This window comes from Giraffa tippelskirchi, chromosome 10 (genome assembly GCF_054371585.1).
Source record: "Giraffa tippelskirchi isolate mGirTip1 chromosome 10, T2T-mGirTip1v1.2.pri, whole genome shotgun sequence".
Lineage (NCBI taxonomy): Eukaryota > Metazoa > Chordata > Mammalia > Artiodactyla > Giraffidae > Giraffa > Giraffa tippelskirchi.
This window is the reverse complement of record NC_137284.1, coordinates 101,634,380-102,531,788: the sequence shown is the minus strand read 5'-3', so window position 1 is coordinate 102,531,788 and position 897,409 is coordinate 101,634,380. Positions and strand designations below refer to the sequence as shown.

The following is an 897,409-nucleotide window of genomic DNA, read 5'->3' as shown; positions in this document are numbered from 1 at the left end:
GGAGTCAGCAGACAGAAATCAGGAATAGAACCCTTAAACTAGTTCCATACGTTTTAAGTCTCATAAATAATTGAGATAAAATGGATGGTTGCTAGGCTGCAGTTGATTTCATCCTATCCCATTATAATGTAATTTAGCTTTGTTTAGGCTTTTTTTTTTTTTTTCTTTTTTCCTTTATTTTTATTTTTATTTTTTTTTTTATAAATTTATTTATTTTAGTTGGGGGCTAATTACTTTACAATATTGTAATAGTTTTTGCCATACATTGACAAGAATCAGCCATGGGTTTACATGTGTTCCCCTTCCCGGACCCCCCACCCACCTCCCTCCCCCTCTCATCCTTCTGGATCATCCCATTGCCCCGGCCCTGAGCCCTTGTCACATGCATCGAACATGGAATGGTGCTCTGTTTCACATATGAAAATACACATGTCTCAATGCCATTCTCCCAGAACGTCCCACCCTCACCTTCTCCCTCAGAGTCCATAAAATTGTTCCATGCATCTGTGTCTCTTATTCTGTCTCGCATATAGGGTTATCGTTACCATCTCTCAGATTCCATATATATGCATTAGTATACTGTATTGTTGTTTTTCTTTCTGGCTTACTTCACTCTGTATAATGGGCTCCAGTTTCATCCATCTCAGTAGAACCGTTTCAAATGTATTTTTTTTAATGGCTGAGTAATATTCCATTGTGTATATGTACCACAGCTTCCTTATCCATTCATCTGCTGATGGACATCTAGGTTGCTTCCATGTCCTGGCTATTGTAAACAGTGCTGCGATGAACATTGGGGTACACGCGTCTCTTTCAATTCTGGTTTCCTGGGTGTATATGCCCAGCAGTGGGTCTTTGTAATCCTTGAGGAGCAAAGATTTTGGTGATTTAACTGCTATATATGATAGTACCTATTCTAAGGCAAAGACTTTGAGGTGTTCCAGGTCATTTCTTCTCATATCTCTGAAAAAAGAATGCAAAGAAATCCAGCGCGAGCCCCAGCAATGACAAAGTTAAAGAGAATGAGAATGTTGTTGTTGTTCAGTCGCTAAATCAGGTCCGACTCTTGTCCACCCCACAGACTGTGGCCCGCAAAACTCCTCTGTCCATGGGATTTCCCAGGTAAGAATATTGGAGCGGGTTGCCATTTCCTTCTCCAGGAGATCTTCCTGATGCAGAGATCAAACCCGAGTCTCCTACTTTGGCAGGTATTCTTTACCACTGAGCCACCAGAGAAGCCCTGAAACTTGTTCTCCTTGGTCCCAAAGTGACTGTTAACTTCAAGACACTGGGAGCTGAGGGCCCCAAACTCAGTTAAATCAGCTCCTCAGGTGGAAATCAACACATGGAAGGAGTCAAACCTGAAACATCGTAGCATCATGTACTTCAACCCAGGAACATCAGCTAGGTTCCAATTTTAGATGGCAACTCTGATTGGTGGTATTTAGAGCAGGGGCGCGTAAACTAGGACTGACAAACCACCACTGGACTACAGCCAGTAGGCCAATCCAGCCAGCCACTCATTGCTTGTAAATAACGTTTTGTTGGAACACAGCCACCTTCATTCATTCCTGATTGTCTGTGACTGTTTTCACCCTACAGGGGCAGAGCTGAGTAGTTGTAACAAAAAGTGTATGGTTTGAAAAGCCTAAAATATTTACTGTCTAGTTTGTTACAGAAATGTTTGGTGATTCCTGGTCTGGAGTATTATGTTGGGAAGGCCTCGGCTAGTCCTAGAAGGAAAGAATGCTAAGACTGATTTTTTTATGTCTGCTATGTTCATGGGGGAGGAGTGCCATATATTTTATCAACCCTGCCCAGAAGTCAGAATATCACGATGGGAGGTATGAGACGGAAAAGAGTAGTGCTGTGCTAAGTCACTTCAGTTGTGTCCGACTCTTTGCGACTCTATGGACTGTAGCCCACCAGGCTCCTCTGTCCATGGGATTCTCCAGGCAAGAATACTGGAGTGAGTTGCCATGCCCTCCTCCAGGGGATGTCCCTACACAGGGATCAAACCTGCCTCTCTTATGTCTCCTGAATTGGCAGGCAGGTTCTTTACCACCAGCACCACTCAGGAAGCCCATGGAAAAGAGTAGCTTCAGCAACAAATCCAGAGCCTAATAATCTCCACCTGAAATAGGAGGCTATTGAATAATAAGTCAGAAGACTTGGTAGCAAAGAACCAGGAAATGGTGTCAGGAAAAAGAGATGACTCCTCATGGGGATGATAGAAAACTTAGAAAATCAAGCCTATTGTTCAAAATATATGTGCCCTGAGTTTAGTTTTCTATTCTATGGATTGAATTATACTCATTGGTGATATAGAGAATTTGGAGGAAATCTCTCTGAGTTTATTTAAGGAAAGGAAGCAAAGCAGAGTGATAAGAAAGAATTCACCTTGCCTTGAGAAAGCGTGACTGCTTCCTTCCTGTGTACCATCTTTCACAAGCACACATACACTCACACCCTCAGCCCTCCTCATCTCACACAGCTGGCTGATTTCATTCAAATAAGGACACTTTGCCCTGAGATTCTGCAGTCAGAAGTGGAATATAAAGACAACCATTCTCTAGTAGCCAGTACTTATTTGTTTGAAATGACCTTAAACATAAAAAGCCTCTTTATGAAGGTGAAAGAGGAGAGTGAAGAAGCTGGCTTAAAACTCAACATTCAAAAAACTAAGATCAGGGCATCCAGTTCCATCACTTCATGGCAAATGGAAAGGGAAAAAGTCGAAACAGTGGCAGGTTTTATTTTCTTGGGCTCCAAAATCACTGTGGATGGTGACTGCAGCCATGAAATTAAAAGATGCTTCCTCCTTGGAAGAAAATCCATGACAAACCTAGACAACATATTAAAAAGCAGGGACATCACTTGGCTGACAAAGGTTCATATAGTCAAAGCTATGGTTTTTCCAGCAGTTGTGTACAGATGTGAGAGTTGAACAGGACCATAAAGAAGGCTGAACGCCGAAGAATTGATGCTTTTGAACCACTGTGCCACAGTCCATGGAGTCGCAAAGAGTTGGACATGGTTTAGTGACTAAACAACAACAAACAATAATAGGACTTGTGCATGGACAAAAGGAATCTTTTCACTACTCCTGGGTCCTAAGGGCTTATTTCTATATTGCATAGAGTCAGAATAGAAATCTAGTGAAAGACAGTCTAAAAGTGTCTGAAGATTTTTAAAACATTGTATTAGGGATGCTTGCAGTTGACATGCAAAAACTTTGGTAAGGTACAAACAATGCATTGATTGGCAAATTAATAAATAAGAGGTGTTGGTAGTCACCTACATATCTTTAGAAAGCGACAAGGAAAGTAAGTTTAATTTCTTTCTTTGACACATTGACAAAGGAAGAGTAATAGATATCATATATCTAGACTTCAGTGAGGCTTTTGCTACCATATCACATGACATTTCTTTTCAACAAGCTGGTAATACATAGCTTGGCTCACAGTGCTGTCAAGTGGCTGAAGAGTTGCAATCAAAGAGGAGCTATCAGTGACTTCTTGTCATCCTGAGGACATTTATCAAGGAGTGTCCATCCATAAGGGTTAGTTGAGGGCCGGAGTCATCCACAGGGTGATGGAAGGGAGCATACGTTCAATAAATTTGCTGATAACACCAATCTGGAGTAGGCTCTTACACCTGGCAAGAGAGGAACAGTTTTCAATGACCTTGATTAAGTCGAGCTGGTAGAGTGGAACAATCTCAAAGCCAGGAGGCCAGGCCAAGACACAGTGGGCAGATTTTCTATGCAGGCGGGCCTATGGCATGTTGCAGTAAATGGCAGCACTGTTTTGTTTCCAAATTTTTCTAAGGCACTATAATTAATTAACAACTCTCCATGATGCCAAGTGGTTTAGAGCTGCTTTTATTGTACTAGTTTTCTAATGTGCAAAATGGAAACTCAAAGACATGTCTCACCATATTCTTAATTTTTAATGTATATACTTTTAATTGAAGGATATTCTTTACAATATTGTGTTGGCTTCTGCCATACATACATCAACATGAATCTCACCATATTCTTTTAAAATTTAATTAACTCCTGGAAAATGCCTGACAGATTTGTTGTTGTTGTTTAGTCACTAAGTTATGTCAGTGTCTTTGTGACCCCATGGACTGTAGCCCAGCAGGCCCCCCTGTCCATGGGATTTCCCAGGCAAGAATACTGGAGTGGTTGCCATTTCCTTCTCCAGGGAATCTTCCTAACCCAGGGATAGAACCCACATCTCCTGCCTTGTCAAGTGGATTATTTACCACTGAGCCACCAGGGAGATATTGGATGCAAGATGTTAGTTTGCCTCTTCCTCCTTGTTTTCCTATCCTTGTTATAGTGTAACTAACAGTGGGAAAGGAAAGGAAATTTGATACAGAAAAATTAAAAAGGATCTTCCTAGAAACAAAAATACTGGTACTGAACCTTAAAATGCCCTCTGGTTTCCCCTTAACATTATCTTAACCATCAAGTAGAATACTTTTTCAAGGAATATTCAAAATTATATGAGTAGTTATAAGAATATTAAGACATTTACCTTCAGTAGTTATAGGAATCTGAGAATTATCACTTCTTTTGCTTCATGGATCTTACAAAAACTTAGTACTATGCATATAGTGGATACTCAATAGGTACTTGTTTTATATTCCTTGTAAGTTGTCAGAAAAATGATTTTTTTGAAAATCAGTGCTTAATAGTAATTCCAAAGCAGGTGTTCTTAACCCCTTTGGCGATTAGACTTTTCTTTGAGAATGGAGGACTGGTAACAAGAGCCAGTGCAGTACCTGGAACAGAGTCTTACTCATAAATTATTTTTTTCCATTTTAAAACTTATTTTATTCAATTATAGTTGATTTACAGTTCTGTGTTAACTTCTACTGCACAACAAAGTGATACAGTTATACATATATATATACACACTCTTTTTTTGTATTATTTTCCATTATGGTTTGTCACAGGATATTGAATATAGTTACCTGTGTTATATAGTGGAACTTGTTGTTTATACATTCTATATATAGTAGTTTCCATCTGCTAACCCCAAACTCCCACTCCATCCCTCCCTCAGCTCTCCTCCGCCTCAACAACCACAAGTCTATTTTCTATGTTTGTGAGTCTGTTTCTAGATAACTTCATTTGTGTCATATCTCAGATTTCACATATAAGTGGTATTAAATGGTGCTTGTCTTTCTCTTTTTGACTTATTTCACTTAGTATGATAATCTCTAGGTTCATCCACGTTGCTGGAAATGGCATTATTTCATTGTTTTTTATGGCTGAGCGGTATTCCATTGTATATATGTACCACATGTCTATCCATTCATCTGTCAACAAACATTTAGGTTTTTTCCATGCCTTGGCTATCATGAATCCTGCTGCTATATTTCAATCTTTATTGCTATAAAAAGGTAGCCTGCTTGAATTTCATAACGACATGTCAGTGGCACACCACTTAACATTTCCAGGGCAGAATGAACTCATCTTTGGTCAATACCTGTATTAAATGACAGTCGTGCTTGAAAGCTCAGCCTTTACTAGAGCAAAAAAGTGATTAGCCATCAGGAAGGGACTGCTAACAGGACCACTCATAAGTTCTTATCTAGGCTGAGACAGAAATTCAAGATTGTATTCCCATTAATAATGACTCTGAACAGAGACCCTAGTGCCTATAGCAGTGGAAGAGCAGCAGGTTAGGCAATCAGAAAGCTGGTGGATGTTCTTGGCCAACTTTTCTCCAAAATAAATTCAAAGATGTTCTCAGTTATAGATACCTTCTGCTTGTACAGGATAAGATAGTCTCCTGCTCCCAATTCCTTAAATTAAACTGAAGAAAATAGAGAACCACTGTCAAAAAAGAAAGTTTCTGGCATTTAACATCTTTTCTCCTAACTTCACTCTCTGCTTATTGCTTTTACTTTATCGAAATAAACTGGCCAGTCAAAAGAGAGTCTCCCCACTCTCCAAACCTCAAAACTCTGAAGAGAGTCACCTAAGTTTTTATCTACACTCTTCTCCTCTACGTCACTCTTGAATAGACTCTGATTAGGCTTTTATTTTCTCTACTGTACTGAAGCTCCTGTTAGCAAGATTCTGATACACCTCCACATCGGTAAATCCAGTCACTAAGTCTCAGTCCTCATTACACTTGACCTGTCTGTTGATCATGTTCCTTTATTTGGAACATTTCCTTCACTTGTCCTCCAAGGCCTCACTTTCTCTGGCTTTTTCTTCTATATCACTGGCTGCTCCTTCTTAGTCTCTTTACCTTGGCACAGTTCTTCTTCTGACCTCTAAACACTGGAGTGTCCCAAGACGTTGACCTCAGACTTCTCTTCAGTTTCTGTGTTTACCCTCTGGGGTATTTCATCCAATCTCATGACCTTTATAAACCACCTAAACACTAACAATTCCCAAATACATATCTTGGGCAGAGACTTCACCCCTTAATTCCACACTAATATGTCTACCTGCCTTCTTGACCTTTCTACTTGTCTGATTGACACTTCAAGTGCAACATGTCCAAAACCAGTTCCTTAATTCACTCCCCTGAGTACACCCTCTGTTTTTCCTCTCCCAGATTTTTCCATCTGAATAAAGTCAACGCCATTCTTCTACTTGTTCAAGAGAAGAAACATGGAGTCATCCTTGACTCCCCTCTTTCTTTGTCTGTTCTTCCAGCTCCACCTTTGAAAGATATCCAACTCTACTCTTCCATTACCATCATTTCCTGGTAGGATTATTGCTCTTCCACCATTTCTCTCCCTAACTGTTGCATGTACTCTACATACACACACGCTCTAGTCTCTAGAGTAGCCTAAGGGAGCCTGCTAAAGCTTAAGTTCTATTATGCAAAGCTTCTGCTGAAAACCTTCCCTTTGTTTTCCATTTCCTTCCAAACAAAATCCTCAGTCTTCTCTATGACCCACAAGGCCCTACATGGTCAAGTCTTGGGAACTCCTGGCTTCATCTGCTACCACGCTCCCCTGCTCACTCCTCTTCAGACCCACTGCCTTCCTTGTGTTTCCCTAATGCCCTGGACACATTTCTGCCCCACAGCCCTTTCCTTCGGTGCTCTCTGTGCTGGGATCTTCTCCCACTCATCACCTGACTAATATAAATGTTTCCTTCTATCTCCTTCCACTAGGATATGAACTCCATGAAAACAAGGATTTTGGCCTCTTTATCCTTTACTTTGTGGCTTCCCAGGTGGCTCAGTGGTAAAGAATCTGCCTGCCAATGCAGGAAACATGGATTTGATCCTTGGATCAGAAAGATCCCCTGGAGAAGGAAATGGCAACCTATTCTAGTATTCTTAGCTGGAAAATCCCATGGACAGAGTAGCCTGGAGGCTACAATCCATGGAATCGCAAAGAGTTGGACACGACTTAGTGACTAAATAGTAACAACAACATCCTCCACTTTATCCTCAACATTTAGAACAGTGCTTTGTGTGAAATAGGTATTGTCACATAAGTACTGCCTAGGACAGTTGCTCATAGCTACAACCTGTGCTTCAGGAGATTGAACTGAAACTAGGACTAGTTGGATTACTTTAAAAAAATAATTCTATAACACTCAAATTTGTCTCTGGAATAATTCTGCAAAATAAGTGTGAATTCTTGGCCAAGACTATTATTGTGGGTGTTACTTCTATTAAGACATAAAAAATGGCTTTGGTAGTATATTCATTAGGGTTATCCAAAAAAACAGAACCAACAGATTTTTGTTTGTGTGTGTGTGTGTAGAGAGAGATTTATTTTAAGGAATTGGCTCATGTGATTGTAGAGGCTTGGCAAAGTAGACTGGAAACTGAGGGAAGTTATAGTTTGTGTTTCAAGGCAGTTTGCTGGCACAGTTTTTTCTTTCTCAGGAGAGATCAGGCTTTGTTTTATTAAGACTCAATTTTTTGTTGAGGTCCTCCCACATTACAGAGGGCAATACGCTTTACTCAAAGTCCACCAGCTTTATTGTTAATCCCACACCCAGAAACACACACACACACACACACACACACACACACACACACACACCCCTTCCACAGAAATATTTGACCAAAATCTAGCCCCAGCAAATTGACATCACAGGTAAAATTAAATGTCTATAAAATTAGGCCTCAGAGGTAAGTTATTCCATATATATATATATTGGCTTTGCCTCCTTTGTCTCTTCAATTATCTATAAGCTCCCTGGGCACATTGATTTTCGGGAGAGCAGGTGATTGATAGATGAATACAGCTCTCTTAACAGATTGACACCAGTAGCTCCGATTTCATATTTCTATTTGTTCACTTGGATCCCTGATAAATTGTAGTTCAGGGAGCAGCTGAGGTCATCCTGCCCTTTCAAATTTAAATAAAATTGGTATGCCCTGTGGGAAGTCTAATGCTTTCCCTGGTATTTTCACGAAGGTCTTAGAGCTCACATCTCTATGGATGTATCTGAGTTCTCACTTCTGCTAACTTCTCAGTGTCACTTTTGTCTGGCCCCCATCCTCGCCTCTTCTCCACTCTTCTCTGCTAAGTGCTGACCCAGATGTGGATGATAGCCCCATTTCCTTCTTGAAAAAAGCACATAGATGGGGAACTAGTCTTTATTGAAGATTTGGGGAAAGGGTGGTTAAACCCCAACAAGGCAAGCAACTTTAAATTTACACAGCTCTAGCATCCAGCATAGCTTTTTCCTCTTTCATCTCCTACCCCCATCTTTGCTTCCTTCCATTCTCTGCTTTCCCTCACCACCAAATTTCTATTATTTCTTATTCAGAGTAGTTTAGTCTTCTTATAGATCACACCCTCAGGGTCTTATCTTCCCTCTGAGAGTGATCTTTCATTGTGTAGTCTTAAGTCAACAACAGCAACACTGCCTAAAGGGTCTGGTGCCAGCTGTTATATTAGTTTTTCCATCTATATTTGAAAAGGTGACATGGAAAGTTCCAAATCCAAATCTACTTCTGTCTCTGAACTTGGATCTTCATGCACCAAAATACTAAAGACTTCCTGCAGATTTTTGCAATTTTATCCTTCTCCTGATTCTGCAATAAGCATTACCTTTTAAAAATTGAATGTGCTTTGCAAAATTCTACCTTTATATTCTTATAAGCAGATCATGGTGTAGACTCTTTGTAAGCTGATAAGTAGTTAATGTATCTGAGCTGATTTGTAGACAGACTTTTATTACAATTGTTACCTATTCTACTGTAATAGTTCTCTGCTTACATAATTTAAATCATTCTATATCCAGAATACTAGAAAGCAGAGTCTCAGTATTGAATTAGAAAATTTCAGAGACATCAAATTATAAAGTAAAGATGCTTGAATTTAAATATCTCTCAGTAAGTGGGCACTGTTTGGGTACCTCCAGCAGTATCACTAGCAATTATTTATCAGTAAATCCCAAGACCTTAGTCTAATAGTTGCTCAAAATAGCTCTTTTTCATTGGAGTAAAAAGTACATTGTGTAAAGTTAAAAATGGTGGAACATCTGGATCCAGGTGGAACTTTCAGTTCCTCAGAGAATCCACTCCCTTTATTTTGGCACAGACACAAAAAAAATGCATTTAAGTGTTTGTGCACCAAACACTGTGTTAAGATATATATGAATTAAATAATTCAGTTGTCATCACTGCCCCACAAGGTAACTGTTTTTATCTATATTTCAGATATGAAAATACTGAGGTTTGAGAAAGTTTAGTGACTTATCCAAGATCATGAGATGCTATCACCCTCACGTGTATCAGACAGGGCCCTGGCCAGAGAAGCATGGTACACCTAAACAAGATAACGGGGGCTAGTTTAATGAAGGATCTGCTTGTTGAACTCTGGGCAGGGACAGGCAGAATCAGCGATGGGAAAGATGACCACCCCAAGGCCTCCAAGGCCAAGAGCAGGAAGCACTCCCTGGAACCAGGAGAGACCTGCAGTCACAGGAGAGGGGGTGCCCGATAGACGCTATCATCTTAGGGAGAGGAAAGCAGACACTGCTACATTGAGGCCCAAAAGGATGAAGACTGACAGAATACACTCTTTGAACTCTTCAAGCCCTCTGATCTGCTAGTCACTAGCAGATAGTGCATCCTATTGTCCAAACTCAACCCTAAGGTAGAGGGCAAAGGCACCTGTGAGGTACAGTGCATAAAGGTGAAACTTTTTTAAGAGTAGAAATGTAATGAATGTAAACCCCTCTTCCTCTTGGATTGTGCATCGTGACTTTCCCAACACATGATCTAAAAATCCCCAGGTTATACTGTTGAGAGAAGGTCTGCAGCTTTGTCACCAAGGCAACAGGGCTATCATCAGGCTGTGTGTGATTTGGAGTGTAAATCTCTAACAGTAACAGCTGATGAGAGTAGACAGCAGTCATCCTGTAAGCTCTCGATCACCTGTGTTTTGGTAAAACAGGACCACTAGGAGACTGTGTTATGTTCTTTAAACTGAGTGCTGTGTCCCCACATTCATGCTTTGAAATCTTAACCTCCAGTGTGATGATAATCAGAGGTGGGGCCTTTGGGAGGTAATTAGCTATGAGGATGAAGTCCTCACGAATGGGGTTAATAACCTTATGAAAAGACAAGAGAGAGCGTGCTTCTTCTATAATAAATTGGCAGTCTGAAACCCAGGCGAGGGCTCTCACTAGAATCTGTCCAAGCTGACACAGTTATCTCAGACTTCTAACTTTCAGATAACTGTGAAGTCCTAGCCTGGCAAGCTTTCATACAGAGGCCTGTGGTCAGCAGCATAAATGCCCCCTAAAGATGCCCACATCACTCCCAAACCTGTGAATATTTCTTACATGGCAATAGGGACTCAGCAGGTATGATTAACGTTAAGGACCTGGAGGTGTGGAGAGTAGTCTGAGTTATCCAGGTGAGGCCAATGTACTCGATCAAGTCTTTAAAAGCAGAGAACCACGCTTAGCTGTTGGGGAACCAGAGAAACAGCGGTAGGAGGGTGTCTTGAATCCCTGTTGCTGGTTTGAAAAATGGAGGAAGGAGGCCGGGAGCTGAGGAAATGGGAAGACACTGGAAAAGGTAAGAGAAGAAATTCTATTCCCAAGCCTCCTCTTGCCAGCACCTTGATTTTAGCCCAGTGACAATTATATCGGATTTATGGTCAACAGAACTGTAAGATAGTTAAGTTTGTACTGTTTTAAGTGGCTACGGTTGTTTGTTAGGTCAGAAAGAGAAAAGTAATACAAGGCCCTTCATCTTTTTGTTTTGGATTAGAAAATAAGCCTCTCGGTACGTACATTTCTGGATGTGTGATGACTAACACCAAGGTGTTCATAAGCCCCACACGTTAATCTTTAAGCATCAATTGGAAATATTCAAATTCTAGGGTAGACGCTGTTTTCAGTTGCATACCAGCATCACTTGAGAGTAGGTTGATGATTCACACTGTTTTGTTTTTTTAATATCTGCCTCATCATTAGAAAAAGTTTCACTTTGGGTGTAAGACAATCAGGGGAGGGTAGTCTTTGAGAGATGGTCCCAGAACTAATAGCCTAACTCCTGGCCATGGGTAAATAGATGAACCAAACTCCACAAAACCACCAACTGAACTGCAAGGTCGTCGATATACAGCACGTCATTTGAGCACCAAAGTCATCGCTGGGTCGCGCACACTCATGTCTATGGATGTTCAATCTGTTCACCATAGAGGTGATCATCTGATGTATGTGTGCACTTAGTCGCTCAGTCGTGTCTGACTCTTGGCGGCTCCATGGAATGTAGCCCAGCAGGCTCCTTTGTCCATGGAATTCTCTAGGCAAGAATACTGCAGTGGGTTGCCATTTCCTTCTCCAGGAAATATTCCTGACCGAGGGATTGAACCCAGGTCTCCTGCGTTGCAGACAGTCTCACACAGGCGGATTCTTTACCGCTGAACCACCAGGGAAGCCAATAAAATGCTAGTGCTCCTCAGATACCAGAATATTCTAATTGCTTTATGGAGCCACATGGGAAGTGTAAAGTGAGCTGTTTAAGCCTAAGACACCTGTGTCTGAGAGGTAAAACAGGTAAGAGGTTTGGGAAGGCCCAAATTATCCAGGTATGAACCTCAATTTTTCTTGTTTTGCTGTATACATGAATGTGACCCTCAGACCTTCCAGTGTACTTAGAGGTAGGAGCCAAGAGAAGCTCATTCTGGTGTTGCAGCAACTACAGGATCCCCAAAGCACAATTCACGCCACAGAACGAAGCTCATTTCCAGATTCTTCCCTCCGTTTTGCAGGTGACACCACCTGAAAGGATGAGAGTCTGCTTTGATATTAAACTCCCTTTGTTGTTTTTGCTTCAGACCTGATTTCTGAGTTTGAAGTCCAAGGGTTTTAGATGAAAAGAATTTTCAAGTTCATTAAGGGGTGGAGTGAGGGGTGGAGGGAGAGTCACTACACAGGAACGCCTGTTTCCAACCTAACAGAGTGACTGCACGCTGAGGGGCTGATTAGACAAAGACCAGGCAAAGAAAACAAGAAAACTGGCTGTAGTGGGATAAGGGACCCGAGTTTTACTGTGGTTGACAACCGTTTGTTTTAGATTTGTGAACAGTTTCCCAAGGGAGAAAGGAGAAATGTTTTACTCTTCCCCCAAGATTGTTGTAGACCCATCAGGGCCAAGGAGGATCCTGCAGAGAGACGGAGCAAGGACACACAATGTCACTCTCTGTCCCTTTGTATCTGGCTGTTCTTCTGTATCATTTATCATATCCTTTAATATAAACCCGTAAATGTAAGTAAGTGTTTCCCTGAGTTCTGTGAATCATTATAGCAAATTATTGAACCTGAGAATAAAGTTGTGAGGATCACCGATTTGTAGGTGAGTTGAATAGTACGCAGGCTCCCAGGTGGTGCAGTGGTAAGGAATCCACCTGGAATTCAGGAAACGCAGATTCGATCCCTGGGTTGGGAAGATCCCCTGGAGAAGGAAATGGCAATCCACTCCAGTATTCTTGCCTGGAGATATCATGGACAGAGGAGCCTGGCAGGCTACAGTACATGGGGTTGCAAAAGAATTGGACATGATTTAGTGACTAAACAACAACAATCTAAATGGAATCACACAAAGTAAACCTGTTAAGATGGGCTTTTTTCCATTAGCATAGTGATCTTGATGTCCATCTAGGTTTTTGTATGTATCAGTAGCTCATGCTTTATTACTGAGTAGCATTCCATTGTATGGATCTATTTTGTTTGGTTACCTGTTGAAATTGTATTCTGAGTTATTACCATTTTGGGGCTATTAAAAATAATGTTGTGAACACTGATGTACAGGCTTTTGCATGAAATAAGTTTTTTGTTAATCTGGGATAAATGCCAAGAGTGTTATTGCTGTGAAATTTACTCTGATTCAATTCAATGTCTAAATCACAAAAACACAGAATTAAAAAAAAAACACTTAAGTTTCTGCAAAAAGATATGATTATTTAATTTGTTTTTAAAAACAAGTTTTTCTCCAGGTTTACTGAGGTATATTTCACAAGTGAAATAAGGTTTTTAAAGTTTACAATGTGAGGAATTGATGTATCTGATAAATGTATACACTGTGAAAGAATTCCATCAGGTCAATTAATACATCCCTCAATATACATTATTTACTTTTTCTCCATTGAAAATATTTAAATTCTACTCTCTTAGTGAAGTTCAGTTATATAATACAGTGTTATTGACTCTAGTCACCATGTGATACATTACACCCTCAGACCTTATTTATTTTATAGCTATATAACTGAAAATTTGTACCTGTTTACAAACCTCTGCCTATTTCTCCCATCCACCAACCCCTGGCAAGCCCTTTTGTACTGTAAACTTGAGTTTGACTTTCTTTCCAGATTTCACGTAAATGTGATACATTTGTCATTCTTTGCCTGGTCTATTTCACTTTGTGTAATACCCACCAGCTTTGTCTAAAATGTCACAAATGAGAGGATTTCTTTTTATAACTGAATAATATTCAGCTATATATATATATACATGTAAATATGTGTATATTCAAATATATGTATATACATATATATGTGCCACATTTTCTTGACTCATTTATCAGTTGCCATGCACTTAGGTTGTTTTCGTACCTTGTCTATTGTGAATAATGCTGCTGTGAACATGGAGGTACAGATAGCTTTTTGAGATGATTTCATTTCCTTGGGATATATACCCAGAAATGCAATTGCTGGGATCATACAGTAGTTCTAGATAAAATTTCTTCAGGAAACTCCATACTGTTTTCCATAATGACTGTACTAGTTTACATTCCTACCAACAGTGTACAAGGGTTTCCTTTTCTCTGACAGCCTAACAGGTATAAGGGGATGTCACCTTGGTTTTATTCTGTATTTCCCTGATAATTAGCAATGTTGAGCACTTTTTCATGTACCTATTGGCTACCTGTATGTTTTCTTTAGAAAAATGTCTATTCAGATCCTTTGTCCATTTTTAAATTGAATTACTTGACTTTTTGCTATTGAACTATATTCCTTACACATTTTGGATGTTAACTCCTTATCAAATATGTGGTTTGAATTTTTTATTGAGGTATAATTACTTTACAATATTGTGTTTGTTTCTGCTATACAACAAAATGAATCAGCTATATGTATACACATGTCCCCTCCCTCTTGAGTCTCCCTCCTACCCCATCCCCCATACTACTCATCTGGGTCACCACAGAGCATTGAGTAAAGTTTCCTGTGCTATATGGCATATTCCCACTAGTGTCTGTTTTAACTATTATATGCCAATCCCAATATCCCCATTCATCCCGCTTCTCCCCTTACCTGTGTTCACATGTCTGTTCTCTATATCTGCATCTCTGTCCCTGCCCTGCAAATAAATTTATCTGTACCATTTTTTAGATTCCACATATATGTGCTAATATACGATATTAGTTTTTCTCTTTCTGACTTTCTCCACACTGTGTCACAGTCTCTAGGACCATCCACTCTCTACAAAAGATCCAATTTCATTCCCTTTAATGGCTGAGTAATAGTCCATTGTGTATATGTATCACATCTATATCCATCCATCTGTCAATGGACATCTAGGATGCTTCCATGTCCTGGCTGTTGTAAATAGTGCTGCAATGAACATTGGGCTGCATGTGTCTTTTTGAATTATGATTTTCTTTGGCTATATGCCCAGTAGAGGAATTGCTGTGTCACATGTTAGTTCTATTTTTATTTTTTTTAAGGAACCTCCATACCATTCTCCATAGATTCTGTCAGTTTACATTCCCACCAACAGTGCAAGAGGGTCCCCTTTTCTCCTTACACTCTCCAGTATTTATTGTTCGTAGATTTTTTAATGATGGCCGTCCTGACCATGCAAGGTGATACCTCTTTGTAGTTTTTTTCTCTTTATATTTTTTTAAATTAATTTATTGTAATTGGAGGCTAATTACTTTACAATATTATAGTGGTTTTTGCCAAACATCAACATGAATCAGCCATGGGCGCACATGTGTTCCCCGTCCAGAAACCCCCTCCCACCTCCCTTCCCATCCCATCCCTCAGGGTCATCCCAGTGCACCAGCCCTGAGCACCCTTTCTCATGCATAGAACCTGGACCGGCGATCCGCTTCACATATGAACGCTACCCTCTCAGATCATCCCACCCTCGCCTTCTCCCACAGAGTCCAAAAGACTGTTCTCTACATCTGTGTCTCTTTTGCTGTCTCGCATATAGGGTCATTGTTACCATCTTTCTAAATTCCATATTGCATTTCTCTAACGATTAATGATGTTGAGCATCTTTTTATGTGCTTGTTGACCATCTGTATATGTCTTCTTTGGAGAAATGTCTATTTAAGTCTTCTGCCCATTTTTCATTGGGTTGTTTGTTTTTTTGGATATTTGGTTGCATGAGCTGTTTGTATTATTTTGGAGATTAATCTTATTATTTGCTTTGTTTGCAAATATTTTCTCCCATTCTGAGGGTTGTCTTTTTATCTTATTTATGGTTTCTTTTGCTGTGCAAAAGCTTTTAAGTATAATTAGGTCTCATTTGTTTATTTCTGTTTTTATTTTCTTTAGAAGGTGGGTCAAAAAAGATTTTGATGAGATTTATGTCAAAAAATGTTCTTACTGTTTTCCTCTAAGAGTTTTGTAGTGTCTGGTCTTACATTCAGGTCTTTAATCCATTTTGAATTTATTTTTGTGTATGATGTTAGGGAGTTTTCTAATTTCATTCTTTTACCTTAGCTGTCCAATAACCCTTATTGAAGAGGCTGTCTTTTCTCCATTGTATGTTCTCACCTTCTCTGTTACAGATTAGTTGGTCATACGAGCATAGGTTTATCTCTGAGTTTGCTATTGGAAATATTTTCTTCCATTTCTTGGTTGCCTATTCATTTTGTTGATGGTTTCCTTTGCTGGGCAGAAACTTTTAAATCTGATGTAGTCCTACTTTGGTTATTTTGCTTTTGTAGACTTTGCTCTTTTTTTTGGTTTAACTTTTATTTACTTTTGTCTGTGCTGGGTCTTTGCTGTGGTGCGAGGGCTTCTCATTGCAGTGTTCTCGAGGAGCACAGGCTCTAGACACATGGGCATCAGTTGTTGTGGCACACAGGCTTCAGTAGTTGTAGCATGCTGGCTCAGTAGCTGCAGCTCATGGGCTCTAGGATGTGGGCTCAGTAGTTGTGGCACATGGGCTCAGTTGCTCTGCAGCACATGGAATATTCTTTAACTAGGGTGAATCTGTGCCCCCTGCATTGGCAGGTGGATTCTTATCCACTGCGCCACCAAGGAAGCCCTGACCATATATACATGCATTTATTTCTGGGCTCTCTATTCTATTCCATTGGTCTGTGTGTCAGTTTTTATATCAGTACTGTGGTGTTTTGATCACTGTGTGTGTGTTAGTCACTCAGTTGTGTCTGACTCTTTGCAGATCCATGGACTATAACCCACCAGGTTTCTCTGTCCATAGGATTCTCCAGACAAGAGTACTGGAGAATTGTGTAGCCATTCCCTTCTCCAGGGGATCTTCCCGACCCAAGGATGGAACCCAGGTCTCCCACATTATAGGCAAATTCTTTACCATCTGAGCCACCATCACTATAGCTTTGTAAAGTAGAAATCAGAGTGTGATACCTTTGGCTTTGTTCCTCATCCTCAGTATTCCTCTGGCTATTTTGATTCTTTTGTGATTCCATACAAGTTTTAGAGTTGTTTATTTCTGTGAAAAATACCATTGGAATTTTGATAGGAATTGCATTGAATCTGTAGGTGGCTTTGGGTATATGGACATTTTAGCACTATTAATGATTCCATTCCACCAGCACAGAATATCTTTTCATTTACTTTTGTCTTCTTCAATTTCTTTCATCATTTATAATTTTCATAGCACAGATATTTTACCTCTTGGGTTAAATTTATTCATAGGTATTGTTTTTTATGCTACTGTAAATGGAATTGTTTTCTTCTCTGTCTGTTTGGTGGTGGTATATAGAAATGCAAGTGATGTTGAATTGATTTGGTATCCAGCAATGTTATTAAATTTATTAGTTCTGACAGGTTTTTTTGGTGTTGCCTTTTGAGTTTTCTGATTAAATGTCATGTAATCTGCAAATAGAGACAATTTTACTTTTTCTTTTACTATCTGAGTGCCTTTTATTTCCTAATCTTGCCTCATTGCTCTGGCTGAGACTCCCAGTACTATATCGAATAAAAGTGATGAGAGTGATTACCTTGATCTTGTTCCTTGTCTTAAAGGGAAAGTTTTCAGCACTTTATCATTAAGTATAATGTTAGCCATGGATTTATATATGGCCTTTACTATGTTGTGCTAAGTTCCTCTATACCCTTGTTGAGAGTTTTTATCATCAATGAATGTTAAATTTTGTCAAATGCTTCTTCTGCATCTATTGAGAGGATTATATGACTTTTATCCTTCGTTATGTTGATAGAATGTATCACATTTATTGATTTTCAGATGTTGAATCATCCTTGCATTCTCTGGAATAAATCATGGTGTGTGATTCTTTTAATGTATTGTTGAATTCAGTTTGCCAATATTTGCTGAGGATTTTTGCATGGTCAAATATGACCAGAGCTTTCACTTGAAAACAAAGTTAGGAATAGCTGTGCATGGTACATCTAGGGTAGGTATATTTAAAGTATTAATTGCTTTTTAAAAATTAGGCCTGACACTTTCTACATTTGTCCTAGGATCAAATTAGCAATGATATTTGTTTTAAAGCCATGCACCACTGTAAAAAAAAAAAAAAAAAAAAAGTGATGGTAAGATAGTTTTTAGCTTTCCCTTTTATAATTTTTGCTATATATATGCAACTATCTCTTTAAAACAATTCAGGGTTTAAATGTAATTTATAAAGCTCTAAATCACTATTATAAACTGGATAACATTGCTTGTCATGAGTAAAAGAAAAATGCAAATAAAAATTGTTGTTAAATTCCAGCTGGTTACCATTTTTTCCCAATTTTTTTTGTTAGAGATATTATCAGTACCAGAAAGATTTTAAAGATTTAATAACACCAAACTGAGACTTGGTGAAATTTAAAAGAATTTTGAATATTAAGAAAACTGAAAAAGAATAGAAAAAGCATTTCCTTATAATAGTTCAACATATACATAATGCAGTTGCTGTGACACCACCTAAAACCATCAGAAGTATCAAACAGCTGTGAAGCAACTAATACTGCACATCTTCCTCCACTAAGATTCACGTAGAAAATCTGACTTATGAGAAGATTTAGCTATGGAATAGGAGTAAAAAAAATTCTTTATTTCACTAAAAGCTAAGCTAGATAACGTCTTTGGGATCATCCCAGTTGATCTGTTTTGCAGTATTGCTGCAAACAACATTTGTAGTGTGTATCCCTTGATCCGTTGACCTATATCTTACCACAGCACCTGCCTTCTACTCTTCAAAGCTAAGTTCATCTTCCTTTGCAAAACTTCTTTGGCTCAATAAGGACTCTAGGCACCCGAGCCTGGAGTGTCATCCTGGGGGTGGTGAGCAAAAACTGAGATGGGCACTAGGTGATGCTCCCAGGATCACACATCAGCAGGAACACAGCTCTTCCTCAAAGGTGAGAAGAGATTCAAACCCAGGCAGTCCTTCCCTACCACTGGCCAGTGTGTCAAGCCAACAACTAGGTACTTGCAACATGAGAAAGATGGGAATCACAAGGCATCATGACAAGTGCAAAAACTTTCAAAGGTTTGAGCAGCAGTCTTTTGTGAGAATTGATCACATAGTCGTTACCCTGCAGGGAAAGCTTGGCAGATTCACCTCATTCCTGATGAGCCCCGCAGTTGCTCCCCAAGGTACATTAACCAGGGCTGCAGGTAGCAATCACTTGAGGGCTTCTAAATGCCCACAGCCAGCCTCATTCCTAAGTACTGTGTTTTAATTGGTGTGTAGTAGTTACAGATGTATTTACAAAGAGCTCCCCAAGCAGTTGTGAGGTGCAGTCAGGGTTGAGAGCCAAGAAGACCTCCTACTTAGCAGACAGTGTCCACCCATGGAACTTGAGCAGTAGTCAAGGACCCTGGACTGGATGAGGGAGGGGAGGGTGAAGCAGGCACCTCCAGGGTTAGATGCCAAGACTGTCCTGCTGGTTGGAACAGGCCAGCTGTGCTGTCTGTCCACCGGGAAATAGGCAGCTGGATTTTGGAGCCAGAGGTGATCACTGTAATAACTGATAAGATAACATTAGAAAGAAAATGGCTTTTAAAAATTCCCATGGAAAGTTAAACTTAGGTTAATAAATTAAAGATCTATTTGTTTAACTTGAAGCATCTCGATCTCTGCAGTTCACATCTCATGACTGGAGAAGAGTCATCAGTTTACCCAGTTAGTACCATCTTTTCTTTATTTTTTCAATGTGCCTAGTTTTTTTGTTTGTTTGTTTTTCTTTTTTCTTTGATTTTAATATATTTTAGCTGAGGTATAGTTGATTTATAATATGTGTTAGTATTAGGTGTACAACAAAGAGATTCCGATATATATATCCTTTTTCAGACTTTTTTCTACATATAGGTTATTATCTATAGCTAGATTCTTGTTTAATTGCCTATTGCTTTAAGCTAAGGTTATATGTGGACTTTTGAAGGTGGGATGAAATCCATGTTATCTAGAAGCAGACACTTTTCCAGCTATACTCTCTGTAATTTCTCATTTTCAAATGGCTGGTTGCATAAAGTGGTGCTACTCAAACAGTATTTATGAATGAAACAGGGTAGGTAGAACTTTGAATTTCAGCTAATTTCAAACATTTATTTAATAAAAAAAGAGTATCATTTATTCAGAATCATAGATTAAAAATAGAGTAAAATAACTTCGTAGAGTCACCCCCATCTTCCTTTGTTAGCGCCAGCAGAGGCATCATAGTGTCATTTGAAATTCTGGCAGGATCTGCACATCCTCTCCTCCCACAGGTTAGAGCTCCATGTGCTGATTCTGAGTGACAGGAACAAATGTCATTCCAATCACCCTCTCTGCAGGAGGAAGACTCCTGGGTGTGATGCTGGTCTTCTCCCTTGCTGCGGTATTGCAAAGCTTAATTAATGTTTGCAAAACACTTGAAGGGCCTTCTATAGAAATCACTATGTAACTGCAAAAGATTACTGTGAGGGAAAATGCTAGTAAAATTTACTGGGAGAGGAAGGGAGTTTAATTGGTAAATCTTATGCTTTACTTTGAAAATTATGTCAGAGAGAAGCAAATCGATTTTATAAGCACCCAGGAATAAAGGGAGTTATCAAGAGTAGTGGTCTATAAATCCAAGGTATTAAGTGTCATGTCTCAGTTTAATTTTGTTTAAATTCATAATATTAGTACAAACCTAACCACCTCCATTAAAACCATTTGTTACAGAGATTAAGATCTGCTGTTTGTTATCTGTCTCCTAAAACAGCCCTTGTGCATGAGGATCTTTAAGTTTTCTGTGAAGCTGAACCAGGAAACACACCCCAACCACCAAGATCATAATTGGATTTACTTTGAGGCCTTCCCTTCTCCACATATCTTTTGAATGACTGTCAGTGCTGCCTATTTGTGTTTGATTACTTCTTAGGAAACTTCAGCAACATCAGAAGTGACTAGCATTTTATTAGTTTTTTTTTTTTTTTTGAAACAGAACATCTGAGCTGAACTTGTTTATCTAGTAACACAATTTCATAACCATATAACTCGTAGTGGTTTCTCTACCTCCTGCCCCCACCCCACCCTCCACAGTCCATCTTATGGTACAAGGTTAATCTTACCCATTGATTCTCATTTCAGGGCTTATAGATTAAGTAGAATAATTATTTGAGCTAATTCATAGAAGCCAAAGTTTGCAAACCCTTGTTACTGTGTGGCTCTGGGCTTGAATGGCCAGATGCTGAGCAGCCAAATTCAGAACTGTGCTTTCTCATGTTTCCAAAGCCACTTCAGCTTACACCTCAACCTGCAGGAGCTGGAGTCTAGATCCCAAGGGCCATCTCTTGTCCAGGGTGTGGGACAACACCCCAACTGTCGGGAGAGCAGATGGGCTGCTGCAGCAATGCAGGATTTGTCAACATCTTTCTTTACCCAGGAAGAGGTGTTGATCCAAGACATTGCTAGAATGGCTTGGAAGCTGTGACCAGGAATGAAATGGAGGGGATTGAAAAGATAAGGTTCTCCAAGAAAACAGACAAAAATATGGTAATGATTTAGTTAGGTCTCAGGTATGAAGAAGTCTCAAGGTAAGAGGTAGGAACTAGAGACCCCTGGTCATCAAACTAAGGCATGATGCTTGGACTGGGATCCAGAGAACACAGGGATGATGTCAAAGATGTAAGTGTTGCCAAACTGCACTTCATTCTGCTTGCCTGCCTCACTGTGAAGCTGATTTACTGACACCAGGTTATAGTGGAGGAAACTACAGTGTTTACTGCAGGTAGCAAGGAGAATAGGCAGCTCATACTCAAAAGACCGAAGCTTTTTGATGGCCTTCAAGGAAGGGTTTTTAAAGGTAAATTAGGGCTGAGGGGTACATGACTTTCTTCTGATTGGTTGTTGGTGAAGCAACAGAGTGGTATCCCAGGAATCTTGATAATCAACCTTCTGGTTCCAGCCAGTCTGGAGTTTGTTTGTGGTCAGCATGTAGCCACCATCCTCCACCTGAACCACTGTCTTAGTTTCTCAGAACAACTCAAAGATATGAGTCAGATTGTTAGGTATATTCCTTGAGGAAAAGCTAGGATTGTCTTATTGCTGATCTAGTGTAATTACTTCTCTTGAGAAAGAGGTTAATGATAAACTCTACAGGGAGTTCAGTTTTAGAGGGGACTAGGGCTTCCCCTGTGGCTCAGCTGGTAAAGAATCCATCTGCAATGCGGGAGACCTAGGTTCAGTCCCTGGGTTGGGAAGATACCCTGGAGAAGGAAAAAGTCACCCACTCCAGTATTCTGCCCCGGAGAATTCCATGGGCTGTATAGTCCATGGGGTTGCAAAGAGTAGGACACGACTGAGTGACTTTCACTTTCTTTTCAGTTTCAAAAGCAAGGAACAGGGGCCAGAGGCAAGTTTTTCTGAGGGCAAGTGGTGGCAGCTGGCTTATGTATACCATTGTTCTACAGCACTCATCTGAACAGGTCTCACTTCTGTTTACAAACCTTGAGTACCTCTGTTCCCAGGGAATTTGGGTTCTTGATATCTCGTCACAGCAATAGTTCAATGAGAGACAAAGTTATAGGTAAGAAGTGGATTTATTTAAAGAGAAACACACACCACAGACATAGTGTGGGCCATCTCAGAAGGTGAGAGAGAGGCCCAAAATATGGTGTGGTTAATTTTTATGGGCTCAGTAATTTCACAGGCTAATTAGTGTGTGAATTATTCCAATTATTTTGGGGAAGAGGTGGAGATTTCCAGGAATTGGGCCACCATCTATTTTATGGTCTTTTGTTAGCCTTGGAACTGTCATGGTGCTTGTGGGTGTGTCATTTAGCATGCTAATGTATTACAGTTAGTGTATAATGAGCTTCAAGGTCTACCGGAAGTCAAATCTTCCACTATCTTGAACGTAATTAGTTCCAACCAGTTTTTGTCATGTCCTACGGATATGTCATTCTTTTAAAGGTTGAATCCTGCACCCTTCCCTCTTGTTTCACCTTGATTATCCTCTGTGGTACAACCAGGACTTCAAATCTGACAATCCTGAACTTTATCATGGCTTCCCAGGTAGTGCAGTGGTAACAATCTGCCTGTCAATGCAGGAGATGTGATTCAATCCTTAGGTCAGGAAGATTCCCAGGAGAAGGAAATGGCAACCAACTCCAGTGGTCTTAGGCTTCCCTCATAGCTCAGTTGATAATGAATCCACCTGCAATGCAGGAGATACTGGTTTGATTCCTGGGTCAGGAAGATCCCCTGGAGAAGGGAAAGGCTACCCACTCCAGTATACGGGCCTAGAGAATCCCATGGGCTGTATAGTCCATGGGGTCACAAAGAGTTGGGCACGACTGAGCGACTTTCACTTTCTTCAGTGGTCTTGCCTGGAAAATTCCATAGACAGAGGAGCCTGGTGGGCTACAGTCCATGGGGTCACAAAGAGTTGGACATGACTGAGCATGCACATGCACATGCACGCGCGTGCACACACACACACACACACACACACACATGCACCACATACGCTACAAGAGGCAGCAGTGGTAGAGAAACCACCCTTCTATCCTCGTGATCCCTCTGTGCTCTGAGAAAAGACTCACTGAGGGACCAGCCTGACCTTGCCTGTTCCCGGATAAGACCCACCTTTACCGTTCCTCAGGACTTGCCTGTTTTATAAAACCTTCTGTTTTCTCCCTTTCTGAGACCATCCTCATTAATGAATGTTCTCTCTATTGCAGTTGCCTGAATAAATCATTTCCTTAACTGCTGGATGCATTTTCTTTCACAAGTCCAAACTCATTAGCAGTTCCCAGAAGGTCTTCATAGTCCACGTCCAGACTCCCCTTTTGCTACTCTTCCAACAAACCCTAATCTCCAGCCCCATAGTCTACTTGCATCTGACTAGTAGCACCATGTTCTCCTGGGTCTCTCTGCATAAGCTACACCATCTGTGCAGAACTCCTGGCCCACCTCACCTTCCAGCTAGTCCCATAGCATTGCTTAGGACTAAAATGAGCTCTTCCCTTCTTTTGGAAGTCGTCTTCGACCCCCTCCACAACTCAGCATTTTGTTTACCTACATCAGAGTACTTAACACAGTATTTTGGGCATACTGTGTTACAAGTCCTCCATTTACTTACCTTAAAATGGGTAAAACACTATTAGACTCAGATATGTATTGGCTGATGAGAAAGTACTCCGTAAATGTTTGCTGGAAAAAAATCTGCCTGATTAATGATCACAGGTTTAAAGCAGATTGGCTGTGATAGTAACCACCTCTGTGCTGTTTATGTGAGAATGAGCATTGCTGCTGCTCTGATTTGATTGATGACTTCTCACCCAGAGGAGAAGCCCTAATTAAATGTCAAAAGGGACAAAATTGCAAAGCATGAATTGTCTTTTAATTAAAGGGAGGAAACAATTGAATTAAATGACCTGATAATTGTTTAAAGTGACCATGCTGAATCCTGAGACTCATCCTCAGCTCTGGATTAGAGCTGGGGGGCAGGCATTATAATGTCAAGAGCGGGGTCCCATGAAGGAAACCTTGGACTACCTGAATGAGAGGGTCCTTCCCTACCTTCTTGTCTCTTTTACCTTCTTTCTTTCTCCTTCACATTTTAGTTTACTCCTTGCCAAATTATACTCATTACCACAGAGGATATACTTTAAACATTTCTTCCATTTTATGTCCTATTAATATTTTTATGTGGCTTGTGTCTTAATGCACAAAAAATGCAAACTTGAGGTGACTACCTTAAACAATAGCCAATGTTACTTGCCATGAGCCAAAAGTCACCCCCAAAATACATAACATATCCTAGGTTTCTAGCCTGCCAAGAAATCTGTTCCACCCTGACAGAGCAGAAAAATTCAAATGGGGCCCCTCCCTAGGATCCTGATTACCTCTAGAGGCTTCTCCCCTTGATTATCTTGTTTGGATGTGGTAAAACGCTGTGTTTGAAATTATCATTCAGGTCCTATCTAAAGCCAGGTAGCTAACAAGTCTGGGGAAGCAGTAAAGAATCTGCCTACCAGTGCAGGAGACTCGGGTTCGATCCCTGGGTTGGGAAGTTCCCCTAGAGAAGGAAATGGTGACCCACTCCAATATTCTTGCCTAGGAAATCCCATGGAGAGAGGAGCCTGTTGGTCCACAGTCCAAGGGGTCGCAAAAAGTCAGAAATGACTTAGCAACTAAAACAACAACTAATAAGTCACCATTTTAAGGCAAGGCAAGAAAAATTTAAACGCAAATTTTTTCTATTTTGGCCTCTGCCCTCACCCCCAGTATGCATTGTGCATCTGCATTATGTGCTAACCAGACCTCCTCAGTAGTAGAACCTGCTTAACCATGAACATCAGTTTTTTTCTCCTTCTGGGGCCAATACCTTAGAAGCTAACATTCCTTTTTCAATGCTATAAGGGGTTAATGATGACCCACCACTCACATTGCATGTGCAGACATCTTTGAACTTTATGTGCAATGTTAATATATCATTCCCCTTAAAGACAGTTGATTTAGAACAGACTGGTCAGATGACTTGGGTCCAGCGTGGCATGGGGGGGATACTGAGTCTTACCTAATGGAAGTTCTTAGCTTCCATTACTTGATTATGACTTATTTGTGTTACTAACTATATTACCTGTATTCTGCCTATTTTACTAGATTGTTTCTTTTAAATTTTTGTCTGTGCTGGGTCTTCTTTGCTGCATACGCTTTTCTCTACTTGCAGCAAGTGGGGCTACTCTCTAGTTGCAGTGCATGAGCTTCTCCTTGAAGTGGCTTCTCCCATTGCAGAACACAGGCTCTAGAGTGTGCAGGCTCCAGTAGCTGTGGCACTTGTGGCTCCCGGGCTCCAGAGCACAGGCTCAATAGTTGTGGAGATGGGCTTAGTTGCTCTGCAGCATGTGGAATCCTCCCAGATCACGGATCAAACCGGTATCTCCTGTGTTGGCAGGCGGATTCTTTACCACTGAGCCACCAGGGAAGCCCTAGATCATTTCTTGAATTACTAAACATGTGACTTAAACTCAGATCAAAGTAATGATTAGGTGACTTGAAACAATTGACCAACTATGTAGTTCTGTAAGATCAATGATTGTAATAGTGTAACTCTAGATATGGGAAGAAGCAGCTAAAGGGAACCACTTCTTGGACCACAACAGACTAGTAAGACAAGTGGTCGAAAGGCTTTTGGCTACTCTTAACAGAGCCTAGTCCAGTAATAGCTAATTAAGGGGCCCATCAATGAAATCCTTGCCTGACCTGGGAATGAGCATTCCCAGCACTGTGGGACAAATTAGTCATGAAATGCCTCCCAAATTTTGGATGAAATTAAGATAAAAAGGGAAGGGATTGTGGCATAATGTTGCACACCATTCAGTTCTACAAGAACCAAGCCATTAGCCACTTAGCCACTGTAGTCATTGACCTACATCACATCCTGCAAGGAATTCAAGGGCAAAGATCAGGATGAAGCACTCTGTGCTCTAGGAAAATTGGAAGAATGGGGCTTCAGACAGTCAGATGTTTTCAGGAGCTACTTTTTATGAATCTGAATTCTCATATCTTAGAAACCACTAAACCATTAGGGTATCTGTTCCTAACAACTTGCAGCAACCTTCTCCTGAAATGTGTGCTTCATTGACTGTCCTCCTTTGCCAAAATCACATATATACTGACCTCCCCCTTTGCCTTTTCAATTAAGTTCTCAGAGCTCTCTGAGAGACTGTCTCCCAGGTTATAACCCTTAGTTTGGCTTGAATAAAAATGCCCATTTTTTTCTTTATAGCAACTATTAACTTTTTATTGACACCATTGGTCATGCACCACTACTGATACACGTACCACACTTTGGATGACATCGCTGGAGTTCCCAGCATCAAAACAGATGAAAACTTTGTTGCTATCTGTGTCGAGTAGGAATTCCTGATTGTTTTTCATTTTTGTGCCTGAAACAATTTTGATTAATATCTTCCCTATTTTACTTTCCAACACTTTTAACCACTTCATATGTATTGCTCTGGCCCCTCCTCATGCATGTATGCTCAGTAACTTCAGCCGTGTCCGACTCTGTGTGACCCCATGGACTCCTCTGTCCATGAGATACTCCAGGAAAGAATACTGGAGCAGGTTGCCATGCCCTCCTTCAGGGGATCTTCCCAACCCAGAGATCAAACCCACATCTCTTGTGTCTCCTGTACTGGCAGGTGGGTTTGTTACCACTAGCACCACCAAGGAAGTGGGCCCTTCTTCATGTCCCTTTAAAAGTCATGCTGTTAGCATTTGGAGCTGACGTTGTTGTTGTTGTTTAGTCGCTAAGTCGTGTGAATAAGCAAGCACCTATTTTAAGGTAATTTACATGATCTCTCTGTATTAATCTTCATAACAAACTTGACAAATAGGCATCATCCCTGTTCTACAGATGCTGTGAAAATTCTTCTGTCCGTTACAGAGCTAGGGATTTAACTGGCCCGTTGGTTCACCCCTACTGGTGCTGCCTCTGAGAATGAGTTGGAATTTTTTCAGCAGTCTCCTCATGGCTGAGGATCACAGTACCACTGCCTTGAAGTTTCTGCTTGTTATATTCCAAGTGATAAAATCAAATCAGTATGCCCCTAACTCATTTTCATTTTGGGATCACTATGACCATTTCGTTCAGAGATGGCAGATAGGTTTCATCTGAATGTCAATGTCAAAAAACAAGCAGAAGCTCTGCGTTGGGACACAGTTTCAAGGTGTCTCAGGAAAAGATAATTAATTAGAAATGTCTCCCATGGGTTCTGGAGCAGGGCGTGGCAGCACGAGTACAGTGCATTTGTGATGCTTGCTGTAAACTTTTCTGGAAATACATCTGTGCTCAGTTGTTCCCCAGTGAGCATTTGCATGCTTTCTATTTTCACAGTTTATTTATAATATAAAGTTGCCTTTTGGCTTCATATTATTTCTTGGGCCACCCAAGTTTTAAAATTTAAATTCAATTTTGTGAAGGTACTAGCAAACCTTATTATCTCTCTTGTTTACATAACCCAGTATTATCTACCTACCTAAGGTGATATAAACTAATACAGGTACCTAAGAGGGAGCAGCAATATGCCACCCCAAAATGTGCCACTTTTGACATATGAACTGCTTTGAGCTAAAGGCAATTAAGACCCAGCAAACTCAAGAAAAGCCTCTCTGCCTCTCTCAACTAAAAGAATTTGTATAGAGGGCCTGGACCAGGACAAAGCTAGTACCAAAGATAACTTTTTATGTCAGAAGGACCCATCTGCAGACTTCCCTGGTTGTCCAATGGTTAAGATTCTGAGCTTCCATTGCATGGTTTGGTCCCTGGTCAGGGAGCTAAGATCCCGAATGCCACAGAAAAATGAAGATTTATTTATTTTTAAAGAGAAAGCCTCACCTGCATGGCATGGCACGCAGCTGTTTCCCTCACATCTGCTCTGGACATCTGCCTGTGATTTGTCTTCCTTTCCTTTGAAGCCCCAGGCCCCTCTCCCATTCTTTAGCTCAGATGAACATGAGCATCAATTGCCTGACCAACTTTGAATCTGATGTTTTGATAGGACTCCAGTATGTTCAAATTTTTTCTTCTGTGAATCCATCTTATGTCAATTTAATGATTAAGCCAGCCAAAGAACCTAAAGGATGTTGGAAGGAAGAAATTTTCCTCTTCCCTTTTAGGTTATTCTTGTTGATATGAATTAAATAGACGTGAGACAAATTAACAGGAAAAAACTAAACTGAAGCTTAATAACACGTTTACATGGGAGAGACTCATGATAACTGAGTAATTCAGCAAAGTAGCTAAAGCTCTCACTTTGAATACCATCCTTAGCTACAGACAAAGGGCTTCCCAAGTGGCGCAGTGTTAAAGAAGCCGCCTGCCAATGCAGGAGACACAAGAGATGTGGGTTTGATCCCTGAGGCAGGAAGATCCCTTGGAATAGGAAATGGCAACCCACTCCAGTATTCTTGCCTGGAAAATTTCACAGAGAAATCTGGCAGGCGACAGTCCACGGGGCCTCAAAGAGGCAGACACAACTGAGCGATTAACCACACACAGCTATGGACAAAAGATGTTGAACATGGGAAGTCAGTTAGAGAAGCTACCAGGAAAAGCACAGTAAATGAGGGTAAATTTGTTATGCAGGTTTAAGTCCTGGCCTTCTCCATCTTTAAGTTCCTAATGAGACACCCTTAACAAATGGAGATTTCTCATGTAAGTGTAATTGTTTCTTGCAAAACAGTAACTTCTACATGGTTATCACTTTATCCTATGTCTGCTATTTCTTAGAAAATAACCAGCTTAAAATATGCCAAAGAAACATATTTTGGAATGGCAAATTATGCTCCCCTATGAATGGAAAAAGGGAAGGTTTTCCTGCCTTACATGCTTCATGGAAACAGCCACTAGAACTGTCTGCCTCCATGAGATTTTATAATCTGTTAAAAATAAATTTCACAAAGTACACATTAGGTTTTGCCAATTTTTGTAATTGTGATTCCTAAATCCAAAATTGTTTGCCTCTGAATAAATCTAAAATAAAATGGATTACACAATTCATTTCTGATTTCATAGATCAAATTTTTTCTGTTTGAAGACCAGTTTAAATGTTCAAAAACAACTTTGGTTGTTTAAGAGTTTTACCATTTAAATTGTTAACTTGGATTCAATAAAAGTGATTTTGAAAATTTATCTATGGTTTTTAAGGCACCAAATATTCATTTTTCCTTCTTTATAAACTTAAGGAGTCCTCAGATAACTAGTTGGCAAATAGATTTCCAATGAGTGTCTCAGAAGGTCATGTTTTCTAAAATTCATACAAAGAAAATAAAATTATTTTCCCTGATATAGTTGTTGATATAAGCAGGGAGTATGTTTGGCAGAAAGGGAGTGAAAACATACACATATTATTATGGCTAAATTTAAAACTGTTAACTAGTGTTCTAGAGTGGGGAAAGCATAGGTGATTTTTCCCTATAAAAACTCTTGCTCATAAGTTAAGAGAATGAAGTTCCAAGAACTATTTCATCTTTGAGTTATTCATAATTAGAATATTCTTAGCTTCGCATTTGCATACTGATTCTTAGTAAAAAAAAAAAAAAAAAAAAAGTCGGTCCTGAAAACTGAAATTACCTGCTCCAAATTAGAATATTTTCTGGGAGAGTTTTGCTTCTCTGTCCCCCCAACCAAAGGCAGATGAAATAAGAGCAGGCAGAGTCATATGGCAGTCTCAAGAGAAAATTCATTTTAATTGCATTGATCTTACTTCATAAGGTTAAATACAATTGTTCCCCAAGTTATATATCATTTTTATTGAGGTTAATGTTGAGTCAAGATCTAATTTCAGCAGCTCCTTAAAGTTATTTGAACTCTTTCCTCCAGCTACATGATGATACTTATTGTTCATTTGAAATTCCAATTCATGACATCTTATTCCATTCATGTGTAGTTGGATACGCTTTTGTGTTTCAAAATTAGAGTATGTGCTAATCAAGCAAAGAAACTTACTGCTAAGTCACCTCAGTCATGTCCGACTCTGTGGGACCCCATAGATGGCAGCCCACCAGGCTCCCCCGTGCCTGGGATTCTCTCCAGGCAAGAACACTGGAGTGGGTTGCCATTTCCTTCTCCAATGCATGAAAGTGAAAAGTGAAAGGGAAGTCTCTCAGTCGTGTCTGACTCTTAGCGACCCCATGGACTGCAGCCTACCAGGCTCCTCCGTCCATGGGATTGTCCAGGCAAGAGTACTGGAGTGGGGTGCCATTGCCTTGGACTTCAATTTCTGAACTATGGTCAAATTGGTAACATAAAATAAGTTTGTGGTTGTTTAGAAGGCTTTTACAATCTGGTCTCACATTGTTTGACACTCCTCCCATTAAGAGAGGAAGTCTATACCCCTCTCATGGAATCTGGGTAGGTTTTGAAGATTTCAACAATGGAGTTCAGCAGAAGTAACACTGAATGATCAATGAAAACCACAAAACTTGTTTGCTGGCTACCTGGTGGTTGTTGTTGTTCATTCCCTCAATCATGTCCAATTCTGCGACCCCATGGATTGCAGCACACCAGGCTTCCCTGTCTTTCACTATCTCTCAGAATTTACTCAGATCCATGTCCATTGAGTTGATGATGCCATCCAACCATCTCATCTTCTGTCACCCCCTTCTCCTCCTGCCCTCAGTCTTTCCCAGCATCAAGGTCTTTTCCAGTGAGTCAGCTCTTCACATCAGGTGGCCAAAGTGTTGGATCTTCAGTGTCAGTCCTTCCAAGGTATACTTAGTGCTGATTTCCTTTAGGAGTGACTCGTTTGATCTCCTTGCTGTCCAAGGAACTCTCAAGAGTCTTCACCAGCATCACAATTCAAAAACATTAATTCACTGATGCTCAGCCTTCTTCATGGTTCAACTCTCACATCTGTACATGACTACTGGAAAAACCATAGCTTTGACTATACAGACCTTTGTCAGTCAAGTGATGACTCTGTTTTTTAATATGCTGTCTAGGTTGGTCATAGCTTTTCTTCCAAGGAGGAAGCGCTTTTTAGTTTTATGGCTGTAGTCACCATCTGCAGTGATTTGGGAGCCCAAAAACTAAAGTCGGTCACTGTTTCCATCCCCCACCCACCCCCATCTATTTGCCAGAAGTGATGGAACTGGATGCCATGATCTTAGTTTTCTGAATGTTGAGTTTTAAGCCAGCTTTTTCACTCTCCTCTTTCACGTTCATCAAGAGACTCTTTAGTTCCTCTTAGATTTCTGCCATTAGGGTGGTGTCATCTGCATATCTGAGGTTATTGATATTTCTCCCAGCAGTGTTGACTCCAGCTTGATCTTCATCCAGCCCAGCATTTCACATGATGTACTCTGCATATAAGTTAAATAAGCATGGTGACAGTATACAGCCTTGGCATACTCCTTTCCCAATTTTGAACCAGTCTGTCGTTTCATGTCCTGTTCTAATGTCGCTTCTTGACCTGCATACAGGTTTCTCAGGAGGCAGGTATGATAGTCTGGTATTTGCATCTCTTTAAGAATTTTCCACAGTTTGTTGTGATCCACACAGTCAAAGGCTTTAGAGTAGTCAATGAAGCAGATGTTTTTTCTGGAACTCTCTTGCTTTTTTTATGATCCAACGGACGTTGGCAATTTGATCTCTGCTTGCTCTGCCTTTTCTAAACTCATATTGTACACCTGGAAGTTCTCAGTTCACACACTGCTGAAGCCAACTTGAAGGATTTTGAGCATTACCTTGCTAGCATGTGAAAGGAGCACAACTATCTGGTAGTTTGAACATTCTTTGGCACTGCCCTTCTTTGGGATTGGCATGAAAACTGATCTGAAAACTGATTTTTTCCAGTCCTGTGGCGACTGCTGAATTTTCCAAATTTGCTGACATATTGAGTGCAGCACTTTAACAGCATCATCTTTTAGAATTTTAAATAGCTCACCTGGAATTCAATCATCTCCACTAGCTTTGTTTATAGTAATGCTTCCTAAGGCCCACTTGACTTTACACTCCAGGATGTCTGGCTCTATGTGAGTGATTACACCATCCTTGTTATCCTGTTCCTTAAGAACTTTTTTATACAATTCTTCTCTGCATTCTTGACACCTCTTCTTAATCTCTTCTGCCTCTGTTAGGTCCTTTATTGTGCTTCTGTCCTTTATTGCGCCCATCCTTACATGAAATATTCCTTTGATATCTCTAGTTTTCTTGAAGAGATCTCTAGTCTTTCCCATTCTCTTGTTTTCCTCTACTTCTTTGAATTGTTCCTTGGGACTCTGAATTCTGTTGGGTATATCTTCCCTTTCTCCCTTGCTTTTTGCTTCTCTTCTTTCCTCAGCTATTTGTAAAGCCTCCTCAGACAACCACTTTGCCTTCTTGCATTTCTTTCTCTTCGGGATGATTTTGGTTGCTGCCTCCCATACAATGTTACAAACGTCTATCCATAGTTCTTCAGGCACTCCATCTACCAGATCTAGTCTCTTGAATCTATTCATCACCTCCAACGTGTAATCATAAGGGGTTTGATTTAGGTCATACCTGAATGGCTTGGTGGTTTTCCCTACTTTCTTCAATTTTAGTCTGAATTTTATAATAAGAAGTTCATGATCTGAGCCACAGTCAACTCCCAGTCTTGTTTTTGCTGATTGTATAGAGCTTCTCCACCTTTGGCTGCAAAGAATATAATCAATCTGATTTTGGTATTAACCATTTGGTGATGTCTATGTGTAGAGTCACCTCTTGTGTTGTTGGAAAAGGGTTTTGCTGTGACCAATGTATCCTATTGACAAAACTGTTATCCTTTGTCCTGCTCCATTCTGTACTCCAAGGCCAAACTTGCCTATTATTCCAGGTATCTCTTGACTTCCTACTTCTATATTCCAATCCCCTATGATAAAAAGGATGTCTTTTTTGGAGTCTGTTCTAGAAGATCTTGCAGGTCTTCATAGAACCATTCAACTTGAACTTCGGCATTAGTGGTTGGAGCCTTGACCTGGATTACTGTGATGTTGAATGGTTTGCCTTGGAAATGAACAGAGGTCATTCTGTCGTTTTTGACATTGCACTCAAGTACTGCATTTCAGACTCTTGCTGATTATGAGGGCTACTTCATTTCTTCTAAGGGATTCTTGCCCACAGTAGTAGATATAATGACTATTGAATTAATGACCATTAATAGCCATTCCCATCCATGGCTATTTTAGTTCACTGATTCCTAAGATGTTGATGTTCCCTCTTGCCATCTCCTGCTTGATCATGCCCAATTTACCTTGATTCATGGAGCTAACATTTCAAGTTCCTATGCAATATTACTCTTTACAGCATTGGATGTTACTTTCACCATCAGATATATCCACAACTTAGTGTCATTTCTGCTTTGGCCCAGCTGCTTCATTATTTCTGGAGCTATTAGTCATTGCCCTCTGGTCTTCCCCAGTAGCATATCAGACACCTTCCAACCTGGGGGGCTCATCTTCGGATGTCATATCTTTTTATCCTTTCATACTGTTCATGGGGTTCTTGCGGCAAGAATACTGTAGAGGTTTGCCATTCCCTCCTCCAGTAGACCATGTTTTGTTAGAACTCTCCACTATGACCTGTCCATCATGGGTGGTTCTGCATGGCATGACTCATAGCTTCATTGAGTTATGCAAGCCCCTGTGCCACAACAAGGTTGTGATCCATTAAGTAGCTTATTTATTAGTTCCCCTCTTTTTGATCAAGAGTATCACAGTAATTCTAGACTTGTCATGCCTTGATATGTTTGCTATAAAGGGGGCAGTTAGCATGTCTGTTTAGTTCACACGTTTTTAAATCAGGAGAAATCATACCCAAGGAACTATACCCCAGGAATCTCATCCACATCCAGACCTGATTTTGATAACTAGACATCAAACCTAAACTTGTAAAATCAGGGGACTTGTGAGTTCTTGATTGAGAGTGAGTATGTTTTGTATATCGTAAGAATGAAAGTATATTTACATATGTAAATATTTACATATTTATGGCCACTGGGTCAATTGTAGAGGCTTAAAAACTTGGCCTGAATTTCAAACAAATTCTTTGACCTGTTCTCTTTAAAAGGTGAGGTGCTATAGACTCCCCCAATCCATGAGCACCATTATCTTTCCATTTCTTGTGTCTTCTTCAGTTTCTTTCATTAATGTCTTAATGTTTTGGGCGTATAGATCTTTCACCTAATTGGTTAAATTTATCCCTAAGTATTTTGCTATTTTTGATGCAGTTGTAAGGGGGGTTGCTTTTTTTTTTATTTCTTCTTTGGATAATTTATTGTTAATTAAAGAAATATAACTTATTTTTGTATATTGATTTTTTAAAACAATTTATGTGTTTTTGGCTATGTGGGCTTAGTTGCTGCGAGGCACCTGGGATCTTCTGGACCAGGGATTGAACCCATGTCCTCTGCATTGACAGGTGGATTCTTAACCATTGAACCACCAGGGAATCCCTGTATATTGATTTTGAAATCTTCAAGTTTACTGAATTTGATTATTAGTTCTAACAGGTTTTTAGGTGGAAGCTTTAGGATTTTCTATAAAAGATTATTTCATATGCAAATAGAGAAATTTTTACTTCTTCCTGATTAGTTGCATGCCTTTTCTTTTTGTTTTTTGGGGGCAGATGTTGATTGTTCTAGCTGGAACTTCCAGCACTATTCTGAAAGCTTTTAAGATTTTGCTATTGAGCATAGTGTTCTAACCATAGAACATCTGGTATAATGTAGGCTTCTCACATTTAGCCTTTGTTATGTTGAAGTGGGCTTCCTGGTGGCTCAGACAGTAAAGAATCTGCCTGCAATGCAGGAGACCTGGATTCGGTTCCTGGGTTGGGAAGATCTCCTAGAGAAGGGAATGACTACCCATTCCTGGTAAAGCATGTTCTTTGTAGACCCAATTTGAGAGTTTTCATCATGAATGGATGTTTAATTTTGTTAAATGCCTTTTCTGCACCTATTGAGGTGATTGTGATTTTTATTTTTCATTCTATTAAGTGATGCACCACGCTGATTGATTTGCACATGTTGAACCATCCTGGTATCCCAGGGGTGAATCCCACTTGATCACAGTATATGATCATTTTAATGTGCTGTTGATTTTGATTTGCTAGTACTCTGACAAGAATTTTTTGGTCTATACTGATCAGAAATATTGGCCTATAGTTTTCTTTTCTTGCAGTGTCCTTATCTGGCTTTAGTATCAGGGTAATGCCAGCCACATAAAACAAGTTTGGGAGTGTTCCCTCCTCTTTCATTTTTTTCTTTTTCTTTTTGGAGTGATTTGGGAGAAATTGGATTTAATTTGTCTATCATTGTTGGATATAATTCACCAATGAAACAATTTTGTCCTGGGTGTCCTTTTATGATTGGTTTATTTCATTTAGCATGATATCTTCAGTTTGATTCAAGTTGTAGCATATGATAAGATTTCCTTTTTTTATGTAATTACATACAATTTCCATTTTATGTAAAAACCACGATTCCACTTATATGAGGTATCTAAAACAATTGAACTCGGAGAAACAGAAAATAGAATGGTGATTGCAAGGGGCTGAGGGAAGGAGGAAATGAGAAGTTGCTGTTCAGTGAGTTTAGAGTTTCAGTCACATAAGATGAAAAAGTTATACAGGTCTGCTGTGCAACATTGAGCTTATAGTTAATATTCTGTACTATAGTCTTAACAAATGTTAAGAGTAGATCTCATGTATTTTTACCACAATAAAAATAAACACATTATTAAATCATATCAGTACATTGAAAAATCATTGAGGCACTCTAAAATGTATAGATGTCTGGAGCTCAGAGTTTTGTAGGTAATGGTCTCTCTTTGAAATGTGCCCAACTGTATATGTATAACCCTCACAGAGCTTACGGGAACCTCACTTTTGTTCTGAGCACACTGCGGAGGAAATAATTGCTAGAGCTTATCTCAGAGTATTAAGAGGTCCTGGATCCATGGCCCACAGAATGTTTGGAGGAATGTATAATCTGGCACCAACCTGACTAAGATGTATTTAAACACATGAAGAGTTGTCCTTGGGCACAGAGACACTTATTTCCCAAAGAATCAGTGGGCTAAGATTCAGCAAGAAAGGCTTGGGCTCTTTCAAAGTGCGCTGAAACTTCTCAATAAGAAAATACAATGTTTCATGAGGGGGCGAGATGAGCCAAGTAGCGGCTGTTTGGCCATCTGCTAGGGAAATCATAGGAAAGTTTCCCCCTGGTCTGAAACTCATTGACTCAGTGACAACACTTATCAATTACATTAACAAATTATTCTGTGTTAAGCACTGAAGTTTCAACGAGGACTCCCTCTATTCATTCTCTACTATGTGATGAATATTAGCTGTGACTCAGAACTTGGAAAAAAATGTCAAAACCTTCTTTAGAGACCTCTACGCACATTGACATGGTGCCCTGACACTCTGGCTTTCTGGCCTCCGCAGTTGGGGCCATGTAACCTCCTGCTTGGAGAATTGGGCTCTTGTGTCTATGAATGAAAAACTAAAAATCATTGCAAACCAGCATAGGAACAATGTAGAATTTCTCTTAAGTTTTAGCAGAGCTGTTTCACAAAATCCAAGACAGGAAGTATAGTCAAGTCTGATGGAATCCAGACTGGGAGAGCCATCAGGCAGCCATTCTGTTTCTCTCCACGGCTTTGTCTGTCTCTCTGTATATCTCAATCTCTGTGGCCACATGGTCCTTTTACACCTGTAATCAGCCCACCAGCTTCATTCTTCTGTCTTCAGATGAGTTATCTTGGCTTTTCAACGTACAGTGATGCCTCAAAGGTCTATATGCAGGCTTAAAGCCATGTCCAGATTTCTAAACTTCTGACAGAGTGTTTTGATTGGCTGAGCTTGGTCAGGTGTCCATACCTGCTCTGGATGCTCATCAGTGTGTGGTATATATGTGGTCTCAGGGTTTGTCTCTATAGATAGAAGTTAGATTGCAGAGAAATACAGCAGTTAATGAACAGATAAGATACCTAACTGATAGGTTTTATCACAGTACTTGGTGTGTAATAACTGCTAACTAAATGTTAAATTTAGATTAATTATATAGGATATAATTACAATTATGGTGCTAAGTCGCTTCAGTCGTGTCCGACTCTGTGCGACCCCATAGACGGCAGCCCACCAGGCTCCGCCGTCCCTGGGATTCTCCAGGCAAGAATACTGGAGTGGGTTGCCATGTCCTTCTCCAGTGCATGATTACAATTATAGGCAACAAAAAGGTTGACCTGAGATAGGGATTCTGTATGAAGTGAACTAGGCTCATATATTAACTATGTGACTGGAAATTTATGGAATTCAAATTTGTGTCTCAGTCATAGAGAAGACTTATGGTTGCCAAGGGGGAGGGTTGGATTGGGAACTTGGAGTTAGCAGATGCAAAATAGTATATACATGTGTGTGTTGGTGTGTATGCACTAAGTCACTTCAGTCATGTCCAACTCTTTGCAGTCATGTCCAACTCTTTGCCTGCCCTCTGTCCATGGGATTCTCCAGGCAGTAATACTGGAGTGGGTTTCCATGCCCTTCTCCAGGGGGATTTTCCCAACCCAAGGATCGAACTCACAGCACTTGTGGCTCCTGCATTGCAGGCAGATTCTTTATCACTGAGTCACTGGGGGAAGTATATACGTAGGTTGGATAAACAACAAGTTCCTATTGTGTAGCATAGAAAACCATATTCAATATCCTGTGACAAACTATAATGGAAAAGAATATGAAAAAAGAATGTGTATATATATAATTGAATCACTTTGCTGTACAGCAGAGGTTAGCACAACACTGTAAATCAACTACACTTCAATTAAAAAAAACTGTCTTAGCAAAGTTCCAATTTATAATATCACAGACTTCCAAGGTCACTATTAACAAGTCAAGTTTGTGATTTTTAAACTTGGTAATGTCAGAGAGCTATGATAATTTTCTCCTAAATATCCCACTTGTAGAAAAGAAAAAGCCAAGAATTCAATATGCAGTTCCTAATATATAACATTGATTTTTGGTTAAATCCGATAGAGCTAAGCTACTTCCTTGAATGTTTCAAGTTTGTTCCCACATAATGACCAAAAAATGTATAATTTAAAAGCAAGAAGAAGAATTGTTGAGTATGTTATATTTTTGAAGTCATTTTTGGAAAGTATTAGACAAACTTCAATATTTTACTTAAAATCATCTATCACTTCTCAGTGAAATTTTCATTGGGGATATCAAAACTATCCCAATGGGGTTAAAACAGGCCCAGAGGCTGAGAAATTTGCTTTACAAGAAAATATAATCTACGGAGCTCAAAGGTCTGAGCTGATATGATTTTTTTTTATGACAAAGCCAATTATAGGCATATCTACTTCCTGCTTGCTGAGAGCTAATTTAAGCTAACATTATTTCATATAATATTCTTCGGGAACTAAATACTTTACTTCTTAGGTAAGTAAAACTGTTTTTGACTTCAAAAGGAGTTTTGCCCATCTTAGAAACTGGATCATGTTTCTAGGCATATTACACTTATATGATCTCCTGTTTCTTTCCTCTTTTTTTTTTAGTTCCTTGATGTCTGAAAATTCTGGTGGACGGTGTATTAATGGATAGGTGCAACTCCCATGCTAGTTTATATTAATGTCTCTCCACTTTGTCACAAATGCCTAGTTTTTAAGAAAAAAATTTGGTGTATTCCTGAAAAAATGGACATTGTAATAGACATAATTTAAAAATATACCAATACGTATTTAAAATATTAGGGTATGTGTTATATAAGCAACTATAAACTCCACAGCATTGGCAGAATGAACAGAAAAAAAATGCATATGTTCTGGTTTTGCTCTATCGCACTGATCAATTGCTTTTGAAATGCATGTAAGAGGGTAGAGAAGCCATACCAAAGGGTTGAATTTCACCAGTTAGTTGATATCTTTAATAACTGATGAAATACATTCCTTTGACTCTTGGAATTCCTTTCAAATGAAAATTCTTAACCAGTCTTCCTTGCTTCTCTGAAGAGAGACCAGATATCAAGCTTTCTCTCTTAGCAAGTAAGGCTAATTTTACTCGATGGATTTAATGCAAATTGATATTTTAGATGAAGGTATCTAAAAGAAAGGTCAAGACAATGCCCCAAACTGAATTTGGTTTCAAAGGGCAAATAGGAATTCCAGACTCATTTGTTTTCATCAATATTTTGCTGTACCCACAATGCATGTCAAAATCAAATTCAGTCCCAACAGAGAAGTTTGACCATAGCTCTCTGATTTATAATGGTACCTTGCTGTAGAATCAAAATATATCCATATGACAAGCATTTTCCGTCCCATCCTATCCCGCTCCCTGCTGTCAGTCTTCGCTTCACTCCTGTTGGGGGAAGTAATGCCAAGCTCTGTTATTTGAGTTGTTTTCTTAATTAACTGAGACTATGTGATCAAAACAAAGATTTGGCAGCAGTGGCTAGAACAGACTTATTAATGAGGATCCATTATGACCAGGTGGACTTTTTGACAGCTGATTTTTACCTGACAATGTGTATAAAGCCTTTAATTAGATAAATATGGCTAACAAGCTGACCTCACCATCTGCTGTCATTTCTCTTCCTGGGTAGAGCATTTCATCCATTGCCTATGAAATGTTAACCCTTTTCAGTGGAGGCCCTTTCAAGCAGCCCTGCACAGAGCTTACAATTCACCTCTCCGTATAGTCCGCGGTTCCGTACCTCTCAACCTGTTTATGGCCGCCTAACCAGAAAGCAATTTTCCAAAATCAGTTGGTGGAAATCTAAACAATTCCCTTCTGGCTCCAAAACCAAGGGAGTAAATGAAGCCCCTTTCTCTTTTATCCAGTCAATAAATCACTGCACATCAAAGAATTCTGAGGCTTGAAGTGCTTTCTTTGTTGTGGTGGCTGATGATAGGGTATAATAACGGCAGTGAGACAAGTAAACAGGCAGAGTAGTGGTCCCGTTGTACCCAACTTGAATCCTTTTCAGGACTGAGCTGTTCTTTCCCCAGCCACTAGGAGTTGGGGCCGAGTTGACGCACAGATGTGTTCTCTCCTTTTCCCCAGGAACTGCACTGGGTCAAAGGGAAATGCCTCACTCTGTTATGTAACCTCTGCTCCAGAGCTCCCAGTGGGATTAGCTCAGGCTCTTTGGCAGGAGCAACTTCGTTCAGCTTCTCCCTCTGTCTAATCTTGCTTTCCTTACTCCTTACAACTGTGTTCCTGAGTTCCTCAATAAAATCCTGTACCAAAATCTCTTTCTCAGAGGTTGTTTCCTGGGCACTCAAGTTATAACATACAGTTAGGTCATAAGACCTTGCTTGCAGACAAATGCTGGACTTGGACCCTGCTGATTCTGTTTGCCAGGAGACTTTCTCCACATTTCTTTGTCTCTTTCCTGTGGTAGGAGAGAGAGTGTCTTTATTGTGTGCTTCATTATGGACACAGTGTGGTGATGGCTGCACGTTATCTGGATGCACATATACTCTCAATGCATCACTCATCCCAGATACAACTGAAGCACTCATACCTCAGTTAAGGATTTCCAGGGCACAAATTGACTTTGGAATGCCTCCTGTCTGCAGCTTGCCCATTTCTATTTCCTCCCTCAAATGATCATCCACTCGAACTCCTAGCAGCTCTCCTAAGCTATAGTTTTGCTCCCAATATAGTTGGTGTACTTTGTGTACTTCAAGGGTTCAGTTTTGGGGTGAAACTAAACCTAAGATGCTTCTAAGATATTCAAGAAGAGATTTCAAATAAGCTATTTGATCAAGCAGTCATGAACCTGGAGAAGGAATGATGTTAGCCTAACAATACTATATGAAACCGTGGGGGTGGGGTGAGGATTTTCTAGGGGGAGAGGAAAGAGAGAGAAGAGAACTTATGATGAGCTTGAAAATTCATTCTAGAGGACCTGGCAGAGGGTGAAAGGAATGAAAAGGAGACTGAGAAAAAGGAGCTACATAGAGAAAATTAGGAGAGTGTGGTATTCTGGGAGCCGGAGTACTTCAAGAGGGCTGGGGTGGTCAACTGAGGGTCTTTTAAGCCACAGCTTTATTGAGAAATAATTCGCATACCATAAAGCTTACACTTTTAAAGTACACAGTTCAGCAACTTAAGCATCTATTCTTTGTTGTTTTAGTCGCTAAGTTCTGTCTGACTCTTTTGCAACCCCATGGACCCCACCAGACTCCTCTGTCCATGGGATTTCCCAGGTAAGGATCCTGGAACGGGTTGCCATTTCCTTCTCTAGGGGATCTTCCCAACCTGAGGATCAAACTTGTGTCACCTACAGGCAGGCAGATTCTTTGCCAATGAGCCTCCTGGGAAACCCTAAGCATCTATTACCACTAATTCCAGAATATTTTGATCCCCTCAAAACATGAATTGGGCTAGTCTGGATATTTTATGTCAATGGAATCATAAAATATGTCATTTGTGATGAGCTTCATGCACATATGTTTTCAAGATTCATCATGTTGTGTAGCTCATGTTGTGTAGCATTATCAATACTTTATTCTTGTTTATTGCCAAATAATATTTTATCACATAAATATACCACACTTTGCTTATCTGTTATCATCAGTTGATGAACATTTGAGTTGTTTGACTTTTTGGCTATTATGAATAATGCTGCTAGGATCATTAATATAGAAGTTTTTGTGTGCATATATGTCTTCAGATCTCTTGCATATATTTGGAAGTGGAATTGCTAAGTCATACAGTAGCTCTAGTTTAACTCTTTGAGGAATGACAAGATTGTTTTCCAAAATGGTTTCACTATTTTATATTTATAGTATTTTACTCTCTTCAACAGAAATGAATGAGGGCCCCAATTCCTCCACATCCTCATCAGCATTTGTTATTGTCCATCATTTTGATTATGGCTTTTCTAGTCTATGTAAAGGTTTGATTTGCATTTCTCTGAGGATTATGGATGTTGGGTATCTTTTCATGTGCTAATTGGTCATTTGTCAGTCTTCTTTGGCGAAATCCTATGCTAGATTTTTTTTTAAGTCTTTATTGAATTCGTTACAATATTGCTTCTTTTTATGTTTTGGTTTTTTGGCTAAGAGGCATGTGGGATCTTACCTCCCCGATCAGGGATCAAACCTACACTCCTTGTTCAGTTGAGTTCAGTCACTCAGTTGTGTCCAACTCTTTGTGACCCCATGGACTGCAGCATGCCAGGCTTCCCTGTCCGTCACCAACTCCTGGAACTTACTCAAACTCATGTCCACTGAGTCGGTGATGCCATCAACCATCTCATCCTCTGTCATCCCCTTTTCCTCCCACCTTCAATCTTTACCAGTATCAAGGTCGTTTCAAATGAGTCAGTTCTTTGCATCAGGTGACCAAAGTATTGGAGTTTCAGCTTCAGCATCAGTCCTTCCAATGAATATTCAGGACTGATTTCCTTTAGAATGGACTGGTTGGATCTCCTTGCTGTCCAAGGGACTCTCAAGAGTCTTCTCCAACACCACAGTTCAAAAGCATCAATTCTTCGATGCTCAGCTTTCTTTTAGTCCAACTCTCACATCCATACATGACTACTGGAAAAACCATAGCTTTGACTAGATGGACTTTTGTTGGCAAAGTAATGTCTCTGCTTTTTAATATGCTGTCTAGGTTGGTCATAACTTTTCTTCCAAGGAGCAAAAGTCTTAATTTCATGGCTGCAGTCACCATCTGCAGTGATTTTGGAGTCCAAAAAAATAAAGTCAGCCACTGTTTCCACCGTTTTCCCATCTATTTGCCATGAAGTGATGGGACCAGATGCCATGATCTTAGTTTTCTGAATGTTGAGTTTTAAGGCAACTTTTTCACTTTCCTCTTTCACATTTATCAAGAGGCTCTTTAGTTCTTCTTTGCTTTCTGTCATAAGGGTGGTGTCATCTGCATATCTGAGGTTATTGATACTTCTCCTTGCAATCTTGATTCCAGCTTGTGCTTCATCCAGTCCAGCATTTCTCATGATGTACTCTGCATATAAGTTAAATAAGCAGGGTGACAATATACAGCCTTGACGAACTCCTTTCCCGATTTGGAACCACTCCTTGTACCAAAAGGCAAAGTCTTAACTAGTGCACCACCAGGGACATACCCTTTGCTAGATTTTTAATTGGAGTATTTGTCTCTTATAATTGAGTTGTAAGAATTCTTTATATATTCTGGATACAAGTCCCTTACCAAATATATGATTTGCAAATATTTTCTCTCATTCTGTGGGTTGTCTTTTCACTTTCTTAGTGATGCCCTTTGAAGCATAAAGTTTTTAATTTTGAAAAAGTCCAAGTTTATTTTTAATTTAGATGTTCCTGCTGTAAGTGTCATGGTCAACTGTGTTTTGCCTGCTGGGAGAGATCAGGTAAAGTGAAGACAGAGAAATATCCACAGGCTTGGCAACAAAGAAGTCATTTGTGACCTTGGAAGGTTTGTAAAATGTTGTGGTTGAGCTCCTGAACTAAATTGTGAAGGACTATGGAGAACTCCTATGCCAACTCATAGTCTTGAAGTCCATGAGGTATAAGAGAAAACAGCCTCCAATTGAGAGAGCTGCAACTTTCAAGGGAGATGATCTCAGAGGTGTCACTTTTCAGCTAAGACAGGGAGTTAAAGGAATGTTCAGGAAAGAGATTAAAAACATTGTTTATCAGTGCTGGGAAGTTAGAGAACAGAGGGAAGGGTTGGGGACTGGGGTGTAATTAGTAGATTGGGCACTTTGAGAGGAAGCTTGAACTGAATTCTAAATTGATCCTTTTTCTTTACATCACTAGAGCAAGACTCAAAATCCTGAAGTGATCGATCCAGTTAAAGAGGCCTCTTTCTGCTGGGGAGCATAAAGCAATAAGGTCTAGCACTCTTGGCTTATATGGTGGAAAACTTAGCACTGCCTCCTACCAATACTACCCACAGTGGAGGCATCCTCCAATTGGGAATGGAGATTGGTTTCTAGGTTGTTATTTCTCCCCAGACAGAAAACACACTACATAAACTTGTTAAATTTTTTGTGTCTACTGTAAAAGAATGTTTTAGATAACATCTTCTTGACTAAGTGACAGAGATTCAATATCAAGTCAAATTAACATATAAATATCTACTTTGCCGTCACTTTTAACTATATGTTTGGTCTAGATGGTTTGAGGTATGAATTAAACCTGCCTAGATTTTGAGGGGAGAATGTAATCTTCAAAAGTATTTTTCAGGTATCATATATTCCTGGAGTTAAAGTATTTTTAACCCATGCACACACACTTAAACAGACTCATTGAAAATAATCTTTCCTGTATATGTAAAAATATGCTAAGCATCTGCTTTGATTTATCCCATTCTACCTATGGCTGCTTGCTGCAGTATAAAAATCCAACAAGCCCTTGGCAAACACAATTTAATTTTACTGACACACTTTCATCAATTCTCTAATTTAAATTCTACGTGTGTTAGTTAGGGTTTAGTCTAAGCTGCTTAAATTCTGTGGATTAAGTTTGATTTTTTTTTCCCTTTCTTCCCACATAATAATCCAAATGTTCAAGGATGGGTAAATGGCTCTACTCCATGACTAGTAATCTTTGCTCTCAATGTGTGGTTTCCATCTCCAGGCCCAAGGCCACTGCTATAGTTCATCCCCTTTCCAACTGGCAGCAGGAAAGGCTGTGGACCAGGACAAACAGCTTGTCTTTATTATTTTTTAAATTTATTCATTTTAATTGGAGGCTAATTGCTTTACAATCTTGTAGTGGTTTTTGGCATACGTTGACATGAATCAGCCATGGGTGTACATGTGTCCCCCATCCTGAGCCCCCTTCCACCTCCCTCCCCATCCCATCCTTCTGGGTCATCCCAGTGCACCAGCCCTGAATGCCTGAGTGCCCTGTCGCATGCATAAAACCTGGACTGGCGATATATTTCACATAGGGTAATATACATGTTTCAGCAGCTTGTCTTTACATTAGAGTTGCCTCAGAATTTGCATACATCATTTATGATCACATCCCATTGGCCTGAATTTAGTCACATGGCCACTCCTGGTTGAAAAGAAGGCTGGGAAAAGTCTTTGCCATGAGTCCAGCTAAAACAAACAAGTTCTAGCCCTCAAGGAAGAAGGAAAAAATGGATACTAGTTCAGCAATGTCCACCAAATCAGGGGAGTTTACCAGTTTTTTCACAGCTCAATCTTTGTTGCAATAAAGCGCAGAGAGGAATGTCTTGTTGAACAAGAAACCTCTTCCTGTCTGTTCTTTAGAGGGAAAAGCAATTAAACATTAGAGTCGAGAGCATGGAAACTATCTTGGTTGATAACTCAAGCTTTGTTGTGTATTGGTTTTGAGACTTTGAGTAAATAATTTCGCTCTTCTATGCTTTATTTCCTCATACGGATAATGGTGATGAAACATGCTTGGCACAGTATCTAGGTTATAGTAAGCATTCAATTTATATTAGTTTGTATTTTAGCAGCCACTATGGGTAATTAACTGCTTTTTAAGTGAAAACTTTTTGTTATTAAAATATCCTGAAGTTGTTGTTTGTATTAATATGCGCATTTATGAACATGTATTAGGCTCCTAATAATTGTTAAATGAATGGATAATAAGTCACTAAGGCCAGGAAACAGGTCAAAGTAATGACAGGGCTTTCTTTTCAGAGTCTGTCTTCTGAACAGACACAGGGAGTGTGGTCTGGTTGTAATTGATAAGGAAAATAGGAGTCTTTAATTCTTTCCAGCCACTGCCTTGTCTGATTAACACCATGATTTATGGCTGTAGTTCCATGGGGGGAAAAAATGATCTCAGCATTTAAGCTCATAATTCCAAATGTGACACAGATGACCTGGACACCACTCATAGCAGAAAATAGGAAAGTAGCTTAATGTAAAGTCCAGTCTTTGAGGCCTTTTGTGGCTACCTCGGCTACTCAGGATCCACTCAGGCCTGATGGGCACCACAACGTATTTTTTTTTTAAAACAGTATATTTTATTTCATTTTATTTATTTATTTTTGACTGTGCTGGGTCTTCATTGCTACACTTGGGCTTTCTCTAGTTGTGGCAAGCAGGGCTACTCTCTAGTTGCAGCACGTGAGCTTCTCATTTTGGTGGCTTCTCTTGTTGCATAGCACAGGCCCTAAAGCATGGGCTCAGTAGTTGTGGTGCACAGGCTTAACTACCTTGAGGCATGTGGAATCTTCCCGAATCAGGGATCAAACCCATGTCTCCTTCATTGGCAGGTGGACTCTTAACCACTGAACCACCAGGGAAGTCCTTACCACCTGGTTTTAATGTACATGTGTGGTTGACCAGATGTTGTTGGAATCATTATATCTGATGGTGTTCCCAAGGCACTAAAATTATGTCTCTTTTTTTCATTTGTTTTAAAATAAGGAAGCAAACATTTTCATCTTTTTCTTGCTATTTCTAGTAGAATATCAACATTTGGGGGAGTCATGTTTTAAATGATGACTAGTCAGTGAAAAAGTGCTGGAGCATGAAGAATAGCTCAAGAAAAGATGGTACAGAGAACATCCAAATTGCCACCTAGAAGCTAAAAATATAGATGAAGGGGCTCACTTAGGACCAGTTCATGAAGAACAATATCTCTGAGGTTGTATCTCCACAGGTTTGAGTCAATAAATGTTCATTTAATTCACTGTCAGTTCCTTACAGATAGAAATGTTGGAAAACTTGGCTCCTTTCTACTGAAGAAAAGTTTTTGAGTAATATCAAACAGGGATCTTGGAGTACAAAGCTTCTTGTGATGAATCTATTGAGGTGTTATAATGAAACCTCCCAAATATAGGTTAAAGTCTGGAGAAGGCTACTTTACAGTGTGGGTCAATGAGTGAACCAGGAGACTCCACCTCATCCCCTCCTCAACCCCTTGCTTGAGCTTGCCTGCTAAGTTGCTTTAGTCGTGTCTGACTCTTTGTGACCCTGTGGATTGTAGCCCACCAGGCTTCTCTACCCATGGGATTCTCCGGGCAAGAATGCTGGAGTGGGTTGCCATTTTCTCCTCCAGGGGGTCTTTCTGAATCAAGGATGGAACCCACATCTCTTATAGCTCCTGCATTGGCAGCCAGATTCTTTACCACAAGCCATCTGGGAGGCCCCCTTCACCCCCACCCTGCAGAAATTCTAAGTCTATAGAACAGGAAGAATAATTCAGTGTTTTGACTAATGGAAAACAAAACATCTCTAAAGACATGAGCTGGAATAGTAAATGGCAGCTCACTCCAGTATTCTTGCCTGGAGAATTCCATGGAGAGAGGAGCCTGGTAGGCTACAGTCAATGGGTTGCAAAGAGTCGGACATGACTGAGTGACTAACAGTTCACAACACAAAGACATAAGCAATAGTATATTTAGGGTAGAAATTTATATTAGCCTACGAATAATAAAACAGTTAAAGTATTCCAAAGAAGAATGCATCAATGACCATTAGACCAACCTATGTATACATTAGGATTATATACTGTGCTGTATTTTGATTTTTACTTTCACTTTCCTTTAACATCAACCGCTCACTTCCACTGTACCCTATGGACTGCTGATCCCCCAGAACTTCTCTAAAATAATCCCCAATACCCTACTCTTGACCCAACACTTCTCCTTCCAGCATCTCCTCTTTGGCTTTATCCAAACCTCCAGTCACATTCCTCCAAGTCTGTCAGACCCCCATAAGTTTCACTACCTTCCCTGTCTGACCCACCCTAGTTGATCCATTGCTTTATGTGTGTCTTTGGTCTTTCATGCCCCACTAATGTTCAACTATGATGAACTAATAGGAAGGCAACTTTCATCTGCCCTCCTGGGAGTTAGGCCTTGAGCACTAAGTACTCCTGGAGAAAGTTACAAAATTGCACCAATTGATGCCATCCCAAAATCGTGGTTTCTAATCTCAGCGGGCCCTCCACTGCCTGATAATTCTTGTATGTGTTTAGTAACACACATATAAGTGTTTAGCAAATAATTCTCCTTCTGCTACATGGATAAAACAGGACCACTAGTAGTGAATTCTATAAATTCTTACTACATCTCTTTAAGAAAACAAAACTGTTCTATAGTCATCATCAAGAGTCTGAAATAAAGAGACATCCTCCTCTTTATCTACCCTCTGAATCCCTTCCTATCTTCAAAAACATCTTCACCTACCCTATGTGTGTATGTATCAGGGGCTCAGTCAAGTCCGTCTCTTTGTGACCCCATAGACTGTAGCCCACCGGGCTCCTCTGTCCATGGAATTCTCCAGGCAAGAATGCTGGAGTGGGTTGCCTTTCCCTTCTCCAGGGAATCTTCCCAACCCAGGGATTGAACCTGGGTCTCCCGCATTGCAGGCAGATTCTTTACTGTCTGAGCCACTTGGGAAGCCTATCTTATAGGTCAACTTCCCTACAGGTGACCTACCCTATAGGTCAACTATCTCTCTGCCAGATGCATCCTATTATTTCTGTTGCAGAGAGATCTGTTCTTTTTGTCCTTCCTGTTTCTCCACTTTTTTGGAGATTGCCCTTACTGAAAACCCCAATAGGAGCGCCTTCATTCTTCACTTCTCCCAGTCTGTCCTCCTCAACCCTGTAAACTGGCACAACAATCTTTCTAAAACATAGGTCTGAGCATGCTTTTGTCCTGCTTAAAATCTTTTAGAGGCTCCTTTAAACCACTAGAAAAAGGTCCAAGATGCCTGGCATGGCAAACCATGCTTTTTGTAACCTCGTCCCTGCCCACCTCTTTAGCTCCATTTCTCTACGCTCAGTTTGTTTCCAGATGCTCCTACAATCAGAGCCCACTTACCATCCCTGAACACTCTTGCTTGCTCCCAGGTCTCTGCTTGCACAAGTTTCTCTCCCTGGAATGTCTTTTCCCTGCCATGTCTTTCTTGGTGGTTCTTCAAGTCTTTGAATAAGGGCTCCCCACTCTGTGTTGTCTCCTCTGTCCCACTTCACCCCAGCACCCCTCACTCTAAGCTAAATGCCTGAACACTACCATAACAGCCTCCTCATGATTCTTTTATAATCCTTATCATGCCTTATTTTTTATTCATCATTTTAGCTAGTTGTTTTTTATAGAAGTAAATTAATCATAGATAAATTGAAAATACATATAAGAAAAAAAGAAACACCCAAACCTAAAATTCTTCTACCAACATTTAGTCAATATTAACTTTTGGGCATATACCTAGACTATATTTCTAAGTGTTATATATAAATAATTATTTGATAATGGGTTTATATTATATAGAGAGTATTATACTTGAAAAATTTTTTTCTATGATAAAGTTTTTGAGTTAGCAGTGTTGTAAATATATTACAATGTCAAAAATATACATACATATCATAATTTTAATAGCTGCAGAGAATTAGTGTATGCATATTTTATTAAAGCTATTCCCTACTGTTAGCCATTTAGAATATCTCAGATTTCTTTATTATGATCAGTGTTATTCATCAAATATCTCAGTATTTTTTCTTACGATCAGTGTTGCTTATGATCATAGTTTTTTATTATGATCAGTATGATTATACATAAATATTTGTGTACATTTCTGATAAGGGTATTTTCTTAAACTTTTAGAAGTTCCATTTCTGGATCAAGGAGAATTTTAGAGTGTGTTGGTAGTTATTTGTCCAATAGCAGAATCACCCTGTGTTTAAGTATTGGTCTATTTCTCTTCCTTCCCATCAGGGTAGAGACTCCTACAAGCTGGAAACAGTTTTGTTATTTTCTTTGTCCCCAAGACCACACTTGGAAGTATCACTGCCTCACATCAAACATGTCAGATTCATGTCATCAGGCTGATTACCCTTGTCTAGGAATAGGGAAACACAACACAGAACAGGATCATCAGCCCCAGACAAGCTACATCTCATTAAATATGTGAGGCCAAAGTGATAATTAATCAACTCATTTCTGTACATTTTGACTCTTTTTTTTATTTTTTAAATTGAAGTATAGTTGATTTACAATGTTATGTTAATCTCTGCTATATGGTAAAGTGATTCTGTTATATATACAGTCTTTAAATATTCTTTTCCATTCTGATTTATCTTAGGATATTGAATGTAGTTTTCTATGCTATACAGTAGGACCTTGTTGTTTATCCATTCTATAATAAAAGCTTACATCTGCTAACCCCATCATCTCACTCCATCCCTGCCCTCCTTCTTGGCAACTACCAGCCTGTTCGCTGTGTCTGTGATTCTGTTTCTGTTTCAGAGATAGGTTCATTTGTGTCCTATTTTATATTCCACATAAAAGTGATTATCATATGGTATTTGTCTTTCTCTTTCTGACTGCACTTAGAATGATAATCTCTAGTTCATCCTTTAGACTCTTGGATTAGGAGAATTAAAGGTAGTTTCTACATCTGTCCCATCTTTTTTCCATCAAGAGTAATGGAATTTTCAGGCCCTGGTCCCCTACCCACACCCACGTGGTGCTTCATTCAGAGAGCTGGGCTTCTGAGTCAATTCCTAGGCAGGTTGGTAAGAAGTCTGGGGTCCTCAAGGAGGAGAAAGGGGTCTAGAATTCTCAAGGAGGAGGAAAGGACAAACATCTCTTTTTCCCTCCACTTTCTTTAGTCTTAGTCACATAAAATATTTTTCTCTTTAAGCCTGGATCTGATAATTACACAACAAGCAACTCATTTTAAACTCTGTACTAAGGATTATATAACAACAATGTATCCTGTTTGAGGACAGTTTCTCCTTCCTGAAAACCTTCTGGCTAATCCTGTTATTTTAAAATGCAAATTATGGGAGTGGGTCTAGTAAGATCTTTACCACCTTGAGACATTCTTTTGATTTATTGTAATAACTAATTGAAAAAGTATATAACTCCCTTGCTAACACTAGCAAGGAGGACACTCTCCATCCCCCTTCTGATGTCTGTGTCAGAAGCTTTCTCTGTCCCTTTTTATACTTTAATAAAACTCTGCTATACAAAAGCTCTGAGTGATCAAGCCTGGTCTCTGGTCCTGAAGTTAAATCATCTTCTTCGGAGATCATGAATCCGACATGGTTCATCATAAACTATCACTTCCACCTCCACTCCTCTTATTCTGCTCCCCAGCCTTTGAGGTTTCATGAAGCAGTACAATGGGAAAATGGGGAACAGTAACAAGGATATTAACTTGAAGTTGTGCAAGTAAAGATATTGGGGAAAAACCCCTTATCTACCACCACTAACAGTTCAAAAATAGGACACTATAACACCCTAGATAAAGGTCACACAAAGGAAGGTTTTTCCCAAGTTACAGCAATTGGAAATTTAAGCCAATATATCGATATCATGGGGCTTCCCAGGTGGTGCAGTGGTAAAGAATGCACCTGCCAATGCTGGAAATGCAGGAGACGCCAGTTCGGTCCCTGGGTCTGGAAGATCCCCTGGAGGAAGACATGGTAGCCCACTCCAGTATTCTTGCCTGGAGAATTCCATGGACAGAGGAGCCTGGCGGGATGCAGCCCATGGGGTTGCAAAGAGTCAACTGAGCACATACATATCGATATCATATTGTTCTTTTTCATTTTACAAAAAATATGTGAAAACTTTGTAGTGGAAAAACAATAGAATTTGAGAAACTCCGTTAGTCCACACTAGCATGCCTGCCACTTTTCCCAGCCATAATCCTCAACATGCTCTCTTTCAGCTTCCAGTCTGCAGTTCTCTCCTGCTCCCCTCCCCAGGTACTTTGCCTCCTCTGCTTACACTCATCCATTTTCTTAACCCCATGGAGCACTGATTCCATTGTGGGCCAGTACCCCTTTTCTTGCCTCTTATCTCTGTTTCTCCCCAGTTCTCTCCTTTAAATTACGTTCCAGATGCCCTGATTACACTCCATTTCCAGAGGTCCCCAGCATTACCGAGTAGGAGGAATCAGTCTACCCCACTCAATTCCAGGAGACTGATGAACTTGACCAGATCCAGGCCTGGGGCTGCTCCTGCTTCTCCTGGTCCTGGTGGATTTTCCCACTTCTAGATAATACTCTAAGTTGGTTGTTCCTTGGCCTTCTTTTCTAATTTCTTTGAAACTTTATATTATATATACATATACACATATACATACACACACATTGTTTCGTTCAGTCACTCAGTAATGTCCGAAACCTTGCGACCCCCTGGACTGCAGCTCTCCAGGCTTCCCTGTCCTTCACCACCTCCTGGAGTTTGCTCAAACTCATGTCCATTGAGTCGATGATACCATCCAACTGTCTCATCCTTTGTCGTCCCCTTCTCCTGCTGCCATAAATCTTTCTCAGCATCAGGGTCTTTTCCAATGAGTCAGCTCTTCACCTCAGGTGGCCAAAGTATTGGAGCTTCAGCATCCAGGGTATGAATATTCAGGGTTGATTTCCTTGAGCATTGACTGGTTTGGTCTCCTGTCTGTCTAAGGGACTCTCAGAGAGTCTTCTCCAGCACCACAGTTGGAAGGCATCAATTCTTCCGCACTCAGCTTTTTTTATTGTCTAGCTCTCACATCTGTATGTGACTACTGGGAAAACCATAGCTTTGACTAGATGGACCTATGAGGCAAAATAATGCCTCTGCTTTTTAATACGCTGTGTAGGTTTGTCATAGCTTTTCTTCCAAGGAGCAAGTGTCTTTTAATTTCATGGCTGCAGTCACCATCCACCGTGATTTTGGAGCCTAAGAAAATAAAGTCTCTCATTGTTTCCATTGTTTCCCCATCTATTTGCCATGGAGAGATGGGACCAGATGCCATGATCTTCATTTTTGAATGCTGAGTTTTAAGTCAGCTTTTTCACAGTCCTCTTTTGCCTTCATCAAGAGACTATTTCCTTTTCACTTTCTGCCATAGGGTGGTGTTATCTGCCTATCTTGTAAAACTATGTGTTCATAAATTTAAAAAATTTAAAGTAAACACATGTTGTCACCCATAATTTCACTTCTTAAAGCAACTATTACTCTTATCACTTTGGTATATTTTTTAAAGCATGCAACTTTAAAAACACTGGTGTAATCATAGTTTGCATATACATTATATTTTTCTTTTATATTGGAGCATAGTTAATTAACAATGTTGCATTAGTCTTACATGTACAGTAGAGTGATTCAGTTATACTTATACATATATCTATTCTTTTTCAAATTCTTTTCTCATTTAGGTTATTAGAGTATTGAGCAGAGTTCCCTGTGCTATACAGTAGATCCTTGTTGGTTTTCTATGTTAAATATAGCAGTGTGTACATGTCAATCCCAAACTCCCAATCTATCCCTTCCCCACAACTAATCCCTGCTGGTAACCTTGAATTCATTCACTAAGCCTGAGTCTGTTTCTGTTTTGTAAATAAGTTCATTTGTATCATTTTTTTTTTTAAGATTCTGCTTTTAAGTGATACCATATGGTATTTGTCTTCCTCTGTCTTTTTTTTTTTTTTACTATGATAATCCCTAAGTCCATTCATATTTCTGGAAATAGCATTATTTCCTTCTTTTAAATTACATATTCCACTGTATATGTGTACCACATGTTCTTTATCCATTCCTCTGTCCATGGATATTTAGGTTGTTTCCATGTCTTGGCTATTTTAAACAGTAGTGCTGCTATGAACACTGGAGTTATGCATCATTATGAATTAGAGTTTTCTCTGGATATATGCCCAGGACTAGGATTGCTGGGTCATCTGTCAGTCTATTTTCAGTTTCTTAAGGATCCTTCATACTGTTCTCCATAGTGGCTGTACCAGTTTACATTCCCAGCAACAGTGTAGAAGAGTTCCCTTTTCTCCAAAAAAGAATTCTATTTTTTCAAGATTTTATTATTTGTAGACTTTTTGATGATAGCCACTTGGACTGATATGGGACGATATCTCATTGTAGTTTTGATTTGCATCTTTGTAATAATGAGAGATATTGAGCATCTTTTCACGTGATTGTTGGCCATCTGTATGACTTCTCTGGAGAAATGTCTATGTAGGTCTTCTGCCCATTTGTTGATTGAGTTGTTTGGGGGTTTTTTTTGATATTGAGCTACATGGGCAATTTGTAAATTTTGTCAATCACATTGATTGCAAATGTTTTCTCACATTCTGAGGGTTGTCTTTTTATTTTGTTTATAGTTTTCTTTGTTGTGCAAAAGCTGTTGATTTTAATTAGGTTCCACTTGTTTATTTTTATTTCTATTTCTGTTACTCTAGGAGATGGATGGAAAAAGATAGGCTGTGATTTATGTCAGAGTGTTCTGCCTATATTGTTCTCTAGAATTTTATAGTATTCAGTCGTACATTTAGGTCTTTAATCTATTTTGAGTTAATTTTTGCATGTGGTGTTAAAGTATGTCCTAGTTTCTTCTTTTACATATAATTGTCCAGTTATCTCAGCACCATTTATTGAAGAGACTGTCTTTTCTCTATTATATAGTCTTGCCTCCTTTGTTGTAGATTAATGGGCCATAGGTGAATGGGTTTATTTCTAGGCTTTCTATCCTTTCCCATTGATCTATATTTCTGTTTTTGTGCCAGTACCATACTGTTTTGATGACTGTAGCTTTACTATGTAGTGTGAAGTCATGGAACCTGATTCCTCCAGTTCCATTTTCTTTGTTAAGATTACTTTGATTATTCAAGGTCTTTTGTGTCTCCATACAAATTTTAAGAATTTTTTTTGTTGTTCTCTGAAAAATACCATTGATAATTTGATAGGAATTGCATTGAATCTGTGGATTGCCTTGGGTAGTACAGTCATTTTGACAATACTGATTCTTCAGTACAAGAACATAGTATATCTTTCTGTTTGTGTCACCTCCAATTTCTTTCATCAGCATCTCAGTTTTTGGAGTACAGGTCTTTTGCTTCATTAGGTAAGTTTATTCCTAAGTATTTTCCTCTTTTTGATGCAATGGTAAATGGGATTATTTTTTTAAATTTATCTTTCTGATCTTTCATTGGTAGTGTATAGAACTCCAACAGACTTCTGGGTATCTATTTTGTATCCTGCAACTTTACCAAAGTCATTAATGAAGTCTAGTAGTTTAGGATTTTCTGTGTATGCGTGCATGCCAAGTCATTTCAGTCTAGTTCAACTCGTTGTGACCCTATGAACTGTAGCCCACCGGGCTCCTCTGTCTATGGGATTCTCCAGGCAAAAATACTGGAGTGGGTTGCCATGCCCTTCTCCAGAAGATCTTCCTGACCCAGGGATCAAACCCACATCTCTTACATCTCCTTCATTGGCGAGTGGGTTCATTACCACTAGCACCACCTGGGAAGCCCCTTTCTATGTATAGTATCATGTCATTTACAGTGACAGGTTTATTTCTTATTTTCCAATTTGGATTCCTTGTATTTTTCTTCTCTGATTGCCATAGCTAGGACTTCCAAAACTATGTTGAATAAAAGTGGCAAGAGTGGAATCCTTATCTTGTTCCTGATCTTAGAGAAAATGCTTTCAGCTTTTCCACCATTGAATATGATATTAACTGTGGGTTTTGTCATATATGGCCTTTATTATATTGAGGTATGTTCTTTTTATGCTCACTTCTTAGAGAGTTTTTATCATAAATGGGTGTGGAACTTTGTCAGACAGTTTTTCTGCATTTATTGAGATGATCATATGGTTTTTATTCTTGAATTTGTTAATATGGTGTGTCACACTGATTGATTTGCAGATATTAAAAACTACTTGCCTCCCTGGGATAAACCTCACTGGATCATGAAGTATGATCCTTTTCATGTATTGCTGAGTTCAGTTTTCTAGAATTTTGTTGAAGATTTTTACACTTGTGTTCTTCAGTGATACTGGCCTATAGTTTTCTTTCTTTTTTGTGTGATATCTTTGTTTTGGGTATCAAGATGATGGTGACCTCATAGAATGAGTCTGGGAATATTCCTTCTTCCGGAGTTTTTTTGGAATAGTTTCAGAAGGATGTATATTAACTTTTCTCTAAATGTTTGATATAATTCGCCTGTGAAGCCATCTGAATCTGAACTTTTGTTTATTGTGAGTTTTAAAATCACAGTTTCAAAGGCAGGCCAAGAATGAATAAATCCAGAGGTTGAGTGTTCCTTTGACTTTAGAATAGATTCTAATTTTGTATATATTTCAAAATTTTTGTGATACAAAAGTTACAAAATAAAAAACTAGTGGATGAATTATTAAATAAAATAAAATGATTCTGATTGGTTTGTTTATATTTTCTACTTCTTCCTGGTTCAGTTTTGGGAGATTGTGCCTTTCTAAGAATTAGTCCATTCCTTCTAGTTTGTCCATTTTATTGGCATATACTTGCTTATAGTACTCTCTTATGATGGTTTGTATTCTGTAGTGTCCTCTGTAACTTTTTTCTCATTTCTAATTTTAATGACTTGATCCTTCTCCCTCTCTTTCTTGATGAGTCTGGCTAAAGGTTTCTCAATTTTGATTATCTTTTGAAGAATCTTCCTGCAATGCGGGAGAACTGGGTTTGATCCCTAGGTTGGGAAGATTCCCTGGAGAAGGGAATGGCTATCCACGACAGTATTCCTACCTGGAGAATTCTATGGACAGAGGAGCCTGGTGAGCTACAGTCCATGGGGTAACAAACAGTTGGATGTGATTAATACTTTTTCAAAGAACAAGCTTTTAGTTTCTTGATCTTTTCTATTGTTTACATCATTTCTATTTATTTCTGTTCTGATCCTTATGATTTCTTTCCTTCTGCTAACTTGGGTTTTACTCATTTTTCTTTCTGTAGTTGCTTTAGGTATAGGGTTAGGTTGTTTATTTGAGATTTTTCTTTCTGAAATAAGATTGTATTGCTATAAACTTCTCTCTTAGAACGTTTTTGCTGTATGCCATAGGATTTGGATCTTAGTGCTTTCATTTTCATTTGTCTGTAGGTATTTTTGATTTATTCTTTGAGTTCTTCAGTGATTGGTTTCTCACTAGCATATTGTTTAGCCTCCATGTGTTTGTGGTTTTTTTTTTTTCCAGTTTTTTGCTTGCAGTTGGTTTCTAATATCTCTAAGTGTTGTGGTTGGAAAATATGCTTGATATGATTTCAATTTTCTCTAATTTACTGAGGCTCACTTTGTGACCCAGCAAAGACCCTGGAGAATGTTACACGTGCACTTGAGAAGATAGTGTATTCTGCTGCTTTTGGATAGAATGCCCTATAAATAGCTGTTGAGTTCATCTGGTCTAATGTGTCATTTAAGGCTTGTGTTTCCTTATTGATTTTCTGTCTGGATGATCTCTCCCCTGATGAAAATAGAGTGTTAAAATTTCTCTTTTATTGTGTTACTGTTGATTTCTCCTTTTATGACTATTAGTATTTGCCTTATATATTGAAGTGGTTCTATGTTGGATGCACATGCATTTAAAATTGTTCTATCTTCTTTTTAAAAACTTCTTATTTTTTATTTGGATACACCAGGTCTTAGTTGCAGTATGCAGGGTCTTCGATCTTCATTGAGGCATGCAGGATCTTTTAGTTGCAACATGTGGACTTTCAGTTGTAGCATGTGGGATCTAGTTTCCCAACCAGGGATGGAACCAAGTCCTCCTGCATTGAGAGTGCAGAGTCTTAGCCACTGGACCACCAGGGGAGTCCCATTGTATCATTACATCTTCTTGGATTGATCCCTTGATCATTATGTAGTGTTCTTCTTTATTTCTTGTCTTTATTTAAAAATCTATTTTATCTGCTATGAATATTACTACTCCAGCTTTCTTTTGATTTCCATTAGCACAGAATACATTTTCCTATTCCCTCACTTTCAATTGATATGTGCCTCTAGATCTGAAGTTGGTTTTGTATAATAGCACATGTCTGGGTTTTGCTTTTGTGTCCATTCAGCCAGTCTGTATCTTTTGATTGGAGCATTTAATCTGTTTACCTTTAAAGTAGCTATAGGTATATATTTTTATTGCCATTTTGGTAATGGTTTTGTAAGTGTTTTTTCTTCCCTTCCTCCTTTGATCTATTTTCTCATGATTTGATGACTAATTTTAGTGTTGTCTTTGGATTCCTTTTTCTTTTTTGTGTGTATATCTATCGTAGACTTTCAGTTTGCAGTTACCACAGGTTTTAATATAGCAGTCTAGATATAAACAAGACTGTTTTTACTTGCTGGTCTTTTAATTTCAAATGCATTTCCAATATCCTGCATTTATGTTCTTCTCTTCTCAAAAATTGCTGGCTTTGATATAATATTTGTGTGCAGATGATTTCCTACTTTTACTGTATGTTTGCCTTTACTGGTAAGCTTTTCCATTCACAATTTTCTTATTTTTAGTTGTGGCTTTTTCTTTATAGAAGTTCCTTGAGCATTGGTTGTAAAGCTGGTCTGGTGGTGCTGAATTCTCTTAGCCTTTACTTAATCTGTAAAGCTTTTGCTTTCTCCTTTGAACCTGAATGGAAGCCTTGTTGGGTAGAATATTCTTGGTTGTAGTTTTTTCCCTTTCATCACTTTGAATATTTCATGCCACTCCCTTCTGGCCTGTAGAATTTCTGCTGAGAAATCAGCTGATAATCTTATGGGAGTTTCCTTGAATGTCATTTGTTGCTTTTCCCTTATTGCTTATAACATTTAATCTTTATCTTTTATTTTTCTTAATTTCATTACGTGTCTTGTGATTTTTCTCCTTGGGTTTATACTGTCTGTGACTCGGTGCTTTTTTGGACGTGGATGACTGTTTCCTTTCCCATATTAGGAAAGTTTTCAGTTATTATCTCTTCAAATATCTTCTCAAGTCCTTTTTCTTTCTATTCTTCTTCTGAGACCCATATAATGTGAATGTTGGTGCATTTAATGTTGTCCCAACATCTCTCAGACTGTCCTCGTTTCTCTTCATTCTTTTTTCTTTATTCTGCCCCACAGCAATGATTGCCACTATTCTGTCTTCCATTTCACTTATCCATTTTCCTGCCTCAGTTATTCTGGTATTGATTCTGTATAGTGTATTTTTCATTTCAGTTATTGTATTGTTCATCTCAGTAACTTCTTTAGTTGTTCTAGGTCATTGTTATACATTTCTTGTATCTTCTCAATCTGTGCCTCAATTCTTTTTCCGAGATCTTGGATCATCATCACTCTGAATTCCTTTTGAGATAGATCACCTATCTTAACCTAGTTGTTCTTCTAGGGTTTTATCTAGTTCTTTCATCTGGGACATACTCCACGAACATCTCATTTTATCAGACTTTCTGTGATTGTGGTTACTGTTCTGCAGGCTGCATGATTATAGTTCTTCATGCTTCCGCTGTCTGCCCCTTGGTGGACGAGGCTGTCTAAGAGGCTTGTGGAAGTTTCCTGGTGGGAGGGACTGGTACTTGCCCACTCATGAGTGGAGCTGGGTCTTGTTCCACTGGTGGGCAGGGTTGCATCAAGAGGTGCATTTATCAGGCAATTGTTTACTGTAGCCTGTCTGCTGATGGGTGGGCTGTGTTCCCACCCTATTGTTGTTTTTCCTGAGGCATCCAAGCACTGGAGCCTACAGGCTGTTTTTGTTGTTCAATTGTTCAGTTATGTCTGACTCTTTGTGACCCCGTGGAATGCAGCATGCCAGATTTCCCTGTCCTTCACAGTCTCTTGGAGCTTGCTTATGTCCATTGAGTTGGTGATGCCATCCAGCCATCTCATCCTTTGTCGTCCCCTGCTCCTCCTGTACTTTGGCCACCTAATACTCCAATACTTTGGCCACCTGAAGCAAAGAACTGACTCCTTGAAAAAGACCCTGATGCTGGGCAAGATTGAAGGCAGGAAGAGAAGGAGACGACAGAGGATGAGATGGTTGGATGGCATCACTGACTCGATAGACATGAGTTTGAGCAAACTCCAGGAGCTGGTGATGGGCAGGGAATCCTGGCATGCTGCAGTCTACGGGGTCGCAAAGAGCTGGACATGACTGAGTGACTGAACTGAACTCTCCTCCTGTCTTCATCTTCCCCAGCATCAGGGTCTTTTCTAATGAGTAAGCTCTTTGCATCAGGTGGACCAAGTATTGGAGCTTCAGCATCAGTCCTTCCAATGGATATTCAGGGTTGATTTCATTTAGGATTGATTGGTTTGATCCTCTTGCAGTCCAAGGGACTCTCAAGAATCTTCTCCAACATCACAGTTCAAAAGCATCAATTCTTTGGCACTCAGCCTTCTTTATGGTTCAACTCTCAGGTTCATACATGACTAAAGAAAAAACCATAGCTTGACTAGACGAACCTTGTCAGTAAAGTAATGTCTCTGCTTTTTAATATGCTGTCTAGGTTGGTAATAATTTTTCTTCTAAGGAGCAAGCATCTTTTAGTTTTGTGGCTGCAGTCACCATCTGCAGTGATTCTGGAGCCCAAGAAAATAAAGTCTGTCACTGTTTCCATTGTTTCCTCATCTATTTGCCATGAAGTGATGGGACTGGATGCCATGATCTTAGTTTTTTGAATGTTGAATTTTAAGCCAGGTTTTCACTCTCCTCTTTCACCTTCATCAGAAGGCTCTTTAGTTTCTCTTCACTTTCTGCCATAGCATGGAATCATCTGCATATTTGAGGTTATTGATATTTCTCCTGGCAATCTTGATTCCAGTTTGTGCTTCATCCAGCCTAGCATTTCGCATGATGTACTCTGCATATAAGTTAAATAAGCCAGGTGACAATATACAGCCTTGATGCACTCCTTTTCCAATTTGAAACCAGTCTGTTGTTTCATGTCTGATTCTAACTGTTGCTTCTTGATCTGTATACAGGTTTCACAGGAGGCAGGTAAGGTAGTCTGGTGTTCCCATCTCTTGAAGAATTTTCCAGTTTGTTGTAATCGACACAGTCCAAGTCTTTAGCATAGTCAGTGAAGCAGAAATAGATGTATTTTTGGAATTCTCTTGCTTTTTCTATAATCCAACAGATGTTGACAATTCGATCTCAGGTTTCTCTGCCTTTTCTAATTCCACGTCGATCATTTCGAAGTTCTTGGTCCATGTACTATTGAAGCCTAGCTTGGCGAATTTGAGCATTACTTTGCTAGCATGTGAAATGAGTACAATTGTGCAGTAGTTTGAACGTTTTTTGGCAGTGCCTTTCTTTGGGATTGGAATGAAAATTGAGCTTTTGCAGTCCTGTGACCACTGCTGAGTTTTCCAAATTTGCTGGCATATTGGGTGCAGCACTTTGTGATTTGGGATTTGATTTATGTCATACCTGAATGGCCTAGTGGTTTTCCCTACTTTCTTCAATTTAAGTCTGAATTTGGCAATAAGAAGTTCATGATCTGAACCACAGTCAGCTCCAGGTCTTGTTTTTGCTGACTGTAGAGAAGCTCTATATCTTTGGCTGCCAAAATAAAATCAGTCTGATTTCGTTTTTGATCATCTGGTGATGACCACGTGTACAGTCATCTCTTGTGTTGTTGGAAGAGGATGTTTGCCATTTCCAGTGCATTCTCATGCCAAAACTCTATTAGCCTTTGCCTTGCTTAATTTTGTACACCACAGATAAACTTGCCTGCTACTCCAGGTCTCTTGGCTTCCTACTTTTGCATCTAGTCCTCTATGATGAAAAAGACATCTTTTTTTGATGTTCTAGAAGGTCTTGTAGATCTTCATGGAACTGTTCAACTTTAGCTTCTTCAGCATTACTGGTTGGGGCATAGACTTGGATTACTGTGATATTGAATGGTTTGCCTTGGAAACAAACAGAGATCATTCTGTTGTTTTGAGATTGCATCCAAGTACTGCGTTTGGGACTCTTTTGTTGACTATGAGGGACACTCCATTTCTTCTAAGGGATTGTTGCCCACAGTAGCAGAAATAATGGTCATCTGGATTAAATTCCCCAATTCCTGTCCATGTCCATTTTAGTTCACTGATTCCTAAGATGTTGATGTTCACTCTTACCATCTCCTGCTTGCCCATGTCCAATTTACCTTGATTCATGGACCTAACATTCCAGGTTCCTATGCAATACTGTTCTTTATAGCATTAGACTTTACTTTCACCACCAGACACATCCACAGCTGGGTGTTGTTTCAGCTTTGGCTCAGCCTCTTTATTCCTTCTGGAGGTATTTCTCCACTCTTCTCCAGTACCATATTAGGCACCCACGGAGTTCATCTTTCAGTGTCATATCTTTTTGCCTTTTCATACTGTTCATGAGGTTCTCAAGGCAAGAATACTGAAATGGTTTGACATATTCTTTTCTCCAGTGGACTACATTTTGTCAAAACTATCCACCATGACCCATCTGTTTTGGGTGGCCCCACATGGCATGGCTCATAGTTTCACTGAGCTAGACAAGGCTGTGATCCATGTCATCAGTTTGATTAGTTTTCTGTGATTGCTATTTTCACTCTGATGGATGAGGATAAGAAGCTTGTGGAAGCTTCCTGATGGGAGGGACTGACTTTGGGGAAAATTGGATCTTGCTCTGGTTGGTGAGGCCATGCTCAGTAACTTTAACCCCATTTTCTGCTGATGGGTTGGGCTGTGTTCCCTCCCCATAATTTGACCTGAGGCCAAACTATCGTATGGCCACCACTTTCAAGTGGACTTATGCCAGCATGTCACTGCTCCCAGGACTGTTGTAGTCAGTGCCCTTGACCTTGCAGCAGGCCACTGTCAACTCACGCCTTCACCAGAGAGTCCAGGACTCTCACAGGCAAGTCTGGCTCAGTCTCTTTTGGGATCACTGCTCCTTTCCCCTGGGTCCTGGTGCTCACAAGGTTTTGTTGTGCCCTTCAAGAGTCTGTTTCCCCAGTCCTGTGGAAGTTATGTAATCAAATCCCACTGGCTTTCAAAGTCAAATTCCCTAGGGGTTCTCAGTCCCTTTGCTGGATCCCCAGGTTGAGAAATCTGTTGTGGGCCCTAGAACTTTTGCAGCAGTGGGGACATACCTTGGTGAGACAGGCTGTAGGGTGGGGCCATGTTTGGTGAGAAAATAGCAGCCTCCAGGAGTGCTCATGCCAGTGAGTACTTGCCAGAACTGCCACTGCCAGTGTACTTGTCCACATAGTGAGCCACCACTGCCCCTTCCTCTGTAGGAGACCTCGCAGTACTAGCAGATATGTCTGACCCAATCTCTTATGCGGTCACTTGCTTTTTTCCCTGGGTCCTGGTCTGCACAAGATTCCGTGTGTGTCCTCCAAGAGTGGAGTTTCTGTTTCACCTAGTCCAATGGAATTCCTGCAACCAAACCCCATTGGTCTTCAAAATTAGATTCTCTGGGGACTCCTCATCTTGTTGCCTGGGAAGCCTGATGTGGGAGGCAGAACTTTCACTCCTCTGGTAGAACTTCTGGAGTATAACTGTTTTCCAGTTTTTAGGTTGCCACCTAGAATGTATGGAATTTTATTATATTGTGATTGTGCCCCTCATGCCTTCTCCTGTGGCTTCTTCTTTGGCTTTGGATGTAAGGTATCTTTTTCTGAAGGTTCTAGCATTTTGTTGTTGTTGTTGGTTGGTGGTTATTCAGCAGTTTATTGTGATTTTGGTGTTTGTGTTAGAAGGAATCACTCACGTTCTTTTACTCTGCCATCTTGTCTCCTCTACTATACCACCAGTGTGCATATACTTTAAATCTTTTTTCCTTGCATTTTAAACACTATTAGTTTTACCTCCTTGCTCTGCTTGTGTGCTTATTTGCTCAGTCATGTCCAACTCTTTGTGATCTCATGGAGTGTAGCCCACAACACTCCTCTGTCCATGGAGTTTTCTAGGCAAGAATACTTAGGCGGATCGCCATTTCTTCCTCCAGGGGATCTTCCCAACTCAGGGATTGAACCCAGGTCTTCTGCATTGCAGGCAGATTCTTTATCTTCTGAGCCACCTGGGAAGCCTTTCCTCCTTGTTACCTGACCTCAAATACATGTTTTAAAATAGCATATACCATTCTTTTGATTAGATGTTATATTTTGTGTAACCATCTCCTGTAAAGTCCTAGAAAGTAACATTTCTAGGACTTTTTGCCTGTTGCTTCTCCATATAACCATATTGCATTTAGAATTATTATTTTCTCATACATTTACAGTAATGAATTATGGTTCAAAGGACATGACGATTTTTTAGATTTTGGATCTATTCTGCCAAATTGAATTTCAAAAAGGTTATGCTTGGGAATTGGGGTAGAATGGATACATGTATATGTATGGCTGAGTCTTTTCTCTGTTCACCTGAAAGTATCACAACATTCTTAATCAGCTATACCCCAATACAAAATAAAAAGTTTAAAGTAAATAAATAAAATTACCAAAAAAAAAAAAAAATTATCCTAATTTAGTGCCACTAGCTATATCATTGAGGACAACTTGTCACCATAGTCTTCCCAGAACTAGGTGCTATTATTTTATATATATAGCTAATTTCATAAGCAACAAATGTTACTTCATTGTTTCCATTTGTTTTTCTTTGATTAGTAGTTCAGTTAATTATTTTACCATATATTTATGGTTCATCTTTTGTAAATTATTGATTTGCTTGTTGGCATGTTTTCTCCCCTCTTTTCTAATACTTATACCTCTTAACAGTCTTAATACTTTTTAAAACCAATTTAAATGAATTCTTTACAAGGATATTAACATTATCATATTTGGTGCAATTTTTTTTTAGTCTGTTTGCTCTTATATCTTGGCTATATTTTTCTTTGACTTACATAAGTTTTGAAATTTAATGCTGACTTATAAATTCTTAAGCTCAGAAAGTTGCCTGACCAAGGAGAAAAAAAGAAGGGAAAGTTATCTGAAGTTGGTAAACATTTAGTTATATTTGTTCTTATCTTCAGACCCAGTCATCAAGATCAGTTGCTTTAATTAGATCAAAGTTCACAGATTCCCCTCACTTCCTCATTGATAAAGGATTCAGAAGGAGATGAAGTGGGATCAACTCAAGGGTAGAAAACTTAATCCCAATGAAGGGGTTTCTTCTTTTTCTGGTTTTGGAACAAAGATTTGGATAGGTTGTGGGTGGTGAGGCAAGAGGTTGAGGTATAGTGAGGGAATGAACAATGGATGTACCAGGAGACCCTCTGCCAAATTTCATTTCAGGCTTGAAGTTCTAATGCTCACCATTTTTTACCTTTAAAAAAAAAAAACCCAAGTATTTGTTAATAACTTAATTTTCTCCCTCTTGAGGGAAATAACATGGGACTCTTGACTGTTGTTCCCAAGTCAGTCACACTAAGACCTGAGTGTTTTTTATGGATGAGAAAATTCACATTATTGACACACATGGAACTTGTGAACTGTTGAGGTGTGCAGTGTTCTTTTCAGACATGCCTAAAAATTTTATCTATTGGCTGCTTCACGCTGCTACTAAAAAATGTGGAGGAGTCAACCCCTTAAAAATAATTGCAAATGACTTAGTGGACAGGCTTAAGTCATGATTGGAATTAAAATGTTTGTATTACTGCCAATCACTTCTCCCAGAGGAGTTTTATATAGGTCCAAACTCCTCCCCTTTACTCCCTATAATCTGTCGCACCCATGCTTTTGAAGTAGAAATCTTCTGGCAAGCTCTATATGTACTTCTCAAACAGTTCCAATTCCAGGTCTGCTTTGAATTTGAAAGGAAGAAAACAAGAGACGTTAAACCAGTGTGGTGAGCACTGTAGAAATCATTTTTTGAAAAATCTCTTAAAATATGCATATAGTTGTTTAAACCACTGTGAAAAACAGGAATGTCTTGCAGCCATTATTTCACTCCACAGAGGGCATTATTTTCAAGTTATTTCTTTTTTGCTTTTATATCTAGATATAAAAAACATCTTAAATTGCTACTTTTTGATTGTCTTTAAATTTTAGGCATTTCTGATTGACATCCCTATATGAGAGAACTTGTTATTCTCCACATACATGTCATGGCCGATTAGCTCAGTTGGTTAGAGCGTGGTGCTAATAACGCCAAAGTCGCGGGTTTGATCCCCCTGCGGGTCAGGGGAACTTTTCTTCCTTACCACTAAAGGTGGTTACATGTTTAGGTTTCCCTGATAGCTCAGTTGGTAAAGAATCCACCTGCAATGCAGGAGACCTTGGTTTGATCCCTGGGTTGGGAAGATCTGCTGGAAAAGGGATAGGCTACCCACTCCAGTATTCTTGGGCTTCCCTTGTGGCTCAGCTGGTAAAGAATCTGCCTGCAATGCAGGAAGAATCCACCTGCAATGTGGGAGACCTGGGTTTGATCCCTGGGTTGGGAAGATCCCCTGGAGAAGGGAAGGGCTACCCACTCCAGTATTTGGCCTGGAGAATTCCATGGACTGTATAGTCCATGGGGTTCCAAAGAGTCAGAGACGACTGAACAGCTTTCACTCACTTTCACCACATACACACGTCTTCCTTATCTTCATCTTTCCAATATAATCTGGAGTTTTATATTTTACATTTCCAAGACTATGTAAATATGCAGAGCTGACTCCATGGTATACTATAATTACATTTACTTATTTAAACATTTTTCTGTTCTCTCTGGAGTTTTTTCCTTTCCCTTTGACTTGCATAGATTTCTAGGTACTTCTCTCATCCATCCCTCAACTGTCTTACAAAAGTTTCATCTGTCAGTAAGCTCAAACACATCAAGCATTTCATCAGCCTCATCTTCTTGGGACATTCCACTCAGCTGATGGTGGCATTTATTATGGCTGTGCAGTGTCCTCACTTCTAGGTTTTTGGCTTCTACACTGGTTGTGAATGATGGCAGGGTGGGGTGGGGGCAGTAAACTGGATAAGTGAGGTGGTACTCGTGTTCAGAATGTTGGGGATTTTCTAGTATTCCATACAAATAGAGGATCTAAAGTGCCTTCTCTGGGATGAAGTATTTTCAGTAGGTGATACACTTCAGTGTTAGTGCCTGTTACTCTAGGGTTGTCTTCTTTCTCCTTTTCTTTATAGATATCAACTTCCTTATACACAATTCTGAAAAATACTTAATTAGTGGAGTAATATTTTCTCAAATTTTAGATGAAGCAGCAATATTTTCTTCCCACTTAGCAAAAAATAACTGCATCGATATCCAACCTTGGAAAAATATTGCTGGTGGCATTAAAATTGTTACAATACTTTTGAGAAATAATTTGCCAATATGCAAGGTAACAACAAAAGTCATCCTTTCCCTTGCCTTTGCAATTTTATTCTAGGTTTCCATGTTAAGGAATTAACCTAAAACATGGAAAAAGCTGTATGTCCCAATGGTATTATTTGCATTGGTGAAAAACTGGAAATAATAACATGTCCATTAATAGGGGAATGGCTAAGTAAATGGTGGGAATATATACTTTGCTTTTTATGTACATGTAAAAATATGAAAACACTTACTGTACTGTAACATTAAGCAACAACAAAAAACTGAGTAGTCTGTCCAGTACCCTGTGATTACGACTATGTAAAACATATATGTTGAAAACTGAAACCATCTACTCCATACAGTTTAGATGAACATGACCTCCATATTCCAACATTTGCTGGTAAAACTTTACTCTTCTAGGAGTCTTTTTGCCAGGTAAATAACTTTATTTTTATGATGTAATTTGTCAACAGATAAGTTGTCAACAGAAAGTATCAAATAACAGTTATGTCCTAAGACTCTCCAAACCCTGCCATTTCTTACCAATCCTCAATAATTATATCGTGATCTGTACCCAGTCTTAAGCCCTGCTCCTTCAAAGATCTACCTTAAACAAAACTCCAGAATTTCAGTCAAATCTGATCTTGCCCTTGCCCCTCTGAGATACTGCCAAAGCTCTGTTGAAGTGATGTTCTCTGTTATGTCAGTGGGCAGTGAACTCAGCCCTGTTCAGTTCAGTTCAGTTCAGTCGCTCAGTCGTGTCCAACTCTTTGCGACCCCATGAACTGCAGCACGCCAGGCCTCTCTGTCCATCACCAACTCCTGGAGTCTACCCAAACCCATGTCCATCGAGTCGGTGATGCCATCCAACCATCTCATCCTCTCTCGTCCCCTTCTCCTCCTGCCCCCAATCCTACTCAGCCCTGTATTGTCGATAAATTATGTTCGGATACTTGGGGAACTAGCACTTAACAATGTAGGGAAAGTGTGCAATATATGCATAGAGAAAAGACAAAAGGAATACGTAAAAACAATACTTACATTAGGGGACTGTCAAATTTTCAAGTTTTTTTTAATGGTATTATGTAATGAGGACAAGGTTTATTTCAGTTAATAACTAAGAATTCATTCTGGTAGAGCTATCTTTTAATGTGTAAGGATCAAATAAGGGCAAAGCTGTGTTACTTGTTATTTCCTTTGTTGTGTTTTGTAGAACAATCAATATCAATCCAGAGAGACTACTAAGGTAGAGAAAGAAGCTATTCGTATTGTAATTAGGCTTGTAGAATCGAAACACTTGTGGATTCAGTGGTGATGAAAATGTTCCCCAAATGCTCTAAAATCAGTTAATGTTGAGAAATAATCAGGAAGACATTGACAATGACCTTTAAGTGAGTTTTGGTATTTAATGGTATTTAATGGAGGCTTTAGCCAGTGGTTTGCTTAGCACTGTGTGACATAAATGTTGTAAATCTAACACAGCATAGATGCAGCTCACAAAATTAAAAGCCAGGCTTTATTAGCAAATTTGGTAGTCAATGGACTTTGCAGTGTTAAACGTATTTCCTGTCATTTTACGAACATCAGGGAGAAGGCACACCTGCAGATAGTTTGTGCAGCTGGCAGAAGCAGCACTCAGCTATCCCTTTTGTACATTTGGCAGTTACTTACACAGCTTCTGTTCAAGTAAGGGTATGCTTATGACAGGAATAAAGACAGAAATACCAAGATTAATCAGGTAATTTTATTTAATATTTACCATTCAGCAGCAACCAACATGAACATCTGGGCTAACAGAATCTCTTGAAATGTTCTGCCATATAGCTGCTTCAGAAATACACGCACATGATCGACTGTTCATTGCCCCAATTTTTTTTTTTTTTAAATGGATTCAAGAGCAAATAACACTGATTTACACTGTGCCCAAGCACTAGTCAAGAAATCTATTAAATTACAGAAGAAAAGGAAATCAAAGCTTTGTTATCTTAAGCATGTCACCTTATTTAAATGGAAGGAAGGCTTTACTTCTTTAAAGCAAAAGAAATATGTATCTTCCTATATATATAGATATATATATACTTAAGGATGTGATTGCAAACACAAAGTGTTATCATCAAAAGCAAAAGCTAGTTCAAGAAATTTTTAACTGAAAAACTTGCAAGATACAAAGCTAAAATTCATGTTCCTTTTCTCTATTAAGAATACTTTCACTAAACATAAATATTTTAACATATATTAATTTTTCTGACATTCAAAACTGTAGTCAATATGGCAGAATTATTGTTAAAAGCACATATGTACAAATATTCTTTTTCCATACATAAAGTATTTGGCATAATTATAACAATCATACTGCATCCACAACAGTTTGCTTTTATTTTTAATTTTTTTACACGTAATGGTATCTCTTATTAAAATTAACCAGTTATGTACAAAAATACTTGAACATTTATTATAGAAAACCTCTATAACCAGTCTCAACAGCATATACCTGCTGAATGGTTTCGAAGGGAATATAAAAAAGTGGTCACTGCCTTCTGGGTAAGCTATCAACAAAAACAAACACAGTTAAACTAAAATGAGCTTCCCAACAAAAGAGGGAAAATATTAAACAGTATGATTTAAAATACAGTTCATATCTATTGTCAGTTGAGTGTTATAAACAGTCAGTAAAGAAAACAAAGATACAAAATACATTACTACATACAAGGTGCTTTTTTCTTTTCACACTCTTATGACTGTGGCATTAGTATCCCTATCTAGATCTAAGATGCTATGTTGTAATGTTCAAGCTAGAGCAGTCTACAGCCATCCTCCTTCAACAAAAGGACAACAGGATTAGTTCAGAAGACAAGCCCCACTGGTAACAATGGAGTTGTGAGGAATTTCTTATTTTGTGCAGGACTGAAAGTTAATGCCCTTCCCTTTTGAAAGTCCTTTTGCCATTTAATCATGCTAACTTATTTTCTCTTTTTTCTTCATTTACTCTATTGATTTAATACTGTCCTGTATTGATTCCTGAATTCTTGTTAATGGGACACATTAATTTGTGCCTACTTAATACATGAACATCTCTTCAATGACAAATTGGGTAGTGGAAATTATCTAAGGAAGCACAAGATTCAAGTAAACATTTCTCCTGGGGTCTTTTGCTTCATCAACCTGATGGGAACTCTGGAAGTAAATTGCACCTTGAAAAGAAATACAGTAGATACCATGGTGTCAGGGTACTAAACGGTTTACCAACCAACTGGTATAGTAGCTTCTGAAGAATGTAGACAGCAGTCAAGGTCAAAAGCAACCTTAAGTAAGTATGTTTCAAGAACAAAACCGCTTCCAGTCCCAATCCTTGCAACTCCTTTAGTGTATATCTCACTAGCCAGGTTTAACTTTTAATTATGATGATGTGCATTCATTTGTCTGTTGATAGAAAGGGTCAGAAACAGAAGTCTTCTCAAGTAAGGACCACTGCCTTAGGATGTGCACTGACTTAATAAGTTTTCATGAAGTATCAAGTATTCAGTAAAAAGTATACAACATTATCACGCTTCGTATTGTTCGACAATATTTTACTGGTTGAGATTAAACTATGTAAAAAAAAAGTGAACATAAAAAGATACAAAAGAAGGCTTTATCACTATTTATCACTTTCAAACGAGAAATGTAATGAAATTCAGCCACACTTGGGACATCTGGCGTTGGGGATCAGTAACTTTTAATATTGTGCAACATTCTATTAAGCGAGTTTAAATTCCATTCATCTAAAGACAAATCTGAGTTAAGTTATTAAAGTGCCTACACTAAAGATGTCTTCTCACCATACCTCTTAATGTCTTGTAAACGGCAAAGAATGCGTCGCAGGGAAATAGAAAAGGGACTTATAACTGGGAGACTTTCCGGGGCAGGGGCCTGGGCCGCGGGCCGGGGTCCGTCCTCCTGGTCCCGTTCTCCAGGTGGCCCGACCGCGCCGCCAGGGGCTTGGGGGGCAAGGCGGGCGGCTCGGCGCTGACGGGGATGGAGAGGCTGTGAGGTAGCGGCACGGGGCGCCGCAGAGTCCGCTCGTACACGCTGTACGGCGGCGGCGTCTTGCTCTCCTTGCGCACTGGCTCCTCCGACCCGCCGCCGCCGCCGCCGTATCCCGGCCCCGACCCCAGGGGCGCCGCAGACGGTTCATTCACCTGATTTTCAAAGCCGGAGGTCTCGGACGTGCTACACCGGCTGAGGGACGAAATCCCACTGCTGTAGCTGCCCGACAGCACGGGGGAGTTGGAGACGAGTCCTGGGGAGTGGTACTCCACGGGAGAGGGGGTGAAGGACTGTACGGAGCCCTGTGCGGAGGGGAAACGGCAGAGCGTTCAGCGACAGGGTGATGGGCTCTGCTGTGTGCCCCGTCAAAGCCCAGAGGCTGAAGCCCTTCTCTCCCCCACCCCTGGGGAAGGCATGGCAGGCCCTGCCCTGGAGACTTCTGAGCTCTTGCCAGACTCAAAAGCTGAAGCCCCGGGTTGGCAGGCTATGTAGCCTGAGAGACCAAACGTTTCATCTGCAGTGTTTTTAAAAGCCTCAGTTGTTAATTTTGTAAAATAGGACGGTTTCCCACCAAATGTGCATTTTTTTAAACGCTGGAAGTTCTAGCAACACGGCTCACTTTCTCTTTCCGTAAAGAATCTCTTGTTGCTGAGCAGGGGCTGGCCCTTTAGATGGGGCCTGAATCCGTCCGTTTCCCACCATCACCACCACATCGCACAGAGGCCTCATTTGTTAACTGTCTATTGCCGCTGGCAGCAAAATCTGTACTTCCCTTTGGGCTTCCCTGGTAGCTCAGAGGGTAAAGAATCTGCCTGCAAGGCAGGAGACCTGCGTTCCATCTCCGGGTGGGCAAGATCCCCTGGAGAAGGAAGTGGCAACCCACTCCAGTACTCTTGCCTGGGAAATCCCATGGACAGAAGAGCCTGGCAGGCTACAGTCCATGGAATCACAAAAGAGTCAGATACAACTGCGTCACACACACACACACACACACACACACTCTCTCTCTCTCTCCCCCCTCCCCTTCCCTTAACAGGGCTCTGTGAAAAGAGGATTCTACTGGGAAATACTGCATCCTATGTACTCCTTGAGTCCATTCAAAGCCTATTAGCTCATTAAAGACTCACAATAAAGGAACCTCAATGACTTTGTTCAGCCCAGTGTTTGCTAAACTTATTTCACCACAGACCTTTTTTTTTTCCTCCTCATTTATCACATAATGGCCTATAAAACCAAGAAATGTTATCCTCAACTAACTTTACCTCGGTCTCTCTTTTTAAACATGAGAATGCTGGTAGACACAAATCCTTTCATGTATCAGGAGCCTAAGATCAAGAATGGCCAATTAAAAGATCCAAATTCTGTTTTTTTTTGTTAAAAGTTAGACCCCATGTGCAAAATAGGGCAGGTAAACTGAGTCTTCTCCACGGGGTTAATTCCCTCATTTAATTGCTGAAGAAAACTCTTAAGGAGTTTTCTGCATTCTAAGCACAGCAAGAGAAGGGGAAGACGGGAGGATGAGATGGTTGGATGGCATCACCGACTCTATGGACATGAGTTTGAGCAAGCTTTGGGAGTTGTAGATGGACAGGGAAGCCTGGCGTGCTGCAGTCCATGGGGTTGCAAAGAGTCAGACACAACTCAGTGACTGAACTGAAGCACAGCAAAGCTAGTAACTTGGTAGCACTACACCTTCTAATGTCACCCGGAGTTACAACACAATGTTTCATCTTTTCAAAGCCTGATTTTGTAGATACTGCTACAAGGCTACCCATGGCCAGCATGAACACAGGCATGTCTGTGGAAAGAAGAGTATACACCACTTTGCTAACTATTTGGTGGCTACTTGAATATTTTCAACTCTTTGATTCTATTATTAAAAAAGAATAATTCCTATTTTTATCTGATTACTAATTTGCACAATCAAGTTAAAAAATGCATATGTGAATCCCATAGCAACATGTGGGGTTCTTTGCGAGTAAGGGGAAATGTAACGATGCGGAAACACCTTGTTGCTTTGTTTCCATCACATTAAGATAACAGTCTATGGCTCCCAGGGCGAATGCAGTCCCATGCACTTTACAATTAACAGCTGCATGGCAGTATGACAACCAAACCAGCAGATAATTTGCACCCACTAGCAAATTTTGACATCAGAAATGTCGGCAATGCAAATCACGCTTTTTTTTTTTTTTTTTTTGCAATTTTCTCCACTGCAGGGGGAGAGGTGTGGGGGAGGGGAGGTTTCCTTCCAGATTTTCAATTTCTACCAGCAACAATCCTGAGTACCACAGATGCACAGGATCACAATCTGCCCCTATGTGTTTCCAGAAGCTAATTTCTCTTTTTCTTTTACATTAGTTAGAAATGTCTCATCAACAAAAAGGACACAGAGCATGCAAATCATTCAGGTACAAATCATTCTTTCCACAGTCACTTCATCTTTAAGCCTCTGGTGTAGCAGCTCTGAACACCTAGCTATCTCTGAATGCACCAACAATCCTTGCAGCCAGTCTGATTCAATTTGGATAGAGACTAAATGTTATTCTTTACCTTCATGAGGAATTTTGTATGTTTAGAGATGTTAAATAGTCTATGTCTTCATATTAAATCAAATGTCTGACCTTTAAAGCGTTCCAGTTTGTTTCCCAGAGATTTTAAAATTCATTTTACTGTCTGGTTTTTCATGATCAAGTATGTATCTTTAATGTAAATGAAAGCTTTGGTATAATATGTTAAAAGAGAAAAAGTTGGGTTTGGCATTTTCAAAATGAGTGAGACTGATGAAAAAGGCACTTGAGAATATTTAGTAGATCTTGATTATTTTTCAACTTAAGTGTTTGTTTTTGATGTGCCTTAAACTAAAAGATAAGGCTGGCAATGTCCTAGAAGATACCTAGGGACCATTTCTTTCTAATTCAGTGTATATACTCACTCTAGTTTGTACATTCTCATTGCCACCATTTGGAGAAAAAGGCGAATAATCTGAAACCAAACAGCAGACTACCCAAAGGGAAAGTCTAATGTTGTTTTCTGACCCATCTTCCTCTCCTCCTTCTATGTTCTCTGCCTGGTCTTTGTAGATGAAAGCACCTCATTGATGTAACGGGGGAAAAAGTAGCAAGGGCCCAATTTCTAGCTCCCATCTAAACAAGAGCCTGTACCTTCAGTGGAGATCGCCCAGCAGGCGAGGGGGATACTGACGCCGTGTGTCTTGCTGGTGAAGCTGTGGAGAGAGAGATCAGTTCAGAAAACCAGACAGCTGACTACCCGAAAAAGCCCTCTGTATGTACAAACCCATACAGATGATCCAGTGCACAAGGATCTAGGCAAGGGGGGGCGTGGGTGGAGAGACTAAATGGTGCCCACCCAAAATGGATCCCCCACAAAGGATGGCAGCTCCAAGACACGGGGTAATCAGTGAAAAGTCACCAGAGCACACATGATGGTTTAACCAAGTGTCTGATCCAGCGTCCTTTCCACTTTCTCAAAGCCCAGACGCTTTTCTGCCACTTGGTCTATTTCAAAAGGTGCTTTTATGCGTGAGGTGTCAGGGAGCAGACTTTGGGCTGAGCAGGAATGGGAAGATACAGGTCACCCTGGCAGCTTAGAATAGGTCCCTGGGAATGTACTGACATCATTCTCTTCTTTCACCCCCCCACCCACCCCCGCAATATTCCTGAAATTGACAGAAAACCCTTGGCCACATCCATATAAAAGGTAACAAGTTTTCCATTTTTCTCCCTAATGTCTGTGCTTGGGTCTTCCTTTATCTCTAGGAGGTGATACCCTATGGATGTCATCATTAAGATAAGAACCCTTTCTTTGTTTCTCCCACTGGATTTTCAAGCCCTACACCTGGGACAAGGCCAGTGTGATGACACTGCCCTGTGTGTGCACTTGTGGACCAAATCCAGCTCTCTAAAGCGTAACCACACATACGACAGCCAGCTGTGACTCTGTCAGCATGTGAGTATACGCCAGATTTCCCAGGTCTGTCTACAGAGTTTTCAGTGGGCTCAGGGTTTGCTGCTCTGTGATGAGCTGCCATTCTCCCAGCTGTCACAGTGGGGTTTGCAGCTCATAAGAAAACTACAGAAAGGCCGGAGGGAAGACGGACAGTTGCAGATCCCACCAACAGTGACCACACAGGATGACGTGAGGACAGACCATGATAGCAATCAGTGCGGAAGGGAAGGCAGCACTGCCAAGGTAACCAGGGAGAGGTATGGTCACCCGCGTGCTCTGGGCTTAAGGGACTAGGGGGAGTGGCCGGTCCCCACCCTGTGGGGTTGTGCAGATCTATCTTGCGTGCTAGGGCATGCTGTCAGCACGTGCCATGTTCCATTGCCACTGTTAGTTGTCCTGTCCCATCAACTGTGGGTGCTGAGTATAGAATAAGAGCATGGACGTCTAGAGAAGCACATCTTGATTGAGAAATGGTGTTTTTATTGTCTGGGACCCTCTTCCTCTCAACTTAGGCATTCCCTGACACCATCACTGTGGACTACCCAGCAGCCCCTGCACCCACTGCATGTTTAGAGCGATGTTTCTCTGGAAAAGACCTAAAATAGTTCTATCCCTGTCCTTGCCTACAAGGTAGAATTAGCCTAGGAACCTAAGTACCATGAATATTATTGTCCCTTAGAAAACACTTTTCCAGTTTCCAACTTTAGGGACACAACCAGGTTTAAACTGGAGGTTGCTTCAGTGTACAAACATCATGAATAAAACACCAAGTACTGGTTGGTGAGTTTTAAACTTCCATGGTCACACTGACCTAGCAATGCAGATGATCAAGTAAGGCTACAGTTATTTCTTGTTATGTTTGAAGATCTCACATGTCTTTCCAAATCTACTGGCAACTTCTAGCTTTGGAAAGTACAAAACAAACTGGGTAGCATACAGTTTATTTTAAAAAGAGAGTCATTTTTCTTTTTTTGGTGAAAAAAAAACAACTAGAAAGATGTTATAAATGCAGCAAATGAAACATGGATGATCAATCCAGAAATCCATGAAAAACATAGTGTCATATTTTCTCATGCCTTTAGGCTAGTTGTATTTGTAAAGCTTCAAAACGACTCTAAATATAGGTGAAGTGTTGAAAAAGCTCTCCCCATCAACAGGGTACAGTTAGTAAAGTGCAACAGCCTCTCATAAAAACTGCCCTCATATGCAGGTCACCCAGCAATGGCTTGTTCAAGAGGAAAGGGGGTCCATTACTGTTATAAACTCAGAAAGGAAGTTTCTTAAGAATAATTTTCAGCAGTTCTCAAAATTTAGAAAGGTTTGGTACAAGACAGATTCTAGGGCTTTGGCCCAGATACAGTAAAATTCTGATTCAGTAGGTCTGCTGCTTAACCACCTCCCTAGGAGATGCAGTGCCTTGAATGAACCCTTTAAGAAAGATGACCCTGAAATACAGTCTTGTCTAAGCAGTAGGTGCAAGGTACTGGTTAGTTGTTCTCCACAAGCCTATCCAAATCACAGTTAGTCAATCCTATTCAGGGACAACCTGAAACTGGGGCATCAGTCCTGCAGAAAGTGGCTGGAGTTAGCAGAGGTTGATAAGAATGAGGTGATTCAAGCGAAGAATAGAGAAAATGCTAGTGGTTCAGCAAGGTTAGGGTGCCCCCTGCAATTCTGAGGATGGTACCTAGGAAAAGAACGTTCTACAGTTTAGGAATGGTGCCCTCGTGGACTTAGTGTAACAGGAGTTGAGGAAAAAGAGGGAACACTGCAGATGAATTCTGTAGCTACTGCTAAGGCTTTTACCTTGGACACATCAAATGCCTACCTTTCTGAGGAATTCAGGTCGGAGTAGTCAATAAAAGTTATTTTTATAAAAATGATTGTTAAATGCTTCAAATACCCACCAGTCTGTGTGGGTCGTGGAGGGACGGGGGGAGAGATAAGCTTCCCACCATCTGCTATGGTCTTGGCTTCCTTCCCACTGTCCAGGCTCCAGCTGCTAGGGGTGGGGTTCACAGCTGGAAGGGAATAACACAGCTAAAATCACATGGTCTGCGTCACCCTGTGAACACTCAATCTTAGAAGTCAGAACTATCCAGAATGAAAACATCAGCTGGATTAAAAATAATAATAAGGAAACTTCCTAAATGCGAACCCTTTATTTAATTGCCCATCTCACAATTATAGTTGACATTTCATTGGGTGATAGCATGTCTCTCTCTTTTCCCCTCAAGCAGTCAGAACTACAAATCTCGACAAAAGAGTGTAGAAATTTGAGATTTACAAATGTGTTTAGATGTTGGATAACAGATGGAAGTCACTCAACTATTTTAAAACTGGATTTTTAGTGGAATTTTCTGGACAAATAGCACCCTAAAAGGGGGAAGGCAGTGGATGCTAATATCTCCACTGCCTGGCAGAATTGCTGGCAAGAAATAGCCACCCCACACCATCCTGTTGGCCCTTGTTCCTCAAGTCAAAGGGCTATAGTGGAGAACGTCCTAAAAGAATAATTTGGAATGCTGACAGTATCATTCCCTTTTTGTAATCCACCTGCTCCACACTTCAGTAAGATGAAGAAATATGGAACAACCCCGTTAGGAACAAGGGCAAGACATACAAGGTTATAAATAGCTGCTCTGAGAGGAGGTTTACAAAATCAAGCCTTTGGAGAGTTCCAGTCTCTTGCTCGTTGAGCAGACACTGCCACCTGGTGGACAGAGCCAGAATTTCAACATTTTATGATTATCTCACCACTTTAATTGGATGGAACCACCACTGGTAAAATACATTTCCTCTGGTCCTTTAAAAGATGCTTTGTGGGTTTTCTTTGGTAGAAGAGGTAAGAAAACGACCACATTTCTGAGTTATACAGACAAAGATCAATATTTGACTTGCAGCTGTAAAGCAAAATGTGTGTTTTAAAATAATTTAGGCTACAGTCTTGCTGATTCCTATCTCCCGAGGAAAGTTTTAATGTATCGGTGTACTCAAATGAGATCTTAATGGGGACAATTAAAATGCACTTGACAGGGATGTGTCATTAGTGACTGTTAATTTGCTGGCTCTGGGACTGCTCTGATTTTTGAGGCTGATTCTGGAAGGTGAATGAGTGCCTTACTGCCAGTCCCCATCCCCCTAGCTGAGGAAGTCACATTTAATCCACTCTTCTTCCTCTGCTGTGTTGCACAGACCAATGCTAATTGGCTATTAACTGCTATGCATATGTTGGTTTCTCGTTTTTCATGTGACCTTGAAGCAGGGCACACTCCATTATGCACTGGATTGCAAACTTTCAATAGCATCTGAGTCACCTACAAGCAACAGACGAGCTGACTGAATGAGCTTGGTAAGGCAGACACAAAGTGGGACCAAGGATCCATCTGGGAAGGTGCTTACTTTTGTTGTGTCGAACAAGTAGCCTAATTGGCCACTTTGTTTCAGGTAGCGCAGGGATTGCCTCAGTGACTCACTGAATGACACCAAAAGTCATTAAACAGAGGAGTCCCTACCTTGTTCAGATTCTACTGTTAAATCCTACAAGAAAACAGTTTGTGAAGAATGTATCAGAAATAACTGTCTTCCATCTATCCCCTAAAGAGCAGATCAGTCCTGATCATTAAAGGTCTGCACATCTGCCTTCCACAGGGACACACGGGCAACTGGAGGAAATGAAGACAGAACCCACTGTTAACACATTCCATGACTGACGGAGACGCTGGCTTCATACCCACCTTTCTCAGGCACAGAAAGATTGGGGTCACTGCGTGGCAAGGCTCCATCTCCAATGTGATTAAACAGCAGCCTCTGGAAAGGCACAAGAATCTATTTTTATGGTACAAGATACTGACAGGTGACATCTTCTAGAAAACGAGATGATTATTTGTGTATACTAGTGCTCAGTCGTGTCCGATTCTCTGCGACCCTCTGGACCCGCCAGGCTCTTCTGTTCGTGGAATTTTCCAGGCAAGAATGCTGGAGTGTGTTACCATTGCCTACTCCAGGGGTCTTCCCAACCCAGGGATCTAACCCACAGCTCTTGTGTCTCCTGCATTGGCAGGTGGGTTCTTTACCACTAGTGACACCTGGGAAGCCCTTACTGAACCTTTTGTTTTAAAAAAATGTTTCATATGGCAAAATAAGCCATATAAAACATTACTGGCTTAACATGGTTGATGATTGGCTTATCATTATTGAATTATTGTTCAATGATGACTCAATTATATTTAAGGGAAAAAAAGGAGAAGACCCTTAGGTTTCAAACAGTGTTTCTAAACGGTGTTTTATAAGTCTATACAGGATTTCAGATATTGGGTTGGGTAAAAAGTTCGTTTGGGTTTTTCCATACCATCCTCAAATGAACTTTTTGGCCAACCCAATATAACTGGCAAATAAACTTTTGTAACAAAATATGGAAAAAATAAGCAGTAAGTAGCAGTTAAGCTACAGTGCTCTTTATAAATACAAATGCTAGACTGGCAATATAAAATGTAAGTAAGGAAGAAGAAATATTAGCTCAAAAAATCTCTAGTCAATGAACTTTACATTTTAAATCCTAGATTAGGTTAAAACATATGAAATGGTTAGTATGTTGCAATTTTTAACCCACAAAAATGCCAGTTTTACACAGTTCTACCTAATATATTAAATGAAAGGCACCAAGTCCTTAAAAGTAGATACACCAGAGGAATGTGTATTATGGAAATTTTGGCAACACACTGCTTCAAATTTTACCAAAAGCAGAAAACTTGAGAGGCTGATCAGGAAGTTCCCCACGCTGGTGACCTGCTCTCCAGGAGCAGAGGGAGCAAACTGAAAGTCCTGTGCAACATCAAGTAACAAGGGGAAATTAAACCAGTCAGCTGGTTCAGGAAAATGCACTCAGGTACAGTTTTTGCAACACGTCAGTGCTGTGCGGATGGGGTATCCTGGAACTTTTGGGAAGATCACACAATCAGCAAAGAGAAACCAATCCAGACAAATCCGCCTCATTCTCATCCATTTCCAGATGCAACTACATACAGCCTTCTGCCAGGATGGTGTGGAAAACCAGAAAATGAGCTGGAGGATAAATAACTATTATTCTCTGCTCCTGAGTTATCCACAAATAATCAATAAAACTCAGGGCTCCATAGGAATCTTTACCTTTGAAACCCGGCTTCAAAGTGCTTAAAGGGCCCAGAGGATCAAAACATTGGCCCTGCAGTCACTGAGGCTGAGAGAGATCACCGCAGAGCCAGGTCTGAGCAGGGTGGAGAGGGCTGCGGGGGAGGCCCCAGGGTTTAGCCACTTCCTCCTCAGTGCATTTAAGAACAGCGGAGGCAAAAAGATAGCTCTTCACTCCTGGATACTTCGGTAAGCAATCTGTGGCAGCCATGCTTCTCAAGGATCTTTGGCTAATGTAAGAAGTTCCTTCAAATTTCTGCTACAGACAATGCAAGCAGACCCAGGTGGTGCTTAGTGGTAAAGAACCCGCCTGCCACTGCAGGAGACATAAGAGATGCGGGTTCAAACCCTGGGTTGTGAAGATCCCCTGGAGGAGGGCATGGTAACCCACTCCAGTATTCTTGCCTAGAGAATCCCACAGACACAGGAGCCTGGTGGGCTCCTGTCCATGGGTTCACAAAGAATAGGACATGACTGAAGTGACCTAACACGAAGTACAGGGAGTTCCTCCAAATTTCTGCTACAGACACATGTAGACAGACACCCCTGTCCCTAACTCATTCACCCATGACCCCTCTTAATGTTCAAGTGGCAGCAACAAAATAGTCAGATCAAAGTGGGTAAATTCATTTCCCAATTCCCTCTCAACTTTACAGCTCAGGCAACCACCCAATATCCACATCAGATTTGACAGTTCACACAGAAATTCCTAACAGGCCTGGGGCCGAGGTATGGACTTCACCCAGCTGGACTAGTCAACATGGCCCATCTGGTGGTCTCTGGAAGCTGCCATGACTTTCTGCAGCCCTGTAAGTAACATCCAGACTTTTCCTTGTTTCCTAGAATTTCCATCCCACAAACACTACCTGAGAAGGTTCCACAGGTGTCGGATAGATGGCACTGCATGGCCGCTCTCTTGGGGACAGGCAAGAGTTTTCTCTGGAATGTTTGTGTTTGTCAGACAACAAAGGAGAAGCTGGGAAGAGATGGAAAGAGAGGCTTGTCAGGGTGGTGGTGAGCTGGGACCGTTTGGAGGAGAAAGCCTGAGCCTGCGGGAGGCTGGAAGGTCCTCGGGGCACTCTCAGTCCACCCCACACCTTGGCACTGACCTCTGGCACTCGAGGGAGCAGAACTTGTCACATTAGGCGAGGCGGAGTGAGTAGAACTCAAGCTTGAGGTAGATGGACTTGGCTGGAAAACACAGAGCTGTTATCAGATACGGCTTAGAGGTTGCAGACTACAATGACACATTTGAAACAAAATCACCATTTTTTTTTTCAAAGTAGCAAGAAAAAAAAAAAAGCCTCTTAAGAATTATGGAAAAATCTCACTAACTCAGACCAATAAGGATGCCTGTCTGAATTAATAAAAAAAAAAATCAGAGATTTTTTGACACCTGCCAAAGGAATGCCTTTGTGTTCAATTCAGCTCCATACAGCCTATGACTAAAGACCAGTCAGCAGCGGCTCCCTGACTAAAAGCATGAGCAGAAAAGCTCCCAGCCTTTTAGAAGGCGAGTGCTTCTAAAAGGCAGAGAACATGCCTGTGCCTTTTCTCCAATGTCATATGTTCAAAGTGTAAATTTGGCAATACGTATTATGCCCCCTTTCCAGAGACAGAGGTGAGGAAAATTTCAGCTGAGTCTGACCGAGTGGTTATCAGTGTCCTATTAGCTGTATCTAAGCACAAGTTTTTGTTGCAAGAGTTACACTGAAACTTAAATCCCTAAAAACCTCTGTTTTTCTTTAGTAAACAGTTTTTTATGGGAAATTTCCAACATATACCTAAGTAGAGAAATCTTACAATGGGCCCCTAAACTGTATCTTCTTAAAGGAAAGAACAAAACACTTAGGAATGCTAAGAGGCAGCTGGTCGGTGGTGACAAGCTCCAGGACACCCGACTGAAGACCTGACTCAGAGGCAGAGCTCAAAGTTCCCCACGTAGGGCCTGGCCGGGCTTGCCCACCGCTGGCTCAGGTCTTCCTAGAGTGGCCGGGGCAGCTTTGAGAGAATCAGCTTTGCAGACTCCAGGGACCAATAAGGCAATACAGATGTGTAAAGGTTTGTCCTTAGGTCAAGTTCTCGCTCGTAGGTCTGTTCCTAAGCACAGCAGAGTGAATGGAAACACTCATGATTGAGACAGAAAGGGAGTAAACAGGACCAGACAAAAAGAAAACAGCTGATCAAGTACCTGCATGTTAAAGACTTCATCAGAGCTTTCTGATTGCCCTGTAATATTGCTTACTTCAGCAGACGCTTGTGAGGACAGTGAGGAGGAAGAGTATCGGTTGACAGCTGGGTAACTTAATGGGCTGTTTTCAGGGAGAAAAAGAAATGGTCGTTAACTCAGTCTCTACATTGTACTTTATCACATGCTGGCATGGTATAAAAAGCAAATGGAAAAAAAAAATATACATCCCATTTTGTTGCCTCCCATTTGCCTCAATGTGATCAAATGTCTGAGTTTATTTCTCATGCTGTTGCTGTTTTACCAGTGGCAGATGTCTGCAGCTGCCTCTAGGGTTACTTATTTCATTAAGAAACTGTGTATTTGACAAATTGTGCCATAAAGAATGAGAGAATCGTTCCGGATCATCTTGTGGGAATGCCAAATTGTCAGATAATTCAGAATATGGCTTACCTGCGTCGAGGAATTACCCTGGTACCATCTGGGCTCATGGAAGCAGGTGCTGAGTTTCTACACACACGAGGGCTTCCATTAGGAAAATGGACTGGACTGGCCTGTATACAAGCGGAGAATTCCTAAAGAGGTAGTAAAGAAAATATTTCAGAATTGTAACCGTAAGGGCAGAATCACTCGAGAGGTGCTGTGCTGTACTAGATGTGTATTCTGATGGTCATAAAACCTTTATATAGGCACTTAGGAATGTAAGTTATTAAGCCTTCCCTCATTTACTTTTTTGTTTTCATGAAAGTTAAGTGTGGCAAACCGAAGTTAATGCAATTTTAATATTTGAGGGCTGTCTGGTAGTTTTGGTGCAGTTTGGCAGACAAACCAAAAGATGTCACTATTGTATACTTCATGGTCCCTCTAACAAAAAGCAAATGGTAGAGGTCAGACTGCCCTCTGGTGGACCCTTTGTGTACATACCTGAATCCCCAAGCTGGACTTCATCACAAAGAACTGGTCGACCAGCTTCTTGTGAAGGGGTCTCATATCCTGTGGCACAAACTTCTCGTGCACGGCCAAGCCAAATTCCAAAATCTGTGCCTTGAGAGTAATAGAAGGAAAAAATCCACATCAGTGAGTACCGCCTTAAGTGCCTGCTGGGGATTCAAGCATGGTGCCCTGCATTTTGCACGCATTACTGTTAACCTCCCCATCTGACAAGATAGGAGCAATCCTTAGTTTACTGTGGAGGATACTGAGGATCAGAAAATTCTGCATGCGCAGATGTAGCAAATGGACTTGTGGACACAGTTGGGGCAGGAAGGGGTGGGATGAATTGAGAGAGTAGCACTGTCATACATTATAATGCCCTGTGTAAAACAGCTAGCTAGTGGGAAGAGCTGTATAACACAGGGAGCTCAGCTCAGTGCTCTGTAATGACCTAGAGGGCTGGGAGGGAGAATCAGGAGGGAGGGGATATATATACACATATGGCAGATTCACGCTGCTGTACAGCAGAAACTAACACAACATTGTAAAGCAATTATACATAATTTTAAAAAAGAAAATTCTGCATGTACTAAAGGACAAATGGAAATCTGAACGTAAGTCTGATTCCAAAGACTTAACTGTCCTACTACCCCAAGTTTGTTTCCCATGTATTTTCTATCTGTAACAACAACCATATTAAACAGTTAAGCGTCCCTTTGGCCCCTTCCTGCACTTCTCAGGAGGGGGCAAGGGATGGGGGCTCCCTGTTAGGAGGGTCAGGTGAGTCTCCTCCTTGTGATAAAGAACGCGCCTGCCAATGCAGGAGATGTAAGAGACGCAGGTTCAATCCCTGGGTTGGGACGATCCCCTGGAGGAGGGCATGGGAATCCACTCCAGTAGTCTTGCCTGGAGAATCCCATGGACAGAGGAGCCTGGCGGGCTACAGTCCATAGGGTCACAAAGAGTCAGACACGACTGAAGTGACTTAGCACGCACCACGTGGTACTCCCCAAGGGACCTCTTTTCTGGATGGCACTCTCTCGGCCATGTTACCCTTCTCTCTGCCATCGATTCCTCGGTCCCTACCCTACCTTCTCTCAGATTTTCAGAATCTGTCAGGGAGGAAGGAACAAATGAGAGGGTATTCTGTAACAGTTGCTATACCTCTTGTATTTGTTAAAAAATATCATTCTTGTTCATTTATTTTCAAAAAAGGGTTTCCTGCTCTGAGAACCTAAACTGAGATGAATGTAAACGTTCAAGTTTCCTTTGTACAGCTAGGTCAAAAGTGCTTAATTCCTTTGATGGGAATAGCAGACATCTTTTATATTTTCAAAAATGCCCCATGCTCCAGTGGTCAAAAGCATAAATTTTAGAGGCTGAGAGGAAAACAAATCACATATCACTACCAGATGGTCCTTTATCTTTACAGCCCATGATGGTTCAAGTTTGAAAGCTTCAGGGCAGACATGAGTGATTCTGGGGGGTGAGAGCATCCAGTACCTTCCTAAGGGTCAGAACCATGGCAGCTTGGCCTGTAACATTTGCATAAAGATAAAAACATCTTGAAATAAATGTCAAGTGAAGTATGTCTGAGGCACAAAGGGGCAAGCCCGGTCTCTGTGGGGAGGGAGGCGAGATGGAGGAGTTGAGTCTAAGAGCAGGGCCCTCGGTCCTCTGCATCTTAGCCTCTAGCTGTGAAGGGCCTGCTCTTTTGTCCAGGTACGCTGCAGGTTGGGTTCTCCTGAAGGTAGGCTTCAGCATGGAGATTGGGCTGTTCATTGGGGAATGTCCCTGGAATCACTGCCTGTAGGAGGGAGGGTCAGAGCGGGACTGACCAAAAAGGAAACTCAACCTGCATGGCAGCCTGAAAGCCTTTGCCGACCCCCGAGCAGCTCTGGACCTTGAATGATCTGTCACAATTGCACTGTGTGTGCCCCAAATGGCCAGGCCGGGCCTCTCCTTCCTGGTTACTGGATGCAGGTCATCCAGGAAGGTAGGCATATTAGGCTAGGTGACACTCTGCAGCAGAGGCAACGCTGGAGGATCTGAGAGGCCAAGGTGTCTTCCAGCAGGTGGGGCCACAGGTCCTTCCTGGAAGGAGCCCTGGGGCTGTGCATCTCCGTGTCTGCTAGACAGGTCTCTGAACCGCTTCCCAGAGGACCATCCTCTCCAGCCTTCGCAGCTTCCTACAGCCCTGCAAAGACATGTGACTCGCCCAAGGTCACGAGGCTATAACGTGCATGACTTGATAGGATCTAATGCTTCCTAGGCCACAGCTCTTTCCACGGGGTCCCATGAAGTAGACAAAACAAAGGTTCCTCACTCTTTTTCTTAAGAGACTTCTTCAGTCAGTCAGTTCAGTCGCTCAGTTGTGTCTGACTCTTTGCGACCCCATGAACTGTAGAATGCCAGGCCTCCCTGTACCTCACCCGGAGCCTACTCAAACTCATGTCCCTCAAGTTTGTGATGCCATCCAACTGTTTCATCCTCTGTTGTCCCCTTGTCCTCATGCCTTCAATCTTTCCCAGCATCAGGGTCTTCTCAAATGAGTCAGCTCTTTGCACCAGGTGGCCAAAGTTTTGGAGTTTCAGCTTCAACATCAGTCCTTCCAATGAATATTCAGGACTGATTTCCTTTTGGATGGACTGGTTGGATCTCCTTGCAGTCCAAGGGACTCTCAAGAATCATCTCCAACACCACAGTTCAAAAGCATCAATTCTTTGGCGCTCAGCTTTCCTTATAATCCAACTTTCACATCCATACATGACTACTGGAAAAACCACAGCTTTGACTAGACGGACCTATGTCGGCAAAGTAGTGTCTCCGCTTTTTAATATGCTCTCTAGGTTGGTCATAGCTTTTCTTCCAAGGAGCAAGTGTCTTTTAATTTCATGGCTGGAGTCAACATCTGCAGTGATTTTTGAGCCCAAGAAAACAAAATCTGCCACTATTTCCATTGTTTCCCCATCATCTATTTGCCATGAAGTGATGGAACTGGATGCCATGATCTTAGTTTTCTGAATATTGAGTTTTAAGCCAACTTTTTCACTCTCCTCTTTCACTTTCATCAAGAGGCTCTTTAGTTCTTCTTCACTTTCTGCCGTAAGGGTGGTGTCATCTGCATATGTGAGGTTATTGATATTTCTCCCGGCAATCTTGATTCCAGCTTGTGCTTCATCCAACCTGGCATTTCCCATGACGTACTCTGCATATGAGTTAAATAAGCAGGGTGACAATATACAGCCTTGACATATTCCTTTTCCGATTTGGAACCAGTCTGTTCCATGTCCAGTTCTAACTGTTCCCTCTTGACCTGCATACAGATTTCTCAAGAGGCAAATCAGGTGATCTGAGACACTGATCTGTTTAAAAATTTTCCAGTTTGTTGTGATCCACACAGTCAAAGGGTTTGGCATAGTCAATGAAGCAGAAGCAGATGTTTTTCTGGAACTCTCTTGCTTTTTCGATGATCCAACAGATGTTGGCAATTTGATCTCTGGTTCCTCTGCCTTTTCTAAATTCAGCTTTAACATCTGGAAGTTCATGGTTCATGTATTGTTGAAGCCTGGCTTGGAAAATTTTGAGCATTACTTTACTAACATGTGAGATGAGTGCACTTGTGCGGTAGTTTGAGCATTCTTTGGCATTGCCTTTCTTAGAGATTGGAATAAAAACTGACCTCTTCCAATCCTGTGGCCACTGCTGAGTTTTCCAAATTTGCTGGCATATTGAGAGGCTTTTTAACCCTTGTGAATTTTAACTCAAGGGAAAGAGTTCAGTCAGACTGAATACAGCAGGTAAGAATCCTGGGGTGAGACAAACCACTCATAAGAGAATTAAAAATCAACAAAGGCTAAAGGCATTCCATAATCCTAAGTACTCGATGACCTAAGCTGCTCATTTCATTTCTAGCATCTACATCACCCTCAGAGCCACAATGAGAATTTAACTTCTCCTCTAGTTCCTTGCAGGTCAACTTCCAGTAATCCTTCTTTCCCAGAAGCTGTCAAACTGACCCTTCCACCCACGGTCCTGGTCCACGGCCACTTCTCTCCCTTCAGTATCCATTTTGTGGACTAAGCCTGCAGAGCATAAAATATGGACTAAACCAGATACAGCCTCACCATTTCCTAGTCCAACAGAACATGCTTTGTTTATTAATTTGGCATTATCAAATGGAAAGAGATGCTTCTGTCACATTTTATCATACGTATTCCACTTTTCATGGATATAAAACATTTCCTATTGGTTTCCTATTGATTTATTTCCTATTGAACCCAGCCTCTCCGCCATAATGTCTCCCACCTCAGAGGTTTTCAAACCATTTTCAGGCCAAGAACTATCAACAGGGGAAGAGAAAGCAACAGACTATTCACCCTGGTTCTTCGTATTTGATGGAACCAAAGAAATAAAACTCAACTGTGCTTCTGTAGAACTGAAAATGATGAAATTGTATCTAGTTCCGTCTATGTCATATGATCTACAGGCTTTGTCTGCACAGCGTGATACTGTTTTAAAGCAAAGGGTATTATTGATTGCCCACTTCCTTAGTCTAACATTTAAGTACGAATCTCATTCATTCATTTACTGAATCATTTGTGTTAAGTTGGCCTGAACTTATATGATCCCAAAATCTTGAGTGAAAAGTTGGCATCAAGTCTTTGGGGACAGAGCATTCAAAGAACATTCCAAGGGGTGACACGTTTGCTACAAGACCCTGCCATAGTCTACTCATTTTTTTGGTTCCCCCTCTGCATCTAAGTGGGAAGAAAAAGTAGAAACTAGCAAGTCAGGATATATCACAAGTGAATCTGTAACCTGTGACTCTAGATCACTGACATATGGGGCTGGCCAAAAAAGTTTGTTTTTCTGACACAGCTTATGGAACAACATGGACAAACGGAACAACATGGACAAACTTTTTGGCCGACCCAGAGAAAACCGTGTAGATGGGACCCTGGGTAGGCAAGCACATGTGTGCACAGAAGAGGGAGAAGGTGATGGGCTTCTGCCCCCCCTTACCTGCTCAAGCATCAGCTCTCTTAACCGTGCGATTTTCTCTCCATCTTCAGGGTGACTTAAGATATATTCTTTGACAAAGAATGCCTGGTAAGAAGAAGGACAGTCAGTTTACTTCAAGAGGGTTACAAAGGAAGTAGAAGACACACTTTTTGTTTCTAAGGCTTCTTTAAAGAAATGACTCCATTATACACCACTTTTGGGGGCTGGATGGGATGATTCAAAGTATGGCAGCTGGTCAGAGGGAATATAAGGAGGTGATTGTTAACAGGAGATCAGAGATTGCATGAACTTTGTATCTTTGGTAAAACAGATAGCAAATCTAAATCCATAAACTTTTATGACATCATGTTGTTTAGTCAGTCTGTTGTGTCCGACTCTCTGCGACTCTGTGGACTGCAGCACACCAGGCCTTCCGGTCCTTCACTGACTCCCAGAGTTTGCCCAAGTTGTGCTAAAGAATGTTCAAACTACCGGACAATTGAGCTCACTTCCCAAGAGAGTCAGGTTATGTTCAAAATCCTTCAAGTTAAGTTTCAGCAGTACTTGAGAACCTCAAAATTTACAAGCTGGGTTTAGGAAAGGAAGAAAAACCAGAGATCAAATTGCCAACATCTGTTGGATCACAGAGAAAGCAAGGGAATTCCAGAAAAACATCTGCTTATGACATGCTATCCTAAAATAAATTGCCTAAAGACTCAGAATGATCAAGATGGTAGCTCCATCTTCCAAACAAGATTAGATTCTTTTTGAATCACTCTTTGCTCAGAGAAATGGGTTTAGGTAGCCACTTATTAAACAATTGTGATATCTTCACTACTTTTATTCAAGAAAACACACACACACACATACTTTTAACCTCAAAATATCACATTCTGGGAAACAGTAAGTGATTATACATTTACTCTATTAAGCAAAGAAATCTGGTTGTATTGATTGTAGCCCTATGTCAGCAGGCTGATGTATGTGCATATCTTGAAAAAAGACTCCTGAAACCTTAAGAAATCACATATGAAAACTTTCATACAACAATACCAAATCCTTACCTCTTGATACCTGGAAACTCCACCATTAACCGCAGCATCTATAACTCCATTTAGGCACATGGTTAGGGGATTAATATTCTGCATCTGTCTTGTCTGACACTGACTGATCAGAGTCTTCAGCTGCTGATTCTTATTCTCCAGCACTTCAATGGCATTTTCCAGAGGGCTCATTTCTACCTGAGAACAAATGAGCATAAACATATATTGGATTTTGTGACATTCAAGAAGAAAGACAAAGTAGATTATCCACACTCTGAATTATCTGTGCTCTCCTCAATATCTCTACCAGAGGCCATCAGTATAGAACAGACAAGGATGTAGAAGACAAATTAGCTGTTTGTAAGGCCTGGGAAGAGAAGGTGATTATATTCACTGGCTGAAATGTGGTTCAAATAATCAGCAATCACCGATTATACATTAGCACTAAAACAATTAATTTAATCCTTGAAACAAAATTCAAGCCTATGTATTTTACAATTTATTTTTTCTTTTCTTTTGAAGGCTAAGTGTTCAAGGACCCTGAATATCCTTAGCATCTTTCTAGATACTTAATGTGAAGTACCACAGGAGATAACAAAATGCATTTACAGATCCTCTGATGTCAAGGAGATTTCAGCCCAGTTGGGAAGATGGGCCATATGCCCATATGGACCCCATATGCATATATAACAGCACCATAAGGTGGCACAGGATGGCACACAGTTGTGAGTTATAGAAAATAAGATAATCAGATATGCTGCAGGATCTATTTGTTCTAGGAGAGCCAAATAGAATCATAATGACTTCTCCATTCTGAGTTTTAATGGGAGACTCTTTGTGAAAATGATGAAACTGCTCTTCAAATGTGCAGCATTGTGACTGTTACTGACATTGACATACTCTTTGAAGAGAAGGTCTGCCAAGCTCTCATCTGTATAATAATCTAAGCTTAAGGATTATTAAGGAAGGGAAATTATTATCGGTTAAGGAAATAGTTTTTAAAGGTTACCTAAATCATCTTAACCAACACTGAAAAGTACTAGAATGATTTGACTATGTCAAAATTCAGAATGTACATTTATCAAAGGACATTATATAAGAGAACAGATAAACCAGAAAGTAGGAGAAGATATTTGTAACATGTAAAAATCATCAGTCTATGTCCAGAATATATTAAGAACTCTTATAAGCCATTAAGAGAAAGGCAAACATCCCACATATGGACAAAAAACATAGCCATTTTATGAAGGAAGAAACCCAAATGACCAGTAGACATATGAAAAGTGTCAAACTGCATTTTTGATCTAAGAAGTGAAAAATAATACCACACTGATATACTATTAAGCACTCACCAGAATGGCAAAATAAGTATGACAGTAGCAAATGAAGTGAGAATGTGAGGAACTGAATCTCTTAATTCCTGCTGCTGAATGTTCAAATTGGTCCAATCACTTTGGGATTATTTATTAAGAGGAAGATATCTATATATTTTGTGAGCCAGTAATTCTACTCCTAGGCATATATCTGAGAAGTGGAGTAGAAGATCTGTATACATGTGTACTAGGAAACATGTACAAAATATTCATACTCATCTCCAAAATCTGTACATCCATCAAAAAAAGAATGCATAAACATACTGTAGTATAGAATGGAATACTATACAGCAATGAAAACAAGTCGCATGTAATAACATGGACTAATATTGTAAATAATACAGATGCAGTTACACTAGAATATATACAGAATTACATTATTCCACAGGTGTACCTCTTTTTATTGTACTTTGCTTTACTGTGCTTCACAGATACTATATTTTTCATAAACTGAAACCCTCCATTGAGCAAGTCTATTGGAATAATTTTTTTTAACAGCATTTGCTCACTTCATGTTCTGTGTCACACTTCGGCAATTCTCACAATATTTTAAACTTTTTCATTACTGTATTTGTCACGGTGATCTGTGATCACCGTCTTCAATATTACTATTATAACTGATGTGGCATTTTTTAGGAATAAAGTATTTTCACATCAAGTTATATACATTGTTTTTTTAGACAATGCTACTACATACTTAATATACTATAGTGTAACGTGAACATCACTTTTATATACACTGGGACATCAACTAATCCGTGCGAATTGCTTTATTGTGGTAGTTGGAAACTGAACTTGCACCATCTCCAGGATATGCCTGTATAAAGTTTAAAACCACGTAAACTAAACTGCGGAGAGGGCCATGGCACCCCACTCCAGTACTCTGCCTGGAGAATCCCATGGACGGAGGAGCCTGGTGGGCTACAGTCCATGGGGTCGCTAAGAGTCAGACATGACTGGGCGACTTCACTTTCACTTTTCCCTTTCATGCACTGGAGAAGGAAATCGCAACCCACTCCAGTGTTCTTGCCTGGAGAATCCCAGGGACGGGGGAGCCTGCTGGGCTGCCGTCTATGGGGTCACACAGAGTCGGACACGACTGAAGCGACTTAGTAGCAGCAGCAGCAAACTAAACTGACTTGTTTAAAGAGACATATATAGGTAACAAACAAAGCAAGAGAACGGGTACCATAAAAGTTATGATAAGGGAGGGAGTAGCAACTGAAAAATGAGGCACGAGAGGCCAGTAGGGTGCCGTTGCCAGTATGCTGTTTCTTTAGGTGAGTGGTGGTGAACAGGGTTTTATTTTCCAGTTATTTATGACATTTAACTTTTGTTTTGAGATCATGAAAGCTAACTCACAAAGCAGAAGTCTGAGAGTTCTGATGAACTGAAAGTTAAAAAGTCAACAAAACCTCTTGGAAACAGAAAGTAGAACAGTGGTTGCCAGATGCTGAGGGATGAGGGAAAAGGGAAATTGCTGTTCAATGGATATTGCACAACAATGTGCATATAGTTAATACCATTGTATTATACATTTAAAAATGGTTATGATGGTGACTTGTATGTATTTTTGATCCCAATTTTTAAAAAAATTCATGCTTACCCTTTAAATGTCAGTAATATGAAGAAATTTTACAAGTAAGCAAAATAAAATACAGTAAATACAGACAAAAAATAACCTAGGAAAATATTTCCAACATATGTTTCAGATGAATTATCAATATATCTCAAATACTGATGAAAACTATACAAAGAATATAATCTGTGCATTCACCAAAAAGTGAGTTAATATATGAAAACATACCATCTTCACTAGCACTCAACAAATGCCAAAAAAAGCCAACCCTACTGTGACCATTTTGGGCCTAATATCTGGAAATTTTAAAATAATATACAGCACCCTGTGCGGAATTACTATCCACTACTGAAAAGAATCAGGAGTCACAGGAGAAATGGTTGCTTTCAGGTCTGGGGCAAGATTGCACAAGTGAGTCTGGACTACCCAGAGAGCAAGGAAGGCTTCATTAAAGCAGCTGGCCTGCTGTCAATTCACTCTCCTTACTGGTGGGATGTCCTTGGGGAACAGGAAAGAAAGCAGGTGACTGAGGTCTTATCTTCTTGTCAATTAAAGCTTCAATATAGACTAACTGCTAAGAGGAAGAGATGGTATCTATGGAATGCCCTTAGCGGGAAGTCCCCAGCTACAAGATTGCTTACAGTAAATAAACCCAGAGTCCCTCAGGCATGCTTCACTAGAGAATGTCCCAGAGAAGTCTGACAAGTCTCTGGAGTATAAATTGGAATGTTTCACAATTTAAATTTTATGATTCAAATATGCCCTCTGTATGAGGAACTCTGTGACCTTCCCTTAGAGACTCTGTTTCCAGATCTGAATTATTAGTGATATGGGAAAGAAGGACATGGAGGGCAAGACTTGATGTCTCAGATATCTCTCTGCTTCATCCCAGCCTCTTGACTGCCTAAAAGTTGTTAGGAAAGTTTGATGCTGATTCCTATGCTTCATTTGACAACTGGCCTGTGTATTAGCTCAGTGACAGACAACTTGGATACTGTTAGAAGGACTGAGGAGCCAACCTGAAAATGCTTTCAATGGACAAAATGGAACAATGTGAAAAGTAATGAGTAATAATTGCAATGGATCAAAACAAATGTGTTTAAATCCATGATGCTAAACAAAACTAACAAAATAGTCACATTTGGTCACATTTATAGGGTGTTGTGGGTGCTAAGTCGCTTCAGTCATGTCCGACTCTCTACGACCCCATGGACTGTAGCCCACCAGGCTCCTCTGTCCACGGGATTCTCCAGGCAAGAATACTGGAGCAGGTTGCCATGCCCTCCTCCAGGGATTGAATCCACATCTCTTATGTCCTCTGCATTGACAGGCAGGTTCTTTACCACTGGTGCCACCTGGGAAGCCCTTATAGGGTGTTTGGAAACCCAATTATTACTTTGAAAATTGGTAAATCAAAGGAAAGAAAGTATTAGACTTCCTTTCCTATACCTTAGGGTAATCAGATTGCTGATGAAGGGATGTTTCTCTTTATAGAAGTATTCTAATCAATAAACGAAGAAAGAATGATAAAATATCACCCTTTTGTAACCTCTAATAGATTCCTGGACAGGGGTAATGATCAGCGCTGCTTGCCAACCACAGCATATAACACCACCTGAGAAGCAGTCTTGTAAAAAATAAGACAAAATAATATTTTAACAAGCTTTTAGATCTAGCTGTCAATTTACCAAAAAATATAGGAACAAAGAAACATATTAAATGATCTCACTGATTCATAGTCTGCAAAATCCAGACTCAAGGAAACACTTCAGGATAAACAACCTGATTTCTTCAACAAAAAAGCTGCAAGGAAAAAATAATTTGGGGGAACCTATAGATCAAATGAGATCTAGGAGGTATTTCAACCAATGTGAATGTGTGGCCCTTATCTGGGTCCAGGTTCAAACAACAGATGACAAAAACAAAAACCTAAAAAATGAAGAATTAGAGAATTGTGAATAAATTGGATATTTTATGATCAAGGAATTAGTTAAAATTTTTAGATGGAAAACATAAACACAATAATGGTATTGTGTTTATGTTTCCAATAAATATACAGACTGAAATATTCTTACATAGTGTCTAGGACTGACTTCCAAATAATCCAGTGTAAAAGGGAATGGAGGGAGGTGTAGATGACACAAAATCGGCCTTTTTAATAACTGTTGAAGTAAAATAATGGGTAACTAGGTCTATTATATCTTTTCTCTATTTTTATATGACATAACTTTAGTTTTAAAAAGGAGACTGGCTGCTGTGTACAGAAGTGGCTGCAGCAGGGGGAAGGCAGAAAGGCAGAAGCAGGTGACCTCTTAGGACACTACTTCAGAAATCAGGCACTAGATGTATGGCAAAAACCACCACAATATCCTAAAGTAATTAGCCTCCAATTAAAATAAATTAAAAAAAGAAATCAGGCACTGGATATATGGCAAAACCTACCACAATATCCTAATTACTGCTGCTACTGCTGCTAAGTCGCTTCAGTCGTGTCCGACTCTATGCTACCCCACAGACAGCAGCCCTACTAGGCTCCTCCGTCCATGGGATTTTCCAGGCAAGAGTACTGGAGTGGGGTGCCAATGCCTTCTCCGCAATATCCTAATTAGCCTCCAATTAAAATAAATAAATTAAATTTTAAAAAGAAATCAGGCACTAGATGGTGCTATCAGAAGGGAGACGAGCAGGGCTCAGATGCTGGGTAATTTTGCAAGTACCGAGAGCCACACAACTTTCTGATGGATCTGATGTGAAGTATGATAATATTCTCAGTGGGTAAAGAATCCACCTGCAGCGCAGGAGACACAGGAGGTGGGTTCGATCCCTGGTGGGGAAGATCCCCTTGTGGAGGAAAATGACAACCCATTCCATTATTCTTGAAAAATCCCAAGGACAGAGGAGCCTGGAGGGCGATAGTCCGTGAGGTCACAGTCAGATACAACTGAGCGACTAAGCACACACATGATAATATTGGGGCTTCCCAGGTGGCACCAGTGGTAAAGAAACCTCCTGTCAATGCAGGAGTCATAGGAGATGCAAGTTTGATCCCCGAGTCGGGAAGATGATCTGGAGGAAAGCATGGCAACCTATTCCAGTATTCTTGCCTGGAGAATCCCATGGACAGAAGAGCCTGGCAGACGATAGTACATAGGATCACAAAGAGTCAGATACTACTGACGTGACTTAGCATAGCACACACCACATGAGAATACTGTCATTATCTATAAGGTTTAAAAATATCATTATCTGTACATTCTATTTTATAGCTTTTTCACCATGTTTTAAGTAAGCTTATTTTTAATCAAAAATATTTTGTTTTAAAAACAATTACTGAGGAAACAGTAGGTCAAAGAGGCTTATCATCTTTGAAAGAATGGGATAATATGTTCAATAATGTTCTGGGGTTATGATTTAGAGAATAAAGGCCCATTATCTCATCTTAAATCTTTGCTGCCAGATGTTTCAGAACTCAGAATTTTTCTGACTTCAGAAAGGTAACATAGGGCACATGTAGTATATTACAGCATTCTCAGGCAGGGTCTGAAGAAGTTTCCTTTAATCAAATGTGTTAATATTTCTGTAGTAAAGTATACGAGTAGTCATACTAAGTGAGATGAAGATCATAAATGGTCTTAGATTGGGTTAGGTATATTAACAACTGAATTTTGGAGCTAAACTTATAAACACATCTTTTGCTATTCAGAATCTTTTAGTTTGGTAAGGTCCAAAAGGAATTTCGATTCCGTGTGGCACATACATCTTGAGTGGCCCAATCATCAGGACCTTCTACACTGTCAATTAAAGCAGGAAACCAACAACACTAATAGAAGGTGGGGATATGCCAGGCAGCAGGGATAAGAGAAAGACAAGAGGTTGTCAGAAGTTGGCTGTGTTCAGGGAACAAAACAGCCCAGTTGGATTTGTTCTGTTTGACAGAGTATAAGATTGCATATTCTAATAAAGCAGGCAGCTGCTGTTTGAAAGGCTGTGTTTAGTAACTCTCCCTTAATCACCCTCAGCATGCTGCTTTTTATTAGCAGGCTGTGTGTGTGTGTATAATATTTCTAAGGTTAGGAACACTGGTGAGACTTCACAGAATTTACCGTTCTGGGTAGTAAGTGGCTGACAAGGCTCTCTGAATCATTAATGCAGCAAGGATGACTAAGAACTTTCCTGTGGTTTGGGCCCATGCCATTCAGCAGGAAGCAAAACATTAAGACTTTCTGAGCACTGAACTCAGCAGCCTCTTCACAGGAGGCCACAGGGTCCACCATGGAAACAACCAACTCTGTAGACCCTTGATTCAGACTTGACAAGAACACACTCACACTGGTGTAATCTTAAGGATGGAGTGCAGTTTGTTAAGAGAGCTGTATGAATTTTTCAGCCTTGCAAAAATGAAAATGCCATTAAATCCCTAGCGTGATTGAACCGAATAAGCTGAGGGTTGTTTCGATGCTTAGAGAGACTGCAGGTAGGACAAGCCATTCTTGGAAGACAACTTGGGTGGGATCTGCTCTTACGGATTCATTGACAGGGTGGGCTTGTTACCTAAAAAAGGAAGGGGCTACATTACATTTTCACAATTGGCACATTTTCCCATCAGGACTGTGGCAAAGGGCTGGCCCCTGACATAATGGATATGCCAAGGGTGGGAGGGGGGATTCTTGGGGGTATAGGTCTGTGGTTGACAGCAAGGGCTGGGGCCTTGATCACTGTTGGGGAGGGGTTCTCACTCCAGACATGGCTGCGTTCCACAGATGCTCTCTCCCTTCCCACAGCAAGGGGCATGTTTTACAACCGAAGGCTCTTCGGTTCTGCAAGGAGATCCAACCAGTCCCTCCTAAAGGAAATCAGTCCTGAATATTCATTGGAAGGACTGATGTTAAAGCTGAAACTCCAATAGTCTGGCCACCTGGTGCAAAGAACTGATTCATTAGAAAAGATCCTGATGCTCAGAAAGATTGAAGGCAGGAGCAGAAGAGGATGACAGAGGATGAGATGGTTGGATGCATCACTGACTCAATGGACATGAGTTTCAGTAAACTTTGGGAGTTGGTGATCGACAGGGAGGTCTGGCGTGCTGCAGTCCATGGGGTCGCAAAGAGTCAGACACGACTGAATGACTGAACTGAACTGCTCTTTGGTTGCTGTGATTTCCACATTCTCAATGACACCGCTGATCGCTCCACAGGTGTTCAGGGAGAATAGCACAGCAGCATCCTTCTACTGTGAACTGTTACAGCATGGACCTACTGTGTGTCAGATACGGTGCTGGGCTTGACACTGGCCTCACACTGCTTATAAGGCTAGAAGAAATAAACATAACTGGCTTTGGAGTTAGAAAAATCTGGGTTTGAGTTTATCCTTTTTCAGTATCTTGCTACGGGATCTGTGGCAAAGGCTTTTAACCTCTTGTCAAAACTTGTGAAAAGAGGGGTAAGAATATATACCTTGGACATGCAGAAATGAGAACCACAGCACACTGGTGGTGGGAATGTAGACTGGTTCAGTCACCTTAGAAAATAGGATGGAAGTTCCTCAAAAAACTAAAAACAGAATTACCATATAGTCCAGCAATCCTGTTCCTGGCTATACAGTGAAAAAAAATGAAAATACTAATTCAAAAAGATGCACGCACCTCAATGTTCATAGCAGCATTGTGTACAACAGCCAAGATATGCAAACAACCCAAGTGTCCATCCACAGATGAATGGATAGAGAAGATAGAGGTGATATATATATAATTGCATATACATACACACACATACACACAACGGAATATTACTCAGCCATAGAAAAGAATTAAATTGTATTATTTGCAACAATGTAGATGAACCTAGAGGGTATTATACTTAGTGAAATAAGTCAAAGAAAGATAAACATTCTTTGTTATCACTTACTTGTGAAATCTAAAAATAAAGAAATGCAAATAACCAGACAAAAATGAATACATACCTTGTAGCTTCGACATGGTGATTAAATAAGATAATGTAGATAACTTTCTTCCACTGAAGATAAACAGTGAAGGTCTCATAGCCAGAGTGGTTAGGGGAGCTGGAATTCCAGTTTCTCTAACTCAAGGGCCTGAAGTGTTGACATGCTGCAGTCAGAGCTATTTTGGAGGGATCACTTGGGCTGGCTGGGCTAGGCCAATGGGTCCCCTTGCAGCTTTCATCATAGCAGTCAACATCATGAACATTCACTAACTTACTATGAGTGTTTCGAGGGACTTGGAGTCCAAAGCAGAAGCAGTGAATACATGGCCTGACTTGAACAACTGTGCTGAGCAAGTATTCAATACTTGAGAATAAGCTCTGATCCTTACCACTTCACGCTTCTCCACTTCAAACCAGCGGGAAATTCCAGGTAAACTCTGCACCAAGTATAGTGATGTTCTTTCCACCCAGAGACTCTATGAAATACAAAACAAATTAAGTCCCCAAGTTGCCTTCTTTCCAGTTACTGAGCAATGACTAATGTTTGCCATTCAATTTTACCAAGTTTTCAGTCTTTGTCAGCTTTTCTTTAGTATTCATTCCAGTGCTTCAGCAATCTCCTTGCACTCAGGAAGCTATCTCAGTAAGACATGCTGAAGCTTACATTAATTTCATTGTATATAACCTCAAACTTTTTTTCTGTGCAGAATACATGATCAACTTCAGACAGTAATCTTAAAAATGTAAAAACAGATCATCATAGTCTTTCCTTTTTCTCTAAGTTTCTAATTTAAAGTTTCTCCACTCTTCAAGGGGGTCTAGCCATTTTTACTTGGAATGGGATATAGTATCAGCTAATCATCACGAAATTAGAATAACAGAATCCTCAAGAAGGAAAGGGCTTTAGGAATCTCATACCTAATCTTTGTGTATTAAAGATGAAAGACATGAGCCCTCCAAAAGGCATGTGTACTGTGCCGTGCTCAGTCTTGTCTGACTCTTTGTGACCCCATGGGCTGCAGCTCATCAGGCACCTCTGTCCATGGGGATTCTCCAGGCAAGAATACTGGAGTGGGTAGCCTAGTCCTTCTCCAGGGGATCTTCCCGACCCAAGAATCGAACTGGGGTCTCCTGCATTACAGGCAGATTCTTAACCAGCTGAGCTACCAGGAAAGCCCAAGAGGCATGTGACCTGCTCAAAGCTACATTCTCATCACCTGTACTGCCAGCCCCAGGACCCCTGCACTTGAACGTCTGACTCCCCCATGGTTCCAGTTACTGTGCCATCTGCGCTGCTATGATCCAGGAGGATCCGTACTTAGAGCTGGGCCTCCCTCTGGCCAGGATGAGCACCCCCATGACACAGGAAATCACAGCTGCCTTTGCTAAGAGCTGCTGTTGACAATGGGTCTCTCTTTCGTCAACAGACTTCTGCATTTCTGCCTCATGTTTCCTGGTCAAACAAAGCGTATCCCCATGTGTAGTAAACCTGACAAAGTTCCTGAAACACTGTCATTTATTCAACAACAACAACGAATCGAAGGATTTCTTTGTGCCAGCCAAGATCCAATGAGATGAATATGGCAGCAGCCCTGTGACAGGAGGCCAGAGAACTCTGCTGGTGATGAGGGGCGAGGCAGATCAAGAAGGGCTCAGGGGGCTTCCCTGGCGTCTCAGTGGAAAAGAATCCGCCTGCCAATGCAGGAGACATAGGTTCGATCCCTGATCCGGGAAGATGCCACATGCTGAGGAGCAACTAATCATGTGTGCAACAACTATTGAGCCTGTGTTCTAGAGCTGGGGAACCACAACTCCTGAGCCCACATGCCCTAGAGTGTGCTCTTTGACAAGAGAAGCCACGGCAATGAGAAGCCCAAGCACCGCAACTAGAGAGTAGCCCTTGCTTGCTGCAATTAGAGAAAAACCTGAGTGGCAATGAAGACCCAGCACAGGTTTAAAAAAAAGAAGGGCTCAGGGAGAAGAGAGAGGAACAGTCCAGGTGCTGGGGGAAAACAGGAGGAAGCAGGCACACAAGGCATCCTGTGGGAGGAGGGCCGTGCTTCACTGAGGAGGTGACACGTGAGCGGAATTTTGAAGAGCGAGTAGGAGTTTGCCAGGCGGAGAGCGGGGGAGGCGGTGCAGGCAGCAGGAAGCAGAGACACAAGTGGCTTGTGAAAGGGCATAGCAGGAGATGGAGGGAGAGCTCTGTGCTGCCAGAGCTGATAGGGAGGGAGGGTGGGTGAGTGGGCTGCAGCAGAGATGAGGCTTCTGGAAGGGCAGTCTGGAGCCAGAAGCTGAGGGCTGTGAGCACAGGAAAAAGGAGCCAGAGTTATTATTTTTTTAAGGAGGGTTGCTACACCATTAATAAATATTTAAAGTGATGGCCAAAAGGAAATGTGCAGCAGAAAAAGCAATGGAGAAGGCATCAGAAGGTGTGCATTCTAGTGCAGGATCTGGGGTAGTGAGAATGCCATTCTGAGCAAGTCACCTGCCTGATTCTGGGGGACCTTGGACTTTTATCTACTAGAAACTTGGCAATGAAAACTATATTATACACTAATGATCTTTAATCAGTTTTGGAAGGCAGAAAGAAAAATTATCCAGAGGGATTAGAAAATGGTCATGGATCTTTTCAGTAACATCATAGTGTTATTTTCCAGTGGTTTCCTGGCCTTGATGTTTAACCCATCAACATCCTTGCCCAAAGGACTGTGCTTTGCTCGGTCTCATCATAACACTGCAAAACTATCCAGCTTTTCCCTCTGATCACTTGGCTGTGAGCAATTCTGGAGTTACTGTGAGGAGCACCAGGGACTGAAACTTAGGCAGGAGTGACGGGAAGTTAACATCAGACAATCACAGCAGATAGTGTTAGAAGAACATTTCCCAGCTTCCCTGATAGCTCACTTGGTAAAGAATCCACCTGCAATGCAGGAGACCCCGATTTGATTCTGGGGTCAGGAAGATCCCCTGGAGAAGGGATAGGCTACGCACTCCAGTATTCTTGGGTTTTCCTGGTGGCTCAACTGGTAAAGAATCTGCCTGCAATGCGGGAGACCTGGGTTTGATCCCTGGGTTGGGAAGATCCCCTGGAGAAGGGAAAGGCTACCCACTCTAGTATTCTGGCCTGGAGAATTCCATGGACTGTATAGTCCATGGGGTTGCAAAGAGTTGGACATGCTGAGTGACTTTCACTTCACTGCGATGAAAGAAGCTAAGCCAAGTCACCCAGGATCCTACATTCATTTTACTTTTTTTTGCCTGTGGGGATATACTAGGGATCTGTATGGTCTCACTTTGTCACTGTTATCAAGGAAAGAATGAATGAATGTGAAGTCGCTCAGTCGTGTCCGACTCTTTGCGACCCCATGGACTGTAGCCCACCAGGCTCCTCTGTCCATGGGATTTTCCAGGCAAGAGTACTGGAGTGGGTTGCCATTTCCTTCTCCAGGGGATCTTCCCGACCCAGGGATCGAACGCAGGTCTCCCGCATTGCAAGCGGACGCTTTACCCTCTGAGCCACGGGGGAAGCCCTGAGGGCAGATTATAATTTATCTGTGGAACAATTTCACCCCTTCCCCCCAGTAGGGCTGTGAGAAACCTTGCCCTTTCTGGCTGAGGGACTAGCAAGGCTTATCAGAACTAATGATGGAAAACTCAACCCATGCAAAGAATCTATGGTTGGTCCTCTCAGAAGTCTGAGTTACACACCATTCTGTTAAGAAAAAGCAGCAAAAGATAGCACAGCCTCTCTCACTGGGCCAGGAGCCTCCCCAGTGGTTCTATCTCAGAATCACCTCTTCCTTCAGTATCCTTTACTCATGCCAGTCTCCTGTATCTGAGAATAAATACCCGAGGTCCCCACAGTTGGTTCAACATGAACGAATGGAGGACTGAGCTGAACCCTGAGATCTCAAAAACTGGACAGAGGACCACTGCCATTAGAATCATCATAAACTTTGGGGCCTCCTCTGTGACCCAATGAGTCAGAATTCCCAGGACAAGAAATCTGCTTGGTTAGAAAACACCCCATGTCACCCTGATACATGGTAGAGTTTAAGAATAATTAGACCACCTTCTAGTTTTATCACCTGAATGTATCTTGAGTAAATACTTAACAAGCATCTTGATAAAAAAAGCTCTCAGTCTATCTGAGGAAACCGTGTGCCATAAGAATTGCTCAGTACCTTGAATTCATTCTCTTTATCTTTCGTGCCTTTGTGAAACGGTCTGTCATAGCGGAATTTCCAGATGTGATTCACTTTATAGAAACTTTTGATGTTGTCTGGGACACCTTCTCTCTGAAGGACCTCCTGGCTTTCTGGGATGGGAGTCACGGCATATATCTGCAAATCTAGGATTCAAGAGTCAAGGAGGGAACCTGATTTGGCAGACTCCCTGGGGCGTCTGGCTTGACCTAAGCTATGGCAGAAAGAAGAAGATGGCGAACAATTGAATGTTTCTATTGGGGTAAAGTCAAAACTGCCAAGAAGGTACCAAGAACTCAGTTCATAGCAAATCTTCTCAAACTACACGCCTTAAAATAGCTTCACATAGGTCATTCTGACAAAGTATCAGTTTGAAATTTCTATGTCCTGTGAATTCATTTATCATAGATTTTTGCGGGGGGAGGGGGTGGGTTTGAATGGCTTGGATCCTAGGTACTAAGGATTGTATTCATTTTAACCCTTGTATATGAGGCTCTGATCGTTACTGCATGTATGGTCCTTTTAAAATGGGTTTGTTTGTAAAATAATGTATAAATACCTATGCAACCAAAGACAGCAACCAGTAGTGATAATAACTCATATGTTCCCTGTCTCTAGCCTTTGCACATTTGAGGTATTCACTCTCCCAAACCTTGTATTGATAAGCAAAGTGTTTAGTTATAGTTGGTATTTTTGAAAACTACATTAAAGGGGTATTATATTTACTTATAAATTTACCATCTTTTCTTCTCATTCAAAGAAATATAGCAAAATCTTTTCCCTTAAGTAATTGCTTGCTTCTGGTACATTTAAGTTTGTACTTTGGAATGGTATCCATAATTTTCAGGAGGGAATTTCTGATCTTCTTTAAGATTGTCAATTCCAGGAAGAGAGAGAACAATTCATAAAGGAGTGCTGGGGTGAATTCCCTTTGTTTCTAATGCCTATGTAATTTCAGTTGAGTTGTTTATGTTTGCACAATGGGAGTGTCAATTACACGACAATTGTTAAATGCTGTCTGGAATGCCATGGCTAAGAGTCCCTGAAAGATATGGGGCTACCTCTTCCTCTTCCCTTTCATCCAGAATAAAAATATCAAGGGAAAAGTGGGTAAGTGATATATGCCAGTAAACATAATGCTATCATTTCCTTGAACTGAAGTAGTTTCTACAGGGTGTGTGTGTGTGTGTGTGTGCACGTGCACACACGCACACTCAGTTGCATCTGACTCTTTGAGACCCCATGGACTATAACCCAATAGGCTCCTCTGTCTATGGAATTCCCCAGGCAAGAATACTTGAGTGGGTTGCCATTTCCTTCCCCAGGGGATCTTCCCAATTCAGGGATTGAACCCACGTCTCATGCAGTGGCAGGTGGATTCTTTACCAATGAGCCACCTGGGAAGTCCATTTCTACAGGGGATGCCAGAGGAAAATTATTCTAGGGGAAATCCCTAAAAAGGAGCTTTAAAAGCAGGGTTGAGATATAGAAAAGCTGCAACTAAAAGGAAAAAAAATTATCTTAACAAAATCCTTAAGGGATTTCTTTTCAACTGACATTATGAGAATACCTAGCATAATTCTGTTTGGAAGGAGCTAAGCTAAAATTAAGATGATGAGAAAGAAGGAGAGTGAGAATAGGGCTATTGACAAGAGGCCAGTGCCTGAAGCATCTGCACAGAAACACTCTGCAGCCAAAGGCCAATGGGACCTAGTAAGAATCCGGCCTTTCTAGGTGTGGATACACTGAGCTTCTGCCTGGAAGATGGTCTCGTCGGGTTGGTTGGCATGCTGCATGGCGATGGCGTGGGGGAACTCGTTCAGCATTCTCTGCTGGAAGGCCTCCAGTCTTTCGTAGTCATGCCCTCGACACACAAACTCTTTATTCTGGAGGTAAAATTAGAAAAAGAAACATTAGGACTATGTAACTGAGTGCATTCACTACAGAGAGAAGCCATAATATGCAACACTGGCAGTAACTAAGCATAGGCCCAACATCAATAGAATACAACCAAAAAAACCACACTGGAACAGTCTAGAGAATTTGCCCAAATATGAAAAATACAGGGCAAAGGTCATAAGCATCACTCTCTATTGCTTCTAGTAAGTTCCACAGCATGCCTCACTTTTCCAGGTTCGCCTGCATGAGGTGCAAAGGGGTGTCCAATTCTCAGAGCACCAAAGTACAAAACAAAGCAATCGTGTTCCCTACAAATGTTACTGAACACATGTTACAGAGTATTTTAAAAACTGTAAAACAAAGTTAAGTGGGCACTTTCTCAATTTGGAAGAAAGCAAAGTAAGCACAATCCCTAAAAATACGTTTTATGCATCCTTTCTATAAAGGTCACAGAGATCGGCCTTAACCCTTTCACTCCTAGATCCTTCCATGGAGAGGAAGGCTGAGCCACCTGTATGCCAGCTCTCAGCACGGCTGCTGCTGCAAGCATCCCTGCCATCCCTGACTCCGCTCAGCGTCCTGTAGCCAGGTCCTCTGTTAACTGACTGAAGCCAAGATTGGGGACTTTTAAGGTCTTGCTAAATGTTGGACGAATCTTTGTCTGTTTCCATTTTGTTTTTACAAAACATGTAAATATTCTGTTAGTTAGGACTCTCTCATTCAGGTTAGAAAGGTGAAGGTTATCCCTGATAGAGGCCACAGAGCTGACAGGATGGGGACCTTATCAGCAAGTACCTTCATGATCTGGTTATCGATATGGAACAACTCTTCCTGACAATTTAAAGTGAAAGTATTAGTTCTTACTCATGTCCTACTCTTTGCAACCCCACGGACTGTAGGCTGCCAGCCTCCTGTATCCATGGAATTTTCGGGTGAGACTACAGAAATGGGTAGCCATTCCCTTCCCGGGGGGTATTCCTTTTCCAGAGATCGAACCCAAATCCAGTGCAGGGAGATTCTTGACTGTCATAGCCACCAGGGAAATTTAATGATAGTCTAATGATAATGAAATTATAATTGTTAAGCACAGCCAGCACATACCTTATTTAACCCAAAAACTTGAGAGGGTGTCCCCCACCCCCATTTTGTAGCTGGGAACTGAGGATCAAGATCATTACGTACTTTGTCCACATGTATGAGATTTAAGCTCAGGTCTGAGTCCAAGGCCTTAGCTCCCTCTGTTCTGAATGTGGCCTGGTACGTGGAAAAACTAAGAGCTACAGAGACCAAGAAAGATTGTGGGATAAGATGCCCTGAAGATCTTTAAGGAGTAAAGTGCTTCGTGGTCTGGGGAGTTAAGGCCCAAAGATCTCAGCAGTTCTCAGCTCTGGGAGGTTTCTGTGATTGTACCAAATGCACTGAGAAAGCACTCTGGGCCAGAGTGAGGATGTCAGAAACCACTCTGGGAAAGGGGCTCAGGGTTGCAGCTGAGAAAAAGCAGCTGCAGGCAGGCAGAGGAACCAACAGCAGAACTGAACTGTGAGAACCTGCCACAATGCCCCACAAGCCACTCAGTAAACCAATAAACCTCTGAGAAACACAAGCTAAGACAGACTCCTTAGGAATCAGGATCACGCTCCCCACAAATAATCCTGTATTTAAAATTTCTTGATTGAAGTCATACCTTCTGATGCTGCGTTATTTGTTTTATTCTGCTCAAAAGATATTCAAGAAGGACCTACTGTATAGCAAAGGGAACTCTACTCACTACTCTGTAATAACCTATATGGGAAGAAAATCTAAAATAGAATAGAAACATAGATCAGTTCAGTCGCTCAGTCGTGTCTGACTCTTTGTGACCCCATGCACTGTGCATCAATTCTTCGGTGCTCAGCTTTCTTTATAGTCCAACTTGGATAAAGACTGACCAAAGAAGCCTTCTGATTGCCAGCTACATCCATACATGACTACTGGAAAAACCATAGCTTTGACTAGACAGACCTTTGTTGGCAAAGTAACATCTCTGCTTTTTAATATGCCGTCTAGGTTAGCCATAGCTTTTCTTCCAAGGAACAAGCGTCTTTTAATTTCATGGCTGCAGTCACCATCTGCAGTGATTTTGGAGCCCCCCCCCAATAAAGTCTGTTACTGTTTCCATTGTTTCCCCATCTAACTGCCATGAAGTGATAGGACCAGATGCCATGATCGTAGTTTTCTGAATGTTGAGTTTTAAGTCAACTTTTTGACTCCCCTCTTTCACTTTCATCAAGAGGCTCTTTAGTTCTTCTTTGCTTTCTGCCATAAGGGTGGTGTCATCTGCATATCTGAGGTTATTGATATTTCTCCCAGCAATCTTGATTATAGCTTGTTCTTCATCCAGCCCAGCATTTCTCATGATGTACTCTGCATATAAGTTAAATAAGCAGGGTGACAATATACAGCCTTGATGTACTCCTTTTCCTATTTGGAACCAGTCTGTTGTTCCATGTCCTGTTCTAACTGTTACTTCCTGACCTGCATACAGATTTCTCAGGAGGCAGATAAGGTATCTGGTATTCCCATCTCTTGAAGAATTTTCAACAAGTTTGTTGTGATCCACACAGTCCAAGGCTTTGGCATAGTCAATAAAGCAGAAGTGGATGTTTTCCTGGAATTCTCGTGCTTTTTTGGTGATCCAGTGGATGTTGGCAATTTGATCTCTAGTCCTCTGCCTTTTCTAAATACAGCTTGAACATCTGGAAGTTCACGGTTCACATACTGTTGAAGCCTGGCTTGGAGAATTTTGAGCATTACTTTGCTAGCTTGTGAGATGAGTACAACTGTGCAATAGTAGTATTCTTTGGCATTGCCTTTCTTAGGGATTGGAATGAAAACTGACCTTTTCCAGCTCTGTGGCCACTGCTGAGTTTTCCAAATTTGCTGGCATATTGAGTGCAGCACTTTCACAACATCATTTTTTATTTACTTATTTTTATTGTGGTGGTTTTTGCCATACATTCACATGAACCAGCCATGGGTGTACATGTGTTCCCCACCCTGAACCTCCCTCCCACCTCCCAGCTCAGCTGGAATTCCATCACCTCCACTAGTTTTGTTCGTAGTGATGCTTCCTAAGGCTCACTTGATTTTGCATTCCAGGATGTCTGGCTCTAGGTGAGGGATCACACCATTTTGATTATCTGGGTCATGTAGATCTTTTTTGCATGGTTCTTCTGTGTATTCTTGCCACCTCTTCTTAATATCTTCTGTTTCTGTTAGGTCCATACCATTTCTGTCCTTTATTGTGCCCATCTTTGCATAAAATGTTCCCTTGGTATCTCTAATTTTCTTGACGAGATCTCGAGTCTTTCCCATTCTGTTGTTTTCCTCTATTTGTTTGCGTTGATCATTGAGGAAGGCTTTATCTCTCCTTGCTATTCTTTGACACTCTGCATTCAAATGGGTATATCTTTCCCTTTCTCCTTTGCCTTTCACCTCTCTTTTCTCAGCTATTTGTAAGGCCTCCTCAGACAACCATCTTGCCTTTTTGCATTTCTTTTTCTTGGGGATGGTCTTGATCACTGCCTCCTGTACAATGTCACAAACCTCCGTCCATAGTTCTCCAGGCACTCGATCAGATCTAATCCCTTGAATCTATTTCTCACTTCCATTGTATAACTGTAAGTGATAAGGGGTTTGATTTGGGTCATACCTGAATGGTCTAGTGGTTTTCTACTTTCTTCAATTTAAGTCTGAATTTGGCAATAAGGAGTTCATGATCTGAGCCACAGATACATGTATACATATAACTGAATTGCTTTGCTGTATACCTAAAACTAACACAACATTGTAAATCAACTATACTCAATATAAAATTAAAAAATTAAATATAATAAATTTGCTTGATAAAATAAAACAATACATACCTTCTTGCATATTACTGAAGTCCCCAAATAAGTATCTGAAAACTGAAACAGTCCTAAAGCAATGCTTAGACGTCACAACAGTTTGTAAAATCAGGGGAATGCTTCTAAGTGTAAGGTTATTCAAAGGTAGTAAGAAATCATTTTGGAATAAACATAAATTTGGGGCCTGATATTTGAGTTATGGAAAAATAAAAGGAGTTAAGCTTTCTTTCCATCAGTTATTTTTTAAAACCACAATTTTGAGATATAGTTCACAAACCATAAAATTCACCCTTTTACAATATGCAATTCAGTTGTTTTTGGTATTTTCACAGAGTTGTGCAACTATCAGCATTATGTAATTTCAGATTATTTTCATTACTGCAAAAAGAAATTTGTACCCATTAGCAGTCACGCCCCAGCTCCTCCTCCCCTTGGCACCTGGCAGCCACTAATCTACTTTTGGTTTCCATGGATTTACCTATTCTGGACATTTCATATAAATGGAATTACATAACATGTGGCCTTTTGTAACTGGCTGCTTTCACTTAACATAATATTACCAAGGTTCACCCATTTTGTAGCATTATCAGTACTTTATTCCTTTCTTATTGCTGAATATCCCATTGTATAGCTATACCATATTTTGTGTATCCATTCATCAGTGGATGGACATTTGGACTGTTTCTACTTTTAGGCAATTGTGAATAATGCTGCTGTGAATACTTGTGTACATGTCTTTGTGTGGCTCTGGATGCTGGGAAAGATTGAGGGCAAGAGAGGGCAAGAGGAGAAGGGGGCAACAGACAATGAGATGGTTGTATGACATCACTGACTCAACAGACATGGGTTTGAACAAACTTCAGGAGTCGGTGAAGGACAGGGAAGCATGCATGCTGCAGTCCATGGGGGTCACTAACAGTTGGACAGGACTTAGTGACTGAACAACAACAATTTGTTAATAGTTAATTTTTAAAACTGTCTTTCTTTAAAAAGGAAATATATACCTATGGGATAAAAAATTCCCAAATGGTATAAGCATACAACAAAAAGTAAGTATCTTTCCCATCCTTGACCTCAGTCATTCTCCTCAGACAAATCACTATTCAAAGATATTTTATGCATTTAAACACTGTCAATAAAGAATTCATTTTCCATGAGGGTAAAAAAAGCTACCTCAATCACACAAACATATCAATTTATTTGAGCTTTAAAAATTATCTGGAAATTGATCACACAATGAAAGGAAATTTTTAAAGTTGATATTTGTTTTTAAATCAAAGAACAGACTAGATAGAACCGGATTTCTTAAAAAGTCTACTCCCATGATTCTGAAGGGTGCAGTGCCATTTAGAAACCAATAGAGGGTGACGCTTCTCTTTTATTTAGAAGGAAATACCATTTATTTCTAGAAAAGCTGTTTTCAAAAGAAAGATGATATATTGATCTATTCCAATTGATATATTAACAAAATTCATTTTATTAGCTGATACATCTTCTAATTTGCCAAATTCCCTTTAAAATTATGGCAGAAAGTGAAGAAGAACCAAAGAGCCTCTTGATGAATGTCAAAGTGGAGAATGAAAAAGTTGGCTTAAAGCTCAACATTCAGAAAACTAAGATCATGGCATCCGGTCCCATCACTTCATGGCAGATAGATGGGGAAACAGTGGAAACAGTGGCTGACTTTATTTTTCTGGGCTCCAAAATCACTGCAGATGGTGACTGCAGCCATGAAATTAAAAGACGCTTACTCCTTGGAAGGAAAGTTATGACCAACCTAGATAGCATATTAAAAAGCAGAGACATTACTTTGCCAACAAAGGTCCGTCTAGTCAAGGCTATGGTTTTTCCAGTGGTCATGTATGGATGTGAGAGTTGGACTGTAAAGAAAGCTGAGTGCCAAGAATTGATGCTTTTGAACTGTGGTGTTGTAGAAGACTCTTGAGAGTCCCTTGGACTGCAAGGAGATCCAAGCAGTCCATCCTAAAGGAGATCAGTCCTGGGTGTTCATTGGAAGGACTGATGTTGAAGCTGAAACTCCAATACTTTGGCCACCTGATGCGAAGAGCTGACTCATCGGAAAAGACCCTGATGCTGGGAAAGATTGAGGGCAGGAGGAGAAGGGGACGACAGAGGATGAGATGGCTGGATGGCATCACCGACTCGATGGACATGGGTTTGGATGGACTTAGGGAGTTAGTGATGGACAGGGAGGTCTGGCGTGCTGCAGTTCATGGGGTTGCAAAGAGTCAGACACGACTGAGCGACTGAACTGAAACTACTTCTGATTTTTAAAAATCTTTACACTTTTAATTAACACTAATCACACATACACGATAGAGATCTAGGGTACTATATAATACACTTATTAACTGAATTCACAATTTGTCAGGGCTACAATACAACTTTTATGGGCTGCTTTCCTTATTAAAAATATTAAAAATCATACTGTATGACTCATTTGGTATAAAGACAAATATATCAATAATAACCTAATGTACAATACACACTATTAAATAACAATCTAGTGTATAGTATACACTATGGGATTCCCTGATGGCTCAACAGATAAAGAATCTATCTGCAATGCAGGAGATGCAGGAGACACAGGTTCAATCCCTGGGTTGAGAATATCTCCTGGAGGAGGAAATGGCAACCTACTCCAGTATTCTTGCCTGGAAAATTCCATGGACAGAGGAGCCTGGCAGGCTACAGACCATGGGGTCGCAAACAGTCGGGCATGACAGTGTGCACACACACCCATAATATACACTATAATATATATTTTAACATTTTCTTTAACCTGAAAGTTCACTGTTTTCTTCTGAGTTTTAAAAGAAAACAGTTTTATGAACCATCTAAGAATATTATGGTCCCTAAGCACTGTATCTACTGTGTGTAATAGATCAGGTAGCCCTGAGTATGATATGGAAAAAAACAGAATCACTGCATTATTTTGAGCCAAGAGAGGAAGGGGTGGTCTGCAGCATAAGAATCATGTCTGGGCCCTGCTGTGGGGTCTCCAGCCCTCTGAGCTGCTCACAGCTCCAGAATGTCCCTCCTTCCCTTCAGAATTTGGACCCAGACCCTGCACTCTGCAGGAGGTGGCCGATGACAGCCCAGGACCGGCGTGTCCACTTTCAAGACACAGTCTTTCAAATTCAGCAAGTGTTCTGAATTTGCCACTAGTTTTGATTTGGAATCAAGCTTTCCTCTGTCTGCAGGCAGGTCCATCTTCAGAGCCAACAATGTGGCATGTCCGTCATGTGGATCCTCAACCCAGAAAAGATATTTTACTTAGGTCTGTGTGGTACCCAAATACATGGTTATTTCAGTTAGATGACTGATTTGCTATTTGAGCATTTGTTTAATTTGATACTAAGTGAATCTTTGCCTGTGGTGTTTAGTTATTTTATACATACATACATACATATATATATACATATATATACACACACACACACACACACACATACACACACACATATCTTCATTCTGAAAGGCAGATATGTTAAGGATTATTAAAGAAGCAATGAAGTCAAATGTTTCTCCTCTCTGTCCTCCTTCAAGTACCCCCATCCTGTATCTATTCATAGGTACCAAAAGCTAAAGGAAGATATTTAAGATTTAAAATTTGTAATGAATTCACTCAATGTTACAAATTATTCCAGACACTCCTCCTTAGTTGCTGGGGAAGGTGCATTCTCGTCCTTACCAATGCTTTTCAGTTCAGTTCAGTTCAGTTCAGTCGCTCAGTTGTGTCCAACTCTTTGCGACCCTATGAACCGCGCCAGGCCTCCTTGCCCATCACCAACTCCCTGAGTCCACCCAAACCCATGTCCATCGAGTCAATGATGCCATCCAGCCATCTCATCCTCTGTTGTCCCCTTCTCCTCCTGCCCTCAATCTTTTCCAGCATCAGGGTCTTTTCCGATGAGTCAGCTCTTCGCATCAGGTGGCCAAAGTATTGGAGTTTCAGCTTCAACATCAGTCCTTCCAATGAACACCCAGGACTGATCTCCTTTAGGATGGACTGCTTGGATCTCCTTGCAGTCCAAGGGACTCTCAAGAGTCTTCTACAACACCACAGTTCAAAAGCATCAATTCTTTGGCACTCAGCTTTCTTTACAGTCCAACTCTCACATCCATACATGACCACTGGAAAAACCATAGCCTTGACTAGACGGACCTTTGTTGGCAAAGTAATGTCTCTGCTTTTTAATATGCTATCTAGGTTGGTCATAACTTTCCTTCCAAGGAGTAAGCGTCTTTTAATTTCATGGCTGCAGTCACCATCTGCAGTGATTTTGGAGCCCAGAAAAATAAAGTCAGCCACTGTTTCCACTGTTTCCCCATCTATCTGCCATGAAGTGATGGGACCGGATGCCATGATCTTAGTTTTCTGAATGTTGAGCCTTAAGCCAACTTTTTCACTCTCCACTTTGACTTTCATCAAGAGGCTCTTTAGTTCTTCTTTACTTTCTGCCATAAGGGTGGTGTCATCTGCATATCTGAGGTTATTGATATTTCTCTCGGCAATCTTGATTCCAGCTTGTGCTTCATCCAGCCCAGCATGTCTCATTAGGTGAGTATAAATGAGATGTTACAAACTGAAATGTTACGTAAGTTATTTCAGCACATAAGAGACTACTTGGCCGAATGTGAACAATGGTAAGAATGGAGTCAAATATTTTATTATCTGGTAGGTACCTTGAAGGAGAAGGAAATAGCAACCCACTCCAGTATTCTTGCCTGGAGAATCCCAGGGATGGGGGAGCCTGGTGGGCTGCCGTCTATGGGGTTGCTAAGAGTTGGACATGACTGAAGCGACTTAGCAGCAGCAGCAGCAGGTACCTTGGAAAGTCTCGAAAATTTCCCTTTGTAGAAGTAGTTCCTACTAGCAATAACTTGAATCTCTTTGCTGGGTGGCATTTATCTTTTTAAAGTCAGCTAGGACATACAATGGTCCTTTGGAGCCTGGAGGCAGAGTTTCCACAAGATGTGAAACTGTCGTGTTTTCTGCAGTTTGCAACTCCCAGGCCCTATAGCGCCCACCATTTTTCTCTAAGACTAACTCTATGGAAATTGCCGGCTGAACAGAAGTAATGCTACCAATTATACAAGGGATACAACTGTAATTGCCAAAGATTGCTCATAAAATATAATAAGCTTTGAAATGTAGGAAGAAAATTCAACTGATTGTTTGAGATCTTGGGAAATTATTCAAAACAAGGCATTCTATTTAAGTATGGTGTTTGCAAACTAAAGTTAAAAGAGAATCTTGTGATGTTATTACCTGCCTTAAAAGGAAAATATGTCATTCATATCTTAGTTTGCTTGATTGGGATATCTATATTGGAAGCATGAAAGCAAATTAAGTAGTATATTACTTACTCTTAAGAAAAATGGAAACTTTTTCCCATAAAATCCAACTCTGAAGAACTCCGGTTCAAGACGTTGCTGGTCCATAATTTTGTCATACAGAGAGGCCTCCATCATCTAGCAAAGAACAGGGGGCATTTTAATCATTTTATCTCATCTTTTAGCGCTACCACTTTATAGAAGAGGATATTTCTTCTATAAAAAAAAGAGAATGTCACTTTAGTTCCATTTGCAGAAAAGAAGGTTGACTCCTTTTCTATGCTTTAAGGCAGAGATCAGCAAACTTACTCTGTAAATGGCCAGACAATAAATATTTCAGACCTTACAAGTCACCTGGTCCCTGTCATAACTACTCAGTTCTGTGAGGTCCACAGGCTTCAGTTTCCTGACCTCTGCTTTAAAGGATCAAGTATGTTACTACATGTCCTCACCAGAGGAAATTATTTCTATGCACATAGTCTATCAAAATATTTTCTTCACAATAAAAATTAACATGAACTCTTAGAGGCAAAATCTTTCTGGAGAATTCTTGTAATCACCTGAGCATTCAGTTCTCCTAGGTCATGGTAATTCAGGACATCTGGAAGATGTAACCTTGTACAGGTTGAACAGGGATAAACCAACAAACCAAATGGGGCCCATAATGCAAGAGCTGTGGGGGCTGAAGGCTCTTAAGTGTGTCTTTGATGGGGTTAGAAGCATGAAGTACATAAAGATTATGGTTTTCCATTCATGGTATTATCATCCCCAGGGTTTCCAGAGAAAGACTAATATTGCAACTGGAAATATCTCCCCTTTCTCTGCCCCCAGTAACAGCACCCAAAAGAGCACTTGGCATGAAGTGTAAAGCTTTGGGTTTATAAAAATCTTAGTGACTATGGCACCTAAGGGCCCTCACAGGTAAACATTGTAACCTCACTTCTGTTCCGGGGACAGGATGCAAAGAGAAGCACAGGGACATTTTTATATGAAACTGCAGTGCCTGCCAAAGCCAGTGTGATGGGCTGAAGTTAAAACAAGGCTTTTCCTCCTTGGTTTTCCTGTTAGGAGAAATGTCGATGAACTCCTTACATGAAATAGTATGCCCAAAGTACAGGGCTAGCTCCTGCCAGAGGAAGAAGTTACTTGTGGTATAAGGGATACTGGGTTGTTAAAGATTTATGAGTATCATCTCTTATATTGCTACCTTGGAATGAAAAGGCAATATCATCATTTAAAAAAAATATATATGTATATGCATATATATATATATAATCTGATGATCCTGTTTTAGAAGCCCTGAAGAGCTTAAATTTAATAAGATGATACCAAATGTTTGACCTGACAAGAATAAGGATGTGGAGTACCAGAGAGACTTGCTTGAACCTTCAAGAAGAGAAGGTATTGAGTTGGCCAAAATTCATTTGGGTTTTTGTATGATGTTTCACAAAAACCCAAGCGAACTTTTTGGCCACCTCAATATAAAAGATTTCATCTAGAGACACTGAATATTAAACTCCTTGAGCTCTTGAGTACTAAGACCTTGGTTTCAGTTTTAGCAAATAAAAACATATTTCTGAAGCTAAAAAGATTTGATACCTACAGAAGTTAGCCCCCAAATCTTTCAAAATGCATCAGCTAGCCATTTCTGTTATTTTACTGCACAGATTATGGGACTAAGAATGGAATATTACTGAGATTTGTGTGCAAGTGAGAAGCTCTTCCAACAAAAAGTATTAATCCTGGGTTAAATTTTATATTTCAGATGTAGTGTTTAGAATAGATCAACAGCTTACATTTTGCATATTAATCAAAAGCATCACACAGGTCAACATGCTATTTCTCTGGATAAATAGAGGAGTATGCTTGAGAGGAAAGGTATCTTTCAAAAGCTTTCTACAAGACACACCAAGACGATCACAAAGTTGACTTCCTAGCACCATGTGGGAAAGTTAATCTAAAAAAGGATTCCATAACCTGATTAGGATGCATGCAGGTACCTTACCCTCATCTTGCTCAGGTTTCTGTAATCATAGTAACTCTCGTACTGCTCTGCAATCTTTCGGCACAAGATGATGCCGTTCTCCCAACACTGTGGACAAATGAATGACATAAATGTTAACAATCTCATGGCATTTACTAATTTCCACCCAGAGGTCAAGAGGGGATCGCTCTCAGATGATCAAGCCTTACTTCTTAACCTTTAAAACCTACCCTTAATGGTACCACTGCAATTTTAAGCCTGAAAATAGCATGTAATTAACAAGTTCATTATCTAAAATATTTAGAGTGTTGAAAATGATAACCTACAAGTCATTAACATATGGTGCAAAAACAACATTTCCTGGTATCTTTTCAAAACTATTATCCTGAAGATGTGGTGTACACACACACACATATATATTAGAATATTAGCCAACCATCAAAAAGAATGAAATAATGTCATTTGCAGCAATATAGGTGGACCTAAAGACCATCACGCTAAGTGAAGTAAGTCAAAGAAAGAAATACCATATGATATCACTTATGTGGAATCTAAAATACAATACATATCAACACATCTATGAAACAAAAACATACTCACAGACATAGAGAACAGACATGTGGTTGCCAAGCGGGGGTGGGGAAGGAATGGATAGATGGATTGGGAGTTTGGGATTAGCAGCTGAAAACTAGTACGTACAGGATGAATAAACAAAAGGTTCTCTTGTGTGACACAGGGAACTATATCCAACATCCCATGACAAACCGAAATAGAAAAGAATATGAAAAAGAATATATATATGTACAGATGAGTCACTTTGCTGTACAGAAGAAATTAACACAACATTGTAAATCACTACACTTCAATAAAATGAAAAAAATAAAGTAATAATTTATAGGTAAAAAATAAACAAAATGATCATGCTGAAATAACTGCAATTCCACAATGGCCAAGGAGATGAATGAGCGGCCCCTCAGGGATAGGGTATGAGGAACTGCCACTGACCCCTACGGTCCAATTATCCACAGATGGCTCAGTGGATCCCTTGTTGGCCCAAGCGTACTTGTAAACTGTAAGGGTCTAAGCCAGCTGGTTACTCTCAGCAGAAATGCAAAAATTCTTTCATCTAGCTCAGGTGTCTGCAAATTTTTCCACCAAACAGTAAATGCTTTAGGTGTTATGGGCCATACAACCTTCGTCACAACTGCCATTAAACTATGAAAACATCCGCAGACACACATGAGCTTGGCTGTGTTCCAATAAAACTTTATTGACAACTGAAATATGAATTTCACATAATTTTCACAGGTCAAATAGCATTCTTCTTTTGAGTTCTTTTGACCATTTAAAAATGTAAAAGTGATTCTTAGTTTGTGGGCTGAACTGAAACAGGCAGTGAGCTGTTTGACCCATGGGCCATAGTCTCCAAGTCCTCATAAAGCACAGACTCCTGGGAATGGGCCAGGTTCTGTAACATCTTATCTTATAGGTGGAAAGTTTACTGCAGGAGGACACAGAGGCATTTCTTTGCTATTAACATAATGAACGATATGTCAGTATAGTTAGATAAATAATAGAAGAGGATAGGAAAGAAGCAATTCCCTTGCATCAAATTTTTAGGAGTACCCAATTATGTTTTATAAAAGAATGACAGCCACTTGGTGTATCTTCATTTCCTGTTTAACCTTGGCACTTTGAAAGATATATTTAAATCTAAGACATGTATCACCAAAGCATCCAAGTGTTCAAATCAACTGGGGTCAGATTCATGTTTCTTTTCAAGAGCATTGCAAACCCTTGAAGAGGGAGCAGGTGGCAGGGAGGTGACATGCTGAATTGCTTTATTAGCTCAGGGAGGTTTTCAACACCCCATGGCAACTCTGAATATATGACGGGATGTCATAAAATTCTGTAAATAAATTTAGTTTCATTTATTTCACCTTAAAAAAAGTGGACTGGGACAGATTACTATGTGCCAATTTGGGGAGGTAGGGGAGGTGTGATAATGGTTTTTCAGATAATAAAATGTCTGAATGTTGAAACCTCTAGATGAGGGTCTCTCAAGGTGGGGTCCAAGTTCATACACACTGGAATTTTCTGGAGTCCTCATTAAAATCACAGAATCCCCTGGTCCAAGCCAGATCTACTTAATCAAAATTTGCAGGAGTAGGGCCTGGGAATCTTAATTTCAGGCAACTCTTGGGAGTCGTTAATGCACACTGAAAATTTGAAGGTCTCTGCTTGAAGAGGTGGCCATCAATGAACTAGAAATAAAGGAAATGTGACAGTCACCTTGGGAAGGGACACAGGTGACTGGGGCCACTTACCTTGCCTCTGTCAAAGTTCTGGATGATGGCGAGGTGCAGATGCTCTTTGCGCTGCCATTCCGTTTGCATGGGGTAGGTCAGGAACTCCCGGAGGGGCCGGTCAGACCATTCCAGCAGCTCATCGTATAACAACAGCGTATATGCAGCCTCTGAAAGATAAACAGGAAGGTGATGATCGAGACAGGACCCCAGTGTAGCTGGTTCGGGACAAGCTGGATTAAGTACTTTTTTTCTGAATTTCATGATACTGAAGAACACATGTCCAGGACACATGCAATGGAAGGTGAATGAATGAGAAGCGCCCCGGGAGATGGAATTACTGGAGACTTGTGTTTGATATTTTGGTTCTCTTTGTTTTCTCTTTCTCTCCTTCCCATCTATTTTTCCCCCTACTATTCATATGTACTGGCATAATCAAAATGTTTAAGGATAGTTCTGTGGCTGGTTCAAAATGTAGGGGAGACATGCTTTCATTTGCTACATAGGTTCACTGGTAAATTCCGTGGCAGGGGACTATGCGTAGTTTCCATAGGGCATGCTTTGTTGTTGTTCAGTCACTCAGTTGTCTTCAACTCTTTGAGACCACATGGACTGCAGCATGCCAGGCTTCCCTGTCCTTCACCATCTCCTGGTGTTCGCTCAAACTCATGTTCATTGGGTCAGTGATGCCATCCAACCATCTCATTCTCTGTCACTCCCTTCTCCTCCTGCCATCAATTTTTCCCAGCATCAGGTTCTTTTCCAGTGAGTCAGCTCTTCACATCAGATGGCCGAAGTATTGAAGCTTCAACATCAGTCCTTCCAATGAATATTCAGGGTTGATTTCCTTTAGGATGGACTGGTTTGATCTCCTTGCTGTCCAAAGGACTCTCGAGTCTTCTCCAACACTACACTTTAAAGGCATCAATTCTTTAGCACTCAGCCTTCTTCATGGTCCAACTCTTACATCCATACATGACTACTGGAAAAACCATAGCTTTGACTATATGGATCTTTGTTGGCAAAAAAGGGCATGCTTAAGAAACAAAAGGTGATAGCTCAATTCTCTTGGCTAATAAAAGGCTGAAAAATGTGAAAGTGACACAGTAAGTCCCCTATATACAAATGAGTTCTGTTTTGTGAGTGTGTTCTTAGGTGTAATTTGCTCATAAGTCCACAAAGTTAGCCTAGGTACCCAACAAACATAATCAGCTTTATAGTGCTGTACTGTAATAGGTTTATAATACTTTTTACAAATAATACATTAAAAAAACCACAAAAATAAAGAAACATCTTTAAAGTGCAGTACTTTGAAAGTACAGTAGTATGGTACAACAGCTGGCACACAGGGGCTGGCATCGAGTGAACAGGCAAGAAGAGTTACTCACTGGAGAAGGGAGAGGAGGTGGGAGATGGCGGAGCTGAAGGATCATTAGCAATAGGAGACGGAGGGCAAGTTGCCATTTCACTCACGCTGACATTGATGGAACACATGTTCACATCTTGCAAAGTTCATATGTAGGGGACTTATTGTATATGTGTGTGGGGGGTATCAGGGTACAGACAGAATTTAGAAGGGGAAAAGCTAGAGAAAAGCTGAATTCAGAGAAGAAAAACTTTTAAAATCTATTAATAGCCAACAGAGAAAGGACCACAAAGGGTAAAAGTATTGGATAAGAAGAATGTGTGTGTGTGAGAGAGAGAGGGAACAAAGTGTGTGGGCTGTGTACTCTGACACCCCCTCTGGCTGGCCCCACAAATCTTCAGTAATAGTTACTAAAGTCATGACATGTTTGGTGTAGTGGGAATTTCCTGGGGAAACATGTAAAGGGACGACATTCTATACATGTGCATAGAAACGGTGACCCACAGGTTTAAGCATGGTTGACAGGTAATGTATTTAATAGGATACTTGCCATTCTGCAGTCTCTTCTTTTCCTGAACCATAAATACGGCCAAATACATCAAGAATGGGAACCAGAATTCACTGTCCCCGACGAAAGACTATAATAATTTTTTTCACCTGACACTATAACAGCCAACTTATTTACTAAACTGAATAAAATGATAAAACCTTATGTTAGATATCCATTTACCTACCATCCCCACACATGTCTGAAAAGACACAGTAGTAACTTTTAATACAATATCTATAAATGGTAATTCTTTTTCTTCACTTATTTGCTTTAAGGATAACTACACATAAAGCTCCTAAGTAACATGTTACATTCCAGTACTGTGATCTGGCCATCTCAATGTATAAAATATAGTTGTGATAAGAAAGGCCTGGGTCCCCATCACTATTCTCTTGTCTCTTAAGTGTAGAAGTCCTGTAAGGCACAGGTTCTGGCTGTATTTTCCTCTTCAATTACCTTTGGTGAGCTCAACCCAGTAACTTCAATGATTGCAGCCAAAACTTTTCATCACCCACCAGCAGTCTCTTATCCACCAGCATTCAGTGTGCAAGCTGTTATTAATACAAGTTTTCTTTACTGCAAATGATCACATTGCTCCCATGATTAAAACTAGTCAATGATTCTCAGTAACTATTAACAACAGAATGAATTTAGACTTCCTAAAGTGACACAGAAGGCTGCCCACGATCTGGTCCTTCTACTCACATTTTCCCAATGTCCCCACTTATGATGGGTAAGAAGGAGCCTACTACTGTCTCCCTAAAAAACCTCCAGCCCCTCGACTCCATCATCACTTTTACTGAATGAAACATGATACATCCTGATCCAGAGGCAGCTGCCTGTCAGGGACACAGGTGCCTTCCACTGCGTGGACACGGGACAGGCCCTTTCCTGGGGTGAGATGGACAGAGCGAATGTCTGCTGGAGGGTGTCAATTAATCGGTGGATGTAGAAGCAGCCAAATCCTCCACGAGGTGGGTTGCCATGGAAGACTGCTTTGCAGGGGACAAAAAAGACGATGATGATAACAAGATCATCAGAGCTGTGCTGTATTTGAACAGCGTCCTCATTTTCCCTGAGGCCTCCTGAGATCACTTCTTAATTTTTAATTACCCACATACCCTTATAATGCCAAGTATCTAAGAAAACCCCAAGGGCATCTTTGTTTTTCTGTCCACACTCTTTGCTCCTGTCACCTGAACAAAGATTCCTCTCCCTTATCACACCAACCGACACCTGAGGTCCTTCACAGACTGTTCCTTGAAGCCTTTAGCTGCTGAATAATTCTTATTTTCTCTTAATGACACAGCTCCAGAATGATCATCTTTGCCTCTCAGATTTCTTTTGTTTCTCCCCGAGTGCTCAAAAAATATCCTTGAGACTAACCATACCACAGCGTAAAGGTGGAATAGTGGGTGGGGTGGGCAGAGGGAACCCCTTCCCCATCTCAACTGCCCACCGGGAGGGACTGAAAAGGCAATGAAGGTCAAATTTACACAGAGAGAAAGTAGAATGGTGCTGCCAGAGATGAGGGGATGGGAAAATGGAAGTTACTGTTGAATGTGTACAGGGTTTCAGATTGTGTGGATGAAGAAGTTCTGGAGACAGAGGGTGGTGATGCTGGCCCAACATGAATGCACTTAATGGCCACTGAAGTGTACACTGAAAAATGGGTAAGATGGCAAATTTTATGTTATGTACATTTTGCCACAATAAATAAAATGAAAAAAAGGGGGAGTAATGAAGTGTTTCCAATCTGTAAACTGCTGTTCAATCAATGTTTGCCCTGGGGAGGTCCAAGGGATGGCTGGAAGGTCAGGTGTGGGTGAGCTACACCTGAGAAGGGTGGGAAAAGAAGTAACCACTGGCGGGCTTTTTTGTACAGTTCTTCTGTGTATTCTTGCCAACTTAATCTCTTCTGCTTCTGTTAGGTCCTTGCTGTTTCTGTCATTTATTGTATACATCTTTGCATGAAATGTTCCCTTTGTATCTCCAATTTGCTTCAGGAGATCTCTAGTCTTTCCCATTTTATTGTTTTCCTTTATTTCTTTGCATTGTTCACTTAAGAAGGTTTTCTTATCTCTCCTTGCTATTCCCTGGAACTCTGCATGGCAGAAAGTGAAGAGAAACTAAAGAGCCTGTTGATGAAGGTGAAAGAGGAGAGGGAAAAGGCTGGCTTAAAACTCAACATTCAAAAAACTAATATCAAAGCATCTGGTCCCATCGTTTCATGGTACAGAGATGGGGAAAAAGTCAAAACAGTGGCAGATTTTATGTTCTTGGGCTCCAAAATCACTGCAGATGGTGACTGCAGCCATGAAATTAAAAGATGCTTGCTCTTTGGATGAAAAGCTATGACAAACCTAGACAGTGTGTTAAAAAGCCGAGACATCACTTTGCTGACAAGGGTCCGTTTAGTCAAAGCTATGGTTTTTCTAGTAGTCATATATGGATGTGACAGTTGGACCATAAAGAAGGCTGAGTGTCAAAGAACTGATGCTTTCAAACTGTGGTGCTGGAGAAGACTCTTGAGAGTCCCTTGGACAGCAAGGAGACCAAACCAGTCCATCCTAAAGGAAATCAACCCTGAATATTCATTGGAAGGACTGATGTTGAAGCTTCAATACTTCGGCCATCTGATGTGAAGAGCTGACTCACTGGAAAAGAACCTGATGCTGGGAAAGACTGATGGCAGGAGGAGAAGGGAGTGATAGACGATGAGATAGTTGGATGGTATCACCAACTCAATGGGCATGAGGTTGAGCAAACTCCAGGAGATAATGAAAACCAGGGAAGCCTGGTGTGCGTCAGTCCGTGGGGTCACAAAGAGTCAGACATGACTTAGTGAATGAACAACAACAACTGGCAAGCCAGCAGAGCAAGCTGACAAATGACCAAAGGGTGACGTGGGAAAGTGTGAAAACAAGTTACACCTGGATCAGAATTTGATTCCAGAAGATAACGATGTATATTAGGGGTAAACGGTGTGTGTGAAGGAAACTGCAGAAATTTTTCATTAGAGGAAACGTATGCCTCTGAGGTGTCAGCAACAGACTACTGAGGTTTTTGTAACACATTAGCACATCAAAGATGTTTTATTACAATATGTTGCATGTTTATTTCTATGTATCTTTAGAAGACTGTATTACATATTGAAAAGAGAAAGGTGACTCACATCCAAAATTACCAACAATGTTTTAAAAAGTGTTTATAATTTTGAACAAAAGGTTATCATCACATAACTAAATATGGGCCATCTCATTCCATCATTTTGAGAAGTATGCAGGGAAGACATCAATATGCAGAAAGAAGTAACGCAGGATAAATGTGGAGATGAATCATGCAATGGAGGGCATTGTCACAGAGGGATGGAAAGGATTAAGCCATAAGAACCAACTCCTGTAAAGACAGAAGTTTTTCCATCAATTCCACTTCCTCAAAGGACTCACAAAAATGAGGACAGAGAAGAAATGAGTAAAATGTTATATGGGAAAATAACTTAGTTCTCATGACTTTGGGGAACATAAAAACTCCAAGCTGAGTAAACAAATTAAAGCAAAAAAGATTTACACGTTTTCAAAATATAAGCTGACAGATTTGGACTTTCAGAAAACCAAAATATATCTGTTACATATCTGCAAGAGCTTGTCCTCACTTCCATCTCTCATTTCTTCTGTTCTTGTTTTTTTTTTTTTTTTTCTTTCATGGGCTTCAAAATAAAACAAGTCTACTAGATTGTTTTATCACAGATAAAAAAAACAAAAAAACAGGTTCACCATTTTTTTACTATTAGCTACAAACTACTTTAAAATGACTACTTAAACTCCTAGACAACAGAGTCAGCTAAAAAATCTTAGTTTATTTAATCAAAACTATCAGGACATCTGTGTGAAGAGATATTGGGGCTTCCTTGGTGATTAAGGAATTAACAATATTAAAGGAGAAAAATCTGCTCTTGGGGTGTTAAAAATCTGAGTGCATTCTTAGTAATGCATTTATTTAAATCTCACAGCGCTAGGCACTAATCTAAGAACTCAGAAGACTAAGAAGAAAATATCATCTCTGTCCTCAAGGAATTTACCCTTCAACTAAAGATCTCTCAACCTACCTACCTAGCTACTTATCAACACACACACACACACACACACACACACACACACACACACGCATTTGTTATATAACTATGAATAAAGTGATATGATAAATACTTGAATGGAAATCTGAAAAAACTGCAATGGGAAAAGAGTAGGAAACATTAATTTAGCCCATGGCAGGGGGTGCAAGCTCATTGAGTTGGTGAGGGAGAGAGAAGGAAGATAAAGACTTCATGGAAAAGATGATACAGGAGCTGGCTCTGAAGGATAAAAAGAAGGAACACAGTATTAGAGGTAAACAAGAATACATTAGGCTGAATGGATAGATGTTGCTTCAATTATGATGGGCCTTGAATAAAGACTTTGAGCTTTACTTTGTAGAAGACATGAATTGACAGCTACATCTAGATAAGAGGGTGACAAAGTTTTCTCAAAGGATCAGTCAATAATTTAGGCTTGTAGGACATACGGTCTTTGTTGCAACTGCTCAACTATGCCCTTTGAGTGCTATAGCAACCATACACAATATGTAATTAAGTGGGTGTGGCTGGAGTTTTAATAAAACAATCTTTAAAAAATCAGATGACAGGGCTGCAGGTTGAAGTTTGCTGATCCCTGCTCTAGTGAATAACTCGGGATAGTTAAGAAGCAGTCCAAGAGAGAGACGATGAAGGCCTGATTGAGGCAGTGAAACTGGAAACAATAAGAAAGGAAATGGCTTTCATTTTTAGGAAGCAGAACCAATAGCACCTCATGAATGAGAGGTATCAAAAATATCATAAAGGTCTCCAGTCTGAGTCAAGAACTGGGAACTTGTAACTTTTAAGTGATGCTCTTAATTGATACAGTGGAGCCATAGCTAGAGGCATGCTTAAATCCTGGGAACATGAGCATCACTTCAGAAAGCATTCCTTTACTCTTTCAAAGCTGGGGGAGGAACCAAGATTCAGGAGTTCCCTGGAAGAACAGTGTGCCAAAAGACTAAGACTTGTAATTTCTAAATCCAGTTAAAGGGTTCTCATTCTAGTTAAGATGTAGTATGCACATTTTAGTGTATTTTTCTCACGGATCCAACTAAAAACCCAAGATAGAATGTATAAAGCAACTATAAGAGAATTCTGAAAAGTAAATGAGAAGGTAGACAGAACAGGAAAACCAATACTCAAAGAAGGATGACAGAGTGGTGAGCTCCTGGTTTTTACTTTTTTGCCTTTTATATCTCCAGGCTTAGCCTTCCCTGTTTCCTGTAACTTCGAATGGAAAACAGACAGAAAAAGTTCCTCTAGTCAGAGAACTGGGAAAAGGACCTTCTGTGGGATGGAGTACTTTCTATTCTTCTGGTCCACTCCGAGTCCCAGGAACAAAGCTGCAAACCCGCACTGTGACATTAGGGGCAGTCACAGTGGCAGCAGTAGCAGCTTCCATTTTTCTATTTTCTTTCACTGCTTTTCCCCTACCAGGGAGGCGGACTATATATAGTAAATCATAGTGTGGAGGATCAAGTCTTGGCTCTGAGTACTCGGGCTCTGATTAAGCGAGAGTATCAGGAAAAGGAGCCCTTGGGAGATACTAAGAGTGAGAAAGATCAGAGAGAGCAAGGAGATGGAGAAAGGAATTTTTAAATTATGTGTATACTTCCTGGGCTCACCCTAAGCTATACATGTATAGAATGACTCAGAATCAACACAACAAAGATTTTGATAAATGAACTATGGTATAGATAACTGTCCATGTCGCAGGCTCTCCCCAGGTGGCACACAAGCAGGGAAGACCACGAAAGTGCTGCAGAGGCTTTGAAAAGTAAACTGACCTTCAAAAGGTAACTCAGGACTTTAGGTCTGAACTTAGCTGGATTGATTTTTTGAAGATTTTAACAAAACCCAGAATCTCACAGTATTCAAAATGTCTGGGATACAATCCAAAATTACTTGACATTCAGAGAACCAGGAAAACTAAATAAATCTCAAAAGGAAAAAGCAATTAACAGATGTCAACTCTAAGATGATTCAGTTGTTGAAATTATAGGCAAATACTATGAAACCGCTATTATAACCGTGCTACTTGAAGTAAAAGTGAACACTTGTGAAATGAGGACAAAAATACAAATTTTTGCAAAACCACTGAAGCTATTAAAAATAGCTAAATAAACTTTCAGACAAATAATAAAAAATTTAAAATGTTAAAGATTCACTGGAAGGGCTCAGTAGTTGAATGGAAATGATAAAGAAGAGCCAATGGACTTGAAAATGGATAAATGGAAATTATTCAATCTTAAAAACAGAAAGAATTAAAAAATTGAAGAAAAAAAAACCAACAACCCAAAAACAGCACCCCAGGAAATTATAGAACAATACCAAATGGTCTAACATCCATAAAACCTGGAGTCTCAAAACAGAGAATCAGTGCAGAAAATATATTTGAAGAAATAATGCCTGAAAGTTTCCCAAATTTGGTGAAAGAAATGTTTAGAGCTCCAAAGTGAAAGTGAAAGTGAAGTCACTCAGTTGTGTCCCACTCTTTATGATCCTGTGGACTGTAGCCTACCATGCTCCTCCCTCCATGGGATTCTCCAGGTAAGAATACTGGAGTGGGTTGCCATTTCCTTCTCCAGAGGATCTTCCCGACCCAGTGATCAAACCCAGGTCTCCCACATTGCAGGCAGATGCTTTAACCTCTGAGCCACCAGGGAAGCCCTTAGAGATCAAAGAGGCTCAGCATATATCGGCATGATTTTTTTTAAGTCTATCCTGGTTGGGTTTGCTGAGCCTCTTGGATCTCTAAACCCAACCAGGGTAGCCTTTTTTTTTTTATAATTGAAGTGCTGAAAACCAAATACAAAGTCTTAAAGGCAACCAGAGAAAATTACACATTACATACAGAGTAAGAATTTAAATGACTGCAGCTCTCATCAAAAACAATGAAGGCCAGAAGAAAATAAAGTTTTAAGGTACTGATACAAAGACACTGTCCAACTATATCCAGCAAACATTTCCTTCAGGGATGAAGGTAAAATAAAGATGAAGGACAACAAAGAATTCTTCACTACTAGATCTGTTCTAAAAGAACAAGTTCTAGAGGTTGAATGAAAACATTAACAGAGGAAAACTGAGAATTTCATGAGTGAAGAAAGAGCAACAGGAATGATAAATATCTGAGTAAATATAATAGGTACATACATATATGCTTATAACTATTACAATGTACAGTGGGGAGGTTATAAAGTTCCTATATTTAACTTGAAGTGGTGAAATACTAACTCTAAACAGACTGTGAAAAGCTAGGTGTGTATTTTATAAACCGCCCAAAAACCAATCCCAAAATCAACCCCTAAAAAACTATGCAAAGAGATATAGTAACGAAAAGACAACATATATATTCCAGTTCTAAATTCCAATTTTAAAAGGAGAAATGGTTGAGTCTTCAGCTCTAATTTAAAAAACAGAGGAATTATTATGTTTAATATAACAGAGACCAGCCCACTTCCCTCAACCCAAGTCAAAAGACACAATTACCTGTGAAATTCTGTGCTTTGAGGTGCAGATCATAGAGTTTGTGGATGTAGCGTATATACATCTCTTCCTTGTTCAGTTCAGTCTTATAGAAGTTCTAAGAGAAAAAAAAAAAAGAATACAAGTACATATAATTTCTCAACAATTAGGTTGGCAGGTATCTACCCTTTATTCTGGTTGAAGTTTCATGTCTTTTATTTTATTTTGGCTGTGCCACATGGCATGTGGAATCTTAGTCCCCTGACTAAGGATAGAACCCTCACTCCCTGCATTGTTAGTGCAGTCTTAACCTTCGGACTGCCAGTCAAGTGCAAAAGACAATGACATATCTTTAATTCAACACTGTCTGTATTAAAAATTACCTATCAACAACTGGATAGGCTGGTAACTCCTGGGTGGATGTTATTACCACTGATTCACATTTCTTTTGTTACTTTCTATTGTTTTTTGGTGAAGTTTAACTGCCAATGAACTAGTCTAAAAACTCAATTAAATATTAAAAACATGTAAGATATTAACTTATTTATTACATTTGATCACTGATAGTCAAAGGATAATTTCTTTCATCTTAAAATTATTTTATGGTGAATTAAAGGTTTCCAGTTTATGACTACAACATAAAGGGATTTGTAAGAGATTTTATTTCAAATTATTGTTACAAGGGCACACTTACTGAAAATATTTGGTTTATGAAAACAAAGTATCTGGATTTTATTTAAACTTCTCTAAAATGTTTTAACATTCATTATCAAAAGCTCAACTTTGACTTAACTGAACACATTATGTTGTCATTTTAAATGTTTACTTTACAGGCCGCCACATCTATTTCTTTATCAATATCAATTTTCTAATATAGAAAGTATGTTAGTCCTCACTGAACTTAGTAAACATAGGAGCAAAAGTGTAAGAAGTTGGAATCCAGCAAAAGCGTGATGCTGTGAGGCTCTGTATAAGGCTCTTTCAGCAAGGAGATCACTGCAGATATTATGAAATCTCTGCTTACAGCCATGTGAACTGCTATCATTACTATTGCTATTATTTTGACAGATGCTACTTGGTGTGTAGAATTAAAAATGAATAGTGATGGGGAGAAAAATCTGTTGACTTAAAGGAGTAACAGGTTTTTCTAGGGGGAAAGGCCAGGGATTTTAAACATTTCTAAAGTTGATTAGCTAGAGAAGGCTTTGGTTACGGACCAAACTAGCCAGTGTGGCTGCTTAACTGTACTTGGGCTTGAAGCCTGAGGGCCTCCTGTCAATGTACTTTGTGGCCACTACCTAAGAGGTATCCATTCTTCAATACGAGGACTCATCGAACTTCAAGAAGCTGACATGTAGTTGAACACATTATAAAAAAATATTTCCTCCAATTTATACCATTATCCTTTTCCTTTCCTCTTGTGTCCTGTAGATCTTGGGTGGCACTAATCTTGGGTGGCTTCCCAGGTGGCACTAATGGTAAAGAACCCACCTGCCAATGCAGGAGACATAATAGACCTGGGTTCAATTCTTGGGTTGGAAAGATCTCCAACAGGAGGGCACAGTACCCCACTCCAGTATTCTTGCCTGGAGAATCCCATGGACAGAGGAGCCTGGTAGGCTACAGTGTCCTGTAGATCTTAGCATTCTTTAAAAAGATAAGTAAACAATGCTCTTCACATCTCTTGTATTATAACCAGAATCATTTTAATTAGCAAGAATTATTGTACCATAAACATAAATCTAACCACTCAATAGCAGACCTTTACATTATTAAACAATGTTTTTTTTTCCATCAGCTTTCTGCTAAGAAGCAGATTTTTTGGGGAACAAAATAAAGTGATCACTCTATAAATGAATAATAGTTCTTTAAAAAAAAAAAAAAGAAAGAAAAGATCTCTCCAGTCAGCAGATGAGACTTTTTCATGTATGTCTGGCAAAACTAGTGACAGAAAGAACAAAACAATAATTTCCTAGTTTTAGTCATGTCAAAGATTACACATTTTTATCAGTCTAATACTACCGTTTAACTCAGAGCTTGTAGAGAAAGTCAGAGTTCCTCTGAAGACAATCTGGAATTGATCTTTCCAAAGAGTTAAGAAAAATCTCCAGGAGGAAGTGAGTGATTAAAGAGAAGCATATTGCAGCTAGAAAACATTAAAAAACTTTCCATATGGAGTATAAGCTAAAAAGATTAGCTTCAGAGTTATATATTTGGTCCTTTAATAATAAGTATTCCTGTGCTAGTTGAAATTAAAACAGTGTTCAAAATGTTAGCATTTCCTATAAGGACTATTCTTGGTCAGTGCAAAACTAACAAGATAGATTCTTTGTCTCATGTGAACACTGATGGGGGCCGCTGATTTTATTGTCTCTGGCTTATTCCTACTGGGAAACTAGAGTAAACATGTTTAGGTCAGAGTATCCAGTCTTTCATCCGAGGAAATGGTATCTTCTGTTTATACCAGTTGAGGAAATGGACCCAGAGTCTACATTTAAGAGTGTACCTCCCAAGGTCACAGAGGGCGCTGTGAAAGCAGATGGAGACAATGGAAGATGATTCCTTCCGGAAAAGGTAAAGGCTTTCCTTTGAGGTTATTTATGAGATTTAGGGCTTGGAGCTGGGGGAGGGCCAGGATTAAGGAGACAGACTGAGAAAACCTGAAGATGATAGAGCACTTGGCTTTTTCCCTCAAATATTGACGTACAAGCAGAGACATGGAAGGAGACCAGGCTGAGGACCTTGACCATGGCCAAAGGCCGGCAAACAGTGGGGAAAGCACAGAAAGGAAATTTACAAGTGGGAATGACTGTGCTCAAGGTTAGACATTAAGTGCTAAGAGGAGAGGTAATGGACTGCCCCCATGAGCTTGGCCTGATGACCTGCAGGTTACTATTGGGTCTGATGATAAAAATTATGGAAGAAACTGCGTAACAAGAGGTGGCCTGACAAAGGATGCTCAGGTCTCACTACTTTTAGCAACTGATATCGGAGGTGGAATGTAACAATTAAATGCAAAAATGAGGAGGAAGTGGTGGGTGTGGTTAAAAAAAAGGATAAAGTCATATACTCAGAGATGAACAATACAGGAAGAAAAGAAATTAAGGAAACAGGTTAAAAAGATAGTCCTAAGAAAGTAAAAATTCTGAGCTCTGAAGAGGGACTGTGAGGGGAATAAACAAAAGAAATCTGAAATCAATGAGCTAAGACAAGACAGAATCAGGTTGGGGAAAAAACAAAATTTTAAGGTGCAGGCAAATAGAGAACAAAAAGACATGGATGTAAGAGACTCGTGGATCAGAGTAAGAATTAGAATTGTTTGTGCAAATACTTAGGATAGATGGTTAGGTGTATCTATTCTGCAAAATAAGAAGAAGAAACCATGATATACACAAATTTAGAACCAGAAGCGGTCACAGAGTATTTTGTACTTTAAATCTGATCAATGTAAATTATTAAAAGCATCAATTATACTATACCAAAATTTGAAAAAGGAATGTAAACGTATAGTCTTTCTTTTGCTCTGTAGTGAGAATACCATTCTATTTGATAATTAGTTATGAGAACTTTCAGGATAAATTTTGTGTTCCTAGAACTGTTCTGCTGTAGCCTATTATCCTTACGATATTGATTTTTATTTTCAAAAGTTTCTTGTTTGGATGAGAAACTATATGGTTATCCCAGTTATAGTCCAAACCTTAACCACAGATGGCTTTAATTTGCAAAGATGCTATAGAATGAAAATATGTGTGTTAAACAGAAAACTGTCATTTGTTCAGAAAGGAACATTAATATTTATTAAAATCTGAATAAATATAAGCAGGGTAGAAAGGAACTGTTTACACAGAAGTGAAAAGATCTTTTTCCAGGGACATCATCCTTTTTCCTAGGAGAACAACAAAGGACTCCAGGGCAGAAAAGTGATACAACAGGGAGAAGCTGGGATCACCTTGGGATCTTACAGTGGGTGCTTTCTGCAACACCGGGGAGCCGAAAATTCTCTAGCATTTAATTCAAACTAAAGCAAAGAACACTTCTAAACTCTTCTAAGAAACACTCAGATAAAGACACACTGTGGCAGATAAACAAACAAAACATAGTATTTCTGAGAAAAAGCAAACATTAGACTGCAAAGAGGAAAAGGGAAATCATTGACTAACCAGGAGGCTCACGGTGCAGCCAATCTTTTTGCCATCCACCTCGCCCATTTTCATGCAGTCCCTAAAAACAAGAAGCAAGAGTCAGAACTCAGAATTTCCTTCCTAAGGGCAAACACAGTTTGTTCTTTTAGGGGAAAAAAAGAAACTGTCAGAGACTAGAAGCTATTTGCAAGTTGCTGTTTGGATCAAGGAGGCCAGAGCCCCAAGAGGCTTGGGGTGGGGGTGGGGGGACGGTCAGACCCTCCATGAGCACCAGCGTGGCTGTAGATTTCACTTCCAGGTGGGCTGTGCCCTCTCTCAATAGAGAGGGGGCTAAGGAAGAGGAGGAGTGAGGATATGTTATGACACACCTTTTACTGGGCTGAAAAGGAGCCGGTAAGCCTGGCCATCAGCAGTAACAGTGAGGCTTTTTTTCTTAAAATACCATGCATTTAAGTGGGATGACCTGCTTCAACAGTTTAGATCACTTCAAAATCAAAAAATCATGTCTCTGAAAGGTAACGGTGTGAGTTTCATTCCCTCTCTCCTTCTATAAGAAAGCAGCATGGTTATACAATTCTCTGTTACACCACCGTCGCACTAAGATGAATGGGTCTATTGGTTCTAATGGGTGAGTTTCAAAAACAGCAACAAAAGATTTCTTTAATAACAGGACCCTCTCAATTTACTAAAACTTAAAAGAACTGCCGAAAACCCCAGAACAAAACATTAAAAAAGGAAAAACAAACAAAGAAGAAACTGAGCTAGCTAGTTAAAAGTCCACTATTTTACTTCACAAGGTTCCACGGTCTGATTATCAGTTCTTTGAGTGATTAACTCAAGTGCAACATCAACTGTATTCTGACTCTTTGACTTTCTAGCTGGAGCACAGTGTATCTGGGAAACGGGCTTACCTGTAATCTAACAACCTCTCCATCAGCCGAGTTACAGTGGCGATTAAGGAAACGCCACTTTCTCTCCATGTTTCCCGCTCAATTTTCTTTAGTAGACTGGAAAAGAAAGAACCCAGGGCATTTTCAACATTTATTTTTATCAGTCACCATGACAACCATTTTACTTTCATCAGTACCTTAAATGCCTTAGCAACCACCGCAACATCTCACAAGTAGCACAATGCAAACAATGTCTTACCTAGGATAGGGACCAAAGAGTGGAATTCTAATCCAGGAAGCATTGACAAAGCAAATTGATTTTCAGATTATCCAAGTCATCAAATACGAATACATGCATATAAATCATACTTTCAAAATATGCAAGCACCTCACAGCTCAAAGACATTGTTTCCTAGCTTCTCTCTTGCACTAATATTAGAGGCTTGTGCCTCCCCACAATAAACAACACTGAGAAAAGCAAAAATAGGAGTGCCTCAAAGTTTACTTTTAAGTAAGATCTTGCTTTAGTCACACGAAAATGTTTTCCTACCTCTCAGTGGAATGCATCTTCATCCAAGCAATTTTACTGCAATGCAACTGCTACAGGAAAATCCTTGTACAGACGGTATGACGTTTTGCGTTTTTTCCTTTCACTTAACATTTGCCCACTCAATACATATTGTACTATCTGTGCACTCACTCAACAGTTTCATTCATTCTGTCATTAATCACCGAGGATTTTCTATGTGGTTGTTACAGCAGACTGATGACAAGTACTGAACCACATCTCTCCTCCTACATTTTCCCCCTAATCTTAAGCACCTTGGAGCAGAGGCACTGCTATGTAAACACAAAACAATAACAATCATAATAATTAGGATCTCTTTTTACTTTCACTCCCACCTCTAGGCATTAACCATATACTAGGCAAAACCGCTTTAAGACTGAACTTTCCCCAAAAGAAAAAAAGAAAGAACATAGGCATGACAACATGAGGATAATCTGTCCTCCTAAATTTAATGACGATTATTTCTAAAATCTTGTTTCCCTCTTATCCTGGTTTCAGTAATAACAGAGAGAGAAGACATTTTTTTTTTCACAAGTACCATCTCAGCCTAGCCTGTATTGTGCTTAGTAGGAAAAAAAGCTATTTTGTCAAAACTCTTTTTCTCTTTTTTTGGTCTTTGGCTATGTTCTCTCTCAATTGTCCTTCCTGCTCCCCCCACCTTCTTTTTGCCATTTCCATTCCAGTGCTCAGTCTTCTGTCTTGGCTCCTCATCTGGTGCCTAGGTATCCCTGATCATTTGTTTTTCTGGCTTATACTGAACTGCTTCCTAAACTAAGGAGGGGGAGGAAGGGAGAGGTAACACATGAAGGAATGGAGCTTGCCCTGACTAATCCCCCAGGGAAAAGTCCCCTCGTTTGTTCTAAATGTGTTTTCTCTGAAAAAAAAAAAAAAAAAAAACAACCACAAAAATCCTCTGAAAAGCACCTGTTTCAAGCTTAAATGCCAAATTGGTATTGAACCAAGTACGCAAATGAAACTCTGCCTGCCAAAGCAAGGCAGGATGATGGAGAAATCTTCCCAAGTGACAGCCCACACCTCACATACTTAAGAGGCTGAAAAACAAAGAACTCAAGTTAAGTAATAATTCTAAAAATAAATGGGAGACTTCTTTTATAGGCATGAGCTTCACTAACTTGCACAGCCTCTGGATGCAGTCAGAAATCAGAGCTACAGAATCCTCTTGTGAAAAGAGGCACAGGTCTGCAGAGCCTGCTGCCTTGACTAACCTGAGATTCAAATTATCAGGACCAAGCCTAGAACCCAATTCATCTGCTTTCTTGGCCAGGATTATTCCTTCTGTGGGGAACCTAGCCCTCCACGCTTACTTGATACACATGGACAAGGAGAGGCTATCAGACAAGAAGAGTCTTTCTAGATAACTTGGGTGACACTGGTCTATAATTTGGTCTATAATCATGCCAATGTACCCATGCTGAGTACACAGGGAGCTCATCTAGTTACAGTGAAAGTTTTCAATTTTTTTTTTAGGCAATAAGATGATAAATGGTTGCTACATAAACTAGTGCACTAACTTTACATACATGTCACAAGAGCATAAATGATGCATCATTTCTTTATAACTTTTTAAAACCATTTAAAAAAACTGAAGTACAGTTAATTTACAATGTTGTTAGTTTCAAGGGTACAGCAAAATGATTCAGATACATATATATACATCTCCCTTTTTTCTTTTCTATTATAGATTATTACAAGATATTGAATATAGGTCTCTGTGCTATACAATAGGTCCTTGTTGTTTATATATAGAAGTTCATCTATGTTAGTCCCAAACTCCTAATTTATCTCCCCACTGCTCGCTTCCTGGCTCCAAGGTGATTTTTTATTGCTAATGATAGGCAATTGGACTCCATGACAATGAGGAGCAACATAAATAATGTCCTGCAGAACTATACACTTGCTCATTAAATGGCTTTTCCCCTCTGATGGAATGAAGGATGCAGAATTTGACCCTCAGTCTACCTCTCTCTGCATCTTAACAGGATTATGTGGAGGCCAACACTTGACATACATAGGTGGCTCAGATGGTAAAGCATCTGCCTGCAATGTCGGGTTCAATCCCTGGGTTGGGAAGATCCCCTGGAGAAGAGAATGGCAACCCACTCCAGTATTCTTGAGTGGAGAATGCCAAGGACAGAGGAGCCTGGTGGGCTACAGTCTACGGGGTCACAAAGAGTCAGACACGACTGAGCAACTTCCACTTCACTTCTTCACTTCAAACATATATTTGTGTGTTTGTATCTATATATATACACACAAAGCTCTATGAAATGATTTGGAGCCTTACTGAAGTATTCAGAGCAACATACAATAAAACACAGTGGAGGACTGAGGTGGAGGTTACATCTTCCGGAAACCCCCTTTGGAACCCCCGAGGCTGTCAGTACCCTCACCGTGTGCTCCCAACAGCACAGTCACTGATGCACCCTCAGCCTCAGAAGACCACCAAGCACAAGGAGATGCTCAATAAATGAAGCTGAATGAGTCAATGAAGTGGATGCAGGGAAGCAGAATTTCATTCTGATACCTTATTCTGCGTATCTCATGAGCAGCGATGATCCACAATTTCAGCATTATCAAAACCAATAAATCCTGACCCTTTTATTTTAAAAAGATGTAGTGTGGGAAAATGAGGATAACATGAGGGTCAGGGAAAGACGAGTTCTTAGGAAGGAATGTACTACATAAATTTACGGTTTCATTCTAAGGAGGCTATTTTGGCAAGTATATACTACATTTTCAGGAAGCAGTGAACTACTTTCAGCTTCTGAACAAATTTTAAGAAGTTTTAGACATGAATTACAGAGAAAAAATGAAAATTTGTACCACAATGGCACGTGTTCCCAATTTATAATGTGTGCAATGACACAGTGTGATTATCCTAATTCTTTGTGATTTCTATTGCCAAAAAAGCATTTTATTGTTTCCTGAAATATGGTTGGATATTCCCTTTCTTTTCTAAGGCCAGGTAGTAATGACATTTAATTATCACTTTAGATTTTATTATTCTCAATATGCTGATCATAAAAGTATGAAACAGAAACATTTATAGTAACATTTCTAGTAATATGCTAAAAAAAAATCAACAAAAGAATAAAAATCTCCAGTGAATGAATCAGGGACCTTAAAATAGTCCTAATTATAGAGACTTAATATTTTAATTATTGGTTTGATTTTTAATGTCAAGGTACATCTTCTATTTCAAAGCCATATTTACACACAAGCAGTCCAAATTGCATGCTATCAGGCCTTTATTAAAGTAGATAAGAGGCACTACAGAGCTATGTGAGTGCTTATTAATCTTATGAATTTATTATAAATAATTAATCACAAATCTCAAGAGATTCATTTCACTGAGTGCTTTCTCATTTTAGTTCTTTGTTCAAACCAAGGACTAGTAACAGAATTGAGAGTGGTTTTCAAAAGTAATTTATTATACTGGATGAGATTTTAATCAGAATTCTTGCTAAACTCTAGCTGTCATGAAAGACAGATGCTTTGTACACTAGAATTAACGAGGGCTTGGTGAATAATTATTAAAAGTTCCAGTTTAATTACAGTATCAGAAGAAAATGCCATTGTTCAGGATTCAGTACAAAAAATGTATTTTATCATGTACCATCACCACAAGAAATCTGTATACCCCTTCTTGGCTTTTCCCTTCAATATAATTTTCTTAAAAGCATCAAGAATGATTTTAAATCAGGCAAGTTGAAATCTATCAACCATTAATAATACTCTTCAACACTATATATTAATATATCTACTGCTCTAAATTTATGATCATAAAATGAATTACAGAGTTTTCTATCTGGCTATCAGTGCTAAAGCAGTAGTATTTAGTTTTAGATTTACTTGGTTGTAAATACAAGGAAAAGCATATTTTGTAATAGAAAAATATGTTGCTAAATTGTTTCTGTAGTTCTGAAAGAACTGCAAACACTTCCCAAGCACAATGAGCTGGTTCTTCCTTCAAAAAGAAACACTTCTTAAGTATAAAAGGTTAAACAATGACTAAGAGCCTTAGAAAGCTGTAGAGAAAACAAGTGCTAGACTTAAAATACTAAAGCACTGGAACTTTCTTATGTATCGTCTCTGGCCATTTTACACAGTGAATGACTACTCAGTACAGGCACTTCATTCTGGGACAGTGATCACAATCTTACCTTAGTAAGGACAACCTTCTTACAACACTCCATTACTTCTTTATCCTCCTTACAAATCCTAATCACAGAATCTACTAGAAATTATTTGCTTCTGTGATATTCTAGTAAGAAGCATTTAGGAAGCAATTAATAATGCTGAATGAGCAATAAGTATTGCTGAATTAAATCAAGCACTGAAGAACAGATGCAAACTAGGTTAATTTTCCTAATAGCAAATCAGCCAAGGACATCTTGGAAAGCATTGCACACAAACACAACAATCACACCACTATTTTGTTTTCCTCTCCCACTCTCTACCCAATTGAAAATCATTATCTTGCAGCCCCAATTTTAAAATTATTAGTCATGAAAAGAGTGAGATTTGTTATGTAACACTTGTAACCTGTCCTAATCAGAGATTAATACAAGGAGATATGTCTAATCATCAGCATAAGATCCATTCACCAGAGTTAGGCAATGATCCTTTATTTCACACTCCACAAAGACAAAGCACTCTGGGGAGACCCAAGCTGTCTTTGCAGCTCTCAGCTACTTAGCACTGACACCCAAATCCCCCAAAAAGAATCAACTGAAGATATACATGTTACTCACATACTGTTGAAGAGCTCACGGTAGGTTTCATCACCTTTGCCTTCGGACATCAGGCTGTCCAGTTTGTCAATGAGCTTGGCTTCCACCTGAAACAGACCCAAATGTTACTCTCTTTCTTTCCTTCTCACAAGGAGGATTTTCTAGGCACATGAAAACATTAATTTCTGCAAGGGAAAAAGCCACAGTAAATTTTGTGAATTTATCAGCTGTGGTTAACCAGAGACACCCCCTTGGAATTCTAGGGGGCCAATTTAGATGCAGGAACATGACTTCAAACTCCCGGTGGGGTAGCGTGTGCTGCTGCGAAAGACTTCTATTTGTTGATTCAAACACAAATGCCTGCAGCCCAGCTTAAATGTTTGAATTCTTTTTTTAGGAGCTGCAAAAACTGGCAAGTCTTTTTTGTTTTTTTTTTCAAATCATGATACACACACACACACACACACACACACACACATACACATACATATAAGAACATCAGCAAACTGCCATATCCACAAACATTCAGTTAAATCTTTGATGTGTTTTGTATCTATTTTCTTTCTCAAAACAGTTTGAGGTTGCACTAAATCTTTGCTGAAGTTGAGAATTTGTCCTAACCATGTACAGATGGTAGATCCATAGACATATTCTAAGTCAGCAATCGGCAGCATGAGACAGAAAGGACATATTTCCTGAAAACTGTAGTCAAAACATTTATATTTTCAAGAACATAAATCCTTTAGGACTTCAGTATCAGGAAGGCAGAAATAAATATCCCTTCATCTCTCAGAGATAGCAGAAGGGACAGAAAAGGAAGAATTTCTGCAAGGCCAGAGAGTTAACAACTAAGGGTATGGAGGGATATCTGACTTTGTCAAAGGGCTGAGCACAATTATTTCCTTTGAATCAAATTTCAGTAAATGGGTAAAGAGATAAGGGAAGAGAAGTGGGTTTTCCCCAATATAATTTTTAAATAGGCTTTCATTCACGTATTGACTCTCTTGGAAATAAATGAAGGTCTTGACAGATGAAATGCCATGCTTTTGGCAATGGGAGGGTTCTAGGTATGCATTTAGCTTGTTCGTACAGTTGACAATCATTTCTAAGACTTGAGAAGGGCTCATAGAGAGAAGCAAGAAGCTTCTTTCACGCAGCAGAGTGCACACAGGTGAGTGCCATGACTGTGTGAACAGTTGGCCTGCTGTCTCCAATAGGAGCGACTCTCCCTGGCAAAGGCAGTTGATTTCTGCTATGAGATCTGGTTTTGGAATAAGAGCAAGTGTCTTTCCAAAACTGGAGCCTGTGTCAAAGAGAAATGATAGGCTCATGCTCATCTTCTTGGAATTTCCTTTACAACAATTTTGACTGCTTTTCCCTTTAAATTAATTCTCAGCACTTCAAGCAAAGAGCGATTAAACATACTGTGCATCAAATGCTGAAAGCTAAGCCATTCACCAAACACAATGTGCAGACCACTGAGAGGTCAGCGATTTTAGGAATCATTAACCTTCTGATTCCTCTGTGTTGTGTCCAGCTGGGAGCAAATAAAGTTTCTGCTAGTTCTTAAACACAGGCCTAGAAAATCACAGGATTTTGTTGTTTTTTTTTTTAGCTGAAAGGGAATGAAATTTTTTTTCAGGGCTTCTCAGAGATTCAGGGAGGCACAGTCCCAGAAGTGTCCGAGGCTATGTATTCAGCTTGGAAGTAGGCAGCCTAGGTTGAAATCTGGTTCAGAGCTCATTCCTCAACTCAGAGCATCTCTGAGCCACTGCACTCACCTCTGAGAGAACTGAGACTCTGCTGACTGCTCTGAGAGCACATCCACCTACCTGTTTAAAATTGCCACTCCGCCTCTGCTCCCAGTCCATCATATCGTGGAAAATAGGAATCATGACATTGCGGAGATCTGGCTGGGGTATCAATGTTACTTCCAGGAAGGGGCCAATCAGGGCAGGGATGAAATGGAGCTTGTGCTCTCCTAAAATGAATGAAATATTTACCTTTCTATAGATTTAGTTTTAATAAGATTTCAGAAAATAAGTATTATACGACTTGTTTAAAACTACTGTCACAAGAACACCATCGATTGCAGTTGTCTCAAGCAAGAAAATATTTCTCTAAGCAGCTATATAAACAGTAGATTTCCATGTATTAGTTTCTGCATCATTTTTAATTAAAAAAAAAAACCTAAGGATTTACATTTTCACAGTTTAAAAAAAGCCATAAGATACAATTAAACATTATATAAATTATCAGGAATTGGTTATGTATACTACTGCACATTCACACATTAAAATTCTTATGCAATCATTAAAAATGAGTTTGAAGAATAACACAGATGAGTTTTTCAATATAATTAACTATAAAAGCAAAGTACTATGCAGTACGCAAAGGTACATCTTTCATTTAAAAAGAATATATACATGATAGTCTAAAAGGTTATATCCCCTAATAGTAACCACATTGGTTATCTCTGGGTGATAATATTACTGGTGACTTTTATATATGAAAAAGATGGTTCCTATCTGCATTATGTAATTTGTCTTGCTTCTTTACATAATAAACATAACAGCCTAAGTAAAATACATACATTGGCCCAAACAACAACAAACAGAACAATTTTTTGAAAAGACTACAGTGTAATAATAGTGAATTCAAAATGGTATTTAGCAAATCCTGAGAAGTATATTGTTGATAATTCAGAGCAAAGGAAAGTAGAGGGTGAGGTGGACAAAGATGATTTTGTCTAGCAGATATGTGTTGAGTTCAGTCTATTACCCTAGTCATCCATGTTAAATCTCAGAGAGTTTCTATTTTTATAATAAAAAAACTGCACACTATGGAAAATGCACTGTGTACATCTCATATATGCACATTACATGCACAATCTTTTGCATCATGGACGAAAGCATATAATACTGGGAGGCTGAGCAGAAGAGAGCTGGCTTCATGAAAAAGGATCATTTCCTTCTTATTAATTTTTCCATCTTTGATCTTTTTTAGTAAGTGTTGAACACACAAAATCTTGCTGTTCAGACTTACTTGCCAATTTTGGAGTTAAATATCTTCACATTAATTATCATTTTCTCTATTTTGTTTCTGTAGCAGAAGGCATGAAGGTGAACACAGACTTGGACAGACATAAATCCAGGATGCAAACATACAATTTAAATTTGTATTGACTTTAGAGGGATTTTTAAAGGAAGGAGAACATGAAGAACAGAATTTGGAAAGAAAAGAAAAATGACGGATGGGCAAACCCAAGTAGGTGTTGTGAAGTCATTGTTTTTCGTGACTGCAAATGCCTTGGGATATTTCTGATGTTTTCAGAAAGTGGCTCTCATCCTTTTTACTCAATATGGGATGATAACAGGACACAACTGTCAGGCCCCTCTGTATCTGAAAGTCCCTGTACATCAGTGATGCCACATGGTCCTTCCTCTTTTTCTCATGTTTCACTGAAGGTAACTTTGCAGTTTCTCATCATCTCTAAATTACTTATATATCAAGGCATCCATTACATGTGAGGAGGAAACGTGGCTTGTAATTCTTTTTGCTTTCCTAACTTTATTCTTGACCTGGGTAATATTTTATCTTTCCAAGGGACTACTTAGTTTTCCTCTTCAGAGCAGGAACACTTCCCTCTTATTCATCAAAAGAAATGTCCTTATTAATCTGCCCTTGTATATTTTCCTCCAAAAGAATGAGTGCTTTCAAGACCAAAAAACTCAGTGTGGTAAAATATACAAAAACATCAATTCATGGTCTTCTCCCTGCATTTTCCCCATCCTCCCAACATACACATTTAGAGCAGGTAACTAGCAGCCAGCATTTGCAATTCCTTTCTGTAGTTATTTTTGTCAAGGCAGAATGCAGAGCAACCTGAACTCAATCACTCTTCCTGTCATTTGCAAAAGTCTAAACCCACTCACTGCTTCTTCAAGATGTTCTGGCAAGTGAGCGGAAGAAAGAGAAAAGAGGAAAGGAGATTTCTGCAGAGATGAAGGCTGGCCAAGTCTTGAGATCAGCCAGCCTTACTCTTATCTCTGCTCCTGCCCCAGGAGATGGCTGCAGGGCTTCAGAGTCTAGCCACAGATGCTCTGCCTCTGCAGAGGCACGGACTGAAGGGACTCTGTACACAGGACAAGGGCCACCCTGACATGTGACTAATAACCAAGAGGACCTTTCTGCTTCCTTGACACTGTGTAAGACACCAATCCTTTGCACAGTTTTGAGGTGTGCATGGGGTGAGGGGGATGAGTGAAGCAGCAAATATAGAATAAAATGGAAACTCCTGCCAGCCAGATAGTCCTCCCACAGCTGCTATGGTGGAATGATATTCAGAACTGCTCCGTTACAGAATTTTTACTTTTAATCTTCCCTGAGGCTGGCATCCTTTGACCTCCTAACAAAGAACATCATTAGCATGTACTTAGTTTATTTACCACTATTTCTTTGAGCATCCATGCATCTTTTCAAAAACTCTTATCCATTTACAGGCATTTTACAACATGATTTTCTCTTTTAAAATTTTCTTATTATGAAAAATCTCAAATGTACACAGAATTACAAAGAACAGTAAGATAAATCTCCACATCCCCATCATCTAGCTTCAATAATTATCAACATTTGTTTGCTAATTTTGTTTCACTTATCAACTCAACTATTTTTTCACTGGGAAATTTTAAACCAAGTCCGAGACATTATAACATTCTACTTGTATAAACATCAGTAAGCATCTTTCACAGACAGGTCATTTTATAAGTACAGGATCAAAACATCTTTATCACATCTTTAAAAAAGGCAGACAGTAATTCTTCAAATTAATCTAAAACCAGTCTATATTAAAAATTTCCAGATTGTCTTAAAACATGTCATTTATAGTTGGCTTCTTTCAATCACGATCCAAACAAAATACATATAGTATTTTGTAGCCTGATTTTCTATGACAGTAGAGAAACCATGTTGTTGTTTAGTCGCTAAGTTGTGTCCAACTCTTTTGTGACCCTATGAACTGTAGCCTGGTAGTCTCCTTTGTCCATGGGATTTCTCAGGCAAGAATACTGGAGTCATTTCCTAGGACTTCTCTGATAGCTCAACTGGTAGAGAATCTGCCTGCAATGCAGGAGACACTGATTCAATTCCTGGTGGTTTGGGAAGATCCACTGGAGAAGGGATAGGCTACCCACTCCAGTATTCTAGCCTGGAGAATTCCATGGACTACAGTCCATGGAGTCGCAGAGTCGGACATGACTGAGTGACTTTCACTTTCACTTTCTCCAGGGGGTCTTCCCGACCCAGGGACTGAACCTGTGTCTTCTGCATTGGCAGGCAGGTTCTTTACCACTGAGCCACCAGGGAAGCCACATTTAAATTATTGTGCAGACTATATGAGGCTAGCCTTCTTAACTGAGAACACACTTTTGAAACAAAGAATCTGTGCAACCGTACAAGTTTTCCACCACAGAAAATTTTACTCTTACCCAATCCGCAAAGCAAAATCTTGAGCTATGTATAGCAGCAGGAAAATAAACTTCACTTAGATTATTTCTTTTTAAACCACAGATTTAGTATACTTTCCCCATCTCTAATTGTCAGCCACATGGTCTTGTTTTGAAGTATTTAGGGCACCTGCTAGTTGGGCTGCTGGAGTTGTATATTTATGCACACATAGCAGCCTGTTAGGGAAGTATTGATTTTTCTACAGCAGTTACAAGACGCTGTGTTTGCAAATGTGGAAGAGGAGCCCACTTTATATTTAGTAAGGATGTTAGTTCAACTAAAAATGGAAAGAAAAAACTTAACCTTGCAGCATGATGAATGGCAAAGGTGGCACACAGCCGTAGAGAATAAACTCTTTCTTTGTAGACTACTCTTGCAAGTATAGGTACAAATAAATACATTCGAGGGGATTTCATGCTTTACTCACTTTCATTTTTTATGGAGGCAACACTGGTTTATAACATTATATAAATTTCATGTGTACAACATTATATTTTGACTTCTGTATACACTACAGCATGCTCATTACCAAAAATTTAATTTCCATCCATTATCGAACTGTTGACCCCTTTACTTATTTCACCCTCTTCTACCTCCCTTCAGAGACCAGACAGAAGAAGCAAGACCTACAGCCCCACACCCTCCAGAATGAAAACCAGAATCACAGAAAGCTAACCAAAATGATCATATGGATCACAGCTTTGTGTAACTCAATGAAGCTATGAGCCATGCAGGTCCACCCAAGACAGACAGGTAACAGGGGAGAGTTCTGACAAAACGTGGTCCACTGGAGAAGGGAATGGCAAATCACTCAAGTATTCTAGTTTCAAGAATTCCATGAACAGTATGAAAAGGCAAAATGATATGACACTAGAAGATGAGCCTTTCACATTAGTAGATGTCCAATATGCCACTGGGGAAGAGTGAAGAAATAGCTTCAGAAAGAATGAAAAGGCTGGGCCAAAGTGGAAATGACGCTCAGCTGTGGATGTGTCTGGTGGTGAAAGTAAAGTCCAATGTTGTAAAGAACAGTATTGTATAGGAACCTGAAATGTTAGGCCCATGAATCAAGGTAAACTGAACATGGTCAAGCAGGAGATGGCAAGAGTGAACATTGACATTTTAGGAATCAGTGAACTAAAATGGATGGAAATGAGTGAATTTAATTCAGATGACCATAATATCTTCTAGTGGGCAAGAATCCCTTAGAAAAGGAGTAGCCCTCATAGTCAACATAAGAGTAGAAAATTCAGTACTTGGGAGCAATCTCAAAAAAGACATAATAATCTTAGTTCATTTCCAAGGCAAACATCACAGTAACCCAAGTCTATGCCCCAACTACTTATGCCAAAGAAGCTGAAGTTGAACAGTTCTATGAAGACGTAAGATCTTCTGTAACACAAAAAAAGAGATGTTCTTTTAATCACAGGGGACTCAAATGCAAAAGTAAGAAGTAAAGAGATGTCTAGAGTAACAGGCAAGTTTGACCTTGGAGTACAAAATGAAGCAGGGCAAAGTTTAACAGAGGTTGCCAAGAGAACACACTGGTGTTCAAATACTGGGTAGCAAATACCCTTTCTCAACAACACAAGAGACGACTTTACACATGGACATCACCAGATGGTCAATACGGAAATCAGATTGATTATATTCTTTGCAGCCAAAGATGGAGAAGCTCTCTACAGTCAAAAACAAGACCTGAAGCTGACTGTGGCTCAGGTCATGAGCTCCTTATTGCCAAATTCAGGCTTAAATTGAAGTAGGGAAACCCACCAGGCCATTTATGACCTAAATCAAATCTCTTATGATTTTACAGTGCAGTTGACAAGCAGATTCAAGAGATTAGATCTGGTACACAAAGTGCCTGAAGAACTATAGACTGAGGTTAGTAACACTGTATAAGAGGCAGTGACCAAAAGCATCCCAAAGGAAAAGAATTGCAAGAAGGCAAAATAGTTGTTTGAAGAGATCTTATAAATAGCTGAGAAAAGAAGAGAAGTGAAAGGCAAAGGAGAAAGGGAAAGATATACACAACTGAATGCAAAGTTCCAGAGAATAGCAAGGAGAGATAAGAAAGCCTTTCTAAGTGAACAATGCAAGAAGTAGAGGAAAACAATAGAATGGGAAAGACTAGGGAATTGTTCAAGAAAATTGGAGATATCAAGGGAACATTTCATGGAAAGATGGGCACAATAAAGGACAGAAATGGCAAGGACCTAACAGAAGCAGAAGAAATTAAGAAGAAGTGGCAAGAATACACAGAAGAACTGTACATAAAGGTCTTAATGACCTGGATAACCATGATTGGTGTGGTCACCACCAGACATCCTGGAATGTGAAGTCAAGTGGAGTTTTTAGGAAGCATTACTAAGAAATGAGCTAGTGGAGGTGATGAAATTCCAGCTGAGCTATTTCAAATCCTAAAAGATGATGCTGTGAAAGTGCTGCACTCAATGTATCAGCAGATTCGGAAAACTCAGCAGTGGCCACAAGACTGGAAAATGTCAGTTTTCATTCCAACCCCAAAGGGCAATGCCAAAGAATATTCAAACTACTATACAATTGCACTCCTTTCACATGCTAGTAAGGTGATGTTCAAAATCCTTCAAGCTAGACTTCAGCAGTACGTGAACCAAGAACTTCCAGATGTACAAGCTGGATTTAGAAAAGGCAGAGGAACCAAAGAGCAAATTGCCAACATCCACTGGATCATAAACATAGCAAAAAATTTTAGAAAAACATCTACTTCTGCTTCATTGACTATGGTAAAGCCTTTGACTGTGTATATTACAACAAACTGTGGAAAATTCTTCAATAGATGGGAATACCAGACCACCTTACCTGCCCTCTGAGAAATCTGTAAGCAGGTCAAGAAGCAACAGTTAGAATCAGACATGGAACAACGGACTGGTTCAAAACTGGGAAAAGAGTACATCAAGGCTATATATTGTTACTGTGCTTATGTAACTTATACACAGAGTACATCATGCAAACTGCCAGGTCGGGTGAAGCACAAGCTGGAATCAAGAGTGCCAAGAAAAATATCAACAATCTCACATATGTAGATGATAGCACTTAAATGGCAGAAAGTGAAGAGGAACTAAAGAGCTTCTTGATGAGGATGAAAGAGGAGAGTTAAATCTGGCTTAAAACTCAACATTCAAAAAACTACGATCATGGCATCCAGGCCCATCACTTCATGGCAAATATTAATAGAAGGGGGAAAAGTGGAAGCAGTAACAGACTTTATTTTTTGGGGCTCCAGAATCACTGCAGATGGCGACTACAGCCATGAAATTAAAAGACGCTTGCTCCTTGGAAGAAAAGCTATGATCAAACTAGACAGCATATTAAAAAGCAGAGACATCACTTTGCCGACAAAGGTCCATATAGTCAAAGCTGTCATTTTTCCAGTTGTTACGTATGGATGTGAGAGTTGGACCATAAAGAAGGCTGAGTGCCGAAGAATTGATGCTTTCAAACTGTGATGCTGGAGAAGACTCTTGAGGATCCCTTGGACAGCAAGGGGATTAAACCATTCAGTCCTAAAGGAAATCAACCAATATTCATTGGAATATTCGCTGAAGCTAAAGCTCCAATACTCTGGCCGCCTGATGTGAAGAGCTGACTCATTGAAAAAGACCATGATGCTGGGAAAGATTGATGGCAGGAACAGAAGGGTGTGACAGAGAATGAGATGGCTGGATGGCATCACTGACTCAATGGACACGAGTCTGAACAAACTCCAGGAGAATGTGAAAGACAGGGAAGCCTGGTGTGCTGCAGTCCACGGGGTCTCAAAGCGTTGGACATGACTTAGGGATTGAATAACAACAGCAACTTCCCTTCCCATCTGGTAGCCACTAATCCATTCTCTATATGCTTACTTTTATTTCACTTTGTTTGTTCATTTATTTACTTTTAATATTCATGAGTGAAATCATACAGTAATTGTCATTGTCTGATTTATTTCACTTAGCATAATACCCTCTCAGTTTCAGTGAAAGTCACTCAGTCGTGTCTGACTCTTTGTGACCCCATGGACTATACAGTCCATGGAATTTTCCAGGCCAGAATACTGCAGTGGATAGCCATTCCCTTCTCCAGGGGTTCTTCCCAGCCCAGAGATTGAACCTAGGTCTCCTGCATTGCAGGCGGATTCTTTACCATCTGAGCCATCAGGGACAGCCATAATACCCTCTAGGTTGTCACAAATGACAATATTTCACCTTTCCTATGACAGAGTAGTATTCCATTGTATGTATATACAATCTCTTGACCCATTCATCTGTTAATGGAGAGTTAGGTTTTTTTCCATATCTTGGCTATAATAAATAATGCTGCAATGAATATAAGGGTGTATATATCTATACAAATTAATTTCTGGGTATTCTTTGGATATCCAGAAGCAGAATTGCTGGGTCACATGGTAGATCTAATCTTAATTTTTTGAGGACTCTCCATACTTTTTTCCATAGTGGCTGCACCAATTTACCAAATTTATCAATTTATCAGTGTAGATTGGTGCAGCCACTACAGAAAATTACCACCAACAGTATATGATGGTGTTACTTCTTTCACATCTTGTTCAGCACTATTACTTCTTATCTTTTTGATAACAGCCATTCTAATGGGCATGAGATGATATCTCATTGTGGTTTTGATTGACATTTCCCTAATAATTAGTGATTTTAAACATCTTTTCATGTGCCTGCTGGCCATCTGCATGTCTCCTTTGAAAACATGTCTATTCGGATTCTCTGCCCATTTTTTAATCATTTGTTGTGGTTGAGTTGTATGAGTGCTAAGTTGCTCAGTCATTTCCAACTCTTTGTGACCCCATGGACTGTAGCTTGCTGGGCTCCTCTGTGTGTGGAATTCTCCAGGAAGAATACTACAGTCGGGTAGCCACCCCCTTCTCCAGGGGATCTTCCCGACCCAGGGATCAAACCTGTGTCTCCTGCATTGGCAGGGCAGATTCTTTACCACTGTGCCACCTGGGATGCCCCCTATATTTGGATAATAACCTCTTATTGGATATATGATTTGCAAATATCTTCTCCCATTCAGTAGGTAGTTTGTTGTTTTGTTGATTGTTTCCTTTGCTGTGCGGACATTTCTAAGTTTTATTTAATCCCATTTGTTTATATTTGCTTTTGTTTACCTTGCCTAAGTAGACATACTCAGGAAGATATTGCTAAGACTGATGTCAAAGACTGTACTGCCTATGTTTTCTTTTTTAGAGTTTTATAGTTTCAGGTCTTACATTCAAGTCTTTAATCCATTTTAAATTTTTGTGTACGGTATAAAATGAAAACCTTTAATTACCTGAATAAATTCTCCTTTAGTAAGCAAAACACTCAATATTACACATTTATAGGTAATCCAAATTATAACTAATGTATATTGATATTCTTAAGTAACATGCTGACTTAAGCCCTATGAGGGGTGTTAAAATAGTATTCTGAATACTTAATTTTTCTTAAATTTTTGTAAAAATATATGTTGGAAAAGAGATTTTCACATTTCTAAATAGTCTCCAATTCCAGTTGTTGTATGGCAGCAATGACCTTTAAAATTCACCTCATGTTTTGGAAGGCTATGACCACAACTCTAGGGAAATAATGCAGAAACCAAGGAATGAAGTGAAAATGTACACACACCTTACATTTGAACTATGTCATGCTGGGAATTTGCATTTGATTATAATGAGCCTTTTGTAACAGAGTGCTAGAGCTAGACTTTAGGGTTGGAAAAGCAAGGAAAGGCTCGAATGCTGTCTACAGCAGTGTTTTTCAATCTTTAGCCAAGTGCCTAAGAATCACGTGGAGAACTTGGAAAAACTCAAGACTGCTGTGCCTCCTCTCAGAGGTTCTCAGAGACTCGGTTTCAGTGGTCTTGAGAGAAGCCAAAGAATTTGCATTTCTTACAAGCTTCCAGGTGATGCTGTTTACTGAGTGCTGTTGTTGTTGTTTAGTTGCTAAGTTGTGTCTGACTCTGCAATCCCATGGACTGTAGCCTACCAGGAGCCTCTGCCCATGAGATTCTCCAGGCAAGAATACTGGAGTGGATTGCCATTTCCTTCCCCTGGGTATCTTCCCAACCCAGGGATCGAACTCACATTTCATGTTTGGCAGGGGGGATTCTTTATCACTGAGCCACCTGGGACCACTGTTCTAAGAGCACTGACATCATAATATGTTATGGGGATCAGCATGCTTTAGAGACTTTTTACACTCTTCAGATTTCTGAGGAAAACAAATAAAACCCAGAGAGGTAGACATATTTTTGCTAAAGACAAAATAGAGGAGAAAAGTTTATGAAGCAAACAATGACATCTTTAATGCAACAAAAGGTGCCAGTTTTATTCAACAGGTCATGGGCCTAAGGGCACAGGTATGCTGGCTTAGAGAAAGATTTATGTGGAAATAACCACACATGGCTGTGCTAAGATTTATCTAGAAGATGTTAACCTGCCATTTTCTCAAATTCTGTTAACTCAAGTGAACCTGTCCTGGTCTTATCATTTGAGCTCTGACTAGAGTCTAAGCCACAACCACACTTCAATGTAGCCTTATTTGGAAAACACTTTGCTAAATTAATGTCAAAAGCAATAAGGACATTCCAAGGGTCTTGATCTGTTTTTGAAAAACAAAGACACAAAGAATCGATGAAACATGAAGACTGAGAGGAGGTGTTCTTCAAATAAGACAAATTGAGGTTATTTTTCAGTTGAATCTGAACATATTTCATGGGCTTCTCTGGTTTGTTTTAGACAGTTGGAAGTTGCTTTCAAGTGGTAACTTGCTTTTTTTTCTCCTGAAATTATCAGCGAGCATCTAACACTGGGCTCAATTATATATAACAAGGTTTCTTCAAATTGCCCTGTATGTATTCTACATTGGAGGGGTATCTTGGTCAAAAATCACTTCTGTAACATGAATTGAAGTAAAATGATAAAGGTTCTATTTCCAGTTACAGAAAACAAATTCTGCCATTTTCAAGTTGTGTTTGGATAAGTCCAAGAGAAAATATACTTTCAGGTCATTATATATTCAATTCAAATAGGTCCATCACTTTAATAAATCACAAGGAAGAATTACAATAGTAAATGAATGCTATGAACTTAGGGCTTCCTGGATGGCTCAGTGATAAAGAATCTGCCTGCAATGCAGGAGATGTGGGTTCAATCCCTGGGTGGGAAAGATCCCCTGGAGGAGGAAATGGCAACCCACTCCAGTATTCCTGCCTGAAAAATCTCAGGGACAGAGGGGCCTGGTGGGCTACAGTCCAAAGGGTCGAAAAGAATGGGACACAACTGAGCAACTAAGCAGAGCAGAGCTATAAATGTGCATAATTAACATGGCAAATTAAGTAAGTTATGACTTTCTATAAAGAAACCCAATGCCAATGAGATTTTAAAACAATGTTTCTTCTAAATATTATTCTTTTTTATGCAACCAGATCTGTGTCATCGATTTGCTGGATAATATGTTCTATCTGCTGTGGCAGATTAACAAAACTGGATCTAATTGTTTCTTAGCAACTACAGATGCTTTAAAATCCTTTGGCTAACAGTCATCAAGACAGTATGGTACTGGCACAAAGATAGAAATATAGATCAATGGAACAAAATAGAAAGCCCAGAGATAAACCCACGCACATATGGACACCTTATCTTCGACAAAGGAGGCAAGAATATACAATGGAGAAAAGACAATCTCTTTAACAAGTGGTGCTGGGAAAACTGGTCAACCACTTGTAAAAGAATGAAACTAGAACACTTCCTAACACCGTACACAAAAATAAACTCAAAATGGATTAAAGATCTAAACGTAAGACCAGAAACTATAAAACTCCTAGAGGAAAACATAGGCAAAACACTCTCCGACATAAATCACAGCAGGATCCTCCATGACCCACCTCCCAGAATATTGGACATAAAAGCAAAAATAAACAAATGGGACCTAATTAAAATTAAAAGCTTTTGCACAACAAAGGCAACTATAAGCAAGGTGAAAAGACAGCCTTCAGAATGGGAGAAAATAATAGCAAATGAAGCAACAGACAAACAATTAATCTCAAAAATATACAAGCAACTTCTGCAGCTGAATTCCAGAAAAATAAACGACCCAATCAAAAAATGGGCCAAAGAACTAAACAGACATTTCTCCAAAGAAGACATACAGATGGCTAACAAACACATGAAAAGATGCTCAACATCACTCATTATTAGAGAAATGCAAATCAAAACCACAATGAGGTATCATTTCACACCAGTCAGAATGGCTGCTATCCAAAAGTCTACAAGCAATAAATGCTGGAGAGGGTGTGGAGAAAAGGGAACCCTCTTACACTGTTGGTGGGAATGCAAACTAGTACAGCCACTATGGAGAACAGTGTGGAGATTCCTTAAAAAACTGGGAATAGAACTGCCATATGACCCAGCAATCCCACTGCTGGGCATATACACCCAGGAAACCAGAATTGAAAGAGACGCGTGTACCCCAATGTTCATCACAGCACTGTTTACAATAGCCAGGACATGGAAGCAACCTAGATGTCCATCAGCAGACGAATGGATAAGGAAGCTGTGGTACATATACACAATGGAATATTACTCAGCCATTAAAAAAAATACATTTGAATCGGTTCTACTGAGATGGATGAAACTGGAGCCCATTATACAGAGTGAAGTAAGCCAGAAAGAAAAACAACAATACAGTATACTAATGCATATATATGGAATTTGAAAGATGGTAACGATAACCCTATATGCGAGACAGAATAAGAGCCACAGATGCATAGAACAATTTTATGGACTCTGAGGGAGAAGGTGAGGGTGGGATGTTCTGGGAGAATAGCATTGAAACATGTATATTATCATATGTGAAACAGAACACCATTCCATGTTCGATGCATGAGACAAGGGCTCAGGGCCGGGGCAATGGGATGACCCAGAGGGATGGGATGGGGAGGGAGGTGGGTGGGGGGTCCAGGAAGGGGAACACATGTAAACCCATGGCTGATTCATGTCAATGTATGGCAAAAACTATTACAATATTGTAAAGTAATTAGCCCCCAACTAAAATAAATAAATTTATTAAAAAAAAAAAAAAAGAAGGAAAAAAAAAATCCTTTGGCTATAGTCTTTATGATATAGGTCATTGGTTTCAAGATTTTAAGAGTACAGATGCTCAAGTCAATGTTTCATGAAGCTTATTCTAAATTTGTTTTGATTCACAGCCTCAATTCAGAGTTCTAGAAATTCTGAGCTGCTATAATTCCAAATTCTGAAAGGTTAGCTCATTGCGGATCTTACTGGAATAATGCTAGATTATAAAATTTGTCATTCAATGAAACACACAAAAGAAAGGTGATTTTTCAGACAGATACCAATTTGAAGAATCAGTTGTAGCCTTATTCAATGCCAAAGTGTCACTTAGTCTCTCTAGACTTCTTTATTGATTTAGACATTTGGTTTCAAATGCTGTCAGTGGTAAACTGTCCATCTTCATTTATTTCCTTACAAAGACAGTGATAAGCTACAAAACGGAGGTGGCTTCTTTTTTCATTACTTACCTAGGTTTTGCCACATGCTGAAAATTTCACAACCCATTGTTACCCGCATGTCACCATATCTGAAATAGAACAAAAATCAAACCTGATACAAAGACTCCAGAAAAAAGAAGTTATCTGTGTCTTTTTAGGGCACAATCTAATCTATCATTCTGAATTAAAAGACAACATGTTCTTAATTGAAAATGTTTAATGTACACATCTTTTACTGAGGTATAACTGACGTAACATCATATTGCCTTTAGGTATACAACATAACAATTTGAATATTTGTATATATTGCAAAATTGTCACCACAGTAAGTCCAGTTAATATCCATCACCATAACTAGTTACAATGCTTTTTCTTTTGATGAAAACTTTCAAGATGCACTCTCCTAGCTACTTTCAAATATGCAATGCAGTATTATTAACTAGAATCACCGTGTTGTAGGTACATTACATCCCCATGACACTCATTTTATAACTGGAAATTTGTACAATGTATTAATACATGTCTTGATGCCTCTAATTCAAATTCACATATTAACCCTTGAGTGAAATATATTTGTCTCATAATTTTTGGCTCCTATAGTATTTTTGAATCCTGAAGGACTGAGGACAAAGATTTCTAAATAAGCTCAAAATGTGAAATTCCCAGAAAAGTTGCTTGTTGTCCTCTTGGTCATTGCCTCTCCGCTTTGATTTCTAGATATGGAGATCAGATTTATGAATCACTTGAACTAAAATACATTTTAAAAGGCACAACATTTGATTTGCCTCATATTCTTACCCAATTATACACTGGTACTTACTTTTCTAATACCTTTTTCTTTTTGGAAGGTGTAAACATCTCTAACTGCAGACACAACTGGTTTATAAAAATGACCGCAAGGTAAAAGTAGGAATCCCAGATCTAAAATGAGAATGACATATTTAAATACTATGGGGTTACAAAAATATTTACAGGAGAAGTGACAAGATATCTTGGATTTGCTTCAAAAGTGGTAAGTGGATGGGGGGAGAGTTGCAATAAGATGGGCCATGAGTTGATAGTATCTGTACCTGGGTATGGGCACATGAGGGATTCATCATACTATTCTCTTTACTTTTATACATCCGTGAAATTTCCTATAACAAAGAAGCAAACTATCTGAATAGATACTACTTTTATATTGCTGTTTCCCAAGTTTCATGGGCTCTTTGGTATATGCTAAATGGTAGATACTTCATTTCTCTCATAACATGTCTGTGTGTCTCCAAGGAGGCTGAGGCATAAGTTGGATAACTTTATTTTGGTGTGATTTCATTTTGGAACCCCTTTTAATGTAGGACTCAAAAAAAAAATGATACATACACTCTTTTGGATATGCTAATTGATTTAAATTCAGAGAGTACATAAAAATTCCCCACCCAGACAAATCTTCTAAGTTCTTCTACACCAAAAACGCATTAGAAAGAGATTAAAATAAAATTTCCAGAAATAAATGTGACCAAAAACATGGAGGACATAGGGAAAGAAACAACTTTTCTACTGACACCAAGTAAAATTAAAGATTAGCATGAGAAACATTATAAAGAATTAATATATTTTATACATAAAGAGTGCTCACAAATAAAAAAGAATATAAAACTCTAAGCAAAATAATGAACAAAAGAACAGATACTTCACAAAACATGAATTTTAGTCAATAGTAAATAACTAATAACTAGTTAATGATTAATAACCAATGAATAATTAATAACATAACTAGTGAGAAATGTGGGCTTCCCCTATGGCTCAGATGGTAAACAATCTGCCTGCAATACAGGAGACCAGGGTTCGATCCCTGGGTTGGGAAGGTCCCCTGGAGAAGGAAATGGCAACCCACTCCAGTATCCTTGCCTCGAAAATCCCATGGATGGGGGAACCTGGCAGGCTACAGTCCATGGGGTCACAAAGAGTCAGACATGACTGAGCAACTTCACTTTACCTCAGTGAGAAATGTAAATACAGCAAAAAATTGTTCCCCTTATCAAATTGCCCCCCCAAATGATTTCCTCTAGTGCTGGTGTACACCTAGGCAATCAAATTGTTACAACCTTTAACTCAACATTTTCATTTATAAATACTTATCCAAAGAAACAATTAGGAATATGTCAACTTTTATTTTGTACTGCTGCTACTGCTGCTAAGTCGCTTCAGTCGTGTCCGACTCTGTGCGACCACATAGACGGCAGCCCACCAGGCTCCCCTGTCCCTGGGATTCTCCAGGCAAGAACACTGGAGTGGGTTGCCATTTCCTTCTCCAATGCATGAAAGTGAAAAGTGAAAATGAAGTTGCTCAGTCATGTCCGACTCTTCGCGACCCCACGGACTGCAGCCTACCAGGCTCCTCCATCCATGGGATTTTCCAGGCAAGAGTACTGGATTGGGGTGCCATCGCCTTCTCCATTTATTTTGTAAGAAATACATAGAAAAAGTAATTTATGAGAATAAAACAGTAGAAACAAACTGAATATTAAAAAGTAATGTGGTGATTATTAAATTTTGATATTTTGAGTATTATAAAGTATAAAGACATTTATTGTGCAACTATTAAAATTCCACTGGTTTCTATGATACTTCGTGTACTTTCTAGTTCTCTGATAAGGAAATTTTATTGAATGTTTAGTATAAAAGATGTTATTTTTAAAAGAATGGGAAACTAAGATGTCAAAAACATAAAACACCACTAAGAAGGCAAACCAGGACAGGCACTGCCCATCTTTACTTACCATTTTTCATTCTCTATTTTAAAAATGGTATACTGAGAATTCTGAGAGACCCAGGCATATCATATTACATTACAAACTTACAGAGAGATCTTCCCTAAAGAATCTTACCAATTTTTCATTTTTTTTTCTTTTCACTAGTTCATTCTAAAATATAAGAAGACAGAGATCTAAAGGAACTAAACTGTTTACTTTGTAAATATGCTGTTTATATAAACTCTATTTTAAAAGATGTTTTAAAACATTATGCTCTAAGTTCTTTTTGTCATGCAGGGGATCAAAAAAGAAAAAGAATTAAAATTTACAGTAACAGTAAAGAACATTCTTTCCTCTAAAGCACTATGATTTCAACCAGGTTGATGAACATAGTTATAGATCTAACTTATTCACAAACAGAATGAAGAACTCTTAATATTAATTATAATTGAAACTGATATGCTCCAAGATTAATTTGAGGTAGCCAGAATAACTTTATTTTCCTATTACTAAGAGAAAGAAAATTCATGAGGCAATTTCTTGAGGGACAATGTAAAACCTTTTAGCCCAAGCAAGATAGTCATCTAAATGGACACTGACCTTATAATCAAAGTTTTCATTTAAGAAGTTCTTCCGAAGTGCATCTGACAGGTACAGAACGGTTGTAATAATGACGCTAGTGATAAAAAAGAATACATTTTAAGTTGAAAACTTCACATTAGTGAAAACCATTTATTAGGCAAGAATAAAGTAATTAAGACAAAGAAAACCTCTTCAGTAAGCCTGTGGAACAATATTAGGTAATTCATATTTGAAATAAAAAAGAGAACACCTAGAAAAAAAAAAGTAAAAGAATCTATCACTGAAGTGATATGCAGAAAAATCTATAAATCCATATGACTCAGAATTATATTGTCTTGATGTTTTACAATTTTTTAATTTCTAAACAAAGCAAAAAATTTTTAATAAATATACAATAGTCTATATTTTATTAACATGGAAGAAAGTATAAAAACTTAAAAAATAAAGCAAAAGAGAGCGAGCCCAAAGATGAAATGGGCAGGCTAAAACAATAGATTACATTGAGTATTTATTTGACCGTCTTCTCTCTGCTCTCCCCTATTTAAGGTGTTAGCGGGCATGTAAGAGCTATGGGAGTCAGATTCCCTCTCCATGGTGACAAGATTGCCACTAAAGAAACCATTACAGACTGTGAAATTGTCTCTATCCTAGTACTAAACTGTGTGAAACTGACAGTGTTACAGCAGTTTAGAGAATGGGGCATCTCTGGGCTGGAGCATTAGGGCAAGCCTGTCAGAAGGGCCATATATAGTCATCTGTATCTTGCTAGGGAGATTAAAAAAGGAAGATTTAGTAAGCATCCTTGGTTAACTCTTGAGATAAGCAATTTGTTCAAAATCTGCTCCTTTTTACAGCTACAAGAGAATACATATGTTCAAAACTGAATGCAATTCCAATTGGTTCATTTAACGTCAGATAACAGCATTTATTGAAACAAGATAGGTCACTCCCCAAACCACCAGAAACCAAGCACCAATTTAAAAATGATTGATATTTAAAATCTCTTTGGCCTTTCCTAAGATGCATGCATAAGGAAGTGCTTGTGATGTGATGAGGCCCTAGTTCTCATTACAGGACTTGTAACTGAAGAATGTAATTGTATGACCCTAAGTAAAATAATATGAAACAAAACAAAACACCTCATCAACCTCACACCTTGGTTATCCTACTGGTAAAATAGAGATTAAAAGAATATTTATTCATTAGAAGAATATTTATAATTTTTGAAGAACATAAATGTTCATTATTGCAATCTGTTGGAAAACTCACTATTATAGTCTCCCTGTGGGGCAAGAGAGGACTAACGAGGCTAAGGAATAGATGGTTGAATGTGGAAGCTCAAGTTAACAACTTATTGACAGAGATATATTAATGCATCTTTTGTCACCTGTTATTGACTGGAGATGTTTCAACATTCACTTACATAACAAATTGCTGGCCACAGGCATTAGTTTCTGCCAAACCCCCTGGTCAATAATGTGTTAAGAAGAAGAAAGAGAAGAAAACCACCATTTTCTTGGGTACTTGCTCTACCATGACCCAGCACTATGTTACATTCATGTGCCTTTTAATATGTCATTTACATCTGCCAATGAATCATCCTATGAAAGTCAAGCATAAGTAAAGCCTATGAGATTGAGAAGTCCTATGGTTTCTTCTATCACCCAAATGGCAGATATCAACAGTGAATTCCACATCAAAGAAACAAATTACATATATAAAAACAGTATAAAGTGACAACTGCCCATAGACACTGATGAAATCCATGATGGCAACTGATTAAGTTTCCCAAGTAGTTCATTCAAATCTTACTATATAAAACTAAAGCTTGATTATCAGAAAATGGAACGCTATCAGGCAAGGAAGGGGCTCTTTGTCCAGCACCTATTGCATTGTTGGGCTTCTAAGTTTAAAGAAGAAAATTTTGCATCCTTAACAAATGTTTTCCTTCAATAGTCAATGAAGAAACATACACAGAACCACGATACCTGAGTTTCACATCAAAACCACCTTCTGGCCCGCAACTCTAGCTTGGACTGTTGTTCAGAAACAGTAACCTCTAGTGTTAGTAAAACATGGCATATCTGAGATTTGGATTATTGGGCCCAATGCTGTGGAAAGGAGCCAACAAACTCTATCTTCCAAGTGAGATGATTCCTTGGCAAAGGCTACTCATTTGTAATTTATATGCTGGAAACCAAACACAGGAACAAAATCCATGGCTTCTTGAACAGTGCTGGCTGGTAAACAACGAGGCTCTCTGGCTTATGAAGGACCTGTGAGCCTCAAGCTGACTGCTTACTGGAAGCACTCGGGAGCTTTAAAAAACACAGATGTCTGGATCACACCCCAAAGATTTAATGATTGGACTGGGGTGCAATGTGGACCTCAGGATCAGTAAAGCTCCCAGGTGATTCCTATGTACACCCAGAGCTGACAACCACCGCTCTAGACAAACATTTTTAAAAGTTAGACAAACTTTCATGGGTGCCTGGTGATCAGTTAAAATGTAGATCATGATTCAGCAGGCTTGGGATAGGGTTAAAAGTTCCGCATTTCTTACAAGCTCCAGGAAATGTTCACGCTGTTGATTCACAATCCAACTTTGGAAGAGCAAGGCTCTGGAGAGGTCCGAGTCAGAAACACATTTCAAACAACACTGCTTCACATTCTCCTGCCTTCGAGAATTTTAGGCCAATGACCTTGTGGCTCTTTAACAGGACGTGCATCCTTTCTCTACACCGAACATCTCACCCTCTTACCAAGGGTGCTTTATCATCAGGCATAAGAAGTACAGGGCACAGGCCTTTTCAGGGGCTTTGGAAAGTACTGTATGTGTTTGTTAGTTGCTCAGTTATGTCCGACTCTGTGCGACCCCATGGATTGTAGCCTGCCAGACTTCTCTGTCCATGAGGTTTTCCAGGTAAGAATACTGGAGTGGGTTGCCATTTCCTTCTCCAGGGGATCTTCCTGACCCAGGGATCGAACCCGGGTCTCTTGCATTGCAGGAAGATTCTTTACCATCTCAGTCACCAGGGAAGCCTGGCAATTTATTCCATAAGCCAATACTTTAAAAAACAAAATGTAAAAACTGCTTTTCATTTTGGCATGTGACAGGTGGTACGATGAGGGATAAGACCTTCAAAAATATGACTTCCCAGGGCTAAAAAGATCTTAAAATGACTATTTCAATTGCTTTTCATTTATGCTTATAATATTCAGCCCAAGTCACAGAGGCAGCTCCCAGAGCTTTTTATGTCTCAGCACTAAGACAGTTTCCTGGCATACAGGCCCTCAATCAGCTAAAGGCATATATATATTATGGCTCCTTCACTGTGGTAGAAACCTGTAGTGTTTAAGGATTTTTCTTTACTTGTTCTAATTTACCCAAAACCATGTGGCTCCTTTGGTTTTATTCTTTTACTCATGACTCAGTTTCTGAATATGTGGACTTTTCAAATCTCAGGACTCCAATTCAATAGCCAAGAAAGGTTTGCAATCTGTTACTACAAATGGTCAAAATACTGATGTCTGCCATAGGAATGCAAGCATAAGGATCACTTTTGACAACCCTAATCTATGGCACAGTATGATAAATGTATACATAAAAGAGAAACTAGCACACAGGAAATCAAAGCTCTTTCTTCAAGTTTTCCAGCTGCCACCCCATTTCTGGCATTTAGATAGTATTTTTATGCAATGCCATCCCCCCTAGAGAAACCTCATCCTATAAACTGTCCTTTTCAAAACTGCTCTAACCTGATAATCTGCTCAAGCAAAAGCCCATCTCCATAAATTATAAATGAACTGAATATTTTGGATTCCAATATCCAGTTTTTGGATAAATTGGGCATCAACAAGGTTAATGTTTGTGCACTGAAAAACTAAGGAGATCTAAACTTGGAGGATGACCAATTCCCTATAAGCTGGAGGGTTAAGAGGGAAGATCAAAATCCTGGACAGCCATCAGGGAAACTGACCTAAGCTAGTGGTCCTCAAATGTCAATACATGAGCAGAACCTGAAAGATACATAAGGCTTTAGGGCCTCACTAGAGGCTATGGCTTGGTGAGATCACACCAGGGCTCAGCCATGTGATTCTGACGCATGTGATCATTCATTTTGAGGTCTGATGTTAGAGATGGAAAAGAAGATAGACGAGGGTTGGAACTTGGTGAGCAATGACATTTGGGAAATTTGTCTATGGTAAATACTGCATCACCAAGGGCCTAGGCCAGTAAGTGTTTGCTGAATGACTGTAGTTTCAAAACGGTATTTAAATCTATGGTTTGTGGTAATTATTTGCTGTACTAGGTATTTCTAAAATGTAAGCCTTGTAGAACTTTTTATACTTTTCTATAGCTATTTTTTTAAAATAAACTTTTTCTAAGAACAGTGTTGGGCTTACAGGATTATTGCAAAGATAACACAGAGAGTTCCTGTATACGTCATACCCAGTTTCCCTTATTATTAACATCTATTATTGGTATGGTACATTTATCACTGTAAAGGAAGCAATACTGTTTCTGTAGACATTTTGAAGAAGAGACTGAGATTAAGACAGGCAAAGCTGATGGAGAAAGCCACTCCAAGTGGAGGTCACAGAATAAGCCAAAACAGGAAGGCAGGAAAAGAAGTGATCAAGGAGGTATGCGGAGCGGGTGAGGTCAAAAGAATCAACGAGGATTGAAATGGAAGGATTTTTAGAAATTCCATGACCTTCTCCTCTGGGCAGTGTTGGTACAAAATTACTCATGTGGCAACAGCCTCAGTTTTTGTTTGTTTGGCTTATTAGACTTAAATCCTAATGTATTCCTGCCTTTCCTCATGTATTCATTCTACCAACTCCTCACACCTCACAAGGAGATGCAGGCAATTCTTTTGTAAATATTTGCTATAACTCTGGAAGTATGGCACATTTCTCTTAGTAATATACAGTTTTTGGTAAAAATCACTATCTTTCCCCATGCCCCACCCCCACCCCCCACCTCAGCGAAGTATTTAAAGATAATGACCCTAATAGAAAAACCCCACCATCAACAAAAAACAATAGTAATTATTTTTCAGTGGGTCTTCAACAGATGATGGGCTTCCCTGGTGGCTCAGATGATAAAGAATCTGCCTGCAAGGCAGGAGACCCTGGCTCAATCTATGGGTTGGGAAGAACATCTGGAGAAGGTAATGGTTACCCTCTCCAGTGTTCTTGCCTGGAAAATTCCATGGACAGAGAAGTCTGGCAGACCTCAGGCTTCCCTGGTGGCTCAGATGGTAAAGAATTTGCCTGCAATGCAGGAGATCTGGTTCAATTCCCAGGTGGGGAAGATCCCCTGGAAAAGGGAATGGTAACCCACTTCAGTATTCTTGCTTGGAAAATTCCATGGACAGAGGAGCCTGAAGGGCTGCAGTTCATGGGGCTGAAAAGAGTCGGACACGACTGAGCGATTAGCACTTTCAATTTCTCATTTTCAACAGATCATCTACTCTAACATAAAACTTTTCATAGTCAGTATCACATACTTTGTCTTTCTTCCTGTTACAATGGATCAACGCTCCTAGCTAAAGCCAGGCTTCCTGGTGGGTACTTCATCAGTGCTACCCTAAGTGTGGTGAGCTTCCTTCATTGAGAAAGTCTCACCACAAAACACAATGTCAACGGAACTAAACTGTATGGTTACGCAGCTGACTTAATTTCCAGTGCAAGTTGACAGGGGACAGCGCTACCTTCGGGAAAGGTGTTCTCAGACAGGCACAATGAGAAAGCCTGTACTTGATCTCAGCCCTACTGGCTTACCCAAGGACACCGATTCTTCACTTAGGCCTGTTTTCTTTAGCACTATCAATATTTCTTATTTTCTGTGCCCTTCCTATCTGTAAACCAATATGCATAATATTCCATATTCAGAAACGAATCTTTGCGTTCATATCTTCTTCCAGATATAGCCACATTTCTCTGCTCCTTCTTACAGCAAAATCTTCTAAAGAGCTGATAATTATTGCTTTCATTTTTTCAATTCCCATCTGCTCTTGAATTCACTCTGATAAGACTTTCATCTCTACCACTCCACTGAAACAGCACTTGTCAAGGTCACCAGTATCTGCATCCCACTGCCAAAACCCAGGGATAATTGTCAGTCTTCATCCTCCAACCTCCCAGAAACTCTTTACCTCCTTCCTTTATGAAATATTTTCCTCATATGGTCGGTATTATACCCTTCTGGTTCTCATCTTACATCATAGGCTACTCCTTTTCCATCTCTGTTGCTGGTGGCTTCCAAACATCTTGACCTTGGAAGGTTGGCATGTTCCAGGGCCCAGTCTTAAGTAGGCTTCTCTTTTCAATCTGTACTTTCCTCTAGAGTGCTCTCGTTCAGTTTGATGACTTCAAATACTACCCAGTGCCGAGGACCTCAAACGTATTAGCATGTCGCTAGTCTTAACTTCTCCGAGCTCCATACAAGCATGTCCAGCCTCTTCTCTTACATCTCCACTTGGGTACCTAACAGCATCTCAAATTTCTGCTCAGTAAAGGATCCTTCACCTCTCCCGTTCCTCTCTCAGTATCTTCCATTTAAGTGAATGTTACCACCATTTGTCCTGTTGAGGCCAAAATTCTAAGAGCCATCTTCAAACTTTTTTCTCTCCTGCCCACATCCAGCCATCTGCAAGTCTTGTCATCTCTGTCTTCAAACAGGGGCTCTGTATCAACCCGGGGTGGGTGGGTGGGGCGGGAGATGGGAGGGAAGTTCAAAAGGGAGGGGATATATGTATAACTATGGCTGATTCATGTTGAGGTTTGACAGAAAACAACAATTGCTTCTGTAAAGCAATTATCCTTCAATAAAAAAATAAATAAAAATTAAAAAAAAAATCGATATTCCCACTACCTTCATTGCAATCCACCTGTTCAAGTCATCATCGTCTCTTACCCGGATTGCTGTATTAAGCTCCTAACTGGTCCTTCCTGGTTTCTCTCTTGTCTCTTTACCCAATATCTGGACCTTGTCTTCTTCCAACCTCATTTTTACTGGTTCCTTCCCACCTCACATTTCCTCCACACAGTCTTCCAGATCCTTGAATGTGCCATCTTCCCTCTGACCACAGGGCCTGTGTGCATGCTATTCCTGCTGATAAAAAGTCTTCCTTTGCTGTCTGCCTATTAACTCCTGCTACAGATTTCAGCTCAAGTTCACTCCTTCATAAAAACTCCTTCTATTCCAGTCCAGAACAAAGTTCCTTTCGTAGCTCCCCTCTCAGAACTGTGCGTTTTATCATGATGACATTTGTTTTACAGATTAGGCACCAGAAAATATTTACTGAATGAAAGAGTCAATGAAGGAATGGATGACCTTCCCTAAGAATCTCTGATTCCATAAATCACTTATTTGCTATATAGATCTCATTTGAACATAAACTGGTGAAGGTAATGATCAGCTAAACAATTCAGTGTTTGGTGGGAAAACACACACACACACACAAGAGTAAATATTTGAAGCCAACATACAGAGAACATAAACAAAATAAGGGTCTGAAATGTTAACTGCAGGACCAGGGGATTTTTACTTTCCTCAGTAAGCAAATCTTGAAAATATGTATAAAGCTGTGACTTTATTTTTGTACTGTATTTTGCAGTGTGTATGGAAGAGGGTGGAGAGAAGCCTGTCTCAAAGTGTCCTGTATTTTTGGTACTCAATTTTCATCTCCCTTATGTTCCTTCTTTCTCAGATTGAGCAGTTGTCCTCATGTGAAACATCTACCAAGAACTTACAGTGGCCAGGCACAACTAAGCTTTGCAGGCAAGCAGAAGTCAGCTTTCTTATCCTTGGGAAATTTAGCCTGAACACACCATGTGAGACATTCAGTTAGAAAAAAACAAAAGAGCATACTAACAGCCAGGTTTTATAGTCATAGCTTTTGGTAGGACTTCACATAATGCAGAGAAGCTACAGGATTTGGGACAGCATAGTTCAAAGACAGCATTTAACTGACTTGAAAACACTGGAAGAAAGGACCAACATATAATAGAACACATACTTTGTGGGATGAGCTATTCAATTGAGTTCAAGCCTAGGCAATGGTGACTTCTGGGCCAGTTACCATCAATTTGACACGTATCAAGCATACAAGTGGGTAGTAAAAGTGGAAGTTTAGGTGAAAATGCCTCTTTGAGGGGCAACTTTTAAAAAATTGTAAGTTAGTGTCATGGAAGAAAAGGTGGTCAACTTCAGGGACCTAGGTCTAGCTTCTGAAACTTGCTTCTATATAATTTAACAAAATAAAACCTTTTAATTTCTGGTGTGGGCTCTTTAACATATTTAAAATATCTTTCAGAGATTTATTTCTCTATCAATACTATTTATGTTTATATTTTTTAACAGATAAGACACAAATAGCTGAAGGTTTATTTCTGAACTATCAGTTCAGTTCAGTCATGTCTGACTCTTTGCGAGCCCATGGACTGCAGCACGCCAGGCTTCCCTGTCCATCGCTATCTCCTGGAGTTCACTCAAACTCATGTCCATTGAGTCGGTGATGCCATCCAACCACCTCATCCTCTGTCATCCCCTTCTCCTCCCGCCGTAAATCTTTCCCAGCATTAGGGTCTTTTCAAATGAGTCAGTTCTTTGTATCAGGTGGCCAAAGTATTGGAGTTTCAGCATCAGCATCAGTCCTTCCAATGAATATTCAGGACTGATTTCCTTTAGGATGGACTGGTTGGATCTCCTTGCAGTACAAGGGACTCTCAAGAGTCTTCACCAACACCACAGTTCAAAGGCATCAATTCTTCAGTGCTCAGCTTTATAGTCCAACTTTCACATCCATACATGACTACTGGAAAAACCATTATCACACAAGAAAGATCCCACATGCTTTCAAGGTTTGAATGGGAAATGACTATGACAATTAAATGAGGAGAGGACAAGAAACTGAACAGCAGAAATCAGAGGGTCTACTCCACCTTGGCAGGTGGTTCACAGGCTGTGGAGTACTGTCTATGAATTAGGTTGGATATACCACAGCCAGGCATCACCAGGGGAAAAGTAGTGCCACATTCTTTACAGCACTGACTTGGGTGTCAATGGAATGATGGTACTGCATTCAGCAAAGTCTTATGACCTTTTTCTTAGGTTTGCTATGGGACTAGTCTTTGGTTTAAACACATTGCACAGAGCTTACCTCTAACAGAATCATGCTCCTATTTAGCTAACATTAGGGATGGAAATCTTGAACATTGTAAGTTTACTCAAAAACAGAATCTGACTTCTAAGTCTGCTCCCCACTCACATGACCATAAAGTCTTCCCAAGTGTAGTAGAGATTTTTAAGTGGCTGCAGAGTGAGATGGCACTTCCTATCATAAGCCACATGATTGTCATGGTTTTCAGAAGCTCAACCATCACCTTTGTACAAAAGGAACAAAATGTTAAATTCACTTTCAGTTTGAATGTCTGCCACTGGAAATTCTAATTCAAATCAAAATATCCCTCTGCACACAGGGCAGGCAGGATGACCAAATAATGATGCTGTATGATGATGATGTCAACAGTACAGACCCCTTCCTGTGCTGGCTCCCTGGACCACTCAACACCCTCTCCAGGTACCGAGAATATTTGCTCTTTGGTAATGAGGCCAGAAACATGACCAATGGTTCCCACTTAAACCTGTAGCATCTGGACATCCAGATGAAGAGATATTTGATTCTACTCACAGATATCAAACTAAATATGCTAAACTCTAAGAGAGTTATTTCAGAATCCTCAATTAGTCTTCAAAATGGAAAAGCTGTTTCTGTACTTATGTAAAATATAATATGCCATATTATACAATTTGTTACTTCACAAAGTTTTTAACACAGCATTTTAACACCTCCTCATCTCTAAATGTGTACTGCAGCAGAAGCCACATTAGGCATCTCTAATCAACATCAAACCCTATCTTCCTGGGGCTCTTATCTTCATCATATTTGGGTACCTGGGGAGGACAAATGGTGTTTTTGACCCATGAACAGATACCTGAAGAATCCAACCTTCACCCTAGGCATGAGGGTTTAGGGCATGGGAGAAGAGGAGGAAGGAGAGGGAGGCAAATGTGGGCTGGAAAGAAAGGATGCTTATGAAATAGGGTAAATTATAAGTGTGGAAGTAAAGATCAAGCCACTTTACTAAAAACAAACAAACAAACAAGCAAACAAACAAAACAACTTCCTCTTCATTTCAAATCCTAAGGTAACAGAGGCCAAAAGTGTGAGAGCAGATAAACCCATGACACTGTGCCCTCCAGGAATAGCTCCTGGAATAGAAGGCCGTTCTGACCATCCCTTACTCTCCTTTCCTGGTTCCTATTCATTCAACTATTGACCTCAGGTCATTTTACTTTTTCCCCTCAATATGCTTAATATAAGCTAATTTTGTCAACATCAGTAACTCCCCCAAATGTATCTCTTCCTGAACTTCCTTCAGAGCACTATTTTCAGCCTTCTATTGGTCACATCACTCAGGTGTGTAAAAGGAACTTCAATCTTCACCTGTCTAACTCAGGAGTCCTATCTTATTCCCAGTGCTCAGCACGTGGGAGATGCTGAATGTATTGTCTGAGTTAAAAAGAGTTAAGAAAGATCAGAAATGACTCAAGGGTCCAGAAACAAAGCTGGTATTAAATAACGTATGGTACATATAGTCAATGGAATATTATACAGCTACAAAAGAAAAAGAAACCATAAATGAATGAGGGGCTTTCTACATATTGATTTGGAAAGATTGCCAGGATTTTTATGTAAAAGAAAGATTTGCAGGACAGTTCATTTATTCTGCTACCTGCTAAGCTCTGCATAAAGGAACAGTGGAAGAACATGCAAGAAACAAATATAAGTGGTTATTGCAGGCTGGGAGTAGGGGTAAATAAAGTAGGCGGGAGAGGGATTTCTCAAGGCATACTCTGTTACACTGTTTGATTTTTGAGCTATGTTAACATACTACCTATTTAAAACAAATAATAATGATTAGGAAAAGCAAGCAAGCAAGCAAAGAGACAAACAAAACAAGTGAGACAAGTTAACTCAGAAGCAAAGAAAAAGAACTCCAGGATTTGGAGGTTTCAAATTTGAGAGCAAAGTGAATGTATCATTTCATATTCTCCTCTTCCCATATTCAATGAGTTGCAATTATCATCAATGTAAATGTCTTACTTGTTAGCCACCAAGCGCATGACAGTCCAGTCCTTTGGAAACATCTCTGGGCGTATCAATATTCGAAACACAGTAAATATCTGCAGCAGGAAATCCTTGGGTAAGGAGGAAAGAGACCATTTTACTGAGTTATTGTAATTGTTCACACACACACATACACACACACACTGCTGCTGTTACCACTTCCAAAGCACTTACAGAGAAAGGAGCCATACTCAATACTTCACCCAGGAGAAAAAATCATCTCCCTTCCCATTCTCAGTGCCCAGTTGATTTGCTACCCTTCCCAAACACTCCTCCTTCTTTCTCTTTCTCATGCATAGTGTAAATGACGCTTTGTTTTTCTCCAGAAGCTCTAAACATTTAGGTTTGAGAAATAAAACAGAAAACTACTAACAGATTAGCAGGGAAATGCATTTTTCTTTCTTCTATTATAGTGTCCTAAACTTCAGAACTTTTCAGTTCGAGAGAACTGCAAAGGGTCTTAGTTCAATTATGCTTTCCTTTAAGTGGGTGTTAGAATTTAGAAAGCTATGCTCATTGAAAAGCATCTTAGGCAAAAACCCATGTTTCTTAAAGGGCATTCTGAAAATGCAGGATTAATGGGATGCATGCAGGTTTATAGAATCTGAAGATGCTAGGCAGAATAAAGAGAGGGATGCGTATGAAGCTGAGCCCAGTGACAATTCCTTAGAAACTAAGAGTATGTCAAGGCATTCTTCACAGAGATGCCATACTAGGGGGCAGTGGTATTTATGGAGATGGTATCTTTAAGCTGACCACCTGGAAACACTCTTGACAAAAAGCTATTTTCAGGCATGGAAATACCACTTCTTAAAACATTGTAAGAAACAGACCCAAAGTCCTGGAGCATGTTATACTTAACAAGAACTCAAGAAGCTAACACACCACAGGTAATGAATGAAACGGAGCTTGCCCTACTCAAAAAGAGATCGGCTCAATCTAATTATGATTTAGATTTGTTAACTAGAAAACTTAAAGATAGTTTTGTAACTTAATTACTGCTAGGAAAATATATTTCACAATTTCACTGAAGGTAACAGTATGGTGTTGCTTAGTAAAACACCCCAAATGAGGTGGATGAAACTCGAGCCTATTTATCAAACCTAACAACACATTAGGTTAAACATGTAAGCCACTTGAATATAAGATTATCATTGTCACCCATACCATCAGTAGACAGAAAGATCCTAAAAAGCTAGAAATGCGTGGGAGCTGTGTGTGTGTGTTTACATATTCTAACAGCTTTGATCAAACCCATAAATATTTTGACAAGGATTTAATTTAGCTTCTTTGGCATCAGCACACATACATTGATGTGTAGTCGATGCCATGTGGAAACATGCCCACTAGGTCATCTGTCTTTAAACGGTGAGACAGACCCTTCCTGTGTTGGCAGAATTACCACAGACAGTTTCCCAAACGGATTCTCCTTCAGGTCAGATAATTCTGGGAAACCTCCCATTCTAGCCCTCCATTGGGATAGGGGGTCATTAGCACACCAAAACTGTGAGCTCTTTTTAATGCACTTTTAAAACTTTTTTCAGTTTTCCTGTTGATTCTTCTGAGTTTTGCAGACATGAACACATATAACCCTTGCAAAAACTGTTTGCATTTACCTTTCAAAATGTTATACCTCACTTTAGTTTTCTGTCTCGATGTATTTGCTTAAATAGATATTACGGAAAAGTGCTGAAGGTGGGGAGTCACTTGCTTTTCATAGCTTACAAGTACTTTTGTTGGGAGAATGAAATGGCAGTCCACTCCAGTATTCTTGCCTGGAGAATCCCATGGACTGAGGATTCAGGTGGGCTATAGTCCATAGGATCGCAAGGAGTCAGATACTCATGAAGCAACTTAGCACACGTGCACTTGTGTGTGTGTGTGTGTGTGTGTGTGTGCACGCCCTCAGTTACTAAGTCTAACTGTTTGTGACCCCATGGACTGTAGCCCAAAAGGCTCCTCTATCCATGGACTTTTCCAGGCAAAAAAACTGGAGGGGATTACCATTTCCTTCTCTAGTGGATCTTCCCGACCCAGGGATCGAAACCACATCTCTTGTTGCATCTCCTGTATTGGCAGGTGGAATCCTTACCACTGTAGGTTCTAAAATGCTGATGTTTCATCTTTTCTCCTCTAATCATTAAACAGAATTGGAAATTGGAGGTGGCACCCCTCACAGTAGGGAATAGGAGAGAGGGATGTCTGTTGCACAGAGGAAAAAAAAATGGTTGACAAATTGGCTACAGGAGGCAAGATATCTATCTTCAGGGCTAGCAACTTTGACTACTGTTTTGTAGTGCAAGGGACAAAGGCAGTTATTCCAGGTGTAGGATTGGTGACATACAACCTGTTTCTGTACCATCTCATTTTCCTATTCCCATTTATCTCACAAAATAAAAGCTGTGGCAGCATGGGGCCTTGGGCCAATGCCTACAAATTGACATCAACCTTTATTTCCCTGAAGAAAACCTCTCACTATCTCAACTAGCTTTCTAAGCTTCACTACCTTTGTGGAACCAAGCACATTCATTTGTAGAAATCTTATAATGAAAAATAAAAGAACATTATATTGAGATCAGAAAATCTAGATTTTAATCCTGCCTCTGTCATTAACAAGCTCAATGACCTAGATAATTTATTTAACCTCCCTGGAGCTGAGCTCTGAGGGTTTATAATGCGAGGGCTTGGGCTTTCCTAGTGACTCAGATGGTAAAATGGAGAAGGAAATGGCAACCCACGCCAGTATTCTTGCCTAGATAATCCCGTGGACAGGAGAGCCTGGTGAGATGCTGTACATGGGGTCGCACAGGGTCAGACATGACCGAAGCAACTTAGCATGCATGCATGCATTGGAGAAGGAAATGGCAATCCACTTCAGTGTTTTTGCCTGGAGAATCCTAGGGACAGAGGAGCCTGGTGGGCTGCTGTCTATGGGGTCGTATAGAGTTGGACACGACTGAAGCAACTTAGCAGCATCAGCAGATGGTAAAAAATCTGCCTGCAATGCATGACCCAGGTTCAATCCCTGGATTGGGAAGATCCTCTGGAGAAGGGAATGGCTACCCACTCTAGTATTCTTGTCTGGAGAATTCCATGGACAGGGGAGCCTGGTAGACGACAGTCCATGGAGTCTCAAAGAGTCAGACATGACACTTTAAAGACTCTTGTATTTATAAGAGACTAAAAATAATTAATATGGTCACTCATCTATTCATGCAGTATGCAAAACTTTTTATATGTCTAAACTGTAGGTTAATGTTTCAGTGGATGGTAACACAAGCCCATTCCACTGTGGTACTTACATGGGTTCAGCAAGTATTCTTGTCAACAGCCTTGTGACAGGTTACATTTCAAACTCAGTTCTAATATTGTAAAGCACTAAGACCTGAATGTGAGGCTCAACATCCCATCCCTCCCCAAATGCAAGGATATTTCCGTGTCTGTTCTAAGGACTTTTCACTAAACAAGAATGTCTGCACAGATAAGTGAAATTATTTTGCACATATAAACAATAAGTAACAGATTCTTTTTAAAACTAAAAAAAAAGAACATGGTTGCAATCATACTCTGGTTTGGATAGCACACAGAAATAAGTGTTTCATATGCCATTATTTTAAAAATTGGCAGCCTGGCAGCAGTTTCTTTTTTGTTTGTTAACTTCAAATAGCACAACATAGTTATTTAATTGCATTACTGGTTATTATTCAAATAAGGGATCAAAATTTAAAAAAATAAGGAAGTGTTATTTCACAGCAACACTTCTTTTCTGCAGTACAAGAGGTTCAGAGAAGAAGGTTCAGGTGAAAACCTTCACAAACAATAAAAAGTCTCACATTCAAATAGAAAAGAAAGCAGAAGTAATTGTTATGGTGTTAGATTATCATTAACATTTATTCATTCATAAATATTGGGTGCTTCAATATGTGCTAGGCACTGTATAAGAGGCTGGGGACACCTAGTGGGATAAAATATACTCTTTCATTTATTCATGCAAGAATATTTACACAGTACCTGCAACAGGCCACATCATAATGAGTTAGCTGAATGTGACCTTTGCCTTCCGCAAACTCAGTTTTGTGGGAGAGAGGAGTGCTCATCTATTTAAGGATGTGTTATAAACTAGGATAAATCAGTGGACCAGTTATTTCACTGCTACCCTGATAGCTCAGATGGTAAAGAGTCTGCCTGCAATGCGGAGACCCGGGTTCGATCCCTGGGTCAGGAAGATCTCCTGGAGAAGAAAATGGCAACCCACTCCAGTATACTTGCCTGGAAAATCCCATGGACAGAGGAGCCTGGTGGGCTTGTTGGGCTACAGTCCATGGGGTCGCAAAGAGTCAGACAGGACTGAGGGACTAACACTTTCACTTTCACAGGTATTTCATACCAAGGGAAGGGCACCTCCCAGCCCCAGAGGCAAGACAGAACACAGGCTCATCCAGGCTGCAAAAGGGAGCGCTCAGAAATGGGGCGGATAAGTGGATCATTTCAGTTCAGTTGCTCAGTTGTGTCTGACTCTTTGCGATCCCATGGGCTGCAGCATGCCAGGCCTCCCTGTCCATCACCAACTTCCAGAGTTTACTCAAACTCATGTCCACTGAGTTGGTGATGCCACCCAGCCATCTCATCCTCTGTCGTCCCCTTCTTCTGCCTTCAATCTTTCCCAGCATCAGGGTCTTTTCTAATGAGTCAGTTCTTTGCATCAGGTGGCCAAAGTACTGGAGTTTCAGCTTCAGCATTAGTCCTTCCAATGAATATTCAGGACTGATTTCCTTTGGGATAGACGGGTTGGATCTCCTTGCTGTCCTAGGGACTCTCAAGAGTATTCACCAACACCACAGTTCAAAAGCATCAATTTTTCGGTGCTCACCTTTCTGTATAGTCCAACTCTCAAATCCATAGATGACTACTGGAAAAACCATAGCTTTGACTAGATGGACCTTTGTTGGGAAAGGAATGTCTCTGCTTTTTAATATGCTGTCTAGGTTGGTCATTAACTTTTCTTCCAAGGAGCAAGGGTCTTTTAATTATTTGGCTGCAGTCCCCATCTGCAGTGATTCTGGAGCCCCCCAAAATAAAATCTGTCACCGTTTCCACTCTTTCCCCATCTATTTGCCATGAAGTGATGGGGCCAGATGCCATGATCTTAGTTTTCTGAATGTTGAGCTTTAAGCCAGCTTTTTCACTCTCCTCTTTCACTTTCATCAAGAGGCTCTTTAGTTCTTCACTTTCTGCCATAAGGGTGGTTGTCATCTGCATATCTGAGATTATTGATATTTCTCCTGGCAATCTTGATTCCAGCTTGTGCTTCATCCAGCCCAGTGTTTTTCATGATGTACTCTGCATATAAGTTAAATAAGCAGGGTGACAATATACAGCCTTGATGTACTCCTTTCCTGATTTGGAACCAGTCTGTTGTTCCATGTCCAAATGTAACTGTTGCTTCTTGACCTGCATACAGATTTCTCAGCAGGGAGGTCAGGTGGTCTGATATTCCCATCTCTTGAAGAATTTTCCACAGTTTGTTGTGATCCACACAGTCAAAGGTTTTCGCATAGTCAATAAAGCAGAAGTAGATGGTTTCCTGGAACTCTTGTGCTTTTTTGATGATCCAACGGATGTTGGCAGTTTGATCTCTGGTTCCTCTGCTTTTTTTAAATCCAGCTTGAACATCTGGAAGTTCATAGTTCACATACTGTTGAAGCCTGGCTTGGAGAATTTTGAGCATTACTTTGCTAGCATGTGAGATGAGTGCAATTGTGTAGTAGTTTGAATATTCTTTGGCATTGCCTTTCTTTGGGATTGGAATGAAAACTGACCTTTTCCAGTCCTGTGGCCACTGCTGAGTTTTCCAAATTTTCTGGCATATTGAGTGCAGCACTTTCACAGCATCATCTTTTAGGATTTGAAATGGCTCAACTGAAATTCGATTACCTATGAGAAAAAAGTCATACAGCTTTTTTCATAGTGATGCTTCCTAAGGCCCACTTGACATTGCATTCCAGGATGTCTATCTGGGTCCTGAAGATCTTTTTTGTATAGTTCTCCTATGTATTCTTGCCACCTCTACTTAATACCTTCTGCTTCTGTTAGGTCCATACCATTTCTGTCTTTTATTGTGCCGATCTTTGCATGAAATGTTCCCTTGGTATCTCTAATTTTCTGGAAGAGATCTCTAGTCTTTCCCATTCTATTGTTTTCCTCCATTTCTTTGCACTGATCACTGAGGAAGGCTTTCTTACCTCTCCTTGCTATTCTTTGGAACTCTGCAATCAAATGGGTATATCTTTCCTTTTCTCCTTTGCCTTTTGCTTCTCTTTTCATAGCTGTTTGTAAGGCCTCCTCAGACAATCATTTTGCCTTTTTTGCATTTCTTTTTCTTGGGGATGGTCTTGATCCCTGCCTCCTGTACAATGTCACGAATCTCCATCCATAGCTCTTTAGGCACACTATCAGATCTAATCCCTTGAATGAATCTACTTGTCACTTCCACTGTAGAGTCTTAAGGGATTTGATTTAGGTCATATCTGAATGGTCTGGTGGTTTTCCCTACTTTCTTCAATTTAAGTCTGAATTTGGAAATAAGGAGTTCATGATCTGAGCCACAGTCAGCTCCCAGTCTTGTTTTTGCTAACTGTACAGAGCTTCTCCATCTTTGGCTGCAAAGAATATAATCAATCTGAGTTCAGTATTGATCATCTGATGATGTCCATGTGTAGAGTCTTCTCTTGTGTTGTTGGAAGGGGGTGTTTGCTACGACCAGTGCGTTCTCTTGGCATAACTCTGTTAGCCTTTGCCCTGCTTCATTCTGTACTCGAAGACCAAGTTTGTCTGTTACGCCAGATATATCCTGACTTCCTACTTTTGCATACCAGTCCCCTATAATGAAAAGGACATCTTTTTTGGGTGTTAGTTCTAGAAGGTCTTGTAGGTCTTCATAGAACCATTCAACTTCCGCTTCTTCAGCATTATTGGTCAGGGCATAGACTTGGATTACTGTATTATTGAATGGTTTGCCTTGGAAATGAACAGAGATCATTCTGTCATTTCTGAGACTGCATCCAAGTACTGCATTTCAGACTCTTTTGTTGACTATGATGGCTACTCCATTTCTTCTATGGGATTCCTGCCCACAGTAGTAGATATGGCAGTTGGGTAGGGATACATAAAAGATGGATAGATAGATAAACAGGAAGATAACAATAATTATGGACCAAAGATAAATAAACAAATAAAAGACAAATGAATCTCCTACCTTTTCCCTGGTAAGCAGTTTGGATCATCCTGAGGACAATGTAGAGACACTGAGGGACTTTATACATACATGTAAGAAGATCACACTCCTGTTTCACAAAGATTTTCTGACTACAATATACAACACAACGTTTCGTGTTTAAATATACTATGGTATCAGAACAACACAAGATAGAAATCAGCTGTACATGAAACAGAATTGGTGAGACACAGAAGGAGGCCTATGGAGATCATGAAACTTGAGTTAAGAAATCTGGGGGGAAAGGCCTCACAAGGTACTAGACAGCCTGGGACACTGTCTCCTCACATAAAGAGTAATGAATGGGACAGAGCCTTCTAGGTACACATTTCTGACAAAGGTCCATATAGTGCAAGCTATGGCTTTTCCAGTAGTCACATACGGATGTGACAGCTGGACCATAAAGAAGGCTGAGCACTGAAGAACTGATGCTTTCGAACTGTGGTTCTGGAGAAGACTCTTGAGAGTCTCTTGGCCAGCAAGGATATCAAACCAGTCAATCCTAAAGAAAATCAACCCTGAATATTCATTGGAAGGACTGATGCTGACGCTCCAATGCTTTGGCCATCTCTTGCAAAGAGCCAACTCATTGGAAAAGACCCTGATGCTGGGAAAGACTGAAGGCAAAAGGAGAAAAGAGTGACAGAGGAAAAGATGGATAGATAGCATCACTGACTCAATGGAAACGAATTGGAGTAATTTCTCTCCGGAAGACAGTGAAGGACAGGGGAGTCTGGTGCACTGCAGTCTGTGGGCTTATGCTGGAACAATAACAACATGATACAGACTATAGTCAAATATTATTTTAAAAATCTGCCACAAATTTCAAATATGTGACACCCTTGATTCAGGGTCTGAAGTCAATTAAAGAGTGTTACTCAAAATTATCACATTGAAATTTATATCCTTACAATTTACTAAGTAGATATGCAAAAATAACTTCCAAATGGTCCTCAATCTTTAAGAACTATAGAATTTTTTTTGTAATAAAATAAAGACTATAAGTTGAAATAACTTTATGGAAAAAAATGGCTTCTGAAGCAATCAGACATTTATTATGAGGGTTGATTCACTCAACAAAGATTTAATGCTTAGGACACAGAGCCCTTACTCTCAGAGAGCTCAGAGTCATCAGGAATACAAGAAAACAAATCACGGGGAGGCGGGCCTAAGATGGCGGAGGAATAGGACGGGGAGACCACTCTCTCCTCCACAAATTTATCGAAAGAACATCTGAACGCTGAGCAAACTTCACAAAACTACTTCTGAACCCTGGCAGAGGACATCAGGCATCCACAAAGACAGCGCATTATCTTCAAAAGAAGTAGGAGAAATTATAAAAGAGAAAAAGAGAGACAAAAGAGTTAGGGACGGAGACCCGTCCCGGCGAGGGAGTCGTAAAAGAGGAGAAATTTCCAAGCACTGGGAAACCCTCTCACCGGCGGGTTTGGGGGAAGATTTCTTATCTCGGAGGGCAACATAACTGAGAGAAAAAATAAATAAAACCCACAGATTACGTGCCTAAAGCAACTCCCAGCAAAGAACCCCAGACGCTCGCATCCGCCACCAGCAAGTGGGGGCTGAACGGAGAGGAGCTGGCGGCACTGCTTAGGGTAAGGACTGGGCCCGAACGCCCTGAGGGCAATCTGAGGGAGCTAACGTGAAATAGTAACCTAAACTGTGGGACAGCCAGAGAGAGAGAACTATCCCGCGAAAAGCCCAACTCGAAGGCACTGCCGGCCAGCTCACAGAACAAAGGACTGAGCGATACCAGAGGAGAGCTAGCAGGCTGCGGACCGCCCCATCCCCGGCTGGACACAGCAGGCAGGCGGGGCCAGCCAGAGCCGGAAAGGGGCAAACTCGGCCCCAGAGAGGGCACCCCCTACCAAACTGCAAACAGGTTCCCAGTTTCTAAGCAAAGACTGCCTGAGATCGCGGAGGGTCAACAGCCGCCGGGAGGGTCGCAGCCAGAGACCAGCTCCCCAGAACCGACACAAAGCACACCGGAGCCGGGCGCGCCCGTAAACCGAGGCGGGGACCAGGGAAGTGATAAGCCGCACCGCCCCAACAGGGGAGAGTGCGTTCGCCAAACTCCTGGCCGCCAGAGCAGCTCCGACCGGGAACTGCAAAAGCCGCGGGCGAAACCGAGTCTGCGCCTGGGAAGTGCACGCATCTCAGGGCCCACTCCCCGGCCCACTCCCTGGCCGAGTAACCTGAAGCCTGAGCAGGGTAGACAGGGAAAGCACACACGCCGTGAGCCTGTGAGCGGGGGCGAACCCAGTGCAGCCAAGACACTGCGAGCTCACCACGCACACACCAGGTTTGCAGTGTTCTCCCTCCCCACAGCACGACTGAACAAGCGAACCTAAAGAGACCACCTCCATCCCTTTGTTGCAGGGCGGAAATAAGATACTGAAGAGACCTCCAAACAGAAGCCAAATAAACAGAGGGAAGCACCTTGGAAGTGACAGGCCAACAGATTAAAATTCCTGTAGTTAATACCGACTGCATTGAAAGGGGCCTGTAGATCTTGAAAAGTATAAGCAGGAACAAGGATCTATCTGAAACTGAGCAGACCCCACACTGCTCACAACAGCTCCAGAGAAAGTCCGGGATATATATTTTTTTACTATTATCTTTTTTTTAAATTTTTTTTCTCTTCTTTCCTTTTTCTTTAAGTCCTCTATTACACCTTTAACTTTCATTTTCATAACCCACTATTAACTTGCAAAAAAAAACACCCTATTTTTAAAGCAAACTGCATACATATATCTTATACCTTTTGTGTTTTCTTTTTTTAGTTTTTTTCCTGTTTTACTTTTTTTTACTGTTTTACTGTTTTTTTTCTTTTTACATTGTTTCCTTTTTTCTTTTTTTTATACTGTAAGTTTAATAAGAGTCTAACCTCTACTCTAGATTTTTAATCTTTGTTTTACATATTTGATATCAATTTTGTACATTTAAGAACCCAATCTTTAGGACCCATTTTTACTGAGGAGTGTGATCACTGGCCTGATTACTCTCTCCCCCTATTGATGCTCTTTCTTCTCCCCCAGGGAACCTCTATCTCCCACCCTCCTCCTTCTCTTCTCAACCCAATTCTGTGAATCTCTGAGGGTGTTCTGGGTACCGGAGAACACTTCAGGAACAGGATACTGCCCAGATCTCTCTCTCCCCTCTTGATTCCTCCCTTTCTACTCATGCTCACCTCTATTACCTTCCTCCCCCCTCTCTATGTATCTCTATGAACCACTCTGAGGGTTCCAGACTGTGGAAAGCACAGAGGGAAGTGCTTACTGGCTAGATTGCTCTCTCCACATTTGAATTCCCCTCTTCCCCTCCTGGTCACCTCAACACCCCCCCACCACCTCATCTCTCCATGTAACTCAGTGAACCTTTCTGGGTATCTCTCACTGTGGAGAATCTTTTCACCATTAACCTAAAAGTTTTATTATTGATGCTGTATGGATGGAGAAGTTTTGAGGCTACTTCAAGAATAAGACTGAAAGCCAGGGGAAACATTAATTAATAAGAGACCATCCAATAGCCTCCACATATACACTGAAACCAAGCTCCACCCAAGAGCCAATAAGTTCCAGAGCAAGACATACCACGCAAATTCTCCAGCAATGCAGGAACATAGCCCTGAGCATCAATATACAGGCTGCCCAGAGGCACACCAAATCCATAGACATCTCAAAACTCAATACTGGTCACTCCATTGCACTCTAGAGAGCAGATATCCAGCTCCACCCACCAGAACACTGACACAAGTTCCCCCAACCAGGAAGCCTTGACAAGCCACCCGTCCAACCCCACCCACAGTGAGGAACCTCCACAATAAAGAGGAACTTCAAACTACCAGAATAAAGAAAGGCCACGCCTAACACAGCAATCTAAACAAGATGAAAAGGCAGTGAAATACTCAGCAAGTAAAGGAAAATGAGAAATGCCCACAAAACCAAACAAAAGAGGAGGAGACAGGGAATCTATCTGAAAAAGAATTTAGAATAATGATAATAAAAATGATCCAAAATCTTGAAAGCAAAATGGAGTTAGAGATAAATAGCCTGGAGACAAGGATTGAGAAGATGCAAGAAATGTTTATCAAGGACCTAGAAGAAATAAAAAGGAGTCAATATATAATGAATAATGAAATAAAGGAGATAAAAGACACTCTGGAGGGAACCAACAGTAGAATAATGGAGGCAGAAGATAGGATAAGTGAGGTAGAAGATACAATGATGGAAATAAACGAAGCAGAGAGGAAAAAAGAGAAAAGAATCAAAAGAAATGAGGAAAACCTCAGGGACCTCTGGGACAATATGAAACGCCCCAACATTCGAATCATAGGAGTCCCAGAAGAAGAAGATAAAAGGAAAGGCCATGAAAAAAATACTCGAGGAGATAATAGTTGAAAATTTCCCTAAAATGAGGAAGGAAATAGTCACAGAAGTCCAAGAAACCCAGAGAGTTCCAAACAGGATAAACCCAAGGTGAAACACCCCAAGACACATATTAATCAAATTAACAAAGATCAAACACAACAAATATTAAAAGCAGCAAGGGAAAGACAACAAATAACACACAAGGGGATCCCCATAAGGATAACAGCTGATCTTTCAATAGAAACCCTTCAGGCTAGAAGGGAATGGCAGGACATACTTAAAGTAATGAAAGAGAATAATCTACAATCCAGATTCTGTACCCAGCAAGGATCTCATTCAGATATGAAGGAGAATTCAAAAGCTTTACAGACAAGCAAGAGCTGAGGGAATTCAGCACCACCAAACCAGCTCTCCAACAAATGCTAAAGGATCTTCTCTAAACAGGAAACACAGAAAGGATGTTTCAACACGAACTCAAAACAATAAAGTAAATGGCAACGGGATCATACTTATCAATAATTACCTTAAATGTAAATGGGTTGAATGCCCCAACCAAAAGACAAAGGCTGGCTGAATGGATACAAAAACAAGATCCCTATATATGCTGTCTACAAGAGACCCACCTCAAAACTAGGGACACACACAGGCTGAAAGTGAAGGGATGGAAAAACATATTTCATGCAAACGGAGACCAAAAGAAAGCAGGAGTCCCAAAACTCATTTCAGATAAAATAGACTTTAAAATAAAGGCTGTGAAAAGGGACAAAGAAGGACACTACATAAAGATCAAAGGATCAATCCAAGAAGAAGATGTAACAATCATAAATATATATGCACCCAACATAGGAGCACCACAATATATAAGGCAAATACTAACAAGTATGAAAGGGGAAATTAACAATAACACAATAATAGTGGGAGACTTTAATACTCCACTCACGCATATGGATAGATCAACTAAACAGAAAATTAACAAGGAAACACAAACTTTAAATGATACAATAGACAAATTAGATTTAATTGATATTTACAGGACTTTCCACCCCAAAACAATCAATTTTACCTTTTTCTCAAGTGCACATGGAACTTTCTCCAGGATAGATCACATCCTGGGCCAAAAATCTAGCCTTGGTAAATTCCAAAAAATTGAAATCATCCCAGCCATCTTCTCTGACCACAATGCAGTAAGATTAGACCTCAATTACAGGAAAAAAACTATTAAAAATTACAACATATGGAGGCTAAACAACACGCTTCTGAATAACCAACAAATCACAGAAGAAATAAAAAAAGAAATCAAATTATGCATAGAAACGAATGAAAATGAAAACACGACAACCCAAAACCTATGGGACACTGTAAAAGCAATGCTAAGGGGAAGGTTCATAGCAATACAGGCGTACCTCAAGAAACAAGAAAAAAATCAAATAAATCAACTAACCCTACACATAAAGCAACTAGAGAAGGAAGAAATGAAGAACCCCAGGGTCAGTAGAAGGAAACAAATCTTAAAAATTAGGGCAGAAATAAATGCAAAAGAAACAAAAGAGACCATAGCAAAAATCAACAAAACTAAAAGCTGGTTTTCCGAGAAGATAAACAAAATTGACAAGCCATTAGCCAGACTCATCAAGAAACAAAGGGAGAAGAATCAGATCAACAAAATTAGAAATGAAAATGGAGAGATCACAACAGACTCCACAGAAATACAAAGGATCATAAGAGACTACTACCAACAGCTATATGCCAATAACATGGACAACTTGGAAGAAATGGACAAATTCTTAGAAAAGTATAACTTTCCAAAACTGAACCAGGAAGAAATAGAAGATCTTAACAGACCCATCACAAGCACGGAAATCGAAACTGTAATCAGAAATCTTCCAGCAAACAAAAGCCCAGGACCAGACAGCTTCACAGCAGAATTCTACCAAAAATTTAGAGAAGAGCTAACATCTATCCTACTCAAACTCTTCCAGAAAATTGCAGAAGATGGTAAACTTCCAAACTCATTCTATGAGGCCACCATCACCCTAATTCCAAAACCAGACAAAGATGTCACAAAAAAAGAAAACTACAGGCCAATATCACTGATGAACATAGATGCAAAAATCCTTAATAAAATCCTAGCAAACAGAATCCAACATCATATTAAAAAGATCATACATCATGACCAAGTGGGCTTTATCCCAGGAATGCAAGGTTTTTTTAACATCCATAAATCAATCAATGTAATACACCACATTAACAAATTGAAAGATAAAAACCATATGGTTATCTCAATAGATGCAGAAAAAGCCTTTGACAAAATTCAGCATCCATTTATGATAAAAACCCTCCAGAAAGCAGGAATAGAAGGAACATACCTCAACATAATAAAAGCTATATATGACAAACCCACAGCAAACATTATCCTCAATGGTGAAAAATTGAAAGCATTTCCCCTAAAGTCAGGAACAAGGCAAGGATGCCCACTTTCACCACTACTGTTCAACATAGTTTTGGAAGTTTTGGCCACAGCAATAAGAGCAGAAAAAGAAATAAAAGGAATACAGATAGGAAAAGAAGAAGTAAAACTCTCACTGTTTGCAGATGACATGATCCTCTACATAGAAAACCCTAAAGACTCTACTAGAAAATTACTAGAGCTAATCAATGAATATAGTAAAGTTGCAGGATATAAAATTAACACACAGAAATCCCTTGCATTCCTATACTCCAATAATGAGAAAACAGAAAGAGAAATTAAGGAAACAATACCATTCACCATTGCAACAAAAAGAATAAAATACTTAGGAATATATCTACCTAAAGAAACAAAAGACTTATATATAGAAAACTATAAAACACTGATGAAAGAAATCAAAGAGGACACAAACAGATGGAGAAATATACCTTGTTCATGGATTGGAAGAATTAATATAGTGAAAATGAGTATACTACCCAAAGCAATCTATAGATTCAATGCAATCCCTATCAAGCTACCAATGATATTTTTCACAGAACTGGAACAAATCATCTCACAATTTGTATGGAAATATAAGAAACCTCGAATAGCCAAAGCAATCTTGAGGAAGAAGAATGGAACTGGAGGAATCAACCTGCCTGACTTCAGGCTCTACTACAAAGCCACAGTCATCAAGACACTATGGTACTGGCACAAAGATAGAAATATAGATCAATGGAACAAAATAGAAAGCCCAGAGACAAATCCACGCACCTATGGACACCTTATCTTCGACAAAGGAGGCAAGAATATACAATGGAGAAAAGACAATCTCTTTAACAAGTGGTGCTGGGAAAACTGGTCAACCACTTGTAAAAGAATGAAACTAGAACACTTCCTAACACCATACACAAACATAAACTCAAAATGGATTAAAGATCTAAACGTAAGACCAGAAACTATAAAACTCCTAGAGGAAAACATAGGCAAAAGACTCTCTGACATAAATCACAGCAGGGTCCTCCATGACCCACCTCCCAGAATATTGGAAATAAAAGCAAAAATAAACAAACGGGACCTAATTAAAATTAAAAGCTTTTGCACAACAAAGGAAACTATAAGCAAGGTGAAAAGACAGCCTTCAGAATGGGAGAAAATAATAGCAAACGAAGCAACAGACAAACAATTAATCTCAAAAATATACAAGCAACTTCTGCAGCTGAATTCCAGAAAAATAAACAGCCCAATCAAAAAATGGGCCAAAGAACTAAACAGACATTTCTCCAAAGAAGACGTACAGATGGCTAACAAACACATGAAAAGATGCTCAACATCACTCATTATTAGAGAAATGCAAATCAAAACCACAATGAGGTATCATTTCACACCAGTCAGAATGGCTGCTATCCAAAAGTCTACAAGCAAAAAATGCTGGAGAGGGTGTGGAGAAAAGGGAACCCTCTTACACTGTTGGTGGGAATGCAAACTAGTACAGCTACTATGGAGAACAGTGTGGAGATTCCTTAAAAAACTGGGAATAGAACTGCCATATGACCCAGCAATCCTACTGCTGGGCATACACACCGAGGAAACCAGAATTGAAAGAGACGCGTGTACCCCAATGTTCATCACAGCACTGTTTACAATAGCCAGGACATGGAAGCAACCTAGATGTCCATCAGCAGACGAATGGATAAGGAAGCTGTGGTACATATACACAATGGAATATTACTCAGCCATTAAAAAAATATATTTGAATCGGTTCTACTGAGATGGATGAACCTGGAGCCCATTATACAGAGTGAAGTAAGCCAGAAAGAAAAACAACAATCCAGTATACTAATGCATATATATGGAATTTGAAAGATGGTAATGATAACCCTATAAGAGAGACAGAATAAGAGACACAGATGCATAGAACAGTCTTATGGACTCTGAGGGAGAAGGTGAGGGTGGGATGTTCTGGGAGAATAGCATTGAAACATGTATATTATCATATGTGAAACAGAACACCATTCCATGTTCGATGCATGAGACAAATGCTCAGGGCCGGGGCAATGGGATGACCCAGAGAGATGGGATGGGGAGGGAGGTGGGTGGGGGGTCCAGGAAGGGGAACACATGTAAACCCATGGCTGATTCATGTCAATGTATGGCAAAAACTATTACAATATTGTAAAGTAATTAGCCCCCAACTAAAATAAATAAATTTATTTAAAAAAAAAAAAAGAAAACAAATCACATGTTCTCACAGAGAGGGACTGTGGTCTGTGAAGGCTTCATTTTTAAAAAGTGACATCTGGGGCTTCCCTGCTGGCTCAGTAGTAAAGAATCCACCTGCCAATGCAGGAGACGTGGTTTTGAACCCTGATTTGGGAAGATCCCACATGCTACAGAGCAACAAAGCCCATGCACCACAACTATTCAGCCTATGCTCTAGAACCCAGGAGCTACAATTTCTGAGCCCACAATGCCCTACAGCCTGTGCTCCACAACAGGAGATGCCACCGCAATGAGAAGCCCACACACCACAGCTGGAGAGGAGCCCCCACTCACTGCAACTAGAGAAAAGCCCACACAGCAATGAAGACCCAGCACACTGTAAAATAAGATTTTTTAAAAAGTGACTCCTGAGCCAGATTTAAAGCAGGAGGTGAAACAGGAATTTAAAATTATCTATACAGTTTGTGTTTGCTATGACCAGTGTGTTCTGTTGGCAAAATTCTATTAGCCTTTGCCCTGCTTCATTCTGTACTCCAAGGCCAAATTTGCCTGTTACGCCAGGTGTTTGTTGGCTTCCTACTTTTGCATTCTAGTTCCCTATAATGAAAAGGACATCTTTTTTGGGTGTTAGTTCTAAAAGATCTTGTAGGTCTTCATAGAACCATTCAACTTCAGCCTCTTCAGCGTTACTGGCTGGGGCATAGGCTTGTATTACTGTGATATTGAATGGTTTGCCTTGGAAATGAACAGAGATCATTCTGTCGTTTTTGACACTGCATTCAAGTACTGCATTTTGGACTCTTTTGTTGACCATGATGGCTACTCCATTTCTTCTAAGGGATCCCTGCCCACAGTAGTAGATATAATGGTCATCTGAGGTAAATTCACCCATTCCAGTCCATTTTGCTGATTCCTAGAATGTCGACGTTCACTCTTGCTATCTCCTGTTTGACCACTTCCAATTTGCCTTGACTCATGGACCTAACATTCCAGGTTCCTATGAAATATTGCTCTTTCCAGCAACGGACCTTCCAACAACAAAAGAGAAGACTCTACACATGGACATCACCAGATGGTCAACACCGAAATCAGACTGATTATATTCTCTGCAGCCAAAGACGGAGAGGCACTATACAGTCAGCAAAAACAAGACCGGGAGATGACTGTGGCTCAGATCATGAACGCCTTATCGCCAAATTCAGATTTAAATTGAAGAAAGTAGGGAAAACCATTAGACCATTCAGGTATGACCTAAATCAAATCCCTTATGATTATACAGTGGAAATGAGAAATAGATTTAAGGGAGTATATCTGAGAGACAGAGTGCCTGATGAACTATGGACGGAGGTTCATGACATTGTACAGGAGACAGGGATCAAGACCATCCCCATGGAAAAGAAATGCAAAAAAGCAAAATGGCTGTCTGAGGAGGGCTTACAAATAACTGTGAAAAGAAGAGAAGCGAAAAGCAAAGGAGAAAAGGAAAGATATTCTCATTTGAATGCAGAGTTCCAAAGAATAGCAAGGAGAGATAAGAAAGCCTTCCTCGGTGATCAATGCCAAGAAATGGAAACAATAGAATGGGAAAGACTAGAGATCTCTTCAAGAAAATTAGAGATACCAAGGGAACATTTTATACAAAGATGGGCTTGATAAAGGACAGAAATGGTATGGACCTAACAGAAACAGAAGATATTAAGAAGAGGTGGCAAGAATACACAGAAGAACTATACAAAACAGATCTTCATGACCCAGACAATCACGATGGTGTGATCACTCACCTAGAGCCAGACATCCTGGAATGTGAAGTCAAATAAGCCTTAGAAAGCATCACTACGAACAAAGTAGTGGAGGTGATGGATTTCCAGTTGAGCTATTTCAAATCCTGAAAGATGATGCTGTGAAAGTGCTGCACTCGGTATGCCAGAAAATTTGGAAAACTCAGCAGTGGCCACAGGACTGGAAAGGTCAGTTTTCATTCCAATCCCAAAGAAAGGCAACGCCAAAGAATGCTCAAACTACTGCACAATTGCACTCATCTCACACGCTAGTAAAGTAATGCTCAAAATTCTCCAAGCCAGGCTTCAGCAATACGTGAACCATGAACTTCCAGATGTTCAAGCTGGTTTTAGAAAAGGCAGAGGAACCAGAGATCAAATTGCCAACATTCTCTGGATCATTTAAAAAGCACAAGAGTTCCAGAAAAACACCTATTTCTGCTTTACTGACTATGCCAAAGCCTTTGACTGTGTGGATCACAATAAACTGTGGAAAATTCTTCAAGAGATGGGAATACCAGACAACCTGACCTGCCTCTTGAGAAACCTGTATGCAGGTCAGGAAGCAACAGTTAGAACCAGACATGGAACAACAGACTGGTTCCAAATAAGAAAAGGAGTACATCAAGGCTGTATATTGTCACCCTGCTTATTTAACTTATATGCAGAGTACATCATGAGAAATGCTGGGCTGGAAGAAGCACAAGCTGGAATCAAGATTGCTGCGAGAAATATCAATAACCTCAGATATGCAGATGACACCACCCTTATGGAAGAAAGTGAAGAAGAACTAAAGAGCCTCTTGATGAAAGTGAAAGAGGAGAGTGAAAAAGTTGGCTTAAAGCTCAAAATTCAGAAAACTAAGATCATGGCATCTGGTCCCATCACCTCATGGGAAATAGATGGGGAAACAGTGTCAGACTTTATTTTTGGGGGCTCCAAAATCACTGCATATGGTGATTGCAGCCATGAAATTAAAAGACACTTACTCCTTGGAAGGAAAGTTATGGCCAACATAGATAGCATATTAAAAAGCAGAGACATTCCTTTGCCAACAAAGGTCCGTCTAGTCAAGGCTATGGTTTTTCCAGTAGTCATGTATGGATGTGAGAGTTGGACTGTAAAGAAAGCTGAGCACCGAAGAATTGATGCTTTTGAACTATGGTGTTGGAGAAGACTCTTAAGAGTCCCTTGGACTGCAAGGAGATCCAGTCAGTCCATCCTAAAGGAGATCAGTCCTGGGTGTTCATTGGAAGGACTGATGTTGAAGCTGAAACTCTAATACTTTGGCCACCTCATGCGAAGAGTTGACTTATTGGAAAAGACCCTGATGCTGGGAAGGATTGGGGGCAGGAGAAGAAAGGGATGACAGAGAATGAGATGGCTGGTTGGCATCACTGACTCGATGGACATGAGTTTGGGTAAACTCTGGGAGTTGGTGATGGACAGGGAGGCCTGGCGTGCTGCAATTCATGGGGTCACAAAGAGTCAGACATAACTGAGCGACTGAATTGAACTGATACAGTTTGTAAGGAATATACAAGTAATCACAGTAATCTTAAGTGACATGAATGAAAGTTGTCTGGAAAGGGATGGAGGACAATGAGGGTGGAAGGAATATTGAGGATAAGGAAGATGACGAAGAGACTGGGTTTTGTCCTGTAGATAATGTTAAGGCCTCATAGTTTTGCAGATGGCTTGAGACTTGATCAGATACGATTGTTGGAAGCTAGTGGGTTAATATAAGGGAGACAATGAAAGGTAATAATAGTGCTTATCTAATTTTCAGAACATGTATACTCTCAAGCATAGGGCAAGATCCTTACAGCTCTATATAGAAAGTCATAATCAACAAAAAACAGGAGTTTTACTGCTCTATATATACATAAAATGTCAGGCATATGGACAAAACTTTAGTCCCCAGTAGAAGGTGGGTGTATTATAAAGGGTGGTTTATAATAAAACATTACTGACTACAGAAGAAGGAAAAAAAGCTCTAATCACTGCTTAGTTTTTGCTTTTGTTCATTTCTAAAATAATGGCAGGTTCTAGAGAAGGAAAGAAACAATACCGAAGACTAGCGCTGAGGGCCATTCTCCTCCACACTTCAGCTGACTCTGTGACTCACACACAAGGACCTGAAGACCCAGGAGAAGAAACAGCCTACTGTTCACGATGTTAGAAGCGACTCCTATAGTAACTCTGGAGACACCCAAGTTCTCCAAGCAAGAATGGAGTTCAAACACTCGAGGATTAGCAGATACTTCAGAACTACTTACTTTCAACAATCCTTTTGATTTAGAGACTCATGGGGAACTGCTAGGCCAAATCTCTCTTTGAATTGATAAGAAGAAAAAAAATAATGAACAACCAAAACAGTAATTTGAAAATCTCAGTATATAATTTGTCAGCACCAATTAAGATTTAGAATGTGTATATCCCATGATCCAACAGTTAAGATTCCAGAAATTCATTCTACAGCAATAAGGGCACAAGTCCATGGAGATCTATGTATTGACATTAAGATATACATGGCAGGATCCCTTCTTTATATTAATATATACATATGTATATTTTTGATAGAAGGTAGTTATTTCACTTTTTTAATCTTTTTATTGAAGTATAGTTAATTTACAATGTTGTGTTAGTTTCAGGTGTGCATCGTATATATATACCACAACTTTATGCATTCCTCCATTGATAGACATTTAGGTTGCTTCCACGTCTTGACTATTGTAAATAGTGCTCCTATGAAATTGGAGTGCATGTAGCTTTTCAAATAAGAATTTTGTCTAGATATATGGCCAGGATTAAGATTACAGGACAATATGGTAGCTCTATTTTTTGTTTTTTAAGGAATCTCTATACTGTTCTCTGCAATAGCTTTCCAATTTACAACCCATGAAGGATCCTTTCTAATGGAAAAAGTCATAAGCATACTGAATGCTCACCAAAGGGGGAATAATTAAGTTTGGAACATTATGTAATGAGATTCAGAAAAATGAATGATGCAGTGGGCTATATAATGTCCATAATACATTATTGTGTGAAAAGAAGTGCAACCCATATGAATAATATGATCCACAGGCATGCGGATACAACAAAGAAAAACGTCTAGGAAGATACACCCTGATGTGTTAACAGTAGTTACCTCTGGGAATCAGAATACATATGTGTGAAGGAAAAGAGGATATATGCTTCATTACTTTAAACCGGTAGGGTTATTGGGATTTTCAGTGTCTAATTCCAGTATCAGCTATTTTTCATTAATCACTCTAGAAAGTTGGCAGAGATCACTTTGTTGACAAAGGTCCATATAGTCAAAGCTATGGTTTTCCATTAGTCATGTATGGATGTGAGAGTTGGACCATAAAGAACGCTGAGTGCTGAAGAATTGATGCTTTTGAACAGTGGTGTTGGAGAAGATCTTGAGAGCCCCTTGTACTGTAAGGAGATTAAACCAGTCAATCCTAAAGGAAATCAGTCCTGAAGATTCAGTGGAAGGACTGATGCTGAAGCTCCAATACTTTGGCCACCTGATGTGAAGAGCAGACTCACTGGAAAAGACCCTGATGCTAGGAAAAATTGAGGGCAAGAGGAGAAAAGGGCAACAGAGGATAAGATGGTTGGATGGCATCATTGACTCAATAGGCATGAGTTTTAGCAAACTCAGGGAGATAGTGATGGACAGAGAAGCCTTGCATGCCGCAGTTTATGGGGTCGCAAAAGGTTGGACATGACTTGGAGACTGAACAACAATAATGAAGCTTTATCTTTCCTTACCTGATACTCCTAATTTATTCAATTTCTAACCTAACCAAAAAAAAAATCTCCCCAAACTCTCCCTCTGCTACTTTGGTGTTTTCAGACACCTGCAATTCATGACTAGAACTAGCTCATTTCTTTTAAAGAGGTGATAAAGGAAAAGGTTATACAATTTTAGATCAAAGATTTTGGGTTATGAAAGTATGGGGGAAAGTCGAGTTTTGCTGACTAAGCCAAGAGCTGAGACATTAATAGAATTCCTAGCCCTCCCAGTTACTTGGGAATGAAATAGTATCAATCTTCACTGCAGGGGGTGATGAAATGCGATGCTGCAAGAAAAGAGTTTAGCACTGTATCTGGTTCATGGCTGTGAGGGTGAGGGTAAGGAGGGACTCCAGAACTGTTAGCCATCATCACTGTTGTTTATATCAGTACATATCACACACATTTATAACTGAGTGATTTAGATGCCCTAATAACATAAAGGCATTAATAGAGACTGTTTTATTAGTCTTGATATCCCAGACATCTAGTCAAGGTGCTCAACAAATATTTATTGAGTCAAGTGACTGACACAATAAAATGATAATAGTGCCTACCTCATGGGGTTCTTTTCAGGATTAAATGAGTCAATGCTAAATCAACCTCTTAGAACAGTGCTGCATATGTATTGAGTTGGCCAAAAAGTTTGTTCAGGTTTCCATAAGATTCAGTTCCATGAAACTAAATGTTTGCTTTTTGAGGTCCTCAGTTCCTTTATAAGAATACCAAAGCCCACAGTCCTCTTAAGACTATTGGTTTGAGGATCCATTTGGCAGCAAAATCAAACTACTGAGAAGGTCTTTATATATCCCACCTAGAGTGAATAGTTTGTTTAGCTGCAGAAACACTGAGGTGTTTGATTATTCAGTGGACCCTTGACAATATGGGTTTGGGCTGTGCAGATTCACTTATACAGATTTTTTCAATAGTTCAGTTCAATTCAGTTCAGTTCAGTTGCTCAGTCATGTCCAACTCTTTGCCAGCCCATGGATTGCAGCATGCCAGGCTTCCCTGTCCATTACCAACTCCCAGAACTTGCTCAAACTCATGTCCATTGAGTCGGTGATGCCATCCAACCATCTCATCCTCTGTTGTCCCCTTCTCCTCCTGCCTTCAGTCTTTCCCAGCATCAGGGTCTTTTCAAATGAGTCAGTTCTTTGCATCAGGTGGCCAAAGTATTGGAGTTTCAGCTTTTCAATAGTTAATACCCCAATACTGCACAATCGTAGCTGGTTGAATCCGTGTGTGTGGAGCTATAGATACAGAGGAAACACAGATAGGTAGGAACCACATATAGAGAGGACTGAACGTAGGTTCCATGTGGATTTTCAATTGCACATTGTTCAAGGGTCAAACTGTAGTTGCTACTGCTAGTACTCCTGGAGATGCTATAGATAATACTACACAGTATATGTACCACATTATCTTTCTGGAATAGCAAACATTCTGATTTCTGAAATACATGTGGTATGAAGACTCTAGTTAAGGGACTATGGACCACTGCAATCATCTTTGGAAAGTCTTGTAACATAGGGTTCAGTAGCATGAATACAGATATCTGACTTTGAAGAAAATTGAGAACATGAAAAACATATGCTAAAAGGTGGCATCTGAATTTTTTAAATACAGATGAAAACCAGATGACTAATTAGCCTTTCATAAGATAAATGCCCTCCAGTCTGCCTTCACTCCAGTTATTTCCCTTCCAGTCTTACACTGGGCAAGGCGTAAGATTAATTAGGTCCCTCCTGCTGCTTTCTTAGGGACTTTGCCTGGTGAGTTAGCACCGTTTTATTTTTAGTGTCTCCCTTTCTACCACCTCTGATTATTAATATTTCAATATGTTTAAGCTTTCTCCATGATAAATATTCCTCTAATAGCCCAAGTTCTCCTTCAGTAGACACCTTATACTCCTCTTCTTGAAATACAGTTTACATCAACTACATCTTTTTCTTTTTTAATCCCTCAGTCTATGACTTGGCTTCCCACACTTACCAATGCATTGAAAATGCTCATCAAGTTTACCAAATATCCAATAATTCCACAGTGCATCCAGATAGGTTTTTCTTAATACAAATGTGATCATGTCTGTCCCTTCTTAAAACCCTCCATAGTTTTCCAATGTCTTCATAATAAAGTCTATATATATTCAGAGAGGCTTATGTTTTACAACTCTCTTCTAAACTCTACGGTCAGTCCATCAATTCACAGATGTTGCCTGAATACCAACAATGTGTTAGGCAAGTTCTGGGCTTGAAGATATAGCAGTGAACCAGCAATAGTTTCAGATGTCAAGAAGGTTATATAATCTAGTAGCTAGGAGTTGGGATATATATAAACAAACAAAAATATTTCAGATTCTAGTAACTATTATAACGGTAGAATGGCAGATGTGGTATATCAGGATATCTGGGTGACGTTACAGCTGAAAGAAGGGGGCGGCAGAGGATGAGATGTTTAGATAGGCACCACCAACTCAATGGACATTAATCTGAGCAAACTCCGGGAGACAGTGAAGGACAGAGGAGCCTGGCGTGCTGCAGCCCATTGGGTCACAAAGAGTCAGACACAGGTTCGCGACTGAGCAACAACATAGTTGAGAGAGCTGAGTGTCTTCGCCAAACATGGCCAGCGCACTCCAATTCAGTTTTCAGCCAAGACTTCCTTTCTCAAGTTTTCTTCTAGCCTTCAGTTTGGGCTGGCTGCAATTCCTAGATGCTCCAAAGCACCGTGTGTTAACTCCGTGTCTTCACCACTCTCATCTGTCTATGTCACTGCCCATTACCTGTTCGATTCCACCCCCAACAGGAACTGGCCTTTTTGTTGCTGGTAGGCAATGGCAACCCACTCCAGTAATCTTGCCTGGAAAATCCCATGGACGGAGGAGCCTGATAGGCTGCAGTCCATGGGGTCGTGAAGAGTCAGACACAACTGAGCGACTTCACTTTCACTTTCATGCATTGGAGAAGGAAATGGCAACCCACTTCAGTGTTCTTGCCTGGAGAATCCCAGGGACGGGGGAGCCTGGTGGGCTGCCGTCTATGGGGTCGCACAGAGTCGGACACGACTGAAGCGACTTAGCAGCAGCAGCACATAACAACACTGATAGCACTTGGTATGCCTGAATTGCTCAATCTATATTTCCTAAAGGATAGATAAAGTGATATCATTAAGTAATTTTCCTGACAGTCCAGTTTTGTTTTGTTTCTGGCTCCACTATTTGAGGAGGGACATCAGTTCAGTTCAGTTCAGTTGCTCAGTTGTGTCTGACTCTTTGAGACCTCATGCACTGCAGCACGCCAGGCCTCCCTGTCCATCACTAACTCCCTGAGTCCACCCAAACCATGTCCATCGTGTCGGAGATGCCATCCAGCCATCTCATCCTCTGTCGTCCCCTTCTCCTCCTGCCCTCAATCTTTCCCAGAATCAGGGTCTTTTCCAATGAGTCAGCTCTTTGCATCAGGTGGCCAAAGTATTGGAGTTTCAGCTTCAACATCAGTCCTTCCAATGAACACCCAGGACTGATCTCCTTTAGGATGGACTGCTTGGATCTCCTTGCAGTCCAAGGGACTCTCAAGACATATGTCTTTGTTAAAGTATGTGACTGACGGAAGGAAAAGTCACAAGAAACATTCCACTCATTATTTTCATTTGCTTTATTATTGTTAACATGAATATTAAAGCATAAAACTGAATACCTAGATTAAACAATGCTTTTTTTGCTTATGCTTTTCCACTATTTTTTTTTTATTCCCAGGCTCTGTGAAAATACGTAATCTTTTCCTATGTGAATTTTGAAATACGAAGTTATAGACTTCGTAAAACCTAATGATTCCTCAGCTGTGTTAAATATTCAACTTGTGATGATAGTTCATAACTGCACAATTATTTTCCTTTTTAATCACATGGATTTCTGTATGTAGAGTAGATAAGCTCTAAGATCCATTTATCCATTTTAAATTCTAACCTCAAGATTAAATATTAATACAAGCATGAAAAACATGATATTTTCAGGCTTGGACATATGCTAATCAACTGTCAAATAGATTACACCTGCCCAAATCTATTCTTTGTTTCATATGACTCAGCTTATAAACTGATCCAAGGTGACTGAAAAATTCATCTGAGATCATACAACATTTAAAAGTCAAAGAGAAGTGATCCTTATGCAATATCTATATTAAAACTATGAATAACTATGAATCTTGCTCTACAACACCACTGTTCAGTCACTAAGTCATGTCCAATTATCTGCGACCCCATGGACTGCAGCACGTCAGGCTTCCCTGTTCTTCACTGAGTTTGCTCAAACTCATGTCCAATGAGTCAGTGATATCATCCATCTATCTCATCCTCTATTGCACCCTTCTCCTCTTGCCCTCAATCTTTCCCAGCATCAGGGTCTTTTCCAACGTGTTGGCTCTTCGCATCAGGTGGCCAAAATATTGGAGCTTCAACTTCAGCAACAGTCCTTCCAATGAGTATTCAGAACTGATTTCCTTTAGAATTGACTGGTTTGATCTCCCTGCTGTCCAAGGGACTCTCAAGAGTCTTTTCCAACACCACAGTTCAAAAGCATCAATTCTTCAGTGCTCAGTCTTCTTTATGGTCCAACTTCCACATCCATACATGACTACTGGAAAAACCATAGCTTTGACTATGTGAACCTTTGTCAACAAAGAGATCTCTCTATTCTTTAAAACACTGTCTAGGTTTGCCATAGCTTTTCTTCCAAGGAGCAAGGGTCTTTTAATTTCATGGCTGCAGTCCCCATCTGCAGTGATTCTGGAGCCCCAAAAAATGAAATCTGACACTGTTTCCACTTTTTCCCTATCCATTGACACCATGAAGGCTTTTAATTATGCAATTCTTGCAGTGTAACTATATCCACTGTCTTATAATTCTTCATCCCTCAGTGATAGGGACAGAGGAGGAAAATTAAATAGTTTAGAAATCTCACTAGAGGATTAAAGACAAATAGAATTTTAAGAGGGTTTGCAAGACTGTTATAGGCTAATCACTCAAGGAAAGACAGTAACCTAGCAACAATCTATACCACCTTTAAGGAAGATTAGGTGCATTCAAGTGCAAGGCACACTCGACTTGTGAATAAGTCGTGATAGTTAAAACACAAGACAATAGATACGTTACATGAAGTCAGGAAATTAATGGTCTTTGAAGAGCAGCATTTCTGTATGTAGTCAAGACAGGGATACAGGTGAAAGGGGAAAGAAACTATTTGAAAGAGGATATTATACCAAAATCTGAGATCAATTACTATATTTTAGTATATGTTAACACCCTTTTACTAATATACATATGACTTAAATTGTGCCATGACAGTCTCAGACCACACTGGGTTCAAAGGCAGCACTGATGATGTAATACCTTTATATCTACCCCCAAACGAGGAAGAAGGTGGTCTTTTCCACACTTTTTCTTTGAGTATAAAAAATGTAGCCCTCTTTGTTCTTGAGGTTGCACTCTCTTGCTGGCCCATTTGTATCTCTCACAAGTGTCCTATGCTAATGAACTCACTGTTTGCCTATCACTTGCCTCTTGCTGAATTCTTTCTGTGACAAAACAAAAGAACCTGAGCTTCAGTAAGTTCAGGTGAGAAGGTGAGCAGTTTCAATAGAAAGACGGGGTTTGAGTCCCCTCCTAAGTCAGAGATTGTGGGTTCAAGTACCATCCGAGAAGGAGGGTGGTTTCACCAACACTAGAGAAACCCTTCCATTTTGATGGTTTATGTATGAAGTTGTCTGGAAACTGAAGCAATGGAAGAGAAATAAACATAATTAATGACAGATGACAGATCATTCCTATGACTGAGGACAATCAACTTCTAAGATTTTAGTGAACACCATGCAGGAAGCATTGTTGTTGTTTAGTTGCCATTTGTATCCAACTCTTTGCGACCCCACGGACTGCAGCACACCAGGAAGCATTAAAGGAAGGAAGCATTAAGGTTCCCTAAATCTTAGCAAAGATCAGACTTTTACAAACCAGACATCAGTATTTTCTATTTAATGTCAGACTGTCAAAGTAGCATAGCATAGTGATTAGACTACAGCCGATAGAGAATATCAAATATAAACTGCCTCCCTAGTCAGAATGTTGTAGCCAGAACTTCTCACTGTGGCTTTCGCAGGATGAAATCAGCTAAAATACATTCTCCCTTATTTTATACTAAGGCTATTTCTATTAAGATAATATATTCTCCCTTATTTTCTATTAAGGCAACATTACCACTATTAGGCTTAGTCTATTTGATTTTGTCTCATTAGTTCTGTTACTCTATTTCTAGGTTACTTTATTGGACTTTGATGATAGGTGTTTCAAATCTTACATGCTTGTCCAAAATAAGAGTTAATTTCTTGGCTTGGGCACAGAAATTTTAAAGAGTCAATTTACAGAAGAGCAAATCTGTGGATAAATCTGATAAAAAACATAATTTAATGGAATCAGATAAAGCAATGGTCAAAAATTATCTGAATGATGATAAATAAGAAAAAGAGAAACTAAAAAGATACACTAAAGAACACCGTATAATGTCACTTACCCTTAGTTCTTCTTTTGTATTGAAACTATCAAGAAGCTGCTGATAATGTCTATCTGTCATTTGCCGTAATAGGGACAGGAGACAAGCAATAAACTCCCCCTAATGAAAAAAAAAAGAGCAAGCATGTTTTTTTAGCAAGTACATAAAACAACATCAACAACTTACTTTCAACTCTCAAAGTGCTCTCAAATAGAACACTTGAAGAAAAAACCCACTATGATCCAGATTTACCCTATGATATTGTCTTAATCTAAATTAACCATGATATTACAGTCAAAATTTCTCCCTGTGATGATGACCATTCACTTGGTACACATGCATTTTAAAATTTAGAGTGTTTTTTTTTTAACTTAGGTAGAAACTTTTCAGTAGGGCAGTAACTACATACACTTAAAGAAGGTGAGGCAATGCGGCTCCTGACTATTTATTAGACATTTACTGTGCCTTGGTTCATTGTATCATTTGAGCCTCATATCAGTGCTATAAGGTAGAGAATATAATACTAATTTTTTTCTTTCTTTTTTTTAACTGAAGTATAGTTGATTACAATGCTGTGTTAATTTCTGCTGTACAGCATAGGGAATACTAATTGAAAGAAAGTAAAATATAGGTTTGGTGGGCTAAAAAGAAATTGGCAGAATTGGAATTATTTCCAGCTTTTTATACTTCAAAGCTCTTCCTGTAACTTCCTGCTCAATATTTGAATTCCTATGATCTTCTCCATCCAGCTCATTAGAGGGCCTATCAGCTAACTTGCTGGGTATAGAGAAAGCCACACACTGCATAATGTTGGTTTTAATCTCCTTTTAAGACCAGTTAATTTTTAAAAATTTTATTGAAATACAGTTGATTTACAGCATTGTATTAATTTCTGTTATACAGCAAAGTGATTGTTATATAGAACGTATAAACATGCTTTTTCATATTCTTTTCCATTATGGCTTATCATAGGATATTGAAGATAGTCCACTGTGCTATACAGGAGGATCTTGTTGTTTATCCATCCTGTATATACTAGTTTGCATCTGCTAACCCCAGATTCCCAAATCCACCCCTCCCCTTTCACTCCCACTTCCCCCAGCAACCACAAGTCTAAGAATAGTTAAAGTTAATTGTGATTCTTTTGTGCTTGGGTGCTATGCGACTGACTCCTATAAAATCCAAATCTTAAAAATTAATAATGAAAAGAAAAAAATATATATAGCATCCATAGATTTGAGGACTTATAAAACTGTTATCAGGCTTCCCTGGTGACTCAGAGGGAAAAAAATCCACTGCCAAAGCAGGAGACACAGGAGATGCAGGTGAGTTAGATCCCTTGGTCGGGAAGATCCTCTGAAGAAGGATATGGCAACCCACTCCAGTATTCTTAACTGGAAAATCCCATGGACAGAGAAACCTAGTGGGCTATAGACCACTGGGTTGCAAGAGTCAGACATGACTGAGCGACTGAGAGAGTATGCACACGCACACACACACACACACACACAGTAACCAGAGATCCAAGTTGACTCCTTGCATGTGTATAATAATTTGCAACACATAGATACGACAAATTAATATTTCTACACACTTTTTAGGGCAAATACTTAAGAGCTCATCAGTATGGGCTAGTAGAAAAACTCTCTAAGCTCAATATATTACTTTGTTAATGTCTGTACTTTTTAGCTGCTCTTATGTCTCAACCTGAAAACACAAATCTAGTTAGTAGAAATGCATTCAATTTTTCATCTTCGGTTTTTCTACATCTTAACCACCCTATCTCCAATGTATCTACGAGATTAACATTCTTAGACTATTTATTTCAACATACATTCTGTCTATGAGTAGTGATATATCTTAAATGACATTATTTTTAATGATTATAGTAAATCATAAAAATTACTCAAAAATGAAAAGATTTTCATTAAATCTTTACAGTCACTGTACTTAGAGAATCTCTCTCTGAATCCGTATTATTGACTATTTATCTCTGTCACATCTGGTTTAGGCCCAATGCAAGCAACTTGTCATGCTAATATCTCATCCTGGCACATTTAAGACATGTTGTCAATTCCAATATCTACCTTACAATGTCATTTTATTTATTCACTTCATCAGTTTAGGAACATTTAACCCTGTTAAGAGGCCAAGATGTCCAATATTTCACTGACATATTTTTCACCTGTAATTTTGTTTTTAAGAGCCCTTAAGTGTCTGCATGAAAGCTGTAGACTCATAATTTGTTAACAATAAAAAATAAAAAATTATTGTCGGCCAAGGTTCAACTCATACTAATGTTGGAATTTAAGTAAAAATCACCTTTAGCAAGAACTTCATGTCACAGTGGTTGCATCTATATTACAACTAGATTGAGTATAATGACCATTTCCACCAATAACTGGGAATAAGATTAGTAGATGGCTATTAAAGTCTTCAAGAAACCTTCCATTATATATACCCAAATTTCCCCCAGAATTCCCCCTTACGGAATTCTTCCTTCTTCTTCCTCCAACCACAGCCCATAGCACACAAAAACTTTAGACAAATGTAGAGCTATGTCTTAGACATGGCTCCTGCTGAGCTGAGTCACCCGTACTCTAAATGGTGCTGAAGAGACCTATGTACACAGATGCATTTACCAACTGTAAGGAACTCTGGAGTCCAATAGTTGAGGGTGTGAACAAATGGCCATATATGCTTCTTTATAAAATCTGCTTCCATGTACAATTAGATGTTTGAAAGGAACTGATTACAATGGTGCTCTCCCCCAACTAGTGAGAGTATTTTAAAGCTTAAACAGCAGTTGGTGGAAGAACAAAAAGTACAACCCATTTAGATGGTAAAAATAAGGCTACTTTTATCTGGAATTATGACAAGAGTGGAAGCCAGTCGTCCTGTTGGCGTTACCAGGAGACAGGGTGACAGATGTGGCACTTACAGAGAGCTGAAACACTTCACCATGACACACTGCGGGACCGGCTTTTACCCACAGCATGTCCGCTTATAGTGGGCACTTTTTCTGTAAAGACAGAAAGGAGCTCAGGGTAGGACTGCCATGGAAAAACTCCCTATTCAGAGAGCCTGTTCTCCAATTCAGAAAGAGGAAGAAATTAGATAGGTCTTCAGTGCCCAGAGAAATAACCTTGCCAATGATCAGGACCTATTTCTCACCTCAGAATTAGTTAAAAAGTAAGTAGCTCTTTAAGGGGCTTTCCTAGTGGCTCAGTAGTAAAAATCTGCCTGCCAATTCAGTAGATGCAGGTTCAGTCCCTGGGTCAGGAAAATCCCCTGGAGAAGGAAACAGCAACCCATTACGGTATTCTTGCCTGGGAAATCCCATGGGCAGAGGACCTGGCGGGCTACAGTCCATTGGGTCATGAGTCAGACACAACTTAGCAACTAAACAACAATAATAAACAACAGTAAAGCAGCTCTTATAGGAAACTGCCTTCAGCAGGAAGCCCCTTTTCCTTGTCACTTTAGCAGAGCTACACTAAATCTTTAAACCAGGCACCCTCATGTTCTACTCATCTCCAGCCCAACACAACTTTCACATCTTTTAACCACACAATACTTTGCCTAACTTGTCTGTTCTTTCTGTAGATCAAAGAAGTAGAAATGAAGAATAACTAATGAACAAATGACCAGATCTCTTCTCTAGCTTTCCCTTCAGTAATCTGAACAAAATGTGTGACCGAACTGTACGAACAAGATAACATCTAGAGGAAGATCACGAGGGTTGGACAAGTCTGCACACAGTTGAAGAATGGTGATGATTCTGACACCCGATCTCAATGATGAACTGAGGTTACTTCCTTGTTTCTTTTAAAAGCTTTCATTGCTGAGCAGAATCTTTGGAGGTGGTTTTGGGGGATGCTGAGTTCACCATCTCCCCAGATGGCTGGCATTTTGATTAAAGGCATCTTTCTTTTCTACCATTTGTGAGTGTGTAATTGATCTTGGAAGTGGGAAGCAGCTGAACTTGATTCATTCAATAACAATAACAACATAGATATTATTTCTACAATAATAATAATATTATGGACTGGTGTTGCTACCACAATTACTAATGGCTAAAATGTACTGATATTGCTTAAACACTTATCGATTTGATGAAACCCTCAAACTCACGTTGAGATAAGTACAATTACTTTCTCTATTTTAAAGGCAATTAAACAGAAGCTTGCCCAAGAGCATACACAGCTAATCAAAGGACAGAGTAGAATTCAGACCAGGTCTGCTTGAAGACTCGAAAAAAACTATCTTGAAGCATAAAATCTATAAAATCTAAGATACCAAACTATTTAAGTGCACATTTCTTGCAAACTTCATCCCACATACCCAGAGTTTGGTTTGGCACACAGCTAGGGCCACAGAACAGCTACGTGTGGGAAAGGTGTCACTTTATGTGATTTTCCTAAAATTGTAGCAAACCAGACAAACCCCCTGTCTCCTCAAACCCACCCATGAGCATCACTCACTGCCTTCTCAAGTCTCTTAATTTGCACTGATTATTATACTGTGAGGACTTTCCAGGTGACTCACTGGTAAAGAATTCACCTGCCAAGGAGGAGACATGGGTTCGATCCCTTGGTGGGGAAGATCCCCTGTAGGAGGAAATGGCAACCCACTCCAGTATTCTTGCTGGGGAAATCCTATGGACAGAGGAGCCTAGAGGGCTACAGTTCAAGGGGTTGCAAAGAGTCGGACACAACTGAGCGACTAAACCACAACATTACGCTGTGAAGACCTACAGATCATTCATGGCCCAGAACAATTTGACAGTTTCAACCCTGTTGATAGATACAAAGCAGTTTGACAAAGTGTTTTAGCTTTTGACCTTGGGCAGTCTTTGACCACATGGAGCATTTCCTGTGATTTTGTTTGATTGGCCATTATAATTTTAGGACTGTGTTGGAGCTGTATTGCCAGGAAGCAGTTGAAATGTTACCAGCAAAACCAAAATGAAGGAGACTTTCTTTTGCTTTTGGGAAGCTGGAGTATATATGCTTTTCCCAATTCCTTCTGCCAAGTACAACAAAAACCCCTCCATTATATACAAAACAAACAAGATGACTCTGGAAAGTGGAAAGAAGAGAACAGGCCTGCTAGAGACCTCAGACCCAAGGAAGGACAGGGTGCTGTGTTCTCTGGATTTTCTTTTTGCCTCGTATATCCTGCCCCTGGAGTTGAAGAAGCTGGCCTCCTTGAAATAACAGTAATTGCAACAATCTCTCTAACCACCCCCCCCCACCGCCTCCACTTGGCACCTCCCAGAAAGCCTGTTCTCTTAAGCCAAAGGACCAGGAAAGGGGAAGTTTAACAAGACAAAATTTTAGCAGTCACTTCTCTACTGTAGCTCAACATCACAAAAATCTGGCTGTTTTCAAACCTGCAAGAGCCAAATGGGGAGTCCAGATTTCCATCTTTACAAGGCTGTGATGGGATACCCCAACATCTGTCTCCAGAATGGAGAGCCAAGTAGCGAGCAGGTATTTTCATGACCATTCATCTGTGTCAGTGAAGCCAAGGTAAGAGTCTGGATTTCTGCCTCCAACTGCCCATCGTGAGTTGACATCCTAACCCTTCCCCTTATAAGTAGTGTCACATAAAGCCATGTGAAACAGAAGGTTTAAATAAGATCTGGAGTCTTATAATACAAAAACGTCCAAATTTCAACTGAAAATCACTCGTCATACAAAAACCCAAGAAGATCTCAAACTGAATGAAAAACGACAAGAGATGTCAACACTGAGGTGATAGAGATGTTAAAATTATCTGCCACGGTGAATATAAAAATCAACTCAAAATGGTTCACAGACTTTAATGTGACATATAAAACTATAAACTTTTAGGGAAAAAGGAAAAAAGCCTAGGAGATAACCTTCAGAATATAGGGCTAGACAAAAAGAGTTCTTAAACTTGACATCAAAAGCATGATCCATCAAAGGAAAAGTTGATAAACTGTACTTCATCAAAATTAAAAACTTTTGCTCTACAACAAAAAGACCCTGTTAAAAGGATGAAAAAACAAGCTACAGAGTGGGATAAAATATTTGTAAATGACATATTCAACCAAGGACAGCAATCCAATTAGAAAAAGGAGAAAAGACATAAAAAGACATTCCACTGAAAGCAATATACAGATGGCAAACAAGTATGTGAAAAGATGTTTGGCTTCATTAATCATTAGGGAAATGCAAGTCAAAACCATGATAAGATATCACTACCCACCTATCAGAGTGTCCCCATCCTTTCACCACTCCCCAAAGTGGCAACACTAAATGCTGATGAGGTCCTGAGAAATTGGATCATTCATTATACACTGTATATATGAGAATGTAAAGTTATACACCCATTATAGAAATAGGTAAGGCCATTTATTAAAAAACAAAACAGGCTACTACTATACAATCCAGCAACCATACTCCTAGGAGTATTTATCCTAGAAAAATGAAGACATGCTTACATAAAAACTTGCATGCAAATCTCTATAGTACCTTTGTTAGTAACAGCCAAATTCTGTTAACAACCAAGATGGCCTTCAGTGCAGATAGTTAAACAGACTATAGCACATCTACACCATGAAAACTACTGAGTAAGAAAAAGGAACAAATATATATATTTATATATACACACACACATACACAATGACCTGGATGAATTTCTAGAGGTTTAAGCTGAGTGAAAAAAAAAAAGCCAATCACAAAAGTTATGTACTGTATGGTTCTACTTGTACAACATTCTTTTAAAAATTTTTTTAAAAATCATAGTTGATTTACAATGTTGTACCAATTCTCTGTTGTACAGCAAAGTGACTCAAATACAGCATTCTTAAAATGACAAAATAGCAAGAAAAGGAGAACAGATTTTGTGGTTGACAGGCTTAAGAAGGAGGTGAAGATGGGAGAGAATTGAGTTTGGCTATAAAAGGGCAAGATAGGGGATCCTTGGGGTGGTGGAATATTCTGCATCTTGACTGTATTACTGTCAATATCCTAGTTGTGATACTGTGCTATAGTTCTGAAAGATGTTACCATTAGGGAAACTGGATAAAAGGAACATGAAATATCTGTATTATTTTTCACAACTGCATGTGACTCAAATTATCACAAAATAAAAATGTCAGAAAAACATAAGAAGAAGAAACAAAAGAAGAACAAAAAAATTCAAAACAAAATCCCGCAAACTTTCAAACCCATAATGATCTCCAGTGGTTTTAAGAAAAGCAACATGTTTTGAGCATTTACTATGGACCAAAGGGTTGTCAAATACACAAAGCTAACCCTATGAGGTAGGTAGCATTTTACACATGAAATTCCACCAGATCATGAGAAATTAATAGCTCGCTCTTCTTTTCTTTAATGAGGCAGTACAGCTATTACATATATTAGGAAGTTTTTTCATACAATCTTTAACCTTTGTTTGTTAAAAGCAATTGAGTAACTTTACTTCCCAAACCCAGAGCTTGGCAGGAAGAATCAGGTAAATCTCAGCTCTGAAAGCAGAGAAAATAAAATGCAATACAAGATGGCCATCCTTAAGGCATTCAATCCTGGCAGGACAGCCAGGGTGGGCTTTCTGTTTTGTTATTGTTTGTTGTTTAGTCCCTAAGTCCTGCCCAACTCTTTTGAGACACCGTGGACTGTACCCCACTCTGTCCTTGGGACTCCCCAGACAAGAATACTGCAGTGGGTTGCTGTTTCCTCCTCCAGGGGATGTTCCTGACCCAGGAATCAAACCTGCATCTCCTGGATTGGCAGGTGGAGTTTTTACTACTGAGACACCTGGGAAACCCTCTATTACTTTAAGTAAAAGAAAAAAAATTATCTTCATCAGGAGCTAGGCAAACATTCTTATGATAGTGGTTCTATAGTACACAATTTGTAAAAATAATAGCAAAAGGCTGACATTTTGGTTAATAACCTATATGTGAAAACCATAGCATCTACTGCCATTTCTGCAAGTGGTATTTAGAAGAATGTTCTGAATCAGACCTTAAAAAAAGAGCCCACATTGGTCAACTGAATGTGAGTTTCAAATGTGAAAATTTATGTACCCATCCATCCATCTATACATCTTTCTCTCTACACACGCACATATAAATATATATACAAATAAACTATCACATAAATTATGTCTTAATATTTATAACTCATGTTACATTAGATCCATAAAATAGTGGAGCTTGAAGATATCTCAAAATCACCAAGTCAAACTTCCGTAATTCATAGCTGAGGAAACTGACCTCCCCTACCAACCCACCACCAAATTAAGATCCTTACTAGCCATAGTGAAAAATTCACAATCAAAACTTAGGACCCTTGACAGCTATTGCTCTGTTTCACTGTTCTAACTTTCTCAAGCAATTTGATGAATGAAAAGAGAATGGATAGTTATCATGAAGACTGAGGCTATAGAGCCACAGATTAACTTGCTGCTGCTGCTGCTAAGTCGCTTCAGTCGTGTCCGACTCTGTGCGACCCCATAGATGGCAGCCCACCAGGCTCCGCTGTCCCTGGGATTCTCCAGGCAACAATACTGGAGTGGGTTGCCATTTCCTTCTCCAGTGCACGAAAGAGAAAAGTGAAAGTGAAGGTGCTCAGTCGTATCCGACTCTTAGCAACCGCATGGACTGCAGCCTACCAGGCTCCTCCATCCATGGGATTTTCTAGGCAAGAGTACTGGAGTGGGGTGCCATTGCCTTCTCCTAACTTGAATTGGGCAAAATGGGAAAAAAAAAAAAAAAAACTGGGCCAGTTTGGCCTTTCTGCAATTAAAAATATTTTAATCCAAGATCTTTTAACAAACATGCATCTTACTCCCATCCCCTGGTAAAATGAAGGTAAACTTACACACATCTGAAATGAACACAGATCATCCTCCCAAGTTCAGATTCCCCAGATTCTTACAGCAACCCACCCTCAAAGCAACTGAGGTTTTAACAAGCACAACCATGCAGTTTTGTGGGCCATGGCCTTACCGTGACATCCTGGAACTGAAGCCTCATGGTGGAGCCAGATGGCTGCGGACGACTGGTGATCTCCAAGATGGTTCTCAGCAGGATATCCAGCAGGCTGGCCACTATCACATCGATTTCCTCCAGCACAGATTTTTCCTAAAGGAAACAAAAATAACATGCTCAGGAAATTGTGGCCTAAAATAAGAGTCCTAACAAAGGACTCGAGCTCGTCAGTCCTGGACCTCCCCTAATTTATCTAAGTGAATGACCTTTCATAGAAAACAAAAGGCACGGAGATGTTAACACCTTACCCAAGAGTACTTGACTCCGCAGTGCAGTGGGAACCTGCGATGCAAGTAAAAAGGTGGGGTGAAGATCTAGAACACAGCTCAGACTAATTCAGAACACCAGCTATGCCACTAATATGGTGTGTGTCTCTCTGTGAGTTAAATTTGCCTCTCTGGGCCTGACAGTTCACTAAACATCCCTCTTGGTTTTAAGAGTTTGTAATTTTTTGATTTCAGATTGTGTTGACATTTACTCTTCTCATCACTGGAGTTGCATGGGTCATTTTCCAAAACTCCTAAGTGCAAATGACTATTCCTATAAAGTGATTTTTAAAAATCCCTACATGTAAAGATTAGCAAACAACATTCAGTCTGAATGAATGATGTTAGTTACAGACTGGACTTAATGTCAGTGGCCGTGGTGGGACTGCTCTCCCAAAGCAAAATGAATACTATCTAAGCTCCAGAACTTGAGAGAGAGCGTGAAATTTTCTGCACTGACTAAAGGTACTGGATTTGAGTTATTACACCTGCACCAGACAAAACATTATGACGACAAATGCTTTGTGTAACAAGGAGATTACTTTTGCAAAGAAAAATTTTAGAAAGTATGAGTTTGAAAGACCCTTTGGCTAGGATTTTATGATAAACTTTCTTACACTGGAAAGAAAACTACTAAAGATTTTCCCCCAGAACAGAGTTTCTGCTCTGATTTCCTTATCAGATAAGTGCAAAAACTGCCCAAAACTTCAACAATGAAATAGGAGGAAAAAAAAATCATCTCTACTAACACCTGACGTTTTTGGTTTTCTGCAGTAACCTTTTTAAACTTACTTCTCACTCTCAGCAATAAGAGTTAGCAAAAACATTCTCACTAGGCATGGTATAGCTATACTTTACTGAATTGGGTGTGTAAAAAGCAATGGTCCCTCCTATGCAGGTATCTCGCACCATACTTTCAGACACAGATTTCCGGTCTTTTTCTCTCAAGAGCCAACTCTGTTCCCACAAAAGAACTGATGCTTTTGAAATGCGGTGCTGAAGAAGACTCTTGAGAGTCCCTTGGACAGCAAGGAGATCAAACTAGTCAACCTAAAGGAAATCAACCCTGAATACTCATTGGAAGGACTGATGCTGAAGCTGAAGCTCCAATACTCTGGCGACCTGATGCAAAGAGCTGACTCATTGGAAAAGATCCTGATGCTGGGAAAGATTGAAGGCAAGAGGAGAAGGGGGTGACAGAGGATGAGACTGTTAGATAAGCATCACTGACTCAATAGACATGAGTCTGAGCAAACTCCGGACGATGGTGAAGGACAGAGGAGCCTGGTGTGTTGCAATTCATGGGGTCACAAAGAGTTGGACATGATTTAGCAACTGAACAACAACAACTGTTCCCACAGTACTGGAGTCCTATGTCCACGACTTCTACTGGAAGCACATGTCAGCTGACTGCGGAGCTCTTCAGAAGGTGATCATAACTCAGAGGGACGAAAATGGGGAAACGATAGCATGCTAGTAAGTGGGAGGCAGTGAAACAGGCATCCCAACATTCACGGCCAATTCTGCTTTGTAAAAGTTGTTACGGATGAGGCTGTGTAGTAAACAGGTGCAAACTGATGGAACTAAACTAGGACATCCTTCGCACATGGACTTCACACCAGACCTCTGAACCATGAGCATGCAGGGGGTTACCCCCGTTTATAAGCAAGCATGTAATTTTTCTCTGTTGACACTGTATCGTCTAATACAAACGGCAATTCCTCAAGGGTCAGGAACATTGACAGGAATTCCTAGAGCCATGACAATGGAGTGATTAGTAATGGTTGTGGTGCAAGATACCACCAGGCTCCTGGGCCTCTCTTTAGCTTTCACTATCTGCACAGGGCTTGGCCCAAGGCCCGTGGCCAAGCTCTGACCATCATCATCCAGTCTTTCACTGAATGGGTCAAAACAGACTGTCTTTGCAAGCAATAATTTATTCTTGCCACAGAGCATTCATCAAGATTAAAGACACATGTGGGAGGCTTTGAGCTTTCTAATTCTTCTCATTGGGTATTCAGTTCTTTCTTGAAATACACATTTAAGACATGCAGGTTATTTGGGGCTACAGCCATCCTACAAGGTTAAAAAAAAAAATGCCTTTAGAAGAAAAGCAAAAAGTCCAACACAGATGGAAATGAAAGTGAGAGTCTCAAAGGATGACTCTTTGGTGTGCTTTCTCAGAAGACTTAAAACTTTCTTTCCAGAAGCCATCTGATGGGCACTATATCCTATGACCTGTGTTTACTTACTGAGCTATTTTTCTTGATGAGACAAAATACGTTGCTAAGGATCCGTGCACACATGATCAGGTCCTTCTGCTCTTGCAGGTGCATGTGGAGGTGATGCAACACGACAGGTAAGAGAATGTACCGGGAATCTGGAGGGAGAAGAAGCATGAGTGTCATATTTAACAGGCCCACGCAAACCTCGTGCAGATCCTTATCTACTCCTTAATTTTAATTGCTAAATTATTAACACACATAGTTAGAAAAGTACTCGTTCTACAAAGTTGATACTGAAAAACAGTAGTCCCTTCCCCAACCCATGACTCCGGTACTCACAAGGCCTTTCACTCTTTTATTGAAATAGGTTTTTTTGTTTATTTGTTTTTACTTCCAAATACCTAAATGGCATGCTTTTCTTGCTATCTCCAGACTTTTCATTGAGATGGATCATCGACTCACTTCTTACTATGTAGATGAGAATTTAGTTTTTTGTTGTTTTTTTTTTAACTTCTTTTTCTTCTCTCCAGCCTCTCAAAAGAGTTATATCACAATTTCTGGCTAAATTAACACTTTTCATTTCCTGCTATTCTGATTTCCAACCCTTTCTCCATGATCAGATTTTTGTTTTATTTTTGTTTCTCTCTCTGAAAGCTTTCAGGAAATTATTCCTTGCAATTCAAAACTTCACGATCACAAACTTTGTCATGGCTCTTAAAATCTATAAACTCATGCCCTTTAGTTCTGGGAACTTGCCTTGAATTATTTCAAGTATTATTTCCTTCCTGCTACCGCTAGTTCTTCTGTCCTCTGTCTGGAACTTTGACTACATTCATGTCATGAATATCTTAAACTATCTTCTACTTTTCTTGAATATTTTTTTCATATTTTTGATCTCTAACTTCTCATAGGTATTTGAAATAGTAAGGTGATAAGTAATCTAAAAATTGATTTATACACAGTATATATTTCAATATTTTGAAAAAGTAACAGTGAATATGCCTATTGTCCTGAAGGTTTATTTTTCAATGTGATGTCATGAACACAAAATTGTTGCCTATCTTGGGCCCATAATGGGAATTTTATTTATAGGATGTGCCCACTTGCAAATACCCCAGCCCATCCTGCTTGATTTTCTAAAAGATGTCATCTGTGAAACAATTCAAATGAATTAACTTTGGTTTATAAAAATCCATGTGTCCTATAGAGAGCTTGTATAAGCTATAATCCCACCTCACTCATTCAAGGAAAAATAGATAAGCTAAATAACTCTATACCGATTAAAGAAACTCAACTTGCTATTAGGAGCTTACAAGGAAAATTCCAGACCCAGGTGGCTTCTATGAGTTCTATGAAGCAATAATTAGAAGAAAGTATATCAAGTCTGTATAAATCCTCCCAGAATATAGAATAAACAGGGAATATAATTAACTCATTTTACGAGGCCAGCATTATCTATGCCAAAGTTAGTCAAAGACATTTTAAGACAAAACTACAGATTTGCTATCTCTCATCAACACAGATGCAAAAATTCTTATAAAATTTTAGCATAACACACATACAGTGATTAAATAGGTTTAACCTGGGAATGAACGATCGCTTTAACATTTGAAAGTCAATCAATCAATGTGATTCACTGTATTAGCAGATGTATGAAAAATGTGAAAAATTCAGCATCCGTTAATGATAAAAGGTGATAAGAATAGTTAAAGAATAATATTTTTCTCAAATTGATAAAGGACATTGATGAAATACCTACTGTTAGCTAACATAATAGTAAAAGATTGAATGCTTTGTCTTTAAGATCAAAAGTAAAGCAGGGATGGCCAATTTCACCAATTCAACACTGCACTGGATTCCTAGCCAGTATAATAAGGTATATCCATAAGCGAAAAATTGTATGATTCTGTATCCTAATAAAAATTTTAAGTATTCACAATTCGGAAAGTGCCTTTACTGATATTTGCCTGACTTCTCTTGTTGTCTTCTTGATTTCTTTCAGTAGTGAGGTTGGGAGTTACATTTCTTTTAATGCCTGCCACCAGGCTACTAACACAATGAGGTGCGGCCTGAGGTTTACCGTCAAAACAAACCACATAAGTCACAATCATGCTTCACTTTCAGAAAATGAGCACAAAGTGTTAAAATTCAAACTTGTAGAACTCATTGCAGGCTTCCCTGCAACAGGAAGCCTGACCAGGGAATTTCAGTGAAACTGAGAGTGAAAGTCACTCTGTTCTGTCGGACTCTTTGCGATCCCATGGACTATACAGTCCATGGAATTCTCCAAGCCAAAATACTGGAGTGGGTAGCCTTTCCCTTCTCCAGGTGATCTTCCCGATCCAGGAATGGAACCAGGGTCTCCTGCATTGCAGGCGGATTCTTTACCAGCTGAGTCACCAGGGAAGCCCAAGAATACTGGAGTGGGTAGCCTATTCCTTCTCCAGGGGATCTTCTCGACCCAGGAATCAAACCAGGGTCTCCTGCATTGCAGGCGGATTCTTTACCAGCTGAGCTACCAGGGAAGCCCGATACTTATTTATAAAACAATTACTTGATAAAAAGAACGAAGAAAAGGAACCTGAAAGCTTAAATGACAGGAGTCATTGCCTAGTGATGCTTAATTAGAAAGGAAGATAAAGCTTATCTGATATGTTCCTGCAGCCAGTGGGATTTGACTTCTAAAAATTCAATTTGCAACCAACTGTTAAGGAAATCTCTACTGCCAAAATGTAAGGCAGACAAATAATTGGTGTGTGGCATGTGTAAAAAGAAATTATGAGTTGCCTGAAGATTTGCTGCTTCTCCATTACTAGGGCAGTATCAGCCAATGCACGTGATAGAAACAAGGGGTAAATGCCAAAAGAGCTGATTGGTTAAAATGCTAATTCTTACCTTTAAAACAAAACACCTGGAGTCATCAAGAGGGCTCAAAGGAAAAAAGAAAAAGGCTCAAAGAAAAAACAAAACCTAGACTTGAACATACAGTAAGTTTCTAAACAGTAGAATCTGTTATGCAGGTTCTGTCCTTGAAAGGGTCAAAACACTCAGATTCAGATTCTCAGATAAAGCTCACTGTATGGTGTATTTTTATTTTGTCTGTACACACTTGAAGAGATAAAGCCAGCTCCCATTAGCAATTTCCAATAGGTGCGGGGCTAGGAAAAGGAAGCAGCAGCTAAGAAATGCTGATAATCTTCCTCCTTGAGGTTAATTTCAAGGAAAGTTCTCATCTTTGCTCCTCTAGCAACAAAGCTTTAGACAATCATCCTTGTAGTCCTCTGTCCCAAAGTGAATGAGGGCTGGAGTCCTGTAGGGGCAAGCAGGGTTTCCAGCCACTCTCCACCAACTGTCCCATCATAGGCTGGACACCAGCAGGACTCCCAAGCAGCTGCTCCGTGGCAGCCTCAGGATGCGGAGATGGCACCCCAGGTGGGCAGGGGATCCGGCTGTGGCACAGCTCTGAATGGAGCAGAGCTGCTGGCTGCAGGGAAGCACCAGCAGGACAGAAAGCCCTGAAATCAGAGCTGGTTTAGGCCTTTGTGATCCAAGATACCAGGAAATGAACTGCTAATGTACAGACAGCAACAGAACCTGCAAACAAGCCCTTCAGACACTGGTGGACAGAAAACACTCAGAATGGATAGGACCGATGATGATTTAGGGGCTTCCTGCCATGCACACAAAGTCAGGACCACACAGGAAAACAACAGCCCAGGGCTAGGGATGACCTCTGTGCAGCCCAGGTTTCTTACCCAGTGGATTCAATCTCCCACCCTTAAAGCAAAATACTAAAGAATGCAGAGGAACCAGAGATCAAACACCAGCATATGCTGGATCATGGAGAAAGCAAGGGAGTTCCAGAAAAACATCTACTTCTGCTTCATTGACTATGCTAAAGCCTTTGAGTGTGTGGATCACAACAAATTGTGGAAAATTCTTAAAGAGACAGGGGTACCAGACCACCTTACCTGTCTCCTGAGAAATGTGCATACAAGTCAAGAAGCAAGTTAGAACCTGACATAGAACAACTGACTGGTTCAAAATTTGGTAAGGAATATGACAAGGCTGTATATTGTCACCCTGCTTATTCAAGTCATATGCAGAGCACATCATGAGAAATGCTGGGCTGGATGAACCACAAGCTGAAATCAAGATGGCTGGAAGAAATATCAACAACCTATATGCAGATGATACCACCCTTATGGCAGAAAGTGAAGAGCAACTAAAGAACCTCTTGATGAAGCTGAAAGAGGAGAGCAAAAAAAGCTGGTTTAAAATTCAACATTCAAAAAATTAAGATCATGGCATCCAGTCTCATCACTTCATGGCAAATAGAAGGGAAAAAGCAAGGAAGCAGGGACAGATTTTCTCTTTCTGGGCTCCAAAATCACTGCAGACAGTGACTGCAGCCATGAAATTAAAAGACACATACTCCTTGAAAGAAAAGCTATGACAAACTTAGACAGCATATTAAAAAACAGAGACATTACTTTGCCGACAAAGCTATGGTTTTTCCAGTAGTCATGTATGGATGTGTGAGTGCCAAAGAATTGATGCTTTTGAACTGTGGTGTTGGAGAAGACTCTTGAGAGTCCTTTGGATGGCAAGGAGATTAAACCAGTCAATCCTAAAGGAAATCAGTCCTGAATATTCATTGGAAGGACTGACGCTGAAGCTGAAACTCCAATACATTGGCCACCTGATGCAAAGAAATGACTCATCTGAAAAGACCCTGATGCTGGGAAAGATTGAGGGCAGGAGGACAAGGGGATGACAGAGGATGAGACGGTTGGATGGTATCACTGACTCAATGGATATGAGTTTGAGTAAGCTCCGGGAATTGGTAATGGACAGGGAGGCCTGGCGTGCTGCAGTCCATGGGGTCGCAAAGAGTTGGACATGACTGAGTGACTGAACAATTCCTGCTCCATCCTGATCCTGGTCATGACCTAGTACATAGCATTCATGAAGCATCTATCAAGTATCTATTATGCACCAGGCACTGTTATGGAAGCTAGAGATAAAACTGTCTTCAGGATAAATAAAACCCATGTTATCTTAGGCTGTTCTTCTAGGATGAGGGGGGAGAGACAGACTTGAAACAACTAAATCATGGATTCTTCAGTTATTACAGATGCATTAGGTAAAAAGAAGTAAAAAGCCAAAGAATGGGAGTGATGATGGGATGGGTGAGGCAGATAAGAGATTTCTTGAGAAAATGAGAGTTCAACTGAATCCTGAAGGGTAAAGATAGGTCAACTGGATTCAGAAAGGAACAGGAGAAAGTCGGTTCCAAGCAGAGTGAAGTAACCCTGAGATGGGACCAGATGGGTGGGCAGGGCATTATCATTCTACTTTGAGGGGAAAAAGAGCATTCCTCATTCCTATAACTCCGTGCATCTTTACAAGGCCTGTCTGCTACAGTGTAAGCTGTGGTTAATAGAAAAGTTGTGAGCAACTGGCATTTTCTAATGTGAAAGAAATTTAATTACAGTGCAAGAAAAGTCAATACTCAACTAGGCTTTACCTAAAGTTCAAAGAAAGAAAAGCTACAGGCACTCATCAACTGTGGTAAGATTTTATTCTTCAAGTCATCAAATTAATAGATACACCATTACACATCCTTTTTTTATATTGTAGCCTAAAATGGGGGGTGGGATGGACAAGTAGCGGCATTCATTCCCAGAATAAACTTTAAAAACAGTCTTATGGGGACTTTCCTGTGGTGGTCCAGTGGCTAAGACTCCACAGTCTCAATGCAGGAGGCCCAAGTTTGATCCCTGCTCAGGGAACTAGATCTCGCATGCCACAACTGAGACCTAGTGCTGCCAAATATTAAAAATAACAACAACAACAAAGATGTCCTTAAAAAAAAACAGTCTTATAGTCCACCTTCCTCCCTTTCTCCTTTACTTTTTCATTGCGGCCACCAAGTCCACAAAAGAGCTAAAAGGGAACTGGGGAGTTTCTGGCAAAAGAAGAAAACAATGACTTCTGGGTACTTTCTTACGAAATCCCTAAGATACCTGGTTTTTCAGTTTGTGGGAATAGAAAGTAGCACCAGCATGGTTCTCATCACTACATGCTCTGTGCATTTATGCTCACCTCTATTATCTACACTGTGGTTTGCCTGAGAAACTGCTCAATTATCCCAAAGTAAAAACATGTATGACCTTATCTTAGCAAGCAAATAGCTGGGAATGACTGCAGACCTCTGCTGAACAAGTCAAGCACCAAGTGATGGGGCCCAATGAAAACTGAGGCAAAACCACAGTTTCCCAGAGCCTACCCTGTGGTCTGAGAAGACTCAAGTCCACCTTCTCACTCCCACAACTTCAACTGCCACTCAGCTCCCATTCTCCATGCTTCTGCCTCCCCCTGCCTCAACCTCTATCCTTCAAATCTGCTCTTTACTCATGGCAAGCTGACTTCTCCAACATCACTGAGACCTTTTCCTGGCCTTCAAAAGACAGGAAGAATACAATTGTGGGGAGAAAAGGAAAAGTGAGCAGCTCAACTTTTATACCTTAAATAAGCCTGCCTGGACCCCGGATGATTTACATGTGGAATAACAACCTGCTTAAATTTCAAATCTGAGCTCAGTCTTTCAGGTCTGGCCAGATACCCTAGACTCTCACCTTGCAGATACAACTCAAAGGGACTGATTCAGTTCTGCCTGGCTGTGCAATGCCTCCAGCCCTGAGGCTGCCCCCTGGCCCTTAACTCAAGATGGCTTGAACCTTCCTACCACTTTTTTTTTGTTGTTCCTTTCTGTGGTGTTGATCTTGTATGTCCCTCTTTACCTTCTGTGAGTATTAATTTCTAATGTAGGCTCAACTACAAGTATTCTGCAGCTATACTACTTCCTTTGTATATCTCCTTCACTTTTTTTCTCTTTGGGGTTTGCACTGGTTAGTTTTATATGTTACTTTGTGCCATGGGAGCTCAGGTATTTGGTTAAATGCTATCTTTGGTGTGCCAGTGTATTTCTGGATGAGTGTTTTGTGTGATTTGGTAGGCTAAGTAAAGCAGATTGTCCTCCCCCACGTGGGTGGGCCTCACCTAATCTGTTGAAGCTCCGAATACAAGAAAAGGTGGAGTAAGGAAGAGTTTACTCTCTCTGCCTGTCATTCAGCTGAGATATTCACCTTCTCCTGCCTTCAGATTTAGACTGGAATTTATACAAATACCTCTCCTGGTTTTTAGGCCTTGGAACTCAGACTGGAACTATGTCACCAACTTTGAATCTCCAGCTTGCTAACTGCAGATATGAGGACTTCTCAGCCTCCATAAACACATAAGACAATTTCTTACAACAAATCTACACACACACACACACACACACACACACACACACTATTGGGTATACTTCTCTGGAGAAGCCGAATATAGGATTCTAGTACAAAGACAATTTTCAGAACTTTCTATCTCTCCTAAGGAGCTTGTAACATCTACAGTCATGTTCTCCAAAATATTTTGAAATCTATTTTCTTAAAGCATGGGCTGACTGTACTCTGTACGCCTTTCTGGCTAATATGAATGCCCCAGAAAATGAGGTCACTTTCTCAGATCCTTCTCACTTCTCTGTCACTAACCAGTTCATCTCTGTTGATCAGAATTCAGCTCAGAGTAGCAATTATCTCTGCCATACTCAGTGTTCTGAGAAACGGAACTGTCATTAAGGCCGTCAAGAATTAAATACTTTGTCTTCAGATGAATACATAGCCAGTTGGTACCCTGTAATGTACTTATCCCTATTTTATTTTCCCCTGTTCAGATTTATAATTTTAATCAGCAAAGTGTCATTTGTAACTTCCATCTGGCCAAGATGTGTGTACTCATATAACTGTAGGACTTCATGTTCCATTTATTTTACTTCCAACAAGTAAACAAAATTCATAGACTCCTGAGTGTTTTTGCCTTTCATATATGGAGCTACACCATCACACTGCTTTTAAACTGTTCATTTTACCCCTATGTAGTAGGCAGAATAAATTGTTCCCCTCGAAGATATCTACATCTTAATTCTCAGAACCTGTGAATAGATTATGTGAATAGATTATGTTAAACAGATTTTTCAGAAATAATTAAAATAAGGATGCTGAGCTGGGGAGATTATCCTGAATTATCTAGGTGGGACCCATATAAACATAGGGGTCCTTACAAGTGAAAGCAGCTAGACAGAGACAGAGATGTGAAGATGCTAAACTGCTGGCTTTAAAGATGAAGAAGAGGGGAATGTAGATAGCCTCTAGACGCTGTCAGAGGCAAGAAAACAAATTATTCCCTAGACACTACACAGAAGAATGTTGCTCGATCCACATCCTGATTTTAGGCCAGTGAGAAGCATTTTGGACTTCTGCCCTACAGAAATGTAACATACGAAATTTGAGTTATATTAATCCACTAAGTTCGTGGTAGTCGCTGTGGCACCAGCAGGAAACTAACAGGTCAAAACTTATCTAAAACATGAATCTGATTTCACCATATTTTGGTGATGCTATTCATGGTTTTTCCTTGTTGTTGTTGTTATGGTTCCTGGGTAATTTTTTTTTTATCACTAGTGCCACCTGGGAAGCTCAGCGAGTCACTTAACAGCAAGCTAATCCCATCTTCCTGGGGGCGCTGATGGAAGTCAAGCCTCTTACTAGCATTTGCACGTGTGCTTCAATGTGTTCCATTGATCGAGAGTCACTTTGTTTCTCAGAAGTTTATGTTTCCCCATAATCACCCTCCAAGAGGCTGCTGCTGCTGCTGCTAAGTCATTTCAGTCGTGTCCAACTCTGTGCAACCCCATAGACGGCAGCCCACCAGGCCCCGCCATCCATGGGATTCTCCAGGCAAGAATATTGGAGCGGGTTGCCATTTCCTTCTCCAGTGCATGAAAGGGAAAAGTGAAAGTGAAGTCACTCAGTCGTGCCCGACTCTCAGCGACCCCATGGACTGAAGCCTGCCAGGCTCCTCCGTCCATGGGATTTTCCAGGCAAGAGTACTGGAGTGGGGTGCCATTGCCTTCTCCGCCCTCCAAGAGGAGTGTCCCACATAACAAGTGAGGCAGGCTTCCGCTCCCCATCTTCCACATCAGTGTCACCATCTCTAATCCCCAGCACTGGCTCTGAGTCTCTCCTCCAGGTCACAAGCACAGGTCTTTCAGGGTCCATGTTCCCTGGGTCTCCTGAGTCCTTCTATTCTGGCCCCAGTAAATAATCTCACCACCTCCCACAGAGACCCAGTATGATTTCTCTATCACCTCCTGAGCATCAGTAATCAATAGGGAACTGAGTCCACAGACAGAACACATGTCCCAGGGGCAATAATGAACAAAAATAATTTCCTTACATTTAAAAATGGTTTTCATTATCTATGTTGCTCTTTTTGTGTCAGACTTTAACCTAACAAAGAATTATCTAGCCAGTAAGAGAGAAATATGGTAAAAATCACCAATTCCTCTGATAGGAGAATAAACTCTTCTTAGTTTGGTAATTGATATTGACAGAATTGATATTCTAGTCAAATTTGGATGTCTAGTTGGGACCTTCATCCTTTCTACTTCATACCACCTATTCTTCACCGTCAAGGAAGCCCTAATCATTGCAGCAGAACCCTGGGGCCCTGAGAGGTAGAGTCTGAAAACTACTACAAGAAGCATCTGTCTTTTCAGGGTGAGATGTGTTTTCATGGGGAGAAATCAGAAGGTTGAAGCCTCTTTCACATTGAAACATTGTTTATCTCAGAAAAAAATCAGAAGCATACTAACAGTCTATCAACAGGAGAAAAGATAAATTAACCACAATATACAAATACTCACTGGACTACTATACAACAGTAAAAAAGAACAAGAGCTATATCTAATAGCATGGAAAAATAAAGAAGTGCAATATTAATCAAAAAGAAGCACTCTACAGAATGACATTCAACATAATATTATATAAAGAGAAAAAGATGAAAAAATTTTGAAAAGGTAAAAAATGTTATGTTTTTATAGCTACAGAATAAAGGCACTGAAACCAGAAACGAATCTGATAGTGGAAACATATATGAAGGAAGTGAGTATATACAAGAGGGCCTATTTCTATGACAAATCTCTTAAAAGATCTAAAGTAAATCTCTCCCATTGTTGAGATTTACTATGCTCTAGTCTAGTTTGTATGTTTAAAGCATTTCACAATAAAATAATGTAAAAAAGGTTTCTTAACTATATTTTAGACCTATTTCAAAAATACAACACACACATATATGTATTCATGTGAAAAGAGATTTCTCAAAAATAATTTTTAAAAGTTTTTGATTCAGTGATAATGATGGAAACTTTTTTAAAAAATTTAAAATGAGACTGGCATTTTATTATTTTTTTAAAAAAACTAGAGGAAAACAAGATGTAGTAGGATTTAATAGTAGACATTATGACAAAATCAACTCAGTAAGTAGTCACTTGCTATTAGGATAAAATATATAAAAAATGACAGTACACTGAAACTTTCACCCACTTTCAGAACACAAATTGATGGAAAATTTTTAAGGACAAATGAAATAAACAAACAAGGATTATAGCAGGTCACTGTAAGCATCTCTGAAAAGAAAAATTTTTAATTTTGTTGAACTTTAGAAGAAAAAAAATTCTACAGCAAGGAAAAAAGCATGCTCCACATTACAACTTGTTGTGATCTGTATTAACAATTTAATTATTACAATTTTCATCTTTCCAGAAATAAAGTTTTAAGAACCATACTTTTATGTCTGACTATGTAATAAACTTATTCTACCATCCAAATACACAATGCTTCTGAGAAAGAAGTTTTTAGTTTCCTTTTTAAATTGCTTCTGCTGACCTATGACTAGAAAATATAAGTAATGGCTTTCTAGAGACACTGTTTCATCTGAGAGACCCAACACCTTACCTGGGTTGGTATAGAGCTGGCTTTCCACAGTCTTGCCAATGCACTGCAGTTTAACGGCCTGCAGGGTGTCATCCACGTGCACGATGGTCGGCAGACTGCCCAGGGTGTCCTGGACCAAGTTGGCCACTTCCCGGACGTCAAAGAGCTTCAACAGCTCCGAATACACAGCTGGGAAGGAGCTCAGAAACACAGCCTTTAAAAGAAGAAATTTAAGTCAATTCCCAGATATGTCCTGAGAAATCAGCTATAAAAATGTCAGTGAGTTTAAGACTGTGACAAATATTTTTGAATGGTAGAAAATAGAATGTCAAATGCTTCTGGTACCTAAATCTAAAAAGACTAAAAGGGCGAAATTTAGGGGAAAAAGGTATACCAAAATAGAGCAATTTTTCAAAATATGCAAAGGTACAACATAGTAAACACTGGGAAATCCTGTAAAACAACTGACGTTAGCAAAATGATGGACAAAACCCCCACAGATTCAGCAGAAGGCAGCATGATCAAATGGAAGGAATACTCAGCCAGACCTTGATTGTAATTATTTATGTTTCATTCTTTTTGGAGAAGCTTTCTGAAGTGCTCTTTTAAATCTCATTTACCTTTAAGAAGCCAAGCACATTAATTCCCTAAAACACTCAATTTATGACTGAAGAAAAAACAGGACATCAGAAGGCATCAGAAGACTTAGATTATATGTAGGACTAGCTTGACTTCTAATCAACTCTGTGACCTTGGGCAAGTCATCTTAACCCCTAGGTTTCAGTTTCATCACCTGTAAAATGACAAGATCAGTAGAATAATCCCTCAGGATATTTCAAGGTCTAATGAAAGGTGAACGGAATTGTTTCCTTAATTTCTCTTTCTGAAAATCCAAAACTGTGTGTATTAAGGACAATATTGTTTACATAAATAAAGAAACCTGATCATTATTTTTTAAAAGAAAAAAAATAGGTGCTAACATCAAACCCTAAAGGGCATACTTTAAAAACTGGGCTAAGACTGCACATCAAAACAAACTCAGCCTTTTAAAATTCCACAAAAGGAGGGCAGTGGAAAGAAAAATTGATCAGCCACCTGGTGGAGGAAGAGGGACATATTTCTAATATGCTGAGATTCAACGGCTGTCGGGTTTACCAATGAGATCTGACACCAGCAGAAAGTGGGTCAAGTCTACGTGTGCTGATGATTCAAACACAGAATCAAATTCAAATTTGTGGACTTTGGTATCTACCTATATAGCCGTAGCAGAAACATGTTGAAGAGCCGAGACCTGTTTTCGATGTCAGAACCATCAGAATGCTCATGATGCTAGGGACAACAGCTGTGTGCTCCCTTTGACTTTTAAAAATTATGTATTTACTTGAATGCTTTTAAAACTAATAACTGATATTTTTGGGTAAAGACTATATTTATATAACCTTCATTTCACTCTGCAAAGTACTGAGTCATAAGATGAAGTTTAAAAAAATTAAATGAGGCCAGCTTTCTGATCATGAAAAAGTCAGCTAACTTGACATTCCTCAGAAACCCCTTAATGTATGCATCAATTCTTTATTTATAACTCTTTATTTCAAAAAGATATTTGTGTCTGCAGTGTAAGATGCAGTTATTAAAAAGGATAAAGAAAAAAAGGACCTTGTGCTGAGGGCAGAAAGAGATTTGTACAGGTATCTAAGCTAAAGATGTTTACTGCAAAGAATAAAAACAATATTGTTTTGATCTTCCTGGTATCCAAGACACAAAGAGAAAAGATAATTCATAGGAATTTGGGGCAGGGTCTCAGGGCTCAATGCCTTCCACCATTCTTCTTTTCTTGGGGTTCCCAGGGTAGAGATTTGTCCTTAGAATGGACTAGAGACATCTGAGTTAGCCTTCTGTCCTGCTCCCAGGGACAGAATCATTAGCAGGCTGGGCTTAGGCCAGGAGGAACAAATGAACCTCCTAGCAGTACCAGCTCTACAGAGCAGCTGTCTACTGATCCAACCGGAAGGATTGCTGGGATGGCCTATTCTGCCTCCAGGAGACAGAATTTGCTGAGTTGTAACTCACGTGGAAAAAATCGAAAATGGAGCAAGGAAACTGGGACTTTTGTGTTTAAGGCAAGAATCCGGACCAATGGCTATCCTTGGCTCTGGACAAGGTAGGCAGAGTTCCAAGATGATCTCCAAGAAATTTGTCCCCTGATGCTGCTGCCAGGCAGAAGTGTTCTCTGACACATGGTAGGGGAACTGAGATTTGAAGCATGAGAAAGATTTGATAAACTGTGCCTGGCTTTGAGATCGGAGGGGCCATACACCAATGAATGTGAGTGGTCTCTAGGAGCTAAGAGCACCCAGCTCCTTCCCTACCTCTGGTTGACAGCCAGCAAGGAAATGGGACTCTCACTCATAAGGAAACTGATTTCTGTCCAAAGTCTGAAAGATCTAGAAGGTGAATTCCTCCCGAGAGCCTCCAGATAAGCCATCAAAGCCAACCCCTTGTTTTTGGCTACAGGAGACCCTAAGCTAAAAATCCGACCATGTCTTTTGATCTACAGAATCTGACCTGATAAATGGGTGTCATCTAACGCCATCATGGTCATTTGTTGTGCTGTGACAGAAACCTAACATATTGGGTCAATCAGATTAGTGACACTTTCCATCTTAGAAGAGAGAGCTATGAAAATGTGAGGTCAAAGGGGCATTTGGAATAGGAAGAAGCGTTTAAAATTCTCCTTCCTCCCAAAATATAGAGGGGAAAAGTCCTCCTTGCTTAATGAAGAAAACCAACCACTTCTTTATATAAATTTTCTCTTAGCACCAAACTAAGAAACTATGTACACATTTTATATATTATCTCCTGATAAAAAGCTAACAGTCAAAAAAGAAGAATCAAATATGATTCTTCGAAGGTGCAAAAGTTTCACTATTTAAAAAAAAATTATTTTAATATTTTAATTTTTCTTTGGCCATGCCCCAAGACACTTGGGATCTTACTTCCCCAACCAGGGATACAGCCCACACCCCCTGCATTGGAAGGTGAAGTCTTAACCACTGCACATCCAGGGAAGTCCCAATTGTTTCACTATCCTGATGGAGGGGTAGAATTTAGAGAATCAAGAGCTGCTGCTGCTGCTAAGTCGTGTCCGACTCTGTGCAATCCCATAGATGGCAGCCCACCAAGGCTCTGTCGTCCCTGGGATTCTCCAGGCAAGAACACTGGAGTGGGTTGCCATTTCCTTCTCCAATGTGTGAAAATGAAAAGTGAAAGTGAAGTCGCTCAGTTGTGTCCGACTCTCAGCGACCCCATGGACTGCAGCCTACCAGGCTCCTCCGTCCATGGGATTCTCCAGGCAAGAGTACTGGAGTGGGTTGCCATTGCCTTCCCTGGAATCAAGAGCAGTTGGAGGTTAAATATAGAAAAGGAAGCTGCTCTATATCATGGCTGTACCTCAGAGCCCAAATCTCTCAGAGTGATGGCAAGGATTCAGTGTAACATAACTAAGATAAAACAATGTTTCTCTAACTTTAAATAATAAAAAAAATCTCATGAGTCCATAGCAAGAAATTCTCATTTGAGAAACCATGACTTAAGGTTACTCTTGAGAGTAGGAGAATATTTTTCAGATATGAATTAGGTACATTATATCCTTGATAGAGGTTTTCCTGTTTTGTTTTGTTTTTTAAGAAAAATCTCAAAATGAAAACTGAAATTTTCAACAGTTTTTATAAAAGTAGTGAACTTCTGAGAATTTTGATCTAAAGGAATATATGGTTAGCCTGTTGGAATATCCTTTTCAAATATCACCAGTTAATAAGTAAGGTTTGAATAGTTGGCAACTTGACATTGAGATCTCTGGCAAGTCTCCTAAAGTTTAGTGATTGTACCATTCACAAGAGAAGCCAAAATTATATTAAAAGAGCCTGTATCCTTACCCAGGGAATTCCCCGGTGGCTCAGTGGTAAAAGAATCCACCTGCAATTCAGGAGATGCGGGTTTGATCCCTGGGTTGGGAAGATCCCCTGGAGAAGGAAATGGTAACCCACTCCAGTATTTCTGCCTGGAAATCCCATGGACAGAGCAGCCTGGTAGGCTATAGTCTGTGGGATCGCAGAAGAGTCGGACATGACTTAGTGACTAAACAACAACATCCTTACCCAGATGGAAGATAAGTCCACCTCTGCAAAGAAGAAAGTAACATGAACCGCTCCCAAACAGTCAGAAAAACATGGCATTATTATTGGAGGGGGGTTGTACATTTCTAGTGTTTTGCCTTTGCGTATAATGCCTTCCAAATGGCAAACGACACCAAGTTACAACAATACTCCTAGGGATCTAGTCTCCTAATATCCCTTTTTGTATCCAAATTCACAGTGATTGTAAGTCTCAAGTCTCCAGGGGAGGGTGATAAAGAAGTTTCTTCTCCATCTGACAGGTTTTTAAATCAAGTTATTAGAATTAAACAGGTACAAGAAGAATTAAGGAAGTGTAGAGAAAGATATTCAGAATGATCTCTCAGCACAATGACCTCTCGGCACACGATTTGAAAAGTAGATAGATCCTGTTCCTAAACAGGGGCTTCCCTGGTACCTCAGACAGTAAAGCATCTGCCTGCCATGTGGGAGACCTGGGTTCAATCCCCAGATCGGGAAGATCCCCTGGAGAAGGAAATGGCAACCCACTCCAGTACTCTTGCCTGGAAAATTCCATGGAGGAGTAGCCTGGTAGGCTACAGTCCATGGATCGCAAAGAGTAGGACACGACTGAGCAACTTCACTGGTTCTTACACAAAACATGAGAGCTACTCCTGGTAATATACTTTGGCAGCAACTGCTGAGCACTGGTGATAGAAAATAACTCCCAGGATGATTAGGGTCAACTGAAAACAAAACAACATGCAGTGTAGCCGAGACCAGTACAATGAGCCTCAAGTGCACGGATTAAAATGCAGCATGAGGGAATTCTCTGGCGGTCCAGTGGTTAGGACTCACCAGTCTCATTCCTGGGATTGGGTTCTATCCCTGGTTGGGGAACTGCTCACACAGTGTACCCCCCTAAAAAAAGGCAGGCTTGGGGGAAACAACTGCAGCAGATTATTGTTTTTGTTGCTCAAAATAACACTCTCTATGACCCCATGGACTGCAGCACATCAGGCTTCTCTGTCCTCCACTATCTTCTGGAGTTTGCTCTAACTCATGTCCATTGAGCCGGTGATGCCATCCAACCATCTCATCCTCTGTCGCCCCCTTCTCCTCCTGCCCTCAGTCTTGCCCAAATCAGGGTCTTTTCCAATGAGTCAGCTCTTCACATCAGGTGGCCAAAAGATTGGAGCTTCAGCATCAGCCCTTCCAGTAGCAGACTAGCTAGAGAAAAATTCCTCCCCACAGGTGACATTGACAGGGTGTCTCCCATCATCAGCGTGAGTTCTAGAAACTGGAATGGAGGCTGATGCAAACCAACAGGCTCTCCATTTAGGGTGATAACAGTCCAAAGAAAGACATTACCAATTTTTGCTCTGCCGGTGCTCAGAAGCAGGGGGACTTTTTAAAAGGCTATTCCAAGTCAGTTAAGCTACAAATATAACCTGGAGCTATGAAATGCTGATGGAGAAAATATTCACTTAGGCGGCTATGTAAAAATAAATAAATTGGACTCATTTTTTCCTCTATTCAGCAGAGATGAAAAAAAAATTACCTGTGATTGAGATAATGCTCCAGATCCTTTGCTTTCTTGTGAAAGAAAAAAACGAACTGACATGAGCAGTTCCTGAATACAGCAGCGAAATTCCTCCTCATTCTGTCCTCCGGTGGCAAGAGAAAACAGCCTTCGAGACTGAACGATATACTTAAAAATATATTCTTGGGCCTTAAAACAAAATTTTTTAAATGTTAGTTTCAAAGAAAATCAAAGGTATTTATTTAACAATGACACAACACAAAACTATATACAACATTAGACTTTTAAATTATTGATTTAAGTAGTAAGGCCCTGTGTGAATTTTGAACAGTATTTACTCATAGTGAAAGAACTGTTTTTCTCTAATGTCTAATGAGAGGAAACGTATAGATAATTTTTAAATTCTATGTAATTCTTAAAGAGGTATGAACATTAAATGTTTTGGATCCTCAGATAATTTTTTTTAATATAATTAACAAAGATATGGTGGTCTGTTTTTCAAAAATAATTCTGCTTTGCTGGTAGGTTCTCTTGCCACTTGCATTTTACCTTCAATCAGCCCCAAATGACAAATTTATAATGAGTAAAATGCTTGTTTTTTAGAATGTACACTTGTTTACTTTTAGCTACTGACATCAAATACTATCTACTCAGTTACAGAAATCAAAAGGCTGCCAAGGCTGTTACTGGACAATCCTCTTAAGAATCTATTGACAGATGGGAGGGAGGTAGGAGAGGTGTTCAGGATGCGGGGGACACATGCATATCTGTGGCCGATTCATGATGATGGATGGCAAAAACCATCACAATATTGCAAAGTAATTGCCCTCTAATTAAAATCAATTAATTAACTTTAAAAAGAATCTATTGGTAGATTCTTTACAAACATGTTGCAAGAAAGGTATCAACATCTTCATATATATAGAGCTCATAAGGCCCAGAGATATGGGCAGTGTTGAACCATGAGACCCCGTAAAACTTCAGGTTTCCTCATTATGATCCCTGATAAGCCATCCTCCAGGCAAGAATACTGGATTGGGTTGCCATGCCCTTCTCCAGGGGATCTTCTCAACCAAGGGATCAAAGTCAGGTCTCCCACATTGCAGGTGGATTCTTTGCTGTCTGAGCCACCAGGGAAGCCCACGAATACTGGAGTGGGTAACCTATCCCTTCTCAAGGGGATCTTCCCAATCCAGGAATTGAACCAGGGTCTCCTGCATTGCAGATGGATTCTTTATCAGCAGATCTACCAGGGAAGCCCTTAAAATGTAAGACAAAAGGTTCTCAGATGGTCTCTGTCAGGGTGGTAAGAAGCAGGGTAGTAGAACTCTAAGCTTAACTGCTCATCTGCAGTCTTGTCTTCTCAACCCTTCCTTCTAGATTTCAAGCGTTCAGAGCCTGGAAGAGTAAGGATTTAATGCCAGGGAGGTTCTAGTGGGCGAGTCTGGCAAAGTTCTTTTCAAATCTCATCACCTCTGGAGCAGCCACAAACTGATTAAGATCCTTGAATTGAAATGTCAGTGATACATCATCAGCAATTACTGTCTGTGTAGAGGAAACCAATTTGCTTAGGCATCACCACGCAGCAGCACTGTTGGGCCATGATGTGCTATCCACAGCATGTCATTACCTTCAACACCTCCTGGATGTGCTCTTGTCTCTCCGCTTCTGTGATCCGGTCCACATACCACTTGAGTACTTTGATGAGATCTCTAAAATACAGGGGAAACGTGCAGAAGATAGAGTTGGTCTCATTCTCAATTAGAAGCCAACAAATCAAATGCTTATTTTTATCATGAGGAAGCTTCATTTTCCATCAGTTCTCACGTTTCTGTCAAATTGCTAAAATATGATAATTTTACAAAGTGTGCATATCAACATGATTACCCCTTTTTTGAAAAACAACATTTCCTCCCAGTGAGATTCCTTTCAATCTGGACATATTCCATGAGCCCTGCTGCTCCTGGCCATGCTTCCAATGGGTGAACAGAAATATCAGAAGAAAGGACTCCAGCCAGGGAAGTGTCTGAATCTGACTGCCATGGTCAATCTCGGACAACTGCTAATTAGGATTTCCTCCCCAGTGAAATCCTAATTTGGGTGAAATATTCAGCTGGAGGCAAAAGGAGGTGTGGGGAAGGATGAAGGTACCTACTCCTGATTTCAAGTCACACCCCCATGGACTTAACAAGCCAATTCTCTGACCTGTGGGAAGAATGAGACTTACCATTAGAGCATGCCCTAGTAATTTCCAGAAAAGCCAAGTTTTATTTTTTCCAAGTAATTTCTAGAATTTTTATTGTTTTAAGAAACAAAAATTGAATTAACCTCCACACCTCAAATTCTCAAGATTGCAGTCATGTGACATTTAACACTGGCCAGTTCTTGGCATCTAGAAAACAGCAATTTTAAAAAATTTTCTCTCTGTCCAAGGAGAATTCATGGTTGTTCCAGCCGGTAGATGCCGATGGGAACACTACTTTTGAGGATGAGTGGTCATGATTCTGGCCCATGAAGATTCCATGGGCCTTATTTGTCTTATTAGAACTGCATTAGAGCTGCATTCCTGGCTAATCTGAAGTTTAGAAATGACACCACTGTTTTCTAGTTTCCAATGACAGTGTCAGTCGGAATGGTGAGCCCTCACACCAGGGCCCAAACTGTTAGGTCAAGGGCAAAACTATCCTTGCTCAAACATTTCACCCTCTGAAAAACTCATGTTGGTAGAAGGTCAAGTCTTGCAAAAATGACTGCATTCACTTAAACATCAGAGGTGTAAATCTTACCAGGCTATGGAAGTAAACAACCAAAGGAACTGGATGAAATGCTTACCTGATTACCTACTATCTTATACAGCACACAGATGGGGGAAAAGAGCAAAGGCCTGATTCCACGCCCCTTTAACACACCTCTGGGAATAGATGACTGCCTGCACATGCCCATAGGTGTTTAGTGCATAAGATAAAAACATTGGCAGCTGCTGTATAACACAGGGAGCTCAGCTCAGTGCTCTGTGATGACCTAAAGAGGTGGGATGGGGGGTGGTGGTGGGAGGCTAGGGAGAGGATATATGTATACATACAGCTGATTCACGTTGTTGTACAGTGGAAACTAATACAACATTGTGAAGCAATTATCCTCTAATAAAAAAGACAATTATAAACTAAAAAAAAAAAACTGGCAGAATAGCAATGACAGCAGTGGAATAGGGAGATGGAACTTTGGGCAACATTTCAGGGCTGTATTTAAGCAGGCCCATGACCAGGAAGATGTCACCCATATGACAGAAAGAGGGGACTTGTTATCTTCTAGGCTACATGTAGGCAAGTACCAGCTACAGCATGTCATTATTCATTCACTTTTAGTCTTGCTTGCCTTATTTGAGCTGATAAGAAAGGAGCCGCCATTAAAATGGCAGCTGGTAACAAAGGATAGAGTCTAATAACTGAACTCCTTGCATCCAGGGGCCAGCTCTTCATGCCATCAGCACAAAGCTTAGTGCCTGGCATGCAGGAGGCACTCAATAAATATTAACAAATGAATGAACAAAGGACTTTAAATGGTATGATGGCAAAGGCTGTTTTCCCATTATATTTCTTTCTTAAAGACATCTAGAATTACCAAGGAATGTGATGATTAAACAGGGCTCTTGACTGTCAAAAGGAAATAACCAGGTATTTTAGACTAGAGAAGATCAAGTGAAACAGAGGCAAGAAGAAAAGATTATATTTTAGGTTTCAGGACTAGAACTCAGGAAGTTCTCCTCCCCCTCCCCCCTTTTAATCAAAATAAGTTTCAGCCATCAAAAAAAGATGTGTGAAAAAGGAAGATACTGTCTCAAGAGACACTTGAGTAGCTGTGCTTCATTTCTTCCTACACTCTCTTTTAAATTTTCCTATATAGCTGGTTCTGCTTTAAAAAGTTCAAAAGAAACTGTTTCTAAACCAATTACAAGATAAAGGACCTTACCTGTATGCAAGTGCCCCAGCAAAATGACTCTCAATGTAAGTGTCCATTACAGGTTTAAAATGATGAAATTTGCTATCTTGCAGCAAATTGATTATGTGAACCTAAAACAAAACAAAACAGAGTTTTACAAAACTGAATGCAAAACAAGACTTTTTTGGCAGGGGGAGTGGGAATGTTTCTTTTTTTTTTTTTAATTTTTTTTGTTTGTTTTTTTGTTGTTGTTTTTCTTTTTTTTTTTTGATTTCGGAAGGTTTCTTTTCAAGTGAGCTCATTCTATTAAGTGCACATTCCTAAAATGGTCTTATGAAAGTCAAGATTTAAAGACAAAATTAATTTAAACTCACCAATGAATCAAACACCTTAGACCCATATTTTTGGGAATTTTCATCTAAAATTCCAAATAAGGTATCCAGTGTATCTTGCAGAAACTGTTAGATAAAGAAGTAAAAGCATAAATAAAATATCCTCTGTCTTTCCCCTCTAAATATTCTTTATCTGACAAATTTCTAAGAGAAGGATAACAGGATGCATTTACCTTTACTATCTCGGAGCCATCAATTTCTTTTAATTTAGAGAGACAGCCTGTGATCTTGTCTGGGTGGGCTCTCCATTTCAAAAGATCAAGCATATCACCTGTCCAAATAGAAAAGGAAGATTAGTTGCCTTGATAGAGAACAGGCTCTCACAGGAAAGTGTTCTAACTGGTAAACACTGAATTCTTAAATATGTTGCTACCTGGTCATCCAAACTGCAGGTTCCCCCAGACTCCAACTCACCCTCTAAGATGGCATTTATTACAGTGTATTCTCTTTCTCCCTTCCCAGTGCCCTTGACTGACAAACTCTTGCTTATCCTTCAGTTCTCAGGCTACTTGTATTTGCCCAAAGACTGTAAACTCCAAGAGAAAAAAAACACATTGAGCTTGACCCTAACTTAGTGCTAGCACTGGAACAGAGGAGGCACACAGCAGGCGGTTGGCAAGTACTGGCTGAAGAATTTTCTGCCTCCTCCAATCAAACTGGGAGATTCTTGAGGGCTGGGAACCCACTTGACTCACTTTCCTGCTCCCAAGACATATCCCTCTGCCAAGCAACCAATTCCATTTGGCAATGAAGGTCTTCTTGACAATGTGACCCAAACCTGGCATGACTAGAAGATTCCTGCACAACGATGCCATGCCATGCCATACCAAGTTGCTTCAATTGGGTCTGACTCTTTGCAACACTATGGACTGTAGCCCACCAGGCTCCCCTGGCCATGGAATTCTCTAGGCAAGAATACTGGACTGGGTTGTCATGCCCTCCTCCAGAAGATCTTCCTGACCCAGCGATCAAGCCTGTGTCTCCTGCATTGGCAGATGGGTTTTAACCACTGAGACACCTGGGAAACCATACAATGATGACAAGTCCAGTCAACTGTCAGACCATCAAATGAGCCCTTGGACCTGAAAGGGCCAATTCCTGGACTCCGTGATCATCTTCCACCCTAGACTCTGGGCAAGAGCAGGTCCCAGCTCTTCAATTCCCTCTTCTTTCTGACCTGACAACATGTGAGCCTTGTGTCCAGCAGAGTCCTCAGGGAACCTCTTCACTGGTGAGGGAACAAATCCTTTCCTCCTCCTTCCTGGGCAGAAGCTCCTGCATATGGTGCCCATCTTCACTGGTCTCCAAAGGGAAGAAGGAGTGAGTGGCATCGGAGGCCAATGACAGCAGTAACAACTGACAAGGCTCATGGAAGCAGGACGTGCCCAGGGCAGGGGAACCTGGAAGGGCTATTCTCCTGGTGCCCAGTGGGGCTGAGACACTAGAGAAGCCATGAGAGAAGCCAGGAGGGATTTTCTGCTTCAAAGCACTTGTTTCAGGAGAAACTTGAATGGGACTTGCCAAAAAGCAAGAAAGACCAAAAAATACAAACACCAACCACAACAACAAATAATCCAAAAAAATCAAGGAAGTAGTTATGATGAGAAAGAAAACATGATGTAGTAAATAAAGATCCCTAGGTCAGGAAGATCCCCTGGAGAAGGAAGTGGCTACCCACTCCAGTATCCTTGCCTGGAGAATCCTATGGACAGAGGAGCCTGGTGGGCTATAGTCCACAGAGTCACAAAGAGTTGGAAACAATGGAGCATCTAACACACACAGTGAATAAAGAGAAAAAGCATAAGACTCTCAAGAGGAAATAGAAGCAACCTCCACCAAAGCCAATTTCAAGGGGAAAACTTCACAAAGGAACCAAAAGTAGGAAACTTAGCACTAAATAGGAATATTTTTCTATAACGAATAGGGGGAAGCAGAAGAGGAGGATTTAGAATTAGAAAAATGAGGGAATTTTTCAAAAACTGACATTGAAAAAGAAATTTATGATTATTTCCATAGCAGAAAACCCTGAAAACGTTGAACATTCATATCTAACTCAGATGTCCTGGAGATATGATTGAAACATCTTAAAATATGATCGGTTATATTTAGATGAGAGATTCTACAGGCTGAGACCAGCTGACCAAAGCAAGTTCTCCAGGATTCTCCTGGTCTGCTTGCTGCCCCACTCCAGCTTCCCGCATCTAGCTTCAGGATGCCTGCCTCCTTCCCTGGCAGCCCCTCTTTTACAATTTGCCCTGCCATTCACTTCTCACTCCTCCTCCCATCCAGCTCTGTCCCCTCCTTCTCTCCCCCTGCCCTTTAGAATGAGGCCTGTGCAGGAGTGTTCAACATAAGGGGTGGACCCTGTGCAGAGGAAGGAAGAGGTTCTATGGGTTGCAAAGTGGCCATCAGTAGAGGACCAGGAATAGGACTGTCATCAGCAGAGCAGGACAGCAGATGACAGTGGTCTGGGATGGGGCTATTCATCTTTCCGGCAAGAAGTCTGAGGAATTGTTAGACTGCTCCCAATGAAGCCAAAAGGAGAATAAACTGTTATACTTTGTCCATCTGGACACAATTAATCATGTATACCATGTACTCAGAATCAAGTCAAAATTATCATCTCTTAGGTCTTTATTTTAGCCATTTGAAGATACATCAGTTGCAAATTTGCAGCTAGGACCTATTATGAAAATGAGAATTTTATACATTCCATTCAACTATCATTTAAGTGCGTACTGACTGTATGCCTGATTTGCCAAGAGCTATAAAATAGGTGGATGACCTGATCCCTACATTTTTTTTTTTTAACCACAATCTCAGGAAGAGACTGAATAAACCACCCATTATTGGGGGGAGAAGGGGATATGGAGCAGTCGGTATTGGCACAAATGTTAGACTGAATTTAAGCATTGTTTTCATTTTTTCTTAATGTTTTAAAAAGTTGTTTTTAACAGTCCAAGGAAGCTAACAAACAAGTAAAGTGATTCCTTTTCTGATCCCCACTTTTAAGAAACTTAAAATATTTCCTTGATCTGGCAATCACAGACATCCAGTCCACTAGCCTCCAGTGCACTAGCCTCACTATGCTAAGAATGACACTGGAACACTCAGAGGCTGTGTAGACAGACACACTCTAGAAACCCTGAGATGCAAATCTGCTCTGGGAAACTGTCCTAGAGACCACATCATTTACTAACTGCCCAATTTTAATGGAAATGGGATTTGTATATTTTCCAAGTCGAGTAAAATGAATACAAAGCAATTTAATTCCAATTTGGAAGTGGATTACGTCTACGCAGAGACATGTGTCTAGCATGTAAATTTCAGGGAAAAAAAAACAACTTCCTTCCTCTGTCCGATGTCTCTAAACACACTATTCATTTCCTGCCTCATTTTAAGCTGTCTAACATTGACAAGGTTAATCAAAATCACCATGGTAATTAAGCACTTATTAGTCTTCAATCATGTGTCAAGCGTTGCTTTCTATATAGCGAGATGTTTAATTTAATGACTTTGTGAATAGTTTATTTACTTGAAAAATGTTCTTTGGTTTTACAGAGCAGCAGCTTCTAGTTATCAGGATTTGTTTCCCTCTGTCTTATGTTCACAATTCTGTCTAATATCCTAAACACTAGAACTACAAATAATTAAGCAGGCAGGGCCAAATGTTTTCATGGCAGAGAATCTATCGTTAGGTTTATATCTTTGGAAGAATAACGGCCCCCAAAGATGTCCATATTCTAATCCATGGACTTATCTTAACTGACAAAAGAGTTTTACAGGTGTGATTAAGTTAAAGATCTTTTAAATGGGGCATCATCCTAGATGATTTGGTGGGAGCACTCTCATCACAGGGGTCCTTAAAAGATGGAAGATGATCAGAGTCAGAGAGATCTGAATATGCTTTGTTGCGGTCTTGGAAGATGAAGAAAGGGGCCCGTAGCCAGGGAATGCAGGTGGTTCCTAGGAGCTAGACAAGGTAAGTAAATTCCCTCCTAGAGATTTCAAGAGGGAACGTTGCCCTGCTGACACCTTGATTTTAGCCCAGGAATAAGACTGCAGACTTTCGACCTCCAAAATTATAAGATAATAAATTATTGTTGTTTTAAGCCAATAAGTTTATAGTAATTACTACAGCAGTAACTGACAACTTATACTGGCTGAAAATAATCTAATGGGGGCAGAGAGTTAAATATGAACCAGATTCTTTAGAGACACACAACTCATCCATATAGAATGAAAGACAATACCACCTAAGGGAGTCAATAACGTTGATTTTATTATTTTCACAACCTCTACGGGGTTAGACCCTTCTCACAAAACAAAAAAACTGCCTGAGATTTGGTAAATGCTGTATGGTCATTACAGAATTCTGTCAATGAAGGTTTTATTTAAGTAAGATCATTAACCACTGAATACTGATAGTCTGGTATAATGACCTAACTTGGCAATAGCTACCTTCAATCAAATTTACTAAAAATAAATTACATAGTTTATTTTTTAAAATATTTCTCCAAAAATACCTCTGGAAGGGGATAAATGAAACCAAATATAAATGTAAAAAAAATAATTTGCCAAGGTCCTATATAAATACAGTAGCACTGTTTGACAAATTGGGTGGTATCATTAAAAGTGGTCATTATGATAATGCCAAAATTTGCTTCTTTTCTCATTCCATGTTCTGAGAAAAGATATATATTTCTTACTATATGACACAGAAGAAAGAACTAATAACACTGAAAAGTTTAAGCACAGGAGCATTTTTTTGCCTAACAATACAGAGCCCTGACTTACTATGTTTTGACTTCCGATTTTTGACTTTACATGGGTGCAAAAGTGATATGAAATCATTTAGAAACTATACTTCAATTTTTGAGTTCTGATCTTTTCCTGGGTTAGCTGCATGCAGTACAACAGCCTCCTGTGATGCTGAGCATTGAGCCTCAGATCCCAGACAGCCAAGTGATCATGAAGGTAAAGAAGCAATATGGTTATTAATACAACCATTCTGTTTTTCACTCTCAGTATAGTATCCAATAAGTTATGCAAGACATTAAACATTTTATTATAAAATAGGCTCTGTGTTAGATAATTTTGCCCAACTGTAAGCTACTGTTAAGTGTTCTGAGCTTGTTTAATGTAGGCTGGGCTAAGCTGTATGACACAGAAGAAAGAACTTCTTTTCTGAGATGTTTTGTGGTGGTGGTGGTGTGTGTGTGCTCAGTCATGTCTGACTCTTTGTGACCCTATGGACTGTAGCCTGCCAGGTTCCTCTGTCCATGGAATTCTCCAGGCAAGAATACTGGAGTGAGTTGCCAGTTTCTGCTCCAAGGGATCTTCCTGATTCAGGGATCGAACCTGCATCTCCAGCATTGCAGGCAGATTCTTTGCTGTCTGAGCCACCCTGGAAGCCCCATGACGCTTTGTAGGTTAGGTGTAATAAATGCATATTCTACTTATCTTATTCAAGTTACCATGGGCTTATCAAAAGAATGTAACCCAATCTTAAAGTCAAGGAAGAGCCATGCCTTATTATAAAGTGATTGTCTTCAACGGAATGAAACTAATTTTATTATATGGCATTCAGGATGCTTTCCAGAAGCCTTACATGGCAACCATGAAGGATTCAAAAATATTTAATTTACTTCCTTCATTACAGACAGTGTTTTCAGGACAATTTGCCAAGGAGAAGAGCTTGCTTTATTAATCATAACTTGCTAAACAATCACTGACATAAAAAGTAATGCTGGAATAGAAAAGTAATATCCATCTAATTAAACAGAAAACAGCATTTACTCTGAAGCCTGCAATTAGCATGGTTTATGAAGCAAGAGAGATTAAGGTGGTGGTAATCTTTGTCTTTTTTTTTTTAAGCAGCTGGGTTTTGATGGTTTATTTGAGGACTTGTGTACTTGGGTTCCAGTATGAGGATAATTCTGTAGTCCTTAAACTATACACATTTAACTGTTCATTGGGTCACAATTATTTTCATATTATTAGAAACCACAAACAGAAGGATCAACAACAATTTTTCTAGTGCAAAGTTCTTAAATATAAAACTGATGTTTACAGAATATCCAACTAAAATTCATGTGAGTACTTAAATACAGGGGCTTTCAAATAAAACAGTATTATACATTACCGTTTTGTGTGAGTTTTGTGGAACAGAGAAAAGATGTTATCCAAAAAGACTCCTTTGTGGCCTTCATGGCTTGATTATTATTCCCAAGGAGAATGCCCTTGGAAAAAGGAAGTTTGAGGTAGCGGGTAGTATCCTGAAGATTTGTGTTTTCTTCACACTGTAAAAAATATTTTAAAAAATGGATGGGGGAGAGGTAAGAGACCTCTTAAGAATTATTAAGCATAATATCCATTTCCAGTGTTTAAGAACTGGGAAATATTCCAAATATCATTACAAACAGAATTTGGCTTTTAAGTAAAATGCAACAAAAATGTCTAAGAGGAATAACTCACTTATTTTGGATGCAAACCCATTTGGGTTTGAATTCTATCTCTGTTACTTTCCACACAAGTAACTGTATCAAGTTATTCAGCCTCTTATGATTTCCGTTTTCCATCTCTAAGACCTCACTGTGCTGCCATACAAATTAGATTATATGAGGCCTTTACATAGAGCCTGATACACTGGAAGTGCTCAAGAAATCATACTGCAGTGACCATAGCATTTTTAAAAATCTTTTAACTGGAGGATAATTGCTTTACAATGTTATGTTGGTTTCTGTCATACAACGTGAACCAACCAGAACTATATCTATACACACACACACACATACACACACACATCCCCTCCATCTTGAGCCCCCTTCCCACCACCACCCACCATTCCACAACCATAGCATTTTAAAAAAGTGCTTAAATTCTTCCCACCTCTCCTCTGAGGTAGATATTAAACAATTCCTTACTTTGAAAACAGGTAATTAAAGGACTCTGTATTTCATGATAATCTAATAATCCCACTATGTTGAGAAATCCCTACAGAAAATGTCAGTCAACAAATGTAAAAGAAATTATGGGTTTTAAAAATATAGTTTCATATTCCTAGTGTAATTCTTTCTTTAGTCGAGGGTTGTCGCTAAATGCTAAAATCAGCAGGAAATTGTTGATGAGCAAATGAACATTGAATGCTACCACACAGATTCCCTCCTACTGGCAAGGGGACAAATATAACTGCACGTGGGGGGATTGGGCTGTCGGCCCTCTGATGCAAGGCAACGCAAAACAACACATCATCCTCGCACTGCATTCCTCCCAAAGCTGTGGAGCCTGAATGGATGACACCGACAGACTCACCTTCTACTTCACAGAAAATACAAAGGACAGAGCAACATGCTGAATGCTACGGGGAAGCAACCAGACAAACCCAGAAGGCAGCACTTTCTGTAGGATGCCTGTCTTTGTCTCCTCAAGTCAAGTTTTGTGGGGGAAAAAAAAAAAGGATTACTCTAGATTAAATAATACTTAAGAGATATGTAAGAGTCAGATACAATATAACGGCCCTGGATTTGGACAAACTTGCTGAAAAGGATTTTCTTTTGGAATTTATACATTGATTAAGTTCTAGATGAGATTAAAAAAAATTAATGATTGGAAAAGTCATTAACTGGCAGAAGTAAATTTAAAAAAATAATAAGGTCCTATTGTATAGCACAGGAAACTATATTCAATATCTTGCAATAAACCATGATGAAAAAGAATATTTAAAAAAGCAAGTCTATTACATGTGTATCACTGAGTTACTTTGCTGTATAGCAGAGACTGGCACAACATTGTAAATAAACTATACTGCAATAAAAAAATAAAAAATATATATAATGAAGCAACCGAGATATCCTTTATATCAAGGATATAAAGAGAAGCCACCACGATGAGAAGCCTGAGCATCACAACTAGAGAGTGTCCCTCACTCCCCGTGAGTGGAGAAAAGCCTGCACAGCAACAAAGACCCAGCACAGCCAAAATTCAAGAAAAATAAAATTATATATAAAAAAAGAGAGAAACCTAGCAAACTATGGGCTTTGGGTAATGATGATGTGTCAATGCAGATTCAACCTTGGTTAAAATAAATATGCACCATTCTAGTGAATGATGCTGACAATGGAGGAAGCTATACATATGTCGGGGCAGAGGGTGGAAGGGAAATCTCTATCATTTACTCTCAACTTTATTGTATATTAAGCTACTCTTTTAAAAGTCTACTGAAATAAATAACATCATTTGGGTAAAAAAAAAGTTCACACAGAAAAACCTCCAGAAAGATATACCCTAAGGGGTCAATAGTTAACATCATCTGAGTAATCAGAATATGGTGTTTTTATTTTTGTTTATCTATATACTGTTTCTGTAATGAAGGTGACTTTAAATTAAAATTTTGAGAAAAATATATTGTAACAGATATAGAATCAGTATAGCTTACCTTATTTTGAGTATAAATTTAAGAACTTTATCATTTTTTTAATGTATATATTTATTTTTAAGGCTAGTGTCTTGGGAACAGGTAGGAAATTAAGCGCAGAACCCCTCTGGTATTCTAGGCTAATCTGTGTGATTTACAAAAATTTTTTAATACTAAATCTTTAAGAAAGACAGTTCTAATAAGCTTAGAGAAACAAAATCAGAATATTGCAAGATATTCTTCCCGGCACACCTGCCCAGTAACAAGTTCAGTTCAGTTCAGTTCAGTCGCTCAGTCGTGTCCGACTCTCTGCGACCCCATGAATTGCAGCACGCTAGGCCTCCCTGTCCATCACCAACTCCCGGAGTCTACCCAAACCCATGTTCATCGAGTCAGTGATGCCATCCAACCATCTCATCCTCTGTCGTCCCCTTCTCCTCCTGCCCCCAATCCTACCCAGCATTAGGGTCTTTTCCAATGAGTCAACCCTTCGCATGAGGTGCCCAAAGTATTGGAGCTTCAGCTTCAACATCAGACCTTCCAATGAACACCCAGGATTGATCTCTTTTAGGATGGATTGATTGGATCTTCTTGCAGTCCAAGGGACTCTCAAGAGTCTTCGCCAACACCACAGTTCAAAAGCATCAATTCTGCGGCGCTCAGCTTTCTTCACCGTCCAACTCTCACATCCATACATGACCACTGGAAAAACCATAGCCTTGACTAGACGGACTTTTGTTGGCAAAGTAATGTCTTTGCTTTTAAACATGCTATCTAGGTTGGCCATAACCTTCCTTCCAAGGAGTAAGCGTCTTTTAATTTCATGGCAGTAACAAGAGGACCAATAAATACAAGAAACAGTCTCCATAACTCTCTTCTCATGTTATGGCTCCAAATGCTTTCTTTTATTACTGTAAGATATTTCATTTAGACAGAAGAATGCATATATAGTTTAGAAATAATTATAACGTGAACACTTCAGATGCTTTCCTGAATAAAAGTGCTTAGCAAAGTAAAGTTCTGGAACCTGGGGTCACCATCCCCTCTCCTCAGTCTTGTTCGGGTATCAGGGCTTGGAGCACAGCACCCTACACTGGCCCTATTTTTTTCTGCCTGGATCTTGTCTGTAGGGTCAATAACATGCTCTGGTCCTATCCCCAGCGTGACCTGTGCTCTGTATGTTGAAGCACTCTTTCCTATTGAAACTGAAGCTTCATACAAACCCAGTCCAGACACCATCTAGCTATTTCCAGGTTTCTTCCCCAGAAGCTGGAGCGTGCCCTGGTCTGGTATGCTCTGTGTCCAGAAATCCTGAAGCTATAGATTACTTTCGTATTCCCATCCCCACAAATGACTGCCTGGTTCTTGAAGACTTCTGGAAGCCTCTTAGAATGCCTGCTTGCTGAGCTCATGTAGCTCAACCTGCAGTCAAGGATCAACTACTTCTGTGATTGAAGATGCGATGGCCATGTTCTGCCCATAGAGGGCACTGTGAATAGACACCTTGGCTGCCTTTACAGGGGACAGTCACTGTGGCCAGGTGATCACCACCTATTATAGTTCACTGCACTTCTCCCCCTGGAGAAGGCAATGGCACCCCACTCCAGTACTCTTGCCTGGAAACCCCCATGGATGGAGGAGCCTGGTAGGCTGCGGTCCCGGTGTCGCGAAGAGTCGGACACGGCTGAGCGACTTCACTTTCACTTTTCCCTTTCATGCACTGGAGAACGAAATGGCAACCCACTCCAGTGTTCTTGCCTGGAGAATCCCAGGGACGGGGGAGCCTGGTGGGCTGCCGTCTATGGGGTCGCACAGAGTTGGACACGACTGAAGTGACTTAGCAGCAGCAGCAGTAGCAGCAGAATGTTGGTAACAGTCAGAGCCAGGATGTAAACGAAAGTTCATGCTCACAACTACTATACAAAATGGCAGTCATGACTACAATGACTCTTCCACTGTTGTTTTAACAGGTTTTGAGTTTTGCTGTAACAAATTTAAAATTAACTAACAGATAACATATTGAATGGTAAGGTATGGTTAAGAAAGATCACCCTCAAGATTTTATTTTTCACACACACAAAGTATGTTTGTGGGAAACACCCTGGGAGAGACGTTAGAGTGGTCTTTGGAGCTGAAATAGTTTCATACCTAACAAGCCTATGAGTCCTACAGTGAAATGACTGGTCTGTGTTCTGAAACCACCCAGGGAGCAAAAGGGATCACGTGATCTGGATGCGGTGGGGAGGAGAAGCACACAGGAGCAGAGAAGGCATGTCACGGGAGCCTAGAACACAACAGACAAGTCAGAGATCATTTGTCCATTCACTGGATGAAACAGAATTTACAGAAAAGAAATGAGACTGAAGAGCAGTGAAGACTAGAGACAGGTTCCAGAAGATTGGCCTGTAGGGCAACGGCAGATGTTGCAAAGGGTTAAGCCAAAAAGGTTGTCCAGACTCTTCAGACGAAATGCTCAGCTCACCAGCAGAAGCCAGGGAGTGAGAAAGAGTCAGCTGTAAATTTCTCGAGCATTCTTCTGCCAGGTAGGAGAAGAGTCTGGACTGTGAGGAGGAGTCTGAACAAGGGTAAGGATGGGAGAGAATAAATGGGTAGGAGCAATCTTCCCCCAGGTGAAGGGCTAAAAGTCAAGGAAGTCACAGAAATGGTAAAGTACAACATGGAAATATCAGTGCAAAAGAGTTGTTATGGCTGGATGTCTGAAAGCCTGTGAATCTGAACAGTAAAAAACTGCAGCTTTCCACAAAGCTACATCACTATGTTTTTTTGATGGATGGTTTTGTCACTACAGTAAAACCCAGTTACATCCCTAAACCGATGAGTGGATAAATACAGATCACTTGCATTCTGGGGAACACCTGTAATGCAACTATTTTTGTTTTAGCATAGGGGTGATTTTTTTCATCAAGTCCTGTGTGGGCATGGAACAAGGCAACATGGATATTAGAATAAGAAGAAGCATCCTCCCCTCCTCTTGCAGGAGACACAGACAAGCAAAAGTCTTGCTGGTATTATGTTAGATGGGGGAGGCAGACAGAGAGATGCGGGAACAATTAACTGAGCCATTCTTTCTAGGAGAGACAAGGCCACATGACTACAACCCCCTGAGGTTGCTCCTGGATTATGGGAACAAAACAATGTCACTGTCACAGAAAAGGACAATTCTCCGTGTTTGCTTTGATAGGATGGGATCTGTGCAAGTCATTTTAAAATGGCATGAAGATAATTTATTACAAATTAGAAAAGAGGGAGATGAAAGCCAGCCTGCTACTTTACTTGATACTGAAATCAGATCTGACAGGAGGGATGGACTCCTTAGATTATTAAAGAAGAGTTAAAACAAAGGCTCTGTGGCAGCAGTAGTAGCCTCAGTCTCCTTTGAGATGATATAGCCTGGCTCACAATCTATTTCTTTGCCCAGAATTAAAATCAGTTGGTGGAGCAATGAATTGTGCATCACACCCTAGGCCACTTTTTGTCCACTGTCTTGAGAACAAGAAAGAGATGCAGTGGTCAGTCATAGACAGTCATCCAGAAAAGTGATAGGTGCAAAAATGCAAGCTATATAATTGAGAGAAATAAACAAGAAATTGCTTCAGATATTAACTGGTACAGAGAGTCATAGTATATTAATCAAATTAAGGGGCCCGTAAGTTTCAGGATGTAGAGAATTAAATTAAAAACTGTAGTAAGTTAGACAATCCTTTTGAAACTACTGCCAGTTAATTGAACCAGATTTATCAATAGCTGTGGCAGAAAAAACACCTTCTTCTGTGGATCCTTTCAACATGATTCATCATTTTTAATGTCAGTATTAAAATTCTACTATTTGACAGTCTTTTAATTCAATATAAAGAATGTAACATGGAAATAAAAACAGTCCCTGTACATGAGGGCATTACATGTCTGACCTCTGCACTCATTTGTTAAGACTGATGACATAGCAGCAATAAAGACCCCTGGATTTTAGCTCTGCCAGGGAAGTAGGGAAAACTCTGTGGGAAAACAGGCTACTTGACTTCAGTCATAAAGAGTAAGAAGCTTGCCAGGCAAGGGAGAGAAAGACAGGTTATACAGAAGAAACAAAACATATAAAGACACTGGGGGAGAAAAACACATATATGAGACGATGAAGATAGGGCAACTAAATGCAACGGGGGTTCTAGACTGGACCCCAGAAGAGAAAAATAAAAGTACTGGAAAAATGTGTAACATACAAATAAGTTTTGTGTTGACAGTATTGTACAGAGGTTAATTTAGTTTCAATAAATGTTCTGTGGTTATGTAAGATGCTAACATAAGGAGAAGTTGGGTGAAGAGTATATGGGAATTTTCTGTACTATTTTTGCAACTCTTTTCTAAGTCTAAAATAAGTGAAAAAACAACTGTTTTTAAAAAGTACAGGTGTAGTCAGATAACTATATGTAGTTGAGTGTGGCTAAATGATGTGATTCTTTTTTCGGGCCAAAAAAGCCTTGGGACTACTTTGAACTTCTTAAAGAAGGGAAACTCAGGCTGATTCTGATATCTGTCTCTGGTTTAAATTCCTTAAAGAACCACCAAGGAGGAGGCAGTGACTGGTCATGAAACCAAGTGTTTAGACGGTAAGGTAAAGTGTGAGCAGTCACGAAAAACTGAAGGTTTCAATTCACCACAGGAGAGGATGGAGATGGAATAAAAAAATTCAGTTTTGGACAAGCTGAGTTAAGAGGCGTCTCTGGCAGACCCCACTGAAGATGCTCAGTAGGCTGGTAAAAGTCCTGAACTACAAACCCAGATCTGGATATCATCAGCAGAGACGTGGCAAATTAACCCACGGAAGTGGGTGAGATGGTTCCAGAGTGTAGAAGACACGGACAGGGTCCAAAGATTAAATCCATGATAACACCAACATTTAAGATGCAGATAAGATGCACACTAGTATATACAGGAAGGATAAACAACAAAGTCTTACTGTACAGCGCAGGGAACTATATTCAACATACCGTGATAAGCCATAAAGGAAAAGAATATGAAAAAGAATATATATGTGTATAGCTGAGTCATTTTGCAGTACAGTAGTAATTAACACAATGTTTCTAAGTTAACTATACTTCACTAGGGGATTCCCAGGTGGCACTAGTGGTAAGAATCCATCTGCCAATGCAGGAGACAAGAGACACAGGTTCAATCCCTGAGACACAAGAGATGCAGGTTCGATCCCTAGGGTGGCAAGATCTTCTGCAGCAGGGAATGGCAACCGACTGCAGTATTCTTGCATGGGAAATTTCATGCAAAGAGCCTGGCAGGCTACAGTTGGCCACAAAGAGTTGGACATGACTGAGTGACTGAGCACATGCAACAAAAAACATACTTTACTAAAAAAATTTTTTTAAATACAGATAAGAGGGAAGAGTACTCAAAGGAGTAAAAGGATGAGACTCAGGAGAACAGTCAGACCATGAAACATGGGATTTTCAAGAAGGGTAATCAATAGTATTACATGTTATAGGTAAGGGAAAATTTAGGAAGTGTCAAGAAGGTTGGCCACAGCAAAGGTGCTAGTGACCTTGAGGGGAAAATTTCATTTGAGCTTCGAGGACAGAAAGTAGCCCAAGGGACAAATGGGATGGAGGGAAGTAGAGACAGTGAGTGAAGACCAGCCTTTTCTGAAGGTGGCTGAGATGGGACAGGAAGAGACAGTGTGGTAGCTATTACAAGTGCAGTTTGTCTTTAAAGAAAAAGGGCTAGTAGAAGGAAAGAAATTATAAAAATTAGGGCAGAAATAAATGCAAAAGAAACAAAAGAGATCGTAGCAAATATCAACAAAGCTAAAAGCTGGTTCTTTGAGAAGATAAATCAAATTGACAAGCCATTAACCAGACTCATCAAGAAACAAAGGGAGAAAAATCATATCAACAAAATTAGAAATGAAAATGGAGAAATCACAACAGACAACACAGAAATACAAAGGATCATAAGAGACTACTATCAGCAACTATATGCCAATATAATGGATAACTTGGAAGAAACGGATAAATTCTTAGAAAAGTATAACTTTCCAAAACCGAACCAGGAAGAAATAGAAAATCTTAACAGACCCATCACAAGCATGGAAATCAAAACTGTAATCAAAAATCTTCCAGCAAGCAAAGCCCAGGACCAGACGGCTTCACAGCTGAATTCTACCAAAATTTAGAGAAGAGCTAACACCTATCCTACTCAAACTCTTCCAGAAAATTTCAGGGGAAGGTAAACTTCCAAACTCATTCTATGAGGCCACCATCACCCTAATACCAACCCTGACAAAGATGCCACAAAAAAGAAAACTACAGGCCAATATCACTGATGAACACAGATGCAAAAATCCTTAATAAAATCCTAGCAAAAAGAATCTAACAACATATTAAAAAGATCATACATCATGACCAAGTGGGCTTTATCCCAGGGATGCAAGGATTCTTTAATATCTGCAAATCAATCAATGCAATACACACTAACAACCTGAAAGATAAAAAACATATGATTATCTCAATATATGCAGAGAAAGCCTTTGACAAAATTCAACATCCATTTATGATAAAAACGCTTCAGAAAGCAGGAACAGAAGGAACATACCTCAACATAATAAAAGCTATATATGACAAACCCACAGCAAACATTATCCTCAATGGTGAAAAACTGAAAGCATTTCCCCTAAAGTCAGGAACAAGGGTGCCCACTCTCACCACTATTATTAAACACAGTTTTGGAAGTTTAGCCATAGCTATCAGAGAAGAAAAACAAATAAAAGGAATCCAGATTGGAAAAGAAGAAATAAAACTCTCACTGTTTCCAGATGACATGATCCTCTACATAAAAAAACCCCAAAGACTCCACCAGAAAATTACTAGAGCTAATCAATGAATATAGTAAAGTTGCAGGATATGAAATTAACACACAGAAGTCCCTTGCATTCCTACAGACTAACAATGAGAAAACAGAGAGAGAAATTAAGGAAACAATCCCATTCACCATTGCAACAAAAAGAATAAAATAAAAGAATAAATCTACCTAAAGAAACGAAAGACCTATATATAGAAAACTATAAAACACTGATGAAAGAAATCAAAGAGGACACAAATAGATGGAGAAATATACCATGTTCATAGATTGGAAGAATCAATATAGTGAAAATGAATATACTACCTAAAGCAATCTATAGATTCAATGCAATCCCTATCAAGCTACCAACAGTATTTTTCACAGAACTAGAACAAACAATTTCACAATTTGTATGGAAATACAAAACACCTCGAATAGCCAAAGCAATCTTGAGAAAGAAGAATGGAACTGGAGGAATCAATCTGCCTGACTTTAGGCTATACTACAAAGCTGCAGTCATCAAGACAGTTTGGTACTGGCACAAAGACAGACATATAGATCAATGGAACAAAATAGAAAGCCTAGAGATAAATCTACGCACCTATGGACACCTCATCTTTGACAAAGTAGGCAAGAATATACAATGGAAAAAAGACAATCTCTTTAAAAAGTGGTGCTGGGAAAACTGTTCAACCACTTGTAAAAGAATGAAACTAGAATACTTTCTAACACCATACACAAAAATAAACTCAAAATGGATTAAAGATCTAAATGTAAGACCAGAAACTATAAAACTCCTAGAGGAAAACATAGGCAAAACACTCTCTGACATAAATCACAGCAGGATCCTCTATGACCCACCTCCCAGAGTAATGGAAATGAAAGTAAAAATAAAACAAATGGAACCTAATTAAACTTAACAGCTTTTGCACAATGAAGGAAACTATAAGCAAGGTGAAAAGACAGCCTTCAGAATGGGAGAAAATAATAGCAAATGAAGCAACTGACAAAGAATTAATCTCAAAAATATACAAGCAGCCCATGCAGCTCAATTCCAGAAAAATAAATGACCCAATCAAAAAATGGGCCAAAGAACTAAACAGACATTTCTCCAAAGAAGACATATAGATGGCTAACAAACGCATGAAAAGATGTTCAACATCACTCATTATCAGAGAAATGCAAATCAAAACCACAATGAGGTACCATTTCATGCCTGTCAGAATGGCTGCTATCCAAAAGTTTACCAGCAATAAATTCTGGAGAGGGTGTGGAGAAAAGGGAACTCTCTTACACTGTTGGTGGGAATGCAAACTAGTACAGCCACTATGGAGAACAGTGTGGAGATTCCTTAAAAAACTGGAAATAGAACTGCCATTTGACCCAGCAATCCCACTACTGGGTATACACACTGAGGAAACCAAAATTGAAAGAGACACGTGTACCCCAGTGTTCATCACAGCACTGTTTATAATAGCCAGGACATGGAAGCAACTTAGATGTTCATTGGCAGACGAATGGATAGGAAAGCTGTGGTACATATACACAATGAAATATTACTCAGCCATTAAAAAGAATACATTTGAATCAGTTCTAATGAGGTGGATGAAACTGAAGCCTATTATACAGAGTAAAGTAAGTCAGAACGAAAAACACCACTACAGTATACTAACGCATATATATGGAATTTAGAAAGATGGTAACGATGACCCTTTATGCCAAACATCAAAAGAGACACAGATATATAGAACAGTCTTTTGGACTCTGTGGGAGAAGGTGAGGGTGAGATGATTTGAGAGAATAGCATTGAATGATGTATATTATCATATGTGAAACAGATCGCCAGTCCAGGTTCAATGCTTGAAACAAGGTGCTCAGGGCTGGTGCACTGGGATGACCCTGAAGGATGGGATGGGGAGGGAGGTGGGAGGAGGGTTCAGGATGGGGAACACATGTACACCCATGGCTGATTCATGTCAATGTATGGCAAAACCCACCACAATATTGTAAAGTAATCAGCCTCCAATTAAAATAAATAAATTCAAAAAAAAGCAAAAGAAAAAGGCTTGAGAGTGTTAAAAATCTGAGAACAGCGCCAGAAGAGAGGAAACAAGAGGGGAAGCTAAGAGGAGCAAGGTCCCAGGGGAGCCAGAAGAGGAAGATCCTGAGAGAAGCAGGTGGAAGCATTTGCCTTGAAGGGAAGGAGTCTTGCCCCATCCCCTGAGACAGGAAGCAGGAAGGAAAGGAAGGAGGCAGATAAGTGTGCAGGTAGCAAGAAAGAGAACACATGAAGTTAAGGAAGTTCCTGTCTGATGGCTTCTGTTTTCTCTGTTAAGGACAGGGGAAGTGGTGAGGCAGGCAGAGTGGTAAAGTCTTGTCAGTAGTTCTTCTGAGGACTAAGAAGGGAACTATGGACAGAGGTTTCTAACACCATACAGGAGTCGGTGACCAAGCCATCACCAAGGAAAAGAAATGCAAGAAAACCAAGTGATTGTCTAAGGAAGCTTTACAACTAGCTAAGGAAAAACGAGAAGCAAAAGTCAAGGGACAGAGGGAAAGATATGCCCAAATGAACTCAGAGTTCCAGAGAATAGCAAGGAGAGATAAGAAAGACTTCTTAAAAGAACAATGCAAAGAAATAGAGGAAAACAATAGAATGGGAAAGACTAGAGATCTCTTCAAGAAAATTGGAGACAACAAGGGAACATGTCATGCAAGGATGAGCATGATAAAGGACAGAAACGGCAAGGACCTAACATAAGCAGAAGAGATTAAGAAGAGGTGGCAAGAATACACAGAAAAACTATACAAAAAAGTCTTAATGACCCAGATAATTTTTATGGTATGGTCACTCACTTAGAGCCAGACATCCTGGAATGTGAAGTCAAGTGGGCCTTAAGGAGCATTACTCTGAACAATTTAGTGGAGGTGATGGAATCCCAGCTGAGCTATTTCAAATCCTAAAAGATGATGCTGTTAAAGTGTTGCACTCAATATATCAGCAAATTTGGAAAACCCAGCAGTGGCCACAGGACTGGAAAAGGTCAGTTTTCATTCCAGTTCCAAAGAAGGGCAGTGCCAAAGAATGTTCAAACTACTGTACAACTGCACTCATTTCACATACTAGCAAGGTAATGCTCAAAATCCTTCAAGCTAGGCTTCAACAGTATGTGAACTGGGAACTTCCAGGTATACAAGCTGTATTTAGAAAAGGCAGAGGAAGCAGAGGTCAAATTGCCAACATTAGTTGGATCACAGAAAAAGCAACATAATTCCAGAAAAACATCTACTCTGCTTCACTGACTATACTAAAGCCTTTGACTGTGTGGATCACAACAAACTGCAGAAAATTCTTAAAGAGATGGGAATACCAGACCACCTTACCTGTCTCCTGAGAAATCTGTATGCAAGTCAAGACACAACAGTTAGACCTGGATGTGGAACAATAGACTGGTTCAAAACTGGGAATGGAGTACATCGAGGCTGTATATTGTCACCCTGCTTATTTAACTTCAATGCAGAGTACATCATATGAAATGCCAGGGTGGATAAATCATCAAGTGGAATCAAGATTGCTGGGAGAAATATCAATAACCTCAGATATGCAGATGATATCACTCCATTGGCAAAAGGTGAAGAGGAACTTTAGTTTCTAAAGATCCTCTTGATGAAGGTAAATGAGGAGAGTGAAAAAGCTGGCTAGTTTTTTGAACATTTAAAAAACTAAGATTATGGCATCTGGTCCCATCACTTCATGGCACACAGAAAGGGAAAAAGTAGAAGCAGTGACAGATTTGGTTTTCTTGGGCTCCAAATCACTGCAGACAGTGACTGCAGCCATGAAGTTAAAAGACACTTGCTCCTTGAAAGGAAAGTTATGACAAACCTAGAGACTATATTAAAAAAGCACAGACATCTCTTTGCTGACATAAAGAGTTGGACCATAAAGAAGGCTGAGCACCGAAGAAGTGATGCCTTCAAAATGTGGTATTGGAGTAGACTCTTGAGAGTCCCTTAGACAGCAAGGAGATCAAACCAGTTAATCCTAAAGGAAATCAACCCTGAATAATCACTGGAAGGACTGTTGCTACCGCTGAAGTTCTATTACTTTGGCCACCTAATGCGAAGAGCCAATGCATTGGAAAATGCCCTGATGCTGGGAAAAGACTGAAGGCAAAAGGAGAAGAGGGTGACAGAGGATGAGATGGTTAGATAGCATCAGGGACTCAGTGGAATTTGAGCAAACTCTGGGAGATAGTGGAGGACAGAGAAGCCTGGTGTGCTCAATCTATGTGGTCACAAAGATTTGGACATGATTTAGTGATTGAACAACAAAGAAAACAGTAACCAGAACAGGTAGAAAGTTGCCATGTTGCATGGAATAAGCCTTATAGAGATAGGGCATGGAAACTTTATAAGAGGATGGAGAATGGTATCTTTACATGCAGTGGGGTATTTAAAGAGATCTAGTGTCAGGACACTGAACACAAGGCTTCGGAAGAGGAGCTTTCTCTACTCCAGGGGCCACACAGGAAGCTCTCTGTGTGAGAGCCACAGAGAGCAGGAGAGCCAGAGTTCAGCAGAGGCAGAGCATTTTAAAAGATTGTGTAGTGATATTAATTACTGAGAATGAAAGCACTCTCTGCCCGTACATTAGTAGCCTTCAGGGCTGAAACCAAGTCCACTTATTAAGTTATCTTAGCTATTTTCCCTTTCTTTTGTTTTCTTTGCTTGATTTAGCTTGTGTTGGACTGTGTTAGTTGCTCAGTCATGTCCGACTCTTTGACACCCCACGGACTGTAGCCCGCCAGGCTTCTCTGTCCATGGTATTCTCCAGGCAAGAATACTGGAGTGGATTGCCATTCCCTTCTCCAGAGGAACTTCCCAACCCAGGGATTGAACCCTGGTCTCCTGCCTCGCAGGCAGATTCTTTACAGTTTGAGTTGCAGGGAAGTCTGGTTTGGCTTACTTTTATGCTAAATTTACCAAGCTACTTACTTTCTTTTATGCTAAATTTACCAGGCTACTTACTTTTTAACGTAATTTTGCAGGTGTATGCTACTCAATTTCTCTCACAGTCTGTAACAAAACAATGGTTATGTGACCAATGCTCCTATGCCTAAGCCCAGGGTGGACAGATATGTTTTGTGCTTGTCTAAGATCTATTGCTCATGATTACAGGGGTGTCCTTGTGGGGTTCCCTTGTCACTCAGCTGGTAAAGAATCTGCCTGCAATGCAGGAGACCTGGGTTCAATCCCTGGGTTGGGAAGATTCCTTGGAGAAGGGAAAGGCTACCCACTCCAGTATTCTGGCCTGGAGAATTCCATGGACTGTGTAGTCCAGGGGGTCGCAAAGAGTCGGACACGACTGAGCGACTTTCACTTACAGGGGTGTCTCTTTCAGAATCACTGGAGAAGTATGTAGAGTTTTCTGCACAGCAAGATGGGTGGTGAACCTATCAGTCTATTAAATTTTTCAGACTCCTGTCATTTTTTCATTTTACTTATAAATACAAACATTGTATAGGAAAGGATAAGTGGAAAGCAACTCAATCTCAGAAATTCACCTCAAAGATGGTAACTAGTGCAGAGGGGCTGTGCTGGACTTCTATGGACCAGGTGGGGAACTGGAGTATAGCATAACAAACTGAAACAATGCAGGGAGAAAATGAGACACAAAGCATTTGTGAACAAACTTCTAGGGAGCAAAAGTGAAATGAATTCATCAAAGACTCTTGCAATCTAGGCCATACATTAAACTAATCCCTTTCCAGCCAGGAAACATGATCATCCTCTATTTAGCTGATTTCTTATCTGGCCCTTCTCTTGCTCAGAAGCAATAAATCCCACCCTAAGGAATCAGATTCTCTACTAAGCAAATCCCCAGTCTGGCTGAGTTGGGTCACTTGAGTCATAGTGGTGTTAATCAACATAATGAATTTGCAAAACCTCAATTTCTTTAAAAGTAAACTGTATTATTACTTGTTTATCTATACATACAAACTAGACCTGAGAGTATTTTGGCATGTACTTCAAAGAAATAAAAATCCTTCACTAGAATAGGTCAGAATGGAGACTTGAGTGCATAGTTATTAACTTTCTATCCTCCTATTTTGGACCTTCATATTATTATCCTTAATAGACTTTTGGAAAATGAATTTTGTTAAGCTTATTATTTCAACCTCTTTTCTTAACTTTGCTTTCCAGCAGGTAGCTGGCAAGAAGTAGTCCAAAACATCTCTACAAATTTAAGAAAGACAACAAACCTAGCAGAATGCAGCAAAATAACAAAACTTAGCAAGATTAAATGCTGTTACAATCAACTTAGGAATTCCAAAGGCAAGTTTTGGACTTAGCCATCAACTACTTGGAGATATTACTGATGTCCTCAGAGGTGAAAAGGGACCCTGGAAGCACAAAATCTTTAATGATGACTAATCAAGTTCTTTCACTTCCCTTTCTAAAGCTATAATATTTGGATTTTTGTAGATTTCAGCGGTTATCTCCATGGAATACCACTGCAAACATACTATCAATTATGTAAAGGTGAAAATGACTTTGAAAGGGAGCTTTGCCCTCAGAATTCTTTAGCTCCTACCCTAGAGGATGAGTCCAGGTTCTTGCCAGACCACTGACTGATAACAACTCTGTCATAATGATTTCCTTAAAACATACTCAGAAATTCAGTCACTGTCACAAGGGGAAATTATTATCTCTTTCATAAATTTTAGGCCCAAATTAGGCTATTAAACAGTTTTCAACATACCACTTTTTTTTTCTTAGTTCACTGCAGAAATGAATCTTCTAAACCAGAACCTTACATGAGGAGGAAAGTCGATTTTAAATATCCTACTATGAGGGATTCCCTGGTGGCTCAGATGGTAAAGAGTCTGCCTGCAATGTGGGAGACTGGGTTCGATCCCTGGGTTGAGAAGATTCCCAACATCACTTATTAAATGGGCTATTTTTCACTCAGTAATTTGAAATCCATTCCTCTTCCTAGCTTCCTTTTTCATCCAAATTTTTAAATTAATAAATTCAAGGTTGTAATCATCAGCAGGCTGTGAGACTGCCCATCATGGCAGAGGAAGAATAACATTATGCTCATAATATGGTTTTATAATCATAACCCGCAAGTGCCCTTAAGTAGAAATTGAACTTCTTGGCTCAGTACTATGAAAAAGAAAACCATGGCATCAACCGGATGAAAAACAAAAGATGTTATACTTGGCAGGTATTCCAGTTCTCTTTAAGCAACACTGAATAATCCTAATCATAAGACTCAGCTACTTAGGTTGTTCTGTGGAGCTAATGCTTCATCATGGGTCTGCACAACATAGGCCTGCCCCGCATGAGATGAACTACAGATACCATTCTGAGCCTCCTTCGTGATGGAGGAAGATCACTGGGAAGAGCTGCTCTTTACACTGTTGATGCTCAAATAAATTTTCTTATGCTTTCTGGATTGGAATTCTGTGTATTCATTGAAAATTTGTGCAAGGCCTTGAGATGACTCAAAGCTCCACTTTTGAGAAAAATGGTGGTTCTGTCAAAGGCATCCTGACAGACCCCAGGTAATGCAATAGAATGAGTCTATGCCCGGGAACCAATACCAGTTGGACTGCTGAATGCTCACATGGAGAAGCAAGCCCTGCTACCTGTCCTCCTGGCATTTTAAGTACATGGGTGTCTCTAATCAGCAACTAAGAGTCTTAATATTATTTATACTTCTTCAGAGGAAGTCAATCCAGACTTGACTGGAAAGTTAGTACCTGCCACCCAAAAACACCCTCCAATCCACAGGTGAGAGAGCCTACATTGTGAAATGTCATGTATACTCAGTCGTGTCTGACTCTCTTCGACCCCGTGGACTGTAGCTCACCAGGCTCTTCTGTCCATGGGATTTTCCAGGCAAGAATACTAGAGTGGGTTGCCATTTCCTCCTCCAGGGGATTTTCCCAACCCAGGGATCAAACCCACATTTCTTACATCTCCTATATCGGTGGGTGGATCCTTTACCACTGTGCCACTTGGGAAGCCTTGTGAAATGTCATAAAGAAGTGATTTATTCTTCTAAATATTATTAGGAAGTTAATAGTTACCTTAGCCCTGCCTTTTCTGTGTGAAGATTTAATGGTACACAGAGTCAAGATCACCAACATTCACATCAAGTACCACTTATGTCTTTTGGAAAACTGTAGCTGAAGACACAGCCTGTCATATTATCCATCTCACATAAAGGGGCTGCAGACCTTTATTTATATAAATAGATCATCTCAGGTGTCTCGTGCATTTAGCTCCTCTGTGTGCCTTAGTATTACTCTACTTGAAAATATTCTTTCTCTGTATTTAACATCAAGAATTCATTTAAGTCACTTTTGAAGTCTAGAGAATGTATGTGTCAGAAATGGAGGCACTTTAATCGTCTTATTCATCACTATATTCCCAGTTGCTAGAAGAATGTCTGCCCTGTGGTCTGTGGTAGTTAATGTGCTGAACAAACAACCAGAAAATAAATGATTCAAGAAATATGCACATACCTACCAATGCACAAACAAAAATTACCCGGTGTCTTGTGCATGCACACCCATTTTACCAGCAATAATCCAAATGTGAAGAAAGTCTCTGTCATCTCCTTCCTTCACTCAGTGTATCTTCACTGCACATCTGCCACAAGCCAGAACCACTCTGACTCAGCTGTTGCTCCTGAAGGGCTCCTAAACCTACCATGCTGAGTTGAGGGGTCATCAGACAACCATTTGCCAATGTAATGAGGACAATAGTAAGAGATTTGTGCAGATACCTGGGGAACTCATGGGCGGGCACACTGTCAGCTGGGAACACAGAGACTAGGAACTAGGGTGTGGGGACTGTTTTCCCAAAGTTTCCGGCTCAGGTGAGCCTCTGCAGATGAGGAGGAGCCAACTGTTGGGAGACTGGGGAGGCATGACAGCAGGAATGTCAAGTGGAGCTGGGGGAAACCAGCAGGCAGGAAGTGACTGGGGCATTAGGTAGAGGACCGGAAATGGCATGAGGTGAGGCATAGGGACGAGGCAGCCCAACATACCTGAAAGCCTGCCATTTCCACTGCTGGCAATGGGAAGCTTTTCTATGGGTTGAAGTCAGGCAGGGGCCTGGTAAGATTTGCACCTTAGACAGGTCACCCTAATGGCTGACTGGAAAATGGACTAAAAGGAGAGAAGGCCCAGGTGGGCAGGACTAGTGAGTCCGTTTGAGAGCTGACAAGAGCCTGGAAGAGCATGTGGTTACAGAAATGGAGAAATGAAAAGGAGAAAGATTTTGGAGAAAATCATATACTTTAGTGCTTGATTTCATAGTTGTAAGTGCTTCTGTTCAGTATTTCATTATTACTAGTATTCTCTGATAATTCCTAAGGATCTCTTGTTAGGTGAATTTTCTTTTTATTGCCTACTACACTATATTTTTCTCCCCAAATGTTTGCATACCAATTCTTGCTGCAAAATATAGAGAGTTTAACAACAACCACTGAAGTTGTCATGACAAAGAACAGCCATTTCTCCCTTGCTTCGTGAGAGCAGCAAACAAGACAAATGGAAAGGTGACCTTGCAAAATTTGCTTCTGGGGTATACAGATAAGAAAGCAAGTATGGGAATATTTTTAAAATATTAATATATTAAAATATTAAAAACTTTATTTGTAAGGTTTGTCTAATCCTATCACAGCCATGGATAGGATTTCAAGGTCATCCTATAGACTTAGCCAAATACCCTTATTTCAATTAAGTTAAAAAAAAAAATCTTTAAAATATGTGTCAGAATATGACAGAATCTAGAGATACTACTCTCAAAAATGCACTCTCCCTGCCAGCAATCATCCAAAAGAGTATCTTTACAGTCCATTTTTTCTCTTTTCCAGAGTGAGGATAAGATTGTGAGTTAGTACTTCTGCCCTGTTTTTCACAACTGCCCCCAACCTCTGACTGATGTTACCTTATGCACAATGAGCTCGTGTGTGCCATCTGGAAGTGTCCTACCATCTTCCTGCATCAGAGGAACAAAGGAGAAGCCAAACAATTTCTTCTCTCCTTTCTCCTTTGCTGTAGAAGGAAAAGCAAAAAAAAGAATCAGTCAGTTATTTCAGTGTATGCTTACACAACTGTGTTCAGACACACAGATTGTAGAGATGAGTGATCATGAAGAAATAGAACCCCTCTGCCCCGAGCACGCACACGCATACACACCTGCTCCCTTTACACAACGGAGAGCAGTCGTACGATGGGACTTCTGTCTACAGTGGCCGCCCTCTAGCCCCATAGTCCCGCCTCATAACCGTAAGTTATATTCCTTGAATAATTTTCTTCAAGGGATTCACTATTTTAAATTACGTGTTTTGTTTGTTTGTTTCTTGAAGTTGTAGATTTCCTGTTTCTTCTCCTCATAGCCCAACCACAACCCCTTAACATAAGCACCATGGAGGGCAAGATTCTTGTCTGCTTTATTTTACTCTATGCATGGTATTTCAAGAATGCCAAGAACATAGTAGGTTCCCAACAAACATATGGAACATAAATGAATGAGTGAATGAATGAACTCTCCCTACAGCCACACGTATAAACAGAGACCTCTGAAAGCCACCTCCTTGGAATCAGGCACGCAGACAAACAAACTGCAATTAATAGTTTGATAAGAGCTTACTGCAGTCGTATTTGTATGCCAGAAATGAGGCAGTGAGGTTTCAGATGCCCAACTAAATTACAATGGCTAGAACAAGGGTCATCGGCAACTGTTTACAGATAAGGAGACTGAGAGGTCTATCACAATGTCACCTGCTCCAGACCTCTTGTGTGCCATTCTAGTAACTTTCCACCCAGCTTCAGCTTCTCCAAAAATGAAGACCGCATGAAAGAGAATCTGGTTTGTTCAACTGGACTCTGTCTTTGTATTTAGATGTGCCAAGAAGAGTTGCAGGCTGGTAGCCATCATGGGCTGGCCTGTTATTCTTGCCCACACAACTGTGGAAGTGGAGGTTTTACTTGACAGAAAAGTCCAGCTTTGGGATACAGTAAGCCCCATGCTAGAGGAGTCAGATACAGAGATCTTGAGGATCAGACAAGAGACTCTAATAATAAACACATTATCCCCTTCCAATTGTTTCTGGCATTTAACCACAGGGATGTGGAACCCTGTGCACAGAGTAATTCTGGCTGGCTGGCTTAGGTTCCTAGCATGAGGGCAGTCCTGAATTGTGATTACAGTGAAGGATTTTCTTTTTAAATCATTAATTTCAAGCCTAAAGAGAAAATGGGGAAATACAAACACTCTTCAAACAAAAGTCACAGCAAAGATCTCTGGAAAGACTTCTACGTCAGTGAGTGTGCTGGGTATGGAACTTGTGATTTAGGAGGCAATTCTTATTTAGAAGTAATTTCTTAAGTTGCTTTGACTGTCTTTTTGGTATGGTTTTTGGTATTCAATTCAGAAAGATAAAAAAAAAAATTCCAAGATGCATAAAATTAGCAAAGATAAGAAACAAAGCAAGAGTTTCCCCAAATTTGCTCTTGGTTATAAAATAAAAATAAATACCAAGTAAAGTTTAAAGTACATAGCCTTTTTTCCTAAGCTATTAGATCAGGATTAATGAACTAAATAGACTGTTACGTATAATATGTTTAATACAATCCCCTTTTATTAATAAAACTCCTAAATCTATGGATTCCACCTCTTGACTTTGCAATATATTTCTTCTTGTAGCTCAACTTGAACAATTCTGCCCCCTGGGACTTCCAATATGCTGACTCACCACTCCTTACCCCTCCATTCCCACCTCCCACTTCTATGGCCCATCATTCTAACCACTTCAGTGAAAATACCCTCAACCGTCCCCCTTCCACACGTCCACTCATAATACTACACCTTGGCAGAATCCAATTTGGGGCTTATTCTGTGCCTAATCTAAACTTAATTAAGGCATCTGGTCCCATCACTTCATGGGAAATAGATGGGGAAACAGTGGAAACAGTGTCAGACTATTTTTTTGGGCTCCAAAATCACTGCTGATGGTGATTGCAGCCATGAAATTAAAAGACACTTACTCCTTGGAAGGAAAGTTATGACCAACCTAGATAGCTTATTTAAAAGCAGAGACATTACTTTGCCAACAAAGGTCCATCTAGTCAAGGCTATGGTTTTTCCAGTGGTCATGTATGGATGTGAAAGTTGGACGGTGACGAAAGCTGAGCGCCAAAGAATTGATGCTTTTGAACTGTGGTGTTGGAGAAGACTCTTGAGAGTCCTTTGGACTGCAAGGAGATCCAACCAGTCCATCCTAAAGGAGATCAGTCCTGGGTGTTCATTGGAAGGACTGATGTTGAAGCTGAAGCTCCAATACTTTGGCCACCTCATGCAAAGAGTTGACTCATTGGAAAAGACCCTAATGCTGGGAAGGACTGGGGGCAGGAGGAGAAGGGGACGACAGAGGATGAGATGGTTGGATGGCATCACCGACTCGATGGACGTGGGTTTGGGTAGACTCCGGGAGTTGGTGATGGACAGGGAGGCCTGGCGTGCTGCAATTCATGGGGTCGCAAAGAGTCAGACATGACTGACCGACTGAACTGAACTGAACTACAAAAGCATCCTGGGGTAGGAAAACTTTCTATGTTTACCTAATCAGCACACTCCTCTACTTTTCTAGACAATAATTTCATCCATTCTCCTTGTCTCTCAAGCCTCCAATACCTTGATACTTTCACTTTCAGCTCATGGAGAGAGAACTCCCTCAACACCCTCGCATCCACCTATCACTCACCTGCATCTGCCCTCCTAGCCCTGAACTGCCCACGCTCCCACCCAAGGCTAATTTTTATCCTTGAGTCCCAGGTCCTGTGCTCCTTCCCCAACTCAAGGACACTGCTCCTACAGGTGTCCTCACTCTCTACATCATCAGGTTTTCTTCTACTGAATGATTTCTCCCAAACATAGTTTAAAAGTTCCATTTAAAAAAAGAAACAACAGCAAAAACTTCCTATGACCTACTTGTTTTATAGCTACTATCTCACTTCTCTGCTCTCCAGTATTCTTTATAGCAAAGCTTCTTAAAAGATCTGTCTATACTCACTGCCTGCCCTTCCTTTTCTCCATCTTACTCTTCGACTGACTCCAGTCAGCTTTCAACTCCACAAATCCAAGAGAACCACCTGTCAGGTTCAATGACTTCCATGATGCCAAATCAGGAGATCATTTCTTGGTCCTTATTTGTCACTGGCACCTGACACATGATCAATCCCTTGTGAAAAGCTTTCTTCATTTAGTCTCCTAGGTTCTATTCTTTCTTGATTCTCCTTCAACCTCACTGGCTATTCCTGTTTAATCTACTTAATGACTACTTCTCACTCTCCCCAAATCTAAACGTGTCAATGACCCAAGGATCCATCCTTGGACTTCCCTTTGCTATCTAAACTTTATACATAGATATCTCGTCCAGTCTGATGGCTTTGAAAACCATGGATATCTGTGATATGCTGGAGCTAACCTGTACTGGTTCATAAGAACTGACAGTATGCATCTTCCCTCAACTACAAGATCAGTGACGTCATGCTGGCAGCTTGAAATTGACCATGGTGGGAGTATTTACCCCATGGAAATCAGCAAATGCTATAATTTAGGGCTTCCCCTCCCCTCTCCACCACTCTGAGTGCTGGTTAAATATTTACAGCACACCAATGAACTACATGTTCTCATTATCAAGTTTAAGTCTCCAGCTTGGATCTCATTCAACTGTCTACTTGATGTCTTGAATATCTAATAGACTTCTCAGACTTAGCATATTTAAAATGGAATGTTTGATTTTTTCTCTCCAAACAGATTCTTCCTGTTGTCTTCCCCACTTCATTAAATGACTCCTTCAACTCTGAGGCCAAAATCTTCAGATCAACCTTGAATTTTCTCCTCCTTTCACATCCAATCTGTCAATAAATCTGTATAAAAGAATCAAACCACTTAAATCTCGTACTTGGAATTCTGCAAAATCCTCCTGAATGGCTTTTCTGTTCCCATCTGGCCCACCTACAATCTATCATCCATACAGTGGGCAGACTTGACTTCAATCTAAAATCTCTAATGCTTCTTTCTCATTCCAAATAAAATCCAAAGTCCTCCTTCCCATGACCTAAAACACAAGGATCTGGTTCTGCTGCTCCCTTGCTGGTTCTCACCTCCAATTCTCTCACTTGCTCATTCTAGACTCCTTGCTATTCCTGCAAAGTGCCAATCATGTTTGAGAATACACAGTGATATAGATATATGCAAACCAAATATAAATCTGAGCCAATCAGAGGCTTTCCTGGTAACTTCACATGCCTAGGAAAGTCCCAGAGAGTTCCCTTGAGCTGTCTAAGAGCTGGATCAGCTCCGGGCTGAAAAGATAGCACATGGGTCAGGGGTGCCTAAGACCACACAAGCCAGTCAGGCCTTTAATAGTGCATCTCCTCTTTTTGTTTAGTCTTCCTAGACTGTGAAAGTGATGAATTGATTTTTATGAAAGTGATCAACTTAAGAAAAACCTTGTAGATTTCTACAGCTACTTCCACAGAGGTTATTGGTTTTTTGAGAATGGCACCCATGCACTCCCAGGATTCCACTCACCTCCATTTCTCTCTCATGGAGGTCTCTGGTTTGTTACACACTTTCTACAGACTATCCCACACTGTTGTTTCAGCTTAGTAAGCAGTACCCAACATAACAAGGCCACGGAGACACTCCATCCACTTACTGGAACAATGTCGAAACTCGAAGCGGATGTGTGCACCCCTGAATTTATCCACGGGGATAGGAAGTTTCAGCAGCTCGGACCACCTGGGGCTGTTGTTATGATAAAGCACGAAGGAGTGGTACTCACTAGCCGGTGGCTCTCCAGAGCCGAAGGATATAAAATCCTGACAAAGGAAACACACAGGTTAAAGACAGCTTCATTTCAAGATGATTTTGGAAGGAGCAGAACAATTGCTTTGCTGTGGCTGTGTGCTCCCAAAACAGCACTTAATGTGAAATTACTTCCTCAGTCCTATTTGGGGCTGTTTTTGCACCTGCTTCTGCGGGCAGGCTGTGTTTGGTTCATCCTGAGGCTGGTCTCCCTGGGCCTAACTGCTCAAAGGTGGACCTCAGTGACATATGCTAGCTGAGCAACTGCGTGCCCGACTTGGAGACAACTACAAAGCAAAATTCTCAACCAGCCACAGCCAAAAGCCTTCTGTGCCTTCCTAAAAACTCAGTAAGCCCCGGGGCTTCCATGAAATACTTCTTCCACAAAGGAATCTGATATGATCACCCCGATTAGCAATACTCTAATCTCCACGTCCTATTTTGGTCATAATGAAAATACATAGGATTAAATATGGGCTCAGACACTAAAGAATGCCTGCAATGTGGGAAACCTGGGTTCGATCCCTGGGTAGGGACGATCTCCTGGAGGAGGAAATGGCTACCCACTCCAGTATTCTTGCCTGGAGAATCCCATGGACACAAGAGCCTGGAGAGCTACAGGCCATAGGGTCACAAAGAGTCAGACACGACTGAGCGACTTAGAAAAAAAAACCCAACTGCACAAAGAAAAAGTATACCTCTCCAAAACTCTAACAGATGAAAGGGAAAAAATGAAATGGGATAAAAATGCTGCATTTAAGGAGTAGCTGCTATGAGGATGTTTTTGACACGATTAATTAAACAAACGGAAAGCTTATTTTCCCCCTTTTCATGATTAAAAACAAACAAACAAACAAACTACATGGGGTGGAGAAGAAAAATAAGATTGAAAATAATGCAGATCATAAGTTAACTGATCACACTAAAGATGAACCCAAGGCAAGGATGTGAAATTGTTTTACCAAAAAGGATTCAGCATTAACATACCTTCAGGGTCTGGCCACTACTCTCTACAATGAACATTTTAACTTCCACGTTTCTGGCCACACTCTTTCCTCCTTTCTCAAATTCTCCCCTTTCTATAGTGATATATAAATCATTCCGCATTTCACCTAGCAGGAGAAGAAAATTGAAATGGCATTATATATATAGTAGGAAGTATAATAGAGTAGTCTATCAAGGAAAAGCTTAGTTCATAAAAAATAGTGTTATAGCATACAACATACAATATTTATACTTCTATAATAAGATCCTCACCCTTACTGACAACATCCAGGAAAAGCAAAGGCCAGCCTCTGCTAGCTTGAAATTAGCAATACTGAAAACATACATTTAGGAGGGAAATAAAGGACCTGGGTAGAAAGGTGCTGTGAAGTTTCACCATTTTTCAATATTTCCTTCATTTCATTTATGAGGTGTGATTACAGAATGACAGCTGAGCAGGGGTGGTTCAAAGAAACTAGTCTCAATACTTTATAGTCAAGGCACTTAGAGAAGAAGAAATACTTAAGTGGAAGAAAATGATAGGACTGCAAAGGGTACAGTTACAATTTAAATCTTCTAAAATTCATGGACGAAATGATCTCACCCCTGGAAGAATCCAGATTAGTGCTTTACAGACACAGATGTAGAATAATTCAGTCATACAGAGACACTTGGCTTAATATTTCTTGCCATCAAGCTATAAAACAAATCAGAAAGGCCCTGGATTCAAACTGACATAGTCTATATACACATATATCATCTATGGTTTTTTTCTCCATTGGCTATTTATGAAACTTGAATGCTTTTTTCATTTTGCCCCTTTCTTACTACTGCAAGGAAAAAAAATAGAAATTGTATGCCAACTAGCAAAGAGAGGCAAACACGCCCGACAACCTGCTTTTATTTCTCCTGTAAGAATTACATTAGGGGTAAGCAATAAGTGGATACGGACGTGAGAAGTAAGTCAACAACGTGTGACTAGAAAGTTTTTGAAGTAAATATTGGTGAGGTCAGCAAGGTTGAATGTACTTTTACTTAACACAGCTTTCAAACATTTGAACACTCAAAAGCAATACTGCTTTGTTCTAATTAAAAAAAAACACACAAAAAAACCCTCTCCTTAAGAAAGCAAATCACCAGAAGCAACAATAACCATACAAATGTACCCACATTTGGGAAATTTATCAAACTTCCTGATCGAAATGTATATAAGAAAGTACCCTAGCTTTCAAAACCATGGGGGAATACCAGCGTGTGTGGTCACCTTCCTCCACAAAGGCCAACTTTTAATAAGAGCATCATTTGCAAATAACCTTGGCTGACCAGGAAACAGATGGGCCACAAAAGGGAGACACTGAATAAGTTCTAAAAAAGATGAAATCTCACGCCCTCTTTAGAAAGTGTATGTAAGGAGTACATTAATGGAAACAATTGATAGAGTGGTCTCTGTCTTATGAATTTCTCAGTACTGTCATGTAGCACCTACAAATCAACTTGGGAAGGCAATGAACTTGGAACTCCAGGAGAAAAGCAACATGTTTCAACACATATAAAATTATACTTGAATGCTTTGAAAGTTTTCTTGTTTAACCATCTCAATTTTTTAAAAAATTAGGAAAATATGACCCCACAAATTTCACAAATTCTCTACACTTTTATAAACTGATTCATTTAATTACTATATATTTATCATTAAGTTTCTATATATTTATTTATATGTATATATATGTATTGATACATACACACATACATTCTCAACACTATTTATTTTAACAGTTCCAATGCAGAATAAATAAGCTCACAAACTGTCCTCCAAATTCACCAGTTTCAACTCAAAACGGGACTGCAATGCTAATGGTCTGCACATGTGCTATTTCAACAACTGTCTGAGGGGAAATTCTTGACAATACTGTTCCCATGAACAGATCTGCCAGGTAAAAAAAACAATACAAAAATCAAGGTACTTTAGAACACACACCCCCACACACAACAGTAAGAAAATTCCTTTGCTTCTGGGGTAGGTGACATATGATGAGTGGCTGAGGTGACACACACACCATAAAACACACACTGATTAATGGGAAGTGTAGCTACAGGGGCTTTTACCTTAGAAATTTCTCATAATGAGTGATTAGCTTGTCCAAACCACATGGGGATTAACTGTCCTGCAAAATGAAGAGTAAGTGTTTCTTGGGAGGGGGACTTCCCACTCTCATATATTGGCAGAGCCAGTAATTCTGGCTTAAGCAAAGTGGGGGCAGGGAGGTCTGCAAGGCAACCTGTTTCCCCCTGTGTGCAGGCTGGGCCCTGCAGAGGAACAGGGATGGAGGGAGAGTAAAATACCATCAGGGCCGCAAAATTCTTTCTCCACGTATTCTTTCAGCAAATAGACTGTGAGCACCTACTATGTGTCAGATATTATCTTAAGTCCAGCAGACTCAGCAATGAACAAAGCAAAAATGCCTTCGCAGCAGAGCTTAGATTCTAGTAGGAAAAGATTTTGAACAAAGAGGTAAAACATAGAACACACTGAATAATGCTAAGAGCTATGGATAAAACTGAGACAGAGAAGGGGACGGGGTGTTGAATGAGGCAAAGGGGCTGTCCCATGAGAGAAGCCCTCACTAAGAGGATGAGACATCCGTGGAAGTGATGTTGTCTTTCCAAAGGGAGGTTTAATATGGCCTTTGCTTCCCAAATGGACCCCTGTAGCTGGTTTAGATTATAACTGAGCTGGATTCTTCTCTCTCTTCTGAGTTCAAATAAGCCTAAAGAATGTAGGGTCTCAGGAAGACTGGAATAAGGAGATCTGGATTCCAACTTTCCCTGCCACTATCTCCTGTCTGTGACATTGGTCTAGATAGGGCAAGATAAACCTCGGGCCTCAAGTCTGTGTCACTCAAGTGGGATGCGGTAAAGGCAGAGGTAGGCGTGGGAGAGCCAGTAGGAGGGACAAGGCTGCTTTATTCTGTTATGTTTCCTTTTCTGTAGAATTTCTAGAATACAACACATTCATAAATAAAAACAGTTTATACATACATTTTGCTCTTCTGTTCTTTAACTGTCACTGTCCCTGAAACCCTCTTTATCTTTCCCCAAACTTCTTTATAGTTTTATTTTTATTTCGCAAAGTTTTTAGACTGAAGTAAGATTTCTCTGAAAAGAGAACATATGACAAGAACATTTCTCCCGGATGACATTCTACCTGTGTCCACCCCCCTCAGGAATCCATAGCTTGCTGTGTTCTAATACTGCAAGGTGTCATGTTTTCCCAAAATATGTCGAAGGATAAAGTTGAAACAAGTGTTAATTAAAGTCAATACACTTGAGGTTGACTCTAGAGCAAGCCAACCTAAAGAAAACTAATAAGCCCAAATGGTGTTAAGAAAGCAAATCCGGGGTAATTAAGAGAGAAATCATAAGGTGGGTATGAAATGGAGTCATAGCACCAATCATGAAAAGCTACTTGCCTGACAATGTTTATTAACACCTTGCACCTCTTAAATTTATTACTCTGTAGATTTGACAGGCTTGACACTTTCCTCTGTTTCATAGGCCCTGTTTCACTGGGAAGCCTTTACACATGTAAAGGCTTCTCAAAATATCACTGTAGATGAGATAAAGATAAGGCCACAGCAGTAGGAACAAATTCAAAAAGAGTTCAGTAACTACAATCAAATTGGGTTGATTTGTGGCTTATCCTCAATGGGCAATAGGCTTTTATCAGTAGCTGTAAATCTTGATTCTGTCCTACAAATGCCTTGGATAAAGTCACAGAGGACAAGCTCATCACACCAAGTAAAACACTGTCCCCAGCCATAGGGGCTAGTCCAGTGCCTCTTCTGTGCTAGACAATTATTGTCACTTTTGGAGCTGGAAAACAAAAGTCTCTGTACTTCTTAAAAACAAAAGACCATATGTAAATGACTATAGGATTTTTGAGAACTTAGATTATGATGATGGTGCTTAGTAGTAGATAGTTAGACAGTAGTCAGGTACTTTGCCAAGTGCTGTAAGTAGAATCTCATTAAATCCTCACATAAACCTTATAACAAGGTCCTGTTATTTCCATTTTACAGATGAGGAAACTGAAGTACAGAGATTAAGAAACATGTCCAGTGTATTATCAGTATCTCTGCTTTACCCATGAAAATGTAATTCAAAAGGTAAGAACATTCATCAAATAAGCTAGCGCAATTCAGCCTTTGCCTCCAAAAGACCAATGCCTTAAACAAGGAAGATAACAGTCACACCCTAATTGGCCAGACCAGTTGTGAAGCAATGATTTCATTTCTAGGAACGAGACAGAACACGTATGCTCCAGACCATAAACAATACAGAGAAGGCACCCATCAGTGGAGAGATGAGGGTGACAAGAAGTTAATTGAACTTTGAGATGTTGAGGTGACAAGCAGAAAAACTCAACCCAGCAGACAGAAGGTAGAAGGAAACTAGTTCAACATGAAAGAAGTCATTGTGAGAGATGACATGATACGTGATGATGTGATCTTGGACATTTAATTACTCAAGTACAGCCAGGAAATCATCCCCAGGGACCCGAGGAAGAAATTCATGCACTGGACACGTAGCTGAGCTGGATGGCCCTTTGTGTGTATAGCAGGCACTTCCTTACCCCCCCAAAGATGTCCAGTTCCTAATCCCATGAACCTGTGAATAGGTTACCTTACGTGACAAAAGAGGCTTTATAGACATGATTAAGTTGAGACTCTTGTGATGGGAAAATTTTCTTTGATTATGAGAGTGGGCTCAATTTAATTTCAAAGGTCCTTATAAGAGGGAGGCAAAAAGTAAGGGTCGAAGAAGGAGATAGGATGAGAGAATCAGAGGTTGAATGATGCGGGGCCATGAGCCAAGGGGTACAGGCCACTTCCAGGAGCTAGAAAAGGCAAGGAAATGGATTCTCCTTCAGAATCATCAGAAGAAATACAGCCCTGCCGATACTGTGATATTAGCCCAGAGAGACTCGTGCAAACTTCTCATCCCCAAAACTGTGGTCCATTTGCGTTGTTTTAAGCCACTCCATTTGTGCTGATCTGTTACAGCAGTCACAGGAGATGAATACAATACGCCAGGTACACTTAAACTTCCATTACCTCAGGATACCTTCAAGGAGGGGACAGAGCAAGGGGCAAGGGCAAGGTTCACAGGTAACTGAAATCAAAGCAAACCACATACAAGGAAAATTTATGCATGGGATGAAAAATTAACTTTGGATTTCTCACATGGAGTACGCTTGAGTTAAACATACCTGGTGTTCTTGTTTCTGTTTTATTTTAAAAGAGTACTCTGGGATGTTGAACTTTTGAGGGGGTAGATTTTTAATTTTTTTTTTTTTTTTGATGACTATCAAACAAGCAGTGGCAAACGACAGCAAGAGCAGTCATGAAGGGCCTTCCAGGGAGTGGTGCAGAGAAAAAGGAGCAGGAACAGGGTGCCCTTTACACTCTAGGATAACACATGCATCTCTGATAGTAGCAGGTGGGGAAAGTCCTACACCCATGGGCAGTGGGGCATGTCAGCTTCCTAATCTGGGGCACCAGCCTCTCCCCCACTGTGAACTTGAGCGGGGATCCACCCTTAGGGTGACACAATAGACTCTTAGCCTCTCTCTCTCTTTGGTCATTGTGGCATTCGTTGGTTGAGAGACCACTTTCCCCTTGGTAAGGGCATGATCAGGGGGTTCAGATTTAAGCAGAGCAGTTGCAACTGTGTGATGTAGAGGTCCATGACCTGGCCTGTAGAGTGGTGAATTTTAGTTAGATTTAGGATATATTTTTTAGGGATGACCAAGTCAAGTTGGTTCCCACCTCTTTCTCTAAAAGAATGATTATTTGAGGCAATTCCATCTGGTGATGTACATATCTCTTCCAGTAAGTGGTAAATAATACTAATAATATATATATTTAAAAGAATAAAACTATATATCTTCTTAAATGGGAGGCAAATATACCTACAACATTTTTCTTTCCCCAGTCTTGTAAATCATTATCTAGTCAACTTTGACCAAATAGAAGCTTGACTTACCTGAACTATTGCCTAAAAAACAAAAAGGAGGCTTACTCTTGAAGACACTTGGAAAATAAACTTAAATCTTGAAATCACTATCACAGCTACTATTGCTGGCAACCATTTGAAACATAGGCTCTGTTAATAATTTTTAGCAAGGTCTTCTAGTCTCCAAATCTCAACCCTTCATGGCCCCATCATTCTATGACTTTCCTATAATTTCTTGTAGGGTTAGGAACTTTAAAGATGTATTAAAAGTGAATGCACTGGAAGGTATTAATTAGAGTGGTTCAGTGGTAAAGAATCCACCTAGCAATGCAAGAGACTCAGGAGATGTGGGTTTGATCCCTAGGTCAGGAAGATCCCTTGGAGGAGGAAATGGCAACTCACTCCAGTATTCTTGCCTGGAGAATCTCATGGACAGAAGAGCCAGGTGGGCTACAGTCCATGGGGTCACAAAGAGTTGGACGCAACTAAGCCACTGAGCGTACACACACACACACACACACACACACACACACACACACACACACACACACACACACCAAACAGGGACAGTTTTACTGGTTGATATGTGAGAATCCCACGGACAGAGGAGCCTGGCGGGCTATAGTCCATGCGGTCGCAAAGAGTCAGACATGACTAAGCAACTAATACACACACACACACACACGAGAATGAGTCTCCAGGAGAGCGTGTACAGGTAGGGAAGATAAAGTACAGAGACCAGGATGACTGCCTAGAAAGAATCATAAACTCAGAATAAGAGTGGACCCTTAGGGTGGGAGGAGGGCATGGCCTGATCGCCCATGACATTCCTGACACATCAGCCGACTTTGTTCCAAAATGTCTGGTGGGTGGAAAATTAGTTCTTCCTGATATTCAGCAAAGGCTCAAGCTCTGCTTTGTACAGTTTGTTAAGACATTTAGAGCTTGGCTGTTCAATCCTGTAACCACTGCCACATGTGGCAACTGAGTCCTTGAAATGGGACTTGGCTGAAAAAGAGATGTGCTATAAAGTATAACAGTTACTAGCCTTCAAAGACTTAAGTTTAAGTAGTGTAAAATAACTCATTACAAAATTTTTATATGGACTATCTATTAAAAGGATATTTTGGATGCATTGGGTTAAATAAAATATACTGTTAAAATTAATTTAATCTCTTTCTTCCTACCTTTTTTTTTTCAAGTGGTTACTAGAAAAGTTAAAGTTACATTTGTGGCTTGTTTTATATTTCTACTGGAGAGCACTGATTGAAACATTTTCAGTGCCCTCCCTCTCATAAGCTCAGAGACCAGACCATGGAACTTTCTGCAGGGTTATTTGGTTTGTAGGTGGCAGTAATGGAGCTTCACAGAGGGAAACTTTTCTTCTTCAGAAATTCAGTAGGGCTAAGAAATAAAGTGGTGAATGACTGACCCTTAGTAACAGAGGACTTCGTGACAAGGCAAAAACATAGGGGCAGGTTGCCTCTTTATACAAGGTGACATTCCAGAGATCAACCCGTGTAAAAGACAGATCAACAGATGAATCTCTATTTCCATGTTTTTCCCATTCCAAAAAGAGTTTGGCATTGATGATATTCTGTGACCCTCAGAAAAGTTTTGTGTATGTTTCCATTAGTGTCAGGACCACAGATAATTCATTCTGCAGAAAGGCAGTGACTAAGTTAATGAAGGTCCTGTAGGTACAAACACACGCCTCACCCATCCTGACCTCTATCAGAACACAAATTAACCCTGAAGGACAAGTCTAGAAAAAGAAAAAAAAAAACAAAACCCATCACATTAGCAGACTGTCAGTACAACACCGGGATTAGAAATGCTGTTCATATACGTTTTTCTCATTGAAAACTCAGCTCAAGTTTTCATCAAAGCCACAAGTGAAAGAGTGAAAATTAATTGGCAAGTCAAAATTCTGAAAATAAAGAAAAACAAAACAACGGCTGTTATGTTTGCCAATGTAAAACATTCCACTGAGTTGTAAAGTTGCTTTCTTTTCAGCTGTTTAAGTTTATACACACATCTCTCCCTTCTCCATCCAATTTGTAAGACTCAGAAGCCAAAGAAGAAAAAAAATGAAAGAAGAGAAAGAAAGTGCTTTAAAAAAAATCTCTTGCAGTCTCAGGCACTACAGACATGTGTCTGGGAAGATTGAGTCCCTGGTCAGCATCAACCCTGCCATTATAACGTGGTGCAGGGAAGGGAAAGAAGCAAGCCTGATTCCACAGTAAGTTCATTTCCATCATTAAAGCCAGACAAGAGCTGCGTGAGCACAACACATCCCAGACAATTATTCAGCCAGTGAAGTGTCATGTTGCTTGATATTTTTTCCATTTCTCAATGATACTGCTCGGAGACCAAGCTGAGGAATTCTTCCAGCAGCTGGCTGCATTCTGTTCTAAAATATGTTTTTTATATTAGATTTACCCATCAATTTGCTACCCAGTGGGATGAAATTTTTTTCTTTTCTGTTAAAGAGGAAATACTAGCTATTTATAGCAACTGAAGGAAATAATGAATGGTTCCAAGAGCCAATGGATAACATGCCATCAAGTAAACAGTGCTGTAAACAGTCATTTCTGACAATAGTAACAGGAGATGCTCAGGCAGACTGGGTCTTTAAGCTGGGTCAGGTCATCTCAGGAAACTTCCCAGGCTATTCTCTTAGCCCTCCCTGCGTGAGTGAGAGATCAAATGCCACAGTGATCAATGCCGGTCAGTTTCTGCAACATGTTAGGTCTTTATGGACAACAATCCTACCACTAAGTATTTCAACAGTAACTGGGGCCTCGTCCAAAGCAAAATTCACGGTTTGCTTTTTACACATGGGATTTAAACAGTGACTTAAAGGATCTTGTTTCTAAAAATACTGTCAACAACTTGAGACTGTTTGGTTTTTCTATTTTTTTGCTTGGTTGTGTAGAGTAGGATGCAGAACTCTACGAAAGACTATTACTTGGCATTTACTTTAATAGTGTGAATCTCCTTAATCTCTACCATTTTCACTCAGAAACAAACACTTTTTTGGATTCTCTTTTGGAGTCTCTTTTGGTTGCTAATATAGATCTGATGTATATATACAAATAGAACTAGAAATACATATGGTATTTGCATATGGCTGCTTAGTTACATACACATATACCTCTGGTGGAAAAATCCTACAAGAAAGGCTAACCATTGCTTAATAAATGTTCTTATCAAAACTTATAAGGATTTCCCCTAAGTGATTTCAATAATACTTCCCACCAAAGGGTAAAATATTTTCTGTATTCAGCTTCAGTTTTCCTTCTTATTACGGTCATAATGAAAAGCGGGCATGGTCCCCACAAGTTATCCATCCTGATATGAAAAAAATGTAAAGATTAAAAAAAAAAGAATTACGTATCTCAATTTATTCTTCAGCATGGTCCATTTGAAGTCTTTGAAGCTGACAATTTGAAAACTGTCTCAAGTGCCAAAAGGAGACAAAACAGCCATATTTCATCATGTGGTTCATTCTGAGTCACTTACCAGGCATAATAATATTAGAAAAACCCAACTTCCTGGTGATGGATACTCCATGAGAAAATACTGATGAGTATTCCCTTCTGATTTGTTCAATGTCTCCATGCAAGAGTTGTAAAGAAACAGCTAAACCTAAATTAAATGAGACAAGTATTAAAAACAGAAGGACAGAAATAACATGAACAGAAACTGAAATTGTTTCAACAGGTCGAAATCTATGGTATCATTGTTTTAAACTAAAGATTAACATTCAGACAGAATTAACAGAGTCTATAAGACAAATATCTAGAGAACACTTTTCCAACTTGACCACCTGAGTCTATCCACTTATAAAGAAGTTCCCTAGAAGCTGGAAAAAGCTTGAACAGAACACTATGAAGAGGAAGTTTGGCTGCTAGTCCCAACACCCACTTCTCCATTCCCTGCCTGACAGAAACACCCCTGCACTAAACTCATCCTTGCAAATGGCAGGGGTTATTCAGCCCTGGAAGACAGTGATCTTAAAATGGGAGTTCTAATTTCTTAAAAACTCTACAAAGTCTGTGAATAATTACTTATCAAATACCATAAAGATGAGCATAAATCTAAAGACATTAAAATTCAAGGATTTTAAGGATATCCATAGAGCTGTTTCTTTTTTTTAAAGTAAGGAAGGTGATTAAAATGAAACCAACATTATATTCTTAAAATTATATACGGTACAAACTCATAATCACATTTTTTTTCTACTGAGAATATATAGCAAGATACAGGCCATTTTGATAAACAAAAAGGAATTTAGTCAGTAAAACCGTAAAAATTGTCTTTTTTTGTTACCCCAATTATAGTGACATGACCACGGCAGAATACATTGAAGACACTGAATGACACATTTTCATACCTAATTTTTCCAAATCTCAGGCAACAGCTAGAGAAAAGAAATTAATGTCTTATCTTTTTTAATATGTTTCCCTATTTTCAACATGCTGCTTCTCTTTAAGCCTTTTAGTTCCCTATTCCTTTTTCCCTCTATTATTTTAAAACAAAGGAAAAAAAAGTCCATCACTTAAACATTAGTAATAGAAAATGAAACCAGTCAAAGGTGACTTACTTTTTAAAAAAAACTTTCAATCATCATTAACCTGAACTCAAAATGAATGCGGATGATGGAATCAAGAGGATGATCAAACCGTACTCTAAAAATCCTCCATCTACATTCTTATCACCCTTTTCACTCAATAACACCCTTACTATTGTTCCACTTGTCACTCCCAATTCCTAACACACAGCACTACAAAGCTTATTGCCAACATACACCATAAGCCTGGCAACAATCAGGCTGGGATGAAACAAATGTAAGATATTTGCCATGCATCTAGATTAGGATCTTCCTTTCACTCCCCTTCAGTAATAAGAAGCAACAACAACAAAAGCAGTGCTTTGTTGGCTTGTTTGCTTGCTTTTCAGAGTGCATAAAACATCAAAAAATTCGTCTTTTTTAAAAAAGCATTATGCTCAGAGAGAATATGAAGCCTTTCCTGGGGTTCAAACCAAACCAGGATGAGGAATACTGAAGGGGCAGCAACGTAAGCAAAGAAGGCCAGGATGTGGCTGCATCACCGTGTCCTCTGGTATGTGGATCTAATAGAATGTTGGTATTGGAAAGCTGTTGTGAGAATTAGATTAAATCTGGCAGGCACTCAGGAACTTTAATTAAATCTTCATCTTATTTTTACCTAACTATCTTTTAGCTCACTCCCCACCCTCACCCCACGTGAGTTGGGTGACTGAGGCGATAAAATGGAGGAGCATTAGCCCTCCGAAAGCCACATGGAATGAAGCAGGAAAGAATGAGCAGTCTGGATGGTTTGATGGTGACAACTTTGATGTGGTACTATTGGCTCCTTTTAAAACCCAGAGGCAGGCGAATGAAGATTAACTAATACATGTTATAATCCATCTGTCTCAGCAGCTATTTCTTCTTGACTCATGCTCTCCACTACCCCCACCTCATTACTGGTGTCTCTGTTATCCTCCTACTTCTGTCCTTTTGCCTTCAAAACATTCACCCACACTGTCACCATCATCATGAACATCATCAGGGTCTGGTATTTGTAGAATAGCAGTGTGTGCCAGATAGGGTATGTAATAACAGTCTCTCCTGCTGGGTAGAACACTGTTCCAGTCCTGGGATACTATCAGCAATGCTTTCAAATAGAGAATCACATGCACTAAATTCCTGAGGTCCTGTGATGTTTTGCAAGAGCAGGTCATTTTATTAGAACTTCTCATCAAAGGACCTGATCAGAGATACTAGCAACCTTATATGGTATGTATAAAGTAAGAAGAGAAAAGAACTAAACAATAATGAAAAACCAAACAGATCCTGCTACCCAGAGTAGAGGTTGGAGGAAGGAAAAGTGATCAGGATTCTTGTTTGGCTCTACTGGAGCCAGAATTCATTTAACCATCAGTGAATTTATATATATATATTTTTATATAGGGTTCCCAGGTGGCTCAGTGGTAAAGAATCTGCCTGCAATGCAGGAGCCACAGGAGATGCAGGTTCTATCCCTGGGCTGGGAAGATCCCCTGGAAGAAGACATGGAAACCCACTCCAGTATTCCTGCCTGGAGTCTCCCGTGGACAGAGGAGTCTGGTGGGTTACAGTTCAAGGGTTGCAAAGAATTGGACACGACTGAAGTGACTTAGCACTCCTATGTGTGTGTGAGTGTGTGTGTGTGTGTGTGTGTGTGTGCTGAAAGGATAAGACAACGAGAAAATAAAGGCATTCAATCAATGTGAATGTTAAAGACAATTGAACATAGGAAATAGAGGAAAAATATGTTTTCAGGGAAGACATAGATGTAAGCATGAACAAAAAAATGCCTCAATGTTCTCCAGACAGCCGGAGTCCTAGAGATGAGAGAATGCAAGAGGATAGAGGATCCACGTAGGAGACAATGGACAGAAAGCAGCCAATGAGGCAATGAGGAAGTGATGAGGGAAAATATACAAAATAGTATGGAGGAAAAAAGAAAACCAGACTTTCTAAAGTTGGATGCACCCTAACGTTTGGTTAGAAGACATAGTAGTTCTCAATCTGACGTTTTAGAAAGACACAGATGAAAGCCCAGGATAATGATTTCATTTGTTTGGCCAACTGATATCAATTTGCAGGGAGGGCAAGGTATTGTTGAAGTGACCCAATTTCTTCTGAATGAGGAACTCACAGAGAATTAAGAACTGGGAAGGTCAGGTGGGCCAACGGCTTGACCACAGTGTACTTGGCTCTTCCCAAATCATCTATTCGATTTCCATAAAAAATCACAATGCATAACAGATAAACTTCAAAGAGTGGGAAGTCAAAGAAACATGATATAATAGTGAATCCACAGGAACCAGTCCACCAAGAGCCATAGCAGTATTATTTATTTTTCAATCAGGGAAACCCCTGATCCTGTTTTTCTAGTGGTTCTTAATTATGCCGACTGCAATGAACAGGTTGGACAAATGACTCACTAGATAATAAGAAATACTGTATTAACACAAAGAAACTATTCTTCACTACAAAGGAGAGACTTATCAAATATTCACCCATTCTGATGACCCGAGGATTCATCCTCTCCTTTCAGGAGAGTAGCTCAAGATGTAAGGCATGTTCACAGAGCAGTATTTTCTCCCTATTCCCTTTCTTGTCAGAGCACTTTGCTATCCTCACTTTAACCCTCTCTCTAGGGCTGAAGAAACTTATAAACATCTATCTGCACACTTTAACTTATTGCTGCCACAATTTAAACTGTCCACTTTGGGCAAGGCAATAACTTCCAGCTTGAGAGGAAGATGAAAGGCAAGATATAAGGATGTATTAATATATGATAGGGTTCCTACTCCATAGAAGCTGATCATCCAATAATGAAAGACACACACACGTAAGTAGAATACGAAGCAGTATGGGTTAAGTGCATAATAGGAATATTACAGTAAAGAAAAATTATGACTGGTGGAATTTGAAATTTCAGGGAGGAATTTTTATGACAACCAACAAAATTATGTTAACTTTTTAATTTTACAAATAGATCAATAATGTCCCACAATCAGTTTTTTTCTGGCATTTAACATAAATACCAAAAATGAAATTGCTAAGGAAAAAATGTTACTCTTAATAGAAGAAACAAGCATTAAGCTAAACTTTAAAAAATCACTCTTGATATTTAAGACCAAATTATAAAGATTTTTAAACTAATTTTAAACAGAGACTTAGTCATTAATTAATAATGAATCTAGAATCACAAAGCAACATTTTTTTCAAGATTAAATAGGTTATGGAACAGAACTACAGGAGAAAAAGGCTTAGTATCTGTTAAACCAAATGTGCTTGATTCTTTGGTAACTCTAATTTCTTAGGAATTGAAGCTAACTCACTCTGTGAGATGATTCCTTTTAAATTCATGAAATTCTGCACTTTTACGTAAAAAAATGGCAAGCACAGCAAGATTTATTAAGTAGTAGACAAAACTGATTTTAGACTAGATCAGCCATTTTGCCACCAATGAACCAAATAACACATGCTGCTGGTGCTAAGTCGCTTCAGTCGTGTCCGACTCTGTGCGACCCCATAGATGGCAGCCCACCAGGCGCCGCTGTCCCTGGGATTCTCCAGGCAAGAATACTGGAGTGGGCTGCCATTTCCTTCTTCAGTGCATGAAAGGGAAAAGTGAAAGCGAAGTCGCTCAGTCGTGTCTGACTCTTAGCGACTCCATGGACTGTAGCCTACCAGGCTCCTCCGTCCATGGGATTTTCCAGGCAACAGTACTGGAGTGGGGTGCCATTGCCTTCTCCAAAATAATACATAGCTGCAAATGTATAACAATGCAAACATGGAATCCGTGGCAAACATATTTGATAAATACACATTGTGATTAAGTGTGCTGTTTAAGAAGCCTGTCATACAGCATCATGACCCTGCCTCAATGTTAACTTCTCTGTGCTTTCTTTGGTTTTCACATTTGTAAAATAACTCCATAAAATACTTTGGGCAATGCCTGCTATAAAGAAGTGCTTAAAAATGTTAGCAGCTCCTACTACAACTACCACTGCTGTTATAATCACACAATTGTTTCTCTTTCAGTTGTGCTCATTTGGCATTTAAGCAGTACACTAATTTTTCTTCAATGACTTCTTCTTTAAAATAATTTAAGAAATTCTATTTAGTTCTTTCTCACCACTAAAGCTAAGCACCAAGAGGACAGTTCAGTTCAGTCACTCAGTCGTGCCCGACTCTTTGCGACCCCATGGACTGCAGCATGCCAAGCTTTCCTGTCCATCACCAACTCCCAGAGCTTGCTCAAACTCATGTCCATCAAGTCGGTGATGCCATCCAACCATCTAATCCTCTCTCATCCCCTTCTCCTCCTGTCTTCAATCTTTCCCAGTACCAGGGTCTTTTCCAGTGAGTTATTCTTCACATCAGGTGGCCAAAGTATTGGAACCTCAGCTTCAGCATCAGTTCTTCCAATGAATATTAAGGACCAATTTCCTTTAGGATGGACTGGTTGGATATCCTGGCAGTCCAAGGGACTCTCAAGAGTCTTCTCCAACACCACAGTTCAAAAGCATCAGTTCTTCGGCGCTCAGCTTTCTTTATATTCCAACTCTCACATCCATACATGACCACTGGAAAAACCATAGCCTTGACTAGATGGACCTTTGTCGGCAAAGTAATGTCTCTGCTTTTTAATATGCTGTCTAGGTTGGTCACAGCTTTTCTTCCAAGGAGCAAGCGTCTTTTAATTTCATGGCTGCAGTCACCAACTACAATGATTTTGGAGCCCAAGAAAGTAAAATCTGTCACTGTTTCCATTGTTTCTCTATCTATTTGCCATGGAGTGATGTGAATGGATGCCATAACCTTAGTTTTTTGAATGTTGAGTTTTAAGGCAGCTTTTTCACTCTCCTCTTTCACTTCCATCAAGAGGCTCTTTAGTTCCTCTTGATTACATTAGATTAGAGATGCTTAGATTAGATTAGAGATGCTTAATATTTTTTGATGAATGGATTAAAAAACTATCCCTGTTCATTGCTTCCTATTTTCTTTTTCATTATGAACCCATTTTCCTACCTTTTATTTAGTCTTTTCCTGATAGTTTATTACCTAAACTTCTAGGAGACATGGTTTAGGGAATATACAAGTGATGCTTAGAAATGAGTCCTCTAATACTGGGCTTGAAAGAACTGTTCTCTGTTTTAAAAAGGTGATGAGAGGAGATGATTCCCCAACGAGACAGAAAAATCTAAGCTTAAGCCACTGAATTTAAATTAACTCAGCAGTTTGGAAAAATCCATAACAATGAAATCCAGGGTAAGTAACCAGTCCCAGTGGAGGAGCCTGAAAAAAGGAAATGTATAATCATTCCACACTATCATGTTCACTTCCACAGTTCATGGGATTTCTGTGAATAAAGCCACACCCACTGAAAATGGGTCACAGTAAAATAATAACAGCAATAATCTATCATAAAATAATCAGCAATGAGGGAGAGGGAGCAAATATAACAAACCACGTCTTGACTTCCACGGAATATTTAAAACTTAAACTTCCAACTGTCAGGACCTATGTTCACACCCTTCCTCCCTGTTGGAGCACCAACTGGAGTGTTTACCTCTCCAGTTTGGACCTCCCTATACAAGTCAGCGGGGCTTCCCTCATAGCCCAGTTGGTAAAGAATCCGCCTGCAATGCAGGAGACCAGGGTTCGATTCCTAAGCCTGGAAGATCCTCTGGAGAAGGAAATGGCAACCCACTCCAGAATCCTCGCCTGGAGAATCCCATGGACAGAGAAGCCTGACAGGCTACAGTGCATGGGATCACAAGTGTCGGATACGACTTAGCGACTAAACCACCACCGCCGCTGCTGCTGCTGCTGCTGCTAAGTCACTTCAGTCATGTCCGACTCTGTGCGACCCCATAGACGGCAGCCCACCAGGGTCCCCCGTCCTTGGGATCCTTCAGGCAAGAATACTGGAGTGGGTTGCCATTTCCTTCTCCAATGCATGAAAGTGAAAGTGAAGTCGCTCAGTCGTATCCGACTCTTAGCGATCCCATGGTCTGTAGCCTACCAGGCTCCTCTGTCCATGGGATTATCCAGGCAAGAGTACTGGAGTGGGGTGCCATTGCCTTCTCTGAAACCACCACTACCACCATGCAAGTCAGCAAGATGTCCCTTCCTTTCTTTGAAGCTTTGTTTTCTATTTCTTACCACATCTTGGTTATAATTTATCCAGCATTTTTATGTGTTTGTAGTTGAAGAGGAAGTTACAAGAGGCAGTCTACCATGTTTCAAAAGCCAATTTATTTTAAAATCTTTGCAATCCCTATTGTTTCCCAATAACACAAGCGGTCTGTGAAGAATATAGAATAGTGTGCCTTCAATGCACAACTAAATTGTAAATGGGTAAGTTAATTAAGCGAGCAAAAATTTACTCTATTTATATAGTATTTAAGAACTATCAATCTCACAAATATTTAATTCAGAGACTGCCCTTTGCTTCAAAAAATTTACAATGTGCCAAATTAAAGTATGAAATAAAATCATAATAGATTAAGTAACTGACTTAAAAAATGTAAAAAGTACTTGACACCACACAATTACATTTTTCTTTTTAATTCTCCTGAGTTTCTATACAAGTATGGAAGAAAAATGGTAGCATATTAAAGTATATGTTCTGCAAATACATGTGCTAAAAACATCTGAGCTAAGAATAGATATGATAATAGTGCAAAAATATCATCACAAGTGAGGTATCCAAAGATCACATTACAAACCCAAACTAGTAACAAACAAATTTCTGAAGTGACCTATAGGGGAGGAAACAAAGAACATAGTTGGTATGTATCTATTAATCCTAAGTCATTTAATTTTCTCAATTAGAAATCTCATGAAGTTTGATGACCAAACTGAAATGCTCTTTTCTTTTCATTTTCAGCATTTAAAAACATCCACATGCTAAGAGAAGCCCCAAAAACTTGCTTCACTTACTTTTTCTCAAAATAAAGTGTGGCAAATAGAGAAACCTGAATTAGGTTTTTATCTCAACACAGCCAGAATACTCTAAAATTTAAAGAAACTCATTTTGGAAGATAAGACTAATTGAACAAGCTTAAAAGATTTGAAAAAAAAAATCATATATAACATAGCAAAATCTAAATGAAAAAAGGTAGAGAATAATTTATCAAAGGAAGTTTTTTCTTTTTTTTCTTTAGAATGGAGTAAAGAGAAGGTACATAAAATACAGCAGGGAGTTGTCAGCAAAGACAGAAAACATAGAATGGGGAAAAGAAATGTCTTTGCCTGGTTTTGTTTTGAAATCACTGAGGTCTTCTGGTTCCTAGTAAAATTACTGAAGGCTATATCACTAGTTCAATTTCTAGTATTGTCATAAAGGCATACACTTCTGGGGTATGAACATTTACAGTACCATAAACCTATGTGGCTACTAATTCCAAAATCCAAAGAAGGGTATATTGGGCTGAAGGTAGACTGTAAGGGGAGACATGAAAGAGGCTTGGCCAGAGACTGAAAGCCTGCCTTACAAACCGCACAGGAAGGAGTCAAGTTGGCATCACTAGTGATGAACCAATAAAACTTGAAATGGGAAATGAGATACAGAACAGGTTTTTATTTGATAAAGAGGATTCTGGCAGTGCAACAGAAGAAGACTTGGCAGAATACATACTATGGATAAATTTAACAGTCTAGGTGAGAACTAGGGAGGGATTAAAATTAATATCTTTGGTTATTATAGAGGATAGGCATGAACTTCAATGATTGTTTTGAGCACACAGCGACTGTGAAACTGGTCTGAAACCAGTCTCTTCCACTCAGTGTCCAATTTCTTCTTTTTTCCACTCTTATGAATTAATACTGCAATCCTGAATCTACAGGTTCCAAACTTTTCAAAAAACTCTGACATCTGTCTTTGACGTCCTCAATAACCTGTCCCAGGTTTTATTCCAAAATGACCATCCAAGCTGCTGTTTATCTTGTTAATGTGGCAAAATTCATCAAAAATCTCATATTTTCCTTAATAATCCCATTTCTAAGGCTTTATTTTAAAGTCATATTCTGAAATACACGATATATCCCTCACATTATTACTTACAAATGTGAAAAAACTTTAGAGCATTTGAGTCCAACAGTCAGGGTTGGATACAGAAATTAGGGCCTTAAATCTCAAAGCTAGAAAAGAAAATGCAACCTCCTTAGAGCTCAGTAAATTATTTTTTATTTTTAATGTTTTCCTATTCGGTACTAGGAAGCCAAAGAAACAAACTTAAGGCAAACATCTGATAACTGTCTTTGATTCATTCATGAAATAGATGCTGTCTGTTAGTCATTAAAGAATTGGGCATCTTAAAATTTAACTAGATTAAAAAATTTTTTAAGTAGTACATGCATATGTCAAACTGTGCTAAAGGTTCTGTTATGTAAGGAAATGTACTTCCTTACCTCAATTACTGAGTTCTGTTTACTAGAATTAATCCATGTTTACAATTTCTTAAGTATCCTACCACAATTTTTCTTTTTTAACTGTGATAATTGTCATAAGGAAATCAAACCAGAAGTTGAGATAAAAATAATAAAAGATAAATGGTTTTAGAAGGCACTTCTGAAAGAGTAACATTCAAGCTTGGAAAGAGAAACAAACGGAAATGCAAAAAATAGGGAGACAGTGCTTCAGACAGAGAAAAGAGCATGTGTAAAGATCCTGCAACAGAAAAGAACTTGGGGTGATGGAGAAGATGGAAGAAGGTCACTGTGTCTGAGCAGAGTCAGATGAGGCTGCAGGGGAGACCAGAAGATAAGCAGCAGTCATGGAAGCCATGATTAATTACTTTTATTCTAAATGCAACAAGGGGGTCCCTCCTGGTGACTGAGATGGTAGTCTACTTGCAATGCAGGAGACTGGGGTTCAATCCCCGGGTCCAGAAGATCTCATGAAGAAGGAAATGGCTACCCACTCCAGTCTTCTTGCCTGGGAAATTCCATGGACAGAACAGCCTGGTGGGCTCAAAGAGTCAGACATGACTGAGCGACTAACACTTAACACAAATGCAACAAGAAGTCATTGGAGAATTTTAAATAAAGGAAATATGATTCAATTTGTGTTTTAAGAAAGTGTTCTTAGTGTTGTCTGGAAAATGGGATCAGAAAGAAGAATAGTAAAAATGATGAGTCACTGAGCTTCCTGGAAATGAACATTAGCTTTTTATCAAATTTGTGAAGTTTTTTGTCTATATTTCTTTTAACATGTTTTCTGCTCCTTTCTCTCCTTTCCTTTTGGTACTCTCATTTTATATGTTGGTGAGCTTGGTGGAATTTTTCTGAGGTTCTATTCCTTTTCTTTCAGTCTTTTCTGAGAAAAAAAATTTCCCCCCCAACGTCCACTGTTTTCAAGAGTTCCTATAGGTTTAAATTTCTGCAGAGTGTTTCAAATAAAGCCATTTTCTTTCAGGAGAGCTTCTTTTTATAAACTGCCTCTTCCCTGGGCCAAATCTATGATCCACTGCTCCAGAACTGGAGGTGGGTACAGCAGTCCATTCTTTAGAGTGATACCCCTGCTTTATGTGGCGAAAGCCAGGCTGGAGCAGTAACCTCTGGTCTCCTTGTGTGGAATCTCCAGCCAATGAGTGAGTTGGAGCAAGGGCAATTGATGCCTCAGTATTCTCAACTTTCTCTGTCTGGGACAGAGCCTCTGCCTTATGAGTAGCAGCCAGATAGTAGAAGGGAGGCCCCAACCTCTGAGCCACTTTTGCCAGGAATGTAGACTGTGCAACTCACAATTAATGGAGGTGAGAGACACTGGAGGCGTTCACTTTTTGATCAGATACAGCATCCCTTGACTGAGAGCTGAAAGGAGAAGCAGCCCTACCTTGTTGGCCACAAAACACCCAGAGCAGAACTTCCATCATGCTAAGCAGGGCCAGGTGGAAGGGAAGAAGTCGACTGTAACACAAGTAGCACAAACTCTCTCTGTCCTCATCAAGATTTAATAGTATTCTTTTTTTGTAAGCAATTCTTATTGGAGTATATAGTTGCTTTACAATGTTATATTAGTTTTTGCTGTACATCAAATTGAACCAACTATATGTATATCTACATCTCCTCTTTTCTGGATTTCCTTACTATTTAGGTCACCACAGAGCACGGAGTAGTCCCCTGAGCTCTACAATAAGTTCCAGTATTTTATACATAGTATCAATAGTGTATTTATGTCAATTCCAATCTCCCAATTCATCCCACACCCTCTTCTTTCCTTGGTGTTCATACATTTGTTCTCTACATCTGTATCTCTATTTTAGCTTTGCAAATAAGTTCATCTGTATCATTTGTCTAGATTCTACCTTTAAGTGATGTTATATGATATTAATTTTTCTATTTCTGATTTACTTCACTATATATCAGAGTCTCTAGGTTCATCCATGTCTCTGCAAATGGCACAGTTTTGCTCCTTTTTATGGATGAGTAATATTCTGTTGTATACATGTACATCTTCTTTATCTATTTCTCTGTTGATGGACATTTAGGTTGCTTCCTTGTCCTGGCTATTGTAAACAGTGCTGCAGTGAACACTGGGATGGATGTATCATTTTGAATTATGGTTTTCTACCGGGATATGCCCAAGGGTGGGATTGCTGGGTCATATGGTAACTCTATTTTTAGTTTTTTAAGGAAATTCCATGCTGTTCTCCATAGTTGGTGTATCAATTTATATTCCCACCAACAGTGTAAGAGGGTTACCTTTCAAAATCCATACCTTCTCCAGCAATTTTTGTTTGTAGATGTTTTCATTAATGGCCATTCTTACTGGTATTTTGATTTGCATTTATCTAATAATTAGTGATGTTGAGCATCTTTTCATATGCTTTTTGGCCATCTGCATGTTTCCCTTGGAGAAGTGTCTACTTAGGTCTTCCATCCATTTTTAATTGGGTTGTTTATTTTTTTGATATTGAGCTGCATGAGTTGTTTGTGTATTTTAGAAATTAATTTCTTGTTAGTTGCTTCATTTAAAAGTATTTTCTCATATTCTGAGGGTTTTCATCTTGTTTATAGTTTCCTTTGTTGGGTAAAAGCTTTTAAGTTTAATTAGGTCCCATTTGTTTACGTTTGTTTTAATTTTCTAAATTAAGCATTAACTTTTATTCTTCAGTAAGTATTTCTTCATTTGCTGTATGCTCTCAAGAAAATTTTCAGACTTTAATGCTTTTTAAAAAATATGATCATTACTAGTTATAGTTTGGAGCAAGTCCATGCAGTGCCTTATGCTGTCATTCTTGGGCAAGACTCTGAAAACATTATTTGTTGACAATACTTGCATACTTTGTGTTTGGTAGGCAGGGGCCAAAGGGTAAAACCTAATTGTCAGGATTTCTCAACATGAATGATAATTACTAACATCATCTGGTGTCAGAAAAACTTCATAAAGGTGATTATCATTAGATCTTTCCATAAATTCACCTTCGGTAAAATCTATTAATTTCTGAAATCCTAAGACCTCATTATTATCAGAGCAAGAATTTTTATTTCTATTCCCTTCTTTGCGCTTGATTTACAAAATCCATCATCTGAGTTTTGCTTTGGATACTACAGCATTCTATGTTGTGTCTATAAGGTAAGTTAATTGACTTTAAATAAAACACCAGAAGCATATATAACTTTCAGGGATACATCCTGGTTGCATCAAGCAGTAAAACCCTGACAGGATCAGGCAAGGTGTTCACACAGCAAAGTCAGCGACAGAGTCTCAGAGCCTCTGGAACACAGGGAAGAAAGGAAGCCAAATGTCTGCTAGGAGTGGTGTCAAGTGAGACAACACTGTTGGAAAGGGAGTCCGCTGAGGAAAACCAAGAAGCATTAGGAAGAGATTAGAGTGTAGAAATGGACCAGGTTCAGTTCAGTTCAGTTCAGTCGCTCAGTCATGTCTGACTCTTTGTGACCCCATAGACTGCAGCACGCCAGGCCTCCCTGTCCATTGCCAACTCCCAGAGTTTACTCAAACTCATGTCCACTGAGTCGGTGATGCCATCCAACCATCACATCCTCTGTCACCCCCTTCTCCTTCTGCCTTCAATCTTTCCCAGCTTCAGGATCTTTTCCAATGAGTCAGTTCTTTGCATCAGGTGGCCAAAGTATTGGAATTTCAGTGTCAGCATCAATCCTTCCAGTGAACGAACACCTAGGACTGATCTCCTTTAGGATGGACTGGTTGGATCTCCTTGCAGTCCAAGGGACTCTCAAGAGTCTTCTCCAACACCACAGTTCAAAAGCATCAATTCTTCAGTGTTCAGTTTTTTTTTTATAGTCCAACACTCACATCCATACAGGACTATTGGATAAACCATAGCTTGGACAAGGATAGATGAAGAATTAAAATGGAAGCCAGGACAGCACTGTAGGCCTTCTGAAATGCATGTTCATTGCATGATGGAGGGCGCACAGCTGCTCAAAGCCTCCCACCAGCAAGACCACATTACCCGAAGGACACAAATTCTTTAATGTTTCCATACTAAAAACTAGATGCTTATGTCTTCAATGCTGCAAAGCTCAAATCTCCTCTTTCAGATGTACTTTCAAAGCCATATAAAGTAAACAATAAAAAAAAATCACTCCTCTCTCTAAAGGGTCATATCTTGATTTCTGACTTTCAGCCTGTATTATTCAATTTATGAATAAGGAAGCTAACAGCAATAGGTATAAACTGCCTGATGAAATAAAAATTCATATTTTAAGGCAAGACAAGAAAAATTTAAATATGAAATTTTTCTCTGCCTTTTTGGGCCTTTCTCCCCTCCTGCGTGCATTGTGCATCTGCATTATAATATGTTAATCAGACCTCCCCAATGGCAGAAACACCTGATCAACCATAAATTAGATCAATTTTTCTTCTTGTGGTGCCAGTCATGTAACTCCTTGGAAGATAACATTCCCTTCTTAATCCTGTAAGGTACCCACCACTCACCTTATATGTCAACTTTATGTACAATGCCAATATACCATTTCTTTTAAAGACAGCAATTGGTACAGAACAGACTGCTCAGATAATCTGGGCTGAACCTAATTGAAATTCTTAGTGTAAATACTCACTTATGACCTGGTTAATATTACTAGCTATACTACTTGTTGGGCCTCCCAGGTAGTTCAGTGGGTAAAAAATCTGCCTGCAATGCAGGAGACACAGGAGACTTGGGTTCGATCCATGAGTTGTGAAGAACCCCTGGAGGAGGGCATGGCAACCCACTCCAGTATTCTTGCCTGGGGAATCCCATGGACAGAGGAGCCTCGTGGACTACAGTCCATAGGACTGTAAAGAGTCAGATATGACTGAAGCGACTGAGCATGCATACAACTTGTATTTTCCCTATTTTACAAGATTATTATTTCTTGATTACCAAGTGGATGACTGAGCTAACGATAATTAGGAGACTTGAAACAACTGACCAAATATATAATCCCATAAAACCAATGATTTTAAGAGTGTAAGTATAGATACCAGAACAAGCAACAAGAAGGAACCATTCCCTAGACCATAAGAGACTAGTAAGGCAGGTGGCAGAGAAGTTTTGGTTACTGTGAATAGGACTTAGTCCAGAAATAGCACACTGACTGGCCCAACAACAAAATCCTTGCCTGTCCTGGGAATGAGCATTCCTAGCTCAATGGGACAAATTGGTCATAAAATGCCTCCAAAACTATGCCCAAGATTAAGACTGAAAGGGAAAAAAACAAAGCATGTTGCCCATCATCCATTACACAAGAATCAAGTCACTGCAATTGTTGACTTACAGCACAGGGCAAAGATCAGGATGAGGTACTTGTGCTCAGGGAAGACTGGCAGAACTGGTCCTCACAGATTATTCTCAGGAGAAAATTTTATGAACTCAGTTCCCTGCATCTTCCCATACTTAGAAAAGCACCAATAACTAAGATATTTATTCCTCAAGAGTAGCAGTAACCTTCTACCAAGATGTTTGATTGCACATACCCCTTTGTCAAGATCACATGTACACTGTTCCCTCCATCCCCCAAACTTTACTTCTTCAGAACAGTTCTCAGAGCTCTCTGAGAGACGGTCTCCCAGGTTATAATTCTCAGGTTGGCTCAAAGAAAATTTTCCATTTTTTTGGTAGTATGACATAGTCTGTTTCTTTAATTATTATTAATTAGAAGACCATTATTTTACAATATTGTACTTGTTTCTGCCATACAATATCATCATGTCTCTTTTAGATTACTTTGAATTAATTTTTTTGTTGACATATTTAAGTCTGGTGTGTGTGTCAGTCACTCAGTCGTGTCTGACTCTTTGCGACCCCATGGACTGTAGCCCACCAGGCTCCTCTGTCCATGGGATTCATCAGGCAAGAATATTAGAGTGGGTAGCCATTTCCTTCTCCAGGATTTAAGTCATAAAGGATGCAATTCTAAAGGAGGATGAACAACAGGCTGACCTTCAGAAAATCATTGCCCTGATATATCTGCATAGGTAACCTCATCCATTGGGATGCTGACTTCCTAACAGCTAAAAGGTATGAGAAGTATGGGTAAAAAATCTGGTGATTTTAACTACTAGTCCACAGATCTGCTATTTCCAAGTATTGGGAAGGCTTTTATGTTTTCCTTAAAGAAGTGGTTAGCCCATGGCTAACAGTTATTGAGAAAATATGATTGAAGTAACACATTAATAATAAGTCATGGAATGTCAAACTAAGACATATAAGCAACATCTGGAATTGTTTATAGTTTCATCAACTCTTAACCAGAAAAGAAATTTATTGACCAGAAATGAAAGACAAAAACCATTGGCATATAGTGGAAGCTCTAATTGTAGGAGTGGATGATACTATTCGGAGGGAATTAACATTTTTTTAACAAAGAACTTTCACCTTAAAGTTTCCATACTTATTTTTAAAGGCAAACATTGAGGATTAGGTTAATGGATAAAAGGTTGTTTATTTGCTTTCTATTGTAACTATTACTACTTATTTGTAATTTTTTTCAAAGCACACAGTAAGCCACTGGCTAAAAAAACTTTTTAAAAGTGTACATGCTGCTGCTGCCTCTAAGTCGCTTCAGTCGCGTCCGACTCTGTGCGACCCCATAGACGGCAGCCCACCAGGCTCCGCCGTCCCTGGGATTCTCCAGGCAAGAATACTGAAGTGGGTTGCCATTTCCTTCTCCAGTGCATGAAAGGGAAAAGTGAAAGTGAAGTCGCTCAGTTGTGTCCGACTCTTAGTGACCCCATGGACTGTAGCCTACCAGGCTCCTCCGTCCATGGGATTTTCCAGGCAAGAGTACTGGAGTGGGGTGCCATTGCCTTCTCCATAGAGCATGGCATAAATGAGTGTATGTAATATCTGATGTTTTTAATTTATTGAAATACTTGTTATAAACAACATTTTTTTCAATGTTGTGTATCTTTTCCTATGTAGTATAGAAAATAAGATGGTTGGATGGCATCATTGATTCAATGGACATGAGTTTAAGCAAACTCTAGGAAATAGAAAAGGACAGGGAAGCCTGGCATGCTGCAATCCATGGGGTTGCAAAGTTGGACATGACTGAGCAACTGAACAAGAAATATCTAAATTGGCAAAATATAAGTAATTCAGAGAATAAAACAAGGCTCTAATCACTACTTCCATTACCTTATAATTTGAGTTTGTGTCTGTGGTTTTTTTTAAAGTACTACATGAAGTTGTACAAATACCTTCAGTAGATAGGTTTGGTCACTAAGTCATGTTCTACTCTTGTGACCCCATGGACTGTAGTCCGCCAGGTTCCTCTGTCCATGGGATTCTCCAGGCAAGAATACTGGAGTGGGTTGCTCCAGGGGATCTTCCTGACAGGTATCCCACACTGCAGGCATACTCTTTTCAATTAAGCCACCAGAGAAGCATATTTTAATATATTTTGAACTATATCTTTTTTCTTCACTGTCATGAAAAGAGAATGGCTTAAAGGAAACTAAAAAGATATGACAACTGCATGCAATACAGCCTGAGTTCCTTTTGTTATAAAGGACATTGAGAAAATTGTCAAAATCTGAATAAGATCTACAGATTAGGTAAGACTATTGTATCAATGTTCACTTTCTGATTTTGATTACTGTACTGTGGTTATGTTGCCATGTTCTGAGTAAGTAGAGATAAAGAGGAACAATCCCTATAATTTGTTCTGAAGCAGTTCAGGTGGGAAAAAACATATGTAGGTGTGATATATATGCATGTACATATACATGTATATGTGTGTATGTGTAAACATCAGGGGCATTAATGCAATCCTTAAGAATTACACAAATCCAGTAATAGTAAGTTACTATCTATAGAGAGAGTCTATATAAGATACACACAAATACATATATGTATTACACACAAATATGTATATATATATGAATAAAGTGCCTGTGTGTGTGTGTGTGTGTGTATAGAGAGAAAGAAAGCAAGAGAAGGATAATGCAAATATAACAAAATGTTAAACTTAGAGAAGTTACATATTTGCTGTACTATTCTTAAAACTTTTCTGAAAGTAAAATTAATTGGAAGCTAAAAACTCAAAAAGAATAAAAACAAAGCATGATTTAATAATTGTGTGTGTGAGCTCAGTAATTCCAACTCTCTGTGAACTTATGGACTGTATCCTGCCAGGCTCCTCTACCCATGGACTATTCCCAGCAAGAATAGTGGAGTGGGTTGCCATTTCCTCCTCCAAGGGATCTTCTAGATCCAGGGATCGAACCCAGGTCTCTCGCATCTCCTGCATTACAGGCAGATTCTTGTACCTCTGAGCCACCAGGGATGTCTTCGTTTAATAATTAGGAAATTCTAAAAGTGAGTCAAAAGGCCATATACTATATGTCTAGCCAATAGGTGGCGCCAATGAGTACCTGTTTTCTTAATACTATAAAGCAAAGTTTCTAAGTGCAATGTTCAAAAGTCAAGAGTATTAACACAATCTTTAAGAATTACACCAGTTTAATACTATTGAATTAAACAACTACCTGTCTATGTGAGGACAGGATGCTCCACTCCCCCAAATACAGTCTAACTCTCTCAAAAGCCTCCTTTCACCTCAGTTAAATGAAGAATACCATTTACTTCCTGCACAGGGTTAAACTGCCCTCTTTGTACAAGTAAGTGGGCTTCTTATCTAGGTAATTCTGAAGGAGTTTCACCTTCTGTGGGGGTTAAAATGTATAACTGGAAGGAATGCAATCACACTGCTCATCTGGCTAAGGCAAAAAGCAGATTGTAGAAACTGACCTGATTAGCAAATACGATTTCTTCTATTACAACTTACAACGTTACATGTACAAACTACAGGAAATAGGGTTTCATAAACACATAGATAATATTAAAAGATTCTGAATTTTCTCTTAGGACATAATGAACAGGAGCCAAGGATTTTTACACAATTTATTTCAAGTAACAGAACTGAATGTGTCTCAGGAAATCATATTGGCTCAGTCTTATTTCACATTCCTAGAATTCAACTGCTAATGTCTATCAGAGGTGATGTTAATAATAACCATTTGCTCAACAAACTTCAACTAGGCTGGTTCTAATGACTATTTTTAGAAGTTCAAATTCTCACAATATGATTTTTGGATTTAAAAATTCTCACAGAGTACAACTTTGGAAATTTTGAATTACCACAATGAACTAAATCTAACCATACAGATATGTTAATTCAATTATATTTTTACCTTTAAAAGTTAAACGGATCACCTGAAATTTTCTTCCAGTTTCTAAACCCAATAAAGATAGTGGTTAATATACCTTAGCAACACAGGTCTTAGGTTAGAGGGGGAGAAAAAACCCAGTTATCTAGACAAATCCTTTTACCTATTAAATAGACAAGATTATAACTCCAAAAGATAGGAGCACATCAATGAAGCATAAAAGGTCTGAAAATTAGGTGGTAGAATTTGATTCTAAAATTAATTTCGAAGTTATTCTTTTTTTCTTTTTTTAGTATAATGACCAAGGAATAGCAGGAGGAAAGCAGGGACTAAAACAACACTTTGTTGAGTGAACTTAATTCTCTCGAAAACATCTGACTGCACTGCTTCCATTTAATCAACTACTCCATGGTCCAAGGAGAAAAAGTCAACATTTCACTGCGATAATTTAATCATGAGGCAACCCAATTTCCAACTTCAATTTCCTACACTCTTGTTTCCCCCTTAAGTACGCTATCAGATACCTCCCTTTCAATAATAAAGCCAAACAGCTCCTAAAACTCTATCCACTATTTTTATAATTGCCTTCCCTGGAGGAGCCTGGTAGGCTGCAGCCCCTGAGGTCACGAAGAGTTGGACAGACTGAGCGACTTCACTTTCACTTTTCCCTTTCATGCACTGGAGGAGGAAATGGCAACCTACTCCAGTATTCTTGCCTGGAGAATCCCAGGGATGGAGGAGCCTGGTGGGCTGCCGTCTATGGGGTCGCACAGAGTCGGACACGACTGATGCGACTTAGCAGCAGCAATAACAGCAGCAAGACAGGTGACAACAGAACAATGTTCCACTCTCCAAGAAGAGTGGAAACTTAAATGGAAAGAAAGAGTAAAGGGTTCATTTACTAATTTTTACAAGTTTCTGTCTGAGCTTTTTCTCTCTGGAGCAGTATTTTGGAGTGACAAGGCTTAGGGCTGGGTTTGCCTTGCTGTGAGAGAGCTAGAAGGGACCAGAAGGAGACCAAAGGAATAGAAGGCGAGTTGATGCTGGCTGGGTGCAGCTGGCTGGGACTCAGGCTTGAAAGGAGGGGGAAGGAGAGGAGTGGGCTATAAGGACAGGAGAGCAGGCAGGGCTTTGCAGCAAAAGCCAAGCATAGAGAGTATATATTCAGCTATCTAGGAATCTCAGCATCAAGATAGGCAGCAAAATGCAGGATTGATTCTGCTGAAGGCAGAGAAAACCTGCTAGGCAGGGTTGTATGGTAAAATGGTTTCTTTTACTCTTTCCAAAGACGCAACAAGTAGTTTTCATTTCAGTACAATGTATGTAAACACAACAGGTAACACCCAGGGAACTTCCCAGGGAAACATAGTATGCTGCCTTTCCTCCCTGGGGTTAATCTATGTGTCAGAAGGAAGACCTGGGAAGAGAGGTTAGCAGTCAACTGAACACAAATGAGATGGAAGAAACAAAGAGTAGGAAGAATCAATGTGATGATTCAACCTACCAATAATTCAGCCTTATGATTCTCAAAGTCTCCATTTAGAAGATCAAATCAGGATCCATTTTGAGAAAATGAAGCAAGGTGACTTGACAAAAGAAGGGTAAAATATTCTAGAGGATGACTCCGAAGTTGTAAAAAAAACAAAAGCTAACAATGAATAGATCCATTATATATCAAGTGCTGTGCTATGTGCTCTGCAACATTTTCTCTTTTAATCCTTCAATAACCCTCACAGGATGATACTATCATTATCCCAGTAAAACTTGATTCAAACTTAGGACATCCCACTTCCAGGAGCAAATATATTTGGGCTATCCTCTCTAAGAGATGACTTCCACCTGTAAGCAGAGAGAAATGTATGGTTTGGCTTGACTGGCATCCTGATTTCATAAGATATAGGGTCAATTATGTAAGGAATCTATCCAGACATATAAGTAAATCAAAACCCATTATCCAGTACTTCAGCATGACTCAAGAGGCCACTGAGCATCACTTCAGTCAGGACAATGATAAATTCAAAGGATCCAACAACAGAAGAGTTGTAAGGCACACTGGAAAGAGGAAAGACCTGGGAGTTGACAAGCAGTTTGGAAACAAGTACACTGGAGCAAATCAACACACTTTGCTTAGTCAACACTGCATCTATGATGGTAAGGAGGGAAGGGACTACATGGGAAAAATCAGAAAGTCAGGGTTAGTTTTATATTTATTTATTCACGTAGGAGGCAAATACAAGCAAATTAAAAATAATGGGACTCTGGGAGAGAAAGAAAAAAATACACAATGGCTACAAACTTCTCCACCCAAAGTCAGTTGGCAGAAGCAAAGGAGTAAGGCATAATGAATGTGAGGCATCAAAAGAGCTCAAAAAGGAAATTCTTTAAATCGAGTCTAGAGCAGCATTGCCTAATAGAACTATGATATGAGCCACCTATGTGACTAGTAACCACTTAAAAAATAGAAACAAAATTAACTTTTGTAATATATTATGTTTAAACCAATATATCCACAATGTTACCTTTGACCATATAATCAATATAAATATTATTAAAGGGATGTTTCATGTTCATTATATATGTATCAAGTCTTCAAAATCAAGTATGTATTTTACAAGTACTACACATGGTAATGACATCCCCAGTGGCTCAGCAGTAAAGAAATCGCCTGCAGTGCAGGAGGCCCAGGAGACATGGGTTCAATCCCTGGGTCAGGAAGATTCCCTGGAGAAGGAAATGGCAACCCAATCCAGTATTCTTGCTGCAAAAATCCCATGGACAGAGGAGCCTGGCGGGCTACAGTCCATAGGGTCGCAAAGAGTCGGACACAACTGATCAACGGAGCATGCGTGCTCACACTTCAATCCCAGTGCTCTACCAGCCTCATGCCTAAGGCTCAATAGCCACAGGTGGCTGGTACCTATCAAGGTGGACATCACAGGTACAAAACACATTTAATGATAAAAAATAATCCATGGCATCAAGAAATACCAAAAAGTCTGTCAAAAGTAATGAATTTGGTTAGAAGTTTGCCAATGAATTTGGCAAGATAAGTTTTAAAAAAGCACTAGGCCTACCATCTTACTGAAAGTACATTTAAAATAAATCGCTTGGTCTCTACACAGTAAGTGCTATTTCAATTCTTTCACAGAGAAATTGAAGACAAGTGTACACAGCAGTTTCTGAGGTAGTCTTCTTATTTCAAGTTATATTCACTAAAATCTCCTGGTCCTTCAGAGACTCTACCTTTCATAGCAAGTGCAAGTATTTTGTTTATTTAGTGGTAGATGGAGGGTTTTGTGTGGATCAAAGGAAGCCAAGTTCCCTCCCCGGCTCTTGGGAAACTGAAGAGCCAACTGCCCTCACCATTCATTACGGCCTGAAGTGCTGCCGCATGAATGAGCTGTGAATACTTACGGCTCTCATGGGACCAAACCACAGAGCTTCTGTCTGCAGTTACTTTGTGGGTTGTTTTGGGCTGGTGATGTGGGATCGTCCTATGCAAAGGGTCCTCTGTTCATGGAATTCTCCAGGCAAGAATACTGCAGTGGGTAACCATTCCCTTCCCCAGTGATCTTCCCGACCCAGGGATCAAACCCTGCAGGGTCTCCTGCACTGCAGACAGATTCTTTATTGTCTGAGCAACAGTAGAATCTGCCTGCAATGTGAGAGACCTGGGTTCAATCCCTGGACCAGGAAGATCCCCTGGAGAAGAGAATGGCAACCCACTCTAGTAATCTTGCCTGGACAATTTCATGGACAGAGGAGCTTGGCAGGCTACAGTCCGTGGGATCGCAAAGAATTGGACACGACTGAGTGACTAACGTTTTCACTTGGCCTGGTGAGATGTACACAGGTATGAAGAAAAGGTGGTCTAAATTTAAATTCAGGGTCTTTTAATTGCCAGGCAAGTTGGACTATAACACAACCATCTATATTCAGGGTACTTTAAAAATCAGCCACAAAAAGCAACGCATTCAGTTCAAATACCAGTTGATTTAGAAGTTTCTTTAATTAAAGCACACAACTGCATAGTTTATTCTGCTTCAACATGGGTTTGAAGGTGGGACAGGGAACAAATAATATTCACCATGTTTTGTATACTGATCAAACTTAAAGATGTCATTCAATGTATTATATAATCTACATATGCTATAGTGTAATACTAGTATATTACTAGTATTAAGACTATGCGCCACCTGATGTATTACATATGCTTCCCTGGTAGCTCAGCTGGTAAAGAATCCACCTGCAATGCAGGAGATCCTGGTTCGATTCCTGGATGGGGAAGATCCCCTGGAGAAGGGAAAGGCTACCCACTTCAGTATTCTGGGCTGGAGAATTCCATGAACTGTACAGTCCACGGGGTCTCAAAGAGTTGGACACAACTGAGTGATTTAAACCACTCAGTGTTTTAAACCACTTGTATTATATATATATCATATTACAGTTCCTGCTGGATGGCATGCATATGCTCTTCTCTATATAACACTACAGCTATAGGCAGAGAAGCATGTTTTTCTTGGACCTTATTGACAAAAATTTCTGTTCATCAAACCCATTCCACACAACTGTCATGAACCGAGGCATATTTGTCATTTGGTTTTCAGCAATCTGCAACAACCTGGAGATCCCAAGACTAGAGAATAAACTCAGATACTCTACCTTGATTCAAACCAGAAAAGAATATATCTTTTAGATAGCTACAAATCTATCATACAATAAGGAGACATACCAGCATGCTGACTGAGCACTTTTAGGGAGTGAGTAGAGAAGAACAAAGGGCTGAAAGTTTTCTTCTTCACAGACAAATAAAACAAAGCAACTGAAATGAAAAGTGTAGGGAGTCAGACAGACCCATATACTCACCTGCATTGGAGCCAGTCAAATTATAACGTGCATTCAACTTCTTGATGATATTCTCGTGGATTTGGTACCACTCACTCTCTGTATTACACCTGTGAAATCATGGCCACTCTGTTAAGCTTTGATGATGCATGAGATGACCTTACTACACACCTGCCCCTTTTCATATAACCACTATAATGTACTTCCTTAAACCTTCCTGCAGTTCTCAACACAGAGAGCATGGCTTGGCTTAGCTACCCCAAGATAAGCAGGAATGACCATATCTGGTAATGCATGACCAACTACTTCATGAAGTGGCTGAGATGAACAATTCAGGTTATGAGAAGCTCAGAGAACAATGCATACAGTGGAAGGAAGTACAGGCTAAGATTCTGACTCCCTGGATTTGGGTCCTCACTATTAACTGAGCTATGTTCTTTGGGTGAGTTACTTATTCTGTGCCTTGATCTGTTCATCTGTGAAATGGGGGTAATATACTAGAACACTGAACAAGCTTGGGTTTAGGATAATCCTTGGCATAAAGTAAATGCTCAGTAAATGTTATTTCTCATTATTGAATCTTCATCTATTATATCATGACCAAGTTGGCTAGCATCAAAATGCAACTGAGGTTAACACAACTTGCACTGGCAAAAACCTGGTGGGATTTACTGAAGGGTAATTAAGGTAACTCTTCTAGATTTTCTATTTTTAGGCCAAAAGGCATTTCTCCATCTCTCACTCTGACAGCCAACTGTATCTTAGTCTTTCAGCTCTTGTCTTTCGCCAGCTCGTGCTATCTTTGTGTACACGGCAGAGTTCATCTAGGAGACTCTGAAGATTCTTGACAATTGGATCTAGGACTGGTAGATACCTGCATTCCCCTCAGTACTTTGAACACTGTAGGTGCTTAAAGAAATACTGGCTACATGAATGACTGAATGGATATCCCTCTGACTGTTACTCCTGATGATTTGTTAATATCTGGGTCTGCTCTCTCCTTACTGCTGAGACTCCCCCAGTTAGGCTGGGGAGACCCTCCCTCATCTGATGTGTTTGTAAATTCACTACTGTCTTTCACCAGCAACAAAGGCTCTCTCCCAAGAGTCCTGATTATCAAAGATTCTGTAACTGTCAATCAAAATATTCCACCCTATAGAGACTTTTTCCTTGTGATCTCATCTGTAGCCAATAATTCACAATGTGCTTACATATTTATTTATTTCACCGCCATAAGCTTTTCCAGGATGAACTTGATGGAGGTTATTTTTGAACCAGTTAACAGTAGGATAGCAAATAGGAGCACTGACACTGAGAAGGCTGGAAAATTAAGATGAAATAAAACCATTCCACTTGTCCAGCTGTAAGATACCAAACTGCCACTTAGTACACCCTGCTCCTAGTTTTCTTAGTTCAGCTCAGTGGGAAAGAAAGAAAGATAGCTTGCTTCCTATTAAATAGTTAAGAGACTCCAGAATTCATGCTTTTAACCTACAAAACTTCAAATAAAATAAAAGCTCTAAAGTATATGACTGAAATATCTTCCAGGCTCAGATGAGGTATTTCTTGCTATTCTCTGTTTGAGTCCCAGTTTGGGATAAGGATTTGGTCACCTTAACAAATAGAAATTTCTTCCAAACTGTTTCTAACAGTCACTCCTCTAAAATGTTTCCATAAATTGTAGTTTCTTTTTCATCTACAATAACTGTTTTGACTGCCTAGCATTCATCCTGGAAGGGATTCATAAATTGCTGAACTGTAATTTTTAAGGGATCTCTCTTGCAGCAAGAATAACTCCAAACCTTATTTGATATTTATGAAAAAACAGACAATAACAACCACAAAGAGCAGTACAACTTAATTTTAGGAGAGTGAGTATCACCCACAGAACTGGAATTCATGGGTCTTCCTTGGCTGGTTGCATAATCAAGAAGGATGCAAGAAACTCCAGGTCCCTCAGTTTTCCCACTAACAAGATAAATCTAACACTTCCTACACATACCTGGAAAGATCACTCAAAGAAACAATGAGATTGCATTTGTGAGAAATTTTAGTTTTTCTTAAAAAGCAAGGTCACCTAACAGCATCATTGTCACATCATTAGACAGTGGTGTGAAATAACACCCTGAAACGTAAGACCTGGTAACATGAGAGCTCAGGTTCTGAGTTAGGCAGTCCTGACTTCACAGCTGGTTCCTGTTCTGATTAGTCAGGTGATCTGGGGTGCTATTTAGCCTCTCTGTCCCCTCATGTGGAAAACAGAGCCAACAGCATCTGCCTCATGAGTTTGTCATGAAGATAAAGTGACATGACACATGCAAAGTGCTTTATTAACATGGTTCCTTGCACATAGTAAGCACAAAGTAAATGGTGGCTATTATCATCAGTATTGTTGCAATTAAATTATGTTTCACAATCACCAGTAAAATTTAGAAAGGGGACTCTCCTGGATTTATGCTCCACCATGGGATAAAAGAGTAGCATGCTTTACTACCCAGTAGTTTCACCACAAGTTTTCAAGTTTAATATCAAGGTCACAGATTTTATCACTCTTAAAAGAGATAAAGAGAGTTCCTAGTCCTAAACCACAGGCTATAAGTGAATCTTTGTCAACTGATAAGCAAACATGTAGTGCAGGTCCCAAGGCCTCCGGGTAGAAGATGGATAAATTCAAAAAACCCTGCAGCTGTTGTCAAAAAGCAACCTGAAGTATATGTCCCACAGGTAGTGGGCCACGTGGGTTCCCTCCACATATGGAAAGACCATTGGCACATGCTGCAACAGCCATAACAGGTAACTAAAGCAAGCTCACTCACAGAGGAGGTCAGTAGTGTGGTCCTCAAACTAGGAATGCAGATCCCAGGTCCCCCATCCCCCAGTGCATCTGCTCTGAGGATGTCACTGTGTGTCATCTCTCCCCTGTCAGACCTGTGGGGAGGTGCTCAGGGAAGGGCAATCGAAAACCATGTGCCTTTTTAAAACCTTAGGATGTAGAATACATTAAGTGGATTTTCTTCGTGGAATGTTCAAACTGAACTGTATCTGCTGCCACTGACCCTCAAAAGATGCATAAACCACGTTCTGAGGATCTTATTTGGAAACAGGGTCTTAACACAGAAAATCAAGTTAAAATTACATTGTTTAGGGTGGGCCTTAACCCAATATAACTAACTAGGCCCATATAAAACTGGGAAATGTGGTCACAGAAACAGATACACACACCTGGAGAAAGTCATGTGCTGATGAAGGCATACATCAGGTCATGCATCTACAGGACACCAGAAACCAGGAGAGAGAAGCAGGGAACAGAACCCCCCTCACAGCCCTCAGAAGGAATCAGTGTAGCCAACACCGTGATCTAGGAAATGTGGCTTCCATTACAGTGAGGCCATAAATGTCTGTGGCTTAAGCCTCCCTGTTTATGGTGCTTTGTTAGGGCAGCCCTAAAATGGGCTTCCCTGGTGACTCAGTCAGTAAAGAATCCTCCTGCTATGCAGAAGACCCGGGTTCCATCTCTGGGTTGAGAAGATCCCCTGCAGAAGGAAACGGCAACCCACTCCAGTATTCTTGCCTGGGAAATCTCATGGACAGAGGACCCTGGTGGACTACAGTCCATGGGGTTGCAAAGTGTCAGACGACTTAGCGACTAAACCACCATGTAAGAAACTAATAATACATGAAGTAAGAGGAGAATCACTCAATCTGAACTTCCTTTTTCTTAATTCTAATTAGTTTATCTTAAAAACTATTTTCATCTTCCAAGAACAAATGAACTCTCTGAGGGTAAAGATATAACAGGTTTTAAATTCTTGGGAGGCATTCTATGCAGTGGATGGTCCACCCAGTGGGTAAGCTATCTGTTCTTTTTGTTTCTCAAATTTCATAATTCCTCTGAAAGGCAAATAATGATTTGTAGGCTCAATTGTAGTAGGCCTAGAGATTATTAAGTTTTTGAGGAATGGCTCATAAACTCTGCCCATCCCTGGCTCTTCCATTACCCACAGAAAGCAGGATTCACCACATAGGATCCCCATGTACCCCCGTGCCCACCCCAGCCCACATCACGTGCAAGCTTCTTACATGTACACTTTCAGGATGAGGTCATCTTTCGTCTCTCCAGTCAGCAGGTCAGCAATGCTAAGAACTGCACAGCCAAAGGGTCGCCGGTACTGGACGCTGCAGGCATTCTTTTTTTCTCCTGCTCCCATTCGACCTGTTCAATTAAAAGCACACCTAGTTCAAGGAGCCATTTGATTAATCCAGCTTAAGACGAGACACACACAGCTATAACATAAGCCATATGAAACGTAACGGGTGATGGTAAAGATGCAGATTTGGGGCAACTGTTGCCTCCGTTCTGAACTTTCCCCTCAGACCACATAGTTGTGTGACCTTGGGCACGTGGTGCAAACTCTGGCCATTGGCTATTACCTATAAAACATGAAGCCTGAAGCTGAGCCCCTGTGTGGGTACCCTTCCCCAAGCATTCCGAAGGACCCCAGGAGGCTTGCATCCAAAAAGGCAGTAGGGGTGCCTATTTCATTTTCTACTTGTAAGATTCTCCATATTTCAAAAAATGATTTCAAACATTTCACCTCTGAAAAGAAGTGATTTGAGATCACCTGAAGGTATAGCAAGTAAGCACAGGTGAGCAAATGAGCACGTTCTTTCCTGACTCAGTGTGCAGGCTGAGATCTCCAGGGATCCTTTTTTAACACTGACATGGTTTCTGCTTGTTTAAATTGTTAGATGTTTTTAAATCTGTGGTTGAGATACTGTTTTAATGTATCGTTGCATGTAATTACCAACAGGTTATTTTGAAAACTGAAAGCAAAAAGCACACTGGAGCTGTAATGTAACCAGCTAATGTGAGGAGAAATAATGAAAAATCTGTCCGTCTGTTTCCAGATGCTAGGGCACAGATCTGTGCATTGTTTTCATCTGACTGAAGTCCTCCTACAGCATGTTTGCATGGCTCTAGTACTTCCCAAATCCAGTGCTAAATAGAAAAAAAGGAATGGCAGTATTCAATTTGGCTTTCAATCTTCAGTAGTAAAGGAAAATTGCCCCTCTGATATATCAACTTCAGAGTAATATTTATAAATAGAAGCTGGAATACCACTTAACAGTGGTAAAAAGCACAAAAGAAACAACGAAAAAAAGGAGAGGACTTCTGACATAATGAAAAGGATTTTTCCCGGTTGAAGTCCCATTTGAATAATTAATGTGTGACAGCCTTGAAATGTACTTTCTTGGATGATGTTTCATTTTCATTGGTATATTACTAATACATTGATTAACAGGCCTAAGGATAGTAAGAATGCTGATTTACAATGGAATGATGTACTAGACTCAACACTATAAACAGAGTTGAGAGGACTCCTCTGAGATCAGGGACCGGTGTTTACCATGTGACATGCATGGGTTTGGTGAGTCATTAGGTATTACCATGTAGGTACAGGGTTTCCCAGGTGGTGCAGTGGTAAAGAATTCACCTGCCAATGTAGGAGACGCAAGAAATGTGGGTTTGATCTCTGGGTCGGAAAGATCCCCAGGAGAAGAAAATGGTAACCTGCCCCAGTATTCTTGCCTGGAGAATCCCATGGGCACAGGAGCCTGGCGGGCTGCAATCCATGGGGTTGCAAAGAATCAGCTACAACTGAGTGCACAGGCAGGCACATGCAGGGGGTCATGCAGCTACAGGCTTATTAACAGGGTGACTACGGGAACCTTACGACTGGGAATGCAAGAAGAGTAAGCAAAACAAGGATAATACATGTAACGAAGGCTGTAGTAGGACTAATAATTATTAGCGCAAAGGTTTTTCCTCCAATTACATGAATTAGTAGGTGTCCAGCTGTAATATTAGCTGTTAGCTGTTAGTCATATAGCTAGGGCTACTGGTTGGGTGAATATGCAAATAGTTTCAATAATTATAAATATACTGGTAAGAGGAATGGGTATTCCCTATGGTAGAAAATACATTAGAGATACTTTTGTTTTATGGTGAAAGCCTATAATGATTGTTCATGATAAAAAAGGGATAAGTATACCTAAAATTATTCAAAGTTGTGTGGTGGGTATAAACGAATGTTGTAAAAGACCAACTAAGTTTGTTGGGCTGATAAATTAGCAATATAAGTGTTTCTGTTCAGGTCTGCCGTTTATAGTTATGAATGGCCATTATCTGATTTGTCGCAAGTTGAACCAATCACTGCTAAATAGAAATCATGCAGTTATTCATGAATCTAGTGTGGGGAAACTATTTCTCTTTATTTCCTCCCCTTCTTTCCAATCAAAGACCAGCCCTCAAATTCCAGGGCAGATGCTGTTACTCCAGCTCTCGGCAGCCAGTGCAGGTCAGTGTGCCCTTATCTTATTAAGTCCACACAAGGAATATTCTAGAAAAATTCTTACTCTTTCTAGAATACTTTTTCTATTTGTCTCTGACAGACAAGGATCTTCCACTCCTTCATTTCACTGAAGCAGATTAAATCTTAACTTTTCTGAGTTTCTTACCTTCATTATTACTGGACTGATCATCAGGCAAGTTTTTGCAGTAATGTCAATATAGAATTAATTTGACCAAAGCTTAGGGAAGGAAGGTAGGTAATTTAGGATTCAACATTCATTCTGAGGACTTAATGATCATAAATAGCTTAGTAAAATATACAGCCACTAATCAAATGCGAGGTATTTGAAAGGAAGCCCTGTGATGGGTAATACTATGCAGTAATTTCCTCAGCTGTATCCTGGGAGTGAAGGACAGAGCTGCCCAGCCCATGGGCAAGCAAGACATGTGATCATTTTCTACCACCAAAAACCTATAGATACTTTTCTAAAAGTTCTGAAAGCTAAAGTGGTTTATTTTTTATCTCAACCTTGTAGAAGATTATATTCAAATTGTATCCATGTTTACATGAAGATATCCAAAATCACATTTTACATTAACAACTGCTGTGACAAATCTGAATAAATTTTAAAAAACTGCAAAGAATTACATAAACTGCACCCCTGCCATCCTGGACACAGACAGATGCTCTATCTCATAAATACACAGAAACATGCATTACAACTTTTCCAGTTTTAAAAGACTCTTTCCACTTTATACCCCATACTCATGTATAAAAAGAAAATTAAAACAAAACCAAAGACAGTTCACTTATTTATTTATTTCTACTGTCCCTCAAATATAAAAAGAGGATAAAATTAAATGGGTTTTCAGAGCAGAATTTTATGAGGAAAAAATGCTTAGAAAATCTTTGTTAAAACAATGTTTTATAGTCTCTCTCAATGCAAAATGGAGAAGGCAATGGCACCCCACTCCAGTACTCTTGCCTGGAAAATCCCATGGACGGAGGAGCCTGGTAGGCTGCAGTCCATGGGGTCGCTAAGAGTCGGACACGACTGACGCGACTTAGCAGCAGCAGCAGCAATGCAAAATGGGGTCATCATGTGTATAAAATAAAAACCATAAAAAAAAAAAAAAGTCACCATGCAGGACTGCATGGTAAGATATTACTATCCTGCAGAAGTTTTCTTCAGCACGTCGTGTAGCAGTTAGTGAGGAAGGGGGAGTGGGTTCTCAGTATCAGTTGGTTAGCTTTCCTAGAGAAATGACTTAGGTTCCACCATGTATTTCCTCTGCCATAAAATGCCTGCTTTTAGAGGTCTTATATGTGTAAACCTAGTGACCATAATTTGGTTTTGATGTGCAAGGGCATCGTAGAACACTGAAAGTGTGTTCTGCAAGAGGTTAGTAAGTGTTACATTATATAAGTGTTTCCACAGTCAAATCAAATCTGGAGACAGCTAGGGTCAACAAAGTTAGAGAAGCAATTTTATTCTTCCCTGTAGGATTTCTCAGACTCTTTAATAAGCTGATGAAATTATACAAGTGAAAAATATATATACAGCATTCAGTTTTTCATAGCCTTTTTCTTATAGCACCTTGTGTAATAATGCTCTGCAGCCCTCCACACTTTGGGAAATGCCAGTTGGTGTAAAGTTTTCATAAAGGCGTAGAAAATCTAGCTCCTAAAAGTTTAATGTATGCCGTTAACAGAAATTAGAATTTGAGTAGACAAATACCAAGTGTAGGAATCCAATATTTTTAGAAAGTCCAATAAAACAAAATGAAATGCAGCAAACTAACTAATGACTTATATGGAGAGAGAACAAACTGTATTTATGGTGGTGTGAGAGTCTGGGGAGACCAGAATCCCAAATTCTGCGAATATTAGATTCAGATCTTGCTTGGACTTCTTTTTGATCCAGACAGCACATAAATCACAAGTACACAGAAACCTCACAGCAATTCTCTCCGTCACGCTCCTATCACACCAACAAGTGTCACACCTACCGATTCGGATGATGTGCACAGTGATATAGATGTCCTTTCTGAGCTCGCTGCTACCCAAATCCTACCAAAAAACAAAGTCTGGTCATTGTAGAACTCATCCTTTAGGCAGAAGCACTTAAGGGCATAGCACATTGTTTTAACAAATAACAGAAGAAAGACAAATATGAGCATTCTTAAGGGATTTTTTTGGAGCAGAAGCACATAATTCAAATCCTGTTCTAAAAATACCACTGTGATCAACTTTACTGTAAGCCTACAGATATCAAATAAGACATAAAAAAAGAAAAGCCCATTCTTTTTTCAGTCTCTAGCTCACTCATTCTTTAAATATTTCTTAAATACATACTAAATACCACGTGCCACTCTGAGCCCTGTCACACTGCGATTCAGCCATAGAGAACAGGCTCTCACACATACTGAAGGGACAAAGGTGTGATTGTGAAAGCTGGCATTCAGATTTCAGGGCATTATTGTAATTTACACTCTTCCCTGGTGGCTCAGACAGCAAACAATCTCCTGCAATGCAGGAGATCTGGGTTTGATTCTTGTGTCGGGAAGATCCCCTGGAGGAGCAAATGGCAACCTCCTCCAGTATTCTTGCCTGGGAAATCCCATGGACAGTGGAGCCTGATGGGCAAAGAGTCAGACACCACTGAGCAACTAACACTTTCATACCACTTTCACTGTAATTTATGTGTTATTTACAAAGTTTCAGCGAATCCACTATGTTCTCTCATAATAACTTACTCTCTTAAATAAGACAAAGTACTTAAGAAAGAATCTGCCTCCTTGATAAAACAAGATACACTTACCACGAAGAGAGAGCAGTGTCGTTCTGGTTTATCTGGGGCTTTGGGAAGCCCGTTTCTATTTAGCCTCAAGAAAAATCTCTCACTACAAGAGAAAAGAAGTTGAATATTTTTAGAATTAATTAATATTTAAGGACTTGTCACCTTTCTAGCTGCTCTTTGTCCTAAGGGTTAAACTCAAAATTTTTTAGGCTTTTCACTGATATCAAAACTGTATATATAAATTAGAAGAGCATCCAAGACAGTAAACATTTGCTTCACTTCTGACAAAGCTGGGAAAGCAGAATGTGCAAAAGCAGAAAACATACATTTTCAAACACACAAAAAAATTAACTTTTAGAAAGTTTCCATATCCATGAAATCATAACTATTACTTTAAAAAGTAGAAACAAGAACACTAAAAGGAAAAAAAATCTGACTTAACATGTTCTGTGTATTTGTACCTAAGATTATTTTTCATGTTTTATGTCATAGTATTTACTTCACATCATACATGAACACTATTCTGAGTGCTAACAATCCATTAGAAGGCTTAGTATTTTATGCTCTTATAAACCTAATCCAAAACACAAAAAGAGAGCCCAGGGAGTGAAACCTGAATATTCTTTGGTTCACAAAGGAATAGAAAACCTCACAATGCCTGCAGAACTTGCAATTGAAATTGCAGCGACACCTGGATTTAATGCAAATACAAATAATGCTGTTGATCAGCCACTAATTCAAGTCATTTCAAGGTAATGTGTTACAATATTTATATTAAAAAAAAATAAAATGAGTATCACCCCTGCCCCCACATTAATGTACCAGCTACCACAAGCTTCTGAATTTCAATATCCTGGTGCCCATGATAGAATCAAATGGCTGGCTGCCTCAGGCCGAGAACACACAGCTAACATCCCCAAAATGTGAAATTAGCAAATGGTGTGGTCCTGGTCAGTAGCTTCCTTCAGTCTAGGGATCAAGCAGAGGAAGGGAGAGTAGAGCATTAGGAGGGCTCAGACCCTTCCAAGTCTCTATGCATATTCATCACTTGGTTCTTGCCATAAATAATGGCGCTGTCTTCCAAAATCCCCCCTCTCCCCTACAGGGGGAGAAATGAGAACCATAATCAGATCTCTAAGGAAGCATATGGTTTTAAATTTATGGCTGTTTTGGAACATTTTTATTCTCTTTTGCCATCTAAATCAAGACAGATATATTTAACAGATTCAACTACCTGGCTACCCTGTCCTTTTTTAATGCCTATCCCTGATCTTTCACACAACAAAGGGCAAGCAATACACATGTGTATGGGGTCACTTGCTGCACCTATTACCTATGTCTTATTCCACAGAGCAGTGGCTGATGAGATCTGATGAAGAGAATATAAATTGCTGCAAGGATTCTCAAATGAAGCATACGAAGTTCCCATATAAGTCTGAGGCAGAGGCTGGAAACGAAAGATTCGACCAAGACTGCAGAGTTAGATTAATCTTATTCAATTGTCATTTGCTATAATTCATGGCAAAGGACTGCAAGCTCACCTCAGAGTGGAAGAATATTCACTATTACTTCAAATTCATCTTGGGGAAAAATAAGTTACACTTTAAAATAATCATAGCATTAGGTAACACTACTTCTTTAAGAAAATACTACTTTTTATTTGAGAATGGGCACTCTGCTAAGGACTTTACATGGATTAACCCCTTTTATCCTCACAATGCCCTTGGGAAGTTGGTACTCTTATTATGTCATTTTATAGTTGGGAAAACTAAGAAATAGTAAATAGTTTTGTCCAAGATCACAGAGCTGATGTGTGACTGAGTAGGAATTCTATGCCACATGATACCTACCTTCATTTGAATGCTATAAAATAAATTCTTTCTCTGCTTCATAGAATAACTGAGCATATTTACAGAATATTGAGATAAGGAAGAAGTCATTCATCTGTAAGTGACACCCACTGACTCAGTCAAGCCTGGTCCTAACTCTCTCCATACTCTTTCTGGGCTAAACTTGATTTAGTAGGTTTCAAAGCCATCCCTGGTTTGCAGTGTTCCTTGGTAATTTTTTCAATGAAGTATTCTTAGAAAAATGACTTTTGAAATAAATTATTTACTAAACAAATGCGAAGCTTCAGAAAGATTAAAGTATTTGGTTTTAGTTGGTCAAAATTCCTAAAGTTTAAGACCAATATTTGGGTTTGCTTCTTAGTCAGCATCTAATGACAAATTTATTGATTATATTTTAGCCTAAAATGAAAGCAGTGTGATCATTTTCCCCTCTTCTGATTATAGGCAGCATGATATATTCTATATTTTTGAGATGCATTTATGTTTGAGATGCCTCTTTATCTGGACTAAAACATTTGAGACAAATGCCACTTTATCTTCTGAAAGATCAGTCAAAATGATAAATAACAATCATATTAATATACAAAAGTCAATATGGCATTCCAGATATTGAGACCTTAACTTTAATGTTGATTTAAAATACTATTTTATATTCACAAATTTTATCAATATTTTGGTAAAATGTTTTCTAAAGCATTCCATTGCAGATTTTCCTTTTGCTCTGTCACTATTTTAATTTCACTAGTCTAGACAGAATCCTGATTATGCAAGTATTATATCATATCCTGTTTCAGAAAGAATATCAATATTTACTAAGCCATATCCCTTAACTTAAGCATGCCTTCAGTCTAAAAATAGACTGAAGATGGGTACTATGGAGAAAAAAGTCATGTGCAATTTTCTTAAAACACAGACTTCTTCTAAGAGGGGGAAAAACTCTCTTATGGTCAATTAAACAAAATCTTTTTTATTCATCTGGTGACAAGTTGTTGGTATACAAACTCAATTTCTTTCAGCTTTGGTAATAGAGCAACCACTTAATTGGCAAATGGTTTCAGAAGAAAAAAAAAAGAACTACAGCAACACATTTCAGAATCTTTGAATTACAAATAAATACCCACCCACATGCTCACCAGGTGGTATTAGTGTTAAAGAATCTGTCACCCATCTGCCAGTGCAGGAAACGCAAGGGAGCAAGAGACGTGGGTTCAGTCCCTGGGTCGGGAATATCCCCTGGAGGAGGGCATAGCAACTCTCTCCAGTTTTCTTGCCTGGAGAATCCCATGGACAGAGGAGGTCACAAAGAGTCAAACAGGACTGAGCAATAAACACTTTCACGCTTTCACACACTCACACACATTTGGAGAATGCCAACACGTTGCCTTCAAGGCTAGGGAAGAAACTAAATAAGTCAATGACATTCCACTATGGAACATCTTCTAAAATTCTCTCAAAAACTTTTGTGGCCACCCACAAAGATATTTTCAACTTTCTACAGTTGAGTCAAAGAGTGGCAACTCTGATCAGAAGACAAAATTAGTTTTTGTCAATTTAAAAAATGTCCTATTACCAGACTGGAAGAGAAGGGGAGGTTGGGAGAGAATGGATACATGTATATGTATGGCTGAGTCCCTTTGCTGTCTACCTGCAACTACCACAATATTGCTAATTGGCTATACTCGAAGAAAATAAAAAGTTCAAAAACAAAGCAAAAAAGGTGTTCTATTATAAGATGTGCATATTTACTATTTCCATTCTCAGATATCAGCTAATGATTTGGTACCTTCTAGGTGTTTAAAGACTGAACAAATACAATCTTTTAGGAAAAAAATACAAATCATTGGGTAGCAACATTCACTGTCTTCCATATAACATCTTTTACACTTCATGGTAGTGAAATACATGAAATTCTCCAGGGACATATCAATCAATGGCACCTGACCATCAGATGTGAGAGTCACCTAATTAACTTCAAGGCCACTCTAGATTCTAGTTCATGCCATGTAACTCTGTCCACCATGCACATTCTAGGTCTTTATTATAACAAATATATTATAATGGAAGTATCTATGGTGACATATTTTCAAATGGGAATGCCTCCTTCATCATCATCAAACAATGAATTAGCACATAGAACACTTTCAGTAACACTGAAGAAATGGGATTTGATATTATTACTAGCAGAGAAAAATCATCATTTGACTTCCCCTTATAGCGCTGTGTGCTCCCAGAGGAAATTTCACTGCCAGAGAAATTTAGTGTCCACCTGAATTCCTTGTGTGAGCCATTATGAATCATTATGTGATAAATCAACAAGAGTAAATTGTGTCTTTGGAAATAAAGAATAAAAAATCACAATTATTTATTATGTATAATGTGCCTTCTTCTAAAAAGGATTTGAGAAAACCAAGATAGTGAAGTAACAGTGGGCATATTCATCCCCAGATATCCCAGGGGAAAATAGTACAAGTCAAAATACACCCCATCCTGGTGTACATAACTTTACATGGGTTTTCTCTAAGTCTCACCATCACCCTATAAGGGAGGAGCCCCTCCCATCCCCATTTTACAAATGAGAAAGCTGGAGCTTGGAGATACTGGGTAAGTTGGCCAAGTTGCATGGTCAGTCAAGGATGGAGCCAAGAAATTAATTTCCAGGGTCTGATTCCAAAGTCTCAGGTCTTAACCACAAAGCTATCTTCATAAGAAGAGAACACCTCATAACAGACACAAAAAGAGCAAGTCTAACCATATCATGTGAACCCAGGGTTTTTATTGTGAATATGTACAATAAAATACAAAAATAATTATTAAAAAATGTATGAAGCCAGACAAAAATAACTTAAGCCACAAACTTATCTATGTTTAGGGAGTTTATGTCTGTTTCAACAACACAGCTGGTAGAAAAGTTCTTACCAATGATGCAAGTAACATGGGTGGCACAGTAGGGATCTGAAGACCCTAATGGCTTCTCTTCTCAGCAGGATAGGATGCTCCTATCTTCCCACTCCTCCTTCTAATATGCAGAAGCAGCTGTCCTTCTAAAGGCCCTACCTAGGGTCTTGGAGGCCTTCTGGACAGATGTGGGAGGGTCCTCCCAGCTTTCTGAGTCATCGTATCAAGTGGCCCTCCGATACGGCATTCCTAGGATAATCACTTGCTTTCCTAGAGCAATGTACTCGTAGTTAGGGATGACTGGCAGCAAGGACATTTTTGTATTTTTCTATATGGATTTTTGTTTATAACTCTATAGCTCCCCTCTCATAAGAAGCAATCCACCTATAGTTAGGAATGCCTAGTAGTTTAAAGCTTGTGAAAGTTGTACAATGTATAGCTACCTAGTGGTTTAATGTTTGAGAAAGTTACACAACATATACTTTATACAATAATTTATGATGATAATATATTGAGGTTGAAGTCTGACTAATCCACAAAAATTGCAAAGAATACTTTCAAAATCATTTTGGACAGTTAAAACACTGAAATAAATTTATGTTCTCCAAAAGCAACAGTAACAAAAGAGAGAAAAGACTTGGATGGTCCTGTTCTGGTACACAAACTGGGAAAAGAACTATCTGGTTCTTTTGTGCTTATACTTTATAGAGGGCTTCCCTGGTGGCTCAGCAGTAAAGAATCCACCTGCAATGCAGGAGATGCAGGAGACACAGGTGTCATGCCTGGGTCGGGAGGAGCCCTGGAGGAGGTCACAGCACTCCAGTATTCTTGCCTGGAGAATCCCATGGACAGAGATGCCTGCCAGGCTACAGTCCATGGGGTCGCACAGAGTCGAATACAACTGAAGCAACTTAGTACAAAAGGTATGTATATTTTATAAAACAGCTGTACCAAAAAAATACCCCATGTAGAATCTTTGAAAGAACCAAGTTCCTTGTCTTAAATGTAACTATGCTGCGTGTGAGGACAGCTACTATTTATTGTACACTAAGTAGTCATGCAGGGAGATGCGTCAAGAGCCAAGGAGGAAGCATTTGGAGCAAGAAGAAGGAAGGAGAAGAGGAAGGAGAAAGGCTCTGCTGAGCTGACTCTAGGGCCTCTCCCCAAAAGTGCATGGAATACGATAGATGTTGATCTCAGTGCTCCTATTTCACTGTTTCTCCTACATTTTCTCAAATGCTTTCTGATTGACTAACATTGCAAGCTGCTTCCAACAGCCTGCGCAGGGAACTGTTACTGTGTTTTTTCCTAGGACAAGTGGCAAAGGACAAGCCAAAGAGCATTCTAAATAGTCACAGTACCAGGAGCTGGTACTGCCATTGACCAGGCAAGATACTTAAGGGAAGTGAGGGGAAAGTGTGTTAGCTGCCCTGGGGTGGCCACTGGACCAAGAGTTTCAGTGTTCACCATGGCACAGAACGGACTCTCGTCCAGGCCATCTCCTAATGTGGGTGTGCACAACATCCCCCTGGGGAGCTGTAGAAAGCCCAGGTCCCAGCCTGGGGATCCTGACTTACTGTACTATGGATCTAAAAGCTCCTTGAATGTTTAAAAGCACAGTCACAGTTAACGGCCACAGTTTTGACCCAAATGCTTAAGCTCTAATGAGTCAGAATAGCTGACTGTCCTTTATGACCATCACATACACCAGGAAAGAGGCAACACATGCCTGATATGTTCAGGTCAGTGACTTCTCCCCTTTCATCTCCCAACATATGACGGATGCAAACAAAGCGTTTCCTTGTCAATAAATAAAAGCAACTCCTCAAGCAAGTCTTCCTAGATAAAGCTATTAATATGCTTTCTAATTTTAAAAGTAAAGCAACACAAGGGTCATGAGCTCTTCTGCTAACTAAAGGGAAATGAAGCAAGGATGGTCGATAACAGGATTTCCGCAGCAGTTTACTCAGAGCAGACAGATTCTGAGTTTTCTTTTTTAATATTACTGTCCAAAGCCAGATTCACTTGACAAATATTTGAAGCTGAAGGACTAAGCAATCAACTAAAGGGATGCTTTGTAAGTACAATAAAGGATTTTCCTTTAGTTGAACAATGAAAGGGAAGGTAATTTTTTAAACTACAGTCAATTCTACAGCCAGTGCTGAACATCACGCTGATTCTTTCTTACTACTTAGAATGACTTAAAACCATTTCATGTGTTGTTTGTTTTTTTTTTTTTCAGAGTATAAAGCTAGTTGAATCAGAACTCTTTTTAGGAAGGTAAAGCTCAAAAAAGGAATGTAGTTTAAAGTTACAAATAAGTGATGTACAGACCACCTGCTGATAGACCAATGAATGAAAGAAAAGATTTGGATCAACTGTTGATTTGAGAAAATCCATAATGGCAATAAGTTCTAAAAAGTCGATGTTCTAAAAATCCCATTGCTGAATTCAAGTAAAATCCTTAGAAACAGCTAAACTGTTCAATTGAGCAACTCAGGAAAATACTTGCTTGTGTCTATCTCTAGAGAACTTATTAAGAATTTCACTAGAAAAAAGCTCCTGAGAGGTAACTAAAAGTAGGTGATGATGCGATCTGGTCAACAGAGCCAGGGACTGTGAAATAAGAAAGCTTGTTTATAGGCAGAATGTCTTATGCTTATTCGGAATTTTCATTAATTTGATTATGGTAAACACTGTATCTATGACATTTCATGAGGGAGGAATTGCTCTGATTTATATACAGTAATTATTCTGACCTTTCTAACAATGGTTCTTTGTTAGAGAAAGTATTTATAATAAGGAATCTTGAAAGTAAAGCAAACCTGAGCTCTTTATAACTACTCTGGGTTGAAGCATGCAGCTCTTTGCAAAGGTAAAGGAAACCTTTATGAAAACAGAATAACTAATAAAAATCCAAGTAATTCAAGCCCTGCAAAAACAGTAAGTAAAATGTCTTTCATACATCTATCATCTCAAAAATACGTCCTAAGTTTTAAAATGAAATAAGCCAAAATCAAATGTCCCTTTCAACAGCTTACTGATACTGACAGATTCTTTATATTCATTATAACTTTAAAAAATGAAAACTTATGGTGGTCACCAAAGGGGAAAGAGAAAGGGGAGGGATAAATTAGGAGTACAGGATTAATAGATGTATACCACTATATATAAAAATAGATAAATAATAAAGATTTGCTACATAGCACAGGGAACTATAATAATCTACAATGGAAAAGAATCGGAGAAAAATATATGTATGTGTATAATGGAATCAATTTGCTGTACATCTGAAACTAATACAATGTTGTAAATCAACTATACTTCAATCAAAAAAAATTATCTTCATCATTAAATACTATAATTAAAACTCATTAAAAACTATACTTCATCATTAAATACTATATATTAACTAGATGATGCATGCAATTGGACTTTCTAAAGGTCAAATGCTTCTTCTTTTTAACCAGGGAGCTACAAGGCCTCTACATTGACATGCAAATATCCATGTATGTGAGAATAAATACATTATTTTCTGAAGAGCTCTAAGTGTTCATAAGTTAGAAAATGCACTGAGAAGTTTAGGAAGCACTGCTCTAGACACCACAAGTATTTTTTATAAAATGAAAATAGCATATTGATTACCATGCACAGAGAAACTCTAGCATTTAAAAATATTTTTTGACTTCAAGCTTAATAGTCTTTTGAAGATCAACAGAATGTAAGTTTTGGGAGGGCAAGAATTTTTAAATTTTTTATTCATTGATGTCTCCCCAGTGTCCAGATCAGTGCCTGGCTCTGAGAAGGAGACCAGTAATTGTTTGCTGAATGAATGAAGATCAGTGATTCAACAACAATAGCATGTAATCTCTGACGCTCAACAGAAATAAAAAGATTCAGTCTCTGTTTAGCTTTTTTGTCAAAGATCTCCAAATGGAAGTACTTCGGAGAAGATGCTACACAGATTTTCCTCAGCTCATAGGGTTATGTCCTGATAAATCCACTCAACTTCAACAGAATACTATAGCTCACATGGCTAGCCCAGGCAAAGATTAAAATTCCAAGTACAGTTTCCAGTGAATGTTCATTGCTTTCATACCACTGTAAAGTCAAAAAACCCTATTGAAACACTGTAGGTCGAGGACAGTCAATAAATTTATCTGCCAGCTTTTATTTACTTTTTTTTCTAGAACAGATTTTGCAAATGATGCTCCCGTAGAGACATATCTAAGAGCATAGCTCTGATTAACACAAGAGAGCATGAAACAAAACTATCGACTTTTCTGATCCACTCAACCTTGAGTTCCCTCTCTTATCAAGAAGCACATCCTCACTGGAGCGGAAGGAAAACAGCAAAAATTAAGACAATAATGACATGATCTCTTTACATACTTTGCCTCAACAATAGTGAGAGATTTGTAAATTACTTCTACCTGCATTAATGCCCAGCCTGTGTAGGGCATTCTGCAAGGTTCTGGGAACAAAAGATAACAAGAGGGTAGCCTTATCTTCAAAAAAGGAATTAACTAGGGCCATATCATGAACAATTCTTTTGTTGGTGTTGAATCACTTACAAAACAAATGTCAGTGAAGAGCAAAGAAGTCCTGGCGAGGTGGGTTGCTCTGTGTAAGCATGATTTAGTTAGTAGCGAATTTAGGGAAACTAAATTAATCTGAATTCCCTCTAGGCAGCAGACACAGGGCAGAGGAAGAAAGACAAAGCTGATCAGAATCCTGGTGAAAAGAACATCAATCTGGTCATCTTTTAAAACACAGGAATGTGGGTTAAATCTGATCAATTTCTAAAACATTGCACAAAGTACCATGAGACAAATCGGCTGCACAGTGTCTGGAGCTAAAGGGGATGAGAAAGTCAGTCTAAATCCAGTTATTCTATGAGTTTTCAGTTTTCTACCCCTTAAAATTCCAGTCACTTTTTCTTATAATAACATAATAATTTACAATTTTAAAAAATAACTGGAATTGTGTGGCTCTTAAAATGCTACAGAGAAAAACAGTGGATCACTTCTATGCTGGGTGTTCTTGCAGCATGAACACAGTTATTTGTTAGTTTTGTTTTAATTTACATCCTCTTCCTGGTCCATTTCTGAAATCTCTGTTAACATCACTACACCTCTAAAGCAATATTTTTTTGTATGCAACATAATGTGACCAAAGAATCTGATTAACTTCGAATTTTCATGCACCTGCTGGAAGAATCAAATAATAGAAAAGATGTGGGAGAGTGGAAAGCACTCATGCCTTTAAACAGAAGGCCTGAGGGAAGGTCACTGTGGGGTCAGTGATGTACAGACACCCACAGAGAAATCTGTGCGAGCACGTCTAGACACAGCAGGAAGCACGCTGTGCCGTATGGAATGGTTGATGTTGCCACAATCCAAAGAGGACCTCTGAACTCCTTCTTCTATTTCTGTTCTCAGTCATGCTCCCAGCATGCACGGCCAGTCAGAAATTTTCCCCTCCATTATTGCTTTACTTTGGAGAGGTTACAATTTCCAGTTAATTTTATGACATAAAACTATAAAAAGAGATCTACACCAACCATCTTTCTACATTCCAAACAACAAATGCTCCTAATTTCTGTAAAAACATAGATGTTGAATTTGTGTGATCACACTATAACAAGTTGTAAATGAGGTATGAAATGAGAAATTCTAGCACAGTGCTCGAATTAAAAAATCACACGTGCTCTCTTAACTGTGTTATGTACTGTAATATAGACAGAAAAAATTAGCATTGTTTCTAAGAGTGGACTAAACTATTCTCTCCAACAGCTGCAAGGCCTTGAAAAATTTTCCCAGTACCTAAGTGTTTTCAAAGAAGCCTGAGTTATTTAATTTCCCCTTAAAAATGAAAGGTTTTTAGATCGTGTCAGCCTCTGAAGAGACCAACTGGAAGTTATGGTTGTAATTCTTTAATTCTCTCCTCATTATGCTAGATTCCCATTCTCAGTTTTATCCAAATGTGATGTGTCAGACTCCAGCTCTACCACCTGATAGCTCTTTCCTGAGCACACCTGGCAAAAGGTAGCAAACTCGGGAGCCAGGATTCCCCACCAATTTCAGACATCTCTCTTGCAGGGGCCTTCCTGAACTCGGCGATTCCATTATTCATCAGTAACTCACTTCCTATCACATTTCTGTTCAAAGGCCACTGACCTTGTTTGTGCAATTCACTTTCAGCCCTGACCTCCCTTTCATTCTCTTTTCTGCTCTCCAACAGCAGTTCATCTTGTTCCTCCACTTTTCTTATAAAAGGTCAAGGCCACAGATCCAGGCCCTCTTTTCCATTTCAACATCTGAAACCCACTTTGCTGACCTCCCTTCCTCCCACATTAGTAGAAGCAGCAACCTTCCTCTTTCTCAAAATAAATTTCTTCATGTGTGTCCTGCATCCCTTCTGCCATCTGCTCCAGAAGGCATCTATGAGCCTCTAGCAGGGTCTCATGCTACTGGCATCCCACTGCCAAGTCTATGACTGTAAGACAAGCGAATGAATGAACAAGGAAGTGGTGAGAGGTAACATGCTATTCCTGTACATATAGAAATTCCTCACCTTTAGGAGGACAAATCTCTATTATTATTATTTTTAGAATTTATTTTATTGAAATATAATTGATTTATGATATGTTAATTTCTGCTATATAAGCAAAGTGACTAGGTTATACATATATATGTATATATATATATATATATACATACATTCTTTTTCATATTCTTTTCCATTATACTTTATCACAGTATACTGAATATAGTTCCCTGTGCTATACAGGAGGACCTTGTTATTTTGGACAAACCTCTATTAATTCAGAGTTTCTGGGAACCTGGTACTTATATAGATATAGGATTTTGCTTAAGCATATAAGGTATTTCCTCTCACAGAACATTCATCTTCTAAAAGTCGCCTATTTTATTTTATATATGAGTCAGACTTTACACTTTAAAGACAATATTACTATAATATATTTGTTATTATAATACTGAATGTCCTAGACCTTCAGAAAACATTCCTGCTAAGTTCTGCCAAATACAATATCAAAAATATTATTGTCAGTTCACAGGAACCCAGGAATATTATTCCAAGCAGAATGGAATCCAAACTATGTATGGGGCTAGCGACTAAATCAGATTAATAAATCTATCATCTTTCAAAGAAACTGAAAAAATGGCCTGCCTTCACTGCTTTACTGCTTGTATGCATAAAAAATTGATAATCTTAAGGAGGTAATTAATTAATCATACACACTATATGCTAACAGGTAAACCAAGCACCCACAGATCTTATATCACAGGAAATTTACAACCATTCAATTCTGCCACATTGCTCCACCTATTTCTCTTTGTTCCTTCTCTTTCTTCTCCTTTTTCTTTCTCCCTTTCTTCCTTATCCCTTTTTCTTTCTTTCTTTTTTTTTCTGTTGCTAAATTATTTAAAAGCAAATCATATCCCTGGATGTCATTCCACATGTTTACTAGTCTCTCTAAATTTTATGCAAGTATAATAACATACACCTTATAAATTAATGATAATTCCTTAAAAACATATGACTTCTTTAAGAATTCAAGACCAAACACCACATATCACTTCTGGTTATGTTAAAGTGCATTTCCTAGTTTTTTGTTTTGTTTTAAATCATCATCATCATAGCTTATAATTACTGACCAATGACCCAGTGTCAAGAATTAGACTAAGAAGTATATGCATTATCTCATGTAATCCTAAAACAATTCCATGAGACAAGTACTATTACTATACTCACTTAGCAGACAAATTACAGCCAAAAGAGACATGAATTCATTTGCTCAGGCTGATGGAGCTACTGAATGATAGTGGTGGGTCCTCTGACTATAGAGTCTGACCACTTATGTACTATAGAACGGTACCTATAAGATACAAGATATACATCTTGAGTATGGAGAGAATTTCAGATATATTTCATAGTCCAGAATGGGCTCATGTAAAAAAATAAAATCTGCGAGCTAGGACATGGAAGCAACCTAGATGTTCATCGACAGATGAATGGGTAAAGAAGTTATGGTACACACACACACACACACACACACACACACACACACATATATAATGGAATACTACTCAGCCATAAAAAGGAAAGCATTTGAGTCAGTTCTAATGAGGTGGATGAAACTAGAGCCTATTAAACAGAATGAAATCAGTCAGAAAGAGAAAAACAAATATCATACATTTACACATATATATGGAATCTAGAAAGATGGTACTGATGATGATACTAGATAATGGTATTATTTGCTCTGCAAATAGGCAGGGCAGCAATGCAGACACAGACATAGAGAAGACTTGAGGACATAGTTAGGGAAGGCGAGGGGTGGGACAAATTGAGAGAGTAGCATGGAAACATATACATTACCATACGTAAAACAGATAGCAAGTGGGGAATTTGCTGTATGACTCAGGGATCTCAAACCAGTGCTCTGTGTCAACCTAGAGGGGTGGGGTGGGAGGTTAGGAGGGAGGCTCAAGAGGAAGGAGGCATATCTCTATTTGGCTGTTGATGTATGACAGAAACCAACACCACAGTGTAAAGCAATTATCCGCCAATTAAAAACAAAAGAAATCTGTGCCTCATCAATAATATTCACCACTTTTTCTTAAATGACAGACTTGAGTATACTGAAAAAGAAGGTAGTTTTAGGCAATATAAAATTTATACAGAAATGAAGCATTTAATGAAAATGGAGAGTTTAACTGTGTGATGGTGGAAAAAACATACAACTTTAGTCAAGTAAGTAAGACACCAGCAAGAAAGTTAACTTTATCTGAACTTAATTACTATGAAAAGACTTTTTGTATTTAATCACCAGGATAAGACTTTTTTAGAAGCACTACTCTGCTGCTATTTTCTCAAATAAAAGCCCAAGCCAGCAGTTTGCACACACAAGCAGGCCTATAATAAGCTGAGAACCCACTGGCAGCACTTAGTAGTAGGAACGTTAGCCGCTCAGTTGTGTCCACTGTCTGCAAACCCATGGACTGTAGCTTGATAGGCTCCTCTGTCCATGGGATTCTGCAGGCAAGATTAAAGGAGTGGGTTGCCATTCTCTTCTCTAGGGGATCTTCCCAACCCAGGAATCAAACGTGGGTCTCCTACATTGAGGGCAGATTCTTCACCATCTGAGCCACCAGGGAAGCCCTGGTGGCACTTAGCACATATTCAATATATTCTCTGATAACAATAAAATACAGTAACAGATTAGTCCTAAAACTTAGAATACAGCAAATACAGCAGTAGCAAAACTTATATGGGAAATAGTCAACAAAAGGACTCTGTCATTTTCACTGGCCCATGTAACTTACACTCTGTTGTAGATTAACTGACATATTAACATGTAAATAGGTCTTCCCTGGTGGCTCAGATGGGCAAAGTCAACTGAAAGCCTTCTGAAAGGATTCATCATTCAAGAGGCCATTAAGAACACTTGTGTTGCATGGGAAGATGTCCAAATGACATTAACAGGAGCTTGGAAGAAGTTGATCCAATCCTTATGGGTGAGTTTGAGGAGTTCAAAGCCTCAGTGGAGATAGTAATTGTACATGTGGTAGCAACAGCAAGAGAACTGGAATTCGAAGTGGAGCCTGAAGATGTGACTAAATTGCCACAATCTCACATTTAAACCTTGAATGGATGAGAAGTTGCTTCTTAAGGATGAGCAACAAAACTGGTTTCTTGAGATGAAATCTACTTCCAGTGAAGATGCTGTGAAGATGGTTGAAATGACAACAAAGGATCTAGAATATGATATAAATGTAGTTGATAAGGCAGAGTTTGAAAGGGTTGACTCCCATTTTGGAAAGAAGCTCTGCTGTGGGTAAAAGGCTATAAAACAGCATTGCACGCTATAGAGAGATCAATTATGTAATAAAAAATGAATCAACAGATACAGCAAATTTCACTGCTGTCTTAGCTGAAGAAATTGCCACAGCCACCCAAGCCTTCACTAACCACCATCCAGATCAATCAGCAGCCATCAATATCAAAGCAAGATAGTCCACCAGCAAAAAAGATGAGGGCTCAGATAATGGTCAGCATTTCTTAGCAATAAAGTATTTTTTGATTAAGATATGCACATTCATTTTTCCCAGATATAACACTTCTGTACACTTAAAAAACTATAGTATAGTGTAAACATAACTTTTATATGCACCAGGAAACCAAAAAAATCTGGGTGACTTCCTTTACTGTGATACTGACTTTATTTTAGTTGTCTGTGGTATTTTAGTTGTCTGTGATATCAAACCTGTGGTTTGATATCTTTTCACAAATCCCCTCTCCCTGATATTCCCAGTCCTGTACTCCAGTTTATGCACATCCACACTCTGCCCTTTCTCCCCTTCTCTGGTCCTTGGCTGGTCTTCCCACCTGCAATTTCAAGCCTGTTTCCTGATACCTCCTAAGGGACCTTGATCCAGACCTCCCCTCTTCCCTGAGTGTAACCTTTCCCATGTTACTGGATCCTTCCTGTCAATTCTTAGTAAGCTCAAGCTTCTTCCACTTCAGTTTCTTAAAAAAAAAAAAAAAAACCTTCAACAGACACTTTGCTATATACTGGTGATTAAAAAATTGGTTGAGGAAGCAAACAGAATACTATTAATATTGAAGTTCATGAGGATGGGTATAGAAAAGTGATTAAGGATACTGATGCCTGATCAGACAGCATGTTAAAATATGGCCTCACTGTATATACCAGCTGTGTGGCCTTTGGCAAGTTATTAATCTCTCTGATTAATAAGTTTCCTCATCTATAATAATGAGGACATAGTCAGTCTTCTGTATCTGTAGGCAATATATCTGCAGATTCAACCAACTGTAGACAGAAAATATTCTGGAAAAAAAAATTCCAGAAAGTTTTCAAAAAAGCAACTATTTAAACAGGGTTTATATTTTATTAGGTATTCTAAGTAATCTAGAGATGCTTAAGAGTATATGGGAGGATGTGCATAGATTATATGCAAATACTATGCCATTTTATATAAGGGACTTGAGTATCTGTGGATTTTGGTGCCTGAGGGGTGTCCTGGAAACAATTCCCCACAGATACCAAGGAAAGACTATACTAACAGTACCTACCTCATAGGATTGTTACAAGGGATACGTAAGCTAATATTTTTTAAATAGCTTAGAACAGTGTCTGGCACATGGTAAGCATTATATAAGTGTTAGTTAAATGAAATGAATAGAACTGAATAAAATAAAATTACAGATGCTAGCTAGGGAATTGATTCCCTGACTTCTCTAGCTATACCCTTACAGCCTGGAGAAATTACAAACTTTCAACCAGATAGATGCACTCTAAAAATATTTTACTCATATAAAACTTAATTTAGTAAATATTTTTTAAACTAAGAAATTATCTTTTATGGTGAGAAATTATGTCAAAGACTGGGAAAAACTCACTCAAGAAAAGTATGTTATTTCTCCTTATAACTGAGTCCAGTGTGTAGCTGTACCCACCGTGGCAGATGCTGTTAAACAAATGAGGAGGGAAAACTGGAAGCACGGGCTAGGTGTTCGTTAGCAAGATGCTGTTAGAATATGTCTGAATCTTTCCGGTACAGTAAGAGGCATCTGCAACATGCATCAGAGGCTTAATATTAGAAGCCTTCTTCAGGCAGAAACTGTTTGGAAATACTGATGGGCTTTCTAAATACCATCCAACATCAATGACAAATTGTTCTAAGTTTCTGTCAAAGAACATACCCCTCCTGGTACTGAGGAAATACTATGTGCTTCATTGATCCACATGGTGAACTAGAAGGGAGTAATTTTCATGCGCTGATTCCTTTTGCATTTGACATCTTCAAGTACTGACTCAGGGTTTTGATCTGGCACATGGTAAGAGTCAGTGCTATTTTGCTATTCTTCAAGCATCTTGAGAACGACTCAATTGTAAAACCAATTTCTATAGTATAGAATATTTCTGAGGCCCTGTATTAGTTTCATTGTTATCATTAACCAATAACTTATAATAATTTATTATTAGGGCTACCAGTCTCTGGAGCTCTCACTCTGGCTAATGAAATCTTATTCAGTGATGGAAATGTCCAGAAGCCCTTGATGAGGCTGATGGGGTGGTGTTCAGAGGGCAGACTTTGGGGCCACATGGCTGGCCTCCACTCTGCTTCACCTCTTACCACTTTGGTAAACTCAGGCAAGTTTCTTGACCTTTCTGTGCCTGACTTCCTCACCTATACAATCAGTGCATATAATATATTTAAAGTATTTAAAACAAACTCTGGCAGATGGTTAGTGCTTAATAAAATGCTGGCTGTTTGATTCTTAGAGGAGAGAAGTTAAATGAATAAATTCTAGCCAGTTGTCTGCCTTATGAAAGGAATAAACTTATTTCTTTCCTAATCAAACCTCTACGGGCTTTGTACATGTTGGCCCCTCCATCTGTACCTGGACAAGGTTATTTCCCATGATTAATGGTCAGCACAATGCCATAAACATTACACTTAGACTATATTTTATATTTTTGTAAATTACAGCACTAATGATCCTATTTAACAAAAAATGCATTCCCTGAATTATACCATCTTTTGCCTACTAAATTTCATTGTTTGGATTGGATTTCTAATGCTGAAAAAGAAAGGAAAATCATGATCCAGTCTCTTCAACAAATACATTACAAGGAATTTAAAAGAGAGAGAGGGAAAGGGAAACTACATACGAAAGTTGACCCATGAAACTTACCAACCATGGAATGGATGGACTTTATTTGAGTCTCATGAATTACAAATTCCTTATCTAGAATCTGTAAAACCATAATCATCCGTCAATAGCAGAACAGAATACTGACCAAAAACAGATATTTGATGATGTTAAGGGAATATTTATTTTGGGGGTGGCAGGGAAAGACAGTGAAGCCTGGCATGCTGCAGTCAACGAGGCTGCAAAGAGTCGGACGTGACTTAGTGACTGAACAACGACAATTTTTTTAGAGTTTTTTTCTTTTTTTTTTTTACAGTTAGGTATACCTTGAAATATTTACATACACAAATTTGATTTCAGGCATTTGCCTCCATACAAACTGGGAGCAAAAAGGAGGACTGGAAAGACATGTGGTTGAAACAAGATCAGCCCTGAGTCAATCACTGTTGTCACTGGTGGTGGGTCCGTGAAGCTTTATGACACTATTCTACTTCTTAATACATCTGAAATTTTTGAAAGTAAGAAGCTCTAAAAGAAAAAAAAAAAGTATGAGTTGATCTTAAAATACTCACACATCCATTACTTTCTCTCTCTAAACCTCATCTGTTATAGGTGATAGCGATGTTATTTACCTCATTGTTTCTAAGATTACGTGCCAGAGCACGTGGGAGAGTTTCTCTTACCACCTGTCATGTGATTAAACTGCAAATGTAACTCAAGGAGCTGAGAAGCAGTTATAATCTCTGTATGTGTGCAAATCAAGAAATGAAAAAAAACTATACCGCTATATTTAAAGGAGAAAAACTGTTAACAGAGAAAAAAATAACCCACACATCTTACACTGCATTCGCTGTTGGGCATAAGAAGAAATACAACAATGCCTCAAGTATCATATTTTGGCTTTACACTACCTTTTCCTGAGAAGATGCCACTATTTTGCAATGCTCAGCTCTGCCAAGAGCAATGAAGGAAACAAGACTTGTCACCAATTTCAAGATGAAGAACAAGACAGAGGTTAAGTTAAAGGGTCAGGGCAGCAGCATTCAACTGCCGAGACAAGAATCAAGCCTGTCCTCAGTTCTGTGCATCCCAAGGCCTCTTCAAAAGGTAAGTATGAGTCCAAGCTATTCATAGCAAGGTTTTGAACACTCCCTAAAAGAATAATCACCACCATCTGAAACCTCAGAAAGTTAAGGAAAGAAATCTGAGATCCTTCCAAACACCTAGTAATTATGTATTTTCATTCTTCCTTATTCTTTTGTCAATCAACTTCATAGAGATGATGAGTTTGGGAGCTGAGAGCCCATGGCCAAACTCATCAAGTAGAAGCAGGGGAGAGAGATTCAGGCTTGATTTCTCCTAGGGTCATTCTATATCAGGTGTGTCACAGAGGGAAATGGAGACTAGAAGAGAGAGGAAGCAGGAGGGGAGGGGTAGAGGAAGGAAGGGGTAAGATGGAGAGAGGGGAAGCCTGGAGGGTGGAGGAGGGAGTTAGGCACAGATACAGCCCAATCACATCATAGGCCCAGCTCCTGGGCAGAACCTAGGAACCACAGAAACAGTATTTTGGAAATTCTGCATCCAGGTTTTTTTCCTACTTTCACCAAGTAAACAGGAATAAAAGAGGAGGAACTCTGTCAGTCAAAGCCTGAAGGAATGTTTCAGAAAATCTCAAAATGTTTATAACAAGACAAAACTGAAAGACAAGCTAATATTAATCTTATGTCAATGCCATTTGAAAATTACTGGCAAAGGGGAATGTATATTCCTCAAAAACTTTAGCTGAACAGGAATGAGCAAAAGTGTGACCTCCTTTCTCCGTTTTATGTTCCATATAGTTCATTAAATATTTTAGAGACCATACATGACACAGACAATGTTACGAAGCCATTGGTTAAACTACACTACCTGGAAACCAAGCTTTCTAATACACTTCAATGTGTAAGCAGGTATTATCTCTAAGGAATCTTTCACGCCTCTAAAGTCAGTGCTAAACTGTAACGTGGATCCTTTTTTCAGGCCTCTATCTTCCTTTTTTAGTGGTGTTGATTTGGGAAGGGGAAAGGGTCTTTTAACTCACTGACTCATTTCCTGCAACAATGTATAAAGTAGATCTGAAATTGTATTCCCATCATTACTTCCACACCTCATAAATCTTGCCCTTGCTGTATAAACCAACACCTTTAAACTCTATGGACACAGTTCACTGTTAGGAAATAGAAAGTATACTTTCTAGCAGGCAATGAATAACATATAAGCTAATTCAAAGATTTTATGGCTATAAATGCATTAAAAATAAACTTCACACAGATTTCCTTAAAAAAAGATTTTCTTCTTATCAGAAAAGAAATACTCCAGGATTAGTTTGTGTTTATAAAATAATATGCAATTCATTGTAGCCTAAAACTGTCAACACTTATTTTAGTAAGTATTATTTTTTAAAGTGGGGTACAGTTGGATCATTATGTGTGATTTGTGGTATAATTTTAATTCTAATTTCAAATTAAAATTTTTTCATGTAAAAGATGGTGTGGATTGTGCTCAACTTTAAAAAATTTTTACACATAAAGAAGTCTCAAAAAAGGTTGAGACTTCTGGATAACAACCAAAACATCCACTGTAAGCTTTTCTTAAATACTGAAAACTTGCCATAAGAGAACTACAACAGGTAAGACAGAGAAAGAAAAAAATGTATGTGAAAACTGTTTATTATTTCCCACCTCTGAAACTCTAATGGAAAGGTTTCCAAGTATTTAGTTTTTCCTCAATATCATTTGATGTGAACAGGGTAAGAATAATATAACTGTTTACTGAAAATTTGAAAAATACAATGTATTGACCTTGAGATGCAAATGAACGTCAGGGTTTAGAGATATTATATCTTTTTTGCATTATCAACACAAAGCAACTCAAACAAATAATAGACCTGCTATCAATGACATACGTTCATCTAATAATAATTATGGTTCTATGGCCCTTTTGAGTTTTTCAAAACAAGTCTTTTCATGCCTCATCTCATCTAATTTTCAGGAAAACCTCCAGAAGGTAGGCAGCTTAGAAATTCATAAACTTCTAAAGATGAGAAAATAGGCTGATAGAGTAAAAGTGTACAAGGTCACACATCCCAAAGTTTGCCAGTTGCAAACACCCACCACTCCACCATTAAGAAATTCAAATCATACCTCCACATACATTTACCTGATCGGTCGATTCTCTTTACTGTCAAACAGTGAAAAGATGACTTCAAGCTCCTCTCCCAGATTGGAACACATGAGACTCTTCATCTGCACAAAGAGGTGGTGACTGCTGGCCTGCACTGGGGTATCTTTCTTCCGATGTCGATGCTCCATCTGTATGACATCCACCAAAAAACAAGATCAGCGTGGACCGAAGGAAACAATGGAACCCAACAAACTAGTTAGCTGTGGTGTGATCATAACATTCTGTGCTTTTTTTGGCTGTGAATTTGGTATCCAGTTGGATGTTAAATTCCAAATTTTCTTTCAACTTTTACTTAAGTCTGCAGACCATCAAGAATCCTGCTTTAAGGAGATTTGTTTCTTAATCATTAACATTAAAATGATACCAACTCACAGGCAGTGTGAAATGCAGAGGATTCTACTAGTCCCTTGTCAACTCCCAGGGTGAGAACAAATTATTAGTCATCTTTTAAAACATCAGACTAAATTAAAAATCTAACTGATCATTTCACTGATGGGAGCTAAACTTTGTAGCTATGATTTCACTTTTCTCATAATTAAAAGTTCTTTTAAAGTTTTGGTAGTTTTCCAAGGCAGGCAGTGGCAAATGATATTCAATCATTAGAACAAGAAAATGTTTCTAACCTGATGTGGAGATACAGGGAGGCAGACCTACAAAATTCAGTGAGTGTCTAAAGGCAGGAATAGCCTCTGTGTCCATCTCTCATTTCTCTTTTAATACAGCTAGCCTAGGCTACATGTGGGATGTGGGACCAGAAGTAAGAGTTCCCACATGCTAAGGAAGGAAAGGAATCACCCAGGGTTCCAGGGGTGAGGAGAACATGGAAATGATCATTTATTAACATATTTGTTATGTGTCTATAACATACCCAGCACTGGGAATGCAAAGATGGGTAAACACAGAAATAACCTATGCCTTTGTGGAGCTTTTCTACTAGAGGGAACAGCTATCAACAAAACTGTCCCACAAGCAGATAGAAAATTGCAACTATGATGAATAGAGGATCTGACTTCTGTCTGAGCAGTCCGAGAAGGCATCTTGGGAAAGCAACACTTTAACCAAGAGCTAAAGGGTGAGAAGGAATTATGAACCATCTAGATAATGCTTCTCAAATTATCTGTAGTCAAAGACCAGGTTGTTTTCCCCTCTAATCTACCGCAGGTTGATATTTTCATAAAATACAATCAAAATGTCATGGCAATGTCAAAACATCATAAAGGCTTCTATCCATTTACTCACCATTTTTCTACTTGGATCAGTTACAAACAGTTCATGATTCAGCCAGTTCTTGGACCACACTGAGCAGAAATGGCTCAGGGTAAGAGCACAGGGAAAACATACAGAAAGGCTGTATACTAACAGAACAGGTGCTAAGACTGGGAAGATCACCGCTTTCATAACAGACTACTAAAGAGGGCACTTCTTGTGGATCACTTGACAATTGAAAGAAAGGAAGGAAGGAAGAGAGAAAGAAAGAAGGAAAGAAAAAGCTTGGTGCTTAACTCCAAAGGAATCATATCTTTGCTTGAAGTTAAGGTACAAAACTCGATGTCTACCTCAGCCACCTTTTAATGATTCTAAGTATAATTCAAAAACTAATGACTGACTAACCAAGATTTGAATGCAAAAAATGCTATTTACATTTACAGTTATAAATGCAACAATATAAAATCACCAGGATTTGTTCATGCTTTTATCATTTAATCTGAACCACTTGAAAAGTAAATAGCTAAAAAAAAAATGCAATTAACCAAATACATCTATAATTGTTGTATACTCAACAGGTACACTGAACATGCCTCTGTAAAAGTGAGGAGTAAGTGCATTTTCTTTTAAAGTGGACGTCAACATTGTGGTATGTGTTGGCCATAATTATCAGAAAAGGGTTCCTGGAGAGAAATATTCTAATTAGAAAAAAAGCATAATTCTGTCTTTTTTCTATGATGGTTGCTCTATTTTGTACTTTAAAAATTCTTTATAACAGGGCAAAGGAAGCATCATATATTCATAAAACTACATCTCTTTGGTTTCTCAAGTAGTTTTTTATTTTCTGAAATTGTTAATTTATTTACTGATTTACTTAAAAGTTCAGGGTAACAAAGCACAAACTTCTATGAAGAAATGAGTAACTACTAAGGGCTAGAGCTGGAAAAACAGATATAAGAACTAGGAGATGTCTGGTCTTTACTTCAAACAGTGCAAAGTTCCCAGCATCCATCACGACATTCACTAAACACTGAACGGAAGAATTAGCTCCCTTACTCATACAGAGAATCCAATATATCTAGATCAGTGGTTCTCAACCTTGGCTGCACTTTAGAATCACCAAGAGAGCTTTTAAAAAATACTTATGTCCAGGTCCTATCCCAGAACAATTAAATTAGAATTTCCAGAGGATGGGGGTCCAGAGAGGAGAAGTTTTAAAAGCTCCCCAGGTGATTCTAATGTGCAGTGAGGGCTGAGAATCACTGATTGAGATCACACAAAGAGAGATGCAAGTCCTAGCAGACTGAAAAATGTATTGTTACATGTTTTGTATAATTACTGCCTTGAAACATTTAGCCTCTGAAATCACCTCTCTTCCCTCACCTATAACGTTTCTAAGCCTGAGATGGATTTGAACTTAAGTAGGTTATGAGGACTTGTTTATCTTTTGGAAATTTGCTACTTTTGGGAACTGCTAAAAATATCTCTGTGAAGATATTATTACAATAAAAAAATGAAAAAGGCAAGTCCATACTTCAAGAACTATGATTTGATAGTTATAACACACAGACAGAAATCTATCTCCGAAATAATTTACGGTTACAAAGGCACCTAGCAGTTACTCTAAATGTACTTATATTTTAACTAAACCTTTGACTGGGGAAAGATAGAGATGTATTCCAAAGACTTATTTAAGTGATACAAATTTTTAATCCTCACCAATGCATCAATTACTGGGTGAACTGTATATATATACCAGGGTTCTCACCTTCAGCACTACTGATAATTGGGGCTGGTTCTTTCTGTGTTGTGAGGGCTTTGTGGGATGTTCACCATCTTCTGGCATGTACCCACCAGATGCCAGTAGCACCTCTCCTGACCCCCTACTCCACACCATCCCCAATTGTGACTATCGAAACTTGTCTACAGACATTGACAAATGTACCCTGTTCTATGTGTAAGAACCACTGGCCTACCCACTAAGGATCACACAGCAAGCTGCTAATGTGATCTTATAAAAATCAAGAAAGTTTCCTAAAAAGATTCTCCTTATGCACAAATTAACTAGAGAATCCAGCCAATAAGGTCCTCTTTATTTACCAAAGGATTGAGCTCTGGTCATTGGCAGTAAACCAAGTGGACATATGTTAACACTGTGAGGTTTAGCACATTTTACTGCTTAGATGAACACAATTAGGTGAGAAAGATCTGCTAACAAGGCTATCAAAAACTAAAAACAAGACTTTTTTCCCCCTAATGATGCAATATGGAGTTAGTAGATGCAAACACCTGTGTTTCAAACATGACATGGCAAAGACACAATAAAAGAAGTAGCAACAATTAATCCAACGTTCTTTGTTGGGGCATTTTACCTCCATGACAGGATCCTAGATGCATGAGTGACAATAAATCACTACCCCCACCCCCAGCCACAAGGGATTTGGTGGCGGTGCCTGCCAACTTTCCTCGGTGAAGTCAGTACAGTCAGTCATGTTTACATTGCATAGAGAAAAGGACCAGTGCTACAGACAACCTATTACTGCTCCACCAGGACACAGACAGGAACTTGAAGCTGCCTTAAAGAAAAAAACATGTCCTTCTGAAGTTTATAATCATTTGAGGTTTCCTGGAGTATTGTCTTTACTTTAGAAACAGTAAAATGCAAAGGAAGAGAATCCCAATTTCATTTAAAATTACAATGTTTCTGACAAATGAAGACTGTGGACTAAGTTCTGAGCTGCAAAATACAAAAAACCCCTTATCATCTGGCAGTCATCACAGCCCAGATGAGACCCCAGAATCCTACCAACATAACATTCCCAGCAACCACAACTAACAAATTGGAATGTCCAAAGAGACGAAATAAATTTCTCATCTTATGGATGACATTAAGTAAAAAGCAGATAGATAAAATTACATGCATACAAAATCAAACTAGGGAAAATAAAACATATTTGTGTCAGACACTGTTAGTTGCTTATCAAATATCCGACATCCCTAGCTAAATATGGGGATGTGACCATGCCCTAGCCAAAGAAATATAAGGGCAAGTATTGTGTGGCATTTCCAAAAAGGCTCATTAAAGTAGCTGAGTCAACTGAAAGAAATCATTCTCCTTCCTACTGTTGGAGAGCAATGTAATGGCTAGAGTTCTTGCAGCCATGTGGCACTGTGAAGCAGCCTGGATAAAGGATTGTTTTTTTGCTTCTGACATCATGAATCTACAAACAAGCCCAAGATCCGCTGCCTGGGCTTGTGTACTGTCAAAAAGAAGTAAATTTCTATCATGTCTAAGCTTCTATTATTTATTTCGTTGAACACAGTCAAATCCAATTTTAAGAAGTAGCATAATGAAATTTGCTCAGTCGTATCTAACTCTTTGTGACCCCATGGCCTATACAGTCCATGGAATTCTCTTCTCCAGGGCATCTTCTCAATCCAGGGATCAAACCCAGTCTCCTGCATTGTAGGCTGATTCTTTATTTACTAGCTGAGCCACCAGAGAAGCCCAAGAATACTGGAATGGGTAGCCTATCTCTTCTCCAGTGGATCTTCCCAACTCAGGAATCGAACTGGGGTCTCCTGCACTGCAGGTGGGTTCTTTACCAGCTGAGCTACCAGGAAAGCCCCAAAGACATAGCATGTAAGGTAACAATTATTCTTGCCACCATGCCTCTATAACAAGGATGAAATAATGATGAGAAAAGAACAAAAACTGACTGAATGCTTAGGTGCTTTGCAAATGTTATCTGTCAAGAAAAGGCATTTCACATGCATGTCTTATTTAATCTCCCAAACAAACATGATAAGAATAATTTCTCCATTTAATAGATGAAGAAACTGAAGCTCTGAAACATTGAGCAATAAGTCCAAGATCAGAGAGCTGGTAGAAGGAAGAGATGAAATTCAAATCTAGTTTTTTTGATCTACAGCCATGGTCTTCTCATAATATCATAATGACTTCAAAACCATTAAGTGATTGCTTATTGAGTGCAAAGCACTGTAAGAGATGATCTCAGACATAACAAGGGGAGATAAGACATGGTGCTCACTCTGAAGAAACTTCAGATTGATTGAGAAATTAAAACAAAAGTGAGAGACAAAATTTGATGCCCAATAGTTAAACAAACTATAATAAAAATATCCCATTAGAGGATGTGTCTGACAAATTCTAGTGATTTTGTGTTTTATATATATATATATATATATATAAGCTAAGAGTTAGTGGTGACTTTAAACTTTAATTTTAATCATCTCTGCCCTCCTCCCTCCAATCAATCTTTAACTGTGTTTTTGCTCTGTGCTTGACATTCCACTTAGCACTAATGTCACAGAAGGGTGCAGCATGAAACACCCCTCTCAAGAAGCTCAATGTAAAGGAAATTCTTTACAGAAAAAGAATTTATTCCAACTGACATAATGAGCTTTAAATAATCTGAACAGATTGATGACAAAGGAAAAAAAAACTGAACATGGTATTAAAAATCACTGTCTCAAATCAGACATATGCATATTGGATTTACAAATGATTTTTTTCTCATGTTTTTCAGATAACCTCAGGTCAAGAATCATCTGTGATTCTATGAAGAATGTTATAAGTTTGGGAAGTTACCTCCAAAGAGGCAAGATCTTCCAAAAAAGGAATCCAGTGTTGACCACAGTCATTTCTCCTAGGAACATCATGGAAAGATACAGCAGTAACTAGAGCAAAGCAAAATTACACCTGGGATGATGACTGAATGTCTTTCCAGCCACATTTTTCTTTGATTTGAGGTTTTAAAAGAGCTTAGTGAATAACAGGGGCTTCCCTGGTGGCTCAGTTGGTAAAGAACCCATCTGCAGTGAAGAAGACCCAGGTCTGATCCCTGGGTCAGGAAGACCCATAGAGAGGAAATGGCAACCCATTCCAGTATTCTTACCTGGGAAATCCCATGGACGGAGGAGCCCTGGCAGACTACAGAGCAAGAGTGAAAGATGACAATGACTGAAACATCACACCACCAGTGAATAACAAGAGATTAGGTAAACTTTATACAAATATTAAGAATACGAGGCAAAATACAAGACAGATGGATCATTCAGGGAACCTAGATGCCAAGTAAATAACTAGACTGTAACCTATCATGTAACTAGGGAAAAAACTCAAGTCATGGGTGATGCTGTGGTGGGCAATATGACCAAATATCTTATGATTATTAATAAGCTTCAGTACTTAGAAATGGTCTTGGAGAGATGAGGGCTAAGACCAGCACTTGGAGACCAAGGAGGAGACACTTTCAGGAGTCTGTGCATGTAGTGATAAGACAGGAGGAAAGGGAGTTAACACGCTGATGAGCACTAACTGGAAACCATTAGTCACAACAGTGTCTTGATACACAACAGATAAATATACAACTTGCAAGCATTTCACTAGTCCAGGCAAAGTACAAAGATCTAGGAAGAGAACTTAAAACTTCTTTGGCTTTACTTCCTAGTGCCTGGGAGTTGAGGGCTCAGTAGGAATGTCAGGTAATTCTGAGACAGGTAAATTATCTCAGTTTTGTACTTGGGGCAGGGTCACCTCAGCTCTCAATTCTCTTTACTTGCTCCAAATTAAACCTGGAACATCCTGTTCTTACAAAATCAAGCAAGTATGAAAAGTGTCATGGAAACCACAAAATTAGCAGTAAGACTGTGAGCCACAGATTCCTATACCTACCAATCGATAGAGCTCAGTAATGCTGATGTCCTCTGGATCCACCATCGCATACTCTTTCCTAGGCACCAGGTCCAGTCCCAGTTGTCTAGAAAACAAATTGCAAATGTTTGGAAGAAACGTCACCTCAACAGAATATATTTAAAATAATTATTTTTACTGTATCACTCTAAAATTCAATACATCACCCATTGTGCTTCTCTCATCCAGACTTTTTACCTTCTATTAACCTTTTACTGTGCTCAGACTAAGTAAGTAGGCTGAACACAGGGTATAACTTGAGAAAGAGAAGATGACAAAGGCAAGGAAACAGGGGTGGGGTGGGGATGGGCTGGCCCTCTTGGTGCAACGCTTTTGCCACTGGGAGCCTTGGTTCTACAGAGTGGGGAGCCTTTAGCACCCTACAAACTATTACCACAGAAACCTTCCTCCTTGCGCTGGCCTAGAAACTCGACCTAGACATAATTTTGTTCTAGAACACAGAGTTGAGGAGAGGGAAGTCTGGCCTTGAGGATTTGACCTGGCACCAGCAGTTGGTTTTATGTTAACACAGTCACTGAACTGCTCTGGCACATCAGGAAGGAAGAATGAATTGATTCTCCCTTCAGTATCATCATCACAGGAAAGTCAAAGGACAGCACAGGGCTCTATGGAGAATGGAGACGCTGCCATTGTTGTAACTCTGAGGCTTTTAGACAAGAACACGTCTTCTGATGGCCCTGATAGGGAATGAGATGAATATCTCCTCCTCCTCCCAAGCTTCCTCCACTTTTGTTTTCCCCTTTCAGTAAGAAAACTATATTTAAAGGAATACAGTAAATGCACAATCTGCAAACTGTAAGTCATTTTAAATGAGTTGTCAAACTCAAAGAAAGCAAAATCAGACCTCTGAAAATTCACGAATTTGAGGATGATCTAAACAAATTATATTGCTCATTTTCATACAACCATGTTTTACCAACTTACCATAAATTAGCCACAGAATTGCCCAAAGCATAAGGTGGAATTTACATGAGTCAAAACTGAGCCATGATTCAGTCATAATTAATGTTTTTCCCTCTTCCCTTCCTTATGTCATCATCTTCCTTCCTAAAACTGTCCAAGTATCATCTTCTTGCCTGCTCTGTATTTCTAAGCTATTTTTGATAAGCTAACTTCATCCAACTTTCTTCCTATTTACAAACTAGTCATGATGACTAAGGGCCAACATGATTCAGAGAACCAATTTTTTTCAAAACAAAAAGGAAAAACATTCAAAAACATTCAAAACATGAAAGATGGGCAGCCTAGGTCATGGTCAAACAGTCTTCAGATCTACCCCTCAAAGGGCCACCCCATCACACACAGTGAGACCGGAGGCTCCATGCACATGGCTGGCATAACCCATCTCTCAGGAAGTGCTCCGCGCTGTGAATCACATTGGTCTGGAGTGGACGGGGCCTTAGATCTCTTCTGGCTCAACTTACTCCTTCGACAAGTGACAAGTGAAGAAACTGAAGTCAAGGAGGGCTCAGGAATTTGCCTCACATCTTAAAAGACGAGAGTTCTGAGTACAGTGTCTTGCTGTATTCCACCCCTGCCCTTGATTCCCCACAAGGAATGAATCTCCCTGAGATAAATGAATTAGGGCTGCTCTCTTGACCGTCTATAAAAGGATGGATGGCACAGCTCACTCAGCGAAATATCAGAAGGACTCTGGACAAGATAGAGGTTTAAAATGTGTTATATACTTCATTCCTGTAGTATATGATGTCTTAGCAGGAATCAAAACTGCCTTCTGATAAAGTGACGTCCTATACTTAAAGGAAGCACTACTCTTGATTTCAAATTGCTTTTACCAGATTCAGTAAGTGGCAAATTCATCTGTGGTATCTTTTACTGCCTTCTCCTTTCCTGTCTGCTTTTCTTTTTATCTGTTGCTCTAAGATGCTCTGATTCACACAGGATCACAATAAACGGTGTGGATCACAATAAACTGTGAAAAATTCTGAAAGAGATGGAAATACCAGACCACCTGACCTGCCTCTTGAGAAACCTGTATGCAGGTCAGAAGCAACAGTTAGAACTGGACATGGAACAACAGACTGGTTCCAAATAGGAAAAGGAGTACATCAAGGCTGTATATTGTCACCCTGCTTATTTAACTTCTATGCAGAGTACATCATGAGAAACGCTGGGCTGGAAGAAACACAAGCTGGAATCAAGATTGCCGGAAGAAATATCAATAACCTCAGATATGCAGATGATACCAACCTTATGGCAGAAAGTGAAGAACTAAAGGGCTCTTGATGAAAGTGAAAGAGGAGAGTGAAAAAGTTGGCTTAAAGCTCAACGTTCAGAAAACTAAGATCATGGCATCTGGTCCCATCACTTCATGGGAAATAGATGGGGAAACAGTGGAAACAGTGGCTGACTTTATTTTGGGGGGCTCCAAAATCACTGCAGATGGTGACTGCAGCCATGAAATTAAGAGACGCTTACTCCTTGGAAGGAAACTTATGACCACCCTAGACAGCATATTAAAAAGCAGACATTACTTTGTCAATAAAGGTCCGTCTAGTCAAGGCTATGGTTTTTCTAGTAGTCAGGTATGGATGTGAGAGTTGGACTATAAAGAAAGCTGAGCACCGAAAAATTGATGCTTTTGAACTGTGGTGTTGGAGAAGACTCTTGAGAGTCCCTTGCACTGCAAGGAGATCCAACCAGTCCATCCTAAAGGAGATCAGTCCTGGGTGTTCATTGGAAAGACTGATGTTGAAGCTGAAACTCCAATACTTTGGCTACCTGATGCGAAGAGCTGACTCATTTGAAAAGACCCTGATGCTGGGAAAGATTGAGGGCAGGAGGAGAAGGGGACGACAGAGGATGGGATTGTTGGATGGCATCACTGACTCAATGGGCATGAGTTTAAGTAAACTCCGGGAGTTGGTGATGGACAGGGAGGCCTGGCGTGCTGCAGTCCATGGGATCACAAAGAGTCAAACACAACTGAGCGACTGAACTGAACTGAAGATGCTCTGAAGGTCCAAACAATGAATGGGGATTTGGTGAGAGAGGGAGGCCATGACCTTATAGGATACCGAGGAACCACTTAACCTTCCTTATGCTTGAGCCCACATAAGCCTAACATCATAGTCTAAAGTTGGCTTACTCTAATTTCTCACCCATATATTAACATTCATATTTAGCACAATATCAGCCTTGATCACTGCTTTAAGTGACTAGATTTACTATTTAAAGTGCTCGGCTATTATTTTAGATTAGTCAGTTATGTCTTATTGAAGAGCAAATCTTGGTCAAGGTCAGCTTTTTATCAAGTTTTCCCAAGCAGCTCCTCAAAAGACACTAACATATATGCCCAGGCAGAATCAGGGCAGTAAGGAAAGCCACCCCTCACCCTTTCCCTACCACCACTCAGGATACCTGTCCCTAAGACTTTTAACAGAAGCTATCTCCTTCCACATAACATCAACAATCTATTACCACAACAGAAATGAGGAATGTATTTAGAAAGAAATACACATGCCAAACCTAAAGCCTTTCTGAAACAAGGTGTACTCTCAGTGTGGAGAAGGAAATGGCAATCCACTCCAGTATTCTTTTTTTTTTTTTTTTTTTAAGATGACCAAAATTGATTTATTTGTTCTGCCTAGTCAGTATGCTCTGTGTATTTGTTTTTTGTTGTTTTTTTTTTTTATAAATTTATTTATTTTAGTTGGGGGCTAATTACTTTACAATATTGTAATAGTTTTTGCCATACATTGACATGAATCAGCCATGGGTTTACATGTGTTCCCCTTCCTGGACCCCCCACCCACCTCCCTCCCCATCCCATCCCTCTGGGTCATCCCATTGCCCCGGCCCTGAGCCTTTGTCTCATGCATCGAACATGGAATGGTGTTCTGTTTCACATATGATAATATACATGTTTCAATGCTATTCTCCCAGAACGTCCCACCCTCACCTTCTCCCTCAGAGTCCATAAAATTGTTCTATGCATCTGTGTCTCTTATTCTGTCTCGCATATAGGGTTATCGTTACCATCTTTCAAATTCCATATATATGCATTAATATACTGTATTGTTGTTTTTCTTTCTGGCTTACTTCACTGTGTATAATGGGCTCCAGTTTCATCCAGTATTCTTGCCTGGAAAAGTCCATGGACAGGGAAGCCTGTTGGGCTTCAATCCATGGGGTTGCAAAGAGTTGGACACGACTGAGCACACAGTAGTAGTAGCAGTACTCTCAGTGGAAGTCATACCTGACTGACCCCAGTGAACATTTTGTATTTCGTGAGCACGTGCACACTGTCAGACCACACTGGGCAGTAGAGAACTGACAACATCTTGGGACCCACACCAGCCCTAGAAGATGTGGTTCTTGGCTCCATCAGTGACAGTCTGCACCAAGCCCCTCAAAGGAGAAAACTGGAAAAGGTTCCTCTGGTGTTTTCCAGAGATACGAGCACACGGAGGCTCACACCTCTGTTGTAGTCACACCCTCATGTGCACCACCAGAGCTTGTCCCTGCGGTGGTGGGTACTCACTCGTTGCCCCAGTCCAGGCGGGCGGTGATGTGGCGCTTCACGTCCTTCATCCGGTCATGGGTGAGGTGCCCCACCAACACCTGCCGCCGCAGATCCAGGATTTCATTCATGATATGCCACAGTCGGTGGAAGAGATCACCTTCATTTCTCTAGGAAACACACAAATGCGGATATTCAGTGGTCAGACACTGACTCACGGGGTAACCACAGAGGAGCGGAGGACGAGTCCCGTTTACCCTCTACGTAGGCAGACTTTCCATTAACAAATTCTCTCCTCGGGTCCTGAAATGCACTCACTTCTCTACATCCTTTCATCCTGTTTCACAATGCTGCTCTCCTGCCCAAGAATCCAAATCCAACTTCACTTCTCAGGCTCCCCAAAACACACATCATGTCACAGGATCCTGATGACATCTCCACACCTGAGTTTGGCCCAATCTCTGACTTTACATTCTCTACTTCCCTTTCCACCTCAAATCCCCTTTCTTTAGCTCCATCCATTTCTACTGTCCTTCAAGCCTACAACTGACTTCCACCTGCCTCAGGAAATTGTCCCTGACAGGTCTTGCTCAGATGCTTTTCTCCTTTCTCTGAAGTATGGCTGCATGCAATGAAAGCCAATTCAAAGGAAAATCTTATTTTTCAGTTACTTCTTGTGTGTTGGTCTTAATGCTTTACTGTTTCCCATCAGAAGCTGGGTACATAGAGGACTCTAATGCTCGTTCATTGATAAATTTTCACTGCTAGCATCTGGACAGTATTTAGACTTTAAAAATGTTTTCTTTCTTACTTATTAAATTTTCATGTAAATTCAAGCTAATCTCTTGTGAAATTCATCAAGCGAGGAGGCTTAGTTGGAAAGAAGACTGGTTAAACTCCTGGCTTCAAATCTTGGTTTTGCCACTTAACTAGTTTTATAGGCTTTGAGTTTTATAGGCTTTTGTCATCCGTGAAACATGCACAGGGAAGGTTATTAGAGGTAACATTTGTGAAGAGAGCCTGATAAGACAGTGAATAAAAGCACAGATTTGAAAGACAAACTACCTCACTCTGCATTCTAATTTTGCCCTTCACTGGCTAAAAAACCTGTAGCAATGTATCAACCTCATGGTGCTTGTTTTCCTATCTGCAGAATGGCTATCATAGTACCTATCTCATAGGCTTGTTATGAAGATTGATGACTTCATATATTAAAACTCTGAGAACGATGTTTGACCCACAATAAATACCATGTAAGTATCAGGCATTACTAGTGCTGTTATCATTACAGTTTTGATCCAGAATAAACCCTCTTATAAATACTGCATCTTTATCAAAATCTAAGTCTATGTCTCTTACCCACAGATATTTAGGGTAAGCCTTTGGTAAGTATTTCACCTTTCATTATCTCTTCATCTTTCTTAAGCAGAAGCCATGCTTTCACTTTCTATGAAAATTATTAATGGGCTATATTAATAATGGTATGAAAGTATTGAGATTATCATTTACCAGAAGTCCTTTACAGAGATAAGCTGCCAAAAATATCAAATTCTGTGTGATGAATAAAGATAGTCATAACATTCTTTAGGAAAAAAAAATAGAGATGGATCTTCTGCTTCATTGATGCTTGGTGACTGGAAGTGTTTTTGGGAACTGAGCAGGTTAGACAATGTGCCAGTTGAGCAAGAAACATTCTCCATGACACCATCCCTGATCCTCTGAGCTAGAAGTAATCTTGCTGTCAACTCCTATAGCACTCTCTTGAGCCTGTTCTTCTACAACCTCTCACTCTTTCCTCATTTTATACACTCCCATGCAAGTCATTACAAGAGTGCTGTAATACAATACTACTGTAAGTCTCTGGTCAATGCCTGTGTTCTTCACCTGATGTGAGCTCCAACCATAGCGGCTGAGACTGCCCTGTGTAGTCCCAGCAGCTGGAGAATAAAAGAAGAAACACCTTAATTTAAAGGCGCTTTAGGGAATCTTGAGAGGTGTGTTCTGTTTAGATCATATAAGAGAGTAAGCAGGGAAGATCAAGAAAAGTTTGAGGAGAACGGACCTAGGGATAATCATACTAAGGGAAGGAAGCCAGACAAAGACAAATATCGTATGATATCAATCGTACATTGAATCTAAAAATATGATACAAATGAACTTATTTATAAAACAGAAAGACACAGACATAGAAAACAAACACTGTTATCAAAGGGGAAGGGGGGGTAAATTAGGAGTTTGGGGTTAGCAGACACATACTACTATATATAAAACAGATAAACAACAAGGGAACTGTATAGCATAGGAAACTACAGCTGTATAGTGCACAAACTATATTTAGTATCTTGTAATAATCTATAATGGAAAATAATCTGAAAAATTATACACACACATACACATGAACTTCCCTGGTGGGGGGCTCAAATGGTGAAGAATCTGCCTGCAATGCAGGAGACCTGAGTTCCATTCCTGGGTCAGGAAGATCCCCCGGAGAAGGGGATTGCAACCCATTCCAGTATTCTTGCCTGGAGAATTGCATGGACAGAGGAGCTTGGTGGGCTATAGTCCAAGGGGTCACAAAGAGTTGGACATGACTGAGCGACTAACAGTTTCACTTTCATATATACACATACATACACACAGACATATACTACATATATATATATATATACACATATATATATATGTATATATATAACTGAATCACTCTGCTCTTCACCTAAAACTAACACATTGTAAATCAACTATACTTCATTAAAAATTAATTAAAAAATTAAAGCTCATAACAAACTTGAGGAACTCCATGGGCAGAAGGAAAAGTCCACTCAAGTAGTCAAAGAAATTACTTACCTAAGGAAGATATAATACAAGCCAAATCTCATGTGGCAGGGAGACAGTCAACTCCTGCTTAACATGACCGCCACCATGTGAAAGGTACCTGTCTTGCTTTTGGGGAAGGTGTTCTGGTGTTGTCCAGAGGGATGGGCTTGATTTCCTAATAATGTCACCTCTAGCACTTAAGTTCAAGAGCACACTGAGCTGAGAAGTTGGATTTACAAAAAGAAAAACCAGTCGGTCTGCTCTTCCTTTCAGAAAAGGGTGGCCGGAACAGTGACATACTGCAGCACCCTCCCCACTAATGTGTGAAAACAGTACATAACTGTTTTCATAGCTAGTCAGAAAATGATGCCTCTTTAAAAACTAGATTTTTAAAAAATGGATAGTTATGAAGACTCTTCAGGAAACATGAAAAATGCTTTTAATTTAATGTTCAATGAAAGAGGCAGGGTACAATAGTAAACACTTAAAATAGAAAAATACATAAACATTTTTACAATGTATCAGAAAACTTCTGCAACATTTATCTGCAAAAAATGAACTGTAAGTATTTTAGCATTGTAGAGAATGAGCAAGTTTTGATTTGCCTCAAGGTGGAAATAATATAAATTTTGGAGCAGCAGACAATTTACAGCCAGGTTTTCCTACTTAGCATGTGACCCTAGATAGATTATCTCTGATGAGATTTGAGAATAAAAACTACCTGGTAAAGTCGCAGGGAAGAGAGCTGTACAATACCCAGCCGAAGGCCTGCACAAAGGCACTTGGTAGATGACCTGTATTTTACCTCAAGTTTTTGTTGTTACTGCTATTTTATTAAGTGACACTTTCAAGGACATTATTTAGACCATGACCAATGTACTTAAAAAAGCAAATAGCACTTCTTGAGCATCTACCATGTGTTTTATTTTTTATGCTAAATGTTCTACATTATATTAAGACAAAGTATGTCTTATATACTGATGACCATTGACAACATATGAGTAGCTCATCAAACACCTTCCAGTGGAGAAGCTAGGCACCTTAAAGCTGTTAGGGAAGACCATGGACAGTGTACCCCGATACACTTATGCATGATGAACTTGAACCAAAACATTTCACACAAACATTTACATTAGGAACAGAAAAACCAAAAGGTCCAACAGACCCAAGTCAGCCAAATTCTCAAGGTTAAAAACTTAGTATCTCCAGGTTAAATTTTATATTTGTTCCTAAGAGAACTATTATTCCAGTATTCAAGGAAACTTTGAAATAATCATTTATCTCCATCACTCAGGGTGGTAGGAGGTGAGGAAGTTACTCTTAGAGCTTACAACACGTAGATTTTCAAGCCAATCAAGTAGTCCCCAAAATAGATGCTTGCAGCCTCAAAAGCAGGTAAAAATAGCTAGATAAGGCAGAATCAAGAGGAATTCAACTTTGATCCTCACTAGCAGCTACATAAAAGGGAAAGTGCTTGTGCCTTAGCTCAATTAATGGTTCACACTTACACTGTCATTATTTTTATAGTGGGTATTTAGGATGCAGCGATTTGCACATTTCACATAGTTTTAATTTTCATCTAAATGTCATGCAATATTAAGTGAAATAATACTTGGGTTTTATTCTTTCCAAGTCAAATTTTTAAAATCTAAAAAGGAGATCTGCATTTCCTTTGTATTCTGCCAGCCCAGAGCCCGAGTTCAGTTATCCTAACAGTGCATTTACTGCACCCCAGCAAAGCCTAGATGCCACATTTCATCTAAGATCATCTTGTGGATTTTAGTAGTGAGGTGTAAAGCCACCAGCTCCAGGAGGACATGGTCAGAGAAATCCAACTTCAAATGGATTTTTATTAGTGACTTTTAAAGATTTTCTTGCCTCAGTGAAATATACTATTGCATTTTCTATGGAGCAGAAAACAAAAATGGTCATTCTTTGCCCATGTCCCTCACTAATTTGGATTCTTCTCTTTGACAGGCTATTTCAAATCGTGTTGTCAGGATAAGTACACCTTTGTATTTTGAGCACATCCCTTCAAATGACTAAGCTATTCTCTAAATTCCTTTGAAAATCAAAGAAGAAATAAATTCACCTTTCCCAAAACAGCACCCCTAATTCCCCATAGACAGTGGTTCACTGAAAACGCTAGATTTACATGTGAATCCCAGCTTAGTCATAGTCATTTTTCAACTGCTTAGCCTCCAGTAAGTACTTCACTCTCATTTCTTTCATTTATAAGCTAGGGATGATCATAGTCTTTATTACCTTGAGTGGTTGTAAGGCTTAAATGAGATACTACATACAGAGTAGTTCTTACAGGATTTGCAACATAGAAGGTTCTCAGTAAGTATAATATGTAAATAGGTACATGTATGTGTGCATGCTAAGTTGCTTCAGTCGTGTTCAACTGTTTGCGACCCTGTGAACTGTAGCCTGCCAGGCTCCTCTGTCCATGGCATTCTTTAGGCAAGAATACTGAAGTGGATTGCCATGCCCTCCTCCAGGGGATCTTTCCGACACAGGGATCGAACCTGCAACTTTTAAGTCTCCTGCACTGGCAAGCAGGTTCTTTACCACTAGCACCACCTGGAAAGCCATATATATACGCAAAACACTGACTCCTTTTTTTCCCCAAGAAACATTCCTTTCTCTTGTAGTTCTAGAATCTTCTCATTGATTCTGGCTAAGTAGCCTATCATTTTTAGTATACCTGAGCAATGTACAGAGAATTAGAATATAATTGAATGTCATCATTATGAAAATTAATATTGAAAAATAAGCTTATTTCTCTGTGACAATTAAAATTATTCAGAAAGCCTAAATCTAGGTTCCATGTAAATCACCCTATTTGATTAGATGGCAGGAAAGTAATTTTTTACCTTCGTGCAGTTTGAAAAAGAACTTACAAAATCCATGCTGGATGGACACAGGGATAAAAATCAGACTATGTTGTATTAAGCTCTCTATCCCCAATTCCCGGAGGAGTAGTAGTGACTTACAGCAGGTGCTCAAATACTAGTTGACACTCACGCCTGTTCAGATATTTCTTGAAACAATTCTCTACTGAAAAAATGATGCCATTAAAAAGTTACGTACCACATAGAGTTGTTTCCACATAGTTCCCCAGTCTCTTAATGTTGATGTCATTTCTGTGATCACAGAGTCTTCAGTGGGAATAACCATTTCAAATTGTCTGTGAAATTGAACAAGTATATATGCAAATGACATAGACAATAATCTTCTTTTAAATATTCTGAAAGACCAACTAGGAAAGGAAGCTGCCTAGTTATTTTCGGTTCTGCAAACAGAAACCAGGATCTGAATATGAACTTGTGTGAGGAATGTGATGTGGGTTATGGCAGTACAACACCAGAATGACCAGCCACCTCATCTAGATCAAAGTTTAAGCAGTGTAGTAAAGCAACAATGTCAGCGAGGTTGTACACCAGGCACAGTTTGACCTCTAAACAGCAACTCACTTAAATTCTCCAAGCCCAAAAGTCCTTGTATGTAACATGAGGTTACCAGGCTATCTAGACTGTGAAATGGCTCTTGCCTTCCAAGCACTATGACCATTGGGCTCAAAGAGAGTGAAAGGCTCATTCAATGATCAGGATATGATGGCTGCAAACATCCAAACTAACTCAGTATTATAAACAACTAGATGCTGAGGTACTGACTGAATACTCATTTGATCTCATTAACACCTCATTTTTATTACTTGCAAACAGGACCCTGAAAAATGATTACTACTATCAGTAATGTTGTCATGCATCACAGAACTTAAAAAGGGTTTAAGACATCACAGGTATTTGAATATCCATTGCAGAATGCTCCTCTCCATGATTAGGGTAATATATTTCTTCTATTTCTTTTCTATGTGTCAGAAACTATACTTGGAAAATATTCATACCAATATTAGCAGGGTATCTATGGTGGTCCTGATGTTAAGCATATATATAAGGAGATGGAGAGAAAAAACCAATTTGTCTTCTGCATCCTATCTTTGACATATAATAACCTTTATTTTTTCATCTCTCGTTTCTTTTTTTAAATTCTTCATTTTTGTGCAGGTTAAAATGGGTAAGTGCCTTTAATACTACTTCTCAAAGAATGCTAATTGACTATACTGAGGGGGATTATCTTCTTCATTTGAGCATCTTTTTCTAAGGACAATATTCAGTGTTCAGTGGACACTGAACCAGGTTATGCAGATGATCAAGGGAAATTTTTATTTCTTATCATGAGGCTATTAACTGTTCTGTGTTCCTTCTTGATGTTAACTCCAAAGTGTACATAATTGTTTTTTGTCAAGTTTTCTTGGCAAGTATGGGAATTAAAATCTTGCCTTGATTTCTTCACCAAGAGAGCCTCATTTCATACTGCTGCTAAAATACCCTGTGAATATTTTACTTCTTTCTAGAGCTTCAACATAGCTGAAGATGTAAAACCAGAAATAAAAGTAAACAGTAATATATGAACTGTGACATATACAGAACCTTTTATCAAGTCTACATAATTGACATTTTCAAACGGTAGTGCATTTATTTTGCTTTTCAAGCAGCTGTTGCAATTTAAATGAGTATTTGGAGACAGACATTATAAAATGATAGAATGCAAAGTCTGGGCAGGAACAATGAATTCCCAAGAAAACTCAACAACCTACTTAACATTTAAAAACTGATATGATCACAGCAAGGATTAAACAACAAAGAAGTGACCTCACCATTCACAAACTATAATTTAAGGACACCCACCCCCCACCCCCATCAGTCTTGCATTGCTCTGAGACCCAGGAAAGAATATAAAGGCAATTTAGTCTCTGGGAAGTTGGTCTGGGGTTTGCTCAACCAAAATGTACATTTTTAAGAAGCACAAAATTGCCATTTTAGGTGAGGCAGCTGTTTCCTCTTAATTACACCAAAATCAACATTCAAACTGTCTGGCATAAGTAGCTGCCCCTGAAATTATATTCTGTTGAGTTATTCTGAGATGTACATTGCAGTTATTTCATCCTGGTGGGCCATCAGTCTGCCAATCCCCTTAAAATAAGACAGGCAACATCAAAAGCCTAAAGAGATTGCTCTCTGGGAAAGCAATCATCTGGCAATACGTGTTTTTGAATGTTTTCAGGTTAAAGTTTTTCTTCCAGTTAACGGTCCTAGAACCTAAAGTCTCCATCAATTCTAACTTTTTTTCTTAAGAAAATAAACTTTGGTTCTACCCTGAGGTTCTCTTGCTGTATAATGCTCATCATGCCCTGTGTCAGGTGTCGAACCCACATCAAGTCTTAAACTAACAGAACCAAATTTTGAGACAATTTTATCCATCTTTAAACTTCCTCAGACTCAAAGGAGCCAGATATTCACCAGTTACTGGCTAGGACAAACAAACAAACAAAGTACTTGTTTCAATTAAAACTATGTCCCACCACAACACATTTTCAGAGAGAGGATTTAAACTACATAGAGTGATGCTTGACATCATCTTTGCTAGCATGCTATTTTCTCTTCCTCAGTCTGCACGTAAGATGGGGGTGAGGGTGGCTCTCTGCTCTGGAGGGTTTTTAGGATCAGGGTTGGGTGTGGGGCAAAGGCAGCAAAGAGACTGGCTGCAGGGGTTGGCCCAGGTGGATCCTTTAAGGAACAAGGTAGAAAGACCTGGATCACTAGGCCAGAAAGATCAGAACAAAGAGTAAGCGTGGGTTTTCTGGACAGTCCCTTGGTTTACTTGAGGAGGGCTGGATAGACTCTGGTTGGAGAACTCCAAAAGGACTGATAACTCTGCTTGACTCATTTCTGGTGGGTTATAGCTGTGCAACATTTCTGAAGGACACACATTCATTAAAAGAGTAATAGTAGTGGCAATTATTAATATTAGAAATATATTTTAAATCTAATGTTTTAAGTACTTACTACTGCTACTATCAAAAAAGGTCTTAATGACCGGGAAACCATGATGGTATGGTCACTCACCTAACGCCAAACATCCTGGAATGTGAAGGCAAGTAGGCCTTAGAAAGCATCACTATGAACAAAGCTAGTGGAGGTGATGGAATTCCAGTTGAGCTATTTCAAATCCTAAAAGATGATGCTGTGAAAGTGCTGCACAAAATATGCCAGCAAATTTGGAAAACTCAGCAGTGGCCACAGGACTGGAAAGGTCAGTTTTCATTAGAAACCCAAAGAAGGGCAGTGGCAAAGAATGTTCAAACTACAAGACAATTGTGCTTCTTTTACACGCTAGCAAGGTTATACTCAAAATCCTTCAAGCTCGGCTTCAGTAGTATGTGCACTGAAAACTTCCAGATGTACAAGATGAGTTTAGAAAAGGCAGAGGAACCAGAGATCAAATTGTCAACATTCACTGAATCACAGAGAAAGTAAGGGAATTCCAGAAAAACATCTTCTGCCTCACTGACTACATTAAAGGCTTTGACTGTGTGGATCACAACAAACTGGAAAATTCTTCAGGGGATGGGGATACCAGACCATCTTACCTGTCTCCTGAGAAATGTCTGTGCAGGTCAAGAAGCAACAGTTAGAACCCAACATAGAACAATGGACTGGTTCAAAATTGGGAAAAGAGTACGTCAAGGCTGTATATTGTCACCCTGCTTGTTTAACTTATAAGCAGAGTACATCACATGAAATGCAAGGCTGGATGAGTCACAAGCTGGAATCAAGCCTGCCAGGAGAAATATCAACAACCTCAGACATGTAGAAGATACCATTCTAATAGCAGAAAGTGAAGAGGAACTAAAGAGTTTCTTGATAAGAGTGAAAGAGGAGAGTGAAAACGCTGGCTTAAAACTCAACATTAAAAAAAACTAAGATCATGACATCTGGTCCCATCACTTCATGGCAAAGAGATGAGGAAAAACTAGAAACAGTGACAGATTATATTTTGGGGGGCTCCAAAATCACTGCACACAGTGACTGAACCCTTAAAAGATGCTTGATCCTTGGAAGGAAAGTTGTGACAAACTTAGTGTATTAAAAAGCAGAGACATCACTTTGCCAATAGAAGTCAAATCTGTGGTTTTTCCAGGAGTTATGTATGGTTGTGAGAGTTGGACCATAAAGAAGACTGAGCACTGAAGAACTGATGCTTTGGAATTGTGGTGCTGGAGAAGACTCTTGAGAGTACCTTGGACTACAAGGAGATCAGACCAGTCAATCTTAAAGGAAATCAACCCTGAATATTCATTGGAAGGACTGATTCAGCTGAAGCTCCAATACTCTGGCTACCTGAGGCCAAGAGATGACTCATGGGAAAAGACCCTAATGCTGGGAAAGATTGAAGACAAAAGGAAAGGGGTTGGCAGAGGATGAGATGGCTGGATAGCATCACCCACTCAACGGACATGAATTTGAGCAAACTCTGGGAGATCATGGGAGACAGAGGAGCCTGGTGTGCTGCAGTTCATGGGGTTGCAAAGAGTTGGACAGGACTTAGCAACTGAACAATAACAATAACACATGAGGATATGTTTTTAAGCCCAATTAGGAAAATAATGGCAGATTCAGCTACTTATGATCAGTAGTGAATCTAGGAAATTCCTGTGTTGAGATATGATCAACATTTGATGGCTATGACTGCTTGCTTCCCTACACAACAGGAAACCAGGAAGAACCAATTCCTTTTGCTTAAGATTAGGTAGATTCCATGATTTCCAGACAATGAGAGACCTCCAGTGCCCTAGATTGTACTGCTGTCCAATATACAGATGTGGTTCTTTCATTTTCTCCACGAACTGCCTTAATGTCATCTGTCTTTTATCTAACAACACCAACAATGACAAGAATCATCTTGGTTCATTTTTTCAAGACAATAAGTCTTTCAAATTCCAAAATAAGCAATGATTGTGTGAAAACTCTCCATCAATAAAATTTATTTCTTACCCTTTGTTCTTTACACAGGCATTTTTCAAGTGAACATAGCTGGAAGGAAATATACCCTGGAAGAGAAAACGTGAAGGTTATGGTGCTAGCTGTCTATTACAGCAGAGTAAATTTCATAAGTCATATATAAAAAATATCACCACACAACCATGACAATACCAGGAAGATGGAATCTCTAACACATTCTCTAGGTGAAATCTATTGTAGCTTAGAACCAGTCATTTCATTTCTACTATTTATCAATTTACAAATTTAGAGATACTTCAAAATAAATATAATCAAAACATTAAATCCCACTCAAAAATATATTCTATATATAACAGAAATTTTTTGTATTTTCAAGAATTCTATATAGAAAGCATGTTAAATGATTTTTTTTTAATATTGCATTTTTGAAAAAAGGGGTTTTAGTTTGCTTCTTTTGGTTGTAGCTCTTTTTCTTCTCTTCAAGCTACTCATGTGTCTATTTGAAAATACATACTAAAAAAATACCACTACTATGAATTTAGAAACAGCATGTATATTACATGTTTAGGAATGATCCTTAATGAAAACATAGCAGCAAATCATCACCAGGCTGCCATTCTGATGGAACAAAAATTAAACAAAAGAAGACATGCTAGCTTAAAGCTCTTTATTATAGGGAAAGGCTAGGGTGAGGAAATTGTTCCTTTGTTCTAAATGAGAAATTGAAAAACAAAAATTTTTAAAAAGAGCAATTTTATTACCCATTAAATGACAATATTCTCTGAATGATTTTTTATGTACAATTAAATGGAAAATTCAATTAAATATTTAAGAAAAACAAATGTCATTTGAATACATTATCACCATTGTGGGTCCAAGGATAACATAAAATTTAACTAGCAAGCTCTGTATATACAACAGTAGTAAATAGACATAGGTTTAAAAAAAAAACAAACATCTTTTTTTTCCTTTGGAATTTAAATTTACCTCAATATGGTAGGAACATCAAATAAGAGTAATTATTGGAATTAACAAGAAGTCAGAAATTGAGGTTCTTTAGAAGAGAAATAGAAGCAACAAATCTTAACACTTTTTAAAGCATGTTCTAAATGAAAAATATTGAAGTTACATATGCATGTGCCTGCAGATGTCCAAAAACAGCTTTAAATGAGAGCTAAAGTATAGACTCTCCTTTAGAATGACCCAAAATAAATGAAATAAAGTAATTAACACAGTTGGATGATCCAGGAAAAAAGGTATACTTAAACACAAACGCAGGCAAAATAGATTAGATTACTTATATTTTAGAAATGAGAAATGATACACTTTCTTATCTACAATCCTAAGAAAACCAGAATTAAACCAAAAAATGAACATGACATGTAAGAAAATATTAGTGAATGTGGGTAGCCTGGGTAAAGATGGGAAGATAGGAACAAAGTAGAAAAATATAGAAGTAAGGATTAGTGTTAACATCACAAACTACACAGAGGAAAGGTAAAAGAAAAATCATATTACTTCCTACTATAATTCCTTAGGATTTATATAAATATATAAACGATAATGAGTCTTAGTTTTTGTCTAGAATGGTAAGAAAGATGGGCTCTTTATAATTTGATTTTCCCACATTTCAGCTTCTCACACCTAAAGGGACTCATAACATACCTAAAATAAACCACTTTCCACACCAACTTTTACAAATGATATCACAGAAAACAAAGATTAAATACCTCTGTTCATTATTTCTTTTGGAATATATATTTCCACTGCCTGAATTTTAATTTAGCTCTCTGCAAAACTTACACTTCAAAAAGATTTTGTTTATATATAATGAGCTTATTAAGGTCTTCTCAGTATAAATTTCAAGAGCTACACAGGATTATCATTTGAATAGCATGTCTTAAGTATAATACAAGTTCAAAGGAATATCCAAAATTATGAAAATCTGTATTGCCATTTAGTATTTCAACTAAGAGTCCCAACTGTAATTTCAATTGTATAATGAAATAAAGTAAATTAACTGTCTTTCTTAAAAATCCCATAATTACAGTTAAAAGTAATTATTTTTACCTTGGTATTTGGGTTTTTTAAGGCAAATCCTCTGTACCAGCCTGTGGAGAAATAATCATGGTCATATTTCAATAAATCATTATAATACTTTGAAGAAATGATTAGAAATCAATCTATCCTTTGCTGACAGAATTTTACCTTACATGTAGATATTCTATGTATAAACATGTGGGAGTTGGAATTAGGCTAGACTGTAAAAGTCAGTGACTACAAGTTTAAAGTCTTCTATCAATAAAATCATTTAAAAATTGTATTGGAAATGTACATAAAAAATACAAACATGCATAATGGAAGTAAAGGCTTGGGAATCAGTACTGGGCTTAAATTCTGGTTTTACTATCAATAAGTATTAGCTGTTGAATCCTGGGCAAGTTAAGTGACCTCTCTGAGCTTAGTTTCACTCTATTTTATCAAATGTCACACTATATCTCAAAGAAATTCAAGAATCTACACAAGATTTAATATAGTTCCAAATTGTCTTTGCCTGAATACAAAGCCCTGACTCCACCACCAAAGGGCAGTGCTTAACCAGCAATTCTGTACTGAACTCACACATCGCCTACCATCTTGGGTGAGGATCAGTCTGATAGCATAAGAAGAAGCCAGGTCTCATCCACTTAGAGCATTAATGGCACTCTTTCATCCACACAATGTCCCATCAACTAAGCTCACCATTATTTTTATTCTGCAGAATGTCTATTACTTAACCTCCAAAGTGACTCAATCAGTTTTACAGCACTGTCCATAAGGGGGAACATAACTTTTTATAGTTTAAAACAATTACAGGGTGTGTATATATATATATATATATGAATTTATATAGCTAATATACATGTGCTGTGTGTGTGCTCAGTTGGTTAGTTGTGTCCGGCTCTTTGTGACCCCATGGATTGTAGCCCGTCAGACTCCTCTGTCCATGGAATTTTCCAAGAAAGAATACTTGAGTGGGTTACCATTTCCTACTCCAGGAAGCTAATATACAGCATCCTATAAATGTATTATTTTCAATTTACTGTTTCTTCAACTATAGAAACCATTTTGCTTATTGGAAGAAATTATTTTATCATAAAATCAATGTTCTATTGAATTGAAACTTTTTGATTAATTGAACTTTTAGAAAGAAGTATTTGAGCTTTGTATTTAAATATTTTTGTTCCTCAAAAGTTTTCTTAAAAAAATATTTTGTAAAACATTTTACAATCAGCCTGGAAAAAGTAGAATGAATTAAGAATTGCAATCTCTATAATGTCAGGATTTATTAGATTCCTTAAAGACATTCACCCAAAAAATATATCCATTCTTAAATAATTATTTTAACAGTAACCAAAACTTCTTGAGAATTCCAGAAATGTCACAGTGAGGTCTCTGTCCAACTACACCATACAGAAAGGTTTTTACATTACAAAACAGCTCCCATTAGCTAGGAAGTATATTTTCACCATTTATAACAGATTTTATATTTATCTGTAAACAAAGTAGAAACAGACAAAATATATCTGGCAATGACAGAGAAAAACCTTATATTTTTAAATATATCAGTGACACTGGACAAAATAAATGTCCACGTATCACCACCATTTAATGACAGGCTCTAAATAAAAGTAATAGTTCTATTTGGGAGAACACGATTTTATCAATAATAAACCTTAATATGATAGAGTCTTATCATATTATAAATTCCTAGTAAGGACAATGTATTGAGAGGAAAACCATATCTTTGGTTATGCTGATGGGACTTTACAATATGGCCATTTGGTTAAGAAAAAAAAGAGTAGTCATTTTATCTGTGATCTTTTTAAGGACTAGAGTTTAAGGATATTCTGTTACAAGGAATAGAAGTATTTGAGAACATACTAAGTTGATTTAATGAGGTATCTCTTATATAAATTAATCATACAAGTTCACTTAACATTTCAAATGAAGTAAATAATTTCAGTCCACATTTGGGGGAGGTGAGGAGGAAGAGGCTACAGGACTAGAGCAGAGGTGGCCAGGGCAGGAGTCCCACCCCAAGGAATCTGGTTACCCAGCCTTGGTTAAAGCATTTCTGCTCTGGACCTCTGTTTCTTTCTGTCCTGGGGAGTCCACCAGACTCTTGACATTCCAAGAAAGGCCTTCAAGTTTAGCCCTGAGTCATGAACTCTCAGAAATTCAACAGTCTCAACTGCATCTAGCAAATATAAATAAATAATATTAGGAAAAAATATAATCAGCTTAAAAATACCAAACCATGTTTTCCCATAAGCCAAACATTGAACATGCAAGAAAATAGTTTTGTAAAAACATGGTTCATTGCAACTAAGGGGAAAATCCCAGAGATTAATAGAAGTATGAAAAGAATTTGTAAACTTCATGAGCTGCCCAATGTTGAGGAGATCGTTTACACAACTGCAAACAATCATCACTAGTCTACTCACCATCACACTTCTCCAGGATCTGAACTGTATCTCCAATTTCCAATGACAGACCATATGGCACAGTTCCTCGAAAACTGGCAATAACTGTAAGAAATGACACAGAATATATGGGCATAATCATGTCAGTTATGGCCAGCTTTACTGCTTACTGTCGCATGTTACTGACCAGGAAAAATGAACGTGAGCAGAAAATACGCACTGATAGCTAGAACTGGCTGTCATATTTTAATGTGACATGTTTCGGAAGAAAACCAAAGTTTACATACTTTGCTAACTTCCTGGTCAAAAAAGTGTTATTAATACAAATTTCAAAGTTGTGATAGTTACTAAGTTAGCAGACAAAATACCAACATCGCCCAATAACATACGTAAACAAAGATACTGCCTGAAGAGCTGCGCAAGGAGTGTGCCTCTACCTCACTGCTACAATCACTCCCCATTCAGGAGCCCATCCCATGGCAGTGACTCAATAAATACGTGTTCAATAATAAATAAGGACTATATGTCTTACTCATTAATAAGCTTGGTTGAGCTTTCTTCTATGCTGTCTTCAGGATATTTCTTTTCCATACACGGTAAGGTCCTCAAGAGAAGAGACTGTGTCCTCACTACTCACTGCTCACTACTGTGTCCTCAGGGTCTAGCCCAGTACATGGTGTTAAAGCAGCCTTCTTCTCTGTAGTAATCAGTGGTAATGATTACTTCTCTCCCCTGGGTCTAAACACATGGCCAAAATGACAATTCCCACATGCCTTAGCTCTCAGATAATTTGGAAATGGGGGAGAAGGGGGCACACAGAGAGGAGTCACCCTTTAGCCTTACCTAATGTTTACAGACTGACTGGTTTCTGAAACATGGTGTGGGGCAGGGCAGGACTAGGATATAATACCAGAGATCAACCATCCCTAGACAATTTGAGGGGGTAAGAGAGAATGAAGGACAGAGATTCTTCCCAGGACATTAACACCTGAGTCATAAGAGAGACAAGGCTAGAAAATAAAGAAAAGGACCTCAACACACAGAAAGAGAAGACACATTTCCTGTTAAATATTTCACGTGCTGAAACCATCTTGCAATTCACATCCAAAAAATGATAGTAAATGCTTCTGAATGATAGTAAATGCGCCTGATTTTTAAAAGCCCTCAACTTTGGAAGCGAATTTTACAATTCTCTCTCTTTCAGATCATAAGATTTAGAAACAACACCAATCCCCCAAATAAATTATTGTTACTGCTATGAATGTATTTTAAAAGCCTGAAGGAACACATGAATCTGTCAAAAATCAAAACATGCCAATAAGTAATGGGCTTTCAGAGAAGTCTAAAGCCATTTTATGATCTCAAAACAAAATTAGCAGTAGCAATCAAAACACAGGACAGAAAACATAGCCCAAAGTACATGAGACAGATAAAAATAACTACACAGTAACCAAGTTAAAACATTTTAGATAAGCACTAATCCATGATGTCATTTTCTAACTATAACCGTAAATACCCTATGACCTCATGTTGATGGCCTCAACAGTGTTTGCTTGAAAAATAATCAAAGGTCTGTATCTTGACAGATTACTTCAAATAACTTCCAGGGACCTCTTCTTAAAAGGAATCAACAACCAAATAGACAGTAGATTGAGTACAATTTAAGACTCCAAAGCAAACTTGCCCCCAGAATTGCCTTTTTACACTCATGAAGTTACCTTAACCTCTCACAACCCTAGTGGTTCAACCCTGTACTACTGATGCTTCTCTTAGAGGTCTAAGTGTGTGGGTGCCCTAACCCAGCTCTGTGTATAGCTCTTACCACTCATGAATGCCCGTGTTAACTCCCAGGCAGCCAGAAATACCTCCCCTACTGCTGGTGGCTCTCTGCTACCCCATCACCTTCTTGAACAGGGCAGTACCATTCATTAGTTTCATTCTTCACCACCCCTTCACACCTCAGCCCTTTACTTCACTGTGTTCTGAAATTGCTCTCTCCCTCACTGTCACCACATTCATATCACTTTTCAGGAGGCCATCCTCTCTTCTACTACTTCTCTCATACCTTCCAGCCTTCTGCTGTAGATCTACTTTCTTAGCCCTCTTTTTAAAAATTTATTTATTTTCAATTGGAGGATAATTGCTTTAAAATATTGTGCTGGTTTCTGCCATGCATCAACATGAATCAGCCATATGTATATATATATGTCCCCTCCTTCTTGAACCTTCCTCCTACCTTCCTCCCCATCCCTCCCCTCTTTGCTGTCACAGAGCACTGGGTTTGAGCTCCCTACATCATACAGCAAATTTTCACTATCTATTTTACCTAAGATAATGTATATTTTCCATGTTACTCTCTCAATTCGTCCCATCCTGTCCTTCCCCTACAGCATCCACAAGTCTGTTTTCTATGTCTGCATCTCCACTGAAGCCCTGATGACAGGTTCATCAATACCATCTTTCTATACTTCATACATATGCATTAATATCTGAGTTAGCTTTCTTCTTAAATGTTGATGTCAAACAGGCTGGGTGTAGGGACTTCCCTGGTGGGCCAGTGGTTAAGACTTCAAGCTTGAACTGCAGGGAACACGAGTTCCATCCCTGGTTGGAGAACTAAGACCCCACATGCTGAGTAACCAAAAACAAACAGACAAACAAAAAGGCTGGGTGTAGGAAAAGAACATCAAACGTGGTATCATGAGATGTGAGTTTGAGTCCAGATCTGACCACTTATTAGCTGTGCGATTTGGTCCAAGATACCAATCTCTCAGAGTGTCCATTACCTCATCAGGAAAATGGGGTCACTGATAAAGAAACTGCAAAAGGTAGTAAAGGATTAAATAAGGCTTCTCAGAGCAGACTATCTTGATATACACCCTCTCACCTCAATTCCACATGCTCATAGCACCATATGCCACTTAACCAGCCTCCCTTATTTGCGCAAGTTTTGGAAGGATGTCTCCTGCAACAGACTGAAAATTCCATGGATATAAGGACTAGGTTGGTTTCAGCTCCCAGTTGTCTACATAATTCAGTATAGAGCCTGGCACACAAATTGAGCTCGGTAAATAATCACTGAGGGAATGAATGAGGGCAGAGCCATTACTGTTAAGTGTTCAGGTCTTAGGCAGTCAGGTTCCTTTATTATGGGCAATTCCATTTTAAGAGGGCACACAAAATTCTAAGAACCAAACTATATTACCTGTGAAAACTCATTCTTTCACAGGAAATGTTTAAAACTGGGATGACAGGTTGTCTGGGTCATAACTGTGCATCATCTCATTTCCTACCCAAGGAATCTATGTGGGTGAATTCTGACTTCACTCTTCACCTATATAATATCTGATAACTATTAAAGGTAAGCTATTATGTTCTTCAGTCTCATTGAGCTTCAGATATCTCCTCTATAAAACAAAAGAGTTGAACAAGGTGAACTGAAAGGTCCCTGCCAGTCTGCAATTCTGAGAGTCTGGAAGAAGTCTTTCAGCTCAGCACTGACAGGGTATAATATATAACTGAAGCACTCTGTCCCCAAACCAGCCTTGCTTCGGTTTTAGTCACTGCCTGAGTTCTGAAAGAATGGACATTGATCCCCACCGTCTGATAAAGCAGAAGGGAAGGTCTGCTCTCAGCATCTCCTACAAAGTCCTTTACCACTGCGCTCCCATTACTTTCCAGGCTCCCGTCCCACCTACCTCTCCACACAATGACCTTCACACTACCATATCCAAATTCTCATCAAGCTCTTTCATGAAGAACTCAGTGCCTTTATACATATTATCCCCCTTGGGGGCAGTTGCCTTCCCCACCCCTTCTACACAGGGAACTACAAAGTAGCCTGAGTTGAAGGTCTAGCTCCAAGGTTAACTCTTTCAATTTCCTGATGCTACCCTTTCTCTTTCCCCATCCTTGGACCCAAAAGAAATCAATTATTCTCTTATCTATGCTCCAAGGGTACTATGATCATATCTTAAATAAAGCAAGGTATCACATACACTTGACTTATCTTTATCTTTCTCCTTGAAAACTTGAATTGTTTCAAACTCATCTTCCATACACCAGTATAGGATTATGTTAGTGCATGAACAGAGAATGAATAAACACACAGAATGAATGAATGAAGCCACTGAAAAATGGTACCCAAGTTTTAACAGAGTCAGAGGATGTCAAGGGCACCACTCATAACTTAAAACGTCTAAAATATATTAAACCACAGATCATATTGGAGAGTAACACTTTTTTAAGATATAGTTCAAGGCAGGACTTTGATCTTTACCTTCTAAAATGGCTAGCCATTTCCAGTCTTTGAATTACACAAGTAATTCTATCTTGCAATGTACTAAGCTCATGAATGGATGGATAAATGCTATTCTATTTATGCTTCAGGTTATCCAATTGAAAGGGGAAGGCAGTTCGAGGCCAAAGAGCAAAAGATCTGAAAACATGATTGGCTCATGTTTACTAACGGTAGCATACAGTGTATCATAAAGGAAGGAAAACTGGTTTCACAAAGCCAAGATTCAAAGAAAACTCAGGCATTCATGAAATCTCAATCTGTATTTCTATCAAATGCACTTGAAACATATGGTATGCTTAGATTCCACTCTGGATACAACTTTTCACGTAAGTCCCCAAATCCTCCTAGCATTTTTGCATGAAACAAGCCTATAGTTGAAAATTCATCTTGCCACCAGTTGTTATAAAGTAACTGTGTCTTCAAATGAAAGTCTTCTCATCCTATCTTTCCAGGGGCATCCCAATAATATTTGGGTTTACTGAACATGGCCATATACTGTCTTGATTCCCTTGTTTATTTTCTTATAAATTGAAAAAGAGCTACAGAAAAGATCACAGAGAATGAATGCTTCATAGAGCTGGAAATACAAAGGTTCAATGCTATTGTTTCAGCCCTAAGGATCCTGAGAGTACAATTTTAAACAGACATAAAAACTACTGTATGGTATTGTTTTCATCTCTGTCCATTTGCTAATATATAGAAATTTATTTGGATTAACAGACACGTATATAAACATAGCTTATGTTCAAGTCTTTTAAAATTATATGTGTGGAATTCCTTGGCAGTCCAATAGCACTCCATGCTTCTAATGCATGGGGCACGGGTTCGATTCCTGGTCAGGGAACTAAGATCCTGCATGCCACGTAGTATGGCCAACCCCCCCCCCCAAAAAAAAACTAGCTAAAATTATGTGTGTAAGCTGAAAGTGTTAATTAAACGTATAGCTTAAGCATCTTGAAACTCAGAAACAGTTGCCTCTTACCACATATTATTCCTTTATATAATATCAGTTTAGTATCTAGTGACTTTATTAAAAATTAAGTGGTTTTTGAAAAGCATCCTATCTATAACTCACCAGTGTTTTCTATAAAGACAGTGAAAAAAAAAGCAAAATTGTGCTGTGAAGCAGAAACTTATTTCTCAGTTTCAATGACATTGCTTGGTCTTGCAAAGAACAAATTCATACTTTAAAACTTTTAAACTTAGTATGGAGCAATTCAATCACAGAGTTGTGACTTATAAAAGCAAAAACAGAAACAAATTATAAAAACTACTAGAAGACAATCACGTAGCTTTACATCACAGATGATACCATATTCATTATCATGATCAAAATAATATTGATGATGATGCTACACACCGCAATTCAAGTCAAGCCTGGCAAATGCTGCCCTTGCCCTTTATGGGTTGACAATCTAAGATGAATGCAACATAATGTGGGGGGAAAAAAATGAATATTTTGTCCCTTGTGTCACAAAGGAAGGAAACTCATCCCTCAAAGTCAAAGTTTTGGCTTCATCTTTCTGATAAAAGGATTTCCAACTCAGAAACAGGTTGTGGTCTGAAAGGTCACTTGGAAATTATTTACAACACAGAACACGATGGATGTTATTGTTCTCAAGTTCTGAGATTATCCCAAGGAATACCATTTAACACAAAATAAATGAAACTCCTGTTTTTCACAACAAAAATGAGCTATGACTGCACCAGAAATTAAATAAACATTTTTATGTGAGTAGTTGTAAAATTCTGAATGCTGGTACTTGAAGCATGTCAGCAACAGTGAGAAGGCAGTGACAAAAGCAGGGCTTTGTAAAGGAACTTAGAGGACATTTAAAACCGGTTCTTTCCATGTTCACGTGCATTTCATACTATATTTCACTCTGGTTTGTCACGAATGTATATCTACATTCAGGTTTATCAACTTTATGAGTATCATTGTGTGTGTTGGGGGCAAGCACAAATGGACAAACAGCGGGGAGGAAAAGGTCGAATTTCTGAAGGGTCAGAAGATGTTTTTCTAGAGAAGAGCTGGAGGACACAGTGAAAAGGGAAAGGGGATTAAACAGAACTAAATTCTTTTTCAGGGATTTTACTTCATAAAATAGGAAACAGTGGAAGAAGAGGACAAGGGGTCATCTCCTCTGCACATGCACAAAATTCTCCTGTAGGGAAAGATAAAATATGATGGGGAAATCCAAGTTAATAGTCTTATCAAAGATACCACCTTATTTTTTAAAGAGCTGTCTGGATAAGCCTTGAGGGAAGATGAAATAGAAGTCATCTGGAGATTTCTATTGGTATGATCACAAGTGCAGGACAGAACTGTCTTTGTCCCGTAGCCCCTTAACATCTTCCCCCTCCATGAGATGAAGTTAAGAGCAAAGGGGTCATTTCTACCTTCAAGGGACTCCCAGCTGGCCATCAGTATGACAGCAGGGCCATGGGAGCAGGTAGTCTAGAAAGACTGGAAAAAAAATTTCAAAGGAAGTGTAGGAGGGGGCAATGGGATGCCTGCTCCTGAATATGGCTTTGATGCTGAAAATGAACTCCATAGGAAAATCAAAGGAGGACTCCCTATGCTCCATCTTCTCTTCCTCATAATTGCCATGCATCTGAGATCAGTTCCATTCTGTCTATGCAGGCATGGTTGTGGGGCAGACATATGCACACTGACCAACAGGACTTCATTCTTATGCCACGGGTACCATGGTCAGACCTTCAGACAGGTCACAGGACTCTCTCGAGCCTAAGTGACTTTGAAAAATCAGAAGCGCATGGAATAAAATGTATTCATTTCTAACATTTGATAAGTGCTACTTGAAAATATACTGCTGTCCTTGACTGTTAAGAGGACATTTCTACCAACTGCAGAACTCCATTCTGCTTGAATCACTGCCCTTTGGACACCAGGCAAACATAAAGTAAGGTCGGCGGTGCGGCCACACCAAGACCCCTCTTCAGAGATGGATGACATATTCTCCCAGCTTTTGAGAGCATTAGGGCAGTCAAGGGGCAGCCTTCTAGGGTTGCCCCAGCTGAAGAGAGTTGCTTTGCCCAAGGCCATGTCCTCTTCCCAGGTGGCCTGTGCCCAGTGACTATGAGGGCCAGGCCCTCCTGCTACAACTCTGAAGGGCCACTCCAGCTGAAGTTGACAAAGGCTGTCACTGGGCCAGCATCACGGGTCATGTGTTCCCTCCGCCCAGTCCTACTTCTCCCCTGTTCCTTCCACAGGTGTGACACCCAAGAACACTCTCTGATACGCACCCTGCAAGCTAATCTCTGAATCTCAGAGTGTGCTTTCTGGGGAGGCCAACCTGCTCCAAGCTTACAGTGTCCTGTGTTCAGAACCGACTTCTTGCCAGATCCATTTTCAAGGGAGAAGGAAAGTAGCCGTGTTGTAATACTATCTGGTAGTTTTGCTAAGTTCTTTGTGTATTATTTCTGATCTTCTATGATGGGGGTGTTCCTATTCCCATTTTAGAGATAGAGAAGAGGAAAGAGGCCAACAAGGGAAGGAATGAACATCAGGAGGCTACTGCTCCACACGAAGATTTATTTGAAGACACTGTCGCTGTGGCAGTAAAGGAACCTGTTTTATTCCCCAAAGAGTCATAAACATACTCTTCCCCTTGGTTTTAATGTTACAAATGCAAAGGCACTTTCCTAAATGGCTACAAGAACAACTGAAGGTCAAACAGTAAAATTCTGAACTGATGACTGCATCCACCCATCAGTACTTCTAAAAACAACTTCCAGATGATAGAAAAGGTTATGGTTTTGGCCAGCTGCCAGTCAAAAGCAGCATCTTGGAAACACAGAGTTTAAACAACTATCTGAGAAGTATCTCAGCACCAAGGAAAAGGAGACAATATTGAAAGCTCACAGTACTGCTTTTTTTTTTGGCGGGGGTCGGGTGGGGGCGTTGGTGCACAACATGGAGAATCTTAGTAGCCAACCAGGGATTGAACCTGTGCCCCTTGCACTGGAAGTGCAGAATCTTAACCCCTGGATTACCAAGTAGGTCCCCTAGGGAGACAGTACCGAATAGGGAGATGAAGGACCTGGGTTTAACTCCACTACTTATGAACCTTGCAGTCTTGAGTCCTACCATTTGCAGGCAGAATGACATCACCTGCCTGGACTAGCTCCCAGAAATGTCATGAGGCTCAAACAGATGTATCAGAACTGGATTTGTAACCCTATAAATGTAAGTAAATACAGGGTATTCTTTTTCTCATAGTCACTGTTAACTGGAAGCTTGGAGACTAGGTCTGAATCTGTAACAGGCAAAAATAACGTTTTCATTCACAATCATTAAGTCAAAAACCCTTGCTCCATATTACGGATTCTCAGAAACCACTATTAACAAGTTAAACTTAGAAAGACTCAGGTTCAACTGCTCCAGAGGGGAAAGAAGGCTGGTACTATTGCTTTTTCTGATAAAACAGGAAAGCATCTTTGGCAAATGAGACAGATTGAAAAAAAAAAAAAAAGTAACAGAGTTAAGAAAGATTTTCCTAAAATGCTGAAGCAGAGATAGAAAGGGAAGAAGATTCAGCTTTTAATATACACTCTGCCAAACAGTGCATTATTTGTCCTAGAAATACTAGACAGCATCAGGAAGAAAAATTACAATGCAGACTTCATGTCACAGAAAATAATAACTGCTTTCCCCACACTCCAAGGGAAAAATTTTCACTAAGAAGTAAAATACCATTTCCCAAGCAGACATATTAAATTGACCACCAAATATTTGGTTTAAAAAAATGTATATATAAAATTTATAGACATGTATATAAATCATTATATAAAATATATTTCCTTTCCCAATGTGAGATGGTTAATGTTAAAATTATATCCTTTAAGCGAATTTTTGAAACATAGGATTAAGTTTCAACACTTTTTTTTTTAACCTAATATTTTGCTATAAGGGAAGAAAAAAAAAACAAAACCCTGTTACATCTTTCTGTGCTCTGTTCTGATTTCTCTCTCCAAGTACTAAATAGTCAAAGTCACAAAACAGCACAGAAGAACTCAAGTGGTACATCTGGGCCTAGCTGTCTAGCCATCTCACCCTCTCCCCCTGCACCAGAGGGACTCACAGGTCACCCCCAAATGTGTGTGCTTAGTTGCTCAGTTCGTGGCCGACTCTTTGTGACCCCATGGACTGTAGCCCACTAGGCTCCTCTGTTCATGGGGATTCTCTAGGCAGGAATACTGGAGTGAGTTGCCATGCCCTCCTCCAGGCAATCTTCCCAACCCAGGGATTGAACCCAGGTCTCCCCCATTGCCGGCATATTCTTTACCAGCTGAGCTACCTCCAAATGGGGAGAGGTCAGTCCGTTCTCACAGCCTCTTCTAATGTTCTCTTCAACTTAAGAGTCAGTTCTGTCTCATTGGGTTATTTGTCTAGCTCACACAATAAAGCACTCTAATTTTTTCTTCCACAGGATTTTCTTTTTTTCAACTTGAATTTGACTTTAATTCCCAATACTCACCTCTCAAGAGGTCCACTGGGATATTACCTGCAAACCATATAACTTCCACCAGAAGAGAACCAATCCCACGTTCTTATACTTTATTACTCCCTCTTCTCCTTTGATGAATAAACTAATTTCCAATTTTGAACAAACACTAGTTCTGACTGGTTTTGACCACTGAAAACCAGTCAAAAGCAATTTCTCTAGAAAATGGGAAGCCAGTGAACAGGTCAATGGAGAAAAGGAACAAAGTTCACAGTTCTCTAAGAATCTGGCGCCTGCATACTCTTCTAATCTCAGCCTTTATAAACCACAGTCACCAGTCACACTGAACCTCTTAGCTGGGTCTTAGCAAGTGCTGTAAATGCTTTTCACTATAGTCAGGATCCCCTTTTGCCTGTTTCCAACAGATATTCTTCAAATGATCTCCAGCCTCCTTGACTCCATGGTACCCCTCCCATTTACATCTCTCTAACACTTAACTATATCCAGCATCTCTAGGCTTGAGATCCCCTTAAATTCCCAACACCACCAAGTGGCTACTCAATAAATACTGATCAAAGTAACATGTGTACAGTTTACTCCTTCATTCACCTTCTATGTGCCAGCACTGTGGCCGGCACTGGAAAGACAGTGGTGAAGGAAACACTTTATATCTGCTTCACCTAGTTCACGGGCTTTCCTTGTGGCTCAGCTGGTAAAGAATCTGCCTGCAATGCGGGAGACCTGGGTTTGATCCCTGGGTTGGGAAGATCCCCTGGAGAAGGGAAAGGCTACTCCTTTATTCTGGCCTGCAGAATTCCATGGGCTGTATAGTCCATGGGGTCACAAAGAGTGAACACAACTGAGTGACTTTCACTTTCACTTTCTTTCACTTGCTAAAACCAAGAAATTAATGTTGATATAATATTCTTAACTATCCTACAGAGCAGATGCAGATTTTACCAACTGTCCAACCAATGTCCTTTGGTTAAGGGTTCAATCTTGGATTCCACATTACATTCAGTTGCTTTATTTCTTTAGCCTCTTCTCATTTGATAGGTTCTCAGTCTTTGTCTTTCATGACCTTTATGCTTTCCAGAATACTGTCCAATTATTTTGCAGAAAGTCTCTGAATTTAGTTGTGTCTGATGTTTCCTCCTGATTAAGTGTAGGATATGCAATTTGGGCAAGAATACCACAGAAGTGATGATGTGTACCTGCTCGGTGTACCGTATCAGAAGACATACAATGGCAATGTCTCATTGCTGGTGATGTTAACCTCGATCACTTGGTTAAGGTGGTTTCTCCACTGTAGAGTTACTACTTTTTTCTTTGCAGTTAACTATAGTATCTTGTGGGGACATACTTTGAGACTATGCAAATATACCATTTTTTTTCACCATATTTTATAGCATCCATTGGTGATTCTTGCCTGGTACCCTAGCAAATTTAACTCTGTTGTTTTTTCATAGGGTTATCCAGACACAACTGGTTTATATCAATTGCAGTTAAAACCTATAATGGGTCCTTGTTGAAGCTGGCACAACATCCTGACTTCAGCCATGATGCCTTGATTTCCTAAGCAGAAAGCATAGAATTAACACCACTACTACCATAGGTATTCTTGACATGACCTACTCATCATATCAAATAAAATCTCAACCATAACATTTCATTCATTTCAGAATTAACATTTTTGCTTAATTTTCAGTATACTACTTGGTCACCTTAAGTACTTCTTTCTTAACCAAAGAATAGATATGTGCATTTGGTAAAAGATAGCTTTTGAACTATTTCAGCCAATATTTTCAAGAAAGATTGAATGGGCTTGTCATTAACTATAATCATTCACAGGTTTGAATTAAGCCTCTCAGTCTTTACTTATGGGTCACTGATAGGGAATTGTGGGAACTTTTTCAATTTATTTCAGTGAGAGAATCTAGTCTTCTGTGATGGCTAATTTTATGTGTCAACTTGACTGGGACATAGGGTGCACAGATAAAGCATTATTTCTGGGTGTGCCTGTGAGGGTGTTTCTGGAAGAGATTAGCATTTGAATAGGTGGACTGAGTAAAGTAGATTGTCTTCCCCAACATGTGTAAACATCATCCAACCTGCTGGAGGGCCTGAATACAACAAAAAGGTAGGAGGAGGAATTTGATCTCTGCCTGTTTGAGCTGGGACCTCAAACTTCTCTCATCCTGCCTAGGACTTAAGTCATTGGCCCTCCAGTTCTCACAACGACATCACTGGCTTTCCTGGGTCTCTGCTGCTATAATCATGAGCTAATTCTTTATAGGAAGTCATATACATACATAAGTATATCCATATACATATGCACATGTATATGTATGTATCTGTATATATGTATGTATCTTATAAGGGCTTCCCTGGTGGCTCAGATGGTAAAAAATCTGCCTGCAATGCAGGAGACACAGGTTTGATCCCTGGATCAGGAAGATGCCCTGGAGAAGGGAATGCTTATCCACTCCAGTATCCTTGCCTGGAAAATTCCATGGACAGAGGAGCCTGGAAGGCTCATGGGTTTGCAACAGGGTCAGACACAACTGAGCAACTAAACAATATCATGTATGTATTCTCTGGAAAACCTTGACCTAATACACCCTCCTAATGACTGTGTACAATAATACTGATTTTAAACTAAAGTCTTAGGTTTTACTAATGTTCCCAACAGCTTCTTAAGTTATTAATTCTGGCACACTATATTAGAATTGATTATAAAAATTTACTTAAACTAAGACATTGACTACAAACTAGAATGTCTAACTTATAAGTGATTTGTTTTGGAAATTTTGTAAAGTTGGTTATTTAAAATGAATGGATTCTCAAGCTACCATGTAATAGTCTACTTGATTGATGAAGAAACTGAAGCAATCATTCCACATGTAATGAAACTTCAGGGATGGTGGGGGTTTATAATCCGGGAGATACACTATGTGCAGAGGCGGAGAGGTACTGGTTAATGTGGAGAGAGAGTGGGTATACTCTTAATTCCTTCCCAGTACCATAATTCTCATCCTGGACTCCTATGAAACCCCACGCATGGGGAGCACCACCATACTTCAACTCTGCGATGACCTGATGATCCATCTACACCCCTAAGCACCCTCAATACAGACTGTAATTATGAACCCATCTTGGCCTTCCTTCAGTATTTCCTTTTCTCCAGGGACACACAGCTGTATTAGAATATCTCGCTCAACCTCACTCCCACCCCTATCCACAGGGCAGACCCAGTAGCCATCTGATCAGTGGGACAGGAAGGAGTGAACATCCAAGTCCTCTGAAATCTGGCAGGAGCCCAGCCCAATCATTCTTTAGATTTTTGATATTAGAACTGAAAGGACTTTACAGGAGTAATGACATCATTTTATATGTGGTATTTGTAAACCTGGTACTTATGTGGCTTATATTATCCAGGAAATTCATTGAACCCTGCTATTTCTACTTTATAAATTCTCCATGAAATCTTTCTGCTTCCCCTCAATGACTATTTTTAAAATTAAAAGATATTAAGAAAAGAAATGCTGCCAGTTTATCATCGAGATTTTAATGACAAGTTAAGGCAAAACTCATGAAACTGTAATAGCCCAATCAGGGAACCAGGATAAAAACTGAACATTACTGACTCAGCACTTATCAGTTATAAATGAACTTTTAAATCCTTCCTTGGGGTTTTTATAGGGTGTCACGTTCTCTGGGGATCATGCTCTCTGTTCTTTGACTCTTCCAATTTTATGAACTAATGAAGCAGTTGCTTCCCACATCTTTCTTCTAACTGTAAATTTCAGCTAACTATTGGTCCCAGGTGCTGTCTACCGTAATTGAAATTTGCACTCTTTGTTAGCAAATCAATGCGCTATTGCAAAGAAACTTTTAAAAATTATCCCCTTAAACAGACTTCTTTTTTTTTTAATAGAGATTAAAAATCACTGTGCTTGGTTAAAATCTTTGTAATTATTTGTCCTTTCTCCCCTCTACAATGAAAGTTGCCAAGAAAATTTGATACGTTTTCCAAAATATCTTCAAAAACAGACAACAGGTCTGGTGTTAGGGCCAAACCCAGTCATTTGTTTCACAATATGTTAATTAGGAACAACCCATCTATTGCAATTCTTTGGTTTGAAGGATAATTCTGCATTTGTTTTTATTTTTCTGAACACCACTGGAGGTGACTCAGTCTGCTCGTGAACTAAATCTGACAACATGAATGCCCTTGGGGTTATGTACAAAGTGAGTGACTTTAATATTTCAGCCAACACAGACTGAAATAAGAAATGCCCAAAGATGATAAGATTAAAAAGAGAAAAACATTTCAAACAACATAGAAATTTCTATTTTTTGGAAGATAACTCCAATTCCCAAAAATAACCTCAATATAAAAATATTAAATCGAAAATGTGATGGATTCTTCCACACGTGTGTGGGAATTTGAGGATATTCCATTTAACAAAGAAAAATGAGGAGGTCAAATTCCTAAGCTTCACTAGAGAAGTACATCTACATGAAATGTACATATAAGAAAATATGGCTATTTCTTCTTTTATTCATGACTATAATTAAAAGCATCTTATTTTAGAACTTCTGGGAATAGCCATTTTTATGGCTATTTTTTTAATAAAAAAAGTTTTATAGTTTTATAAAGCATTGACAATTTACTGAAAGTTTCACTATTACTAATAAATGTAGGTGAGTGTAATGAATTCTTAAAGTTAAAAAGCTATATATTGTATTTTCATTTATATAAATCAATAATTTAGCTATTTCTAATATAAATAAATTGATCTAAAGCTGATCAGGATCCCCATAGGCTATCAAGACCCCCATAATAATATGCTTAAAAATCCTGAATCTATCAACTTATAAAATTCAAATACAAAAGTATAAACGAATAAATAAATGTTCCTGCCATCTCCCTTAACTCTAGCTCTGACAGCTGAGTGAAATATTAGCAAAAGATATTTTTTCAAAGATTTTTCAATCGTTGAGTTTTAAGGTCTTTGGGTTCCAAATATTTGTGCATTTAAACATTTTCAGTGAATCCAGAGTAGTATGTCTACCTAAAAGAAAACCCAGTTTAAAAAATTCTGCATTTTTCTGTGAGCTCTTCCTAAAAACATTTACAACAAGGTCAACTTTTTTTGTTTGTTTGTATATACAGGAGAAATTTGTAGTTCTAAGTTATTTCATGCCATGAAATTTAAATTTACAATTAGAACTACACAGTTAAAAATAACAAAACTTATAGGGAAAAACTTCCCTACACTGTATTTGAAGCTGTGTGACAGATGTCTTAGGTTTTCTCAATCATCTCATCCCTGCCACCTGCCCCAATTCTGACAGACACTTATAGTAAGCAAATAGAACATATTAACAAAAATCTCATCAAAATAGGTAAGGTGGATCTTTGCTTACCTCCATCAAGTTAATATTTTCATTCTTTGCCATAAGATTGAACCGTTTTTAGTTCCTGACACATGCAGAAAAAATAAATCATCCTGTCAGTTTCCCAAAGACTAGTGGGGTCCTGCTAAAAGTAACGTATGTCAAGCTACTTAATGTGCATGCATCTCAATGCCCAAAGGTGAAAAAGTTCAGCTTCATACAATTCTCCAGATATGGCAGGTCCTCCTGTTTGTTAAAAAACAAAAAACCATCTCTGATGCCCTTCATTTGGTCTGCAACTTGCACCTACTGGCCTTATGAAAAACAAACATCTAATTTACATTTGTTTTTTGGAAAATGAATAGATATCAATCATTTCTGGAAAACTAGTCTTTGGCTTAAATGATCAAACCTGCAGTATCTCAAATCCAAGGGCCTTATAAGATCATATGGCATAGAAATGGGTTTTGTTTTCTATGCCAAAGAGCCACTGGTAGCCCACAAGTAAAAATTTTGAAAATTTAATGAATGGACAAAAGCTGGGCAGGAGGGTTAGGGAGCTAGAAATAATGAGAGGGTGTGGTAGCTTCTAATCACAATGGCCTGGCTCAAGGTGAACATTCTCTCTGGAGATTAGTTCCTAAAGACTTTCAGGATCTACACAACAGTGTAGTTTAAAATTCCTAGGGAATTCGCTGGTTGCCCAGTGGTTAGGACTCCTCCACGCTCTCACTGCCGAGGGTCCAGGTTCAATCCCTGGCTGGGTTATTAAAATTCCACAAGTCATGCTGGGCAGCTAAAAGGGAAAACTACGAAAAGAGTTTACATAGTGAAACTGAAAAAAAAAAAAAAAGCCCGTGAGCTGCAACTAAACACCCAATGCAGCCAAATAAATAAATATTTTAAAATAATAAAACTAAAAGTAAAAAAATAAAAACTTGTCATCAACCCATATAATCAAAAAGAGAACTTTCCTCACTCTGTATTTCTGCTGTCTCTACTCTTCACTCCCACTACGCAAACAGAATACTGTCATTGATAAGTTTCAACATCAGGGAATCTGGGAGGGTGGTTCTTGGATTTACCAGCCCACACTGGATTCTCTAGCCAAACAATATGTTTACATATTATCATTTGTATTTTTCCTTCCCAGTAATTTCCTGTGCTCCTTAGCCCTCCTCCCACAGAGGCAGTTGAATTGTTTCTTGGGGACAACAAAACAAAGGAGACATGCTCAGTCTTCCACTTCCCAAACAGACATGGCTCTTTTCCCAGTCAATAGTTGTGAAAGTCAAGGCTTCCGTTTGCCAAGGCTTTCATTAACAAGGGCCTGGCTTTACTGGGAGAAGTGTACTCTAAATTCCTAAGGCTGTCCTTTAAATATCTATATTAGAATCTAGAGATCTCAGAGTTCTGCTATAAACCACAGAGCATGAAAAATGCAGGATGGTTTCCCAACATGGAAGGAGAAAATCTCTACCAGTCTAGGAAGGGAGAGAAGGGGGAGAGGGAAGAAAGAGGTATTTGGGGTGTTGTACACAAGCATAGCACCTGCCTGGTATCCTACTGGGGCCAAGACCCAGGAATGAGAGAAAAGGTTGAATAGATTCCCTGATGAAGTCTGGAAATTGCAAAGCAAAGAGGTCTGTGCTCCCGGCTCTCTGGTACTTTGCAAAGGATGGCAATAAAAACAGTAACCAAAGTACAGTAGAAATGATAGCCCGCTATGAGTTGGATCTGATTAAGGTAACCTCCCTCCCTCCCCTCAAGACAATGTCTCCCAGTTCAGAGGACAGTAGAAGGCAACTGAGAACACAAAATCACATTCCTGCCAGCAATCCAGAGTCAACAGCCCAGAGTCTGCATTGAATGAAGTCTGCAAACTGAGGCTTGAAGGGTCCACAGCATCTGCTAGACCTAAGATGGAGGCCTAGTGAGGATGGGAAATGGCCCGTCACCATGTCCCACCCCTGGCCCAGCCATGATCCATCACCATGTCCCAAACACAGAGGGCAAGGGCCGATACCCAAAGTCACTGTAATTTTTCTCCTCTAAATTATTTTAGCCCAGAAATCAGCCCTTTTGATTTAGCATGAAAGAAAATCAATAAACTGCTAGAATGAGTATCATGAGCTTCAGAGCATGGGCTTCAGCAAACCTATCTTGTTAGTTCAGAAAATTCCTTGTTAGTTCTTGGCCATGTGGTATAAGGGTATGATAAGTCCCAGAAACATGCGATCTTACAGACACCTAAGATGAGGCATCTGTCCTCAAAGTGCCTATACCTCGGTGAAGGAAAAGGACAGATACAAATGAAAAAATAGGTAAAAAATCATTTCTGTCAATCCTTTGACCAGCTTATTAGAAAAAGAAAGAAGGAGTGCATGAATGTCATACATAGTTCTCTGGTATAAACGGAATTAAAAAAAAAAACTCCCTAGGCGACTTGGCAGTTCAGGAGGATGTGTAACATCTTCCATCAGGCAAGTTACACTGATCCAACTCTGGGAGTCTGAGTGGCAGCTTAAGCATTTTTATCATCTGCAAAGGATCTCATCATCATTTCCATAAATTCACCCACATCTACTCAGTAAGCTACTTTCCCTGCATCTTTTCACAGCTTCTTTAAAATCTGTGTCTTTTCATTGACTTACTGCACAGTTGTTCTGGTCTAAAACTTCCTCGAACAATTCCAGAACTGTTCCTATCTGCCAAACACAGCTATGCACAAATGAACCACAGATCTTCTTCACAGGTGTACTGCCAAGCACCTTCTCCCTGATTTGCTAGTTTAAATAAGCCAGTTGGTCCCCACCACCCACAGACTACAGGGAGGGCATCTGGAATAGTCTTCAGAAAGCCCAACATCATATTCAAGGCATACAAAATGTGGTTTTTATAAAATATTCACTTGATTATTTAAGCTAATTAATATCAAAAAGGTAAGCTGAGAACAGCAGGAATGCAAATTCCTTGGTGTTAGTCTGTATCATGGTGATATGAGAAACACCTAGAATGGAAAGTTTTACCCTTCCCTCTCCATATGCAATCTCCTTTATCCCCACCTGGGTTTCTCCCAGAGGAGGCTATGGTATGAGCTTAGAATCAGTAAATGTTTATTAAAGATCCACCACAAAACAAAATGATCTACCATAGACTGAGCACTGTTCTCGGTACTGAGCCAGGAGAAAGTGAAAGTCATTCAGTCGTGTCTGACTTTTTGCGACCCCATGAACTATATAGTCCACGGAATTCTCCAGGCCAGAATACTGGAGTGGGTAGCCTTTCCCTTCTCCAGGGGATCTTCCCAACCCAGGTCTTCCGCACTGCAGGCAGATTCTTTACCAGCTGAGCCACAAGGGTAGCCCTTCCCTCTACTGAGCCAGGAGCATCACAAATGCACTGTAATGACTCCTCTCAGCAACTCTCTGCAATAGCTACTTCTATCTCTTCCTCACAGAGGAGGAAGGCTGGGCTTAGACAAGCGAAATCATTTGTTTAAGGTCACAAAGCTCGAAAGTGGTACCCAGGAGAGTTCACACCTCAGTTGGCTGATGGATGTCACAGCTGCAATCACTGCTGCTTGAGAGGAGAACAGGTACCACAGCCATGGTGAGCAACACCACTGGACTTCTGAATAGATGAGGCTGTATATTGTCACCCTGCTTATTTAACTTATATGCAGAGTACATCATGAGAAATGCTGGGCTGGAAGAAACACAAGCTGGACTCAAGATTGCTGGGAAAAATATCAATAACCTCAGATATGCAGATGACACCACCTTTATGGCAGAAAGCAAAGAAGAACTAAAAAGCCTCTTGATGAAAGTGAAAGAGGAGAGTGAAAATGTTAGCTTAAAACTCAACATTCAGCAAACTAAGATCATGGTATCCGGTCCCATCACTTCATAGCAAAGAGATGGGGAAACAGTGGAAACAGTGAGAGACTTTATTTTGGGGGGCTCCAAAATCACTGCAGATGGTGACTGCAGCCATGAAATTAAAAGATGCTTGTTCCTTGGAAGAAAAGCTATAACCAACCTAGACAGCATATTAAAAAGCAGAGACGTTACTTTGCCAACAAAGGTCCATCTAGTCAAAGCTATGGTTTTTCCAGTAGTCATGTATGGATGTGAGAGTTGGACTATAAAGAAAGCTGAGCACTGAAGAATTGATGCTTTTAAACTGTGGTGTTGGAGAAGACTCTTGAGAGTCCCTTGCACTGCAAGGAGATCCAACCAGTCAACCCTAAAGGAAATCAGTCCTGAATATTCATTGGAAGGACTGATGCTGAACCTGACATTCCAGTACTTTGGCCACCTTATGTGAAGAACTGACTCATTGGAAAAGACCCTGATGCTGGGAACGATTGAAGGCAGAAGGAGAAGGGGACAACAGAGGATGAGATGGTTGGATGGAACCACTGAAGTGATGGACATGAGTTTGAGTAGGCTCTGGGAGCTGGTAATGGACAGGGAAGCCCACCGTGCTGCAGTCCATGGGGTCACAAGGAGTCAGCACAGCTCAGCTACTGAACTGAACTGATAGATGAGCTCAAATCCCATTTCTGTGCCCTCAGCAAGCTATTGTTGTTACTGTGCCTTGGTTTCCTCAAACTGTACAAGTGAGGTGATAACAGTATCTGCCTCACAGGGTCATATGCCTTGGAGAACAGGAAAGGCGCTCAGTACAGTGACCGGCATATAAGTGCAGTCAGTACCTGTGAGCTGTGACCACTGCTACCCTTCTACCACCATGACTGCCATCACCTGGCTAGTAGTTAACACCAAGGAATGTCTCTCCTTGATAAAATACTTCCAGTACTTCCTTCATTTCCCACCTGTGATTTACTGGCTATAATTTTCTATTAAAAATAAGCACACAAAGTTAAAGGTTCATAAATTACCCCAGAAATAAAGTACAACTTCTAATCACAGGGAAGCCTTTTCTAAGGAGCCATCCTGATGGGACTTCCAGAGTTACTGCAAGAAGTGAGGAAGGCATGTGGAAGTAGCAACCCAGAAGCTGACAGGTACTATGACACGGTGTTAAGTTTCTGCAGGGCACATGGCAAAGGCCTCTGTTTCCCACCTAAAGATTTGGCAGCCACTCCCATTCAGGTTGTAAAGAGCATTGGAAAAAACCAAGCCAGGGTATGGGGCAAAGCTGCATTTCTCACTCATCCAGATATATCACCTGCTTCTCATGAGTCAAAAATCTCAGTAAGAAAATAAACTATTAGATAACATCATGCCTTCTCATTCTAAGAACAGAGATTTTAGGTTATTGTGCTTACTATTTTTAAAATCAGTAATGGTGAAGGCTTTTTTCTCCCCCTAAACTTTGATCCTTCAAATCAAACTAGAATTTTCCTAGAATACTAATGAGAGAGAGATGGGCATTTTGTACTCCGTCCCCTGAAAGATGGTTGTGTGCATTATTTCTGCAACTGGAAAATCCACAAAGAAAATCCTCAACTTGTCAATTCATTAGGTGCCTTTGAGGAATTAACAAAAATAATTCTCAAAGACAGGCTTATTCTTTAATTTACATTCTAATTCTTTTCATGTCGTTACAAAATAAAACTTTGATATTTAGTGTTGCTAACTGCTAGCCAAGAGACCAAGTGATACCAACACGTAAAAGTGTTTCTTTTCTTTGGTTTGTTAGCCAGGTGCTGGTCAATAGCTTTCCCTCCTAAGCTGCTTTGCTTATGTCCTTCAGAGTCAAGAAATGTTTATCATGTACATTTTGGTTCATCTTCAAGAAAGACTGCTTATGTGCATGTCTTTTAGAAGACATGATCAAGGATACAATGCTTTCAATGTTCTAATTAAAAAAAAAACTTCATAAAAATAATCAATTTGCCCTAAAAACTTAATAAATATATAATCCAAATGTATCCAGAGACCTTTGTCAGCCTCCTGGTTTTATACATCATCTAAAGGCTAATGATTCCCACACTGATCTATCTACGTGGGACCTTCTTGAATACCAGATTAGTATATTCAACTTTCTGCTTGGTTTCTCCATTAAACTGAACTCATCTCTCCTTCCCACATGACCTATCGCCATACTCCAAAGCCTGTTCTACTCTCAGCCGTCCATCTCAGAAAACAGGACTACCATCTCCCAGCTGCTCAAACTCAAACCTAAAAGCCAGCCTTGTCTCTCTTCTCTTACACCCTTTAACCAACCCATCAACAAATCCTGTCCTCTACTTGTAAAGCATATATCGAGTATGGTCACTTCTTACCCTCTCTAACAATAACTACCTTGTCAAACCACCATCATCTCTAACCTGGATTATTACATTCAGTCTCCTAAAACTCTCACGGCTTCCAAAACCTTGACTTTCAAATACTGAATTCTCCACATTGCAGCCAGAGTGATTTTTCTAAAACTGAAGACAGATCATGCCATGCCTCTGCGCAAAATAAACACAACCTCTTCCTCGACTGTCCATTGACATTGGTTATTTTCATCTATTTTGCTCTTCTGAACAGTGCCGCCATCAAGACCTGTATTTTTAGCCGTGCATAATGTCAAATTAGCAAAGTGATACAAAATCTTTCACAAAATTAGCAAAGTGATACAACTTCTTCCTTAGTACTTCATGCTACTAAATACATTTACAAAATAACCAAATTTCCAAGTTTAGAAACTTGGTTTGCATAACACAGCTGGTCACTGAGAAAGCACTAATCAACAGAAATATAGAAGATCAACCTTAAGTACTCACTGATGATAGTACAGATGTCTTCCAAATGCTGAGACAAGCCAAATCCTTGACATTCACTCAGAACCACCCATATGTTGGCACTGTGCTGGGGGCAAGGGAGCCAGTGAAGTTTTTTTTTTTTTTTTTTTTAAATAAAAGCTGCTGTTTTCACCTTACCCTCACTGAGTTCCCTAAGGTCTCACAGAGCTTTCAATTCAGCTCTATTCTATGCACATGAACTCACCACCAGCTCAGAGACACCCTGGGCAAAGACAAGGATGAAAAACAGATCCAGCTTCTGATCTAAATTGTCGATAGTAGTGACACACTGTTTAGAGCTGTTTTGAATATGTCTTGGCCTTTCTGTCTCAGTTCTAACTGCTTAGTTATCAGACCAGCCAAGGAGAGGACAACCTACTCTCCCAGTACGATCCATTCCTTTTTCGGCCACCCTTATGCTGCCTCCTGCCTCAGTACCTCAGATGCTGCCTCCATTCCAGTGACAGTGTAATCTACCCCCAGCTGAGCTGATCAGGTCTCTCCTCCACAAAACCCTTCGATGGCCCCCCTGCAACTGCTAAGATAACTCTCATCCTCAGTGGCCTGGCCCCACTGCCTACCTTACTTGAGGACCTCCTCTCTCATCATCTTTATCTCCCATCATCTTTATCTCCCATCAGTTCCTTGTAGTTCTGCTCACTCACGATGCTGTTTCTTAACTCCTACTGGCTCATGTGGGCCCTGGTGCTGGGAACAGCCTTCAGCCTTTCACTGCCTGTTTCATTCTAAATCATTTCAAATTCAGCAGAGTGTCACCTCCACCCAGGCAGCCTCCCCTGCCCACTCTTGTACACAGGCAGAGCTATCTCCTCATTCGCTTAGCCTTGACAACCTAATAGGCGACCGCACAGTCAAGAAATGGATTCCCATCTTCCTAGAATGCTGTGAAAACATACTACTTTTCCAAGAGCAAAAGCACTTTGTTGGCAGAGTCCAGGCCAGAGGGTCTGTTGAAAGGACCAATGAGTGTATGTCTGAAAACTTCTACCCCACTGTTCCTAACACAGACCAATTTCATCTCACTAGTAGGGGCTCAGCATTACTTGGCTGCATTGCAATTGCCTGATTATACCTTTAAAAGATCTAGTTAACCTCTTCTCTTAAAGAATCAGCACATGGCTGAAATCAAGCGGGAACAATTTTAACCCAGAAGGAAAGCTTTCTGCAAGAACCTGGATCAAGTGAAATGAAAACTTGGAGAAGAATGAACATCTCTAATAACCCTCTGCACAGCAAGTCACAGCAGCACTCTGAGTCTAATTGCCTCCCCAGGCTCCTTTAGTCCATTTCTCTCTCAGCATGGACAACACACATTTCACACTGAATCATACCACAACTCTAATCATTTAAAAATAATAACGCTAGAGTTAGCATTTTCCGACTGACTACCCAAAATGTAAATCAGATACCGAGCCAGGCTGTCCCGGCGATATTATGATACAAAGGTATGGATACATTCTGAGTTTTTCGTCCTTTCTCTAAGCACCCAGCTCCTTCCAGCTGCCCTTGAAGGATCTGTCACTGAGCTGGTGGCCCCCAGCTCAGAAATGTTTCTTCTCATTCCTTGGTTCTATGTTCCATCACTGTACCCACAAGATTCACAACAAATCCGGAAACTTAATTGTGAACACACAACTACAGAAAGGCTAACCAGTTGCTCCTAGGGAGCAAAGGCACTTCAACCATAATCTCTCAGCTGAAGGACACCCACTTACTCTCCCATTTGACCACATCTGACTTTCTGGGCACCCACAGGAGCCTTTTGGACCTCAAATTATACAGCATAGGACTTCTTCTTTCATAGGGAGTTCTGGATATAAATCTGCTCTGTCAAAATGAAAATCCTAAGCAGCCTCAAGGAACAAGAATAGGGAAATATAATTTATAAAATGTCACCATTCAGTTTCCTCCCAGGACAAATGGTTAGTGCTGGCAACACCTCCTGTGAAGTCAAACTGACATTGGATGAGAACTCTTATTAACCCCTGAACTTCCATGCTAATGTGATGGACAAAACTTGTCACTTGGGTTTGGATAATCTAAAATGTCAGCCAGCAGTCACTCTTGAACTTAGGTGGAAATTCATTAGTTCCAACAGACAGCAGTGTTAATGAATTCACAGTAATTGTATTCAATGGGTCGTTTATTTGCTAGTGTCGATGGAAGGAGATACTCTGATGGATAAATCTGATCCCATGGAATCCTTGGAAGTACAAGGGTAAACTACTGAAGCATTACAGAAAGAAATAATTTGTGGTATGGTTGAACCTAAACAGGATCACAATTCATTCTTTCTCTAAACATGTCTGACAATTAAATAGCCATAATATTTCAAAAAAGATCCAAATGTCTAAACCACCAAAAAATATAACTTTCTGGTTGAAAACAACTATTCGCTTTCTTAATATAAGCAAATCAGTTAAGTGTGCAAACCACTACATCTGTAGGACAAACTTTACTAAGAGCAAAGTCAAGAACTTTGCTACTGGTGTGCTGTGTCTCTCATTTAAATGCTGGTTTCAGATTCATACTGATCAACCCAAAGTACCAGGACCCTGGTTTTATAGAAAGCAGGTATGATGCCCTTTAAACCTAAAATAACAGTTGGGCATGGAACAGCAGGTTCTACAGTTATCTATTTCCTAAGGAAAACACACATCAAGATGGCGAAGAGACTGGCCTGGAAGCTCGGGTTGGGTGTGAACAGCAAATGTTCACATCTGCAACACACACATCTCACTGTACAAACACAATCGCCATCCAAAGTCAACCACAGAGAAAACACTTGGCAGTGTTAATGCTGCCTCAACTAATGCAGTTAAGTAATGGATTCACATTTCAAAGTGTATCTAGACCACAATGAATTACAAAAATCATGAAACAGCAAGATAGGAAAAGGAGTACGTCAAGGCTGTATATTGTCACCCTGCTTATTTAACTTATATGCAGAGTACATCATGAGAAATGCTGGGCTGAAAGAAGCACAAGCTGGAATCACGATTGCCGGGAGAAATATCAACAACCTCAGATATGAAGATGACATCACTCTTATGGCAGAAAGTGAAGAAGAACTAAAGAGCCTCTTGATGAAAGTGAAAGAGGAGAGTGAAAAAGTTGGCTTAAAGCTCAACATTCAGAAAACTAAGATCATGGCATCTGGTCCCATCACTTCATGGGAAATAGATGGGGAAAAAGTGGAAACAGTGGCTGACTTTATTTTTGAGGGCTCCAAAATCACTGCAGATGGTGATTGCAGCCATGAAATTAAAATACGCTTACTCCTTGGAAGGAAAGTTATGACCAACCTAGACAGCATATTAAAAAGCAGAGACATTACTTGGCCAACAAAGGTCCATCTAGTCAAGGCTATGGTTTTTCCAGTAGGCGTGTATGGATGTGAGAGTTGGACTATAAAAAAAGCTGAGCACCGAAGAATTGATGCTTTTGAACTGTGGTGTTGGAAAAGACTCTCGAGAGTCCCTTGCACTGCAAGAAGATCCAACCAGTCCATCCTAAAGAAGATCAGTCCTAGATGTTCATTGGAAGGACTGATGTTGAAGCTGAAACTCCAATACTTTGGCCACCTGATGTGAAGAGCTGACTCATTTGAAAAGACCTTGATGCTGGGAAAGATTGAGGGCAGGAGGAGAAGGGGACAACAGAGGATGAGATGGTTGGATGGCATCACCGGCTCAATGGACATGAATTTGGGTGAACTCTGGGAGTTGGTGATGGACAGGGAGGCCTGGCGTGCTGCGGTTCATGGGGTTGCAAAGAGTTGGACACAACTGAGCGACTGAACTGAGCTGAACTGAAGATGCAAGGTGGCTGGAGGGAACACACTTGTGCCATGTGCACGTCATCTTTTCTAATTACTCTACACGGCACCTGTAGTTTAAGGGGGATGGCTCCACACATTTGACACCACCCCCAGCCCACCAAAGAACAGCAATTAACAGATTCTTTGCTCCGACTTTAGCAAGAGCTGATGAGAAAGAATATCTTTCATTCTTTAGGGACTTGGAGCTCTAAGAGACGTGAGAGGCTAGAGCCACATGGAAAGAGCTGCTAGAAACATAAGTGTTGCTAGAGGGATGAAGAGAGCTCTGATGACACAGTGAACTCCTGTATCTGGTAGTTGGTGTTACAAAAGTCAGTACCTACGATTTCTCAGTTTAATGAATGTTTTTTAAGTTCATTTGGGGGGATTGATGCTTTGTAACTAAGAGTACTGGCCATGTACCATGGCAAATGCTCATAAAGGGATTCAATGAAAGACAAGGGATGGAGTTTTATAAGGCAGAAGTCATTGATGTGTATTCTCTTATGACTTAAGAGTTCATCATGGTAAACACATGACCTGTCAGTGCCCTTCATTTAGTGCCACCAAACCAGAATAGAGCAGAGGGGGAAAGAACAGGACTATAAAGTGAGTAGCAGAGGCACTATACAACCATGGCCATTACTAGTAACATCTAGGCTACAAAATCAGAGCTACCAGTAACCATGAAAAAGCATGTAGGGAGGATACTGGATCCATGGATGCTGAAACAGAAGCTGGTTCAGATCCTGTCTTAGTCAGTTTGGGCTGCTCTACCAAAGTACCATAGGGAGTGGGTGGCTTATAAACAATAGAAATTTACTTCTCACAGTTCTGGAGGCTAGAAGTCTGAAATCAGAGTGTTGGAATCATCTTCCCATCTTCCTGGTTTGTAGATGGCCAGCCTCTCACTGAATCCTTACATGGTGAAAAGACAGTCAGCAAGCTCTGGGGATAAGGGCACTAATCTCATTCATGAGGGTTCCACCGTCATGACCTAATTACCTCCCAAAGGCCTCAACCTCGAAATACCATCATACTGGGGTTAGATTTCACCCTACAAGTTTGGAGGGAACACAAACATTCAGCAAATAAGATCCCCAGCAAGTAAGGTTAGCCTTCAACTCAATTTATTGTTGACTCAACTAAGACATCCTCCATGCAGTCAAAGGATTCCGTTTCTTGTCTGTTTCTCTTCAATGGAGCTGGAGTATCACACTCCCACCTACCTAAGGTTAGATGCCAGAGAGTTTTTTCTTCCTTTAGGGAACCTTAATTCCACTCTATTATTCTTCAGTTTTCTTCCTTTCTCCTTCTCTCCCTGCCTCCCTCCCTCCCTTAATTCTCTCTCATCTGTCCTTCATATCAGCTTTATTTTGTCAAAGATTAAATCTACTCACAAACTTCTCAAAAAAAAAAAAACAAAAAAAAAACCAGGCCTGGTTTTTTTACAAGCTTCAGAGTGTGTCCTGCTTTCTAAGCTTTAATCAAGTTGGAGCCTCTTACTTCACTCTTCACCCTCGTCCTTTCCCTCTCTTGAGCTGTAACTCATGGATGGACTGACTTTGTTTCAAAGAGAATTTCCTACGTGTGATTCATCATTTCAAGCCTCTTCAAATTAATCTCATTGCTACAGGGTGATTCCCTGCTTTACTCCAAGAACATTTTTTAAACCATTAGATTAACCCTTGAGAAATACAGACTTCTGAGTAAAAATACTGACAAACCAAAATTAAAGTGAGGTGAACACATCATTAAAATGTCTCCAGTCAAAATACCAAAAGACACATGCAGGGTACATTAGAAACTCAACTCAACCATATCAAGTGGTATTGCTTTCTGAGAGTCAAAACACAAAGCATGTCTACCAAAAAAAGAAGGCAGTGGGTTTGCATGACAAGCCTGGCCATTATCTCCATAGGAACAAGACTGGAAAACACAAAGTACAATTGCTGAATCCACTGCAGTCTGCAGCATGCAACTCACCAGAATTTTTAATCTTGTCAGAAGACCCTTAAGTAGGTCACAGCAAGCTTAAAAATTTTTGACAGCAAACAAAGTGTGATGGGTGACAATGTGTACATCATCTTGGAGGGAAAGTCAGTATTTTGTTATTCTGACCAAACCTCAGCAACATTAAAATTATTAAATATTTAGGAAGAGTGTGTACAAAAATATCTACTCCAACAGAAACTGAAAGACGTATTACACCATCTTAAAGTAAAATATTTGCTAACTAATTAGGCTTAAGGTGTTGTTTACCTAAAATTGGAAATTCTAAGTGAATGGCTATAAACATCAAATACAAATAAGAAGTGACCTATGCAAGTGAGTTGATTAAATAAAACTAAATCTTTAATGTCTTACTAGGGTGACATCTCATGTAATTACTGGCCTTGGCACTTTCATGTCTGGGGCTGCTTGCTTTGTTCTTTTATAAAAATGTTTATTGGAGTACAGTTGCTTTAGAATGTTGTATTAGTTTCCACCATACAGCAAAGTGAATCGGCTACACATATAGTCCCTCTTTTTTGGATTCTTAAAAACGGCTTTTTGGTGTTTTGGTATTCATCACAAGGCACCAAAGCATTGAGGAAGGATCTGTCTTAATCTGAATTCCTCCCTATGTGATACTGTGTTGCAGTTGAATTCCTCTGAGGTATGTAAATACCATATAAGATAGTAAATAAGGAAGCGGCTGAAAGGCAGACTAGATTTCATCCCATTGTACTGTGACCCTACCTTAGTTACTTTTGTCTCATTTCACCCTCATGTACCGCACTTATCTAAAAAGGGATGATGGGTAGGGAAGGGATGAAAAACAATGTCCAGTCATCCCCTAGTACCTGTGGGGGACTGGTTCCAGGATTTCCTGCAAATACCAAAACTTGAGGATGCTCAAATCCTTTCTATAAGGTAGAGTAGTCCAGCTGACCATCTGTATCCATGGCAGGTTGAATCCACAGATGTGGAATCCATGGATATAGAGGGTCTACTGTATTGCCTTTTATTTGTAGCTTCAAATTAACATTTAAGTATTAATTAATTTTCTCCAACATATTTTTACTTTCCATAAGAAGAATACATTCTAACCTCTGAGGGGAAATTTTTTTTTTATTACAACATCCTTAAAGGGAGGTATTAAAGCACTCATTTATTTAGCTAACAAATGGAAATAAAATAAAACTCACTGGAATCACCTCTGACTTCAATCACTAAATGTATCTGTTTTTTCAGCTATCAGAAACCTGAACAAACAATCCAATGAGACACAAAGGTATATTTTACCTTTTTATTTTAATTTTTAATTAAAATAATTGCAAGTATTTCTGAAAAGTTCAATATAAAGTAAATAATTCCAAAAGAAATACACTATCCTAACAGACAGATAAAAAAGAATTTAAAAATAGGCCAAACTCCTTTACCTTTCTAGACTAGAAAAAAAATTGCTAACAAAAGCAAATGTAAAAAAATGACTATTTCTCTTGTTAGCTATTGTTTGAAACTTGAATGTGCTAAGTCGCTTCAGTTGTATCCGACTCTTTGCAATCCTATCTGCTTGTAGCCCACGAGGCTCCTCTGTCCATGGGATTCTCCAGGCAAGAATACAGGAGTGGGTTGCCATTTCCTACTCCAGGGGATCTTCCCGACCCAGGGATCAAACCCGAGTCTTCTGCACTGCAGGAAAGTTCTTTACCATCTGAGCTACCAGTAAATCCCCAACAGGAAGATGAAAAAGCCTAAAACTTCAAATTTATAAATGGAATTTCAATCCTCCCAACCCCATCCCTTAAAACAAAAGAAAGCCAGACAAAAAACCCTCTTTGGGAGGGTAGAGGTAAATGTCTTTTATTCTGATGCCACATGCTATGTCCTACTAACAAGTTTGGCATTTTCAAGGTGTGCCTTAAAATTCTTCCTGAAATTTGCCTATAATGCTTTCTCACCTTCATTCAAAACTTCAAACCTTCCCCTTTTTCAGCCTGTATCACTGCAGCATTATTCTCCTGACCTTATCAGAAGTCCCCAATATTGGGCTTCTCTTTCAACTCTACCAGTTATGACTGTTGGATCCACTTTAGAGGATCCACCCTTTTTCAAGCAGTTCTTCAAACAACATGGACAGAGACTCAGCGCTAGATTACAAAGTACATACTCACTGTGCCAAGTAACACAGTCCTTGGAAATATGAACCACTACTTCACTACTGGGAGATAATCTTCTTTATACTTCTAAAGAAATAATCTTAGGAGAACAAGTAAGCTCAACTTAAAACCCATATCAGCATTAATGTTTCAGTGTTAAATATAGTGCTCAGTCTGGAAAAATCCCTAGAAATAGAAGTCTTAAATGATAGCATCTCAATGGACAAATCCTGCAATAAAGGAGACCATTTTCAATTCATGGGCTAATCTAGTATGCTTTTGATTGCGTTTTGGTTACAAGCCCGCTCTCAAAGCTCTATTTTTTATTTAAGTGCCTAATATTTCCTCCTGCATACATGTATGGGAAAGAGAAAGCAAGAGAGATTCATGTTTGTTTTTTGGTAGGGGAGAAGAGAATGAGCAAAGAGAGAATATATAAGGATGAATCATTTGACCAGCTTTACTTTATAACGAACTGGGTAAAATGTTAGTCACTCAGTTGTATCCGACTCTTTGCGGCCCCATGGACTGCAGACCGCCAGGGTCCTCTGTCCATGGAATTCTCCATGCAAGAACACTCAATGGATTACCATTCCCTTCTCCAGGGGATCTTCCCAAATCAGGGATCGAACCTGGGTCTCCTGCAATGCAGGCAGATTCTTTACCGTCTGAACCACCAGAGAAGCCCGAACTGGGTAACAGCAGTAGAATCAAACAGGATTACTGAATCTATTTCCTCAAATGCCTAAGTGGAAATTTTAAAATATCTTTTTAAAGTAACTAAACAAGGAAAGGAAACTATGCATGTGCCTGCCATCTTTTGAAAAGTGCATCTGAGGGATGGAGCAAGACTCTGAGAGCTGCATCCAGCATGGCCCTGAGTCCTGTTCACATATTCTGCCTCAGAAGTGGTGTTGAGGAAAAGAATAAGCTGATGAAACTCTGAACATTCTTACTCAAATGCTCTCAGTTGGCGAGAAGCTGACTTGGAATCAGAAGTCCTAAAGGGGAAAAAAAAAAAGTCCATGAGACTAGAGTTCTGTACTTCCTCAAGTGCCCCAAGCTAGCCACAGCCCAGGATACTAAGGAGAACTCGGGTCAAGCTGAACCAGCTGCAGCTACATGGAGTGGACAGGGGCCTAGAATATTTAAAAATTAGTAGAAAAGAAAGTTGATACAGATAGGGTAACCAACCTTCCTTGAGCCTAAGAGGGTTTCCTGGGATATGGGACTTCCGGTGTGAAATCGGGGAAAGTCCTAGAGCTAGCATGATGGTTAGTCATGCTAGATCCAGGTCCTCCAGCAAAGACTGTACGCATCTCCAGGGGCATTCTCCCCCCTCTTCCACCCTTGGATTATGAGTACTGCAGTGAAACTGACAGCAAGCCCTCAAACTGGAGGTAGGGATTTAGAAGATAATTTAGTCCCAGACAAAACAGAAACAAGATCAAGTAAATTGACTTCTACTTGATCAGAACAAACAGATGATGTGGAGAGTGGCCTCTATCATGCATGAGTGAGAAGAAATAAGAACAATTATAAAACTCTGCTAAAACAAAAATGGAAGAAAAGGATCCAGCATGTGAACAACAGATGTGGAACTAAGATTGTAAGGAACATAAACCCTAGAAACAGACAACTCTCGGTGAGTGTTTCGCATTCTATTAAAAACTTCCTAAGACTATGAATTCTATAAAACAAGGACTCAAAGACTAGAAGACTCAAAGAACAAAAGTTCAGAATGAAAGGAAAATTATAAATATACAGAAATGCACACAAAACCACAGTATTATGTACTTAATAAACCAATTAGAAACATCAACGAGCAGAAGAGAAGAAAAGCCAACTAATGGCCCAGAGGAAAGGTTAGAGATAATCACACTGAATGAGGCAAAACAGAGGAGTTAAGGGACCTAGAGAGGAGGTGATACATGGAGACTCTAGGTAAGAAAATGAAGGACGATTGTTGTACCTGAAGTCACACACACAGGAAAGAGAAAAGAAGGGTTCATATTTAAAACATAGAGACTTACAACACACTCCCCCCAAAGCTCTTCAAATAAAGGAAGAACTGGAACTGTAAATCAAAAGGACATTCTTATGCCAGGGAAAATTTATACACACTAAAGAAAAAAAATGAAGCAACAGCTTGAGTTATTGAACATAAGAATTAAACATTTTTCAGATACCAAGTATGAAAAACCAAGTCATCTACTAGAGGGAGAAAGAAAACAAAACTAAGCTGACTACAGACATCATCACAGTAATATTCAATGTTGAAGACAGTGTAGTGTCTATAAAGACAGGCCAAGTCTTTAAACAAGAAAGCTTACAAGTGAAGAATATTAGATCCAGCTAATTGACAGTTCAAGTATAAAAGCAAAAGGCAAACATTTGAAAACTCAAGAAATAGGATATCCATGAGTCTTCCTTTAGAATAAACAAACCAAAAAAACTGCTTGACCATGAAATCTGGATAAACAAGAGATGAATCCAAATAAAGAACTCAGAAATGGAAAAACTGTGGCAAAAGGACCTGTGGTTCTATTTAAATATAGAACTAAGACTAAACAACTAGGGTATTATGATTGCAAATCAGAGTATGAATGTCGTGAAGCCTGAAAAAACAAAAACTAATATAAGCAACATAAGGGCAGGTGGGAGGAAGCACAAGTTTGTTAATTCCTCTTGTTTTTGAACAGAAAGACAATCCATAACAGCTCAGAGGTTTAAATTGAGTTTATTTTTTAAACGTTTAAGTTGAGACTTAATTATATACAATAAAGTACACAGCTCTTAGGTGTACAATTTGATGGGTTTTGACAAATATATACATTCATTTAACAAATATCCCAATTATGATAAAGAATACTGACATCATCCTAGAAAGTTCCTTTCCAGTCTATACTCCATTCATCTCATAGCAACCCCTCTTCTAATTTCTATCACTAGAGAAACAGTTGTACATGTTCTAGGACATAATATAAATGGGTTTATAGAATATGTACTCTTTCGCGTCTGTCTTCTTGGCTCAACACAATGTCTATGAGTCATTCATGTTTTTGCATGTCTTAACTATGAATGAATGTGAAATGACTATTCTTGCACAAATCTGTTTGTGGACATGGGGTTTCATTTGGGGGAGGAAATTACAGTGAAATGATCAGATCCTCAGATAGAGGTATATTTAATTTTATAAGAAACACTTTCCCATAGGGTCTATACCATGTTACATTCCCATTAGGAATGTAAGAATAAAGAATCCCAGCTGTTCCACATCCCCATATCTGAGAAAGTGAAAGTGTTAGTTGCTCAGTCATGCCCGACTCTTTATATTCCCATGCATCAGGCTCTCCATCCATGGAATTCACCAGGCAAGAATACTGGAGTGGGTTGCCATTCCCTTTTCCAGGGGATCTCCCCAACCCCAGGATCGAATCCAAGTCTCTTGCACTGCAAGGCAAATTCTTTACTGTCTGAGACACCAGGGAAGCCCATGTCCCCATATAAACTTTGTATTTTCAGTATTTTTTATTTCAGCCACTCTAATGGTGCACAGTGGTAAGACTATGATGGCTCCAATCTCCTAATGGTTCTTCTTAACTCTTTGAATTACCTTGGAGGCATTATTTTAGATATTAATGATTTTTAAATAAAGAAACTTAATCAGAAGTTAAAAAATTCCTCCAGTTTCATTTCATTGAATATAATGCTTTAACTTTTAAAATAACATGTACACACGCTATTATAAAATTATTTGTGCCCGTCAACCTATATCCAGTCATTCATCCTTCTATTTATAAATTTTCAGATGCTGACATTCCCCAAATGATAACATTTTATTTCTGGCAGGTAAGACTTGAAGGTGATTTGTAACTGTCTTCTTTATATTTTTCTATATTTCTTGAATTTTAGAAAAATGAGCACGTCTCCTATTTTAGAAAAATTGTAAAGCTGTTTTCTGTTGTTTTAGTGGGGACTAGACACCAGATAAAGTCACACAGAGAAAGATATGGATATGAAATCTAAATATTTTTGAAAAAATAATTAGCAAACATATCAACAGGTCATCTCTATTCTGGGGACTTTGATTCTTCAAAAACTTTGTAGAGAGGAGCAAAAGGAGAGGCGTAGTGGTAATGAATACTAATGTCATCCTGCCACAAAAATGGATGAAGACTGAAGATCAATATGTCAAGCGAGGTCAAGAACAAACAGCTTGGAAGTGGCAGAACTGTCATACCAGTGCCATGGCTAGCTGGGGAGCTTCAGCTGCACTGAGCACAGGGTACACTCTACACTGTCATTGAGTTTGTATCCCGAAAATCAACACCAGTAGGACCATGCTTCTCCCCCAGCTGGCAAAGTAACAGAAATATAAAATCCAAGTAGAAGGTGGATAATCCTCAATCAGAGGTGTAAGTCAAACCCTGTTTGGTTCTATGGAAAGGACCTAACTTTTGGCTAGAGTTAACCAGCTAGAGCTGATTTCAACCCTTGCTCCTTAATTACCAGCTCTAATGTTTTTTGACTATAAAGAGGATCATGTCTGTTTCACTCAGTAGAAACTTATTAGAAAACCAGCATATTGGACCAAAGTCACTAGCTTATGGACCGAAGAACTGATGCATCAACAAGTTCACTCACATAGAGGTGTTCACATGACTTAAGATGGGTCCTTGGCTTCTGAGAAATGGTTTAGTCTCTTCACAACAGAGTAAATAACAGGAAAGGGATTTAAACAAGGGAGTCAGAACATAAAAGTAGGAGTGCTTACATTCATATACCATAATATATTGTACTATTTCAGGCTTAGTGAATTTCCAAGCTTCCCCAGAATCATCATCCATATTTAAACACAGACTTCAAATGCATTCCACTCTTAAGTATAAGTGATGTCAGAATTATCTCCAGCTCTTACATTATTATTTCACTGGAAATATATTTACTGATTACCCACAGTGTGAGGAACCCTGCCACAATTCCTGCTGATAAGGTTGAATTATCAACCACTTACTGTACAACAAAGAAAACTGAAGGTTATAGAGGATTTCATTTGGGCACCTTAGAAATGCATAAATCTAGTTACAAGCTGTTATTCGTTCCTTTTTTTCTTTATTTCTTCTTCTTAAGTAATTGCCTACTTGAAATCGTCTAGCTTTTGTATTACTATACCTATCTTTTTTTAAAAAAAAAAAGGCTTGATTTTCACTGTTAAGTAAAAATCTAGTTAGCCTCGCAAAGAGATGACTGGACTTGCTGGATTTCACATCTGTGGGTGAAAGGAGACTTCAAACCCGGGCTTTCTCACTCTCAATCACGTGCTCTTTCCACTAACCATTCAGTCCTAGTTTTCATCAACATCTTACTTTGGCCACATGTCATTCATGTTTTCCAAAAAACTGCACAGGCCTGGGGCAGCAGAGATCTAGACATGAAGGCACTCCGGATGACAGGATGTTAAGACAACTGGTTTCCACAACCCCTTCTTGTATGATGCCTGTTGGCTGCAGGGACATTCCCAACTGCAAAGGTCTCATCTTGGGATAATTGGGAAGCTTCTAGAAAGTGGCACTTGAAGAGGTTTCATCATCTTTATATTTCATCTATCCTTAAAGTAACTCTGAAACGATGGATATAGGAAGCAAAGCTTTCTCTTTCTGAAGGATCCCCCAATTTCCAAAGAGCTGAAGACCTGCCCTAGGGCAACCTCTACATAGACCTGTGGACTAGATTAGATGTCTCCTGTTTCACCTGCACTGTGTTTTCAAACAATTATGACTACTACCAACATTTGAGAATTAGGAGTCTTTCATAAATAAATTAATTTTCAGCTTATCTTGAAAAAAGAGAAAATCCAGCTAATCAGAGTCCTTATTTCCCATGCTAACAATGTAATTTGATTTAAATAACAGCTGACCTCTTTAGATGAGAAAACAGCCTCCGAATACCCCTAGTACTTACCCCTGGCCATATCTACTCATGCCTGGCACCAATAAACATTTGAATTTTCAGTCTCCACTACAAATCAAGTGCATTCCATTGGTAACTGCCTTATTCATTCTGCATATATTTTCATTAATAAAATGTGAATGACTCAGGCACGGCCTCAAGCCATCTTGTATGTAGCTCACTGGTTGGGAAAATAAAGACTCTGCACATATGCATGCTGACCCAATTTAAACTAGGTCAAAATGTTTTACAGAGAAATTTAATCAATATGAAAGAACAATAAGTGATTAAGTGGAAATCCTTCAACAGGATTCTCAAATGATCAAGATTAAATCTCTAGCTTCTATACTATCAAATCTTATTTTCTGATTAGAATACTAAATAGAAAGGTTTTCATACTGAATGACAAAAGTATGGGAAATGATGCGACAGGTAGACTCTGCACTTTTGCTTTAAAATGTCCAATAATACGGGTTCGATGAAATAATTCATAATGTCCACACAGAAGGATACTAGCATTAAGAATGATATCATATAGAAGGAAATTTAACTACATGAAAAACTGACCAAGATGTTGATAGCTTACAGTGAACAGTGTTGGATTCATGATCTCCGAAGGAGAAGATTTAGCTTCTTCGGGACCAGAGACCAGGCTTGGTCACTCAAGAGCCTTTGTGTAGCAAAGTTTTATTAAAGTTAAAAAGGCACAGAGAAAGTTTCTGACACAGACATCAGAAGGGGGACAAAGAGTGCCTCCCCTGCTAGTTTCACCAAGCTGTTTTAAATCTGTTAGAAATTATTAATCAGTGAGACATCTCAAGGCTGAGGGAGTTTCACCAGGCCCCTCTCCCACAATACGCATTTTTGAAATAGGATGGCATGAGGTGTGTCATCCCCCAGCCATAAACCAATTGATATGAATACTGGTTTGTTGAGTTATTACTAGCCCAAGGTTTGAGAAAAGGAAAAAAGTTAGTCTTAGGTTAGGAACCATATTGAAGAAAGGCAAATTCCAAAGCAAATACATAATTTCATTAACCTAGCTTAAGAAAAACATTTCCATAAGAAAAACGCATTGGTTAGCTCAAGGTTTGAGAAAAGTTTAAGTTCAGGTGGAACCAGGTGTCATCATAGCAACACGGAATTTTAACAGACACTTGCAGCCTGTTTCCTCCGTTTGGAGACCCCTGGCCTTCCGGCCTATTACCCTCTCACTGTATCATTCAATGAAAGGATCACATTCTAAAATAGTACGTTCCGTGTAACTCCTTTTAAAAAATGTACAAATTATACATACATGCATTAAGAATGTACAGTTACATATATGAGACTACAAACACGAAATTAAAAAGACAGAAAGTACATACAATGTCTAAAGTAGTTATCTCTGGGTGGTGGACTTTGAAATAATTATTGTTTTTCTATTTTTGTTTTTACATTTTTAGCAATAACTAAATATTATTCTTTCGTAAGGCAGTGATGAACATACCAGTTCAGACTGAGATGCAGCCCTAAGTCGAAACCATTAGTTGAGGCATCTTATGAACTATTTTCCTTGGGTTTAACAGGAAAACAGTGATGAACACTGCTGATAAAAATCCTTCCAGAGTTTCTAGTACCCATCTATTGTGACAGGAAGGTCACAGAATGCCCAATTATTATCTCTCAGGAGAGATGAGACCATGAGGTGTAGCTGTCAAAGTAGATAAGAATACACAAGTATAGGAGTTAAAAAATATATTTCCCCTGACCTCAAGGTAATGGGGAAGAAAAGAAAATGAGGTCATAGTGTATTTCCATATTAGTCACCATTTTTCTATCCAATCACAATCTTGAACAAATTTTAGGTATCAAAATATGATATAACTTAATGAACAGACAAATTTTAGATGAAGGCAGGGTCACCAACATATCCACCATTCAATGGATAATGAACAATTTTGAAAATGATTGCAGTTAATTACTTTGAATCATAAAACTACTGTATAACAACAGACCTGGGCATAAAACCTCCAGTCTTCAAATTGTAAACTTGATACTGTTTCTACTCTATCACTCTGCCTGTTGTTTCATTTCACCATAAGGGTAACACAGGACTACAAAGACTTTTTAGTTACGGTTCCTGTGCTATTAACTCTCATTTTGGCAAATACACTTTCCATTTGTTAAGTTTCCTTTAAGGAGCAAACTGACATGGTATCCATGATCCCTCCAGCCCTAGAATTCTATGATTCAACAGCAGAGAGAAGATATTTGCTTGGGCCCCAGACTGACCCTTTTTGCTTAGAAAAGTTTACTTCTGGAGAGTCAAGCTGTACCCGCATTGGTTTAACAGCACCAGTCTGTGGGTTTATAGGGGTGCAGCTGTCAAAGTAAATGTTCTCCAGTCCATAACAGGATGAAAAGAACAACCAGCTGCAAGGTGATAAAGAGTGATAATCTCTGAGGATGTTAACCTATCATTTTAGTGAATCCCCAACTCTGCTCACTGGAACAGACACCACTGTAGTCCAGAGTAGTCAACGATAGGGAGATATTATTCTCATGCCTTATGTGCCTTGGGACAGGAAGATTAGGCCAAAATATAAAAGAGGATACTGGACCATAGACGAGAAAGAATCAGGCAGTTAGCAAACACGACTGGTAAAACTCACATCCAAGACAGCAAAGATTAATAAATCTATATTTATATGAGAAAAGACTAGGCCAGTATGTGCTGAGTGATAATTCCTTGAATATCACATGACAAGAATTAGAGCTAATACAGTAGGGGTGGGGAGGGGAAGGTAATAGATAATGCACATGCTACACAAAATTAAATCTTTGCTGTTCAACTGCTTGCTATAGGAATGACCGATTATCCACGGGCAATAATGACTCTATTCACTTACCTTACCTGACAATCACCATGTCAGGCCAAAGAGGAAAATAAACAGACATCATTACCTACCCAATGAAACAGAGAGAGACTTTCACACATCTTGACCAAAATGATGTCATTAAATCTCTTTTATAATCAAAAAGAACCAAATAAAATGAGATTATTTAAATCTCATCATTCCCTCTGAAAAACTTAACACTTTCACTAACAATCATAATCAATTCTTCTACATTCAAGAGATTGGTATAAATCAATTCTTAACCACAAAGGATGGGGGCCTTAAAAACAGGAGCTTACTTGTTTTGATCCATATACAATGATGCATTGATAACATAAAAACACACCAGTGAGAGGTTACAGTGTAGATAACCAAGACATTGTTTAAAATGCTAAAGGCTAGATTAAGATCTCTATTAAAAAGAAATCCATAAAAGCCATCAATGGAGAGCATAAAGTGTCACAGAATCATGAATGTTTAATAAAGAGGCAGATAAGCCACTCTCACAGAATACAGTCAATTAAAAGAACAGAATGATGCAAAAGAGCAGAGTTTGTTTCCATCTAATTACCAGCACCAGGAGATCCAAATGTCAGCAAGAGAACAAACTTGGATAGAAAGGATATGAGAATATTTGACTGCAATAGGGTTTATATGTAGTATTTGAATATTCTCAGATACCTAGCAAATTCTGGTCTCCCAGAAGTTGTAATAAAAGTGCTTAGCTTCCACTCTGAAATAAGAATCTTAAAGACAACATTTAGCAGAATACATATTTTATACATGAGCCATGGACACTCAGGAGAAGGCAATGGCACCCCACTCCAGTACTCTTGCCTGGAAAATCCCATGGACAGAGGAGCCTGGTAGGCTGCAGTCCATGGGGTCACTAAGAGTCGGACATGACTGAGCGACTTCACTTTCACTTTTCACTTTCACGCATTGGAGAAGGAAATGGCAACCCACTCCAATGTTCTTGCCTGGAGAATCCCAGGGACGGGGGAGCCTGGTGGGCTGCCATCTATGGGGTCGCACAGAGTCGGACACGACTGAAGCGACTTTGCAGCAGCAGCAGCAGCAGCAGCATGGACACTCAGGCTAAAAAACAGACTTTCTGAAGATACCCCAACTAGTTACTTAGCATAATAAAAAGTAAAAATAATAATAATTATTATTACTGCTGCTGCAGCTTCACTTGGATAGCACTAACAATCTAAAAGATATTGTTTGAAGTGTTTTATATATATATATACACACACACATACACACACACACACACACACACACACACACACACACACACACACACACATATATATCTCCTGTCAATTAATCTTCCCATTTACTTCATGAGGTAAGTACTATTATCAATCACATTTACAGATACGGAAATTAAAGTGCAGAGAAACTAGGTTATTTATCCAAGATCACACACAGGGTGAATGAGAGATCCAGGATTAGAACCCTAGGAAATTTGTTCCAGAATCTGTGCTCTTCAACACTGCCCAACACTACTGCTACCATCCTCAGCTTTTATGTTAGTGGAGCTCCACCAATTCTGTTACTACAGCAACATGGATGGTGAGCTGTGCACTGAGATGGAAATAGTACTGATGATGGGTTCAGTGACATGGGTGCCACCAGTATCCTGTGTGTCCTTGGGCATCTCATTCTACTTTTCCAGCTTTAGAGTCTTCATTTGTAAAAAATATGTTCTGTGTTCGTGCTAAATATTATTTCTTTAATCTGCTGCTCAGCAACATATATGAATTTGTTTCTTCTCCTTTCATTATAATATGCCGTAAGACATTTATACCTCTTAGCCCCAACTTCTCCCCTCACTTTACATCGATACAGTCAAGTACCTACTTGCTATCTCCATTTATGTCTAACCTGTATATTAACATACCAGGTCCAAAGTCACATTCTTTCTTCCTACCCCCTCCTCAAAAACCCCTCATTCCATCCTAGTTTCAAACTCTCTACTAAACAGAATTCTCTTCTATCAGTTGTAAAGACCAAAAACATTAGAACCATCCTTGATTCCTTTCCTTTTCCACACCTTACATCCAACCCTTCGGCAAACCCAAGGATGCGTCCTTCAAAATATATCCTGAATTCTTAAATTGACAACTCTTACAGCATAGCTAATCCCACCTGAGCCAGAGCTCGCGGTACTCTCTCACCTGGACTAGTGTTTCAATAGCGTCTCACGCCCCCCCCACCCCAACCCGCAAAGCTGCTTCCCTTGCTTCACAGGACAGTAATCGGCCAGATTCCTTCTAACACCCAAGTCCCTCAGATCTCTCCTATACACGGAACCCTTCCCATCTCACTCACATTCTTCCCACCAGGGTAATAAAAGTCAGGTGATCTGGCACCTCTCCCTACCCCTTCTCTGGGTGGAGTGAACTTTCTGCCATTCTCCCCTGCTCACTCCACTGGCCACTCCACTCTCTCTGTGATTCTACAATCCACGTCAAGCACACATTCTTTTTCTACTTTTTATACCTACCTCTGTCTAGAACACCCCTTCCTCACATGGCTGCATGATTGTGTTAATTTTTTTAAGGTTTCTGCTCAACTGTCATTTTACAAAGAAAGACTTTGCTAACTAGTGGAAAATACAGAACTTTCCCTTTGTTAAGAACTATCTCTTTACATTAATTCACTTTTATAACATTTACTAAATACCCCCATCCCAGCAACCCCTCATTAAAATGTTACCTCCACGAGACAGGGAATTGCTTCCTGTTATGAACACACAGACTGTAATAGTATCGGACAAACAGCAGATTCTCAATACATACTTAATAAACAAACAAACAAACCAGTAAGTGATTATCACAATGTGGTATAACAATCATTTGACACTAAACGTCCTTGGCTGAGGACAAGGATCAAGTCTTTTTATTCATATGCACCCAAAACTCAGCACATACCTGAAAGATAATAATTGCTCAGTAATATTTGTCAAACAAGAGAGGGCATTTTCCTCCTGAAACATATTAACTCCTTTCTATGACATGTTAAGGGGCTTCCATCATAGCTCAGTTAGTAAAGAATCTGCCTGCAATGCACGAGACCCGGGTTTGATTCCTGAGTGGGGAAGATTCTCTGGGGAAGGAAATGGCAACCCACTTCAGAATTCTCACCTGGAGAATCCCATAGACAGAGGAACCTGGCAGGCTACAGTCCATGGGATCGCATGAGTCGGACACGACTTAGTGACTAAACCAGCACCACCACCACCACATGACATGTTAATAACTAGTAGATTTAAAAGCCATGCCTCTAAACCTGATAGGCTGGTGAAAGTTTGTCATTTTGTTCAAGAGAGCACTGTTGACTCCTCCCACACACAAAAAAACCCTAACATATATCAAAGGCACTGCCGTTAAGAAGGATATCATTTAAAAGATGAGAGAATATATGTCAACTGCCATTTGGCACAAAAAAATGTATATTAAAATTTACGCTTCATGATGTGAAGAAAAATAATAGTACACTTTCATGGAACAAAAAGCAAGCAAATTCCCCTTAGCTATCATTTATCATTCATAAGTTTATATTCATGGCATATTGAACAACTGCTTAGGGAAATCATTGCTCAGTACCCTGTTTCTTGCATAACAACTGTATTTAAAAAAAAAAACAACAGACAAACTTGTCAACAGAAAACCTGCATCTAATTTGAGCTTGTTTCTTTGCTGGGTATATGTCTTATTTGCTAGATTCTGGGAGCTTTTGTTAGTACTAGTGGAAAAAGTAATCCTGGCCAATTATACCTTAAAGTCAACACAAGACAATATAAAAGACAATAATCACTCAAACCCATGTAAGCAATCATCTGTACAACCTTTGAATTAACAAAAAGAGCATCCATCAGGGAGCACTGGATACCAGTTAGCCTTTGTTCAAACCCAGGGCTCGTGCCAAAGAACCAAGTTTCTCTTTTGTCCCAGCTAGAGATATTTAAGAAAATTCAGACAGTAGAAAAAATCAATTCAGGGAAATTGTACCCTTGTAATAAAGGATGCATGCATGCATGTATACTAAGTAGCTTCGGTCATGTCTGACTCTTTGCAACCCTATGGACTGTAGCCTGCCAGGCTCCTACTGAACCTGCATCTCTTACGTCTCTTGTATTGGCAGGCAAGTTCTTTACCACTAATGCCACCTGGGAAGCCCCGTAATCAAGGATAAGTGCCAGGAATAGAGAAGTAAAAGACAAGGGAAAGGAAAATAGTCTCCCAGAAAGCTGACAAGTGGGAAAAGAAAAAAAAATCCTTCAGTGAAAATTTACATCTAATACTTCAGTCTCCAACTGAGATGGAGTAATAGGAACTAGATATAATCGTCTACCTGAAACAACCAAAAAACTGAATAAAATATATGTAACAATAGTTTTTAATACAATGGACATGAGACATCAAAGAACATTATCCTTGAGAGATGAGATACACATAGGGTTTCCCAGTTTTCTGCCCTGAAAGACAGTCCAGGCCATAGAGCCCTGAGAGGAAGCCTGGATGGAGTCCAGCAGACTCCTTGAGTTGAGGAAATAGAGTTGGGGTTCTGGGGAAGATCAAGGAAGCTTACAGGAGCAGAGAGGATAGTTACAAACAGAAAGAACTGCACAGGTCTGCAGAAGGTCTACCTCGAGTATTCAGGAGCAGACTGACCAGCGCAGGCATGTGAGGAAACTATGTGAGCGTGGGGCAGGGCGGGGGGGCCGCGGGCCAGGAATCACCCTGAAGGATTAGAAGAAATAGTGTCTGGAACTCACACAAGACCTGTTTCCAACAGTCAGACTGGAAATCCTCATAATTCATGGGATATTAAGTATAGAAGGGTTTTGCCTCAGTATTGGGACAAAATATTCACATACCTAACAACTGATCTTCAAAATGAAGTCAGATAGGCTGGAAAGAGTATGGTGCTTGGAGACCTAGAGACTTAAATCTGAATATTAGCCATACAACTGCTAATTTTATGATCCAGGGCAAGTGATAAAATCCCTCATGAGCATCATTTCTTTATCTATACTAGTGACAACCTCAAATCTACTTATTTTAAGGATTTAGGAGGATTTGTCTCAACACTTAGCATGTCTGATAAAGAGCAGGATCTCAGAATTGGTTGTTCTCCCTTCCTTTTGCAATATCTATTGTAGCATTCCTTCTAAAATAAGAGGTTCACCATCATAAATAAAATCTGGCATTTCCTCCCAGAATTTAAAGAGGCTTTTCTCCTAAAAGTCCTTAAAGTATTGCTCATCTTTGGACCAGTCTTGTTTTGTTTAAATATTATGGGCAGCCTCCTGCTGAGATAAAAGGCAAGTGGACTAGTGGGGGGTAGTAGCTCTGTTCCCATAAATGCTAAAGTCACTGGATTTATTCCCTGACTTGAAATGAACTGTTCCCTGGTGGCTCAGACAGTAAAAAATCTGCCCGCAATTCAGAAGACCTGGGTTCAATCCCTGGGCCAGGAAGATCCCCTGGAGTAAGAAATGGCTACCCACTCCAATATTCTTGCCTGGAGAATCCCATGGACAGAGGAGCCTGGTGGGCTATAGTCCATGGGGTCACAGAGTGCAACATGACTGAAGTAAGTTAGCACGTCATCTGCATAGGTTATAGAACATTATACTTATGCAGAAAAAAATACTTTTCAGTACTGAATTCAAATTTTTCTTCCATATTGTCAAACGACTATCTATGTAGAAAATGAAAAGTAGCCATTATTATGAATGACTTACAAAAGTAGTCATGATAGTCCTTTCTTAAACAAAAGTCAAATAAATTCACTGGGAAGTTATTAAAAAAAAAAAAAGCAACAACAGAGAGCTCCAGCTTCCAGTGCAAATTTCCTCTTTTACCATTAACTTTCACAATAAGAAAACTGCTGATTGAAATAAACTCTGATTTTTCACTGATTTAAAGTCTACATAAGATTTCATCTCATCAAGACAAATTAAGATTGCCAAATATTACTAAAATGCAAATTCTGAACCAAAAATATCTATGGGCTGTTTTATGTTTAGCTCAGTATTTCACAGTTAATAATTTCTGATTCAGTAATATACAGATGAATCAGTGATTTGTGAAAATTCTTTGTGGCTTTGCAATATGGCCTATCAGGTATTTAATTCTAAGAGTAAAATATAGCCATTGCTCAAATTTTTTTTTTTTTAAAAGACAGTATTAGGTACACATATTAATGCTATATAATACTACCTACAATACTAACCTCACACTAATATCAACTGGTAGTACAATTTAAAAAAATAAGGTTTAAGGTTTAGGGAGTTGTGGCAATGGAATAGCAAAATGAGGGTGGGCAGAGATTGTAATGAAAAGTTTCAGGAATGTATTGGCAATTCTTGAAGGCTTTGGGGTGGAAGGCTAAAAAACTCTCAGAGAGGATGTGGTAGGACATTTCAGCAGCAGGATTTATTCATATGATGGAGAGACAATTTAGTGGCACCAGATTACAAAACACCTTGAAGTTTCTGCATACACATTAGTTATACTTTTCAGGTAGGGAAGTATCAATGACACTAAATTACAGATTCTTTTTAAATGATCCCTTTTATTGAGGAAAAGAGGAGCCAGGAAGAGTGAAGGAAGAGTTAGGAGATGAATAAGTAGGCTCAACACCTTCTGGTGTTAATTTCTGAAATAAGAGATCTAAAAATGATCGCAATCATTTTCAGAGAAGCCATTAATAGGTCAGAAAAAGATCAGAGAGAAGAATGATATTTTGCAACAATAAAAAGTTTAATTTGCACCTGGCTGCAAATATTTTTTCAATAAAAATTTGAGAATATGAAGGAAAGAACCTCTGAAGTTGTTCAAATGATACTGTATTATTATGTGAGATGATTTGAGAGCACTATGAAAAATATTAAGGCATTTTTCAAAAAGGCAAAAAAAGAAAATGCTTATATCTTCCCAAGGTTATTCCAATTTATTTTTCAGAAGACTTACTTTTAATTAAAACCTTAAAAAGTTTGATCTAGATAGCTCCCTGTATATTGATATCTGTATTTATGGGTCTATAATCATATTTATCTTTATGTATATATACAGACTTTTAATTTTATTCAAGTATAATTGATCTACAATGTGAATTTCTGCTTTATAGCAAAGTGATTCAGTTACACACATATATGAGATAGGTAATTTTTTATAAATAAGTACATGCTCAGTTGCTAAGTCATGTCTGACTCTTTGTGACCCCATGGAGTGTAGCTCTCCAGGCTCCTCTGTTCATGGAATTTTCCAGGTAAGATTATATGTATATATGTATATGCTAAGTCACTTCAGTCATATCTGACTCTTTGCAACCCGATGGACCGTAGCCCACCTGGCTATTCTGTCCATGGGATTCTCCAGGCAAGAATATTGAAGTGGGTTGCCATGCCCTCCTCCAGGGGTTCTTCCTGACCCAGGGATCCAACTCATGTTTCCTATGTCTCTTGCATTGGCAAGTGGGTTCTTTACCACTAGCACCATCTGGGAAACCACTTAGGTGTATATATATGTATATACATAATATATATATTTAAGCTATCTTTTAACATCCGGATTTCAATACTCCTCTCAGAGAAAACTCTATAAATATGTGTTGCATTCAGTAGAATTTTAAACTTTCAACATTTGTTCCTATTCCCCCGTTTTTCCTCCTTTTGGGGCATATGTGGTATTACAGATTCCCATGCTAGATTTCTTTGAAACCAATTACAAAGTTACGTTATTTCCGTGCTGGATCAGGCCTGTGTGTTGGGTCAGAGTTGTTTCCAAACATCTCACTTTACCATTTGTATCTCCACTTTCTGTCATGATGCCCTACACCCAGCCCCAGACTATTACATAAGAAGTTTTGCTGTTTGCCACTCACCCACCAGCAATAATGGCTACAGCTTCCTCACAGCAGCCACTGGACTTGAACACCCACTCCCTCCCACCACTCCTGTTTAATATGTCCATTTAGTGATTCCACACTCCTCTCTGATACTATTAAGCTCTTCGTTCTTCTCACTCTCATGTTACAGTTTTACAAAGTAAAGCTCAATGAAATTTGCATAATTCATACCACATATAAGGCTCGTCTGTTTTAGAATCACTTAACAGAACACACACATATGATTCCAATTTCTTGCTCTGCTTTCCATATCAGCAAACTGACAGTTTAAAGGCCAAGAGAAAAGCCAGTTAAATACTATAGTCTCCCCTACCCAGAGTTTATTCATCTCAATTATTATTATTTCAAAGGGCTCATATAAAGAGATTCAATTCTCTTAACTATTCAAAACCTGGAGCTAATAAAAGCACTCATTCTTACTGGCCAGCCATCATTCTGGAGAGGCAATAGCAGTCCATAAACCTTACTAATTATAGTACAATATTTGGCCACATGCAAGACCCCAGGGAGCTATTTATATTCTACTCCTCAGATCAAGTTCAAGGGTTTGAAGTTCAAGGGAAGGACAAGCAAGGTGGCACACTCAGACTTCACTGCTACAGACCATACCACAAAGCAAGTAAACACACCTCTGTTCACCTTATGACTTGACCCATGTGCATATCTTTAAAGGGGTTTTTCTGTAAGGGAAAAAAATTATTCCACTCATTTCCTCCCTACTCCAATCTCTGTTTTCCAAAAGTTTAAGAAGTAACCCTGCCCTCTCTCATGAGAAAGCCCCAATAACTAGTACAACCCAAGGGGGTATCCAGCTTAATTGCAAAGTGACACAGACATTGTAACAACAACCAAAAAAGGCTCTTTACAAATACTTGACAATACTCAACTTACGCTATAAAATAGGAGGATTTGTTTCCACGGCTTATTTAGAATTTCACTTGCTTTCTCTCCCAATGGTATGAATGCAATAACTAGATCTTGCAAAACCAGTTAAGTCTGTCAGAACCTGGAGGAGAGAGGTCCCAGGGAAAGGAAATGTCAGCTGTATCATCATCACCACACCATGAGTCAATCCCTCGGGCTGGAATCTGACCCAAACACCTGGGGAAAAGAGGAGTAATGAAAGATGGATTGCCAATGAAGAGGAGAGCTGATCAGGGAAGAGGAGGCAATGGTGGCTAGAGGAGCCAACAACAACTGTGCAGGAGCTCAGCCTGGAAGCTTCTCCAGATCCCCCTGTATGTGAGGTCTCAAGGCCTCTTAGGCAGCACTCCTCCAAAGGGACCAATGAACAAATTAAAGCATTCAGGACGAGGACGTTCAGAACTACCTCCATTTCTGGGCCGGGTAGCAAAACAATGACTCCTGCATCCTGTTTGAGACTACAAAACCTTTAATTCCTCAGATAAGAGTTATTTAATATCGCTTTCCAATTTCAAAATAACAAACTCTATCATTACACACCTGGATAAATCTCCACTTGTCCCTATCACAACTGACCCCAATTTCTAGAGAACACAATCTCCATTCTCCAAGTAATCCCAGTGTGAAACCCCTGATCAAAAACCACACAGAAGTCAGGACTGTATTAACTGTTAACTCATAAAGAGAACCTGGATGTTCTTTTCTAAACTAGCCTCTGAACTTGAGAATTACTGAACAATGACAACATATCTACAAAATAAAGAAATAAAAATGATTTATTTACCATTTCTTACAGAGAAAAAAGATCTTTCATGTAACATCAGATTTACCTGTCTCTACTCTCAAAGCAAGTCTAAATCATTCACTGCATTTTGAATTCACTTACATTTATTTAGAACTTTCCTTCCAAATATATTAAGGTTGATTTTTGAATAACAATAAAATAGGGCATATTTTCAGAGCCTTTGTACTTATTCCAAAAGAGATTAAAGTAATTTAAGCTACAGACATACACACACACACACATACATAAATATAATGGGAATTTAAAATTGAACTTGTTTAATACAAAAATAAAATGTAAATTAAATATGAAGCAAAGGAAAATAAAGGCACGAAAGCAAGATAAAGCCAGGAGTAGGCCTGGTATCAAAAATGTATCCTATGCATTTCCATACACTGCAAGATACAACAGATGGAACTGAACACCATACCAAGCTCAATACAAAAGATGGAGCTGGTGCTAAGCTCTTCCTAAAGGAAGGCAAAGAGGGAAATGTGATTACTGACAAGAATCTTGGGATCCAGGAGAGAAAAACAAAGAGACAGCAAAGGAGAAGTACAGGGAGATCTGATATGAAGATCAGAGAGAAGTCTTTCCTGACTGCTGCTGGTGCTGCTGCTAAGTCGCTTCAGTTGTGTCCGACTCTGTGCGACCCCATAGACGGCAGCCCACCAGGCTCCGCTGTCCCTGGGATTCTCCAGGCAAGAACACTGGAGTGGGTTGCCATTTCCTTCTCCAGTGCATGAAAGGGAAAAGTGAAAGTGAAGTCGCTCAGTCGTGTCCGACTCTTAGCGACCCCATGGACTGTAGCCTACCAGGCTCCGCCGTCCATGGGATTTCCAGGCAAGAATACGGGGTGGGGTGCCATTGCCTTCTCCGTCTTTCCTGACTATTGTGAGTCAAACTGCGCTCTGCTAGCTCTGGCTGGGAGCGAGGAAGGGGCAGGTGGGAAAGGAACAAGGCAGGTGAGGGCAGATGAGTTCCCCGTCCTTCAATGCTGCGGCCTCAAGAAGAGCAGCTCTGGGTGTTTTTACATAATTGGCCTTTGTGCAAGAAGTTACTGGTGGGAGGGAGAAGTTAGGTGGCTCTACTTTAAATAATACATTTACAACCACTGATAGAGTCAGGTCCACAAGATGAGCCACTGAGGAACAGGAGAACAAATGAGGATTCCTGTGTGTATATATGATATGATATATATATATAATTTTTTACCTTAAAAATAAAGGACCTTAAAAAACTAGGAAGAGAATTATAATATGACCCAACAATCCCACTACTGGACATATGCCCTGAGAAAACCATAACTCAAAGAGGTACATGTACCCCAATGTTTGTTGCAGCACTTTTTACAATAGCTAGGACATGGAAGCAACCTAGATGTCCATCAACAGATGAATGGATAACGAAGTCGTGGTACATATATACAAAGAATATTATTCAGCTATATAAAAAAAAAGAACTCATTCGAGTCAGTCCTAATGAAGTGGATGAACCTAAAGCCTATTATACAGAGTGAAGTAAGTCAGAGAGACAAATATTGCATATAAACACATGTGTATGGAATCGAGAAAGACGGTGCTAATGAACCTATTTGCAGGGCAGAAATGGAGACGCAGACACAGAGAACAGACTTGCGGACAGAGTGGTAGAAGAGGGTGGGATAAACTGAGAGAACAGAATGGAAATATACACACTACCATATGTAAAACAGAAACCAAGCAGGAATTTGCTCTGTGACACAGGAAGCCCAACCCAGTGTTCTGTGACAACCTAGAAGGGTGGGATAGAGTGGGAAATGGGAAGGGGATTCAGGAGACAGGGGACATATGTATACCTGTGGCTGATTCATGTCGATGCATGGCAGAAACCAACACAATACTGTAAAGCAATTACCCTCCAATTAAAAAAAAAATGTAATCCAAAAATTAAAAAAAATAAAGGAAGCTCTCCTAAAGTCTCATATTTGAGCTTTCCCTGGTGCAGTCCCTAAATCACATTCTACCGGAACTGTGAGGTGCGGCATAAGAAAAGGGGGTTCTCCCAGAGGAAAGAATCCACACAGTTTTTTGCTCCCAGCATATGGTGAAAACTGCAATGCACCTGGGCCTGGCTAAGTAGATTTATAAATAAGATTACATCAGTTTAACTGAACTCATTTACAAATGTGCAAGTGGCTTAAAAAGATTCCTGCAAAGAAAACATGGATTAAGGTTAGCACTAATATAAGCACATGCAAACAGACAGAAAATGGTAAAAATGGACCTTCTATGGATTTAGCTTAATCAGCCATATGTTATAGGTAGAAATTGAAGATCCAATCAGATCTGAAAATAAGAGGGCAAAATCAAATTATGTAACACAGGCTGTAATCAGTTTTTATAAACCAGCCTTCAAATATCTATATGAAGCATATTTAATTGCATTGCTATCACTAAAATTATATGAATTGTTACCTGATTAAAAAGATTTTATAATATTGATAATAAATAACAGTTTATCTTATAAAATGTTTTTGGAAGAGCTTTATGTTATGCTTAATAAGAGTATATAGTACATAGGTATTATTTGTAAATAAAAACACATATCCTGTGAGTGCAGACACCAATTTTCTATTAGTGGAATTTCACAATATAGGAGATACTATATGAATTATATTCAACAGAAATGTTTGAAAAGTGTATGGATAGATCCTTGGAGAGAAAGAAGTCCAGTAGCAGTGACAGCACCTTATCTTTGCATTTCCCCTTTTTATTCCTCTATCTTCACCTCTACCATGGCAAATGTTATTTTATAATATATGGTCTAAGCAATTCCTTTGTTTTTAATAAATCATTAAAACCTCTGTTATAAGGAACAGCAAACATCACCTCCTCTACTGCTGGAGGTTTCAAAAGCAGTATGAAGTGATAACGATGTTATATGCCTATTATTTTCATAGCATGAATTACCCTAGGCTAATTCACATTAAATTTCATTTGTGACCTTTCATCTAAGCCATGCTGCTTGATTAGAATCTCTGGTATGTCTTTCCAACCCTTTCAAATGCTTACTGTCCTGAATGGGGTTCCATAAACTAAATTTGTCACCTGATCCCTGTTTCATTAACTCAATCATGAACACATTCAATATTGAGTCCCTTGGGCAAAGGCCTCATGTAACCAATTCTCAGAGCTTCAGTCAGGCAAGAGCCTTGATTATAGGCTTGTCTGCTGTCTCAGAGGAAACAGGACAGATAATGAGCACGAAGACAATAGAGCAAAGCAGGCGAGAAGAACGGAGAGAGGAGAAAGTGGGCTCCATGGGGATACACTGACGAAGGTCAAAGCCTGATTCCTCTTCCTCTTCCCACATCTCCGAGGACCCCACTGTAAAACTGGGAAATGCGAGTGAGGAGCTCTGGTTCAGACAGGAGAGAAAGCGCCTCCTAATTCATAGGTTAAAACTGAAAGAAAAGCTGATTTGGGTGAAAGATGAAACTCTAACCTGAGGACATCAGGGGTTTCCTCATCTACTGTGGCCTAAATTTCAGAATCGAAATTTAGATTCAGAAGTTGGACCTTCTTCAGAACCACTCATGACATTCTTAGGCAAATCAAATCACAATAATATTCTTATATACAGGTGACAATTTCAGTCACAAAATTATACTACATTTCATAATTTTTTCACTTCAGTGAAAACCATCCTGACCAAACTTAGGAACCTATTCTCTTTCACATATCAAGTCAAGATGTGATGACAACAAGCATCTTGCATTTACTTTCAATTTCATTTAACAGCAAAAGTGATATACAATTATTTTATCAACTCATGATATAATGGATCAAAGAGAATTCTAGACAAGCAACCCTGACTAACCAACCCTGTTTCCTTAAAGAAGCCTCCACACTGGATTTATCAGCAATAGCTGACTAAAGCAAGAATTTTTTGATTAATATAAAAATTAATTTAAGATAAACATGGACATATCCAAAGAGAAAGGATGAAACTCATGGGATACAGACACAGTTACACAGATGCGAATATGAACACTTTTGTATGGCTGTGTTCAAAACTTTGAGAAATCCTCCTTTTCAGACACTTGGATTTATAATACTAAACTCCCTCACAGTGCACCACAGACAACCACTAGCAACTACTGCTGTCAAGGTCTATACCAACTCAGAAGAAGAAAGAGAATATATTTAAGAAGGCAGTAATTTTTTTTCTTGAAAATTAAAATTAAGAATTTCTTTAACTTTTAAGAGAAAACCTTAGAAAAATTCTTGGTTGTAACAGAAAGAATTAAGATCATTTCCAAGGTGGTGACTAAAAGGAGCACCACATTCAATTCAGCAGCTTCACAAGCTTGACATGAAGCCCACGTGGCAGGTTTCACGGTCAGGCAGAGAGAAAACACGTGTGCCAAGGACTGCCAACTCCAACAGAGAGACGACTTCATCTCCAACTCCTTCAAGGAGAATTACAGAGCAAAGAATAAAAGAGTTTTTCTCCTTGATTTTTAAGCCATTTAAAGGTTAAATGTATGATCTAAAAGGAAAAGAATGGCCCGAATTCACAAGGTTATGAGGTAATTGAGATGATAATCTCTTATGTCCTACTTTAGCACTTGTTCTCTCTTTTGCATTCCTTCATTTCACACACAGATATACTTTCCAATATAAAAGGGAAAGGATGGAGTTAAAAACTACTCACCTCCCCCAACCCATCTGTACATGACTTTCCTACAAAGACAAGACCACACACATGTACATCACCATTTCCAATAGTCACCACTTTGGGTGGATGTGTACAGCCCCTGGAGAGAAGGGATCACTGTGCACCCTCTGAAAAACAGCTGCATGCTGTCCCAGCTGGCCTCCCCAGCACCCGGAGAACTGCAGACATGGGTCACACCAACAGGCAGTGGCAGAATTAAGCCACAGAGACATTAACAGTCACAGAGGGACTGAGAACCACACTAGAAAAGACTGTCTCAAAGTGCCAGGCTTCTGGTTCATGAGGTAGCTCAAGACAGATGCCCAGAAGCCAGGATGCAGACAAGGCTTTTCCTTCAAGGGAGCTTACTTAGCCCTGGGCCTGCTACACACCAGCCTTGCTGTCTTCACCTGCTATCCCACTATCCCTATTCACTATCCAATCCTTCCACGTGATACTGAACGGGGGTCAGCACACACAGCAAAGTCTTTCTAAGTTCTTTCTGGCCACTTAAAATGTCTTCCAGATAAACACACCAAAGTTTTGCTTTAAAAAGAACTATCAATGTAACTGTGATTTGTAGTAGCATTTCCCAAATTTTATTTTGTGTAAATAACTTCTCTGGGAAGATGTTAATAATGTTCCATACACACACACACACACACAGTGTATACAGTTTTTTAAAATGTTAAGAGAGTCTTTTGCTAGAGAGCTTCCCAGTGTCTTTGTTATGATAATCTTCACTGGGAATTTCCCAGGGAAGAATAAAGTGGTAATAGGGGCGGTGATGGAAATGTTTACAGAGTGCTTCAACAGAAGCCAGAGCAGCAGCATCTAATTTTTTTTTTTAACATAAATTAGCTTATTTAATTCTCAAAACACACCTATGAGTAAGTAAAATTGTACAGTATAAAGACGAGGAAACAGACTCAGAGAGATCATCATAACACAGCTAGGAAGGAGCAGATCAGAAATCTGAACCCAGATCTGGCTGAAGAGTACCACTTTCCATCCATCCATCCATTCATTCATTTATTCACACAGTGAGCTAGGGAGTATTTACTATCAGTAAATATTAGTTAAGATACTCCTAATATGTATTTCTCTCCAATAATAACATTGATAATTATGACATCTCTCCTCCTACCATCCTCATATTTTTCTAAATGTCCAACTTGCATGAAAAAGCTTGAAAAAAAAGACTAAATATTCATTGATATCCACTCCTCCTGTGAAATTCACTTTGTGTAAAGCAAAGTAAGTTTCAAAGAGGAAAAGAACATAAGGGAATCATAGAAGTGGGAAAATGCATTACAAACATTCATAAGACTTTCTGAAGGGGCAGTTCTGTCTCCAATAAAAGCAAGGCTAATTTTTCAAATCTTATATTTTATACCAAAGTAAAGGCAGTTGTCAATACATGGATGAATATTCAGCTCCTTAAACAGCACCTCTTTATGAATATATTGTCAGGATCATTAAGATGTGCTCAGTTCAGTTCAGTCACTCAGTCGTGTCCAACTCTTTGCGACCAATGAATCGCAGCATGCCAGACCTCCCTATCCATCACCAACTCCTGGAGTTTACCCAGACTCATGTCCATTGAGTCAGTGATGCCATCTAACCATCTCATCCTCTGTCGTCCCCTTCTCCTCCTGCCTTCAATCTTTCCCAGCATCAGGGTCTTTTCCAATGAGTCAGCTCTTCGCATCAGGTGGCCAAAATATTGGAGTTTCAGCTTCAACAACAGTCCTTCCAATGAACACCCAGGACTGACCTCCTTTAGGATGGACTGGTTGGATCTCATTGCAGTCCAAGGGACTCTCAAGAGTCTTCTCCAACACCACAGTTCAAAAGCATCAATTCTTTGGTGCTCAGCTTCTTCACCGTCCAACTCTCACATCCATACATGACTACTGGAAAAACCATAGCCTTGACTAGACAGAACTTTGTTGACAAAGTAATGTCTCTGCTTTTAAATATGCTGTCTAGCTTGGTCATAACTTTCCTTCCAAGGAGTAAGCATCTTAATTTCATGGCTGCAATCACCATCTGCGGTGATTTTGGAGCTCAAAAAAATAAAGTCAGCCACTGTTTCCACTGTTTCCCCATCTATTGGCCATGAAGTGATGGGACTGGATACCACGATCTTAGTTTTCTGAATGCTGAGCTTTAAGCCAACTTTTACTCTCTCCTCTTTCACTTTCATCAAGATGTGCTAATGTACCTTTATTGCTGCTCTATCCCCAGCATCAAAAACAGTGATAGCTCAAGCTGACATTAAACAATTCTATTTGAAAACGTGTGCATAAACAGAGGTATACATCCTGTGAGTGTTACTGTGTCCTCCCTGATGGGACCACTGCGCTCATCGTCTTGACCTCATACATATACTCAGGTGTGGCTGGACATGTCCACACAGATGCTCCCCCCTCCTCCCTCCTCACCAAGGATAGAGAAGTTATAAGCAGAAAACTCAGTAATAATGAGAGTCCACCTCAAAGTCACAAAGTATGAAAAATTCCCCAGTTTAAAATAAATCACCATTAAGCAAAAACATCTACAATACCTTCCACTCTGACCAAACTGGAAAAGACTCCCTTGAAACTGAAAGCTACAGTTCTAGAAAGGCCTCAAGAATACTTAGTCTGCATTTACTACCTGCCAGCCTTTCTCCACAACCTCCTATCCTCCTCCACTCCTGCATGATACAATCATAAAAATGAAAAGCATTAACCAATGGGATGCTTAAGATCTCTTCATGTCTTATCTTCTACTTGATGCTCTTTGTATCTCACTTGCACCCGCCCAAAGATGAACAGACAATGAACACAGACTCTGCTCCTGTTCTACAATTTTGCCAGGGTAGGGCTGGGAGACTTACATTACAATGTGAGCTTATCTTGATTTGTTTGTTTTGGCCACGTCACATGGCTTGCAGGATCTTAGTTCCCGGACTGGGGATCGAACCTGGGTCCAGGCAGTGAAAGTGCTGAGTCCTAACCACTGGACTGCCATGGAATTCCCATTGTAAGCGGAAAAGAGGATTATTGAGAAAGACATTGGTGGGCATCCAAAATCTTGTTCTTTCCTGTTTTTTTCCAAAGAGGAAGGGGCTATCTTTGACAGTTCCCCATACTGTGAATTCTCCCTTGTGAACAGAAGGTGTAGCCATGAGAACGGGCTCTATCACTCACATGTGAGATTTGATTCGGCAGTGAACCATGTGAGAAAAGAGCCAGGCCCAGGACACCCTCAGTGCTGGCACAGGTGATGACAGAGGTATGAGGACTGGAGTCACATGTGTGGCAGGTTCACGGGTCACGGCAGAGGCGGTGTGGTTCGGAGGCTGGCGGCAATGGCAGCCTGCTTATCAGGCTAGTCCCGTGGGGTGGTTCTAGGAAATGTTCATGGAAATGTAGCCTGGAGCGTGTTTCTGCATCTTTTCAGAGTCTGTAAGCCAGCTAATATCCCATAACAAATCCCATTTAAACCAGCTGGGGCGGATTCTATTATCTGCATCAGAGAACTCTAGCAGATGCAGAACTCTGCAAATGAAAGGTTTTGAAGCTGCAAAATATCCCGGTAAGTGGTGCAAAAATTTCATAAGCCAGTTCCACACCACTTACCACAGCTCCGTCTACATGAGAGGTTGTAAGGACACTAAGCCAGTCTCTCTTCTGCTTATGGTTCTTTCAATCCAAAAAAGTAATACAGCTTTCTCTCTTGGTGAGAAAACAGGTGTTTCGTCTTGTTAGACAAGCTCCTATGATGATGGGATACTGTCAGTTACAAGAAGGCAGCTCATATGGGCTGAACTGTCACAAAATAGAGCGTCTGGCCAAAGATTAAAAAAAAAAAAAAAAAATTAAAAGGTCCATGGCACTCCCACGTGATAAAACTTCAGGTGTCCAGCTTCTTTTCAAGGACAGAACAAACTTAAACAGTGCCATTCACATCTGACATTGAAAGCAAATGGCCCAAAATGTCAACTCTGGTTGTTTCCAGGTGGTAAGTTCATGGGCAATTTCATACCCTTTCTTTTTTATCTCTCTTTTAAAAAATGCTACACAATGAATATTATTACATTTATAATCAGGAAAACTAATCATATTAGTTAAGAAATAATCCTATTCCTAGGATTGAACTGGAAAGTACCATGATACCAAGTAAGCAAAACACACTGGCAGTCGAATGTCAAGGGCCTGCTGAGGAAGGCCATGGAGGCAGTGCATCCGACTCGCTGAAGGGCTGGCCAGAGCAACGCCAGGCATCCTAAGAGGGACGGGGGGCAGAAGCGTGGGTATGAGTTAGCTGGGGAGATGTTCCCAGAGGAGGTTCAGCTTCAGCTAAGTTGTAAAGGAATGGAAAATATACTGAGCAAAAAGAGTAAGTCTCATGCACGCTCATGGAGTGATAACGGGAGGGCTAAAAAAAAAAAAGAAAAGAAAGAAAAAATGTTTAAATGACATGGTAAAGCACTGGGCCTGCTGCAAAGAGGCATTCATTTTTTGCAGGAAACAGGCAGGGACCGGTTTCCTGCCAGCCCTTCTAGAGCTGATAGCTTTGACTGGCCTCCAGCACCTACAGGGAAGAGGAAACTCCCCAGAGCAGCAAAGAGGTACAAAACATGCCTTCAAAGGCTGCCCTTTGAAATCCCCAGGAACTCTGACACCCTTGCCATGTGACTGCCACGGAGAACCACAGCAGACACCTATCAGATGAAGTCTGGCTGTCTGCTGGCAGGAGCAGCTTCTTTATTTACATTTTTTGTGGAAGATACTGAGTGACTTTACAGGGTGACCACATTCCATCTCAGCCCATTACTTACTGTGCTTAGAGTATTCATCTCGGAGTAGGTATGTAATTATATAGAGAGTCAAGAAAATTATGCATGGCCACACAATAGGGAAAAGGAAAATGGATTGAAGGAAAATATAATAAACTCCAGATCGTTTTCTTCCTGCATAGTAAGCAGTTTCTATTTGTTTCATTGCTACTGGGAGTGGTAGTAAGAAGACTGGGCTGTTGTGTTCACAACCCAGTATTACCAGTTAGTAACAGACGTATAACTTCACTCCAGACAAGCCCTCTAGATCAGTTTCTTCAACTATAAAATAGAAAGGATGTCTTGTATCCCTCATCACTTCACTGAAATGATCAAATGATTCTAAAGGATCCTGTAATGGCTCTGAAGGTTCTATTTTTCTAGACTGTTCTGGGTCAGACGAGGCAAATTAATACGGCTATTTAGAGCCCTGGCTTTGGGTGTGAATTCCAGCTCCATCCCTCTAGATATGTGAATGTGGACAAGTTATTAACCTCTCTCTAAGCTTCAGTTTCCTCATCTGTAAGAGAGAGATAATAATATCTATCCTATAGGTTTATTATGAAATTAAAAAAAAATAATCCACATAAAGTGTTTAGCACAGTTCTAGACACATTACAAATACAAATTATTATAAATAATGATAACTTCTGTCTTGAGCAAGGATCAGACTATTATGTAATCTAAAGAAAAGCACGCCATCCCATATTGAAACTTTCAGGAATCTCCCCACTGGCTGGAGGGAGTCTCACCTTTCTAGAGACAGAGGTGGTATCCTATTCATTTCTATATCCCTGGGCATCTCCCACAGGGCCCTGCACTTGGGGGGTGTTCACACTTGCATTCAATTAATGGTCCCAAATCCTTCTTGTGGATTCAGAGACCCTCTGACAGGAAGTAGGATCTCTGTCTCCTGGATTACCCCCAAGTGGTTCACGAGGGAATCACTTCTTTAACGAGGTACCATGAAAGTACCCAAGTGAAACAGTTCAAAACAACAAAAAAGAGCAATTTTAATGAATGATCTCATTAGGATAATTTCCCAACTTTTATCTCTCATCCCTCCGTGTTAACAAAATGAGCCTCCTTCAGAGTAGTAGTAAATGTGCCTGCCACTTAAAACATACTGTGAGAGCCTTGAATTAACACTGACTGGCTATTCTGAGCACCCAAATGATTACCTGTTGCCTGACATGAGTACTGCCAGACAGTGAATAAAACAATAAACAATAACCTCAGGTCACCAGGTGGATGCAGGCTCAATGCTTTTCTTCTAAGACTCAATGCTTTTCTTCTGAGAAGAATGAGTTAACTCTGGCCCTGTAGGCTAAATATACTTATAACCCTCACACCTTTGCTCTTCTCATTTGGCAGTCACAGGATCAGCTACTAACAAAAGACACAATTCTTGCTTTCAAGGGACTCTCAGCCCAATGAGGGAAGCAGCATGCGGTCACTGCTAAAAGATAAGGCTCAACAGTAAGAATAACTTCTTTAAATCTCAATTCCACCTCCTGTTGGAAGATTTAGAGAAAAGGGCTTAAATTTTCCAATTCTCGGTTTGCTTGTTTATAATAGGGAGGAAATAGGACCTACCACTCTCCTGAGAAGAGAAGAGAGAGCTACCTATCTCTCCTTCCATCTTGTGAAGACACAGCAAGAAAAGCCCTCTCCAAGATCCCTGACCATGGCGGCACCCAGATCTCAGACTACCAGCCTCCAGAACTGAGAGAAATAAATGCTTGTCACTTAAGCCATCCAGTCTACGGTCATTTGTTACAGCAGCTCAGACTAACTAAGACATGACTATCGCTGGCAGTTGTGGTGGTGGCGGAGAAGGACGTACCGAGATAGACATGGTTGGGGTCACAGCACAGATGAAGAGCACCCAATTCACTGGGAGGATACAAAAAAGACTTCCCGGAAAAGGAAGGTATCACCAATTCAATGGACATGAACTTGGGAAAACTCGGGGAGATGGTGAGGGACAGACAGGCCTGGTGTGCTGCAGTCCATGGGGTCACAAAGAGTCAGGCATGACTTGGCAACTGAACAACAATAAAAGAAGTAGTCAAACAGAGAAGAAGGAACAGGAAAGATGGCAAACTGAAGATGGCATTTGCCCACAGGGTCGTTTGACTTTGAAGGTCGGAAGAGGATGTAGCTGGATGGTCCACACTTGGGTCAATTTTTCTTTGAGCAGCAGCCACTGCTCATCTTAGGCAGGAAAGTGCTTAGAGTGAAGCACTGGAGCAGAAGATGCTTCATTCTACAGAATTTCTTGCAACCAAATCAGTGTTTTGGATTACATGACAGAAAGACAATTTGTTCTACAAAGCTATTCTGCTTTCTAAAATAATAGCGTTGGTGATAATATGATTTTACCACAGCCCACAATAGGACTCTCCTCCCAAAAACCTGACATTTTTATTCATGTCTGACACGGGCATCTTACACCATCTTTTTTTTTTCCTCCTCTTCTTAACCATTATTACTTAGTTCTCCTTCATTTTATCTTCCTCCCAACTAGCGGTTTTAAGTATTTTGGATGAGGAACTTCTACCTTTTGTGTTAATATTTTCCACAATCCCTGCCTGGCAGAGTGTACTCCACATGTGAGAAGGATCAATAAGTGCTAACTAAAAGAATTTTTTAGCATCCTTATTAAGGATAGTTTGAAATTTCAATGACTCTACCAGATTTAAGTTATAAATCTTTATGGCTCCACCACTTGAAGGCAAGAACACTTTTTTTAATTATAGTTCTATTACTTCTCTAACTGGAATGAACTCAAGAATGATTCTATTTCAATAGGAATGTTATACAAACTGACAAAGTATTACATTCTCAGAGCAGTCTTCAATCTTCTCAAAGGAATGCAAGTATAATCCTCTTAAATATTTTCTAACCTTTGAATTTATTATTATTCACAATCACCTGCCAAATACTTACTTTCTTACTTGCGTGTCCTTTGCCCTTAGCATAGAAAACTAAAAGTACACTAGCTTTAGAAAAATGTACCAGGAGCAATATTCAACGCTGGGAGAAATGAAGCTGGAAGGAAGCTACCATCTGAGCCTTGTCAAGGAAAGAGGAGCCTTATTTGATATTTTCAGTTAAAAAGGTTAGACTGATGAAACCCCAAATTACTTCTCTTTATATGTTTAAGATTTTAGTGGCATTTTCTTGACTCTCTTAAATTCATGTGAAATACATACCACTTCATCCTGCTGAACTCACTTTCCTAAAAACTGTTGGGAAAATTCATCCCTGAGTCATAACCGGCTAAATGGCATAGAGACTGGGAATCCACAATACCTTCAGGTCTTTTTCTCAACGGCTCTAACCAAAGAGCTCCCATTTCTAGTTGGAAAGCTCTAATAAACCTTAACAGTTCTATGAACTCAGCAAGTACAAAGTGCTCACAGATTTACTATCTCTTTAGAAATTCTCTTGTGTTACAAAAGAAAGAAAGAAAAAAAGAAACTATCCATGACCAGATTATCAGCTTGCAAAATAAAATGACAGACAGGCAGTCAACAATTTATTTGCATTTCACTGAATCTCTACTGAACACGTCCACAAGAAAATACAGATGCTAGGTCCTTGTGATCCAGGTTCACTTATCAGAAACCTTAGCATCTGATGTATCATGTGATTCAGTATGTTTCCAGACTTCGCCAAGTAACTTGGATTAAATATCAGGTATTACTAACCTTCCCAAACAGATGTGGATCAATGTTAATATCTCTGCACCAATGTGTGTGAATATCATATCAACAATTTAGATTAGGTTTTACTATAAAATAAGTAGATGGAGATTTTACAGGGATTTGGGGATGACAGGTAAATGATACACTAGTAATACTCCTGTATCAAGGAGCTCATGGTCAGGTAAGATGACAATAGTTATTTATCCCCTGAGTCAGTTAAAAGCCATTACCCATCAGCTCCATGTTCACCCCTCTATGCTCTGTTCTGGGATGCTAGGTTCAGCAAACCCCATTTCTGCTTTGCCAGATGCTGGCTCCTCTGCCTGCCACAGGGACATCCTGGGAGACTAGAAAACTGGGGAGGGAGAAGGGACACACTTCTTTTGGTGGGTGGATGTTCCCACATGACCTCCTGTCTGTTGGCAGTTCCTGTGATTATCATCCAGGCAACACTTCTTCCCCTGGGCAGTGGCCCAGTCCCTCCAGCAGCACTGGGATCCAGTTGGCTGGATTCCACACACCAGCAGAACAAGCCACAGCCAGAGATCTCAGCAGAAGCTAGCTCCACGCTGGATCCCAGCCCACAGGTACTCTCAAGCCAGGGCACCACTCTCACCTCAGGTCAATTTCAGTTCTGTTGTTGTTGCTGTTCAGTCGCTCAGTCATGTCTGACTCTTTGCGACCCCATGGACTGTAGCATGCCAGGCTTCTCTGTCCCTCACCATCTCCCGGAGTTCGCCCAAGTTCATGTCCAGTCAATCGGTGATGCCATCCAACCATCTCATTCTCTGTCACCCTCTCCTCCTTCTGCTTTCAGTCTTTCCCATCTTCAAGGTCTCTTCCAGTGAATGGGTTGTAGGGCCCTACAATTCTGTAGGGTCCCCCTCTAAGCCTCTAAGTTTCAGTAACCTAACCTCTTCTTGCCACCAGCCCCCCACCCCACCCAGCAGTTTTTCAAGTAACACTGTTATACAAGTTAACAATCCTTTATATTAAAGTATCTCTGTTTAGGTAATTAGTGTGGTTACTGTAGCTGATTGGACTCCTGCTGACATGCAACCCCCCCCCCAGACGTGCTATAATAAATCTGGAAACGCAGATTACAAAACAAAATATTATAACAGTGGGGTCAGGGAAAGATTCTGAAGAGCTAATTGTTGAACTAGAACCTTACAAGACAAGAAGGAATTCACCCAGTAGAAAACGGGGGAAAGGGACATTCTGATAGAACAGAAGCAACCACACAGCAAAGACAGAGCCCTGCTCACAGAATTTTTGCAGGGGAGGGGAAGGAGGCAAAAGTGGAGAGAGACCTTTTGCTTGTGCTCAGAAATGTTTGCTGGAGACAATAGAGAGTTGTTGGAGACTCATATGCAGTTCCCTGCTCTGTCTGGCACAGCACTGATGGTAGTGCAGAGGGCAGCTTGCAGGGGAGTGCAGCACAGAAGAGAACTTGGAGATCAGTTAGACAGCTTAATGCTAGATAGTGTCTCCTCTAAAAATGTATATAATTTAGCAGGAAATTCAGACACAGCTCATTAAATACTATAATTAAATATAACTAGATCCCAAATATTGAGCCATACTCATTGGCAGCAAACAATGGAATTTCAGTCCACTTCAAAAAGTGCTGTGACAACTTTAATTTCTGAACTAAAGATTTTCATTAAAAAGTACTTCCACATAGATCCAACCCCCCTCCCACATACACACAAAACCATGATGAAACTTGTGATTATGCAAATGTTAGCGGGGCTAACCTTTGAGGAAGGAAGAGAGGGAGGGAAGGAGAATAGTTCCCTAGAAAAACAAATACATGGTGTAATGGGAATAAACTCTTTCAGTCCAGAAGAAGTGCCCAAATAAATGCAGTGACTACTGATCTCTTAACTTGATTTTCTTTGTACTCTTGTAGCACTTACAATTTTAATACAATTGTCATTGACTTGTTTCCTTGCATTATCTGTTATTTTATATTCTCTCTTAAGTTAGATCATAAAGTTACTTTGTCAAGAGAAAGAATCACATGTGACATTTTTGCTATATTCTCCTAGAGTCTTTCACAGTGAATAAAAATTCCTAAAGTATTTTTTGTTGATATGTATGCTAAAAAACATTTTCAGATACAGGTTTAAAGAACTCTTTAACAAAAGGTATGTGAAATTATTTTTTTAGAATAAGTCTCAGTAGTTTGAATAGTGTGATTTATTTACTTTTGCATTCCCTGGAAACAAGCATAACTTCTTGCTCATAGTAGGCATGCAATAAATATTTGCTGATTTGTATTGTCTGAAAGTCAAGGGTCATTAAAATATTTTGAAATCTAATTCTTCATTAGTTCAGGATCTGGACAACCAGAGTTAACAATGACAAACTGGATTTGGCAAAAATAGTTAAAATTTTTGGAATTCATTTTCATATTAAATAGGTTATTTAAAAGAAAAAAACAGATGAGGAAAGCTTAGGACACTTTGGCACACTTCCACAGATTATTTGATGATCAAAGACATCTGGCTTCTTTGATTATTTATGGAATTCCACTCTAAGTATCACTTGATAATTCCAAAATATGTTTTGCAATATTTGGACACTCTCCAGGCGGCTGGTTTAATTCACATTTCCCCAAACACTCATCTTATTAGGAAGCTTGATTATTATTTCTTTATGGTTACAATTAAGTCCTAAATTCTAGGCAAAGTGTGTTCAGAGTTCTATGAGACAAAATGAAATTTTTAAAATTTCATTTTTAATTTAAAACTGAAATTAAGCTTTGAGCCACTCAGTTTGTCATTAAATCTCATTTTTCTGTGTATAATGTAGAGAAGAACTAACTTTTACATAGAATTTCATTTTTCAGGAAAAAAATACTACATTTAATCAAGATATAGTTAAATACACTAGTTCCTAAAGATTGACAAGTACAAGTATTATTTCCAATAGCATACAACAAAATAGTATAGGTAGGAGATTCTTTTCTCCAAGAGATCTGTTAAACATAAACGTCAAGCTGATTATGGTAAGTAGAATAGTTAGACATGTTTAATTTTATTCAATGTGATGCCAAATGAGAAAAAGGAAGAAAAAAGTCAATAGGACTGGGAAAGAGCAATTGAATGCCAACCAATATTCAACAGATGAGGTTAATGTCTGTCAGTAGTCAGAAGTTAGCAATTCAAAAACAGAACACTTTTCTGTTGGAATAAATCTTTTCCTCATCCCCAACATGAATGATTACAGAGTAAATTAAACTATACAAAAAGGAAAAATGCTACAAGTTAGCCAAATATCCTACTAGCCAAGAAAAATGCAACATATTTGGGCTCCCTATGAACATTAAGAACAAAAATGCAGTGGTATTCACCTCTACACAGTGGGAAAAATAAGCCACATAAAAGGAAACCAAATTAGAACATGCTTCATTTTTTACTTCTTATAGCATAAAAATATTTTAGAAGTTCCCTGGCAGTCCATTAGTTAGGACTCAATACACTTCCATTGCCAAGGACCCAGGTTCAATCCCTGGTTGGGAAACTAAGATCCCACAGGTTGTGGGGTACAGTCAAAAAGAAAAAAAATGTTTTAATATTTGTAGAAGACAGCAAGCCTTTTTGAAAACAATTGTGTACAAAACAGAAAATTATAAATTTTAAAGTACATGGTAGTGCCATGTACTCAAGAATGATGGAATAAGTATTTTGAAAAAGTCTTTCACTAATAAATCATTTATAAGCATTCTATAATGAGTTGCAGTACCATGTATCTTATGCAGTACCATGAAATCTTATTTTAAACCGTGGTATGTAACAGACGGCCTTGGAAAGAGCACTGATCATTGATATATATTTATGTATATGTTGTTGCTGTTCAGTCCCTAAGTGACGTCTGACTCTTTGCAATGCTGTGGATTGCAGCACACCAGGCTCCTCTGTCCTCCACTATCTCCTGGAGCTTGCTCAAATTCATGTTCACTGAGTTAGCTGTGCTATCTAAATATTTTTTAACATGCAGTTATTTGTCTAAAATATTATGGCAACATTTTATGCTGAATGTTGATACTAGAAAGCGTGAAGTAATATTTATAATTTTCTGCAAAATTTTCTCAAATTTTTACAAAACACTATTCATTTTAATACTCTGGGGAAGTAAACACTATAATCAGTAAACTTAAAGGGTAAAGGGTAGCAAAGAAATATCAAAGCAGTCCCAGAAGAATAAACATCAATTTTGCTGTGGTAGGTATTCATGACAAATACAAGGCAAAGTGAGTGAAATTCTGACTATTTTATTTATTGAACATTTTCATAGATGCTATACTTTATTGATAAGGTTGGCAAATATATAAAATTGTTCTCTACTAAATGGGTGCTAATAGATGGATTAATTGAAAATATATACATTTATCAAATTCTTTTTAGAATTTTAGGGTTATCAGTGTATGAAAATAGTTTGGTCTCCTTTTTTAAAAATTAAGAGATGCTTGATTAATCAACATCTAAGTTAGAACTTTCCTTAAAACAAACAAAAAGTGCCTTTTATTTCACATTCTACCCCACTTCTCTCAATATATTCTGCCCCCAGCTATATCTCACACCACTTGTTCAGTCACTCATCCGTGTCCAACTCTTTTACAACCCCATGAACTGTAGCCCATCAGGATCCTCTATCCATGGAATTTCCCAGCAAGGATACTACCATGGGTTGCCATTTCCTTCTTCTGGGGATCTTCCCTACCCAGGGATTGGACCCTTGCCTGCTTCATTGGCAGTCAGGTTCTTTACTGCTGAGCCACTAGGGAAGCCCACCTAATACCACTGCTACTGCTGCTGCTAAGTCGCTCCAGTCGTGTCTGACTCTGTGCGACCCCATAGACAGCAGCCCACCAGGCTCCTCCGTCCCTGGGATTCTCCAGGCAAGAATACTGGAGTGGGTTGCCATTTCCTTCTCCAGCGCATGAAAGGGAAAAGTGAAAGTGAAGTCGCTCAGTCGTGTCCGACTCTTAGCAACTCCATGGACTGCAGCCTACCAGGCTCCTCTGTCCATGGGATTTTCCAGGCAACAGTATGGAGTGGGGTGCCATTGCCTTCTCCAATACCACTTCTCTAATACCACTAGAGATGTCCTATCTCCTTACATGAAACAGAAATAGCCTACAATCGCCCAGGAAAATATTTTTTCCTATTATTAACTCTCTCACACTTTGATTACTATGAGCAAAGTACTATGAGTAACAGTTTCATTATTTTGTGAGAAACTTTATAGCGGCAAATAGGGCACAGAACAACATAGTGATTTCAGGATAGTATATCTGACCGGACTGGATTGATGGGTATTATGAAAGGAAAGTGATTTATTATGAGTTTGTCAGACTATAAGGGAGAGAAATGCTGTAACACAGCTCCAACCTTCTTCCCCAAAGACAATAGGGTCAAACAGAACAGATGCACTGATGTCACTCTATAGGATGTATACGTAAGCCGGTTTGGAAGACAGGCAGAGACTACAGATGGTCTAGGTGAGGAACGACACAGAGGAGCTCATGCATCTTACATGTCCTTTCCCTTGGAATCTGGGTCTCTGCTCTAAACACGTTTCATTACTACCATTATGTATATTACAAAGGATTACACAAGATGGTATCAGGGGTTGCTCTGATGGCTCAGCGGTAAAGAATCTGCCTGCCAATGCAGGAGATACAGGTTCGATTCCTGATGCAGGAGGATCCCACATGCTGCAGAACAAAGCCTGTGTGCACAACCACTGCAACTAGAGAGAAACCCTAGCTTGCCGACTAGAGAAAAGCCCACACAGCAACGAAGACCCAGCACAGACAAAAATAAAATAAATAACATTTTTAAAGATGATATCAGGCAAGAAGAATGAGGTACAACAAAATATTTCCTAACAATATACAAATAAGTGTACAAACTGAGGGAGACTTGCTGACTAAAAGTTCAGTCTGAGGCAATGGTATCATGTGAAAGTACATTTGCCACAAAAAAAAAATAATCTCCCATAATGCTTGGGCCACTATCTGAACTCCAGCATTCTGTACAAAGGCGATTCAAAACCCCGCTGTACTCTGCCTATAAATTATATTACATGCGAACTAGACTTTAAAATTTTGGCCATAACATATTCAAGAGCACTGGCAAACCGCAGCAAGCCTAGAGTTGAGGGAAAACAGAAAGGAGTCTAGAGACATTGTCCTACAAGATATGACAGAAGTAATTGAAAACTCAGAGACTATAAAAGAGAAAATAATTCAAGAATTGACAGAGAGATGTGGCCTTGGTTAAGCCAGTTAACATCTTGGCACTTTAGTTTCCAATTCGTAAGTCAGAAATCATAAAAGCACCTATTTCACAAGGCTGTTGTAAAGATTAAATAAACTAAAACAAACACTAGAATAGTACCTTGCACATAATTCATCTCATTAATATAGTGCCATTATTAATAACATCATCTTCATTTTTTTCTATAACCTCCAGAGGGCAGAATTAGTAGCAATGGGGAAACATTAAAGGAAAACAAATATTGACGGGATATTAGCTATAAATCCTGCTTTGCTATTTTGAGGATTCCATCCCATTTCTTCAATTTAATCTAATCAAGTTGCAGTCACTTCAGCTTTTAAATGCCTATGCCTCCTTGGTTGCTGCTGCTGCTGCTAAGTCGCTTCAGTCGTGTCCGACTCTGTGCGACCCCATAGACGGCAGCCCCCAGGCTCCACCGTCCCTGGGATTCTCCAGGCAAGAACACTGGAGTGGGTTGCCATTTCCTTTTCCAGTGCATGAAAGGGAAAAGTGAAAGTGAAGTCGCTCAGTCATGTCCAACTCCCAGCGACCCCATGGACTGCAGCCTACTAGGCTCCTTCCTCCATGGGATTTTCCAGGCAAGAGTACTGGAGTGGGGTGCCATTGCCTTCCCCATTGCCTCCTTGGTTAGCTAAGTTAAATTTCTATCAGAAGAACTAAATTTAGAGAAATTGCTTCTGTAAAGATTATTTACATTTCAAAAATACTCTAAATTATCAAGTAAGTAAATATAGACCATTAAACATTTTTTAAAAGTTGGATTTACATATAAAATACAGAGTGAAAGCCGTTCACTGGTGTCCAACTCTTTACGACCCCATGGACTATAAAGTCCATGGAATTCGTCAGGCCAGAATACTGGAATGGGTAGCCGTTCCCTTCTCCAGGGGATCTTCCTAACCCAGGGATCAAACCCAGGTCTCCCACATTGCAGGCAGATTTTTTACCAGCTGAGCCACAAGGGAAGCCCATAAAATACAGAATGCCTAACTAATTATGAATTTCATAAAAATGACAAATGCTTTTAGTATAAGAAGGTCCTGCAAATTCCATGAACACACTTTAGCTAAAAAAACAAAAAGTATTTAAATAAAAAATTTCATCATTTACCTGAAATTAAATTTTAACTGGGTGATTTGTACTTTTATTTGCTAAATCTGGCAAAGGTTTCAAAGGGTCAATGTTAACAAAACTCAGTCACTGAAAAAAAATTTTTTTAACAAATTTTTTGAAAATCTTCTAACAATTTAGATGTTTTCTAACATGGATAGGGAAATGTTATGTATCTACCACTTTGTGTTTAACACCATTTAAGAAAATTTTCCTTCCTGACACATCCTTTAGTCATATCTCAGACTTCCGGTGCCAGCTTAAATTGCTCAAGAGGAGGTTAGGATCAGCCATCTACTTGTGGCAACTTGCAGGAACATCACTTCCCACTTGGCTATAGGAATACAGACCTTGTGGTCAATTTCTGTTTTCACCTCCATTAGGCACAGATAACACAGTTCCTCTGCTACAAGCATATTTATACAAACAATGTACCCAAATATTTGAAAATGACCATTGTCAAAGAACACAGCTTCTATCATTTCCTCAGGCTCTACGAATAGAGCAGTAACAAAAGTGCTGAGATGTGAAAGGGAGTGGGGTACTGTAAAAAGCCTACGAAAGAAGAAGCGAAACAGGAAAAAGGAACCCCAAGTCAGAAGAATGCAAGTCCAGTGGATAATTCAAGGAAGCAGTGAGGTTTGGAGGAGCCTGGCAGAATGCAGGCAAGCTGTATTTATATGACTCAGTTTCAATTTGACTGCTGCTTCTCAAAGTTGTAGGGAACAAACAAGACAGTCCACATGAAATTATTCTGCACACTACGAAATCTTTAGGAGACACTGCTCATCATGGTCACGAATCAAGATGACTCAAACCCAAGGCTCAAGGTGAGGGTAGACCTCTACGAAGTCTGAGAGGGAAAGTGCCCACAGAAGAATTCCTGCAGAACAGACTAGGTAGACAAAGAACATGCAAGAATGACCTGTAAGTGGGACTCTTCCTGGTAGTTCCCTTGAAGGAAGCTATTATATCTTTTTTTCTTTTTTTAAAAAATTAGTTTATTTATCTATTTTTTAACTTTACATTATTGTATTTGTTTTGCCATACATTGACCTGAATCTACCATGGGTGTACATGTGTTCCCCAGGAAGCTATTATATCTTCATAGTCTTTGAGATTTATTTGTATCTATTGTATCAGCTCCCTCAAATGTTTTATAGATTGTAATAGGAAGAAAAAACAAAAAACAAAATATTTGTAGCTCCAAATCCCTAACACAGTACTCCACACACAGCTGACATTTAATACACGTCTATTAAATTAAATGATTAAGTAATGGTTGTTCCCTTTAGAGGACTAAGAAGAAAGATGGTAACTAAATTTGAGAATCAAGAATGAAAAGAGGGAAAACTACGTGAAATACCATAATTCAAAAGGTCAAGACCAAAGGAAGCGGATCACAGGGTAATGGGGCACATGGCATCATGCTCATGGGTGCATCCTCGATGGGGATGCAGACTTGAGTCAGAGCCCTAGTCTGCTTCTTACCAGCCATGTGACAGACTGCTGATCCTCTCTGCACCTCCAGACCCTGGGTGCATCCGATGGATGTCAGAGGAACACTTACCCAAAGAGAGTTGTGGGAATTAATTGAGATTCCTACACACATAGAGTCCTTAGCAGAGTGCCCAGCATGGAATCAACCCACAATAAATGTTAAGAGGAATAGTAATAAAATACCTAAAAGTGAAAAACTTTTTAAACAACCTATGTCATGCCCGGGATGAGAGAAAATCTATGTCAAGAGAACTATGCCTTGTGGGATCCTGAATACATGATATTTTACCCTGAAATTCTCATAAATCATGATGTCAATGGTGGTTGTGACAGCCATCACTACATCCTCATCTGTGGGTGTGGAAGAACCCTTGAGGTAGGGGTTGCTAATTCCACAGGAGAGACATGGGCAGAAGAATGGCTAGAAACAGGGGCAGTGGTTTCTGTGGTACAAAATCTACCTTTAAAAAAAAGGTTTTATTATTATTATTTCTACCGTGGGATGACAAGATTGCAAATCCCTCAGCTGGCTGGGATTTCCCATCAAGTCCAGCATCAAAGTAGTTTATTACAAAATTCGTTTTTCTTCCTATAAGAAACTGAAAGGCCAAAGGAGAATGTATTGTTAAATTAAACCCTTAGCTAACATACATAGGGAGGCACTTGTGGAAGTGGCAACTCCACTTCTGTCTCCCACTTAGAATATATTTACTACATTTAAGGCTTTACACACACACATACACACACGAGAGAGAGAGGACTCAAAGGGAGAGAAAAATACTAGCCACTAACTACTGAGACATGAGACATTTCATATCACACATTACTATGAGATTGGCAGTGCTTTTCTTGTGCTTGAAAAATACACAATCTTGTAAACATGGTAAAATCCTACCCATGTGATTTAGTTAAAAATAAACCTTGAATTAAGAAAATATGATTTATTGTGCAATATATTTAAGTAAAAAACTCTATTACTTTTAATTCATTATGGAGATTGTGAATTTAAAGTCCTTTGGGTCTGCTTTGTGAACAGATTAAGCACATTGAAAATTAGCACTAATTATAATTAGCATTGATCATACCCCCAAATAAATGTTCTAATTTTTATAATGTACTTTTTAAAAGTAGGTTCAAAACATTAATTTTTTAAAAAATGCCTTTCTCCACTGATTGCACTAAGGTAAAGTAAATTTCAATGCATCTTAGGCAAAATAATTAGAAATCAGGAGAATTTTATACTAATAGGATTTTAAAATAGTTGAAAATAACTTTATTTGCTATTTGATTGCTACCACAATTCTTCAAGCTTTCATTTTGATCATCTCCACTGGCTATACTTACAAGCACCCAGAGACTAGGCAATTTGCCCCTGCTGCTCTGTGAGTTGGTTGAAAATGTAAGATTAGAGCCTGAAAGTCTAGAGTTACTAGTATAGTGCATGACCCAGTTACTATAACAATATGAATTAACCTCTGTTTCCTGGCAGTTTACCTTTACATATTGAGTTAACCTCTTACTCCCAGAAGTCAAATTTCTGGCAACATCAGGGATTCTTTTTAGAACAAATTGTATACAGAAAAGTAAAGGAAAAGTTTGCCAAGTACCCAAAACAGCCATGAAAATGCTTCACTTCCCAGGAGAAGGTCTTAAATACTCATACAGAATTTATTTATCCTTACCTAAAAAGGTTTCTTAAAAGACTTGTTTATCTGTGGTTCAAAATAAGCAGGTTGAAAGTAGTACTGATGGCTGAGCAACTAAAGATACAAATAATAATTATACATAACGTAAAGCCATGTTAGATAATTATATCAATGACTCTGGTTAGTATGATCAAATAGATTGGTGTTTAGCAAACTCTTTCCTTTTCCACATTTATGAAAGAGGTGTACTTCTCTGTGTTACTGATGTTAGGTTCAGTATGTGACCTACTTTGACCAATAGAGTGGAATCAGAGGGATACAAGAAGAGATTTGAAATGTGCTTGCACCCTTGGACGAGCTCTCTTGTATCTCTTCCATCACTGTAAGAAAAGCTTTCCTTGGTTTGCTGCCCCTTCATATTGGACCCATACCCAAGCCCAATCCACAGTGAGAATGCAAGGTCAGACAGGCTTGCGATACAACCTACTAGTCCTCCCAATCCCTCAGCATCTGGGGAAATGAGAATGAATGAAATCATTTTAAGCCATTGGGTTGTGGGATTATTTGTTACACAGCAATAGCTGTCTGATGCAGACATAAAGAAAAGGTTAAGAGATGTTTCAACTGTCTCTGCTTAAGGCAGTTACATTTTTAGTAAAATTTTTATAAGGAGCTATTAAAGTATTTTTAAATTTTAGCATTTGAAGAAAGTAACTTTCAACTGAATGGAAAATACATTTATATGAAAGCATTCCCAAGCCACTACTTAACAATGTAATGCATAGTTCTTATGAGTTGCATGTCCAGAAAAAGAGAACGAGCGCTTTCTTTAAATAAAGTCTGCTTAGCTTTGCTGAACAGTTGTCCTGGATCCAGAGTTAATATACTTCCATCTGAGATTTCACACTGATGGTAAGAAATAGTCACATGATGCTGTGGACTGAGTAAACAAAGCAACCACACAGGAAACTTCAAGGCCTGCATAGTGAAAATGAAAGAAAACCCTTGCTTTCTCAAAAAATCCTGCTTCACATCTGCACAGTGTGAAGTAAAAAATTGAGACTTAATGCCAGAATCCCATGGATATGACTTGCTGCCATTTTGATGTTACCAACCACTTACTGAGCATTTCCTGTGCATGGCAGGCCTTTGTACTGGGTGTTTTACTGTTATTACTTCAAGTAAATCATACAGCCACTCTAAGAGGTCTGTATTATTACCATCAGCACTTTAGAGAATTGGAAAAACAGAAATGTAAAGAGTATGAATAAAGTGACCAAGCTGTAGAGCCAGGAAGTGGTCAGGGGATTTGGAGCCAGTATGTCTTACTACAGACCAGTGCCCTTACTCATACCCTGTTGTATAAGAAACCAGTTGCAGAATCTTCATTTTAACATCAGAACCTGCCATAAAAATCTTACCACAAAACTACCTTCCAACCTTTTCTCCTCAAAAAGATCTAACACAGTGACATCTAGAGAAATACTCAATTGCTCCCTCTCAACCCCCGAATGCCTGCTTGTTATCAGATACTCAACATGCCCACAGAGTTATTTCCAACACCCTTTAGAAATCAGTAAACAAGATGAGAGATTTGATCCATTCTTGATCAAAGATTGATAAGATTGGATCAAAAAGACACAGGGGTCAAAGTGGCATAAGACAGGGCAATTTGAGCAAAAAGAATAAGGACTTCAGTAGATAACAAATATCTAAAAATGTATGAGTTCATAATAATATTTACAGGAAAGATTTCATTTCTCTTTACTAGAGGTTGCAAGGACACAAATTTATTACCCTCCAAATTTATAAACATGGAAAAAGAATCAAGCATTTATCTTGTCTCTTTTGTGCAAACTCTTTGTCAAGGTACTCAAATAGTAGATGAGGGGAAATTCCTTTTTATAAGAGAATTCCAATCAATAAATGTAGAAGACATGACAGAATTAGAAAAATCAGCATTATCTAATTTCAAAGAGAAAGAATGGATCTAGACAATGGTTATCAATGGATACTACATTCATCCAATACTTTGGCCACCTGATGCGAAGAGCTGACTCATTTGAAAAGACTCTGATGCTGGGAAAGATTGAAGGCAGGAGGAGAAGGGGACAACAGAGGATGAGATGGTTGGATGGTATCACCGACTCGATGGACATGAGTTTGGGTAAACTCCGGGAGTTGGTGATGGACAGGGAGGCCTGGTGTGCTGCAGTCCACGGGGTCGCAAAGAGTCGGACATGACTGGGCGACTGAACTGAACTGAACATTCATCAGGTGAGAGGATAATGGGGAACTTTATAAAGGAATCAAGCTGACACCTCCTGATTGAGTAACCTTGAGTAGTGCCAGTGAAGGAGGGACAGTCAGACACCAAGTTCTTGTTGAAGGAAGATAAAGGTACACAGCACCACCTATGAGATATTTTTCCCAAAGTAAACAAGTAAACAAACAAGGCTGAATCTAATCACATCTCTAGACCTAATACCCAATTTACAGAAAATACAGGTTGTAGAGGAACCAGTGAAAGATTAATACAACATGAGAAAGCCACCAGCTAAATCCACAATAATGGACATCTGAATCTACACACAAACTCATTTTGAAACCATTTACTTCAGATCAGGACTTGAAACCATGTACTGGGACTTGAACTCAGCCAAATCCTTGCTTGGGACTGTAACCAATGTGGCTGGGACTCGAACCCAAACCCTATGGTCTTCCAAATGAGATCACAGATCTGGTTTCAGGACCTGATGAAGCTCAGGTTCTTGATGTCTCATCATGGAAAGAATTCAGTGAGAGACAAAGTGATAGGTAAGAAATGGATTTATTCAGAGAGAAACATGCTCCACAGACAGAGTATGGGCCATCACAGAGGGCTAGAGCAGTGGCCCTGAAATGTGGTATGCTAAGTTTTTAGTTTTTATGGACTGGGTAATTTCATAGGCTAATGAGTGGGAGGATTATTTCAACTATTTTGGGGAAAGAGTGGCGATTTCCAGGAGTTGGGCCAGTGCCCACTTTTTGGTCTTTTGAAGGTGCCTTGGAACTGTCATTGCACCTCTGGGTGTGTCATTTAGCTTGCTGACTGAGGATCAAGGCGAAGTACAAGTTGACTTGTCTGCCATCTTGGACCCATTTGATTCTAAATGTTTATGGTGTGTCCTTGAGTTATGCCACTCTTTCAAGGGTTGTGCCCTGCCCTCTTCCCTCCTGTTTCAATTTTGCCAATAAGTCAAAAGTGGGAGGGGGAAAAACCAGAATAGCTGGGAAAGAAGGACAATAATAAAACAGAAGACTTAAGAGACCAAATAATCACTTCAAAACGTAGACTCTGTTTAGATCCTGATTTGAGAGAGAACTAAGGGAGCGCACTATAAAAACATATCCCTTCTCAGGCAGTGTTGGTGGTAAAGAACCCACCTGCCAATTCAGAGACATAAGAGACACAAGAACTCTAGGTTGGGAAGATCCCCTGGAGGAGGGCATGGCCACCCACTCCAGTATTCTTTCCTGGAGAATCCCATGGACAGAAGAGCCTGGCAGGCTACAGTCCATGGGGTTGCAGAGTCAGACATAACTGAAGCAACTTGGCATGCACGCATAGGCTGATTCTTATATTAACCCTTGATATTAATATTCATTCTATTAGGTATGATGAAATAATAATTACTTTTTAAAAAAACAAACCTCAAAAGTACACACTGAAGACTTTTGAGGTAAAATGACATAATATCTAGGATTTGCCTTAAAGTACTTCAGAAACAGGAAAAATAAAAGGACATGATGTGATGCTAGATAAGTAAGATTAGCAAACTGTAGCTAATTCTTGAAGTTCAGAAAATACATGAAGGTATGTTATACTACCTTTATATACATATGTGTTCAAATTGCCATACTAAAATAACGCAGAAAAGGAAAAAAAAAACAAACACATGACAGCTAAAACTCTTTTAGCTCTAGGGACTGTTAGTTATGTTTCACTTAGTGTTTACTTGCCTGTCTCTCTGGTCTTTTTCTTTATTTTCAAATTATCAGTTTAGTTCAGTCGCTCAGTCGTGTCCAACTCTTTGCGACCCCATGGACTGCAGCACGCCAGGCCTCCCTGTCCATCACCAACTCCCAGAGTTTACCCAAACCCATGTCCATCGAGTCAGTGATACCATCCAACCATCTCATCCTCTGTCGTCCCCTTCTCGTCCTGCCCCTAATCCTACCCAGCATTAGGGTCTTTTCCAATGAGTCAACCCTTCACATGAGGTGGCCAAAGTATTGGAGTTTCAGCTTCAGCATCAGTCCTTCCAATGAACACCCAGGATTGATCTCTTTTAGGATAGATTGATTGGCTCTCCTTGCAGTCCAAGGGACTCTCAAGAGTCTTCTCCAACACCACAGTTCAAAAGCATCAATTCTTCAGCGCTCAGCTTTCTTTATAGTCCAACTCTCACATCCATACATGACTACTGGAAAAACCATAGCTTTGACTAGACAGACCTTTGTTGGCAAAGGAATGTCTCTGCTTTTTAATATGCTGTCTGGGTTGGTCATAGCTTTTCTTCCAAGGAGCAAGTGTCTTTTAATTTCATGGCTGCCGTCACCATCTGCAGTGATTTTGGAGCCCAAAAAAATAAAGTCTCTCATTGTTCCCATTGTTTCCCCATCCATTTCCCATGAAGTGATGGGACTGGATGCCGTGATCTGGGTTTTTTTCAATGTTGACTTTTAGGCCAGCTTTTACACTCTCCTCTTTCACTTTCATCAAGAGGCTCATCAGTTCCTTTTCACTTTCTGCCATAAAGGTGGTGTCATCTGCATATCTGAGGCTATTGATATTTCTCCCAGCAATCTTGATTCCAGCTTGTGCTTCATCCAGCCTGGCATTTTGCATGATGTACTCTGCATATAAGTTAAATAAGCAGGGTAACAACATAAAGCCTTGACATACTCCTTTCCCGATTTGAAACCATCTGTTGTTCCATTTCCAGTTCTCACTGCTGCTTCTTGATCTGCATACAGATTTCTCAGGAGAAATTTTCAAAATTTTATATAATTTTTTATAATTATAAAAATTATAATTTTTATAATTTTCAAAATTATAGTTTTATATTAAATAACTAAGTTTGAGAGAAGTGTTCCCTAAAACAAGTCAATGAAACAAAAATTAAAAAGAAATAGAACTGAGAGTATCAAAATTCATTCACTTAACATATATTTGAGTCCCTATTTGACTTCTCACCAGTCCAGGGGGAAATCTGTGGAAGAGACATAGGTTCCTCTCATTAAAATAGTGGTTGCTAAAAATCTGGCAAATATCAGCTTCTCCCTTAGGGTCAGGAATAAGGATGTGGTAACAGATGCAATTTCCTAAATCAACTTTATAAAACTTAACTCCAGAGTCATATCAAACCGATCCTGACAGGGTTTCTGCTGATCCCAGGCCATTCTCCACCAGCTCATTAAATGTTAACTGTGAATCAAGTGCATGTGAGCAACCTAAGAAGCTCAGTCATCTCTGACTCTTTGCAACTACACAGACTGTAGCCCACCAGGCTCTTCTATCCATGGGATTCTCCAGGCAAGAATACTGGAGTGGGTTGCCATTTCTTCCTCAAAGGGATCTTATTGACCCGGGGATCAAACCTTGGTCTCCTGCATTGGTAGGTGGATTCTTTACCACTGCGTCACTTGGGAAGCCCTTGAACAAAGCACATGCAGAGCTAAATAATATCCAAAGACCAGAATGGGGATTTATCACAGTTCACATGGTCAGCAGTACCAGGGAGAGGAAAGCAAAAGCACTCAGGAAGACTGGAACATCCCACCATTACCACCACTGCCTCCACCCCCAGAGTAAAAAACAATTCAAGACAGACAGGATTTCAATGAGGAACACTGCATGCTAAACCCAGAGCAAGAAGGAAGAAGAGTCAGAAAAACAAAGAGGAAACTCTTCGTATTATCAGTTCTACATTTTGTGGTGCAGACAAGACAGCTGACCACACCAGGGCTGTGGTAAAGGATTCCATTTTTTACATTTCAAGATGCCAGTTTAGACCATGTCAGTCTCCACCGCTGATCTCTCGTTTTCAATGGCAGAGTTCTACTCATTCAGTGTCCTACACTGAAGGATCATGTTAACTGCGGCAGGATAACCTCCTATTAACAGCACACATTTTGGAGCCAGATGGCTTGAGACTGTATCCTAGTTTTGCCACCTAGTTGCTCTCTGACCTTAAAAAACTTCCTTAACCTCGCTAAGCCTGTTTCCGCATCTATAAAATGGAAATAACACTAGTACCTAGGGTCTGACATTCAAGGTCTGATTAAATAACATGTTTAAAGAGCTTTCAGTAAGTGCTTGTTACTACACAGTGTCTATGTAAAACACACTCTAGATTTTAAAGATTTGATTCTAAAAAAAAAACATATACAGTATCTAAATTTTTATGTGTTTACATTAGAAATGATAATATTTTGAACATATGGAGTTAAATAAAATAGTACAGAATTAATTTCACTTTTACTTCCATCACTTTTTAAACCTTTTAGTGTAGCTACTAAGACATTTAAAATAATGTGACTAGCATTCTATTGGACAGGACTGCTCTAGAAGGTTGATCTTTGAAACCAGAGATCCATCATCTCTCCCCTTATCCAGAGCTGCAAATTAGGTTCACCTGAATTTAAGAATATCTGTGTATATATGGTCAATAATGTAATCTCCACACATTCCACAGTCCTATAAAGAACAATGATCTTCCTTAGGTCTTTCTTCACCAAAAGAAGGCTCTGCCCATCTATAAGCCTTCAGCTGACAATGTACATGCTCCTGAGATCTGAAATGAATGGCAGTTCCTAACTGACACCTAGGATCTTTCCTGCACCTTCTGAAGGCATCAAGAGTTGAAAAGCATTAAGCCTATAAAGTCCATTTCATAGGCTTGTTATCTTTTCCTGAGTATCATCAGAGCAACCTAACCAGCCTTATCTCCCTACTTCCCATTTGCTTACATCAGCAAGTCATTCTATCCTAGGTGGGATGCTCACAATGACTTACAGAAAAACCAAATCTGAGCACTCCACAAACAAACTGCTAAAGCAGGGGTCCCCAACTTCTGGGATCTAATGCTTGATGATCTGAGGTGAAGCTGATGTAATAATAATAGAAATAAAGTGCACAATAAATGGAAAGTGCTTGAATCATCCTGAACCCATCTCTCCCTCCCCCGGCCCATAGAAAAATTGTCTTCCGCAAAACTTGTCCCTGGTGCCGAAAAGGTTGGGACTGATGTACTAGAGGTTTCTGGGTGTATCCTTATAGAGTCAGGCCCACTTTCAGCTCTGCTCTCTAACACCCTACATCTTCACCAAGGCTGCTTGTGCAGTAACTTTGTTTAATCAATGAAGATGCCAGGGACTTCCATGAATTATTTCTTGCCTGACTAACATACTGCAAATATTCTTATTCTGCTTCATGCTCACCTACCATGGAAGATGTGGGCTACAGTGGTCTCTCACATGCAAGGAAAGAAATGAACATTCACTGAGGGCTGATCACATATGAAACACTATTTTGAGTTATCACATTTTATTTTTTAATCCCCTCAACAACTCTGTGAGATATGTTTACTTATACTTTCCCACAGATGAAGATGTTAAAATTCAATTATATGTCCATAAAACAGCTCCCTATAGCTCTGACTTATGCACACTTTTGGTGTCAAAGATGAGAGACCTCTAGCCAAGGGAGCGACAGCCTATCTCCACCTGAACAGGAAGAATCTGGACTCTGGCTTGTCCTTGGACCTGCACAAGGACTTCAGCCCCAAGCGTCCACTGTCTTCAAAGCAACATATGAAAGCATTCAGGTGAAAAATAGTTTCTCCAAAGGCTACTGCAGTGTGAAACAACTAAAGATGACCTGGCCTCAAAGAGATGGCGATTTGCATTAAACTTCCCTTCCTTTTCTTTTTTAACATGCCTGGCAGGCAGCAGTAGATCAGAAAGCCATAATCATGATTCCAGTTTTGAAACTGCACTGTCCTCCTTCCCCAAGAAGATGGAATAAAACACACAGCCAGCAGGCTCTGGGTACCAGTAAATTACACCCCCACACACCTCAGGATGTCAGAGGGGTGTTGCTCTCAGCAGGCATCTGGGAGAAGTGGGGACAGAATGCTGAAATCTGTACCAGCACAGAAACTGAAGGTGTCCTAGGGAATCAAAGCCCAGTTTAACAACAAAGGATTTACCTTTTCTATCCTTCGCATATTGGTGTCATTATGGAAGATTTCACATATTGGTGTCATTATGAAAGATTTGATCACATATGGAGATAATTATAACAGGAAGCGGAAAAGAAAGCAGCCCAAACACAGTGGAGGAGTGTCACAGAATTCTTAAAGAGGCAGATAGTTACCCTACGGCTTGAAAGAATACAAGCGGGTACATTATTACCCAGAAATTGTCTAATGGTCACCTGATCACAAATAAACATTAAGGAGTTCTTGTCCTGTGTGCTGTCTCTCAATGCCCCCTCTAGTTCCTGTTACCCCACAAATCGCTATTCTTATTAATGCTATAATTAATTCTCTCTGGGCAACTAACCTGTTAAAAAAATCGTTTAAGCTGGTCTGCAAACCATCATTAATATTCTCATCACAAAAATACCTATGACTTAATACTACAGCCAGAATTAAAAGTCATCACAAATTTCAAATAGGGAAAAAGACAATTATATTAATATTATCGCTTTGAAGTTAGTGATGACTGTGCCCCTGATTGATTCATGTGGGCCAACATTTCTAAGAAGCAGGACCATTTTCTCTGCTTTAACACATTCCTGCAGTAGAGTGGGCAGTCAGCAAAGATGCGGTTTCTTTTAAATGAGAGATGCTTTATAAGCAAAATTGCCTTTCCATAAGGAAACTCTTATTACTATAATATATCATTTCAAAGATTAGTGCAAAAAATCCAGTGATTTTGATCCTTATTTTTAAGAAACAGAATGCCCCTTACCCCATCTAATATGCAGTTAATTTTATAAAACTTGCCTTTAAAAAATTCTATTGAAATATGAGATTAAGAAATTGAACTATCAGGATTATTGGTTCTTATAAAAAAAAATAGTGACTGTCTATGATATAGGAAAAATAAAAGAAAAAACTGTCTAAAATGGTTATCTTTAAAATCTAAAAACTGTAAATTTAGTTCCTATCTTGAAAAAACATACTGAGCCTAGATATAAGACCATTTGGCTTACCTGGGGCAGGCAGAAAAATGTACTTAAATTGACAGATGATTAGAAAATATTTATATTATAATGAACATTAACGGGACTTTTCAAAAGCACATTAATGCCATCTTTCTCTCAAAAATATTGTACTTTATTCAATTTCACCAAGATAATATACTTCTTTCTTCAAAAACATTGGTCTATCATAGGTTAAACTAACAGCCATCACAAGGGGAAAAAATGCAGTGATACCAGGTCAGGGCTCAGGGATGAGCCACAGGTAAGTTTCTCTGTGACACACTGACAAGCTATACAAATGAAAAGGGAATATGAGAAACAGAGCTGAAATACAGCTTTGTAAATTACACCAGCTTAATTGTGACTAACTTGAAAGAAAGAAACATGACGATTGTCTATAAAAATAAAAAATACATGTAGGGATTAAAAAAATATACTATATACATTATAATAATAGAAATTATCTTATATACATTATACTTACTAGAAAATGACAAAAACAGCAACAAAAAAGTTCTAAAATTGAAAACTGATCAACTCTTAAGGCTATATTTCAATGATTATAATAGAGACTATCATTAATTTAAAAAAATTTTCCCCCTTAACTCTTTAATTTTAAATTTATTTTTTAATTGAAAGATAATTTCTTTACAGAATTGTGTTGGTTTCTGCCAAACATCAACATGAATCAGTCATAGGTATCATTAATTTTTGAACAGCAATAGAATAACTTACAATCCTGAAAAAAAAAATTTCTCTATTTTACTTACCATTGATCAGCCTTTCAAAGATAGAGTGCTAAATTTAGGCTTCTTTATTTTATACAGAACATGGACAAGCTGGAGTCAAAGAAAGGCAATACAATGAGTTGAGAGGGTAATGCTGAATCATGGAGGCATGGATAAAGACATTCAGTTGCTAAAAGAAAATAAAAGACTTGAACAGGAAGAAATAGGGAATGGTTGTTCAATTGTTGTAGGAAATATTTAGTTTAGATTTACTTGAAAATCAAAGGAGAAATAATGAACAGGACACAAAAGGAAGTTAAACCCCAAAGTTTTAATCTATTAAAGAGACAATATGTAATTAAGTGTGCCATGATACTTCTTAAAGTTATTTAACTCTATGGATCCTATGGACAGAGAATTCAGCAAACAATTCATAGAAGTCTTCTTTCTCCTATTGGTTAGTTATAGTGATAACTCTCTCAAAAAATGGTTTCATTCTTTCCAACACATGTATGCTGATTCGAAATACTTTCATAAAAGTTCACTGAGAGAGAGGGACAAAAATAAAAGCAAAAAATCTTAAGAAACAAGTTTAAAACATTTCAACAAATTCCCTTAAGAACATTGAATAAGCAGGTTTCATGAATTTAGTTGTATCCAGAACTGGACGGAGGTTCCTGAAATTGTACAGGAGACAGGGATCAAGACCATCCCCGTGGAAAAGAAATGCAAAAGAGCAAAATGGCTGTCTGAGGAGGTCTTACAAATACCTGAGAAAAGAAGAGAAGCGAAAAGCAAAGGAGAAAAGGAGAGATATTCCCATTTGAATGCAGAGTTCCAAAGAATAGCAAGGAGAGATAAGAAAGCCTTTCTCAGCGATGAGTGCAAAGAAATAGAGGAAAACAACAGAATGGGAAAGACTAGAGATCTCTTCAAGAAAATTAGAGATACCAAGGGAACATATCATGCAAAGATGGGCTCAATAAAGGACAGAAATGGTATGGACCTAACAGAAACAGAAGATATGAAGAAGAGGTGGCAAGAATACATAGAAGAACTGTACAAAAAAGATCTTCACGACCCAGATAATCACGATGGTGTGATCACTCATCTAGAGCCAGACATCCTGGAATGTGAAGTCAAGTGGGCCTTAGAAAGCATCACTACAAAGCTAGTGGAGGAGATGGAATTCCAGTTGAGCTATTTCAAATCCTGAAAGATGATGCTGTGAAAGTGCTGCACTCAATATGCCAGCAAATCTGGAAAACTCAGCAGTGGCCACAGGACTGGAAAAGGTCAGTTTTCATCCCAACCCCAAAGAAAGCCAATGCCAAAGAGTGCTCAAACTACCGCACAATTGCACTCATCTCACACGCTAGCAAAGTAATGCTCAAAATTCTCCAAGCCAGGCTTCAGCAATACATGAACCATGAACTTGCAGATGTTCAAGCTGGTTTTAGAAAAGGCAGAGGAACCAGAGATCAAATTGCCAACATCCGCTAGATCATCGAAAAAGCAAGAGAGTTCCAGAAAAACATCTATTTCTGCTTTATTGACTATGCCAAAGCCTTTGACTGTGTGGATCACAAGAAACTGGAAAATTCTGAAAGAGATGGGAATACCAGACCACATGACCTGACTCTTGAGAAACCTGTATGCACATCAGGAAGCAACAGTTAGAAGTGGACATGGAACAACAGACTGGTTCCAAATTGGGAAAGGAGTACGTCAAGGCTGTGTATTGTCACCCTGCTTATTTAACTTATATGTAGAATACATCATGAGAAACGCTGGGCTGGAAGAAACACAAGCTGGAATCAAGATTGCCAGGAGAAATATCAATAACCTCAGATATGCAGATGAAACCACCCTTATAGCAGAAAGTGAAGAAGAACTAAAGAGCCTCTTGATGAAAGTGAAAGAGGAGAGTGAAAAAGTTGGCTTAAAGCTCAACATTCAGAAAACTAAGATCATGGCATCTGGTCCCATCACTCCATGGGAAATAGATGGGGAAACAGTGGAAGCAGTGTCAGACTTTACTTTTGGGGGCTCCAAAATTACTGCAGATGGTGATTGCAGCCATGAAATTAAAAGATGCTTACTCCTTGGAAGAAAAGTTATGACCAACCTAGACAGCATATTAGAAAGCAGAGACATTCCTTTGCCAACAAAGTCCGTCTAGTCAAGGCTATGGTTTTTCCAGTAGTCATGTATGGATGTGAGAGTTGGACTATAAAGAAAGCTGAGCGCCGAAGAATTGATGCTTTTGAACTGTGGTGTTGGAGAAGACTCTTGAGAGTCCCTTGGACTGCAAGGAGATCCAGCCAGTCCACCCTAAAGGAGATCAGTCCTGGGTGTTCATTGGAAGGACTGATGTTGAAGCTGAAACTCCAATACTTTGGTCACCTCATGCGAAGAGTTGACTCATTGGAAAAGACCCTAATGCTGGGAAGGATTAGGGGCAGGAGGAGAAGGGGACGACAGAGGATGAGATGGTTGGATGGCATGACCAACTCGATAGACGTGGGTTTGGGTAAACTCCGGGAGTTGGTGATGGACAGGGAGCCCTGGCTTGCTGCGATTCATGGGGTCGCAAAGAGTCGGACACAACCGAGCGACTGAACTGAACTGAGAACCGAAAAAGCATGGGTATAATTAGGCCTTCTGAAGCAAGTTCTACAATTATATAAAATTGTGTGTGGGCTATATTTTTAGGCCATTCCTTTACTAATCATGTATCATGAACCAATTTTATTTTCTTCTCTCAACTGATTATGTGGCTCAAGAAGTTGAGATCAGGTCTCACTAATCTCTCTGTCAAAATATAAAGCGTTGCCTTACATCCAGCTGGTGCTCAAAAAACGTTTCTTCAGCCAAAATGAATTCTCATACCTTTGAATTCCACACAGGAGCCATGACAATGTTAAATGTCAGTGAGGTCCTCTACAGTGAGTAAAATATGGTTCTGGCCAAACTCAAAGACCAAGATGTAGCTGACCAGTAAATATCCCAGTGAAAAGAACAGAAAGACACAAGGCAAGCCAGCATGACATGGGCAACTAGATGTTCCAGCATTGGACCACAAGGCACATCATTGGGAAATACAGGAACAGAGAGTCAATTGGTGTTGCAACAGAGAAGTAAGCAGTCTATGTAAAAGAAGCATAATGGCAGGGGTTTAGGGGCAAGATTCAGTCACTAAGGCGGTCTATCTATAAAAAGCAGGGCACCAATACAGCATAAATGATAGAACACCCCAAGGCAGGATATAGGAATGAACACAGGACCTGGTAACCACAGCTAGAACCAACTCTCATTCAAAGGAAGAAAAGCAGCAGCTTACTCAATAGAACCCAAGTAAACCAATCAAAAGAAAACAAGTGGTAGAAGAATACTGGTCCTAAGTTACTAAAATGAGGGTTTTTAGACTTCTGGGGCTAGGAAAAGGGTTATTTTCAGATCTCAGGGAAAGTCTAAACATACTGAAATGTTTTAAAAGCTCTAGGGCTAGGGACTTTCCTGGTGATCCAGTGGCTAAGACTCCAGATTCCCAATGCACAGGGCCTAAGTTCTATCCCTGGTCAGGGAACTAGATCCCAAATGCTACAACTATGACCCAATGCAGCCAAATAAATAAATAAATAAAGCTCTAGGTTAATGTGCAAAATAGGTAGCAGTGGGAAGCACAGGAAGCTCAGCTCAGTGCTCTGTGATGACCTAGATGAGTGGGATGCGGGTTGGTGGGAGGGAGGCACAAGAGGGAGGGGATATATGTATATTTATAGCTGAACCATGTTGTTTACAGCAGAAAGTAACACAACATTTTAAGGCAATTATCTTCCAGTTAAAAATTTAAATTTTTTTTTTTTAATTTAAAAGAACAATAAGCTCTAGATAGAGCGATGAGGATTTAGGTTGTTTCACAAGCCTTCTATAGACTAAACTTATGATTTGAACATTTTTTTAAATATCAACATGGTACACTTAGCCACACATACTTCTGGAGATTTATAGACATGAACATGTAAACAGAACTCTTAAGAAGTTGTAGGTCTACAAATTCAAAGCCAACTGGTATTCCCTAAATTGAGAATAACGTATTAATAATATTCCAGTCATTAGGCCAAGATGCAGAAGGGACTGTTAAATGTCAGAACGCCAGCCTAACTCCCAGTTCTAACAGAGTTAGGACACCAGAGGTTTGCCCATAGGAAGCTGAAAAGTTTTGGTGGAACTCAAAGGATTCCACAGTGTATTAGAGCATGGAAATTTTGTTATATAATCAGAGCTTTAAATATGCCATACAAATAATACACTCTTTGAGGAAATGCTTTCCTTCTCTTCTGCCTGTATCTCAAATGGTTTCATCCTGCACAATGATTAGAAACTGCTTACATGTGAGTAAATACCAAAATTAAAAGTCATAAGTACTAGGGACTTCCGTCGTGGTCCAGTGGCTAAGACTTCACACTCCCATTGCAGGGGCCCAGGTTCAATCCCTGGTCAGGGACCTAGATCCCACATGCTGCAAATAAGACCCAGCACAGCCAAATAAATAAAAATAAAAGTAAAAAATAAATACTTTTTATAAGTCATAAGTGCTAAAAAATGCAAAGATAATCCACATCCCTCTACTCAAATTCTCTAAAATATAAACTACCACTAAAAGAGATTTTATTTCTTATTCTATAAATTATATAATTTTATAGTTAAATTATATAATTTCCTTTTAGCAGTGAATAGTTTAATATATACATGACACAATGTGAAAAAAGATCTAGACCCAAATTAACATATACTGAACTTTAAATAATCCAAGAAATATTTGTACAACACTAAAAAGTGCAGAACAAATTTAAATTCCTAAAACTTGCTATCACTATTTACAGTCTAGAATGGCAAATAAAAGTCCACATAAATAGCAGGCATTAGCCCTGATAACCATGTCTTTAGTAGGATCCTCCACACACAAGCCTCTCTTTAATAATAACCCCTTATTCTCTTTAACAGGAAGAAAAAGTTTATTGTATTCCTAAACACAATTGATAATTTGTATTTACTTGTTTGTTTACTCATTCAATGCCTGTCTCCAGGACTTCACTGTCTGTTCCATGAGGTCAGGGAAGGCGACAGTTCTGTTTACCACTACGCAACTATCCTAGCACATGGTGGGTATTCATTAAAACTGATAGATTGATTGGCTGAATCTGTGAGTAAACACTACTTTCTTTTAGGTTGACAGACCTTAGATAGACACATCAATCAGAAACACTTGCCTTTCAAATCAACCAAGTACAAAGAAACCCCATAATATGTATGCACAAGAAAAGTAACAGATGCAATTAAATAGACAACTAGCTAGATGTGGACACAATAGCAGATAAAACTACTCCCTCAGTCACGTTTACAAATATATTTAGAGGAATTGAGTACATTAACATATTCCTACTGACATAACTGTTGGCAAGACTTAAAAATCAATGAAAAAATAATGAACAGGTTTTGTTTCTGTAGATTTATTGTAAAAAGTAAATACTGATAAACATTTGCAAACAAGGACTCCAAATAGTATTTTATCCTCTTAATTCTGGGTTATTATAATTTTACAATCAGATCTTTATTTTTAGACTCCTCAGAATAGTATAACAAAAATAAACTCTGGCAGTGAAAATGAGTCGTGTTTCAAACCTACATATGCCAGCTATCATACCTCCTTCCAACTGTGAATAAAGAATATTACATTATGCATGAAGTATTTAATAGAATGTTTTGATATAGTTACAATTCAGGTATTGTTAACTATGTAAAGCACTTGTTAGAAGTGTGAGGGTCTCCGAGGAAGTGAATGTGGTGCGTATTATGGAAGGATAGGATGAAGGAACACACAAAGTGAAAAGATTTCACTTTTGGCCTCACTTCTAAAGATGAGAACCATTACAGTCAGCAATCCACCGAAAAAAAAATCATCTACTAAGAATTAACAAGCAATTTTATCACAAGCAGACAGTGCCTAGGTATAAATTCAGCTCCATTACCCCAGTGTAATATCATGTTGATTTACTATATATTTCACATGCAAGTTAGAAATTCATCTATAAAATATATCTCAAAATATCTTTTGAATTAAGACAATGATGACCCCACCTACGTCATAGCTCTGGTCTCCAGAGGGGTGAAATATGTGCTATAAAGAAGGAAGGCTTGATTTTTGCATGCGGTTGCTTAGCATCAAGTACTTTTATGTCAAAAGACAAATGACACCAATAAAACAGCTTATTTCAAAGGCTACCAATCAGCCCTAGAAAAGTCATGACCCACTGCCAACTTCCTGGAGCAATTCTCAGTTGAATTTGATATTTATTGTTGTTATGATTCTCCACACAATGAATCCCTCAGAACCCCTGTCCCTTAGTATTTTTAACTCCAATACTTCACTTTCCAGCTATAACTTTTTTCCTTTCACCTACTGGTAAATATACTCATTTTCCTTTTGTCTTCAAATAGAGCTGCAGTTCATTCCTGGACTTTCTACATTTTATGCCCACTGACTAATTTTTCCTAATCTTGTGTGTGTGTGTGTGTGTGTGTGTGCGCGAGCACGCACACGCGTACACACGCAGTGGGCTACTGATGCTCCAAGGTCTATCCTCAGATTCACATCCTCCACCACCTCCCCCAACAAAACAGATCTGTGTTTCTCCTCCCAACCTCCCCAACAGTTCTTGTTCTACTTCCCAATTCTGAATGCTCCTCGTTCTGCAACTGATATACCTGTATCCCACTGTCAGTATGAGTTTCTGAGGACAGGATATATACTCACCCACAACACCTAATTAATAGCAAGTCTCAGTAAGTGTAAGACTGTGAGCAAGTGGCTGAGACACTGAGAAGTGGGTGAGGAAGAAAGAGAAGCTAGAAACATTGCAAGCTCTGAAAGCAGGCACAGCACAGTAGTTAAGAGGAAAAACTCCAGAACAAACTGCCAAGGTTCAAATCCCAGCCCAGCCATCTTCTAGTCCTCAGGAAAAGTACCTAGCTGGTGAATGTCATGAGGGATACCTGAGTTAATATACGTTAAACACTTAGAAAAGTGCCTTTAAGTATTCTAAACATGCTGCATGCTGGAAATTAACACAGTGGATTAACCCTTGAAGAATTCTAGTTTCCCTAAGCTAAAAAAATCTTGTAAGTTATTAGTAAAATCACAAGTTCACAAATTTTTTTACAGTTTTCTTACTGAAAGGAAGCAAGCCCACAGATGCTTAGACCTCTGCCTCTGGTAATGCCGATTTGTGCACTCTTGAGTTCACCCATGAAAACCAAGAAGTCACTTAAAATATGAACAAAATTAACTCCAGTTACATGAAACACTGCCACTTTTTAAACTTATCAATTACACACATTTTCCCCAGAATACTATAGGACAATAACACATCATTAGCTTTTCTAATTCTCAGATTGGTGGTGGTAGTGGTCCCTAAGTCGTATCCAACTCTTGCAACCCCATGGACTGCAGCCTGCCAGGTTCCTCTCTTCATGGGATTATCCAGGCAAGAATACTGCAATATGTTACCATTTCCTTCTCCAGGGCATCTTCCTGACCCAGGAATCGAACCAGGGTCTCCTACATTGCAGGCAGATTCTTTACTAACTGAGCTACAAGCCCCCGGAATTTGGGGAGGCACCTAAGAACAGCCCTAAATAATCATTCCCTTCTCTTTTTTTTAAATATAAGCTTATTTTATTGTTTGGCCACTCTGTGCACATTCAGGATCTTAGCTCTTTGACCAGGGATCAAACCTGTGCCCCCTACAATGGAAGCTGAGTCAACCAGTGCACCACTAAGGAAGTCCCGGTTCCCTTGATCTGAGACCAAGGACGCAGTCCTGCTTATCCCTGTGGGACAGGACACAAGGCCAACTTCTCAGAGGTAGACCCATCTTATCAGCCTGAGGTTTAGGACAAGAGAAGGAGAATACACCCAAGTTCCTGCACCCCCTCTGCAACTCTCTTCTCCCTTCTGAGGCCAGTGCTTCAGGGAAGGCTCTTTAGAAAGACTAGGTCTGAATTTTTTCCTGGCACTGTGGCCATTAGAAAACACAGGGTAGGTGGGTTAATGCCCTCTCAATCTTATAATAGCACTTTCATAACTGATGTGTTATTGCTACTGTGTGTTCTGGAATATGAATCATAACACGCCGCAATTATTACTGAATTACTTTCAAGTACACCACTGAAACAGAATGCCTCATTAACCAGCCCTGCTCTCTCCATTAGCAAGCTAATCATTTAAAGAGGGAGGGCACTCTAAGACGAAGGGGGGGGAAACGCCCAACTCAACCTTTACAGCTTCTTTGCCTGGCTCTCTGATTGCAAGGGAAGCACCCAAATTCAAAATTATCCTTGGCTGCTAACAAACCCTGAGACTCAGTCATCAGAAGGAATCTGCTTTCTCCTTCCTTCCCATATTGGACACCGTGATGCAGAATGGACAGGTAGAAAATACCAATTTTTAGGAGAAAAATATACAAATGACCTCCTGTATTTTAAATTTGTGCTAAAGAATATAGTAAGAATATTAAAAGTATAAGGCAGAAAGGTTCAAAGTGCTTATAATCTGGGACAGGTGAGAGGAAAAAGGGAAGAGTAGACTAAAAAGTAAATTTGGAGAAAATATAAGATACTATATGATTAAACCAATGTGAAATGGTGTGATATATCAATAATAAGTGGTAAAGGGAATCAAGCAAGCATGAGATCAGTAATGTTTGGAGGATGATAGTTTCAAGAATAATAATTATGACTCAAGAAAAGGTTAAAGCCTCATTTTAGATGATTATCTAGAGAGTATTAGTTTAATAATCTACTGGTATCATTAAAAAATAAGAAAAGAAAAGACCATCAGAAGCATGTCAGAGACCATATTGAGGAATACTGAGGATGTCATTCTGTGTTTGTATCTCGGAAGAAAAACTCCTAATCCCTATTATCTAGTAAAGTGATCTGAAACATGCTCAACACAGTTGACAGATCCTGTTATTCTTCCTTATTTGCCAGTTTTTACTTACTTTCAACTTTTCTCTAAATAAATAATGGAAAATTATAACAAAAAAACATAGCAATCATCTTAAGGAAACAAATTTAAAAATTAGTGTGAAAATCGAAAACTCTCCTAAAATAAAAAAGTAGACATAAAGCATGAGGAAAGCTGAGTAATGAGTACACGTGACTTCTCTATATTGTCTTCAAAACTTCTTACAAGTGAACAATTATGCAAATATAATTTTTTTTTAATCAGGAGAACAAAATCAAAACATGATAATTATATGAGTTGACCTGAGTAACCATGACGAAATTTCAAATTTGGTTCTAAGCTTCTTTGAAGCAAAGGCATAAAACCTGAAAACATGAAGAGAAATTCCTTATAAGAATCTTTATGGTTACATGAAGGATGGCAAGGCACATAATGGGCAACGGACTCCACAGCAGATTCCACTGGGTGGCTCCTAATTGATTGTTCACTGGTCTGAATGACTGATTATGCTGTCCCTCCCCTGTCCCCTATAAATTCATACCTTGGATCCTAACTCCCAGCATAACTGTATTAAGAGATGAGTAGGTCATGAGAGCAAAGCCCTAATGACTGGGATTGCATGTGTGAGTGCCAAGTCACTTCAGTCATGTCCAACTCTTTGCGACTCCACGGACTGTAGCCTTCCAGATTCCTCTGTCCATGGGATTTTCCAGGCAAGAATACTGGAGTGGGTTGCCAAGCCCTCCTCCAGGGGAATCTTCCCAACCTAGGGATCAAACCCGTGTCTTCTGCAATGCCAGCATTGGCAGGCAGGTTCTTTACCACTAGCGCCACCTGGGAAGCCCAATGACTGGGATTAGTGCCCTTATAAAACAAGCCTGAGAAACCACACCTGCCTCCTTCCACACTGTGAAGACATAGCGAGAAGAGGGTCTTCTATTATCCAGAAACTGGGCCTTCATCAGACACCCAATCTGCCAGCACCTTAATCATGGACCTCCCAGCCTCCAGAACTGTGAGCAATTAATGTCTGCTGTTTATAAACCATCCCATTTGTGGGATTTTTGAAATAGCAGCCTGATCAGACTAACACATGTATATAGACTTCAGCAAGAGAAGAGAGCAGCACGACATTCAGGTTCAGCTCGGGGAGGTGGCAATGCAATCTATAGGGACCTGGTAACTTGGGGCGTGAATGGGTACAAGTCTTCAGGCACACTAAAAGCCCCCTCCTCCAGATAAAAGCTGTCAGAAAGGCTGAAGGTACACTCTAATCTGCACCCAGAGATTGATATTTCAAACCTCTGATGAGGACAACTCTATGAACACACAGAAGATCAGACTAGCAGATAGCAGAGCAGGACCTTGCAAATCAAACTGAGAAACTGAACCAGACCTTTCCAAAAGAAGCATCCACCCAGAGGTGGGGTGCTGAGGAGGCTGTGGGCTAAACAAGACATTTTCTTGCACAGAAGCAAAGATTCTCCCCTGACACACAGACATGTATTTGACATCCCCCACACATGGGAGAATGGCAGAAATGCTTTGAACCTTATGGGTTTTTCAACTGGGAATAACCACTTTCTTAACATAACCAATGACAACTTCAGAAATATTCCCAAGGAACATCTAATTCTGAGTAGCTAAGCTTGCTGATGAATCCTTTGATGTCACCAGCCCCAGAGAGCTGAGTGAATTCACTTGTTACACCCAAGCGTTATTTAACATTTGCCAATCAGACACAGAGAATGACTGCCAAAGGCAATGAAGATTCATGTGTGGATTTAAAAGGTAGATGTATTAAGTTCTGTCTTGACCTCTATTTTCACCTTGAGTTTATAAGACTGAAAGAGGGTATATGAGCATTACTTAAGTCTGAAGGAAGAAGAGTAACATAGTATTCTGGCAATGTTTAGTTTTTATAAATTACTTGGCAACATTCAGCTAACTCCATCAAGAAACTTTAAGTACCCTGTTTTGGCCATAGATCATTTCCATAAAAGTATAATAATAACATTAAATTTCTGAAGAGTTTATTTAATTAAATTTAAATCCAGCAGATACTTATTGACTATTTATTACGTATGAGGCATTATACTAAAATCCAATAAGTCCATTTATACAAGGCCCTACCTTCGACTTCGAATCCCTCACAATTTAACCAGGGAAAGGAAAGAGGAGAAGACATGTAATGTATACAAAGAGTCACTGTTTGGGGACTGAACTGCGCTCCCCCCCAACACCACCAAATTCATATACTGAAGTTCTAAGCCCCAGGACTTTAGAATATGGCTGTATTTGGAGACAAGGCCTTCAAGGAGTCAATTAAAGTTAAATGAGGTCATTTGTGGGGTGCCCTACCCAATCTGACTGGTATCCTTCTGAGATGAGGAAGACATCCCAGGATACAAGGGAGATGCATTCACAGTAACAGTGACCACGTGAGGACACAAAGGGAACTCTGAAAGTCAGAGGAACAGGCTTCGGGAGAAATCAACCCCGCTGACTCCCTTAACTGGGGACTTCTGGCCTCCAGAACTGTGAGAAAATAAATTTCTGTAGGTCAAGTCACCCACTGTGTGGTATTCAGTTATGGTCACTCTAGCAGACTAATATAGCCACTCTGAAGGGGGACGTAATGATACATACTGTAAGATGAAAGTGAAATTTTACTTAACTAAAGGAATCAGGAGAGGTTTCATGGAAGAAGCTCATGGGCTGGATGGATGGGTGAAATTATGAATCATAAAGGGGTGGGAAGCATGGGAGGGAAAAGAGTCATTCCAGGAATAAACCGTGATTCCAGGGTAGCAAAGAGGCCATTTAGAAAGCAGCCAGTTGCCCAGTTTGGTGACATTCTAATTTCCTGTGGGCAAGGAAGTGAAACCCTATTAAAGGCATACTTTAGCAAAGGGCTTTGAATGTCAGCATGAGGAATGTATCCTAAATTTGGTAGAGGCAGGGCTGCACATATAAGAAATAAACTGTCAATTATATAGCCCTAAGTGTAACAGGAAGGATTATTTCTGAATATGAAGAAGAGTCTTATATACAACAGTGAAGTTAATAAAGTTTCTCAGTTTTTCATTTTCAAAAAATACACACACTAAAGTTTCAAGTATAAATTTATTATAAAGAGTCTAAGATTAGAGTAATACAAACATTTCTGGGATTATATCCTTAGATAGACATTGATATTATTTCACTGCAAGCTCATCTGAATTCTGAAGAGCTTGCAAAAATAAATGTTACTCTCTAAAAAAGGATACTAACCCAAAGACTAAATACATATTCATTACATAATCTGTTAGGCGTCACACACAACACTGGAGTGATACATATATTTCTAGGAAACTGAATAGAAAAAATGACTAAACTAAACAAACCCAACATGAGAAGCATGCTAAGTTTGGTAGTACAAGGAGACACACTCCTTCTGAATTGAAATTTTCACCTCAATTAAGAAATGAGATGGTGTAATACTTTACACTGTTAACTGAACTATTTATTATCACACCATTGAGGATACTTTTAGATCACTCTCCTGGCAATGAGACATTTATTTATACTCCCTTAATTTGAAGACTCCGGTGAAACTCAGATAATTAAAAGGGTAGTTAAGACTCAGGTCATTAGAAGAACATTGGCCAAACACAAGAAGTTTCCAGTGGTACCAAAACAAATGAAAAACCCATTTCAGGAGCTGACCTTTCATCATATCCTTTCTATTTATCACAGACAAATATCAAAATACCCATACTGTTGCATTCCAGTGTGAGGAGGAACCCAACAACTGCTAAATCACATCCATGAATATGGATGCTATAATCCCACTTCATAGGGATTTAATCTGGTAGAATGTAGGGAATTTCAATCTGCAGTAAATAAAACCAGACACCTTTTCTCTGCATACCGCCAGGAACCAGGGATGTAAAATTGACCAACCTCTTCTAGTATTTGGCCCACTTTTATTTATTGGAGGAGGAGAAAAGGAGAAAGAAAAAAAAAAACAAACCAATCATTATACCATTTCTAATAACTGATGTGAGAAGAAAGTGCTTTGCTACTCTTGAAGGATCTCTCTCAGAAAGAGAAGTTTCCTTCACTGAGGAGAAAGAAACTACCTCCCTTCCACGTGATAACATCGCACTAGCATGGCCAGGAGGCTGTGGTTCCTCACGTGCAGCAAATGGACAGACACGAAGCCCAAGAACGCTGTAGCACTGGCTCCCAAATGCCCTCTCAGGGCCATTTCCCCAAGCAACACACACACACACACACACACACACACACACACACACACACACACACGTGAACAATAGGGGACCCCTTGCCAACTTCCAAACAGACAACATGAAAGATCTTTGCTTTAGGGTTTTCTATCTTTAGGGTAGAATCCTTAGAAAACCCTAAAGATTCTACCAGAAAATTACTAGAGCTAATCAATGAATATAGTAAAGTTGCAGGATATAAAATTAACACACAGAAATCCCTTGCATTCCTATACTCCAATAATGAGAAAACAGAAAGAGAAATTAAGGAAACAATACCATTCACCATTGCAACAAAAAGAATAAAATACTTAGGAATATATCTACCTAAAGAAACAAAAGACTTATATATAGAAAACTATAAAACACTGATGAAAGAAATCAAAGAGGACACAAACAGATGGAGAAATATACCGTGTTCATGGATTGGAAGTATTAATATAGTGAAAATGAGTATACTACCCAAAGCAATCCATAGATTCAATGCAATCCCTATCAAGCTACCAATGGTATTTTTCACAGAACTAGAACAAATCATCTCACAATTTGTATGGAAATATAAGAAACCTCGAATAGCCAAAGCAATCTTGAGAAAGAAGAATGGAACTGGAGGAATCAACCTGCCTGACTTCAGGCTCTACTACAAAGCCACAGTCATCAAGACAGTATGGTACTGGCACAAAGATAGAAATATAGATCAATGGAACAAAATAGAAAGCCCAGAGATAAATCCACGCACCTATGGACACCTTATCTTTGACAAAGGAAGCAAGAATATACAATGGAAAAAAGACAATCTCTTTAACAAGTGGTGCTGGGAAAACTGGTCAACCACTTGTAAAAGAATGAAATTAGAACACTTCCTAACACCATACACAAAAATAAGCTCAAAATGGATTAAAGATCTAAACGTAAGACCAGAAACTATAAAACTCCTAGAGGAAAACATAGGCAAAACACTCTCTGACATAAATCACAGCAGGATCCTCCATGACCCACCTCCCAGAATATTGGAAATAAAAGCAAAAATAAACAAATGGGACCTAATTAAAATTAAAAGCTTTTGCACAACAAAGGAAACTATAAACAAGGTGAAAAGACAGCCTTCAGAATGGGAGAAAATAATAGCAAATGAAGCAAAAGACAAACAATTAATCTCAAAAATATACAAGCAACTCTCTTGCAGCTGAATTCCAGAAAAATAAACAGCCCAATCAAAAAATGGGCCAAAGAACTAAACAGACATTTCTCCAAAGAAGAAATACAGATGGCTAACAAACACATGAAAAGATGCTCAACATCACTCATTATTAGAGAAATGCAAATCAAAACCACAATGAGGTACCATTTCACACCAGTCAGAATGGCTGCTATCCAAAAGTCTACAAGCAATAAATGCTGGAGAGGGTGTGGAGAAAAGGGAACCCTCTTACACTGTTGGTGGGAATGCAAACTAGTACAGCCACTATGGAGAACAGTATGGAGATTCCTTAAAAAACTGGGAATAGAACTGCCATATGACCCAGCAATCCCACTGCTGGGCATACACACTGAGGAAACCAGAATTGAAAGAGACGCGTGTACCCCAATGTTCATCGCAGCACTGTTTACAATAGCCAGGACATGGAAGCAACCTAGATGTCCATCAGCAGACGAATGGATAAGGAAGGTGTGGTACATATACACAATGGAATATTACTCAGCCATTAAAAAAAATACATTTGAATCGGTTCTATTGAGATGGATGAAACTGGAGCCCATTATACAGAGTGAAGTAAGCCAGAAAGAAAAACACCAATACAGTATACTAATGCATATATGTGGAATTTGAAAGATGGTAATGATAACCCTATATGCGAGACAGAATAAGAGACACAGATGCATAGAACAGTCTTATGGACTCTGAGGGAGAAGGTGAGGGTGGGACGGACGTTCTGGGACAATAGCATTGAAACATGTATATTATCATATGTGAAACAGAATACCATTCCATGTTCGATGCATGAGACAAATGCCCAGGGCTGGGGCAATGGGATGACCCAGAGGGATGGGATGGGGAGGGAAGTGGGAGGGGGGTCCAGGAAGGGGAATACATGTAAACTCATGGTTGATTCATGTCAATGTATGGCAAAAACTACTACTACAAAAAAAAAAAAAGAAAGATCTTTGCTGATCAGGCTTCCTTCCTCCAGATAGGATTAAGGAGGAGGCAACATCGAGGTGGTAAGCCACTGGCCAACTCAGTTCCTCCATAGTCCCAAATGAGACACAGAGAAGAAAAAATATATATATACATGGTAAGCTTAAAATATAAAAAACAAGGCTGTTCTCTGGATGAAAATGCTATATAAAGTCAAGAAATGCAACTCTCACAGAAATGCAACCAGCTTTCATTACAGAAACTTCTGGGCTACCTGCTCTCTCAAGGTAAAACTACTGAACTAAAAATAAGATTGTATTGATTTTTAGGGATATTGTATCTCAGAAGAAAAGGAAAGTCCTCAGGTGTTAAGAAACTTTAGAGGGAGGCTGGTTATTGAACAAAAACTACATATTTGTGAGCAACCAGGGTGCATTTCTATATATAGCAATATTTTTCTGTTAAGCTGCAGTAAAAATCATCTTTGAATGCAGTATTTGTATCCAAAAGCAAAGTCATTTGCAGATGGGCTCCCAGAGAAGTCAAAGGATGGCCAAACATGAAAATGAGCCTCCAAATCGCCTGAAACTTTTTCTCATCAAAATGTAATATATTAAGTTAACAGATATCTTTCCAATAAAGGCTTAAAAAAAAATCAAATACCAGAAAACCTTGTCTTAAAACACTGTTAACAGTTGTAGAACTCCATTAGGATTAGAATAAAATTCTAAGGCAAAGAGTATTTCATAAAATTGTGCACAGGGACATACATCTCTCCACCTACATGCCTCACTCTGTGGATTGAATTCATAGTGACATAGGTCTACTACCCACCCATCCAGCTCAGAGCTTGAGGCTTCCAAGACAGGACTAATTATATTTCAAGAAACAAAATAAAATAGGATACGAAATATGTATGTGTTATTACCCCTGTATCTCCTACCCCTGTAGGAGAAGAGGGCAGCAGAGAATGAGATAGTCGGATGGTATCACCAATTTAATGGATATGAGTTTGAGCAAACTCCAGGAGATAGTGAAAGACAAGGAAACCTGGTGTGCTGCAGTTCATGGGGTTGCAAAGAGTTGAACACGACTTAGGGACTGAACAACAACAACCCCTGTATCAGGTCACTGGGCCTTTCTAGGGAAGAGCGACATGGCAGACAGATCTCCAGGCCACCTCCATCAGCAGACGAAGCAGAGCAAAGGCTGAATCTGGCAAGCGTCACGCATAGTGGGGTCACCCAGAAATCTCTCAGCTAAGAAGACGGTGGTCCTGTTTGCAGAGGCAACCTGGTCCCTGGCTGGGTGACTTGCTGATTATAGCCTTTTCAGATCAGACACTCCCCATTCCCATCCTTTAGACACTCTCACAACAGACCCAAAATCCATGCTCAGGGAAATCGGACAGGTATTCATCTGGAGGGTGCATGCAGTTCCCACGCTGCAGGAGGAGCCTGTCCTCTAGAGTCCATGCAACTCACTTTCCACAGTGAAATGCAGCTGTCTGCGTCTTCCCCATTCAGAATGCACCTGAATCTCAGCAAAGAGAAGTCCCACGTATGTCCCATCTATTGCTCTCCTCCAAGCTACCCTCATCTTTCCAACACCCACCCTCAGGTCCTCACATAGCAGAGCGCTGGATGTGTAGGTGACTCACATGAGAAAACGGTGCAGCCTTTTCTGAAAAGCACCCACAACAGGTAGCATCACCTGGGCACAAGAAGAGTTGGCCCTTTCAACTCTTCACATCTGGACTCTTGGTCCTGCCTCAACAGCTAGTTCTTAACGGCATTCAAGTAGACCAGATGATGCTGAGGAAGGGATGCAAACTCCCTAGGGAAGAATGGACCCACTTCAAGGGTTCCAGACTGTCTAGGAAGGTCTTGAGGTGTGAGCAGTGAACATGCAGACATTCCCTTATAACCCTTCTCAATGGGAGTGAGGTTCAAGGGAGAATGGATACACATATATGTATGGCTGAGTCCCTTCACTGTTCACCTGAAACTATCACAATATTGTTAATCAGCTATACTCCAACACAAAATAAAAAGTTAAAAAAAAAAAAAAAAGATGCTCCCTTATGTGGGGAGGGGATAAGGGATTGCTTTAGTTCCAATTATTTCTGCCTGCCTGTCCTCAGACCGTAAGTGGGACTCCTGGTCTCAATGCTGTTTACATCAGGCTGAGAAAAACACTGTAATTATACAAACTGGTGAAAATCATTAATTTACATTGACATCAGTTACTATACATAGAATTTCTGCCTGCATGGGGCATTTTTGCTAGTCATTTGTTATCTGTTTTAATTCCAACTAATCATTTCTATTTTACATAGTTAGACATCTTTTGCAACTTTTTATTGAATAGTTTTTAATGTTTATGAAGTTTTTATTCATAAAACTTATCACTCCATAACACTTCAGTTACCATCCTTGGCTTTTGCTCTCAGAATGCCTGTAACTAGGACCCTGAACTGCAGAGGCCCTGCTTCTACGTGTAAGGGTTAGGGCTGAAATTTCTGTACTGGACGGGGTATGACCTGCCTGTCTAACCTCAGATCACTAGCTATTTTAAGTAAGTATAGACTTCATTCATAAAGGAAAGATGAGTAGTCTACATGGTTTACATAATCCTCAGAACAGTCTCCAAGGGCCTCTACGTTGCTCCTCAGCCCCAACATGGAAGAAGATTTTTCCACCTTCATCAAGAAGATTCCTCCATGTAAACTGTGAGTGACTGGATTTTGCTAAAGATTTCACAGAGAGAGGTGCCAGGGTGTTTATATCCGCACAATGACATCAAGCCTTGTAGGAAGAGCTCTTCTCAAAATTTTCTTTTCAGCCTCTGGCCACCAGTCTACCCTCTCATCGCCTTTCCATGAATGGTCTTTGATTCTCGTTGGCTTTTGTCCCCCCTTGGGGACATTTTCAGGGACCTCTCCATCTCTCCCACTTTCCTATACAGAAAAACTTGGTTCTATTCCAGTTCCTACCTCTTATCTTGTACCCTTCACCCAGCACTTAACACTATCTTCGAGGACATAAGGGGCTATCACTGTGAGAGAGCTGATTCTATGCTCAGCAAACCAGACTTTCTACAACTAGGATTCTTGAAAGGCAGAGATGTTATTACCAAAAGGAAAGTTAAAAATTACATTACTGCATAGCCAATAAAAAAACAAGCTTGCAAATTAAAAAACAAAAAGCAAAAAAATTACATCAGAGGCTATGATGAAAGAAGCCATGATTAGGGAATTCCTGAGGCAAAGTGGGGTGCAGGCCACTTTGAGCAATTTATAAACCAGAGAGCTCTGCCCTGAGTTCTCAAATACACTGACTAGTACCTGAGACCAGGAAGACAGGTCCCAAGTGAGCAGAAGCACCAGAAGAACTGGGGCCCTGGTGAAAACAGCTGTACTGAGAAGGCAGCTAGGCAAAACCCAGTGGTTCTCACAATGAGGTCAGTAGCCCCAAGTGGGCTAACTTTTGGCACCATACAAGACTTTAAAGAAAATCTTGATTATTAAGAAAAGGAAAAAAAAACTTGGGAAAATGAATTTCTCTGTATCATAATGCCATCCCCAAACAGAAAAGCTTCATTAAGTTTAGCTTTCTGTCAAGATTTGATGAAGGATTAAGACAATTTCATGGAGGCGGGGCTAAGATGGCGGAGGAATAGGACGGGGAGACCACTCTCTCCTCCACAAATTTATCGAAAGAACATCTGAACGCTGACCAAACTTCACAAAACTACTTCTGAAGGCAGGCAGAGGACGTCAGGCTTCCACAAAAACTGCGCATTATCTTCAAAAGAGGTAGGAGAAATTATAAAAGATAAAAAGAGAGACAAAAGAGTTAGGGACGGAGACCCGTCCCCGGGAGGGAGTTGTAAAAGAGGAGGAATTTCCAAGCACCAGGAAACCCTTTCACCGGCGGGTGTGGGGGAGGATTTTTTATCTCGGAGGGCAACGTAACTGGGAGGAAAAAAATAAATAAAATCCACAGATTACGTGCCTAAAGCAACTCCCAGCAAAGAACCCCAGACGCTCGCATCATCCGCCACCAGCAAGTGGGGGCTGAAAGGAGAGGAGCGGGCGGCATTGCCTAGGGTAAGGACCGGGCCCGAGTGCCCCGAGGGCAATCTGAGGGAGCTAACGTGAGATAGTAACCTAAACTGTGGGACAGCGAGAGAGAGAACTATCCCGCGAAAAGCCCAACTCTAAGGCACTGCCGGCCAGCTCACAGAACAAAGGACTGAGCAATACCAGAGGAGAGCTAGCCGGCTGCGGACCGCCCCATCCCCCGCCGGACACAGCGGGCAGGCGGGGCCCGCCAGAGCCGGAAAGGGGCAAACTCGGCTCCAGAGAGGGCACCCCCTACCAAACTGCAAACAGGCTCCCAGTTTCTAAGCAAAGACTGCCCGAGATCCCGGAGGGTCGACAGACGCCGGGAGGGTCGCAGCCAGAGACCAGCTCCCCAGAACCGACACAAAGCACACCGGAGCCGGGCGCGCCCGTAAACCAAGGCGGGGACCAGGGAGGTGATAAGCCGCACCGCCCCAACAGGGGAGAGCGCCCTCGCCAAACTCCTGGCCGCCTGGGCAGCCCCGACCGGGAACGGCACAAGCCGCGGGCGAAACCCACAAGCCGCGGGCGAAACCGAGTCTGCGCCTTTGTGGAGTAACCGGGAGCCTGAACCTGAGCGGCTTAGACCTGGGAAGTGCACGCAGCTCAGGGCCCGCTCCCTGGCCGAGTAACCTGAAGCCTGAGCAGGGTAGACGGGGAAAGCACACACGCCGTGAGCGGGGGCGAACCCAGTGCGGCCGAGACACTGCGAGCTTACCACACGCACGCCAGAATTGCAGTGTTCCTTCCTCCCCACAGCAGGATTGAACAAGCGAACCTAAAGAGATCACCTCCACCGCTTTGTTGCAGGGCGGAAATTAGATACTGAAGAGATCTCCAAACAGAAGCCAAATAAACAGAGGGAAGCACTTTGGAAGGGACAGGCCAACAGATTAAGATCACTGTAGTTAATACCAACTGCATTGAAAAGGACCTATAGATCTTGAAAAGTATAAGCAGGAATAAGGATCTATCTAAAACTGAGCAGATCCCACACTGCTCACAACAGCTCCAGAGAAAGTCCGGGATATATATTTTTTTTACTATTATTATTTTTTTTTTAATTAAAAAAAAAAATTTTTTTTCCTCTTCTTTCCTTTTTCTTCAAGTCCTCTATTACACCTTTAACTTTCATTTTCATAACCCACTATTAACTTGCAAAAAAAAAAAAAAACCTATTTTTGAAGCAAACTACATACATATATCTTATACCTTTTGTGTTTTCTTTTTTTTAATGTTTTTTTCCTGTTCTACATTTTTTTACTGTTTCTTTTTTTACTGTTTTACTGTTTTTTTTTCTTTTTACACTGTTTCCTTTTTTCTTTTTTTTTTTTTAGATTGTAAGTTTTATAAGAGTCTAACCTCTACTCTAGATTTTTAATCTTTGTTTTACATATTAGATATCAACTTTGTACGTTTAAGAACCCAATCTTTAGGACCCATTTTTACTCAGGAGTGTGATCACTGGCCTGATCACTCTCTCCCCCTATTGATGCTCTTTCTTCTCCCTCAGGGAACCTCTATCTCCCACCCTCCTCCTTCTCTTCTCAACCCAATTCTGTGAATCTCTGAGGGTGTTCTGGGTACCGGAGAACACTTCAGGAACAGGATACTGCCCAGATCTCTCTCTCCCCTCATAATTCCTCCCTTTCTACTCATGCTCACCTCTGTTACCTTCCTCCCCCCTCACTATGTATCTCTGTGAATCACTCTGAGGGTTCCAAACTGTGGAAAGCACAGAGGGAAGTGCTTACTGGCTAGATTGCTCTCTCCACATTTGAATTCCCCTCTTCCCCTCCTGGTCACCTCAACCCACCCCCCCCACCTCATCTCTCCATGTAACTCAGTGAACCTTTCTGGGTATCCCTCACTGAGGAGAATCGTTTCACCATTAACCTAAAAGTTTTATTATTGAGGCTGTATGGAAGGAGAAGTCTTGAGGCTACTGCAAGAATAAGACTGAAAGCCAGGGGAAACATTAATTAATAAGAGACCATCCAATAGCCTCCATAAATTCACTGAAACCAAGCTCCACCCAAGAGACAATAAGTTCCAGAGCAAGACATACCACGCAAATTCTCCAGCAACGCAGGAACATAGACCTGAGCATCAATATACAGGCTGCCCAGAGGCACACCAAATCCATAGACATCTCAAAAATTAATACTGGTCACTCCATTACACTCCAGAGAGCAGAAATCCAGCTCCACCCACCAGAACACCAACACAAGCTCCCCCAACCAGGAAGCCTTGACAAGCCACCTGTCCAACCCCAACCGCAGTGAGGAACCTCCACAACAAAGAGGAACTTCATACTACCAGAATACAGAAGGGCCACGCCTAACACAGCAATCTAAACAAGATGAAAAGACAGAGAAATACTCAGCAAGTAAAGGAAAATGAGAAATGCCCACAAAGCCAAACAAAAGAGGAGGAGATAGGGAATCTATCTGAAAAAGAATTTAGAATAAGGATAATAAAAATGATCCAAAATCTTGAAAGCAAAATGGAGTTACAGATAAATAGCCTGGAGACAAAGATTGAGAAGATGCAAGAAATGTTTATCAAGGACTTAGAAGAAATAAAAAGGAATCAATATAGAATGAATAATGAAATAAAGGAGATAAAAGACACTCTGGAGGGAACCAACAGTAGAATAACGGAGGCAGAAGATAGGATAAGTGAGGTAGAAGATAGAATGGTGGAAATAAACGAAGCAGAGAGGAAAAAAGAAAAAAGAATCAAAAGAAATGAGGAAAACCTCCGGGACCTCTGGGACAATATGAAACGCCCCAACATTCGAATCATAGGAGTCCCAGAAGAAGAAGATAAAAGGAAAGGCCATGAAAAAATACTCGAGGAGATAATAGTTGAGAATTTCCCTAAACTGAGGACAGAAATAGCCACAGAAGTCCAAGAAACCCAGAGAGTTCCAAACAGGATAAACCCAAGGCGAAACACCCCAAGACACATATTAATCAAATTAACAAAGATCAAACACAAAGAACAAATATTAAAAGCAGCAAGGGAAAAACAACAAATAACACACAAGGGGATCCCCATAAGGATAACAGCTGATCTTTCAATAGAAACCCTTCAGGCTAGAAGGGAATGGCAGGACATACTTAAAGTAATGAAAGAGAATAATCTACAACCCAGATTACTGTACCCAGCAAGGGTCTCATTCAGATATGAAGGAGAATTCAAAAGCTTTACAGACAAGCAAGAGCTGAGGGAATTCAGCACCACTAAACCAGCTCTCCAGCAAATGCTAAAGGATCTTCTCTAAACAGGAAACACAGAAAGGATGTTTCAACACGAACTCAAAACAACAAAGTAAATGGCAACGGGATCATACTTATCATTAATTACCTTAAATGTAAATGGGTTGAATGCCCCAACCAAAAGACAAAGGGTTGCTGAATGGATACAAAAACAAGACCCCTATATATGCTGTCTACAAGAGACCCACCTCAAAACTAGAGACACACGCAGGCTGAAAGTGAAAGGATGGAAAAACATATTCCATGCAAACGGAGACCAAAAGAAAGCAGGAGTCGCAATACTCATTTCAGATAAAATAGACTTTAAAATAAAGGATGTGAAAAGGGACAAAGAAGGACACTACATAAAGATCAAAGGATCAATTCAAGAAGAAGACGTAACAATCATAAATATATATGCACCCAACATAGGAGCACCACAATATATAAGGCAAATACTAACAAGTATGAAAGGGGAAATTAACAATAACACAATAATAGTGGGAGACTTTAATACTCCACTCACGCATATGGACAGATCAACTAAACAGAAAATTAACAAGGAAACACAAACTTTAAATGATACAATAGACAAATTAGATTTAATTGATATTTACAGGAGTTTCCACCCCAAAACAATCAATTTTACCTTTTTCTCAAGTGCACATGGAACTTTCTCCAGGATAGATCACATCCTGGGCCATAAATCTAGCCTTGGTAAATTCAAAAAAATTGAAATCATCCCAGCCATCTTCTCTGACCACAATGCAGTAAGATTAGACCTCAATTACAGGAAAAAAACTATTAAAAGTTCCAACATATGGAGGCTAAACAACACGCTTCTGAATAACCAACAAATCACAGAAGAAATCAAAAAAGAAATCAAATTATGCATAGAAACAAATGAAAATGAAAACACAACAACCCAAAACCTATGGGACACTGTAAAAGCAATACTAAGGGGAAGGTTCATAGCAATACAGGCGTACCTCAAGAAACAAGAAAAAAATCAAATAAATCAACTAACTCTACACCTAAAGCAACTAGAGAAGGAAGAAATGAAAAACCCCAGGGTCAGTAGAAGGAAAGAAATCTTAAAAATTAGGGCAGAAATAAATGCAAAAGAAACAAAAGAGACCATAGCAAAAATCAACAAAACTAAAAGCTGGTTTTTCGAGAAGATAAACAAAATTGACAAGCCATTAGCCAGACTCATCAAGAAACAAAGGGAGAAGAATCAGATCAACAAAATTAGAAATGAAAATGGAGATATCACAACAGACTCCACAGAAATACAAAGGATCATAAGAGACTACTACCAACAGCTATATGCCAATAAAATGGACAACTTGGAAGAAATGGACAAATTCTTAGAAAAGTATAACTTTCCAAACCTGAACCATGAAGAAATAGAAGATCTTAACAGACCCATCACAAGCACAGAAATCGAAACTGTAATCAGAAATCTTCCAGCAAACAAAAGCCCAGGACCAGACGGCTTCACAGCGGAATTCTACCAAAAATTTAGAGAAGAGCTAACATCTATCCTACTCAAACTCTTCCAGAAAATTGCAGAAGATGGTAAACTTCCAAACTCATTCTATGAGGCCACCATCACCCTAATTCCAAAACCGGACAAAGATGTCACAAAAAAGGAAAACTACAGGCCAATATCACTGATGAACATAGATGCAAAAATCCTTAATAAAATTCTAGCAAACAGAATCCAACATCATATTAAAAAGATCATACATCATGACCAAGTGGGCTTTATCCCAGGAATGCAAGGTTTTTTTAACATCCGCAAATCAATCAATGTAATACACCACATTAACAAATTGAAAGAAAAAAACCATATGGTTATCTCAATAGATGCAGAAAAAGCCTTTGACAAAATTCAGCATCCATTTATGATTAAAACCCTCCAGAAAGCAGGAATAGAAGGAACATATCTCAACATAATAAAAGCTATATATGACAAACCCACAGCAAACATTATCCTCAATGGTGAAAAATTGAAACCATTTCCCCTAAAGTCAGGAACAAGGCAAGGATGCCCACTTTCACCACTACTATTCAACATAGTTTTGGAAGTTTTGGCCACAGCAATCAGAGCTGAAAAAGAAATAAAAGGAATACAGATAGGAAAAGAAGAAGTAAAACTCTCACTGTTTGCAGATGACATGATCCTCTACATAGAAAACCCTAAAGATTCTACTAGAAAATTACTAGAGTTGATCAATGAATATAGTAAAGTTGCAGGATATAAAATTAACACACAGAAATCCCTTGCATTCCTATACTCCAATAATGAGAAAACAGAAAGAGAAATTAAGGAAACAATACCATTCACCATTGCAACAAAAAGAATAAAATACTTAGGAATATATCTACCTAAAGAAACAAAAGACTTATATATAGAAAACTATAAAACACTGATGAAAGAAATCAAAGAGGACACAAACAGATGGAGAAATATACCGTGTTCATGGATTGGAAGAATTAATATAGTGAAAATGAGTATTCTACCCAAAGCAATCTACAGATTCAATGCAATCCCTATCAAGCTACCAATGGTATTTTTCACAGAACTAGAACAAATCATCTCACAATTTGTATGGAAATATAAGAAACCTCGAATAGCCAAAGCAATCTTGAGGAAGAAGAATGGAACTGGAGGAATCAACCTGCCTGACTTCAGACTCTACTACAAAGCCACAGTCATCAAGACAGTATGGTACTGGCACAAAGATAGAAATATAGATCAATGGAACAAAATAGAAAGCCCAGAGATAAACCCACGCACTTATGGACACCTTATCTTCGACAAAGGAGGCAAGAATATACAATGGAGAAAAGACAACCTCTTTAACAAGTGGTGCTGGGAAAACTGGTCAACCACTTGTAAAAGAATGAAACTAGAACACTTCCTAACACCGTACACAAAAATAAACTCAAAATGGATTAAAGATCTAAACGTAAGACCAGAAACAATAAAACTCCTAGAGGAAAACATAGGCAAAACACTCTCCGACATAAATCACAGCAGGATCCTCCATGACCCACCTCCCAGAATATTGGAAATAAAAGCAAAAATAAACAAATGGGACCTAATTAAAATTAAAAGCTTTTGCACAACAAAGGAAACTATAAACAAGGTGAAAAGACAGCCTTCAGAATGGGAGAAAATAATAGCAAATGAAGCAACAGACAAACAATTAATCTCAAAAATATACAAGCAACTTCTGCAGCTGAATTCCCGAAAAATAAATGACCCAATCAAAAAATGGGCCAAAGAACTAAACAGACATTTCTCCAAAGAAGACATACAGATGGCTAACAAACACATGAAAAGATGCTCAACATCACTCATTATTAGAGAAATGCAAATCAAAACCACAATGAGGTATCATTTCACACCAGTCAGAATGGCTGCTATCCAAAAGTCTACAAGCAATAAATGCTGGAGAGGGTGTGGAGAAAAGGGAACCCTCTTACACTGTTGGTGGGAATGCAAACTAGTACAGCCACTATGGAGAACAGTGTGGAGATTCCTTAAAAAACTGGGAATAGAACTGCCATATGACCCAGCAATCCCACTGCTGGGCATATACACCGAGGAAACCAGAATTGAAAGAGACGCGTGTACCCCAATGTTCATCGCAGCACTGTTTACAATAGCCAGGACATGGAAGCAACCTAGATGTCCATCAGCAGATGAATGGATAAGGAAGCTGTGGTACATATACACAATGGAATATTACTCAGCCATTAAAAAAAATACATTTGAACCGGTTCTACTGAGATGGATGAAACTGGAGCCCATTATACAGAGTGAAGTAAGCCAGAAAGAAAAACAACAATACAGTATACTAATGCATATATATGGAATCTGAAAGATGGTAACGATAACCCTATATGCGGGACAGAATGAGAGACACAGATGCATGGAACAATTTTATGGACTCTGAGGGAGAAGGTGAGGGTGGGTCGTTCTGGGAGAATGGCATTGAGACATGTGTATTGTCATATGTGAAACAGAGCACCATTCCATGTTCGATGCATGTGACAAGGGCTCGGGGCCGGGGCAGTGGGATGATCCAGAGGGATGGGAGGGGGAGGGAGGTGGGTGGGGGGTTCGGGAAGGGGAACACATGTAAACCCATGGCTGATTCTTGTCAATGTATGGCAAAAACTATTACAATATTGTAAAGTAATTATCCCCCAAGTAAAATAAATAAATTTATTAAAAAAAAAAAAAAAAAAAATAAACTCAATCTGAGTCTTCACCTTCTAGTGTTTAGCCCAAATGTATTTACTGAAATGACAGATATGTTTGCATTTATTTTTGATATTTTATTGAATTCTTTTTGTGTGTTTCTGTGCTATGTATTTTATCTTCCACTTCATTATAAAGACTAGGTTTTTGCCTGCTTTTATCTATTTTAGTATTTTTGAAGTTGAATTCAATTTTTATTTTACTGGTGGCTATCTTTAAGTTCTCAAATACATCTGAACCCTTTATTCCGCTGATGATGAAATCAAGAGCAAGATCTCTTGCCATTCTCTCACAGGCAGGGATAAGAAATTCACCATCATCATCAACAGAGTGGCCTGAAGGGATGGGCTTTGTAAAAAGTACCACAAACAAACTTTTGGCCAAAAGGCAAAATAAAGGTCTAGTTACTAAACTTAGTTTCCATTAATCGTTTCCATAATTCAAGCATCTGGAGTTTTAGCTATCAAGATAGGAAACCTCTTATCCCTACATAGAAAAGGAAATAAATTTCCAAATTACTCCACCAACCATATCAACTATTTAAGAAACTGTCCACCATTTACCCAAAAAATATTCATGGTAAACTGTACATTCTTAATCAAGCATGGCCTTGAACTATCTTCTTACTATGTCCTTCTGTTAGAACTCAAGTCGCTCAAACTAATTTTCATTCTTGCCTAAATCAGCTGTAACAGGAAGGAAGTGAAGTGACAGTCGCTCATTCGTGTCTGACTCTTTGCGACTACATGGATTATACAGTCCATGGAATTCTCCAGGCCAGAATACTGGAGTGGGTAGCCGTTCCCGTCTCCAGGGGATCTTCCCAACCGAGGGATAGAACCCAGGTCTCCCGCATTGCAGGTGGATTCTTTACTAGCTAAGCCACCAGGATAGCCCAAGAATACTGGAGTGGGTAGCCTATCCCTTCTCCAGTGGATCTTCCCAAGCCAGGAATCGAACCAGGGTCTCCTGCATTGCAGGCGGATTCTTTACCATCTGAGCCACAAGGGAAGCCCAATAGGGAAGAAAAGCCTGCTTCAAAAACTAAAGAATATATTCTAAATTCTGATGGAAGGACTCATATTTATATAGAAGGAATTTGTCTAGAAGTAACAGAAGGGGTGTCCACAGTTAAGTGGCATCCCTACTACTCTGTCCTGTACTAATTACAATCAGGAATTTATCATAAGAATAGGATATTCATTTTTCTGATCATGGAGAAAACATTCTAGATGATATCATAAAGCAACATTCCCTGTAATTTATTTTTAGGTGTAACAATCAGATAAGTGAGAAGTGGTTAACCTGGACACATTTTGTCATTTTCATTTAAATAAGAAATGAATTAGCTACTGTAGTCCACCTGTGACCTTTCAGTCACATTAAAGGACACTCCACCAGAGTGATCCTTCTTTTAGCCAAGGTCCAAACCCCAGCTCTATTTCTCTTTTCTCCAGTTTAACAGAGGGAAGATCATAGTTTGAAAACAGAACAATAAAAGAAGGACGGTCTAGCCACTTGCTGGCCACATGACTTGGGAAACCTCATTTCTCATTTTAAAAATGAGAATAATATTACCAACTACTTCATAAAATCATTTTAAGGCTAAAATAAAATAATGTATCATCAACCACCTAGCATGGTGCCTGAGCCCTAATAGGTATTCATTAAATATTGTTTCTCAAAAAAATAAACACTTGGTCAATTTCCTTGTTTATACTGTGAAGAACAAATCCACATTTACTAAGGTAATACATTCATAGATACAGTGCATGTATAATTTACATTCTTTTTTTTTTTAATCACTTCCCTAAATATAACCTTGATGTACTCCTTTCCTGATTTGGAACCAGTCTGTTGTTCCATGTCTAGTTCTAACTGTTGCTTCTTGACCTGCATACTGATTTCTCAGGAGGCAGGTCAGGTGGTCTGGTGTTGCCACCTCCTGAAGAATTTTCTACAGTCTGTTGTGATCCACACAGTCAAAGGCTTTGGCGTAGTCAATAAAGCAGAAGTAGATGTTTTTCTGGAACTCCCGTGCTTTTCCTATGATCCAACAGATGTTGGCAATTTGATCTCTGGTTCCTCTGCATCTCTTAAATCCAGCTTGAACATCTGTAAGTTCACGGTTCACGTACTGTCGAAGACTAGCTTGGAGAATTTTGAGCGTTACTTTGCTAGTGTGTGAGATGAGTGCAATTGTGTGGTAGTTTGACCACTCTTTGGCATTGCCTTTCTTGGGGATTGGAATGAAAACTAACCTTTCCCAGTTCTGTGGCCACTGCTGAGTTTTCCAAATTTGCTGGCATATTGAGTGCAGCACTTTCACAGCATCATCTTTTAGGATTTGAAATAGCTCAACTGGAATTCCATCACCTCCAGTAGCTTTGTTCATAGTGATGCTTCCTAAGGCCCACTTGATTTCACATTCCAGGATGTCTGGCTCTAGGTAAGAGATCATACCATCGTGGTTATCTGGGTCATGAAGATCTTTTTTGTATAGTTCTTCCGTGTATTCTTGCCACCTCTTCTTAATATCTTCTGTTTCTGTTAGGCCCATAACATTTCTGTCCTTTATTGCACCCATCTTTGCATGAAATGTTCCCTTGGTATCTCTAATTTTCTTGAAGAGATCTCTAGTCCTTCCCATTCTATTGTTTTCCTCTATTTCTTTGCATTGATCACTGAGGAAGGCTTTCTTAACTCTCTTTGCTATTCTTTGGAACTCTGCATTCAAATGGGTATATCTTTCTTTTTCTCCTTTGCCTTTCACTTCTCTTCTTTTCACAGCTATATATAAGGTCTCCTCAGACAACCATTTTGCCTTCTTGCATTTCTTTTTCTTGGGGATGGTCTTGATCCCTGCCTCCTGTACAATGTCATGAACCTCTGTCCATAGTTCTTCAGGCACTCTGTCACATCTAATCCCTTAAATCTATTTCTCACTTCCACTCTATAATCATAAGGGATTTGATAGGTCATACCTGAATGACCTAGTGGTTTTCCCTACTTTCTTCAATTTAAGTATGAATTTGACAATAAGGAGTTCATCATCTGAGCCACAGACAGCTCCCAGTCTTGTTTTTGCTGACTGTGTAGAGCTTCTCCATCTTTGGCTGCAAAGAATATAATCAATCTGATTTCGGTGTTGACCATCTGGTGATGTCCATGTGTAGAGTTTCTCTCGTGTTGTTGGAAGAGGGTGTTTGCTATGACCAGTGTGTTTTCTTGGCAAAACTCTGTTAGCCTTTGACCTACTTCATTTTGTACTCCAAGGCCAAATATGCCTGTTACTCCAGGTATCTCTTGACTTCCAACTTTTGCATTCCAGTCCCCTATAATGAAAAGTACATCTTTTTTGGGGTGTTAGTTCTAGAAGGTCTTGTAGGTCTTCATAGAATTGTTCAACTTCAGCTTCTTCACCATTACTGGTTGGGGCATAGACCTGGATTACTGTGATACTGAATAGTTTGCCTTGGAAATGAAGAGATCATTCTGTCGTTTTTGAGATTGCATCCAAGTACTGCATTTCGGACTCCTGTTTACTATTATGGCTACTCCATTTCTTCTAAGGGATTCTTGCCCACAGTAGTAGATATAATGGTCATCTGAGTTAAATTCACTCATTCCAGTCCATTTTAGTTCACTGATTCCTAAAATGTCGATATTCACTCTTGCCATCTCCTGTTTGACCACTTCCAATTTGCCTTGATTCATGGACCTAACTTTCCAGGTTCCTATGCAATTTTGCTCTTTACAGTATCAGGCTTTATTTCCATCACCAGTTACATCCACAACTGGGTATTGTCTTTGCTTTGGCTCTGTCTCTTCATTCTTTCTGGAGTTATTTCTCCACTGATCTCCAGTAGCATATTGGGCACCTACTGACCTGGGCAGTTCATCTTTCAGTGGCTTGTCTTTTTGCCTTTTCATGCTGCTCATGGGGTTCTCAAGGCAAGAATACTGAAGTGGTTTGTCACTCTTCTCCAGTGGACCACATTTTGTCATAACTCTCCACCATGACCTGTCTGTCTTGGATGGCCCTACAAGGCATGGCTCCTAGTTTCATTGAGTTAGACAAGGATGTGGTCCATGTGACCAATTTGGTTAGTTTTCTGTGATTGTGGTTTTCATTCTGTCTGCCCTCTGATGGATGAGGACTCGATGGATAAGAACCAACTCAATGGACATGAATTTGAATAAACTCTGGAAGTTGGTGATAGACAGGGAAGCCTAGTGTGCTGCAGTCCATGGGGTCGCAAAGAGTTGGACACAACTGAGCAACTGAATTGAACTGAAATACAATCTGCTGAATCTTTTAAAAGATAGGCTCCACTTCAACTTATTAGTGTACTAATAAGTGACAAGAAATGAACAGACATAGATGAAACATTCATATCAAAAATGAGTTTCACTTCCCAAGTATAAAAACTAAGGAAATTTCCTAAGTGAGCATAGCCCTAAAGCACTGAGTTAAACCAGGTCTCCCTGTAAAAATAATTAACCTGAAAGCCCACAGCTCCACCAAGTTTGGAACTAAAAACAAGTCTGAATTATACATTTTAAAGGTTATATGCCTGATGAAGAGATGCGTGAGTTCACTCTCAGGTAATTGTAATATCTAGTATCTTCTACAATATCTTTATGATCTAAATTACAGTGTGTGGGGAAAATCATATGCTTTAGAAACAATGCCTCCCTGCCTCCCCCCACAACAGGATGACCCAAAGCCTTTTCTATCATGTCATTTAGAGCAATTATCCTGCCTCTCAAAAATCCAAACCAGCTATTTAAAAAATACTAAGGTTAGTTGGATTCTTTCTTTCTGAAATGCGAGGTGATCTTGTGTGTGTGGTTGCTTCCACTGACCTCTAGACAAAACTTAAGAGCACTTCTTAGTGGAGCTGGCTCCTAATGAAGGCAGCGAGTGTACCTGCCACTTCAGTTACAAAACATGGTGCAAAAAATTGTATTTGAAAAAGCAATTGATGCCAAGAAAGAAGTATAGGTTAATGATGAGCGCACTAGAGACAGACTGTCTAGGTTCAAATTTCAGCTTCCGAAGACACGTGCCTGTGACCTTTGTCAAGTTAACTAATTTCTCTATGCCTCAGTTTCCCTCATCTGAAACTAAGTATTATAAGAATACCTAGCCATGGATTTGCTGTAAAGTTTAAATGAAATAGGTAATCCCCACTCATCAAGCATGGCATCACACTCAATATGTTATCAATAAACAGAAGGCTCATCATACTATTCTGATTATAAAGAATTATCAATGAATTTTTGTCTCTTCTGGAAAACTAGAGCTACTGAAAATATTAGCTATTTCTAATCACCATAAAAACTAGTCCAAAAGGCACTAAAATCCTCAAAGACACAGAATCTCTGGGCATCTACCATAATCCAGAAAAACAGCCTATTATCCTGATAAATCCTCCCAACAGGCCAGTGAATTAGGTAGTATCATCTCCAAATTAAAGATGAAGCTAAAACTCAGACAAATAATCACAGCTAAAATGGAGGAAGAGTTGTGAGTTAAACACCATCTCCTTCACTCCCAAATCTATATCCACACATGAGATCAGGTTGTTCCCCTTGGTGTCTGATACTAGCATACCTCACTAAATGTTTGCCAATGAAAACACTGAAGAACGGCAACAAAATAAACCAATATTGCATAATCAATAAGTATGTGCACATGTGTCTTTGTTAAGAAAGCCTAAACTATGGCTCATTTATTTAAAGCAACATTCAATTAGACAAATAGCACCATAAACACATAATTTAGATAGTCTTTTAATATGTCTCAGCAAGGGAAGAATCCAGTACCATCCTTCTCCAATCTTACAAGATTCAGAATCCTGTACCCAGATGTCTTCTCAGTGTTACATTACTACCACCTTGAAAACTGAGCGCTCTCATACATTGCTAGTGAAAATTTAAAATGGTTGAGTCACTGTGGAAAGCAGTTTGACAGTTTCTTATAAAACTAAATATGCATTTACAATATTACCTAGCAACTGCACTCTTGAGCATTTATCCCAGAGAAATAAAATTTGTATGCACACAAAAACTTATATATGAACACTCATTGCACCTTTATTCATTATAGCCCCTAACTAGAAACAACCCAAATGTTCTTCAAGGGATGAACGCTTAAACAAACTCAGATACAACCATACTACAGATCAGTACTGTTCAATAAATAGGGATGAACTTACTGATACACACAACAATTTGTGTGGACCTTGAGGCATTATTCTTAGTTTAAAAAAAAGCCAATCTCAGAAAGTCATATACAGTATAATTCTAATTAGATGCCATCTTCAAAATGACTAAATTATAGAGATGGAGAACAGAAAAGTAGTTACCAGAGGCCAAGAACAGTGGAGTGATGGGTGAATGTATAAAGGAATAGCTTAGGGAAGGTCCTTTACAGTGATAAACAGTTCATATCATGATTATGGAGGTGGTGACATGAATCTATGCATAGGATTAAACTGCACAGAAATACACACATACATACAGACTAGAGCATGTACAGACTGAACAAGGCATGTGCCAATGTCAATGTTCTCGTGTCGATACTGTATTACAGCTATAAAAAGATGTCATCATTGAGGGAGATGGGTGAGGGGAACACAGGCCTCTTCATGTACCAGTAACTTTCAATGAGTCTATAATTATAATTAATTCCAGAGTAAAAGTAAAAGAAAACAAAATACCAAGCAGTTGTTTAGCTTATCCTTATATAGAACCTTCTAAACTGCCTGAGCAACATTCGTCCCTTTATGAGGCTGTGGTTGTCCCAAAATTCTCAATACTAGCAGCAGCCTGGAGACTAGAACCCATGTCAACTAACTCACCATCCAATTCTCCATCACAGCTTTTATAAGGGAAGACCATGAAAACACAAACGTATTAACATAGCCATAATAGTAATACTGTTAATTGCTCAGTTGTGTCTGACTCTTTGCAACCCTATGGACTGTAGCCCTCCAGGTTCCTCTGTCCATGGAATTCTCCAGGCAAGAATAATGGAGTGGGTAGCCATTCCCTTCTCCAGGGGATCTTTCCAACCCAAAGATCGAACCCAGGTCTCCTGAATTGCAGGAAGATTCTTTACTGTATGAGCCACCAGGGAAGCCCAACATAGTCAGAGGCTCTGGCTTTCAGTAATGCCACTCCCTCAGTGTCCAATCCTTGGGAATCTTTACCCAAATGAACAAGGCCATGAATACATCTAGACTTGGAAGCAATTGACTCTGCCTGAAAAGGTCAGGAGAAGCTTCTTCCAAGAAGGGAAATTGGAGCTGAGTTTGAAGGTTAAGAAGAACGTCACCTGGCAGAACTGGAAAGAAAGAGCATTCCAGGAAGCAACAGGCCTGGGACAGCACCCCAAATTTAGAGGGCTGCAAGGAAGAGGGAAGAGGGTGTGACAAAGGTGCAACGTAGCCATGGGAAAGAAGAGGCACAAGGTCTTAAAAGCCCACAGTGCCGTGTTATAAGCAGAAAGTTTTCACGTTCAAGGTTACATAGCCACCATAAACCACTGAGGACAGGAGGTCTCTTAACACTTCTCTTTTATTTTGTTTAAGATACCTACATGATACTTCTTTTCCTCATATGTGTATCTTCCGCTAGTTAATATAAACAAGATATCATTGTTATAACAATTCTCCCAATAATTATGATAATGTGATGCTTTGTCAGTTTGTCTTCTGACTAAGTAAAGCAAGTAGATTCTTTTGGGGAAGTAACATTAAGCCAAGGAGGAAAGATATCAAAATCACCACCACAAATTATACACAAAAGCTAATCTCATTAACATATTTCATGCATATTTATTTTTATCCAATCTTACCTTTTCTCAAACCTTGTTTATTCTCTCAAAATAAATATAAGCTATATTTTAAGTTAGTAAACTGCAAAAAAATAAAATGTTCAGGGGGTGAGTAAAAATACAGAGGAATCTTGCCACAAGGAACCAATAATTCTTGATTTAAATTTAACAGCTTTGTTCACTGTGGCAGTAAAGTATTAATGGCATTGCAAAGTTGAATTCACATGGGCAGTAATTCACAATCTCTGGAACAGAGTCTTTATTTTATGTCAAGTCATTACATCAGTAAAAGTTACCAAAAATAAACCCATTTGACTTTCAGTATTTTAGACAATAAATAGAGTCCTTTCTCCCAATGTCAAGTTAGCTTTGAAATATGCAGGCTTATTAACAGTGAAAATCTCCATGACATCAAAGAAATGGTACACCCTATCTCATAAATATATCTCATAACTAACAAATATGATTCTGTTTCTTATAGTTTGTGACGTGTCTTCTGTTCTTTGAATTAACCTAAAACCCCAAGTATGAAATACATGCTTTGTGCTGAATGAGGTCAGCTCTCTGTTCAGCACTTTAGATTGTTTTCAAATGTGCTTTGGCCCAGAATTGATCAATCACTCTGCAATGACCATAGCATAGCGTACACAAAGTCGTGGGATCCCCCATCTACCTGGGGAGGGCAGGAGGAGGCAAGCAATTCTAGGGGAATACAGGGATGCCACTTAAAGGTCAAACATCAGGGTAGGTCATTCATCTACAAGAAGTACTTAACGCACCCACCCCCAGCTTATAAGAAAGGAAGAAAACAGCTACCTTCACATCTAATAATCCAAGGACTTAATTAGGAATAAGTCTTATTCCTTTTGTGCTTCCCTGGTGGCTCAAACAGTAAAGAATCTGCCTGCAATGCAGGAGACTCACGTTCAATCCCTGGGTCAGGAAGATTCCCTGGAGAAGGGAATGGCTACCCACTCCAGTATTCCTGCCTGGAGAAGGCCATGGACAGAGGATCCTGGCAAGCTCCAGTCCATGGGGTCGCATAGTCGGACTCATCTGAACAACTAACAGCTGGCGTCTTATGTCTTTTCATGTTCTCAGTCCCTACAATGCTGCTCGATATGTTTTTGTACTAAATGAGTGACTGACTGAATGGATGCATTGGTGCAAAGCAAAAAACAGTTAAAAGATGGTACAACACATTATTAATTCACTTATTTTTTTGTTATAAACATTTATCAGATGCTTGTTATGAGCCAAGTAGCATGCCAGCTAATAAGAAAGAGATAATAGGAGATAGCAGATAGATGACAGCAGGGAAAAAATAGGACCAAAGAGAGAAGAAAGGGAAAAGGATTAAGGATGGTCCTAACAAATGTCATGATTTCAAACTGATACACTGGTTCTGGGACAGAAGGAGATACTTTTAAAATTCTGTCCCTGAAAAGAAGCTGATGTCCTATGGGGAGAATAGGCAATGTCTAGAGTCCTAAGACTAACTCACATACAATAGGCCTTCATCATCACCGTGAGGCCGAAAGCTTTAAAAATCTCATTTCAGAAGTATTTATTAATCCTGCACGAGAGCTCAGATGAAAGGGATGTGGGGAGGTGGGCTGGCAGTTTCTCAGACCATTAGGAAATTAATGGACTCTCCTGGTGTTTGGTTTAGGACTCTCACTTAGATAGGATCCCTTAACCCCATGTAAATTGGCCCCCTACTTCAGAGCCAGGGGTCATTTTCTCTGTGGTCAGTTTGTCTTAACCACAGGGATTCTTAAAGAGGCTTAAGCCACACAATTTCAAAGGCAAGGTTTTGCTTCAAATTAGGTTCAACACAGTCAAAGAACAGATTACCATCCCAAAAGGATTTTGAGCTATCATGAAAAGAATGGAACTTAACCAGGAAAAACCTGGGGGGAAAACAGGACATTTGGTCATCCCAGCCTGGTGGCAGCTCCCACAAAGGATGCAACGTTAAAAATAGAATCAACAAACATTCACGTGGAGATGGTATCTAGAAACAGGACAAAGACTGATGGCATCCCTCCCCTAAAAGGACCTTGAAGGAGGAAGCTACAGACCACAGGCATGCATGCACACAGCAAGACATTTGGAGAAATGCTTCAGAGGGAAAAAAAAAAAAAGCCCTTGGTTTTGCTATTTCACCTACATTCAATAGCCTCTCAGAGTAGGAGGAAGCATGGGACAAAGAAAGGTTATTAAAGGATAAATAGACTATTCTCTGGTCTCAGGGACATTTACTCCTGGTTTATACTGCTCTTTGGGCACTTGGCCCCACAGTTTGCAGACCCATTCTCCTTGCAGGGTTCATTAAGCACAGAGGCCCTTACAAACCTGTCCTTATTCTCTATCAGAAATTCCGAATTTCACTCCCAAGTTTCAACTGACAATGGATGGAAGTGAAATGGATGAATTCAGACATTTAGTATTCAGTATTCAGGTACCCTAGAATTTAGAATCCCAAATTCCAGAATCACCACATATCCTTAAATCTCAAAAGAATCATCGACATCTCTAACACTGATATACCCGAGACTTAATCTTTCTGTTAAATGTTAGGTAGTAGAATAGGAAAAAGGAGTCCAGAATGGTGGTGGCTAAAAAACAAGGAAGGGAAAAGCCTTTGAAACTAGAACAAAGGAAGGTCCAAGGACCAGAGTGAGGACCTCAGGTAGAACAAACAGCACTCAGGGCTCCTCTTTTTATGTTTTTTTCTCCTCTCCCTGGGCCTGCCCTATGTAAACTGGGCTAGCCAGGAGTGCTGTTTGTTCTACCTGAGGTCCTCACTCTGGTCCTCGGACCTTCCTTTGTTCTATTTTCACGGGCTTTTCCCTTACTTGTCTTTCAGTCACCGCCATTCTGGACTCCTTTTTCCTCTTCTAACTACCTAACAATTCCAACCTAATTCCCATAATACAGACATAGGTCATATCTCTTTCTATGAAGTGTTGCAGGAGGGTGAGGATGATACAGCCCTGTGTGTACCTGTGGGAGCCATTGAGCCTCCAACACGCAGGAGCATGTCTAGAAAGAAACCAGAATAGAAGCCAAGACTGATGGAGGCAGAACATCATCTCATCATTCCATGAATGTTTCTGTCATGAGTCTTCTCAAACTTCCTCAAATAAATAAGCCATGCTTTCTTGTTTAATCTTTTAATCAGGCCTTGATCTTACATCTCTTTGCCTGAATGAAAAAAGGATACACTCTAAAAAGGCTGCCTGAATGTACACTTCTAAAGGACAAAGACCGCTTTTTTTGGAAAAGCACGATATACAAGCAGGTGTTTATTACTCTGAATCGGTGGTTCTTGAACTGTGAACTGTGTTTCATTTATGGTTCCTAAAATGGCTCATGAAATTGACTTTTTGAATGGAATAAAATACAAGGGAATGAAACAGAACGGAAAGGAAAATATTAGAATGTATCACATAATGTCAGGCTATTATTTAGTGAAACTTTTACTATAGTGCTGACCCAAGATTTGGTGTTTAAAATAAAAAACCACTACTTTTGATGATGTCAAACTGGTATTTTGAAAAATATAATGCACTATTCATAGCATTCACATTACTCTGAATTTCTCACTCCATTACAATGCTTCAGAATCATTTCAGCTATAATTAGACAAAATCTCAAAACCTTCACAGTTTAGTCTCCAGATAAAGAAAACTAATAAAATGGGTTGGGCCTTTACAACAACATTCCTCATCCCTGAGGCATGGACCAGCAAATGGAAGAAGGTATAAATCCACCATCCAAACCATCAAGATCCTGTATCTCTTAAAGCTCTCTGTTCCAAAGACATGGCATCCTGACCCCATGAACTATGGGACAGAACCAATGAACCACAGAAGGGTTTTTACTAATATTTTTAAATGACTTAAAAAATTATAATAGATAAAATATCTAAGCCCAGAAAAATAAAGTAAGTGTACTCTAAAATAAGTATATCAAGTATGTTTCAAAAATCTCCATGTGTAGTATGTTTTTAGTAAGAAAAATGCCTGATGTATGATTCAATCAGGCATCTCAGAATATCAGTAATATGTCAAGATAAAAAAACATTTACTTCCATGATTTTCTTAATCAGTATTTATCCTCGATTGCTGCAAAACTTATTTCATCCTTAGAACGTACATACAAAAATAAACTTTAAATAAAAATACAATATTTAATAAATTCCTTTCTGTATAATTCACTCTTTCTACATCTTTAATCAACTTTGCTTTAACAAAGGCATAATTATTCTAATTGGGGCTCTTTAAATTGATCCTTTTATTGCTAAATTAAAAGTCAGTATATTTTTCAAGTAAGTATGATTCAAGCTTATTGATAAAGGTCATTTCAGGTGGACTGAACTTTAAGTCATTTAAAAATCGCTAAAACCATGCAAGTAAAATTCTTATTATTATCTATTTAAGCTTTTCCTTTCTCTCCTTCTTTATGCTTTTGTCAGAACTAGGGCATTAAGATATTCCTATCTATCTATCCATACATTTCTCCATCTAGCAATTAATCGTCTTTCTTTCTTTATACTTCCCTGACATAGTATCACATATATAGCAGATACTTGAGAAAAAAAATTTCTGAATTGAAAAACTGTAAAAGACATTAAATTTATTATAACACTAATTACAGCCTAACTTATTTATTAATTTTATCCCTTAAAGTAAGTTCTTTCTACCCTTACAACCTATCTTCTTTAATCAATAGGAAGCTATCAATCCAAGCATCGAGTATTATATCCTCTCATTTGACAGCCTGCTGCCTTGATTAAGCTGCATGAAGACTATTATGCAATGAATTCAAGAGCATAGAGAAAAGAAATTCAACCATCAGAAATATTACAAACAAAAAAACCTTCTTCTAACTCTCTTTTCCAAATGTTACATAAAATTCCAATCATTCCTCTCATCAAAAATTAAATCACTCCAGATTACTCCCAATACATAATAATGAAAAACTGAATTTTGTTGTTCTCCCAGGAATATCTGAAAGACCAGTTGAAAAGACCAATGGGTACAGAAAATAATGTAAAATTCAACTATCCCTATCAATTTCCTTCCACATTCATCTTAATTACAGGCTATCTGCCCCCAAATAATCATCTAAATCTACAGTCAAAAGGAGAAAACCAAGTGTTAGACAGCAGCCAAAAGTAGTCATATTTTTCTCTTGTGTCATACACTATTGCCACAGGTATAAAGCAGAATTATTCTGACCAATTTCCAAAGATGTCACTGTAAATTAAACATACTCACAAAAGTTTTTATCTCATTGTGGTTTCAAATAGATACTTTGCAAAATTTCAAAGTTCTGAAGAAACTGAGAACAGAATAAATGAAACCTGTTTTACATCTAAGTGTTTTCATACTTTAAAAAAAAAAAGCATAGAAACTATGAAGAATAGCAACACAGAAAAAGCTATTATCGGCTTGTAAATTTTTCTCTGTGGTTTATTTCATGTCTCCAATCCCAGGTTGGCTTATAAATCACTCAGCCTAAAATCATGGCATAATTTCCACTCCCAGAGACAAGTACAATGCACTCAGGGAACACAAAATAATTTTTATTAGTTTAATCCAGACACTTATGAAAAGATAAGCCTGCTATAAAATGCCATAATTCATTCACTTATTCACATATGCATGTAACATCAGCTATGTGTCAAGCCCTCTGCTGGAGGATGATGTGGGGGAGGAGATGTGCCTCCACCCCTCCAAGTTTATAATCAGGTGGTAGACAAAAGACCAGATATAAATAACCAGAGGTCAAGGTCAAGTGCTGTAAACAGCACTACAATGAAATAAACAAGATTCTCTAGGAGGCAAGAAGGGGCCAATTATTCCCAGTTTATGTGATCAGGCAGAGTTTTTTGCAGGAGATCACATTTAGATTGGGTTTTGAAGGATGAAGAGGATTTTGAAAAGCAGAGATGGATAAATAATTTGAAAAATGAGAAGAGAATGCTGACACTCCTCAGAGGTCTAGTACATATGCTAACACCAGGCTATGAGCTTTTATGTATGGTATCTCATAATCCTATTTCAATGGGGAAGGACAACAGGATTCAGCTACAGGATCTCAGAAGAAGCAAAAAGGCAGGCAAGGTGAGATGAATACAAGTAAAGAATATCTCCAGTGTTAATAAGCCAAAAAGTCTGAACTTCATCAGAAAGAAAAATGGAATTCAGTACTTCAGTTCCCTCATCTGTACAATGGGCCTAACAGCTATATCTGCTTTGTTGGAGCAGCCCTGAAGAGAGACCCCGTGTCCAGGGTAAGAAAACCCAGGTAAGACGGTAAGCAAATGAGAGAGGGGATCAGGGGGCAGATAGGCTGAAACTACAGTCATGGACAACTAGCCAATCTGATCACACAGACCACAGCCCTGTCTAACTCAATGGAACTAAGCCATGCCATGTGGGGCCACCCAAGACGGATGGGTCATGGTGGAGAGGTCTGACAGAATGTGGTCCACTGGAAAAGGGAATGGCAAACCACTTCAGTATTCTTGCCTTCAGAACCCCATGAACAGTATGAAAAGGTAAAAAGATAGGACACTGAAAGATGAACTCCCCAGGTCAGTAGGTGCCCAATATGCTACTGGAGATCAGTGGAGAAATAACTCCAGAAGGAATGAAGGGACAGAGCCAAAGGAAAAACAACACCCAGTTGTGAATGGGACTGGTGACAGATGCAAGATTCGATGCTGTAAAGACCAATATTGCATAGGAACCTGGAATGTTAGGTCCATGAATCAGAGCAAATTGGAAGTCGTCTAACAGGAGATGGCAAGAGTGAACATCGACATTCTAGGAATCAGTGAACTAAGATGGACTGGAATGGGTGAATTTAACTCAGGTGACCATTATATCTACTACTGTGGGCAAGAATCCCTTAGAAGAAATGGAGTAGCCATCATAGTCAACAAAAGCGTCCAAAATGCAGTACTTGGATGCAATCTCAAAAACGACAGAATGATCTCTGTTCATTTCCAAGGCAAACCATTCAATATCATGGTAATTCAAGTCTATGCCCCAACCAGTAACACCAAAGAAGCTGAAGTTGAAAAGTTCCATGAAGACCTACAAGACCTTCTAGAACTAACACCCAAAAAAGATGTCCTTTTCATTATAGGGGACTGGAATGCAAAAGTAGGAAGTCAAGAAACACCTGGAGTAACAGGCAAATTTGGCCTTGGAGTACAGAATGAAGCAGGTCAAAGGCTAACAGAGTTTAGCCAAGAGAACACACTGGTCATAGCAAACACCCTCTTCCAACAACACAAGAGAAGATTCTGCACATGGACATCACCAGATGGTTGACACCGAAATCAGACTGATTATATTCTTTGCAGCCAAAGATGGAGAAGCTCTATACAGTCAGCAAAAACAAGACTGGGAGCTGACTGTGGCTCAGATCATGAACTCCTTATTGCCAAATTCAGACTGAAATTGAAGAAAGTGGAGAAAACCACTAGACCATTCAAATATGACCTAAATCAAATCCCTTATGACTATACAGTGGAAGTGAGAAATAGATTTAAGGGACTAGATCTGATAGACAGAGTGCCTGATGAACTACGTACGGGTGGAGGTTCGTGACATTGTACAGGAGACAGGAATCAAGACCATCCCCAAGAAAAAAATGCAAAAAAGCAAAATGGCTGTCTGAGGAGGCCTTACAAATACCTGAGAAAAGAAGAGAAGCAAAAACCAAAGGAGAAAAGGAAAGATATACCCATTTGAATGCAGAGTTCCAAAGAATAGCAAGGAGAGATAAGAAAGCCTTCCTCAGCGATCAATGCAAAGATATAGAGGAAAACAATAGAATGGGAAAGACTAGAGATATCTTCAAGAAAATTAGAGATATCAAGGGAACATTTCATGCAAAGATGGGCACAATAAAGGACAGAAATGGTATGGACCTAACAGAAACAGAAGATATTAAGAAGAGGTGGCAAGAATACACAAAAGAACTGCACAAAAAAGATCTTCACGACCCAGATAATCACAATGGTGTGATCCCTCACCTAGAGCCAGACATCCTGGAATGTGAAGTCAAGTTGGCCTCAGGAAGCATCACCACAAACAAAGCTAGTGGAGGTGATGGAATTCCAGTAGAGCTATTTCAAATCCTGAAAGATGAGGCTGTGAAAGTGCTGCACTTGATATGCCAGCAAATCTGGAAAACTCAGCAGTGGCCACAGGACTGCAAAAGGTCAGTTTTTATTCCAATCCCAAAGAAAGGCAATGCCAAAGAATGCTCAAACTATCACACAATTGTACTCATTTCACACAATAGTAAAGTAACGCTCAAAATTCTCCAAGCCAGGCTTCAACAATATGTGAACCATGAACTTCCAGATGTTCAAGCTGATTTTAGAAAAGGCAGATGAACCAGAGATCAAATTGCCAACATCCACTGGATCATCGAAAAAGCAAGAGAGTACCAGAAAAACATCTATTTCTGCTTTATTGACTACGCCAAAACCTTTGACTGTGTGGATCACAATAAACTGTGGAAAATTCTGAAAGAGATGGGAATACCAGACCACCTGACTTGCCTCAAGAAACCTGTATGTAGGTCAGGAAGCAACAGTTAGAACTGGACATGGAACAACAGACTGGTTCCAAATAGGAAAAGGAGTACGTCAAGGCTGTACATTGTCACCCTGCTTATTTAACTTATATGCTGAATACATCATGAGAAACGCTGGGCTGGAAGAAGCACAAGCTGGAATCAAGATTGCCAGGAGAAATATCAATAACCTCAGATATGCAGATGACACCACCCTTATGGCAAAAAGTGAAGAAAAACTAAAGAGCCTCTTGATGAAAGTGAAAGAGGAGAGTGAAAAAGTTGGCTTAAAGCTCAACATTCAGAAAACTAAGATCATGGCATCTGGTCCCATCACTTCATGGCAGATAGATGGTGAAATAGTGGAAACAGTGGCTGACTTTTTATTTCTGGGCTCCAAAATCACTGCAGATGGTGACTGCAGCCATGAAATTAAAAGACACTTACTCCTTGGAAGAAAAGTTATGACCAACCTAGAGAGCATATTAAAAAGCAGAGGCATTACTTTGCCAACAAAGATCCGTCTAGTCAAGGCTATGGTTTTTCCACTGGTCATGTATGGATGTGAGAGTTGGACGATGAAGAAAGCTGAGCGCCGAAGAATTGATGCTTTTGAACTGTGGTGTTGGAGAAGACTCTTGAGAGTCCCTTGGACTGCAAGGAGATCCAACCAGTTCATCCTAAAGGATACCAGTCCTGGGTGTTCACTGGAAGGACTGATGTTGAAGCTGAAACTCCAATACTTTGGCCACCTGATGCAAAGAGCTGATTCACTGGAAAAAGACTCTGATCCTGGGAAAGATTGAGGGCAGGACAAGAAGGGGATGACAGAGGATGAGATGGCTGGATGGCAACACCGACTCGATGGACGTGGGTTTCGGTGGATTCAGGGAGTTGGTGATGGACAGGGAGGCCTGGCGTGCTGCAGTTCATGAGGTCCCAAAGAGTCGGACATGACTGAGCGACTGAACTGAACTTCAGTTCCCTCATCTGTATAATGAGCCTAACAGCTATACCTGCCTTGTAGGCTTTTCATATGATTAGTGCATGGGATAACATACATAAAATCTTTTGCATACTGTTTGGCACACAATCAACACTCAGTTCAGTGTTAGCCACCAGCATCATCTACCCCTAGACTAAATAATTCCCTTCCTACCATCATCCTCCAAATGACATGGTTTCTAAGACACTTGCCACTTCTTGGGCTACTCCAAACGGTCAACATCCTCCTAAGATATGGTTTATCCAAAAAGGAACCAACATACTCTCAGTGGTTTGGCTGGAATATGATACAGAAGGACAATTATTGCCCATACTCTCGACAATGAATAGAGTAAACAGATTATTGTCCCTTTGATAGAGCTAATGTAGAATGACCAGTAGAGAATCTGCAGATGAAATGTTACAATTTAAACATTCAGGTAACACACGTAGAGATCAAGGATGAATACTACAAGGGCAGAATACCATACAGGAAGAGGCCATGAGTGGTCACTGACTCCAAATAGCTTAGAGAAACTCATTACTTGTCCAGATTCTGAGAGAAGCTGCTCGAGGCATTCCTGGCCATAACCAGCTCTACCACAACTGCCTGCCCTACAAGAAGCTGGCAGCAGCAGCAGCTCCTGTAACCAACTGATACACATTCAAAACCAGGGCCTCAGGGATTCAGAAAACAACCGCAAATGGAAATGGAGTCTAGTTACCTCTAACTAACAAAGAAGCTACCTCTTGCATGTAAAGTAGGAAGCATGAAAATAAACCCCAAAAGGGGTGATTCCTTTAAATAAAACCATTATGAGACCCCAAAGCAAGGCAGTCTGTCACAAGAAAAAAGAGGTTCTACTTCCAGTGATCTCAATAATCCCAACAGAAGTGACCATTAATCCCAATAATACTAATAGCAGTAACCATTAATCCCAATAGCAAGCACTCCCATTTCTTTATGCAGCATTGTCATCAAAAGTATCATTTTTGAAATATTATGGAAAACCTGTGGATAAGACACAGCTTAGGAAAAAGACAGAGCTAAGTCTAACCTTAGAATATGGGAGAATGCAATTCATTTTATCTAACCTAAAATGAGAGGGAAAGGGAAAAGTATCAAATTAAATTCAGCAGCAGGCTGATAATTCTGTAGCCTGGTGTGACAAAATAGTACGTGCTTTACAGGTTAACAGTGATAATTAAAAATTTTCAGGGTGGGGGGTATATGTGGAATCAAAGCCATACAATTAAGAGAACCAATGAAGATACGCTGAAAGGGTAGTAAAGTCATTGATGAGGAGGAACAAAGAGATAGTCGAGTCAGGCAACTTGAAGAGAGAAGAGACACTGCTGAGAGAGCAACTGATGGTTAGACCATGCAGCTCACCACTGAATAGAGAGATGATGTTAGTTGCGGGAAAAGTAAAGGAATCAAGGGACTGTGAGAGTTTTCAACAAGGCTCCAACCAAACTTAAAAGTTTCTCCCAAGGAACAGTTTACAGAGCAAGGAAAATTTTTAGAGTATCTCTAGATTTTAGTTACTATCCCATTCAACCTCCTCGTGGTTAAGTAGAGATAGACAAGGCCCAAGTGACCTGCCTAAGGCTGCCAAGTTAAGGTACTACCTGAGCAGAGATTGGACACCCAGCTCCCAACTCCCTATTCACTGCTCTTCCTTCCTAATGACCTTGTCCAAGAATAAAAATTAATATAGCTAGAATTCTCTCAAGAAAAAATCAAAGCTAGTCTTCATGGTTCTAATGAAGGATACAAGTAGAAGATTAGTTGGAATAACAACCCAGTCAATTCAAGGCTCTATGATCTGCCCTTGAACAGGAAGCTCTGAAAAGTAGAAATATTGGCACCTCTACTGGTCACCTGTAAGATACTGTCCTTCACGCCAAGCAGCCAGACTGTCCAGACTGCACCCAGAGCCCACAGTCTCAGCTCTTATATGCTTGTCCCACACAGAACATACTCTTTGAGATTAAAGCTCTGAGGCTGAGCTCCTGGGATTTTTGCATCATTCCTGAAGATTATTTTTGGATCTTCTAGCCAGTCTATTTTTTCTCAGAAATAAAACATAAATATTCAGGATTTTAGGTTGTTGTAAATTAGCACAAAACACACAGAAATAGAGTCTTAGGGCTTTATTCAAACTCTCTATTCACCTATTCTCCAAAAATGAAAAACTAAGCTTAGAATCATCTTAACTGATGCTTTACAAAAAATAGTAATGCAGAGACAAACACACATGGGAGATGGTTTCTGCCTTGTGTTTCAGCTTCTTCTTAGCAGCTTCAGAAAATCTCTAGGACACAAAGAAGGTTTTGAGAGGATTCCCTTTGAGTTCTGCTGGCAGCCTTCCAATGCACAAAGCCACATAAAGGCTAACAATAGAGACAGGTATTCAGAACCTGCATTAATACCTGTCCTGAAGCAGGATCAGCACACACCTATACACCTGGTCTACAGGAGGCTCTACAACTGGTGTAGAAATCTAGTTCTTCCTACACATCCTGTCTTCCTCCAAAACTCCTTTGAGAGTCTGTAAATGACTAGTCTCCACCCTGAATGGCAGAGCCAGTACTGCCAAACCCAAGATCTCTGTTACACCCCTGCCTGGAGGAAGTATCCTGCATCATTGATCACAGCATTCAGCCTCTTAGATCCCAACCCAGACACAGCAGCTTTATTTGCAAAGCTCAAGGTTCTCAGAGTTTTTTATGTTCAGCTCCTCCAAAAAAATCCTAAATGCCACACTATCCTCTACTATAAAGAACAGAAAAAAGTCTATAGGTGCCACATAGATATCATAAGATTGCTCCAAAAAAAACATAAACTGGGATGGTTTGTTTCATGTGTCAACTTGGCTAAGCTATGCTATCCTGTTATTCAATCAAATACTAATCAAAACTAATTGCTCTGAAGATATTTTATGGACATGGTGACACCTATAACATGCTGACTTTAAGACAATTATTCTAGATCATGTGGGTGGGGCCTCATCCAACCATTAGGAAGGCCTTAACAAAAACACTGAGGTCCTGAAGAAATTCTGCCTTGAGACTTGCAGCATCAATTCTCGTCCAAGAGTTTCCTTATATAGAGAGATATATAACATAAATACAAAGATAGATAGATATAAAAATCTCCTACCAGTTCAAGTTCTCTGCAAAGCCCCATTGCTGATATATAATCCAGTTCCCTCTTTGCATCACTGCAAATCCATTAAAATCAGGACTGTAAACTCAAATGCTGATGGGAGGCCAAAGAAGTAATGTCACTGGGAAGAAGTGGGTGGTAGACATCAGATAGCAATACATAGGCTGCCTTAGTGCCCAGAAGACATGAGGAAGTTGGTGGGAATTACACTGAATGGTGGATATGTCTACCTACAGGACATGGCAGTGCTGCCAGGTTGCAATGGGGAATCAGTGCCAATAGATGTTCCATTTGTTAAAGAGAAGCCAGAAATCCATACTTTTAAAAGTTAACCCCCCGCCCCAATCAAATTTAAAGCATCCTATTATCCAATCCTTCGGAGATCAAATAAAACAAGTCTGTGAACCAGAAAGGAGGGAGAAGGAAAACAGCTCTACATTAATTCATTTAGTCTTGAAAACATGGTCATAAGCAGGTACTACTATTATGCCATTTTTGCAGATGAGGAAACTGAAGCATAGAAGGCAAGGTCACATGACTGTAAGTGGGGTGGCCAGGATGTCAATTCTGGCAGAATACATAGCCACAGACAATTTTGCTTATTACCCTTTGTCTACATTCTCATCCTGAAGAGCTTGAAACTCTGACTTTTCATTTCTGCATGTTACAATAGGCTCATAAGGACAACCATAGAAACTTTACAGGTGGAGAATATGTGACACAGAAAACTAAAGACATATTGAAGGACTGACCCAAGTAGTCAAGCCAATAATTCAACAGATGCCTCTCTCCTCTGACTTTCAACTCAAAAGGTACACCATTCTCAAGGAAGCTAATCACTATTGCATTTCTAATGAATGGCCTGGCTGGGCTTTTGTATTATTATAATTTACCAAGTTTTAAATTAAACATTTTAGTCACCGAAAAACAATCAGTAGAAAGTATAGTAACCCCAGAGTGTCCACCACTTAGTTTAAAAAACTAAATGACACAAGTACAATAGAAAGCTCACCAGTATTTTTTTTAACCACTTACAGAAGAAGCCAGAACCCTGAATTTTGTGTCTATCATCTACTTGTATGTGGCAGTGTTTACACTATTACGTCACATGCAAGTACAGCATGTAATATCACTTTGCATGCTTTCAAGCCTGAAGAAAATGGCACCATAAGGTATATATACTCTTCTGCAACTTGTTTTTATTTTCTCACTGTGATGCATTTGACATTTCTTTCTTTCAATACTGTATAACATTCCATTGTATGACAATAACACAGGTTATATACCCATTTGTTTGTTATTAGCTATCTAGTTCACATTATGCACAAGGCAACAAAACACGTTCTTACATGTGTCTTCTTGTGGGCAAGAGGTGACACTTATACTATGGTAATGAGTCAGACTGTGTGGATCACAATAAACTGTGGAAAATTCTGAAAGTGATGGGAATACCAGAGCATCTGACCTGTCTCTTGAGAAACCTGTATGCAGGTCAGGAAGCAACAGTTAGAACTGGACATGGAACAACAGACTGGTTCCAAATAGGAAAAGGAGTACGTCAAGGCTGTATATTGTCACCCTGCTTATTTAACTTATATGCAGAGTACATCATGAGAACGCTGGGCTGGAAGAAACACAAGCTGGAATCAAGATTGCCGGGAGAAATATCAATAACCTCAGATATGCGGATGACATCACCCTTATGGCAGAAAGTGAAGAAGAACTAAAGAGCCTCTTGATGAAGGTGAAAGAGGAGAGTGAAAAAGTTGGCTTAAAGCTCAACATTCAGAAAACTAAGATCATGGCATCTGGTCTCATCACTTCATGGGAAATAGATGGGGAAACAGTGGAAACAGTGTCAGACTTTATTTTTTTGGGCTCCAAAATCACTGCTGATGGTGATTGCAGCCATGAAATTAAAAGACGCTTACTCCTTGGAAGGAAGGTTATGGCCAACCTAGATAGCATATTTAAAAGCAGAGACATTACTTTGCCAACAAAAGTCCGTCTGGTCAAGGCTACGGTTTTTCCGGTGGTCATGTATGGATGTGAGAGTTGGACGGTGAAGAAAGCTGAGGGCCGAAGAATTGATGCTTTTGAACTGTGGTGTTGGAGAAGACTCTTGAGAGTCCCTTGGACTGCAAGGAGATCCAATCAATCCATCCTAAAAGAGGTCAATCCTGGGTGTTCATTGGAAGGTCTGATGTTGAGGCTGAAACTCCAATACTTTGGCCACCTCATGCAAAGGGTTGACTCATTGGAAAAGACCGTAATGCTGGGTAGGATTGGGGGCAGGAGGAGAAGGGGACGACAGAAGATGAGATGGTTGGATGGCATCACCGACTCGATGGACATGGGTTTGGGTAGACTGCGGGAGTTGGTGATGGACAGAGGGGCCTGGCGTGCTGCAATTCATGGGGTGGCAAAGAGTCAGACACGACTGAGTGACTGAACTGAACTGAATGAGTCAGATACATAAGGGGATTCTGTATAATTTTGCAATTCTCCTAATTCTAACATTAATTCAAAATAAAGTTTTGCTTTGTTTTTTTAAAGAACATTTTCTTGACGCCACTGAAAGGAATCCTTCCATGTGACTGCAAAGCTTTATGCTAAATACCAAACACAGATGAGGCCTCCATAGTCAGTGGGCACAAAGAGGCTGCCTCCTCAGCACCCAAGCCCAGAAATGTCACAACTCCACCATGTGAACGAGGCTGTTTAGAATGCCTCAAATATTTGAGCTTACATATGGTCAAGTATGTTAAGTACAATCAAAGCAATCCCTTGCATATTTATGAACCAAGACAGGAAGAAGCTATTTAAATTGAAAAAATAGCAAAGACTCACTAGAGTCAAAAAGCCTCTCAAGCTATAGCACCTCTCTATATGTTATGACTTGTCTTTTTCATAGGGTAAAATTGAATCTAAGATTTAATTCTATGCATTCGGGGCACATCTAAAAGTTTGGGGCCCCTTAAAGTATGAAAGGGGAAAAAAAACTCTGAGTTCAAACATTTCTTCCTTCTCTTCCTATTCTTTCAAAGAGGGCAGATTCCTTGTGCTATGAGAAAATCATGTTTATGTAAAGGTTCAGAGTGTGACTGACAAGCCCAGCCGCCTCCCGTAGGAAGCCTGCCAGGACTAACCTCATCCGAACCACATCACTCAGCATCCCCTCTCTCCCTTCAGATTTGCACATTTTCTTCGGCCTCAATCACTTAGCACTTGTGGATGTTTTGATTGGGATCATCCGTAAGTTCCTGTTCTTTTGTTTTGTCTTCCTATACAGATTGTAAACTTCTTGGGGCATTATGTCAGTCCATCAACAAGGGCAATTGCCAAAATATAGCAGAAAGAAGCCAAACTGGAAACTAGGAGAAGGTTTAGTTTCCAGTAAGATCTCTGCAGCCACAGCCTAAGGATGTTATCATCTTTGGGGAGATTTAGATCCTTCAAACTCTTTCTTCAGTTTCTGAGACTATTGCTTCCCATTAGATTCTATTTATAGATCATCCATTCATTTCACTTTCTTCTACTGACAGTTTATTACATGCAAGATATAGGAACCCTGGGAGATTTAATCTTTGCCAATAAGAAACAAATGATTTTATTTTGCTACCTCTCCAAATATAAGTAGCTCACTATCAACCAAAGATTAGTTAATAAATGTTCGTTCAAGCATCCAAGTGATGAAGCCAGTGGCTGGGGAATAAACAAGCTCAGCAGACCCTTTATCTGGAGGGTGTTTTCTCTATCTAGCCTCCTCAATTGTGGCCCACACTTGGTAACAGTTTGACATTCTAGCACCATATGGCTCAGCGAGGATCCAAAGGCCACACTAAAACCTGCCAGGCCGCCTGGCATTTCCCACACTTGCCTATGCGGGCGGCAGCAGGCACCCAGCTCACAGCTGCAGCCTGAGTCAGGTCTGGGGGGACCAGGGGGCCCTAGCGGATGCCAGGTCAGCAATAGGCAGAGCAGCAGCCACAGAGCTTTGTGGTTCAGCACCACAACACCAAAACTAATAATCTAATGCCCATTTGCCCAGATTTCTGGCACAGCTGTGAAAATACCCTGGTGGTTTTAGAACCACGTGTCTTTTCATCAGAGGAATCTCATAATCGCACCCTACGCCAGAATGCCATCTCTCTGAAGCATACCACGGTACGCTCACTCTCTGAGCGATGCTTGCCAACATCAAGGAACCTACTGGGACTATCAGGACAGACAAAGAACCAAGATGTGAAAAGAGGGTTCCCACCCCATAACGACCTCTTTTTCCGAAAGCCTGAGCTTCGTCATCAGAGATTTGTTTCCTACTGGATTATAAAACATCTTTTGCTTGTTAAAATTTCAGAGTGCTATACTTTGTAAGTTATAAATTCAGATCTCTTCTTGTGCCTCTGTAAGAGCAGCTTGCTCTGTGATAAAACAATATTTATGTTGTGAGAAGGAACCACATAGGAGCCAAGGCAGGGATGGGGCACCTTGCAGGGGCTAAAGGTAGTAGGTGTCAGAGGGGAGGGAACGAGCAGCAGGAAAACAGCACAGAAAAAGGCGGGTGTAAACAGAAGACTGCGGCTCTACTCAAGGGTAGTAATGAGGGTGTTCTGTAAACATAAGTGTTAAGGATCAGGCTGTGATCAAGGAACCATGTCCCTAGGCAATGCTTTGCTCTAACTGGCCATGTCTCATTATTCCAGGCCTTAAAATCTCTCTTAAACAACACACACAGGCACATATACATGCACTAATAAGCTCCTATCCTAGACCTGAGATTGGTTCAGCTCACATAAAACTGACTACATGCAAGCATATGCTCTTCAGGAAAAGGGCCTCAGAGCTTGCGATACTGCAGTATTATATATTAAGAGATACAACAGAAGTTTTCTCGGTTTATGGTACCAAAACTAGCTCTTCAGAGGATGAGAAATTCCAGAGAGACTCAGCATTCCTTACTTAATAACAACTAATCTATATAAAAAACTAACACAGTCATTAAACAAGATTTTTATACTTCTTCAGGCTCACCTAATTTCATTCTTCTCTCTAGTAAGCTCTGTGTTCTACTAGACATACACGTACCCCAGGGATGATTTTAGAAACATGATTTGCATGGAAATGCTTATTTTCATCTGACTTAGACTCTAAAGTCAGAAGTCTACGTCACAGCAGCCAAGTCAAAAAATTAAAACAAGGTGAGGGAGGGGCATGAGAGCAAGTATGCAAAAATATGACAATCTATTATTTGACGTCATCTTAGTTCTCTTAAACTGCATACTTCATTAGAATGTGCTCAAATGTTTATTTCCAATATAGAAAATGAAATAACTGGAAGATACAATATTCTAACAGGATAAAACATGCTTCCCACAGTGAGTGGCCCATGTAACAAATCCGAAGATCTGACCTCTAAAGTCACAATGTGGCAGTATTTATCAAACACTGACAACATGCATCGGTTTTTGCAGCAGGAATCCAAGGTGACATTACAGAGGGACTCAGCTTTGGGAAGCAGTTGGATATTAAATGCTTTGCCAGAAAGATTTTGTAAAATCAGCCTTTTCTAAGGCTGGCACGAGGAGGAGATTTGAAATCTCCAACACAGAGCTACAGAAGTCCCGAAAGCTTGGTCATCCTGCAAAGGGTTTACCAAGCCTTTCCTTAACAAACAGCCAAAAGTTGATCCCTTTCCTTTTTGCCTACCCCAACTTCAGGAGTGCCAAACAAAAGGCAGGAATTTCAAGGAGATCTGAATCTGGACTCTGCTATTACTAGAATAAACATTTTAATTCCCCAGAATTAATTTTTAAGCATAGCCATTTATAGATATATCATTCAGTACATGCATGTCACTTTACATTCTGGTCTCATCCACTTGACCTGTAACTTTTATCCTTTGTCTTCACAGACTCGACATTCTTATTGTTACTGGAGATTCTGCCTAAAAATATGCTCTTTTGGAATGATTTTCTACCCATTTCCATGCCCAACACTTCCAAACACTCTCAAAGGTAAAAGTCATCAGTTTGACTACTTTCCCACGTTTAGTACAAAATCTGACAAAACCACATCAGTTAAACAATGTGAATTAAAATAAGGGAGTTATCTGGGAGGCAAGGGAGCTTCACAGAAAAGCCTTGAGTCACAGAAGCTCTAAAATGAATTTAACTACTTGTAGTTACAGGTAAAGAATCCACCCTTCACGGCACAGGAACAGTTCCCAGGAGCAAATGTAGATTTGGACAAGGGGAAGTCTACGTCAGGAGTCAGCTGGAAGGCCTCAATTTAATTACCTCTCCATCTTCTTATTCCACCCAACTTCCTTACTTTCCCATCTCATCTCACAGCCTCCACCAGCTCTCCCCTCAGGCCTCCTACAATCCCTTTGTGCAAGCACACTCTCACTCTCCCTCCTCCACACTTCCATGGCTAAATGTGCTCTGCTTGCTGTGTCTTGCTTTCAGCATCCAGCTTTCCAATGAACTGTCATGAATCAACATCTTTCACTAGAAATTTCTGTAGACAGTACTGTCCTAGAGCAGCAGAAGAGCTAAAGAAAGTCTCTTTTAAGACAAGTAAACCGCAGACAAAACCAAAGAAGATTCATCGCCAGAGTCAAGAATACAGAACAGATTCTAGCGATGCAATTGATGCTGAACTTCTCAAAAGTCTCTCTCAGCTCTCCAGAGTGCAGGCAGAGGGGTGTGGTGCAGAAGAAAACAGAAGCATGGCAAAGAATCAGGACCAACAGAGAGCAGGGTTCTTACCTTTGATTGCCCCAGAACTCTTTGGCAATCTGGTGAAGTCTAGAGATCACTTCTCAGAATAATCTTTTTAAAAGCATAAAAACACAGGACTTGAAAAGGAACACAATTGCACTGAAAGACAGTGATAAAATTATTTTACAAAAATTCTAATACAGCTGCCTTCTTGCTTCTCTATTACAACACTGAATAACAGGATGTAGTGGCATATTTCATAAGTACTATAATTCAAAGGCTAAATGCTACTATGATTTGTTGCCTACATTCATATTTAAAAGGAAATGCTAGATTTCACTTAGAGATTAGAGAAAATGAGGAATTTTTTTTTTTCCCCATCCAGGTTCAGAGAGTCAGAATTCTATCCTTGGTTAAGAGCCCCTGCCATAGTTAATTCTTCCCAGATCCTAACTTAAAGAATGACCTCGAAGTTCATGTCGATGCAAATCCAATGCCACATCCAATTCAGCCACAATTTGGCACACAGCCACTGGACAAAAAGATGGAGCATTAGCTCCAGTGTTGTGTGAATACAGTGGAGCCCCTGGAGCCCTAAAGCGCAATTCCTTGTAACTAAGGTGGACAACTCTGGCCACTGAGTATGCTGGTCCTTACTTCAACAGGTAGGTGCACCATTTCCCTTATTTCTAGACATTAATTTTGAACTTTCCAACTGAAGGTACATAAACACATCTGTGTGGACTCTTGTATCACTGTTTCCTATTAAAAGACAAGATCATTTTTTTAACTGCAACATTAACTACGTAAGAGCTTTATGGGGCAGGGTGGGGAGAGGGGAGTGCAATATTAAGTACATCCATGGATTTTAAGATGCATACAATTTCCAGACATTAAAGTGTAGTGGGAGGGGTAGAATGCCTCAGACTTAGAACTGAATAAAAAAAAAAAAAAAAGTAAGTGATTTTGTTATTCTGAGTACGCCAAATAGTTGTGCTTAGGCTGAAGATATTTGAGAAGTGAAATGTTATATAAAGTCTCAAAATATTAGGCAACAGATTTTATGAATTCATGGAATCTATTTAACCATGCTTATTCATATTTTAGTCTTACACAGACATATGCCAGCCAATCAGCTCAGCAAATACCCATTATTATCATTTTCAGTATTTAATATTTAACAGATGCTTATATAATGCCAGGTATTATTCTAAACACTTCATAAACATTAACACAATTAATTTTCAAGACAAGCCTATGAGATGGTAGATAACATCCCCATCTTACAGATGAAGAAACTGAGGTACACAGAGGTTGAATGATTAGCTCAGTTTCATACAGCTACTAGGGCTTCCCAAGTGGCTCAGTGGTAAAGAATCCACCTGCCAAAGGAAGGAGACACAAGAGTCACAGGTTTGATCCCAGAGTCGGGAAGATCCCCTGGAAGAGGAAATGGCAACCCACTTCAGTATTCTTGGCTGGAAAATCCCATTGGACAGAAGAGCCTGGAGGGCTACGGCCCGGAGGGTTGCAGAGTCAGAACCGACTGAGCACGCATGCACACATACAGCTACTAAGTTGCAGAACTTGGTTTGAACCCAGGCAGTATGGCTGCAGGATCCACATTCTCAACTATGCTCCATGGCTTTGTCTTGCTCAATTCCTGATTACTGGAACAACACTTTCTCATTTCTTTTTCTCACATTTTATGAAGTGCCATTTGCTAACACATCTCTTTCTGGCATGTGGATGAAGAGACTCCCAATGGAAATTTTTCATGCCAGTCAACAGGGACTTATGATTCTTTAACATCTGTGGAGTAAAAGATGGTGCAGCTATAGGACCAGTCCCAGGCTCTGCAAGACAGAGTCATTGCCATCCCTTTGTCATTACCAATTCTTAGCTTCCCACTTGAATATATCACTATTTTTATGCTCAAGCATTGAGCCCATAGGCTGATATAAGTCCAGCACTAAGGGAGAAAAATGCAAAACAATCATGTTTTCAGTAATTGGGCCTTTCAGAGTACAGATTCAGAGCACACATGATAACTTTCCTGTTATCACTCACATGCCAACATGGGTCTGATAAGTTCTCTATGTATGAAAATACAGGGTCTTAAAAGCTTCCCATGTAGGTCAGCTGGTAAAGAATACACCTGGAATGCAGGAGACCCCAGTTTGGTTCCTGGGTTGGAAAGATCCACTGGAGAAGAGATAGGCTACCCACTCCAGTATTCTTGCGCTTCCCTGGTGGCTCAGCTAGTAAAGAACCCACCTGCAATGTGGAAGACCTGGGTTCGATCCCTGGGTTGGGAAGATTCCTTGGAGAAGGGAAGAGCTACCTACTCCAGTATTCTGGCCTGGAGAAGTCCATGGACTGTATATTCTATGGGGTCATAAAGAGTCAGACATGACTGAGAAACTTTCACTTTCATTTTCAAAGCTCCTATAGAAAAGAAAACATCTTACAAAGAAAATTAGAAGAAAAGAACATTATAAAAAGTATAAAGAGTTTCCCATTTTGCAGAAAATAAGACTATCAAAGAACAGAACATCCTTCAACAGGAGAACCGAAGTTCACATAAACTCAGAACAGAAGGTTCATCTCATATTAGAAGATACCATTTCTAAAGTTCCTATTTCCTGGATTCAGTGTATCTGGAAGAAGGATGAAAAATATTGGTACAGGAAACAGAAATAGAATAGAATCTGGCCAAGCCACCAGATCTGCTTGGCAAGTACCCAAAGACTTACGAAACATGCCCTAAGGGCAGCCCCAGAGATGTCTGGGTCAGGTTCAATGGCATGTGCTTGGTGCATCTTCTGGGAGAATGTGAAGAGGCAATAGCTGCTGACACTCACTGCACATTTACTGCCGGCCAAGTGCTTCACATGTACTATCTAATTCTCACAAAAGTACTACTGTCCACCATTTTACAAAACAAACAACTGATTTATTAATTTGCCTAAAATAACAAAACTAGTTAAGAGCCTACGCCTGGATTTGAACCTACGTGGGAATCCAAAGCTTTCAAATACTTCCTTGCCTGAGGAATTTCTACTCCTAAGATTGGAAGACTACCTTTTTAATCAAGCATCTCCCAAAATGACCACAGCATATTGTAATTGCAGTGGTAAGTGCATAAAACCATGCAAATGTTTTATTATAGTTGGCAGAAATATCAAAGTACAAATTACCCAACAATCGGGTAGTTTATAGGTAAAGAGTTGCAATGTTCTCAATTATCTTTACTTCAAGAATGAGTCTTTTTTCATAGATACACAAAACAAACTTATGGCTACCAGAGGGGATAGTGGGGATGGACATGGGGGGTGGGTAGGGAATAAAATGCGAGTTTGGGATTAACATACATACACTACTATGTATAAAATAAATAAACAACAAGGACCTACTATATGGGGAACCATATGCAATGTCTTATAATAACCTATGGTGGAAAAAAGTCTGAGTCACTTTGCTGTACACGTGAAAATACAACATTGCAAATTAATTTCATTTTTTTAATTGTTCAAAACAGAAAGAGTCTTTCTGAGAAGTGAAAATCAAACCAGTGAGATATCACCTCACACCCGTCAGAATGGCTATTATCAAAAATTCTACAAAAAACAAATGTTGGAGAGGATGTGGGAGAAAAAGGAAGCCCTCATGCACTGTGGTAAGAATGTAAACTGGTGCAGGCACTATGTAAAATAGCATGGACGCTCCTCAAAATAAAAACAGAACTATCACATGACCTAGCAATTCAACTCCTGGGTATATATCCAGAAAAAACAAAAACCTTAATTGAAAAAGATATATGCATCCCAATATTCATAGAAGCACTATTTGCAATATATGGAAGCAACCCAAGTGCCCAGCAACAGACAATTAGATTAAGAAGATCTGGTATAGTAATACAATGGAATATTACTCCGCCATAAAAAAGAATGAAATACTGTCACTTGTGGCAACATAGACGGACCTAGAGAATATTATACTTAGTGAAATAAGTCAGACAAATCTGACTATCATTTACATGTGGAATATAAACAAATACAAATGAATGTATGTGTAAAACACAAACAGACTCAGAGGGATAGAAAACAAACCTGCTGTTACCAAAAGGGAGAGGGAAGCAAGGAGGGACAAATTAGGGGTATGGGATTAACAGATACACACTATGATGTATAAAACAGATAAGCAGCAAGGGTATTCTGTATATACAATGCAGAGAATTACAGCAATTATCTAGTAAAAGCCTGTAACAGAGTATAGGAAGAAAGAAAACGGAGGGCGGGACAAATAAAAGAAGGAAGAATTTTTCTCTGTCAACACTAGTTCCATGTTTTTGAGTTCCCAACTCTCAGCTTCCACCCCATCCTTAGAGATCACTCCTCATAGAGTCCTGTACTGAACCATTTCCTTCAAAAAAGAAACAAAGCCCAGCATTTCAACAGCAAGTCAGTCCTGCTCCCATGTGGAAATCTCCTGATGTAGCCTAGTTTTCACTCACAGACCTTCCCCACTTTCCCATCATCTGTTCAACTCAGCATCTGCTCATCCCTTGAGTCTAGTTTCTGATACACCTCCAAGTTCTCTGCTCCAGCAGGCCTCACGGCCCTCAGCACCAGGGTGACTTAACAAACTCCATCCCCAACCTCCCCGGGGCCTTCAAAGTTCACCCTGGGACCTTCTCAGGGCTTCCATATGTTCAGTTGCCAATTCCTAGTCACCGTCTTCTAAAACATTAGTAAGACTAACACCATCTTCACAACGTAATTACAACATGTTGCCTGGCACCAGCCAGACTGCAGATGCTAAAAAACTTAGGAAAGCATATCTTCAAGACTGGTCTTCCAGAGTTATTAAGCGGAGACTGGGAAACCAGTCCTATATCTAAAGAAAACATATATAAAGTAAGTGGCACTCAACTACGCAGGGAGTAACTTAATTCTGGATACTTTTCTTATACCTTGGAGACAGTTCCTAGGAGAGATGATGCAACAGCCATGTCTGAAGCAGTTTTACAACAGTAAAGATCTGCACTTATAGCCAGGTCAGCTGAGTAGCTGAAGCCTGGGGTTGTGGCATCTGAACCTGAGCAAGTGGCCCATACTCAGCAGCCACATTAGTTTCTTGCAGGCTGTTTCCTTACGGGTACAATGACAGTAATAATAATACCTATCGTATAGGACAATAGAGAGCAAATAAAATAATGCATGTTAGGTACTTGACACATCACTTACTGCGCTCATCGCTAAATCGTTTCCAACTCTTTGGGACACAATGGAATGAAGACCGCCAGGTTCCTCTGTCCATAGGATTCTCTGCAAGAATACTGGAATGGGTTGTCATTTCCTTCTCCAGGGGAAGAGAAGGGATCCCTTCCCAACCCAGGGATCAAACTCCCATCTCCTGCGTTGGCAGGTAGATTCTTTACCACTGAGTCACCAAGGAAGCCCCTATTACTTACTAGCAGTAATTAAAAAAAAAAAAAAGCGTAACTCAATAGCATACACACTTCACAACCGTCACACAGCCAGGGTAAGAGACAGTTGCAAGACTGATTTAACTTTTAGTTCAGTGGGAAAGCAGGCACATTCGAGACGCAGATGGACACCCCTGTGTGTGGAGCTCTTCACCAACACACACCTCTGAGTTTTGCACAGTAGTGGAGCATCTTTTCCCAGATCTCACTTTTATGTTGAGGTTAAATTCAGCAAACATAAGCTTCTGTTATTGTGGGCCTCTAAATGCTTCTCTCACAGAGCGCTCTGCTATTTTTTGCTTTTATCAAATGGATATCTTTTCTCAATAAGAGGAAAGTTCAAAAAACTGCAGACATGTGGTTGAACATAAAGGTTTCTACGACCCAACCACCTACACAAATTTGATCATGAAGAAAAGAACTTCTGTGTGGCTGTAGATTGTGACTGCTTTCTTCTTATCAAGCTCACAAAAATGCAGATTGTAGAATACTTTTAACTACAGCAAAAACTGCTGCTGATTTGTTACAAAACAAACTCCAACTAATTCCAGCTAATATGCAATAAGCTGATGCCTAGTTGCATTTGAGACAGAGGGAAAAACTAGAATCCATTCAAAGATGTACAAATGAATGCTATTTTTGCAAATGCTCTATTTACATAAAGGCACATGTTCAACTTTAAGTTTAGAAGACCTCAAGAAAAAAATAACTCTTCCATTTACTATGTAAGTAACAATCTCAGAAAATGGACAATTAGACCATTCCATGACAGAGAATATTAGCATTTAACAAACTCGTCTAAAAATATAAGCAGTAAATACTTTTAGCACAGCTGGCTTCTGAAGACTTCAATATTAACAAACAGACTTAATATTCTTGATTTACTACAGATTTTTCCATCAAGTGAAATAGTCATGAGGATGATAATTGGGCCCACATGCCTCCCAAGGACACAGTTCTGTGGTGTGATGGGGAGAAAGTCACAGAGCCCCACAGGACAGCCGTGCATACTGCAAGTCTTAGCCTGCAGTATTGGAAAGATTCTGTTTCCTCGGTTCAACTAAAAATAAACAAATGGGGGTATGCGCAGTCTCAGTGTCCCCGTCACAGATTTTAAACCAGAAAAAAACTCCCCAGTTACTCAAAACGTACAAAAGATTGACTCTTAAGAGTATTTTTACAGTTTACATCCATTAAGCTGAAGGACATATCTTAAGTAGTAAAAAATGAAACCATTAACATTTATTCAAACTAAGGTCCTATGAGAGTAAATGTATAGTCTATGATGTAAATAGAATGTAAACATATTTTAATGTTAAGTCAGCAGCAGTAGCAGCATTTCAATAACATGTCACCAATAGGATCAGTGTTCACACAGGATACTGGTGTCAGTTTCAACAGTAATTCAAGGACTACAGTTTGGAATGGAAGATGGGAAATATCTATATAAAGTAATCTTTATACAGGAACATTATTTTACAATAAATTGCATTTACCTTTTCAGGGTTTGGCACAATAAATTCTCAGATTATGCTTGTGCTACCACACTATGTGGCTTCCCTGGTGGCTGAGCAGTAAAGAATCCACCTGCCAATGCAAGAGACGCAGGTTCAATCCCTGGGTGAGGAAGATCCCCTGGACATGAAAATAGCAACCCACTCAGTATTCTTGCCTGGGAAATCCCATGGACAGAGGAGCCTGGCTATAGTCTTTAGGGTCGCAAAGAGCTGGACACGACTAACCAACTAAACAGGAAGAACAATCACCACTGTATGCTGTCTTGTTGAGTTTTTAAGGTATTCTCTGTACAACATAGGAAAAATAGTGTAAATCAATAAAATGAGACCATTTCAAAATTATATTTAATCAAAAGGCAGAAAAAAAATGTTAAAACCATAAAGCTAGTTTTTAGCAAAACTTTTGACACATAAACAGGCAACACTAAATTTAGATCAGCATCCGCCAGTTCCTGAATTTTTATTTGTTTCAGATTGTAGGCTAAAGCTCCTATGAAGGGAGATGATTCATACACTGAGAAGTCAGAAATAACCAAAAATGTAACAGACATGATAGTCATTTGTAATTTATACTATAAAAATGAATAGGCAATTACCAACTTATCAGTGTAAGTTATGAGCTGTGTGAATTTACCTCTGAGTTTTTGAGAGCATCTCCAGATTCTAGCAAATATTGGGGTGGCCAAAAAATTTTTCCAGGTTTTTCCGGAAACAGTTATAGGAAAACCAGAATGAAATTTTTGGCCAACCCAGTATGTTTCTCCTTCAGCTAAACCATATTATGGGTTAATTTAGTTTGGTGGACAATTGTGAGAACAAATCCATTATTTATAACATTATTTCAACTGGAAAATTAATTGCCAGTTCCAATATAGAATGTGGGATATGTGTGAAGGACACATTGTCCTCGCAAAATAAAGAGATCACCCTCCAATTTCTACCAACTGCAGTTACTGAATCAACAAGTGATGTGTGCAAGGCATCATACGAGGTACTTTGGGGGACCAAAAGCAATAATATTTCAGTAGAATCAGCCTTCAGTTTAAAAGCTAGCAATAATAAAAACAAACCATTGAGACCAAGGTGACAAACTTCCTGTCAAAATAATCTAATAATGTAGCAAATTTTTAATATTGTTTTAGGTGAAAAAAATAAGTAATCTTTAAATGACACCATACCCAAAGAAACTGCAGGTTTGAAAGTTACAAACATCACTAATCAAGACCATGCTACTTTCCCAGCTAAGAGCAACATCTCCAATCTGCTTTGATTTTGTTTGAATGACTCCTTTTTCTTTGCACTGGGTTTCTGAAATACAGAATACTGTAATACAGAATACTGAAATTCTACAATGATGTTCTACATTTGTCATAACATCCTTCTAGGCCTTACCAGTGAAAGTATTAGATAACTTCTCCCTTTCATGAATAAAGATGGCAGCTGATACAGACAGTACTGTCTACTACATATCAAGACAACTGTTCTCTGCTATAGATGTGCTAAGACGGAGACTGGTATTTATTCCTCCGTGAGATAAAGACTCTCTCATTTCCCAGGAAGGCTGGCTCAGAGTGAACAAGTTCATAAAGTGAAGACAGCTCATGGAGTCCATGGCATCAGGACTCCTCCTCCCCAAACAAAGCATTTTTCATCATGTCATCATTATCACTACTGACCCTCTCTCAAGAACAAGGTCTATCATTGAAAGTGCATGCCAGAGACATGAAACAAGAGTGCCCTTAAGGAGAGTTGGGCCTCATGCAAAACCTTGATGTTCTTTAGATTCAAAAAGGATTTAGAAAATAAAGGATACATGACACAATGCCACATTGACATTTGGAAAGAACCAGTAATTTCCCAAGGACTGCTATCACTTCATTTGAGACTCCAATGATTCTGACAAGCAAGGCAGGCATTACTGTCCCAATTTATTGATGAAGAAACAGATAAGGAAACTGATAAACTTTAGAAGGTTAAATGACTTCTCAGAGATCCATAGTAAAGCATTTTTTTCTTTTATAGGACACTGTCTCAGTTGTTAAAATGATCTTTTTTACTACTTTAAAAAACCAGAATAATAAAATATATACACATTAGGTTAAAAACTCCTTTTATGTAACCCCTTCCCCAAAAAGTCCTTTAAAAAGGCTATTTTCCCTGTACCATAAAAATTTCCTGAGAAGAATGCTAAGGATTTTGGTATTCACCAGAGTATATTCTAAATTTCAGTTCTGACTAATGTCTCCCCATTCTGGTTTATCCTTCTCCAAATGAATTAAGACCTTGTGTTAAGGAAATATTAAACAGATGTAAAAGAATAATTTGTAGCTGGGAGATACATTTTGGCACTTACCAGGCAAAGAAACAAATCATTACTCTTCTATGCCTGACCTATTCAAGGTACAAATGCTCTTTGGGTAATATTCCACATATACTAGTATCATGATTCTGCTGCAGTCACCAACCAATGGGTTATGCAAGCCCTCTCCTCTCTTCAGTCAAGAGGCTCTAGACTGGACAATGTGGATTGTTGTTGTTGTTTAGTCACTTAGTGGTGTCCAACTCTTTTGTGATGCCTTGGACCGTAGCCCTCTAGGCTCCTCTCTCCATGGGATTTCCCAGGCAAGAATACTGGAGTGGGCTGCCATTTCCTCCTCCAGGGGATCTTCCTGACCCAGGGATCAGACCTGCATCTCCTGCATTGCAAGTAGATTCTTAACCACTGAGCTACCTGGAAAGCCCAGACTATGGGGATTCCAGAGTTCAAAAAGATAGGAGAGTGCATGAGTGGCTAACAGTAAGTAGAACTCAAGAGTCCCAATAGTATTTCTAGGTGTATTAGCAATGCTACCAACGAAGATAATGGATGATCACTTGAAAGAACTCTTCCAGAGGCAGCCTCCAGGCCAGCCCTGTCCAACAGGACTTCCTATGACAAGGGACATACTCTATATCTGCACTATCCCATGTGGTACTCCCGAACAACATGTGACTACTAAACACTTGAAATATGACTAGTGCAGCAGAAAAATACATTTTCAACTTTACATAAATTTACTTAAATCTAAAGATTGACATATGAAGAGCCCAAGTCGAGAGCAATAACATTGCTCCATGCAGGAACCTCAGTACAGTTTGTTTCACAGAACTCAGACCCCAAGGCACCTGGGTGTAATGAAAACAGCATGGGCTTTGGAGGCTGACAGACCAGGGTCTCTAACAAGCTGTACCACCTTGCAAGTTTACCTTGTTGAGTCTCAGCTTCTACATCCCTATGGTGCGGATCTCAACACCCATTTCTCAGGATGAGTAAGAGGGAAGGGCTTCCCTCCCACTATGTCTAGCACACAAAACACTCTGTAAAACAATAGTCCCTCTCCCCTACCATTCTACCCCATCTCCTCAATCCAAAAGACCTGTACACTGGGAACCTACCAGGCAATTATGAGATAGAATTTCATGAGCAATCAGTAAAAAAAAACACCTGAGCTTCTTAGAAGTAAGGTAAGGAAGGAAAAAGAAAATCACACCTAGCTAACATTTTTTAACTTGGCAAAAAATTTTACAGCAACAAAGAATTATAAACTGTACTCATTTTTCAATATTTGGTTAATTACAACTGTGCTTTATTTATGAGCTGGAAAGCTAAAGCATGTTCCTCTCTTATCTCACAAAGCGTAACATTCTATAACAGAGATGATGAAAACCACATAATGTTGTTTCAACACGACTTTATATGATACAGTCTTCACAAGAAGCAGATTGGAAACTCCCTCATATCCATGTAAGGGATGAACTATCCAGCATTTCTCTAGTGTTAAATGTTTTACTGACCGTAAAGTTGATAGAGTTCAAGAGGAACTACTGATACCCTTAACTGTATACCTGATCTTAGTGATTATTAAAAGACTATTTATACACACAAACATTATTCACAATATTCCACATAGTTTTATTTACAATGAATAATATGGACAACAACTTTAGCATTCCATTCCAATGGAATTATGTAAGTAAGTAGAGACACATTCATTCAATGGAATTTCATGTAGTCATGAAGAATTTATAATGAGAGGTGTATAGTATAATAAATAAGATTATAAAATTACATACAGCATGTCTTGCCATGCTGTCATTTCAGTCGTGTCTGACTCTTTGTGACCCCATGGACTGTAGCCCACCAAGCTCCTCTGTCCATGGGATTTTTCAGGCAACAATAGTGGAGTGGGTTGCCATGCCCTCCTCCAGGGGATCTTTCCAGCCCAGGGAACAAACCCACATCTCCTGCGTTCCAGGCAGATTTCCTACTGCTGAGCCACTGGAGAAGCCCATATACAGCATAATTCTTTAAATTAAAAATATATATGGAAAAGGTGAAAAAAAAATAATAGCCAGTTCCATTAAAAGTTGGAGCAACATATAATTTTTCCCTCACACTTCTCTCCTGTCTTCCTAGATTTCAGTAATGAGTATGTACGACTTTGAGGGTGGATGGTGGGCACAAACGTTTTTAAAGTTATTCACTGTTTTGGAGCCTGAATCATCTCTGTTTCCCATCATTTGAAAGCAGCTCACTATACGGGGGAAAGACAAGAGCTCAAACCACAATACCTCAAATGTTTTTTGGCCGCTGGCAGCCTGGCAACCGGGCAACGAGAGTGATTACAGAATGCTCAGCGCACACCCTCCCTGTGGCCACCACTGGCGACACCATCTTCTCCTCCATGCCCTGAATGATGGCATACCAGGTTCTGCACAAGCTGCTGGCTTGCTCCCCAGAGATAGGAACGTTTTAAGGGGGAAGAGATACCCTCCAATAGCAACGACACACCTAAGTAACCTGCTTGAAAGGTCTTCGTAGGGTCCCAAACTTTCTTTTTAAATGAGGTCTGTGGTCTAACCATTTTTGGAATAACTATTTGGAGGAAAACCTGGGCAACTGCTCAGAAAATGGAGCTGCTAACCCAAACTGGGTTGCTGAGGAATACTGGGTTATGGAACTTACATGTAAACAGAAGTTAAACAGGCAAAGAAAGGGTGGGGTGTTCCAGATGGAGGAACAGTTAAGACAAAGGGGAGATGTCACAGGACTCTCAAACCCAGGGGAGTAGCTTCAGCTAAAGCTAAGGTCCAAGGCATGTGCTGAAAAGCCTAAGAGGGGAACCTGGAAATGCAGACAATGTCTAGGTCATGAAAACATCCTGCATCTCAGTTTCATGAATTTGGAGATGATCCTATCCAATTAGTGACTGATTTGAAGGGATGTGATGATTTGCAACTAAGCAACTATTCCATCCCTTTGGCTGCAGTCAGGAGGATGAACTGAGGGAGTGGAGAGCCTGCTGAGAGGCAGGACATGTTGGTTGTGACTGCAATAGTTTAAGAAGGAGATAAGCCTTAAGCTAAACAAATAAATGTGGAGATAAGGAAAGAAGGGCAGATTTCAGAGATATCTCAATAGTAGAATCCACAGGATTTGATGAACTGATAGAAGAGGAGGAGGGAGAAAGGAAGGATTCCTAACTAAGCTCCTCTGTGCCACAAACTGCTTTTGTAGTGTGGTAAAGTCAAGCAATGTTTCTCAGAACATTTTTAAGTGCATGAAATAAAACACACAGAATTAAAAGAAGCTAATAACATCTTAGGAAGCATTATTACAAACAAAGCTAGTGGAGGTGATGGAATTCCAGCTGAGCTATTTGAAATTCTAAAAGTCGATGCTGTTAAAGTGCTACACTCAGTATGCCAGCAAATTTAGAAAACTCAGCAATGGCCACAGGACTGGAAAATGTCAGTTTTCATTTCAATCCCAAAGAATAGCACTGCCAAAGAATGTTCAAACTATGGCACAACTGCACTTATTTCACATGCTAGCAAGGTCATGCTCAAAATTCTTCAAGTTAGGCTTCAACAATATGGGAACTGAGAACTTTCAGATGTACAAGCTGGATTTAGAAAAGGCAGAGGAATCAGAGATCAAATTGTCAACATCTGCTGGATCATAGAAAAAACAAGAGAATTCCAGAAAAACATCTACTTGTCTTCATTGACTACACTAAAGCCTTTGACTGTGTGGATCACAACAAACTGTGGAAAATTCTTAAAGAGATAGGAATATCTGACCATCTTACCTGCCTCCTGAGAAACCTGTATTCAGGTCAAGAAGCAACAGTTAGAATCAGACATGGAACAACAGATTGGTTCCAAACTGGGAAAGGAGTACATCGAGGCTGTATAGTGTCACCCTGCTTATTTAACTTATATGCAAAGTATATCACGTGAAATGCCAGGCTGGATGAATCACAAGCTAGAATCAAGATTGACAGGAGAAATATCAATAACCTCAGATATGCAGATGACACCACCCTTTATGGTAGAAAGCAAAGAGAAACCAAAGAGCCCTTGATGAAGGTGAAAGAGGAGAGTGAAAAAGCTAGCTTAAAACTCAACATTCAGAAAACTAAGATCACAGCATCCAGTCTCATCACTTCATGGCAAACAGATGGGGAAAAAAATAGAAACAGTGGCAGATTTTATTTCCTTGGGCTCCAAAATCACTGTGGATGGTGACTGCAGCCATGAAATCAAAAGACGCTTGCTCCTAGGAAGAAAAGTTATGGCAAACCTAGACAGCGTTATTAAAAAGCAAAGACATTACTTTGCCAACAAAGGTCCGTCTAGTCAAAGCTATGGTTTTTCCAGTAGTCATGTATGGATGTGAGATTTGGCCCATAAAGAAAGCTGAATGCCAAAGAATTAATGCTTTCAAACTGTGGTGCTGGAGAAGACTCTTGGGAGTCTCTTGGACAGAAAAGGGATCAAACCAATCAGTTCTAAAGGAAATCAACCCTGAACATTCACTGGAAAGACTGATGCCAAAGATGAAGCTCCAATACTATGGTGATCTGATGCAAAGAGCAGACTCATTAGAAAAGACCCTGATGCTACGAAAGACTGAGGGCAGAAGAGGCATACAGAGGATAAGATGGATGGATGGCATCACTGACTCATTGGACATTGAGTTCAAGCAAACTCCAGGAGACAGTGAAGGACAGGGAAGCCTGGCATGCTGCAATCTATGGGGTAGCAAAGAGTCAGACATGATTTAGTGACTGAACAACAATACCACCAAAATACATTTCTCCTCATGGAAGCCCTAAGAGCCTATGGCTTTCAACCTTTAGTCCATCTCAGAATCACTAGGAAGGCTTGTTTAAACAGTTGTTGCTGCTCCTCTGTCTGGGATTTTCCAGGCAAGAATATTGGAATGGGTTGCCATTTCCTTCTCCAGGGGATCGTCTGGACCCAGGGATTAAACCCACATGTCCTGCATTGGCAAGAGGGTTCTTTACCACTGAGCCACTGGAGAAGCCCAAAACACACTGCTGGCTAAATAAGATACAAGGGTCAGGAAACATAGCCAATATTTTATAACTATAAATGGATTACCTTTTAAAAATTGTGAACTACTCATCTGTATACTTGTTTGAGCATGCACACACACACACACTTGAAAATTATAAAATATCATACATCAACTACATCTCAGTTAAGAAATAAAACAGATTTCCAGGCCCCACCTCCAAGTTTCCATGATGCTGATGATGCTGGTCTGGGGAACACACTTAGAAACCATTTACCAGGGTGTTACCCAGGTTTCTGGCTAGAAACCTAAGTGGACTGGTACCACTGATATGCTTGCTTCCTTCTGTACCCCCAGAGCCTACAGCTTGGTGTACGGGTATGCTGTGTCGCTAAGGACGTGCAGTCATGTCTGACTCTTTGCGACCCCATGGACTGTAGCCTGCCCAGCTCCCCTGTCCATGGGATTCTCCAGGCAAGAATCCTGGAGTGGCTGCCACTGTATGAATTCAATAAATACTTTGTGAACAAATGAAGCAGCAATACAGATATAATAGTGAATTTAGTGCTTAATATTTGGCTAGGTTATAGCTTCATTTTTTTTAATGGTTTTTCTGTAATCCTTGGAAGTCCTGAAGACAATGGATTACACTGTTTTGATCTAATTTACAAGTTCTGATTCAAGTCCTTGCAAGAATCAGAAAATGACCTTCAAGTTGCCAGTTATATTACTGTATATATAAGATAAATACTTAAAAGCATGCATTTACATTTTAAAATATTACTTGGGCAGTTGGTAAAAATGCTGAATCCTCTTTATTCATATACAAGGAATCTCTCTCTTATTAAGGCATACAGTGTCAAACACTGAAAATTTTGACAAAGAAACTATCACTTTTAATAAACTGAGCACAGTTCAAAGAATTGTCCAGAGAGAGATTTTAGGGAATCTTTTGTAATAAATGACCAAAAACTATTTTCACTTAGCATTTCAATAGTTTAGTTACAAATGGATGTTTCTCTAGCTCCTGACAGTGCTTTAAAAAATCTTTTCTTTCCATAATATTTTCAGTATTCCTGCTCCGTTCTCATTTACTATAACCACGGTGTAAAGTTGACACTAAAGGTAAGATTTAGCACAGATTCACCTAAGTTACTACATGCCAACTAAAAGAACCCAACTATTGAAGTCCACACGTATTAAGGAGGCCTGCCCTGTGCTGGTTGCTATGGAGATTGCAAAAGCCAAAGAGAAAGCCAAATTTAGCTCTGGGAGCAGCCTTACCAAATCCCTTTGGTATTCTACCTATGGGGATATCTCCACAAACACATCCTTCTCAGAAATATGTTATCTTCCCTTGGAAAGAAGCTCTGGGACCTTTCCAAGTCCACTTGTGTGTTTCAAGTCGCTTCAGTCATGTCCAACTCTATGGACCGTAGCTGCCAGGCTCCTCTGTCCATGTGTCCATTCTTGTCCAGGCAAGAAGACTGGAGTGGGTTGCCATATCCTCCTTTAGGGGATCTTCCAGACGGAAGGATTGAACCTATTTCTGTTAAGTCTCCTGCAACTGGCAGGCAGGTTCTTTATCATTAGCACCACCTGGGAAGCCCTTCTAAGTCCACACCATTATACAAATTATACAGCCCCACCCCCATCACTTGCCTGGAGTTGTGTTATTTTTACCTTCACAATCCAGGTCATATCTGAATTTCTTTGCCCCTAGCTCCCATCACCTCTGTTCAAGTCTGTCAGGCAGGCCTCTATAGCTGTCCCTCATCTTTCTCCCCCTCCCCAGAAGCTGCCTGCTGCACTCTCACCATAAAGCCCAAGCAAGATTCTAGATCTGGCAACCAAGGTCCTCCATCATTTGATCCCAACCTGAGCTCCTGACCAAGTTCCTTCCTGCTTCTCCAAACAAACTCTTCACTCCAGCCAAATTGTTCTGCTTCCTCTGATCAAAACACGCCTTTTGGCACTTCAAGTAAGAAAAAAACAATATTTATGCTGGGAAATTACCACACAGTCATTACGTCAATGTGGTAAATAAGAATACTGGTTTGCTTATTAATCTAGAATACATGCTCACAGCACACACCTGGAGGGTGGAGACCCTGAAAGGGTGACGCGATCATGACTTATGAGGGATTTCTGTCTGAGCTTCAATGCTAGAATCATGTAAGCCAAGGGTGTCTTCTTCAACAGTAATGAGAGCAACAGCTCTTAGTAAGCCAACACCCTGTGCCTGGAATTTAATTCATATGGCAACCCTGAGAAGGAGGAAGAAGGCAAGTATCAGCCCCATTTTAAAAGGCAGAAACAGAGATTTTAAAAATAACAGGTAGCCCATTAAAGATCACACCACTCCAGGGTAGGATGGGCTTCATACTCAGGTCTGTGACTTACAGGAATATTTATCAGAGTTACACTGGGTGGGAGAGTTTCTGGTGATTTTTATGTTTTTGATAGTTTCCTATCAAATTTTCAAATTTTATACAATAAATTTGCATTATCTTTTAGAATCTAAAAAAAGAACAAAAAAATGCCATTTGCTTCCATATTTCTTTTGCTCGGTTTCCTCTCTGACAATGATACCCTACATCTAGGGAAGTCTTACTCATCTACTGAGATATAGCACATGCATGACCCCTTCTTCCCCAGGAGCCTTCCTTATCGCAATAAACAATTCCCTCCCCACTTTCCACAGACTAAACTGTCACTATTTCAGGTAACTGTACACACTCTTCTTGGAGTGACTGTAAGCTTCTACACGACAATTGTGTAGCACACTTCCCAACACCCACTCATCTGTCCACCACAGCACAACTGCACTCAGAGCAATGCTCCATAAATAACCTGACTTCAGGGACCATGTCTCTGGGTTTCAGTACATCTGCAAACTAGGCTCCTATGGTATCTCTCTCTAAGGGCTTTTGTAAATACCAAACGAGATAACAAAATGTTTCTTTGGAAAACTCTCTATAAGTTGAATGCAAAAGACGACACCACTGGGGAGGCAAAGGTGCATTCACAAAATACCCGAGACCCAAACAAGGCAGCAGGCTCTCAAGCTTGATGGTATCAGATGCCACAGGAATTCCAAGACAGCAAGGATTGCTCCAGGCGCCACAGGATTCCTGGGGCAAGGATTCCCTAGAGAGGAGGCTCTGAGGGAGATGGAGGATCTCTATTAACAAACACAAGAGGAGCAGCTAGGATGGAGGAAGTCTACAAAGCCTGCCCAGTCTCCCTGAAACATCTTCACCTCCTAGAAAGTCATCAAGAATCTGCACTCGGCAGTCAGAGGTTACTTGGAAATCTTGGGGAAAGGGCTGGGTGGTCTTCAACACGCACCACTGCTTCCCCAGAGAGAGGTCAGCAGACACTGTAGAAAAGGAAACACAATGTTCCTTCAGCAGGGAACGACAATAAATTTGTTAAACTTTAGCGTTCTATACACTTATCTTTCTAAATGACTAGAACTTGGCCACGGTCTCTATTAAAGGACCTATCATTCCATTTATCAGCCTGTGTTTCACAACTTTTTCCCGAGAATGCAGGCTTAGCAAGTATGTTCATGGGCTAACATGGACTCTGGGTTCTATGAAGCAGGACCTCAGGCCCACCATCAGGATCGCCACTGTGATCCTGCGATTCCTCTGATATAGGCACGTAACTAATATTTGCAGGGGGGCAGAAAGAATTTCCAACTAAAGTGAGTCATAGGATTTTAACAATTAAAAAATAGCTTTGAAAGCAGATGTATAGAAAAGGCCAATCAGTGTCAAATTCCCTGTTGTTTTCTTTCCTGTTTTGTCTACCAAGTGATAGCTAGTCTCCAAAAATACCCCATACAGAAATATTTCTAGAATATTTGTGTAACATGCTTACCACTACTAATAAAAATTTAACATATGAGAAGGCTAAGAAAACACTTCTGTGGACTATTGAATTTGCTGTACTTGTTTAGAAAACTGACACATATGTCTGCTGCAGAATCCAAAGCGAAAGAAACCAGTTTCTTTCACTTTACCACGTAACCTGGTAGCAAACAGCACAAAACAATCTGACTGGGCACACAGTAACAGGAAGGAAAGCTAAATACATCTTTCATGCCCAGCATGGAAAATCTAATGGAGGGCTACATTTCCAATAAATTCTAATTAGACAAGAAAGGGAAATAAAAGGATTCTGCTTTGATCCTGGGATCTGTCTTAATCTTAGCATCAACCTGTGTAACAAGAAAGCAGCTTATTAGTTCTGCATTCCTATTTCACACAGCAAAGCCTTTTAGGGTAAAACAAAATGCAGTCCATGTTGACTGTCTAGAAAGACTGGGTTAATTTATGTGATGTTAGGGATGCCTTATTTATGGAAAGGAGGTAGGTTAAGCTCTCCGGGGGATAACAACTCCAGCTCTGGAAGGGTCTCTCTGGACCACTTAAGCAGTATCAATAGTTCACTTAAGACATTTACACATCTTGGTTAATGTGGCATAACAAAACTGGAGGGACTTTGTGCCAAACTAATTTTTTCCTCTGTGACTGTAAGAAACGGATGACAAAAGCCTTCATCCTAAGCATGCTAACGAAAGAGTATAGTATACTGAACTCATAGTTGCTACGCCCACCCAGATTGGCTTCAACTCTCCTCTCAAGATTGGAAGGATGGAAAGAGGGTACATCATTTCTACTGTAGTGGTTAAAAAGTGCATCGAAAAAGGGCTTATTTTCCATCATACTATATGTAATAAAGTTTGGCTAAAAATGATGATTAATTAATTAATTAATTAATTTTTTTTTACTGCATCACAGTTTTTATTTTTCATGTTCCCAAAGAGAATAAGTAACTCTAAATAGGGTGAAACCTTATGTATCTGGCATCAAGAGAGCAGAGCTCTAGAGGAGTGGTTTCCTGAATAACAAACACTCTGCCATTCAATTGCCTGGAGTGGAAGTGGCTCTCCTGCCAGCACTCCCCCCCTCAGCCTCCCCTCCTCCACTCTGCCTGGCCGGGCTGGACTGTCACTCATGGTATCCAGGCCTCCTGGTAGCATGTGATACAAACTGGACCTATCATAGCCAACAACCCCTGGACAGAGTGGTACATCAAGAAGAATGCATGAGACCGAAACAGTATCTGCACTCTTTCACTTAATTTTGTGTAAGGACATTGAGAGGAAGAGTGTTTGTTTTCTCATTTATCTAAAAACCCCAACCTTGTAGATCTGGGGCAAAAGCAACAGAAAGAACCCTAAGAAATTCCACTCAACCTCCTGGGTACGGCTCTGCCCCAAGTCAGCCAGGCCTTTGAACAACTCTTTACATGATCAATATTTTCCAGATGGGTTTTTAGCACTTGCAACTAAAAGAATTGCGATTCAATGTCCAGACTTAATCTGACTTAAAGTTTACCTGATATTACAGGAAAACATCCCAAAATAAACTGCATGCTTGTTAGTTTAAGGAAATAAGCCATAGTAAACATAGTTTAAACTTTTCTTATTGATCTAGTCAGTTAAATGGTAATGTATGTTCTCAAGCACTACTGAATTATCCAGGTATACCTGACTTCACTAAATAGGTCAGTGCTGCTTTGTATCAGATTTCTGGGTTTATTACATTTTAAGCAACATAACACTGCCTGAGTGAGTGGGGGCCAGATGTGAATCTGTCCTCCCTTGCAGTTGCCTCTACTGCCACATCCCATGACAACAGACTATGCACAGACCAGAAACCATTTACTAAAGGAGAATAAATTAAGACACGCCAAGCTAGTTGTTGTGAATGACTAATCACACCCTGTCCTTTGTCACACATGGAAAAGAGCTTCAATCAAGTAACAAGACAAACAAACAATCAGATGGGGACGTGGAGAGCGGCAGGAAGTACATGCTACACAAATACAGCCACTCTCACAAAGCCCAGCCCCCATGCTCCTCATTCTGCCCTGCCCCCCAACCCCATTCACTGTTTCTCTATGCACAACACACACCACCCACACCACTGCCCAGACTAGTGGCAGCCCTTGTTGCCTCTAGTGGCCGCCCTTCTCTGGACAGTCAATCACTTTTCTCACAGCTAATTGGCTTAATTTCTCAACTTCCCAAGGGCAACTTCCTGGAATGTGGTCGAGCTCTTCTTTTTGAGCTAGATGAATATCCTGCTAACGTCACCCAAATTCAGCTTGATGGATGGTAGTCTCTGGCTTGTATGTCCATTCTGGACACAATTAGCAGCAGTAGCCAAAGAAATTCCTTTTATTTACTTCATTGTTTATTTAATAATTTATTTAACAAACATTTACATAGAACTTAGAAGAAACAAGGCAAATACTTTTCTAAGCACTTTACACATTCATTAATTTAGTACTCATAATAAACCAGTGAGGGAAGTAGAGTTATTTTCCCATTATACAGATGAGAAAACTGAGGCATACAGAATAACTGCCCCAAGATTCACAATCAGTAGGTGGATCTGAGATGACACTATCTTGGGAGAAGAATCTATACTGTTAATCACTATGTCACAGAAATTTTCATAATGAGGACTGCATGAAGCTGGGCATGCACACATTCCAAAATGACTTTAATATACATTCATCCACCCATTCATCATTCATTCAAACTTTCTGAGCATCTATTATGTACAACACAAATTTTAGTCTCTGAGGAGACAACAGTGAACAAAATACACAAAGACCTTGCCTTGAGAAATTTATATCTGATCCTGTTAAGATTACCCTGCTCATCTTTATCGCTTAGAAAGCAAACTTAGTGTTTTTAAATACGTAATTTTATTCTTGTTATGTAGTCTATATAAAGCCATATTAATAAAGTACCCATTTGATAGACTTTATAAAAACTGAATAAATAACAATAATCAGAGCTATTGCTCTTTAACCTATCTGGATCACTTATTCACTCTGTGTCAGGAACTGTACTAAACATGCATTCTTTCATTTGTACATATACCCCAAGCCTATGTGCTCTATCTAAAGTTCAAAAATGGATATGTCATCTATCCATTCTTGCAATGGTCTTGAGAGCTTATATTATGCTCATTATTTACTACTAAAATTTTCAAAACCCTTCCATAGCATTGGGTCCCATAGAGTGTTAGGTGCATTGCATGTCTTACTTCATTTAATATTCATGGCCATCCTGAGGTGGATACTATTACTCCTTTATACAGATGAGGAAGCTAAGGCTCAAACACCTCGTAAGTGGCAAAGCCATAATACAAACCAGGATCTGCTTGAGCTCCACTACAGACTATTGGAAGAATATCACCCATTGTGACAGACACATTATTACAACCTTACGGGGCAAAGAAGTATCTGTAAAGAAGTAAAGAAATCTTTATCTTTCTAAACACTAACATCAGCATAAACTGCCTAATTAATATTAATACTATGACTATTAATTAGTAGCAGATTAATTAGTAGAAATGCAAAAAAGCAAAATGTCTGTCTGAGGAGGCCTTACAAATAGCTGTGAAAAGAAGAGAAGCAGAAAGCAAAGGAGAAAAGGAAAGATATTCCGATTTGAATGCAGAGTTCCAAAGAATAGCAAGGAGAGATAAGAAAACCTCCATCAGTGATCAATGCAAAGAAATAGAGGAAAATAATAGAAGGGGAAAGACTAGAGATCTCTTCAAGAAAATTAGAGATACCAAGGGAACATTTCATGCCAAGATGGGCTCAATAAAGGACAGAAATGTTAGGGACCTAACAGAAGCAGAAGATATTAAGAAGAGGTGGCAAGAATACACAGAAGAATTATACAAGAAAGAGCTTCAGGACCCACATAATCATGATGGTGTGATCACTCACCTAGAGCCAGACATCCTGGAATGCAAAGTCAAGTGGGCCTTAGGAAGCATCACTATGAACAAAGCTAGTGGAGGTGATGGAATTCCAGTTGAGCTATTTCAAATCCTATAAGATGATGCTGTGAAAGTGCTGCACTCAAATGTCAGCAAATTTGGAAAACTCAGCAGTGGCCACAGGACTGGAAAAGGTCAGTTTTCATTTCAATCCCAAAGAAAGGAAATGCCAAAGAATGCTCAAACTACCGCACAATTGCACTCATCTCACACGCTAGTAAAGTGATTCTCAAAATTCTCCAAGCCAGGCTTGAGCAATATGTGAACCGTGAACTTCCAAATGTTCAAGCTGGTTTTAGAAAAGGCAGAGGAACCAGAGATCAAATGCCAACATCCGCTGGATCATCAAAAAAGCAAGAGAGTTCTAGAGAAACATCTATTTCTGCTTTATTGACTATGCCAAAGCCTTTGACTATATGGATCACAATAAACTGTGGAAAATTCTGAAAGAGATGAGAATACTATACCACCTGAGCTGCCTCTTAGAAATCTATATGCAGGTCAGGAAGCAACAGTTAGAACCAGACATGGAACAACAGACTGGTTCCAAATAGGAAAAGGAATACGGCAAGGGTGTATTCTGTCACCCCGATTATTTAACTTATATGCAGAGTACATCATGAGAAACGCTGGCCTGGAAGAAACACAAGTAGGAATCAAAATTGCCAGGAGAAATATCAATAACCTCAGATATGCAGATGACACCACCCTTATGGCAAAATTATGGCAGAATGAAGAAGAACTAAAGAGCCTCTTGATGAAAGTGAAAGAGGAGAGTGAAAAAGTTGGCTTAAAGCTCAACATTCAGAAAACTAAGATCATGGCATCCAGTTCCATCACTTCATGGCAAATAGATGGGAAAACAGTGGAAACAGTGGCTAACTTTTTTAGGGGGGCTCCAATATCACTGCAGATGGTGACTGTAGCCATGAAATTAAAAGACGCTTACTCTTTGGAAGGAAAGTTATGACCAACCTAGACAGCATATTAAAAAGCAGAGACATCACTTTGCTAACAAAGGTCCATCTAGTAAAGGCTATGGTTTTTCCAGTAATCATGTATGGATGTGAGAGTTGGACTATAAAGAAAGCTGACCGTCGCAGAATTGGTACTTTTGAACTGTGGTATTGGAGAAGACTCTTGAGAGTCCCTTGGACTGCAAGAAGATCCAACCAGTCAATCCTAAAGGAGATCAGTCCTGAATATTCATTGGAAGGGCTGATGTTGAAGCTGAAACTCCAATACTTTGGCCACCTGATGTGAAGAGCTGACTCATTGGAAAAGACCCTGATGCTGGGAAAGATTGAAGGTGGGAGGAGGAGGGGACGACAGAGGATGAGATGGTTGGATGGCATCACCGACTCAATGGACATGAGTTTGAGTAAACTGTGGGAGCTGGTGATGGACATTGAGGCCTGGCGTGCTACAGTCCATGGGGTCGCAAAGAGTTGGACATGACTGAGCGACTGAACTGAACTGAATATTAATATTAAGCAGACTATTAATTTGGGCTTCAGTCTATGTATACAAACAATAATTGTCCTCTACATGGTCTATAAAGTGGATTGGTTTCTTTGGGTGACAAACTCCAGTATGAGATTATACATAATAATGAGTAATTATTAATGTAACATTATGGAGACGATATAGATAAAAAGGAACCCTCCCACACTGTTGATGGGATGTAAATCAGTGCAACCACTGTGGAAAACAGTGCATAGGCTTCTCAAAAAACTAAAAATAGAACTGCCATATAATCCAGCAATTCCACTTCTGGGAACATATCTGGAAAAAAGATACAAAAACACTAATTCAAAACCATAATGCACCCAATGTTCATAGCAGCATTATTTATAATTGTCAAGATATGGAAACAATGCAAGTGTCCATCAATAGATTATTAATAAATAAAGATGTGGTACATATATACAATGGAATACTACTCAGCCATAAAAAGAATGAGACTTTGCCATTTGCAACAACATGGATGAACTTGAAGGACATTATGCTAAGTGAAATAAGTCAGCAAAAGACAAATACTATATATCACTTATATGTGGAATCTATACAACTAGCGAATATAACAAAAAAGAAGCAGATTCACAGATACAGAGAACGAAGCAGTGGTTACCTGTGAGGAGAGGTAAGGGCAATACAGAGGTACAATACAGGAGAGGTAAGGGCAATACAGAGGGGTAAGAATTAACAGGTACAAACTATTAGGTATAAAATGAGCTACAACAATAAACTGTGCAACACAGGAAATGTAGCCAATACTTTAAAATAACTATAAATAGAGTATAACCTTTAAAATTATAAATCACTGTACAGTATACCTGTTAAGTTGCATAATATTATATAGCAACTATACTCCAATTTTTAAAAATTCTTCTGTTTTCAATAAAGGCAGTAGCACTGAAAAACATTAAATAAAGTAATTTCTCTTAGGTCCTATTAGTTGCTTGGAAGAATAAATTCTGCTAATTATAACTGTTTCAATTCTCATTAATGAAATCCATGGCATATTTATTGAGGCAGAGGTAAGAGAAAAATATGTGAAATGGTTTATAATTTTCAAGGTTCCCATCAGACACATCTCCAATGGTTCTCAACCACAAAAGAATTCATCAGTGGACAAAATTTCTTTCAGTCAAATGGCCTATAGATGGACCAATGTGCTGGGATCTCAATTAAGAGTTGTTATTCTTTAGGGAACAAAACCAGGAACAGCAATCAACCTTTTACTTCCCCTTTCCAAGTTCTTCCAAGGAATTTTTTTGGAAACTGATGTTGATGCCAGAAGAAGAACAAACAACACACATTTGCAAGTGAAACAGAAAAACAGAAGCAGGTGGTCAAGTAGCTAAACTGGCAACACATCTAGCCAGTAGCCGGACGGCCTGAATTCAGTCTTGGCTGAGGTCACCAGTGACTCCCCAGTGCACAGCTGCACAGCGGCCAGTCCCTCCTTTACAAGAAAATGCTTGTGAAAGACAAGAAAAGAGATGTCCAAGAAAATACACCTGAACACAGCATCTGTTGGTGCCATATGACCATTACAAAATCAGCCCACTGGTTTACAATGCTCATGGCTAAAAGAGGAACAGCAAAGATACCAAAAACTCTTGGTGGAGATGGGTCATGTATATTCAGAGAATTTAAGGTATCAATCATCAAAACTGTCCATCTCTCCAACCCTCCCTCTTGGTGATCATCCTTTATAAAGTTCATGGTTCATTTTACATGCTCTAGGACTCTGTACTGTTACCTTAATCACTGGTTCACACATACCCGAGTAAACTTGAGCAATTTCACTACTCACTCTAGGCCTTGATTGTTTCTTCAGGAAAAAAAAAAATGATGTACAAATGACTTTTGAACAATAGGAATTCAAACTTTACAGGTTCACTTCTGTGCAGATTTTTTTCAACAGTAAATACTACACTACTATATAATCTGCAGTTGGTTAAATCAGAGAATTTGGAACGATGGATACAGAGGACCAATTATAAGTTACCTTTGGATTTTCTATTGCACAGAGGGTTGGCACGCCTACCTCCCGCACAGTCCAAGGGTCAACTGCACTAGACTGAATAATCTCTAAGGCTTGTTCAAGTCTTTTCATTTCATCGTTATAAAATTAAAACATTTTGACTTTCTTCTATGCCACCAAATTCTTCACCAGCTCCTCCTCACTCTAAATGATTCTAGATAACAACTGTCCTACATGCTAAAACCTGTTGACTAGGATGCATAATACAGTCATGATCGTGGTTCACTTAAATTAAAATCTGAAGACCAAAGCACACTTCTGAATCACTGAATTCATCACACATTACATTTTCTGGCAGAAAAATGCTACTCTTCACAAGTATTTGAAAATAAATATCTGTTTGGAAGAAAAGCTATCTGGCATTTGCTAGTAAAAGAAAAAATCAGGTATTAATCAAGTTTTAAATATAACATCTTTGATCCATCTTAGGAAAAGTCTCCAGAGAAAGTAGCTCATCATTTTTGGACAAACTGCCAGCTCATATACAAAATGTTCCTCTATAAACACAGTTAAGTAATACAAAGAATCAGGCAAAGTAAGCGTTGACCATGGCTGATGAAAAAAAATAATTTTTAATTCTACTTGCAGCTGTATTTGTAAACCACTGAAGAAGAAGATCAGGTACATTTGTGTCCCCTTTGGGGTCAGAAGTCCATGAAAAATTGCAAGTTAAGCATGGTGATCTGAAAAGAACCCAGCAGCCTGGGTGGTCCTTCATAGGAAGATAACTACACACACATTTATGTCATCACTATCACTCTGAAGCCACAGTTTTCTAAGTAAAATAGTAGTGACACAACTTGAAGGATGAAATTTTATACACTGAAATTAAGATGCCTCTTAGGAAAAGCTCATTTAAGTCTCTGAAGGATTAAAGTGAGAATTTCACCACCCAAATATTTGATTTTTTAGAAGAAGCACTTTCTATGGGGAAAGATTATCAACTCTTCTGTGGTTGACTCCACGAAGAAATTTTTGAAAAATATCATGACAATAGCTAAAGGACATAGAATTAGGCAAATAAGTCTAAATGATGCATGTGTGGACCATTCAAGGCCTTTCCCTTATAGCCTTGGATGAGACTTTTGGTCCAAATCAAGACTGGGAGAAAAGCAGAAATTTTTATTTCTCAACTGCATAAATGGTCATAGCTGATAAGAGAGCAAGCAGATAGAACACCTCTGTGTTTCACCAGCTGGAATGTAAGGAACTGACAGGTGCCTGAACTGGGTGGGGCTTACCCGAAACAGGCACCCAGGAGAGGTTTTATTAGTTTTAATAGGTGAGCAACTCAACTAGATACCACAAAGTCTATTAGCACTTTTTTCCTAAAGCAGAGGTTCTTAGTTCTCTAAGGCCACTGATTAATATACAATCACTATTAGTTCAATTATTACAATCTCCATCTCCACACACAAAGCACACAGCAAACTACAAGGAACAAGAGCTGCAAAAAGCAACAAAGAAAATTACAAGTAATAATCTAATAACAAAACAGGAAAGGAATAAAGTAAAAGAGCAAGGAAAACATTCAAAAATCACATATTTAGGGTTATTTATTATAGGAACAAACTCTACTGATTTCCATAGCTCCAAAGACATTATATTACAGAACAGGAATTGCTTTCATAAATAATCATGACCTTTATTAATTACACAAAAGGTCAAGCTACATTCAGAATGTCTAAGAGGGAAAGGATAATTAACATGTTTTACAAAAATTTTCTTAAGAAATATTTTTAATTACAGTGCTAAAGGGAAAACCTTAGTTATCCAGAAAGCCTGATAAAATGCTTTAACCTAAGAAATGTTAAAGCCCAAAGCTCCCTATGAATAATTATCAAGATATTGAGACACGCAGAAATGTTGTCAGCTACTGCCTCAGAGGACAGAATACTCAGAAGCAGTACCATATGTGCTAAAAAGGGTGTTTTTCGAGCACAATGCTCCAGTCAATTTCACCTTGCAACCACTGCCATGCATTTCAAACGTGATTTATCAATATGAGAAATCTCTATTGTCACAGTACCAAAAAAAAGGCTAAAGTGACATGAACATGGATTGGACCCACTTTCACTAAATACCCACACCGCCAAGGGCTTCTGCAGCAGTCTAGTGGTTAAGATTCTGCCTTCTAGTGCAGGAGGTGTGGGTTCAATCCCTGGTCGGGGAACTAAGGTCCCACACACAGGACACAGCCAAAAATAAATAAATAAAATTTATTTAAAATTTAAAAATAAACACCCTCATTCCCACACTCTACTTTCTAATTCTAAATGTTAGAAAGCTTTCACAAACAGTCCTGATCCTCCTTCACAGCCACTATTTAAGGATCATGCTTCAATGGCATAAGCTTCCACATTTCATATAACATTGGCAAAGCTGAATGGCTCACTTCTGATATTAATTTTCCCTTTAAATGGAAAAATAATCTAGTTCCTCTAAGAAATAACAATGAATACCATTTCAATTTGCTTGAGAGAACAGACCAGCTATTGAAAAGAAAAACTAAGTCAATGATAGCAATGAGAAAGCATTCTGACCATGTCATATTTTATTTCACTAAATATCCACAAAAACAAGTGTTTTTTTTTTCTTTTTATACTTAATAGGTCTTTTCTTTATCTTTAATAGACCGTTTGATACATGGAAAATCACATAATGTTAAAAAGATGTAAGTTATAAAGCACAGTAATGTCAAAAAACACAATGAACAGACCACAAGATCCAGGATCTGGAGCTTTATCGAAACTCTGCATCCATCCAGGTATACCTCTCCCAGATCCCTGCCTCCTAAAGTGATTCATTCACACCCACATAGAAATGTTCCTGTATTATCATACTTGGAAAATACATTACCAAAGGGGCTTTCCCAGCTGGTGCTAGTGGTAAAGAACCTGCCTGCCAAGGCAAGATACCTAAGAGACTTGGGTCCAATCCCTGGGTTGGGGAAGAACTCCTGGAGGAGGGCATGGCAACCCACTCCAGTATTCATGTCTGGAGAATCCCATGGACAGAGGAACCTGGTGGGCTAGGTCCACTGGGCTGCAAAGAGTCAGACATGACTGAAACAACTTAGCATGCACACACACACACTACCCTGCTTTATTCATTTGCTTGGCTGTCATGAAAACGATACTACAGACTGTATGCATGGCTTAAAATACAGAAATTTATTTTCTCACAGTTCTGAATACTGGAAGTCTAAGGTCAATGCAGTTAGTGGGAAGAGCTGGTTTCCTCTAAGGCCTCTCTCTCTTTGGCTTGCAGATAGCCACTTTCTTGCTGTTATCTTCACATAGCTGTCCCTCCTTGCACACAAGCTACTGGAGTCACTCTGTATATCCCAACTTCCTCTTCTAATAAGGACATCAATCAGACCGGATTACTACCCATTCTAAGGCTTCATTTAAATTAACCATCTCTTTCATGTCTCCAAAGACAGTTACATGCTCAGGTATTTGGGAATTAGGGCTTCAACATATAAATTTGGGGGAGGGGGGACACAATTAATCCCATTGTTGTCGTTGCTTAGTTTGCTAAGTCATGTCTGACTTTTTGCAATCCCATGGGCTGCAGCGTGCCAGGCTTCCCTGTCCTTCACTATTTCCCAGAGTTTGCTCAAACTTATGTTCATTGAGTAGGTGATGCTATCCTACCATCTCATCCTTGGTCATTGCCCTTTTCCTCCTCCTTCATCCCTGTTATCACTGACCAAATGAAATTCAAAACAAATATTGCAATAAGTTTCTGCTGCTGTGCATCTCAGGATTCTTCATAGCCATGTAAGGAAATATTCCATCTAGAAAGCCAATATTCATCTAGCCACAAGAAAGGCCCTCAAAAACAAGAGAAATACTTCCAGAATAAGAAAAATGTATCTCTTCTTTGTGGACTTACTTTAGTGTGCCAGCCTCTCTCTTCTGGTCCTATAGTAGGTCCCTGTAAGAAGAGAGTTTTGACCAAATCGCTTGAGATCTACCCTCTATCTCTGACAGAAACCAACCTTTAGAAGCATACAATCTCAAATAAAGGCCAGGTAATGCCGTTTCCAGCATATGAAGAGAACAAGTGACTTTTAGTTACTGTCAGTGTTAGAGGTAAAAATCAGGACAATTGCTCCTTCCAAAGCCAGACTACACTAATCAACTAAAATTACAGTAATTCACATTTTCAAGTGTTTATCTTCTGCAACAGAGATAAATTCATTAGCTTGCACTCTACTATTAAGCGGAAGAATCATACTACCAAATGGGTACATATTAAACAATCCTGCTACTAGAAAGAATATATCAAATACAAAAATAAAAAATATAAAATACATGAAGGAAAGACCTTAAAAAATAACAGTAAGTTAGTCCTGGTAGTGAGAATATATACAGATTTTGATTCCTTTTCTTTACACTTTTTTATAGCTCCACATTTTCCACCATGAAGTATAAAATCTTATTTTCTGCTATGGATGTTCTGGTAAAAATGACAGCCTACTGTCCTGAAGGACCCTCATGGGCAGACCTTAGCCACAGTCTCAGATTCAAACAAAATCTAGAAAGAAGGAACTAGAAGAAGCTTAATCACCTCCTGTGAGTGTTTCATTACAACAAGTCTGATCACATGGATATTTATCATTTCACTGATACCAAAGACATCTGGCATGTCAACAGCTCAAAGGCCAACCAATGATTACCCCAGAGTCTAATGTAATCCCTCTGACATTCTATACATTTGACTGATTAATTTAGTGTCAGATTTTTACGGGATTTCCATTCAAAAACCAGGGAGGAAACAAACCACTAAAAAGCATTATCTCCCTTGTGCATTGGGTAAGAAAAAAACAGTCAAAGGCATGATGTCCCCCCTCAATTTAAAATTACTTTTCCATGTTTCCACACAACTGTTTCAACTCAAGGGAAGGAGGGAAATGCCACTCCTGGACAATAGCCCCTGTTGTACTAGATTATTTTCCACGGTCTCTTTCTAAAGACAGCTGTTTTGTAGGCAGCAGGTCCTCTTATCCTGGTTCCCTAAGGAATCACCTCCTAAAGAGATTAATAACAGAGCCAGACAGAAGAGGCTCTGAAGCCTGCACTGCTCTTTTAAAGACAGGCAGCACTTAGTTCAAAAGGGTTCCACTGGGATCCAGTCTGGCTTTCCAGATAGTTATTAGTTGGGCAATATTTAGAAATCACCAGCTCCCAAAAGCTACCACACACTCTGAATACACTACAAAGGCCTGCCGGAGACCCAGGTCATGGCTATATCAGCCAAGAGACAGCTTGGAAATGCCCGAGGACAGGCGCTGGCCCAGCGCAACGCCACAGCGAGACATTTTCACTAGAAATTCCAAGTGGAAAATGGCCTTCAAGAAAGTTACCTAAGCAAATGTTACATCCAATAATACAGTGACCAAAGTAAGGCTGCTGCTGCTGCTGCTGCTAAGTCGCTTCAGTCGTGTCCGACTCCGTAAGTCTAGAAGAGAGCAAGCAGGTATCTGCACAAGCTGACAGCAGGGAGACTGGGCCTCCAGAAGCAAGTACGGCAGGTAACTCACAGGACATCTCAGAGAGGATGGCTCTGGCCCTCCCAACACAGGCTATGCCCTCCTCTGTGCCTTTCCCCACCTCCTCTCCTCTACACCAATTCCCTCCCGATTCGTCAACTCTGTTCTGCTCTCCTCTGGCCTGCTAGGTATGGTGTGGAGCATGGCCAGGACCATGTCATCTGCAGACTCTCAAGCTTGACCATCAGAAGTCCCTCCACTTTTCAGTTGGCCGGGAGAGACTGTGAGATCCCATCAGACATTAGTATATAGCTCAAGATGGTCCCTATCGTCTAAGAACAGAAACTGCCCACATGTGCACACATTGAATGGAAGAGACTGCAATGGTCCTTGAATCGTACTCTGCCTTTCCTAGCTTGATCTGTTCCCCCCCAATGACCTTAAAGACGCAGAAACTCTTCCAAATCACTGCTTAAGGGTCAGTTGTGGGCATTCCATCACAGAAAGTTACGTGTGTGCCGCCTTGCACACAATCACAAACTCACTGACTTTTACTTCTAGTATAAGGACCCCCAAAACCTTGTCTTTACCATCACACCATATAATCACACAGACACATACAAACACATCCATATATATATGAAAGACAGCTTGATTTTAAGGAATAAAGGCAGGCTCTTAAATAATACAATAATAATAATTATCATTACTAGTTTAATTTAAAGTTCTCACCATCTCTTCAGGATAGTAAACAATGCTTCTCCCAGTACCTTTCTTCATGTGACCCCAGAGGGCTTCAGAGATGCGTAACATCTCCTGATTTTAAGGCTCTGTCACTTTCATATTGTATTAATATTCTAGGATGACAGGCACCTAGTTCTCACTAGATCTCAGTGTTTTCCAGAAAGCTTTTGCTTGCCTGTCTGCTAGAAGAACTATGACAACAATGTTTCCCCTTATACACATTTAAATTGACACCTAAGTTTTTCCATCTGAAATTTCAACAGTTTGAAAGAATTAAATTTCCAATGCATCATACAATGTATTTGAAAATTAAGTACACCATGATTCTTTAAAATGTATCCAACTTAAAACACCAGAGCCATTTGATGTCTATTATTATTATTCATAAACAAACTGAAAAGCTCTTGCATAACAAAACTTTTCATTGTTCCTTATTCCCTTTGAATTTTTATGTCCATTCCAGTATACCCAAAGAATTATCTTAACATAAAATATTTTTAACGTTTGAAAATTTTATTTAGTCATTCTATCAAATATCTCTGCAAATTAAGGAGGTATAATATATATGCATAATTTACAGAAAATGTCATATATATGTGAATATCTTATGATCTTAAGAAAGTTTAAAAATTTACATATAAATATTTTATGGTCACAGGATCTTTAAGTTTACATACATAAAAATATAAACATGAGTATCTAAATTTCCTGTAACCATAAGAGGCTCATTTTTTCACCTGAACTGATGTGCATTATTTATTAGTTATATACAACTAATATCATAAACATTACAATTTTATAAATGATTATTAAAAATAAAAATCAGTTGTTAGAAATGCATCAGTTAATGAGATGAATGAGTTACTTCTTCCAGTTAAATTAACCATCTATAGATGAATATGGCTAACATGAGACAAAATTCAGCATCAATTTTATTCCTATCTGCCTCTCCCTCTTTTTTAATCTAAAACCTGAGAAAACTTGCTCACACAAATAACTACATGGAAATTCAAATTTGTCGTGATAATTTTCCTCAGTAGTTTGAATTCCTTCTGGGACATATGCCAAAAACAATCTCAGGGTGATCTATCATCAAAATTATTTTTAATGATCAACTGACAACTCAATTAAGTCCTCTTTCAATTTATGGAAAATAAAGGATTGGACACCACCTGAATTGCAAAAGTATTTGTTATCCTGTCATTACAGTCATTAATTTTCATCAACACCAACACTACTACTTCAATCATCCCTTTGTCTGGAATTCAGGAGTCTGGAACTCAGAGTCGGAAGGACTGCCTGGTAGGACTAGAGATGTGAGAGAGTGGCCAGAGGCAGAAGACTTATTTGAGAAGGAAATGGGAGGAAAAGGAGACTACAGGTGCTACAAGAACATTTATGAAAGGTGAGATCTAAAAACAGATTCCCTGAAGTCCACTCATGCTCACCACCACATCATACTCATCACAAGTCTATATGTCCATGAACCCCTGTCTGAAGCTCTCCTCTGACCCTGCTATGTTCTGTTTTGTTCTGACTTCATAGATAACACAGGGTTGGGAGTCTTGTCCTTCCCTCCTACAGTAATCCAATTCTGTCTGCCTCACCTCTCATTTTACCTTTCCATTATTAACAATAAAAAAATGTCAGTGCCCTTCCATTTATTAGAAAAAAAAACTCTACAAACAATGCAAAATCAGTCTCATACAAACAAGAAAGATTTGGCTTTTTCAGAATCAAAACATAAAAATCTGTGTTGTGCACAAACCTGCCAATTACTGTATTTTAATTACAGCCCTTTTTACCCCGCTGGAGTCTTCTGACCACCAAGTCCTGCTCAGTAACAGTGTTGTAGCTGCCTCATTATAGTAAGCTGTCTCCTGAGTATCTATTTCTTTAACCAAGTGCATTTGCTCTGAAAGCACAGTACTCAGTGCAGATGCTGCACTTAAGACAAAAGCAAGTTTAGTGACTTGTTTGTGTTTGATGAAATTACTGCACAGATGTTGATCATCTAAGTGTGAGAAGCCTGATATACCATTCTGCATCAAGACCTCGGGTAAGGTCATCCTTTTGGGACCTAGGTTATAGAAACAGTGAGGTAGGGTAAGGGTGGGAGGGAAAAGAATTTTCTTGCCAACCAACTTCTAATTCCAGTCAGACAATTAAGCTCCAGGGCACACAATTACAGTCAGACCAAGTAGTTAGGCAGAGACACTGGGAATCTGTGTTGTCCCTAAAAAGTGGTACCTGTCTTGCAGTTATAGACATCAGCCACAATCAGGACACACTGGAGAATTTGTCACGAGTTTATGCTCAGTTATCACACAACCCAGGGTGCAAATTACTGTACCTGTGTGTCCTTGGTCAAGCAACTTTTCCAAATCTTACACAGCTCTCCTGAAATATGTGTCTGTGTGTTCAGTCATTCAGTCAAGTCCAACTCTTTGCCACCCAATGGACTGCAGCCCACCAGACTCCTCTGTCCATGGGATTCTCCAGGCAAGAATACTGGAGTGGATTGCCATTTCCTCCTCCAGGGGATCTTCCCCACCCATGAAATGAACCCACATCTCCTGCACTGCAGGCGTATTCTTTACCAATGAGCCAGGGGCACCCCTTCCTGAAATATAGGGATGATATTAACAGCACCTACTTCACAAGGTTATTGTGAGAAGTAGACAAGCTAATAATCCACTTAAAAGCACTTAACCCAGTATATGACAAATGGAATTGTTCCTTATACCAGTAGCTATTGTTATTAAAGGAAACACTCTCTTACACATGTGCAAACCAATTTCTCTTAAAATCAATTCCTAGATGATATGTCAAATACAATAGGGGAATACTGATTTTTTTCCACAGAAATTTGAAATAAGCCTTTTCAAAAGGTTAAAAATTAAAAAAGACAGTTGCCCTTTTGGGGAAATCCGAATCTTTATCAACATGACATGCTGCTGCTGCTGCTGCTAAGTTGCTTCAGTCGTGTCCGACTCTCTGCGACCCCATAGACGGCAGCCCACCAGGCTCCGCCGTCCCTGGGATTCTCCAGGCAAGAATACTGGAGTGGGTTGCCATTTCCTTCTCCAATGCATGAAAGTGAAAAGTGAAAGTGAAGTCGCTCAGTCGTGTCCGACTCTTCGCGACCCCATGGACTGTGGCCTACCAGGCTCCTCCATCCATGGGATTTTCCAGGCAAGAGTACTGGAGTGGAGTGCCATTGCCTTCTCCAAACATGACATGAGGTATGCCTAAAATAAAAAACACCTGCTTTGCAGAAATGCTGTTCTTCATGCTGTGGGGGCACCATGGGCAGTCTCTTGGGCATGACTGGCCACCAGCCATCATCTGCTTAGCACAAGCTGCACACAACACATCCAATGACATTCATCCCCTGGGACTTTCAGTCATGGTAAAACAGCTGTGGGACCACGGTCAACCCAATAAACAAATGGTTTTCAATGACCACTATATCAGGATTAGGACAATCTCAAAATGCTTATTGATACCAGAAGCATTCTCTCACTCCTAAGATCTTCCTGAAGGCTGTTTCTGGTCTCCTTCTTCTTGATCATGGCTACAGATGAAATCAACACAGTGTTATAGTGGTACTAGTACTAAAACTTGCAGTGTTTTTGCTGTAAGCTGTAAGAAGGAGTTTGGCCATATCACTTGCCTATGTACTTATGAAGTGAAGCGTAAGGTATACCTTTCTGCTTACTTAATTGTGAATGGCCCTAAGTCATTCTAGAATATAAATAAATAAAAGAGCTTTCCCAGAAGAGAGTTAAGGAGGGGAGAAGATGCAAGGGAATGAAGGAGCTGTGAGAGAATTCAGAGGCCTCAGTACCCTGATCTCCCAGCCATATGTATTCAAAAGATGCACATAACAAAGCTTTTCAACTTCTCTGCTTCTAGCCTCCACAATTTAGCCAGAAACAGAAACATCTACCAGAAGGAAGTGCAGAGAAACGCTAGGAAAAGAGCTGAATTGAGAATATACCTTCTCCTCCTATCAGTCTGCAAGCACCAGACACACACACCATACACAAGAGTCCCAGCCTACAAAGCAGCTGCCTGAACTACAAAGACAAAGCCATCATTTTGTTGCTGCTAGCAGCTAGTCATGTGGAAATGACTGGTTTGCATGCTTTGAAAAAAAGTGAGGCAAAGAATAAAAATAATATTTCTATCCATCACACTTGCCTTCAATGGTCCCTTTCATTCTCATTTCAGAACCATAGAAGAGTTCGAACACAGAATATATGTGCAAAGGACAGTAGGCTACTAAACTAGGGGTTTGTGTAAGATCTCACCACACATACCAATTCACAAGAAACCAGGACAATATTTATTATAAAGGTTACCTGAAAGATGCAGCAACTTCAGACATAAAATGAACCTATGATGGTAAAAAAAAAAAAAAAAATGAAGACAAAAATTTGAATTGTGTGTGCCTGTAGCCAACTCCTCAGAAGTTAAAAGTACCCAAAAAGTTAGAATGCTAATTTAGGAATAGAAATAGACACAGAGGTGACCACAAGAGAAAAGATTCTAAGTGAACTCTCTAAAAACCCTCCCTTATAGACATTTAGCAATACGGTGTTAATGTACCATTATTCATTACAGAGTTTCAGCAAAACACCCAACACAAAGAGTCTTCTTTTACACCAAGATAAAAACATACAAAACCTGAAATGAAGATGCTTGCCACTCAAAGAACCCCTTCAAGAACACAACTGCTTCAAAAGGAACTTTTTCTAGAATCACTACTTGATTTTTAACTGACACAAACAAGGCTACCTTAAAACCCTTTCTTCCTCATCTTACAGATACCTAGCTTAATTAGAAATATGGGAATAAAACTAGCAGTTCTACTGTCTAGATTTAGGAGATTAGGACAGCTTTATTGAAAAGCCTCAAAATCAGGAATGTGCCAATGAAACAGGTATCTGAAATGTGTGATGAATATTAAACTTACACTGGTACCACTTTAGCTTAAGCATAAACACTTTCAATTTAGACTCTTCCTATTATATGCACTTCTGGTAAGTCGTTAGGAAACTGACAAGCTGTCAATTCCGTTTTAAAGGGGAAGGGGAGGGGCACTACATCAGTTTCTTGTTCTGTAGCAAGTTCAAAAGTCTAAATTTAAAAGAACATGACTAACAAACAAAATTCCAAAGTGAAAACTAAAATTTGAGAACTTCAAGGTCAACCTGAGCAGTTGTCAGCATGACAGACCCAGAGTTCATTAGGCAGAAAATGGACCAGAAGAGAAACAGCATCCACTGAGCCCAAGGCTGGGCAGCACAGAACACAGCAAGGAAGGATCCAGCTTAGCCCAACCCTGAACCCCCTGGTGGCTACAAAACCTCTTCCTTCTGAACCACTTAACAAGCACTCAAAGGATTGGAGACCTAAAGGCACAGCATGCCCTGATACACAAAATTCCCTTCTTCCCTCAGCAAACAATCTAGTACCCCACAGAACACAATCTGGGATCCATCCAGCAGATCAGACGGAAGTTCTGCTCTTCAAGGATTGAAAGTTAAAATGAGCTGATCCTGTGGAGCCATCGATTTCCAAAAGGGAATCTGAGAGCATGTAGTTAAAGGCGCTGGTTTTTCCTTAGAAAACACTCAGAGAAGAAAAGAAACGGACATAAAAACAGAAGCTGGAGAGATACTTATGGAGCTTTCTCAATTCCACAATGACAGCATGAGCTTCCTGCCAGTTTGTGTGGGACACTGCCTCAATGATGACATCCTTCTTTAGAGTAGCTGGGGTCCCCACAGTGCCACCCAGGACTTTGTGGCTCCTCACTGCTTCTCTGCTTTCAAGGGAGGGGCTGGCAAAGGGGGCTGAAGTACAGACTCCCTAATCGATAACTGCCTTGCCCTAGTCTAGGAAGCATTCCCTGGCTGTGAAGCTGCAAAGGTGGTTTTCCTAAAGTAGGTGAAAATGATATGTAATAGCTGCACTTTAAAAGAATGGAAGATATTTCTTAATAACACAGGGAGTTTCTGTATAACTTACACATAACTCTTCTTGAGCAAGTGAATCCTAGCATGACAGGATAAGCTAAAAGATCACCAAAGTCAAACATTACTGATTTTGCTCACCTGGTATACTGACATCACTTTTATAGACTAATAAAATACTAGTGATAATATCCATTGTCAGCAAGGGAGAAGCAAAGCAGGTCGGTGGAAATATAAATGGTAGAGGTTTGGGGGAATATAATTTGTCAAGATAATTTATAAAAAGTTTTAAATGTGCATCCCTTCTGACAAAGCAATTACACTTCCACGAATATTTTCTACAGAGATATTCACATATGCATAACTACATGAGTGCATATAGTTGCATATTAATATAAAAGCAGAATCTTTGAGGCAGTATTGTTTAGAAGAACATAGTACGGGAAACCACAAAAAGAGGTTTAAATTATCACACAATCCGAGTGTGGACTGAAAGTGTTAATTGCTCAGTCGTGTCCAAATCTTTGCAACCCCGTGGACTATAGCCTGCCAGGCTCCTTTGTCCAAGGAATTCTCCAGGCAAGAATATTAGAGTGGGTAGACATTCCCTTTTGCAGGGGATCTTCCCAACCCAGGGATCAAACCCAGGTCTCCTGCACTGCAGGCAAATTCTTTACTGTCTGAGCCACCAAGGAAGCCCAGTGTGGAACAGTATGCAACCATTACAAAGATTTACAATTAATTGTTATTATTATTGTGAATTAATTATACACAATAACCAAGGTATGAAAACAACTAAAATATACATTGAGTGATGAATGGATAAAGGAAAAGTGGTATATGCATACAATGAACCATTATTCAGTCTTAAAAAAGGAAGAAATCCCTGCCATTTGTAACTGTAATATGGATGGACCTAGAAGACACTATGCTAAATGAAATAAGTCAGACAGAGAAAGAAATACCCTGTATGATTTCATTTATATTTTGGATCTAAAATATTCAAACACATAGAGCAAAGAATAAAATTATGGTTTCCAGGGACTAAACAAAAGAAAGAATGGGTAACAGGAAGCATGATTACAGGGGTGAAATGAATGGGAACCTCTATCTCTGTATCACCATCATTTGGCACTTTTTGAATTTGATACCATATGTTGTCAAATATATTTAAGAGCATGCATTATGGAGCCATGCCACCTGGCTTCAAATACCAATTTTATACCCTTGTTCTGCATAATCTTAGACAAGTTACCTGATCTCTGTGCCTCAGTTTCTTGAGCTAAAAAATGTTATGAACAGTACACATCCCATAAGGTTGTTCTCACACACAAAAAATGCTTACAACAGTGCAGGCACACAGTAAGCCTCAAATTTAAGTATCATAGTTATGATTAATATAAATTTTAAAATATATTAGTTTATAAAAGAGCTAGATTTATAATGTATACTTACAGATATGAGAACAGATATGATCTTTTTTAAGCCACAGAAAATAACATGATCACATTTCTTAAAATATACACACCAACAGAACAGAAAAGGATCTGATGCTCCACCTCAAACCATTAGCAATGATAGCTTCTAAAAACGAAAGCGGAGAAAAAGGTCAAGGGAGACTCCAGCTTCATAATTTACATTCTTCAATTAAACTTGTAATCATAAGCAGGTATAAACTGCAAGTGAGAGAAACAAAATTTAGGTCTCACAGAGCATCAAAACCTCCTTCCATTAAGGAAACTAAAGGACCAGATAAAGGAGCAGATATATGTATGTATATGTGTGTGTGTGTGTATATATATATATATATATATATATATACACACACATAGAGCATCCCTTTCATCCACTGGAGAAATAGAGGAAGCAGGTCAAACCAATGGGGATCAAAATGTCAGCTTTTGACATTTACCACCACAGGGAAGGACACAATTGAGTGTGTAGAACTTTGGCTCACTACCAAGGCAGTGCTTACGAGACCTGGAACGGCAGACACAAACCACAATGAGAACACAACGGTGCCCTCTGGGGTTGTGCAACAGGACCACCACTGGACTACACAATGGCCTCGTTCAAATGAACAAAAGGAACTGCTTGGGTCCCAGTACAGCTGGCGGGGCCCACTGGAGCTCTGGCTGGCTTCCAAACACCACTTTCCCCCATTATGCAGTACACAAACCACCTTACTGTACACAGGACCCGGCTGACACTCCCCTAGATTGAGTTTAGGTCAGGAACATGAAGGCCTACAGCACCATCCCTAAGCTCACAAATCAGAAGGCAGATCCCCAGGGACAGGAAGGATTGAGCCAGGCCACCCTGGTCTCCAGGCTCAAACTGGCTGACCAACTGCCAGTTAAACCAGGCAGGGAAGGAAGGAGAGAAGGGGCAGAGAAGGAACAGACTGTTACATTAGTGGAGTTCTCCACTTGGGAACAGGAAGAAAACAAGTGCTTGCTCTTAACAAAGATACTGGCAACATAAGGTATTAGAATTTTATCAATCAGAATAGCAATTAAACATGGAAACTAGAAACAGCAAAAGCAATTTCAAACATAAGAGAGTAATGGAACAAGCATTCCAGACCCTACTAATAACCTACAAGCTGTAGACTTTGACTTTTGTGTCTTAAGAAACAGTAGACATACTCACTGACTTGTGATCTCCTGAGATGAAGCCTACGAGGGCTTTGCAAAGAGTAAGTACATCATAGGCATTTGAGACAGGAGAGTTCTTTCTTCTAAAGGCATGTACCATCCCTGGCCCTGTCCAGTGAAAGTCACCAGGACTTCTCAAATACTTGTCAAAAACAACACATTTCCAAACACCCTTGGGAGTAGGGGTAAGGGGTGAGGGATTCAGCTGAGTTGAGAGTCACCAATCTAAACTGGAATAAGGCAACATGTCAGCTACACGTAGCAGTTTTAAGATGATGACAATTTATATGGAAGTCGCCTATGTGCAGCTCCTCACTCATTCCACACACACCTTTAGCTTACTTGCATTTACTTATACCATTTCTTTATTTAGCGAAGTCTTCCCATATTTCTTCTACCTCGTTACCTCCTACAATTCCTTCAACTCTATTCAGATACTACCTTCTCCAGGACACTTGCCTGCCCTGACAGAAGGGGCCCATCCTCTGGACATACCTGCCTCTCCCAGGACCACAATCAGTGATGGCTTCTCTGCCTTGTCCATGCAGATTTGAGCTCCTTGGAGTTCGCTGTTCACCTCTGGAATCACAGCACAGTGCACATGCCTAGTGCATGCACCTAATACATATTGAATGGAGGAGTAAATTTCCTGAGGTCCAAAATCCTTCCCCTCCCCCATGTTAATAGAGCAGCAGCACAGCAACTGGCTAAAGAAGACCTTGTCAATCAGTGACTGTCCCAAGAATACAGCTGCGTGGGTGACCATCACTTGTTAATACATCAGGGCAGGATCAGGCTATTTCAAACCTTCCTTCCTTCTCTGCATCATCAGTGGGCACTTTCTGTGGGTGCTGCTCTAGGCAATTTCTTCACAGTGCAATGTACTCTCCACCACAGCCTCATACAGGAGCATTATGCAGGAAACACCAGCATCTGGGCTAATGCAACTGATTCGAGGTTTAATAAAGCATGTGCTCCAACTTGTCTCTCATTTCTCCCTTTTTTTTTTTTTGGAGACAAAAGGTGCAAGCTACTATCTTTGTTTTGGCTCATTCCAGGCCTGGACCCTCCTTATCACTGACCCTCCTTATTAATACCCAGTTGATTCCTGGAAATTAGCTGGTGATTCCTTCCTGATAGTAGATCTCTGTTACTATGGTCACATGTCTTGGACACTGGCTCCCAGAAGTGTGAGCGAGGTCTTTCCCAAGGGACTTTAGAAGTCTTTCTACTCCTTCACAAACACCTGGGTGACCCCTACACCTCCCCCTTGGGGTTTGTAGAGGGTCTTGAGAGAAGCAGACATGGATGGTATCATGAGCAATTACTCTAACTAGTGCAGACTTCCATCTTGAATACAGGGTCATTCGTCCATAATTCCTTATGCTTGTAAAGCCCTTTATGATGTACACAGCTTCACAAGAATGATCTCACCTGATCATGATAATTATCCCATGAATAAGCAAGGCTGGTATTACTATCCTTGTTTACAGAGCAAGAAACTAAAGCTTCCCATTAGTTTCCCTTAAAAGGACCCTTAACATGTTTTTTTTAAAAAAAAAAAAAAATGACATGGACTGTAAAAATGATAAAGAATCCATTTGCATACTCAGTCATGTCCAGCACTTTGCAACTCCATGGACTGTAGCCCACCAGGCTCCTCTGTCCATGGGACTTTCCAGGCAAGAATACTGGAGTGGGTTGCCATCTCCTCCTCCAGGGGATCTTCCCAACTCAGGGATCAAATTTGTCTCCTGCATCTTCCACGTGGGTGGGCGAATTCTTTACCACTGAACCACCTAGCAAGCCCAAAGAAGCTATAGGTCACCAGTAATACTGTACTACAGAGCAGGCAGGATATACATCACTTGCAGCATGGTGCTGAGGTTGGTCTGTGGATGCAGCAGCAAAGTACAGGCTTCATGCTGGTGTTTTCATCTAAAGATGGTAGCCACCCATCAATATCTGGTTGGATCCACTGTCTGGACACATATATGCACAAAGCATGTAGTAGATGGCCAAAGTTATACAGAGGTGGAAAGCAAGTACACAGAGAAATAAACTGAGATAGTTCTTCAAACGAACAGTAGATCTGGGCTGTCTTGACCAATGAAATTTGATTTATGCTCCACTGGTCACTTCATCTGCTGTGCCTTCACCATCTCATTCTTAAAAGAGGAGTAGCTCCCTCCTAGCCATCTGCTAGGAGGCTAAAAAGATCTAAAAGGACAAGTGAGAAAGCACTGTAATAGTTGAAAGCCCCACAGAAACGGAACAGGGTATTACTATTTTATACACAGGGAAGTTAGGATGTAAGCAGTCAAGTCACATTCTGTCTATCAGGCCCAAAGAATTCACAAGGGAATCCAAACATGGGTCACCCTCAGACAGCTATCTAGGGTAAAAGTCACTTGAAATGAAAGAGACACTCAGCCTGACCGCAATACTTGCACAATGATTTATAATTAGTTTTCCTTAATACTGCCCAGATCCCCCTGACCCAACCCAAAGGTCCAGCAGGTCTCCACTGTTATGCACTTCTACTTTCCTAATCTGCCTTTCCCACGCTATGACAGCACAGTCCTAAACTGCCTTTCCTAAATGGTACCTAGTCTTTTAGACATCACCTGGCAAATGGCGACTACCACAAGGTGGGAGATTACCTGCCATCATTGGCGGCAGTTTAGGGAAGGGGTCACTTTGATGCAGGGGCCATCTCTCCTGTGCACTTAGGGGCGCTCCAACCCCAGGCTCCTGCAAACACTCCCTAAGTGGCTGAGTCTCAGTCCACACTTCTGTTGATCCCTGTGACAGTGATGGGCTGAGTTGGGCTGGAGAACCTCTCTAGGACATCTAGGGAGCTCTCAAGGGGAACTGATGGTCAAGGGTCCAACCCAGTGCAAAGATTTCAAAGTCACAAGCTGTCCAACCATTAGCCTTGCTCTGTGTCAGTAGCTACCTACACCCTTTTATCCCAAGGGACCTGCCTGTTTCAAAAAAAACCCAAAAAGTACAATTAAATGCTGCAATAATAACTACCTCTTTTGTCAACAGTTTAACTTGAGGGTAATTGACACCCTCCAGTCCTACACTACCACCACCAACACAAAACAAAACAAATGAGCAAAAAGACCTGACTGGGGAGACACTAATGCTATGGTAAAGGCGTGACAGCAAATTACAGTTCCATACCTCTTTTGAGATCATGGGCAGGTTCTGTCACATTTCTGTGCCTCAGTTTCTCATTTATAAAAATACAAACGATAATAAGAACAGCATCCACATCATGCACTTGTCAGGAGCATGAAATGAAATATCATGCACACAACCTGGGCATGGTGCCTGACACAATGTTCACTATTATTATAACAGCAAGGTACCGCCTGTAATCAAGTGTATCATCACAAAATATTGTTGCATCAACAATTTGACACCAAATTAACATTAGTATTTGAGGAGGAAATATAAATACAAGAAATGTCCCATGGTGCTTAATGAGACACTCAAAAAAAAAAAAAAGGAAGTTTGCAGTATTTGAACATGATGTTCACCAAATATGTCATAATAGTTTTCCCACTTGGAGAGATTAAAGACACTAAAATAGTTAGTACCTTCTTTAAAGTGCAGCAAGAATTCCGTGAAGGGGGAGAGAAACTCCAGGGACATATAGAAGAAGCTACTTACATTAGAGAAACAGAAATCTTCCAGCAAAAATGCTATTATTATACTAAAAAGTGGGGGTGGGAGGAACGCAGAGGTAGTCTCTAATTACACTTTTTTTTAACAGATACTTATGTTTGTTTCTCTTTTTAAAAAAAGATAATACAAGTTAATAGTGATGCCTAAAGAAAAAAGTTATACTTTTAAAAGCTAAACATGAGACAGACTAGCATTTGTCAATTACCGTTTTCTTTTAAATCCTGTTTAAAATGTGCAATGTGCAATTGCCCAAGTAAATTTTAAGTATGCCAAAACGTTAAGAAATTACAAAACTCAATACCAAAATAATTCATGTGTTACAACCATAATTACTTCTATACTAAGAAAATTATTATCCTCATAAGAAAATTCTGGCAAATTGCTTCCAACATTGCCCTTCTGAGTGCATCTAGGAGGAATAAAAGGAAAATTCAGAGTTCAGTCATTTTGATGTCCCCGTGTCTAAGAAGACTTTGTCTATATGTCAATTAGCTACATGCAATAATTGTAAATGTCTGTGTAACCGTCACATTTCTTTGGCTTGGGAGGTCTTCCCTCCCTTCCCCCATTTTCACTTTCACAGATGTTTCTGTGGAATACGAAACAAAGGAACGCTGTCTTCTGTCTCTGTGCCCTCTGCCTTGTTGTAAGTCTTTGTCTGATCTACTGCAGAGAGCTACAGCCAGAAAGGAAATGGGAAGAGAAAGTGGGGGAAGGAGGGTATGGTTCTGCCCTCAGAAGCAACCATCTCTCAGGTGGAAAATAAGACTGTCATGCCACAATGACATTTTGCCTTGTGTCACAATGATTAATAGTCCTAATTTTTTCCAATTAGGGAAGTAATCACAACCAGTCGGTGGAATCTGACCAATTTTATATAGTGTGATCTGTGAGTGCTATAATTTCAATGTGGAATAAGATCTAAGATGATTCTTTTCCTTTTGACAGCTAAGTGTAATATTGTATTTCCATTCCCGAGTTCCTTTTTCATATCTAAAAAAGAAAAGAAGCTTTTCAGAAATAAATTATTTCCAAATCTGACCTCCTTCACCAATCTGCTCTCTATGAATTGGTACACTGCAATTCAAAAAGGGAGTATGGAGTTTAGTATATTCAAATGAGTATGTTAATAAACCTGGCAATGCCTTAGTAGGGACAGAAAGACTTAGGGGAATAGAGTGCTTTTACACGATACTTATAAACACTTGCCAAACTCACAGAACCAAATTCCACAGGGAACTGCCCAAGAACATCAAGAAACACACAAGGCTGCACAGGCAGTAAATTGTCTGGCAGAAGAGACCACTACAAAGAATAAATATCTCATACACTTCACCTTCAGTTACCTAAACACAAACCAAAACATTTCAGATACAGAATATTCCAGACAGTTTCACTGATATCTAGTCAAATGACTGGCCAAGGAAATTAACTTACAATGAATTTCAAGCAAACCTGAAAACCACCTCATCCAACTCTATAATTTTACAGAGGCCCTAAGAGAGAAATGCTTTCCTACAGTTCAAACAATTATTATGAAAGAACCAAAATTAGAACCCTAAGCTCTTATTTTCATAAGACAAACTTATAAGTATGTAATTTATAGCATGATGGTATCAAATGGTTTTGTCAAACATGAAGAGCTTTATTACATCAATATAAATGGTGCAAACTGTGCCACATGGCAAATGTGCTCTGGAAAATGCAATAATTCTATGACAGTTCCTAACCTCAAACCAGATTTCTCTCTACCACCAGTCGAAGCAGAAAGAAGTGGGCTCATCAGGAGAATTCCAACAGGAATTATGAAGCCTGTTGTAACTGAAATTTACCTGTAATACTCCAGTCTCATGTCAAGGCATTCTGCTATGTCAATGGTTTTCAAATTTTGGTTTTCAGAGTAAAGTTTTCCTGTTTTGTTTTTTTTTTTCTTAAATGAGCTCTTAAATAGAACCTCAACAGCTAACATTAATAAAACCAACATTTTATCCTAATAAATTTATATTTTCAAGTATTTATCTGCTCAGTAGGGCTCCCCAGGTGGCGCGGTTGGTAATGAATCCACCTGCCATTGCAGGAGACACAAGAGACACAGATTCAATCCCTGGGTCAGGAAGATCCCCTGGAGTAGGAAAGAGCAACCCCCCTCCAGTGTTCTTGCCTGGAAAATTTCATAGACTGAGGAGCCTGGTGGGCTTCAGTTGATGGGACCACAAAGGGTTGGACATGACTGAGTACTCATGCACAAACACACATCAAATCAGTCAGTGAGGACACTAATCAGGGTTCCTGTGAACCTATATCACTCCACTATGCAGATCAGAAAGAGGACATCTCTCCTTCCCAGCAGAGACTTTCCCAAACCCAGACACCTTGTGCAGAGCACATCCTGCAATACAACATATGGGACATGACAGATGGCTTCTAATAAAAAGTTCTAATGAATAAGGCTATTCCCATGAAAACAAAAATTTTAAATAGAAAGTTATAAATGTTAACTGTAGTCTCTCTCTTCAGCGTACCATGTATCTCTGTATTTTGTTTTTGTTGCACAGTAGAGTGAAAAATGATGTTTCTTGCCAATGGCCAATTGCATATTTGATAACAGTTTTGTTTCTGTCTTTTGATAGTAGCTTGCCTTGCCTTGCAATCTCAGGATACTCTTATTCTGAAAAAGCAGAGGTAGGAAATTTTTGTTGCAAAGTTGAATCACTTAGAAGTTGGAAAACCACCCCAAACTTGGAAGAAGCACTAAGAATGTCTAAGATACATTGTTTGCCAGAGAATTATCTACAGTTGACTGGAACATGGTGACCAGAGCATGTAAGAAACAGATATGCCTGAGCATCTTCTGGTATTTAAGTGTCATCCAAGCCGTGCTATCGTGAAGCCTTATAAACATTCTTAAAAATTTAGACTTGTCCATACTGACTCAAAGGCTTCCCTGGTGCCTCAGATGGTAAAGACTCTCCTGCAGTGCAGGATCCCTGGGTCAGGAAGATCCCCTGGAGAAGGAAATGGCAACCCACTCCAGTAATCTTGCCTGGAGAATTCCATTGACAGAGGAGACTGGAAGGCTACAGTACACGGGGTTGCAAAGAGTCAGGCATGACTGAGCAGCTATCACTCACATACTGACTCAAATAAAATTTATTTTCATAATTTATCATAAATTACAATTTATTATGTAGCAAATATTACACTAAGAACAGAAAATACAACAGGAAAAAAAACCCAGTCTTGTCTTCATGGAGTTCAGTGGTTAGCAGTAGGTTTCTTTATGAAATAGCACTCACAACTTTCTGGGTTTTATTCTCCATCTGGATTTTTGGATACCAGTTTTATATGGTCACAGAACAGAACTATGCCACATGCTTCAGAATTTCTGTAGGTAATTTCACATACTTTTGACAAATTCTGTCACTTCTCTGGCAGTTACTTATCTCCTCTGGACCAGCCCTGTAGGATGTAGGGGGCAGGCCATGATTAGCCTGTTTGACCTCTTTTCCTCAGAGCCTTGTTTATACATCCTGGACAACCTGACAGATAAACTCAACAAGAAACTACGACACACTGAGCTTAGTTTTCTCCCTCCTCCAAGGAACTCATTGGCTACGGTCTCGAGGACTGTGTCCCCGCTACATTCACAGGTTGAAATCCTAATGCCCAATGTGATGGTATTAGAAGGCAAGGCCTTTGGGAGGTGCTTAGGTCATGAAGACCCTGTCCTCATGAATGGGATTAGTGCTCTTGTAAAAGAGACCCCAGAGAGCTCCCTGATCCCCTCCACCATGTGAGGAGACATTGAGAAGTCTGCAACCCCAAAGAGGGCCTTCACCAGAACCCGGCCAAGTGGGCACCCTGACTGTAGACTCCCAGGCTCGAGAACTGTGAAAAATCAGTTGCTGTTGTTTATAAGCCACCCAGTCAGCAGTATTTTGTTGGAGCAGCCTGAATGGACTAGAAAACCATTCATTCATTGATTCACCACTTACTGAGCCTACTAAAAGCTAGCTCTGTGCTACCCCCCAGGGAAATCAAATGGACAGAACAGCATCGAGGGCTTCCCTAGCCTGTAGCAGGGGTAGACAGTTTCAAACGATAGTAACAACAGCCCTGGGAGAGGCAGCTGCAGGCACAGACGTGGAATAAAGAGTGGTTTTCGTTTCTGCCAGGAGGAGTCAAACGTAGGAGCTTTTAGAGAAGAGACACCCCAGTTAGGTTTTCCAGGAAAAGATCCGAAGGAAGATGGACCAGCCAGGCTGAGTGCAAGCCAAGTGCAGAGACCAAAAGTACAGATGCAACTCAGCACCTCCGAAAAGCTCTACCTAGTCCCCTAGCATGGAGCTCAGGATGCGGGAGGAAGAAATGCCCAGTATGGGACTGGACAGCAGTCGGGGGCCAATTTAGGAAGGGCCTGATGTGCATTTGACTTTGGACTCTATCCTGACTGCACAGGAAACATTATAGGTATTTGTTTTTGTGTTTCCAAATGAAGTACAACAAATTTGGCCTAGAGAAAAGATCATTTGCGGTTAAAATGCAAGGCATGTGCTAGAGAAAGAAGGGACTACAAGCAGGCGACAAATGAGGAGGCTATTGCAGTAGTCCACACAAGGGGTGCCTACCCAGCACACCCAGGTTGCTCATGGCATTTGATCCTCAGCCCAGCAGGACGAGGCTTCTCTGAGCATGGATGGGTCCCAGGTGCATGCAAAGCAAAAGCTTCCAGTATCAAACCACCAGCCTCAAAGACTAGGGTTTCCATGGCTGTTCCAATCAATGCTGATCAGCCCTCCTCCCTCCCAGCTAGCTCTCTTTCTTTGAGTCCCACCATCACTGAGAACTTACATTTTACTCCAGGGTTCTTCCTTGGTCCTGGTCACACTTGGTCAAGGTCCAATCTCACTCACAGATGCACACTTTTACTTCCTTCCTATCATGCAGCCTTGTTTGGTGCTTGGCTCTCAGCCCCCATATTTTCCCCAAACCTTCTGGTACCCAGCCATTTCCTGACCCACCTCAAGGCCCCCCCAGCACCACTGGGCGCCACATGCCCCACCCACAGGCAGGCAGCACAGCACCACATGAGGGGCTGACCATGACCACCAGAGGGTAAGGCTGAAGTGAAATGACAATGCAGATACTTATTTCATATAATACTGGGAGCCAGCATCTTATACAACAAGTAAGGTATAGTGAGCAGTTTCTTCATCACTGTCCACAGAACCCAAAGCCAGGGGCTAGGCCTCCAGATTCTGACCACAGGCCTCTCTGCATGCCGAGGACTGTGGTCCCATGGCAGGGCCACAGGCTTCACACTTGGACTCTGTATCCAAATCTCAGTCACTCACCTTGAACAAATACTTGCCCCTCTAGGTTTGCTAAGGCTTCCGTGTGCATACATGGCACCAATCACACAGGCCTAACCACTGGAAAACATGCATCTTGAGGCTGGATTTTCCTCTGCCTACCCAATCTTCCTGGTAACTCAGATGGTAAAGAATCCACCTGCAATGCAGGAGACCCGGGTTCGATCCCTGGGTCGGGAAGATCCTCTGGAGAAGAGCATGGCAACCCACTCCGGTATTCTGGCCTGGAGAATCCCATGGACAGAGGAGCCTGGCAGGCTACAGCCTGTGGAGTCACAAAGAGTCGGACATGACTGAGTGACTAAGTTGGACATAGCACCCACTCTTAGTTAATACTGATTCCATCTTTTTTCCTCTGCCCAGTCTTAGAAGGAAATCACAAAAAAAGACAAACGATTGTCCAAGATACTTAACATTGTTTAGGTGACAAGAATGAGTCCAAGGTTGGGGGAGGGGAAAGTGGAAATTACCCAGTAGGAACAGGAAGAAGGTTTTCCAGCTATTTAAAGTACAGCTCCACTCAGGTGTTTATACTGGACAGTCTCAGCAGCTGGTGACTCACTGTGCAGGGAGTATCTTAAAATGAACCTTCTATTCTTCTGGATAAGTTCTAAGTTATCCAGGATATGAGACACTCCCTCCTCGGGCTATTTCCTAAGGCTCACAAGTGAATAGCATCACCATTTTGAGTCCTTATCTTCCTTTTAAAGCTTGAGGGAAAATATGTCTTAAGCTTCACACTAATTTCTCTCATATATTTATACACTGCCTTACTAAGCCCACCTGGGGCTTCCCAGGTGGTCCTAGCGATAAAGAATCAGCCTGCCAGTGCAAGAGATGCAAGAGAGGTGGGATCGATCCCTGAGTTGAGAAGATCCCCTGGAATGGGAAATGCAAGCCACTCCAGTATTCATGCATGGAAAATTCCATGGACAGGGGAAGGCTACATAGTCCGTGGGGTCGCAAAGAGTCAGACACAATTGAGTGACTAAACGTGGAGCATTACCAAGCAAATACTAAAAAAAAAAAAAAAAAGATAACACTTACTTTGAAAAAAATGTTTTATGAAAACTAAATAGAAAACTAAGAAATATTTCTAGCTTCTTCACTTGTCCAGGGACTGAGTTCTATACCTATTCATATGCCCCCATAAAGTTAGCACAATGCCTTATAGACAGCAGGCACACCCGATAAATTTTTCCATCAATGTGTCACAGGATATGCCTTTATATTTATCATCACTAAAGAAAAAAAAAATGTGACAAACTCTTTAACAGGATGTAGTATCTGCTATCAGGAAACACATATTTAAGAACAGAAAATGGAAAATAAAAATTGCCTAATATTATTTATTCCCCTCAGGGACTTGGTATGTACTATATCCAGGCAGGCCTTTCAAAAACAAAGTACCCTTGAAGTGATGTCTCCAACCAAATTTCAATATAGTAAAACTTCAATGACCTGTTCTAAGTGTTCACCCAGACAGTTAAACTTATTGACCTGAGTTTTTCATAAATAATTATAGCAGGGAGAAATGACTCATTTCAAGACCCTACTTTTACTGGTTTCTTTGAAAGAACCCAAGGTGATTCTTAAGATGCTATGAGCAACTCTACATAAATGCCATTATTCAAATAAACACATTCCTCGAGTTACTGGTAGATAAACATCATCAAACAGTGACTCAATTAACTCTGTGCTTCCAAGGGCAGACTAAGGGAGTTAGATCTCAGACCACAGAGAAGGCCTACAGTGATAACATATCTTACACAGAGGTCCAGGATTCTGCTTCTATTTTCTTTGTTCCTCTTCCTACAGTGCCTAAAACTGCTCTAACCCATTGTATTAGCTCAGGCTGCCATAGTAAGTTACCATAACCTGGGTAGCTCAACAGCAGAAATTTATTTTCTCACGGTTGTGGAGGCTGTAAGTCCTAGATCAAGGTCCAGCCTGGTCAATTTCTGGTGAGGGCTCTTTCTCTGGTTTAGATAGTCTCCTTCTCACTATATCCTCACATGCCTTTTCTTAGGGACATGCCTGCTTGAATTCCTGGAGAGAGCTAGCAAGCTCTCTAGGGTCTCTTCTTATAAAGACAGTGATCCAATTAGAACAGGGCTCCACCCTCATGATTCATTCAACCTTAATTACCTCCTTTCTTCAAATACAACCAGGCTGGGTGTTAGAGTTTCAACATAAGAATTTTGGAGAGACACAAATATTCAAACCTAGACAGCATATTAAAAAGCAGAGACATTACTTTGCCTACAATGGTCCGTACAGTCAAAGCTATGGTTTTCCAGTAGTCATGTATGGATGTGAGAGCTGGACAATAAAAAAGGCTGAGAGCCGAAATACTGATGCCTTCGAACTGTGGTGCTGGAGAAGACTCTTGAGAGTCCCTTGGACTGCAAGGAGATCAAACCAGTCAATCCTAAAGGAAATCAATCCTGAATATTTATTGGAAGGACTGATGCTGAAGTTGAAGGTCCAATACTTTGGCCACCTGATGCGAAGAGCCAACTCATTGGAAAAGACCCTGACGCTAGGAAAGATTGAGGACAGGAGAAGGGGATGGAAGAGGATGGAATGGCTGGATGGCATCACCGACTCAATGGACATGAGTTTGAGCAAACTGTAGGAGACAGTGAAGGACAGGGAAGCCTGGCATGCTGTAGTCCATGGGGTCACAGAGTCAGACATGACTGAGCGATTGAACAACAACAACAAACATCCAGTCCATAACACCCATAAAGAAGCAGTTATCCCCTATAATGGCTAAATAAAACCTCTTCAAGTTCTTGACCCTCTACACTGATCAATTTCTCTTGCATAAATTATCCCAGGACCCACATTTTCACTGGAGAGAGTTTACAGAACAATGGTAAGTGAGCAGCGACATCAACATTCATCTTCTAAACAAACACTTCTTGGAAAGAACATTTTTTAATCTTAGACAAATTTGTTTGAAGCTCTTTCTCAAAGAGGAATTGGAGGTCTTTTCCAAAATTTGTACCCCACAGCCATCTGAAAACACCGTTCTGTGACTACTGGGAAATGAACAAAGCAGCTATATCACAAGTAATCAAGCAGGTTGTAGCAGGGAAAGCCACTTCGAAACTTTTTTTTGTTTTTCACTTTGAAAGTTTGAAACAAAAATTTTCAGACATAAATGACAAACTAAATTCAGGCCTTCCAGACTCAATTTCCACCAGTCTAACCTCTAATCCTGAGAGGAAAACTCTATATAGGAAATAATGCTCAGCCTATAAAAGAATTTATATAATTATTTCTGATTACCAAAAAAATTAATGTTAACTTTTGAAAATTATTAATAAGTAGAAAGTCTAAAAAAATGCCACCTCTCAATGGTAACAATTGGTTTTAACAACACTGCAATATGTAACTTTGTATCCCAATTCTTCACTTTTCAAATTTTCTGATTTTGAAACTCATTACCATAATTTTTACATAATTTATACATAATATTTCCTCTTCTAACTTGGGGCCAAGAACGTAAATGGCTGGTTTTCTGAATCAATTTATATAAACGACGAATGGGAATGTTAAATGAAATGTAGGATGCAATTAATACAAATATGATTTTCCTGGGGAAAAAAATTGAGTAAGGGGCTAAGGGCTTACTTTTACCCGTATGTGAAGTATCTATAGGAATCTTCATAACTTGTTGTTAGTGTTCATTATCCACATTTCTGGAGAAAACTCTCAGACATTTTTCTTCTTTTGGTTCTTTACAGAACTGCTTATGCATGTTTGGGTTTTCTTATTTCGTTGAGAGCCTGGCTAAACCCTAAGCCTGTTATTATGGAAGCCCCACAGACTCTTCAACCCATTCTGGACATCCTTCGAGAAAGGCCAACAGGTTTCTTCCTCTCCCCAGGATAGTGAGTATTGTTCTCTCCAGGACGTGGGTTAGGGCTATTTTTAGTTGCCTCACACAAATTCAGGCTTCCCAGGTGGCTCAGTGGTAAAGAATCCGCCTGCAGTGCAAAAGACACAGAAGACACAGGAAGACACAGGTTTGATCCCTGGATGAGGAAGATCCCCTGGAGGAGGAAACAGGAACTCACTCCAGTACTCACCTGGGAAATCCCAAGGACAGAGGAGCCTGGCAGGCTATAGTCTGTGGGGTGGCAAAAGAGTAGGACACTACTAAGCGACTAAACAATACCAACAACACACAAATATATGCCCATGTCCCCGGACATGTTCACCCCTGGTCACCAAGGCAGAGATGATCTTTTTCATTTTGGAGGAAAAACACACCAAATCTCTACATTTCTGCTTAAAGATTTCAGGGAGACATGTTTAGAGAAATAACTTTCCTGTGGTCCAGTGGTTAAGACTCCACACTTCCCAAGCAGGGGGAACAAGTTTGAATTCTTGTCAGAAAACTAAGATCGCAAATGCTGTGCAGCACAGCCGTAAAAAAAAAACAACAATAATAGATTACCTTCATTTTAAAAATGCCCAATTAACACTATCATAAAATGGAATAATAAATTGCTTGGCTTAAGAAAACAATTCACAACTTGGAGGAGGAATGGTTACCAAATTCACCCAAGAAGACATGCAAATTTCATAACTAGAAGGGTTCTCGCCAGCCTCGATCCCACCAACTTCCTCCTTCTGGCATACATACAGGGGTCATGGATGGGGGTGGAAAACAAATACACATGTGTGACTGGCAATTTCCCAAAGCCTTGCCAATGCTTTCCCAAAGCATGCCAATGTCATGCTTTCTCTCTTCTTCCACAGCTGAGAAGCAGCCATGTTTTAGTTCATTACAGAGTGACAGATGCCTGCTTCTGGATTTAGTTGGTTTTCTTCTTCAGTAGGGACACAAATGTGATCCTGACTGATGCAACCTGAGTCTTTAACCTTCCTGCAATACCAAAGCCAGGGCTAAACATAAAGGAGTATGTTCAGTCCCACTTACAAGTCTTCCTTCCTGGAAGAGGTGCACAGCTCCAATCCAAGTTCCCAGTGATAAGTCATCCTGTACCATGAAAAACTGTTGGTTGCTAAGTCGTGGCTGACTCTTTGCAACTCCATGGACTGTAGCCCACCAGGCTCCTCTGTCCATGGAATTCTCCAGGCAAGAGTACTGGAGTGGGTAGCCATTTCCTTCTCCAGAGGATCTCCCTGACCCAGGGATCAAACCCAGGTCTCATGCATTGCAGGTGGATTATTTATGGTCTGAGCCACCAGGTAAACTGCAGCATGGTTGACAGCAATTAAGATGAGATTATCTCTTATCCCATCACTTCTTACTCTGTACCCAACAGACTGCAAGCAAAACTATCAATATAATACCCAGCATGCCTTGTTACTGCAGTACTTCAAAGGTGCCCATGAAATCACATTTTGTATGAAGGCCACAGTACACCTGTCAAAGACAAAATGGTGTCCTCAAGGACTCCTTTCCACCCACCCACCTTCCTGTCCCAGTTGTTTCTACACATGGTCATCTCTCATACAAAGATGAGATGGAATAAGAGGGACTAGAGATACCTCAGGTGGTAAAGGACACACTCCATGTTGAAGGTATTGACCTGGCCTCAAACTTGGTGATAGTAGAGAGGGGCAATGGGTCTTCCTGCCCAGGTCACTGAGGTCCTTGAAGCTTCTCTATTAAGGAGGGAAAGCAGAGGGAAGCCACCAACTGGTTTTCACAATGTAGTTGCACCTGCTTTGGAGAAATTGCTCCTGAATTTGGCAGTTGGTTTTCTATCAGACTTCATTTTTAATATCATTAATGTCTGCCTCTTTGTGTACATCTATCAGTATTTCAGTGGGAGGTTATGACAGGCTACATTAAGGAAAAGGAACATAAAGCTATCTTAAGCTGGAATCCCTCACTTTAAATCACATATTTTTTCAGGAGTACAGTGGTATAACTTTAAGAATTCTAAATCTGACCTTGTGGTTCCTAAGATGTATTACATATTTACCACACACACATACACCCACATTCTGCACAAATATATTGCTTTGGGTATCTGAGCATTTTCCCATTTCCAGATGTGTGTATACACTTAGATGCTGTTTGAGGGATATATAAATCATTTTTATTGAAATATTGTTTGTGGTTTTTGTTTTTCAACATCCTGCTGGGGAAATCTCACAAACATGCAAAATCTGGCATGAGACATTTGCTTCAGAAAGAACTGTCAGAGAAACAGAAGTAACTTATGCCTTAACCAGGCAATGCACCAATGGGAAGCAAGGAAAAAACCATGAAATCTAGCTTCCTACCAACTCTACATGACAGCTAATCGTTCTTATTTTATAGTCCCCAGATATTCGTATTAATAAAGTGCTTCGAGATGACTGCTCTTGGAAAATTCAGGCTCTATCGCTTTAAAACTTAAACAAGCAGACTACATAATCAAAATCAATACAATTAATAAAGTGGATCGCTTCAGTTATCACACCTAAATCAAATGACTCTCTAATCACGCTCTTTAGTCTATAACCTCTCTCCTATTCTTATCTATGCAGATATCACCACCTGAATGTTTGATGGGGATGGCCAACTCTAGGAAGCCAAACAAAACTCTTAATCCTACACTATAAACCAACCCCACCTGCAAAAACATCTCTTTTGTTGAATGGCACCTACTTTCACCTGGGGCTTCCCTGGTGGCTCAGTGGTAAAGAACTCATCTGCCAATGCAGGAGACTCAGGTTCACTCCCTGGGTCAGAAGATAACCTGCAGAAAGAAATGGTAAGTTGCCCACTCCAGTATTCTTGCCTGGGAAACTTGATGGACCCAGGAGCCTGACGGGTTATGGTTCATGGGGTCACAAAAGAGTTGAACACAACTTGGCAACTAAACAATAACAATCTATGTTCCCCAACTTGTTCAAGCCAGACATCAGGAAGACATCCTAAACTACTTCCTTCCCCTAACTCCTCACATTCAATGATAAGCCCTGTTGTTTCTATCTTCCAAACATCTTAGATTTATCCACATTCCACCATGCAGGACTGCTCACCTGGTTCAGGAACTTATCTCTTAACCTTATCTACTGCAACAATCTCTCTTAGATCACCTTTATGTCACCTCCATCATCCAGAAGCAACAATGTGCATGCTTTAAAGGTGCATAATGCTCATATTTCCAACCAGGAGGAATTTTTTAAAAAAGAATTTGCTGGTAATCTTTATATTCTAACAATTCTCACCTGTGCATTAATTATTGAATACATCTTCTCTATATGCTACACACTAACTACCATCTTCTCTATAATGGTATGCATTTTATGGAATGTCAACCACTATGTTTCATTTATTTTGTCACCTGACACTAGGTACTGGAATGTATTTTATTTTTTTAACTTTTTTTTTTTATATGGACCACTTTGAAAGTTGTTACTGACTTTGTTACAGTATTGTTTCTGTTTTATGTTTTGGTTGCAAGGCATGTGGGATCTTAGCTCCCTGACCAGGGATGGAACCTGCATCCCCTGCATAGGAAGGCTAAGTCTTAACCCCTGCACTGCCTGAGAAGTCTCCTGGAATGTATTTTAGAAATAGCATTATTTATGGAATTCTTTCATTTTATGACTATAAGTATTCTGCTGTGCTGATAATCAAAAGTGATTCAACTATTCCTATATTGGAACTGATGTTGTTTCACAGACCACATGGTAAGAAATAACTGTGCATAAAGTGTTTTGCCATTATTGATTTTTTTTCATGCAAACTTTGAGGGTGGAATTACTGATTCAAACTCCTGCTTTTGACCATCATGTTAGGCAATACAGCAGAGTGGCTAAGAAAGCACACTCTAAGACTTTTGAGGTTCCAATCCTAGTTCCACCACTTCCTGCATGACCTTAGACAACTTACTTAACCTCTCTATGACTCAGTTTCCTGTAAAATGAATGAAAACTGAACCTTCCCTTATGCAGCTGTCACGAGTATTAGACAGAAAACACATGACAAGCTCTCAGAACAAAGCTTGGTGAAAAGCAAGTGCTCCACAAAGCCTATTTTACATATTTACACACACACACACACACACACACACACACACACACACCCCTTCATTTCCAAAAGGATCATGTTAATATTTAATACAATCAGTAGGGTATTGCATATCAGTTTTACTGCAATTCTGTCACCAAAAGGCATTAACACTATTTTTGGTGATTCTTACTTAGTAAATATCCAGTGTATCTTAGCACACATTTTTTTTTAAATGCCAAAGAGTAAAACAGTTGTTCCTTAAGTACATTTATAGTGCTTAAATAAAAATAGCTTGGGGGACATCACTTCTTTATTCTTTAGTATCATATATACTCTGACCAAATAACCTTACCAGTCTATGTTTTCAAGAAAACAAGTTACATGAGTTGCCTTGTTTCTTCTAGTAATGATCAGCAATACATAAAAGGATGGAAAAGAATGGTGTGGGTAACCCTTCAATTCGCAAGAAAGTAATAGCTCATTAGATTCATTCTTCTGCTATAGTGGCCAGAGATCACTGTCAAATGAAATTAAATATATATATAAAAATCCAAAATTGGTCATTATGCAGTTGATCCCAGCCCTTGTCAAAAAGACCCAAGCAGAAAGACACACCTAACCTAAAAGAAACAATTTATGCAATGCATGTGATGGCTTTGGAAACTTGTTCCATAGTTAATGAGAAATAGTATATAAAAAGATAAACTTTGACTTATAGTAGAAGAAAAAAGTATGATTAAAGTCTAAGTTTAAATACAAATACATATTTGTCAAAAAAACAACAACATAATGAATGAACTTAACTAGAAACCCAACAAGGCCTAAATTCCAGTCCTTCCTGTATCACAAATGAGATATCTAGAGCAGTGCTATTCAAACTATCGGTGAGGACCCACTGAGTCATTAAGTAAAGTTAGTGACAATCTTTTTAAGTTTATAAATAAATTTATTTTATTGAGGTATAGCTGACATACAACATTCTATTAGTTTCAGGTGTACAACATAATGATTTGAGTGCTGTATGTATTTTTCAAATGAAAAAGAATAGATCACAGAAAGTATGAGTAAATATTGTTTCACTTATATATGTATACGGTGGTGCTGGTGTCAGGAAATGAAATGAATTTCCTATTATGGACGACAATTAAACAACATCAAAATTCACTGCTCGAGAGTACCTCATTTTTCTATGCTTCACAGATACTGCATTTTTTACAAATTAAAAGTTTGTAGCAACCTTGCATTGTCAGATGATGGCTTGCAGTTTCTCTTTTTATTTATTTATGTTTTTGCTGTTTTTCTTTTTAAATTAAGGTATAAAAGAGCCTCTTGATGAAAGTGAAAGAGGAGAGTGAAAAAGTTGGCTTAAAGCTCAACATTCAGAAAACTAAGATCATGGCATCTGGTCCCATCACTTCATGGAAAATAGGTGGGGAAACAGTGGAAACAGTGTCAGACTTTATTTTTTGGGGCTCCAAAATCACTGCTAATGGTGACTGCAGCCATGAAATTAAAAGACGCTTATTCCTTGGAAGGAAGGTTATAACCAACCTAGATAGCATATTTAAAAGCAGAGACATTACTTTGCCAACAAAGGTCTGTCTAGTCAAGGCTATGGTTTTTCCAGTGGTCACGTATGGATGTGAGAGTTGGACGGTGAAGCTGAGGGCCGAAGAACTGATGCTTTTGAACTGTGGTGTTGGAGAAGACTCTTGAGAGTCCCTTGGACTGCAAGGAGATCCACCCAGTCCATCCTAAAGGAGATCAGTCCTGGGTGTTCATTGGAAGGACTGATGTTGAAGCTGAAACTCCAATACTTTGGCCACCTCATGTGAAGAGTTCACTCATTGGAAAAGACCCTAATGCTGGGAAGGATTGGGGGCAGGAGGAGAAGGGGACGACAGAGGATGAGATGGCTGGATGGCATCACCGACTCGATGGACATGGGTTTGGGTAAACTCCAGGAGTTGGTGATGGACAGGGAGGCCTGGAGTGCTGCGATTCATGGGGTCACAAAGAGTCAGACACGACTGAGCTGAACTGACATACATGGTTTTTTAAACATAATGCTATTGCACTCTTAAGAGACTACAATATAGTGTAAACATAACCTATACGCACTAGGAAACCAAAAAATTTGTGTGATTCACTCCATCGTGATAATCTGCTTCACTGCAATGGTCTAGAACCAAACCTGCAGTATCTCCAATGCATGCTTGTAAGTCATTTAATCTCTGTTGTTTCCTCATCTCTTAAATGGAAAGTATTTGACTTAAGAAGTGAAGTCGCTCAGTCATGTCCGACTCTTCGCAACCCCATGGTCTGTGGCCTATCAGGCTCCTCCATCCATGAGATTTTCCAGGCAAGAGTACTAGAGTGGGTTGCCATTGCCTTCTCCAGGGATCTTCCCCACCCAGGGATTGAACCCCGGTCTCCCGCATTGTAGGCAGACGATTTTACTGTCTGAGCCACCAGGGAAAGACTATTCTACTTAAGAGAATAGATTCAAATAAAATAATTTCACAACATCTGTTTAACTATAAGACATTGTATCAATACGTTAAGGTTACAGCATTATGGCTGGGTTTCCTTAGAGTTAGTTTAACGTTTCTCTGCTGTATATGATCACAACATAAAATCACTACGCTAGAACTTGGACATACTGTACCAAAGACAATTCTGCAAATGTAGTCTCCTAAAAAAATAAATGGAGCTAGAGACAGGAAATCCTTAAGTTTCTTGAAATTTTTATAATCTCCTTTGTAGTTCTGACTATACAGCCTCTGGGGAAAAAAATAAGACTAAAAAAGAAAGGCAGCATCTCAGTGTCACTGTGGGGCTTTGTGAAAGAAAGCAGCAATTCTCTCATTCTTATGAGAATGATCAAAAGGGGGAAATGTTTACAGGCTATTCCCACAGGAGGCCAGATCATGAATGTAAGCTGTCATCTCACTGTCTGCACAGCCCTTCAGTGATACTTTACTTGCAGGTATAAATCACTGCTCTTTGCTTCCCACTGAAAGTTTAGAATCCTGTGCCAGTCTCTAGATGCCACAAACAATTCCAGGCAGCACAGCTTTATCTAGCTATACATGTTATCTGCACACATCATGGTACCACAAGATAAGAAACATCTCAAGACTGCCAGCTAACAAACCGAAAACAGCTAAGAAGAAAGGCACACTCCCTCATAATTCTTCCACACAGGCTACCAATAAAGCATGCTTCTGAAGGAAAAGACATTCTAAAGATCCTGAGTAAATAAGAGATGGTACCTCTCCCCATAAAAATAGAAGGGACTTTAAAAAGGAACAGAATTCCTACTTTGCTGTTGTTTAGTTACTAAGTCATGGCCAACTCTTTTGTGACCCCACGGACTGTAGCCCACCAGGCTCCTCTGTCCACGGGATTTCCAGGCAAGAGTACTGGAGTGGGTTGCCATTTCCTTCTCCAGGGGATCTTCCTGACCCAGGGATCAAACCCACATCTCCTGCTTGGCAGGTGGATTCTTTACCACTGAGCCACCTAGGAAGCCTGAATTTCTACTTAGATGATTTAAAAACCACTTTAGGATAAATGGAAGACAGGAATGTTTGTGAGGACTCAGTTATATGGGTATGATGACATTTCATTTTTTAAATATCTGTGACTTTCAGATCAGCTTGTTCTGAGTTTTGTTTCCTGTAAGCCTTAGGGATTTTTTTGCATTGATCAATCCAGCCCACATTACCCCTCTAAGCCTAACCAGGTTCACAAATGTAAAACATCTGGCCCGGTTGAGAGGCTCAGTTTGCAGCTCACAAAGGCTCACTGGCTCACCTGGGAATGCTGCACGCATGCCTGCTGAGCAAGTGAATGTAGAAATAGATCTGCAAGGGCCCTAACTTTCTCTGTGACTAATTCCCATTACTTTAAGGGAGGGGACGGGGACTATGACAGATGAGGACACACAGAAGGCAGATAGTCAGCGTGAGGAAAGTTGTCAGGGGGTGATCAAGAATGTTTTAGTCACTGCCCATGGAGTTCCTGCTAGAGAGAGAGAATCAAACAGCCTGAATCACCTTGGTTCTGGCAGCCTGCCAGGTAGCTTTTGCTTACCTGTGATCTTAGTCGAAAACCATGTGGGATGTATCACAGCAAAAGTGCCTTTCTCATAACAATCTCAACACAATGGAAATATCTTCCTAACCAAAGGACACACTTGTTTGGAAGAACTCCACAGAATTAATACTGAGAAGAACCTTGGCTATTCTTCGACTGTGTGTTGAGACCCTGGAAGGTTAAGTGACTTAGCTTAGGTCACATAGCTGGCAGCAAGCACTGTCTTGACTAAGACCAAGAGCTAAACAGACTCTCCCAAGATAAAATATGTCTACAATTGTGCCTATTAAAACATTTTCAAAGAGACAAGCTTCCTTACTACTCAGAACTCTAGTTTAATCACTATACCTGTCTAATACCCTAGAATACTTAGATATATGACTAAGTATGCACTGTTTTCATAAATTAAATGGAGGGGATAGTGCCCATACATCAGGTTTGAAAAGGAATTCCTATCTCTGATACACCTTACTACAGGTATGAAATTTAAGTAATTTTATCCATATTTATAGTATGTTGCTTGAGACTGAAACAATAATATATAAAGATACATAATTCTGTCATAGATAATGAGAGATAAGTATGTTAGAAATATACAATGTGCATGGAAACTTTAAGCATTTTAAAGTTACAAAGACCGATTTATATCAAAGAATAAGGAAATTGATTTACTACTACACCTGCTATCAGCAAAACATCTGTGCCCATAAAATAAATTTTCTTGAGTATTTATAAAACATTAGAAAGAAAAGCACATACAGTAACCAAGTTTATTAAAAAAAAAAAACAATTTGTAGCACGTGTGTGTTTTAGTTGCTCAGCATAAGCAGCTACAAATAGTCCTTTCTGTGGTGAGAAATAAAGTCCACACATAAGAATCCCTGCAAAATTTTCACCACACACACACACGTAACAGATGGAGTCTAAAAAACAGCTAAGCATTTCATAAGCCAAATGCTCAAAAATTAATAATAAAAGATGGTAACAATCCTGTATTATATTGCATAAATAGCACAACAGATCCCCACCCTCTGCTTTCACCTCTCATCTCATCCCACCTTTCTCCAAATGTGTGCTCACCCATCTACATCCCCTACTCTGTAACCAAATCACAACCACCCAAAGGCGAGGTGTCTGCTGCAGCCCAAAACACTTGACTGATAACATCCGGTTTGCCATTCCAGGAAATCCCAGAGTGTGTTTTAATCCTCTGCCCACAGCTTGCAAAAGAAAAGCGAGAGAAGATCTAATCGATACCAACACCCCAGCTGTGACCTGGCACATAAAGAAATCAAGAAAATAAATCCCATCCATAATCTGTATAATTTAACATTTGGAAGAAAGCAACATCTGGGATCAACTCCAAGCGGGACAGTGCTGCTGGCCATGTCTGTGCTTCCTGCACTGAGTGCTAAGCCGGTGACAAGGAGACACTCCGCATCCTCAACACTTCAGCAAAAAAATGTCTCTTCCTAACAAGAAGTAATCTACCCCCAGAAAGGAGGCAGGTGAAGAGAAGGAGACATCTACTCCTTGCCAGTTGAGCTCCTGATAAAGGCTCCCCTTACATTTCAATGACAGGGAAACCTGGAACTCCTTCCCAAAGGTGGGTCCTGGGCAAACTATTGTCTTGCTGACCAGTCAAAATCCAAAATGAAAGCTCATATAATACAGGGGAATGACTTTGTTTAATCATACAGCCCTTTCGGGACACTCCAAAGTCCTATCCCCAGGTGAAGTTGGGGGAAAAAAAAAAAAAAACAACCCTGTAATTATGACTCCCTGGAAAGGCTTTCCAGATTTTTTAAATTACAGGAAAATGAATTTAGAACATAAGCAGATACCTACACATCATCTAAATCACGAGATCTGCAACCAATTTTTAAAAAAGTAAACCAATAAGCAGGACAGGGCATTATAGGAAACTATATATTATGGATTTTATAGTATAAAATTTCATTTTATACTATAAAATCATAATACTTTCTCTGTCAAACCTTCTGAGAGGTTATAATTGCATTTGGCTGCTTCAGGCTTGTCAGAGAGCCTTCCTTCTTAATAGTCGCAACCTAAAAGGAGTAACTGTCAAGGGGCGACCCAGCTGAAATCAAACAACAAAAACGGGAACTGTAATCCGCCTGAAATGGGAGGAGGGAAAGGAAGGGAGACTCCTGTATTCATCCGTCAATATTAATGTCCTTTGTTGTTCACCTTTACACAGAACAGCGAGCGCTACCCTGCTCCTTTTCCTCCTAACACCCGCGTCAGGGTAGTCTTTCCTAAAAGCTGTCTCGTTGCCTCGAAGACCCAAGCTTTCGGAGTCTCTCCCCATTAACACGCCACAGCTGTCCGCCAGCACCACCCCCACCATGAGCAGAGAGGGTGGTCAGAAGTAAAAAACATTGCTGAAATACCCGTTCCCCTCCAAAGAGCAAAGAGCAGAGCAGCGCAGATGTTGAAATTTACCAATTCCCCCCGCCTCTCCGAGCGCACACACACACCGGGTAACCCGGGACGGGAGGGGGAGGAAGGCTCGGGCCGGACTGTCAGAGCGGCTCTTCTGAGGACGGTGCCACATTCCGCACTCCGGGAATGTGGAAGACAGAGGGAAGGTTCTGCGCCTCCCTTCTGTTTTGGGGATGTTCTCTCTCCGCGACTGTTGTTGTCTCCCTCTCCACCCTGGGAAGTCGTTGCAGCCCTAGCCATCTTTAAGGTAAAGGAAAAGGAGGGAGAGGAAAGCCGTCCGTCCTCCTCTTCCAACTTGACACACACACGCCCGGTAGCCACTCCAAACTCCGCAGGCAGAGCCCGCAGCAGGCGGGCTGGCCGCGCGCTCCCCCCAGCCGTCCCGGCGCTCCCTCTGGGAGCCCGTGCCGAGAGCCCCCATCCGGCGTTGAGGGGCGAGACCCTCGACGCGCACCCCTCTGCCAGGAAGTGGCTGAGCGAAGCCCCGAACCCGCAGCACGGTGCCAGAATAAGGCATTTACAGCAGGGCTGAGCGAGAGGGGCACGGGGGCAAGGACGCGAAATTCGCACTCGCTCGGACTAGGACCAGAGCAGAATAAAAGTTCGCCCCGCGGAGACTCACCCACGCCGTATTTCTCGTGCTCCGTAGGTATCCACATGGCTAAACAGGGGTCCGGGGTCTTCAGGCTTTGTAATCCCCGCGCCCCTTCTCCGGCTCACAACAATGCACAGCTCCCGAGTAGCGGCTGCAGCGCTGGAGCCCCGCGGCTCCGCGCGGGCTGCGGTCGCTGAGCAGGGTCTGCGCTGGAGGCTCCCGAACCCAGCGTTGACACCGCGCGGCCGAGGCTGCGCCGCCCGCCGCTCTCCCGGCGGCGGCTGCTCACAGTCCCCCGACGCGCTCCTGAGAACCCAGAGGCGCAGTCATTGTTCTGATTCACTGAACTAAGCGAACACGCCAGGGCACTCTCCGGCGCACCCCCGCCCGTCAGCGCCTCTTCTAGCCCTCCCTACCTAGCGCCCCGCAGCACGCTGGGAACTGTAGTTCTGCAACAGCTCCATCCCGGAAAAAGGAGGGGAGTTAGAGGTTAGGGGAGGGGCTACGTCCCGCTCGCCACGTTCTATTGGTCCAGATCGTGACGGCGCGGAGTGGGAGTGGAGGAAAAGCCGCGTCTGGGGAATTAGTTTCTAATCGCGTTTCCATTGGTCCCGCGCCTGTTCTGCGGCCCTCTTTTTTTTTTTTCTCAGCCGCGTAATGGCTGCTCCCAAGACCCAGGGGGCTGCTTCCCAAGGGGAGGAGGACAGTGATGGCAACCGTGGTGGAGCCGGAGGTGTCAGTTATGAGGGTGAGTACGGTGCCTCTGAGGTGCAGATGGTTTTTTGTCTTCGTTTCTCTCCGACCTGAAATACAGCTGACTGCTGGACGGACCTCAGCTCTAAGGCCACTTGAGCGCGAGGGGGCCACGAGTAGGGGCTCCGTGGGACCGGATGGGGTGGGAGGAGGCTACTTGCTGGAGACTGTCTGGTAGGGAAGAGAAAATGGGATGAAACGGCCTTATCCGCAGCCAGGGAAGTTCCCTGGGTTCTGTCCTACGTTTGGAGGTCCCACCTTTACTCTCGCTGCCGAGTGGGCGTGGGTCAAGGTTTGCGCGTGTGTGATTGTAACTCTGGAATTAGCTGTCCTCTTTCCTCGCCAGTACTCTACCCTCGCCTCGGTTTGCTTGGTTTGGCCTCGGGAGATAGGTTTTATTTGGGTTCGGGCGGATTTCCATTTGCAGACTGGTTGGTCACTGCTCTTCACTCTGCAAATATTTCTCAGTTTGCTGGCTGGAGCAGCCTCTGAAGGGAAAATCTGTATGGCTCTCACAGCTTCTTCCCCTGTCAACTGCCCCGGGCGTTCTCCAGGATTGAACGTAGAGCCTGGGTGATCTTCCCAAACTCTGGGTCCTTAGACCAATAGGAAAGGAAATGGTAATTTGTAGTCACGGCTTCAGAGAAAGTCATCACAGCTACTTTGGCTTTGCTTGACTTTCAGATTGTCTTCTCACCCAGTATAGAGATCAAAAATCAAACTTTGAAAGCTGCCGAGGAGCTTGTCTTTAGAATCCCTAGCCCCTTTCTTTTGTTGTTGTTCTATCCATATATCAATCTATCAATGAGTCCTATCCGACTCTTTGCATCCCCATGGACTGCAGCACTGCCGGGCTTCTCTGTCTTTCACTGTTTCCCTGAGTTTGCTCAAACATATGTCCATTGAGTCAGTGATGCCATCCAACCATCTCATATTCTGTCGCCCCCTTCTCCTCATGCCCTCTGTCTTTCCCAGCATTAGGGGCTTTTCCAGTGAGTCAGCTCTTCACATCAGGTGGCCAAAGTATTGAAACTTCAGCATCAATCCTTCCAATGAATATTTTGGGTTGATTTCCTTTAGGATTGACTGGTTTGATCTCCTCGCAGTTCAAGGGACTCTCAAGGGTCTTCTCCAGTTCCACAGTTTCAAAGAATCAATTCTTTGACCCTCAGCCTTCTTTATGGTCCAACTCTCACAACCATACATGACTACTGGAAAAACCATAGACAGACCTTTGTCAGTAAAGTGATGTCTCTGCTTTTTAACACACTGTCTAGTTTGTCATAGCTGTATCCTTACAGTCTGTGTATCACCAACCTTACTCCCTTCTTTTTTTTGTCTGATACATAATTTAACACAGCTAGTTGTCTTTTTCCTTTTGATTTCTGTTTTGTTTGGCCACACCGTGCAGCTTGCAGGGGCTTAGTTCCTTGACCAGGGACCCAGTCTAGGCCTCCTGCAGTGGAAACTCTGCCCTCTGCAGAGTCTTATCTACTGGACTGCCAGGGAAGTCTGTTGATGTTTTTTCTGTGAGGTCAGTTTATTTCCCTTCCTAGTTTCTTGCCTTGTCACACCAAAAACTTAGAGTGATAGACTAAAGGGTACAGAATAACAGACAAGTTACAGTTCAGTTTGGCTCAAGCAGACAGATCTTTTATTAGACAGACACTCCTAAAACGTGGGAGCAGACTAATTCCAAAGGAGTTCTCCTCTTCCTTCCTACTGATCCTGTTTGGTGTCCTACTTTCATACTTCCAGTCTCTTCCTTTTGCCTATGGTGTGTGCAAAGTAGAACTTGTACCCACCACCAGTCAATGAAAGAGAATGCAAATGGGCATATACTCAAGGCTGATTGACAATTTTAAGTTATGTAACAGCAGGCTGTGTTGTTTATGTCTTCTCATAAATCAGTCTGTTATAATTAGATGTAGAATGTTCATGAGCCCTTCAGTTCAGTTCAGTTCAGTCGCTCAGTCGTGTCCGACTCTTTGCGACCCCATGAATCGCAGCACGCCAGGCCTCTCTGTCCATCACCAACTCCCGGAGTCTACCCAAACCCATGTCCATAGAGTCGGTGATGCCATCCAACCATCTCATCCTCTGTCATCCCCTTCTCCTCCTGCCCCCAATCCCACCCAGCATCAGGGTCTTTTCCAATGAGTCAACTCTTCGCATGAGGTGGCCAATGTATTGGAGTTTCAGCTTCAACATCAGTCCTTCCAATGAACACCCAGGACTGATCTCCTTTAGGATGGATTGATTGGATCTCCTTGCAGTCCAAGGGACTCTCAAGAGTCTTCTCCAACACCACAGTTCAAAAGCATCAATTCTTCAGCGCTCAGCTTTCTTCACTGTCCAACTCTCACATCCATACATGACCAGTGGAAAAACCATAGCCTTGACTAGACGGACTTTTGTTGGCAAAGTAATGTCTCTGCTTTTAAATATGCTATCTAGGTTGGCCATAACCTTCCTTCCAAGGAGTAAGCGTCTTTTAATTTCATGGCTGCAGTGAGCCCTTAGTGGGCTCCTAAGTGCCTAAGGTTACTTGGAGAAGCCCCTTGATTATTCTGTATCCACTCTCTGTGTGCCTAGGGCACATGTGCAAGAGTTGAAAAGTCGCTGGTTATTTTGTAGCATATCTGTCAGCTCTCCTGGGTGTGTCTGGGATGGAGTTTAGAGATCAGCTTGCATCCCTTTCAGCCAGGCCTCCCTTGTTGCTCATGTCTATCTTCCTAACATAACAAATGTGGTTTGAGGCTTAAATTTGGTTCTTCATCCTTGTCACTGGTTTTTTTTTGTTAATTTCTTGCTCTGTTTGTGCTTTCATGGTTAAATTGACATTTAGTCTTAAATTTTTGTCTTAGCACAAAGTTAGTGCTACTTCTTCCCACTTCAATGAAACCCCTAGTTCTGAAATTATTTTAGTACCTCTTTGGAGAAATTTTTAGTAAGCGCCATTCTTAAATATTGTGTTATATTCATGCCCTAAACAGTTCATTTTGGGATATGCCATATTGTCAACTCTTACCTTATAACATACTAAAGGTTTTCCAGATTCTCAAAGTTCCAAAAGGCTACCTGTTTAACATTTGAAGGTGGAATCTTTGGTAAACTTATCTCACAAAGTAACTCATAAAAAAGAAAATTGGGTATGCCTTTCAAAAGCATTGTGTGACCTTTAAATACATTAGTCATTTTAAAATTATAAAACTTTTAATCATCAAGAGTTCAAACCATTCAGAGATGTGTAAAGTAAAAAAATCAAAGTTCCTGCACCGCACACAGTCTCAGTCCCAAAGTAACAATTCTTGGGGGTTTGGTAAGTATTCTTTTCAATAAATTTTATGTATGACATGCGTCTGTATGGTTTTGCTTTCTTTTGAATAAAAAAGGATCATTCAGTGTAAGCTTAAAGATCTGCCACCTTCTTTCTCCCCGTGTTCTGTTGTAGACATTCTTCCACGTCAATACATCTGCCGCTTCATTCTTTTTAAGAAGTGTGCCCATAGTATCGCGTGATATGAATGCGCCATGTGTTAGCCATTCCTTTGTTAATGAACATGTAAGTGTAGCTTTAGTTTTTCACTAATGTAGTGAACAGCTCTACATACATATCCTTGTCCATTGGGTGTCTATTTCTTGAGAAATTAGGTCACAGTTGACACATGTTTATAATTGTGATAGATGTCAGATTTCCCCTTCAATGGTGAGTAGACATTCCCACCAGTAATAATATCAGTATCCTTTTCTCCAGATCTTTACAAAACTGTGATGACCATCATTAATTCAGGATCAATATTTAGACGACTATTAGAGTGAATTGAGTATCTGATGGAAAGCGTAATTTTAGATTCCAGTTTATTTTCAATGAAAGTATTGAGCAGTGAATTTGCTATCTGTACCAGAAGAGAATTCCTCACCCTGATTCAGAACTGCCCAGTAGCTCTCACTAATGGTTGTTTTTTAGGTCATAAGGTAAAGTTGTTATTAAAAATTCCTTTGATAACCCATGTATCGTTGTCACTTTATCCACATTCTTTTCAAAGTCTATAAAGTGTGATACAAATTCTGGGTGAAACTACAGATGTTAAAAGTATGCATATTCATATTTTGTGTTAAGCAGCCAGTTCAGCTATCAATTATGTCTTTCCCTGTAAAAGTCTTTAATTTCTTGAAAATTGTCTCTTTTAAGAGGTTTCCCTCTAATTCTAATTAAAATGTCAATCTGTGTGTTTAATATTCTGGGACAGAAGGGACTATGGAGTCTTTTTATAGAAACCCTAGCAATCGTGCAAGATTTCTCCTGGAATGAGTCACTTTGTGGTGTGCAGGCAGGTATGACACTTTCCCTGAGGTCTGTGTGCCAGACACCATCTTCCTTCAGGGAATCCTCTGCTCATACACACCACCACCTTCCAAACATTCGAACAGTGACTATGACTTCATATTTTTCCCTAAAACTGGGGACAGATAATAAATAGACTCAACGTTTCTAACATTTGGGGAGGTTACTGGGGAAATTTTTCTGATGGAGGTGATTTCTTCTGACAGTTAATCTGTGCTTCCATATTGTAGCATTCTGATAGAGTCAACTTTTTTCCCTACAAATGCATGCCCAGTAGATGATGATCAGGATAATGCTTCTTTGGACTTACAATGCATACCCCCCATGCTCAAAACTCTGCTTTGGGGACCAAAACCATGTCTCTTGTTTTTGTCTGCTTGACCCTGTTCTTGTCACCTTGTCGGTATTTAATAAATGTTTGACCAGAACTGAATTCTAGCCTGGATGATTGCAAAACCTTCATGTTGATCTCACTGACTCTTGATTTTGCTATTCTTAATCCACTTTCCAAAACTCAAATGTATTCATGGATCTTCACTTCACATCTTCAGTGTAAGTCTAATGCATTGCATTTAAGGTTCTTAATCGACTTTTCCAGCCTCATTGTCAGACACCCTGCTTCCCTTCCCAAATCTCCATTATCACACTTAACATAATAGGTTTTAGTTATTTGTTGGCAATTTTGTCTACACCAGTAGACTGTGCACTTCTTGAGGGTAAGAAAGTGAAGTCGCTCAGTCGTGTCCAACTCTTTGCGACCCCATGGACTATAGCCTACTAGGCTTCTCCGTCCATGGGATTCTCCAGGCAAGAATACTGGAGTGGGTTGCCATTTCCTTCTCCAGGGGATCTTCCCGACCCAGGGATTGAACCCTGGTCTCCCATATTGCAGGCAGACGCTTTACCCTCGGAGCCACCAGGGAACCCCATGGAAGCACCTCTTGAGGGTAAGAGGTGTCCTATTTTATTTTTATACATCCAGTGATTATCAGAACTGTGTGTAGTAAACATTCTATAGCAATTTGATGGTTAGAATGTGTTTGAAATTTATGCAAAGCACTTAAAATGACTGCTGTTTTAAGCAGAGAAATTGAAGTAGAATAAAAAACTGAGTAGATGTGTGCTTGTGAAAGTTAGGCATACCAATTGGAAAATGTAGAATATCATCATGAAGTGTCAACTTGGTCAGAGATAATCACAGTTAGCATTTTAGCATAGTTTTTCCGTCTTTTTTTAAGTGAAGGGTTAGTTTTTAAATAATGATTAAATTTTTGAAAGAATACTTCAGATCTGTCCTTTATAACCTTAAACTCATAACTGAGTGAACTGCTACACACCTTGAAATCTGTCTTCCATTATCTATGTGGCTGTTACCCAGTTTTCCACAGGTTGTGATCTTTCAGAATTAAGGCTTAAGTCCAGTCTCATATATTTGACATGACAGTGGAAGGAGGACTAGAGCCTATCTTCGAAAAACTGTATTTAAATTTCAATTCTGACATTTAGTAGCTGTGTACGGTAGATTTATTGCACGTTTGCTACATTTATGAAAACATAGCTGTAATACCTACCTTGCAGAATTTGTGAGGATTTCGTTGGATTTTATATTTATGAAAGACTGACATACTTCCTTTTATAAAGTTGGAAATCAGTAAATATCAGTTGAATTAAGTATAAAGATATGCCTAACTGAAATGTAAAACTGCCTACTCCGATTCACTTAGAAGCAATCCAAATTATGATGTAACCAAGGGGAAGCTTAGGAATGTAGTGGTGATAACTGCTTAGGCTGCCCATGCATTCCTAGGGCTTGTCAGAGTGTCTGTTGGTGCTCTGTACTGGTATTGCAACTATGTACTCTGAAGGCCTTTTGTATTATCTTCTATACCCTTTCTCAGCTCTGCCCAGTGCTGCCCCCTAATACCCAGCTCCCAGCTCTTCACACATACACCACACACATTTAGACTCATGGGCAAGAAGCTCAAATAACCTTACATACTCAGATGGCCTGGAAAGTACAGCCCAGAGGGTGTGAAGGAAGAAAAAGAATTATAGCTGCTAGGTTTGATGTAAGGTTGTGAAGGGGCCTTCTTTAGAACATCCTTTGTTTTCCTTTAAAATGTACATGGGACCCAACTTGTAGGGTATTAAGAGGAGATATTATAATAATGATGATGCTGATGGTAGCTAACATTTATTGAGCCGTCATTGTGCCAAGTACTGTTTCAAATGCTTTTGGAGATCTTATTTTGTCTCACAGCATCCCTGAGATAGAGACTCATATTATCCCCTTTTTATTTACAAAGGAGGAAGCTGGTGCAAAGAGCAACTGTCACAAGGTCACACAGTAACTGAAAGAGAACTTTTAGTCCAATTACTATTACAAAGATGTCTCATAGTAACTAAATTCCACTGGATGAGGTCTGAAACAGACTTTCCTGAAACAAATTTGTTCTAAAGCTTATGTTACTATAGAAAGGCAACATAGTATGAGAAAAGAGATGGGCCAATTTAGGATCAAATCCTGGTTACTTAACCAGCCACAGGCAAGTTAAACAACCTCTGATCTTCAGTTTCTCACCTATGGACAACGGGTACTAATCATGTCTGTCTTGCTGGAATATTAAAACAATTAGTGAAATGATGGGTATAATTCCTGGTCTTCAATAAATGGTGACTTTTATTTCAGTCATAGGTTCAGGAACACCTCCAGCCTGTGTGCCAGTGGCGGTACAGGTGCTGATTTTGAGTGCTACAACTTTAATGTCTCTTTTTCATTTTATGACCAGATTTCTTTTTTTTTTTTCTTTCGCTTTGAATTTTCATTTTATTTATTTATTTATTTCAATTAGTTTATTTATCTATTTTTTAACTTCACAATATTGTATTGGTTTTGCCATACATTGACATGAATCCACCATGGGTGTACATGTGTTCCCCTTCCAGAACCCCCTCCCACCGCCCTCCCCATCCTATCCCTCCGGTTCATGCTGGTGCACCAGCCCCGAGCACGCTGTATCATGCATTGAACCTGGACTGGCGATTCATTTCGCGTATGATAATTTACATGCTTCAATGCCATTCTCCCATATCATCCCGCCCTCGCCCTATCCCATAGAGTCCGTAATACTGTTCTATTTATCTGTGTCTCTTTGGATGTCTCGCATGCAGAGTTATCTTTACCGATTAACTAAATACCGTATATATGTGTTAGTATACTGTATTGGTGTTTTTCTTTCTGGCTTACTTCACTCTGTACAATAGGCTCCAGTTTCATCCACCTCATTAGAACTGATTCGAATGTATTCTTTTTAATGGCTGAGTAATATTCCATTGTGTATATATACCACAGCTTCCTTATCCATTCATCTGCTGATGGGCATCTAGGCTGCTTCCATGTCCTGGCTATTATAAACAGTGCTGCGATGAACACTGGGGTACACGTGTCTCTTTCAGTTCTGGTTTCCTCAGTGTATATACCCAGCAGAGGATTGCTGGGTCATATGGCAGTTCTATTTCCAGTTTTTTGAGCAATCTCCACACTGCTCTCCATAGTGGCTGTACTAGTTTGCATTCCCACCAACAGTGTAAGAGGGTTCCCTTTTCTCCACACCCTCTCCAGCATTTATTGCTTGTAGACTTTTGGATAGCAGCCATTCTGACGGATGTGAAATGGTACCTCATTGTGGTTTTGATCTGCATTTCTCTGATAATGAGTGATGTTGAGCATCTTTTCATGTATTTGTTAGCCATCTGTATGTCTTCTTTGGAGAAGTGTCTGTTTAGCTCTTTGGCCCGCTTTTTGATTGGGTCGTTTATTTTTCGGGAATTCAGCTGCAGGAGTTGCTTGTATATTTTTGAGATTAATTCTTTGTCCGTTGCTTCATTTGCTATTATTTTCTCCCATTCTGAAGGCTGTCTTTTCACCTTGCTTATAGTTTCCTTTGTTGTGCAAAAGCTTTTAAGTTTAATTAGGTCCCATTTGTTTATTTTTGCTTTTATTTCCAATATCCCGGGAGGTGGGTCATAGAGGATCCTGCTGTGATTTATGTAGGAGAGTGTTTTGCCTATGTTTTCCTCTAGGAGTTTTATAGTTTCTGGTCTTACATTTAGATCTTTAATCCATTTTGAGTTTATTTTTGTGTATGGTGTTAGAAAGTGTTCTAGTTTCATTCTTTAACAAGTGGTTGACCAGTTTTCCCAGCACCACTTGTTAAAGAGTTTGTCTTTTCTCCATTGTATATTCTTGCCTCCTTTGTCAAACATAACGTGTCCATAGGTGTGTAGATTTATCTCTGGGCTTTCTATTTTGTTCCATTGATCTATATTTCTGTCCTTGTGCCAGTACCATACTGTCTTGATGACTGTGGCTTTGTCGTAGAGCCTGAAGTCAGGCAGGTTGATTCCTCCAGTTCCATTCTTTCTCAAGATTGCTTTGGCTATTCAAGGTTTTTTGTATTTCCATACAAATTGTGAAATTATTTGTTCTAGTTCTTGAAAAATACCGTTGGTAGCTTGATAAGGATTGCATTGAGTCTATAGATTGCTTTGGGTAGTATACTCATTTTCACTATATTGATTCTTCCAATCCATGAACACGGTATATTTCTCCATCTATTTGTGTCCTCTTTGATTTCTTTCACCAGTGTTTTATAGTTTTCTATATATAGGTCTTTTGTTTCTTTAGGTAGATATATTCCTAAGTATTTTATCCTTTTTGTTGCAATGGTGAATGGAACTGTTTCCTTAATTTCTCTTTCTGTTTTCTCCTTGTTAGTGTATAGGAATGCAAGGGATTTCTGTGTGTTAATTTTATATCCTGCAACTTTACTATATTCACTGATTAGCTCTAGTAATTTTCTGGTGGAGTCTTTAGGGTTTTCTATGTAGAGGATCATGTCATCTGCAAACAGTGAGAGTTTTACTTCTTCTTTTTCAATCTGGATTCCTTTTATTTCTTTTTCTGCTCTGATTGCTGTGACCAAAACTTCCAAAACTATGTTGAATAGTAATGGTGAGAGTGGGCACCCTTGTCTTATTCCTGACTTTAGGGGAAATGCTTTCAGTTTTTCACCATTTAGAATAATGTTTGCTGTGGGTTTGTCATATATAGCTTTTATTATGTTGAGGTATGTTCCTTCTATTCCTGCTTTCTGGAGGGTTTTTATCATAAATGGATGTTGAATTTTGTCAAAGGCTTTCTCTGCATCTATTGAGATAATCATATGGTTTTTATCTTTCAATTTGTTAATGTGGTGTATTACATTGATTGATTTGCAGATTTTGAAGAATCCTTGCATCCCTGGTATAAAGCCCACTTGGTCATGATGTATGATCTTTTTAATATGTTGTTGGATTCTGTTTGCTAGGATTTTGTTAAGGATTTTTGCATCTATGTTCATCAGTGATATTGGCCTGTAGTTTTCTTTTTTTGTGGCATCTTTGTCTGGTTTTGGAATTAGGGTGATGGTGGCCTCATAGAATGAGTTTGGAAGTTTACCTTCCTCTGCAATTTTCTGGAAGAGTTTGAGTAGAATAGGTGTTAGCTCTTCTCTAAATTTTTGGTAGAATTCAGCTGTGAAGCCATCTGGTATAACCAGGTTTCTATTAAGGGATTTGGTCAGTCCTTGTAGTATCAGACACTTCTTATTATACTGACATAGATATTCCCTTCATGCAGAAGAATAGCTCCAGCCTCCACAACACATACACATATACAACCCATCTTGAAACACTGAAGATGATATTGAGCAGACTGGTAATAAAAATCATATTAATATTTTCCTGATGTTCATCACTGTTGGATACCTGAAAACTCTTTCCTCTCCAGTCGAAAAGATGAGCTGAAGGAAAAGTCTTTCCCTAAAGGACTTTCTGCCAGGGGTCAAAGAGTTCATTTAAAAAGGAAGTGAGCAGAGATAAAGAGAATCAGTTAATGTGATGCCAAAAACTATAAAATAAAACTGATTCTGTGAAAAATAAAATAGAAAAATAAAAATCATACTTTCTTCTATACATGAATTCATGAGCATTTAATAAGAAGTGTACCTAAACTGTCCTTCCAGCCATTGAATCTTTAAATACCTCTATTAACTGTTCATGGGGAACTTTGCCACAAATTAGGGTGCAGTTTTGTTGTGATTTATTTAATAAACTTATGAGACCTAATGGATTGTCATTTCACTGACAGTGTCTTGAAGAATTGCCATCTCTTGCTGAAACAAGTGTGTTGTATTGATTTCATTGACCCAAAGGTGAGCAGGGCAGCTTTTACCAGAAGTGGTGATGGATTTGACTGATCAGTCTTCTGCCTTTCTTTCCATCTCAGCCAATGGTCGTTTTGACCAGTGTCATTTGTTTGTAAAATAGCCAACTGGAGTTGGGTGCTGTCTTCAGGAACCAAGTAAAGTTTCTAGTATTAAACAGGTCTTAAACCTTTGCTTTATCAAGGGTGCAGAGGGAGATTAGGGGGGGTTCAACAATAAATGGTAGAATATTTTAAGTGTTAATAATATAATCTAATACAGGATAATTTGGGGCTTTCTATATGAGTAATATATTTAAATTAATACATTGAGTAAAAATATGTGGAAGGAAAACCTGGATTAAGAGTTAGAAATCTGGGCTTTGATCCTGAAGTTGCTGCTTTGTCACAGTGTGAACGTGGGGGGAAAAAATCATTTAACCTCTCTGAGCCTCAATCTCATAAAAATGCTGCAGGTTAAGTACCTTACTGATATTATTGGAAGGTTGAATGAGGCATTGTATGTGAAAGCACTCTGTAAGCTTTGGTACACTATGAAGATAGAGATGAATGATATTGATGAAGGTATATCACAAGAGGCAATTGTGAGTCTTTGGAATTGGACAAGCTGGATTCCAAAGTAGCTGTGAGTTAAAACCTGTGTGACCTTTAACAAGTCATGTGACCTCCCTGTTATCATCACAACTGCTGCTACTACTGCAGCAGTCTGGAGGTAGAACTTTAAAATGATTACAGGCTAATTAACATTAGAGTTTGAATCAAGATATATCCCTGATTTTATAATAATCCCTTTGAGGACAGGGACTGTCACGTATAGCTTTGGATCACCTCATCTTCTGGGACAGTGCTGTGCTGTGATGGCATTTGCTGTTGGATGGGTTGTGACTGCTGGTTGCGTGCTGTATGGGGCACAAATGAAGAAGAACCCCTGGCCTTATCCTTGAGGATGTTTCAGTGCAGTTGGTGGGGCTCCACATTCATATTTTACTAGAGCTAATTGGAAAGTCCTTTCTGTTTCCATCTTGTACTATAGGAAGAATTGGAAACATTTGAATCTGCAATTTGTACTCATTGACTGAGGAGCTGAGCAGAATAAAGCTTTTAAAAGCTTTATTTTTGGTTATTTATTTATGGTTTTTTTTAAAAGAAAGGAAATGCATGCTCCATCTCCTGGTTTCCCTAACACTGTCCTTATTTCGTGTGTTTTTTTTCTAAACTGAAAGATGAACCCTTCCACAAGTAATTACTGAGGCCCTGCCTTTGACAATTTTTTTAGTGGTTTTATTCAAAACTTCGATTTGTTTTTTAAGAGAAGGACTTCAGAATAATAATTGTGGTTATTTATTTAACACAGTCTTTCTGTTATGTAACAAGCTGCTATTCACCAGTAATAGCCAATTAGAAAAGAAAATAATCTTGTACCAGAAATCGTAATTACCATTATAAAGCAATTAATAGCAGCAACTGTTACTGAACAGTAACATAACATCAATCAAGCTATCTTTGCTAAAGCACCATACAACTAATTTTCACAAATGGAAGAGGGAAGAGGAAAGTGAAAAAGAGTCTGAAAGCTTATTGGAATTTCTTACATACTAGTTGATGGATGACTTTTGAAAGCTTTATAAATATGCATCCTCATGAAGGAAAGTAATGCTGTAATCTACTGGGACTTTGAGTTATTTTTCCAACTTCAGTGATCATAGACTGTACTGTTTGGTAGCGAGTTCACAAGGAGTCAAAGATCTGGGTTTTAATCCCTCTTCTGCTTCTGACTGGCTCTGTGGTTTTCGAGAAGTTATTTGCACTCATATTTAAGATTTCCTGGTATGTAAATAGGGGAATTCTTCATGTTAGCATTCTTTCAGCTGATCATCCATACATCCACAAAAGAAAGAGAAGGTAGACTTAACATCTGGGGAGCCTAATTATACATTAATTCTAGAGTCTGTGTAGAAAGAATATATATCTGGATTTTCCCTTAGGAATTAGATACACATTAGTTGCACGTGTTAATGTCACCAATCGACTGTATCAAGTTAGAAAATTGGTGCAGAGCCACAGGCAACAGATAACTTCTAGAGTCTCTTAATCCAAAAGATTATGGATAGATCATTATGACATGTCTCATCTTACCCCATCCCTTCTCCTTTCCATATTTTACTAGATGATGCAAATCTGAAAGGGCTTTGATAGAACTGAGAATTAGTTCATTCAAAAAATAATATTAAGCATCTACTGTGTGCAAGCTTCTGTATTTTAGATGCTGTAGAATACAAAGATGGAAAGAAGATAAGTCTTGCAGTCCAGGGTTTTATGGCCTAATAGGAAAGATAATGAGGCATAAGTACCTGTATTACAAAGCAGAAAGTGTTAAGGACCATCAGAGTGATCAGGATAGAGTTGAGCAAGAAAGAGATTGTACCCAGCAGATGGTGCTGGGCCTTGAAGTTGAGTAACATTTGGACATGCAGAAATAAGGCAAAGCATCCTAGGCTTAGGCAAAGGGAGGGAACAGTGAAAAACTAAAGGCATCTGCATCAGGTAACAACTGGTTTCATTTTGCCCCGAGAAAATGTTAGGTAAAGGGAACAATGAAAAGAGTTTTTTTTTTTTTTCACATTTTTCAAAAGACTTTATTAAGAAACAGGAAAAAAAAGATATAAAGTACACAATCAAAGGAATGAAAGAGTTTACAACATAGCTTCTTCAGGCCAGTGGCAACTAAGAAATATTTGCTGGGCCGACACCAAGGGTACAGAGGCCCCAATTCCATTTTCAATCCCATTTCTCTTGGCTGCTAACCCAACCAGTTCAAAACTTCCTCCAAAGAGAAGTCAGATTGCCTTCCAAAACCTCCCCAAACTACTTCCCAATTGCCTTTACGGCCCTTCTCTGCCTGGTCCTAGACTCCTCACCTAGGCTTCGGGTGAGGTCAGCCAGACCCTGCTGAGCCTTCTCCACTCTACCAGTCACTCTGTGGTCCCCAAATCTATTTCTGTTCCCATTCGGATTCATTTAACTAAACTACATTCATGAACCAGTTGGGCTGGCTTGTTCTGTTGCCTTGGTCAAGTTACCTATTTTTCTAAGCCTATATCTGAACTTGATCTTTCTCCTGTTGGGAACAACTTCTTGAGCAGTGTCTCTGGCAGCTCCCAGCCCGTTAGTCCAAGGCTACTTTCTCCCCCAGACAGAACTCTGCACCCCTGTCCAACCTCCACTTAACTTCCAGGTGGCTCTAGTTATCAGCTAACCCATCTGGGTGGTGGTTTAGTTGCTAAGTTGTGTCTTGACTCTTGAGGCCTCATGGACTGTAGGCCACCAGGCTCCTCTGTCCATGGGATTCTCCGGGCAAGAATACTGGAGTGGGTTGCCGTTGCCTTCTCCATGAAAAGAGTTTCGAACAGTTTGAGGCAGATGATGGGGTTTCAAATGTTAGATCCTGACTCAGCAGACTTGAGGAAAGGAAATGATAAGATCAAGCTTTAATCAGATAACAATGTACTGAAGAGGGAAAGTTGAGTCAGGAGACATTGGTATGTGCCAGAGAAAGAGATACTGAAGACTCAAGGGTGTGTGTTCAGTCGTGTCTGGCTTTTTGCGACCCCATGGACTGTAACCTGCCAGGTTCCTCTGTCCGTGGAATTTTCCAGACAAGAATACTGGAATGGGTTGCCATTATTACACTTTAATTATATGCTCTCTTTAATAAAGTAAGGTGATCCATCAGTCCTGTAAGCAAATTCCTGAGATTTGAAAGACATTCCAGGACAAAGCAGGCTGTGTATGGAGATTCTTTCTTTGATAGGTTGGGGTTTGCTTGGGCTCTGTCATAAGGAAGGCCCAGAGAGGGTAGGCAGAGAACTCCATAATGATGACAAAACAGGCATCAGAGTATAGACAGGTAGAAAGTCTGGTATCTGGTAGTGTTAAAGAAAACCAGAGCTGGACAGTAAAGTAGTAAAAAACAGATTTTATTCAGCAGCTATTGGAATGGAAGGGAAGAGACCACAGTATAGAACTGGACTCAATTCTTAGTTTAAGGAAAGGTAGGGATTTTTAGACAAGGAACAGATTGGGTAGCTTAGGTGATAGAAAATTCCTAATAGGAAACATTAGGGGCATTCTGGTGTAATGGAGCAAAGGGTCCATGTGCCTGTGGTGCAGAAAGCCAAACTCTAACAGCAGGAGTTTGCAGCAAAGTCAGGATTTATTGCTGGGCTCCAAGCAAGAGAAACAAGCCTCAGATCCGCTCCAACTTGGGCTTGGAATTAGGGGGTTTTTAAAGGGGAAGAAGAAAGAAGCTGATTGTGACATTTCTGTGACATTTATTAATCGTAGTTTTGGGAGTTAGGATGTCTCTGGTTTACAATTCTCTGGCCAGGTGATCCATGGCTCGGGGGGTCTGTTAGCTCATCTTGCCCTGGAGAAAGAACCTGAGTTTGTATGTTAATGATAATATCAACAACAGCAATTTTAGTCACCTGACTGTGGTTGTTCAGTGTTCAGTTAGCACAGGATTGAGGCCAGAGGGGACACGAAAGGGAATAAATTTTCAGATAGAGAGATTAATCATAGACTCAGCAGGGCAACTGCATTTTTGGAGGACACAGTTTCACAGGTTATACAGACTCAACAAGACTCTTGCCACAGGCCTGCCAGGGTAGTAAGGTATCACCTGGTGGATAGTAGAGACAGAGGAACCCCATCAGAGATGGAGAATGGGGGATTCTCTCCAGACTGACTTACCAGGATTCTTGTTAAAACCTGTCTATGCAGGTCTAGCATGGCCTGATCAAGAAAAAGATTCAGAGGAACCTGACTATAAAGTTTGGTCAAGGAGAGAGTGTTTGTCAGTAACAGGAACACACCCACAAGAAAACTGGACTTGAGAGACAGGATTCAAGTTCGTTAAAAAGCCTTAGAGAAACAGGTTTAGAGGGACATTTATTCTGTGTGAGGTATCAAATCAGACAGTTTACAGAATCAGAACAGCAGGTTGAAGGCTCAGTTACTAAAAAAGATACACAAGTTGAGACTTCGTTCTAAGAAATTAGTCACAGGCCCAGTGACTAGCATTCCGGACCCAGATGGAGATGAAGCCAAGAAGACTGAGTTGGTTTAGAGCCGCTGGCTCAAGGTGGTCCCTGCTGGAGCAGAGCCAAACTGCTGGTGTAGGGCCCCTGCCATGCTGACTGGCAGTGCCGGCAGGGCCCTAGCTCCAGGCAACTCATTACGGTTTCCATCTGGCCACTGAACTCCTAACCCTGTGCTCATTAATCCTGAATAATCAGCCAGTTGTAATATAATTCTCAAGTATAAGGTGATAATAGCCTTTCTTTATCATGACCCCTAGACTGCAGTCCATGGGGTCGCTGGGAGTCGGACACGACTGAGCAACTTCTTTTTCACTTTTCCCTTTCATGCACTGGAGAAGGAAATGGCAACCCACTCCAGTATTCTTGCCTGGAGAATCCCAGGGACGGCGGAGCCTGGTGGGCTGCCGTCTGTGGGGTCGCACAGAGTCGGACACGACTGAAGCGACTTCGCAGCAGCAGCAGCAGACTACATACGTATTTGATGCCACAGAGAAAGATTCCTGTTTTGGATCTTTTTCCTTTTGAAACATCTTAGAGTTCTTTGACAAAACAGATGAAAATTCATTGTTAATTATTTCCCACTTGTTAATAAGGTATTTTTAAGTATCAGTTGTTATTGTTGTTTCCATAAATAGAGCACAGTTTGGTTTTGCTTTCATTTAATGACACTCAGAGTACATCCAACCATATAGATTTACATGTTCTTAGAGTCTAAATAAATTTTAAAATGAGTTAAACCTGTAAGTAATGGACAGAAAAGAACTTCATTTATTTGACATCATGCTTTTGAGATACATTCATAGAAAATTGTGTTCTTGTTTTTGTTCATCTGTGTGGTGGAAGTAGGTAGGGCTGATATGAATGTAGTATGCTATTGATGTTTTTAGGGACAGTATTTCAGGACTCCATTGATTTCTAAGGTGGAAAAAGTATTTTAACCAAAGAGACTTTCATGTGCAAATACTGAGTTAAATAGAATGTCAAAGCATTCTTACTTCAGGACTTTTTAGCATACAAATTTTTGTGGCTGTTAAAGAGATAAATGTTACATTGCAGTTTCCCAAATATTTAACTGCACTATCTTTTTCTCAAATAGCACCTGTTAACATTTAATGAGATCCTAGTGTTCCGTGGAATTTGATTTGGCAAATGCTAATCAGGGTCATCTCCTCCATAAACTGATCATATTTATTAAGAGCTTAGACACCCTCAGTAGTTCCATCTGTAAACATCTTCAAGAAGAGATTGTTCACCCTGTTTCTATAATAATAGCTATAACCATTGTTGTTCACTTTATAGCTTTCTTGTTTTACTTCAAGCTCTTAGTGGAGAAGGAATAAGTGTAGAGTGTTAAACACAGGGTAAAAACAGTAAATACAGCTATTTGTTCTATCTCAGAGAGATGTGACATCCTCTAAGGAGGATTCCTCCCCACCCTCCCCCCACCCCACTACCCACCCCCCATTCAGAAAGCCAAAATTCTTTTGAAAACGTTCCAGGAAGCATTGAAATAAATCTTTGTATAAACAAAGCCTACCTACTTTAGCACAATATGAGAACTCTTCCGATTTTCTTTTGTTTATTTTAGTGTCCTGCTCTTAGTATATTTGAATTAAGATTTGAATATTGAGCGATATAAAAGGAAATTGTTCCTAAGTAACCAATCTCTGATCTACTGTTTGAGAGCACTCAAGTCTATGCTTCTTATTAAACCAAGTAACCATAGCTATTTAATGCATTATTTAAGGTTATAAAATTTTAATTTACATTCTCCTATCAAGCTTCATTAACTTCAAGAATGTAGGTTAGTTGTAGTTTTTTTCATTGCCTGTGTTTGGCATCATTGTCAGAAATGTCAGAGTTTCTGAACTACTGTTTATAAATGAAATGATGAATCCAGACATCTCTTTGATGTAAAAATCCATGACTAGGGTGATACAGAGGAATTTTTTATTGAAAGGTTTTTTTTTTTTTTTTAACAGCTTAGAAATGATTCATGGGGCCATTGTTATTCACTTCTAGTTAGCAGTATTCAGAGCCAACTGGCAAGTCTCCATTTCTTCAGGATTCTCAATATTAAATGTGGTTTCAAAGTAAACTGATTTAGGCAAGCAGTGTATGAGTGAAACAACTGGATTGCTCTTTTGTCACCTTTTCTAAAAATTACATGTTTGCTGACCTTTTTGATAGAGTATTAATCAGATTCTGAATTCACCTTATTTATAGATATCAAAAATTATTAGAATGTTATCAATATTCACTGATCCTTGGACCCTTCTGTGAAATGCACACATACTTGTGGAAACTCAAACACATTTTCATATACTTATGGGCAACAATTTTTATGTTATATCCTTCATAAGTTATACTTCATAAATATTATAATCCTCATTATAAGTATATACCTCCTCTGTTTCTGGGCTATTCATACTCATTTTTCAAATCTTAGCATAAGTGTCACTTTTTATGTGAAGCTTTTCTTGAACCATAGTATGAATTAGCTACACACTTCTTTGTAGCTTTAATCATATTACACTTTATAATTACCTAGAAGAATCCCATTACCTGCTTGTAGAGAGAAAAATTTTAATGCTGATAGTTCCATTGATATATATTATGTTCATTTTCAAGGGCTGCCTGTAACAGATCACACAAACAGGGTGACTTAAAGCAACAGAAGTTGATTCTGTCTCAGTTCTGAAGGCCAGAAGGCAGAAATCAAAATGTCAGCAGTGTCACACTCCCTCTTCTCTAGAGGAGAAGCCCTTCCTTGCCTCTCTCAGCTTCTGATGGCACAGGACATTCCTTGACTTGTGGCAGCATAGCTGTAGTGCCTGCCTCTGTCTTTAGCTTGTCTGAGAGGTCAGGTACGCTTCACGAGGAGGTAAGGCCTAGGCAGTGGTCTTTGCCGGATGGGGTGGGTCTTCTTAATAGTGGAAGCTGCATGAGAAAAGGCTTGGAGAACCCATACACCTGCATATTATCAAAGCCTGAAATGACATGGTAGAGGAGACAAGGCTAGAAACGGCACAATGGCTGTATTAAAAAGTTTATGGGCCAAGCAAAAGAGCTTGGGTTAGCTCCTCCATGATAAGGAGTGCTTTAAGGGTGAGAAATATGAATCAGGTTTGCTGGAGAGGAGCAGCCTTGGGACAGTTCTAATGTAAATATGAATACAGGAGGCAGGTCTAAGATGGAGAAATAGGATGAGGAGACCACTCTGTCCCCCACAAATTTACTGAAAGAATATCTGAGCAAACTTCACAAAACAACTTCTGAACGCTGGCAGAGGACATCAGGCATCCAGAAAAACAGCCCATTATCTTCGAAAGGAGGTAGGACAAAATATAAAAGATAAAAAGAGAGACAAAAGAGTTAGGGATGGAGGCCCGTCCCGGGGAGGGAGTCATAAAAGAGGAGAAGTTTCCAAACACCAGGAAACCCTCTCACCGGCGGGTTTGGGGGAAGATTTCGAATCTCGGAGGGCAACATACTGCTACTGCTACTGCTAGGTCACCTCAGTCGTGTCCGACTCTGTGCGACCCCATAGATGGCAGCCCACCAGGCTCCGCCGTCCCTGGAATGCTCCAGGCAAGAACACTGGAGTGAGTTGCCATTTCCTTCTCCAGCATAACCGGGAGAAAAAATAAATAAAACCCACAGATTACGTGCTTAAAGGCAACTCCCAGCAAAGAACCCCAGATGCTCGCATCCGCCACCAGCAAGTGGGAGCTGAACGGAGAGGAGCGGAAGGCACTGCTTAGGGTAAGGACCGGGCCCAAATGCCCTGAGGGCAATCTGAGGGAGCTAATGTGAGATACCAACCTAAACTGTGGGACAGCCAGAGAGAGAGAACTATCCCGCGAAAAGCCCAAATCTAAGGCACAGCCGGCCCGCTCACAGAACAAAGGACTGAGCAATACCAGAGGAGAGCTAGCCGGCTCCGCCAGACACAGCAGGCAGGCGGGGCCACCCAGAGCTGGAAAGGGGCAAACTCGGCCTCAGAGAGGGCACCCCCTACAAAACTGCAAACAGGCTTCCAGTTTCTAAGCAAAGACTGCCTGAGATCCCGGAGGGTCGACAGCCGCCGGGAGGGTCGCAGCCAGACACCAGCTCCACAGAACTCACACAAAGCACACCGGAGCTGGGCGCGCCCGTAAACCAAGGCGGGGACCAGGGAGGTGATAAGCCGCACCGCCCCAACAGGGGAGGGTGCGCTCGCCAAACTCCTGGCTGCCTGAGCTGCTCCGACCGGGGATTGGCACAAACCGTGGGCCCAACGGAGTCTGCGCCTTTGTGGAGTACCTGGGAACCTGAACCTGAGCGGCTTAGACCTGGGAAGTGCATGCATCTTAGGGCCCGCTCCCCAGCCAAGTAACCTGAAGCCTGAGCAGGGTAGACTGGGAAAGCACACACGTGGGGGCAAACCCAGTGCGGCCGAGACACTGTAAGCTCTCCACACACACGTCAGTGACATTGGTTTGCAGTGTTCCTCCCTCCCCACAGCACGACTTAACAAGCGAACCTAAAGAGACCACCTCTGCCCCTTTGTGGCAGGGCGGAAATTAGACACTGAAGAGACCTGCAAACAGAAGCCAAATAAACAGAGGGAAGTGCTTTGGAAGTGACAGGCCAACAGATTAAAATCCCTGTAGTTAACACCGACTACATTGAAAGGGGCCTCTAGATCTCAAAAAGTATAAGCAGGAACAAGGATCTATCTGAAACTGAACAGACCCCACACTGCTCACAACAGCTCCAGACAAAGTCCTGGATATATTTTTACTATTATCATTTGTTTTTAATTTTTTTATTTTTGTTTAAGTCCTCTATTACACCTTTAATTTTCATTTTTATAACCCACTAGTACCTTGCAAAAAAAAAAAACAACCCTATTTTTAAAGCAAACTGCTTACATATATCTTATACTTTTTGTGATTTGTTTTCTTTTTTCTTTTTTTTATATTGTATTTTTTTAAGAGTCTAACCTCTACTCTAGATTTTTAATCTTTGTTTTACATATTTGATATCAATTTTGTACATTTAAGAACCCAATCTTTAGTACCCATTTTTACTCAGGAGTGTGATTACTGGCTTGATGACTCTCTCCCCCTATTGACGCTCTTTCTTCTCCCCCAAGGAACCTCTATCTCCCACCCTCCTCCTTCTCTTCTCAACCCAATTCTGTGAATCTCTGAGGGTGTTCTGGGCACCGGAGAACACTTCGGGAACAGAATACTGCCCAGATCTCTCTCTCCCCTCTTGATTCCTCCCTTTCTACTCATGCTCACCTCTATTACCTTCTTCCCCCCTCTCTATGTATCTCCGTGAACCTCTCTGAGGGTTCCAGACTGTGGAGAGCACAGAGGGAAGTGCTTACTGGCTAGACTGCTCTTTCCACGTTTGAGTCCCCCTCTTCTCCTCTTGGTCACCTCAAACCATCCCCCCCTTCACCTCTCCATGTAACTCAGTGAACCTCTCTGGGTATCCCTCACTGTGGAGAATCTTTTCACCATTAACCTAAAAGTTTTGTTATCGATGCTGTATGGATGGAGACGTCTTGAGGCTACTGCAAGAATAAGACTGAAAGCCAGAGGAAACATTAATTAATAAGATATCATCCAAAAGACTCCACATGTACACTGAAACCAAGCTCCACCCAAGAGCCAATAAGTTCCAGAGCAAGACATACCACGCAAATTCTCCAGCAACACAGGAACATAGCCCTGAGCATCAATATACAGGCTGCCCAGAGGCACACCAAATCCATAGACATCTCAAAACTCAATACTGGACACTCCGTTGCACTCTAGAGAGAAGAAATCCAGCTCCACCCACCAGAACACCGACAGAAGCTCCCCCAACCAGGAAACCTTGACGAGCCACCCGTACAACCCCACCCACAGTGAGGAACCTCCACAATAAAGAGGAACTTCAAACTACCAGAATACAGAAAGGCCACGCCAAACACAGCAATGTAAACAAGATGAAAAGGCAGAGAAATACTCAGCAAGTAAAGGAAAATGAGAAATGCCCACCAAACCAACCAAAAGAGGAGGAGATAGGGAATCTATCTGAAAAAGAATTTAGAAGAATGATAATAAAAATGATCCAAAATCTTGAAAACAAAATGGAGTTACAGATAAATAGCCTGGAGACAAGGATTGAGAAGATGCAAGAAATGTTTATCAAGGACCTAGAAGAAATAAAAAGGAGTCAATATATAATGAATAATGAAATAAAGGAGATAAAAGACACTCTGGAGGGAACCAACAGTAGAATAACAGAGGCAGAAGATAGGATAAGTGAGGTAGAAGATAGAATGGTGGAAATAAACGAAGCAGAGAGGAAAAAAGAAAAAAGAATCAAAAGAAATGAGGAAAACCTCCGGGACCTCTGGGACAATATGAAACGCCCCAATATTGGAATCATAGGAGTCCCAGAAGAAGAAGATAAAAGGAAAGGCCATGAAAAAATACTCGAGGAGATAATAGTTGAAAATTTCCCTAAAATGGGGAAGGAAATAGTCACAGAAGTCCAAGAAACCCAGAGAGTCCCAAACAGGATAAACCCAAGGCGAAACACCCCAAGACACATATTAATCAAATTAACAAAGATCAAACACAAAGAACAAATATTAAAAGCAGCAAGGGAAAAACAACAAATAACACACAAGGGGATCCCCATAAGGATAACAGCTGATCTTTCATAGAAACCCTTCAGGCTAGAAGGGAATGGCAGGACATACTTAAAGTAATGAAAGAGAATAATCTACAACCCAGATTACTGTACCCAGCAAGGATCTCATGCAGATATGAAGGAGAATTCAAAAGCTTTACAGACAAGCAAAAGCTGAGGGAATTCAGCACCACCAAACCAGCTCTCCAACAAATGCTAAAGGATCTTCTCTAAACAGGAAACACAGAAAGGATGTTTAAACACGAACTCAAAACAACAAAGTAAATGGCAACGGGACCATACTTATCAGTAATTACCTTAAACGTAAATGGGTTGAATGCCCCAACCAAAAGACAAAGACTGGCTGAATGGATACAAAAACAAGACCCCTATATATGCTGTCTACAAGAGACCCACCTCAAAACAAGGGACACATACAGACTGAAAGTGAAGGGATGGAAAAACATATTTCATGCAAACAGAGACCAAAAGAAAGCAGGAGTCGCAATACTCATTTCAGATAAAATAGACTTTAAAATAAAGGCTGTGAAAAGAGACAAAGAAGGACACTACATAATGATCAAAGGATCAATCCAAGAAGAAGATATAAAAATTATAAATATATATGCACCCAACATAGGAGCACCACAATATGTAAGGCAAATACTAACAAGTATGAAAGGGGAAATTAACAATCACACAATAATAGTGGGAGACTTTAATACTCCACTCACACATATGGATAGATCAACTAAACAGAAAATTAAGAAGAAAACACAAACTTTAAATGATACAATAGGCAAGTTAGATTTAATTGATATTTACAGGACTTTCCACCCCAAAACAATCAATTTCACCTTTTTCTCAAGTGCACACGGAACTTTCTCCAGGATAGATCACATCCTGGGCCATAAATCTAGGCTTGGTAAATTCAAAAAAATTGAAATCATCGCAGTCATCTTCTCTGACCACAATGCAGTAAGATTAGACCTCAATTACAGGAAAAAAAGCTATTAAAAATTCCAACATATGGAGGCTAAACAACACGCTTCTGAATAACCAACAAATCACAGAAGAAATCAAAAAAGAATATGCATAGAAACGAATGAAAATGAAAACACAATAACCCAAAACCTATGGGACACTGTAAAAGCAATGCTAAGGGGAAGGTTCATAGAAATACAGGCGTACCTCAAGAAACAGGAAAAAAATCAAATAAATAACCTAACTCTACACCTAAAGCAACTAGAGAAGGAAGAAATGAAGAACCCCAGGGTCAGTAGAAGGAAAGAAATCTTAATAATTAGGGCAGAAATAAATGCAAAAGAAACAAAAGAGACCATAGCAAAAATCAACAAAACTAAAAGCTGGTTTTTCGAGAAGATAAACAAAATTGACAAGCCATTAGCCAGACTCATCAAGAAACTAAGGAAGAAGAATCAGATCAACAAAATTAGAAATGAAAATGGAGAGATCACAACAGACTCCACAGAAATACAAAGGATCATAAGAGACTACTACCAACAGCTATATGCCAATAAAATGGACAACTTGGAAGAAATGGACAAATTCTTAGAAAAGTATAACTTTCCAAAACTGAACCATGAAGAAATAGAAGATCTTAACAGACCCATCACAAGCACGGAAATCGAAACTGTAATCAGAAGTCTTCCAGCAAACAAAAGCCCAGGACCAGACGGCTTCACAGCGGAATTCTATCAAAAATTTAGAGAAGAGCTAACACCTATTCTACTCAAACTCTTCCAGAAAATTGCAGAAGATGGTAAACTTCCAAACTCATTCTATAAGGCCACCATCACCCTAATTCCAAAACCAGACAAAGATGCCACAAAAAAAGAAAATTACAGGCCAATATCACTGATGAACATAGATGCAAAAATCCTTAATAAAATTCTAGCAAACAGAATCCAACATCATATTAAAAAGATCATACATCATGACCAAGTGGGCTTTATCCCAGGAATGCAAGGTTTCTTTAACATCCGCAAATCAATCAATGTAATACACCACATTAACAAATTGAAAGATAAAAACCATATGATTATCTCAATAGATGCAGAGAAAGCCTTTGACAAAATTCAACATCCATTTATGATAAAAACCCTCCAGAAAGCAGGAATAGAAGGAACATACCTCAACATAATAAAAGCTATATACGACAAACCCACAGCAAACATTATCCTCAATGGTGAAAAATTGAAAGCATTTCCCGTGAAGTAAGGAACAAGGCAAGGGTGCCCACTTTCACCAGTACTATTCAACATAGTTTTGTTTTGCATGTTTTGGCCACAGCAGTCAGAGCTGTGAATCAGAGCTGTTTTGGCCACAGAGCAATCAGAGAAATAAAAGGAATACAGATAGGAAAAGAAGAAGTAAAACTCTCACTGTTTGCAGATGACATGATCCTCTACATAGAAAACCCTAAAGATTGTACCAGAAAATTACTAGAGCTAATCAATGAATATAGTAAAGTTGCAGGATATAAAATTAACACACAAATCCCTTGCATTCCTATACACTAACAAGGAGAAAACAGAAAGAGAAATTAAGGAAACAATACCATTCACCATTGCAACCAAAAGAATAAAATACTTAGGAATATATCTACCTAAAGAAACAAAAGACTTACATATAGAAAACTATAAAACACTGATGAAAGAAATCAAAGAGGACACAAACAGATGGAGAAATATACCGTGTTCGTGGATTGGAAGAATTAATATAGTGAAAATGAGTACACTACCCAAAGCAATCTATAGATTCAATGCAATCCCTATCAAGCTACCAATGGCATTTTTCACAGAACTAGAACAAATCATTTCACAATTTGTATGGAAATATAAGAAACCTCGAATAGCCAAAGCAATCTTGAGAAAGAAGAATGGAACTGGAGGAATCAACCTGCCTGACTTCAGGCTCTACTACAAAGCCACAGTCATCAAGACAGGATGGTACTGGCACAAAGATAGAAATATAGATCAATGGAACAAAATAGAAAGCCCAGAGATAAATCCATGCACCTATGGACACCTTATCTTTGACAAAGGAGGCAAGAATATACAATGGAGAAAAGACAATCACTTTAACAAGTGGTGCTGGGAAAACTGGTCAACCACTTGTAGAAGAATGAAACTAGAACACTTTCTAACACCATACACAAAAATAAACTCAAAATGGATTAAAGATCTAAACGTAAGACCAGAAACTATAAAACTCCTAGAGGAAAACATAGGCAAAACACTCTCCGACATAAATCACAGCAGGATCCTCCATGACCCACCTCCCAGAATATTGGAAATAAAAGCAAAAATAAACAAATGGGACCTAATTAAAATTAAAAGCTTTTTCACAACAAGGAAACTATAAGCAAGGTGAAAAGACAGCCTTCAGAATGGGAGAAAATAATAGCAAATGAAGCAACAGACAAACAATTAATCTCAAAAATATACAAGCAACTCCTGCAGCTGAATTCCAGAAAAATAAACGACCCAATCAAAAAATGGGCCAAAGAACTAAACAGACATTTCTCCAAAGAAGACATGCAGATGGCTAACAAACACATGAAAAGATGCTCAAATCACTCATTCTTAGAGAAATGCAGATCAAAACCACAATGAGGTACCATTTCACACCAGTCAGAATGGCTGCTATCCAAAAGTCTACAAGCAATAAATGCTGGAGAGGGTGTGGAGAAAAGGGAACCCTCCTACACTGTTGGTGGGAATGCAAACTAGTACAGCCACTATGGAGAACAGTGTGGAGATCCCTCAAAAAACTGGAAATAGAACTGCCATGTGACCCAGCAATCCCACTGCTGGGCATACACACCGAAGAAACCAGAACTGAAAGAGACACGTGTACCCCAGTGTTCATCGCAGCACTGTTTACAATAGCCAGGACATGGAAGCAACCTAGATGCCCATCAGCAGACGAATGGATAAGGAAGCTGTGGTATATATACACAATGGAATATTACTCAGCCATTAAAAAGAATACATTTGAATCGGTTCTATTGAGATGGATGAAACTGGAGCCCATTATACAGAGTGAAGTAAGCCAGAAAGAAAAACACCAATACAGTATACTATTGCATATATATGGAATTTGAAAGATGGTAATGATAACCCTATATGCGAGACAGAATAAGAGACACAGATGTATAGAACAGTCTTATGGACTCTGAGGGAGAAGGTGAGGGTGGGACGTTCTGGGAGAATAGCATTGAAACATGTATATTATCATATGTGAAACAGAACACCATTCCATGTTCGATGCATGAGACAAATGCTCAGGGCTGGGGCAGTGGGATGACCCAGAGGGATGGGATAGGGAGAGAGGTGGGAGGGGGGTTCAGGATGGGGAACACATGTAAACCCATGGCTGATTCATGTCAATGTATGGCAAAAACCACTACAATATTGTAAAGTAATTAGCCCCCAACTAAAATAAATAAATTTATTAAAAAAAAAAAAAGATGAATACAGACTTCAGAGGCTCTTGTGAGAATAGCACATTCCTCATGTAGTCCATACTGGATGCCAAGCTAAATGTGCTTGTGCATGCTCAGTTATGTCCTACTTGTTGTGACCCCATGGATTGTAGCCCTCCAGGCTCCTCTGTCCTTGGGATTTCTTAGGCAAGAATATTGGAGTGGGTTGCCATTTCCTTCTCCAGGGGATCTTCCCTATCCGAGGGTTGACCCTGCATCACCTACATGGGCAGGCAGATTCTTTACCACTGAGTCACCAAATAAGTCTCTCTAAACCATCATATTACCTTCTGGCTCACAAACCAGCTATAATTTCTCTGTGCCTATAGGAAAAATCCCAAAATGAAAGAATATTTTTATTCAGGACTCCTCATTGCCTGGCCCCACTAATTTAATCTGCTGCTTCTCAACCATGGGGATAGCTGTGAGTTTTCTTTTTCTCCCTTGTTTGTAACCACATTTCAGGTGTGAGTCCCACATTAGATGATTAAGGGGCACAGATGGCAGGGTAAAGCCTGCTCATGAAGCACTCACTAGACTCTGTCATATGGAAATCTGCATTTTTAAATTTTATTTTCTAGATGAAAGTATATTTTTGAAGTTGTGTTCTTATTATTTCTATGAAATTTTTGTTTTCTCAGAAAAGTTGATATATTTTCCATAATTAAAAATGACCATATACCCCTGAAATTTTTGCTTTGATCCATGTTAAGTTTTGCCAGGTACTCCTAATTAAGCTCCATATTTTATACAGATTGTCTAAGAATTTTCAACCAAGACCTCACATCATTTGGGAGAGAAGATGATTATATGTCTTTGAAATTGTGCCTGTGTGTGTATATGTAAAAAAAAAAAGTTGATGTGTTAATTGGAGTGAAGTTTACTCTGATTAACCCATATGGGGAAATGGTGCTTTGTTGCTGTAAATTTTCTCTTATTGAAAACTTACATACATACCTAATGCAAATCCTTAACTTTGATTTAGCACAGCTGATAAGTCCAAAGTCATCCTTTCAGAGGTCTTCCACTGTAATACTTCTTTTTAGTGATAAGCTGCATTTTGTGTGTGTGTGTGAGAGAGTAGTCCAGTTAATTCTGAAGTGTCTAATGAATGCCATCTCATCCTAAAGATAGACTGCAATTTTTCAGATTGCTTTTTTGTGCTTCCATCTCTACATTCCCCTGTTTTTCCATTTTGATAATTTATTGTTGTAAAAGATTGCTTCATTGCCCATAAATGTTCTTTACTGTTTTTCTTTAACCTGAATGACATCTTTTTTCATTTCTGAAGTGAGGAAACATCAGCATGGTACTGTTTTATATCGTGTATTAGGATCAAGTCACCTGTAAGTGGCTTAATTTACTAATTAAAAGAATCTTTTGGTTGATCGGTGTATGGCTTATGTTATGTATTCCTTCTTAATATCAGTTGCATTTGCTTGAAATCAGTAATTTGTGGGAGAGGAGTCTAATCTACTATTTCAGAAAAACAGACAAGATAGGAGTTGCCACTTCACTAGGAGAGAAGATTGGTATCGATTTAAAATATTCTGCTATTTTCTCTAATTCTCTTAGTAAAAACGGAGTAGTATCCAGGGACTGCCACCCCCTTCACCTAAAAAAAGGGTTTTTCCCCTTTAACTACAGTGTTTTCAAAGCCTTTGTCCCATAAATGTAGTATATTAAAGACTAGATAGATTATTTTAAAAGTGAATAATGAGATCTGGGAAATCAAGATAGAGATTTCAAGTCAATATAATTGGAATTAAAGTCTCAGGGGAAGACAACATGAATTGCAGGAAAAAGGAACAAGGTATCAACTAGACAATAGAAGAAACTATGTGAAATCAAATAAGATGTGTTCATTTGGAGAATAAGATCAAAGCATCCTATCTGGAATAGTTTGTAGATTAACACTTAAATTCATGCAGGATGAAGTTCTGAATCTTCAAGTGTTCCTCTGCAGTACCTACTTTGAGTTGATTTGCCTTCTTTGAATTAATTTGAAAGCCAGATTACAAATAAAGTACTGAGAATTGAGCCCACTTCTCTGAAGTTACTCTAAGTGTAGACATATGTGTGCACAAATGATCCACAGCTAGTTGATGATAGTCTAGGCATTGTAAGGGATGGGTAAGAGTTGAAACTGCTTGCTGTCTGGTATGTCCTCTCCTCAAGATCCTCTTGGGTTCTGAATCTGAGTAATAATTTAATAGCAGTTTTGTTGTTAGAGAAGTTGTGTATCATGTGCTTTATGCAGTGTCCAAAGCAAGAGTCTAGTGATGCATTTCTTACCCTATCAACCTCATGACACTGAATTTTTGTCTGTAGCCATTGGAGTACCATGTAATCTTGAGAGTAACGGCGAGTGGTTCCAAAGCCTAAAGTTACTTGAATAGTTCCCTTCCATTATCGCTGCATATTTTGAGAAATTTTGTCATCTTCTTACCAGTCTAACCTTAACTCATAGTCTCTTTGCCTAGAATCTCTTTTCCCTGACATTCTACTTTATGTTGTTTAGTCGCTAAGTTGTGTCTGACTCTTTTGCGACCCTATGGACTATAGCCCACCAAGCTCCTCTGTCCATGGGATTTTCCAGGCAAAAATACTGGAGTAGGTTGACATTTCCTCCTCCAGGGGATCTTCCCAACCCAGGAATCAAACCCAAGTTTCCTACCTTGCAGGCGGATTCTTTACTGCTGAACCACCTGGGAATTCCTTTCTACTTTATAACCCCTACTTATTCCTCAAGACCAGTTTAGATAGCACCTTGACCTTTTCTATGAAATGTTCCTGTTGACTGCTTGCCACCACACAAAAGGTAACCCAGCATTTTCTCTTCTTAGTGTTTTATTTTCATCATCAGTTTCTGGTTTCAGCTCCCATTTTGGGATTGTGACTTCAGTACACTCTGCTCCTGTATTTTATGTTCAGATGCTCAGTCAGTAATATCAGCATTACACCTGACATAACACTGGCCACTTGGATGGGATTAGACATGTGTCTCCTGTATGTCCAGGTCTGAAGCTGAGGCACCCTTGGATTCGTCTTCTTCCTCCTGCCTTTTAGCTATTGGAAGCTACTGTCCTTGCAGAGCCAGGACACTGAGTGTCCTCCACAATCCTCCCCATGTTGTTAGCAGGTCATATTTTCTGGAACATCATTCCATGCTTGATCTCATTTTATCACTTCAGCTACATTTAGAAGATAAGCAAGTTACTGAGCAAAACTGGCAAGTCACATTGCTAGCTTTTAGCAAGCAATGCTGTCATTGGAACCCCCAAATCTGCTTACTTTTAGTGCATTACCATTATACCAAAATATATTCTCTCATGTTATCATTTTAAATATCTCTGTTTGAATGGATAGCATTTTTAGATAATTTCTGTGTATGGTACAAAGAAGTGGCCCAGCTTTTTCCTTTTGCATGTGGACATCCAGGTGTTCCAGCACCATTTGTTGAAAAGACTGTTGTTTCCCCAACTGAATTATCTTGGCATCCTTGTCAAAAATCAGTTGATTATAAATTCTGAGGATAAATTTATGAACTCTCAGTTCTCTTCCATTGATCTTTATTGATCTTTTTTTATGCCAGTACCACCCTGTCTTAATTACTGTAGCCTTTTAGAAAGTTTTGAAATCAGTTAAGTGTGAGACACTCAACTTTGTTTTTCTGTTTCAAGATTTTTTTTTTTAACTTACCTGCTGATATTTTACCATTCGAGATCAAAAGAAAGAAAGATACCAGCAGTAGTAACCCTTTGTTTTACCAGAAAAATAATCTTTAGAAATCTCTTCTTAATGGGCTATTTTCAGGTGCTGTTCTTTAATTACACTAGACCCAGGTAGTAATTTGGGGCAGATGGTGTCTGAGCCTTTCTGGGCTTTAGTTTCTTCTGGTTAGAGATTGAGTCCATTAGACAGTCTTCCATGCCCCTGCTAGTCTTTTGAAATGTAGGGTCAATAATTTCTTATTTCCTTCTGTAGTGAGTAGGTAAATAAAATATAGAAGAGAAAGAGGATTTCCTAGGAGTCAGTATTAATGGAGCACCCAGGTTGTACAATTGGAGTAAGTAAATATTAGAATGAAAAGCTTAAATGGTTGTGAGTGCTTTGGTAAATAGCTTAAGTTTTATTGATCCTTAAAATTCTACATATCTTTTCACTAACAATCACTCACTTTCCATGTTTGAAATTAAGCACAGTCTAATAGTTTAAACTAGAACCCAAATGACACTTTTAGAAACATTTATACTATAAAAGGAGATCTGTCTGTGCAAACAAGATATAGTTCCTGTGACAGTGAATGCATTATTAAACCTGATTAAAACATATATTTGTATTTCTTTGTCACCCCATATTTCTCATAACAGGCATTCTTCTAGGTTCACTGTAACCTATTGAGGTTTGAAGTCGTTTTTTCTGTTGTCATTTTAGATCATTATATACCTCTCTTCATCAGGTTGGTATATTCTGGTACCAGTGACTTTAACGTCTTTAGAATTAAAACAGAAAACTTACTAGATATGAATTTTTATACAGAGAGAAGTACACAGAATAAAAAAAGGATAGATACATTTTCTGTAACGAGATGGTTTTTAAAAGTGAATATTAAATATTCTGTAATATATCTTTCTGATAAGATACCTGACAATGTTTATGTTTATGAAGTCAGTTAGATGCCTAATTGTATTAACTATCTAAATTAAATTGTATGGTCCTGCGATCAGTTGATATATTTCTTAAAACATTAGTCTATATTTTCTCCATGCATTAAATATAATTTGTATAATTTAGTAGTTTAAGGCCTAATATTATAGAATTATTTGTGTGATTAGAAAAAATTTTCAAAAGGCAGTTATGACCAACTGAAGTGTAATGAAGTGTAATGAAGTGTAATGTGTTATACACACTGCTAATCTACGAAAAGAAGCACAAATTCTGTTATATTATTTCACTCTGAATACCTGGTTACTGGCAGATAAGAGCTCAGATTATGTCTGTTGAACATTTATTTCTGTTTACAATGTTCAAAAAGATTCTTTTTCTTATACATGTTCTTTTTAACTAACTTTCTGTTCAGGAACTTAACTCCTCTTCTTAGCTTTCTGATGGGTTTGTGACTACTCTTCTCCCAGTCATTTTTCCTCATAGTTTCTTCAGGTCCTCATTTTCTCTTTTCCATTGTCCCTTCACCTCCACCCCAAGCCACTGACAGCAGTTAACCCATACATTGCTTTGGGATCCATGGCTCTGAGGGCTAGCGCAGCTGGGTGAAGATGAGAAAGACTGTGAACTAAAGCTTCAACCACCCTTTTCACACAGGTTGAAAGTGAAAGAAGGAAAAGTCAAAAAGGAAGAGCAAGCAGAGGAAAGGAAGTGAAGAAGAACTTGGGCTCTTTGTGGTTGTGACCTCTTAGACCTTGTCCTGATGTTCTTTCTACACCATTCCAAGGGAGATGCTATGTTCACAGTTAGTTTGCTATGGTTGCTGTAATACAGTACCACCAACTGGATACCTTAAACAGGAGAAATTTGTCATCTCAAAGTTCTGGAAGGTTCTAGGACCCACAACAGATTTTCCAACCTGGGGATCCTGCAAAGAGACTGAGAACCCCCAGGGAATTTGACTTTGGAGGGCAGTGGATTTGATTACAGAACTTCCACAGGACTGGGGAAACAGACTCTTGGAGGGCACAAACAAAACCTTGTGCACACCAGGAGCCAGGAGAAAGGAGCAGTGACCCCACAAGAGACTGAGCCAGGCTTGCCTGTGACTGTCCAAGAGGCTCCAGTGGAGGTGTGGGTCGACAGTGGCCTGCTGTGGGGTCAGGGTCACTGAATACAACAGTGCAGGCATAAATCCTTTTGAAGGAGGTCACCATTACTGTCATTACACCTACCATAGTTTGGCCTCAGGCCAAACAATAGGAAGAGAACACAGCCACGCCCATCAACTGAAAATTGGATTAAACATTTACTGAGCATAGCCCCGGAGAAGGCAATGGCACCCCACTCCAGTACTCTTGCCTGGAAAATCCCATGGATGGAGGAGCCTGGTAGGCTACAGTCCATGGGGTCGCAAAGAGTCGGACACGACTGAGCGACTTCACTTTTACTTTTCACTTTCATGCATTGGAGAAGGAAATGACAACCCACTCCAGTGTTCTTGCCTGGAGAATCCCAGGGATGGCGGAGCCTGCTGGGCTGCCATCTATGGGGTTGCACAGAGTCGGACACAACTGAGGTGACTTAGCAGCAGCCCCGCCCTTTCCCGCCCCCACCTCGGAAACAGACTCAGATTCCCCCACAGTCACTAAGCCTGTTATCCTTCTCCATCAGAGGGCAGACAGAATGAAAACCACAATCACAGAAAAGTAACCAAACTGATCACATGGATCACAACCTTGCCTAACTCAGTGAAACTATGAGCCATGCCATGTAGGGCCACCCAAGACAGACGGGTCATGGTGGAGAGTTGTGACAAAATGTGGTCCACTGGAGAAGGGAATAGCAAACCACTTCAATATCTTTTCTTTCAGAATCCCATGAACAGTATGAAAAGGCAAAAAGATATGACACTAAATGATGAACTCCCCAGGTCGGTAGGTGCATAATATGCTATGGGAGAAGAGTGGGGAAATAACTCCAGAAGGAATGAAGAGACGGAGCCAAAGCAAAAACAACACTCAGTGGTGGATGTAACTGGTGATGGAAGTAAAGTCTGATGCTGTAAAGAAGAATAATGCATAGGTAGCTGGAATATTAAGTCCACAAATCAAGGGAAATTGGAAGTGGTCAATCAGATGGCAAGAGGGAACATTGACATTTTAGGAAGCAGTGAACTAAAATGGACCAGAATGGGCAAATTTAATTCAGATGACCATTTTATCTACTACTGTGGGCAAGCATCCCTTAGAAGAAATGGAGTGGCCATCATAGTAAACAAAAGAGCCTGAAATGCAGAACTTGGGCACAATCTCAAAAATGACAGAATGATCTCTGTTCATTTCCTAGGTAAACTATTCAGTATCACAGTAATCCAAGTCTATGCCCTAACCACTAGTGCCGAAGAAGCTGAAGTTGAATGGGTCTATGATGACCTACAAAACCTTCTACAACTAACACCAAAAAAAGATGTCCTTCTCATCGTAGAGGACAGGAATGCATAAGTAGGAAGTCAAGAGATACCTGGAATAACAGACAACTTTGGCCTTGGAGTACAAAATGAAGCAGAGCAAAGGTTAACAGAGTTTGCCAAGAGAATGCACTGGTCATAGCAAACACCCTCTTCTAACAATATAAGAGACAACTCTACAAATGGACATCACCAGATGGTCAATACTGAAATCAGATTGATTATATTCTTTGCAGGCAAAGATGGAGAAGCTCTACACAGTCAGCAAAAACAAGACCGGGAGCTGACTGTGGCTCAGACCATGAACTCCTTAATGCCAAATTCAGACTAAAAGTTAAGGAAGTAGGGAAAACCACTAGACCATTCAAGTATGACGTAAATCAAATCCCTTACGATTATACAGTGGAAGTGAGAAATAGATTCAATGGGTTATATCTGATAGACAGAGTGCCTGAAGAAGTATAGATGGAGGTTTCTGACATCATACAGGAGACAGTGATCAAGTCCATCCCCAAGAAAAAGAAATGCAACAAGGCAAAATGGTTGTCTGAAGAGGCCTTACAAATAGCTGAGAAAAGAAGAGAAGCAAAAGGCAAAGGAGAAAAGGAAAGATATACCCATCTGAATGCAGAGTTCCAAAGAATAGCAAAGAGATAAGAAAGCCTTCCTCAGTGATCAATGCAAAGAAATAGAGGAAAACAATAGAATGGGAAAGACTAGAAATCTCTTCAAGAAAATTAAGAGATACCAAGGGAACATTTCATGCAAAGACGGGCATGATAAAGGACAGAAATTGTACAGGCCTAACGGAAACAGAAGATATTAAGAAGAGGTGGCAAGAATACACAGAAGAATTATACAAAAAAGATCTTCATGACCCAGATGATCACAATGGTGTGATCACTCACCTTTAGCCAGACATCCTGGAATGTGAAGTCAAGTGGGCCTTAGAAAGCATCACTACAAAAAAGCTAGTGGAGGTGATGGAATTCCAGTGGAACTATTTCAAATCCTAAAAGATGATGCTGTGAAAGTGCTGCACTCAATATGCCAGCAAATTTGGAAGACTCAGCAGTGGCCACAGGACTGGGAAAGGTCAATTTTCATTCCAATCCCAAAGGAAGGCAATCGCAAAGAATGCTGAAACTGCCGCACAGTTGCACTCATCTCTCAAGCTAGCAAAGTAATGCTGAAAATTCTCCAGGCGAAGCTTCAGCAGTATGTGAACCATGAACTTCCAGATGCTCAAGCTGGATTTAGTAAAGGCAGAGGAACCAGAGATGAAATTGCCAACATCCGCTGGATCATAGAAAAAGCAAGAGAGTTCCAGGAAAACATCTACTTCTACACCAAAACCTTTGACTATGCGCATCACAGCAATTGGGAAAATTCTTCAAGAGAATGAAATACCAGACCACGTTACTTGCCTCCTGAGTAATCTCTATGCAGGTCAAGAAGCAACATTAGAACCGGACATGGAACAACGGACTGGTTCCAAATTGGAAAAGGAGTATGTCAAGGCTGTATGTTGTCACCCTGCTTATTTAACTTATATAGAGAGTACATCATATGAAATGCTGGGCTGGATGAAGCACAAGCCAGTATCAAGGTTGTGGGGAGAAATTTCAATAATCTCAGATATGCAGGTGACACCACCCTTATGACAGAAAGCCATAAGAAGAACTGAAGAGTCTCTTGATGATAGTGAAAGGAGAGAGTGAAAAAGGTGGCTTAAAACTCAATATTCAAAAAACTAAGTTCATGGCATCCAGTCCCATCACTTCATGACAAATAGATGGGGAAACAATGGAAACAGTGACAGACTATTTTCTTGGGCTCCAGAATCACTGCAGATGGTGATTGCAGCCATGAAATTAAAAGGCTCTTGTCCCTTTGAAAGACAAGCTATGACCAACCTAGACAGCATATTAAAAAGCAGAGACATTACTTTGCTGACATAACTAGTCAATGATATGGTTTTTCCAATAGTCATGTATGACTGTGAGAGTTATATCATAAAGAAAGCTGAGCACTGAAGAATTGATGCTTTTGAACTGAGGTGTTGGAGAAGAGTCTTGAGTGTCCCTTGGGCTGCAAGGAGATCCAACCAGTCAATCCTAAGGGAAATCAGTCCTGAATATTCATTCATTGGAAGGACTGTTGCTGAAGCTCCAATACTTTACCCAGCTGATGCAAAGAACTGACTCACTGAAAAAACCCTGATGCTGGGAAAGATTGAAGGCTGGAGGAGAAGGGAATGACAGAGGATGAGATGGTTGGATGGCATCACCGACTCGATGGACAAGAGTTTGAGCAAGCTCCGGGAATTGGTGATGGACATGGAAGCCTGGCATACTGCAGTCCATGGGGTCTTACTGGCCATCTTTGCGTTCCTTGGCTTGTAGGCACATCATCTGTTCCATCACCTTCACATTGTATTCTCTGTGTGTGGCTTTCTCTGTGTCCAAATATCCCATTTCTATAAGGATACCTGTCATGTTGGGATTATGACCTCTAATGACTCATTTGAACTTAATTCTGAATAGACTGTTTTCAAATAAGGTCAGATTCTGAGCTATACTAGGGACTAGAACTTTAATGTGTCTTTTTGAGAGGACACAATTCAACCCATAACTTTGTACATCTTATAAAAATCTGTGCCCAGAATATTCCTACATCAAGACACTCACTTTCTTTTCTTTGATAAGCAGTTTCCACAATGGAAGGAGGTTGAGGGCTAGTATCATTAGGAAATCAGTGACCCTTGGGATTTCCCTGATGGTCCAGTGGTTAAGAATCCACCCTAAGGCTGGGGATGTCAGTTTGATCCCTAGTGGGGGAACTAAGATCCCATATGCTGTGGGGCAACTAGACCCATGTGCTACAATTAGAGAAGCCCAAACACCACAGCGAAGACCCAGCACAGCCAAAAAATAAAATTGGTGGCCCCTGATTGTTTATGCATCACAGTTTGCCTGTGGTTTAAAAGGATGTTTACAGTAGAACGTTAGGGTTCACCCAGTTTTAGCAAACAAAAATGCCAGTCTCCATGGAAGTTTCTCACCCATTTTCTGTTTCAAATTTTAGTTCTTTGATTTTAGAAAAAAATTTAGACTACTAATTTCTTAATTATGTTTGTACAACAAAGAACCAAGATTTATCATACCTCAAATTTAATGTTGAATGCCTAGTAACGTAGACTTCAAATAAACCTCCTCTTGGAGACTTCTCTGTTACAGCATCCCGTGTGAAGACTTCAAGATATCATATTCACCTCCGTGAGCATATTTTATCAAAATACCTGCCTGTCACCTCCCTTCACAAGACACCACTCAGTAGATCATCCTGGGCTTTACCTGTTTAGAGTCCTGCTCTCCTCTCTAACTTCCTCAAGGACAAAATCAATGTTCATTCATAGTTCTGTGTCCAGTAACTAGCCCAGTTCCTGAAGCATTCTGTGTAGGTGCATCAGAAATACTCTTTAGTTGATTTGCTTCTCTGTGCACTCACTCACCCATTCTGCAAACCTGAAATGCTGAATATCTTTAGTGTCTTACTGGATCTCATGGTCAGGATGTTATTCATATTGTCACTGCACTTAAATGAAAAAGCATACTTTTGAGGAGTATGCTTCATCATTACTTTTCAGATAAGAAAACAGAGCTGGAAAGTATCAAATGTTTTGTCTGAGGTCACTGGCAGAGAACATTGCAGGTCCCTAGATTCTAGGTTTGCTATCCTACCCTGACTTCAGGAATCAGGCAGTTAGAGACACTATGGGCATATATATACATATGAAAGTGTGTGCGTGCTTAGTCGTGTCTGACTCTTTGTGACCCCATGGACTGTAGCCCTCCAGGCTCCTCTGTCCATGAGATTTCCCAGGCAAGAATACTGGGGTGGGTTGCCATTTCCTCCTCCAGGGAATCTTCCTGACCCAGGGATCAAACCTGTTTCTCTTGTGCCTCCTGCACTGGCAGGTGGATTCTTTACCACTGAGCCACCTGGGAAGCCCCTAGGTATGTATAATGTACTCTTGCCAGGAAAGAGTTTTTTTTTTTCCCTTCTCAATGACTCAAGAAAACCACAGCTCTACTCCTGTACTGGACACTGGAACAGTATTACCATGCTGTCCTGCTCTCTTCATTCTCCCTTTTAGGAAATGCTTAAAGAACAGCAGGGCCCTATGGTGACAAAGACACTTTATTCTCAGCTCAGTGTTCCACTTGGCAGCCTTGTCTTTCTTCTCCTTAATTGCAATAAACTAACCTCTTGCATCTCAAATGTCCTTGTAATCCAAAGGAAATAACCAAAGTGAATGTTTTGTTAGTTGTACATTTCTTAACTAATGAGGTAAGAGAAACATAAGTAACAGGTCTTAGCAGTGCATGTAGTTTAGCGAAATGTAGTAATTTGTATTTTTGTGCATCAGTGTACAAAAATTTTTGTTAACCCAAAAGGCATGAATAGAGTTAGTAAGTTAAGTATATGTCCCAAAACTGATCCAGTACCACAAATTGCTAATTTAGGTGGCTTGATTTAATAGGTATTGAAAAACCTCCATTCCACAAAAATCTGTCTTCTTTTCTGCTGATATTTAAAACATCATGTCTTTATCAGTCCATTGTTTTGCATTACACCCTACCTCCTGTGAAGCATTGATTTTAAAAATCTGAAACATTCATTGCAGAGAGACAAAACATCGTGTCACTCACCTCAGTAGAGGTCAGCTCAGTATAAATTTTACCAGTTCATTTACAAAATGAATGTTAAAATGAGTCAGTCAAGAAAATGGACTCCTTTTGCTCATTGCTGGGCTGAGCACACTGGGGGGAAAAGCTTATTGTATAAGCTTCCAGTATAATTTATGAGACAGAACATATATACATATATACATGAAACAAAAGTGCCAGTAACAATATTTTATTGAATAACAAGTGATTTGGTACATTAGAGAGATGTGTTTCTCAAACTTTTTCCTTAAGCAGTAGCACTATTTTCCAAATTATCTTACACAAAATCCCAATATGTAAAACCTCTGAAAGTTGGGCTTCTTTAGTTACAGAGAGAGTAAGAGGAAGCCAGAGGAGCCCTCTGCTGCAGGTGTCCTTTCATCCCTGAAGGGATTCCTTGGGATCTAAGGCATTTGGGATCACAATTAAAAGTCATTAAATTTAGGACTTCCCTGGTGGCTCAGTGGTGAAGAATCTGCTTGCCAATGCAGGAAACATGGGTTCAGTCCCTGATTTGGGAAGATCCCACATGCCACAGAGCATCTAAGCCTGTACACCACAACTGTTGAGCCTGTGCTCTAGAGCCCAGGGGCCACAGCTATTGAAGCCCTTGCGCCCTAGACCCCGTGCTCTGCAGCAAGAGAAGCCACTGCAGTGAGAAGCCCTCATACTGCAACTAGAGAGTAGCCCCAGATGCCTAAAGAAAAGTACATGCAGCAACAAAGACCCAGCACAGCCAAAAATAAATAAATAATAATGTTAAAAAAAAAACACAAACATTCAATTTAGCACACAAACATGGGGTAAGTTGACAGAAGGGAAAATACACTCTGGGTCTGACAAGGAGAAGAAAATCCCAAGTAGGAATTCCTCCTCAAGTTGTTGTAAAAAAAAAAAAAAGACATAGTCAGTATGAGGGAAAAAAAGCTGGGTAAGGTAGGTAGGTAGACATTAGGTCTAACCTAAAAAAGCAAGCAGAAAAGTTGAGATTTGTTGAGAAAGAAAATAGGGAGGCACTAGAGCTTACTCTTAGGAACTGATGTAATGAAAGGCAGACTTGAAGAGGAAAGATTGGTAGCAGGTGCAAGATGGTTTAGAAACTGAATTGATTCTTCTCAAGTTATTCCTTTCTGTCTCAAGTTATTCTTCCTCTCTTCCTCTTAGTTTCATTATTTGAGAAACTGCAAGCAGGCCATCCACCTATCCTCCCCCCTTCTCCATCCACAGAGTATGTGTGGTACCTGCCTGAGCCTTCTGTTTCCCATTCTGCGCAAAAGTGAATCTAACTGAGCAGAATGTGCATCCTTCCCACATAGCCCCTAGCCTTGGGGTCATGATGCCTAACCGATGCCCAGTAAACCCCATAATGCTACTTTCCTTTCCTCTTAAGATTTTATTTCCTTCCCTGGATTCTGCATCTTCTGAAATCAGAAAGATTTGTATGTGAATCTTTATAGATCTCCTTATTAAAGGAGAATTTATACTTTAATTTACATAAGTGCCAGAAAATGGGCGATATGACTTGACTGTTTTCTCAGAAATGTTTTTTTTTTTTAATTCAACAATTCCCTCTTTTCATTTTCTTGTGTACTGATGATTCCTCGCCAGTTGGTCCCCATAGCAACACTGGATAATGCTAATGAAACTGCAACATCTTAAGCTCTCTCCCACAGAGCATCTCTGTTAAAATAGCCATGAAACACGGTTGCATTTATTATTTTCTTTGCTTAAAAGAAATTGCTATTTTGGAATCTTTCCCACGATCAAGGCTTAACTTGCTAAACTTTCTGGCTTGAATTGGAGCCTCTGATTTAGAGAAGATTTTTTGAAGGTGATAAACCACAATTGGAACACGACTTCCTCCCCCCACGTTCATGCCCCATGTTGGTGTATGGCGGTGGTTCTCAAAATGTGTTTCCCCAGCAGCAGCAGCATCTGGACACGTGTTAGAAATGCAAATTCATTTGCCACATCCCATACCTTTTGAATCAACTACTCAGGATCGCACCCAGTACTCTGTTTTTATATATATAATTTTATTTATTATTTATTTGGCTGTGCTGGATCTTCATTGCTGTGAGGGCTTGGCTCTAGTTGTGACAAGTGAGGGCCTCACTCTAGTTGCAGTTTGGTGGCTTTTCATTGCTGTGGCTTCTCTTGTTGCAGAACACAGGCTCTAGGCCTCATGGGCTCAGTAGTTGCAGTTCCTGGGCTCTGGAACATAGGCTCAATAGTTTGTGGCACATGGGCTTCATTGCTCCTCAGCATGTGGGATCTTCCTGGATCAGGGATCGATCCCATGTCTCCTGCTTCAGCAGGTGGATTCTTTACCACTGAGCCACCAGGAAGCCCTAATACTGTTTTAACAAGTCCTCCAGGTGATTTGGATGCACACTGAGATTTGAGAACCACTGGTGTAAAGGATAAATAGAACTGTAGTAGGCAACAGCATCACATCCAATTTGCTGGATTCTGCTAACAAAGTTAGAAATTATTTTGCTTTTTGTTTCTTATATCACCTAAATTTGGTTATACTATGAAACACTGGCTGAATATCAATTTTTGTTAAGAGAAAATATGACAGTGGAGAGTGTAATTGATTTTAGCTCCTGAAAATAAATGTTTTGTGATCCTTACTTATCCGTTATTAACAGGCATTTTAAAAAGCTAGTTAATTGCCAGTAAGTCTATGATAATAGGTAATGGCTCAGACCATAAAAGCATGTGGTGTTTTTTGTTTTTTGTTTTTTGTTTCTGTTCCTTATGTGTAGATGCTAACACATATCTGCCTATTTGAAAGGAGTACAGTTGACCCTTGAACAACACTGTGGTTAGGAACTCTGACCCTCCACACAGCTGTAAACAGGAATATAAGCAAATTCAGGATTCCACATCTGCACATTCAACCAACTGCAGATTACATAGTGCTGTAGTAATTACTAATGGAAAAAAATCCACATATAAGTGGACCTGTGCAGGTCAAACCCGTGCTGTTCCAAAGTCAACTGTATCTTAAATAGTGCCTTTTCTGCTTATACTAATTCTTCCTTTATATGCAGAAACACACCAAAAGCAGGCAGTAAAAGCAAGAATCTTTTGGAGGCATGATTTAGAGAACAAAAAATAGGAATCAGGTGGAACAGAGAAGTGCAAAAAGGACAAGTTTGTTATATAAAGTTTTAAGAGGCAGATAACCCCCAAAATATGGCTATCCAGGCAGAAATTTGAGCTGGAGACAGGCACTCTGAAAGTTAAGGTATTTTAAGCTGGTGGTTATCACAAAGCTGAACCATCTATATACCAGGATATTGGAACAAGACCTAAGGAAGTTGTACTTGTTGGTGATGATGTCCAGTCTTAAAGCCAGACTGTCAGGCATTACAAAAATGAGCGAAATGGGGTTCAGAAACCGTGATAAGTAAGATTCCCCTGGTTGGGAATCCAGAGGTTGATCCAACCAAACATTACAAACAGAGTGATTCTTATCAGCACCTGGCACTTGCTCCTTTCTCTTGATTACCACTGTCCTAATTCAAACCCTCTCTGTATCTCACCAAGACTGTTGCTTTTGCCTCCATATTGGAGTTAGATCCCAGAGTATTAGTAATGTTCATCAGAATTCATTCATCATATTCATTAGTCAATTCAGTTGCTCAGTCGCATCCAGTTCTTTGCAACTGCAGCACGCCGGGCTTCCCTGTCCATCACCAACTCCTGGAGCTTGCTCAAACTCATATGCATCAAGTTGGTGATGCCATCCAACCATCTCATCCTCTTTCGTCCCATTCTCCTGCCTTCAATCTTTCCCAGCATCAGGGTCTTCTCCAGTGAGTCAGTTCTTCACATCAGGTAGCCAAAGTATTGGAGCTTCAGCATCAATCCTTGCAATGAATGAATATTCAGGACTGATCTCCTTTAGGATTGACTGGTTTGATCTCCTTGCAGTCCAGGGGATTCTCAAGACTCTTCTCCAACACCACAGATCAAAAACTTCAATTATTCAGTGCTCAGCCTTTATTATGGTCCAGCTCTGACTAGACGGACCTTTATCGGTAAAGTAGTGTGTCTGTTTTTTAATATGCTACCTAGGTTGGTCATAGCTTTTCTTCCAAGGAGCAAGCGTCTTTTAATTTCATGGCTGAAGTCACCATCTGCAATGATTTTGAGCCCAAGGAAATAAAATCTGTCACTGTTTCCATTGTTTTCCCATCTATTTGCCATGAAGTGATGGGATCGGATGTTATGATCTTCATTTTTTGAATGTTGAGTTTTAAGCCAGGTTTTTCACTCTCTTCTTTCACTTTCATCAAGAGGCTCTTTAGTTTCTCTTTGCTTTCTGCCATAAGGGTGGTGTCATCTGCATTATCTGAGGTTATTGATATTTCTCCCAGCAATCTTGATTCTGGCTTGTGCTTCATCCAGCCTGGCATTTTGCATGATGTACTGTGCATATAAGTTAAATAAACAGGGTGACAATATAGAGCCTTGATGTACTCCTTTCCAAACTTTGAACCAGTCCATTGTTCCATGTCTGGTTCTAACTTTTGCTTCTTGACCTGCATAAGGCTTCCCAGGAGGCAGGTAAGGTGGTCTGCTACTCCCATCTCTGTAAGAGTTTTCCACAGTTTGTTGTGATCCACACAGTCAAATGCTTTAGCGTAGTCCATGAAGCAGAAATAGATGTTTTTCTGAAATTCTCTTGCCTTTTCTGTGATCCAGCAAATAGTAATATTCATAGTCCCCTGAATAGCCTGTCTCTGCCTTTCTTACTCCTCAAAGTGCCTGTGGCCACGCTCTTCTCTCCAACTAGGTGTCTTCCTCTCAGCTACTCATATTTGCCCTTAAGGTCTTAGTTCAAACAATGATTGAACTTCAACTTTGATTGAAAGACTTAGGTGCTCATTGTTCCCTGTATTTTTCCCTGTACTTATACTTACCATTATTTATAACAGATGCACATATTTGGAATTGTGTCTCTACTTGTACTTTGGTAGCTGGATCCACACTTTCATCTCTCTAATCCTTTCTCTTGGCTTGGTGCCTAGACTGTAGATTTTCAATAAATATTTTTGAAATGAATAAGAGATTTTTACATACTATAGGCATGGCAAACAGATTTTGGGTTTTCTGAAATAATTCTGATTTGAAGTTTTTTTGTCCTTTTCTCTCAGCTAGTCCAACTCCAGCTGTTTCAGTGACCCCAGATTTATCTCCTAAATCTCTTATATGCAGATATCACAAAAATCCTTTAAATAAAGTTACAGTATACCAGGGATCTGGAAAGATGGAAGAAATGGAAGTATATATTAGTCATTTAAGAAAATCTCCAGGGAAGTCCATTAGTGAAATCTGAAAGTGGGAGTTTAGGATGTTTCTGTGCTTTTTTGAGTTATTTAACTAATACAGTTCTTGGACTGAATTGGTCAAGCCTTATAGAAAACCTCTTCTGTTCTTTCCTCTCTTTGCATTTCCATGTTATTCCAAAATTTAGAGTACTAAGGGAATGTGGTTGGAATTGAGAAATAAAAAGAAGTTCCAAATTCTTTCCATGGGTAACAGATTGTAGTGCCCTGTAATTTACCAGCAGCATCTCAGAAAACAATATGATGTTTTGTTTAAGGAGCTTTGCCAGGTTTCTGAAGATTATTATGTTGAATATTTTTCCAAAGGGCTTGCATATATCACTGACTGCAAACATCATGTCTTGATGGCTGTCAACATAATAAACACTCATATTTTTACCTACTAATTCCATTCAGATATTTCTAAATAACTTTTGTTGTTTGTTTTTTGTTGCCATAGTTATTCTTACTTCACCCTCTTTGACGATCATTCAATTAATCAAATGAATACTCACTTAGCATCTACTGTATGCTAGGCACTGGGCTGGGGGATGGAACCAGTTTTAAAGTGGGATAAATAGACTTTAGTGGCATTTAATCTCTCCATATCATAATTTGTGGCTTCAGATCTTTGGTGAAGAGAACTGGGTATAAAATGAATATGTATAGTAGAACCCAGGCCACAAATTCAGTGAAATTCAAGGGGCTGCCAGATAACAGAAATGATGGAAGTGGGTAGAAAATATCACTCTGAATTACTGCTGTCTTCAGCATGATTTTGGAATAATACGGAGTGGTGAGAATCATGGCAGGTGGGAACATGCCTCCCCTGCCTGAGGAAGCAACCATCCAGATCTGAATTACTGACATGTGGAAATGGACTCCCAATGTTGTCAGAATCTGAAATTATTATATTTAATGTGTAATGTACTCTTTCAGTTTTAATGATGATAGCTAACTGATACTAAGATACTGTACATATCATGTAAAATATATCAGATGGGTAGATTTGGCATGAGGCTGCTAGTGTATAGACTCTGAGAATCTGAGCTTCCTGTGAATAAACTGCATGAGTTTTAACATCTAATTTGAATACACAGCAGCCTTTTTGTCTCCCTTCCTTGTTAGAATTACCAGATTAAGCAAATAAAGATAAAGGTTGCTGACCAGTTTTATTTTCATTTCAGATAAGCAACTAATAACATTTTTATTATATACCCCAAACATTACTCAGCATATACTCTGCAATATAATGCAGTATTTGGGACATATTTATATTAAAACAGTATTCGTTGTATATCAGAAATTTGAATTTAACTGGGCATTCTATATTTTATCTGACAACCCTATTCCTATTACTGTCTCCTGTTTTGAATTTAAATTTGGGAGATAGGTGACCTATTGGTGAAATATTTAATCATTATTCCTATTCATTAATAATTAAATAATTAAAATTTTTATTTTTATTAAATGATGACTCAGTGCAAGCTGAGCATACCTTCAAATAGGAATGGGTTTTTTTGTTTCTTTGTATTGTTTTTAAATCTGGCCATCTCTGGGAAAGCCGTCTTATTTAGCCTTTATATATAAACTTCTAAAAGTTTTTTATAATGTTTTACTGTTTTGGCACAAAAATAGTCATCCTTTCTGTAGTTCCAGTGAAGATTTTTATCTATTTTTATCCCCATGTTACCAGCTTGCCTTTATGACCTTAAAAAAAAAAAAAAGAAAAACAAGCTATATCTTTGTAAATGTCCTTTCCATGTTAGCACATTGATTTTTAATTTAATCTTTGAAAAGCTAAGTTCTGAGCACTTTGCTTCAATAGTATTCTCCCTGATGCCCACAACACTTTGCAATGCTTTGGTACTTTTTGAGATTCTCCTATTCTTCCCTTTGTGATATTAACCATCTGTATTAATGAGATAATAAACCAGGCTTGTTGCTAATGAATTGATTCATTCAACTGCTAGATTTAATTAGAAAGACATTTAGCATGCCAGCAGATGTTCTGGCTTTGTTTAATTGTCCCCAAATATAATAAGATAAAATACAATACATTTTTTTGTTTTTGCATAAATTAAGCTGAATCAAGATTTGTTATTCTGTCACGTATTATAAAGGACTAAATGATGGAGTTTTGTTACCATTGTATTCCAAATATCAGAAGGAAAATCAGTTTCCTTCTAAAAAAAACACTCACCTGATTCTAATTGGCACAAGAGTAAAGTTGAGGAGTGAAGAGAATCCTGACCCTCAAATCTATATAAAAGAAACTAAGCCAGAGATACATCCCAAAGTTGTTTTTTCCCCCCCAGTACTTTGATAGGGGGTGTATCTTCTAAATTATTAACCATTAAAAAAGTTACTTAAGAACTATAATTCTGGAGACACTATCTAGTGAAGTTTTTTAACTGCTTTCTTTTCATAGTTTTGTTTGCAATCTTCAAAGGGACTTTTATTTTTAAAAAAAGAGAAAAAAGAAAAAGGCAACGTTTTAGGAGAGATTTTGTTGTTCAGGGCTTTTAATTAGAGAAATTGGCAGGGAAAGTTTTGAATATGTTAGTGCAAGCCCAAAAGTAACAGCTCAGACAAACTGAGCAGTCCTCACTTGGGGCCTTCAGCCTCTAGCATGCCCTCCCTAGAAAAGAAACTAAAGGATTCTATGCAGTGTCCCAGATAACAAGTCAATCAGTCAGCTCCGTTGCTCAGTCATGTCTGACTCCTTGCGACCCCATGAACCGCAACACGCCAGGCCTCCCTGTCCATCACCAACTCCCGGAGTTTACCCAAACTCATGTCCATCGAGTCGGTGATGCCATCCAGCCATCTCATCCTCTGTCGTCCCCTTCTCCTCCTGCCCTCAATCTTTCCCAGCATCAGGATCTTTTCCAATAAGTTAACTCTTCACATCAGGTGGCCAAAGTACTGGAGTTTCAGCTTCAAAATCTGTCCAATGAACATCCAGGACTGATCTCCTTTAGGATAGAATGGTTGGATCTTCTTGCAGTCCAAGGGACTCTCAAGAGTCTTCTCCAACACCACAGTTCAAAAGCACCAATTCTTCGGTGCTCAGCTTTCTTTATAGATGATGTGAATTAAGCATTACCCAGACACAGGGCAAATTACAAATATATTAGGGAAAAAAAAACTTAAAAAAATTACCAAATCATTAAGTTCATCTGTCCTGGGCACATAGGGGCATAAAGGCTTGCATGGTAGTTAAAGAGAAAGAGGAAGAAGACAAGAGTAATTCCTTTCACCCTTCTAGCTTAGCTTTCTTTGCTTCTGTCTTTTGTTTGGTAGTTCTTTTTGTTTAAAAATATGTATTTTTTTTAAAACTAAGGATTATAGTATGAATATGGGTTTGTTCAGTTTTTTCCCTTAGTATTTCCCCATCCCACTAAATCTCTCGAAACACATTTTTTGATGACTTGCTTTATTTGTGTAATTCATTTAGTCATTCTCTTATTGTTGGATATTAGATTGTTTTTTTTTTTTATATTAAAACCAAAAGATATTCTTTAGTAAACCCTCCAATACTGCTTTTATAGGACTGTTATTTCTAGGAAGCAGTCAGCCTTAGGTGCTGGTTAAATTTTAATATTCACATTACATTTCAGAGTGTAAGGAATGCAAGAGTTTTCAAAAACTAGGGCAAGAAGAGAATGAAATCAGGAGGGTCGGCTAGGCAGAGAGCTAAGGTTATGGAACAGAAAGTTGTGCCTTCTGGTTGCTGTACCATCCCAGCCTCTGTGATGAATAGTTAGAGCATAGATGATTGCCTTTTTCTTCATCTGAGGTTTACTTCTTACAGATTTGCAGTATTTTTCTGTTAGTTTTAACAGTTCTACCAAGGACTTGGTAGGATTGTTAATATCATTCACATACAACCATGGAAGCATATATGAGAAATAGATTAGGCCTTGTGATGGTAGCCTCCATAAGCCCTAGTAACAGTCTCTAAGCAGAACTTGCCTCATTGGTTCTCCTAAATAGGCAGGCAGATTGAGATAATTCCAATCAGCATAAAAACTTGAGGCATTAGTAGCTTCATGAATTTTGAGTATCTTACTGGGAACACCATTAGAGTCTTTGAATTCCATGCTGGGCCTCCCCTACATATAGTATGGTGTTGTCTGCTTCAGCCAGGTACTTGGGTGGTTGGAATGAAGGTTCAGCTTTGACATTTTCCTTCAACAGTAGTCATAATGTACCTGGAGACCAACTATATCTCATTTCACAATTCATGAAGTCTGTTTTGGGCTTCCCTGGTGGCTCAGACAGTAAAGAATCCACCTGCAACCCAGGAGACCAGTATTCGATCCCTGGGTTACAAAGATCCCCTGGAACAGCTTCCCTCATAGCTCAGCCGGTAAAGAATCTACCTGCAGTGCAGGAGACCCAGGTTCGATCCCTGGGTTGGGAAGATCCTCTGCAGAAGGAAATGGCAACCTACTCGAGTATTCTCACCTGGAGAATCCCATGGACAGAGGAGCCTGGCAGGCTACAGTCCATGGGATCACAAGAGTCGGACATGACTTAGCAACTAAACCACCAGCACTCACTCCAGTATTCTGTGCTGGATAATTCCATGGACAGAGGAGCCTGGTGGGCTACAGTCCGTGGGGTCACAAAGAGTCAGACATGACTGAGTGACTTTCACTTTACTTTCAAAGTCTGTTTCACCTAACAGCCAATAATTAGGTTTTCTGCCTATTAAAAAAAAAAGAGAAGATGCTAAATAAATTTGCTAAAGAGTTAATGAATGGCATTTTATATGCCTAGCTGTGTCTACTTTTTGATTGTATTTTGATTTTTCAGATCGAGAATGGTGGTTGTATTTAACCCTTGAACAGCAGGGTTTTGAACAGGGAGAATCGATTTACACCTGGATTTTTTTCCTGTAGATACAGTAGTACTACATGATCCACAGTGGCCGCTGTTGCTGTGGAACCACAGAGGAGGAGGGCCTGCTGGAAGGTTAATGTGGATTTTCAGCTGCAAGGGGCTTGGAGCTCCTCACCCCCGTCTTGTTCGAGGGTCAACTGTACTTCATTTGGGCCCTGATTTCATGCTTTTTCTGGGAGAAAAGAATGATAATTTGTATTGAAGGTGGAAACAAAATCTCATTTTCTAGTGTTAACCTCTCCCCTAATTTATTTTTGTGCTTCTTGTCTGAATTTTACCGCATGTAACATTTGGTCCCAAATCCTTATATTCTTTAGCCTTCATGGTCCCTTTAGAATTGTGTTTTTATGAGTTTCTTCATAATCTGCTCTCCATTAAAAGACACCAGTGCTCATTTGTTTAATCCTCTTGAATATCAAAGCCTTTAGTCAAAGCTTTTGTGTCATTGTGTTTGCTATTACTTGAATATTCTGTAATAAAAGACTTTCTTAAAGCAAGGTGACCTGAACTACACTTTGTTCCAAATAAAGTTATTTCATTTTTAAGTAACATCCTTTGACTTATACCAAGGCAATAAACATTTTAAAAATCTACTTAGTTTTTTAAGCACTGTGCTAATAGAGTCTTATCCTCTACTAAACATTTATTCTTCTGTGCAGGGTCTTGTAGCATATGAGTAGCAAGGGTGTATTCATTTCCTGTAGAATTTGGTGTTCTCTAAATCATTACTTTATATTTCTCTACAGTGAATCCTGTACACTGCTTTCAGCCTCAGTTGAGTTCAGTCGCTCAGTCATGTCTGACTTTTTGCAACCCTATAGACTGCGGCACACTAGGCTTCCCTGTCCATCACCAACTCCCAGAGCTTGCTTTCAGCCTGCCTGCATTTAATAACTCTCCTTGCTACAATCTGCCCCTCTAGTTTTCTGGCCTTAGTAGATTTTATCTCTCTTCATGTTCTGTCTTCCAAATTACTGAGATGTTTTAAAAAGCAATTAAATTTAAAAAGATTGTTATTGAGCCATGTGTATAGACTGCTTGCCCAAGTTTATGGATAGTAAAATGGTCAAGCTACTGGCCAGGAATTTTCAGCTTTATATTAAAGCTCAGAAAGAAAGCCAAGGGGAGAATAGTGTAGGGAATATTGTCATTAAAAAGAGAACTTTGGACTTCAAAGTTCCCATGGCAGATAATATTTTTAGTTTCAATTTTTGGGGTTGTTTTTTTTTTGTCTATTTGCCTTAAATGTTTTTTATCTATGAAAAAATTACTTCATGTGATTTATTTTCTGCACTAATATGTTAAAAGCTTAATAAGTTAATTATATTAATAAACATCATTTAATGACATAGAAAATTTGTTGGGATTATCTCTCAATGTTTTGTAAAAAATATAGATGATTGCCTATTTTTAAAAATACATTTTGTCTTATTACTACGAAAGTATGCTGTTATTCATATTTAGAAACTCTTCAAGGCTTGTTATTTTAAGTTTGCTTCAGTTAAAAATATGGATACTTTTGGTTGTAAATGTTGATGAATAGTATTGCCTAACTTCGTAGGGAGTTTGCCATTTACGGTGTCCATAAAAGGATAATAAAAATAGAAAGGAGCAATAATAAGTCACTATATGCTGTATTTAAATAACAATATTTCTATGGTCATCAAAGGGAAGAAAGTGTCAAGATCTCTCCATTATAGTCCAAATATTAGGATATTTGTTCAAGGAAAGTATAATGACTCCAAGATTGGGTTCTGGAATCGGACTGCCTGGCTTCCAATCCTCTGTGTAACACTTTGCTCAAGGAGGTCATTCAATCTCTGAATCAAAAAGCTGGATTTATTGTTGCTGAACTTGAAAGGCATAGTGTTTCTGACAAAGCAGAGTGCTGATCATATTTTGGGTTTGGGGAATCATGGTGATCAGAGACTGTTGGACTCTCAGAAGCAGTACTGTGGGGGGTTGGTAGACCTTTAACTACAGCACTAGAGACACTAAATGAGGCTGCTGCCTGTTAAGTGATTTTCAGAAGTATGGTAATGGCTTGAGTTGTCCCTGACCCATTCGGAGGAGTTTAAAAACTGCGATTCTCTTACTTCTTAATAATAAGACCGCCTTGCTTATAGAACATTTTCTGATAATTAAATCAGAGATTGTGTATGAATTTCCTAGCATAATGCCTAATAGAAACAACCCATCATCTTCATCAATCTGTCCTTAAACTATAAAATCCCAGCTTTAGACCATTAGATGATCATATTGGGGCAGTGTAGCACCTCAAATTTGCCTCATTCCCCAGTGTTGCATAGTACATGATGTTCATTTTCATTTTTATGTATGCTTAATACATGACTTTACATTGTCAGCATTTTATGCAGTGTTTATTTCACCTTTAAACAGATATCGTTTGCTTTCTACACTAGCAGGCTTTTTATGGATTTGGTTTTAAATGATTCTAGTCCTAACTACTCTTAGAGAAAAACTGAATTACTTTTCTAATCCAAACATTGTTATGACACAGCAAGTTCTCCCCACCTTTCTCTCTAGTCTAAATTTTTTAAGTATATGTCCCGCTTGCGCCTTAACAGATCCTCCAAAGCAACATAAGCATTTCACTAGAAGATTTTGTGGTGTCAGGTTAGTAGGCCTTTGGTTCTTAAATTGCATCACCTGTTAAAACAGGTTGCTTGTTAAAATGCAGGTTTCTGGGCCCCATCCCCAGAATTTCTGATTCAGTAGGTCTTGGATGGGAAAACAATGATTTGCATTTCTAGCAAGTTTTCAGGTGATGCTGATGCTCCTGGTCCAGGGACACACTTTGAGAACTACTGCTCTAGGCATTGATATATAATTGGTCCTCAGACCCCAGTTACCACTGGTCGTAAACACAAGATTGTTTATAACAGCCACTCAAACTCAGTGATTTAACTCATGTTAAGTAATTATTTATAATAACTCTAGATCAGTTGAAAGGGGTAATTGCTCTTGGTTAATGGCTAACAATCAATAAAAGTATTGCAGAAATGTCTTCAGGCTTGAGAGAATGGGACGAGGGCAGAAATAATCTTTTTTTAAGCAAATTTTTTAGTAAGATTAAAAAAAAACAACAACAACCCTGACTTTAGTAAAATGCAGGGTGCTTCCTCTGGGCTCTAGCTGGAGTCCAGTTAAGAGAAACATTTGAGCAAAGTCTGCATCTGTAAGCAGGAATAAGTCACACTTATAATATGGCCCTACCTGTGGGGTCATGTTTCCCTAGAGAGGAACTAAGGAGCTCCTACAGCTGGAGATTGTTGACCGTCTTTTCTGACTCTCTTCATATCAGAATAAAAGAAAGGAATCAAGTTTATCTTCAAAGTCAAGCAGTATGATGTCTAATTCCCCCTGCTAATGTCACCTTTTATTAGCTAGGGAGCAGACTTTCTTTACCAACTCCATAATAAAAGATATAAATGATCCACACTAAAATATTGGTACCCTTTGACCTAGAAATTCTGCTTCTCATTAATCCTAAGAAAATTATTATTTTGAAAAGGGCAGGGATTTAGTTACACTTATATTCACTGCAGTTTTGTTTATAATAGCAAGAAATCTGTGAACTGTTATGTTCCAAGGTTAGAATACTCTGGTTATTGTAAGTAATTTTATACAAGACTATTTAGTGGTATGGAAAGTTTCTTATGGCATAGTAAGTGAAGGAAAAAAACATGTATAAGGAAAGTATTTTGGGGATTTTTAATAAAATATGTGCTGAGATATATATTAAGAAAAACCATTATAATGTTAATTGTGCTTATTTCTGAATGGTTTTGCTTAAAACAGTGTACTCATTTTTGTTGTCTGAAAATTTTGTTTTAGAAATTTATATGACAAACTATTTTAGTGAGAGCTTTAATCAAAATATTACACCAGTCAACCAAGAAGTAAAGAAAATAGCTGAGAGCACTTTTTTAGGTTTTGTTTTGAATAAGAAGGAAAGGTGAAAGTTGCAGAACAATTCTGGATGCTTCTCTGTAGGGAAGAAAGCTCAGCTTTGTCAGAGCAGAGAGTGCAGAATGAAGCAATCATGTTGTTGACTCTGCTCTGTCAGCCTTTAAATGGTAAACATAAATGGAAACTGTGAGTAGTATTGTTATCTTACTACAGGGAAAGGCAATTCTGCCTATTACCAACATTTCTGCATTTATTTTTTTAATTCTTAAGATGACAGTATGGTTACTGTCTGGCCAGTGGATCACTAACAATGGTCCAGGGTTATCACTGGGTATAAAAATCACAAACGAAGAAATGATGACTTTTTTGGACAGTGGTTAAGAGTTGCAATAACTTCTGAAATATCCAGTAAGATATTTGAAGACCTCACCAGCATATCATAACAAACTGACTTTTGAAAATAATTATAAGGCTTAGATTTGTTGAACACTAAAAACCCCACTGAAAGCTCCAAAGTTTTACTGTACTCCTAAAACAATTGCTTACCAGAAATAGCAGTGCCAATAATGTGTTTTGTAAAATATCCCTTGGCTATTTATAGGTCTAGGTCTTCTCTTTGGAAACTATTGATGTCACACATATGTTAGATTTTGAAGAACTCATTCTTGTAATCCCTTAATACACCAGAACAGTGTATTTATCTTAATAAATGTAAAACTCAACTCTTTAATATCAATAAACTTTCTACACTTTATTTTTTTAATAAGAATTTCTTCAACACAATGGTTTTCATCTGGATGAGTGGTTTACAAAGCTTCCCAAATTATTATAGCAATATCCCCTTCCCCCGCTGTCAAAGTACACATTTGGAACACAGCAGAAGTGACAGCTGGTAGTGAAATTCAGAGTGAAGCACCTTTCTGCTCTGTAATAGATTCCTTTGACCACTGCTATATCCTCTTATAGTCGTAAGTATATTGGATGCGTTAAACAGAATTATTATCCCATTAGCTTATTTTATACAACCCAAATAACTTAATTTGCCTTTTCTGTTTTAATTAGTAGGTATCGTGCATGATCAATAATCAGTATTCAGTGGCATGCTGGGACTTGGAAAACCTTATGTCTTTTGATGCTGTTCAGTTCAGTTCATTCTCTCAGTCGTGGCTGACTCTTTGTGACCCCATGGACTGCAGCCCTCCAGGCCTCCCTGTCCATCACCAACTCCCAGAGCTTGCTCAAACTCATGTCCATAGAGTTGGTGATGGCATCCAACCATCTCATTCTCTATCGTCCACTTCTTCTGCCTTCAATCTTTCCCAGCATCAGGGTCTTTTCCAAGGAGTCAGTTCTTCACATGAGGTGGCCAAAGTATTGGGAGATTCAGCTTTAGCATCAGTCCTTCCAATTTGATGCTGATCTTATCTTTATTGATTTTATCAATCAAATATTTCCCTAGTGTTTTAAGTCGTATTTCTTACATGCTTTAAAGCTTTATAGAGTCAGATCTGAGAATGAAAAGAGGTTGGCGAATGGAGGGAAGAGAGCAAGGGCAATGAACAGCCCTTTTAATAATTGGTAACATGTGACTTGCTTTGCTGGCTGTTTGGAGTGTTTTTGTTTTTTAATCTCTTGCCTGCTTCCAAAAGTTCTCTTCATTTTTTTTTCCCTTTCCTGTTTTTCCATCTTTTTTGTAGCGTACCTCTCACTGGTAGGGAATATCTGCTGACTGGAAGAGGACTAGGAGGTTTGAGTCATCAGACCTGAGAAGCATAGGAGAAAACAGGTTGTTCTCTACTATTGACGTCTCATTCCACAAAGGGATCTGAGGCCACTGCACTTTCAAAATAAGAGTGGTGGCAGCTTGTTCCATCGGAGACCTTACCCAAGATTTCCCTCCATGCTCCCTCTGATAATTGAAAATCTCAAGCAGGTGGAGCTCAGCATCTCCTTTCATGGGGAAAGCTGAAGTTTTGTTAACTCTTGCTCAATGTCAGACCCATCCAAATGATTCTGAATGGTATTGAGTGGATTTCTGAAAAGTCTAAGGTACCACATGACAATTTGGTATGAAGGTGAGTTTATCTGTATGGTCCTTAAGGATTTACAGTGTGTTTTTTTTCTGTGTTTTTCTGTTCTTTTTGTATAGAATTTTATCCCACATAGAATCATGTGGTGAAAACTTGAAATTTGAAGTGATTTTATAACACAGGAATTACAAAGAATAATTTATAGATCATTGCTTCTGAACTTTCTTTTTTTTTTTTTTTTGGCATGTCCAAATTAAAATCCAAAGTGGATTTTGTGGAATTATGTTCCTTCAGATCAAAGTAAATCATACCAAAACTAGGGATGGGCTGCAATTTTGTCAGTATATATACTCTTTCCTTGGGTTGCTTATTTTGAATTACCGTCAATTTTTTAAAGGTAATTATTGTATATCTGTTTCAGGTGGTTTAGATAAACATTTAGTGAGGTTTCATTGATTTGCCACTTAATAACTTCAAATGCATAGTCACTTGAGCACTTTGTTTTAATCTAGATTTCTTGAGAGGTTTCTTCACTTTTAAGACTCTGCACCTCTTTGATATTCCATGTGTCAATGCCCTGAATCTTACATACTGGGACTCTTTGAGTGATACTTACTGTCTTTCTATGTTTAGTGTTTCTCTCTCAGAATGGCAATTTCATATCTAGATTTGGGGGGAATAAATCCATTCCAGTAAAATTGGTTATAAAGCTTGTCCTGGTAGGACAAGTACTATTTTGTCATTGTTTTGCAGAATAAAACTGGAACTGCATTGGGGAAGGACAAAGCCTCCTTGTTGACTTGGCTATAACGTGATGCAGAAACTGTTATGATGGCCAGTCATTTGGCATAATGAGCATTGGCCTCTACAAGAAGGCTTGTTGTAATACTTTACTAGGGAGACAAAATTTAAAGTAGAAAAAAGATTTCAGGTCGCAGTTTTCTTATCCCTAAAGTGGAGTTTTGATTCTACGTCCTCACTAGCTATAAGCTGAGATGTACTATAGCAGACGCACTTATTGTCTCTGTGGAGTATCGTGATTCCCTAGCCCCACGGTCCTTTTATTAAGGGCTTTTAAGTCTAAAAGCTGAGCTATATTATCATTAGATGCCCTCCTCTGTCCCAGTGTGAAATAGTGAAAGTCGCTCAGTCGTGTCCGACTCTTTGCAACCCCATGAACTATACAGATACAGTCCATGGAATTCTCCAGACCAGAATACTGGAGTTGGTAGCCTTTCCCTTATCCAGGTGATCTTCCCAACCCAGGGATCAAACCCAGGTCTCCCGCATTGCTGGTGGATGCCTTACCAGCTGGAGCCAGGAGGGAAGCCCTAAAAATACTTCGTTATGTACAAGTAACAAAGGTGCTTCTACTCTAGTAACCTTATATGCATTCCTGAAAAACTTTGCATTCTACTGAAGCATGCAATACAAATAGGCTTTGTTAGGGGTGGAGGCTGGGAGATAAGGGTAAGGATAGATGACTCAAAACCAATAGAACTTTGTAAACCAGAGCAGTCCTAATAAAAAGAGCAGCATGGTTAAGTCTCCACTGGGTTTACATTCAGAATCACAGACCAGTTAATTCTTTGTCATTGAACACTGGAATTCACGCTGCCTTCTTCAAACTGGATTCCCTGGTGGCTCAGAGGGTAAAGCGTCTGCCTGCAATGTGGGAGAACTGGGTTCAATCCCTGGGTCGGGAAGATCCCTTGGAGAAGGAAATGGCAACCCACTCTCCAGTACTCTTGCCTGGAAAATCCCATGGACAGAGGAGCCTGATGGGCTACAGTCGATGGAATCGCAGAGTCGGACGTGACTGAGCGACGTCACTTTCACTTTCACTTTCTTCAAACTGTAGCTCCTTGGAGACATTTGCTCCTAATGAAGATCAGTTTTATTAAAATTAAATATGCAACTCAGTGTGTAGACATCTATCGATCAGGTATTTTGTTTTAAGACTTTTTTTTAAGAACAGTTTGAGATTCACAGCAAAATCGAGAGGTACAGAGGTTTCTCATATACTCCTTACCCCAACACACGAATAGCTTTTCCCATTATCAACATTATTCACCAGAATGGTACATTTTTTTTTTTAACCAAGGGTGAACCTACATTGGGGACTTCCCTGGTGGCTCAGACAGTAAAGCGTCTGCCGAAACCCAAGTTCAATCCCTGGGTCGAGAAGATCTCCTGGAGAAGGAAATGGCAACCCACTCCAGTATTCTTGGCTGGAAAATCCCATGGATGGTGGAACCTGATAGGCTACAGTCCATGCGGTCACTCAAAGTCCATTGTTTTCTTTGGACTACATAGTTCACCCTTGGTGTTGTACATTTTAAGGGTTTCAACAAATGTGTAATGGCATATATCCATTATTATAATATCATACAGAGTATTTTCACTGCTCTAAAAATCATCTATGCTCTACATAATCGTCTGTTCCCACCCCCACCCCAGCTACCACTGATCTTTTCATGGTTTCCATAGTTTTGCCTTTCCAAAATGTCATGTAGTTAGAATCATACAGTATGCAGTGTTTTTAGATTGGCTTCTTTCACTTAGTCATATGCATTTAAGATTGTTCCATGTGTTTTTATGTTTCGATAGCTCATTTATTTTTTAGTGCTGAATAATATTCCATTTTCTGAATTGTACCAAGATTGATTTATCCACTTGCCTACCTGAAGGACATCTTGGTTGCTTCCAAGTTTTAGCAATTGTGCTTAAAGCTGCTGTAAACCATGCAGATTTTGGTGTGGACATCAGTTTTCAACTCCTTTGGATAAACACCAAGCAGTACGATTGCTGGATTGTACGGTAAAAGTATGTTTAGTTTTGTAAGAAACTGCCACACAGTCTTCCAAAGTAACGGTAGCATTTAGTGTTCCAACCAGCAATGAATTAGAGTTCCTGTTGCTCCATATCCTCACCAGCATTTGGTGTGTTCAGTGTCTTGGCCATTCTAATAGCTGTATAGTAGAATCTTGTTTTAATTTGCATTTACCTGGAACCATATGATATGGAGCATCTCTTCACATGCTTATTTGCCTTCTGTATATCTTCTTTGATGTTGGTTAATGTCTTCAGCCTCATATAATATTGTGAATTAACTATACTTCATTGAAAAAATTAAATGAAAATGTAATAAAAATCCTCAGCCCATTTTCTAACCAGGCTGTTTGTTATCTTATTGTTCAGTTCTAAGAGTTTTTGTGTATTTTTGGATAACAGTCCTTTATCAGGTATATCTTTTGCAAATCTTTTCTCCCAGGCTATGGCTTAGCTTCAGCTTCTTATTTTATTGATACTGTCTTTTTCAGATTGGAAGTTTTTAATTTTAATGAAGTTCAGCTTATCAGTTGTCTTTCATGGATTCTTTCTTTAGTGTTGTCTCTAAAAAGGCATTATAAAGGTCATCAAGGTTTTCTCCTCTATTATTATTGACTTTAAAATGAGCAACATAAAAGCTGTAAGTCTGGTTTATTCAGTTTCTCACTAAGGGCTGTTACCCAGAACACAGCCTCTCAGACAGCTCTGAGAAACCTTTCCAAAGAGGTAAGCAAGGACATATATTTATGATTTAGGCAAGGTGGTATATGCAACTAAGCACTCCTCTTGGTAGAAGGTTGCTGCTGATCATGAGGTGCAGATATCTTAGTTAATGGTTTTAGTGCTTTTCTAAGTATAGGAAGATGCAAGAATCCAGGTTCATTTAAAAAAAAAAACTTTCTCCTGAAAATATCTCACTATCTAAAGGCGTGTTCTACCAGTTTTCCCAGAACAGAGTGCGTTTTTCCTGATCTCCTCCCTGAACTCCTTTCAGGGTGTGTTGAAGGTTAGCAACCATGGTGGCTAATTACTCAGTCCTTATAGAGCCGGATAGCCTGTGGCATCTTTAGTTGCCATTGTTGTCTAAGAGTTTTACAATTTTGTGTTTTGCAATTAGATCTTTGATCCATTTTAAGTTAAATTTTTTCAAGGTTGTAAGGTCTGTGCCTAGATTATTTTGGGGTTTGTTTGTTTTTTTGTTTTTGCCTGTGAATGTCCATTTGTTCCATACCATTTGTTGAAAATACTGTCTTTGTCAGTCAGGTGTTCTTTAAATATAGGAAGAAAAGTCATTGTACCTTGCTCGTCTGCATTTTCAGCTTCCTTGAATAGCTTGACTTAATGGAAAGAGTAGCAGTCTCGAAGCCCCTGCTTGCTATAAGGAAGAACTTAACTAGAATTTTCAGGATTTTTGTTAAAGATTGTTATATATTGCTAAGACTTTCTTTAAATAATGAGAAAGCATGCTGTGATAGCTTCAAATCATTATTTTGCTGGGAAAAAATACACATGAACTAATACAACTTCTGTGTTATGCTGACATTATTCTTCAGTTTATCCAGTGTATATGAGCAGGTTTCCCCCATCCCTGTAGCTCAAAACGGTAAAGAATCTGCCTGCAATGCAGGGGACCAGGGTTTGATACCTGGGTCGGGAAGATCCTCTGGAGAAGGGAATGGCAAGCCACTCCAGTATTCTTGCCTGGAGAATCCCATGGACAGAGGAGCCTGTCAGGCTACAGTCTTTGGGGTTGCAAAGAGTTGAACACAACTGAATGACTAACACACACAGGAGCAGTTTTATATTAAGGAAACATATTGTAATGACTTTAATTTGATTACCTCTCATAAATACAGTGCTTTCTTTCTTTGTGCTCTTGTGCTTCGTCGCTCAGTCATGTCCAACTCTCTGCAACCCCATGGGCTGTAGCCCGCCAGGCTCCTCTGTCCATGGGGATTCTCCAGGCAAGAATACTGGAGTGAGTTGCCATGCCCTCCTCCAGGGAATCTTCCCAACCCAGAGATCTAACCCACATCTCCTGCATTGCAGGCGAATTCTTTACCGTCTGAGCCATGAGGGAAGCCCTTTCTCCCTTTAGTCAGCTTATTATCTAGAAAATATAAATTTTTTTTAATAAATTTATTTATTTTAGTTGGGGGCTTTTTTTTTTTAATAAATTTATTTATTTTAGTTGGGGGCTAATTACTTTACAATATTGTAATAGTTTTTGCCATACATTGACATGAATCAGCCATGGGTTTACATGTGTTCCCCTTCCTGGACCCCCCAACCCACCTCCCTCCCCATCCCATCCCTCTGGGTCATCCCATTGCCCCGGCCCTGAGCCCTTGTCTCATGCATCGAACATGGAATGGTGTTCTGTTTCACATATGATAATATACATGTTTCAATGCTAGAAAATATAATTTTATCTATCACAAAATAGCCCTTCTAAAACCTATAGAAAAGATGTTGTTCTAAAAACCAGAAATCATTTTTTAATCTTCCTCCATCAAGTGTCTGTCATTTTACTCTTATACTAAATTATGAAGTCATAGAATTGATCATAACAGGTTTTCCTCACAACAGTACTTTGTGGAAGTACATTAAACATGTCCCAGTCACCATAGAGTGATTACTTTACAATGTCTGTGTGAAAAACAGCATGTTCCCAAAGCTCCCTAGGTGAGTTATATGTACTGTCAGGTTTGAGAATCACTACCTCAAAATAGAAATAACTAAAGATATTTATTAAGTATCATTTTTAGTAAAGTTGCATTTGGACATCACAAGGAAGCCAGCACAGTCAGATTAACTGCTGGCAAAAGTCTGTATTTGCTGTTGCATGAGTAATTTGCAACATGTAAAACCTTATGTTGACTACTTTTCTTTTAGAGATACAAAATTTATATCACTTTTTGGATTAATTTTTGTAATTATGATGTAAACCATGGGAAATTAGTACTATATCTGAAATTCTAGGACTAAAATCTGTTGTGTGTTTTATTGTCCAGCAGTTTTTTATTTCCCCTTTTTTTGTATTGGAAGTCAAGTGATTTTTGTGATGTGGTCACATTTAGAGAAGATTATTTTGTATTATGGAGGTAGGATTTATACTAAATTTCACTGAAGATACAAGAGAGGTTGTCAGTGGACGAGTAAATTAAGAATTATTTCTTTTAATTGTCCTGAAATAAAATGATCAAATCTCAAGTGTTTTGCTGAAGCTTTTTAAAAAGACTATTCATAAGTATGTCGTTATAAAAGCAGCAGCTCCAGATAAGGTGAAGAAAAAGGATTTGTTAAAGACCTCAAAGTAAGACCAAACAATTACCCAAGCAGGCTGGCATGTGACTGGAACTGGGAAGTGCTTCCAGGGCTTCAGTATTACGCTTGGTGGATATAGGCTGCCTTGGCATTGTGCTTCGTTCTCTTCTCTCCCCTGGTTCTTCTGACATTCTAGGTTGTGTGAGATGTATCTGAACATGACCAGCCTCCCTTGTTGGAAAACATATGAGCTCCTTGAAGGCAGAGTTGCTCTTCTTCATTTGCTCCCCAGTATCTAGAACAGCCTTTTGCCTGAAAGTGGGCTTGAGGGAAAAATTACTTTCTAGAGAAATATTTTTATAAAACTGAAGGATACGGTGACTATCAGCTAAGACTTTGCCTAACTTTTGGAAAGTTTCTATTTCAGTATCAGGGCTTAGAGGCAATCCGTTACTATTTTTCATCCTCATATTCTTTACAGCCTCATTATTACAGAGCTGCTTTATTGCTGAGAAAGCTGTTATAAAGAGGTCTTTTATTATTTCTACAATTAAAATCCGTCAGACGGAATCTCAGCTGATTTATCCAGTGTCGAATAATCTAGTAAGTACTACCATAGCCAAGGTCTACTGTATTAATAATAGATTTTCTTCTAAAGAGGTTAGAATAAATTAGTAGTTGTTAACTTTAACATATCACCCAAAAATCAAAAAAGAATTAACAGATTTTCTTAGTTTTACAATTTGTCATTGTATTTAGTATTAAAAGTAGCAAAATTGCTTGTCAAAAGAGCATAGAACATATTCAGTTAATGTGTTCTTTTCTCCACATGAAAAATCCATTCAGCATATATACTGATTTGAAACTACTGCTTGTGTTTATTCTACATTATTAATATGTTTGGGACATAAGCCAAATAGAGAAATGCATCTGTAGAACTGTTAACAACACATTTCACTAAGTGAAAGAAAAAAGCTAGTTTTTTCAAGGAACTAATCGACATCAGATATATACATATATATATATGTATATATAAGAGTGAAGAAGTAAAACATCCTAAAACAAGAATTTGAATCAGTGATATGTGGTGCTTTTGAGAAGTTCCTATTTCTTAATGTACTTTTCTGTGCCTAAAAATATTTTTAACTTGTCCTGTAAACAAAACTATTTATTGTACTGACAAATTATTTATATTGATGAATTAAGACACCAGACATTAAAATTAAAAGATGACATAGGTCTTTAATTTTTTAAATATAAATATATTAGTTCCATAACTCAGAAATAACTATGATTCTATCAAAAACACTAATTATACTTGATAAGGAAATATCAGGTAGGTATTTACAATTTTCTAGTTGCCAACTCGTTTCATTAAAATATTGACTAGAGTTTTAATTCCAAGGTAATTGCCTGTCAAATCAAATCAGTTAAATTAGGTTAAACCCAACCTCTGTGGATGCACTGTGAAATCTCCACTGGACACCACTTGTTTGGAAACCACTTAGGCAAATGACCATCAGGTGTTTATGAGTCAGAATTTACCCTTCCTTCTTTTCCATCTTTTCCCTCCATGTGTGCATGCTACATGCTAAGTCGCTTCAGTCGTGTGACTCTGCGACCCTATGGACTGTAGCCATCCAGGCTTCTCTGTCCATGGGATTCTCCAGGCAAGAATACTGGAGTGGACTGCCATGCCCGTCTCCAGGGGATCTTCCTGACCCAGGGATTGAACCCATGTCTCCTGCGGCCCCTGCACTGCAGGCAGATTCTTTACCACTTCAGTAAATAAGAGTATTCACCAGTTAGCTTTGTTTCTCCATTCATGCCAAAAAGTTTTGTTTGTCAGTGTCTTTTGTTATATTGGTCTTCTGTCAGGATCATCAGCATTGTTTGAAATAGGTTATCCTGGTTAACTAAGTTTTCCATTAACTGAGGTGAAAATTTTAATACCTTTTTTATTTCCAGATTTCTAGTCCCAAATCCCCCATGTCTGCCTCTTGCCTACTACTGCCTTCTACTGGTGGGAGGCAGATAAAGTTGAAGACATAATTCCTATTTGTTGCATTACTTAGAATGAAATACACACACACCACAGCCTTGAATTCTACTTACACACACACACACACGCACACACACACGCACGCACGCACGCACACACACACACACACACACCTTGAATTCTACTTGGAATCCCAGCACTTCTATCAAATAAAAACTTATAGTAGTTTTACATTGAAATACTCCGAGGTGTCTTTGATAGTATACAGTCAGAGTAGTAGAGGATATGAGATATCAGTGATGTGAGGCAGCATTTAAAATAATAACACAGAGTATGGTTTTTTAATCTTTCATTCCAACTCCTTTGAAATCGCTCATTGCCAATAAAGTTTAGCATTAGAGAAAATATTTCTGTTGAAATGAATATACTTAACCATATATGTTTTAAAGTACATTTTTAGCAGTAGAAATCTTGTCTGGTTTAAAATCTACAAATAATCATTTATCATATTAATAAGAAAGGATTTATTTTTATCCATTTACTTTCTCTTCCTAGGATTTATTTCCCTCTGAAATGTCATGAACTTATATTTCAAACAGCTGTTGCTTTCACATTATTGTTACTACTGCATTATTAAAGTAGACACTACTAATTCCTCTTTATGGAATGGATTAAGATAAGAATGAATCATGTGTAAACCAGACAAGTAATCGATTGCCAAGAAAGCTGCCTGAGAAAGGAAACTTAATCACAGTTCACCATTCAGTAGTTTTGAAAGTAAGAATTTGTAGCATGCAAATGAGGCCCCAGCCAACATTTTAGATTCTACTGCTGCTGCTGCTGCTGCTGCTGCTACTAAGTCGCTTCAGTCGTGTCCGACTCTGTGCGACCCCATAGACAGCAGCCCACCAGGCTCCGCCGTCCCTGGGATTCTCCAGGCAAGAACACTGGAGTGGGTTGCCATTTCCTTCTCCAATGCATGAAAGTGAAGATTCTGCACAGCCTTCATATTACAGGAATGCAAAGGAGCTTAACATCATCTCATGAGGCGTAATCTGAGCAGGAAATCAAGCCATTTCTGCAGCCTCTAATCTACTACATAGTACAAGTCTTTTTGCCCCTTTGGTTAAGTTTATTCCTACATATTGTGTTCTTTTTGATGCTATTATAAATTGAATTGCTTGAATTTCCTTTTCAGAAAATTCATTGCTGGTATATAGAAGAAACACAACTGATTTTTATATGTTGATTATGTGTCCTGCAACTTTGCTGAATTTGTTTATTAGTTCTAAGCAAGTTTTTCTGTGGTTGTAACCTTTACATCCTAAAGGAGATCAGTCCTTGAAGCTGAAACTCCAATACTTTGGCCACCTGATGCTAAGAGCTGACTCATTGGAAAAGACCCTGATGCTGGGAAAGATTGAAGGCAGGAAGAGAAGGGGATGACAGAGGATGAGATGGCTGGATGGCATCACCGACTCGATGGACATGGGTTTGGATGGAATCAGGGAGTTAGTGATGGACAGGGAGGCCTGGCGTGCTGCGGTTCATGGGGTCGCAAAGAGTCGGACACGACTGAGCGACTGAACTGAACTGAACCGTTATAATATTCTACATTCAAGATTATGTAATCTGCAAGCATAATTTCACTTCTTTTCTGATTTGGATGCCATTTTTGTTTCTTGTTTGTTTCTGGCCTAGTCTCTAGGACTTCCAGTATTATATTGAATATAAATGGCAAGAGTGGGCATCCTTAATTTGTTCCTCATCTTAGAGTGAAAGCATTCAGTTTTCACAATGATTATATATGATATTCACTATGAGCTTTTTATATATGGCCTTTATTATGTTAAGGTGATCTCCTTTTTTTTTTTAAGGTAAGCTCCTTCTTTTTCTAGTTTTTTGAGTGTTTTTATCATGAAAAGATGTTGAATTCTGTCAGTGCTTTTTTTCATCTATTGAGATGGTCCTATGATTTAGAGCTTTCGTTCTGTTAGTGTGATATATACCACACTGATTGATTTTCATATGTTTAACCATTCTTGCATCCCAAGGATAAATTCCACTCAATTATAATGTGTGATCCTTTTACTGTGCTGTTGAATTTGGCTTGCTAGTATTTTATTGGGAATTTTTGCATCTTTACACATTAAGGATATTCAGTTCAGTTCAGTTCAGTTCAGTCGCTCAGTCGTGTCCGACTCTTTGCGACCCCATGAATTGCAGCACGCCAGGCCTCTCTGTCCATCGCCAACCCCCAGAGTCTACCCAAACCCATGTCCATCGAGTCAGTGATGCCATCCAACCATCTCATCCTCTGTTGTCCCCTTCTCCTCCTGCCCCCAATCCTGTAGTTTTCTTGTAGTGTCTTTGTCTAGGTTTGGTATTGAAGTAATGCTGAGCTCATAAAATGAGTTTGGAAGTGTTCCTTCCTCTTCAGTATTTTGGAGAAGTTTGAGGATTGGTACTAATTCTTTAAATGTTTTATAGAATTCTTCTGTGAAGCCACTTGTTCCTGAGCTTTTCTTTGTTTTTCCTTACAGATTCAATCTCCTTATAGTTACAGATTTTCTGCTTCTTCGTGATTCAGTTTCAGTACATTGTATGTTTCTAGGAATGTATTCATTTCTTCTAGGTTATCCAGTTTGTTGAAGTATAATTATTCGTGGTAGCCTCGAATGATCCTTTGTATTTCTGTGTTATCAGTTATAGTATCTCCCTCTTTCATTCCTGATTTTGAGTTTATCTTTTCAAAACACCAACTCTTAATTTTGTTGACTTTTTTCTATATTTTTTCCTATTCTCTTTATCTCTATTCTGTATTTCATTTATTTCATTATTTCATTCATTTATTTCCCTTCTGTCCACTTGAAGCTTGGTTTGTTCTTCTTTGACTAGTTCCTTGAATTACAGTTTGTTTATGTGAGATCTTCCTTTTAACATACACATTTACCACTATAAACTTTTCTGTAAATACTGGTTTTGCTGCACCCCACAAATGTTTGTATCTTGTGTTTTCATTTTGTTACGACTTGCTTTGTGACCTAATACATTGTCTTACTTCCCTGATTAAAGACTTTCAGGATCTACTCACAACTTTCAAAGTAGATATAAATCTTTGGCTTGGCATTAAGGTTCATCAGCACATGATCCACCTACTTTTGCAGCCTTTTCGTAATGAGACTCTAGCACTAGTTGAACTATTTGGACTTCTAAACAACCTATGTGTACTTGCTGAAATTCTTTACCTTTGAATCCTCTATGAAGACACCCCTTTTTTTCTCCAGATTTATTTTTTCATCCCTATCCTTAGCCCTTGATGTATATGGTCAACTTCACTCATACTATAGTTGTTGTATAGTTGTCTCATATTTTCTTCTAGACTAACAACTTCTTCACGATAGAGGTTTTTACTAATGATCTTTGTGTTTCTTATAGTATCTAGAATATACCTTATGTATAATAGGCATTCAATTTTTAAATGGTAAGTTTAATCAAAATTTTTCATCTCAGGTAGCAAGACTCAGTGACTGAGTAAAACTGTGCTTGCTTTACTTCTTTCTTAATTTTATCTGTCACAGTCACATTTAGGAACTCATCAGATAGCATACTTTTATTTAAGAAATTTTCAATGTTAAAGAAAATTGGGGGTAAATAAATGCATTCATAATCGCTCATTCTTTTGTATATTTTCTTTCAAACCTTGCAGTTGTGTTCGAGTGTATCTACATGTATGTTAGTGTATGCATGAGGAATTGTTTGCAGTTCATTGTGGATTAGGCTCTTTTCAGATAATATCAAACATGTTTGTCAGTATTTCTCCATTGTTTTCATAATTGCCAGTTAGCAAATTAATAATGTTATGCAGCACAGATTTGCCATGTACTATGGAACAATTTCTATTTATATAACATTTAGGTTGTTTTTATTACTTTACTTTATACATGATGCTGTAATAAAGTTTTCATAGCTTTTTGCCTGTTAAATTAGCTCCTTAAATTTTCAAGTATGGATTTATTAGGTTGAAGAGTTGAATGTGCTGTTAACTTTTTCATACCAGAGGATGGGACAGACCTTCCACTGGTATAGATGTGTGTGCCAATCCAGCTCAGCCTCATCAGCTGTTCCAGTGTGCTACTGAGACTATGTGATGGTTTATGTCCATCCCCACACATGCTCCCACTCTTAGTAGGAGTTTAGTAAATTGATCTTTTAAATATTGGGCCTCATTAATTTACAAAATGAATTACTAGCCCCAGGGTAATTAAATAAATATCTAAATTATATCCTTATTCTGAGCTTTATAGATTAATTATAGTTAAATCCTAGACCCCATCTTCAAAGTTTTCCAAATGCATCTGCAGGGGAGCCACTCATAGAAATCAAAGAACTGACTTGTTTAGGAAGTAGAAGGCCATTTTGTAGTGTAATTTTACTTTTAAGAATTTAGAAATCAATAAACCTTCTTGGAGCTTAATTTTTTCAGAATAAAATCAACACATAACCAATGAATTGATTAGGCATTTAAATCCTCTGGAAAGACATGGTTTCTTCAGATCAAAAGCTTAGAGAACAGGCCTGAAAATATTGTCCAGGCTTATTAAAATATGTAAGTAAGCTGTAATCAAAGGCTTCCCAGGTGGCTCAGACAATTCAGAATCTGCCTGCCCATGTAGGAGACACGGGTTCAACCCATGGATCGGAAAGGTTCCCTGGAGGAGGAAATGGCAACCCACCCCACTATTCTTGCCTGGACAATATTCTTGTCCATGGTTATCCCATGGACAGAGGAGCCTGGCAGGCTACAGTCCATGAGGTTGCAAAACAGTTGGACACAACTGAGTGAGTGAGCACGCATGCACGCTATAATCAAATAAATTACACTAATATCTATAAAGAACAAATGTAAAGGAAATGTTTACATAGGAAACTAGGAGTTTATTTATAGCACTTTCAGAATTAAACACAGCAAAAGCAAAAATAAAAATACACTACTTACCTGAATATTCCAGTTTTTATGCCGCTCTGGAACTAACACCCAAAAAAGATGTCCTTCTCATCATAGGAGACTGGAATGCAAAAGTAGGAAGTCAAGAAATACCTGGAGTAACAGACAAATTTGGCCTTGGAGTACAGAAAGAAGCAGGGCAAAGGCTAACAGAATTTTCCCAAGAGAACACACTGGTAATAGTAAACACCCTCTTCCAACAACACAAGAGAAGACTCTACACAAGGACATCACCAGATGGTCAATCCTGAAGTCAGATTGATTATATTCTTTGCAGACAAAGATGGAGAAGCTCTCTACGGTCAGCAAAAAAAAAGACTGAGCTGACTGTGGCTCAGATCATGAACTCCTTATTTCCAAATTCAGACTTGAACTGAAGAAAGTAGGAAAAACCACTAGATCATTCAGGTATGACCTGTCAAATCCCTTACGATTATATAGTGTAAGTGAGAAATAGATTTAAGGGATTAGATCTGATAGAGTGCCTGAAGAACTATGGACGGAGGTTCATGACATTGTACAGGAGGCAGGGATCAAGACCATCCTCAAGAAGAAGAACTGCAAAAAGGCAAAGTGGTTGTCTGAGGAGGCTTTACAAATAGCTGTGAAAAGAAGAGAAGCGAAAGGCAAGGAGAAAAGGAAAGATATACCCATTTGAATGAGGAGTTCCAAAGAATAGCAAGGAGAGATAAGAAAGCCTTCCTCAGTGATCAATGCAAAGAAATAGGGGAAAACAGTAGAATGAGAAAGACTAGAGATCTCTTCAAGAAAATTAGAGATACCAAGGGAACATTTCATGCAAAGGTGGTCATAATAAAGGACAGAAATGGTATGGACCTAACAGAAACAGAAGATATTAAGAAGAGGTGGCAAGAATACACAGAAGAACTGTACAAAAAAGATCTTCATGACCCAGATAATCACAATGGTGTTATCACTCACCTAGAGCCAGACATCCTGGAATGCAAAGTCAAGTGGGCCTTAGGAAGCATCACTATGAATAAAGCTAGTGTAGGTGATGGAATTCCATTTGAGCTATTTCAAATCCTTAAAGATGACACTTTGAAAGTGCTGCACTCAATATGACAGCAATTTGGAAAGCTCAGCAGTGGCCACAGAACTGCAAAAGGTCAGTTTTCATTCCAATCCCAAAGAAAGGCAATGCCAAAGAGGGCTCAGACTATGACACAATTGCACTCATCTCACACGCTAGTAAAGTAATGCTCAAAATTCTCCAACAAGCTTCAACAGTATGTGAACCCTGAACTTCCAGATGTTCAAGCTGGTCTTATAAAAGGCAGAGGAACCACAGATCAAATTGCCAACATCCACTAGATCCTCGAAAAAGCGAGAGAGTTCCAGGTAAACATCTATGTCTGCTTTATTGACTATGCCAAAGCCTTTCACTGTGTGGATCACAATAAACTGTGGAAAATCCTGAAAGAGATGGGAATAGCAGACCCCCTGACCTGCCTCTTGAGAAATCTGTTTGCACGTCAGGAAGCAACAGTTAGAACTGAATATGGAACAACAGACTGGTTCCAAATCGGGAAACAAGTACATCAAGGCTGTATATTGTCACCCTGCTTATTTAGCTTATATACAGAGTACATCATGAGAAACGCGGGGCTGGATGAAGCACAAGGTGGAATCAGGATTGCTGGGAGAAATATCAATAACCTCAGATATGCAAATGACATCACCTTTTGGCAGAAAGTGAAGAAGAACTAAAGAGCCTCTTGATGAAAGTGAAAGAAGAGAGTGAAAAAGTTGGCTTAAAGTTCAACATTCAGAAAACTAAGATCATGGCATCTGGTCCCATCACTTCATGGCAAATAGATGGGAAAACAGTGGAAACAGTGGCAGGCTTTATTTTGGGGGGGGTTCCAATATCACTACAGATGGTGACTTCAGCCATGAAATTGAAAGACTCCTTGGAAGAAAAGTTATGGCCAACCTAGACAGCATATTAAAAAGCAGAGACATTACTTTGCCAACAAAGGTCCGTCTAGTCAGAGCTACGTTTTTTCCAGTAGTTGTGTGGATGTGAGAGTTGGACTATAAAGAAAGCTGAACACCGAAGAAATGATGCTATTGAACTGTGGTGTTAGAGAAGACTCTTGAGAGTCCCTTCAACTGCAAGGAGATCCAGCCCGTCCATCCTAAAGGAAATCAACCCTGAATATTCATTGGAAGGACTGATGCTGAAGCTGAAACTCCAATACTTTGGCCACCTGATGTGAAGAACTGACTCATTGGAACAGACCCTGATGCTGGGAAAGACTGAAGGCGGGAGGAGAAGGGGACGACAAGAGGATGAGATGGTTGGATGGCATCACTGACTCAATGGACATGAGTTTGAGTAAACTCCAGGAGTTGGTGATGGACAGGGAGGCCTGGCGTCTTGCAGTCCGTAGCATCGCGAAGAGTCAGACACAACTGAGTGACTCAACTGAACTGAACTGATCAGTTAATTAGATGATCATATGAGAGTAAGAACTAAACCAGTTTTATCTGGATTGAGTGTATCACCAAATTACTGCTTTTTTTTTGTTTTCAGTTTCACTAGTGGTGTGGTGAAAGTGGAGCTTCCCTGGTTTCTGAGATAGTAAAGAAGCTGCCTGCAATGCCGGAGACCTGGGTTCAATCCCTGGGTCAGGAAGATCCCCTGGTGAAGGGCATGACTACTTATAGGGGTTTCTTTAAAGGAGACATGATATGTATACTGCAGGTCCTTACAAAGGAATGCTGGAAAAGTTATCAATTATTTGTTGACTTGGGCTTTTATTCTCTCATTAAACTTAAGGCCGGCAGAAACCTCAGTCATCTTATTTTTTCTTCAAAGTACCAGCAGCCAACTGTTTGTTTGGCAGTACTGATATATTGTAAAATCTAGGACTACCTCTCCTAGCACCTAGGTATGTTGTGAATATGTGACTGCTTTGTTCCCTGGATAGAACCTTGCCACTCAAAATGTGGTTTATGGATGGATGAGTGGGCTGACATCATCTGGGAACAGAGACATGCAGAATTTTAAGCCTATCTGCCTCCTGATTCTACTTTGATAATTCATGTCCTCCAAGAAGCACACACCAAGGTGGGATTTCACGTCTTAAGAGATGTGTTACGAAGACACCAGAGAGCAAAAGGAGAAGTAGGTTTGACTTGTGTGAAGGAAAGAGCTAAAGGAGGATTGTGTAGGATCTAAGAGTGTAGCACAGTACTAAGCAATTTTCTGGCAAGCCAAGGGGGAGTCCTCCAGCCAGTGTGACATGTCTTGAAGTTCCATCTCTCACGGGAATGAGTCTGCCTTACTATTTCTGCTGCCTCCAGTCATTTACTGAGAGCACTGTATGGAAAGCTCTGCTTCAGTGGAAGTGGGATTTCAGAGCACAGCACCTGAGGCCTTCTTTCAATTATGCTCGTAGCAACCAGAGATCTCATTGGCACGTTTCCCTGGCCATGACACCTTCTGAATAACAAAATCTCCAGGTGATTAAGTGCACATTAAACTTTGAGAAGCACTATTCTAGAATACTAATTTGCCACTATGAGGATCTTACCCACAGTCAATAAAATTGTTTATGATCGGCATAGCATCTCCTCAAAAATGCAGTTCTTTGGGGATAGTATTTTTCACAGTTCATTTGAACAGAGTTGCTGTTCAAAGTGAGAACTAGAGCAGATAATTTGTTGTTAATTTGTAAAAATGTGTGAAGCCAATTTGGGGCCAAAGCAGAATTTCCAAGATGCTTTGCCTGCTTGCTGAAGGGAGCTAGATACAATTTACTTCCTTTGGCCTTTTAGAGTTTAAGGTTTTTGTAACAAAGAATTATATATTTCTGCTTCTGTTGTCTTTTTACCACTTGGTAAGATATAAATATGATTCTTATGGTGACTGCTGTAAATAAACTGTTAGGGAAATCTTACTGAGTTGCCTCTGCTGATACAGTGCTTAGTATTTGAGGAGCTCGCTTCAACCACACTAATTTACATGAACTATTTACATTTTTTTTACAATTTGCATTACTAATTTACATGAAAAGTCAAGAGTACTTTTTAAATCCCTAATTGAAGGTAAAATACTTTTATCACACTCAGTAGTATTTTTTGTGATCTTGTTATTCAATGTAATTTTTATATCATTATTTATTAATTAGTAGTGGGCTGTTGCTCCACGGGCCACAGCACTGAAGATCTGGCTATAAATAAAGTTGGACTACTCTCAATCTTGAGCAGAGAAAGTTCTTCTAAAGACAGACAGCCACAGGTGTTCCCTAAAATAGAATTTAACTAGAAACTGAGTTAAAGGTGTAAGTCTAGGTGTAAGAACCTCTGGTCCACTATTTATCAGCAAACACTTGTCAAATGTAATCTATGTTTCAGGCACTATATAATTACATCAGAGACCTGGAAATCAGTAAGACTTAGTCCTTGACCTTGAAGAATTCACAGAGTACCCTAGTGGCAGAAATATGCCTGAAAACAATTAATTACAGCAGAGATATTTGCTATTGTTGACCATGGAGAGATGGAGTAGGTCAAGCACACAAACAGCTGGGGAACTGGCAGACACAAAGAATGGTACAAATGCATCACATGAGACACTAGTAAGTGCTGTCTTTGTCCACCAGACCTGTCAGGAATATCTAAAATTCTAAGCAGATCACCTGAGCTATCTAAAACTTAACTTACTACCATCCCTCTCTCAAAATAGGGCTTCCCTGGTGGCTCATCTGGTAAAGAATCCACCTGCAATGCAGGAGACCTGTGTTCGATCCCTGGATTGGGAAGATCCCCTGGAGAAGGGAAAGGCTACCCACTACAGTATTCTGGCCTGGAGAATTCCATGGACTGTATAGTCTATGGGGTCACAAAGAATCCGACACGACTGAGCAACTTTCACTTTTCAGTAAATAAAAATCCTGCTTCTTTACATGTATTCATAGACTTCTGACTGGAACCCCTATTCATACAGTCTTTTCAGACAGAAACCCGAGAGGCTTCCTCATGTCCTTCTCCTGTACTCCCCGTGGCCAACATTAATCAGGAACTCTCAGTTTAATCTTCATAGCCTCTTCTCTGTCCCTCCCTTCTGACCACTGCCAACATTGCTGGCTCAGACAAGCTCTTAAACTTTAACATCTGCAGTAGTCTTCCCACTGGTTAGTCTCCCCATCTTCAGACGTGACCTCTTTCCAATCCATTCTCCTCATATCATTTTAAATCAGGAGTGGCCCTTCTTCCTATAAGAAAAGGCTTAAACTCCTTAAGGAGTTTGGTATAGGTTGAGAGATGAGAAAAGATCTTAATGACCCAGATAACCACAGTGGTGTGATCACTCACCTAAAGCCAGACATCCTGGAGTGTGAAGTCAAATGGGCCTTAAGAAGCATCACTATGAACAAAGCTAGTGGAGGTGATGGAATTCCAGCTGAGCTATTTCAAATCCTAAAAGAGGATGCTGTGAAAATGCTGCCTTCAATATGCTAGCCAATTTGGAAAACTCAGCAGTGGCCACAGGACTGGAAAAGATCAGTTTACATTTCAATCCCAAAGAAGGGCAATGCCAAATAATGTTCAAACTATTGCACAGTTGCACTTATTTCACACGCTAGCAAGATCATGCTCAAAATTCTCCAAACTAGTCTCCAACAGTACGTGAACCAAGAACTTCCAGATGTTCAAACTGGATTTAGAAAAGGCAGAGGAACCAGAGATCAAATTGTCAACATCTGTTGGATCATAGAAAAAGCCAACATATTAGAAAAGACCCTGATGCTGGGAAAGATAGAAGGCTGGAGCAGAAGGGGATGATAGAGGATGAGATGATTAGATGGCATCACCAACTCAATGGACATGAGTTTGAGCAAGCTCCAGGAGATGGTGAAGGACGGGGAAGCCTAGGCGTGCTGCAGTCCATGGGGTCGCAGAGTCAGATGCAAGTGAACAACATAGGTTGAGAGTGCTACTAATTCTGCTGCAGTCCATGGGGTCACAAAGAGTCGGACATGACTGAGCAACTGCACTCAACTGAGTGATAACTGTACCCACTGGTTTTTGATGTATGTGGGCTGCTGAGGTTTGAGAGTTGCTGCTGGAGGTGATATGAGGGAGATTGCAGGACACTGGCAGAATATATGTAAATTCAGTATGTCTTATAAGTACATATGAATTCAAAACTGAACACAGAGTTTAAAGAAGAAATACAGATGGAGGAATTGGCTTTTGATGTTGGATGCAGAAGAATGTACTTTTTGAATTTGGATTCAAATTACTAGTTCAGTTCAGTTGCTCGGTCGTGTCCGACTCTTTGTGACCCCATGGACTGCAGCACGCCAGGCATACCTGCCCATCACCAACTCCCGGAGTTTACTCAAGCTCATGTCCATTGAGTCGGTGATGCCATCCAACCATCTCATCCTCTGTCATCCCCTTCTCCTCCCACCTTCAATCTTTCCCAGCATCAGGGTCTTTTCCAATGAGTCAGTTCTTCACATCAGGTGGCCAAAGTATTGGAGTTTCAGCTTCAACATCAGCCTTTCCAATGAATATTCAGGACTGATCTCCTTTAGGATTGACTGGTTGGATTTCCTTGCAGTTGAAGGGACTCTCGAGTCTTTTCCAACACCACAGTTCAAAAGTACCAATTCTTCGACAGTCAGCTTTCTTTATAGTCCAACTCTCACATCCATACATGTCTACTGGAAAAACCATATCTTTGACTAGATGGACCTTTGTTGGCAAAGTAATATCTCTGCTTTTTAATATGCTATCTAGGTTGGTCATAGCTTTCCTTCCAAAGAACAAGCATCTTTTAATTTCATGGCTGAAGTCACCATCTGCAGTGATTTTGGAACCCCCAAAAATAAAGTCTGCCACTGTTTCCACTGTTTTCCCATCTATTTGCCATGAAGTGATGGGACCAGATGCCATGATCTTAGTTTTCTGAATGTTGAGCTTTAAGCCAACTTTTTCACTCTCCTCTTTCACTTGCCTCAAGAGGCTCTTTAGTTCTTCTTCACTTTCTGCCATAAGGGTGGTATCATCTGCATATCTGAGGTTATTGATATTTCTCCTGGCAATCTTGATTCCAGCTTGTGCTTCATCCAGCTCAGCATTTCTCATGATGTACTCTGTATATAAGTTAAATAATCAGGGTGACAATATACAGCCTTGACGTACTCCTCTTCCTATTTGGAACCAGTGTGTTGTTCCATGTCCAGTTCTAACTGTTGCTTCCTGACCTGCATACAGGTTTCTCAAGAGGCAGGTCAGGTGGTCTGGTATTCCCATCTCTTTCAGAATTTTCCACAGTTTAATGTGATCTACACAGTCAAAGGCTTTGGCATAGTCAGTAAAGCAGAAATGGATGTTTTTCTGGAACTCTCTTGCTTTTTCGATGATCCTCCGGAAATTGGTGATGGACAGGCAGGCCTGGCGTGCTGCGGTTCATGGGGTCGCAAAGAGTTGGACACGACTGAGCGACTGAACTGAACTGAGCGGATGTTGGCAATTTGATCTCTGGTTCCTCTGCCTTTTCTAAAACCAGCTTGAACATCTGGAAGTTCACAGTTCACGTATTGTTGAAGCCTGGCTTGGAGAATTTTGAGCATTACTTTACTAGTGTGTGAGATAAGTGCAATTGTGCAGTAGTTTGAGCATTCTTTGGCATTTCCTTTCTTTGGGATTGGAATGAAAACTGACTTTTCCCAGTCTTGTGGCCACTGCTGAGTTTTCCAAATTTGCTGGCATATTGAGGGCAGCACTTTCACAGCATCCTCTTTTAGGATTTGAAATAGCTCAACTGGAATTCCATCACCTCCACTAGCTTTGTTCATAGCGATGCTTCCTAAGGTTCACTTGACTTCACATTCTAGAATGTCTGGCTCTAGATGAGTGATCATACCATCGTGATTATCTGGTTCGTGAAGATCTTTTTTGTACAGTTCTCTTGTGTATTCTTGCCACTTCTTGTTAATCTCTTCTGCTTCCGTTAGTTAGGTCCATACCATCTCTGTCCTTTGTTGAGCCCATCTTTGGATGAGATGTTCCCTTCGTATCTCTAATTTTCTTGAAGAGATCTCTAGTCTTTCCATTCGATTGTTTTCTTCTGTTTCTTTGTACTGATCACTGAAGAAGGCTGTCTTATCTCTCCTTGCTATTCTTTGGAACTCCGCATTCAAATGGGTATATCTTTCCTTTTCTCCTTTGCTTTTCACTTGTCTTCTTTCACAGCTCTTTGTAAGGCTTAGACCATTTACTAACACCATGATTTTGGGAAATTGTTTAATTTTTTAAGTCTCAGTTCTCATCTGAAAGATGGGGGTTGTGATATAACCAATCAAACAAGGAAGTTAGGATTGAGAAAGTTCTCTAGACAGTTTGCTGGTAATTTACAAATAGCAAACATCTAGTAAGGTTTAGTTCTTGCTGTTGGTGGTGATTATTAATATATTGTTTCTTTTCTTCAGTCAAGATAAGTGAATTTACAGATATTTCAGTCAAATTTAGGAGAAGAGCATAGTACAGTACTTATTTCCTAGATGGCAGGTTATTGTCTACTTAGAATATGCTGCTTTTTATTATCTTATTCTAGGGAACGTAAAATATTATAGAGTTTTGTGAGTATATCCCTATATCTTTCCTCACATATCTTTCATGTGCAGGTTTAAGTTCCTACAGAATTTAACATGTAACTGAAAAATATATCCTACAACTAAAGAGCTATAGAATTCCAGAAATCCTTGATTTCATTACCTAATTTAATGAGTGTAATAATTGGTAACATGCCAATTTTAGTAATAATGCTTTTAAAGTGCTTAAATATTTTTCATATTCTCCCTATTTTCATGTGTACCCTGTTTTCTCCTTTCTTGGTATTTAATAATTTTATGTAACTAAGATAAACAGTTTGACTTAGCATCCTCTATTATGAGTGATGTGTTAGACAACATTCCTTACGGGACACTTTCCCAAAGCTCACTTAAACTCCTCTGTCCCATGCTCCCGTAAGCCCTGTACTTTCCCTGCTTCCCTCCCTCCCTGCCTCTCTCTCTCTCTCCGTTCCCCTCTCCCCATGTCTCCCTTTCCCTCTGTCTCTCTCTATCCTTTTAACTTATCTGCCCCTTAGCCTTGATGGTAAGAATAGTATCATGCAGCATCAAACAGGAAACAGCCAGCACTCAGTAGATACTCAGCTAGGTTTTGTTGAGTGAGTCAATGAATGCTGCCCTCTTGCATCATTTATCCAGTTCTGAGACTGGGGTCAGCAGTGTACCAGTAACTGATTGAATTAGTTATTCATTTAAGAAGGCCTTTAGGAATAAGGTAAAGTAAAATAAATAAAATTTAACAGTAGAATTAAATAGTAACCTAATTCCAGAGACTGCTGTCTGTGAAATAGCTGTCTTTTCTAAAGTTTTCTGCCCTTCCTCAAATGCCAAATGCCTTCCACTAGTTACCTGGTTGCTAAGTACTCACTAGTGTACCTATGGTGACAGGTTCAGTCTAGAAGACTGAAGAGGACTCCTGATAAAACTGTCTCTAATTCAAGGCCCTTAATTCAGAGCTGTAAACCTTAAACACCTCAACTCTTAAAGATTCTGTAGGTGACGTTAGGGAAGGGAATAGTGTAGACAAGAAAAAGGTTCATCATGTATGTCTAGTGATTGAGCATTCATCTCTTTGTTCACAGGAACTTGAATTATGATGCATAACTGTGTGATAAGCAAATGATAGACATAAATCAAATCACAAATTGCCACCTGGGCCACCCAGCACATGCTGTGTCAACCCAATGTGAGACTTACCTTCTTCTCACATGACAAATAATCAGAGACAGAAAAAAGTTTGCACATACAACAGAAAGTAGGTTAAAAGATTGTCCTGGCATCACCTGTAGCCTCAATATATACCATTTACCTCCCAGTGTCATGACTCTCGGCCATAGGTCACATTTGAGACTTAGAACCTTAACCCATCGTGCTGCAACCTCCCCCTCAAGTTTCCCTAGAGTTGCTGCCATTGGCCACTGTCCAAGAATGAGGTTGCACAGCTGTCCTGACAAATGAGTTTCCCGCATTCAAGCCAGCAAATGGGGAGTTTGAGCTGCTTTGTAATACTCTTTGCCCCTGGGTTGCAGAAGCTATTTAAGATGTAATAAAGTATCTTGCAGTATTGTGTATTTTCTTTTTGAAATTATGTAAACATCTTTAGGATCCTTTTAATGCAGGAGGCGAGAAATCATCCTTCTAAAAGGAGTTGATTTCAGCTTTTTTCCTCTTTCTTTTTGTCTCTCCCAGACACTAAGGATTATATCCTCGAGCCGCTTTCTCTGCCAGAAAGTCCAGGTGGCACCACCAGCTCAGAAGGTGCTCCATCTGTGCCCTGTATTTTCTGTGAAGAACATTTTCCTGTGGTTGAACAAGACAAACTTCTGAAACACATGATTATTGAACATAAGATTGTCATAGCTGATGTCAAGTTGGTTGCTGATTTCCGAAGGTAGGTATAACTTAATTATTCCTGTAGAAATATGAAAATTCATACACTTTTTCAGGTTTCAACTTAGCCTTTTTTAAACTTTGAGCTTATTTGCATTCTTGAGCAAGTTGTATTTGAAAATGTTACATACTGTTGTATTTCTACAAATTCTGGAAGCAGACCAACTTTCTAAAGAGTTGATAATACTCCCTTTACCACATCTCATGAAATTTTTGGCATTGTTGGTCTCTATCAGATTGATGTCCTTTTCATATTTCAGGATACACACATTCTCCAGCTAAGTGAGTTCTTCCTGACAGCCCAGAATAAACTTGGTAAAAAAAAAAAAAATTTTTTTAAGCCACCCAAAGGGAGGTTTGGGGGAAAGGGGAGCAGACTGTGGCACAGCTCATGAACTGCTTATTGCCAAATGCAGACTTAAATTGAAGAAGGTAGGGAAAACTACTAGTCCATTCAGGTATGACCTAGATCAAATCCCTTATGAGTATACATTAGAAGTGACAAATAGATTTAAGGGACTAGATCTGATAGACAGAGTGCCTGATGAGCTATGGACAGAGGTTCGTGACATTGTACAGGAAACAGGGATCAAGACCATCCCCATGGAAAAGAAATGCAAAAAAGCAAAATGGCTGTCTGAGGAGGCCTTACAGATAGCTGGGAAGAGAAGAGAAGCGAAAAGCAAAGGAACAAAGGAAAGATATTGCCATCTGCCTGCAGAGTTCCAAAGAATAGCAAGGAGAGATAAGAAAGCCTTCCTCAGCGATCAATGCAAAGAAATGAAGGAAAACAACAGATTGGGAAAGACTAGAGATCTCTTCAAGAAAATTAGAGATACCAAAGGAACATTTCATGCAAAGATGGGCTCGATAAAGGACAGAAATGGTATGGACCTAACAGAGGCAGAAGATATTAAGAAGCGGTGGCAAGAATACACAGAAGAACTGTACAAAAAAGATCTTCATGACCCAGAAAATCACGATGGTGTGATCACTCACCTAGAGCCAGACATCCTGGAATGTGAAGTCAAGTGGGCCTTAGAAAGCATCACTACGAACAAAGCTAGTGGAGGTGATGGAATTCCAGTTGAGCTGTTTCAAATCCTGAAAGATGATGCTGTGAAAGTGCTGCCCTCAATATGCCAGCAAATCTGGAAAACTCAGCAGTGGCCACAGGACTGGAAAAGGTCAGTTTTCGTTCCAATCCCAAAGAAAGGAAATGCCAAAGAATGCTCAAACTACCGCACAATTGCACTCATCTCACATGCTACTAAAGTGATGCTCAAAATTCTCCAAGCCAGGCTTCAGCAATACATGAACCGTGAACTTCCAGATGTTCAAGCTGGTTTTAGAAAAGGCAGAGGAACCAGAGATCAAATTGCCAACATCCGCTGGATCATCGAAAAAGCAAGAGAGTTCCAGAAAAGCATCTATTTCTGCTTTATTGACTATGCCAAAGCCTTTGACTGTGTGGATCACAATAAACTGTGGAAAATTCTGAAAGAGATGGGATACCAGACCATCTGACCTGCCTCTTGAGAAACCTGTATGCAGATCAGGAAGCAACAGTTAGAAGTGGACATGGAACAACAGACTGGTTCCAAATAGGAAAAGGAGTACGTCAAGGCTGTATATTGTCACCCTGCTTATTTAACTTATATGCAGAGTACATCATGAGAAACGTTGGGCTGGAAGAAGCACAAGCTGGAATCAAGATTGCCGGGAGAAATATCAATAACCTCAGATATGCAGATGACACCACCCTTATGGCAGAAAGTGAAGAAGAACTAAAGAGCCTCTTAATGAAAGTGAAAGAGGAGAGTGAAAAAGTTGGCTTAAAGCTCAACGTTCAGAAAACTAAGATCATGGCATCTGGTCCCATCACTTCATGGCAAATAGATGGGGAAACAGTGTAAACAGTGTCAGACATTTTTGGGGGGGGCTCTAAAATCACTGCTGATGGTGATTGCAACAATGAAATTAAAAGACGCTTACTCCTTGGAAGGAAGGTTATGGCCAACCTAGATAGCATTTTTAAAAGCAGAGACATTCCTTTGCCAACAAAAGTCCATCTAGTCAAGGCTATGGTTTTTCCAGTGGTCATGTATGGATGTGAGAGTTGGACGGTGAAGAAAGCTGAGCGCCGCAGAATTGATGCTTTTCAACTGTGGTGTTGGAGAAGACTCTTGAGAGTCCCTTGGACTGCAAAGAGATCCAATCAATCCATCCTAAAGGAGATCAGTCCTGGGTGTTCATTGGAAGGACTGATGTTGAAGCTGAAACTCCAGTATTTTGGCCACCTCATGTGAAGAGTTGACTCATTGGGAAAGACCCTGATGCTGGGAAGGATTGAGGGCAGGAGGAGAAGGGGACGACAGAGGATGAGATGGCTGGATGGCATCACCGACTTGATGGACATGGGTTTGGGTAGACTCCGGGAGTTGGTGATGGACAGAGAGGCCTGGCGTGCTGCAATTCATGGGGTCGCAAAGAGTCGGACAGGACTGAGCAACTGAACTGAACTGAACTGATGTATGTATATACATGTGTATGTGTATTTTGGGAGTTTTCTCTTATATGATTCAAGGTTACATACAGTCAGATATGTTGATTTTGTTTTAGACACTTCTTAAGCTAGAGAGCTTTGAACTGTTTACTTTTTCAAATAACCATTGATAGGACTATCAGCTAAGTTATGTTTTTCTAAATTTTGTATCACTTGGCTTTTCTTTGATGTAAAACTATATTTTTTTACTCTTTTTTTGTGATATAAATGCAAATTCTCCCTCAGAAATTGCAGAAAAATGTGATGAGCAGCCAGTGATAATTGAGTAATGTTGAATTTTTCTTTCTCTTCTAAAATCTGTAAGGAATGTCTGAATCAGAGTTTGTATTTTATCCTTTGTACTTATGTAAGATAGCTGAGTGGCTATATTTGTTCCAATCAATCTCTCTTTTTATCATTGTTGTCAATCTCATCTGTATGTGGGCAGGAAAATCAAATTATTTGCTAGGTCTCAGGGCTTAGAAGTTGATAATCAAATGTTAAGATCAGCTCCATTCTAAATGCAACCATGTAATAAAATGGATGCTTTAATTAAAAAGAAAAAGATGCTTGTCTGATATAAGTGCTTTCTAAATAAAATGTGTAATTAACATGTACTTTAAATTTGGAAATCTAGATTTTCCTTGTCAACTGTCCTAATTAAATTAGTTTCATTCTCAGGAAGTAAAAACATGATTAATTCAAATTGACCAGGAATGTATATGACTAAACTTTAATACCTTTTAAAATATTCAGTCTCCTTTAGGTATTACCTACCTGCTGTTTAAGTAAACTAAACATTCCTCTCCAAAACAATACGAGCATTGACTGCTGGGATCAGAATTAAATTGGAATCTTCTCAGCATTATATGACTTTTTCTTAACAGTTATTTGAGGGGAGGGAGGGACAGTGAGAAATTCAATTGGCATGAATTAATTCACTCAGAACTGCTTTATAGGTTGAATAATTATTATATATACTTCTCAGAGAAGAGTTGTTGCTTCTGAGTACAATAAGTGATAAAGATGATAAATAATAGGTAAGAGATGCACTTACATCATCTTTTGTAAGAAATAAGCTCTAAAGTTTCATGTGGAATATATATAACGTTTTCTTTATTGAAACAAAGTAACAGTAAAACTTTTCAAGAGCAAATAAACAAAATCTCTCCCTTTGATCCGTTTATTAAAATAGCTATTTATATAAGCTATTTGCTAGCTTTATGCAGTAGATAAAATTTTTCCAGAAGAAAAATGTTAACTCCTAATTCTTTGCTCCTTTCTATATTAGATTCCACTCATTCCATTCTACTTAATTAACAGCTATATCTCAAATCTTTATGCTTCTGTCATAAAGTTACAATGGGGAGTTGGGCAGGGAAGATGATATTACTACAAAGAATTCTGGTCAGACATGATTAAAATTCTTTGAAAGAAAGTATTTGCTGATGACCAAATAATTACTCTTATGGCTTTTTAATAAAATATGAAATGCTGTGATAACTATCCTCCAAATAAAGTGTTCATACCACATATTATTTCTTGGCTTCCTTTATGTATTGGGTGGCTGCAACTGTAGCTTTAAGTAAACTAAAGAAGTAGGGAAAAAATGAAGAAGTACTAAATGATTTCTTAACATGGAACAATAAGTTTTAGTGGCTAGGAAAAATGCCACAAATGCATGTATTGAACATCTGCTATCTTTAAGACATCTCTCAGTTGAATACAATTTATCTGAATGTTTTTACCAACCACAGGAAAATGGCTATATTGACACTTATTAATTCTATGGTAAACTAAAAGTACTATTATGTGATAACTGTGATACCTCTTAAATCTAGACTTAGGTCAAAAATTTGTTGTAGCTCAGATCTGTTCATTTAGTATACCATAAGATATGGTAACATATTTAACTTATATGGTAGTTTATGATAATATTTCACATTTGTAGCATGATTTTTTTCATTTGATGTTGGTGTCACCCAACCTTTGGTCAGGAGGAGACCACTCAAATGACAACTTTGTGCCTATTGGACTGACCTCTTACCTGCATTATTCTCTTTTCCTCAGAAACTGCCTAACAACATCTCAGAGATGTTCTTAGAGATAGTATTTGAAAAACATCCTTTCCAGAATTCATAACTACTTGTTCATGAAGCAATAAAATAACTTTTGATGAATGTAAAGGCCTCTAGACTGTGAGCATATAACAACATTTTCTCTCCCTTCACCCCATGGGAAGCCTTAACAATTTGAGGAGCGTAACTGAGGTTCTGTCAGACAGGCTCTCACCATGATTTTAAGTCAGCTGCTGTTAGTTATCATGTCCCTTGTGCCTACCACATTGAGGTAAACAGTGATACAAAACGAATATGTGGGGCAAACCTTCTCTTCAAAGACCATGGAGAATAGGAGTGAACATGGAAGTCCTTGGAGACTCAGAGCCATTGACTTTTGGAATGAGGACTTCAGAGGAATTAGTGCCACTGTAGGGTCTCTCTTGGGGTCTTCCCTGGTGGCTCAGTGGGTAAAGAATCTGCCTGCAGTGCAGGAGACCAGGGTTCAATCCCTGGGTTCGGAAGATTCCCTGGAGAAGGAAATGGCAACTCACTCCAGTATTCTTGCCTGGAGAATCTCTTGGACAGAGGGGCCTGGTGGGCTACTGTCCATGGGGTCACAAGGAGTCGGACATGGCTGAGTGACTTTCACTTCACTTCAGAGTCTCTCCTGTCTAGTCAAGCAGTTCCAATTCCATAGCCCCAGACAGCTGGTGTCAACTTTGAATACCTACACAGGAGGTTAGGAGCAGTTCAGATTAAGAGCTGCTTTTAGGTAGTATGCTTTTCAGAAAGGGAAGACCTTCCCTCTCCCTTCAGACTTCATTTCTGTACTTTGGTTTTGCCCTGTCAAAAACTGTTTTCCATGGGCTCTAAGGAAGGTTCTAAGATTGTTATGTAGATTGGCCCTCAAGTGACATGAAAGACATGATGTTGTAGAAGACTTAAGATTTGGAGACAACAGATCCCAATTCGAAAGGTCACAGTTGTGTGACCTTGGGCAGGTAGGGTCTCAGTAACAGTAGCTGCTCATAGTTATCATCCTCTGATAACTCTACTCTTCCCCCACCTTAGGCACCTGTGTGTGCCTTCTGACACTACTAATATAACTGTTGTAACTTGCTCATTACACGTTTGATGAAATGTTATCATTGTTTTTGTTGTTTTAGATGCCAGGATTTCTTTGGAATAAACAAATTCTTTATTACTCTAGTTTTATCTAAATATGTTATTTTTCCTTATAATAATAGCTGCCACTTATTAAACACCCAGGATGGTGGATGCTGCTTTACATGTATCATCCTGTTTAATTATCAACAATCCATTTTGCAAATAAGTAAGCCAAGTTTCAGAAGTTTTAAAAAACCCTTTCAATTCAGATTCATATCAAGGCCCTGCTTCTCTATTCACTGCTGCCTGCAGGGCTGGTATAATCAGTTAATAAAACATCAACTGTGAGGATTTGACCATAGGTTTAATTTGAAAAGCTAAACTACTTCTAGCTCATGATTTGTGCAGGTAAGAGACTCTTATTGTGTTGACTCGGTTACAGAATTAGTCAATGACAGTTCACAGGACAGTCTCATCACTAGTATCTGCTCTTATCTGTTCATCTGCTTCATGCAGTTATCATTGCCTTTTAGCAAACTGTAGGCTAATGGGCTGGTGACTATTCTGTTTTTCCCAGGGGATATCACCCACTTCAGTGGAATAGTAATCAAGAGTGATGAACCTCTCCTTGGTGTATTCTAGTGGTAGCCATGAGGGAGCTCCAGATAAAACATGACTCTTCTATTTTTTTAAGTCAGTTATCTCAGCACCTGGTCCTGCTGTATGAATTTGATTAGTCATGAAAATAGATGTCTGTGTATTTCAGTTTGGAAGAATGGTCTATCTTCTATTCCTGACATCTCTAATGGACATTCTCTTGTGGTCCTTCATCCATGTCACTACTCTGCAATAGAAAATATACTAAGGGAAGAATACGAAAAGTGTCTGGGAATGTCACTTTTATTCTCTTAAGTCTTCTCTTGCCTTTTATTTCTCTTTCCCCTGGAGAGGGGGGAAAAAAGCAACTAGTGGGAAATGGAAAGGAGGAGAATGAGAGTAACTGTGTAAGATAACTGGGAAGTGAAAGGTTGCTGAAGCTGGCCAGGATAGCAAAGGAAATAACATGTCAACCTTTTATAGGAGCTTTTCCTCTTTCTGTGTACTTTGATGGATCTTAAATGCTTTCTGCTCTGATACTTTCAGTAAGCTAGCCATAGGGTCATAGTTCATTATTTATACTATTTATGGTTTGAGGGTGAGCTGGAGCCTAAGATACATCATTTTCAGATCTCTTAAAATAAGGTCTAGCACTGTTTTATAAGGAAAGGGTTCTCCCCCTTCTTACCCATCCAGGTTGACAACATGGTTATACATGAGAAGAATAAACTAAAGCATGTGGTTCTGTTGTTACACATTATTCTTTTACTTCTGTTTCTTACATATTCTATACATGGTGTTGTCATCCATTTATATTTTATATAAGCTCATGTCACGGTTCTCTCTTTCTCTCAGACCTCTCTCCCAGCACATTTTTTTTTCTAATATGTAATGTATGTCCTTTCTATAGGGGACTATAGGTTTGGGAAATTAAGGAGAGAAAAAAAAAGAGCTGAAATACTGGGGGTTGGCGGCTACTTAGAGAACCTTACAAGAATCTTTAGATACTCTTCTACCTCTTTAAAACATTTAGTGTGAACCTACTGTATGCAGAACACTGCTTGGTGCTGTATCAGGCCATTTAAATGTATTCTTTCCGTGTACTTTATCTGTTTCACCAAGTTCCATCTCTTTCACAGGTCTTGGTTCTTTGTTGTAAGGTTCTTTTTTTATCCATCAACCATGTAGTCTGATAAATTGTCAGCTATATAGTCAATTTTTCCATCTCCTTTCTCCTCCATGAAGGAGATCACATTCTCTTCTTTGTATAATTTGATAAATGGGATTGAAATTGTCAATATAAATATTTTTAGGTAAATGGAAAGATGAACAGTTTGTTGAATCCTGTCATCTTTCTCCCTCTTTCATCAAATGACACAGGTCTGGGTATTATGCTTTGCTTTTAAATTTAGCTGGTGTCCTTCTTCTAACTCAGCTCATTAGATACAGGAATTGTAAGCTTGGCTATTTTTCTAAAAGCTAAATTTCCCTCCTTTCAGATACAGCATGGACAATATGGAACTGTTCTGTCTTGTTATATAGATATTGAATTTAGACAGATCTTTTGTTGCATTGTCATCATGATCTCTTTTGATGTATAAGATAAACACCTAGTGTTCAATTTGTTGGAAAATGTGTGATGAAGCTGTTTTAATCATTGTTGCATTTTAAATTCACATAAACATAGATGTGATTTTCAAAAAAACTTCGTTATTACATAAAAATAATTCATTTTAATTTTCCCGTATATCTGTTTATTGAATTTGTGGATGGTAAAATGTAATCATTTTCATGCCCTTACAGGGTACTGTTATTTCATTAAATATTTCATGGTTCTACAATGCTCTACTGCCTTTCTATTTACAAATTTTCTAGCAGTTTTCGTCAACATTTGATTTGTTGCTTTTAGATAATTAAATATTCTTATAAAATCCTATCACTCTCAAGTAAGTAGTTCATTGCGTCTTCTCACTATTCTTTCTTTATGATTGTTCTAAGGTACATTTTATATTGGAGGAAAAGGTTTACTGAACAGCCCATTACAGATTTTTGTAGTGTGATAAGAATCAATTCTGCAGCTCCATCTGGTAAGTGTACATCTTGACTACCATATTTCCCCTGCAATCCAAAAATTCAAATGAATAATCTTTCTTTAGTTGTAATTCTGTAAAATAATAGCTAAAATTAAATTGCTCTGTTTATATTTTCTAATAACGTCAATGAAGCTAAAACAGAACTATATACCAGAAGAGATTTTTTTTTAAGAAATAAAAATTTTTTTTAAAGTGAAAAATAATGTTTCTCATTTATTTTTCTCATATCTCAACAGAAGAACAAGACAATTATTTTTTGTTATGTGATGTTTTACCAGAAGATAGAATTCTGAGAGAAGAACTTCAAAAGCAGAGACTGGTGAGTAGTAAGAATTATTTTAAACAATGAACAGTGTGTTGTAAATACAGAATCATTTTTGTTATTGTCCTTTTTGTTTGTCTTTATTCTGGAAAGTTTCAAACATACACAAAAAAGGATATAATGCATAAAGATCTTAAAACAGAAAAAGTATACACTTGATTGAAGATTAAAGCATTTCATGTTAAAAATGCAGAGAGAATTTTTGGCTTTGTTTCGCTTCCTGGATTATCTCTAAAATAACAACAGAGCTTACACATTTTAGTGTAATTTTAGTTGCTTGACACATGCTAGGGTTCAGCAGTCGTGGAAAAATGCCCTCAGCTAAAATTGAGTTGAATTGATTAACATTTTTTCTCCCACTGGAATGTCCTATGCACGAGCACTTCTTTTATTCCTCTTTATGAACTAAGCATATAGTTTGATGGTAATATCCTTTCTCATTTTCAGCCTTAACAGTAAGTACACTAATTTGAAAATCTCAATATCTTTTCAAAAGATAACAGCATGTACAATTGTGAAAATTTTCATTTTCGGAAGTTGAATAGAAATTGGTTAATTTTTTGAAGTTACTAATTTTATTTAAAAGTGTCCAATTTTCAATTATTTGTCAATAAATCTCAACTATTACTTGAAAATGACTGGCTCTTTTTTTTTTTTTTTTTTAGTATTTACATTAAGTGTTCCCTGTATCTTTGGATTCGGCTAGATATGTTGTTAAGAGAAAGTTAGGATTTCAATATTTCTGCTAAATCCTCAAGAGATCTAGGAGGAAAATAATTTCTGTCTACTAAAGTCATAAGATTTGAGAAAGTCCCTTGAAGCACATTATATTTTGTAAACATCCCAACTGTATATTTTTCCCTTAAGCAGAGATGGTATTGTTGGATATTGATTTATATATAAGAAAAATTATGCTTTTCCTGTAGCAACAAACCCAATGAAGAAAGAGGACTTCTCTTTTTTTCTTAGTGTAATATATAAGAAATCTGCAGAATCAGGATAAATTTGCTATCATTTTATGAATTTTGTTTGGTAGTACTTATTCATAATTTTTTATTTCCATGATTTTTTCACACTTAAGTGGTCTTAATGAAGAATAATCAGCTGTCATAATCCTAGTACACCTATAGATTTGTTTATAAGAACTTAAACTGTACTACTTTGGTGGTTACTGTTACTCAGTACACAGAATCTTTACTGTATGCCTGTAGATAGATTCAAGTTTCCAGAAATATGTGCATCTATAAAATTGAGATAACCTTTTAAGATTCTGACACCAGCTTCAGCATATGGGCTCTTTCCTCACACCATATGGTGTGAGGAAAGAGCCCAATTCTCTGACACCAGCTGGATATTCTATCGATACAGTACAACTCAATCCTGACATTGTCTATCCAAAGATAGCATCAGATGCCACAGGTTAAGGGCTCAGACCTGCACGACTGACATCCACTTCATATGTTGTTCAGTCCCTCAGTTGACGCTTTCCGACCCCATGGACTGCAGCACACCAGGCTTCCCTGTCCTTTGCCATCTCCCGGAGCTTGCTCAAACTCATGTCCTTTGAATCGGTGATGCCATCCAACCATCTCATCCTCTGGCACCCCCTTCTCCTTCTGCCTTCTATCTTTCCCAGCATCAGGGTCTTTTCCAAAGAATCAGCTCTTCACATCAGGTGGCCAAAGTATTCTAGCTTCAGCTTCAGCATCAGTCCTTCCAATGAATATTCAGGGTTGATTTCCTTTAGGATTGACTGGTTTGATCTCCTTGCTGTCCAAGGGACTCTCAAGAGTCTTCTCCAACACCACAGTTCAAAAGCATCAATTCTTTGGTGTTCAGCTTTATGTTCCAACTCTCACATCCATACATGACTGCTGGAAAAACCATAACCTTGACTAGATGGACCTTTGTTGGCAAAGGAATGTCTCTGCTTGTTAATATGTTCTCTAGGTTTGTCATAGCTTTTCTTCCAAGAAGCAAGTGTCTTTTAATTTCATGGCTGCAGTCACTATCTGCAGTGATTTTGGAGCCCAAGAAGATATAATCTGTCACTGTTTCCATTGTTTCCCCATCTATTTGCTGTGAAGTGATGGGACCAGATGCCATGATTTTTGTTTTATGAATGTTGAGTTTTAAGCCAGCTTTTTCACTCTCCTCTTGCACTTTCATCAACAGGCTCTTTAGTTCTTCTTTGTTTTCTGCCATAAGGTTATGTCATCTGCATATCTGAAGTTTTCTGATATTTCTCCTGGCAATCTTGATTCCAGCTTGTATTTCATCCAGCCTAGCATTTCTCATAATGTACTCTGCATTTAAGTTAAATAAGCAAGGTGACAATATACAGCCTTGACTTACTTCTTTCCCAGTTTTGAACCAGTCCATTGTTCCATGTCTGGTCTCACTGTTGCTCCTTGACCTGCATACAGGTTTCTGAGGAGGCAGGTCAGGTGGTCTGGTATTCCCATCTCTTGAAGAATTTTCCACAGTTTGTTGTGATCCACACAGTCAAAGGCTTTAGCATAGTCAGTGAAGCAGAAGTAGATGTTTTTCTGGAATTCTCTTGCTTTTTCTGTGATACAGCGGATGCTGGAAATTTGATCTCCGGTTCCTTTCTCTGCCTTTTCTCAATCCAGCTTGAACATCTGGGAGTTCTCGGTTCACACATTGTTGAAACCTAGCTTGGAGAATGTTGAGCATTCCTTTGCTAGCATGTGAAATGACTGTAACTGTGCAGTGGTTTGAACATTCTTTATATATCTACTTCATATACCATTCACAAATCAAGGTTGTTACCTGTACTTCTGACCAACTGGCTATATACCTCTATAAAGCAGCTCTCACTACCACCCACCTTCTTTGGTTTTAGTTCACAGAACTCAGGAAGCTAGTTTACTCACGAGATTACTGGTAATGATACAAAGCATACTAATGAATGTGGACTGACATCCAGATGAAAAGATACTTAGGGTGAGATACCAAAGAAGCTCTGTCCCCATGAAATCTGAGGCCCACCAAGGCAGCATGTTCAGGTGGCTCAGTGGTAAAGAATCTGCCTGCAATTCAGGAGACATGAGTTCAATCCCTGGGTCAGGAAGATCCCCTGGAGAAAATGGCAACTCACTCCTGTATTCTTGCCAGGAAAATCTTATGGACAGAGGAGCCTGATGGGCTACAGTCCTTGGGGTGGCAAAATGCTGGACATGACTGAACGACTGAGCATGCACACGTGCAAGGCAGCATGTAGACATGTTCTGATTCATCAACCTGGAGGCTCTCTGAACCATGTTCTTTTGGGTTTTTATGGTAGCTTCCAAGGTAGTGCTTGGGTATTTATAAAAACCTCATTAAATACTAGGCATGACTGATTAAATCATTGGCCTTTGAGGGGTATGAAGTTCCAACCTTCAAAATCACGTGGTAGGCCTTCATCCTTAAGTTGCCTATGTGCTCTCCAAAAGTCAGTTCATTAACATAACAAGAAACACGTTTATGGCTCTCAACACTTAGGAAATTCCCAGCATTTTAAGAGCTAAGTGCCAGAAATGGGGACTAAAGCCAAATACATATTTCTTATGACAAATCACAACATTCCATCTTTTTACCAACTTTATGCTCTGACAAAGTGGTAAATTTGATGAAAGTGAGCATTATGGCAGCTTAAAAGAAAAAAAAATGATGAAGTCAGTTCATACATACATGCATATTCACTGAATTCCAGCTTAACTAGATGTTTATACAGGGTGTAATTCATGTCATAAGAGACTGTAGAATCTAGAGAAATAAAGGCTAATGTGTAATCTCAGGAATGGAGATAATGATAGAACATAGGGCTTGTGAAGATTAAGTGAGATAATGCATGTAATATACTTATGACAGTACCTGTTAGGTAGAAAGCGCTCAATAAATGTTGCCAATAGTACAAATAACAATAATATTGGGACTTCCCTGGAGCTCCAGTGGTTAAGACTTCATGTTCCCCATGCAGGGGGCATGGGTTTGATCCCTGGTGGGGGAACTAAGGCCCCACATGCCTCACAGCATCAGTGTGGCCAAAGAAAGAAAAAAATACAATACTATTGTGTCTTAACAGTGAGATTGATTTGGATATTTGAAGAGTTGTAGAAAAAGAAGGAAAATACATGTGGATCTATACTGTTGTTGTTCAGTCGCTCCATCATGTCTGACTCTTTGCAACCCCATGGACTAGAACACACCAGGCTTCCCTGTCCTTCACTGTCTCCTGGAGTTTGCTCAGACTCATGTCCATTGAGTCAGTGATGCCATCCAACCATCACATACTGTTGCCCCCTTTTCCTTCTACTATCAATCTTTCCCAGCATCAGGGTCTTTTCAGTGAGTTGGCTCTTTGCATCAGGTGGCCAAAGTATTGGAGCTTCAGCCTCAGCATCAATCCTTCCAATGAATATTCAGGGTTGATTTCCTTTAGGATTGACTGGTTTGATCCCCTTGCTGACCAAGGGAATCCCAAGAGTATTCTCTAGCATCACAGTTTGAAAGCATCACTTCTTTGGCACTCAACCTTTTCAATGGTCTAGCTCTCACATCCATACATGACTACTGCAAAAACCATAGCTTGACTATATAGACCTTTGTTGGCAAAGTGATGTCTCTGCTTTTTAATACTCTTTCTAGGTTTGTCACAACTTTTCTTCCAAGGAGCAAGTGTCTTTTAATTCCACAGCTACAGTTACCATCTGCATGATTTTGGAGCCCAAGAAAGTAAAGTCTGTCACTTTGGGAACTGACAATGACAACAGGATGTCTTTTATGTATAACAAGCTCTACAAATCAGTAACAGACATTTCCAGAAATAAACCCAAATGATCAAATAAAAACTTTCAGCCAAAGCAATAATACACCTTTTTCCTCCTATCAAGTTAACAAGATTTGAGAACAGTAACAGTAAATGGTGGTAAGGATGTTAAAAGACAAGCACTTTTTCAACCACTTTAAATAGTGTGCATTGTTATACTATACCTGAAAGGCACTTAAATGTAGTTTAAACCCATTAACTTGCTTTATGGTAATGGGTATATAATCCATTCTGTGTTTAAATGATCTCAACTCAGTGTCAGTAGGATCTCAAATCTGTGAGAGAGGACCCTCAAACCAGAGTGGCATTTGCCCTCCTGATTTGCATTAGTGATGACTTGCATTGGTATCGTTTGTCTGTACTCTCTCATTTGGAACTCTAAAGAAAGGATTTAGTGGAGATACCTTTGTATGATTTGCTCTTAGTTCAAAATGGCTTTGTAATTTCTTTGAGGCAGAAATTATGTCTTGTATTTAAATATCGTTCAGTAGTACTCACTGTACTGCTAAGTTCATGTTAGTATTTTTTACAAACTTCATTTTTAAAAAAGATTGTTTCTGAACAAGTGACAGAGGTATATGGAGTCTAAATGATCCACTTTTTTCCATTTTCTTCTAGACCTCACTGGTTCCTTGTGACATTTATAAGATTTGTCTGTATTTCCAGGTTTGTTTTTTTTTTGAAGAGCTTGACTGCTACTTGACACTTATTTGAACTTTTTCATGTGCACTCTGAAGGGAGAATGACAGAATTAGGAAAGATTCTTCAGGGTTTGAATAGCTTGTACCGCTTCCTCCCTTTAGCTTCCTTCTTTAAAAATATTCCCTTGACCTCATCATTCTATCTTAATGTCTTCCAGTAATCCTTTCCCCTCTTTTGTTTTAAATGGGTAAGTTTTCCAAGGTGCCTGTATGCACGCTCATAGATACCACTGCTATGCTGATGGCTTAAATTTTGGTGCTGCCACAGAAATAGGCAGTCAGAGTCAATATCCATTGATTGAGTTCATCTCCAGCTTTCTTCCTGGCTTACCTCTAAATGCCAATCCTAACTTCCAATATGTTGAACTTTTCCATATGAATTTTCAATCATCACCTTAATTTTAATGTGCCTAAAACTGACTTTGTTTTTTTCTGAACCAGAATTTGCAGTTTGTTTGTTTTCCTCTTCTTACATAATAGTACCACCATTTCCCTGGTCACTCGGTTTGGAAATTTCTGGAATTGTCTTTAACTCGTTTCCACGCCTCAGTCATTTGTCAAGTCCTGTCAGTTCCAGCTCTGAGTCCTGTAGCCATACTTTTCCTTTGTACTCCTGGTGCCTTTTATGTTACCTTGTATATGGAATCACCTCTCTAATCAATTGGCATTGCCTTTAGAAGTTTAATATTAAAATACATAGCAGATCACTTTGTTCTCCTAAAACTTGCAGTGGTCTTTTTCACCTACATATTCTTAAGCTTTTCTGGGCTCAAACTACATTTCCAGTATCTTTCTCCATTTTTTTTTCTTTCAGTTACCCAGGGTCCAGTTTATTCATTCATTTATTTAATATTTATCTTGCGCCAGACACTGTTCCAAATGGTGTTGATATAGCAGTGGGTGAGATAGGCCACAGCCCCTACCCTTTTAGAGAATGCACTCTAGTGAAAACACTCCGTATCTCACAGTTACTGGTATGTTAGGTGCTTTCAGGAATATGCTTCATCAATCAGGAACGCCAGCCCCACCTGTATAAATAACATACCCCTCAAGACATTGTTCAAATACCACACTTTCCACAAAAACTTCCTGATGCTGTCAGTCAGAATTAATAACATTTTCTAAACTCTATTAATATCAGTGTTTTACTTGGCTTTTCAATTATGGTTATTTAAAAACATTTCTTCCCTACTGGATTAGATGCATCTTAATGGTTGAGACTGTCAGGTTCAGTTTTGTACCTTCTGTGAGCCTTGTTCATAAAGTATTGACTTAAATTTGATCCTGAAGTATTTGGTGTGGTATTTCTATAGTGCCATATAGTCAGATCTCCTGGATTAAAGGAAGAGAGAGAAAATAGGTGAGGCAGACATACTAATCATGGCATACACTTTTCACTTAAGCATAAAAAAAAAATAATACTAGTTTTTACATTTGCCCACAGTAGAAGATAAATGACATTCATAATCTCTCAGGGCAAGAGATAACTTTTAATTAAATTGGGATGAGGGGAAACATTCATGTAGCTGCATCAAGTGGGTTGTTTTTTTCTTTTCTTTGTCGCTATTATAAATGTCAGCCTGAGAGGTCATTCATAACAACTATAAATATTTTATGAAAAATTTAACCTATATAACAATTTATTCCTCTGGAAAGAAACGGTTTTTTGTTGTGGTTGTTTTTAATGCTACTTCATATATCCCACCTCCCCCACCCCACACTAAAACAGCAAAATGAAATTATATATCCCAACTAAAATTTTCCTCCCTTGTGCCACTTTTCTTTATAGATTTCAGAGATTTTTAATAAAGGATCAAATTATATCAGTGACTTTAAAGTAAAATATATTTATATATTTCTTGCATAATTCCTAGCTTTGTAGCATAAATTTTATAACTGCATCTAGAGTAACTTTCCCAAATATAAGATGTTTCCCGTTGACTGTAACATTATTATTAACAATGCAACAGAGATGAAGTCAGCTTGAGTGACCTTTGAGTGATATTAACCTTCATTTTAGTTAATGTTTTCATTTAGGAAACAAATATAAGCACAGTCTGAAACAATACTAAACAGAATCCTAAAGTTTACCACTTTGAACTTCAACAAGAACTTAAAATTTACATGGCAATTTGTATGTACATTGGCTCTGTGAGGTCACTAAGGAAATACCATTATCTCTGTTTAGATGGAAAAACAAGTTTGAAGATACAAGGAGATGTGCTTAAGGCCTCAGTTCTGTTCTATATTAAGTAGAAATGAAAGAGCTCAAGCTCCTATTTTCCAACCCCAAGCACCATTCTTTACCAGGATCCTTTATCAAATTGGAACTTCCTTCTATAAGCAAATGTGACATTTTCAAAATGGACAGTTTTTAGAATTAATAAAAATGGATGAACAGGAATGTAGTAGTATTCTGTTTCCATTAATAAGATTTTTTTTTTCATCTAATTTCTTGTTATCTTAAGTCAGTGGTAAATAGAAATTCTTATTTCCTTCAGCGTAAGCTACTTATGGCCTTCCCTGGTGGCCCAGCAGTAATCTGCCTGCAATGCAGGAGACTCAAGTTCAGTCCCTGGGTCAGGAAGATCCCTGGAGGAAGGCATGGCATCCCACGCCAGTATTCTTGCCTAGAGAATCCCATGGACAGCGAGCCTGGCGGGCTACAGTCCACAGGGTCAAAAAGAGTCAGACATGACTGAAGTGACTGAGCATGAGCACGAAGCTGCTCATATTTTCTTCTAAAACTCGAAGATAATGTGTTTTTCAAATTCCTTCTATCTTTATAGAAACATAGGGTATACCTGACCCTGAGTTTAGCCAGTAAAATACTTTCTTAGGTAGATAATACTATACTGATTCATGCTGATAGCCTCTCCTTTAGTGTAAAAGGTAAGGAAGTATTTCACAATCTCCCATACATAGCACCTTTCAATTTTTTAAAGTCTGTCTTTTCTTGCCTAGGTAGGGTAGAGTTTCTTATATCTTTAATACAAATAGAAATTAAGAAACTTCCCTGGAAGTCCAGTGACTGTGACTTCACCTTCCAATGCAGGGGGTTTGGGTCCATTTGCTAGTTAAGCAGCTAAGATCCCATATACCTCATGGCCAAAAATCCAAAACATAAAACAGAAACAATATTGTAACAAATTAATTAAAAATCTTTTAAACAAAAGTTTCATTAAGAAATGTGGGTAATCCAAGTAGTATATACAATAAGAAATAAAGTCCTGAACTTTTAAGTGATTTAATTAATTAAGAAAAAAAATTGAGCTTTTCTAGCTCTCATGTGTTTAACTCTTGCAATATTTTGTTCTGTAGTTCAACTTCTTTTTTTCATTGTGATGATCTATTCCATGTAAATGGTTAAAACTATATATATTTTTTTCTCGTCTAGTTAGTTTTTTAAAGATGTTCTCACTATGCTGTCTCTTCCTTATTCAAAAGCCACCTCATGGAGATTCAAAGCAGGAGAAAAATACTGACAGTGTGTCCGTGTAGCAAACAGATGGTTATTGCCTTCATCTTTGCAGTTTCAAAAAGGGTGGGAGGTACTGATATCTTTCAAAAAGGTGAGATATTATTAGTCATATCAGATCTCATGGATTTGGGGGAGTATATATCATCATTCAGTTAAGAAATTTCTCCCTGGCTTTTTTGTTTTACTGTCTTCCTTTAGTCATTGACGTGCATTTTCTTATTCATTTAAGACATCTTGATATTGCCATAAACTTAACTTTTCATCATCTCAAAATGCAGAGAACACTGGATTTTTACATTTATTTTAAGAAACAGTATTGTATCTTTGATAATACTTGTTTTAATGCAGTTATTCCTGCCTCTTCCTGCAGAGATGTGTTTTTAAGTATATTGCATGAGTTACATTACTAACATAAATTCACATGCTTACATCATCAGATTCTGGCAGGCAGGTTAGTCTTTCCCAGGGTTATCTAGCAATTTTTGACACTGAAGAGAGCAATTCTTTGGGAAAAAGTAGCTTTTTACTTGACCCCTGGTCAGAGAGTTTCTAAAATATTTAAGTTACAAGCAGATTCTGTCCTGAAAGTGGTTGAAACAGGACATCAGTATCATATATAAAATTTGTCCATGTTTCCATTTTACTTTGTTACGTATTTGTCCCCTAATCCTTATATTATTAATGTTATTGAGCTTTTTATACTTTAATTTTCTCATTTTGAGTGTTAGATAAAATAAAGGGTATGATAGAAAAAAATAAGTTTTTACTGTAACTCTTGAGTACTCACGTGTTCAGTTCACATTTGCTCCCCGTGTCCCATCACACTGGCCATGTCTCTGTTCCTCAGATACAAGAAGCTCCAGCCAGCACCACTTATTATTTATTCTACTTGGACTGCTCTTCTCTAAAATCTCATGGCTTTTCTGAAGGGAAAGGAAGAGATTTTGGAGATGGTTGTATCTGAGATAAGTCTTTAAAATGGATCTATAGGCTAATGAATGCCTTTGAAATGCTTCTGGGACATAAAGATATTTAGAGTAATTCAAATGGGTGACTGGAATGATTTAAGAAAAATTGCCTTCTGTGGAGTATTGATTTAGCTACCAGTTACAGTGTGGATACTCAAAACTTATATGTCGACTGGTTAATTTACTAAAGTCTTTTTTCAGTGGGTAGGAAAAATTTAAACCTATTCTGAGTTTGAGATTATGACCAAGAAGTCATAGGTTGCAATGCCCAGTGTAAAACCAAATCTTTAGTTAACTTTTGAGAAATCTTGGCTGGATAAATGATGTGTGTTTTAGCCAGTTGAAGTGTCCATGTCACCTGTTTTCACCAAAAAAAATAAACCTATCCATGTTATTTTCAAATCATTTACTCTGGTTGGTACGGGGAGATGAAGAATAGAAGTAGGCAGCAGACTTCTTTGATTACTTTCTTTATTATCAGCAATGGCTGACGTACCATTCTTCACGCCTTGATGTCTGTTCCCCAAAGGAGTGCCAGTCCAGAATCCCCAGTGCTGTGCATATTAGTAGCAAATGTTCACACTCTTTAAGAGCAAAGGCTCCTCAGGGTTCCATATGTGTATCAGGGGCTTTGTCATTTGGTTTGCCGTCTGGGTTTTGGTATTGGAAACAAGTTACTTCAGAAGAAAGCTCGTGACTCATTTGTATCAACAGTACAGACCTTTTTCTGCATCTGCCTAAAAATAATTTTTATTAGTTTTCTTTTAAGCCTCCATTTTGTAGACCATCTACTGCTTCATTTTTTACCCTGAACTTTAATCAGTAGCTAAAACATAAACAAATTCTAAACTGTTCCAGGATTGATTCTTCTTCAAGGTGTCATGTTTTATCCATTCCTCAACACTCATGTTTTATCCATTTTTCTTGTGAGGATCTTTCGTAATCCCAGCATGTGAGTATACTCTGGACCTTTACTGGTCCCTGGATTTAGCCAGGTGTGAAGAATGGGCTGAGGCTGGTGCTACGGATCTCCTCCATCTGCCTTCTTTCCCTGCTGTTCCATCAGCTTCTGGCTAGACCTGCCCCAAGTTTAAAAAGGCAAACCTTCATCTCTGTAAATTTTAAGCATTGTAAGTTTTTTTATTTTATATTTAAATCCTTTTATACCAAAATACATGCTTATAACTTTCTTGAACGTTCTAAGAAAAATGCACTGTCAGACTTGCTTAAAAACTTCCAAGTTAGGATCTTCCAGGTCTGTCTTTATATCCAGCTCTTATACCACAAAACACTCTTGTACAGTCAGAAAGAACTCAGTAATACTCTAATTTTACTTCTTAGTATCCCTGCCCCTATCCCCCAGCAGTGCAGACCTCTGCTTTGTATGAGTGTGGTTCAGTGGTCCCTCCCCCAGCCAGCAGCTGTGTGCTAAAGAACTGAAGGAAACAAGCAAGGTCCCAGGAAGCAAGCAGATTCAAAAACAAAGGCCAGATGCGGAGTTTAATAAAGCATTCAGACGGTAATTTGAATAGAGGATTTATGTGACCAAAACAGAACTATGTTAAGCAACAGGGAACTGAACATTATTTTTCATACAAAGTTAAAAGCACATTGTATTTTCTCCCTGACTACTTGCCCAGTCCTCATCTCTTCAAGAGAGACAAGCTTCATCTAAATTATTTCAGCTGATTGATGATTGTCATTTGGAACTTTATTGCTACTTCTGTTTCAGGTAGTCCTTTGCAAAAGGTGTATGGATTCATTAAATATTCTAATATATTGTCTATAGATTATAAGATAAAATCAAGCATGTTATCTACAGATACTTTTTAAGTTGACTTGTCTTTATACTGAGAAATGTCTCTTAATAGTAGTTTTCCCTGGTGACTCAAATGGTAAAGAATCTGCCTGCAATGCAGACCCATGTTCTATCCCTGGGTTGGGAAGATCCCTTGGAGAAGGAAATGGCAACCCACTCCAGTATTCTTGCCTGGAGAGTTCCATGGACAGAGGAGCCTGGCGGGCTATAGTCCATGGGGGCACAAAGAGTCGAACATGACTGAGCGACTATCACAGCATGGAAGGGCCATTGTTCATGTTTCTTGGCCCTACTCCCAGCCTCTCTCCTGAGATCTTGGAGGAAGCCTGAGGAAAAGAGCTGGATCCCCCTTGTGTCCAGGGCTCCCAGGGCTCTTTAAATTTTCAGCTCTTTTCTTCTTTCTTGCCCTTTTCATCTCTTGCTCTGCCAAAGGTGAAATAATTTCTGTGTCCTTTCCTCTCTTCAGCGAGTTTGTCACCTTTTGGAATTCAGTTTATCTGGTTGCCTCTTGACTTCAGCTTTCTTGGAGTCAAAATAAGTTATGCAGGGATTTTGTTTGTTTGCGGTTTGTCTTTTTTTTTTAATCCAACTTTCTCATTGTAAGGATATTCTCTTGTGGCTTTCCTCATCATAAGCAGAGTGAAATTCTTCCTCCCTCTGCTTTATTTTAATTAATATCTAAGTGATTCAGTTCAGTTCAGTTGCTCAGTCATGTCCGACTCTTTGCAACCCCATGGACCGCAGCACGCCAGGCTTCCCTGTCCATCACCAACTCCCAGAGCCTACTCAAACTCATGTCCAACACGTCGGTGATGCCATCCAACCATCTTATCCTCTGTCGTCCCCTTCTCCTCCCTCCTTCAATCTTCCCCAGCATCATGGTCTCTTCCAATGAGTCAGTTCTTTGCATCAGGTGGCCAAGGTATTGGAGTTTCAGTTTCAGCATCAGTCCTTCCAATGAATGTTCAGGACTGATTTCCTTTAGGATTGACTGGTTTGATCTCCTTGCAGTAAGGGACTCTCAAGAAGTCTTCTCCAACACCACAGTTCAAAAGTGTCAATTCTAAGTGATTAAACGCCACTTTTGATTAAAGTAGATGCTTCTCCTCTTTTCATAGAATTCAGAAAAATATGCACACATATGTGTTTGTCTACTAAAAGAGACAATTGGCCTTACTAACTAGTTGTCATGAATAAATTCCAAAACGTATTATTGTTTAATACCTAATCTTTGCCTTTTGACGTAGTTACAAGTGAGTATTGTATTAGTAAATTACTATGTTTAATTTACTTTGGTGTACATTTTGCTGGAAGTTTGTCATTGGAGGATGTGCCAACAAATTATGTCACTCATTGGCAGGTATTCTCTGGGTACATTCCTGACAGCCCCCAACTGACCTCCCCCTCCCCAAAATCAGGGCTGGGCAACTGGTGACACCTTCTTTAAACTTTAATCTATGTTAAAAATTGTGACCGTGATAAATGAGGTACAACTTTGGAGGCTAGTAGTTGGTGTTGGAGGGGTGAGATGGGGAATAAAAATGATTTTTTTAGGGGACTCTTTTTTTTTAATCTAGTGTGTAGCTGTCCCCTTGAGTCATTTTTGACAAAGAATTAAATGACTTCCCATGTCATCTCCTGTCCATGTTTAGGACTCTGCAGCTTTTATAAGACAGAGTCTGCTCAAATGTCTCCTAGCTGCCTTCTAAGGCCAGTGGCTGTGCATCCAAGTCAGAGCTTAGAAAAGCAACAATCAAGCTACTTGACTGCAAGGACAAAGTTGAGAATGTTATCAACCAATATTTATAAAAGCCATGTTCAGGAAAATCTTTTTTTAAGAAAGGTCACAATTTTTCTAGGAAGTCTTAAACTGTCAACTTCCAGTCAGAAGGAAACAGCTATCTATTGTATCATGATGACTCTTACCCTGCCCCTCTGCATTGCTTTCACTAAGTTTTGGGATATGCTTTGGCATGAGAGCTCGCTTTGGAGAATCAATATGAGACAGTCTAACTTGTTTGGTCTATTTGTTCTAAGTATATGGACTTCCCTGTAGCTCAAATGGTAAAAGAACCTGCCTGTGATACAGGAGACCAGGGTTCAATCCCTGGGTTGGGAAGTTCCCCTGGAGAAGGGAATGGCAATCCACTCCAGTACTCTTGCTTGGAGAATTCCATGGACAGACAAGCCTGGTGGGCTACAGTCCATGGGGTTGCAAAGAGTTGGACACGACTGAGCGACTAACACACATACACGTTTTAAGTATATTGCCCATTCTGTCACATAGTATACTTATTAATGGCTTCTGACTTCCCAGAGTTAGGCCAGACTTCACAAGACTATCCTCTCTTCAAACAGCAGCCACAATTGTGGGCTCCCTAGGCTGCCTTCACTTCTGACAAGCTGGCCACAAATTCAAGGGGTTCCCACCATACCCCCTCAGGTTCATTAGTTTGCTATAATAACTCACAAAGCTCAGGAAAGCCTGCATTTATGATTACAGATTTTATTGTAGAAATAAGTCCAAATCAGAACCAGCTAGAGAGATACATAGGGTGAGGTCTGGGAGAACCCCAAACACAAAGCTTCCATCATCCCCAGGGATGTATTGCTCTTCTGATACATCAGTGTATAACAATACACAGTATTATATTATAACAATACACACTCAGGAAATCTTACCTGAGCTTTGGTGTCTAGAGTTTTTGCTAAAACTTCATAAAGTTTGATTGATTGACTCACTGACCACATGATTGAACTCAAACTCCCATTCCCCTCCCCTTCCTGAAGTCAGGCTGATATCCTGTGGTTCAAAACCTAGCCCACTGATCACATGTTGGTGTTTGAACATGGCAGTCCCCATCCTGGAGTTATCTCATTAGCATAAACTATCAGGTGATGTCAAAAGGCCCACCAGGAGTAACAAAGACACTCCAAACACTCAAGGAATTCCAGGGCTTTAGAGGTTATCTCCTAGGAACAGGGGACAAAGCCAGCAAAATTCTTTGTTACAGGAACTCCTGTCCAGTTGTTTCCCTTTTCTAAGAAAGCCAATAGCCAAATTTGAGGCACCTAGAGATTTGAATGTGTGGATGTACATTTATATTTCTTCTTTTTATTTTTTATCTTCAATTTGTGTGCCCATCCCACCCTAATTTTTCTTTCTTTCTTTAGTAATTTTTCTGCTATGTTGTTTTGTAATCCACTTGAAATACTTATGAGAACAAGATGGAGGTGTAAATTAAATAATCCCAGAAACCTCAGATAATCCATGGTTCTAGAAGTGGAAAGCAGGAGGAATACGGAGTTCTACTGCCTTTCTGTGGAGCCTTTGGGCCACTGTTCTAACTTTGGTAGGGAAATTTGTGGAGTTCTGTATGAGAGGAGTGCAACTAGGCCCCTGGACTGAGAATTCCTAGCAGGTTCTGCCATGCTGTTGCCTTTGAGCTGGTTGGGAGGGAACCTTAGGAGTGCGCTGTTTTCTCTCATAGTCACTTGTGTAGCCATTCAGCCAGCAAACTATTATGAATCTAATATGTCAGTATCTATGAAATGTTTTTGATATTGTTTGAATAACATCAACCTTAGTTTTGCTTCCTTATGTTAATACAAGCTGTTTCCATTGGATTTGTCATTTAAGCATCAGTTTTTTCTTTCCTGTATACAAATACTTACCTAAATAGACATTTTCTAAATTGCTTTTTCCCAAATTGTCTGATTTCTATAATTTTCAAACTAACTCACAAATTTCATTTTCTACCTATATGTCAGTCCCCTATGACTATGTTGCATGCCATCTGCTATGTCTGCCATTTCATTAATGTTTCCTCTGCTTCAGCTTATGAATAAAGATGAAACACTATGTGCTGACCCCTTTGCTACCATTCTTGACATTTTAAACCAATTACACAAACATACAGCTTGTTATTATGACTCTTTGCTTAATACATCAGCTGATGTTATATTCTTACAACTATGGTTTTTATCCAAGCCTATTTTGTAATGAAAAATTTATCTGATTTCATCAGCCACTTTGAGCAGTTCAAACAGATAACATCTGTGACATTCTCTTCATCCCTCTATTCTATAAATCCATGAATAAAATCTAGTATATCTACCCAGCATGGGACTTTTTTAGAAAAAATAAAAGCACAAAGATAGTGGTTTGGATATGCCATCAAAGATCCCATAGAAAGCATCTTTGTGATGCTTTCTGTGGCTTGTCTCCAAAAATTATATTTTTCTGTTTGTAAATGACTTCAAACATAGCTATCATTAATCGTAACCAATACCAATCTTACCAAAGGAAAAAAGGAAGGAAAGAAGGGCTGGAGGAAAGGGAAAAAAAGAAAAAAAAAATGTTCTTATTTGTCCCAAGTGTCTTCCACTCAATTTCTTCCTCACTAATACTTCATCAGCAGTGATCAACATGAATGCTATAGAAGAAAGAAATACAGAATCCTTAAAGCTCTGTATTGTTTTATCTCATCATACCAAGTTAGCAGCAACGGAGATAAGGGTGGAGGGGCATAGTGGTGATGTGGCTCTCTTTCACCTAGATTTTTGCTAACCGTTCAAGGGGTCTGAGTAAGTGGAGATCTTAGGAAGCAGAGCACTTCCTTTTGACACTTATTGTCCATATACTTTAGAAGACCATTATTGAGTTGGGAAAAACCCCTTTTCCTGACATCAGAGTCGAAGTACCAAGCTGTTTAGTTATTTTGTGGTTTTTGATTCAGAGGGTGGGGGAGTTGGATTAAAAAAAAAACTGGGTTTGAGGAGGAGGATTTGGAGGCAGAGCACCTAACAACCAAATGAAATGTGTGAACCTAGGAAGGTCTTGGTGGGAGCTGGGGAATAGACGAACAGTAAAAGACATACTTGAGGCAGTTGAAGAAATCTAAGTATTACCCAGGTGTTAGGCACTACTTTGGAATTATTGATTTTCTTAGTTACAATGATAGTGACACTGTGGTTGTATATAGGAGAATGCCCTTATTTTCAGTAGAAGAATGCTGAAGTATTTAGGAGTGAAGTGTTGTGAAGTCTGGAGCTTTCTTACTTTCAAATGGTTCAGCAAAGCAAGAGGTGTTTAGTGCTAAATATATATGTGTGTATGGTGTGTGGGAGGGGAGGAGAGAGAGAGAAGCTGTGACAAAAATGTGAACAGTTATTGAGTATAGATATTCGGTATACAGATGTGCATTGTACTAGTCTTTAAACTTTCCTGCTTGTGAAATTTTTCACAATTAAAAAAATAAATAAAAGAAACAGTGACCGAGTCACCTGACGAGAATAGCTTCCAGGTTTACTATTTGGTGTTCTTGACATAACTGTCAGCAGAGCCAATTTCAACAAATAAATGTCTCTTTAATTTTCTGAATGGATTACAAGATGAGGAAAGCTATTATAGACATATTAGTTATGGAATTAAAATAATTTCTTTTTCATCTTCACATGATTTATTTTATGTATAAGTAAAATTTGATTAAAAGTATATTTTGTGTTCCTATATTAAGAAATAATAATTCCCTATTTGTTTTATAAAGTACAGACAGACACTTCATAGAGTAGCCTTTATTAGAGTGGATAAGAGGGAAAGCATGTTGCCATTATTTTATTTCTTGATATATTTAAAGAATAAAACAAAAACAATTACATTCTACATCAGTATACTTAGATTCCTTAATTGTTGGATTTATCATTCTAGTTCATTTCCTTATCTTGACTTGCATCTCCTGTTTTTCTCAAAAAGTCATCTTAGTGACGAACATGTAATTATGCTTTTGAGATATGTGCTTATTAAAGGACTTCCCTGTGTTTTGCTGAGAGTTTTCACTTTCATCTTAGGTTCAAAGGATTTGTTAACAAAATAAGTCACTCATTATATACAAATAAATAATACCAATATTTATTAGAGAATTATCTAGCTTACTTTCAATATACTAACATTAAAAGAAAAAAGGGAATACAAACAGCAGAGGATATATATCACTGAATTGGGTATTGACCAACATCCAGACTTAAGTGGATGCAGCACAGAAATCCTGTGCGACAGGACATCTGGAGTCCCAGTTGGGAAAGGGTCCCAAGCAGTGCATCTGCTGCATGGGTGAGACTTCAGAAAGTTCGGGGTTCCCGATTGTAATCTCAGTATGCAAACTGATAGTATCATCAATCTGTGAGCAAATTGCAGCTCTGGTTTCATTTTAATGCTATTTGTTCTATCCTGTAAAACTTGAGTGTTAAGCCTGGGGCTTGGTTGGCCAAACCCCTCTGAGGGCTCAACAGTCCCAAGATTTGACCTGTATCTCATCTATGGTGCCACAAGGCTTACACTCACAGCAGACAAGTCAAGACATTCACAATCAGGGCAGTGTACATGCAGCTTAGAAGCAAGATCAGAGGCCTGCTGTGATTGTCTCTTCAGCCTAAACAAGACTTATTTATTTAATTTCCCCAACATCCTGGTGATCATTGTGAAGATCAGTGATCAATGCAGAGAAATAGAGGAAAACTTTAGAATGGGAAATACTAGAGAACTCTTCAAGAAAATTAGAGATACCAAGGGAATGTTTCATTCAAAGATGGGCACAGTAAAGGACAGAAATGGTATGGACCTAACAGAAACAGAAGATATTAAGAAGAGGTGGCAAGAACACACAGAAGAACTATACAAAAAAAAGATCTTCATGACCCAGACAACTGTAATGGTATGATCACTCACCTAGAGCCAGACATCCTGGAATGTGAAGTCAAGAGGGCCTTAGAACGCATCACTACGAACAAATCTAGTGGAGGTGATGGAATTCCAGTTGAGCTATTTCAAATCCTGAAAGATGATGCTGTGAAAGTGCTGCCCTCAATATGCCAGCAAATATGGAAAACTCAGCAGTGGCCACAGGACTGGAAAAGGTCAGTTTTCATTCTAATCCCAAAGAAAGGCAATGCCAAAGAATGCTCAAACTACTGCACAATTGCACTTATCTCACACGCTAGTGAAGTAATGCTCAAAATTCTCCATGTCAGGTCTGGGAAAGAGTTTAAAAAGAGTTTGGGCAGCGAGCAGAAGGCAGATCTCGAAAGAATGAACTTAAATAAAAATGAAGGAAGTTGTATGGAACCAGCCAGATCAAGGATGGCACAGGAACACTAGAGTCCTTGTCTCTCTTACTGTGATTGTAGGTCGTGCAGATAAACTAGCCGAGAAGCCACAGTACCACCACGTGAGAGAAGCTCAAGAATGCACATAGAACAGAGCAGTCTCAGCTCCTTGCCATTAAAAAGTGGCTTCTTGATTTACCGCCCTGTCTATTCCATGCTCCTTCTAATTCATCAAAATGCAAATTACGCTCTCATAAGAAGAATTTACACACAGCTTCAGGTGTGTACACTCAGGTTGTACCAATTAGGGTCAACAGATAAAACTTAAATTTGGCCAAAGTAAACTGTACATGGCTTAGTATCACTGTGGTTTAAACTCAGAAATGTGTTATGTTCGTGCTGAGTCAAAACCAGGGAAATATTCAGTAAGATATTTCTTTAGCCAACTTTGGATTATATCATCACCAGCCTGAGAAATATGAGCCAGAATGATGATTTTAATAAGTGTTAACGGGTCTCATAGTCCAAAAACAGGAGCAGGCCAAGAAAGTATTGCTCAGCCTTACTGCAGGGTATTTAAAATGATCTTTATCAAGAGCATTATCTGTTGGGTTTTTGTTGTTGCTGCTAACACAGTTGTAAATATAGGGCTCTGAGATGTGTTTTCTCTTTTTTAGTTGAGCTATACATGTTTGTGAAGATTCGCTTTTCCTTTCATTTGACTTTTACTGTCACTTTCAGTTTTTATGTAAAATTCAGTTAAAAAGCAACAATTAAAATTTTCCGATACATCAGCTTTACTCCCTTTGTTACTTTTGCTTTTATCTATCCACCTGCCACCAACAGAAAGCCCTAAGCTTCACGAAGTAAAAAGTGTTCCTGAAGTGTTGAATAACGTCTCTCCATTCTGTATGTCCGAGTTCCAACGTACTCCAATGCTGTGACTTCTAGAATCCCCATTAAGTTTCACAGCCCCTGGAAACTCCCCTATCAGGCCTCACAGAGTCTTGTCCTATACATTGGTTGTGGTGGTGGTTTAGTCACTCAGTCGCATCCAACCCTTGTGTTCCCTATGGACTGTAGCCCACCAGGCTTCTCTGTCCATGGAATTTCCCAGGCAAGAATACTGGAGTGGGTTACTATTTCCTTCTCCAGGGGATCTTCCCAACCCCAAGATCAAAGCAGATCCTTTACCACTGAGCCACCGGGGACTACCCCTATATGTATATAGCTCAGTATTTGGACAAAGATATAAAGAATCCCTGTCCAGGTTTCTTGAGTTCTTCCTCTTAAGTTCTCTTCTCTCTAGTACCTTGTCCCCCAAATTTCTCTTGCTTTTAAAGTATGCTGAATGCCAGTCTTTTTTTTTCTTCTCCACCAACTGAGGTAGATATATACCCTTCATTTGGGTTTAATTTCCCTGTGTTGCGATTTGGAAAATACTGCTGCTGCTGCTGCTAAGTCGCTTCAGTCGTGTCTGACTCTGTGCGACCCCTTAGACGGCAGCCTACCAGGCTCCTCGTCCCTGGGATTCTCCAGGCAAGAGTACTGGAGTGGGTTGCCATTGCCTTCTCCAATACTACCCAACAGAAAACTGGCAATGTATTATTTATTTTTACTCATCTGTCACAGTGCTATTATCCATTTTCTGAAAACAGATACAATATATGAAGCAACTTGTTTTATAGTAGTTTACAGGGGAAGGGGAAGTCTGATATCCATTATTTTCATCATGAGTGAAAGCAGAAGTTGATTGAATTGATTTTTATTGTGGCAGCTTCTTAATTTTTTTTCTTCAGTGGATTAATATTTCTAAATATCTGGTGATAGATTTCCAGAAGTACCAATGGAATTTATTAAGCTTCTAGATACTAGCTCATTTTTAGGCTGTCCTACACATATTTATAGAATCAGTAATAGACTTTATGAAGTTCCTATTTTGAGCTTCATGTTACAAGAGTAGCTGGAGAGTAGTATGCAGATGTAAAATAAGAACAGCATAAAACACTCTCTTTTAATTTCAAGGAGTTTTCATATCCATTCAGAAGATAAAGCAAGCAAAAGAGGTGATGGTAAAGCACGTTACCAGTTATAGGGGAAGTGAAGTCAGATGAGCTCCTTAGTTACCAGGAGACCAGTAAAGGGGCACGCCCCTCACTGCCCCTTTGATAAGAACAATCACTAGCTGGGGCCTGAGGCATGTGTGTAGGAATGTCAGTCTTATCCCACACTTTGCGACCCCATGGACTGTAGCACACTAGGCTTCCCTGTCCTTCACCATCTCCCGGAGCTTGCTCAAACTCATGCACATTGAGTCAGTGATACCATCCAACCATCTCATCCTGTCACCCGCTTCTCCGGCCTTCAGTCTTTCCCAGCATCAGGGTCTTTTCCAGTGAGTAGGCTCTTCACATCATGTGGCCAAAGTGTTGGAGCTTCAGCTTCAGCATCAGTCCTTCCAATGAATATTCAGTGTTGATTTCCTTTAGGATTGACTTGTTTGATCTCCTTGTAGTCCAAGAGACTCTCAAGAGTCTTCTCCAACACCACAGTTCAAAAGCATCAATTTTTCGGCACTCAGCCTTCTTTATGGTCAGTCATGTACATAAGATATAGGTGAAGCAGGGACTGGTTGGGCAGGGGATGTACCGAGAGCAGGAGAACAGCCATCTTGAGTGGCCTGACCATACACATATGCAATTTGAATTCTTTACACAAATTTCTGATCTTATCCTGTAAACAATACTGTGAGGTAATATTTTCATCTTAAAATTGAGAAAACTAAGTATGATAGAGGTTAAATAAAATATCAAGTACAAATGAGTTGTAGTTGTTGTTCAGTCTCTGAGTGGTGTCTGACTCCTTGCAACCCCATGGGGTGCAGCACACCAGGCTTCAAATCTAGTTCTATTCAGTGTTTCAGAGCCTGAACTCTTTAACTGTTATACTGTAGTTCAGAACTGACTACATGGCAGAAATGGGAATCAGCTTGGATCTTAAAGAACAATTAATATTTAGAAGAATGAAAAAGCAAAGAGAAATAAAATCACCTCAAGGAAAAGCAATGTATAGAACCACCTTGACTAGAATAGGATGTTACTGATGCATATTTTAAATTATATAGGGAGTAACAAGATAATTGTACATGAAAATAATTTTAAGAGGTTTTTCTACCTGCCAAAGAGAGGATGAATATGGTAGAAAAAAGGATTAAAATCAGGCAGACCCTCTAGGAGACTTACTCATAGTAATCTCATAATGACTGACTAAAGACTGGATTCAGAGTGATGACATTGGGATTGGTGGAGAGAAGTAACATGAAAGACAGATCAAGTAAAAAACATTGATCAGAACTTGGTTACAAACTAAACTGAGAATTTCAGAAAGGAGCACATTTTTGCTTTTGGAAGAGAGTGAGATTGGGAGATGACTGATAAAGATAGGAGAAAGGACAAAGTCGGGAAAGGATGGCAAGACCCTGGTGACTTTGTTTCCTACATAGCTGTTCAAATGCTATGTTGTCTGGCATTTAACTGTATAGACTTGGAGTTTAGGTAAAAGAACAGGGATGCAGAAATTTGAACTATCATCAGTGTTCATATACTTCCTTTCTGCCTCTCTCCAGTTTCTTCCCAACCAGACCATGACATTTTTCACTAGCTAGCTATGCATTTATTAAAGATAACATAATGTATCTGTTTTTCCTTTACAGAAAGAAATTCTGGAACAACAGCAACAAGAACGAAATGATAACAGCTTTCTTGGCATTTGTATGTTTTGCAATGAGGAATTCCTTGGAAACAGGTAGCTATTGTGTATGTATTTAAAATGTTACTGTTTTTCATCTGAAAACTTATCAAAACGCTGACAGTGGGTGTTTTAATCTTACATAGATTAAGTTAACGTGGATTGGCTCAGTTCCCTTTCATATATCCACAGTAATTTTTTTTTTTGCTACACCAAACATCAAAGATGGAATGTAGTTGCTCTAAGCAAAGTAGGGGAATACGTTTTTTTTAAAAGCCAGAAATAGATTTGTGTTTAGTATTGTAGGGCTTTTTAAAATCCGTTGACAGACCAAGACCATGTGCAACAGATGTGCCCTTCTGTATTAACTTGTAAACTCTAAACCTTCAGCAGCTTTTGGTGTTTTATTTTTAAACATTAAAAATGATAAAGATCTAAGGGGGAAAATAAATGGGGAATTGGTAATTCTGTCACCAACTCCAGCTGGCCTAAAACCAACTGATATACTCTGATTCAGTTCTAAAACTAACCACACAGAGTTAGCATCAGACTCCACTGGAGAAGGGATAGGCTACCCACTCCAGTATTCTTGGGCTTCCCCTGTGGCTCAGCTGGTAAAGAATCTGCCTGCAATGCAGGAGACCTGGGTTCAATCCCTGGGTTGGGAAGATCCTCTGGAGAAGGAAAAGGCTACCCACTCCAGTATTCTTGCCTGGAGAATTCCATGGACTGTACAGTCCATGGGGTCGCAAAGAGGTGGACACAACTGAGCGACTTTCACCTCTCTTTCACTTCTCTTCACTTCACTGTGGGTTTTAGGGCATCATCCCCTACAAGACTGCCCCCTCTTTAGACACCACACAAGTTCAGAGATTCCCTTGGATAGCTGCACTTTTGACCTACTGGCTACAAATTCAGGGATTTCCACCAATAATTTGCTTAGGCTCATTAATTCACTAGAATGACTCACAAAACTCAGAAAAGTGTTAACCATAAAAGATACAGATCAGGAACAGTCAGATTAAGAGACACATAGAGCTGGGTCTGGATGGGTCCTAACAGACCTAATACGGTGGGTCCTAACACAGAACTTGTATGCCTTCTCAAAGAATCAGAATCGATCACCTTCTGGCACGTCAGTGTATTCACCAGCCAAGAATCTTCACTGAGTTTTGGTATCCAGAATTTTTACATACTTCGTTATGTGAACATACTTAATTTAATTATGGAACTTAGTCTCCAGACCCTCTCTCCTCTCTGGAGGTCAGGGTGGCTCTGGGACCCTAAACTTTGATCACTTAGTTATTTAGTCTTTCTAGCAATCAACCCCTGTTCTGAAGCATTCTAGAAGCCTACCCCAAGTCACTTTATTGGCATAACAAAAATAATCTTAGAGAAATTCCAAGGTTTTGAAGTTCAGTGCCTAGAACCAAAGACAAAGACCAGACAAAGTTCTTTTTATACAACAGTAATATTTACAAGTGTACATTAACTTAAATACAAGTCATGAAGTTGTAACCTCTAGGAAATGGGAATAGTTTTAGTGACAATATAGAGTGGACAATCATTCTGCAGCCCACTTGAAGGAAAGCAGTCTTTAGTTTAAAAAAAACAGCTAAGCACAGTAACTGACATTGTTGTCTGAAAAACATTGAAAAGGCGAGGGTAACTATTTGTTTGAATTTAGAAAAGGGTTTGGATGAAGCATCAGTGTTGAAAACACCAGTTATGAAGATTTGATACTCATATAGATCAGTTAGCATGGAGGAAAACCTATGCCAAGACCGGTCATTATGCTTTTAACACTGTCTATTTCAAAGAGATTTATGGGGATGGCAGTGAGGACCACCTCCCTATCAAAAAGTTTACCAAGCACTGCTACTTCCTTTTAACATGTTGTTTCTGGTTTAACATTAAGACTATTATTAACCTGGTGAGGAGCCGTGTGACTATTACTAGGAATCTCTAGTATTAAAAATCTACAAATATTTTTGTTTTCCATAGCTTAAGTTTTTGTGATAAATGTAGATACTGACATGATTTGAAATATATATCCTTATGATTTATATTAAGCTCAGGGATACATGGATATCAGGATATAATGAGTGAAAGTTTGATAGAGAAAGGCAATCAGCCTGTTGCAGAAACAGAAGTTTGTTTTATCTTGCACTGTACAACCCAGTGCCTGTGCACGTGGGGGTGCTCACTCTTCTCCGAGTCTTTGCAACCCCATGGGCTGTAGCCTGCCAGGCTCCTCTGTCCATGGAATTTACCAGGCAAGAATACTGGAGTGGGTTGCCATTTCCTACTCCAGGGGATCTTCCCAACCCAGGGATCAAACTTGTGTCTCCTGCGTCTTCTCCATTGGTAGGCAGATTCTTTATCACTGCACCACTTGCCAGGTAGCTTTAACCAATGATAAAGATAAGCAGTGTCTTATTTTTATAAAACGTCCGCTTTCCTTCTGCAGCTCTTATTTATTAAAAAGTCCGTTGATAATGAAAGATTAACAATATAACCTGATTCCAGCTATGCATGATATTAGCAATGTTTGGGGATTATATTTGTGTTCTTCCAGCCTGGGCATAAAAAGAATAGAAAAGCATATGGTGTGGATAATGGTCAAGGATAGAAAAATGAGTACATTCTTGCTATTCTATGTTTATGTTTATTGTAGTGTAATTACTGAAGAGATGGGATTTACATATACCATTTTGCTGTTTACTTTCTTTATTTATTAAGCTTTTAAAAATTTCTTTCCTCCATTACTGCCTTCTTTTTTGTTGAGTAGACATTTTCTAGGGGCACCATTTCAATTCCCTTGTTTCTTTTACCTTATTTTTTGAGTCATTTTCTAGTGGTCCACTCACTATCCACTATAATTCACTGGGGATTACAATTGATATTTTAACTTAAAACAGTTGAACTCAGATTAATACCAGTGTAATTTCAACAATACACAAAAATTTACTCCAAGATGGCTTGCTTCTCCCCCGCTCCTTTGTGCTATTGGTGTCACATAAATTACATCCTTATACATAATAAGCTCATTAACATGTCTTTAAAATTTTTGTTTCGTGCAGTTATTTTTACATCAGATATGGGGAGAAAAGATTTATAAACAGAAATTCATTTATACTGGCTTTTATATTTGACTATGTGACTACCTTTACTGGTGCTTATTTTTTTAATGTATATTTGAATTACTATCTAGCATTATTTTATTTTATCCCAAAGGATTTGTTTTAGTTTTTTATTGGGCAAGTCCTTTAACAGTGAATTTTCTCAGGTTTTCTTATCTGGGAATGTCTTGATTCTGTCTTCATTTTTTCTCTCAGTATAGGTCTCTCTAACTTATTCTACATGAAGTTTGTTGGGCTTCTTCAATGTTTGAGTTAATGTTTTCCATCAAATTTGGAGATTTTTTAGCTGTTATTTCTTCAAATATTATTTCTGCCCCTATCCTTTTTGCTTTTGCGGAATCCTATTATACATAGATTGGTAGATATAATAATCTCTGAGGCTCAATTTAATTTTCGGCATTGTTTCTTCTTCTGTTCCGCAGACCAGAAAATCTCAATTGATCTTCAAGTTCGTCGATTCTTTGTTCTGCCAGTTCAAATTTTCTTTTGGGCCCTTCTAGTAAATTTTTCATTTCAGTTATTATACATTTCATCTCAAAAATTTGTATGTTTTGTTGAATTTCTATCTTTTTATTAGTATTCCCATTTTGGTAAGGGTATCCTTCTCATACCTTTTTTTGATTATTTAGTCATGGTTTTCTTTAGTTCTTTGCACATATTTTTATAATCTAATTTATCTTATGATCTTTGTCTGTTATGTCCAACATTTGGGCTTACTCAGAAATAGTGACAGTTTCTGTTGAATACTTTCTTTTCATATGGTAGGCCATAGTTTCTTTTCTTTGCATGTCTTGTAACTTGTTTGTTAAAAACTCAACATTTTAAATAAAGTGATAACTATAGAAATTAGATTTGTCGCCTACCCAACCAGAGTTTTTGTTGTTGCTATTTGTGTATTTAGTGAGTTTCCTGAACTAATTCTCTAAAGCATGTATTCTTTGTCAAGTATGGCTGCTGAACATATCTACTCAGCTCCGTGTTCAATAATAATATGGCAGCGAGCCTTGAGAAAACATATCTTCTTTCCTTTGCCAAGGAGTTCTGTGTTTGGCTTGGGACCTATCTTCAGTGCTCCATCAGTTTACAACTCTGCCTTAACCTTCACTTCCTACTTGTGTAAGTCTCAGAGTCAGCCACAGGTGAGAGATTAGGGTCTTCTCAGGGATTTCCTTGGGATGCACACAGCCCTGCACATGTGTGTTTCTAGATCCTGAGAATTGTGCTTGAACTTTGTTGAAAATCCCCTATGATCATCTCATTCCCCAGACTTTCCTTTTAAGTTTTGTGGCCAGTTCAGTTCAGTTCAGTCGCTCAGTCATGTCCGACTCTTTGCGACCCCATGAATCACAGCACGCCAGGCCTCCCTGTCCATCACCAACTCCCAGAGTTTACCCAAATTCATGTCCATCAAGTCGGTGATGCCATCCAGCCAAGCCATCTCATCCTCTGTTGTCCCCTTCTCCTCCTGCCCCCAACCTTCCCAGCATCAGGGTCTTTTCAAATGAGTCAGCTCTTTGCATGAGGTGGCCAAAGTATTGGAGTTTCAGCTTCAACATCAGTCCTTCCAATGAACACCCAGAAATGATCTCCTTTAGGATGGACTGGTTGAATCTCCTTGCAGTCCAAGGGACTCTCAAGCATCTTCTACAACACCACAGTTCAAAAGCATCAATTCTTTGGCACTCAGCTTTCTTCACAGTCCAACTCTCACATCCATACATGACCACTGGAAAAACCATAGCCTTGACTAGATGGACCTTTGTTGGCAAAGTAATGTCTCTGCTTTTTAATATTTTTTTGTGTGGCCAACCTATCATTTATCCCAGTTGACACTGCTTCAGGCAAACTGCATTGTTTGCCTGAATACATGAATTGATCAAAAAGATAGTCATTGTGTATGCAAGTTATCATGACCTTTACATGAAATTAGATATGTGAACTGTGGATTCCAGTTTTGCATCCAATGATAAGCTAACTAAATGTCTGTGATCCTGGGTTATATTTGTTTATATATTTCTCTTGAGTGGTTGTCTCTTCCTCATTAATTGGAAGAGTAGGCAAAGCACATTTATTTAATAGTTTAATGAACAGATACTCAATTCACCAGTAGAGTGTAATCCCGCTCAGTGGCAGATTGTGGAACAAACTTGGACTCCCTTTAAAGAACTGATATGTTTACATGCATACTATAACACAGACTTCCCTGGTGGCTCAGTGGTAAAAAATACACCTGCCAATGCAGGAGACGCAGGTTCCATCCCTGAGTTGGGAAGATACCTTGGAGAAGGAAATGGCAACCCACTCTGGTATGTTGCCGTGTTTGACCTTTGCTTGTCTTCTAATTAGTATTGTTATCATTATATAAATGCTACTCCTGACCTGATTTGTTCCTAGATGAGTTATAAATAATGCAGATTGCTCAAATTTCTTCCTAGATCTGTTCTTTTGAACCACATGGCCAGAGAACATTCTTTCAACATTGGATTGCCAGACAACATTGTAAACTGCAATGAATTTCTGTGTACATTACAGAAAAAGCTTGACAAGTAAGTACATTTTTATGAAACACAGCCTGGAGCTATCTTAATCTTGGACTCCATTGTGAATTTTTAAAAATTAATAGTCACAAGTAATTAAAGAAATAGAATTTTCTCATTTCTCATGTCAGAGGAGTTCACATTTTGTATGACAGTCTTTATTTTGTGTAGATCATATTGCCTTTTAGTAGCCTTTAAATATAAATGTCATATGTAGCAAACAATGTTTATACCACTATAAGGTATGTTATATAGGGTATGAAAAATATACTTACCAGCATAAGAAAGAGAATGTTATTATGTCCCTTGAGTCTCCCTTTGTTCCCTTCCTCATTAGTATCTCCCTGAGTAACTACTATTCTTCACTTTGGATTCATAATTTCTATACTTCTCTCTATAATTATTCTACACATTTAGTAAAGTCAAATTCCTAGATATTATTCAACTTTAGGTGAAACATAGCATCCTGCTTATATTTTTTAAATTTAGTATTCATTTAAATTTATATATCATAACACTCCACTTTTCTTGAGGTTATATTCTGGCTGTTTAACTTGTAGAAATAGGGAAGAAAATTCTGTACATCACCAAAATGTCTTTCAAAAATCTGCTCACCCTTCTTTCTAAGAAAGGGCTCAAGATTTTACTCTCAAACCCTAGTTTTATTCACTTAAATATAGTACTAATGAATGTGGTGTCTCTGCCCACAACATTTGGAGCAATAACATTGAGCAAGAAATACCCATTATAAAATTCTAAATTCAAATTCTGCTATCAACAGTACATTAAAACAATTCTCTTCACTCTTTTAATGAATGATCCTTCATTTATAAAATAATATCAGGTGTGTTCTCTAGCAAGACTAGCAGTAATGAATATCCTTAATCAACTAATTGCCCATAAATTTTTACTATAAAAGAATATAGTTACTTCTGTGGCATAAAAAATAATTGAGATGTTGTTTGGTAAAGATGGAAAAGAATTCAAAATAGCAATAAAAACTTACTTTAGTCATTTTGTTGTCAAACCCAAGTTCATGTGCCCAACACACAGTGAGACCAAGCAAACCAAAACATCAGTTTAACACAGAAAGGTTAATTGCAAGGGCAACACAAGGAAAACAGGTGGCTCGTGCTCAAAAGACCAGAACTCCCTAATGGGTTTCAGGGAAGCAGTTTTTTTATTTAATTTATTTAGTTTTTAATTGAAGGATAATTGCTTTACAGAATTTTGTTGGTTTCTGCCAAACATCAGTCATAGGTACGTGTATGTCCCCTCCCTCTTGAACCCCCCTCTCATCTCCTTCCCCAGCCCACCCCTCTAGATAGTCACAGAGTCCTGTTTGAGTTCCCTGAGTCATACTGCAAATTCCCCCTGGCTTTCTATTTCACATATGGTAATGTAAGTTTCCATGTGACTCTCTCCATACATTTCACCCTCTCCTTCCTCCTCCCTCCCACCACCCCATGTCCATAAATCTGTTCTCTATGTCTGTGTCCATGGAAGCATTTTTAAACACAAGTTGAGGGAGGATAATCACAGGATGTTTGATCAGCTTATGTACAATTTTCTGATTGATTGATGTTGAGGTAACAGGGCGGTGTCACAAGGGTTAACATTATCAATCCTCAGGTTCCAGTAGATCTGGTGCCTACGGTCATCAGGTACTTCAAGAAGGAACTAAAGATTCCATGACTGCCATATGGCTGATTTACTATTCAAATTCATGCAAGTTCTCCTGACCCAACTGCTGTTTTTGTCACGACATGTTCCTATCTTGTCAATCATTAATTCTTGAGATAGACTTTTGTGACTCAGGGGAGGCTTGGAAGACTGCAACTTTTCTACAGGCAAGAGGCAAACAGAGGACGTGGTGGAAGGGTTGTGTCCTGGGAATGCCCCATAGTGTCCTGCTTGGTTAAAATTTTAGTGTTTTTATGAATTCTTTGTGACTAGAAAGTAGAACCCTTATGACTGTTGGGTAAAAGTTCCAGGCAGTATCAACTGTCCAGCTTAGCATGAGAAAAGACATTTTGCTAGTAATCTGTTCGAAATTGGTCATTACTGCCTCATTAGGTAATGATTCCCAGTTAGGGGAAATACTCTAGCAGAAGGTACATGTGAATGATAAGATAGTAAAAGTAGCACTTACTGTGTGCCATGAATATGCTAGGCATTTTATTCATATATGTATAAATAAAGTGTGGTTTAAATGTGTTCATACATTGTTCATATTTTGTGTAAATTATTCTTATGGTTATGAATTTATATGTATACATTGTCATAAGTGTTCTCTAAAATGTAGGTGTTATCTTCAGGTTAGAGATAAGAAAATGAGTGGTAACAGAGATAGCAAGTAACTTGACCAAACCCCACAGCTGGAACTCGGAGTTGGACCCTGCAAATCAGGTCACAGGATATACCAAACCACAGACTAATCATTACACTCAGTGGAAGCAACCAGTGCTAGTTATCATTATAATTATTTGAAGAACATACCTTTGTTTTCATTTTTAGAATAGATATTTCAATTCAATTAGTAAAGCACCAAAATCATTTTTGGGTAATTGATATCTTTATCATAGTTTTAACTAAATAGCCAAGTTGGCCAGTATAGCCAACTACAAAATAAACCACAACACGCATCCTCTAAAGCCAAATGAATAAAGTGAGAGGGATTCCAAAAAGGATATTACATCCCATTTGAAAACTCTGTGAGACCTAAAAAATGTGTAAATTTTAAGACCCAGTAATAATAATAATAATAAAGGTCTACTGCAACAGCTATTCAAGGGACTTATTTAATCTCAGTGTTTGTGTCTTTCTTGTAGCTTGCAGTGCTTGTATTGTGAGAAGACCTTCAGGGACAAAAATACACTTAAAGATCATATGAGGAAAAAACAGCATCGTCGGATCAATCCTAAGAACAGAGAATATGACCGATTTTATGTCATCAATTATTTGGTAAGGCTTTCTTTTCTCTTCATAATTTAAAATTTGATTGCCTGTCTACAAACATCAAAATGTGGTTGAGGGATACTTTCAAGCAATGGTTAGTTTTAAAATGATTAGTTTACAAAAGGTAACATGATTTGATTTGTCTCTGATTTGCCAAGTGTTTATATAGTAAAAAGGTTGTGTCTCTAGAACTCGTAGAGATCTTCCTCAAATAAATCAATGAAAAACATCTAGATAGCTACACATTGCCCCCCATTTACTGTGTTACCTTGAGTACAGGGACTTCTATATTCTATATACTATTATATTCTGTATACTATATGTATGTATGTATGTTAGTTGCTTAGTTGTGTCCGACTCTTTGCAATCCCATAGACTGTAGCCCACCAAGCCCCTCTGTCCATGGGATTCTCTAGGCAAGAACACTGGAGTGGGTTGCCATTTCCTTCTCCAAAAGGAACTATAGAAAGAAAGTGAAGTTGCTCAGTCATGTCCGACTCTTTGTGACCCCATGGACTGGAGCCTACCAGACTCCCCCATCCATGGAATTTTCCAGGCAAGAGTACTGGAGTGGGTTGCCATTTCCTTCTCCAGTATACTCTATACTTCTGTATATATTAATACAGCGATTTCTATATTCTTTTCTAAAAACACTGTTGACTTCTGGGTGTGCTGGGTGCTGTGCTAGATAATTGTTTATAGTCTCTTCACTTTTCCGCCATTAAAATATCTTCACCTTTCTTTCGCACCAAAATATATATATATATATATAACTAGTAGGATGGACTGATGGGGTAACCATGTCAAGGATTTTAAATACTTTGTAAACTCTCCTTGCCCAGAAACCTCCGTACCATTTACTGGCCTCTGCAGATTACAGTCTTTTTTGTGTAAGAAGAGGTATTCAGTTGGAGGCAAATGTCCTTCTCTTTAGGTGCATTTGGAAACTTAAAAAGAGATTTTTGATTGACACACTGACTGGAGAGTGCTACCGGTCCTGCCCCCAGTCTGCTGATTTTTGTTTTACGTATACATAGCAAAGGAAGGAAACTCCTGTGGGAAGGGGGACCCTTTACAGGGGCCCGAGAGTGGGCTCTTGTCTAATACTTGGAAATGAATTGTCCAAGGAGATTCTCGTGCTGACAAAGCAAGAGACTTTATTGAGAAGGGGCACCAGGGGGAGAGCAGCAAAGAGAACCCAGGACCTGCTCTGCCACACGGCTCACAGTTTCGGGTTTTATGGTAAGGGGTTTAGTTTCCTGGTTGTCTGTGGCCAATCATTTTGACTCATGGTTATTCCTGGTGGTGCGCACATCTCTCAGCTAAGATAGATTTCAGCAGGAAGGATTCTGGAAAGTTAGTAGGACATATGGACTGGCATCTCCTCTCTCCTTTTGACCTTACCTGAATTCTTCCAGTTGGTGGTAACTTGTTAGTTCCGCATTACTTCCCAGGACCTCCTGTTGTATGATAGCTCATATAAAATGGTTGTTATCATGCCTGTCTAAGATTGGCAGTTTCAGTGGTTCTCTAACAAAACTACTCATGACAAGAGAAGGAGTTAAGTAATTCTGCATTGGAATTGAAAGAAAGATGAGGAGTTCCAGTTCTGACAGCTTTCGAAAGCAAATAGAAAGTGGTTTTTGCTCTTAATTGAAAGAATTTTAATCCAAGTCCATTAGCCACAAAAGACATAATTGATAATAATGAGCCATTTTATCTATTGGACAGAAAGCCTGTTCTGAATTATGTTGGAAGTCCCCGCTTTAGGATAAAATCTTTGCTTGTTCTAACTAATCCTTAGCATATTAAAATAAAATTCCCCTTGAGAAATAAGTTTAGCATGTGTTTAAAGATCGTCTCTGAGAGGTTGCCATGGTTTGCTACAAATGTTTTACAGCTAGCTAAAGGTAAAGGCACCCTTTGAGTCTTTCAGTCTTCTCTTGAAATCACTCAGTCATTAATTCCTAGAGCAAACGCTACTTCAGGGCCCAGCCCAATCCAATAGGGAATGGACTTCAGTGTTAGCTCTAAGAAATTTTCAGCTACTGCAGGAAGCTGTGGAAGCAATTTAATAGTACTTCCTTCTGGGGCTCTTTTAAGCTAATAGTCAAGAGTTTAGGATTAGCAGAACATTGTATATAGCTGGAGGTGTTTATCTTTTAGAGGAGACTTCAGAGAAACTACTCACTCAGATTCTGCTAGCACTTTTAGAAAGTTCGATATGGACACCAAGTAGTGCAACTGTGAAAACTGGAATCATCCGTGAGGACCAGCTGGCTCTAGATGAGCGTGCTAGATTGTACTGCCCACGGAGAGCCCAGATTTCATGTGGGATGAATCGTGGCTTGAAAGAAGTACTTTAAGAGAATGTAAAGGTTTTAATAACATATAAAATGAAAATTTAATTACTTCAGGGTAATACTGATAGATTTTTTTTTTAAGGCTTTTGTGGGGGGGGCGGTTCAACTTTTTATTTTGTATTGGGGAATAACTGGTTAACAATGTTGTGATAGTTTCAGGTGGACAGCAAAGGGACTCAGCCGTACATCATGTACACGTATCCACTCTCCCTGGTTTGGTTTTAATTGGCAGCTTTTGAGTACCTACTATGTGCCAGGTACAGGCTTCCCAGGTGGTGCTAGTATAGAGGTAAAGAACCCTCTTGCAAGTGCAGGAGACATAAGAGATCCAGGTTCAGTCCCGGGGTCAGGAAAACCCCCTAGAGGAGGGCTTGGCAACCCACTCCAGTATTCTTGCTTGGAGAATTCTATTGACAGAGGATCCTGGGGGGTTATGGTCCATAGGGTCGCAAAGAGTCAGACACGACTAAAGCAACTTAGCACGCATGCACGGATGTGCCAGGTACTGTCTTAGGTATGTATATTAAGTCATGTACTCTTAACCACATCCCTGTGACACAGGTTTTGTCATTATCCTCTTTTATAGATTAGGTAACTAGAGCATAGAGAAGTTGAGTAATTTTCCCAGGGTCACATAGCTAAAGCTTTCTGCATCAGTTTCCTTCAATTTTTCCTCAGTTTTTACAATTGAAATAGTACCAGTACCCACCTCTTATACTTTGGGTTGGTTTGGGGATTTGGTCAGATAATGGTGATAAATTATTAATGATCTACGCACATACACACCCTTTGCCTATTATCTTTTATACCAAAGTAGAAAATGACCCATGGTCAAGGTAAAGCTGACTTTAATCAGCTCCTTAAGGGCTCTAACCCACAACCCTAGCCATCTTAGCTCTCTATGCTTTTCCATTGAGGCCAACAACAATATGGTGTTTTGTTTATGGATTTTTTGGTTTTGTTTGTTTTTTCCTTTTTTGACCACGCTATACAGCTTATGGGATCTTAGTTCCCCAACCAGGGATTGAACCCATACCCTCGGCAATGAAAGCTCGGAGTCCTAACCACTGAACTGCCAGGGAAGCCATAGGAAAGATTTTTTTAAAAAAACCTAAAAAGTGTTATGATACCTTGTTGTTGTTGCTCAGTCACTCAGTCGTGTCTGACCCTTTGTGACCCCATGGGCTACAGCATGCCAGGCTTCCCAGTCCTTCACTATCTCCCAGAGTTTGCTCAAACTCATGTCCATTGAGTCAGTGATGCCATCCAACCATCCCATCCTTTGTCATCCCCTTATCCTCCTTCCCCCAATCTTTCCCAGCATCATCAGAGTCTTTTCCAGTGAGTTGGCTCTTTGCATCAGGTGGCCAAAGTATTGGAGTTTCAGCTTCAGCATCAGTCCTTCCAGTGAATATTCAGGGTTGATTTCCTTTAGGATGGACTGGTTTGACCTCTTTGCTGTCCAGGGGACTCTCAAGAGCCTTCTCCAGTACCACAGTTTGAAAGCATTAATTCTTCGACACTTAGCCTTCTTTGTGGTCCAACTCTCACATCCATACATGACTACTGGAAAATCCATAGCTTTGACTATATGGACCTTTGTCAGCAAAGTAATGTCTCTGCTTTGTAATACACTGTCTAGGTTTGTCATAGCTTTGAAATGATGTAAACTTACCTTTGGAAAGAATTGAAAAAGCTAATAACATCTCTAAAGATGTATCAGTGCCTTAAGCTGCTGCTGCTGCTGCTGCTGCTAAGTCGCTTCAGTCGTTGCCGACTCCGTGCGACCCCATAGACGGCAGCCCACCAGGCTCCGCCATCCCTGGGATTCTCCAGGCAAGAATACTGGAGTGGGTTGCCATTTCCTTCTCCAGTGCATGAAAGGGAAAAGTGAAAGTGAAGTCGCTCAGTCGCGTCCTACTCTTAGCGACCCCATGGACTGCAGCCCACCAGGGTCCTCCATCCATGGGACTTTCCAGGCAAGAGTACTGGAGTGAGGAGTGCTTATCAGAAGTATCAATCTTAACAGTGTTCTTGGAATATTATAAAGGTATAAAAAATATAGGCTAAATATATTTTTAAAAACTGTTCCAAATATTAATAGTGTATAGTTAGAGAAAAATGAGGGCCAATGGTTTTTCATTTTAGTTTTCTTTTAGACTTCATTAATGAAAAATATTTACTATTAAGACTAAACTATTCTAAAAGTTTAGTTAAACAATAAACACATTGTTTTTTTTTTCTTAAGGACTTTTAAGAGCAGGTCAATTTTTTATTGTTATTTTATAAATTTTTGGCTGCGGTACCCAGCATGCAAGATCTTAGTTCCCCAACCACGGATCAAACCCAGGCCCCCAGCAGTGGAAGCTCATAGTCCTAACCACTGGACCACCAGGGAGTTCCTGCTTTATTTTTTCTAAAGATTAAAAAGAAGAAAAAAAGAAAAACAGAAATGAGAGTTATTCATCGTTTATTCCTCTGAGGGAAAAAACTGACATGAGTACTTGGATGTGGGCAAAAGATTGAATTGTTGTTTTAGTAGCTAGTGTCTGCACATCCATTTCTCACATCCTCTTTCCTTCAGAAGAAATTTCATTGACTTCATACATTCTACAAACGTTTGAGTGCTTTCCAGGTACCAGATGCTGATGGAACAGAAAGAAAAATATGGCAGAACAGCTACTACTTTCAAGGAACTTAGAGATTGGTATGAGAACCAGATGTGTAAGCACATTAATTTCAACACTTTGTAATGGTGTGTACAGAATTAATGTTTTGGCCTCTCCTGTAGTAGATCTATGGAGTAATTGAGTCATGCACCCACAGAGTGTCCCACTTTGGAAGAGAATTTTCAGACCAGCAGTAATGGAAGCATCCAGGATATTCCTGGCAAGATACACTCTTAGAGTCATAAAAGGTGGGAGATCAGTAAACGATATCCTGATCTCTGGTCAGGACGAAGAGGCTATTTGGGGTCTCTTTTGGGCTCAGCAAATTGATAGATTCCATCTTCTTTCTTGGGAGAAATAATTTTCCTGTTTGATAACTCATATCAGTTTTTTAATACTGGTAGACTTGCAAATACAAATATTAAAGGTCTTTTGCATAATCTAAATTATCTACTTAGAGTTCGTGCTTTGTTTTCTCACAAACAGAAGGGTTCAATGGATTGGGGGTTGGGGGGTGGAGAGCTAAGGGGACAAGGTCCCAGGCAGTTTCATGTTCAAATACTCTTGCCTCAGAGGGCAGCAGACTGCTTAACATCATCTTCAAGAATTCAGCTACATGTTCTGTAGGTGTTCATGGTTCAAGGCTTGAGTTTTACTAAAGGGAAGTATTTTTGCAGTGGTATTATCATTTTTTGATTTAAATTTTTTTAGTTTTAAAATATACAAACCCATCTGTAACAAAAAATTGTTGTTGTTTAGTCACTGAGTCATGTCCAACTCTTTGTGACCCCATAGACTGTAGCCCACCAGGCTTCTCTATCCATGGGATTTCCCAGGCAAGAATACTGGAATGGGTTGCCGTTTCCTTCTCCAGGGGATCTTCTCAACCCAGGAATCAAACTCAAGTCTCCTGCATTGGCAGGCAGATTCTTTACTGTTGAGCCACCGGGGAAGCCCCAACAAAAGTAGGCTCTTAACCTGTTTTTCAGTTTTGTTATAATTCTCTCTACTGTAATTATTTACATTTAAAACACTGTCTCTGTTTCTGATGGATTTTTTTGTGTGTTAAGCACATGTAAGTCTGTGAGTTTTAGGGATGAAAGGATGCTGGGTGAAAGGGACCTTTTTTCCCCATGTTTTTTTCCACCCTCTAATTGATCATAAGCCATCTGATGCAGAGGTTTGAGGAGGTGTTCTGAACATCTTTACTGACATGCCTTCCAAACTTTGTGGGGTTTTTTTGCGTTCTTCTCTTTCCTGATATGATTCATTAGTAAGCACAGTGTCTTAATCAGAGACTAAATTTTTTTTTCTCTTTGTGTCTTGTTCTTGTAATAAATCATACATTTAACTGTACCAAGGCAGAGCACTCTAGGAAAGTCTCAGCCACTGTCATGTTCAAATCACTTGTTTCCTATTATACTAATGAACACAGAGTTCCATTTTGTTCTCAAGCGGTAAATGGTTAATGCTGTATTGCCTAGATAAATCCCTGTGTTGTGCTCAATACTGAGAAAGCTGTAAAGTAATGCTTTGAGTTTGGAAGTTTGATAGTGAAAGATATTTTTCATTATTTTGGGCTCAAAACATTTATTGATAAGTAACATTTGCCTGTATTGTTGAATGGTAATACCCCAAATGACCCATCCTTGAGGAATATCTTGCAGCAGTGGCCTTGAGTCCATGTCCAGAGAGACCAACCAATGCATAAAAGATTTAATTCATCACCAAAAATTCCAACTAATAAGAATCCTGTTGGCAATGGTGAGGCCATTCTTACTGTTCATAATGATGCTTAGACACTTCATGACGATTCTGGGAAGTCCATTATGGAGTCCAAATTAACTGTCTCTAATGACGTTATGGTAAATCTCTGCGTGTCTGAATTTATGCATCATTTAGCTGATAGATAATGACAGCTGCAAAACCTCTCATTAAGTTGATGAATGATAGATTTTCTTTTTCTCTAAATCATAATGGCTCTTGTAGTCCTTTGTTTTTAGTTAAATGAATACCTTCCTTGAGAAAATGTTTCTAACTGAGAGTGAATTCTGGTAATGTTTTTCTAAAAAAAGGATATAAAACAGGAATATCTGTATTATATCAGGTGAGGTTGGACTTGACAGTTACCATAGTTTAACTGCTTGGAAAAGTGCCCAGTAATATTTCTCTGTATCCCTCTTTAATGCATTGTCTGCTTTTGCATGGCACAGTGGGAAGATTGAGTAGAGAGAGAAGAAAGGCCAAGAGAAAGAAAGAAATGACTCAAGGGAGAAAAGTGACATGGTTGGGCCAAAAGAAAGCATTCCTGCTCATCACTGCATTAAGTTTTGCTGAAACTATGACTAAATTTGTCTGACATAGCCCAACAAAGGTGGAACTCCTCTATGAACTGTAAGAGATAAAAGGGATTTGAGTAGATATTTGAGTACCAACTATTACCTGGTACCATGTGATTTCTATACGTTAACCATTTACTCAACATGCACAAAACTTTTGAAGTAAGATCTAAATTGGCATCACATTTTTTAGATGTTTTCAGTTACAATTCAACTCAAAAAAAAATAATTTCTAGTACCCACTGTGTGCCCGACTCTGGAAATATAACAGTGAACAAAAGCCATGTCTTCACAGACATTCTAGTGCAGAAGACAAAAAATAAGAAAACAGATCCACAAAATGATTTCAGGGTATGATCAATGCTTTGAAGAAAAATAAAGCGTCCTAGCAGAATAAAAAATAACTTGAAAGAGGGGTGTTTTAGACAGTGTTCAGAAAAAGAAGTGATAACATTCAGGATGATGGAGCCATGTTAGGATATGTGAGGCAAACGATGCCAACAAGTGTAGAAGTAGCCAGGTGGAAGTCAGCTTGCTGTGTTCAAGCAAGAACCAAAGAGTGGTCTGACCAGAGCCAGCTAAGCATGAGAAAAAGTGCTGGAACACAGTGATAGAGAGGGAGCCTGGCAGAACCTGGAGGCCTTATAAGCCATGGGAAGACCTCTGAATTTTGTCTTGAGTATGAGAAGCCCTGGGAGGGGTTAGACACACAGCGAGGTACCCCATAGAAAGTTCACTGTGGCTACTGTCTGGGAAATAGACTTTTGGAAACCTCAAATAGAAACAGAGTCCAGCTAGGAGAGTCTCTCTCAGAAGATAGTAGTGGTTTTCCTAAAAGATCCCCAAGAGATACCTGTGTACACCCAGGGCTGAGAAATGCTAATGTACATTTAAGAGAAAAGAATTTGACTGAAAGGTTATCTCTTTTCTCCAAAAAGAAAAGCATATTAAAATGTCATTAAACATTGTTACATGCTTTTTAAATGTTTGATTTAGGATATATCTGAAATCCTAACCATTTAGGATGTATCCTAAATCCTAAACTTTGAGTTAGAATATATCATTTCTTACCCTGAAATAAGAGCTTTACTATATTCTGCTTGTATTGTTTTAAAACCATTTGCGTTTAGGTACTGTCTTGTTTTGTTTTGAGTTCAGTGTCTTACTTTCTCCTCTCCCCTCTTCCTCCTTCACCTCCCCTCTTTATCTCTAATCCCTCTGCTCTTCCTTCAAAGGAACTTGGAAAATCGTGGGAAGAAGTTCAACTAGAAGATGATCGGGAGTTGCTAGAGCATCAGGAAGAGTAAGACTTATTATTGATTGTACTTAATCACAGTATTTTAAGAGAAGGAAAATAGTTCTTTAGTTTGGTTTTAAGTTACCATTCTGAAAAGATAGAATAAAAAGAAAGAGAACCCTTTCTGTAAGCTATGCGTCATTTCACGTAATATAGCCAAAACTTGAATTCAAAATAACTTTTGATACCTCATACCAGTCAGAATGACCATCATCAAAAAGTCTGAAAATAATAAATGCTGAAGAAAGTGTGGAGAAAAGGGTACCCTCCTACACTTTTGATGAAAATGTAAATTGGTGCAGCTACTATGGAGAACATTATGTAGGTTCCTTAAAAAACTAAAAGTAGAGCTAGCATATGATCCAGCAATCCTCCTCATGTGCATTTATCTGGAAAAGATGAAAACTCTAATTTGAAAATATACATGTACCCCAATGTTCATAGCAGCACTATTTACAGTAACCAAAAGATGGAAGCAACCTAAATGTCCATGGACAGTCAATGGATAAAGAAGATACGGTATACAAACAGTGGAATATTACTCAGCCATAAAAAAGAATAATATAATGATATGCCATTTGCAACAACATAGATGGACTGAGAGATTATTATACTAAATAAAGTAAGTCAGAGAAAAACAGATATCAATTGATATCACTTATATGTGTAATCTAAAGGTATGACACAAATGAATTAATTTACAAAACAAAAATAAACTAACAAACATAGAAAACAAATTTATGGTTACTAAAAGGGAAAGGGAGTGATAAATTTAGGAGATTGCCATTAATAGATATACACTCCTATATATAAAACAGATAAACAACAAGGTTCTACTGTATAACATGGGAGATTATAGACAATATATTCTAATAGCCTTTAATGGAAAAGAATCTTATAAAAAATACCATATTTTTATGAGATATTTTATTAAAAACATATGTTTATAAAATGATTTTTTATATATACAAATATGTACATATATAACTGAATATACACATATATAACTGAATATATACATCTATTACTGAACATATACATATAACTCGGAGAAGGCAATGGCACCCCGCTCCAGTACTCTTGCCTGGAAAATCCCATGGATGGAGGAGCCTGGTAGGCTGCAGTCCATGGGGTCGCTAAGAGTCAGACACGGCTGAGCGACTTCACTTTCACTTTTCCCTTTCATGCACTGGAGAAGGAAATGGCAACCCACTCCAGTATTCTTGCCTGGAGAATCCCAGGGATGGCGGAGCCGGGTGGGCTGCCGTCTATGGGGTCGCACAGAGTCGGACACAACTGAAGCGACTTAGCAGCAGCAGCAGCATACATATAACTGAATCACTTTGCTACATACCTGAAACTAACATAGCATTGTAAATCAACTATACTTCAATAAAATTAATGATAATACCAAAATAAGTTTGACATAATTAAAACAACTGTTATTCCAACTGAATAGTGTTTTGCTACTACAGCTGATCGTTGAACACACAGGTAATATATAATTCAGAGAAAAATATACTCCAGAATTCTTTACTCGTTAGTCCATTGATCCCTAGACCTTAAACTGATATGATCTTTGAACTCTCCATGCTCCTTACTGTTGGAATAGAGAATATAACAACTAAATTGAGGTTAACTTTGTTCTGTGTTCATCCCATTGATGACTAACTTAAAACATTCACAGCTTCTTTGCTTGAAATTATAAGCTCGAGAAGTATTCTTTTCAACCTAAAAGGATTCCCCATTATTCATCTTCCTCTCACTCAAAGCTGTTCAGCCTTTTGTCTCTCCTGGGATTTTGCTTCTCCTAGTTTATTAGTGACAAGAAGTTGACAGTATCTCAAAAAATAAATGCAAGGAAGGGAGAAAGTGGTAAAAATGTATGCTTTTTGATATCTGCCATCAAATTTAACACTTGCCCTATTTAAAATGATCAGTATTTCCCACATGAAAGATAACAAGGTTGCCTGTACGCCATTTTTCATGCAGAAACACTCTCCGCACTGACTGCACCTCACAGCATGCGCACTTAGTGGTTGTAGTTAATCAGAGAGCATTCCATCTCCTGATATGTCTTCTCTGCAAATTAAAGCTGGTTGTCTCAGAAAGACAGGGTGCTGATTTTGTAGTGAAATAGCTGCTCAAAAAGAGAGACAAATATGAGAAAACGGAGCAGCACCTGTTTGCTATTTATATTAATTTCATGGTGCTACTTTGAATTTCAAAAATTGTATCAAAAAGTCATAATATAATATGACAGTCTTTATGGAAATGTCAGAGTTGAAAGAGACTGGCAGGGTTTCTCAGGGAGCAGAAAGTAGCACCAGGTCACTGTTCGGTATACCCTTGAAGCACCATGTTTGCTGTTTTATTTTTAACACAGTGACTGGTCTGATTGGGAAGAACACCCTGTGTCTGCTGTCTGCCTATTTTGTGAAAAGCAAGCAGAAACAATTGAGAAATTATGTGTCCACATGGAGGTGAGATACTTTGATTCATTTGACATTTGTTTTGTTGTTCTGACAGGAAGAAGTTGATGATTACTGCAACCTCATCATCTTATACCTTTAGTCTCTTGATTGTTTTCCCCTTCCTTAAAGTGCTGTAAGCAAAATGGGAGTCAGGGAGGGTCCATCAAAGAGAAGCAGAACTCAGGGTAGTTAAATGGAGTTCACTGAACCTGGGTGAACTGTTAGTTTGTTATTTCACAGACTGCTGATGCCATCCCACCTCTGAGATGTTTACGAGATAGTTCTGCCTTAACCTGTAGGATCTGCAACCACGATTAACAATACCCAGGATGTGGACAGGTTCTGAGTCTTTTTCCCAGTGCTTCCCGTGCTGGTGAACAAGGAGAGCAGGACGAGAGAAAGTTGCCATCTACAGAGCCCTGGGGAGGGATGAGGGTGGGGAGCCATGGAAGTTGGAGAGGGCACAGGGTGTGGTCTTACAGCTCCCTCAGTTACCAGGATTTGAAGAGAAGAAATTTGAGGACATTTCCAGTTTGTGTTTTCTCTTCTGCATGCTATTCTTTTGTTATATTGGGAGTTGAGTATAATAGAAAAATATTACTGGATTATTCTGATGTGCCCTCTCTCCCATCCCCCCACTGAGCTCTGCAATAGTGGAGCAGACTCTCCTGTTTGACCCACCTTCATTCTCATTCATAAAAACTGTTCTTAGTTCAGTAAAACAAGGACCTGGAAGGTGTTCAAAAGGCTATGGGCATTTACTCAAGAGGAAGGAGAATCATTTTGTCTGAAGCAGGTTGTCACTAGTACGTGTGTATAGTTTCCAGTCTTAAATGCAACTCATAATATCCTAATCTCTTTGATTTGAAAGGTGCCTTGGTCCCTTTATCCTGTGTAAGAATCCCCTTTGCAGGATCCTTGACTGGTGTCCTCAACCTCTGCTGAGTCACTTTCAGTGATAACATATCATGGAATTCTTAATTATCCTGCCTGTGGTGCTACACTGAATGCCTTCACAGAGAGTTAGATGGTCTTTATTCTTTGTAAGCTTGTAAGTTGAAGCATTTACCCAGATGGGCAATTGCAGGAATGGAACAGAATAAAAATAAGCCTGTGCATCGTAAAAATCAAACGACATGTAATTTGTGGGAAGATATGAGTGAGGAGAAACTTGCAGGTTTAAACACCATATTTGACAGTATAAAAGGAAAAGCAGGATATTTAAAACTACCTATCTACTTGTGAAACAAAGGACCTATAGTCATAATTCTAGTCCAGACACACAGTACAGTAGGGCTGTATCTACCTAGACTGAGGACCCTTTTGTCAGACTGCAGAATGCATACAGAGTAAATGATAAAAACTGGAGATACAAGCTGTGAACAACTAAAATGTTTTAACTGATTGACATGACTTGTTTGGACTATGCTTTATAAAGCAATTGGATATAGATTTCAAAGACTTTGAAAACAGATGATGAACTGAGACTGAGTTCTGCAGTGTTCAAACTCCTGTGAATAAGCTGTCTGTTTATACTTTCATCCTGAAAGATTAAATAATTTATATGCTCACAGATACATTCATTCCTTTTTTTAGGATGCACATGAGTTTGATCTCCTCAAAATAAAGTCAGAACTTGGTAAGTTTGATTCGGAAATTGTTTTCCACGATGCTGCTTTTTTGCATACACTATCCCATGAACGATGCCTGTGTTCTGCAGTTGTGATTGGAGAGTCTACAGCCAAAATGTGTCTCTCCACAGATGGTCTCAATGGGACTGCCTATAGTTCACAGTCTGAACTATAATATTCAAATATGGTTTTGATTTATAGGTTTTTTTCTACATATATGATGTCAAATAAAACAGGGCTTTCCAAGTGGCGCTAGTGGTAAGAACCTGCCTACCAGTGCAGGAGACATAAGAGACGTGAGTTTGATCCCTGGGTCGGGAAGATCCCCTGGAGGAGGGCATACAAGTTAATGATTAATATCTATCAGAAAGTTGAGGGGGCTAGTGGAAAAAAGCATGGATTTTGAAGTCAGACTGGAGTTCACAGTCCAGTTCCAGCACTTACTAGCTGTGTGACATTGGGCCTCAGCTCAGCAGAATGTTATAGGGAATGGATAGTGTATGAAAAACACCTCCTGCACTGCTTGCTAGTGTAGCTCAAGTGTTTATTATAGGTGTACCCAAGTAGATCACCGTGATAGAAAAATTAGTGTCATGAAGACGTAAAGTACTGACTTGGTAATATATCCAAGACTGTAAAAAGCTCACTTCTCAACTCACCGACTACTTTCCTAGACTCTTGAAAGTGTTGCTTTACTTTATTGCTCTTATAGACATGTATATGTGTTGTGTATGTAATAGGTTAATAGTCAAGAACATGAGCTGTGGAGCCAACAGCCTGGTGTCAAATCCTGGCTCTACCACTTACTGGCTGTGCAGCCTTGGACAGTTTCCTGATGTATAATGTGGATACGGTAACACCTATGTGGTAGGGTATTGTGGAGATTAAATGTATTAATGTGTGAAAAGTGCTTAAAGCAGTGCCTGGTACATAAGCACTATATAAGTACTGGCTGTTATTATTTTCTATCTATTATTATGCTCTAAATCTGCACTGCCTCTTCAGGTTGGTTAATAAAGAGAAGTGGTTCTTTTAAAAAAAATTGCAACAGTGCAAAAATGGGTCTGACCAGTTGTCTGATGATTCTGTATACTATCATTTTCAGGATTGAATTTCTATCAGCAAGTGAAATTGGTCAATTTCATTCGGAGGCAGATTCACCAATGTAGATGCTATGGCTGCCATGAGAAGTTCAAGTCCAAAGCAGACTTAAGGACTCATATGGAAGAAGCCAAACATACTTCGCTGCTTCCTGAAAAACAGACATGGGATCAACCACAGTGAGTTCTGCTCAACCAGACATATATTTCTTTGCTCCTTCTCCATTATCTCATCCATTTATTTAATTCCTTTAAACTTAAGTAAAAAATAAATGCAAGTCTATTGTAAAAAGTAAAAATCTTCAAAAACCTTGCTTTTAAAATAATCTCCCTGTTACAGGTGTAATCAGCTACTTCAAATTTTATGGTGTAGTGATATGGATAGATACAGAAATATAGATTTTTAAGTTATATTTTGTTAAGAAACTATTTAAAAGCATCTTCTATATCCACTACACATCTATTGCATCATTTTTCAGTTCAGTTCAGTTCAGTCACTCAGTCGTGTCCGACTCTTTGCGACCCCATGAATCTCAGCACGCCAGGCCTCCCTGTCCATCACCAACTGCCGGATGGTTGCCAAATATTCCATTGTATGGATGTTACAATAATTTGCTAGATGTTTAGGATTTTTATGTTTTGTTCTTCTAAATAGATGCATATGCCTGCATTTTTGCACACTTACGTAATTATTTCATTTAGATAAATTCCTAGACATAAAACTACTGTGTCATACAGTATACCACTACTAGGGCTTTTGATGCATATTTTGCATCCTGGCGCTTTTAAAAACATCAACCATTTGTTCTTCTAGTACATACCTGTTGAGATGGTCTCAGACTCCCAGGTATCCTTTGCCAGTCTTACCTTCTGAGATGGTTCTCAAATCACTCTGGATAATCTCAGTTGAGGGAACCTCTGGGAGGTTGTGGGGTTCCAGCTCCAGAGAGATACCTCTATTCTCAGGGAATGTTAAATCAGAGCCCACAGGAGTCTAAGCAAAAAGTTCTAGTTTTTCCTCTTTAGAAAATTCCAGATTTATGAGAAGCAGAGTCAGCCCTGGACTAACCTGAGACCCAGTTCCTATAATTCTTCTTATATAAGTCGAAACCTTTATATTTCAGAACTAACTCCAGAGTGTGTCCAGAGAAGAAACCAGAGTAATAGACTTAAAATTCTATAGATGTTTTTAATTTTTTTTAATTTATAATGAAGAAAATAGTAATGATTAGATTTAGGGGGGTGGGGAGAAAAACCCACACGTGGAAACAGTTGTTTTTATTGAATATTTGAAGTAGTGTATGAAAGAGTAACTGTATTTGAACTTTGCTATCCTTAGGGGAGAACTGAAACCTTTGAATAGAAATGAGAGGAATGTTGTTTTTAGCTTTATACAAGGAGGTATTAAATTAATAGCTAGAGCTGCCTGATAGTAGAGTAGGCTGCCTTTTAAGATAGTATCTTGTTATGTTAAATATCAAGCAAAGGCTGAAATGCCAGCTAACAAAGATACTAGTAAGACTGATGTCAGCCAGTAAAGGTCAAAGTAAAATTAATTCAGAAGTTCTCTCCTTTACAGCCTTTGCAAAATGTAGTTGAAACTGTTGGTAAAGAAACCTAGTAAAATTATAGTAATGTGTGCATTCAACTGCTAAGAAATTTTCTAGATAAGCTATAGTTTTGGTTATTCAGTATATTTGTGGTTGTTTTCAGGTATTACTTTCCAACCTATGAAAATGACACTCTGCTATGTACGCTATCTGACAGTGAAAGTGACCTGACAGCTCAGGAACAAAATGGAAATATTGCCATCATTAGTGAAGATACATCTAAACTGCGTGCTTTGAAACAAAGCAGTATTTTGAACCAGTTGCTACTACATGAGTCCTTGAAAAACTAGAAGAAACTGCCATAGAAGCAATGTTTCATGTTTTCTCCTATGAGACAGACACGAGAGAATACTTTAAAGTTGAACATCAACAAAGGATTAGTCCTTGGTAAAATAAACTTTTAAAAAATGATTTTTTTCCAAAAGTAAAGTAGAAACTAAATAAAGTGAAGTCTTTTTGTATTTGGGCTCTAAAGTTTTATTATATAATCATTGTAACTCATATTTCTCTATAATAAGGAAGACAATATGTAAATCAAAAAGAAATGAAATGTTCAAATTGTTTATAAACCTGATTTCAACCAATAGTTTCAGTCTCTTCCCCACAGATTTTCTTCATCCAGCAAGTCACAAAATTTGACAGATGTGTGCTTTCTGTACTGTATTGGGTCAGCTGTAAATATAGTGACCAGCAGAGGAGCCACAGAAGAGAGGAACAATGGTCAAAGTCCTGGAGGATGCACACATTGGACACTATTTTGGAATAATCACGACTATATTATTATTATTGCTTTCCACCTGGAGTTACTAAACTTAAACTCCTTAAAAACGGACTTCAAGACAACTTCACTTTCCCCTACAGCGTGTACATGGCTAACAGATGAGTATCATTTTTTTATAAACATGACCACAATACCATTATAACATTTAAATAAAATTAACAATAACTTCTTAATATCATATGTTTTCCATTGTCCCTAGTTGAAAAGTGTGTTTAGTCTACTGTATCTTGTGCTGTCAGTCTGATGCACCATTATAAAGTTTGCCATCAAACCATTTTAGTGTCCATTGGTATATATTATCTAGAATATTTTTTTAGGGCTTGCAAAATGGTGATTTTCTAATTCTATCATTTCTTTACAGCGTGGGTGCTCGAAAGCACTAGAGTCTGAAGTTCTCGTTTTCTTTTTTAATTTATTTTTTAATTGGAGGAAGATTGCTTTACAACATTGTGTTGGTTTCTACCATACAGCAACTCAAGTCAGCCATAATTATACCCGGGAGCCTCCCTCCCCTCCCCTCACCCCTCTACTCCATCACAGAGCACCAAACTGATAGCAGCTTCCTACCAGCTAATCCATTTTACACATGATCGTGTATAACATGTCAGTGCTACTTTTTCCATTCTCCCACCCTCTCCTTCCCCACTGTGTCTACGAGTCCATTCTCTACATCTGTGTCTCCATTCTGAAGTTCTAGTTTTTAGTTATTAATGCCAACTTACGTAGGCATTGCCCCAAGACTAATCTTGAAGTTGTATGGTATGACCTGTGCAGAATCTCAAGACTAATCACCTACCATGTGATCCAAAATTGACTAGAATTGTAAATTATATGAGCTCTGGCCAAGGCCCCGTGCAGGCACCCATAACAAGGCTTTTCATTGAAAATCAGCAAACAATAAATAGGAGCCCTTATTGAAGGAAAAATCTACCTAAGTTAAACACACAAGTTGTTTTAAATAAAACAAGTCAGGCTTCTCTGCTGGTCCACTGGTTAAGAATTCTCCATGTAATGCAAGGGACACCAGTTGAATCCCTGGTCCGAGAAGATCCCACATGCAATGGAACAACTAAGCCCATGGGCCACAACTACTGAGCCTGCAGATTGCATCTACTGAGCCCACATCCTGCAACTACTTAAGCAAGAGCACCTAGAACCTGTGCTCTGAAACAAGAGAAGCCACCACAGTAAGAAGCCCATGCACCACAATAAAGAATAGCCCCCACTTGCCACAACTAGAGAAAGCCTGTGTGCAGCAACAAAGACCCAGCACAGCCACAAAATTAATAAATAAATCTTTAAAAAAAGAAAAAAGGTCAAGAAGGTAATTATCCTGTGCCTAGAAACTTGGGTCTCTAGAAACCAGATTTGTTTGGGAAATCAAGGAATGTCTGGAGTGTTCCTAGAATGTGCTTCAGTCTCAGGACAGGAACAATGACAGGATGAGAACAAATAAATGAAGGGTAATTAGGCTTTAGAAGGAGAAACCTTTTTTTAGATAAAGTTGAGATCTTACAGAACAGATTCAGTAGACATTAACGGAAAAGTGAAATTGAAGGACAAACCTTCAGTGTCTGTCCTGTACTTGAAGGGACAGGATACTGTACTTGAAGTTTCATTCATTTAACAGGTTATTTCTTAAATGGTAGATATTTGGTGGGATCATCTGGAACATAAGGACAGACTTAATTAACTTAGTTCCAAGGAAATTGAATAAGAATATAAGCAAAGTCTCAGCGAACTGTACTAACTGTCCCAGAGGGAGCACGGAGCACAGATATAGGCCACTACTGGGGAGAGTGCTCTATTAGAGCTACACAGAGCATCCTTGGAAAGAACCCCTAGGGAACTGTGCCTTCAAGACTGGACAGTGGTGCCAAATGTACCTGAAAGTCTGGACCATTTGAGAGGGGAATAGCAGTCCAATGCAAGTAAACTATTCACGGGATTATTAAAGGAGTTTCCAGATGTCACTATAATTATACATGATGTAAGTGCTGCCTGTGCCCAGAGGGAGCACACCTGAGAAATTTTGAGAATTAAGACTCTAAATGAAGGCAACGAGAAAGGTGAAACACAGTAGGAGAGAATGACCAGGACAATGATAAATGAAATACAACCCTGAATTGGCCATTAGCCCAGTCAAAAAATCCATGCTGAATATCTAACTCGGAAAAGTGAGAGTGCCCAAGGTTTATTTGAACAATGATTGCCTTTGTGCAGACCAGAATCTAGTAGCTTATCTCTCAGAACAGAGGACTCCATTAGACAAAATCTAGGTGAGAAAGGTAACACTGTCTGGGCCAGAAAGGAGAGTTAAGTTTTTAAAAAATAAAAGAGAAGCATCAGATCCGACAAATACTATTAGCCTATATCTGTTAGGGAAGGAAAGGGATCAACTTAAGAAATAAGTTATACTGTGACAAACTCAGCTGTTCCTCCTAGAAAGGTGTAGTGAGGAAATCAAGCGCTAGGACATATCCACTATTGCTGGAAAAGGCAGAGCAGAGAGGAATACTGCTGGAGGCCTGGACCAGTCAAAAGCAGGAGAAGTTCTGGTGTGCTGAGGAGGCTTGCCAGAGGTATGTGTCCTCACCACTGCTCTTAGTCTGGTAGTCCAGTTCCCGCCAGTATTTATTTCTTTCTAGTAATAATACTTCCCTGGTAGCTCAGATGGTAAACAATCGGCCTGCAATGAGGGAGACCAGGGTTTGAGCCCTGTTAGATCCAAGTAAGATCTCCTGGAGAAGGGAATGGCAACCCACTCCAGTGTTCTTGCTTGGAGAATTCCATGGACAGAGGAGCCTGGTGAGCTACAGAGTCGCCAAGAGTTGGACACAACTAAGCCACATGGACAAAGGAGCCTGGCAAGCTGCAGAATCACAGAGTCAGACACAACTAAGTGACTTTCACTTTCCTTTCCACTTCACAATAATAATAATGTTTGGTTGGGTATATGGCTGCCTAGAATGAAGACCACATTTCTCAGCCTCTCTTGCAATACAGAGTATAGGCATCCTTGTTCTATTGTACTTTGCTATATTAGACTTCTCTGGTGGCTTAGACAGTAAAGTGTCTGCCTACAATGCAGGAGACCTGGGTTCGATCCTTGGGTTGGAAAGATCCCCTGGAGAAGGAAATGGCAACCCACTCCAGTACTCTTGCCTGGATAATCCCATGGATGGAGGAGCCTGGTGGGCTACAGTCTATGGGGTCGCAAAGAGTTGGACACGACTGAGCGACTTCACTTATTGCGTTTATCAAATACTGCATTTTCTACAAATTGATGTTCATGGCAGTCCTGCATCAATCAAGTTTATCAGCTCCATTTGTCCAACAGCATTTGCACACTTCATGTCTCTCCCATTTTGGTAATGCTCACAGTATTTCAAACTTTTTCATTATTATTATATTTGTTATGGTGATCTGTGATCATTGATCTTTGATGTTTCTGTTGTCATTGTTTTGGGATGCCATGAGCACACCAAAACAGCCCATCTCTCTCTCTCTTCAGGCCTCCCTACTCCCTGAAACACAATATTGAACATAGGCCAATGAATAGCCCTATAGTGGCCTCTAAGTGTTCAAGTAAGAGTCACATGTCCCTCACTTTAAATCAAAAACTAGAAATTATTAAGCTTAGTGAGGAAGGCACATTGGAAGGTGAAATAGAAAAGCTAGGCCTGCCAAACAGCCAAGTTGTAACCACAAAGGAAAAGTTCTTGAAGGAGATGAAAAGTGCTACTCCAGTGAACACATGCATGATAAGGTAAAACAGCCTTACTGCTGATACAGGGAAAATTTTAATGGTCTGGATAGAAGATCAAACAAGCCACAATATTCCGTGAAGCTAAAGCCTGATCCACATCAAGGCCCTAACTCTCTTCAGTTCTCTGAAAACTTGAGAGAGGAGAGGAACGCGTAGATGAAAAGTTTGAAACTGCCACAGAGTGGTTGATGAAGTTTAAGGAAAGAAGCCATCTTCATCACATCAAAGTGCAAGGTGAAGCAGCAAGTGATGATATAGAAGCTGCTGCAAGGTATCCAGAAGATCTGGCTAAGATAATTTACCAAGGTGACTATTCTAGACAACAGGTTTGAGTATAGACAGAGCAGCCTTCTATTGGAAGAAGATGGCATCCAGGACTTTCATAGCTGGAGGAAAGATGTCAATGCCTGGCTTCAAGCCTGCAAAGAACAAACTGACTCTCCTGTGTGGGCTAATGCATTAGGTGACTTTAAGTTGAAGCCAATGCATGTTTACCATTCTGAAAATTGTGGGATTCTTAAGAATTATGTGAAGTCTACTCTACCTGTGCTCTGCAAATGGAACAAAAAGCCTGCGTGACAGCGCAACTGTTTTACAACATGTTTGACTGAGTATTTTCAGCCCACTCTTTAGATCTGCCTAGAAAAAAAGATTCCTTTCAAAATATCAGTGTTCATTGACAATACACTTGGTCACCTGAGAGCTCTGATGGAGATGTGCAACCGGATCAGTGTTGTTTTGATGGCTGCTAACCCAGTATCCATTCTGCAGCCCATAGATCTGAATCATTTCAACTTTCAAGTCTAATTATTAATAAATGCATTTTCTAAGACTCTAGCTGCTAAAGATAGTGATTCTTCTAATGGATCTGGGCAAAGCCAGTTGAATCCCTCTGGAAAGGATTCAGCATTCTAGATACCACTAAGAGTATTCGTGATTTCTGGGAAGAGGTCAAAATATCAACGTTAACAGGAGATTGAAAGAAGATTCCAATCCTCGTGGATGACTGAGGAGTTCAGGACTTCAGTGGAGGAGATAACTGCATATGTGGTGGAAATAGCAAGACAACTAGAATTGGAAGTGGAGCCTGAAGACGTGACAGAACTGCCACAACCTCATATAAAGCATGAATGGAAGTGAAGCTGCTCCTTAAGGATGAGCAATGAAAGTTGTTTCTTGAGATAGAGTATGTTCCTGGTGAAGATGCTATAAAGATTGTCAAAATGACAACCGAGGATTTAGACTATTACATAAACTTAGTTCATAAAGCAGCAGCAGGGCTTGAGTGGATTGACTCCAATTTTGAAAGAAATTCTATGGATAAAATGGTATCTAAACAGCATTTTGGAGAAGGCAATGGCACCCCACTCCAGTACTCTTGCCTGGAAAATCCCATGGACGGAGGAGCCTGGTAGGCTACAGTCCATGGGGTCGCTAAGAGTCGGACACGACTGAGTGATTTCACTTTCACTTTTCCCTTTCATGCACTGGAGAAGGAAATGGCAACCCACTCCAGTATTCTTGCCTGGAGAATCCCAAGGATGGCAGAGCCTGGTGGGCTGCCGTCTATGGGGTCGCACAGAGTCGGACATGACTGAAGCAACTTAGCAGCAGCAGCAGCAAACAGAATTTTATGCTGCAGAGAAAGCATTCGTGAAAGGAGTCAGTCGATGAGTCAAACTTCATTGTTATCCCATTTCAAGCCAGCCCAACTTTCAACAGCCATCACCCTAATCAGTCAGTACCATCAATATCAAGGTAAGACCTTCCACCAGCAAAAAGATTATGACTCACAGATGACAGTTAGCATTTTTTAGCAGTATTTTTAAATTAAGGTATGTACATTGTTTTTTTAGATATAACACTATTGCATACTTAGTATAGTGTAAACACAACTTTTATATGCACAGGGAAATCAAACAATTCATGTGACCTGCTTTCTTGCAATACTCACTTTGTTGCAGTGGTCTGGAACCAAACCTGCAGTGTCTCTAAGGTATGCCTGTACTTACATGTCTTCCTTAAGAAACTGGACAGAAGCACCCTTTGCTTTACTTTCATCCTTCGCTACCTTCTTTTGCTTAGAATGTAGATGTCTGCATATGGGACATTGAGGCATAGCTGGAAGCTATAGTGTAACTGGAAGGCTGCATCAGCACTGGAATGCTGACCTAGACATTTATGTGAGCAAAGTAAACTTCAACCTTCTCTCTGTTATTTTGGATTTTCTAATCATTCATATCTGAAACTAATCCCAATACACCTAGAGATTCAAGCTGTAGAAATGTCAACAACAGCTTTAGTTCAGGAACCTGCTGAGGACGTTTTCCAGCTGAAACAAACTGTAGGGGATGAAGGAAAAACTCCCCTAACATGGCAGGCTTCACACACCCAAACGATTCCACAGCAAAAGGCAACAGTAGGAGCTACTGTGTCATTATTTAAAGCCCAGATTCCATGGATCAGGGAATGTTGGAGACAGAGGGTTGAAAGGGGAAATGGAAGTTAAGGGGTGTTAAGAGTCAAGGTGGGAGAGAAAGATCTCATAACAGACTCATGGCTGGCCTTCCCATCATTGCTATTTCTAAACTTTGCAAGAATGCAAAAATTGTGGGGAATAAAGTTCTTCTTTACCCTCTTAGGTTCTCTGGCTGGGTCTGCACAATAGTCTGATAACAGACATATTAAAATGAGAAAAGACATACAAGTTTCTTTGATGTTACAAGTTTTACATGATGAGGAAGTTTCCCAGAAAGAGAGAAAACTCACAAAGAAACAGCTTAAACTTGGAGGTTTTATATCATTTGAACAAAAGGTTACATTTAAAAAGTGTCAAGGGTGCATGGCTAGCTCAGTCAGTAGGTCATGATACTCTTAGAAATGCAAAGACAAATGGAAAGACTTGGGAGCTTCCAGGGGCAGCAAACTGTAGGAAGGCAAATATATGGGAAACTAATAGTAGCTAACTAACCTAGTTAGTAAGGTTTGGTTGTGTAGACTCATGGGGCCAGCCTGTCTCCTGTATTACTGAAAGTTGGCATTCTCTTTCTGGTATGGACAGTGAGGGATTGGCGCTGGGATGGGGAAACCTTCACAGAGGAATTTGTGATACCGTTTTTCACAAGATAGGAGACAGCAAAGAGCTCATATTGTGCCTGCTTTTGCTCAGTTGCCTTCAGATCAAAATAATCCTTATGCCAGAGGGCATATATTGGGATGGTGTATTCTGACCTCCTACAGTCTCATATGTCACCCTGAGAGAAATATCTGTTGATTCTTCCCACAGGAATGGCAAAATATGTTGCCAGCTTTAACTTTTTGAGGGAGCTTCCTCCCAATCAAGTTTGTTTACAGATCAAGTACTTCAGATAACTTACACAGATGGACTAGCATCCTGTGAAGCCCAAATCAAGATGACACTGAGTCTCATTTATGAAAAGTGCAAAGTTCTGGAAGCATCAGTTTGTCTTGATAACTACTTGAAGGTCTTGGTATTGATTTTTTTTTTTCTATTGTTTCATTTTGTTGGTGTTGAGTGCTTTGATGATACTTCTTAAAAAGTGAGGTATAATGGAAATGTGGTGTTTAACTTCTGAGACTCTGAAAAAAGCCACACTAGTGGTTCTAATGAGACCCTGTCCAAGCTGCCAAAAGAACCACAGATATGAAGAACCCCTCTGGTTCACAATGAGCAGAATTAGGAACTTCTCTGGCAGCCCAGTTGTTAAGACTTCGATTCCACTGTGGAGGGCACAGGTTTGAACCCTGATTGGGGAACTAAGATCCTACATGCTGCCTGGCACACCGGGGGCAGGGGGCAGGGTGGGGTGTGGTAGCAGGCAAGAATTAGAAACTGAGAAGGATGAGTTTTAGGCTAATGCCTTTTAACTTTAACTCAAGCAGAAAAGAGAATCTAATCTTAGAACTCTGATTTCTCCCTGGGAAATTCACAATGGTAGAGGGGTTGTATTTAAATTGGGAACATCAGTATTTTACTGGAATATTTTCTCCTAAAACATCTTTACAATGTTACATAATCTCCTGGCAGAACCTCTGATAGACTGTCCTAAACAACATGGTTAGATATAATTCAGAATGAAAAGTGAAATGGGGAACTTTCGACTGGATTCAGCATGGCCTATGATTAGTTCAATCACTAAATTGCCTTCTTAGGGCCATAGCCACACTATTCACCACCAGGACCAGGAGAACACACGAAGAAAGAGTAGTTGCCGTTTGGGTGGGAAGGGTAGGGGGTGTGCTCATGGTGGGGGCTACACTGTCATCATATTAAAAGATAGTTGATCTCCTGCAGGGGAGCCGGTCACACTTTCACTTGGCCCAGAGTGTAATGGTTAAACCCAGGGAGCTAAGAGAATAAAAACCTGGGGAATGTTGGAAAGAGGGAACTCCTTTCCCCTAGCATCTTGTTTCTATGAGGAAAGGAATCCATTACAATAACATTCTGGGTTTCTTTCTGGCCCCACTCATTCCTACAAGGGAGGAATGAATTTTCTAACGGGAAGTTTGGAGAATAGGAGCTCGGCATGTGTGACGCAGCCCCTTCCTCCTCCTTTTTCTCCTTGGGGTCTGTCTCTGCAGAGAAAACACATCCTGTTCTGCTCCTCCTTTCTACAGTCTTCAGAGTAGCAGGCTCTGCCAGGGCAGTTGGAGTCCTTCAGCTGTCCAACACTGTCTATGACCTTGTGCATAAGACTGCCTGGCTTTGGAGTTCAATGTTAGAAAACTCACTTGCCCACAGCTGTAAGCCATGTTTTTGAACATCATCTTTATTAGCAATAATGGTGATATTTCATCTCCATCTGCTTGACGCATGTTTCAGCTGGCCCTTGTGTAAGGTACAGTCTCTCAGCAAATGGTAGGTGTGGCCAGAATTACTAGAAAACTACCTCTCAGAGAATTAGCACTAAATACACTAAGTCCCAGTAATCAAGAGACAAAGTAGACTTAGTTCCATTCAGGACTAAGGCTGAGCGATAAAGCCCTAGAATTCTAGAATGTTGTTGGTGAGCTGGCTGCACATATACTTTTTGAAAAGCCATTGGAACTAGAGTCTTAGGCTAAGTCCCACCAGAAACAGACCTTAAGAATTTGAGGACAGGTGGTCAATTTGAGAGGTAAGCCTAGAAAATACCAGTTCAGGAAGTGAAAAATAAAATGAAAGAAACACAGAACACAGAAATGAAGTTTCTGCTATGGGAACAGGGCTTAGCCTTACTGAGTACCTCTGAGAGACTACATAGAACACTTGTTAGAGTTGCCCCCCACCTACAAGCACCACCAAGGGGCAACAAGCTGGGGATATTTGTTCACCAGCTCCACTGGTCATGGGGTGAGCCTTGCACATAGGTCTGGTGCCCTCAGGAGACTGGAGAAAACCCTCACACAAAAACTGAAGAAAATGTAATACAAAAGGGCCTGAACAGTAACTGCTACAACTAAAGATGCTGTATTATCACAAAAGTAAACATTTTATGTAGACCTTAGCAGTCCTCACAGCTTCTCCATATTGACCTTCAAAACAGTGTTGTGAGATATCTAGTCAGGAACTTGGATCCTAAACAGGAGTAAAAAGAGGTCAAGATAACTGAAGGTCAGAGAGATGGAGCAAAGCACAACAAAGAAATCCATGACAAAATAATATATGGAAATTGAAAATGAGACAAAGCCAAGTCCCAAACTTCTTTAATGAATGAAGTAATAGGAATTGTTTTTGAGAGGAGGGAGTCGAACTTGAATGAGAACAAGAGTAAATTCTTTACTTTGCTGAATTTATATGTAGAATTAACATACCAGTCCACTTCTATCAAGGGCATCAAATTGCATCTACTGTTTGCTTAGTCTGCAAAAATAGCCACCCTACATCCTTGAAGTTTAATTCAACTATTTCTGTAAGCTTTAGATGATGGATAGCTAAAGAATTAAACCAGGAGCTGTAGTTGAACTCTTTTGCCTTATAATTGATACTTTGAAAAGCTAAAGCACGTTCAATTCCTAAGGATAGCAATTTGCAAGATTGAATGGCATTGCAAGCATGTTAATTCAAACTGAAAACATTCAGCTAAATTAATATTAATCTCACAGTGTTCTAATATTCAAGTGAAGCTGTGTCCTTTGGGCTTGTAAAATTAGACTACAAAGAAACATTTTTGAAGATATTTTCAGTCACTTGACTTGGATACACAGTGAGCAGTAAATAAAAGTCTAGTAAAACCATGTAGATTATGATTTTTGAAAACATTAGAAGAACAAAAGAATTGCTGTGGTAAATTGTAAACAGTGAAAAAAAAAAAAGAAGGAGGAAGAGAAAGTGAAAGACAAATCAAAAAATAAAAATCATTAATTACTTACCCTCACAAAAGGCAACTCATTTCAACGCCTCTGTTGTTGACTACAAAGATGGAAGTCCAAACCAGCAGCCATGCCATTGGGATTGACCCCAGCGCTGGCTTCAGGGAGTTCCTGCTTGGGGTAAGAACGTCACTGCAGAGATTGGGTTATGCAGAGAGGGGCATAGCAAAGGCCTGCCCACAGTGACTGGTGCAGGTTGACACAGAGAGAAGGTGAGGAATTCTGTTATGCTGCTTAGGGAAGTAGGCTGTCCCTTTCCTTTTGGAAAAAAGACACCTGTACCCTGGTTGCTGCCAAAACCACCTTTCAACCTTGAGAGAAAGTAGCCCAAAGACTCTCAAGAGAAGGGCGAAAAAGAGAATTCTTGAGAAATGAAACCAGAGCCCTCACCTCAAGGTCCCCTGGACTTTTCAGTTCCTTGGGTCAATAAATCTCCTTTGTTATTTAAACCCTCAAAGTGGATTTTCTATTTCATACAGAGAGAGCTTCCCATCAAATGTGGAGGCAAGTCAACTTTTTACACGATCTCCAAAGCCCTCAGGAGTTTCACCTCCACCCTCATTTCATGTCACTCTCCTGTGCCCGCTACTCTCCAGGCAACCGGGCCTCCTTCTGTTCACTGAACTGACCTCGCTTTTCGGACCTCGGTGTTGTCAGCACGTATTCTCTCCATCTGTATGCTCTTGCCCCAGCTCTTTAACATTAATGTCTCCTCAACATTCCACCCTCACTTTGACCCGCCCCACCTACTGGCCCAGCCCACTTTCTATCCCTGCACTGACTTGTCTGAGGCCAATGCAGTTTCAGCAACCCCATAAGAGAAGCAGAGGGGGACGGTCAGGCTATGAGTTGGAAATAGTCTTGGGTGCAACAGGCAAATATTGCATTTGGTCTCCTTCCACTGTCATCTCTAGGAGGAAATTATACAATAGATTTGTGGGGACATCAAGTTTTTCTAGACTTCCCTGGTGGCTCAGCAGTAAAGAATCCTCCTGCCAATGCAGGAGACACGGATTTGATCCCTAGATCGAGAAGATCCCCTGGAGGAGAGAATGGCAACCTACTCCAGTATTCTTGCCTGGAGAATTCCATGGACAGAGGAGCCTGATGGGCTGCAGTCCATAGGGTAGCAAAGAGTCAGACATGACTGAGTGACTAAACAAGTTTTTCTGGAGTCAAAATGGCATACAAGAGGCTGCTCCCCAGGAGACTAAAGCCAGACTGCACTTTGCTGCTGGCTATATGGGTGGAGAAGGTCTCAGGTTGAGAGCTGATGGGTGTGGGACACAAAGAGAAGGTGAGGGGAGAAACAGCAGCAAGACAGTAAAGATGAGGGAGGCTGCAGGGGTCAGAGAGGGCAGACCACCGAGTGCAGAGAGAGCTGAAGAGGACTCTGAGGATATTTTGATGAACAATGCAAGCTGTCTTCCTTAAATACATTCCTTGAGAAACAGAAAATAGACTAGATGTTACCAGGCATTGGGGAGGGGGAATGGGAGTTACTGTTGGACGATTATAGAGTTTCTGTTCAGTATAAGGAAAAAGTTCTAGAAATAGACTGTGGTGTTGCACAACATGTGAATTTAGTTAATGCCATTTAAAATGTCAAAATGGTCAATTGCATGTTAGGCATATTTTACCAGTTTTCAAAAAACATACCAAAAAAGAATAGATTTTTTAAAAAAAGAAAAACTAGCTAACTGTGTAAAGGATGAACTGGAGTAGGTCCAGCTTACGAAGAAGGAGGCTAGCAAATTAATCTGATCAGAAGGTGATGAGAACTTCAATTAGGATAGTGAAAGTCAGAGGGAAAAGCTGAGAACAGAATGGTCAGGATCAAATGCGTCTGGTTTTGGACCCTGCTGAGTTTGAGGGTGTGTGGTGGATACTGCCCAACACCCTCCTTCAGGACTGACGGCTGCCCTGAATGCAGAGCACTGAGCCCACAGAGCAGCTCTTCTGGGCATTGTTGTTGGCCAAATGGTGTATTATACAAGGGGTAGTGAAAACTTGGGAAGAAGTCGTTTCTACCAGAAGGAGGGAGTGGTGGACAGAGAAGGCAATCTGAGAGTCTCCTTTGGATTTGGCACATGGAGGTCCTTGGTGACTTTGGAAGGAGGAGTTTATGCGGAAGGACAAGGCCTGGATCACAGCAGGATGGAGGCCACGTGGGAGGCAACAGGGATGAGCTGGGCCTGCATCTGGAAGGAAGGGTAGGAATTAGGGGCACGGAAAGACCTGACAGGCAGGGAAACAGTATGAGCCAGGGAACCTAGGCTGGGGAATCACTCAGGTTAACTAGAGGAGGTCAGGGGAAGCCAGGAGGGATGGCTGGAGAGGTGGGTAATACCCAGACATGGCTATGGGGTTTTACCAGAATTAACCAGGCTGTCTCCACACACATGCCTGAGTTCCGGAAACTGTCCTCTGATGGGCACTGGGCATTCTCTCCCTAGTGTGACCCTGACCATTCATGCCAGGTAAGTGTTTTGACTATAGTCCCTTGGACTCCACGTTTATGAATGCAGGCATAATACATTTTCTGAAGTGAAAGAATTTATTTCTGTTTTGTGTTGTGTGTGTGTGCATGCTCCTTCGCATCAGACTCTTTTATGACCCCATGGACTGTAGCCTGCTAGGCTTCTCTGGAATTTTTCAGGGAAGAATACTGGAATGGGTTGCCATTTCCTACTCCAGGGCATCTTCCCAACCCAGGGATCAAACCTCCATCTCTTATGTCTCCTGCATTGACAGGCAAATTTTTTACCACTGTACCACCTCAGGAAGTATTTAATACATCTATCAAATTGCATTCATTATAGCTTCTGCCATTGTAAATTTTCTTTTGTGACCATTGTTTTTATCAAATCTAGTTACCCTTAACAAATATTTGCAGATCTAAATTTTATCAAGGCAATTTGGTCTTTTTAAGAAATCTCTAACAAATTGTACAATGTGACATTTTAACTATCATCAGTTCTATTTTGAGATTATTCCTTCTAATAAAATTCATTAAGACTAGGAAAAGAATATTCCTTGATGAAAATTTGTTGTCAAGGCTTCTGGAGTTGATTTGTTTTCTTTTTGGATGTGCCAGGCAAAACCTGGACCCAAGAAAGCCTCGTGGTAGTCCAGTTACAAAGGGATAGAAGAAATTTCAGCGTGATACTTAATATTTCCTGTTATCAATGAAATTCCAAGGCACTAATTAAAGAGTTCTTTTAACTCTCGATGCCCCTGCCTTACAATCAATGAATGATTTAAGCCCTGGAGAGAATCTGGCTTATTAATTTAAAAGATAGCTTTCACTTTGTACATTCTTCTTTCCCTCAGAAAATGACAATATAGTTATTTAAATCTCCCTTGAAACCAATGACAATATTAATCATGTTTTTTAAATGCCTTGGTTAGTGAAATTCTTTCAGTAGCATGTTATTACCCCAGCCATTGAAGTAGCCTGGGTTAAATTATAAAAGCAAGCTCTCACCATGGTACATAAAATAAGCAGACTTACTTTTAACAAGTGGCCTAGTGGTTTTGAGTCCAAAAGCCTATGAATCAGGCTTTGTAAACATAGGAATATTATTAGTAGAGGCTCTTGAGTCAGAAGATCCTGGGTTCAAATCTTGCCTCTGACATTGATCAGCCACAGAACTTTTTAAAAGTGAACTTTAACTTCTCAAAGCTGCAATTCTCTCCTTTGTGAGATGGGCATCTTACGAATAATAATAATAATGGCTATCTCGTAAGTTTGTTAGATGGTGCTTAGCACCATAATAATAATGGCTGCCTCATAAGTTTGTAAGATCATGCTTAGCACATAGGAAAGGTTTAATAAATATTAACTTTTGTTATGCTGGATTTCCCCACTCCAGTACTCTTGCCTGGAAAATCCAATGGATGGAGGAGCCTGGTAGGCTACAGTCCATGGGGTCGCTAAGAGTCAGACACGACTGAGTGACTTCACTTTTACTTTTCCCTTTCATGCACTGGAGAAGGAAATGGCAACCCACTCCAGTATTCTTGCCTGGAGAATCCTAGGGACGGGGAGCCTGGTGGGCTGCCGTCTATAGGGTCGCAAAGAGTCTGACACGACTGAAGCGACTTAGCAGCAGCAGCAGCAGCAGCATGATGGATTTATTCCTAAATCCTGTGGAAAGCATCAGGAAAGCTCCTAAGGGTGTGATGCACCATTGCCCTGTGGCTTTGTCATCCCTCTTACAAAGAGCCTTTGTCTGAGCACAGCCCCTCCCATTTATCACTCCTTCCTTTGTGTCTTCTTTCTCAAATTCTTTTCCTCTTCAAAGCTGTCCTTGATGTTCTTTCTAACTTGATTTCATCCATATAAAAATACTCACAGACATGGGCACTCATGATACTACTCTCTGTACTTATGAATATGTTAGAACTTTTCCCTAAGAAAAATTGTTTTAAAAATCATTATTCATTTTGACTGCTCCACACACACCTTCCCTAAGGATGGTTCTGACTAATATCACATGAAATGTACACCTGGGCAATAAATTTTAGGCACCATCTCTGGAACTCCTACCACATGTGAATCACTGGAGAGCTGCTACCACAGCAAGACATACAGGTGTAAGGCTTAGTCATGGTCCTCTGTGAAGAGCATCAACCATCCCAGTACATACAATTCTAATTTGTCAAAGCTGTGGGAGTTGGTTTTTCCAGGCAGACTGTGATCTCACTGCTGGGATAATCCAGTTGTCAAAGCCCTGTCTGGAGAGCTGGGGCTCTGGAGCCAAATCTCTAACTCCTATCAAGACACCCCACAGACAAAAGTAGATTATAAGAATAAGGTAAAAGAATGGAGATGGATGATAATGATAATAATATTCATTATTAATAGTGGGAAAGAAATTTAAAGCACTTGCCTGAATTTCCACAGCTCAGTATCAACATTTTGTAAAAAGGTACAAGATCACTGCCTCCACTTTCTTATGTGCATTTCAGAAATAATAGAATCTATCTCATAGGGTGTCACAAGAAATAAATGAGGTTGTATTTTTAAAGTGCATCCCCTAATTCCCACAGTGCAATCCTATCAAAATGTCAATGGCATTTTTTGCACAAATGGAAAAACTCTATCATAAAATGCATATGGAATCTCAAGCAACCCAAATAGCCAAAGTAATCTTGGAAAAGAACAAGATTGGAGATATCACACTTCCTGATTTCAGAACATATCACAAAATTACAGTAATCAAAGCAGTGTGGTGGTAGCATAAAGACAAATGGTGTTAGCTCATAAATCGCAGAGTTTCCACTTTGTGACAGGGAAGCCTGGTGGGCTGCCATCTATGGAGTCGCACAGAGTCGGACACGACTGAAGCGACTTAGCAGCAGCAGCAGCAGGAGGCATTTAATAAATATGCCATCATCATCATGAATCCTGATTATAATTACCCATCTTTCTCCCAGCCTCCTTCTCTATATTTCAGTCATTTAATTCAGATTCCTTCCTTTACTTCTTTATAGACTGAGTTTGGCAAGTTTTGACTAGGTATAAGGAGAAATGTGACCTAGGTAGGGATTAAATGAGGAAGAACAGGTTCCAGTCTCATTAGTCCACAAGGAGTCAACCTAACAGAATCTTTTCTACCTTCCAGGTTTTCATGAAGGTGAAAGAGAAGTGAAAAAGCTGACTTAAAACTCAACATTCAAAAAACTAAGATAATTGCACTCAGTCCCACTTCTTCATGGCAAATGGATGGGGAAAAAATGGAAGCAATGACAAACTTTATTTTCTTGGGCTCCAGAATCACTTCAGATGATAACTGTAGCCATGAAATTAAAAGTTGCTTGCTCCTTGGAAGGAAAGCTATGACAAACCTCATGCATGCATTAAAAAGCAGAGACATCACTTTGCCAACAAAAGTCTGTGTAAAAACTATAGTTTTTCCAGTAGTCATATATAAAGAGAGTTGAACTATAAAGAAGGCTGAGCACCAAAGAACTGATGCTTTCAAACTGTGGTGCTAGAGAAGATGCTTGAGAGTCTTTTGAACTACAAGGAGATCAAACCAGTCAATACTAAAGGAAATCAATCCTAAATATTCATTGGAAGCTCTGATGCTGAAGCTGAAGGTCCAATACTTTGGCCACCTGATCTGAAGACCTGGCTTACTGGAAAAGACCTGGATGCTGGGAAAGATTGAGGGCAAGAGGAGAAAAGGGGATGTCAGATGATAAGATAGTTGGATGGCATCATCAACTCAATAAACAGGAGTTTGAGCAAACTCCAGGAGATAGTGAAAGATGTGAAGCCTGGCGTGCTGCAGTCCATGGGGTCACAAAGAGTCAGACAGTCAGTCGGTCAGTTCAGCCACTCACTTGTGTCCGACTCTTAGTGAGTCAGGCAAGTATTAGAGCTTCAGCTTCAGCATCAGTCCTTCCAATGAATATTCAGGACTGATTTCCTTTAGGATTGACTGGTTGGATCTCCTTGCAGTCCAACGGACTCTCAAGAGTCTTCTCTAGCACCACAGCTCAAAAACATCAATTCTTCAGCACTCAGCTTTCTTTATGGTCCAACTCTCACATCCATACCTGACTACTGGAGAAACCAAAGCTTTGACTAGATGGACCTTTGTTGGGAAATAAGGTGTCTACTTTTTAATACAAATGAGCAACTGAACAACAACGAAAGGGTTTTGAGTAGAAATGAGGGAGCTATCTTTGTCCCACCACTGGCAGTTACTGGATGCTGGTCAGCAAGTCTAAAGGCAAAGCCATAGCTCATACAAAGCCAATTATGGAAACTTGAGCCCTGTTAATTACTTACACAGAATCTTCAGTGTATGGATGGCCAAATGGTATTTGTATTCTTGAATGCCACACTGCTGGGTACATTCTCAATATCTGACAGCACAGAGTCTAAAACAAACAGTCTAAAGGAGAATTTCATTGTGTAGGTAATTTCAGAGCATCTTTGAGGTCAAGAAATAAAATGTTGGGCAGATAGCTCAGAGGTCAAGATCTGGGCATGTGTTTTTCACTGCCTCCAGCTACAACTACTCCTGGTGTTCAGAAAGGCTTAACAAGAGTAAGGACAATTTCTGAGTGTTTATCAGCAGCTTCCAGAATTGTGGGTTGACATTCTCTTAGAGAAATCTTTTTTTAAATTTTTTTACTGCAGGATAGTTGGTTTACAACATTGTGTCAGTTTCAGGTGTACAGCACAGAGAGCAACATTATTTGGTGTCCTGGGTGGAAGGTGTTTGCTTTTTTCTTCCCTGAAATAATAGCTACAATTTAAATATCATCAATGGTAATGATCAAATTTCAGTTTCATTTTATGTTGCAAAATTTGTTAGTCCCAGCTTACTCTACTCATGCCGTTGTAAATCTACTACTGCTGACTTTGATTTAAAGGTTTTTGTGTGGGAGATGGTCTTTCTTCAACCCTATTTTTTACCAGGAGATAATTATAAATTCATCAACCTATACACAGGTATAACTCTTACAAACACAGTCAAGGAAGGAATGTCAGGCATTCTCCATGACATGCTGTCCATGGCATCACAGATGGATTCTATCAGAGTTTCCGTTCTCTTGTGTCTCAAGCACCACCAAGGCAGTTGGTGACTGCTCTCACACTCACAGGAGAAGGCAATGGCACCCCACTCCAGTACTCTTGCCTGGAAAATCCCATGGATGGAGGAGCCTGGTAGCCTGCAGTCCATGGAGTCGCGAAGAGTCGGACACGACTAAGCGACTTCACTTTCACTTTTCACTTTCATGCATTGGAGAAGGAAATGGCAACCCACTCCAGTGTTCTTGCCTGGAGAATCCCAGGGATGGGGGAGCCTGGTGGGCTGCCATCTATGGGGTCGCACAGAGTCGGACATGACTGAAGCGACTTAGCAGCAGCAGCAGCAGCTCACACTCACACACTACAACAGGGAGCTGTCACCTCACTGGGTACCTGGATCCTTGGTATGTGCAGCTGTATACTGGGAACTCTAGGGCAACCTGAGCTTTCCAAGGAATTTACATAATAAAGGGAGAGTTTTCTGTTTTCCCAGGAATTGGGTCATAATGAAAATCAGGACACTAGTGTACCCCCCTCATACTTTCCATGGAATCATGAGTTGATAAGCATTTAGGCACCCTCTGCTGGTGTGCATAACTCAGGACTTCAGTGAACACGAATTCAGGATGTCTTAGAGAACGTGAAACATCAGGGACTGGGTCTGTGCTACAGTCTTAATTGGAGATTAGCAACCTGGGGTCCCTGGACTTCCCCCAGTGGCTCTCTGAATATGTATGGGAAAAATGATATCTTTATTGCCATTAACCTTAAAGTCAGAAAGTCAAATTTAGTACTTCCTTCCGCTGTGAATATAGGCAACAAATCACAGTAGAATTAGCAGTGCTTTTGAGACTAGAAACCACAGATACATTCATATTACATCCAACTGTCACAGATATCTCAAAATATCATTTACATTCATTACTAATTCAATAGTTACTTTACCCACCACTGCATCTTGTTGTTGAATGCATTAATAAAGATGCACATATATTACCGTATCTTAACTTTCATTAGTATTTTTATGACTATATTTAACATATGTGGTTTCCTCTGTATTTAATTTTATTTACAGTGTGTCTCCAGGTGTCCAGAAAACTCTGGAAGAAGACTGGTCCCTGGAAGAAATGATCAGTAGCCCAAGGATTTCTGGTCACAGCGCTGTGCAGAGATCTTCCAGTGTTCCTCAGGAGGCCATCCTGTCTCCATGTGTCGTAACCAGGACTCTTCCCAGTACATCAGTGAGCATCAGGAAAATATTAAATGCTCCTTAACTGGTTAGTGAATAGGCACTGGTCTGAGCTCTCTGAGTGCCCTTCCACCTCTCCAGACACCCTGGCTGCATGAGTCCCTGGTGGTCACTAAAGCAGAACAGCCTTTGAACCAGCTAAGTCTTCTGCTGCCTGGCGTCATCCTGCATTTCCCCCCTCCCCATCCACCTCCCACCATTGCTGCCAGAGCTATCAGACCCCAACCCTCCTGGGAGAGGGACTGTCATCCTGCAGGGAAACGTGCCCAGTGCCCACCTGACCATCCCAAGGCTGCAGCATCCTGCTTGCCTTTCCCCAGAAGTCACTTTCGCATGGCAACTTTGGGCCCATAGTGTTGAAGTATTTTGACTGGCCTCCAAGTCACAGTCACACTCCTCTGCCCCTACATCTCTGCCACTTTCACAAGGGAGATATCATGAATTTGTACTTGCTGACATGTTGTGTGAAGGGCCCCAAGGTCCCACTTCTCTATATTTTTCTAAAAATGCTACCACAGGATGAACCTAATGAAATTCACAAGAATGACAGTGTTGCACTGGAAAAGCTCCTGATGCTGGGAAAGATTGAAAGCAAAGGGAGAAGGAGGCAGCAGAGGATGAGATGGTTAGATAGCATCACTGACTCAATGGAAATGAATTTGAGCAAATTATAGGAGATAGTGAAAGACAGGGGAGCCTGGTATGCTGCAGTCCATGAGGCTGCAAAGAGTCAGACCATACCAATGTTGCATTGAAGGGGAGGCAACTTGTAGGGGAGGCAGCTCATAGGTGCTCTGCCTCTACCCTGTCAGCTGTCACTCACTGAACTAAACCCTGCACTGGGGCTCAGGCACTGTGTGGTCCTTGGAGGACGGAGGCCACAGAGTTCTCCTTGGGTCTGAGCACACATCTACAACTGACCTTTACTAAGATCTAGACTCAGATTTCTGAGTGAAAATGGCTTAATAGCAGCTCTCTATCACCACCTATGGGGCTTCCCAGGTGGCGCAGTGGTAAAGGATTCGTCTGCCAATGCAGGAGAGGCAAGAGATATGGGTTTGATCCCTGGTCAGGAAGATCCCTGAATTAGGAAATGGCAACCCACTCCAGTATTCTTGTCTGGAGAATTCCATGGACAGAGAAGCCTGGCGGACTAAGGTCCATGGTGTTGCAAAGAGCCATACACAACTGAGCATGAGCACCTGACCACTACCTATATGACAGCTCCCACACCAAAATAAGGGCCTTTTCCTACCTCACAGCTCCCACATAGGTAGGTACGCAGCTTCATTATTGCTTTAAAGGAAATTAACACAAAACTTTGGAAATTTCTCTACTGATCCAAGAATGTCCCACTCAAACATTTTGTTTGCAGGCTGGTGTATTATTTCAGACCCTAGCTCAGTTCAGTTCATTTCAGTCTCAGTCATGTCCGACTCTTTGTGACCCCATGAACCGCAGCACACCAGGCCTCCCTGTCCATCACCAACTTTCAGAGTCTACCCAAACCCATGTCCATCGAGTCGGTGATGCCATACAGCCATCACATCCTCTGTCGTCCCTTTCTCCTCCTGCCCCCAATTCTTCCCAGTATCAGGGACTTTTCCAACGAGTCAACTCTTCACATGAAGTGGCCTAAGTATTGGAGTTTCAGCTTCAACATCAGTCCTTCCCAGGACTGATCTCCTTTAGGATGGACTGGTTGGATCTCCTCGCAGTCCAAGGGACTCTCAAGAGTCTTCTCCAACACCACAGTTCAAAACCATCAATTCTTCGGTGCTCAGCTTTCTTTACCGTCCAACTCTCACATCCATACATGACCACTGGAAAAACCATAGCCTTGACTAGATGGACCTTTCTTGGCAAAGTAATGTCTCTGTTTTTAAATATGCTATCTAGGTTGGTCATAACTTTCCTTCCAAGGAGTAAGCGTCTTTTAATTTTACGGCTGCAATCACCATCAGCAGTGATTTTAGAGCCCAAAAAAATAAAGTCTGACACTGTTTCCACTGTTTCCCCATCCATTTCCCATGAAGTGATGGGACCAGATTCCATGATCTTAGTTTTGTGAATGTTGAGCTTTAAGCCAACTTTTTCACTCTCCTCTTTCACTTGCATCAAGAGGCTCTATAGTTCTTCGCTTTCTGCCATAAGGGTGGTGTCATCTGCATATCTGAGGTTATTGATATTTCTCCTGGCAGTCTTGATTCCAGCTTGTGTTTCTTCCAGCCCAGCGTTTCTCATGATGTACTCTGCATAGAAGTTAAATAAGCAGGGTGACAATATACAGCCTTGACGGACTCCTTTTCCTATTTGGAACCAATCTGTTGTTCCATGTCCAGTTCTAACTGTTGCTTCCTGACCTGCATACAGGTTTCTTAAGAGACAGGTCAGATGGTCTGGTATTCCCATCTCTTTCAGAATTTTCCACAGTTTATTGTGATCCACACAGTCAAAGGCTTTGGCATAGTCAATAAAGCAGAAATAGATGTTTTTCTGGAACTCTCTTGCTTTTTCGATGATCCAGCGGATGTTGGCAATTTGATCTGTGGTTCCTCTGCCTTTTCTAAAACCAGCTTGAACATCTGGAAGTTCACGGTTCACGTATTGCTGAAGCCTGGCTTGGAGAATTTTGAGCATTACTTTACTAGCGTGTGAGATGAGTGCAATTGTGAGGTAGTTTGAGCATTCTTTGGCATTTCCTTTCTTTGGGATTGGAACGAAAACTGACCTTTTCCAGTCCTGTGGCCACTGCTGAGTTTTCCAGATTTGCTGGCATATTGAGGGCAGCACTTTCACAGCATCATCTTCTAGGATTTGAAATAGCTCAACTGGAATTCCATCACCTCCACTAGCTTTGTTCGTAGTGATGCTTTCTAAGGCCTGCTTGACTTCACATTCCAGGATGTCTGGCTCTAGGTGAGTGATCACACCATCATGATTATCTGGGTCATGAAGATCTTTTTTGTACAGTTCTTCTGTGTATTCTTGCCACCTTTTCTTAATATCTTCTGCTTCTGTTAGGTCCATACCATTTCTGTCCTTTATTGAGCCCATCTTTGCATGAAATATTCCCTTGGTATCTCTAATTTTCTTGAAGAGATCTCTAGTCTTTCCCATTCTATTGTTTCCCTCTATTTCTTTGCATTGATCGCTGAGGAAGGCTTTCTTATCTCTCCTTGCTATTCTTTGGAACTCTGCATTCAGATGGGAATATCTTTCCGTTTCTCCTTTGCTTTTCACTTCTCTTCTTTCCCCAGCTATTTGTAAGGCCTCCTCAGACAGCCATGTTGCTTTTTTGCATTTCTTTTCCATGGGGATGGTCTTGATCCCTGTCTCCTGTACAATGTCATGAACCTCCGCCCTAAATGGTGAGCCATGCCTTTTGGATGTGATTCAACAATAAACTGTGTGTGGATCTCTGTGGTGTGCTGCTGAGCTGTTGCTGAGGCGGCCTGGGTTGTGTGTCAGCTGGGAGTGGCTTTCCGGCTGCTCCAGCCAGCCGGGCACTCAAAGTCAAAATAGCTGAGTGGATTTTCTCTCTGTCATTTCCAAGCTGTGTGCCTCTGGGGAACCACTTGGGTTTCCAAGCCTCAGCTATGTATCTAACCCAAAGTTGCTGTGGGGTTTAGAGGAATGTAAAAGGCCCAGCCCATGGCTAGCATATAATAAAGACTCAGTCATTTGTTATTTTTGTTATCTTAATGCTCTTGGGCTTAACCAAGCGGTTGCATGCAGGCAACAGTGTGTTTGGAAGGGTAGAGGGAGGGCTCAACTTTGTTATTATGTCGTTGTTGCCTGAAATTCTTCATTATAGAGGAATTCTTGGGGTTAATAACTTTTTAAAAATGCAAATAGCTCTAGGATATGTGTGATTGGGACAAAAATATAACCTGTGATTGTCCAGAGCTTCCCCTTCCCTGGGGACTGGCAGTGAATGAGGTGAAATATGCTTTCAAAGAGAGAGAGGATGAGGGGGAGGGGCGGGTCCATAGTCCTGGATCCCCAGGGGTGCCTGGCAGGTAGGCCTGAAGTCTGGGGCCCGCTTTCCACTTTGCAGCCTGAGGAGGAAGAAAGTGCTTTGGGGAAGCACTAAAAAGAGAAAACTTGAGGCGGTTGAAGTTTAAAAGAAAGTTGGTGGGAGAAGGGGGACAGGGACTGTCATGTACCACTGCTGTGGTCGACATAATTCTTATTGCAGGTCAGGTGCTCCAGAAGCAGGATTAGGATGGAGTCTGCGCTGTGAAGATTAACCAGTCGGTATGTCTGGGAAAAGCGTAAAAAGGTCTTTCATTTGAGGATTATTTTGCACCCTGGAGATTGGGACCCCATCCTGTCAGAGTAATGCCAATGACCATACTTCAGCTGTGCCCTCAACCAGCTGTTTTGAGGCCCTCTCAGGTGGGCAGCTTCTGAGAGATGTGGAATGTGCTGCAGCCCATGGAGCCCATGGTCCTGGGCCCACTCTTGCTCTTCTGCTGGAACGTGGTCCCACAGTCTGATGTGATGTTGTATGGGATCTCATACCAGTGGATCAAACACTCTGTAAGCCCTTAGATAGTGGTCATGGCTGAGGCCTACAGATGGAAAAGACAAATCTGTATTCAAAACACATGTATATTCTGGAAGTGCTGGTTTTCCTAGGTTTGAGGGGGCCCAGTATAGTCAATTCGTTGCAAGTTAGCCACTTGGTCTCTTCAAGGAATGGTGTCATACTGGGGGCTGGCTCATTGCTGGTCTCTGTTGAACAGTGGTAACTATTAGCCTTAGGCCCTTCTCTTTCCACTCAAAAGGGGTGACCAGTATGAAGATCTGTCTAGCTAAGTGAGAGCCCATACTTCTGGCCCATGAATCACCTCCATCTTTGTCACTGTGGCCAGAAGGGCTGCTCACATCACAGCCTGAACCTGCTCTAGAGCCCTTTTCTGTTTTGCAGACCTCAAAATCCAGCAGCCAATCACCTCACTCAGTACATAGGCGATGAAACTATCACTAGCTGTAGAAAACAACATCTTCAGAATCCAAACAGCCCTTCCAGGCATTGTGCATCCTTCTTCATGGTAGATGGTAAAAGATGTATAATTTGTCTTTCCCCTAGAAGGGGATTTCAGCATACCCCTGACCACTGAGATATAAATGTAGCAGGCCCCTATATATTGAGAGTTTATCTCCCATCTCCTGGAACATCTGTGAAGGTATTACCAAGGCCTCTAGCCTGTTGGTCACCTCCTGCTTGTCTGGCCTAATCAACATAATGCCCATAGTATAATTGGTAAATGTCATGTTCTGAGGAATACCAGGTTAGTACAGAGATCTCCTGTAATATATCTTTGCATGTAACATATACAACAGAGGGCAGAAGTTTACATAGCTCTAGGGTAAAACTAAAAATGTATATTGTCCATTTGATATGAATGTGACCTATTTTTGATCCCCCTCCTTTTTTAACAACAACAACAACAAAAAACCCCTAACTTTATTTAGGCCAGTATTTCCTAAACCTAGTGGCTCATGGAAACTTCTGCATACTTTGGGGGATAGTCCACAGGACACCAGTTTGGGAAGTGGTATGGGATAAGGCTCTGAAAGTAGAGAAAGGGGTCTCCAAGAGAAGCTATGTGGCAGGATTGAGCCCTGGCAAGATTCCAGTGCCAAGAGAGGAGGAAAGGAGGCAGCTGAAATGCCAAGGCTAAGGGCCCAAGAGCATAAAGGAAAGGTAAACGGGAGAGAGCAAGGGCAGGGGGGATAGAGAAGGGCAAGGAGCTGTTTGGATGCAGAGAGGAGAGAGGAGGCAGAGGCAACTCCGAGCATTCACATCTGGGGAGGGAGGAAAGGCGAGAGCAGAAAGGGAGTGAGGAGTGGAGGACATCCCTCACTCTGCACATTAATTTGTGAATGAGTAGGGTCTAAAACCTGTGGCTTCCCCAAGTGGGGGCTGATCACCTTTCTTGGCTGTGATAGAAAAGTCATTCACCATGTTAAGACCACAGGACATATTCCTGAGGCCATGTTACTTTCTCGAGCAAAGATAGTGGCTGTAATTTAGGCTCCTATGTGGTGGTGCTTGTTGTGGTCTAGCAGGAGTCAGCAAACCTGAGCCTGAGAGTCACATCTGCCTGTTTTGTATATTAAATTTATTTTATTTAAAAAATATATTACTGTGTTTTTTTGGAATCCAGCCACATTTACAAACTGTCTGTAGTTGCTTTCATGCTACAACAGTAGAATTGAGTAATTGAAACAGAAACTCTATGACCAGCAAAATCTAAATATTTATTATCCTTACCTTTATGGAAAAAGTTCATTGACCCCTGGTCTACAGTAATCTTCCAGGGTCCATCTGGTTTCTTCAGTGCCTGGATTAGCAAATTAGATGGAGGTATTTTGGGAACCACCACCCTTGCATCTTTTTTATCTTTAAGAGTGACACTGATCTCTACTTTTTCTCCCAGGATACAGAATCGCTGTCTTGAAGGGAGAAGGGGTTCAAGAGCCTTCCACACGGCCTTTCCCATGACAGCTCTTAACCCTGCAGACCAAGGACTTGATGTGGGAATTACACCAATTGCCAAGTATGTCAATCTAATTGTACATTTGTTTAGAGGGGAACAGAGCACAGGGTGGGTTCATGGACACAGTAGACCAGCAAGCCAGGACTTGACTAGGATTTCATCTATTATCTAGGCTTCATATCATTTCTCTGTAACCAGGGGCCTGTGGTGATGCTTCAAGTCTCTGTGTATGAGCATCTCTGCAGATCTTGTTCCAGCAGTCTTTGAAATGTCCAGGAATTCCCCTTTGCAGTTATCTGAGGAAATGCCACATGATACCTTGAAGGGGGAAATGTTTCTGCATTGTCTTCTGAGGTAGGGAGCTGGAGGGGTGATAGCTACTAATAGTGTAGGTGAACAGCTTCTCTAAGTCTGCAGGCTCAGCAAGTTCAGAGGAATATGAAAGTCAAAATCTCAGGGACCTTGATTGGATATTGAAGCCTCCTGAAATTGGCCCTTGGCTTTCTCCACTCTCCTAGAGGAAATGAGAGCTTCTTCATATACACTTAAAGAAGCCCTCTGGCTTCCATTCCTAGCTTTCAGTTGCCTCTTACTCAGTCCTTCAATGTTCATTATTTTTCTGTAGCACATCACTGACTCTTAGTGATCACACCAATACTCTTATCCATGTACCTGCTCCTTTCTCCATACATCTCAAATGCCTGATAAATCATTCTAGCTGGTACATTCTCTTCTACCGGTACATGCTCCCAATTCACCAAAGGTGAAAGTTTTAACAGTTAGGCTACCACCTTGCCCAGAGCTGTGTTCCTCCTACCAGTAATTGGTGTCGTCACCACCTGCTCGAGGTAACTATAACTGCTCCAGAACCCCATCTTATTGCCTACTTAGTTGGACTACTCCTGGTACAAACATGTAGCTTGAGTTCTCTGGAACCAGATGCTGAGATGGGTGTAAGATGTTTATTAGGAATCAACACCTGTGAAGGGAAGATGAAGGAAACAGTATTGGGCAGAGGTTGAAGCTGAACTATAATGCAGGCTCAACAGAGCCTTGGCCAATTTGGCAAGAAACTGTGGAGCGACTATTCTTTGCCAGACCAGAATGAATGTGCCTTTAAATCTCCAATTTGCTCAGTCAGAGAATATGGGCTGCCTTGGAAAGGGAGAGAACTCAGGAGAAGCAGCTCCTTGCAGATGACTGCACCACATGTTCCTTCTTCTACTCCCAGCTGGGAAGAAAGTCCTTCTTTCCTTCAGAGCGGTTTGGACCATGTATCTGTGTGTCTACCCCAACTCCTTTCTTGGTGTTGAGAAATCAAGGAAAGAACCTGAGTTATTGTGAAATGATGTTTGGGGTTATTCATCTGCACTTCTTGAATGTGGCACCCCTCAGAGTCTTCAAGGATAAAGCATAATGGCTGAGGAATTGAGAAGGAATCAATGCTCTAGAGTTTGGGCAACAGCAGGTTATAGGAATGAAAAGAGAAATTGCCTGGGAAAGGCACTGGGTTCTTGATAGAAGACACAATTAGGAAGGAGGGGGAATAAAAGGGAATAGGAGGCTCCAGGAGTCAGAATTTGCCTAACTTACAAGATTGCCTTGTGTTAAAAAAAAAAAAAAACAAGATAAAAACAAGGGTGAATGAGGGTGAGGAGTAATGGGAGCCCTCATATATTGCTGATGGGATGTAAAATGGTACAGTTGCTTTGGGAAAGAGTGTGCATTTCTTCAAAAGGTTAAACATAGAAATAATGAATGACCCAAAAATTCCACTCTGTGCCATACCCAAGGGAAATGGAAATGTTATATCCACACAAAAAATTGCACATGACTGTTTATAGCAGCATTGTTAATAATAGCCAAAAAATGGAAACAACCGAGATGTCAATCAATTGATGAATGGATAAACAGAATGTGATATGCATTAGAACATTTTTCAGTGATCAAAAGGAGTTAAGTATGGATACATGCTACAGTGTAGATGAACCTTGAAAACATCATGCAAAGTGAAAGAAGCCAGTCACAAAAGACCACATATTTTATGATTGTGTTTATATGAAATGTCCAGAACAGGAAATCTATAGAAACAGAGAGGAGATAAGTGGTTTCCAGGAGATGAGGGAAAGAGAAATAAGAAGAGGCTGTTATTGGGTACATGGTTTCTTTTGGGGTGATGAAAATGTTCTAAAATTCATTTTGGCAGTTGCACAATTCTGTGAAAATACTAAAAACCATTGAGTTGTGTGCTTTAAATGGGTAAATCATATGGTACATGAATTATTTCTCAATAAAGGTTTAAAATATGGAAAGATTTCAGTCAAAAAAAGATAGCTTTGCATCGACTGACCAGAGCTGCCTCTGAAAGGTGTTGCCAGTTGTGAGAATGTGGTATATTTTATATCAGTTTTTAGGTTTGGGTTTCTAAGATTATTCTTCCAACGTCTGAAATTTTTTGAAGGTAAGCACCAGGAATTTGAGCAAACGGTTGCAGAGGTTAGTGGTATCTGACAGACGTTTGTGACTGTGGCATTTGCAGCCAAGCTTCCCATGGGCATGAGGAAGCTTTCCTGTTTACTGTAGCCAAGGATTGTGCCGCTCCCTAACAGCAGAGACACCTGAGCTAATCCATTCCCCTACCCATCCACCCATCCATTTATTCACCCACCTACCCACCTACCCATCCATCTGCCCACCAATCCATCCATTCATCCATCCATCCACCCATTCACCCATTCAGTTACTAGTACCTACTGTGTGTTAAACCCTGTGTAATTATTGGAAACACAGTGAAGAACACTGTAGTCACCAACTTTATCCTTAAGCTTAGAATATAGTGGTAAGGAAAGCAGATAAACAGATCACTGCAACACAGTCTACTTCACATGTTGTAAGAGGTGAACATAGGGGTTATGAATAAAAATAGGTCCACCTCGATAAATCAGCCCTCTCCGTGCTCATCTTATACAATCATCTTTCTATATAGATGAACTCCTTTAATTTTCCCCTTTTCTCTTACTCCTTAATAACCATTTTCCCTTACTTTAAGATACATCCTGTTAGTGAGTAATCAGAGTATCAAATTTTAACTGTATATATTAATAAAGTATTCTTGGGATGTTATAATTTTGTATCAAATCCTTGCTGCTATATTATAAATAGATGACTGTACTGTCAAGATCACAGTCACATGGATGTTCTAGAAATATTGTAGCAAGAAGTCCAAGTTTATTGAGATAATTGGATTAATTGCCTTCCCTTCTGTGGCTTGGAGCTTTTCTCCCCCTAACAGCTCTCTTTAGAGAAAGTTTTATCACCTAGTTCTCTGCATCTGTCTCTATCTGTCTTAGATGGCTGGTATGGGTTTTCCTATGTGCTTTTAGTGGTTCTGTGAAATTGTTTGCCATTACATCCTCAGCTCTGTCGTGGTTTGAGATACTTTGAAAGAAGAGTAGTTCATTGCTGACTGCATTATGTTGACCACATTCTCACTTGTGTCAATTTACTTCAGAGTTCCTTTTTACCATCTTATCCATCTTGAGATTTTAAGTATTACGGACACTTTTCCATAATTTATTTTGATGTATATAGTCTCCCAATTTTTTAAAAAAATTATTTTATCATTCATTTATTTTTGGCTGCAACGGGTTTTCATTGCTACATGCAGGCTTTCTCTACTCATGGCGAGCAGGTTTCTCATTGCTGCAACATCTCTTGTTGCAGAGCATAGGCTCTAGGGCCCTCAGGCTTGGTAGTTGTGGTGCATGGGCTTAGTTGCCCCAAGGCATGTGGAATCTTGCCCAACTAGGGATCGAACCCTGGGTCTCCTGCATTGACAGGTGAATTATTAACCACTGGACCATTAGGGAAGTCCTTTAGTTTCCCAACTTAGAAGAAACCAGTGGTATTCATACTTCAGGAAGATCTGGGCAAATTCTAAGATTTTGAGTCCTTTGAAGTAGGGCACTGAAGGAGGTGTGCTATTTCTAGTTTTCTTTGTAATATATCAGCATTGAAAATTCAAAAATGAAAAGAATTTTTAAAAATACTATATAGATAAAAATGGGGCTTCCCTAGTGGCTCAGCAGTGAAGAATCCACCTGCAATGCAAGAACCACAGCAGACATGGGTTTGATCCCTGGGTCACAAAGATTCCGCTGGAGGAGGGCATGGAAACCCACTCCCGTACTCTTGCCTGGAGAATCCCCGTGGACAGAGGAGCCTGGCAGGCTACAGTCCATAGGGTCACAAAGAGTCGGACATGACTGAAGCTACTTAGCACGCATATAGATATAAATATCACTTTAAGAGATGATGAAAAGGGCAACTGAGTGCTATTAATTTATCAGTCTCTCAGTTAGTTCAGTCGCTCAGTCATGTCCAACTCTTTGTGATCCCATGGACTGCAGCACACCAGGTTTCCCTGTACATCACCAACTCCCAGAGCCTACTCAAACTCATTTCCATCGTGTCAGTGATGCCATGCAACCATTTCATCCTCTGTCATCCTCTTCTCCTCCCTCCTTCAATCTTTCCCATCATCAGGGTCTTTTCCAATGAGTCAGTTCTTCTCATTAGGTGGCCAAAGTATTAGAGTTTCAGCTTCAGCGTCAGTCCTTCCAATGATTATTCAGAACTGATTTCCTTTAGGATGGACTGGTTGGATCTCCTTGCAGTCCAAGAGACTCTCAAGAGTCTTCTCCAGCACCACAGTTCAAAAGCATCAATTCTTTGGCACTCAGCTTTCTTTATAGTCCAACACAACTACTGGAAAAACCATAGCTTTGACTAGGTGGACCTTTGTCGGTAATGTCTCTGCTTTTTAATATGCTGTCTAGTTTGGTCATAGCTTTTCTTCCAAGGAGAAAGCATCTTTTAATTTCATGGCTGCAATCACCATCTGCAGTGATTTTGGAGCCCCCAAAAATAAAGTCTCTCACTGTTTCCATTGTTTCCCCATCTATTTGCCGTGAAGTGATGGGACCAGATGCCATGATCTTAGTGTTTTGAATGTTGAGTTTTCAGCCAACTACTCTCCTCTTTCACTTTCATCAAGAGGCTCTTTAGTTCTTCTTTGCCTTCTGCCATAAAAGTGGTGTCATCTGCATATCTGAGGTTATTGATATTTCTTCGAGCAATCTTGATTCCAGCTTGTGCTTCATCCAGCCTGGCATTTCACATGATGTACTCTGCATTAATAGGATAAATGTAAATATTTTGTAATAATTTTTGCAATAAGGATGCTGTTATAATGCTTGAATATGATATCTAAATTTCAGTTTGTTTCCAATATAAGTATTGCTTTAAAACTTATTGACAATTCCAGTTGTTTCAGCCTCAGCAGGGCAGTTTCCTCAAACTGAAACTAATTAAGGAAAAAACTTTAATTACTCAATAATGATTTACTAATTTAATACACTGTCTATAGAACTCAAACTATGCAAAAATCTTGATATAAACTACATAATTAGTGGTTTTATTGAAATGAAGGCCAAAAAAAATGTGTGAAGTAAATACAAAACACATTGTGTATTATGTACGTGATTATTGTATTACTCTTCCAAACATCACCAAACCATCAATGGACCACCCTTATTTATCTTTTTTTGTCATTAAGAAACTTATTTTTCAAGGTAGGAGAAGAGAACATATTTTATTTAACAGTTTGTTAGTTTGATTTATAGCTTCTATACCGTGTATGGCCCTACCCTGAACAAGCCTAATCTCTTTGTGTAACTTCTACATGTTTAGACTTAGAGTCTGTTGGCCTCCATTTCTGCTCTTGGCCCAGATTCCACAAATGGTTGAGGGAAACCTATCCCACCCCCTATTTCTTAGTTAAAAAAAAACAACACAATATTCATGACTTTAATTTGTTTTAGAAAAGGGCAGGAACTTTCCTGGCAGTCCAGTGGTTAAGACTTCACACTTCCAATGCAGGGATCTCAGGTTCTATCTCTGGATAGGAAACTAAGACCCCACATGCTGTGGAGCACAGCCAAAAAATTTTAAAAATGGAAAAAAAAAAAAGGGCAAACATTGAAAAAAATCTACCTATCCCATCCACCTCATTCCTATCTCTGCCTGCAAACCCTTTCCCACATAACCATGTTTTTAATTTCTTGTATTTTGTACACAAACAAAATTATATGTAAACATGGCTTCTTATCTGCTCCCCAAGTGTTAGCATGCTATGTACATCACTCTTTTCCTACTTAATATTGAATGCATTTTGGAAATCTTTCCATATTATCATACAGGGAAGTTTCTTAATCTCTGTAAACAGCTGCATAGCATTCCATTAGTTGAATGTACTACATATTATTATTTAGTCCCACATTAACAAGGACATTTGGTTTATTTTGTAACTATTACTGTGATAAACAAAACTACATTGAATAAACTTCTACACTTACCATTTTTACTTGTTTGTCTGCAGGTAAATCTGTGGGAAAAGAATGACAGGAAGTGGGAACGCAGCGTTAAGAGGAACGGCAGTGTTTCTCTATAGTGACCTGAGAGGTGAGCGAATTCTTCATTGTTCAAGACTGTCCTTCTTGTAGCATGGTCACCATTGCTGTTCTTTCTCTACTAAATGCCAGCAACACCCTCTCATCTCAGAGGTTAGCTGGTGTGTGCCCTCTCACCTTCTGACTTTCTCTGAGCAGCTATCTACCAAATGTGTCCGTAGACCATTTGTAGGGAATTGAGTTACTATATATCTTTTTAATGAAATATCATTTGTCCTATTAAACCTTCTTATATGCTAGGCCCTGTTCTGAGTACTTTAAATTTAACATGCCTTTGATCTTCATAACACTCCTATGAGATAGACGCTGTTGTTACATTTCACAGATGTAACCAAAACTATAATTAAAGTAGTTGATTGAACAGTGCATGAAATTTGTAACATCATGATCTCATACTTAGATACTACTGATTATAATCCAGTATAGTGAGCTCTTTTAAATTATCCATTATTACTATTTATTTGGGCCAGAAGAAAGGATCCTCTGAGGTTTTTGTCTCTATGCCTAGACATTTTAGTGTGGATGATAAAAGTATGCCAAATTCTATAGTTATATATATATATACACACATATATATATATGTATGTACAGACACATACATGTGCACACACACATATTTTTAAGGATTTCCTCCTTGTATGAGGCAAATGTTTTATCAATTAAAACCCATTAGTGAAACTGTTCATTTTGGTAGGAAAACATGAAGTTCATGAGGTTTAATAAGTAGTTTCTAGAAAGCTGCATGGCTGTTGCTGTGTAACTGTTACTACAAGATTGTTATTATTTGATTAGCTCACTGCAGAGGAGTCTTCTGCTGAGACTTTGCCATGGATCGCTGTCTGCACTGGATGGTTTGTCTCCTGAGCTGTAGAAGGAACCCAGCAGTTCCCTCTGGAGGCTCACCTTGAGGATGTTGCTGTGCTGTGCGCTAAGGAAGCATCCCAGGTGTGATTAATCTCTTTTAGACTGGTTGAAAATGAATTTCCATAGCCTAATTTGGAAAAAGAAAACACCTTTTTTCTTGTTGATAACCTCAGAAACAACTCTTAAATATGCAGAAGTATAATCACTTTCTTGAGTAGTTTGAAACCTGGTGAAAAAATCCCTTTCGATGGTAGCTCTCTCTCATTCAAGCAACCCCTCTCTTGTCTTTTGCCTCAGACCCAGTCCTTAGTTTTCTGTTTAGTACAGTTCTATAATAGCTTTTTCTTGCTATTTATCTTGGTGTGCAGTATTAAGCTTTCTTACTTTCTTCCCAGCACCAATACACTATAATTCATTTAGTTTATGTTTAAGATAACACTTATTTGCTTTGTAAAACCCAATTATAAAAATAAAAGGTACTCAGAATAAAAAAATGGGGACCAAAGACTCAAAGAGGAAAATACAAATCACCTCTACTCCTTCCTCCAAGAGATGCCTGTTGTTCACATAGGAACATGCGCTGTGATTGAATTATACATAGCTGTACTTAACATTTTTTAATTAACATAATGCTCTTTTACTGCTTCTCTTTGGAAAATACATTTAAAAATAGAGAAAAGTTTCAGACACCTTGAAAGTTCTGAAGAGTGATAACAAGTTTGAGGAGCAAGTACTTTTTCAGTTAGTTTCCTAATTAAACATTTTGCTTTCTTCATTAAGGCCCTTGTTCAAGCAGCAGAAAACTAACTCTCGCTAAATTAAGCAAAAGATGTTCTACCAGAAGAATATAGTGGTCTCATGAGATTGAAGAGAAGCTGAAGAACAAGACTTGTTTTTTAGCCAGACTGTGCGGCATTCAGGATCTTAGTTCCCTGACCAGATATGGAACCCACACCCCCTGCTGTGGAAGGGCAGAGTTTTAACCACTAGACCACCAAGGAAGTCCCCAACAGGGCTTTTAAAAAACAGGGATCTGGCAGTCCTGGCCTGGCCTTCCTTACTTGTTTGCCCATCTCTCCTCAAAAATCAAAGTACCATGAGAAAGTGTTTTTTTTCTTTTGTTTTCTTTCACTGAATTTAAGTTATGTAAAACTAGTTAGGAGAATTCCCCAGAGGTCCAGTGGTGAGTCTCGTAGCTTTTGCTGCCAGGCCCTAGGTTTATTCCCTGACTGGGGAACTAAGATCCCTCAAGCCCTGTGGTACAGCCAAAAGAAAAGAAAAGGGAAAAAAAAAACCCCTCAAAACTAGCTGGCCTTGGTGATAGACTGACTATGGGTGGAGAGGGAAAGGAGTCAGGAATGACCTCCAGGTTTCTGGCTTCCGTAAGTATATTGTTAATGGAGCATGAAAGAAGACCAGGCTGGCTGTATCTTAAGAGAGGTTAGATAAATGGTTTGGTTGGGGACATGCTGAATTTGAAGTGCCTTGAGACATCAAAAGATATGAAGTAGGCAACTGGATACATGGGTTGTCCACAGCTTTTCTATCTGAATCTCCAGCCTCCTCTCCACACTGCCTACAGCCCTGGGAGGCTCACCTGCAGCAAACAAGTCTCTTTGCTTTTGGCTTTAGATTGGGTCAGTTCAATGGGGAGCAATGGCAGAGAATCAAAGGAGGAAAAGGAGTGAGGCAAATCTTTATTTTCCTGGTTCTTCCCTGCAGAGTTGCTGGCCGACTGCAACCCTGAACCAAATGTCATTGCTCTTCTCAGAGAGCCTCACCCACCAAGCCCTTTCTCTCTAGGGTCCAATAGTGCTCTTGCTTGTTTCAGAATACTGTGCTGCCTCCAGTAATGTTCCTATGTTCTGTCCACCCACTCAAACTGCATCAATCTGAGGGTGCAATTCCAGGGTCCTGGCTGATACATATGTTGTTGTTATTTATTCACTAAGTTGTGTTCAACTCTTTGTGACCCCATGGACTGCAGCACGCCACGTTTCCCTGTCCTTCATGATCTGCTGGTGTTTGCTCAAATTCATGTCCATTGAGTCAGTGATTCCATCCAACCAACTCATCCTCTGCTGCCCCCTCTCCTTTTGCCTTCGATCTTTCCCAGCATCTGGGTCTTTTCCAATGAGTCAGGTCTTTGCATCAGGTGGCCAAAGTATTGGGGCTTCAGCTTTAGCATCAATCCTTCCAATGAATATTCAGGGTTGATTTCCTTTAGGATTGACGGATTTGATCTCCTTGTAGTTCAGAGGACTTTCAAACATCTTCTCTAGCACCACAGTTCGAAAGCATCTGTTCTTTGGCACTCAGCCTTCTTTATGGTTCAATTCTCACATCCGTACATGACTACTGGAAAAATCATAGTTTTTACTATATGGACTTTTGTTGGCAAAATGATGTCTCTGCGTTTTAATACATTCTCTAGGTTTGTCATAGCTTTCCTTGCAAGGATCAAGCAGTTTTTAATTTCATGGCTGTAGTCACCATCTGCAGCGACTTTGGAGCCCAATAAAATAAAATCTGTTACTGGTTCCACTTTTTCCCCATCTGTTTCTCATGAAGGGATGGGACCAGATGCCATGATCTTAGTTTTTTGAATGTTGAGATTTAAGCCAGCTTTTCACTCTCATCTTGCACCCTCATCAAGAGGCTCTTTAGTTCCTCTTTACTTTATGCCATTAGGGTGGTATCATCTGCATATCAGAGGTTATTGATATTTCTCCTAGCAGTCTTGGTTGCAGCTTGTGATTCATCTAGCCTGGCATTTCACATGATGTATTCTGCATATAAGTTAAACAAACAGAGTGACAGTATACAGCCTTGTTGCACTCCTTTCCCAGTTTGGAACCAGTCAGTTGTTCCATGTCTGTTCTAACTGTTGCTTCTTAACCTGCAAACAGGTTTCTTAGGAGACAGGTAGGGTACACCCATTTCTTTAAGAACTTTCCACAGTTTGTTGTGGCTCACATAGTCAGAGGCTTTAGTGTAGTCAATGAAGCAGAAGTAGATGTTTTTCTGGTATTCCCTTGCTTTCTCCCTGATACAACTAATGTTGGCAATTTGATCTCTGGTCCCTCTGCCTTTTCTAAACCCAGGTTGTACATCTGGTTTGTACTGTTGAAGCCTAGCTTGAAGAATTTTGAGCATAACCTTGCTAGCATGTGGTGTTTCCCCATTGGCTCAGCAGTAACAAATCCACCTGCAATGCAGGAGACACAGGTTCGATCCCTGGGTTGGGAAGATCCCCTGGAGTAGGAAAGGGCAACCCACTCCAGTATTCTTGCCTGAAAAATCCCATGGACAGAGGAGCTTGGTGGCTTACATTCCAAAGGGTTGCAAAAGTCAGACACGACTGAGCACACACACACACAAAATTGCTATAGTTGGAACATTCTTTGGCATTGCTCTTCTTTGGGATTAGAATGAAAACTGACCTTTTTCAGTCCCATGACTACTGCTGAGTTTTCCAAATTTGCTGACATATTGGGTGCAGCATGTTAACAGCATCATCTTTTAGGATTTGAAATAGCTCAGCTGGAATTCTGTCACCTCCACTATCTTTGTTCATAGTAACACTTCCTAAGGTCCACTTAACTTCACACTCCAGGATGTCTGGCTCCAGGTGAGTGACCACATCATCACAATTATCCAGGTCATTAAGACCTTTTTTGTATAGTTCTTCTGTGTATTCTTGCCACCTCTTCTTAATCTCTTCTGCTTCTGTTAGAGCTTTACCATTTCTGTCCTTTATTGTGCCATCCTTGCATGAAATGTTTCCTTTATATCTCCAATTTTCTTGAAGAAATCTCTAGTCTTTCCCATTCTATTGTTTTCCTGTATTTCTTTGTATTGTTCATTTAAGAAGGCTTTCTTATCTCTCCTTGCTATCCTCTGGAACTCTGCATTCAGTTGGGTATATCTTTCCCTTTCTCCCTTGCCTTTTGCTTCTCTTCTTTCCTCAACCATTTGTAAAGTCTCCTCAGATAGCTACTTTCCCTTCTTGCATTTCTTTTTCTTTGGGATGGTTTTGGTCACCGCCACCTGTATGATGTTACGGACTTCCCTCCATAGTTCTTCAGAAACTCTGTCTACCAGATCTAATCCCTTGAATATATTCATCACCACCACTGTATAATCATAAGGGATTTGATTAGGTCATACCTGAATGGCCTTGTGGTTTTCCCTTCTTTCTTCAATTTCAGCCTGAATTTTGCAATAAAGAGCTCAGGATCTGAGCCTCAGTCAGCTCCAGGTCTTGTTTTTTGCCGACTGCATAGAGCTTCTCCATTGTCAGCTGCAAAGAACATAATCAATCTGATTTTGGTATTGACCATCTGGTGATGTCCATGTGTAGAGCCGTCTCTTGAGTTGTTGGAAAAGGGGTTTGCTATGACTAGCATGTTCTTTTGACAAAACTCTGTTAGCCTTTGTGCTCCTTCATTTTGTACTCCAAGGCCAAACTTGCCTGTTATTCTGGGTGTCTCTTGACTTCCTACTTTTGCATTCCAATCCCATATGATGAAAAGGACATCGTTTTTTGGTATTAGTTCTAGAGGGTATTTTTAGGGCTTCCTGGATGGCTCAGACAGTAAAGAGCCTGCCTGCAATGCGGGAGATCCAGGCTCAATCCCTGGGTCAGAAGATCCCCTGGAGAAGGAAATGGTAACCCACTCCAGTATTCTTGCCTGGAAAATCCCATGGGTGGAGGAACCTGGCAGGCTACAGTCCATATTGTAGGTCTTCACAGAACCAGTCAACTTCAGCTTTTTTGGCATCAGTGGTTGGGGCATAGACTTGGATCATTGTGATGTTGAATGGTTTGCCTTGGAAACAAACTGAGATCATTCTGTCATTTCTGAGGTTGCACCCAAGTACTGCATTTCAGATTCTTTTGTTGACTATGAGGGCTACTCCATTTCTTCTAAGGGATTATTGCCCACAGTAGTAGATATAATGGTTTTCTGAATTAAATCTGCCCATTCCTATCCATTTTAGTTCATTGATTCCTAAGACGTCGATATTCAGTCTTGTCATCTCCTACTTGACTACATCCAATTTACCTTGATTAATGGATCTAACATTCCAGGTTCCTATGCAATATTGTCCTTTATAGCATTGAACTTTACTTTCACCACAAGACACATCCACAACTGAGTGTTGTTTCTGCTTTTGCCCAGCTGCCTCATTCTAATAGCTCATTTCTGGAGCTATTAGTAATTGCCCTCCGCTCTTCCCCAGTAGCATATTGGACACCTTCCAACCTGGGGGGCTCATCTTCTAGTGTCATACTTTTTTGCCTTTCATACTGTTCATGGGGTTCTCCAGGCAAAAATACTGGGGTGGGTTGCCATTTTTTCCTCCAGTGGACCACGTTTTGTCAGAACTCTTTGCTATGACCTGTCTGTCTTAGGTGGCCCTGCATGGCATGGCTCATAGCTTCATTGAGTTACACACATCCCTTCACCATGACAAGGCTGTGATCCATGAAGGGAAGTAGATGTGTACAGAATTCAAAGCACAGGTTAAGGCTGGAGATGTATTTTGTGAATCATCTGTTTTTAAAAATAGCAGAAACTGATGTGGATTAAATTAAATTCCTTTGTGAGGAAGTGCAGTCAAAAGTGGAGAGTGTTTAGGACTGAGCTTTAAGAAATTCTATCTTGCCTCTCACTGAAACAGGGCAGTGGAAAGAAGAACCTGATGAACAGAGACACCAGGGACCACCTTGGGAGGGAGGCACCTAGTATTGACCATCCACCATGGCATCACACAGCAAAAGAGGAGAAATTCACTAATGGGAGGTCAGAATGATATTAACATGGTAGAATGAATGCTGGGAGGCTGGATGCAACACACCCACATACACCTACACAACCCTTATGCAAACATACCTACATAAGTTTATTGAAATGGAATACACATATTTTTGCCCTGTCAACAAGATTAATTCTGTTGTGTGAGTGGCAGAAAATCCAAAATGGTAATAATATAAACAATATAATTTATTACTCTATTATGTAAACAAATTTTGGAGGTAACTCAGGCCTGTTTAATAGTACTCATGGTGTAGGGATCAAGGTTCCTTTATCTTGTGGTTCCACCATCCCCATAGTAAAAGTTCCACATCATGGTTCAGGATGGCTACTTGTGCTTCAGTCATCCGGTCTGCATTCCAGTCAGCAGGACATTTTTCAGATATTGCACACAACACATGTCTCATTGGCCAGAACTTGGATATATGACCATATCTACTGGTGAGCTGCTGAGAAATAGCTTTGCTTCAAATGACCATGTGCCTAGCTTAAAACCAAGAATCCTAATATAGAACAAATAGGCTGGGACTTCCTACCAGTACAGTGGATAAGAATCTGCCTACCAACCCTGGGGACACAGGTTCCATCCCTGATCTGGGACGATTCCACATGCCGTGAAGCATGCATCACAACTACTGAGCCTGCATGCTGCAACTACTGAAACCTGTGTACCTAGACCCTGTGCTCCACAACAGGGGAAGCCACCGCAGTGAGAAGCCAGTGGACTGCAAGGAGGAGTAGTCCCTGCTGGCTACAAGTAGAGAAAGCCCACACACAGCAGCAAAGACCCAGTGGAACCAAAAATAAAATAATAAATAAATAAATAATTTTTAAAAAAAAAAGAAATGGAGAATTGAAATTGGGACACCACTAGTGGTCTTTGCCAAAGACCTAGTGGAGGTGATGGAATTCCAGTTGAGCTATTTCAAATCCTCAAAGGTGGTGCTGTGAAAGTGCTGCACTCGGTATGCCAGCAAATTTGGAAAACTCAGCAGTGGCCACAGGACTGGAAGAGGTCGGTCTTCGTTCCAATCCCAAAGAAAGGCAATGCCAAAGAATGCTCAAACTACCACACAATTGCACTCATCTCACATGCTAGTAAAGTAATGCTCAAAATTCTCCAAGCCAGGCTTGAGCAATACATGAACCGTGAACTTCCAGATGTTCAAGCTGGTTTTAGAAAAGGCAGAGGAACCAGAGATCAAATTGCCAATATCCGCTGGATCATCGAAAAAGCAAGAGAGTTCCAGAAAAACATCTATTTCTGCTTTATTGACTATGCCAAAGCCTTTGACTGTGTGGATCACAATAAACTGTGGAAAATTCTGAAAGAGATGGGAATACCAGACCATCTGACCTGTCTCTTGAGAAACCTGTATGCAGGTCAGGAAGCAACAGTTAGAACTGGACATGGAACAACAGACTGGTTCCAAATAGGGAAAGGAGTACGTCAAGGCTGTATATTGTCACCCTGCTTATTTAACTTCTATGCAGAGTACATCATGAGAAACGCTGGGCTGGAAGAAACACAAGCTGGAATCAAGATTGCCGGGAGAAATATCAATAACCTCAGATATGCAGATGACACCACCCTTATGGCACAAAGTGAAGAAGAACTAAAGAGCCTCTTGATGAAGGTGAAAGAGGAGAGTGAAAAAGTTGGCTTAAAGCTCAACATTCAGAAAACTAAGATCATGGCATCTGGTCCCATCACTTCATGGGAAATAGATGGGGAAACAGTGGAAACAGTGTCAGACTTTATTTTTTGGGGCTCCAAAATCACTGCTGATGGTGATTGCAGCCATGAAATTAAAAGACGCTTACTCCTTGGAAGGAAGGTTATGGCCAACCTGGATAGCATATTTTAAAGCAGAGACATTACTTAGCCAACAAAAGTCCATCTAGTCAAGGCTATGGTTTTTCCAGTGGTCATTTATGGATGTGAGAATTGGATGGTGAAGAAAGCTGAGTGCCGAAGAATTGATGCTTTTGAACTGTGGTGTTGGAGAAGACTCTTGAGAGTCCCTTGGACTGCAAGGAGATCCAATCAATCCATCCTAAAAGAGATCAGTCCTGGGTTTTCATTGGAAGGTCTGATGTTGAAGATGAAACTCCAATACTTTGGGCACCTCATGCGAAGGGTTGACTCATTGGAAAAGACCCTGATGCTGGGTAGGATTGGGGGCGGATGGAGAAGGGGACGACAGAGGATGAGATGGTTGGATGGCATCACCGACTCGATGGACATGGGTTTGGGTAGACTGCGGGAGTTGGTGATGGACAGAGAGGCCTGGCGTGCTGCAATTCATGGGGTCGCAAAGAGTCGGACACGACTGAGCAACTGAACTGAACTGAACTTGTATTTACCAAAGACCATGTTGTATGTTATTGTACAACATATTTTCTTTTTCATTCAAAAATTTTCCAACTTTTGATGACTCTTGCCAGCTATAGTTATTGTATAGTATCCTTCCATGTATGTACTATGTCTTCTAATCCAAAACACCCATGAAAAATATTAGATAACATCAAGGATCCAATACATGGCTAGTACAGCTTAGGAAGATGTTTTTAAACTAACTTGGCTTGTCCATATATCTTACAACATTAGAGTCAAAAGAGCCTGTAACGAACATCTTTCAGCTAAGTGCAGCCTGGCTGCAAAAGCATGCCTCCTGAAGCTAGTTCTGACTAGAGAATTTTTAAATTCATGGGCACATTTTACACCCTGCTTTAGGCAGATGTGAACATGCACATGTTAGCCCTGGCTACACATCAATTTCTAGACAGGAATAAACTACCCTTTGCTTCTTTTTCTAGGAGGCATATGATGCTGTGGTGAATGAGGCCATAAATTTCTGCAGGAGATGGAAATCCCACAGTAGGCACTCATTACCATGTCTTTGGACTGCCTTTTCCCATAACAAATATGGTCAATTTTGTTTATGGGGATGGTAGGGAAGGTAGTCATTGGCTCAAAGAATTTGGCTCATTGAGTCAGAGTAAAGCAACCAAAAATTTTCTTATGCAATGTGGAACAGAAAGTTTCAGAGTCCAGCCAAGTGCAGATTGGGAAGGTAATAGGGTGGCAAGATTTTTCCTCGTTACAGTGGGTCTATTTACTTCTTATGCAGGCATTTCATGGCTTAAGGGATCAACAACAATCTATGGCAAATTGTCTTCAAATTCTAGAGTTATCAAATCCTGTCTTAGATACATGGCAAAAATGTAGCATGGTGAAAGAGGCTTGTAATTAAAACAGTATTTAGTACATAAGAATTTTGTTAAGAAGCAAATGAAACTGTGAATGACAAATAACATTATCAACTGTAGACTGCTCCACCAGTATTATTTTAATTATCTTCTTGTGTCATGGCTCCAGCCCAGATGTTATTATTTAGCCAGCAGGAGTTAACCTGTATTAGTCTGATATAATTATTAGGTCCCAGAGAGTTCTAGGTTATTAGTCCCAAAGGTGCTATCTTAACCAGATGGCCAAAAGGTTGGGTGCAGCTCTGTTCAGTAGGAGAATTAGTGAGTCATCATGTCATTCTACCCATTTGTGTAGGTAGAAAGTTGTTTAATTTGAACCTAGCATCAGCAATTACAGATATCTCTGGAACACTTTTAAAAGAACCTAATACTTCTCTAAGATTATAAAACAGTAACAAGAGTTGGATAATACCAGTGTACTTTGGTTCCTGGTAAGTTCTGTCCTCTTACAACATTGCTCATTGGTGACAATAGTTGAATAGATTATGGTGCCTTATTATTACTGACTTTGTATCTCCATGTAATAGCTTGCCACAGGCTGACTTGCTAACCAATCTATGATAATACCATTGTACACAAAGTAACAAGTAGAATGATTTCCCTATATGTTATATAGAAAGGATCTTCAGAATTTTTTTATAAATAAAATAGTGGAACTGCTGAATAATAGCTGTGTTACTTATCTTCTGTTGTGTAATAAATCACCCCAGTCCTTAGAGACTTTATTCTTGTGCTTCAGGAATCCGAGCATAGCATGGTTGCTTGCCTCCAGGAAGGAGTTTGCAATCAACTGTCAGCTGGGGTTGTGATCTCATCTAACATCTCAGCTGGGGGTAGTGCTGGGGTCCACCCTAAAGCTCACTCACGTGGTCATCAGCAGGCCCGAGTCACTTAACGATTAGGGCCTTTCCATGGGGCTGCCTCGTGACATGGAAACTGGCTTTTCATGGGGCCAGCGAGAGAGAGAAAGAGAGAACCAGAAGCTAGTCTTTTATAATTTAATCCCCAGAGTAGCATGTTATCCCTTCTGACATATTTCATTCATTAGAAGTGAGCCAATAAATCCTGTCCCTAGGACTGGGAGGGAGTAAACAAGGGCATGAATATTAGCTAGTGGAAATCATTCGGGATTATCATAGAGGCTTCTTACAACAATGGCATTGGAGTTTTATAATTTTGAAATAATTATTTGGCAGATGGTCTTCAGTTTAATAAATTATTTTGTTTTTACACAGTAGCTAATGTTGAATATTTGTTAATGAAGTGAGGTTAGATATCTGCTGATAATTTCCTGGAATGTGCTTAATGTCAGCTCAAGTTTTATGATCTACTTGGAGGCACTGAGCCTGTAAAATCTACACAGTAGTTTTTATAGGTTCATTACAGTTCATCTAGTAAATTCTCTTTCAGTAAATTAATTAGTAAACTAATTTCTATGCCTCCCATTTTTTAATATTAATTTTTTTAATTGAAGGATAATTGCTTTACAGAATTGTGTTGGTTTCTGCCAAACGTTAACATGAATCAGCCTTAGGTATACATATGTCCCCTCCCTCTTAAACCTCTCTCCCGCCTCCCTCCCCATCCTGCCCCTCTATGTTGTTACAGAGCCCAGGTTTGAGTTCCCTGAGTCATATGCTGCTGCTGCTAAGTCGCTTCAGTCGTGTCCGACTCTGTGCGACCCCATAGACGGCAGCCCCACCAGGCTCCTCCGTCCCTGGGATTCTCCAGGCAAGAACACTGGAGTGGGTTGCCATTGCCTTCTCCAGTGTGTGAAAGTGAAAAGTGAAAGTGAAGTCGCTCAGTCGTGTCCGACTCTTAGTGATCCCATGGACTGCAGCCTACCAGGCTCCTCCGTCCATGGGATTTTCCAGGCAAGAGTACTAGAGTGGGGTGCCATTGCCTTCTCCCCAAATTCCTATTGTATGCCTCCCATTTTTTAAAAACTAATGAGCAGAAAGTATATTTTACATGGTAAGAATTTAGGTTATTGTATATTTGGCATGACTGGACTAAATGTTATTCATGCTTTCTAAACATAAGACGAATGTATGTGTGTGTGTATGTGTGCGTTCATGATTTGAATCTCTAGGCGCTTATATCAATTAGCAGAAGATAGATACATTATGATAAAATCAACCAATATCATTTTCTTTTTGCCTGAAGAACTTTATTTAATATTTCTTTTAATACAAGTCCTCTAGCAATGAATTTTCTCAGTTTTTATTTATCTAATGTTTTCTTTGAGTAAAGCATTCTAGCATGACAATTTTCTTTCAGTATTTTAAAGATATGGTACCAGATTCTTCTGGCTTGCATGGTTTCTGATGAAAAGTTTGCTCTTACTCTTATCTTTGTTCTCTGTACATAGTGTTTCAAATTTGTCTGGCATTTTTTTAATGTATATTCTGCTTGGAGTTTGTTGAGATGTCCAGATCTGTGGATTATAGTTTTCATCAAATTTGGAAAATTTTTGGCCATTATATCTTCAGATATCTCTCCTCCCCCTTTCTTCTGAAACTCCAACTACATGTTTAATGGACTCCTTGACATGCTTACAGTCACTGATGCTATGTGTGTGCACAAGTATGTTGATCTTTTTTATCTCTGATTCATGGATAAGTTTTCTATTGCTGTGTGACAAACGACCACCAACTTTGAGGCCTAAAATAACACCGACTTATTAACTAACAGCGGAGAAGGCAATGGCACCCCACTCCAGTACTCTTGCCTGGAAAATCCCATGGATGGAGGAGCCTCGTGGGCTGCAGTCCATGGGGTCGCAAAGAGTCGAACACTACTGAGCAACTTCACTTTCACTTTCACTTTTCACTTTCATGCACTGGGGAAGGAAATGGCAACCCACTCCAGTGTTCTTGCCTGGAGAATCCCAGGGACAGGGGAGCCTGGTGGGCTGCCGTCTATGGGGTTGCACAGAGTCGGACACAACTGAAGCGACTTAGCAGCAACAGCAGCAGCGTTAACTAACAGTTCTGAAGGTCAGGGGACTTCCCTGGTGGCTCAGAGGTTAAAGAGTCTGCCTCCAATGCGGGAGACCTGGGTTTGATCCCTGGGTCAGGAAGATCCCCTGGAGAAGGAAATGGCAAACCACTCCAGTATTCTTGCCTGGAGAATCCCATGGACGGAGGAGCCTGGTAGGCTACAGTCCACGGGGTCGCAAAGAGTCGGACACGACTGAGCAACTTCCCTTTCCTTTCCTTTCTGTAGGTCAGAAGTCTGGCATAGTACATGTCTGGATTCTTTGCTCAAGATCTCACATGGTTGAAATCAAGGTGTTAACTGGAGATGAGGTTCTCATCTGAGGCTAGCATCCTCTTCCATGCTCACTGGTTGTTGTTTTCTTGGGGCTGTAGAATTGAGGTCCCCATTTCCTTGCTGCTTCTCAGCTCATTGCTGGTCTTTGCAAGTGAAGGATGCCCACATTCCTTACCACATCAGCTTCCCCATCGTCAAGCCAGCAGTAGTACTTTGGATATTTCTCCTGCTTTTGATCCCTTACTTCCTCTTGTGACTATCCAGAGAAGCTCTATGCTTTCAAAGGCCTCTCATCCTCAGGTCAGACCTGAGGATGATCTCTGTTTTTTTAACATCATCTGTATCCTTATGCTTAGTCACTCAGTCGTGTGTAATTCTTTATGACCCCAGGGACTATAGCTCACCAGGCTTCTCTGTCCATGGGATTCCCCAGGCAAGAATACAGGAGTGGGTTGCCATTTTCTACTCCAGGGGATCCTCCCAACCCAGGGATCGAACCTGCATCTCCTTCACTGGCAGGCAGATTCTTTACCGCTGAGCCACCTGGGAAGCCCCATCTGTATCCTAGAATATAACAATCACCAGAGTGGAATCCATTATATTCATTGTCTTGTGGATTATGTTACATGCACATACACAAGACACAAAATCTTTGGAAACATCTTAGAATTCTGCCTAGCACAGACAGTTTTACTCTTGTTTCTTTAACTTTAGTTATCTTTTCTTCTGCAGCATCATACTTGTTATCAATCTCATTCAGTATATCTTCCAACCAGACATTGTATTTTTTATCTCTGAAAGCACCACTTAAGTCATTTAAAAATCTTCCATTTCTTTCCTCATAACGGTCATGTTTTCCTCTACCTTCTTGATTAGAGACCACGTTTATAAAAACTGTTTCAGCATCTTTGCTAATTCCACCATGTTCTTCATTTCTAGTTCTATGGTTTTTTAATAAAAATTTCTCTTGGTTATAGATAATATTTCATGCTTCTTTGCATGCGCGGTGATTTACGGTTAGATATTGGACATTGTGAGTTTTACATTTTTGAATGTTTGGTTATGCTGTCTTATTTTAAATTGTGTTGGATTTTGTTTTGGCACACAGTTAAGTTACTTGGAGTCACTTGGAGTCTTTCAACTTTTTGCCTTGAAGCTTTGTCAGAGCAAGTCCAGAGTTGCTTTCAGTCAGGAAATAACTTAGCCCTCCTGCTCTGGTGGTACACCTTTGATGATTCTTCTTAATGCCCCCTGTATGAAAACCTTTTCCACTCAGGCTTGTACAGCAGAAACCATTCCCAGCCTGTGAGAGCACTGGGAATTGTTATGCCTTCTCATTTCCAGTGGGTCTTTTCCTGGCCTGGGGTAATTTCCTTTCACATAAGAGAACAGTAGAACTCAGCCAAATACTTGAGGGTATTTGTAGAGTTCCAGAGCTCTCTCGTTCTCAGCAGCTCCCTTCTTTCTGGTAATTTGTCTTGAAAATTCTACTGGCCTTGGCCAATATCTGCTTTTCAGCTCAACAAGACTTCTGGGGTCTGTTTGGGTTCCCATTTTTACTTTTTCTGTACTGCAGCCTGGAAATTACCTCCAGGTGGTGTGGTACAATTGTAGGGCTGACCTTGTTTATTTCTTTTCTTTCAGAGGTCATGGGTCTGCTCTGCCTCTTCGCCAGTGTATGAAAATAGTTGTTTCATATATTTTTTCCATTTTTTCTACATACTTAAGGTGAGAGAATAAATATGGGCCCTGTTATTCCATCTTGGCTTGTAGTGGAATATTTATGATGAAACCAAAATAAATATAGACGTTTACTTTTAAGAACTTTTAGAGTATAGCATGATCTTCATTTTAGGTCTAATTGAACTCTAATTAGTCTGCCTTTCAAATATAAAGCCTGTACTAAGTATTAGGATGTAGTTGCTTCTCGGTGTCTTGAACAGCGAGGAGTTCACATAGGAAGAAGGTATGTAGGAGGTTTTTGAAAGAGTAGGAGAATGTTAAGAAGAACACGGAAGAAGATACAACATCAAGGAAACTGTTGGATTGGCTGGGTTCTTTGATTCAGCAAGTATTCCCTGAACAAACATTCTTGCCAAGTACCTGTTAGCCTGGCTTTCCCGCCGGCTGGAGTCAGCCAAGCATCAAGTGCAGCCAAGCATGGCTAGGACCTTTGGATGCCCAGGTGCTCCCTCTGTATGTGCTCAGAACTGCTGTGACTGCCTCCCTCTTTTCGTCCTTTGGATGCCTTTGTTAAGGGTCAGCACCACCCTTAGATCCAGGCAAGATGGTTTTCTGTCCTGAGCCCTGTGCTTTCAACATCTGTATTTCACAGATACAGAAAACATAAGTTTATTAAAAACACACAATATCCTGTCACTGGGATCCAGAACTCAGCTCTGATGTAGTACAGTGTGTCACATCATACATCTACTCTCATGACTCATGCTATTCAGGACCCAGGGGAACACTTATCCACAACTCGTGCCCAAAGTGCTTTTAGGCAACAGGTGATGGCATCTGAGTATTCTGAAAGTCTGTGTTTGATTATAGTAGATGTTAGAGATCAGTGCTGCTTTGGCTTGATGATTTGAGTAGCAGAGATGTATAGTAAAGAGAAGACAGATTAACTGTTGAGTATCTCCTCTCAGATAACTTGAATGCAATAGGTTCTTGCACAGTGAAATATCATTTTCCAGTTATGCTGAGTGCTCATGTCCTTGCTTTTCTTCACGTTCCAATCTCTGGTTCCAGAGCATAGTTCACAGCAATTGCATATGGTAGCTGAGAAATAGTTTGCAGTATATATTCATATTGTTTTAAAATTTGTTTATATGTAGGCCTAAATGTAACATGAGTAAAATGCAATACCAGTTCTTTACGCTGTTGACTAAATGGTTACTAAGTACTAAAACATTGTGCCAGTTTGAGTTTTCCAGGAAGCAAATGCCAAGACAGAGTTGGGAGTGCAAGAGATTTATTTGGGGAGATGCCTGTGAAAGGCACAGGGAAGAGGGAGCAGGAGTGGGCAGGAAAAGCCTTGGGACTACAAAGTAGATCTAACACCTGTGAAAGGAGAGAGGAAAATAAGGAAATTGGGGTAGAAAGAGTCTCAGACTTCAGTATAGCTCAGAGAAAATCTTGACCAGCCCAATAAAAAATAAATTTTAGTTTTACCTGAGCCCTTGTTCCTACAAACATTAAGACCTGCAGAGTTTCCATTTCTCTCAGAGCTAAACCTCTTTGCCCTAAGTGTAGCAATATGACCCTAATGGCCTGTTTTTTTCTGCCCACTTTGTGGTTTCAGAAATCTGATTCTTAACTTTAACTTGTCCCAATTCATTTAAAATGTGCCAGAGCCCCTTATCCTGGCCCAAGCTGTGTCAGATGGATAGAAGGAGGGGCAAAATGGGAGGAATAAAGTCTCATGACAGTGGGGGGTGGGGCGGGGGGTGGGCAGAGTGAAAAGACTGGTAGTATTTGGTGTAAATTTTGCCAAGATTGAAACTAGGAATGAAGAGTGAATGTTATAAGGCAGGAAAAACATATTGTCTTCAGAGAAATTGAACACTGAAATTAATGACAGCCCACAACTGACATAGTGAACTTTTTGTCTTAAAGAGAAAAGTAGTGTAATGGATCCACTCTTAAGACACACTTGCAAGTGTTGTTTTAAGGTGTCAAACAAATCAGTGCATGCTAAAAAATATTAATAAGAAACCTTGAGCTCATTCTCAAGATTTGCATCAAATCAGACCCACCTGGCTCTGTTACTGTTTTTAAAAGGCTAAATGCTTGGCAGACAGTATAGGTATTTGGGGAAATTTTAGAATTGCATATATTGGAGCAAATTGGTTGTCTCCAGAAAGTGGCTCTTATTAGGAGCACTGAATTACTATGTTACTGTATGAATGAATACAAAATAACGGGCGCAGCATCCAGATGGCAACCCTGCAAACTGGCTTTGGAATAGTCACTTGACCTCTCTGTGCCTTGGATTCCTCATCCATAGCAGAGGGATAATGATAGCTCTTACCTCCTTTAGACTATGGTGATGATGAAATGAAATTATACACATGAATAAAACACTAGAGTGGGCCCTGGCACCTACCAACCTTTCCATAATTATTGTTTATAATGATTGTTTCTTTATCCATCTGTATTTGCTCCCTTCCATGGATTGATTATACTTTTAAGCTAAGCTGGCTGCCTTGCAATATGTGTTCATTAGAAGAGTGTTGAGTGGATCAGTTCAAACTCATCACCACTACAAATTACTAAAATAAAACAGCTCAAGGATCCTGTGATAATAGCAGTGGATCACCCTTGCAGCAAAAGATGAATTGGATGAGGGTGCACCATCCATTTAAATCACTGCCATCAATCTACCACACAGGTTTTTTTTTTTTTTTCTTTTTTCCTTTATTTTTATTTTTATTTTTTTTTTTATAAATTTATTTATTTTAGTTGGGGGCTAATTACTTTACAATATTGTAATAGTTTTTGCCATACATTGACAAGAATCAGCCATGGGTTTACATGTGTTCCCCTTTCCGGACCCCCCACCCACCTCCCTCCCCCTCTCATCCTTCTGGATCATCCCATTGCCCCGGCCCTGAGCCCTTGTCACATGCATCGAACATGGAATGGTGCTCTGTTTCACATATGAAAATACACATGTCTCAATGCCATTCTCCCAGAACGTCCCACCCTCACCTTCTCCCTCAGAGTCCATAAAATTGTTCCATGCATCTGTGTCTCTTATTCTGTCTCGCATATAGGGTTATCGTTACCATCTCTCAGATTCCATATATATGCATTAGTATACTGTATTGTTGTTTTTCTTTCTGGCTTACTTCACTCTGTATAATGGGCTCCAGTTTCATCCACCTCAGTAGAACCGGTTCAAATGTATTTTTTTTAATGGCTGAGTAATATTCCATTGTGTATATGTACCACAGCTTCCTTATCCATTCGTCTGCTGATGGACATCTAGGTTGCTTCCATGTCCTGGCTATTGTAAACAGTGCTGCGATGAACATTGGGGTACACGCGTCTCTTTCAATTCTGGTTTCCTCGGTGTATATGCCCAGCAGTGGGATTGCTGGGTCATATGGCAGTTCTATTCCCAGTTTTTTAAGGAATCTCCACACTCTTCTCCATAGTGGCTGTACTAGTTTGCATTCCCACCAACAGTGTAAGAGGGTTCCCTTTTCTCCACACCCTCTCCAGCATTTATTGCTTGTAGACTTTTGGATAGCAGCCATTCTGACTGGTGTGAAATGATACCTCATTGTGGTTTTGATTTGCATTTCTCTAATAATGAGTGATGTTGAGCATCTTTTCATGTGTTTGTTAGCCATCTGTATGTCTTCTTTGGAGAAATGTCTGTTTAGTTCTTTGGCCCATTTTTTGATTGTGTCGTTTATTTTTCGGGAATTCAGCTGCAGAAGTTGCTTGTATATTTTTGAGATTAATTGTTTGTCTGTTGCTTCATTTGCTATTATTTTCTCCCATTCTGAAGGCTGTCTTTTCACCTTGTTTATAGTTTCCTTTGTTGTGCAAAAGCTTTTAATTTTAATTAGGTCCCATTTGTTTATTTTTGCTTTTATTTCCAATATTCTGGGAGGTACCACACAGGTTTTGAAATGATTCTTCTAAAGGGTATAAAAAAAAAAAAATTTTTCATGTCTGTTCTTGAAATATGCTACAGATGCTATGAAAAACAAGGACAAGAAGTGGGAGGTAAGAGCTCTTAGATGAGATTTAAGATATTACTTGCCAAATAGTTTTGGTCTGGATTTCTTATATTTCAAAATTGTGTCCCACAAGTCTCCATAGCGACATCTTGAAGTTGATGGAGTGGCTGATGAGAAAAACACATGGTTCTCTCTGAAACTCTAAGAGGGCCTCCGCTCTGCTACTGTCCACCATTCACCCCCAAAGACCAAGGAGCCATGGGACCAGAAATCTATATATTCCTTTGGAATTCCCAATTGGTAAATGCAACAGGGAATATGGGAATTTGCAGGCCTTGAAAGTAACTTGAAATCATTACATCGAATTCTATTTGACCTAGTTAGATTTGCTAAGATTTCTTTCTTCCATTCTGGCCGACCTCACTATGGATTAGAAACCATAATCTCTCCCATTTTCCCCCAAGATTCAGTTCTGAATATTTTTCCTTCTTGAGATGCAGACCTTGGAGGACTAGACCTAAAATATGCAAGTCCATCCTTGCTAGCTTCTCAGCCCACCTTTGAGTTCCAAATCCATGTCTGAAGAATTATTCTCTCCTCAACACTGGACATTTCAAGGGAGAGGGAGCTCACCAGGAGGGAATGGCCTCATCCATTATGTCTGAGGAACACCCTCTCTCTGAGAAGACAGCTTGGGGGAACACAAAGTTTCCTAAGACAAAGTTCACCCCCTCCAACACTCACAGAGGGTAGTGTGCCATCTGGAAGCACTGTAATCATGAGACAGGCCTCAGCTCTGAAAATGCACCCCTTCAGTCTCTTTCAGACTCAGCATCCCAGGTTCCATCCACTTGCTCATTTATCACAGTTTGGGATTTTCTCCCTCTCCTCTTCACAATTCTTAAATTGCTTTGGGGCCACTTGCCTCTAAAAGTGAGGCCTCTGGAATGAAATCCTTGACTCCAGGTGTGCTGTGACAGAGCCAGGTAGATAAATGATAACCAGTGAGGCATATTATTTCAGCTCAGGAAGCTTGTAGAGAAATCCTAGACTATAGACTATAGTCAGTAAGTACTTTTTTCTGTTCTTAGGATGGTTAAGGTGTCCAGGTGATCGTTTTCATCTTCCTGCTTTGAAGTTCCAGGAAGAACTTGACGTCACTTACTATAAGCCTCTCACATTTCTTTTTCTCTCTTCTGGCTATGCTGGGTCTTAGCTGTGTTGCTAAGTTGCAGGCTCTTAGTTGCCACGTGTGGGCTCTTAGTTGCGGCATGCAGGACCTAGTTCCCTGACCAGAAATCGAACCCGGGCCCCCTGCACTGGGAACACTAGCCTCTCACTCTTATTAAAAATCTTCCCCATCTCACCCCAAATCCTGCCCAAGGATCCAAATACTTTGTGCTATAGGAAAACTGACAGAACTGACCCCCAGGTAATAAGATATTTTCAGGAGAAACTTTATGAACCTGGATTCTTGCACCTTCCTATACTTAGAAAAGCACTAAAGCATTCAAAAGAAATCTGTTTCTCATGACTAGTAGCAATGTTCTACTGAGATACATGCTTGGTTGCACATACCCTCTTCACCAAAATCACATTTATACCAACCTCCCCCCTTGTTATTGGAGTATAGTTGATTTACAATGCTGTATAAGTTTCAGGTGTATGACAAAGTGATTCATTTATAACATATATATTTATATATCCATTCCTTTTCAGATTCTTTTCCTGTAAAGATTATTACAGAATATTGAGTAGAGTTCCCTATGCTATACACTAGGTTCTTATTGTTTATCTATTTTATATATAGTAGTGTGTATATGTTAATCCCAAACTCCTACTAATGTATTCCTCCTCCCAATAGTAATTTTTCATTGACCTATACTCTTAATATTTTTCTAGTTTTCTGCAAGTATGCTAAACTTCAGTAGACAAGGCTATTTGAACATTTATCTTGCATTGACAGTTACAACTTCAATGGAGTTGTTGCTCAGCTACAACCTCTGACAAGCTTAGGAATACACACATGCATGTGGGGAGTGTCATTAGCTACACGAGGACATGCCACGTGGTTTCTGTAAAGCAGTGGTGAATGTACTTATGTGACCTAGGGGTTCATTTGCAATCACCATTAACCAAAATAATGAGGCAATGTCTGCATACCCTGGAGAGTCTAACAGAAGAGTTAGAGGTTTTCAAGGGCTGCAAGTGAAAGAATTCCAGCTGCTAAAAGGCTTGTGATTTGATAATGAGAATGCAGGGGTATCTGTGGGGTTTTTTGTTTGTTTGTTTTGTAACTTCAGACTTGTTAGGGTTTTTAGAGCCAACATGTATATGAACTCTTTTGTTGAAATCAAAAAGAGTCAGTTGGACTGATAAGTAAGCTAGGTGACTGAAGGGCACTTCCTCACCTCAAATAGAAATAGGTACTTTTGTGTATATATCCTCATGTTTGCCTTATGGCTTAAATACTAAGGATAGTGACAAATAGGTAAGACCTTTTATATTTTGCCTCTCATTAATCGCTCCCTGATAGAAAGTATCTTACCCAAACAGAAGCAAAAACTTCCCTTTGGGGAGATGATTCTATGTTTCTAGGTATTAGCAATGGTCTCATCAATTGTCCTATAAACCCTTTAGCCCATCTTGACTATTCTGGGTGCCAGTGGCAGTACCATCCTTTGATTGAATATCTCTGCCTTAACCTAGAATACTTCTTTATCTCATTTGGATGACCGTGAAGGTCACGCCACGTCCTTGCTGTCTTTGGGTGTTTCCTTTTAGAGAAAGATGGTTAGAGAAGGTGACCTTCTGATACACTCCTCATGGTTTAACATGAGGCACACTAGCTGTTTTCTGTGAAATAAGCAACTTTCCCAAACAATGACCCTTACTCATCATTAAGGCTTTCTCAGGGAGGTAAAAAAAAAAACCCTTTCAAGTTAAAAATAGGCTAACCAAATTTGCAGACCGCTCATTTTAGTGTACTGTATTACTGTGCAATTTGAAAGGTAGAAAGAGACAGTCTCATGGCTTACAGCAAAGAATTTGCTTGAAGTTACAGGTTTTTTGATGGGCTATAAATGGGATTTCACTCACAGGGGCAAATCTCTCTTGTAATCCTGACGGCATTATTTTTTAAAACTGCACAGTTACTTTATGCACAATAGTTTTGACATTTTATCAGCATGCAATTAAAATCCCTTTGTCTAAGGTTCTGGCTCTAAACTCTTGAATAGATGGAGCCAGAATGAACTGTGTTATGCGTTTCAGAAAGAAGAAAGAAATTAATTTGACAAGTGGTGCGGTTCCATCCCCAGGAGGGAGTGAGCAGTGCAGTGCTGCTCTCTGTCGGGCCGCTGCAGAAACATCCAGGATGCATTTTGTCTGCCAAGAAAGTCTTCCCGAGGAAGTGTCTCCAGTCACTTCCCTGGAATAGTCTGGCTGCTTATTCAACACAGAGACTTTTCTTTCAGCCAAAGGGCAAGAGAAACCCAGTAAGCTGAGTAATAGAGCAGAAAACAAAATATGTTAAAACTCCTCTGCTGGGCACTGAGTGCTTCCATCTCCCCAAATTCATATGTTGAAGCCCTAATCCCCATGTGATGGTATCTGGAGTGGAGTCACTGGCAAATAATTAGCTTATGAAGGCACAGCCCTCATGAATGGGATTAGTACCTTTATGAAACAACTGCTCTCACCCATATTGTAAATCAGCTGTTTGTTTCATGCGTGTATGCTGTCGTGTCTGACTCTTTGCAACTCCTTGGACTATATAGCCTTCCATGTGCCTCTGTCCATGGGATTTTCCTGGCAAGAATACTGGAGTGGGTAGCCATTCTGTTCTCCAGGTGATCTTCTCGATGAAGGGATCAAACCCAGGTGTCCTGCATTGGCAGGCAGGTTCTTTACCACTGAGCCATGTGGGAATCCCCAAATCAACTATATTCCAATATAAAATAAAAATTATTTTAAAATGTTCTTCTGCATTGATTTAAATGATCACATGATTTTTCTCCTTTATTCTGTTAATGTGGTGTAGCACATTTATTGATTTGTAATTGTTGATTCATCATTGCTTCCTAGTGATAAGCCACTCTTGATCATGGTGTATGATCCTTTTATAACGCTGTTGAATTTGGTTTGTTAGTATTTTGTTGAGGATTTCTCATTCAATTGGTACTTTGATCTTAGACATCCCAGCCTCTAGAACTGTTAGAAATAAACGTGATCTGGTCCTGGCCAATGAAATATAAGAGCAAGTCAAGGGGTGGGGGAAGTGTTTTCCCTCCCTGAGAAGAACAAGAGATTCAGGAGAAGAAAGCTACATTTGCCCCTTCATCCCTCCCTGCTTATAGAGCTGGTATGTGAGGCTGGGCTGCCTGGGACCTGGCAGACATCTGGAAACAAGCAGGTGTTAATTCTCTGGATGAAACCACTGAGCTGCCAACCACCCTGGAAAAGCAGCTCTGAACTTCTTGTTCTTTATGGTTTAAGCTCCTCTGGTTGACTCTTCTGTTCATTAGTGCTGAGTACGTTTCAGCCAGTACAGATGGTCTAAAGTCTGGGCAGGAGATTTCCATACTCCACAGCCTACAGGAGTATTGGAACTAGCTGACCTACCTTCTGTTAATTCTCTTCATTGCTACACTGATTGTTAATGACCTAAGAGCCCCAAGGATCATGGTTCAGTAAGACTCAGGGATGTGTAAAAGCAGGCTATATATCCAAGCTGAAGGTGACTTCTAAAATGTGGTTTGAACAGCACCAAAATCCTCCACTCAGCATATAAAATAAAATCAAATAAAATGAATGTCCTTATATCCTGCTTTCAGGTTTGAAAGTCTATTGGTAGAGATTTATTTTCTCAGGGTCTTGTCTTCATGAGTCTTTTCTTAAATTACATGTTTGCCTGTACAGAGACTAGTATCTTACACTCTTACTAGCTCACATTGTTAACTGAGATGGGGAAACAGAAGGCAGGGACAAAATTAACAGTATTTTAGGATATATGAGTTGGGTGGGATTTTTGAGATCACCTGGTCTCATACCTTCCTTTCATAGATGAAAAATTATGTGGACCAGAGAGGTTCGGTGGTTTACCCAGTCAATCTCCACCTTAGAGCCAGAACCCTGGTTTCTAGGCTTCCAGTCTGGGGGATTTTATACTCTCCTGCCATTCTCAAATTAACTGTGTGAATGGCACATTGGCACATTTTAAACACCTGGAGCAACTTTGCTGCAATTTCTATATATGAGTCTGGAGTCTGTGGGTTTGAAACTTCCTTTGAATAGTAAAGATTGTTTCTGCAGCATGAGAAGAGCTGATGGATCCTGGAAGGAGCAGACATATCGCAGGTGGCCTCAAGAGTTTGCTGAGGTCCAAGCCTGCTCTTGCTTTCTATCTACTAGAAAGGGGAGTTCTCACTAGTTCTGCCTCCATTTTTACTTAGCTGGTAGATTAAACAGGTTTGTTTTTAATAAACAACTCATTTAACATTTTGACATTTGTTAGCCCATTTTACCAAACATGCTGTATTTACAATAGCATTAAGTTCTTCAGAGATATCTGTTTCTGAGACTTATCATATTAATCACTGCTATGTATTTTTATTGACGTTTTAGAGCCTTTATGGGATCTTCAAACAAGAGTGTTTCTCAAAATGTTAGGTCGTATTATTCAGACATATTCTCATATTTTTGTAAAGCATTTAAGGATCTATAAAGAAATGCATGTACCATTTAAAGAAAGTGTGACTTTCAATTTTAAAACAGCAAGAATTTGTTGAAACATCAACAGTAATCAATCTCTGCTTTAGACATGCAGTTTTTAAATATATTATTTTTCAAAACGGCTACATTTGTGATTATTTTTGTTGTTTGCTTTTGCAAAGACAAACTTATCTACAGTCCTTCAATTCCAAATATTTATAAAACCATAAATTCTGGAACAATTTCTGTGTTCTCTTGCCCTCTGCTGGCTAAATTGAGACCTTTTTTGGAAACACGTCCATCAGCTACCTTATGATCACCAGTGTACACCCTATGACCTGTTCATTGTTAGGTCCATTTGGCAAAGGTCTCCTTAATCTTTATGCCAGAGGTAAGAATCTACCTTGAGGCTCCATTTCTCATCAAGATACCCATGACCTGATGGTTCCAGCTCAGGACACGTGTCCATTTTCAACCATCTTTTGTATTTACCCCTGCATCCTTTGATTAGCACCTTATGGTATACTGTACTATTCCTGACTTGTCTCTACCGCATAATTTAATGGATATATCAGTGTGTAAATAGAAGCTGTATCATTCTGTCTTGGTTATTAATTGCTTGGTGTTTGTCTTGTTTTCCCAGTGTTACTGTCAGTTCTCTAGGCCTTCAGCTCCATCAACTGAATTTAGAAGAGGCCTCAGTCATGGAGATCAAGCCTTCCCACAGGCCCTAGACTTTCCTGAGTGATCCGGGAACCCTCATTCTGGCTGTGACCTGTCTTCCTGGGCTTCCTCCACTCTCCTTGCAGTGGTCAAGATGGACCACACACACTTGGGTAAGATCAGCCCTTCCCTGGAGAGCTCAGTGGAGGAGCGTGAAACAGCTCATGGTCTTAGACCTGATTCCGCCCTCTCTCCTGCTGGTGGCGAACCCCAGCTGATGTTATTTAGGTTCTGCTACCCCGCTGCTCTCTCTTCTCTTCTACCCAGTTCTCACAAGTCTGATGTTCTGGGGTAAACTCTAAGTGACTGCTGCTCTGGATGTCTACTTTCCTATTTACACCTAAATTAAAATTTGCATTATTCTGTCTCCTAGTTATTCTGAAAGTACAAGCTTTTCTCTCACTCTGTATTAATCTATATCTTTTTTTCCCCAGCAGGAGGGTATGTGAGTAGATTTGAATTTGGGTGGCTGGCATTATTTTCCTATGGGAAAGATGCAGAAGTTCTCTTTTCATTTCTTCTTTTTTGTTGTGTGTGGTTTTCTCGGTGAGCTGAGTGAGAATAGGGGAGGAGAGAGAGAGAGTGTGAATAGCTGTCTAGGGGAGCCCGAGGCTGAAAGACAGGACAATGTGACTGCCTACGAGCACTAAGGTACCAATTGAGATTTGTGGTAATAAATGTAAAGTAAGACCAGTCAGTATGATCATGGGCTTTTCTCCAACTACGTTCAGTTCAGCTGCATCCTGTTGTGGTTTCGCCAAATGAGTACAAAGAAATGTGCAAAACAGATAGGAGGAAAACTTCAAAGCTCTCCTGTGAAGGACAAAAGTAGAGTTGAACAACCAGGGAGACACACCACGTTCTTGGATCAAACAGCACAGTGCCAGATGCCAGTTCTCCTCAAGCTAACATGAACGTTTATGATGACCGTGTTAGAAGTGACCTTTTTCCCCCCACTGGAATCAGAAAAGCTGATTCCAAACAAGAATACTCAGGAAAACTATGGAAAAAAAAAAAAAGCACATTGGACAAAAGATATGAACAGTCTGTTCAAAAAAGGAAAAAAAACAAACAAACAGAAAATGTCCCTTATGTGTCTAAACAGCTGCTCAATCTTGCTTATATTAAGAGAAAATTGAATTATAACTGTTTTAAAGTACAAATGCTCAACTATCTGACTGGCAAAACTCAAAACGTTTGATAGTATCCTCTGTAGGTGAGGCTGTGGATAAACAGGCATTCTCATAATTGTTGGGAGTTCAAAATGGTCCAGCCACTATGGAAAGTAATTTCAAATTAACTAATACAGCTGCACATGCATTTGCTTGTTGACTTAGCAGTTCTATTTTTAAGAATCTCTAGAAATTCATGACTATGTGCAGGGAGTTATTCATTCTGACATTGTTTATAATTGCAAAAGATTATAAACAATCCAAATATCCATCAATAGGGAACTTGTTACATTAAAAAATAGAAAAGCTGTTAAAAAAGAAAATGGCTCCCTTTTTAGGAGCTTGCTTTTGCAAGATTCAGAACCAAGATTAGATAAGTAAATAACAGGTATAGAGCCCTACCTTTTGTATAAGGAAATAAAAATGTTTGCTTATTTTTGCCCAAAACAAAGGTCATGGAATAAATCAAAAATTAGCAGACAACAAAGAAATGAAAACAGTAGCTGGCTCTCAAAAAAAAGTTAGTAAATATGATTTCCTAGAAGGACCAGGGGAAAGGGACCAAGAAGACAGAGGAGGAGGTTACACTTCTCTAAATATAGTGAACAGTGCAAACAGCTTACAAATTTTAAAACTAACAATAAAATAAAATGAAAGAGGAAAATAAAAGCAAACCCTAACATTGAAAATAAGTGAATTTCATGTGAATAACTGAAGGACCATGTATGTTTCCTTGTTGACTGTCCAGTCCACTTGTGAGCTTTCCCGGTAAGGCTTCCTCTTCATACTCTAACCATGGAACGCTGTCGAATTTGTACAGCTTGCCTCAATTTACTGGTTGCTTTTGTTGTCTGTCTTTTCCTACTGAATAGTCAGCTCCATTGGGTGGAGGTTGGTATTTGTTTTGTCCACTGATAATCCAAACAGCTCACACAGTGTTTAGCATATGGTAAGAACTCAATAAATATTTGTTGAATGAATTAAGCTCCTTGTAGGCAATGAAGCCATTTCATTCTCTCTCTCTCTTTTTTTTAGTCTTTTTTAAAAAATTTGAAGTTTAGTAAGGACCTAGTGTATAGCACAGGGAACTCTAGCAATACTGTGAAATAGCCTATATGGGAAAAGAATCTAAAAAAGAGTGGATATATGTATATGTATCACTGACTCACTTTGCTGTACACCTGAAACTAACATAACATTGTAAATCAACTATATTCCAATTTTTTAAAGACAAAGAATAAAAAATTTTAAAAGTAAAAGCATAGAAAATTGAAGTATAGTTAATTTATAATGTTGTGTTAGTTTCAGGTGTACAGCAAAGTGATTCAGTTTGTATGTGTGTGAGTATATATATATATATATATTCTTTATATATATGTATTTTTTCAGATTCTTTTCCATTATAGGATAAGATATTGAATATAATTTCCTGTGCTATATAGTAGTTCCTTATTTTCCCTCTGTTTTATATATAGTAGTATGTATATATTAATCCAAAACTCCTAATTTATTCCCCACCCCCCAGCTATCCCCTTTGGTAACCACAAGTTTGTTTTCTACATCTGTGAGTCTATTTCTGTTTTGTAAATAAGTTCATTTAAATCATTTTTTAATATTGCACGTATTAGTGATATCATATGATATTTGTCTTTCTCTGTATGACTTCACTTAATAAGATAATCTCTAGGTCCATCTATGCTGCTGCAAATGAAAGAAGCCGTTTCTTGTATGTTCTTTCTTTAATGCTCCAAAACTAGTAGTGAGCTAGTACAGGAATTGCTAAATATATATTTTTGTCTGAGCCCAGATGATTTTAGCAGAACTCCAACTACATTTCTGTCTTCATTGTTGTTATTCATGTCTGGCCAATAGCCCGGGACCCCATCACTGGGACTTCATCTGCAGCTGGCTGTCCCTACCAGCCAAGACATTGCCCAGGTTCGTGCTGTGTTGACTGTGGCCCAAACTGCCAACAGTTTACTCTTTCTCCTTTTGTGTACAAACTTCCAGCTGAGCTGCTTTGCAGATATTTCAGAAGTATGTCTCTATTTCTTTCTAGTCAGCTTATAATGACTGGCAGTGAATGTTTGGGATTTAGAAATAAGTCTCTCTTTTTAAAATGGCTATATACAAATGAAGAAATTTCTTTCAGTAGATCAAATTCCATAATAAACTGGATAGATCAAACTCTCACTAAGAATAGCATCAACCTTCCCACATTCCTCTCATCATTTCATTCTCTCCATAAAATTCACTAGCAGGCTTCAGTTTGGAGTTCACTTCTTAGAAAATTTTGCTCTGGGAGTGATTTGAACTAACTTGGATTTGAACTAATTTGTCTTCTTGGGGCTCAGTTTCCACAATTTCAGCAACACCTATGTTTCCAAGTTGCTGGAAATGCAAGCAAATGTTTATGTCAGTCTCCTAGCACAGCACCTGTTCTGGGCTGAAGAGTGCTGTTAATAAAAACAGTCCTCCTAGTCCCAGTAAAGATTGTAGGGAAAAGGGATTGGAAGGAAATATCAGTATATCAAAATGTGGACAGTTATCACTGTGGGGTGTTGAGATTATTGTGCTTTTTATCTTGGTGATTTAAAATTTCCTGGACTTGTCATATCTTGTAAAATGATTATATAGTAGTTTTATAATCAGAAAATGTTAATAAAATGATCATTTTTGTAACTTTTAACAGTTAAAATTTTTTTCTCTTTCCATGATTCTGTCCCATTTCTTAATTATAACTCACAACAAAAAATCCAACTAACTAAATGAATTCATGTTGGTTCATTTCATTAACAACCAAAAGAATTGATATGAACATACCAACCGGGACACAAAGAAAAATCAGCCTGCAAACAAATGTGAATAAGAATGAAAACTGAGGACTTGATCTTCAACACAAGTGTTGGAGTAAATCAGAACTTTTAGAACCTAGTGAGCAGATGACAAGTCTTTACTAGGTTGGTGCAAATGTAATGGCAGTTTCAGACTGTGAATTTTAAATCATTATAACTAGGCTCAAACACATCTTTATTAATCAAAATAGGAACCAATACAATCAACACATTTTTGCCAACCAGAAATAAGTTTGTTTATTCCTGTAGTGTAAAAATATATGCTTTGGGATTTGATGAACTCCTGGAAAGCATTTTTTGCCTCCTGCTGATTGTGGAAGCATTTTCCACAAAAAGTTATCAAGATGTTTGAAGAAGTGGTAGTCGGTTGGCGAGAGGTTAGGTGAATATGGCACATGAGGCAAAACTTTGTAGCCCAGTTTGTTCAACTTTTGAAGCATTGGTTATGCGATGTGCAATCAGGCATGTCGTGGAGAAGAATTGGGCCCTTTCTATTGACCAGTGCCAGCTGCAGGTCTTTCAGTTTTTTGGTGCCTTCTGCTGAGCATGCTTCTCAGATGCAATGGTTTTGCTGGGATTCAGAGAGCTGTAGTGGATCAGACAGGCAGCGGACCACCAAACAGGGGCCATGACCTTTTTTTTTGGTACAAGTTTGGCTTTGGGAAATGCTTTGGAGCTTCTTCTTGGTCCAACCACTTAGCTGGTCATCGCTTTTCGCCACAAGTCACAATCCGATTGAGAAATGGTTTGTTGTTGCGCAGAATAAGAAAAGATTACACTTCAAAAAGACGATTTTTTAAATTTTCAGTCAGCTCCTGAGGCACCCACTTATCAAGCTTTTTCACCTTTCCAACTTGCTTCAAATGCTGAATGACCATAGAATGGTCGACGTGGAGTTCTTCAGCGACTTTTCATATAGTTTTAACAGAATCAGCTTCAATGATCGTCTCAATTGTCAACTTCCGATGGCCAGCCACTGCACTCCTCATTTTCAAGGCTCTTGTCTCCTTTGCAAAACTTCTTGAACTACCACTGCAATATACATTTATTCACAGTTCCTGGGCCAAATGCGTTGATGTTGTGAGTTGTCTCTGCTGCTTTATGATTCATTTTGAGCTTGAATAAGAAAATCGGTCAAATTTGCTTTTTGTCTAACATCATTTCCTATTCATTGGAAGGACTGATGCTGAAGCTGAAACTCCAATATTCTGGCCACCTGATGCGAAGAATTGACTCACTGAAAAAGACCCTGATGCTAGGAAAGATTGAGGGCAGGAGGAGAAGGGGACAACAGAGGATGAAATGGTTGGATGGCATTACTGACTCGATGGACATGAGTTTGAGTAAGCTCTGGGATTTGGTGATGGACAGGGCAGCCTGGAGTGCTGCAGTCCATGGGGTCTCAAAGAGACATGACTGAGCGACTGAACTGAACTGATTTCCCTAGTCTAAATAAATATAAAATAAACAGCCAAGTAATAAGTCATCAGCAAAAAAAACAAAACCATAAAGTGAGAAATATGCATTAAAATGATGATGTATAACATAACCACATTTATTTAAGAATGTATTCTCATAGCAAATGGCAAAGCTCAACAATGCAAAACCGCGATTACTTTTGCACCAACATAATATTTCTTTATATTTATGGTTGTGCTGGGTCTTCATTGCAGTGCAGGCTTTTCTCTAGTTGAGGCAAATGGGGGCTCTTCTCTAGTTGTGATGTGCAGGCTTCTCATTGCAGTGGCTTCTCTTGTTGTGGAGTCCATAGGGAGTATGGACTTCAGTAGTGCAGCACAGGCTCAGTAGTGCAGCTTCTGAGCTTTAGAGCACAGGTTCAGTAGTTGTGGCTCACAGGCATAGTTGCCTCATGGCATATGGGATCTTTCTGGAGCAGGGATCAAACCCGTGTCCCCTGCATTGGCAGGCAGATTGTTTATCACTGAGCCACCAGGGCAGCCTGTAAGTTTTTTAAAGTGCTGGCTAACAGAGTGGCCTCCATGAGCGAGAGAGTAGAGTGGGGGTGCATGTCTCCTGTGGAGAGCTGCACCCTCTCTCTTTGCTGGGAAGGGATCCTCTTCAGTGGCCCCTCTTGAGGGTCATGCATGGAGCAGCCAGGCTGGAAGCCCTCACCCATGCTACAGCCACCCTTGGGGGTCAGTATGGAGAAAGACATCACGGCCAGGTTGTGCATCTCCCCACAACCAGATGGCTGTGTTTGCATCACTGGGTGGGGGGAGGTGGCAGAGGCCACTTATCAGAGATTGGAACCTAAGAGGGAAGGAACTGGCCGAACTGGTGGCTGCTGCTCTTGTACTGCCGGCCACTCCCACCTCCTGTCACTTGCAGGGGCTGTGGTCAGGGTTGCAAGAGGAGTCATGGGGACAGAGGAGGCCTTTGTGACCACTCAGACCTTGTGCATGAGACTTCTAACCACTCCACATTTCACAACGGAGGAAATAGGAAGTAAGGGCTTAGAAGGGAGTATGGGGCTGGCAGCTGTACACTCAGGACTTCAAAGGGCAAGTATTTTTGTCAACACAGGTTCTCCAGTTAGTGAAGATGCTGAAATACATTTCCTGTGTGGCTCTATTTTAATAGGGTGTTGACCAGCTTGCTAATTCTGGACATCTGCAGCCTGTCTCAGAGGTTTGCAGCCTGAAAATCAGAACCAAACATTCATCTCATGGTCCTATTGCATAAAGCAAGGGTCAATTAGTTACCAACACTGATATTTATTATGGGAGAATTTATAACAGAGAAAAGATGACAAGCCACCTCCATAACTCTGGCAGCACCCTCAGACTGCATAGATCGGATTAGGAAATTCATCATAGAAATAGATGAGTAGTTGCACTCATCTATCTTCTGCAAAACATCTAATTTTTTCCCTTTCCTTCACTTTCATCTATTTCCACTATGAGCAAGTTTTTTAATTTGCTTCTCCCTTCCCCCATTCAGCTCTTTTAAAAGAAGAACCTGAGCAGTGTTCCCAGGAAGAAAGTTAGCACCTTTCTCTGCCCAGAGCCTTCCCTGATTAGCGGGTGGAAATTCCCAGGTATGAGCACCTGCCCATTTGGCTGGGCTCAAGAACTGAGGTTGGGAGGTTCATGCCCATGGAAGGAAAATAACCAGTTGGATCAGTGGGCAAGAGATGAGAACATAAATAGGCCTGAGACAAAGAAAAGGTCAGCTGCAAGTGGGTCAGGAGATCAGAGTGGATGAGTAGGCTCTGGAAGGGAGGCCTGCCATAGAGAATTTCAGTTCCCACCTCACCCTGGGGGCTGGATGACTCAGCATTTCCTATTATTACTATTATTAAGGCCAACCTCAGAGGCCCTAGCAAGGCTGACTGCTGTTAAAACTGGACTATTCTCCTTCTGGCCTGGGGTTCATTCTAGGTAAACGTAGAGGAAGGCTGATCCAGAAGGGCTGTGTAATTCATCCTGATGTTTAATGCTCTTTTATTCTTCTTCTTTTTTTTTTTTTTTTAAACTTCACTCAATAGCCCGAACTGGTCAAGCTTTGGGTGGGCTGACATCAGCTACTTTATCTGGTCACATTGTCACCTAATAAGTAACCTTTATTGGTGATTGCCAGGTGCTAACATTTCGTGAAGACTTGACAGGAACATCCCTTTTAATTCTCAGAAGCAGGCCGCAAGGTAGGTGTTATTATTTGCATTTGCAGATGAGAAAGCTGAGGCTTAGAGATGTTCATTGCTCAAGGACTGAGAGTCCAACTTGAGCCTTTTCATTTAAGTCTGTGCTCTTCACCTGTACCCTCTACCGCCTGGCAGAGATTAGAAATGGTTTATTGAGCTTAAACACAAATCAGAAGGTGATCCTGGGCAAGAGAGCATGGAGAAAATGAAAAGCACACAGCAGACAAGGAATGTGACAAGAAGAGAAGGATAGAGGGAGGGAAGCATATGCTACTGATGGAAAATCATGGTGGGAAAACCACTGCCCCTTTATGGGCACATAAGGTCCTCCCTAGAGATTTGTTTACCTTGCTAACATGTCTTCAAGATGGACAGGTTTTGTTATCTTCACTTTTCATGTATGTGTTCCATGGACTTATTACCTAGAAGATCGGTATTCTTCCAGCCACCAAGGGACCGATGTGCATTCAGTGTGACTGGAGAGCCATCTCTCATACTGTCACTCCATCTCCTACCCTCTCTGGAAATTTCACTCTCCCAGTAACTGGGTCAGGCTGTAGAGGCTGGGCATTGACTTCAGAAGGTTATTGTTGAAATGTGCATGTTTTCCTTCAAAATCAGACTCTGTGAAGGCAAGGATTTTGTCTTGCTTGCCTTACATCCTTAGGAACATAGAAAATGATCTTTATAAATGGAATTAAGAATGTACAAATAAATGAATGAAAGACATAAACAGGAGGAAGAGTGTCCCTGAAAGCCTTTGCTGATCCATTCACTTTGCAAAGTAGAAAGTGGGGAGGAATGGGTTGCAGGGAACATGTTAAGGGAAGGTGTGGTGGGGTAGAATTAGGGATGGGAAACTTTGGATCTTGGGGCTTTAGGGCAGGAGACATTGGAGAGCTGGTGGGAAGTGTCACGTCCCCAACCCACCTCCTCTCCGTTTCAATATCAAGGCCTCTGTACTGTCCTCTCCCCCTTCCTTCATTTTCAGGAACAGAGTCTTGATTTACCAAAGCTTAAATCACTAGTTTTAGTTCTTCTCCAGCATTTTTATGAGCACAGGTATTCCTCCTTCAAGAAAAACAAAACAAAAATGAAACCTGGTTTCACTCTGTAGTTCTTTCTAAGTCATCACCCTAAGAAACCACTGACATCATATCATTCTTCTCAAAAGCTTTTGTCATCTTGTCAACAGCCTTTTGCCAACTTGACATTTTTACCTTGAGGCTACCTTTTACCTCCTCTCTCTGAAATGCCCTCTAAATGTTTATAGTTTCAAACATCCCTGTCTGCCAAAGGTGTTTTGGCCCTTTATGACCTACCTACTGTAGAGCTGCTTTAGTTGCAATTACAGCTGGCCCTTGAATAACATGAGGATTAATCCATATACAACTTACGGTCAGTTCTCCACACCCTTAGCTTCCCAGCAGCTGCATATTCAACCACCCACTGCCAGTGTGGTACTGTAGTGTTTACCACTGAAAAATATCCTGTATAAGTGTACTCACACAGTTCAGTCCCATTGTTCAAGGGCCAACTGTATTCTGTTGAACTTTGTTTACTAGCAATCTTCTTGCATTATTTTTATACCAGTTGTGGCTTTTCTATCTTAAATATGTGTGTAATCTCTGACTTGGCTCTTCAGTGGTGACTGGTGTTGGGAATGTCTCATACCCACAGAAAGCCTCTGGTGTAAGCAGACATCACTGTATATTATTGCCCTGGTGTACAGCCAACACGTGATGACACTTTTTCTGATTTTTGATAATATTCAGTCAAAGACAATTTGGACTTTAGAATGTTCATTCTGGGCTATAAGGCCTTGAACACTAGTTATTCAGTAGTTCTAATATCTGGAATATAACATCCTGTCAACTGCAGTCACAACGCTGTCCTGGACCATCCTCTCATCTGAAAGAAGAGTTGGTTTTTTTTGCTGCATTGCTGCCTGATGAATGGCTTTGCAGGATTTTTCCACTACCTGAGCAGCCCCTTCTCCGGGTATGAAAAATCTAATTTCACTCCCTAAGCCTTTTTCCCATAATGTCCCTTCTGCTTCAACAGATTCTCACTCAGACACATTAAAATGAGACTCATAATATCGATTTATTATCTTAGCAATCTCAGTAAACAGGGCAGTCTCATTGTGTTTTTTTTTTTTTCTTCAGAGATAAGGCAGGCCTAGCATCTTCCTTAAGAGAACACACTGTATGGCCTCATGTTACAAAAATTGCAGCTTGGTTCAAATTTCCACTGATAGTCCTCCAGTTTTTCTTATAAGGAGATAACTTATGGAGAAATGTTGTCACATAAATAAAATAAAGCTAGAATGTTAATTTTAGGAGACTGGAAGCACAGTGCTGATGTTACTTACTGAATTTTTCTCATCTCCTCCTTCTCAGCATCTTCACACTACTTCTCTCTGTCTCTCTGTTGCATGTTGGGAGATACAGATCGAAGGTGTGATGCAGCTGACAGCACCTGCAGAGGTCGAGGGCCTTAGATAAAGAGATTTAGGTCTACCCATCGTAATTCCACAATAGGAGTTTTGAACCAAAGAAAACAAAAAATTCTGATTCTAAGTGACATAGAATGGATGCAACCTAGGGCCGCAGGACTTGGGAGCCAAATTCTTGTTTGGGAAAATACTGTTGGTTATATTGTGATTCTCTTCTGTAGCCCTAGCCTTCTTATCTTTGAGGCTTTGTGCATGGATGGTTGGAGTAAATTAAGCAGAAAGTGAAGTCTGGTAGCAGCCTAGGAAGGTAGTTATGAGACGGGAGAGGTGACCTGCTGAGAGCTGAGCCTGGCTTCCTGCTGCTCCCTGAGAATAGACAGTGGCCAGTGCAGATGTGGGAGCAGGCAGGTTGTCCTCAAGGATTCTCAGATGTACCTGGAAGAAGAACCTGGTAAAAGATAAACTTCCTTTTTGTTAAACATGGCATGAGCTCTGACTTTATTGGCCTTGGAAGACTAGCAAGGTCTCTGACCTCTGGCATGCCCAGAATAAACCCTGCTGAACCCATGCCCAGGAATGGGGCCATTTCCCACCTCCCTTCCACACACCCACTCACTCCTAGCTGCCTTTCATGCCATTTCTGTCTCTTCCAATGGGGACTGCCCAAGTGAGGGGCAAGAAGGGGCATAATACCAAGAAGGTATTTTATATAAAGGGAGCAAGGAGAGTGTCAAAGACTCATGTCAAAGATTCATCTGTTTGCAGCTTGGTACCCCCAGAAGTGGCCCTGGGCACTGGAAGCCTGATGTCTGAAATCGAGGGTTCTCCCAGCATCCTGTTTCATACAGGTCAGCACCATATTTCTTAGCTAACTGATACAGACACCACCGCCCCACCCACTGCACCCCCGACCTCCTGGCCATCACCCAGAGGCCAGTAGGAATGGAAGGGCTATTTCTCAGAGCTCCTTCAACTCAGTGTTTTACATCATTACTCCTTGAGATGGATGGAATTTGTTAGGTTCGTTTCTTCCTTTCTTCTGTTGTTCTTTCGTCTCCTCTTCCTCCCACCTTCTCTCTGCCCTCCCTTCTTTCCTTCCTGCATCCTTGGTCCTAGGAAGTTTTCTGCTCAGTATCTTTCAAGCAGTATTGCTGCTCCTCCCAATGCCCTGTGTACCCTGCAGTGGCCAGAAATCTGCTCCCACCATTAAAGACTTAGACAGCACACAAGGAGTCGAGGAAGCTCAAGTCTAGGCCTCAAGATTACTGCTTAGACCTTTTTGCCTAGAAACGATTACATGAAGACATAAAACGTTTTAACTCTATGTCCTACTATGTATTTTGAATTAAAAATCTCAATATATAGATATATGAAAGTCAGATTAATAACCCAGCATAATAGCCCTCCTCTTTGATCAGCACTATTCTGATATGGTTTATGGAATCTGCTTTCCTACCTTGGAGAACAAGGATGATGTGTGTTGATTTGGAATGTTTAAGTGAGATCACCTGGAGCCAAGTTACAGATGACGTGTAATCATTTATCTTTAGACTCCAGCTTTTCTTTATCCGTCCTCCACCCATTCCTCATCTTGCACTAATGGGAGTGTAGTATCCGGGGCAGTAGAAAACGCCCTTGTCCTGACCTCCATACTTTGTGTTTCTAAACTATCTGTATTTGTGACAAAAGTCATTGGGGCTACCTCCTTTTGCCTAAATATTAATAGGTAGGAGCAGAAAGGTCACAGTTATGAAAGTAATATTTGAAATAAAGACTGATTCTGTTCATTCTGCTCTTTTTGGAATCTCTCTTTTTTAAGAGGGGTGGCGGGTGGGGCAGGGTGGTGGTCGGGGGGAACCTGCCCTGCACAGCTGCTGCTGCTGCTAAGTCGCTTCAGTCGTGTCCGACTCTGTGCGACCCCATAGACGGCAGGTGGGATCTTATTTCACCAACCAGTGGCTGAACCTGTTTCCTCTGCAGTGGAAGTGCAGAGTCTCAGCCACTGGACTGCCAGGGAATTCCCAGGAACCTCTTTTTGACATGGAAATTCCCATCATCTATGATCTCAGATTCTTGGAAAGCAAGCATGGCCATGTTCTGTCACTGACATAGATGCATTTGTTCCTAAATATTTTATCCATTTTGGTGTTTTCCACATCCTTAGTGTCCCATAAATAGTTACTAAACACATGATTCTTGCTGCTAGTATCAGTGTTGCTTTGGAGATATTAGTTTAATAGTAGAAGGTATTAGTCACTGGCCAGCCATACAACCACGTCCTCTTATTGCCTCTTCCTGTAATTATGTGATAAATACATGGGTGTGGATGTTCATAGCATTGTTTTTTGCTCATAGTATTTTAAAAAATGATTTTATTTATTTATTTCTGGCTGTTTTGGGTCTTTGTTGGTGTGCAGGCTTTTCTCTAGTTGTGATAAGTGGGGCTACTCGTTGCTGTGACTTCTCTTGTTGTGGAGCACATGCTTTAGAGCATGAGGGCCTCAGTACTTGCAGTTCCTGGGCTCTGGAGGACAGGCCAAACAGTTGGGGTGCACAGGTTTAGCTGCTCTGAGGCATGTGGGATCTTCCTGGATCAGGGATCAAACTGGTGTCTCCTGTATTGGCAGGCAGATTCTTTACCACTGAGCTACCTGGAAAGCCTGCTCATAGCATTTTTAATCCAATTTTTTCATATCCATTTGTTTTGAGAATCAAAAGTCAGTTATTGTGGCCTACTATTTACCAGGTACTGTAACCATGACTAGCACTTTGTATATATATTCTCTGTAATTTTTACAATAGTGCTGTAAGTAATTACCTTCATTTTTTCATTCATTCGTTGGTCCATTCAGCAACTGCTAGGTTCTGTGTTAGAAGGTAAAGACATCAGTCAATGAGACAGAAAAAAAAAAAAAATCTAACATTCACAATGCTTAGAAACTGAAACTTAGAGAAGGGACTTGTAGTTAGGGGACACTCTGAGTGATAAGCTGGGATTTGAATCTGTCCAGTCCCAAAACTCATGCTGCCTCCAAAAAATAGTGCTAGTCGGTGACAGAGAACCTAAGTGCCAGTCATTCACAGCTTCATTTGTTTTCAAGCCTTCAGACCAATCTCATATGTCCGTGTCATTATCTCCACTTCACAGGTGAGGAAATAGGACTTGGAGAGGCTGAATAACTTACTCGTGGTCTTGCAGACAGACGGTTCCCAGGGCCATGCTGCTTCTATTTGTCCTCTCTGCTGCCCGTGTAGCAGAGAAGACAAAGGTCCACAGACCCTGCCCAGCAGGAGTTTGCAGAACATCAGTTACAACACAAAGCAGAATGGAATAAGGCCACAAGAAGAGTATAAACAAAGTGCTGTAGGATTGAGCAGAGATTATTTTAGTCTAAGGAGCACTTGAAAACAGAGGACAAGGAAAAGTGCTCTGTTTATAATTTACAGGGTATCATATTTCAAGCAGGAAATAATATATTATTCTAAGTAAAAACATAATAAATAAGAGTTAGGATTATTTTACTTCTCTTTTTTGCCTAGAAAGTGTATTCATTGTATAAAATTTATTGAGTGGCTGACTGGGTATAGTACTGTAAGAAACAATTCATTTTCAGAGATGTTAAATTGCTAAAATAATGTGGATCTTAAAATCGATTAGTTTTATTTATTTTTTTAGTAAGAGTATGTCTTGGTCTGTGTTCAGATATTTTAAATAGAGAAAGTAGAGAAGAGTCATAACATATTTTCACTTTCACTGGGGTCCCAGCAGGGCTGTATGCAGTTATACAATTTGTGTACTACACAAAATACCCAGCTAGGTAAAGAGGGTACTGAAATCTAGTCTGCATTTTCCATGCCCAACAATGTTCCCCAGCACAAGACCGCCTCCCTCCCAAAAGGAAGGACATCTTGGTGCCTTTTAAAATTTTGTTCGAGTAAGAAAAGATTGTTTATGTATTTGCAGTGACCCTGGGTCCCACAGCAAGAGCAATAATAATGGTACTGTAGCACCCAGGGTTAAAGGTGCTTAATTTGATGGTTTTTTATATTTATACTGTAGACTTTAAAATACCACAGGAGTTTATTGCATTCTAAGTTAAATTTAAGATTAACTTAGTAATTAATTAATAACCAACAACATTGTAAAATCTGTTAATGAAAATTTTTATTGATTCCATGTTATTACATAAAACCAAATTGTAATGTGGGATAAAATGAAACTAGTTTAATTCTCAACTACACAATATTTTCGCATGTAATTTCAGAGATTTCACAGACCATCTAAATCACATTTTGGACTGCAGATTAGCATACCCATATTATGGTACAGAATGATTCAAAAAGAATTGACAATATAATGCTTTTATGGTATTTGTTTATAGCAAATATAAACATGTAGTTGAAACCTAATACTTTCCCTACGGTTAAACACTTAAGAAATCACCACAGTATGTATATTTACTGGTTACTGAGTCATCCATTTTGGAAGTGTTTAATTCTTTTTTAATCACTCTTCTCATTTAACAACTTCCTCTGAGAAAGTGCCTAGATTTGGGTGCTGTTGTGCCATGAATACATACTTATTGTGGCTCACTTTGCAAGGTGTCTTTTATGGGTTGGATTAATGGTGAACAGAGTAATTTTAAATTATCGGATGACAATAATTTTACTTTAGATTTCAATGAGGGATGGTGGAGTGCTCCCCACTACAGCACTCCCTAAAAATCAGATCCACAGATCCAGAGTGTCTCTGAAAGGTTCAGAGTTGTCATAGTGACCAGGAAATTATGAGCTACTCCAGGGCTCATTCTCATACAAAGGGGAGTTTCCCAGGACAATGAGTCATTATTGAAGCAGAGAATGCCTCTAAATGGCTCCCTTATTAGACCAGTCAGTGTGAGACTGTAGAACATCCATCTGGCAGTGTGGTTATCATCACTAGCCAGAGGCTGTCTTCCACATCACAGACTATGTCATGAAACTGCATTGTTAAGTGTTTATTTTCCTGGCCAAATGTCATTTTTAAGAACTATTTCATTGAAGAGTTTGCTGAAAGGAGACTGACTTGGGATTTTTATCATAAGCCAGATGAAATCTGCTGTGGGTGGAAGGAGTGCGTGTGTGCTAAGTCACTTCAGTCGTGTCCAACTCTTTGAGACCCTGTGGACCATAGCCTGCCAAGCTCCTCTGTCCATGGGATTCTTCAGGCAAGAATATTGAAGTGGGTTGCATGCCTTCCTTTAGGGGATCTTCCCAACCCAAGGACCAAACCAGCATCTCCTGCATTGGCAGGCAGATTCTTTACCAGTGAGCTAGCAGAGAAGCCCAGTTTAAAAACTAGCTCTTTATAAAGTTTCAATTGGCTTTTATTAATGTGAACATTCATATTTAAATGTGCCACTGATTTTGAAATGTTTTATTTATTTTGTGCATGTGTGGTCTGTTGTGTCCAACTCTTTGCGACCCCATGGACTGTAGCCTACCAGGTTTCTCGGTCCATGCGATTTCCCAGGCAAGTATACTGGAGGGGGTTGCCATCCCCTCCTCCAGGGGATCTTCCCAAGCCACGGGTCAAACCCGCATCTCCTACATTGGTAGGTGACTTCTTTAACACCGAGCCTTCTGGGAATCCCTTTATTTATTTTACTCTCTCTCAATATTTTTCTTTTTGAAGGTATCAAATAACGATGACTGATTAAAGTAGACCCATTTCCTTAAATTTTTCCTTCGGCAAAAATGGGAATATTTATTCAAAGAAGACATGACTGCTAAGTGCAGGAAATGCAGTATGAGATCAGCAGGGCACATGACAAGCATTTTGCTTCTCTGCCTAGAACAGCAGGGATAACGTGCTTGCAGGAGGGGATTTTTATGTTGGAGTTATTCACTATTGATGATTCAGTGGGTGGCTATTTTCCTTACCTTATACATTGCTGCTGCTTAGTCGCGTCAGTCGTGTCCGACTCTGTGCGACCTCATAGACGGCAGCCCTCCAGGCTCCCCCGTCCCTGGGATTCTCCAGGCAAGAATACTGGAGTGGGTTGCCATTTCCTCCTCCAGTGCATGACAGTGAAAAGTGAAAGTGAAGTCGCTCAGTCGTGTCCGACTCTCCGCGACCCCATGGGCTGCAGCCTACCAGGCTCCTCTGTTCTTGGGGTTTCCCAGGCAAGAGTACTGGAGTGGGGTGCCATTGCCTTCTCCACCTTATACATTGAGGATCCATAAATATTTGTTGAAATTTTACTCATTCAAAAAGTATTCAGTGTGTCGTCTGTGTCAGTCATAGAATTGGGTGTTGGGATATGAAGATGAATAAGAGCCTCTGTGTGCTGAGTCCTGGGTCATCCATGCTTCCAGAAAAGGCAAAGGTTGATGTGGGAGCATGAAGAAGGGAAGGATCAGTTTTAGCTACACAGTGGCCATGAAGTCTGGAAATGAAGATACATTGTTTCATCCTGAATGGTAATGTAAGTTCAGTTCAGTTCAGTCGCTGAGTCAGGTCCGACACTTTGCGACCCCATGGACTGCAGCACGCCAGTCCTCCCTGTCCATCACCAACTCCTAGAGTTTACTCACCTCATGATCACTGAGTCGGTGATGCCAACCACCATCTCATCCTCTGTCGTCCCCTTCTGCTCCCGCCTTCAATCTTTCCCAGAATCAGGGTCTTTTCAAATGAGTCAGCTCTTCGCATCAGGTGGCCAAAGTATTGAAGTTTTAGCTTCAACATCAGTCCTTTCAATGAATATTCAGGACTGCTTTCCTGTAGGATGGACTGGTTGGATCTACTTGCAGTCCAAGGGACTCTCAAGAGTCTTCTCCAACACCACAGTGCAAAAGCATCAATTCTTTGGCACTCAGCTTTCTTTATAATCCAACACTCACATCCATACATGACTACTGGAAAAGCCATAGCCTTAACTAGATGGACCTTTTTTGGCAAAATAATGTGTTTGCTTTTTAACATGCTGTCTAGGTTGGTCATAACTTTTCTTCCAAGTAGTAAGTGTCTTTTAATTTCATGGCTGCAGTCACCATCTGCAGTGATTTTGTAGCCCCCCAAAATAAAGTCTGACACTGTTTCCACTGTTTCCCCATCTATTTCCCATGAAGTGATGGGACCAGATGCCATGATCTCAGTTTTCTGAATGTTGAGCTTTAAGCCAACTTTTTCACTCTCTTCTCTCACTTTCATCAAGACGCTTTTTAGTTCCTCTTCACTTTCTGCCATAAGTGTGGTGTCATCTTCATATCTGAAGTTATTGATATTTCTCCCGGCAATGTTGATTCCAGCTTGTGCTTCTTCCAGCCCAGCATTTCTCATGATGTACTCTGCATATAAGTTAAATAAGCAGGGTGACAATATACAGCCTTGACGGACTCCTTTTCCTATTTGGAACCAGTCTGTTGTTCCATGTCCAGTTCTAACTGTTGCTTCCCAACCTGCATACAGGTTTCTCAAGAGGCAGGTCAGGTGGTCTGGTATTCCCATCTCTTTCAGAATTTTCCACAGTTTATTGTGATCCACACAGTAAAAGGCTTTGTTGTAGTCAATAAAGCAGAAATGGATGTTTTTCTGGAACTCTCTTGCTTTTTCGATGATCCAGAGGATGTTGGCAATTTGATCTCTGGTTCCTCTGCCTTTTCTAAAACCAGCTTGAACATCTGAAAGTTAACGGTTCATGTACTGATGAAGCCTGACTTGGAGAATTTTGAGCATTACTTTACTAGTGTGTGAGATGAGTGCAATTATGAGGTAGTTTGAGCATTCTTTGGCTGCCTTTCTTTGGGATTGGAATGAAAACTGATCTTTTCTAGTCCTGTGGCCACTGCTGAGTTTTCCAAATTCGCTGTCATATTGAGGGAACTCAAAATGTATTAAAGAAAACTATAACCAAGTTAGTGCAATGGAAGTAATGGATTTTCTGAAATGATATCATTATTATTATATTTATTGGGGCTTCCCTTGTGGCTCAGCTGGTAAAGAATCTGCCTGCAATGCAGGAGACCTAGGTTCGATCCCTGGGTTGGGACGATCCCCTGGTGAAGGGAAAGGCTACCTACTCCAGTATTATGGCCTGGAGAATTCCATGGACTGTATAGTCCATGGGGTCGCAAAGAGTCAGACATGACTGAGTGATTTTCACTTTCACTTACTATGTGCCAGGCTCGTGCTAAGTGCTAAAATGTATTGTCTGATCTAATTTTCCCAATAACCCCCCAAAACACTAAAGCTTGGTGCTATTTTATAGAAGATAAAACCAAAGCACAGAAATTTGGTAACTTGCCTCAGGTAAGTGGTGGAGCCAGGATTCAAATCCTAATGGTCTGACTCTAGAAAATGCACTTTTTACCACTAAGGGCTATGCTGCCTCCCCATGACAGAAACCACTCTGATTCTAAGAGTACTAGGGGCCACATGAGCCATTCTGCAGAAACAGACATAGGATCCAGAAAATCTTTATGAGGATAGTGATGGGATTTGTCTTATGGAAGATCACTCTGTCCACTTGGAGCTGAGCAAGACCAGGAGCAAGAAGGTGAGTTACGAAGCTGAGTAACAGTTGGCAGTTATCAATGAGAATGAGGGTAGGCTTCTCACTTGGATATCAAAGTGGATAGTGGAGCCCTTAACCATGATTCATAATGCCAAAGGAGAAACAGGTGTCAGGTAGGGGCAGAGTAGGTTTGTACATTTTTAATTTGTTGAATATGTGGAGTTTGTGGGGGCAGTAAATGTCAGTAAAAGTCAGTGACTGGATACACAGTATTAGAATTGAGAAGAAATATCAAAGCTAGATATTACATGGGGTGTCATCTTTGAAGATTTAAAAACTAACATATTAGTTAATTGATGGTATCTAAGTGTCAAATCAGAGCTATTGATTCTATCTAAAAAATTGGGGCAAATATAACAAATGGGTAATATCACTAAAAAGTAAACAGTAGAGCTAGCAAAATGTGCCACCCCATTTTAAAGAAAACATGTAGGCAGGTCTTCTAGCTTCTGAGGTTGTGAAAAAATGGTATTGTAGCACTGTGCATACCTTTGGGCGAGGAACACCAGGGTTGGGGAGAAGGTGGATTAAGATATAACAGGTAGAACTTCAGAGAACAAGAGTAGGGAAAGAACATTACTGAATGTTGCCTTAAGCATATGGAGAGCACAAAAGTATAAAAGTTGTTGGTTTGCTTCCTATTTTGAGAGTTCATTGATCAGCCTGAGGCTTCTTAAAATGCATGCTGAAAACCAGAACTAGGAGACAAAAGGCAAATTTGCATGGATGCATGAATGGAAATAATTTGAGACTAGAAGATACTTCCTATATAAAAAGTCTGGGCTATTGAAATCAGGCCAACAAAAAAAATAATCTTGAAAGAAATTACAGTTATAACTATATGTTTAGAATTAAATTAACCCTATTATCATGTGGGTAGAATATATTTTATTCCTTTGGTCTTCAGAATATAGAGAGGGCACCATTGCCCACCCATCATGGCAGTCCTTGTTTAGAAGGAAGACTACCACTCATGAATCATCAACCTAAGCATAATGAAAGTTAGCTACCTGGGATACCAGTGACAGAAAAATTGATTCCTCCCATTGAAAGATGTTTCAGTTACAAAAATGCTGATGCCAATTAACAATAGCAACAAATGACCCTATTAAGCACATTAAGGGAAGCACAAACTCTTAATGAGGAATGCCAAAGATGGAGAAAGAAAAGAATACTGGGGGGAAAAGCCCATAAAACACTTGTACATGATAATGGTAGGAGTGGAGGAAAGGAAATTCTCCAAAGAAAGAGTTTTAACAGGGTGTTCTTGGACAGAATTCTGTGGAGGCGGCATGAAGTGGGCAGTGGCACCGTGTTGGTACATTCTCTGTACAAAACAGATGACAGGAGTGAGGATTTCAAAGATATGTTCTCTCTTAAACCATATGGGAATTTTAAGGGTTGTAGGGGAAGAGTTGGGGGATTATTTTTATTCAACTCACTTTTAAACACATATAAGAATGTTAAAAACTGCCAAATGCTACCATCTTTTAAAGGGGATCATTAGATATAACGTGTCAGTTGGGATACTTTCAGCCCCAAGTCATAGAAATCTCCTGTTAAAATTGACTGAAATATTGAGAGACTTTATTATCTCACATAATGGGTGGTCTAGGGGTGGTAGGTGGTGCCAGTTGCTGAGTGATTTGGTGAGTGATTCAAAAATCTCATACAGGTTCTCTCAGGGAACTCAGACTGGGGCTTTGTAACAACCTGGAGTGGTGGGATAATGATGGAGATGCGAGGGAGGTTTAAGAGGGAGGGGACACAGGTATACCTATGGCTGATTCATGCTGATGTTTGGCAGAAACCAACAAAATACTGTGAAGCAGTCATCCTTCAATTAAAAATAAATAAACTTATTTTTTAAAAGTCTCATACAGGTTCTTTAATCCTTTCCTTTGGCCATTCCTTGGGGCTTCCCTGGTAGCTCAGTTGGTAAAGAATCTGCCTGCAATGCAGGAGACGCTGGTTTGATTCCTGGGTCGGGAAGATCCTCTGGAGAAGGGATAGGCTACCCACTCCAGTATTTTTGGGCTTCCCTTGTGGCTCAGCTGGTAAAGAATCTGCCTGAAATGTGGGAGACCTGGGTTTGATCCCTAGGTTGGGAAGATCCCCTGGAGAAGGGAAAGGCTACCCACTCCAGTGTTGTGGCCTGGGGAATTCCATGGACTATACAGTCACAAAGAGTAGGACACAACTGAGTGACTTCCACTTTCACTTTGGCCATTCCTGGAATGTTAACTTTGTATGCCCTCATGGTCACAAATGACAACATTCAAAGAAAGAGAAAACTATCTTTTCATTTGTATTTCTCTTGGAAAATCCTTCTGTAAAATCCCTCACCACTTAGACTTCATTGGCTAGAATTATGTTGCATGTCTAAGTGTCTAAGACTAAACCAACCACTTGTAAGAGGAATCAGTCATGGGGTCAATGATGACCCAGCTCCTGGAGCTGAGGCCGGGTTCAGCCTTCCCTGAAGCACCTGGCCACTCACAGCAGGTGGGCAATCTGGACAAAACGGGCCTTTTGTGAATGCAGGAGGGTCACCTAGTTTTGGGGTAGGCAATCAATGATATCTCATACAAAGTAATTGCAAAAGCCTTTCTTGAATGGAATGAAAAAATATTAAATGTTTCTTATTAATAAAATTTTGTCTATTAGTTTGTGTTCAGTAGCCAGTTTTCTCTTATTTTTGGTAAAATAATTAAAATGATAATTTTAGAACTGTTTACTATGATTATTTCAGTGTGATAAACCTAGTATGGTCAGTTTAGTTTGGCTTTTTAAAATAGCTTTTCAGAATTCTTTTGGCTGGATTGGTTCACAGTAAATATCCCTGATGATGAATGAAATTTGGCAGTTCACTCATTCTCCATAATTTAGAAAAATGCTAACACGCCTCCAAAGTGTTGGAGAATCTGTTCCTACTTCCTACTGCCTTTCATCTGAGACTAAAAGATAGGCTTTGCAAGTCCCACTTGCGGCTACCTGGACAGTTTCCTGGATTTCCCAGAGACACTAGACTCAAGAAAACAGGAGGAGTGCCAAGAAGAATTATCAGTTACTCTGGCTTGTAACTGACTAGACCTAACCTAAGCAAAAAGAAAGAGTTCATATTTTAACAGTTCAGGGTTGTGTCTTGGAACCCAGAGCAGGAATTTGGTTGAGTCTTTGGAAGTTCTGCTGTCTAGAAGTGGAGGACCATTGGGAGATGAGCTGTTCCATCTCTTGTCTCTTACTTCTTGTTATAATCCTATTTCATTCTTTTCTTTCTGCAAATGCTTTAATGTTTTTTTGTGTCTGTAGTGGGCAGATGAGAGTCACTTTTTACTGATTGATATGACTTGACCTCTGCTTAAAAGACTAGTTCAGACTTTCAGTGTCTCTCAGTTCTGATTCAACTGTGGCTTAGATGAAGCATCTTGTTCAAGGTCACCCAACTAGGACACAGTAGAAAAGGCATTTTGACTGTAGGTCTGTTTGGATCTAAAACTTCATGACCTTCCAACAAAATATGCGAGCACTAGTGAGATTTTGGGAAACAATAATAGCTTGTTGACTCAGTCCCTTTGTGTTTAGAGATGAACCTGATTTGGGGGCTTGATACAGTTCCTCTTCTCACTGCCTCTGTCAACTCCCAGCCAAAAGAGCTTCCCTTCCCATCATTAGAGGAGTCATTTCTTTCTTTGACTTAACACAAAAGAGTATCTCATCATTATAGAGTAGCTGACAGATTCCAAAGACTACATAATAATCTCCTTTTATTTTACAACTGGAATTATTTACTCCCATTTACAGATAAGGAAATAGAGGCTCATGGAGGCAAGGTGATTTGCTTTAGTAGAAAGACTGAATTCCCTGGGGAGTTGGACTAGTTGCTTAGGAGAAGACAGAGCTCCTTGGTCATGTCCCTGGGGGACCCAAGTGGGCAGAGAGGGCAGGACAGCCACAGGTCACCTGGTGCTGAGCTTTCTTGCTAGACTGGGGACTTCACGAGGCCAGATACTTTGTTCTCACTTACCTCTTTGTTCTCAGGTTCTAGCACAGTATTTGGTACATAGCAGATTCTTGATGAATGTTTGTTGAAGGAATATGAGACTTTCCTAAAAATGATAACTATTCAATATTTGAATGAACTGCCTTGACAAGTTGGGTGCTTCCTAGCACTGGCAGAGTTTAAGATGGATAAATATCTGCTTGCTCATTTTTTAAAACTTTTTATTTTGTGTTGGGGTATAGCTGATTAACAATGTTATGATAGTTTAAGGTGAACAGCAAAGGGATTCAGCCATACATATCCATGTATCCATTCTCCCCCAAACGCCCCTCCGACTCAGGCTGCCACATAACATTGAGCAGAGTTCCATTTGCTATACAGTAGGTCCCTATTGGTTACCCACTTTAAATATCGCATAGTCTACATGTTCATCCCAAACTCCCTAACTATCCCTTCCCCTCTGTCCTTCCTCCTGGCAACCATAAGTTCATTTTCTAAGTCTGTGAGTCTGTTTCTCTTTTGCAAATAAGTTCATTTGTCTCATTTCTTTTTAGATTCCACATGGAAGGGATGTTGTACAATATTTCTCTTTCTCTGTGTGATTTACTTCACTCAGTATGACAATTACTAGGTCAGTTCACTTTGCTACATATGTCATTAATTCATTCTTTTGAATGTCTAAGCAATATTCCATTGTGTAAATGTACCATATCTTCTTTATCCATCCTCTGTCAGTAGGTGTTTAGGTTGCTTCCATGTCTTGGCTGTTGTAAACAGTGCTGCAGTGAATACTGGGGGACATGTCTCTTTTTGGATCATGTTTTTCTCCAGATATATGTCCTAGAGTAGGATCGCAGGGTCATACACTGGCTCTATTTTTAGTTTTCTAAGGAACTTCTATACTGTTCTCCATAGTGGTCTGTTTGCTAATTTTAAAGGCTAACATTTATTGAGCATTGACTATGTGCTGGGCACTGGGTTACGTATTCTACATGTATTATTTCATGTAGTCCTCACTCCATTCCCCTGAAACAGTTTCGATTATTATCCTCATTGAAACAAAGGCATAGTGAGGTGAAATGACTTGCTCAAGAATCCATTGCAAGTCATGTGGCCAGGGTTTGAAACCCTGGAAGACTGAGTTAGAGATCTGAATGTTAGTCATGTTGTCCAAGTGTTTCTAGATGAGACAGGACTTTGAAGTAGATCACCTCTCAAGTCTTTTTCAACCTGGAGAGTCTCTGATATTTTGGCCGGGAGATTGGTGCTACCACATATAGGGAAAGCAGAGAAGGAGAACTGATTGTATAAGGATAGAGGGATTGGTAGAGGGCAGGTCGATTTTGATTTTGTTTGATATGAATGTCAGAGGATATCCAAATGAAAAAGTCCAACAGTATCTTTATCTTGAAAGAAAAGATAATTCATACATGTGTTGTTGCCATGAAAAGTTCTTCCAATATAAGATATCATAAAAATTACTGCCTGGTTGTACATATGATGTTACTTATGGTTTACAATACTCCTCTAACACAGCCTTACACTGTATTATGGATAATACAATAGCTTTGAGAGATAAGCAACATTCTCTTTTTAGAAAAAGACAATTGAACTTACTCTTACTGTCCTTTATTTGTCAGAAATTTCATTAAATTGAAATGCAATTTCAGAACTGAAAACCACAAAGAAATGTCTCCAGAATAAGAAAAAAGGCAAATAAAATATATTTTAAGGCTTCAGAGTCCTAGCTAAATTTGCCACTGTATCCTTTCTTCCTTTCTTAAAACAAACAGGGACCTCAAATTTAGCATGTTGCATTATCACCATTCCTAGCAACAAAACAAAACTTACAAACATTTAAGAAAGTAATGTAACCTAAAACATAACAATGAAAATTCAACCTAGAGGGGTTGGATGGGGAGGGAGATGGGAAGGAGGTTCAAAAGGGAAGGGATATATGTATACCTATGGCTGACTCATGTTGAGGTTTGACAGAAAACAAGAAAATTCTGTAAAGCAATTATCCTTCAATTAAAAAATAAATAAATTAAAAAAATTGATTGAAAAATATTGCTCTTTGACAATATAATTCTGCCACACCCTTAGAAATATCAGAAAAATCTAAATCCACTGAACAATCACCAGGTAGTCAGAAACTCTAGAGATGGAGAGACACTATAAAGAAGGAACAAGGCAAGATTTTGCCCAGATGGACCTGTGCTAGCAGGACTGCACACGTAACCCGCGACTCCTAGGAACACGTAGTCAGGTTCCTGTGTAGCCAAGGCCAGCCAGGGGTAACCATGGAGTCGCATGAGCCTGGGTTTTAATCACAGACTCACTGTTTATTAATGGTACGACCTTGGGGAAGTTGCAAAACTTCTCTGAGCCCATTTCTTCATCCACAAAATAGAAAGACTAATCTTTCCTTCATGGGGGTGTTGTAAGAAGTACATGACATGACATGTGTAAAAAGAACCTAGAATGAAGTGTTCTTAACACACACACACATACACACACACAAGGGTGAGAGGAAACTTTTGGAGGTGATATGATAGGTATGTTTTATGGCACTGATTAGCTGATGGTTTCACAGGTACATACTTACATCCAAATTCATCAAATTGTATACATTAAACATGTACAGCTTAAAAAAAACTTTTTATTTGTATTGGAGTATAGGCAGTTAACAAAGGCAACCCACTCCAGTATTCTTGCCTGGAGAATCCCATGGACAGAGGAGCCTGGTGGGCTACTATCCACAGGGTCACAAAGCGTCAGACACGACTGAAGTGACTTAGCATAGGCAGTTAACAATGTTGTGACAGTTTCAGGTGAACAGGGAAGGAACTCAGCCATACATACACATGTATCCATTTTCCCCTGAACGCCCCCTCCCATCCAGGCTGCTACATAACATTGAGCAGAGTTCCATGTGCTATCCAATAGGTCCTTGTTGGTTATCCATTTTTAACATAGCAATGTGTAACCTATACAGCTTTTTATATGTCAATTATATCTCAATAGTGGTTTAAAAAAAAAACAATAACCCTAAATAGTATTAGCGACAGAACAGACTTTTGGTAATTGTTCGGTCTCATCCTTTCCCCCACCTTAATTTCTCTGCCTTTAAGAAACTAAGATATAGAGGAAATTGACTCCCTCATTGAATTAAAAAATTAGTATCTACCAGGTGCACTATGTACAGGTATACAGGTTGTTCTCTGCTAAGGTGAGGAGGGTGAATTCCAGTCCATTAGCACTCATCAAGCTGGGTGCCGGGGCCTCTCTTTCTAAAATGCAAAAAGGTGCTACATGTGTTTGTAAAGCCCCAGCATCTGATTCAGAGATAATGAATTTGAACTATGCCCACTTTGTGACTGATGGAAAATGGGCAAGTAATCAAGAGTTACAATACCTATAATTAATGCTACTACAGGGAAGGTACTAGAGGAACACAGAAAAGAGACATTTAAATGAGATGGCATGATGGATGGGGTATTCAGAATCTGTGACTTAAAGGATGGTGGCAGGGGGCACAGATTGTGGAGAATGTTCCAGGCAGAGCAGTGACATTGAATTATTTATCCACTTATTCATTCAGTAAACACAAATTGAATAGCTACCAAGTTACAGTACTGAACTTGAAGAAAAAACAGTAAATAATAAAAGAAAAACTCCTTCCTCAAAATCCTAACATTCTGGTAGGGCAGAAGGATGATGGTAATTGAACTAGAAAAATACTAGGTACTGGAGATGTGCTTTAGGAGAATAAAGCAGGCCAGGCAGGGGGTGGTGTTGGTGGTGGTGGGTTGGGTTGGGTTGGTGCCCCTCTCCACATGAGAGTGGAGAGGGGCAGACATAGTCAGGGAGGCATCAATTTAAGCTGAGGTTTAAATGGCAACTGTAGGAAGCTCATGAGATAATCGTATCAGGCAGAGGAAGAAGCTGTTACAAGTCTTAAAGTTAGTTGCTCAGTTGTCTCTGACTCTGCGACCCATGGACTGTAGCTCACCAGGCTCCTCTGACCATGGAATTCTCTAGGCAAGAATACTGGAGTGGGCAGCCATTCCCTTCTCCAGGGGATCTTCCCAGCCCAGGGATCGAACTGGGTCTCCTGCATTGCAGGCAGATTCTTTACTATCTGAGCCACCAGGGAAGCCCATTACAAGTCTTAAGGGGGGATGAACTCTGTTTTTAGTTGGCAAAGAAGACACTTGAGGTGTGTCTGAAGTGGCATGGGAGAGAAGAGGCTCAGGAGACGAGACAGAGAGGTAGGCCCATACCAGACCTGTGTGAGCATGGTGACCTCACAGGCCTGCGAGGCATCCCAGGTGGCAAGAGGGAAATGTGTTATTAGGGGAGTACAGGTGAGTTGGGAGAAACAGGCAGGAACCAGATGATGACAAGTCTTAGCTGGAGAATCTGGGAGGCATTTATTTCTGCTTGAAAGTGAAGTTGCTCAGTCGTGTCCGAGTCTTTGCGACCCCATGGACTGTAGCCTACCATGCTCCTCTGTCTATGGGATTTTCTAGGCAAGAGTACTAGAGTGGGTTGCCATTTCCTTCTCCAGGGGATCTTCCCAACCCAGGGATCGAACCTGGGTCTCCAGCATTGTAGTCAGACACTTTACCATCTGGGCCATCAGGGAAATCGTTATTTCTGCTTAAAGCTATGCAAAGAAGGAAGCCATGACTAAAGTCAAAGAAATCCTTTCATGTTTGTCTTCAATACCAAGACTTTAATACCAAGTCTTACTTGTGTTTCTTGTTCCTGAACCCAAATCCTCAATGTATAGACCCCATGAGAGGTTAGAACCCTTCTCAAGTGTAACCACACATTCAGATTAATGTAAAATTTATTTTTGCAACATGATGGTGACAACTGTTAGGAGAAATGTTAAACTGGGTAAGTTGTGTTTTTTAGGAAGATACATCTTCCTCTGATTTCAAGAAGTAAGAAGAAATACATAAGGTCAAGTTGATGACAAATAAGTAACATTTATTTATTAGAGTATTTCCTGTCTTATATCCATGATCTTCATTCTCATCAACAAAACATCAGATTTGATCATCTATGAGCTTAACTAAAAATTTTATCTTCTAGACTCCTGTGTGACTTGGAGTCATATTTGACTAAAAGTGTAATTGTTGAGATATAGGCTGAAGTCCCTGCAGAGGCAGTCCGCCTAGGAGAAAGCCTTTTTGTTCTGTTCCCCTTTCTTCCTGGTATTTGTATTTATTTTGTGACTTACTTGATATGGTTTGGAGTCTTATAATTTCCTCAAATATGTTGCAAAACCAATACATTGAGTTAAGGACCACAGTTTTATAAGGTCTGTGGGTACATTTTTCTAGTACTTGTACTAATTTGGAACTAACTGTGGATGTAAAAAGATAGTAAAATGATTTTATCAAAAATACCTCGTAGGGTTCATTATACTGAAAGTGACATTCCATGTATGTAATGTTTCTGCCATTTTCTTGACCCTGAAAAATCCAGGCAACAAATTTTTCTCAAACATTCATTTAACACATAGTATCTGTAATTACAAAGATGGCATAAGAGACAGAGATGATGAAAACAAGGTTCTCATTTTTAGGGAGTTAATTTCATGAGATGACAGGTGTGTTTACAAATAAATGTAAAACAAGTATGTATATGATGTGGTAGGCCATGACTAGGCTTGCCCAAGAAAAGCCTCTAAGTAGATGTGAATGGATGCAGATGAAAGGGGTGTGCCCCAAACGCAGGCAAAGCACAAGCTTCAAGGCTTGGAACTGGGACATGAAACCTGGGTGATCTGGCTCAAAGAGTAGCAAAATCATTGCCTATGAATAGTATGAGTTGTTTCTGAAGGATGAAGAGCCTGGGGCTATGGAAGGTATAGTTCTATGATCCTCCAGTCTGGAGTCATCTCACTCAAAGTGGCCAACGCCACTGGGCTTCAGATGCATAGTCATCAGTAGGAGCTGTGTCCACCAACTTGCATCCTTATCAGGTTTACTTGCTGCTTCAGGATTAAACAAAGTAAAACAACCCTGAAATGTTGCCCTTTGAATAGGATGTGTGGCCTGTGGAGATGTAACAAGTGCCATGGGTGCATTGCAGACAGTTTTAAAGAGTTTTAAGAGTTGTGAGGAAAAAGAAACATTTCTGGTTGGAGGCTTCATGAAGGAAGTAGAATTTTTTTCTTTTTTAAATTTTATTGAAGTATAGTTGATTTATAATATTGCATTAATTTCTGCTGTATAGCACAGTGATTCAGTTTTACATATATATATATACTCTTTTTCATATTCTTTTCCATTATGATTTATCACAGGATATTGAATATAGTTCCCTGTGCTATACAGCCGGACCTTGTTTATCCATTCTTTTTTTTTTTTTTAAATTTTATTTTGTATTGGAGTATAGTTGATTTACAATGTTGTTAGTTTCAGGTGTATAGCAAAGTGATTCAGTTATACATATACATATATCTATTCTTTTTCAGAGTATTGAGTAGAGTTATTACAGAGTATTGAGTATAGTTCTCTGTGCTATACAATCAGTCCTTGTTGACTGTTTTATATATAATAGTGTCTATATGTTAATCCCAAACTCCTAATTTATCCACCATCTACCTTGCCCCTTTGGTAACCGTAAATTTGTTTTCTAAGTCTGTGAGTCTGTTTCTGGTTTGTAAATAGGTTCATTTGTATTGTATTTTAGATTCCACATAGAAGTGGTATCATATGATATTTGTCTTTCTCTAACAGAAGGAAGAAGAATTTGAGCTAAATCTTGAAAGATGAATAACATTCTAAGGTGAAGGTGGGAGGAAGAACATTACAAGAACACTGGACAATGAATGATAAAATGGAGGTAGGAGAATAGAGCTGTGTACTGGAAATGAGGGGCAGGGCAGTGTGGCTGAAGTACAGGGCATGTACCAGGAAGCAGTGAAATATGGACTGCAGAGGGAGTCCAGATCAGGGGAAGAGGACCGGCATTTAATATATTGGTAATGGGAACCAAAAATGTTTTTGAACAACTACTAAACCATGTGAATTAGTAAAATAGGGGAGATATCAATAAATTTGGCAACATTATCATGCATGAGATAGCATAATGCCAATGAAATGACTGGCAAGATCCTTTAAAATGTCCAAGCACCAACTGAGGTCATCTGTGATTGGAGAAGAGCTTATGGATTCAGGAGTTTTATGGAAAAACTGATTGTTTTAGGGAAACCAGGTTTCAATTTGGGCATATTGGAGGACAGCAGTAACTGTGAACACATGAAAGGAAGACAGGGAGAGGGAAACGCAGTATTCGAGAAGCTGGATTGAGTACATATAGAACATTCAGGTGGAAATGTGCTACATGCCATTCAAAAGCAAATAAGAGAAGACGCTCAGGAGAGAGGTGGAGTGGGGGATGAGTCACCTATATTGAAGTGAGTCAGTGAGTTCGGTCTGTCATAAGCATAATATATGAACTCAATTAACAGGTTCTAAATATGTAACAAATGTAACAAGGAAGACAGATCTTAGACTCACCTTGGAAAATAAAACAAAAAACGCAGAGATTATTGGTATTTATACCCCATGTTTGTTTTACCAGCTGTTAAATTCCCCAGACCCAATACTTATCCCAGACTGACCTCCTAACTGGCAGGAAGAATTGTCAAAGGACACATTCTTTCATAGAAATCTGAGTCGCCAGATCTTTCTAGTCCAGAATAGGAGAAATACAAGAACTACAGGACTAAGTAGATTGTCAATGTGCCTTGTGCTCGGTGGTATCCGACTCTTTGTGACCCCACGGGCTGTAACCTGCCAGGCTCCTCTTTCGATCGGATTTTCCAGGCAAGAATACTGGAGTTGGTCATCATTTCCTTCTCCAAGGGATCTTCCCCACCTAGGGATCAAACCCGAGTCTCCTCTGTCTTCTGCGTTGCAGGCGGATTCCTTACCCGCTGAGCCATCTGGGAAGCCCAAGCAAATTAAAGCACATCGTTTTGAAGGTGAGGTGGGGCACATAGCCCTGAACCACAATTCAGTTATAGATACTGATGATCGCTAAACTATTTCAACTACTAAAACCACGGAAACGTTCCCAAAGAGGGGTTTCTGTGCCAGGGCAGAGGCCGTAAGCAAGGGAAAGGTTAAAGAGAAGAATGCGAGTGTCTGGAGACAGACCAGCGACGCGGATTGCGTAGCTCCCAGTTGGAAGCGGGCTGTAGTCAGATGGCATACCCGCGGCATTGCTCACCGCCGGCGGCCACCTCCGTCAATTCCAAGGCTGGGCCGCCAGCAGGCAGTGGAAGGGTCACGAGAAAAGGAAGCATGTGCGCAGAAAAGCCAGTTGGGAGGAGCTGGGAGGCGGCTCCACGGGGCCGACTACATATCCCATAATTCAGCACAGCAACGAAGACCAGCTCCCCGGGCGCCGCTGCAAGACTTGCGGCATGGGATCTGTGGTGAGCATCCTTCGCCCGCCCGAAGTCGGCCTTTGGTGGGGAGATATATGGGGATTGGCTAGGGAGAGTTCGAGTCCCGCCCATGGATGGTGACGACAGGCGGCAGTCCTGCTACTTAAGGCGTCGTGGCCTCGACCGCCCCGCCTTAGCTCCCGCGCTAGAGAGAAACATGTATCGTTTCCGATCACAGCTCTTCACGGGGATTTCTGCTGCCGCCATCGCCCACTCTTATCCGCGCCGCTTCTCGCCTCTGTTATCCGAAGACTCGCCTCTCAGCCGCCCGTCACACAGACGCACGAGTAAAAAGTGCAGCTCCATCGGCTGATCCTCGCTAAGCTAGAGTTTAGGCGGCACCGGGCGTCCCACGATGCCGAAGAATAAGAAGCGGAACACTTCCCACCGCGGTGGCAGTGGTGGCGGCGGCTCAGGGGCGGCTGCAGCGACGGCGACGACAGCAGGTAAGAAAGTATCCCCGCCGCCGGCATCCCAGATACCGGCCGGGTTGGCGAGTCTCTTAACCTTGGGCACCCTGGGAGTTGTAGTTCTATTCCTCTAGACATATGCGTTGGCGGGGAGTCTGGTGTGGCCGGCGGACTACGCTTCCCAGCGTGCCCTGGGGACCGAACCTCGCGCGATTTGGATCTGGCGTGCGACCCGAACTCTTGGGCACCGGCCGCGGGGCACGGAGAGGGGCAAATGGGTTCTTGTGCCTGCGAATGGGTCGGGGTTGGGGGTGACTGGGAGCTGGGCGGGAGAGGAAGTGTTTTCAGAGACTGGTACTGGCTCTCTAGAGCTCTCCTTGGCAGAGGGTGGTGCCGAGCTCAGAGTTCTGTCCATGCTGTCACTGGTCGCCTTTGACCACTCGGCTCCAACATGGAGTTCTCGGGAATGCCAAACGTCCGGCGGGTTTGGACCGGCTCTTGGATCACGCGGCCTGGGCTTTGCGCGGTGGGGCCGGGGTGACTCAGAGGCGCCCATGTGGCATCCCACTCGGCTGCCTACCTGTGCGTCCCGTGTGTGCACCTGGCCCGGCCGAGGCGCCAGAGGCTGGGGTCCACTGTCGCAGTGTAGACTCTGCTCCTACCTCTATCTGGCACCCGCACAAATCCCGAGCCCCCAGCTCTCGTGCGACCCGTCGAAGCCGGCTTCTACTCCCCGGGGCAGAAACTGCGTTCTCCTTTGTGCTGTATTTTGTAGGTTCTCCGCTGGGAGCCCAGAATAGGCGGGAGTGGTGAGGAGCTCAGATTGCAGTTGGCCAAAAGTTTAGTTTAGTTTTTTTGATACCTCTTTGCAAAGTCGAAACTTTTCCTGGATGGGTAGGTGCTTAACTGAATTAATGATTCTTTAGTCCTAACTATACGGCTAAGAAAAAATGACTTCAAGCAGAAACCCCAACGAGACACACCATACTGAAAGCTAGTGTTAAACCTGGTAAAGCCATCTCACGTAATAATTGCTTTTATTGAAACTTTGAAATTAAATATTTAAATAACCTCATGTTATCACACCGAATCTATTAGCCATATATATTTGTGAACACAGTTGCCACTTTAACCCTCAGAATGATATACCTTTGTTCTTTAGCAAATAAATAGGCCAGTTTTCTTTTTTTTTTTTGCTTGAGAAATATCATGATTTAAAGTGAAATCTTAGACAATTTGGTTCCTTCAAAATACTTTCACTCAGGGAAGACTGGAGCTTCCAAACACGGAAAACTGAGCCCACCTGTGAGAGTGGAGGGAGTTCCTGGCGGGGCTGCGGGGGCCGGACTTCACCTGCTTCCTGAAGAAAGAGCAGGAGGGGCAGCTCCCCAGGCACAGCTGCAACCCCGCCGAGCAGCTCCCCGGGGCTGAGCATGGAAGACCCCGAGGTGTACCTGGCGAACCAAGTGGTCACCAGCACAAGTGAACGCCCTTGCTGCTGCTACTATTGCTGCTAAGTCGCGTCCGACTCGGTGCAACCCCATAGACGGCAGCCTGCCAGGCTCCCGCGTCCCTGGGATTCTCCAGGCAAGAACACTGGAGTGGGTTGCCATTTCCTTCTCCAATGCATGAAAGTGAAAAGTGAAAGTGAAGTCGATCAGTCGTGTCCGACTCTTAGCGACCCCATGGACTGCAGCCTACCAGGCTCCTCCGTCCATGGGATTTTCCAGGCAAGAGTACTGGAGTGGGGTGCCATTGCCTTCTCCAGCCAGTTTTCTTTTAAAGAATTGGAAACTGATATTTAAAAAACAAGATGAAAACTTGCGATCATGCATTAAATATTTAATAATTGACAGTAGAAATGAATTATTATAGATGCAGTCCCCCTCCCTTTTTATATCTTTATTTTGATTGAATGCTTGCTTTCGGTGTTCATGAAGTTCATTCTTGATCAAAATATAAAATACATCTAGTTGCTCTGTGTGAATTGATACCTCTTTACCTTTCTGCGTCGTCTTCTCCTCGTCAGAAGTAAACATTTAAATTCTGTCCAGAAGGTCAGGAAATGGCAACCCACTCCAGTGTTCTTGCCTGGAGAATCCCAGGGACCGGGGAGCCTGTTGGGCTGCCGTCTATGGGGTCGCACAGAGTCGGACACTACTGAAGCCTCTTAGCAGCATCAGCAGCAGAAGGTCCGTATTAATTTTAATTCTTCAAGTTTGCCTTTTGTTGAAACATAGAGATGGAGCAAGCTAAAGTCATTTTGAAAATGGTAATGGTCTCCTTGATTCGCTAAGGAACATTTATTCCCTTCTGAAGCTTCCTGTCCAGCCTTCTTCCTTCCTGGTACTTAGAGAATAATCTCAGGAGGCAGTAGGGGTTGCCTTTCAAATTTTACTTCGAGGTTCTCATTTGTGACTTTTTAGCAGCAGGAAAACAATTCTTTGATAGTTTAAAAAACTGTACATGCTTTGATTATCTTTGGACGTTTACACTAGAACTTGTTAGCTGTGCTTGCCTCTGATTGGGGCTTCGGGGTGCGATTTACTTTTTGAAAAGGTTAAGTTGGTTCCACGTGAATATTACTTACTCAAATAAATAATAGTTGAGTAGAAGAGATGGAAAATTTTCACAAACTTGTACTTAAAAATCTCTTACCTTTCTGGTATTTTTAAATGACATCTATAGAAGAAATGGGATTCATATGAAATCTTCACATATACAACCAAGAAATAACCAACTTCTCTCTATCGTTTTGGGTTTCCCATTTAAATACTTTTTAAGTTAGTGGAGGGAGTCCAGGAAGCTAATAAAATTGACCTGTTGTTCAAGTGTGTGTGTTTTTCATAGCACTTATTTTGAGGAGAGCATTTTTAGGAAAGAACAAAACCTCGTTAGTAAGTAAGCCCTTTAAGAAATAAGGACGTAATGTGTCTAAAGGGCCACCTCATTAATGATACTTAGGATCACAAGGTGGGTGAGTGTGACCTAGATATTAGACACTCATACAGGGTTTTTTTTCCTCGTTTTTTTTTTTTTTTTTTAATAATCTCTTTCCCCTTGAGCTTTGGGAAATCATTGAAACTTAGAGAAGGGAGCTGAGTAACACCTGGATAGGCGACTCTTTTTGACAGTTTAAAAATAGGCTGAATGTGAAAAATAAAAGATGATTTGTGAATAAATATTAGTAAAAGTTAAGCAGATGACTCAACTAGTGCCATGACTTCAGATCATGAAAACACATGAAGACAGATCCAAAAATAGAATATGATGTCATAGATCTTTGTTTATTTGTTTTTTCTTTCCTAAGCACTATGATTAGGAAGTTTTGGTGTCTTGGCTTCATTGCTTATTCTTTATACTTCACTTCTTTGATTGGCACACTTTATTCTCTTTTGGATAGCAAGCAGATTTGAGGGCCACTGGCTTCCTGTGTTGATTTAAAAATCTACTGAAGCCTCATCTCTGTTTTGATTTTTTAAAGCTATAAAAAAGACAGCAACAGGCTTAATTATACTCAGAGAATTTTTGAGACACTTTTCTTAAGATTTATTAAATGATACAGATTTCTTGAACATAGGGACCTAAGAGATATCTAGTGCAGTCTTTGATTGGAACTCAGAGTTAAATCAGGTGACTCATGGTGACTTTTGGGGCGGAACTGGGGACTTCTTTTAACTCAGTGCTCAGTGTAATTGATGACTGAATAATCTTTCTATTAATATGAAATTCCCACAAAACAAAAATAATTAAAAATGACAGTGACTAGGAATATAGATTTATTCCTTAGATTAATGAAATTGAGAGGAAGATTCTAGTTTAAAAAAAGATTTTAATTTTTTAATAATAGCACTGATATTTTAAAACTTTTGGGTATATTAGAACCTTTCTTTTGAATGTGATTTGTCTAACAGGCTTTTTATGCTATATCAAATACCAAAACGTCTTTTTAAGGTCTTAAAATTCGACTCTTAATTGACCAAAAATACTCACAGAAACTTTGAAAGAGCACTATCTGTCTTCCCAGGAAAGTGACAGGAATGTTAACACTTGACTAGGAGCAAGTGTTAACGTGTACACCCATCATAGTAGGAAAGTCATCATCCAGCTTAGTCACTAGTCACTACAGTAAAGTAGGTTTTTAAAATACTGTAGTCATTTCTGAAATTGGCATGTGAAAAAAGTCAAGTCTTGAACATTGCTCAGTCTTCAAAGCAGATTCCCAATTTTAAGCACACCATGCTTACAATCTTTATCAGCTTGTATCTTGCCTATAATTCTTTACTTGCAAACATGAGACAACTTTGTTAAGAGGACTCTTGAGTTGATGCTTTCTCCAGTGGACTCGGCCCTATGAAGTCCACCACAGAGTGCTGGTAAGAGGAAGGAGGGCCTCTGTGCAGTGCTTGAGGACCATTTCATTGTCCTGCCTCTTAAGTGATTTGTGTGCTAGTTCACAAGACTTCTCAGCTCTTCTGTCTTCCATGACTTGGGAACAAAAATCCTGTAGTTCACTGCACTGGGTATCATGTAGATAGTCCATCAGAGCTCTTTGTATTTTCTTACACATCTTAACAACACTGTAGTTCTTTAGTGATCAGTCACTTCATCCAGTTGCTGTCATTATTTTCTATGCCATGTTGGATCCACTTGTCAGCATCTAAAACTTCCATCTTAAACTTTTTTGATCCTCTCAATTCAAATTGTCTTACTTAAAACTACCATCCCACGCCACAACTCCTCAAGTTTCCCTTTATATAAGACATGTGTAACCTAAAAACTAATCCATTCACCAGAATGTTTACTAAGTTAAGTTATTCTCATTGGAAAATACATTTGTCTTATTTTTATGTTGATCTATTTTTATTGTCTTCGTGATTTGAAGTAATTGGGAAGTAGTTTTTTTATCCGTAATACTGGTTTTTGTTTACCAAAAATGGTCACATACTAGATGATTGATAAATTTATGCAGTTGATGTATATTGTGAATAGTTGGTGCTCTGAAATACATAGTAGGTGAATTGACTTTTATTAGGAATATTTAAGTGTGTTCTTTTGTTAAAAAAAATTATCTCTTAAGTAAGTTTGGGTTTTTATTACTGGCTTGTTTTTAAGTAAGTTTTAAAATTCCCAAGTTAAGTATTTGCATATGTGACAACAAAATCATTTACCTCCACCCTCTTTTACCTACTAGGTGGCCAGCATCGAAATGTTCAACCTTTTAGTGATGAGGATGCATCAATTGAAACAATGAGCCATTGCAGTGGTTACAGCGATCCTTCCAGTTTTGCTGAAGATGGTATGAGTTTTCAGTTTAGATTTGAGACGTTAGATAAAAGGATGTTTTAGGTCGAGGAATTCTTGTAGCTAAATATTCTATTACTTTTCCCTATCTGCTTTTTTCTGTTTAAATTACAGTGGTTGGTTTTATTATTCCTTAGGGCCAGAAGTCCTTGATGAGGAAGGAACTCAAGAAGACTTAGAGTATAAGTTGAAGGGATTCATTGACCTGACCCTGGATAAGAGGTGGGAATTACTGGAAGCTCTTTTCATTCTGGGTGATTTTGATCAGCTACCTTTTATATAAAATATGTGCAGTTATTTCTTTGAGCATTATGTTTTCCTAAAGCTTGATTTGTTTACTTTGGATATTTTAGTTTTTGCGCCTTTGGATTTTTAATGTAAATAGAAACATGCCACTAGAATTTAGATTAATAGACTCAGATTAGTTGTTAGAACACAGAGCACATATCTGAATATAAGAATAAGAGCACATATATGTGTTTGATAATTGAAGTGTATTTGTTGAACTAAAAGTTAATCTTCAACTAGAAAGCATAACTATTGAAAAATACTAAAGCCAAATTGTTTTCTTACTTAACAGTAACTCTAGAACCAAATTAAAACAAATGGAATTAAAAACCCCAGAAGATGCAAACAAGAACCCTGGACTTTTGTACTGTTAAAAAAAAAAATACATGTTTACTTGAATATGTAATGTAGAAGAATATGCCTTATATGCTGAAACTATGAAATACTATGTGGCCATTTAATGTTGTGGTTATTAAATGAATAAGCAGAAAAATGCTATGATATGTAGTAGGGTGAGTTGTAGGTGAAAATTAAATTATTATTTGAAAAACGGTGTGAACATGAAAATTATATGTTTAAAAATCTATAAATAGAAAAAATTGAAAGGAAACTAAGCTAAGTTTCTACAAATCTCATTGACTGATGGTACACTCCAGCTGTATCTTCTTTCTCTTATGTTTTGTTTTAAATAGTGCGAAAACAAGGCAGGCAGCCCTTGAAGGTATTAAAAATGTACTGGCTTCAAAGATGCTTTATGAATTTATTCTGGAAAGAAGAATGACTTTAACTGATAGCATTGAACGCTGCCTGAAAAAAGGTAATGTCCTTACTTTAGAGCCACAGTCACAGAACCTAAAAGGAATTTGCTACCTTCTGTGCAGTAACATTTGTTAATAACACTATAAGTCCTGCTCACTCTTGTAACCTTGTAATTGGCAGGGAATATATCAGTCTTGTTAGAACTCAAAATCAAACTTGTTAGCTTTTGAAACTGTAGTTTCAAAATGTAAAAATGTAGCAAGCATTTGAAACTAGGAAAGATTGGGGTGGATTGTCAACTTTAGTTGTATTAAAAGAGGTGTTTGCCACTCTCTGGTACATAACAAAGGCTTGAAAACTTGTTTCAGAGGTCAACAAAATGTATTATTTAAAAAGCCATCCTACTTCATTTTTCTAAAATTAAAACAGTATCATAATTATCTACCTCATTTTCTTATTTAAAACATTGATCATACCTTTTGATGACATCATTTCAGAATATCCCTTGGAATATTTGAATTCTTGAACTTTGTCATAGAGATTCTGGAATTCATATTAGGATCTTCTGTAATCATAGAACTTTTATGAATAAAGAGAGACCTTAAAGATTAAGTCTAATAGTATCAAAGACTTTCAGTTTTAGAAACTGCCAGAATTCAAAAGGTTTGGGGATATCAGCTTAATTATTTTGCCAAGTAAGAACATTTGTCTTTATTCTCATTTTCCCTCAGGTGAAAGCTTTGTCAAGAATGGGTGTTTGGAAACCTTTGGTCTAATCCACCTCTCACTGTGCAGAGAAATGAAAGGCCTAGGAAATTCGAGACTGGTCTAAAGTTATATAACTTGTTATTGGTATAGTTGACAGCAGAGCCAACTTCTTTGAGATACTACAATGGCTTTGTTAAAAGTATTTATATTGAAACTGTATCTTATAAGGTAGTTGGACTAGACCTTTTAAAATTTTGTTATAACCTGCATAGACATTTAATTTATCAGATAATAACTTAAATTCAAAATTTGTGCAAACCCTTTGGTATATACAGTTCTCAAGAGAGCTAGTTTACACTTACCTTTATATTAACATGCTTCCCTGGTGGCTCAGACAGTAAAGAATCTGCCTGCCGTGCAGGAGACCCAGGTTTCATCCCTGGGTCAGGAAGATCCCCTGGAGAAGGAAATGGCAACCCACTCCAGTATTCTTGCCTAGGAAATCCCATGGATGGAGAAGCCTGGCAGGCTACACTCCATTGGGTTGCAAAGAGTCAGACACAACCGAGTGACTTCATTCACTCACTCACTCACTTATATTAACGTATTTGTATAGTTTTAAAGACTTTGTTATTTATAGTTGGCTGTGCCATGCAGCTTGTGGGACTTTAGTTCCCTAACGAAAGATCAAACAAAAAAAGCCCTCTACAGTGAGAATGTGGAGTCCTAACCACTGTACCACCAGGGAATTCCCAAGAATACCTATTTTTATCCCTTGCTTATTTAAAACAATATTGGTGGAGGAAAGCCCTGAAGGTTTAGTTTACCTCATGGGCTGTGTACATCTGAAATGCTTGACAAGTTATTTCAAGGGCTATTTGTGCACTATTCTGTGAGTTCATGAAGGATTTAGAAAGTCAGATTAGCTTGAAATGCATTATTTTGCTAAACTGTTACAGTACTCTTCTTTAAAATAGGTATTAATCTCCATTTTACAGATGAGCAACTGTTTTGAGAATACGAGTAATTGGTTGAAGGTCATTTGGCTAGTATGTCATAGATCTAGGATTCGAGTGTGGCCTGCTTCCAGAGTTTGAGCTCTTTAACCTCACTAGACTTATAGGTCGTACCAAAGCCTTGAGCATACTTTGAGTTTCATAATTGGTAGAAGCTATTTTGAAATAGAACAAATTTGGGAAATTGCTGCCTTAAGAAGTCTACTGAAAATGATTTGTCATAATTGCTGGTGACTTCTTTTATAGGTAAAGGTGATGAGCAGCGTGCAGCTGCAGCATTAGCATCTGTTCTTTGTATTCAGTTGGGCCCTGGAATTGAAAGTGAAGAGGTTTTAAAGACTCTTGGACCAATCCTGAAAAAAATAATTTGTGATGGAACAGCTAGTATCCAGGCCAGGCAAACTGTAAGTATAGAATTTTTAAATTATAGATCTATCTAGGCATGATACTCAGACCTTGTGATGATCTAGGAAAATAGCATCTTCAAAAATACAGAAGGTTTTATTATCATTTTATTCTCATTTGTTTTTTAGTGAGCAGACTCAATATGACAATTCTTTTCTTAAATTTTCTGAGGCTCAATAGAACATCCCTTATAGAGCAGATTTCTACATCTTTGAAATTGAAGATCATGTGCTTATATAAAGTACAGTGCAATGTTGAATTATTTAGGATTATCCACTTTTTATTAGAGCTTAAACAAATGGTCTAGACAATGTTTATTGTGTAGTTATTTTTTTATTCTAAGAAATGTAATAGGAGTGTTGTTGTCGTTTTAATTCTGACCTAAAAGTCATTATGAAAGAGCTGAGTGCTGTAGTTAACATGGGTGAATTTGGTTGACGTAGGGAACTCTGACTTTTGAAATATTCATCTGATTTGGGGGGTTTGGAAAAGCTTTCATTTTCTAATTGATATTTACCACTTACATAGGTAAGATTGTGAATTTTGGTGGAGGGATTGGTTGTTGGTTTCTGTTACGCTAAATAAGTGATTTAAATGATCACACAAACATCTTTTGCTTTATCACAGAAACATGAGGCAGTCTTAGTGGATTTAGGAAGTGGATTTGAATCTTAATGGATGTTAAGAATCTTAAGAGCCTTAATAGATCATAAGAATTTATTGTTAGTGAATTTGAATCTTAAGCTGTTTTTCTAGCAAGAGAACCAGTTTGTTTAAAACTTCTTAATACTAATTATTAGCTTCCTCTTTAGTGTTACTTAAGGTAAATGATGGGCTCTCCTGGTGGCTCAGTGGTAAAGAATCCACATGCAATGCAGGAGCCACAGGAGACTTGGGTTCTTTCCTGGGTTGGTAAGAACCCCTGGAGGAGGGCATGGCAGCCTACTCCAGTATCCTTGCCTAGAGACTCCCATGGACAGAGGAGCCTGGTGGGCTACATCCCACAGGATCGCAAAGAGTTAGACACAACTGAAGCAACTTAGCATGCATGCATGCAAGGTAAATGACATTACTCTTTCTATCAGGGAAACCCTGAAGTCTTAGTGGCTTAATAAAAGTTTATTTCTTGTACATATCAGTGCCCAGTCAAGTCTGCAAGGTCCCTCGGCATATCCATCTTGCGGCTCTGCCCTACCTCTAGGTTCTTTTCAAATGGCAGCTGTGGTAGTGAGATGAGGAAAGCTGGAGGACAGAGGCAGGTCACTTCTGCTGAGAGTTCCTTGGTTTACCAACTGTATAGATGCTGGGAGGAGTCTAGAGGAAAAGAAGTAGGAGTTTGGTAACTTTATAGGAATCTCTGCCCCCCCAGTAGTTAGTAATCTCTTTACCTTTCTGTTCTTCCTTTTTGGCTAGTTTCTTGCAGCTTTAAAATTGCTCAGAAGTATTAGGGGTATTTGAAATGTTTGGCAGAAAACACTGTTGATTAGGTATTTGGGGCAATCACTTAGTTTTGGTTGCACATGAATTGTGGTCGTCTAAGGCACTTTCTTCATCCTTCTCACACTTGCTGTGAATTAAAAAAACAAAACTCTGACATTCTTTTGCATATTAGTAGAAGGAATCTTTATTAAATGAAGGCAGTCCTACTTTTTAATTTGCCATTTCTCTTAGGAGATGTGTCCTGGCTTCTGCTGCTTACTTAGGAGAGGATTACATGTTCAAATTTTCTTTTACTGAGAATAATGCTTTAGCTACTTTTGAATTTTAAGTGTCTAATTTTTATGATAAACTGATGAGAATAAAATAGTGGCAGCAAGCAGATTAATATTACAAGTGTCCTCATAGTACTGGAACAGAACTAGCTGAAATTGGGGGCATGTGAATGATGCCTTTAAAGACTTACACCTTAGTGGTACTTGGAACAACATGAGGGTATTTTAGTAATAACATGTGGAGAAAAGGGATATGAAGGATAATAAAGCCTTATAAATTTCAAATTCTGCTTTTATATAATTAGCACAAGTGTTCTGAGAATTAATGGCTCCTATAATGTTGGAAGTAGATTATATATAAATATACTGAATCTGTTTTATTAGGTAGGTTTTACCTTGGTAATCTTCTTGTTCAGTCGCTCTGTTGTTTCCAGCTCCTTGTGACCCCATGGACTGCAGCATGCCAGGTTTCCCTTCACCATTTCCCAGAGTTTGCTCAGATTAGTGTCCATTGAGTCAATGATGTTATCTAACCATTTCATCCTCTACCACCCTCTTCTCCTTTTGCCTTCAATCTTTCCCAGCATCAGGGTCTTTTCCAATGAGTTGGCTCTTTGTATCAGGTGGCCAAAGTATTGGAGCTTCAACTTCGGCATCAGTCCTTCCAATGAAGATTCAGGGTTGATTTCCTTTAAGATTGACTGATTTGATCTCCTTACAGTCCAAGGGACTCTCAAGAGTCTTTTCCAGCACCACAATTTGAAGGCATCAGTTCTTCAGTGCTCAGCCTTCTTTATGGTCCAACTCTCACATCTGTACATGACTGCTGGAAAAACCATAGCTTTGACATACAGACTTTTGTCGGTAAAGTGATGCCTCTGCTTTTTAATATGCTGTATAGGTTTGTCATAGCTTTTCTTCTAAAGCTTAGCATCTTTGGAGTTGGCTTGAAATGATCTGCTAGATTAATGAAGGAAGAACCGAGAGAAATGGAGTAACTTTGCTAAAGTTGAATTCTTAAGTTTACTAGCAGACCTTACTGAGTTTTAGCTGAAGCCCACTTCCCTTAGCTCTTAACCTTGTTTTTTCATTCTTTTTATACTATACTTGGGACCTAACATAGTCACGTAGCTGATAAGTTTTTCACGTTGAATTATAAAAGCAGGAATATGTAAAATTAAGAAAATGGCGAAAATTAATGTCTGTTTTATTTTTTGCTTTTTTTAGTGTGCAACTTGCTTTGGTGTTTGCTGTTTTATTGCCACAGATGACATTACTGTAAGTAGAGAGCCTTTTGAATCCAGTTATTTGCACATTTCTCATTTAAGATGGTAATCTTATTTCCTGCTCTTATGCATTAGGAGTTGTATTCAACTCTGCAGTGTTTGGAAAATATCTTCACCAAGTCCTATCTCAAAGAGAAAGACACTAATGTTATCTGTAGCACCCCTAATACAGCACTTCATATCAGCTCGCTTCTCGCATGGACATTATTACTGACCATATGCCCAATCAATGAAGTGAAGAAAAAGCTTGAGGTGTATGTATTTTTTGTTCTTATTTTATAAAAACAACATTTATTGACATAATTGGTTGTGTTCACATAGTAATGACTGGCTGTTCTCCAGGCATTTCCACAAACTTCCAAGTCTCCTCTCTTCTGATGATGTAAATATGAGAATAGCTGCTGGTGAATCTTTGGCACTTCTGTTTGAATTGGCCAGAGGAATGGAGAGTGTAAGTATCTGATGGGTAAAAATGTCACAAGAACCATTATTCTGTCATTACCCTCACAATTGAGAATTGAATGATAACTCAAGAGCATGGCCCACTTGAGAACCTAATGATTGGTTGTCCTGCTTCTTGGCAGTGATGATGTAATACTTAATAAGAGCATAAACCAATAGTGATTGGTTGGTAGAGCAATATTTAAGTGTAGTTCATTATACTTAATCATTGCTGCCTATAGAACTGAAGTTTAAGTACATTCTTATTACTCATGGAGAGTCGTCCTGTATAATCTTTTGGATCTGCTTGGATTTCTCAGACCTGAGACACATTAAGGTAATTCAAACACTTTTAATAAATGTCAGACAAATGGATGAAATATGTTGTCAGTGTAGGTTTGGGATTAAGTCAGACAAGTCTAGTTACCATCATGTTTAACTTTTCTAAGCCAAGTGTGTTATTCATTCAGTCCTATTTGACTCTTTGCGATCCTATGGAATGTAGCCTGCCAGGCTCTTCTGTCCGTGGGATTCTCCAGGCAAGGGTTGCCACTTCCTTCTCCAGGGGATCTTCCTTACCCAGGGATGGAACCTGGGTCTCCCACATTGCAGGCAGATTCTTTACTGTCTGAGCCACCAGGGAAGCCCTTTCTAAGCCAAAGATGAAAATAAACATGTCCCTTTAGCCTGGGACATGTGCTTGGTAGTTCTCTACAGCTGGCCACTCATGGTTGCTCTTTTCCTTTTTTTTATACCACAATTTTGTTTTTGGAGGTATTTGAGTTTGTGGTAGGTGACCGAGAGATGATCCACCATCCTGGTGGTATTCCAAGTTTAGCACTGAAAAGTCCTATGTCCTGAAGCCCTTTGTCTTAGGCTAGCTATATGGAACAGTTGGTCACCTTGGTTTGTGACCTCTATGGTGAATCTTGGGTTACTTCCTAGCTGCTTTTCAATTTAAGGAGAAAGACTATTTTCTGGAGTAAAGCTTTTCTGCAATTGAAGAAGTTAGTTAACAGTGGATAATTCTAAATAAGGTTAATGCATGTTCTGAGTTGCCTTGGTTTTTCACATTCCATTCTTGGCCTGTGTTTGGCTGCCCCCTGCCTACCCTCCTTATTTTGAAAGATAGCTGGTATGAATTAAAAGTTATTCACACTGTCAGTAGCTAATGAATCTCCATATGTGAGAAATTGGACTCAAATTTAGCAATCCATTTAATTTTATTGAACTAGTTAATGGCTGCTTAACCTCAAGGCACAGAAGCCAGATGTCCTAGTTTTTAATCTTGTATTCCTCTACTGACTAGAAATGGTAATTTCTTTTCTTTTTCCTTTGAAATGCATCCTAAAAGTGAACTAATGATGCAATTTAAATTATATATGTTGAATTTGTTTAAATTTGCGTAAATGTAAATAGTATTGCCACCTGCATATCTTACCTTCTCTGACTTAATAAATCATATGTGATAGTCAAGAGAAGTCATTCAAACATGTTTAATTTGACCAAATCCTTGTCAAAGACAAAAATGAACTGTGTGATAAAACAGAATTTAGTGTTTTGTTTGCTAATTTTATTAAGTAAGTTTTGTATTTGTTTATTTTAAAAAATATTCATTTATTTATTTGGCTGCCTTGGGTCTTAATTTTGGTTGGTAGGATCATTGTTGCAGTGGGTGGGCTTCTCTAGTTGCTGCAGGTGGGCTGCAGAGGGCGCAGGCTCAGTTGTGGTGCACCAGCTAGTTGCCCCACAGCATATGGGATCTTCACTGACAAGAGATTGAAGCCATCCCCCCTACACTGGCAGGCGAATTCTTAACCCACGGGAAGTCCTATTCTTACCTTTAAAGTGGAGATGGTAATAGTTGATACCTCACAAGTTGTTGGAACACGTGCCAAGTACAGTGTGCATGAAAGTGTTAGTCACTCAGTCATGTCCCACAGCATGGACTGTATACGTAGGACCGCATGGAGCCCACCAGGCTCCTCTGTCCGTGGGATTTTCCAGGCAAGAATACTGGAGTGGGTAGCCATTCCATGAGTTGTTGGAACATGTGCCAAGTTCAGTGTAAGTGGTAGCTATTCCTACACTGTTAGCTGAGTTGCATATCACCTTCCCCTTGCTAGTAGTCTGGTAGTAGCCTTTTTGGAGCTCTCTAGTGCAACTTAAATTAAGAGGACTATTTAGTGAAATTACAGGTTGGAGGGCCATGTGATAAACTAATTCAGGAAAATGTACCAAAATACAGTATTCTCAGACCATCCCTAATTCTCCCTGTTCCATCTTCTACCTAAGCTGACAGGGGCAGTGCTTCAGGACAGAGACACAGTAGAAATAAAATCTGAGGACCCAAAACACATTTCCCAGGCCTTAAATCGCATGCTTCTCACTTCTTGATTTTGTTTATAGGATAACCAGCTCATGTAAAAATGTCTCCATACCCCGACAAAGACATTCTGTCTCAATTAGCAGGAGTGAAAAGAATAAAAGTCTTTGTAGTTGAGTAGTCAGATAAAACCATTCTGGAAATAGTAGTCAGCACTTTGCAGTGAAGTGGGGAGGGATCAAACTGTTTTATTTTTTTTTAATTAATTAATTTGGCTGCACCGGGTCTTTTTCTTTTCTTTTTTAATTTTCAAACTAATTTTTTTTTCTTTTTTCTTTTCTTTTCTTTTCTTTTTTTATTTGTTTTGCCATACATTGACATGAATCCACCATGGGTGTACATGTTTTCCCCTTCCAGAACCCCTTTCCACTTCCCTCCCCATCCCATCCCTCTGGGTCATCCCGGTGAACCAGCCCGAGCACCCTGTATCATGCACTGAACCTGGACTGGCGATTCGTTTCACATATGATAATTTACATGCTTCTATGCCATTCTCCCATATCATCCCGCCCTCGCCCTCTCTGCACCGGGTCTTAGTTGCAGCAGGCGAACTCATAGTTGCAGCATATGGGACCTAGTTCCCTGACCAGGGATTGAACTTGGGTCCCCGGCATTGGGATCTTAGGGTCTTAGCCACTGAACCATCAGGGAAGTCCCCAAACTCCGTTTTAATGTTAGGCTTTCCTGTGGTTATTTCTTAACACTTAGTACAGCTTATTTCATTTTGTTTACAATCAGTGCTCCGGTGACTACTATATAGAAAATACTAGTTTAGGGCATGGTTTTTGTGACCATCAGCATCTCATCTTGTGTACTTGAACTCTTCAGTTTTCTGTGGTTTCATTTCATTTTAATTCCACTCAACTTTTGAAACCACTTAACTTATTACAGCTGTTATTTTAGTATGAAATAATCATCTTTAGACCTGTTTGAAGCATTTAAATTGTTATACTGAAACAGACTGTATCATAAAAGAACTATAGCATAATGGATATTTATGTACTGTGTTTTATGTATTTTTAGAATATATAAATATATTTTACTTAGGCCTTACAATAAACTTACGAGATGTGGGTGGTATTAACTATCCCCTTTTTATATCAGATTCCTCTGATTAAAAAAATGTCTGCTGGGAGATAAGATTCTTGAGAACCACTGGCAGTGATTCCCAGTTCTTAGAACAAATTACGGTAATGCATAGAGTCTTGTTAATTTTTGGTGTATTCTCCCATATGTATGTTTAAATCTTCCATACATTTTTTTTTTCTTAGAATAATACAAAAGAACTAATAGCCAGTGAAATAAGTAGGAAACTGCTAGCCCCTAAAATGTACTTGTTTCTACAAGTAAAACAATTCTTATTTTGTTATGATGGAATCAAATTTAGTGAAATATAAACACAGACATCAACATAACATTGAACTGTTTTAATAATACCTTTTCAGTTTTGGTAACCATTTTTCTAGATGAAAGTCTTGTTAACAAGTGTCATTTCCAGCTAATTCAGCCATAGGAAGTTGAATTAGAACATGAAAGAAAACATTTGTTAGAACAGTTAAGAATATACAATCTCTAAAATACTGACAATAAGAAAATACTTGCATACTTTAAAGAATATCTGTGTTGATTTCAAGCTTATTTTCCATGAGTGTAAATATCTTTTTCATTTTAGACATTAACAGAAATTACATCTATTCCTTTTGAGATTGAAAAATTAATATATACAGTATAATGTGAAGGATGCCCAAAATAAGAGTTTCTTGTTTTAATAGAATAAGTTAAATGATTGTTACCACTAATACAAAAAAGGTTAATAACTAGGTATTAATAACTAGAGCTGGAGATGTCTCACCTTCTGTCTGCTTTAGTTTTGGTCAACTAAATAATTCTGAATCATTGCTTAGTTTTTAATGTGGTTGTAAAATTTAATTAGAGAATAAAAACACCCAAAATAGACTTCTTAAAATTATAGCCATTCAAACTGTAATAAAGAAGCCTATAGTCAACTTAAGGTCATAGCAAATAGTAATATATTTTGTGGCTTCCCTCCAAAAGGGATTAAAATATTTTTCTTTCTGAAATAATTTAATCACTTGAGTTGTGCACCTGATGTAAATACTTGGTTGCTTATTTGAAATGTGGCCACTAAATTAGAATTAGGAGCTTTAAAAAGCATTACTAATAGCTTGCCCTTTTGGTGTAAAGAAATTTGGAGTTCTGGGAATATGTGCTTTGGGGTCTGGGGAACCAGAGGGTAGAAACTATATTGGTTTATGTGTATCTGACTGTCACTGAACCTGGAAGTCCCAGTAAAGTCTTGAATACAGTTGGAACACAGTAAGTGTTGGTTGAGTGCATCTGGATATACTTAGAAGAAGAATGTTCATTATTTGGTGGTAGTGTATCATCTTGTAGACAGTATTTCTGGATTAAATTTTTGCATGTTAATAAGTGTTTTTCTGGCCAGGACTTTTTTTATGAAGACATGGAGTCTTTAACTCAGATGCTTAGGACTTTGGCTACAGATGGAAATAAGCACCGGGCCAAGGTAGACAAGAGAAAGCAGCGGTCAGTGTTCAGAGACATCCTGAGGGCGGTGGAGGTAGGCTTCTTAATGCTTTAATAGTTAATTAATTCTTTTGAAATTAGAGTGTTTAAGCCAAACTTGTCAATTGGGTGATTCTGCTGATTGAACTTCACCTTTGAGCTAAATCATTTCCTCATTTTAAGACTGAGCGGGTTTTTAACAACAAAAATGAAAAAAATTTCTTTCTTTTTAAACAAAGGAAAAATTAATTCTGATGTTTTAAAGGTTTATTTTTTTTCTTTTGTTGATGTTGAAAAAGATTAAAAAGATTCATAGTGATAGAAATGTACTTCAGTTTGGTGTACTTGCCATCATTTAAGACCTGATGCTTATCATTAGCACATAGATACTTAGTATTGTATGAATAGTGAATTATTTTTGTAAATAGTAAATTATTGCCTATCCCTCAGTACCTTTAAGCCGAGATCTTTGTGAGCTCTTTGGGAAAGCTAGGTGCTGAAAGCCGAAATGACAAAAACCAGCATATCATTTTCTGATGCTCGAATCCTTTCTATAGTCCTCTAACCTGCTTTAGCCTACCTGGCAAATAAATTGACTTAGAAACCTTTAGGGCTTATAGTGCATGGTTAAGGATAAGTTTCTTCGGTAAATGTTAATAGGGCATTTCTTTCAAGAATATTAGAAAAGAGTCATTCAGAGTGACGTGTATGAAATTTTAGAATGGGAATTTAAAAGAAAATACTAAAGCGCCACTCAGATCCAGTTTTCAAGTGTTCCAAAGATTCTTACGTAGCCTGCTTAAGAACTACTCTCTTCATTTTAATTTACATTAAAAAAAGTAAAACCTAAGGTATAAATTAGTATACAGGTCCTCTGTGATCTAAATTTCCCGTTAATGTTAATACCAATTGCTTTATAATAATATTTTATGTTTACTCAGGTAATACTTTATGTTTACTCAGGATGTTATTTAAAAAACACAATGAGAAAAAAAAAACAACCCTGACTTGAACAGACATACATACTAAGCATTGATCTTGTTGGTCTTATAATTAGTGTGGTAAAATCCCCAAATAAGCAAGCCATTTTCTTGAGTGGAATTCCCTGTATTTAGATCCTGTAGCCTCCAAAAGATAAAATAATGACATGTCATAGATTTTCTGGATTATAACTGATTTCAGATTTTCTGTCTTTTTGGATCCTCTCTGGGTAATAGATTTTAAGGTCGGTAGGATCCCACAGACCCTGTTGACAGGTCCCTCAGCCCAGGCCTGTCATGGTAGAAGTACTGACTCTCCTGAGAAAGATACATGTGAAATCTCAATGTGAACCAGTTTTAACAGGCCTCTTGTCTGCTCCCTCTGCCCCCCCACCCCCTCTGCTATCAATAGAAATGAAAGCCCTGCATTTGCCTCCTAATTCTGTCCTCTGGTGACCTCCCTCCCAGGCCTTACGCACCCTCTCTTCTCAGAATTTCTGTTCCTTCTTTGCCCTTTGATTGGTTCCCTGTTCCTCCAGCTCAGCTTCAGTCTACCTGCCTGTCTCGGAGCCTTGCTCAGTGATCTTGTCTCTTTTCTTATATTGAAACCCAGCTTTCTTTGAGGCACTCTGCTTCCTTGTTGGATCTTGTTCAGTTGCTGCAGAGAATGGTCCATTTGGGGTGTGGTTATTTTGCCACACCATTTCTTTTCATCCAGAAACCCATTTTGAAGTTCATGTATTAAATTGGTAAACATTTGATATGTTGATGCATTGACATACAGTTTTCTTGTTTCGGTCCCAGTATAGGTCTTAAGCAGTAGAATTGTCTTTTTAAGGAAAAATGGAGACCAGAGGAATAGTCAAAAAACAGGAAGTAGCAAAGCTGGAGTCTGAACGCACTGTACTGTGCTGTCTGAGGGCCAGACACCGCGGGTAGGTCCAGAGAGGGAAAGTGTCAATGAGATTTTTCACCTAGGAGGTCATTAGTGACCTTTATAAGACCAGCTTCAGTAGAATGATGGGAGAGAAACCAGACTGAAGTGGATTGAAAAGTGAATGGGAGATGAAGAAGTGGAGATAGAGGGTCTTGACTTAAAGAACGTGGCTGTGATGGGAAGAAGAGAGCTGATTACTGGATTGTGGGAGGGTTTGCTGTTTTAAATGCTAGAGGCAGTTTATGGGAAAAGGAATCAATGGAGAAAGGAGCCTTTGAAAATAAAGTGAAAGATTTGTGGTACGAGGCGTTGAAAGAATAATGATTAGCCTTGAACTGGGGAGGAGGGCCTGTCTGATTTGAGAGAGAGGAATAGGTAAGGATACACATGAGTTTATGGGGAGTTCTTTCCTGGTGTCTCTGTTTTCTGAAATAAGAAATGCTGAAATAATAGAATCCTACTGTTTTGTTGTCATTGTTGTTTTGAGCTGTAGTAACAGCCCAAGCACTGTATGTGCTTCACAAAACATGCTTATACCTCTAATAATTCTTTGTGGTAGAGGTATAGATGGCCTTTACAGGCAAGGGAACAGACCCAAACAGGTTAAATTACTTGCCAAAGTCACAAGCCAGGGAGTGGCATAACCATGCGAATCTAGCATTCACATTCTGTGTCTGCTGAGAGAAGTGGGGAACTAAATAGACGTGGGGAGGGCGATTGGGTTGGTCCTGCCCAGTCAGATCCCATCGCTTTGTTTCTCCTGTCTCAGTGGAAATCACTTCCTCCCTTCCTGGTTGTGTGTGCGTGCTCAGGTCACTCAGTCATGTCTGACCCATGGACTGTAGCCCACTAGATTCCTGTCCATAGAATTTCCCAGGCAAGGATACTGGAGTGGGTTGCCATTTCCTCTTCCAGGGGCTCTTCCCGACAGGGATGGAAACCATGTCTCGAGTCTCCTGCATTGGCAGGTGGTTTCTCTACCACTGCACCAATATTCATAATTTATTAAAGTATAGAGCAGCTGTTTTGTTTTTGTCTCAAGTTCTGTCAGTATTCTGGATTTCTTCTCTGTTCATTTGGAAAACCCTATCTTGGATTTGTTCCTGTTTCCATTTCACTTCCACCACTACCTCTTCTCCCCCCATGGTTATACTGTAGAAATTGTCTTCTGGCAAAATTATTCCATCTCTGAAATCATAAATATTATCTCTCATTTTCTTAATAAGAATCTTGAAAGGCCCTCTGAACCCTCTAGTTGCTCCTCCTCCTTTTTGGTTGGTCTGTTAGTTAACGCCATTTGTCTTTACTGCCTTTCCTAGATTTCTGCTTCCCTAATTTCACTGCTGGCTTGTGGGGGCATCTTGTCTTTCTGACTTGCCCTATAACCCTCCCTACCCCCAATCCTAAACCAGTACAAGTATCTGACTTTTCCAGCAAGTTTGTTGAATACTTTTGAAATGAAAAAAACATTCACAACAAGGTAGTTTTGCCATATCTACCGCAGCTAGACAAAATTTGCACTCTTTATGTAGGATAGTACTTCTACTTTCTAGTCTATTCATATTTCAGGGATGGAGGTATTGGTTTAAACCATACTATTCATTTCAACATGTATATGTGTATTTAGAAATTGTGTTTATTTAGGATCTCTTTAGATCATTTTGGTTTCCTCTTAAAATTTTTACTCTTCTATTGACCAGGAACGGGATTTTCCAACAGAAACTGTTAAATTTGGTCCTGAACGGATGTATATTGATTGCTGGGTCAAAAAACATACGTATGACACCTTTAAGGAGATTCTCGGATCAGGAATGCAGTACCACTTGCAGGTGAGTGGGTGACATCCTTTCTGAATGTTTGCTTTTAAATTAGAGAGTAGTTTTGAATGTACCTCACTTCACTGCTTTTGAAGTTAGTTTGAATATACAGACTGTTTTCAGTATATGTTATGCACAATAGCAAATTTATTTTTGAAAGTTAAGGTGAATAAATATGAAACTGTCCTTTTTGTTTTTGTATAGTGTAAGCTTGGTGGGGCATCTCTTTGACTGTTGGAGCACTATTGATATTTGTAGGAAAGCAACTAGTTTGACATAGCTTTCTTGAATTCAGGGCATTGGAAAACAGTTTGGTCTTATGAGAAACAGAAAATAAGTGACATATGTTCATATTTATAAACTCCACATAACTTCTGTTAACCAGATTTCAGTTTATGTAGTGAAAAAAAAAAACCTGACATTTAATACTGAGCCTTATTGCCTCTTTTATTTAAGTCAAATGAATTCCTTCGCAATGTATTTGAACTTGGACCCCCAGTGATGCTTGATGCTGCTGCATTGAAGACAATGAAGATTTCTCGATTTGAAAGGGTGAGTTTGGTTTTTGTTTTCAAGAGAACTGAAAGCACTGAAGTGGAGCCAAAGCTTTGATTCTGCTAGGTGACAGGCATTTAGCTATGTCTGTGAACTGTATTTAGTTCTCCATGGTGTTTCAGACAAAGCCAGACTAAAAAATATAGAAACTTTAGTCCATTTAGAGTATGGAGGGTTAAGAGGAGAAATTTTTATCCATAATCCTATTAACATAGAAACTATTTTCATTTTTTGTTTCCCTTTGTTCAGTGAAGTTTGTATATTTAAGGATAAATATTGACAAAAGTGCTTCTTTCATATCTGATGACTGGGCCTAAACTTAGTAAGTACCAGATTCATTTTACAGATGAGGAGAACAAATGTGCTTGGAGAGTTTATAACATTAAATAGTGATTAATATTATTTGGCTTCCCCAGTGGCTCAGCAGTAAAGAGTCTGCCTGCAATGCAGGAGACCCGCATTCGATCCCTGTGTGGGAAAGCTCCCGTGGAGAAGGGAATGGCTACCCACTCCAGTATTCTTGCCTGGAGAATTTCATAACATTTCAAAAAGCCTTATTATGTTTTTTACTAAGGTAAAATTCTCATAACCTAAAATAAAGTGTAAAGTTCAGTGGTATTTAATACACTTACAGTGTTGCACAACCATCACCACTATCTAGTTTCCAAACATTTTCATCACCTCAAAAAGGAAACTGAGGTTTATTAAATATTCACTCTCTGTTCACCTCTTCTTTCCTCCCAGCAATCACTAATGTGCATCCTTTCTCTATGGATTTACCTGTTGTGGGTATTTACCATACAGAGAATCATATAATGCGACCTTTTGTGACTTTCTTTTTTTCACTTAGCATATTGTTGCCAAGGTTCATCCATTTTGTAGGGTAGTCAGTACTTCAGTCCTTTTTGTGGCCGAATAATCCTCCATTGTATGGATACACCACATGTTTATCTGTTTGTTAGTTTGTGGACATTTGGCTTGTTTCCACTTTTGATCCTTTTCAATCGTGCTTTTTTGGAACATACACATACAAGTTTTTATTAGAGCACCTGTTTTCAGTTCTTTTAGGTATATACCTAGGAGTGGAGTTGCTCAGTCATGTGTAATTCTGTTGTTTAACTCTTTAAGGAACCACCAAACTGTTTTCTACAATGAGTGCCGTGGATTTTACCTTCCCACTAGCAATATGAGAGTTCAAATTTTGACATCCTTACCAATACTTTTTTTTGTTTTTATTTTCCTTTTAAGTTATAGCCATCCTAATGGATGTGAATTGTTTTATTGTATGTTTATAAAATCTTTAAATTTAATCATTTTGATGGACATATAATTGATTGTTGGGCATTGTAAAACTTTCTAATAAATACTAATATTTTTACATTTATTTCTCTTTAGGATTATTTCATGGATAAAGTCCTTGCATGGGACTATAGGGCTTGATTATGATTTTTTCAGATGTATTGCCAAATTACATTCCAAAATTATTCTATTTTTAATTATTTTCAGTGTTGAATGAATGCATGTAGCTATTAAACACATATTTGACAGCATTGGTTTTATTATTTAAAAAATTTTCTTGACATTTTACGTTTGATTATTTTTTTCATACAGAATCGTCATGAACTATCATGTGTTAATCTTCTCCCTCATTCTTTGTGTCTTTTAAACATTCAAAATATATCTAAAGTCAAATTAGTTCATTTCTTCCCTTTCAGTCCGTGGCAACTGCATGGACTGTAGCCTGCCAGGCTTCTCTGTCTATGAGATTTCCCGGGCAAGAATACTGGAGTGAGATGCCATTCATTTCCTTCTCAGGAGATCATCCCAACCCAGGAACTGAACCCCGGTCTCCTGTATTGCAGGTGGATTCTTTATACCACTGAGCCACCAGGGATGTATATATATAGTTTAGTAGTACTTCAGTGCTTATAAGCAAGTTAGTTCCCTGCTCCTTCCTTTCCCATTTCTCAGGATTTCATTTCAGCCTTTAGTTTTTTCCTAGCCCTTTGGCTTCAGATTTCTAAGTAAAATGCTTATACAGCTATTTCTTTATTTGATAGGTAAGGATTTCTGCCTTTTTACTTCTCCCCCCACCCCTTTTTTATTTTTGCTAAATCAACACCATTGTTTACATTATAGTCACATAATCTTTTTTTCTTTGTTGGCTTACACATATTTTCCTTTTTTTCATTTCAGCATTTATATAATTCTGCAGCCTTCAAAGCTCGAACAAAAGCTCGAAGCAAATGTCGTGATAAGAGAGCAGATGTTGGAGAATTCTTCTAGATTTTTAGCATTTGAAGACCACTTTCTAATTTCCTTTTTTTTTTTTGGTAATTTCTAATGTATTTAATCTCTAGAGACAGTTTTTATCTTGGTCAACAGATAGCTTTTATAGTAGGGGTTATATTATAATTTAATGTATATAGTATTGCAGATGGTAAGTCCTGATTATTGAATATTCTTTGTATATATAATCAGTAAACATAAATAAAGTGTTCGTAATGTTTGGTCATTTTCTATTTATGAAAAAAGCAAACATAAGGTATTTCACTCGATGTCTGTTAGCCAAAGTTAAATTTCTTATGCTGTGATTGTCAGAAATACTGATTATAATGATATAGATACACAAAGTTTTTAACTTAAGATCTTACACAGATGAGTTCAGGATACAATTTTGGGAACTAGATCTGGAAAAGCTGCTGTTATTTTCAATTTTAAGTGGAACCTAATAATTTTGTCACTAGGATCAACAAAAGGAATTATATCATGTGACCATACAGCTGCACTTATAGGCCAATCAGTCCATCCGTTGTTCATGATGAATTAATATAAGCCAGAAGAGTTGCTGACCTTGACCACTGAGGGCAGTAACATTAATTTTATCTGCTGTGTAAGACCTTGTGCTCTTTATTTTGAAATAAAGATCTTTTCACACTGAAAGTGCTTCTTTTCTAATAGAAGAAACATTTATGAGTTATGTACAGAGTTCAAAATGATAAGGTGGGGTAGTGAGAGTAAAACAGAACTTCCTTTTGTATATTTGGAAACATGAAAATAAATGAAAAAAATGTAGTAGTATATCGTTGACATTCCAGCTACTTTTAAGACCATTGTTTCTTGGTTGCCCCATGAGGTGCTTTTTTTTTTACTTTATGGGAAGTTGTAGGCATTTTGACAATGCACTAGGATTTTTTATTATAAAACTTTATGTTAAAATAACATTGCACATGTAATACCTGCAGTTTAGAACTTACAGATTTCTTTATATTAGTGCAGTAAACAGTAGTAAGAGGAGTGGAAGAAGCATGCAGAAAAGGACCAAAATCCACAGAGGTATTTTTTCTAAACTCATCTTCCTCTGCCACATCTTTAACCCTCCTGGAAGGTCTGATGCGCCCCCTATTGGCTGCCTCATGGAGCTATTACTGATGCTGGAAGGGTGTGTTCCAGCCCTCAGATACAATGCAATGGAAAACAAACTTGGAATCTCAAACCTGGGGTTGCATGTTGTCACCTCTTTATATTCCAAGTAGTTTAGGACCATGGAGAAGAGATTGTAAGTAGTATCTTTTCTTAATTTTCAATTTATATATATTTTAGAATATTAATGATTTTTCATTAAAGCAATGTATGGTGGTGGTTTAGTCACTAGTTGTGTCCAACTCTTGGTGACCCCACAGACTGTAGCCTGCCAGGCTCCTCTGTCCATGGGATTTCCCGGGCAAGAATACTGGAGTGAGATGCCATTCGTTTCCTTCTCAGGAGATCATCCCAACCCAGGAACTGAACCCCGGTCTCCTGTATTGCAGGCGGATTCTTTATACCACTGAGCCACCAGGGATGTATATATATAGTTTAGTAGTACTTCAGTGCTTATAAGCAAGTTAGTTCCCTGCTCCTTCCTTCCCCATTTCTCAGGATTTCATTTCAGCCTTTAGTTTTTTCCTAGCCCTTTGGCTTCAGATTTCTAAGTAAAATGCTTATACAGCTATTTCTCTATTTGATAGGTAAGGATTTCTGCCTTTTTACTTCTCCCCCCACCCCCTCCTTTTTTTGTGTGTGTGTGCTAAATCAGCATCATTGTTTACATTAGTGTCACCATATTTTCTATTCATTTCTGAGCTGGATGGTTTCCTGTGCTTACATTACCATTCTCATAGGACATCTTGTCTTGGTTTTATACGTACATCACTTAACTCTTCCAGAACAGTCCCAATAACTGTAAAACTCTTTAATCTCTTTGTCACATAGTCAAAGCCCAAAAGAATATTGAATTCTTTGTTGTTTCAATCTAGACTACCTTCTCTCATCTGAGTGTACAGCTGTTGCTTGAGACTCCATCCTGGGATCTGTTTTCCACTCAAGTTGGATTCCACATCTCCTGGACCCCATGTCTTCTCTATTAGATTACTTCCCTGTTAAAATGGAATGAGTGAAACTTCTGGGAATGAGTGTGTGGGAGGTCAGTTATGTTGAAACTTTAGGTGTCTTAACAGGTATTTTGGCTTGGTATATAAAATTCTTGGTAGGAAACCAAACTCAGGATTTTGAAGGCATTGCTCTATTCTAATTAAAAGTGTTGCCACAATGTCTGATGTAGTTTTACTTTCTGATTTATTTTGTTTTCTTTTGTTCTTTGGATCTCTGTCTCTGCTGTAAAAATGTGTGGTACTGTGTTTTGGTAGACTGGCGAGCTGGGAAATACTAAGTTCTTGACACCACCCTCCCATCCTCCACATAGACACATGCGCATTGTCTATGATCTGGAACTCCCGTGAAATGTTAGAGCTGCTGTATTGAGCCTCTGGCCTTACTTCTTTTTCTTTCTGGGAGAGGTTGTAACAGTTTTCAAATCTTGCTGTTGCATTATATTTTTAGCTAACATGAAATTACCTGCCTGTACTTAGCTCTGTACTTTACTGTTGCCTTCAGTTCCTGAGCCTGCTTGAATTCTGTAGGGTCCATCACTTACTCAGCAGTGATGGTCCTGTGACTATCTGCTAAGGTACGTACCAACCACTCTCTCCTTCCTATATTCAATACATTTGCTGAAATCTTGCTCAGTATTGTTACCTCTTATGTTTATTATTATGGCTTTATAACTTTTATTCTGCCTTTTTTACTGGATTTTTGGGAGGAAGAGGTAAGCAAGTATTATATATTAAATTTATAGATGGGTGCCTTTTCATGGAATTGATGGGTAGTTGCTAGGCAGGATAACTGGGAATTCAATGTGAAAGTGCTTGAGTTTTCTTCAGAACAGTAAAATGGTGTATGATAGACCAATTTATTCCTTGATACTGGTTAAACTTGCTGGCATACAGGAATTTAAAATGGTCCCTTCCTAGTAAGTTCTTTGAGGTTTAGTCATTCATTTTGAATCAGTTGGCATCTTCGACTGAAGTCTTTGATAGCATATGCTTTAATTTCCTGGGAATGAGATATAATATTTGAAAGAAAAGGTAAGAAATAGTTGAAAACATCCCCAAATTGATCAATTCTGAGAATACCTGTTTTCTTGTGACTCCAAACTCTAAAGGATGTGACCTTTTAGATACATAGCAGATAAAATGAAGTAGGTTGTCTTGCTTTGCTCTTAAGTGGTTCTCCAGAAGTCTACCTGGTCACACATCATAAAAAAAACCTCTTCCCCCCTCTCTGTTGTAAAATATAGTTGAATCCAGACATTGGTGTGAGGAATTGTTAATTTCCATTTTCCTCATCCTTGAGGGCAAAAGGGGGTGACTAATACTTCAAGGGTTAGCTTTATAGGAGAGAGAAAAACATAGTGTTCAAAAGGAGGCTTTTTTTTTTTAAAGAATAGATAGTTTAAAATAGATCAGGTAGTTGGGAGATTAAAGCTGAACATGATGATTAAAATAGCAAACATTCTTATTTTTTCAAGAAATTTTGCATAACTTTTAATGCATTATGTGTTTAGGAGAAAACAGTTACTAGTTAACAGTCTTTCTTCATGAATTGGTCCTCAGTTATAGATGAAGCTTTAGAAGATGACATTCCTTTTCCCCCAAAGGAGAGTGAGGTACATACTAGATATAGATGTAGAAGAAATTTTGTAGAGCAAACACTTTCTAATCAATGTGCTCAAGGATGAGTTAATGTCTGTCTCAGTTCAGTTAGTTCAGTTGCTCAGTTGTGTCCAACTCTTTGCGACCCCATGGACTGCAGCACACTAGGCTTCTCTGTCCATCACCAACTCCTGGAGCTTACTCAAACTAATGTACATCGAGTCAGTGATGCCATCCAACCATCTCATCCTCTGTCGTCCCCTTCTCCTCCTGCCTTCAATCTTTCCCAGCATCATGGTCTTTTCCAATGAGTCAGTTCTTCGCATCAAGTGGCCAAAGTATTGGAGCTTCAGCTTCAGCATCAGTCCTTCCAGTGAATATTCAGGACTGATTTCTTTTAGGATTGACTGGCTTGATCTCCTGGCAGTCCAAGGGACTCTCAATAGCTTTTTCCAACACCACAGTTCAAAAGCATCAATTCTTTGGTGCTCAGCTTTCTTTATGGTTCAGCTCTCATATCCATACGTGACTGACAGAAAAACCATAGCTTTGTCGGCAAAGTAATGTCTGTCTAGTCATGGCAATAGAGAGTAGGATTATAAAGGGTTACATATCCATTTACCACTTAATCATTAGCATCCTGCCCGGATAGTCAGTCTGGGGCTGTGGGCCTGTGGGATTGTCTCACCACAGCTTCTTTTCTGTACACCAGAGGGCACATGCTCCTTGACATGTGAGAGGGAACCACATCAGAGGCTGACATTCCTGAGAAAGGAGGGTGTGTTAAAAACTCACAGAATAAAGCCTTTGAAAAGGAAAGTTGATGAGATGAAGTGCTTCCACCACCGGCAGTGGGGACAGTGGGTCAGTAGCCATATAATCTCCCACGCACCATCCCCTTTTGTAACTGCTGGAAGCCCTGGAGTCCTCTGACCTGCTCTCATCCTAGTTACATTTGTCACGACCTTTTTCTCTTCCTGTTGACTGTCGTCCTCTGATTGGTCTGGAGTCTTGTGTGGTTAGCTGTCAGTGGCAGCTCCAGCCTGCTTCCCCATATTTATACATGGGAGCTCCCTGTGGCAGAATGCAGGAGCTGTGTCAGGTTCCATATCAGCCAAATAAGGAAATAAATCTCCATCCAGTAAGAACCTCATCAGTTACCAATTAAATCAAGGCATGGTAGGGTTTTTTTTTTCTTTTTAAAGCATAGTTTCAGTAATATATTTATTTAAACCTTAGACATTATCGAAAAAAATCAATATTTGAAATCTTAACTGCTTGGCTAAATTAACACTGGATATAGACCAACAGTTTCATGCTGGGGTTTATGGGCCTTCTAGGAGAACCCGTGTGCTGAAGGAAGGCAAAGAACTACAGAATTTCTAGAAAGTCTTATAGTTGCTTCTGAATATTTCTCCCCCCTGGCAACCCAGCAGTCAAAGCTCACGTTTTTGTAAGTAATTTGCATGCTGTTACTCTCAAGAGACTGAATTCTGATTCTTGAAGTTGGGATGTTTTTTGTTGCATGTGCTGTGTGCTTTCTAACTTGTGATAGAAATGATTTAGACTTGATTTTTAAAATTACTTTCTGAATGTGAAGAGGCACTGACTCTGAAATGGAATTAAAGAACAAATTACCATGACTCACTTAATAAAGCTTCTATTAGCTTTGAATTAAGCTCTATTATAACAATTCTGATTTTGTAGCAAGCAATACCCGTGTGAGTTATTTCTGTGGTATGATACCAAGCACCTTTGGGAAAAAGTAAAGACAAAGCAAACTTTCATAGACAATTATGTTGGTCAGAATGTTTATTAGTAGGCAATCAAAGAATTCTTAAAAAACAAAAAGAACCAGCTGTTAGCATTGATCTAAACAGGAGAAAAATGAAATTACTTACATGTTTGAGCTAAAAGTATTAATATTAGAAAGGTTCCGGGAAACAGGTGCAGCTTTGCAGATTTGCACAGTGCGATCAAGAAGGAGGGTCAAGTTAGAGAAGCGCAGCATTTAGTAACACTCTGGCTTTTCCAGCCGTGCTGGTTGTTCTCAGATGCCCCTCATAAGGAGATGCCAAAGATAGCAACAACTGGGTGTCAAACAGCTGTGGGTCCTGGTCTGAGGGCCATGTGATCTTGTATCCATTTACTCATAGGGTCGTTTGCTGACTCTTAGCGGCCACGAACCACCCCCCACACACACTTGGTTTTCTCACTGGCTCTTTATTTGCCATTTGCATGTTGCACTTAATTTAAAAATGCATTGAAATAGCATCTATAGTATTTATATTGTGACTTTACCCAAATGAAGATTATTACTTTCAGAGCACTTTCCATTCTAAGTTGTTTGTTATCTTAGTGCTTTTGGATTTGATGTTGCATTGAATTAGCTAAGTTGACAGCAAGGCTAGTAATTTGGAGATTTTATTAGCTGCATGGCTCTTAAGTCAGTTTTTGTAGCTATGATTTTCTAGCTAGTCTTTTACTTTGCAAATGCTGATTAAGCCTCAGTATGAGATTTAAGCAATGGCAGTTACATTCCTAAAGGGGAAGCTAAGGCTCAAGGATGGCAAGTCAGATCCAAAAATGAAGCACGTGTCAGCTACCAAGCCTAAAATAGAAGCTGTGTTTAAATGATGATCCTGTGATGTGACACAACCTTTATGCCTCATCCAATGTTAGTGTTTGGGATAGCAAAGTATAAAGTGATGATAAAATATAAAACACTTTTAAAAGAGTAGTTTAGAAATCTGTAACCATGCATCAGTCAACACTTTTGGTTTTATCTGTGAAAGAATAAGATTTGATTATCTCTTAGGCCCTTCTGCTCTATATGCTGTCTCTTTTTTTATTTCTGGTCACTCAGAGTCATTCCCTTCAGAATGCTCCATGAAGTATATTTGGAATTCAGTATATCTAAAGTGCTTCAGTAGTATCTTATCTAAAATACTCAGGGAGTTAGTTGTTTTTGTTAATTAAAATTTCAGAATAACTGAAATGCCCTTTTAGTTTTAGACTTTAAAAAAATTTTAACTAGTCCATAACTTTACAAGCTCACTGCTTTTCTTACCTAGGGTTCTGGTGGCATGTTTTTTTTTTACAAGTACTAATAGGTTTTTAGGTATTGCTAGGAAATTAATGGGTTTTAATGTTTTTAGAATGCAGTTTAATCTGTTTATTAAATGATTGATTACCATTTACCATTTCTGAGTTTGGTTTCTCCTAACTCTAATCATATTTCTCTTTATTCGGTAGCTGGGTATTGAAGGAAATTTTTAAAATGTTAAGAGGAAGTCAACAGTGTGTTGCCATATATAGGCAGACATGAAGCTTATTACATTGCTTTTACTAAAGTTCAGATAGATATGAGGATTTTTAACCTTGGTTTTATGTTAGTGTTCTTATTAACAGCTTCAAATTCTTTTGGAAATAGTGAGATTTAAATCCTAGATAAAATATTTTAGGTATTGGCTTCTAAACTTGGCACTGGATATTTGAAGAATAGAATGGGTATTTACCCTACAGAGTGTTCAGTCAGTTGAGGAAATCAAAGAAGTAAGCAAATAAATGTGATGAAATAGTACAGATGTTATGATGGAAGAATGCACAGCATCCAGCAAGGGCACAAAGAAAAGACAGGTTGGAGGTGAGGTTTGAGCTGAGTCTTCACAAAGGATTGGAGAAGAAAGGTCACACAGGGAAGGGGCAGTGATCTCAGAAGTAAGAGGCCTGCTTCCAGCTCTGCACCTAGCTAATGTGTGATCTTGGGCATTTGCCTTCTAAACTTCAGTTTCCTCATTTGTGGAAAGAAAAAGGGCTAAATGAGAGCATGTCTAAAATCCTTTCTCAATCAAAAAATCACACATCATTATTAGACTCATTTTATGAAAAGAGGTGACTGTGAAAGAGAAAGCTTTGATAGCACTTGGAATTTGTCTTCCTAGAACCTTCTTTTCATGTAATTAAAATGCCACAAGTTCTCTGTCGTGCTAGAGAGACAACTTAAAAAGAGAACTTTTCAATCTGTTCTAATTTTTTCAGTGTAGCTCGAACTTATGCTGTCATTAGAGAATATTACCTTAAATGTAAACCACAATTTCAGAATTACTACATAAGTGGCCAAAATCTAAAGGAGCTCGGGGGAGGAGACCTCAGAGGTCCTGAAGTTTAGCCTCCAACAGCTGCAGGATTTCTCTCTGTATCATCTCCGTTTGCTAAGATTTTGCCTTGAGGTCTCAGAGCCAGTCTGTAAACACTAAACTTTTAGCATACTGAGGGGGAATATAAAAAGTATAGTTTTGTATTAAAAGCCTATTCTATTAGAATAGTTCACAATATTTTCTTCTTCTCTTAGAATCTTAATAGCCACAGGCTTGCTTGGCATAATTTTATCTTTTTATGTGTTTAAATATAGTCTTCTTGCACAAAGGATTTGAGAAGTCTCACCAGAATATGAAAATTTAAAAATCAATTACAAAATTAAAAAATAAAAAAGAGACCCAGGGAAAATATAGACAAAATTGAGAAATCTGAGCAGGAGGAAGGAGCATGTTCTGATAAGCAGGGTATTCTAGTGTTAAAATTGTGCCACATACTTGACTCTGAGCTCCCTGGTAAGCAAAGCAAAAAGAAAAGTTACAGTGTCATCCCCCAAAGGAAAAGCTAACTTCTAGCCCTCCTTCATCTGGCAGTCATATGTGTGGGTGGCTCTTCACGTGCCGGCCCAGCTTCCTGTGGGCTGTGACGTGAAGGCCAGCTCCCCAGCCCAGCCTCTCTGGTTTAACGGCAGTGTTTTCTTCCAGGGACAATGAAACGTTCTTCCCAGGACAGCGGCTCTCGCAGCATTCCTGAAGATAGAAAGCTTTATGTTGTGGATTCCATAAATGATCTGAACAAACTAAACCTCTGTCCTCCCGGATCACAGCAGCTGTTCCGTACGTGTGCTCTCCCAGGCTTGGCGGCCAGTCCTGGCTTCTAGGTCACCTAAAAATAGCCAGCACTGAGCTGGGCCTGTGGGTCTGGTGGGGGCTGGGTGGGCATTAGACTTGCTATTTAGTGTTAGGCAAGATTTGCTTTTGCTCTCTGAATACTTGCTGGGCTTATGGGCTTTCCTGGCTCTTAAGCAGGATTCGAACTCATCTTCAAAAGTTCTGAGAAGTTTCCTGAGGAGTTCCTCTCCCTGGAAAGGAGTGGAGGCTGTGAGATGGCCTCCCAGAGGCTAATTCATGCCTCTTGGCATCTTCTGTGCCTTCTGGTGACCACAGCCAAGTCACTGAGTGCGCCCACTTTCCTAGACAGGTCTGACTTCATAGCAGATTGCTGAGAAAATGTTCCACACGTTTATCTAGTGTAACAAAGATCATTCATGTTCTGTTGGGCAGAAAAGTCATCTTCATCTTTTTAAATTTACAAATCTCTTCAATAAACACATTAGAAAGAAGAGGGGGGAAAGAAAATAAAAATATGCTAAATACTAAATGCTACATGTGTATCTTGTCCCCTAAATATTATAAATGAGTTCTGTCAGGTTATTTGAGCCCCATCTTTTCTAGTTTAAATGCTGACCTTCCAACTCGGGATAAATGTCCACTTGTTGATGTTTCACATGTACTTGAAACTCGTACTGCCCCAATTTTATGTCTATTATTTCTCTTCTGTATCCTTTTTGAATGCTCGTTTTTCTCTTTCATTCATTCAGAATTTCACCGGTTTTTACTATAGTAGGTCTTAATAAAGGTTGGTGTTTGAGTGCCAGCTTATGCCTCGGCTGTGATTAGGAAGGAAAAGCTGTGGAGGGTGTGAGGCAGGATGTCTTTATAAAGCATGGGACCTCTGCCCCCATCTCTCCGTAATCAAGTAGCAGAGGGTGTGGGACTGATACACAGTAGGAGAAAATACAAAAGGTAATTCAAAGATCTCCATGATCCCAAATTTCTACATTTATTTTTCAATTTAATTTGGGTGTTATTAAGCAAATAGGCCTTACAAAGCAGCAACTAAATGCAGACAGTTCATGGTTTGGGTGAGCCAAGCACAGTTGCATTCTCAATTCAACGGCAAAGCATTTAAGAGAATCTTGCTTTCAGAGCATGTCCATCCTGAAAACAACTTTAAGAAAACAAGTACATGAGGCTCATTTTGATGTTGTGTAAATAGATGTAGGAATAACTGGTTATTTTTATAGGAAATAAAGTTTTCTGAAAGATATCTCAGAATGCTCAGACTTTCACTCAGAGTACGTGGCCCACAGCCAGCTGTGTTGTATTCTTGGGTCACTTTGGGGAAAAGGGCAATAGAGCCTCTGTCACTCCGAATCCTTAACTTCTTTACACCACTACACCCCCACCCTGTGCAAAAGAAAAATCCATGTCCGGCTCCATCAGTGTTTACATGATCATCAACGAATTTTCCAAACAGGGGTTATAGAGACAGCCTGACCAGGCTTGTTCTTTGAATATGCTAATATTAAAGAAGGTGAAAAATTCTCAAAGAGCACTAGTGCAAAGACATTTCTAAAGCATAAGTCTCTTTTCAGAGTGATCAGAGGGAAAACGGATGTATCCCTTACTCACATCTTTTTTTTTTTTTTTCTCTTTTAATTTTATTGGAGTATAGTTGATTTGCAATGTGGTATCATCTTACATCTCTAATACTGGGGGACTGTTCAGTTCACTGATAGCCTGTATGCTGAGGAGTCCTGTTTTTTTGTTGTTGTTGTTATTTGTTTCACATCAGCTCTAGAGGAGAAACTCCAGGACGTCAGCACTGATTCAGGAAATGGAAGCCACAGTCTGTTTTTGGTGGGGCTGATCATTGTGCTGATTATCAGCCTGGCACTGGTTTCGTTTGTGATATTTCTGATAGGTAGGTACCATTGACACTCTTTTCATCACTGCTTTGCCCTTACTTGACAGCTGGTTGTTTAGCTTTACTTCCATAAGGAGGCAGTGCTTCCTGGCACCCAGTACTGCCGCTGAAGGATGAGAGGGCATGAATGCCCAGGGCACCCTGCTGCTCTGGGTGGGTCACTGGGGCACACAGAAACCCGCCGTGCCAGAAGTTCACAGACTTGGATGTTGTTTCTGTACCACTTTAATTTCTCACCCAGAGTCCCTAGCTGCTAATGGTAGGCAGCTTATCCTAGTTAATTCTGGGTTTTCTTAATCCAACACACAGTTTCTCCATGAATTAGGCCTGTAACTTTCAGCCACCCTTCCAGTTTTCCTCACTTCCTTGAAATCGGTTAGAAGCACCAGCTGGGCTTGTGCAAGGGCCCAGAGGCAGGGCTGGGATGTGAGGCGATCGCTTGTCTATTGCATGACACTGTCTGGGCTGGTGTCCCGCCTGGCCTTGTCCTGGGCCCTGCATGTCCGCCCTTGAGTGGTGGCCCACGCTTTCCCACACAGCTCCTCAGCCAGGAGATCCCCCGAAGTCTCAGTGCCACGTTCTTCTCTGCCTCAGGTTGGGGAGGGGTGCTGTCCGCTAAATGCTGTCCTCTCTTCATGCGTGTTGCCCCTTCAGGGGAGCCCCCCGTGTTCTCTCTGAGCAGTCCCCTGGAGACCACCATCTGGAGTTCCTTCAGTTCTCTCCCACACCCACTAAGAGTGGAAGAGCCTGAGAAGAGGGAGTCATCCTTGATACCCTTTTGTCTGCATCCACCACAGTCATTTCTTCTGCCCTGAAGGCCTTCACAAAGCCTAAATGAGAAGTGGATTCCATGTGTTTGAAATGCCTCTAATTCAAGTTCACTCAGGATTAGTCGAAGTAGCAGTGGTGGTGATGGGAGGTGGCAGAGGGCATGACTCTCACAGCTTTTAACCCCTTTTCCTCCCCAAAACTTCATCTCCCATCCAGCTTAAAGCTCTATCTCTGGTCTAGGTTTCAGAGCTGGCGTGAAGGGGTGATGTAATTTAATTGCTTCTCTGTCACCTTGCTAGTGCCCTTTTGCACTTAGGAAGCTACAGTGTGAACTATCCTGACAATAACCTGCCCTTGGATCTGATTACTCTATGGAGGTGGGTTGTCGCTGAACCTGCTGGGCTGGAAAGAAGGTGTGGATTACTCTTCAGAAATGTTATACCACAAAAGTAGATGCTGCAAATATCATCCTGCCTCACTGTCTGGGGAAATGACTGAGTTAAAGTATTGGGATGTTTTAGGTATGTCTGCTATACAGGGAAGCAGCCCAGAGGGACTACTCTCTTTTGTGGGAGAAGACTAAGGGTAATGATAATTAAAAATGTGACGTATTGGGTTCTCACTCTCTCCCAGGCAGCATGGTAAACATTCATGTCTGCTCACTACCTCATAACAATTCTATTGTGTGGGACCTGCTGTTATTCTGGTTTTATCAATGCTGAAACTAAAGCTTAGAGAGATTAATTACTGTGCTGAAGGTCCACAGACAAGGGTGCCTAATCAGGGCTCAGAGACACCCCTGCCTGACATCAAATACCATGTTCTTTATTACCATCTTATACCCTCTTCTATGAATAGGATTTATTTTATGTTTGCTTCTATGGGTTTATATTGAGGGCAAAGTCATATCAAGAAACAGAAAGAAGATGTGAATAAAGAAGAATGTCTTTTTATTGGACAATTACTCTGTGCCAGATGCATTAAATTCATTATCTCAAATCTTTACCCTTCAAGGTAGTGTCTAATATTTCTATTTTACTGATGAAAGGTGAAAGCCCAGAGAGTTTAACTCTCCCTGTTTATTCAGCTAATCCAAGGCAGGACTGGGATTCATACTCTGGCCCATCTGCCTCGAGAACTCCTGGCACTCCACTGCCTTTTGTAGTAATAATAAGAGGCTCCCGATGGTTTGCAGATAAACTTTAGCCCAACCTAAGACCAGAGTTGGCATGTGCTTGCATGCTTAGTCACTCAGTTGTGTCTGACACTTTGCGACCTCATGGACTGTAGTCTGCCAGGCTCCTCTGTCCATGGGGATTCTCCAGGCAAGAACACTGGAGTGGGTTGTCATGCTCTCCTCCAGGGGATCTTCCCAACCCAGAGATCAAACCCAGGTCTCCCGCACTGCAGGTGGATTCTTTACCATCTGAGCCAACAGAGAAGCCCTGTTGGCACAGGCCTTTGTAAATGAACTTGGCCTGTGCTCATCTTTGAAGAGGAAACCGTTCTGCTCTCACTGGGATTTGGTGCAGATTTGTAGCATTTTAACTGAAGCGTAAGAACTTATATCTGGCATTTTTATGCAAGAGAAATTGGCTATTTTACACTGATTACATTGATTAAACTATTGGGCATTGTGTTTTTGTCACAATCTCTGTTCTAAAGAGGAATACCGGACAGTGAGGGTAGATTACCCAGGATGCCAACCTGCCTCTGTAGGTTTACAGGGGCCAAGCAATGTTAGATACTAGGTATGTGGGATGTGATTAAGTATTGCCTTCATTTAAAAAAGGGTTCTATGGTCTAGTGAGTTTGAGAATTTCTAGGTTAGTAATACCCAAGGTATTTTATTTTACTTTTTGTGAATTTCCAAAATGCAAGTCAGCATATGATTTTTCTGTAATGTTTTTGCATATAGAATCCTTTTTCTCTTTTGGAATTTAATTTGGATCTACCATATTGTGGAACAGACTTAATCCAACATGCCTGCTACTTCCTTTTGTGTTTGACTTATGTGGAAGTTTCCAGAGAGAGGAAAGGATGTCGCATGTTGTGGATTTACTTGTTTCACACTTTTCTCCAGAAACAAGTGGTATTTCTTCTGTCTGGCTCTGCACCAACACACTCATGTTCTAGACCACAGTTCATCCAAACATAATTTTCAGACACAAAGGGGAGGCAGCTTCTGGGCAACAGTTTGTCCCAAGGCTGGAAGTGGCAGTTCTGATACCTTCCCACATTAGTTTTTGGGTAAACTTGGTGGTGTGTCAGCACCTTCATTAGTTTCTGAAAGCTATCTTGGAAAACACTTGCTTGAAATGGAAATGATAAGGAGTCCACGTATTAAATACTGATTTTGTGCTGCCTTTCTTGGAAATTTTAACTGCCAAGTAGGCCTCAGAGTGTTCCACTCCCTGGCTTACTCAATACCCAGGGGTTCTATTTATTTTGGAAATATGGTCTGTCTGCTCTCAGAGTGGCTGGGGAGAATTATTATTATACATTTATTATGGACTGGTAATTTAGAACCAGGAGACCTATGAGTTGGAACCCAAAATATCTCATCTCCAAAATGATGAGTGAAAAACCTTTGCTGAGAATGGGTCTCAGAATGAGACAACATGACAATCACTTCTCCGGGGATAATCAGACACTGGCAGTTTTCCTGTGGTTGTTCATGCAATGTCTTTCTCAGCCAAAATCTGAGCAGAGCTGCCAAAGGTAGTCAAGTCTGGCACAAAAGGGTTGTAAAAAGAATTCACTTCATAGGAAACTTCAGCAGTTTCTCTCCCAGGCCTCTGGGCTGTGTGGGCTATTGGAGCAGAGGATTTGCCAAGAGGGCATCTCAACTCCCAGCTGAGCACCCCCATGGGCTCTGATGAGTCACGATGGAACACTCTGGAAACCAGCATAACGTTGTCTATTTTTCACTTTTAAGTTCAAACCGGCAACAAGATGGAAGATGTGTCAAGACGACTAGCAGCTGAAGGAAAGGACATAGACGATCTTAAGAAAATCAACAACATCATCGTAAAGCGACTCAACCAGCTGGACTCAGAACAGAACTAAAGAAGTGAATCGTCCAAGAGAAACTGCTAACACCTGAGCTGCTCACGGTCCAGGGAGAGTGTAGGGTTTAAGAACCACCAAGGGCATTTCTGTGGGTCTTGAAAGGCTGAGTTTCTATTACAGGGATGGGAGCAACTCCAAGGCAAGGGGGGCTGGGGGCAGCTGCCAGAAAGGGGCTCGTTTTGTGGGAGTGTCCTTCAGTTTTCACGGGATCAAGGGTGGCAGGCGTGGAGGAGAAACAACAGTAAACGAGAAAGGGAATTTGGCTCTGCATGTGCAGCTTCTTTTACCAAAGGAGATTTGTCACCAAAATAAGGTCACAGTGGCCAGTAAAGTTCATGGCCCCTGATGTATCTTTATGAACTCCCGGGAAAGCCTAAGGGATTTGTTGAATTGTTTGTATTCAAGGGAATCAGGTGATAATTCTTTTCAATAAAAGAGATTCTGCTCAGGTGATTATACTTGACTCTTACTTCTTCAGGGACGGGGGATGGATCGACTCAGAGCTATTTGCCTGTAGGTATTTGTTAATAGTGCTGCTGCTGCTAAGTCCCTTCAGTCATTTCCAACTCTGTGCGACCCCATAGACGGCAGCCCACCAGGCTCCCCCGTCCCTGGGATTCTCCAGGCAAGAACACTGGAGTGGGTTGCCATTTCCTTCTCCAATGCATGGAAGTGAAAAGTGAATGTGAAGTCGCTTAGTCGTGTCCGACTCTTCGCGACTCCATGGACTGCAGCCTACCAGGCTCCTCCGTCCATGGGAGTTTCCAGGCAAGAGTACTGGAGTGGGTACTTAAGTGCATATGATAGGGTGGGGACCGCAAGAGAGAAACTGAGTTATTCAAATAATGTTTATTGAGCTGTAGCTTTTTGCAAACCACTGTATTCTACAGAAGTTTACATTCAAGTGGGGAACAAAGGAGATATGTAGTTATATATAGATATATAAGCTTTTTGACTTTCCGACAGGAAAAATAATCCTTCAGTAACCCGCTGATTAGTTGTGCAAAAATCTGATAGGTTTATAGGTTATAGGTTTATTAAATTACAGTGAGAAATTGTATATTTGGAATATTTGGAACCTGCCTTGTTTCAGCACAAAAGGTAAGGCACAGAGTTTGTGAATTAGATATGTTGCAACATAAATGAGTTTAAAAGCACGAATCTTAGAAAATGTTTACTATAAATATATTGTGTAAGTTTGTTGTGTGAAATATATTATTGTTCTATTCTTTTGGGTTCATTAAAAACATTTGAGTTTATTCTAAAGTTATATACATACATAAAAACACATTTTGTAACAGTAAATAATTAATGAAATAAACACAAGATGTTTCATCTATTCATTTTTACACTCAACTTTATTAAAGTTAACTTTTTAATGTATTTATTTATTTTAATTAATTTATTTTTTATTGAAGGATAATTGCTTTACAATATTGTATTGGTTTCTGCCATACATTAACATGAATTAGCCATAGGTATATATATGTCCCCTCCCTCTTGAATCTCTCTCCCACTCAAAAACATTTGTACTGCATAGTTATTTTTTTAAAATTGACGTCATGCAGGATATTTTAAAACTCTGAAGTTTGTGTTTATTGGAAAATTATTATTGACCTGTTGATGTGGTATGGCAAAATTATTTGTCAAGATTTGTTGTAACATTGTTTCAGAGACCACAGATGAGCTGATGCAACAACTCTTTAAAAATAGCTATTTTTCTTTGAACTCATTTGTCCTTGTAATGCTTTTTTCCCCTTTTCTACCTATACAGTGGATATTTTGTGCTCAGTAATAAATGATCTTTATTGTAAGACATTTATGATTTTTATAATGTGAAGTAGTCTAGTGTCTGATGAATCATTTCATCCATCTTTTTTGATCCATCCTGTTGGATCTGCACTGTCCTGCCTGTATGGTATCTATGGAGCCATAGTCATCCACACAGCCTGGGGAACTCCAGGTATTTGGATTCACAGACTCACAACTTCTATTGATGGTGTTTTATGTTTTAAAATATTGCTGGCTACATGTAGTCTTCTTTGCAACACAAGGATTTAAATTTGCTATTAAAGCTATTATTGGAGCAACTGGAATAATCTGTATAGGGTCTGTAGGCTAGATAATGGTATTATATCTGTGTTAATTCCCCGATTTAATAATCATATCATGGCTATATGAGAATCTTTGTTTTTAGGAAACATACATGGATGCATTTAAGGATAAAGTGACATCATGTCTTTAATTCCAAAATGGTTTGGGAAATAAAAGTGTGTATGTGTGTGTGTGTGTGTGTGTGTGTGTATGTATGTATAAAGGCACTATGGTAAATGTTAACATTTGGAAAATTTTTATTTAATAAAATCATGCAGCAACCTAGATGTCCATTGACAGATGAATGGATAAAGAGGTCTTGTCATATATATAATGGAATATTACTTAGCCATAAAAACAAATGAATTTGCATCAGTTCCAGTGAGGTAGATAAAACTAGAGCTTGTTATACAGAGTGAAATTATACAGTTATACAGAAAGAGAAAAACAGATATCATGTAATAATGCATATATATGGAATATAGAAAAAATGGTATAATGAATCTATTTGTAGGTCAGCAATAGAGACACAAGGGCTTCCTGGTGACCCAGATGGCAAAGAATCTGCCTGCAATGCAGGACATCGGGGTTCAATCCCTGGGCCGGGAAGACCCCTTGGAGAAGGGAATGGCAACTCACTCCAGTATTCTTGCCTGGAGAGCTCCATGGACAGAGGAGCCTGGCAGGCTACAGTCCATGGGGTTGCAAAGAGTCAGACATGACTGAGTGACTAACACTTCCAATAGAGACACAAACATAGAGAGCAGACTTGTGGACATAGAGGGGGAAGGAGCAGGTGGGATGAATTGAGAGAATAGCTCTGAAACATATACCTTACCATACGTAAGATAGATAGCCAGTGGGAATTTGCTGTATGATGCAGGGAGCTCAACCAGGAGTTCTGTGACAACCTAAAGGGGTAGGATGGGGTGGGAGGTGGGAGGGAGATTCAAGAGGGAGGGAACATATGTATACCTATGGCTAATTCATGATCATGTATGGCAGAACCCAACACAACATTGTAAAGCAATTATCCTCCAATTAAAAATAAACTTTTTAAAAATCATGCATTTTTTTCCTTTAAAAAATAGCTTTAATGTATAATTGACATATTGTTTATATTTAAGGTCTATAATGATGTTTTGATCTATGTATACATTGTTAAATGATCACATAATTAAGCTAATTGACATATTCATCACCTCTACATAGTTGCTATTTGTATGAATGTATGTGCTGTGTATGGAAAAATCTAAGATCTATACTCCTAGAAAATTTCAAGTATACAATACAGTACTGCTAAACTGTTGTCACTATACCGAACATTAGGTCTTGAGAACTTGTTCATCTTGCATAACAGCCTTCATACCTTTTGGTTACAAGTAGTCTCTTGGCAGTCAGATATGGTGGTTGAGACACGGGCTGGGGAACCCAACTGTCTGATTTGTCCTGGTGCTACCATTTACTGTGGCTTTGGGGAAACTAACCTCTTTCCTCTTTTATCAGTAAAGTTGGATAATTATAAAATCTACTGTTACTATTGTGAGTCTTAAAAGAAATGATAAATGGCTTACAACAGTGTCAGAAACAAAGTACTCAATAAATGCTAGTTTTTATTGTAATTATTACTGTTAATGTTAACATCTTCCCTGGTGGCTCAGATGGTAAAGTGTCTGCCTACAATGTGAGAGACCCGGGTTCAATCCCTGGGTCGGGAAGATCTCCTGGAGAAGGAAATGGCAACCCACTCCAGTATTCTTGCCTGGAAAATCCCATGGACGGAGAAGCCTGGTAGGCTACAGTCCATGGGGTCGCAAAGAGTCGGACAAGACTGAGCGACTTCACTTTTCACTTTCACTGTTAATGTTAAAAGTAGTAGATGTATAAGAGAAATAACTAAATTTAACATCTCCTCATGGGGACTTAGGGCTAACTGTTTTTCTGCTGTGCATCCTGATCTGATCTGACCAGGTGTAGTGGAGTAAGAGCTTTTTGGCAAAACAACTTAAGCTAATTTACAAGTTCTTGTTCAGTCATTAAGTCGTGTCCAACTTTTTGTGATCCAATGGACTGCAGCATGCCAGGCTCCCCTATCCTTCACTGTGTCCAGGAGTTTGCTCAGATTCGTGTCCGTTTAGTCAGTGATGCCGGCCAACCATCTCATTCCCTTCTCCTCCTGCTCTCAGTCTCTCCCAGCATCAGGGTCTTTTCCAATGAGTAGGCTCTTTGCATCAGGTCGTCAAAGTATTGGAGCTTCAGCATCAGTCCTTCCAATGAATATTCAGGGTTGATTTCCTTTAGGATTGACTGGTTTCATCTCGTTGCAGTCACAGGGACACTCTAAAGTTTTCTGCAGCTCCACAGTTCCAAATCCTCAATTCTTTGGCACTCAGCCTTCTTTTTCCAAGCCTTCAGTTTACAAGAGGTGACCAATATAAGACAGAGGATTGGTTCCTAAATGATCTAATCTGAAGAACAAAAGGATCTGCATTTGCCTCCCTGAGTGGAGCCAGGAGTTGTCTGTCTGTCCTGGATTAATGCCTTGCCCACGAGGTGCAGTGGCAGGAGGGGCCAGGACAGGAAAGGAAGGCAAAGGAGTAGAAAAAGAAATAGAAGGGACTGTTTAACTGACTCATGTCCTGATAGGGAAAAAGAAGGAAAGTTTTGTATGTTTTTTTGAACTTTGTACATGTTCACAAGAGGCTCAGAAAGAGATGATTTTTTTTTTTTTTTCTGGCAGTGGGCTCTGTCTGTATGCCCTTCCTGTTGTTGCTATGATGGAAGGATTACCATGTCTTCTGACCCCAGGGCCAATGCACTGCCTCATCCATCGTGAGGCCCCTGGGAGAGCCTTGCTGTAGCGCCTCAGATGGCTCTGATTGGCAACCACCTGTGGGTGAGCTGGGCCCAGCCCCACACGCCACACCCTGCTGTGACACCTGGAGACCATTGGGGTTTGGAACAGCCTGGAAGGAGGAGCTTCCAGCTTCACAGTGTGGATGCCGGCCGCAATTTAGGAAACACAGGCCCTTCTCTCTCTTGGAAAGACCAGGGTCATCTGGCCAGAACTCCACCAGTGGACTTCAGTCTCCAAAGCAAGGCTCTTGGGTAAGAACAAGAAAACCAGGAGGGTTAAAATAACACAAAACGATAGCTTTTTTTGCTTTTTTTCTAACAGCAGTCTGTGATGGAAAAGAGAACAATTTTGGTGTGTGTGACATTTGGACTGAGGGCGTCTTGGGGAATTATACTGCAAAAACCATTGTATTATAACCCATTTTTATGTCTTAGAAGGAGAATTTTAAGGGAAACAAGATCTGAGTTATGGTGTATAAAATAATTTTATTCCCGCTTAAAATAATGACCCCATTTAAATTCAGTAGAGGATGAGCAAAAGAAACAGATCATCAGAAAAGATTGGTAATCTATCCCTTCTGTGAATGAATTTGCCTGGAAGAAGCTGTGAAAAGGAGAAAGAATTCTAGGACTGTGAACTATCTTTCCACAGAGTCAGGAAATATATTTTATTTTAAAGAGGAAATTAAAAATATTCTTATTGGAATCCATGTGTCTACTTATTCTCATTTGGTGAAGATAAAAACTTCTCAGTAAATTTTTTTTATAGGGGAAACCTTACTGAAATATAATTTTGCTTTGCAGGAAGATGAAAGGATTAAAAAAAAAAACAGTGAAAAGCAACTCAGAACAAACTTAATTCCCTGTAATGAACAAGCGTTGGGCATATACGTGGTGCCCACCTGTGTGGGCTGACACTGCAGAGGATTTAAGGGTCTAGAGGGTCATCCTGCTTCCAAATGGGTTTCTGATCTGGTTGTACAAATAAAATGTGTAAGAAATCAGTTATGATCTGTTACCGTGACAAGAAAAAGCAGGTCCGTGGCTGTCCAAGAATCATCTGGGAGACTTAGACCCAGGTTCTTGGATCCTACTCTCCATGATTCTGACTTAGCAGGCAGAGGTTGGGATTGGGGATTCATGGTTTTACAAAGCTGCTGTGATGAGTCTGATGTACAGTTTGGTAGAGTGGCTGGACAAATGATGGATTCAGTATAAGCTTGTGTTTGGATTCTGGGTCTATGCATGAGTTACAGTGAGGTCTTCACCTCTCTTGACTCTGTTCCTGACTTTAGAGAATTTTGCCTGTAAAGTGGGAGTGTTTTGCTGCTGGTGAGAACCAGGAAGTTGATAGAAAGTCTTTCAGGCTCTGTTGTTTATAAGTCACTAATAAACTGTATATAAATAGGGGGACCATCTGATCATCTGTGTTTATTAGTTTTAATCCCTAGGGAACACTGTTAGTCTCTTGTCAAGGACCCGTAAATGTCTTCAGAAGAACCCTCCATTTCTTCCTGCATATATCTTTTCTCTTTCTTCTCCCTCCCTCTCTCCTTTCTCAACGTGCTTGGCTGAAGCTCCACTTTAAGGGGCTGTTCGCTTGTCTGGAGGGCCAATGGAGGGCTATTCTAATAGCAGAAGATGTGAATGAGAACCTGGGAACGCTGAAGGGTGAGGAGTCTGTTGGGGGAAGCCAGACAAGGGGTCTGCTCCACTTTCTGTCCCAGGAGAGCAGAGAATGATTATTTTTGGAGTAGAAGCTTTGCAGTATCATGACCTAGGGGCTTCCTTGGAACATGAGACACACAGGCCTGGCCAGGCTGGTCGACTTTCCGGCAGTTTGTCTTTTCACAAGTTGAAAAAACTGTGATCAATCTTGATCTCAAGACACAGATTTCAGTTTTGTTTTTAAGAAAAGTGATGCTGTTCAGGGTCCTTAGAATACCCCTGCCCTGACCCCAGTTACATCAGAATATGCCTCATGGTCGTTTGGAATGGAACCTTCCTGTCTTGTGTATTTTCATCTGAAGATGTTTTATGGATTCTTGGACAGAATGTTGACATTTCCTGGGTACTGAGAATCACATCTAGAAATGGTAACCCTCCTCTTTGATATAACAGCTTTAAGTGACTCAGAGTTGGTGGGATTAAAAAAAATCAATACCAAAATAGTCAATAGTCACCTGAAACCAATGACAGTGATGGGCCATGAAGTGAGTCAAGTGATTAATTCAATCTTCGGCACCTGAGGAGCAAAATTGTTGAGACAGACAATGACTCGATCAGCTATTAGGCGGTGCGATGCAACTCTTTAAACTGTAAGGATTAAAAACCTGTCCAATTTAGTTGCATTTTCTGTTTTTGTAAGAGTTCGTTTGAATACAACCTGTGTTACCTCGGAACTTCTCACCATCCAAGAGAAATTAAACTGCACCTAGAGGAAGGTGACATTATTGATCAAAAACAAATCAGAGAAATTTTAAATTTTGTTCTTTCTCTTCTTTACTTCAAGGTTGGTCTTGCCAATAAAATACGTAGGGATTTTTCTGTAGACAATTGCTTTTAGGCCAGGAATGTGGGGCTTCCCAGGTGGCACAGTGGTAAAGAATCTGCCTGCTAATACAGGAGACACAGAGATGCAAATTCAATCCCTGGGTCAATAAGATCCCCTGGAGTAGGAAATGGCAACCTACTCCAGTATTCTTGTGTGGAAAATTCCATGAACAGAGGGGGCTGGGGACTACAGTCCATGGGGTCGCAAAGAGTTGGACATGACTGAGCGTGCACTTGCCTCATGGGGAGTAGAATGTAAAGGTTAATAAGGGCAGAGAAGGCCCCTTTGGAGTGATGTACGTATCCCACCTGTCAGGCTATGGCATCTTAAATTTTCCCGGATGGAGCCTGGCAAATGTTGCCTGTGTCTTCTCCACACGTAAAGAATAAATGGACTGTGGAAACAGAAGTCATGATCCTAATTTCTCTTTGTTTCTTGGCCTGCTCTGACTCTCACATCCTCTTTTAAGTTGTGAAACAATTCATTCTTCATGCATGAATCCTCAAAGAAGTGGATTGTAACAAGCTTATTCCATGAGGAATATCCTTCCTGAATGTGGAATACTGCTGCTACAGAGCATTTATTGTCTGATGAACAAACGGGGCAGGTCAAACAATCAAAAAACCAGTTAATAATTTAATTACAGTTTCTTGAATGCTAAAAATGTCTAATGTTCCATGCCCCAAAGTGGTTTCAAATATTGCCACAAAAAGGCTAAATTAGAATTCCATTCCACATCCTCCTCACTGATCCCACCCAACTTAGCAAACTTCTTTAATATTGATGAGATGGGGTCAACTTCTGAATTACTGTAAATCCATTTAGGGGCTCAAAAACAGTTTCTTATAGACTCAAAAAATAATGATGGAAAAGACATTAGCTAGCCTTTGTGGTACATTCCAGGATCTATTTTTAAACTTCATTTAGAACAGATGATAGAAAACCCAGGTTCTTTTCAGAATACTTGTGGCAGTCACAAAGGAATCATTCATAATGGTTTCCTCATGCCCTCAGTGCAAGATGTACCTCCTCTGAGCCTAGAACTTCATGTGACCCTCAGATTTTGCCTTGTCATTGTGTATTTGTGCTGTACCCTTTGCATGATGTTCGCATCTGGGCATCCCCAGGCTATAACTGATGGCTCAATAATGGGAATTTGTGTAACTGGATTAAGCTAGGATGGGTTTCCAGGCTGCCTGCATTGCCTCGACTTGCAACAGAGCCAAGTGGTGCAGACTAATAGCAGAGGAGGGACACCTGGTGGCAGTTGGTTATTTCGGAGGAAGGACAATTTGAAAGGAAGAAAGAAGGCAAGAGTTAAAATATAGTGTGTGATGCTGAAGGGAGAGTGGATGGTTGCATCAGACATAGGACATCTGGGGGCTACACCTGGGAGGAACAGCCACCCAGCTAGGAGGTCACCTTGATGGTGGTGAAGACGGTGGGCTTTGGAATTGAAGGACTTGCCTTTGAATCTGGATCTGTTGCTCATGAGCTGTGTGACTGGCTGAGTTACTTACCTTTTCTGAACCTTGGTCACATCATCTGAAAAATGAGAAAAATACCTGCCTCGCAATGTTGCCGTGAAGATTGGACAGAGTGACACCTAGCACTTGGTAAGAACTTGGTTATAACTTGGTTAATGAGAGTGGCCATTCCTTTTCATATTCACATACAGAAGGTGAGAGTGGGGTTTGAGATGAGGGAGAGATTTTCTGCTGGCTCTAGTGAGGGGCTGATAGCTCTTTTGGATTTGGAGAAATTCCCTGGAAGGGGGCTCTCTGACCCCGCTCTTAGGAAGGTCCATACAAGGTAACCTTGTCAGGCCTCTGTTGGGAAGTATCTTCCTATGAAACAACAGGAATTTATTAAGTTACAGTGTCTTTTCACCATGAAGACATGCTGCTCTTCTGAAACTTATCCCTAAGAGGGGAGACAAAATTACCACATGGAGGCAAAACAAGAGATAAGGCATGGTTAGGTTTCCAATTTTGTGGCCCAGAGACTAAGAGCTGGAAAAATTCGAGGAGGGAAGGCATCCTCCTGACCAGACAATAGGCTGGTCATCACTTCTGGGAGTCTTCATTCCCTGGAAAGCTGGGATGGTTGGTCATCCTACCTTCAGAGAGAAGGTTGATGCCATCTGGAAGATTGCTCCAGATGGCACCTTTTCTCTCTATAGATGTACCTATGACCTCACCCCAACATGGCTTCTTCTCAAGACTCAGGTCAAGGTGAACTGCCTTCTAACTTTGATACCAATCTCTTTTCCTAACCTGGGACCATGCTCTGATTAGTCAATCGGTCCCCTTCCACTAGCTCATTCTTTTCCTGTAGATACCGATTTGAGTCTCTCCCATTCATAGAGATCTTTCTCCCTTTACCCCTACTGGCCACCATCTTTTTTTCTTACTCTCCTTGTCTAGACTTCTCAAAACGATAGCCTACACTCACTGTCTCTTATTGTTTAACCTCCCATCCATTCCTCAAAGCATGATGCAATCTGACACTTGCCTCTACCTGTCTACTGAAACTGTCCTTGTTAAGGTTATAACAGATGACCTCATTGCTAGATCCCATGACCATTTCTCAAACTTGTTCTTTTTTCCCCCAATAAATTTATTTATTTTTGGCTGCACTGGATCTTTGTTGCTGCACGTGGATGTTTTCTAGTTGTGGCAAGCAGGAGTTTCTCTCTGGATGTGGTTCATGGGCTTCTCATTGTGGGGGTTTCTCTTGTCATGGAGCATAGGCTCCAGGGTACACAGGCTTCAGAAGTTGCATCTTGCAGGCTCAGTAGTTGTAGCACTGGGCTTAGCTGCCCAGCAGCATGTGGAATCTTCTCAGACAACTGATCAAACCCATGTCCCGTGCATTAGTAGGTGGATTCTTAACCGTTGGACCACCAGGGAAGTCCTCAAACTTCTTAATGAATCTTTTTGTTGTGTTTGACATTGTTGATCATTCCCTTCACGAAACTCCTCACCCCCTTGACCTCTGGGTCAGCAGTCTCCTGGGTTCCTTCTGTACTTCCAGGGTTTCTCTTCTATTTCTTCCTAGTGCCCCTCTTGCTCTACCTGCCTCTTCATTGTTGCTGTTCCTGCTCTTCTGGATTACTTCATTTTATGTTTTTGAATGCCTTTTTATTTATAGATGAATTTCTGCATCTACTTTTTCAATCTAGATCTTTCTACTGTGCTTCAGGTATAGAGCAAATTGCCTATTCAATATCCAGATTTAGATAAACTCAACATGTCCAATATAAAACTAATTGCCTTTCCTCATGAAATTTACTCCTCTTCTTGTATCCCCTGGCTTAGCTGGGAGCATCACAATCTGCAAACCAGAACTTGAGAGCCACCTCTGCTCCCTTTTCCTTACTTACCATATGCAATTTAGTAATCAAGGTTTTCTTATTTTACCTTCTATTAATAAATCATTTCTCACATCCATTCTTTGGTCCCCCTACCCACCCCCCCAGCTGTGCCTTACTTAGGGTCATTATTGTTGTTTGTCTGAATGATCACAACATCCTTCTAACTGGTTTCTCAGACTCAAGGTTTGTTTCAAGTTCTCATTCTGCGAAGTCGTTAGAATAATCTTTCTAAAAATGTAAATCTATATTCTCCCTGGTAAAAAATCTATAATAGTTCCCAAATCCTGCTTTGTGGGTCCTTACTCATAGCATGTCATTTCCACTGCAATGTCTTCATTTATGGTGTCCCTTCTGTTTGGGGGGACCTTTTCTAATCCCTCCATCTCAACACCTCTTCAGATATTCAGACTCTTCTCAGACAGAGTCTCTAAAACATTTTTGGATTTATTACCTCAGGGAGACTTACTCTAATACTTTCAGGCACCAGAAAGACTTGGAGTTGGGCACACTAGATTATTATCTTAGGTCTGCTTCCTGATAGCTGTGTGGCTTTGGGAAGGGAGCTTAACCTCTCTTCACCTTAGTTCTCTTTATAAAAGTGAGAATGAAAAAAAAAGTGAGAATGATAATCATCAACCTAATGGTGTGTTTGAAGAGAGATAACGTGCTTGTGAGGCACTTAGCATAGCCCTTGGCTCATAGTCAGTTTTACCTGGACTCTAACCACCATGGCAATAGAGATCATGTCTTAAAAAAAAAACAAACAGTTAAGGCAAAAAGGAAATTTATTGGCTCACAGAACCTGGGTCTCAGGAACAATTGCAAATAGGAATTCATAAACCATCAGGGCCATCCTACTCCTCTTTCGATCCTCTGTTGTCTGTGTGTTCGCCTTATTCTTTTTAATTTTTTTAATTCGCCTACAGATTTATCCTTCCAGATGCTAGAACCATGGCACCAGCAACTCCTGGTTTAATGTGAAACCATGTCTTTCTTATTCATCCATGAATCTTTAGTGCCTGACAGTGTCTGGCAACAGCAGGAGACTTTCTGAATAAATGAATAAAGAAACTTTAGCTATTAGGGATGTATTTATGCACATGTGTCTCTCCTACAATTTTCTGCTTATTCATAATATTTTGGGATAATAAATCTATTGTTCTCCTAGGCCTTGAAGGCCCACTCTCCTGTTTAATAGTGGTAGCTCTTTACTCATCAAAGGCAGATTGTGGATTCTGCAAGAAGAAAGGTGGTATAATACGGAAAGATTTGAGATGTCAGTTGAGCAAAGAAAGACTTTATTAACATGGAGTGTTAATGTGAGCCTCTAAGGAGGAATCCACTGCTTGGTGGACTCGGACCAGGCTGAGTCAGAGGCTGTCAAGGCATGTCTTCTTTAAACATGTTCCTGCTGTCCTGGGGCGGGATAACTGTGGGGAGCTCAGTTGTCAGGGAAGACAGGAAGAAGATCTTGCAGAGAAAGGAGGTGGGTGGATTGCCTTTGTTATTCCTTTAGTCTCTCTGCAGATTTGTCTGTTATTTCAGAGGTGAGGGAAAAAAGACACTTTGCCAATAGTGGTGAAATTCTTTACACTCTGAATTTATTGCAGGATCAACAAATTTGTGGGTGTCTGGTACAAAATGGAAAGGCAGGCCCCTTGTCTGTAAATTATTAAGAATTTCAAGAAGGCAACAGTAGAGCAATAAACCAAGCCCCGGGTTCTGTGCAAATTTATAGGGTGACTGCCGCATTTCCTCTTTCCAAGCTTTTCTATTTAGTATCATTTAGTATCAGTTTCCTAGACAGAGTTTCCATTTCCAGTAGTTTTAGCACTCACCTTTAGTCGCATTTTGAGTGGTTTTTGTGTCTATGCTCTTTAGCTACTTATTCTTTGGTCTTGACTGTTGTCCTAGTTTAAGAAAGGGTTAGATCAGAGATTCATTTAGCTTAGAATTCTGCCTCTGACACTCAAGGATACTTTATGGGTGAATATAGTGGTTTTCTAGGGCTTCTTCCCAAGTGGTACTAGTGGTGAAGAATCTGCCTGTCAAAGCAGGAGACCCAAGAGACATGGGTTTGAACCCTGGGTTAGGAAGATCCCCTGGAATAGGAAGTGGCAACCTACTCCAGTATTCTTGCCTGTAAAATTCTATGGGCAGAGGAGGCTGGTGGGCTACAGTCCATTGGGCCGCAAAGAGTCAGACACCACTGAACACTTATAGTGGTTCTCCAAAGCTCATCTGAGTGATTAGAAATTACAGAAATTATGGATCTATAGCCTATGGTATTACTTATGTTATTCTCTTTAGTTACTTGTTTATATATTCTATTTTATTTTTATTTTTGACTTCCTGACATCCCCTGCAAAGATATGACCTATATCAGCGATATAATATGTCCCCTGCAATTTGCTCTCTTTTGCCTCCTGTTTAGGAAGTTAGGTATATATGGAAAGATGCTAAAGTTGAGTACTCCCATCAAACTGTCTGCCTTGCATTTCCCCCACAAGATCAGGAGAAGAATGTTTGCTTTTCTATGAAGAGATTTAAAGGTACAAAAGACAAAAATATAGTTGTGTGTATTTCTATTTAAAAAATTCATTTAAAAAGCACATGAATTCTGCTCATTCAATGTGTCAGATGCTTCTGCTTAGGCCCAAAAGGGAATTTCTTTGAAGGACATTGGTTAATGTGAAGAAATCTGAGAAAAAATTGGCAACAAGCCTTCAGAAATGGGGAATGAAACTTCTGCTTCTGATCAAGACTGAGTAACTGGGAATGGATTCTGGAGTGTGAAATGTGAAAGTGCAAGGTGAATGGGGAAACAGGACACTCTATTTCATGATGCAGGAATCCCAAGGTGAACGAATCAAATGCTGGGTGATGTGCAAGCACTGGAATATTCTAGCAGATAAACAGACAAGGCATAACACATACCAGGCAGGATGTTGGAATACCAGGAGTATTATTCTTGTGTCCCTAATGACAGATGTTTTTTTCCTTCTACCTTGTCTGTAGTCATTTTGGGCTGGGGCCAGTGATGGCATGAAGTAAAATTAAGATTCCATCTGGAAGATGAAAGCAGTTGTGGAAAAGTGCAAAGATCTTATTTTTCTTTCAAGGTCGATCCATGTTGATTTCGTGTTGAAATAGACTGAGGTCTCCCAGGAAAATTTCAGTTTTTTTCTTCCTCTTCTCTCTTTCTCTGCTCCATTGCCTTAGTCAGATCTTCGGTCTATAATTTCTGTGGCAAGTTTTCTGCCTTCAACACGATTTCCTGTGATAGAGTAGTCAAGCTAAATAAAGCATCAGGAAATTCATATCTATGAATAAGCAGAATTGTTGTGTGTTCACTGTAAACATGCAACCTCAAAATCTATTGAAAGAAGGGGATCTGCTTCACAGACATCAAGGTGAAGGTTACATTTTTTATGAGTTTGATTGACTCCCAGAGACAGGTGTGGATGTGAGTTTATCTTGCTCAACACGTGCAGGAGATTAAAAATGTTCCTCCTGTCACCCGCTTGTGCCCATATCTTGATGTTATCAATGATAAACACAAAAATGGAAAAAAGTCCTCACAGTGGATGGAGATCTCTGCATTTCCCAGTGACTACTTCCCACCTAAGAGATGGTAACACTGCTGAAATCTCTGAGGCCAAAATTTACACAATTTTTCATTGCTTAAAGGTGTTTTTTAGCAGCTCATTTCCTTAAAACCGACATATGTAACCAAATCAGAATGCTCATGCATTCTGAATTCTAAAAAGGATCTAGAGTGAAGGATGGAGAATTTTTCCACTAGGTGGTAGGATTTTGCCATGGTCCTAAGTCTCAAAATGTGGGGAGGAGGGAAAGTAACTTGAAATTAAGAAGAGTTGAGTCAAGATAGAAAGTGACAGTAATAATGACACTACACACAGATTGAATTTTTTTTTTCCTAGGCAAAAACAGAGAAAATTTACTCCTAATGCTATTCTTGAATTAAGCAAAAATAACACAATTCAAAGATTCTAAAATTTCAGAATAGAACTGGGACTTTAAAGTTCACTCTTAGGGAGTCTTAGTTTGTAGTTTATACTCTTTAATATCCATTAAATTATTTTCCTTTTTTTAAAAAATTGAAGTATAGTTGATTTATAATGTTGTGTTGGCCTCTGGTATACAGCAAAGTGATTCAGTTATATATAAGATTATGTATGCATTTATATACATATATAAATATACTGGGCTTCCTCAATGGCTCAGTGGGTAAAGAATCTGCCTTCAATGCATTAGATGCAGGAGATGAGGGTTTGATCCCTTAGTTAGGAAGATCCCCTGGAGAAGAGCGTGGCAAACTCCTCTAGTACCCTTGCCTGGAAAATCCCATGAACAGAGGATCCTGGCGGCTACAGTCCATAAGATCGCAGAGTTGGACATGACTGAAACGACTGAGCACATATAAATATATGTAATATGTAAAGGGTTATATAACTATATATATATATAACTATATATGTTATACTATGTATATACATAACTATATACATACATAAAAATATATATATAAAGGGTTATATATATAACCATATAACTATATTATATAACCTTTTTCATGTTCTCTTCCATTATTGTTTATTACACTTCTTTAACTTTATATCAAGTGTGTATTTTACATATTAAAAAATCAGTAAAAATTTGAGTCTTTTAATTTTTTAAAGAACCATCTTTAATGTTTTCAAGACTTTAGTACACTCCAGTGGTTGAGTGTCTTTTAGCAAGTATGTCCCTCCAGCATTTGCCAGAATTGGTTGTTTTATTAACAATGTCTTTTTTACATTAGTGCTTCTGAGAATGAAAACTCAGAAGACTGGAGAGAGAAAAATCTCAAAAAATAAAATTATTTACTATCAAAAGAGTTTTCATTGATTATCTAGTTTCTTTCTAAGGAAATCATTTTAAATCAACCTCCTTTGTCTGATTATTTAAATGCTACTGTATTGATAACAATAATTTATTGTGCATCCCACAAAATATGCTTCTAAACTATCACTCCTAGTACTAACTAGGAAATAAGATTAGATAATATTCCATGTTTTTAAAGTTTTTGCTTGGCTAAAGACTTAAAGTGTTTATATTTCCATCTGGTTTCTCTGAATAAAATCTTGTCTCCTTAGGAAAACTCCTTTAATTTTCCATATCCAGTAAATGAGGGCTTCCCTAGTGGCTCAGCTAGTAAAGAATCGTCTGCAATGTGGGAGACGTGGGTTCGATCCCTGGGTTGGGAAGATCCCCTGGAGAAGGGAAAGGCTACTCACTCCAATATTTTGGCCTGGAGAATTTCATGGACTGCATAGATTAAATTAGATTAAATAAGGTTAGATAATATTCCATGTTTTTAAAGTTTTTACTTGGCCAAGGAGTCAAAGTGTTTATATTTCCATAATTAATAAATAATCTCCTTTAATTTTCCGTATCCAGTATATGAATCTTCCTGATCCTATCATCATTGCCCTGTTTGACACCCTGGCCCTTCTCCTTGGATCTTTTGAGTAACATAGAAGACTCTCTTGAAAACAGGATTCAGCTCTCACCTCAGTAGCTTTGGATCAGGCTCTATGATTAATAATTAATTTTAGGCCTTAGATAAAATTTGGCGAGCTATTGTTTCTTTGAATCCTTTTGTGGTCTAAACTCATAGTGTAATTTACCATCCAGAACCATACTCCTGACCTTTTGGCCTTTCTGCATCTGGATCTTTCTTCCAGGGCAGAACTTGCTTTTCTTTCATGAAAAATTCACAAATTGAAAGCGATTTTTGTAGTGGAATCAGGCTTTGTCTCTTGTTAACCCTCTCATTGGCTTCAGGTGCTTCGCTTCATACAGTAAAATGATATATCTGACTCACTGGGTGCATGTTCTGGACTTTTTGTCCTGTTGTATTCTGTTTTGGGAAGGTCTTCTTGTGCTCTTGTGGCACTCTCTTACGGGTTATTTGTTGAAAAATTATTATTGATTGCCTTTTTTTTTAGCTAGACACTGCATAGAGTGCTGAGGAGATATAGCTACCTAATGTAGTCTCTGACTTCACAGATAATATCTAGCATGCGGGTACAGATGAGTGAGTTGACAATGATAATAGAGTACAAAAGGCTGGAATGGGAAAGGCACAAGATGTCATAGGAGTCCAGAGAATGGGATTCTAATCCGTACTTGGATGACCAGGAAAGTGTATCAGCTACTTGCTGGGTAACAAACTGGATGAAAACTTAGAGGCACAATGCCACCATTTTGTTACACTCATAGAGTTCAGTGTTCAGGAATTTGGGAAGAGCACAGTGGGATCAGTTCTCTGTTTCACAATATCTGAGACCTCAGCTGAGAAGACTCAAATGGCTGGGGGTAACTCCATGGCTGAGGGCTGGAATCATTGGTGTTTTCACTCACACATTGGCACCTGGGCAGAGGGTATCAACTGGAACACCCACATATGGGCTTCTTCACAGCATGACAACCTCAGAATAGTTGGATTCTTTACATGGTCTGCTCAGACCTTCAGAGGGCACATGGAATAAAAGATATTGTTGTGGCCACCTTTGGAAAATCCTCCTAACACAGTTCCTACCTAGCAGCCCATAAATCACACATTATATTATCTGAGGGCCCCAGCTCAACAAATCAGGAAGGACATTTCAGGGGCCTAGAGATCACCTCCCAGGAGCCAAGGGCAAAGGCCAGACCTCTATTTTGGGTGAGGTTAATTCTTCACTACGCAGTGAGTTTATGGGTAGGGTTAGTGGAGGGAAAGTATGTCTGGTGATTGAGAAAACAGAGGTGCTCTTGTAAGAAACAGAGCTAGGAAGTGGATATGGTTGGGAGATGAGAACAGGAACAGAGGAGCATGTTCCTGAATTGCACTTTTGTGTCTGACACAGTCCCACATCCAAGAACATTAATTGACTTCACAATGGCAGTGGTGGTAGAGCTGGCAACCCTGTCCCAGCAGCATGGGAGGTGGAGGTCAGTGGCTACGGTGGGAAGTGCAGATGGTTTCAAGGCCCCAAAGACAGACAGTGATGGAGTTTCTGGGGCAGCTGTATCCACATCTTACCCTGCCCAGCAAGTCTCAAATTAGGAAAATGACCTCTGAATAGTCCTCCTACCAGGCACTTTGGGGCAATTGCTCTTTATAAATGTCTCCGGTAACAAACCTAATCTTTATGCAGAGCACAGGGTATACAGATCTCAGAATGGCTTCTCTTGGTAACTCCCAAATAAATGTTCATTTTCCTAGCAGACCCATAACACTTCCTGTTTACAATAACACTTACTTTATTCGACCAAATTTGCCTTTGATTTTTCTTTGTAAAGATGTTTGGGGGATGAACAGAGCTAAAAAGCCTTCCCTGGGTATGCTTCTGCTTTCAACCAAGCGAAAAATTCCCAAGACCCCTGGGCCCTCTCAACTAGAGTCTTTGGATTGCCACTGCTTTTGCCTGGAGCCTTCCTGATGATGGCAGCAAAGCTGTAAATTAAGGAAGAGCCAAAGCCAGGAATTTCAGTGGGGCTCTGCAAAGCCCTATGCAGATGTTCCTGGAGCTCGGAAAACAAATACACATAAGTTCTCGGAGAGGTAACAGGCTGGGCTGCTGCAGGAGCCCAGGGACTTCTCCTCTCCTTCCCTTGTGGGGGTGGGGAGGTGGAGGTGGGGTAAGGGGGTAGGGGGAATGGAGGGAAAAAAGCATCGAGTCTCTCCTTCTCCTGAAAGATCGCAAAGCTCCTTGCTGTTGACTATCTCCCATCCTTGCAGGGATGGGCTGTCTATGTGTCTCTCCAAGTGTGGAAAGAAGATGAGCCCCCGGTATGTGCTGTTTCTCAGAATTTCCCACATTTTTAACAGAGTCTAACGTTGGGAGGAAGGGACCTATTGGGGTCCCTTCCAGAGGCCAGTCTCTCTGACACACTATCCAGCTGACCAGCCACTGTTAATATTCTCACAGTTTTCTCTGCCAAGGGCACCAGCTTCCCATGTCCCCTCAACTCTTCTCCCAGAATTACCTGTATGCAAATCTAATCAATAGGTCTCAGTGAGGCAGAGACCAGATTGGTAACTGTATCGGTATCACAAGGCCTAGAAGACAGGTGCAGCCTTATCTGGCATATGGGGTGACAAACTTTCCCCTCATGCATCTATTTGCCTCCACTTGTGCAACAAGGGGCCCCATAGGCTGCTGTCCTTGAGCCTTGTTTATTTGAGAGAATAAATAAGCTATGTTCTTAGTGAGTGGCATCACCTGGGGCTAGATCTTTCACTGAAGAGTCAGTGGAGTGGTTTCACTGCCTGATTGTCATGAGATTGATACAGAACAGAAAGGGACTGGTTCCTCCAAATAGAGAGTTGCTGGCAGGCAAAAATGGGAACCATCTACTGCTGTCGATTGATAGCAAGATGTTGGGTAAAGAGTGGAAGAGCTTCTCTCACCATAATTCTGTGTGCTGTGGCAACCCATATCTTGGATGCTGCTTCTGAAATGGTGGGGGGAGACCCCCAAAGGCTGAACTGGTGATGAAAATGGTAAAGGGAGGGTGACTTGGCTTCCTTCTGTGGGTTTGCAGATGAATTATTGGGTCCCCGGTTCTGCCTTTCCCTGCGAGTGTCTAGAGACACCGGTGTAGGGCAGGGTAGGAGAGGAGCCCAGCGACTTCCTCCTGTGAACTCTCACCTACACGGACCTCCCTCGTCTTGCACATGCTGCTTCCATCCAGGGTGTGGAGAAGGAGTTCCTCCTGGGGCAATGAGGAGACACTGGATTAATCTATTCTGTTTTTTAAAGGCTTATTTTTATCAATTGTGGGTGAGATGGAGTCAGAAGGTAGTTGATGTGGTTTAGGTTTGAGTGGTAACCAGCCTTCCTATTTCCAGTCATGATAATCAAATGTGGATGGGTTTTGGGGGAGAAGGTAGGACGAGAGGGGGCTGACAGAAAGGAGGGGAGGGCCTGCAATGGGAGGTGGCTCCAGGCAGAACACCTAGAGAGCAGGGAAGATTTATAGTCGTAGGTGCGCAAAGTCAACAGAAAGGGCGAGGAGGAAAAGACATCTTCCCAGGAGGAAAGGCCGTGGGTGGAGATGGATGGAGATGCATAAAGAGAAGAAGGTTCAATGGAGGATTTGCAAGTCAAGAATGATTTAATGAAACAGCCATATAGAAAAAGGGATTTGAAGAGAATTGTGATGTTTGTGAATCAGCCACTCAGATAAATAATTTTAGCTGTCATGATAGAAAATGTGCATTAGTTTATAGGGTGTACAAAGTAAAATCTAGGATGCAAAGCTTACAGATGGATGTCCCCCATCACCTGTACTTTGATAATCTGATTCCGTAGCCCCTTAACAGAAGCTAACTTACATTTATTCTATGTTTACTATGGGCTAGGCATGAGGCTAACCATGTGCCTAGAATTATCTCATTTAATCCTCATAACAAACCTGTGGACAGGTACTATCTAAGCCATTTTTTAAAAGTAACTTTATTTATTTCTTCATTTTGGGCTGTGCTGGATCTTCATTGCTGCTCAGGCTTTTCTCTTGTTGCAGTGAGTGGGGGCTACTCTCTAGGTGTTGTGCACAGGCTCCTCTCACTGTTGTGGCTTCTTTTGTTGCAGAACATGGGCTCTAGGGCGTACGGGCCTCAGTAGTTGCAGCATGTGGGCTCCAGAGCACAGGCTCAGCAGTTATGGTGCCCAGCCTTAGGTGCTCCATGGCATGTGGGATCTTCCTGAACCAGGGATTGAACCCGTGTCTCCTGCATTGGTAGGCGGATTCTTTACCCCTGAGCCACTGGGGAACCCCTAAACAATTTATAGTTGGAGGAAGAGGCTTAAGGAGCTGGGCATTGTGTGAAATCCCAGGACTGGGATTTGGAGCATGGTGGCTGGACTCCAGTGCCAGGGGATGGAACCCTCTCACCCACTCCCACCTTCCTCCTTGGCCCAGTGTCAGTTTCCTCGGGCTGCCATCCCAAAGGACACATCCTGGGTGACTTAGAAGAGCAGAAGCTTATTGTTTCACAGTTTCAGAGAACAGAACTCCAGGGTGAAGTTGTCAGCAGGCCCACGCTCTCTCTGAAGGTGCTCAGGAAGGATCAGTTCAGGCCTCTCTCCTCGTTTCTGGTAGTGTCCTGGCTTGAGCAGTGTAACTCACAACTTCACAAGGCATCCTTCCAGAGCCTGTGTCTGTCTCTTCACATGGTGTACTTTTATAAGGACATCAGTCATATGAGATCAGGGACCCACCCTCCACCAGGATGACTTCATCTGGACCAGTTACACCTGTAACAATCCTATTTCCAAATCAGATCATATCCCGAGGCACTGGGGGGTTAGGATGTCAACATACGGATTTTGGGGGAGGAAAGGGACACAATTCAACCCTTAGAAACACCCAGGGAGCCACAGACAGGGGTCTTGCCTCCAGGCAGTCCTCTTGGCCTATTCCTGCCTCTGTCTGGACCTCTGGCAAGGTCCCCTGTGCCGAAGAGGCAGGTGTCCCCCTGGCTCCGCTGCTGGCTCTGGGGCTCAGCTGTGGCACGTACGCTGCAGCCATGGCCTTGGCTGGATGGGCTGGAGTCGCTGCCAGGGGCACATTTGTTCTTCCTCTGCCAGCTGCATCTTTGTCATCACCACCGTGTCTTGCTGACTTGCTGGCGAACCTCCTGCTCGTCTTCTCTGTTTCTGTTCATTGTCTGCAAAATAGACTCCAAGCCTCCAAATGTATGCTTGTGTGTCTGCAGTGTCCATGTAATTGTTTAATAGGTGCTTTTGGAAAATGACTTCGTCCCAATTGCAGGTGCCCTGTGATCCATCTCCCCCTTTCTCTCCGTGGCCTTAAAAATTGGTCTCCCCTTCCACCTGCTACAACCCCAGGGAGGCATATGTAAACAGTATACCTGCTTGGAGGTCCCACAGTCTTTGAGAATGAAATTATCAGCATCCTTTCTCTGTCTTTGACTGACTTAAAGAGTGGAGGCCTGTTGATCTAATTTCCTGGCTGGTTTCTATGCAGCAGCATATTGGATAGAAAACTGTGATTTGAATGACTCTATTAACTCCCCAGAAAAGCCAGCCTCATTGTTTTCCCTCATTTTTTCGATTTGGAAGTCTGCAGAGGACATATACAGTCACATTCCCCTTTCCTGTAGAATGTTTCAATCAGCAGCCAGCATAATGAAATCCAATTAATGTGTTAGGCTGTTGTGATTCTAAAAATATTTCACATCCCCCGGAGGGGCTGCGGAAATTGGAGGAATCAAGGTATTATAGCAAACTCATAATTTGCAGAGAGGTTCTTCAATCATTCTGAAGGTGGTAAATTTGTTCTTGAGAAAACAAAAATAGATCACCTCTCCAAAATGAGGCTGTCCCTGAGATCCTGCTGATGATCCTTTCTTCAGACACTGGCCCTTGCATGCAATGTAGTGATCCCTCAGTTTGGATATATATGAATTATTAAGGTCAGTTAATTAACAGATTTTTCTTCTGCTGAAGTTATTAGACGAATAGAGCTCTTGCCCTCTTTTCTGGCTTCACTGGCAATTGCTCAGGGCTGAACAGAGGCAGTAAACATATTGCCACACAGATGCTAACCAGAGAAGTAATTTTTTGGTTTCCATGTGATTTCTGAAGCATCTTCCTGCAACCCAAGGCAGCTTCCACCTGGGGAGCGAAGCAGGAGGGCTGTGGAGAGCTGGAGGGGAGAAAGGGGGTAAGGAACAGGCAGCAAGTCTTCACACAAAGCTGCTGGAGAGCATCTTCTAGATGCCCGCTATTCACATGTTGTTCTGCCCAATTTTAGGGTTTGCATCTTATAATTTTGTGCTTCCCTGATGAATGCGCTGTATCATTTCTCCAAAGGTTATTCTCCAGTGTGAAGAGTTATTACAGCTGCATGTATTAATATTCCAAGGTCATTTTCTTTCTGTCCCCAGTGTAGCCACAGAGTTCATAGTTGCCAGAAATTAGAATTTGGTGTGTGCAGAGTGATTTTTTTCCTGTCATTTGTGTTTTCTGATTTTCTAGGTCATTGGTTCCCAAGACTGGCTCTGCATGAGAATCATCTGGGGAGCATAATAAAGGGCAGTTTCCGAGCCTTCAACTCATGTTCATGGTCTCACAGTCCTTGTGGACAGGGCCTGCAAATCTGGATTTAAAAAAATCTCTCAGAGTGGGACTTGCTTGGCAGTCCAGTGGTTAAGAGTCTGAACTTCCACTGCAAGGAGAACAAGTTCAATACCTAGTCGGGGGCTAAGATCCCACATGCTGTGTGGCATGGTCAAAAATAAATAAATAAAGTATATACAATTCAAGGGCTTAAAAAATCTCCCAGGGTGAGGCTGATTCTCAGTCAAAGTCTAGGTACCACTGTTCTTTGTAATAACCATGTAAATGACAAAACAGCATCTCTCCTGTTCTCTGCTGACATTCTTCCGGTCAGGGATGATCTCCAGTCTGGGAAGGTCCCTTGATCCCCAGGCAAACATGCAAAGTGGCTTGGTCTGTGGGTGTTATAGGTCTTCGTTTGCATCACTTGACCTTTTTTTTTCTTCTATGGCTTCTTCCCACCAAAACAACAAGAATTTTATGGAAATTATCTGCTGTGAGAAGGCTGGCTGACTGAGATCACAACCAAAGAGAAGAAGGATAAGACATAGTTTCCAACCACCAGCCTTTCCACAGCGTCAGTTTCCTCGCTTGTGAAATACTTTTACTAATAGCAACCCCATGTGACTGTGAGGAAGAAACTAGTTGAAGTATATAAGAGTCCTAAGTAGATTTTAAAAACACTGTATCATGGAAGCTGGTGATGATGATTTAGCCAAATTCTGATTGAGGTGAGGGAGCAGAATGGAGGCTGGAGAAGAGAGGAGGCAGACACTATGCTGTCTTAGGGTACATCAAGGGGACCAGTGGCATCATGCCTGGGCCACGGTATATAGTCCGTAAGTAAGTGTTTCCTTGCAGTCATTGTCTTGCTGAGGTTTTACATGGTTTTCTGATGATTTTCCCCATCTTTCATACTTCACGGTCATTTTTGCTGATTTTAACAATATTTTGCCTTCAAAAATATTGTGCATGCAGGGGAAGGTCCCCCCTCGTGTGATTCACCCTAGCTTCACAACTCCCAGAATGGCCCTGAAGACAGGTCTATGCATGGGGGTGATGAGGGCGGGCTGGTCACTGAGACTCACCTTAGGAACTTGGAGATTGTTTGCACAGACTTGCTAGAGCTCCCGAGAAAAATGTGAAGTGAGAATTATGACTGGTGGTAGGGCTCAGAGACTGTAAAGGTTAGAATTCATGATAAAAGCTGTGATTGAAGACATACCCAGCCTTGGGAGCTCTTGAAGACAGCAGAGTTGGAGCTAGGGCTCTGTAAGTGGGATACTGGGTCATGCTTGTTGTCAGGCAGGGGAATATCAGATTCCAAGGGCTTTGTATGCATTACCCCATTTAAGTCTTAAAACAGCTCTGAAGCAAATAAGAGGAGGATATTATAAGGGGAACATAATTCTGTAATTCTGAAACCCCAAAATCTTTGAAAGTTTTTCTTAATAACACATTTTAATGTGAAACTGACCTGAAATCTTTTGACAGGAAAACCTGACTTGAACTTACGTGAAGCTATTTATAGTTTTGACTTATCCCACTCAATGTGAATATTCATATGTTTTGCTGCAGAAATATTAATGGATTTGATTATAGGGGACTGCATCACATCTTGCTGTTAGTGTTGTATAAAATATGATGAGGGCAATGTGTTACTGTCCTGTAATCCAGACAATCTTACTTCTGGAAACACATCTGACTCCACTCTGAGTTTGGGAGAAGGGATTTACATTTCATTCTCTGCTTCTATAGAAAAACTGAAGCTCAGAGAGGTGAAGTAATTTTTCTGGGGTCCCAGAGCTCCTCCATTGAGGGGTATGGTTCCAACATAGGTCTGTTTCGAGCTGTTCCGCTAAAAACTGTTGTTTCTGCTTGGTTTTGAATCACGTCCTCTGAATCTCTCCTTTTTGTTACCCTGGTTTTGGGAGTAGGCCCCAGGAGGAGGGGTGTGTGTGTGTGTGTGTGTGTGTGTGTGTGTGTGTGTGTGTATGAGTGTGGTGGAAGCTGGAGTCAAGTCATCTCTCTTCATTACTCACACTGGTTCACTCTCCACCCCGAAAACACTTTATGTTTATCCTGAAATGTAAGTCTGATAATATTGCTCATCTGCCTAAAATCTTTCAGTGCTGCTGGAGAACCCAGTTCAAACACCTTAGGATGGGTTGTAAAATCCTCTCTGAACTGGCACCCTCCTGACGGTAGCAGTGGTGCTTAAGAGTGCGGACTTGAGCTGGGTCGGGAGGTGAAAACCTCCTCTGCTACTCCCTAGGTGTGAGTGACTTTGGGCACGTCACTTATTCTTTGCCTCAGGCTTTTTTTTTTTTGTCGTCTGTAAAATAATGGTAATGGAGTCATCTACTACCTGAGGCTGTGTGAGGAGTGAATGAAAAGCAGTGTAAACTATTTAGTATACACAATAAGCACTCAGGTGATCTTAGCTCTTATTATTACTGTTTCCCCAGCTGTTTAAAGATATTACCTGGCTTTATAGAGATATGATTGACACATAACAATGTGAAAGTTTAAGGTGTACAGTGCATTGATTTGATCTCTTTAAACTTTTCTCTTGCTGCCTTCTTCCTCTCCCACAAACCCCATGTCTTGACTCTTCCCCCAGAACATGGAAGACCACGGCTACCTCCTTGTTTTCACTAATGCATTTTCCTTTGTCCTATTGCTTATTGGCATGCCAACCATCTGTTCATATTTCACAACTCAGCTCAAGGGACATCTCCTTGAAGATTTTCTGAACTTGCCCTCCTTCTTCCTATCTGTTGGGCCTCCCTGTCGCTACATTTGTATTTCATGGCCACCTACAATGTTTTAAAGTTCTTGGTGTGCTGATTTGTCTTTCTGTGAATTTTAAGGACCTTGAGAACAAGTTCTATAAATACATCCCCAGTTCCTGGCAGAGTCTAACACAAGTCACGTAATCAATGTGTGTGTGTAAATGCTATGGAGAGAATTCTTTTCCACTTGGTAGGAATTTCTGCTTTGGATGCTATTTACAAGTAGTGGAATCCACTCTTACTAATTTGAACTGAAAAGGAATTTATTAAAAGATACAAGGTAGCTCACAGGATTTCCAAGAAGCCAGAGCCTGGGACTGGGATTTTTTTAAGCCAGGAACAAGATGCAAGTTATGTCAGTTCATTGTTCTGGTGTACTTCTTGCCACGCTGATCCTGACACTGAGCATGCACACTACCTCTAGCTCATCCCCACTGCTGCCTCTGTAAGTTGATGGTCTGTCTTGCCACCCTCCCCGATCCTCACCAGCAGGTAGTCGTGTAGTACCCGGGTGTTGACTTCTAATTGTGTTGCTTTCTTCCAAGTTGAAATCTCCATGGATGCACCAGACGGGTGGAATGTAGGTCACATGCCTATCCATAGCCTGCAAGGGAGGCTGGCAAGGGGAAGACATCTAATTTGAGAAAGCCTGGGTTCATTTACTGGCTATGACCACCACAGAAAGGTGTTTGGAAGATGCTGAGGGGCCAGAATGTCTCATGTAGAAAGACTGGCATTGACAGCCAGAATTTACACCAGTGGTGGAGGAGTGGCAAGTGAACTAGGTCATGAGTGAGAAGGTTTCCTGGGCAGCAGCAGGAGAATTTTCGTAGACTTGGAGTGGGAAACTCCTAAGACTCTGTGGGAAAAATAAGGAAGACACTTGAGCTGAAAGTTCTAGACCCTGGCTTTTCTCACCTGTGTTCGTCACTGCTCGTTATCAAGACTGATGTCTGGAGGAACGAGGATCATGCTCATGTATCACAACTGCTCTCCTCTCTGAACTGTTAACTGTGAGTCGTTCATTGGTAGCAAAAAAAAAAAAGAAGGAATTATTTCTTGTCTAAGTCACTGCTGTTCAACAAATGTTCTGTATCTGCATTGTCCACTGGCCACACATGGATAGCACTTGAAAGGTGGCTAATGTGACATAGGAACCGAATTTTTATGTTAATCAATTTCATTAATTTAAACGTAAATAGACACAGGTGGCTAATGGTGACCTTGTCAGATAGTGCACATCTAGATAATTTGACCTGTTTAGGAAAGCAAGAGTTTTCACTTTTTTACTGTGGAAAAAGTATTCTCATAACAATTACTACTTCTTGGCAAGTAAAACCTTTATTGATAAAAGTGTTCCATAGCATGTTGATTTAGCAACAAAAAAACAGTGAAATCCTAAATTTAATCCTCAGTAGTGATTCCTCACTTGATGATTTGTTAAACTAAGAATCTAAAAGCTAGAGTTGGCGATAATAATATTTTCCAAGTAAATCACTTTGGAAAACACTCTTATTTGCCAAAACTAGAAAAAGGGTCAATGTTTAGGACTCAGGCCATAGGTCAGAGTCACTTTGGTGGACTCGTGATAACACAGACTACAGGGGCATACCCCAAAGCCTGAGATTCTGTGGGTCTCAGGTGGGACAAGAATTGATGTTTCTAGCAAGTTCTCAGGTGATGCTGCTGGGCTGGGGCAACATTTCAAGGACCTCTGACTTAGGAAATGCTCTGTTCAATAAAATTAAACCAAGTTTTTCATTGTAGGGCATTTCTGAATCTTTCATCTACACATATTACTCTGGTACTCTGAAGCTCCAAGGGAAACTATGTATGCAGCACATCACATGCTGATTTGTTCATAAAACCCTTTTCTCACTGAGCATCCCATGGACTAGGGTTGGAAAAACACAATTCTATGAAATTCTGTTGAGTTAAACTTACAGCTTAGTTTCCCATTCTTCTGCTTTGTCTATGCAGTCACAGAAACGTTATTCCCAGGGGCTCAAATCTGAGATGGCTTTTCTTTTCCATCTGTCCTCTCCTCACAGGAGGGCTCATCTAGGGCCATGGCTTTAATGGCAGAGGGACACCCAATTTGAAATCTCCACCGAGTCTCTCTTCTGAGCTCTACAGACGGTATCCGCTGCCTACCTGGCGTTTTCATCTGAAACAGAGCACATACCGAGCTGAGCTCATGTTTATAGCTCCCCACTGATCCAGTCTGACTCTTCTCCTGGTTTTCTCTTCTCAGTAAATGGCATCACCATCTACCACTTGTAGTATCATTAAATTCATCAGCATGATCTGTCATTTCTGCAAAAAAAAAAAAAAAGGTGTATGTAAGACTATATGCATATGCACTTACATATACATGAATACTGCTATAATACATATGTGTATATAAATGTACACATTCATGTATATATATATATATTTGTATCTCCTTTTATCTGTTGATAATGCTACATGCTAGTTCAAGATACGAGCCATCTACGATTACATCATCACATTCTTTTTTTTAAAAAATATGATTTTCTGGGCCATGACATCCTGGAGGTTAAAATGGGGTTAAAATATAAGAGAGGATAAAAAAGTATTTCTTTAGATTTGCTCCCATCTGTAATTGGGGAAACTCAAACGGTTCTTAGATCTTTCCAGCTGGCTCAGGAAGATGATGAAATGTTTTGCATGTGCCCAGGAGCTGGTCCTCTCTGTCAGCCTGCCCACTCTTCCTCTTGCTGGTGTGGTGAGATCGCCCATCAGCCAGAGAGGAGCCCAGATGCAGGTCATTCTCCTACTTCTCCATCCCAGGGAGAGGTGAGTCCCAGTCTGTGCCCAGCCTGCTCTCTCTCTGTTCTATCAAGCTCCATCTGCATTCCTGTGAAGTGGGATAGGAAAGGATACTAAACTCCTCCATATTCGCCATCTAATTGGAAGTTCAGTGGAATAGGTTAGATTCAGTAGGTCTGGGGTAAGTGTAAGGATCTACGCTGTCTTCATGGTAGGTAGATGCCATTTGAATTTCCTTCCCTCTGGGATTTTTGCCTAGGAGAAAATGTAACCCAAAGACCAGCTCACTCTTTTCATTTTTGTTAAAACCTAAACTCACTGAAGAGCTGGTCTTGTAGCTGACTGTGGTCCCAGCATGATTTCTTGTGAAATATTTGGAACAGCTTTCTATTTCTTCTCAATTTTCTTGCAATTCTCTCTTTAAATTAGATTCTTTGTTCAAAAATTTCTTGCTTGCCTGGCAAATAATTGGTGGGATACCATGTACCTCCCAAATACTCTCATTATCATTAGTGACTGTTATTAATTAATTGTTTCCAAAAAGAATCCTTCAGAAAGCTTTGTTTCTTGGCAAGTACTACGCATTGCTTTCAGAATTATATCAGTTATTTTAAGAACTATTTATAGTCCATTTGGCTATGATTTATTATATAATGTTATTTATTCAATTTAAATTTCAGCGCAGAGTGCAATAATCATGGTATTTCAAAAATATGGATATATGGATGTTTGCTTCTCTTTATATAAGTAGGTAAAAGGATAATCAGTCTTTTCTTCTCTAGAAATGACATAAAGGAAAAATGTAATCTCTCTCCTCATGTTAGTATTTTGGGAAATGGTTTGGGAAATCAGAGTTATTTAAATATTAGATGCAAATGTGCATTTTTATGAACATTTCTCCATTTAGATGTTTAAAACATGTCTCTCCACTTAAATGTTCAAAAATTCTCATCATATCTCTTCAAAAATAATGATTAGGGGAAATAGAATCCACTGTTTAGGACAAAAACAACTTAGAAACTTATTAATTTTTCCTGTTATCATGAAGCTAATTTGAATATTTTAAAACTCCCATTCAACTGAGGGACTGACATCACCTGTGTACTCATTAAAGTTGAAATGGTTGTGATTATGTCAGCTTCTTTTTTCTCTCCTGGACCATTTTCTTCCTTAGGAGCTAGCTCTTCCTCCCCGTGGGGCGCAGCTCTGTGCCTGATAGTCAATTGCATGAGTGGTCGGGAGCAGCGATGCTTCTGAATTCACAGAAGACTGAGCGCTGAAATTGCCTTCTGTCCCTTCTCTTCCACACTTGAGTTCTTTGTGAACTGTTGATCACATTCTACCCAAATCCTGTGATTCACAGCATTTAAACAAGTCTTCTTGCTGTCTATCTTCCCCCTTTAAAGAACATGGCTGTTTTTCTTCTTTTCTTTCTCCTAAGTTAAGTTGCCTTTGAAATTCAGAGCTTTCTTGCAGGAGACAGTTTTTCTCAAAGGAAACAATTTTTACCTGCAGGGAGCACTTTGTACATCAAATAGAAGTAGACTCCTTTGGGGTACCTGCTCACAATAACCACCCACTTAACCTTCATGTGGGAATTGTCTCCTAGTCCGCAGGGGTGGCCCCCAAGAGCCAGGCTGATACTGAGTCTTGACTACCTCCTCTAGCATAGGGGTTAACACTTGACCCAACCTGAGTCTACTGTAGTCTCTCTCCTCAGAAAGTGAGAGTGGGATTCATCTCTGTGAATGAGCAGAATTTCATCTCTGTGAGTGACTTCCCAGACTCCAGAACTGTGAGAAATAAACCCGTGGCCACCTAGTTTTATGGCGTTTTGTTAGAGCAGCCTGAATGGACCAGGACACAGGGCAACAGCAGAGAACAGAGGTACCTGTGGAAATGAGGCAGGCCTTTAGAGCCTGGGTTTGGAACTGGCACACTTTAACATCAGCTTCATTTTGTTTTCCCACTAAGTCAAGGGTTGAACCCAACATTAAGATGTAGATAAATATACTCTGTCCCTTGGTAGAACTATAAGTCATAACGCGCAGTGCATGGATATGAGGCCTGAGGGATGAGTGGTGGGTAAGGAGAAGAATCAAAGCCAATGATGTAATCTATTACACACATGGACTTCGGGTTTATCTGAGCGGTGACCCATGTACCCATATGTGGGCTAGAAAATAGAATGCATTTGCCCTGGGAGGAAGGACAAAGCAGATACAAAGAATCATAAAGAAGTGATAGAGAGCTCTGATGACTTCCCTGTTATCTATTCCAGGTCCTTTTTTTTAAATTGAAGAACAGTTGCTGTATAATATACTATATGTTACAGGTTTGCAATACAGTGACTTGCAATTTTGAAAGTTATACTCTATTTATAGTTATTATAAAATATTTGCTGTATTCTCCCATGTTGTATAGTATTTATATCCTTATAGCTTATTTTATACATGATTAATTGTACCTTTTGATCCTCAAGCCCTATATTGCCCCTCCCTGACTCTTTCCCACTAGTAACTTCTAGCTTGTTCTCTATATCTGTGAATCTGCTTCTTTTTTGTTATATTCACTAGTTTGTTGTATCTTCTAGAATCCAAATATAAGTGATATCATACAGTATTTGTCTTTGTCTGACTTACTTCACTTAATATAATGCCCTCCAAGTACATTCATGTTACTGCATATGGCAAAATTCTGTTCTTTTTTATTCCTGAGTAGTATTCCATTATACATATGTATTATACATTATATATATGTATAATACAGATCTATATCTATAAATATATCACATCTTATTTTATCTGTTCATCTGTTGATGGACACTTAGATTGCTTCCCTAACTTGGCAATTGTAAATAATGTTGCAGTGAACATATGGGTGCATATACCTTATTGAATTAGTGTTTTTGTATTCTTAGTTCAGTTCAGTCACTCAGTCGTGTCTGACTCTTTGCAACCCCATGAATCGCAGCACGCCAGGCCTCCCTGTTCATCACCAACTCCCAGAGTTTACCCAAACTCATGTCCATTGAGTCGGTGATGCCATCCAGCCATCTCATCCTCTGTCGTCCCCTTCTCCTCCTGCCCCCAATCCTTCCCAGCATCAGGGTCTTTTCCAATGAGTCAACTCTTAGCACACGGTGGCCAAAGTATTGGAGTTTCAGCTTCAACATCAGTCCTTCCAATGAACAACCAGGACTGATCTCCTTTAGGATGGACTGGTTGGATCTCCTTGCAGTCCAACGGACTCTCAAGAGTCTTCTCTAACACCACAGTTCAAAAGTATCAATTCTTCGGCACTCAGCTTTCTTCACCGTCCAACTCACATCCATACATGACTACTGGGAAAACCATAGCCTTGAATAGATGGACCTTTGTTGGCAAAGTAATGTCTCTGCTTTTTAATATGCTATCTAGGTTGGCCATAACTTTCCTTCTAAGGAGTAAGCATTGTTTCATTTCATGGCTGTAGTCACCATCAGCAGTGATTTTGGAGCCCAAAAAAATAAAGTCTGACACTGTTTCTACTGTTTCCCCATCTATTTCCCATGAAGTGATGGGAGCAGTTGCCATGATCTTAGTTTTCTGAATGTTGAGCTTTAAGCCAACTTTTTCACTCTCCTCTTTCACTTTCATCAAGAGGCTTTTTAGTTCCTCTTCATTTTCTGCTATAAGGGTGGTGTCATCTGCATATCTGAGGTTATTGATATTTCTCCTGGCAATCTTGATTCCAGCTTGTGTTTCTTCCAGCCCAGTGTTTCTCATGATGTACTCTGCATATAAGTTAAATAAACAGGGTGACAATATACAGCCTTGACGTACTCCTTTTCCTCTTTGGAACCAGTCTGTTGTTCCATGTCCATTTCTAACTGTTGCTTCCTGACCTGCATACAGGTTTCTCAAGAGACAGGTCAGATGGTCTGGTATTCCCATCGCTTTCAGAATTTTCCACAGTTTATTGTGATCCACACAGTCAAAGGCTTTGGCATAGTCAATAAAACAGAGGTAGATATTTTTCTGGAACTCTCTTGCTTTTTCGATGATCCAGTGGATGTTGGCAATTTGATCTCTGGTTCCTCTGCCTTTTCTAAAACCAGCTTGAACATTGTATTCTTAGGATATATACTAAGAAGTGGAATAGCTGCATCATATGGTAGTTCTATTTTTAACTTTTTGAGGAATCTCTGTACCATTTTCCATAGTGGCTGCACCAATTTACAGTTCCACCAACAGTGTATGAAGGTTTTCTTTTCTCCACAGCCTCTCCAACATTTGTTATTTCTTGACTTTTTGATGATAGCCATTCTAACAGGTATGAGGTGGATATCTCATTGTGGTTTTGATTTGCATTTTCTTAATAATTAGTGATGTTGGGCATCTTTTTTTGCCTGTTGGCCATCCATATGTCTTTTAAAAAATGTCTATTTAGATCCTCTGCTCATTTTAAAATCAAGTTGTTTGGTTTTTTGTCGTTGTTGAAGAAATTTTTGTTTTAAGATTAATCATGTGGCAGCAGCCTCCGTTTGAGAGGTCTTAAGCAAAATTTCAGCCTCAAATGTTATCCTGGAATCAATACCAATTGAAGCAAAAAAAATGTTTTTTTCTTTTACAACTACTATGCTTTTTCTTTTATATTGTTTTTTCTTTTCTGCTCTCTTTAGAATATACCCTAGCAACTCATATGTGGATGGATGTCTTCACAAGGAGTGTCTGTCTCTTTCATGTCTGAAGAGAAACTAAATTTTTATTTAATACTGTACTAAACATTGTGGAATTAATGAATTGTCAAATACTCTGAAGCTTTATCATAAAACAGACTTTGGGAGGTGTATCAAAGAACTATGGATTCATTAAAATATAGTGAAGTGATTTTTTTTTTTTTTTGAGGATTACAATCTGTGGTACCAGATCCAAGACTGAATTTTGTCTTATACCAGTTTTCAAGCATTATGGGACTGGGTTCTAGTGGTAACCCTCTTGCACCCTCATTGTGGTTTTAGGGAAGTCACTTAAATTGATGATGGGCTAGTATGTGTAAAGAGAGAAAAATGACTTTTTTATAGTCTTCTTGAAAGACCAGAGATGAACTAGTGATTATAGTGTTTTATTTTAGAAGTTTATATTTTATTGAAGAGATATGACACTGACTTTTTCAGACAAGATGTCATTTATGTCATTTTTAGAAGCATTTTTCTTTGTAATTTTACTACATTTCCCCATAGGTCTATTTACATGGCTAGACATATTTTCTTGTGAGGTTTTGCTATTTCTTTTTCTTTAGATTGGCTTCCTAGCCCGTCCCAAATTCAGGAAGTAATTGGGTTTTCCAATATTTTCCTCTACATATAGGTCTTCATAAAATGAGTATAGGGAAGACAAAAAGTATATGGCATTTTGAGGTGACCTAACAGGCAGATCTCTAAGCATTTGTCCTAAAATCAAGCAGTGCATGTCATAAACACTCTCACTCCATCCTACCCTCTTAGGCCCAAGGGTAGGGTGAGGCTTAGAGAAGCCTATTGCACATTTTAGTTTTGAAACCACTTCAGTTGAGAAATGTACATTTAAAAAGTGTGGCACACGCAACTGTGAATACAGAACACAGTATACATGGTTCAGTTCAGTTCAGTCGCTCAGATGTGTCTGACTCCTTGCGACCCCATAGACTATAGCATGCCAGGATTTCCTGTCCATCACCAACTCCCAGAGCTTCCTCAAACTCATGTCCATTGGGTTGGTGATGCCATCCAACCATCTCATCCTCTGTTGTCCCCTTCTTCTCCTGCCTTCAGTCTTTCCCAGCATCAGGGTCTTTTCTAATGTCAGCCTTTCACATCAGGTGGCCAAAGTATTGGAGCTTCAGCTTCATCATCAGTCCTTCCAATGAGTATTCAGGATTGATTTCCTTTAGGATTGACTTTGAAAATGGGCAAGCAAAGAGGGAACTGTCCATAGATGGAAGAGAGAAGGGCAGAGCTTCTTGCAGCCAGACAGTCATTTTACCACATAGGGAGATAAAAGATCAGTGTGGAGTGGATGAGGATTACGCTTAAGTCAACCCAGGACTGACTGACTGCCTTCAGGCTTGCTCCAGAGTGTTCTTTTTTTTTTTTTTTAAATGTGACTGCACTGTGGGATTTTAGTTCACCTACCAGAGGCTCGAACCCATGTCCCGTGTATTGGGAGAGTAGAGTCTTAACCACCGGACTGCCAGGGAAGTCCCCCAGAATGTTTTTATATCCATCTCATCCAGTTCCCTCAGGGCCCATTTGCTCTCCACAGTTTCAGCTCTAATCAGCTAAAGTAACTGGCTTGAATGATAGTGGTGGCTAAACTCTTTCTTAATGGGAAAGAAATAGATCCTGAGGCCTCTCTCTCATCACCCAAGGGAACGTTTGCTTAGCTGTATTTTTCAAAGAGCTGTCTGTAGTCTGCTTCTTGAAACTGTCTTCCTGGCCCTCTGTGACCACACCGTTGCTTTCCTTTGTGCCTCTCAGGCTTTTCCGCCTCAGTCTCCTTTGCTAGTGGGTGTCTCAGGCCTTGGTCTGAGGCCATTTTCTCTTTTAATCCACAGCCCGTCATTCATGCCTGTAGCACTGAACACTATGTCCACGTTCTATATTTCATTGCCTACTTTCAGATCACCATTCAGCACTTCAGCTTTAACATATCCCCGATTGGACTCTTCATCTTTATCCTCAAACTTGCTCCTTTGAGTGAGTAAATGAGTGAATTACAGCCTTCTGTGGACAGTGCTATAATCAGAACTGGATCTAATGGTGAAAGTGTTAGGTAAAATTCAGGTTGTTAGGTGATGTAGGGTAGTCTGTATCTTATAAACTAAACTGTGATTTATTTAAAAATCTCTCTCTCTGCCTCATATTGTAGACTCAGCAGAGAGGAAAATTCCCCTATTGCCCCCTTTTCTGTTTTCCCAAGAAGGAGAGCTCCTCAGAGGTTGAGGTGGTAAGGCAGAGGGCGAGTGAACTAATCTTTGTGTGTGTGTGTGTGTGTGTGTGTGTGTGTGTGTCTTAAAAGGGGCTTCCCTGGTGGCTCAGGTGATAAGGAACTCGTCTGCCAGTGCAGGAGATCTGGGTTCAATCCCTGGGTCTGGAAGATCCCCTGGGAATGGCAGTATCTCCTGTATTCCTGCCTGGAGAATCCCCATGGAACAGAGTGCCTTAGAAAGAGGAGACTTTTCAAAGGGTGGTGAAGCAGGAGAACTCACCTTGGAGACAAATCAAGACAGGTTTTTGTGTGGGAAGTTCAAGACCTGGAGGTTGAAGAGTTGAAGTGGGCAGTGGTCTACCATCTACCTGCCTTCCTGATGGAGAAGGGAAATGGAGGCATTTCTAGTTCTGTTGGAGGAAAACATCTGGGACTGTGGGAGGACTATTGTCACCTGGTGAGGCTGCAAGGCCTTAAAAAGGTCCTGGAGAGGGCTCACCAGGAATACTTGGCCATGTGGACTGTGGAGAAGGTTTCCTTGGCCGCACTTGGGTTGCTGGGAGCGGAGTTGCCATGGAAACCAATGGCTGCAGGCACTAGCCACAGGGACTGAGAATCAGACCTCCCTCCTCATTTTTCTAGATCTTGTAAGGTCTGGGATTCCTGTATGATCCTAGTTGATGGTATCCTTCAAAATCCACAAATACCTAATTTCTTTCAGTCTTGTTGAGTAAGGAGGGGGAGTGGGCTTGAATCAGATCTATTTTGAAATATTGCTTTTGGAGGGTTGGGAGGTATTTCATTTCTATTGCATTTGTGATGACATCAGATCACTCCACATGACTGTCTTCTCTGTGTTTCTGGACGGACCCAGGCAACACATCCCTCATCACCGAAAGAAGCAAGGACTCAAGCATGCAGAATGCAAACTGGCCATGAAAAAAAAGCACTTAAAAATACTTTAGTGTCATTCTAAAGGAGAGTCTTAAATCATGTTCATTAAATGTACATATTATTTTCTAAATATTTGTCATTTAGTAAATTTGGGTTTCTGTCTGGTAAAAAAAGAAAATTGTTCTTTTGTTCCCCCTTTTTTGGTCTGAAACGAGAACTATTTATTGGAAACACATTTGAAACATTATCTGTAATATATTGACAGTCTCTTTTGCCAAGGCACTGTGGCATCTGTCTGAAAACCATGGTAAACAATGTGGGGTAGGGGATTGGGAAATGCAGAGACAGAGACAAAGAAGACTTGCAGATCCCTGCGCTGAAATTACTGAACTAAAATAACAGGAGATCTGTTCTCAAGAGGCATTTCAAACATTGTGGAAGGGTTATCATTCCCATATTGTGGCAACAAGGACTCTAGCAAAGCAATCTAGCTCTTGGTCTTAGAGCTGTCAGGCCAGGATATTTTACATGCTGGTTCCCATGGTTGTTTCTGTGACTCAACACTATCCCAGAGGAGGGCCTGCAGACTGAGACTGAGCCTGTAGCCCAGGTCATTTGTGGAGGAAAAGTGTCAGATTCTAGACTGAATGAAAATGAGATCATATGCAAAATCCCTCCATTAGTCAGACACTTGTTAGATTATATTTCATCTATTTTTGGTCAAAGCTCTTTAGTAAAATAGCATAGAAAGCAAAGAGTTTTGAAGAGACTAAGATGATCAAGAGACAGAAAGTACAGCAAGTCCTCATTAACCTTCAACCCAAATCCTTATTTCTGTTCAAAATTTACTAAATATATATATATATATATATATATATATATATATATATATATATCTTACAGGCCTCCCAGGTGGTGCTAGTGGTAAAGAACATGCCTGCTAATGCAGGAGACATAATCAATGTGGGTTCAATCCCTGGGTCAGGAAGATCCCCTGGAGAAGGGCGTGGCAACCCACTCCAGTATTCTTGCCTGGAGAATCCCATGGACAGAGGAGCCTGGTGGGCTACAGTGCATGGGGTCGCAAAAAGTCAGACACGAGTGAAGCAGCTAAGCAGGCAGGCATGCAGAGGTATCTTGCAGATTTTATGTTTCTATTAAGATAGATTTTGGCAATATCGACTTAGCAATTAGGATAATTGCTGCTTGTGTCAGTTTGGCCTTTACTGTTGCTACTAGAGCCAACAAGAAAGAGTTATTGAAATTTTTAAAAGAAAACCACTATGCTTTTACATAATTATTCTGCTTTTGGCTTAATGTAATATTACAGATGTGTTTGAAGCCCTCTTTGCACCCTCTGCAATTTTACTCCTTTTTTTTCCCCAAAGCTAAGCCATTATCTTGAAATGTGTTTTTTTGCCTAAACTACTTTAAAGACATATACTATAGTTGTATCAATAAATGTTACAATTATTTTGTTTGTAAACTTGAAATAAATGATATAGTGTAAATTCATGTCCTACATATTATTTAACTCAATAGCAGATTTTTATTAGCAGCTTTATTGAGATATAATTCACATACCATGCAATATTCATCCAATGGCAGTATACAATTTAATGGTTTCTAGTATATTCAAAGATATATGGAGCCATCGCCATGATTTTTAGGATATGAATATTTTCATCATCTGAAAAAAGAAAATCTGTGCCCATTAGCTATTGCCACCCTGTTTTCCTCTCTTCTGTCTTTCTCGGAATCCTAAGCAACCACTCACATGTTTTATGTCTCTTAGATTTCCCTACTATGGACATTTTATGGGAATGAATTCATATAATATGTGGTCTTTTGTGACCGGTTTCTTTCACTTAGCATAATGTTTCCAAGATATGTTGTAGCATGTATCAGTACTTAGTTCCTTTTTTATAGACGACTAATATTAGTTTCTATGGGTAAATCACATTTTGTTTGTCCCTTCATCCTTGATAGACATTTGAGTTGTTTCTACCTTTAGGCTATTGTAAATAATGCTGCTATAAACATTTATGGACAGTTTTTGGTGTGGACATATGTTTTCTTTCTCTTGGCTATATACCTAGGAGTGGAATTTCTGGGTGATAGGGTAACTTCACATTTAATCATCTGAGGAACTGCCAAACTGTTTTCCAGTGTCTGTGCCATTTTACATTCCCATCCATAGTATATGAGAGTTCTTATTTCTTCAAGTCCTTGTTAACACTTGTTATCATCTCACTTTTTAAATGCTAGACTTTCTAGTGGGTGCTCTTTATGTATTCTGGATATAAGTCCCTTATAAAATATATAATTTGCAAATATTTTCTCCAATTCTGTGAATTGTCTTTTTACTTTCTTCATGGTATCCTTTGAAGAACATTTTTGATAAGTTCAGTTTATTTATTTTTTCTTTTTTTCTCATGCTTTTGGTGTCATATCTAAGAATCTACTACATAATTCAACGTTGTGAAGATTTACCTCTGTATTTTCTTCTAAGAGTTTATGGTTTCATATTGTTGTTTTTGATCCACTTTGAATTAATTTTTGTATTTTGTGTGAGGTAAGGGTCCAACTTCATTCTTGTGTATGTGGCTCTCCAGTTGTCTCAGCATCCTTTGCTGAGAAGACCATTATTCTCCTGTTGAATGATCTTGGCATCCTTGTCAAAAATCAGTTGGCCTTGAATATATATATATAAACATATATATATATGTTTATATTTATATTTCTGGACTTTGAATTCTATTCCACCGATCTATAAGTATATCCTTGTACTAGAACCATACAAAGATTCATTCTTTGCTGTTGGTTTTTGATAGACTACCTTAGAATTAAAGCTGTTCCAGAGCAGTTATTCTTATCCTGGCTGCACACTGGATACCCTAGGGGAAGTTTTATAAAAATACTGATGCCTGGTTCCAACCCCCTGAAAATTCTGGTTTAATTGGTCTGGGATGTAGCCTGGGCACTGGGACTCTTAAAAACTCCCCTGATGCTTCTAATGAGCAGTCAAAATTGAGAACTACTATTCGTGATTAATGCCTATATTTATTGGCCAAAAGTCTCCATTAGTGATGGGTGACAGAAATACAAGTTTAAGTAGCTTAGGAAAAATAAAGAGGAAGACCTCTCTGTGGTCCAGTGCTTAAGACTCTGAGCTTCCACTGCAGGGTATGCGGGTTTGATCCTCAATTGGGAAACTAAGGTCCCTGCATGACACATCCACCAACCCAGAAAAAAGAGGAGAAAGATTTAAAAGTTTATAAAATCATGGCAGTTGCAGAGCTAGGAATAATTGCAGTCATTCTCTACCACAGCAGTGAGCTGTCTCCAGAGACTTGTGGGAAGTTCTGAGCTCATCTTGTAATAGCTTCCAGTGTGTCTTTTTCCTGCTAGCTCCAGCAGGGGAAATCTCCCAGAAAGGCCCTGATTGCTTGACTTGGATACCTGTCCTTCTCTGGACCAATCTCTGTGGCCCACATATGGGCAGGTGATTGGGAGGAGGGCTTGTTGGACAACCAGAGAGTAATTTAGACTTTGGTTAACTTTAACTTTCTTGAATATATTCATAAATCATAGTAAGAACAAGTCTCTAAGAGTCACAAGAGAGATGTGAAGGCATTCTTAAATATTGTATTAAATTATGTTACTCATTTAATAAAATTGATAATTTGGTTTTCCCTGGCACATTGCCTAAGCTTCAGAAAAAAGATATTAGGAGGAGGGAAGGATTATTGCTGAAGCTAATACGCTGAAAGTGATACCAAGGGAGGAGAGAGGTAAGTCATCTTGGAGAAGTTCAACAACTTGTCCTGTTTAGCTAAGGGATAAACAGTCCTTGAGGAAACCCCCAGCAAGAAATAGCTATAAAAAACAACTTTCAAAACTTGGAGGGGAAAGCATGGGAATGATAATAGGAAGGTTTTGGAATCAGACACTAGATGTCAATTCTTACTAAAGATATATGTTTGATTTTAAATAAATTAATCTTTCTAAACCCCAATTTCACTATCTGCAGAATGGGGATGGTGCCTAGTGTATAGGATCATTGAGGAAGTGCAGTATTATGCCACAGGCATACAGTAAGTGCACAATAAATGTTACCACTCATCCTTTCCATCTTTTCCCATAATAAATGATGATCATAACGATGATGCTGTGTTTACAAGCAAGATTGTATTACACCTAGTGTACTGTGTATTGAGAAGGTAGGCACATTTTAGTGAAGTTAACAAAAAGATGGCTCAGATTAAAGGTTTAGTTCCTAAAGTAGTAAACTTTATCTAGAAATTTCCCGTATACAAATAAGACATTGCACTACTACTATAACACAGAGGAATTTGAGGGTGTCAAATTTATAATTTCAACAAAATGTAGTCTCTAACTAATTTGTTAACAGGCAGACTGTTGGCCAACCTTCCATGCTTTCTAAAAGTTTTCCCACTGACCTGAAACTGCTTTGGGCCAACTGTTGAACAGTGGGATCAACTCTTCTCTGCTTCAGGGAATCCACGAGCCTTCTGGCTGACCCGAGATATGAGTGCAGAGGAGGACATCTGTATCCTGAGCCATTGCTATGATGGAGGCTTCCAAGAAGCTGCACACCAGGGGCTGCTCTTGGATACTTGGGCCTGAGGTCCTAGAGAAGGACCTCACACCTTGTTCATTTCTAGACAAAAACCTCACTTGGGTTGATCTGATGAGGAATGAACACCTGATCAGGTCTTTCTCAAACTCTCCCTTTTCTCCTGTCCATTGTCTCCTTCTAGTTTCCCTACAAGCTCTCTGGACTTCTTCTCACCACTCTACCCCCTTTCCTGCATGCTATGTGTTTCTCCTGGTTCTCGCCTTCTCATTTACACTGATGGCGTCAACTACCAATTATATGTGACCACTCACAAATCTATGTTTCTAGACCTCAACCCCTTTCTTGACTGTTTTTCACATATGCAACATTTGAAGGCTTCCCACTGGCTCTCTCCCAAGCACCTCTAGCTCAGCATCTTTTTCATCTTTGCTTCCTCTCACCCAAGCCTGTATTTCCAGTACAGTGAAAGGCATGTCTATTTACTGGTCATGTAACCCGGAAACCTGGAAAGTCATCCCTTTCTCTGTTTCCATCCAATGCAATTAATAATACTAATAGCTGATATTTCTGCTAGTATTACTAAGCCAGAATTATTAATGATACAGAGCCATAATTCCCTGGATCCAGAGTCCTGCTTTTATTCTCTTTTGTTTAACTGCCAGTCAGTTCTCAGGTCTTACTGACTTTACCTGGATACTATATTTTAGATCTTTCTTCTTAATGTCTGACATATTTGGCCTGTCCTTTCTGCTGCTGCTGCTGCTGTTAAGTCGCTTCAGTCATGTCCGACTCTGTGCGACCCCATAGACAGCAGCCCACCAGGCTCCACCGTCCCTGGGATTCTCCAGGCAAGAACACTGGAGTGGGTTGCCATTTCCTTCTCCAATGCATGAAAGTGAAAAGTGAAAGTGAAGTCGCTCAGTCGTCTCTGACTCCTAGCGACCCCATGGACTGCAGCCCACCAGGCTCCTCCATCCATGGGATTCTCCAGGCAAGAGTACTGGAGTGGGATGCCATTGCCTTCTCCGCTGTCCTTTCTATCCCACTCTTAATGCCTTAATCCAGTCCTCTAAATGGTCTCTCTGCTCTGTCTTATCCTCTTTCAGCCCTCTCCACACTGTAGCAAGATCTGAACACCTTTCTGAGACTGACTGCAAACCAAGTAAGCCTTTGGCATTTACCCCCCTGTGTTATTTATACACTCTCAAAGCAGTGTCTCATGCAATACTTTACCTGTCTTCTCTTTCATTCTACAACCCCAGTATAATGAACATTTTAATTCATTGTTTTATATGGCTCAGACGGTAAAGAATGTGCCTGTAATGCAGGAGACTAGGGTTCTGATCCCTGGGTTGGAAAGATCCCCTAGAGAAGGAAATGGCAACCCACTCCAGTATTCTTGCCTGGAAGATCCCATCGACAGAGGAGCCTGGCAAGCTTCAGTCCATGGGGTCCTAAAGAGTTGGAGACGAGTGAATGACTAACTTTCACTTTCAAGCAATTGAAGCAGTAGTTCATCAGCTGTTCTTTCAGAGCTCAGTCTCACCATATTTAGTATTCACAGAGGATTCATTTCAGCTTTCCTCAGTACGTTGCTGAGTTCCTCCTGACTGCAGCTCTCATTGATAGAGATAAGTGCTGTGGTGCCAGGGAATAGGTGAAAAATGGTCTCATAATCTCTGTTGACACAGGGATTGACATGCTACATCACCATGGGAAGGAGGACTCAAAGTTGAGAGCCATGGGAGAGCTTTGGAAGAGCTGGTGCTGAGTACAGATAGGCTGATTTTCAAGTAGAAATGTGTGCTGTATATGTGAATCTTCCCCACAAAGCTATCATGATTAATTAAGAACAGGTTAATTAAGAACAGGGTCATAAGATCCTCGATAACCAATAATAAGCTATGCTGTTTGGCAAACTGAGGTAAACAGACTCCTTTCTTTAGAAAAAAATTAAGATGAACAAAAGTTTGCCAGAATGTGTTAATTTGCTACAATGTGGAGTGACTTTTAATGAGCTATAAAAACCCATTACATGTTACCAGTTATTTTCTAGAGGATTTATGGAATGTGTAGGATCTTAGAAACCAGACTATTTGAGTAGTTAATAGACATAGACTACAAAATTCAAGAAGTAAAAAAAAGTATATTATTGTCTCCTCCCCAGAGGTAAACCTGTTAACAGTTTCTTGTGTTTTCAGAGATGGCCTATCATAGAATAAATTTGAAAGGTTTTTTAAATCAAAATAAGCATCTCCATTTCTCTAATACCTAATGGATTGCCTAGTTTTTAATAGGTATTCTATAAATGCTGATTAAAGGAAACTGTTTCTGAGTAATGTTTTAGTAAATTTCATGAAAATATTTTTTTTTCGTTAAAATTTCTCTTTGGTCATCGCATAAAAACACAAACAACACAAAATTAAGCAATGATATGAAAAAGTGAAAAGAGATGTGCACAGTCTGAATTGCTTTATTACAAACCAAAAGCTAACATCATATTCAACAATGAAAGGTTTGAGATTTGTCGCTAATACCAGGAACAAGACAAGGAGGCTCACCCTCACCACTCTAATTCAACACAGTACTGGAATTCTTAGCCAGAACAATGCGATTAAAAAATAAAAAAGGTTTAAAAGTCATCCAAATCAAAAAGAAAAAAGTAAAATGATCTCTCTTTGCAGATGATATAATCCTTTTTGTTATTATTATTTTTGATTGCATGGAGTTTTTGTTGCTGCGTGGAGTTTCTCTAGTTGAGGTGCACAGGCTTCTCATCACAGTGGCTTCTCTTGCGGAGCACAGGCTCTAGGCACATGGGCTTCAGTAGTTGCAGGACACATTTTTCCAGAGAATACATCCAAATGGCCAACAGGCACACAAAAAGATGTTCAACATCACTGATTATCAGGGAAATGTAAATCAAAACCACAAGGAGGTATTACTTCACACCTGTTAGAATGGCTGTCATAAAAAAGACAAGAGATAACAGGTGTTGGTGAGGATGTGGAAAAAAGAGAACCCTTGTACACTGTTGGTGGGAATGTAAGTTGATGTAGCTACTATGGAAAACAATATGGAGGTTCCTCAAAAAATTAAAAATAGAGCTACTGTTATGATTCAGCAATCCCACTTCTGGGTATATATTTGAAGGAAGTGAAACTACTCTCTTGAATAGATATCTCCATTCCTATGTTCATTACAGCATTACTTAAAATAGTCAAGACATAAAAGCAACCTAATGATGAATGACTGGATAAAGAAAATGCAATGCGCGCGCACACACACACATACACTATGGAATAATATTCAGCCACAAAAAAGAAAAGCCTCATTTTTTGTGACTATGGATAGTTTTTAAGGACATTTTACTAAGTGAAATAAATCAGACAGAGAAAGACAAATACTAATTGATATTACTTATAGTGGACTCTAAAAAGGCAAACTCATAGAAACAAAAAGTAGAATGGTGGTTGCTAGGGTTGGGTTCAGATGAGTGGGAGAAAGGGGAATCTTGGCCAAAGGGTACAAACTTCCAGCTGTAAAATGAATAGATTTGGGGGATCTAATGAATAGCATGGTGACTATAATTAGAAATACTCTATCATATACTTGGAAGTTGATAAGACTTAGATATTAAATATTATCACCACACACACACACACAATTACATGAGGTGATGGATGTGTTAACTGATCTTATCTGGGGTCATTTAACAACATGTATCTGTTATCAAGTCATCACATTGTACACCTTAAATTTATGTGTGTTATATGTCAATAATATCTCAGTGAAGCTGAAACAAATACTTTTCAGATGAGTCAAAGACTTCAATGTAAAAAATAAAACAATGAAAGTTACAGAATAAAACATGAGCGAGAACTTCCTGGGGGAGAGGGAGTGAAGGAGGCTTTTTTCACCATAGATTTTTTTTGTACTTTATGGATATTGTACTACATGTATAGGTATTACCTAGTCAAATATTTTCTAATAAAATGAAATAATTAAGAGAGTTCAGAAATAGAACTCTCTTAGTTCTGTTAGTACACTCTTAGTTGTCTCTAGGATTGCTTGATCATATGGTAGTTTTATTCCTAGCTTTTCACAGAAATCTCCACATAGTTCTCCATAGTGGACGTGTCAATATACATTCCCACCAACCGTGTGAAACGGCTCCCTGTTTTCCATATCCCCTCCAGTTTTTATTGCCTGTAGATTTTTTGATGATGGCCATTCTGACCAGTGTGAGATGATACCTCATTGTAGTAACTGTCTTAATTCTGATAGTATATAAATAGAAATATATATACGTTCAAGTGATTTTTGACAAGCTTGCTAATGTAATTCAGTGCTGGAAAGAAAAGATGTCTTTTAATAAATGCTAAAGCTATTGAATATCCATATGGAAAAATAGTAAAGTCCATCCTAACCTCAAACCATATAAAATTTTATTAAATTTTTATTTTCAATTGGAAGATAATTGCTTTACAATGTTGTGTTGGTTTACGCCATGCACCAATGTGGATCAGCCATAGGATACATATGTCCCCTCCCTCTTGAAGCTCCTTCCCACCCACGACCCCATCCCACCCCTCTAGGTTGTTGCAGAACACTGAGCTGAGCTCCTTGTTATACAGCAACTTTCCACTAGCTATCTATTTAACCTGTGTAACATATATGTTTCAGTGCTATCCTCTCAATTTGTCTCATCCTCTCCTTCCCCCACTGTGTCCACAAGTCTGTTCTCCATGTCTGAGTCTCTATTCCTCCCCTGCAAGTAGGTTCATCAGTACCATTTTCTGGATTCCCTAGACATTCATTATTATTATACAGTATTTGTTTCTCTCTTTCTGACTTACTTCACTCTGTATGATAGGCTCTAGGCTCATCCACCTCACTAGAACTGACTCAAATTCATTCCTTTTTATGGCTGAGTAATATTCCATTGTATATATGTGGCACGACTTCTTTATCCATTCATCTGTTGATGGGCATCTAGGTTGCTTCCATGTCCTAGCTATTGGAAATAGTGTTTCAATAACATTGGGGTACATGTGTCTTTTTCAGTTATGGTTTTCTCAGGGTATATACCCAGTAGTGGGATTGCTAAATCATATGGTAGTTTTATTCCTAGCTTTTTAAAAGAAATCTCCACATAGTTCTCCATAGTGGATGTATCAATTTACCTTCCTACCAACTGTGTGAGAGGATTCCCTTTTCTCTACATCCTCTCCAGCATTTACTGTTTATAGATTTTTTGATGATGGCCATTCTGACCAGTATGAGGTGATTTCTTTTTGTAGTTTTGATTTTCATTTCTCTAATAATGACCACTGTTGAACATTTTTTCATATTTGTTGGCCTTCTGTATGCTTTCTTTGGAGAAATATCCGTTTCAGTCGTCTGTCCATTAAAAAAAAATATTTGTTTGCACCAGGTCTTAGCTGTGGCATGTGGGATTTAGTTCCCTGACCAGGAATCAACCTGGGCCTGCTGCATTGGGAGTGCCGAGTCTTAGCCACTGGGCCACCAGGAAAGTCCCCTTTTGCCCATTTTTTGATTGGGTTGTTTGTTTTTCTGATATTGAACTGCATGAGCTGCTTGTATACATATAGAATTTCTGACACAGGTTGATGATAGTCCTGAACATAAGAGCTAAAACTATCAACTTAGAAGGAAAACTTTAGAAAGGAAAACATAGAAGGAAATATTTATGACCATATATTAGTCAAAGATTTGTAAAAGTGAAGTTTGCCCAGTCGTGTCTGACTCTTTGCAACCCCGTGGAATATACAGTCCATGGAATTTTCCAGGCCAGAATACTGGAGTGGATAGCCTTTCCCTTCTCCAGGGAATCTTCTCAACCCAGGGATCGAACCCAGGTCTCCCACATTGCAGGCGAATTCTTTACCAGCTGAGCCACAAGGGAAGTCTAAAGATTTCTAAGGCAGGACACAAACAACATGAAGACAAAATCGATAAATTGAAATCCATCACATTTAAACATGCATGTATGGAGCAAGTCATCTCTTCTCTCAGCTCCCAGCCTGCTCCTCCAGTCCCGGTTTTGTAATAATGAAGCTGCAACCTGTAAACATTTCTTTGCCAGTTAGTGTAATGCCAGGCTTTGTCGGTAGAGGGCACTAAAATAACATTGCAAGATGATAGCAACATGAACTTTTTGGGGTGATGGAAATGCTGGGCGCTAATATGGTTGTCCAGCATTCCATGCAGCTGTTTAAATTAAGATTTAAATTAATTAAAATGAAAGTTACTAATTCAGTTCCTCAGTTCCAAAGCCGTTTCAAGTGCCCAATAGCCAGTGTGGTCAATGACTACCATATTGAACAGGTACAGAACATTTTCATCATCACCAAAAGTTGTGTTTGATAGCGCTGCTGTATATCTTCATTGTGTTGAATGGTACACCACTGTATACATTAGTCAAAACGCATCAAACACTTAGAGTTAGTGAGTTTTGTTTTATGTAAATGACACTTCAACAAAAATTACTGTTTGAATAAAAAGATGTTAAAGCGTTAGTCTAGGGTTTTTAGTCATTTTTATCACTGAAATTGTACCATTAAGTAAAAGTCTTGCAAACATCAATGTTGCCATCCACCCCTCTTTTTTTTTTTTTTTTTTTTTTTTAGCCAGGAGCAAGCAGTGCTACAGTCTTCAGTTAATATTTATTCTGCATTTCCATTTTTAAACCAGATTTTCAATTCTAATCTTACTTTAGAAAATTAAAAACATATCCTTTGGAGAGTCAAACAATTTCATAACCATTTTTTCGATGCTATTCATAAAGTTTGATGTCCTATGAGAACTGCCAACAATTTAAATCTTTTTCTAAGCTGGTTTAAGCAATTATTAAAAAATTATTTGATGCATGAAATAAAATATTCCTACCTAGCTCAATTCCCAGATGCTAGATGATTGCCTTTTCCAGAAAAATGAATAGCTTTTGAGTGAGAAAAACCATGGAAATAACTCCATGGAGGGGATGGGGTATGTTTTGTTCAACAAATTGTATCTTGAGCACCTAAACAGAACCTGGCACTCGGTAAGTTTCTGGTGAATGATTGATTTGGGTGGATGAATGAATTCAGGTATTGGGGGAAATCTGTAATTAGTTATAGACTTTGAGACATGGTATACATCACAAGTAAAGAACAGAAGAGAATTGGAGAAATGCATAGCTATTATTTTTTAACTGAACACCTCCCCCAAATTTCTTTTGACTGAGTACCTGGGCAAATTTCCTGATTTCAAACTCCATTTCCTAAAGCAAAGGGCAAGCTGGATGGCACATTTTAGGCATTTAAAATAGCAAATTCCAGCTTCTGTGTGTCTATATACTTTAAACATTTAAAACAGGCAGTTGAACTCCTACCTCAGGGACGTCTATCCAGCTATCTGCCTAGACCCTCCCTTTGCTGTCCCCCAGAGATGAAGTCAGTGTACTTCAATCTACTCTCTTCTGCTCTTATTTTTGTATCTGTGTGATAAGAACTGCTACTTTCCTCAGACACCACTGGTAGAAACCAGGGAGTCTCTAGAGGAAGATTCTTCTCTCTTTCCCACCTCCTAGAGCCAATCAGTTGCCAGCACTTGCTAATCCACTGTAAGCTGGAATGCCTCTAGTTGTGTCCAGAAGCATCACTGGGGGTGGGTAAAGACTGGAAGGACAGACTGGAAGGTTGGAATTGATGGTGACTGAGAAGTGGAGGCCCTCGTAGGGTGCAGTCTCAGAAAGTGGCCCCCCATTTTCCTGCAGTAGTTGTTAAAATTATAACGAAAATTTCTTAGAAGAAACAATGTGAAGGGAAGACTCGAATAGGGAGAAAGTAGTTGGAGCAATGGTAACATTTTCACTTGTTATCTTTTATAAGCAGCTAATGACAGAGACAGGTTCATTCTTTATTAAATCCTTTGTCTCTAGTCCCACTTCTATTTTAGTTCTTTTCATATCTTGATATCAGTGCCATCCTCCTAAAATCAAAATTTTAATACTTTCCTACTTACAAACCTTTAATGGTACTCTTTGATAACCAGTAGGATGGCTAGAATCAAAAAGACCAATAATAGCAAGTGTTGACAAGGACATGGAAAATCATACACCACTGGTAGGATTATAAAATGGTACATCCACTTTGGGAACTAATCTGGCTCCCTTGAATCATTAAATGTGAGTTATCATATAACCCAGCAATATCACACGAGGGTATATACTCAAGAGAAATGAAAACTTATGTCCACAAAGAAACTTGTACACAAACGCCTATAGTCGAATTACTCATAATAGCCAAAAGGTAGGAACAACCCAAATATCCATCAAAGGATGAATGGATGATAAAAACTACAGTATATACATACAACAAATATTATTTAGTCATAAAAAGTATGAAATACATGATACATGCTACAACAAGGATGAACCCTGAAAATATTATGCTAAGTAAAAAAAGCCAATTACAAAAGCCCACATATTACATGATTCCATTCTTATTAGATGCCCAGAATAGGCAAATCTATAGAGACAAAAAGAAGATGAGTGGCTGCTTGGGACTAGTGGATGGAGAAGGAAATGGCAACCCACTCCAGGATTCTTGCTTGGAGAATCCCATGGACAGAGGAGCTTGGCAGGGTACAGTCCATGGGGTTGCAAAGGGTTGGATACAACCGAGCGACTAAACCACCACAGGACTAGTGGAAAGCATACAGTATGGCGATTGACAGCTAAAAGTTGTGGGTTTTTTTTTTTTTATGAGATAATGAAAATATTCTAAAATTGTGAGTTGCATGCATTTGTGAGTATACTAAAAATCAATGAGCTGTACATTTTAAATGGATGAATCATATGGTATGTGAATTGTATCTCAATAAAACTACTAGAATAAACAGAAATTTAAAAATCTTTTGTGATCTACACAGTAAAGTACAAATGGATCAATTCTGCATTCTGTGCAGGGCTGGCTTCATGCTCAGAAATACTCAGAAATATGCCATCACTGGGCTCCACCATCAAGTAATGAGTCCTGAATGACTCTGTTTCATCCACATACAGTCCTTGGATGTTGCAGACCTCTCCCAGTGTCCAGTTAACTCTTGTTCATGCTGCGTCCTCTGCTTGGAATGTCTTTCCCAATTGCTCTTTCTTTCTGAGTCCTGCCAAACAAACACCTACTTATCTTCCAAGTCTATTCACTGGTCACCTCCGTTTCAATACCTTTACCCAACCTTCCTAGGCTGAATTGACATCTCTGTCTTTTGTGCTCCATTCTGCACCTTGTACAGAAGTGTCTCCCAGCATCTCTGGAGCTTATTTCTCATGTGTTTCTTTCTCCCTATTTAGACAGTGAGCTTTTCATTGGCAAATATATTGCCATTTTGTTTTTCCTCTGCATCTTCTTGCTGCTTGACTATGCTTGACATCTGCTGGCTCATCTCTGCCACATACTAAAACTGAAGCTTAAGAGGAAAGATCAGAGTTCTATCTTGGTTTATTTCACACCCTTCCCCTGCTTCTCTGTGGTCCTGTGTATTCTGATGGCTGCAGACAGCCTCCTTCCAGATTATCTGTCCAAATGATGAATCTGAATCTGAGCTCTGGCCCCTTCCAACAAGCTTTCGGCTATGCTGTGCACCCTGTCTGGTCCCTGTTGGACTTGTACCTCTGAAAGTTGACTGCAGAACTGTGTACTGGACTGTGAATCTTGCCGGGTTTCTCCAGTTCAACTAGATAGCCCACACTACCAATTGTGCTTTGATTTTAAACTGATGGGACCAAGACCTGAAATGTGGACACTGCTGAAGCTATCCCAACCCAGCTCCTGGTTCTGTGTTCCTAATCACCCTTATCTTACGTTAGCTATGTCTTGGCACATTTTCCTCTAATCCTAACTGAAACTTCTCCTACTGGCACAGTTTTCTCTGATCCTTTCTCTTTCTTTTTTTAAAAATAATATTCTTATAAGTATTTTTTAGAAAACTGAAGTATAGTTGATTTACAATATTGTACTGATTTCTGCTACATAGCAAAGTGATGTAGCAATACATGGCTTCGCTCGCAGCTCAGTTGGTCAAGAATCTGCCTGCAATGCAGAAGACCTGGGTTTGATTCCTGGGTCAGGAAGATCCCCTGGAGAAGGAAATGGCAACCCATTCCAGTACTCTTGCCTGGAGAACCCATGGACAGAGGAGCCTGGCAGGCTACAATCTATGGGGTTGCGAGAGTTGAACATGACTGAGCAACTAAGCACAGCACATACGTATGTATGTTTTTTATGTTCTTTTCCATTGTGGTTTATCACATAGTTCCCTGTGCTATACAGTAGGACCTTGTTGTTTATCCATTCTGTATAAACAAACCCAACCCTCCAACTAACCCCAGATTCCAGCTTCATCCCTCTCCCAGCCCTTTTCCCCTCGGTAACCACAGTCTATTTTTTATGTCTGTGAGTCTGTTTCATAGATAAGTTCATTTGTGTCATATTTTAGATTCTACATATAAGTGATGTCATATGGTATTTGTCTCTTTATGACTTACTTCACTTAGTATGATGATCTCTAATTCCATCCATGTTGCTGCAAATAACATTATTTTGTTCTTTTTTATGACTGAGTAGTATTCCTTTGTATATATGTACTTCATCTTCTTTATTCATTCATCTATCAATGGACGTTAGGTTGGTTCTGTGTCTCAGCTATTGTGAATGGTGCTGCTATGAATGTAGGGCTGCATGTATCTTTTTGAATTATAATTTTGTCCAGATATATGCCCAGGAGTGGGATTGTTGGATTATGTGGCAACTCTATTTTTAGTTTTTTGGGGAACCTCCATAATGTTTTCCATATTGGCTGTACCAACTTACATTCCCACCAATAGTGTAGGAGGATTCCTTTTTATCCACACCTTCTCCGCTAAATATAGTCTAGAGCTTGTCAATAATTTTTTCTATTTTGACACATTTCATTTGCTGGCATACCCCCCATGGATTTATTCAGATAAATTGTAACTCCACCCCTTCTACTCCTACTCAGGAATGTATATCATGATGCCACTAAATGAACACAAAATTATTATAGGGATAACTGAATCCATTCTAATCTTTTAAAGTAAATATTTCACAAACTTTAGTACTTTGTTATTAATGGAAAATCACTTGTGCTAGCCTTCTGAGGTGACTGCACTATGCCAATGTGCTATGGGTGCCTCCATGTAGGACCATGGGTAACTGAAAGCTTGAGCTACATCACAGGTGTCTCTGTAAAACCAGCCTATAGCACACTTTTGGACAATAGCAGGTGGCCAGTGCATAGTTGTTTAATTTGTCATTGGGGGAAGAATTATAAAGTAAAATTAATTTTTAAATCCCTGGATTTTCTTAAAAACAAAAAGGAGACTGAGGGTAGCTGTCTTTATGTCCAGCTGTTTAAAGGCAGCTTCTAAGGCCAACATTCTTTAGAATTGGGTTTTCTTTCACAATGAGGCCCTGAAAGAGATTGCTATTCAGGAGAAGTAGTAAACAGCATAGTTAATGAGTTGGTTCCCTCCAGGCATGTTATTAGTTTTACACACTGGTGAGTGGTTTCCAGCCTATAATTATGGATATATTTTGGGTATCCATATAGAATCCATTATGTGAATTCGTAAATCTACTTCATATTCTTTTGGTCAGATGCTCATGTAATAATACTTCTAGGGTATGATTACTTCAAGGACCTCACAATCACAAATAGCACAGTAGAAATAGCTTCTGTCTAAGAGAACATGATGCTAATACTGTGTTCTTTACTATTTAATGTGTGATTTTATCCTAGTCACTTTGCTTTGCTGAGGCTTTAAAATGGCTGTTAAGTGAATAGTCTCTAACCTCTTCACTCACTCTAAAATTCTTGAGTGTAACAAGTGTTGAAAAGACTTTAGAAAGTACATGGACAGATTGCCTCCCTACAAAATGAGAATAAAAAATTGCAAAGTCTAGTCAAAATCTTTACATATTCTTCCAAGGTGAAACGACTGGTGTCTTAGCCCATGAGTCACAGGAGACACTGGGCTCCCTGTCCATTTCTGAAAAAATGGATACCTAGCCTGGGGTTGGGAAAACAAGGTAATCACTGGAAGGATCCCTGATTTGCCACATGACTGGTACTCACGGATTGTGTCTTGGAGTGGCTCCATAATTAGAGCTAGACAAGATCCTTCAGGGAGTATAGTAGTGTTTGGATTGGAGTTTAGACAGATCAGTGCTTCCTCTGGCATTTAGGATTTATGAATCTGTAGGCATCCTCACCAGGCTGTGAGATATGTGAGAGGGCAGCCTGTCTAACTTGAAAGATTGATGTGATGGGAACTGGAGTCCAGGTGAAAGATGCACCTCTGAGAGCAGAGAGACACACCTTCCATTGTAACATGAGGAAGAATGGAGAAACAGGTATTGAAACAGGCAGGTTTCACATATGGAAGTGAGGCTATGAGGGCATTCCCATCTGGTAATGTCGGTTTTCTCATGAAGTGTGAGTCAAGGTCATCAAGCAAGAATGAAAAGGGAAGGTGGGTAGGAGGTTTTTTGAGAGGGGAGGGCATATGAAACAATTGTGTTAGACAGTGGGAAAGTGAGCTTACTAAGGAAACACTGTAGACATTCCAGGATGTGTTGCCTGCCCATTTGAGATGTGTGTTCATGAATTTAAATGATGTGTTTTTGCATCATCAAGATACAGGAAAAGTGGCTATTCAGGTTCAACCATGGTTTTGTTAGGATAGTACAGTCAAAGGCAAGAGCATAAAGGGACTGGTAGTCTTGATGATTACCAAAAGAGATAGTTGAAGATAGAAGATGGGTGTGTTAGTAACAGACAGAAGGTCAAGATCGAAAATTGTAGCAGTGGAGGAGATTGTTAATAGAATAAGTGAGCTCAGAGAAATAGAAGGTGGGAGCTAAAAGTGGGATGTTGAAACGTTATGGAAGGACTCACGATATGGTCATACAAATGTCTGACTGAGATGCTGTGGAAGAAAACGTTCCTGGAATTGAGGTGGTTGAGAAACGGAGACACTGAGACGTATGTTGTGTGATCTGTGCGGATGACGTCATCACTGAAGAATAATGACAGACGTTGTGATGATAAAGAAGATCCCGGTCTAAGATCTCTGATGTAATCCTGTCAAAGAAGGAGAGAAGTAACTGGAGATAAGACGATGGTAGCATTGAGAAGGTAGAGCAGTTATTGTTGCTGGCTGGGATGAGCTTCAAAGCCAAAAAGGAAGGGGGAATGATTTGAGGTTACATTGGGAAACATGGAGTATGATCTACTTTCCAACCCTGTTGTATGTGCGATGTGAGAGGGAAATAAATAGCATCTTCTTGAGAAGAGAAAGCAATGCTGTTAGGAGGTGACCTGGTTTCATTTCAGGCAAAGAGAAGGAATGTTCAGAAAAGACATTGAAGATACAGTGTTTACTGATGAGGAATTTTGGAGAATTCAAGAGCAACATTTGGAAGGGAAGATGGGGTGGTGTGATGGGTCAGGTTCAGGGATGTATTGAGAGAGGGAAAAGTTGATGATGGTGGAAGAGTACTCAACTTCTAAAAGGACAGAGATAGAATCATGGATGGGAGGTCTCTACTCTAAGAGGGCCCAAGGGTCTCAATACTTACCTCAGTGACAAGGCATCTTAGAAACCTTACTTTTATGTACTTTCTATACTGAATTGTGGGGACTTTCAGGTAAAAGTAGGAGCAAAGCAAGCCTCTGGGGCATGAACTTATTTTCAAGTTATAGTTATGAACTTGTAGTCCAGGTGGAACTTTTTAATTAATGTACTGGTAGAAACACTTAGAGCTCAGAAAGTGATAAGGCATTGGCAGTAGGAGACTATCTAATAACGTACAATAATTGATTGATAAATGAAAAATCACTTTTTTTTTCTCTCCATCGTAAGTTCTTTACCTGGTTTAGATTTTTGAGAGGGAGAATCCATAACTTTCACTAAATTCTCAAAGTGGTCTTTGAGCCTCCAAAAGATTACCAACCACTGATCTACATGATCAATCAAACATTGGGTGAGTTTCATTTTCTCTGAATTAATTGAAATTTGCACTGGATTTACTAAGTTTTTGTTATCACTTGGACACAAGTATTAATCTTTAGTTTACATATTTGAGTTCTCTGTGAACTCTTGCTACAGCATAAAGAAAAATACTATACAGAAGAATCTTAGTAATTTCCCATAATTACTAAGAGAGCCTTTTCAATGTATTGTACTTCATAAATCAATGAATAAATAAACAAAGGGACAGAGTAAATAGACAAGGGCATGTTATCCCTGTGAAGACACTTGATTGCTTAATAAAAAAAGTCACCATGATCTACTTGAGATGTACATTAATGGTTTGAATAGTACTCTTCACAAAAACAAACACTTCATTAACAGATTTCACTGGAATTGATGGTAATTCTGACCTGAGAATTTTTATCTTTGGATTAAGAAAAATGTGTTGGATATGAATATTAATCATGAAAGCAAAGGAAATGAACAGCTTACTTGAATGAAGTCTCTTAGTCCAATAAGTTGTTTTCAAAAGCATTTGGAAAATCATACTTAGGGTATCTGAATAGTACCAATGAATATGTTAATAACAACTGATTCTTTATTTACTAAAGAACTCACAAACATTTTCTAGGAACCACAGCCCTACTTCACTCCCCTGCCAGTCCACAGTGTGATGGCATGCTGCAAGCCCAGTGCGCCTTCTAGTTAGAGTAAACTTTTTACAGTTAATCAATTTTAGGTTTTTCTTTTCTCTCTAATCCATAAATATAAAAATAGATGATAATCCTATTGTAAGAGACTATTTTGACATAGATATTCAGTCTTGTGAGTTACTGAAACTGATAGTTTCCTTTGGCTTGTGATAATTTCAAATTACTTGATATGATTCAAAGAAGGTTAGATAAATAGAAGCTTTAAGTTAAGGTTTTATTTTACTGTTCTTAGGACAATAGAAGGTAAATCAAATTATATAATATTAGAAGCTAAAATAATAAAATTTGGAATACAAGAATAAAACTATGTCTATAATATGAACTGGATCATCTTTAATTCCCAGTAAGTAACAGGGGGCCTGGCTTATTGTGAGTGCTCACAGAATATTTTTGATAATGAGTGAACAAAATATAAAAATTTTTTCATACATTTTTGATGGCTAGAAACATTGACAGTTTGGAGAGACATTGTATTATAAGTCTTTTTGTGGCTCAAACTATATATAATTAAAAATTCACATTTAAATTAACTTGGTATATAGGATTAAGGACTTCCTGACTAGTGTGCATTTTCTAAGCCAACTGTACATGATCAGCAAGCACTAAAACAATTATTTGCTTATTTACATATGAATGCAGCAATACCTAATAGTCAAGTAAATCATGGTTCACCAACCAGATTGTTTTAAAAAATAATTTTATTTATTTGTTTTTGGCTGTGCTGGGTCTTCCTTACTGCATGGGCTTTTCTCTAGTGGTGGCAAGCAGGGCCTGTTCTCTAGTTGTGGTGCACTGCCTTCTCATTGTGGTGGCTTCTTTTATTGCTGAGCCCAGGCTCTAGGGCATGTGGGCTTCAGTAGTTGTGGCACGAGGTCTCAGTAGTTGTGGCTCCTAGTCCCTAAAGCACAGGTTCAATAATTGTTGTGCACAGGCTTAGCTACTCTGTGGCATGTGGGATCTACCTGGACCAGGGATTGAACCTGCATCTCCTGCATTGGCAGGTAGATTCTTTACCACTGAGCCACCAGGGAAGCCCCCAACCAGATTTTATATCTGAAAAATCTTGTGATATGATTCAATAGCAAAAAGACAAATAACTAAATTTAAAAATGGACAAAGGACATGAATAGACATTTCTTTAAATAAGATATACAACTGACACATGAAAAGATGCTCAAAAGTCACTAGTCATTAGGGAAATGCACATTAAAACCACAATAAGATATCATTTTATATCTGTTAGAATGTCTATTATCAAAAAGATAAGACAAAGCAAATGCTGACATGGATATGGAGAAAAGGAAACCCTTGTGCACTGTTGGTGGGGTTGTAAATTAGCACAGCCACTAGGGAAAATAATATGAAGTTTCTTCAAAAAATTAAAAACAAAACTATTGTGTGATCCAGCAGTTCCACTTAGGCAACCATATCCAAAGGAATAAAAAACACTAACTCGTAAAAGACATCTGCAACTCTGTGTTCATAACAGCATTATTTACAATAGCCAAGACATGGAAACATTTTCAGTGTCCATCAACAGATAAATGTATGAAGAAGTTATGGTGTGTGTGTATGTATGTGTATATACACACGGATTATACACAATGGAATATTACTGTCATAAAAAATGAGGAAACACTCAAGCCTGAACAGGCTTCACTGTCTCTAAAGTTCCAGAGTGCTCACAGGAAAACACGCTGTTGCTGAAGTAAGAAGCTTGGTGCTCTGTTTACATCCTCACTCAACAGGCCTGAAGCACCAACTGGCTTATTCTTCCAATTCTAAACCCTTGGGAGTAAGCTGCAGGAGCAAGAGGGTTCAGTGACTTGCCTGAGCCCAGATCAAACTGTATTTTTCTGCTAGTGTTTGAAATAGAATTCAAAGTCTTTAAGATTTTACATCATTTAGCCTTCAGTAGATTTTCAGATACATGACCTTTAAAGTATCTGTCCTTCCCTTTGCTTTTCCATGATTGGGTTTATTTATGAGAATAGCTGAAACTTTAAATCTCCTACTTTCATTGTCAGTAAAAGAAGCAAAAATGAGGGCAGTAAAAAGTCTTAGCTTCTATTACTGAATTGATGACCAATCCTTTCCTTTCTAAGCAAGCCCATGTGACAGTAAGCAGTGGTCTGTATCACTTAAAGACCAGCCAGCAATTTTGTTACAAAATCTTCTGAGGCAGTTTGTAATTTGATTGTTTTAATTAAACCTTACCAGCCCAGACTACAGAGGGAAAGTACTGGGAATTTTCCACTGAACTGTCACTCTAAGTGTTTTATTGTGGATTTGATATCAGAAATCATAACAATATTTAATGCCAGATGATTGGCATAACAATGATCTTGACTGACAGCTTGTGAGCTTGGGAAGTTAAATTAAAATTGATGTGCTTATTTGTCTCTTGAACTGTCAAATCAACACATGCACCTTTTACTTTCAAAACTGCTGCATCTTGGGGCAGTTGGCTGCAATCAGTAGTTAATTCTGTGAATTTTAGCAAGAGACTAGGTTGATTTTGTTTTCCTTTTCTTGTTTTGATCTTAGATAAGGATAATGAAAATGATGGTATTGGTAAATTTACCAGTGCAAACTGGGGCCATAAAGAGATGAGTGTCTAGATGAATATTTCCTTGGCTTAATTCATCTGTTCAGAGAGATTAGGATATGTAAAGCAGCTAATAATGTCAATGGCTATCATTATTATTTACTTGGTGCTGGGTACTAGGCTAAAACCATTCCTGCATTTACAACTTGCTGCTGCTGCTAAGTCTCTTCAGTTGTGTTCGACTCTGTGCGACCCCATAGACGGCAGCCCATCAGGCTCCCCTGTCCCTGGGATTCTCCAGGCAAGAACACTGGATTGGGTTGCCATTTCCTTCTCCAGTGCAGGAAAGTGAATAGTGAAAGTGCAGTTGCTCAGTCGTGTCCAACTCTTAGCAACCCCATGGACTGCAGCCTACCAGGCTCCTCCGTCCATGGGATTTTCCAGGCAAGAGGACTGGAGTGGGGTACCATTGCCTTCTCCGAGTATGATACATAACCCCCTCCTAAGCTGTGCCTTGAATGTCACCAATTACTTCCTTATTAAAAAATCAAATATTTCTTTTACTCTCATACTTTCTCTTCCATCGTACATATTATGTGTATTTATTATATGACTTTCTCCACCTCTTCTCCACACCCTCAAATTATTTATTTCTAGAACTATTAGCTCAAATCATCCTTGTTTAGGAAACCTTTATCTCAAACTGGAGGAGCTTGGTTAGAAAAGCTTTATCTTGGACAAAGTGTTAATAAGTGCAGCTTGCTAAATTTGGGAAAAGCTATTCAAATTGAGGTTCTGAGTATTATAAGTCATATATTCAAGTCCTAGATTACATTATTTTACATCTGGAATATACCCTCTAATGATGATTTCTCTCCTGAAAGGAGATGGGGTCTTGTGTTCAATTTTTCAGGGGGATTATTTTATATTTGATACACATATATCAGAAGTAAGGATGGATTTTAGAAATCTCATTTAAAAAATTATTTTATTGAAGTGTAGTTGACTCACAATATTAATTTCTAGTGTACAGTGAGGTGATTCAGTTATACATATACATACATTCTTTTTCATATTCTTTTCCATTATGGTTTTTCACAGGATATTGAATATAGTTCCTTGTGTTATATAGTAGGACCTTGTTATTTATCCATTCTATATATAATAACTTGCATCTACTAATTCCAAACGCCTACTCCATCCCTTATCCACCCCCTTACTCCCCATTGGAACAAGTGTGTTCTCTATGTCTGTGAGTCTGTTTCTGTTTTATAAATAAATTCATTTATGTCATATTTTAGATTCTGCATATATATGATATCATATGTTATTTGTCTTTCTCTTTCTGATTTATTTCACTCAGTATGATAATCTCCAGGTTCATCCACATTGCTGCAGATGACATTATTTCATTCTTTTCTATGGCTGAGTAGTATTTTACTATAAATATATGTGAATGTGTGTGTGTATGCATTTAGTTGCTCAGTTGTGTCCAACTCTTTGCGACCCCATGGACTGCCAGGCTCCTCTGTCCATAGGGATTCTCCAAACAAGAATACTACAGTGGGTTGCCATGCCCTCCTCTAGAGGGTCTTCCCAACCCAGGGATCGAAGCCAAATCTCCCACATTGCAGGCAGATTCTTTACCGTCTGAGCCACCAGGGAAGCCCATATATATACCACATATTTTTTATCCATTCATCTGTCAATGGACATTTAGATTGTTGTGATTATTGTATGTCTTGATTATTATAAATTAGAAATCTCATTTTTTGACATCCAACTATTTAGGCTTTTTGGCTTTTTGGGTATAGGGGTTGGGGGTCTGAGAGGAAAGTCCAACTTTTCTAAAAGTAATCCAAGTCGAGTTCTAACTTTGTCCCATTCACCTTCTCTTACCTTAGAAAGAAGACTACCAAACTCCCTCAATTTACCATAAGAGCTTCAACAACAGTATCCTCACTAGGAAGGCACAGACTGTCTGCTCAAATATTAGGTTGCATTTTGTGTATTTCTTAACTCCATTTTGTGTACAATCATTGTGAAGTTACTTATTTTGGGAATTGAGTATCCCATGAAGTTTGTTATCAGATTTATTATATCAGTAGATATAGTTCCTCTTTGTACTTCTCTTTAGAATTATAAATTTTTTTAATGATTCTGTAGATTTTGTTTACTGATATAGTAAGGAGATTTGGGTTGTGTCCATATACAGAAGAAATAAGTGGTTGAAAAGAGGGAAAACAGTTAATATGGTCATTAATTTATCTATAGGGTCTTCCCTGGTGATTCAGATGGTAAAGAATCTGCCTGCAGTGCAGAAGGTCCAGGTTCAATCCTAGGTTGGGAAGATCCCCAGAGAAGGAAATGGTAACTCATTCCAGTACTTCTTGCAAGAATTCCATGGACAGAGGAGCTTGGCAGGCTACAGTTCCTGGGGCAGCAAAGAGTCAGACTGAACACCTAGCATTTTCAATTCTTTCTATGTAGCAACAATGGAACGAGTCTATATGGAAACAAGTCTAACAACTGGTTTGTCAGACTTCTATTCTTAATTGATTCAATTATCATTGTAAAATATGGCTTAGATATCCACCAGCTCATGATTAAATTCTGATTCACCATGCTGCCTCTTCTGACAATTTGCCCTTAGAAATTTTCCAGTAGAAATGAAATCTTGAACAATGAATATTAGCTAATTTGAGAAACTTGGAACCAAGATGAAGGATACAGAGCCAATTTATATAATGAGGTTCCAATTTATTCAGCTTTAAAAAACTATATAACATTTGGGCTATGAAATTCTTAAGAATATGGTTTAGACTTGGACTCAGTAGTAAATATCCATATTTACATTCATTATGTATAATTACTACTCCAGCAGAGCAGGTGAAGTCTGAGTTTTATTAGTCATGAATAAAGAATGAAAAAAGAGATAATATATGTAAACACACTTAGTGAACTGTAATTTTTATGTAACTGTTAACAATAACAGTTACTATTTTAACAGTCAGGCTAACTCTGCATTGTCAATGTAAGAAGCATGCAGTCCGTGGTAGCTTATTGGTCAGGATGCAGACAAAAAATAAATGGCTCACTTAAACCAAGTAATGGAGGAGAGCTTAGTGAAAGGACTGCTTACAAAGATGTATAGAAAGAGGGCAAGGTCAAAGTAAACTAGCAGGAAATGGTGAAGCACAATAGAACTAACAATAGTAGAGAAATGTCACCTCTCTAGGCCTGCAGAAGCAAGAAAAGGAGAAGTTAGTGGAACCCAGGGAGAGAAAGCAGCTGTAGGAGTCTGAGAGGTGTTGTTGTCTTTGGTAGAGGAACAGAGTCTCACTGTGGTCAGGGGGACATGTAGCTACTCTCACTCTTCTCTCTCTCACTTTGATCTACTAGTGTCTCCCATTGGTTGGACCCAATTGGAGGCCAGAAAGAACACAGCCCATTGATACACTTCATACACATCAGCCTCTGGAACACCAAGCAGGGAAGAGAAGCATCAAGAGTGAAATTGCTCTGGAAGAGCAAGTGAAATACATCCAGCTCACAGGCTAGACTTAGCTATGGCCTACCTTAATTTATTTGGATCCTTTAACTTTTATTGGCCCAGATAGCATCGTTCCTTCCTTTGAATGGCACAATTACTTCCTTTTTGACAAATGCTTCTTTTACTCTCACACTTTCTCTTCTTTCTGTTGTATATACTGGATGATATCCGCTACCTTTTTTCCCACCCCAAGTCATTTGTTTCTAGAACTACAACTCAAATTTCCATTCTAATCTAGAAAAGCTATATTTTGAACTACTTGAGTTTGGCTTCCTAAATTCAGGACAATCCACTCAAAGTGAATTGAGGTTTTATATGATGCTTCCCTCCCAAAAGAATGTGTAAAACTTGGAAGAGATTTTTGCCTTAAATGGACAGTTGGGCCATGACCTCCAGAGTCTATGAATATTGTGAGTTACAAGCATGACAATATTGGTAGCATGCTGAAGTATACAGTACTTGTCTTTATAGATCACTTTCTGCTGTACCAACCTTTCTTGAAAACCTTCAGGCAAATGGGAAATAGAAAAAAGTCACATCTTTCTGAATTTATATGGGAACTGCTGAATCAGGAAATGTTAAGCTGTTAGAATATTTTGACTCCTAAAAACACACCTTATAACAGTATCTAACCTTATTAGCTTTGTCTTCATGTGAATAGAGTCCATGGATTATGGCTTTTGTTGAGTTTATCAATATATTTGCCAAGATGAGATTCCCTTTAAGGAGGAGTAAATTGACCTCCACTTTCTCTTAGATCTCATCTGTCATTATTCCTTTTAACACCTGCAGTGCATATGCACACACCAGACAACAATCCCTCAGACAAACACTCCACCTCACCATATTAAGCCCCCTTCTTAGCTCTCAAGTTTTGCACACGCTGTCCCTACTACCAGGAATACTCTTTCTACTCCTTGTATTTTTCCTCTTCTGCCATTCACCATATTATATTATATTTGCTTACTAATGATATTATGCTGTGAACACCCTGAGAGTAGAGGCTGTTTCTTACTTGAAAGTGAAAGTGTTAATCACTGAGTTGCGTCCAACTCTGCAACTCTGTGGCCTGTAGCCTGCCAAGCTCCTCTGTCCATGAAATTCTCCAGGCAAGAATACTGAGTGGGTTGCCATTCCCTTCTCCAGAGGATCTTCCCAACCCAGGGATCAAACTCAGGTCTCCTGAATTGTAGGCAGATTCTTTACTGCCTGAGTCACCAATTTCTTACTTACTCATCATTAAATCTCCAGGACCTTTTCCAGTGCTTGGCGTAAAATAGCTTCTCATTATCTGTTGAATTAATAAGTGGATGAAAGAAATAGCAATGGGAAAAGTTTTATTCACTGATGTTTATTCTCAAGTTAGTTCTGCTTAGGATGATCTCATTTGTAACTGTGAAAGAAAATTGCCAAGTGCCTGAATAATTCACAAATACAATATAGGTCCTGCATAAACCACAGAACAATGGCCAGCATGTTGCACTGTGAGGGCTCCAGGTTTGTGAAACAACTGTGAAGAAACTGGGTCTACCAGAGCTGCCTAGATTAGTTGCCCACCAGAATCCCTTCAGGTTACTTACTACATTTACCGAAGCCAGATCTTCTACCTCCCAGACCTTCTGAGTCAGCATCTCAGGGCGAGGTGGGGGGGGTGATGGTTCTGAGAGTCTATGTTTTATCATCTGTCCCTACCAACCCCCACGTGGTGGTTCTGGTGCACATTCAAGCAGGACAAGGTTTGCTTGATCCCTGAAAGGTCTTGAAGCTCCCCAAGGACTTGTGATCTTGCCATGGGCACGAGTCATCAACAACCCTAAGTTTGTAAATAATATTTGTAAATATTTAGTTTTATGTTTTAATTTTTTATGACTTGTAGACTTTCCCCTGGGGAAATGTTTAATTTTCTTTTGCTACTTTGTATTGCAGGGTCTTATTCACTTCATTAATATTTAATTGAAGAATCATACTGAGCTATTTCCAGACTCTGAGTGGAGGGAACATGGTACTGCCTTGCCAGTGGAATTCTGATTAATGCACCGTCTCTGTGGTCCCTGAGGATCACCAACTTCCTCATCCCTCAACTATACATATTTATTCTGTGGAGAGGGAAGCAGAAAGTTGGAGAAAGGTAAGCACTGCTGAGCAATGTTGAGATATGCTGGGTAGTGGAATGTTAAAACCTGCTTTTGCATGTCTGTAAGTATGAGTCTACTTGTGTGTCTCCATGGAATCATCCAATATAGTTCTGCCCCTTTGTTTTCACAATCACTTACTTTTATTGGAGAATTGGTTGTTCTAAAATTAAGCATTTAACTTCAGTAGAGATCTCTGCTAAAACTTCCTAATATGCAATCAAGTCTTAAAAACCATTGCTCGAATCATTTTGGTTAGATGGTTCTGGTGATTCTTCTACTTAGGCTTGTTATTAAAGCCAAGTGAGTCATTTTCTTATAGCCCTTTGTAGCTCAACACATGATCTTCAGAATAGTCAACAGACCTTTCCTGATGGTCACCCAGTGGCCTTGCTGTTTCTCCATGTGAATGTGATAGTGAATGTTGTACAAAGCTGCATGAAAATGTTAGATATAAAAGAAGCCTGACATAAGTTTACAGAAGAATAGTGGGTTAGCTATCTATTTCTATCAGACAATTTACCATGAAGTGAGTGGCTACCACTCATTTATTAGGTAGACCAAAAGTCTGGAAGGAACTTGGTTGAGTTCTCTGCTTAGGGTCTCACAAGGTGGAAATCAAGGCATTGGTTTGTGAGAGAGGAACAGTTCTTGTCTGGAGGCTCAGGGAGGAATACACTCATTCAGGTTGTTGGCAGAATTCACTTCCTTCCAGCTATGAGACTGAGGTTGCCATTACTCTGCTGACTGTTGGCTGGGGGGTTCTTTTTAGCTCTTACAGGCTGCTCTCTGGTCCTTGTACCATGCCCTCTTCATTTTCAAGGCCAGCAATTGTGCATCAGAAAGTTTTTCTTGCCTCAATGCTACCAGCCAGAAAAAACTCTGCTTTTAAAAGGGCTGATATGATTAGGTCAGGTCTACTCATATAGCCTCTATATGTGAAGGTCAATTGATTTGAGGATTTACAACTTAAAAATTCTATTACAGCAGTACCGAGATTATTGTTCAATTGAATAACTAGAGGATAGGAAATATGGGAATCCACCTTGAAATTCTGGCTAAAACAGACAAGAACAGTATTTAAATGATAAGACAATCATTATCATTTATAACTATATATAATCTATATTATACCTGTAATCTATATTATTCAGTTTTTATTAGCTGATAATATGGCTGGTACCTTTGGGAAAAACATCAGTTGTGACAGTATGCGATATCATTTGTACATTATATGTAAGCCAGAAATTAGGGTACAGGGTATAAAATCTTTTACCAAATTTAAAGATATACTTCCTCTTGAATTTTGGATGAAATAGCTCATCTCTAGAGGCTAGATTTTCAGGTCATATGAAGGCTCACTTTAATGCCAAAATCACCTAGGAATTTCCTGATAGTTACCTGCCAGGCCCGAGGACTCGTTCTTTCCTAAGTCTGTTGCCCAGTATCAAGAATTCATTTATAGACAGCTATATAGATAGATAATACAAAACCCCTGTTCTGATTGGCTTATATTTAAAACCACAGATACTTAGTGAAAAGTCCTTTTCCTGAACAACTCCACAGGCCAGCTAGCACACTGTATCATTAAGTTCTTGTTAAATGTGTGTGTGTGCATATATATATATATATATCTTCAATAGCATAGAAGAGCAAGTAAAGGGGGTCTGCTAGGGTAATGTACTTAAAATCAGTGAGAGAAAATAGTTTTTACATTGAGTAGGCTCCTAAGAACTGGGTCCAAGATTATCATGTATAGTGGAACTATAAATTTGCATATTGACCTTTGGACTAAGAACAAAAACTGTAGCAAGATGTGCAGAGCAGAGGGGGAGACTCAGGAGAAGGACGGGACCAGGAAAGTGCCCAGGGGAAGATGGCTAAGGAGAGCTTAGGGCTGGGATGAGATAAGCAGTCCATATTGGCCAGAGGAAGGTTGTGTTTCATAGCTGGGCATATTCTCACCTTGAGTTTGCAGCAAGGCAATGAGTCAAACTAGAAAGAATGCAGAAACGAGGAGAAAACAGACAATGGAGGTCAGTGGTTCTTCAATTTTAATTAAACTTGTTGTCCTCCTTCTTACAAAACCCCACACATAAAGTTTGTGTCTAATTCTGAGCTCCATAGCACTCGGGACTCTCTACAAATGTTTAGATCAATAGCCACCCAACACAGACTCTGGATTGGATGCAGACCCAGAATTCAGGGACAAGCCCTGAGACCACCTACAGAACTATAATGGGGCAGCAATCAGCAGCTGGCACCAAGATCTCTGATTCTGAAGTTACCCTCTTCTCTCACCAGGAATCTCCTTATACACTCTGGTCACTTACAAGTCAGTCTTACAGTTTGACCCTTGCAAGGTTCAGAAGGAGTGAGGTTACAGAGGGTGGGCTTGGGCATGTAAGACAGAAAAAAGGATGAGTCCTAATGTTTAGGTTATAGTCTCAAGCATATCTGATGGATACCTCAACTGGAACTACCTCTCATTTTTTCCTTTACAAAGTCAAATCCTCCTTAAATGTTTCTGGCTCTTTTATGGTCAAATTCTTAAACCTACCCATCTGAGAAAATTGTGGGAAGTCTTTTTAAGCTGGACGTTCACACAAGCTTATTTAGTTTATATTCTTGAGTATTTAAATAATTAAGAAGGAGCCTCAAGAAATTGTCAAATGAAATAGGTACCTAATAATTGATGAAATACAAATGACTTTGAACTAGAGAGACAGAGCAACAGCAGACAGCCCCCAAGGCAAGGTATTCAAGAGAAAGCATTAAAAATATCATGTGGGTTTGTCTAGCGACAATTGTCAAGAAATCACTAGAATTTTAAGTGGTACTTTCTCCTCTCCCTTTTATCAAATCTGTAGCTGGAAAATGTATGCCAGTAGAGAAAGTCATTGATTATGAGTATCTATGCTGTGTCCAGAGAGGCCTAGAAATTATCCACATAGACTCTTCCATCAGAGGGGATGATCCTGGCCTGTCTGCCTGTTACACTCACACTTGGGGTTCAGTATGTCAGTTATTCTCAACTGGTATCATCATTGGTGGCTAAAATTTAGCTTCAGGAAGAAATGGTTTGGGGAGTTTTAGTTCACTAAGCATGTCATTGCAGTCATTACAGGTTGGTCTGTGTTCTGAACTGTTTCTTTTTAGGAAGGAGACATTGCTACTGATGATGACCATACTGAATGCTTCTTAGGTAGCAGACTCAGGTACAAGGACAGGTCAAGGAAGAGACTTCAGAAATGAGGCTGTGTTGGAGAAATCTATTACAAACAAATGTGTTTGGAAAGATTCAGCTACTCTTCTAGTGAAGAGTCATTTGCATTGAATGCGAGCTAATTGATGATGTGGCAACTATAATTCATAAATCATTTAATACTTGATTGTTATCTTTTTGTGTAGGTGAGCAGGTACATGTCTATAATCCTAAGCCACAAATGTATTCAGGATGCAAAGCTAAATTCTTAGCTGCAATATTTCACTAATGTTTATAACTCTTTGAAGTAGGTATGGAAGTTATGAAAGTTATCATCTTTAAAAATTTTATATCTGGGGTTCAGAGGGATAAAGTAACTTGTCCAAAGTTACATAAGTTGTAAATAGCAGACCTAGGACTTGCACCCTGTCTCCTTATTCTTGCATACTTGTAAAGGCACTTTTCCTCCACCATCCTCAGGAAAGGTGTTCTATGATTCGTTTTTCCAGAAGTGATAGCAAGACCATGCATTTTAGTGATGCCCTTGAAAGCCCTAGTAGCAGCACCCATGTCACGAGTGAGTGGTACAGCCTATGCACCTCAGGTGGGGCTTTTCTTGTTTTTAATTTTTATTGTAGTATAGTTGATTTACAATGTCGTGTTAGTTTCGGGTGTACAGCAAAGTGAATTAGTTATACATATACATACACGCACTCTTTTTTTTTATGATTCTTTTCCCATATAGGCCACTACAGAGTACTGAGTAGAGTTCTCTGTGCTGTACAGTAGGTCCTTTTAGTTACCTAATTTATATACAGTGGTGTGAATATGTCAATCCTAATCTCCCAATTGGGGCTTTTCTTCAAAGGGCTGTTAACCGGCATATCATTACAGTCAAAATCATGTTCTATTCACCTTTAGTAGATGAATGCAAGTCAACTCCAATGAAATGCCTAGAACAGTGCGTGACACTTCATAGGCACATACAAATATGTGCTGAATTCATTGTTCTTAGTGTTACATATAAAATTGAAACCTTTACAAAGTGGGTTTCATCTGAAGAGTCTATTCATTTATTCAACAAATATCAAGGCTTGTTCTGTGCTTGGCACTGCTCTGGGCTCTAGGAATTCCATGGTGAAACAAAGATTCCCGTTTTCATGGAGTTTATGGTCTAGTGCAGAGGAACAGATATTTATTAAGTGGGAACATGTAATGCATGTCAGAGATTCAAAGAAAATATGTACAAATCAGGTGATAAAAATGGCTGGGTGAGCATTTTGGAAAATTCTCTTCTGAGGTGGTAACATATGTGCTGAGACTTGAATGATGCGATGGTGCCTGCTGTGCAACGATCTGGGTGATGGGCTTTCCAGGAAGGAGTCTTAGAAGTGAAGAAGCTGAGTGCGTTTCAGGGACCAAAAAACCCAGAGGACCAGTGAAGTTGAAGTGTCCTAACTGAGCAGACAAAGAGAACACAGGGAGGATAAGGAGCTAGTCAGGGCTTTATAGATCATGATAGGAATTTGAAATCAAATTATACTCAGAAGTTACAGGGGAGTTTGAAGTAAGGTAGTCATAAATCTGATCTGTGTTTTAGATGATTCAAACTCTTATGTAATGAGTGGACTGTGGGGGACAAGGGAGGTGGGTTCAAGTGAGGGATGCTGGTGGCCAGGCAGAGAGAGTATCAGTGGAGATGGTGAGAAATGGTTGGGTTGATGTGTGTAAACTGGAGGTAGGACTTGGTTGGTCTCATAGACTAGGAGTGGAGCACAGGGAGAGATGAATCTGAGATGTTTCCTAGGGTTTAGTCTTGAGCACAAGGAGGATGCCAGTGTCTTCTTTTGAGGCTCAGGATTTTTGGGTGTGGAAGTGGGGATGGAGAATCAAGAATTATTGCCCAAGAGTATCTTTGCCATCAAGAAAATTCTGTTGTAAAGGGAAAAGCTGAAGAACAGACAGAACTAGGATGTCACAGTGAAAAAGAGAAAGTGTTAGTCATTCAGTCGTGTCTGACTCTTTGTGACCCTGTGGACTGTAGCCCTCCAGGCTCCTTCGTCCACGGAATTCTCCAGGCAAGAATCCTGGAGTAGGTTGCCTTTCCCTTCTCCAGGGATTGAACCTGGGTCTTCTGCATTGCAGGCAGATTCTTTACTGTCAAGATTAGGGCTTTCTTTGATTTCTCCCTGCTGGGGAATGTAGATCCAGGAAAATATATTTCTAACTCTTTGTGTCTGTTTCCTTTCTTAAAGGGTGGCAGGATTAAATACATAAGATGCATATGCACAATAACTTTCCCCAAGAGTTCTGAGCTCCTTGGGTTTCAGTGTTGTACAAGTGTAAATGATTCCTCCAAAGGTCACACAGTGTATCTCCTCGAGAATGATTTATGTTAGCGGCTCTAGTTGTTTATCTCTTCAGCACCTCTGCTGCCAGGAATAGAAAGAAAATCCTGAGACATCTTATTCTTCATTAGGCATCAGGGGAAGTGGTTTATAGTCCCTGTCTGAGTTATTAATTAACCACTTAGCTTGGTTGTATACTAAAATATAGGGAATCCTTTCTCCTCATCTTGTAGGAATATTGAAGAAAGCAAAATATATGAAATAAGCAATATAAGTGTGTACCTTAATGAAAAACAGTACTTGTCTTCCCGCTGCAGTTCCGTCTTCACAAAGTAAGTCGAGGCTTTGAGCATCCGTTAACGTTTGGTTATAATTTAATCAACCTTTCATTCACTGGGGTGAAACAAGCTGTTACCAGGAGATAGTATTTGGGCACCAGATAAATGACTTCCCTGGTTTCATCAAGGACTCTGGATGGTCTTAGATTGGCACTAATAATAGGAGTAATGAGTGAACTTAGCCAGAATGATTCTCTCTCATACACTGATGTGAATTTTTTTCCCCTCTTCAACATATTTAATGCTCAAAGACGGTCAAACATTTTTAAAACCTTAAACTTGTTAGACTTTTGACAGCTGAGAATTTAAGGCATTGAAGGGGTGGAGGGCTTATCTAAATTTAGGCTGGAATTAGACTCTGAAGAATCTACATCTATTGTGGGTAAAAAAGTAGAAATTTATTTCCAATGACTAATGTTCCTCTTCCCTTATCAGAATCATACCCCACCCCAGTGGGCCAGGGCTTTACTGTGTACACCTCCTGAACCTCTCGTTTCAAAAGAAAATGTTGTCATTAGTGAATTCATGATTGAATCAGGCTGGTCACAGTTTGAAATATTATTGCTCCAGATGGGATTTGAATTTTGAGTAGATACTCAGGGAAATGCTTAGATTAAGGGAGAAAAATGATTCTTTGACAGCAGACTTTTAGTCACATGGCCTCTGGTTGGACATGTGTTTGAGGCAAGGAGCATCTTCCTGGCTTCTCCAAGTCATAACAAATAAAAGATCATCTGCTTTGTCATTGTAGAGAGACAATGAGCCTCCTGGGAGAATGAGCCTCCATTGATTCTCTGAAGCCCAAGAACAATAGAGACTGAAAGATCCATTCTACCACTTGAAGGGCTTCCTGTAAAACAAAAAGAATATTTTTATTCAAACACACTCTGTTAAATATTATTTATATACATATATTTGAGAAAAATAGCAAAATATCTCTCTTAAATCCTCCTTCCTGCCATGCTTCCTCCTCACCAGTGGTCCTTAAATGAAAGATAGCTGGTTAAATTAAATCTGGTACCTGGTTGTACACTAATGACTGAGAGCTTACCTTAGCATAGTGGGTCTCAAACTTGAGTGTGCAGTATGCATCAGAATCACCTGGAGGGCCTGTTAACACACAGGTTGCTGGACTCCATCTCTGGAGTTTCTGATTCAGTAGGTCTGGAGTGGGCGTTGAGAATTTCCCTTTATTACCACATCTGGAGGAGATGCTGATGCTTCTCATCTAAGGACCATATTGTGAGATCTATTGACTTAACCTTCATGCTCATCTGACTCCCTCTCACTTGAGTCTCTGTTGGGACAATGGAGAGTGGGTGTTGCAGGAGCCAGAACTTCCACTTTGAGCCAAAGGACCTTAAGACTCAAAACTTAACCCCTAAATTATTTCCTACTTTAATTTTGTCCAGAACATTTATATCACACAACTTACTTTTTAAGAGTTAAGAATTGTATCCACGTAGGCAACTCCCCCAACTTGTAATAATACCAGTTCTAGAGACCCCTCTCAGCTCAATCAAATGTACCTCTGTCTTATTGTTGTTGTTCAGTCACTAAGTCATGTCCGACTCTTTGCGATCCGATGGACTGCAGCATACCAGGCTTCCCTGTCCCTCACTTTCTCCTGGAGTTTGCTCAAATTCATGTCCGTTGAGTCAGTGATGCTATCCATTTCATCCTCTGCTACCCTCTTCTCCTTTTGCCTTCCATCTTTCCCAGCATAAGGGTCTTTCCCAATGTCATCTCTTTGCATCAGGTGGCCAAAGTATCGGAGCTTCAGCTTCAGCATCAGTCCTTCCCATGAATATTCAGGGTTGATTTCCTTTAGGATTGACTAGTTTGATCTCCTTGCAGTCCAAGGGACTCTTAAGAGTACCTCTGTCATGGACTAAGCATCTCTGATATATTAGAAACTTGTATTTTTGTTTGGTTCAAAAATCAAATTGCAAATTGAGCTTGCACTGAGTCTTAATACTCTTTAGTGGGTTGATCAAGATCAAATGACCTGGTGCTGCAATTCCCTTCAGCAGCATTGTGCTATTTCTTCAGGAGCTATTTCAAATGTCACCTTTCCATGAACCCTTTCCCGTATCTCTCAGGCAGGAGGGAACCTCCCTTGCAAGGTCCACACAACGTTTAGTTCACACATTGTTGTTTATCACAGGGAACCACAATATATTCTACCGCAGGTCTATACCCCAGTAGATTGTGAGCTGTTCAAGGAAGGAGGAGCTGTAATTTTTCATAGCATCAGGACCAGTTATAATGCCAAGTATGTAATAGATATGTAATATATGTTGCTAAACAAATGTGATTTTTAAAAAGTTACTGTGAGACAAACATCCGTAAACAGCAGAAGAGAAGAATCACACTCTATCAGTAATAGTATACCATTTCCCTTTTGGACTAACTCAATAACATTCAATTTATTAATCTTGTGGCTGTTTTGAAGTTTAAAGATGAATGAACTGGTGATGAATGAACAACTGGTTTTGACTGTTAAAAAGATGTCATTTATTATAAAACTAATATATGTTTATTGTAGGAAATCTGGAAAATATAGAAGAGAAGATATTTTAAAAATCAGCCCTGATTCTACACTCAAATTCAACAACAAATATATATGGTTAAGGCTAAAGCCCCTTTTTTGTCTTCTTTCCCCCTAATATACCATGTTAATGATTTGATTTACCAATTTCACATAGATGAGATCCTACTTAATACATTGTCCTTGTACTTGACTTTTCATTTAATATTCTATATTTTGATTACTCTGGGTACAAGAAAGTATCATTAGTTTACATTTTATTCATCTGTTTATTGTCAGGATAAGAATATTTTTATGTTTCTGTGTCGTTTGACCTCCTAGTTCAGTTCAGTTGCTCAGTCATGTCCGACTCTTTGCAACCCCATGGACTGCAGCACGCCAGGCTTCCCTGTCCATCAACAATTCCTGGAGCTTACTCAGACTCACGTCCATCGAGTCGGTTATGCCTTCCAACCATCTCATCCTCTGTTGTTCCCTTCTCCTCCCACCTTCAAACTTCCTAGCATCAGGGTCTTTACCAATGAGTCAGTTCTTCACATCAGGTGGTCAAAGTATTGGAGTTTCAGCCTCAACATCAGTCCTTCCAATGAACACTCAGGACTGCTCTCCTTTAGGATGGACTGGTTGGATCTCCTTGCAGTCCAAGGGACTCTCAAGAGTCTTCTCCAACACCACAGTTCAAAAGCATCAATTCTTCAGGGCTCAGCTGTCTTTATAGTCCAACTCTCACATCCATACATGACTACTGGAAAAACCATAGCTTTGACTAGATGGACCTTTGCTGGCAAAGGAAAGTCTTGATTTTAATATGCTGTTTAGGTTGGTCATAGCTTTTCTTCCAAGGAACAAGCATCTTTTAATTTCATGGCTGCAGTCACCATCTACAGTGATTTTGGAGCCCCCCAAAATAAAGTCTGTTACTGTTTCCATTGCTTCCCCATCTATTTGCCATGAAGTGATGGGACCAGATGCCATGATCTTTGTTTTCTGAACGTTGAGCTTTAAGCCAACTTTTTCACTCTTCCCTTTCACTTTCATCAAGAGGCTCTTTAGTCCTTCTTTGCTTTCTGCCATAAGGATGGTGGCATCTGCATATCTGAGGTCATTGATATTTCTCCCGGCAATCTTGATTCCAGCTTGTGCTTCATCCAGCACAGTATTTTGCATGATGAAGTCTGCATGTAAGTTAAATAAGCAGGGTGACAATATACAGCCTTGACATACTCCTTTCCTGATTTGGAACCAGTCTGTTGTTCCATGTCCAATTCTAACTGTTGCTTCTTGACCTGCATACAGATTTCTCAGGAGGCAGGTCAGGTGGTCTGGTATTCCCATCTCCTTCAGAATTTTCCAGTTTTTTGTGATCCACCCAGTCAAAGACTTTGGTGTAGGCAGTATAGCAAAGATGGACACAATAAAGGACAGAAATGGTATGGACCTAACAGAAGCAGAAGATATTAAGAAGAGGTGGCAAGAATACACAGAAGAACTATACAAAAAAGATCTTCATGACCCAGATAATCATGATGGTGTGATTACTCACCTAGAGCCAGACATCCTGGAATGTGAAGTCAAGTGGGTCTTAGGAAGCAACACTATGAACAAAGCTAGTTGAAGTGATGGAATTCCAGTTGAGCTATTTCAAATTCTAAAAGATGATGCTGTGAAAGTGCTGCAGTCAATATGCCAGCAAATTTGGAAAACTCAGCAGTGGCCACAGGACTGGAAAAGATCAGTTTTCATTCCAATCCCAAAGAAAGGCAATGCCAAAAATGTTCAGACTACCACACAACTGCACTCATCTCACATGCTAGCAAAATATTGCTCAAAATTCTCCAAGCCAGGCTTCAACAGTATGTGAACTGTGAATTTCCAGATGTTCAAGCTGGATTTAGAAAAGGCAGAGGAACCAGAGATCAAATTGCCAACATTCGTTGGATCATCAAAAAAGCAAGAGAGTTCCAGAAAAATATCTATTTCTGCTTTTTTGACTACCCCAAAACCTTGACTTCCTTAGGAAAGGAAATTGACAAGCTATAGAATGTCTTCACTTCCCCAGATCCATTTGTTTCTCACATTCCACAGTTTTAGACCTAGAGCCATTTGCTCCCATCCCGAGAGTAATAAACTTATCTCCTCCAAACTGTGGAAATACTCCAAGATTGTAAACTTAGAGATATTTGTCCTGTCTTCCTCCTGGAGACATTTATTATATTTATATTCCACAGGGAAGGAGCCCATCACCCCTTTCCTTCTGTTCCCAAGGAGAGTTTGCTTATTTCAGGGAACAAAATTTCTTTCCTTCTCAGGAGAGAAGTAGGGGAAGCAGGTGTCCCCATATTTATGGGGCTTCTCACCTACAGTACAATCCCCTGTGTATGTTGGATGACAATTGTCAGGCTCTCATTCTATCATCCCACGAAGAAGAGGAATTGGGACAAAGAGGAACAGTGTGGTTATTGTAACTAGTGGTCCCTGCCCCAGAAATCCTGTGCCTATTTTCAGGATACTATGAATAAATGAAGATATTAAAAACTGATCACTTGTTATTTCATATAATGGCCATACTTAAGACATTTAAGATGTTTTCTTTTCGAAAGCATGTACGTTATCTACATTTTTCACAAACACAAATGATGCTTCATTAAACAGATTTCTATAAATCTGATTTTTAGAAGTGAAAATGTTCAGTTAAATGGCATGTACATTAAAATTTTTGTCAGATATTATTAAAAAAAATAGCCCTCCAAAAAGGCAATTTATACTTCTATCAACTGTGTATATTACCAGTTAATTTTTTTCTAATCTAATTGATAAAAATCACATTACCTTGTTCTAATATGCATTCCACTCTTTACTAGTTGGGTTAAGAATATTTTCTTTGTTTATTTTTCATGTATATTTCTTTTTCTGTTCATTGCTTGTTCTGATGCTTTGTTCATTTTCTACTTCATTGTTTTCTTAGTGATGCAGAGATCATTATATATTATGAACATTGATATTCATCTGCTTTCTATACTGCAAGTATTTTCCCCCTGTATTTTGCTTGTTATTGTTTATTGTACTTTGTTGATGGCTTCTACTGCTATGTAAAAGTGTTATGTAGTTTGTCTCTCAATCTTTTCCTTTATGGTTTCTGACTTTTCTGTCTATCTTATTGTGAAATGTAAATAAACCCCCTTGGTGAGATTTCAGCCCTTTTGTAGCATGCCTTCCCTGATGGCTCAGTATGTAAAGAACCCGCCTACAATACAGGAGACAGGGATTCGATCCCTGGGTCAGGAAGATCCCCTGGAGAAGGAAATGGCAAACCACTCTAGTATCCTCGCCTGGAAATCCCATGGACAGAGGATCCTGGCAGGTTGTAGTCCATAGGGTGGCAAAGAGTCAGGTACAACTGAGCGACTAACACTTTTCATGCTAAAGACTAGAAAGTAGCAGGATAGAATGTAAAAGACTACATTTTATAAAATCCATCAAAACTTGGGTTCTACATGTGAACTAGTATTTCCGAGCAGAAAATCACCTTCTCCCCAGTAGTTAGAAGATGGACATGAGGTGTGACTGTGACTGTGCTATTCTAGCTATTTCCATAGGTGAGCATGGTGGAAGGGGCACTTGGTTTAGAAAAACAACAGTAGTAGAACCCCCAATTCCTCATTTTTACTTTCATGAATATCAAGAAACAAGGTGGATGGTGGTGCAGGGATTCAGTTAGCTCGTATGGCAAGGATTGAAGTGGAATGGTGTTTTTCTTTAACTTTTTATTTTATATTGGAGTATTTATATTGGAGTTGATTAACAATGTTGTGTTAGTTTCAGGTATCAGTTCAGTTCAGTTCAGTCGCTCAGTCATGTCCGACTCTTTGCGACCCCATGAATCACAGCACGCCAGGCCTCTCTGTCCATCACCAACTCCCGGAGTCTACCCAAACCCATGTCCATCGAGTCGGTGATGCCATCCAACCATCTCATCCTCTGTCGTCCCCTTCTCCTCCCGCCCCCTATCCCACCCAGCATTAGGGTCTTTTCCAATGAGTCAACTCTTCGCATGAGGTGGCCAAAGTATTGGAGTTTCAGCTTCAACATCAGTCCTTCCAATGAACACCCAGGGTTGATCTCTTTTAGGATGGATTGATTGGATCTCCTTGCAGTCCAAGGGACTCTCAAGAGTCTTCTCCAACACCACAGTTCAAAAGCATCAATTCTGCGGCGCTCAGCTTTCTTCACTGTCCAACTCTCACATCCATACACGACCACTGGAAAAACCATAGCCTTGACTAGATGGACTTTTGTTGGCAAAGTAATGTCTCTGCTTTTAAATATGCTATCTAGGTTGGCCATAACCTTCCTTCCAAGGAGTAAGCGTCTTTTAATTTCATGGCTACAATCACCATCAGCAGTGATTTTGGAGCCCAAAAAAATAAAGTCTGACACTGTTTCCACTCTTTCCCCATCTATTTCCCATGAAGTGATGGGACCAGATGCCATGATCTTAGTTTTCTGAACGTTGAGCTTTAAGCCAACTTTTTCACTCTTCTCTTTCACCTTCATCAAGAGGCTCTTTAGTTCTTCTTCACTTTCTGCCATAAGGGTGGTGTCATCTGCATATCTGAGGTTACTGATATTTCTCCCAGCAATCTTGATTCCAACTTGTGTTTCTTCCAGCCCAGCGTTTCTCATGATGTACTCTGCATATAAGTTAAATACGCAGGGTGACAATACAGCAAAGTATTCAGTTATACATATACATGTATCTATTCTTTTTCTAATTCTTTCCCATTTAGGTTGTTACATAGTATTTAACTGAGTTCCCTGTGCTGGATAATAGGTCCTTGTTGGTTATCCATTTAAAATACAGCAGTGTGTATGTGTCAGTCCTAAACTCGGTAACTATCCTTTCTCCCTCACCTTTCCCCCAGGTAAGCATTAGTTTGTTCTCCAAATATATGAGTCTGTTACTCTTTTGTAAATAAGTTCATTTTTATCATTTTTAAAATTCCACATTTGAGTGATACAATATTTCACTTTCTCTGGACTTCCTTCACTTAGTATGACAATCTCTAGGTCCATCCATGTTGCTGCAAATGGCATCATTTCATTCTTTTTAATGGCTGAGTACTTTTCCATTATATACATGTACTACATTTTCTTTATCCATGGAGTGTTCTAAAAGTTAGCTGATTCCCCCACTTCTGATCATGGAGTTTTCTGACCATAGCAGAGTTTGTTATTGATTATTTTGTGGTGGGCCAGATCTGCAGTAAAGTTCTGGAAATTTTTTTGAAAATTCTGATTAGATCTTGTTCCACAAATCCCTCATGATAATTTTCAAAGCTTTGTGCATGCCTAGTCGTTCAGTTGTGTCTGACTCTTTGTGACCCCATGGACTGTAGCCTGCCAGTCTCCTCTGTCCATGGAATTCTCCAGGAAAGAATACTGGAGTGGATTTCCACTCCCTTCTCCAGGGTATCTTCTCAACCCAGGGATCAAACCCAGGTCTCCTGCATTGCAGGCAGGTTATCTACCATCTGAGCCACCAGGGAAGCCCATTTCAAAGTTTCAGGTTCTCTATATTTAACTGTTTCTGCTTAAGCCAGATAGAATAATTTCTGTTATGTTCAACTGAATCCTGATTAACATTCTTGGCAATACCTCCTTGAAGCTGGACACTCATTCTCTCATATTTTCTTCTAAAACTTTTGTAGTTGTGGTTTTTCATTTAAATTGAGACTGTGTCTGGAATTATTTTTGTGTTTGACGTTGGATAAAAGTATAATGAATAGTTATTAGTTCCAACAAAATTCTTTGAATAATCAATTATTTTCTGTAGATCTCAAATGTTACACTTATATCATATCCCACATACACAGATACAGGAATACATTTAGGTCCTTTATTTTATTCTATTATTTATTCTTGAAAGAGTTCTCTATTAAGAAATACTACAGGGTTTTGATCACTGAAGTTCTTCAAAGTGTGCTTTGAAATCCAGCATGGCAAGTTACCTATCACAATCATAAGTTTTCTTAATGTCCATAGATAATTTTAACATTTATATACATGTAGAGGAATAAGGGTGGTCTTTTTCATGCTTCATGAAAGTCTCTTTGGGACTTTATTTAGAAGTGTATTGAACTTTTAGATGAATATGAGGATGGACATATTTACATCAATAATGATTATATTATACTTTACATAAATTAATTCATTTAATTCTGATAACAGCCCAGTGAAGTAAATATTATTTTCATTTCCATCTTACCAATGGCACAGAAAGGTTAAATAATTTACACTTCTTATACAACTAGAAAAACAGTATATCCAGAAACATAGTATGTCATTTCACTTAATCAAGCATTTAAATGTTTCCTTCAATAAAGTTTTACAATTTTTTTCTCACAATGTTGACACGTGTCTTGTAGTGTTTATTCCCAGTTGTTTTATAGGAGTTGTCATTAGTGTGAGTGAACATTTTCTTCATTACTCTTCAGATTTGTTAATGTTGGCATGCAGAAAAACAAGCCACATTCACATGTTGATCTTACATTTGATCATCAGACTAAATTCTCCTGTTTGTTCTCATAGTTTTAAAATGTTTTGTAAGTATTGTATATTCACTTTGATAACTGATAAGCCAAATCCAGAGCACCACATACAAATGTGTACACACACACAAACGTGTGTACACATATATGCATACACAAGCACACATGAGCATGCACGGTATGCTGCAGAGCGCACAGGATCTTAACAGGCACTTGGAGTTTCAGTGTCTCCAAGGCCTTGATATTTGTCTCTCCAGCAACAGGATCCCAGCCAACTCAGAGCCACAGCAACATACCAGTTGGCTCAGGTCATCCCACACCCTTCAAGTCACCACCTCTGTGAAAACTAGTGTTTTCCTCATTTGAGTTCTCAGTCAAGCTGTTATTTCAAATTCCACCAAGTCAAAGCCCCCTTTTCTCTGCCATCTCTTAGATAGTCTAGTTTAAATACCCTGGGGTGGGAGGGCGGGACCAGATCTTCTAATTACAGAGCCTTAATATCTCCAGGGCAGCCAGTGCTTGACTTTAGCTTATGTCTCCTTTACTCGCCTGGAAACAAAAAAGCTCCATCCTTGCTCCAGGTAGGGAGAACCTAGACTGTAGCTTGGTTGTCCTCTTGAAAAGGGATAACATGTTCTTTTATTCCTAACTAACCAGACTAAAAGAGTGGGAGCAAAATTCTTATTAATTTCTTACAGAGCATCCTATTCTCATCCTATTCCTGAATTAGTAAATTTGTTTCAGGAGTAGGTTTGGGATTTTTAAAGCTCCTTTGTCAGCATCTATTGCAAGATCATAAAAAACTTCTCTGTATTTCTATTGATATTTATACAAGGAGTTAATACACATACCATTGTTTAACACTTTAACCACACTTTTATTCTCTGAAACATCCTGCTTGGTCATGACATATTCTTCTTGTTATATGCTGCTAGTTTTGCTTTGTAGTTAAATTTTTTTTTACTTTTATAATTTTATGTAAGATTTAGAAAAGGCTATTTTTGGCATTTTTGCTCAATTTGGTGTTATGCTAACTTATAGAACAAGGAAGGGAGTTTCATATTTTTTCTATGCTCTGAAACAGTTAAAATAAAACAAAAAAAGCAATCTATCTACTCTTTCAAGGTTTTGCAGGAATCATCCATTAAACATTGTCTGGGACCTCTGCCTTTTTTAAAAGGCAGATTTTTTAAAATTATAGTTTCAGTTTTTTCTATGGCTCTTTATTAAGTTTTACATCTTCTCTGATACTGTCTTGATAATCTTTATGTCCCAAACAGTTCTTTCCTCTTGAATTTTTAATTAGTTAATTCTGCATTTATTATTTTTGGCTATGTTTTCATCCTTATTTCTGGTGTTATTTCTCTCTCTCCCTCTCTATCATCAGAATTACCAGAGGGTTATGAATTTTATTGGGCTTTTCAAGACACTAACTTTAATTAATCTAAGCTTACCTTTGTGGGTTATTTTCTATTTATTTCTGCTTATATCTTTTTAAATTCCTTCATAAATTTTTTGTTTTGTTTGGTTCTCTTTCTATCAGCTAGAGTTGAAACCTTACTGCATTTATTGTCTGTCTTTCTTGCTTTCTAATAAATGTACTTAAGAACATATATTTCTGCTGATTTCTGCTTTGGTTGCCTGCCATACAAGAAAAGTGCCATATTCTCACTGATGTTGATTTTATCAGTAATTTTAGTGACTTCTCCTTTAATGTAAGAATTACTTAGAAATGATTTTAAATATCTCAAAATGCCTTTATTTTATTCTCACATCTGTTTTTCAACAGATGATTTCAATTGTGTTCTTTAAATATCACAAACAGGTAGTGAGTGTCCTTGGGCATTTCATTTTTTCTATAGTTGGGCACGGAGAAGGCAATGGCACCCCACTCCAGTACTCTTGCCTGGAAAATCCCATGGATGGAGGAGCCTGGTAGGCTACAGTCCATGGGGTCGCTAAGAGTTGGACAACTGAGCGACTTCACTTTCACTTTTCCCTTTCATGCACTGGAGAAGGAAACGGCAACCCACTCCAGTATTCTTGCCTGGAGAATCCCAGGGACGGCGGAGCCTGGTGGGCTGCCGTCTATGGGGTCGCACAGAGTCGGACACGACTGAAGCGACTTAGCAGCAGCAGCAGCAGCAGCATAGTTGGGCAGCTCCCGCATGTTTTTCAACTGCCCACTTAACTATTCCTTTATCAGAGACAGATACCATCCACAATCTTTCTGATACCCTTGTTTTTGACTTCCGTGCCTTTTTTAAATTGAAGCAGTGGAATTCAATACAAGTTTACAGTTGTTTCATTCAAGAATTAATTCACCTTTCTCAGCTTGAGATATTGAACAAGTAATGACCTGGCCTCATCCCATCCTTGTGGATATATTTTTCATTCAAGCTATTTCAGGTTTCAAGAAGAGATCCATTTTTCTGAAGAACGATCTTGATGAGAAAGTAAACATACAGGGACCTCACCTTGCAATAAAAGACCAAAGTGACAGTCTTGATGATGTTTTGTATACAATGACAGAGAGTGGCGAGTTCCTTTCTACTTCCTCACTTTTCGTCAACCAGACCTTGTCCGTTTCTTTTCAAAGAGATTGAATTCTATGCTGATGCAATTGAAGTCCTTCTGTGGTGTTGCTGTGTGGCCTTTTGTAATAAATATGCATCCCTTCAAGTTAACTAAACTCTGTTTCTGGAGTTCAAAAAAATAAAATACAATCTTCCTAAAAGGAGCAAAATGCTAGCAAAATGTGTCTTTCTCCCATATTTGAGGGTGGGGAAGATTCGTACACCTGCCTGGCTCCTCTGTAATTCCTCAGGGGACAGAAAGAGCCGTAGCCTTCACCCAGGGGACCAAGGATTTCCACATGCCAAGCTTTATCTAGAATCCTCAGTCTGGTCTCCCCTTCCTTCCAAGCATTTTTGCTGTTGGTCCCCAGCTGTTCCTGTGGTTCATCTCTCTCCATCAGGACTGGGCAGAGTTGCAGCCAGCCCACACCCTCTAAGCCCAGGAGCCGTTTGGCTGGAAAGTGGTGTGACAGACTGAATATAAGAGAACAGAGTCCAGTTCACCTTCCTCTCTCAGACTGCCAAATTTTTGTCAGTCTCAACAAGCACAGAGTGGCATTTCCTTATATTAATTTGACTTTCTTTAATGACTATTAGGATTGAGCATCTTTTAAACAGCCCTTCTCTTTCTCTTTTTAAATTGTTACTTTCCGTTCCCATTTTCCTGTTGAGTTGTTTATTTTTTTCTAAGTATTTGTAGTTGTTCTACAAATATAGACATATATTCTGGACTAGCCCTTTTATCTGTTTTATTGAGATACAATTGACATATTCATATATGAGTTTAAGGTTTATAGCATAAAGATTTACATACATTGTGAAATGATTACCACATAAATTTAGTTAACATCCATCACCTCATAAAGACACAAAAAAAGAAAGAAAAAAAATTGTTTCCTTGTGTTGAGAAATTTTGGATTTATTCTCTTGGTAACTTTCATATATTATATAGTATGGTTAACTACAGACATGATGTGTACATTACATTAAGTACTTACTTATTTCATAACTGAAATTTTCTATCTCCTGACCACCTTTCATCCAATTCCCTCATCTCCCTTCACCTGTCTCTGGTAACCACAATTCTGATTTTTTTAAAAATATAAATTATGTACTTATATATAACCTATAAATATACACATGTATACCCTTCCAACAAGGGCATTTTTATTGTTATATTTTATTATTTTTTAAGACATTTTATTTTGAATTTGGGTATAGCTGATTAACAATGTTGTGATAATTACAGAGGAACCGCGAAGGATCTCAGTCATACATATACGTATGTCCATTCTCCCTCAAACTTCCCTCCTATCCAGGTTGCCACATGACATTGAGCAGAGTTCCATGTGCTATTCAGTTGATCCTTTTTGGCTATCCATTTTAAATATAGCAGAGTGGTCTTCTTTTTTTGAGTTTTTTTGTTTATTTTTTAGATTCCACTATAAATATGGTCATGCAGTTTTTGTCTTTCTCTGTTTGACTTACCTCATTTAATTAATGGCCTCAAGGTCCACTCATGTTGTCACAGGTGACAAGAGCTCCTTCTTTTTATGGCTGAATAGTATTCTATTGTGTATATATGTGTAAATATCACATATATATCATATTTTATTTACCCATTCATCCATCAACGAACACTTACGTTGTTGTCATGTTTTAGCTATTGTAAACAATGCTGTTATGAACATGGGGTACAAATATCTTTTTGAATTAGTATTTTGATTCCTTCAGGTAAATTCCCCAGAGTGGGATTGCTAGATCATATGAGTTATTTAAAAAAATTTTTTGAGCAGCCTCCATACTGTTTTCCACAGGGGCTGTACCAATTTATGTTCTCACCAACAGTGCACAAGGGATCCCTTTTCTCCCCATCCTTGTCAACATTTATTACCGCTTGTCTTTTTAATGGTAGCTAACCCTTTATGGTTAATGCACTGTAACTCTCAGTTGGTGGTTTGTCTTCATTTTGTAGTGTCTGTTGTTATACACAGTTTTTAATGTTAATCTAGGTGGTCTATTTTTCCTCTTTGAAGAAGGAAATAAAACTGACTGAGGATGTTCTGTCTTCTCTGCTGCCTCCAAGTCCTAGGAAAATGTTGAAAGGGGAAAATTGATGATTCACTTCTCTGACTACAATAATAAATAATAGGCGATGTTAGTAGGGAAAAAAACCCAGGCTGTTCTAACATTTTGATACCAGAGCTTTAAAAAGCTGCTTAAATGTCAATTTGTGCTAAATGACAGGCTCTAAAAGAGGCCTGCAAAATTAACTGTCAAGATTATAAATCCCAAGAAAAAGCCTAAACCTTGGGTCACATGAATGTCTG

At 39.6% G+C, this 897,409-nt stretch overlaps 5 protein-coding genes and 5 long non-coding RNA genes across 14 annotated transcripts; 6 read left to right on the top strand and 4 right to left on the bottom strand.

The window, feature by feature from the left end:
• Window positions 1–69,325: 69,325 nt before the first annotated feature.
• DOCK4 (dedicator of cytokinesis 4) lies at window positions 69,326–551,426 on the bottom strand. 2 transcript variants are annotated; one of them, XM_081537147.1, is made up of 53 exons: window positions 551,003–551,240; window positions 547,912–548,085; window positions 349,445–349,528; window positions 347,028–347,068; window positions 344,991–345,046; window positions 340,183–340,279; window positions 334,291–334,439; window positions 329,748–329,832; window positions 322,820–322,971; window positions 302,190–302,271; window positions 301,378–301,438; window positions 297,096–297,228; window positions 293,037–293,125; window positions 269,458–269,583; window positions 259,921–260,045; window positions 258,785–258,947; window positions 254,005–254,111; window positions 234,901–235,057; window positions 228,929–229,026; window positions 228,738–228,821; window positions 228,394–228,494; window positions 226,055–226,136; window positions 224,443–224,613; window positions 218,770–218,962; window positions 207,896–208,023; window positions 205,336–205,470; window positions 196,371–196,469; window positions 167,870–167,964; window positions 156,708–156,783; window positions 154,193–154,293; window positions 153,403–153,461; window positions 140,148–140,296; window positions 138,337–138,422; window positions 133,015–133,110; window positions 132,122–132,182; window positions 127,986–128,079; window positions 118,485–118,633; window positions 116,179–116,265; window positions 114,207–114,311; window positions 104,771–104,912; window positions 103,006–103,172; window positions 99,208–99,294; window positions 89,949–90,125; window positions 88,906–88,989; window positions 83,872–83,991; window positions 83,401–83,522; window positions 82,951–83,071; window positions 81,869–81,950; window positions 81,626–81,735; window positions 79,328–79,400; window positions 77,498–77,611; window positions 74,786–74,847; window positions 69,326–71,923 (listed from the first exon to the last, which is right to left on the bottom strand). In XM_081537147.1, the coding sequence occupies exons 6-53, from the start codon at window positions 340,267–340,269 to the stop codon at window positions 71,474–71,476; spliced, it is 5,676 nt and encodes a 1,891-aa protein (XP_081393273.1). In that variant the 5' UTR covers window positions 340,270–340,279; window positions 344,991–345,046; window positions 347,028–347,068; window positions 349,445–349,528; window positions 547,912–548,085; window positions 551,003–551,240; the 3' UTR covers window positions 69,326–71,473. The 2 variants fall into 2 exon arrangements, with proteins under 2 accessions (XP_081393273.1, XP_081393272.1); XM_081537146.1 differs by lacking the exon at window positions 547,912–548,085 and having other exon boundaries at window positions 551,003–551,426.
• A 197-nt stretch (window positions 551,427–551,623) lies between these two features.
• Window positions 551,624–686,886, top strand: ZNF277 (zinc finger protein 277). 2 transcript variants are annotated; one of them, XR_014067690.1, is made up of 13 exons: window positions 551,624–551,723; window positions 630,132–630,333; window positions 638,640–638,728; window positions 638,971–639,053; window positions 661,676–661,767; window positions 667,289–667,399; window positions 670,222–670,354; window positions 678,955–679,022; window positions 681,403–681,499; window positions 683,087–683,129; window positions 684,227–684,401; window positions 685,935–686,218; window positions 686,425–686,886. XR_014067690.1 is itself a non-coding variant. In XM_081537145.1 (12 exons), exons 1-12 carry the CDS (start codon window positions 551,633–551,635, stop codon window positions 686,119–686,121), a joined length of 1,371 nt encoding a protein of 456 aa, XP_081393271.1. In that variant the 5' UTR covers window positions 551,624–551,632; the 3' UTR covers window positions 686,122–686,886. The 2 variants fall into 2 exon arrangements, 1 of the variants encoding a protein (XP_081393271.1); XM_081537145.1 differs by having other exon boundaries at window positions 685,935–686,886.
• Window positions 686,887–691,723: 4,837 nt separating this feature from the next.
• Window positions 691,724–745,051, top strand: LOC145524585 (uncharacterized). The gene is made up of 8 exons (XR_014067683.1): window positions 691,724–692,139; window positions 702,384–703,378; window positions 705,384–705,549; window positions 712,010–712,129; window positions 718,509–718,591; window positions 719,392–719,544; window positions 743,889–744,081; window positions 744,700–745,051. It is a non-coding gene; the product is annotated as an uncharacterized LOC145524585 (long non-coding RNA).
• A 30,236-nt stretch (window positions 745,052–775,287) lies between these two features.
• LOC145524582 (uncharacterized) lies at window positions 775,288–775,633 on the top strand. Its single transcript, XM_081537144.1, has one exon. The coding sequence runs from the start codon at window positions 775,315–775,317 to the stop codon at window positions 775,468–775,470; it is 156 nt and encodes a 51-aa protein (XP_081393270.1). The 5' UTR covers window positions 775,288–775,314; the 3' UTR covers window positions 775,471–775,633.
• IFRD1 (interferon related developmental regulator 1) lies at window positions 775,288–799,651 on the top strand. Its single transcript, XM_081537142.1, has 12 exons — window positions 775,288–775,603; window positions 780,762–780,866; window positions 781,009–781,093; window positions 781,852–781,976; window positions 783,889–784,046; window positions 786,987–787,037; window positions 787,121–787,299; window positions 787,388–787,496; window positions 792,340–792,474; window positions 796,037–796,165; window positions 796,610–796,705; window positions 798,905–799,651. The coding sequence occupies exons 1-12, from the start codon at window positions 775,513–775,515 to the stop codon at window positions 798,992–798,994; spliced, it is 1,353 nt and encodes a 450-aa protein (XP_081393268.1). The 5' UTR covers window positions 775,288–775,512; the 3' UTR covers window positions 798,995–799,651.
• LOC145524586 (uncharacterized) lies at window positions 775,775–777,763 on the top strand. The gene is made up of 3 exons (XR_014067684.1): window positions 775,775–776,406; window positions 776,832–777,154; window positions 777,625–777,763. It is a non-coding gene; the product is annotated as an uncharacterized LOC145524586 (long non-coding RNA).
• On the bottom strand, window positions 785,148–787,477 carry LOC145524588 (uncharacterized). The gene is made up of 3 exons (XR_014067686.1): window positions 786,155–787,477; window positions 785,436–785,614; window positions 785,148–785,361 (listed from the first exon to the last, which is right to left on the bottom strand). It is a non-coding gene; the product is annotated as an uncharacterized LOC145524588 (long non-coding RNA).
• Window positions 799,652–802,606: 2,955 nt separating the features above from the next.
• On the bottom strand, window positions 802,607–804,727 carry LOC145524584 (uncharacterized). The gene is made up of 2 exons (XR_014067682.1): window positions 804,642–804,727; window positions 802,607–803,814 (listed from the first exon to the last, which is right to left on the bottom strand). It is a non-coding gene; the product is annotated as an uncharacterized LOC145524584 (long non-coding RNA).
• On the top strand, window positions 803,825–813,906 carry LSMEM1 (leucine rich single-pass membrane protein 1). The gene is made up of 5 exons (XM_081537143.1): window positions 803,825–803,919; window positions 804,081–804,193; window positions 807,543–807,674; window positions 809,476–809,604; window positions 813,317–813,906. Exons 3-5 carry the CDS (start codon window positions 807,548–807,550, stop codon window positions 813,445–813,447), a joined length of 387 nt encoding a protein of 128 aa, XP_081393269.1. The 5' UTR covers window positions 803,825–803,919; window positions 804,081–804,193; window positions 807,543–807,547; the 3' UTR covers window positions 813,448–813,906.
• A 25,604-nt stretch (window positions 813,907–839,510) lies between these two features.
• LOC145524589 (uncharacterized) lies at window positions 839,511–849,554 on the bottom strand. Of its 3 annotated transcripts, none has more exons than XR_014067687.1 (5): window positions 849,463–849,554; window positions 849,289–849,384; window positions 841,210–841,581; window positions 840,184–840,276; window positions 839,511–839,881 (listed from the first exon to the last, which is right to left on the bottom strand). It is a non-coding gene; the product is annotated as an uncharacterized LOC145524589 (long non-coding RNA). The 3 variants fall into 3 exon arrangements; XR_014067688.1 differs by having other exon boundaries at window positions 841,451–841,581; XR_014067689.1 differs by lacking the exons at window positions 840,184–840,276; window positions 849,463–849,554 and having other exon boundaries at window positions 839,511–840,124; window positions 841,451–841,581; window positions 849,289–849,359.
• Between the last annotated feature and the right edge of the window lie 47,855 nt (window positions 849,555–897,409).

Bases quoted from the DNA above. Each gene is read 5' to 3' on its own strand.
- DOCK4 (XM_081537146.1), bottom strand. From the start codon at position 551,039: ATGTGGATACCTACGGAGCACGAGAAATACGGCGTGG. The intron at 329,833-334,290 runs GTGAGTACCCAC...TTTGTTTTCTAG, and splicing joins CGCCTGGACTGGGGCAACGA to ACAACTGGGACTGGACCTGG. The intron at 224,614-226,054 runs GTAATGACATGC...TTTTGTTTTAAG, and splicing joins ACATCCAGGAGGTGTTGAAG to GCCCAAGAATATATTTTTAA.
- ZNF277 (XM_081537145.1), top strand. From the start codon at position 551,633: ATGGCTGCTCCCAAGACCCAGGGGGCTGCTTCCCAAGGGGAGGAGGAC. The intron at 639,054-661,675 runs GTGAGTAGTAAG...TTTCCTTTACAG, and splicing joins AACTTCAAAAGCAGAGACTG to AAAGAAATTCTGGAACAACA. The intron at 683,130-684,226 runs GTAAGTTTGATT...TATCATTTTCAG, and splicing joins CAAAATAAAGTCAGAACTTG to GATTGAATTTCTATCAGCAA.
- LOC145524582 (XM_081537144.1), top strand. From the start codon at position 775,315: ATGTATCGTTTCCGATCACAGCTCTTCACGGGGATTTCTGCTGCCGCC.
- IFRD1 (XM_081537142.1), top strand. From the start codon at position 775,513: ATGCCGAAGAATAAGAAGCGGAACACTTCCCACCGCGGTGGCAGTGGT. The intron at 781,977-783,888 runs GTAATGTCCTTA...CTTCTTTTATAG, and splicing joins TGAACGCTGCCTGAAAAAAG to GTAAAGGTGATGAGCAGCGT. The intron at 787,300-787,387 runs GTATGTATTTTT...GCTGTTCTCCAG, and splicing joins GTGAAGAAAAAGCTTGAGGT to GCATTTCCACAAACTTCCAA.
- LSMEM1 (XM_081537143.1), top strand. From the start codon at position 807,548: ATGAAACGTTCTTCCCAGGACAGCGGCTCTCGCAGCATTCCTGAAGAT. The intron at 807,675-809,475 runs GTACGTGTGCTC...GTTTCACATCAG, and splicing joins CGGATCACAGCAGCTGTTCC to CTCTAGAGGAGAAACTCCAG. The intron at 809,605-813,316 runs GTAGGTACCATT...TTCACTTTTAAG, and splicing joins GTTTGTGATATTTCTGATAG to TTCAAACCGGCAACAAGATG.